A 1,153,433-nucleotide genomic window follows, 5' to 3' on the forward strand; every position below is an offset into this window, starting at 1 on the left:
TCTTCATCCATGATGTCATCTGTGGCAAATAAAGCCAACTTGTCACTCATTGTTCTCACCTGCTTTCCTCTTTGTCCATGCAACTCTCCCCTTCCCCCGACAGCAGAAGCTTGTCTGGAAAAAACAAACCAAACCACAGAAAAGCTAAGAGACCCTGGAGGAGAATATCCACGTGGCAGCCTGTCCTTGTCAGGTTTCTGGTGGGGCTGGTACAGTGAGGTCATGCTTGTCCACGCCACGCTTCCCCGGAAGGAAGACATTTCGTAAACAGGAAGAATGATAGGAAAGCAGGGCGGCCTAGCATCGCGATGAACCAGCTCCTGGTCGGGGGCGGTTTCAGCCTTGGCAGGCAGGTCCATTCTGTAGGAAGGCGAGGACAGCCTGTGCTTCTCCACCACCAATACATGGGACAAAACCCATGTCACCTTGTCCAAGCTTGCTCTGCGGGCGGGGTGAAGCCCATGCATCCAAACAGCTCCTGAGCTGACCACTGGCTGCGGTCACTGTCACGGCTGAAAGAGACCCTGCGGAGCATCTCAACTTACCCACTTTCCACGGTGGAGGGAAGCAGCCCAGGGCAACAGGTGCCTCCCCAAGCTGAACAAAGGCCAGGGCCACCAGATCCTCCCCTTCTCGTCTCCAGCCAGTGGTGTTTCTTGTGGCCGCACAGCGGAGCCTCATCAGAGGCGCTGGGGGTGGAGGAGAGCCCTGGGGGTGGGTGGCATCAGGCACACAGATGTGGGCCTGGCTCAGCCGCTTACTCTTTCGGTAACTTTGGGTAAGTGATTTTTGTCCGTATGAGACTCATTCACTTCTCCACAAACAGCGGGGACTTCTATCATCTCCTCAGGGTTTGTCAGGAATGAGCGGGACACGGCACTTCAAGTCCCCAGCCCGGTGGCAGCCCTGCCCCAGGCAGGACCTGGTGCTCAGTCTCTTCCTTGCATTTCCTCTGTCCCATTTTCCAGGCAGCCCTCCCCGTCCCCCACCCCTGGCTCTTGTCGCTGCCGGTACGTGCTCTTTCAGCCTGCAGACCTGGGCCTTTGCTAGTGCAGTCTCCTTGTCTGAGATGACCTCCTCTCTCTGTTTCTCCACCTTCTAATGCTTCTCACCTAAAGATCAGTTCTGCAGCATTGGATTTGTCCCTTCCTGGCCCTGAGACTTAGTTTTCTCATCTGTGAGGTGGGAACAACGATGCCTACCTTATTAAACAGTGAAGATTAAATGTGCGGAATGCCTGGCATGCAGCTGGCACCCAAGATACAACAGCCATCAGCAGTCGTTTCTTTAATTATTCAAGTTTGGCTCAGGACCCACCCATCTCCTTTGTGAAGCCTGATTGCTCCCTGGAAATTAGAACTAGCTGGACACCTCACAGGTCCCTCGTCATCTGCAAGGCTGGCCATGTGCCACCACTGGGGCTGTGTGGAGATGGTGTCTGCGGGGCAGAGATGGCCCAGCAGGCACTGAGAGGTCTGGGAGTGGCCCTCAGAGCCGGGGTCTCATGGCCAGTGGCAGCCAGGGCGCTCTAGGAGCTCAGCCACAGGCATCGCCTTCCTTTCAGGTGGCCTTCAAGTCTGGTGAGGAGCCATCAGCACCGTTCCTCATATTATTCAGGAAATGCCAAACAATCGCTCAGCTTCAAATTGACAGGAATCTTGGCTGAGGCTGTCCCTCAGGACGGACACAGTTGAGGCCCCGGCTTAGGGACATGGAGAATTGAACATAATGCATCATATGTCCCTGTGCCCCCTCCTCAAGTTCAACATACACATCCTGGCTGGCTGGGGGGAGAGGGAGCCTGCCCTGCGGGGCCCTCATCGCCCCTCGGGGTGTCCTCGGGCAACACTGCATCCGGGCACCAAGTCCTCCTGACTGGATAATGAGGACCTAACCCCCAACTCAGGGCTGCCAAGGAGCAAGGGGCCTGCGTGTGCGGAGCGCAGGGTCATGCTGGAAAGGGGAGCAGAGCATGCAGGAGCTCCTAGGGACAAGGCTGGCATGGCTGATGTCCCAGCCTGTGGCTACCCTCTTCCCGGGAAGTGCATGGGGCCCTGCTTCCACCCTGTTATCCAGGGCCTTCTGGCTGAGAGGCTGACGGTCAGGGCAGCCTGGAGCCACGGTGACAGCTGCATCCCACACTGTACCCAGGAGGAGGCAGAGGGGTACACAGCGGTCGGATGCACCTATGGCAATCCCCCGGGCCCAGGCAGAGCCCCGGGCTGGGCTCGCGCCCCGCACGCCCTCTAAACCCCCCATTCCGCTGTCCTTGAATGAAGTGCTGCTGCGGTTAGTCCCATTCCCAGCTGCTGCTGAGTAAGCTCAGTCTCCCTCTCAGTCCACACTGCTGAGTTTCATGAGCCAGGGTGGCAAAAGTTTACACTAAAGATGGCCTATTATGTGCCTTTTGTTTACAGTTTTAACCTGTGTAGGGCCTGGGCACAAGTAAAGTGTTGGATGGGTGGCACGTTCCAGCCAAACCTTCCTTCCAAGCACAGCTGTGCCACGGTCCTCTGGGACGGTTTGGATTCTCCTCCTCCTCCTCCCCCCTCCCACCCCTCCCCTCCCCCTCCATCTCCTCCTTCTTGTGTTTTCAAAACTTGAAAACACAACGTGGCATTTGTTCCTATCAAACTGGGTCCGTCTTGGCTGGTGTGGGCTGTCACTGCCTCCCCACGCTATTTGAGCTCTCTGTCCCTTCTCCTGAGTTGCGGTGCCAGCCTCCTTTTCAGCCCTGCTGGCTTGCCTGCCTCTCCCAGCTCCTGCCGGCCAGAGGTGGAGGGTCCAGCTAAAGGTAGTCGGGTTCCCTGTCTTTTCACCACCAAACGATTGTGCCTTGGTTCCCTTCCGGGGGCTTTGGCAGGGAAGGTTGCTTGGCAATGCGTTATGTTTGGGTGAGCCAGGGTCCCCTCAGCGGAGCACTCAGTGCCACTGGGCTTGCGTCCTTGGGGTTCCCAGAGAGCACCCAACCTGGGGTGACCTGGGAGATGGCCCCAGGCGAGTGAAGGCCCCTCCCCCCTCCCCCACAGTTGGAATGTGCATTCGGCCTGGCTTCCCTGGGACATAGGCTTGCCAAGGGGACAGCTTTGACATAGCCAGGTGTAGCTGACACCTTTGGACTGGATAGGGGACCAGACCCTCGTCGGGCCTCTCTGTAAAGGCTCTGAAGACGCTGGCAGACAGGAGGGGCAACCTAGCCATCTTGGGGTTGCCCAGGACAAGCCTCGCACATTTAAGCTGCTTCCTATGGCCCAGCTAGTGTGGTAGTGGGGTCTGATTTCTTCCACCACTCCCTGGCCCATGAGGAAGGGGGCGGGCTTCAGACAACAGCTGGAAAAGTTTCAGAAGTCTGAGACCAAAAAGCATGACCCATGTGTAGGATCCTGTGTCTGCTGGCGCATTGGCCCTTCATACTGGAGTTAGCAGGACCTCAACTTCCAACAAAGGAAGTGCCTTAGGGCTGGAATGAGGTCCAGGAGATGCCGAGGGAAGTGAGAAGTAGACCCCGGAATGCGAGGCCCTCTGCATTGGAAAGAAGAGGGGGCCAAGCCTTGTCACCAAGAGCCCAGGGCCGGGGAACGCCACGGAGAGCAAGCTCTGCATGGAATGGGAAAACGTGTGGAAACCAGAGAGCCCTGGAGCCTGCTCAGCCCGGGGCAAGGAGAATGGCAGGCTTCCGAATAAAAGTCCCTGCTGGCCTCTGGACTGCCTCTCATTCCATGTCCCCTGGCGTGGAGTCATGGGATCCCTCCAAGGTCCTCAAGTCTGTAGGAAGTGTTGGGGTCCCGAGGCAGCTATTTACATAAATAGGGGCAGCGTGCATCCTTACCTTTTGACAAGTACCGTGCTTCTAGGAACTCAACAGTTGGCCAACAGTCTCTGTGCCACACAAGTGTCTCTTCAGCCATGGCTGCCTCGCACACATCGAGGGGCAAGGGGACATCAGCACCTGGGCTCTCCTGCTGGATCATCTGAGATGCCTTCATGCCCGGCCAGGGATGTGGATGAAGGGAGAAATGACCCCGAGACCACGGGGATGGGTTTGGAAGGGCTGTGTTTCAGGAAGCAATTGAGCAAGAAGACTGAGAGCAGCTCAGGTAGTTTTTTATTCGTTTTCCTGGCTCAGTTGAAATCGACACAGAAGCGGGAGCCCTGTCGCCCGCCCACGGCTCCTCTCCCAAAGGCCTGATGTGCAGCTGCCCGGCATGCTCCATCCGTTGCCCAAGGCTTCCAGTTCCATGCAGCACATTTTCCAGTTGACCACGGTTGGCCTCTTGAGTTGGTGTGGTTGCTTCTTTCTCACTGTGGATTAGCCGCTCTGTTTTGGTTTGAGTTCCATGGGAACGGGTTCATTTCTCTGCTGGCCCTGGACGTAGTCCACACACAGGATTCACAAGAAGCATGGCAGAAGCAAATGTTCTTTTTTTGCCAAACTGAGCACTAGGGCTGGGGAGGCATGCATCCCAGAAGCCCTTGAATTCCCTCCCACGGACTCCAAAGTGGGGAGTGGAACCTGGGGGCAGGGGGGCTGTGGGGGCTGGGGGCACATGTCGGGGTGCTTTCTGAAGGCAAAGCCCCCAAGGCGAGGCTACAGTGTGCTCCATTAATTCTATCCAAAGACATCTCATTGGAGCTGGCAAGAAGGAAGTGTGCTAGTGAAAGAAGTATCGGCTGGGGGGTGAAAACCGTGCCTTGCATCCTTCCAGGCAGACACCTGGAGAATTTCCTTTAACACTTGCTGTGAAGCTGACTTGGTGGTGCTGAATTCTTGTACCTTTTGCTTGTCTGTAGATCTGTTGATTTCTCAATCAAATCTGAATGACAGCCTTGCTGGATAGTGTGTTCTTGGTTGTGGTTTTTCCCTTTCATCATGTTAAATGTATTGTGTCACTTCCTCCTGACCTGCAGAGTTTCTGCTGAAAAATCAGCTGTAATCTTATGGAAGTTCACTTGTATGTTATTTATTGCTGTTCTCCTGTTGTTTTTAATATTTTCTGCTTATTTTTATTTTTTGTCAATTAGATTACTATGTGCTTCAGTGTGCTCCTCTTTGGGTTAATCCTGTATGGGACTCTGTGTTTCCTGGACTTGGGTGACTGTGTCCTTTCTCAAGTTAGGGAAGGTTTCAGCTATTTTATCTTCAAATATTTTTCTCAGGCCCTTTCTCTCTCTCTTCTGCTCTGGAACCCCTATAATTTGAATGTTAGTGTGCTCAGTATTGTCCTAGGTGTCTCTTAAATTATCCTCATTTCTTTTCACTATTTTGTCTTTGTTTTTTTTTTTTTTTGATTCTGCAGGAGTGATTTCCATTACTCTATCTTCAAGCTCAGTGATCTGTTTTTCTGTCTCATTATTCCACTGTTGATTCATTTTTATTGCAGTTATTGTAGTCCTCAACTCTGTTTTGTTGTTCTTTTATTTTCTAACTCTTTGTTAAAAACTTCTAAGTCGCTCTGTGCATTCATTCTTCTCCCGAGTTCTCGGGTCATCTTTATGATCATTACTCTGAACTCTTTCTTGTGTAGATTGCCTATCTCCACATCACTCAGTTCTTCTGGAGTTGTGTCTTGTTCTTTCATCTGAAACATTCTCCTCTGCCATTTCATTTTGTCCAAATTTCTATTTGTATTTTTATCATGTGGTAGTTACTCATGTTTCTTGAACTTGGAGATGTGGCCCTCTGTGTGTCCCAGCAGTACACTTCCCTCTCATCACCCAAGGGCTGGGACTGGCCTGTGTTTGTAGATTCAGTTCCACAGGTTGTGGGGTCATAGTTTTCTTGCTTCTGGTGTCTGTTCCCTGGAGGCGTGGTGCTGGTCTAGAGTCTTATGTGGGCTTCCTGGTGAGAGGAGCTGATACCTGCTCTCTGGTGGGTGGAACTGGGTCCTGGCCCTTTGGTGGGCAGGGCCATGTCTAGGGGCCCGACCAGAGTCAGCTACAAGCTCAGGAAGCCTTTATATTGACTGCCTGCTTGTGGGTGGGGCTATGTTCCCACCCAGTTAGTTTTCTGGCCTGAAGCATCCCAGGACTTAAGTTTATAGGCTGTTGGGTGGGCCAGGGCTTGATGCTAATAAACCAAGCAAGATGTCAGCCTCCAGGAGAGTTTGGGCAGATGAATACTCCCCAGTATGTCTGCCATTAGCTTTTACATTCTTAAGTGGGCCATATCTGCTCCAGGAAGACCCTCCAAGACCAGCAGGCAGGTCTGGCCCAGGCCCCAGCCCCCTGGTCTTGGTGCACACGAGATTTTGTGTGCACTCTTTAAGCACGAAGTCTCTGCTTCTTCCAATCTTGTGGAGCTCCTTCAGTTAAGCCCCACTGGCCTTCAAAGCGGAATGCTCTGGGGGCTCCTTCTCCTGATGCTGAACCCCCAGGCTGGGACACCCAATGTGGAGCTCAGAACTCTGACTCTCCTGGGAAAACCTCCACAATAAAGTTATTCTCCATCTTGTCGATTGCCCACCTGGGGGGCTTATGGGACCTGGTTATATCACATGGGTACCCCTCCTACCATCCTGCTGTGGTCCCCTCTTCATGTTTCCAGTTGTAGAAGATCCCTTTTGGTAGGTTCTAGCCTTTTTTTAATCGATGGTTTTTCAGCAGTCAGTTGTGGTTTTGTTGTGTTTGTGAGAGTAGGTGAGCCCACGGTCCTTCTACTCCACCATTTTGACAAAGCTCTCAAACCGTGTTTGAAGTTAAGTCCAATATTTCTCTGGCCTAACTTGGCAAATGTATTTCAGATAAATCACAAAGATATGCACATTCTGAATACATAATAACTTTCATTATTAAGGAATATGAAATAAGCTGGACATTCCAGAACAGAATGTTGGTTCTTACTTCCTGACTAGTGATCATAAAATTTGTACTTGGAAATTTATAAATATACCCTTTTCCCCAACAAATTTAATTAAATTTACTGACTAAGTATAAGACAAACGGTATTCATGTTCTGTCACTTAGCCATGACAATGAGCAAATTATTCTTCAGGAAAAACCTCAAAATTCTTATGTGTGAAATAGTTCAATAAATTATGGAAAGATTTATTATTTTAATCTTACCTATTATTCATGATCTAATAGGTAAGAGCTTCTTACATATCAAAATCCAACAAATAAAGGCTACAGGTGTATTATTTATTAAAATGTCAGAGAACCATGAGAGAACAGGCTTTTCATGGAACTTGGGGTCCTTAGGCACCGCCTGACCCAGCTCGGTCCACATCAGCAGTTCACTACCAGATACCCAGGTATGAGAACAGACAGGAATCCCCTCACAAGCCAGTGGCTCCTGCTCTACTAAAGGAGGGTCCTGATCTTTCCTGCAGACTGTGGCTTTTCTTCCTCTCCTCTTTTCTCTGGGACCTAACATGTTTTATTTTATTGCCTTTCCTGTAGTTTTGTCCTGTCTCTCTTCTGACAGGGTAATAGAAGACTCTCGATGGGTTCAGGTATTTCCAATCCTAAAAAGTGGCCACAGTTTCCCGATCTTACTCTACCTATTATTCTCCTATTCATAAATAAAAAAAATATATTTTATAATTGCTTCCAGTTCTGAATAAACGTTACCTATACGGGAGAAATGAGTGGTTTGGAAAAAGCATGAGAGGGTTTGTTTATACTTCTTGGCATTTTCAAAATATCCAATTGTTTTCTAAGAAAGCAGGTTAAAATTGGAAAATGTAAAAAGAAAATTGACTCACTATTTTCCTTTGGGTCCAGTCAGTCCTGCAGAAGTGCTGCTTCTTTTCCTCCTGCTCCCTCAGTCCTACACGGGTCTCTCACCAGCACCTGTAACACCTGTAATGTTAGACTGATTGAACTCAACTGCCGGCAAACCTGTCTCCCCTACCAGACCAACTTCTGCTCTTACCCATCCCTCCATTTGTGTCCATTACATAACTGAGCTTGGTTAAGGGGTAAATCGTTTCTCCATCAAGGCCACGGACAAGATGAAAGAAATCAACCTCTCGTAGTCGCTCTTTACAATCACAGTTTTCCTGGCGTCTGGACCACATTATGTAACTATTGTAATAGAGATGATGTCTGCATCAGTCCTTGACATGCCACCCCTTCCCCACAATCCTCACAGAGATGCAGGATGGCAGGACTGGTGCTCAGAGACTTGAATCCCTTCTGGACACACTGAGAATACTCAGTTCAAGTGAAGACACCTTTCTCACCACCAGGAAGATAGGTATCTGTCCACAAGGAAGAGCAAGTCCCCAGTCCCTTGGGGATGCACTGCCTAGAGCTCAGCTGCTGGTCATCTCACTTTGTGTTCTCTCTCAGAGAGAATGTGTACCCTGAGCAGGCAGATCTAAGGAAACAGAAGGGAGACATGAGACTTGAATCGTATCTATGACTGCCAGCCTTGAATCCCTAAACTCTTACCTGGGAGTGAACTACCAAACCACCTGCATATGCAGAGTGGTCTAAGAGAAAAGTGGGGAAATTTTGTATCCTAGAATCAAAACTAAGACGTTGGCTACTGCTTCTCATAAGGGAACTATTAGTGTGTCAAGTTGACTTCTAAGGAAATAGAGATCAGAGTTTTTGAAGATAATTAACCAATAATATGAAGTGTTATTATTCAATTTCTTCCCTGACCTCAAATGCTAGGAGAACCTCCAGTGCATTGACCTCACTCCCTTAACATCTATGCCAATCTGTCTTCATTTTATGCCAAGTTTAATCCGATTAAGTCATTTCAACATGTACTTATGAATACCAATGATTTTCATATCTCTCTGACCTTTTATCACATCTGCTGATCAATATTCCAATCCTGGATGACTCCAGATCCCTTCTTTATGACTGAATTTAACTAGGATCTTACACCTGTCAGATTCACAGATCTCTCAACATCTTTCAGACACCTTTAGCCATTGTACTGTATCTAGATAATTAAATCTTATTCTATGCCTCACAAATATTTCAGACCTTCTTCAGATTTTTCAGTTTTTAACCATTCTCAGCATTTCCCTCACTTTCCACAAATGAATTACTTTCTGCTACATGAGATAATCTGAGGAAATTCTTCAGCTCACTGTCACACTATCTACACATATCCCCAAATTTATACTCATTATTTTGTCCTAAACCCCTGGTAAAGGTGAAGGATCATCTCTTCCCTGGCCGAGCCCAGACTCTCCAGTCGCATTCCTTACTCTACTGCATCCTTGGAAACTTCATGTAATTGATTATAATTTAAGTATTATGTATCTTGGTATTAAAAGATGAAAACATCTTTTGTATTTAATTTAATTTAATTTAATTTATTTTTAATAGACTTTATTTTTTTAAGAGCAGTTTCAGGTTTACAGCAGAATTGAGCAGAAAAAACAGAGTTCCCACATAGCCCCCCCCAACCCACACATAGACACTCCCCTTCCCTCAGCATCCCTCATCAGTGTGGCATATTTGGTACAATCGATGAACCTACACGGACACATTATTATACACCAAATTCCATAGTTTACATTAGGGCTCACTCTTGATGTTGTACATGGCATGGACTTTGACAATTGCGTAATGACATGTAGCCAGCACTATGGTATCATACAGAATAATAAAATATGAAAATTTTAGAATCCTCAAAATTTCTTCCTTGAATGTTTGATACCATCAAAATCACTACTCCTTATGTGGAGCTGCACTGAAACAGCCTGAAAGTATGTAGATTAAACCCATCTACACAGAGACTGGTTCTCTCGCTGCAGCTCCTCGGCAGTACATCCCAGAACTGGCCACATTCCACAAAGACAGCAAGATTTACTTTGGAGGCTTTTAGAATATTAGCAAGATTAAAAGAATCACATTTAAAGGCAAGATTAAAAGCAATCACCTTTAAAGCAAGATTAAAAAAAATACACCCTTACATGTAGCTGACGGTTAACGTCATGAGGAGGAAAATGTTCTGTGAAGGAAGGCATTCCTTGATTAGATTTATCTTGATTGACATCCAAGTTAAACACAGTCTATCCTTGGGATTATAAAACTGATGAAGTTATCAATTCTGTAAGAAAAAGAGAGTTCACAAGAAGTTCTATGCCCTTTCTAGAGAGAGAATAAACATCTGAGGTCAGGAATGTGGTGACTGCATACTCAGTAAAGACATAAACTCAGTTTCCCATTCATTTTCTTTCTGGTGAGTACTGGAGATGTTTTTTTCCAGAAGGATCCAAATTTTATTGTGTCAATGAATTTTTAATCTAAAGATGATTGTTTAATTTGATTATAGGCTTTTTGTGATAGGCCATCTGAGAGCAGTTTAGGCTATTTTGTACATGGAATTTCTGTGGATTTGTAATTCTTATCTAACAGTCAAGCGAAATTGCCTTATCAGTATGCAGTTGGCTTTTCTGGAATTAGTCCAGTGAGGAAAATAGGAAATAAATGTTAAAAAAAAAAACACAGATGATAGAGTTATAGTGGGAAATTAGGTGTGTTCCCTGTAGAATCTATTCAAGACAACAGGGAGTTGAAAATTAGTTAAGAAGTAATATAAAGAGGAAATCTCTGAGAAATTGACATTTAACCTGAAACTATAGCATTATGTGCATAGGTGGAAGTATGTACGTGATTAACAGACGTGAGTTTTGGGGCATTATTATCATAGAAGTAACAGTGGAAGATTGAATAATTGCATGAGTTTTCAAAGACAGCGTATAGTAAAAGGAGAGAAGTGGAGCTAAGATTGAGTTTTATTGCTTGTTTGATTTTGCTTTAGGAAAGGAAGGGAAATTTTATTTTTATTTTAATAGCAGAAGAGAATGTGATAGAACAAAGTATTCTCTAAAATACGTATCATTATCCCATTATTCCAAGAGAAAAGGAGCTAAAAATAGGTAGAATGGAGTTCTTTCTCTCCTCCTTTCTTTTTTCCCCATTGTGTGTCATGCTTTGGGAATAATGCATTATTCAGATTTCACTACTTTTCCTCCTTCAGATGAGAAGGTCCATACTACAGTGAGCCTCTCTAGCAGCTGAACAACTTCTTCTTTTTTTCTTTAAATATATTTTTATTGAAGTATAATCAGCTTACAGTATTGTGTCAGTTTCTGGTGTATAGCACAATGCTTTAGTCATATAGGAACATATATAGATGTTCGTTTTCATATTCTTTTTAAACAACTCATTCTTGATTGATCATCATAGCACATTTACACTTATTTATGGATCAGAAGATAGTAGCTTCTGAAGGTCTGCAAGGAAATTTTGCGCCAATACAGTATTGATGTTTTTTACATTTTTAAAATTGAGATATAATTGACATATAAGTTTAAGTTGTGCAACATGTAATCTGATGCACTTATATTTTGCAATATGATTACCACCCTAGTAGTATTAGTCAATGTCTCTATCATGTGACATGATCATGTTTTTTTTGAAGTATAGTTGATTTACAATGTTGTGTTAGTTGTGGGTTTACAGCAAAGTGATTCAATTATATACATACATTCTTTTTTCAGATTCTTTTTCATTATAGGTTTTTTTATAAGATATTTAATATAGTTCCCTGTGCTATACAGTAGGTCCCTGTTGTTTAACTAGTTTATGTATAATAATTGTATATGTTAATCCCAAACTCCCAGTTTATCCCTCCACCCATGCCTTTCCCCTTTGGTAACCATAGTTTTTTTTTTTTTTCAGTGTCTGTGAGTCTATTTCTGTTTTGTAAATAAGTTCATTTGTGTCAGTTTTTTTAGATTCCACATGTAAGAGATATCATATGATACTTGTCTTTCTCTGTCTGACTTACTTCACTTAATATGATCATCTCTATGTCTATCCGTATTGCTGCAAATGGAGCTATTTCATTATTTTTTATGACTGAGCAGCATTCCATTGTATGTATATCTATATCTGTATATACACCACATCTTCATCCATTCATCTGTCAATGGACATTTAGGTTGCTTCCATGTCTTGGCTATTGTAAACAGTGCTGCTATGAAAACTGGGGTGCATGCATCTTTCCCAGTTGTAGTTTTATCCAGCTATGTGTCCAGAAGTGAAATTGCTGGATCATATGGTAACTCCAGTTTTAGTTTTTTTAAGGAACCTCCGTATTGTTCTCCATATTGACTGTACCAATTTCCATCTACACCAACAGCACTGGAGAGTTCCTTTTTCTCCACACCCTCTCCAGCATTCATTACTTGTCAACTTTTTAATGATTACCATTCTCACTTGTGTTGAGTGATACCTCATTGTAATTTTGATTTGCATTTCTCCATTAGTTAGTCATGTTGAACATCTTTTAATGTGCCTGTTGGCTATCTGGATGTCTTCTTTGGAGAAATGTCTATTTAGGTTTCCTGCCCACTTAAAGTTGTTTTTTTTTTTAATATTGAGCTGTATTAACTGTTTGTGTATTTTGAAAATTAATCCCTTGCCAGTCTCATCATTTGCAAATATTTTCTCCCATTCCATAGGTTGCCTTTTTGCTTATGGCTTCCTTTGCTGTGCAAAAGCTTTTAAGTTTAATCAGGTCTGATTTCCTTATTTCTACTTTTATTTCCATTACTCTAGGAGATGGATCAAAAAGTATTGCTGAAATTTACGTCAAAAAGTGTTCTCCCTATGCTGCCTCTAGGAGTTTTAGAGTATCCAGTCTTATGTCTAGGTCTTTAAGCCATTTTGAGTTTATTTTTCATACGGTGTTAGAGAATGTTTTAATTTAATTTTTTTATGTATAGTTGTCCAGTTTTCCCAGAACCACTTATTAAGGAAACTATCTTTTCTCCATTGTATATACTTGCCTTCTATGTCATAGGTAAATCGACCATAAGTGTGTCAGTTCATTTCTGGGCTTTGTATCCTGCCCATCGATCTAAATGTGTTTCTGGGCTAGTGCTGTACTATTGTGGTTACTGTAGCTTTGTAGTGTATTCTGAAGTCAGGGAGCATGATTCCTCCTGCTCCATTTTTCCTTTCTCAAGACTCTTTTGACTATCCAAGGTCTTTGTCTTTCCATACAAATTTTGAAATATTCTGTTCCAGTTCTGTGACAGATGCCATTGGTAACTTGATAGGGATTGCATTGAATATGTATGTTGCCTTGGGTAGCATGGCCATTTTAACAATATTAATTTTTCTAATCCAAGAACATAGTATATCTTTTCATCTGTGTTGTCTTCAGGTTCTTTCATCAGTGTCTTATAGTTTTTGGAGTACAGTTATTTTGCTTCCTTAGGTAGTTTATTCCTAGGTATACTATTCCCCTTGGTGCAATGGTAAATGGAATTGTTTCCATAATTTCTCTTTCTGATAATTTGTTGTTAGTGTATAAAAATGCAATAGATTTCTGTATATTAATTTTGTATCCTCCAACTTTACCAAATTCATTGATGAACTCTTGTAGTTTTCTGAGAGTGTTTTTAAGATTTTCCATGCATAGTATCATGTCATCTGAAAACAGTGGCAGTTTAACTTTTCTTTTCCAATTTGGATTTCTTTTCTCTTCTTTCTTCTCTGCTTGCTGTAGCTAGGATTTCCAAAACTATGTTGAATAAAAGTGGCAAGACTGGTCATCCTTGTCTTGTTCCTAATCTTAGAGGAAATGCTTTCAGCTTTTCACCATTAAGTATTATGTTAGCTATGGATTTGTCATATATGGCCTTTATTATGTTGAGGTATGCTCCCTTTAAGCCCACTTTCTGGAAAGTTTTTATAAATGGATACTGGATTTTATCAAAACGTTTTTCTGCATCTGTTGAAGTGATCATGTGGTTTTTATTCTTCAGTTTGTTACTGTGGTGTGTCACCTTGATTGATTCGTGGATACTGAAAAACCCTCGCACCCCGGGATAATCCCTACTTGACCATGGTGTATGATCATTGCAATGCATTGTTGGGTTTGATTTGCTAGTGTTTTGTTGAAGATTCTCGCATCCATATTTGTAAGTTATATTGGCCTGTAACTTTCTTTTTTGTGGCATCTTTGTCTAGTTTTTGAATCAGGATAATGGTGGCCTCATAAAATGAGTGTGGGAGTTTTTCTTCCTCTGCAATTTCTGGGAATAGTTTGAAAAGGATAGATGTTAACTCTTCTCTAAATGTTTGGAGAATTCACTTGTGAAGCCGCCTTGTCCTGGACTTTTGTTTGTTAGGAGGTTTTTTGTTTGTTTTTGCTTTTTAAGTTACTGATTTAGTTTCATTATTGGTAATTTGTCTGTTCATACTTTCTATTTCTTCTTGGTTCAGTCTTGGGAAATTGTGTCTCTCTTTCTTCTAGGTTGTCCATTTTATTGGTGTATAGTTGTTCATAGTAGTTATGATCCTTTGTAATTTTGTGGGGTCAGTTGTAACTTCTCTTTTTTCATTTCTGTTTTTTTTGATTTGGGCCCACTCCCCTTCTTTTCTTGATGAGTCTGACTAAAGGTTTATCTATTTTGTTTATCTTTCAAGGAACCAGGTTTAGTTTCATTGATCTTTTCTATTTTTTTTAGTCTCTATTTAATTCATTTATTTCTGCTCTGATCTTTATGATATCTTTTCTTCTAATAATTTCAGCTTATATTTGTTCTTCTTTCTCTAGTTGCTTTAAGTTTACAGTTAGGTTGTTTGAGTTTTTTTATGTTTCCTGAGGTAAGCTTTTATCACTATAAACTCTCCTCTTAGGACTGCTTTTGCTGTGTCCCCCAGGTTTTGGATGGTTGTGTTTTTGTTTGGATTTGTCTACAGGTATTTTTTTTTCTTTGATTTTTTTCAGTGATTCATTGGTTGATTAATAGCATACTGTTTAGTCTCCATGTACTTGTGTTTTTGTCTTTTTTTTTCTTGTAGTTGATTTCTAATCTCAGCGCATTGTCTCTAGAAAAGATGCCTGATATGATTTCAATTGTCTTAAATTTACCAAGGCTTTATTTGTGGCTCAGTATGTGATCTATCATGGAGAATGTTCCATGTGCACTTAAAAACAATGTGTATTCTGTCGCTTTCAGATGGAATGCTCTATAAGTATCAGTTAAGTCCATTTGTTCTAATGTGTCTTTTATGGCCTGTGTTTCCTTATTGATTTTCTGTCCGGATGATCTGTCCATTGACATAATGGAGGTGTTAAAGTCCCCAGCCTCACGATGTTACTGTCAATTTCTCTCTTTGTGTCTGTTGACATTTGCCTTACATATTGAGATGTTCCTAGATTGGGTGCATATGTATTTACAATTGTTGTGTCTTCTTCTTAGATTGATCTTTTGATCATTCTTTGTCTCTTGCAACAGTCTTTATGTTAAAGTCTGATGTAAGTATTTACAGTTTTTCTGATGTAAGTATTGCTACTCCAGCTTTCTTTTGATTTCCATTTGTATGGAATACCTTTTTCCATCCGTTCACTTTCAGTCTGTATGAGTCTCTAGATCTGAGGTAAGTCTCTTGTAGGCAGCAAATATATTGGTCTTGTTTTTGTATCCATTCAGCCAGTCTACATCTTTTGGTTGGAGCATTTAGTATTTTTACATGTTAGGTAAATATTAATAGGTTTGTTCTTATTGTCATTTTGTTTATTGTTTTGGATTTTTAAAGTCTTTTTTTCCCTTTTCCTCTTATATTGTATATTGGTTACTGTCTTTTATGTTATGTTTAGATTTCTTTTTCTTTCTGTGTGAATATCAATGATAGATTTTTGGTTTGCAGGTATTATGTGGTTTTGGTACAGCATTCTATATATGTATGTGATTGCTTCAGGTGATTGATTACTTAATAATTGTCTTGTGTATTCCTTAAATGCTTATTGTAGATACAGATGACTTTTACTAATTTTGTCTTTTAATCTTCTAGTTGGTATGTGGATGGTTTCTTACCTTTATCAGAAACTTATGCAGGTGAGAAGCTACAAAACAGAAAATCAAGTGAAATCAGCAAAGTAAAACTGCGTGGGAATAGAACTAAGATGGGGAGTTTCTAAAAGGAGACCATCACTGAAGGAGCAGGGCAGAACTAATATGCAGAGAAGTGAAGTGATTCACGTGTGTCAGCAATCTTTTAACAATCTCTCCTTTCCTTCTTTATGGCAGAGATTTCACACTGGAGAAGCATTCTTGAAATGTAATGCACGTGAGGTTTAATTTAACTCCACATGTATTAATTCACACAGGAAAGAACTCCTATAAATGTTATAAATGTGGGAAATAATTCAACTAGAGTGCACACCTTTATATACACCAATAATTCACACAAGAGAAAACCCCTATGCTTGTCACCAATCTGGAAGCGCCTTTGGCCATTACTCATTTTTAATTAGCATAAACTTAACTATACAGCAGAGAAACCATATAGAGCTCATCAATGCGGCAAAGCTTTAGTCAACACTCTAAACTTAGCATCATGAACTCAGCCTGGAGAAAACCCTTACAAATGTCATGAAGGTGGAAAATAACTCAGCTGGAGCCTTTCATTTATATACACCGAAAGTCACACTGGAGAGAAACCTTAAAATGTAATGAATGTGAGAGACTTCAACAGCGGGCTAACTTTAATTCACATCCGTGAAGACATACAGGAGAGAACCCCTGTCTGGAATGACTATAGAAGGGATTTCAGTGAAACTTCATTCCTTCAAAGTCATGGACTCATTTACACGGGAAAGAAATCATATGAAAACCATCTGTGTGGAAAAACATTTAGACAAAGACAGGACCTTCGAGGCCACGCGAGAATTCACACTGGTGAGAAGCCCTGTAAGCGCAATGGAAGTGGGAACACCCCTAGATGCAGCTCTCATGGTTATATGCACCAGAAAACTCACGAAGAGATACCCTATGTCTGCAATCAGTGAGGAAGAGCCTTCAGCCAGGAATCTGCTTCCTTAGACCACCAGGACGATCATGGGGAGAGAACCCCTGGCCCTGCAATCATAGTGGAAGAGCCTTCACTTAGAGTTCCTGGTTCAGTAAACACAAAGAACTCAGAGTAAGCCTCATCCCAGACACAGTGAGGAAGGCAGCACAAGCTTTACTAGGAGCACCCTCTCGGGGCACACAAGGTAGTGGCTGCTGCAGACGAAATCCTGTGACGCACGTGCGGGAAGCCCAGCCCCCGTGGAGACAGCACTTGCAGGCCATGAGAAGGTCCGCACTGAAACAAGCAGCTCTCTGTGTGATGAAGGAAGGAGGTTTTTAGTGTTCCCTTATTTCCTGGTGAGCAAAAAAGTTTTCACACGGAGGAAAAGCCAATTCTAAAGTCAGAGTGGATGCCCTTGCCCTGCAGCTCACATCAGAAAACTCATACCAAACAGAGAGTCCTCAGAAGACTAAAAACACACTTACCACATGACCCAGCAATTCCACTCCTGAGCATAGATCCAGAGGGAACCCTAATTCAAAAAGACACCTGCACCCCACTGTTCACTATTCACAATAGCCAAGACATAGAAACAACCTAAATGTCCGTTGACAGATGACTGGATAAAGAAGTGTGGTATATTTCTACAATGGAACACTACTCAGCCATAAAAGTGATAAAATAATGCCATTTGCAGCAACATGGATGGCCCTGGAGAATGTCATTCTAAGTGAAGTAAGCCAGAAAGAGAAAGAAAAATACCATATGAGATCGCTCATATGTGGAATCCCCCCCCAAAAGACAAATGACATTATATATGAAACAGAAACAGACTCACAGACATAGAATACAGACTTGTGGTTGCAAGAGGGGAGGGGAGTGGGAAGGGACAGACTGGGAGGTTGAGATTTGCAGACACTGGTATATATAAAATAGATTAACAAGTTTAAACTGTATAGCACAGGGAAATATATTCAATATCTTGTAGTAGCTCACGGTGAAAAAGAACATGAAAATGAATGTATGTATGTTCATGTATGACTGAAGAATAGTGCTGCATATCAGAAATTGATGCAACATTGTAAACTGACTACACCTCAATAAAATAATAATAAAAAAGAAAACTCATACTGGGAAAATTCTTTATAAAGTATTTGTTAGCATGCAATTGAGACAAGAATTCAGACCTCTTGTAACTATCTTATCATTATAAACATATAGCATAAAGATGCAAAAGGTGAAGCATTTTGAGAAATGTGGAACACAAAACAGTAACCAGTAACAAGAGAAGAAGCAAGCCTGCTCTAACAGGTCAGCACTTGCAGATGCGTAAGCACTGCTGAGTGCTTCCAAAGCCTTGGAACATTTGCCGAGTAAGAACAGGCCAGTTTTCCTTTCAATACTCTCACCATTGATCAGTTAAGAGTTACATTAATTTTTCATGAGGTTGTAAACATAATTGTAAATACTAGGATCAATTAGGGGACAGTAAATGGGCTCAGTTCAAGTTGACAAAAGCAGAGTAGAAAGTCTGCCTGCCCTTGGCGGTAGCTGTCGCCATTGGTTTGGGGTCATGTTTGCAAAGGCACACTTTCACCTAGTGTGGGGCTGCAGCGCCTGCTCTACTGTCCAGCCACTCTTCAGACTTTGGGGGGAGCCACGTCTCCCCGATGCATGGATGGTGTAGGGGCAGGAGCCCAGAACCCTGCCCACGCTATTTAACCCTCACCTGGACTGCAAGTGGGGCCCTCAGGACTGTCCCTGCCTTCCTGACTTGGCTGGAGCGGGCTGTGCTGCTCTGGCGGGGAGGGGGTGCTTGAGAGGGACTCTGTTTATGGGCTGTAGCAGAGGAGGAGGAGGAGGGCACATCCCGTGGCCATAGGCTACCTGTAACTTTCCCCCTTTCCCAACATTTGCAGAAGCTGCCTCCGCGCAAGCCTAGTGCAGGTGCAAGGCTCTGAGACGGGCAGCTGGTGTTACAGCCCCTCTGGTGGGCGAGGTCCCCCAGGGTGAACCACAGAGGTCTTACTTACCCCTTTCCCTGACCTTCTGTTTGGCCACCCAAAACCAGAAAGACTCCTGGCTCCGATATTTCTGACAACATGTGCATTTATTTGTATTAGAAGTACAAACGTAAGAATACAAATACAAATACAGAGAACGGCCCGGCCTATCCTGGGCAGGGCCCAGCGGGGACCAGACCGGCGGAGCGGGGCACGGTGCCGCTCGTGTCGCCAAGGCACATTGGGCCAAGTGTGCCCGCTTTTCACTAGGACACCACGAGCAGCACGGCCAGCAAGGAGTCATGTCCTTGACAGGGAGGAGGAGGATGGTGGGACCTCAGACCCAGAGCCAGGGCCTCCAGGCCCTCATGGGGCGACAGCAGACCAGGGGCTATTGGAGGCCACGTGATGAGGATGGTGACCCTGACCTGGTCCTCAGTCCACTTGCCTGGAGACGGACCAGTGCACGACCTTGGGCAGGGCGGGTCTCCTCTCTGGGCCAGGCTCCTCTTCACTGTGTGCTCAGAGCAGATTCCAAGATGCTCTCAGATTCTGAATTCCCTCTACCTTTCTCCCACTTGGATGAGATGAACCACAGGCAGAAAGGCTTCTATCCAGGCGGAGAGCAGACCCGCATCTCTGCTCTCCCTTTCTGCCTCGGGCATCTCCTACGGCCCCTGACTGTTTTCCTTTCTGCACAAGCTTCAAAAAGAGATCACGCACACACTATGGCAAACTGCTACAGGTCGCACCAGCCCGGGTACCTTCTCACATTGCAAACAACTGTGACGATAGCTATTTGCCCCCACATCTTGAGAACTACTTTTGGTTTATCAATTAAAATAGACGGCGGTGCTCAAATGACCAAGGAGTCGCTCAGGTGCACCCTAGTAAAAACATGATGATCTGATGCTCTCAGCCGGAGGCAGGCTGGTTTGGACTCCAGAACAACTTCTGATCAAGTATTTATACTTGACTTTCTTTTTAAAGAAAGAATATAGTTCCACATTTTCAAGGAATGTAAGGATTGGCAGTCCTTCTACCTATCTGTCTCTCTCTCCCTCTTTTTTTCCTTAACAAGAAGCTTAGGAAGCTAATATGCTATCATTAGGAAACTCTGCTCCTTTCTACTTTTTTCAGCTACATTTGTGGTGGTAGGTAGAGTAATACACACGCTAATAGATTGTTCCAGTTTTACCACTGTACACAGGGACACAAATACACACATCACTCCGTGTAAACACAAGATGGCGCCTTGCCCCTCACAAGACAACCCAGGCCCAATTCCTGCAAACGTTTACTCTCTTAGAATCTGCCACAGAAAATGCGCTCATGAAGAATGAATCTTTCATTTCGTCCAGGAGCTGCTTATAAAGAAAAACATACCATGTAGTACTACACATATGCAGGTAAACATTGTTTACTAGAACAAAATTAGTCATTTTGAAGGTCAAGAATGATTGAAACTTTTTTTAATGTTTTAATAGAGTTATTCTAAACAGCTAGTATAATAGTAAACACTGAAAATTCATCAGTATGTTTCACCTGCATCTATTTCTATCCAGAAGTAAAGATCTCAAGATACATTGGAAGGAATCAAAGCCGAGACCCAAATTGTATAAGAAGTGTATTGATTGTCCTTTTGGGCTAACAAAATCTGAGGCGTGGTGTGCACAGAAGCATTCATTTTAGGGAAATGAGATACTTCTCAGGTAAAATTAAATGTTAACTCCATGAGAAGGAATAAAAATGCCAAGTGCTAGAAACAACAAACAAACAAACAAAAAACCCACAAGCAACCAGGAAGCAATCAGGTGAAGTACTCTTTAAGGAATAATTTCAAATTCTGATCGTGACAGGGTAGCGAGACCAAACTTCTGGGGCAAAGAGCGATTCTGGGAATGTTTTAGGCAAGCAAAATTTTGAACTATGATCTAAGTATTTAATATTTAAACTGAAATGAAACTTTTCCATTTTCTTTCTTAACTTCTAAGTTTGTTATGGTTTGGGAAAGACATTAAACCTCTGTGTTGCATCAATAGCTAAAGGCTAGTATGGGAGCAGGAAAAGGACACAGATAATGTGACAGTGATGACGGTGATGATGGGGGGGATGTAACATAATTCATTTCTTCTAAGACCCTATCTGTCCTGCTGCCAAGCTGAAAATTGCATCAGCAAGCCATGCGGATTTTCTGTCATTACTTATCTTTTAGTTACATTGAAAGTCACTCTAGAATGTGTTTTTTCTCTTTTTATCTCTCTGTGGCTTCCAGGGCCACACTGCTCTGAGCAGTGCATGGACTCGGTGAACAGGGCAGGTGAGCCGACTGGCGGATGGGCTGACTGGAACTGCCACAGCTAGAGAGGTGACAGGTGGTCTGGCCTCCGCACGAGTGACTGGAGTGCTGCTCTGTGTGTTGGGGGCGGGGATTGTCACCTGTCAGTTGACAAAACTGACATTCTAAATCCTTCCTGTTACAAACATGAATAGTACAAGGTAAAAACCTGTTGTAATAAGAACTGACCAAATCAAAGCGCTCATCACTGGGTCCTGAAAATCAGTCTGACAGTGAGTTAAGAATCTACTTTTTAAGTAGAAAATGGGAACTTTAATACTTTTGTGAAAAAGTGATCAGTGGGAAAAATAAAGAATCTCAAGTAACTAGAAAAGAGAAAAACAGAGCTGCCACCTTCTCAGTCTGGGGGATGTCATCACTGGCACCTAGCCTTCACTGTTCTCTCCGACCTGATCAGTGTAAACTGCTCAGCGGATACAGGAGGCCCTCCCCACAGGAACCATTATCACCCTCACATTGCAGAGCAGCCCGCTGGGCTGGGAAAACTTGGTGTGGCGTTTACAAACGCAAAAAGTGAAGTGGTGGAGGTAGGTGATTCTGAATAATTTAAGCCAAACAAATTTACATTTCCCTCCCGTTATCTACATGCTACATCCGAGTGGTGTTTGCTTTGTGTGTGAGAAGTGTGCCTGTGCATGTGGGCTTGCTCCTGTGTTTTGTATCTTAATTATTTTTGAGTCCATGTTCCTATATAATACAATTATTAAAACCCACTTGGTTAACTCAAAACGTTGAAAACTTGTTCGTGATTGTTCAATTAATTTCTTAGAATTGATATAAACTAGTCTAACATTTAGTTTTTCCATGAGCAGAGTAATAAGCATTATGGAAAAAAAATAGGAAACATCCTCCTTTTGACCTTAATAGATCTAGACTAGGCATATATCCAGGAGTCGCCGGCTTGCAATCACAAGAAAATTTAAAGGGAGAAGTGGAAATGCCCTAAAGTCTAGTCTTTCTTCAAGACTATCAGAGACTTTTTTCAGAAAGCCAAGATTTTATCTTTCCAGATACGAATGGCTGAGTTATTTTCCTATTATCTCAACATATACATGTTTTCTCCCCATGATGACAGAAACCTCTTCTTATAGTAAATGTAAGTCAACAAGAAATTTGAAAGAGTGCCTGTCATTTAGTCTGAACTGTTATTTTTTGGTTCTTTGGATGTGATACTGCTAAACTGTGTGAACTGAAGATTTCCTACAAGCAAATTTAAGAAAAAGAAACATGTACAGATTACACACTTTCTCAATTTGGGGCAATTCGAGGAGGGCTTCAGCAGTAAATTGTAAACGTCACATCATGGTGTGTTCACAGTCTGGTCCTTTCACTCTTACTTACAGACACCTTTCCGAGTATTTTTAAAGTGTTGGTGTTCTGAAGTCTATGTCTAGTAGTAAACATTTCAAGGTATATTTACATCGAATCGCTCATCCAAGTCGTTCACTTTTTTCTTTTTACAGAAATTGAAGATGAAATTCCATGTGTATATATGTATATAAACTTTCAGAAAAAGCACTCAGACAGTTGCAAGATCATGGAGAGAAATGCTTTGTATCTTGAGAGCACTGATCTGGGATGATAGGTGTAGTGGCTGGAGACGTGTTAGAGTTCTTCAAGTCAGCAAAGGAAACAGAATGTTTTCAGTTATTGGCAGCCAAGGTAAAAATAACCAAAGATGAGGTTTTGTTTCTCTTGTGTTCTAGCCCTTTAGACAAAGAGTGCCCTGTCGTGGCGAGTATGCATCAATGCAAAATGGAGTTTTGATTACCCGCCTTTGCTTCCAGAGTGTGGTATTTTGCAAAGCAGGAAAAAAAAAAAAAGCCTAAACACTTTTACCGCAGAGAGCTATGACCAGGCAAAAAGACTTGGTGTGAAGGTTCTGTATGAACACTAACATCCCATCACAAGCACTGATCACAGCACTGCGTCACTGACTTAGATTTGCCCCAGTTTTCTATATGTAACCTGAAAATGTTTTGCCATAAAGGACAAGCATTTCCTCAATTGAAGAATCTGCAAAAACTGAGCTCTTAACTGACTTCATAGTACAATTAAGGGTAAGACTGTTGGGCATGTAAAGAAATCTTTTCTCCATCTATTTATAAATGATACATAAAACCTGGCAGGAAATACAGGTGATCACAGGAAACGGGAAATCTACAAGACGTGTATGATTTGAGCTTTATGTGTTGTTTTAAGGCATATGTTGGGTAAATTAGGGGCAGTATTGGCTGGGTTCAGAGTAAATTACAGTAACATTGTTGTTCTCAGTTCTGTGTCTGAGAGTCTCTGTTCTGGTCTGTGTTGAGACTTTGCAGAAACTGAAACTTTGTAAGCTCTGAAGAGGCATTTTGCTCTAATTCAGTTAGTGTGAAATGTCTTTTTCTCTCCCTCTCAGGCCAGATGCAGCTTCAAAGAGAGACAGTCATGTTTGCAAGCACGATCCATGGTGGTCAGAAATTAGAAATTCTTGTCAAAATGTGGAACAGTCATCCCCTCAATTTAGTGTTTGTAAAAGCGAAGGACGCAGCAGCACTTTTGGAATGCAGGTGACTCAGACAACTTCCCCACAGCCGCCACGCAGCCACCAACGCTCATTCCCCGTTCTAACTGCAACGCGGCTGGGGCGGCGAGGGGCCACACCTGTACAGAACAGCCTGGCACTACGCTCTGCGTGCATGCCCGACTAGCCGAGCACATTGCTGAGTGGGATGCATTTCCCTCACACTCTCCCAGTGCCCACCCTCTTCCTCCAGGAAATAAACTCATACATACTTAACAAGTGTGCCCCTGGGCTCTGTACCTGCGAAAGGTGCACGACACTTTCCTTTACTGTAGATGGAAAAGGCTCATCTCTGAAGCTGAGATCGACAAGATGACTTGAATAGGCAAGGCTGCAGACAAAACAGGCATTGGCTGGTTCTCAGGGGACGTCTGAGTTCTTGTTAAGTGAGATCCCCACAGTGGACAGATTTCTCTATGTGCAGAACTCCGTTTTATGCTCTGTGAGTGAATAACTATTAGATTCTCTTGAGGTGAATATTTTCTTTCATGGGAAAGGACCATGAACTAGTGTGTTCAGACCAGCAGAATAACTGAGGCTGGGGAGAAGAGGACGGCTGGATTCAGGAAACAGAGATGATCCTATACGTATAACTTCATTGGAGTTGCCAGCGATGCTCAAATATTTAATGGCCTTGAATCAACAGACATCTATAAAAGTTTTAAAGGTAAATTGTACTAAATCTATGTCATAAAAATGATGTTAGGTTATTTTTCTCCCAAGAAGAATTCCACTAGAAAATTAAGTTTCCTCCAGAACTTTTTAAAAAAAGAAATAACAGACTGAAATTCTTCACATTGTTAGAAACGATAAAGTTGGGGATCGCGTTTGAAGAAGCAGCAGCTTGGGCGTCCCTTCCTGGGTGCTCAGCGCTCTGCTGGGAGTTGATCAGGGCACCTCCAGGCCTTCTCCCTGTGGTGTGATGCATGACAGGAGGAGGTGAAGCATGATGCGTGACAGGACAAGGTTGATGCGTGACAGGACAAGGTTGCTAGCAGGCGGAATTCTCCAACAGAGCAGAAATGTCATCTAGGCCACTAGGTTCGACCTGTTTCTCCACAAATATTCATTCTTATTTTGTGTTTTAAATTGGATTTTCTAAATAGAAGCCAATCGGCTTGTGGCCTCTGTAGCAACTATCAAATCAAAACGCAGGGAGAGAGCTGATAGGAAGAAACTCAATGTCTCATATTTTACAGACTTAATCCTCGAAAACTGGGTGATAAAGATCAATAAGCCTGCATTCACTTCATATGAAATGATGTTCATAAAAATAAACAGACTCATCTAATTTCAACTTTTCTGCTCTCTTCCGCTCCCATCCCTTCTGTGTTTAGTCTGCATTCAGTAAGTTGTATGAAATGAGCGCTTTCATATACTTTTTCTGCACAATGTTTCATCTTTTTTCTGAGTAATAATTATATGTACAATACATAGTTAAAATAAAATTTTATGGTTTCCAATAAAAGATTCAATATTCTGGGTGAGAAAGATGAGAAGTACAGAGATTCTGGTACCAAAATTTTAGTACCAAACTTTGAATGATGCCAAAGCATATGTCAACCTATTGGCAGGACTTTTTCTTTTCTTATCGATGGCGGAAAGCTTCTCAGGGAGTCTCGTGAAGCACATACTAGCATCCAGTTATAACAAAGAACTAACTTCAAGAAGCAGGTTGACTTTGTGTTATAAAAATATCAAAAGAGTAATAATTTTAAGGAATTTTTTTTCTTTGGAATTTTGCTACATATCCATATCGCAAAGTATAAAATAATTTTTGTTCATCAAAATATATCATTGACGATAGCCATTACTCATTTTTTTGCATCTAAAGTTGATCTGAATTGAAAGTTAATATTCACTAAGAAAAAAATTTAAAAATTCTATCTACATTTCTTTCATACTCTGGAAAACAGCAAAACAAAGACTTGTGAATGTTGTATACATTTCTTTGCAAGATGCAGATACTCCTGGAGCCCACAAGAGCATATGCTCTGGGGTTACACCTTGGTCTAGGAGAAGCACAACTCCTAAGGAGAAGTGCTGAACTCAAAGTGAACTCGTCCAAGAACCCAAAGCTTGAATACCAGCAACTTTCAATAATTTGGAATAAAGTTAACAACCTTCTGATGTTCAGAGGTAATAAACATCTTTGACTTCAGCAATATGAGAATTTTGAAAATCAGACTTTTTCCTCAATTGAACAATTGTAGGTGAAGCATACACACCATTCCCCAGCCCAGGCTGGGGCTATGAGATAAAGGAATGCCAACTAATGAAGGTGGTTTGGTGCCAGAGCGAAAGAGACCACAGAAAGGAAATGGGGTGGAAGCTCACTGCAGTCACACATGAGCTCGACTGCGAGGGCACTGAGCTCCAGCATGCGTGTGTCTTGGCCTGCAGTGGCTCCCCACACGTGGGCATCGGTGCTGTGGAGGGCTGCAAGGGAGAGACGCAGAAGGGTCGGGGCCCGAGAGAGCTTCTCAGACATCTGCTTGCATGTTTCACAGATTTCTTTGCAAGGAACATTGGCAGCTGCTTCCAATATCCAAAACCATTCATAACCATCACCAAGCTACAGACTCAGTAAGGGAGTAACAAGAACATCTCTTTAAAACTCAATTAGCTTGTGTGTATGTGTGTGTGAGTTTGAAATACGTAACAGGAATATTTGCCACGTGCTCCTGCGCTATCCAAAGGTAATGTACAACTTCAGATACACTGAGCAGTGTCTTTCCTTGCTACTCCAGTTGGTCACTACTGGTCTGGGGAGGGTGAAAGATAAAGAGGGGAACCTAACACTCTTCGTTCATCACTAGGAGGAGCATTCAGAGATACAAGTATCCCACCCAATAGACCAAGTTGAAGAGCAGGAACGAAGTGGGGAAGAAAACCCGGGAATATGAGTCCAGCTCCAAGACGTCTATGTGAATCCGCCCTTTTCTCCAGGATCCTGACTTGCATTCTTCGTAGCAGCAAAAGAAGCTCTGACAGTCTTTGCCGTCCAGACACTCGTAGACACAGGTATCTTCAAGTTCTTGCCAGTACATGGAACTGCTCAGAGTGACCATTGCAGGCGGCGGCGGCCGCATGTCAAGGAGAGAGTAGCTCTGCCGGCAACAAGAACACAAAAACCCTCATGAAACATGACACAAACAGCCTGAGGCGAATCAAGCAGTGCGCACAGGTTACGTCTGCTCCCTGGACCAAGAGGGCAATGCCATGCCCTCCGCCACACGCTCCTGCTCTGGAAGGTTCAATCTACCGGTTCAATCTTTGCAAATCGAATGCCAGAAAAGCTACACTGCAGTTTCCAAAACTTGTATTTCTTGGATTACTGGTAAGGGAGGCTTTAAATGTGTAACAGCCATTTCAAGTTCCCGTTCTGCCGACTCCTCTGCTGATTTGGCATATATACATACATGTTATGTATATAATTCCTTAAAAGTTAAACAATACATATACTAAAGGGTAGAGAGAGAAATTTCTCTTTTTTCCTAATTAGTAAACAGTAAAAAGAAAAACATGATGTAACAAGAATCTTCTTGTTGCCTTAATTCAGGGAAAACAATGTGTGGGTTTTGAGACATTGCTTGTTATCTCAAGACACAGAACCAAAAATTGTGTACAATTGGAATGTTTTGTTTTTCTACTTCACATGCTCTCCTCCTGATGTGAGAAAGTCAATGTGGGGCAGATAAATGGTGGGGGGGACAACTTATAGTCACTCATAAATGAAAAGAATCGTTTTTAACCTTGAGAAATGCCTTCAAATAGACATCAGTTCTTCAGGTGGCTGCAGGGCTCTCCCACAGAACTACGAACTATATACTAACCTGAAGTCTGTTAAGAGGAGAAATATCTAAATTGGACTGAGTAATTCATCAAAACTGAAAACCGTAGCTGTCTTTCCGCTCTAACTATATTTGTGCTGCAGGAACTGAGGGTGTGAGGGGTGCCAGTGGGAACAGTGGACACCAAAATCAGGGGCTACAGAGGCACACGCGCCCTCAGCTGGCTGGCTGGCTGGCTGGCTAGGTCCTTTGCCCATTGCAGGAAAAGATGCCTTTCAGAATTCACTAGAAACCACCACGAATACTTCTTATTTTTTTTAATGAAGAACAATTATCACAAGGAAAGGTGGTGCTCTTTCCTTCCACTTCTGGATGTTGCTTTGATTGAATATGTACACAGATACATGGGGTCGGGCCAGAGGGGAGCAGCGGAAATGCAGGGCAGTCAGCGTCACTGTTGGTGGCCTTTTGGGGCATCCTTTCAATCGAGCAGTGTCTGTGTGTGAGGACCGACCTAACTCAAGGTGTCCTGGGGCCCTCTGCACATGCCAGTGGCCAGTCGGGGCATCCTGGTGCAGCTGTCCACCTTCCTCTATGATTCTGGGCAATGGGCGATATGAACGCTTTGCTGTCCCTCAGGCTCTAATGTGGACACATGTCCTCCAGGCTACTGATTTTTCAACCTGAGTGGGTGTAAAAGTCACCTGGAGGCTTGCTGAAAAAAAGCAGATTCCCGACTCGACTCTATTGCATTTGAGGAATTTACACCTTCCTGACGATCTCCAATTGGAAACACCTGCTTTTATTGAATAAGGCTCGCACGCGTGTTTTGACAGTGTTCAGCCATCTAGTCCTCCTCTCATTTCTTCACTCCTGTGTACCTGTGTAGCGTCACACAGGGGAGAAACCCAGCCATCACACGCAGGGCAGGCCCAGAAGAAGGGACGGACTCAGAGTGGGCATCAGAAGCCTCTGCAAGGGCGGAAACAGCTCACTCTGGATTTAAAGGTTGACCAAGAAGGACGCAGGCTAAGAAGCACAAGGTTCCTGGGGCAAGAGACGGCTCCACTTGACTTCTTTATTTAGGGCATTAAACACCCATGACTGCTGAAACACGTATTAAGAGCCTCTATTTATCTCTTTCTAGCTCACTGTTTTGAAATGACACTAATTCCATTTTATAACATTGAAATAAAACTTAAGATGTTTGTTAAGCGCCCTAAACAACCATATATTAAATTGCTGGAGTATGTTATGCATGTTAAGTGCGTTCCTCTCATTCGTCAAGAAAACTTCAAACTGTGTCCAGAATGGGGGTTTTCATGAACGGGTCTCCAGGGGGGGCCATCTGCGGCCCGGCTGGGTCTCTGCCTCGCTCCTGCCTGCTCGCTTGTGTGACGCAGCCCTGGGACCTCCTTGGGCCTCTGCGCTCCATGGGCGGCAGGCCCCCCTGCACGCTTGGAGTGGATTAGCCTTACATTTCACGGGTTAGGAAATCGAGACACAGAGGTCACTGGGCAACCGGCCCCAGAGCAGAACAGGAGCACTGGCAGAGGTGGGCCCCTGCCCCTGCTGGCTTTTCCCCATTGGGGAGAGTGGCCCCTTGACGAACCGAACACTGTGCATCTCTCAGGACAGAGCTGAAGACACTAACAATTACCCAGCAGTGGAAAACCCCCCTGGCTCTGCGTCTCGTGTTGAGGACGTCTCAGCCTGTGTCTTTCCACCCGGCCTGGAGCCCTCCTCTCTGGGAACTGTTTTTCTATGTACTTTCCTCGGGGCCACTAAACTTTCCTGCTTAAAAACAAACAAACAAAATAACCTTTTCGAGTTTTATGGCTATTTCTTTTTTCTCTATGTTAAAAGATTCTCTATTTCTTTTGACAGCATCATTTCTGTACCAAAGGTGTCCCTATTTCTTCCTCCACTCCCGGCCCTCTGACTGTGTGTGACAATGTGCTCTCTGGGCCTCAGCTGTACTTTCTGACTTGACATTCACCGTCCCTACTCCCACCCCTTCCCATTACCCGTTGCTATGAGGCAGCATTTGTTGGCAAAATCTGTGTGTTCGTTGTGGCTTCCCACAGCTGTAAAAAATGGCTTCACCACTCACCTTCTGTCAGAACTACCATGATGCACACTTGTAGACTGCAGACAGCTACGCAGTCTCCTAATGAAAACAGCCTGAAGTCCACTAGACACAAGGTGCTGACTAGTGGTCAGAAAATCACCTGTCGTGTATAGGTGGGCACAAAACATCCAGTTTGTGCAAGTTGTGAATTGATGCATATAAAGGAATACAAATAACTACATGTAAAAATTGTCGTATAATAGAACCTTCTTAAGGGATAGTTCACATCATTAATTTAAAAATATGTTTCTCAGTTTTTCAATTGATACTTACATCAAGCCACATACTAAATATTCAGGTACTTTAATAATTAAATGTTATAATTTTTTTTAGATTGTGAAACCTTGGTCAATATTTATAGGGCTTAATTTTCCCACATCTCAGTGTCCTTGTCTGTAGAATGGGTTGTTGTGAGGATTAAATGAGTAGATACATGAAGACACTTAGAATATAGTGTCAAACAGAACAGATAGAAAGTTGGAGGAGGGTGTTATATCATTCTGAGGGTGGGGAGGAAATTTGCAAGCAGAACACAAGAGACAGATACTACAGAAGGAAAGGTTAATAGATTTAACATCAGGAGACTGAAAACACTGTATGGGGGAAAAGGCACAAGAAATAGCAGCGACAGCATTGCTAATGAAAACTGTAATAAATACTACATAGAGATCATCATTCTAAGTGAAATAAGCCAGAAGGAGAAAGAAAAACACCATATGATATCACTCATATGTGGAATTTAAAGAAAAAAGACAAAAAAGACACTATGAACTCATTTACAAAATAGAAACAGACTCACAGACTTAGTAAATAATCTTATGGTTACTGGGGAAAGGGGGTGGGAAGGGATAAATTTGGGAGCTAGAGATTTGCAAGTATTAGCTACTATATATGAAAATAGATTTTTTAAATGTTTCTTCTGTATAGCACAGGGAACTATATTCAATATCTTGTAATAACCTTTAGTGAAAAAGAATATGAAGATGAATATATGTATGTATATGCATGACTGGGACATTATGCTGCACACCAGAAATTAACACATTGTAACTGACTGTATGTACTTCAGTAAAAAAAAAAACTGCATAACAAATGCCAGATTAATATTCCTAATATATTCTATATGTGATTATACAAGCTTTGTATTATATAAAATATAATCACATAACTTATAACATAACTGGCAGATGTCACTTTAAAACAATTATCAAAGTTGTATAAAAAACTTTAATAAAGGCTAATAGACATAAAAAGCAATTCATGAAAAAGAATGAAAATCAAAAATAAACAAATGAAAAATATTAAACTATTGATAATCAGAGAAATGGCAATGGGAACAGTTTGCTGGAGCTGTTTTTCTGTAGCCAAATGCAGAGTGAGTTCTGAGAGGCACATGACCCACCCTGCTAACAAAGCTGGTGGAATGTGATTTGGCAAAGATCATGCAACTCTTTGGCCCAGCCATTCTGCTTCTAGGAATTCAAGTAAATAGTCACAAGTATGTACAAAACTGTAGTGACAAAAATATCTTTAAAAGTGAAAAGGTGTGAATTAGCCCGGTGCCCAGCCAAGACTGTGCATCAGTCATGAACATGTGAGGCAATCGATCATTAAAATGATCCTATAAATTAATACTCTGACTCAGAAACCTATTTCTAACCTATTCCTCAGTTACAGAAATATGTCTGCTATACACTAACCCCTGGGTAGAAGGAGTGATTATTTTTTCATTTTCCAAATTTTCTAATTTGAACATTAAAACAAAAAGTAAATACAGTTTTGAAGGGCGTACATGCATTATTCATTGGTCTTCAATATGCACATGCATAAACAATAATATCTTAGTTTTTTCAGAGTTTTCAGAACTATTTGCACTTGCAATGCTATACTTACGGAAGGGGCTTGTAGGCTTATTCTTTCATGAATCCATCTTGAGGAATCTGGATGTAATAGCTACAAGAAAAGCAAAAAGAGTAATTAGAAGACACTTATGGAAATCTGCATGACAGATCACCCTGCTAAAGAGTAATCTTTAAGATATGATTAATTACATCAATCAATGCCACCGGTAGGGGAAGCTGGAGAGTGTCTGAGGGTCCCATTCCTGACTTTAGAATACCTGTCTTGTTGGTTTTTGTTTTTTTCCAAGTCTTGTTAAATTAACTATTTACATTACTTTATATAAGATCCTTACAAATAAGAATTGTTTGTGTACCTCGAACTATCCTCCCCCTAACTTCCCAGAAAATCTTTGCTGCTGGACCTCACCGATGTTTTTTTCCTGGTGGTAGCTGGTTTTCTACAGCTTGAATAGTAGTTGAGGGTAGCATACTCCATCAGAGCAGCAAAGACGAACAAGAAGCACACGGTCACAAAGAGGTCCATGGCGGTCACGTAGGAGACGCGGGGCAAGGACTTCCTGGCTATGGTGCTGAGCGTGGTCATGGTCAGCACTGTGGTGATGCCTGCACAGGGGACAGGTACCGAGGTGTAAAAGGAGCCACACAGAATTCCTCCACTCCAACACAGTGTTGTTGTTGTTGTTTTTAATGTGAACCTTTGATATTGCGTCAATGTAATAATACTTATAATTGTAATTAATGTCTATATAATTTTATAAGCAACATTTCCATAAAAATTTACCATAGTCTTCACAATAACATTAAAATACCTGGATCTTCCTATTTATTCAGTAATTCTCTTATTGTTTGACACTTTGTCTTTTAAAATATTTTTAATGAAAATACAGTTTGCCATCTCCAATAATTTCCATCTGTTCCTCATCTCACACTATTCTTCTGCCTGGATAAACCAAGTCCACTCTTACTTCTCCTCTATGCAATTTGTAAACTCCCATCTTTCTTCCAGGCCTAGCTGAGATACCACTTTTTCTGAGGCAAGACTGCTTCTAGCAACCCAGGCAGAGCTGGTAACACACACATCTTCACGATCTCTGTACCTGCCGTGTTCCTCGTTTTTTTGCATTATCACAGTGAATTCCCTATGTCTTTACAGTTTCTCTCCCTGAACAGACTGTGTGACCTTTAAGAGCAAACTATATCATGTTCATCTTTGCTTGCCTGTTACCTAGCATTGTGCCTAGCATTTAGGGCATTTCAATAAATACTTTGTATGGAGTGCACTGATTCTTTGACTAATTAGTTAACTAATCATACCCAGTACTGATCTATTTTATACATGTGGGTCCCCACTGAAGACTTAATCAAAGACTGTGGAAAATATTTAGGCAAGAGATGCACGTGTGATGGATAGTTTAGAAGGAAAAACAAATGAAAAAAGGAATGGAGTCTACTAAAATGAAGGCAAGTATAATGATTCAATGACTATCACGTGAAACAAGTGAAGGCTGACTTTCCCCTAGATGAGCTCCTAGGAAGTTAGAACCTGCTGGAGCTGTCAGACAGGTGGGCTAGTAACACGCACCCCAGAATCACAGGCTGTGACACTCCCACCTCTGTGGTTCAATGGGGATGCTATAAAGTATCTGTCTAGCAGTACTACTCAGGGATCAGGCAGACATGACAGATGAATGACCATTGGTTCCCGCCTTTGCAGCAGCATCAGAGCTCTTGTTTAGTGTGCCTCCCTGGCCTGGAAATCAGCAAAGACCAGGTGTAGTGAGTCAAAGAGCACAGCATGAACAGCTTAGCTTGGCCAGGTGTAAAGGATATTGACCTGGAAGTCAAAGCCTTCAGCTTTGTTCTGGGCCTTCTCAGCATTTGGTCATATCAAGTCGCTTACTTTCTTTGCGTCAGTTTCTTTAATCAGCACAGTGAAAACAGACTGCCATCCTCTCCTTATTGTAAGTGGAAAAGTTGTGATGCTTTGCGTAAAAAAGCATTGTAAACTTGAAAAGTCTATACCGATGGCAGTGTATTTTTATTTAAAAAAAGATTTTGAAATAAATGTCCAATAAAACCAGTTTTTAATGTGGTGACCATGTTATGTCTATGGGATCTTAAATAGGTATTTTTCACTAAATTTGGGGATTTTAACCTAATTTCTTCACAACTTTTTACCTCATTTTTTCTCTTTTTGTTTTGGAACACCAGTTACAATTATTTTATACATCTTTATATTGTCCCACAGAACACTGAGGCTCTGTTCATTCTATTAAATCTTTTTTACCCTTCTCTTTTCAGATTAGGTAAATTTCATATGATGATCTCCAATTATACAAGATTTTTTTTCATGCTATCTACAATCTGTTGTTAAGATCATTTAGTGTTTTATTTTCAACTTGACTATTACACATTTTATTCTATAATTTCCTTTTTAAATATACTTTATCTGCTGAGATTATCATCTTTTCATTCATTAAGATCGTATTTTCTTTTAAATCCTTGAACATTTGTTATAATAGCTCCTTACGGCCCATGTCTGCTGATTCAACATCAGAGTTGCATTTTCATATTGACTCTTTTTTTATCTTGATAATGGGTCATTACCCATTACCTTCTTCTTAGAAAGTCTAATAATATTTTACTGTATAGTAAATATATAGTACTGCATTGTGGATGATGCATTACAAACAGTATGGACTACGTTACCTTTTCTGTTTTGTTATCTTTTTAAAAAATAATATTGAATGCTTTCTTACAATAAATAGTTAATTTTTTGGTGATTTCCCTTGATCTTGTCATTACATGGTTTAAGCTTTATTTAAAGGAATCTGGAGTACGTCTTTATTGTCAGGCACAGCCTTTCTGGTGAATCAACTAAATATCCTGGTGTTAATGACATTTCTCCTCCCTTCTGGTATGTAAATCTATTATCTGCTAGCCCTGTGTATTTCTAGTATCTTCTCCTCTTAAAGCTGCAATGGCTACTCTTTGATAGGATTTTCATAGTCTCAAATTTTGCAAGCATAACTACATCTTATCTTGTTTTGAAGCTGATCTTTAAAGTCATGCTCCCTATGACAGCTGACATTTGTAATAGTGAGGTCATAACTCCAAGAATATGAACTAAATCTGCGTTATGCCTTTGCCAGTTGATTTGTCAATTCTGTCATGTATCTTCTATAAGCATGCAAAATTAATATTGGCAGAGGATACTAAAGGCTAATTTATCATGTTCAAACAGTACTTTATTGTTAAACAAATAAAGAATTAAAAAACAAATGTAAAAAATATACAATGTAATATAGGAGACTTTGCAAAGATTTTAAAACTGAGGCAGTTCCCTTTTTCTGAAAGACATTTGTTGGGGAGAAACAACCTCTGTATTATACATTACCTGTATTCACAAATCAAAATATTGAAAGTTAGCCAAAAGTCTTATCATAATTAAAAACTTCTATAAAACATGTTGCACAATCATAAAATCACTGGAATTTAATGTTTTATTAAGAGGACTTTGAGGGCCAGAGATAAATTCATGAAACACTTTGAGCTTTAATATGTAAATTGTAGCTGAAAAGAATGATCATTTTCTTGTTTGCTGGGAAAGCTACTACAGACAAACAGAACTACTTTTATTAAGAGACCATTTTACTAATTTGTGTCATCAGTCCTCAAAGGCGTGTAGCAAGTTCTATTTCTTTACACTGGCATAACGAGACTTTTGAATGCGGCAGGTTCCAGGGCATGACTATGTTTTTATGATGACATCATCCTTAGAGCATACTATTGGATGATACAGTTGACTTATTCTGAATCCCTAACCTCAACTTAATTAAGTGGTACACTGGGAACTCTACTGTGAGGAAGAGCAACATATCTTGGCTACTTTAAAGAACCATGGTTCATGCAGCCCTCACATTAGGTCAGTTACATTTGAACTAAGTCTTTTTCATTTAAAGTATTTTTTTTTCTATATTAAAGTTACACAAAACAATAGAAGAGATTTTTGAAACTCACCTAATGCTGTTCTTGCTGGTGTAGCATCTTTTTTGATCCAAAACGACACCCAGGATAAAACTACAGTCAGTATACAGGGAATGTATGTTTGAATAGTGAAGTAGCCCATTCTTCTACTCAATTCAAAATATATAGTCATGACAACATAATCACCTGTAATAAAGTATTGTCAAAATTAACACAACCTTCATGTCTTAAAAATAATTTGAGGAAATAATGTATAACTTAATTTGTTAAATGAGTAACTTGGATAAAAATACACAAGTACAGCAACATCAAATTGGAAAAAGACTCCAACTGCTGGTGCTCTTAAACTTAATTTTTGTAGTATCCATGGCTGTGCAAGGCATTTTACTGTAAAAGATACATATTAATTAATAGAGGAAGTAGACATGCCAGACCATTACTCAATAAGCTATTATTGCTTGTGTTTATCTGTTTGCTGCCTGTCGAAAATCAAGGGTAACAAGTAACAAACTCAATCCCCAAGCAGAATCATTGCCATTTGGCTTTCTCAATAGTAACAGACGTATACATAACACTTTCACATCGAAACCTGTGTAACAGATTTGTATTTATATTTTTGTAGGATGAATTTAAGCTTATCAATCTTTTACTTTATGTTTTATTTAAGATTTTTATATTTACCTTACCCTTTCATGACTCTGGCACTTAGGCTGTGCCAACCCAGAAAACAAACAGAAGAAATCATTCTGCGGCACTCTGCTCCCTCCTAACTAAAGCAAAGCCACAATGTAAAAGAGTTGGGATGAAAATGGATGTTACTGGAAATTTCACAAGATTGCATGAGGGACTGGGAGAAGGCGCATGCCTAATACATTGTACATTTATTCCAAAATCGCCTCTATTCGTACCTTTCCTAGGTGATCTGCTGCTCAGATCATGTCTCTCCGCCTCCTCCCATTTGACTTTCATGCTTAAGCCCGCTGGATTCAAACTTCTGGCACCTCAAATTCAAAATTCAGGTGACCAGAACTGGATTATCATCTCCATCACACCAACACCTGCTCGTAACCTAGGTCCTTCTTTCATTTATTCACACACCATCTCTGACTCGTTTTCCCTTCTTCAACTCCTGTTCTGCTCTCAACTCCTCTTCCTGCCTAATCCAGCTACTGTCTATCATAGCCCCCACTTTCTCTAACAACCTTCTCTGCTCCAGACCATTCTATGCCCTGCCACCAGAAGGATCTTTCTAGAACATGAAAATTATTATTTCCCTCCCCTAAGAATCCTTCACCAGCATCTTGCGCCCCCTGTGCAATTCTCACAACTTTATCATGGCCTTGCTGGAGCCCAGGGTAGGCCACCCCTACGCGTACCTCAGTGGCATATTAATTATTTCGAATTAGAGTTATTTAGAAATGGCCACTACCAACAGGGACACTGTGACCCTCCTCTCTACCTCTGAAAGTAGGAAAAAACGTGACAGTTGTACTCTTTGCAACTAGAGGTAGAGGACATACTTATCTCCAAGAAGCCTGTATAAACATACCGTGTTACTTCAATTTAGTACCCCAAGTCCATGCCCCGTTTGGATTCCTTACTAATGAAGCATGCAAAGCCCAAGTTTTCTTCTGTAAATTCCTCACAATTATTGCTTCTTTGTCTAAAAAGTATAAAAGCTGTCTGGCCACTTCTTAGGTCCCATTTCTATGAGACCTCCATGTGTGTTAATTAAATTTTGTTTCTTTTTCTCTTGTTAATCTGTCTTGTGTCAATTTTATTATTAGTGCAGCCAGAAGAAATCAAGACGGGGGGAGGGGGGAGTTTCCCACACTGACAATCTACAGTGTTCTGCACGGAACACCCCATGCCTTGTACTCCGTGGGGTAACCCCAGGTGTTCAGATGCACACGGTCTCCCCCAGCAGCTGCCGCATCTCTGCCCTCCTGCCTAGGGTGCTCTTCTCCCTCCACCTGCATCCAGGTGGCTCCCACTCAACTGTGAAGCTCAGCTTGGAAATCATCTACTTCACCAGGAAGTCCTCCCTACCCACTCCTAACAATGGTTAATTTATTTCTATAATTATTAATATAATATCTGCCTTAAAATCAATCAGCTAGGCAGGTGATAGAATATATGTCTTGTTTATCAATGTTAACTTGATAAGCAATCAATTAGTATTTTTTCGATGAGAAGTCCCATTTTTAAAATTTACAGGGAAACTATATTAAGCCCATATGAAAATCATGCCTTTCAATAAATTAGAATGTTTTTTGCAGGATGTGGTGTTTGGTTGTAGCAATACTTAAGATGACTGATAGACACATCAGTTTTGAGGTCATTTCTCAAGAAACATTTAAAATTTTTAGCAAATTAGTCTTTCACTACAAAGGAATTAGAATAATTAATCTGAAGCAATCAAAAACACAAAAATATTTTTCTAGGTAATATGAATGTCAAGTTACATAATTTCCTATGGAAATATCATTGACTTATGTCTGATATTTAAATGTCTATTAATTTTTACATACTTTTGGAAAAAAACAGCAGAAAACAAACAGTACCCAGAAAAACAAAACATAATAAATCACCCTAGCAGTTATGAACATAACCCCCAGGAAATATCCAAAGAGTTGAATAATTTCTTCAACAGCCATTGTAGGTTCCTTAGTAAGATAAACAGAAGGACAACTTCAGAGCAGACACAATTCATTTCAGCAAATCTACGTGCTCTGCCCCAACCTGAGGTGAACGGGTTCCCCATTTCCTGTGTTCAGAATACCCCTTTGCCTAACTCAGAGGTCTGCCTGGATGCCCCACCATCAGGTATAAAAGTGAGGAGAAGCTATTGGGGCTACATTCTGGGGTCTGATTCTATAATTCACCTGGCTCTCGGTGAGATTCTGGGATACACCCCAAAAGGTGGTTCCAGAGAGCACTATGGATCTTGTTTTCCAGCTTCCACAGGGAATAAATACCTGGAGAAGCAGCGGCAAGGGGACTTGGGGTTCCAGCTCCCTGGTCCCCCACAGGAAGACCAGCACAAAGTCAATGTGCCACTCATCCCAAATTGGAAGGAAGAGGCCATGGAGTTCTCATTTTCTCATTTTCTGTGCATATGTAACTTGTTTGTCTAGCCCTGAACTAAAACATATCTTCTTAGGAGGTAAAATCTCTTCCCTGTTTCTGAACATATGAGGCTGGAAAAGTCCGTTCTTAAGTTACATTTGCCGTTAGTTCTAGGACTCTGACTGAGAAGGAAACATTGTACCTTCTGGGTTCCCACCCTCAGCACATGCACACACACTTGCACACCTGCTCCTTCTACATACACGGGCACGCGCTCGTGGCCCTGGCCAGCTCCAGCGTGGGTGTGGAGGCTCAGCTCCAGGTGCGCGCTTCTTGGAGGCCTTCCTTCCTTCTCCGAGGTGTTTTCACCATGATCAGTGTGCGGCGTTCCTAATGCAGCTCATAAACTAGACTGCAGTGGTGTTTGCTCTTTGTGGTTGGTTCTTTCCAAGCTAGAGACCTGGGTTTCCAATTGACTCTTATGACCGGCAACAGGGATCGGTGATTCGGGAATCACGGCGGTCATGGAGCCCACCCTGGATGTGCCCGACGCCTACTTCCCAGAGGAAGACGGAATGAAAACCGCTGGGGAGGGAGGGAGAAGCTTCTCTTTGATGTGTCAAGGGAGGAAAGTTATCTTGGGCTTGGTGGAATTGTGAGAACAAGTCACCTTTTGCCAACTGTTCATTTTTGTGACGCTTTGTTCCTTCTAGGCCAGTAAGAAGCACTGGAAACATTCTGGGAGAACAAGTGTGTTACTAGTTTTTAGGACAACAGCACAGAGTAGGCATTTAATACATATTTATAAAATACAAATTTATCAAGCTAATACTGTGTTCCATGAGCTACAAAGGTTAATAAGATACACATTTTCCCTCCAGGTTAAAGACCAGCTACATCTTCCATAACATCCATAGTTCCCAAAGAAGACTATTATAAATCATTATTCTCTCAATGTTGTGGATACCCGCATTTCTTTATTGTATCCCAGGCACCAAAGAATTCCTTCGGATCGCCTTTAAATGTAGTTGTCACTTCCCCAGATTTCTTCTCCTTCTGATGGCCATGTCTTCTCTCCCTGTCACAGAGGTACCCACTCTCTGGCCTCCTTTCAAAATATCCTAAGATTAATACTCCTCAAAAGCCAGTCATGGCCTGGTAACTGGCAAGTAGTGCTCAGCGCAGCAAAAGTCTAACCTTCTCCATTCAAGTCAAGATTGCCCTGGGAAGACTTGTCCTTTTTTATTTTCTTTATGACATCAGTTTATGAAAAAGTTCTTCATTTTACAGAAATTAAATGTATCAACCTTTTATTTTATTGTTGGTGCTGTTTGTGTCATCCTTGAGCATGTGTTCCCTAAACTAAGGTTATAAAGATATGTACTATTTTTTCTATTAGTTTTGCTTTTTTCCACTTATTTTTATGCAGTTGACTGTTCTTCAAGTTAAATTTTTAAAAATTCCATGATCAGTTGTCACAGCATCACTTACTGCTACCCACAGTCATCTGCAGCGCCACCTCACATGTCCATGTATGTGTGGATCTGTTTCTGCATGCCAATTCCTGCACAATTACCACACTATCTTAACCATTAAAACTGGGAGGCGCACCCTAAAATAGCCCCTGATCAGTCACATATTTGTACAATTTTCTCTTGAGAAGCTAGGCAGAAACTGGCCAACAGAACTTCCTTAATTTGGTCATTTCATTTGGAAAAACTGAATGGATTTTGTAGATTGGCTGATTTCAAATTTGATCCAAAGAAAGATTATTGTGGGTGGGCCTGGCTTAAACAGGCAAAACCCTTAAAAGAAGAACTGGGACTTTCATGTTGAGAAAGTATCCTTCTGGTCTTGAAGAAGTAAGCTACCGTTAGCTCTACAGCTATCAACAATAAATTGTGACAATCACCTGATGAGTTCAGGAGGTGTTTCCCCAGTCAAGCTTCCAAATGAAAATGAAGCTCAGCCAATACCTCAGCTGCAGCCTACGAGAGCCGAACCAAAGAACCCAGAGAAGCCATACTCCTCACTCACTTACTCACAGAAACTGCTGAATGATAAATGTATGTTTTGTCTTAAGCCATTAAATTTGTGGCAACCTGTTACAGAGAAATATAAAACTAAGGGAGAGTGACATCCAGCAGAACAACCGAACAGGCTGCCCCTCAGACACAGCCCTCCCTCAGCAACATTAACTTGGCATCCATTTAGGGACAAAAGTGCCTTTGTGGGAGCTGCGGGACTCAGATGGGAGGTTGTGTTGAAGAATGATGAGAGTCATTTTGAGAAAACAGATCCATACCCATGGGGCAGACTCACTGACTGTGGTCTCAGCCACAGACCTAAAAACAGCTCTGCTTGTCTTAGGACTCAGCTACAGCCCCGTTTGGCTTTGATTCTCTCACCAGCACCATATGTCAAGGGACCTATGAGGAGTCACACCCACTGTGTGTTGGCCAACAGACATACAGAACTTGGTCTCAGCTGTGCACCATAAATGGCCCATGAGCCAGCTCCTGCCCCTCCTGGTTGTGATCTGGGAGCCCCTAAAGGACACTGGTTTAAATAATCTCCCACAGATAAGAGACCTTTAGTAGAAATCCAGGAGTCAAGTGGAAAAACTAAAGCACACCACTAGAACAACAACAACAAAAACCCAAGATTGGACACACTGAAGAGGATCAGAGGAACATTTTTTCCCCTACTTGTTCCCACGAAGTTTTAATTTTTTATTGAGGTATAGACAGTTTACAATGTTGTGTCATTTCTGCTGTGCAGCACAATTTTTCAGGCATACATGAATATGCATATATTCATTTTCATATTCTTTTTCACCATAAGCTAATACAAGATACTGAATATATTTCCCTGTGCTATACAGTATAAACTTGTTTATCTATTTTATATATACCAGTCAGTATCTGCAGATCACGAACTCCCAGTTTATCCCTTCCCACCGGCCTTCCCCCTTGCAACCACAAGGCTGTATTCTATGTCTGTGAGTCTGTTTCTGTTTTATATATAAGGTCGTTTGTCTTTTTTTTTTTTTCACATTCCACACATGAGTGATATCATATGGCACTTTTCTTTCTCTTTCTGGCTTACTTCACTTAGAATGACATTCTCCAGGGACATCCATGTTGCTGCAAATGGTGTTATGTTGTTGGTTTTTATGGCTGAGTAATATTCCATTGTATAAATATTCCACCTCTTCTTTATCCAGTCATCTGTCGATGGACATTTAGGTTGTTCCCATGTCTTGGCTATTGTAAATAGTGCTGCTATGAACATTGGGGTGCAGGTGTCTTTTTAAATTAGGATTCCTTCTGGATATATGCCCAGGAGTGAGATTGCTGAGTCATATGGTTAAGTCTATTTTTAGTCTTTTGAGGAATCTCCATACTGTTTTCCACAGTGGCTGCACCAAACTGCATTCCCACCAGCAGTGTAGGAGGGTTCCCTTTTCTCTACAGCCTCTCCAGCATTTATCATTTGTGGACTTTTGAATGATGGTGATTCTAACTGATGTAAGGTGATATCCCGTTGTAGTTTTGACTTGCATTTCTCTGATAATTAGGGATACTGAGTATGTTTTCATGTGCCTATTGGCCATTTGTATGTCTTCCTTGGAGAATTGCTTGTTTAGGTCTTCTGTCCATTTTTGGATTGGGTTGTTTGCTTTTTTCTTATTAAGTCATATGAGCTATTTATATGAGGAATATATTGTTTTATGATATGTCTACTTAAAATTAGTTTCTCCAAACCTTTCTGGTAACTTGCAACTTTAGATTTTTGCTAAATTAAATTAAATAATGGAAATTTATTGAATGTCCTGCTCATTTCCAAACAAGATAAAATATTGAAAAATTAATTACTGAATATAGGCTTCCTTTTACAGAGAAACTAGATGTTTAGAAATATTTTAAAATGTCTAATGCTACAGTGAGAAATTTTCTATAAAAAAGCATGTTTTTAGAAATTATAAATTATATTTATGTTGTAAGACTACAAAATGCTAGCATAAAAGACAGTTCATAATTGCTTACTTTGTTTTTGCAAGAAATTGGTTTTCAAAGTTTAAGTAATCTGATTGATTTATGTTATTAAAACTACCAAAAGTTATAAGGAAAACATTTTGCATGCAAAAGCAAGAGGTATAAGAAATTGAAATGCAGTTTGTTAGGGGAAAAGAAATTCTGTCTAAAGAGAAAGTAAAAAGAGAGAAAGGAGGATAAAGGGAAAACACAAGACAAACTCTGAAGGTAAAAAGGAAGCTGTAGAAGGTTTATGGGGGGAAAAACCTGAAGAAAGAGTTTTAGGCATGGTTAGGACTGGTTAAAATTAGAGTATATTTAAGTAAGTAAATAATTTTAGTGTCAAAAGTAAGCCGATGCAAAACTAGAATTTGGTTTTCTCTCTCTCTTAAGAGAACAACATGTTTTTATTTAAGAGCGTTGATCTGCTTTTGATAACAGATTGTAAAGTTTCTTTACCTTTTAGGTAATCTGCTTTGACTTTCTGTATTTGCTTTTAAATCTTTTACTATTACTCTGCTTAAGTGAATACACATTGTTTCACAGTGACTTATGATCCTGTTTGACCAATGTTTTAAAACTCTCAATCTGCCTCAACTCAAACTCTAAATGAAGTTCTTTTCACCTCTAGCTAACTTCGGGATGCTTGAGAGGGCCCCTGAACATCTCAAAGAGAGATATTAAACTAATTAAGCTTTTTTTGCATGTTAAATTACGTGGGAAGCATTATCAAATGAGTGATGATAAAACTTCTTAGGTTATATTGCATGGGTAAATGTTATTATAAATATTCTAAAAATTATATGAAATCCCTAAAATCTGGAAATGGACTGGTATAATGTTATGATTCCATCTCTCATCTTGAAATGCTATATGTTGCAGAAATAACCAAATTTCTTTGTCAATTGCATTGTAATCTGATCTTAAAACATAACATTTTGTCTTTATTATTTATAGACAGTTTTTTTTATTCTGATGTTTTCATAACAATGAAGATCTTCAAGATTTATAGTACTGATTTTTTGACAAATAGGGGTTCCTGATAACTTTTACCTCAAACCACTCAGCTGGGTAAGAAATCACAGAACTCTAATGGAAATTCAGATGGCCTCATAAACTGTTAACAAAAATCCAGATCAACAAGAATTAGTTACATAGGACTGAATGAACTAATAGGTATGTGGTCATGAGTTAATTTTTCTCTGAAATACTACTAAATTTTAATCTTTGTTTTTCATATATGCAAAAATCTCTCCTCTTAGGCTAACTATGGATGCAACAATTTGAAAAAGCATAACATTGTAAACAAAGATAAAACGTTTATCTTTCCACTCTACCTCCAGAATTTGGAAACTCTTAGTGAATATTCTTATTTTTATGGCACTACAGTTGCTCACATAAGTTCGGTAACAATCTGTTCTCCCTACAAATAGGACACAATTGGAAACATTGGTTATATTATCAAGGCTTTGAATGTAAATTCATATATGAGCCATCCATAGACTCACATATGACCAAGCAAATGTAAAGAACTAAAGTGGACTTTATGGTGCCTTAAAGCCCCTTGGAGAAACAGCCTGATCCCTTGATTACAGGGTTCCCAACAGCCTTACCATGTGAGTAAGGAAAGTCATATCCTAGCAGATGCAAGAATTTCCAGAGGTTTTGAGGGCCTCGAGAAGAGAGGAATTCACCCAAATCCGAAGGTTTGCAGGCAAAATGTGATACAAGTCTTGACATGGCTACTCCTGGCCATGAGAGGCCTTTTAAAAGTTCTGAGATTCCTTAAGAAAAGTTTCAGCAAGAAACCAGACCAAGCCATTATACTCATGCTCAGGAACCAACTTCCCATGTATTGCTTGGAATCATTGCCTACCTAGTCCTTGCTTGTTACATTCCTATCTCAAACTGCCTTAACTAATGTTTATTTGAGTCCTACACCTCTTAAATTGTAAAACTTGCTTTGTGACCCATCAAACTTCTAACATTCACATCCTGTCTTCAATTCACATAATGCTGTCCTCACATCTTAAGACTCTTGACACTGAATTGACAGATGATTTCAGACAGGCAACAGCTGACTTCTGCCCTGAAACCCCAAGAAACTTGTAAACAGCCACATGACAAATGCCATCTGCATGACCCAAGTTGTTCAATTGGCTGTTTAAGTTCCTATGAACCACAGGTCCCTCTGTGGGACAAGATGGATCCAGAGCAAGCAATCATATCACTCCAGCAACTCAGAAAACAGGATATTACCAAATTTGATCATCAGTGTTGCCTCTTGCAGGTTTTGATCAAAAGAAGAAAGTTTGAGAATAAAATGAATAATAAATAAAAAATTTACAAAGTAAAATAAAGTTCCCCTGAAGTAAGGCCACAGATAATGGACCTGGTGTGGCTATTAGGAACCCAAAATAAAAAGGATCCAGGCAGTCATGACAGACCTGGGATTTAGTCATATATCCTATGTTTTTAGAAAAACCATGAACTGAAGCCACATGAACTTTTGACTCTGCCAAGCTCCATGCTTAGAAAGCCCCTTATGGAAGGCTACAGTGACCGCCAGCCATCAAGGACTTGTGGTCAAGCTGTAAATGTCACCCAGTCCCCTTACAATTTCCCCAGTTGTGGTTTCTGGGGTCCCTGGCTTTAAAATCCTCACCCCCTCATCCCTCCACAGGAGAACTAATTTTGGTTGCAGCCCAAGTCTATGTATCCGCAGTCTGCAAACCCTGTGAACAATAAAACTGTCTTCAAGACTATCTTGAAATTTGTCTGGGATTTATTGCTAATTTAGGTTGACACTAAAAACAAAGGAAATCTGAGAAACTTTCACATCCCAGAAAGCCTAAGGAGATACGATGACTAAATGTAAATGTGTTATCCAGGATGGGATTCTTAGATAGAAAACTGATATTATGAGGAAAAAAAAGCTAATTAAACTTGACTAATTGGAGTTTATTTAATATAAATATTGGTTTGATTGTTTTGACTACAGAAAATGAAAACAAAAAGTTAACAGAGGGACCTAGATGTAGAGCATACTGCAACTCTCTGTACTGTCTTTGTAGCATTTAAGTAAATCTAAAACTATCCCAAAATAATATAATTTTTAAAATAGCATGAACCAGAGATAAGCAATCAGCTGTGCATTAATTGGACTTAAATATTTTTATAATTTATCTAGGTTTGAATAAACCTTCTACTGTAGTAGAGGTACACTGTCTAACTCTCAGTTTTTCCTATGGGAACCTGCTCTCTCTCACTTCATTTAGTCCTGATGAAGCTGTCAATCATTATCTCTGGCCCTTTCCATTAATGATGATATAATCTACTTCTGGCCGATTGGGGTAATCCGTGTCTGTTTGTAGTGATTACAATCAAATAATTTGTATTTAACCTATCAAAGATGTAAGGGTCAGGGCAAACAACTAATCTAAAATCTGGAGAAACAGGTGGGGCTTCAAGATGGCCAAAAAGAAAGACATGGAGCTCACCTTTTCATACAAATACATAAAAAATACATCTACATGGAGCTGGTATTAAAAATGTTTAAATTTGTATGCAAACAGACACACACACACACACACACACACACACACACAAACAAATCACCAAAACAGTCTTGAAAAAGTAGAATGGATCTGGGGAATCACATTTCCTGACTTCAGACTATATTACAAAGCTACAGTCATCAAAACAGCACGGTATTGGTACAAAAGCAGACACAAAGATCAATGGAATAGAATAGAGAGCCCAGAAATAAACACACACACGTATGGTCAATTAATCTTCAACAAAGGAGGCAAGAATATACAATGGAGAAAGGACATCTCTTCCACAAGTGGTGTTGGAAAAGCTGAACATGTGTATGCAAATCAATGAATTTAGAACACTCCTTCACACCACACACAAACACAAACTCAAAATGGCTGAAAGATTTAAATATAAGGCAAGACATAAACTTCCCAGAAGAGAGCATAGGCAAACGTTCTCTGATGTAAAGTGGAGCAATATTCTCCTAGGCAGTCTCCCAGGCGATAGAAATAAAGGCAAAAAATAAACAAATGGGATCTAATTGAATGTATAAGCTTTTGCACAGCAAAGGGAACTATAAAGAAAACAAAAAGACACCCTATAGATTGGGAGAAAATACTTCCAAACAGTGTGACTGACAAGCTCTTAATATCCAGAGTATACAAATAGCTCGTAGAACACAATAACACAAAAACAATTAAGCCAATCCAAAAATGAGCACATCAACTAAACATTTTTCCAATGAAGACATACGAATGGCCAGTAGACAAGTGAAAAAATGCTCAATATCATTAATTATCAGAGAAATGCAAATCAAAACTACAGTGAGGTATCACCTCACACCAGTCAGAATGGCCATCATTCAAGAGTACACAAATGATAAATGTTGGAGAGGGTGTAGAGGAAAGGGAACCCTCCTACACTGTTGGTGGGAATGCAGTTTGGTGCAGCCGTTATGGAAAACAGTATGGAGATTCTTTAAAAGACTTAAAATAGACTTTCCATATGACCCAGCAATTCTCCTACTGGGCATATATCCAGAGGAAACTCTAATTCAAAGGGACACTTGCACTGCAGTGTTCACAGCAGCACTATTTACAAAGGCCAGGACATGAAAGGAACATAAATGTCCATTAAGAAATGAATGAATAAAAAAGCTGGGGCATATATATACAATGGAATACTACTCAGCCATTAAAGAGAATAAGCAATGTCACTTGCAGCAACATAGATGGACAGGAGATTGTCATTCTAAGTGAAGTAAGCCAGAAAGAGAAAGAAAAAGACCACGTGATTTCATTTATATGTGGAATCTTAAAAAACTGGCACAAAACTAATTCACCAAACATAAACAGACTCATAGACATAGAAAGCAAACTTATGGTTACCTGAGTGGAGAAGGGGCGGGCAGGGATAAACTGGGAGTTCAGAATTTGCAGATAATATTATATAAAATAGATTAAGAAAACAAGGTTATAGTGTATAGAATAGGGAACTATATTCAATATCTTGTGATAGCCTATAATGTAAAAGAAAATGAAGGGACATATCTATGTATATATATGATATGTGTATCTCATATATATATATAACTATATAGTCATATATATATGGTACACATACATAGATACACACACCCCTATATATAACTGTACATGTCTATACAAATATATAGTTATATATATATAGAGAGAGAGCTGGATCACTGTGCTGTACACCAGAAACTAACACAACATTCTAAATCAACTATACTTCAATTTAAGAAATAAAATTAAAAAAACCAATAAAATCTGGAGAAAGACACTGGCAGGTGCTTGCTCATTCAAGCACTTGTTTACTTGAGACATGCACCACCCAGCACTGCTCCGTCCAATAAGGCTGCTCAGCAAGAAGTGCTTACCAGGTTGCTAAGTCCTAAATGTGCGCTAGCATGAACGTGACGGTTCGGAGGGCCACAGAGATAAGAGCTTCTTGTCCTCTCGCAGGTTTTCACCCAGGAAATCCATCCAACTTTCAAAGGGAAGATCAGAAGGAACCCTGAGAAAGCCCCTCCAGACGTGTAGCCCGGGAGCGCACAGTAGTGGCCTCAGCAGAAACGTCATCTGGGCCCACGTCACTGTGTCTCTCGTGAAACAGGCACCTCAGTGCAACAGGGGGAGGCCAACAACAACTGCTGCGTTCAGACACGGGTGGGAACCTACTGCAGATGTAAGAGAGAGACTGAAACATTAAGAAAGCTCTGTCCCAGAAGGAGAGTCAGAAATACTTGTTAGGCCCAGAATTCCATCCGGGGGAGGTACAGGCACATCGAAGAACTAGGCTGACAAATACCGCCGAAGGATAGGTTTAGTCAACACATCAGGTAACACCCTACTCTCTCCTGTTTCATCCACCAACATGCCAATAGGTGTTGAGTGGAAACAATTAATGTGACCCAGGTGGAGCTGCTGCAAGAGTCAGAATATCTCTGAGCAAAGTAAAAGGAGGGGACCCGAAGTCAAGCAGGAAGCAAATTTCAAACTTGGCTCAGCTTCTGACTAGAGAAGCAAACACTGTCACACGAAATGCGCAGCAGAATGAGAGGCATGCTCGTGCCCAAGCACACCAAACGTGCACCTCAGTTTGCGCTCTTCTACACAGCATGTCCGTTCTCCAAATAGAACTACGAGGCATGTGATAAGCTAAGACTAACAATCTGGAGAGAGAAAGCAGTCATTAGAAAGACAACCAGACATTAAAGGATGTTTAAAACAATCATACAATGTGTTAAGTCTTTAACTGAGAGGACAGGCGACAGGCAAGACCAGCTAGGTGATGTCAGTGGATCACAGAAAGCTATAAAAAGGAATCTTATAAAAAGGCAAGAAGTCAAAGACACTGTAGGAAAAATGAAGCATGCTTTTGAGGAATATATCGCTAGATTTAACACAGCCAAGGAAAGAAGCAGTGATCTTGGCAATAGGTGAACAGAAATTATCCAGTCTGACACCCAAAGCAAACAATTAGTTAAAAATCAGAACAAAAAAACCGAGAGCTTTGGAACAGTAACACACTACCTAACACTTGCCGTAAGTCTAACTCCATATTCAAGGCAGCAAACGCATATCAAATCCTTCCACTGCTGAGCTTCAAATCTCTGAAATTCCTTTTTGGTCAGAAAAATCTTTCTATTTTTAAAGGGCTCATATAATTAAGCAAAGTTCATCTGGATAATTTTCATATTTTTTAGTTTTTAGTTTTTATTGAAATAGAGGCAATTTACAGTGTTGTGTTTGTTTCAGGTACCAGTAAACCGATTCAGTCATCAGACTGATTTCCATTATAGGTTGTAACATAATGTTGAATATAGTGCCCTTACTATAGAGTATGTCCTTGTTGTTTATCTATTTTATATATAGTAGTGTGTATCTGTTAATCCCAGTTTCCAAATTTATTCTTCCCTGCCCCTTTCCCTTTGGTAACCATAAATTTGTTTTCTATGTCTGTAAGTCTGTTTCTGTTCGGTAAAGAAGTTCATTTGTATCATTTTTTTTAAGATTCCATATACAAGTGATATTATATGGTAAATGCCTTTCTCTGTTTCACTAATTCACTTAGTGTAATAATCACTAGGTCCATCCATGTTGCTGCAAATGACATTATTGTTCTCTTTTTATGACTGAATAATATTATTCTTCTTCACACCTCCTTTAATCATTCGTCTGTTGATGGACATTTAAGCTGCTTCCATATGTTGGCTATTGTAAATAGTGCTGTTATGAACGTTGGGTGGATGAACTTGGCTTTTATTTTAGAGTACTCTTTCTGGCTAATTGTGTGACCAGTCCTGTGCTGCCTCACTTTTGTTACTGTGGTCCTATGGATCAAGGTTCTCTAAAGTCAATGTCTTAGAATGCTTCAGTGTGGGTATACAAGACTCAGGTAATAAAGCAAGGCCCATCCTCTAGAAGTTGGCACTTCCTCATTATCACACATATTCTCTACATGCAGTTGACTCCCTTATAGTGAATCAGAGACGTAACTAAAATTCAAACTCCTAGTTTCTATCCCCAGGTTTTCAAAGGTGCTTTCACACTACCCGTCCAAACAGACCTTGGGAACAGCTATATACGCATGAGGAATGCAGACGAGGAGAGTTGAGCTGGAATGTTTCATAAGCATATTTTACTTTGTACAAAATCTGTTCAAATCTTATGTCTTAAAGCTTTGGGATTTTTCACAGCTGAAGGAAATTTAGTGTAAGAGATGAACTGTCAGGTAGGAAGCCTGATTTAAATAGATCACAGAGGAATGTGCCTCTCTGGGATAGAACACATTTGATCTGTGGTGAAGAATTAGAATGGCTTTGAGGTGACTGATTCTGAAACTCTAAAAAGCAGCTTTAAGGACTAGCCTCACGATCAGTCCATAGCTCTCTGTGGGAAATCTTTTGGGAAGATTTGTGGGGCTTGCCTTGGAAGGGAGAATCTCTGACCACAGCACAACACTATGATTGACATCTGTTCCCTAGGGACAAACACGCTAATTTGCTTACACCACCGGTTTCAAATTTAGAAACAGACATTGGCTCCTGTTTTGATCAGATAGCCTCCCCAGGCTAAATCTAAGGTCATCTTTTACTTTTTTACTCTCTCTTATTATAAATTCATGCGTTAATATTTTAACCAAAATTATCTGTATAATAATGCCTGAAAATGATAAAAAAGAACAGATCCTTGGTGATATGATTAATGCAGACAGTCGGATCACATGTGGTACTGTAGGTTTTGCACTCCGCTACCTTAATATAACAAGTGAATGCATCCTAATCACAAATAAATGAGACTGTGCAGTAAGCTAGGCAGATTTTTAGGATTTCAAATTGAAAGTCTGGATTTTATAGAGAAGAGTGGGAATTTAAACAGCTCCTTTATTTAACACATACTATGTATGTCTGTGCTAGCCCTGGGCTGCTGTCCATAGATATGTCCCTCTCCGTCCTACTCTGTGCCTCGTGGAGGCTGACAGCGGTGGCTGTGTCCCCAGCTTCCAGGTGAATGCATAGATGGTTACCAGTGGAAAGGCAGCTGGCAGAGCAGAGTGGAGGATGTTAGGATATCTCTCCCTCTCCCTGTCCACCTTGGACTGCTCTGAACTGGGCTTTCATGAAGCTGCTTGCTACACTCCCTCCTTTGCCCCACTAACTGGGGGTGTAGGGTCTCCCATCCTTCCTAATCTCAAGGATGTCTCACTATCCCCCGTTTTTCTTCTTTGTCCTTCATTTGTCAGACCAGTGCCCCGAATGCCCCTCCCTCTGCTGTTTTCCTGGTTGCCCTCTGGCCAGGTCAAGTCTGCTGACAGGTACACTTCCCATACAGAGAGTCTGTAAGTTCATCTGTCCTCTATGAGTCTTCACTTTGTGTGTTCCAGGCACCAGGCCCTGTCTCAGTGGCAGGGGTGCACTGCGCTCCTTCCGACAGCCCAGCTGCTCAAGGCCAGCCCTCTCCACCATGCCAAATGCAGCCCTCTGCCTGCTGAGTGCCTCCTTGTCCTCTAGTTCCCACCTCCAAGGTCTCCTTCCTGACCACTGGGGCGAGACCAGGCTCCCCTGCTCACATCTGCTCACAGAGAACTGTGCTCATTTGTTCTCTGCTCATCACAGTGGTGATTTCACATTTCTCTGTGACAGTGTTGATTCATGTCCGTCTTCCCTACATGATTGTCAACTCCACGTTTGTGCTTCTGTCACTCACTGTTTCCTTCCCAATGCCTAGCAAGAGACATTATTCACAGCAGATGATCACTAGACATTCCAGCCAATAAATGAGTGAAAATCCAGTTCCTGCTTTAGACCTGAGCCAAACAGACGAGTAGGTTAAGCGACATATTACAGAGAAGGAGCTGCTGTGGACTCACTCTTTTGGCCATATTCTTGGCACCTGCCAACTTTCCCATGTGTTTTGTAGACTCAAATACAGTAGTTTTATTCTCTGCACTTATCAGAATTGCTGGCATATTTTCTCATCCATCATCAGAACCCTATTTTGTAAAGAAGCAGTATAGCATGGCAGCTAAGAGCACAGTCATAGAAACTGCACTGTCTAGATTTCAGCTTGGGTGGCTCATGTCTTTGTGTTCATCTTCCTCATCTGTGAAATGGGAATAATAGTGATATATATGTAAATATATGTAAATATTTACATATATGTAAATATGTTATTAGGAAGATTAAATAAGTTAATGAGTGTAAAGCCCTCAGAGCAGGGGCTAGCAGAAGGAGGCTGTCAGCACGCCAGCTGTGTTTTAAAGTATGCTAATACTGTAGACGCTATGTGTCCCTTTGGTGTTTTCTAGGAATGAGGACAGAAAGAAATTCATAATTTGTATCTACTTTCTTCAATAAGGATTACAACCTTAATTAATGCTAATCCACATGGCTTATCAAATCTTCTCAGAAGCCTACAGCTTCTTACATAGAAATAAACATTTCTATTAAAATAGTAGTTATGTATCAAAAGGGAGATGGTTTTTGAAAACAAATATAAGGTTAATTCTCAGATTATAGTTGAATATTTTTTCTATATGAGTGTACCACTCATCAATGATTGGGTTGTTTATAGTCAGGAATTTGTCTCTAGATTTAGAGCTGTTGTTTTAATAAAGGAGGATTTTAGTGGGAAAAAAATGGGCATTAGAAATCCAGTCTCCCCTGTGGACTATATCTTGTTTCCTGAGACTCCTGAGGAATTTTCTGAGATCAGCTAGTGCTCAGAATAAGACTAAACAACCACTTCATCAAATCTAGGATTTAAATATTCTAGAGTTAGTCTTTTATCTATTCTATCAAATTAAATCCTAAAAATTCTAAGAGCTATCATAATGTACAATTGTAAATATGAAAAATTATATCTCAAGCTTCATAAGGTTTGTTTTCTTGGATGGTGAAAGCATTGTGCTTAGTACCATTATTACCAGTCAGGTTTATCTGATAAGAAAGTCCTAATGGGCAAATATCTTTTTCCTAAACTACAACCAAAGGCTAGACTAAACCCAGCCAAATCTCAAAAAATTGGTGCTTGTCATGTTAGTCAGTAGGCAAGCCATGTGGATGTAGTGGAAATTCACAATGATTATAATGAAACTGTAAAGCTTCCATCTTTCAGATATGGCATATGCTCCCAAGGGAAAGCATTATATTGGCCTCAGATTTCTCCAAAACAGCAATCAATGCCAGAAGACAATAGCACAATGTCTACAAAGTTCTAAAGGAAAGAAACGGTGACTCAGCCAAGATACAATTGAAGAATAAAGGCATGAGCAGACATTCTTAAACAAGAAAGAAATCAGGCAATACAGCACTCATGGATCCTTCAGGGAGGAAAAACTTAAAAATAAAACCCACCCAATTAAGTACTGGCTCAAGTGAAGAAGTCAAGGAGTAAGGGAATGTTACATCAGGAATCTCGGAAACCATTGAATCCACTTCGATATAGAACTAACGCAAAACAACTTTGGAAAATATCATTCAAGAGGATATTTTGAAACTTATAGACTCTAACAATAAAAAAAAATCACAATGTAAGCAATAAGTGGCCATGTGGGATATTAATGACAGGAGATGTTAGAATGACAGTGTCTCTGAGAAAGAGAAAAGCCATCTCTGACATCTGGAAACTAGCTAGTACTAACGGCCAGGGATCTGTGTTGCCAGTGTTAGCCTGACACTCGCAGACACACGTGTGGTAGCATCCAAAATTAGAGCTAAGCCCTAGTCCCTTTAGTCTCTCCCCCAAAACCTGAATCCTATAATAATTAATTTATCTCCCTCTACTAAGATGCCCCATGGTGCCCACAGTGTATATTCTCCCTCACAGTCACAAGTAATAATCCCAGCTTGCTCAATTGTAAGTGTCATAGTGTCAAGGCTTTTGATTCTACGTAAAATTGGAGGACATAGCAAATAATCTGTCTAACTCTGAAACTTCAAAAAAAAGGCTTCTCTTAGCTTCAGAGGGACCTTTATAAAATAATATATTTGTTAATTAAAAACCATTTATTTGAAATTGTAATTTTTCTATTTTCTCTTTAATTTCCTTTATTCTATCAGAATCAAGGGGCATTAAACTCACAGAGAAAAAAATGTGACAATGAATATATATATGTTCATGTATAACTGAAAAATTGTGCTCTACACTGGAATTTGACACAACATTGCAAAATGACTATAACTCAATAAAAAATGTTAAAAAGGGGGGGGCATTAAATATACTCTTTAATTTTAAAAATAGCATCAACAGTATAAAATTATTATAAAACATTTCTATGTTTTCTCCACATCTCTATCAACATCTGTTATTTGTTGTCTTTTTGAGAACAGCCATACTGACAGGTGTGAAGTGGTATCTCATTGTGGCTTTGATTTGCATTTCCCTGATAATTAGTGATGTTGAGGCATCTTTTCACGTACCTATTGGGCATCTGTACGTTTTCCTTGAAAAAATGTTTATTTAGATCCTCTGCTCATTTTTAATAGAGTTATTTGGTTTTTTGATATTGAGTTATATAAATTACTTGTATATTTTGGACATTTATCGCTTATTAGATACATTATTTGCAAATATTTTCTCCCATTCAGTAGGTGGACTTTTTATTTTGTTTCCTTAACTGTGCAGAACCTTTTAAGTTTAATTAGGTCCCATTTGTGTATTTTTGCTTTTGTTTCCTTTGCCCAGGGAGACAGATCCAAAAAGATGTTACTAAGATCAATGTCAAAGAATTTACTGCCTATGTTTTCTTCTAAAAGGTTTATGGTTTCCAGTTTTACTTTAAGACTAATTCATTTTGAGTTTACTTTGGTGCATGGTGTGAGAGAGGAGTCTAGTCACATCCTTCTGCATAAAGCTGTCCAGTTTTCCCAGCACCATTTATTGAAGAGGCGATTTTTCCCCCACTATATAGACTTGCCTCCTTAATCATAGATTAATTGCTCATATAAGTGTTGGCTTATTTCTGGGCTCCCTGTTCTGTTCTATTGTTGTATGTGTCTGTTTTTGTACTGGTACCATACTGTTTTGATGACTGTAGCTTTGTAGTACAGTTTGAAACCAGGGAGGGTGATACCTAGAGCTTTGTTCTTATTCCTCAGGATTGTTTTGGCTATTTGGGGGTCTTTGTCTTTCCATACAAATGTTCAAAGTATTTGTTCTAGTCCTGTGAAAAAATGCTATGAATAATTTAATAGAGATTTCATTGAATCTGTAGATGACCTTGGGTAATACGGTCATTTTAACATTAAATCTTCCACTTCATGAACACAGTATGTCTCTCCATCTGTTTGTGTCATCTTGGATTTCTTTCATCAGTGTCTTAGAGATTTCCAAGTATAATTCTTTTAAACTGTCATGGTTTCTTTCCATTCTTTTCTGTTGTTATTTTTCCTGGTCAGCTTCAGTGATTTCCACGACTCTGTTTTCCTGCTCACTGACCTGTTCCTCTGAATCATCTAACTTACTGTTGATCTCTTCTAGTGTGTTTTTTAATTTCAGTTATTTTATTCTTCATCTCAATTTGGTTTTTTAAAAATATAGTTTCTACTTCTTTGTTAAAAATGTCTAACTTCTCAATCTGTCCATCCAATATTCTCCTGTTTTTTCTGAGCATCTTTATAATTATTACCTTGAACTCTTTTTTAAATTAACATTTGTTTCAAATTATTACCTAAAATATAAGATTAATAGCTTGTAACTATTAAGATTAATACATGTGGCAAACTGTATTTATGATAGTTACCTTGTAACAAATATCTTTGTATAAAATATATCTTTATGTATCACAATTAATGAGAAAAAGTGTAAGATTAACAATTTATGTTGGATTTTTTATTGAAGTATAGTCAGTCTAAAATGTAGTATCAATTTCTGGTGCACAGCACGATGTTCAGTCATACATATACATACATATATTCTTTTTCATATTCTTTCTAATTATAGGTTACTGCAAGACATTAAATATAGTTCCCTGTGCTGTACAGTAGAGACTGATAGACATGACCAACCACCATTTGGCTGATCTACTGCTCTTTTTTTGCCTATCCGAGGATATTTCAAGACAAGCAGAGCTGATTGCAAGTAACAACTTCTGCCTTCTGCAAAACCCACCAATCAGCACTTACCCTTCAGCAACCTCGTCTGCGTAACAACTTCCGCCTCCCTGGACCTGAGTGAGAACTGCTGGCGGGAAGCTTCATCCCTGCCCCCCTCTGTTTCAGACTCACCCCTTTCACTTTCAGTGCACCCACCAATCAAACCTTACCGGCCAGCACCCCTCGCTGCATAAGAACCCACCAACCAGCTCCTACCGGTAGCGGTAAACAGCCACGCCTGTAGGCAGAAAAGCAGGCTTCCGTCTAACTGGAGACTCCTCTGGAGGTTTCCAAAAATATTCCAGACTCTGCTGTTGAGCTGTGTCTCTCTCTCCATTCTTTCTCTCGACTTTCTAACATTTTGGTATGGAAACCTGGGACCAGTTTCTTCCTCTTTCTCTCTTTGACCTCCCTCCATACACCCTGGGAAGCAGTGCACAGTGTCAGCCCGTCCCAGGCTAACTCCGACTCTGAGGGTAGGTTTCTTTTCTGACTTTATCTCCTTTCAGAGGAGTTGCCTGGTGGATCTGGTTTCCTTACCTCCAATTGACAAAGTCACGGCCAGGACGAATCTCTGGTTGACTTCCAAAGGCAGTTTTGGAGACCAGGACGACCCGACTGCTCGTCCAGGTGACTCCTCTCTTTCCTCTCTCTCCTCCCTTTAATAGCTCCGGCAGAACCCTTTTCCACTGCAGCATCTAGCATCCAACACTGGTCCATGATTCATCACTGGTCCCAACTCTTCTGATGGATGAGTAATGCTTGAGACCACCTCTCTGGGTCCATGACCCTCCTTCTCTCCCTCTGCCTGAAGCCCCAGCTGGGTAGGAGTCCATTCCAGGTCACCACTGGGTGATCGATAGTCAGGGTTTTTGTGGGCCGCCACAGGGTTCTGACTATCCTGCTCCCAGGTGGGATGAATTTGGTGGGGATGGCCCCATTTTCGCTCCTGCCTCTGTCTGCCAGTAACCTGTGACAGTGGCAGGGATGCCACCACTCTCCTTGTTGCCTGGGATTCTCTTGCTGCTCACCTACAATGGCTCAGGCCCATTCTAAGCCCCCCGGGACACTCCTTGAGACTGCCTAATTTAGCACGTTTGAGACCTCAACTTCAAGAGGCTGTCAAACCCAAACTTCTCATTTTCCTTTGTAATACTACATGGCTACAAAATGAACTTGACAATGGCAGCCAATGGCCTGAAAATGGCACTTTTGATTTCCAAATTCTTAAAGACATTGACAGTTCCCTCCAGGGTAATGAAAAATGGTCAGAGGCCCCCCTCTCCAAGCTTTCAGGTACCTCAGATCTCGTCGCTCCCTCTGCTGGTCTTGCTCTCCCTGCCAGATTCACCGCCTAAATGAACCTCCTCCTTGACAACCCCAGCCTCCCCGAACAGAAGCTGACCCTGAAAATCCTCCCACCAATCCTTCCTCATTTGAATTCAACCCCACAGACAAACGCTCAGCTCCTCTCTACAACCCCGACCCTCCTTCCCACCCTGAGGCTCCCTCTCATCTCTCTCCCCCAACTCACAAGATCTCAAACCCAATCCTCAGCCCCTGATTCCACAACCTCAGGCATCCTCCCCCTCCGTGAGGTGGCCGGCACTGATGGCATCCTTGTCCATGGCATCTTTTCCCTCTCTGACCTCTCAACCATCCAAAAATGATGTGGGTCATACTCAGCAGACCTCATCACCTTCCAGAAGGAATTCCTATACCTTACCCGGTCCTAGGACCTGACCTGGCACAACATTTACGTTGTCTTTTCCTCATGTCTCTCCCAAGAGGACTGGGGGCATATCTGGGTGGCAGCTAAGGCTCATGCTGACACTCTCTACCAGCAACACCCCAGTACTCACCTCCTGGCAGCAGCAGCGGCCCCCAAGATAGACCCTAACTGGGACGATCAAGCAGCCTCCCCGGACCACCCAAGATGTGACCATGTCATGGCCTGCCTCCTAACAGGCATGGAAAAGGCAGCCCTAAAAGCCAGTAATTATGAAGAGATCAAGGAAGTCACCCAAGGTCCAGACGAAAACCTTGCCCTTTCTCTTTCTCGTCTCTCTGAGGCCACGCAAAAATACACCAAATTAGACCCCGATTCCAGTGAGGGCCGCATTTACCTTCATCTGCATTTCACGTCCCGATCCACCGCAGACGTTAGGAAAAAACTACAAGAACAAGAAGACGGCCCACAAACCCCTCAGCGAGACCTCATAAAACCGGCCTTCAACGTCTTCAACAAGAGAGGAAGAACAAAAAGCCCAGAAGACAAAATGTGATCAGGCCGAATGCCAGATGCTGGCAAAGGCTCTACAACAAGGGGCAATGTCTTCCCAAAGACAAAAGACCAGGGAGCCACCCGGCGCCTGCCTCAAGTGCGGCCAAACTGGCCATCGGGCAAAGGGCTGCCCCGGCCCTAGGCCCCCACCAGGGCCCTGCCCGCTTCGCAAGCAAAAGGGACACTGGAAATCCGACTGTCCTTGGCAGAACCCCTCCAGCCTGAGCACATCCCAATCCCCGTCCACTTCTGACTTGACTCAGCTCCTCGGCCCGGCCGCTGAAGACCGATAAACCCCTGGGTCCATGGCCCCTGCTACCATCGCTCATGACGACCCTAGGGTAACTCTGACAGTACCTGGTAAGCCTGCATCATTTCTGTTGGACACGGGGGCCACCTATCCGGTTTTGCCAGAATGCCAAGGACCACTGCACAGGCCCTCCCTCTCTGCTGTGGGCGCTGACGGCACTCCTTCAAGACCGAAGCAAACCAAGCCCCCCTCCGCGCCTTACGCCCAGCCCAGCTCACCCACGCCTTCCCAGTGACCCCGCTTGCCCGACCCCCATTCTGGGCCGGGAGGCCCTCCAGAAACTCAGGGCGGCAATCCATATTGACTCCTCCTCCGGCTTTGTTCTCTACCGTTCAGACACGCCCCCAACCTCAAACATACCCCCTTTCGCTCCTTCTTCCTGACACAAACCCGGTCGTCTGGGACACATCACAACCCGTGGTCGCCTCCCACCACACCCCAATCTCTATTTGCCTCCTAGATCCCTCAACCACAGTCTGTCAAAAACAGTGCCTCCTGAGCCTCCAAGGACTCGGAGGCCCTAAGCCAAATATATGGAAAGGCTCCCTGCAAAGTGGCCTGTCTATTGTGGCTGGATGGCCCCCATGCCCGAAAGCCCTCGGTGCCACTGCAGCCCTGGGAGATGAAGCCGGAAAGTTCTCTCTTCACCAGTCCCTCCTGGTATTCTCTTCGCACAAGACCTACACAGTCATCGCGCCCTTCTCAGCCTCCCTCCCCCTCACTCACAACAGATGCACGCCACACCCTCTCAGACCCGCTCCACACCCCTGCCGTGTTGTGCCCCTCTCAGCCCTGCCGCCTTGCTACCAACTCTCTCTGATCCCTGACAACCAGCCACTCACGTCTCGAGGTGTTAGATTCCCTCCCTTCCCTCACCTGTCTGACCTCTCCTTGCCTGATGCCCCGACCTGGTTTGTTGGCGGAAGCTCTTCTAAGGATCCTCATCCCCAAGCAGGATGTGCCATCATTACCCAGGACACTATCCTTGAAGCAAAACCCCAGCCCCTCGCACTACCTCGCGGCAAGCCGAACTCATCGCACTCACCAGAGCCCTCACCTTAGCAAAAGGTAGACACAATAATGGCTACACTGGCTCTAAATATGCAGTTCACATACACGCCCATGCCATAATACTGCAAACGAGGAGTCCTCAACACCCATGGAACCCCCATCTCTAACGGAAAACTGATTCATAGGCTCCTAAAGGCAGCCTTACTTCCAACGGCCGCAGCTCTCCTCTGTTGCAAGGGACAGCGAGCCCCAGGAAGTGACACAGCCTGAGGCAATGCCTTTACAGACGCCAGCGCGAAAAGGGGCCGCCAGGGAGTCCATCAGATCCGAACCACACCCAAATGCCTCCCCATTGCTCCATAAATCAAACCCACATGTACCCAAGACAAACGGCACACACCCCCAAGTCAGGGCGCCCTGCCGTTCAGGGATGGCTCGTGCTCAGCTCCAAAATCATACTCCCCAGCCACAAGGGAAACAGACCCTAGAACAAATTCACTCTCAGGTTCACTCTGGACACCTCACCGTCTATCAGACATTAACCCAGGATTTCCTATCCCCACTTAGAGACCCACCTTACAGCAAGTCGCTCTTGCCTGCACTACTTGTTCCAAAACATCTCCCCAAGGAGCCATGAGGCCACCACCTTTCCCCGCACACCAGCACGAGGACAGCTCTCTGGACAAGACTGGAAGCTAGATTTTACCCACAAATTTAATTATCCTCTGACCTTAGCTGACTCTTTCACTGGGTGGACTGATGCTTTCCCATTTGCATCAGCAAAGGCCCTAGCAGTTTCTTCAGTTTTGCTACAACACGTCATCCCCCTATTCAGACCCCCAGCCAGCCCACAGACAGACAGTGGTCCAGCCTTCACCTCCCAGGTCTCCCAACCACTCGCCAGAGCCCTGAACGTGTCCTGGAAGTTTCATATCCCTTATAGACCCCAGTCCTCTGGTAAGGTGGAGGCAGCCAGTGGCCTCCTAAAGCAGCATTTAGCTCAACTAACTCTAGCGTTAAAACTCTTCTGGATCCAACTTCTTCCATTTACTCTTCTTAGGCTCTGCACGCTTCCTTGCAAACCCACCAACTTGATCCCATTCAAACTGTTACACAGGCAAACTCTTGCCTTACACAAACTCCCCTCTGATTCTGAGCCCCCACTCCCTGGCATTTGGCCTCCTCTGCACCTCACTCCACACCTCATCTGACAATATGGTGACAAGACCTTCCTGTTGCCCCACATGCGAACTATGACTCACTCTTGACCCTCTCCCCCGGGGTGTATACCCGGGACAGAAGGCCCCCTCAACCTCACTAGTGCCCAAATAGCAGGGACCCTACCAGGTTGCAATAACCACTCCAACTACGGCCAAACCCATGTCCCTCCCACACTGGGTACACAACTCACAACTAAAAAGGGCCCCTCCTGATCCCAACCCTAAGAGCCCCAACAAACACTCGTGTGTCCATTGCATTCCCACAGGAGCAACCAGACTCCTTCGAGCCCGAATCCCGAAGGACAGCCCACCATCTGAAGGTGACAACCTGGAGCCCTCCACCGATGCTCACCTGTCTCGCTGACCCCACCGACAGCTCCTGTCTCCTGACCTGCGTCTTCCTCATTGCCCTCATAATACTAGTCCTTCTTGCCTGCTGCTGCCCCCACAAACCCCGACCAAACCTGTGCTCTTCCCCGAAGCCCTAGCCACATCGTGTCTCCTGGGTTCCTGCACACAAGTCACCCCGTCACAGTGCTCATTCTTTTCCTTCTGACCAGCTCTTCTGTGCTCTTTCCTTTCCCCTTGCCCACACCAACCCACATCCAAAAGGAAAACAACTTCTACCCCTTAACAAAGCGAACCCAAGCTTTCCTAGATTTAGCTCATCCCACACTAGCAAGAAATCGTTGGACGTGCTTCTCCTCCCAGCTCGAGGCAGCCTATCCTGCAACTCTCGACTCTTGGGCCTCCAGTAAAATGTCCCCATACTTCTCGTGGTGGTCATTCCATTTTCCTATGTAGGCACCCACGACAGACTTTCCCCACCTCCCCACCAACCTTTACTCAAGGGATGGCCTTTCCCACAAAGCTGAGTGGAGGGCGGAAGTATACTTCTTCCTAATGCAAACCAACCTAAAACATCTGCCCACCCTTGCAGCCCTCTCCAACCCCTTCTCCCGCCCAGTTCCCCTCCACGACCCGTACCTGTACCAAGCCTCTCTCTGTATCAGTCATTTATTCAGCAGCCCCAGTTACGGTGTATTCCTTGGAAACATCTCTGCTGATCTCTGTAACCAAACCGTACACCTACACCCCTGTCAAGACCAGTGGACTCATGCTTTCAGCCATAAGCACGGATCCAGTCAAGTCTTCTCCTCAACCCTCACTTTGGTCTATCCCAGCATCTCTTGCGCAGACACAGGCACAGGCACCATGAGCAGAGCCCACCCTGTTTACAGCACAAGCCAGCAGTAAAAGCCCAGGGCACTGAATGGCTCAGCGTTCAGCACGAGCCAAAGTCTCTTGCCTAAACCTTACCCACTTTCAAGTAGATACAACTAACTACTTCCTATATACACATAATTTGACCCACTGTGGGACCTCTCCCACCAGTGTAGCCTCCCAGGCGCTCCCAGGGCAGCCCTGTCAGGAGCTGGGCTTACAGGAGTGACCTCGGATGCGGCGATGGTGCATGGGGGACATGCCCACAGACACGGGACTGGCTTGGTACCATCTCCTTCACTTTCTGTCTTTCCACCCCGAGTCCGACCGTTCTCTGTGGGACCTCAGCCTTTCGCTGCCTCCCTGCCAACTGGACAGGAACGTGCACCCTCACATGCCTCCTCCCCAAGATCCACACAACACCCAACAGCCAGGCCATTCAGAGCCCACTCTCTCTCTCCCCCTCTCTGGGATAACAGACGCCATGCTCCTCAACAAAAAGCCACACAACTCTGCCCACTGTTCCTCGGGGTGGCTCTCACCACGGCGCTTGGCTCGGGCATCGCAGGCACCGCAGCCTCAGCCATTTTTGCAGAAAAGTTCTGTAAAATAATTGAACAAGTAAATGCAGGCTTCACTGCCTTACAAAGTCAGCTTGACTGTCTTGCCCAGGTCGTTTTGCAGAATAGGCGTGGCCTCGACCTGCTGACAGCAGGAAAGGGAGGCGTCTGCAGGTCTCTCCGGGAAGACTCTGCTTCCGTGTCAGCCAGTCCAGAGTCGCCCCAGACGCTGCGAAGACAGCCCCCTCTGCTCACAAGAACCGTGAGCTCTAGGGGGGCCATCTCTGTTGGCCACATGGGGCCTTCCGTCGTGGTGGGATGGCAACTGTAGATGGTCTAGTGGGCGTGGCTGACCCCTGGTCTGCTCTGTTGCCAGGTCCTTCCTCATGTAGTGGCTGTCAGCCCCTGGTGGGTGGGGCTGGGCCACGAGGCCACTGGCTGGGGAGCCCTCCAGAGTTGCAGCGTTAGTGCTGGCCCACTAATGGCCAGAGCCGGTTCCCTGTGGGTGGTGTGAGCCCAGGTCCCAAATCTATTATCCTCCTGGTTGGCAAGGATGGGTCCCGACACAGCTGACTGTGGGTCCAGGGCATACCAACACTTGTATCTGCCTGCTGGTGGGTGGGGCTGGCTCCTGGGGCAGCTGGCGGAGAGGTCCAAGGTGTCCCAGAGCTGGTGCCAGCCTGCTGGAGGGCAAGGCCTGGGCATGCAGAGCCTGAGCGAGGTGCTGCCCGCACGTGAGCAGAGCCAGATCCCAGGAACTCCGGCAGCAGAGCAGGTGCGGGGTGGGGTCCCCGAGCTGGTGCTGGGCTGCTGGCAGGTGGGCTGGGTCCTGATGTGGCTGGCTCTGGGGCCAAGCTGGTCCTTTGTGCTGTCCTCCACTTTTGAGGTTTTTTTTTTTTTTTAAATATGACAAGAAATCTATTGTATGAAAAAGTGTATTTTATACTTAAAAAACCCCCAAAACTCTAGAAATATATTCACCAAGATGGTAATGACTGATGGAGGAAGATTTGTTATTTTCTTTTATATCTTTTCCTGTTATTTTTAAGTTTTTTTTAAAAAACACCAATTCAAATATGTGGTATATGCACAAATAATTCAAAATGAAAAGGAAAATTATTCAGAGATGAAAGTAAGGCTACCATCATGATTTTGCCATGTTTGATTTCACTAAACAATCACACCCCAGCAAACGAAACAAGGGTTACACAGGATTTTATACAATTATTTTTCCCAAGCATTTTATTTTAAGCATTTTCCTTGTTAAAAATAACTAATCTTTCACAATCTTCCTATTCATTACAAATCACTCTTTTTCTTTAAACCAATGAACAATTTGTGAATTGAAGGCACAGAATCTCATTGATTACAGACACTTCAAATAGCAGATGTGATGCCAAAGGCCAGCCTTTATATGCAAAAGTGAATGCACAGATGTACGTCTGCCGGTGGTTCTTTCTCAATGCAAAGAACAATATAAATATCCTTAAACAATAGCTGTTCCACTTCAGCCAAAGGAGTTTCTTTATAAAACAAACAATGGCAGTCCATCGAATCCAGGTGTTACTTTGAAGATTCATTCCCCAGAAAACATCCTGGTCTTCAGAATGATGAAAATGGAATAAAGAAAAAGAAGTCCTGTGCTAGGAAGGGACTGGGTGCTCAGCTGAGTGCCACAGATCTGTCTGCTGTGGACTCACTTTCCCCCACTTAACAGTCCAGAATTGTCCATCAGGGCAGAAATTCAACTTGGGCCATAGGCTTAGCCAGCTGACGATATTCTAGGAGCCAGTAGCACTGACTTCACACCATCCTCAGAGCCTTTTGAATGAAGACTTAAACCAAGACCAAAGCATGATTTTTTAAAAAATTCTTTTATCTGTGACTTTTACAGAAGAAATAAAAAGCTCTTGGAATGCACCCTAGCCTTTTATTTAAAACATATTTGAGGAGCTATGGTGAATTTTCAGCCAAGTCTATGTATTTAAGCCCCCAAACTGTAGACTTACTAGTGTTGGGGCCCAGGGCAGTTCTCTCAAAAATGTGCCTCAGTGGCATAGTGACTGTTATGAATTAAAATCTCTTAAGAAATGGCCAACACAAGGGGTTGCTCTCCACTGCTCCTTTCGGCCTCTCTAACAGCAGGAAATAAAGCTCACATGAAAGGTGTGCTCCCTGCAACGGGAGGTAAGACACCCTTACTGACAAAGACAGGAATTCTGGCCAAGAAGCCTATATAAACAAAACTCTTTACTTCTTCAATTTACAACCCCAAATCCCAAACTCTATTTAGATTCCTTACTGGCTAAGCACTCAAAACCTGTTTGCCTTGTCAATTTCTCACAACTTTATTGTTTCTTTGTCTAAAAAAATGTAAAAGCTGCCTGCTCTGGCCACTTCTTAGGTCCCGTTTCTATGAGACCTCAATGAACATGAATTAGAGTTGTTTCTTTCGTCAATTTTATTATTAGACCAGCCCAAGAACTCAAGAGACATAGAGTAGAATTCCCCTCCCTGACACTAACTAACTTTTTAAAAAGGGACTTCGTTCTAATTTCAGCACAATCAGCCCCAACAGATGGGCAAGTCATGACACTGTGCATTTCTAGGTAAACTCCAAACCTCTAGAGCTATTTGTTGGTAAAACAAAGGCTGTTGTTACAAAGGATCAGTAAATTAGCCCAACATAGTTTGATCGCAAGGTCTGATGAACAAATAAGGAGGAACAAATCTGACTCATATTAGATCTGTTTACTTTAACCTTTGCATCCTGCTTTTGCTACAAGGTAATCACTGAAAGGATGCTGCCTATAGCTTAAAGTATGCATAATGGCCCATCTCAGTGTATCTTGCCTCCCATGCCTGAACCTCAAGATAAAATATCTTTGTTCAGCTCACAGGAAATATCCTGACCCAGCCCACCTGTGAATGGCTGTGGGAAAGAAGAAATCAACACATCCCTCTGGAGTCTGACCAAAAACAGGAAATATCTGCAACAATTTATGGCCTTTGAACTTTACCTCCTCACTTCCTCCCTCTTTGTTCTATAAACAAACTAGCATCCAGACCCCAGCAGAGATGGTTCTTTAGGACACTAGACCACCGTCTTCTCAGTCACCTGGCTTTCTGAATAAAGTCATTATTTTTTGCCTCGACACCTCATCTCCCAATTTATTGGCCTGTCAAGTGGCAAGCAGTAGGAGCTTGGACTCAATTACAGAATTACACAAGTCATATAAGATATTGCTTAAAAAATCATAAAGAAAGAAATAAGGGCAGCATTGGTATACAGGGGTGATGGAGAAGAAAATGTGACAGTGCGAAAACTGCCAACATGGCCATGCTTTTGAAATAAAAAGACAGGAAATAAAAGTGCAATTTGTAAATGTCCTTGTAATGTACTTCAGGGTAAGCTTTTCCTCAGACTGTGTGGCTTCTTGAATCACGCCCTTATTCAGGAAGAGCAGACAGGCTGAATAAGTAACAATGTGTATGCATGCTAAGATGCGTGGCCCCAGGGCAACAAGAAAGCGATGATACAGGCCCCAGTGAGGAGCTAGGGCTGGTGTATCACCCAGAGCAGCACAGGACTGGGAGCGCGTGGATTTTCCACCTCAACCACCTGGGCCGTGAAGCACAGCAGGGAGGGTGTGGGAAGGGCCCTGCCAAGAGCCCTCCTGCTGTGATGACTCTACACGGTTCTGGTTAAGTTGAATAAGTCTCCTCTCGTTTGAGCACAAATCAAAAGGAGACGGGGTTTTACTAAACTCAAAGAGGCCCGACTGATCTCAGGCCTCTTCCGTGGCCACCGAGACAGACGCAGGGATGAGGCGAGGGCACTGTGAGGAGACGGCAGGGAGGGGTGACGGGGGAGAGCCCGAAGGGGTGCTGCAGCAAGCATCCTCATTCTCCGCTCTCAGCGAGCTGTGGAGAGCAGAGAGGGAAGGAGAGCAACATTCAGTGAACAAGGTGACTGTCCAGGGAAGGCTGGTGTCTGTAAGGAGCTGCTTCTGGACGCTGAAGTGTCTACACCAGTAGAAGTGCTAGAGCAGGCAGGGAGCTAGGTGTGAGCAGAGGAAGGGGGGCAGGGGCACACGGCAGGAAATTGCACAGCTTGTGAACAACGGGGGGCCTTGGACAGACCAAGAAAAGCAGGATCCTCTGGACTGATAAAAAAAAGCCCCGCACCTTCTGGATTGAGGAGTGTCCTGGAGGCAGAAAGGCAGGACAGGACAGGAATCCCCGCCATCTGAATGTAAACTTTTGTTCATTATGACCTCATCCAACTTCCCGATCAAGACTCAATAAGGATGAAAAATCCCTCCTTTCCAGCTGGAAAGGTGGAGCTGGGAAGAAAATCAGGAAAGACCACCCCAAACCCCTCCTGCCAACGACTCTTCTGCCCATTCACCTTTACACCCATACAATGAGCTCGCCAAGGACACTCGGGGCAGCCACCCGCCTGGTCTTCCTGCTCTTCCCTTGAGAGCGTGCCGCCTGTCCCATAACAGATCCTTGCTTTGTTTTCTTACCCTCCATATCTTGTCTCTGAATTATTTCTGTGACAAGACAAGGACATCTCCACCCCCAACGGAAACAGAACCAGTAAGAAGGGTTTCACTGGACAAACAGGAAATGCTGTCTAAGTCATCTAATTGATGGCCTTCTGGGCTACTATCTCACCACACAGTGAAAGAAGATTGACTCTGGCAAGCAAAATTTGAGTTATGTTGGGAAATGGGCCTCAATTTCCCCAGATTCTATGATGATTAAGCCAAAAATAGGAAGACCAAAACCTTCAGGTGAGTTGGATGCTTTACCTTCTGAATGGACATTAACAACTTAAACTCCTGACCCCCTAGGTGACTCCTAATTAATTCCCCACCCAGGCAGCCAGCCTCCAAATAGGTCCCGGGCCAGAAGCAGTATGGACTTCTTAAATCTGAGTCCTAGACACCTGCACCCCAATGTTCATAGCAGCACTATATACAATAGCCAAGACATGAAAACAACCTTAATCTCCATCAACAGAGGACTGGATAAAGAAGATGTGGTATATTTATACAATGGAATACTACTCAGCCATAAAAATGATAACATAATGCCATTTGCAGCAACATGGATGGCCCTGGAGAATGTCATTCTAAGTGAAGGAAGCCAGAAAGAGGAAGAAAAATACCATATGATATCATTCATATGTGGAATCTAAAAAAAAAAAAAGACAAATGACCTTATATATAAAACGGAAATAGACTCACAGACATAGAATACAGACTTGTGGTTGCTGGGGGTGGGGGGCGGTGGTGGGAAAGGATAAACCAGGAGTTCAGGATTTTCAGATAATGACTGGCATATATAAAATAGAGAAACACGTTTATACTGTACAGCACAGGGAACTATATTCAATATCTTGTAGTAGCTCATGGTGAAAAAGAATATGAAAATGAATATATGTATATTCACGTATGACTGAAAAATTGTGCTGTCCACCAGGAATTGATACAACATTGTAAACTGAGTATATACCTCATTAACAAAAAAAATCTGAGTCCTGCCAGAAGTGGTCAGAAAATGAAGTTATGGTAAACCACATTCTTGTTTGGGTCTATAAACACGTATATCAAGCAAATTAACTGCTCTGTCCCTTTCACAAATTTCGGTTCATATATTTGTATCCACACACCAAAATAATCTGTATCTACAAAGTACAAAGTAGATGAAAGATTAGATTTATTAACCTTAAAATAGTTAATAATTAACTAATAAGTTAAGATTAATTACAAAATAAACCATGAAGGTATAAACAAGGGGTGAAGCTTGCTACTAAAATTTCAAAGCATTCTTTTCTTACTACTATGTCCCCTTAGTGTTCCTGTATGAGTGTTTGCAAAGTGAAATATTTATCTTTTTGACTTGTTTGCCAATCAGCTTCATGGTTGTTTTCTCTTCCAAACATCGGTATAACTACCAAATACTTTCTTTGAGCTGATTAATTTTCTAGATCCTTGGGATACAAACAGGTTGATCTATTGGGAAACACATACAAAGTAACGCTAGACACTGATGACTGGCTGCTTCCGAGACCATTTACTCCTCACAAGATCCTTATCTACGAGGCAGGTACGAGTGTTGTCCTCTCCATTTTACAGATGAAATTACTGAGTCTCAGAAAAGTAAGAAAACTGTCCAAGATGATACAACATGTACGTGTAGGTTTGGAATTTAAACCCAGGCAGGATGCCCCCAGAGTTCTGTTCTCAAGACAACTGTGTGTCTTATTTCCTCTCTGATTACAACCAGCATAAAATGCAATGTGGTACGTGCTACCCTGGGGCACAGTCAGGGCATGGCGGAAGTAAATGGCTGCCCTCCTTAACCTCCTCTTTGAGAGACTTTTTTAGAAAATTGTTCCAGGCTGAAAGACAGCAGTGCTTAAGAACTTCAGGTCAACCAGGCTGGTGTGGGAGGGGGCGGGGAGGGGTGGTGTGAGGTGCTTGCAAGGGTGCAGGCAGGAGCTCGGCAGCTTTGGCACGCGGCTGGGGGAGCTGTTTGCCCGTTGTCCCCAGCGGGACTCCCCTAGCACCTTCTATGGGGACGCTCAGTAAGAGCGCTCAGGAGCTATTCTGAGGTTATCCCAGGACGGCTTGCCACTGTTTTTCATGAACAAGGGTATTTTTAAGACTCGGGTTTTCTTTCTGTATAATGGGGATGATAGCATAACCACCATAAACGGTAGTTAGCGCAGTAGCATCAGAGAAGCATATAAAATAGAAGTTAGCTGGCATGTTAAATCTAGGAGCATACTACACCATGCCTTGCCAGAGTCCTAAATTTTAACAATAATGTAATTATTTTTACAAATTTTAAATGTTCGTACTCTCTTATGTCAGTGTATAGATTTAAGACTTCTTTTGATCAAATGATTGAAAGCAGTAGTGTAAATCCATAATGGAAAAAATGATAACATACTATCATCCATGCAAGGGGATATACCAAACAATGAAGCTCAACCTAACACTGGACTAGAGAAAATAAAATATTCTGCAAATTAAATTAGCCACAGAAAGTGAAGTTAACTCTCTACAGCAGGGTGTCATGAGAGAGCCGCTGGCTTTGCAGTGGGAGGGTCTAATAGCAGCTGTAGCACAGGTTGGGTGCATTGCTGTGGGTCTTCCTGTTTGTGTCCATCGTTTGTTAATAAAGATATTGGCACATCTCCTACCTTCCTCAAAGTGCAAGATGAGGCGCAAATGAAAAACCATACCATGGCATATGTATAAATATCGCTGTCACCGTATACTAAGTACTGTAATTTGTCCAGGTCCCACGGAAAGTTCATTTTGCTTTGAATGACTTATTAGTAAAATCTGATTTTAAAAGAACAGACGTAGTCAGATGTAATTTGTATCATATAATTTCAGCTTTCTTAGCAGATGCGCAGGTCATTCAGTCAGGCAGAGGTTTTTCCATGCTTCCTGTCTGAATTAGAGAAGGATCACTCATAGTAGGTTTGAAAGGTTTTTCGCTCAGTCTTGTGTGTCAGTTTTGAAAATTCTGACTCTAAAACCCAGACTAATTTATGACCCATGTTGTGCTCAGACAAACATGACAAAATCACTTTTAGAGTCTTTTCTAGTCAAGATAAATCTCACTGTGCTCTGTTAAAACATGTCTCATTGAATAAAATGCTAATAGCTGATTTAATGGATCATTTATTAAATAAAAGCCAATATGTAAATTTCACAAATCTCCCTCACAGGAAGTATCTTAAGGCAAAAATAGTATGTGTCTAATAGTATCAACATAGATTTGGAAAGCAATCATGCTCCTTACATGTTGGTTCACTTAAGTTCACATCAGTCATATGAAGAAGAAGGCACTGTCCTTATTTATGAGGGGTGTGCGTGACTGCTTTTGGAGAAAATATATTTTTAAAATTCAGCTGGAACATGAGCTGCTGTTGAACACAGACCACATTTAAAACTTCATATACAGAATACTTTTTTTTGGAGTTTAGAGTTACTTCCAGAAGCTGTTAAAACTTGAATAAAGTTCAAAAATATTAGATATTCACATCAAGCTGTCTGGCTTTGCCACAGTCGTGGGAAATCAGCTCTTCTTCTCGCGTACTTTGACCCTAACAATGTCATTCTCAGAGGGGGCCTGTTTGGGGCTTTGTAATAAAATGGGCACCGGCTGGAGGTACGGTTGGTCCCAGGTGGGATGTGCCCTATCACCGAAACACACCTGCTTTCAAACACTGAGTTTGATGAAAGGTGTAAAATAACTCATTAATATTTTTACATTCATTAAGTGTTGAATTAGTATCTTTGATATATTGAGTGAATTTAATAGGTCATTAAAATTGATTTCACCTCTTAAAAAATAAAAATAAAACACACACACAGGGGAAAAGCTGCTGGTGCAGTTAATTACGGGACCCAGGATTCTGATGATGGCCTCCTGATCCATGGCATACTTGGGACAAGCTGAGGACCTGCTCAGAGCGCGCTCAGAAGTGGCTCTGCCACAGCAGGGTGTGTTTCACATTTCTGGCCCCATCTCACAAAGCTGGCTATAGATGTCTTGACACTGAGGATAAAAAATGCTGTGTGTCCTGCCCAAGTAATTTTAGACAATTGGACTCAGGTTCAAACGGACGACATTAGACAGCAGAGAACTAGATTATCATGCAGATACCTTAGCGCTTTTACAAAGGGAGAGAAGACACTTGCTAGAGAGATCGCAAACCAGTCTCTTTCCCTCTCTCTCCCTCCATTTCTCCTTAGCCTGCAAAGATCATTATTTCACCTTCATTTTCACTGGCTATTTCGCTGGATATATAGTCCTCTGTTCAGTGTTCTCCTTTGTGTTACTCACCCTTTGGAGTCCACAAGTGTTCTTCAGTGTGTCATTTCATGTGTTCATCTATCCAGGATAATTCTAAGTCATTATTTCCTCAGATGTTTCATCTAAGCCCTTCTCCATGGCCTGCATTTTTGGGATTCTAATTTCACTTAGTTTTATTTTTTTTCTTTATCAATTACATTTATATCAGAACTTTATATCATATTCTACATGTTTATTACACTCAATTTTTTCATTATTTTTCTTCAGTTTTTATATTTTCTACCTGTGCTTTCTATATTTTCTATTTTATAGTTAGACCAGTCATACCCTTTCCTTTGTCTAACAATTTGTTGTTAAATGTATCTTTTGTGTTTGTAATAAAAGTTCTTGAATTTTCTTTTAAAAATTTCCATTTGAGTGTTTTTCTTTTTATCAACTCTTACTCTCTGGTGAAAGTGCCCATAATTTCATTTATTATTTTATCTTTTCCTCTGTTCTCTAAAAGCGCACTAGCTATTTCCGTACTGCAGCCTTCGCTGGCTGACTCCAGCGTCTTAATCAGCCCTGGGACTGCGTCTGTTCTCTATAATTTTTCCGTTGGGTTTTGTTCATTTGGTAACAGCATACACTTTATATGAATATTGGTATGAATTTTTAAATTTTCCTTCAAAGAGGGTTCATTGTTTTCCTTTATGGTCAACAAATTAGGAGCTAATCACACCAATCCGGTCAGGGGCTGGGGTGCCTCGAGGCTGACCTGTAGTTTGACGGGCTTTTCTTGATTGTCTTGGGCTAACTTGCTCTGGGCATAACCCTTCAGGGATTCTGACTGAGAACCGTGGTGCCTCCTCCAGGTGCCTCCTCAATTGTAATTCTTACCCTCCCAACGCTGATGGACTCTTGGACTCTATTCTGTTGGTCAGAGACGTTTTGCTTGGTTCCTTAACCTCTTTTTCTTCGCAGTTTGAAGATACAAACGGTGACTGACGTGTAAAGTTCGTTTCCCTTGCCTTCCTCTGACCCGAGCGTCCTGTAATTACTGAACCTCACTGATGCTCCAGGCCCAGGAGATAGCTTTTCAGAGCACCTCTCCTTCTAGACTCTTTTCCTAGATTTTTTTTTTATTCAAAATGTGTTGAAAGATAAAACCACAACAAAATGTGGGTTCACCTCTCTGTGTGGTGTCCACTTCTCCAGGATTTTGTTCCCGCAGGTCATGGTTGCTTCGACACCTACCTGATGTTTTCAAACAGGTTTTTATCTATCCATCTTTTATAGTTTGTCTCAGTGACAGAGCTGGTGCACCGCAAGCCTCTGAGTAACAGCTGGAAGCAGAACTTCCTCGTTATGATTCACCATTGCTTTTTTTTTTAATAAACTTTTTATTTTAGAACAGTTTTAGATTTACAGGAAAATTGCAGTGATGATGGCGTATGAGTTCCTATAATCTCTATATCTAGTCCCTTATTATTAGCATATTGCAGTGGTGCGGTCCATTTGTTCGAATTAGTGAGCCAATACTGATACATTTTGATTAACTGAAGTCCACATTTTACTCAGATTTCCTCAGTTCCAGGATTCCAATCAAGATACTGCCTTGGCTTTAAGTAGTTGTCACAGTTTCTAAGGCTCCCCTTCCCTGTGACGACTTTGACAGTTTTGAGAAGTAAGGTATGCGGACTATTCCTTGACAGTAATTTACCTGATGTTTTCGTCATTATTAGCGTGGGGTTATTGGATTTGGGGAGGAAAGCAGCAGAGTTGAAGTGCCATTTTTCATCACATCATATCAAGGCTATGTGCTACCAACATTATGTGACCATTGATGTTAGTCTTGACCTCCTGGTTGAGGTGATGTTTGTCAGATGTCTTCTCTGTGAAATTACCCTTTCCCCTCCTTTGCATTCTGTGCTCTTTGCAAAGAAGACATTATAAGTATAAGTAGCCCACACTTGAGGAGTACAAGTTATTAGCATTTCCTTGAGGGTATTAATAGCTACATAAGCTACTTTGCATTGTTACGCACAGAAGGTTTGTCTTTTCTCCTATTTATTTATTCAGTCATTTATTTATATCAGCGGATACTGATAGATATGTATTTTTATTTGGGTTATAATAATACACTACTTCATTTTGTTGCTTAAAATTTTCAGCTTTGACAATTGAAACATCTTTTAGTTGGCTCATATGTCCCTTTGACATACCCCCATTATTGGGTGTATGTGTGTGTGTTTTAACCATTTCTTTCTTTTTTGCACTAAGGTACTACAGGCTCATCTTCTATATTTCCTGCCCCAGTCCTACGAACAGCAATTTCTCCAATGATTCTGGCTTTCTTTTACTGGAGAATGGTATTAGAAACCAAGATTTGGGCTCATTGATACTGGGGTGTCATTGCTTCCAGGAATTCTCAGCTAGCAGAGCAAGGTAATAGATGTATATATATACTAACTTGTGCATACACACATATTTATAAATATTTGACTTCTTTTAAATTAATAAAATTTATCAAAAACCCAAACCATATGTCTTGCCAATGACATATTTTGCATAATTCCAAAATATATTTTTCTTGAATTCCCTGCAGTTTTTTCTCAGTGGAAGTATTCATATACACATTTTAAATGATCAGAGTAACAATCTAGTAGAGTTATTTATTGTTCCAGTTTGTGGATTGGATACATAGGTAGGTAGGTAGGTAGATAGACAGATAGATTAGATGGATAGATAGAATGTTTCCAGTTTTCAATATGCAAAGTTTCTTCTGGCTAATAAAAAGGGAAATTGCTGCAGCCATCTTTGAGGGGAAAGTTGAGGAAGTCATGAAGACTGCATAAGGACTATTTAAGAGCATCGGTAACCTAAAAAATACAGAACACTTTGAGTCAGTCAGAAGTCATAATGGAAGATTATTCTCCACTGGCGGTAATCCCACAGGAATGGTCCACCCAGTGCATGCCAAAGTTCAGTATCATCAGCATCACCGGGAGGGGATGTGAAATGCAGAATCCTGGGCTCCTCCCTGAGAGATTCTGACCCAAAGGTTTGAGATGAGGCCCAGGAATCTCAATTTCTTACTAGCTCCCTGACACCACGGCTGCCGGTCAGCAGGCCATGCACATGCTCATAAGCACTGAGCCCTCTTTTTTTTTTTCACGGTAAATGCAAGCAGTCCACTTGGGAGGGGACAGTGATCCTGAAGACAATTAGGGAATCCAGGAATGAAGAATGTGTTCAGGACAAAGAGAAAGCCCCACTTCCAAATGCAGTGGAAACACTCACTGTCACAGTTGCGATATTTTCGAGGTTACTGTTATGGGTTGAAGTGTATCCAGGGACTTGTGGTTGCTGCTTGCCAGACTGTCTTGGGGGATCGCTAGACCAGGCCACCCGGGGCTGGCACCTTCTCGGAGCTTTTTTTCTTCCAGGCCCTGTACTTTGAGACTGGAGTTGGCAGTGATAGCCAAGTTCATAATCATCTTGGTAATGCATCTTTTTGGTAATAAGATTGGCCAAATATCAAGATTTCATCCCCACCTTCCAGGTCCCACTGATTAACATCAAGCAGGGCCTGCAGCGCACACTCTACGCGTGCGGGGTGTGCTTTATGCAGGTGTGGAGGAAGGTCACCTCCACCCACCAGCCCTGATGTGACTGCCTTGGGGCTGTTCAGGTACTCGGGGTAAAGCCAGGGGGCTGCCTCGTGAGGTGCTGGAGCTCTTGGAGGAGTGTCCCGTCCCATTGCACCACATTGAGCAGGCGTGGGAAACCGCCTGGGAGGGCCACGCGCCAGGCAGCCTCCCAGGGAATCCAACCTCCGCTTGAAAACTGTAAGGCTGTAGTCATTTTCTGTTTTTGTTTTTAACTTTTATTTTATTTTTGAAGATATTGAAGTCCTGACACTCAGTACCCCTAAATATGACCTTATTTGGAAATACAGTCATTGCAGATGTAAGTAGTTAAGAAGAATTCAAACTGGAGTAGGGGAAGCTGTACTCCAGTATGATGGGTGTTCTTGTACAAAAGGGGAAATTTGGACACACAGACAGGCAGAAACAGAGGCAATGCCACCGGTAAGCAAAGGAGAGAGGCCTGGGGCAGATCTTTCCCTGAGGGCCCTCAGAAAGAACCAACTGTGGTGGCATCTTGAGTTTGAACCATCCAGCCCTTAAAGCTGTGAGAATAACTTTCTGCTGTTTTGCCAGCCAGTTCGTGGCGCTGTGATGGCAGCCCCCGGAACCTGACACAGCCCACCCATGCTCTTCACTGGTCTTTATGAATTTGAAATAGACATTTTCATTATATTATATAAAAGTCTCAGTTATATAAACAGTGTTTTTTTTCACATCCTTGTTATCCCAGCAGAAAAGTAGGACCAGTCAAATGAAAATGGCAGCCCAGGGTCCCACCCAGAGGGGTCAGGTTTACAGTGGCAGCAGTGCTGACACAGGTCCATGATGGTCATGTGAGGAAATAACGAACACAGTCCACCTTAAAGTGCCTGGTGCCGGCAGCATAGCTGGAGACTGGACACCTGTCCTCATGATTCTGAGGTTTTTCAAAGCTTCCCCATTTCACACACAAGTTCCATCACAGAATTATTTATATATGTTTAGAAGACATGGAATAATAATATCTATCTTCTTCAAACATCACAATGATTTGTGAGAACCAGTTAGAAAGATAACACTCCCATTGCTTCAATTTCCTTGGAAGAAAGGGACTGTGTAAATACGTATCATTGCCATCATCATTTTGAGTTAGATGACTGAAAACAAGGAATAACATCTGTCTATAAGAAGAAATTTATCTAACAGGGATCCTCCAAAATGCCATCGGAACACCGTGGGTGACCCTTTATGTTGTGAAATGCCAGCCTGGCTTAGCGCACAGCGTGCTTTATGAATATTCAATAAATAGTCTTCACTGTTGACCCCTGAAGTCGTGCTGGATGTGGCAAGGAACACCACACTGCTGGTGTGCGGGCATGCCACGATTTTCATCTTTGTAGGCTCCAGCTCCACTCTCCCATCTCAGTCTTGAGTCCACAGCATTTCTGCACAATTATACGTGAGGAATAATCTCATCCATCCCCGCTGTACCTTCCTGCAAGCCTTAACTGTCATCCAAGTTTGAGTTTTCTCTCCGCAAATTGGGCTTTGGATAAATGACTAGGTGAATGACTATTACAAAAATGTTTTACTTACTTAAAAATAATTACGAAGAAGTTCATCAACAAGGCAAAGCTGGACATTTGTCATGATGTTGCTTTAGGATTTTAAGGGGCTCAGGGTACCTCTTTTTCACATCCATAAGGTCTGGACGTGAGTCCCATTAACCTCAAGTTTCTACACAAAGGGGAATATGCTGCTTGGGAACTTCCTAAGAATGAAGTGGGGTATCAGGTCAGATCTCCCAAGACCACAAAGGTATTTGTAAGACTACTCTGAAGATTTTGCAAAGATCAGGTGACGCTAAGAATGGTGTGAGGAAACACACTGAAGAACACGAAACCCACTAGACGTGTGCTGATTATAAGAATATAAAAGCCAAATACTTTTAATAAGTGGATGAACTCCGGTAAGAACAAGGATTTTGTTTTTGTTTTCATACTGGGAGACATTACAACATAAGAATGTGATTGCCAAATAAAGAAATACCTAAGGAAGCTGACTTTTTACATTATTTATTTTGTAGAAACACATTCTGATAATGAATCTATTCCCTGGCTAATATAATCTGGAATCTGCCAATAATCAACAACTATCAGCTTCCGAGAATTTTGTCAATATTGTGATTAATGGTTATTAATGACTAACAGTGAATGCAAAGACTGTTAATTTGTGAATATATGAATTGGGACTTTTTTTAATCAACCAAAAAGATGGTTTCCCTACAAATGTAATTATACAGGAGATTGGCTGCGGTTGTTAAACTTTTAACAATTGCACTGAGATCCATTTTAATTTTCTTATGTGCTTTTATATTGGTTAAAAATAAATCAACTCACTTGAAAAGAAATTATTTTCCATAATTAAAATGTATTATGAGAAGTAAATCTGAAAACTTCTCTGTGGTGGAATGCAATTCTTCCTTTCCTCTATCAGAGTATGTATGAGAATCATACATAAATATTCTATTTTTGTCCAAATACAGGCTTAATTATTGACTAGTATGCTGATTTTGTGGGGCTATTTTTGTTTGCATTTTGTCCTCAGCTATGATATTTAAATACAAAACATGTCTTCTAAATCCAGAAAACAATACTATTTTACAAAAACCGAATGCCTAGAGTTGACGTTTTACAGACCAGTAATGCCATTTCTGGGTACTCCATGAGGTAATTATTTCCTGGTGCAGTGAATTTGAGAAGTGCTGTATTAAACACAGATTTATTTATTTAACAGCGTTCTTTGTTGTGTTTAGGCAGATTGGACACCTTCAGGCGTATGCAGCACACAGTGTTTCCTGATAGACTGCCGTGATTAGGAGACAGCTCTGCTAATGCTGATGCTGGTACTTTGTAGGACACTGGCGATCTGCAAGGAGCTGTGGAGAGATGCTGAGGGCCCCTAACCATGTGAGTTTTTTCCCCCGAAGAAGAACTGAGCCAGCACTGAGCCTTTCACTCCCTTCTGTGCTTTTGCAGAAGTGGTTGGGACACATTTATCCTGACACATCTCTCGCTAAATTCTCACCCCTTGACTTCTGTGTTCTAGCCTGGAGGCTCTCTAAGATTAAGAACTACCCAACACAGTGTAGCTTTTCCAGGAACTTTTTTGCAACTAAGTGGATTAATAGATAATTGAATCTATTTTGAGGGCATAGGGAAGTTTGTATAGAAAACATTCAAGAAAAGATCAACTCATTGTGAGTATTTCCACCACTTTCTAAACATTTTAGAGTAACTCCATCATGATGTTTTAATAAAACTTACCTTGTCCATATTAACACCCCTTAGCAGCATAATCATTCTGTGTCCGTAGCCTCGTTTGAGGTCTATGACATAGTGTGAGGTGAGTGGGCTTTGAGGCATTCCTGTGGCACCAATAACTGGATGTGGACACATTACTTAACCTTGATGAGTTTTGGGTGTCCTAACAGTGATAGAGGGCACTGTGAAGTTTAGATGAATTAGCTTACATAAAACATTTTAAAAACGACCGACACGTTAGCCAACATTAGCTGGCATTATTACAGTGAAGGGCATCCAGCTCATGGTGCTGCATTTGAAATGGCTTAATCACCAAAGAGCTTTGCAGATCTGGGGTAAAGCGTTTTACTAACAGCTCTACGCCGAGCTGCCAGGACAGATCTTGCACAGCATAGGATCCCAGAAATCTCTCTGTGCGGGCGCAGTCCAATAGCCATACCCCCTGGGGCAAAGGACTTCACAGGCCTGGCACAGTGAGAAGAGGGACCCAATTTCAGGCAGGCATTGTTCCAACACCTGCTTTATCTGGTATCTACTAGGTCTGTCTGTGGGCCTCCCTCTCTGGGTGCACCTGGCTTTAGGTACCCTGGCAGCATGATGCCACCGCAGAAGCATGGGTGTCAACTTCGTTCAGCCCCCGTGTCGGAGACGGCAGGTAAGCCTCCCAGACTTGGAGTCCTAGCTGCCACCGTGCTGCCTACGTGAGAAGCTTCCTCCACAATATCTAGACCCAGTCTCAGGACTCCCTCCACCGTGTGCCAATCCTGTTTCACCCGCGTGCTCACGCAGTGCTCCAAAATGCCTCACTCCCTTCCCCCTTTGCTTCTGGAATCTGTCTTACCCCGTGCACCGCGTCACTCACTAGACTTGCCCGTTGGACCAACGGAAAGTCTCTTACATGCATTACTTCTTTCCCCTTCCCATTGCCTCTTTCTGGCTCAACTCTTGTGATTTCTTGCCTATGCTTACACACTTCTCCTAACTGAGCTCCTTGACTCAAATATTTTATTCTCCAGTTCATTTAGGAGAGCATCACTAGGAGCCAAGCACAGTCATATAATCAGTTAGTGACACAGACAATTAACCCTTCATGGAAGATGACCAAAAACAAGCACAATGAATACATAAAATTAAATGTAGGTTAGATCATCTTGCGAGCGCTGAGACGCAAGGTTGTCAGAATAGGGTTCGATGAGAACATAATTTCTGAGACTAGATTCTAAAAACATAATAGAGTTTGTCAGGCAAAAACTGTGCAATGAGAACATGACTGGTAAGTTTAGAGCAGAATCAGAGAAAAGGCGGTGAGTGCCATGTGGGGAGCCCTCAGGGCGAGACTGTGTAGAACTTTACAGGCCGTTGTAAAGACTCTGGCACTTGCTCTAAGCAAAAAGGAGAAGTAATGGAAGGTTCTGAGCAGAAGAAGGTTGACTTAAATAAGGAAGAACCACTTTTTGATGGTGATCAAAATTAGGATCAAAGGGACAAATCAGGAGGCTAATGCTGTCATTGAGGGAAGAGCTGATAGTGATTCAGATGAGGATGCCAGCAGCGAAACTGGCAGGAAACCATGTTGAGAAAATACAGTCAACAGCGTTTGCAATACATTGGCTGTGAGACATAAGGAAAAAGAAGAGTTAATGATGACCCCGGGAGTTATGGCTGATGCAAATGAAAGGACAGCAGGGGAAGACTGGAGATGGAATCCCGGTGGGCTTCAGTGTGGGACGTGTTAAATGGGAGAGGCCTCTAAGACTTCCCGGAGGAAACGCCAAGCAAGCATGTGGGTCCACGAGGCTGGGATTTCTGAGATGTTTGGTCTGGGGATGGATATGTCCATTTGGGAGTTAATAACATAGAGGCCTGGATGGGACTCAAGGGGAAGTGAGTATAGGAAGAAAACAGAGCCCTGAGGCACTCCCAGATGAGCAGAATGCGGATAAGATGAAGTTCCAACACAAAAATGGGGTCCATGAGACTAGACAATTCTGTAGGACTTGCTGCAAAGGACACACAGAACTGTAGCTGGTGGAGGCAGCAGGATGAGAACACTGCACTGGGCACCTTCTGCTATCCCTTCAGATCTGCCTTCTACTTTTTCTAAGTGCCAGGGCGGTTCCCTTTTCTCCACAACCTCTCCAGCATTTGTCATTCCTGGACATTTTAATGATGGCCATTGACTGATGTAAGGTGATACCTCATTGTGGTCTGGTAACCAGTGACAACGAGCATTTATTCTTGTGCTTATTGGCCATTTCTGTCTTCACAGGAGAATTGCTTGTTTGGGTCTTCTGCCCCATTATTGGATTAGGTTGTTTGGGTTTTTGTTATTAGTTGTTATGAGCTATTTATATATTCTGGAAGTTAAGCCCTTGTCAGTCACATCATTTGCAAATATTTCCTCCCATTCCATAGGTGGTTTTTCTGTTTTGTTTATGGTTTCCTTTGCTGTGCAAAAGCTTGTAAGTTTAATTAGGCCCCATTTGTTTATTTTTGCTTTTATTTCTATTGCATCAGTAGACTGCCCTAGGAGAACACTTCTAACATTTATGTCAGAGAATGTTTTGCCTATGTTTTCTTCTAGGAGTTTTATCATATCTTGTCTTATATTTAACTCTTTATGCCATTTTGAGTTTATTTTTGTGTAACATGTGAGGGAGTTTTCTAACTTTATTGATTTACATGCTGCTGCCAGTTTGCCCAACACCACTTGCTGAAGACACTGTATTTACACCATTGTATATTCTTGCCTCCTTTGTCAAATCTTAATTCGCCATAGGTCTGTGGGTTTATTTCTGTGATCCCTGTTCTGTTCCATTGATCCATATGTTTATCTTTGTGCCAATACTGTTTTATTATCTAATCTGCCACTCTATGTCTTTTGATTAGAATATTTAGTCTATTGACATTTACAGTAATTATTAATAGATGTGTGTTTACTGCCATTTCGAACTTTGTTTTCCAGTTGATTTAGTATTTCTTCTTTTGCCTCTTGTTTTCCTTTTTGTATTTTCTTAATTTTCCTTTATATTAGCTTGGTTTCTTTTTGGTTATTGTGACTCTATTACATGCTTTTGACCTGTGGTTACACTGTATTTCAAGTATGTTATCCCATAACTGTATCTGTTTGCTTTAGATTGGTAGTCATATAGGCTCAAACACATCCTAAAAAGAACAAAATGATAAAAAAGAAAAAAATTTTTTCTTGCTCTCCTCTCCCACCTTTTATGATTTTGATGTCCTTTTTTTACATCTTGATATTTATTCTCTTGCAACTCATTGTTGTTATTGCATTTCCAATAATGTTTTTCTCCTTTCAATAGCTTCCTACTTTTTTTCTATTTAGAGTAGACTTTTCAATATTTCTTTTAGCATAGGTTTAGTATTACTGAATTGCTTGTCTATGAAATTCTTTCTCTCTTCTTCTACTCTAAAGGATAGTTTTGCTGGATAGAGTACCGTAGGTTGCAGCTTTTCCTCATTCAGGACTTTGAATATATCTTGCCAGTCCCTCTGGCCAGCAGTGTTTGTATAGAGAAGCCAGCTGAAAGCCTTATGGGGGTTCCCTTGTAACTATCCTTTTGTTTTTCTCTTGCTGCCTTTAGAAACATTTCTTTATCTTTAACTTTGGGCCATCTTAATTATGTCTTGATGTAGGTCTATTTGGATTTTTCTTGTCTGGGACCCTCTGTGATTCCTATACTTGGATATCTGATTCCTTCTTTAGGTTTGGAAAGTTTTCAGGTGTGATTTCTTCAAGTACCTTTTCAATTCCCTTTGCTCTTTCTTCTTCTTGGGACCCCTATTATGCACAGGTTGGCATGCTTTATATTATCCCATAGGTCCGTTATATTACATTCATTGGTTTTTACTTGCTGTTCAGTCTGCTGTTCTGATTGGGTGACTTCTGTTTTCCTGTCTCCTAAGTCACTGATTCGTTCCTCTGCATTATTTAGTCTGCTTTTGATTGCCTTTAGCTCTACTCTTATCTCAGTCATTGAGTTTTCTGATTTTAATTGGCCCCTCTTATAGTTTCTATTTCCTTTCTATAGCATTCTGCATTTCTATTTATAGTCTCTCTTATCTCCTTGAGTGATTTTGTCACCTCTTTTTCAAAGTCATGTTCTAGTAGACTGTCAAGGTCTATCTCATTGTTTGCTCTTTCAGGTAAATTCTCTTGTTCTTTTAGTTGGGAATGGCTCCTCTGCTTCTTCATTTTACTTATATTTTTCTGGCTTTGTTGATTTAGGAGTATCAGGTATCTACTGTGGTTTTAAAAGGCTGTTTGATTTTTTTTAAGTGTGAGTGTTTCTATGTAGACGGTGCACATCCATTAGTTCCATTTTTAATATGGATGGTTGCCACATCTTTCTTCCATGTGTGTTGGCTGTCGTCCCTTTGGTTGGGGGTGTGACTGGGGGTGTGGTGAGCAGAGCCTGCCCTGACTGTTGTTGTTGTTGGGCAGCGCCTCCTCTGTTGTTCTGCGGTTATCACAGCCCTGAAAGGGGCTGAGTCTGCCCCCCTGTTGTTGGCATAGAGACTTCCAGACCTATTTCTGAGCTGTGGTTTGCGGTACATGGGGTTGGGGCATTTCAGTTGGGAAGAACAGCCACTGAGTACACCTCCACAGGAGATGTCCACCAGGAAGTGCCCTCTGTGGTGTTGTCCATGTGGGCTTACAAAGTACTGTTTTTTGATGTCCCTGCCTTAACCACAGGCATATCAGCAACACACTCTGGTATCCCCCAGGTTCTGCATCCACAGAGCCACCAGTGCAGTTCCGCTGACAACAGGCACTAGGATCCACTATAGCAAGTGTGCATTTATACACTTGGATCTGTGATGAGCCCCTATGTACAGTACACTATGCAGATTCATTATAAAAACCATACCCACCCCTACTGTGCATCAGAACTTCACTCAGAGTCTTAGGCACATGGGTCCACCAAGGCCCCAGCTTAGCAAATCTGTCCCTTCCGCCTGGGGCTGTAAACAAATCTCAGTCCTGCCTGAGTTGCAAGGCCCCTGAGTGTGGATTCAGGCTTCAGCCCTGCCCTACCCGGGAGCCATGCTCCAGAGATTGTGATGGCTATGACTGAGCCATGCCTTCCCTTTTCATGCGAACGCACCAAGAATGGTGCTGAGCAGAGACGGCAGATATGGCCCAGCTGTTTTGCACCCGTCCCTGCCACACACACCAGCAGTGGTGCTTTTTTACGGGGGTCCCAAGCTGTTCTGTTCTGCACACATTCCCAGTCACAACCCGCACTACCGTCCAGCCCCCTGTGGCTGCCTCTGCACAGTGGGCCCCAGCCCTCTCCCCAGGCTTGTCACCAATCTCCAGCAGCCAGACTTGGCTCATCCCCACTGGCTTGTGTCTAGGGCTACGGATCACAGGGACCCTCTCTGCCAGTCCCTCTTAATTCTGTCTGCCAAGCAGCTGCTGTTTTCTCCTCCAAGCCTTGGAAGCTCCATTTCTGTCCCCACTGACCTCCCAGCTGGAGAGGGGACATCCTAGTGTGAGGGAGCTCTTCCTCCTTTGCTGTTCCCTCCCTGAGGGACAGGTCCCACATCAATTTCCTTTTCCTTTTCCCCTCCTCCTACCAGTTTTTGTGAGGAATCTTCTTGTATTTCAAAGTAAGAGATTCCACCAAGTTCAGTAGGTGTTCTGTGTGAATTAATGAGTCTGTAGGTGTAATTCTTGATGTATTCATGGAACGGGTGAGCTGTGCATCCTTCCACTCGGCCATCTTGGCACCCTCCCCACCACGTTTTTCTAGTGAGACTAAAATCTCCCTGCTGACTGTGAATGCTTTTCATACTTCTTTTTTTAACCTACAACAGCACAAAATCTACTCAGACTATTACCACAACTCCGCAGCTCCCTCCACTTGCCACTTCCCTGAGCTAGTATTCTTTTACAGTCAATTGAAACACCAGTTGTGTTCAACTGGCCTTCACATTTCCTTTTGTTTAATATCAATCTGCTTAGAACACCAGGAAAGGAAACGCAGCATCAATATTTGGCATTTAAATGCCAGAACAACACCCCCATTTGGTTACCCTCCTTTGGGATGCCTTACACCCCAGAGGCCTGCTAGCTCATTTCAAACTCTAAGAACATATGTTATTATTATAATTATGTTATTAATGTAGGTGACTCATATTTGGGTAAAACCTCCCCCAAAACATTTCCTTTTATGCTGCCTCCACAGTTTATTTAAATAAATTGTCATATTCCATTCTTTTAACCTTGTCAATATTTAATATTTAAACACTGATGTCATTTCTCACCTTTACCACCATGACACCTATAGCTAAGTTCTGCTTTTCTCTATTGATCAGATAACTTTTAAGACCTTTATTAATGTGTAAATACAGTAGGTTTTCCATCCCCACAAGTTCCATATGCACAGATTCAACCAACTGTGAATCGATAATATTTGAAAAAAATTTTCCAGATAGTTCCAAAAATCAAACTTGAATTTGCCACACATGGGCCAGGACGGTTGACACTTGAACAACAGGGGTTAAGGGAACCAGCCCTCCACACAGTTGAAAATCCACATAGAACCTATAGCTGCCCTCAGTGTGTGTGGTTCTTGGGTTCCTTCATATCCAAGGCTCTGCACGTGAGGAGCCAACCAACCAGGACTGCACAGTATTATAGTATTTACTATGGGAAAAAAATCCAGTGTGAGTGAATGTGTGCAGTTTACACCTTTGTTCAAGGGTCAACTCTATTTCTATAGCATTTGCATTATATTCACAACTATTTACACAGCGTGCACATTGTATTAACAACAATTTATATAACATTTACATTGTATTAGGTATTTTAAATAATATAGAGATGATTTAAAGTGTAGGAGAGATTGTGAATAGGTTAAATGCAAATACCACGCCATTTTATACAAGAGGTTTGAGCTTCTGAGAATTGAGTATCTTCAGGAGTCCCAGACCCAGTCCCCCAAGGACGCCGATGGAATGACCGTAGCTCTCCATTTACAACTCTACCAAGAACTCAGACTGTTCTTTAAAGACATTTACCACTAATTATTAAAATTTACGTTCTAATCTAACCACAGCAAACAAATCATTATGGAGTTCTAAAAGCCAACAAATTATTCACATTAACAAATAATAAGCTCAGTAGAAAAGCTGACTTAAGACCCATCAACACCCCACACACTTTCAGAAAAAAACTAATTGCAAACAGTGGACCATAGACTCCTATTTTGGTAAATACCAACAACAAACAAAAATGCATTTAAATACATTAATAGGGGAAACATCTGTTTCAATCTAATTACATGGGTTTTAATATGCATATAATGTTCACTTAATAAAATCAAATTGGTGGATAATTATTGTGCTCAATATATTGAAAAAAGAAACAAAAAACTTTAAAGGGAAGGAAGAAGCTAGAAATTAAAACTCAAAGGACATTTCACACTAGCTGCTTTTCTTTGTGGATCATCAATAATATCTGATGTTCAATACGTGTGTGGGATGTTGCAGGATTCTCACCATTAGTGAAATTGGTTTGTATAAATCCAGTCAGTGATGAGTAATCCTCGTTACGTTTATAGACACAATGCAAACATAGTCTCAACTTAAAAGTATAAGATAATTATAATCACCCTTTCCCCATCCCAATTAAAACATTTTGAAGAACTGACTTTTGAATCAGCTGTTTTGCCTCAAATATCACTTAGGAATATAATCAGTTAAAACATACACAGGAAGGAATTCTACATGACAGGTATGCCTTAGGCATCTGGGGGAAAGTCTTTTTTTTTTTTTTTTTTTTTTGAGAACTATAGTTCTTTAACTCCTACCTGCAGATGTTTTCACAATTTCTGTGGTGTTTCTGAGGCCCATGAAGTCAAACTGATAAAGCCGCCAGGACTTCTGATCAGCTGCCTCCACAGAATTTTTTCTCCATCTATAAATCATTTCTTCTTTGGGGTAGCCATCTAAAAATGCAGAACAAATATTAACACTTGAAGATATAGGTTTATAAAACATGAAAATCAAAATTATAATTCTGGTCGCTTAATAGGAGTTGACATTTATGCTATATTTATTCTTTAAACTTTCCTCATGCATACAAACTCCAAAAATGAATGCACAAAGGCCACCTAACCCAGAAGGTTTCTGCTGCAGGTTTTCACAAGGACAGTCAGCAGGATGGTCCCAGCCATGAGCCTTGTTATCGTGGTGTGGACACGGCACACACCCTTCACGCTGGAGGGCAGTGCTGACCTGCAAGTACTGGTCCGGGCCCCCCTAGCTCCTAAACCCGAGCTCTAACTGCCTGGCCCACATTCACCGGACCTCTCACCCTTCCCCAGAATTTACAGATCTCAAGAAAGACAAATTTACTTTTTTATTATAAAATTTTACTATAAATTGTCTTTACTATTTCTAACATATTTGTTTTATTACTATTACTATTAAAGTATAGTTAATGTACAACATTACATAAGATACAGGTGTACAATACAGTGACTGCAAATTTTAAAGGTTATACCCCATTGATAGTTATTATAAAATATTGGCTCTATTTCCTGTGCTGCACAATGTACCCTCGTAGTCTCTTTTATGCATAACAGTTTAGACTTCTTAATCCCTTGCCTTATATTGCCCCCCACTTCCCACCGGTAGCCATGATTTTGTTCTCTATATCTGTGAGTCAGCACTTTTTTGTTACATTCGATAGTTTGTTGTATTTTTTTAGATTCTGCATATAAGTGATATCATCCATTATTTGTCTTTCTCTGTCTGATTTATTCACTTAGCGTAATGCATTCAGGAAAGACAAAGTTAACAAGGCAACTATTCTAGAATTTGAGAGGTCAACTGACTCTTAGTCATGTTCCGATTTTAGCATCTAGTTCTGATCAGTGAACTTGGACCTTTTCCTCAGACCATTTCCCAACCTGTTAGTTACTCCAGAAAGCAAGGTGCTTTGACGTTTCTGCCGCCCCAGGCTCAGTGTTGGCGACGCGCCCAGAGCTGTATGTCTTGGACAGGGGCCTTCCCCATCTCCTGCTGGCACCATTACCAAAGGTCTGTGGGCTTCCTGAGCCCAAGTCAGAGACTGGCCCAGTGCCTGTTTTTCATTTCTAGATCCTTTCTTCTGAACAGCACTTGGGACCACACCTTAACGCTGGGCTGGAGCTCTCTGATCTGCTCAGAGGGCTGATCTGGCACATTCGCTTTCTGTGGTACTGCCCTGTCTCCAGGCTCTGCATTGAGATCTGCCCACTGGGTATGTGCTACCCAAGAGCAGATCTGTCTCCTGTTGTCACCCCACACGTGTCAGCATTGGCATTATTAGCCCTTCACTAAGTCATACAGATGCTGATGGCATGATTCTGGAAGGAGACACAGGCATGATCTTGATGAGTTAGCCTGAATACAAAAGCACTGCATTGAGATAAATATGTTAGTAAAGCGGTCGAAAATTACTAATTAAACATTTAGATCACTTTGCAAAAAATTCTGCCTTCTCCGTAATTTTCCTTTCTGCCCATAATTGTCAGCTTGGCTCCTTTCATTCAAAGACTAAGATAGAACAAACAGGCCTCCTGCTTTCTAATTACGGATGGCTCTGTGAAATTACCATCAACATTGCCGGGACACTTGCTCTCCCCTGACTTGCCAATTTTGATATCAAAGCACTTAAATTTAGCCGGAAGTAACCAAACATTTTACTTAGCCATTACTACTATCTCAATGGCTTTATCTTCCTATTAGACAATCAAATTAGAAAATATACTTTGTGCTATAATTTTTTTCTTTAAACATTTGTTTTGTAAAACAGCTTTATTGAGATGCAAAACTCACGCATCTACATCTAAGTTCAGTGGTTTTCAGTATATTCTCAGAGTGGTGCAGCTGCCATCATAATCTAATTTTAGGCTATTTTTATCACCCAAGTGTAACCCCAGATCTATTAGCACTCATTCACCATTCCTCCTCCTCCTCCCATGTAGCATGCATCTCCCCCCACCTGAAGCCAGCACTGATACATTGTCTGTCTTCAGGTTTGCCTATGCTGGGCATTTCCTATAAATGGAGACATACAACACAGTCTCTTTTATAACTGTCTTTCTTAACTTACCATAATGTGTTCGAGGTTCACTCATATTGTATCACATGTCAGTACTTAACTCCTACTTATTGCTCAGTAATATTTTTTTGTATGCATATGCCATATTTTATTTATCTGTTTGTTATTTTATAGACATTTTGTCTGAGTCCACTTTAACACTACCATGAATAATGCTGTTATGAATGTTTGCGTACAAGATTTTGTGTCAACGTGCTTTCAGTTTTCTCTGGTATATAGCTAGGAGTGAAACTGTTGGTCATGGGTAATGATCTGTATTTAATACATTGAGAAACTGCCAGACTGTTTTCTAAAGAGACTACACCTGAAAGTCTACACCAGCCAAGAAGAAGGGTTCCAACCTCTCCACATCTTTCCCAGTACCTGCTTGTGTCTGACTTTAAGTATAGCAATCATCGTGGGTGTCAGATGGTGTCTTCTTGTTGTTTTAATTTGCATTTCTTTCAAATGGCTGACATTACTGAGAATCTTTCCATGGATTTATTGGTCATATGTGTGTATTGTTTGCTAAGGTCTGTTCAGATCGCTTCCTCATTTTTAGTTAGGTTGTTTGTTTTCCTATTTTTGAGTTTCAAGAATCATTTGTATGTTTAGATACAAATCCTTTCACAAATATTTTATGCCATTCTGCGGCTTGTCTTTTGATTCTTCCAACCTTCATTTTTCAAGGAGAGTTTTTCTAGTTATAGAACGACTGGGGCAGTCTTTTACGTTGAGGACTTTGAAGATGTTACCTAATTGTCTTTTGGACGATGTGGTTTCTAACGAGAAGTCTGCTCTTAATTATACTTAAAATGATACATTGTTTCTCTCTTGCCTTTTTCAAGCATTCCTCTGCTTGTGTCAGTCTGACTATGATGTGACAGATGTGGTTCTCTTTGGGTTCACTGGAGTTTGTGGAGATTATCTGATGCATAGATTAGTGTGCTGTGCGAGTTTTGTGGTCAACATTTTTGCCATTATTTCTTTAAGTAGTTTTGGGCGTTTTTCTCTACTTTTCTCCTCTAGGACTCCCACTAATTGTTTGTCGGTGATCATCATAAGGAGCCATAGTTTTACCAGTTTTGATACACTTTTCTCCATTTTCATTTTGTTTTTCTTATTGGGTGATAGCTATTGCCCTAAGTTTGCTGATCCTTTGTTCTGTCTACTCAAATCTATTTTTGTAGTTGGCTAGCAATTTTTAAAAATTTTAGTGTTTGTCCTTTCAACTCCAATTTTTTTTTTTTTTAGTAAATTTGGTCTTTTCACTGCTGTTTTCTATTTGGTGAGACCTAGTTTTCAGTTTCCTTTAATTCTTTGGAAATGATTTACTTTATTTCTCTGAATGTATTTAAAATTGGTGGGTTAACGTCTTTGTCCAGGACATCCAACATCTGGGATTCTTCAAGGATGATTTCTCTCAACAGATTTTATTCCTGTGTATGTTAGAATATACGGTGACAACTCTGTTATCAGAACTCTCTTTGCACGCCAGGGTTTATTTATGGTTTTGTTGGGATCTGATGACTTCAACTTTGCAACAGTTTATGACAAAGTCCTCTCTTTAATTTCCTGCTTGTTGGAAATTTATTCTGGGAGAGAGGTGAGTGACTGGGGCCCTCTCCTTCCCCAAGTCTTTCCTGGGCATGCACACAGTTCTGCACATGTGTACACTGTTCTTCTAGGTCCTCAGGGTTCACTGATGTTTTTCAAAGTTCTTGTGACCATCCAGTTCTCCAGGTCTTCCTTTCAAGTCTGAAGGGGGTGCAGAGCTGGACTCTTGTTTGCACCAGCCCGAGGCAGACCTGATACGTCCAGAAGATTTCTGTTTTTCATGTGATTCCTGAGGCTACTGTGTTGCTGCTGTTGTTTTTCTGAGCCAAGCTCTGAGTCAAACCAAACAGCCACAAAACCTTGGGAATGGAGATGTTCCAAGTTTGGCAGAATTTTTAGTATACTCTGCCTATAAAGTTCTTAACAGATCCCTGAAAGAGGCCCTTGCTCCATGTTCATTGTGATCCTGCGGGTCTGTCACAGATACCATGGCGCCAAGCTGGGGAGGCAGGGTGACGGAGGTAACCAAGTTGATATGCACAGGCTTCATTGTCTTTCTGATGTTCAGAAGTTTCCCTTCAATAGATAATATTCAGCTGTTTTTTTTTTTACCTTGCTTAATTTATAGTGTTCTGAAATAATTTATTTTAGTTGTTTTGACAGCATTTTCACTGATTTTGTGGGAGAATGTTCACTGAGGTCCTTACACCACCATTCCAAAGTTGATCTCCCTATGCTATAATTCTGATAAAAATAATCACATTAATAAATGATAATTCCTATTTTTGAGCACTAATAAGTTTAATTGGACTTTTACATACATTTTCCATTTTTTAATTGATGTACAGTCAGTTACAACATGTCAATCTCTGGGGTACAGCACAATGTCCCAGTCATACATATACATTTGTTTTCATATTTTTTCCTTCAAAGGTGACTACAAGATATTAAACATAGTTCCTTGTGCCATACAAAATAAACTTTAAAAAATCTACTTTTATATATAGTGGCCAACATTTGTATATACCAAACTCCCAAATTTATCCCTTCCAGCCATCTTTCCCCAGTAACCATATGATTGTTTACTAAGTCTGTGAGTCTGTTTCTGTTTTGTAGATGAGTTCATGGTTTCCTTTTTTTTTTAGATTCTACATATGAGTGATATCATATGGTATTTTTCTTTCTCTTTCTGGCTTGGTTCACTTACAATGGTGATCTTTGGGTTCATCCATGTTGCTGCAAATGGCATTATTTTATTCTTTTTTATGGCTGAGTAGTATTCCATTGTATAAATATACCCACAACTTCCTCATCCAGTCATACGTCAATGGACATTTAGGTTGGTTCCATGTCTTGCCTATTGTATATATTGCTGTTACAAACATTGGGGTGCTTGTATCTTTTCACATTAGAGTTCCTTCCAAATATATACCCAAAAGTGAGCTTGCTGGATTATATGGTAAGTCTATTTTTAGTTTTTTGAGTTTTTTCCATAATGGTGGCACCAAACTACATTCCCATCAGCAGTGTATGAGGGTCCTGTGTTCTCCACACCCTCTCCAGTGTTTATCATTCATGGACTTTTGAATGATGGGCATTTCTAACTGCTGTAATGTGATACCTCATTGTAGTTTTGTTTTGCATTTCTCTGATAGTTAGTGACACTGAACATTTTTGATATGTCTATTGACCATTCATATGTATTTATTAGAGAAATACTTGTTTAGGTCTTCTTCCCATTTTTGGACTGGGTTGTTTGTTTTTTTGTTATTAAGTTACATGAACTGTTTATATATACTGGAAATTAAGCCTTTGTTAGTCACATCATCTGCAAATATTTCCTCTCGTTCTGTAGGTTGTCTTTTCGTTTTGCTTATGGTTTCCTTTGCTGTGCAAAAGCTCATGAGTTTAATTAGGTCCCACTTGTTTAGTTTTGCTCTTATTTCCATTTACTGTGTAGACTGTCCTAGGAGAATGTGGCTAAGATGTATGTCAGATAATGTTTTGCCCTGTTTTCTTCTAGATTTATTGTGTCTTGTCTTATATTTAAGTCTTTAGGCCATTTTGAGATTATTTTTCTGTATGGAGTGAGGGAGTATTCTAACTTGCTGAAGAGACTGTCTTTTCTCTGTTGTATATTCTTGTCTTCTTTGCTGAAGATTAATTGACCATCAGTCTGTGGATTTATTTACGGGCTCTCTATTCTTTTCCACTGATCCATATGTTTGTTTTTATGCCAATATCATGCTGTTTTGATTACTGTAGCTCTGTAATATTGTCTTAAGTCTAGGAGGGTTATTCTTCAAGCTTTGTTTTTTTTCTTCAATACTGCTTTGGTAATTCTGGGTCATTTGTGATTCCATATAAATCTTAAGATTGTTTGTTCCAGTTTGGTAAAAAATGTCCTGGGTAATTTGATAAGGATACATTAAATCTATAGATTGCCTTGGGCATTATTACCATTTTGACTGTATTGATTCTTCCAGTCCAAAAGCATGGGATATCTTTCCATTTCTTTAAGTCTTCTTTAATTTCCTTAATCAATGTTTTGTAGTTCGCTGTGTATAAGTCTTTCACCTCCTTAGATTTCTTCTTAAGTATTTTATTGTTTTGGATGCAATTTTAAAAGGGATTGTTTCTTTACTTTCTTTTCCAGTTGATTGATTGTTAGTTTAAAGAAATACCGCTAATTTTTGTTTGTTAATCTAGTATCCTTCTACCTACTGAATTCTTATATCAGTTCTAGCAGTTTTTGTGTGGAGCTTTTAGGGTTTTCTATATATAGTATCATGTCGACTGCATATAGTGACAATTTTACCTCTTCATTTCCAACTTGGATCCTTTTTGTTTCTTTTCCTTGCCTGATTGCTGCGGCTAGGACTTCATAGACTATGTTAAATAAAAATGGTGAGAGTGGGCATCCTTGTCTTCTTCCAGATTTTAGTGGGAAGGCTTTCAAATTTTCACCGTTGAGTATTATGCTGGCTGTGGATTTCTCATAAATACCTTTTATTATGTTGAGATATGTTCCCTCTATACCAACTTTGGTTAAGTTTTTTTTAATCAGTGTTTAATTTTATCAAATGTTTTTTTCTGGATCTATTGAGATGATCATGTAATTGTTGTCCTTTCTCTGGTGGATGTAGTGTATCATGTTGATTGATTTGCATAAGTTGAACCATCCTTGTTTCCCTGGGATGAATCCAAATTGATCATGGTATGTGATCTTTTTTATGTGTTGTTGGATTCTGTTTGCAAATATTTTGTTGAGGATTTTTCTTCTATGTTCATCAGTGATATTGCTCTGTAAGTTTCATTTTTGGTAGTCTCTTTGTCTGGTTTTGGTATCAGGGTGATGGTGGCTTCATAGAATGAGTTTTGGAGTAGTCCCTCATTTTCAGTCTTCTGGAAGAGGTTGAGAAGGACCCATGTGAGTTCTTTGTATGTTTGGTGGAATTCCGCAGTGAAGCCATCTGGTCTAGGATTTTTTTTTTTTTGGAAGTACATTTTTTATTGCTTATTCTATTTAATTTCTAGTCATCAGTCTGTTCAAGTGGTCTGTTTCTTTTGATTCAGTCTTGGTGGACCATATGTTTCCAGAAACTTGTCCATTTCTTCGAGGTTATTCAGTTTGTTCCTATATAATTGTTCATAGTATTCTCATATGATATTTTGTATTTCTGTGGTATTATTTGTAATTTCTCCGTTTTCCTTTCTTATTTTATTTTTGTTCTGTCCCTTTTCTTCTTGGCGAGCCTGGCCAGAGGTTTGTCAATTTTGTTTACTCTTTCAAAAATCAGCTTTTTGTTTGATTGATTTTTTTCTATTTTTTTAATCTCTATCTTATTTATTTCTTCCCTGATCTTTATTATTTCCTTCATCCTGCTGACTTTTGGGTTTGTTTGCTCTTCTTTTTCTAATTATTTTAGATGGTAGGTTGAGTTGTTTATTTGAGATTATTTTTTTTTTTTGAGGCAGGCTTGTATCACTATGAACTTCTCTCTTAGGAGTGCTTTTGCTGCATCACATAGATTTTTTGTGGTTGTATTTTCATTGTCATTTGTCTCAAAGTATTTTTTAATTTCTTCTTTGATTTCATCATTGAGCCATTGGCTTTTGTTTAATTTTTTCTCCTTTGTCTTTCTGTAGTTGATTTCTAGCTTCATGGCACTGTAGTCAGAAAAGATGCTTGAAATAATTTCAATCCTTTTAAATTTGTTGAGTTTTCTTTTGTGCCTGAGTACATGACCTATCCTACAGAGTGTTCCATGTGCACTTGAAAAGAGTATATATCCAATTTTGCGAGGATGTAATGTTCTGAAAATATCAACCAAGTCCAATTGTTCTATTGTGTCATTTATTTTCTCGACTGCATTATTAATTTTCTGTCTGGAAGATCTGTCCAATGATGTTAATGGGGTATTAAAGTCTCCTACCATAATTGTGTTCCTCTCAATTTCTCCCTTTATATCTGCTAGTATTTGCTCTATATATTTAGGTGCTCCTATATGGGCTGCATATATGTTAATGAATGTAATATTCTCATCTTGTATTGCTCCTTTAACATTATATAGTGTCCTTCTTTATCTTTCTTTATGGCCTTTGTCTTAAACTCTATTTTGTCTGAAATTAGCATTGCTACTCCTGCTTTCTTGTCATTTCCATTTGCATGAAATGTCTTTTTCCATTCTCTCACTTTCAATCTATGTGTCCTTCTCCCTAAAGTGAGTCTCTTGTACGCAGCATATTGTAGATTCTTGTTTTATCATCCAGTCTACTACTCTATGTCTTTTGATTGGAGCTTTTAGTCCATTGACATTTATGGTAATTATTGATAGATGTGTGTTTATTTCCATTTTGAACTTAGTTTTCCAGTTAAGTTGGTATTTCTTCTTTGTTAGTTTCTTTTTCTTTTTCTGGGCTGATAATTTTCAGTTGTATTGTCTTAGTTTCTTTTTGGTTTTTATGACTCTACTGTATGCTTTTGACTTGTGGTTACCCTGTTTTTTAAGTATATTATCCCATTAATATATCTGTTTGCTTTAAACTGATAGTCATATAAGCTGAAACACATCCTAAAAATAACTAATCTAATAATGATTAGAGTTCAGTGGTAGCTTCCTTGTCCATTGCATTTGACCTACTTCGAGAAATGTTTAGAGGAAAAAGAGGATGGCATTGATTTAAAAGATGCAGTATGATGCAGTTTGATCTCTATGCAAGAGAAAATAAATTGTCTCTGTGTGAGAAAAAATAAATTGTGCTTTGGTAATTGTGATCAATTTTTTGTCTGCTGTTGTTCCTGTGCCCAAGCATAACAATTTTCCAGACGCTATGAGATATGTTACTCTCCCAAGGCAAATGTCACACAAATGCCCTAGAGCTTTGTGCAGCTTCAGATATCAAGGACAAATTTATCACTGTCACAGTAAGAGGATGCGTACTTTAAGAGATACTGTAGAGTTTACTGGATATTGTAAGGGTTACCGGACATTGCAGGAACTAGTGGCTACTGTAAGGTCTACTGTATAGTGTAGGCTCGACTGCCAGGTCACAGAACTCTTTGTCCACTGTATAGAAATCGTGCCAGCTTCATCGTTAAAATTCTTTATTCACAGATTTCTCAACTCCATGCAGTCCAGCATTCAATGTTCTTATTATTAATTAAAGACCCTTGAATTGGAGCCTGTAAGTTGTTTTTAGTGTCAATACATTGTTTACCTGGTTCTAATTAGCACACAAGCCACTCAGTCTTGGGACCTTATCTTTTTAAATATGACAGGGTGGGTCTAGAACAGTGTTTTTGAAGCACTGGGTCTTTGGAGTCAATTTAATGGATCATATCCAGGATTTCAAAATAAAATACAGTAAAATAAAAAAGAACATATCAGAAGTCATCATACTGAGTCCCAGTAAATATTATTTTGTGCTGTTTTGAGTACGTGCACATATGTGTAGGTGTCCTGATTCTGGAAAATGTCTTTTCCCAAGGATACTTGATGTGAAAAGCTTGAAAGCTACCATCTAGAAGGTATTTTGCAAATTCAGTGCCTTCAGGAGCAGAGAGGGTCATGAGAGATACCATGGGTTAAACTGGAATGAGTGGGGTCAAGGGTGACAGCACACAGTCCTGGCCAATCCTTGGGCCCACACCCCAGAAGAATTTTCCCAGTCACCAAATGTTTTAGCCTCTCCCAAAGAGGAAGAAATATCAAAGTTTTAAATAAAATCTCTATAGCTTTTAAATTTTGATAACTCAATTTTTTAACAAGCAAAATATGACCATGGGATGGATGATGCACTGTAGGGCATAAGCTGGCATGAGGTAAAAGGTTTCAGATTGTGTTTCCGTTGGGGTATTGCAGCCAGATTGCTTGAAAGGTAATGGTCAATCAGACACATTTGGCTTATGTTTATTTTTGTGTTGCTTTTCAGGGTTTCATAGCATTAAACAGAAGATGAAAACACAGGCCTACATGTGATTACATCTTATTCTTTTTAGTAATTCTAAGAGTGTTATTGACTCTTGATCCCACCAAATGGCTTAGTTGAGGCTGGAAGGGGTTAATGTGGCTAAGTGAACTTGACACCTCACCCACCAAGTGAAGGAAAAAATGTTCTCTGATCATCCTTGCTTGGAGCAGTCTGGTAGGACACTCACCTACTCTGCACTTATCACACCCACTAGGATGGATAAACTTTAAAAAAAGGAAAAATAATGAGTTTGAGAGGCTATGGAGAAATCCCTCATGCACTGTTGATGGCAGTGTAAAATGGTGAAGCCATTTTTGGAATGCAGTTTGGCAGTTCCCCAAAATGTTAAACATACATGCCACTCCTAAGTGACCAGGAGAAAAGAAAGCAGATTTTTGCACCCAAACTTGCATACTAATATTCATAGCGCCCATAGTCATAATAGCCAAAAAGTGGAAACAACTCAATATGCACCAATCAATGAAAGGGCAAGCAAAACCATTTATTGTAAGATTTCATTTATACAGAATGTCACAAACAGGCAAACCCGGAGAATCAGGATATAGAATAGTGGTTGCCTAAGACTGGTGTGGGGGTAGTGGTAATAGACATTGACTGCTTAATGGGTACCAGGTTTCATTTTGGGGTGTTGAAAATGTTACAAAATTAGGAAGCAATGATGGTTGTGCAATTCTGAGTATACTAAACGCTGCTGAAATGTGTGCTTTAAATGGGTGAATTTTATGGGATGGAAATATATCTTAATAAAGTCATTATTTTTTTTAAACTCTGGAGTCCCATGAAAATACAGCGTTGGTAACACCCACAGCTGTTTGGGGGACAAGCGGCCCCACTTCTCACATACAGAGAGCCAGCTGCACTGTGTGATGTGGATAAAGATGCGATAAATCTCAAGTCCTCCTTACGGGGAGAGAAAAAGTCCGTGGATTTGGCGATCCTGTCAAAAGTGAGTGCACTCCCTGAGAGGAGGGGCAAGAGAGGGAAGTTTTTCATGAGCAGCAGCGGGACTGTAAGCTATTACTCTGACCTTTCACCCCATTCCCCTGCAGAGAGCAACTAAGGCGCAAAGCTGCCCCTGCAACCCCAGAGAGAAGCCAGGAGTGGTACATGGATTCAGCAACATGTCTCAAGGCTGCACACATGTGAGAGCACAGGTATGCAGTGCAGACACCTCTGAGCCCTGTCAGCTTACCTGACTGCAACCTAAATGTTGCCACCACCATGCTCATTGCTCCCTCCAAAGTGCTCAGGAGGCAAAGTGGAAAGGGGCAGGCATGGCCACATATCCTCCTTTAAACATCTCACGTTGGCACATTTTCTCAGACCCTCTCCCACGGGCTTTGAAGGAGCCTTTGCTGTGAAGTTTAGCGTCTTCCCAGTGATCTGCCTCTGGCTCATTGTTAAAATTAAGATCTATTTGCCAGTTATAGCAGCAATTAACACAAATAATTGCACAGGAAATATTTCTGACTGAAATATTTTCATCACCAATTTAACTATAGAAGGACTGACATCTTTGCAGTATCAAACCCTTCCTTACAGGAACATTTGTCTCTCTTTAAAGATTTGTTTTAAGCTCTTCAATAGAATTTTAACGATTTTATCATGTATGTATTGTCTTTGATCATAAAAATGTTCCTAGCATGTATAAATTTGCTTTTCCTTTAACTATTTTTGTCTAACATAAAGAGGTGCTGTTCATTTATATTTTTACCTATTAATGCAAATAAAAGCTGTTAAACTTATATATTTATTTTGTGGTAAGCCTATTCAAAACTCATTAATTTTAATAATTTCAGTTGCATGCATTATTTTGAGATGTATGATCATGTCATCTGAAAATGATCGTTTGACTTTTTTAACATTCATGATTTTTATTTCCTTTACAGAATTCACTGAAGCAATGATAACAGCCCTGATACTTGCCTTGTGTCTACAATCTAGTATCTCCCTTTAATACATTCTTAGTGTTTTTATTGAAATATGCTACTGAATCATATTTTTAAAATTTAATATGTTCATTTAAAGGATTATGTTCAAAGACGTTTTAATGTTGCACCATCCTCACATTTCTGGAATAAACTCTAATCAGTTGTATTGTTCTATCACATGATAGCAGAAGTAACATTGAAATAAAACACTCTATTCCAATGTTATAATTTTAATGAAAAAATTAACATCAGTTTCTCAGAAGTCTGACAGACTGCTTCTCTGATACTATATATTAAAGACTAGTGTCACAAAATAATATAACTTTTTACTGAAGTAAACTATATATCAAGAAAAGAACACGTGTCGAAACATTCAGCTTGATGGATTTACAAAATTTAGTATACCCATATTCCTAGCAGTCTAATCAGGAAACAGACTACAGCACGTCCCAAAAGCCTCTGGGTCCTCCGCCCCCAGCGACTACCGCATCCCAAAGGAAACCAGAATCTTTACTCCCACCACATCAACTACCTAGTCACAGCTCTATTCCGACAGGAACCAACACCCTGTTCTAATACCCCTGACTACACTCCTGCGGCACAGAACACAGCAGGCCTCATCTATCCTCTGTTTTGTTTTGTTTTGTTTGTCTTATTTGTGTTTTTTTTTCTTTTTTTAAAATTGAAGTCAAGTTACAATGTTGTGTTAGTTTCTCATGTACAGCATAGTGATTCAGGTATACATATTTATATTATTTTCATATTATTTTTCATTTTAGGTTATTACAAACTACTGAATGTATTTTCCTGTGCTACACAGTAGGACCTTGCTGTTCATTTATTTTGTATATAGTAGTTTGTATCTGCGAATTCCAAATTCCTAATTTATCCCTCCCCCTTTTTCCCCTTTCATAACCAAAAGTTTGCTTTCTATGTCTGTGAGTCTATCTGTTTTGTGAATAAGTTCATTTGGGTCATATTTTAGATTCCACATATAAGTGACATCATATTTGTATTTCTCTGTCTGACTTGCTTCACTTAGTATGAGAATCTCTAGGTCCAACCATGTTGCTGCAAATTATTTCATTCTTTATCATGGCTGAGTAGTATTCCATTGTATATATATACATAACATCTTCTTTATCCAATCATCTGTCAATGGACATTTGGGTTTGTTCCATGTCTTGGCTATTGTAAATAGTATCGTTATAAAAATTGGGGTGCATGTATATTTTCAAATTAGAGTTTTCTCTGGATATATGCCCAGGAGTGGGATTGCTGGATCATATAGTAATTCTAGTAGCCCCTGTTTTAATTGCTCCCATGTTTAAACTGTAACTAACATTCTGACTTCTGACATCAGCAATTAATTTCCCTTGTTTTTTGTAATTTAGGTAAAAAAATTAATGTATTCACTTTTGTTTCTGGATTCTAACACTTAAAAAATGCAGTTGCTCTTAATAAAGCATTTGATTTCTTTTTCTCCAGTTATTTATTTCTTTAGTGTTTTCTGATTCTTGGATTAATTTTGGGCATTTATTCTTTTCTAGAAAATCATACATATTTCCTCCATTTTAAAATACATTGCTCTAAATTTCTCAGGTACTTCTTTTATGATTTTTAAATAAGGATATTTCTATTTTCTTTCATAATTCTAGATATTTGGGGGGGGTTATATAATATCTGTTGGGGTTTGTCTCTTTTACGTAGTTTTCTTCAAAACTCAAGAGTTTTGGTTTATTTGTTGATTCTACTCAAAGTACTATGGAAACAATAGGGAATGTGGCAGGTCTTTGCTTTCCTGGGCTTATATTCAATGGAGGATGAGACGTAAGTTTAGAGAGAGGCAAGGAGGGTGAGGGGATTGGGAGTGACAGGTGGGCTTGGAATCTGACTAGAAAACCAAAGGAGTGAGGAAGGCACTGGGGAAAACCTTGAAGGACAACAAATATCAAGAATGTGAGCAGGGCAGGCTCAGTGAGCTTCAAAAAGAGCAAGAAAGACAGAAAGGAAAGGGCAGAACAGGAAGGGGGAGAATTACTAGGAATGGCTGGGGTGGCAGCACCTGGTCAGTAAACATGGCAGAAAATGATCAGATTAACCCAAGAGTCAGGGAAATAAAAACACAACCAATTGAGATTCACTGTTCTCATGAGATAGGAGATTATGTATGTGTGTGTATATATATACATTTTAAGGAAATTCATTACAACAGACATCATAACATCCAATGCTGACAAAAACGGGGAAAAAGGAGTCACTTGTACACTATTAATATTAAATCACGGAATGAAATGTAGCACTATTTGTTGAAGTAGTAACTGTAAATTTTGACTTGTGAATTTATATGACAGAAATACAGTGCCAGGAAGAATAATAGTAATAAAAATAATAGTCATAAAATAAAAACAAATAGATACACAGAAATGTTTATTGCCATGCTATTTTTAAACCACTTGAATGGTGGAAGAAATTATGCTCCATCCACATTCTTGATTACTGCACAGCCATTTAAAATGGAACGAGCAGCCCAATATGCAGTGCCTTGGAAGGACGCCCACAGTGCTTTGTGCAAGACCCAGGATGTAGGCTGAGGATGTGTTGATCTTAGTTAAAACACACAAAGTGTACATGTGCATATGTGTGTATGTATGTCTGCCTGAACAAACATACACGTGTGGGACAAGGACAATGTGTGCTCCCCACGGCTCAGCACCAAGAAAGAATGTGGGAGCCATGAGGAGGGGGTGCAATGTTTTTCCTTTACTCTAGACATTTAAAAAATTATTGCAGCATGCGACTTAGCACCAAAAGTCACCTTGAAGTGCTGTTTTTGGTCTGTGTCTACCTAAGAGCATAATAATGAAAAACCAGAAACTAAAATAAATAAGATGAAACATTCTATGTAAGGAAATTGCAGGCAAAATATTAGCAATGGTAACATATTGAAGGCTTTCCTAATTATAATAATGTAATAATACCTGAATGTATCCAATACTATTATAACACCTAAATTTGTCCTAAAGTCAGTGTTTAGGTGGGAAGCTCAAATCTTCTTGGATGTAGCGGCAACTCCAGACATATGGTCTCTGACTAATTACAGTAACAGTGCATGGCCCAGTTCCATGGAATGGACCCTCATTCAGAGATTTTTGGACTCCCTGTGATCCAGTTAGCCATCGTTACATCTCTCTCAGTCCCTCCAAATCAGAAAAAAATAGAAATAAATGCAGAAACATGCAAGTGTCGTGCTTTGATAACAATAAAAAATTATACTTACTAGCAGGAAGTGAGAGAGAAGAACTCTGAAAATAATGCATATGAGTCTGAGAAATTTCATTACAGTTTCAAGGGCACTTGCATCCATGACATTGCGAAGGACTTTCCAGAGAGCCGTGTTCAAGTGACCACCCTGACTGTTCAGCTTTTATTATGCTGATTATAATTTGTTCTCTATTTTCTTTTTGTGGAAGATGACATCCTTGGTTTGACAACACCTTTGGAAGGGGCTTTCCCTTCCTTTTGGAAAACTCTCACGTTGTCTGTGTCACATGAGGTGCACAGGCTGTCCTTGGCTCAGAGGTCACGTGTGTTCCCTGATGTTCCAGGGGCTCAGCAGATGTGAGGATGTGAGACTGGGGCAAAAGGAAAACAGTCACTACTGTGTGGGGACTGGCTCTGAAGGCATCTTTGTCTCACTGGGAGAACAGCATTTTCTGAATGAGAACAGTCCTCTTTCATGTTTTCATACTGACATATTTTCAGTGGCCATCCCATAGTACATCTAAAATTGTTGAGACAGAGACTAGGGAACAATAGCGTTGAGCTTCATGAATGTGTGCTGGGTAGAGGACATATGTTTAGGAAACGGTACAGAAGGAAGAAAAGAAAAGGAGAGGACATGAGTAGACTCGAGCGAGAACACGCAGAGGATGGTGTGAGCACTGGACTCGAGGAGGGGGCGGAAATATGCAGAGATGGGGGAGTCCTGGAGAGCCACTCTCCCGTGTTCCAGCGCCACGTGAACCAAGAACGCCTCTAAAAGAATGTGGGCAGCATAGCCGCTCATCAGTGCATCCTCCACTGTGGATTACATGCAGCAATTTTCATCTATTTAGTTCACACAGAAATAAGCTCTGAGAAAGACAACACCTCTTATATGTGGAACATAAACAAAGTAAAGCAAAACCAAGCTCATAGATAGAGAACAGACTGGTAGTTGCCAGAGGTTGGGGGTAAAGGGTGAGAGAAATGGATGAAGGGGGTCAAAAGGTAAAAAGGAAAAAAAAAAAAGAAATAACTTCTAGAAAATAAACTTAGATTATTTTCCTTTAATTTTTTTGTCAGAGGCATGAGAAGAGAGAGTGCTGCTCAGTTCGCAGAGATTCCCCGGAAGCACGTTTTATTGCCACCCAGTCTCTGATGTTGATTGTTTCCCAGACAGATAATGAGATGGAACTTGCATTTCTTCAAATCCTGAGACAGCTGTGGAATACCTCTCAAGACTTGATAAGCATGTGGCTGGGGATACAATTTCAGGGAAAGAGGATTGCAATTCCAGTAACAGGGCTGGAGTAAATTAAACCATTTCAACTATTTCAATCAGGGTGAGAACTGGCTAGACAAATACACGTCACTGTCAAAAAATATTATTAAATGGCCCCTGTGGTGCTTTCCTCCAAATTATAATGACGATGAACAGCATGAATGTCAATATGATTCACGAGGATGAAGCACTATCATATTATGAATCATTTAGTTGCATTTGAAGAATAGGAGAGACATTTCTCCTAAAAGCTGCCTTCCAGTGGACTGGTCATTGTCTGCATTTGTCCTGAGGGTGCTGCCTGGGTCACTGCAGATACTTTTGGTGCCCCAGGCCAGTGTCCAGCATGTGCTGGCAAAAGAAGTGTGAAAAAGCACCCATGCTCTTTGAATTCATTGGTCTCCCCATGTTCCACTGGCTTAGTAAATGGTGGAATGACATTTTGAAGACCCAGGTGCAGTGCCAGCTAGGTGGCAATACCTTTCAGGGCCAAGATAAGGCTCTCTAGGAAACTGCATATGCTTTGATTCATCATCCAATAAACTGTGCTATTTCTGTGATAGTCAAGATGTACAGCTTCAAGAATCAAAGGATGGAGATGGGAGCAGTACAAAACATCATTGCCTTTACTGACCCACTAGCAGAATTTGTGCTTCTTGTTCTCATGACTTTATGCTCTACAGACCTAGGAGATCTTAGCTTCTACTAGGAGATACATATGACTCCACTGAACTGGAGGTTTAGATGGCCACCCAGCCACTTTGGGTTCCTCTAAACCAACAGGCAAGGAAGGGTGTTACTGTGCTGGCTGGAGTAATTGATTCTGACTGTTGAGGAGAAATCGGATGACACTACTCCACAGCGGAGTTAAGGAAGATATGACTGGAATACAAGAGCATGTCAGATCCTTTAGGCCATGTCAGCATTGCCGTGCTCTGTGGTTGAGGTCAATGGAAAACTATAACCATCCAACTCTGGCAAGACTAGTAATAGTCCAGACACTTCAGGAAAGAAGTTTTGGGTCACTCCACCAGCCAAAGAACCATACTCAGCTTACGTGCTTGCTGAAGGCAAAGGAAACATGGAATATGTAGAAGAGGGTAGTTATAAAAACCGGCTATGAACACAGCTACAGAAACAGGAACTGTGACTGTCATGAGTATTCCTCCTTATTCCTCCTTATTTTGTTATGAGCGTATTTGTGTGTGGAGCAAATATGTTTTCTCCTCTTTCTCCCTTATGTAACGTAAGACACATTGACTGTATCATAGTATTTAAGTATTGTTAACCTTGCAACATAATATTTAAGTTACAAGACATCGAGGAGAAGAGTAAACATCACTCCGGGACATCTGTCTCCTCTTCTGCAGAAGGAGTTAGTGTGATTTCAGTTGGACGGAGGACAGCTTTATCATGTTCGCATTATGGCCTTATTATTGTCTTCATTTGGAGATTAAGTATGGTTAAAAGTGGTATGCATAGGTGTCAAGTTGTCAAGGGGAAGATTCATGATGGTTAATTTTATGTGTCAACCTGCCTGGGCTAAAGGATACCCAAATAGCTGTTAAAACATTATTTCTGGGTGTGTCTGTGAGGATGTTCTTAGATGAGATTAGTGTTTGAATCAGTGGACAAAGTAAAGAAGATTACCTTTCCTGAGGATGGTGGGCAACATTGCACCTTGAAGGCCTGAGCAGAACAAAAAAGCAGAAGAAGGAAGAATTCACACCTTTTTTCCTGCCTTACTGCATGAGCTGAGACGTGGCATTTAATCTTCTCCTGCACTTGAACTGGGATTTGCATCATCAGCTCACCTGGCCCTCAGGCCTTCAGACTCAGACTGAAGTACACAAGTTCTCCTGGATCTTCCACTTACAGATGGCAGATCACAGGGCTTTCCAGCCTCCATAATCACTATGAGCCAATTGCCATAATAAAAATCATTTTTAATCAGTTGACTCTGTTTCCCTGGAGAATCTTAACTAATACAGAGACTGATAGGCAGTGGGTGTCAAGAGGCAAGAACCCCGAAGTGCGGATTCAGGTATAGTTTCTACACTTTTCTGGAAGTTCATGATAGAGAAAAAAGCACCTTGTCACCAGCCCTGCCTTTGCTTCCTCTGCCAGGCTGTACCCAATAAGGTCCCCTGAGAGAGCCCCAGAGTCCCAGAGCCTGGAAGCTTTGTTAATGGTCTGAAATCAGAATACATAGCGCCCTCAGATTGTCAGAGCAGGCAGATAGCTAGAGATAAGCAGAGAAAGGGGGACACAGGCCAAATGGCAAGAACTGGGCAGGAAGGAGGGTCACAGGCCAAATACAGGAAGCCATACATCACATTAGCAACAGACATCCCTGGGCGGAGACAGAAAAGCAGGAACCTCTGGGCTGATAAGTGGTTAGATACACTGGGGTGACAGGTGGCCTGGGGGCTGACAAAGAAAGGTGGGAAAAGGCAGGAATCTCCAGTGTCCAAATGTAACCTTTTGCTCATTATGCCCTCATTTCAATAAAATTAGCCTTGCAGATTAGAAGTACCCATCATGCATCAGTGCTGTGACACTTCTAATCCAGACTAAATGAGGACAAAAACCCCTCCTCCCTTTGGGAAGGTGGAGTTGGGGTGAAAATCAGGGAATATGACCTCAAACCCTTCCCTCCTCAGTGAATGTTTGGCCCATTTATTTTTACACCTTATGTAATCAACTTGCCAAAGAAACTCAGGGCGGCCGCTCACCTGAGCCTGCCCGCTCTCCCCTTGAGAGCGTACTATCCATCCCTTAGTAAGTCCCCACTTAACTTTCTTAATGTCCAGGTCCTGTCTCTGAATTATTTCTGTGTTGGGAAAAGAACCTAGTCACCACTGGCACCACAGATACACCACACATCCACGACCCACCCCCACACACCACACAGATACATATTCCCATGCATACACTGTGCCTACACATACTAGAAAGTTCTATAGCCACTTACACTGGTTTACTTCCCTTAGACTGTTTATCAACTCCATGTTCTGCCTGCCCAGATAATGGTGATAACCAGGAATATCAGCAATTTGTTACCTTATGGGACCTTAAAAATGTAAGAGTCTAGCCAGGGGGAAAGGCTCCAATGAAAAGCAAATTCTCTTTAAACAGTGTCAGGTCTCAGGCAGAGCATTATTAAACTGATAATGGAAAATGGCTACTGAGCTACCTTGAGCTGCCGCAGTTAGTGGGAACGATGCCTGCACTGACTGACGTTAAAGGAGGCAGTCAGAGCTAGCAGCCTGAAGGCAGAAAGAAAAGATGAATAACGGCCATGTAACATTGCAGGTGTCATGGTTTATGTGAGATTCAGTATAGACTTGGGTGAACTCATTAATGCGTCCTGCAGGGGTTACTTTGTGCAATTTTCCACTTCGTCAACATATGTATATGTTGATGTGGAAGCTGCTTTGCAAGAGGCAAAAATGCACTTTTCCAAATGTGAACAAAGCTGGTTTGCTACCGACTGCCTCACAGGAATGGAGGGATGCGATACAGACTGCAGTACAATGGGGCCTTGGCCGCCGTGGTCTGTGTGCTCTGGGTAGGGGAGCAGCAGTCTGAGGTGTGGGTCTCCCCTTTCTGTGTCCTCCCAGCAGCAGAGAAATGCAGTGACATCAGCAGCCCTTGGTGTTTGCATGGTGGCAGCCTGACCGAGCCCCCAGAATCCCTGTACCCTTGGATCATGTCATTCCCTCTGCTTGAGAAATGTTAACACCATGTCACGGATGTGATCAATTACCTTTCCACAAAATTCTTCAATTTAGAAGCAAAGTTATTAGAAACCCAGTACTCAGTTTTCCTGTATCAAAATACCAGGTATAAAGACCCCCAAGAGAGCGCTGCAAACGTCTAGGTAAGGCGTGTGCTTGTGACACAGCTCCCCCATCTCTGTGCAGGCGCCGGGACAGACCACAGAACCTGTTTATGTCCATGTCATCCCTCATGTGCTTACTCTTTCTAAAGTGCTCAAGGAAAGGGTGTGTCATTCTTGTGAAAACAAATAAAGGCGTACAAAAAACCCACTCATCTTAAAGATGGACACTCTGGCACTGCATAAACAAAAGTACATCCCCAAATTGACCCCTTCAGCATTTTTTCCTTCTCACTTCTTGAGCATGAGCTTGTTCAGCACGGCAGCGACCTCTGTGGAACTGTCACTTCCAGTATAGACTCTGAAATACACTGAAGAACTCTGGAGACTCAAGACAGAGCCACGTAGGAAAGCACACAGACATGGCCAAGAAATAGATGGCATAGTGGAGAAGGAAGAACAGGTGCAAAGGGGAAGGGCCGGGGAAGGCTAAGGTGGAGACTGATGTTTCTCAAAAGAAGTCCACATGGCCAACAGGTATGTGAAAAGGTGCTCAACAGCACTCATCACCAAGGCAGCGCAAATCAAAACCACAACGAGTCATCACCTCACACCTGTCAGAACAGCTGCTGACAAGAAAGTAAGTGAGAATAAGTGCTGGTGAGGATGTGGAGGAAAGGGAACCCTTGAGCACTTTCAATGGCAATGCAACTTGGTGCAACTACTGTAGAAAACAACATGGATCTTCCTCAGAAACCACAAATAGAACTACCTTATCCAATAATCCCACTACTGGGTATGTGTTTAAGGGAAGTGAAATTAGGACCCCGAGATATCTGCACACCCATGTTCATTGCAACGTTATTCACAATAGACAAGATGTGGTAACAACCTAAGTGTCCGCTGACGGATGAATAGATTTTTTTTAAAGATGTGATATATATATATCAATCACATATATACTTTACATATAATATAATAACACTCCATTATATGTAAGCCACAAGAAAGAAGGAAATTCTGCCATTTATGACAACATAAACGAATGTGGAGGGCATTATGCTAAGTGAACTAAGCCAGATAGGGATACACAAATACTGTATGATATGACTTATACATGGAATTAAAAAAAAATCAAACTCATAGAAGCAGAGAGTAGAATGATGGCTACTAGGAGCTGGCTGGGTGGGGGAAATGAGGAGGTATTGGCTAAAGTGAACAAAGTTGCAGGGAAAAAAGATTAAGATTGTTGCCATTATGCATATAAAATGAAAGATTTGGCGAAATTGCAAAGGTACTGATCGGATTAAATGTCTACTTATACTCTGGAGTATACGAACAACTTACACATTTTCATATTTTGAGGAAGCATTTGCAGTGGATTAAAAATTAAAAGAATGACAGAAAGAAAGGCAGTTGTAAAATGCATGTTTTTTGTCAAGCCTGTGAAAATCCACCCTCAAATGTGCATGCCTGAAAATAGCTATGTTTTTCCTCATAGAGAACGCAGAACTTTACCAGAATCTCCATTTACGAACCAGATATCCATTTGGGTTATCTCTATTGCAAAATGCCTGATAGCAGGGTGATTTTGCAAAATGGTATTTCAAATGTTTTGAGTATGTGAATGAAAAATACTGCAAACCATATCATATCAGTAAACAAAGAATGCTGAAGCCATCAAGTCATCAGCGGCTGCCAGTCACCCCTCTGTGAAGACAAGCCTACAGATCGGCCTCTACAGGCACTCACAGTTGCACCCTCTGAGGGGACTCAGAATAAGAAAGGACAGGACACTGGCCCTAGATAGCTAGGTGCTTGTCAAATGTTTGCTTCCTCCCATACATAGAAAAGCGCTAAATTCTTGAACTTGAGATGCCTGGTTTTTCTTAGTTAACAAGTAATCTTTTATTGTTCCCACTACCTGTTCTTTGTTGTAAAGCTTCTATATATCCTAGCTCCTCCCCTACTTCTTCGGAGCAGTCCCTCAGAGCCATCTGAAGGGCTGTGATCCTGGCTCAAGTCCTCCCGCCAAATAAAACATAAGTCTCAACTTTTAGGCTGCGTTGTTTATTACAGTCAACAAGTATTTTAAAAATTATATGTCCAGATATCAAAAAAGTACAAAATCAGTCACCAGCACCTTCGAACATCTCGAGGGAGGTTCTCACTTTCCACTGAAGGATTGTGGCAAATCTTTGATGACATTCAATTCTTTCAAATAGAACTTCACACAAACTTCACCTCGAGTTGATAATTACAGCGTGACTCTGCTATTCAGGTGTTAAACATTCTCAGGGTCAACCCCCATTGTTGTGCAACACTGCCCTAAGGGTCCTTTTTCTGTACAACTCATGCAAACAAACTCATCATTCTAAAGTAGGGCCCACATAACCTATATATATATATATGTATATATATATATATATGTGTATATATATATATATGTATATATGTATATATATGTATATATGTATATATATTGTTTTTCACTATTTTAAACCAGATTATCTGATTCATCTTGGGCAAAATGTAGGAATATCAAAATAACAAAATTGTTTTCTTCCTATCTAAAAGCAAGACATGTAAACATTTCTACATTTTCCTATTTTTATGTGATTTATTGTCTTAACTTTGAAAAATTAAATGTTTTTATTAGGTTAGATTTCACCATTAAAGCTTTGTAGGATGGTTTGGTCCAGGTGGGAAAAGTGATAAAGCTGGGCTTTTACTGACTGAACTCCGTGCACTGCTCTAGCCCTCCCCTGAAGCGCCGGCAGTAAGGCGTGCTGCCCTGAGCAGGAGGAGGGTATAGCCCTGAGCTTGAGCATGTCTGCAAGCTGCAGTGTTCTGACACAATATGCAGAGGCAGAGCTTTGTTTGAAAGACTACAGCTCCCAAAGTGTTACTTTTTGTCACTTCCTGGTGCAGAAGGCACCTTTTGCAGTAGACTATCAGAATGAGGATGAGAGGTTAGCAAGAAGAGGAAGGAAGATGGCTATGTGTCTGTCACAGATACATTTTGGACGTGGTACCCCTTCTCCTCCCCTCTTAGAGATGATAAATGCATAAAGGTGCTAAAAGATTAGCATTAAACAGATGAACTGGGTTTTATTATTCAGGGGTGTTCTGAGTCTATTTGAAAGACCTATGAAAGATACATAATTTGAGAAACTGCTGGCCTAAACAACGCATGAGAAGAGCTGCTGTAAAAGAATTTTTATTTGTTTTCTAATGGGTGCGCATGAGTGCATGTGTGTAGGGGTGTGCGTGTGTGTGCAGGCACAGGATGCATGTAAGCAGTCTTACTGTTAGAGCAGGCAGAGAGCTAGATAGGGCCACCTCAAGGGAATGTTTAGAAATATGTGGTTGTCACAATGACGGAGGCAGCAGTGCTAATTTATAGGAGGGGAAAACAGATGCTGGACATACTTCAGTGCAGGGAACAGTTGTCTTGCCTCCTGCACAACTTTTATATGCTCAGAGGCCGTGTATGCAGGTCAAAAATAAAAAACATGCAAAACTATTTGTCTAACTAATCTATACACTCAAAACTTATTTGTGTACAGTGATAATACACAATGACTTTTTCAGAAATACAGCTGATGTATAAACAGTGAAGATTTTGTTTCAATTGCAAGTGAAATTAACCAAGAATTAGTCATCTTTTTGACAAGTCACATCACTGAGTACAAGTTACTTGTAGTGTCTGAGCCACAAGGTCAGGACGCCTGAGTCATTGCTACTGTTTACAAAGAGATCCAGCTATACAGACATGTCTCTTTCTTGTGCCTTCTTACAAAGCCATACCAGTTACACACAAAGTGAAATACCTAATATTTTATTTAAATTACTTTCTTGTTTTCCCTTCATGTAAGAGAGCCATAGGCTAGGTTTTAAAGTTTCTGTGTGTAAGTCAATTATATTACTTACAGATTTTATTTCAGGAAAGTGAGAGATATTGAAAAGGGGGGTGTAATAGAGAAGAACAAATCTGACCCCACATTGGATCTGTTCCTTTAATTCTGACCACTGTGCTCTGCCTTCCAGGCTCAGTCTTGCCAACTCTGCTCCTTTTGTGAAACAATGTTGCCTTTAGCCTGAAATAGACAGGAGAGCCTGTTCTCTGAGGCTCTGACCTTTAAGGATTTCAGCACTTCTGCACTATGTAGAGATGGCAATTTGCAAAATAGAGAGTAACTTTTGTTTTGTTGGAAGCTTACAGGGACACCATGACCTGGCCCACATGGATGGCTGCAAGAACAAAGCATTCCTGCAGCAAGAAGGCTGCAACAACCGGTCACACTGCCCAAGGCAATCTACAGATTTAATGCAACCCCTATCCAATTACCCAGGACATAGTTCACAGATCTAGAACAAACCATAATAAAATTTATATGGAACCATCAAAGACCTAGAATTGCTAAAGCATTACTGAAGAGAAAGAAAGAGGCTGGAGGAATAACTCTCCCAGACTTCAGACAATACTATAGAGCTACAGTCATCAAGACAGCATGGTATTGGTACCAAAACAGACATATAGACCAATGGAACAGAATAGAGAGCCCAGAAATGAACCCACAAACTTTTGGTCAACTCATCTTTGACAAAGGAGGCAAGAATATACAATGGAATAAAGACAGTCTCTTCAGCAAATGGTGTTGGGAAAACTGGACAGCAGCATGTAAAACAATGAAGCTAGAACACACCCTTACACCATATACAAAAATCAACTCAAAATGGATTAAAGACTTAAACATAAGACAAGATACAATAAACTTCCTAGAGGAAAACATAGGCAAAACATTATCTGACATACATTTCAAAAATTTTCTCCTAGAAGAAATAAAAGCAAGAATAAACAAATGGGACCTAATGAAACTTACAAGCTTCTGCAGAGCAAAGGAAACCAGAAATAAAACAAGAAGAAAACCTACAGAATGGGAGAAAAATTTTGCAAGTGAAACCGACAAAGGCTTGATCTCCAAAATATATAAGCAGCTCATACGACTCAATAAGAAAAAAATAAACAACCCAATCCAAAAATGGGAAGAAGACCTAAACAAGCAACTCTCCAAGGAAGACATACAAATGACCAAAAAGCACATGAAAAAATGTTCAATATCACTAATTATCAGAGAAATGCAAATCAAAACTACAATGAAGTATCACCTCACACCAGTCAGAATGGCCGTCATTCAAAAATCCAAAAATGACAAATGCTGGAGAGGCTGTGGAGAAAGGGGAACCCTCCTACACTGCTGGTGGGAATGCCGTTTGGTGCAGCTACTATGGAAAACAGTGTGGAGATACCTCAAAAGACTAGGAATAGACTTACCATATGACCTAGGAATCCCACTCCTGGGCTTGTACCCAGAAGGAAATCTACTTCAGGATGACACCTGCACCCCAATGTTCATAGCAGCACTATTTACAATAGCCAAAACATGGAAACAACCTAAATGTTCATCAACAGGTGACTGGATAAAGAAGAAGTGGTATATTTATACAATGGAATACTACTCAGCCATAAAAACCGACAACATAATGCCATTTGCAGCAACATGGATGCTCCTAGAGAATGTCATTCTAAGTGAAGTAAGCCAGAAAGAGAAAGAAAAATACCATATGAGATCGCTCATATGTGGAATCTAAAAAACAAAAACAAACAAACAAACAAAAACAAAGCATAAATACAGGACAGAAATAGACTCATGGACAGAGAATACATACTTGTGGTTACTGGGGCGGGTAGAGGGTGGGAAGGGATAGACTGGGATTTCAAAATTGTAGAATAGATAAACAAGATTACACTGTATAGCACAGGGAAATATACACAAAATGTTATGATAAATCAGAGAGAAAAAAATGTGACAATGAGTGTGTATATGTCCATGAATGACTGAAAAATTGTGCTGAACACTGGAATTTGACACAACACTGTAAAATGATTATGAATCAATAAAAAATGTAAAAAAAAAAAAAAGAAGTCTGCAACAACCAACCACACCTCCTCCCTTTTTTTTTTTTTTTTTTTTTTTTAATAAAAGGAGCCTGTATTCTGACTGGAGCAGGATGGTTCTTGAAGACATTAATCTGCCGTCCTCTCAGCCTGCAAGCTTTCTGAGAAAAGTCGCTATTCCTTGCCCTAACACCTCGTCTCCCAATTTGCTGGCCTGTTGTGTGGTGAGCAGAACAAGTTTGGACTCGGCAACAGAGGCGTGGGTATAGTGGGTGTTATGGATTGAATCGTTGCCTCCAAAATGTCACATGTTGAAGCCCTAACCCCCAGTGTATGTGAATGTGACCTCACTTGAAGATAGGGTCTTTATAGAGGTAATCAAGTTAAAATGAAGTCATTAGAGTGGGCTCTACTCCAATGTGACTGGTGCCCAAGGGGAAATTTGAACACAGACTGATACGAGGAGACACAGCGAGAGACTGACCAGCTTTCAGCCAAAAAGAAAGGCTTGGAACAGGTCCTCCCCTCATGGCCCTGAGATGAAACCAGCCCTGCTGACACCTTGATATGGGTTTTGTAGCCTGCAGAACTATAAGACGATAAATGCCTGCTGCTTGAGCCACCCAGTTTAGAGTACACTGTAACGGTAGTCTGTCCTAGTCTGTTTGGGTCACTGTTGCCAACACCACAGGCTGGGTAACTTATAAATAACAGAAATGTATTGCTCACAGTTCTGGAGGCAGGAAAGTCCAACATCAAGGTTCCAGGTCGGCCACCTTCTGGTGAGGAGCCCCTTCCTGGTTCATAGCCAGTGCCTTCTCACTTTGTCCTCACGTGGTGGGCCGAAGATCTTTCTGGAGCCTCTTTTATAAAAGCATTAACTCCACTGATGAGGGTTCCAACTTTGTGGTTTAAGCAACTCCCAACATCCCCACCTGCTAATACCACTATTTTTAGAGATTAGGATTCCAACATATGAATTTGGAGGGACATAGTCAGACCGTATCACAGCCTTAGCAGGTATAATGTGAATTTTATAAAAATACAATGAGGTTGCAAATCCTGGACTCATACTAACCACTATGAAAGGCATTCTAGCAGTTTCTCAAAAGGTTCAACAAAGACGTACTACATGACCCAACAATTTCAATATTAGCTATATATATATACCAAAGTGAAATAAAAACATATGTCTACACAAAATTATGTACATAAATACTTATAGCAGCATTAGTCATAATAGAATAAAAACTGTGCTGGGAAATGTATACTAGCTGATAAATGGGTAATCAAAATGTGGTATATATGTACAGTGGGAAATTGTTTAGCAATGGAATGGAGTGCAGTAACAAAATGCACACAGATGAGCCTTGAAAAATGCCAAGTAAAAGAAGCCAGTCACGAAGCCAGTGACGAAGTACCATATATTGTATGATTCCATCCATGTGAAATGTCCAGAATAGGGAAATTTATAGACATAAATAGATTAGTACTTACGAAGGTCTACAGCAGTCTCAAGAGAGAGAAAATTGGGGGCATTGGGGAGTAAGTGCTAATAAATTGGTGTTTGGGGATGATAAAATTTTTCTAAAACTGATTTAGTGGTCATTGCACAGTTCTGTGACTATAATAAACATTACTGAATTGCTCACATTAAATGGGTGAATGACATGGCATATAAATTGTCTCAGTAAAACCACTATATGAAAAGATGTTACATGTGGGAAAACATTACTGAAAAATGTTATTCAATTTGTAGAAAAAATATTGAACACATGGAAAAAAATGTTATTGAAACCAAAATCTATAACAGACTGTAGAAAGAGATCACAGAACCTAAATAATGAAAGTATCAGACACAGATGCTTTGGGCTTATCTTTAATACAGTTACTATATTTAAGAAGACAGGTATAAATCTTAGCCATGCTCTTCCAGGACAGTATAACAAGGCAACAGAAATCAAAGTAAAAATAAAAGCAATGTTAATTATAGTTATGTTGCATATTATAGCCCTAGTATTTACATATCTTATAACTGTACATTTTGACCACTCTGGTTCAATACCACTCACCTCTGGTAACCACAAATCTGATCTTTTTTTCTATGAGTTTGATTTTTATTTTTCAGATTCCATATATATATGTGTGAGATCATACAGTATTTTTCTTTCTCCATCTTATTTCACTTAGCATAATGCTCTCCAGGTCCATCCATGTCATTACAAATGACAGAATTTCCTCTTTGTTTTATGGCTGAATAACATTCCATTGTGTGTATATACCACATCTTCTTTATCCATTCACCCACTGAGGGACACTTAAGTTGCTATCATGTCTTGGTTATTGTAAATAATACTAAAGAATACTGTTATGAACATGGGGGTGTAGTTTTTTTTCATTTCCTTTGGAAATATTCCCAGAAATAGAGTTCCTGGGTCATATGGCCCATTTTAATTTGTTTGAGAATCCTCCATACTGTTTTCCTCAGAGGCTGTACGAGGACACAGTTCCACCAACAGTGCACCAGGGCTCTCTTCCCCCCACATCCTTGCCAGCATTTGTTATCTCTTGGCCTTTTCATAATGGCCATTCTAACATTCTAACAGTTTGGTGCAGCCACTGTGGAAAACAGGATGGAGAGTCCTCAAAAATCTAAAAATAGACTTAACCATATAATATGATCCAGCAATCTCACTCCTGGGCATATATCCAGAGGGAACTTTAATTCAAAAAGACACCTGCACCCCAACTTTCACTGAGAAAGAAAACCACATCGATTTGAATCGCTGTAATTTAAAAGATGAACAATACCAAATAGTGTGGTTGAAACTTTCATACGTTCCTGGTAGGAATGCAAAATGTTACACTTTGCAAAAGCGTTTGGCACTTTCTTACAAAGTAAAGGATACCTTTAATATATGACCAAATAGTTTCACTCCTAAGTATTCACCAAAAATAACTGTGAAATTATGCACATGAAAAGACTTGCACACATATGCTCATTGGCTTTATTCCTCATAGTGCAAATCTGGAAACAACCCAGCTCTCCATCAACCAGTGAATGAATCTACAAATTGTTGTGTATGTATACTAGAGAATACTGTACACTAATGAGAAGGTAATGGATTAACTTTACTTCCAGTAACATGATAAATTTTAAAAACACATTAAGCTGAGTGAAAAAAGCCAAGTTCAAAATAGTCTATAGCCATGATTCTGTTTAAGTAAAATTCTAGAACCTGCAGAATTAACTTGTAGAGACATAAATAAAGTTGATAATAAACAAATTAAAATTTTATTTTATAAAGAAACAAAATACTATTTTTTCATTTACTGAGTCAATAGAGAACTTTAAAGGTGTAATTGATTTACAATATAATTAAAATTGTACTACTAAATTAATGGGAGATTTTCCAAAGAATACACAGAAACTTATGAAGGGAAAAAAGAGAATTTAATTCTGCATTCCATATTCCACACCCTTAGAGGGGAAAGTCACTTTTGTGAACAGATCAGCTGTAGTTATCTGCTGGGGCCCCTCCCTTATCCCCTCAGCCTTACCACCTCAGAGCATGCTGGTCTAACCTCCAGGCACCTGCTCATCTTTTCAGCCACCAGAGTCCCCTTTGCCTATTTGTGTGGTGGTTGGAAGGTTCTGGGATTCTTGTCCCCTGGGGGCCGCTCTCAACCAATACCTGTGGAGCTTTGTATGGATGCTCCAGGGGGGTAATCCTGAGGCACGTGAACCATGCTGGTGCCCAGAGCTTCCCTGCAGGATTGGTGACTTGCAAAACCACACACTCTTTCTCAGCTGCAGCTGTCCCTTGTTCACAGTGGTCCTATACCAGTAGTTTTTTCACCTTTAAAACTATTTTGCACTTGTCTTAGGGTTTGCTGCTGGGTAAACCTAAACTAAGACACCAATTCACACGAAACTTATCTATAAAGTTAATGTCATTTCCAAAAAAATATCCTGTTGTGTGTGAATCAGAGAAAGTGCCCTGTTCTCCTCAGCAGCCAGCAGACCCCGAGACAAGTACGGAAAAAAAGAGGGTTATCAGGAAGCATTGCTAAAGAACCAGCAGCTGGAGTGGGGTGAGGAGCGGGTGAGAGAGACTCAGTGTGGCCCACTCTCAGAGTTGCCCCAACAGGCAGGGAGCAGAAGCCAGAGCATCTATAATTCTGCATCAGTCAGTGCACGGATGGGGCAGCCCTTGGGGGACACCCATTTCCCATAAGTATGGACCTCCACATTTGTGGGCCGTGTGGGCTCTGCTAGCCCCCATTAAAGATGCTTGGAGTGAGGGCATGCTTCAGAATGCCGATGGACGGGACCTGAGGGCAGCCGCAGGAGCACGTGTGGTGTGCACTGCGTTCAGACAGGCATTCACAGGCGGCGCAAGCATTCTCCCTGGGATATGTTGCTGCCTGAAGCCTCGGTGGCAATGCCATAAACCCTCCCTTTGGCAGAGCTGTTGTCAAGACATCACCGCAAAGTGCACAGCCATCAGGGGGGACTTCCAACGGGAGACATGTTTCCAGCGCCATCTATTAGAACTGCTGCCATGAACAGCTGCCGAGAGCCTCCTCTCCTGAGAGCTCGCCTGGCTCACACATCAGCTGGCTCACGGAGCTGTGGACACTGATTTGTCAGAGGCCTTTGGGTTACTGTGAGTGTCTCTTGGCATTTAAGTGAGGTTGTGTCTTGGTCTGGCTTTGCACTATGGCCGCACCACTCACCAAAACAACCCATAATTTGTTTTCAGGGTAAGAAGTAATATTTTCATCAGAAGCTGTTCAGAAAGGTAAAATGAGATAATATCTAGGTGCTTAGTAGAGTCTTCCAACCTTGCAGGTTCTTGGTAAATACATTGAAGATTACTTGTGGAATAAGTAGATTTCTCACTGAGGCAAAAGAAAGTAAATTCCCCTTTGGGGATGTTGGTGCTTTAATGGCAGAATTTTGATTCACTAATTAATGACTTTGATTTCAGTGGGCAAAGCCCAAGAAAACAGGGGTAAGGCACCTGCATCTCACCACAGGCCAAAATGCCCCCTGTATTAGGTGACTGGGAAAAAGCAACTGGGCACTTACCCACTCTCCCTGACAAAACACTGCAAGTGAAAAACGGGGGGAAACTGACCTTAACGTTTCACACAAATTCCAGCCAGCTTAGCTGAAAGGGTTTCCTGACATCATGACTAAGGCTGTGTTTTTCTAGGGTTATATTTTTCTTTGTTCCTATTTCAGAGCCTTTGGGGGCAGCAAATCAATACAAATACATCAATGCAGAATGTTTTCACTCTAAATTTTTAGGCGGTTGTTAATTGCAAGTGAGATGAAAGCACGAACGATTCCACCTAACATTTAAAAGGTCACCAAAGGCAGCAAAGATTAAAAACAAAAAACTGAGGGAAGCCAGGATGTCACGTGACAGTCACTCAGCTGGCCGCTCTGCAGAAAGGACTTTGCATGAGTTTTCTTGGGTCGCCATTGTGCTGTAACAGAGTATCACCAAATGAATGGCTCTAACAGCAGAAACGTACATGGGTCTCACAGTCCTGGAGTCCAGAATCCTGCGATGACAGAGGCAGCAAGTTGCTTCCTCTGACGCCCTCCCCTCAGCTTGCAGGCGGTCTTCCCTCTGTGGGTGTCTGTGTCCTAGTCTCCTCTTCATGGATGGATGCCAGTCAGCGAGTTAGGGCCCACCCCAGTGAGTTAATTTAACTTTAATCAATGCAGTCCCATTCTGATGTACTGGGGATTAGAATTCCAATATATGACTTTTGAGACCCGGGTCAGTCCCAGACAGACTTCATCCAGGGAGGCAGTCTACCTGGCAATGGGTGGAGCAGCCTTACCGGAAAGACTCTTCGTGTCTTTAATGTTTGACAGCTCTTATTGGCTTTGACCTCACATAGGCTAGCCCTCTGACCTTATGCAGCCTGCCACTTGGAAGAAAAAGATTGCATTTATGGAATAGCCCCTCTGTTTCTCTACCTGAGGTACAAAAATCTGATCAGGATTTATAGCCCCACCAGTCCAACTGTCCTGTATAAAGGGGCCACCTTGTGGAGAAATAGGTAGAAAAAATGATTCCAAAAGCTCTAGTAGCAGGGTGAAAACTAAAAGCCAGTGCTGAGTACGCACAAGAGCTAACGCAGCTGGCTTCCGAGGGCATGCTGCGGAAGGGCGCCACCTGTGTGGTTTAGATTCCAGGGTGTCCTCGGAGAGTGTGCCCAAAGTTGACCTGGACTCCGGGGTCTCCCCAGAGAGTCAGCAAGTCAGGAGGCAGGAAGACTCCCCGCCGCCCGTCAGACGTCGAAGAGAAACCTTCCAAACCACAGCCCCTGAAGAGGGGTGGCTGCCCCTCCTGGCCCCCCTGGAGCTTGTCACACGGCTCTGGCTGGCGTTTGCTGCCCTCAGTGACAAGTGGCCCTGGCTTCTACGGCATGTGAGGCAACTTCTGTTATTTCCACAGACATGCACCTTAGATGTTTAATTAAGCCATCGTACTATCTATCGTCTGTTTTAATTTTAAGAGGTACTCAACGTGAATAAGACTATTTCTCCATTCTGGATTCACCAGTTATACATATAAAATCAGTTTGTAATTATTTCTCATTAATTATTTCACAGACAAGTGGGTTTTTTTTCAAATCCATCGTTGTGCATTACATATTATAAAGATGAAAAAGAATGATAAGATGAGACACTACCTACATGGTGATATTTATTCTATCCGTGTATCTATCCACCTGCCCACCTATCATCTGCCATCTATGCATCTGTCTTTATACTGTACTACCCATCACTCTGTATAATTTAAATGCTTCTTTTTACTCTGTGCTTGAACTCTACTGTTACTCACAGGAAAAGTTACTTCTTGTAATTTTTTGACAAAATGATTATTCATAAGTGCTCATTGTTCCCATCTTTTTTTATACTCACAAACATCAATTTAATCCATTCTAAATGAATCTGCTATTAACATCTGCATAAATATTCCATGAATTATTCTGGGCTGCTTATAATGTGAATGTTACTGTCACACTAGCAGTCTTCCTGTTTATCCAAAAGCTTTAGCCAAGCCAAAAATCGACTGCCTGCAATTTGCTATGCAAATATATTTCCTGGGTCAGATTGAAGGCTTCACATAATTGCACTGATGAATAACTGATGAAGAAGAATTACATAAATAAACAGGCTCCTGTAAAGTTCTCTAACAATTGCATTGCCTAAAAATTTGGGGGGAAGTAAAGAGATGATAGAAAATGACTAATCTTAGTTTTTTCGTGTTTGTACAGAAAGCACAAGTTCAGCTTGAAATTAACCTTTTTCAGGACATTTGAAAATTCAGTAATTGATTTATGATCACTGCTTCTCAGAAAATTCCGGATCAGCATCTACCAAAGCAGTGGGCTCTTGAGGATTTCCAAGTACCCTGCATTGTTTAGCAGCCACTTTTGATGGTGATAAGAGCACATTTTTGCCATATGATCTATTCCCAAATACAGACAGCACTACCCAAAGCCAAAGAAAGCCTCAAAGCATCTGTTGAACTGCGGCTGCTAAAATAATTAATGAGATCATTTTGATAAACTAATTGATTAATTAGATTTAAAAATAGCTGCCACAGTGGAAACACTTCCAGAACAACAGAATAAGAATCTCTGTAAAGCTATTCCTTCATAAAAAGGAGAACATTGGCAAAAACCATCAAACTTACCCTTTTTAGAACTCTGGAAATTAACCACAGCCTTGCAACAACCCAGGAAGGGGTGATCCAGACAAATTCTGGGAGCTCAGTAAGAACCAAACTTTGTGGTGTTGTATCTCATTTCCATCTCCCTCTCCCCACAGCTGCGGTGGCTTTGAAAACCAAAAGCTTCTTAAGCAAAGTAACCAGAAAAACCAGAAGCCACAGAAAGGTCAGAATAGGTAGGGAGTTCCTCAGTGAGTCTTAGATGCACAGAATTTTCACTGTTAATCCTGCTTGGCAGTGTTGTTGAATAAATGATGGCCCCTCAAGATGCCCGTATCCTAATTTGCCAGAAGAGGGCAAGGTGGCTGTACAGATATGATGAAGAGTCTTGACAGGATAGTTTAGAATGCCACCAGCCTAGCAGTGGGATGCTGGGCTCCCCTCCCCTCATAAACACATCAAAACTGCAACTACATACGGAGTGACTCTTGCTGACATCAACCCGGGGAATAGCAGAACAGCTCCTCTACAACCAAGGCGGTGAAGAACGCTCCACACAGAGCCTGGGAGGGAGGGAGGCATGATCATCAGGTCAGGAACAGCACCTCTAGTGGGAGACGCAGAAGAGGAGGCGGCTGTCACAGGCTCAGGGATCCTCCCTGGGGAACAATGGATTTGGACCACATTTTAAGCACCTCAGCCCTGGAATCGGACACCAGGAGGGTGAGTCCCCTTAACTGATTTGAAACCAGTGGCACTCAGTAGCAGGCTGTAGGAAACTGAGACTGCTCTTGAAAAGCGCCAGCACAGACTTGCTCACTCCCAGTAACAGCACAGAAGATCACACTGAAAACTGCCTGGGGCTCTTGCCAGTTTGGCAGACCTCCCCAGTGCGCCCCCAGCCTGCACCAGGCTCCTGCTACAGCCCCTCTGGCTCTGATGCTTCTCCCCACTAAGGCAGAGGCTACCGTTGCCAATGAGAAGGTGCACTCTTAGAGGGAACAGAGCCATCTCTGACCTTGGCCCTGTCTTTCACCAAGGGGTGGAGGCGGCCACAGTGCCAGCTTGCATGTCCCTGCAAACATTCCAGAGGGAGCAAGGTTAATATCAGGATGGAGACTGCCACTGCCTGAGCACACACATCCCTGGACACACTTGTGGGGGTGAGGCCAACTCAGTGTTGTGTCAGCAACCCACATGTCCCAACCCAGTACCTAGCCAAGGAGTGCACACTGGGGAAAAAGTGAAACCATCACAGAAATGCAGCCCCAAACTTTTAGGCTCCAGCCATGTCCCAAACCAAGGCAGAGACTGCCATCATACCTAGGAGAAACCAGCTCCCTCAGGGCTCCTGCACCAGCCCCTTGGGCCCTGCCCCAACCACTGAGCATAGGAGAAACTCAGCTCACACTTGGCTATGGCTCTAGCCCCTCCAAATCCAGCCCCACCTCCTACCAGGATGGTGGTTGCCAGCACACCCTGGGGGAGGATGTGACCCGTGCTCACTTCAGATCCAGCTCTCCCACCAAAGCAACTGGGCAAACACAGACTGCGCAGGGACACTCCCACACAAGGACACATCTTAAAGACTAGGTTAGGTAACTGTTTCACTTAATTTCATACAGAGAGACAAAGCTAAATAAAATGAGAAGACAGGCAAATACATTTCAAATGAAAGAAGAAAAAACAGACAAAATCCTAATGAAACAGAAATAATGTATGTGACAAAAAATTCACAGCAATAGTAATAATAATCCTAATTTAATAGGAAAAAAGGATAAAGAAACATGGTAAAAATTTTTTTTACAAGTAACTAGAAAATATGAAAAAAGAACCAGTCAGAGCTAAACAATACAGTGACTGAAATGAAAAACACACTAGAGGAAACTAACAGAAAAGCAGGTGATACAGGAGAATGCATACGATCTGGAAAACAGAGTAATGGAACTCACCCAATCAGAACAACAAATGGAAACACACAATTTTTAAAATGAGGATCGTTTAAGAGACCTATGAGACAACATCAGGCTTCGTACATTTACATTATGAAGAAGAAGACAGAGAGAAATGGGGTAGAAAGTGAATTTGATGAAATTATGGCTGAAAACTCCCCAAACCTGAAGAAGGAAACAGATACCCAGATATAAGAAGCCTAGAGAGTCCCAAACAAGATGAACCAAAAGAGACTCACACCGAGATATATCATAGTTAAAATGACACAAACTAAAGACAGAATTCTAAAGGTAGCAAGAGAAAAACAAAGAGTTACATACAAGGAAATCCCTGCTAAGACTACCAGCTGATTTTTCTGCAGAGACTCTGCAGGCCAGAAGGGAGTGGCAGGATATATATTCAAAATGCTGAAGGCAAAGTCCTACAACCTAGGGTACTCTACTGAGCAAGGTTGTCATTCAGAATTGAAAAGGAGATAAAGAGCTGCTCAGACAGGCAAAAACTAAGAGTTCGTTAATACTAAACCAACCTTACCGTAAGTGTTAGAGGGTTTTCTTTAGTTGAAAAAGAAAAGGCCACAACAAGAAATAAGGAGTTATGGGAAGGTAAAATCCAACTGGTAAAGGCAAATATATAGGAAAGGCTGTGGATCAATCATTTAAATAAGTGAGTTAAAGCTTAATAAATAAAGTAAATTTTAAAAATTAAAGCGATTATAGCTACACTAAACAGTTAAGGGATAGACATGAAGATGTAAAATATGACATCAAAAATACAAAATGTGGTGGGGACGATAGAATGTCAAGTGCTTGGAATGTGTTTGAACTTAAACAACTAGCAGTTTAAAACAAGAAGATATAATTGCAATTCAACAAATATCAACCCCATGGGAACCACAAATCAAAAACCTACAATAGATACACACAAACTGGAAAGAAACATACAGTAAAGAAAATCATCAAACAACAAGGGAAGAGTCTAAAAGAAGAAGAAAAAAGCAGAACTGCTACAAAACAACCAGAAAACAAATGACAGCATGGCAGCAATACCCATATACGCCTACAGCAATCACTTAATATGTCAACAAACTGACTGCTCCAGCCTAAAGGCACAGAGCGGCTGGTTGGATTTAAAAAAACAAGAACAAGACATGCTGCCTACAAGAGATTCACTTCAGAGCTAAAGACACACACGGACTAAGTTAAGGTATGGAAAAAGATATTCTTTGAAAATGAAAATGAAAATAAAGCTGTGGTAGCAATATCATATCAAAATAGACTTTAAAACAAAGTCTATAATAAAAGACAAAGAAGGGCCTTATTTAAAGATAAAATGATCAAAACAAAAAGAGGATATAACATTTGTAAACACATATGTACCTCATATAGGACAACCTAAATATATAAAATAAACATTAATATACATAAAGTAAGAAATTGGTAATAATATAATAATAGTAGGGGATGTTAGCACCCTAATTACATCAACGGACAAATCATCTACTCAGAAAATAAGGAAACAGTGACTTTAAATGCCATGGTAGACCAGTTGGACTTTATAGATATCTATAGGACATTCCATCCAAAATCAGCAGAATACACATTTTCAAGTGCACACGGAACATTCTCCAGGATAGACCACATACTAGACCACAAAAAAGTCTCAACGTTTTTAAAAGGATAGAAATTAAAGCAAGCATCTTTTTTTCCCACAATGATATGACATTAGAAATCAACTACAGGAAGAAAAAGATGGAAAAACACAAACACGTGGAGACTAAACAGCATGCTACTTTTTAAAAAAAATGAGTCAAAGAGAAATCAAAGAGGAAATCAGAAAATACCTTCATACAAATGGTAATAAAAATATAACTTCCCCAAAAAGAAATAAAAACAAAAATAAACAAATGAGACCTAATTAAACTTAAAATCTTTTGCACACTAAAGAAAACTATCAACAAAACAAAAAGAGAACATATTGAATGGGAGAACATATATGCAAACAGTATGACCAATAAGAGGTTAACATCCAAAATATATAAACAATTCATACAATTTAATCTCAAAAATTTTTTTAAAATGGGCAGAAGGCCTGTATAGACAATTTTCCAAAGAAGACAGACAGATGGCCAACAGGCACATGAAAAGGTGCTCAACTTTGCTAATTATTAGAAAATTGCAAATCAAAACCACAATGAGGTGTCACCTGACACCCATTAGAATGGCTATCATCAAAAAGACCACAAATAACAAATATTGGGGAGGATGAGGAGAAAAGGGAACATTTTGTACACTGTTGGTGAGAATGTAACTTGGCGTAGCCACTATGGAAAACAGTGTGGATGATCATCAAAACACTAAAAACAGAACAACCTGATGATCTAGCAATTTCATTATTCAGTAGATATCCAAAGAAAATGAAAACACTAATTCTAAAAGATACCTGCATCCCAAGGTTTATAGAGGTGTTATGTATAATAAACAAGGTATGGAAGCAGCCTAAGTGTCCATTAACAGATGAGTGAATAAGGTAATTACAACACACACACGCGCACGCGCGCACACACACGCGATGGAATACTACTCAATCATGAAAAAGAATGAAATTCCGCCATTTGTAACAATGTGAATAGATCTAGAGAGTATTATGCTAAGTGAAGTAAGTCAGACAGAGAAAGATATATACTGAATGGTATCACTTACATGTGGAAGCTAAAAAAGCAAGCAAATAATTGTGTAAAACAGAAACAGACACAGACTCACAGATACAGAGAACAAACTAGTGGTTACCAGTGGGGAGAAGGAAGTGGGGTGGGGCAAGACAGGTGTATGGGATTAAGAGATACAAACCACTATGTGTAAAATAACTAAGCAACAAGGATATATTGTTCAGTACAGGGAACATGGTCATACTTTGTAATAACTTTAAATGGAGTACAGTCCATTAAAATCTTGAATCACTACATTGTACACCTGAAATTAATATAATATTGTAAATCAACTATACTTCAATCAATCGATGAAAATAATACAAACATTAGTATGCACTTCTGTTGGCAGGCCTTTGTGAAGCTTTTTACATTCTGTTTTTGTTTCAACTACATCACAGCCCCATGAAGAAGGTTAATATAACTACCTTCATCGTAGAAATGAAGAAGCAGGCTCAGAAGAGTGAAATAATCTGACGACATGGGGAAGGCAGCACCTAACACGTATTGATGGCAAACTCTTGATCATCACACTGCCTTTTGCTAATCTCGTTAAACTTTAGGTCTGTTATTTGCAAAATGGATTGGAAAATACATGCTTCAAATTAGTTATGTAAATATCCAGCAAGGCTGTATATAGAGAGAGTTCTTAAAGTTGGATAAATTAAGATGAGGCACTTAAAATAGCAGCACGCTACTGAAGGATGGTAATGCCACCACTATGAACACAATTTTAAAACTGTACTGTGGTACAACAGCATCAAAAAGCCTATGTGGAAGCTTTCATTTAGTGTCACATGTTTGGATCACTTCTCAGAAGAGCGAGTATTGAAATAACAGAATTGTGTTTCCTCTGCTGGTGGAGCCCAGACGTCAGCCTTCTGGTTGTCAGAGTTTCCCAGAGAACGTGGTGCCTCTAACTGCCAGTGTGACAGGCCCACTGCAGACAGCCCTGGGAAACTTCCACAGCAAAACCACACGGCCAGGACAAGACACGCCCAGAGAAGCAGCAGCAGGAGTCCCCAGGGTGGCTTTCTTCTGCTGTCTTTTCAAGATGAACATACAGGCCATACCTGCATTTGGCATCTCGAGATCCTTGCTTGGGTCCTGAAGCACTGCTTCTCTACTGTGGTGAAACGTGTCTTTTCCCTCCTGACGCCCATTTGTATGAGCCAACCAAGCTCATCACAATGATTAGGTGTGCAAGGTCGAAGGGGATGGTTTTTCTCTCTTATTTTTTCCAACCCTTATCTTCAATGGTCAGCTATTGCCTTTTTGGGGGAAGGATGTATTTGGTGATAGTTTCTTCATCTTCAACCATAGCTCAGATGTCCCTAGTTCTTTGCAGAAATTCTAAAATCTTTACTCTGGGAGACAAGCCTTCAGGTTTATCTGAGTATTTGAATTCAGTATTCAAATTGCTACAAACGCAGCTTGTGTTAAAGGGCGGTTAGTTTATAACCTGCTCCGCCACCGTGGTCACCAGACCGGGAGTCTGCTTAGCACAGATCTGTTGCATCTTCATTGTTCGGCCAAGTTCATTTGAAGAAGCGAGCTACTTTCTTGTAAGCTGAGCAAATCAAAATTTCAAATGCTGATTAAAGGAAGAAACTTGAAAAGAGAGTATATCTAATCTGTTACAAGCAGTCCCTTCCAGGCCTGAATTTTCACACCAGCCATATAACCACACTGCATCCCTCAAGGGGAGAGGGATAAAAAGACAAGGTCCTTTTAAAAATCTCACAACGCACTGACTCAGGAATGAATTTAAAATTGCTCAGACAATAATGAATAGATTTTAGGCTTTATGAAACTACAAAATATGATGGTCACCATGACCCCACTCACTCTAACACCAGCTGAAGGTTTGGGAGTCCCCAAGACCACCTCGAGCTCAGCTCCTGAAGACGGATGTGCACCTTGCCCATCACTGGGGCCTGAGTTTCAGCTGCCACGCAGCAGGGTGTGTCCAGCCCTAAGTAACAGCCCAAACCCCCTCTTCACACGGGCTTCCCTGAGAAGAGGTTCTACCTACGCCCTGGATGCGGGCTTCTGTGTGGCCCAGGAGGGAGAAGGACCAGGAAGACCCTGCACGTGACAACTCTGGACTCCACAGATGCTACCTGCTTCCCTGTTGCTCTTACTCTGTTCCCTTTTGCTGTAACCTTAGCCATGAGGATAAATAAACCTACTTTTTAATCTTGGGTGTGTTTGGAGTGAAGCACAAACCAAAACAGGATTAAACATATGGTCTTCTCTTTAGAAGCCACTGCTTTCTTCACATTGTTGATTCAAAAGAGAGATGATAGAACCAAAAAAGTCCACTGAGCAAAGGCAATGCAGGAAGGTAAGCATTTCGGTGTCCTTAGAACACTCAATATTGGGGATCTCTGGCAGCTTGCATGGATGCCTGGCTCTCCTGGAGAAAACTGCTTGGGGTAAAACTTTTGACAAATGTTCTCTTCCAGCATGTTTTTGCGTGATGGAAACAGATGGGAGGAGACTGTCAAGTGATTAGAAACAGTCACTGCTCCATTTTTCCTCCTTGGGAGTTGCTCCTCGATCCTCAAAGCTAATTTAATGTGCTGGGTTTCTTTCTTACAAAAGCAGAGACTCAAGACATTCTGTTTGGTGCTGGCAGGCAACGCCATCAAAATGGGCAGCACCCCTCCACCTGTCCCCTGGGGGGCCAGCCCCGGACAGGCAGCCACCGCAGGCAGCATGCGCCTTTCCTGAGGGGCTCACAAGGCTGCTGGGATGCAGACGTTTCTTTGCCACGTTATATTTATAATAAAATATTTTTGAACTTGAAGTAGGAGAAAAAGAGGTATCTCAGCTTGTCTGAATGAACAAAGAGCACACATAAGGAGGGGACATGCAACAAGGCCCCCCACACACCCATTTACTGCACACGACTTTCCTCTTGTAAGTATTTTTGGGCACTACTTTTAATAGCACATTTTCTTCCTTTTTTTTTTCTGTCTTTTTAAAATAGATTTATCTTACTTTTAACTTTAAAAAAAAATCCTGTCTTTTCACTTTACATGAGTAATCTCACTGCAAAGCTATTCAGAAGAAGACTGTGGAGAGATTTGAGAGGAATTGTCCAGCAGAGAAGAGACTTACAGGGACGCGTCCGCCGTCCGCAGCAGCGAGCTGCAGAAGTGTATTGTCATTTCTTTTTTGAAAATGAAAGTCTTCGATGTCAGAAGATCACACTTGATATTCTTGGCGGTCTTGGCTGTTATATCCAGAATGGTAACACCTCGATGTGTAAGTTAACTGGAAAATAAATTATCTTCAAGAATTACTTTTAAGTCAAACACTTAAAAGTGCATGACCCTTGCGGTGTTTTCAAAACATCAAGGGAACTTTGTTCTTCCCAGGAAGTCTCTCCTACAAAGTTCTGTCAGTAAGTTTCCAATCTTTTTGTCAGAAAAGCAACTTGACATGTTGCAATTCTAAACACCGGTGATGAAAGCCCCTCTTTTGTCAGGCAGGTGTGATATGGGAATTGAATCTGATGACTATCTCTTCTTACCTTGAAGCTGTACTTTCCCGTTAGTGCAAATAAGACTGGAAACAGCCTTGTGCAAATGGACTAGACAAAGTTGCCCACGTACAATTTATCATTTGGCTACACAGGAACTTACTGAAAGTCTAAATAACTCTCCTTGTTCTGCTACCTTGCTTACAAGGACGCACCTGGGAGTCCCATCCCTTGGTGATGGTGGTCAGTTACGCCCCGTTACAGGTGCAGGTAAAACTCAGGGCCAGTTGCAGAGACTAAGCTGAATCATTTATTCCTTAGTGCTCACCAGTCGAAGAGATGAAGAATGTAACAGGGAACTGAGAAAGCCTGGAGGAAATCAGGTACAGACAGAGAAACCAAAGGTAGAAGCAGCCAAGGTCGACAGACATGAAGAGAAATGGGTGCAAAAGCTCAGGGGGAGCTGTGGTGAGAGGCTGCAGGACGTAAGGGCGGGTCAAGCACCAGGACCACAGGGGCCAAGGAGAAGGCACGCAGGGCGCTGTCAGCCCACAGGTGGGAGGTGCGGATGCTGCCAACGCAGCTCGCCTTTGGGCAAGAGGCAAGTCGGTCTGAGGTTAATTGAGCCATTCTTCATTTCCACCAAGGAAGGCTCGCCACACCGACATGCTGGTAAAAAGAAATCAGCGACAACATAATGAGAGGTGTGTTCCTCATGAGAGGTGAAGTATACGAGTGTTCAGAATCTGAACTGTGTGTGTAACATTCGTGTCCACAGGGACACGTGTGTCTCATGCAACAGCCCACTGGGCCCGGGCTGGAGCCTGGCTTCTGGACACAGGTCCTGAGTCGTCATGGCGGCCCCTTCCCTGGGCACTGGTGTCCGTCTGTGCCTGCTTCCTGCTGGCTCCAACTGGAATGGTCAGATGATTTTTAAAACATAAACTTTAGTTCAAAGATTGCTGTATTTTGTGCCATGATTGTTTTGGAGTTTTTTTCTTCTAGAAAAATGTATTTTAGGTCAAAATTGTGTTTTTGATTAATTATTTTATTAGTAATTAAAAAATTATCATTTGTGTGTTTATTCAATTATTCATTAAGGTATTCCTCCTCAGAAAGCTTACCAGGGGGTCCAGGACTGTTTGGGGCCCACTCTGGTGTGAGGCTGAAGACCTTCCAGCAGGACCATCAGACTACCTGGTGGCACAGAGGTGGCGCTGCCACATGGGCTGGGAGGCGTGGCTGGAGGGCTGGAGTAGAAGCTGGCTGCATCCACAGCCTCCCGAGTCAGGGCATTCCTCTCGCAGGGAGGCCCTCACTGCAGCCTTCCTGCTCCCAGGTCACTCCCTCTTTCTCACTGTGGATGCGCAAGCCCTGTGGCAGGTGTCAAAGGCCTGTTTCATGAGGTCACATGTCTTCTTCTTGGAAGACAGCTGCCTTTTGCACTCTGCCTCTTGGTGTGAAGTTGGTTCTCAAGAGCTCCCCACTTTCCCCTCACTAAATCAGAGCATGCCTGTGAGCAACAGCTCCAACTTCCAGCTCCGCCATGGGGCGTGGAAGTGCCTCACGCTGAAGCAGGGATGGGCTCAGAGGGCCCCTGACCTCCAGGTCTTCCCCCTACACATCCATCCAGGAGGCACTGCCTCCCTCCCTCCACTTGTGCTGTGAGTGTGCAGCTCCTTGTAGCAAAGAAAGTTACTTTTGCTCACAATCGCCATCTTCAGTTGGAACCAAACCACATCATTTTAGGCTAGACGTACCACGGTGTTGTTTCCTGTGCTGAGCCTCCTCCCCTGCTGTCAAGGGCCTTGACCGTCTTGCCGAGGCGTTGTCTCTGTGCCTTCTGACTCCAGGCACAGCTGGGGATGCTGAAGGCTAGGGGCCAGCCCTGGGCTTCACTCTGCTATTGCTTCCTTGAGGCATGGTCTTTACTACTCCATTCTGCACATGAGAGTCAGAGAATTGAGGGCAGAGGCAGGGTTTGAACTCACATCAGCCAAGTGTCAAAGCCCTTGTCACTGTGGCCTCCGCAGCACTGGGACCTACACGTGCAAGTCGTAGTGTGCCAGCGCCTCTGGCAGAGGGGTGGGACGGGCACGAGGGAGGAAGGGGAGCATCGTGCCTGGAAGAAGGGAGGTGTGGCAGCATGAGAAGGGTGAAAGGCTTCCCCAGGAACTGTGAACAGTGGGCATCAGCACAAGTTTTTCTCCCCAACCACTTAAAGCCTTTCTCTGCAGAAGAATCACCTCTAGCTAATAACGCTACCGTCACAGCCAAGCACCCTGACAGCGCTCCCAGAGGACAGGGTGGGGGCAGTGGCTTGCAGTCCCTGAACAGAAAGGGGGCAAAGAACATTCCCCATGGAGAGAAAAATGACCGCAAAGCCAAGGAAGCAACCTGCAGCCGCCCGGACCGGCCAGACTGCGAGGAGCAGTGAGGACGGAGGCGGCCCACTGGGGAGAAGGGAGGGTGCTCCACTTGTGTCCTGAGAGCGAAGACCTTTCACACTCACCAGAGAATCGAACCCTCTCAAAAGCCCCACAGGAACTTAAGTAACCCAAGTCCGCAGGCAGGAACTGGCACGCCAGGACCTAAGGAGCCCGCCCAGGAGCAGGCGCCCAGGACGTGGGGACGCAGGTGAGGACAGCGGTTTTAACTGTGCCCGTTGTTTGTCAAGCTTGTGCCGGGCCCGCCAGCCACACGGCTTCAGTGACAGGCTACAGGGAGCCTGACGGAGAGGGAACCTCTGCTGAAGACAAAGAAGTAGGAGAAAAAACACTTAAGATAGGACTCTTGTTAATGAGAGGACAGACGTAGAGGCCCCACTGGAGAGAGTGGCACTGACCCTGGTGAGCAAGGGCCCAAGGGAAGCACAGGCTGCGGTGGGGGACAGAAATGGACAAGGAAGGAAGAGATGGCCCAGGAATAAGATTGTCGATATTTACGATAAAAGAAATGTGAATGTATAAAAGCAGGAGAGAAGGGAGAAACCCTATGAAGGCCAGTGAGCCTGTGGAACTGAAGGGCTGCGTGATGGGAGGTGATGCGGGAGGAGAGGAGGAAGTGACTTTTAGGGACGGAAGAGCCTGCTCCCTCACAGAACCCTCCACGCAGCCCACGCACTGGAGAGAGAGAAGCCTCGGGGAGAGAAGGAGTGGACTTGGGAGCCACCGGCCAACTGCAGATCACTGGGAATGTGTGGTAGCGGTGCTGACTGCCTGCAGAGGGCTGAATGCCTCCTGAAGGAGGAGAAAGGCAGCTAAGGATAGGTCCAGATTTCTCAATTTTAGCACTTTAGCAGCATCCCTGGCCTCCACCCACCAGATGTGAGTAGCACGCCGTCCCAGTAGTGACAATCAAAAGCACCTACAAGCATTTCTAAATGTCCTCTGGGGGAGTGGGGCTGCCTCCAGGTGAGAACCAGTGCTGCAGAGAATTTCATTAAACGGCCGAGCTAGAATTCTATTAAACAATCACTTAGCTTGAATTTTCTCAAATAAGCACAATGAAGTCATTTCCAATATTCATCCGCATGCCTCCTGGCATTTAGATAAATTCCCAGAAGAGGAATTGCTGTTAGTTTTAAGACGGACACCTATTTCCAAAGAGCAAGGAGGGAAGAGTTCCATGCGGAGGATGCCAAGCAGCGGGAGAACACAAGGCAGAGACATCACTTGAAAGCAAAGGAATCTGAGCTCAGGAATGTTGGCGCCCCTGCGGACAGCAGGTGCTCAAAGTCCTCGGGGTGGGACGTCACTGCTCAGCACAGCAGGTCTCTGTGCTGCCGACAGCCCCAGACAAGCAGTGCGATGGGCGGCAAGTCGAGGGATGCAAGGTGCTAACTGGGTGAAATGAAAACTTCACCGCCTCAGCAGCGCATCCTCTCCAGTCCTCAGATTCCTCTGAACTTCCCGTGTCTAAATGTTTGGTTTGTTTAAGACACGTGACCTAGTCCTGTCCCTCAAAGCACTCCTGTAGCGGGGCCTGGGCCTCTTCCAGAATTGAAAGGAGCCTTTCTTCAGATGACACTCCTTCCAGGCTGTTCAAAAACCCACTTCTCACTAGAATGAAGGGTGGGCTGTCCACAGGTATGTGCGAGGGCACTAAACTATGGCAGAAACGATTAGGCAGGTATCAAGGAACAGCCAGGGATAAAGACGTGACGAGCGCCTAGGGAAACTCATGGACAAGAAGGAGGACGTGAACTTACCCCAAGGGTAGAGAAGACATAGAAACAAATACTTATCTCATTTACTGTAAACAATTAGCACACATACTTATTCTATAAACTTTAAGCTGCTTGAAGATAAAAAAGTTGGTTCAGCATAGGCTACACAGTATTTGAATCACCGATTTCCACTAAGAGCCAAAACAGTCCTTCACAGTTAAAGATAAGAAAGATGATGAGGGTCATTATTTCTGAGGGAATTCACCTTGCACATTTTATCCGTGTTAATTTAATCTCCTGTAATCAGACACCAGAAAAGATGCCTGGTAGAGGTTTTATTCAGATTAGTCCTCCGAAACGTGAACATTAACAAAGTGAAAAATATTTGGGAGAAAAATAGAAATATGTAAAAACAGCTGTGGGAGAGGTGGAGAGGGGTGCATCTTCAGTTCGGCAGAAGTGCAAAGTGAAGAAATCACTGTATCTGCCGGCCGGCTTCAGCCGCTGGGACTCACACTCTCTGCTCACTCCGTAAGGCTCTATCTTAAAATCAACCACGACTCAGGCACACTGATATGAATGTGTTTTTTAAGATTAGAACTCAATTAAATATGAAAGCAAACATTAAAATTATCTAGTCAAATGTGATTTAAGCTTTAACTGCAACTTGAAGGATTTTTTTGTGCTACATTAGCACAAGTGACAGCTCACTTCTAATGTTAGCCCACACGTGCTAACTACTTTTTCTTTAAAAAAAATTATTTTCCCCTAAAATATGCACCCTCATATTAATTATAAATATCACCATAATATCTCTAAACTGCAGAAAAGTTTGCTGTCCCCTAACTGACATAACTTCTGTCAAGCTCTTCCGCTATAATTTTTTCCCTTCATTAATAAAACCTTCGAGGTATATGGGATCGACACAAGGTGATACAGCAGGCTTGTTGCAATCAATGACTGTGTTTTAAACATGAATTATTATAAACACAAGCTTTCTGAAAGGGCTCATTATTATTCATAAAACTTTTCTTTCTAAACATTGTTAACATGGGTAAATTATGATTTATAATCTATTTATTGCCTCATTTTCTGTTTGTTCTCAAGGGATTTATGCATCTTCACTTTGCTGATTGCTTTGACTTGAAAGGATTAATGTAGAACAAATTTAGATAAAACATTAAAAACAACTGCAATTAATTATATTCACTTCACTGCAACTTGCAATAAGCAGAAAACAAAGAATAATTATCTCACTGTGAGACTTTTTTTAAAAAAAGCAAATAGATCATTTACAACTGGACATGCAAGATTGAATATAGAGCAATAAATACTGAAGAAAGGAATAGTTTAATTTTTACCTCCTTAAGAGAAGTCAAAATATTTACCTTCTTCAGAAAAATTACTCATGACACACACTCTTAGTCCTTAACTGAGCTGGAGCTTGAGGAAAGGTGAGGGCTGGTGCAAACACACAGCACTGTGGAACCTCTGCATTAAGAGCGCTCAACAAACAGCCCATGAAGCCCACTCTCTTCTCTCCCATGTTCAAAGTACACTTGGTTCCCCCCTTATTTTTCCCACGAACCTAAATTCATGAGCTCATTAGTTCACTGATTTCTGTTATATGAATGGATATACATATATAAATGTGTTTTAGTGATTATGGATGCAGCGATACAACACTCTGGATGAATTTCAAAGAATTATGCTGGTTGAAAAAAAAAGTCAATTTAAAAAGGTTACATACTGTGTGATACCATGTACATAACCTTGAAATGCCAAAATTACAGAAATAGAGAACAAGTTTGTGGTTGCCAAGTGTTAAGGATAGGAGGGCAGTGAATGCTGCTATTAAAGAGTAATATGAAGGGTCCTATGAGGATGGAAATGCTCTGTTATCTTGACTGCATCAAAGTCAGTATCTTGGTTTTGGGAATGTACTATATTATTGTGAGATTTTACTATTGGGGGAAATGAGTAAAGGGTACATGAAGACTCTGTATTCTTTCATACAATTACATGTGAATATATAATTATCTCCAAATAAAAAAGTCTAGTTACAAAATTGTATGACAGAAAAAAATGATGGAGGGTATGATTTGCAGACAAAAAAATTAGGGAATACAATACTAGCAGACCAGCTGTTATAAATACATTCAAAAAGCTGAAGGAAATCATGCTTAAAAGATTAAAGGAAAGTGTGATAAAGATAATTCACTAAATAGAAGTTATCAATAAAGATATATAAGTATTTAAAAAAAAAAAAAGACAGAGAGAGAAAGAAAGAGAGAGCCAAACAGAAATTCTGGATCTGAAAAGTACAAATTGCTATTTAAAATAAAATCACCACAGGAGCATTAGAGAAGATTTGAGCTTTCAAAAGAAAGAAACAGTGAATTTGATGACAGATCTATTGGGATTATCCAATATGAAGAAGAGAAAGAAAAAAGAAGTAAGAAAAATGAATAGAGCTTCAGAGACGTGTGGGATACCATTAAGCATACAATATATGCATAATCAGAGTTCCAAAAGTAGAAGAGATTTTTAAAAAGTGGCAGCAAGATTATGTGAAGAAATAATGGCCAAAAACTTCCATAGCTTGATGAAAAGTCTTAACTGATACATCCAAGTTCAATGAACTTCAAGTTCAATGAACTTCAAGTAAGATAACTAAAGGTCCAAGTATGACAAATTCAAAGAGGTTCACTGCTAGACACATTACTGTCAAGATGGGTGAATGCTGAAGACCAAGAGAGAATCTTGGAAACAGCAAGAAAAGAGCAGCCTATCGTGTACAAAATAGCCTAAATAAAATTGTAGCAGACTTCTCATGAGAAACCACGGAGGCCAGAAGGACGTGGGATGACTTATGGACGGGCAGTACTGAAGGAAAAAGACTGCCAACCAAGAATTCTGTATCCAGCAAAAACATAACTTGAAAAAAAAAGAGAAGTCAAGAAATTTCCAGAGAAACTAAAACTGGGAGAGTATGTCACTAGCAAACGTACCTTACAAGAAATAATAAAGGTTGAAATTAAAAGATCCTGTAGTAACTCAGATCCACAAAAAGAGATAAATTGTTAGAAGTCGACCAATATAAAATAGTTAACCTGAGTAGTCTGTAACTATAACAGAACTTGAATCCATTAACTCTAAAAGATTCTGGAAAAGAAAGGTACGTCCCTTGTGGCTTTGATGGAGATTTTACCAAACATTAATACAAATTTTACACAATATCTTTCAAAGAAGATATGAGGATGGAACAGTTCCCAGATGATTTTATGAGGTCAATGTCATCTAAATACCAAACCAAGAAAAACAGCACAAAAATAAAAATACAACCAACATTCTTATGAAGTAGGATGCAAAATTAATTTTTAAAATAATAGCAAGTTTAATTAGGTCCTATCTATTTATTTTTGCTTTTGTTCCCTTTGCTTCAGGAGACAGATCCAAGAAATATTGCTGCTATTTATATCAAAGTGTGTTCCACCTAGGAATTTTATAGTATCCAGTCTTACATTTAGGTCTTTAATCCATTTTGAGGGTTTTTTTTTTTTAAATACGGTGTTAGAGAATGTTCTAATTTCATTCTTTTACATGTAGCTGTTCAGTTTTCCCAGCACCACTGAAACAAATGGGACTTAATTAAACTTAAAAGCTTTTGCAAAGGAAACCATCAACAAAACAAAAAGACAACCTAAAGAAAAGCAGAAGATATTTGCAAGTGATGTGATATATAAGGGGTTAACGTGCAACATATATAAACAGCTTGTACAACTCAACATCAAAAATAAAACCCAAGTGAAAAATGGGCAGAACTGAATAGACGTTTTTCCAAAGAGGAAATGCAGACAGCCAACAGGGACATGAAAAGATGCTCAATATTGCTAATCATCAGGGAAATGGAAATTAAAACCACAATGAGATATTACTTTACACTAGTCAGAATGGCTATCATCATAAAAAATCAAATAACAAATGTTGGCAAGGATGTAGAGAAACAGGAACCCTAGTACACTGTGGTAGGAATGTATATTGGTGCAACCACTATGGAAAACATTTGGTGGTTTCTCACAAAAATGAAAGTAGAACTACTGTATAACCTAGAGGCAATTCCACTCCTGGGTATATATCAGAAAATAACAAAAAACTACTACTTCAAAAAGATACAGGCACCTCAATGTCCACTGCAACATTATTTACAATAGCTAAGATATGGAATCAACCTAAGTGCCCACTGACCCACTGACAGATGAATGGATAAAGACGTGAGACATACACACACACACATATATATACACATATGTGTGTGTGTGTGTGTGTGTGTGTGTGTGTGTGTGTGTGTGTGTGTATTAGAATACTACTCAACCATAAAAAGGTTAAAATTTTGCCATTTGTAGCAACATGGATGGATTTGGAAGGCATTAGGCTAAGTGAAATAAATCAGAGATTGAAAAATGGTGCTTGATATCACTTATATGTGGAATCTAAAACATACAACAAACTGGTGAATAAAACAAAAAAAGAAGTAGACACATACATACAGAACAAAGCAGTGGTTAGCAGTGGGGAGAGGAAAGTGGAGGACAACATAGTGGTGGGGAAAAGAAGTTATTACAGGATTATATGAAATCACGTGTGTAAAACTTTTGAAAACTGTAGAGCACTATAAAATTTAAAGAATCTTTCATTCAATAAAAAAGACAATAATGGCAAGAATATGGAGAAGTTGAAACTCTTGTGCACTGTTGGTGGGAATGTAAAATGATGCAGCTGCTATAGAAAACAGTATGGAGATAACTCAAAAACTTAAAAAATGAATTACCATTTGATCCAGCAATTTCACTTCTGGGTACATACCCAAAAGAAATGAAAGTGGGGTCCTGAAGAGAGAGTTGTACACCTATGTTCATAGTAGCATTATTCACAATAGCCAAGGGGTTGAAGCAACCCATGTGGCCACTGACGGATGGATAAACAAAATGTGGTATATACATGCAATGGAAAATCATTCTGTCTTAAAAAGAAAGGGAATTCAGACACATAATACATGATGTGTGAATCTTGATGACATTATGCTCAGTGACAGAAGCCAGTAACAACAATAAAAAAAAATAGTCTGATTCTACTTATATAAGGTATCCAAAATAGTCAGATTTATACAGCTGGAACAGACAATGGTTGCCATGGATTGGGGATGGCAGAGAATGGGGAGTTGTTATTTTATGTGTATAGATTTTGAGTTCCCTCAAGATGAAAAGAGTTGTGGAGATTGATTGTTCAACAATGTGAATGTACTTAACACCACTGAACTTTACATGTAAAAATGTTTAAAATTTTATCTTGTGTATTTTACCACAATTTTTTAAAATAGCAAATTGAACTGAGTAATTTATTTTAAAAACGACTATGAAGCATTTTGAAATGGGGTTCATTCTAGTAACAGTACAACATCTCAAAATCAGCCACTGCAGTCTACCATATAAGCAGGCTAAAAAGGAAAAGTACATCATGTCCATCACTGCAGAAAACCTTTAAACAGAAGTTAACACTCATTTGTGATAGAGACTCTTTGAAAACTAGAAAGAGAGGAATGTATCCTCAACTTAATGAAGAATACAGAAACATTGTATCTGATGACATAATTTATGGAGAAAGACTAAGTGTTCTTTCTTTAATATCAAGAACAAGGCAAGGGTGTCCTCTCTCACCACTGTTACTCAACACAGTGCTGGAAGTTCTAACCAGGCAGGCAAAACAAGGAAATCGAAGTGATGCAGATTGGAAAGAAACAAATAAAAGTGTAATTGTCTACATACAAAATCCCAAAGAAACTACAGGAAGTGAGTTGAGCCAGGACACAGGGTATAGGATACAAGACCAACACATAAAAATCCATCTTATTTGGACCTACTAGCAGTGTACTTGTGGAAAAGAAAATTTAAAACAATGATGTTTATAATCACTGAAAAAAGATACATCTAACAAAACACATAGAATCTGAATGCTGAAACTTACAAAGCACTAACTAAAGATCTGAGAGAGGATCTTAATAAATGGAGAGGTATGTATCCCTGGATTGAAAAACTCATGTTAAAGATGTCAGTTTTTCTTAGTTTCTGTCAAAATCCCAGAAAGATTCCTTTGTAGATATAGACAAGCTTATACTAAAATTAATATGAAAAGGGAAAGGAACTGAAATAACTAAAACAATTTTGGAAAAAGAAGAATAAAGTGACAGGAAGCACTCTACTCAATGCTGAGATTTACTTTATAGCTACAGTAATCAAGACAGTGGTCTATTGACAGAGGGGAGACACATAAATCAAGAGAGACTCTAGAAATAATCTTAAATATGTCTGAATAATTTTTGACAAAGGGGCAAAAGCAAGTCAATGGAGGAATGATAACCTTTTCAATACAAGGTACAGGAGACATCCTTAGGCAAAAAAAAAAAAAAAAAAAAAAAACCAAAACAACAACAACAACAAAACTGTGACCTGAAATTTATGCAAGGCATAAAAGTTAACTTTAAATGGATTTAAATGTAAATTTTTTAATTTTTAGAAGAAAAGATAGAGGGAAATCATTGTGACCTAAGACAAATATAAAGCGTAATATAAAAAATAAGCTCCACAGATGATAAAAAATGATAATTGAATTTCATCAAAATAAAAACTTTGCTCTATGAAAATCCTATAAATCAGATGGACAAAAGGTACAAGCCAGGAGAAACTTTTTGCAATATATACATATCTGACAAAATCTTATATCTAGAATATGTAAAAATCACTCAAAATTCAATAGTGAAAAAACAAACAAAAAAGCAACTGTTGCTTTAGAAAACAATTTGAGAGTTCTTCAAATGATTAAACATAATGTTAATATATGCCCCAAGCATTTCACTCCTAGGTGTATACCTAAAAGAAATGAAAACAGATGTCCACACAAAAATGTCTACACAATGGTTTATGACAGTATTATTCACAATAGCTGAAAATAAACTCAACTGAAATATCCACCAACAAATGAATAGATAAAATGTAATATATCCATACAATGGAATATTACTCAATTATAAAAAGGAACAAATTACACATGCATGTAACAAACTGGATGTAACTTAAAAACGTTATGCTAAGTGAAAAATGATAGGCATAAAATTTCAAATATTGTATGATTTCATTCACATGAAAGCCAAGAATAAGCAAATCTAGAGAAACATAAAGCAGTTTAGAGGTTTCTGAGAGGTGGAGGGGAGATGGGGACAAGCAGTGGTAGCAGAAGGTACAGAGTTACTTAGTGAGGTAATGAAAACTGCCTCTGACTGTGGAGATCACTGCCCATATCTGTCAATATACTAAAACCATTGAGCTGTACATTTTAAATGGGTATGGTATGTGAATGATATCTAAAAAAGGCTGTTTGAAAAAATAAACATATTTTCCACATTACCATATTTACCATATTATCCAGCAATTTACCATTTTACCCAGAAGTCACATTCTTGACAATTTGTAGCAGAGAAATAAAAACTATGTTTACATAAAAATCTGTGCATAAATGTTCATAATAGTTACTCAAAACAGCTCTATTTATAATGGCAAAATAACCCAGAGACAACACAGGTGACCTTTAAAGAGTGAGTGGCTAACTGAAAGCTGCTACATCCCAACAATGGAATACTACTTGGTAATGAAAAGGAACGAACTATTGATTCATACTCTGTGCTTTATGCTTTGTGAAAAAAGTCAGTCTGGTGAAAGAAATCAAAGCAAATCTAAATAAATTAAAAGACATGATGTGTTAATAAATTGGAAGACTCAATATAGTAAAGATAATTACTCTATAGGCTGCATACTATTTATGATAATATTTATATAACCTTCTCCAAGTGACAAGACTGTAGAGGCAGAGGCAGATTAGTGGTTGCTGAGGGCAGGGCTGGAGGTGGGGATGTTGATGCATGGTGTGAATATAAAGAAGTAACAGGAGGGAGTTCCTTTCAAGGAACAGAAAAGTTTTGATCTTGACTTTGGTGGAGGTTACACGTATCTGTGTGTGTGATCAAACTTCATAGAAATATACAAACATACACATGAATGAGTAGATTTTTTAAAAGGTGAGCAATGAATAAGGTTTGTATTCTACTTACCAATACTGTTCCAGTATCAATTTTCTGGTTTTGTTATTTTATTTCATTTATGTAAGGTTTTACCACTGGGGCAAGTGTGAGGAAGATGATATAAGACTATGTAGGATTTTTGAAATCTATAATCATTTCAAAATACAAAGTTTAAAACATGTGGTGGAGAACAATCCCACCTTTCAGTTGTTGCTGTCAACTTAATGCCACCCTGCCTGTGACATGCCCTACATGGAGAACCACAAAACACTGACTAAGGAAATTAAGGATGACTTAAACAAAGGGAAAGACATCCCATGTTCTTGGATTGGAAGAATTAATATTGTTTAAATGGACACAGTGCCCCAGGCAATCAGATTAATGCAATCCCTATCAAATTACCCACGACATTTTTCACAGAACTAAAACAAATAATTCTAAAATTTATATGTAATCACAAAAGACCCAGAGTTGCCAAAGCATTACTGAAGAAAAAAAACCAAGCTGGAGGAATAACCCTCCCAGAGTTTAGGCTACTACAGAGCTACAGTAAACAAAAGAGCCTGGTATTAGGACAAAAGCAGACATATGGATCAACAGAACAGAATAGAAAGCCCAGAAATAAACCCACAAAACTTTGGTCAATTAATCTTTGATCAAGGAGGTAAGAACATACAATGAAGTAAAGACAGTCTCTTCAGAAAACGGTGTTGGGATAACTGGACAGCTGCATGTAAGTCAATAAAGTTAGACTACTCCCTCATAACATACACAAAAATAAACTCACAATGGCTTAAACACTCAAACATAAGACAAGACACTACAAACCTCGGAGAAGAAAATATAGGCAAAACATTATCTCACACACATCTCAGCAATGTTCTCCTCGGGCAGTCTCCCAGGCAATAGAAATAAAAACAAAAATAAACAAATGGGACCTAGTTAAACTTAGACGCTTTTGTACAGCAAAGGAAACCATAAGCAAAACAAAAAGACAACCTATAGAATGGGAGAAAATAATTGCAAAAGATGAGACTGACAAGGGCTTAATTTCCAGAATACATAAACAGCTCATACAACTTTATAATAAAAAATAAACAACCCAATCCAAAAATGGGCAGAAGATCTAAACAAGCAATTCTCCAATGAAGAGATACAAATGACTGATAGGCACATGAAAAAAAGCTGGTACTTTTTCTACATTTTACCTTGGTACTTTTATTCTGATCTCTCTTCTAGTTTACCAATTCTCTCTTCAGAGTTCCTAAATTTCCATTTCGATGTTTCTGTTTTTAGTTTACTTTCAATCTACTGTTTCTAGTTAACTGTTGAAATTATTATATTTTATATTTCAATTATTTGAACTAAAGGTTTAAAGATAAAAATAGGAGGCAGTCTTTGGCAGTTTCTGTGAGAACTGAATCATCCAAACCCCTGCTCAGCCTGTTCTCTGCTTTCCTCTAGTTTGTTGTTCATCGTATATATTTCTCTTTCTATGCGTGTTCATTTTTTATTAACTCCAGATACTGAATATCAAAAAATATATATAAACATAATTTGAGACCTGAGACAACAGTCACTTGGAGAGGGTTTACATTTGATTCTGGAAAATAGCTAGAAACACAGCAATCCTGGGTCCACATCATCTGACTTCAAGATTGACATGATTTTGGAGGTGGGATTCAGAGTCTGGAGGGTCAGACTATCTTTAGTTTATCCTTTCTCCTAGGATACACCTCTTTGGGATAGGACTCAGAATACAGCGTGTTTGCCTGGCTGAGCCCTTGGTGGGCTTAGACTAGTTTTGTCTTTGGATTCATGAGACTGTCAAAGGGCTTTTCCCCTAATCCTCTCAGATGCTTCTTCAAAACCTGATGATACCCATAGCAGAAGACAAGCCCCAATGACCATCCTTCTGGATTTTTCCCTTTCCCAGAACTTGACCCTTCATGTCATCAATGTCTTGTTATCTCCACAAAATATGCAAGCAATTTTATTTTAATTTGTAATGAGAGAGATATATCTGCATTATATAGCCCATCATTATCACATTCAGAAATCCTGTTATATCTCCAATTTTTCTTTGATTAGATAGTGTTCTAAATATATTGGGAAGGAAATTACTTTTAATATTATTATTTCAACAGTGAGGACTTAAGTTAATGCCTGAAATTCCATCACTGCATTTTTTTTTTCTGCTTTCTGAAGCACTGCCCTTTATCTGAGCTACCATTTTAAAATAAAATTGCCAGTGTGATACTGGGATTACTAGCTATTTTTTAAAACCCCTGACAATGTCAAAATTCTTTTTTTCTCAGTGTTTGGGCTTGTGGTCAATTGTTTGATTTAAGGCAGATACAGATACGTCGGGGGTTTATTCAAGAAAATAAATATAATCTGTGGAAAAAATTCTCCTTTTTAGTTAAAAAAGTTGATTGTCTTTTTTTATTTATTGGTAATTTATGGGAAAATAATAGTGGACAAATATTTGTAATTTCATGTTGTCTTCCTCACATTTAATTTTATAAATCTTGGCATTGTACAACTCATTCTAGAACATGGTTAATCTATGGTTCAGCTGAACAGCACTGAAAAGACCATGAGAATCAAGAAAAAGAACAAGAAAAAGAATCAAGAAAAAGAACACAAGTGGATGTGACATTACTTACAAAGAGATATGAAATGGAAGGATTAGAATGTCGTGGGGTGAAGCATGGGAGATCTGCAAGAGGGGAGAAACCATGTAGTTATCTGTAAACTGAAAGAAAGAGGTTGAATGTAAACCAGAGAGCAGAGCACAAGAGTTCACATTCCCAAATATTGTTGTGGGTAGAATTAGAAAATACACAAGAATCCATGGAATGCTTTAGTGACAACATGCTTAATCTTGTTTGCACCTTGTTTTTTTTTAAAAGGAATAGAATAATATAATTATTAAGAAAACACAAATGGCCAACAGGCACATGAAAAAATGCTCAGTATCACTAGTTATCAGCAAAATGCAAGTCAAAACTAACAATGAGGTATTACCTCCCACCAAAATGGCCATCGTTCAAAAGTCCACAGATGATAAATGCTGGAGAGGCTGTGGAGAAAAGGGAACCCTCCTACACTGCTGGTGGGAATGTCGTTTGGTGCAGTCATTATGGAAAATAGTATGGAGATTCCTCAAAAAACTAAACTTAGATTTACCATATGATCCCAGCAATCCCACCCCTGGGCATATATCCAAAGGGAACTCTAATTCAAAAAGATACATGCACCCCAATGTTCATAGCAGCACTATTTACAACAGCCAAGACATGGAAGCAGCCTAAATGTCCATTGATAGATGACTGGATAAATAAGCTGTGGTATATTTATAAAATGGAGTACTACTCAGCCATAAAAAATAAAAGAATGGCATTTGCAGCAACAAAGATTGACTTGGAGATCGTTGTCCTAATTGAAGTAAGGCAGAAAGAGAAAGAAAAGTACCATACAAAATCACTCATATGTGACATCTAAGGAAAAAAAAGGAAAAGGAAAAAGAGGACACTAATGAACTAATCTACATAACAGAAACAGACTCACATACATAGTAAACAATCTTATGGTTACCAGGAGAAAGGGGTTGGGAAGGGATAAATTTAGGTGTTTGAGATTTGCAAATGTTAACCACTATGTATAAAAACAGATAAAAAGCAAATTTCTTCTGTACAGCACAAGGGACTATAATCAATAACTTATAATAACCTTTAATGAAAAAGAATACGAAGACAAATATATGTACATGCATGACTGGGACATTATGCTGTACATTAGAAATCAACACATTGTAACTGACTATACTTCAATTAAAAAATCATATTGATGTGACTGATGATATTAGTAATAAACTCCAATATAGTAATATATGTGCATCTCTAGTAATGCATTAAATTACAAGATCTAGCAGTGAGCCCAATATCTACAGCAATTTCGACGTAGTAAGGAGTGAAGATGCCACTCTGAGATTCCTGCAGTCAGTGTAATGTGATGTGAGACTATCTATGATTTTTATTAATGAACTACTGTAGCTTAGGCTTTCATTCCAAATGGAAAGGCATTGAATTCTAATTAAAAGTTAGTGAAAACAAAGATGAAGTTCCTTTTCTGTTTGAGTTCAAAGATTCTCCCAAGTTCTGTCTGTGGATTATACGTTGGAGAGAAAATCCATGAATGCCAAGAAAAGCATCTCTGCTTTAGAGGAACACATTCAGAAGGTTCCAGGATTGGTGGAAAAGCCTTACTCAGGACCACAATGGCCAAAGCAGGACTAGCGCTGCTAGACCAGAGCGGGTTAAGCAGAGTAAGTGCCCCTTGGGACTCACTGAGGGCAGCAGAAGCCCGCAGCAATCAGGGATCTGGATGAAGTTAAAGAAACTGATCATGCCTGAGAAAACAGCTTTGGAAGTTCATAGGATGTTCTTACTCTAGCATCTAAAAGGCAGCATCTAAAAAAGATTTCATTTTATGAATTAGATTAGATCCATAAGCTTTATTATAACATAGTCAATCTGATACAGAAAAAAATGGGGCATAAGAGGATGGCCATGTCGTGGGTCCCAGGCAAATCCCTGGGACGCATCCCACCAAGTGAGGGTCCCTGGCTTCACACAGAAAAGGATTCAAGAGCGAGTGATAGTAGAGTAAAAGTTTCCTTAGAGAGATACATGCTCCACAGACTGAGTGTGGGCCGCCTCAGGAGGCCCGAGAGGCCACGAGGGGTGGGGGTGGTTTAGTTTAAAGCAAGAGCAGATCCGTACTCCAGAGACAGAGTGCGGCCCGTCTCAAAAGGCAAGAGAGAGGCCACAAGGCATGGAGCTGTTAGTTTTTCTGGGCTTGGTGACTTCATGTGCTGACAAGTGGATGGATTACTCCCACTTCGGGGAAGGGGCTGGGATGCCCAGGACCTGGGCCACTGCCCATTTTATGACCTTTTATGGTCAGCCTTAGGACTGTCATGGCACGTGTGGGAGTAGCGTTTAGCGTGCGATTGTATTTCAGTGCATGTATAATGAAGCTCAAGGTCTCCTGGGAGTTGAATCTTGGTGCTAATTGCTGTGTCATTCTTTAAATGGTTATGTCCTGACCCTCCTCCCTCCTGTCTCAAATCCAAGAATTTTGTTCACATTGTTGTTCATCTGAAAACAAGTTGATACCTACTCGAAAGCCACAGATTTCAAGGTTGATTAACTCTACTTTCATGGCAACTAGGAGTAAAACTTTAATGTGTCCTTTAAAATTTTTAAGCTGCTCTGCAAAGGCTTGGTGTTTATAACTCACTTTTGAAAGATACACTCTCAGCAGCATTTGTCTGATCCTATTAGGAGCTGAGAAGATAAAGTAGGTTAATCAAAATATGACAACACTAAGATGGTTGTCTCATCCATTCTAGAAGGACAGATGAAAAACCTGCGGCAACAAAGGAGGTAGAGAGAAGAGAGGAGTCATGAGGTCGGGTCTGCAGAAGATAAACAGATGTGTCTCTGTAAGAAGAAATGTTTCGTGCACGCAGAAAGACAACAGAGAGTGGTTGATGATGACAAGGACTTTCCGTCCTCACAGCCCCAACTCAGAGTTTCTGATAGGTGAAGGCTGTCTCCAGTGGCTCTCGCACAGCTGCTTCCCAGGATGCAGATGGTACCCGTAAGCCTCCTGCCCTCCGGAGCAGGGAGAGGACAGTGATTCATTTCAAATTGGCAGGTGGACTAAATTTTAGGTGTTATCCCATAGAGGACCAGTCTCCACACCAGCCTTTTTTTTTTTTTTAACTTCGAAATCTCAACAGAGAAAGTCTTTCATTTCCTTTTGGACACCGTGCTTTTCCCAGGGCTGTATCTCTGATGAGAAAGATGAAAGTTGAAGGACCATCTTGTCTCCAATGATCAATTCTGTAAACGAGTTAGCCGGCTCTGAGATCAAATCCATCTTCTCTGCTTACTGCTTACAAGACACACTTCTCTACAATAAGTGCACGTTGAACCAAACATGGACTGAAGCAAATGACATCAACACTAACAAAATTTAGGGGAAAATAGTTTTTTTGAAGAACCAGCTGCTTTCTTCTCAGTCTTATAAGCTCATCTGAAACTTGCAACATTCCATATATAAATGTTTTACAAAATCTGCATATTCTTTTCTAATGATGAGGAATAATGGACTTATAAAGTTATTTCAAATTCTGGATTTGTTTGACCACATGGTTTAGTTTCAGGAAAATCAATTTAATTACCATTTAAAACAAGTAAACAAACATGTGAATGGAAGGGAAATAGAGTGAAAGGGACTAATTGATTATTCTTAAGCAAAAACATCAGAAAAATTATCTCAGCAAAGTGTAAGGAAGGCAACATTTTAATTACTTTAAGACAGTATTCTAAGGTAGAGAAATTAATTTGAAAAGTTCCTAAATAATTGCAAAATATTTTGCAAAATAATGGCAAAATTAATACAAATGGGAAATATCTAGTTAAATAAATTAGAAAAATCCAAACTTGTGTATTTCCATACCATGATTTAAGGAAGAAGGACCTAAAAGAATGCTTTTAAAATATGATGATGCCTATTCATTTTAGTGTTCTAACAACTACCAAATGTTAAGAGAAGGAGAAATGTGTTAAAACCCTCAGTATCTGGCTTTACTGGGGAAGGAAAAACATCATCTGAAAAATAAATATTTGCTTTAAAAGTTACTTGATAACAAAATAGTAAATGATCTGAATTTTATTCGTAACCTTGGAAGTACAGAATAAAAATAAAAATAAGCATGAAATAGACATAGGTTCTAGTTCTCCATATAGATTATTATAAACGTGTAAACTGCTTCTATTTCACCTGGAAGCAAGTCCAAACGTTTCTGTTCTTTGCCTGCATACCCAAAAGCGTGTTAGCAAAGTGAGGATACTTAACTTCTGACTCAGCTCTGACCTCTTCTGTCTTTGTGTGAAGATCTGTGTCTACCGCCATTACTCAGAGGAAGTAACTTTAATAGTCTCGAGGTAGAAAATTGAAGTCATTGTAACAAAATGGACCAGACTCTCAGAATCAGCTATTCAAGTAGCAAGAACATGTAATGCTTTGAGTTGAATCTCAAATAAAATACTCTCTTCCTCCACTAAGGGTCCTGAGGTCAAGTCACAGGAGTATCTTTAGAAAAAATACTTCCAACTCAAAAGTTTCTAAAATGTCACAGCTTAAGCTAGTGCCTTTTGATATACTAACTGAAAATGCACCAGGGTTAGAACAAAGGTTACCAGGTATGTCTAGGGAAAGCAAAGGGATTATAAAGAAAGCGTTGCTATGTGATTACACAAAGTGCTTGAGTATTAAGTGCAGGGCTGGAAACCATCACTAAGCGTCCTCAGCACAGGTCTGAGGCCAGCAGAAAGAGCGTTTGCTCATTGTGCAGCACACAGGGGGCCCTTTCTCTCCAGCTTCAGTGTACAGTGTGGGCATCCATTCATAGGTCCATTTTTGGCTTGATCACTTAGTCTTTTTTGTAGGGTCACCTCAAACAGTTTCTGAATGAACTTGGAGGAAGTCTTCGGTAGAAAATCACTGAACGAACTTTCTGAAATTTTAGGTAATAACAAATTTTAGCTAAACAGAGACTATGTCATTCTTAAGCTTTTTAACCAATTCCTCTGTTTTCATATAAATTGTAAATAGGAAGAAAGGCCCATCATTCTTCATGTTCAAAGTTAACACTAAAACCCGTAAACTACTGCTCTGATGATGATAAATTCTGCTCACAGTGCAGAAAATAAATTCCTGCCTGCTGCTTTGTGTCCAAACGTGCTCCCCACTGGCTTTTTAACCCCACCTCTTTACTTATACAATCACCCTTCGGTACCCACGGGGTTGGTTCCAGGATCCCTCATCTCCAAGTCTGTGAATGCTCGCATCGTTTACATAAACTGACCTAGAACAGTTGGCTCACAGTATCAGCAGATGTGGAATCCACAGATAGCAACAGACGACGGTGCTATTTCCCCTGCTTGAACAGCCCTTCCTGCATACACATGAAATGTGGATTTTATCTCTACTTCAAGGACGACTACTACCTTCTGAAAAATTCAGCAAATATGTGGGATCCATGCTGGCCTCTCAGCAAGCCCTTTTCTGAACTCAGTGCTATTTAATTATACAGTGCCTCCCACTGTGCCATGTCAGGGTGTATGTGTTGTGGGCATGTTTTTATCTGTGAATATTTTTCCATTTCCTGGAAGCAGGAATGCTGATAATAATTTAGTAGGTGTATGTTTACCTTTATGTAAACTTTAGACTTTTCTTAAGGAGCTGTACCATTTTGCTTTCCAGAGGAGATATATAAGAACTCTGGTTGCTCCACTTCCTCACTGGCTTTTGTAAATTGGTATTCCATTTTACAAAATGACAGTTTACCTAACAGGTATGTAGCCATATCTCTATGGAGTTTAAACTTACAATTCTCTAATGATAAATGATTCTGAACATCTTTCACACACATATTTGAAGCATGTACCTTTTTTAGTGAAGTGATTGTTTTAAATATTTTATCTATGTGTATTGTTTGTTTTCTTATTGTTGACTTCAGTGTTCTTCATATTCTGGATACCAGCCCTGTGTTCAAGTATAATTTTCAAATATTTTTTCTCCATTCATAGCTTGTCTTTTCATTCTCTGAGCAGTTTTTAAGTGCAGAGCAAAATGTTTTAAATTTAATAAGTCCAATTTACCAAATTTTTTACATTTTATAGGTCATGTTTTTGATGTAGTATCTCAGAAAATCTTCTGGCTAACCCCGAATGAGGAAAAAATTCTATCATGTTTTCTTCTAGAAATATTAAAGTTTATATTTTATATTTATGTCAGTGACCCATTTTAGTTATTTTTTCATGTAAGGTTTTAGGTATGTGTCTAGGTTCATCTATTTGATTATGGATGTCCAGTTTTTCTAGTACTATCTGTTGAAAAGATTATTTTTTTCTCTTGTACGTTTATCAAAATTCAATTGGTTATGTTAATAGGCCAGAGTCTCAGTTCGGTACATCTAAGTGCCTATATTTTTGACAATAACACAGTGTTGACTGCTGTAGCTTTACAGTAATACATAATATGAGGTAATGTAAGTCTTCAAACTTTGTTCTTTTTTTCCAAAATTGTTTAGATTTTATTGTTCCTTTATTTTTCCGTCTAAATTTTGGAATTAGCTTGTCAATAATTACAAGTCCTTAAGTTTCCCCAAATATGGATTAACAATAAAGAGGTGGAAATTACATACAAGAACCAAACAAACATTCTGGGATTTAAAAAGTACAATGAGTAAAATTGAAAATTTACAAAGAAGTTCAATAGCAGATTTGAGTTGTCAAAAGAAAGAGCTGGGAAACTTTAGGTCAACTGAAATTACTCAGTCGAGGACCTGAAAAAAATAAGAATGAAGAAAAATGAACAGAGCCTCAGAGATTATGAGATACCACCAACATATCAATATTTGTGTAACAGAAACTCCAGAAGGAAAAGGGAGAGAGAAAAGAACGAAGAGCTAATTTGAAGAAATGCTTTCCTCAGAACTCCCCAAATATAATGTAAAACATTCATCTCTATGTCCAAGAAGCTCAATAAATTCCAAGTAGCATAAACTCTAAGATTTTCCACACCTAAACACAGCATAGTCAAAACTGACAAAAGACAATAGCCAAAGAATACTCTTGAAAGCGACAAGAGAAAAATATTTCATAACGTACAAGGGATCAGCAATGAGTACGGCTGACTTCTCAAGAGAATTAATGGAAGTCAGAAGGCACTGGGATGACATATTTGACGTTGCCATAGGAAATGTATTGTCAACCAAGAATTCTAGAGTCAGCAAAATTATCCTTCAAAAATTAAGAAGACACTAAGACATTCCAAGATCTTAAAGTCTGAGAGGATCAGTCATTAGCACACCTACATTATAGGAAATTCCAAAGGGCCTTCAGGCTGAAACGGAAAGACTAAGCAAACAAGCCACACAAGCAAGTAAAGAGCTATCGCACATGTAACCATAGAGTTAAATGTACAAGACAGAATCAATGTATTTTCGTAAAAGCTTTCCACTCCCATGTGATTTGAAAAAGAGCTGCATAAATCAAGAGTTATTAAACTGTGTTTGTGGGCTTATAATGTATAAAGATGTAATTTTATAACAATTGTAATATTGAGGGGAGAAGAAAAGAGCTGTATATTATAGAAACTTTAAAGCAAAACTTCTGTGAACTATATAAATTAAGTTAGTAATCATTTAAATTGGACTGTTTTAAGTTAAGATGCTAATGAAGTTTCCAGGGAAAACTCTTAACATTTAACAGGGCATTTTAAAGGGCAGAAAAGGAGGGAATCAAAGTGATGCACTAGAATATGCATATTTAACATAAATATCTTTTGATGGCAGTAGTGGAGAAATAGAGAACAAAAAAGACAAAAGACGTATAGAAAACAAATAGAAAATGCCAGCTGTAAATCCTACTTTATCTATCTTATTTAATTACATTATTTAAACCATACCTTATGCAATTACATCAAATGTAAAACCAATTAAAATTCCAATTAAAAGGTAGACACTGACCAAATGGATTAAAGAGTGGGAAAAAAATGATCCAACGATTTACTGTCTATAATAGACTCACTTTAGATTGAATGATAGATTAAAACAGGATGAAATACTAAGCAATCGTGAAAATTTATTATTCACAGTTCTGTAAGTCAAAAGTCACACTGGGTTCATCGGGCTAAAATCAAGATACCAGTGTGGTTAGCTCTATCTAGTCCATCTTCCCAGAGACAGAAAACTCCAACCCCCAGATGTACACCCAACAGAAATAATGCATGTATGAACAAAAAGATATATTCAAGAGGGTGTTGTAGCTTTGTTGGTAATATCCATAAGCTGGAAGTAATTCAGTTGTAAATTACAGTAAATTAAAATATTATGGTACATTTATACATTGGAATCTTATAGAGCAATAAAAAATGAACCATTTGTACACACAGGGATGAATCTCATACACAAAATGATGAATGAGAAAGGATATCAAAAAAGGTTACATACAAAATGATATGATTTACAGGAACTTTAAAAAGAAATAAAAGCAATCAATAAAGATAGAATTCATAATGCCAGTTGGTTTTGCTGAGGGATTTGTATGTAAAGGGACGGCGTTGACTGAAAAGAGCCCAAGGGAGCCCTGTGGGGTGCTGGAAAGGATTTATCAGTTGATCTGAGCGGTGGGCACATGGATGAATATATATATATATGAGAATTCATCAACTTGTCACTTTACTGTATATATGCTATGCCTCAATATATTTTTGACATTAAAAAACACACGCAGACACTCATCTTTTCTCCCACTTTTAGTGAATCCAATGTGGTTTTGCTTTTTGCTTTGTTAATAACTGGCTGTTCACCTACATCTCTTGATCAGTGTTGCATTTTTATTTCAAAAAAAAAAAACCTACCAAAAGAAGGCCGTTGAATGGAGTATCCTTCCACTCGGGTTAAAATTATCCTTTTCTTAGTAGGGGACATTAGGCAAGGAAGAGCCCTAGAAATCCAGACTAAGCCTGTATGCTACAGACGTGGTCCTTACATAACAAAAAAAGTCCCCATACTGTTTTGGAAAACGTACTCTTTTAGCTTCCATGAAAATGGCTGATATAATATCTGGAAAACCATTTAGCAACAGACTAAAGTGCAATCCTTTGTTGATATGGATTGCTGTCCTTAGGAAACATTGCTGAAGGTTTTAAGAAGCAATTATTAGAACAAATGTCTCTGTGTGGGAGCTTTGCTCTGCAGTTAGATGAAAACACAGCTTTCAGCTCATGATATTTGCATGCTGACTATTTTTTGAAACTCAAAATAAAACAGGCACCTGAGAAGAAATGCTTTCAGAAAATTACTTCCTTAGTATAAAGAAAATTGGATACAATTCCTCCACGGAATTACATGGGAAACTCATTTGTATAACAGGTTTAAAAGCTGTTGAAAGAAAGTAGTTGAACCCAGATTATACAAAATCTTAGAGGAAGTCAACCCTTTGGGTAGCTCTTTGAAATTTGAACAATAAGAAATGTATAATATTTGCGCTGAAATGGAAGGAAAACCTTAATTACTTGATGTGCTGCACATTTTAATTGAAACAAAAGACTTTCCTGGGATCACAACTGTATGCAGCCTAGGGGGTAGTTCCAGTGAATAGTGACTGTTATGCATTACTTTCTGATGTTCTATAACTCCATCTAGTTAGAATAATCAGCATACATTTTTTTGTGTCTGCTTCTTAAGATCTGATAGGCCCATCATGTCATGCATATGTCATTAGTCTTTGTTTTATTTCTGAGGAGCATTTAGTTGTATGAGTGTGACAGTTTGCTCATTCTATGTTGATTGGCATCTGGGGCTTTGATGAGCCAAGCTGCAGTACATGTTCTAGAGCATTCTTGGTGAGTATTTGCTCTCATTTCTCTTGAATAAATGCCAGGAGTGGGATTGCTGGATCATAGGGGAGGTGCATATTTAAGTTTACGAGAGCGTCAGTCCCCTAACGTGGTTGAGACATCCAGTTGTGGGTGTATTTGTATTTCCGATATCCGTCAGAAAATCTCACTTCCTACATATTGCTCACTTCCTCATTTTCTCAGTTGAGAAATCCAAAGCATTACATAATTCAGTATCAATACTGTCAAATTCATTTCTCCCTGCTTTCCTGCTTCATTGGGATAAAATTAGACCCAAGGAGAGGAAATCTAAAACTCAAATTGTTCAAATGATTTTTGGGCCAAACATAAGAAACTTAAATTCTTCAATAAAACTCCTCAGTGGGTAAGCTCTAGAAATTGCGTAAATGAACATGAGAGTCACTGCAATTTCAGTCCAGCCCAGTGATGTATCCTCAAGCCTAAACAAGGGTTTCTCCCTCTTTTTAAATTTTATATCTCAACAAATCTAGCTTTCTCTGTCTTTAATTTTGGAGAATGATAATCATGCATACAGAAAATAATGCCTTCACATACTAATTTATGTTAATTCTTCTAATTAGATAGTTTATCAGTTCTGGTTTTTTTCTTTAATTTTTGTTGCCGCTGCTTTTTATTACACAATAATGCAAAATCCCTCCAGAGCTAAACAGGCATGTCAGAATAGGACTCCTTGTAAAGCTAATGTCACGGGTCCAGTGGTTTGGGGCATTTTGTGTATGGAGCCCCCATCACATATTTTTATTGACAAAAACACAGACAGTTACAAATCTAAAATATTTCTTTAAACATTAGGCTCTCCCTTAGGTGATTAGCTTTTTGGTACCCACCCCAACTCCAGTAATACCTTCCCCCAACTCTAGAGATCCCAGAAATTCAGGCAGAAAAATTATATGGGAGTGGAGTCCTCAGCTTGGTGGCAACATCCTGCCAGAGGAAAGAAAGAAGACCCCGGACACCCTGCTTTATTTGACAGTGCGGTACATTCTCCATAGATATAAAGGTGTCTATGGACTTACAAAACAGCTTTCTTCCTTAAAAATAGAAAGAAATAAAACAAACACATCTGGTCACAGTTCTAAAAACACACGTAACAGAAGAAATCTGCGCTTTTATCAGATTCGAAACATTCCTCAGTGTGGCGCCAACTGGTGTCCTTCAAAGTCCAACCACCCCTGCTCCTGGGCTCTCGTGTCTGCCTGCGATCCCTCAGCACATCAAGTACATCCTTTTCTGGGCGTGTTTTCCCTCTAGGTGATGCCTGATCTCACACTAGCTCAAGCTGCTTTCAGCCCATGTCTCCACCTCATCAGAGTCATAGACCCTGCCACCCCTTCAAGGACCCTAAACTTCTTACCTCACCTACAGCCAATCAAAAACTTGAGCGCTCCCTGAGGTAACCCTCCCCAGTAAAACACCCTGGTAGGCAGCCCTCGGGGCTCACACGGGCACCTCTCACCTGTGCGGCTCACTGTTGCTTCTGACAGCACAACCTAATAAACTCCTTTTCTGTTTTCACTCTTTGTCTTTGATAAATTCTTTCACCACCTGCACATCAGCCAGCCACGTCCCCCAGCCCTCAGGACACATATTATCATGCTAGAGTCTATTTTTCTGACTGAATATCGTTAAATTGTTTTTAATCTCTTTCAGTAAGTGTAGAAATATGAAAAATAAAAATCAAGGATATCTTTCTGCAGGAAAGTCCCAACATGACTGAGTCTTTTCCTTTGCTATTGCTCTGAGCAACAATTTTTTTTCTGTATAAAATGATTAGGGGTATTTGAGGTCTGTGCGATGGGGTGTCCACAATATAGAGAAAAGATTCAGTTGTTTGGAGAAGAGCACATGGACATCTCCATCCCACTCTCTGCCTTGCCTCCCATTTCCCCAGCTGGCAGGCCAGCCCCTTAAATGTCCTTTCCGAAGGGCTGCACCCACCCTTGCCCACCACAGAGACCTTCTGATAGTGGCTGCTGTCCACGATCTTACCCAGGGTCACAACTGCTACTCTGTACACTCCCCTCCCCCCTTCTATTCCTGTGGAGACCTGAGGTGTCTTTTGGGAATATGCATGTATCCTGGCCAAATGTATGAATATACTAATATGAAATTTCATTCTAGGCTTTGTTTTAAACGTGATGGCTCTGGGTTTAATCAAATCAGGAAGAATGTGCCAAGTCACTGTTTAAAACATGTCTTTCCTAAACACCAACTCCCTGCTTATTACCAGACACCTAAAATGGTACAATTTCTAAAGGTCTAATATATATATAATAGGAATATACTAGGAAGAGATGAGAGAACAGCCCAGAAGTTATACTTATGGTAATGGCTCAGAACTTCCTAATTAATGCCAGATACAAAGTCCTTAAGACCCCACATTGAGTCATATCATATTCAAAATGCAGATAGTCAAAGTAAGAGAGAAAATCTTGAAAGAAGCTGGGGCTGTGGGGACATTTTAGCTATTGAGGGACAAGGGGAAGATTTACAGAGATAAGTCACACACACAGTAAGACGGTGGAGTAGAATATTTAAGGTATTAAAAGAAAAACAGCCCCCTGCCTAGAATTCTGCATACAGACTTATCCCTCAAAAGTGAAGAATAAATATTTTCTCAGAAAAACAAAAACTAAGAGATTTTATCACCACAAGATCTGTTTTGCAATAAATATTTTTTTTTAAAGTTCTTTAGGGAGAAGGAAACTTGGTAGAGGTCAGAAACATGGATCTACAAGCATAAATGAAAATAAAATAATTTTTTTATGTTCCTAATTCTTAACAATCTAAAAGAAAAGTCTATTTACAGCAATAGTAGTAACTATTCACTAGGTGGTTATGTCGTAGAGACAAGGGAGTTGTGTGACGAAACTCAAAGAGGTGAAACCATGGAACTCACCTGAAATGGTACATTGTTATCTGAAGGTGCATTTAGCTTAGTTGAAAAAGTACCTTGCAAACTCTAAGGCTGCCATTGGAATTTTTAAAGAAGTCTAATGGCATACAAATAGAGCGGGTAATATGGACAGTATAAAATGCTGAGTTAAAGCCAGGGGAGGTGGAAAATGAGGAGGGGAGGAACAAAAACAAACGCACTGAAAAGGGAAGAGCTACACTGTGTTACACGTTCACCCAGCTGTGTCAGTCGTCACTTTGGTTGCAAGTGGTCTAAGTGCACCAAATGTAGAGATTGTCACAGTAGAACAAGAAACTCACTTTGAATGTAAGGTCTCAGATAGGTTAAAAGCAAAGGAATGGAGAAATGTATAACATGTTAAGAGTAACCCAAAAAGTTGAGATGCCTTTATTAATTTTAGAAACATCAGACTTCAGAAGAAGGGAATTATCACCAAAACAGAGGGGCATTATATAATGATAAAGAGATAAATTCCCCAAGAAGACATGGGCATCTTAAACACGCATGCACCTTCAAAGAGAGCAAAAGGCACATGAGGCAGAAACCGCTAGGACTGAAGGGAGAAATAGGGAAGTTTTCTACTACTGTATGTAATCAGCACCTAAAGGTTTCTAGCGGCTTAATCAGAATTGCCCCAAACTGAAAGCAACCAAGATCTCTTCCAATAGTTTAACAGATAAATAATGGTACAGCCATGCAGTGGAATATTCTTCAGTGATAAGAAAGAATGAACTATGAAGCCTCAAAAATGTATAGAAGAATCTTAAATGCATATTGCTAGATCAAAGAAGCTCATCTAAAAACAAGTTACATACTGGGTAATTCCATCTTATGCCACTCCAGAAAAAGTACAAACTATAAAGATGTAAAGAGATCAGTGGTTGCCAGGTGTTCAGGGGGGGTGAGGGTTGAATAAGTGAAGTGAAGGTGATTTTTCAGTGCGGTGAAACTATCCTGTAGGGTAGATGTGTATCCTGTAGGGTAGATGTGTATCCTGTAGGGTAGGTATGTGTTTGTGAAAACCCACAGAACTTCATAATTACAAGTCCATCTTAATGCCTGCAAATTTTTTAAATTTAGGAAGCTAGGGGATCCCAGAAAGGAACCCAGAAAATGACGTAAGAATCTGTCTTACCAATGTGTAAAACAACCTCTCTGAAGGGGATGGGGGATAAATGTGTTGACTTAGGAAACACTGGAAATGAATGGAGTCTGTAAGTCTAGAGGAAAAAAGAACTGTTCTTAAGTACTAAAATCTAGTGAATACAGTTGTTTCCATCTGAGTATGCGTTAACTCTGATATCACTCTATGTGCGGCACTGGAACTGAACAATTAAGCAACGGTGGATGAATTAAGCAAATGGAAGCCAGGATTCTAACTGCTGAAATGAGAGTCTGGAGATCAGTGAGGGGGAGATGCTAGAATGAATCATGTTGTAACTGATTAGAACTGGAGACCTCAATATGGACTCTTGTTTAGCCATGTGTATAGTTACACAGAGAAATACACATGTGTGTATGTACATTTTCCAGCGGGTCATGTAAATGGAATCACAGTATGTAGAGAGGTTCAGAGACTTAGTTATATGCATTTGAGAGTCATCTATTCATCCTACTATCGCACATACATTTTGTTTGTTTTGTCAGATGAGAGGACTTAGAAACATCACCACCTCAGTAGAAGCGAGCATACCTCACACCCAGACCTTGACTTCTAACACTGTTCTCCAACAAAAGGAGGGAAATGGCTGGCTCCAGGACTGGGGAAATAAACACACAAGATGAGCCTGGACCGTCTTGTAGTGCCAGAGAGTAAGAAAGTGGTTTTTTGTTTTTTTTTTTTTAAATAATACTGTTGCATGTGTCAAAGGGACAAAAGAGCTAATTGAAAGACTTCCCAATGGCCAATGCTGGAACTATTTAAGCAGCAAACAAAGTAGAGCTGTGTTATAAACCAAAGTATGAAATAAATATCCATAAATTAACACTGATATAAGTAAATGCTAAGGTTATCAAAAACAAAGTCTGATCAAACTATCATAGCCAAGAGGAGCCCAAGGAAACCTGGCAAGTAAGTGTAATATCGTGCTCTAGACGGACTCCTAGAGCACAGAGAGGCTGGCAGGGAGGCAAAAACTAAGGAAATGTTGAATAAAGTGTGGACATTAGTTAATAATAATATGTCAATATTGGTTTGTTAATTTTGAAAAATGTGTAATGTTAATAATACAGATACTGGAGATGGGGTGTGTGGGGACTCTATTTTTGCAATTTTTCTATAAAAGTAAATCTTATTTCAAAGAAATCAAAAGACAGTGACTACAGGATATGCAGTGGGACTGGGAATTAACCGTTACACCGGCTTTCAGCACGTTATCCTCATCCAGGCGTCTGCTGTTAACAGAGCAAATACCCCAACGATGTTCCTCCCCGGGGTCACTCTGGTCTAGCTACCTGGTTCACAAACAACACTGCCCAGTGAGGGGGCTGAGATTGTATCAGCCCATTTTAGACAAAGATTTGAAAACAATTCCTGAGGGCATGGAAAAAGGGGGCCGTTTTTCTCATTTACAACGGCTTCTGAGAAGTTGGGCAAATACGTGGCCTCCACTCTGTGTCAGGTGTGGTTTGCTGTCTGAGGGAGAATAACACAGACTCTCTAAACGTGGTGAGAAACCACCTCACCCCCAGGCGGACACCAAAGTCCCAACAAAGGACTTCGTTCACTCTTTCTCTTGGCTTAGCCAGAAGGCAAAGACGGAGCGGACCTCTGGGTCTGGTCCGCATCGCTGAGGGACACCGGCAGGGGTGAGCAGGACAGGAGCACAGACACGGTGCCCGACGTCCCCAGGGCTCACGAGGCCAGCACACGGACCAGGAGGAGAAGGCTCCCCACCTTCAGCTGCTCCATGAACTTTGTGTCTGGGGCCCTGTCAAGTTGTTGGACACCCTGGTGCGTAGCATACTGCTAAATACTAATCTAGTAAATTCATGTTTATTACATGAAAACAAGTAAAATCATGTCAACAGTTTGAAGTCTAGTCTTTAAAGGAGAAAAACTACCAAACTGTGTTTTTTGGTTTGTTCATTCTTAACTCGTATGTTACAAATTACAAGATGTTCACAGTTCATAATCTATTTCTACAGATTAAGTAATGTTAAAAATACACAATAGTGGTTGGTTTTCCCAATTTCAGTGGGATAATATATCAATGAAGCAAAATCAGTTTGAGGTATTGTTATCTGTGAAGAATTATTCATTAAAGGATATATAACTCACCATTTTTCCTATCTGATTTTACCACAAAATGTATTTGATTTTTAAAAAGTTAGAGCAATAAGAAAAGCAAACATCTCACTTGGAACGTCATCTGAAATTTATATATACGTTGACATTAACATTTACTTTTCATACATTCTTTAATAGATTCCTGGCACACAAATAGCATAAGAGGTGTAACAGATTACATTCTTTGTTTCTGAATAATTATTTACCTATTTCCTTAACTTCATGACTATTTTTATATACTCCTGGCAGGAGAATACACCACAATGTGTCCTGTCAATTTTTTAAATGTTTGCTAAAGGAAAAGAGGAAAACTAAATATTTGATTTTTTGTTAAGTATTTTGCCAAAGTAAATTTGAGTTTTTAGCTTGAGGGATTATTTAAATAACTTACTCTGAGTAGGTATTGTAGAAATGAGATAGCAGGTTCAAATAAAACTTGCACTGAATGTCAAGTTACTTTCAAGATAAGTGTATCAATTTATGTCATTATAAAATTGCCTCTTTCCACACATTCACTAGTGGACACTTTCAAGCAGTTTAATTTTTGCTAATCTCATAATTTAAAATGGCAACTCACTGTTTTCATTTATATTGTCTGTTTAATACTGTGAAGCTTATTTTGTGTTAAGTTTCTATCTGCAATTTTCCCCATGTGAATTTCCTTTTTGTATTATATGCAAATCTCCCTATTGCACTGTGGGCTTTGTTTATGTTCTTGGTGTTGATTTGTGGCATTGCTCTGTTTAAGAAGGACACTATAACATTTGCAGCAACATGGATGGACCTAGAGATGATCATACTAAGTGAAGGAAGTCAGACAGAGAAAGGCAAGTATCAAATGATATCACTTACATATGGATCTAAAATCTGATACAAATGAACTTATTTACAAAACAGAAACAGACTCACAGACACAAACTTATGGGTACCAGATGGGAAGGGGAGAGGGTTAAATTAGGAGTTTGGGTTAACAAGTACAAACTACTACACATAAAATAGATATGTATATCACAGGGAACTACATTCAATATCTTTTAATAACTAGAATGGAAAATAATATGTATATATGAATCACTCTGATGTACACCAGAAACTAACACACTGAAAATCAACTGTATTCCTATTAAAAGAGGGATACTATATAAGTCAGGATTCTTTCAGTTGCAAATCATAAAATCAAATACAGATTAACTTAAACAAAAAAAAATAATTTACTGGATTGTGTAACTGACAAAATCAGAGCCAGATATGACTTAAGAAAAGGATGATCCAGATGCTCAAAAATGCATGAGCATCGGCAGCCAATCAGTCTCATGACACATTTCTCACACCTTCACTGGCGTGGTGTGGTTGAGAAGGAGTCCAATTCCTAGCTTCCTCCCTTAGACCAGAAAGAGAAGAGTGAAGATTATTTCAAATGCTTTGGCTGACTGAGGGCTGCCCGAGTAACTGGTATTCTCCTCACCTGACATTCAGCCCGATAGAAATGGCAGCGTAATTTTTATCTCAGGCTGAAAGTCCAGGAAGGCAGTGGCAGACATAGTGGAGCATGAACACTGGAGGGGACTGTAGACTTGTAGATGTCTGCAGGCAAGAGCTTATAAGCAGAAGAATGCCTCAACTCCCTAGAAGAAACTGGGATGAAATTGGGGAGGGGGGTAATTAAGGTACTTAAAAGCAGCAAGAGAAAATTGGGAGAGGGTGGAAATACACACACACACACTCACACAGAGAGTCCCAGAAGGGACACACCCTTAAAACATTTGAAATGACTTTAAGCATTTACCCTGGACTGATGTCAAAGCTCAAAGGTCTACAAATTAGTAAAGATCTTCCACAACAGTCTTCAAAGATGCAGAATGTGGCTCTATGTTTCAAATGCCCAAATTTCAACAAAAGATCACAAGACATACAAAGAAACAGAAACACAGCACATCTCAAAAAACAAAATAAATCTCCAGAAATAGCCTCTGGAGGAAACACATATTGGACTTACTAAACAAAGACCTGAAAATCTGTTTCAAGTACGCTCAAAGAACTAAAAAAATATACGAACAAAGAGCTAAAGTAAATAACAGAAATGATACATGACCAAAATGAGAATATAAATAAAGATAAAGATTGTAAAATAGAACAAAATAGAAATTCTGGAGCTTAAAACCATAGTAACTAGTTGAAAAATTCACTAGAAGGGTTCACAGCAGACTCTAACAGGCAGAAGAATCTATAAATACGAAAACATGTCATTTGAATTTATTGAGTCTGATGAGCAGGGAAAAAAAAATGAAGAAAAGTGGACAGAGTCTAAGGGACTTATGAAATACTATGAAGCCAACCAATATATTCATTAAAGGAGTCTCAGAAGAAGAGGAGGGAAAAAGAAAAGGTCAGAGAGGCTATTTGAGGAAGTAACAGCTGAAAATGTCCCAAATTTGAGGAGAGACATGGGCATACAAATACAAGACAAACAATGAACTACAATTAGGATAAATCAGTGAGACCTACACAAAGACAGATAAACTGCTGAAATCCAAATACAAAGAGAATCTTGAAAGCAGTAAAAGAAAAGCAACTCATTACCCACAAGGACTCCTCAAAGAGACTACCAATGGGTTTCTCAGCAGAAATCTTGCAGGCCAGAAGGTCGTGGACTTTTTATTGTTTAGATGATGAAGGTTTATGTCAATATGGCCAAACTTTATTCACTATTTCCCTGTGAAGCATGTAAAATTTATTTCATTCTTGGTTTTCATAAATGTCATGATCATGCATTATCTGTGGGATGGGGATGGGAGAAGGGCATAAGCAGACAGCCCTAAAGGCGCTCTGCAGACATTTACAAAGGTCATCTGCTGAAGGACAATTTCTTCTATTTGTTTTTTCTTTCCTTTTTTTTTTTTTTAGTTATTCTTTCCCAACGAAGCTCTACTGTCTTTTCCTCCCCGCCTTCTCTACTCTCCTCTTCTGTCTCTATCTCTCTCTGTGTAATTTCAGTTTTTATTTTCTGAAGCTGACTCTGTTACTGGATTGCTTTTTCTCTCCATATTCTGCAATAATTCTTCAGTTTCATTTACCAGATCACAGTGTTGTCTAATTACTATTCTGTCCATTTTACTGAATCTTCATTCTTGAAGGTTTAGGATTCAAATAGTTGATTCTCTAGAAATATGCTTCCTCCTTATTTTACACAGCATCTGCTGTTGTTTTAGGGATGCATCAGCTGCTCGAGTCTCCCTCAGATTATCATTTTAAGGTTTTCTATATTGTGCCTTAACTCTGTGTTCTTGGAGTCTCTGAAAGCCTGTTGGTGCACTTTCCACTGACCCTGTCGGGACTCCACACTTACTCAGCACGCTGTGCTGCATATACGTTACTTACAAACCTGTTTTCATAGTTTATATGTGGAATAAGACACCACAGTCAACAATCTCAGATTGCAGTATTATTGCAGAAACCCAAAGCCCATGAAGTCATTTCCCCTAAACATTGCCAAGGACTAGTCCTGCTCTGTAGTGCTGTGAAGAGGGCTGAGGCTTTAGTGAGACCTGCTGGAAATAAGTCCTTTCAGCCTTGCCTGTGCTGCAGACTTGCCAACAATGTTTGAATCACAGTTAACATAACCCCATGTTTACTTTTTGTCCCTTCCTTCCTTCCTTCTTTCCTCCCTCCCTCCCTTCCTCCCTTCTTTCCTTCATTCCTCTCTACCTCCCTTTTCCTTCTTTCCTTTCTTTCTCCCTTTATTTTTTAAAGGACATTGAATGTACATAATTGGATGAATCCTTGTTCATGATATACACTTATCATTGGCCCATTTAAAGTATCCCGTTATTCATTTATTCAACTAGATATTTTAACACTGTAACAAGGTCCTGAAAAACCAACACCTGAAGAAAAGTTAGGAGTTTGGTAATAGTCTGTATCTAACTAAGCCATCTCCCCAAACCCACCCACTTGCATAATCACAGTGGAATAATGATATTGGTGTCCACCATTTCCTAGAATTCCTTCTATATAGTTTTACTGCCTGTCTCTATATTTTTAAAAATCTATTTTAAAAATCACATTTATGTTTTATATATTTTATATACACTTATATACGATAATATATGTCTGTTTTTCACTTTTTGTAGAGGTCATCTTTCTGTAAACAATGATGTCAATAATCTTCTAAGACTTTTTTCATTAAAGATAATATTGCTCCATAATTATCCTTATTACTGGATGTCATCATAGTTCCTTTATCTTTACTATTGAATACTACTCCACTGACTTTTATTCTCCACATATTCTTCAATATTCTGTTCTAATCATGAAACCCTTCCTGGACTTTTTTGTGATACTATGAAATCATTTAACATGTTTTTGTAATGTTGGTGGGATAATGGGTTAGAAGAGAAGTAATTGCTACGCCCAGTCAGCCATTGTATACTAAAAGTATGGTTGTTTCATTAAAACTACTGTCACGTTCCCTAACCTAGGTCTAAATCTCCAAAAACACAAGGAAGAAATGCTTACTATCCCATATTCCTTGACCATTCTCACCTGTTAAAAACATATATTCCCTATGACCCAGTACTTCCATTTATTTAAGACAAATGAAATAGATGCTTGAAAAATTGAACAAGAATGTTTATAGCAACCTTTTCGTAACAGTAAAAATAAAACTAGAAACAACCCAAAGCACATTTACAAGAAGGAAAAATAAATTTTGGGTTTTCATTGTTTTATTATTCACGCAACAGAATAATACTCATCAAAAAAAGATTCAGACAAGAGAGAATAAGCATGTTCCACCTTATTCCTCTTTCTAATCATAACTCCAAACCCTGGGAAATATGTATAAAACAACTCTCAGAAGACTCTGAAAGCTGGAGAAAGAAGTTAGAATGGCTGGGGAATTTAAGACTCAAGAGAAGACATAGTGGTGAGTTTCCTGGAATTTTGAATGTATATCTCTTATATATGTTGGCCTGGGAAACTGAGTAGCCTGCAACTTGAAAATGCCAATGACACAGATACACACTTGCACACATGTATCCATGGGTATGCACACGTGTACACACAGACACACACACACACACACCCCACTGTCCCTAACTGATGTAAGGTAAGGAAGATGGTGATCCTGCAAGATGGGCTACACCTACCCTACTCCAGGTGAACACCACAAAAATAGCTGTGATCTTCATTTTTCCCACCAGGTGTTATCGAGATTGTGGGGCAAAGCACTGAAAAGTCCACCAGCCCCTCGCTGTCATAGGAGGAAGCAGTACTCTTCCCACTCTTCCCTTGGGTTTGTGGAGACTGGGAGAGAAAGCCCTGCCAGCAATCCCCAGCATGCACTAAGCAAGCAACAAACAGCACTGGCTTTCCACCTCTTCCACCTAAAGAGGAGAAATCTGGGGAAAATATTTTGTATCTGTGAAGCAAGTCCTGGGCACACAACCAAAATGGTGGCATACACTAAACTGTTCAAAATGAACAAGAAAGTTTTAAGAAATAAACTAGAATATGGAAAATGTGATTACAAATGGCCTACGGGTAGCACAAAGTAGGGCAGGATAGAATAGTGCTAAATAGACTTTGAAAACAAAATTAACATTCAAATTACATCCCACAAATGTGAGCCAGAATGTGCATCTGGAAAACAACTGATTTTTTTTGCTAAAATCATAGATTTAAATAAGTACTGAAGTCTCAAAATTTCATATTCAGAGTATCCAGAATACAATCCAAAATTGCTCATCATATCAAAAACAGTGACATCACAATTCAAATGAGAAAAGACAATCAGAAGCCATCAACACCAGGAAAACACATGTGGTGGATTCCTCTGATGAGGATTTTAAAGCCGTGCTCAAAAAGCTGTTTCAACAAATAATTTTAAATGCGTTAAAAATATGGGAAAATAAACTGTCTCAGCAAATAGACAACACACAAAGGAACTAGACAAAAAATTTAGAACTAAGAAATGCAGTAACTGAAAAAAACACACAATGGATGGGCTCAAGAGTGGACTGGAGATGATAGAAGAAGAAAATCAGGGGATCTGAAGGTGGGAGAGAAGAAACTTTCAAATCTGAACAACAAAAAAAGAGCCAATTGTGAAAATAGGAACAGAGCCTCAGAGACCTCTGAGCTATAACAGGAGAACTAATGTTTGTGTGATGGAAGTCTCAAAAGTGGCAAAAAGTTTTGAAAAAAATAATGGGTGAAAACTTCCCAAAATTGGTGAAAAAGGTAAACCTACAGATTCAAGAAGCTAAGAAACCTTCCCCAAAACAATACAGTCTCAAAAACCCATACCCAGACACACAGATGCAGCAGAATCGAATTTTTGAATGTTTTAAAAAGAAAAAATATATTGAAAGGAGCCAAAGGGACATGGAGAATTAACTGCAAGGGAACAACTATGCAGATGACAGAAGATTTTTTCATCAGAAATCATGGAGTTCAAAAGGAGGTGGCACAAAGCTTGTCACATGCTGAAAGAAAACTGTCAACCCATAATTCTATACCTAAGAAAAATGTCCTGCAGAAATCAAGGCAAGAAAGACATTCTTAGATGAAGGAAAACTAAGAGAACTTGTTGCTACCAGACCCACTCTAAAACAATTGTTAAAGAAAGTTACTCAGAAGGGACAGCAGGAGGAAATATGGAGCATCAGGCACTAAGAAAAGGTAAATACCTTAGTTACTATAACATACTATTCTTCTATTAAAATTATGTTTGATGATTAAATAAAATAAACAATAAATAAAATTAAATAAAAATAAAAATAACAACACTGTAATTCTCAATGTTAGAGTAGATGTATAAAAAATGTAAAACAATTATACAAAGGAGAGGTGTAGGTAAAGGAATTAAGTGTTTATAAGGTTTCTACACTCCACATGGTAAAATGTTGACAGTGGCAGACCACAGTTAAGTTAAATATGTATGCTATAATTCCTGGAGCAGCCACTAACACTATACGAGTCCTATCAAAATCCCAAGAGGATTTTTTTGGAGCTAAAGAGAGATATTTCAAAATCCTATGCATATAGGAGAATGAACTAGACTAGATATTTTTTAATCTTATAGGTACAGGAAAATGAACCAGACTAGATAAAACAATTTTGAAAAAGAAGAAGACAGAGGAATCACACTATCTAATTTAAAGACTTACTATATGCATACAATGATAAATACAGTGTGGAATTAGCATAGGGATAAACTCATGGAGCAATTAAACAAAATAGAGAGGCCAGAAACAGATTTACACAATCATAGCCAACTAATTTTTTTGGTAAAGATGCAAAAGTAATTCAATAGAGTGTTGACTGGCTTTTTAGCACACGGTGTTAAAACAATCTAAACAATGAACCTTAATCTAAACCTTACACCTTATATACTGCAAATATAAACTCACACTGGATTATAGATGGAAATGTAAACAAAACTACAATATTTTTAGAAAATAACAGAGGAAAAACCTTCATGATCTAGGACTCACTGAAGAGTTCTTAGATTTGCCACAAAATCAATATCCATGAAAGATAAAATTGGTAAATAAAAACACATAAACTGTACTAAATCCATACGATAGAGCACTATGCATCAATAAAAGAAACCATTGATATGTGCAACAGTTTGGATGACATTAGTCTGAATGAAAACAGATGGTCTAAATAAGTTAAATGTCCTATGGTTCTATTTGCATAACATTCTTGAAATAAAATTAATTATGGAGAACAGATTAGAGGCTGTGACAGATTTGTGTAGAAGATATGATTATAAATGGATAAGATACATCTTTAAGCAATAAAATAAATCTACATCTTGATTATAGTAGAGGTTACACAAATCTATACACATGATAAGTTGTCATAGAGACACACACAGAGCATTTTAAAAGTGGTGAAATCCAAATAGGTTTTGTAGTTTAGTCAATATATTGTAGCAAAGTCAATGTCCTTGGTCTGGTGATAGTACATTGGGACTATATTATATATCCTGTGTATAGGGTACACAGATTTTATCTATACTATATCTGAAGTTTCTATGTGAAGGCAAAATTTTTTATAAATTTAAAATTAAAAAAAATAGAAAGCCTGCTTACACAAACAGTAAGATGGAAGATTTTCTCATCAAAAGTCATCAGATACAAACACATGCACATAGCTCACATATACACGCACACACCAGTCCACACTGTATAATCCCATTTTTATGATAATCCAGGAAATAACACAAGTAATCTTTAGTAGCAGAGGGGCTTGATTAATTCCTTTCCCCAAAAGCAATGATAAAATTGACAGCTTTCAAGAATTATAATTTTAAGTCTCTATTGGCTGAAGGACACACAATAAATTGAGAAGACTTTATACAAGAAAAGCTATTGGGCTGGACATAAATGGTGCCAATCTATGTCATTTTAGCCACGTACTGTTTCCGTCCGTCCCCAGTTCCATAACATGCAAGTTATGCCCAGGGGGTAGGGCCTTCCATGAGTGCTGTCAGCTCCACTGCACAACCATACAAGGTTAATTTTATTTGGTGCATAGCATAGGAAAATGCCATTAAAAATACCAAAATCCTATGGAAAAATCTGAGAGCATTTATTAAAACAACAGAGAAATTAGTGGCAAACAATCACAAGGCTAACACTGCTGTAGTGTTAATTGAGGAAAGTAACAAAAAGCAGACCCTCCAGAAATAAAGCACATATATCCAACCAAAGAGGGCCCTGCTAAGATTTCCCTTTCCCTGCACCCACTCAGAAGAGGGTGGAGAGGATCTCTGGAACCACAAGCACCTGGCTGAATAGGGCAGGTTTGTTAGGCCCCTCAGTTTAAAAAATTCAACAGCAAAAAGTGAAAATGTAACTTACTCAAGGGATTTAAACACAACCTCTGACTAATCAATGGTCACCACTAAGTTGCTGATCTGTAGGCAATGGTTATGGAGCCAAATATTAAATTATTTTTAAAAAATGAAAAAGAATAGAAAGAATGAAACATCAGAGGCCTTTTCTGTGAGGCTAACAGATGCTACTGAATTAGTTGAGGCAAGTCCATAAACAAACAAAAAACTGCAACAATGACTACCAGGGATATGAGGATACAGAGTTGCTATATCACCTAAATGTCCAGTTTTCAACAAAAATTATGAGACATTAAAAGAAACAGAAAAGTGTGATTCACGCAAGGGAAAAAAATCAATAGAAACTCTCTTTGAAGGGGTCAAGGTGTTGGACAAGCAGTCAAAGGCTACAAAGAAGATCTTACAAATCTATTCGAAGAACTAAAGGAAACTTTTTCTTACAAAATTAAAGCAAAGTATTATAAGGATGTCTTACCAAATAGAGACTACCAATATATATATAATGAAATTATAAAATTGAACCTAATGGAAATTTTGGATTTGAAAGGATAATTAAAAAAAAAAAAAAAAAAAACACTTCACCAGAGGGAGTCAACAGCAGATTTCAACTGGTAGTAGAAAGAATCAGTGAACTTAAAGATAGTTCAATAAGCACTGTTTACTCTAAAAACACTAAAAAAATAATGAAGAAAAATAAGAAGAGCCTCAGAGACCTGTGGGACATCACTTAGCACTCCAACACACATGTGATGGCAGTGCCAGGAGAGGAGAGAGATAAAGGAATAAGAAATCTATTTGAAGAAAGAATGGTTAAAAACTTTCAAAATTTGATACAAACCTTAACCTGCATGTTCTAAAAGCTCAACAAACTCCAAGTAGAATAAACACAAAGAGACCCACATCCTGAAAAATGGTAGTCAAACTGTTAAAGGTCAAAGATAATAGTAATTTTTAGTGACAGAAATCATAATGCTATTGCTTTAGGGCTGTGAGGAATTTTAGGGTAAAGTGTTTTAAAATGCAAGTTTTTTATTCACATATACTGATGCTAAAAGGGGGGGGCAATTATCATTGAAAAGATAGCTCCCAAGAAAACAGGATATGCCATGCTACAGGGGACCACACAAAGAAGCTCCAGGGTAGATCAGAAAGCAAAGGAAGTGGGAGGAATCTGTGGACAAGAGTCTTTATTGTGTTTTTCACCAAAAGGAATGGATAAAGCAGAGTAAGTAGCTTAACACTGGCTAGTTTCAGTAATTGCAGCAGGCTCTGGGGCACAGAGGCTGTCCCTAGTTGTCTGGCACGGAGCGGTTAGGGCAGGCAGATAGTGGCCCCGAGTGTAAAAGCCAGTGGTGGAGGTGGCTGGGGATACGAACTCTGGATTGGTGGCTTTGCTCCCAGGCAAGTTGTTTGCTATCCCTTGGAATTAGCTGACCCTTAGAGGGGCAGTCCCTTTCAGTGTCAGCAAAGTGCCAGGAGGTCAAAGCATCAGAAAAAGAAAGATATGCTCAACACATAAGCATATATGTTATTTTTGTGATACCAGAAATAAATATTCAATATATTTTTTGGATTATGGTTACACAGATATAGGCAAGTGTCAAAATACATTAAACTGAATATCTAAGATATGTGCATTTTATTGTATGCCAGTTACACTAATCAAGATATATAACAAATTAAAAATTAAGAGACTCAATCTGATCTAGTAATATAAATACAAACAATATAAAGTCTATATTGGAAAGTTAACATTAGGGTAAAACATCATGTATAGAAAATGCCTAGTGCAGAGTTTGATACATATGAGGGGTTTAAAAAGTTAAAAGCTTTTGTATTACTTTTATTATCAACAAGACTATTTTTGACCACCTTTACACATTTAACATTAACGTGAAATTCAGAATTGTATTGATGAACTAAATAACTAATCAAGAACAATCTCAAATAAACAACCTAATTACCAACTAAAAGAATTAGAAAAAAAGAACAAAACCTAAAGTTAACAGAGGGAAAGAAACAATAAAGATCAAGGAATAAATAAATAAAATAGAGATTAAAAAATAGAAAAAAATCAATCAAACCAAGAGCTGGTTTTTTGAAAGAGCAAGCCAAATCAACAAACCTCTGGCTGGGCTCACCAAGAAGTAAAGAGAGAGGACACAAATGAATAAAATAAGAAATGAAAGTTGAAAAATTACAGCCAACACCACAGAAATACAAAAAACTGTAAGAGAATGCTATGAATAACTATATGGCAACAAATTGGACAACTTAGAAGAAATGACAAGTTTCTATAACGTACAATTCACCAAAACTGAATCAAGAGTAAATAGATAATTTGAACAGACCAGTCACTAGAAATTAAATAAAATCCTCCCTCCAAACAAAATCCAAGACCAAAAGGCTTCACTGAGGAATTCTACTAGACATACAAAGAAGGACTTATACCAATCATCCTCAAACTCTTCTAAAAGACTGTAGAGGAGGGAACACTCCCAAATTCATTCTAGGAAGTCACCATCATCCTGATACCAATACCAGACAAAGACACTACCAAAAAGAAAATTACATGTCAATATCTTTGATGAATATAGATGCAAAAATTCTCAGCAAAATATTAGCAAACTGATCCAACAACAAATTTAAAACATCATACACCATGATCAAGTTGGATTCATCCCAGGGACACAATGATGGTTCAACATAGGCAAATTAATCAATGTGATACACCACATCAACAACAGAAAGGACAAAAATCACATGATCTCCTCAATAGATGCAGAAAAAATCATTTGATAAAATTCAGCACCCATTTATGATAAAATCCTTGCTAAAGTGGATATAGAGAGAATATATCTCAACATAATAAAAGCTATTTATGACAAACCTATAGTCAACATAGTACTCAATGGTGAAATGCAAAAGCTTCCCACTAAAATTTGGAACAAGATAAGGCGCCCACTCTCACCAATTCTATTCAACATAGTATTGGAAGTCCTACCCATAGCATTCAGACAAGGAAAAGAAATAAAAGGGATCCAAATTGGAAGAGAAGAGGTGAAACTGTCACTACATATGGATGGCATGATACTACATAGAGAAAACCCTAAAGGCTCCACACAAAAACTACTAGAGGTGATAAACAAATTCGGCAAGGTAGCAGGACTCAAGATTAACATACAGAAATCTGTTGCACTTCTTTACACTAACAATGAAATGTCAGAAAAGGAAAGTAAAGAAACAATCCCTTTTAAATTCTCATCAAAAAAACAAATTCTAAGGAATAAATCTGACCAAGGAAGTAAAAGACTTACACACACAGAGAACTATAAAACATTAAGGAACTAAGGACAACTTAAAGAAATGGAAAAATATCCCATGCTTTTGGATTGAAAGAATTAATATTGATAAAATGGCCATAGTACCCAAAGCAAATTTACATATTTAATGGGATCCGTATCAAATTACCCAGAACATTTTTCACCAAACTAGACTAAATAATCCTAAAATTTCTACAGTATCACTAAATAGCCAGAATTCCCAGAAGATTACCAAAGAAAAAGAACAACGCTGTAAGCATAACCCTCCCAGACTTCAAACAATACTACAGTAATCAAAACAGCCTGGTATTGGGACAAATGCAGACATACGGATCAATGAACAGAAGAGAGAGCCCAGAAATAAACCCATAGACTTACAATTAATCTTTGACAAAGAAGGCAAGAACATACAAAGGAGAAAAGAAGTCTCTTCAGCAAGTGGTGTTGGGAAAACTGTACCGCAGCATGTAAATCAATAAGGTTAGAATACTCCCTCACACCTTACACAAAAATAAGCTTAAAATGTCTTAAAGACTTAAACATAAGACAAGACACTAGACTGTATAGAAGAAAACATAGGCAAACATTCTCTGACATAAATCTTAGCAATGTTTTCCTAGGGCAGTCTACACAGGCAATAGAAATAAAAGCAAAACAAAATAAATGGGACCTAATTAAATTTATACGCTTTTTCAAAGCAAAGGAAAAACAACACGTAAAACAAAAAGACAACCTATGGATTGGGAGAAAATATTTGCAAATGATGCAACTGACAAAATCAACAAACAGCTCATACAACTCAATAACAAAAACAAACAAACGAAACCCAAACAACCCAATCCAAGAATGGGCAGAAGACCTAAATATTTCTCAAATGAAGACATACAAATGGCCAAGCGGCACATGAGAAAATACTCAACATCACTAATTATCAGAGAAATGTGTATCAAAACTACAATGAGGTATCACCTCACACCAGTCAGAATGGCCACCATTCAAAAGCCCACAAACGATAAATGCTGGAGAGGCTGTGGAGAAAAGGGAGCCCTCCTACACTGCTGGTGGGAATGCAGTTTGGTGCAGCCATTATGGAAAAGAGTATGAAGAGTCCTCAAAAGACTGAAAATAGACTTACCATGTGATCCAGCAACCCCACTCCTGGGCATATATCCAGAGGAAACTCTAATTTAAAAAGATGTATGCACTCAGTGTTCATAGCAGCACTATTTACAATAGCCAAGACATGGGAGCAACCTAAATGTCCACCGGCAGATGACTGGCTAAAGATGTGGTATATATACACAATGAAATACTACTCAGCCTTAAAAAAGAATAAAATAATGTCATTTGTAGCAACATGGACAGGCCTGGAGATCATCATACTAAGGGTGAAGTAAGCCAGAAAGAAAAAGAATACCACATGATATCTCTTACATGTGGAATCTGAAAAAATGACACAAATGAACATATGTACAAAACAGAAACAAACTCACAGACATAGAAAACAAACTTATGGTTACTGGGGCGGGGGGAGGAGGTGAGAAGGGATAAATTGGGAGTTCAAACTTTGCAGATACTAACTACTGTATATAAAATAGATAAACAAGTATCTACTGTATAGCACAAAGAATTGTATTTGATATGTTATAGTAACCTATAATGAAAAAGAATATGAAAAGGAATGTATGTACGCACACGTATAACTGAAACATTATGCTGTATGCCAGAAACTGACACAAAGTCGTAAACCACCTATACTTCAATTTAACAAAAAAAGAAAAGAATAATGAGAACCACCCCCCAGGGCATTTTTATTATTCTATATTCTCTAAATACTCATAATTCATCTAAAACGTGAAATAATTTATTCTTTCACTAAAATTGATCCAGACATTCCTTTCCCAAGGACCCATGTGTGTGTATGTGTGTCTTTCACTTTTCATTTGCGTTTGTTCTTGAAGATTTCAAAAAATCTTTTTATTAAAATATCTTCTTTCACTTTTCAACCAGGAGGTGGCTTCTGTGATATTATAGCTGGAATCATTTAATTCAGTCCTCAATTCCCATTTTCTGGGCTTAAGCTAGATTTTAATATTCTTCTGAGAACTATTCTCAGTGACATTTGATTTGCATTTAATCAAGGGAAACTACAGATTTTGGAAGCCTGAGCCATCTTCTGTGTTGCTTGTAATGATTCACTGTGTCCTGGGTGTTTTCTGTTGCTGAAATGATTTGACTTTGGGTCTTGAACTTTAGAAATATAGCTACTATTAAGTGCATATATATATAGCATTTAAGCTATATGTTTGCATTTCTGCTGAGCAAAAGTAAACTCAGTTCCTTTGTTGAACAAATTACAATTAAAGATAAAAAGTAGCAGAAGAAATCTATTGCAGAAAGTCTGTTATGTGGTCCGTAAATATTGCCAGCTTCTAAAGCAAATCAGCAGAATAATCAATGCAAACTCAGTCATTTGGACTCAGCCCACATTCCACTGCTGAATTCACCACTCTGCTTACGATAGCATGCAAATAAAGCATGGGACTCTGTAATGGTCAGACATTTTTGCAAAAGATTTTTTTTACTTTCAAGCTTCTAACAATCATCTAAGAAGAGATAACATTATTATTTCAATTAATCAACAAGTTTTTAAGAAAAATAGTGAATAAAATGGTATGACATTTGTATAATGCTCCACATTAGGTGATGCTTTATAAGGCAAAAGTCACTTCTCCTTCAGGCATTATAGCTTCCTTATATGTGCCAGAGAACCCCGTGTCCTGCTTTGCTTGGCACAGTTGGCAGGGCTGCTGGCAATATTTCATCTAATGTATTTTATTGAAAAAATGGAGTGTGTTGGGGAGGGTGTAGCTCAACTGGTAGAGCACATGCTTAGCATGCATGCGGTCCTGGGTTCAATCCCCAGTATCTCCATTAAGTAAATAAATAAATAAACAAACCTAAGTACCTCCCCCCTCAAAAAAATGGAAAAAAATGGGAAAAATACTAAACTGGGAAATTAGCTGAGAAACAAGCATTAAGTCGCAATTGCTCTGAGCAGTTAGACGAATGGTCACTTTCAGGTGGGGAAACTGAGGGGTAAGTGAGTTGTGTAAAGTCATAGCCTAGACTTGCAGTCCCTCCACTTCTACGGGAGATGTCACAGGGGCACAAGACAGGGTTCTGTCATGATGCATAAGATGCATACAGCCTAGTTGTCAGATTAAGTTAAACAAGCAGAAAGGTGGTCCTGGGTGATGGGATAGAGAGACGAAATAGACTTGATTTTCATGATAGACAAGTAACAGTGAGAATTCAAAACTGAGACAACTGTACTCAGCTGAAGATGACTGTGCCTCAGTCAAGATCAAGCTTAGAGGCACGTCAACCATTAGTGAACCTGGTCAAGGTTGTTGCCAGGCTGGGGCTCCTCGTGCATCAGTGCGCCTCAGTGGCCATCATCAACCCACTTCTGTCTCCTTGGCACCCTTCTCTTCACCTCTCCAATCCCTCAATGCAGGAGTGTTCTATGGGTCCGTCTTCAAGTGATTTACCTTCTCCCTTCATTTGCAGCCTCTGTGATTTCATCCAGTTACAAGTCCTCACATTCCAACTCTTTGCTGATAGTTTCCAAAGTTACATTTAGACTCTTCACTGATTGGAGAGCTGGTAACTCCAACCACACTCAACATTTCCAAATGTCTATCAAACATATAAAACTTAGTATTTCCCCAAACAGAGCTCTAGATTTCCCTCAATCTTTCCATCACAACCCACTCTTCTCACAGGGGTCCTCACCTCTACACCTAACAATTGGATTAATCCATGAGCACTCTGCTCTCTCCTCCTGCAAGTTCCATCCCTCACCAAACAGTGTTCACTGTGCACAACACATGCTCAGAACACAGTCACAGCTCCTCATCCCTTCTGATACACGCTTGTCTAAACTACATCATCTCACGCCTTTTCTTGGTATCCTTGTATGTGCCCGTGTTCTCTTCATATTTATTTTCCACAAACCTTTCAAAATATGAATCAAATCATGTCTCCTTTCTGCTCAAAAGTCTCCAATGGCTCCCATCTTCCTTGGGCGAAAGCCATATGGTGGCCTCCAGCTTCTCCTTGAATAGTCTAAGAATGCTCTGCCTCAGGGACTTTACACTTATTCTTCCCTTTGTCCTGAATGCTCTTGTCACTTAATCAACACAGCTGCCAGTGCCCCCTTGAAAGAGCCGCCCTCCCCTCACTGCCATCTCTATACACTTTCCCTAACGTACTTCTATCTGTATATCTTGCCTCCATCTGTCACACTGTATATTTCACATTTGTTTATTTATTTTTTTTTGGTATAGAATATGGCATGAACATGTCAAGAAGATAGGCATTTTTGTCTGTTTTGTTTCCTGCTGTATTTCCAGTGCCTAGAAGAGAACTTAGCGTGTATTAGGTATGCGATAAGTGGAGTGCGGAGATATAGAGAGCTTTCATCTCACTGTAGCTTAATCTTCAGCGAAGTTTTATGACTGCAACACTAGTTTCAGTAGTCAGAGAATATGGAAGCAATTATAATAACTATATCTAATCTCTAATAAGTTATATCCTAAAATAACAAATTCCTCTGAGAACCCTTGGCTTTGGGGCAGGCTGACATGGGGAGGGGGAAGCTCATAAACAAATCGTATTTCCAGCTATTCAGCACAACCCCTGAACCCTGAAAGTCATCTCAGTCTCCTTGGATTCCCCACATCCAATCAGATATACTGTTGGGGGAAAAACAACTGAAATCACCAGCCTGGGTCCTACGCATAAGAGAGGGTCAGGAGAAACAAAGGAATAAGACTTCCCTCCTCCTTTACTTTCTGGTCCTGCATGTAAGGAGCTTGGAAGTCATCACTTCCAACATCACGACAAGAAAAAAACCTGAACAAACTGAAAATAAACAACTCCTCTTAGATCCATCAAAGGATTGTGGTCACGAGGCAAATTAATGCTTCCAAAACTTGGTGACAGACAGGTGAATACAAGACTCACAACTTATTGGAGCAGAAACCTCCGCTGGAACCAGCACTAAAATAGAAAAAAAACAGAACTGTAACTGGCAAATTGCTAGAGGCTCAACGTGGGCAAATTTGGAAGTTGAAAATTCCAGGGGGTCCAGTATGAGGAGGGCCCCCACATTTTCATGAGTATTACCTCCAGGAGCCTTTCCGTGTTCTCACAGTGAAGGCCAGAGAAATACCCACCTTGAAACCGTGCTTCCAGCAGTGGGGGAGGGGGGGAATAGTCATTATGCAATACACCTAGAACATTCTGTTTTTCTTAACAAGGCCTATCTTCAAGGGAACTGTTTTACCAGCAAAAACAGGGTAGAACAGAGGTTTTACTGGCCCCTGACTAACCTTAGGGAAGGAAGTACCTACACCAGGCCCCAGCCTGGGCTTCCTGTCTCACCTGACGGTGGGAAGGACAAAAGCATTTGTGAAGAAGCAGCATTTGTAAAGGTCACAGCCTGGGAAGCCAGGCTCGCTAAAAGACTGAGACTTAATAATGGGACTACAGACCCCTTTTCTCTCCTGACACCTTACACCACATCAGTGGGGTTCCTGTATTGTAGCAGGAGCAGACAACAGGAAGAGCCACATGTCTCATATCTTACTTAAGAAGATGTCTTTAGGGAAACCCAAAGACAACAGAGGAGCCCAAAGCAAGGACACTGCAGGAAACTGTAGCCTCTGACGCCCATAACTACAGTTAACAGTAAACGTAATTCTAAGCTAGCTAAGTGAAAAACCTCACACTAAAGATCTGTTTACCTCAGTTCCTTTTACAAATGCATCGTGTCTGACATTCAGCAAAAATGATAAGGCATTCTAACGGATAAAAACACAGTTTGAAGAGGGATACAAGCTTCAGAACCAGACTCAAATGTGGCAGAGATTTTGGAATAATTGACCAGAAACTTAAAACGATTATAACTAATACGTAAACTGTAACACAGATGAGAAATGTCTTTCATGGGCTCATCAGTAAACTGGACACAACCAAGAAAATAATCAGTGAGCTTGAAGACATGTCAAAATAAGCTTCCAAAACAAAAACGCAAATAAAAAAGAAAACAATGAAAAGGCCAGAATATCCAAGAACCAGGGGACAATCACAAAAGTACATCCTGCATGCAATGGAAAAATCAGAAGGAGAAGAAAGGGAAATGAACAGAAGAAATATTTGAAAAAAATAATAACTGGGAATTTTCCAAAATTAATGGTAGACATCAAGCCACAGATCCAAGAATCTCAGAGAATCCTGAGAAAAATATACACCTATGTATATCATATTCAAACTGCAGAAAGTCAAAGGCAAAAAGAGTATCTTGAAAGAAGCCAGGTTTGGGGCGAGACCCCTTGTCCATAGAAGAGAACGGGTAAGAATTACATTGGAATTACATTCATAAGCCATGGATGCAAGACAAGAGAGGAGTAAACCATTTAAGTGTTGAAAGAAAAAAACTACCAGCCTAGAATTCTGTACCCAGAAGGATTATTCTACAAAGTTGGAGAACAATGAAGACTTTCTCACACAAACAACTGAAGACATTTCTCACCATTAGACCTGCCTTGTAAGAACTGTAAATCAAGTTCTTTGGAAAGAGGGAAAATTATGTAGGTCAGAAATGCAGGTCTAAATAAAACAAGGAAGAGCATTAGACAAGGAATAAATGGAGGTAAAATAAAATGTTTTATTTTTCTCATTCTTAATTGATCCAATAGTTAACAATTTGTTCAACATAACAATAGTGGTGAAGAATTTGATGGTTATACTTTCTGGATAAGGGAGTTGAATGGCACCAGTATCGTAAGAGATGACGGAAGTGAGAGAGGAATTAGACACACTCTAAGGTGCCTGCACTATCTGTGAAATGGTACAGTGTTATCTGAACGTGGACTTGAATTAGTGGTAACTGTGTATTGCGAACTCAAGAGCAACCACTAAAAAGGCAAAAAAAAAAGTATAGTTAATATAATGAAAGGAGAAAACATGGAGTGATATCAGATGTAAAATTCTCAGTTAAAACCATTGGAGCCAAAAAAAAAAATGGGAAGGAAGGAGGAGGGACGACATTTCTCTTGGGGACACTGAGAAAGGCTTGGTTCCCACGCGCAGGGGCACAGAGCAAAGCGACACTTCTCCCAACACACACAACATGGTTGGCCCTCTCCGTGGAGGGCATCCAGAGAAGGCCTTCTTCATTCAACTTCTTTTTTTTTCATCCCATAATCTGCTCTCCAATCTGTTCACAATTAACTTGGTTTCCTTCACAGACCAACTTCGGAAAATGAGGAATTTGCATGATCTGATCTCATTTTCTTCAGTGAGACCAAACTTCTTTTCTAAAATAAGTGAAATTGCTGCCGTGGCGTGCATGTTAGCTCCCTGACCGCTTATCATGGCTTAAACAAATCAATAATCAAGTCACTAGACAAACCAGAGTCAGAACATGGACCAGAAATAACCACACTGGAGCCTTAAACGTGCACGACATACTAGGTCACTCACCCAAGTGCAAAACTGTGAGATTTCAGAATCCATACCTGGCTCATACAGTTACAATAAAAATGTCTTCGTCCACCCCAAGTAAGGGTTACTTCGCTGGTAAGACGCACTCTCACGGGGTAGCTTTGACCGCTGGTCACTCCTGGTAGATATTAAAGTCCCCATCATCTAACAGACGGTCTGGAAAGCTGGCCAGACCGAGCCACACTAAATCTGGGCCCCCTGTAGCCCACGAGAGGAGCTGAGGAGGCATGGAATGCTTTGGGGAAGGTTGGCAAGTAATACACATCAGTTGTGTGAAACGAAGTGAGAGAACACCGGACAATCTCCCCACCTTATAACTTCTCCCTAGAGCCTATGCCAAAGTCACAGACGGAACAGCTCATTTTTTTAGGAAGAGACATCATGTGCGGGGTAAGAGCTTACCACTCATCAACTGGGTATCTGGGGACAAGTCACTCAATCGTCTGTAATGTCAAAGGGCGCATTAAGTGGTTTACAAGGCCCCTTCCCTAACTCCTTACACCTGTCAAGGCCATTTGATCATTTAACTGCTGTTTCAATTCTCCGTATCTTGTTCCAGCACAAACATCTCAAAAAGGATTTCAGAAGAGGATGAAGGCCAACTCAAATCTGACTGAATGAGACACGCAAAACTAATACTAGACATTGTTTCAAAGACTCCACAGGTCAGTTTTATGAACAGCCATGTGCACCCGAGACACTCCCAGTGACACGCCCACATGAACGGTGCTGGTCCCTTTGGGACCCACAGCTCCAGGTCGTTTGTCCCACAGCAGCTCCTGCAACCCTCTGTCTGCAGCCTTCCTCCCCTTGCAAGTGGCAGGACCTCAGCCAGTGACGAATGGAGTTAGAGGAGAAGCCCTCGCTCCCTTAGCCCCAGTCAGGGCACCTCTGCAGTGTATCACACCGAGGCACCCACAGCAGCACCTGCTCCGCACACACCTTCCACTGGCTGCCTCACCTCTGGATGCTCGGAGGTCTCCTCCCAAACACACTGCTCGTACCAAGTGTTTCTTATAGACTTTGTTGCTGGGCAAACCCACCCCGAGACAATGGAAAACACACAGACATTACACCGGGCTTGTAGGGGTAAAGTATTTGTGGGTAATAGGAACAGACTTGAAAACAGACAAAATATAAGGTGGATTTCTTAATTTCAAATGCAAATAGATTAATAGAAAGTTCTAGGATACATTAGGTGGAACTCCTTTTAACCAAAATAATTCAAATGATATTTATGAAGTCTAAAGAATTCAAGAAGCCTTGGGCATCCCCTTTGAAATTAGACAATAAATAACAAAATGAAGAAACATGAAGTAGATATCGGGTAGTAACATGAAATTCACGCTGGGGCTATGGCGGCACGTCTTACTGCTCCAGAGAAAAGCAAAAGAGATCAGCTGACCTGACCAGGAGAGGGAACTAATGAAGAGTCCCTTTTACTGGTCTGTTCATTGTCATTTGTGTTTATAAATCAAATTATCTGTGTTTTCAGCACATAGTCATAAGAAAGAAAACTTATTTTCCTGTAATACTGAGGGTTAACAATCACCAAAGTAATGGTCAGCAGCTTGTATGAAACATGAAAAAGCTCCTATTTCCACAGCAATTTTTTAGCTCCTGTGAATTACCACTTATTAAATCAAGTATTATTAATACTGATTCATAGAATTTTAGGGCTGTAAGAGTCTTTGTAATGCACACTGCCAGGACTACTTATTAAATCCCTCAGGCGCCGTGCAGCTCCCTGTGCTGGCTTGTAGATTTCTGTCTGGTGGAAAAGACAACCCTTAAAGGTTACGGGTTATTTCTCTGCAGGAAGTTGCTAGTTTTGTATCTAACACAGAAATCTTTTTTCCTAACATTTCTTCATCAAATTTCCTATGAATACCTAGTTCCTCTAATACTGGCATCTAGCAATAGCCTCATTCATTAAGGAGTCGATTAAAATGTCCAACGTGTTCATTTTATATTTGTAAGAGTCATCATTTTAACTGTTTGAAAATTATACTTTAGCAGCACATGGTTCAAATTCTTTTCATAGGTAGAGATACTTGGAAAGAGTAAGCAGATCTTCCTGACTAAGAGCTGGAACCCAAGAATCCTAACTTCTGGACCAGGCCCTGTCTAGCATAACTCATCCTTCTCCTGTGACGCTGCATGTCCCTTCATTTCCGCAGCGCTGTAGGTTAGGCAAGGGGGACAGCTAGCACTTGGTAGACGGAGGGAATTAACCCGGCTGAGATAACATCTTGTTTGAGGTCACAAACCTAGTCATCGTCGGATCACCACGACACAGCTGCTGCCACGTGAGTTCTCGGTTACAGTAAGGACCAGTCAAGTAGAGGGGCCTGCCTGGGACCTGGGAGAAGGCCCAGGCACAGTGAGTGCTTGGCCCTGGGAGGGAGGCGGCCAGGTATGGGGAGGTATTGAAGGAGTCAAAGAGGAGGCAGCTTTTGAGCGGGACCATTTAAACAAGCTTAGTGATGGTAACACTTTACATTTAGTGCTGGACTTAAATTTGTAAAATAGATAAACAAGTTAATACTGTAGAGCACAAGGAACCATATTCAATATCTTGTAGTAGCTCACGGTGAAAAAGAATATGAGTAATGAATATATGTATGTTCATGTAGGGCTGAAGCGTGGCGCTGTCCACCAGAAACTGACACAGCATTGTAAACTGGCTACGCCTCAATTAAAAATAAAAATAAATAAAAATAAATAAACAAAGGCTGTAAGAAACTCATTCTTATGAATAAAGTGTGGTTGTTGATCAAACTAGGTTTATTAAATAAAACTGAGAGGAAAAAAACACATGAAAATGTCATCAGAAAATCAGCCCCTAGCTAAGATTCTGATTTTATTTTAGTTATTGTTTCTTCTCAAAGAATCAGGCTAATAACAAAGACATCTTTTATAAAACATGCACAGATAAAGGCTTGAAGCTGAGTTAATAGTTGAATATAATTTTGTGCACTATTTTAGGTTTTTATTAACTTAAACTATAACTAACTGCATCCTCAGTCAATTAAAACAATAGACACTGAACAGTGTTTGCTTGAAAGTTATTAAGATGTACATTGCAGTGTTGTTTTCTGGCTATTTATTTTAAAAAAATGATTGGAATATTCTTTTGCTCTTAACCAATCAAAGTGAATTAACCTTATTAAACTGCATCTTCTGCAGTTTGGTGCAGCCACTGTGGAAAACAGTATGGAGATTCCTCAAAAGACTAGGAATAGACTTATCATATGACCCAGGAATCCCACTCCTGGGCATATATCCAGAAGGAACCCTACTTCAAAAAGATACCTTCACCACAATGTTCATAGCATCACTATTTACAATAGCCAAGACATGGAAACAGCCTAAATGTGCATCAACAGATGACTGGATAAAGAAGAGGTGGTATATTTATACAACGGAATACTATTCAGCCATAAAAATGACAACATAACACCATTTGCAGCAACATGGATAACTCTGGAGACTGTCATTCTAAGTGAAGTAAGCCAGAAACAGAAAGAAAAATACCATATGAGATCGCTCATATGTGGAACCTAACAAACAAAGCATAAATACAAAACAGAAACAGATTCATAGACACAGAATACACACTTGTGGTTGCCAAGAGGGAAGGAGGTGGGAAGGACAGACTGGGATTTCAAAGTGTAGAATAGATAAACAAGATTGCACTGTATAGCACAGGGAAATATATACAAGATCTTATGGTAGCTCACAGAGAAAAAAATGTGACAATGAATTATATATATATTCATGTATAACTGAAAAATTGTGCTCTACACTGAAATTTGACACATTGTATAATGATTATAAATCAATAAAAAATGTTTAAAAAAAACCCTGCATCTTCCCCTTCACATTTATTCTGTTGTTTTAAGAGAGCAGTATGATACTTTGATATACTTAGCACGATTTCCTTTTTGTAAAATATGTGGACTTTTCATGGGATGACAAATTCATTATAATTAGCTTTATGGAACCAAGATTTAGGGAAATAGATCATCTTCTTCTAATTGTTTTTCTTTTTCCTCATGTATACTCAGGCTTATTGGATATAAACAAAATAGTCAAAATTCATAGAAACAAATTGCATTTACAGCTTGTCTCTAGCACCTAATCATTGAAAATCATTTAACATTTTTAACATATATATATATATATGTACTTACTTTTTTTATTGAGTTATAGTCAGTTTACAATGTTGTGTCAGTTTCTGGTGTACAGCACACTTTTTCAGTCATACGTGAACATACATATATCCATTTTCATAGTAGCTCACGGTGAAAAAGAATATGAAAATGAAAATCACTTCACATTAATCGCAAATGGTATTCTTGAATTAGGATTTGGATTACTGAGTAGCCGTCACCAACATCATCCCACAAACTATAAGGAAAAAGATAAGTACTAATACTAGGGTCAGATTTTCCTTCTAACAGAGCAGATTCCTCTTTCTAAATTATCTTCCTTTTGTAGAAAACTATTTCCTCAATGAACTTACCTGCATCCTTCTACCTAGGCTAAGAGAGATTAGTGTTTAATCCACAGCTGGTCATTGCAGACATATTTGTAAAAGATTCCAAAAATATTCATTGTTTGAGGGAAAAGAGAGGCAGAAAAATACTGACATATTCTATCAATGGTTAATGGTTAATCTAGCCCTTGGGCAAATATATCCAAAGCATATGGTCTGAAGAGTATGTGTTTTATCACAAAATATTCTGTTTCTAATTCTATTGGTGGTTTTAAATAATGGAACTCGGCGCACTGGCCATAAAAGCTAGTTAGCATGGGACAGTCATGTGATCAGGATGACCATGTAAACACACTTGGGTCACTTCAAAGCTCAACAGCAGAAGCTTGTAAGTTTAATTTAGGTCCCATTTGTTTATTCTTGCTTTTATTTCTATTGCTTGGGTAGACTGCCCGAGGAGAACATTGCTGAGATGTATGTGAGATGTTTTGCCCATGCTTTCTTCTAGGAGGTTTATTGTGTTTTAGTCTTTGATCCATTTTGAGTTTATTTTTGTGTGTGGTGTAAGGGAGTGTTCTAGCTTCAGTGTTTTACATGCTGCTGTCCAGTTTTCCCAACACCATTTGCTGAAGAGACTGTCATTATTCCATTGTATCTTCTTGCCTCCTTTGTCGAAGATGAGTTGACCAAAAGTTTGTGGTTCATTTTTGGGCTCTCTATTCTGTTCCATTGGTCCATATGTCTGTTTTTGTACCAATACTATGCTGTCTTGATGACTGTAGCTCTATAGTATTGCCTGAAGTCTGGGAGAGTTATTCCTCCAGCTTCATTCTTTTTCTTCAGTAATGCTTTGGCAATTTTGGGTCTTTTGTGATTCCATATAAATTTTAATATGATTTGTTCTAGTTCTGTTAAAAAAAAAACCTCAACAGCAGACACAACTGCACTGGTATGTGTGGTTTCTCCCCCATTATCTTGACTCCTGATTGAGAAAGAACACAAGAGAGCAGAGTGTCACAGCTGTGCGGTGCAGAGCCATTGACAAGCTGTCAGTGTTGATAACATACATGGATCTGCACCCATTTGTGTCCACTGCTGGAATAACAACTAATATCTTTCCAGTAGCCCCTGGTAACATTTCCATGCACGAGAAACCCGGTATTTGCTGTATTAAATACAGCAGGAGAGTAGTGTGCCAGAGTGGCCGCTTCATTTTGTCATTCCCAGTTATTTTCCACAAGACTAAAATTCACTGTGGGTCTATGTCGTTGACATGTAACCAATGAAGAAAAGACCATGCAACAGCTTTAAACAAGCAGCTAACGAAGTGGAGGTGCCTGCTCCTCTTCTCAGGTGGTCTCCTGAGACTTCAAGGGCAAAAACAGGTCTGTGGCATAATGCCCGAAGTCTGCTGGACCAAGCACAATGGGTGGCCCCAGACTCCACTGCCAAGATCTCAAGTGACAGTGACAGGAACACTTTGCCAGGCAACCTGGAGATTATCCAGACAGGTAGCATATGGGCCATTTTAGATTGTCTGATGTTGACAGCAGAGACAAAGCAAGGAAAAGCTGCATACTGTTTGCTCCAAGCTATTGTTTGAGCAGCACAGGTGGTTAGCTGGCCACCTGGTTAGCAATTCTTTCCTGGAGACCTGTATATTGCATGATTCCCCTTAGTTTCCCTCTATATTCTGCTAAATGCCTAATGCAATCAACGTGGTTGTCAAAGCTGAAAGATGCTGCAAGACCGTTGGGCAAATACTTCATTTAACAGATATGGCATCTGAGGACCTCAGATGATCAAAGTGACTGCTTAGTTCCAATTAAGCATGTTGTTTTCAGTACATTGGCTACTGACTTTCATTAAAGGCTGTTTTTTTTTTTTTAAGGATGGCTTTGTTTTTCAAGAACTGAAGTTTTAGTTGGTTAGAATGTGCCGAAGGATGTGCAGTCAGCATCCAATGGATACAATTATGCTTCCAAGATGGGCCTCACGTGCATGTCTGAAGAGCAAGGGGGCAGAGAGAACATTCCACCCTTGGCCTCCACATGGCTGAAGAATAGGACTGGGGAGGTGTTGTCAATACCCACGTCTGAAAGCTTTTTCTATACACCATAGCTTCACAGCTGGAGGGTCTATGTTCAAGCATCAGAGCTATTCCTAGACTCTCGTGCAGTTTCTAGGCAGAATGGCTGGATTATTTTGTGTCGAGGCAGCTGTATACTAGCATTGTCCACGTGTTGTCCCACCATCACTCTCATCGAGCTTTTGGGGTCAGGCCATTTTCTTAGCTATGCTTCTAACTCCCATTAATTGAAAGGTCTTATAAATGACACCTAGCGTGGTTACCTCCTTGTTTTTGTACTCTTTCACCGTTAAGTTATCTGAACACACTTGGGTTACCTCGAACTTGCTGTTAATTGGTGCTCTGCACATCTACTGCAAAGCTGCCTGATGTGAGATAAAAGGACGTCTGAGCCTTGATAAAATTTAGAAAGACTCTGAATCCTCAACACAAGATTAAGTTGTTCATTTTATTTTTAGTATTATGTAAAAGCAAGGTAAAACACAGTTAAAAATCAAAAATGCTAGGGAGGATAGCAAACATATAAAACTTTTCAAGAGGATAATGAAAGAAAGGCGAATTAAAGTTAAGTAAACAATTTATTATCTGACCCTGACATATCTATTCAAGATCATCTCAAGATGTTGGGCTCCTTCAACTTTGAACTTCATCAGAAGAGAATTTAGTTCACCAAATATCAAGCCTTTCCATCATGCAGGTCTTTGTCAATGTCCCTCCTTCCCCTACTGCCTTTCCTCTCTCAACTGAAAAAAGTGCACAGCCTAAAAGTTGAGAATTATGTTGGATTCAGTAGACAAACTGAGGACTTAAGCCCGGGAGGCAGCCTCTCAGGTAGCCCTGAGAGACTGTCCTGAAGAGGTGGGAGAGGAGCCAGGATATACAGGACTTTTGCAAACAAAACGAATCAGGTAGTCAGAACATGGTAAGATTACTGTTAAGTAAAGCAAAACCAGACTTTCCAAGTTAATGAGTTTCGTACTTTTCCACGTATGGGAAGATGCAAGAGTGTGGGCTCAGTGAAATCGCTCCCTTGACATGCCCCTTAGCTGACCGGGACCGCTGTCCTTTTTCTCTACCCTGAGTCCCCTCAGGCTGCACAGTTGAGGGCCGGCTGCAGCAGCTGCTGGCTCGACAGCCACAACCTCCTTCACTTACTGATACGGCAGGCAGCTTTCTCCATCCACACCTCCCACTCCCTTCAAGTCTCCATTTGCTCAGCGTCTCTACTGCTGAGCCTCCCCGACTCCTAAGCAGATACATTTGTTCCTTCTCCAGTGTTTCTGCTCCTCGTTTTCAGTAACTGAGGGGCGACGCGTCAGTGTGAGTGTGCCTGAGATTGACCCCATGTGACCTTGGTGGTAACTCAACGTCCCTGTGCTTTGGCATCCTGTAAAATTAGAGATAATGATTTTTAAAAAATCAACATCATATGTGCTGTGAGGGCTAAATGAGACACGTGGTACATACAGCACCAGGGCGACAATCGGGCGGTGACAGTGACACTGCACGTGCCAGGTGGGGTTGCCGATACTGTGATTGAAGTGCAGCTGTTTTCCAGGAGAGGCAGTGGGTGTTCTGAGAACAGTCCTATGTCCCTTTCTGTATTCTTCACATCTAGACCTACCCTATGCCAACATTTTTCACCGACCACCCTAGCACACTGCGTGTGCGGCGTGTCTGTGTGTTGTCCACGCACTTTGGCCCTCACGCTTCCATCGCGTCTCCCGGTTGTGAGCCTTAGGAACGAGTCTACAACCTAGACCAAAGTGTTGGCTCCGGTCTCCGTTCCTTGAAGGTCATAGTATAGTCTTAGTCACTGAGTTCTGACCTTAGCTCCACTGTGAAAATGATTAAATGAAGGAAATAAATACCACCCTTCGCTCCACGACCTAAAGCTGAGTGGCCCATCCCATCAGCCCTTTCCTCATCCCACTTCTGGCCAAGCCAGGGCCTCACAGGGTGGTAGGGCCCTCAACCTAGAAGCACCCAGTGAGAGGAAGGGAAGGGAGAAGGGGCCGCATGCTCAGGGAAGAGAGGGACATGGGGTGGGGACCTAAGAGGAGGACCCACACTTGCCCTGATCTCTTTCCACTTCTCCTATGAAAACTTTCCTTATTACATGGGTCTGATTCCCTCATCCCACATTTAGACTTCTTTGCGTGGGTGAACCAAAAAAAAACTGGGGCAACCCACGAATGGTCATCAGTGAGGACAGCCTGGTATGGAGCATGCACTACAGTTACTGCATGATTAGTTGACCAAAATTTAAACAATAAACAAGCCACATACAGTTTAGAGAACTTGACACATGTGTTGTATATAAAAGGATTCAATGTTGCCATAATATTTACAGATACTCCCACTATATTTGAAGCATTGCAAAGGCTTTTTGAAAGTACAGCTTCTTCCCCATCCTCTGTCTCTCTGCCTGTCTGTCTGTCTCTCCCTCCCTCCCTCTCTTCCCATCCTCTCCTGCCCTGCTTCACTCTTTGTCTCTCTCTCTCTCTCTGTCTCTGTCTCTCTATCCCCATGCATGAGCATCCGCTGCTGGTGTGGACTTGCAGAGACGTGGGATGCACACAAACAGTGAGGGTCAAGTTACTGAGGATGTGGGTGCCGGGTTCTAGTCTAGCAGAGAGCAGATTATAGGTTTAGCAGCCATACCGGTTGGAAGTAGATGCAAGAGGAACCTGTGAGAAGGGGAGGGAAAAGGTCATTGCTGCAGAGATGAGCAAAGACCCTGGGCACCAGGACCTGTGTGTGAGGATCACTATGTGCACAGACACCCCTTAGCCAGGAGGACAGGGCTGGGAGGAGAACCTGGGAAGGCCGAGGCTTTACCCTGGGCCAGTGGGCTAAGGCAGAACAAGATGGCAATAGAGCCAAGGTGTCATGACCTTAACTGGCAGTCCAAGGCCTGTCCCCAGCACCCAGGAATAAATGGCATTGATGCCCTGTGAAGAAGTTTAGATCAGCCCTACGAAACACAGCTGAGGGATTCCTTTCGATCCTGCTCCAAAGATCTTTCTCCCCATATGATGAAGGAACATGGCGTGGAGCTGGAAGTGTGTTATCACAGGCTCCAGGCGCGGCTATTGCCCAACAGGCTGCTTGAGCGAGAGCCCATCACGTAGCCCTGGGCCGTCCCCTCGGCCATTGCCTCTTATGCAGCCCAGGAGTCCCAGGGCTCTTCCTCTTCTGTCATCCCGCAGGGTAAAGACTGTGTGCCCACTAGTTAAGCTGTGAAAATAATTTATGTCTCTTGCTAGTGTTTCCATGGTTGCCTTTGGGGTCTGACACCTAAACCTGAAAAGGAGCGTTACCGCCTTCTTCCCAGGGACGGGCAACGGAAAGGAGGTAATTACAGGATCCCAGTTCCCCGTTCTCTCCCTGTTTGCTGACAGTCTACTAAAACTGCCTTCAGCGGGAGCCTTCCACCATCTAGGCTTACAAACCTCAAGGCCTGTTATTTTAGAAAGTATTGTGAGTACCAGTACATCTTACAAATCAATACAAAAATACAACTGTTTTCTCCATTAAACGCTTTCTTTCATCGTAGAGTGAAAAAGAGCGTAAACTTGAGCTTGAGACTAGTTCTGCACCCTCAACAGAATATGGGACTTGGACATGTTTCACAGCTTTTCAGCCTCTGAGGTTTTTTTTTTATTTTTAATGAAAGTAAGAATTTCATCCTTGTTAGAGCAGGCAGGTAGCTAGATATGAGCAGAGAAAGGAGGACACAGGCCAAATGGCAGGAAATGGGCAAAACAGGAGAGGCACAGGCCAAATGCAGGAAACTATACATCATGTAAATAGCAGGGGTCCCTGGTCCTTTGTCCCAGACAAAGAAAAGTAGGAGCTGATAAGCAGTCACACATTTGGGGGTGAAAGCAGCCTGGAGGCCAACAAAGAAAGGTGGGAAAAGGCAGGAATCTCTAGTGGCTGAATGTAACCTTTTGCTCATTATGCCCTCATTGCAATAAAATTAGCCTTGCAGATCAGAAGTACCCATCATGCACCGACACCGTGACACTTCCGATCCAGCGTAAATAAGGACAAAAGTCCCTCTTCCCTTCAGGAAATTGGAGCTGGGGTGGAAATCAGGGGATACAACCCAAACCCTTCCCTCCCCAGTGAATATTCTGCCCATTCATTTTTACAGTCTATGTAACCAGCTTGTCAAAGAAATTCAGGGCAGATGCTCACCTGAGTCTGCCTGCTCTCCCCTTTAGAGTGTACTATCCATCCTTTACTAAATCCTCACTTTACTTTCTTAACCTCCATGAGTCATCTCTGAATACTTTCTGCGAATAGACAAGAATGTAATCACTGGCAACATCTTCATAGAAATGTTTTGCAGACATTCTTCATAGGAATAATCTCACACAGAGAGAAAAATAACTGTAGAGCCAGGGAATCTGGTGACCTGCCTTAACAAGTAAGTTAACCTTACCAGCAGGGACAGGGGCCACCGTGTGTCCCCACATGAAGCACTGCCAACCCCTCCTTTGTGGGGCTCCTGCCCAAACACATAACTCAACTCTAACCACGAAGAAACAGCCACAAAGACCCCAGGGGATGGTTGTTCTATAAAATGAACAACCAGCACAGAGATGCCACTGTCTTCAAAAGGCTGCAGAACTAGTCCAGACCAAAGGAGACTAAAATGGCAGATCAGGAAAATACAGCTTGTTATCATAGATGGGGACTTAGACTGGAAGGAGGAAGGGTTACTGTGTGTGTGTGTGTCGGGGGTGTGGGGGGGTGTGTGTGTGTGCGTGTTCTTTAGCTATAAAAGTTATGATTACGACAATTGATGAAATTTAAATAAGATTTGTAGATTATAGTACTGCATCAGTGCAATGCCCTGATTATTATAAATGTACCCCGATTATATAAAAGTATGTGTTGGCTTTTAGGAAATACATGTTAGCTTATTTAGGGGTAAAAAGCAACATGTCTGTAACCTGCGCCCCAGTGGATCATCAGAAAAACGAAACAAAAACTTGCCTGTGTGTGTAGAGAGAACAAAGAATTAAGTGATTGTGGTAAAGTTTCAACATTTGGGGAATGGTGAGTGAAGGGTGTACAAAAATTACTTTTCCTATTCTTGCAACTTCCCTGTAAGCCTGAAATTATTTCAAAATAAAAAGGCAAAAAAAATCGATAATGCATGTTAAGTGTGCACCGATACTCCACAGGCTAGCAGCCACACTCCCTCCGCGCTCAGGCTGGCTGTTTCATGCTACTTTTATTGCTACGTGATGGTTTCCTTTGAATAGATTTGTAAACAGGGTGGGAATGTGCCACATGATCACTGTGCAGGCGAGTTATAAAGAAGGTTTTTTTTTTACTATCTGTTCTAAAACTATTATACTCCAGACAAAAAACAGTTCTGGGAAGGCCAGGCCCTCCCTCCTCCTCTGCTGTCGGGATTCCTGAGGAAACCGCCCTCCACGTGGGTGCAGACCTGCCCGCTCATCTCCTGGCAGCAGGGCGTGCTGCGCAGCTGCCCCGGCCCCATGGAGCCGGGCCTCCCCAAAGGGCGTCTGCATGGCATCTCACCGCGGTCAAGCTGCCGCTCGCGCCAAGCCCTCCAGGAACGAACCCTTGCCCTCCCGTGACCGGAGCACCTTGTAGGGAAGCACAACCTGCCGCCCCACACGTGTCTCTGGCATTTGGATTGTTTTAAACTGAAAGCAGCCAAGGCCTAAAACTTGCAGGAAGAAACTCTGACCTTGCCCCGAGCTGCCTGAGGAACTCAGACGGAGGGCTTCGCACAGGAGCAGAGCGATCACCAGGGACCCCCGCCGAGAACAAGGGCCACGTGTGGTGCGGAGACTCTCAGAGACCCGTTGTCTCTGCCTGGCCCAGCAAACATTCACTTACCAAATGTTTACTTTTCTGTCTCCATGTGAACTGCCTTCTTCTCTGAAGCCCCGAACCTCTACTCGCAACGTCCTCGTTGGCCTTCAGCCAAATCAGGGTGAGGTTTCAGCCATCTGAGGAGTCACTCGGTTTCCCTAGGTCTCTGCCATGTGTATCTGTTATAAACTTTGAGTTTTTCTCACCAATCTGTCTTACGTTATTGTAATTCTTAGACCAGCCAGAGGAGTCTAGAAGGGCAGAGGAACATTTCTTCCTCCTGGACAATCTGTTGTTCAGGCAACACCGCGGTTCCCCGTTATGACTCCGACGCGAACTGTGGCAGCCTCAGCACCACCAGCCCCATGAGACCACATTAATGCCCAAAGGGGCACGTCCCCGCGGTGGCTGTGTATAATTTAGCCACGTGACTGCCACACAAATTAAATACTAGCGAAGACAGCACATCCCTTCAATTGGAAGCAATTAGTCTATTTAGTTTTTCTCTTGAAATGTATAAAACCACTAAGAGCCTTTCATTAATACAAATGTAATGTAATGACAGAAATCCAGTTTTTAAATGTTCCCCGAGGTCACTCCGAACACGGCTTCCATGCACAGTTATGTGTCCCACACGAAGACACCTGGCTTAGGTAGTGGCCGTTCTTGGTCACTATGCTTCTCTTTTTTGGTACAAACATGGGTTCCTTGCTCTTCTAAAGGAAGATTCCTTTGGGTGATTTAGACCCAATACAGGTACCCATCAGATCCCACACCCTGTGCCCAAACGGGAAGGCTCCAGAAGACAGGCCGAGCGTCGGGACAGCCCACGTGGTCAGTCTTCGGGCGAGAAGCCCCGTCCCCACAGCTGCCTTGCCGGCCCACTTCCGTTTTCTCTCGTCTGAGAACTCCTTCCATGTAAGTCTAGGTCAGGGTTTTAAAAGCTGATACATCCCTTAGAAGAACAAACGGTAACTCGCACATGGCAATTTGTTTGCTTGCTGGCTTGGTGCACAGAGGACAGTAAATGCCTCTTCAAGGTGGGAAATCAGCAGAGAAAGGGAAAGGCAGCGCTTCACTGATCGACCACGGGGTTAAGTCAGACAGAGAGCGAGGCTGCCACTGACAACGTGCTCGTCCTCAAAAGACGCAGTCCCTGCTGTGTGGCCAGGCTCACACTGATGTGTCCAAGAATGAGAGGCAGTTCCGCTGCAGGGGGAGAGACAGGCGCATGCCTTCCTCACCTTGGCACAGAGGCGACAGCTGTGGTCTAAGGAATGAAGGACGCTGGCCAGAACCAGCTCGAGTCTTCAGATCTGTTCAGAATCAGGACCAAGTTTTGGAGGGTGAGAACGTGCTGCACAAATTACCTTACTTCTGATGTGCACGTTGCCCCCAGAGCCCACCCCTGTCTGGGCTTTTGTGAAACATCCTTGGCTGCCCTACCACCTCCCTCCCCCTTGTCTCAATCCCCAGTCCGTCCTGTCCCCCAGCATTGCTGCAGGGGCCCTCCTGGGCTAGAAAGACACCCAGGAGCACTGCCCAGGTCTTCAATCCTTCTTCATCACACTCTCAGCCCGGAACATGACGCGTCCTGCTGCACCGCTGCTTTAGTGATGACCGACGTCGGGTTTGCAGTCCCAGTCTGCTTTTCTGTCCCTTTGCCTCTAGAGTCAGTCTCGGAACCTGCTTCTCTCCGAGTCTGAGTTTGGGTATCTCTGCTTTTATCCTACAGCTTCTTCAAAGAACCACCCTCACCTGCATCCTAAGCGTTTGTAATCAGTCTCGAAGTCAGTCATTAGAGGCTTCCTGGAGCACCCGGAAGGGGATGCCCTGGGGGGAGCCAGCCCCCCGGACAACAGTGCTGGTTGCCTTTGTCCATCTCTGCCTGCCTGGCTGCCCCCCCCCCCCCCCCGAGAAGACGCTCTGCTTCCTCACAGCCATAAGGAAGCCACGTGGCTCTTCCCAGGCCGTCCCAGTCACTGCCTTTCAGGTCGGCTGATGCTGACAAGCGGTCACCGGCCCTCAGGGCAGGGGGTGCGCAAGACCTGTGAGCGGCCATCCCTCCTTCTCACAGCCCTGCTTAAAACGAAGGAAACCATGTGGTGGTGCCCAGCCTAAGTCTAGGTCCTTCCGTTTGTCCCAGTTTAACTTGGTTGCTGGGTCATCTCCTCAGACAGAACTAGTTCTCTTCGGGCCACCCGAGCCCTGGGCCTAAGGGCCTCCACCCGGTGACCCGCCAGCCTGCCCCACTTCGTGCAGCGCTGTGTCTGGAACGCTTCACAGAGGCACCCCGTTCCCGCTCTCAGATCAGCCCCCTTGCCACCACCTCAGAGAAGTCTCCCCTGACCGCCGGCCTCACACACACCCACACCAGACGGTACCTAATGTTCTTCACGGTACTTATCTTCTCCTGGAAGTTTAATTTTTCTAAACCGGTTTTTCCCATGGGTTTGCCTGGTCGCTGGCAGTCCGCCTGTCCTTGCTGGCACGCTGTGATGGCGAGCTCAGGGTCTGCGGCGGTCACGCTGGCCTCGGTGGGGAACCTTGCTGACAGCCTTGATGGAGGCGTGGCCGGCACCCAGCCCAGGTGCTGAGTGAGAGAGCCCACCGTGCCTTTCACACTTTCCCACTGTTGGCCCCTGCGGTGGACACTCCGCTGCTCCAGATGGCGCAGAGCCCACAGGAGGGATGCTGCTGAGAATGGCAGCTCACAGCTGCATCTTTCACTGAGGATCACCCACAGCCTCGGGGCGCTGCTGCACCCAGGGTTATGCCCCTCCTCGGGGTCCCCGTGGCCAGTGACCAACTGATGTGGAGACACAAAGACTTGACCCCACTGTCTCCGCTCCAGAGCACCCAGCGGGGAACACCTTCTGACTCAGGCTTAAGCTCTTCCTCTTCCTGCCTTTCTCCGTCCTTTAAGGGGTAAATCCAGAGAGCACCCCTTCTACATGGAGCTCTCCAGCTCTGCCTGCTTTCAAGGACGGAATGTGACTCATGTCTGTCCCTTCAGGTGTCCATTTTCTGCTTCTGTTTTTGATCCTGCTAAGTCCCCTCTATGTGTTCTGTACTCCAGTTTTAACATTTGGGTGATGTCTTGTGACCGGCGGGGCCTGAAACCCCATTGGGTAGGACTTCCTGGGGGAAGGGAGGAGACTTCCTCCACATTTTCACCCCTCAACCCATAAAAATCTTAGCCCAGGGGCAATTCAGGGTACTCCTGCCCACTTCATCTTGCAAGAAGGAGGGAAGATGTCTTCGTGCTGGATGGAAATATGAAGGAAGCCTGAAATATGGAAATATGGGGTCTTCTTCCCTCAAGTGGAGACAGCCTTCGGTGGGGACCAGAAAGATTAGAAAAAATCTAAGAAGAACACACATTTTAATGAATTATGTAACAGTTTACAAGCCCTTGAAGCTGGAGTTGCTGCAAATGTTTCTACAATTTGGATCATACACCATGTCATATTCCTTCCATAAGCTGAAGTTTATTCAAAAAACAATGACTCGTTTAATTCTCATGTACTTTCCAGGACCTGGGGATCCTGCAGAACAAAGAGTTATGTTTGCCAGTTTGACAGCTTCTGACACACGATTGTTTGGAGAGACGCTCATTTGAAATACCAATATCTGGCCCTCAAATCTGAGACAGGAGGGTGAGCCCAAGCTCGCTGGGAACAGCCACAGTGGCCTGGAGAAGAGCATGATGCTGGCATTAAGTAAAAGGCATCGAACTGAATGTCAAGGCAGGCTGAGCAATGTCCTTTTGGTAAAATGTCCTTTTCCTGTTATATGGTGAACTCACAAAAAGGGAAACATTTTCGCCATGTGTCTGCTTTTCATGCTTCAAAATATTGGATGCAAATGCTACATCACAGGGCTCTTAATGTGACTGAAAAATCAAACCACAAGAAATGTTAACAGCTGAACTAGGCAGTAATCACTTTTCACTACTTTCTTAGCCCAAGACCCGTCCTTTGCAAACCGCTGCTTTGACAGAATTCCAAGGTCACAACATTATTAACCTTCATTCTTGACCAACCCTTCCAAAGAACACCTTCCCACGCTGACTCAAACTGCAACAGCATCTTTACCTTCACGGCGGCACCTCCCGGATGAGCCCTGCTGCGGCGCTGGTGCCATGCAAACATTCCCTCATGCTGGAACTCACTACCTGTACTTACATTTTAACCTAATTCTGTCACTGAAGTGAAACCAGCTCCTGGATCTTCCTGATAAACAGCAAAACAGAAAGGGGACAGCAAAAGGTGAAATTTTGCCGCTTCTGCCCCTGTGATTTCTAATCTTCCGTATATATAGTTAATTGAGCCAATCGGAACTCTTGAAAGACAGTCAGTATCTTGGAAGAGCGTTCAATCTAACGCTAAATGCACGCACACAAACAGCCGATCATTTTGGATGGTTAACGTTTGCGGTCATCACCATTAAACACAAGGAGTCCAAAGCCAACAAAATGACCTAAATGAGTGTGTGTGTGTGAGTGTGTAAAATACACACATGTATATTAATTGTTTTAACTTGGTGTTTTCTCAAAAGTAAATAAAATGGGGTTACTGAAATATCCTTAAAGGGGCTTCTGAACACAAGCTAAAGAAATCCTAGTATTGAAGACGCAGGATAACAATCGTTTCGGAAATGTTGGAATTACGGTTTGCAGCAAAATTTTGTAACTTGACTTAATTGACATCTCATTTTCAGTGAGCCTGTCTCCAGCTGATCGTTTCAGAAACATAACAGAAAGCAAGTAACCATTTAGTTAAGATCAGATGAGCTGCCCACTCTTCCCTCCTTGCAGTCTGTTGACCCCTCCCTCTCATTAAAGGCCAGGGTGCCAGTGCGCAGTCTTGGGCAAATCCACTTGGCTCTCCATTGGGAGTAGAGGTCCCCTGTCTTCTCCTGCTTGAGGATTCATGAGGATGAAAAGCAGACCATACAGCTGAGTCCTCTGGCGGCTGCTAAATTCAATTTCATGGATGTTTACCTGGAAAATTGACGCTATGCCCTCCATTCATCTTGGAAATGAGCTAATTCAGAAGTCTAATACATTGCATGGGCACCTCCCCGCCTCTAGGGAACCATTTAGGTAAACAGACTTCAGCACCCCAGACCCAGAAGTGGGATGCCCCGGGAGGAGGTGCAGATCGCTGGGGAAGGTCTCGTCAAGGGCCATGCTGGATCGCGCTGCAATTCCCCGTGTTCTGCTGAACCCCCTAGCTCAGTGCGTCACAAGGACGTACTTCCTTCAGAGCCCTGGAGCCCAAGTCAAGAGAAGACGACACTGCTCTCCTGCACCATCATCCAGCCTTGGAGAGGCTCCAGCCACCACAGGTCACAGGGACGGGCTTGCTCACGGCCTGGTGTGACGCTGCAGCATTTACATAGGTAACTGCTTCACCCTGGCCAAGTCCCATTGAGATGAGAAACAGTATCTTTTTTTTTCCCCCAGTTGAAGAACCTCAAGTCAGTCCCGGAGCCAGCTGTCCAAGCTCATGGCTAAGGAGAGGTGGAGTGTGGACTTGCATGCACCAGCCAGACTCCAGGGTCACCTGGCTCGCCAGACAGCACCATCTGGAAGCATCGAAGACAGCAGTTCACAGGGATGGAGGGAGCTATTCCACACATTCTTCTGGAGCCAGAGACACTGGGCTCCTCATCCCAGAAGCAGGTGGGAGTTTAGCAGCCACCGCTGTGGCTGACTCTGAACACCTCCGGCCTCACCTTTGCAGCAGGGGGGATCTTGTTTCGGTAGAAAGGGCTGTCACTTTTGCAGCTGCTGTGGGGGGGAGCCGTGGGTGGGCAGGAAGGGGGCATCCAGGCCGCTGACACCCCCATGGGCGGTGTGGGGAGGCCCTCCTCCAGCCGCCACACTTGGCCTGGACAGGGCTCGTCTCAGACGGCCACGGCCTGTCTGTCAGGAATTACTCTCCACTGGCATTTCATGTTAATAACGTCTCTTTCTGTACATTCTCATTGGAGCAAGCACACATTCTAAGGAGGGGGTGTCCATACAGAGTATTTTCCCATTGTCCTACAGGGCTCCAGTTCCAGGGCAGTTTAACATCCAGGCAAAGGAATGCTAGCTCTTTTTGCCCTGGGGCTCTGACCCAAGCCAAGACCATGTCCCAACAGACAAGGTTTCATCAAGTCCATCCTTCTGTTCCTTCCTGGAATCACACGCCCCAGGCCGCCGGAGGAAAAGCAACAGGGTTTGGATCTACGCCTGTTTGCACCCCCCACCCCCAAGTCACTAGGGAAACATGCCTGCGCCACCACGGCACCCTGGATGTCACCTCCTCCCACGGAGTTAGAAGTGTGCAGTGAGCCTCAGTGTTTACCCCCTTGTGTGTATCGCATTTGGCACAGGGCATCTGGAACTGCCCCAGGTCTCACTCCTCCAGGCAGAGTGGCAGGTGCCCTCTGTCCCCAGACCCTAGTACAGGGCCCGGTGTGTGGGTGGCACTCAAAAACTATGTTAAATTGAAGGACAAAGGAGATAAGCTACAGAAGCTTCTTCTGAAAAACAGAAGAAGAAAAACACGTATGAAAATATTTGTACTGGAACTGGATCAGGGAACCGGGGGGGTTTAGAAAGATGCTCAGATACTCCTGGCATGACTTCCCTGCTCGACATAAGCCTCTGCTTTGAATCTCTTACTGAAAGAAAGGGTCTGGATGGCAGTTTAAGATAAACATGTGCAGAAATTACAGAAATTATTTAATAAATGTCCCCAAACTATAACTGTAACATACCATTTGCCTATAGCAACTTCACAGAAAGGTTTACAAAAAATTTAAATGCAATACTTATGTGGAAGATGTCTAGCCATAAAGACACGTTCCTTCTTCTTGTACATTTTATTATGTTTTTAACCATGGGGACAGACCACAAATGTTTGTTTCCACGGCTCCAAATGAGAATTTATAACATCCTGGCTAATATAATTGTATTGTTTATCCTAGCTTTTGTTTTGTACGTAATTTGATTACTTGCAAAAATAAAGAACTAAATAAATGTGTTTTCTCATTAAATTAAGTTTTAATTACAGGCTACTGTGTAAAATATTACAAATCTAATTAAAATTGAACATAACTGTCAAAAAAGAAAAAATGGCTGAGAGGGAGATAGAACGATAAGAATGAGTATGTTTTATTTATAATTATGTAACATTTAAACAAAGCAGCTCTGACTGCGAGGGCTTGTCCTCTTTGGGCAAGTGGACCACTCGCATGCCAGTGCAACCTCAGGCGGGCCCAGCTCACACTGCGTTTGGGGCACCTCTGTGAGGTGGGGCCAGCTTGTGACCAGGAAGCCTCTGTGATGTCCCGGAGGGGAAGACAGCCTGGGGCCTCCCTCCTACCCAGTGTGCCTCTCTGCAGCTTCATCCCCACACTTCCCTGCCCACAAAAAGACCTTGCAGTGTATCTCATCCACCATCAGGTGTCACTGCAGCTCTTGGATCTAAGGTATCCACCCAACCAAGTAACAGCTCCAGTGCAGGAGTCCCCAGACACTTCTACCAGGACCCCTGAGAAGTGGCCCTCTGCACTGCATCACTCTGTAAACTGGGGCTCAGAGCTAGCCCTTCATGGAGCTTTGGGGCCCAAACCCACAAGCTTTCAGAGCATGCTGCACCCAGGGCCTCCGACATTTCTGCATGCTTCACGAGAAAAATTTTTTTAAAAAATCACTTTTAGATGGTGCCACATTTCACCCATAGAAGGCTCTTGATATATGTGTTTGAGTGCGGATTAAACCATATCTATGCAGTACTTCCTCCTTGCATTCTTTAAATGTTCATCCAGTGGCTCATTTATCACATATCCTGTGCTCTGACGTCTCTTTTCTTTTCTGGACCTCAGTAAACCCTGCAGGGGTAAAGGGCTTCAGGCAGACCGGCTGGCTCGGGGCTCAGCTTCCCTCTGGGTTGAGGGTGTGCCACTTCGTTTTTTTTTATTGCGGTCTAGTCAGCTTACAATGCTGTGTCGGTTTCTGGTGTGCAGCACAATGCTTCAGTCATGCATGAATAAACATATACTCATTTTCATATTCTTTTTCACCGTGAGCTACTACAAGATATTGAATATAGTTCCCTGTGCTATACAGTATAAACTTGTTTCTCTATTTTATATAGATCAGTCAGTATCTGCAAATCTCGAACTCCCAGTTTATCCCTTCCCATGCCCCCCTCCCCTCTGGTAACCGCAAGTTTGTTCTCTATGTCTGAGAGTCTGTCTCTGTTTTTTAAATAAGTTCATTTGTCTTTTCTTTTTAGATTCCACATATAAGTGACATCATATGGTATTTGTCTTTCTCTGGCTTACTTCACTTAGAATGACATTCTCCAGGGACATCCATGTTGCTGCAAATGGCATTATTTTATCATTTTTTATGGCTGAGTGGTGTTCCATTGTATAAATACAGCACAACTTCTTTATCCAGTCATCTGTCAATGGACACTTAGGTGGTTTCCATGTCTTGGCTATTGTAAACAGTGCTGCTATGAACACTGAGGTGCAGGTGTCTTTCTGAGTTAAGTTTCCCTCTGGATTCTAAGTTTCCCCAGGAGTGGGATTGCTGGATCATATGGTTAGTCCATTTTTGGTCTTTTGAGGAATCTCCATATTGTTTTCCATAACGGCTACACTAAGCGACATTCCCACCAGCAGTCTGGGAGGGTCCCCGCCTCTCCACACCCTCTCCAGCATTTATCATCTGTGGACTTCTGACTCTCACCCTCAGGACTTACTGTTTGCTTTGCTCCTGATGGCAAGCCCTCCTCCTCACACTTCCTTTTCCATCTCCACTCACCTTGATTTGCACCCAAATAACACTTCCTAGAGCTGAGAAGACCCCTGCCCAGTGAAGCAGTTCCCAGAAAGAATTCAGAATGTATCTACACTGTTCATCTCCAATCAGCCTTAAACCCAAGGTGCTAAAGGGCCAAACGTCTCTCATGAAGTAGCATTTTCACTTGGAAGAACAACTGGTAGACAAATTGTGGTTATTTTCAGACTTGGGTGTTTGGTAGACATTTTCTTGAAAATGACTGAAGGGAGTCTATCACTTCTAGTTAAACAATTGCCAATATTTGTTGCCAATGCTAAATTTTGAGACTTCAAGTTGACATTAGAATTTTGGAAAACTTGTATCCACCATCATGAGCTTGACAGCTTCCCAATACTCAAAATGCTGTTCTCCAGACTCACAGACATAGAATAAGACTTGTGGTTGCCGAGGCGTGGGGAGGGATAAATTGGGAGTTTGAGATTTGCAGATACTGACTGGTATATATAAAATAGATAAACAAGTTAATACTGTATAGCACAGGGAAATATATTCAGTATCTTGTAGTAGCTCACAATGAAAAAGAATATGAAACTGAATATATATATTCACGTACAATCGAAGAATTGTGCTGTGCACCAGAAACTGACACAACATTGCAAACTGACAATAACTCAATAAAAAAAAATTAAATAAAATACTGTTCTCCTGAGACTGAGAACGGAGGGAAGGGTTTTCGGCACAACCACTGAAGGAATGACACAGCCACTGGGGACATACTGGTTAGAACCAAGAGGGCGGAAGATTCACCTTCCAGTAGACCTTGGACCTCATGGCGCGCCCAAAGGCGCCATGACACTTCCTAGGCTGACAATAAAAGGGCAAAAAGCAGGTGGGGTGGAAGGGAGGACACTTCCTGGAAATCTTCGCCTCTTCCCCAGCATAACTGGCATAATTCTCCTACCCGTTAGCATATGAAATTACCCAGCGCATTGGAACTACCAACTCAGAACCCACGGTCGCTGTCTCTCTTGTCTTCGAGACAGCCCACGCTCTGTCTGTGGAGTGCAATCTACTTTTACTTTAAGCTAAACACCCCCACTGCTTTCCATCTCTCTCCCTCTTGCTCTTTGAGATAGTCCACATTCACTCTGTGGAATGTGTGTCCCCGAAGCCACCCCTCCTTCTGAGTGCAACAGACCACACTCTGTCCACGGAGTGTGTCTCTCTCTAAATGGACTTGCTTTCACTTTACTACGCCTCGCTCTGCAATTCTTTCCTGTCCTAGGCAAGAACTTACATCTACAAGATGGACGAGAGCAAAAGCAAAGGTGATCTTTGTGCTATTACGTCTACATCTGGATGATCTGCATAACTCTGTGAACCAGCATTTTACAAAGGACCAAGGCGGGATGTACCAAGTCACACATGGGTAAAAAGTATACTCCACGTACAGTACAGACCGATGGAGCGCAGGGTGACAGGGCGCGAAGAGCTCATTTACATAGTACTAGGCTCTGTATTATAACTAAATCCTAAGAAACCACTACTTGTTGAATTTTATGTGATATCGAAGAAGAATATCCATGATTATCTGAAAAGTCTAATACAATACTCATCCATTTTTGAACTACACATCTCTCAGGCTGGACTTTCTTCAGTCAAAATTACGTATCACAAAATACTGACTGTGGAAGCTGATATGAAAATCATCTGGCTTTTTTTAAGCCCGATAATATAGAGATTTGTGAAAATCTAAAGCAGTGTCACTAAACTCTCACGAAGTCTTTTAGTTTGGGATAACATAATTTTTTTATGTTGCTAATATGGGCTTTTTTGTTATTTTCAAATGAGTTAATGAATGCATTATTAAAACACCTCAGTTTTAATTTCTAAAAGAGTAAATTTTGATAGCCCACATCAATAAAAAGTTTTTAGGGGATCTTCAATAATCTTTAAGTTTTACATAACGCTGAGAGCACTGCTGCTCTATCAGCGCAGAGTTTTCCATCTTAGGCTCAGTCAGTTTACACATTCCCACTTCATGGCCCTAATGTAAATCCCACTGAGATTCAAGTGACTCACTAAGAATGGCTTCGTAGGCAGAACGAGAAGAAAGCACATGAAGGGCCAGTCTCTGCTCAGTGTTCGGGAAGGCAGCAAAGAAGCTAAACTAAACAGTGAAGCACAGTAAAAGACTGACTTCTGGACTCGCTCATTGGAAGAATGAGAGTCACAAATAGAGATGCTGAGAGGTCAGGATGGGATGCAGACTGAGACCTCCCTCCTCCTCCCCCTCCAAATCCTTCCCACCACCACCAAGGACATCTTTTTCAAGTCAATTGTTACAGAAAGCAAAAGTAAACTATAATTATTACATAACTGTGAAATCCATTATGGTTAATACACTTTCTAAATCACCTAATTATTTTTAGTAACAGCTTTATCAAGCTGTAAGTCACATACCATAAAGATCACCATTTAAGAGTGGATAATTCAGTGGTTTTTAGTATATTCAAAATTGATTACCAATGCATTGATTGTCAGTATTTAATTCCAGAACATTTAAATCAGTCCAACAAGAAATCCTATCTATGCCTCTTAGCTATCACATCTAATTCCTCCCTAACCCCAGCCCCAAGCATCCACTAATATACTTTTGTGTCTCTATGAATTTGTCTATTCTAGATAATCATCTAAGTGGAGCCATGCAAATATTTGTCCTTTTGTGTCTAGGCTCTTTCACTTAGTAAAATATTTTCAAGTTTCATCCACATTGTCGCATACCTCGGTACTTCATTTTTTATTGCTGAATAATATTCCATTGTGTGGATGTATCATATCCCTTTTATCCATTCATCAGTTAGTGGACATTTAGGTTTTTTCCACTTGTTGTATATTATGGATAATGCTGCTCTGAGCATTCATGTGTAAGTTTTTCTGTGAACATACATTTTCATTTCTCTTGGGTATATACCTAGGAATTGAAGTAATGAATCATATGGTGACTGTGTACTTAACTATTTGAGGAACTGCCAAACTGCTTTACAAAGTAGATGCACCATTTTACATCCTCACCAGCAATGTACAAGGCTTCCAATTTCTCCATATCATAACAACACTTGTTACAATGTCTTTTGTGATACAGCCACTCTGCTGGGTGCAAAGTGGCATCTCACTGTGACTCTGACTTGCATTTCCCTAACGATTAATGATACTCAGCGTACTTCCCCGTGCTGACTGGCTAATTGTACATCTTCTGTAGAGAAATGTCTATTCAGACCCTTTGCCCATCCGTAATGGACCGATTTGTCTTTTTACTGTTGAGTTGTACACATGCATGCTCTTTTTCTCCCTGTTCTCTTGGTCTGTTCCTTTATCCACAGGAAGCAGACCTCCCACCAGGTAATAGACTGAAGTTCACTAAGCAGCTCCCATTTGGTGGCAGATTTTGAGACACACAGACAGCAGGAGCCAAACATACTGCAACTCACAAAGGACACCAATGGAAACAGGCCTTTCTTTCCCTGTTGAATTTGGGACCACTGAACACCCTGGGCTTCCCTGGCACAGCACAATTTGTTCCTGCTGTTCCCTCAGAATTAACACAGCGCTCCTTCCCTCTCAGAGCTGTCCCCGTGAGAATGAGAAGTCCCATGACGTCCCAGGCTAGGGTATGAACTGAGAGCTTCCAGTCAGCAAAAGCCCTTTAAAATCAGCAGCGTGGGCTGCCCATGCCCTGGGCTGCGTGCAGGACGTGTGCTGCTGAAAACAGCAGGTGCAGCCACTGACCCCTGGGAGCTTTCATCCAGTTCATGAAAGTCTTCCAGAAGACTGGGGGAGGTACTGAGACTGTGGGGGTTGAAGCATGCTTCATTTTTTGTGTGATTCACTATTTTTGTAGATTATGCTCCATTTAAAGTTGTTACAACATAATGGCTGTGTTTCCCTGTATCCTAGTTGCTGATCTAGTTAGTACTTAGCAGTTTGTACCTCTTAATCCCCTTCCCCAGTGTTGCCCCACCTCCCCCACAATGGTAACCACAAATCCGTTCTCCACATCTGTGAGTCTGCTTTTATTTTGTTACAGTCATTCCTTTGTTTTATTTTTCAGACTCCACCTATAAGGGATAACATAGAGTATTTATCTTTCTCTGACTTACTTCACTAAGCATCATACCCTCTAAGTCCATCCAGGTTGTCGCAAATGGCAGAATTTCACTCTTATTTATAGCTGAGTAATAATGGAATCACGCTTTAAATGCACATGAGACGGTCACCCACGTGAGAGAACCCCGCAGTGAAACTGAACTAAATGTTGTTTCTACAGTAGATTCTCTTCGTTGGGGCGTCATGCCACCATAACCCACAAAATGCGAGAAAGTGAATCAGCATTCCTTAAAGGCTCCTCCTGGTGCTTCCCCAGACAAGGAACATTCCTGTCCTCCTCGGGCGCCTGATGAGCGCTGGGCTGTCACAGTCCCCATCCACCTACAACCAGCATCACTCATCGTCAGACAGTTCTTCTCAGGGGTGGGAGGTGTCATGTTGGTTCCACCGAAGTGTTAGATGTGACCCAAGACACAGTCATTATTCGCAGTCAGAATCCTGGAGACGAGGATGATGCTGTGAATTAGACAAGATTCAAGGCTACAGTGAGGGTGGCACTCTCCTGAAGTCCATGCTGCGCTTCTGGGAAGGAGATGAGCGGACTTGTAGTATTCCCTGGCGAATAAGCCACAAAGGATAATTGGAACCTGCTGTCAGTTTTCTTGTCTCCAAGAGCTAGGCTCACATTCTCCACAAGTTATCTAATTTACCCTCCACTTATCACCTTAAAACTAAAACGTAGAAAGATACAGCAATTGCCCGATGCCATCCAGCTGATCAGTGCAAGCTCGGATTTGAGCCAAGGCGAACTGACTGCGGAGCTGGCCAGCTACCTCAGCCACCCTTTTGTCCTTCGTTCAAAAGCACTTTGAAGAGGGTACAGGGTAGAACTCAGTGGTAGAGCACATGCTTTGCACGCAGAAGGTCCTGGGTTCGATCCCCAGTACGTCCATTAAATAAGTAAGTAAATAAGAGGCAGTGGACCCGAACAAAAACCTGCATGGCATCTCAGAAAAAATAAAGCAGAATTTGAGGGTGTGGCGTGGGTTCTGTTATACGCAGGGGAATCTGGAGAGGCTCCTTGAATGGGGTGAACTTTCACACCGGGGGTCTGAGGCAGGTGTGCCCAGCACGTGTGGGACCCAGCGTCCGGCGTGGCTGAGCCCCTGGAGACGCTGGCAGAACAGCTGGGTGGGAGGTGGCTGTGCTTGGGAAGCGGTATGAACTTGGCCTTTGCTCTGAGTGAGGTAGAGGGCAAGTGCGCGGGCCCAGCTGACCCTGTGGCTGCTCTGATGAGATGAAGTGTCAGTGCCCAGGTGGTGCCAAGAGGCATCTGCCAGCATCCGCACAGACAGACCACCATGGGGCCAGGCGGAAGCTGAGTGGACTGGACACTTGGAGGATGCAGGGGCTGGGTGCGAGGGAGAGACAGAAGTCAAGAACAACTCTAAGGTCTGCAAACACAGGGTTTGCATTTAGTGAGTAGGGAAAAGAACCAGAAGGAACATATTTGGGGTGGTTTGCAGATGTTACCTTGAGATACCCAACCAGCAGACCATCTATCCCCTTACGCTGGCTCTTTGTCAACAATAGCAAAATTAAGAGATAATACAGATATCCGTTCTTATCCAGTGAGCATGCGTGAGGCCCTTCCTTCCACGTGCAAGGGGGTTTCTTGTCGTCCACCTCCATAATCCTGTGCGTTAGGTGTCACTATCCCCATGACTCCTATTGGGCCAAAGAACGTGCATCATGTGACCCTCTGCCTCTTCCCTGTCAAGTGTGGGGCAGGCAGGGAAGACACACAGAACATTGCTTGACCTTGACCCTCAAGCTCAACTGTAGTGACTAAGGGTCAAAACCCAACCCTAATGTGTGGCCTGTGGGCTTCAGCAAGTCACCCTCGTCTCCTGCTTCCCTGCTGGCAGCATGGGACTGAGACAGGAGGGAAGGGGGGCAGGGCACAACCAGTAAAAGAAGGACACAGCAGTTAGCTCCAACGTGGTGCAAGATTCTACTCCCGGTAGACCCTGGGCTTCAACAGACTCTTATGGAAATGTAACACCTGCTAAATGGTCCTCCCTCAGGGGCCAGGACAGCTCCCAGGAATCCGCGCCCCTTTCCAAAGTGGTCTTCATAATCCTCACTTGTTAGCACATGAAGGTACTGAGCCCATAAAACTAACACCCCGCACCTGGTGGCCGCTCTCCCTTCTGAGTGAGACGGCCACACTCTGCCTATGGAGTGTGCCTACTTTTATTTTAAACTAAACATCCACCCCTACACCTCATGGCCTTTCTCTCGCCTTCGGAGATGGCCTTCACTCAGTCTATGGAGTGTGCATTCTCCCTGAGTAAATCTGCTTTCTCTCTACAATGGCCCTGCTCTTGAACTCTTCCCTGTGCGAAGCCCAGGAGCCTCACTTGCCGGGAGCGTCCCAAGGACTCCGCGGAGCCCTGGGTACGGCCGTCCTCTCGCCCACGTTGTCCTGTATCTGGAGGGCGCGAGCACCCTCCTCAGAGTCAGTGAGAGGTGGCATCTGCCGGTTCCGGGTCCAAAGTGCGCTCTCAGCCGCAGTCTCTCCCTCGGAGTCCTGTACAGCAGTATTTTCAGTCCTCATTTGAAGACCATCAGTCTGCTCGATCTGCTCTGGATTTACGTCCTGGGGATCCCCTAGGTCATTTGGTCTGGGGCTCAGGAAATGCAAGAGGAAGGGGCCAGCTGCTCCCCCTCGGTCCCCTCCCTCCCTCGCTCCGCCTGTCGTGACTCAGGAGGTGATGAGTGGCCGCCAGATGGGGTTAAACGGCTCAGAGCGGTTTGGCAGGGTCCCTATGTACCACAGAGTCTTAAACGGTTCTAAGACAACAAAAAGGAAAAGAAAAAAGAAAAAACGCTCACAAGGAGGGATCCCTGGCTTGTGGCGACCTGTGTGTTCCAGCTGCGAAGAAACGTTCAGCGGACACACGTGTCCCACGGAAGTCCGCGCCTCCCGAGCTGTGTCTTCCCTCCGGCCCGCGTGCCTGCCACCAGGCTCCCTCCCTTCACCCGCAGGGCTTCGGGAGCCTCCCTCATGGGGCCTCCTCCCTCTGCCGGCCGGCCACCCCAGGCTGTCCCCGAGCCTGTCCCCGGTTCTGGCCCCAGTGTCCTGACACGCTGGGCTGTCCCGGGACACGTGGAGCCGTGCGGTTTCCACTCCACCAGGCAGCGACGGCGACCTCCCTCTCCTCCCAATCGCATCTGCCCGCCCTGCAGCCACCCTGCAGACACCTCAAGGCAGCATCCGTTTTATGCATCTTCAGACCAACCTGTGTCTAACAGCTCCGTACTGACTGATTGACAGCTTATCAATCTTCAAAGAAAGACAAGTGCGGGTTGCTGGGCTGACTTTGGACTTTACCTCCCATGATCCCTCCCAACTTTGAGCCGTGAAAAGGCCCCCGGAGCAGCAGGCAGAAGGCACGGCTTCCCACCGCGTGGTACCCACCACGGGTCAGCTACGTGCCTCTGAGAAGCACAGGTGACCTCCCTGGGCCCTGGTCCTCATGAACGGAATGAAAGGTCTCAGATGAGATGATCTGTAAGATACCTCCAGGCTTGAACCTTTTGCATGGAAGGAAAGCCCGAAGGCCACCGTGATGGCTGGGAACGTGAGTAGGAGAGAAGAAACAACTTGCGACAAGAGCGGTGATTTCTCCAGAGTTTATGGTGCAAACCAAGGGGAAATTGCACCTCCGACACACTACCCTTCGGGTTGTTGTTTAAGTTGCCAAAAATAGGCACTGATGGGAAATGCTTTTTGTTATTATCACTAAAGGAAAAAAAACCAGAGCAGTAAAGGATGCAGTCAGGTATGAGCAAAAGAATAAATTCGGTCTGCAACTCCCCGGGGAGCCCAAAACCACATTTCTAGGAAAGAGAAGGCAGCTCGGCCCTTCCCTTAAAATACTTGTTACCCCAAAAGTCAAGCACAGGGTTCTAAAGGTTTCTTTGTTCTCTTCTTTAATAATCTGAAAAACTGAACTGTGGAAAATATCTCACAAGGCTCAGAAAGCAGGTAAGATTCTGTTATTCCAGTTAAGCAGTAAAAGAAATACCCTCAGAAGGTTTGCAGCATGAGACAGACAGACCCTGGGTTTGGTCAGCGTGTTGCAAAGCTGGAAGGTTTCCAAGGTTAACCTGGACAACTTCTGTGACGTCCTAGTGGGAGCGGAAGCTGGGGACGCCATCCTCTGTCATTTCTACCGTTCCCCTTGCATTAAGTAAATTCTTGTTAGATGTTAAACTCGGGAGAAGCGTGTCTCTTCTGAAGAAATGACATAACCCTCTTCTGTGAAAGTTACTGCAGACGTGACTCCCCTTTGTTCTCTGGCTATAGGGAAATTCACCCTGCATTTTATGTTCAAGCGCAACTAATTATACCAGCCCAGAAAGCCAGAGCGTGTGTGTGTGTGTGTGTGTGTGTGTGTGTGTGTGTGTGTGTGTGTGTGTGTGTGTGTGTGTGTGTGTGTGTGTGTGTGTGTGTGTGTGTGTGTGTGTGTGTGTGTGTGTGTGTATGTGTGTGTGTATATATATATATAATTAGAATATATTATAATTTGAGTATGTACGTAATATTAGCCTGTACATATATATAAATATAAATAAAATTCAGTATTTAGCAACCTGTGTCTTCATTGTCCAGTCACACAGACTTCAGCCACTGGAGTCAGTTCCGATTCCTTCCTCTCCGCTAGCTTCGCACTCGGCGCCTCCGGAACCCTCGTCGGTTCCGGCACCCGCCCCCGTCCCGCTCCCGCTGCAGCACCACACACAGCTCTCCAACGGGCCGCGGGTCTCCGCTCCTCTCTCTCCGGCTCTCCCTGCGTTCCGCTACACAACAATCTTTCTCAAACACACCGGTGAGCCCGTCATTTTTTTGATTCCAAAGCTCCCAATACTCGGAAAACTGTTGAGATCTCCAGCCGGACATTTCCACCCTCAGCACCTGTCCCTCTTTCTCACACACTGTGAGTCCCTGGGCCTCAGTTTCTTTGTTCCCCAAACTCCTCCTACTGTTAAATCTCAGTTTTAGTAACTTAAAATGACAACTCTTCCCTGATTTCCCACGGCAGGAATAATCTCCCCACGTCCCCCGCCGTGAAATGTCAGGGAAAATTCAACTTTCCTTATTACTATCTGCATTATTACGTGATAATATGAGTGTATTATCTGCACGTAATAGTTAGAGAGACGCAAAGAACAGTGTGGTTAAAAGCGTGAGGTCTGGCGCTTGTTTGAGAATCTTGAGTCATGTGACCTTGAGCAAGTCACTTAAGCACCCTGGGCCTCAATGTTCTTATCTGGAAAACGGAGAGGACAATGGTACATAGCACCCTGGGCTTTTTTAAGGGTTAAATTCATTCATTCTTTAATACATGAATATGGCAGTCAAAACAGTATCTCATACACAGTAAGTGCTCAGCACACACGAGCTGCTATCTGTACCTCTTGGTTAGATCCAGGACTCTCTCAACATCCTGTTGGTCCTTGGTCCAAGGACCAAGCACACTGAATGCTCTATTGGAGCAGCACTGAGACTCTCGCTGGTTCCAACTATAACTGGACCGTACAACACTTTTCTAACTCTGCAGTCTTTCATTTCAAATTCCAAGGACATCTATTTTTGAAAATTCTCGACTCCTAGCCATTAACTGTGACTGAAATAGCAAATGAAGGGATTTTTAGAGTCAGCTCCAGCGGGAAAAGAGCTTAGAAGTCCTCACACCTGTCTCACCATGAGAAAAGGCTGGACTAACTGAGAGTCACTGACTCTTCTTGGACCCATCAGAAAACTGAGGTCTCAGGGCAGTTGCCACCCAGAAATCTGGAGAGCCAAGGAAACATCGAGAGTCAAGGTGGAGGAGAAGTCACTGAAGCAAAAACTGGTAGGAACACTTAAATAATAAATTTAGTTACTGCTGCAGGCTGGGTGTGGGCTAATATGAGACTGAAACACTTTTGCAGGCAAAAATCTCAGGGAGCCCCCAGCATTTTCAGGGGCTTCACCTCTGGGAACCCTTTAAGGTTCTCAGGAGTGAGGATCCAAGAAAGATCGCCTTTTTTCTCTGGCAGCTGAAGATTAATCACGGTGAAATACACCCAGAGCCTTGGGCACGACAAAGAGCACCCCCCCGGAGGGGAAAAGATTTCACCAGAGCCTTATCCCAGACGGGAGCCTTATCCCAGATGCTCCGTCCCCCTCTAGGCTTCCTGTCTCACCTGAGAGGTTGGGACAGAGTCAACAGCGGCCAGGGCTTCCTGGATATGGACTGGGAATGTGGGGGCTGGGGAAGGGGGTAGGAGTTAGGAGGAAGGCCTGTTCCACTGGAGAAATACCCGAGAAGGCCCCACCCCAGAGACACAGACTCACGTAAACACTGAAGTCTGATCATAATTCCCACCCCAGCACCTCACCCCAAACCAAAAGGGGCCCCGTGTGAGAGCAGTGGGCCACCGCTGAAAGGGCCGCCGGAGCCCTCGCTGCGGAGGCGAACCCAGGAAGCCCGGATCCAAAAGAGGAACGAAAACAGGGCGCTGGAGGGACCTTTCTGCTCCAGAACCAGCAGCTGCAGCAAACAAGACGCACAGCCCAGCTCGGAGCCGGAGGACATGAAGCCTCATTCTCCAGGTGCATCTACCGGAGCCCGTTAACCAGTAGCACCGACACGGCTTTCAGCAGAAACGCACAGGGCATGCCGAACGGCGGCGGACAAGCAGACCCAGAAGCACCTGGAGGGACAAAGACCCCAAGAGAGCCGCACTCACAAGTGCCACAGATGCTGGAATTACCCGACAAGAAATTTCAAGTGACTGTGATCAGCATGTTCACGGTTCTAACGGAAAAAGTGCCGCTTTTTACCCCGGATTAACTTCCTGTTTTCAGGTAAGCTTTGTCGAAAATTAATAAAGCTGTTCCTTCCTTTGATTGATAGCTTTCTGCCTCCCTTTAATATTCACTTGTCTAAGTCTTTGTTTAAAGTGAGTTTCTCGTGGACAACACATGGGTCTTTTGTTAATCCATGCTGACATGTAGAGGCGTTAATTTCCCAAGAAAACAAATTAATCCTAGATGTGTATGTACCTAACAAGTCAACAGCAAAATATATAAGGGCAGACCGGAAGAACTGATCCGTGAATCTGCCATTACAGTTGGAGCCTTCAACACCCCTCTCTACGTAACAGAAAAATGTATCTAGCTATTAAATGGCAGAGTTAAGACCCAAATCTAAATAAAAAACAATGTTTTATCAATTGGTAGTTTCCCAGTTAGTCAATAAACTCATGTACAAAGAAAGCGCCAATCTGTGGCCTGAAATTCCTTCATAAATACTTACAGATTTTGACATAATGTTCAAAATAATTTTATCGTAAAAATTATATAGTCTTTCAAAGGTCAACAGCATTTAATTCAGCTAAATGCAGAGGGTGTTTCAGATACTCAGTTCTCTCCAATATTAACTTTTCACTATGGGGCTTCTTTAAATAAAGTGAAACTTCTTTAGAAAGTCTAGTGTTGGAATAAGAGTTGTAAGAGACACACTAAATAGCAAAACACATCTGTACTGATGTTCAAAGCATGCATCCGACCCATAAGAATGGAAACAAAGCATCACGTCACATTGCTAAGGTACTAAGATTATTAAGAAAACCCGTCACGTAAACCAGGCCTGCGAGCCCCCCCCCCCCCGGCTCCATCACCCCAAGCACACGCGCACAAAGGAGCGTGTTAAGTCAGAATAAGCCTGGCGGATGGAGAACGGAGCGACGCTCCCCACCCCCGTCCCCTCAGGACAGGTCACATTGTTCACAGATGATGACTCAAGGCCCCAGCGGGCTAAGTTCTTGGGAAATATGCCGCTTGATGTCAACTCGGTGTCAAACACAGAACCCTGAAGAGAGGTGCTGCCCTTTCTCCACAACTATTTTCCTCTTAATTCAAGTTCAAAGGACACGCGTTGTCCTCAAAGCCACAACCTCTGCCTGACTGGCACGGCTCCAATAAAGGAGATGAAAACGTAGTCACCTGATTCTCTCCAGCTCCTGGTCAGCCACAGAGGGGAAATGATCTGAAAGTATGGGATGTGCACGTCCACCCAGCACATTTAAGCCTTACCCAAGCCTGCTGCTCATGGACCCATAAAGAGCTGGGCTGTCTTGGCTCTATTCCCAGATAATAAAAAATCAATCACGGATTCACTGTATTGTATATAGTGCCACCATGAACACTCAGCTGCATGCATCTTTTTGAATTAGAGTTCCCTCTGGATATATGCCCAGGAGCGGGATTGCTGGATCATATGTTAAGTCTGTTTTTAGTTTTTTGAGGAATCTCCATACTTTTTTCCACAATGGCTGCACCAAACTGCATTCCCACCAGCAGTGTAGGAGGGTTCCCTTTTCTCTACAGCCTCTCCAGCATTTGGCATTTGTGGATTTTTGAATGATGGCCATTCTCACTGGTGTGAGGTGATACCTCATTGTAGTTTTGACTATATACACTAGCCAAGACATGAAAGCAACCTGAATGTCCATCAGCAGATGACTGGATAAAGAAATTGTGTATATTTGCACAATGGAATACTACTCAGCCATTAAAAATAATTAAAAATGCCATTTGCAGCAACATGGATGGACTTGGAGATTGTCATTCTAAGTGAAGTAAGCCAGAAAAAGAAAGAAAAATACCATATCTTATCACTCATTCGTGGAATCTAAAAAAAAAAAACCAGGAAAGAAAAATAGAGGACACTAATGAACTCATCTACAAAGCAGAAACAGACTTGCAGATACAGCTAACAATCTTATGTTTACCAGCACAAAGGGAGTGGGAAGGGATAAATTTGGGAGTTTGAGATTGGCAAAAGTTAACCACTATATATAAAAATACATTAAAAAAAAACAAATTTCTTCTGTATAGCACAAGGAACTATATTAAATATCTTGTAATAACCTTTAATGAAAAATAATATGAAAATGAATATATGCATGACTGGGACACTGTGTTGTACACCAGAAATTGACACACTGTAACTGTGTACTTCAATTAAAAAAAAAAAGAATGCATTGCTACTTTCTCTTCCTTCCTTCCTTCCTTGTTCCTTTCTTCTTTCCTTGTCCCTTTCTTCCTTCCATCCTTCCTTCCTTCCTCTCTTTCTTTCTCTCTCCCTTCCTTCCTCCCTTCCTCCCTTTCTTTTTCTCTTTCTTTCTTGCTTTCCTTCTTTCCTTCCTTCCTTCTTTCTTTCCTTCTTTCCAGATAAACAAGTTTGAGATTTGTGAATTATAATTATTCTTTGAAGACTTTTAAAAGTAAGAGTGATTCAAAATTCCTGCTTAGGGAGGTCAGTGGGGAGCAGATTTTAAATCTGGTGGTGGCGGAAGTTTAAAGAATGGCAATGACAGAGGGAGGGCAATTAAATTCAAGATACACACTTAAAATAATATGCATTTAACAGTTCTTTGCACTTAGGAATGTACTGCCTCTCAGCTTCAAATTCACTCTTTCTACCTGCTCTGTGATAGTAGAGCTGCACCCTGTCGACACTTCTTCACAGCTAGCACGATGGCACACATTGTCAGTTAGGGCACAGGAAGGAAACAAAGGATGGAACTTCTCTCCCTGGTCTGGGTGTGCTTCTCCTGGTGTTTCTTCCCCCTTCCATTGGGCTGCACCCTCTGTGCGTGCATGCAGTCCTTCAGTGAGGGTGCAGCCCCAGTTCTGGCCTGCTCACCACGTCGCCACATTCCCCCCAGGAGGGACACGATGCACCCTAGGTCTTGTGCTGCCCATTCAGTGAGGAGCTCCTGATGCCTTGAACCCTCCAAGCACCTGCCCATGTGCCTTGGTCCATCTGCATCCCACAGGTGTGCCGAGAAATTCCTGATGCAGACACCACATGCCTCAGGCCTCACACCGCCCTGTCAGCTAGCACCTCCGAAAGCCCTGACCCTCTGCGGACCTTCCCACTGGGCTCAGTCACTTGCACCAGGAGGTTAGTTTCCTGCTTGAAAATCCCAGACAAGCTTTTGACCCATCTGGACTCGGGTCAGATGTTTTCTGCCAACTGTAAACCCCCTCTGGCCCAGTTCGACCCAGAGAATTTCCTCCATCGTCTGATAAGCTGACACCTGCTCCAACAAGGTGCCAAGTGACGTCTGGGGAAGAGACTGCTTCCGCTTTGCTTCTTCCTTGGACCCTCTCCCTCAGCCCTAGGTCGGATTTTTTTTTTTTTTTACAGTCTTTATTTTTTAGAGCAATTTAAGGTTCACAGCAAAACCGAGCAGAAATTAGAGATTTCCCATGCTTCTTTTTCTTTGACAATGGAACTTGGTTGATGGAGAGTGTTCTTGAATAGGAACAATGTATGTGTTCTCATTAATGAGCTAACCACCTACTCAGTCAAAAGGCATTTCCCAAAATGAGGTGTTACACGGCTGCACCATCCTGAGCTGTGAACACCAATGGGCAGCCACCTACACAGAATAAACACCTATTAAGCACCTACTGTGAACTGGCATTTAAAAGCCCACAGAAGACATGCTCCCCAACCCACGAAAATCAACAAAACCAAACTTCTGTGAAAATATTGAGTAAGTAAAGAGAAAGAACAATTTATAACCAAAATGCACTGACAGACTTTCTTCTCAATTACATTATGGCTTCATTGGCCCAGCAGGAGAAATGATTTGCCTTACAGAGTTCTTACTTTCATTCTTTTCATGCTATTAAGGTGACTACAAAGGACACACCCCAGACACTTTGGGTTTCATCACTGAAGACCATGATCATCTTATAGGAGTTAAACAGGTTTACCAGTAGACAAGTAGCTGAAGCGGAGTCATCTTCTCCTAAACAATGGAAAAGCGAAGTGCCCGGACCACACTTCTCCCTCCTGTTTCCTATCTATCTGCATACGATCCAGTAAGCCCCTGGCACCAGGCAATACTGCTGCTGGGCAGCTGAGAGGGGCAGGGAGCTTAAAAGAGGGAAGAGACAAGTTTTATAGTAGACAAGCAATGTCTTCAAAATACTTTTGGTAGAAATTTGATGTCCATGGATAATTTACTGTATTTTGCTGCAGCTTGCTGAGGGCACCACCTTGGCATTGCTCAAGTCATCCTGGAATGGTCCCCATACTCTTGCTGAGATGTGCTCTGAACCCCTGGGCAGAGTGGCGAACAACATGAAATTTCCTGAGCGCCCAGACCACAGGCCAGAAGCAGGTGAGTCAGGAGAGCGGCTCTGAGTGCAGGACTCACCTGGCTCAGGCAGAACCCTCGAAATCAGGATCCAGGAGGCAGGCTTTCTCCTCTTGCTTGGTTCACTTAGTGGAACAAAGGCCGAACACAAAGAAGAGATGCTCTAAGAACTCCTAGTGTCATTTAATATGCTGGTTATAAATACGTCCATGATGTTTTAATGAAGGATGTGCCAGTTTCTCCCACTGAGAGGTACATGCTTTCCTTAGCAAATTTCCTGAGAATTTGCACTTCCACGTTCGTCTTCTGTCTGGAAGGCTTGGGAAGGGAAACAGTAGGTCCATTGTGTCCTACACGCAGGTCCGTGTTTTTCAACCATCAGTCAAGGAGGCAGTTGTCAGAGTACAGATGGAAGTGATTAAAAAAAAAAGTTTCTAGAATGCAATGATATTGGTTCTCTTTAGCTAATAAGTGTCCAGATAAAGGCTGGTGTGGTAGAGAAAATCCTGGACTTGGAGAAGCAAGAGCCACATTCATGTGGTTGCTGTACCGCCCACTAGTGTGTGATCCTGCACTGGTGTTTGCTTTCCTTCTCTAAGATTCAGTTTTCTCACCTGTGAGATGGGGGCGGCAGGTGGGAACAGGGGGCAGAATGTGCTACTCTGCACAGACAGGAAACGCACACATGGAGGAGAGGTCGTCGCTGGTCTCTGGCCACTGCTTGGTGCCAGGCACGGTGTCAGCCAGAGGGAGGACCAGAGGTGCCCTCGGGACTGTTCTAAACTATGCGGGGGCAGGATCCAGTCGCGCTGACACAGAGATTTGCTAACTAGCATTCAGTCCACTTTTAAAACTGAAAACCAGCCACCTTTCTCAGATATCTCCCGCATCTCTGCAACAGCAGTGACATCTCCCTGATCATGTCCCCAGCTCCCGGGCAGTCACAGCCGGCATGGGCGTCACAGATAGCGAGCACGAACGTTCCTGCTTCTGTTTTACTTCGCCCTGCACGGTTTACTGGGGAGAAAGCCAAATAGATCTCACCTCATACCTTGAGCCCTCACAGCATCTCTTTTTGCTCCCTGTGCCCTCTTCTCATAACAATAAAATAGTAGTTATAATAATAATCAGCAGTGCACACTCAATTACCATTGTGCTTGGTTCAAACCCAGTTGCCCTTTGCTCTCCAGGGTGATGTGGGCAGATGACCCCGCGACCCCGTGCTGGGTTTCCTGGCTGGGGAAGGCATCAGGAAAAACAGGGCATCCAGGGTCATTACAAAGATCAGATGGGCTCATGACTGTAATTGCTCAGAGCAGCGCCTGGCACATAGTAGACGGGCTTACGTGAGTGTTAGAGGGAAAGTCAGGGTTCCCAGGTTCCCACGTCAAGCTGGGTGCTTAACATTGCGCCCAAAGTCCCCAGCCCCCACGCCAGCCAGTGAGTAGGTCCCCGCAGGGAGGAGGCTGGCCCAGAGCCTCCCTGACACTCAGCATGGTTCACACTTTATCTTTAAAGTCACAAAGCCCTTTTTAAAATTTATTTTAGTGACTACATGCATTATATAAAACAACAATGAAAACACACAAAGAGGCTACAGATTCCACTATTTCTACTCCGCCAAATAATGTTTACCATCCAGACTTAGGATGGGGGAAATTTTTTTTAAAGGCAAACAGTATTAAAATAGCAGCAGTAATAAAGGGGGCAGGAGGGAAGTTTGGGAGGTGATGGATATGTTAATGGCCTTGATGTTGGTGACAGTTTCATGGGTGTCCACTTGTCGCCAATTCATTGAGCTACAGACATTAAATATGTACAGCTTTTTACATGTCAATCATACCTCAATAAAGTAAGAAAAAACCCCTTTAGCAGCATCCAAAGCAGGGGAATTTAAGTGAACGCAAGGATTCTGGGGGGACCTTGGAGCAGTCTGGGAGGGTGGGAACTTCCCCCCGTATCAGTCAGGGTTCTCCAGAGAAACGAAAACAGCAAAACAGATGTAGGTTCAGAGACAGACACAGATGGAAGTACAGCTCTAAGAGGGCGTTTGTTACAGGAATGACTCCATGCAATTTATGGAGGCCAAGAAGTTCCACGGTCTGTCATCTGCAAACCCAGGAAAGCTGGTGAGGTAATTCAGTGAGAGCCCAAAGGCCTGCGAATTGGGAGACTGACGTTTTTAAGTCCTGGTCCAAGTCTGAAGGCCTGAGGACCAGGAGGAGCAATGTCTGGGAGCAGGAGAAGATGCAGGTCCCAGCTCAAGCAAAGAGCAAACCCCACCCCAGTTCACCTCTTTCTTCTACAGACACGCCTCGGAGATGCTGCATGTCCAGGTCCAGACCATCACGGTAAAGCCAACATCACAGCAAAGCAAGCCACACAAAATTTTTTGTAAAGTTATGTTTACACTATGCTATAGTCTATTAAATGTACGATAGCATTACGCCTGAAAAAAACCATGTGAATACCTTAATTGAAAACTAATGCTGTTGGGAAAACGGTGTTGACAGACTTGCTCAATGCAGAGTGGCCATAAGTTTCAATATGAAAAAAAAAAAAAAACCAAAACGCAGTATCTGCGAAGCGCCATAGCAGGAGATCTGCCTGCACGTGGTCCCTCAAAGGACGGGGTGATCCCCCCCCCCCCCGGTGAGGGGACCTTCTTTACTGAGTCTACTGACTCAAATGTTGGTCTCTTCTGGGGACACCCTCACAGACACACCCAGAAATACTGCTTTCTCCGCGTGGGCCTCCCTCAGACCCGCCGAGTGGCGTGTGGGGTGAACAGCTGCGCTCCCCTCGGATGACAGGCCTCTGTTTGGAAGTTTTGTCCCTGAGCATTTGCTTCAAAGGACACAAGGCCACCGCTGTGGCACGTCACAGCATCTGCTCTCTGGTGATTAACTCAACCAAGAGAGAAAGGGCTTTCCAGGAGCAGCGTGGTTCCTTTCCTGCCAAAGCAAAAGGCACGGGAGGGAGGCCCCGCTTGCCCAGACGTTCCGCCTGGCAGAAGACTCGCCTCGTTAATGCACTCAGGCAGCAGGCAGGGAAGCAGGGAACAGGCACTTTTGTCTCGGTTTATTTTAAGACACACACCAGTTAGGAAGTGTTTGGATGAGGCATGAGTGCTTGCTTCCCTCTCCGGGTCACATCAACAAGGGTTTAGAATGAAACACATTTGGCTGCACGCTGCACACACAGGAAGAAGAGGTATTTGTGGCCCTAAAAATAAACCTTTCTGGTTTGTTCCTCTGCAAGTCCGATCTGATGCTGCAGGAGCCTGGTAATGATGAAGCTAAGGGCAGCCATCCTGTCCTACTCAGCCTGCTCTCTTGCCTCAGGAGGATGGAACCCAACTGACCAAGAGATGCAGATGGTCCCTCCCTCCAGGCATGTATCATTTTGAGTTATTAGTGTTATCCATTTTCGTTGGATACATACCCAAAAGGAGAATTGCTGGATCATATGGTAGTTCTATTTTTAATTTTTTGAGGAATCTCCATACTGTCTTCTACAGTGGCTGCACCAATTTACATTCCCACCAGCAGCACACAAGGGTTCCCTTTTCTCCACATCCTCACCAACACTGGCTATTTGTCTTTTTGATGATGGCCACTCCGACAGGTGTTAAATGATACCTCACTGTGCTTTTGACTTGCATTTCCCTGGTGATTAATGATGCTGAAGATCTTTCCATGCACCTACCGGCCATCTGTGTGTCTTCTTTGGAAAAATGTCTTTTTAAATTCCCTGTTCATTTTTTGATCAAAAAAATTTTTTTGGCCATTGAGCCGCATAAGTTCTTTACATATTTTGGATATTAGTCCCTTATCAGATATATGATTTGCAAATATTTTCTCCCATTCAGTAGGCTGTCTTTCCATTTTGTCGAACGTTTCCTTTGCTGTGCAGAAGCTTTTTAGTACGATACGTAGTTCCATTTATTTATTTTCACTGCTATTGTTTTTGCTTTTGGTGTCAGATTAAACAAATCATTGCCAAGATCTGTGCCAAGGAGCCTACTGCCTATGTTTTCTTCTAGGCTCGTTTATGGCTTCAGGTCTTACATTCAAGGTTTTAATCCATTTTGGCTTAATTTTTGTGCATGGTGCAAAAGAGTGGTTGAATTTCACTCTCTGTGTGTGGCTGGCCTGTTTCCCAATACCATTTATTGAAGAGACTGTCCTTTCTCTGTTGTATATATTCTTGTCTCCATTGCTGTAAATTGACCACATATCTGTGTGGGTTTATTCCTGGGCTCTCTGTTCTATTCCACTGATCTACGCGTCTGCTTTTCTGCCAGTGCCACACTGTTTTGATCACTACAGCTTTGTAGTACAGTTTGAAATCAGAGTTGGATGTTCCCAAGCTTTGTTCTTCTTTCTCAAGATGGCTTTGGCTGTCTCAGGTTTCTTTTTGTGGTTTCAGGATTACTTGTCTTATTTCCTTAAAAAAATGCCCATGGAATTTTGATAGGAATTGCACTGAGTCTGTGGATTGCTCTTGGTAGTGGAAATTCTTAAAACATTGACTCTTGCAACCCACGAGCACAGCACTTCCATTTACTTATGTTTTCTTTGACTTCTTTCATTAATGTCTTGTACTTTTCAATATACAGGACTTTCACCTCCTTGGTTAAATTTATCCCTATGTGAAATTTTGCTTTCTATCTCGTCTTTTTCTGAACTTAAAATGAACTCTAAAATGTGATTATCCATTATATCACTTTTATCTTTTCACTACAATGTTTAGCGAGAAACCTTAAAACCTTCTGCCTGAAATGTCGTCATGTTTGTGTGTCAATACCTCATATGCAAGACAGGTATATTTCCATATTGACCTTTTAGCATTTGATATTGTCCAAGAATTTATAAATAATTACTCATTAGCTCTAGTATCAATCATAAGTAAAATATTAGAAAATGAAAAGCTATGAAAAATAACATCCTACTATAGTGCAATGAGACAGATATAAATATATTTAAGTAAAATTTTTTCTTTTTCTTTTGGAGACAAACACCTGATTTGAAGATGATACTAAGCCTAAAATTACTGCAAAGGAGTTTTCTGTACTTCCAAGTAATATGCACCATTTACTAGCATAAAGGTCTAGGTAAGTCAACTGTTCATCAATTTCTGAGTTGCTCAGTATCACAGTGAATGGTTAAGTTGCTCAAGGATTTACCAAAACTACCTATTTTGTAACACGGATCCTAGGTAATAAGTTCTAAAGTGAATATACCCATGTGACCCAAAACCATTAGTTTTCTCTGGCTGTACAGGAATACGACAATCAATCACGCGACCATTTGCTGGAAACCCGCACAGGCTAGACGTTCCTTTACACAGCGTTCAAACCCAAGTCAGTACTCACAGCTGGAGAAGATCAGCGGGCAGGAGTGCTCATCCATGGGGAAGTTGTGCAGCTGCAGCTGGCACTCAGCGTTTATGGTGAGCCTGCAGGAGAGCCACAAGTCACTCTCGAGCTCGGCCAGCAACACCCTGGCAAAGACCCCAAGCAAGGCCGCAGTGGTCACACTGCCACAACGTGGTGGGCGGGAGGGTCGGTCACCACAGGGAACTAACTAACTCTCGGCAGAGGCCCCACCCATGCAGAATACCATTTGGTTGTTTTTGTGTTGTGTTCCTTTGCTTCACTTTTAACTATCAGAAATGGAGAGAATTTCCATTAGTAAAATCCTAACTGTGTCAAGAAATAAAAGCCAAGTAAGAGAGGAAACAAATTGAAACAATATGTCCTTGTTTTCCGATGTCCTTCTTTCGGTGTCCTTGTTTTCAATCTGTTTGAAGGAATGAAATCCTCCCTCCATTTTGAAACTGGTGTATTTGCCTAAATAAGTATAATGCCAAGTTAATCCACTTGTAGGAAAGATTTCATATTTGGCCAGCTCTCCCACTTGTCTATGCAGATGGTGGCTGCACTAAATGTGTGTGTTGCATCTTTTCAAAGTAGACAACCCTGGGGTCAGACTTTCTATGTTTACACACATGAGATTAGAAAAAACTTTTTCAAGAGCAGTAGCACGTTGAACATGAGAAGTGATAGAGCTTAGCAATGAAAACAGGGCCTCATTCCTATAATGATCTGGATTAAAGACTCCAGTATTGGACCACCAGTGATTAAAGGTTCCCCAGCATCTTACCTTAAGGTGTAAAGGATTTTCCCATCATTCCAAATTCTGAGGAGCTGATTGGGGGTGGTGATCCAGTGAGCCTCTGCAGTTTTAGAATTGCGGAAGATTGTATCTGGAATCCATATTAGCCCCACCATGTTGCTGTTCAGAGTAAGTATTTTCATCGTGCTGTTGAACCGAAGGCGACTGTCAGTCCAGGTCTGAGCGAAAAATATATCAATTTGGTATTCCTGAAACAGAGCAGAAGGAGGGGTAAGACATTTCTATTGGATTTTCTGCATGCTTTGTTTTCTTTTTCAGAAATTTGGTTTTCCCCAGGTTTACATCCTTATCTTCCCACTTCCTTTTCTGATAGTGCTTAACACAGTGCCTGCATCAACATGATAGACATTCAACAAAGACAACCAATCACACAGTCTGATAACCTGTGTGAAAATGCTCTGTAAATCTTAAATTGTAATCGTGGGATGTGGTGAGGGGCCAAGAGGCAGAAGAATATATTTCAGAGCACAGAGGCAGACCCTCCTATATTCATAAGTCCAAGCTTTGACAGGTAGCATGATCTATTAAAGCCTCCATTCTCTAATCTGTAAAATGGGAAGAATAGTAGTGTCTACCTCCTAAAGGGGGTGTATAGGAGGAAATAAATAGTTAAATAAAAATCTCTAGTGCCTGGCATGAAACAAATGATCCAGAAAGTGTTAGCTTATATTATAATGATTGTCATTTTCACTCAAGAGCCTTCTCAAATAATACAGCCCAAATCAAAAAGAAAAGGGAAAAATAAGCAACAACCAAAAACTAGAGAGCTGACAGCCATCCAAGCCAAGTGCTGATTCCAACGCAGGGCTGATGGGGCTCAAATGGCTTCTGTAATTGGAAGCCACCCCAGTGTTCATAGCACATCAGATACAGGATGGGGCTAACAACACCGTGCGACCCAGAGAAATGTCTCGAGTCTGGACCACCTCAGAGACTCTCTCATAATCACAGTTTAAAGGACTAGCTTTAGGTCCATGGCAAGGAGGATCAAAAGGCAGACTGTTAGACAGTTTAATCTTTCATAGCTTCTTTATATATTCAATATTATAAACGAATATATATATATTCAAAATTATAAACGAAGTACTTTGACAGAGTTGAGTAATTCTCAACAAATCCCATATTTCTCCTTTCCATTGAGTTTCCATTTAAAGAAACTTTCTTAGCCAGGGAATTCAACTGACCAGACCCAGCCTTTTACTGACAAACCCGCTCGCTCATCACCACTTTGTTGCACTATGTCAGGCCTGGCAAACCATTCAAGACCCAGCACTGCGCCAACAGGAGAGCTCCTGCCTTTGAGGGGCTTATGGTCCAGTCATGGAAGATGGGCCTTCAACCAACAATGAAGGTGAGAACCATGACACATCTGATCCAATGACTGCTGTTGACTGTGCCTGGGAAGTCAACACAGGAAAGAGATGATCTCAGAAGATGGTTGGCCAGCTTGGAAGCAGTTATGAAAGTGTGAACGAGGAATGTTGCCCGACATTCCCGTAATCAAAGAATGTTGCCCAAATTTCCAGTTCTATAAGGACCAGGCCATTAGCCACTGCAGCAGCCCCCATCCATACCCCCCAGTGTCTGTGCCTGAGGGGAATTCAGGACGGACCAAAACAGGAAGCATTCGGTGCTTTGGAATCCGGCCCTAGATGGTTAAGGTGCATATCTAAGGAATAATTTCAGTGAATCCAGATGCTTGCATCTTCCCATATATAGAAAAATCCTAAAATCAGTAAACTGAGATGTCTGTTCTTTGCAATTAGCAGCAATCTTCTGATGTCCCACTGTGTTATTTTTTCCAGCAAAAAGCTCTATACCCTGGCTTCTTCCTTAGCTCTTCAGGGAAGTTCCTCAGAGCTAACTGAGAGGCCATCTCCCAGGATATAGTCCTCAACAAGATCCCCAAACAGGACTTGCCACTTTTGGGCTGTGCGTTTTTCTTACACTGCCCGAAGAGAAAAGAAAGATAAAGCAAACACAAGTTCTTGAAGGGATGGAAGAAAGAAAAGCTTCTCATCCCCATCAGTAAATCACAGAATCAAGAAATGCTTTGAGTGTTAAAAGCCTGCTGAAACTCAGCTTTGCAGAAATAATCAGACCTGTTGCTAAAAATCTCTAAATGGGGTGAAGTTGCCACCATGCAAAGTCTTTACTTGTGCAAATACGTCCCCTGTGCAAGAGAGTAATGCATGACTCTTCCACTGAAGGCGGGACAGGGCCAAGGTGGCCGTGCTCAATTTAAGAGAAAGAGTAAGAGTGAGAGGAAAGTGAAGGGCTGGGTAGAGGCAATGGTGGGCAAAATTAAAGGCATGTTGTGGATCTTGGAGTTATGTTGACACAAGATCTGTGATCATGTCTATGCCCACGTGAGACTGGCCTCGGTGTTAAGAGGCTGGCTAGGTTTTCAGAGAGCTCTACTGCCAACAGGACCTCAAGTCAGGAGGAAAAGTCTGTGACTATTTGAGATTTAGATGTACTTTTGCATTCCTATCTGTAATGGGCAGATCATGACCTGGAAAAGCTGACTGGACCACAAAGACTTATTCTCCAGCGCCAACTTTCCCACAGTCCGGAGTTAATGGAAAAGGAAAACTCCTGGACAAGGGCATCGAGAGCCAGGGAGGAGAGGCCTCTGGGAGCAGAATTAACGCTTAATCAGACGCTCTTCTCTCAGGGAGCGCAGCCCACCCAGGCTCGGCCCCCGGGACCTCAGAATGGCTGCAAATCAGCGGGTTGGTGGTGACTTTCCTGGCCCTTCTCTGTGCTTGTAGCCACATGGGGGCAGGGATTAGGCAGCTGTCCTTTTTAGTTTATTAGAGGATGATGGATCAGGGAAAGCCAAGGTCAAACTTGGTGCGGAGAGCAGCACACATACAGGTCACCTTGACACTGCGGATGGGACAGGGTGGACCTTTTGGGTTGCCTCAGTTGAAGAAGGGAGGAGTGTGTCTTTCCTAATGAGGGAGACAGACAAAGTATTTGGCAGCTAGATCCAGATCACGGTGCTCATTGGTGCTGTTCACCAAACACTGCAGCATCCCTCCCTGTGCGCACGTGGTACATTCACACGCCCCCTTCCCAGGTCCCGAGAGGCTGCGTGAAGCAGAGGCCCATCTGAACACATAGTGTGGGTGCAAAAGGGGGAAAGGAGAGTGGACCAGAGGGTTGAGGGCTGCAGTCCTCACTGAGAAGGTGACTTAGAGCCAAGACCTCAGTGAAGTGCAGGAGTGAGCAACGCAGACAGAGGCGCCCCTTGCGGGAGCCCGGAGCAAAGGCAGCAGCGAGGTCAAGGGCATTCCTGATGAGACAGGAGCAATGCGCGGTGCAGAACCAACCGGCGGGGCAGGGGAGCAGGCCCCCTACCTCCTTGATGGTAGGATTTTAGCCACACGATTATGATTTCTGACTATGTAAAGGGCTGTATTTTTACAAAGAATATGAGAACATACTTAAAACCTTAAATAAAATTCAGGATGTGAGACTGGCCGGTACGGCACGTACAGGTGCCCATGGGGATTACGCCCTCGCTCCCTCTAACACTGGTTTATTGGGCAAAGGAGTGAGGAGAGAAGGATGAAGGTGCGCTCCCCAGCAGCGCCAAGCCCCCAGGGATGTGGGCGATGCTATTAATAAAGAATGTTCTCCGTAAAGGCCCCAGTTGTATTTTGGAAAGAACCTAAAAGCATCCAGATATTTTTCCATCCCAATATTCTAACAGGAATATTGAAACTCAGAAAACTTGAAGAATTTTTACCAAAGTTCCTCAATGTGTAGTTTGAATTCTGGGACCCCAAGTAAAAATTTCTAAGTGAGTCTCTTTACTGTGTAAAAATGGTGAAACAGAAAGTCTCCCGCTGAACAGAAGGTTTTCCTCTTTATGCCCTTTCTCTCCTGAGCTTCTCTGCTTTCCATCCCCATTAATGCGCGTACACAATACACTTCAAAATGCAGATTTTAAATGGGTAAACCTTATATAGTCAGAGAGGCAGCGTTACCTGAAGTCACTCCTACGAGGCCCAGATGCTCCTGCCCCTCCCAGGCGCTGATCACTGGGGCAGAGACAATAATGACTTTCTGCCCAGGAGGGTGGGAGACCAAGGCCAAAGAGATTAAGTAACTTTCATCAAGTCACACACCTGCTAAGGACCAATTGTTCCAAACTGTACAGTCAAAATTTGCTTCCCTGGATGTGACTGAGCGCAGCTGCAGCAGCTGTAATCCAGCGGTCAGATGTGGGGACCGCTGTGACACGTTGCAGAGAGAACCCCGGCACAGAAGCCCACTCCACTTCAGCCCCGTTTAAAAACTGTGTAAAGTGACTACCCTTCCTGGGCCTCGATTCCTCCTCTGTAAAATTGGGTTAGATTAAATGTAAGAATTTTTCAGACTCAAACATTTTATATTTCCACATCCTGGCCTGGAGTTGGATTTTTCACTGTTGAAAGTGATTTTTCTGTAGGGAATTTTCCTGTAAGGAAAGGCATCATACCAGGACGTCCTGCGGTGGGGACTACAGGATCTGGGGGATGTCCTTCTTATTTGAAAGTCCTGCCTCAAACTCCAGCTCGGGAGGGCGCAATGCACATGGCCTGCCTGGTGCCTGGTGCGAATGTTTTATTGTGTCTACATTTGACGAACTGTTGGAGAAACACTTCCCACCCACAAAGAAATACTTTTCTGTCTCTCATAAACATCTTTGTAACTGCATTAATCATCTTCCCTTTCTGCAGAGGAAAAAAATCATTCTCACAATGTCTATCTAAAATAACATTTTACATAATTCATAAATAGCTGGGAAATTAATGTGTCTGAGATACCGATAAATGTAACAGGTGAGAAATATGTAAAATCCCCAAATAGAAACCTTCATGTTTTTGAAGGACCTATGCTCATAATTTGTTTTAATAATTTGGAGCATTCCTAAAAAGGCCATGAGTCTCTGCAGCACGTGGAGCATTTTAACAAAAGACAAGAAAAATGATGATGCTTAATGTTATCTATGTGTAACTTCTAAAACACCAGAATGCTATTTTCTAATGCTTTTCTCCTTTCCTTTACCAGAGAAGAGGGCCAAACGGAAAAATGACAGATTAATGGAGGAGAGGCACGTGGAGACTGGAGGGGGCGGAAGTCACCCGCTCCCGGGCACAGGCTCCCTCCCTCAGTCCCAGTGCGTCAGGACACGCCTGGAGCGGGACAGACAAATACATCAGTCCTGGAAGTCACCGGCAGTTTTCTTTATAAAATGGTGACCACAGGCCCCTGCCAATTAAAGGTTGTTCAAATGTCTCGTCTCAAAATGTATAATATGCAGTGATGATTAGAATAAAACCATCTTTATTTCTTCCTTATCAGAGTTGGGTGCATAACAAAAATATACATTTTTGGTATTACTTCCTCCAGGTCGCCCTGGGAAACAAGGCTTTGCAGCTGGCCTCTGTTTCTCCCCAGGCATCTGCCTTCAGGTCCGTGGCCTCCAGGGGCCACGCGTGCCCTGCTCACACCCTTGGCTCCTGAACATTCTCCCCGTCTACCCAGGCTCTTCCAGAAGCTGTTCACCCACTCCACGATGTCAGTCCTACTCTGTGCTGGGCGTGGTGCTAGGTTTATATAAGGACAGGTGCAACGCCCTGCCTTCAGGAGTGCAGGCCTGCAGTGTGGAGAGCGTGTGATGCCCCACTCAGAGCCCAGGGGAGGGGAGGGCAGGCTCCAGGAAGCCAGAGAGACCAACTCAGGAGGAGCAGGCAGCTCTGCACAGACGCCCCCCCATCTGGTCCTCGGACCACCAGGCAGAAAGTGGACAGGTGAAGGGGTGTATCAGTCAGGGAGGACTGTATCCGAGCTGAAAGGAGCGAGACCACTTCAGGTATGGCAGGTTGTGAAAAGTATTCGTTACAGGGATCTCCTGTAGAAGCAACAGGGGACGTGACCCCAAGATGCAACAGGGGAGCACAGTGCTCTCCTGAGCAGGTTCAGGACTTGTCACCTGATATTAATTGACCTAGGGCCCTTTATAAGAAAAGGATATAAAAATCTAAAAGCAATATTAAATACATATACATATATATATATATATATATATATATATATACACACACACACACACACATTTACTTTGCATGAGAAAAAACATAAATACTTAACAATCGCAAATGCTACAAAAATCACAAAATCCAGGAAAAGTAGATTTTATTTTTATTTGCTAACTGGCCTGTCTTCATACTTATGTGTCTGACATCTTTTTTTTCCCCCTGAAAAATGTAAGTGGTCTCAAGAAGCTGGAAACGCAAGGAAATGGATTCTCTCCTTGGCTGCCAGAAGGAATGCAGCCCTGGGAGGGGCCTTGATTGTCACCCAGTAAGATAATAAACTTGTGTTGCCTCAAGTCACGACCTTTGCAGTAATTTGTCACATACAGAAGGGCTGCCAAGGAGCACTGGTGTCTCCTACGTCTTTTGACTGCTCATTCTTTGGTTGCACTTTTCTATGACAATGATTTTTATGACATTATTCTTTTTAGAGAGAGGATAAAAATGATTATTTCTTCTGGTATGACAAAATAAAATGTTTTATTATAAATAGCTTTTTTTTTTTAAGTTTACTTCAACTCACAATTCATCATTGGAACTATCATGTGCATGCTTGGGATTCTGCTAAATCGGGGAAAACCTCATTTCTTTCATATAAAGTCAGAGGATTCCACATGGGAACTTTGGGCTCTGGGGTTTTCCTCCAAGCTACCCACACTTTGGGAGTCCTGGACGTTGAGGGAAAAAATGACACTGAGCTGAAGCCTGGGTCCTGCTCATCCTGTGAACGTCATCATATACTCATGTATGAAGTCACCCATACCCCCAAACCTTAAACACAGCCTGAAAGCTTCCCCAGCTATTAGAGCAGGCAAACAGCTAGATACGAGCAGAGAAAGGGGGATGCAGACCAAATGGCAGGAACTGGGCATGAGAGGGGGAGCATGGGCCAAATGCAGGAAACCACGCATCACGTAAACCACAGGGGTCCCTGGGCAGAGAAAAGCAGGAACCTCTGGGCTGTAAGTGATCACATATTTTGGGGTGACAACCTGGAGGCCCACAAAGAAAGGGAGGAAAAGACAGGAGTCTCCAACATCTGAATGTAACCTTTTGCTCAGTATGCCCTTACTACTATAAAATCAGCCTTGCAGATTAGAAGTACCCATCCTGCACTGACGCCATGACACTTCCAATCCAGACTAAATAAGGACAAAAATCTCTCCTCCCTTTGGGAAGACAGAGCTGGGATGAAAATCAAGGAATATGACCCCAAACCCTTCCCTTTCCAATGAATATTCCATCCATTCATTTTTACACTCTGTGTAACCAACTTGCAAAGAAACTCGGGGCAGCTGCTCACCCGAGTCTGCCCGCTCTCCCCTTGACAACATTCTATCCCTTAATAAATCCCCACTTTTCTTTTTTTTTAAGCTAAGTTCTTTAATTTGACATGAAAGGTATGATCCATTAAAAAATTTATAAATTTTGCATCAAAAATTTTACTCTGCAAAGAAGGAACAAAAAATAATATGTAGATGTGATAACATTTTTGTAAAATAAAACCCCATACATATTTATAAAAAAGTTTTTAAAATTGTTATTCTTGGAGAAATGGTACCAATAGATTGATGCATCTTACTTTTGACTCTATACCTTCCTTTGGTGGTTGAATTTTTATGAGGATCTCTTGTTTTCATACAAATTCCCAAACCTCCCCACCATTAGCAGCTTTCAAATGAAGTTGGTCAGTAGTCTGATGAAAAAGGTGGAGGGAGGTAAGGGTTGACTACTTGGATTCCTTCCTATTTTAAAATCCTAAGGATTTTATGATTAGATCCAACATAATATAATTAAAAATCTCCTAAATGAGGAAATATGTGCCATACTGTATTCAGTTTCATAATCACTGAAATAAAATACTCAAAGCCCCAATGTCTTATCAGTGCCTTCTATTGGGCTCAAATCTTTTTTTTTTTTCCCACTTTACTTTCTTAACCTCTCTATCTAGTCTCTAAATTCTTTCTGCCACAAGACAAGAACCTAATCACCAACAACACAGCCTCCTTGACTTTCTCTGAGTTCCAAAGGGCAGATTCAAACACTTGCTAATCAGGGAAGGGAGAGAATGCAGAAATGAGGGGGAACTGTCAAGAAACAATCATGCAGCCCTGGGGCAGGGTCCTGGCTCCTCCTCAGGGAACACACATAACAATATCTTTAAGCTCTTCTGCAGAAACTAAGGCCCCCCCAAGCCCTGCCTCTTGGTTATGCCGGAGGAGAATCTTCAGAGATGGTTTTTTGGGGGAACACTGGGTCCACCAAAATGCCAGCATTCTGATTAAAAGCAACTTTTCCTTTTTGTTACAAGGCTGTTGCCCCCAGGATCATACCCCTGCCCCTCCCTCAACTAGAAACTAATGACTCTTATCTAAGTCTCAGGAGAAGAAACAAGAACCGGTTAGAACCTACAGGGTCCAAGGTGGAAGATTTGACCTCCAGTGGACCCGGAGCCTCATTATAGACGCACTGTGATGTATTAGTTGCTAAGTGACACACCCACCAGCGCCATGACAGCTGACAGTTGCCAAGACAACAACAAGAAAAGCCCATATGAAGATGGAGGACAAGGCGATTGCCTCCATCACACCCAGAAGGAGGACATGATGGCGAAGCCTCCCATAAAAGTCCACGGGGCCCGACCCGGGCCGGAGCTGTTTCCAGCGCCCACCCTGGCTGATGGCAACTCACTCAAGCACTTCCTCTCCCCACTCTAGCGTTTTTCCCCCCTTCTCTCTGCTGGAGCATTTTCCTTCCATGCCCCCTTCTGAACAATAAGGCGGCGGTTTACTTTGCCAATTTGCACAAACTCTTTCACAGCCGGAGCAAGGCCCCACACCTTGGTGGGCTTCCTGATTTCGCGGTCACTCCGTCTCCTAGCAAGCCCTTGTGTGTGATGCTCACTCATTCCCAGGGAAAAGCCATGCTCCTGGCCCTTTTTCATATAGCCAGGAGCCCAGCACAGAGGTGTGTGCAGAGGGGGCTACAGAAAACTCAGAGAGACTCTTACAGACTGAGCTGTGTACCCCTCAAACTTGCATGTTGAAGTCCTATCCCCCAGTGCCTCAGACTGTGACTGTACTGGGAGACAGCGCCTTTCAGGAGATGATTCAGTTAAAATGAGCTCATATGGGTGGACCTGAATCCAATCTGACTGATGTCTTTTTAAAAAGAAGGATACCCAGTGAGAAGTCCACAAGAGGACACAGGGAGAAGGCGGCCATCTGCAAGCCAAAGAGAGAGGCCTCAGGAGGAACCAACCCAGCTGACCCCTGGATCTTAGACTTCTGGCCCCCAGACAATGAGAACATACACTTCTGTTGTTCAAGCCCCTGGGTCTGTGGTATTTCCTTCTCACAGCCCTAGCAAACTAATGCAGACACCAAGTGAAGACACAGAAAATCACTACAATTTGAGGTAAAATGCCTTACGGGAGGTTAAAGTGTCAAAAGTAAAATACAAAGTTATCCAAAGGGGTTCATCACACTTGTTCTTAAACACAGTTTCTGCCACTTTCAGGTTTTTCACTTAAAAATATATCTATCCTTGCTATCCAAAGTTTCTCTGTCTGACATGGAAGTAACCTAAATGTCCACCGACAGGTGACTGGATAAAGACGTTGTGGTATATATACAATGGATCAACACTCAGCCATAAAAACAATAAAATAATGCCATTTGCAGCAACATAGGTGGGCCTGGATAATGTCATTCTAAGTGAAGTAAGCCAGGAAGAGAAAGAAAAATACCGTATGATATAACTTATATGTGGAATCTAAAAAAAAAAAAAAGGCATATGAACTTATTTACAAAACAAAAACAGACTCACAGACATAGAAAATAAACTTATGGTTACCAGGGGATTGGAAAGGGATAGGAAGGGACAAACTGAATTTTCAGATACTAATATATATAAAATAGATAAACAACAAGTTCATACTGTATAGCACAGGGAACTATATTCAATATTTTGTAGTAACTTACAGTAAAAAGAATATAAAAATGAACATATGTATGTTCATGTTTGACTTAAGCATTGTGCTGTACACCAGAAATTGACACAACATTCTAAACTAACTATACTTCAATTAAAAAAAATATATATATATACAAAAAAGCAAAAGTACTAGAAATTTACAGGAAAAAAGAAGGTGTGGTATATTATACAATGGAATACTACTCAGCCATAAAAAAGAATAAAATAGTGCCATTTGCAGCAACATGGATGGGCCTGGAGATCATCATTCTAAGTAAAGTAAGCCAGAAAGAGAAAGAAAAATACCTTATGATACCATTCATATGTGGAATCTTAAAAAAAAAGAAAAGAAAAGAGTAAAGAGGACACTAATAAACTCATTTACAAAACAGAAACAGACTTGCAGACATAATAAACAACCTTAGGGTTACCAGGGAAAGGGAGTGGGAAGGGATAAATTTGGGAGTTTGAGATTTGCAAATGTTAACTACCATATAACAATAGATAAGGACAAATTTCTCCTGTAGAGCACAGGGAACTATATTCAATATCTTGTGATAACTTTTAATGAAAAAGAATATGAAAACAAATATATGTATATATATGCATGACTGGGACATTGTGCCATACACCAGAAATTGACACATTGTAAGTGACTATAGTTTAATTAAATAAATAAATGAATAAAATAAAAAGTTTCACTGTCTGAGTACTCACTTTAATAGTTCACAAACATTTTTATCCAAATTTACTATCAAGTGGAAAACCTGCTATATTGAATTTCTGTGTGCCCATCAGCAAAACTTTTAAGTGGTAAGTAATTCTTGGAGAAAATGTGTCACGTACTATGGTAAGTTACTTGCAAAAACAGCCATAAGAACCCCAGTTTCTACATCCATGGCCTTGGCCAGCTCTCCCACACTGACTCTGGACTTGGCCATGTATCTTATAGCAAATGTGACAGCAGCAGAGGCTTGGAAGGAGCTTGAGACTGGCCTGTCTTGCTGCTTCTTGGGAACCCCCAACCACCACCAGATGGATGAGACCAGGCCGGCCTGCTGAGAATGAGACAGATGCCAGACATGCTCGCGGCCCCATCTCATATCAAGGTAACACCCACAGAGGTGAATGCTACCCTCCTCAGCTCACCAGCGCCAGCCTACCCGCCCATCCAGGAACCATGAGGAGCACAGGCAGACCCCCTTTTCACTGTACTTCACTTTGCTGTGCTTTTCTACATTGAAGGTCTGTGGCACCCCTGCATTGTCAGGTGATAACATTTTTTAGCAATAAGGTGCTTTTTAATCTAGGCATGTGCATTTTAAAAAATATAATGCTACCATAAACTCACTAGACTACAATATGTATAAATATGCACTGGAAAATCAGAAAATGCATGTGGCGGGCTTTATTGCCATATTCGCTTTATTACAGGGTCTGGAACTGAACCCACAGCATCTCCCAGGTATGTCTGTGTGAAGGAAACACTAGATTTGAGGTGGTTTTGATACAGGAAAATGGGGCACAAGGGGATGGCCACGACCCAGGTCTCAGGTGAGTCCTAGGATGCACCCCATCAAGTGAGGGATCTTGGTTTTGTGCAAGAAAGAATTCAAGAATGAGCCACAGCTGAGTAAAAGTAGATTCATTCAGAGAGATACATGCTCATAGACAAAGTGCAGGGCCATCTCAAAAGGCAAGAAAGAGAGAGGCAGCAGGCAAGAGGTGGCCCCAGAGCATGGGGTCATCTAGGAAAGACAGACAGGCCACGAGGTGTGGAGGCAGTTAAAGCAAAAGTAGGGGCACATTCCACAGGCAGAACGCAGGCCGTCTCAGAAGGCAAGAGAGAGGGAGCGACGAGGTGAGAGGCTGTTTGTTTTTATGGGCTTCACCTGCAAACAAGTGTAAGGACCGTTCCAACCACTTTGGGGGAGGGTCTGGGATTCCCAGGAACTGGGCCACCGCCTGCTTTTCGGCCTGTTACAGTCAGCCTGGGAGCTGTCGTGGCGCCAGTGGGAGGGCCACTGACCATGTTAACATATTACAACAAGCCTATAATGAAGCTCAAGGTCTCCTGGGAGTCAGATCTTCAATTGTCACCTCGTTCCTTAATGGTTGTGCCCTGCCGTCTTCCGCCCTGTCTCAGTTTGTCGCATGGCAAGCTGACCCACAGGTTCACGTGTCAGATGTTGTATCTGTGTGTCGTGGCTGTCACCTTCTCCTCCCTTCCCTGGGTGACTCAGCCCCTCACGGTTTGTGAATTTCTCTTCTTAAAACTGGGTCTAGTCTTAAATACTGTCTTTCACATGTTTTAAACATCAGGCCGTTATTCATTTACATGACAGCCTGTGTTCTTTTCAGTGTGGAAGGAAACCATACATTCATAGCCAGCCCAGCACTCAGACGTCCTTGTTGGACTGTTATGCAGGTATTCGAGCATTTGTTGGTATTTGGGGAAATTGTTTGGAATTTCTGCCTGGACTGGATATGCATCATTATTACTCCCATTTGAAAATGGAATATAGGCTTCCCTTATCCAAAAATTGCGATTCACTTTCTTTCAAGAAGAGATTATATTAAAATGATGATAATGGGATTGTAGTAGAAACCGTAGTTGAAGAAGCTAGTGATACGGTGAACACAGGGCTCTGAGAATCCCTGTCACAAGTGAAAATCATAAACATCTTTACTGAAATAAATCACAGACACCCCATGAAGGAGACATCAGAGGCATCTTGCACATCTTAAGTAAGAGGGAATGCTGCAGAAATAGCTTCCATGTACCATTTTTTGATGATTAGGTACCCATGAGGAGCTCTTATCTCTGAAACTTTAAAAATGCTTCACAAATGTTATTTTGTCCCATCATAGGTAATACAAGAAATGTGTGTTAATAACTATCATCGTGTTGTGACTCTAGTGTTCAGAAGGACTACTGAATGCCCTCCCGATGAGAGCTCTGGGAGGTTCTCCGAGATCCCACTGAGCCAGGAGACACAGCACAATTCGAAAGTGGAGGAGGTGCCTTTCAAAGCTGCTCCCCGACAATTTGAAGGTTTCTAAAAGTCTGGCCCAAGGAACGCCATGATTGGGAACACCAGGAGCCAGGGGAGATCGCGGCCCAGGTCTCGTCGTCCATATGAGACTTAATAGCCCCGTCTTGTGTTTGTGCCTGAGTAAGAGCTGCAAAGCCCACCGCACTGTCTCTCCCTCCGCTTCCATTCCCACGTGTCCTGATGGAAAGGCAGCCTAGAGCCGGGCTGCCCGGTTCCAATCCCACCTCACCACTCAGGGGGATGACAGCTTGGGCAACTTTTAACTCCTCTTCATACCAAAGAAAATTGGGGAAATAATTATTCATATATTATTTTAATTGCACTGTGAAACACTGTACTCAAGACATTCGGGCCATTTACTCTTGAGGAATTATTTAGTCATTTCACATAGTCCTAATTTAGAGAATGACTTGAAAGCTTATTCCATGAATGAGTATACATACATACATACATACATACATACATACATACATACATATATACATACGTGCATATGTCTGTATTACACAAATACAGATGTAAGGAGATACACCCTTCACACAGAGCCATGTGAGGGGTACCGGGTGGGTGCAGATGGCCGGGTTCTAAGGCCCCCACGTGGCTGCACACACCTACTCAGTGGTGTTCGCCCTTCACCATTAGTGCCAGTGGGACTGGAGGCAGGACCTTTCAGGGGTAACTTTACAGCCCCTTGGACCTGCTTCAAACTTCACAAGAGTCTGGGAAGGCCAGACTCTTTATTGTTTAAGTATTAAAGTTTGGAAAAAAATTCACACCTTCAATTTATTGGTTTCACCACATTCTCTAAAAAGGTTCTGTACATAACGTTCTTTTTAAACATAAGATGACTTTGTTAACAGTGTACATGAATTTCTTCCAGAAAAACTGTCCATCACTTTCTTAGTGTATCTTTTTTCTAGATCAAACCCTTTCTTGTGTTATTATTTGTAATGAAATACCAGTTTTAGGAAGTTCTGGGAAGTCAAATATCTGCAGTTAAATGGTATTCCCATCTTTGTCTCTCCAGTCAGTGTGTGGGACGCCACTTAGTCCCCGAGTAGTCAAGAACACTGCCCTGCAAGGGTTTCCTCCAAGTGCTGTCTCGTCTAGACAGGGGTAACTTCCCAACGCAGGAGGTTAAGTCAGCGTCCACTGAGGTCAGGACAGGCCTGACATATGCAAGGAACTTGGAGGGTGGCACCGTGCACACCAAGGCCAAGGCATGGACATGGGACCACACCTTCCAGAAATAATTAGGTCCCTATATTGAATTTTTAAATAGACGGTGAGGCCCCATGAGAGTAGTATAAAACCAGAAACAGGAGATGAGGAGAGAGGCCTGAGTTCTGGGTGGGGTTGTGAGCCCCTCGGCCCACGAGTGCCCAGTGTCCCTGCTGGTAAACAAGGTGACCTCCAAGGTCCCTGCCGCAGTGATGACAGACGTCATCACCAAGTTACCTGTGTCAGAAGAGAATGGGTTGCACCCTACTAACATACTGGCTCTGGTTATGAATTGCTAGGACCTGAATATGAAGATGAATTGATGTATGTATATGCATGACCGGTACATTGAGCTGAACACCAGAAATTGACACATTATAACTGACTACATTTCAATTTAAAAAAATTTAAAAAATTCACTTTGCTGAATGTTCACAACAGTATTAACATCCCCATTTTACAGACAGAAACTGAGGCGCCAGGGAGTCATCCACTTACTCAGTGACTGGGCTTCGCTGCAGCCCAGGCTGGTTGCAGGTGCTTTATTTCCCAACAGCGCTTGTTCAGCAAAAATGAGGAGCTCGCCTCAGACCCCCAGACCCTCAGCCAGGAGGCTGGAGGTGTGGCACCTGTGCCTTTGATGCTGGGCCCCCCCAATCCAGTGAGCAGTCTTCAGACACGCGAAGCTAAATACATTATGAAGAGGTTGCACTGCACAGATCAGAAATCCCTCCGGGTACAGTAACATGAAATGAACTGAGTCACAATTGAACCTGACAGTCTGCAGCATTCCCCAGGCATCATCACTGTAAAGGACCAACAGGAATCTCTGACCCAAATAAGAAGAAGCGTTTTGAGCTCCTGGGACCTCATCAGTGATTTAGAAAAGCCCACATGGATGCTCCAGGTAGTTGCCCAAGGAGGTGGGTCTCACAGCATCTCCCCCTCCTTTGCAGCAGAGTACATCTGTCACCTGGGGGACCTTCAGCATCAAAGATGAGCATCAATAAGTAAATGTCCCCTTTGGGAAACTGCTTTACAAGAGGCCCTCTAAAGTGAATGTGGAAGATGGGGGGACATAATGTGGCTTTCCTGTACATGAAGAAAACTATTCTAATCCTGTACTAGGTTACAGTTAAAACTAAACGTTTTTTAAAAAAACAGGTGTCCAGGAGATCCTTGCTTTGAGTTTTCTCTCAGAATAATAAACTACCTTCCTGCTAGGCATTGCTCAGAAGTACCTGCCACCATCCAAAAGGGAATCCCAAGAATGTTAGAACATAAAAAGGTTTATTAATACTTTGCAAAGGAAGCTGCACCAGGTAAGCAAGATTTTTATTCTGTGTTTTTTGATTTCTACCCTTGAAGAATTGGCTTGGGCTCTTTCATCAGCAACCTTAAAAATCAGGATTCCATATTTCATAGTGTTTTCTTTTTTTTTTTTTTTTAACATGGTGGATGTTGGATGTATTGCTAACAGTGCTTATTTACATTGTTGGAGCAAAGGGTATGAGGAAGCCTTTTTTCCCCTGAGATTTACTGAGTTATAACTGACATAAAACATTGCATAAGTTTAAAGTGTACAATGTGTTGATTGTTACGTATTGTAAGCCATCACCAGCATAGCATCAGCTAACACCTCCATTCCACCACATAATTACCATTTCATTCTGTGGTGAGAACATTTAATTCCTTTCTTGCCACAGTCTCTAAGACAAGAAAAAGATATTCTGTCTGTTATTTAATGAGATGTCCCAATCTCTCTCTCTCTCTCTTTTTTTTTTATGGCTCAAAAATATTTCATCTTTCCATGAGAAAAGGAGTTAGGCTTACACACCATGCTTTGCCCGACGGCCGATTCCAGCATGGAACTGGTCACAGTCCTGAGTTGGAAGCGGGGGAAATTCAGGCAAGCTGGCGCCATCCAGCAAGTCCTGACTGAGGAAGGACCTGGAAAACAGCCATAATTGTGGAGAGGGGCTCTGAAACGTGCCCCTCTCTGACCTAGAAAGATTAAAGTAAATATACCAACAGAGCACAGACTTCATCATCTCAGGGATTAGTGTTCACAGAAGAGAGAATGTTTTTCCAGGTGGACAGTACTTTGTGACCCCACAAGAAGAAATTTCTGAGATGTTATTTAACCTTCACTCTAGTTAAAAATACCAGATTCCTCACAAATATTTAAGTACGGCTTTTAATTTGAAAACCAGGATGAGAAAAAAATAGAATGTTGGAATTCAGCATTTTCTCATATGAACTAGTGGAGAAGGACACTGCTTCATAAAACAGCACTCCTAGGTTTGACAGCTGCAGCCTTGATGGAAATTGGATATCATGCTGGAAACTCCACCCCTGAAATGAACTGAACTTCCTGTCATTTGGGGAATTTCTCTCATGTGAGAAATATACATAAATTAAAAACATCACATAAGCTATTGGATTACAATTTCAGGCATTTTAAAGCATCAGTGAGCAGTTCAATTTCCTGTGCACTCAGAACGTGCCAAACATTACAATCATTTAACAAATGTTATTTCTTTAACCTGCCCCAAAACCTTAAGAGGCAGATTTCATGATTTCCTCGATTTTCTATCCAAAGATGGTGTCAATAAGATGTACTCTTATCAACTAGAAGACAGCTGAACCATTTTCACATTTGAGGGGCTGGAAACAGCAATGGATTCGAAAGCACAGTAAGTAAACATAATTTATCATTACAAGGAAAATATCATTCAAAGTTGTCAAGGTGCAGTAGACAAAGATTTTCAAAAAGACTCACATGGGTAATGTTTAAAATGTGCTACACTACAGCTACAAAAATCAGAATTTAGATGTTTTCAAAGAAATCAAGTGAAGTCATCTGAACTACAAAAGGAGTGTATATTGTGAAACTTCAGAATGTAAATGAAATACAACCAAAGAGCCAACAACACACAGATTTCACTGGAAATCACCAGAAAGATCTAAGACCATTTTAATTACTTGAAAAGCGTTAACATTTGTTTAATGAATGTGCTTTATAAAAATGGTCAATATTACCAAAATCATTTTAAAGCACAAAGTTTCAAGGGATCAAATGATTCCCATGCATAAAAGTAATATTGCTTCTGTCTGTCACCACGAGAGGAAGAGAAAGGATGCTTCTGATGAGGGTGACTGAGAACCTGGGCTTTATTAAAATTAAGACTGTCTTTTATTAAAAAGAGAATTAAGAAGGTGAAAAGCAAACTACAGAGTGGGCGAAGTCATATGCAAGACCTGTGACTGATAACAGAAATCAGCGTATCAGCGGAAAAAATTAATAAACCATTTCAACGTTTGGCCAAGCGCTTATTTTCCAGTGTCTAGGCAACCCACAGATTAAATATGCATTATCTTTAGCAAAAAGAGAAGCCAGAACACTTCTGAATGGGGTAAAATGTATCTATGAATACAGAATTACAGACCTAGAAGAGGCACCGAAGTTTCTGAACTATCTTATTCTTCATGCACAAGAAACTACTGCTGCAGGATGAGCTGGTTCTAAAATACATTGGTGTGTTTGAAAACATTTAGAAAAATCTGTTATACAGAGATATTCCTATTAGTGTTCTAGTCTTGGGTGATGAACAAATTGTAAACTAAGTAACTAAATATTCTCATCAAATCACATGTTTCATTTCTGTAACTAACAATAGGACACAGAACAGATCCATTGCCCCCCCCACAAACTTCCTTTTTCTATCCTCCTGTAGTCACCCTCTCCCCACTCTTTTTTTTTTTAAATTGAAGTACAGTCAGTTACCATGTGTCAGTGTCTGGTGTACAGCATAATGTTTCAGTCATATATATACATACACATATTCCTTTTTATATTTTTTCATTATAGATTACGAGAGATATCAAATATAGTTCCCTGTGCTATACAGAAGAATTGTTTTTTAATCTATTTTATATACAGTAGTTAATATTAGCAATTCTTGAACTCCCAATTTATCCCTTCCCCTCCACTTTTCCCCTGGTAACCACCTCTCCCCACTCAACTCCTGATCAGTTCTCCAACCCTGTAATTTTGCTCTTTTGAAAATGTCATATAAGTGGAGTCACACAGTATTAAATAAGCTTTTGAGTCTGGCTTTCTTCACTTAAGCATAATGTCTCTGACCAAGTTGTTAAGTGTATCAAAAGTTTCCTTTATCTAAACATTACTCCATTGTCGAAACATACCACGGTTCGTTTATTGTCGAAATGTACCACAGTTTATTCCCCAACTGAAGGACATTAGGGTGGTATCCAGTTTTTAGCAATTATGAATAAAACTTCTATACCTATTAATATACCGGGTTTTATGTGAAAATAAAATTTCACCACTCTAGCACGTATACCCAGAAGTGCACTGCTGGGTCATATGATATGAACGTATTTAAGTGTGTTAACAACTTGCCAAACTGCTTCCCAGAATGACTGTGCAATTTTGTATTTCCACCAGTAATTTACAAAAGTTCCAATTGCTCCACATTCTCCACAGTCCTTGTTGTTGTCAGCATTTTTTATTTTAAACGTTCTACAGTTAAAATAGTTTAAATAGATTTGTAGTGGTATCTCATCATGGTTCTAATTTAATTTCCCAGTATCTAAGAATGATGAATATCTTTTATTGCATATATTTGCCATCTTAATATCCTCTTTGGTGAAGTGTCAATTAACATCTTTGACCAATTTTTAAGTCAGATTTTTTTTTCTTCCTCTTGAGTTTGAAGAATTCTTTACATACAGTGAGTCCAAGTCCTTTGGCAGTGGGGTGAGCTGCAAATACTCTCCCCCAGTCTCTAGCTTGTTTTGTCACTTGTTGTTTTATGCATCACACTTTTGGTGCCATATTTAACAGCTCGTCCTCAGACCCTACTCCTTGCTGATTTTCTCTTGGATTTTCTTTAAAAGTTTTACAATTTTTCTTTCACATGAAGATCTATGACCCACTTTGAGTTACTTTATGTTTAAGGCATTCATGTCAAGATTCATTTTTTGCATATGAATGTGTAGTTGTTCCAACACCACTATCCTTTCTCCACCAAAGCCCTTTTGCACATGTGACAATAATCATTTGACCATATTTGTGTGGCCTCTTGATTCTTTCTTTGAATCCTTTCTCCAGCCCTTTGCCGCTACCACACTGCATTGATTACTCTAGCACTGTAGCATTAAAACTGGGTAACGTGACTAATAAAACTTTCTTTTTCAGAATTGTTTTGGATAGTCTGTTTCCTCTGCCTTTCCAAATAAATTGTAGAATCACTTGTCTGTATTTACAGAAATACTTCCGGGATTAGCATTTGATTTGCATTAAATCTAAAAATCAACTTGTGTATATATCAATGTTTACTATTTGAGTCTTCCATAAACACAGTGTGACTTTCTGTTTCTTTACATCCTCTTCGATTTCTTTTTATCAGGATTTTGAGTTTTCTATAAACTGACACTGTATGTCAGTGACACTTTTATCCAAGTACTTCAACTTCGGGAGTTATTTTTCAACGGCGTTTTTGAACTTCCCTGTTTTCCCCTGTGCGTTTATACTGTGCAGAACTGCACTTGGCTCATGTGTGTTGGTGTGTTGGTCTTGTATCCTCTGATTTCCTAACATCACTTCTTAGTCTACAGGACAATTTTGTAGATTCCTTGTAATTTTTATGTAGACAATCGTGCATTCTGCTAATGGACCATTTGATTTCTTCCACTCCAGCTTGTATGCTTCTAATTTTTTTCTTGCCTTTTGCACTGACTAAAACTACATGCTATGATGTTTAACTGGAGTGTTGAAAGCTTGTTCCCAAGCTTAGGGAGAAAGCATTCAGTCTTTCACAATTAAGCATAATCCCACCTCTAGATTTTTCCTAGATGGCATTTTTTGAGTTAAGGAAGTTCCCTTCTACTGTAGTTTGCTGAGTTTTTACCATAAATAGATGCTGTATTTTCTCAAATATTTTTCTGCATAAATTGCTATGATTATGTAGCTTTTTTTAGGTTGTTAATGTGGTCATTACATTGATTAATTGCAGAATGTTAAACCAGCCTTGCATGTGTAGCATAAATCCCACTTGTTTTATATTATTCTTTTTATATATTTCTGGAATCAATTTGTTAATATTTCAGTATTTTTTGCATACATATCCATGAAAGATAGTGTATGGTTCTCTTTTTTTGTCAGGTTTTGTTATTGTATTAATGCTGGCCTCATAAAGCAGGTTAGCATGTGTTTCCTTTACTTCAAGTTTTTGGAAAAGGTTGCAGAGAATGAGTATAACTGCTTCTTTAAATAAATGCCTGGTAGAATTCACTAGTTAAACTATTTGGTCCCGGAGATTTCTTTATTATGTTATTTTATTTTTGCATTTTTTAAAAACTGTGAAATCAATTGCTTTAATGGTTATCAGACCATTCTGGGAATCTGTTTCATCTTGGGTAAGTTTTGATAGTTTGTGTTTTTAGAATGGGTTCATTACATCAAAACTGTTTCTAATACTCACCTACTATCCAGAGCATCATTATGGTCCTCATTTCATTTCCTGACATCGCAATTTGCTCCTTCTCTCATTTTTATTGTGTTAATCTTGTTAAAGTTTCATGAATTTTATTAATATTTTTGAAAAATGAGCTTTGACTTTATTGATTTATCGTTCTCACTTTCATTGATTACTCTTACCTTTATTATTTCCTCCATTGATTTTATTTGGGTTTGTTTTGCTGTTTGCTTTCCTGTTCTTAAAGTGGAAGCTTAGGTTAGTGATCTGAGTGAGACGTTTCTTCTTTTCTAATATAAATAATTCAAAGCTAGAACTGAGTTTTTGCTGGCTTATAAAAAGAGCTGAGTTTGTGAGATGGGCCTCATGGACAAGAGCCATGGCAAACTCACACATTACTTTTCAAAGGTGGATTCTATTGGATTTTCAATGTATAACCATTTTGGTTTCTAATTGAATTCCACTGTGGTTGAACACTATACATGGCACAATTTCAATCCTTTTAAATGTACTGATTCTTGTTTGATGACTTCGAATGTGGTGTTTCCTGGAGAATGTCCCCCGTGCACATGAGAAGAGCGTGCGCTTTGCTGTGGTGGGCTGAGTGTTCCAGAGACGGCTGTTAGGTTCTGGTTTCCAGTGTCGCTCCAGTCTTCTGTTTCCCTGTTCGTTTCTGTCTAGTTGCTCTACCCTTTATTGAAAGTGGGCACTGAAGTCCCCAAACATTATTGTTGAACTGTGTACTTCTCCCTTCCGTTCCCTCAGTCGTTGCTTTATGTATTTTGTGGCTCTGTTGTTAAGTTTATGTATGTTTATACCTTCCTGATGGGTTGACTCTTTTACCATTATGTCGTATTCCTATGTATCTCTGGGAACATTTGTTTTTCTTAAAGCCAATTTTGACTGATATTAATATAGTCACTACAGCAACCTAATGTCAGCTGTTGGCAAAATATCTTTTTCCGACCTTTTTCTTTCAACCTATTTGTATCCCTGAATCTAATAAACAGTGCCTTGTATGGACAGCATATATTTTTCTTTTTATCCAGCCTGACAATGTCTGGCTTTAATTGAATTGCTTAAATCCATTCACACTATGTTATTCATATGGCTGGACTTACATATACCATTTGCTTTTTGGTTTTATGTCATTCATGCCTTTTTATTCTTTTGCTCCTTTTCAAAACTTTCATATTAAGTGCACATTTTCTAACGCAACATTTGAGTTTCTATAATAATTTTGAAGTGTTACTTTAAAAGTTACATCCTTTATTGTTCTTGGGCTTAAATAGTCATATTCACTTATTAAAATATATTTCAGATTTATGCTTATTCCAGAAAAATATAGAAACTATCCCTTCACTGCCCCATTTCTTCCCATTTTTTGTGCTATTATTGCTATATGTATGGCATTTCTATGTTCAAAAGTCAACACATTGTTCTAATTATTATTTTATAGAATGTTATACATTTTAAGAAAGCTGAAACAAGATATGAGAGCAAGTACATATGTATATTTTTGGTGTTTCTATATTAACCATCTTATTTATCATTTCTGATTCTTTTTATGTTTTCCCGATGGATTCAAGACAGCATCTGGTGTCAGTAACCCTCCTCCAGTATAGTTTTGTTTCTACTCACCTCCTATGTGCTCTTATTATTAAGTAATTACATTTCTATATGCTGTAAGCACGACAATGCAAGGCCTCCCAGGCCTCCCCCGAGTCTTTTTTTGATTGTCTTTAATGATTGAAAGAATGGGAACAAATGTAGGAGCTGGGCCAAAGAACTGCTAACAACTTAGACAGTAAATCAGCCACAAGGCAGTCTCCCTGAAGGGCAGAAATAACCGTGAACATTCTAGTGCACATTCCTGAGTTGTCTTACAGACGCCAAGTCTCCCACCAAACAGAAGAAGTTAACCATGTGATGACCATGAGCATGTGGCCCCCTGGCCGGCCGGAGCCTGGGGGTTGATAACGTTAACCCCCGTGACATCTCCCTGTGGCCTCGCCGTCAGCCAGTCAGGACACTGCGCACGGGCTGATCGCACACCCCGAGACTCCCCTCCCTCACCTGGCCGTTAAAAGGGCTTCCCCTGAAGCCCCCTGGGAGCTCAGGAGTTTTGAGCATTAGCTTCCTGGACTCCTCGTCTGGTGCCTGCAATAAAGGTGCCCGCACTTTCCTTCACCACAACCCTGCGTCAGGAGACGGGCCTTCCCCCATGCATGAGCGCGGACCCGCGCTCGCTTTAGTAATACCGCTGCTCTTACCCAGAGTCAGTGGACCTCCTGAAGGCATGGTTCTCCATTTGCTGCATGTACCCAGGATGAGCTGGAGAGACTATTTTTTTGGCTTCTTCTTTTTTATTGAAGTATAGTTGACTTATCATATTATGTTATTTTTCAGGTTAACAACAAAATGACTTGGAGATTATGTATATGTGTATGTGTATGTATATGTACACACACATGTATGTGTATATACTTTTTTATTCTTTTCCACTATAGGTTATTACAAGATACTGAATATAGTTCACTGTACTATAGAGTAAATCCTTCTTTATTATTTATTTTCTATGTAGTTGTGTGTGTCTGTTAATCCCATGCTCCTAGTTCACCCCTCCACTTCCCCTTTGGTCACCGTAAGTTTATTTTCTGTGTCTGTGAGTCTCTTTCTGTTTTGTAAATGGTTCATTTGTACTGTCTTTTAGATTCCACATGTAAGTGACATCATATGATATTTATCTTTCTCTGACGTACTTCATTTAGTATCCTGTTCTCCAGGTCCTCCAGGTTGCTGGGAATGGCATTATTTCATTCTTTTTATGACTGAGTAACAAACATCATTTGCAAATATTTTCCCCCATTACATGGGTTGTCTGTTTTATTTATGGTTTCCTTTGCTGTGCAAAAACTTCTAGGTTTAATTAGATCCCACTTGTTTATTTTTGCTTTTATTTCTATTGTCTGGGTAGACTTCCCTAGGAGAACACTGCTAAGATTTATGTCAGAAAATGATTTGCTTATGTTTTTTTCTAAGAGGTTTATAGTGTCTTGTCTTCTGTTTAAGTCTTCAAGCCATTTTGAGTTTATTTTTGCATATGGTGTGTATAAATGTGTGTGTGCATGTGTGTGTGTTTATAATTTTCTCCAGTTAAACATTTATTTTTTTGCCAGTAGAAGGTCCGCTGAGTTCCTCATTCCACAAGACTAATCTGCATCCCTAATTATCTGCAAATAGTGACAGCTGCATTTGCTCCTTCCCAACACTGACATTTTCCCCATTTTAGGAACTGAATTTGGGGTGAGTCTATTTCTGTTCCAATGTTGCTCTTTGCCTGTAGACACTGTGAGCTGCAACCCAAAATTTGCACCCTTCTCTTAGAGGATCCTGGACTCCAATTTTCGAGCCCAAATCCCAGCAGGTCTGACTAGAATTTCTGCTCAGGGTCTCAGTTTGTCAAGAGTCTCCTCCAAGATGCAGATGCCCCTAAAGAAGCACGGCGAGAGCCGCCCAGCTGGACGCTGCCAATCCCATCACTTGAATTTTTGTTCTAAAAGTTTTCCCAGCCATGGTGCTAGGTTTCTCATCCTTTCAAGCAGCATTTTTATATTTTGTTCAGCTTTCATGGCAAGTTTTAGTGGGTTTCGTGGTTCTGACCCTGCCCCCATATCCACCATCATCAGAAGCAGAGGTCCAGCCTTGTTTTGGAAGTGGTTACAGAAAACAGAGTTGAGGTCCAAGATGGTTGAAATCTAATGGCTACTAATAAGGTTTTAGACCAGTTACAGTGAGAGGAACAGAAAGACAGAAGGCAGCCTTATAAGCACTCACCTTATGCTGGAGCGTAATTCTAATGTTAAGTAATGAAAAGGAAGACAAAAATAATAAAATTTAATTTAAAACCTATGCAACCTCACATGTGGGTGAAAACTGACCTTTGACGGGTCTCTCCCTCCATCCCAGGTCACCGTACTGTCAGACCGCTTCTAGGAAATCCCCTGTCTTTCCCCACGAATGGGACTGTTCCACCCAGAAGTTGCTCAGGGCGGGTGAGCTCGTGTCCCAGAACCTGGCTGTCCCTACCCATGCTCCTTTTTTTGGGGACAGCACCCGGCTGAGCCTTCTCCTTTGGGCATCTACTCTGTCCTCACTGGCCACACTGACAGTGTGTCTTCTCCCTTCTGGAAAAACCACTATTGGATAATTTTCTTATTATAAAAATGTCAGGATATTGAGGGACTAGGATAGTGGCTGATAAACTGGGACTCATTTATGGAAGACTCTACACAGCCCAGAGTCAGAAGTGAAGGAAGGCGCCGAAGGAGAGCGTGCAGGGTGTTCAGAGAGGCGGCTGTCAGACCCACTCGGGAGGCTTGGCAGGCGCAGAGCCCCACGTCCACAGACACTGAGTCACCAAGGCCTCTGACTGGGCCTGAGAATTCGCTTTTCTAACAATCTCTCAGTTGATGCTGTTGGCTGAAATAAAATGCGCAACCTAAAAGCTAAGAGTTACATTTTACTCGGCGGACATTTCTGAGGTCTTCAGCTCAGGATAACAGCCTCTCAGATTATTCTGAGGGACCGTTTTGAAGTGGCCAAGATACATGAGTTACTGCAACAAAAGCCAGGTAGTCGGAACATCAAAACATTACTGTTAATTAAAGAAAACCAGACACCTCAAGTTAAGGAATTGAGCACTTTTCTGTATATTGGAAGGTGCAAAAGTCTGGGCTCACTGAAGTCATTCCTTTGAGACGCACCTGGCTGTCTAGGGCCAGGGCCCGGTTCTCCCACACCCTGAGTCCCCTCAGGGGGCACCTTTAGGAGCGGCTGCCGGGCTGCCTGCTTGTCTGCATCCTGAGCTCCCTCCGCTCACCTGTCAGGGGTGGAGGCAGCGGCTGATGGCTCGATGGCCGCAGCATCCTCTGTTCACTGACATGGCTGGCGGTGTTCTTCGCTCACAGTGCTGATGCTGCTGGTCCAGGGACAACCCCTCGAGAACCCCTTCATCAGAATGACTGAACAGAAAATTATGTTGTGCAAAATTGCTTAAGACTGAGGTATACAGAAGACAATGGGGTGCAGAGGACAGGGCACTGGGCTCTGGTCCTCATCTGCCGTTATCTGGGCACGCGATAATGTCAGGACGGTCCTCTTCTTTCTCACTGGGATGCTCTTCTTTGGGACATCCGCGTAGCTAGCTCCATCGAAGGAGGCCAACCCTGAGACTCAATCTTGAATTACCTTCGCACCCCAATTCTGCTCATTTGCCTTTATTTTCATAGCACTTCACACACACACACACACACACACTTATTTATTATTAACACTTACTGTCTATGTTTTCCATTGAGAAGATAGCTCCACAGAGACAGGGATTCTTGTCTGTTTAAATCACTGATGTCCTTACTCCAAGTAGTCAAAATAGAATCTGACGTGCAGTAGAGGCTTGACAAGTATGCGCATGAATGAATGCCTTTTAACACTTTATTTGCAAATTGAGCATGCATAACCCTAAGGTGCCTTCCAGCTCTCCAGTCTTACTGTCTGATTGCTCGTCTCTCTCCTTTCCCTCCAGCATTTGTTCCCGGTGAGCACTCTGCTTGCTGCATCAATTATGTTTTCCTCTTTTTCATAAGATCTTTGTTATGTAATGCTGCAATTCTTTTCAGATTCCCTTCACACATTCTAAATCTAATTTCATTTACATCACTTCTCTAATGTCTGCTTATTCTATATCTGGCACCTACCCTCCGACACAGTCTTTAGTACAAATAGATTAAGGGAATTTTCTCTGAATTTTGCAGTGAAAAAAAATGGCAACAATAGGAGCAGTCAGTAATCCCTTCATTTCAGTAAGTGTCAGTCGTCCAAATTCACAGCATCACCCCCTGGACCTTAGTGACATTTTCAGTGAATGCAATTTCCATGCCTTATGCTTTAAGCCATTAGTTCAAGATCAGAGTTTTCTATATTTCTACTTCCATAAAATTATTAATGACTAACATCAATATTATTAGGTAGAGAAAAGCATAATCTACCCACATCAGTAGATCTCTCTGTTGCTATGGAAATAGCCCAATTTCTTTCCCCTTTGTCCTTTGTCTGAAAGCACTTGTTTGCTGCTGTTTTAGAAATAGTCTGCATCCTGGTAGCTATAGCAACAGCTTGCTGAAAGCTGATTTGCACATGGCTGCTTCTCTCCCATCTCTGCACACCAGGACACAGCCCTAATCCAGCTAATTGACACGGATTATTATCTAGGAAACAATTAGGGTCAGATAACCTGTTCTAATATCAGTGTGCAAATACCTCACAGACATCTGAAGTGTCAGGTACACAAGGAGGCACCCCCATACCTATCTCTGTCTCACACACATAAAGGGGACAATGCAAAGGAAGAGTGCGGGTTCTCCTCTAACGGAGGGCTGTCCTGTAGTGCATGAATCCAAATGCGTGCAACAGAACTGAGGTCACAGTTTCAGCTCTGCCTCTCAAACATGTATTTGTTTGTTCTTCAATTCACCTTTAAAAGAGTTCAATTATTTTGACCAAATTTGGAATACTACAAAAGGACACACTGTTCATTTTTCTGTAGAATGTTCTCATGAACTAAAAGACTTCTGGAATGAACTGCGTAACTCAGTTTTTTTTTTTTATCTTGTAGTTAAATGAAAATTGGTGATTTAAAATAAGTCCCTGTGCTGCCATGTTGATTGATTTCACTAGGATTCAATTACACAGTAGAGATCAAAGAACGAAATGATTCTAATGACTGATACTGAACACAAAAGCCAAGATTAAGCTATTGGGTCATCCAGGCATTGCCGAAATATTAACATGCAAAGCATTAAGATTCATAAATACCTACAATAAAGTTAACGTAACTTCCTACAAATATAAGTGATGTCTAAAGTTACTTGCAAAATCATTCTTATCCTGGAATCCAAAGTCATTAACCAGGGATCTACTTTCATAAGTTTGGTTATGTCTAACTTTACAATAATCAGAATAAGTTATAGAAGGTCGCCAAAAATCCTGGGAATTTTAGCACAAGCATCTAGGCAACGAATGCAGTATGCACACGTGCACACACACATAAATGTGCATGTATCTCTCTTTTCTGGGGGTGGGGGAAGGTAATCAGGTTTATTTATTAATTTTTTTAAATGGAGGTACTGGGGGTTGAACCCAAGAGCTTGTGCGTGCTAGGCATGCACTCTATCACTGAGCTATGCCCTCCCCCTCCTTTTTAAAATATTTCTGAAATATGTATGAAATTCTCTGTGAATATCATTCTTTCTATAGTTACTGAGAAAAGTGCTATAAGAAAACGGAACCTCTGCTGTTATCGGGGCACCTAGAATTCATTACAAAGTTCAACAACAACCGATTTTGGTTTTTGTCTTTAGTCCTACAAACTCCAATCATTTAGGAAGTTAGGTCAGTAGGTTTTCCCCTGCCCCTCTGGTTTCGTATGTTTACAGTATAGTTAGATTTTTTTTTCGTATTTTTCATTCAATATGGAATCATACAAATGACAGAGGAAAGTAACAATACTCAAAAATAGGTTATCCAAATTGAACTACGAATAAGTAAATAAAAATGCACAAAGACTTAGGGACTTGTTGGCTTCCTACATCTGTGTAGTTTGAGTCCCATGAAAAAAAAATAGGAGAGAGGTATAATGGGCAGGAAAATACGTGAAGAAATTATCCTCAAACAGCCAAACCGGACAAAAGAAAGAAGTGTACACTGAAGACCCACAGGGAACTCCAAGCACAGCAGATGCAAGAAGGTCCTGTCTAGGTGCCTCAGAATCAAGCTGGTGAAAGCTACATATAAAGAAAAAACCCGGAGCACAGTAAGAAATAAAAGACGTGTTACATCAGGTGGATGATTTCACTGCAGGCTGATTTCACTTCAAAACTATGGCAGCAAGAGCGCAGTGGAACGTCTTTCAAGGGCTGAAGGATAACTATTAACTAAGAATTCTACGTAAGAAAAAAGTCCTTCAAAATTAATGTAAAGTAAAGATATTTCAGACAAAGAAACCTAAAAAAGTTCATTGCCAAAAGACTGGCACTACAAGAAGTGGTAATAGAGGTTCTTCAGGCTCAAGGGAAATGATATTATATGAAAACTTGGAAGAGGTTCAGAAATTTTATTTATCTGGGTAAACAAAAATATTGATGTTTTGCATTTTTCCTCTTAATTCCTTTATAAAATATATGACAGTTTTGGGCAAAAATTACACCTTCCCTTTGTATGTACATATATACATATATATAGTACACATGCATATAACAACTATGGTGTAGAGTGTGTGGGAGAGGGGTAAACAGACTCACAATTTTAAGATGTCTATATTTTGTGTGAAGTAATGTAACATTAATTATGAATAGACTGTGAAAGCTTAAGGATGTCTTTTTAATTTCTAGAACAAACACTCAAATATATTTCAAAACACCATAATGAAACAATTTTAAAAATAAATTTGTAGTCTAATAATATTAAAATAATCCTCAAAAATGTAAAAAAGAAAGGAGGAACAAAGGAAGAAAAATCAGAAGGCATAACAAGGAAACAATAAAACTGTGAGGCAAAATTCAATCCTTATCAATCATGTTCAAAGTCACTATTGCGGAAGAAGAAAATCATTCTACTTGCAAGAATGGCTACAATTAACAAGACTGACAAGAGCAAGTCTTGCTGAAAATGTACAGAACCTAGAAACTTCCTCCATTGCTGGTAAGAATACAAAATGCTACAGACACTGAAAAATAACTTACCAGGATCTTACAAATTTAGGCACGCACGTACCACCCAAACCCAGCAGGCTTATTCCATGGAATTAACCCAAAAGAAATGAAAACATATGCCTACATGAAGACTTGTATGTATATGTTCAGAGTGGCATTATTCAAAATATCCGAATAGTGGAAACAACCCAAATGTACACCAAGTGGTGACTGGATAAACAGACTGTAGTGTGTCTATGCTGCAGAACGTTAATCAGACCTAGAAAGAAATGAACCACTGACATACACAACGACATGGATGAATCTTAAAAACATGAGAAAGTAAAAGCTGTCAAGTATACACACGTACTTATGGTATCATCCCACGTCTATAAAATTCTGGGCCAGGCAAAAATATTGTGACAAAAAGCACATCAGTGACAGTTTGGGGCGAGGGATCAGTGGAGAAGATGGACTGCAGAGAAGCACTAGGAAACTTCTGAGGTTATAAAAATGTTCAGTATCCTGTTTGGTGACTGTGTACAATGCTAAATATGAATAAGCTGAATACTACACATTAACGAAGTTTACTGTGTGTAAATTATATCTGAATAAAGCGAGAGAAAAGGGGGCATGACAAAGATTAAAGCAGAGCCTGAATAAAACTGAAATAACTTCAAGAGGGCTGATTTTAAAAAAAAGAGCAAACACAAAAATTAGAAATGAAAGTGTATTCTATGGTTTAAAAATAACAAAAGAGTACAACAACCTAGTGTGAGTAAATTAAAATTTTAGATGAAATAGAAAATTCTCTGTAAAATTTTCAGTTATCAAAATTGACCTAAGAATAAACTGAAAACCTGAAGCCACCATTGGCAAATAGGGCACTGAGATTGTCGTAAGCGTCTGCCCACGTCTTCCCCCAGTCCTCACCCAAACAAAAACCATACATGGTCCAGGTAGTTTCAAAGACAGTCTTTACCAAATTTTGAAAGAGTAGGTGATTTCTATACCTTTCAAACTAATTCAGAGAATTAAAAAAAAAATACTCAGGAAGGCATTTACTTGGTTTTATGAAGCAAATACAACATTAGCAACAAAGCAAATGCAAGAAAAATGCCACTTACGATCGAAGATATTTTCCCAGTTTCTTATTGCGGGCATAGCAAGTTATGATGAACGCAGTGGTACAAACTACAGATCTTACAGTTCAAGTGGCTAGAAATCTAAAATGGGTTGGCAGGGCTGCACCCCTTTGTGAAGGCTCTAAGGGAGAATCTTCCCTGCTTTTTCCAGTACCTGGAAGCTTCAGCGTTCCTTGGCCCTTGTCTGGTTTGACCACAGCTTCTTTATCATGTCTCCTCCTCTGACTCTGCTGCTCTGCTCCCCTCTTGTGAGAACACTTGTGGTAAGACTGGCCGCAGGACACACCAGGGTACTCTTGCCATCTCAAGACCCTTAACTGAATTACAGCTATAATGCCCCCTTTGTTATGTAAACACACTCTGGGGATTCCAATGGGGACTTCTTTGGGGGGGCCTTATTCTGTCAACCCTAAATAAAGATACAAAAATTCTAAATAGAACACTTCTGTCAAGACTAACTGTGTAAGAGCAACAATTCAGCTTGAATAAATAGATGTCATGCCAGGAACACGAGGCTGGCTCAAAATCAAAAAATTACATTATAAAGGAGAAAAGTTTAGGATTGAGTAATAGTCAATAATTGAAGAAAAACCTTCCTTCATTCACAGTAAATATTAATATTCATTCATAAGAGAAAATCTCTTAAATAAGAGGTATAATTACAAATGTGTAAAAGTGTAAAAATTAGTTCTTTCAAAAATTATTAACTACCACCAAATTATTCTCCAGAGTAAGTTGCTGATTTTAACTTCCTTCAGGAAAGTACAGGAGTCCTATTTTTGTGCGTCGCCAATATTTGGTGTTGTCATACTCTTTAAGATTTGCACTCTGAGTGCAAATATTATTCCAACTGTTTACCTTCCAATATTCCCATTTACTAATGGGTTTCTTTTCTTCTTTTTGTTTCTTGTTTGCTTATTTTGTAAATTGGTAATTGCTGAGTCAAGTTACCTCTTCTCCAAATTTCCCATCCATACCTTGTATTTTTCTACTGTGTTGTCTGTTCATTTCCCTAGTTGATTTACAGGAGGTCTTTGTGTTTTCTGATTAATAATCCTTCAGTATACAAGTTGGATGTGAATTTTCTAGAAAATATCTCAGACACGAGAACAGAAAACATGGATGAGATTGGTCACTGCTGCATTATTTTAATCCCCAAAATGGAAAGTTCAAAACTACATAATGGAACTGTGATTCCAGCAAACAGAACATGGAACAGCAGCCAAATCAATGAAAAAGATCTCTACATGTCAACACAGCCAGCTTTCAAAAACATGATGTTGAGTTGTAAGTTAGGACACCTCATGGACTCACATGCAATCTGTGTAAATGTGAAGACACACCAAGCAGCACTATAGACTTTATAGATAACAGAGCTGATTCATGGAAGTAGAAATACAGTGATTGGAAGAATACACACAAAATTTACGAGAGTGATTCATTTTGGGCAGAACTGTGTGAACAGAAAGCAAAAGGACAACAAAGGTGATTTTAATCACAAGTATTGTATGTCTTTTTGTTTAAAGAAAATCTAAATTAAACAATAAACACTCTCTCACCTCTATTAACAACTTAAAGTTGCTTACAGCGGTTGACTTAAAATTTATTTTAAAGAGATCTTTCCAAGAAGAATATAAAATTTTTATAATTAACCAAATTAAAAACCTAAGTAAAGAGCCTTTGATCCAGAGGATCACTGAAAACAAACACACAGGATAGTGACTTTCATGGATATGGAAGAAATGCATTTCTTATCAGCAGCATTTCAGGTCCACGTGACAGAAAATGTTATAGAGATTACATACACACACACATACCTAGACATCATTCAAGACCAAGCTCACAAAAAGACATGGAAAAAGGGTGTTCTTTTAGTAGTCCGCTTCATTAATATTTTATTGTTCTGTTGTTTATTTCATAGCTTGACCTTCCTCCTGTTTTTGAAAAACTACTTGGAAAGAGGAAGAATTTATATGAAAAAAAAATTGTGCTTTTCAAGTCTGTAAAAAGATGAAGACATATAAAGAAGTGAGACTCATACCAAAGCCAACTCATCTTTCATTCTTTGCATTAAAAATATTGTTTCTCAAAATTTGTAGGTACATACTACTATATATTAGATAAACAAGAAGGTTATATACTGCATAGTGTAGGAACTATATTTAATATCTTGTATGTTGAAATATTGCTGTGATGAAAAAGAATATGAAAAGGAATATATGTGTGTATATGTATGACTGGGCCATGATGCTGTGCACCAGAAAAGGACACAACATTGCAAAATGACTATGTTTTTAAAAAAAAAGTCATTGTTTAACTTGAAGCCTTTTAAATATTCTTAATGTCGCTGAGGAAAGGTCAGCATTTAAAAAAAAATCCTGTTGTTAATCTACAAAATACAGTAAGTATGGGGTGATGGCCAAAGTCTGCTGATGAAGGTAACATTTGTTAAATGATGGAGAAGTTATTAACTTTGAACAGCTGCTCCTCATGATGCTAAAAATCTAATTAAATGAGGATCCGATTGGGGAATTTTCATTAAGGTCACTGATGTTGAATTTCAGAAGGAAGTAAATTAAAAAGTTGTGATGTCTGTTTACCAAACCAAAATATTTACGATGGCAGATTGTTTCAAAAGAGAGGAAACAATGATAAATGATTTCACAGGAGAGAGTAAATAATTTTAAATGTTACTCAAAGGCACGTGAAAGCCCATATTTGTTCACATTTAAATGGAACCTGATGTTCAGTAAAGAGTGAGATATCTAAACATTTCCATTTGTAGCTCACCTGCTAACGTATAAATTCTCTGGGCTGAAAACAACTAAGGTGCTTTTGTAGCATCCCAGGTGACTGAGACTTCTGTAATATGTATTGTGGGCTCAAATCTATTAAAAGGTAAGGTAAAGTCCTTACTCTAAGCCTGTCCCTTACTGTCTTAGTCACTGTTGCCTGCACCAGCTTCACAAACTTTCTCCCTTCTCTTGTCATTGCCATAACCCCAAAACCATGCTTAAAGGTTTGGATATTCAAACATACCTTTGACCCGGGCATGACTTTCTTGCTGACCAAAGCTTTCTGTCTCATTGTGGTGACTCAGTAATTCTATTTTTACTGGTAACATATTAAACACATTTTTGGCAAACAATTCCTGTGCACATTACAAAGACTTTCATTCCGTTCTTAATATAATAAATCTCCCGGGAGGGGTGACTTGTGTATTCCAGAGGTAGAATTAAAATATTGCCTGTTACTTGCAGAAAGAAGTTATTTGTATTCTCAAATTCAAGAGATCTACTCATTCAATAGTATGAACTTCTTTACATGAACTCCCTTTGTGTTAACTTACTGGCAGAACAACTCAAAAGCTCTTTATTGATAGACTGTGTGCAACCTAATCTATTATCCTTCAAATTTCAGCTTCAATAGTAAAAGTCAAACTCCTGACCACAAAGCCCTTAAAAGTGCTATTAAAAAATCATTTCTCTTGTTTAAAGTTTATCATTTATTTACCTCTTGTTGATGGTAATTTTTTTTTAAATTTTGCATGGGGGGGGGAACTTAACTCTTTTATCCTCCTAATAACTTTTTTCAATGTACTCTTTTAGAATTCAGTTTTTTCTATCAATTCATTTATCACAGTATTTCAGTCTACAGAGTGGTCAACTACATCACATTCTTAAAAATACTACTTTAAAGAGACAACAAAAATAAAATAAAAGGAAACAAAGTTTCTCCCTGTGTTTTTCTTAAGAGACACTTTGCAGGGCTAAGAAACCCTGGTCCGTTCACTGCTTCTCGGTCAGCTCTCCTCTGTGGGCGCCAGTCCCACCTCTATAAAGTCAAGGGTGTAAGGAGTCAATCTCAAAAGCTCTTTCCAGGCCTACCAATCTCTAACTGATTATTCCCAGGATAATCAGCTGTCTATGAGGTGACATTCACTCATTTTATTACTTTTAGTAGTAACAGTATATAACACAGAATATAGCTTATGATGAATTTATGGTGATTTTCCTGAAGGCAACACGAATTCATTAGCCTTTCATCCATTAAACACTGAATGAATTCTACTTCAAGTATGGCTACGAAAACAAAAAGTGCAATGAATAAATGACACAAAATATGCATTTTATTAAATTAAATCATCATATTTACAAGTCAAGCTTGAGTTCCTGTTTTATATTATATGTTTGTTTACTTATTGGTCAAGTTGATAAAATCAATTTACCCATGGTTTTACATCAAAGTTTTTAGATTTTTCTTTTTAATAAAACTACCAGAGATGCCATAGAGCCCTCAAGGAAGATGACTGTGTATAAAGCAAAGAGGAAAAAACCAACATGTGAATTACTTTATTGCTCACTTAGCCCATATTTCCTCAGGCCAGGATTTAAATTATTGTCACCAAGAAAAATGTCTCTTTCTCCCTTTTGTCCAGCTCCACTGAGATTTCCAGCTGTCTGCAGGATCCCCTCCCCTGTACTGGCTCTTTCTTGGGTGAAGAAACCTTGTGGGTAAAAGTACCAAGGGCTCTCAATCATCCTGTGACATCAGCTTTCTCTTCCTCCTCCCTCCTCGCCTTGGGTCAACACACTAACTGTGGCAACTGACACGCATGCAGCCCTGGGGCCTCTCTGAGTGCAGGACAGAGCCACATCTTCCTGAAGGGTGGAGAATCAGAGCTGCTCATCCCAGTGAATCAGAGAGATCTAGAGAGAATCATTCCTTAATAACGCATAAAACAGATTTCAGAGCAAAGGTAATTATCAGGAACAAAGAAGGATATTACATAATAATTAAAAAAGATCAACCCACCAAAAGACAGTGATCCTAAATATACATGCAATAAACAACAGAACTGCAAAAATACCCAAAACTAAAAGGACTGATAAATAATTAGAAAACGATCAACAATTATGGTTGGGGGCTTCACCACCCTATCCTCAAAAACTGATAGATCTAAAGACAGAAAGGTAATGATCTCACATAACTGAGCAATATCATCAGCCAAGAAGATGCAGTTGACATTTCTAGGACACTCGTCCCAACAAGAGCAGAATACAATGCAATGGAGTTCTGTATCATGGAACCATTGATCATTTAGCTGACAAACAGGCCGAGTTCCAGAATGACAGTGAGGAATGATCCATGGGGAGAAAGCAAAGCAGCTCTCAGGCCAGGAGCTATTTACCCAGGAAAAAGATAAGAGATGGAATTAAGACAGTGGCAGAGTGGCAGTGAAGATCAGCCTCAAAAGGAAGAACTCTCTCTCATATGAACACTTGATCCACTGACTAAAACACATCACAGCATGTTTGCTCTTGGAATTTCTTATAATATGTCAGTTACTTAATGTGGGGTTTTACACACAGGAGTGGTCATTTAGAAAGATCTTGTCTAAAAGCTCTTGAGCTCCCTGGGCTCTTTGAATTATTGATTTTTCTTGTCTATTTTTTCAAAAGCTGAAAATACAAAATGCACCATTTCTATCTAAGGTCATTTCTACCAGATTCTTCTAAGGACTGGGAAGAGCAGATTTCGAAAAGCACAGCTACCTTCTCTTCTCTCACTACTTTCCCCTCACAGTGAGCAGTCTTGCCTTTGTCTCCGTCCCTCAAGGCACAACCTCAAGGAGCATGTCCCTATATTAAACGTTTCCAAATGGGAAGCAGAACAGATAAAGCGGCCAGCACCCAAGAAAGAAAATGGGCCCAACGTCAGGGGCTTCAACCAGGCGGAACCATCACCAGCCACAGGCTTGGGAGGAGCGTCTGCTCCATTTGACTTTGTATGTTCTACAAGAACAACAATAGCAACCCACACACAAGAGGTACCTGCTCCACACGTATCAGGCTGATTCAGTGGGAGGTTTTAGGAAATGCCTCGTAAGTGAATAGAAGTTTAATGCAAAGTGTATTTTGTTTGCACTTTTACCTGAATCAGAACTTCTAGCTCTGAACAAGACGGAATAGATTTAGGGAATGGATCTCTCTCTTTCTCATATATATATGAACATATGTAATACACGGATATATTATATGTGAATATATAATAAATGAATATGGTATATATGAATACATATTCTATATTCATATATATTATATATGAATACATTGCATATGAATATATTTTATGTGGATACATATATATATAAATACATGAGTATATATTATATATGACTATATATGGGAATATATATTATATAGAAATATATATAATATATAAAACATGCATAAGAGAGGAAGTCACAAGAAAAATCAAATATACATTCAACTGAATGAAAATGCATGTATATCTCTGTGTGTGTGTGTGCAGGATGTGGCTAAAGCACTACAGAGAGGGAAATTTATAGCACAAAATATTTACATTAAAAAAGAAGGTCTCAAATGACCACTCTCAGGAAAGAAACAGTAAATATCATTATAGATCCTACAGATACTAAGATGATAGTAAGGAACTACTATAAACAACTCTACATACAAATTCAACAACTGAGGTCAAATGGGCCATTTCCTCAAAAAGCACAAAATACCAAAAATCAACTTAAATATATGACATAAGTAGGCTTATAAATATTAAAAGAAACTGAATTTACAGTTTAAAAATTCCTGAGGAAAAAAAATCTCCAAGTTTATATGGTTGTAGTGGGAAATCTTACCAAATAGTCAAAGCATTAAGGTCAATTTTACCCAATCTCTTCCATATAACAGATGTGTATAGAACATTTCTCAAATCATGTATTATCTAGTATCAGAATCAGACAAAAACACAAAAAAGGAAAAATAGCAGTATCTTTCATGATCATAAATGCAATAACCCTCAACAAAATACTAGCAAATCAAGTCCAGCAATACAGAAAAAGAATTATACACTGCAGTCAAGAAAATTTTATTTCAGAAATGCGGTGTAAATTGAAAACACATTGCAATTTATAATCACTAAACATGAAGTACATAGGTACAAGTCTCATCAAGCCTACACAGGACTCGTACACTGAAAACTGTAAAACAGTGATGAAATAACTCGAAGCTTTGAGTAAAGGGGAGTCACACTGCGTTCACGCACTGAAGTTTCAATATGTTCAGATGCTGGTTCTCTCCAAATTGATCATTCAACTTAATATAATATTTACCAAAATCCTATAGCTATAGAAAAGTTTATTCTAAATGTATATGGAAAGGCAAATGAACAAGAAGAGTTAAAGCATTTTTTAAACGTATTTATTTATTTATTTATTTATAACATGTTTATTTTGATATGATTCCTGTATAGTAAACTACACATATTTCAGGTCTACAATTTGATTAATCTTGATAGATGTATAAAGCATTTTTTAAAAATAAAGAATAATTGGAGAAATTACTTTACCAGATTTTAAGACTTTCTGCACAACTACAGTACTCAAGACCATGCCGTACTGGCGGAATAACAGAAACACAGATCCGGGGAACAGAACAGAGAGCCCACAAATCAACCCCAGAAAGTGCGACCCACGGATTTTGTACAAAAACGCAAAGGCAATTCACTTGTTAAAGAATAATCTCTTCAATTTTTGGTGCTGGAGCAATGGATATCCATAGGGGGAAAATAATGAGCTTAAAGCAAAATCTCACACTTTATAGAAAAATTAATTAGAAATTGATGATAGATTTAAGAGCAAAATGTAAAGCTGCAAAACATAAGAAGAAAACATAAGAAAGAATCATCCTGACCTGTAGGAAGATGGAGAGTTCTTATAGATGATACCAAAAGCACAACCCATAAAAAAGAAATCAATAAATTGTACTTTACCAAAACTTAAAACTCTTTTTTTCTATAAAACCCTATTAAGATATTGGAAAGACAATCTACAGACTTAGAGAAAGAGAAAATATTTGCAAACCACGTATCTGACAAAGGACTCCTGTCTAGAATATGTGAAGAACTCTCAAGAGTACAAAACAATTCAATTAGAAAATGGGGGAAAGATACTAACGGACATTTCACTGAAGAGGAGATATACATGGCAGATAAACGTAAGGTGAAAAGATGGTCAACATCATTAACCACCAAGGAAAAGCAAATTAAGGCCATGATGAGATATCAATGCACCTATTAAAATAGCTAAAATTAAAAAAAAAAAAAAAAAACAAACACCAAATGCTGCAGAAGACACAGAGAAACTAGATCTCTTATACACTGATGGTGGGGATGTAAAATGGTACAACTACTCTGGGAAGTAGTTTGGTGATTTCCTGTAACATTTTTTAAACTAAATATATCCTTACTATTTTATGCAGAAATAGAATTCTCAGGCTTTTATCTGAGAGGAATGAAAATTTAGGCTGACATTAAAACCAATACAAAAATGTTCATAGCAATTTTCTTTCTTATAGTAAAAACACTGGAAACAACCCAAATATCCTTCAATGAGTGAATGGTTTAACAAACTGTGATACATTCATACCATGAAATACTAGTCAGGAATAAAAAGAAACTACTGATGCTAACAAGTTGGATGAGTCTCAAGAATATTATGCCGCGTGAAAAGGAGGTAACCGGCGGAGGCTGCATTTTGTATGATTCAATGAATGTGTAAGACATTCTTGGAGAATAGATTAGTGGTTTCCAGAAGTTATAGATGGGGAGGGGATGGGTGTGGCTCTGGAGGAAGAGGAGATCTCCTGAGATCTCTGCCATGATGGAACAGTCATGTATCTTCCCTGTGGTGGTGATTACAGGCACCCACACAGGTAACAAAACTTCAGAGAACACATAAAAAGATACACAAGAGTGCATGTGTGGGCATGCAGAAGAGGTGCAATCTGAGCAAGTTCTGTGGATTGTATCAGTATCAATGTTTTCACAATGTTTCACTGTTGTCGTACAGTTATGTAAGATGCCAAACTTTGGGGAAATGGGGGAGAGGGAATCTAGGCCTTCCTGTGCAATTTTTGTGATTTCTTCTTTATAATAATCTCAAAATAAAAAGTTTAAAAAATTTAAATGATGGCTCAGTAATTCTAAATTCCTCTTTTTATTGTTTAATAGTAGTAAATTTAGATTGCAGTTACACAAAATTATAGTAGTTTGAGTTAAGATGGAAGCTTGCTTTATAATCTTTATTACTAGTGTTGTAAAGCAGAAATAAGGAGAAAAAGCAGAGAAAAAGGCTTAAATGCATTATAGAAGCCAATGTCAAGTCATCAATAGATCATTAGGTAATTATGAGTTTATATGTCCTAAAACAATGAAAGTCTAAGAATATTTTTTATACTTATACCATTAATTATGCTATCAGTCTCCTCCAGTTAGGCACCAGGACTGATTCTCAGAAGTCATCAATGAATTTATGGTGACCAATTATAATCTCTGTCTTAATAATTATATAATAGGAATTAGTTTGTACTCAAATGTCCATACTCTGCAATGTTACACAGTGATTAGGAAAAATGACAAAAATGTGGATAAGGGCTTCAAAACAACAGGTGGCCATTTTTACATAACGACTCATAGACATCCTCTTCTGTAAATATTTCATTTACTCTGCTTCCTCAAAAAACTGCCTTTCTGGACAAGAAAGAAAACAAAGAAAGAAAGAGACGGAGAGAGGGGGGAGGGAAGGAGGGAGGAAGAAAGAAAGAAAGAAATCACGTCATCTGTGATTTATGCTAGTCTGCACCTGGGCCTGCCATCCTCCCCTACAAGGGAAAGCTCCTCCTTTCCTGCTACAGCGGGTGACCTCAGCCTTGGCCTCAGAGACTAGCCTCACCCTGGCTTTCCTTTTGTGAACATCATACTAGCTGCCACAAACTGACTTCTCCCTTCCTTTTCATCTAAACAGACTACAAACATCTCCCAGATAGCCCATTTTCTGTTTATGCTTTAGCTGGGGGGAAAAAATGGTATGGAATAGAAACCTTGGTATAACCGCAGTTAGACACATGCCTTCCGATCTGAATTCAGTCTGCTTCATCTTTGCTTTGTCAAAAGATTTTTCTTACACTTTTACCCACTCTGTGGAACAGGCATTTCCAGTCCTGAGGTGCCACAACCAAGGTGGCAACATGGCCTCATGTCACCCTCACTCCCTCTAATTGGTTCCTCTGCAGAACAAAATTCCTAAAACAAAGCTTTCATCATTCCCATAATTCTCTCCCGATAATTGAGCCCAGCCTTGTTTACTTAGTATTTTAAAATTATTACGTGGTCCATTGAAACTTTACCATGCATGAGATGCTGTGCTGGGTACTTGGCAACATCTCATCTCATCCATCAAACCACCCAGTCTGAAAAACTGAATGTACAGACGGACAATGGCCAGACCACACGTTAACAGCAGAACTCTGCATCACAGCCTCTGAAGCCAAAAGCCCAGGGAGCTAAACCATTACCTTCGCAGCCATCAGCTGAGAGGGGTCAGGACTTGATGGATGACTGCCAGCTTTCTGTAATTTCCTCCCACTTCCAACTCAGGCCCAACCAGAAAAAGCCAAATACGCACAGAAGATGCCCGGCTCCAGCTCCCCTATGCAAACCACCTCCGACCAGGGTACACCTGGAGGCATTCCTTTCTTCCACTATAAAGCTTTCTTATTCCTCTGCCTGCTTTTGAGTCTCTGCCAAAGGCTAGGTGATGGTGGCTGACTCCCTTCGTATGCAGTAAGCTCCGAATAAACAGCCTCTGGGTGGGCTTACTTATTTCCACACGCCCTGCAATCCAGCACGATCATCTGCACTGTTTGCAGGTGCAGAGACCGTGACCTGGAGTGCACAGAAGTTTGCTGAAGCTCATTATCGCCCAGTTTAATGTCTCCACCACTCCAGTCTCACACCTCTTACTTTCTTTGTCATCTCTGTGCTTACAGTCGTCTGCCCTTACTATTAAAGGGACCGTGAGCCTCCTTCTCAGCCCTGCAATCACAGAAATTAGTGGCTAATGACTGCACTTCTGCTGATGACCCAAGGCAAATGTTCAGTTTCTCTACCTGTCATGAGAAAGTGATGCCAAAGCCTGGATATACACTGAGGACAACTGATGTTTTGCTTGGGGAAACTAGTAAGATACTTTTTTTTAATGTTTCATCAGGCAGGGTAAGATTGATGAGCATTGAGAATCATCAGAAATTCAACACTGTCACTGTGGGAACAGACTCGGCTGGCCTAGTTGGTGTCGTGTGAGGCAGGGATCCCAGCGAGGGGGTGGGTTCTCCACGCAGCTGGTAGAACACCATTTTCTCCATGCAGTTCACAAAGGTTCTCTGACTCAGCAGGGCTGGTTACAAAAGCTCCATCTCAACATAATGTTTAAGATACTAAAATTGTTGTTATTTTAGAATATTTAAAATATTTATTATATCCAAAACTGGTCCGTGTAGAGAAAATCGTGAGATTTTGAGCAGTAACACTCAAGTTAAGCCAAAAGCTCAAGGTTACTTGCAAACAATCTGGGGATTCTTAAAATGCAGCAACTACAAATCTGTCTAACCTTGTTCGCTGTAACATGCACGGTTAAGTTCTCCAATGCACTCACTGAGGGTGCAATTCTTACATTCTTCAGCTGCCTCATCCCAGAGGTCAGAGATAAGGAGATTCGCGGTGCTGATGCAGCACGCTGCGGCCCAAGTTCAGGGACACTGAGCTCATTGCAGCTCTTACTCTGTCCTCTTGCCCTTGTTAGACTTCATAACACTTGGCGTTTCTACAGTTTTAGACTTCACATCTACCATGAATATTTCAAGTAATTCAAGGACTGGTGGGAAAGTACAATATTTTGATAAAAGGATAGGGCCCTTAAGACTAATTTATTCTTTAAGGAAGATGATATTGTTACTGAGTCCAAACTCGTCCTGCTCGCCTCATGACAGGCCAGTCAATCGGGAGACGAGCTGTTGGGGCAAGGAATAGCGACTTTATTTGGAAAGCTAGCAGACCGACAAGGTGGCAGATTAATAGCCGGGAGAATCATCTTACTCAAGTCAGAATTCAGGCTCCTTTCATACTAAAAAGGGGAGTGGGTGTGGTTGGTTGTTGTAAACTTCTTGGTATAGGAATCCTTTGTTCTTGCAGCTGTCCTCGCGGGTCAGGTCATGGTGCCCCTGTAAAACCTCTAACACAACAAATGTTACTTTTTATTCTGCAACTTGTTTTCTGCAACTTGTTATCTTTCTAGAAGCACAAAAGTATTAATATCCTTAAAGGTCAGAGCCTTGAGAACAGGCTCTCCTGTATATTTCAGGCTAAAGGCAACATTCTTTTACAAAAGGTGCAGGATCAGCAAGACTAAGCCCAGAAAACAGGGCACAGGGTTAAAGCCAAAGGAACAGATCTAATATGGAGTCAGATTTGTTCTTTTCTGTTATAGTATTACTTACAATTAGCGGCAGCATTTGTTTTAGGTAGGAAGATATGGAAACAGAGCAGTGTGCATATATAAGAATCGTGTTAGGATGTTAAGAAGGAAGAAGGAAGATGAAGGCAGAAGGAAGGATAGTAAATAAGGTGAGGATGGAAATGGTCCACTGGAGCCTTTGAGGACTGGTGCCACGTTCTTTGGGTAGCTAACCAGAATGGCAAGTAGATGTACCACATAATGCACATAAATGGTCACTGCAGACTCCATCCTGGACTATACACTGGGGGGCTGTGTCCTCCCAGAGTGTTTACATCTCTTCCTCCAAGTACTTTTCCTCTGAATCTTTCACCATGAAATAACTTGTGACACATTAACAGACTTTCCATGAAGACGGTGTGCTAGTAACTTTAGGATTCAATGCGCACCATTAGCTTCAATCCTGCTGAGATCCACAAGGAACTATAGAACATCAAAGGCTCAGGTAAGTCCTGAGATTACAAAGCAAACAGAAAATTTTACTTTGTTTAATTCACTGTTTGACAAGTATTTCCACATGCAAACCTGATTCTCATCATCCACGTGTTTACCTCAATGCCTGGCACTAGCACTTCACATAAGGTGTTCTAGACTTGATGTCAATATACATGATGTGGAGAGCTTCTCAACATGGGACTAGAAGCAGTAGGCAGACACAAAAATGGCCCCCAATGAACCCTGTTTTTTATCATTCACAGCCTTGTGTAGTCCCTTCCTGCGTTCTACCAGAGCTGGTCTGTGTGATCGACAGAAGCGCTGTATTGGAAACATCAGTGGCTCCCAGCATGTACTTGCTCTTTCTTGGGGCTCCTGCTCTGGGGCAAGCTAGCTGCCATCTTTGGAGGAAGCTCAGGTGGCCCACGAAGGGGTCCACCATTGAGGAGCTGAAGCCTCCCACCAACAGCCACGTGAGTGAACTTGGAAGGTGATCCTCAGCTGAACCTTCAGAAGACTGCTTAGCTGCAACCTCTTGAGAGACCTTGAACCAGAATAACCCAGCTAAGCTCCCTATGGGTCCTGACCCTCAGAAATCGTGAGATACTAAATGTTTGGGGTTTTCTAAGTTGATAAATTTAGGGGCAATTTGTTATGCAGCAATAGGTAACTAATATATTAGATAACTCAGAAAGCCTGGGGAATGTGACCTTTAGAACTGTACCAGAGGGACGCCCTCACTCATATGAGTTATGCTGGTATTATGAGCCAGGCACTGAGATACAGCGGTGATTTAAGCAAACAGTCTCTTCCTCTATCTTATGTTAAAGTGCTCATTATTTGTCCTTTAGAATCTCTCATGTCTACAGTGACTTTACTTGTAGTTGGTTCCAGGCTGACCCCACTTCCCAGTATCCTGTGCAATGCAGTGTAGACTGATTTCTCACCAGGGGACCGGAAGTAGCTCCTGCAGCTCCTGTGTCTCGGGCCATCAGCTCCCCCTTCTATGCTTCCTTTTTCTTGCTACCAGCTGAGACCCAGACAGACAGTGTCCTAGCTTTAATCATGCAGAACATAACACCCTTGGATATGATGAATCAAAACATGGGCAGAACCTGGGTCCCTGAGCGCTTGCATGGAGCAGAGTCACCCCGCTGACCTGATGGCTCAAGACAAGCCATTACATGAAAGAGGAATAAAAATAAACTTCTGATTTTTAAAACTCTCGACTATTGGTTTTCTTTGTTCCAGTAGTATAGACTAGATCTTATTTATTCATGCAATTTACAATAATAAAGCATAGAATATTAAACACATAACTGAGCTCAATATAAATAGTTACTCCAAAAAAAAATCTTCTAAGTTTCAAACAGCATCCCAAGAGAATGCTATTTTGGGTTTAGGGGACACACGTCTCTTTCTGTGACTCTCCCTTGCTTGTTCTTTTTCTGTTTTTTTATCTTTGTAGACCAAGGGTCAAGGGTCAGCAAACAACGGCCTATGTGCTAAATCTAGCCCACCACCTGTTTCTGTAAGTATTACTGTAAGTATAAACTAAGTATTACCAGAGCCCTGCCACACCCATTTAGTTACATGCAGTCTGTGGCTACCACTGCATTACAATCACTGAAGTGAGTGGTTGCGACAGGCCGTCCGACCCACCGGCCCAAGGTATTTACTGCCTGGTGATTTACATAAAAAGTCTCCCAGCCCTTGTTGCACAGTACATGCTTCAGTTAAATACTTGGGCAAACATACTTTACTATTGTCTCATTATTAAAAAGCCACACTGTCTAAAATTTCACCTGCCCTGACTCTATTTTGGCTCTCCAAGCAGCCAGTTTCTTCTGTTATTTTTTTGAGGGAGAAAAAGAAAATGCACGGTCTCTTTTGGGTGCACCTATCTCCTGAGTGAGCCTGAATCGTGCCCCATTCCGGGCTCAGCTGCCCACCCGGAGGCGGCTGGACGCTGCACCAGGGGCCGCAGCTGCTCTGCTGGGTCTCCTCCTGCCTTGGATGAGTGACTCAGCCCTGATTCAGCCACCTGACTTTCAAACAAGAATCTTTTGAAGAGCTCAGAGTAGACACAATCAAGGATGTCTCTCTTTACAGAGGTCTTGGAAAACATGCACAGGGGATCCTTATGTAAATTGAAACTTACTTGCTAAGGTCAATAGAAATTTCAAACCTAGTTAATATGATGAAAAAGGCAGGCTTTATTGGCAAAGCTTTCACACACACTATTCCTCAAGACATCCCTGGAGCCCGCAAATATGTCCTCTGCCCTCTTTCTTTGCTCTCGATCCCCTAAGATGTGGCAGCTGGTGTCACACAGGTGGGTTTCCCAGCCATGCACACACGCGCACTCTGATAGGCGGTTTCTAGCAGGTGATTCCAGAGGGTGTCTTATTTTCTTATCATGTTTGTGACTGGTGCATAACCCAATAGCTACCTTCCTCCCCGCCTCCCAACCAACCATCGTATTGGTGGCCTCCCCGAGGGCAAGGCCTGGGCCTCCTTCACCTCCACCTCTGGTGCCTGGCACACAGCATAAGCCAGGCAAACAACGAGCACCTGTGAGCCTGAGTGATGGCCGTGAAAAGCGTGCACAGGGAGGTGTTTTTTGCTGTAAGAGCCAAGTACATCTCCAAAGCCCGGCCGGCACTAACTGCAGGGCACTAACTCCCTGCCCTCCCATCACCCTCCGGTGTCGGGAAGAGCCGCAGCGTGGAAGGAAGGGCAGAGGGCTAAACTCCTGCAGGTTCAGTGCCTCCCCTCTCTGTGCAGGCTCCATCTCAGGACTCACAGCCTGTAAAATTATAACAGAGGAGAACAAATCTGACCCCACATTACATCTGTTCCTTTGGCTTTGACCTCTGTGCCCTGTTTCTTAGGCTTAGTCTTGCTAGCTCTACACTTACATAAAGATAACAAGTTGCAGAATAGAGAATCACATTTGTTTTGTTAGAGGTTTTGCAGGGGCACCATGACCTGACCCACGTGGACACCTGCAAAAACAAAGAATTCCTACAGCAAGAAGTCTGCAACACCAACCACACACAGTACCCCCTCCCCCTTTTTTTTTTGGATGAAAGGAGCCTGTATTCTGACTTGAGCAGGATGGTTCTCCAAGACATTAGTCTGCCATCTTCTCCGTCTGCTGGCTTTCGGAATAAAGTCGCTATTCCTTGCCCCAACACCGCGTCTCCCAGTTTACTGGCCTGTCATGCAGCAAGCAGATCGAGTTTGGACTCGGTAACAAAATGCTAATAACATAGTAACAAATACCCATCCTCACCACCCAGGACCTTGAATTCACACCTTGAATTTTCTGTACTGATTCTTCCTAGGGTGACTCCTGGCCACCCAAATCTCCCCAAAAGATTAGCTGAGTTAAACCATTCCCCTCACACATGCTGGCACTGGATAGTGAGTTCACGATACATCATCTAATTCAATGACATTTTCCCTCTCAATCCACCTGGTTATGATTTCTATGTTGAGCAAACAGGGCTGTTGGCCCAGGTGCCAACAGACTGCGATACAAAACCAGCCAAACTCCACGCCTGCACACGTGTCTGTGCATTAAAGGCAGGAAACAAACTCAGTTACTAGGCACACGCATACCTCCTCTTCATGGCCCTTCCCTCTTGTAACAGAGACACTTCCAGACCTTAAGCCCAAGCACAGAACACACAAGACTGGCAGAGAGAAAACGGATTCATTTTTCTAAGAGTGGTCTTTTAGTTTTCATTTTTACACTGCTCTACACCACATCTGGCTTTTGGACTCTACTTGGAATATTCAATAGCTTTTCCTGGCTATAGCCTCCTTTAACGTGATGGACTTTTGATTTTCTATGAATCTTTGATAGTAAGAATCTCCCACTATAAAAGAGGTGATAGTTCACATATTCAAATTTAGATGCTTCAAAACAAGTTCCTGTTGCTTTTAGGGTTATAGTTAATATTATAGGTAATACATTTAGTAATGCATTTTCCAAGACACTTAAAATGGTCATATATTTGTATAACAGATATATGTTAATCAGAAGACAAACAATAAAAGATCACTCAGTTGCGCTGCCCCAGCCCCCCAGATCTTCAGTGATGCCTTATGATACAGTGTCCTCAGGTGAACTTCATGCTGAATCATCCTATTAGTGTCAGGACTAGGCAAGGCCTGGACACAAAAGGTGAGCTATGAATGGCAGAGCCCTGTCTTCAAGAGCTTCAGAGATTTGTAATAAGGAAGATATGAAAAAAAAATCATTTAAAATAGAATGCTTGCGGGAGTGAATCTGTAAAACTGCAGTGGAAGGGTAGGAGGGAGAAGGCCAAGGTGGCAGCGGTGAGGGGCTAGTTATTAGAAGATAGAACTTTTAAGCGGATACTTGAAATAAGAGTAGACATTTTCTGGAGAGACCTAGAACAGAAGGTACCCCAGGAAAGCAACAGCACACACAGGAGAACAGGGTTGTAAGAACTCCACGGGGTTTAGCATTGTTGGCTCTGTCTGTGGAGCGCAGGACGAGAGAGTCTGAGGGAGGAGCGGGATGATGCAGGCCAGCAGGAACATCAAAGAAGGCCTCCACTCTTGCCAAAAGATCAGTCCCCATCCCTGACAAGCCGAATAACCCAGAGACTGGGTCCTGGAGCTTGGAAGAAAAGAGGCAGCTTTATTACTGTGCCAGGCAGAGGGGAGTCACAGCAGGCTGGTGCCTTCACAACTGTGAACCACCTTGGGGACGGGGCTTGGTGATTACATAGTGAACAAACTGGAGAGTGAAAGGGGATAGCAATCTACAAGAGCCTCTGATGATGCTTCCTCCTGAATCTTGGCGAGCCTGTCCGGCATCGTGGGACCGTCCTGTGGTCTGGAGGGTCATCAGTCCATGACCTTCTTTATCTGATCACACTCATTAGGCCCCAGGAGGGACTTCAGAGGGTCTGGTCATTCTCCTGGGGTTGTCGCCCGGTGACTCCCTTCCCAGGGGAACGACGCAGAATACAAACAGGATTGTGAATTTCAATGGCCAGAGTGAGGTAAACCAACAGGAAAATTAACAATTCCAACTCTAATTGTGACAGTGAGCCTGGGGTTGGGGGTAGGGTCCGGTCAGTCAGGTTTGCTGACCGTTTTAAAAGCAAACTTCAAGTATAAGGCCAGGAATTAGCCCAAGCGTGGCCATTTGGTTATTTCTCTTTCAACTCCAAGGTAAAGATGTCTAGATTTTCCATTGTGGTCATTGAGGAGACTATGGAGGAATTCTGGGTGGATCAAAAAAAATTATTTTTAAACCGCTGAAAGTTTATTCAAACTTTTATGCAAAAGGATTTATAAGCATCACTCTCATGCACGGACGCCTCTCAGGACCGCAAGGCCGGAGGGGGAAACAAGCTGGCTTAGCACTGGTCTCTACAATGACAGCTCACAGGCGTTAGAGGTCTCCGGCGAAGGGCTGCTGACGGCTCCTAAATTTACCAGGGACGCCCTGAGGCCAGTGGGTTGGTCCCTCCCAGCACCCAAAGGAAAGGGAATGTGCCCAGGACTGGTCCTCCCAGGTCTCCCATGGCTTCCTGTCCGAGCCCAGGTCTGCCCCGTTGAGAAGCAGCGCCCAGAACAGCAGAGAAGGAAAGACTGGTTAATTTTGGGGGAGACGCAGAGTAAGCACTGTAGTAGCCCAGCTGAGAGACCACGAGTGGTGGAAGGTGACAGATGGGGAGATCCTTCTTCAGTTTCAGTGTTTGCAAGATACTGGGCACGAGTGAATGATTCCCCGAGAACAGGGCATCAGAAGGGGGGACTCTATGGTTGTCGTGGCTTATAACCTAAGAAGAGTTTCCAGGCCCTCAGGCAACAGGGGAAAACCTTGAACCTGAGTTGAGGAGATGAGGGTGAGCCTCAGGAGACCTGGCTGGCGAGCGTCTGCAGGACGGGGTACTAGGACAGAGAACTATGCGCGGGGAAATATTTGAAATGATTAAAAATGAAAGCATGATATAGCAAAACATACGGGATGGATCTAAAGCAGAAGAGCTTTTATTATTTGTCACACTAAATTTATTTTATTGCACTGAATTTACTGTACTAAAGGCAGTATCAGAAGAGAGACCTCAAGTTGACCATCTTAGATTCCACCTAAGTGGAAACTGGTAACAGTATAGCAACTTAACACCCTCACCTCCTCAAAAAATATAGGGAAAAAAAAAAAGAAATATAAAGTTCAGGGTGGAAATAAATGAAATAAAATACAGAGAAAATCAATTACATCAAAAGCTGGTTCTTGGAGAAGATTAATAGAATTGATGAACCTGTAGTCAGACTGATTAGGAAAGAGAGATGATACAAATTAGCTGTATGAAAAATGAAAGGGCTGGGGGCAGTGAGGCTGGGTGAGCACTCAGTTGGCGCCCCGGCTCAGCGGCCACCGGGCTTTGCTGGGGGGCGCTGTGCCGTGCCTGCCTCACCTTCCACCGATGATGCAACCTGAGGGCGTGTCCGTCCCCAGCCACCGCTGACCCCCATCCCCTACTCCATGGCTGCCTCAGAGCTGGGAGGAAGCCAGCCTGCCAATGAAGAGCTCAGAAAAGAAGTGAAGGAAGTCAAACACTCAGGGCCCTGCATACTCACATCTGACCAATTTTGTGCCACTCCCAACTCCCATGGGTAGATCACCTGGTTGCATCCAACTTTTTGAGGATGACTCTGGATCCCCAAAAGTGGGAGGGTGCAGCCCCTCCATTCCTTGGCAGTCCTGTCCCCTTTGGGGGCTTCCATGTTCAGGGGGGCATGGCAGGCCAGGTACCCCCAGACTATGGCACTAGGGGTGGAAGGGGACCCCAGCCTCTTCACGACAGCCCCCTCCTTTCCCTCCCAACCCTTTGCGCCCTGCTTTCAACATGCCCCCCCACCCCAGGGCCCTGGCTACCCACCCGCAGGCAGCATGAAGTTTCCCAGCCAACCTTTCAACCAGACTCTGGGTCAAAACTTTAGCCCACCTGATGGGCAAATGATGCCAGGCCGGGTTGGGGGATTTGGCCTCATGATCTCACCCACCACGTGACAACTTCCCAGAGGGGAGCTGGGCCCCCTTCTCTTCCCCAACACTTTGCCCAGCCAGGGGCACCTTTTGGTCTTTCTCTCCAGAGACCTGGTCAAGGGCTCCCCAGCCTGCCCCCCAACACAAGTCCCTTCCCTGGCCCGGACCCTGGCTTTCCTGGCCCTGGAGGTGAGGATGGAGGAGCCCTTAAATCCACCTGCTCCCGCTGCTTCCCCCCAGGAGCCCCACTCGGGCTGCCCGGCTGCTGCTGTGAATGGGAATCAGCCCAATTTCCCCCCAAACAGCAGTGGGCAGGGTGGGGGCACCCCAGATGCCAATAGCCTGGCTCCCCCTGGCAAGGCAGGTGGCGGCTCAGGGCCCCAGCCACCCTGGGCCTGGTGTATCTGTGTGGTGACTGTCAGAGTGGGATGAATGATGACCAAGATGCCACTCTGTGTGAGGTCTCCTGCCAGAAGCGGTCCCACCACAAGTGCACAGTGTGACTGGGGGCGCCTACGGGCTGCTGACCCCTGAGGCCTCCGCCGTCTAGGCCTGCACTGTCTGCCTCAAGCCAAGCAGATCCTACTTCTGGTTGCCAAGGGGGCGAAGGGTGGGAAGGGATAGATGGGATTTCAAAATTGTAGAATAGATAAACAAAATTATACTGTGTAGCACAGGGAAATATATACAAGATCTTATGGTAGCTCAGAGAAAACAATGTGACAATGAATATATATATGTTCATGTATAACTGAAAAATTGTGGCCTACACTGGAATTTGACACAACATTGTAAAATGATTATAAATCAATAAAAAATGTTAAAAAAAAACTAAAAAAAATTTTTTCAAAAAAAAAAAAAGACCAAGTAGATCCAGTCTGTCTACATTCGGAAGGGCACGGGGCAGCTCACGACGGGTGGTGCCGGCAAGGCGCCCAGGGAAGTGCATGTGTCCCTCCCTGCTCTTCCAGGGTGACTGTTTTCCTGTCTGGCTCTTGGTCCTTGTTTCCACTGGCTTCCCATCCCCATGGGCAGAAACACAATGGCTCCTGGCGGCAGAAAAGGAACCGAGGTGGGCAGGCAGAAGAGCCTAGATTGCTCACTTTTCTGGAAACTTAATGTGGTGAGATCTACAGAGGTCCGGAAAACCAAAGCCCTGCCCAGCATAGCATTTTTGCTGGCTCTCCTGGAGGCCTAGGGTGTGTGGCTGAAGAGAAGAGACTGAAGGAAGATCTGAAGGGCAGGGGTGTCCCCTCTGCAGACGATGGATGCCCAGCACCTGTGCCTAACACTCCCGTCTAGCCCCACAGCTCCAGCCTCAGGTTTTGGATCCAGTGTTAAAAGTTTCTGGCCAGAGGATTTGGGTTCTCTTCCCGTCCCTGCAGCAGCCCTTTCGTGGGTGCTGGGAGACAGCTTTAGGGAATAAATGGAGATTTTCCCCTTTTCTCCCTCCCCTTGCCCCCTCCGAGACCTACCCGACTCCCCCGCCTCAGAGAACCAAACAGCTTGAAGGAGCAGGAGAGTACGTGGCTACGGCACTTTCTGGGTGACTTGGGGCTTCAAGACAGTACATAAGAGATGCTGTCAGGACATGTCTCCCTCGTGCCAAAGTCACTGGTCCTTTCTCAGCCTCTCTTGTGCTTTTTTCCTAATGACCATATATTTTGCCAGAAATTGGGGTACATGGTCTGACCAGAATATCTGACATTTGGAGTGCCCTGGAAGCCTGGACTCCTCCCAGCCCCTCCCCATCCCCTCGCCCACCTGCTGCACATCATTCCCAGCACTGGTCTTCAACTTTGGGCACCCTCATTCCCCTGCCTCCCTGGCATGATCGGAGGAAAGCTTGAAACGGCGCAGAGCCCTCATACCTCACTTTCCCTCCTGATGAAGGACCCCTGTTACAGGCTGGGTGGGGGAGGGGCGGGCCCCACTGCCGGGCGCTGAGGTGCCGTCCAGAGCAGGCTGCTGCTCGCTTCTCTTTCCCTGCTATTGCCTCTGCCTCCTCGGGCCGGTGATCTGCAGCTCTCACTCCTCTCAGCCAGGGCCCTGTACGGGGCTTTGCTTTTTGTCTTTTTGCTTTTTGGGTTTTGTTTGTTTGTTTGTTTTATTTTATTGAGTTATAGTCAGTTTACAATGTTGTGTCAAATTCCAGCGTAGAGCACAATTTTTCAGTTATACACTAACATACATATATTCATTGTCACATTTTTTTTCCGCTGTGAGCCACCACAAGATCTTGTATACATTTCCCTGTGCTATACAGTATAACCTTGTTTATCTATTCTGCATATGCCTGTCAGCAGCTACAAATCTCGAACTCCCAGTCTGTCCCTTCCCACCCCCCACCCCCTTGGCAACCACAAGTTTGTATTCTATGTCTGTGAGTCTTTTTGTTTTGTATTTATGGTTACTTGTCTTTTTCTTTTTCTTTCTTTTTTTTTTTTTTTAGGTTCCACATATCAGTGATCTCATATAGTATTTTTCTTTCTCTGTTTTTCCTTACTTTTTTTTAAAAGTGCTGCCTGCCAGAGATGGGCCTGATCAGCAGCCCCTCACAGCTGCTCTCCTCCTCAGAGTTCACGCACACATTCCTCACTTGGGTATGGAAGGCAGGCTCGGGGTGGGCCCTGAGAGGAGCTGATGGACCCTTGCCCCCACTTTTCCCAGGACACTAGTGTGTGAAGAGAAGCCAAGTATACTGCAGAACTCTTCTGCCTGCCCCTCTGGGGCTGTGAGAAAGAAGGGAGCAGCCTCTGGGCTTCTCTCCTCCAGTGTCCCCCACAACACGGAACAGCGAAGATGGCAACCCCTCACTGCTTGCCTTTGTGTTGTGTTTGTGGTTCTGTTTGCCCCTCTTATCTGTTGCTGTTTTTGCCCTCAATCCTTCTCCATCTCACTCCACTGCTGTGTGGAAGAAAGTAGGGGTGGCAGAGGTGTGGTTGTGGGGAAAGTCTTTTGTACGGCTGGATTAATAAAATGACTTAGAAATTCGAAAACAGAAAGTGAGAGAGGTGACATCATCACAGATTACATTTATGTTAAAAGGAAAATAAGGGAAGATTACAACTTTCTATCAACATACCAACATCTGAGATGAAACAGCTAAATTCCTTAAGAGACAAAAAAATGACAAATTTCAATGAAGAAGAACTAGTTCATCTGAATATCCCTACAACTATTTTAAAATCAACTTTTCAGGTAAAATCTCTCCCATTAAAAAAAAAAAAACCCTCCAAGCCCAGATGTCTTCACTGCTGAATTTACTCAGTATATAAGTGGAAAATAAAACCAAATCTTTAGAATTGGCGTTACACCAATTATATGCACACCTTCCAGAAAACTGCAAAGGAAAGAGTACTTCCCAATTCATTATACGAGGCAAGGATTACCCTGATACCAGAACCAGACAAAGACAATATAAGAAAAGAAAATTATGCAGCAGTATTCCTTTTGGAAAGAGACACAAAATTTGAAGCATATTTGGCATATTGAATCCAATACAAAATGCAGCATGACCAAGTAGTGTTTAATCCAGAATGTAAAGCTGGTTTAACAACCAAAGTCAGTTAATGTAGTTCACCATGTTAACAAACTAAAAGAAAATCACATCAATAGATTCAGAAAATCTGAATTTGTCAGAATCCACTTATTCCTGATTTTAAAAAACTTCTCAGTAAACTAGAAACAAAGAGAAATTTCTTAATATGTTAAATGGTGTCTAAAGATTCCTGAACTAACGTCATACTTAATTATGAAAGACTGAATGCTTTCCCCCTAAGGTGATGAACGATCCAAGGCTCTCTGCTCTCAGCATCACTCTTACACTATTCACTGGCGATTCTTGTCAGTGCAATAACCCAAAGAAGTAAAGAAACGGAAGGCATGGATAGAGCAAGAAGTAAGAGCACAGTTATTTGCAGATGGCATCATTATCTATGCAAGATATGAAACAGACTGTCAAGGTTGCAGGAAACAAGATCAATGCACAAAAATAAATTGTGTTTTTGTATGCTGGCAACAATCACTGGAAATTCAAATTTAAAACAATACTATTTATAACACGGTCAAAAACTGAATGAGTGTAAATTTGACAAAGGATGTTAAATACATGTAAACTGAAATCTACAAAGCATTGTTGGGAGAAATGAAAGAAGACTTCATACATGAAAAAATATTCTGTGTTTACACCTCAGAAGACTCAGCACTAAGCTGTTAATTCTCTCAACTGATACTTTTGATGCAAACTGACTTGATGCATTCTAATAAAAATGCAGGAGGATTTTTTTTTAAAGAAATTGACAACTATTTCTAAAGTTCATATGGGGATGCAAAGCACCTACAGTCGCCAGCATTAACTTTGAAAGAGAAGAACAAAAGTACAAGACTAAAGATCTGATTTCAAGGTTCAGTTTAAAGATACAGTAATCCAGACAGTGTGATAAAGACAAACCGATCAAAGGAATAAGACAGAGTCCAGATATAGACCAACACACACACGGATAATTGATTTTTGACAAAGGCAGGAAGATAACACAGAGGGTAATCTTTTCAACAAATGATGTACAAAGATTAGATACCTCTATGGAAAAAAAATAATTCTAACCCATACCTCACACTACGTAAAATTATTACCTCAAAATGGGTTGCTGGCCTAAGTGTAAAACTTAAACCTCAAAACTTCTAGGAGAAAACCTTCATTACCTTAGATTTGGTGATGAGTTGGATATCAAAAGCATAATCCATGAAAGAAAAATAGAAAGAAAGAAATTGGACTTCATCAAAATTGAAGCTATCTGTCTTCGAAAGACAGCCGCAGAGCAGGAGCACACATCTGCAAGGCACACACTTGACAAAGGGCATGTACCTAGAATAAAAGTAGTCACTCCTGTTCTCTGACATCTTGTCTCCCAATCTGGGCCCAAATGGTCCCTTTCTTTTTTTCCTCCTTCCCAGGTATGTAGAGATTTTTCTTGCAGCTCCACTTGTAAAAGCTCTTCTGCCAGAGCTCAGTCGGTGTCCTGTGAGAACTCCCCCACGTGTAGATGTATTTTTGCTGTCTTTGTGCCTTGTCCTGCTGTTCTGCCATCTTGAAGTCCTTCCTCCAGCCTCCAGAATGGTCCCTTTAAAATGCATATTCATTCCCATAACACCCCTGCCCAAAGCCTCCAACACTTTTGCTCAAGTATGAAGCCCAGACTCCCGGGTGGTCCCTGAACCCTGGGCACCTTGATCATCCCTGACCTGTTTCTCCTGCTATTTCTCAGGCCTCAGATCTTTAGCTTGTTGGCCTTCCTTGGTTTCTCCAGAGGTACCTGTGCCTATGTTTCTGCACACCTTTATATCCTCCCTCTGCTGTTGCCTCCAGATAAAATACTTCCCCTGCCCCTGTGCCTCTCCCTTGTCCAACAGTGTCATGGTCACCTCCCTGCTGTCAGCGCAAACCTGATCCCCACAAGAGACCCTGCCTGACCATTCAGAAGATCAGGGCATGGGTTCTCCAGAATTCCATGCTGCTCTCTTTGAGCACGTGTTACCACTGTGACTTATGGAGCAGTGGTCTGTTCAGTGTTTATCTGTTCAACACGGGGTCCATGCCCGCTGTCTCAGCAAGTCGCCTGGCCCAAACTAGAGAAACATTTACAAATATCTGTTTGAGGAATCATGACGGAACACCACTGACTTGGCAGAAATGAATTCTGGGCATAGAATTTTGGGCTTATAAATTTAAAACAAAAATGATTCCCCCAGATAGAAGGAAAGAAAATGAATGCTTTAAATATTTTGGTTTCCATCTGCGCATCAGATGTTCCCATCTGCCCCCGAAACAGCTAATAACAGGCTCCATTTGCTTGTTTGAAAAACTGTCTGACAAGTTCAAACCTCTAAATGTAGGGACATAGCCACGTAGCAGTCAGAGCATCGTTTCTGTCCTTGACTGAACAGTCACAGGCATCAGGTTCTGCTGACTCAAGCAAAACAGCACCACACATTTGAGGTTAATTTTCTTGGGACCCAATACAGTTTACAGACGCTTGACCACTGGAGTTGAGGTCAACATATCACTAAACTCCAGAAGACAAAATTCTGGCTATGACACTGCACTTCAGTGTTGATTTTAAGTCACCTCTATTTCTCTGCTGTAAGTCCCAGCTGTACAATGATGCTCCTTCAGGGAAGTTTATGGTCTCTGTCAATCTGGGCAACACCACTGGTGCACCCCTGGCCTTCTGTGCCACGTCTGGTGGCCCCTGGCTTTGCCAAAAATCGGCTCTGATGATCCCACTTCTAAAGATGAACTCACTTGGTGGGTGTCTTTAGCTATGATGGACATGAGAGCCCAGTTGATTCAAAATTAGTGGTTCTCACTTGTGCCAAACCGATACAGTAATCAATGGAGGAAATCTGTTTCTTCTGTGTAGAAGGTACCACTAGGCATAGTGAAGGGAGAAAAGACAGAGTTTAGTGGACTCTATTTTCTCAAAAATGTTTGTTGATTTTTAAAAGAAAGTTTATTAAATTGATTTCTTGGTAAGGCATTTAATTGTCTTTTGGTTCTGCATATGCATCCTTAGAAAATTCTCAGATTGTTGAAGGCAGTGCTTAAATCAGGTAAGGGCATTCCCCTAACCTCAAATAATTAAAAATGTGAGTGAAATGTGTAAACTTCCTCACTACTCCAGTGGGAATTAAGTGTAGATGATGGGGCAGTGGGGTGAAGGGGTTAAGCTGTCACCTCCCTGACAAGGCAGAACTAGGTCTTATAAAGAAATCATTCATTTAATAAGAGACGTGGAGATCTGGGAAAGAAACTCTGAGACCCATTATGGATCAATACACCCCACTGCATCCTTTGCTTTGATAAGAGTGCTTTTACAAGCAAACATTATGGAGATGGCTCTGGTTAAAGGTACCAGCATCACTGGGTAAAAGATTCCACCAATTACCTCCAGCTTTGATCACAAAAGAGAAAACAGATGACAGCTAATGGGAGGGTCCCTTTAAACTCTGAGACGTTCAGCTCTCTCACAGGTACCCAGTCTATATTCCTTCTCTTGAAAGACACAAATTCTTTTGTCACAGCCTAGGGAAGAGGCACAATTAAAGCACTTTGATCACTGCCCTCTAATGCAGGAATGTGAAAAGAAAAGAATTTGAGGGAGAATGGCTAGCTGACTATGTGGTCTCAAAACTGAGCTCTGAAGTGTTACATACTTGGACTCGAAAGGCAAGTTGGACTCTTTGCTCAGGGATCTGTTGAAAAGGAAGGCAAAAGCAACAATCAAGAGCAAAGGATTTGAGGATAAGACACAGTAGAGGTGGGATCTAGTGATTTACAGGGAAAAGATAGGGAATAAAGGATATTATTGGTGTCAACTCTAGATACATAAAGTTAGAGAATGAAAAAAGTGGACCATAAAAGGTAGTAGTAGCTCATAGAATGGGGGCTTTTTTTAATGTAGATATAAATGCGGCAATTTAGTAACATTCCTTGTTGAAGTGAAATAAACATTTCACTAATTTCACAAATTAAGCTGCTCCCTACAGATAGAAATATACACAAAGGAAGGTTTATATAAAGAGGAAAGGAAAGGAACAGGTTGTTTCTCCTCTTCTCTGTCAACTAAAATGTCAATATGATAAACATCAAGTATATTTAATTACATGCATTTGAAAGACCTATTTAACTAATACATACATATGTACATATATATATATATGAACGTGTGTATGTGCATATATATATATATGAAAAAATAGAATAAAATCAGAAAAGTACGTGATGGGAAGCAACACTATCTGCCCATCTATGTCATCAACCCAAATCCCTCTACCCAGAGCAGAGGCAAGTGTCAGCGGGGGAGGTTAGTTCTTTCAACTCTTTCTCACTCTGACATTTAATTTCAGCTCTCTAGATAATGCTTTGCCACTGAAACAAGTATTGATTTTCCAATTTTAGACTCCAGTATACGAAAATCAACTCTCTAAATATGGCTCTAAGACTGGCTCCCATATTGGTTCCTTTTGCAACTTTAAATCATCTGCTTCCAACTGTTTCCTTCCTCCAGAGATCAGTCTTGACTCACAGCATCACACAGTAAGCTGCCCTCCCCACCCTTTCCTCCCATCGCTCAGCTCCTAATTTCACCTATAAACACAATGAATGTTTGCATGTTGATTTTAGATGTTGAAAATTAAAATCATCATTATTATGATTAATGCAATAGGTACATTTTTTAAGCCACAGAGATAGGTAGAGTATCACTGTGCCTTTCATATTTATGCATCTTGCGGTTTTGTCATGATTATTTTTTCTTTTAACCACGTGCTGTTGACCCACGCATGTCATTCAGTGCACACTTCCTTTGTCCCTGCGCCCTTGCTCCTGACCCTCCACCACCTCAGTCTGTTCAGACTCTGCAACCCACACAGTGCAGCCCTGGAACCCTCATCACCCACGTTGGGCTCCTTGTTTCCTGGATCTAGTATCTTTCTTGACATTTGGTTTATTTTACCATTTTTTTTTCTTGAAGGATGCAAACTGTCTAAGTTCTTTACATATATAAATGTCTTTGCTTTATATTCATCACACATGTTAGGGACTAATATGCCTTCAAAACTCATTTAACCCCCAAGGTTACTGCGTTGGGAGATAGGGCCTTTAAAGAGGTAAAATTAAAGTAAGTGAGGTCATAGGGTGGGGCCCTGATCCGGTAAGGCTGTGGCCTTATAAGAAGAGGGAGAGATGTCATGAGTGTGTGCTTGGAGAGAAGGCTGTACTGTGCAGTGAGAATGGAAAAAAATCTAACAGACAGAAGGGTTTCCCTCAGGCTAAAGTACAGTACAGCTTGATTTAAAACTGTGTATTTTTTTCATCCTTAGAGCAATCACCTTTGTCGAGCACCTTTTGTTCCAGACACCAAGATATTGGCGGGTCCAGCTCATAAACTCTTGGAGCAGAAGACTCCATCACTGAAATTACAAGAATGCCAGTCCAGTGATTTATGAGAACATCTGAAGTAAAGGAATGCAGCTTCCTGCACTTATCAGAAGCCTTGGTCTTCAGACTTTTCCTATAAAACTCCCTGACTGCCTCTCCCAGGGGAGCTCAGTGTCTAAGGTACTCACTTGCTGTAACGCTCCTTGCCTGACAAAGCAATAAAGCTGCTTTTTGATTTTGCTCCCAAGAACTCTGCCTCTGTGTTTGAATTCGTCTTCCAGGCTACAGAGGCCGATTTTCAGTTAACAAGAACGCGGCCATCTGCAAGTCAAGGAGCGGGGTCTCAGGAGGACTCAGCCCTGGCAGCACCCTGATCTCAGACTTCCTGGCTCTGGAACTGGGAGACAACGAATTTCTGCCTTGTGTCAGCCATGCACTCTGTGCTACTTTGTTCTGGCAGCCCCAGCACAGTGGTACAACACATCACATATAGGAGTGCTCCGTATGGAAAGTAAGACACGTAATTACTTTCCCCTAAAAGTTTGAACACATTCTCCCAGATCTCCCTTGTGTTAGGGCAGCCAGTGTCACTGATGAGACTCGGAACCCACCCTCATTTTTTTCTGTTCACAGCTGACCTTTATCCCTGGAGTTCTAAAATTTTACAGACAGGTGTTAAAGTGAAAAATCTCTATTCTTCTAGTCACTGTACTTGACTTTTGATCATCCTTTCCCATATAAAGACTCTAATTAACAACTCTGGGAAATTTTTAAGTTAGTTATTTTATAATTTCCTCACCTCTGTACACTCTATGAACTCTTCCCAAAATTTCTATTAGCCTGGAATCTGGGCTTTTTAAAAATAAATATTCTATTTCCTTACTTATATTTACTATCCCTTCATGTTCTATTTCTTAAAGAAATGTCCTCCACTCTCTTAGTTTTTTTTTACCAAGTTTTATATTTCTTTGATACAAAAACCTTGTCATATTCCCTAGTTTTCCCCCACATCATGAAGTACTGTAGTTTTTAACAGTTGCCATCCCTAAAATCTCTCTCCAGGGCTGCCTATGAGAGTGTTTTTGTAACTAAGCAGGACCCTGGGGGACCTTCCAGCATCAGAACCCTCCCCCTGTCCTCTGTTGCAGCTCCTCTCTGAAGGACCCACGTATATTTCTTGAGTTTGTCAGATGCTAAAAACCACCATCAAATGGAAGAAATTAACTACTTGATGATAAAGAGCACGTGGCCCCCAGACCTGGCACTTAGGGGTGATAGGGTTGACTCCTCTGTTACCCCAACATCAACCAGTCAGAGAATTTACATGAGCTGATCATGCACCCTGTGACCCCCCCAACCTCACTCGGCCTTTAAATATGCTTTGCTGAAACCTTTGGGGAGGGGGAGTTCAGGGTTTTATTGCGCATGAGCCACCTCATCCTCCTTGCTCAGCCCTGCAATAAACCTTTCTCTGCTCCAAATTGCCATTTTGGTTTGTTTGGCCTCATGATGTGTTCCGTGCAGGAACCTGCCTTGGGTAGCAATGCTTCCCTCGCTCACAATGAAGATCTTCACAGCGGTTATTGTGTGCCATTTGATGCCTCAGTGTCATGGAAATTGGCGGGAGGAATGAATGCGTGGCTCCCAACCTGTCCCAGGGGAAGAGACTTGCTTCTCTGAACTTCTCTCTTATCATAGGACTTGAGGGGCTGAGGACTTGAAGACAGTGGGCATATTCCCACGGCTCTGGAACACCAGGAGATGGGAAAGTTAATGACAGACTATAATAAATCAGAGAAACAAGGCTTTGCAGAAAGCTGTCTGCTGCAATCACAATATTCAAGGACATCTTGGGATGGAGAAGGAAGGAGCCTCGGGGGGGGGGGGGCAGGAAGATGCACCAAGGCTGCACCAGGCAGTTGGGAGGGAAGCGGAAGGTGTCAGAAAGCTAAAACCTTCTAAGGGATGAGATGTTCAGGAATGCTAAGGGAAAGAAAATAGGTATCCACCTGGCTGGGCGCCAGCCCCGGACAGCCCCAGCCTCCTTGGGCGCATGGGAGATGGCCAGCAGGGGGCATGTGGCCTCCAAAGACAGCTGAGCCTCCAGAAAATTGTCTTCAGTGCTGCCAGGGGTTCGCTCAGAGCCTGCAGCTATAAAGGCACTGGCTCTCAGGCTGTGGACACAGTGACGCAGGAGATGGAGAGAGAGGTGGATGGTGCAATCACAGTTTAAGGTGTCATACTTTGCTGGATGTTTAGATGGTGTCCATACCTTGGCTATTGTGAATGCTGTAATAAACATGAGAGTGCAGATACCTCTTCTGTGACCTGTTTACATTTCCTTTGGGTCAAGGGATAAATAGATGAAGAAAAAAGAAAAAAAAGTGTGTGTGTGTGTGTGTGTGTGTATATCTATATCTATCTATATCTATATCTATATCTATATATACCAGAAAAGAACAAATCTGACTCCATATTAGACCTGCTCCTTTGGCTTTAACCCTGTGCCCTGTTTTCTAGGCTCAGTCTTGCTGGTTCTGCACCTTTTGTAAAACAATGTTGCCTTTAGCCTAAAATAGACAGGGGAGCCTGTTCTCAAGGCTCTGACCTTTAAGGATATTAACACTTTTGCACTCCTATAAAGACAACAAGTTGCAGAATAGAAAGTAACATTTGTTTTGTTGGAGACTTTACAGGGACACCATGGTCTGACCCACATGGGCAGCTGCAAGAACAAAGGATTCCTACACCAAGATATTTGCAACAACCACCACACTCCCTCCCCTTTTTAGTATAAAAGGAGCCTGAATTCTGACTTAAGTAAAATGATTCTCCAAGACATTAGGCTACCAACTTCTCAGTCTGTGGGCTTTCTGAATAAAGTCACTATTCCTTGCCCTAACACCTCATCTCCCAATTTATTGGCCTGTCGTGCGGCAACCAGAAAGAGTTTGGACTCGGTAACATATACACATACATATGTACAGGCACACATATATACTTATGAATATATAAATAAATAAATATATATATATTATTCAGTCATGAGAAAGAAGGAAATCTTCTTATCTGTGACAACGTGGATGAACTTTGAGGGCCTTATGCTAAGTAAGTGAGACAGAGGAAGACAAAGACTGAAAGATCTCACTTATACATGGAATCTGAAAAAACATCTCTGCATAGAAAGAGTGGAATGGTGGTTCCCCCTGGCTACAGGGCAGGGGAATGGAGGAGACGGTGGTCAAAAGGCAAAAAGCTTGCAACTAGAAGATAAATGAGTTCTGAAGACCAAGTGCATAGCATAGTGATCACAGTCAACAATACTGTGTTAACAAAGTTCAAAGTTGGTAAGAAGCTGGATCTTAAATTGTTTTCACTATGAAAAAGAAATTAAAATTAGGTGAGTTTGTTACCAAGGGCAAGTTCATGTACCCACTGCACCGTGAAGCCAAACAAATCAAAAACCATCGGAGTTTGGAGCAGAAAAATGTTCATTGCAGAGCTAGCAAAGAGGATGGGGTGGCACATGCCTAGGAAAACCCTGAACTCCCCAAACGGTTTCAGCAAAGCATATTTAAAGGCCAGGTGAGGGAGAGGGGGTCGCAGGGAATGTGATCGCTCAGGCACAGTCTTCGGTTGGTGATGAGGGAACAGGGCGTCAACACTATCAACCCATAGGCATAAGAAGGCCTGGGGGCCACATGCTGTCAATCAAGTAGTTAATTTCTTCCCTTTGCTGGTGGTTTTTAGCATCCAAAAAACTCAGGAAATACACATGAGATACTATGATCTGCTATGTCAGAGAGGAACTACAGCACAAGATATGGGGGTGGGGTCTGACCCTGGAAGGCCCCCACAGGGTCCTGCTCAGTTATAAGGTGATGGAGGCTAACGCTACAGGGGCAATGGCATTGCAGTACAAAAAGGTACCAAATCAACACCTTAGACACCCTAAACTTATATGTCAATTATATCTCAATAAAAAATCATGTGTTCATTTTTAAGATTTGCATTGGGCATTACAATTACTATGACACTGAAATAAGGCATATCTTTTTACGTCTGATCCTGTTTACACCGACGCTCAACATGTGTCTCTTGCACACAGGAAGCCCTCAGAAACTGAAGGTTCTCCTTCACAGACAATCACCTCCTGAGGGACTGGCCACCCTCAGTCCACGCATCCACTGAGCCAAGGATACCAGGGCATTTGAAAACCTTCCCATGTGGGGCACCCAGTACAAGTCTGTTATTTAAATGGTTAACAATAACTTGTTTTAAAATATAATTAGCAGTTTTCCTTTTGAATTATGAAATCGTATGACTTTATTTAACTGAATTAAGAAAGCCCTTAGTATTTTCAGCCAAACTGCATATGGATATAAAGATAGATAGCTCAATGGATCCCCTGGCATTTCATGTGCTATTCTAAATATTCTTCTGCAGGAAACAAAAATCCTTGAAAACAACACAATCCGGCCAATTGAAAATATGATTTTGTAAAAAGAGCCAATCTAGAAAAAACACTGCCTCGTTGTACTCATTTCTCACTGCTGCTTTGACAAATTCACAAATTTGGCTTAAAATAACACAAATTTATTATCTGAAGGTCAGAAGTTTAAAATGGGTCTACAGGTCTGTTTTTCTTCTGGAGGCTCCAGGAGAGATTCTGATTCTGGCCTTTTCCGGCTTCTAGAGGCACCTGCCTTCCTTGGCCCTGCGCCACTCCCGCCTCTGCTTCCCCCCTCACATCTCCTCCTCTGACTCTCCTGCCTCCATCTCATAAGAACCCTTATGATTTCCTGGGGCCCACCAGGAAGATAATCCAGTATTATCTTCCCATCTCAAGGCCCTTGACTGATCAGATCTGCAAAGTCCTTTTGCCACATAGCATCATATATTCACAGGTTCCACAGATTAGGATATGGACATCTCTGTTTGAGGGGCTGGGTGGCCAATTACTCTGTCTTCCACACTCACTAACAACCATAAAAAGTAACCAAATATGCTTCAGTGTCTGGGGAACTTTGGCAACTTCAGAGCCAGTTTAGAAGAAAGGATATCTCAAAGGACTAAAAATAGATTTACCATGTGACCCAGCAATCCCACTTCTGGGCATATATCCAGAAGGAACCCTACTTCAAAAAGACACCTGCACCACAATGTTCATAGCAGCACTATTTACAATAGCCAAGACATGGAAACAGCCTAAATGTCCATCAACAGATGACTGGATAAAGAAGTTGTGGTATATTTATACAATGGAATACTATTCAGCCATAAAAATGACAACATAATGCCATTCACAGCAGCATGGATGGACCTGGAGAATGTCATTCTAAGTGAAGTAAGCCAGGAAGAGAAAGAAAAATACCATATGATATCACTCATATGTGGAATATTAAAAAAAAAAAGACAAATGAACTTAAATATAAAACAGAAACAGACTTGTAGACATAGAATACAGACAAGGTTGCCAAGGGGGAGGTAGGTAGGAAGGGACAGACTGGGAGTTCGAGATTTATAGATACTGACAGGTATGTATAGAATAGATAAACAAGTTTATACTGTATAGCACAGGGAAATATAATCAAGATCTTGTGGTGGCTCATGGTGAAAAAGACTATGAAAATGAATTTATGTATATTCATGGATGACTGAAGAATTATGCTGTCCACCAGAAACTGACACAACATTGTAAACGGACTATAACCCAATTTAAAAAAATATAGAAAAAAGGATGTTATGCAGCCCTGAACCTCTTCACTTCCAAGGCCCAAACCTGGATCCCAGCCCAGCTCTGCCCCTCAGCAGCTGTTGGCTCCATCATCATTCCCCTCTCCAGGTCCTGGAGGACTAATGCAAGAAACATTCAAGCTGCTTAAAAGAGCCTAATTCATGGTACTCAATACTACTACAGATTTCAAAAGGGTGGGGGGTAGTATAAAAGATCCTTAATGCACTTTCAAAAATAAAAAGATGAAAATGAAATATGAGTATCAGTCTGAAAGGACTTTATGTCCTTCCCATCACCTAAAGAACTGATCTGAAATGAAGTGGTAAATAACGTGTGTGAGCAGGAAGCATGCCAGCGACCAGTCAGTTCAGTTTTTTTTTTTTAACCAAAATATCTAATTAATTTTTTCACATAAAAAGTTCAAAAGTAAGTAGTAAGTTTCATACACAATCTTGTTAGCATACCAGAAAATTTCATGAGCACATATGAAACAATTATCTATAGCTACAGAATCACCATTTTCAGTTTTATACATAAGTAAACCAAGAGCCTGTTATAGTAAAAGATAAAATGGAGACCAAACTTGAAAAAAAAAAGTCCCTGAGGAGACAAAACCATTTAAACCACATAAGCAAAACTGAACTTAGTTTATTTCATGAACATACGTGAAATGTAGCAGGTTATTTCTTGTAAATGTCTCTGATAACTATAAAAGAAACTTCAGTCATTTTCCTAAAAATGGTATGAGACCGTCACTTTTAACCAATCTTCTGTTACCCAGAAACCCCTATGGTAATGTTAGGTAGTTAGGTAAGTGAGGGCACCCAGCAGATAAGGTGGAAAAGGGGGAGGGTGGTCTAGAAATGGCGTTATGCCAGCCTCCAGCATAAAGGGGCTTTGCTTCCTCTAAGTGAGTGCCGGCAAGAAACCAGTTAAAACCCAACAGCCCCAACTGTGGGTAGTGACAAGGACCTAACCCGACACGATCCAGTGCTCATTGTAATATAATTAGCTTTGTGGTTTAGGAAAAACCCTTCCATGGATTTTTCTGTGTGCACCATGGGTAAGGACATGCATGAAAGGGGACAAGCATGACTAAGCACTTCAGGGGACAAGAGCCATCAGTCAATCAAGAGACCACCTCTAAGCGAGGCTGTAAGAGGAAGGCAAAGACCACCACTGTCCTCCCTTGGGTCAGCCCGCCTCCCGTTCTTGGAGGTGTCCTTTCCCTTTGCTGAATAAAACCTTTAAAATCTTTTGCTACACAATGCTTCCGTCTCCCGTCTGAATTCTTATCTTCTGGGTAAGATAAGAACTGGGGTCATTTCCCTCCCCCTTTTTGGGTACCAGTAATAACCAGTTAGATTAAACAACTTCCTCATTTTTACTTAATAAGACATCCTGTAACATCACACTTCTGAGCTTCATACCAGTTTTGGATTTGAAACCTCCCAGTTCACTGACTATTTTTATGTGCACAATGAACTCCTGCTATTTTTATTGATGTGGTGGTTTTAATTTTGCTATTTCTGGATTTTTGACAAGCCAAACAAGGTTAGAGAAGCCTGAAATTGATCACTGCCCATGGTCTGGCTCCCCAAAGCATCACACTGCAACGGTTCCACACGCTACCATCAGTCTATTGGAGAAAGTAACTTGAGGGCACTGGGAGGGGAGACACAAAGAGGTCCCACACAGATGGCCGGCCCCATGTTGGTGTCTGGAGCTCCTGGCTCTGGATTTCACAGAACATTCCCAAGGAGAAAGCCCAGCTCCTGGGGGGAGAGGACCAGCCAGGGGGGCAGATGCAACCTGTTCGGACATCAGCAGCACCCACGAGGCCAGGCAGGACACAGGAGCTGTGGGTCACTGCAGGGAGCTGCAGGAGCTGCCTAGAGTTAGTCCCCATTAAGGCTGGTCCTGGACAAGATGCCAAAGGCCAGAGCAGGGGTACTGAAGGCCTAGAGTGGCCACGGATGGTGTCTGGCCAGGTGGGACCAAGGCCAGCTCTGTGCATGTCTCCAACTCAGTGTCAGAGGGCAGGCAAGGGGCTCACCCTCATCCCATCACTTTCCTCTCCATCTCTCTGTCTCCAAAATCACTACATTATTTCTCCCTGCCACCTGGGTTCTGCTCCTGCCTGCTGACCTCACGTAGTGAAGTGGTCACAGAGATCCTTAAATCCAAACCAGACAGTGCAATTTCCTTGATTAAAATGACACAGAAGCGCAGAAGAACACTCAAGGACCCTCCCACGTGATGTGCTCCGTTTACAGCGTGCCTCTGCTGCGCTGCTGCTGCTCTGCCTTTTCAGGGGTTCCACGTGCCCCGAGCTCCTTTCTGCTCTGGACCCCTGGCCCTTGATCTGCACTCAAGGTCTGTGTGCCAACCCCTCCCTTCATGTGTTCTCTGCTTGAATGTAGCTTTTTGGAGAGTCCTTTCCTGGCCCCACCCTGCCTCCCTCACTCTCAGACCCCTTGCCCTGGTCCCTCCCTCCCCATCCTTTATCCCCACCTGGCACCACTTCCCTGGGTAGCCGTGTTAGTGTGGAAGCTGGGGAGCTGCACGGTCACTTGTGCATTCTGGGGGCAGGGTCTCTGCAGTTATTAGAAGAGTTGAAGAATTGCAGAAAAACAAACTCTCCAGGGAAACCCAAAGATGCTTCAAAGCAAGGCGATTAGTTAGTAATTTGGAAAATTAATTTCAAGCATTCGATTAAGTCATTTCTCTCATTAGCGGAGGGGAAAAGTCAATCGGAGAATGAAACAGTCTTTCAGAACGACTCTATTTAAAGCAGACGATTTAAAATATCACCAGCCAGTTGTTTATCCAAATGACTCCAGAGAGAAGCTGGGCAGTCTGGAGGAGCTGGAAATAAAAGAGACAAAACTCAGCTCAAGGAAAAGCAGGAGTTACCGTCCCCATTCCACTGCATTGCAAAAGGCAGCCTGACAGCACAGCGGCAAAGTCCTGCACGCAAGGCTTGTGAGCAAGATCAGAAAGAGAGGTTCTGCCTTGCCTGCCAGAGGTAAGCTGCTGGGCTCGCCGAGCCTCACGGGGCCACCGTCCTGCTCTGTGTCCCTTGGGGCTCTGAGCACCGACCGATGCCAGGGGCCAGGGCCCTTCATGGTTTGCCCAGAAGAAGCCAACACCAGAGGGCAATTCCTGCCTTTAAAAATGTACTTTTCTAACAGTAAAGGGAAACCCTTGGTGAAAACACATGACCAGGTTAACACAAAGCAGGTGCTGGAGACAACACACAATTACAGATTCAAATTTTAAGCTTCTAGACAGTGTGCTGTGGTATTACAGCAAAATCCTCTGAATTTGGACATTTCAGATCCTGAGTTTCTTGATCCACATGATGATGGAGTTGGATTATCTCAGAAACCTATTCCAGATTTAATATTCTGACTGCCCTGCCTAGTGCTGTAACAGAGGAGAACAGATCTGACTGCACATTGGATCTGCTCCTTTAGTTTTGACCACTGTGCCCTGTTTTCCAGTCTGTCTTGCCAGCTCTGCACCTTTTGGGAAACAGTGTTGCCTTTAGCCTGAAATAGGAGAGCCTATGCTTGGGGCTCTGACTTTAAGGATGTCAGCACCCCTGCACTTAGGTAGAGATGGCAAATTGCAAAATAGAGAATAACCTTTGTTGGAGGTTTACAGGGACACCACGGCCTGACCCACATGGACGGCTTCAAGAACAAAGCATTCCTACAGCAAGAAGTTTGCAACAATGAACCACGCCCCATTCCCCCCCCCTTTTTTCTTTTGTATTAAAGGAGCCTGTATTCTGACTGGAGCAGGATGGTTCTCCAAGACATTAGTCGGCCATCCTCTCGGTCTGCTGGCTTTCCAAATAGTCAGTGTTCCTTGCCCCAATACCTCATCTCCCGATTTACTGGCCTGTCGTGCAGCGAGCAGAACGAGTTTGGACTCGGTAACAGTGTCAGGTGTGCAGGGATAGGGCAGGGGGAAGGGTCCCCTCTCAGGGAGTCAAGTTCTCCCATCTGAAAGAAACTGCCTCACTCTGTCCTGCCAACGTCTTTAATTTCCACCAGTGCACAGGGTCCTCAGGTTTAAAGAAGTCCTGCCAATTCCAAAAGGCTTGCCTCCGGAGCACATGACACCAGCCTCCCCTGGCAGAGGCAAGGATGCAGGCAGTTAAGTCCTGGCTGACTAGGGGCAGTCACATCCGTGTTGAGCCTTCAATACCTGGAAAATATGGGCTCATTGCCCAAGATCCATGCTCAGGAGAGGAGGGGCCTGTGTGGAGCTAGGAAAATAGGGTTGGACTGACACAGAGTAACCGTGCAGATCAAGGACCAGTTGGCCCTGGGGGACCCAGTTCTACAGAGCCACGTGGCCAGAACAACAGAAACCCAGGGGCGTGAAGGAGGGACAGGCAGAGGTGTGCGAAGAGAAGGTCTGTCCCAGCAGCCACGCCCTGACCTTTCACCAGGCATCTCTCACCCACTAAGCTGCATAGCTAGTGACGGGCAAATGCCCATGACAGGGGCACTAGGGATGGGGGGGAGGCGGCAAGTCTCACTTCAGCAGCTGTACATCTCCTCAGGATGCATCTTTTCAAGACGGCTCCCTGTACTGGGTGTGCAGGCATCATTTCAACCCCCAGAGCCCTGGTGGGGGTCACTGCCCCAGGCTCTCAGGGGCCCATGCTGAGCAGCCTTGTGTGGGAAGCCACATCTATCGGCCATAAGACCCAGGCCCCCAGCCAGCAGGATGTTAGTGGCAGAGGCAGCGGTGGTGCAACACAGCAAGAAAAGCCTGCAGCCAATCTGCCCCAGCAGCTTTGCTTTCAATCTAGACTCCCACCTGGAGAATTACCTCTATTTGTGAACTACAGAAAAGGGAATACACTGTTACTCTCTGAGAAGACATCAAACCCTCATACAAATGCTCAAGTTATGAAAAAAAAAACCTCATTCAAATGATCTTAAATAATATTTAACTTATAAATATTAAAATACTTCATATTTCATATATTTTATTAGGATTTATTTGGAAAACATTGTAATTTAGGGGTACACTTCAAATCAAAGTGTCACTACTCTTTTGGCCATTTGGATTTTTAGATTCTCTTTTTAATACTGTACAGTGAAAAATAAATATGACTTCTTATCCACCAGATAAGGTTGGTCCTCCCTCCCCTGGGGGACTTACATCCATGCTCCTGGTTCTATTCTAAAACCTTCCCGAAGCCCCCAAACCCACTCACACCCTCACCATCCCCATCCTCCACAGTGATGAGGCCCCAGAAATGAGGGGTACAGCATGGAGAGAGGGAAGCAGGGGAGCCCCACTGAACTGTCAAGTCTAGGTGGGTCAAGGAACACCCCCACCAACATATGGAGAAGAGGGGGTCAAAGAGAGGAGGTGGGACCAGAGTTAAAGGCCCTGCTGGAATTCTGGAACCGCAGGTGGCTAAACCCCACAGGAAGAGCTGGGTCACACCTGCCCTGCTGACCCCACGGAGGATGAAGCGACTCGTGCATTCACACTGAATAATTCAACCTGGTAGCTCAGACTGTCCACCAGAACATACAGCTTTGGGCATTAAAAAAAAAAAGTTACTACTTATATTTATTAAGAATAGCATTTTTCAAATAAAGAAACTGACGAAAGAAAACAAAAAAGGAAATCCATGCACAGAAAGAATTTTCTTTTCAAATATTCTACATTTCCAGTTTCTTTTATTCTCTTAGCTTTGAGGAAGGTGAGGCTGTCTCTGAAGGAGTGCCTTCCTTGATTTTCTGTGTCCAACAGGGGAACCCTCACTGTCACCTTGGCGATCAGAAATATAAAATTGCTCAGAGCGAAATTTACTGTATTGTAAAAAACGTTATCATTTTAGCCCTTGAGAACAGCTCACGGAGAGAGTTTGTCTTTTCAATAACTAGCCTACTGGTGACAGAGGAGGTCAGGGGACAGGCATGGCTTGTCAAACCACTACAGAAGTCTTCCCCTGCAAGAGTGAACCACATTTTGTGAAGCTGGGTCTGGGAGGTGGACTCTGGCTTGCAGAATGTGCTTGAGGATCTGTTTCTCTCTGGGCCTCCTGAAGGTGACACAGGGACTCCAGGAATGATGCTTGGGGAAGGCCAGGAGCCACCGATCACTGGTGGCTCTCCTTCACTCTCAGCAGCCTTGGATTTGTACTCTTTCTCCCTCTGAGTTTAGAGGATGAAAAAGATGTGCTGAAATGCGTGGCACTTCTCATGGACACTGTCTAGAGCAGATTCTGCAATGTTATAAGTGTTCCTATAGAAAGTGTGGAGTGGGGGAAGGTATAGCTCGGTGATAGAGTGCGTGCTCAGCACGCATGAAGTCCTGGGTCCAATCCCCAGTACTGCCATTTAAATAGATAGATAAATGCCTCCAACCCCCCCCAAATTAAAAGTGAATTTTAAAAATTAAAAAAAAAATTGTGGTACTTAAAACGTGGCTAGATGAGCTGGGAGCCAAGATGGCAGAGCAAAGAGACTCACAGCTCGCCCCCTCCCACAACACCAGGAGTTCCATCTACAGACGTGCTGAATCACACAGAATACCTACAGGGGGATCCTCACAAACTCCAGTAAGAAAGAAAAAGAAAAAAAAAAAAAAAACTCAACGCAGGACCAGCCCTGCAGGGACGGAGCAGCACAGGAAGAAAGGCCCTCATGCTGGGACACCCCCACCCCAGTCGGGAGGTCAACACGGCAGGAGCGGAGCTTCTGAGGCTCAGAACCTGGGGGACCCCAGAGCAGGTGGCCGATATTCCCACAGCTAAGGCTGGGACAAATGCAGTGTCAGCAAAGGGTACTCTGTAAGCAAACATGACAAGTGACAAGACGATACCACAGAGGGCACGCCTCAGTGCACATCTCCTGCCCGCTCTTCTTCCCAGCTGAAGTGCTCCAACCCTGCCGACCACACAGCACAGCTCACAAACGGGTCTAAAAGACTCTATTCCAGCAACAGGGAAGCAGGCCAGGCCCCCTGATGGCTGTGACAACCACAGAACAAACAAGGAGGCCCGGCTCAGCCACAACAGTCAGGGCAGGCTCTGCTCACCACACCAACCACACCTCCAGTCAAAGGGATGACAGCAAACACTCGTAGAAGAAGGACGTGACAACCATCCATACTGAGAACAGCCACTGCTACAAAACTACTAGATGCACACACACTATACAGGATTGCTCCCACTTATTGTTTAAATAGAAACAAACAAAAAATAAAACAGCCCTTCCAGACCACAGTAGATAACTGATACTCCTAAATCCACAGAGCCAGAGAGACGTAAGTAAAATGAAGAAGTAGAGGAACCATTCCCAATTAAAAGAAGAAGAAACCCCCTGAAAGAATGATCAATGAAACAGACCTCAACAGTCCACTAGATCATGACTTCAAAAAGGGGGTGAGCAATGTACTAAGGGACTAAAAGAGATTGTGAATAGAGACAGAGAAACTTTCAAAAGGAAATGAAAACTATAAAGAGGAGCCAATTAAAAACAGAAAACTCAATGGCTGAGACAAGAGCCGAGCTAAAGGCAGTCAAAAGCAGACTAGACGATGCAGAAGAGTGAATCAGTGACTTAGAACACAGGATAGCAGAAGTCACTCAATCAGAACAGCAGATAGAAAAGCAGATAAAAACCAATGGAAGCAGCATAAGGGGCCCACGGGACAATATAAAGTGTGCCAACCTGTGCGTAATAGGGGTCCCAGAAGGAGAGGGAAGAGAAAAGGGGACTGAAAAGGTATTTGAAGAAATCATGACTGAAAATTTTCCAAAGCTAAAAAAGGAATCAGATATCCAAGTACAGGAAGCACAGAGGGTCCCAAACAAAAAGAACCCAAACAGACCTACACAAGACACAGCAAACTTATTTACAAAACAGAAACAGACTTACAGACATAGAAAACAAACTTATGGTTATCAGGGGGTGGGAAGGGATAAATTAGGAGTTCGAGATTTGCAGATACTAACTACTATAGATGAAACAGATAAATGACAAGTTTATACTGTACAGCACAGGGAGCTATATTCAATATCTTGTAATAACTTATGGTGAAAAAGTATGAAAATGAATACATGCATGTTCCTATGTGACTGAAGTGTTGTGCTGGCCACCAGAAACTGACACAGCATTGTAAACTGACTATTAAAAAATGTGGCTAGTGCAGTGGAGGAAGAGAATTTTAACTTTATTTTGTTTTTCACTAATTTATATGTCAAAAGCCTCCTGTGACCAGTGGCAATGGGACAGGGCAGCAGGGGTCTGCAGGTGGTCAGAGCTTCCACTGTGAGGCAGGGGGCAGACCCGCTTCCAGGGGAAAAGCAGAGACGCTCCTCCATTGGGTGGAGATGGGGAGGGTGGCTGGGTGCACTGAGAGATGCCCTGCGGCCAGGGACACAGGCATCCCTGTTCTAAGCTCAGTGTGGCCAGCCAGGCCGGTGGAGGTGAGGCAGATGTGGCAGGGGTGGGGGGATGTTGGACAGGTGTGGAAGGAGGGGAGTGAGGAGGCAGAGAAGGACAGAAAGGCAAGGAAAGGAAGCATGCCCTGGTGACGCCCCATCCCCGAAGGCAGCCTGCCAAGCCGTCGCCCCTCCCTCCCCTGCAGCATCTTCACTGCCCTGAACTGAGGGCCGGATCTGAGGCTCCCAGACACACAACTTGCTCAGCTTCCACAAATTATGAAAATGTCATCATTTAACACATCAAATAGAATTATGCAGAAATTTCTTTCTGGATGGCTTACTAAATGAAGCTTTTTTTTTTTTTGCTACCCCAACCTTACAGAGTATGGTAAAAGGTTGCAGCTTGGGTTGAAAGAGCTGGGATGATTAATCATGAAATATTCTTCAAAGTCACATTATTTAATCAATGCCTGTACTCGCTCATCTAGTGCGCGTCTCAGCTCACACTGCCACGACCGGAGGTGCTCGGGGTACAGCAGTTCCTGCTTGATGCCCGGGGGCCCAGCCCGCACGGAAGGCTGTATCGTGCCTGTGGTGTAGGAGCGCCTGGGACTCAGCAACACCCAGCAGGACGCCTCGGGCGGCTGGCCAGGAAGGCCCCTCTGATGCTGGGACACTTCAGCAGCGTCCTCAGGACAGGAGGAGGGACCCTGAAAGACCTGGGGAGGGTGGTGCCAGGTAGGGTCAACAGCACGGACAGGGCCCTGGGGTGGATGTGAGGCACAGGGCCGAGGTGAGGTAGATCCGGCAGCCGTGTGACCCGCATGCTCCGTGGTAACACAGAATACTAACAAAGTGCGATTCGGGGGAGGTTGAGCACCTTTCAGCAGAGACGTCTGGCAACAAGCCCACTGGCCTGCAAGCATCCGGTGAGCACCCTACTCCCCTGACGCCCTGAGACATGGGGCTGAGCACTTCCCAGTTCAACCTTAGATGACAGAGCAAAGGTGCCACCTTCGCTTTACCTGCGTGTTTGGTACTGAAACTTGACTAACTTAAAGATTTCAAGAAAGTCCAGCCATGAGGGTCTTTACCATCACATCCACGTGCCAGCCCTCGGCATTTTCCACACCCTGTCTTCCTTGCTGTATCCTGTTCATTCCAAGGTGGTCCAGGGGCATGACATAGGCATGCCATCACCGACCTGAGTACCTGGATGTAGAACCTTATGGAACAGATGCCCCAGGAGGAGGCAGCTGCCCATCCAATTGGACACTGGTACTCTCTGAAGATCTAAGACGGTGATCTTCCACCTAAGAAAGAGAGATGGACTCATTTGAGATTCCCTGGTTCTGCAAATACCAAGCAGGTATTTGACTGTGGGGAATGAGAGAAAAGCTGGTTATTGTACTATCTGAAAAAACAAACACACCTTGGCTGGTATGAGCTGCCCTTATCTGACTGTTGCCCAACACGAATCAGATATCACGGCTTCGTCTGTACCTGCCAAGAACCCGCTTTCAGCATGTGGAGCCGGCTTCACCTCCAGTTCACACAAGCAGGCTCTCAAAGGGTGCACTCTGCTTCCTGGTAGGAAGCCCCAGGGTGAGTGGTCTCGAGGCGCTGATGCGGGTGCAGACAGCCAGACACCCTGCAAGGCGGCGGCCCAGCAGGGAGGGCGGGACCCACAGGCAGTTCTCAGAGGCTCGCTCGGCGCAGTCCCGAGCAGCTGGACATGGCCAGGTTTGACGTGGAAACTGGGGAGCTTGTGTCCTGATGAACGAGTAACACAAGAGTGACCGCAGCCCTGCTTCTGTAGGACAGCTGTCTTCTTTGGCCCCTGTAGCCCACAGGCCAGGACACTGGGGTTCAAGCGTCCCTCCTGATCTCCTCCCGGATGTGTCTACCTGAACGCTTTGGCGGTCACTGTCACCTTTATAATCCCCCTCACATCTGTCACGCATCCCAAATATTCTTCCGTATGTGTTGTCTCTCGTTAATCCAACTCTTTAATTACACTCCACTTAGTCGCTCCTTACAGGTGAACAGCACATGTCCTTTGCTCGGTATTCCACCCAGATCACGGGCTTGACGGTCCACCTTCAACGCTGCTATGGTTCACTGTTTCAATGAAGTGATCCTTGATGGTAAAGACAGGGGACCCCTGAGGTTCCAACGGCCCTTCCTTCCTGCCAGGTCTACAGAAGCCACTCTCCTGTGTATCTTCCTTCACACATAAAACTCTTCATTTTTTAAGTACCATTAGTGGAATCATCAGAAACAGTTTACTGATTGCTGCTCTCAATATGGACTTGAAACTGTTCTTAGTGTCAGCAATGTCTGTAGAACCACAGGCCAGGGGGAGGGTAGAGCTCAAGTGCTAGAGTGGGTGCTTAGCATGTACAAGGTCTTGGGTTCAATCCCCAGTACCTCCATTAAAAAAAAAACAAAAAACAAACTAGTAATTGAACCACAGGCCAGACATTTATGGGCAATGCAGCTCAGGTCCAGAATTGATACAGGATTTAACTTTGTACCAATACTGGATGTTGGGAAACACTTCTGTCCTCTTTCTTGGAATTGTGTGCTGTTTTCTGTAATTCAACTTCAGTTCTTTGCCTTCCCTTTTTATAGTAGGGTGAGTAATAACCTGTTCACTGCACAGCGTGCTCTTCGCTCTGACCCTGTGACAGACAGTACTGGATGGGAACGGTCAGCTGGCCCGCCTCCCTAGAGATCACACCAGATTCCCAGTGATCCGATAGAGTAGGACAGGGGGATCCACCACATGGGGCCAAGAGACCTGTTCCTGGGTGGCCTGGATGTTTTTAAAGCAGTGAGATTAAAAGAGAATCCGGGGCAGCAGCTTCGCCTGCTGAGGGCAATTTCAGGCGGTGGGACAGCTGCTGGGAGGACTTCAGGGACGATGACGCAGAGTTAGAAAACAAGGAGGCAGAAACCGCTTTTCCAAATTCATGAAGTTAACTGTGAAAAACCAAACAGAAATGCATACAAAGGCCAGCGGGGTCGCTGGTCTGTGTTCTGTCCGTGTTTCAGACTCTGTTAAGAAACCACCTGCTTACATGTGGCCACGTACGCTTGGGCTGGGGGTGGATTCTCTTAGAACACACAACTTTTTCTTTCATGTCAGGGTTGGCATCATATTTCAAGAAGACCTTTCAGAGTAAGAATCAAAGTTAGGGTTTTCAACATCAGTAGGGATCGGAAATGCTAGGGAGGGTAATAAGGCCGAGTCCATGACAGGTCAAGATCGTGTTGCTGGAGGTTCTGAGTGAGAAAACGCAGTCCGTGGTGGCAGCCCGAGGTGCGCTCGAGGCGGCAAAGCTGCGGAGGGGCGGGCAGCTGAAGGAAGTGGCACGAGCCGTAGGACCAAGAATTAGATGAAGCGAGCGTTCATGAGAAGATTGGTACATGTGATAATTTAAAAGACAGGAGTCTTTTATTCACATTTATTTGCACATAAGTACACTCACCTAATGCAATCACCAAGCAAAAGAAACGTGTAAATGACAATGCTGTGTAACACCGTCCTACATTCAAGTCACACTGTTTTTGATACAGAGCTGCTTTTCAATATTTATAAAACTAGAAGAAACGCTCTTTCACAGCAGGTCTTCGCAAATTGTGCTTAATAATTAGATCATGATAACCACAAAACTTATCTAATTAAGTCTGTCATTATTTCAATTCAAGGCAACTAATGATGCGAGATTTGGCATCCTAGTGCTCTGAGCCAGACTTATGCCTTAATTAGAGTATCTGCCCAATATAACATTACTTAGAGCCAATTTAGAAATAAAAAAGCTAAGAAATCCTTGCTAGGTAGTTTCCTCAAAAGAAAAGTTTTATAGATAATATTTTGTAATGTTAATGGCTTATATACGTGTAACCCAAGTGATACCCAACCTTTAGAGAATGATAGCTACCCTATCTTAGATGTGCCTGTTCATTTTTGCCCATCCATCTCCATCTGTAAATGGAAGAAGTACACGTAAACTAACCACATGGTTCAGCTATAGGCATCTTTTGTAACTCATTTTCTCCGCAAAAAGATTATGCCACATCATCTTGGAATTAACATTTCCTAAACATATTGACATGGATATGTCTATTTTAAAGAAATACTACATTTATTTTAAAGAGAAACTACATCCATGTTGCAGCAGGTTCTTGGGTACCCAAGGTCTATTTGCCAGCCTTATTTTGAAGATTACTTTTAGAAAAAATCTCATATTTAGCTAAATGAGTCTTAATCATTTCAAGAACTCATTAATACATTAGCTCACGTATCAGCAATATCATTCCTTAAGAGTTAATTAAGTGGTAGACAATTGGGTTACAATATTACCAGTGTTATTTTATTTAATCCACAGTGTCCCATGAGGTCTCTCACAAGTGAGGGGACAAACCCCTTGAAAAATATGCCATTTCCAAATGGTTGGGCGGTTTCAAGCGGTTTAAGAGATGATGTCTTTTGCTTCCCCTGAATTTCTCCACAACGATGAGAAACCAGCCTTCACGCATTCCATACTCAATCAACACTTTAAGTGCTTTTCTTGACAATTTCCTTAGCCCCTATCTGTCAATGTCAGATACAACAAAGCCAAAATAAATAAACTAGAGACAACAAGAAAACACCAAATGCTGCAACCTTGTTTTCCTGGAAAATCCCACTGCTTGCTTGGCTTATCTTTATTTATGGGGTTCTTGGGCCCCAAACATGAATGCACTTAAAATAGTAAGCTCCAGTGGGTGTGTTTACTAAAATCCACCTGCCAACTTCTGGAATACTTCCCTAAGGACACACACAAAGGTTTCTGAAAACTGTCATTAACTGGTAAAACCAATATTTGGGGTCTTTTTTTCCTTAAAATGTTCTGTCATGATATTTAAGAGGATGGCAATTAAGCCTTAAAAGTATTAATTGGCATTAATAGACTGAATATGCGAATGGACAACGGCCAGGGCACACATGAAAACCGAGCTCTGACCACAGCCTTGGCAGCAACCAGCCCTGGAAGACAAACTGCAACGCTGCCGCAGGCAGCCCAAGATGTTCTCAACTTGGTCAGTAACTACCGGTTTCCCTAATTTTTGCCACTGTCTCCAACTTAAGAACAATCAGAAAAAACGAACCTCTAACCAATGGCAAAGGATGTCCCACTCTTGGTGAGTCCACCTCCAGCCTCCCCAGGCCAACAGCCTCCAATTGGGCCACCCCTGAAGCCTTCCCTTTTCCACTATAATGGTCTCTCATTCCCCTGCCTGCCTTTGAGCATCTGCCAAATGCAGGTGATGGTGGATGACTCCTGTACTATGACTAGCTCGGAATAAATCATAGCCTTTGCTTGTCCTCGTTTGGGTGGTCTTGTTTATTTCTATACTATACTGCAGTGTCTTCCTTATACTTAAATGGAAAACGTATACTCTGCTTCCCATCAAGTGTTTATTCAACTAGTGATTATAAGAGGAGAATTGTATTATTAATATTCCTTTTCATTCTTGCCAAAACTTGGCCTCCATACCCCAATTACCCAACTGAGATTTGAGGATAGAGTTTTGGATGAATAGAAAGGCAGCTTTATTACTTTGCCAGGCAATGAGGTCCCAGTGGGGTAATACCTCTAAGACTGTGAGCCTACTGGGGAGAGAAGACAGAGGGGGTTTATAGTAAAAGTTCAAGAGTTCAAGGAGCAGAGCTAGTTTCCATAGAGATCACATACAAGTAACAAATTGTTGTGAAGCTGTTATTGTTTCTGCAGATGCAGGGTCCCCTTCCTTCTGCTAAGAATGATGTTCACCTCTGGCTTTGAGAGTCTCCTAGTATCTTGTGCCTAGAACAAAGGGTGCTTAGGTAGGGGGTCTGAACAAAAGTGCTCTAGAGGAAAACCTGTGCAGTTTAAAGTCAGGTCGGTATATGCTTCTAGCATCTTAGGTAGGCTGAGACCTGGGAACTCTTGCTACAGTGTTCATACAGGGTGGGACCTGCACCTCAAAGAACAGAACACAAAGAAACCACAAGGAACTAAAATTAACTGCAGACATGTGCAGTTGGGGCTAGTTAGGAACAACAAGATACAGAAAACAGAAGCCCAACTGCCATTTCTGAGGTGTTGGGAGCAAAAGCCGAGCACCGCACATGATCCCTGCATGCAGCCCCATGAGGGGGCTGGGCAGACCTGCAATGCCCCACCTCCTCTCCAGCCTAACCCTGCTGTGAAAAGCATAAGAAAAGCTATCTAAAGCCTTGAACGATTAAGCAGTTACAAATACCAGATAGTCACAGATGACATTATGAGTATCTGGCAGGGATCCAGAAAGCATCTGAGAGAATGACATGACTGGTCACTGACGTCCGTAACCCCAGCAGTGTTCAAAATGCTACGACCACAATAACACGGTGAGTCTCACCATCTCGCCTTCTCTTTGGATTCATGCAGCTGCAATGTCTGCCATTTTAGAATAAATGTTGAGAATAGACAGGAAAATAGTTGTAAATAAATTAAAAATCAAACTTAAGTGCCTCACTTCATTTATTTTCTCACTAATGTGAATAATCTCGTATTTATATGTCAAGCAGCCTGAGAGACATGAAATAAGATTGCACATTTTTAATTACTGAGAATAATTTAATAGTCATCAAATAGCAAATCACTCCAAATTAAACCATCACTGTCCATGCATCTTTCTGTGTTGTCTCCTGTAGTTTTCAGCAATGTTGCCCCAAACTACAGTTACTGTTAGTCTTGTCCTGTGCTAACTAACATTAGCACTTGCCATCTGCCTCTCCAAGGACTGGATCACGTTGCACTTGCCATCTAACTCTGCTTGGATTAAATCATGAGCCACTGCAGCCGCTGACCTCCAACAACATCCTGAAAGGAGTTCAGGATGGAGGTCAGGAATGAGGTGCTCTGTGCTCTGGGAAAACTGGTAGAACAGGCCTTCAGATAATTAGATATTTTCAGGAAAAGATCTTATGACCCCAATTCTTGCATCTTCTCATACCTAGAAAAGCACTTAAGCCATTAATGGTGACCTCTGCTCCTCGTGACAAGCAGCAGCCTCTGCCTCCGTGTGTGCTTGGCTGCATGCGCCCCCTGCACTGAAATCATGTATTACACTGAGTTCTCCCCTTGCCTCTTTGAAACAGTTCCTCAGCGCTTTCTGGGATGCTGTCTCCCAGGCTCTAGTCCTCATTTGTCCCAAATAAAACTTAACCCATAACTCTCAGGTTGTATGATTTTATTTTAGTTGACACCTATCAAATCAAGACCTAATATACAGCAACTCTCAGTTTCAACTCAACAGAAAGAACTTGAGTATTGGTTTGATAAATACATTGAATTCTTGAAGTGTCTTTGTCTTAACTGGAAATTATTAGCAACAAAACTTTTCCAGAAAATGAGGCATAAAGCTTATTTTTTTATATCAAAGTCATGTGAGTAAATTTTTTATATAAAAGTCATGTGAGTGAATTTTCTGTGGAGCCGGCTGGCACTCTCTGGAGTCATAAAACCCCCGCTCCTGGGCTCTCTGTGTGCAGGGAGCCACTGACACTTTAACCCCCACTCCCCACTGCAGGACCCTCTGCATACCTGTATTTCTGCAGGATAAAAACATCTCTTGTGTGTTTACCCTGCAGGGTTAATCGCCCTGGGAGAAAGCCTATTTCACAATACCCTAGGGGACAGGTCTCACATCTTGCCTGTATCAGAGTCATAAATCCTGTCGTTCAGAGAAGCCCCTGACAGATCTTACCACCAGTTACTTGTACGTGAATTGATCACGCAGCCCCTATTCCGTGTGCGCCAGCCCCCTTCCTCCAGTAGAAGACCCTGCACGCTCACCCTCGGGCTCACACAGGCACCTGTCACCTGTGTGGCCCGCTGTTGGCCACAGCACCACAACCTAATAAACTCCTTTCCAAAAGTGTTCTTGCCTCCGGTAAATTCTTTTACCATCCTGTGTCACTGGCCTGCCATGCTGTGCCACAACAATTTCTTTATAAATTAGGGAACATTCAGGTACGATCTAACAGAATTGGCCCTAGTTAATTAAGAATTTGGGGAGGGTCAACCTGTTTTAATCACAAATATTCAAAAGATTTTTAAACTGACTATTCTAAGCCGTAAGCAAACAGACTAACGTCATAGTACCCTAGAGATACAGAGTTGCCTCCCATGATCACTGGGTCCCCTCCTTTCCCTACAAGAGAACCCTAGGAAACACATCCAGCTTCAAGCTTCAAGAGCATTTCCCAGCTCCCACACATGTGGCAGAGTCACAAACCTAAGTTTTAGCTAAAAAGATTCCGTGTCATGTAGGACTTCTATGAGTCACTCTCACACCGTTTCTCATTCCTGCTGCCTAAAATGCTGAGCAGCAGGTGGTCCAGGTGAGCCAGCCATCCTTTGCCTGGAGGGTGGGAGCTGCCTGGAATGGAGCGGTGCCCAGAGGGAGGAGCCTACACCCTTAAGGGCTTTACGATTTATGAGTTTATGATTTTATGAAACCACCACATCAGTTTTGGACCACCTCCAGACACCCTCTGGGAGAATAATCCTTTGAAAGGTTAAGATACTGACATTGGCTCTCCATTACCATCAGTCAAATCAATTTCTAACTGATAGGATTGCTGGTGTAATACTGAATCTAGTTTTATAGCTCTTGTCAAAAGCAGGCCTTTTATGAAGAAAAACTAAACACACACACACACTTTCAAAATGTTTTATGCCATTCACTTTAAAGGAAGGAGCATATCAAGAGAAGATATCTGGCTTGCCTTGATTAATCACTTTGGAAAAGACAGGTTCAGTTTAATTTAGAATGCTTATGGACTGCTAACTATGCACCAAGATAGCAGTCCATGTGTTTCTAGAATCATATAGTGTGTGAATGAGATCATTTAAATGGAGATTTTTTTAAGTGAGATTTTTTAGATGCAGCATCCAAACATTCTCACTTACAACACAGTCCTATTCATCACCAAACCCCCAGTCTGCATGAAGGATGTGCTGGGGACCAGAAAGTCCCACCTGCTGCCCTAGGAGGGGTGACGGTCACAGTCACAGAAATAGTACAGTTTATAAAGGCATCCCATTCTTGTACCCAAAATTAGGATGGAAATAAGGTCTTTATTGCTGTAAAGCATTTACTACTTTCTATACCATTTCTGGCAAGGGTCGCCAAATGTCTAAACTTGGCAAATTAAGGTGGTTAGCATATAGGAGGAAAAAAGGAGGTAAGGCTGCCACTAACTTTCATTCTACATAATCTTAAGGTTTCCCATTCAAAAGCCTTGTAAGGAATGACCAGATACAATCCCAGCTAACCTTTAATATGCATGAAACCTTTGATTTTGAAAACACATTAAGCAGCACAATTCATATTTGCCTCTTCAGGAAAATCAAATCCAATTATCTCAGTGTATGTGTGAAAACATTCTCTGTGATGCAGGATACCTAGAGTTACCTCAGGGGCCACGTGGGGTGGTGGGAAGGGAGGCAGAGGTTAATGGGGATGAAAGGGTTTAATCTTGCCCCAAATTCAGAAAGAGCACCTCAGATTTTATAAGTATTCCACATAAAATTTTATTTGAGTTTCAAAGTGTAAAATAAATGTAGAAAGAAAAGGCAGTATATGAGATGGAATATTATTCAGCCATAAAAAAGAAGGAAATCCTGCCATTTGTCACAGCATGGGTGGACATTGTGGGCATTATGCTAAATAAAATAGGTCAGGGAAAGACAAATTCTAGAATCAAAAAAATAATTAACTCATAATTACAGAGAACCTTTCCTAGCTGCCAGAGGTGGATTTGTGGGGGATTGGTGAAATGGGTAAAGGTGGTCAAAAGATACAAAGTTCCAGATATAAGATACATAAGTCTTGGGATGTAATGTACAGCATGGTGACTAAAGTTAATAATACTGTATTGTATACTTGAAAGTTGCAACAGACTAGACCGTAAAATTTCCCATCAAAGGAGAAAATAACTTGTAACTATGTGAAGTGATGGATGTTGACTAAACTTACTGTGGTCAATTTGCAATGCATACAAATATTAAATCATTATGTTGTACATTTCAAAGTAACACAATATTACATGTCAATTACATCTTAATTTAAAAAGAGGGTATTCGAAGCTTAAAATGAGTAAAATTGACATTTCTCATTTTTATATTTCTGCCATTGCTCTTACATTTGGATGACTCTAGCTGCCCAGAGAAGAAGCAAGCACCACCACTGAGACAAACATGTTATCCACCTACTACAATACTGTCCCCCCTCTGACGCCTTCCCTAAACAAAATTTGTCATTCAAAGCAATTTTAATTACGAATAAAATAAATGAATAAGAAGCAAAACCCCCACTATCCTGGGTATTTGCAATGATATAAAAAAGTCATCTAATATGTTCAGTTGTAGCATTTAAATCAATGTTTACCATCTTATATGTTATTTTTATCATAATGGAAAATACAAATATGCTGAAGTCTTCATAAGAGTCATGTATCACACCCAAAAGAAAAACTGAAAATATCAGGGCTCCATTTGAAAATGTCTGTTACCCAAGCCTGGACTCATCCTAATGCCTTGAGACAGGCATCTGCTTGTACTTCCATCAATACAATGTAGTCATACTTTCCATTTACTGTAATTTTAAAATATTAAGAATATTATCAGGAATATTAGAAATTATCTGTTTAGAGAATCCAGAGGGAAGCAAAAATATTTAACTATCTTGTGCATATCTTGTGAAGTGGTGTAAGATTTTTAATGTATGAGCTAATTATGAAGTAACTTTCTCCAATTATGTAAACCATCATGGATGCACATCCTCCAGCAGAACTCAGTGCCCTCCCTATTCAGAAAGCAAGTCTCCTGCCTTCCATCACGAGTCTTCCCAGCTTCCGGATGGAGGTTCTATCAACATCTGCAAGTAAAGTAGCCCTGCTCTTGCTCTAAGGGCCCTGCCGGCTGCTTTCACCACCCTGCTAACAAGATAATTGCCACATCTAACTCATTTTTTAACAAAATGTAGAGGCCCAGACAGAAAGCAAAGATGAGAACATAAAAGAGCAAATGGGAGATCCCAGTGTGTTTGTTAAGCGCTGCTACTCTGACATTTAAATTTCAGAAAAACCACTGAGTAATTGATAGCACTATTCATTAGTTTTCATTAAGTTTCAAAGCATCTAATAAATGACTGAATTTGACATCAACTGCATAACTAACTGTAATTAGTATTATAATAAGGATATGATAATTTATCACAATACAGTCAGTTGAAAGTCCAAGCATATCAATTAGTACTGCCTTACAGTGTTAAGAGAGCTTACATAACCACTGTGAATGCTTGGGACAATGAAAATTCTTACACAAGAGCAATTCACAAATGACTAAAGACTACCATTAATTTTGAAGATATCTGGGGACAGTGTTTTAGACAACCTGTAAGAACCAATCAAAAATTTTAAGCAGTTGAGGAAATTGCTCAACCTAGGCAAAATTTTTATTAACAAGATATATGATTATTGAAAAATCTTATGAAATTTTAATTTATTATTCATACATATGCTGTAAATCCAGTGTTAGTAAAATAAATATGTAAAATTAATAGCCTTTAATACTCAAGCACTTATTTTTATTAATAAACATAAACGTTTAGATATACAAGGCTAGAAAATGAGGTGATCTCAAACTTTATAAAGTAATTTTATTTCTAAGAACTTTTGTTGCTTTTGAAAGAATCGATATTTAACAAATCTTCTACATTCACAACTTTAAGTTTTGTTTGTTAGTTTGACTATTGGAGTAGGAACGATCATGACGGAGGTAAAAGCATTTGCGCAATTCTAGCCCGTCTAGGTTAGTGCAGTACAACAGGCGTGCTGCCTGTTCTTTGAAAATGTAGATGAATTAAACCAATATTTGTCGAACACCTCTTAACTCTAGGGAAACTATTTTGGCCTTGTGCTGGGAAGCTTATTCTTTAAGTGGTTAAGAATTCAAAAATCCCCAACTCTTTTGCAAACAAGAAAGAGATGGGGGACATATAACATAAAAAAAATAATGATTCAACATCAATTATGTGTTGACTGGGGCTTTATACTATTCTCCTCACTTTACAGATTGGAGAAGGAAGGAAATGGCAAAGTAATTTAATAAAATTTTCATTCAGATCGTGGGAACTTCACAATGTTGTTCCATGTCTTCCCATGCTGTTCCCCTATTGTGAAATGATGACACACGAGCCCCTGGGCTCCCTCGGGAGTGTTGCTTGGGAAGGCGGGGGCCGGGGGCGGGCACACAGGCAGAGGCTTCCCTCTTCCTGACAGCGTGTGTTCTGAAGCCGCATGTTAGACAGCACTGTCTTGCCTAGATCTTGTTAATTCAAACACATTAAACAAATATGTTTGGTTACTCCATCTTCTTTAAATTTTTTTTTATTATAACCATAATTGTAGGTGTGAAGTGGTATATTTTTGTGGACATGATTCCAGACAAATTTCTGTACTGCTGAGAACTTGAATTTTCTGAGCTACGTCAGACTTGAAACCCCACCAGCCATTTCAAAGCACTGTCCTTATGGTTTCAAGGTCTCATCTTGTAATTATTAAATTTTTAGACAATGAAATTGCTGCAGAGCAGCTATTAACAGAAGAGACTTATGCGTAGGGGCCAGAGTGGCCACCTAGTTTTACCCTGGATGTCTGAGTCACAGCTCCTCCATTCTAACTTTCAAATACATTTCTCTCCATTGTACACCAAGGAAGGTGTACAATGCGTGCCTGAAAGGCCACAGAACAGGACGCTTTGGTCTATAAAGTTGAAGTTAAATCATCTATAAGCCAGAGTAACTTTCCCATATCTCAGTATGTGCAGATTTTCCCATCATTTCCCCCTTTTGGTTGCAAATCCTTCAACAGACAAAAACATGTCCATCAAAGTCACGGTGGCCATTACCTGTCTGCTGTGGGTCTAGGTCATGTCCCTCAGGGCTAAGCCTCTTTCATGTTTGCCTAGTTGGGGGAAAACTGAGCAGATACCATGAACAGGCTCAGAGGAATGTTGATGGGGAAACATTTTAGAGGATACACATTTTATTACTTATACCAAACCGTTACACAAGCATTGTACGTGTGCTTTTAGCAGCAGACTTAAAGCGAGCAGTGATATGTCATGAGTAGTTACACTCTGTGTTAACTCACTAAATTTTTTTCCTCTTGATTACTAGGGTAAAACTGTGACTAATAAAATAACTTTTATAAATTCAGACTTCAGTTACCAGAACTGAAATTTAATATCTTTTGAAATATAATATTTTTTCTCTCAAATTACCCTAATCACCAAACACAGCCAAATCGAGATGAATGTTTCCAAAAGTAGTCTGATCAATTGACCACACAGACTCTGAAAACTTTTCATTTTGTCTTTCATGTTTAAGTATTTTGACATAAGGTCTTTTTTATTTGACATAAGGTAGGGATTTAATTCTACTTTTTCAGCCTTGACCAATTTGGGCATTTGGGGCACTGACCTCCATGTAGCCACAATCCATACATAACTTCATGGTCAGCCTTCCCCCAAATTCATGGTTCTGCATCCATGGATTAAGCCAACCTCAGATTGTGTAGTACGCAGTACATAGTCATTTGAAAAATTCTGCATATAAGTGGACCTGTGCAGGGAAAATCCATGTTGTTCAGTGTATTTGTGTACAATGTGCATATATAGGTATGTATGTATATATACATAAATATGTACATATAAATTTCACTGGATAATTGGTATAGATATAAATATAATCCAGTTATCCAGTAAACTTTACATATATGTGGATGGATGAAGTTGTAATATACATACCAATTTATTAAAAGTCCGTCCACTCTCCATAATCTGAAATTCCACCTTTGATGTGTTTCTAGGACCACATATACAAAGGTCTAATCATTCGACTGAAATAAATGCACAGCCTAAAACTTGAGATTTATGTTCTATTCAGTGGACCTTTCTGAGGATTCAGTCTGGGATGACAGCCTCTCAGATCTCTCTGAGGGACTGCTCTGAAGAGGTAGGGGAGGAGCCAGGATATATAGGAGTTTTGCAACAAAGACCAGATAGTCAGAACATTAAAGATTACTGTTAAAGAAAGCCAGGCATCTCAAGTTAAAGAATTTAGTGCTTTTCTAGGTATGGGAAGGAGCAAATATCTAGGCGCATTGAAATCACTGCTTTGACAAGCACTTAGCTATCTAGGGCCAGTATCCTGTTCTTCCACATCCTGAGTTCCCTCAGGCTGCAGAGGCCAGGCTGCCTGCTTGTCTTCACTGTGGGGGGTGACAGCAGTGGCTGATGACTTGATGGCTTCAGCATTCTTTGTTTATTGATACAGCTTGCATTATTTTTCACTGGCAGTGGCAGCGTTCCAAGCAGAGCAGATATCAAGGTTTTGCCCATGTCAGGCTTCCTTAGCATCAAGTGAGCAAAGCTGAAATCCAGCAGGACCCTATGAGGCCCCCTGGACATGAAAGCCCCTCCCAAGTCCCCTATTTCTTATTTGTAGGGAAAAGGTTTCAGCCTTCTAGACCTCCCTGAGGTCCAGGGGGCAGATTTAAACAGTTACTAATTCAGGGAATGAGGGAATGCAGAAATAAAGGAAAGGGAGTCAAGAAACAATAGTGTAGAGATGGGGCAGGGTCCTGGTTCCTCCTCAGGGGATGTGCATAATAATCTGATACACGTCCCTGAGTTCTTCTACAGGAACTAAGGCAGCCATCCAAGTGGCGAATGGTAACTTGAGGCTGAGCACAAGCATGTGGACTCTATAGACAGGTTGGAACCAGAAGGCTGATGTTGGAGATTCCTGGAACATCACCTTGTTACCTCCCCACCAACGAGTCAGAGGAAGGTCACACACCCTGCAGACCTCTCTCAAACTTTGCCCATAAAAACTGCTCCCCAAAACCCAATGGAGAGTTTGGGGATTTTTGGCATTAGCTGCCCTGGACTCTTTGTCTGGCACCTTACAATAAATGGTTTACTTTCCTTTATGACAGCCCGGTGTCAGAAGATTGGCTTTACTATGCTTGGGTGAGTGAACCCAAGTTTGGTTTGGTAACAAAGTGACAGCACGGCTGAGTCCAGCATCAGTGCAGAAGGGGCTGCACAACCATGGACTCTGAAGAACCACTGATGTAACAACCACAGCAAGTTCACATGAGCACCCTGCACACAGCGTGGATATTTTAAACTGTTTTCCATCAGAAACTAACACCAGAGTTCTGCCAGCCCCTGTGGGAATGGTATCAGAGGCATCTCCGCTGGTGAACAGAAGCTCTGGATTCATGACAGGTCAGCAGAGACTCGCGGAGTGAGCTGGGTCAAGGGGCTTTCTGTGGCAGGGCCTTCCTTTCACCATAGTTTGACTTAGAAGCTGCAGCTCCAGCCTCGCAGAGGAGTGAAACTTTAAAACGATGTCACCAGTGCCATGCCAACATCAACTGTGGTTCACAAAAAAACAAAACTAAGAAAAATATAATTACAAATACTTCCAAGATTTGTATTCACAGACTAATCACTGAGAAAAATGCCCCACTAGCTGCACCTGAAGGTTACATATGACTGTGTCTTGGTTTTGTCACCTCACTACCTGGGCGACAGACATTTCACCACGTTGGAGAGTGGAGGATGAAACCCCGGGGCCACACACTGTCAAGTGAGCTGCAACTTCTCAAAAATCATATGAGCATCTCAATAGATGCAGAAAAAGCATTTGACAAATTCAACACCCACTCATGATAAAAACTATTACCAAAGTGGGTATAGAGAGAATATATCTCAACATAGTAAAAGCTATTTATGACAAACCCACAGCCTGCACAATACTCAACAGTGACAAGTTGAAAGCCTTTCCACTAAAATCTGGAACAAGACAAGGATGCCCACTCTCACCATTTCTATTCAACATAGTATTGGAGTTCTAGCCATAGCAATCAGGCAAAACCATGGAAAATCAGGAATCCAAACTGAAAGATAGGAGGTAGAATTATCACTATGTACAGATGATACGATACTATATATAGAAAACCCTCCTCATAAAAACTACTAGCGCCGACAAATTCAGCCTGGCAGCAGGACACAAGACTAACATACAGGAATCGGCTGCATTTCTTTGCACTGACGATGAAATATCAGAAAAGGAAAGTGAAAAACGAATCCCTTTGAAAATCAAATCAAAAATGAATAATAATGAAGTAAAATATTTAAGAATAAGCTTGACCAAGGAGGTGATAGACTTTTAACGCTAAGAGTTATAAAACATTGATTGAGGAAATTAAAGATGATTTAAAGAAATGGAAAGATATCCCCATGCTCCTGAACTGGAAGAATTAATATTGTTAAAATACTACCTAAAGCAATCTACAGATTTAATGAGATCCTTATCAAATTACCCAGGGCATTTTTTTTTACAGAACTGAAATCCTAAAATTTATTTGGAATCACAAAAGACACAGAATTGCCAAAGTAATACTGAACTTAAAAAAAAAAAATAGCTAGAGGCATAGCCCTCCCAGACTTCAGACAATACTACAGAGCTACAGGAATCAAAACAGTGTGGTATTGGCACAAAAATAGATATATGGACCAATGGAACAGAATAGAGAGCCCAGAAGTAAACCCACACACCTATGGTCAATTAATCTTTGACAAAGGAGGCAAGAACACACAACGGAGGGAAGGCAGTCTCTCCAGCAAGTGGTGCTGGGAATGCTGAACAGCCATACGTCAATCAGTGAAGCAAGAGCACTCCCTCATCCCATACACAAAACTAAACTCAAAATGGCATAAAGGCTTAAGCATAAAATAAGACACTATACACCTCCTAGAAGAAAATACAGGCAAAACATTCTATGATGTAAATCGTAGCAATGTCCTCTCCTAGGGAAGTCCACCCAGGCAATAGAAATAAAAGCAAAAATAAACAAATGGAACCAAATTAAATGTATAAGCTTTTGCACAGCAAATGAAACTATTAAAAAAGAAAAGAAAAGACAACCTACAGAATGGGAGAAAATATTTGCACACAATGTGACTGATAAGGGCTTAATTTCTAGAGTATACAAACAGCTCATACAACTCAATAAAAAAAAAAAACCAAAAGCCAATCAAAAAATAGGCAGCAGACTTAAACAAAATTTCCTCCAATGAAGACATATATGATGGCCAAGAGACACAAGAAAAACTGCCCAATATCACTAATTATCAGAGAAATGCAAATCAAAACTAAGATGAGGTGTCACCTCACACCAGTCAGAATGGCCATCATTCAAAAGTCCACCAAAGATAAATCCTGGAGAGGCTGTGGAGAAAAGGGAACCCTCCTAAACTGCTGGAGGGAACGCAGTTTGGTGCAGTCGTTACGGAAAACAGTATGGAGAGTCCTCAAAAAACTAAAAATAAACCAACCAATCCCACTCCTGGGCATATATCCAGAGGGAAGCTTAATTCAAAAAGATACGTGTGCCCTAATGTTCATAGCAGCACTATTCACAATAGCCAAGACATGGAAGCAATCTTAATGTCCATGGACAGATGACTGGATAAAGAAGCTGTGATGTATACACACACACATACACACACACACACACACACACACACACACACACACACACACACACTGGAATACTACTTGGCCATAAAAAGAATGAAGTAATGCCATTTGCAACAACATGGATGAATCCAGAGATTATCAATACTAACTGAAGTAAGCCAGAAAGAGGAAGAAAAGTACCATATATCACTTATATGTGGAACCTTAAAAAAATGATACAGATGACCTTATTTGCAAAACAGAAACATACTCACAGACATAGAAACCAAATTTCTGGTTACCGGGGGAAAAAGGGTAGGGAGGGATAAACTGGGAGTTTGGGATTTGCAGATACACACTACTATATATAAAAGGATAAAAAGCAATGTCCTACTGTACAGCACAGGGAACTATATTCAATATCTTGTAATAGCCTATAATGAAAAAGAATATACACACACACCCCTGAGTCACTACACTGTACACCTGAAACTAACAGAACATTATAAATTGACCATACTTCAATTTAAAAGAAAAAAACTAAGGCACTAACATATCTAAGCCTCCTAGCAACTCTAAGGAAAAGTATTTTCATTTTACAGATGTTAAGACTGAGCCCCAGAGAAGCTAACATGTGTCCAAAGGTCATACAGTAAGGATACGGCAGGTGTTAGATGGTCCCCAGGCCACATTCTTGCTGTGCTATGGCACAAGGTTGGATGCTTCCTCAGGGAGAATCGCACTCATTCCTTGGGATCCAGAAAGCTTGTTTTTGCTATTTATATAGTTACATACTTTCTCAGTACCTTATTCCATCAACCAAATATTGCAGGACTAGACACAATAAAACAGAATGGAATTAGACAGAATAGAGTTAGCCAGTTTGAAATAATCTTTTCTTTCCTTTTTGATATAATTATAAAATTTTGTTCCTTATTCTTCATCTCAGACTATTTGGGAAGAAAAATGAAATATGGATATGGGGATATTCATCTTTAAAGCTGTGTGGGCTGGAAGGTGTTCTCCAAATTACACATGCTTGGTTCATAATATGTAAAAAGAGGGAAAAAGCAATATTGAAAATTGAGACAACTTTGTTCATTTAATTACAAAATAACAATGTACACAGAATGTGTATTTTCACATTTGTCTAATAGCTTCAAAATTTATATTAAACATAAGAACTTTGAATGAGGGCAAAATTTAACCCTATTTTCTATCATATCCTGAGTCAAGCTCCCTCGTGATTGTACCAGTGTCTGGTGAGTTTCGTACTAAAATATTAATGAAGTGGGTTCACTAATGCATGGATACTGCTATGGGCTGAAAAACTGTGTTCTCCCAAAAGTCATCTGTTGAAACTCTAACCCCCTGTATTATGGTATTTGGAGTTAAGGCCTTTGAGATGTAATTAGGGTTACATGAGGTCGTGCGGGCGCTGCCCCAAGATGGGATTAGTGCCCTACATGAAGGGGAAGAGAGATCTCTCCCTCCGCTACGTGAGGACAGAGTGAGACGGTGGCTGCCTGTGAACCAAAGAGTCCTCACCAGAGCAATGACCATGCCGGCCCCTTGATCTTGCACGTCCAGCCTCCAGACCGTGGGACACAACGTTAGCTGTGAAAGCCTGCGGTACCCACACAGGCAGCGCGAGCTGGCTGAGACACACCCCTATCCCACTGTCTATGCTTGCGCTCAAGGCTCAGCTAAATAAAACAGCCAGGAATGCTCTAAAAAGGAAAGCCTAGCACATGCATGTTGTGGGTGCAAAGCAAAAAACACACAGTCCCGTACCCAGCAGCTCCATCTGCAGCCCCATCTCACCGGTACAGTCAGCGATGTCAGGTCCCCGCACTTCCAGGCAGGCCAGCACAGCTGACTGCCCCCCTCAGCCCAGGCCCCCATCCCTCCCTCTGCAGGGGTCGAGGCACTGAAGTGGACTGATACCCACAGAGCAGGGGCTGCTTCTGGTGGTGATTTCTCTGCAGCTCTGCCCAGGAGAGCAGGGTCCCTCTTGATGGGCAGCACCTTGCCCACGGCCAGTGCATCAGAAGGGACAAAGCAGGTTTCTCGTCAACTCACTTGCTTCCAGGATGTAGGGGGAGAGAGTGAGCTCAGCCTCCACGGACCTAACAACTCCAGCTTATTTATGAAGGAATATTTAATACATTGTGTCATTTTCCTGAAGAAAATGTCTCTTAGTAGACAATGACTTGGACTTCTAATGTATTCTGTGTTAAATATGTCATCAAACAAGAGAGAGTAATGGCCTTTCCCTTTTCATCTCTGTCTGCTGCCTCCGGCCCCCAAGTCAAGTCAGGATCACAGAACTTTCAGGAGCCTTCCCTTTAGTCTCAGCTCTTAGAACGTGGTCTAGCAGAAGAGAAGCCACAATTTATGCCCAAGGCATGGAGTCACCAGTGCTGTACTCAGGTTTTTGGGTCTGACCCACCACACTGCCAAGCTGTCCTTTTAGTCCCCAGACCCAGCCCAGCGATGTCCACAGTCCCATCCGGTAAGTGGCCCTGTGCAAATGTACGGGAAGACCTTGGCTTCTGAGTGAGGCAAGAAGGAGGCTCCAGGTGGATCCAGATGAAATGCCAGCTGCTTGGACCACACTCATCTCCACTGCATTTCCGGCCACAGACATGAAGAAAACGGATTATTTAAGTACCAACTGAATTTAACATAAATTGGATTCATTCTCTATTATCTTCATGAATTATTTTAAGTTTGAAGAATCTGCACTCGATTAATATTCCAGGTGGTTAAACACCATTTTCGAACTCAAAGTTAAACTGAATTATGACATAGAGTCTCCTGCGATGAAACTGGATTTTACTTCATTTAACCCAGCCACAATTATTATCATAAAGAATCTGATGTTTCCATTTTCCCTGAGAAAATTAATCTAAAATTCTTTTACTTCCTACAGCTCATTTTCACATATTAAAACTTATTTTCACCTAACTGGTAAGAGGTCCAATATAATTTATCGTGTAGTCATCTTTATCATTTATTAGCATAAAAATTGAATTTTTGTATGGAAATGCTTGAAACCTCGGGTAAACAAGAGGAGTGGTAAAGTTTTCCCATCTATTATTTACATCAGTTGATGAAATAGAAAGAATCTCTGTTAAGTTTAAAAAATGTAATATGTTTTACAAAGTTCAGATAATTGGCTTATTCTTTTCTTTATATAACTGTGGAAGAATCAACACAATTTAGATATTCTCTGCCTACCAAGCAGAACATAAAAGTCTAATCATATCAAGCAAATAAATGATTGAAAAAGAAGATGGCAATAAGCTTGAAACCCTATTTTGACTTCCACCTGCTGGATATTACGGAACGTTTTAGGAGGGCAACCTTGACCAGCCCCTGCCTTTCTTTGCCGAAAGATACTTTTTAAAAAGTCACCAAATTTGGGTTTTCAACCCCACATTCATGAAGTATAGCTATGGCATTTACAAACTGGCAGCTGATTTCACTGAAGTCCAACATCTCCTTTCAAGAGGGCCAAGCCCTCCTCTTCTCCTGCCTCTAAAGTCCTCTTCCTCCTTCCCATTTCACAACACCTTCAGCAGGTGAACCTCAAGGAATGTTCTGAAATCAAAGGAAAATACAGCCAGCCGTCTGTGTCCACGAGCACCACACCCACAGATTTAACCATCCAACAGGTGGGAGATATTGTGGGAAAAAATTCAGAAAGTTCCCCAAAGCAAAACTTGAATTTGTCCCATGCTGGCCCCTATTTATATAATATTGACACTGCATTTACGATTTACCTAGCATTTATATTGTATTAGGCATTATAAGTAACCAACAGATGATTTAAAGTTTAAAGTATATGGGAGAGCGGGACCCGGTGGGGCCAGCAACATGGAGCCCCTGTACCAGTCAGGGCACAAGCAGGTCCACGAGACCCAGTCTCACGCGGGATGCCTGGGGACAGCAGAGAACAGTCTTTGCGCTTAGCAGAAAATCAAATCCAAGCAAGCATAGGCCAGATACTCAGCATCTAGAGCGTCTGGAGATTCTGTCCAGCAAGAAGCCCCCTAACAAAAGACAGCATGCCAGACTTCATGTTGACCAGTTAAAGTGTGACTTCCAGCACCTGCAGACTGCCCTCATACACATCCAGCCCGGCGATGCACAAGGGGACGGCAGGAGAGACAGTGAGAAGAGCTCTGTCTCACACCTTCACCGCTAACCCTGCTGGGAGGCTGTGCATACAGTGGGCCCTTAATAAAAACTGCCCAGCCGAACGAGCTTCTTCCTGGTCATTCTATAATGTGGAGCACTGATACATTTTTTCTGAGAGATAACGGCCCATCAGTGGTACCCTTTCAGATGGGAGTAAGAAAGATTTGTATACTAAAGGTGTTCAATAAATGTCAAATAAATGAAAAAAAATGGGAGGATGTAAATAGGTTATGTGAAAATATGCCATTTTATACAAAGGATTTGTGCTTCCCCAGATGTCGGTATCTGCCAGAAGAGGGGGTCCTGGGACAACCCGCAGGGATCCTGAGGGACGACTGTCTACGGCTCAGGTGGCCTCCAAAGGCACCAAGCGGCCTGGCCTTGCGGCTTTGTATGATTTTGTCTTCTTTTTAGTCTAGTTATTGTTACTTTAACTATAATTATGTTGTTCTCTTGAGCATATAATTATTGAACATACAGAATTTTTTCTTCATGCAGGATTTTTTAAAAAATTAGACATTCGGAAAAACATTTAAAATAAAAGGGTAACTTTAAGAGTTCTAAGTACATTCATACAAATGTACACTAGTGTGTAACATGGAAACATGGCTGTGAGCCTTGGACATTTGATATTTCATGTAGAGCGCTCAGGTGTATTAAAGGTTTCTCTAACTCCGAATTCCCTTTAATATTGAGAGGAAAGTACACACACACCCACACAGATGTTTTAATGTTTTAAATTTGGTCCAATCACTCAAAATACAGTTTTAAAACTACATTCACTGTGCAAAGGACGAAAACAATGACCTGCCTAGACGTGAGCTGCTCTCTCGCCTCCTACACAGCACTTTACAGCTGTTAATGACAGGCTGCAGCAGCATGGTAGGTTCGGGTCTGTAATTTGTACAATGTACTTTTAGGACACACAAAAACACAGTGCTAAGTTATTTAATGGCTTAGCAAAAGTAAAAATAAATAAGATCACAATAGAAATATTTCTCATTTTCAAATGGCAGCTTCCAAGGGGGCTAGGAGAATTATTTTCTTTACTATTAAAGGGTGAAATGAGGCAGAGGAAACCTATTCACCAAAAAACAAAAGCAAAAACAAAACCCAGCAAATAGTTTAGAAGAAATCATAGGCAAACTATACAAACGTAAAACAAGTTATAAAAGCCTATGCTTCATTTTGCATGTGGAACAAGTACTTCTAGGGGAAAAAAACTCTACAATTAAAAAAAAAGTCAGTGAGAGGAGTAGCAGCTAAAACAAAGGACGGAGAATGGCTGTGGGTGACCACTGAATCCAGACTCTGGGCGCATACACTCCTCGCGGGGACAGCATGACACTCTGACCAGCAGAAGACAGTCAGTGCATGTGGAAACAAACTAAACAAATGGTAGAAACACTAGTTAGTCTGATTTGTAGTTCTTTCCCAGCAATTAATCATAACGCATCTCAGATTCATTCTATAGATTTGATGTTTAGCAAGTTCAGAATTCTGTACTGCAATGGATTTTTTCTTTATTGTGTTATATAGTCAGTTTACAATGTTGTGTCAATTTCCTGTTGAGCATGACTTTTCAGTCATACATGAACATACATATATTCATTGTCACATTCTTTTTCACTATGAGCTACCACAAGCTCTTGTATAATCTTGTTTGTCTATTCTTTATATACCTGTCAGTATCTACAAATCTCGAACTCCCAGTCTGTCCCTTCCCACCTCCCCTCGGGCAACCACAAGTTAGTATTCTATGTCTATAAGTCTGTTTCTGTTTTATATTTAAGTTCATACAATGGATTTTTAATTGGTACTAGAATGTTCTATTTAATTGTGAAAACAGCAAAAGTTAGTTAATCCATTTGAGCATTTAAAATTACAAAAATTTGTAACAAGAGCATTACTTATTCCTAATTATTTTTTTATAAATAAGAGTTACATACGGCATCTCAAGATCAGGAGGGAAAACGTGCTTGGTAGGCTGCGATTATTCAGCAGTTCTCTCAGTACTTATCTTACTTTTCAAGAGAAGATATGGGACAAGTTTTTTTTTAACAAATACTTGATAAAATTCCTTATTTCATTATTGAAACGAGTAGTTGGTTTTTTCTGTAAAAGGAATCGCCATGGTTGAATTTCTTTCACCTCTTCAGTAATTATGAGATTACTATATTTTCTAATTTCTGTTAATAAATGTGATACTTTATTGTTAAGTCAACAAGTTTTTATTCACGTTAACACCTAGGGGCCCTTAGAATCTTTGCCTCATGGGTCTTTGGATGTTTTTGCAACTTACGTGGAACAGTTCTGTTTTATTTTGTTTTCTGTCTTTTCCTTCTTTCCTTCCTTCCTGGTTTTTTTTTTATTATTATTTTGGAATTGATGTCTTATTAAAGAAGGATAAAAAGTTCCTTGGGGAGGCAGAGGCCTGGGTTTTCCTTTCTCTTCTGACATGAGAGACTGTGCACCCCGGGCCACATCCCTTGGGCCCTATTTTCCCGAGAGAAAACAAGAGTATAAGGGAGATGCTGGTGCAGGAATCGGGTGAGCAGTCTTCTGTCCTCCTCTCTCCAAGGGTCGAGGGCACACGACTGCCAGTCAGGTGAGGTGCAACAGCCTTGTAGCACCATGAACTTGAAAGCTTTCCCTGGGAGAATACATCAGCTAAAAATGGAAGCACACAGTCCTCTGCGCCGCACCCCGAGGCATGGGAATTCACCAGCTGGAGCGCTGAGGGTCCAGATGGCACCCATTAGCACGGCGCTGCGGCGTGGCACGCGCTGGGGCCAGAGCTGCGCCTTTCCCCTCATCAGCCCGCCTGTCCTCCATCAGCATGGGTGGCAACACCAGCCTGGCTGGCGGTGTCCTTGGTGCGCTCCCACCTCCTGCCTGGAGTGGCAGGGCCTTGCTGTGGCTGTGACCAAGCTCACCAGGAGTGCAAGGCTCAGGTCGGCCTCCCCAGGTGTGCTCAGTCCCTGGGAGCACATCTTACCTGGGCCCAAGGCAACCCTGGACCCCATCCTTGAAATCCCTAGGGGTCGGAGTGAGCAGCTCACACATGCGCCCTGACACGCATCTCTTGCAACATCCCCAAGGCTCATGCCTCCAAACCTTGGCGCACCGTGTTCCCTTCCCTGAGGCTCTGCCCTCGCCCTCCACCAGCTCAGGCTGCTGCAGCTGCTACTTTGAGGTCCTCTCTGCTGGGGCCTTCAACCCTGCTGCCCGATTTTCCAGGATCCACTCCCAACAGCACATTCCTCATGCTGACTGCTCTACGGCGCCCTCTCTGTGCCTGTGTCTGCCCGCTGGCCACTTCTCTTATTTAAATTTTATTTTATTGAGTTATAGTCAGTTTACAATGTTGCATCAATTTCTAGTTGAGAACACAATTTTTCAGTTATACATGAACACACATATATTCATTGTCACATATTTTTTCACCATGAGCTACCACAAGATCTTGTATATATTTCACTGCGCTATACAGTATAATCTTATTTATCTATTCTATATTTTGAAATCCCAGTCTATCCCTTCCCACACCCCTCCCCACTGACAACCACAAGCTAGCATTCTGTCTGTGAGTCTGTTTCTGTTTTGTTTATTATGTTAATTTGTCTTTTTCTTTTCTTTTTTTTTTTAGATTCCACATATGTGCGATCTCATATGGCATTTTTCTTTCTCTTTCTGGCTTACTTCACTTAGAATGACATTCTGTAGGAGCATCCATGTTGCTGCAAATGGCGTTATGTTGGTTTTTGTGGCTGAATAGTATTCTATTGTATAACTATACCACCTCTTCTTTATCCGGTCATCTGTCGATGGACATTTAAGCTGTTTCCATTTCTTGGCTGCTGTAAATACTGCTGCTATGAACATTGGGGTGCAGGTGTCTTTCTGAAGTAGGGTTCCTTCTGGATATATGTCCAGGAGTGGGACTACTGGGTCATATGGTAAGTCTATTCCTAGTCTTTTGAGGAATCTACATACCAAACTGTATGGCCACTTCTAAAGAAAATAAATCCTCAAAAATGATGGTAATCACCAAATGGGGCACCAAGTCAGCCAAGAGCCTTAGGCACAAGCTCTGGGCCTCCACCCATTTCCTCCAGGCTCCTCTGTGACCCCTTGAAGTTCCAGCCACTTGGTTTCTCTTGCTTCCAGACCTCCCCCTCTCCACTCACAGCACCCCACAGGTAACCCATGAGTCCCAGATCCCTCTCAGAGCCGCATTCTGGTGGAGAACTTCTCTGAGACCCAGAGTAGGTAAAACACAGTGGGCAGAGTGCAACATACAATCCCAGACCCGTTTTACCAGGTAGGCTGTAAAATCCGTCCGGCTGTTCCTGGGGCACTGGGGTTGGACACGGCAGTCCTCCCCGGGGCACTGCTAGGTGGAAGACTGAAGGTTATGGGAGCCAGCAAGACCCTGTGGGGCCTTCCCGGAACAGACTCTTCCCCCGTATCCTCTTCTGGAGCTCCTCTCTGAGGTACCCAGATAATAGGAAGCAAATGGCTTCCCTCATGCTAAAGCACATCCTAGCCTGATTCTCAAGGGCACATGTTTCTCTCTCTCTCCCTTATAGCACTCACCCTCCTCCTTAGGCACCCTTTGCTCCAGGCACGGAAATATCTGGCGCCGTGAGTCGTCAGCTCCTGGTGCAGAAGACAAACAGCAGACCAAGGCCTGCTGGAGAAGGAGGAGGACACGGTCTGATAGCCGCACAAACTGGAGACCCTGTCCCCAGTCACCAGGTCTTCTTGACGCCACGGCAGCTGTGTCAGGGAGGGAAGAATGCAGCCCCTGCACGTCCACGGATGTTGATCAGAAGCTCTGTCCCCTGGACTCTCACTGTGAAACTGCCTGCTACCCATCCCCAAATAGGGCTCACAGTCAAGGCATCGGCCTGCTGTGACTTTGTCTGGCAAGGAAGTAAAGCTATTCTTCTCTGTCTTACCCAAAATTCTACCTCCAGGTTTCAATTTGGGGAACAGAGGCTGGGACTTTGCAACAGTTACCATCCTTTAATCTTCATTCCTCCGGAGGGGACACAGTTGCAAAGGTAGAGAAAATCCTGACAACTCACAAGCCCAGTGTTTTGATGGAGACTATTTTTCCTCCGACAGGAATGAAAAACTCACTTTACAATAAATCTTCATCTATAAGTAAACACATTCAGACTTTAGAAGCAAAGGGATAGAATGAAGAATTGGGCGGTGGTAAGGCTGTTCTCCCACAAACCCAGAGAAATGCTTGGAGTCCCCTTTCCACACTCCCCTAGTTGGGGGGCTGTCATTCTGCAACCTGCAGGGCAGTGTCCCAGCAGCCAAAGCCCCCCGGTGCTGTAACAGGCACTGTCGTAGGAAAGAAAACAGTGGGGAGGGTGCAGCTCAGTGGTAGAGCTGCATTCTTAGCACGTATGAGGTCCTGGGTTCAATCCTCAGTACCACCTCCAAAAATAAATAAATAAACCTAATTACCCACCCCCCAAAAATGTTAAAAAAAAGAAAAAAGAAAGACAACAGGAGGGGACTTTCAGATATATCTTTTATTTCTAACTCAAAAGATAAAAGCCTGTAAGCTAAGTTGTGATTATTTTAAGACAGTGGAAATAAGAAAAATCAAACATTTGATTCTGAGTGACTAGATAAATGTGAGGGTGAGCATACCCTGGAGAATGAAAGAAAAATCCTTATCAGTCTTTGTGAAAGAACGGAATGGCGGGGGGGGGGGGGGGGTCCCAGGGAGAGGGAGAAGGGCTGCCCTGGTGCCTACACCAAGTGTTCACGCTGTGGCCGGGTGGCCACCCCCAGTCACTGAAGGAGAATGTTTCTTTCCTCTGTGAAAAGGAAATTTATGGTCACATTGAATATTGCTTCCTGCAGAGATGGCTATGAAATGCTTTGCTTCGTGAATGGAAGAGGAGCTCCATTAAGCTCACGAATAGCACTGCTAAAATGACAGATGGAATCCACTAAAATCACTCCTAAGCCCACAGCGTGAGCAAATGTTACACTCGTCGGGACCCAGAAGTAATCTCCTCGGTACTTCTTGACCTTTCCCTTCCATCTTAAACACCTTGGAGACAGAATACATTCTCACCACAACAGGGAGGAAAGTGGTTGTTGGGGGAGATGGACCGAGAATCAAAGGGCGCAAACTTCGACTTACAAAATGAGCAAGTTCTCGGGATCTAACGTACAGCGTGGTGACTACAGTTAACAACAGCGTATTCCATACTTGAATGCTGCTAAAAAGTCAATCTTTTTTGACGGTAACTACGTGATGAGATGGAGGTGTTAGGTAACGCTTTGGTGATGATCGTTTTGTAATATATAAGCACATCAAACTAACACACTGTACACCTTAAACTTACACAATGTTCTGTGTCAATTTCATCTCTATGTAGCTGTCAAAAAATGCATTCTCACCGTCAATCCCTTTGTGGTGATCCTCTGCGAGGGCAGGGAAGGGTGTTGTAACACTGTTGACGTCAAACCCACTCACATGCAGGTGAGTAAGCCGAGGCACAGAGGGAGGCTGTGTGTCACCCTAGGATTTGACACAAACACCTGGATGCTGCTTCATCAGCCTGTGTTGCCAGCCTGGTCAGAGAAAGGTCAGGCTGAGGTGAGCGCTCACTTCCCTGGGAGCCTTAGGAGAGTAAAACTGTGCACTATCGAGGCTCCTGACAAACTGCGTCCTCAGAGCTGGATGGGGGCAACGTGACTGAGTATGTCAGGGCTTCTAAGAGAACGATTCCGCGCAGAGACACTAAAATCCAGCTTTGAATTTAACAATTTGGCTGAAACATGAATAATACAACATTCAAGTATGTAATGCAACATTGTTAACTATAGTCACCATGCTGGACATTAGATCCCCAGAACTTACTTGTGTTTCTGCTTTATTTCTCTCGGTGCTGGCAAAATAGGGTCACAAACATGGGACACTACTGACCCCCCTCCCTCAGCGAGGTGCCACCTTAACCCTAAGCGTTCACTCTGGGGGATGCGGGACCAGCAGTGGGAGAGGAGGGGGCACTCTGAGCTTTGACTCTCAGTGTACCCCACCCTAGGTGCCCAGCCCCGGCTCCAGAGGAGGGTAAAGTCAGCAAGGTGAAGCAGCTTTTAAAAATATCCCATCTTAAACCCTGATATGTTCTGGAACTTCATCTAAAGGAGATACTTCTAAACACAGAAGACATTGTATACAGGACTGTTCACACATGAACAGGAGAGCAGTCAGGGTGTCCTGTGGCAGGGAACTGGGCCAGGCAGACTTGGGGGCAGCCCCTCACTGGGGTCACCTGGTACCAACCTGAAGGGCAAGGCTGTGGGGCCTCCTGAGTGTGCAGGGGGCGGACTGTGAACAAGTACGTGACACACAAAAACTGTGTGTGAATGTCTTTTTACAGGTATCTAGCTATCTACCGATGTGGTAATGTGTGTGTGTCATATATATATATTCATATATACACATATATTTAACAGTGCAACATCTGTCTCTTCTAATCTATCTATGTATCTATGTATCTATCTTCTATTCATCTATCTTATCCATCCATCTAGTATTTTAAGCTTACCAAAATGCTTAAAGTGACTGTTTTAGGGTAGTAGGATTATGAATATTTAAAAAATTTTTTTTCTTCCTATTCCAATGTTTTGGAATGCATTTTTATTACTCTAGTGAAAAAAAGATCATTTAATTATGAACTGCCTTCACATTTCAGCACAACAACAACAAAAAATGTTTTAGTTGTTTATCAAAGAATTTCTTCACTGCCCCTCACATCAATGTTGGATTGAAAAGAAATGTTATAAAGATGCAAATGGATGTCTTAATTACTGCAAGTCCACCCATAAGAAAGTAATAAAAAATCAACCAGAAGAGGTAAACAAATGGAGAAAAGTGTGGTGATCGCTTCAGCTTGGCAGGGAATGTTTTTAATTCTACCCCAGGCTCTGGGTGCCCAAGAGCAGCAGGGGACCTAAAGGGAGGTGAGGGAGAATGGGGGTGGAGCCCCTCCACGTGCTCTGGGCTGGCATATTCCAGGGCAGCTCAGCCACCGTCTAGGACTTCAGCGTCCCCAGGACCACCGCTGCGGCCACAGCCGGAACCAGGCTCTGATTTGTAAGATCATCTAGCTGAACACCAGAAGTCACTCCAAATACCTCTCAAGGGCCTTAAGATCTTGAACACACTCAGGGTGGGGGAGCGCCTACCTTTTGGGGTAGTGAGTTCTGCCACTTGACACCTTTAATTCTTAGATCACTGTTTACACTGAGAAACTCCATGTGCCGGCAAGATGCACTCATATGGTACTCAAGTACCTCTAGGTCCCCAAATCCATGTCCTCCACTAGTTCACTTTGGCAAATTAGGACTCTGCTTTTTGGATCTTTGGCTGGAAGTCCCAGAATGAAATTCAAGGAAAGAGGTGGGTCTGACAGGAGCCACATCAGCAATAATCATGGCTGACATGTCTTTGACATGAATTCCCTCTCCCAGGTGCTCTTCTAAGCACTTCACACACGATTCTTAACCTCCCTGAGGCAGGTTCTTCTATTGCCCCCTCTCTACATGGGCGGGGTGCTGCCTGAGATGACATCACCAGGAAACCACGGAGCCAGGATTCAAGCCCACCATCCCTGGTGGGACCTCTCGTGCTGCTGACTCTCAGCACTGAAGGGGTTTGAGTCTGCTGACCGAAACAAAACGCACAACCTAAAGGTGAGGGTCATGTTTTACTCGGTGGACCTTTCTGACTTCAGACTTAAGCCCAGGATGACAGCCTCCCAGATGGCTCTGAGGGACTGCTCCGAAGAGGCAGGGGAGGAGCCAGGATACGTAGAAGTTTTTTACAACAAAGACCAGTTAGTCAGAACATCATAAGATTACTGTGAGTTAAAGAAAAGCAGACACCTCAAGTTAAGGAATTTAGCACTTTTCTATGTGTGGGAAGGTGCAAAGGTCTGGGCTCATTGAAATCATCCCACTGAGATGCACCTAGCTGCCTAAAGTGAGTACCCTGTTCTTCCACATCCTGAGTCCCCTCAGGGGGCACCACTGGGGGTGGCAGCAGAGGCCGGGCGGCCTGCTTGTCTGCACCCTGAGTTCCCTCCGCTCTCTCTCAGGGGTGGCGGTAGCGGCCGATGACTTGATGGCCACAGCACCCTTTGTTTACTGCCATGGCTGGCAGTATTTTTCGTTCGCAATTCCAACTCGGGGGCAGCACTTAAAAAGCATGGGAGTCTTGTGTTGATGAATGTGCTGGAGTCTTAGGCTTAGCTAAGTTTCCCTGGGAAGAGGATGGGAAGGGAAAAGAGAGACGGGTTAAGCCCAAACTACAGGGGAATCTATGCTGGGAACACAGAAAGAATGTACATTTAACTGGGTTTAAAAAAAGAATACAGAGCCAGCTCCGGAAAATGAATGCACCTGCTGTCCTCAAACTAAGTGGATTTCAATCACGTAACCCTTTTGGGGGCAATCATAAAAACACCCAGGGCATGGCTTTACTCAAAATAAAAAAAAAGATATGGAACAGCATCTTCATCATTTTTATTTGCCATCTGGACAGGGAAGGTCAGTTTGCTGACCTCAAATTTCGAGTAGCTGAAAAACAGAAGGAAGCAACATTTTATGAAGCTAAAACAAGCCACATTTACCCAGACGCACACAGGAGAAATTATGAAGGGCCATTCAGACAGTCTAGAAAACAGCCACTTGGCTGTAATAAGACCAAAAAAAAACATTACAGAGGCATCTGGAAGTGTAATTACGTCCAAGGTGTGACAGATGAGCTGTGGGACCCTGCAGCCTGTGCGCACACGGGACAGACCCTCTAGGCCCCTGGGCCTTCTGAGAGGGCGCCCTGGAAAGAGTTTCACTTGCCAAAGGCTTCTTGTCTGGGTGCTTCAAAAATTAGCATCTACTCAGTCCCTCTGCCTTAATATTTTTTGTTTCATGTTTTTGTTTGATTTCATTATGTAACTCCTCAATTCTTTTTCAAGCCATGTAATCATTGACTTTTTTTTTAAATTTTGTTAGAGCAGGCAGACAGCTAGATATGAGCAGAGAAAGGAGGACACAGGCCAAATGGCAGGAAGTGGACAGAAAGGAGGGGCACAGGCCCAATGCAGGAGACCCTAATCGTGTGAGCACCAGGGGTCCCTGGGCAGAGAAAGAAAAGCAGGGACCTCTGGGCTGATGAGCAGTCACACATTTCAGGGTGACAAGCGGCCTGGAGGCTGACAAAGAAAGGTGGGAAAAGGCAGGAATCTCCAGTGTCTGAACGTAACCTTTCGCTCATTATGCCCTCATTTCAATAAAATTAGCCTTGGAAATTAGAAGTACCCATCATGCACCAACACTGTGACATTTCCGATCCAGACTAAATAAGGACAGAAATCCCTCCTCCCTTTGGGAAGGTGGAGTTGGGATGATATCAGGGAATAAGACCCCAAACTCTTCCCTCCCCAATGAATATTCCGCCCATTCATTTTTACACCCTATGTAACGAACTTGCCAGAGAAACTCAGGGCAGCCGCTCACCTGAGCCTGCCCGCTCTCCTCTTGAGAGTACTATCCATCCCTCAATAAGTCCCCACTTTACTTTCTTAACCTCCGCACCTTGCCTCTGAACTCTTTTTGCAATGAGACAAGAACCTGGACACCAGTTACATCCACCAGCAACATCTTCAGGAAGCAATGTGCAGCAACATAAACTTACATTGTACCAGGAGTTACACCAGTGGTCTTCAGACTCTTCTCCAAGCAAATGGGAAGAGGAGGAGGCTGCCCTGTACAGTGTACACTGGGGGCACAGCTGGTATCCAAAAATAAAGGTCAATGAAGAAAGGAGAAGAATCACGTTTCTGCAACCCTCAGGGGATAAGTCTCCCTCAAACGTCTTACATGACTTTACCCAGTTAGTTAATAAAAGTCCTCATCTACTTACAGCATGTTCTGAGTCCCCTTAATCAGTCCCGAAAGCCCAAGCAATTCTCCTCACTGAGATGTAACCCAAAACACACGCCTGGGTTTTTGTTGATGGTTGAGAGGAAAACGAGAAGAAAAAATAAACAATTCTAGATTCAACGGACTGAAAGGTTAAATGGCGCTTTGCACAGACTGTCCATTTTAAAGACTGAAATGAATTCCTGATCCACGATTTTGGATAATGGATTAGTGATAAGAAGAAACATCCCGTGCTAAGCAGTGAAATGACCACTTTCCACGACTGCTCGTGAGGGTGTGACCGGGAAGGCTCTTGGGGAAAGCGGCTGCACAAGTCATGGCAAAACCAGACTGACCCAATGAGTCTATTTCTGAAAATCTGTCTTAAGTAGATCATATTAATTGAGGGGCACGTTTTATCTCAAAGAGAGGAGGAGGCAGGAATTAGGTTTCCCTGACGCTGTGTCCCTCAGCTGCCCAGTCCCCGGAGCCGAGGTCGGCAGCAGGTCAGCAGGAGCCGAGGGGGTAATGTCTGCAGGCGGGGTGCTGTCGGCCTGCCGGGCGCAGAGCTGCTGGACGGGGGCCGGGACGGCGGAGCGTGGCGGGGTGGCATCCCACACCCAGGCCTCCGCAGCCCACAGAGGAGTGCGTGCCCGTCATCCTGCCCCCCCCCCCCCCGCCCTGTGCTGTCCCGGACGGTGGGGCTGGGGGAGGCGCTCTCGGCTTCACTGTTCAGGGCAGAGCGTCTCTCACCCTGACCTTATGTGACTACTGCTGGGGGAGGAGCTTCACCCCAATGGGATGCTTTCCATCCTTCGGGGCCACACTATATGGCCTGGGAGGAGAACAGCCATTGTCCCAAACTGAAACCCAGGCCAGCCCCGAGGCTGGCAGTGCTGTGTCGACTAAAACATGCACAACGTGAAACCTGAGAGTTATGTTTTGCCTGGCAGACTGTCTGAGGACTTGAACCAGAAGGCCAGCCCCACGCCGGGCCGCACAGACACCACTAACCCAGCCTCATCTTCCATTAGTTTCCTCGCACGTTTACCTTCTCAAAATGTCCTGCCCCCAGACTCTCAGAACCCTTTTCCTTTGTCTTGCTATGTCTCCATAAACCTATGGCCCTTTGTTAGAACGGTGTCTAAAACTCCAGGTCTGACTGCCTCTCTGGGGTTTTCATTCATTTCTGTGAGGTTGGCCACGTGCATATGAAAGAAACACTTCTCTCCTGTTCACCTGTCTTCTCGCAGTTCAGTTCGCAGGGCTCCAGTCACTGAACTTCAGAAGGAAGAGGGAAGCTTTGGTTTCCCTTCTTGCCATGAAGAGGAAGTACCCTGATGCCAGGAAGATGGAGAACCACCCCCTGGAAGCCCACGGGGATGGCGAGGCTTCCTCAGGGCACCGGGAAGCCCTGACCGCGGTTCCTGCCCTCCTTTCCACCCTGTCTGGGGGCTGGGTATGCCGCTCACCCTCTCCGCTCAGCACCCGTCTCGGGGAGTCCGGGAGCTCTGCCCCCTGGGAGGCAGTGCCCGGGGGTGACCTGGTGGTATCTGGCCTACAAGGGGAACACCAAAGACCCCCATGGAAGGAGCGAATGGCCTGCGCCCTCTTTCTGGTGTTACGTGTGTCTATCTTGAGAGCAGGATGCTTGGCTTTCCTGTGTGGCCCTCGGAGCACAACACATCGAATGTCCAATGGGAGCGAGAGGTGATCACTGCGGCCCTTGTAGTTTATAAAACACTTGCATGTGCACAAGAGCCAGGTGCCGAAGCAGGAGTGAGATGCAATGTTTTAGCAGCCAGTGTTTAACAGCCACCTCCCCTCCCCACCCAGGGTCCTACAAGTGTAACTGAGCAGGACCCTGGGGGCCTTCCAGGGTCAGACCCCTTCCCCACATCCTCTGCTGCAGCTCCTCTCTTGGGGACCCAGATCATAGCATCTCTTGTATATTTCCTGAGTTTTTCAGACATTCAAAACCACCACCAAAGGGAAGAAATTTACCTGATGATCGAGGGCACGTGGCCCCCAGACCTTCTGGTTCCTGGGGGTTGATGTGTTGATGCCCTGTTCCCTCCACATCAACCAGAGGACTGTGCATGGGCTGATCACGTACCCTGTGACTCCCCCTCCCTCACCTGGCCTTTAAAAATGCTTTGCTGAAATTCTTCAGGGAGTTCAGGGTTTCCTTAGGCATGAACCACCCCAACCTCCTTGCTCGGCCCTGCAATGAACATTTCTCTGCTCCAAACTTTGATGTTTCATTTTGTTTGGCCTCGTGGTGCGGCAGGCACATGAACTTGCCTTCAGTAACACAAGTTCCTGCTAATATGGGTGGAGTCTCTCACTTCTGGAGCCCAGGATAGAGCTGGGAAGGATCCTGGGTTAGGGCTGGGAGGCCGGGGCAGGGGGCATCTGGGGACCTCAGGGCAGTGGCATCACTCAGCCGCACCGCCATCTCTCAGGACCGTGGTGCCCTGGGGGATAAGGAGTGAGAAACATGGAGCTCTTGGCCACAGACACAGAGCTGCAGTGGCCGGGCCTTCGCTTCCAGGCCAGTGACACCACCGCGAACAGCCACAGCAAGTGCTCAAACCTCCCTTTATTGAAATCAACTGGGCAAACGTAACGGCGAGTTTAAAGCTTGGAAGATCACGCCTGCAGACACAGCACGTGGAACAGCCACAGCGTGGGCCCTGCCCAGGTTCTGCGGGCGCTCGCACTTCACAGCGGCGCCCAGGAGCGGGCTTGGAAACCGTGCAGTGGGCTCCCCTCGGAAACACACTGCCGGAGGCACGCACCCGACCAGTGACCTTTGGGAATGAGCAGCTTCCCGCCCCGGGTGCGGTGGTTGCCGCGTGGCTCTGGCTTGTTCTGGGGGGCCACCCTGTGCTCCCAGGTGGCAGGGCCGAGCCGGCAGCCTCCTCTAGTTCTCAAGTCCCTGAAGCTTTCTGATCTTGCGGACCCTCGCTTTTCTCTTTTCAGATCTAGGTAAACTTAATCATGTAGGTGGAATTAGCTCTGACTTCGCAGCTCATCTGCCGTTCCGGCCCGAGCGTGCGGGATCTGCACCCATGTCTGGTCTTCAGTGCCCTCGAGGCCCGCCTCAACTCCCCTAGTTTTTGCCATCCACAGGACAGCCAGCCTCTGCGGGTCTTACTCGTAACACACCTCAAGTGGGTTAACGCCACATCAGAACAGCAGTAAAGCAGAGATCTGTGGACAGTCTCCCTGATCCAGTGCACGCTTATCCTCACCAGTTCCCTCCTATCATTAAGCTGCGTGTAAATACCACCAAGGGCACGCTTCCGTCCCTTCTGGGACAGGCAAGGTCAGCTCGGGAAGACACACACACATGTAAGTTTAACTAGCACCAGTAAGCTTAGGCAACCAAATGCTGATATTAACCGATGCCTAAAAGAGGAATGAGGGGAAGGATACGGCCCTGCAGAAACCATCCCCAGGACTAGAAAAAAACCCATGTCACATGTCCTCAAAGAGGGCCACTGCCTGTGTTCATCCATCACGGACCAGCCATTACACAGCCACACTCTTGATCCAAGTGACTCAGAACCCCTGATCTCCGCCTGCGGTTCATGCCTGAGAAATGGACACCACCTTTCCCAGAAAGGTTTTTGCAAACGTGTTGGATAACACAGGATTAGGTAAAGAGAGGCAAACTGAGCCTCCGCCAGCGAATAACAAAGCATTCTAAAGTCCTTGTCATGCATGGGAGGTCGTTAGAAGAATCTACCAAGTCTAGATTTCGAATGACAATCTCCAGGTCCATCCCTGTTGCTGCAAATGGCATTATTTTATTCTTTTTAATAGCAAACATTTGTGGAATAGTAAATAAAATAACAAAAAATCAAAATTAACTTTATAACGAGAGGAATGTTTTGGGCTATATAGGGGACCTCTGACAACCACGAAAGAAACCAGAGTTTCCTGAAAAGGGTTGTAGCCAGCCCATAATTTTCCACTAAAAGTTTTGACCAGGACAACCTGAGTATTTTGATCTCAGTGTCTTAGATTTTCATGGATTTCAGAGAGTGCAAAAATAATCAAATCATTCTATAATAAATCCAGAAAAAAAGTATTTAAAAAAAACAAACATCCACCCCAAACAAACAAAGACGACTAGATTTCAGACTTCAATGGGGGGAAAAGTTTGCAAAATGCTGAACTGCAGGGAAGCGCAGGACAGGTTACATGGTAAGAGTGAGACGCATCTGGGAGACCCATCTCCCTTCTCATCGTGGCCCCTAGAAAGTAAGGGCACACCTGCTGGGGGCCAAGCAGGGGTGGGAGAAAGCAGAAGGCAGACAGAGGTCTATCTTTCCGCCCTGGCTGTGTGCAGCCCCCCACCGCCACCCATGGTGCCACGCCTCACATTCTCAACACGCCAAGTTGTGCCAGGCCCTGTCCAGGGTGCTTAGGGAGCTGCCACACCTTTTTGAGGACAGCAAAGTCAGAGAGAGGGCCCAGTAATGAGCTAGAGAAAGAGAAGCTGGGGAGCTCAGGGGCCGCTGGGAGTCTGCGGGGTCCCGAGTCACCCAACAGGCAGCCCAGCTGACCCCTCGTCCTCTGAACTGTCCCTGCAGGAGGCATCTAAAAGCGCTGGCTACTTCTTTTTAAAAGAACATTGGCAGGGAGTAAATCCGACACACAGCATAAGCGTTAGCAAGGAGGAGACTGGCAGACTGGGGCAGAAAAATGAAGCAAATGGGAGGAAATGCAGAACACACGTCTGAGACCTGCCCCCCGCCGAAGTGAATGGGTTTCCACAGATCAGTGGTGTCATGAATGTGGTTAAATACAGCTCTAATATCTGGCACAACACTTGGACTTTTGTCTTGCTTTTGTTTTTAGAAAAGGCAGCAGGCAGAGAGGGCACCCCATCCCTGCCGAAGCTCTCCACCTGACCGCCGCCCTTCCTCGGAAGGAAGGTGGGAGCCTGCCCAAGCCCTTCCCGCACCCACGATGGGGTCTCAGTACCAGTGAGGCTATTTGATGAAACAAGGCAGGTGCCTCTCACCAAAAAACATGAGTGTGAATGTTTTCAATGTTAAGCCTATTTGGGAAATTTTGGAATAAGTGAAGCTCCCTTAAAGGCTGAAGAGCTTGCATTTAATCTTCTAATTATTTACCTGGAAAGCATATCATGTTCTTTTTTTTTTTTTAAGTTTTTAGTTTTTAGAGCAGTTTAATGTTCACAGTAAAACTGAGAGGAAGGCACAGAGATTTCCTATACATTCCTTATCCCCCATGCACGCACCGCCTCCTCCACCATCAACACCTCCCACCACAGCGGTACACTTGTTACAATGGGCGAACCTACAAGGCATCAGATTTATCCAAAATCTATAGTTTACATGAGGATTCACTCTGGGTTGTAGAGTTGATGGTCTTGGACATGATGGCATGTAATCACCATTATGGTTTTAATACTCTGTACTCTAAAATTCCTGCCTATTCCTGCCTCCCTCCAGAACCCTGGCACCCACTCATCTTCCTATTGTCTCCATAGTTTTGCCTTTCCCAGAATGTCATATAGTTGGAATCACATGGTATGTAGCCTTTTCAGATTGGCTTGTTTCACTTAGTAAGATGCACTTAAGGCCCCTCTCTGTCTTTTCATGGCTTAAGAGCTCATTTCTTTTTAGTGCTAAATAGTATTTTGTTGTCCAGATGTTCCACAGTTTGTTTATCCATTCACCTACTGAAGGTCATCTTAGTTGCTTCCAAGTTTTGGCCATTATGAACAGAGCTGCTATAAACATCTGGTTTTTGTGTGGACATAAGTTTTCAAGTCCTTTGTAAATACCAAGGAGCACAACTGCTGGACCATATGGTAAGAGAATGTTTAGTTTTGTTAAGAAACTGCCCAATTGTCTTTCAAAGTGGCTGTATCGTTTTGCATTCCCACCAGCACTGAATGCGAGTTCCCGTTGCTTCACATCATCACCAGCATCTGGCATCATCAGTGCTCTGGATCTGGGCCATTCTATAAGTGTATAGTGGTACCTCACTGTTGTTCTAATTTGCATCTCCCTGAGCACATATGACGTGGAGCATCTTCTACACGTTTATTCACCACCTTCTTTGGTGAAGTGTCCATTAAGGTCTTTGGTCCATTTTTCAATCAAGTTGTTGTCTTATTGACAAATTTTTAAGAGTTCTTTCTGTATTTTAGAAACCAGTCCATTATCAGAGTCGTCTTTTGCAAATATTTTCTTCAAGTCTGTTGTTTATCTTCTCATTCTCCAGACATTATCTTTCACCGAAGACAAGTTTCCAATTTTAATGAGGTCCAGCTTATCAATTATTTCTTCGATGGATCATGCCGTTGGTGTGGTATCTGAAAAGTGATCACCATACCCAACGTCACTGAGGTTTTCTCCTGTATCTTTTAGGAGTTTTGTGTTCTTCATTGTACATGTCTGTTTGATCCATTAAGTTTTGTGAATCATGTAATGTGTGCATCTGGATTCACTTTTTTTTTTTTGCATGTGATGCTGAGAAGACTATCTTTGCTCCATTATATTGCTTTTGCTCCTTTGTCAAATGTTAGTAGAATATATATGCCTTTTTCTGGGATCTCTATTCTGTTCTGTTGATCTGTTTGCTTATGTTTTCACCAGTACCTCACTGTCTTGATTACTGGACTATAAAGTAAGTCTTGAAGAGCTGGGTAGCATCAGTCCTCCAGCTTTGTTCTTCTCCTTCAGTATCGTGTTGGCTATTTTGGGTATTTTGCCTCTCCATATACACTTTAACACCAGTTTTTGTCAATAGCCACAAAATAATTTGCTGGGATTTTTATTGGGATTGCATCCAAAGTCCAGGTCAATTTGGGAAGAACTGACACCTTGATGATGTTGAGTCTTTTTATCCATGAAAATGAAGTATCTCTCCATTTATTTATTCCACTCATCAGAGTTTTGTAGTTTTCTTCATATAGATCTTTTTCACATTTTGTTAGATTTATACCTAAGTATTTTATTTGAGGGGGGTGCTAATGTAAATGGTATTGTATATTTTTCCCCAATTTGTCTTGGTTGATGGATTGATTTATAGTGAAGTACACTCAGTTATAATGTGTCAATTTCTGCACATTGCGACTGACTATACTTCAATTTAAAAACTGTCAGTTTCTGGTGTACAGCACAATGTCCCAGTCATGCATATACATACATTGCTGTTGTATATTTAATTTCAAATTCCACACGTTCATTGCTGGTAGATAGGAAAGGAATTGACTTGGTAGGTTAACCTTGTATCCTGAAGTCTCGCTATAATCATTTATTAGTTCTAGGAGTTTTTTTTATCAGTTTATTCAGATTTTCCAGGTGCCCTCTGTAAATGATGGGATTCAGCTTTTTTTTTTCCCCCTAACATATAGTTTTTCTGGAACTAAAAAAGTTAAGTGCAGTAGTGCCCAAACGTCAACATTCTTGAATCTCAAAAATTTAGAGGCTAAACCTTAAGTTCAGCAAAGAAGGCCACAGCTCACCCTGTCCGCAGTGTGCTCCACGGCACGTGGCGGCTGTCTGGGGGCACCTCCATCCACATTGCTGTGGCCGCCTAGTTAACTAAGCAGCCCTGAACGTGCACCTCTTGTTTAATCAGAATGTTCTCAGGTCAATTAACAGCTCACCTCCCATGGCTAATATTACTGCCTACTATGTATGGTGTGTCTCTACATACCTAGCACTTTCCATTGTTTTACAAGAAATAACCATGTATCTATCTTCACAGAAACCTCACAGGGCAAGTCCCTGTATTTAGCTCACAAGAGATAGCTGGCTCTGAGATCAGGTGGCTTCTCCAGATTGCCTCGCCTAGCAAGTGGCAGACTGATTCACACACACAGCACAGAGAGGCCGAAGCCCATATATTTAACAGATTAAACATACTCGGGGGAGGGTATAACTCAGTGGTAGAGTGCCTGCTTAGCATGCACGAGGTCCTGGGTTCAATCCCCAGTACCTCCTCTAAAAATAAACAAATAAACCGAATTACAGCCCCCCCCAATACTCTAAAAATGCTCTGTATCACTGAGTAAATGGCCAATAACGGATTGTCCCCTTGTTGTGCCATCAGTCAGCACTCAATAAACTGTGAAGTAAACCGTGGAAACATTGAGGTCTTCCATTCTTACCTTAACAGCAAGCAAACAAGCAAACACCCCACCCCTCTCTAGTGCCCACACAGTTTGCACCGCAAGTGCAGAACTGTCCACTTCCAGTGACTGAGTTTGAAGGTAGGCACTGTTGTGAAACATTATATGATCAAGATAAAGTGCTAAAAGGTACTCAGGGTTTGAAATGGAACCATATGGAATTGACTTTCTTTCAGCAGCTACGTTCATAACCAAGAAGCTATACATTAATGAAAAGTTAAAATTAGGTGAAGCCTCTTACTAATGTGGCTGATCATCATTGTTCTGATTGCTCTGTTTCTCCCTCCCTCTGTCAAGTAAGTTTGGAAGCCTCCTCCAGTGATGGCTTCTTGGTCAAATCTTCAAGATAAACATAGGACTTCATCAGACATTTGGCCTAAAATATTTTTCCTATGTAATACTGGATTACACTGATGTAAAGAGAGTGATACAATTATAGAGAATTAAAGTGGGCATGAAACACTGAAGGAGGAATGGATAAACAAAGTGCAGTCTATGCGTACCACAGAATATTACTCTGCCTTAAAAAAGAAAGGAAATCCTGACACATGCTACACTGTGGATGAACCTTGAGGGCCCTGTGCTAAAAAAAATTAACCAGCCATAAAAGTACAATCCTGTATGATTCCAGTTATATGAGGTACCTAGAGCAGTCAAATTATAGGGACAGAAAGTAGAATGATGGTTGCCAGGGGCTGGGGGAGAGGGGAGAGGGGAGTTAAGAGTTTAATGGATACAGAGCTTCAGTTTGGGAAGACGACAATGCTCTAGAGATGGATGGTGGTGATGGTTGTACAACAATGTGAATGTGCTTAAACTTTTTGAACTGTATGCTTAAAAAAATGCTTAAATTATAAGTTCTATGTGTATTTTTACCACAATTTTTTAAATAGGTATGAAGATTTTATTTAAAATTTCATGGTAGCAGGGGAAAACATCCTAAAAGAAATACAGGTATAAAAATATTGCCTATAAGATAAAACTCATCTCATAGCTAGGGTTCCTGGTAGTTCTTTCCTCTAGATACTTAGTGGATATTCTGTGAACAAAGCCAATAATTTAACACATCACTTATGTCCACTTAAAAGGAGGTGAGGAGCTGAAGCACGTGGCCCAGAATTTCAGGCACCTGCTAAAGTAAATACCTGATGATTGAGCCGAAGTCCTCCATTCCAACTGTTCTCTATAGTTTATGTCACATTTATGTCCCACTGGTCCCCTTAAGACAGTGCTGCTTCTGTAATTACTTTTATTTCTCTCCAGGGCCTTGGAAGGCAGGGTGTACCGAGTGACAGGGGTTTGTTTTCTCTAAACTTAACATTATCTTCCAGACCAATTTTCCTTTCATCCCTTGGGTCTAGCTCCGAGAGTCTTCTGTCCTAGTTGGCAGAGGAAACCAAGAACCCAGAATGACAGGATCTTTGAGTCCCAGAGAGTCCCGCCTTCACCACTGATGGTTAAGCCTGCAGGACGTTACAAAGGCCTCGAAACAGTCTGTAACAGCAAATATGAACTCGCTTCCTTCAGGCGTCTGCCACAGTAAGTCGTGTAGAAGAGAGTCAGGTCCCTGTGACCCTCCAAGAGAAGACACTCCATGGGACGGTCTGGGTGGACAGTCCCTGGATGCTTGCTCAGCGAGCCGTGGAAGGCACGGAGCTTGCAGGGCGCCAGGCTGGGCTGGGTCTCTTGCTCTGCACTGACCACTTCTGTGACCAAGTTCATTAGACTCTCTAAGCCTCAATTTTCTTACCTTTAGAATGGGAAGATAGAAATGCCAACATTACAGGGTGGTTATGTGTGTTTAAGGAGGTCATTCACGCAAATGCATGAATATACAGTAAGTCCTTCAGACAAGCACAAAGGCAGATTGTAACCGGGAGGGAGCAGCGGCAGAGGGTGGATTTGAGTGTAACTACCTTCTGTGACTCAGCCCAGAGGCTTGCGGATATTTCACTGGCCTGTCTCACTAGTCTCAAAAAAAAACCTGCTGTCATTCTAAACTGAACTCTCACCTCAAGGGTAAGAGGCAAAGCATTTTAGCATAAGCTGTTAGTCATTTTTCAACGGGCCTGTGTACAGTTACAGAACAATAACATTCAGACTTAATTCGACATGACTACACTATAAAAAGATCACTTTTAAAATGCGGATAGTCTTCAGAGCATCTAAGCTCTTTGAAGCACGTTTGTTTTTAGGACAGGAGGTCCCGACGCTTCATGTATTATTTGTTTCCTAAGCAGTATTTCCCTCTTACATCAAAAGTCTTGTTTGTCACACGGTAAATAACTTTCCAGCTATGGTTGAAGCACCTCATTTTTACATTAATTTTTCATAGGTTGTTAAGTACTGGATCATGTCGCGGCTTCTCTGATCTAGTCCTTGAGTGGCTAAGAGCAGGGGTGTAGGCGCAGATTCACTCCTGGGAAGGCCTGGCTCTCACTGTAGTCCTGTTCAAGAACCGTGTGCTAACAGTGCCTCCCTCCATGGACCTGAGGGGGTCCTACATGGGGAACGCGTGGGTCTCAACTAACACAGCTCTTACATTCAGCAAGGACAAGAGGTCCACCCGTGTAAACGTCCGAGGAGCCAGGTCTAAGCTGGACTCCGTGAACTTAAACTGCTCACGTTCTGATTTGCTTTCAGATTTGTTTTCTAAGTTTCAAGCTGCTGGAAGCTTAGAAACACCAACAAGAAACAGGGAGTTGTAACAGACATACTGCTGACAGCACCCAGCTGTTATGAGTGTGAAGAGCAGAGAAAAGACAAAATGAAATGAAAGCAAGTGGATGCAGAATGTCAGACAGCTCTGCCTCCGGAGCCCCGGGCACGTGGCCAGCGCCGCAGCCACTCTGCGGGGCCCTCTGCGCACGGAGGGTCACCGCTGAGCCCCTGAGGGCCCTCTGTTCAAGGACCACAGAGCAATTTATATTCGATGAGCGGTCTTTGAGGAGGCAGAATTGCAAAATACATTTTAGAAAGACTGCTCCCTAAAGGTGCAGTTACTTCCATCAACGTAGCTGGGGGATGATGTGTATTTACATGTCCTGCTGGTTCCCCGTGATTCCGGACACATGGAGCACTTGCTGGGTTCCTGGGGCAGGCTCCGTGTGGCACAGATCTGGTGAAGAGGGGACAGGAAGGAGACAAGGCGCTGCCCTGGTCCAGGAGCACTGCCCACAGGCGGCGGCTCCATCAGCAGCGACGGCCCTGGGGCGCCAAGCGGGGCTCACGTGCAGGCCCGCGGGACCAGAGGTCCTGGCCTGGGTCCCCTCACTGGCCCCACTTCCTTCATTGCCTTTGCCCACCTCTAGCTCCCAAAATAACAAAAACACATTCCCTGACAGGCTCAGTGATGGCCTGTGGTATTTCTCCAACCCTTCTTTTATTTCTACTGATTGATAAGAAAATGGTCCTTAAGGAGACACCTTCATCGTGGATCTCCTAGGGAACTTGGAGAGACCGATGTAAGAGGAAAGGCGAGCGTGTTCCTAGGAACCTCGGTTCCGGGCTGCTCTGAGGAATGCATGGCCCTCCTTAGGCAAAGCACTCCTGCCTGCCTGCCCCCCACCCCACGGATCCTCCCGGTGCCCCCCCAGGGCCGCTGCAGGGTCTGTGGGAGTGTTCCTTTCCTGGCTCTGGGGCAGGAACGCTGCTCCTCTTATTCTGCTGGCACTTGGTTTCTAAATGGTCTGTGTTTAAAAGTTCAATCACACAGAGAAATATATTCAAGGTCTTGTAGTAGCTCATGATAAAAAAGTATGAAAATGAATGTATGTATGTTCATGTGTGACTGAAGCACTGTGCTGCCCACAGAAATTGACACATTGTCAACTGACTATAAGTCAATTAAAAAAAAGCAATCAAGCCACGGTCTCCTGCCCTCATATTTTCCAGTGTTCTCAAGCACGAAGTGGTGGTAATATTCTCCAATCCACTGAGCTGCTATCAAGGGGAACATAAGCAGAGTGTCCGCTCACGTTTGACAACTCTCTGCGCCAGGTTAGATGGGGCATGTGAGGGTGCGTGTGCCCTCCCGCCGTGTGTGTGTGCGCGCATGTATGTGATGCAGGAAGGATGCCCGCAGACCGCAGGAGGACCACGGCAGGAAGGGGTCCCTGGTTGGGAGAGGCAGAGAGAGGGATGTGCCACCGAGCGTGATGAAACCCCAAAGGATGAACGTTTCCTTTGAGGGGGGAAATGTGCATGTGAACACTCTTCTTACTAAACATCTTTTTTTTTTAGCCTTCATGTGTCTGTGTGGTCCCCAACTGGGAGAGGCAAATTCAAGAGGAATTACAGCTCTTTCTGGACACTGAGGAGAGAGGAAGGGGTTCTTATCTCAACTCTGCCCCCTCCCCGGGGCTCATAAGCCTGGATCCAGGGGCCTTCAGAGAGGAGCTTTCTGTGCAGAGCTGGCCCGTCCCTGGCCCCTCAGGTGTGATGCCTGAGCCCAGAGAGGAACATGGCCCCTGACACAGCCTGGAGACGTCTGCTGGGCCTTTTCCCCATCCTAGGACTTAGTTGTGACTCAGGACTCTAGCCTCAAAGCTTCTAAGTTATTCTTATGGACCAAAACTGTGGAGAAGAAGCTGTTCCCAGTACTTAAAAGCACAGTGGCCCACTTGGGTGAAAACACCCCAGGGCAGGTGGCCATCTGCTTGTGGCTCAGAACGACTGTTCTTTTTGGCTTGACCTAAATTCCTTTCTCTCTCTGCCTCCCTCCCTCCCTCCTTCTCCCTGCTGTCTTCCTCTCTCTCCTTCCTTCTGGATTCTTCTCCCCACCCCTCTTACACACACACACACACACACACCCCAGCTGGCTACATGCTTATTCCCTGCCCTCCAGTGACATCCAACGTCAATCCATCCTCGCTCCATCCACTCCAGTCCGCTGGGGATGTGTGTGTCCAACCTCGTCCTGCCCTGTCCACACCTAGGGGACAGCAGTCACACCCTGCAGCTGCATAGCCAAGGACACAACCCACTGCTGGGGACTCAACAGGTTCTCAACAGAAGACAATGTCTTTCTAATCTCTTCTTTACAATTCAAACCAGCTGCACTTAGCCAAGCCGTAGACAAATATTCTCTTCTTCTCCTGTCTACTTTCCACCTGTTCGGATCAGTGGGGAGAATTCCAAGGGAAATGTGTGGACATGGCTGGGTATTTATACAGAATGTGAGATGCTTTTCTCTGTGTTTCATAAAGCACAAAAGAGCTAAAAGCTAGAGTTAGATTAAAAAGAATAGAGAGTGTAGGCAAGATCGACAAAAAAATTTTAATTTTTAAATTTGGGATTTCTATAAATCTCTAAGCCCTATAAGTAAGGAATTTTGCGGGGAGTGAGGGACCTAGCCTCGGGGCACACACCAGGTCTCCTTGGGGCAAGCGCACCCTGAGGGCGGCTTCTGTAGATAGTTTCACTGGGACACAGCCATGCCCACCAGGTACACACGGCCCATGGCCGCTGCGGTCCCTACGAGGGCACAGGTGAGCATGGTGACCGAAGGCGCAGGGCCACAAAGCCTAAAGCACTTACTGTCTGGCCTTTACAGGAAAACTTGTCGGACCTCCTCCTCTGACAGGTAAAGAGGGCCAGTCCTTTATTTTCTCATGTTAGAATGCCAGCTCCTTGAAGGAGGGTGTGTATGTGCTGTGTTCAGTGGCGTGTCTGCAGCCGGGAAGCGACGTCACCTGAGAAGCCCCTGACACACAGCGGGGAACATCCTGCAGACTTGTTAACGTGCCACTCTCCGCAAACACACATGTGACTTTCTCCAATTATTTCATGTAAAATTCCCAAAGGGAGCAAGTTATGTATTTTAGGAGTGAAGAATGATGCGGCAGGATTTCAGGTGTGGCTCGTAGAATTCAACCTCAGAGTACAGTCAGATGATTCACAGAGGGAAAGACAGACCTGCCTCATATAAACTAAATTTAAACATAACATGTCAATGGCTGCACACAGGACATGTCAGCCAGCGAACCTGACTGCATTATATCTGCTGTCCCCTCTTTGTCGTAGGGTCACAGACCAGCTGGCAATTCACTCTACTTTTCCTTTTGTGCTGTTTGTTATTTGGAAGAGGTGGAGGCATCACCCTAGAGAATGAAAGAAAGGAAGGAAGGGAAGCAAAAGGAAGAAAGAAGGAAGGAACAGGAAGGGAAGAGAGAAAAAACAAAGGAGAAAAGCAAAGGACAAACCAGCCACAAAAGTTTAGATAGTGGGTACTTCACTAGGGGTGCAGCGCCCCCATCCTAGTGGGGGACACGTTCTCTTCCACCCAGATGCCATCAGCTGGGAATCAAGTTAATCCTTGCGTTAAGATATGTTTGGGAAAAAATTTTGCTTTGTTACAGTAAGAAATTCACTTTAAAACAAAAGTGCATCACCCTTGGGACCAGGCTGAAGTAACGGCTGTCATTCTAAGCACACAAATGAAAACCAAAGCAGTCTGTCAACGTGTGGTCCTTCTGTTCTAATAATCTTTGGCACCACCTGTCCTTAAATCCCTCCTTTAAGACAGCTCCCAAAAAATGCATATTTGATGTTTACTCGTACAGAACCCACTGGACACCAGCCCCAAGCGCAAGTGTGAACTCCCTGAACTTGGCTGCTGTTTCTTGACGGTATCACCTGTGAGGGTTGCTCCCTCCAGGGCACAAGCACTTGCCCCCTGAACCACATCATCTTGAAGATCAAGTAAATGTTCAGTTAAAGAAAATAACATTTAAAGAAAATAAGCGTGTTAGAGCAGACAGCTAGATATGAGCAGTGAAAGGGGGACATGGACCAAATGGCAGGAATTGGGCAGGAAGGAGGGGCACAGACCAAATGCAGGAAACCACACATCATGTCAGCACCAGGGGTCCCTGGACAGAGAAAGCAAAGCAGGAACCTTTGGGCTGATTAGTGGTCACACCTTTTGGGGTGATGAGTGGCCTGGAGATTGACAAAGAAAGGTGAGGAAAGGCAGGAACTTCCAGTATCCGAGTGTAACTTTTGCTTATTATGCCCTCATTTCAATAAAATTAGCCTTGCAGATTAGAAGTACCCATCATGCACCGTGACACTTCTGATTCAGACAAAATAAAGACAAAAATCCCTCCTCCCTTTCGGAAGGTGGAGCTGGGATGATAACCAGGGAATACGACCCAAAACCCTTCCCTCCCCAATGAATATCCTACCCATCCACTTTTACACCCTATGTAATTAATTAACTTGCCAAAGAAAACACAGGGCAGCCACTCACCTGAGCCTGCCCGCTCTCCCCCTGAGAGTATGCTATCCTTCCTTCAGTAACTTCTCACTTTACTTTTTTCAATCACTACGTCTTGTCTCTGAATACTTTCTGAGATGGGACAAGAACCTGGAATACCAGTTGCATCCACTGGCAACACCTTGATGCTTACTTTGCTGCTAAGAGTGTTATCTGGTATTCTCCTCATTATAAAGACCAACTTCTGGTTCACACAATAGAGCAAAGGGGCAGATTTCATTGTGAAGGCTGATCAGGGCAGAAGGACATCAAATTTTAAGTGGAATGGATTTCTCATTCTTTCTAAAGTTTTGTGTAAGTAGATAACCTAGTAACAAAGCAGAAGGGTCATCCCACACCCTGCCCATGCCCCCAGGGTTGGAGGGACACCTGCTTCACTGCTGAGTAACTGGGTGATCTCAGCACCGCATGTCACCTCACTGGGCCTCACCTTACAGAATGGCCATGACGCTGAATCCAGCAACAACAACGGCTGCAACACTGTATGAATGCTTACTGTGCTCAACACCTTGCGCAGGGAGCTCCTTCTGCATCGCCTCCTTCCACTTCACAACAACGCTGAGAGCACTGCTCATATTCACGCATGAAGAGCTGTGACCCAGAAGGTCAAGGACCCTGGCTCGTAGGGCTGAGCTAGGATTTGCACCCAGGGATGACTCCTCCAGGCTCTGGGATCTTTACCAACCTGTGTGTGGGTTGCCTCATTGGAATATTACAAGGACTAAATGAGATGATGCATTTTAGGACATAGCACAGGGTCTGGAAGAGGGTAGCCGGGCAGGTATTCTTATTAGATTTAATAATAAGGTCATCTTATGAACATACTGACCTGTGAGATTTTTTACTTTAAGAAGACAGAAGGTAGAGAGGCAGTTTGGAGCCCATTTTGGAAGCAAGAGCCCTTAATTTCCTGCGAAGAGATTATACATAGTTTAGTAGGTAAGAGGAAAACACTACAGCATTTTGAGCAAAGAGTGGCAAGATGGGTTCTCTGCTTCCAGCAAGGGGCTGGCCATGCTGGGGACTCCTGGTGGGGCAGAGTTTGGGCAGGACAGACAGGGTCTCGGGGAGGGACAGCAGCAACAAGAGGGCTCTGGCCCAAGAAGCAGAAGAAAGGTGTTGGCAATAGCTAATGTTAAGGATCTTTACAACTGGTAGAGAACAGGGCACCATGTATAGGAAGAGGAAAATCAGATAGGGGAGTTGACTGGGAAGGTGGCCACAGGGCTAGGGGAGAGCTGAAACCCCATCCCACTCATCTGCAATGGCATCTGGGTCAGCACCCTGCTTTGGCCAGGGCAGTGCTGGTGGGGCCAAAGGGAAGCTGCACATACACCTCACCTGGCCTTCACTACATACACCTCCACCAAGGGATGCCTGCGAAAAGAACTTAAATAGGATCCAGTCTCATAATGTCCAACATTTCCAGGCTACCATAGAAAACTACTCATCAGCAAGAAGCAGAAAATCACAAGCTGTACGAGAAAAGGCGATCAGCAGGCGCTGACACAGAGGTGAGGCAGATGCCGGCATTGTCTAACTAGGACTATAAAGAAGCCATCCAACAAGCTATTATAAAACCTCTTGAAAGAAATTTTTTTTTAAATGGAAAAGTGCAGGAAATAACCAAATGGGAACTATAGCAAATACAGTAAATACAATTTTTAAAATTCACTGAATGGGCTCAATCATAGAAAGGAGAGGCCAGAAGATGGGCTCTGTATAATTGGGGACAGATGAAAAAAATTTACTCAATCTAAATAACAGAGAGAAAGTAGACTGTAAACAAACAGACAAAACACACACACAAAACAGCGTCTCACAGAACTAAATGTCAACTATAAAGGAGTTACTATTTGTATCATAAGGTCTCAAGAAAAGATGGTGGACTGAAAAATATTACAAGAAATAGTGGTTGAAAACATCCAAAATTTGAAGAAAGACATGAGATTCAAGAGGCTGAGCAAACCTCAAATAAGATGCGCTCAGATAATCCAAGCCTAGACACAGCATGATAAAAATTAATGAAAATGAAGATAAAGAGGAAAGCTGGAAGGCAGCCGGGGAGAAATAACACATCACACAGAGGCGGAGGCCAGCGCAAACGCCAACACACCTCATCTGAAACCGCTGACACCAGACGAACGCGACACAGCACACTTCAAGTGCTAAGTGAGAAGAACGCAACCATGACCAGCACATCCAGGGGAAACAGCTCCCTTTCCATAAGGAGAGGACACATCAAAGCATTCTCATACAAAGGACAACTCAGCAGATCTGTCTCTCTCATAAAGAATGCCTAAAGGGAGGTTCTCTAAACAGAAAGTAAAAGATAATAAAAGAAAGTTTAGAACTTCAGAAAAGGAAAAAGAGCTTGGGGTTTAGTAAGAGTAGGGATAAAATCATAATACACAATGTTTTTCATTAATTACTTAAATATATTTGATGTTTAAATCATAATACTCTCTGATGCGGGGCTCAATGTATGCATAGGACATCCCTGCAATAATTGTATCACAAGTGAGAGTTCAGGAAACTAAACAGAAGCAGGTTTTCTACGCTTCATTCAACATCATGAAACAATGAGACCACTATGAATGTACACTGTGATTCTGAGAGTAACCACGAACAAAACCATATAAAGCAATATATACAAAATCAATATAACTAAATCAGGATGGAATCCTAAAAAAATGTTCAAGTAACCCAAGTAAAGATAACTGAAGAGAAACAGAGAACTGAGGAAAAAAATGAAAGGAAAGGAAAACAAATATGACAGTGGCAGACACTAATGTTTATATCTTATATCACTAATTATTGTACATGTGAATAATTTGGATGCAACCATTAAAATACAGAAATTGACAAAGTTGATTAAAAAAATAATCCAACTATGTGCTCTCTATAAGAAACTCACTTCAAATCAAACAACGTAGGTAGAATGAAAGTGAAAAATATGGGAGAAGATACACCATGAAAAAATTAATTTTAAAGGAAAAAAGAGTAGCTATATTAATATTTCATGAAGCAGACTTCAGAGAAAAGAAAATTACTAGGGACACAAAGAGGCATTACAAAATGATTAACAGGTCATCTCAGCAGGAAAACATAACAATATGTTCTGTGCAATATGTGATGAACATCAAATATATATGAACCAAACAGCAATATGTTATGAGCATCCAAATACATGAAGCAAAATATGATAGATCTGAAGGAGAAATACACAAATTCACAATTGTCACTGGGGACTTAGAACCCCACCCAAGCCACTGACAGAAACATTAGACATAAAATCATCAAGGACATAGAAGGACTGGACAAATTGATCTACAAACAGAATCTAACTCACATATATAGAAAACTCCACACTAAAACAGCAGAATACACATTTTAAATCCAACACCCGTGAAGCATTTACCAAGACAGACCCTATCCTAGGTCATAAAATAAACATCAAGAAATTTAAAGTAATTGGAAACAACCAGAGTTTGTTCTCTGACAGCAATGAAATCACTAAAACAAATTAAAAAAGAGAAAGACAACAGGAAAATCTCCATACAGAAATTAAACAACATACTTCTACATAATTTATGGGTGGAGCTTATATGTCAACGAAAAAAATTTTAAATGCATAGAACTGAATGAAAGTGAAAATACAACATATCAAAATATGTGGAATGCAGCTAAAGCAGTAGTGAAACGGAAATTCTTAGCACTGAATGCTTACATTAGAACAAAGGAAAGGTCACAGATCAGTAACCTAAATTACTAGCTCAAAAGATTTGGAAAAGAAAACCAAAATAAACCCAAAGCAAGCTAAAGGAGTGAAATAATAAAGATAAGAGCAAACTAACAGAACTGAAAATAAGAAAACAATAGAGAAAAGGCAAAGAAATAAAAAGCTCAGTTTTCAAGTCTATAAAAGTGATAAACTCCTAACAAAAATGACAAATAGATTTATTTGTTTTCTGAGGAAGTACTAGGAATTGAACCCAGGACCTTGTGCATGCTAAGCATGCACTTTACCACTTGAGCTACAAAAATGACAGAGAAAAGGCACAAACCCCTGATATGGAGAGTGAAACACAGATATCCCTGCAGACCCTGAAGCCCTTGAGGAGACATGGTGGAGACTGTGAACAATGGGACACTCAAAGTTAGCAATTAACAAGAAATGGACCAATTCCTCAAAATTTACAACCTGCCAGAATTCAACTTAGATCAAACAGATAATGTGAATAGTCCTATTATTGTTAACTAAATTATATTCATAATTTAAAAGCTCCCTCCCAAATAAAATTTCAGAACCAGCCAGTTTCACTGGAGAATTTTACCCACCTTCCCAATTAATTAACACTAATTTTATACAATTCCTTCCATTACTTGTGTTTGGTGTTTCCTTTTTAAAAAAAAAAATTCTGTCTCCTACACTGGGGTGTAAGCTCCCTGAGAGCAATGGCCGTATCTGTATTTTCAGTCACCAGCAAAGTTCCTGGCATAGAGTAAGTGCTTAATAAACAGGGAGGGGAATGAATCACCACACAGAGGAAAACCCTTCAGAGAACACTGTAGGGCAAATGGTGTACACAGACATATAAAATATATTTATGAAACATACATTAAAGTCATCTGATTGATACACCTTCAAATTACTACCTGAGCTTGCCCCTAGGAACAGGGCAGGATTATGTGAATAGCAGGTGGAAAAATCCTTTTTGCAGAATATATTTCTCTGCTCCATACCCTTATTCTTCAATTGGTAGCATATGTTCATGCATTGCTTTTGGAAAGCAAACATTTTTTTTTTTTAGGTAAACCAAAGAAGAAGATAATGCATGCTTTAATAGTCAAAACATATTTCAACAGTTTTTTAAGGAGAAAAGGGGACACTTTTGCACTGCTGGTAGGAATGTAAGTTGGTACAGCAACTATGGAAAAGATTACAGAGATTCCTCAAAAAAATTAAAAATAGAACTACCATACAATCTATCAATTCCATTCCTGGGTATATATTTGAAAGAATCAAAATCACTGTCTCAAAGAGATATCTGCACCCCCACATCCACTGCAGCATTATTCACAATAGCCAAGTCACAGAAACAACCTAAGTGTCCATCAGTGAATGAACGGATAAGGAAAATGCAGTGTATACAGACAATGGAATATTATTCAGTCATGAAAAAGAAAGACATCCTCCCATTTGCAACATCTATGAACCCTAAGGGCATTATGCTAAGTGAGGCAAGTCAGACAGAGAAATGCGCTGTATGGTCTCACTTATATGTGGAATCCAAAAGAACCAAACTCATAAGATACAGAGAACAGACTGGGGTTGCTCGAGGTGGGGGCTGGGAGAGTGGGGAAATCTCCAGTCAGAAAATTAATAAGATCTGAAGGTTTCATACATAGCATAATGACTATAGTTAACAATCTGGATTGTTTGTTTGAAAGTTTGTAGGGGAATAGATCTTAAAAGTTCTCGTCATAAGAAAAAATATTGTTAACTATTCAAGGTGATAGATGTTAACTAAACATTGCAATATATTAGTATGTTATTTATTTTTCTGCAATATATACATATATCAAATCATTTTGTTGTACACCTAAAACTAATACAATTTATATGTCAATTATACCTCGATAAAACTGGAAAAAAAAATTTTTTTTGACTTTCACAGTTTTTCAAGGCCCAGAGCCATTTCAATCACCTTTTCACCTCCTTCAAAATAGCACTTCTGTTCATTACATGTGCCACGTGTTGGATAAATCAGGGAGTTGGGATCCAAACTGCTGGCTTTCTACCAGGCTCTCCCCACTCCTTGGCAGGGCAGCTCCACACCTGCTTCCTCACTGTGTTCTCACTGTCATCATCCCACCGTCAGGAGCTGAAAGATGCAACATCAAGCCTAATGTTTTGTTCTTTTCAGTCTTTCTATGGCTCCAGGAGGAGAATAAGATAATTTTTTTATAGCTTATCACTCAGAAATACAGCAACATGATCAGATACATATTTGAAAGAAAATAAAGCATGTTTGTTATCCATTTAAAACTCCAGCTGATCATTTCACTGCTTGTTAGTAGAAAAAGATTTTTTTAAAAAGAAAACAAACCTTATTATCTGTAACATAGTATTTCACAAAGTAGAAATAAAAGATTTAAAGAAATGCACCCCGAAGGCTCTCCTAAGATGAAATGATCATTCCTTGTTGAAGGCTAAAAATAAATCATAAAAGTGCAAGTTTTATGTTCGTGTTGTTTTTGCTTGATTCAGCTTGACCTCACCCTAAGACTGCATACTCGGTTATCAGAGGATGCTTTTTTGTAGGTTTCTTGTAAGCATCAGCTGCCCATTAGCTGCCTGAATCAGCACGTGGCCCATTTCGGTCAAGTGGACATCCTGATAATGAGGCTGTTGAGTGTGCACACTGCCCGGCCTCCCAGCAGGACCGCTCTGGTTCCCAGCAGCTGCAAATCCACCGTGCACAGCTGGATGTTCAGTGGGGCCACTTGACTGCCGCACAAACCTCTTTCACTGGCAGCTGTGTGAGGAGCTCTTTCCTCCATCTCAGTCTCTCAGCTAAGTGCCCTCCTCAAGTCATCTCGTTCCACTCCCAGGGTCACACTGGGAAGTGGGAATTGTTACCACCATCATGAAGTGGAAACCCAGGGTGTGCAGAGACCAGGCCATGCAGCTCTTCTGTGGAGACTCCGGATTCAGAGCACAGCCTCTCTGATTCCTGTACACATCCTCCTCCGTATTATTTACGAAAAATGGTATCATTGCCCAGTAAAACCTGTGTGTTTCGTGAATCTGACCACCCAAAGTTTTGAGTATTTGGGAATAACTTCTCCAGTCCTCAGCATTTTCTAACCTGTAATTCTGAATAAATACACATTTGAGTAATAAGCCTAACAAGGCTGGTTTGTGGCAGTGAATTACTTAAGTTCCAGTCACCCTTGCTTTACAGGCTCTAGTCTGCACTCCAGCACCCACGGAGCTGGCAGTCCAAAAATCAGCGAGGGAATCTGCAGCAAGTCGAGGTGGCAAGGGACTAACCCCAGAGCTGACGTGCAAGAATGTCTCAGGGTCTGCATTTTCACTGGCTTCTCTGGGTTATTCTAGTATTTGTGTCTACATTCGATTTTGTTGCTTTCTGCTTCCTACTAACTCTCAGTGGGAGTCCCATATATTTTTCACTTACATCCAACTTCATGCTACAGTGGCATTTGGTAGTTTGGGGAATTCACTATGCTTTCTTGCATGCAGACTTGGATGGATAAGGTTGCTAAGTATCTGGAATAGTCTGGGAGGAAAAAAAAGAAATATCTTAACTAGGACCTTATGATCTGAGTATGACCAGAACTTGGCGCTTCTGAGTGCCGGGGTTTTGGTTAGTGCTACTTACCCCGCATTTCCAGGAGTGCTTACATGTACCCGACCATGTTCATAGCAAATAAGTGAATAGTCATTTTGTAATAGAGAACAAATCTGACTGCATGTTGGGTCTGTTCCTTTAGTTTTAACCCTGTGCCCTGTTTTCTAGGCTTAGTCTTGCCAGCTCTGCACCTTGTGTGAAACAATGTTGCCTTTAGCCTAAAATACAGAGGAGAGCCTATTTTCGGGGCTCTGACTTTTGAGGATGTTAGATCTTCTGCACTTCTGTGGAGACGGCAAGTTGCAAAACAGAGAATAACCTTTGTTTTGTTGGAGGTTTACAGGGACACCATGGCCTGACCCACGTGGACGGGGACAGCTGCAAGAACAAAGCATTCCTGTGGCAAGAAGTTTACAACAACGAACCACAACTCCTCCCCTGTTTTTCGTATAAAAAGGGCCTGCGTTCTGTCTGGAGCAAGACGGTTCTCCAAGACATTAGTCTGCCATCCTCTCAGTCTGTCAGCTTTCCAAATACAGTCACTCTTCCTTGCCCCAACACCTCGTCTCCCAATTTACTGGCCTGTTGTGCGGCGAGTAGAACGAGTTTGGACTTGGTAACAGTGAGGAAAAACGGAGGCACTGTCTGCAGGCACAGAAGCCTGAAGAGGTGATTCTCCCCTTCCTCACTTCGGATCACAGTTTCCTTTTCCAAACACCCCCCTGCTTCTTCTGGCCTCCATTTGCTGTAGGGTTTGAAATTCATACATGAAAAAATAAACAGATGACAAGAAATAGAGAATCCAACTAAACTTCTGAAGGCATAAGATAATGGGTCCCTGACAGGGCAACATAACCCTAGGGTGTTCTATTTCTTGGTATCCTAGAAGTGGATGAATTACAACTTTGAAACTGGAAACTGCTCACTTGGGTAGTTCCTGCTTCAAGTTTTCATACTATTGCAGAGGGGGAAATGATAAATTTCAGAATCAGCCTAAGCATAGAGCCATCAGGATTTCATCCCCAAATCAAAGGCATTTGTTATACAAAGAAGTTATAGACTGAAAATAAGTAATTCCTAAACTGCAGGCACTGCTACCAACACAGATGGAAAATGCACAGTGCACCTTGTTCTGAATGTGGCTAATGCACTATTATCTTGGACACATAAAATGAATGTATAGTGACATTGTACCCGGATGGCATGGGACATGGACAATGCATGAGGCAGTGCTGTAACACGCTCTCAGAGGGAAGACAGACAAAACCGCATCATTAGATTGTTAAACTGGCCATATTTCAAAACGGTAAATCATGGCATTTCACTGACATTATTATTTGCATTTAAAAGTAAGATTTCTGATTTTAGCACTGATCTGAATTTCTGAAAAGGAATTTCACAGTTTCTGACTTTCACGCTTGTATGAGTTGTGGTATTTTAACCAAGAGCAAGCATTAAACAAGTCAATGATGCTGACCCCACTTGGAGCATGTGTGAGAAGCTGGTTTAAGGTAGAACTCTGGGCAGCCCTGCAAAGTTTCTCAGAGACTGAAATGCATGTTGGAGCAGTTAAGGAGCATTCCCCTGCTACTAAACCACAGAAATGGGACACACCTAGGTAGGTGTGACTGCACTCGCCAAACCACCAGCTCCTTCCATCACTGTGCTCCACTCATCGGAGTCATCCCTCGGCACTGCCACCAATGCTGCTTGCTACTTTATTTATAATCAGTCACTGGATTCAGCATCTCACCCCCAGCGTTTTCCAGCTCTCCTTCCAATAGAAAAGTTACACACTGGTAACTTGACACAACCAAATTAGAAATTTCCTTCAGCTCTCCAACATGCAGGTTCCCAGATTTGAACCCACTTCTAGGAAGCCTTTCTGACTTTTCAGGGCAGCACCAACCACCAGTGTTAAGATAATTAAATGAGGGGGCTATTAGATCAAAGTGGCTCTAATTCTTGGTGGCTCTAATGTCTTAAGTCTACATAAGCAAACTGAAACCTAAACCAGAGGCAATTCCTGTAAATGTACTGGTACCCAAGAAAACAAAACGTAAGACCAACCAGTCACACGTAGCCACCCAGGCTTTCCCAAAGAGAACTGCTTCACCTGCAGCCAATCAAATCATTTCCTTGCTTTGCTTCCATTACCGAAGGCAAGTTCATGTGCCCGCCGCACCACGAGGCCAAACAAACTGAAACATCACAACTTGGAGCAGAGAAAGCTTTATTGCAGGGCCGAGCAAGGAGGATGCGGTGGCTTATGCTCAAGAAAATCCCAAACTCCTCAAAGGGTTTCAGCAAAGCATAGTCAAGGGCCAGGTGAGAGACGGGGCTCACAGGTACGTGGTCAGTTGTGCACAACCCTGATGGGTTGATGCAGAGGTAACAGGGCATCATCACTATCACCCCCTGGGCGCCAGAAGGTCTAGAGGCCATGCGCTCTCCATCATCAAGTAGTGAACTTCTTCCCCCTTGGCAGTGGTTTTTAGCATCTGAAACACTCAGGAAATACACAAGAGATACTATGACCTGGGCGCTTCAGAGACAAGCTGCAGCAGAGGATACCGGGGAGGGATCTGTCCTGGGAAGACCCCCCAGGGTCCTGCTCGGTTACACTTCCACATCTGCTCTATAAAAAGCCTTCCTCCCAGCTCCTGGTAGAGCGCTCCTAACCACATCGGGTTGGGCGCTGCCTGACTGCAACTGGTGTTGCTCAAATAAACTCTTGAAATTTTTAACATGCTTCAGTGGTTTTTAACACTAGAAATAAAGTGACAACTGAGCTATCCTCAGTGCAGAGGTCACTGGCTCCTTTACTTACAGCTCCTCATACTCCCTAACGGCTGTACTTGCTGCATCTTGTACAATGACTTATTAACACTCTTCTCTCCTTGAGAGCAGGAAGGTAAGTGTAGGTCCTTGGGCATAATCAGCATGACCTAGAATAACAAGCTATATCTGAAAACACTGGTTCGTAAGTGAGTGGTTAAAGAATAAATGTTAATTACCTTTCTTAAGCTGACTTTTTTTTTTTTTAGTGCCCATAAGCGCTATAACCCCTGTAGCTCCCACTCTGTAGCTGTGTTCCTAGGAAGCACAGATTTAGACCAAGGTGGAATGGGACTGTTAGACTATAGGTACTGTGAACAAAACATATTGCCAGCCGTATCAGTGAACAAAGGATGCTGTGGCCATCAAGTCACCAGCCACTACCACAAACCCCAACAGTGAGGGGAGGGAACTCAGGATGCAGACAAGCAGGCAGCCTGGCCTCTGCTGTCACCCCCAGTGGTGCCCCCTGAGGGGCTCAGGATGTGAAAGAACAGGACACTGGCCCTAGATACTGGGTGCATCTCATAGAAATGACTGCAAGGAGCCCAGACTTTGCCCCTTCTCATACATAGAAAAGTGCTAAATTCTTTAACTTGAGACGACTGGTTTTCTCTAATCAACAGTGATCGTTTAACGTTCTGACTACCTGTCTTCATTGTAAAACACAGCAGTCTGAGAGGCTGCCATCCCGGGCTTGAGTCCTGTGAAATGTTCACCTAATAAAACACAACTCTCACCTTTTAGGGTGTGTATTTTATTTCAGTGGACAGTATAAGAGGGCTGGGCAGTCAAGTAAGCTTGGGAAATGCTGACTTAGCTCTTTCTTTATGAAATTCATCATTAGATGTATGCAAATTAGCATGCTGAAGGCTGTGTTGATCTCTTAATGTTAAAAAAGGGAACAGTTTCAATTTTACTTAGCGGTCAAAACGGAGCTACAGCATGTATTTTTTGCTTGTTTGTTATTTTTCAGCATGCCTTTTGTACGTAGGCCAGAAAAGGTTTCCCTAATACCAGCTTTGTGCTCCATGCCTTTCTAATACAAGGTTGCTAAGAGCTGACTCTCTTAAGCCATTTTTGATGCATGTCTTGCCCCAGGCCACTCTGCTGAGGAGGCTCTGCAGGTGTGGGCAGAGAAGGGACAATGGCTCCTTTCTGTCTTTGTCACCAGCAGTTAGAGGTGAGCCAGAAATGTTTAAAGCAACGACTGAATTATTCCTAGCACAAAGGTCAGGACGCATTGTAAGGAAAACAGAATAAAGGCTTCCCTCTTTAGGACAATCCTGAAGGATGTCTGACCCACCAGGGGCCCGTCTGTCATGCTTTCTGGCATGCAGCTTCTCCCCTGGGAACACACCTATAATGTCTCCGTGAGTGGCACCTGTATAGCTCATGTCTAGTCATAAGTTGATTTTAATTTAAAACATTACCGGGCAGTGGAATGAGGATGGCTGCATAGTTTCTGAATTTCTCCACATCCCCATGGAAGCCAAACAGACCGTCAGGGACAGAGATAACCTATGAAAAGCCCATGGCGGGTATCTTTAAAACAAAGGAATCACCAAACAGGCACCAGGGAACAGCCCCCACCCAGCCCCGAAGTACTGGAGTGTGGCCACGGTGGTAGGTGGGGTTAGCATCAGGGCATCAGGGTAGTGGATGAAGCAAAGGGGTACCTGAAGCCAACAGGCTGCCCACAAACACCCAGCCCCCCAAAAGAGGATCTGGCCCCAGGCAGAAACCAGGGCAATGGGCTGGAAAATTATGGCAAAATGGGGAGAAGTCCTTGCAGGCCCTAAGCCACAGATGTGTGAAGAAAGCTCAGCTGGCAGAGGGACTGAGGGTCACAGAGCACTGGGGAGCTCTGCATTGGTCACAAATACTAGGGAAGCTTCAGGAACAGAATGTGCCTTAAACAGGGCAGCAGCCATCAGCAGGACGGACAGAGTGCCCCCCTGAGGTGAGGGGGATGCGGAGAAGCAGGTCCCAGAGAGATGGAGGGACAACAAAACCTACCATCTCCGGGGGAAGGCCCAATGGAAGGCCAGAGAACATGTGGCTGGCCCTCAGTCTTGACTGCTTTCTTTAAACACTATGCACTGCCTAGCTCTGAAAGATGAACAGTTCTAGAAACATGTGGCAATCTAATAACAATGCCCACCGCTAAATGCCGGGTGGCTTTTTTCTAAATGCCATTCCCCGCTGAGAGAGGACAGAGCCCCGCAGAGGAATGACTAATTCCAGGGCGTAAGAAATACACAAAGAGATCCCAGGACATCGTGTGGCAGCTGATGAGGGTCACATCAAAAATCACAGAAGCCAGCTTCCATTCACCCAAGATAAGAAAATGTGAAACTCAGAAAGAGTAACTACTATATAAGAGATACATGCAATCCAAATGTTCATAGCAGCACAACAGCCAAGACATGGAAGGAACCTAAATGTCCATCAACAGGTGACTGGATAAAGATGTGGTATGTTTATACAACGGAATACTACTCTGCCATAAAACAGACTGAAATTACGCCATCTGCGGCAAAACGGATGGACCTAGAGATCATATTAAGTGAAGTAAATCAGACAAAGACAAATATCACATGAAATGACTCATACGTGGAATCTAAAAAGAAATGATACAAATGAACTTATTTACAAAACAAATAGGCTCATAGATACAGAAAACAAACTTATGGCCACCAAAGAGGAAGCAGTGGGTGGAAGGATAACTTGAGAATATGGGATTATATATAAAATATGTAAACATATATAAAATATATAAACAACAAGGGCCTACTGTATAGCACAGGGAACTATGCTCAAGATTCAATATCTTGTAATAAACCATAATGGAAAAGAATCTGAAAAAGAACATATATATATAACTGAATCACTGTGCTGTATACCTGAAACATTGTAAATCAATGGTATTTCAATAAAAATAATGCATTGCATCTATAATGGTGTATGAGTGTAACAGAGAAGAACACATCTGACTCCATATTAGGTCTGCTCCTTTGGCTTTAACCCTGTGCCCTGTTTTCTAGGCTCAGTCTTGCTCTGCACCTTTTGGAAAACAATGTTGCTTTTAGCCTGAAATAGACAGGAAAGCCTATTCTCAGGGCTCTGACCTTTAAGGATATTAACACTTTTGCACCGATATAAAGACAACAAGTTGCAGAATGGAAAATCACCTTTGTTTTGTGGGAGGTTTTACAGAGGCACCATGACCTGACCCACGAGGACAACTGCAAGAACGAAGAATTCCTACACCAAGAAGTTTGCAACACTTTGCAACCAACCACACCCTCCCCTTTTTAGTATAAACAGAGCCTGAATTCTGACTTGGGGAAGATGGTTCTTCAAGACATTAGTCTGCCATCTTCTCACTCTGCCGGCTTTCTGAATAAAGTCACTATTCCTTGTCCCAACACCTCATCTCCCAATTTACTGGCCTGTCATGCAGTGAGCAGAACGAGTCTGGACTCGGTACCATGAGCTTATGACATTCAATAAAGTGTGTGTGAGCAGGGTAGGGGATGGACGGAGGGAGGGGAGTGGAGAAGAGGGCAGGGAGCAGTCACTGGTCAGCACTGGGGATGACGAGAGCACTGCCCACTCCGCCAATTGGCAATTAAAGGGAAAGACTTTGGCATTTATCCTCTCTTTCCTGTGAAGTAGTGTCCCTGGGTAACCAGACAGCTTTAATTGATGAGGGAAAGTCATTTTGTGCTGACGAACTCTATTATAAAGTGGAAGAAACAGTGCCTGAGGCGGATGTAACATATGAAATGCAGGAAATATGGGTAAGAGGTTAAATAGCTCCGGAAGAAAGAAAGCAGCCAAATTTCATCAACACATCGTTGCACGGAAAGCAAGCAGATGGACGTTCTGCTGGTGACTGAAGGACACGTACTAGGGAAGAGCAAGTCTGACTCCACGTTAGATCTGTCCTTCGGCTCTAACCCTGAGCCCTGTTTCCTGGGCTCAGTCCTGCTGGTTCTGCACCTCTTTAAAAAAAAAAATGCTGCCTAGAGCTTGAAACAGACAGGAGAGCCCATTCTCAAGGCTCTGACCTTTAAGGGTGTAACACTTTTCCATTCATATGGAGACAAAAAGTTGCAGAACACACAATAACTTGGAGGTCTGCAGGAACACCAGGACATGACCCACCTGGACACTTGCAAGAATAAAGGATTCCTACGCCAGGATGTTTGCAGCAACCAACCACACCCTGTCCTCTTTTTAGTATAAAAGGAACCTGAATTCTGGCCTGGGGAAGATGGTTCTCCAGGACACGAGTCTGCCATCTTCTTGATCTGCTGGCTTTCCAAATCAAGTTACTATTCCTTGCCCCAACACTTTGTCTCCTGATTTATTGGCCTGTCATGTGACGAGCAGGAGAAGTTTGGACTCTGTAACAAACACTCATCAGACATGTGGACACAGTTCAGTGTGGGCACTGGATGGCCTGATGCTCTCAGTAAGGCAGCCACGCAAACACGAGCGGACAGGGACTGGGCATTACAGGACGCCAGCGGAGCACTGGGGATTTTGTTGGTAGGCTGATAGTTTTGTTGTTAGGTTTTAAAAGTCCACATCTTTTAGCAATGAATTCTCAAGTGTGTAGGGGCAAAATCATGAGAGGCCTGGATTTGAATTAAAATATTTCAGTATCAAAAGTAACAAAAAGTGTGGCAAAATCTTGATGGTGATTCAATCAGACGATAGTTTTGCATGTGTTTAAACATGTCATTAAAAATTATTCCTACAGAATGAATAGATGGAGCACAAGGGATTTTTAGGGTAATGAAGTCATTCGGTATGATACTACAGTGGTGGCTTCATGTCATCATGCATTTGTCAAAACCCACACAATGTACAACAGCAAGAGTGAACCCTAATGTAACCTATGGTCTTCGGTTGATAATAATGTGTCCATGTTGGTTCACTAATTGTACCAAACCTGCCACACGGATGAGGGACGCTGAGGGCAGGGGAGTACGTACGTGTGGGTGGGGAGGGCTATGTGAGAACTCTATGTATTTTCTGCTCAACTCTGCTGTGAACCTGAAACTGCTTTAAAAAATGAAGTCTATTAATAAAAAAAATTATTCCTACAAATATTATTGTGAGGAAAATGTCACCCAAATATACGTATTTATAATTAACTACCAGTAAAAGGTAAAAGTCTTAAGTCTTCGGAGCAAGAACTACTATCCAGGTTTTCCCCACTAGGTCCCCCCTCTCCCTTCCCCCGACTAGTACCCCTTTCCCCAGCCCCACTCTTCCCCTCTGTCTCATAAAGCCATGCCAACCTGCATGCAGAGGGTCTGGAATTCTGAACCGAAGGAGCAGATGCAATGGGCATTCGTGTCTGGGTTATCATCTCAGCACGGCTGCAGCCAACTCCCTGCTGCACTGCTAATGGGACCCTAACTGCAAACAACATCTCCCTGCAGCAGTGAAGAGGATCACATCCAGAACATTTCAAAATGAAGCAGGCAGTTAAAATGCAACAAGAAGAAAGCCCTGACATGTCGACTCTTTAGAGCTGGCAAACTGTGACAGACTTTCAGGGCGGGGCGTTGCACTCCTCTGTCGCACCGACGAGGCAGACCATCTGATGGGGTGTTGCTCTCCTCGTCCCGGAGCGCCGTTTGCCAGCAGTAGGAGGATTTCCCTAGGTGCCCTCACAGATGGATTTCAGGCCCCTCTGATGATGTCAGGGTACCAACTGCTGCTGGCGGCCTGACAGAACCCTCACCTGCGTGCCGGACGCCATGCCCCGCGTCCTCAGACTCACCAGTTCATCCTGAGACCACAGTTTGTTGACAGGCATAAACTCGTGTGTTCTAGTTGAGGCAGGAGGGAAGGGGTCAGGGCGCAGTCATTAAAAGAAGGACACAGCAATTAGCACCAAGATGGTACGAAATTCAACTCCCAGTAGACCCTGAGCTTCAATATACACTCATTGAAATACAATGGCTGCTACATGGCCCTCCCTCAGGTGCCAGGACAGTTTCAAGGCTGCCCATAAAAGGTCAAGTGTGGGCGGTGGCCCAGTTCCTGGGAATCCCAGCTCCCTCCCCAAAGTGGTTGGCATAATCCTCACTTATTAGCACATAAAGGTACTGAGCCCATAAAACTAACACCCCCCATGCCCTGTGGCCACTCTCCCTTCTGAGTAAAATGGCCTTCCCTCTGTCTATGCAGTGAGTATCTCTCTGAAAAAATCTACTTTTGCTCAACTGTGGCTCACTCTTAAATTCTTTCCTGCAGGAAGCCAAGGACCCTCACTTGGCGGGCACGTCCCAGGGACTCACTTGAGACCTAGAACACAGCCCTCCTCTCACCCACATTTTCCCCTGTATCACAGGTACAGAGACCTGGACGGTGAGGCTGTCTTGGGCACTAGAGGCCCTGCTCTGAGATCTGAGTGCCCTGGGAATCCTGGATCCCTGGAGGGGGATGAAGGCGCCAGCGCAGTGATGACTGGGATTAAACCGGGTGATGGGGCTTGCAGTCAGACTTAACTTGGCTAAAAAGGATTCAAGAACATTTCTGGCTCATGGAGGCCTGGGGCTGCAGGCACATGTCTGATTCATTTATGAACTAGCTGAGGTGATACCGGAAGGAGTCAATGTCCGGATCTGCCTGTCCTGCTGAGCCTCAGAGCTAGCGAAGGACAGAGGGGATCCCGGGGACGTGGCAAGGAGAGTGTCAGAGACACTGGTCTCAACGTGCTAAACTGGAGGCTAATAACTGGGGGCTAAAAGAAAACCCAAGCCTTAATGCATGGCTCTGAGCTACAGGTTTCAAAGGAGAGAAGAAGAATGAGGGTGAGGGTCAGGGTAGAACCCAGCCCTGATGACACCCAGAGAGACCACAGCACGCTGAGAACTAAGGGATCTTCCACGACGTCGCATGGACAACTCCAAGGACTCCAGGGACGCCTCACTTCTCAGAGCCAGCACTTCCTCCCACACAGTCATCCACGCTGTCCTATCCCTGTCACCCACTTTTTATTTTTGCCCTGCTTCTACACGTTTCCCCTTTGGGCACCTTGGAAGCTAAGTTCGCCCTTACTTGCATCTCTTCACCACACCTAGGATACCAGGGCCTGATTCAAGCTGGCCCAAGGCACGTGGTTCTGGTTGGCTTAGAACCTGTGTAACACATCCAAGGCTGTGCACAAAACTAGACAGAAACAGGCAAAATTGTTGTGGCAGGTGGCAAGATAGGGAAGATTTTTTTTTTTCCTTTTCATGATTTTCTTAGGTGTTGGAATAATACCGCTCCCTCTGTGTCTCTGTAAACTAAACACACGCATGTGCACACACACACAATGTGGAGCGAACGGTGGCCTGGCAGGTACCTTTGGGCACTTCCACCAGAAGTGATGGCTTGAGGGGAACACCTCTGCACACCAGCGTTCCCTTATCTCTGGCTTTTACATCGGTAGCCCAAGGGAAAGCCAAGTAAGTTTTGTTTAACATTAAAAGACATAGTAAGTAAAGTGAAGGGGTTTCATGATTTAGGACTTCATGCAGACTAGCAAAGCTATAAGATATTCCTTAATTTGAGGGCATGGATTCTAAAATACCGGTGTTTCATCAGTCCTACAGAAACAGGGACTAGATTTTTAGGAGAAAAGGCTGATGATCCGGCTCTGAGGTCAGCCCCACCCTGCCGGGAGCCGCGCAGCGATGATCGCGGCTCCCAGATGCAGGCCGTCTTCCCCTGCCCGCCCCCTCCTCACCCGGCCCTGACCAGGCCCAGCTCCTGCTTCTCTGTCTCGCTGCCTGATGAACAGTCTGAGTCATCTACGGAGCGAGGGCTAAAAGCCCAATCTGGAAGGGACACGCTTGAAAGTAGTAATTATACATTTTCAGTTTGAAATTGCTGGAGTTGAGAGATTCAGAATCTATTTGGGGAATGAATAATACACTGATAATTGGCACATTTTCCCATCAGCCTTCCCCTTTTAAACACTCATTTGGGACAACTAGCAAGAAAATGCTAACGAAATAAAAATGAGATCCTATTTCTTGCAGACATCTTAGTTGTCACATTCTTTACAGGATTCCATCCTCATGATTTCAAAATAATCAAAAACACTAACACTGTGATTGATATACTGGGTTATTAATTAGAGTAGTAATTAATTGGAGTATTAACTGGCACATTTACATGTGACATGATTATCAGTATGTTTCTGTTTCTCTTTAATCTTGCTATTTGCTTTCTATTTGTTGCATCCATCTGCCCTTTGTTGTCATATTTCCCTTTTCTGTCTTCTTGTGGATCAGCTAAAATGTTTCTTAATATCCTGTTCTACATCCTCTATTTGTCCTGAGCTATACCTCTTTGTGTAACTCTGAATGGTGGCTCTGTAGTTTATAATATGCATCTTTCAATTTATCAACACCTAATACAATTTAATAGCATATTATTTACCTATCATATGACATACGGAACTTATAAGAGTATCTACTCAAGTTCTCTCCCTTGTCCTTTGCATAATTATTGTCAAATTTTATCTCCATGTAGCTTATAAACTTGACTATACACTGTTATTTTTGCTTTCAATGGCCAGCTGTCTTTTGAAGAGATTAAGAAATGAGAAAAAGTCTTTTACATTTGCTTAAGTATTTCCATTTATCAGAGCTCTTCAGTACTTCAACAGACCCCAGTTTCCACTTGGTAAAATTCTCCTTCAGCCTGAAGAAACGTTTGTAATGTTTCTTGTAGTGCACTTCTGCCAGTGAAGAATTCTTTCACTCATTAAATCATTTATTTTTTCACCTACATTTTGAAGGACATTTTCCTTGGGTATTTATTTTCTTTTTTACTGGTGTTCTCTCTCAGTACTTTAAAGATGGTGTTCCACTGTTATTTTTAGTTTTGTGTTATGTTCAGATGGGAAGTCAGCATATATTGATCAACAGTCTCCTCTAGATCATATGTCATTTTTCCTTTGGGTTGCTTAAAATTTTTTTTTCTTTATCTTTTGTTTCAGTAATTTAATTATGATTTTCCTATGTCTAAATTTTCTGCTTAGGGTTGGTTAAGTTTCTTCGCTCTGAGGATTTATATGTTTCATTAAATTTGGAAAACATTCGGTCATTATTTCTTCAAATAGCTTCTTCCCCCAGTTCCTCTCCTGGGGCTGCTGTTGCACAGACTTGAGACCACCTGTCAGCATCTCAGGTCACTCCGGCTGCGCTCAATCATTCAGCCCTTTTCCTTCAATGGTCCAGTGTAGTTTCTACTGAAGATAAACTTCTTCTGCAATATATGCAATACGAAACCTCCTCTTAAGGCTGTATATATTTAATTTTAGATAGTCTTGTTTAGGTCTAGAATTTTCACTTGATTCTTTACATAGTTTTATTCTCTACTGAGATTTCCCCTCTCATTATCTTCATGCTTCCCTTTAAGCCTTTACAATATTTATAAGAGCTCTTTTAATGCCCTTGTCTGTTAGGCCCACTATTACTGTTATTTCTAAGTCTCCTCTGTGAAGACTGAATTTTCTCCTGATTTTTGCCACACTTTCCTGCTTCTTTGCATATCTAATAATTTTTAACTGTATCATGAACACTGGATGGCAATGCTATTTAGTGTCTAGGTTTTGTCTTCTTTCAGGTATGCTAAATTTTGCTCTGGCAGTTGATTTACTTGTGGATTAGCTTGATTCTTTTGAAGGATGTTTTTTAATCTTTCAGGGGGTAGGCTTAGAACTTCGACTTACTACTTTTGGGTCAGATTCGTCCTATTTCTAAAGCATCTGCTTCCTTAAGTTCCAACTAAATGCCCAGAATGTCTCCACTTTGGTCTGAATTCTCATGTCCCTAAGCCCTGTACAATTTCCCAAACGGCCATTCAACTCAGAACTTCCCAGTAATTGTTCCGTCAGGTCTGGTGAGCACTTCCTCCTACCGACACAGTTTATTATTTGGTCAAAGGGACCCTACACAGACCTCTGAACCTCCTTTGCTGCACAGCTCCCTCTTCTCTGAAATTCCACCCTGCATCTTCCAGCCACCTCAGCATCTTAGAACTCTGATCTCCATCTCCTCGGCCCAGTGAGGCCACAGCACGCTCTGCCTGGGCCCTGCCTCCCCGCACCAGGGACTGGAGAGCACCCCCCGGCAGGAAGCCGGGGGACAGCGAGGCCACCCGCATGTGCTGCCCTTCTCTCCTGGAACACGGTCCTGTGCCTCCTGCTGCCCAACATCTAAAATTGACTGTTTATGTATTTGTCCAGTTACACAGTTACTTAATGGTGGGAGAGCCAGCCTGACATCTGACTTTAGTCAAATGAGGACGTCAGTAAAGAGTTCTAAAGATAAAAGCCACAGTGGGGAGGGTATAGCTTAAGTGGCAGAGTGCATGCTTAGTGTGCACAAGATCCTGGGTTCAATCCTCAGTACCTCCTCTAAAAATAGATAAATAAATAAACCTAATTACCTCCCCACTCCAAAAAAAACAGAAAAGAAGAAAAGAAGAGGAAAAGAAAAACCATAAATGTAAGAATAAACGTGGTTTCAGCAGTCCGACCAAGGCATGGAACCAGAACCATGGCTTCCTTTCCTGAGCAGTGAAAGCAGCAAATATCCCTGATTCTGTGAGAAACCCTGAGGCTGAACTGAGTTGTGCGGATGGGGGTTTGGGCTTGGAGAAGGAGACAAGCCAAGAGAACACTAGAAGGGTTAAGTGAAGAGTGAACTGTAGGAGCCCAGTCTCTCGCGTGTCTCGTCTCTCACGGAGATATCCGTGTTGACCACACCTGAGGCAACCTGGACCTTGGCCCAGGTGTCCTTAGTCATCAGAACTGAGAAAAACAGATGGGGACTAACCAACAAGGCATTTTCCCCACCCCAAACCAAAACAGAACCAGATGGGCAAATGAATTACAATCCTATGGCCTCTGCCAAAGGAGGAAAAGAAGAGGTCTGAAGTGCTCTGCTCGGGGAGAAGCAGTTGGCAGTTTCCTGGGGCCCGGGGTCTCTGTCCTAAGGTTCACCTTACAAACCCCAGTCCAGCCCCCGCGCACACTCTGGAGTTACCACGTAACGGGGTTTGGCCTTTCACGCAACCATAACCTTGACAAAGCCATGCATGCGCATGAGGAGTACTACCTAGTGGGCCAAAATGACAACACACTGGGTGACAGGTTCTATGGGAGGCAGACATATAAGAATAAATGAACTTAAAATTTTATGTTGGCTTGATAAACACACTAAAAACTAAGCACATATATTAGCAATATTTGATGTGAAAAACATTGAAATAAGTAAGACATTAAATGGGATGAGTAATTGAATGGATATAGTGAGGAAAAACTTAACAAGACTCAAAGACCAGACTGAGCGAATGCCGGTGGGTAAGAAAAGGAAAAGTCACATGAACCATAACAGGAAAGGTAAGGGATGTGCAAGACGCGGGCTGAAGCGCCGCCAGCCAGACAAGAGAAACCCTGGAAAAGAGACGGCAATCACCGCGGGCTGTGAGAAATACGCAAAGAGAGAAGATAAGTAATTTTCACAATTTATGAAAAACCTTAAGGTTTTTGTGAATTGAAAGACTGAAATGGCCTATGGAGGGCCGAAGAGGATATTTCAGGTGTCTGCCCCCGGTTCCTGAAATAGGGCTCCAGAAACCCTTGTAAATGGAAGTGCTAAAAGGATCTTTTGCACTGACGTTTAGTCTTTGGCCCCTGTTCTCAGCACAGAGCTCCTGAAACCCTTGAAAATTCCCAAGTGAAAAAAGCACTAAAAATATCTTTAGTTCTAATATTTGGTCTTTGGCCCTCGCTCCTGACTCAGAGTTCCTAACTCCCTTATAACTTTACAGGTGATGAGAGTGTCTTTGCTCTAATGAGTTGACTTGGGTGGGCACCTAGATGGCTCCTGGATGGGGGGTGGTTACCAGAAAAACCAAGCCATTATTAAAGCTTGGAACTTTGAGCCCCACCTCCCATTCTCTAGAGAAGGGAGAGGGGCTGGTAATGGAGAGCTTACTCATGCCTACGTGATGAAAATTCCAACAGTACAGGACTCAGGAAGCCTCCAGGCTGGGGAACACGTTCACGTACCGGAGTGTGACACTCCAGTCCCACCGGCCCAGAGGCTCCTGCCCTCAGCGCCTGCCCAAGCCTCCCTGGGTGTACCTCCCCACCTGGCTGTTCATTTGTATCTTTTAATATCCTTTAATAAGCTAGTAAACGTACATGTTTCCCTGAGTTCTGTGAGCTATTCTAGCAAAAATAATTGAATCTAAGGGGGAGGAAGTCATGGAAGCCTCTGATTTGTAGCCAAATCAGACAGAAGCTGTAGGTAACCCAAGGAAGGGCCTACTACTTGTAACTGACACCTGAAGTTGGGGTTGGGGGGGCGCAGTCTGGTGGGACAGAGTCCTTAATCCGAGGGATCTGACAGTTTCTCCAGATAACACTGCCAGAACTGAGTTAAAATGTAGGACACCCAGCTGGCGAGGGGGAGTTGTTTGGTGTGGGGACTAACCTCCCCAACATCTGGTGTAAAAAGCACTGTGACTGTGGTAGTATTGTGAGAATAAAGGAGAAACACAAAAGGAACACCGAATTTTTTGCAACACAGAGAAAAATGCCAGAGCACATACAAAGGAAATGAATCAAAACAGCATCATACTGGACATGAAAAGATATTTGGGTAGTGTTTTCAATAAATTTTTAAAGTAATTTAAGAGTTTAGAATTTCATACCCAGCTGAACTCTCTCTCAGTCAAGTAAGAGGGCATAAAAAGTGATTCTTAGTTACACAGCAGTGTCAGATGTGACACAGAAAGACCCTCACTGGTAACAGTGTTTCGGTGAAACGGCTAGATACTCACACTTAGGAAAGGTGGGAAGAGAACCTGGGAGTTGCCATGTAACACGAGCACATAGATAGCAATCCGAAACCTCAGTAGTTTGTTGTCTTAAAAATAGCTGAGGCCAAAGAAAAAGAGCAATACAACCACAGTACACCATAATTAAAATACAGGTAATATTTACACGAGAGGAGTGGAAGGGAGACCAAAAGATGTAAAAACTTTCAAAAATCGTCCGTTTCTTCAGTCTTGAAGTCCATTTCATTAATGAAATTAACACAGATGCTCCAGCTTTTCTTTAGTTAGTATTTGCCCATTATGTTTTTTCATCTTTTTATTTCCAATTTCCTGCTTTCCCTGATTCTTTTATGTGTGTCAATCTTAAACAGCACATATTTGTATTTGGTTTTTCCAATTTAAGCTGTTTTCTCCTACATGGAGAGTTTTATCTATTTACATTTTAAACTTCTTTATGTTTGGAATTATTTGTCCCTTCTTATCTGATTCGTTTGTCCATCATCTGTACTGCTTCTTAGTCCTGTCTTATCTTCCTTTTTGTAATGGATGCATCTGTCAGTTCTGTAGAAAACACGGATTTAGAATACTGCCACAGTTGTCAGGGAACCCTATTCTATGAATGAGGCCCTGCTCTAGGTATCGGAGATAGAACAGTAAAAGAAACACAGTGTCCTCAAGATCCTTAGGGTCAGGTGGAGGGGAAAGAATCAGTTTCCACAGTTCTGGGATAAAGGATGCCTTTAGCTAACTGACCAATATATGTCTCTTTATAACAAATAATGTTTAAAAGGAAAAGAAAAATAGTAACAATAATACACTGATGGAAAAAAAGAAAAGAATGCCAGATGGTATAAAAAATAACAATGGTTATTGAACTTACTCTTTTAAGTGATGTTTCACAAAAGTATATGGAGCAACACAGCAGAGATACAAGTTTTAAAAATGAAGACTGAAAATGTCTATGTTTATTCACGTGAGTTGCTCCTGAATTCTTACTGCCACCACGTCTGTAGCTGGGTTTGAAGACTGCCTGCCCAAGGAGCAAGGGAACCACTGAAGAACTTCTGGTCCATTCCTCTCCCAAAGACAATGACTCACAGCTTACTCACAAGCAGGAAAAAGTAATTTAGCGTATTGGTACTTTCCTGCTAAGTCTCAAAAGAGGCTTGGGAATCTGGGCTCCGGTACTGACTTTAGACCTCTGGTTCCCAATCAAGTGACTTCACCTGCCTCCCGTTCAGTCTGCTACCTGCTAAGGGTTCAGGACCACGTAAATAACAGTGTGGAACTACTTGGAAAATGGTAAGTTTGTGTCTTTTTGCAGGAAGGCATCCTGTCCTAGGAAGGAAGCCATTCTGAGCAGGGAAACAAGGTAAGCCCTCCACTCTCTGCCAGGCAGTATGTCTATTCCTGTCACCAGCAGGCCAGCACTGCTCTGAAGGGACGGTGTGTTCGAAACAAGAGGTGGTTGAACATTGTCACTATTTCAAACAGCAAAACAGGCACTTCTAAGACCCAGGGCCCCATTTTAAACAATCCAATTAGAAAACTGGTAAGAGAAAAAAGAATGAGGTGGTTTTCATCACAGAAGATACCTGGATGGCAAAGAAGCATGTAAAACGATGCTGAACGTCACAGGTCACTCAGGACACAAAAATGAAGGCTGAAATGAGCAGTCACTACACACCAGTTCAAATGGCTAAGACAAAAATAGTGGCGAATTCGGGTGAGGGTGTTCAGAAACGGGATCTATCACAGATTGCTGGTGGGAGTGCACAAAGGCACAACCAATCTGGAAAACAGTTCTGGCAGTTTCTTAAAAAAAACTAAATATGCACTTGCATACAACTCAGCAATTACACTCCTAGAAATGAAAATTTATGACCACAAAAAATCTGTGCACTAATTGTTAGGGACTGAACTGTGTTTCTCCCAGATTCAAATGTTGAACTCCTAACCCTCAATGTGACTATATTTAGAGATGGGTCCTTTAAGGGGGCAATTAAGGTTACATGAGGTCATTAGGGTGGGGCCCTAATCCGACAGGACTGGTGTCCCTAAAAGAGGAAGAGACACAGGAATACGGTTGCCTTCTCTCCCCACCCACCCAGCCAAGAGGAAACGCACAGAGCAAATGCATGCGAGGTCACACTGAGACGGCCAAGAGGAGACACCCGCAGCCCGGAAGCAAGGTCTCACCGGAACCCATCCCCGACGGCGCCTCGAGCTAGGCCTGCCAGCCTCCTAAACTGGAGAAAGCAAACTTCCGCTGTTGAAGCCACCCAACCTGTGGTCTTTTGTTACGGAAGCCCTGGCAGGCTAACACACCAATGGCACAGTTGCTGAATTTGTAACAGCCAAAAACTGGAGACAGTTAAAATTTCTCTCAGCAACGACTGGTTAAGCAAGCTGTGGTACATCCATGCCGTGGAGTATCACTCAGCACACAACAAAAGCGACAAGCTACTGATTCACACCACAACTTGGGTGGCTCTTAAGGACACTGCGTTGGTGAAAAAGAGCTGGTCTCATAAGATCACATACTATGCGATTCCAATCACGTGGCATTTTCAAAAAGAAGGAAAGTGTAGAGATGGAAAAGATGGGGATGCTGGTGTGACTACAAGAGGGCAGCAGGAGAGAGGGCTCTGTGGTGACAGACTAGTTCTGCATCTTAACTGGGGAGGTGGTGACAGAAATCTGTGTTGTGATACGATGGCCTGGACCTGCCTCCACACACGGTCCAGAGGTCTGTTTCCCGGTTTAGCACATAAGGGTACACCGGACTTCCCCATGCTACTTTTATAATTTACTATAATTATTTCAAAATAAATCAATTTGTTCAAATAATTACTGATTTGAGTATTGTTTTATAATTATTTCAAAATAAAGTTTTTAAAAATTCATGGGAAACAAAAACCCCAGAAAAGTGTTGCTGCCCTGATGACTCTCAGGTTACCCGTCAGATTTAAAATTCACGGAAATGGGCAGTCTGTTCCACAGCAACACATCCCACTCATTTCAGTATAAATGATGCCTTGCAGAGCTGATATTAGAGGAGCCAGGAAGCCCCGGGCCGACCTCGGGCCTCTGCTCTCTCAGACATGCTTCAGCGTCCCCTGGTCGGAGAGGTTCAGACTCAGCCATCGTTGGGTTGAAGCTGGGCTCTGCGTCCTCTCAGTCTTGTGCTTCCCAAGTGATGCTCTCTCTAAGCCTATTTCCTCACCTGAAAAACAGGGGTTTCTCACATGCCGTCCTGTATTTGAAGGGTCACCGTCACACTTGCAGGGGACAGTCTCTGACATTACTAGGGCTCACGAGTGTTGGCTCTGGACTCGTGCAGTAGGCACACCACAGGGATGTACCTGTACAGTGATTTAAAATCATACACAACCTCACACGATGATACCTGTTTAACCAAAAACACTGTTTACAGGGTGAAGTATCTTTTTCTACGCTTCCAAAAATGAACACTACTAACCAAAAGAAAAAAATCCAAGTCAAGTATCTCAGAGAAGTAAAAAGAAACAAAGGATTGTGAATTCACATGGGTTTTTTTTAAGAAGCTTATGAAATCTTCCTTAATGTACAAAACATTTTAAATCATATTCAAATGTATATATTAAGAATTAAAAGCAAGAGGGGAGGTAAAAAAAAAATGCAGGGATAGAAGAGCTACAGATGTCCTCTGAGATGAAAAGAGTTTCCAAGGGAAAAAGAAGAATGAGGGTAAAAAAAAATCCTGTGGAAAAGGAGAGGGAATGGAAGAGGTGAGATTGGGTGTGAAGATTCAGTAAAACAACAAGGATAAAGAGGTATCATTTAGACCTCCAGAAAATTTTGAATACTTGAAAAAAATTGTCTTTGTCGCAGTGCTGCCTCCTCAGGACAATAGTCTTAGAAGTTTGTTTGTTCATGAATTTCTCTGAAATTCCCAGTAAGCTCTCTAACCATTTCTCATGGCCCTTTCCCTGTGTTTCAAAACGTGGCAGCTGATCCCCCAGTAGGACAGTCATCACAAGGGAAAACATGTGGTCTCGTGTCTAACAGGAAACCTAAGGAATACACCCCCCAACACACAGAATGAAATGACACGAAATCCAGAATGTTACTATTCCTGATTTAATTCCAGCCTTGGACATAGTTGGAAAGAACTACCTGGTGTCTCTAATCAGTCACTAGATTTCCGCTTACCTAAGTCTAATGTTAGTTCAAATGTTATCTATACCTTTTCTATCAGAAAGAATGACTTTGGAATTGAGAAGGGTGAACAATGAGAAAAATGATGATGGTGGCAAATAAATCATTTACTGAGTGTCTAGCGCATGCCAGCTCTGCTAGGGGCATTATGTATGCTGTCCCATGTAATTACTATATCTAGCAATGCACTGACAGTCATGAGCATTTATGGAGAGCCGAGTGAACTCCAGCATGATGCCTTACTGTCCTCATTGCTTCATTTGGTCTTTATCCTTCACACGAGAGAAAATGAAGTTGAAAGAGGTCAATTTCATTTAAGCAGAACATGATAGTGCTGTGTGCGATTCATCTTTCTTAGACCACTGTTGGGGTTCTATTTTTTTAGTAATTATTTTTTTAATCTGTCTATCAGGGATTGTGCTAATTGGATGTGTAACTAACCCTATAACTCACCATAAATAACTTTCCAGGGTTCACAGAGTGAGGAGGTGGCTGAGCTGAGCCTCATACCCAAGTCTGTCTGACTGCAAAGCCTTATTTTTTATCATCATGATGCTGTCTTCAAATGTACCTTGAGACGTTACATTTAGGAAAATTCTGATAAAGGGCAGACTTTGTTTACTTGGAGGAACTGAATAAATAAAATTAGTATGTCCTAACGCCGACCTATCACTACCACAGAACATGACCAGTTAATACAAACAGCTGTCTCTCAGTGAGGTAACCGAAGCTCACTGAAGTTACAGTACCTAAAATAAAACACAAACAAAAAAACCTGACACATCAATCTCCTAAACCAGGCCCCCAAACACACGCATTTATGCAGTAAGTGTTCGCCGTACTCTGGGCACCATTACCAGGGCTCTCAGCCCATCTTTACAATCCTACTAGTATTTGATAATAAATAGTTGCATTCCGTTGATGAGGAAAATGCATTTCAGGGAGGGGTCTGGGCTTAGAGTCTGAACCCAAGCTCCTCGCTGCCTCCCTCGCTCAGGCTGTCCCTGCAGGGCTTGGCTTTCTGGGTGAAGGCAACAGACAGAGTTGACCAGTACAACTGGTGGCAGCAGAATAAGGATGAATCAAGTCATAAACTTCAGCCGAACTGACACCTAAGAAATGTGCAGTGGCTGATAGAATGTAGATTTCCACACAGACTTAACACACTTTGGCCAAGAAGGGGCCAAAAAGTAAGGCTTGATTTCATAGGAAATGGAGAGTTTGGGGAACATTTCTGAAAAGGAAAATACCAGGATAAAATCTGTGCTTCAAGAAACCAGATCTGCTGCAGAATATGGGACCAGAGGCAAGGAGGCAGGGCAGGAGTCTCTGGGAACACCCCAGGCAGGAGGATATGAGAACCTGAATTACATGATGTGGCTTAGAAGAAGGGTCCAGCTGCCAGGTAGGTAGGTCTTAGAACTTTCTAGGATATAAAAAATAGAAGTTAAAGTCGCACTAATTGTTAATGCTAAGTGGAGCCAAGAAAAGCAAAGGAGGAGGGCACCAGAGAAAGGAGAACTTTGGAACAGGAGATGGTGCTCCAGTGGAAGGGGAATGTTGCCTGCCATCCAGTTCTACCAGGATCAAGCCCACAGCCACCACAGCTGCCCCCAGCGCCCATGGTGCGCCTTGAGGGGACTATGGAGAACAACAGGAGACCGGCCCGAGAATTAAGGTGCATATCTAAGGAATAATTTCATGACATCTTAGCACTTACCAACATCTGTAAGTATGTTTTCTGGGAACATGAGCTTGATGGCTCCTCCCCTACTCTTTTCCCCACATTCCACAAGAACAGCGACTTTGTGCCTGTTCACCACTGCACTCCAGCCCTCAGCACAGAACCTGGCACACATCTACTCGGCACTCAACACGTCTGTTCTCATGGACACATTAATAAAGAGCAGTAAGGACGTGAACCTGCCACACACCCAAGGGCACGCCTGCGTGGTCCTCCCCGCTAGCCTGGGCTGGATTCCTCTGCACACACCTTGACTAGAGGGAACCTGTGGGAAAACAGAAGGAGGTGCTTGCTAACCACACGGCTGCATGTCTGGCCTCTCACAGAGAGCTGCTTCCTCGCCGTGTGCTTTCAGACGTACGTGGGGTCACCACCTGCTGGGGAGCTGTGACGGTTCATTTTCTGTGTCCACGTGGCTGAGCTAAGGGATGCCCAGAGAGCTGATAAAGCATGGCTTCTGGCTGTGTCTGTGAGGGCATTCCCAGGCGAGATTAGTATTTGAGTCAGTAGACTGAGTAAAGAAGCTTGCCCTCCCCAGGGCAGGTGGACATCCTCCCACCCTTGGAGGGAAGAGGAAGGAGGAGAAGGGTCTAGGCCGTTGTCAAGGTGGGAGGCAGTGTCCTCGCGGGTGGGCTTCCTGCAGTCATTCCTTGAACTATCTGCCCCAAACCAGCAGGCCTGACGCACGAGGCCGCACCTCGCACTGTGCAGGAACCGGGCTCACAGAGATGAGAAGACAGCCCCTGCCCTGCACGGGCTCGGCTTCCAGCAGCCCAGGCTGGGCGTTCAGAAACTCAGCAAAGTAGCTGAAGTCGCACTGGGCTAGATCCAGGGAGAATGAGGCTCTATATTCCTTGGATTTGGGGTAAAATGAGAGTCTGGCTGCAGCCTGAAGTCCCCTGACGTGGCTGTGCTGGGAGCATCAGGGGCCGAGAGGCATCAGCTCCACCAGGGCTCCCTGCACGCGGGCCAGGCCGGGAGGGTAGGCCCCGCCTCCCCGGGGACCCCGGCCTGCCCTGGACGGCTCTCCTCATGGTCCTCAGGCCCAGGAGGGGGACACAGAAGCGCCTTACTCTTCCACTCAGAATCTTAAATCGCTCTAAAACTCAAAGACGAAGGACATGTAAGGCCACTTTTTAAGAAGCTTTTAAAGAGTGAAAGCAAAGCTAAAATGGAATTAATGGTGATACTCTATTTGTAACCAGCGGGGGTCCTCTAAGAAAAACTAAGGTGTAAAGGGAAAAGAATTTTTTTTTGTATCTTTTTCCTTTTTGGTATTTCTAGATCTTAGTTGAGAAGCTCCTTTAGGTCATATAGAGACCTTTCCTGTCAGAAAAAGATGTGTCTGCTCCTGCTACTACTAAAGTGAAACTCATTCTGGACACTTGCTGTTGCCCAGAGACCCCCTTGTCCGAATCAATGAGAAAGGGTCCAAAGGCCCACGGTGCCGTCCCTGCCCTCCCTGCTGGGCAGCTCTGCACATCTTCCTGCATTCTCCCCAATTTGGAACTCAGGCCAGGCCCACCTCTCCCCAGAAAACTGCCCCTCATCCACAGCTGAGCTTATCTTTCTCTGCGCCAGGGCTGGTGATCACGCCCACGTTTGTGAGGGGGTGACAAGGGACCCCCACTGAGGTGCCGTCTCGCTGCAGTGAGCACCAGCTACTTGTCTGACCCTCTTCCCGCACTGCTCCCTGGGGAGGGGCCCTACCCTGGCAGCCCCATGCCCGGTACCTACACGGTGGACCCAAATCACTGAGATGGAGGGAGGGAAAGAGGACTGGAATACACGTTTTAAAAGAAAGCAGGCAGTGAACTGAGGGTGTCAGCTACAACTTTCCCGTGGGAAGCTCCATCAGCTGGAGGCCCAGATCCCGGAGGCCAGAAATCAGTAACACGTGAGGGACTCACAGAAGGGAGACGGCAACTCTCACACCTGCATGTCTGTCTAAGTGGACGTCTCTCCAGACCATTCATCTATCCTGCGCTCTGATTTAGGAAACTGGGAAGATAAAGGATTCTACAGAGCAAGGGTTCAAAGGCTCAAGACAAAGAATAGAGGAAGAGTGAGCAGCCACAGAACATATATTTCTAAGTTTTCAAGTGTAACTGAATGACTATTGCTACTATAAAATATATTTGCACGGGTAATATACGGGTGTATAGTAACATGTATATGAACATGGAAATGCATTTGTATACGTGTAAGCGGGACTCTGACCTACACACCCCCATGTGTGTCCCTCCCTTCTGTCCCCACTGGGGTCCTCTTCAATTTCCTCTGCAAAGCTTCTCTCCAGGTGAAGTCATGAAAATCCACCCCACCCTGAAGATAAAGTTATTTCTTATATTTAAAGATAAGCCTGGAACTGTGTTCATTTTCTTGTAATAACATATAATGGAAAAGAATCTGAAAGGAAAAAAAATATATATATATATGTATGTGTATGTATAACTTAGTTACTTTGCTGTATACCTGAAACTAATGTAAATCAACTACACTTCAATAAAATTTTTAAAAAGAAAGAAAGCAAGAAAGGAAGGAAGGAAGGAAGGAAGGAAGGAAGGAAGGAAGGAAGGGAGGAAGGAAGGAATCAGGCAGAAAGCATGCACCAAGAGGAAACACCCAGGGAACAGAGGACAAGCTTGGATGTTTAAATGAGAGAAAAAAAGTCTTCCCGGAACACACAATGTGTTATGTCAAAAGTTGGATTCCGTTTTTTCCCCAAGTGTGGCTGGTAAAAATACTTAGAAGCACATTTGTCGTCCTGGATCTCTTGGAGAAGACTTACAAGAACAGTTGGGAGAAAACTCTGATCCAAGACTGATTACTCATCTGCTTTTTGGAACTGAACTTCTAAACACTTCAAAACAACACCAGTTTGATGTGAGAGATGTCACTTTCCACCAGGAGGCTGACTGACATGTGCTAACTTTGTCGGGAGCTAATACACGCAGGCAGATCGCGACAAAGACTCTCTTTCACAACAACTGTAAATGTAACACGTAATATTTAATATTTAAATTTAAATTATTTCACAAATGAGGTTGTATTTTCCAAAATAAAAAAGTTCAGTGTAAATTGAGTCATGATGGAGCAGCTATGTCAGAATGTGAGACCTTCTACCATTTTACCAGGTAACTGGCCTGGAAACTTTAGGGGGGAGAAATTCTACAACAAATGATAAAGAAGGGTGCCAGTCTGGATCACCTGAGACTGAAGAGGTGTAATTAGTAATTCTCAACAGTGAACTTTGATTCTTGGATCAAAATAACACAGCTATGAAAGACACTGGAGATGCAGTTGGGAAGTTTTGGACTGTAGATTAGATACTACATGCTAACTTTGATTTAGTGGTATTCCGGGTGTGTAGGAGAATGCTTTTATTCTCAGGTGGTGCGTGTGAAATATTTAGGGGTGATGTGTTGTGATGTTTGCAATATATTTTCAAATGATTTGCTAAGAAGTGTGTGTGTGTTTACATAGAGAAAAATAAATGTGCATAAAATCAGTTAATCTAAGTAAAGGGTTAATAGGCATCTATTGTGCTATTCTTTTAGCTTTTCTTTACATCTGAAATTTTTTAAAATTAAAGTGGGAAAATATTTTAGAATAAACATCCTAATTTCTTCTCTATGTCGTGATGGTAACATTTGCTCAGGGACATGGATATGGTTCCCTCTGCTAGTTCCTTCTTCCAGTGCCGCCCCCCCCCCCGACCCCCAGCTGAAATGAACAAGAGTCCACTCCCAAGAAGGCGCTGCTGAGTGACAGTCACGTGCACCATCGACGGTGGGCTTGGCCCGGCCCCGCTGCACAGGGCCCTCCCACAGCCCCTGCAGGGGAGACACCCAGGAGGCTGGACAAGTCCAGCCACCCAGAACGTCCCTCATGGTGGGGCTCAGACAAGCAAGTCTATACACACAGGGTAGAAAGCGACGCTTGCACTGGCATAGACGGTGCTGGAGTTTACAATAGCTTTGGGAAATATCAAGTTTGGAAAGTTGGTTTGACAATTAAAAAAAAAAAAGAAAAGTGAGAGATAAGAAGTGCATGTGGCTGCCAGGCTGAGGAGTTTATACATAATTGGGGGGGGGGGAGTCTCCGAGGGCTCTGAAATTTGGTAAGCGCTGTGTTTCAGCAGAATCCATCCGTGAGTGATCTTAGCAGGCACGCGGGTCAGGAATGCTGGAAGGACTGAGGATGAGAATCCACGTGGGGACAATGAGACTGGAGAGGATGAGGCCACAGAGAGAAGCCGATGTCTATGCATCCAGTCTCTAGTGGACCTGGGTGGGCTATAAAGATCGTTGGCAAATTTCACAACCTCCGTGTGACCTCCCACTATCTCACCTTGGAAAAACAGCTGCAATCTCCTGAGTTGTGCAGATGATCAAGGAGCTACGAGAATTTAAATGTTTTAAGTTCTAACAACAATACTGCATTACATTTATGGGTTAAACGCAGCCTTCCGCTGCTCCTTCTGCTCCTTCATCCCAGCTGCTAAGTCTGGGGCCGCTGCGCTTCCTGCGCCCACCCTCTCCTGCTCATAATCTGTATCTGGGAGCATCTAAGGGATGTTCTGCACAATTACCATGGGATGCCCACTTCCTTTCATCTGACTGATTCCAGGAGATGCTGCATGCTGTTTTTCACACTGGCATGCTTTGAACACTACTTCCGTTACCGCTGGGACTGCCACCTGACCTGGCACCTGCTGCGTCTACAAGCTGCCACTACCGTTTGCACTTAGCCCACTGGCCCCGTAGCTCTCAGAAGACCAGAGCTGCACATGCTCAGTAGCACAGTGAGGAAGAATCAACTTCTCCCTTGTGGGCAGACCTTGTCTAAGAAGTCCTACGGCAGGGCTGCGACCTGGTGCCAGGGAAACAGCGGCAACCCCCCTGCCCACCACCCCCAGGGACCTGGAGAAAAGGGAGTGCCAGGCGGCAACACTCACTGCCAACACTCGCCCTCACTGCTGTTGACCGAAATTCAGGCGATGAGTCACAGGTGCCTTTCCTGCGTGCTCCTTGTCTTGGATTGAGTTTTCTCCCAGGAAATTCCTTAATATGTGATGAAAACAATTCTTTCGGGCTCCCTAAGTTGATTTGGCATGCCCAAATATTTTGGAGCAAATGTGACAACTACAATATTAATAATCTTCTACCCAGTGAGCTGTAGGAGGTCTCAAGAAATATGTTGTCAGTTTGATCGCATAGCTTTTTCTCCATTTTTATAAATAAAATAATAGTATATGTGTAAAGCTTACTTCTATCTATACATTTATAAGACAGGGAAGATATCTTTTATTTCCTTGTCTCCCTTGACTAGCCTGATCCTCATTTGGTAAACACACAATGATGGCAGCTGTATCTGGTTTCATATGCTTTCATTTACAAAAACATTGCTACGTTAAGCACAGCAACGCCCTTCCAGTCTTTAGGATTCTATGTGCTCTTTCAGATGGTCTTTCCAGCATGTGGTCCTGTAGCCACCAGGTATCATTATGGGGGAAGAATACACCTTGACTTCTATCTCATACTATAGACAAAAATTAACCTGAGGTAGATTATAGACCCAAATGTGAATGCTAACACATTCAAATTTTAAGAAGAAAGAAAAAAAAAGTTCACGACCTCGCTAGGCAAGTATCTCTTAAATAGGACATAAAAAGCTCTAAGCATAAAAGAAAAAACAAATTGGAAAACTGAACTTCTTTAAGATTACGAACTTTTCTTCATCAGAAACATTAAAAAGGTACACAGATATCAGAAAGGACTGAGGTTCCCTTGGCGAGGACACGGACACCCGGCTACTTCGCATCTGCCCCACGGAACTTGGGGGCAAGGAGAACAGACAGGATCGCGGCGCTCCAGCTGCCTGCTGTGCCCGGAGGAGTAAGTCCTTTGTCTCTGACCCAGGAGGCAGCCACTTTTCTGCCAACATCCATAAAACTGCAGGAACTTGTTAGCTTGTAAGTAAAGTAATATCTCACACTGTCACAGTCCTTGACAGGAGGAACCCTGAAGCGTCTTAGGAGCTGGAACTTGTCCAAAACAGAGGAGTTAGAAACCTAGCTCCCCGAGGCACAGAGCTGGCGACTGCCTCCCCCCACCCCAGGAGCAGACGGGGCTCTCCGTATGTGGAGGTTGAGTCAAAGAGACCCAAGATTTGGTGACAGAAATACCTGGGGAGGACACCTACCATTTCCCTGACTGGCTGGCTCCCAGCATTTTGTCCACAGATTTGCAACTTTCCGGGAAACAGATTTAAAAATGAATGAATGAATAACATAAAATGTAAAACCCTTCCATCTTATAAAATTAACAAACGGAAGTAAAAAGGCCGAGAAATACTAATTAGCAGCACCTCCCCCAAAGCGAGGCCCACAGAGCGCTTCCGAGCCGCAACGAGTGCCTTGTTTCCAAATAGTAATGAGAGGACACTGAGGGAATGCTTTACCACGACAAACACACTCCCAGATAGAGAGAGGAAGGCTGTCAGAGGTCACAGAAGCAACAGGCGACCAGAAGAAGGTGTCAGGAAGCCACGGTCAGTGTTCCTGAGAGACAAGAGAAGCTATCGAGCCACTGAAAAAACAGCAGATTGCCAAAAAATACGAATATTCCAAGAACAAGAAGGATCCTTTGGAAATTAAAAAATACGTATGTAGATGGTGGGAAGGTAACTTTGGAGGCATTTCCCAAAAACTAATACAAAAAAAGATAAATAATAAAAAAACAACAAAATAATATGTAATACAGATAATAAAAAAATTATGACATTGAAGAAATAATCTACCAAAGAAAACATATTTTCAAAATCAAAAGAGTTGACATTCCAGATAGTTAAAACTTGCCTAGTGGTACAGTAAAAGAAAATACACAATACCTATATTTAACAAATCATCAGAAAATTCCAGAACATGAGGGGGAAAGGCAACTTCTTGTTTGGGGCAATAGGTAGTCACAACCAAAAGGGTGTGTGCTCACAGTCACTGCTGAGTGCAAGGATGAGGGAGAAGTCACGTGTCCACAGCAGTTCAGCCATCACGGCAGCTGGCTCATCTCGGAGGGGAACTCATTTCCAGCCCAGGAGAGTGACGGTAAAGACACTGTCTTACATTCAAGGTTTCCAACAGGCAACATTCCTGAGGAAGTTTCTGGAAAGCGTACTCCACCCACATAAGGAAAGAGAATGACCACGGTGAGGAAGACCCCACCAGGAGACGAGGAAGGGGCTTCTCAGGATGCTTGTGCAAGGGGGTCCAGGTCCACAGAGGAAGGGACAATAGTAGAGGGTGGTGGCCAACAAGGGCCGTTGGAAGTGTTCAAACCTATGGAGAGGATCTTATGGTTCTATCAGAGTTTCCAATAAAACTCTGCAGTGGTAGGATCCAGACGTTACATTTTTAAAAAGGAGGCAACTAGCTCCTGGACAATACAATTTGCAGCCCCCCTTCACTCCCTGCAAAAGTAAGCAAATCTCACTAGGACCTTCTGCAGAGTTCAGTGCTGTGATTATAACACTGTAAATAGGGAATAAGCAGTTAATCAAATTTTGTTCCGTAATTGGGGAGGACACACAGAGGAGGGCAGAGAGTGGAAGAGAACTGACTTCTAGTCTTCTCCGGCAGGGACACTGATAATCCAGAAGGGTTCACACCAGCGCATTAGGTGGGAGGCGAAGGCAAGTAACAGGGCTCCTCACAGAACGGGTACCGGACTCGAGTCGCACTGCGTGGAGCATGAGGCAGGTCTATGTTTTTCTTCTTAAGTCTCTTAGTGTTATTTTATTCTTTTAGGTATGAAAATTAAATTCCATTAATGAACATCAACTTTAAAGCACTGAAGAAGAAAAAGAAGGGGAAGAAAGAGGAAAAGAGAGAGGGAGGAGGGAAGGGGAAAGAGGGAGGGGGTGAGGAGGGGGAGAGAAGGGAATGAGGGAAATAAAAAAGAAAGTCCTTGGCAGCTGCATAAACAAACTGAGTTTGGAGAAGAAACTTGACATGACTGCATCACTAAAATGACCTGAAGTGGGCATTTTGATGGGAACGGGATGGCGGTGTGTGTGGAGGAGGGACACGCAGGTTATAAAGCCGTTGTCTTTCAAACCAGAGAGGCATGAAAGCATATGTGTATATTAAAGTAAGTTCATCTTTAGGTCACATGTCTACACATGAGAAATTTTAGCAGGAAAATGTTTTCATCTCATAAAGGAGGCATTCCCCAGGGAAATAATGGAGGTTTTCTTTTCTTTTTTTTTTTAATATCTGACAAGAATGCCATTCACTTGTTATTCACTGTTTAAGGGGAGGGTACAGCTCAGTAGTAGGGTGCATGCCTAGCATGCACAAGGCCCTGGCTTCAAATCCTGGTACCTCTATAAAAATAAACAAACAAACAAGTCTAATTACCCCCAATACAATTTTTTTTTAAATACATTAAACAAGTTTCTACTGTACAGCACAGGGAACTATATTCAGTATCTTGTAGTCACCTATAATGAAAAAAAGTATGAAAAGGAATTTATGTATGTGTATGTATGACTGGAACATTATGCTGAGCACCAGAAATGGACACAACATTGTGAACTGACTAGACTTCAATTTAAAAAAAGACAAGAAAAAAATCTTGATAGATAATAGTAGTTTATCCTACCCTCTGGAACATTATTTAAAAGGGAATTCAGTGGAGGTCCACAGCAATGATAAAATAACACATCATACTCAGAATCCATATAGGAATAAGCATGAGGAGTATAATTTCTTTTCATTACTGCTGTAAGTAGGCAAAATGATTAATACAAAGCAAATACAATCAGTATTTGTAGGTGTAAGTTCAAAGTAAGTGAAAAAATCACATTGCGGGGAGCACAGAATAAGGAGAAGTACGAAGCCTTTACTAGAATTATTTCTTCCTGGACTCCTAGGTGCAGGATCTGTTGGGTTGTGATTAATACGAGCTCAGCACGAAATCGCAGGAATACAAAGTGCACTGCTCCCACGGGAGCTGTGTCTCTGTTGCCGCACTGCCCCCTTCAATGTCTAATTCCTGATTTTAAGCACATTTTCTCCTCCTCCTCTCTCTCTTCTCCTGAAATGTACCCCAACACTAACCATGCCAATTTCCATGTGAACTTTTAACCTAGGTCTTATTCCCCACAGCTATTTCCTAGTCCCTCCAGGATCTCATGGTGATACGTGAAGAAAAAGCCCCTCCTGTCTCCAGCAGTGGTGAGAGGAAAGGCGCCATTGTGAAGCAGACCAGTGTGTTCTCCGCAACTAAGGCCGACTCTCCAGGAGAAAGCACTTGACGAGAGCCTTACCCCAGCTGCGGGCAAGGCCAGCACCCACCTCCCGCCCTGCACATTCTTCCTGTCTCACCTCCGAAGGGAGATGGGGGAGGAAAGAAACAATGACGAATGTCACAGCCAAGGGACACAGGGCCACTGAAGGACAGATTCAATCATAAGATAATAGAACGCTTTCCCTTCCCCTTAGACCTTACTGACACCTCAAACGTGGCCTCAGTGTAACACCACCAGATCACAGCTGAAAGGGCTGCAAGGCCTGAACGCTCCCTGAGGAGGGTTCGTAGGGAAGGCCAGAGACAGCAAGGAAGACCGAAACAGAATTTGGAGTCCCTGTTACCTACAGCTACAGCTAATCTTATATTAACACAGTCCAACTACCAGCCAGATTAACATAAAACCTCACTCAGAAAGCCTGTTTACCCTCAGTGCCTATCATCCAATGAATCATGTCTGTTTTTCAACTAAAAACTACAAGTCATACCAGCAAGTACAAAAAAAACACCCACAATCTGAAGAGGGGAAGCAAGTGTCAGAAGTAGTGCAGATATGGCACAGGTATTGGAATTATCAAAGAGAGAGTTTATAATAATAATCAAAACAATTATGATTAATATAAAGGACTGTAAAGGAAAAAGTAGACAACAAATGAGAATAGATGGGTGATGTAAGTAAACTTCATAAAAAAAAAAGAAAATATTGACAAGAGTCAAAAAGAGCAGAAAAACTTAACTATTTGGGTGTAAGTCCAATACAACATGGACAAGATTTTTATGTTGAAAATATACAACATACATTTCATCATGTCTATGAAAGAAATCAAAGATCTAAATAAATAGAAAAACATTTCATGTTTATGAACTAAAAGACTCAACAAAGATGTCTTCCCAAATTTATATACACGTTTAACCCAATTCCCATAAAAAAATCTCTACAAGATAATTTTGCATACATAAATGCACTTATTCAAGGTCACAATATTATAGCTACTATATTGCTGCTATAACCAAGAAGTATTGCCAAAGAGGTAGACCAGATCAATGCAACAGAGTAGAGACCTTAGAAGGAGCCCACATAAATACAGCTGATTTTTATCTCCATGTTTTTTAAAAAATCCAATTAGAAAATGGGTGAAAGACACGAAGAGACATTTAATACTGATGAAAGAAATCAAAGAAGATCTAAAAACATGGAAAGACTTGCCAGTAACAAGTTGTGTGATGCACCTGTTGCGAGTGAGTGATTCACGATGTGCTGTTCTGATGAGCACATGGGCATTACGTGGGGAAACGGCAGTGGTCAGGAAGGAAACCACTGTGCACACTGGCTAGGAGCAACGTAGTCATAGGTGGGGTTCTTCCCCTCCCTTCTTCTGTTCTTTCTTTGACTGAATATGTAAATTGTGAATGCTCTAGAGAAGAATAAATATGTTTCAGCAGCATTTCCAAAACTATTTAACAAAATAATACTTGCCCAGCCCATCTCTACATTTTTTTCCCCACAGAATCATCTTGTTAACTATTGTCTATAGTACACAATTTGGGAAGTGCTGAAGTTGATGAAATGACGGGGTGTTAATATTGTTTAGCTATGTATATGTATCTTTACTTTCAACTTTAAAGTACTATTTAGTGATTGTAAAGTAGTCAAACAATACACAAGTGGAATAAAGTTCATAGCAGAAACACTCATTTCCCACTCTCACCCTACAGAGGAAAATGGCTTCAACTGTTTGATGTAAACATGTCCCCATTTTTTTCCTGTATTTAAAAATGCATCACTTTTATAATTAGAAAAAAAATGTTCTTAAAAAAGGAAAGAAAGGAACACAATATTTACCACAAGAGAAATCTCAATAATGGTTGTATCACATTTAGACCGCAGAGAAGGAAAAAGGGGCAGGTACTGGTTTTCCGAACATTACGTCACATCCCTCCTTGTGAGGAGGATGTGATAATGCTCCTTTTACACATAACGAATCTGAAAGTCAAGGAGATTAACTGACCTGCCCAACAACATGCAACAGTAATAAGTGACCATTCTGAGCCGAACGCCTTATAAACTTCTCCTTTCCAGTTACTTACAACCACCCTGTGAGGCTGGGTGCTGTCATCATCCTTGTATCAAGGGAAACTGAAGCCCAGAATGAAGGCAAACTTTTATTTTACTCATTGAATTGTCTTGCAACCCTTGTCAAAAATCAACTGACAAAAAAAAATCAATTGACCACAAATGCAAGAGTTTATCTGTGGATGCTCAATTATATTCCATTTACATGTATGTCTATTCTTGCGCCTGTACCATTCTGTCTTGTTTACCGTAGTTTTGCCGTAGATTCAGACGTCAGGAAGTGTCAGTCCTCTTTTGTTCTGTTTTTGTTTTTACTCTTCTCGGTTGCTTGCAATCTCCATATAAATGTTTTCAGCAACTTATCAATTTATGCAAAAAGGGTGCTGGGATTTTGACAGAGACCGTTTTGAATCTGTCGATCAGTCTGGGCATACTGCCATCTCAAGAATGCTGTCGTCCAATCTATGGACATGTGTTGTCTTTCCATTTATTTAGATACTTAATTTCTTTCAACAATGCTTTGTAATTCACAGTATATTAATCTTAAACTTACCTTGTTAAATTTATTGGCAAATATTTTACTTTTGATATTATTATAAACGGGTTTTCTTAATTTAATTTTATTTATTAATTTATTATTTATTGCAAATACCAAAAATGCAATTGTTTTCGTATATTAATCTTGTATCCTGTGACTGCTGGACTTACTAGTTCTATAGTTTTTGTAGATTCCTTTGATTTTCTATGTACAAGAGTGTGTCATCTTCAAAGACAGTTTTACTTCTTTCTTTCCAATGAGAAGTCTTTCATTATTTTTATTATTAACTTGCCTAATTTCTCTAGATATAACATCCAGCACAGTGTTGAATAGAAACGGTTGAGAGTGGATATCCTTGTCTTGCTCCTGTTCTCAGGGTGGAAGCTGTCAATCTTTCATCATTACGTATTATGTTAACTGTGGGTTTTTCATAGATTATCAAGTTGATGAAGATGCTTTCCATTCCTAGTTTGTTGGATATTTTTATCATAAAAGCATGCTTGATTTTGTCAAATGGTTGTTCTGCATCTGTTGAGATGATCATTCGATTTGTTGGTCTATGGATTTTCTACAAATATTCATATGGATATAAATATCCTATGAACATGGAATATTACATTGAATGACTTTCATACTTTGAACTATCCTTCCATTCCTAGGATAAATCCTACTTGCTCACTGGTGTCTAATCAAATTCTTGTTACTGCATTCAGTTTACCACTACTTTGTTGGGGACCTTTGAAGAGATGTTCATAAGGGATGTTGCTCTCCAGTTTTCATCCTCTTGTGCTGTCTTTGTCTGGTTTTGGTGTCCAGATAACATTCCCCTCATAGAATGAGTTTGGAAGTATTCCTTCTCTTCAAATTTTTGAAGAGCCTGTGAAAGAATGGTGTTGATCTGTCCTTAAAGTTTTGATAGAACTCACCTGTGAAGCCATCCAGGTCTGTCCTTTCCTTGATGGGAAGACCTTTGATTACTAATTAAATCCCTACACATGATAGGTCTACTCAGATTTTACTTCTTTAAAACAATACTTCGACATAAATTTAATATAAAAATATTTCACAATTTTAATGTACACTTTTTGATGCATTAGGACATATGCATATATCTGTGATACCATCACCACACACACACACAAAAATGGTAATAAACACATCCATCACCTCCGAAATGTTTCTTGTGTCTCTTTGATTTTCATTGGTGGTGAGAACACTCAACATGTGATCTACCCTCAAGTTTCTAAGTGCACAACACAGTATTGTTAACTATCATCTCTATGTTGTACAGCAGATCTCTGAAACTTACTCTTCTTGTATGACTAACTTTATACCCACTGAACAACAACTCCCCATTTCCTTCTCCCCCCACCCCCGGCAATGACCATCTATTCTCGGCCTCTATGAGTCTGACTATTTTAGATTCCTCATATAAGTGGGATCATGGAGTATTTGTCCTTCTGTGAATGACTTATTTCACTGAGCATAAGTTCTCTGAAGTCAATCCTCACAAATGACAGGACTGCCTTCCTTTTTAAGGTTGAATAATATTCCAGTGTGTATATACCACATTCTCTTTATCCATTCATCCATCTATGGACATTAGGACTATTTCCAGATCTTGGCTATTGTGAATATGCTGCAATAAACATGGGAGTACAGAGACCTCTTTGTGATCGTACACCCAGGAGTGAGGTTGCTGTATCATGTGATAGCTCTATTTTTAATATTTTAAGGAACTTCCATACTGTTTCCCATAGCAGCAGCACCATTTTATATTCCCACCACAGTGTACAAGGATTCCTATTTCTCCACATCCTTGACAATTCTTATTATCTCTTGTAGGTGTTTTGTTTTGTTTTGTGTGTTTTATATTAGTCATCCTAACTGGTATGAATCTTGAGTCAGTTTTGGAAATTTTTCTAGGAATTTGTTTATTGCATCCAGGTTATTTCATTTGTTGACATACAATTTTTTTTAGTATTTCTTTATAAGCATTTTTTTTTCCTTTTAGTTGTGCTGTCTCCTCTTTCATTCCTTAATTTAGTAATTTGCATCTTCTCCCTTTTTTCCTTGGTGTAGCTAAGGGTTTGTCAATTCTGCTGATCTTTTCAAGGAACCAACTTTGGGTTTTGTTGATTTTCTCTGTTGTTTTTGATTCATTTTTTAATTTATTTCTAATGTAATCTTTATTATTTCCTTCCTTCTCCTTTTTTGGCCATTTTTCTCTTGTTTTTCTACTTTTTTGAGATGGGAAATTCAAGTTACCTATCTGAGGTACTCTTTTTCAGAACAGGCATTTGCACTTATCCACTCTCCTCCAAGCACAGCTGGTGCAGCATCTCATAAGTTCTGGAACACTGTGTTTCTGTTTTTTCAACTCAAAAGAGTATTTTCTAATTCCCATTTCTTATTTGACCCACTTGTTATTTAGGAGTGTACTGTTTAATTTAATTTCCACATATTTGTGAATTCCCCCCAATTTTTTTCCGTTACTGATTTCCAATTTCATTCCATTATGAATGGAGAAGATATTTTGTATGATTTCATATCTTCTAAATTTACTGAAATTTATTTAATGGCCTAATATAGACATTTTTCCCTGAAGAATGGAGGAGAATGACCCGTGTGTACTTGAGAAGAATGTGTACCAGCATACCTCAGAGACACTGCGGGTTCAGTTCCAGATCACCACAATAAAGCAAATATTACAGTAAAATGACTTACAGGAAACTGCTGGTTTCCTAGTGCATATAAAAGTTAAGCACTCTAGTATTATACTGTAGTCTCTTAAGTGTGCAGTAACATATCTTTAAAAATGTACATACGTTGATGAAAAAATACTTTATTGCTAAAAAATGCTAACCATCACCTGACAACGCAGAGTTGTCACAAATCTTCATTTTGTAAAAACCCCAATATCTGCAAAGTACATTAAAGCAAAGTGCAAAAAATCGAGGCCTGCCCGTGTTCTGCTATTGTTGAGTTCTGCGGATGTCAGTTAGGCCTAGATAGTTCACAGCACTCAAATCTATTGTCTTGTTGCTCTGTCTAGCTGTTCTAGTCATTGTTGAAGGTAAGGTATCGAAGGCGCCAACCATTCTTGTTGAATTACCTATTTCTCTTTTCAACGCTGTCTGTTTTTTCACTTCATACATTTTAGGGCTCTCTTATTAGGTCTAAGTATACTCACAACTGATATGTTTGCTTGGTAGATTAACTCTTTTATAATTATAAAATATCCTTTTTTGACTCTAATAATATTTCTCAAAAAGTCTGTTTTGTCTGATACAGCCACCCTAGCCTGCTTTCTGTTACTGGTTGCATGTTATGTATTATTTCTATCCCTTCACTTACAGAAAACTTGTGTCTCTGAATCTAAACTCTGTCTCTTACAGACAGTATATATTTGGATCAAATTTTTAAATCTATTCTGTCAATCTCTGTCTTTTGATTGGAGTGTTTAAATGATTTTTTCAATAATTCAGCATGTGTATTTTTAAAAAACTTTTATTGAAGTATAGTTGGTTGGTATAGTTGTGTTAATTTCTGGTGCACAGCATAATGATTCAGATATATATATATTTACGTATGTTCCCTTTCATATTTGTCTTCATTATAGGCTATTAAAAGGCACTGGATATATTTCCCTGTGCTGTACAGCAGGATCTTGCTGTTTCTCTTATTTTATGTATAGCAGTTATAATTAGTAAGGTAGGATTTGAGTGTGCCATTTGTGTTTTTGTATATATCTTATGTCTTCTTTGTTCCTTTCTTCTTCCATTGCTGCCTTTTTTTGCATTAAGTTGATATTTTCTAGTGCACCATTTTAATTCCCTTGTTCTTTCTTTTACTCTATTTTTGAATTATTTTCTTAATTATAATCATCCAGCTCCCATCAAGTCTAACTTAATTTCAATAATATGCCAAAGCTATGCACATACACAGCTCCATTCCCTGCCCCTTTGTGCTATGTCAAGTATGACAATTTGCACTTTTTTGCATTATTGTATCAACACAGATGACTAATTCTTGCTTTATGCCACTGCCTTTTAATTTAGATAGCAGGAAAATATTCAAAACTGAAATACATTTGTATAGTTTTTACATTTACCTATTTAGTTATTTATACTGGGGCTCTTTACTTCTTCACGTAGGTCCAGTTACTCTCCAGTGTTTTTTCATTTAGTCCTGAAGGACTCTTCTCAGTATTTCTTATGGGCAAGTCCACAAATAATGAATTTTCTCTGTTTCTGTGTACCTAGGAGTGTCTGAATCTCTCCTTTATTTTTGAAGGCTAGTTTTACTGCATATAGACTTCTTATATAGTACAGCACTGTAGTATACGTTTGTATGTATACGTTTTTAGCACTCTATGTATTTTCTCACTACGTTCTGACCTCCACGCTTCCTGAGAAACTGACTGGCAAGCTTACTGAGGATCCCTTGTAGCAGGAAAGCTTCTCTTCAATGTCAAGTTCCTTTCTCTTTGGCTTCAGTAAGGCTGACTAATTTGTGTCTGCTATGGATCTGTTGAGGTTTTCCTACCTAGTGTCCTTTGAGCTCCTTAGATGTGTGAATTAATTGTTTTCATCAAATTTGGGAAGTTTGGGGCCATTAATTTTTTAAATATTCTTTATGTCTCCACTTCTCCCCTGCTGGGACTCCCCTTATGTATATACATTTATGCAGATCACCTAAATGACTCACAAGTCTCTGAGGCTCTATTGATTATCTACACTTTTCAAAATTTCTGTCCTTTGGACTGAAAAATCCCAACTGACCCATATCCATGTGCACTGACACTTTCTTCTATTACTTGAATCTGCTGTTCAGTGCCTCTAGTGATGTTTTCATCTCAATTATAGTATTTTTCAATTCTAGAATCTTGTTTTGATTCATTTCTTTTTAATTGAGTTATAGTCAGTTTACAATGTTGTGTCAATTTCCAGTGTAGAGCACAATTTTTCAGTGATACATGGACATACATATATTCATTGTCACATTCTTTTTCACCTTGAGCTACCACAAGATCTTGTATACATATCCCTTTGCTATACAGTATAATCTTGTTTATCTATTCTATATATGCCTGTCAGTATCTACAAATTTTGAACTTCCAGTCTGCCCCTTCCTACCCCCTCCCCCCTGGCAACCACAAGTTTGTAGTCTATGTCTATGAGTCTGTTTCTGTTTTGTATTTATGTTCATTTGTCTTTCTTTTTCTTTCTTTCTTCTTCTTCTTTTTTCTTTTTAGATTCCACATATGAGCGATCTCATATGGTATTTTTCTTTCTCTTTCTGGCTTACTTCACTTAGAATGACATTCTCCAGGAGCATCGATGTTGCTGCAAATGGCATTACGTTGTCGGTTTTTATGGCTGAGTAGTATTCCATTGTATAAATAAACCACATCTTCTTTACCCAGTCATCTGTCTATGGACATTTAGGCTGTTTCCATGTCTTTGCTATTGTAAATAGTGCCATACCACACTGAACACGCCTGATCTCCTCTGATTCATTTCTTATATAAAGTCTTATCTCCTTTTCTACATTCTCCATTTGGTGAGATATGTCTTTCATTAATTTTTTAGACATGGTTTCTGTTAGTTCTTTGAACATATTTTATATACATGATTTAAAGTCCTTTTCTATCAAGTCCAAAGACATCAAGGCCAGTTTCTACTGACTGCTTTTTCCCGAGTATCGTCTAATCTTTCATGTTCCTTTCCATGCCTCATAATTTATTTGTTGTGAAAACATGACATTTAAAATAACATAATGTGATAAAAGTCTGGAAATCAAATTTCTTTTCCTCCCAGGGTTTGTTTTGTTCCTTTTCTTGTTACTGTATTTGTTGCTGTATTTCGTGTTGTGTAGGCACCCACGCCTCTGCTCAGTTAGCTGGTGGAACAGCTTACTGGCTGGACAGTGATTTTCTCAAGTGCTTGGAAGTAATTAATCTCCCAGCCTTTGGCAAAGGGCTTTGTGTGCATGTTCGGGTCCACCTTCAATGCTCCGGTAAACATATTATAGCTCTGCTTTAGCCTTCACTTCCTATTTGTGCAAAGCCCCAGAGTTACTCAGAGCTTAGGGCGTTCTCAGGTCTTTCCTAGTCATGCATGTAGCACTGGGCATGCTCAAAGCCCTGTACCTGACAAATGTGTGCCCTTCTAGAGTCTCAAGAATATGCTGGTTCTTTTCAGAGTCGGCTATAAACACCTCATTCCTCAGCTTTTCCTTTCAATATTTTGGTCACCTTTGCCCCCAACTTTTATTTTCATCTCAGGCAGGTGTCACAGTAAACAGCTCTTTTCCACAAATACTCCAGGTAAAGAGAGAGAGGCATGTTTTTTTATGTCTTAAAGGATTTACAAATAATATAAGGATAGGAAAAACAAATTGAATGAACACAAAATGAAATTTAGACAAGTAAATATGTTTTCAAGAATGCTGTTGAACTATCTCGCTTTATGGGTGCACCAGGTGCTAGTCAAATCCAGATAAAGGACTTTGTCACAGAGCCCAGAGCTGTAGACCAACAAGGAGAAAGCAAGAAAAAAAAAACTACATCGATCTCGATATTGGTATCTCTGTCTATCTGTCTCTAGGCAGATAGATAGATATCTTGAGGACAAAAGCACCCCTCCCCAGACACCAACATCACCAATAAAGAGAAACAGAAGAAGAAAAATTAACATGAGCATGGGTTCATTTGTCACAGAATACCTATGGTTTTGTAAAAGGGAAAGCAAATATGCCCCAGATTAGGCATAAAGTCCTTCAAATAGAGATACTAAACTCCTGTAAACCTGCTTGGAACAAAGAGAAAAACAAAGAGTCTGTGTTACAAAAAGATGAGCCACAGGCTTCTGAGCCGTGCTCGCCCCAGTGTATTACACATTAGGTCTGGCCGTCCAGAAAGGAGGTGCACAGAGCACTTAGAAATCCAAATATTTGATGGATTATAGATGTAGTTATTACAGTGAAAGAAAAAAAATCACATGCCTTTGCTCTTACACGAGTGAAGGGTTCAACGGTCATGACAGCATGATCTGCTTCTCCAGCCACTGCTCCTTCTTCAGGCCTGGAGAACTCGCAGCAGAAGCAATCAAGCAACAGCGTTACTGGACTACTGTTTTCCCCTTTAACCTTGGGGCTTGTGTTCACTGCCTCACACCCATCCAGAATCTGACTTGGAGTTCCTTGAGGGAAATTCTGCTTTAATATTCCAAAAGACATGCTCCCACACATATTTCAGCCAAGGAAGGGACATCCTTTTAGGACAAGGCCCTAGGCTTCCTCTCACCTCCGCTGCAGTGACATGCCTCCCCGTGGTCCCAAGCCACGCCACTACATGTACTTCTCCTTACTGAATTCATTTGAACATTGTGATCTCGGCCTTTGTTTGGAGACTTTGGATCAGTTGCTTTGCTTCATCACAATTCTTTTGCGACTTTCCTCCAGCTCTCTGGGTCATTCACTTATCCACACATCTGCTACTCGTGCACAGTACTAGGCAACACGCCCTTGACTGGAGACAGCGGTTGGAACAAATCTGCAGGGTTGAGTTCTAGCTCAGGAGGTGGCAAAGACAGCTACCATAGGACAGATTAATGACTACTATGAAAGATCTGTAAAAGACTAACCTTGGGGACGTGGGGCCAGATCACACAAGAGGCTTCCTGGGGTGTCAATTACTGAATCTGGGAGGCCACCCGGATAGAAGACTAAGGTGTTAAGACAGAGGAGGCCCTCAACAGACAGTCTTGAGTTTGCTGCTGCTATGAGTGGTGGAGCTGAGGCTGGGATCGGGTGTTGGGGTCTGGCATCTCCCAGGAGGGCATTGGGCCTTTTCCACAGAGAAGAGGCAAGTGGGATCATTATAGCATTTTAATCAGCGGAGTGACCCAGAGGAAGGGCAGTGTGGAGGCTGCCCCACCCATAAGTAGTCATCCAGAAGAGAAATGGCAAGAGGAAGGGGAAATGGGAGTGGGGTGGTCTGCACTTGGGAGAATTCAGGTGGTGTAATTGTGACCAGCTGACTCAGTTACACGATGCAGGGAGCCTAAGATTAATTCACATTTTCTAGACTGGGGAATAAATTTAGAATATTATACCCAAGAGCATACAAATAAAAATGCCATTTAAAATTTTTTTAAAGAATTTATATCCATTTCCACATAATAAGAACATAAGGCAGCTAAACGAAGTTCACATTACAAGAGATCATATGACTGAGAAATTATTATGCATGACTGTCGCATCCATTTAACATTATCACCCCCTGGTGCAACACAAGGAAAGACGTGGCTTCGCACAGTCACACTCTAACCCCTAAAGTTAAGGCCTACACTCTACTGAAGCTGTTCTCAGTTATATTCAGATATAACTCAGGAGCGTTAGGACATGCAGTGAAAAAGATTCTCCTGAAAGCCACTCTCTCCAGGTTTGTGTATGTCACTTTGGTATTCCATATCAGCCATTATAAAATTCAGTCCACATTTCCGCTCTTTGAAGGCCAATCTAGATGGTTCTCTAATGCAGAAGCCAATTTGTTAAATAGCACTTTGAAGAGCCTTAAGAAGAATAAAATGCTTAAATCACTGCAGTCGTATTTAATGCTCACAGCATCTTTCAGACATTTCTTTGGCTTCAGGACATCGTGCGGCAGTGGACTCCACACTCTCCACCCCCAGGGCGTGGCCAGCCCGTCCTAACTCCCAGTTAGAGGGAAGCAGGGGACAGGCTCACCGAGCATCAGCTCAGGGCACAGCACTGAAGTTTTCCTCCTCCTCTCATACAGCTTTGCAGGAGACCGAATGTCAGTGCTCGACTCACACGGCTCGCCCTGGCTCACGCAGTTAGCATGCTTGAGATACGGTTTCCCTGACCCATCAAAAGATCCCCCTTGAGTATCTAAACCAAGTGCTGGAGCGCTGGAGCTACTGGGAAGTAGCTGCTGAAGAAATGCAGACGGTGCACAGAATTTCCTGCACTGCTTACGGGAACCAGCTGTCTTCCCGCACCTAAGAGCAGCCCCTTAGGAAAACAGCCATTATCCATTCACTGAAAGAAGCAACTCTACTGGCCACACTTCCTGTTACTCTCAACGTTATTTAATGTCTCCCTTAATTAAGACTGGCTGATAGTTTACTGTGTATTTGCTTAGGAACAGACACACACACACACACCCCTCAATCACACTTATCTAAACTAGTGGAATTTACCCCAATAAAAAAGAAGCATCTCTACCTACACAGCAACTGATTACCTCTCATCACCATAGCTGAAAACACACATTCATTTTTCAGTGTAATAAGGTTTTAGAATACAAATTCTTAGAGGAAATTACTGACCCTGCTTTGTGTGATGTCTCAAAGTCTCATTTTATCACTCACGGTGATAATTATTCTCATCACACTTTGGAAAATAAACTCTAATTTGGGGGACACCATTAAAGAATCCCTGGAAATTTCTATCTTTTTTTTTAATCAATTGAGGACCAGCCCTACGAGGTTCTGAAGCAAAACACTGAGGCTTCAGAAATGATGTCTATCTTCAAGGAAGTTTTGATTCTCTGACAGAGGAAGTTGTTTTTGCATTGTCATCTACTTTGGAAAAAATGTTAAATTACACAACGGCAGCTATGAGTGCAGTTGGGTCTCCGTGGAGGGTGAGACCAACATGAGCAGAAGTCCAGGAAGGCTTCCTGGAAGAGGGGGTTTGAGAGAGGGCTCTGGAGCCAGGACAACTTGTACCTGTGGTCATTCTGAGGAAGACAATGCACAGCTGGAAGTGGGGGGAAGGGAGGGCAGAGGTAAGAGGACAAGTCATGCAGGGGTGGGAATAAGCCAGAGGCCAGTGTGGGGACCACAGGGACTTCAGCAGGTAGAGCAGAGAGTGGGCATCTGGGCAGACGGTGGGGTGTCACACTGCAGAGTCCCCAGAAGCCAAGCAGAGGAGGTTACCCCTGAAGTGAGCAGATGATCCCCATGCTGGTGGTCTTGCACAGAAGGGTGGTGCCAACTAAGATGGCTTTAGGGGCTTGCCCCACAGAGAGCTTCCAGCGGGGGGGGGGTGCGGGAGGGACGCCCTTTGAATACAGTATGGAGAGGGAGTGCCAGCAAACAGACACACTTCAAGGACAAAGGCTGTGCATTTCTCAGATAAATCTGTGTCTAGTACGTGACACCTACTCTTATTTACATGTACATGTTGATGATACACATTTTCCACCTTGTTCTAGGCCAATCGTTATGGTCATAGCCAAGGCCATCTCCTACATTAGCAGTTTCCTAAGAAATGAGATAATGAGCTGCAGGACAGTTTTCTCTGCTATCTGTGGACAAGCTAGGAGATGTGGAATTGGCTTTTCCTTAGGTGACAGGAGGTAAACAGTAAAACACTTAATTTTAGGGGGGGGCCTTAAGAATCAGGAGCAAATGGTGTAATAATTTCACTGGTTCACAAGTAAAGAAGTGCTGATTTTCTGCAATTTAATGCTTAAACTGCAAGCAGTTCAAAGAAGTTCAAATGTCTGGTATTCTGTGAGAACTATATGAACTACTGAGATGTATGTGAAAGTAGCTCTCTGCTGGAAGCCCCTTTTGTATCGTCACTTTAGCAAATCTGTACTGTCACTAACAAACCAGGTGCCCCCGTGCCCTACTCATCTCTGGCCTTAGCACACCTTTCCAATCTTCTGATCACACAGTACCTGGCCTGACCTGTTGGTCCTTTCCTAGAGCAAGGAAGTAGAAACGAAGACTAAGTAACTGACAGATGACCAGATCTCTTGCCTAACTTCCCCTTCAGTCCTCTCCTGAACAAACTGTGTGAACAAGACGGCATCTAAGGAAGCATCACGAGAAGTTGACAAGCCTGCATGCAGTTCAGGGATGACAACTCTGACCCCCATCTCAGTGATCACCTGAGATCACTTCCCCTTTCCCCTTTAAAATTCCATGGGTGAGCAGAATCTTCGGAGACGGTTTTTGGAGGGCACCAAGTCCACTATCTCCCCAGATTGCTGGCATTCTGATGAAAAACAATTTTCCATTTTACCAACGATTGCCTCTCAGGGACTGATTTTCCAACAGCAAATAGGCAGACCTGAGTTTGGTAACAGATGGATCTTGTTGAAATGGGAGGCATTGTAAATGTGTGAAATAGATAAACCTAAATATTTACCTTAAGAAAAATCATTTATCATGCTCAAGTTAACAGCCCAAATGCATTTGCAGTTTATAACAATCTGCCGTTCAACTTTGCGGGTGATAAATCCAAATAATTCACCACAAATTGCCCAACTGAGAAAAGCTCCATTGTCATAAGAATTAATAAAAAGCTCTCCCAGAGGGGTTTGCATTGGGATTTCAGAAAGCAAATTATATATTTTTCTGTTCTCTACTGTTTTTGAGGGAGAGAAACCACAACAATTGCAATGAAATGAGAAATTGAAAACAGAGGGGAAACTGGAAAATTCACATACATGTAGAAATTAAACAACATTCTCTTAAACAACCACAGGTCAAGAGAGAAATCACAAGGTAAATTTGAAAATATCTTGAGACTAAAGAAAATGAAAATGCCACATACAAAACCTTACAGTATGCAGCAAAATCTGGGCTAAGAGGGAATTTAGAGTTGTAAACAATGACATTAAAAGCGAAGAAAGATTTCAAATCTACAGACCAGCTTTACACTTGAAGAAACTAGAAAAACAGAAACAAACTAAACCCTAAGCTAGCAGAAGAAAGGAAATAAAAATCGGAACAGAGGTAAACGGAACAGAGAACAGGAAAACAATAAACAAGATCAACAAAACCAGGAGTTAGTTCTTCGAAAAGTCAACAAAATTGACAAACCTTTAGGTTACATTGACTAAGAAATAATAAAGAAAACTCAAATAACCGAAATAAAAAAGTGAAAGAGGGACATTATAACATATGTTACCAAAATAAAAAGGATTACTAGAAAAAACTATGAAAAAATGTACACCAACAAGTCAGATAACTAAAATGAAATTGGAACTTCCTAGAAATGTAACCAATTAAGAATAAATAATGAAGAAATAGAAAACTTGAGCAGATCCCTAACTACTGAGGAGACTAAATCAGTAACCTAAAACTTCCCCAAAAAGAAAAGCCCAGGACCACATGACTTCATTGGTGAATTCTACTGAATACTTAATGAAGAATCATCATTCCTCCTCAGCCTCCTCCAGAAGACTCAAAGAAGAGGGAACACTTCCAAAGTCATTCTATGATGCCAGCATTATCCTGAGAGCAAAACCAGACAAAGACACTGGAAGAAAACTAGACAATAGCCTTATAAATACTGACACAAAAATCCTCGATGAAATATTATCAAACATAATTCAATAGTACGTCAAAGGGATTATACAACAAGACCAAGTGAGATTTATTCCTGAACAGCAAGGATGTTTCAACATACAACAATTAACGCAATGCACTGTATTAACAGAAATGAAAAAAAAATCATATGATCTTTGCAATTGATGTAGAAAAAGCATTTGATAAAACTCAACACCCTTTCATGACAAAAATACTAAGAGACTAGGAATTTGAAAGAAACAACCCAAACATAATAAAGGTCATATACTGAAAAGCCCACAGTTAACATCATACTCAATAATGAATGACTGAAAGTATTTCCTCTAAGATCAGGAACCACATGAGGATTACCCACTTTACCACTTCTATTCAATGTAGTACTGGCAGTCCTAGCCAGAGCAACTAGGGAAGAAAAAGAACTTAAAAGGCAGCCAAATTTGAACAAAAAAGTAAAATTATCTCTGTTCACAGATAACATGATCTTATGTGTAGAAAATGTAAAGATTACACACACACACACACACACACACACACTCACACACATACACACAACCTACTGGAGCTACAAATTCAGCAAAGCTATGGGATACAAAATCAATACCACCAAATCAGTTGTGTTTCTATACACTAGCATTGAACAATCCAAAAATGAAATTAAGAAAATGACTCCATTTACAATAATATCAAAAAGAATTAAGTTAACTAAACTTAACCAAAGAGGCCAAAAACCTTAAGCTACTGTAAACTCAAAATGTTGCTGTAAGAAATTAAAGAAAACACTAATAAAAGTGGAAAGAATACCATGTTCATGGATTGAAAGACAATACTGTTAAGATACCAACATTACCTAAAGTGACCCACAGAGTCAATGCAACAGCTGTCAAATTCCCAACAATTTTTTTTTGCAGCAATAGGAAAAACAAATCCTCAAATTTATACAGAACTTCAAAAGACCCCAAATACCCTAAACAATCTTGAGAAGAGCAAAGTTGGGGGTCTCACTCCTTCTAATTTGAAAGCTTACTGCAAAGTCCAGTCTTCAAAATAGTGCAGTACTGGAATAACAACAGATACAGATCAGAGGAACAGAAAAGACAGCCCAGGAATAAAGCCACACATACATCGTCAGATGATTTTCAACAAGACTATTAAATGGGGAAAAGGAAAGTCTTTCCAGTGAATGCTGAGAAAATGGATCTCTATTTGAGGAAAATGAAGTAGACCCTTATCATGCACCATATACAAAAAATAAACTCAAAAGTTATTAAAGACCTAAATGTAAGAGCTAAAACTCTGAGAAGAAAACAGAGGGGGAAAGCTTCATGTATTGGATTTGACAATCATTTCTTGGATATGACACCACAGCACAGTCATTAAAAGAAAAAAATAGATGAAATGGACTACATCAAAATTAAAAACATTTATGCAACAAAGGTTACTATCAACAGAGTGAAAAGTCAATCTACCAAATGGGGCAAAATGTCTGCAAATCATACACTTGATAAAGAACTATAACCCAACATGAAAGAAGAAAGACAGAGAGAAAGAGAGGGAGAAAGGGAGAAAGGGAGGGAGGAAGGAAGGAAGGAAGGAAGGAAGGAAGGAAGGAAGGAAGGAAGAAAGAAAGAGGAAGGGAGAGAGAGAAAGAGAGGAAGAATCCAACCTGATTTAAAAGTGGGCAAAGAGCATGAGTAGCTATTTCTGAAAGAAGATATATAAATGGCAAATAAGCATATGTAAAGATGCTCATTATCGCTAACCACTAAAGAACTGCAGAGAAACCACTGCATACGCTGCAGGATGGCTTTAAGCTAAAAAAAAATCGTAACAGAAAATAACAAGTGTTAATGAGGATGTGGAGAAGTTGGAACATTTGTGCACTGCTGAGGAATGAAAAATGGTGGAGTTACTATGGAAGACAATATGATGGTTCCTCAAAAAATTAAGAATAGAATGTCATATGATCCAACAAATAAACTACTGAGTATATACCCCAAAGAACTGAAAGCAGGGACTCACACAGGTACTTGTGCACACATGTTCATAACAGCGTTGTTCATAACAGCCAAAGATGGAACCAACTCAACTATCCATGGAGAGATAAATGGATAAATAACTGTGGTATCCACACAACAGAACAGTATTCATCCTTAAAAAAAGAAAGTAATTTCTGACACATGGTACATCTGAATCTTGAAGACATTATGCTGAGTGCAATTAAGCTGGTCATGGAAGGACAAAGACTGGACAGTTCCATGGACACCAGCCATCTACAGCAGTCAGATTCATGGAGACAGATTGCGGCTGCCAGGGTTAAGGGAAGGAGGAACTGGACAAGTTACTGTTTAATGGGTACAGAATTTTAGTTTGGGGAAATGATAAAAATTCTCTGGATGGATGGTGGTAATGGTATTACAATTTGAATGTACTCAATGAACTGTACACTTAAAATACTGACAATGATAAAAATTTTGTCTTATGTATATTTTGACACAGGTAAAAGAAAAAGCCCCCCCAATAAATGTCTTTCAAATTCCAATATTGACTTAAATTATTTTAATTTTGTTTAAATATATGGGAACTTAAAAGTAGATACAAATTCCCTATCTTCTAATTTTCACTCAATTATAAACAAAATACAAAACTCAAAATCAATTAAAAATATCAAACCAACCTCATTAAAATAATGAGCTACAAGATACTGTTCTGCTGACAGTTAATTACAACTACTGTAGTCTCCTCCATCAGCCATGGATAACACATAATAAACCATAACAAATCTGATTTAAAAGGATGGAAGGAAAGTTTCCCCTCTACGCGCCATCAGATGTGTAATGCCATTGTCTTTCATATCCAAGTCTCATCTGTTGTTTCTCCGTTCACAATTTCTTATCCATGTATATTTCTCCTTAACTGGCCTCTCCTGGAGCAGCTCACAGGATGCGACAGTCCCTCCGTGCTTACCTGCCCACCAGCTGAGATGCCTAGTCTCAGTGAGACTTCTGTACTGTCCAAATATGCCAAGGTCAAATTTTTATTGTTATCACATGTACTGTATTTATTTATTTATTACCTTTTTTTATTGAAGTTGATTTACAATATTGTGTTAGTTTCTGGTATATAGCAAAGTGATTTAATTATACACATATATATTCTCCATATTCTTCTTCATTATAGATTATTATAAGATATCGAATCTAGTTCCCTGTGCTACACAGTAGGACCTTGCTGTTTATCTTGTTTATATATAGTAGTTTGTACTTGCTAATCTCAAACTCCTCATTTATCTCTCCCCTTCCCTTTCTCCATTGGTAACCATAAATTTGTTTTCTATGCCTATGAGTCTATTTCTATTTTGTAAATAAGTTCACTTATATCATATTTTAGATTTCACATATAAGTGATATCATATGATATTTGTACTTTCTCTGTCTGACTTACTTCAATTAGTGTGATAATCTCTAGGTCCATCCATGTTGCTGCAAATGGCATTACTGCATTTTTTATTGCTGAGTAGTATTCCATAGTGCGTATATGTATATTATACCCACCACATCTTCTTTATCCATTTATCTGTTGGTGGATATTTAGGCTGCTTCTATGACTTGGCTATTGTAAATAGTGCTTCTGTGAACTCTGGGGTGCATGTATCTTTTTGAATTAGCATTTTCTCCAGATACATGACCAGGAGAGGGGTTGACAAATCATATGGTAAGTCTATCTTTAGCTTTTAAAGGAATCTCCATACTGTCCTCCATAGTGGCAGCACCAGTTTACATTCCCACCAACAGTGTAGGAGGGTTGCCTTTTCTCCACACCCTCTCCAATATTTATTGTTTGTGGACTTTTTAATAATGGCCATTCTGAACAGTGTACCTCATTGTAGTTTTGATTTGTATTTCTCTAATAATTAGTGAAGTTGAACATCTTTTCATGTGCCATCTGTATGTCTTCTTTGAGAAATATCTGTTCAGGTCTTCTGCCCATATTTTGATTGGGCTGTTTGTTTTCTGGAATTGAGTTGTATGAGCTATTTGTGTATTTTTGGAAATTAAGCCCTTGTTGGTCCATAATTTGCAAGTATTTCCTCCCAGTCTCTAGGTTGTCTTTTCACTTTGTTGATGGTTTTCTTTGCTGTACAAAAGCTTATATATTTCTTTGGGTCCCGTTTGTTTATTTTTGCTTTTATTTCTATTGCCTTGGGAGGCTGACCTAAGAAAACACTGCTATGACTTATTGTACTGTTATTTAAAATACACATGAAATATAAGTTTAAAAAAAAAAGAATGAATGATTGTTTCCTTGAAAACTAAGTTAATGAATTAGGGACAAGCCCAGTGATGGTTCACCAAACAAGCACTGTCTAAACCCGTGTTGGCCAGACGAGTGTAGAGGCCTAGTTTCTGGCACTCTGTGTACCAGTGTCTTTAAATTCTCACTTCATTTTAAAATGTAGAGATTAAAATGTATAGAAGAAGCTGTAATTTCTGAAAAAAAAGAAGACACAACCTCCACCAAGACTCTGCATCCAGGGACCAGCCTTGGTAAGAACCACCCTCCAAGGGCTGGCCGTGGTCAGCACCTCAGTGACATAGTACAACCCAGGGGTCTCCTGGTGTTCCCAGAACCACAGGGGCTGCCCACAGGGGCCCAGGCTCTGGGGCTGTAACAGAAAAGAACAAACCTGATGCCACATTAGATCTGTTCCTTTGGCTTTAACCCTGTGCCCTGTTTTCTAGGCTTCATCTTGCCAGCTCTGCACTTTCTGTAGAAGGATGCTGCCTTTAGCCTGAAATATACAGGAGAGCCTGTTCTCAAGGCTGTGGCCTTTAAGGATATTAACACTTTTGCACGTATATAAAGATAACAAGTTGCAGAATCGAAAATAACATTTTTTTGGTTAGAGGTTTTGCAGAGGCACCAGGACCTGACCCAGGTCAGCTGCAAAAACAAAGGATTCCTACACCAAGAAGTTTGCACCAACCACACTCCATCCCCTTTTAGTAAAAAGGATGCTGTATTCTGACTTGGGGAGGATGGTTCTCCAGGACATTAGTCTGCCATCTTCTCAGTCTGCCAGCTTTCTGAATAAAGTCATTCTTCCTTGCCCCAGCACCTCATCTCCCAATTTACTGGCCTGTCGTGCGGTGAGAATGAGTTTGGACTCAGTAACAGGACCACACTAGCTTGAGGGTTGCCTCCTAGGTCAGAGGAAAAGTGACTCTGAGGGGTCCCCAGCTGACCATTAAATGTGAAAGTGGTATCATTCCTGGTCTGAACTAGTTCCCTGTCCCTACCCAACCTACGGCTCTAGGAAATGTGACCCCAACATGTACCGAGAAAGCAGGGGCAACAATGCTTCATGAAAGACACTCAAGTCACAAGGTATTTGGCCTCCTCTCCTTCCCACAGGAAAACACTCGCCCCCCCCATCCCAGGGGGTCAACCCACAGGCCTTTTTTTTCATGGCATCCAGGTCAAAGCTCCAGCATTTATGTGTAATGTGCGAGTCTCTCTCTCAAATCTCTGCTGCAGTTCCTCTTGATCTGGAGACTCAGAGCTCAAAGAACAAGTTACCTGCCTTGTCTCCAACCCACTGGGTAGCTGCAAAAAACATGGGCAGTAGAGGTCCCTGCTGTAACTGAGAGGACCCTGTGGGGCCTTCCTGGGACAGACCTCTCCCCGTATCCTCTGCTGTAGTTCCTCTCTGATAATAGTATCTCATGAAAATTTCCTGTGTTTTTCAGATGCTAGAAACCACCAAAGGAAGAAATTAACTACTTGATGATTGAGAGCACATGGCCCCCAGACCTCCTGGCGCCCAGGGGCTGACAGTGTGGATGCCCTGTTAACTTAACATCAACTAATCAGAAGATTGTGCACGAGCTGATCATCTGCCCTGGGACCCCACCCCCGCTTACGTGGCCTTTAAATATGCTTTAGATATGCTTCACCCTTCAGGGAGTTCGGGGTTTCCTTGGACATGAGCCACCCCGTCCTTGCTTGGTCCTGCAATAAACTTTCTCTGCTCCAAACTCTGACGTTTTAGTTAGTTTGTCCTCAGGGTGTGTCAGGCACACGAACTTGCCTTCGGTAACAATACCGGTGCTGTGGGGGCCGTCAGCTCTAGGAAGGGTCCATGCTGGTCTCAGGGAGTGTCTCCCCAGTCCACTGTGCCACGTGGCTTTTGGAATGAGCTTTCTCCTCTGTCGCCTTCCTTGGGCCCTTCTGAAGTAGGCACTGGAGAGTATTCCTCCTTAGGGGCTGAGCATTCTTAGTCCAGCTTGTAGACATTTCACGGGTTGTTTTAAGTTGCAGACTGACTGACACACACAATGACTTCTGGTTTATGTGTTGGTGTCTATTTTGGCGGTGTGACTCTCCTGAAACCCGGGAGGCTTCTTTCAGGGGCACGATGTCCCCAGCTCTCTTTCTAGACACACTGGTTACACACATCCTGTTTCTCTGCCCCTGTCCCTAGGCCTTCAGTCTCCACTTTCTCTCCAACAATTCCTCTCTGCTCTGGGCACTCTCAGCGTAGGTGCTCTGGCCCCGTCGTGCTCCACTGGGAGGACCCCATGTATGGTTCTGGTCCTTTCTCTGAGGCTCCATGCCCCGCTGGAAGGCACACTGAGTGCCAGTTTGAGCAGTGAGTTCAATGGCCACACTCCCCACTCTGCGGTGGCTGCCAGCTTATTATAATCTTACTTTGCTGATTGAGATGAGTCTTGGTTTTATCCTTTCAAGACTGGAATTGATAAGTGCCTTTTCCCCACCCATTAAGCCCCTGAATTTGTGAACTCCCTTTAGAGTCGGATATTCTGGCTCGCAAACAACTGCGTTTGGGAGGACCATCTCTTTCTTTTAATGTCTTATCAAATGCAATCAACACCACCAAGAAACATGGACCATGGACAATGTTTTCTGATCTGTCCCCTGCCCATGAGGTCTGTGGCACTTTATTCGCCTTCCAAGTTGATGCCCATCAAAATCAAATGTTGTATCACCATCAGCCCCGGAGAATGGCTCCCTTGCTACCCACTGTCAGCCCCCGAATCAATGCTGCACATTTTAGGCTTTGAGTTATGATGTCACTCAGTCCTAGTACCAAATTCTGACTCAAACATATTGGGCTATATTAAACTGTCACAAAAGACAGTGTCACAGTTTTGGTGGCCTGGAGCAACAAACGTTACTTCTCTTCCTCTGCAGTGTCCACAGCAGGTGGGTGGGGCACAGCGCTGTGCCCTCCTCGTGGTGGACTTGCTTCGTTACAGGGCTGACTCACTGCAAGCAGCGGGGAGGGAGCTCAGAAGGCTTTGCACCAGCCATCAGATGCCCAAATCTGGAACTGACCCCCTTTGCTTCTGTGGAGAATCCATGACCTAACCGCAGTCAGGAGGTGCACTCCTGTGGGCGAACAGAGGGCAGACACCCAGAAGTACAGCGAGAACGGCACGGTAATTACCACCCTCGGCGCGGCATCAAAGACCAGATGACTGAAGGTACCTCAGTGCATTTTTAAGTTAAACGTTAAGGTGGATTCACCACATCAGCCAGCACCTGCTCCGGAGTTCCACCTCTGTCTCTGTGCTGCTTACTTAAGCCGCTCAGACCCCCAGTTTTCTCGTTTGTAAATTGGGACACTAACATTTCTCTCTAGGGCTCTGTGAGGATGCAGTGGGGTAATGCATGCAAAGGTTCAGTAAAGGGAGCGTAAAACGGAAAGCCCTGTCCTCTCTCAACCCGCTGCTCACCGGCCCTCCGCTGTGCTGATGGCTGCTGCGGGACGCAACGCGGGGGGGCGGTGACACGCGCCGTGGAAGAATTTACCCGAGGCAGAGGGTGAGGACAGGAAAGGAGTTTACTAGGTCACACTGACGCAGACAGGAGCGGGCCACACTGACGACAGGTGCCTGTGTGAGCCCTGAGGGCGGCCGTGCAGGGTCTTTTACGTGGGGGGCTGTGCACACAAGGGACTGTGAAATCAGTTCGTCCACGGACCCCTGACTGGTTGTAAGACCTGTCAGGGACGTCTCTGAACTGTAGGATTTACAGCTTTGATAAGGGCAGGATGTGAGCCTGCCCACCTAGGGTACTGTGAGCCAGGCTTCCTCCTCGGGCGATGAGCCCTGCCAGGAGGAATACACAACAAGAAATGTTTTTATCCTGCAGAAATGCAGGTCTGTGGAGGGTCCTGCAGCGGGGAGCTGGGATTAAGGTGTCAATGGCTCCCTGCACACAGAGAGCCCGGGAGTCGGGGTTTAGGACTCCAGAGGGTGCCAGCCAGCTCCACAGCAATGTGGGGTTCTGCTTCTCCCAGTGGACCTGGCCTAAGAAAAGGCACTTTTCATTCCACTGTGATCAGGGACAACTGTCTCTAACCACTCAGCTGCATCACTTCTGCGGGTTCTTTCTGTTCACTGGAACATGCCATTTTCAAGCTCCTAATTCACCTTGTTATCATCTGCCTTTGATTCTGCTAAGGGGCATTCAACACAACGTCAGCTCTGGTGTTGCTTTTGGTGTTTCTGACAGTCCCAAGCAGGCTCGGGGATGCCAGCACACCATCCACACGGCCCGCCCACGTGGCACATGCAGCGACGGCTGCCTGCCACCACGTTTCATTTTGAGAGGCAATCTCCCTCTCAGGAGCACAGCCCTGCAGCTAACAAGGCGATTTCTTTACCTATCTTTGAATTATCTTTTATTGCACAACAGTGGCTGCTGAATCTGTCCATCAGTGACAGATTTCAGCTTTTTTCCTAAAAAAACAAACAAACAAAAAACAGTCCTTTGGTGTATCATCACACTTAATCTCTTTGGGATGAAAAAAGGTAATATAATTAAATGACGATGTTGTGGAAATGCAACCAGCTGTTGCCATTAAAAGCCAAAGTCTGATGAACATTTGGGGAAAAACAAGCACACACTGAGTACCAAGCAAGCATTAAGAATCATACTGGAAGGAACTGAATTTTTTAGAAGGTAGTTCCTATAATTAGAGCAAGCGTGTAATTATGAGGCATCAAACAGGTAGTCTCTGCAACATCTGTGAAAGAGAAAAAGAAAACGTAGGGCAAGCTTTCAAAGTGTGTTTCTCCCCACAGGAACCAGAACAGCTCCTCCAGGATCCTGCAAATGTGGAGAGAAGCTGCAGCTGGCAGCGCCTGGGGCAAGGAGCTGGCGCCGCGGGTTGAATTCACTCAACGGACCCACAGCCGCTCCCAGCAGAGCTGCTCTCCCCTCTCCTCCCCTCCCCTCCGAGAGATGTTACCCCAAATGGGGTGTTTATTCACACACAGAAGGACTGATACTGCCACGTTTCTAGAAATGTTTTCCCTTTAATGAGACGAAACCAAAAAGCCCATGAAAATCAGTCATGGGGGGTGGAACTTGAGCTATGACCCATGGTCAAGGCTACAGCACGGGCGTTTCTTCTTCTGCTCCCTGGTTCACACCAGACAGCAATGGCATCTTGTCTTTATGGCAAAATGATCAGAGACAGGAGGGCTCAGCCATCTTCAGCCCAGACTCGGAGCCAGAAACTGGGGCCACTGGGCTTTTGGTGTGGTTCAGTGCAGGGCACCCCCAAGCTCTGTTTCCTCACAGGGCTGGCTACCCTGGGCTCCCAGGAGACAGAGGGCCAGGGAACTAGACACAAATGAGATAAGCATGGCTTCTCACCACAGCTGTTTCAGTGATCCCGTTCAACAAGCTGTGTTTAACAGGTCAAACCACAGTTTTATATCCAAAACTGTCCATCACTATCTCAGCAGAAATCGTCGACTTGGCAATTTATTCCCAAGCCCCCAAAAGATATAAACACAGGCCATTCCACTGTGAAGTTATGAGAGTCAAACTGCTCTGAAGGTTGGCCTCCAAATACCTCAGCCTGGATTTTAATTCATCCACTAAAATGCAGGCTTCCCAGGCAGCTCTATGTTAGTCAACAGAAAAGAATCCAGCCAAATGGGTGTTAAGCAAATGTCTGGACACATGGGTAGATGGATAGATGGATGGATGGATGGATCAATAGTTAAGGTGGCTGGGTGGATGGATGGATCGTAACCCCTTCAGTGATCTCATCACCCCACAGAGACCTCACCTTCCTCTCTTGTCTACAATCACTCTTTTGGGTCCTGTTCAATCTCTAAGTTATCATTTTCGTGGCTGTATTTCTCCCCAACCAGACACTAAGCTATTTGAGAGCAGAGGCTGGATTCTCTTTATTTCCCCCACTGTACAAATCATTCAAAACTACGTGAGCCATGCTTAATAAATATGTCACCTCAGTGCAGGCCATGGAAAAGAAATGCGCCAAGACATTCAACCAGGCAAAAGATATTTGACAGCTAAAAGGACAAAACCCCACCTGTTGTTCATGAACACATTAGCATACCTATTTTATTCATTAGCATATTCCAACACTCAAAGCTTTACTCACAAAGAAAGGAAAAGAAAGATTTCAGAGGTGCCCGATTAGACAAGATCAGCACGTGAGGTTAAGATTATTCTTAGAAGAAGTTCAGAAGGTAGAGAAAAAAGAAATTTCTCTGAGCTCCAAGTCATCGCTGTGAGCTCGGCTCACCTGTGCCCAGCATCTTACTGGCGGTAGGCTAGACAGCTGGGACCCTCTGACATTACTGAAACAATTACCCAGCTTTCTTTCAGTAACAATCCTTTCTAATAATCATACGGAGTACTATACGAAGCACTTAGAAACACTTCTGTGCCAGACATGTACTATCTATATTCATCAGCCAGAGCAAATCTCATACACCGTGCATCTAGGATTCTTCATAATATTGTAGTGAAATCAGACTGCCTGAGTTCACACCCTGCCTCAACTGTTTTCTAGCTTTATGACCTTGGGCAAATTACATAACTTTTCTAAGTAAAGTGCTTAGAACAGCAGGCAGCACAGAATTTCCCCCAGTGCCCAGTGTTACTGGGATGTGGATGGCTGAGCACCCCCATCCCAGAGCGGCTACAAAAGCTGCACAGCCCTGGGGTCCCCTCAGTTGTTACAGATACAGCCACTGATCGAGTAACTCAGGTACCAGTTGCTCAAAGGAAAATTAGAAACGATGGAACCAGGATGCGTTATTCCCCAAAGGAAGCTGAATTAGTCTTTAAGATTCTGACTCCCTGAAGCCATGAGCCGCAAATCTGAGTCCTCTCCACAGGCAACGGCATCCGGAGTCTGTGAATACCTGCTTTAGAACAATCGTGAGGCTCTCATTTCAGCTTCAAACACTGAACCAAGATGCAAGCTCCATTCTACTGGTGAGAAAGTTCACCAGCTTCCAAAATCAGTAGACATTTGATTTTTTATGTGTTGTTCCACAGAATATTCTGTAGGAATGCCATCCTCCTGTTGTCTGTAAGAATTGTACTCTGAGACACAATCAATAGGGTGAAAAATGTCACTCCAAGCTGAGGAGCCGTCCTTCCCTGAGGCAGCACGTTCTCTGAGTTCTAGGCTGTGTGGATGACCTCAGATTATTTACTTTGTTTCTTTTAAGACAACTAAGTGACCAGTTTGGCATGAACTTGAGCAAAAATCAATTTTAAAATGAGCAGAGCCTCCCAAGGGTGTTGAGATATCGACAACTGGCCATGTTAACTGACATTTTTATGACAGTGAAGCTATGATCTAAGCCACCACTGAGCACGGTGAACAGCTGTATTATGTGAGACACAGTCAGAGAAGTTAGAGATTCTAAGAAGTTTCCTACAAGTCTACATTCTGACGACAGCCAAGGTGTGGCTTCAGGATCTGGCATCAGCAAAGGAATTTAGTTCGCAGTGACACCCAGCCGTCTGGATCCTGGAAGCCTGATCAGAGAACAGCAACTGACAAGCCCAAGGCCCATCAGTGATGAGACACGTCAGTGGCCAGAGGCAGGATATCATGATGCTCTACAGTCTTTGGCACAAAATGATGGCCAGAACTCCACAAGTGGCGAGAGCAGTCAAAAAGAGCGTACACCTCTAAAGAAGAGAGAGCAACAGCACATATTTAGACCAGGAGTTACAAAAACTTATATGCCAACAGGGACTGGCCAGGTAATACAAACAACAGAAGTGCCTAGGTGTAAGAAAAAACACTACGCGTGCACGATGATAAACGGTAACACACAAAGGGGAAGAGGGGGCTGGGAAAAACGGAGGAGCAACCGACCTGCTCAAAGGGGGAAGCGATTCCTCAGTCCCTGCCAAAACTGCCGTGTAAAAACCCACCTGGTACCAGGCTTCTTAAAATCTGGAAACACCTGGTTTTTAATAAATAATGTCCTAACATTTAAATGGTAACAATGAGTTTAACCCTTTAAACATGAGTGTCACAGACAGACCTAAGGGTGGTCCTCCATGATCCCTGCCTCCTGGTGTTCACATTCTTGTTTAATCTCCTTTCCTGACTGTGAGCAGAACCTGTGACCTGCTTATAACCAGTAAAACATGGAGAGGTGATGGGGCATCACCCCTGTGATTCTGCGACATTGCGTAGGAGTCTAGAGGCTCTCCTTGTGGGTGGATGAAGTGAGCAGCCAAGGAGAGAAGAGCCCATATGCCAAGGAGCTGAGGGTGGCCACTAGGAAATGTGGTTCCCCCACAGCGGGCTCCAGGAGCTGTAGGCAGCTGACAGACGACACTCACAAGGAATCCAAGGCCCTCAGTAACTACAACCACATGGAAGCGAACTCTGTAAACCTGAGTGATCCAGTTCCCCAGCTGAGCCTCTAGATAAGAACACAGTCAGGTGATAGCTGGATTTCAGACTCATCAGGCCATAAGCAGAGGACCCAGCTAAGCCATATCCAGACTCCTGACCCACAGAGACTATGAAATTACAGTGCTGTTTAAGCCACTAGCTTGTGCTCATTTGTTACACAGCAGTATGTAACTAATACACTATGCAAAAGGAACAAATCACATCTAAAGGACATATTTTGCCATAGACAACGAAGAATATCTGCCGTATTCTATTAAACCTGGCATCAATATTTGCCAAAATTACAAGACTATCTAGGCTGAAAGTTCAGAGCATCTGGAGGAAACAGATGAGCCCCAAGTGTCATCATAATACATGCAAGGTACATTTTTTTCTTTACTTCATTTCCTCAATAGTGAAACAGGAAGATGACTGAGACACAATCTTGGATTTTGCCATCACAAAGACTTATATGATCATTTTTACTGAACCAGTGTGGCCTAGATAATCACATAACTGGCCTCAGAGGTGGATTCTTTAGGGACTGGGTGACTCACCAAATGACATTTAGAACAAAACTAGATGCAGAATAATTACATGCTAAATGAATAAACGAACGGCATTTAAATACCAGGTGCTCCCCTGGCGGGCCGCAGGTGCCTGCCTTTGCGCTGTTCCCCTACAATGGGAGAACTAGTAACTAAGAACAAAACAGAGGGTCTGGAGGCCAAATTCATGAATGACATTGTTCTCTGAAGGGAAAGCAAGTGAGCTGAAAGATACAACAAAAGAGATTCAAAAGGTCAGAATGACACACCAGGTCTACTGATATACAAATTAAAAACTCCTAATTTAAGCTGAAAAGCTTAAACTACACACCGATCAAATGGGGTATTACAAGGTACCAGACATGGAAAAGGCCCATTTCTTGGGCTACGTGCCCATTCTTTGTGAACTGAAAGAAACACCGCATTAGTCAACGCCATTATTGTTACTGTATTTATTGTGTTAGAAACACACACATGAGCCAGGCTGCTCTCATCTCACTTCATCTCAATTCCAGGCCTTGGAGAACCATGTTCTATTTTGACAAGTATCACCAGCTGGAGCCTACTTAGAGGAGTCCGAACAGCGTGGTGCCTGGTACATGGTTGACACTCAAATGTTTACTGAATTAGTACATTATGGATTGAGTGACAATAATCTTTAAAGCCTTGAGAAAGAGTTTGAAAAAAAGGAAGTGTTCAAACCAGGAGAGATGATGTGCTGGGAGTTACAGTTTGTGACGATGGCACCCTGGTGATGGGGTTCAGGACATATGCCCCTAAAATGCGGCACCTTGGCATCCTGAATGTTTCAAGCAGAAGGAATTTGAGAAATGGTATGTGCAGGAAAGACTTTGTGATCTTTCCTTGAAACAAGTCTAAACCCCCCTATGAGCTCTGGAGCCAAAAAGTACATTAATTGAATTAAAACATTTAATAGATGGGTTCAAAGACAAATTTAAGCAAGAAGAAGAAAGAATCAGGTAAGCTGAAGACAGAACAACATAAATGATCATTTGAGGAACAGAAAGAAAAATTATGGAAAATAGTGAACAGAGCCTAAGTGAGCTCTGGAATACTGTCAAGCAGAGCAATGTATACCAGAAGAAGAAGAGAGAGAGAGGGAGGCAGAGGGAATACATGAAGAAATAATGGCTGAAACCTCCAAAATTTGATGAAAGACATGAATCTAAACATCCAAGAAACTCAATGAATTCCAAATAAGATGAACTCAAAGAGACCCACACTGAGACACATTATAATCAAACTTTCAGAAGACAAAGACAGAGAGAGAACACTGAAAGCAGCAAGAGAGAGAATCGTATCATCACATACAAGGGATTCTCAATGAGATTATCAGATCTCTCACCAGAAACTTTGGAGGCCAGAGGTAGTGTGCCAATATATTCAAAGTGCTTAAAGGAAAAAATGCAAATCAAAACTACAATGAGGTATCACCTCACGCCAGTCAGAATGGCCATCACAAACAATAAATGCTGGAGACGCTGTGGAGAAAAGGGAATCTTCCTACACTTGTTTGGAATGTAATTTGGTGCAGCCATTATGGAAAACACTATGGGGATCCCTCAAAAAACTAGACTTACCATATGAACCAGCAATCCCACTCCTGGGTGTATATCTGGGGGGAACTCTAATTTGAAAAGACACCTGCAGCCCAATGTTCATAGCAGCACTATTTACAATAGCCAAGACATGGAAACAACCTAGATGTCCATCCACAGATGACTGGATAAGGAAGTTGTGTTACATTTATACAATGGAATACTACTCAGCCATAAAAAAGAATAAAATAATGCCAATAGAGATCATCATTCTAAGTGAAGTAAGGCAGAAAGAGAAAGAAAAATACCTTATGATATCACTCATATGTGGAATCTAAAAAAAGGAAAGAGAGGACTCATCTACAAAACAGAAACAGACTTGCAGACTTAGTAAAGAAACTTATGGTAACCACGGGAAAGGGGGTAGGAAGGGATAAGTTTGGAAGTTTGAGATTTGCAAATGTTAGCCACTATATATAAAAATAGATTAAGAAAACAAATTTCTTCTGTATAGCATAGGGAACTATATTCAATATCTTGTGATAACCTTTAATGAAAAGAATATGTAAGTGAATATATGCATGTATACATATGACTGGGACATTATGCTGTACACCAGAAATTGACACATTGTAACTGACTGTACTTCAAGTAAAAAAAGAAAAAAAAAACTGTCAACAAAGAATTCTATATCCAGCAAAACTGTCTTTCAAAAGTGATAGAGAATACATCTAAAATGAATACAATGTTGTACAACTATTATATCCCAATAAAACTGGGAAAGAAAAGAGAGGGATATGCTAAAACATTCCCAAATAAATAAAAGTTGAAGGAGTCTGTTGCCTCTAGACCTGCCTGCAAGAAATGTTCAAGGGAGTCCCATAAGAGGAAAAGAAAATACACTACACACTAACCTGAACCTGGGTGAGGGGAGGTCTCAATAAAGGTAAATATATGGCCAATTATAGAAGCTAGTATTCTTGTAACAAACATTAGTGACTGCACTTTTGTTTTTTATATGATTTAATGGGTTAATACATTTCCTACAGAATTTGAGACTAATGTTTTTTTTTTAATTAATAGTTTATATTTTGGGGCTCACAATGTATAAAAAGGTAATTATGTAACATACAGAACTAAAAGAGCAGAAACAGAGCTATAAAGGAGCAAAGATTTTGTATGTTACTGAAGGTAAGCCGTTGTAAATTCAAATTAGAGTGTTATAATGGTAGGATGCTAAATGTAATCACCAGGGTAATTATACAGAAAACTGCTATAGAATATACACAAAATGAGAAAGTAATTTAAACATTTCACTACAAAAAATCAACTGAAAACACAAAAGAAGACAGTAGTGCAGGAGGTGAGGGACAAAAGAGCTATAAAGCACACAGAAAATAAACAGCAAGGTGGCAGAAGTAAGTTTGTCCTTATCAGTAATTACTTTAAATGCAAATAATTAAACTCAATCAAAAGGCAGATTGACAGAATGGATAAACACAGGATTCAACTATATGCCTTCTAAGAGATGCACCTGAGATCCAAAGATACAAATATAAAGTGAAAAGATGGAAAAAGATAATCCATGCAAGCAGTAAATAAACGATAGGAGAAGTGGCTATACTAATACCAGACAAGACTTTAAATCAAAAAAGGTAATAAGCAACAAAGAAAAAAATGAATAAAAATTTTAATACAGCAGAATGATGTAACAGTTATAACCATTTAAATATACACCTAATGACAGATGATGGAAATATAGAAACAAGAACTGGTAGAACTAAGGAGAGAAATAGTTTAATAGTTACCATTGGAGATGTCAGCCCCACTCACAATAACGTATGGAACACAGTTTGATAACTATGTAAGTTTAAAAAGCTAAACTCTAAACGTTCTTAGAAACAATCAACAGTACACATATATAAATTTAAAAAATACATGGGCAGTAAAAAAAAAAAAAAAGATCTATCAAGCCGTGAAAGACATGGAAGAAATTTAAAAGACTTATCACTAAATGAAAGAAGCCAGTCTGAAGAGGCGACAAACTGTACGACTCCAACCAAATGACATTCTGGAAAAGGCACAGTTACAGAAACAATAAAAAGGTCGTGGTTTCCAGGGGTTTGGGGAGAGGGAGGGAGGGAGGGGTGAATAGATGGAGCACAAGGGATTTTTAGGGCAATGAAGTTACTCTGTGTGATACTATAGTGGTGGCTACATGTTGTTATGCGTTTGTCAAAGCCCATAGAATGTACATCAAGAGTGAGCCCTAATGTAAACTATGGACTTTGGTTGATAATAATGTGCCCATGTTGGTTCATCAATTGTACCAAACATGCCACACGGATGAGGGATGCTGAGGGTAGGGGAGTATATATGTGTGGGTGGGGAGGGCTCTGTGCAAACTCTGTATTTTCTGCACAAATCTGTTGTGAACCTGAAACTGCTCTAAAAGAATAAAGTCTATTAAAAAAAAACAGAAGATAAATAAGAAAACAGAATAGAGGATTTTTAAAATTAAATTATTAAATTAATATTTTAATAGTTTAAAATTAACTAAAGCTTACTGTCATTTCCTCTAATATACATACACATACTCCCTCACTCTGTCTCTCCCTACTGTACATCATTAAAAAAATTGTAATCACTAGATGAGCAATTTTTTAATTAGGTTATAGTCAGTTTACAATGTTGTGTCTATTTCTGGTGGACAGCACAGTGCTTCTGTCATACATGAACATACATATATTCATTTTCATATTCTTTTTCACCATGAGCTGCTACAAGATATTGAATATATTTCCCTGCGCTATACCATATAAATGTGTTTATCTATTTTATATACACCAGTCAGTATCTGCAAATCTTGAAAGTTTTAAGTTAAAATGAATAATACCCAGTGCATATGAGGGGAAAAGGAGCCTTCTACACTACTGATGGTAGCAATCTGAGACAACATATTAAAACTTTTTTTCCAGTGCAATTTGGCGATAACCGTAAAAATTTAATTGCATAGACCTTGAGAACAGCAATTGCACTTCCAGGTTTGTATCCTACAAAAATATCCCACATGTATGTAAGAGCGAATGTCCAAATAAACTTATTTCCCACATGATTTGTTTAGAGAAAAACGAGGGACGCCATCAAGCATATTGGTGAAAAAACAGACCACATATCCACACGACAGAGGATTTTGCACCAATTGAGCAGAATGGGGCACAACTGTTAACTTTATGTAAAAGGTGGTCTATTGTTTCTAGAACCAAATGAGACTTAAAAATTTGATGCAAAAAAAATTTTACAGGAATCAAAACCACAGCCTAGAGATGTGGTATTCCATGGGGCTGGACTCCACTCATCTCCAGCTCTTCCTTCAGGCCTCTCAGAATCCTGCGATGCTGACCATGCAAATCAGCCTCAAAATACACTCTTTATGTGCCTCTCAGGCAGCATGTCCTGCTCTCATTCAAAAACGCACCTACGGAGTATGCAGTCACCCTGAAGCAGTTCTCAACATAGAGCACTTCCATGAACAGCTGAGATTAGAGACCCTCTTTTCTGTGAAAGAGTCTCAAGTGCTGAGCAGTCAAAAGACAGTTCGGAGACACCAACATCAAAACAAGACTCGCGTTTTGCGGCCATGTTATTTGCTAGGAAGCAAAGGAAGGAGCTCTCCTTGGAGATGCTCAGGCTTCATGACTTGACCCATGATGGGCTGAGCTGCTAACTTCGTCCAGTTGTAACTAGCTTCCTGTCTGTTCCATAAAACTGAGGATTTTTTTGCCCATGTGTACCCAAATTTGTTACTTAATTCTTTGGTTTCCATAATCTAAAACAGACGCAATTGATTGACTGATAAGCATTTATCAGGTGTACCTTAAACTTTCCAGAAGGTTCCCTGACTCTGCCCCCCCCAGCCCCAGGCTACCCTAAAGGGCCTGTGTGCACCTTCACTGTTGTACTAGGACGCTGTCTTCTAAGTGTCTCCTGGTGCTTCTCATTACAAAAGCCCCCTGGATTAAAGACGGAAGTAATCTCTATTATACGCCAATGTCCTGGGCCAGGGCCAGGGCAGAACAGCCGTTTCCCATTTCGGAGGGACTGCAGAAGGCATCCTACTGGGTGCAGGGGAGACACAGACATTCAGGGCTTTTCCCTGAATTTCCTCCTATCCAGAGAATGAGAAACATGCATGGGAAACAAAGAGTTAAAAAAAAAAAAAAAGAAGAGGTTGCAACAAAAGATCTCAGACAGACACAAAGGACTGCAGGAATTCAGACACCTGAGATAATGCAGACAAGCTCCAGGACAAGCCAGCATTTGGATTCGGACAAAAGAATGAGCATTTTGAGAGAGGTTGGTTTATCTGGACAGGTTCTGGAGGGGAGCATCAACAGAGTGCACGAGGCAAGACAGGGCTGGGTTAGACAGATAGGACGTGGTGCCACCGGGATCCAGGGTCCTCAGGGTGTGGTGGGGGCACAAGCTGAATCTCTCCCCTGCACTTGCAGCCCAGAAACCAAGCCAGGCTCCCCCACACCCTCTTCGCTTGTGGACAGTGTAATGCACAAGTCATTAGCAAGCGGATATGTGATGGTGTAGACAGAGAAAGCTTAGCAGTTTACTTTCACACCGTCAAAAAAAAAAAAAAAAGAATGAGGCTTGTTGAATAAATATAATGAAAAAGAAGTCAGGAATGCAAACATGTTCTTAAACTCCATTCATGGAGCTTTAAAGCAGCCATGTATGGTAAGATGAGACTGCAGACAGGGCCCGGGGCTCTGTGAGAAACTACATGGACACTTTGACACGTGGTGGGGACAGCCTCGCCCTTGCTGAGGCTGAAAGCTGAGACTGGCTTTTGCATTTATCTGAAAGCATTTGGAAGACATGAAATTTTCTTTAAAAATAGCTCTTTTTGTCAGTAATTTCAAATTTTGCCATCAGTTCAGATGACTAAAATTTTTATGTAGTTACGTGGCTTCCTTTGTGACTAAAAGTCAGGGGACAAATGGTCTTAGCCCTTGTTCATGGGGGTCAGTCTGCTTGCCTGCAAGTGCTGTTCTAGTAATGAAAACTGTTATTTTCCTCTGCCCCATTTATGTTATGCTCACAAGCCCAGCTTGTAAGTTATCATGAAAAACGTATTTTATATAATTTAAACTCGTTTGATCACTTCCTCCTATCGTAGAGTATAATGATAAAACCTAAATTGCACAACACATACACACAAAGTTTTCTCACATCAAAAACAGTTAGTGGAGAAAAACCTGCAGTACTGAGGGAGGACCCTGCGGGGGCACAGAGATTCGGGGAGTTCGCTGGGGGGGCGGAGGAGAGGGGCGTTGGGGCGGATGAGGAGGCGGGAAGTGATGGGAGCAGGTGCTGCGCGGGCGGGGGTCTACCCAGCTTGCCACAGCTTCTTCTGATCTTCATTCGCCAGGCCAAGGCCCCCCAGCTTTCACTGCAGGGCGCTTTAAAGGGCATTCCGTGGTTTCTGAGGGTTTCCTCTCATCCTTCTGTCCGTAAGCTAAGCAAGCTGTCTGGCTTTATGCTCTCCACAGAAATCACATTTTCTGCCAACTATCTAATGATGTTCGGGCTTTCCCTTGATCTTAAATTCTCTGAGACATCCTTCCTCGGTTGCAGGAATGAGAAGCAGACCTCGCCCTTGCATTAGAGATTGAGTCAGGTCCCACTGAACGCAGGGCACCCGTCCATCGTGATCCCTCCTAAAATATTTCTGAGCTGAAACCTTGCCGACAGAAGTTTTTTATTCTCTTATTTTGAAAATTCGATTAAGAATCCTGATGAATGTCAGAGACGTTCATTTATTCCCCCAAAGAAATCAAAAGTTACAGATTCCAATGTTTGGACGCTTCCCCTTCTGGCTATTGGTATCCCTGCACCTTCATCCCCTTTGACTAAAATCAGAATCGTAGCTTCCACCTCCTTTGAGAATTAAGCAGGTTGCCGGATCAGAAGCCAGATGCCCTGCAACCTCTTCAGAAGTGTTTTCGGTGCCTGAGACCATCCACCACTGTAAGGGAGTACACGGCCTCCTTCTGTCATCCTCTTGGGGGGTAGGGGGGCGGGGAGCACAGAGCAGCAGACACAGGCGTCGTACCCAGACAGTCTCGGCCAGAACTGGCCACGGGGAATCTTCACAATCGGGGAAAACAGAGCTTCTCATAATGACAGGTAGGTATTTCATTTGTAATTCGGTGTGACTGTCTGCCTTGCCTCAAAACTAAAAATTCACCAGGATGTGTTCAGATAAAGGCTATAGCTTAAGCACATTCTGGGTTCCCCAGAGAACCCTCACTGTGGATTAATACTCAGTTCACGGAAATGTGCCCAGGTAACAGCCACCGGAGGGACCCGCAACACCAGCAAGTATAGCTCCAAAGGCCTTTAATATTAAAAATCTATTTAAAACTCACACAGTCAAGCCATGCGCATTCAAAGCATGTGTCCCCCAGTGAGCAGGGTCGACCATAAGCAGATGGCTTCAATTACAGGCGATTAGACACTGACTTCGGGAGGCATGAGCTACTCATACTGTAACAGGATGGGAGGGACCTCAGTTCTGCAGTCATTAGCACGTACAGCCCTTTCCTCCCTGTTCACAGAGCCAAGGAGCACTTCCCGCATATATCTCAACATCCATGTGGGGACCAGCCCCCCCTTAGCCCATACGTGCTTTGAAGGTCCATGTAAGACATGACTGTGGGGTGAAGAATGGTAGGAAATTTATCTCATTTTTTTTAAATTTAAGTATAATCAGTTACACTGTATCAGTTTCTGCTGTACAGCACAATGTCCCAGTCATGCATATATACACATTTATTTGCATATTTTTTCATTAAAGATTATAAGATATTGAATATAGTGCCCTGTGCTATACAGAAGAAATTTTTTAAATCTATTTTCATATATAGTGATTAATGTTTACAAATCTCAAACTCCCTAATTTATCCCTTACCACCCCCTTTCCCCTGGTAACTGTAAGATTATTTACTATGTCTGCGAGTCTGTTACTTTTGTAGATGAGTTCATTAGCATCCTGTTTTTTTCTTTTTTCTTTTAGATTCTACATATGAGTGATATCACATGGTACTTTTTCTTTCTCTTTCTGGCTTACTTTACTTAGAATGATGATCTTCAGGTCCATCCATGTTGCTGCAAATGGCATTATTTTAGTCTTCTTTATCGCTGAGTAATATTCCATTGTATAAATATAAAACAACTTTCTTCTCCAGTCATCTGTTGATGGACATTTAGGCTGTTTCCATGTCTTGGCTATTGTAAATAGTGCTGCTATGAACACTGGGGTGCATGTGTCTTTTTGAATTAGAGTTCCCTCTGGATAGAGCCCAGGAGTGGGATTGCTGGATCATATGGTAAGTTATTTTTAGTTTTTTTGAGGAATCTCTGGAAATGTATTTCTGGATTACTGATTATCCTTTTGTTTTTATTTTAGAATCAGCAAATGAGTGAACAGTTAATGAATTTTAAATAATTTTTTTTATAAAAGTGTGATAGTTAAAGAAACCAATTCTACCGGAATGTTTGTTACAATTCATCTCAAACCCCAAACTTCCCAACCCAAAGCAGCCTGATTAAGCAGGCAAGGCCCTCAGCCTACCACCAGAATAAAAAGACCCTGGTTCTAACCCTAGGCATCCAGCATCCCTCGGGGCCTCCGTCCTCCAGTTTGTCGATGTTAGCAACTGTGTCTGCTGGCTTTCACTACAGCCAGCACTTGGTGGCTTAAAATACCCACCATTTATTATTGCTCATGAGTCCGTAGGTCAGCGGGCTGGCCCTGCTGATGTGGCCAGGCTTAGCTATTTTCAGCTGAGCTCTCTAGGGTGGGTGCCATCAGCCCCCACAAGGAGGTGTCTCAGCTGGAGTGGTCCAGCTCTGTTCCGCCTGGCCTCTCAGCCCTTAGCTGACACATCTGTTCTTAGCCAGCATACCTGGTTTCCATGGTGACTGGGAAGGGTCTCAAGGAAGTTAAGTGGAAACAACAAGGCGTCTTGCCTCCCAGGCTTGGGGCCGAAGGGTAATAACATTGACCTCCTTCTAAAGTTCAAAGTAAGTCCAGGCCTGATGCAAAGGATGGAGAAAGAGCTTCCATCTTTGAATGGCAGGGGTTATAATGTCGCACTGTGGAGGCAGAGGGGATGTGGCACAGAAAGGGGCATTACTAGAACTACTGCCTGTGAGCAATCATTCAAGGTGTCCTCTGGCTTTACAGCTCTCTCATTCCTCACTCATCCCCAGTGGGCTTCCTACACATTGTTCTCAGCTAAAACCCAGCCCCCCAAAACTCAACCTCTGCCTGCAGAGAGCGAACTGGGAGTTATCTGGGGAGGACAGCATTCTGCTAGGAACATAATCAAGAGATGAGTAAGCCTGAGAAGGTAAGGGCCAATTTTTACCTCATTCTCCACCAATCCATCCTCTGCCATTAAAGGTCTTGAGGATGCCACGTCTGCGGCTGGCAGGAACCCGAACTCAGAGCTGTCTGGGGATTGTGCTGGAGGCTGTATGTTCAATTTGCCGTACTTTCAAGCAAGGTGATGGGAGTGTCTGTTATTTTTCAATCATGTTTATTTCTAGCAGGCCCTGGGCCTGGTCCCACAGGCTAACAGGCTTGCTGCCAACCTCCCACAAGGCCTCTTCATGAAACCGCTGAGCTGCCATCTTGTCCCCTTTTATTCCCGCACCTTGACAGATTGCAAGCCCTTGCCAAGATTTAAATCCATCTTCCAGGGAAATCCCACCCACTCACAATGTACGCACCCCATGAAGCATTTTCTGAACTTACTCTATTTACAGCTTTTATACTTAAATCATAACAAAGACATGTTTCTCCAAATACCTTCCCTGCTCCCGTTTAATTTTAAATTGCATTCATTTTCTTGTAAGTATCATTCTAACTTCCAGAAGTTCTTTCATTTTGTAGAAGAACAGGGTTTTTTATGCCTTTTCTTAGTACTTTCCAGTTGCTGCCTTTGCATTTTCTTTCAGCATTGCCAGTCCTCCGGTTGGGGATGTTAGTGGCTGTCCTCACTGCTCACCCCACCAACCTCAAAAGCGCCTTGGCAGTGCTCCCCCCTCATCCTGCCTACAGTCCAAAATCAAGGTGCTGGCTGGGCCGTTCTCTTCCTGAAGGCCCAAGAGAAGAATCATTCCATGACTTCCACAGCTCCTCGTGTTGCCAGCAATCCTTGGTGTTCCCTGGCTTATAGACACATCACTCCAGTCTCTGCCTCCATCACCGTATGGCTCTCTCTCTGTACGTCTCTGTCTCTGGTCTCTCCTCTTCTTATGAAAACACAGTCACGCTGGATTCAGGGCCCACTCTACTGCTTCAGCGTGACCACATCTTAACTAGTTACACCTGCAACAATCCTATTTCCAAATAAGGTCACATTCTGAGGCTCTAGGAAGGATATGAATTACCAGGAGACGCTATCCAACCCAGCATAGGCCTCTTTATTTAATCCACTGATTTTTATTGAATCCTTAACAAGGTCATCATACAGAAGATATTTTCATCTGGACAACAACGGTGTCAGGGACAGACTATGATTATTCCTGGAATATTTCTGTAGCAAGAAGGGCCCCTGAAGCTTTGGGGGCCTTGGGACGACTCAAAGACAATGCATCTTTCCTCAAGAGATTACTTTCTTCCAAATAGACTTGACTCCTTCGAAATGTGGACGTACCGCCTCCCGTGTTGCCTGGTCATAGAGTTATCCTTAGCTCCAGGGGAGGAGACCCTGGGCAAGACCCAGCGACATCTGGTGTCAGGTCCTCCAGAAGAGGTATTTTCCTTGTCACTTCCGTATGCTAAGCGTGGTACGTGTTCCAGTCTCTCTAATATGGTTTTACTTTACTTTTACAGATTTCTTCATGTGTTATAGTCAGAGTATAATTCTCCTTTTATTAATATGTTTTTCCCCCCATAGCAAAGAGAAAAGCTAAGAACCTGGTTTCCCAAAGTTAGAAATATTGTAAGAAGAATTGAATAAATGATCAAAATACCAAATGATGAAACAAAGTGTATCAGTCAGCGTTTTCCAGGGAAACAGAACCCATAGGATGTTTACATGGAGATTTGTCCAAAGGGATTTGGCTCATGGGATCATGGAGGCTGGCAAGTCATAAGATCTGGAGGGTGGGTGGGTCAGGTGTGGACCCAGGAGAGCCGGTGGTACAGCTGTAGTCTCTGTCTGAAGGCCTAGCCTCAGGAGATACAACTGTGTCACTCTCATTTGAAGGCTGCAGGCTCAAGGCATCAAGACTCCAGGTTTAATCCTATGGTTACAGGAGAAAGGTGATGGGAGGGGATCAATTTGGGGGTTTGAGATTTACAAATGTTAGCCACTATATATAAAAATAGATTTAAAAAAAAGGCCCTGGTGTACAGAGCAGGGACTATGTTAAATATCTTGTAATGGTTATTACAACAAAATATGAAAACGCTTTAATGAAAAAAATACAAAAACAAACATATGTACATATATACATGACTGGGACATTGTACTGTACACCAGAAACTGACACATTGTAACTGATGGTACTTGAATTTAAAAATAGAAAGAAAGAAAAAGACTCCATGTTTAAGTTCAAATAAAAAATCAGGGAAAAGTTGATGTTCCAGTTTGAAGGTCACCAGGCAGAAAGACATCTCTCATATTCAAGGAGGGTCAGCTTTTTGCTGGATTCAGGCCTTTAAGTGATTGGAGAAAACCCGCTCACATTGGGGAGGGCCACCTGCTTTTCTCTGTCCACACGTTTAAATGTTACCCTCATCCAAAATTACCCTCACAGACACACCTAGAATAAAGTTTGACTGAGTATCTGTATACCCTGTGCCCACTCAAGTTGACACCTAAAATTCACCAGCACACAAGGAAAACCCACATTCTGCATGCTCAGCACCTCCCAGAGCCTAGGGACACAGTAACACGGCACGTGTTTGAGCCCTTGACATCACCTGACCTGAAGCCCCAGCTTGTGGGCCAGGGCTGCCCGGCTGCTGCACGAGGGTGTGCTGGGCGGTGGCACCACTCAGCGCCCCCTGCAGAGAGATCAGCCCTAGAGTTCATCTCCTCTCTGACCCGCAGGACTCAGCTTGAAACACTGCTTAGGACAAGGGAGAAAATGCCTTCCTCTGGTTTCCAGAGGTGTCTTCAGCTGAGTAAGAGAAGACATCGGCTGATCATGACCCAGCTGGGTAAATGACTGGCCACCTCAGCAAGCGGTTCCTCTCCTTCTTCCCCAATTTCCTCAGAGTGTCCAGGAAGCTGACAGGCAGCAGGAAGGAAGGCTCATGGAGAACACGGGGAGGATGCGCGGGTTTCCGCCGGCTGCCACCTGCCCACAGAGGTCAGCGCAGGAAACAATCCATTAAGCCGTAAGGGGCATTTGCAGATTACTCCCTATTTGTCTTGGCATTTCTAAAATTAGTGCACTCCAGAATAGAACAGGAGATGAAAAAAGATAATAATGAGAGAATGAGAGAACAGCTGCTCTGGAAAAGGCAGCAGGGCCTGAACGAACCTAACAAGCCCGCGTGGGGCTGCGCCAGCCCTTGGGTGCACGTGGGACTTTCAGTCCTGATGCTCATTGGAAGAAAACCCTCGTGAGGAGGCCCATGGGGGGGCGGCCATCTGAACCTTCTGAAATCAGGGTTTTTTTTTTAATTGAGGTGTAGTCAGTTTACAATGCTGTGTCAATTCCTGGTGAACAGCACAGTGCTTCAGTCATCCATGAATTACATATATTCGTTTTCATATTCTGTTTCATAAGCTACTACAGGATATTGAATATATTTCCCTGTGCTATATATACAGTATAAACTTGCTCATCTATTTTATATACACCAGGCAATATCTGTAAATCTCAAACTCCCAGTTTATCCCCTCCCCACTGGCAACCACAAGTCTCTATTCTATGTCTGAGTCGGTTCCTGTTTTATACATAAGTTCATTTGTCTTTTTTTTTTTTTAGATTCTACATATGAATCAAATGGTACTTCTCTTTCTCCTTCTGGCATACTTCATTTAGAATGACATTCTCCAGGGACATGCATGTTGCTGCAAATGGCATTATTTTATTACTTTTGTGGCTGAGTAGTATTCCATTGTATAAATATACCACAGCCTCTTTACCCAGTCATCTATCAATGGACATTTAGGCTATTTCCATGTCTTAGCTATTGTAAATAGTGCTGCTATGAACACTGGGGTGCAGGTGTCTTTCTGAACTAAGGTTCCCTCTGGACACATGCCCATGACTTCTGGGTCACTGAAATCAGTTTTCTCATTTGCCAGTTAGGAAGCTTCCTGTGACTGCTGACTGCCACACAGGATGGCTTAAAGCAACAGGGTCTTTCTGAAGAAAGGTCAGAAGTCTGAAATCCAGGTGTTGGCGGGGACTCACTTGCCGCAGAGGCTCAAGGGGAGAGCCCCCTCTTGCCTCTTCCAGTGCAGGGTAGCTGCCAGGTTCCACGGCTCGTGGCCACATCACTCCAGTCTCTGCCTCCTCTTCGCACCATACCCTCCCTGTCTCAAATCCCCCTCTGCCTCCCTTTCATAAGCACACTTCTCAGTCGATTTAGGAGCTCCCCCCCAGTAACCCAGGATGATCTCGCCTCAAGACTGTCAATCTAACCCCATCATCACGGGCCCTTTGTACAAATAAGGCAACTCTGTTCACAGGACCCAGGGGCTGGATGTGGTATCTTTTGTGGAGCTGGTTTTCACTCTCCCACAGAAGGGCCAGGGGGAACCTCTACAAGGCCCGTCCGGTTCTAACATGCGGAATCAACAAGAACAAAGCGGTGTGGTTCCAGCAATTGTTCCTGTGAAACCAAGACAGATCTGGCAATGCAGACAGGGTCTACAAGAAAGGCATCCCAGGGCTTCAGACTAGCCAGCTCCAGACCAGGAAAAGCCCTCAAGGATAAAAACGCCCAAGACATTCAGTGCAGAAGGTCTCCAAGCTGAATAAACACTGAAAGACTCTAGGAGTCTCATTCCATTCTTGAAGGGAGTGGCACAAGGTAGACCAGATACACACACATCTGAGTGACAACCCCCTGCATCAGGACCTTCGCACCGTGGCTCCCCTAGCCTGGAATCCTTCGCGTCATTCACTGGCTGACAGACAAGGGACTTTTCCTTCCAGCACAAATATCACCTCCACCAAGAAGCCAGCCTGGCTCTTCCATAAAAAACTAGGCTCAACAAAATGACATGTACATCCTTTGAACGGCAAAGATGACATTTCCCTATCATGTGACTTTAAAAAAATATTCTAAGCTCTGTAACTTTCAACATTGCTTCCAGCTCACCTTCTGTGTTTTGAATTGTTTGACTCTTTAATCTGCAATGAATTACTCAGAGGAGAGAAGGGATTTCTTGTACAAACAGCATAGTAAGAGCTCCCCGCTGGCTGCCCAGAGCCGTCATCTCCTGGGAACTGCCTTCATTTTTGCACAGGGTTGAGAATGATTATAAAACTCATTTTTTTCTGAAAATCAGCATCGAGCTCCTGCTCTGTGGTGAGCCCTGTCCTTGGTGCTGGGCTAGCAAAGTACAAAGGATTCCGTTTCCTTCCTCCGGAACCCATGATGCTGCTCAATCAAGATATAGCCTTGCACACTTAACTATTTGCAAGTAAAATATATTTGTTTTAAAACTTTAATATGCCTTAAAATTAACATAAACCTACCCTACTAAACACTTAAAGATGTTTTGCTCAAAACAAAAGAAGTCAGTCTTTCTGCTAAATAGTTTTTCCATAACCTCAAGTACTATTAGTAGCCAGTGATGTTACTCTAAACAAATGAGAAGAAACTAACCAGAACAGCCAACTGAGGTTTTAAAAGTGGTTTAACTTCACTTGAAGTTGATTATCTAGGAGTCACACATTGCTATCAGTAAACATCTTTTTCTAATATCGACTTTGCGCATGAGCTGCTAGGTAGGACTATGATTATACTGAAGACTGCCTGAAGCGGGTACATATTCTCAGCCTTTCAACCACAACAGCTCCTCCTGAAACTTCAGGATGAAGCCTCAGTGTGATAACCAAGTCCTTTACAAACCAACCCAAACCTATCTTTTCAGCTCCACTTTCTTCTACCTGTCTCTTCCTTTTATCACACACACACACACACACACACACACACACACACACCTAAGACTGTTACACTAAACACTAGACTTGAACCCTTGCTACACCACTTATACTATTAGGTTACTAATCGATCTGAACTTCCATGTCCTTACGTGTGAGACAAGGATTTAACAGTTGCCTTGAGTTTTGCTGTGCAAAGTGAGTGCTACATTCACAAACAGCAGTTCTCCATAAAGGCTTGAGGATGACCTGAAATTACACCCACCTCCCAGTTCCCAAGTCCTTGTGTAATCCCTCAGCCTGGAGTGTAAGCAGAATCTGCGACTTGCTTCTAACAAAGAACATGCGGTACAGTGAAGTCACTGCTGTATGGCTGTCATGTCCATCTCACTGGGACACTCTCCTCGGCTGGCTCTGATGAAGCCAACAGCCACACTGGACGGGTTCACGCAGCGGGGGCTGACAGCAGCCTATGACTCGCAAGAAACTGTGTGTGAATTTTAACCATGTGAGCTTGGGAGTGGGGTCTTCCTCAGTCGAGCTGCAAGGTGAGAACCCAGCTCTGCTGACACCTTGATCTCGCCTGGGCTCCTGTCCCTCAGTATGCAGAAGTTCCAAGTCACTGAGTGTGTGGTAACAAAACTACACAGCTCACTAACTGACAAGCTATGGTAAGACAGAGCTGAGCTAAGGCAAATACTGACTTGGGCAAAACCAGAAATAAATGGCAGAGGAGAAAGAGAATCCACAAATGTGGAAGCCTGTAGGGAGGTGAAACTGTGAGCTTCTGAACTCAATGATAGGAAGAAAAATTATTAAAGATGTGGAACAAGAAAATTCCATTAAGAATTCCTCTGCCCCAGGGGCTGTAATGCACAGCGTGGTGACTACAGTGAACAATACTGTACTGTATATTTGAAAATTGCTCACAGACCTTAAAGGCTCTCATCACAAGAAAAAAGCTGTAACTATGTGGGGTGACAGATGCTGGCTGGACTTATTGTGCTGATCATTATACAACGTGTACAAATATCAAATCAAGATGATGTACACCTGAAACTGATAAAAATGTTGTATGTCGACTTACATCTCAATTAAAAACACTATCAAAAAATAATAATAGGTAGGAAGGCCCTGAGCTCATCTCTCACAGGGACATCAAAATGACAGCTGTTTGCAGAGCAGCTATGGATGAGAAAGACCAGAGGACGAGCAGGAAAGATCTACAGCTAAAGATTATTATACAGAAAGACACAGGTGGGGGGCGGGGGTGGAGACTCCACACAGTCAAGCCCCACACCCCCGGGTGGGCGACCCACAGACAGGAGGATGCTCACAGCTGCGGAGGTTTTCTCCAAGGAGCAAGGGGTCCGAGCCCCACGTTGGGCTTCCCCAGCCTGGGGGTCCTGCACCAGGAAGACGAGATCCCAGAACATTTGGCTTTGAAGGCCAGTGGGGCTCACTTTGCAGGGGTGGGGGGTGACAGCTGTGGGAAACAGAGACCCCTCTCTTTAAGGGTGCACAAAAATCTCCCACGCTCCAGGACCCAGGGCAGACGCACTGATTTTGAAGGAGTCCGGGTCAGGCTCACCTGCTGATCTTGGTGAGTCTCCCGGAGAGGCTGGAGGGGACAGACACTGGTGGCAGCCTTTCTGGGGAGCCTGCTCTACCACGTGGACACTGGTGCCTGGATTCCTCCCTCGAGCTCACTGATGCCGATAGCCAGGACCACCCACCAGCTCGTCAGCACCAGCACAGGGACACCTGAGGACAAGCAACTAGCGGGGCAGAGACACAGCCCCGCCCACCAGCAGGCCTGCTGCCCTAAGACCCCCTGAGGCCACAAGCCTCCTGCGGTCCTGGCCCTGCCCCCCCCCACCAGTAGGCCAGCATCAGCTCTGAGACACCGGGGCTCCCAGCCAGCTGCACTGGGATCCAGTCGCACCCAGCAGCACGCCGACACAGGCTTTGGGACAGCCAGAGCCCTACAGTGAGAGACTCCAGGACCCAGCTCTGCCTGCCAGGGCCCTGGCACTAGCCCCAGACCTCAGCTTCACCCACGGGGGGGCGGGGCACCAGCACCAGGATCCGCTGCGACCCGACCCTGCCCCGGGACCACTGCAGCCACGCAGACGGCCTTGTCAGGACTCAGCCCACATACCCGCAGGCCAGCACCAGCCTCGGACACTTTGGGCCCACGAGCCAGCAGCCCTGGAAACAGTCCCACCCACCAGTGGGCTTATATCAGGTTTGGGACCCCTAGGGCCTTGTAGCCAGAGGCCCCAGGAAATGTCTGCCCACCATGAGCCAGCACCAGCCCTGGGACCCCCTACGCACTGGCCCCACCCACCAGCAGGCCAACACTTGCTCTAAGGTACCCTGGAGTCCTCAGCCAGCCACCCCAGAATGCAGCCCCACTCACCAAGGCCAGCACCAGCCTTGGGACACCCTGGAACCCAAAGCCAGCCATTTCAGAAACCAGCCCCACCCACCATCAGGCAGACACCAGGTCTGGGAACCCAGGCCCCACAGTCACCCAACCCAGTGCCTGACTGCCCACCAGCGAGCCAGCACCAACCCTGGGCCAGGTGGTGTTTCACAGCCAGCTGCCTAGGGACCCAGCCGTGCTAACTGACAGATGGCAGCCTCTGAACAAGGCAGGGCCTGACAACCAGCCAGCCAGTCTGGGGCCAGCCACGCCTCCCGGCCCACCACAGCAGAAGGAACACGCAGCCCACTGGGGAGGCAGCCCTAGGGCACTCTGCTCTGGTGACGAGAGGGGACAGTGCTGCTCAAACACACAGGATGTCTTCCACAAAAAGGCCATTCCGCTAAGCTTGGAAAACGTAATCAACCTACCAGACACTCAGACATAAAAACACCAAATTAGGCAAAATGAGGTAACACACTCTAAACAAAGGAACAAGAAAAGACCCCAGGAGAAGAACTAAGTGAAGTGGAGACAGACAACCTACCAAGTAAAGAGCTCAAGGTAATGGTCATAAAGATGCTCAGAGAATGTGGGGGCAAATGGATGCACTGGGTGAGAAGTCAGGAGTTTTCACCAAAGAGTTAGAAACATGAAGAAGAACCAGAGATGAGGAATACAACAACTAACATGAAGAAGACACTAGAAGGAATCAACAGTAGATTAAATGATCCAGAGGAACAGATCAGTGAGCTGGGAGACAGAGTAGGAGAAATCACCCCAGCAGAACAGAGAGAGGTAAAAAGAATAAAAATAAATGCGGACAGTTTACGAGACCTCCAGGACAACATCAAGGGTGCTAACATTCTCATTATAGCGGTCCCAGAAGGAGAGAGAGAGAAAAGGGCAGAGAACATACTTGCAGACATAATAGCTGAAAACTTCCCTAGCCTGGAAAGGAAACAGACATTCAGGACCAGGAAGTGCAGAGACCCACAGGATCAGCCCCACCAGGACCACACCAAGATACATTGTAAATAAAATGGCAAAAATGAAAACTGAAGAGAGAACATTCAAAGCAGCAAGTGGTGCACAAGCGCGCTGCGGTGAGACTTCCAGCTGACTTTCCAGCAGAAACTCTTCAGGCCAGAGGGGACTGCCTCAACGCATTTAAGTGGGGAAAGGGAAACAGCTACAACCAAGAACACACTACCTGGCAAGGCTCTCCTTCAGATCTGAAAGAGATTCAGCACCACCACACCAGCTTTACGAGAAATGTTAAAGGGACGTCTGTAAGCAAAGAAGAAAAGGCTCCAGCTAGAAACATGCAAATGACCAAAGTGAAAATCTCACTGGTAAAGACACATGCCCAGTAAAGGCAGTCACCAGCCATGCACAAAGCTGGAAGGAAAGCAGAAACAGAAAAGTAGTAAAGTCACCTATGTGCACAATCAGCAGTTAAAGGATACACAAAAAACAAAAAGATGTAAATTACGTAAGAACAGTAAACAGGATGGGTGGAGCGAAAACGCAGTGTTGTTAAAAAGCACGTGAACTTTGAGATCAGCAACTTAAAACCATCGCACAGAATGTTATGTACGGTGTCTGTTACGTATGGTGACATGTTGTGAGTAGACAACAGTGATGATCATTTTTAAATGTACAGAAATATCAAGTCACTATGTTGTATCACAGGAACTAACATGGTGCTGTAGGTCAATTACACGTCAAAGAAACAAACTCCCAGAAGAAAAGATCAGATCTGTGGTTACCAGATGCAGGGGGTGGTGAGAGGGGTCACTGGATGAAGGTGGTCGAAAGGCACAAACGTCCAGTGACAAGGTAAGGAAGTACAAGTGATACAACATGCAACGTGATGAATGAAAACTAGCACAGCCGTATGTTACATGTGAAAGGTTTTAAGAGGGTTCTCATCACAAGGAAAACCTTTTTTCCTCTTTCTTTAATTTTGTATCTCTATGAGATGGTGAATGTTCACTAACCTTGCTGTGGTAATCATTTCATCACATATGTAAGTCAAATCATGCTGTACACCTTAAACTCATACAGTGCTTTATGCCAATTCTGTCTCAATAAAACCAGAACAAAACCATTTCAATAAAGAAAACCTTTTCACTTCAAAAAATAATCTAGTAATAATTCTCAAACACAGGGATTCAAGACTTCATAGATGATCAGGCAACACTGTTGTCTTTAAACTAATTTTAACAACCAAGTTTGTTTCACATGGCTTCAAAGAACCTACCACGAATCAGAAACAAAGCGCTCAGGCCGCGCCACCCCAAGGAAGGCACCCTGCTGATCTCCAACCGGCTTGAGACCTTGGGGGACCACAGACAAGGCGGCACGTCCAGAAGGCAGAGCCAGTGCCACGGGTTCTCTCCTTCACCAGGGCAGAGATGCAGCATCTGCCAGGTGGGGCCTCCTGAGGCCGGATTCATGGTGGTTGTGCTGGTTGTGTGCACCCTTCTTCACTTCTCAACAGGTGTTTTTTTATGAGATGGTTCTGGCTCTGCTTCTCCCCGACATATAGGTGGGTGTGTCCAACGACCCAGACCTTGCAGGACTCATCAATCTCTGGACCCAGAGACACACCAGACTAGACAAACAGTCCAAACACTCCGCATACTGAGCTGGACACAGTCATTGGCAGGAATGTGGCTATCTGCTTCGGACAGCGGTGAATGTGTTTGTTCTCCATTTCAAAAATTATTCAGTGACCAGAAGGGTAGATTGTTGCAGAGATGGCTAACCACCTGTTTTTGGACACAGACACAGCCCACCTCCCCCAGTTGGAAAGCCCACCAAATGTGTGGGTCCTTGCCCTCCATTTGAGAAAGAATTCTCAGCAGAAGCAGAGGGACAAAGCAAAAGTCTGCCTTACTACTCCAAAGAGGAAAAGGAAAGAAAGTGCTCGATCAGGGAGCCGTCAGCTTAGGTGGCCAGTTGAGGGAGCTCCATAACCTGACGGGGCCACACGGCTTTACTGGAAGGTTTGGCCATCATATCTTCATTCTGGTGGTGCCAATCACCTTTTGTTACAGACTCCTTCCTCCTGTAAAACTCATCCCTAAAACAGAAACTTCAGCAGGAAAGAGAACAAAGAAAGAGATCCTGGGGGATGTCCTCGGAATTGATGCAGCAGTGGTGCAACACAGAACATCCTGTTGTACGGCTGTGTCCTTGGAACCAAGGAGCCAGCTGTGGGGTAAGAGAAACAACCTGTTGTTCAATAGCCTGGCACTTTCTTTCCCTTGTTGTTAATCAGCCAGCGTCAGTAACCTGCCTGGCCACCTCTCTCACACCCACCAGAAGCCCGCATCTTCCACTCCACAGGGTACAACTGTCCTTGGAAATTGATGAGCATGTCCCCTGAGAGAGGTGATATTTGAGTGCTTACTTTGAGTGTCTTATAGAATCCTAAAATAAGATGAATACTTGGCTGGCTGTGAATGAGTTTTCCAGAATAAGAAGGGTGCTTCAAGAGAAGGTGATAAGATATGAAGGCAAACTTAATCTACTTCACAGTATTAGAAAATGGATTGGGAGGAGGAATTCAATTTACAAAATGAAAAACAAATAATGTCTTTAGGTAAGAGTCTTCAGGAAGGCTTATGAGGAAAGGATCTAGGCTTCTGGGACACAGACAAGGAGAGGCAGGGAGCTGTCATCACAGACAGCATGGCTGGAGACGGACTGTTGCAATAGGTTCGCATTTCTATGGGCAGGATGAGAAAAGCCAGGCTGTATGAACTGAGGTCCAGCTTTGCATCTGGCTTAAACACTGTCCTGATTTATTACATGTGATCCAGCTTTCTTGCCTACTCCCTGAGGCTGGCCCACCGGCAGAGAAAACTTGGTGGGGTTTTTATTTGTATGAATTGGTACAGCCGGAGAGGAGGTGTCGAGACTATTTCTCCTTGCTCCCACAACTGTGAAAGAGAAATGCAATTGCTATTCACCAGGAAACTTATTCTAGAGCTCCCAAATAAGCTGCTCAAGCTCTGAGATATACTTTAAGAAGGTGATGCCTTAACAACCAAAATTCAGAGTAAATATACGGAACTGACTACAAACATGATGGTTCTGGCATCTCCAGAAAACAGGTCTCCAGCATATTTAGAGTGGGAACTACTTTGCAGAGGACGACTCTCTGTCACCACATTGTACTAGAAAAGAACAAAGCTGACTCCATATTGGATCTGTTCTTTTGATTTTAACCCTGTGCCCTGTCTTCTAGGCTTAGTCTTGCTGGTTCTGCACCGTTTGTAAAGGGATGTTGCCTTTAGCCTGAAATAGACAGCCTACTCTCAAGGCTTTGACCTTTAAGAATATTAACACTTTTCCATCATATAAAGACAACAAGTTGCAGAATAGAAAAATAACATTTGTTTTGTTGGAGGTTTACAGGGACACCGTGATCTGACCCACGTGGACAGCTGTAAGAACAAAGGATTCCAAGAACAAAGAATTTCTACACCAAGTTTGCAACAACCAAGCACACCCGCTCCTACTTTTTGGCATAAAAGGAGCCTGAATTCTGACTTGGGGAAGATGGTTCTCCAGGACATTAGTCAGCCATCTTCTTACCCTGCTGGCTTCCCGAATAAAGTCGTTATTCTTTGTCCCAACACCTCGTCTACCGATTTATTGGCCTGTCATGCAGCATGCAGAATGAATTTGGACTTGGTAACAACACTAGACCTGGAAGACGTGGAATGTTTGCCCTGGCTTTCCCGCAGTGCAGCCTGCCCAGCAAATGAAAAGCAATCATGTTTCTGGACACAGTACTGCAAGTCAGAGATTTATCAACTTCTGGCACCAAATTGGGTTGGGTAAATAGGCTTCCCTAATTAAGAACACTCAAGTTTGCAGCAGCAAAGACAAAAAGCAGCAATTGGGCAGTGAATTAGAAACTGTATATTTAGCACAGGCCCACCTCCCCACAATTCTGTCCAAGCAGACTAGCCTAAGAGAAAAAAGGGCAGGGAGGGCTCAGGGGGTAAAGGGATGGAAATATTCCCACCGTGGCCTCAGCCCAATGCAGTGCCACCAAATGCCACTGGCTACTGAAAGCTTCGACGCCACATGTCAAAATGACAATGCCACAATAGTTACTACTAGTTGGGACTAGGGGTTGGGACGGAAACACAGGCAGTCTCCCACTTCAGGTTACCTCTGCTCTAAACGGTTGCCTAGAAGACAAAGGAGCTCAGATTTTGAATGCAAGATCAGACATCTTTCAAAAGTTAAGTCAGACGGAAGAAAAGTTAGACTACAGCAGCCAGGACGGTGCCACGGCGGGTCAGAGGTTGGAGGTAGAAGGTGGCAAAGGGCCTCGCAGGTTCATCTGCATTTGCAAAGTGAAGCTGGGTGCAGCCAGCCACGGGGAGACTGAGCAGAAAGATCTGAATACAAAGAAAAATTAATTGGGAAGCTCTCTTACTCTAAACTCAGAATAAAATACGGTCATTTATCACTGAGACATTTACTTCAGTGCCTTATTTCAAAGACTCCTATTTATTAAATAAACACATCCTACCTGGTCACTCCATTCCTAGCTTCCCAGGAGACTCCAGGTCACAGCTTGCTCCAGGCCAACCAGAAACAGATTTTAGCTTCTACCTTTATACCAATTATCCTGAACCTTAAAGTTTCAGCAAATTCACAACCTTCATCTCTAAGACAAGAAAGGACAAGGATATGAATTGACCATGAACTCTTCAGACTGTTGCTAAGTGCAATTCCATTCCCAAAGATGCAGGGAAGACGTTTTGCTGTTATCCACAAAGACTTCTTTTAAAACCGGTTCCATTCATCATCAAGGATGTAGTATGATGGAACAGAGGAGGGAAGGATGACATGGTCACAGGTGATACGTGGCCTCAGCCACTCTCAATAATGAAAAATAGGTATTTACCATCTGACAGAGGGTTGTAACTACGCGCTATTGACCTACATCAACCCCTGCGCCGCACCAAATGCAGCGATGCATTTGTTACCAATGGGAAGCAACACCCACAAGAGATTTTCTGCCTCTTTTTCTACTGGCACTAAAGGCACAAAGCAAGGTTTAAACTGCAGTCGGGACGCTGCAGAAATGTTCTGTTTCGCAGAGAAGATGGTGTAAGTGTAACCTGGACACTGCCCCCCACACCTCAAATGGACAAATGATTCCCCTCCAGGGGGTCTGCATATCCACTCTCTGCCTCTGATCTTTCCGGTTTCCCCGACACATTTAGAAAACTCTTCCTGCTTCTGAGAAGGGCAGCTTGAATCGCCTGCCAATAATAGAATTACCAGAGTGATCAGAAACAGTTGAGGATGTCTGAAAACAGGCTTCGGTCCAGCAGACGGAAGAGCACTGCAAGAACGCACGGACCCACAGAACGCACGCCGTGTGCGCGCCCTCCTTCAGTGAGTGTGGGCTAGGGAGGGGAGGTGTAGCTCAGCGGTGAGAGCGCATGCCTAGCATGCGTGAGGCCCTGGGTTCAATCCCCAGGACATCCATTACAAAAGATAAACTTAAAAGGAAAAAAAAAATTAACTACCTCCCCTCTTCAAAAAAAATAAAGACTCAACTATGAACAGTGAGTGTGGGCTGCAGAGACGGTCCATTTCTGCCCACGTGTAACCCTGGGATATGTCCTCTATAGAATGATGAGGTGAATAATACTTCCAATAAGGTTTATTTTGCCCACTTGTAAGTGTAATGCACTCAAACTGTGCAACATTTCTAAGACTTGGTAAAGTATGCAGAAGGAAATTTAAACCATCCATAATCCAACCCCCTGGAATAATGACAGTGAACATTTTTGTCTATCCCCTGCCGGTCTTGCCCTCACATATTTACACAGAAACACAATCAGACATACACATAGGCAGAGAGGAGGGAGAGGGAAGAGATGGTTGTATGTCCACAGTTCGTATTGCTGCATGACGCTCTCTAACAGAGTCCAAATCTTTGATACACAGCGGAACTGCAGAAATACATGGTATTTAAGAGCTTTTTAATGTAACTGACTCATTCGATGGCTGCAGCAGCAGAGACAGGTGCCCCAAGAGGATTTTCACAGCGACCCGGCTCCATCAGGAGGGAACCAGTCTGCCTCTGAGTGCCATGATCTCTCCCCACTGTGCCCCTGGAAGTCCAGGACCAGCGTTCCTCACAACTTGCCACCAGACCTTGGAAAAACCACAAAAGCAAAAATATGCACAAGTATGACACATTGCTAAAAAGCACGGAGCTGCTTAGAGGTTCTAGGAGCAGCTCCAGTGCTCAAGAGAACACTGTATCCATTCAGCTGCTCCTGTGACATCCGGGGTACAGGACTGCAAGCCTGCAAGAAGAGGAGCAGAAACAAAAGAATCTGATCCACAGAGTCTGCAAGTCTCCTCTTAGATGCTGCTTGACCTTGGCATTGGGAATCCCACTCACCAGGGGGGAAACAATGTCTTGTTTAAAGTGAGGAGTTTCTGCAATGATGCCTAAGCTGTGTGTTTGCTGGAAAACACTGGAAGGTGGCAGCCAAACCCCTGAGCACCGTTTATCTCAGGAGACTCACAAGCCCAGCGGAGTGAGGGGTTAGGGAGTGCTGAGGAAATTAAAGCTTTTCTTGCCTTTACTATAGTTCTGATGTAAAGACTTCTCACTTTTTTGAAAGGGTTACAGTTCACCCCCTTCAATGTCTTACCCTTTCACAATTCTACTGCATATCTATAACAGAAAAGAACAAATCTGACCCCATATTAGATCTGTTCCTTTGGCTTTAACCCTGTGCCCCATCTTCTAGGCTCAGTCTTGCCAGCTCCGCACCTTTGGTATAGCAATGTTGCCTTTAGCCTGAAATACACGGGAGAGCCTGTTCTCAAGGCTCTGACCTTTAAGGATATTAACACTTTTGCCCTCCTATAAAGATAACAAGTTGCAGAATAGAAAATCATATTTGTTGTGTTAGAGGTTTTACAGGAGCACCATGGCCTGACCCACGTGGACAGCTGCAAGAACAAAGAATTCCTACAGGAAGAAGTTTCCAACAACCAACCACACACCCTCCCCTTTTTAGTATAAAAGGAGCCTGAATTCTGACTTGAGTAAGATGGTTCTCCAAGACATTAGTCTGCCATCCTCTCAGTAGGCCGGCTTTCTGAATAAAGTTGCTATTCCTCGCCCCAACACCTCATCTTAGTAAATATTAACTGAACATATCTGCTCCCAATGGAGTCTACAAACCAGTATGAAATACTTAACTAAATTATTTATCCAAATCTAGTTAAAAAAAATCTATTCATACTCTCAAGCTAAAGGCTGAAATAGTCACAGTGTTTCTGAAGTGGCCAGGCTCACCTAGCCCAGGGGAGGCAGCTAGGTGGTCCGGGGGAGCCCCAGCCATGCTGAGGGGCAGAGGCAGCTGAGCACGTGCACACGAAAGCGGAGACTGCTTTCAACATTGAAAAGCATCCGTGGGTGATGGGTCAGACTTCTATGAGACTCCAGAGGGCAAATGCAGGGTTAGTGGACAAAAGTAAAAGGGGCAGATTGTAGCTGCATGAGAGGAATTTTTCAAGAATTAGGACTGTTCAAAAATGGAAGTATCTCCGAGTAAACATGCAAACATGGAGGGTAAGCAATTCTTCTGAATGTTTTCTGCTCAGGGAGAACTGATTCCCGTATTCCACCAGGCCCCGGGTACTCTTTAAAAACCGGCTTGCTGCCGGAAAGCAATTTACTTGAGGTTATCAACGAAGCTGGGGTCAGGGCTGGAGTTCTTAGTTTGCAGAAGAAATAGTCGTTTTCTCCTTTAAAAAAAAAAATTGGTGGGAGGGGAAAGCAGGAAGATAGAAGATCGGGAGGCTGGCCCCATAAATCAATCCTAGCGTTTTCTTTGAAATGGTACTGATTATAAATCTTTAGCTGCATCTGACTGGCATGCAAGACCGTAACTAATAAGTACATGGATTAAACTGGGGAGAGTTGCGATTGTATCTAGAGTTGTGATGCAGCTGAAAGTTTTTATGCAGCAGAACAGTTTGTTTTCTAGTTAAATGGTAAAATCTGATACGTGTCAACAACAAAAAGAGAAGTTTCCTAAATGGAATGTTGTCTTGTTATCACAGACTTACTAAAAGCCCCATTCAGTTAGATGGCCAGAGTTCAGAATCCAGCCAGCCCAGAATAAGGTAAGACCAAACTGTGTGGCTTAACCACATTCGGGGTTCCTTAAGGGACCCATGAAACCGGAGAGTTTATTGCACCAGCAATGGAGAACATCTGTCTGTTGAAAGCTCCCACCACCATTAAAAGCACACAATGGCACCTCTACTGGGTGGCCTTTCATTTCCTGCCAGCACAGATGCCTTTGTCTGGAAGTTATTTACCTTCAGTAGGAAAAAAATGCATATTAAACACAGGAGAGCAATCTCCAGTTGCCTGATTCCTATTATATCCCTGCTTCGTATCATGACCTTCTCCTCAATTAAACTCAACGTGCTTTATTTATGGCTTCATTCATTTGAATTCTATTGAGGCACTGACTCCTGAAGTAAACTCCAGAATATTTAGTGGCATTTAGCAGCTTCCTTAGATACTCAAAGTCCTACCAGGACCACACAGAAGAAACGATGGGACTAGAGTGGGAAATTCTAGAAGGCAGAGTTGCTGAAGAGAAATACAAAAAGCCAGACCTAAGGCATCAGCCCTTCTATGGAAAGGAGGGAGCTTTGGGGCTATCAGTTCACTGTATTTTCAGGTGCACAAAGGGCTCGGTGAGACTGGCAGAGTAGGGCTGGCAGAGGAAGAAAGTGACTCCGTCCTCACTGCCCACAGCCTGTACATGCGCTTCTACCCAGCACGGCTCTGCTCCCTTGTCATCTTGTTAGCTAGTTAGGTAAGAGGGGACACCGGGCAGATAGGTGGTGGGGAGGGAGGATGGTCCAGGAGATGGTGCTATGCCCGTCTCCAGCACAAAGGGGCTTTACTTCTTCTAAATGAGTGCCGGCAAGAAACTGGTTAGAACCCGACAGCCCCAACGGCATGGCAGCAACAAGGACCCAACTGGACATGACCCAGCGCTCACTGTAATGTAATTAGCACTGCAGTTTAGGACCCACCTCCGTGGATTTTTCTGTGTGCATCATGGGAAAGGACACGTGCAAAAGGGGACAAGCATGACTAAGCACTCCAGGGACAAGAGCCGTCAATCAAGAGACCACCGTTAAGCGAGGGTATAAGAGAAGGGGGCAAACAAAGACCACTGCCCTCTCCCTTGGAGATCTTCCTTGGATCCGCCCGCCTCCCGTTCTCGGGGGTGTACTTTCTCTTTGCTAATAAAACCTTTAAAATATTTTGCTACATAATGCTTCCATCTCCCGTCTGAATTCTTATCTTCTGGGTAAGACAAGAACTGGGGTCTTTCCCCTTCCCGTCTTGGGGTAACAATCTGATGCTCCTGTGGGCCAGGCACTCATCAGGAATGGCCTCTGCAGCACCCTCACCCCACCCCACACTTAGCACCGGGGAATGCCAGGGTTCGGGGGGCCGCACTGCTCGTTCCCACACTTCCCTCCTGCCAGTCTAGAAATCTCAGGGGCCTCCTGAAGCTGAGCTGAGTCCTGTGGGCAGGGACTCTTTGCCAGCATGTGGCCAGGGCACAGTCTGTGAGTTCTAAAAGCTGGGGGGGGGGTGCTGCCAGCTGTTTGCTGAAGAGCTGTTTCTCAGGGCAGTAAGTCATGACTTTGTAGAACCAACAACATGGAGCTTCAGTCCTGCCCAGGGGCGCAGCCAGCCAGCGGGGAAGCACCACGACAGGCCGTGGGACGTGCCCGGGTCAGTAACCACCCTGCCCCTCCTGGAACAAACAAGGTTCACGTCTGGAGGAGGTTCTCCTCTTGTGAAAGTTCATGACCACAAGTGGTTCAACACTGGAAATTTTTAAAACTGACTGGATCTTAAACTGCCCTTAATGTCATGTAAATTAGATCACACATTTAAAAATTAGACAGTTTCCACTATTCTTCATCTGTCGGTTTTTAACCATAGTGCACTGTCCATATTCTAAGCATTTAATTTCTAACATTGATAAACGGTTGTCATTAACATGTAATAGCTGTTCGTACATATTTTAGGGAATGAACTAGAAGGGGAAACGTTAATAAGCTTTGGCCTCACGGAGGTTCTAGGAATGACCAAGTTCTGCTGCTATGAAATACAGATGCTCAAGCAAAGAACAAACCTTTGCACCCTGGTCACTGGTACGGATATTTATGTTCTCTGTGGTGCCACCTAGTGGTTCTATCGTGGAAACTGCATCTTTATACAGAGACCATCTGAGGGCATCAACATCAGGTGGGTGAAAGCTAGACACATGGTGGCAAATCCTTTAACTCTGCATAGCTTACCTTCATAGCATCTCAAGACCATCGTCTTGGAACACATCTCCTCTCTGGGATATCTAAGTTCAAAATGAAAAGGAGTATTTTGCCGAACTTCAGGTTTCTTGACAGGGCAAGAGAAGAATGTAGTCAGTGTCCAAATAACTGACTGACAGTCAATAGAAATGGTAAGCGCTCAGTCCTCCCAGGCGAGTCCACCCTGTCACTGTCACTCCACAGTGGGGACAACGCCACCATGAGTGCGGACAGTGACAGAAACGCTACTGGGCATCTGCATTTAGAAACTGTTGCAACACAGTAATAAAAACTCAGTCTGGAAATACATCCTTGACTCTGGATTTATGGAGCCATATTTTCAAACTGGAATAAAGGTTAAAGTTATCCCAGTTCTCAATAGAAACTTATCTATGCCCACCAAAATCCATTCTCCCAATTTTCCGGAACAGCAGGGTTACAGGTGGGAAGTGGGTGCCAGACAAGGACCCATTTCACAGACTGCCTTGCAGCTACCTGTAGCCCTAGAACTCAGTTCCCCCCGAGGGAAATGTGAACAGAGTAGGCAGCACCCTCCAGGCTGTGCGGTCACATGCTGAAAATGACAGAGCATCCATTGTCAGCCTGCTTCCCTGGATACCTGAGGGGCCAGAATGTTCGCCTCGGAATTCCTAATAAGAAATTTCCATACTCTTCAAGTCACTGGTGGTCTCTCATTACAGCAGCTTAGTGTTCCCTAGCCAATAAACAGAGGTCTAAAATTATTTTAACAGTGGCCATGAGATCCAAAATTCATTTGTGTGTAGACTTCACAAATGGTTTTATTGGGGACAATGGTTGCACTTAGCCTAAGAGATTTTCAAAAACATTTTAAATGGTAACTATGTGATGGGATGAAGAGTTGTGGTAATCATTTTGCAATTTATAAATGTATCAACTCAACCCACTGTAAATCATAAACTTACATGATGCTATGTGTCAATTATATCTCAATAAAGATGGAAAAAAAAAAGAAAATATACACTTGAGCAATACAAAAGCAGTTAAAAAGCAATTTTATTTTAGACAAAGTGGCATAGTTTCAGACTTAGTGCTGATCACTTATCAATTTTGATCAAGTCAAGGAACATACTTCAATCTAATAGGCTCAATTAGTCTTCTGAACAACAAGGATACATTCAGACAGCACATCTCTATGGTTACTCTGATTATTTATGAGATGGGAGCTCTTCGTTTCCATTACGGCAATTCGATTTTTTTAAGTACTTTGACAAACAGCAACAGATCAAAACAACGACCAGAAACTGCATGTATAGCCATAAAGTTTGGGATACATAATTTTCCAAAGACACTGCGACCTGTAGGTGAGCATAATATAGCTCATTTCCTGTTCAGCAGGTTTCTCAGAACTTAATCAAATTGTAACAGCAAAGAACGAATCTGACTCTATGTTAGATCTGTATCTTTGGCTTTAACCCTGCACCCTGTTTTCTAGGCTTAGTCTTGCATCTTTGATAAAGGAATGTTGCCTTTAGCCTGAAATATACAGGAGAGCCTGTTCTCAAGGCTCTAACCTTTAAGGATATTAACACTTTTGTACTTATACAAACATAACAAGTTGCAGAATAGAAAATAAACATTTGTTGTGTTAGAGGTTTTACAGGGGCACCATGACCTGACCCACATAGGCAGCTGCAAGAACAAAGGGTTCCTACACCAAGAAGTTTGCAACAACCAACCACACCCCCTCCCCTTTATAATACAAAAGGAGCCTGAATTCTGACTTGAGTAGGACGGTTCTCCAAGACATTAGTCTGCCATCCTCTGGGTCTGCCAGCTTTCCAAATAAAGTCGCTATTCCTTGCCCCAACACCTCGTCTCCCAATTTATTGGCCTGTTGTGCAGTGAGCAGAACAAGTTTGGACTTGGTAACAAAATGACTTAGACTTCTGCTGAGTTTTTCACACTAAAGGGCGCATCTAAAACATAAAATGAAGAAATGAAGCACAAAAATCTTTGCCTTTATCCATAAGTACTCAGACTCTACGACCTACCACACCAAGCTAAGGACAGCTCTGCCGAGAGATCTGGGTACACTCTTGTCACCACCTGCTCCGTTCTCAGATGCGTGGTAAACCTGAAACCCTGGACTTCCTGCAGAAATCAAAATTTCCCTCATTTAACTCTGGCATAGGTAAGATCTATGTGGTCTGATATCTTACCATTGAGTCATCAGGGGAATTCAATCAGATAGGACTTTAAATTCAAAGGCTGTCTTCACAGATAGTCCATGACCTTGTCATGCCAACAGTAAAATTCTGCATGGAACTGTCCCTAAGATTCACTGTGACATGAGTAAACAGACAGCTGCCATTGGAGCCCACACCCTCTCACGTCCCGCAACAAGCCCGGCCGCACGGGTCAGGGCAAAGGCCCTCCTGGTCCTGCAGTGGAAGCTGTGACTCTCTCTGGACACATGTGGACACTTCTTTTTTATTTCTTTGCCCCTGGGACTTCTTTAAGGCAAGTGAATTTGGCCTGTTTTTAGATTAGATGGCAAATGTCTTAAACTACGTTGTCTTACACCTACCAACCAGGATGCTGTTTCCAAAGAATAAGCACACAGGAGAATCCAATGAATACATACGGAACTCATAAAGGGCATGCCGAGGGAGCACTGAGGATAACCTGGTGACCAAGACTCACTTTCTCCATCACCAGCACCCTCTGCCGCCCAGTCTTTCTAGGCAGCAAACCTGCATCCTCGTGGGTGGTGCAGCCCTGGAGCTGTGTAAGGCACAGACAACGGCGGAAACCTCAAATGACTCCAAGACACATCCTCTGGAACCTTTGGTTTTAATAAGTCTCAGACACTCCAGTTATTTGTCATTCGCCATTTTCTCCTAAAAACCAAAAGCATAAATGACTATAGATGTTGAAGCCTTCTTGTTAACTCATTCAAAAATCATTCTCTACTGGAACCACCAGGCCAAAAATGATTTAATCCCATACAAACTGTGTGTCTGATGACTTGTCCTGACCCAGCTAAGCAAAGAACCCAATCAGAAAATGTCTTTATTGGGAACCTCAATTCAAAGAGACACCTGCACCCCAATGTTCATAGCAGCACTATTTACAATAGTCAAGACATGGAAACAACCTAAATGTCCATCCACAGATGACTGGATAAAGAAGATGTGGTATATTTATACAGTGGAATACTACTCAGCCATAAAAATGATAAAAACAATGCCATTTGCAGCAACATGGATGGACCTGAAGAACGTCATTCTAAGTGAAGTAAGCCACAAAAAGAAAAATACCGTATGAGATCACTCATATGTGGAATCTAAAAGAAAAAAAAAGACAAATGAACTTATATCTAAAACAGAAACAGACTCACAGTCATAGAAAACAAACTTATGGTTACCAGGGGAGAGTGGGTTGAGAAGCAGTAAACTGGGAGTTTGAGATTTGCAGATACCGACTGGTATATATAAAAAAGATAAACAGGTTTATACTGTAAAGCACAGGGAACCATATTCAGTAGCTCACGGTGAAAAGGAATATGAAAGTGAACGTATGTAGACTCATGTATGACTGAAGCATTGTGCTGGCAACCAGAAATTGACACAACATTGTAAACTGAGGATTGCCAGCATCAATGTCCACGTGGTAGCAGAAGCTCCCGTAAATGGCTGTTGTCAGTGTCCATGTTCCCAAGGTGAGCTCCAGTTGCCTCCTGACTCCCAGATGAAGAGGTAGGTCTGACCCAGGCTTCTTCAAGTGCCTGCTCTATCCTGGGTCCTGGAGCACGTGAGACTTTGTGTGAGCCTGTGAGTGTGGAGTACTTCCCACCGCCCGCTAGCTCTCCAGAAAGGAAGCTTCTCAGGCTTTCAAAGCCAGACGTCTGGGGTCTCATCTTCCTGGTGCAGGACCTTCGTGCAGTGGAGCTTGATGGGGGCCTTGAGCCTCCTGCTCCTGAAGGAGGCTCTGCAGTTGTGATTGTCTCCCCATTGGTGGTTCTCCTCCCACCCTCCACCTGGAGCTGGGGTCTTGACTACACCCCGTCTCTGCTCCTCCTGCCTGTCTCATCGTGGTTCCCTCTTTATATCTTTAGTTCTGGAAAATCTTTTCTGCTTGTCTTTATTCATTCTCATAGACAGAAGCCCTGTGAATAGTTGCAGTTTCGGGGGGCCCCTGGGAGGAGGTGAGCAGGGTCTTCTGCTCCTCGGTCTCAGCCACTCCAGTCTGTTAGGTCTGTTTAGCCAGGCAGGTGTGTGTACACCTTGCCCCAAGTCCGAACGGGAGATCAGCAACGTGCCTAATATAGAAGAGAATGAAAAGAAATGTGTTCGTCTGTAGTTCTGTCCAGATGTGATTCAGTCACTCAAACTGCTGGAATGATTTAGGTTTTTTGGAAAAGATACTGCAGTTTAAAAGCACGCTAGTTAGGTAATGTTTTCTGTCGAGCGGTGATGCTGTAAGTGGGGATTATTTCCCCACCCAAGTGTCTGATGTTTTGACAACATTGTTTTCATAGAGATGACCACACATGTCATTTCAGATTGACTCCAGTGGAAGTGGCTTACGTTGCTGTGTCTGGGGTTTCCCGAGTGCACAGACACTGCCGGGCCCTGTGTGAGCATCCCAGGGCATCACCCCCAGACATGGGGCTCTGCATGGGGTCCCGTTACTCCCCAAACCCAGGCACTCTTCGGAGAGGAAGGAGCCCCACGAACATGGGCCATGTCCCCACCTTCTCAGCCATCCTGTGGTACCACGCCCCTGCTGTCTTTCTTGAGCTTTTGATATCGCCGGCATCACCTGGTCCCTGGCGTCAGAGAGCTGCAGTGGCCGGGATCACAGAAGCTGCAGGAAACCTGCCTGGAACTTTCCCAGATGCAGCTGGCCGCTCAGGAGTGTGTGGGGCCACGCCCTCCAAAGTGCCGAGCACAGGTGCAAGGGGGGATGGACAGTGTCAGAGCCACCCCAGGAAGGACCCCAGGAAGGCCAAGGGCTCACACGGGAGGGAGGGAAGGAAACAGTGATCTTTCCCGAGAAAGAATGAACAACGCGTGTATCTTCTGCCCCTCACTGGTGATCACTGAGGATTTGAGCGAGGGAGGCGGGCCTTCGTGGAGACACTCACTTCCCTCTGCTTCCCGGACTGTGGGTGGCGGTGGCGGTGGCGGGCGCCTTGTGCTCGTGGGGACATTGGCAATCCACGCTCCCAGGTGCATCCCAGACTGGCAGCCCCTGTCCACCCAGCGTCTCGTCTCCCAGCCCTGCCCTGCTGGGGAGGGGTGTCCTCGCTGGCCCCCAGCTGCCCCTCTGCTCCTCTCTCCTGCATTGATAGCTGTCTTCTGCCCCTTGGAACTTTGCTCCAGGAGCGCTTTCCTTTGTATCTTTAATTTCTTCCTGCTCTTTCTTCAGGCTTGCGCTGTCTTTTGCCTGGGCTGTGTCATAATTTCCTAATTGGCTTTCCCATGTGAAATACTCTCTCTTCCATGCCGTCTTCACTGTAGGTACCGCTGTCTTCCTGGAGGTAGGTCTGAGTTCAGTGCTCTTCTGCTCAGAAACCTTGTGGGGTCCCAGGTGCCTGTAGAAGGTCCTCCTGCGGTTTGCCTCCAGCCTCCCTCAGCCTCATTGCGCACTGTGCTGTCAGAAGCACGATGCCTTGGGCGTGCAGGACCAGCAGCCTGCCCCCAGCTTCCCTTATGTTCCACGCCTCCGCTCATCCTGGTCCTCTCCTGGGATGACTGTCTAGTTTATCCTTCTATAAACATGATATTGACTCTCCAAGGCTCATGTTGATGCCCTCCCTGACTCCACAAGACACCACCATCGTTCAGTTGGTGCCTTTTTTCAGCTACTGTCGGAGTTAAAACAGACAAGACGAACAAGCCCTTCAGTGGTGGCACTCAGATCATATTCTCCGTGTATCCTGTAGGCTGAATGTACGTCTGACCCCAGACATTTTCAGCTGCTCCTGGAGGTCGCTGCCTGGGAGCTGTGCTTTGTGTCACCCGCTGCGATTTCCAGGGGTTCCGTGCACGTGGAAGACGTTTGTGAAATTCACTTGTAAGACAGTAACCTTCAAACTGGAAAGACTAATAAATGTTGAGAATTAATTCAACACTGAAATTGTTTATTTTTAAATACAGGATTCCTACACCAGACCAATCGTGATTCTAGGTACAGGAGGGCAGGGGCCCCTCACTGTGGAGACGCACCTGATCCCCAGCCTCACCTTGCTGGCCGGCACCCCTGCTCCCGGCTGCTCAGTAGTCATGTGTAAGGAACCACTGCACCGGGTGGGGGCCCGAGCCAGCCCCTGGGATGGCCGTGGTGTGAGGATGTGAAAAGGAGCCCTTCCCAGCACTGAGTTTGAATGGGTGGAATATTCATTGGGGAGGGAGGGGTTTGGGGTCACATCCCCTGATTTCCACGCCAGCTCCACCTTCCAGAGGGGAGGAGGGATTTTTGTCCTTATTTAGTCTGGCTCGGAAGTGTCATGGCATCGGTGCATGATGGGTACGTCTAATCTGCAAGGCTCATTTTATTGAAATGAGGGCATAATGAGCAAAAGGTTACATTTGGACACTGGAGATTCCTGCCTTTTTTCACCTTTTTTTGTCAGCCTCCAGCCACTTGTCACCCCAAAATGTGTGACCGCTTATCAGCCCAGAGGTCCTGGTTTTCTTTCTGTGTCCAGGGACCCCTGTTGTTTGCATGATGTATGGTTTCCTGCATTTGGCCTGTTCCCCTCCTTTTTGTCCACTTCCTGCCATTTGGCCTGCATCCCCCTTTCTCTGCTCGTACCTGGCTATCTGCCTGCTCTAACAACATCACTGGCACTACTGAGGAATAAAAAGCCGAGGAGTGCACATTATCCCAAGTTGGGTAGAAGACCTGTACCTGGCTCCTGGCTCATACAGTCGTGTGTAGACTCACTGGAGAAGTGTGAGCACCTCCATCACTGTGAGTCTTAGGCACGACTGTCACACCTGTGGCCTGGCTTAGAAGGAGCCATAAGCACTTACCATAATTAGCCATACAGATCAGAAGTTGTTACCAAACCAAACTTGGGTCCACTCACCCACACGTCGTAAAGCCAGTCTTCTGTCACCAGGTCATGGTGAAGCAGAGTACAGCGTTTATTGCAGGTGCCAAGCAAAGAGAATGGGCAGCTCATGCTCAAAGGACCCCAACTTCCCGATAGCTTTCAGGGAAAGGTTCTTAAAGGCAGTGTGAGGGAGGGAGCTGCAGGGTGCGTGATCAGCTCTTGGTTCTCATGATCAGTGCTCAGTTCTCGGATGGCTGGCATCATGGTGGCGTGTCGAGCATCCCCAGTCTTCTGGTTTCTGCCTGTCTGGGGTCTGCGTGCTTGCAGATAGTAGTTTTCACCTGGTGGGGGATCTGCTTTCTGTAAGAGCAAGTTAGGAGTGTGCGTCAGGCCTTTATCTGTATCTTACAGGAAACTGGGAGTTCAGTGACTCTGCTGTGTGAAGGTCTGTAGTTCAGATTGTTACCAGTTTCCGGGTCCAGCAGGTATTCCTTGTTTCTAAATCCTCACATTTCCTGATGGTTCGCTCTTGAGTCAGCCTTTTGAGACTCAGGGGAGGCCTGCGAGACTAAAGGAAAAGCCTTGTACTTCCGAGGAGAGGGACACAGGGGCTCACGTATGGCCTCGTTTTGCGTTTGTGATTCTCAGATCTCATATTTCTTGCACGTGAAAAGTTCAGGGCAGTTCCCTTTGCATCATACTCCATTTATTGAGACATCTCTGGCAATGCCAGATTTTAAAGTGGTGCATATTCATACTTTGCAAGCATCCTTGTTTTTAGCTTCTGAGAATCATGGCCAGGCTCTGTTTTAAAAAAAAAAAAAAAAAGGAAATAATACTGTATTTGCTGTCAGGCTGCTACCGAGTTTAGTGATCTGGGAGAGGCAGTTGTGAATCTATTTTTGGGTTAAAAGTGGAGGCAAGATGGATTACCTCGGCCTGGGAGACAACTTAATTGTACACTTTATCTTTATTTGGAGCTATTAGGTTTTAATCAAGGTCATTTTGCTAAATGTTTTGAACCCAAATAAGATTTTAATTTGTGAAATAACTGAATTACAGAAAAAAAGAGAATCAGATGAACAGGGGTTCAAACAAATGAATTGAGAATAGCTCATTTCTGTTTAGTGAATGGAGGGAAAGGCAGGGTGACACCCGAAGGGCTCTTGCACCTCGGCGGGGGCGGGGGTGGGGACTGGATGGAGCAGCTGCATCTCGGGGCGAGGGGGGTCCTGCCGCAGCCTGGGAGGAGGCTCTGGCCAAGGGTCCTGCAGCGGGCGGGGCAGAAGGGCCTCATACGCCCTTCCCCTGACAGCCACGGCCCCACTGCTCCTGGAAGGCTGGCCGGGCCTCTCCTGTGCTGGTTGCTCTGCTGAGGGCCCAGTCTCTCTTTCTTCCTGAGAAGGGCTGTTGACACTGTTTCTGGGCCAGCCCAGCCTCTGATCCAGAGCTTTTGAACTTGTATTCGGGAAACATCAGAATCTCCAGGGGAGCCCTTGTCAATTCCAGGTGCCAGGCCCACGGCTGATATCAGAAGCAGACTCCTAGACAGGGAGGTGTTTAGAAAGACCACAAGGAGTTGATCCGGTGCTCAGCATCAGGACCCTGGGAGTGTGGGCAGGAGCGCTGCGGTGCGCGGCCCCTCCTCGGGGGCAGCGGGGGGTACAGCCTGGGGTACAGCCTGGGTCCTGCTCCTCCCCACTCCTGCACCAACCCCCCAGTGGCACTAAACACCAGACTTTTAGCTGCTTGAGAACAACATGCAGGTTTCAAACTCCCGAGACTGCCATTTATGCTAACAGCGTAAAACCAGAAAATCGTAGCACCCCTCGGCTCCGTGAGAGCTGGCATCACAGTTTTCCTGCAGGAAAGGAAGATGCCTTCCTCTTCAACAGCCATCTGGAAGTTGCCTTTGAAATCTTTCCCCAGAGGTGTGAGGGCTTGAATACTGTCAGTGCGAATGATTTGTGTGCCCAGCTCGGTTGTGGTTCCTCTGGGCTCAGAACCCTCCAGCCAGGTGGGAGCTCGAGGCCTGGGTCGGCCCGGGTGCTGCTTGTGAGCCCCAGCGCCTGCCTTCACCGACCGCACCACGTCCTCACCCCTGCCCTGCACAGACAGGCATGGCCCGCCTGTGCTCCTGTCCCTCTGCAGGGGTTGGGCCTCCCATATGTGTACCAGGTTTGTGCCCTCGCTTCCTGAAGGTCTTTGCTGAAATGGTTCCTTCTGTGAGACTTCCCCTGACCCCAGCACCCTCCCTCTCGATTCTACTTTAAGACACTAGACATTCTTCTGGTGCAGCCAGTCCCCACTCTCTTCCAGGAGCCTCTGGGCCACCTGCACCTGCTGGTCACCTCAGCCCAGGCTCCACATGTGTGCCTCCTACCAGCACACGACCTGCTGAGATGGGTCTGCACCCAGACACCGAGCAAGGAGGCAGCCTGGGTCCCGGTGAATCCGATCCTTCAAGCAGTGCCTTGTTTTCACGTGCCATGTTGACCCAGGCAGCAGTCCCACAAATCAGAGCATTACTTAAGCAAACTACTGTACAATCCAGGACAGTCTCACTGTGGCTTTGGTCTGTATTTCCCTCATGATTAGTGATTTTTGTTTTGTTTTGTTTTTGGGGGGGGAGGTAACTAGGTTTATTTATTTCTTTATTTCTATTTTTAGAGGAGGTGCTGGGGATTGAACCTGAGACACTATGTGTGCTAAGCATGCACTCTGCCCCTTGACCTATGCCCTCCCCGCCATGAGTACCGATGTCGAGCTGCTTCTCGTGTGTCTGTGGGCCAGCTGTGTGTTTTCTTTGGAAAAATGTCTCTTCAGATCCTCGGCCAATTTTTTGATCAGGTAGTTTATTTATTTATTTTTTTGACATTGAGTTGTACGAGTTCTTTGTGTATTTTGGATATTAACCCCTTATCAGAGATCACTTGTAAGTATCTTCCCTCATTCAGTAGGTGGCCTGTTCGTTTTGTTGACAGTTTCTTTCACTGTGCAAAAGCTTTTTAATTTTTTAGTTTGCTGTAGTCCCATTTGTTTTTGCTTCTGTTTTCCCTTGCCTGAGGAAACAACCAAAAAGAAGGGCTAAGACCAGTGTGAGAGAACATACTGCCTGTGTTTTCTTCTAGGAGTTTTATAGTTTCTGGTCTTCAGTCCACTGTCGGTTCATCTTCTATATGGTGTGTGGGAGTTGGATTCTTTCCCCACAGCACTTATTGAAGAGGCTGTCTTCTCCCCGTTGTGTCATTCTGCCTCCTTTGCTGTAGACTAACGGCCTGTGAGAGTGTAGGGTGGGGGCGCAGTGGGGGCGATGGAGAGGCGAGGGCCCCAGAGGGAGCACGCCCAGCCCTGTGACACCAGATGCCCATGTGTGTGCGCCCCCTCCCCCGAGCTCATCTGTTTCCCTCTGCCATAGACAGCGGGGTGGGGGCTGATGAGATAATCACGCCAGGTGCCCGGGATGCTCTCTGACACATGTTAAATGAGATCTGTGGTAAGTGAGCTCCCGTCCCCTGTTCTGAGATGGATGGGCAGCCATCTGTCTCAGAAGCAGAGGCAAGGCAAGTCGTCAGCAGAGGAAGGCGTAAAGGTAATCCCTGTGCGTATGCAGATTCTTAAGTGAGATTCAGTCTCTGAACAAAGTGAGCCTAGACTCTAATGTGATCCACTTGCGCTTGGATGACGTGAGATTAGCTTCAGAAAAGAAAAAAACAAAAAAACTGCTGTGTGTTCTGTCCTGTATGGAAGAATGTGTTTGCACTGGGCTGTTTCCTGCTCCTTCTGCTGGTCTTGCGCCTGAACCCGTTTCTCAGCCCCTTGGATGAGTGTGTTGGCCTTCCGGGGTGCTGCCCGCTGTCCGTCTGAGGCAGGCTCCAGCTCAGCCGTAAATGCGGGGGTCTCTGCCCCAGTAGTGTCCTCCCACCTCTGAATGCCCCGCCTCCACCTGCTCCGAAGCGGGCACGAACCACTTCATCCTCCTGCTGCTGCTCTTCCGATAAAACACCACCTCAGGGTGGATCTTAGGAGGGTCTGAGAATTTTGCTGGCAGGAAAGTCATTGCTAGCCAAACAGACCAAGATTTCCTCTGAAAAAGCAAACACAGGAATGTAGATGGTGCTGAGTCGGAACTTTAACATCCAGACTTCTGGGGTCGGTTATGTTCACACTTGTGTATTTCATTTCCAAATCGAATATAATGTATCATCTTTGTATGTTTTCTTCCTGTTTAATATACTATTTTGTTAACTAATTATTCAGTCAACAAATTATAAGTTAATCGTTTATGGATACAATGAAACTATAGTCCACTAGTAATAAAATACCACAACTAGTTATTGTATTACGTATTACAACATCCGTACTAGTTACGCATGATTAGCTGGCTGACAATATGATGTTCAATATATTTAAAAAAATAAAGTAGAATGTTTAAAAATACAATGTGTGTATAAAAATTTTACAATATAATGTCTCATTCTTCTGAATTTGATCATTTCTTAATTCATATGACAAAGAAATTCGTCTCCTCTGCAGGGTGAAAGGTAAATGATTCAAATGCTGTTACGTTTCTGTTTTTTTTAAGTTTTATTTTATTGAGTTACAGTCAGTTTACAATGCTGTGTCAACCTCCAGTGTAGAGCACAGTCCCTCGGTTATGCGTGAACATATGTACCATCACTGCCACGTTCGTTTTCACCGTGAGCTACAAAACCTCGTGTATATTTCCCCGTGTACGTTTCTGTTTCAGTTGTTCATGAGCTCTAGCGTGTCAGTGCTGCATGGCGTGCAGGTGTGACCAGGTGGGTCTGGGCGCAGGACACAATCCACAAATTCGATACATGTCAGTAGTGCCTTTTTTTTTTAACCTGTCTTTTGAATTCTTTGGGCTTGCATTCCATGCTGAGAAATCTAGAGACAAGCTACAGTGGTTGATTCTTCTGACTTCAGTCATTTTAGGTCACGATTAGGCTGTGGTCTCCTTTCTAAGCAGAGTGCGGTCTGCCATCTGCAGGCTGGAGGCCCCGGGAGAGCCAGTGCTGTAGTTCTAGTCCAGACTGAGAGCCAGGAGCGCCGAGGAATGAGGGCAGGAGGGACGGACGTCCCAGCGCAGGCAGAGAGCACGTTTGCCTCCTCCCGCTTTTCATCCACTTCACTCACTCAGTGAACTGGATGGTGTCCACCTGCACTGGGGAGGGCTGTCTTCTCTGCTCAGTCTAAGGATCCAAGTGCTGATCTCTTCTGGTCACACCCTCAGAAACACACTCAGAACAGATGTTTTACCAGCTACCTGGTGTCCCCTGACCCTGTAAAATTGGCACGTAAAACTAACTGTCACAGTGTCCTACTACTGATTTTATTTTTTATTGGGGTCACGTCCTCCAAAAATACAGATGCCAGCATCTATCCAAAGTACAAACCATGGTGAGTTGGCCATTATCTTTTTATAACGAATTAAGAAGAATGCTGTTCTCTTGAATACTTTCTGTCATTTTGCCTTACTTCCTTTGCTGACCAGAGTGGAGGACACGAAAAAGGTCATGCCTGGTAGGAGTGGTTTATTCCCTTGTCCTGCCCTCATCAAACTCCTGACATGGACCAGTCTTGCTGTCTGTCTTCCGGGTCAGGGAATTATCTTGATCACAACACTTCAGAGCATTCTGAGGGAAGGTTTCCCACTTCCTTGCTTCCTGTGGAGACCCGATCACGAGGAAGGGCTCAGCCCTGAGGAGCCTAGGGTGTGGAACCTGGAGGGAAGAAAAAATGGCTTTCTGTGGTCCAGTTGCGGGCTGTAAAGCCTGGTTAATCCCAGAAGATCCAAGCATGCGACATGTTCCTCTGGTAACTCCCCAGTAAATCGCCCCAGTGCCCATGAAGTGTCCATGACGGCAGACCACTTCCCTTTCAATTCTTCAGGAAGACAAGAAATCCAGTATTGACTAACAAAATGAACGGGCAAAAAGGTTTAACAGGTTAGTCAATACTCTAAAAATACCTAATGTACAGCCTTCAAAACAATCTAGGTAAGACGGACAACACGCAGAAAAGATAAAAGTGTAAAATGTGGACCAGAAAAGGAAACAAATAGCAGTGGAAAAGACTGTACAAGTTGTCGAAGAACTTCCTCCAAGCAAGATGTCAGGGCAAATCTCTTCTTTGTCAGACTTTTCTCAGAACCAGTATTCCACAGACTATAAAACCTCTAACTGACCGGGCAGCATAAGGAAGCAGAAACGCACCCTCATGCTGAAGCGTTGTCTTGTGGTGCCTCTGGGCCCTAAGCCAGTGGCCAGTATGGGCGAGAGTGTGCAGATCAGGTAAGTCTAATGAGCTGGATAAACTTCAAGGCCTTTTTTAAAAACATTTTTTTAGGGGAAGAGGTAACTAGGTTTATTTATTGACTTACTTTTTTAAGTGGAGTTACTGGGAATTGAACCCAGGACTTTGTGCATGCTGGGCAGGAGCTCTGCCTCTGAGTTCTCTCCTCCCCCTAGATGAGCCTCAATGCAAACGGCAGTGCTTGTAAAGAAAACTCCAATTTACTCTGAAAGGATTTTCTGTGGATCCCAAGGAGTTGTTTTTTTTTTTATCATAGTATAATTGATGAAAACAGTATTACTTTCCAGTGTACAACACAGTGATGCAGTATTTTTATAGAATATACTCTATTTAAAGTCATTATTAAATATTGGCCTTTCCCCCTGTGTCGTACCATATAGTCTTGTGTCTAACTTTATCACACCTAGTAGTTTGTACCTCTTAATCCCCTACGCCTGTCTTGCCACTCCCCCTTCCCTCTACCCACTGGTGATAACTAGTTTGTTCTGTCTGTGCGTCTGCTTCTGTTTTGTTATATGTATTTGTTTATTTTTAGATTTTAAAGTGGAAATATACTGTATCTGTCTTTCTCTGTCTGACTTACTTCACAAAGCATAATTCCTCTAAGGCCATCTATGTTGTTACAAATGGCAATATTTCATTCTTTTTTATGGCTGAGTGTGTGTGTGTGTGTTACATATTCTTTATCCATTCATCTGCTGATGGACACTCAGATTGCTTCCATGTCTTGGGTATTATAAATAATGCTGCTATGAACATTGGAGTGCGTGTATCTTTTGAAATTAAATGTTTCTGGTTGCTTCAGATATATACCCATGAGTAGAACTGATGTATCTATCATATGGGAGTTCTATTTTGAGTTTTTTGAGAAACCTCCATGCTGTTTTCCATAGTGGCTGCACCAAGATACATTCCCACTAACGTGCAAGAGGGTTTCCTTTCCTGCACATCCTCGCCACATTTGTTTTTTATGATCTTTTTGATGATAGCCATTTTGACAGGTGTGAGGTGGTATCTCATTGTGGTCTTAATTAGCATTTCTCTGATGATTGAACATCTTTTCATGTGCCTGTTGGCCATCTGTGTATCTTTGGGAAAACGTCTATTCAGGTCGTCTGCCCATTTTTGAATAAGATTGAATTTTTTTTAATATTGAGTTGTATGAGCTACTTATATTGGATATTAACCCCTTCTATGTTATATCATTTGCAAATTTTCTCGCATTAAGTGGGTTGCCTTTTCATTTTGTCAGCGGTTTTCTTTGCTGTGCAAAAGCTTTTAAGTTTAACCAGGTCTAATTTATTTTTGCTTTTATTTCTTTTGCCTTAGGAGACAGACACAAAAAAATATTGGTAAGATTTGTATCAAAGAATGTTCTGCCTATGTTTTCTTCTAGAGGTTTTATGGTTTCTGTTTGAACCTGTAGGTCTTTAATACATTTTGAGTTTATTTCTGTAAATGTGAGATGTTCTGATTTTATTCTTTTACATGTAGCTGTCCAGTTTTCCCAACACCACTTACTAAAGAGACTGTCTTTTCTCTACTATATATTATAGTCTCCTTTGTCATAAGAGTAATTGACCATCATAAGTGCCTGGGTTTATTTCTAGGGAGAACCTGTTGATCTGTGTGTCTGTTTTTGTGCCAGTAACATGCTGTTTTGATCTCTGTAGTTTTGTAGTATGATCTGAAGTCTGGGGGTGTGATGCTTCTGGCTTTCTTCTTGGTTCTCAAGATTGCTTTGACTAGTCAGGATCTTTTCATTGTTGTTGTTGCTCCATGTAAATTTTAGAATTGTTCTACTTCTGTGAAAAAATGTCATAAGTGTTTTGATAGGGATTGCTGTAAATCTATAGACTGCTTTGGATAGTATGGCCATTTTAACAATATTAACTCTTCTAATCCATGAACATGGAATACCTTTCCATTTCTTTGTGTCCTCTTCAGTTTCCTTCATAAGTGTCTTACAGTTTTCAGAGTACATACAGATCTTTCACCTCCTTGGTTAAGTTTATTCCCAGGGACTTTATTCTTTTGGATGTGATTTTAAATGGGATTGCTCACTTGCTGTCTCCTTCTGATAGTACATTGTTACTGTATAGAAAAGCAGTAGATGTATGTATACTAATCTTATATTCTGCAGTGTTACTGAATGCGTTTATTAGTCTAAGAGTTTGTGTGTGTGTGTGTGTGGAGCTTTTAGGGTTCGTTCTCTGTTTGTTATGTTATCCGCCAATACTGACAGTTTTACTTCTTCCTTTCTAATATGGATGACTTTTATTTATTTTTCTTGTCAGACTGCTGTGGCTAAGACTTCCAACATTGTGTTAAATAGATGTGTTGAGTGTGGGCAACCCTATCTTTTTCATGATTTTAGAGAAAAGCTTTCAGCTTTTCAGCCCTGAGTATGATAGCTGTGGGTTTTCAAAAACGGCCTTTATCGTGTAGAGATTTGCTCCCTCTGTACCATCTTTGATGAGCTTTTTTTCATCATGAGTAGTCGTTCAATTTTGTCAAATACTTTTTCTACATCTATTGAGGTGATCGTGTGATTTATGCTTCCTTTTGTTAATGTCATACATCACATTGATTGATGTGTGGATACTGACCCATACTTGCATCCCTTGTATAAATCCCACTTAATCATGGTGTATGATCTTTTTTATATATTGTTGGATTCAGTTTGCTAATTTTTGCTGATTTTAAAAATCCATACATATCATAGTTATTTGCCTGTAATTTTCCTTCTTTTTGTAGTATCTTTGTCTGGTTATGGTATCAGGGTAATGGTGGTTTAATAAAATGAATTTGGGAATGTTCCCTCCTCTTCAATTTTTTTGAACTAGTTTGAGAAGGATAGGTATGAGCTCTTGTTTGATAGAATTCCTCTGGAAGTTGTCTGTTAGTGGACTTTTATTTATTGGCATTCTTTTGGTTACTAATTCAACTTCAGTACTAGTGATCAGTCTATTCAGATAGTCTTTTTCTTCCTAATCCAGTCTTGGAAGATTGTATGTTTCTAGAAATTTATCCATTTCTTCTAGGTTATCCAATTTGTTGGCATGTAACTATTCATAGTATTCTGTTATGATTTCTTTGTATTTCTGTGTTATCAGTTGTTATTTCTCACCTTTCATTTCTTATTTTGTTTATTTGGGCCTCTCTCTTTTCTTGGTGAGCCTGGTTACAGGCTTATCAGTTTTCTTTATCTTTTCAAAAAACCAGCTCCTGGCTTCACTGATCTTCTCTCTCCTTCCTTCCTTCCTTCCTTCCTTCCTTCCTTCCTTCCTTTCTTTCTCTCTTTCTTTCTGTTTCTTTCTCCCTCCCTCCCTCCCTCTCTTCCTTCCTTCCATCCTTCCTTCCTTTAGTTTTTGGTCTCTGTTTTATATATTTTCTCTCTGATCTTTATTATTTTTTCCTCCTGCTGACTTTGAGCTTTCACTGATCTTTTTAAAAATTTAAGTGGTAGGTTAGGTAGTTCATTTGAGATTTTTCTTGTTTCTTAAGGTAACTGTATATCAATATAAACTTCCCTCTTAGAACTGCTCTTTCTACATCCCATAAGATTTTCAAAGTTGTGTTTATATAGATTTTTCCTGAGGTATGTTCCGATTTCCTCTTTGATTTCCTCACTGACTCACTTTTTTTTTTTTTAAGTAGCAAGTTGTTATAGTTTCCATGGGTTTATGGTGTTTCCATTTTCCTTTTCACACTAGATTTCTAGTTTCATGCATACCATTGTGTTCAGAAAAAAAATGCTTGATATAAATTTTATCCTCTTAAATTTGTTGAGACTTGTTTTGTGGCCTAGTATGTGATTTACTTAGAGAGAGTTCCATGTGCACTTGGAAAGAATGTTACTATGCTGTTTTTGGATAAACTGCCCTGTAGTTATGTATTAAGTCCAACTGATCTGAAGTGTCATTTAGGACCACTGTGTTCTTACTGATTTTTCTCTCTGGAGGATCTGTCCATTGATTTAGGTGAGGTGTGAAGTGCCCTGCTATTACTGTCAATTTCTCCCTTTATGTCTGTTAATTGCTCTGTATATTTAGATGCTCCTATATTAGGTGCATGTATCTTCCTGAATGTTATATTCTTCTTGTATGGATCCCTTTATCAGTATACAGTGCTCTTCTTTGTTTTAAAATCTGATATGAATATTGCTCCCCAAGCTGTCTTTTCATTTACATTTGCATGAAATATTTTTTCCATCCCTTCATTTTCAGTCTGTGTGTTTAGTTCAGAAGTGAATCTCTCATAAGCAGCATATAGACTGATTCCATTTTTTTTCAGTCAGTCACCCTGTCTTTTAATTGTAGCATTTAGTTTGTTGACACTGAAAGTGGTTATTGATGGGTATGTATTTATTGCCATTTTGTCCCTTGTTTTTTGGTTGTTTTTGTAGTTTTCTTTTTTTCTCTTAGTTTCTTCCCTTGTGGATTGATGAGTTTCTCTAGTTTTTATGATTGAGTTCCCTTCTCTCTAGTTTTTGTGTATCTACTGTAGCTGTGTTTTATTTGTGGTTACCATAGGGTTCATATATGTTGACCTACAACTGTATCTACTTGTTTTAAACTGATAGTCATTTAAGTTCAAGCACATTCTAAAAGATCTACATTTTTTACTCCCCTCCCCCCATTTTGTTTTGAGGTCATATTTTACATCTTCATGTCTGTCCCTTCACAGTTTGCTGTAGTTATAGTTCATTTTGCAATATTTGTGTCTTTGTTTTTGTACTAGCTTATTTAAATGACTGACCTTCAGCTTTTACTGTATATTTGCCTTTACCAGTGGGATTTTTTTTTCTTTTAGATTCTTATTTCTTGTAGTTTTTACTTTTCCAATTAGAGAGGACCCTTTGTCATTTCCTTCAGTGTCCATCTAGTATTGGTGAACTCTTAGTTTTTGCTTGTGTAAGAAGTTCTTCATCTTTCTTTTGATTCCAAATGACGGTCTTGCTGTGTAGTGTTCTTAGTTGTAGGTTTTTCTCTTTTACCACTTTACATAAATCATACCACTCTCTTCTAGCCTGTGAAGTTTCTGCAGAAAAAGCAGCTGATACAGTCATGCGGGTATTCCTTGTATGTGACTCTGTCTTTCTCTCTTTGCTTTGAGAGTTCTCTCTTTATCTTTAACCTTTGCTGTTTTAGTTATGATTTGTCTTGGGATAGGTCTTACTTTGTTTGTCTTGTTCGGGACCCTCTGAGCTTCCTGTCCCGGATATCTGTTTCCTTCTTCAGCTTTGGAACGTTTCCAGCCGCAATTTTATCAAATATATTTTCAACTGTTTTCTCTCTGTCTTCTCCTTCGGGGGCCCCCATAATGTAAATGTTGGTACACTTATTGTCCATGAGGTTCCTTAAGCTGTTCTCAATTTCTAAAATTTATTTTTCTTTTGTATGTTCTGATTGGGTGATTTCCATTATTCTGTCTTCCAGACCACTTATGAGTTCTTCTGTACCACCTAGTCTTCTGTGAATTCCTTTTAGTGACTTGCTCATTTCAGCTATTATATTCTTCACATCTGACTGATTCTTCTTCTGTTTTTTAGTTCCTTGTTAAAATTCTCACTGTGTTCATCTATTCTTTTCCCAAGTTCAGTTAGCATTCTTATTACTAATGCTTTGAACTCTTTATCTGGTAATTATCTCTGTTTCATTTGTTGTTTTTTTGAGGGTTTTTTTCTGTTTGTACTTTTCATTTGTAACAAATTCCTCTGGCTTCTCATTTTGTTTAACTTTCTCTATGAAATCAGTGAAATGGTCAGTTGTCCTGGTCTTGAAGGAGTGTCCTTGTGTGGGAGTGTCCCTGTGCCGTTTGTGTGTGTGTGTCCTGTGGCCTTGGTGGGGGAGCTGGATCTGATGTGCGCAAGGGTCACGTCTTCCCCCAGGGTGTGCTGGCACCTTGGTAGGAGGTCGGGCTGCAGATGCAGGGTCCAGAGCCAGACCCAGGTGTGAGCTGAGTTTCTCCTTTGCTCAGTGGCTGTCAACTGTCTTGGGGCAGCGGAGCAGGTCTCAAGTTGCCAGAGCGGAAGCCCTGAGTGTTGGCTCTGAGCTGGTTCTGTTCCCCGTAGGTGTGTGTTCTGCTTCTTTGCAATTGCAGAGTGGAGCAGCACCGGAGCAGGAGGGCCTGGAGCGCGCACCAGGCATGGGCCGGCGTGCACACCAGGGGGCCCAGCACCGGTCAGAGCTGGGCCTCTGGGAATGCTGGTGATGACCACCTGGCCCCCTTCACATGCCATGCTGGGTCGCAGCCGCTTGCTCCCCTCCAGCTGCGCTCCTGCCTCAGCAGTTTTCAGGCGTGATTCTAGCACATTCCTCTTTATACCTTCACTGACTTCTCGTAAGACCCAAGACTGGTCTAACAGCCGTGCTTGAACCTTCAACGCAGAAACACATCATAAAAATATTGTCCATCTCTCCCTTTTTTTCTGACCCTGTACTGCTCTTCCTTGTTTACTTCAAAGAGTTCAGGATCCACAAAGTCTTGACAGTGCTCTTCCGTACCCATTGTCCAGGTGGAAAAACAAAAGCCTCCAGCACGTGGCCAGAAACCCATAACCCTGGCCCTGTTTGAAACATTCAGTACTTGATTCCATTTTCTTTTCTTTTTTTGGCCTCTTCCTTACCTGGAAGAGTGAGCTGATCTATGAGAAACCTCTGTAACGACCTAGGAGAAAGCTCTGTGAGAGCTTTCCATGCCCCAGAGTGACTGAGAACTTCAATAAAGACTTTCTTAAAATTAAGGAAGATTACAAAAATACATTTTGTAATCTTCCCTCCAGCTTATTAGCACTGGGGGCTCAGCCACCCCTCAGCAGGCCAGCACCAATCCCAGGACCCCTAAGTCAAGCAGTCAGCTGTGCAAGGACCCAGTCCTACCCACTGGGGGGCTGGCACCAGCCCCAGGCCCCTCCCAAGGTCCTCCACTCAGCTGCTTCAGGACCTGAATCCATCTATCTACCAGTGGGGCTCCTGGACCCAGCCCTGCCCACCAGCAAAGCGACAGCAGCCCTGGGGCCCCAGGCCCCCCCGTCATCCCCTCCAGGACCCAGCCCCACCTACGAGCAGCCAGCAGCCTCCACACGAGCCAGGGCCCGGCAGCCACCAGGCCGGGGGCCAGCACCGACTACAAGTACGCCCACAGCAGTCAGCCCGGACGCAAAGAAGGGCTAAGTCAGCCCACATGGGGGGGCGCCCCAATCATTCAGCTCTGGTGGGCAGAGGACAGCGGTGCTGGGCCCCACGGGACATCTCCCACATAAGGCCGCTGGTACCAGGCTGGGAAATGTAACTGCAATACCTCACACACACAAGTACACACAGGGAGCTGGGCAAAATGAGTGCTCATATCAGACCGATTTAGAACAAAGCCTGTATGCATACGAGATGACAGACGGGCACCAAGCTTACTGTGGTCATCATTTCAAGATGCATGTAAACCAAGTCATGATGCTGCACACCCTACAGTTACACAGAGCCGCGTGCCAACTGTGCACCAATAAAACCAGAAGGAAAAAGGCACCGAACACAGGCACGTGCGCAGCACCACGCGGCTGGCGGGTATCATGAGAGGCACAAAGGTTGGGGAGCGCCCTGGGGCTCTGGGCCTCTCAAACCTGAATCAGAGGATAAAGGTGAGCACGGCCGGTCCACACGGGTGTGTGGTGTCCTGTGCCTGGCAGTGCGAACAAGATGTAAGGCCCTGCCCCGAGAATTCCCATCCCCACATGCTCCCCACCGGACTCTGCTAAGCAGCTTCTTAGATTGCTTGATTCCTTCCCCATTCATCCTTGCCGCCCAGGTCTTGACTGGAAGCCTGCTCTGAGTCACGCATCTGTGCCAGGCTGGGGGACGAGAGATCATACATCTGGGCCCTGGGGGACTTCAGAGTCTCCCAGGGGAGACGGTGGTAAACAAGTGGTTATCACTCATGAGGGGGTGTCCCAGCCACCACGGCTGTGGGGGTGTCATTAACATGCGGGGCTCATCCTGACCCTGGGACACACAAGCCCTGGTCATACCCGAGGTGCAGCGGCCAGAAGGACCTGACATGATGTATGCCCCAGGGGGACGGAGCGCCACTCTCCCTCCTACATCTGGGTCCTCCCACTGCACTGGGTCCGGTCCAGTGTCCCCCTGAAACCCCCATGCCCACGCAGCGAGCCTCGCTGCCCAGGAGCTGAGAGCAGCAGCGCCCAGTCACAGGATCCAGCCTGGCTCTTCCAGAACAAGGGAACAGCGCGGCTTCTCAGAGCAGGGCACTCAGGAAGGAGCGCTCACACCCCAGGACCAGCCCTGGATTCCAGGCCCACTTCCACTTACTCTCCACGGGCAGGTCTCGTGGTCCCGCTTTCAAGTGGAACAGGAACCCCTCCCTCACCGGGCAGTTCTGGGACCTGCGAGACAGTGACGGACGGAACCTAAGCAGGAGAGCAGCTGTCCAAGGACGGAGGGGTCCCCAGAGAGGGAGGTGAGGGTGGGGGGAGCTGCGTCCTCCCTGGTCAAGTCAGGGTCACGTGAAAAGTGAGCATCTCTTAGAAACGGCTGGAGCTTGCAAAACGGGGCACGAGCCCGAGGTCGGTTTGCTAGGGTTCCCGTAACGGAGTGCCCCAAACCAGGCGGCTCAGGCAACAGCCATGTCTCATCTCACCGTCTGGAGGCTGGAAGCCCAACACCAAGGTGTCAGCAGGGGTGGTTCCATCTGAGCACCCAGAGGGAGGATCTGGTCCTGGCCTCTCTCCCACCCAGCTGCTGGTGGGTTTGCTGGCATCTTTGGCATTTCCTGGCCTGTAGATCTCTGCCTTCGTCTTCACATGGAGTCCCCCTTGTGTGCGTGTCTGCCTCCAAGCTTCCCCTCTTTACAGAGACACCAGTCATACTGGAGTAGGGCTCACCCTTCTCCAGTAAGACCCCACCTTAATTAGATACACTGCAGTGACTCTGTTTCCAAATAAGGTCACACCCTAACACACTGGGGAAGGACTTCAATGGTGGACTGGAGTCGACAGGGCGGGGCGGCCCTCCCTTTCAGAAAACGCTTTTTATATGCACCATAAAAACAGTGTTCTTTTCCGAGGTCCAAACTGTAGCCCATGCTGTGAAGAGTGAGGGAAATCAACTGTGAGATATCCAACAGAAATGGAAAAGCTCAAGATGAAAAGAAAAGTAAGCTATTCACACACCTGAAGGAGCTGGTGCGCAAGAGTCTTATGTATTCGTCCGCTGGGGCCTCTCGACTTAATCCCAAGGGACCAGAAAGAGGGGAGGGTTTTGGCCTCATGGGCTCACAGTCAAATGGGCGCCTGCTCCAGACTGAGGTTAACTGGAGCTCTGGTTTTAAAAGCCTTTATTAGCTTTCAAAGCTTTTCAATATCATCTTCTCTTTTTGAAGATTTTTCTTAATTCCAGAAATCATTTCCATTCATCCTGCGTGGCTCTCTCAATATAGTCTACTGATTTAGTTAATAACATGTATATTGTAGACACCATCATTATTATTTCTATTTGGAAAGGGCTTTCTGTCTAGTGATAAATCAAATCTCAAGCACACAAGCTTTACATATAAAAATGTTATTTTCCATTTCTTAAAAGGACGTTAAAGCTGCATACAAAACCATCTTCTTAAACAACTGCTAACACACAGACCACAGCTCTGTTCCCTCGCGCTGATACAGCTAGAAGAAATACATCACTAACTCCCTTTAGTTTCCCTCAAAGAGACATTATTTGTAGGGGAAACCTGCACACGCTGGAGTTTAGAAAACCTCTCTCTTCCTCACTAACCTGAAGCCATCTGGGAAGGTTACTGAAGCGAGAAGGAGATCCCACAGCAAAGCGTCACAGGACTTAACTCTTGGCTCCAAACTACTTCCTTGCCGACTATTAGAAATTCAACCTTATTCTAACTAAACCTAAAATGTCGGTTGAAAATGCATGGCTGTGACGGGACAGCTTCTCCTAGGCCAGAACTCTCAGTAAGAACAATAGAAAAGCCGGACGTTATTTGATGAGGCCAGACACCAAGGAGGCAGGCTCATGCGGGCAGTGCACTCTCCGCAGAGCTCACTTCCCGCCAGCCTCTGATGCTGGGTGGGGAGTGGCTGCTGAGGGTGAGGACCCAGCAGAGCGCGAGGAGGAACAGGAGGAGGGCCACGGCTTTAGAGAGAAGAGATGATGGGGGAAATGAGCCAAACAACATGGGCTTTCCCTCAGTACATTCATACACTAAGTTGCACAGGGTCAAGAGGTTAAAAAGCAATTGGAGAAAAATGGCTCAAAAAGAAGAACAGAATTTGCAGCCATTTCACATCACCAGAGGCATAAACACTAGCGTTCGGGACCATTTGGCCGGGGCCCTGGGAAGCATCCTGAGCCCTCTGTCGGGCCCCCTGGGGAGCTGTCCCCAGGGCCGGAGGGGACCAGAGCTCACCTGAGCCTCAGCAAGATGGTAGAACAGCCCCTATGCCAGCTCGGACCTCCAGACATGAGAGGGATGGTGCCGGAAGTCTCTGCCACTTTTGTACACAATCAAAATTACCAGGCAGACAAAAAACGCCGCCAAGCAACAAAGAGATGACAGAAACGGTACCATGGATAACCAGATACTACAGCTGTTAGCCATGAATTTAACGATTAATGCGTTCAGGAAAACAGAGTGCAAGATGTGGAATTTCACCAGAAAATCGATGTCTATTAGTAACAAGCAAAATTAAAATTTTAGAAATGAAAGTAACTCGGAATGATACATGCACCCCAATGTCCACAGCAGCACTGTTTACATTTACAACAGCCAAGACATGGCAACAGCCTCAATGTCCACTGACAGATGACTGGATGAAGAAGCCGTGGTGTATTTATACAATGGAACACTACTCAGCCGTTAACACAGAATGAAATGCTGCTGTTTGCAGCAACATGGATGGACTTGAAGATTGTCATTCTAAATGAAGTCAGAAAGACAAAGAAAAATACCGTATGGTATCACTTATGTGTGGAATTTTCAAAAAAGACAAATGAACTTATTTACAACACAGAAACAGACTCAAATACATAGAACACAAATGTATGGTTACCAGGGAGAATGGGGGTGGGAAGGGGCAAACTGGGAGCTGGAGATTTGCAGGTACTAACTACTATATATAAAATAGATGAACAACAAGTTTCTACTGTACAGCACAGGGAACTATATTCAGTATCTCATAGTAACTTACAATGAAGAAGAATATGAAAATGAATATATGTATGTATGTGTATGACAGAAACATTATGCTGTACACCAGAAATTGACACAACATTGTAAACTGACTAGACTTCAACTAAAAAGAAAAAAGATGCAAAAAAAATCACAGTAACTGAAATTAAGAACTCAACAGACAGCTCTCACAGGTAACAGACACATGAGGAGTGTCTTGAGATGCTGAGATGCAGGCTGGAAGGTCTGCACTGAGTGAGCCTGGGGGGCAAAGGGATGGGAAGAAATCCTAAGGGACAAACAGGACTTGGGAGCAATGCATAACATTCACAGGACTGGAGTCCTAGAACATGAAAAGACAGAACAGTGCAGAAGCAATATTTTCAGAAATAATGGCCAAAATTTTCCCAACCTGATGAAGGATATCAAACTACAGACTCAAAAACTGAGATGGATCTTAAGCAGCACAAATGCAAAGACCAGAACAAGGGTGGCACTGTGGTGCGGCAGCCTCCCCTTCTTATGGACTTTTCTGAGCTGAGGATCCTTCAGAAAAGTTTCACAAAGCAATGGACATCCTCCAGGGACAACAGACCCTTCTGGAATGGAATTTACTTTCTTCTCTCCTGGCCTTCTGTGATTCCACATAGTCACTGAGCTCACCTCTCAAAACTGCAGCCCAAAGTGCCAGGAGCAGAGATGAGGTTCACAGATGTCACAGCAAGCTGCATACGCTCCCCCACCCCGCCCCTGGCTGCACGCCCTCCTGCAAGTTCTATCCTTTTAGGCCATGGGTCATATAACGGAGCATATTCCAGTGATTTTTAACCTGTCTCTCTGATCTCCACAGCCTCCTCCTAAATTGCCGGGTAACACACAGTCACAACCAGCTGTTACAGTCACATCATATCCACTCAACCACTAGGTCCTGGATACCCTCAGATGGTAGCTTATACCAGCTCGTTGAAAAACAGAGGGAAATCAGCCAGTCTTAGAAGGCTGCATGCTCTATGATTCCACCTATACGACTTTCTGGAAAAAGCAAAACTATGGCGACAGTAAAAAGATCAGTGGCTGCCAGGGGTTAATGAGGAACTAGGCATGAACAGGTGGAGCACAGAGGATTTTTAGGGCAGTGAAAACACCTTGGATGGTACAACAATGGTGAACACATTATATGTGTCATCACACACTTGTGAAACCCCGCAGAACATGCAGCACCAAAAATGAATCCCAACGCAGACTGTGGATTCCAGTTAATAACAATGTGTCAATATCCACTCATCAATGGTAACAAATGTACCACACTGACGCAAGATGTTAACAGCAGGAGGAGTGTGTGTGTGTGTGTGTGTACACGCAAGCGTGCATGCGCACACAGAAATATATGGGAACTTTATGTGATTTCTACCCAATCTCTCTGCAAATTTAAAATTATGCTACATGAAATAAGTCAGACATAGTAAGATAAGAATTGTATGATCTTACTTATATGTGGAATTTAAAAAACCTGAAATCATTGAAACAGAGAGTAGATTGGTGGTTTCCAGGGATGGGATAGGAGGTGGTTTACTTACAGGTAAATGTTGGTCGAAGGGAACAACTTTCCAGGTGCTGAGATGAGTAAGTTGCAGGGATGTACGTACGGCATGATGACCACCGTTAACAGCACGGTATTATACACTTGATACTTGCTAAGAGTAGATCTTAAAAGATCTCATCACAAAAACAGAACTAAGTCGGGTGACGGAAGCGTTAACAAACCTTGCTGCAGTCATCATTTCGCAATGTGTATGCACAGCCAAGCACCAGGTACTGCGTCTTCAACTATATAATGTTACATGTCAATTATATCTCAACAAAGCTGGGGAAAAAGTTTGAACTGCTTAAAAAAAAATCAGCTCTATTAATTTATTTTTTTTAATAAAAGGAAAGTGGTCCTAGCAGGAGACTCACCCTTGAGCCTGTTTCATCTCAAGTCCCAAGCTAGAGCTTTAGCTCTGCAGGGGCTGGGCTGTGGTTCACACCAACCGCAGAGACACAGTGGGGTCAGAACCGGGGCTCTGGGTTCTCTGTCCCCGTGGGCTCCAGCTCATTCACCAACACACAAGTGGGAAAGACCTATCTTCTCTCCCTCAGTCTCATGAAGATCCAACAACACAGGCTGATGGCCAAGAATAGGTATCAAGCACTGGTTTTCTTTGTTCCTTTCCTGAAAGGTTTCTTACAGTGAAAATTCTCAAAAATAAACTCTCAAGCCTCTTCATATGCAGCCCCTATGGGCCTGAAACAAACCATGCACCATCTCTGTGAGGAACTGTGCACATTTCGATATGTCATTACAACAAAGACAGAGGATGGATTGAAGCTTTGTAAAGAAAGATTCTCCTCACCCCAGCTGAACCACTTCTAATCTCTGTAACCAAAAAAAGCAAAAACTCCAGGAGAGACAAGATAATGAAAATCAATCTGTTAAACAAGAGACTGAAATGCAACTTCATTTTTCTTTAGTGGAGAGGATGTCTGAAACTGAATCTTCAGTACTAATAACACCAATAAAAGAAGCAGACAAGTAGGAAAGAGGAGAAGGGGAGGAACAAACAGCTGTTTCCTCTCTTTACTTGATGGTTAAATGAATATTTGGGGGGGCATAATTTTACAAGACTTTATTTAGCTTATGGTCAAAACCTCAATAAAAATTTATATCCTTCAATCCTGTACACATCTCTAAATTGCGCCTTTTTCTCAGAATGTATTTTAAATTTGCTTTAGTCTCTCTCACCTTTTTTAAAATTATTATTGATGACTCAGTCCCCAAAACCCACTTAAACAGTCAGTTCTCTACTTTTAAATTGCTCTTATTTTTCACGAGGTCCACTTTAAAGCATTTCACATTCTTTTGAAACTGTGTCATTAGGTTTCATAGACAGAGTGGGTACATGTGACGTACTCAGCAATGTGAGAAGCCTTGTATCATTCCAACTTCTAAACAAAGTGCCAAGAAGACAAAAGCTAGAAATACTCACCCTTGAGGAAGCAGATGTGCAGAGAGAATTTTCAGGGCAGTGACACTACTCTGTGTAACGGTGAAAACGTGTCATTACGTGCTTGTCCGGACCCACAGATGTTAACACCAAAGGTGAATTCTAGTGTCAACTACAGGCTTTGGGTGATGATGACATGTCAGCGTGTGTCCACTACTCGTACAAATGTACCATCTGGTGGGGGATGTTGATAGTGGAGGAGGCTATGCATGTGGGGGGAGGGGCAGGGAGGATATGGGACCTTCTCTGGACCTTCCTCTCAATTTGGCTGTGAACCTAAAACAGCTCCAGAAAAATAAATTCTTTTCAAAAATAAAAGTTTAAACTTAAAAACAAAAAAAAGCAACGCAGAAGCCCCTACCTTCTGAGGCCTCTGAAACCTCCCTCGGGGGTCCTGCATGTTCCCTCCTCTGGTCGCTCAGCCCTGCACCTGTCTTTGCTCTGGTTCCCTGGGTTCCCTGATGGTTTGTTTATAAATCTGGATTTGAACTAATCTCTCGTGAAGCTGGATGTGCACACACCTCACATGGAAGTGTCCGCACACTTCCCCGGGGCGGGGTCTGTCTGGGGCCTGAGGGTGACGTGACTACGGTCAGAGCCTCAGCCCCCGCACAACCCAGCTCTGCCCACCACCACGTGGCATTCAAGCAGCACGTCAGCCCCTCAGACCCCAACCGTGTGCCACACCTGCCGTCCACCCTTTCACGGGGACCTTCCCACGCTGTCCCACCTGGCAGGCTCCTGCCTAGCAGCCAGGCGTCAGGCTGAGAAGACCTCATTGGAGCAATCTACTCCAACTGCAGGCTTTCCGGGGGCAGGGTACCTGTCATTAACAAAGTCCTTATCGCCCTGTGGGAGACTGTCACTTACTCTCAGCCTCTCCTGCGGTGTAGGGTTTTCGTACAGAGATGGCTGTCCATTCCAACAGCAAAGCCTAACCCTGGGCACAAAGTGGATCTCAACGTTACAGGAGTTCATGAAAAACCCCCAGACCCCCAGGTGCAAGCCGCTGTCCCTAAAATGACATTGTGACTATGTGTCCATGGGGGCACTTCTGTTGTAGTGTCAGCGTCTGAATGAAGTGTTGTGTAACTAACATAACAGAACGCCAGAATAAGAAGCAAACTAAGAAGTGATGACTCTATGTGGTCAACCGAAGACTTATTTACCAGGGGAGGGGACTGTCACACTTGCAGTTTACGTTCACAATCTGCAGCCCACAGGTTGTATGTGGTAAACCCTCTTTTATTCACGTCACCTCCTTGCTGGTGCCCCATCTCCAGTTTACGGGTGACATGAGGGATTTTTAAGTAAGTCACCCCCACTGAGTATCACTTCACCCCCACATGGAACCTTTATATATTCATCAGAGAGAAGATGAACATTTGCATTATCTGGCAATGGAAAGAAATGATTTTGTGATTCATTTTGGAAGGGTTACGTCCAACTACAGAATCATACAATGAAAGGATGGCATTTTCAGTTGGCACCGTGCAACGAACGCCCCGTCAGCCTCACGCATCCCCCGAATCGAGGAGCCACTGTGCAGCGGGGAAGCACAAAGGAGGCCCCCTGCGTCCAGGAGCTCCTGCCACCGCCGGGTGGGTGAGGCAAGTGCCTGCTCCTGGAATCCCGCACGATCTGCCTGCAGTGACAGATGCCAGCACAGCCCCTTCCTAAGAGCCAACCCCTGGTACAGGGAAGGCAATCTCTAGCCTGCGAACAGTTACTTCTAGGGCTCACTTTGCTTTTGTCTGTGAAAACACCTGACTCGGGGAAACCACATACTTGGTCCCATACTTTCTCCTGGTAAAAAAAAAAAAGAAAGGCAGCATGTTTACCCTCAGAGTTCAAACTGCAGACAGAGGTGTGAGCCGGGTAATCTCAGATCCTTTCCTGAGAAACACTAATGAAAGGCAGGTCCTCTGGATCATGAAGAATGAACAAAAGTACAAACATCGTTTCTATTCATCCTCAGTATCAGTGAGGTCAGACTCAGCCAGCGACAGCACAAGCGCAAATCACATCACCTGGAGATCCACGTGCGGACAAGGCGGGGGGTGAGACACTATCCATCCTCAGAGCAGTGACCCACTGCTAGCGTCACGAACGCCACTCCTCGAGTTTTACCATTTCCAACACCGAAGCTACCAACAATTGCCACAGGTTTAAGAAGCCAATTGTGAGTTTAAAACCACACGATCAATCTCGGACGGAAACCCACGAGTTTAAAACCACACGATCAATCTCGGACGGAAACTCACGGTGAGGACGCGAGCAAGAACAGACAGAAAGACCGTCAGGTCAGAAAAGAAACCAGCGTCTTACCATGTTTATTGAGGACACGGGACCGATGCTGTTAACATAGATGTCCACATCGATGACGGTGGGCTTCACTGTGGAGAAAAACACATGTGTGTTAGTACTCTGTGCCAAGGACCAAGGCAAGCGCTGCCCAGCCTCCTTTCATCCCACATGCACAGCCAGGGGCAGGTTGGAAAGAGATGGGACTTGCCTTGTAGTCACAATTCTAAAGGATGGAAGATTCTTACCCATATTTAATAAATTCTAGAAAAACAGGACATCTATACACTTCAAGCTGCCAGTGAGACGTGACTATAAAGATACTCTGTAACATTTGTTTACCTGATCATACAACAAAGAAAAAATAAAAAGATGAACTAGAAGATATTGCAAAACAGATTTGATGTCAAATTCATGCTCTGAAGCCAAACCCAAGTGAAGAGTGATACCAGGTATAGTTCAGGTTACTCATCCATCACCTGGTTGCAACTCAAAGCAAAGACCCAGAGAGCACATACACCGAAGGAAGACAAGAAATACTGATTATTGTTAAGAGTGTAACCTAAAGACACATACCCCCATATCACAGACTTCAGATCCGGACACACAAAAAAAGAATAACACTTTAGCAGGTTGAGGAATTACTGTTTCAACTTTGAGGGCATAAAATTCATATAATAAGAAACCATAACATCTAACATTGTGCCTTTAGGGGTAAAATTGGCTCATTTAACCTTAAAGAAAATCGGTTTCCTGTTCCTTGGCAGAAACGGAACTGGGGAGACCGGTAACGAGCCTGCGGAGACAGCCAACCTCTGGGCCGGGGGTCCGGGCCACCCAACAAGGAGGAGCTCCCTTCCAAATGGGAACAAGACTCCCGAACCTCTGCATGTGAACGCAGCATGTTTCCATGGAAACGGGAGTGTTTATATCCGCAATTACTTCAAGGAGCTTCTTCAGCTTCACTGAATAGCTGATCATTCATAAGTGGACTTCTGCGCTCCGCTTTCGGAAGGATGAGTAGCACTTCTATGCTCACAGTCTGTTGTTAAATTATGTATCCAGCAGTCTGCAGCCTGAGCCATGTTCTCCAGACTTCCACGAAAATGGAAATAATGATTATAAATGGGAGCCAACTACTCCAACATCTGCTGGTACAACCAAGTCACGTTAGCTTCAAAAGGCTGTTAGCATTTTGGAAAACACCCCAATACAAGTCTACAAACCACGTATATAGTGTTTAAATTTCGTAAGAGGGCTATTCATTTCAGACTGAGCTTTGCCAACTCAGGTGAACAGTAAAGTAGCATCTTTCTTCAGCTTAACTGGATTCAGCAAGTGCTCTGTCTCCGAAGGCTACATCACCTTTCGTGATGCTGGACGAAGGCTGTGTGAAGTTGGTCAGCTGAGGACCTGCGTTTTGCAAGAGCCTTTTCTGGTTTTTTCACGGTACTTATTAGATTGTAGGCTTCCACAGCTTTTAATCTCATTAAATAAAAAAGACCTACAGATGTAAAGCCTTAACAACTTGACGTGGGAAGGGCCAAGTGAGTATTGAGTGCAATTGGATAATAAAGGTTTTACGAGATAAGAGTTTGGAAAACACACACACACACACACACACACACACACACACAATCTGGGGAAAATAAACTGTTTTAAGCAAATGCTCATTTAAGCAGCTAAGGTAAAAGGAGCATTTAGGAGAGTGTATCTGACAGTGGTACCCAGGAAAGAGACCGGCCACAGGAGACTCAAGGTTTATAATCCAAAGCCTCGCGATTAAGCCCTGACAAACGATCTTCAGCAAAGATGCCAAGACCATTCAGTGGGGCAAAGTCTTTTCAACAAATGGTGTTGGGTAAACTGGATATCTGTGAGCAAAATAAGTGAAGCTGACCCCTTACCTTACACAATATACAACATTTAACTCAAAATGGATCCGAGACATAAAGGTGAGATTTGAAACTACAAAACTCTTAGAAGAATACGCTAGGAGAAAAAATTCATGACATTGGATTTGGCAATGATTTCTTGCATATGACACCAAAACCACAGGCAACCAAAGAAAAACAAATAAATACATTGGACTACATCAAAATTAAAAACTTCTGTGCATCAAAAGACACAACCAACGCAGTGGAAAGGCACCCCTCAGAATGGGAGAAGGCATCTGCAAATCACGTATGTGGGAAGTGGTATCTGGATATACCCAGCAAATAAAAGGGGCTCCCACAACTCAGCAACAATGAAGGAGAGCAACCTGACTTTAAAATGGGTGAAGGACTTAGACATTTCACCAAAGAGACATCCAACTGGCCGATAAGCACATGAGAAGATAATTAGCATTATTAGTCACTAGGCAAATGCAAATCAGAACATAATAAAATGCCACTTCGTATCCATAATGATGGCTGCCGTCAGAAAAAAAAAATTCCCAGAAAATAACAAGTGTCGGCAAAGATACAGGAAACTGAAACCCTGGTGCACTGCTGGTGGGAGGGTCAAATGATGCGGGCACTGTGGAAAGCAGCATGGAAGTTCCTCAAAAACTTAAGCACGGAATGACCACACGACCGCGCGATTCCATTTCTGGGCATGTACCCAAAAGAATTAAAAGCAGGGACTCAAACATGTATTTGTCCATCCACATTCACAGCAGCACTATTCACAACAGCCAGAAAGTGGAAGCAGCCCACAGAGGGATAAATGGTAAACCCGTGCAGTTCATACACAGGGACTCTTACTCTGTCTTTAGAAGCAAGGGGATTCTGACTGTTTCACGTTTGTTTATGTGATGGTCAGGTGCAGCTGCAAGAGGAGAGGCTCAGGAAAACAAAGTCTTTTTACTCCCAGGTCCTAGAGACAGGAGGTACGGCATGCTTTGCAGGACTGCACGGGAAGGACACTAGGGTGGCCAGGAGGCAGAAGACAGGGCCAGAGAGGAGGCGCCCAGGCCGCGATCTGAATCGGGGTTTCTGAGGGAGGGGCAGGGCAGGCAGGGTAAACAGGCAGGGCTGGCTGTTTTGGCTCGTCTGAATCATTCCCGTGGGCTTTGGGACACAGGGGTGGTCTCCACTGGCCGGGCACCTGGCCCTGGGGTGATTAAGACAGAGGGGTACTGGCTCCTGGGGTGCATGGGCCATACAGAGGAGGAGTGGCCCTGGACTGGTTACTTCCCCCCAGGTTGGGCCCCCGGCCACCTCTACGCATTGTTTACCCCTGGGGGGAGCAGTCTCTCCCCAGCCAGGAAAGGTTTTTAAATGTCAAAACATCATAATATACAGAAAATTTTAAATATAAATATAAATATATATACAGTAAGATGGTCATACGATAAACTGACACATGGATGAACCCTGAGGACATTAGGCTGAGTGAAATCAGCCCATCACAGAAAGACACACACTGTATGACTCCACGTGTGTGAGGGACCTACAGGAGTCAAGTTCACAGAGACAGAAAGCAGGATGGTGGCTGTCACTGGGTGGGAGGCAGGAATGGGGACTTAGTGTTTAAAGGATACAGGGTTTCTGTTTTGCAAGATGAAGAGCGCTCCGGAGATTGATGGGGGTAACGGCCGCACCACAGTGTGAACGCCCTTAATGCCACTGAAATGCACGCTTCAAAGTGCCAAGACGGCGAGTTTTATGTTATGTGTATTTAACCAGAATTTTTTTTTAATTAAACTCTGGACAGTCGGGAGAAGGATGAAGAATTACTAAGAGGTTAAAAAAAAAAAAGAAAAAACTCAGGAACAGGGAGAGAGGGATGGCAGTTTTCTGAGTAAGAGGGGAAATTCTGTTGAAAAAGAGCATAGAATAGGGCGGGTGGAACTGAGTCCCCACATCTAGTTCAAAAATGGATTCACTCCCAATCCTTCATTTCAGTTCTACCTTACCTATGTGCATGGCACTCTTTTCGAAAAATCCAGAATTAGTATGTCTGAGAAGAATCACAAACTCACAAGTTGTGCAGTGTGCATGAACCATGCTGATGCAACGGGGACTCCTGGCTACATGTCAGCCACCGTTGCCCCTTCAAAGCCGGAGCAGCCAAAGGCTGCACTCCCCACCCGCCCCCGGAGCAGAAGCAATGGCTTTTCTCCACCCACCCTGGGCTCCCTCTTCCTAGAACAATCAGTCATGAGCTGAGGGCACAACCCAGACACACAGACAGGAAACGGCACGGGTCACGGTGGCCCTGTTGGGGGAGATGCAGGACTGGGCCAGGCTGGCTGTTGACTTTTCTTCTCCAAAATGCTACTTGGAGCCTGGAGGCGAACAGACTCTGTCTTGTTTATTGGGGACACAAAAGAAATTGTGTCATGGCAAAAAGTAAATAGATTATATTTTAACAGAAAAATAAAATCTTGATGTCAATCTCTTTGGGGCCAGACACCCAAAACCACATGTAATACAGTCCCACATACCTATTAAACACACTTCAGCCCCTCTTGCGGGAAAAAAATCGACTTTTATTTCCAAACTGCCTGACAGTTACCTGTTAAGGGGCCCCATTTGAGGGTCACAAATGGTACTTCCCAGCACATGTCTAAAATGCCAACTCTGAATAAATACAACAGGTAATAAACAACACATTTCTGTGTCACCACCACCAGTTCACTGCTGCCCAGTCGTACTGCAGTCCTAAGAAACACCTTTCATTTTCCTGCCTGACCAAGCTGGGTGGTTACTCTTCTGGCCCTGGGCTCCGAGAGGTAGGCACACATGTCATTCAACAAGTCAAGGATGTCATAGCCCTCAGAACTCAATCAGCTCCAAGCTTCTCCCGGAGCAGGGCCAGTGGCAGACAGGATGACCTGATTCCACATCTAATTTTTCCACAATGAAATGGAGCGTTGTATGGAGCTGGTTTCTCACAACCCCCAGAAGTTTCTTTGTAAAGCCACTGAATTTACTATGATATATTTTACTTTACAAAACTGGGGGAGATAAGAAAAAGAGAAAACAGGAAGCCGCCAGCTTAGTTCGGCCCCATGCGATGTGATTCACGGGGTCCTGGTCGGCCCATGTCCATTCTCTGGGGAAGGTGGAGAGGCAGGAATCCATCCCCCGAGGAACGAGGCTACAGCAGTGCACAAAACACCCAGCGCGCTGCAGGCACAGACCTCAAAGACCGCGAGGACCAGCACTAACAGTCATGTGGGTCTTCTCCAGTCATCTGGGTAACACCTCTTACTAAAGACAGTCTCATACAGGTTTGGAATAAGTGTCTGGGGTCTTTTAGGAAAATGTACATGAAGAAACTAAGAATAAAATACTACATTTGCAGTAACATGGAAGGACCTGGAGATGGTCATTTTAAGTGAAGTAAGCCAGAAAGAGAAAGAAAAATACCATATGAGATCACTCACATGTGGAATCTAAAAAAAAAAACAAAGAGGACACTAATGAACTCACCTACAAACCAGAAACAGACTCACAGACGCGGTAAACAATCATGGTTATAGGGGGGAAAGGGGGTGAGAAGGGATAAATTTGGGAAGTTTGAAGATACTAACTACTATATATAAAATAGATACACAGAGTTCTTCCGTATAGCACAGGGAACTATATTTAATATCTTGTAATAACTTTAAATAAAAAAATATGAAAATATATGTATATACATGCATATGCATGACTGGGACATTATACTGTAGACCAGAAATTGACACGTTGTAACTATACTTCAATAAAAAATTAATTAAAAGTTTTTTTTAAAAGCTAAGAACATACATATATATAGTCCTTCTCTTCATCTCCGTATTGTTAGGTCAAGAGCACCCCTGAACACTCCAGTGAGCAGGGCTGGCCCCTGGAGGGGAGGGCTCACATGCAGGTCACCTTCGCCCCTCCCCCGCGCACCCGCCACAGCTCCTGGACACAGTAAACACCTGCGAACTAGTGTGTGACCCTGGTTCCGGAAAATTATGGGTTTTAGGTTATTATATTTACTTGGGCTTTACATGTTAAATGTTCGCATGAGATTAAACACTGCAGCAGGAAGAGTGACTTTTTAAGGTCCCCTGGAACCTGACAGTGACCATGGGCTGACTCAAGCCGTCAAACGGGCAGAGAGCTGATAACAGACTGTCCAAGACAAGGATACTCCCGAAAATAGGCACCTGTTACAACAGAGATTAGATTAGCTCCCTGACAGCGGCACTGAGAGAACAGGTGGGGCCACTTTTACTCACTCATAAACAAGCAGGAAACAGAGGATGAGCGCAGCGCAGGCTGGAGGAGACGGAACCTGGGCTGAGAGTGCTGACAGGGACAGGACTGCGGAGTGGGGTGACTGCAGCTGCCGCAGAGGCCACCCTCACGAGCTGCCCCCAGACCAGCAGCAGCAGGGGATGAGGAACGGAGGCCCCAGAGAGCACTGAGCAGATGTGCTCCATGGGTGACAGCCGAGGGGGGCACGCCGCCTGGTCACCTGGCCGCAAAGAGTGGCCCTGCCCTCCCCAGCTCCGCAATCTTGAAACGTCTCTTAACCTCTCTGTGCCTTGGTGCCCCTGTGTCTACCATGAGCTGACAACAGAACCTAATTCATGATGGGGTGCTGAGGGGGTGCTGTGAAGTAAACAGTAGGCACTCAGTACATTGTTTTGCTATGATCACTGGGACCCCTGGAACCAGACACAGAAAAGAATGCCAAAATCTCACATCTGCTGTTTTCCAAATAATATTTATGCCTAACCATAACCCTGGTCACTTAAAGTTGTATTTTTTCATAAGAAGTTTCAAGGTACTGATAGAAAGATTTAAATATCAACAAGTGAGTGGGGAAAAGAGAAATAAACAATACCAACTCTCTTGCCCATGGTGGTTAAATAGATTATAGTTAAATACTGGCTCTTCCGATAGCTGGGGACCTCCCTTGCAACCTTCCCGGCCTTTGAGGAAAGGGAGTGGGGGCTCCTGTGCTGTTGGCCCCTCCAGCTTAATGCCCCCTTCCTTTCCCTGAACCAAGAGTCCCCCTGGGCAAGATGGCACACGAGGCAGACCAGCCCCCCAACCCCATCACCACCCCCACTTCAAGTACTTCCTTCCACTGTCAGCAGCCGGCAGACGGCTCTCTGGTAAGCGCCCTGCACTGACTCAGTATGCAGCACCACTTTCATGCCCACCTACAGACTGGAAGTCAGAACATGACTGAGGAGGTGACTTACCCAGGAGTCTGCAGCCTCACAGAAGCAAAGCCCCAGAGGCCCACCCTCACCCTCCCAGAGGCTTCACTGTGGTAAAAAGCACAGCAGGGTTCTGGGGAACAGTGGCCTCAAAGGGAGCTTACCATCATCATCATCATCATCATCATCATCATCATCATCGCAAATAAGCTTTCCAGGTGCTTCTTAACACGCAAACACTCTGTCTCTGAGGCTTTTAGTAAGTTCATCTATGCGATCTGGAAGGAGGTGTGTTTCCAAATGCTCTTCTCCAGCTTGGACAATATTAGGTTACCAGGCGGGTGGATGAAGGCACTGGGGTAAGAGGTACTACATCGAATGGGCAAACTTGGCTAATATTACAGTTCTGCCAAGGCCTTAGGTCCATGCAGAAACGTCTCGGTGCTGCAACACTGAGACGAGGCAGCCACTGCTCTGGGTCCTGTTTCAGGTCTGCTGGGTTCCCACGTGGACAGCTCTGACTCCTGGGTTCATAGCTAACCCCAACCCCAGGAAGCCAGAACTGTGGATTCAACCCTGAGGTTCTCTCCTCTCAACTTCAAGGCTCGCCGTGTGATTTCAATTGGGCCAAAAAGAGTTCACCAAGATCAAGATAAAACTGCCTGTATGTTCACATGTGACTGAAGCACTGTGCCTGTACACCAGAAATTGACACAACATTGTAAACTGACTATATTTCAGTAAAAAATAAAAATTAAAAAAAGTTCTGGAAATAGCATGATGGTTGCACGACATTAAGAATGTACTTAATGCCACTGAACTGCATACTTAAGATGGTTGAAATGGTAAATTTTATGTATATTTTACCCCAATTAAAAAAATTTTAATTGAAAAAAAAAAGGTAAAACTGCCGTTACCTCAGACCTGGATCAGATTTGATAAGCAATGTGGTAAAGATGGTAAAACAGCGAGATCCCACATCTGCATGCACTCACGTAAAACGTATTACTGAAGTAGAAAGTCTGAGAATTCACATTCTCAGAAGAACCTCAAATCCTTCAGAGCTCCAAGAAGGAGGTGCTCCAAAAAGCTCACCTCTACATTTCCACCTCATATCAGAGTCTGGTGGTAAGAACACAAACAAAATGAGAAAACCATCTGCAAGAAGTCTTATAATCTTACAAATTTGACTCTGAAGTGGCCATGTGACCTTGTAAAAGCAATTTAAATTTTCTGGGACTCATTTTCTCCAGTGCAAGCTGAGAATCTGAAGTAAGTTTTCCTTCCAACCATAAACGTTATTAGCTATAACAGGAAAGATAACTTTTAACAATTCCCTTTATAATAGCAACGTCTCCTTTCTACCGTCTGGCTGGGAATACCAAACAGCACTCACCAACAGTTTTCACTCGGGAGCACGTGTAGAAAGCCAACCGCGACCCACCGGTAAGCAGTGAAAAGACTGCAGACAGTGTGGGCGGTCCAGATGCTGACGGAGCTCACTGGACTTCAAACGCCTAACAGAGTGACATCAGCAAGACCGTGGAAGAGGGAGCCCCAGATCCTCCTCCCCATAGAAGACCCACCTTGGCAACAATACCCGACCAACCGCCTTTGCGAGAAACTCAGAAGGCAGCAAAGAGGGTCCTTCCCCTCGGGTGAGCTAGATGCCAGTCACAAGGGAGCCCAGGGGAAAATCCACAGCACATGCTCCCCAGGGCCCTGACACTGAGGGAAGACGCCCAGCTCCCCACTCCCCCCAGGGGAAGGGAAGAGAAACGTGGAACATACATCCAATGACCTGATTTTGGGAGGGCTGCCCAAGGGACTGGTTTCTGTCTTGCCTGATTTTAAGCCCTTCCAGGAAGGAGAAACGAGGCTGGGGGATACTGAGAACAATAGCAATCAGTTTGGCCGATCAGCAGTCTGTAGTACCTCAGAGAGACACTAGGGAGCACTCCGGCACCAGAAAGGGCTCAGGACTGGAGACCAGAGAGAGCTCCCAGAGAGAAATCTGCAGACCCCTTCTGGTAGATTACACGCCAAAGCCTGGGAGGATGCACTCCCCCAGACAAGGTTTGCAAGACCGCCAGCCTCTCTAGTCAGAAGACTGGTGAAAAGTCTTTCCTGTACAAAACCAGACTGCGAAGACTGGGGAAAGTGGCTGATTTTTCTCAAATGCCTAAATCCCACAGGAGATGACAAGGCATACAAAGAAAGAGAAACACAGTTCAGTCAAAGGAGAACATTAAATCTCTGGGAAATGAAACAGAAATATGCATTACCAAAGAATTCAAAATGACCATTATAAGGACGCTCCATAAATGAAAATGGAACACAGATGGACAACTAAATGGAATCAGGAAAACATGAAGGGTATTAGAAAAAGAGAAAAATCATAAAGAAGAGCCAAACAGAAACTTTAGAGCTGAAGAATGTAATAACTAAACTGAAATACTCACCACAGGGGATCAGCAGCAGTTCGGCGTAGAAGACAGAACCAGTGACCTCAAAGACAGGATGTTCAAAATTACCAAGACAGAAGAGCAAGAAGAAGAAATTACAAAGAAAAGTGAGGAGGGCCTGAGGGGCTTCTGGAACACCACCAAGCAGAGCAACACATGCATGGGGGCGCTCTAAGAGGAGAAGAAAGAGAGAAAGAGCAGAGAGCCTGTTAGAAGAAATAATGGCCCCAAACATCCCAACTTGGAGAAGAGAAATGGAGATACAAACTCAGGAAGCTCAAAAAACTCCGAGTAGGATAAACCTAAAGAGACCTACCCAGAGATGCAGTATCATAAAGCTGTAGAAAATCACAGGCAAGCTGAGAGAAGTGACACAGCACGTGTAAGGAAGCTCCTGTTAGATCATCATTAAGCTCTCAGCAGACATTTTGAAGGCTAAACGATAAAAAAGTGATACATTCACAGTGCAGAAAGGAAAGAAAAACTGCCAACAAGAATACTTCAGGCAGCAAAACTGCCCTTGGAAGTCAAGGAGAAATTACAATTTTCTCAGCTAAACAAAAGCTGAGGGAGTTCATGACCACTAGACCTGTCCTACAAGAAATGCTACAGTGATGCCTTCAAACTGAAGCGAGCACCAATAAACAGCAACACAAAACCATACAGAAACATAAAACTCCCTGGTGAAAAAGTACATGGACAAATTAGACCACCGCAGTATAGTAATGTATGCACATAAATCACTTTTAATTATGATACAAGATAAGTCACCATTAACTGTGTCACAAGGGGCAAAGGTCATTACATAATGCTAAAAAGGCCAACTCACCTGGAAGACGTAGCAATTATAAATATATATGCTCCTGACAACAGAGTTCCCAGCACACCTAGCAAACACCGACAGAACTGAAGGAAAACCAGACAGCAACACACCGACTGCAGAAGGTTTCCACCCCCTGCTTTCAGTTACAGATCCAACAATGGGACAGAAGACCAGTCAGGAAGCAGAGGGCCTGAAATCCCTACAGACCACCTGCACTGAGAGTCATACACAAGACCCTCCAACACAACAACCGCGGAATTCACTCGTTCTTATCAAATGCCATAGAGCTTTCTTCAAGATAAGCTGCATGTTTTACCACTTAAAAAAAAAGTCCTGGGGGGAGGGTATAGCTCAAGGGGTAGAGCACAAGCTTAGCACGCATGAGGTCCTCGGTGAAATCTCCAGTAACACCCCTAAGAATAAATAAATACTAAGTAAACCTAGTTAACTCCCCACCAATAAAAAAATAAATAAACTTTAAATAAATAAATAAATCTAATTACCTCCCCCCAAAACAAGCAAAACTTTTAAAAAGTCATAACAAATCTACAAAGACTGGAATCACACCTACAAAGCATCCATCTGACCAGTGGAATGACACTAGAAGTCAGTACAAGAAGGGAAACAGGAAAATCCACAAACATGTGGAAATTAACTCATTCCTAAACCAACGGATCAAGTCAGAAATCACAAGGGAATTTTAAACACATGTGAACCCTGAGGAGCAAAAATGCCTTCTAAAAAAAGTAATAAAGTCAGCAGTCTCACACTTCTCCATTTTGAAACAACTACAAAGCAACAGTAACCAAGACAGTGTGGCACCAGCATAAAGACAGATACATTAAGCAACGGAACAGAACAAAGAACCCAGGAGTAAGCCCTTGGGTGCACGGCCAAGTAACTTTGCACAACAGTGCCAAGACTACGTTATCATTCCATTGGGAAAGGATAGTCTTCAACAAACAATGTTGGGAAACGTGGAGAGCTACAAGCCAAAGAGCAGAGCCAGCCCCTGACCTAACTCCACGAGAGACACCAGCTCAAAGTGGATCAAAGCTCTTAACTGGAAGACAACACTTCAAGACACCCAGTCTTAAAACCACGTGGGAAAAGTTTCGTGACATTGGATTTGGCAGTGATTTCTTGCATGTGACATCAGAAGCTCAGGCAACAAAGGCAAAGATAGACAAATGGGATCATATTAAATGTAAAAACTTCTGCACATCACAACAGCCGGGAGGAGGGAGTTACCTCCATGTCCATCGGCCTGTGCAAAGCAGATGTACCTTACACCTTCTCTATCCATCAGGAGTGAATTAAAGAAAGTGTGGTGTATACACACAATGGAACATTACTCAGCCTTAGGAAAGGAAATCCGGTCATATGCTACAACATGGATGAATCTTAATGACATTATGTCAAATGAAATAAGCCAGTCACCAAAGGACACATACTGTATGGTTTCACTACTATGAAGTATTTAAAGCTGTCAAAAGCCAGCTGTGAAATTCTCTCACCCTATTACAACTGATTAAACCTAAATAGTACGAACAAAAGATTTTTCACTGAATTATTCTGAATTATTTCACTTTTCTTTGTAAATCTACTTTCACAATTCAGTTTTCCAGTGTTACAGTGAACAGGTTTTGTTAATACTGACCTGTTACCTATCCTTGCCTTCCTACTTACCATTCTTTATTCATTCAACAAATCATCAGCCAGTGATTACCAAGCTGGACAGAGTTCCAGGAACTGGGGACAGACCACAGGCAAGACACAAAGCTCTTACATTCATGGAGCATAAATCACAGTGGGTTAAACAGATAACAAAGCAAATAACCTGATCCATAAACCTGGTGTTTGAGGGTGGTGAGTACTCTGAAGGGAACAAACCTGGGTACCAAGACAGAGTGACCATGGGGTGGGGCTGGGTGCCTACCTTAGACACAGTGCCTCACTCCCCTGTCGCCATCAACACCCTCTACAGTTCATATAGCTTGGCCTGTAACTGGTTTTGAATAAGCAATTACATTCCAATTACATCTAATGAGTTATAAGTATAAAAATTTGGAGTCCCAGAAAGACAGTGGAAAGAAAAAAAAATTCAAAGAGATTATATTCAAGAAATTTCCAAAACTGATGAAAGACATCAAATCACAGATATAAGTAATTCATCAAACCCCAGGAATCATAAATATAAAGAAAACTATTCCTAAGTTTGCCATTAGCAAACTGCTGAGTAGTCCTTAAAGAAATCTTAAAAGCAGCCAAATACAGGTAAATTATACCAAGAGGGAAAATGATGGCTAACACAGCATAAAAAAATAATAGTAGTAATACAAGACAGAAAGCAGTGGTCCAAGGTTTTTGAAGTACTGAAAGGAAACAAAATGTTAACTTATAATTCTGCACCCCCCCAAAAAAAAAGTATTCCTTTGGAAAGAAAGGGGAAATAAACATGTCTTCAAAGTCTGAGAGAATTTGTCTGCAGGAGACCTGCACTATACAAATAATAAAGAAAGTCCTCATACGATTTAAAGAAATTACAGCATCTGGAAGCCTGGATCTGCAAGGAGGAATGTAGAGCATAGGAAAAGACTGGCTATGTGGTTACTAGACAGTATCTGACTTAATTCAGTCCAAACCTTTCATGGCCCCACTATGACAAAATGTCATACCAAGCAGAACACGGGGACAAATTACATGAAGGGCCTGTGAGACCCCTGTGGTGAAATAAGGGAAATGAGAAACACGTGTCTGAGAAGAGAACGACGTTGAAAGTAACACGTCCTGTGCAAATCACACATGGGGCGTTTACTGTGGTTTGCAAAGAAAGCTCAGTGGACAAGTGGCCTTTTTGAAGAAAGGCTACACTGAGAGACAGGTACCCCGGGCAGTGGGGACAGCAGGAGCAGGTGGAAGGTGGAAGTCACTAAAAACACACTGGCATCATTAGATAACTGCTTGTAACTCGTATTCAGCGTGCATGGAAGAAAGAAGGAAAAATATGTCGGAAGGAAGGTTTACTACAAAAAACATTATAAAAGTTTGTTGCCAGAATAAAGGTTAACTTTCACGTTGAAGAGTTTTAACAAGGAAAGCCTCTGTATCACAGCGGACTTTATCCAGATGGTTCTGGCAACAGTGGAAGGCCCTAAGGGTGAGGCGCATAACTGTCAGGCCAGCTGGGGCTCATTTTAAAAGCTTCTGTGTATGTGAAGATAAAGACTCTGACAGAGCCACACACCTCAAATACCCAGAAGTAAGCTGCAAACGTAGATCTAGGCCGTAAAGTCGTCCAGGCCAAAGTCACAGATTTTGGAAAATATGTATTAATACATGGGGATGGTGGTTGAAGCCACAAATACTGAAAGGTGATTTTAAAAGAGAGAAAGAAGAGAATGAAACATAACTTAGTGATGGTCCAGGAAGGAATCTGGGTGGTGGGAGGCAGCCAGAGGGGACAGTGACAAAGGAGAAGGCATTTCACTGAAGCAAAGGGGAGCAGGTGTCAAGGTTGCACAGGATGCAGTGAAGAGAGAGGACACTTCTGAAAGGGCTAAGAGAGCTGGAGAAGTAAAGAGCAGATGCTGTGGTCAGAATTCAAAATAAGAGTAAGGGGGGAGGGTATAGCCCAGTGGTAGAGTGTGTGCCTAGCATGCATGAGGTCCTGGGTTCCATCCCCAGTACCACTCATTAAAATAAAAATACACAAATAAACCTAATTACCCCCCAAATAAATAAAAATAAAAATATGATACGAGTAGGAATTTCAGTGTGTAGGCAGATCTGAGTTATGTCCAAATCTGGGGACAGTGGTATGGGAAACAGAATGGAGATGAAGCTCTTTGAAACTGGGTAAGCCCTGGATCTACGACAACAAAGAGTTTGCGACATGCGTGGGTTGTTAAAAAGAGGGGAACGGAGATGAGAAAAGAGAGGAGGATGAAACAGGTCAAAGGGAATACGGAGGGAGGGAAGGTCACTGAGAGAGAAGGCTGAACATGGGGTGGAAACAATTCGAGAACACAGAGTTCACCAAACCTAATTTAATCTCACTCTGCTGTTCCCCAAATCTAAGCTGGTGCTACCCTAGGCCTCCTTTTCATTTAGGAACGTCTGGGGAGGTAATTTTGACCATAGTGAAGCTGTCTCTGTTTTTCTACGTAAAAGGATCAAGCAGCATTAGTATATTTCTAGAATATTTCATAATCTGCTTTTTCTGATTGCTAAAGGTAGAACCCTCTCTCTCCTTATGGCCCGGGCATTCCATAATGAAGACTCTTTCGGAACAAAGTGTTAACAGAGAGAGGACAAGGTTCCTGGTAAGTGTGGGGGGAGTGGGGGGTGGATCTAAGGATGAGATGCATCAGTCTAGGCAGATAACAGCTCAAGCACCGTTAGCTTTTCAGGGTTAGGAGCCACTGGCTGGAGAACACAGGGCTCCCACCCTAGGAAGGCTTCCCGTCTTTGGAGAAGGGGTCAGTTCTGCGCTGAAGCACGCACGCGACCACTGGAGTATGCCCAGCCCTTCCTGGCTGCCCATTCTTTACATTGTTGGCACTATGTTTGCAACACAGGACCTCAAAAGGGTCTGCCTTGAGGATGAGAACTACCGTTGCCACAAGAACAACACTAGCTAGCATTTACCGAGCGTTTGTAACAGCCCTGTGGTCTTGGCAGTGAGCTCGCTGAGTAACGCCCGAGTCAACTGAACACACATCGGAAGCATTAGAACACACGGCAAGATTCCCGTCTTCCTCAGATTTCTTCCTTATCTGGCTAGAGCTTTATTTTTTGTTTTGTTTTCTTATTTTCCTATCTACCTATGTTGATGCGTGTGTATGTGTGTACGTATGTATTTATTACTGGACCCTAATAACGCCTCAATCCACACATATCGCCAGATAAAACACAAACGTGTTGGGAGGATCAGCACTTTCCAGTTTGCATAGCCATCCTGGCGAGAGGAAATCAGGACAGAAGTGAGAAGAAATGCAAGCACACCCCGAGGGCCAGCCGCCCCACTCCAGCGCGGACGGAGGCTCCACACAGACCGCTGTCCACACAGGGCTGCCGGGACGGGACCGCCCTGCCACCCCGAGGCGGCCCCAGCAGCCCTGGGACCCCGAAGCAGCTGGCGGACAAGTCCCTGGTAGACGGGACCAGGCTCCCAGCAGAGCCTTGCTCGAGGCTGTTTCCCCGTCCCTCCTTCCCCTCCCCCAGCTCCCAGTCCTCACCCTGCCCTAACTCTCTCCTCTGAGGGCGTTCCCCACACCCGCAGGGTCGCAGCTATTGTAAAAAGGGGAACAGGTTCTGAACTCTCCTCTGACCCAGCCTGTCACCAGGACGGCTGAGAAAGCTCAGGGGAAGCCCCCTCCCACCCCAAACCTCACCCCAAGCAGGGATGCAGAGGTCTCAGTGGAAGAAGATCCCTGGAAGCCAGCGAGAGGCTGGTCTGCTGGGCCTCCATCCCATTAACGTCGTCCCCTTTCCTTTCCTTCCGGCTTAGAAAAATTCTGTCCCCTCTTCGCAAGGGGTTGGTACCAAGTGGTGAAGGGAGACTGCTTTTTTTTAAAAAGAAAGCTGCCAACATCCAGTGCTTAAGCAAGCAATCTGAGAACTGAACACAACAGCTGGATTAAGTAGGTAGTTTTATTTACAGAAGCCACACATGCCTGTCAGCTTCTATCAGAGCAGAATCCAGGCCACTGAACCCCGGTTCTGTTTTTGACTGAATCTTTGAGTGACAGAAGTTTCCTCTCCCATCAGGAGTTTGGGACTAACAGAAACACATTACTATATACAGAATACATAAACAACAAGGACGTACTGCATAGTACAGGGAACTATATTTAATTTCTTGTAATGAGCCATAATGGGAAAGAAAGTGAAAAAAAAATATATATATATACACATATATATGTGTACAACTGAATTGCTTTGCTGTACACCTGAAACTAACATTGTAAATCAACTATATTTCAATAAAAAATAAGAAAAATATCAGTTTCCTAGCCCATCTATATTCGGAAGAACAATTGTTTATCACAATTTTGGAATTAAAATTAAGGGCATGTGCACATTCACCTGAGGCATAAATCAAACGTTCATAATGTGAGACTATTGAAGAGTTTGTCATTGGTTTTATCCATTGAGGTTCGCTGTTAACCTTCTATGGCATCAGCATACACTAATGCTAACATTCAGTGACTATGTTCTAATATATTTGAGTACCTTAATACATATATATTTTCAACACTGTTTCTAGATGTGAATGTTTTCTGTTACATTTTAAAACAATGTATCTAAAATAATTATTTGGCTGAATTATGTTTAAATGACTCACATCCTGGGAAAATAGTGGCTAATTTTAATTCACCACCAGTGTCATATGTAACAGTATCTATGATACGTTCAGTGACAGTTTGTATTATTCTCTAGAAAGGGAAGATGGACAGTGGATAAGATTTATTGAGGAAACATCTTCGAAAATTTTGCATCTGGAAAATGTACGCCTACATAAAGCCCAGAGCGCTGGTCCCAGGAAGAGTCAGTAACTATTAAGAAGACCGAATAAAACTATTCCCTTTCACCGTATCTTGTACTAATGATGCTCAAGGCTCTGATCTAGAAGTAGAAGACTGGTAAGTTTCTGGAGACGGGCGCTCACCTCCAGGCCCTGCTGGCGCAAGTGCTCAGCAAGGACACGTGTCTGCAAAGTCTGCATCCTCCAGACAAGTAGTTCTGATTCTACAAATTCAAGTTAGGGAAAAGTTGGCATTGTAGACTGAAAACAGCCAAGAACTCTACCAGCAAGGGTACAGTCTACTTAATCTAGGTTTGCCATGTGACCTGAACTAACACGTCATCATAGAAGTGATGCTGTGTGACGTCTACACATAACCTGATTCTGGTTCGATCCGAATTCCAACAGCTCCTCCGTAAGCAAGCCCAGACTAGCCGCCTTGAGGAAGAGATGATGTGGAGAGACAGACCACACAGACAGAGGGGCCCAGGTGTCACGGCCAGTTCCATCATCCCTTCTGAAGCCCAGGCAGGTCAATGAGGCCACCAGGCACCAGCCAGCCCTGAGCCGTCCCCCCAGCCAAGCCCACCCCACCTGATTACTGCTCATACTGCCAAATCACACAGTAACATGTTCTAAGACATTAAAGCCTGGAGTGGTTTATTTCATAGTAATGTCAAATGTGGATAAGAAGTCATGCACTGGTGGTGTTTATAGTAAAGAAAAATTTTCAACCAAGTAAACATCCAACAAAAGAAAAATACAAAACAAATTACAGTTTTACAATATTTCATGATACTCAGTTTTACAATATTTCATGATACTCAGTTACCAACTACATAACGTTACGTGGAAAGGTGAAGACTACTAAACTTTCTAACTTCACTATACTTAAATTTTTAATACTATTCAGCCACAAAAAAAAAAGACAACATAACACTATTTGCAGCAACATGGATGTCCCTAAAAAAAGTCACTTTAAGTGAAGTAAGTCAGAAAGAGAAAGAAAAATACCATATGAGATCGCTCATATGTGGAATCTAAAAAAATAAAATAATAAAATAATAAAAATTCTAAAATTTAAAAAAAGAAAGAAAAGACAAAGACAAATGAACATAAATACAAAACAGAAACAGACTCATAGACATAGAATACAAACTTGTGGTTGCCAAGTGGGGAGACGGGTCGGAAGGGACAGACTGGGAGTTGGAAATTTGTAGATACTGACAGGTATATATAGAATAGATAAACAAGATTATACTGTATGGCACAGAGAAATATATACAAGATCTTGTGGTAGCTCACGGTGAAAAAGAATGCAACAATGAATATGTGTATGTTTGTGTATAACTGAAAAATTGTGCTCTACATTGGAAATTGACACAACATTGTAAACTGACTATAACTCAATAAAATTTTAAAAATAAATAAATAAATAAAATTTTAATAGAAGCTTGAAAGAAGAATGCCAAAATATTCCCGTGATAACTTCTGAGTAGGGAGGTGAGATTTTTATTTTTTATACTATTTCACACATCCCAGTTTTACAAAACAATCTCTTTTTAACCTAAAAATGCAAATAATCAGCAAAGGGAAAATGCAACATTGCACCCAAAGCAGATTATTTCATTAAGGTTCTTAGCAATTTAAATGTAGAGGGAAAATGTTAAATCGTTTAAACAAATACTGCCATGATCCTGTTGTGAAATTTTCTAAAGAAGTTTACGAAATCAGAACGATCCACTGAGAAAGGAACTGTTATCCACGAAGACTGGCCTGCTGCCAGGGAGACACAGATGGGTTCAGACACCACACAGACTCGGTCCTGGGATGACACTGAAAGCTTCCCCGGGGCCAATGAGCTCTGACAGCACTGCCATCAGGAAGCGAGTTCAGGCGACAGGCTTCAACAAACCACCTTACAGCTATGGCTTGAGTGATGCAACGGCAGAGGGGTTCTCAATACTTGAATAAAGTAGTGATCATTTTTTTAAACTTGTCTGTTGTTGGAAGTTTAAGTTTACTGACAGGAACATTTCAAAAGTTTAAGCTTTTTCATTGTTGTACTTGACCCAGGTAAAAATGAGTGTTTTCCTATGTAATCGCTGTAAAAACATATATGCGATCCCTGCACACACCAGCTACCCTACAACATCTGCCGTTCGCTAACAACACCCCAATACTCCCTAAAGAGTCCGCTCTGCCCTGACTAGAGTCTAAAACGCTGGGTGGTGGGCTTCTCCCTCCAAGAAAAAGCCCCTTCATCCGCCCGCTCCTGAGCTAGGCAGTAGTCAGCTGACGCACCCAGATTCGGGGGCTGACTCAGAGGAACCAGAGCCCGTCCCCCACTCTCCCCACAACCCACCATGGGCCAGTCTGGGAACAGAGTGCTGGGTATAAAGCCAGTGTGAGCGCAGTGACTCACCACGGCACACGTCTGCCTTGGGACAAACACAACTGAATAAGGAGCACGTATCCCAGGAAGGAAGTGGCTGAAAAGAAGCACCGCGCCGTCCCGCTGTGCCAGCTTATGTAGCAGCTCCTCAGATAAAGCGGCCCTGAGAAGGAAGTCAAGGGCCACAAATGCTGGCCTACGGAGAGGTCACAGGGCTTGCGATACCAAACCCAGCCAGGAAGAGAAGACCGTCCTGTTTCCACTCAGGATGGAGTCACAGGAACTGGTTTTACTCTTTTACTGAAAACAGTATAAACATCAGGCAAAATACAGCAAACACCCATTTTCAAGGCCCTGGGCATCAGGCAATGAGGGACCATGGTCACTGAGACTGGAAACAAGCAAGGTTAGCCTTACAACTGCCCCCACGTGCTGCCTCGGATGAGCTGCCAGGCTGTGGCTCAGGACAAAGTATCCAGGCAGAGCTCCATGGATTCCCGAGTGGAGGAGATGAATGGGGGTCCCAGGAGACCACCAGAGCAATCGGGGCGCCCAGAACACAACCGAGAAGAAGAAAGGGCCGTGCAGACAGAATCACAGAGGACTGCAGAGGGACCCCACTGGCACCCAGCACAGGTGTGCAAGGAGCACTAGGGGGAGTCAGCGTAAGAACCGGACGTGAAGAATCATGGGACAGTTTCCTGTGTCCCCATATGACTGGGAACAGTGCCCAGTCTGAAAAGCCAGAGGTGAAAATTCAGAATTCACTGGGTTTTTCGTATTCAGGGAAGTCTTGACTCAGCGGTGGAGGGTAACAAGTCCTAAACCTGCCAGAGCCCTTCCGTCTCACAAATCCAAAGGACCAAACTGTTTCCAAGTAACATAACTGAACCTCAGAGTGGTGCCCAAGAATATTCATGGGAGCACAAGACTATCTGGTCGTCAGCAAGGTAGATAGAAGTCATGGTGTCTGAAATGCCGACTGAGAGGAAGAGGAGAGCCGACCGCTGGAAAACACACTCCACCATGAGGAGAATGATCCGTCCACAGGGACTGACCCAGACCGACACAATGTTACAGTTAGAAGCCAGGATGTCACAGCAGTTATTAACTGTATCCCAAATACTCAAACAACAGGGATGTTCAAAAAGTTAAGTGGAGACATGGAAGCTATAATGAGACACAAATTAAACTTCTAGAGGTAAACACGAGGACATATGAGATGATAAATACACAGGAAAAGGTAAACGGCAGATTCCACGTCTCAGGAGAAAAGAACAATGAAGGTGAAGATACAGCAACAGAAACTTATCGAAAAGGAAACTTACACGAAGAAGACTCTGTGATGGAAAGAACATCAGGGAGCTATGGAACAAACTCAAGCCGCCTAAAATACTCGTAACTAGAGTGAAGTGGAGAGAGATGAGGGGAACTAGAAAAAATACATTCCTGCAGAAATAATATCTGAAATTGTCAAAATGTAATAAAAAGTACCATCAACCCACAAGTCCAAGAAGCTCAAGGAGACTCAAGCATGAGAAAAGTGCCAGAAGGCAGATCATACTCCAACTGCTCAGCTCCAGTGGCAAAGAGGAAAGTCTCAAAAGGATCCATAGGGAGATGTGCAATGTCAACCACTACCTACAAAAGTTGACAACAACCAAGTTTCTCCTGCATAGCACAGGGAACTACAGTCAATATTGTGCAATAACCTTAATGAAAAAGTATATGAAAATAAACACATGTATGTAAATGCATGACTGGGATACTGTGCCGTACACCAGAAATTGACACACTGTCACTGATCGTACTTCAATTTAAAAAAAAAGAACTAACAGGGGAAAACATATGAAATATAGACAAATAAAGCTAATTATGACAGCATATTCATCAGGAAAAGGAAGTGGGAGACAGTGGAGGACTGAAAGGGAATAAACAAACAAACAAACGTCTATCAATCCAGAATCCTATATTAAAAATGAAGGCAGGAGACAGGACTTCCAGAAAGGAAGAATGAGGGCCTCAGTGGCCCCACGTCCAAAGAAAGTAGCCATTTAACTGGTTAAAAGTATGAGGACCCAATGTATAACACGGTGACTACAGCTAGTAAAACAGTACTGAATAACTGAAACTACCTAGGGCAGTAGAATTTAAATGTTGTCCCAAATAAATAAATACACATATATGTGAACTTGTGACATTATGGATGTGTTAATTAGCTAGATGTATACGTACGTCACAATGCGTACGTACACCCAATCATCATGATGTACACATTAAATACCTTACAATTTTATTTACCAACTATATCTCAAAAAACCTGGGAGGGGGAAGAATTTAAAGGCTCTGGAAATTGTCCTAAGGCAATACAGGAAATAGAGAAATAGTCATTTAAGAAAATCTACTAAATAAGAAAGAACAGTGAGAGTCTATGCATTTTTGGCCACAAAATTCTCCCTCTGCCCCACACCCAGACCCATCGAACAGAAACTCTATTCTGTCACCCTGTGCTGAGCGGGTTTCGCCAAGACAGCTACTCCTCCAGGCTCAAGGTCTAGGGTTATGGTTTCAACTCAGGAGGGGCAGGTCCCCTCGCTCCCGCAGCCTCATGTTTAAGGAGTTCTATTTCAAGTAGGCATGGTCTGGGGGGACCATGTTCCCTTTCTCCACGGTGTCCTTCCTCGGGGGGTGAAACTTAGTCTAGATGCCCATGCCTTGTTCACTTGTAGGATGGAGGTTCCATGCTGATAAGAGGAAGCCAACTAGACCATGGTTACCAACCTTCCTCCCCCCAGTGCTGGTACAGCAGAGATGTCACTCTGGGAGTGGCGGGCTACTGTCCCAGTCTCCAGCACACGTCAGTGGCACAGAGGTTCTTTCCAGGAGAAGAGGAAAGCCGTTAAGTATGAAGCATTCTGCAGATGTACAGAAGGAGGATGACGTCTGATACAAAGTGACACAAAGTGCCTAAGGGTGTTGTTGAGAACAATATAGATCTTGGTAGAGAGCTATTAAGAGGGTGCTTTTAGCTTTATGATACTGGTTTGGAAAAGAAAAAAAAAGAAAAGAAAATCAACAGAGCAATCAGAAGTTGAACAAAGGGAACCAGAGAAAGAGACATCTATAAAGACCCTTCCTGGAATCGCGGTCAACCTTGCGTGTCAGAAATTCCGTACATCTGCCCTAAACTGTATCTGCTCAGGACCAGTCAGAGCAAGGTACGAAGCACACTGAAAACATTCCCAAGACATACAGGCACACACCCCACCATGGGCCGCAAGCCTCACTGACACGGAGACTTAAGCACAACCACTGGCCAAACACTGCTACACAACACGCTGTTCTGCCCTAGGTGCAATTCTAACGAAATAGGTTCTAAATAAAACCTTCTGCACGCCTGGGAGTCGGGCTGTCTGTGCGTGACAACGGCTGCAGCATCTCAGGAGCTGTGGGGGAGGAACACCCAGGCTACCAGTCCTTAGCTGAACGTGGGGTAACACATGAAATCCCTGAACTGTGACAGCAGCTTCCAAGGCACACAAACAGCCATTGATAAAAAAAATCTAACTGGGGACTTAAAGACAATCTGGCTAATAAGTAGAAATGCCAACCCAGGCAAGAGGAAACCACTAAGCAGTTAGGCAAATAGATAGAAACAAGGCAGGAAAAGATCTGAGCAAGGATATCGCAGGTTGTCCACTCTGGGAGAAACAGACTTCCTGGAGTTAGTACATGTAAACAACAAATAAAAGGACCAAACAAACAAAAACACCACCAATGTCTAAATGATGGAGGATCAGTACCCAGAGCTGCTACAATATAGTATTTAAAGTGCCAACTTTTCAGAAAAAAGAAAAAAAAACAACAGTATAATACATGCAAATGAACAGGAAAGAATGACCCACACACAGAGGGGAAAATAGACAACAGACACTACTCTTGAGAGGTTCCAGATGTTGGACTTAATAAAGACTTCAAAAGAGATACATTAAATACATTCAAAGAACTGAAGAAAACTGTATCTAAAGAATCAGAGGAAAGTATGATAACAAAATCTCACGGAATAGAGAATATCAACAAAGAAACGGAAATGGTAACAAAAAAATGAATAAAACTTCCAAAATATGAAAGTATAATAACCAAGATAAAAGAATTCACTGGAGAGATTCAACTGTAGATTTAAGCTGGTAGAAGAAAGAATTGTCAAACTTGAGGATAACTTGGAATTTGAAGAACAGAAAGGAAAAAAGATTGAAAAAAATCAACAGACTCAGAGAAATGCAGGGCCTCCCTGAATACATAAATATAATGGGACTCTGAGGAGAAAGGGGAAGGAGCAGAGAGTATAGTCAGAGGAATACAATTTAAAATCTTCCCGTATTAGATGGAAAACAGTAATCAACACCTCTAGGAAACTTAACTCCGAGAAAGATAAACACAAAGAAATCCACATTTACACGTATCACAGTCAAAATGCTGAAACTCAGTGGAGAAAAGGGAGCCCTCCTGCACTGCTGGTGGGAATGCAGTTTGGTGCAGCCATTAGGGAAAACAGCATGGAGATTCCTCAAGAAACTAAAAACAGACTTACCATATGATCCAGCAATCCCACTCCTGGGCATATATCCAGAGGGAACTCTTAATTCGAAAAGATATGTGCACCCAGTGTTCACAGTAGCACTGTTTACCATAACCAAGACATGGAAACACCCTAAATGTTCATCAACAGATGACTGGATAAAGAAGCTGTGGTATATTTATACAATGGAACACTACTCAGCCATAAAAAATGATAAAATAATGCCATTTGCAGCAACACAGATGGTCCTAGAGATTGTCATTCTAAGTGAAGTAAGCCAGAAAGACAAAGAAAAATACCACATGATATCACTCATATGTGCAATCTAAAAAGAAGAAGAAGAAAGAGGACATTAATGAAACTCATCTACAAAACAGAAACAGACTCACAGAGTAAACAATCTTATGGTAACCAGGGGAAAGGAGGTGGGAAGGGATAAATTTGGGAGTTTGAGATTTGCAAATGTTAGCCACCATATGTAAAAATAGATTTTAAAAAACAAGTTTATTCTGTATAGCACAGGGAACTGTATTCAATACCCTGGAATACCTTAAATGAAAAAGAATATGAAAACGAACACATGTCTGTCTATGCATGACTGGGGCATTGTGCTGTACACCAGAATTGACACTTTGTAACTGACTGTACATCAATTTAAAAAAAAAGCTGAAACCCAAAAATAAAGAGAACGTCCTGAAACCAGAAAGAGAAAAGTAACTCATCACATTCAAGGAAGCTCAATTAGATTAAAAGCTGACTTATCATCAGAAACAATGGAAGGCAGAAGGCAGTGGGATGACATATTCTGAAAGCAGAAAGAGAAAAGTAACTCATCACATTCAAGGAAGCTCAATTAGATTAAAAGCTGACCCATCATCAGAAACAATGGAAGGCAGAAGGAAGTGGCTAAATATAAAAAACTATCTTTCAAAACACATTTGACCCTTGAACAACACAGGGCTTGGAGGCACCCACCCTCCCTGCAGTCAAAAGTCAGCATATAACTACACAGTTCCTCCATCCCGTGATTCCAACATCAGTGGATTCAACCAACCACAGACAGTGTTGCACTGTAGTATTTACTACAGAAAAAAAAATCTACACAGAAGTGGGTTTGTACAGTTCAAACTCATGGTGTTCAAGAGTCAGCTGTAAGGCAATATAAAGGCATCGCCAGTTAATCTAAATCAGAGAGTGTATTGCTAGCAGATCTGCCTTACAAGGAAAGACTAAGGATGTTCTTCAGGGGGAAGCAAATGATCTAGGACAGTGAGTCAAATCTAAACAAACAAACAAACAAGCAAAAAACCTGGATAAATGTAATTATGCAGCTTATTAGAAAAAGCAGTATCATTGCATGTATCTTCTTTAATAAAAGATTTAAAAGGCAATTGCAAAAAACACTATGTATATAATTGCATTGTTAAGCCTATGACAAGTAATACATTTTTAAATAAAAATACATGTAACAAATATATTTGTTGACAAATACATTTAATAAGATACATTTAACAATAGCAAAAGACAAGTAATATGTTTAACAGCAAGAGCACAAAAAAGGGTGGAGACACAGCTGTACTGAAACAGGTAATGATCCCCAGATGACGACTCCAGCCCACAGGAGGAAATGACAAGGCTCAGAAATGATAAATAATAGCATCTAAATAATAAACATACTTAAAAAAATAAGCCTATGTAAATAATAAACATAAAAATAAGTCATCGGGTTTATAATATACAGGGATATAATATGTATAACAAAAATGGGTGAGTGAATGGAGCTATTAGAGTAAATTTCTACATATAATTCAAATTAAGTTAGTATAATCTAAGGTAGATACTGTTAAGAGTAGAAAAGACCTTGATGAGATATATATTGTAATAGGCTTACAAACACTAAGAGAGTAATTCAAAAATATAATTTAAAAACCATCAAGCTACACAAAAACCTGCACAGAAATATTTATAGCAGCTTTATTAATATTTGCCAAAACCTGGAAGCAACCAAGATGTCCTTCAGTAGGTTAATGAATGAACTGTGCTATCTCCAGATAATTAAAGATTATTCAGCATGAAAAAGAAATGAACTATCAAGCCATGGAAAGACATGGAGGGGTCCTAAGTGCCTATTAGTAAGTGAAAGAAGCCAATCTGAAAAGCCTGCATTTCAACCGTATGACATTCTGGGAAAGGCCAAGTATGGACACACTAGAAAGATCGGTGGTCACCGGGGTGGGGGAGGTGAACACAGGTCACTGAGCACAGAGGCGTTCTAGGCAGTGAAAATACTCCGCATGACACTATAATGATGGATACGTGTCATACACATTTGTCCAAACCCATCAGATGTACACCACCAAGAGTGGCCCCTAAGTCAGCTACAGACCTTGTGTGATGTGACGCATCAGTGCAGGCCTCTCCTTGGAAAAATACACAATTCTTGTGGCAATGGGATAACAGGCAGGTTATGCATGTGCGGGGATGGGGAGCCGAACAGAAATCTCTGTACCTTCCTCTCAATTTTGTTGTAAATCTAAAACTGCTCTGAAATATAAAGTTTTTCAATAAATCACTAAAGAAACTAAAATGTTATAACAGGAAAGACAGAAAATAAAAGGAAGCAGTAAAGAAGCAACAGAGAAACAAAAGAAGGCTCGAGACACAGAAAACAAAAGTGAAAGGTCTGATGGAAGCCTAACAATATCAGTAGTATCATTAGATGTAAACCAATGGAAAACGATCTAAATAGACATGAAAACAACATGAAACACTCAGCTGTTTTCAGGAGACACATTCTAGATTCACAGATACAGTCTGAAACCAGAAAGATGGAAAAGATGGGAAAAGACACAGTTTGAAACCAGAAAGATGCCAACAGCAACCAAAGAGATTGAATAACTATAGTAATATTAAACAAATACACTTCAAGTTTAAAAAATGCTACTCAAGATAAAAAGGAATATTTCATGACAGTCAATATATCGGCAAATAACAGTAACTGTAAGTATTAACACAGCTCAAAATTATATAAAGAAGAAAGCAGACAAAACTCAAAGAAGGAACAGATAATACAACATACCACACTTGAAGATGTCCAGTCTCTACTGCTAACCACAGAACTGGACAGAAGACCAACAGGGGCGTAGCGGACTTGAACAACACTACAGAAAGACCAGATTCAGACAGACTTCTGCAGAACACTACACACAACAAGAGCAGAGAACACATTTTTCTTAAGTTCACAAAGAAAATTCTAGATGACAGAGCAGGTGTCAGGCCATGAATCAAGCCGCACAAATGTTAAAGGACTGAAGTCATTCCAAGTATGTATTCTAACCATACTAGAAATGTATTAGAAATCAGTAAGAGAAAGAAATTTGATAAATTTACAAATATGCAGAAAGTCTACAATGTATTTCTAAATAAACACTGGTCACAAAAAGACACCACCCAGCAGTTTCACCCCTGTATGTGTATCTGAGAAATCAAATTATATGTCCACACAAAATACGCACATATTCAGAGCAGCATCATTCAGACAAGCCAAAAGTGAAAACAATCAAAACGTCTTATGGAATTTTGTTATTACATGGTACAGCCATACAACAGAACATCATCCAGCAGACAGAAAGAATGAAATACTGATACAGTCTATCAAATACATCTATCTTAAAAACATTATGCTTGGTAAGAGAAGTCAGTCACAAAAGTCCACATATTCTATGACTCCATTTACATGCAAAGCGCAGGGTGAACAAGTCTACTGAGACAAAAATTAGCCCTGGTTGCCAGGGCTCAGAGAGGGGAGGGAGAAGCAACAGGGAGTGACTGCTAAAAGGTGTATCTGTCTCTTCTAGGGGTGATCACAATGTTCTAAACTTAACTCATGGCTACACAACTTTGTGAACATCTAAAAAAACCCACTGAATTGTATACTTTAATTGAATGAATTTTGTGGTACATGGATTATATCTCAGTAAGATGTTAAGAAAGGAAGGTAAACTAAAAATACTTTCAGGCATACAAATACTGAAAGAACTCATCACCAACAGACTCATACAGAAAAGTTAAAGGAAATCCTTTGAGTAAAAGAAAAACAATAAAAAACAGAAGCATTGATTTACAAAGGAAGGAAAAGCACCAGAAATGGATGACATGAATGTGTGGTTCATGTATAATTTAATATCTTTAAGAGATGAATGTCTATTTAAATAAAAATAGTAACAACACACTGGAGGGCTCATAACATATGTTTAAGTGAAAGAATGACCACAACAGCATGAAGTCTGGGAGGAAAGAGACAGAAATATACTATTGCCATGTTTTCACACTATGTGTGAAGTAGTTTAATATCACTTGAAGATAGACTATGGTTATGTTAAAGATGTATACTACCAGTCTTTAACACAACTACTAAATAGCAAAATGAAGAGTTATAGCTAATAACAAAGCAAATAAAGTGGAATCATAAAAAGGGAGAAAGGAACAGAGACAGGATCTACAGAAAACCAAGAAAAAGATGACAGACAACTCTTCCCACATCAATAATCACATTAAATATAAATGGTCTAAAGACTCCAATTAAAACACAGAGACTATTAGGTTGGACTCAAAAAAGCAAGACCCACCTATGTGGTGCCTACAAGAAGCACACTTTTAACCTAATGACAAATAGAGATTAAAAGTAATGGGATGGAAAGATGCTACCACACTAACACCAGTCAAAAGAAACCTGGAATGTCTACTTTACTATCAAACCAAGTATATAACATTGTTAACTGACTATACTTCAATTATATCTATCTATCTATCTATCTATCTATCTATCTATCTACCTATATATATATATATGTATACACACACACATATATATACACATATATATATACACACACACACACACACACAAAGATCAGACAAAGTAGATTTCATAGCAAAGAATATTACTGGGTATGAAGGTATTAGTTTTCTAATGATAAAGTGGTCAATTAATCAAGGGGAACAAAAATCCCAAATGATTTTAGCCCTAGTAACAGTGCTTCAAAATTAATGATGCAAACACTTTATAGAACTATAAAGAGGAATCAACGGAGCCACAGTTATTGCCAGAGATTTCAATCCCCTACTCTGTATAATTGATAAAAAATTGGTTTTAAAAAATCAGCAAGTAGATTTTTACAGAAGTATGAATCAACTTCATTTAACTGATCTAATGTATAGAACACTTCACCTAACAATAGCAGAATACACATGCTTTCCAAGTGTACAGCAATATAGATCACATTCTGTGCCACAAAACAAGTCACAAATTTAAAAGAATTCAAGTTATACAAAGTATGCTCAGAGTGGACATAAATTACAAATCAAGAGCCACAAGTTACATGGAATAATTTCAAATATTTGGAAAATGAACAACACATAGCTAAATGAACATCACACATAGGTAGGGGAAAAAAAGGAAATTAGTAGGTATTTTTTCACTGAATGTAAATGAAATCAAAATATTGAAATCTGCAGGATGCCGCTATAGTAATACTCAGGAGGACATTTATAGCACTAAACACCAAAATTAAAAAAAGGTCTCAAATCAATGACTTTACCTTCCATTTTAAGAAACTAAAAATAGGGCAAAATAGGAGTGGCCTCAGCATCACAGTGTAGTGAGACGTCCTCTTGGTCCTTCAACCTACAATCAGTGAAACATCTACAACTCAACAAAGGTGGCTCTGCCCAACACGCCAGGACACCAGAGGCTTCCACATGCCTGCACCTCTAAAGGCGGGCGGACTGGAGCACAGAGGAGGCAGAACCAGGGGAAGAGTGGAGGTGGGGCCTGCTCTCCTTGTCCCCCAGCCCCAGAGCAGCAGGGGAGGCAGCTCGTATGACTCCAGCCTCCCCGCCACCGTGGCACCAGTGGACACAGCTAAATGGGCAGCAGCGGCAGTGAGACCTGGGACCCTGTCCCCCCAGCCACTGACAACACAGACACGGTGGAGGTGTTGCAGCTCCAACCCCTCCCACCTCCTCACCTCCACCAAGCCTGAGACCCAGGAGATCCCAATACACAGGAAGAGTCCACCATCCCAGTGCCCTGTGCAACGAGGCCAGTGACACCAGCCACAGCAAGGCACCGGTGACCGCAGAGGCACAGGCAACACCGCTGAAAGAGGCGGTGGAAAGTGGAAAGTGCCAACTCTCAAATGTAACCAGAGGCGTTCAGAAAACCAAAAATGTGTGCTGTAGCGCCACCTACTGGAAAACAAAAGAAAGGCCTCTAATTGCTAACCTGTTGAATCATCAGAATCAAGCTTAAAAAAAAAGCAAGTATTCGCTATTTCAAATGCACTGGCAGAGCGACAACTCAGGAAGGACGACGAAGAAGCACAGTAACACTAGTACTACAAGTACTACAAGAAGGGAACAACAATTCTCCAGAAACCAAACTTAAAGTCACGGAATACCGTGACCTGATAATTCAAAGCAGCTGTCATGAAGAAACTCGATGAGTTACAAGACAACTCAGAAAGGCAGTTCAGTGAGCTCAGGGATAAAAATTAATGGGCAGAAGGAATACTTTTTGGTACCAGAGAGACTGAAACTCTTAAGAAGCAAACAGAAATTCTGGAGTTGAAGAGCTCAATAAACACGATGGAGAGTGCATTAGCCCTGGAAATAGAACAGCTGAATGGGTGAGAGAGCTCTAAGATAAGAAATCTAGAATGAGACAAGTAGAAGAGGAAGAGAAATAAGATCTGGGAAAAATGAGGACATTCTGAGAGCTAGCCAATTCTTAAGGAAGGGCAACATTTGGATAGTGGGTCTCTTACAAGAAGAGAGGGAGAAGGGAGCAGAGAGCTATTTAAAGAAATAACAGCTGAAAATTTCCCAAACCTGGGGAAGAAACAAGGTATACACATTCATGAATCTAACAGAACACAAAAAAGAATTTCTCCAAGATACACTATATATAAAACTGTCAAAAGCCAGTAAGCTTTTCACAGTGAAGGAAACCATCAGCAAAACAAAATGACTACCTACAGAATGGGGGAAATTATTTGCAAATGATGCGACTGACAAAGGCTTAATTTCTAGAATATATAAATAACTCATGGAACTTAATAAAACAAACAACCCAATCCAAAAATGGGCAATTCTTCAAGGAAGACATACAAATGATCAACAGACACATGAAAAAATGCTCAGGATCGCTAATAATCAGAGAAATGCACATCAAAACTACAATGAGGTATCACCTCACACCAGTCAGAATGGCCATCATTCAAGAGTCCACAAAGGGAAGGTGCCAAGATGGCAGAGTAGAGAGACTCACAGCTCGCCCTCTCCCACAAATACACTAAGAATTACATCTACAAACCCACTGAATCACACAGAACACCTACTGAACTCTGGCAGAATGTCTCTCACTTCAAAGTACAGGAGTCTCTCACAAAAATCTGATAAACAAGTTCATACTGTATATCACAGGGAAGTATATTCAATATCTTGTAGTAACTTACGGTAAAAAAATATGAAAACACATACATGTATGTTTATGTATGACTGAAGCATTATGCTGTACACTAGAAATTGACACAACATTGTAAACTGATAAGACTTCAATAATATATATATATATATATACAAAAAAAAGAAGTCCACAAATGATAAATGCTGGAGAGGGTGTAGAGAAAAGGCAACCCTCCTACACTGCTGGTGGGAATGTGGTTTGCTGCAGCCATTATGGGAAACAGTACGGAGATTCCTCAAAAAACTAAAAGTAGACTTACCATGTGATCTAGCAATCCCACTCCTGGGCACATACCCCAAGAAAATTCTAATTCAAAAAGACACCTGCACCCCAATGTTCATAGAAGCACTATTTACAATAGCCAGGACATGGAAACAAACCAAATGTCCATCAACAGATGACTGGATAAAGAAGATGTGGTACATATATACAATGCAACACTACTCAGCCATGCAAAAATATAATACCATTTGCAGCAATACAGATGGACCTGAAGAATGAATGTCATTCTAAGTGAAGTGGGCCGGAAAGAGAAAGAGAAACGCCATATGATATCATTTACATGTGGAGTCTTAAAAAAAAAGACACAAATGAACTACTTATTATTTATAACTTACATGACTGATTTCTTGAATACGTGTAAGCACATTTGACTGTCCTTTATGAGTGGATTCTGTTGATTCTTACTTTGCAGTTGGCTTTATTCCTCTGATAACTATGTAAGTTTAAAAAGCTAAAGCTCCAAACTGTTCTTAGAAACAATAATCAGCATATATACATTAACCAAATAAAAATAACGTGCAGTATATTGTATGTACGTACTTACATGCAATATATTGTATGTGTGCAGTCAAATTGTAACAATTCTACCTTTTAGAAATGAAAAATGAAAAAAAAAGAAGATTTAAGATTTAATACCTATCATTCTCAAGCTCTTCCCCAAAACTAGAGAGGTGGGAACACTTGCTAAGTCATTTTACAAAGCCAGTATTACCCTGATACCAAAGCCAGACAAAGACAACAAAAAAAGGAAAATCACAAGCCAATGTCTCTGATGAATATAGATGCAAAAACCCTCAATAAAATATGAGCAGACAGCATGCGAGAGTGCATTAAAATGACCATACACCATGACCAAGTGGGATTTGCTCCAGAAGTGCAAGGGTGAGTCCACACCCACAAGCCTCTCCCTGTGACGCGCCACATTAACAGAAGGAGGGTGAAAGCCAGATGGTCATCTCAGTAGATGCAGAAAAAGCATTTGACAAAATTCAACATCCACTTATGGTTAAAACTCTCAATAGAATGGGTATGAAAGGAATGTACCTCAACACATCAAGAGCCATGCATAACAAACCCACAGCTAGCAGCATACTGGATGGTGAAAACCTGAAAGCATTTCCTCTAAAATCAGGAACAAAACAAGGACGTCTACTCTTGCTGCTCTTATTCAGCACAGCATTGGAAGTCAAACAAATTAGGCAAGAAAACAAAAATAACGCATCCAATTGGGAAGGAAGCAGTAAAACTGTCACTATTTATGGATGACATGATTTTATATATAAGAAACCTTAAAAACTCCACCAAAAAAACCCAAAACAGTACAGTTGCAGGGTACAAAATTAACATACAAAAATCAGTTGTATTTCTGTATGCTAACAATGAGCATACAGAGAATTTAAGAAAAAATACCATTTACAATCATAATAAAAAGAATAAAGTACCTAAGAAGAAATTTAACAAAGGAGGTGAAAGATCTGTATACTGGAAACTATAAGACACTGTTAAATGAAATTGAAGATGACTCAAATAAATGAAAAGATAGTCTGTACTCTTGGACTGGAAAATTTAATGTTGTTTAAAATGTCCATATTACCTACAGCAATCTACAGACAATGCAATTCCTATCAAAATACCAATGGTGTTTTTCACAGAACTAGAGTAAATAATTCTAAAATCATATGGAAACACAAAAGACCATGAATAGCCAAACCAATATTGAGAAGAAAAGAACAAAGTCAGAGGTATCACACTATCTAGATTTCAAACTATATTACAAAGTTATCATAATCAAAACAGCATAGTATTGGCAGAAAAACATATAACAGAGATCAATGGAACAGAACTGAGAGCCAAGAAATAACCCACACATATATGGACAATTAATTTGCAACAAAGTAGCAAAGAACATACAATAGAGAAAAGATCATCTCTTCAATAAATGATGATGGGGAAACTGGATAGCTACCTGCAAGAAAATGAAACTAGACCACTATCTCACACCACACACAGAAATCAACTCTAAATGAAGTTTAAAGACTTGAATGGAAGACCTAAAACCATAAAACTCCTAGAAGAAAACACAGGCAGTATGCTCTCTGATGTAAGTCAGAGCAGTATCTTTCTAGATACGTCTCCTCAGGCAAGGGAAACAAAAGCAAAAAATAAACAAATGTGACTCCATCAAACTAAAATGCTCCTGCTGAGCACAGGAAACTATCAACGAAACAAAAGGACAACTGAATGGGAAAAGATATTTCCAAACCATATATCTAATAAGGGGTTAATATCTAAACTATGTAAAGAACTCATACAACTCAAGAATCAAAAAAAATAAGCAACTACATTTAAAAATGGGCAGAGGGACTAAATAGACATTTTTCCGAAAAACATACAGATGGCCAACAAGCACATGAAAAGATGCTCAACATCACTAATTAATGCAGAAATGCAAATCAAGGAGATATCACCTCGTGCCTGTTATAATGGCTACTATCAGCAAGGCGAGAAATAACAAATATTGGTGAGAATGTAGAGAAAAAGGAACCCTAGTACACAGTTGGTGAGAATGTAAACTGCTGCAGCCACAATAGAAAACAGTATGGACAGTCCTCAAAAAAAACTAAGAACAGAGCTACCATAGGATCCAGCTATCCCACTCCTGGGTATATATCCAAAGAATACAAAAACACTAACTCGAAAAATTACATACACTATATTCACTGCGGCACTCTTTACAACAGCCAAGATATGGAAACAAGCTAAGTGCTTATCAACAGATGACTGGATAAAGAAGATATGATATACAGACAATGGAATACTACTCGGCCATAAAAAGGGTGAAATCTTGCCACATGTGACACCATGGATGGACATTGAGGGTATTCTGCTTAGTGAAATAAGTCAGACAAAAAGACAAATACTGCATGATCTCACTCAGACATGCAATATATAAAGCAAACACACAAAATAAATCAACAAACCTAACCAGACAAAATCACACACGTAGATACAGAGAACAGAGTAATGGTTACCAGAGGGAAAGGGGTGGGACAAGGGGAGGGTGAAATGAGTAAAGGGGACCAACCTGAAGGCGATTGTTATTACATCTGCATTTGTCCCTCAGGTGTGCATTAGCAGGATAGCAAGCCAATCAGCATGGGCACAGCACCACTGTATAAAAGGATCTGTAAGACTTTGGATCAAGATGCTAATGACAGGCTGACGGAATGCCGACAGCTCAACAGAAATCTCAATTTAAGGCAGAGCTTTCTTGACAGTGGAGCTGTCTGAAGGCTCTAACCCACACTCATAAATTGATCTGAAACGACAGGCTGTGGGTCTGGGAACACAAGGGACAGAAGCCACCTGCTACTTTCGGTCCTCTCTCCAGGCCAGGTGTTATAACCCGGTATTCTTACAACAGGACTTGGATGCGGTTTTAATTATCGCATTTACAGATGGAAACCTCTGTCACTGAGGTCGGCGGATCTGCTGTTAACTGAGAAAAGAACTTATTATTTGAGTCCAGATCTTTTCTCACATTTTCGAACACTCTCTAATCCACACGAAGCCATTTTGCTCCATTCCTGCAGGAGCAATGAATAAACACTAAGAAACAGGTCATTTGTTATTCTATAAACTGAACTGCATATTCAAGTCGAGGGCAGTCATCAGAGTATTCCTAACGTGACCTGAGTTATTTACCAAATTACATATAAGAAAATATCAAATTCTTGTACATTGAAACCTCAATATGTTCCCTACGAGAAAAAAAAAACAGCCTAGGGGGAAAAAAGTATTTTTAATGAATTGAACTGCACGCAGAAGCTACAATACAGCGGTGCCTTACACAGAGTTCTGCGGCAGGCAAGCGTGCCACGTGGAATCCTAAGGGCTGAGGTACGTGTGTGAAGGTGGGGAGACGTGGGGAACGGTCACCTGCCAACGTGTGTCAGGTGAGGCAATGGGTCTTAACTCCACATCCTCCAGATGCCTAATTAGTCGCTCACAGAGATGACAGGTATAATTTCTCCACAGAATTTGTTCTCCACCTCCCTTGTGCATCTGAATTAACTTTGTGAGGGAATCAGCTAACTAAGTATACAGTCATAGCTTCTACTTCAAGCACAGCAATTAAGAATGCCTGTTTCCTCTCCTCCTACATCTGTTCTGAGAGTGAATACATTTGAATTATTTTCTGGATATACAGTAATTGCCCGGAAACGCCAGCTCACCCGTTTGTATAGTCGGCTGCGGTTTGTAGGTGAGGACCAGCCCGGCTAACCCAAGCATAGCTGAGACAGTCATCCGACGTGCATTAAGAAAGGAAACAATGGTCTGACTTGAGTTTTCAGAGTAATGGTCCAAAAATCAGCACCCAGCTGAGCCAGTTAGATCGTGACCTGTTAGTCCGCCATGCTCCAGGGACCCCAAAATACCCCACAGCCTACCTCCAGCTCCCTCCTCCTCTGATACACACACGCACCACAAGTTCAACGTGTGTACTGTGTTCCTTCGACTTAAAACCCTGTGTCTCTTATTTTTTCTTAAAATCGGAAACCCATCAGGATGATGGATACTCCTATATGACCAATATAAATCACAGTGTCTTAATATCTGATTCTCCATACAGCCCTTCACACATTTCAAGATTTGAATTCCCCAAACCCTGGCCCAGCTGGGCAGAGCTGTCGCAGGTACACAGATCAGGACCAAGGCAGGAACACGCAGGGGCTTTTCTCAGACTTTCTCAGAGAGATCACACCTGTGGCCAAGGGTCTGTAAGCACGCATTTTATAGTTCTATGCTAACTCAATCAAGCTCATAATTTTTTCACTGAAAGATATTAAAGAGCAGCATGGTAAGACTTGCTTTAAAAAATTATACTTCAAGGCCCATTTTTGATTTATTTTGTTTTAACATATATTATCTGCAACAGAAGTAACTCCATGTTCCCACTAGGCATTTTCCATTGTCCCACCTCATCGGGAACAAGACCCTGTAACAGGCAGGGCTCCTCTCGCAGTGCCCGGCGGGGACGGCCTGGGTCACTTCAGGACTCCTGCATCAGTGCTGGGCTGCCACCTTCACCTCCGTCAAGTCCGAAGCAAAGAAGGGCCAGGAGCATCTCCTCCCGAGCTTGGACTCCTACGGGGCGTGTGGGACACCCCTGCTTGGGGGAGTGGGGATCCCTGGCCATGCGGCCAGCTTCCTCTCACACTGGAGGTCCATCATTCCACATTTGGGAATCTTAACTAAACTGGGGAATGAGCTTTGGGAAAGCCTGGAAGAGAAACCCAGCTATGCACACCTGGGCAAGGGGAACAGCATGTGAACCTCTCGGCCCGGACACAGCCGAGAGGAGGCTTCTTGGATGTTCGCCTGAATCAAATGAGCCCCTGGGTCATTTCTATGCACTAAGCATGCCTTCACAGTGTTCACTCACCTTTTAAAGCCAATTTTATTCTTCCCAATACTGATTGCATTTGGCCTAGACTCTTCAGACTACGGCCAGGGAGGGCATTTGCATTCTGTAATAATCTATTTTCTGGAGAGGGCTTCAGATTTCTCGAAACCCTGAAGGGAGAAAACTTCACTCAGGTCATTCCCCTTCCTTTTCACAATTACCTTATTGAAAGGTTTATCCTCCTCCGGCCTTCTTGAGCTCACATGACAAGCTCTGTTGCCGAGATGAATGACACCCTGTGTTACCCTGAACGGGCAAAGGACACAGCTGAAGTATTACTTAGAGTGATGGATAGTTAAAGACGGGGAACTAAATCAAACGCATCCAGAATTCAGAAGCTAGTTGAGGAAAGATAATAGCTGGGAAAACAGAGAGTATTTTTAAAACAAAATTATCAGTTTGCATCACGAAAGCTAACTGTAACATGTGGATGTGTGACTTCCACTCAATGTAAACGAGTCTGTCTGATTCTCTCTCTCGTTGCCAATAACAGTGATGAGCCATTTCATTTATTTCCTGACGGTGGATCTCTGTGGATGCAGTTGGACTTTGTACACTGGGAGATGCCAACGTAAGCAGATGTGCCTAAAGTTAGGAGTTAGGAATTGTGTCCTAGGGGGCAATTCTCAGCTGCTGACTTGCAGAAAGTACACAAAAATGTTGCTGCCATGGTTTCATGGTTCCACTGCATCACATCATCCTCAAGACGGTCTTTCAAAGGTATTATCTGAAAGATGAAAAGCTGATGCTAGAAGGAGCTCGGAGTGGAGACAACTGATCCAGCCCAGCAGGAAGGTGAGGGGGTGCAGGCTGTGAAGGAAGGACTTCACGGGGAGAAAATACTGAGGCTGGAAGAGGCAGGAATGAGCTCGGTGTGGGAGTGCGAGAGAGGTGAAGAGGACCACAGGCTGCAACGAGATAACCACCAGAGCAAGGATGCAGATGAAGAAAACCAGAGGGTGGGTGTCAGCAGAGGGGGTGACACATAAAGAGGCAGGCAGGGGCCAGAGAACAGCTTCCCTTTGTCTGAGCTGAAGGGGCTTGGACTTCATCCTAGAAGCACGTGGAGTTTTTAAGGAGGTTAAGCCAGCAAGAGCCTTAACAGGCCAGTTTTCCTCCAAAGCAGGAAAACCATCATCAGATCCTCGCAGATCTCTTCCCCTTTCCCTTCTGCTCAGACCACGAGTGTAGACGGTGTCGGTGCTCCCCCAACCCGTCCACACCCCTGGGCTCAGTTCAGAGGGAATGCTCAGTAAATATGGGCTGACTGGCCGAAGGAGGGAACGAGGAGGACGGTGAGCATGTAAACTGCTAATGAGGACAAACTACTGACAGATCCATGCACAGCCCTGCATCATGTAAATACAAGCTGATTGTGCGTCCATGGGGCGTCAGCATGGTTACAACAAATAAAATACTGCTCCATGTGGGAAAAAAAGTAGTGAGAAAAGAAAAGAAATTGGTGTATTTATAGTAAATTAACCCTTAGAGCAGAGCCCTGTTGAACCATGGAAGAAAATGGTGTCTAATTCAGCATCTTCTACCAGGAGAGCTGCCCTCGGGCAGTTACCCTGAACATCAGTGAGGTGCTGGGTTCTGCCGCTCAGGCGTCACTGAGCACTGAAATGAGACAGAAAGAGGAATCCCGGGGCCCTTCACCAGCCCCCTCCGCGGCTCCGAGGCCCCGACCGCGCGCACGGCGGAACTGTCAAGTCATGACACCAAAGCGAAGCGCCCTGCTTTGTGGTTTTATAGTTAGTTGCTCTTTAAATCTCTTTCACTCAAAAACCACAGAGCTCTTCTGACAGATGAAAATGGCTTCTGAGGACCAAATGACATGAGGCTTTGGAAGAGCTGCCTTTTCAGAAAGAAGCGTTCTTTCTTCAAATTGGGCTGCTTCATTGGGAAAATTCAATATTCTTTATGTAATGAAGGAAAAATAAAATCTCTATGTAATTGTGAATTCGGCTTGCCTGCTGCACATGAGAAAGCCTCAGTACATCCCCTGCAGGTGTCGTGCTGAGTGTGCAAGAGGGGGGCCCTGACTTGGAGTAGGCCTGCCTTGCATTTTCTATAAATAGTTCAGTGGCTAAGTGATCGAGCTATAATCAGAGAGAACCGGGTTGGAAGCCAGGCTCACCCCACTTTCTACCCATGCCCAGTTTTCCACCTCAGAGGGTGAAGGTGGCGCTGAGTGACATGGAAGGTGCTCTGCTGTGTTCCAGTACAAGCAAAGGACCAACTGGACTAAACTTACTCAGAAGGGCAACGAGCGAGTCTCATTCATCTTTGCTCTAAGGTTAAGCACAGTGTCTGACAGTTAATGAGGAAATTAACAACATTTTCTCAGTCTTCTCTTTCCACATAAATGCAGGATTGCTGCACCCTTTTCGCACTGGAGAGACTTTCTATGTAACTGTGATGGAATAACCGTGTCGACAGTTGAATTTATGAACTTTGTGCAATGGCAATTTAGATGTATCGCTCACTGAATAAATACCTTAAAGCTAGGAGGAAGTTTAAGAGTAACTGGTTCCCATCCTTCATCGTAAGGAAGAGGCAACTGAGACACAAAAAGACAGTAAGCCTGCTCCAACACTGCACAGGACATGCATCTCCCTCTGCGCGCCACACCACGATTCTGAAGTTCTATGCCTATTGGAACAGTAACTCTACATCCTGCTACAAAAAAATCGGAGACATGAGCCTCAAACTTGGAAAAACAGAGGGATGGGGTGTGAGGGTCGGCCAGCTGCAGGGCTCTGAATGAAACCGAGCCCCAGGGAGAAGAGGACACAAGCCCAAACCTAAGTGCATCCAAGACAAATGCGTCTGAGACAACAGCCGTGTTCTCTGGGCTTTACCACGAATAGGTGTGCCTTTCTCTCCTGGCCCGGAACTCCACTCTTGTCTTGGTCTTAGATCAGGATCTACCTCTACAGCTATCAACTGTCAATCCATCAAAACGACTGACAGAAAAACTAAACAGGAAATCAGCAAAGATAGAGAAGAACTCAACAAAATCATCAGACAACAGGATCCAATCCATCCAACAACAGCAGAATACACATTCTTTTCAGGCACCCCTGGAACATTCACCAAAACAAACCACATCCTGAGCCCTAAATTGCATATTAACAAATTTAAAAGAATTCCTAAACTCGTACAGAAATGTTCTCCCATCACAACGGAATCAAACTAGAAATCAGTAAAAATCAGTAACAGGCAAGAGGGAAATCTGCAAACACTGGGAAACTAAAAACACACTTCCAAATAATCCATGAGGTAAGGGGGGGGATCCCATGGGAAATAAAAAAATACACTGAACTGAATGAAAACAAAAATACAGAATACCAAACTCTGTGAGATACAGCTAAGGCAGTGCTGAGAGGGCCATTAAAGCACTAAATGCACACACTGGAAGAAACAGTCTCAAGTCAAGACTTTCCATGCTACCTCCAAGAAGCAAAGCAAAATAAACTCAAAGCAAACAGAAGAAAGCAAATGATAAAGATAAAAAGGACAATGTAATAAAATTGAAACTAGAAAAACAACAGAAAAATAGTGAAACAAAATTTGGTTCTTCCAAAAGGCCAAAGAAACCAACTTCTAGCAAGATGACAAAGAGAAAAGAAAGCTGACACATATCACCAATGTCAGAAGTGAAGCAAGAAATACTATTACAGGCCCCACCAATATTAAAAGGATTATAAGGGATGAGCAAACAGAATTTAGCAATATATGAAAAGAGTTTTTGAAAAAAAGAGCATCATTAAACATGATAACTAGGTGGGATTTATGCTAAGGATGCAAGCCTGGTTCAATATTTGAAAATCAACCAATGTAATCCACCATATTAAGTGACTAAAAAAAAAATAACAAAAAAAATTGATGAAGAAAATGTATTTGGCAAAATTCAACACTCATTCGTGATTTAAAAAAAATATACTCCCAGAAAACTAAGAATAGACAGAACTTTCTCAAGTTGGTAAAGAATATACATAAAATATCTCTAGCTAACATTACACTTGATGGTGAAAGACTGAACGCTTTCCTCTAAGATCTGGAACAAGGCAAGATGTCACTCACACTACTGCTATTCAGCATAGCACTGGAAGTCCTAGCCAGTGCAATAAGACAAGAAAAGTAACAGTTAAAGGCATATAGAAATAACATCTTATTTACAGATGACATGGGATGTATGTAGAAAACCTCAAGTAACCTATCAAAAAACAAACAAAACCTTCCTAAAGCCAGTGAGTTTAGCAGTCAGAGGACACAATATTAACTTACAAAAAGTTAATGTATTTCTGTATACCATCAATGAACAAAGGTAAAAAGAAATTTTAAAGTATTGTACCATTTACAAGCACTCCAAAACCAAGAAATACCTAGATGCAAAGCTAACAAAATATATTCAAAACTTGTATACTAAAAGCTGTAAAACACTGGACGTGAGAAATTAAAGAACTAAATAAATGGAAACACATGTAATTTTTGTGGACTGAAACAAGTAAAGATGTCAATTCTTCCCAAATTGATACAAAGATTTAACAAAGAGTTTTTGTAGATATAGAAAGATATTTTAAAATTCATATGGCAAATACAGGTTATGAATTAAAATAATTTTGAAGAATAAAAATAAAGAGGGTGAATTACCAACCCACTCCAAGCTTCCTTACATAGCCATGATAGTCAGGACTACAGGCACTGACACAGTGATAGTCACACAGACAAATGGAAGAAAACAGAGATCCCAGAAGCAGCCCACAGAAGTCAGGCCAACTAACTTCACAAACGTGCACATGTAATTCAACAGAGGAAGGACAGTCATTTCAACAAATGTTAATCAAGCCACTGGACGTTCATAAGCAAAGGGAAAAAAAAGACTTAGCTCTAAACGTCACACTTTTGATTTTACATAAAAACTGACTCAAAACTGATAATGAATTAAATGTAAAACATAAAATTATAAAACGTGTAGAGGAAAACAAAGGAGAAAATCTTCAGAAACTAGGGCTTCATGAAGAGTTCTTGGACATTACTCCAAAGTATGTTCCATAAAAAGGGTAAAAGTCAATCAACTGGACTTCATCAGTATTAAAAACTTTTCCTCTGTGAAAGATCTCGTTGAAAGGATGAAAAGATAGGTCACATACTGAGAGAAAACATTTGCAAACTACATCAGGCAAAGGAATCATATCTAGAATCTATGGAGAACTTTTAACAAAGTAGCAGAAATAAATAAAACAGAATAATCCAGTGGGAATGCAGTTTGGTGCAGCCACTGTGGAAAACAGTGTGGAGATTCTTCAAAAGACTAGGAATAGACCTACCATATAACCCAGGAATCCTGCTCCTGGGGTTGTATCCAGAAGGAACCCTACTTCAAAAAGACACCTGCACCCCAATGTTCATAGCAGCACTATTTACAATAGCCAAGACACGGAAAAAACAGTCTAAATGTCCATCAACAGACGACTGGATAAAGAAGATGTGGTATATTTATACAATGGAATACTACTCAGCCATAAAAACCAACAACATAACACCATTTGCAGCAACATGGATGTCCCTGGAGAATGTCATTCTAAGTGAAGTAAGCCAGAAAGAGGAAGAAAAATACCATATGAGATCGCTCATATGTGGAATCTAAAAAGATAAATAAGTAAATAAATAAATAAATACAGGACAGAAACAGACTCACAGATATAGAATACAAACTTGTGGTTGTCAAGGGGGTGGGGGGTAGGAAGGGACAGACTGGGATTTCAAAATTTGTAGATACTGACAGGCATATGTAGAAAAGATAAACAACATTATACTGTATAGCATAGGGAAATGTATACAAGATCTGTGGCAGCTCACAGTGAAAATAAAAACATAACAATGAATTATATGTATGTTCAGGTACAACTGAAAAATTGTGCTCTACACTGGAATTAGTCAAAACACTGTAAAATGATTATAACTCAATAAAAAAGTGTTCAAAAAAGAATAATCCAGTTTTTAAAGCAGCAACTAATACGAGGAGATATTTCAATTGGCAAATAAGCAGATAAAAAGAAGTTAATACCACTAACAATTAGGAAAATGTAAGTTAAAGACCACAGTGAGATGTCAACCTATTGAACACACATCCATTAGAGCAGCTAAAATAAAAAACAGCGACAATACCAACTGCTGGTGAAGACCCAGAGAAACTGGATCCCTCACACACTGCTGGTGGGAAAAGAAAATGGAACAGAAACCTTGGGAAGTGTTTCACAGTTTCCAAAAAAAAAAACTTGTTCAGTTTATCATTTATCCTAGGACCTACCAATCATACTTCTGGACACCTATTCCGGAGAATATAACCTTACGTCTACACAAATGCCTGCATGCAAACGCAACGCACCCCGCCACTTTGTCTGTAATAGACAAAAACTGGGAACCGTCAAGACGCTCCTCAGTAAGAGAATTAACGAACGGTGGTCCACCTATGCCATGGATGATTACTCAGCAGTAACAAAGAGTAAAGTGGGTCCAGACAACAACTTCAGTGGACCCCAAAATCATTTTGCCGAGCGAGGGAAAGCCAATCTCAAAAGGCCACTGCACGTATTTAATGTTCTCAATTATGAGAAAAATACAGACATGGAGAACAAATTAGTGGCTGGCAGGTTAGAGATTCTGGAGGAGGGAAATGGGGTGACTCTAAGGGGTAGCAAAGGGAGAAATCTTCACAGCAATGAAATAGCTCTGCTTCTGAAGTACAGTGGTCACTACCCAGATCCACATGTGAAAGGATGGCGTGCAGCCAGCAACACGCACTGCACCATTATCAACTCCTGGTCTGGTATCATCCTACTGTCATGATCTGTGAATCTGTAATTATTTAAAATAAAAACTTAAAAAGATATATCTTCACAGTGTGTTTTCTATTGCAACACTCACGTCCAATATCCGGCCTCAGCTTCTTATCATATTCTCTGAGCAGCTTGTTGAGAATAAGAGTCACATCTCTGTCCTGGGATTTGGGAGCCAAGACCCACTTTTGGTTTGATGATGAATCTTCGTATTCGTCCTCTTCCACCTTCCTGGACCTGGAATTATGGCACAAAGTGTGATATATAAGTTGTAGAAATGGCTCCAGTAAGTGTCTTCAGCACGGTCCACCCACGCATCCAATGGACTAGGTAGAAAGTCCCCAGTACCCTCAGCCCAACCAACAGGTTACCTCTAAAAGTTAAAAAAAAAAAAACTAATAAAACAAAACACAAACTAGAAAAGAATCCAATAAGAAGAATGCCACTGCTATTAAAATAGCATGGTGCTTTCATTAAATGTCACAAAATGATCCCATGTCTGTGTTAAACTACAAACATCATACTAAGTAATTCAGTGCAAGATAGCCAGCCAACCAGCAGATCATCAGCCCTCCTTGGATCCAACCCGAGAACCTCCGACGGTCAACACAGACGACTGTCAGACGGTGACTTTATCTTGCCGTCTCCAGTCCCCACCACCAAGATTTCATCTGAGCTGAAGGTAAGAACAGCTTTTGCAGAATGCACTCACTCTGAGTCTGACTCTGTGCTTCTCATGGGACTAGGGCCTTTGGTGGAGGCAGACACAGGGACATCACGAGGTGGCATGCTTGGCCAGCACTCATGGGCAGTGACAAGTAACAGTAGCTGGTTGGTGGACACGGCTGGTGACTTTACATCCTACTGCACAAAGGGATTCATCTCTTACAGAGCAGGCTAATACAGACATTAAAAATTAAAACCTTTCTAACATGTCTTCCTCACTTCCTCGCTCGGCCCCATCATAAATGGGTCCAAGTCAACGCAGAGCATCTCTGAGTCTGTCCCGTGCAGGGCTGAGCCTGACAGCCGCCTCTCTGGGCTGACACATACTGATGGCGCACTTGAAATGGAGAGGTCTTGAAATGACAAGCTGGTTCTCTGAGTGAGTGAGGCCGTCCCAACAACACAGCCGATCAGGCTTTGAAAAGAGGAGTGTCCCCTTCTATGCAAAGCAGCACTTCCAGGCGGACTGCATTTCCCAGGGCAAAAGGCTCCTCGGACACACACCCTCCTCCCAGCCTGTCAGCGTGCGAGCCTTAATGACGTTTTCCTTCACCAAGGAGAACGAAACGTAGAAACAGAAAATTGCACTGAGGTTTATTTGTCCTGAGGATAAGCTCATTTCTGTTTAGTTTCCCAAACAGGAGCCAGAATGTTAACAACATCTCAGGGCAGCTGTGCTCTGGGCCATGTTTCCTTAAGTGAATTTTTAGAATCATGAAATGAACATGAAATAAAAGAAAAAAGTAAACTTTTTAAAGTTCATTATCTTACTGTTTAAATCCTTAAATCATATATATATAATAATACAATATATAGCTACAATATGTAATGTCTAATCATATGTGTCTATCATATACTAAGTACATGAATTCTCCTATGAGTGTTAGCCAGCAGCTTGAACACAGACCACAGCAGTGTCAGCCTAGTCCTGTATGAATATACACATACGTGTGAGATTTTGATCATGAGTGCATGACGTGTGTCTTGAAGACTGGCTTCATTCAAGTTTCTTCTAGGTTGATGTTAAACTGTAATTCTATTTCTTGACTGGAAGGTTAAAATAAATCATCCATAGGAACTCTAAGTTGCCGTGGATTTTTTTTATTCACCCTGAATAATACTTACAATCAAAAGGAACTTGTGAGATCTGGGACATATTCAAGAAGTGATACGCTTCATTTCATTATTTGTCAACCTGAACTTTTACAAATAACACTATAGAATTTAAAATGTCATGGTAGAGAATTTTATTTTATCAGGAATATTGTCAGGAATACTAATTTTATCATCTTAAAAATAGGACATGGATTGCTGGGAGCCAGCCACTGCCCACAGGACCTGGCGGTTCGTCCAGAGCAACAGCACCTGGGGGCCCGCGGACAGAGAGGACAGGTCACCTGGGCAGAATCACATATAGCTGTACTCAGGACTTGTTCCAACTCGCCCACAGTGCTCTCCTCTCTCTCTCTACTGTCTCTTAATCTCTTCCCTTCCCCTTCTCCTTTTCCCTTCTTCCTGGCTTCCTTCCCCCACCCCCAGAGACAGCTCACCAGCACAAGGCTAGACCATGCTCTCCACACTGTACCTTCTATCGCCCCCCAGAGTCACATACACACAGAAGGAGCACACTAACTCCCCATCAGTCCTCTGTATACACAGCCTTAGTTTCTTTCTTTTATATATATATATATATTTTTTTTTAGTGAAGTCTTATCAGTTTACAGTGTAAACTGATAATTTACTGGTAGACAGCACAATGCGTCAGTCATACATGAACATACATACATTCATTTTCATATTCTTTTTCACCATGAGTTACTGCAAGATATTGAATATAGTTCCCTGTGCTGTGCAGCATGAACCTGTTTGAGCTACTTCAGTAACAGGTATGGTAATGAGCCTAACCCTCCCTCTAGTGGTAAAGTGGTGATGAGAGGGTTTTCCTGAAATTGCGCAAGCGTCTTCCTGAGAGGCCAGGGCAGGTGACGGGGTGGGGAGACAAAGGGACAGCGGCAGCGTCCTCTCCAGCCCGGGCCCTCTCGGGGAGGTAAAACGGCACCCGCAGCTCTGGGGCTGGGTCAGGGTGCACAGCGGGCAGAGGTGCTCCTGGCCCCTCCGTGGCCGCCACTGGGCTCCTCCCAATCCTGACCCCATGTCAGTTTGCTGCAGGACTTCAGGGATCGAAACAGAAGCTTCCCGGTGGGAGCGCAGGACCACCAGCCCTACAGAAAAGCCTCCCTTTGGGGAAAACCAAATCTCGTCTCAGGGGCTCACCGGAATGTGAACAAAACAAAACTACCTGTTCTCCTAAAATTAAAGCAGGTTATATACTATCTTTATGAGCGTTCTGTTACTAGGGTTGTTGAATCCTAAACACCATCACTGCAATTAGCTGCTTCTTGAAAACCAACTGGCATTGTACCATCATCGTTAAGCAAGGGCTCAAACCTCAGATGGTATTTTCATGTCTGACACCTTCTCTTCAACCACCAGGACAGAGACAAAATCGGAAGTATCCGTAAACATAAAAAGCAGCTCCTAAACCTCAGAAAGCAGTTAAGCATCCGCTTAAGTTGCCACCAAAGTCCAGGTGTGACTTAGTGTGTTTTACTACATAATAAGTGTCAGAATGGGGTGCATTTCTCGCCATGGAGCTGTCGAGCCATCACCACGGAGCACAGCTGTCAGAACCTTCTCCAGGGCTCTTCAACGCCAGGAAGGCATTGCAGAGTGCAAACGAGAACCCCCTCATAATTAATAAGTTTTGAAAGATGGTGCTGGACACCGGATTACTTTATGTGTCCATAAAACCTATTCAAAGAGCACACTTTCAAAGGAGAGGCATACAACAATCAAATTAGTTTTAAATTTGGATTTTCTTTCAACTGATAAGCAACGTTTATTATCAAGGCATGGAACCAACCCAGACATAGAACATATTAAAGTTGTTCTATCTGCCTCAGTAAGAGCGAAGGATGAAGAACCCCAGAGACAGCTTGTGTATCTGGGAATCCCAAGAAACCTCAGTGCTCTAAGTTGGATACCAAGACATCGTCCCACTAAGCACATAAAGTGATGAGGACAGTAAGCAGTTCCCTTCCATGAACTGCAGTCACTCCATCCAGGAGGTGGCAACAGGACATGTCAATGAGTCACAACCTGATCTAGATACGAGTTGGGACCTCAGTGTTGCCTGCTTGTCAACAGAGACACACCCAGGCAGACTCAACCTCAGAGAGCACACTTCCATTTCCCTTCCCAGCTCTCTCCTGAGACAGGAAGAAACTTCAGCTGAAGGGCCCAAGGAGTGCACTGCGTGTCTGAGAGCTACTGTGAGACTGTGGTCTGGTCTGCCTTTCTCACTCGCAACTCTTAGCCAAAACCAGTGGAGTGGTGTGGTGGGGAGGGCCAGGACCTTCTTCCTCAGGGCCTGTCAGAGGTAGGGAGTGAGAATTGGGGGGCCATTCACATGCTGTAGGATTTGTTAATGAGTCTTCCTCGTTCCTTGGTCTTTCACAAATACAAAGGAACACACAAGACGTCCTGGCATTACCTGCTGACACCCTGCAGGGCATATGGACCAAAGGAATGCTAACTCCCAGATCCAGGAAATGAAGACGTGTCAGATCAAAAGTGTCTGGCGGGGGGTAAGGGTTCCCTAAGATTCTTGGGGTGGTGATGGGGTTGGGGGAGAGGAAGGGAGCTGTTCTAATTTTCAAAGCGCAGGGCAGTCTTCAGGCTCTGGGCCAGAGATGTAGCCCCAGACAGAAGTAAAGAAACCAAACCCAGAATCTCCAGTTACATTTAGAGCAACGGGGTTTAACCCTTCTGGTCCCACTGTCCTCCCAACCTCATGAGCCATCTTCATCTCTTCCTGGACAATTTCTAAGCTCCCATTAGCTGGCTGGTGCTCTGGAAGGAAGGTGAAGAGTATTTATGCTGAGGTAATTTCTTAGAGTGACTAGGTAGAAGCCTTACTGTCCATCTCAACACTGTTGTGCAGGGCTAGGTTTGTGCAAGCCCGAGTGTGTGAAAGCGACTCATGTAGAAGGGGTGTGTGTGGGTACCGTGCATGTGTTTGCAGGACCTGGGGAGGGACATCTTCTCTGAGAAGCAGGGCTCTCAGCTGCATATCGTGCCTCACTCTGTCTGCCTCCAGCCGGGCTGCTCCTCGCCAGACTGGTTTCAACTGGGCAACTAGGAAACCGTGACTCCTGGGTCCTGGGAAATTTCAGTGATGTAAATGATACAGAATGTGGGGGGGAGGGGGGGTATGTGTGTGTGTGCGTGGGCGTGTGTGTGTCTCGGCGCGCGCCCCTGGAACACTAGGGGGAGGGGTGAAAGGTAGATAAGGCGGTAGACACCGGCTTTCCCCTGCGATAACTGGTTTTCAAAACCCCATAAAAGCACCAGACCCTAAAACCGCCAGAAGAGCCCGTTAATCTCAGACTCCCCATATTTCAGGCTGCAGAGAAGGCGGCAGCCTCCCAGCCAGGAGAGGCAAAGGGGGCCGTGTCCGGGGCCGATGGGACAGGTGTGGCGCCGGCCGCCTTCGCGGCTCGTCCCCGCCCGGCCCGGGCCCCGGCGGGCTCTGCCGCAGCCCAGCTGACGGCCGGCGGGTGCGCCGGGGACTCCGGGCCGGCCGACAGCGCCCCCCGCCGCCCTCCCGCCCGGCCCCGAGCCCCCGGGGACGTGGAGCCGGGGCGCCACTTACCGCGCGTGCAAGCCCGAGAACAGGAAGAGGAGCAGCAGCAGCTTCAGGGCCATGGTGCGGCGGGGCGCGGGGTCCCAGGCCTCGGGCCGGGCGCCGCGCCCTCCGGAGCGCGGGGCCTCGCCTCCGCCCCCTCGCTGCTCCGGGAGCCGCTGCCGCCGCCGCGGGACAGGAACTGGGTCGGGCGGCCGGCCGCGCCCTCGACGGCCGGCGGGTCTGCGCGCGGATCCCTCCGCGGGGCTCACGCGGGACGCCGGGACGCCCAGCCCCCGCGGCGCGCCGCCCCCGCACTGGCGCCGGGTCCACGCAGCCGGGTGGCGGGAGCCGGTGGGCGCGGGAGGTCCCTGGCCCGGCAGTCCGGCGACCCCGCAGCAGCCCACCCAACTGCCAGCCGCCAGCCGTCAGCCGCCGGCCGCGCACCGCGCGCCCCGGGGCCCGGGCGGGGGGCTCTGCGCGCGCTGTGTGGCCGCCGCGCGCTCCGGGGTGGGGGCGGGGAGGCGGCCGCTCCTCGGGCAGCGCCTCCGAGGCGGGTCCCGGCGGAGAGGAGTTTCCCCAGTTACACGCCTGACAATGCACGAGGCGAGAGAAGCGAGGTTTGAATGGACTCGGAGTCGGAGGCCGGGAGGGTGGGGGGGCGGGGCTCGGCGGGGGCGGGGAAGCGCGGGGATCTCGCTGGGAGCTTGAAGCGGGGTCCCAAGATTGGCACCCCATGGTCCCGAGAGGGCCCCGAGCCCCACGGGCTGCGCTCCTCCCGGCATTTCTGCACAGCGTGGCTCTTCCCCGCGCTCTCTGACCCCCCAGAGCATCTTCACCTGGGCTCCTGGGCGAAGGAGCGAGACCTTCGGCTGATAGCAGCCTCTCCATCGCACACGTCGTGCTAAATCGACTGAACCCCTTCTGGCAATGCTGAGATTCTGCGTGGAAAAGTGGCTTCTTGGGAGTATCTGGAAAAAAGCATCCCCGAGGTATACCTTTCACACAGGAAAAAGAGACCAAGGCACACCAACACACAGCAGTGGGGAAAAGAATGTTGAAGACAGGAGAGACAAAAGACCCTAGGTAAAAAAAAAAAAAAATTCTGGTTGAACTATAAAGCGCACTTCATCCAATATATCTTCAATCTCCAAAGACTGAAAGTTGCATTTATGTTTTCGTTAGTAATAATCATTGAGAAAGTTACTTTATCTTTCACTATATACGTATTACAACATCAGCATACTTTAAAATAAATCCACTAAGAAGTTGGCTTTTATATTGGGGAAAAAATAATTCTTAGCAAATATTTTCTATTTTGAACTACTGTTCACAGAATTATAAAAGGGTGGGAGAAATCTTTAACATTGTCAAACAGCTATGTTCATAAAATATATACAAGTTACCCTTGAATTGAAAATTCAGTCGAAAACTTGTAGTTTCCCCCTTATTTCTGGGTTCACCAGCATGAATGTGATCGTGAAGTAAAGCGATGTTGGTGATAAAATAAATTTATATCGTAAATGTATTTTCTTCTTTTTTCCACAGCAGGGCTGTGGCCTCCTTTGCATTGCCATCTTCCTGTCTCTACCTGTCTCTACTCGGCCTTGAGCTTGCTCCAGCTAACCCCTTCCCCACCCCACGCCCGCTCCTTCTGGCATCCTCCCCCGCATCCCGCATCTCTCCTACTCAGGTCCTGACTTTAAGAAGACTCCCCAAATTCCTGTATTGTGCCCCTTCCAACATCTTAACACATCTTCCAGCTGCAGGCGAATGTGAACCTTTATCCTATTCTGCCCTAATCTTTTTCTCTATCATGCAATGCAATTGAGCACTTTAAAAATCAGTTAGATGATGATTTATAGAAATATGTCACGCCTCAGCATAGTTCTTAAGTGTGCTGTCAGAAAACTGCATATAGAAAAACAATTCCATGCCTCAATTTTAAACACAGTAATAGCAACTTCGGTAAAATAACCATCAGACATTGATAACATATTAGGGGCCCAGGCCTAGTGCAAAGGCTTTGTATAAATGAACTCATTTTAACTCTCACATTATTATTCCCATTTCAAAGATGACGAGAACACACAGAGAAGTTAAGTCATTTCCCTAAGATCACACAGCCAGGAGGTTGAGGACTGGTAGTCAAAACCCAGGCAGCAGGCTCCAACATCTCAGCCTTAATCACTGTGCTGTACTGCTTCTCAGATGAGTCAGAGCTCAGTAAACATTTGTTGTTTGGTTCTTCGAGCAAAGTTTAAGACTCCTTGCTGTATTTTTTATTCTTTGAGCATGAGTACAAATACTTACAAGTTTATAATAGAAACAGACTGATAGTTGAATATACTGAGTATACTCAGTACACTGATAAGTATCCAGTAACTTTTGTACAATACAAACAATGGAAAAGAGAATGTGAGGCTCTTTTTACTTCCCCGTGGTGTTTATTCTTTCCCTCTCTTGCATATTTTCAATCTGCTGTTATCCTGAATGAATGTAACATAACCTTTTCTGGCCCATGGCTCCATCTATGAGGTTTAGTGGGTCAGCTAGGTAGACTTGAGCATTTTACCATAGAAAGCCCCTCTTCCCATGGTGCTGCCTGGAACAAGACTTTTTTTCTTTTTTTTTAAGCTAAATGAGTTGAGGAAGGGCAAATTCAAAGCAGGCTTTCTGGACGTAAGTGTGAAAGCAAAATGTAAGGTCAAGAATCTAGAATCTTCAAAGGAAAAGCTTTCTGGCTTTGATTTTCCTGCCTTGCCTAGCTTCACAGGCTGGGCAGGGGTGGGGGTGTAGCAGGTAGTGAGAGGGAGGGAGGGAAGGAGGGAGGGAGAGAAAAAAAAAGCTTTACAGACCATGCGCAGTGCTCACTTTTTCTTTTTTCTTTTTTTCTCCCTTTTTTTTTTTTTTTTGCCTCAGTCCGCTCCATCTTCAGCAATAGAAAAGCTGACAATTCAGTTCCACTTGGGCGCGCAGGATTTGCATCCACTCCCCAAATTTGCAGGTAAGAGGAAGTAAAAAGTAACATAGGAGGTAAGGGTTGGAGCACACGCACTTCTGTGAATATCGAGCATCCTCCAGCAATGCGTGCTGTTTGTATCAGATCAGTGTTGGCATCAAATCCAGACTCAAGGTTTCCGGGGAAGACCTGGGCAGGCTGCGCAGCGTGTGGGATGAACTACATCTGGCAGGAGGCGGGAAGGAGCCCGAGAGGGCGGAGAGACTGGCTGCCTTGGCCTGGGATCCTCTTGCGGCTCCTCCAAGAAATACCTCTCAGGATTCCTTGCCTGGCCTCACTTCACCTCCCATAGGCGCGAGAGAGCAGAGCGAGCCGTGGTGCTGAACATAACCGGACCGCTGCATCTGTTGATCTTATTCTTTCTTGCTTCTGGGTTTTCTGTTTGAGTAAAATCTCTCCCACTCTCAAAATTATTCTGAATTGTATTATGATGTTTCATGGTTTAAAAAAGGAAGGAAAAAAACCTTCCCTTCTCAACTTTAAATAATTTTATTACCAAGGGGATAATACACGTACAACAAAATGCGTTCATCTTAAAAGTGTGACAGTGAATTTTTACATATGTATATACCGTATGTATAAGAATAGCATGTGTATTTCACCCAGATTAAGGTACAGCACGTTTTCCCCAGTGCTCCCTTCTGGGCGCTGGGCTACCTTCACTGTCATCACTGTCCCTAGGTAGCCGCCTCTTCCATGTGCCATCACAACAGACTGGTTTTGCCTGCTCTTGAATCTCAGAAAGAACCATGTGGTATGTTCTGTTTAACGTCTGGTTCTCTCCCCCATCATCATAGCTTCTAGATATACCCACGTTGCCCCAGGTAGCGAACATTCATTACTTCTTATTTTACACATGGCATTTCACTGTAGGATTCGGTATAATACACAAGTTTTAGCTGAACTGAACATGGTCATACATGTCTTTTGGTGGGCGTGTGCGTGTGCGCTGATTTCGCTTGGTTGTCTCATGAAAAAGGGAGTTTGTAGGTCACAGGAAAAGCATATGTTTGGTGATAATAAACATTACTAAAGGGACTTCCAAAGTCGCTGTACCACCCATTGGCTGTGTATGAGTTGCATCCATTGCCATGAAATGTGGGCTTGTCATTCTTTTTAATTATAGCCTTTCTGAGATTTCATTCTGGTTTTAATTTTGAGCTCCTTTCAAATTCTTATCAGCCATTAAAATATCTTCTTTTATGAGGTATCGAAAGTCTTTTCCCCATTTTTAAACTAGGATGTTTGTCTTGTTTTGTTTGTAGAAGCTCTTTGTTTCCTTGACAAGACTCCTTTAACGTGTGTGTGATGAATATCTTCTCTCGGTCCATGGTTTGCCTTTACAAATACTGTCTTCTATTAAGATTATTGCTTTGTGTCCCATTTAACAAATCATTGCCTACCCAGAGGTCATAAAGATAGATAATATGTTTTCTTCTAAAAGCTTTAGAAGAAAGTTCCTTTTAGGTCTAGGTGTCATTTTCTAATTAATTTTACTAGACAATTTTATTTATGAGTCAACATTTACTTACTTCCATACCGATAGCCAATTGATCTAGCAGATTTACTTAAAACACTATCTTTTTACCACTCAATTTGTATAAATCAGGTGACCATATATAAATGCATTTTTTTCTGAGCTCTGTTCTCTTGATCTTTTTTCTATTCTTGCACTATTACCACTTGTTTAAATTACTGTAGCTTTAAAATTGTTCCTAATATCTACTTTACAGTACTCTGAATTTATTCTTTTGGCTGTTCTAGGACTTTTGCATTTCCGTATAAGTCAGCTTGTAAATTTTCCCCAAATCTTAAAAAGCTGTTTACTCTGAAATAGTCACAAGTTTAAAAAGAAATTTGTAAGAGTAATACAAAAATGTCCATGTAATATAATCTGCAGTCCACAGTCTAATTTTGTTAATTGTTCCAATTATATCTTCAGTAACGTTTTCCCCCACATAGCCCAAGATCCTGTTCAGGACGGCACAATTCATCTGTTATTGTGCCCCTTTAGTCTGCTTCTCATCTAGGGCAGTTTCTTGGCCTTTCATGGTCTTTCACAACATCATTGTGATGTCTTTCACGACACCATCATGACAGTTTCCGTAGAGACAGGTGATTTTGTAGAATGCATCTCAGTTTGAGTCTGTCAGCTGTTTCCTCGCGATCAGGTTCAGGTTTTGTATTTTTGGTGGAGATACGGCATAAGTCATGCTGCTTTTCTCAGAATATCACATCAGGGGCACGTAAGGTTGGTTTGTCTTACTGTGGGTTACCTTGACCTCTTGCTTAAGCTGGTGTCTGCCCACCTTCTCCACTGGGAAGTTACTCTTTTCTTTTTATATTGTTAAATATCCTTTGGGGGGAGGTTTCAAAGAATATTTAGCTATTTTAGTTTTAGCTTTCATTGGGGAGTCTTGCCTCCTGGTTGTAAAATGGTGATTTTCTAACTAATTGTTTCTTCTACATTTATGAGTTGGTCTTATATTGTAAGGAAACACATCCCCTCTTCTATTACTGTGTTTAGTATGAACTCATGACTTCTTGTCTTACTCAATGCATTTTAATCCATTACTGTTTTTATTTATTGTTATTCTCTAATTCTCCAAGATTGAGGCAGGAGAGCTGAGTCCTGACTCCTTTTTTGAGTATGTCCTTATTTTGTTGTACAAGGAGATTTTCCAGGCTCACTCATAATTTCCTTTTCTCAGCCCTTGAATTCACAATTTCTCCCTGGTTTCTTTTCATTGGAAATAACATTCGGAAAATGAGATCAAATCGATTTTAAATACCATTCATTGCTTTGAACTAAGAGGTGAGAAATATCTCAACATGGTTCTAATTGGCATTTTCCTTACAATGAGTAATATTGAACATTTTAAATGTTTACAGCCATTTTATATTTTAGCAAATTATCTTTTCATGTCCTTTGCACATTTTTCCTTAAGATGTCTTCATATTTTGTCCTCAAATTTTACAAGTTTATGTTTTTCTGTGGTATATGTTACAAATAATTTTTCCCACTTGTCACGTTTCATTTGATTTTGCTATGTTTCTCATGCAACTTAAAAATTTTTTCTGTAGTCAAATTTATCAGTATCTTATTGCACCTTAATGAAAATACATAGTTGAAAACCTTCCCCCTACACTCAAGTTATCAAAGAATTCTTTCATGATTTTTTCTGATCATTCTTTGTATCCATATCTCTGATCCATTTGGAATATATTCTTGTATATTATGTAAGGTATGGATGGTATTTTGACATTTTCCAAAGAGTTTGTACTATGTTTAATATCTGTCTGGGCTACTGTTAGCTCTTCATCTCTGGTTCAGTATTTCCATGTATACTCACATATTTATTTTTCCAAATTAATTTTATTCTCAACTTGTAAGCCCCAGTGGAGGGAGGGGAGCCTTTTTTTGTGTGTTTGGTTGGAGTTCTAGTGCATGGATAAGTTAACTTAAGGAGAATCGGCATCTTTGTGATGTTGAGTTGTCCTTTACAAAAACAGAAAGTATTTTTTTCTATTTGTTCATGAGCACGTCATACAGGGTTGTTGTACTTCATGTTAAGTTTATTTGCAAGGATTGTATCTTTTTAATTTCTACTGTAAACGATATTGTCTCTTACACAGTGTCTTCTGATTGGTTATTGTTCATGCATATAAACATTTCTGTTATTTTTATATTATTTTAATATCCTGCTCGCTTTCTGAATTCTCTTGGTGTTTGAGTTAATTTATCATTGATTCTCTAGTGTTCTCTAGTTTTATTATCACATCTTCTGCAAATAGAGATGGATTTACTTCAACATTCCCTGTTTTCATGCCTCCAGTAGTTTTTGTTTGTCAAATTGCAGTAGCTAATACTTTAAGTGGGATGATAAGGGATAAAGGAAATAGTGGAGGAAATGTCTTATTCCAAACCATAGTGGAAAGATCTGTAGGGTCTCTTAATAGGAGATAGATGGACAAATAGATAGTAGGAAGAGAAAGAGGAAGTACCCATAAAAATTATTTTTGAAGGTTTTTTTTTAATCAGTAATGAGAGTTGAAATTTGCCTGATTCATAGCATCAATGGAGTTAATCAAATTATTTTTCTCCATAGATGATTAATAACTGAATTATATTATTGAGTTTCCTAATATGGAACAATTCTTACACAGTTGAAAATAAGCTTGGAAGTTTTCCTTCATTTTCTGTGTTTTGAAGCAATTTATTTGCATTGAGATTGTATGGTCTCTGAAAGGTTAGCAGAATTCCCCTGTGAAGACGTCGGGGCCCTTTGTATGTACTTGTGTGTGTGCATGTGTGTGTGTGTGTGTAGAAGTGACTTGATAAAGTTCTTTTTTTCTTTCATGGAAAATTGACCTCCTTAACTTTCTCTCTCTAATGGATTCAATTTCAGTAAAGTCTGTTTCCCCCAAGAAATTGTCCATTTCATCTGTTGCCACATTATTGAATAAAAGGGTGTGGAGTAGTCTTTGATGACCTTTTTGTTTTTCTCTGTAAAAGTAGTATTGTTTCTTATTAGGGATATGTGCCCCCTTTATTCTTTTTTTTTCCCCCTTTATTCTTAAGTGGCTTTTATGTTTCATTTTATAATCCCCAAGTTTTGATTCACTAGTTAGATCCACTGTTTTTATCTGCTCCATACAATTAAATTCTTCTTGTATCTTTATTTTTCTTGCCTTGTATTTTCTTTTGGCGTATTTCATTTTTCTCCTTCTAGATTTTTTGAGCGGGGATTTAATTCCTTTTTTGACATTTTTTCATTTCTATCGATAACAAGTGTTTAAGAATATGAATTTTCTTCTAATGTGCCTTCAATGGATCCCATAGCTTTTATGTGTAAATTACATTTGATTTTTAGAAATTTTGACAGTTTCAGTATCTCTTTTCATCCTTGTGTTGTTTGATATTAGAATACTTTAAATTTACAGTTGGAAGAGACTTTTTAAATTTTCTTTTTAATTCTAGTTTTACGATTAGAATGTTTTTTATGAAACTTCTTTATAAACATGTTGATATTTCTCAATATCAGTAAATAACCTAACATGATTCATTTTGTGACTGGTCCCTGTGTATTTGAGAAGAAAGTCTATTTGCAATTAAGAGCATGTAATGACAAAATGTATCATAGACCTATGTCACGATGTGTAGTTTTTTTATCTTTAATTTTTGTTCTCTTGCCTTATTTTGTCCTAATATTAAAGGTTTTAATATTGATGTATTTACATCTGTCTCCTTTCATCTCCTGTAGTTTCTCCTTTGTGTGAGTGATGGCCGTACTTCTGGGCGTTCTGTGATACCTCTGATTTTAATTGTGGTTTGTCATGTTTAATCTTCATTTATGCCTGACTGTTCCCTTGCCTGGTGTTAGGATTTCAAATCCTGCTTTCTCCTAGTTTTCGTCTGCCTGGTACCTCTTTGCAGATACCTTTATATTTACCCTTCTTGTATCACTAGGTTTTGTGTGTGTGTTCTCTGTAAAAAGTTCTGTAAGGAGGTAAGTTCTGCTTTATGAACTTATTTGAAAATAGTTTCCTTTTGGTAGAAGAGGTAAGTCCTTCACCTTTAGGATAAGGCTCACTTCGGTGCCAGCTCTTAGCTTTACATAGTGTGTCTTCTTGGCTCTTTTTGGATTCCATCTGTGGAATATGGGGACTTGTATATTTTTGTTCTGATGCTTGTCATTTTCCGTCTTCTTATCTAACTTTTTACTCAGCAGTTTGGCTGTTTTGAATGCTCTACTCTGACTTTTTTAAATTAATTTTTGTTTTGGGGGAAGGGGGAGGTAATTAGGTTTATTATTTTTTACTGGAGGGATTGGGGATTGAACCCCGGACCTCAGCGGGCATGCTAACCACGGAGCCATACCTTTGCCCGACCCAGCTCTGACTTTTACCTACTATCTCTACAACAGCCAACGGGCTAGTTTCTTTTTCCTCTCTCTCTCTCCCTTTCCTCCTCTCGTGTTTGAGTGTCATCCTTTCTGCTCTGTCACGGTATTTGACGTTTGAGCATTATACTTCTTGTTCCCACCCTTTTCATTTTAGATCCACAATTAAATATATTGAATGCTCACCGTCAGTTCTTATAATGAAGGTTCCCTGGGGCTTGCCACAATTGAGTTATAAAATCTTTACTCTGTCAAAAATACTGCAAGTATTATGTAACATATAATATTATTTTATATACATATAACAGATAAGAATATGTTAACTCTAGTCAGGCAGCTACTTTCTGATATACCACATGCTATAATACAATTGTCCATGACTTTACAATTATCTTTTATTTTCTTCCCACACATTAGGCCATTTTTAAATTGTTTTCTGTGCTCAGTGTGAATTTAGATTTATCAGCATGTTTGCCACTTTTTTGCTCACGTTTCTTTCTTTCGTATGAAGACTTTCTTCTAGGATCTGTTTCTGCTTCCTGCAGTTTCATTTAGTGAGCATCATTTGGCATCAAAAATCTCAGATTTTTATTAAACTAAAAATGTCTCCAGTGCATTTTTTTCTTACAATGCAGTTGTCCTGGGTATAGAATTCAATTTGAAAGTTATTTTTCTCTTAACTGTCATTACCTTCTGCTATGGAGAAAGGTATCAATTTAACTTTCATTTGGTCTTTATTTCCTCTGCATTTTTTTATTTTACAAATCACTGTAATTTTAAAATTAAACTTAAAAAATGTACATAATTGTAGATTCACATGAACTTGTAAAAAATGACACAGAGAAATCCCATGTACCCTTGACTAAGTTTCCTCCAAAGGTAACAGCTTAAAAAAACTGTGGCACTGATAGCCAAGACATTGACCTTGATGTAACCGAGACAAAGAGCAGGTGCATCGCCACCAAGATCCCGCATGTTGCCCTTTTATAGCCACACCCACTCACCCCACCTCCACCCCCTTCTGAGTCCCTAGTTTATCAACTCTTCAGTCTTGTGTCATAATTTATTCTAATCTCAATCACCTCTCCTTCCAGAAGTGGGAGGAGACCCAAATGCCCATGGGCCGGCTCTCGCTATGATACGTTTTTCTTCCTCTCAGCCATATCCGTGGCCTCCTGGGCAGTTCCCTGCAACCTGTTGAATGAAGCGGGAAAAAAAAAAACAACTCCAGCGTGGTTTACAGGTGGCTCTGTACACTACGGAGGCACCACCTGAGAGCAGACAGCAGAAGAAGTACAACCTCACCCTGGGACACCCCTGAAGGGCAGGAATAAAGGAAAACCCTCCGAGTAGGCAGAACTTCGATCTGTCTGGATGGCATCCTGCCTAGAAGGAGAGATGGCCCAGAAGTATGAGTCTATTCTGTGCCGCAGGCTGTGGCCAGTGGTGTGGAGGGTTCGTGGTTGGAATAATGGCGACAAGGTGGCCTGAGGAAAAGCTGTGTGGATAGACCTTCCAGTGTGTGAACAGGAGGAAGATCTGTCCTCTGTGGATGCGCACCAACAGGTGGTCTCAGCAGAGATGAATCTGAGAAGTTAAGTGGGCAGTTTGACCCATGCTTGGGACACTAGTCAGCCTCTTTCCCCAGCCTGCCCAATGGGCTCGCAAAGTGGTCGTGGTGCTCCACATGGGGGATTCCACTCAACAAGACTGACCTGGCCTCTGCCCCCAGTTACTCAGTCGAATATGAATCAAGGTGCTGCTGTGGGGAATCTGTAGATGTAATTAATGTCCCCTATTAGTTGACTTCATGTTAGGGAGATTTTCTCAGTGGGCCTGACCTAATCAGGTGGAAAGCATTAAAAGCAGAGAGTTTCTGGAGAGAGACAAAGAGAAAAATAGGAAGAGAAAATATTGCCACCTGTGGGCAACAGCTTGGGCCCATGTGCCTAGAGTTGCAGCCTGCTCCTGATGGTCCCCTCAAATGGCCTGCCTTCTAGACTCTGATCTATCCTTAAAGGTCAGAGCCCTGAGAATAGCCCCTGTCTATTTTAGGCTAAAGGCAACATTCTTTTACAAAAGGTGCAGAGCCGGCAAGTCTGAGCCTAGAAAACTGGGCACAGGGTTAAAGCCAAATAAACAGCTCTAATATGGAGTCTGGTTTGTTCTTTTCTATTACAAACAGGCCTAGCCAGCTCCCACCCTGAGTATGCAACCCATGTGTCCGTCACTCACACACACACCTATGTGTTTACATATCTACTGCTGTAGGAACGTCTCCTACTGACTTGCTCCCCCTGTTTACTGCTGAAGAATGCAGAATGGTTAACTATTCAACACGTGGAGATGTAGAAGTAGACCGTTACTTTCAGCAGCAAGATAGAGGGGTCACAGAAATACTCAAACGGCTTGCTCTCACAGACAGTGCTCAGGAACTCAGAAGAAGAGTGGTTGTGAATAACCAGACATATGCATTGCCTGTGCCCCTTTCAGGCCCAGATATTTAAGTTAGAATACTTTCTGCAAAGAAAATCCCCTCCATTCAGTCAGGTTCCATCGACCCACCCCTGTAAGCAAAATCAGTAGGTAAGAAAAGTGGAAAATATTTCTTTTTCCCTCCCTTGTTGACCATGTGAAGATTTCAGGATATTTGAAATTTGGCATGTTATACATTTCTAGTAAAGCGTGAAGTTTCCAGGAAGATATTATGAGTAGAAATTAATCATTTAAAAGTGTCAAGTATTCCCAAGGGATGGCAGCTGTATCTAGCAAAAGGGTAGCAGGGGAGAGTATAGCTCAGTGGTAGAGTGCATGTCTAGCATGCACAAGGTCATGTGTTTGATTCCCAGTACCTCCATTAAATTAATAATAATAATAATAATAAATAAGCCTAATTACTCCCCCACCCTCAAAAAAGGGTAAAGCCAAACTTTTCTTTAAAAATTCCCATAGTCCATCTTTTGTCACAGAGTCTGACTGAACCTATCTTTTAACAATGGGGATGGGGCATGGTGGGATTTAAAATTAACTCGTTTGAAAATAAAATGTGTGTTTTCTGAAATAACCCAATTCAAACTGGCCTAGAAGAGGTGCTGCAGACCCAGGTCCACAGGGTGAGGTAGGTTTCACTCTGGGGATGCGTGAAGCAGCGGGAACTATGGAAACCGCACGGTGAATTCCCTGCAGGGGCGGAGTGAACTGAGGCCTTAATTTGTTCCTCAGTTTTTAATTACGCCTGTTGTCCTGGGGTCATTGTCAGTCTCGAAACCTCTCAAAAGCGTCCTGGTTTGAGCAATAAATTCCAAATTTAATTCCATTGTGTTTTGAGAACATATTTTATATGATTTTAATTTCCTGAAATGTATTAAGATTTGTTTTATGGCAAAGAAGATGCTCTGACCAGGAGAAACGCACAGGTGCACTGGTAAGGCAGGTGAACATATTCTGCTGTTACTGGATACCGTGTTCTGTTAAATGTCACGTAAGTCAAGTTGGTTGATAGCACTGTTCTTGTCTTCTGGATCCTTGCTGATTTTCTGCCCAATTGTTTTAACACTTATTGAGAGGGGAGTATTGATATTTTCAACTATTATTGTTGAAAAGTCTGTTTCTCCTTTTGGTTCTGTCAGTTTTTGCTTCATATATTTTGGGGCCCTGCTGTTAGGTGCATATCTGCTTTGAATTGTTATATATTCTTGATGAACTGACTGATTGCTATAAAATGTTCGTCTCTAGTAATGCTTTTTGTATTAAAGTTATATTTTCTGCTCTTGGCATAACCATTCCAACAGTCTTTTGGTTACTGTATGCACGCATGGTATATTTTTTTCCATTCTTTTACTTTCAACCTGTGTCTTTAAATCTGAAATCTGTCTAACAGCATGTAGTTGGATCATTTTTTTTAGAAATTTACTACGATGATCTCTGCCTTTTGATTAGAATACTAAATACAGTCTTAACATAATTATTGATACGATTGCGTTTACTGCTCCTGTTTTGCTTTTGGTTTTCTTATATCCTCTTTGTTACTATTACTCCTTTTCTGCCTTCTTTTGTGTCAGATAATGTAAAGTGCACCATTTTAATTCTTTTATTGGATGGTTTAGTCTTTTTTTTTCTTTTACTTATTTTCTTAGTGGCTGCTCCGGGGACTAAATATGCATCTTACCTTAAAACAAAATGGTTCAGACTATTACTAATTTAGTTTCAATAGTAAACACAAATTTTGTTCCCATATAGTTCCCTATCCTCCCTCATCGTGGGGTTCTTATCCTACATATAAACTCATCAATACAGTTTTATAATTATTATTTCATGTTACATACCATTTAAAATCAGTTAAGAGAAGAGAGAGTAAAACATGGATTTCTACTTTCTATTATATTTACCTACGTAATTTCCTTTACTGGTCTTCTTCCTCTCTTTGTATGGATTCAAGTTACTGTCTAATGTCATTTATTTTCAATCTGAAATGCTTACTTTGATATTTCTTGTAAGGCAGTTCTGTTACAGATTAATTTACTCCATTTTTAGTTACCCAGGAATGTGTTTCAGTTGCCTTTTTGAAGGATAACTTAGCTTGATACAGAAGTTTTGACCATTATGTTTTCAAATATTTTTCTTCTTTATCTCCCTCTGTCCTTCTAGGATCACACCTATTGGTCTGTTTGATGATGTTCCATGCGTGTCTTAAGGTCTGTTCATTTTCTTCTCTGTGTTTTCTTTCTGTTCTTTAGACTGAATAATCTCTGTTTACCTATATTCAGGCTGGCTGGTTTTTCTCCTGCCTGCTCAAATCCAGTATTGAGACCCACTAGTGAATTTTTCATTTCAGTTACTGTTTTTTTTTTTTTAATTAAAGTACAGTCAGTTACAACGTGTCAATTTCTGGTGTACAGCACAATGTCCCAGTCATACATATACGTACATATACTTGTTTTCATATTTTTTTCATTAAAGGTTATTACAAGATATTGAATATAGTTCCCTATGCTATACAGTATAAACTTGTTGTTTATCTATTTTATATATAGTAGTTAGTATCTGCAGATCTTGAACTCCCAATTTATCCCTTCTCATCCCCTTTTCCCCAGTAACTGTAAGTTTGTGTACTAGGTCTGTGAGTCTGTTTTTGTTTGTAGATGAGTTCATAGTGTCTTTTGTTTTCTTTTTTAGATTCCGCATATGTGATATTGTATTTTTCTTTGTCTTTCTGGCTTACTTCACTTAGAATGATGATCTCCAGGTCCATCCATGTTGCTGCGAATGGCATTATTTTACTGTACTTTTTCACTGCAGAATTCCTATTTGGTTCTTTTTAAATATGATTTCTATCTCTTTATTGCTATTATCTATTTGATGAGACGTGTTGCCCTATTTTTCTTTAATTCTTTAAACACGGTTTTCCTTAGTTCTCTGAACATAGTTATAAAAATTAATTAATTTAAAGTCTACCTGATCAGTTGAACTTCTGGGTATCCTTAGGGTCAGGTTCTTTCAATTGCTTCATTTTCTTTTGATTGCTTTGTTTGCATATCTCATGACATTTGTTGAAAACTGGCCGTGCTCGTCATATATTTTAGTACCTTTGAAATCTAATCATCCGTCCCTTCCTCTCTACTGTTTGTTTTTGTTGTACTGTTTTTGTCATTGAGGGTTAGATTTGGTTTTTGTTTAGTAACTTTCTTTGACCAGTTCTGTAGTGTTTGTATTTCCTGTAGTGTGAAATCTGTTTTTCATTTTGTTTCGTTCTTGGTCTTGGCTTCCTGGGTGTCATTCCTGGATCAGCACCATTCTCTGTGCTCTTTCTTGACTGTTGACTCAGTCCTGAACATGCATGCATCCTTCCAGATCCCTAGCAATATGTCAGCGGTTTTCACAGCCCACTACGGACATGTGGGCCCTTACATTTCTTTTCAAATTTTTGTCTGGGTTCTTTTTAGCCCCAGTTTACATCACAGCCATAGGAAGGGGCACTACCTACCTTCCCTGACTGCTACGGATTTCTGTTGTTAACAGCTCCGCCCTGGGAAGAAAGCTTCTCCTTGGAGCTCTAAGTCAGGTCAAATGGTGGCAAAGCCTTGGGGACAGCTTTCTGTGGCATTCCAAATCAAGTTACCCCCTTCGGTGGCAGCAAGCCTGCTGGTCTTCGTGTTACCATGTCAAGGAGCTGGGAGGGCGATGGGAGTACCCTTAAGTTAACATGTCTTGGACCTCACTGTTCAACAGTTTTTCTTCAACAAATACTTTTAATCTGTTGTGTGCCTTAGTTACATTTACAGAGTTCTGAAATGGCTGCTTTTGATAACTTTGCCCGAGTTGTCATTGGTTTTTGAGGGGAGAGAATTTACTGAGATGCTCACCCCACCATCTGGAAGCCTCACCTCTGAGTAGCAAGTTGCATGGCCACTCTGCCTAAAGGTCAGCCTGTTACTCAGGCCAAGCCAGTTGTCACCATGTGTGAGTTGTGTTCCCAGTGTGATGTCGAATATGGATAGGTTTGTAAAAAGCCCTGAAATTTGTACTTTATGCTCTTCCAAACACATTTTCTCTGGGTGGTATACAACCACCCCTGCCCAGGGAGGTGGCAGCGCTTCCAGTCCACCCACTTTCCAGTCTTCGTTCCCTCCACCAATTCACGCTCATTGAGCACCTGTCACTGGCCTGGAATAGTGTTGGCTGCTAGGGAGAGAGTGGTAGCAACACGAAGAATGTGGAATAAATTAGACTTAAATTAGTACACTGAGTCAATTAAAGCACATTTCAGATTTTCCTTTCTAAGGTTGTACATTGCAAAATATAGTATCTGATCTCTGGTTTTATTTGTCTTTCAATCTGAACTCAGAAAAATGAAGGAAACCCATTTCTTTGGACTTCTGTATTAGGAAATTCTGAACCGTAAATATTTTTGAATCACAAGTTTCTATAAAGTACCCATACTCGTTTAAAATTAAGCTATGGAGCCACTGAAATTGGTTGCAGACAGTCTATTCAAAATGACGTTGACAAACAGATAATCATGTAAATTTTGGATGAAATGAACCTTTTTGCGTACTTCAAAAGCATTACCTTACATCACTGCAAACCTGGCGAGTAATTGCAAGGATCAGAGTAATTCATATTCAAATACTCACCATGTTTGCTCCCGGCATTGATTCTCCCAGATGTGCTGATATTATAAAAAAGACATTAAGGCTAATTTTTAAATATTTAAAATACTGTTTTCACTGAGAGAACTATGGCATTTCCAATTTAAAAAAAAAGTTCTTTCTGATTTGAAGCTACTTCTTACAATGGAGGCTAACACTGACTGAAGACTCTGTGTCATCCTAGTTATGCTTCCCCTCGGGGTAGACACCCCCCACCCCACCCCCCGCTCCAGGCAGTCACCATAATCATTTACATCAGTGCCTGCAAGGAGCAATCACAGCCAGACAGGGGCTGCAGTCAATCAGGGCTTCTCTCTCCCTCTCCCCTCCTGCATTCTTGATCCCTCCTTTCTCCCTCTCCCCCTCCCCACCTTCTCTCATCTTTCGGAGACTGCTTCCCTGACAGGTCCATTCTATCAAGAGGAGCTTCTAAGATCACAGAAGCACAGAATTCTTATATAAGAAGGAACAGACTTAAAGGTCACAGTTTCAGTGTAAAAAAATATCTCGAGGGCATCCTTGATAGATAATCATTCAACCAGCGCTTAAAGCAGGACTTTCCATTTTGGGTTACACTTTTGTTCTAAATCAGCTTCCATCTGGAAGCAATTGCGTGGTGGTGTGAACACAGAATCAGAAACCATGAGAGCTGAAATCTAGGCTTGTATCTTCTTCTCATGTGTGAGAAGATTTGAGCCCATGCATTAACCTCTTTGGGTTTCAATATCCTTATTTATAAAATAGAGATTTCTCATTTACTGAACCTTTTCCCCCTAACTTATCCCCTAATTTTGATAGTTACTCTAGAAATATTTGAACTCAATCACTGTATACAAGCATTTAGGTCAACTTCAGCCATAACCTGCCCTAGATAGACCCATGGCTTCCCAAGAAATAGAGAAGTAATACTGATTGCTGACTTATTAGAATGTTCTGTTTTTCTATTTATGATGATGTCAAAAGAGAAACATCTACACACTCTGACTCTAAAAGCAGGGCACTATAATTTATAATTACCTTCAAAAATTTTATTTCTTGTCTTGTTATCCCTGTCCCCAAGGTGATTCTTTATTATGTCCTCATTAAAAATAACTCTGAAATATCTACAGCACAAAAGCAGACAGCAGAAGACTAATGTGATGTTTTTCCCTGAATTGTCATCAGATTTAAGGCTGAGCAGACTGTCAATGCAGTAGGTGTACCTTCAAACTGGAATTCACCCTGCAGGACTCCTGGGGTTTTCTGTAACAAAGCCTAGAACTTGTCAAGAAAGTCATTGCCACCTGATACGGAAGACATCATTTTCCGTTCGGATTCTGATGTTTAAAGTGAGCATGTGTATTGTAGCATTTAGACCCAACCTGAAGCAGATTTTCCTGCAAACCACAAAGCAGATCTAACCGGCAAAGACTATATACGAGAAAAGTTAGTAAACAGCAAATGAAAACAGAATTTCCATAGTCAGCCTCGGGTTTTCCTTTGGCCTTGGCTGATTTAATGCCATGGTAAACTGGAAAGCACACACATCACTCTTCAAATATAGCACCATTTAAAACAGGGAAGTGCTTCTGGGGTGAGGTTTTAAGAGCACACTTTTTGTTGCCCTTCACCTTTCTATTGTGAGAGGCTGAAACCAGGGAAAGAAGGGGCCATGGAACCCCTGCATCGTTAATGAATCAGGGAGGCCAAAAATGGGCACCTGTCTTTTTGAAGAATGCACTAGTCTGCGCATCTCTGACACAGTATAATAGCTGACCTTGAATCCTGTGAAAAGGCTTTTCAGCATAAGTACTTGGGGTTTTCAGTGAATGAATGGTTATTCAAGAGGAAAGCCTGCTGTGTATCTGCCTGTATGTGTGTCCATGGCCATGACCATGACCCCGTCTGTGTTCATCAAACAGTGAGGTGGAGGAAGTTTAAAGAAAGAGGCACCATTAAGTAGTCAGTGTAGGCAGGCCGCATTTTCATATCATTTGCCAGCAGTCATAATTCCGCTTTTATAATTCCCAGTAAGTCACAGAGGAAGCAGAAAGTGTTCCTTTCATGTACTTTGTTCTGGATACTTCCTCCAAGGGCAAGTAGAGGGTCCACATGCAGGACCTGGTATCGCTCTTCAGAAACAGCAAAAGGAAAGGCATGGAGGACTGAGCAGTCACCTCTTCCGTAGCAAGCACCCACCTTGGGAACACCTTCAGGAAGGGCTCTATCAAGCAGAGACCCACGGGGCCTCAGGCCAGGGAGACATACATCATTGGAAAGAACTTCTGGTTTTACCTATTTACCCCGCCGTAGTTGAAGCTGGCCTTCTCTCCACATGCTGCCCAAAGGGACTACAGTGGAACAGACGTGAGCTGCCAAGTAAGAGGGCTTTTCCCAGGAAACTTTGATGGGTGTCCTTGGTGTCATTTTTAGAAAATAAGTCCACCCAAATATGAAATATGTTTCCCCAAAATGACATTTATCAACATTTTTATTTTTATTTTTTAATGAACATTTAAGGTTCATATACAAAAGCTAACAGAGCAGTAAGTCAATCATGAAATACATACAAGGAAATAAAACGGAAAATAACTCAGTTACAACCTCTCACCACTGAAGCGCTACACGCTGGCCCCAGCGAGGTGTGGTCGGTGTTTCAGACAGTGGATGCTCGGGCTAAATGCCAGGACTGTCACCACACTCCTTTTTGTTTCTTTTTCTTCCTTGGTCATTGTTCAGTTAGTTGGAGAAATCGGGAGGAGAGAAGTTAAGTTTCTTCCCTCCCTACCAAAAAAAGTTTTTTAAGAAGTTAAAGTTTTCCTTGGGGAAATATTTTATCTGTTCATCTAATATACCACGTGTTTCTGTTATTAAATCTGTCTGCATAATACTTGTTTATTCTACTTCTTAACGTAACATCATGCAGCACTTTTCATTTCGGAACAGTAAGAATTATCAAAGGCAATTCGTTTTGTACATAAATGCCCACAGTGTCCTTTTCAATGAAAAAATGTGCTCTCTGTGATTTCTGTGTCTTTGAGAGCTGGTCAAGTAATAATCATGGAGCATTTCCTAAAATATTTGTTTGCTGGGAAAATTTGTATGAAGTGACATTTGAAGTATAAAAAACATTGTTAGGTAACACTTGGAACAGTTAAAAATATACTTGTTTGTAAACTATCAATGTAAGATACTGAGCATCTGAGTGTCAGAGCCATTGTCACCAAAGTGGTTTGATTTATTTATCAATGTGACATCTTTGAAACATCAGACGTTATATGTAGAAACATCAAGGCAATATTATTTGTACATATTATTAAACATGCAAAAACTTCCTGAAAGATAGTGCCCAGACATGGCAAGTCCCCGAGCTCAACCTCCCCTTGGTGCTGGTCCACGGGACGTATGGCTCTCGGAGTGTGGGGGCACGGCAGGTCATTTCGGAGAGGTAGCCCCTTTAATCACCGGCTCCCTATTCAAATACGTTGCCCAGTAAACTAGGTTGAAAGTGCCAAACAGAACTGGGAATATGATTCGGGACATCTTGTCGATCTTACTGATGCTGTTGTAAGTCTTTTTGTTTTCAGAAGTCTTGTCTTCCGAAGGTCTGACCGATGCGTTCGTGGTCCCCGCCGGGGTCTGCTCCTTTGGCATGTTTGGGGGGTGGGTCATCTTGCCAGTAGTATAAGCGTTTGTTGATTTATTTAGTGTAAGTTCACGCTCCTTCTTCTGCAAAATATAAGAAGAATGTAAAGGTATGCCGCTCGTAGGCAACTGTCGGCTCACCTCTAAAGGGTCTAAAGGTTTATCTCGAGAGAGAGGGATCAGCTTAGCTCTGGCAGAGGGCAGCCTTCCACAGACTTCTAAGCCTAGAACCCCACATGGGCAGCCCTGGACGTGAAATCCCACAACAGGCAAAATACTTTACGGCAGAAGAACTCGGAGTAGTGGTTACCTTTGTCGAGGTGGGGACAGGGACCGACAGGGAGAGGCATGGTGAGTTTTCTGCAGCTCTGGCAACGTTCTCTGCTCGATAAGGGTTTGGGTTATACAGGTGAACATGTTTCTCAAAACTCAGCAAATGTGCCCTTAGTATGTGTGCATTGTTACTATGCCCAATGTTAAAGTTTTACTACATAAATTTTGCTTCAAAAGAGTGAAACAGTAAACAAATATGAGCTCAGTGATACACTTGCTGAATAATTAGTGGGGAATGCGCTGTTGTCTGACATTTACTTTGAAATACAGCAAAAAGTAACACTATTGACAGACGGATTGAGGATGGGTGGATGGATGGATAGATAGATTTTAGGTAACACAGATAAGAAAGATGGATAAATGATAGGTGGTAATGATACAAGCATAGTGAAAGGTTAATGGTCAGGTGTAATTTTCATTGTGTAATTCTTTAAACATGTGTGTTTGAAAATTTGCATGATAGAGTGTTGGGAAAAATTCTGTTCCTTTACTGAAGTAAAATGGTCTCATTAAATAAAATTTGGAAAACACAGGACTAAATTAAAGAAAATATATCACTATCTGAAAAAGATATGTGCACCCCTTGTTCATAGGAACATTACTCACAACAGCCAGATATGGTAACAACCAACATGTCCGTCAACAGATGACTGGGTAAAGAAGATATGGTATATACATACAATGGAATACTACTCAGCCATGAAAAAGAAAATCCAGCCATTTACAACAGGGATGGACCTTGAGGGCATTATGCTAAGTGAAATAAGTCAGACAGAGAAAGACAAATACTGTATGATTTCACGCATATGTGGAATCTAAACAAACAAAAAAACAGAACTCATGGATACAGAGAACAGATGGGTGGTTCCCAGGGTAGAGGGCAAAATGGCTGAAGGTAGTAAAAAGGTACAAACTTCCAGGTATAAAATAAATAAGTTCTGGAAATGTCATGTATAGCATGGTGGCTAGAGTGTAAAAAAAGAAAATATATTAATCATTAGCAATATTAACAATATGTGGACTCACTGACTTAATGCTTCCAACGGCCTTCATCCCTGCCTGTCACCCTTGATCAAGGGTGGGTCTTGGCAGTGAGTAGCCAGCAGCCAGCTCCCTTCAGAGCCCACTTCCTCTCCTTCCTATATGGAATCCCGCTTCCTCCTCTGACCTTTCACACACATTCACCCTGAAAAACTACCTTGCACTCCCAACTCTGACCTGCTGTTTGCTTCTAGAAGTTCCAACAGGTAACAGTGGTGAACACTCTGGTTTTCAAGTTTTCTCTACTTGTAAGTAAAAGCCAGTTCCCACAAAAAGGCAAACACTGCGCTCACTTACCCATGCTCACTAGTGTGTGTAACAGTCTGACCTGCCTGCCCCCAACGCCTGCAGATGCCCCCAAGCTTCCACTGCCCTGAGGGATGGGATCCCCCGCACCGCAGCCTCCAGGAGACAACACTTGGTCTTCTGAAGCTCAGTGCTGACCTGGGATTAGACGAGCCACATGACCTTCGTCCCCTCCTGTCCCTCCAGGCCTGCATGCAGATCGGTGACAAGCAGTGAGGCTGAGTGTGAGGGAGCACGGTGGCCCACCGTGACAGCAGCCCACTCCACAACTTTTGGAGACTCTCCATCACCCCTGGGTCTCACCTCCCTCCCAGACTCACAGACACAAGCCTGACGGCCTCCGTTCCTGCAACACCTCCCAGCCGGGCCACCTCCGAGGTGTTACCTCCAGCCCACAGGCACCCAGGCCCTTAGCAAACATTTCCTTTCCGGCAGCACAGTGCTGGGGATGGGGAGCCCCTCTCCCCAGACTCTACTCATGTTTGTCCCCCAACAGGCATCCTCCATGGTCCCCTCTGTTGAGAGGCAAGCCCAGAGTCTTCAGTCCGGAGTCCCCACAGTCGGAGGCTCTGCCTCTAGCAAGCATTTTCCCAGCTCCACTGACCATCAGCCCGCCCGTCCCCACCCCCCGCCCCAGACACACACGCCTGTGGGATTCCTGCTGCTCAGGGCCCTCCTAGATGTCTCCTCCCTGCCCTTCTCTGCCTAGAGGGTGGGAGTGGGTCTCTCCAGGCCCCCCTCCAACTGGGTGAGCTGGGCCATGCGGTGGGGCTTTCCTCCACACTGGAAGCCCAGCACTGGGGGGACTCACGGCGCTGGAGGTGGAAGGACCAGGTGGGCCCGGTCAAGCCAGAACCTCCAGCTTTTCGCAGGAGAGGAACCCAGTGTTGAAGGCAGAAAGCGAGCTTGGGGCCGTGGGTGGGCACAGCAGGGCGCCCTCAGCAGAGTCGGACTGTCCCGGGGCTGTTACGGGTTTGGGGCCCAGGCTCCAGGAACACCTTCCGGACGCCCCTCATGCTGATTTTCAAAGGGCAGATGAAGCTTCACTTTCAAGTCTGTCCTGGGAACTCCACGCGCTCTGCTGTCAGAGCCACGGACCTGGTTATTTGCAGTCTGCCTGGTATAATTAGCACTTCACCGTGTGTTGTTTGTTTTCTGTTCCATGCATGTTCTCATGTCCCCTGGGACGTGTTTCAGTTTGGGATGTGCCTTTTTTCTTCAGCTGTTTTTTAGATTCAGGCCCCAGTCTCCCTCTAAATACCCAGCACTTCATTGCTTTGAGCAGAGTAATGCTTCACGCTGTCAGTCACCCACGTTCATCGCTCAAATGAGCCCAGATCATCTTGTCCGTGGGACTGGGTGTGCTTCGCTGTTGTGGTGCTTCCCATGGGCGGGATGCCCTCTCCGTGACTGGAGAGCCGCCTTGCAGAAAACACACCACATGGCGAAGTGGCGAAGGACCGACCGGGACAATGACAGTACAGTTCAAAATCGGACAAGTGGCCCCTGGACAGACAGAGGGACTTTAGCAAAAGTGAGAACAAGTGCAAACCATTCACCCGACGTCTGACCTCTCGCCTGAATGAAGCTGGTGATTCAAAACTCAAGTCAAAACAGGACCTGTGACAAGACTTTGCAAGACCCTGAGTAACAGGGTGAGAATCATCACTGGAGGGGAGGGAAGTAGGGAAGAGAAACACCTGGTCGTGTACTTGGACCTCAAACCAACACGCTTTCTGGGGAGCGAGAAGGAAAGTGAAGTCCGTACCTTGATCTTGGCTGCCTCCAAGGCTTTTTTGCCGTCCCAGGCCCAGCCTCTCTTTGTGAAATAGTTGACGGTGGCGAACTCGATCAGCGCGGAGAACACGAAGGCGTAGCACACCGCGATGAACCAGTCCATGGCCGTCGCGTACGCCACTTTGGGCAGAGAGTTGCGGGCGCTGATGCTGAGGGTTGTCATGGTCAGCACGGTGGTCACCCCTGTGGTTGTCAACGACAGGGGCGCGGGGACAATGGGGACAAGGATCAGCACCAGCACCGGACCCCAGTGTGACACCCCGGAAGCTGACAGACGGGAAAGGAACTGACACGCCGAGCCCCAGCCCAGACTCCCTCCCTCTTTCTCCAATTTTCGTAGCACAACACATTCATAGCATTTAAAATGCTGCTCGTTTTAATTACCTTGTCAACTTTCTCCTTCCCCTAGAATATAAATTGAGAGGAGCCGGGATCTGGGTTGGGCTCGCACACATACCCTCGCTGTGTCCCCCACTGTCCCGATCTGAGCCCCGCAGAGAGCTGGGGCTTAACAACAGCGGGTCAGAGGAACGGGGCTTCTTCCTGGCCCCGAGGCCAGGTCCAGCCGAGAGAGGCCGGGACCTTCCCACCACACCCGGGAAGGGCTTCACAAAGCCTCACTGTGCACCTTACACGTCGTGGGCTCGGGGCGAACTGAAGGGACAAGCTTGCCTGCAGACTCCTAGGACCCGCGTACATGAGAAACACTGCTCGGGACACTTCACTCCCCACCGAGGAGGACCCGTGTCCCCTGGAGGCTGCTGTGCAGGATGCCTGCGGCCATCTGCCTTGGCTTCTGGGGAAGTCTGTGCTGACCCTACAGCGGGCCTGGATCCTTGGAGGGGGATGTCCATTTAGGACTCGCAGGTGACGAGCCTCTGTCAGGCGTCTACTATAGTGTCAGACTCTGACCTAAGTTACACTCTGGATGGGTATCATTATCCCAGTCCTGCAGGTAGGTGCTTAAAGATTCAAAAAGAGTTAGGAATGCACCCAAATTCACCAGCTGGCAAATGAGAACCCATATGGGGACCCAGGTCCGCTGGACCCTTAGGCCCACGGAGTTTCCACGTGATCTGCGCTTTCCTTCTCACCGGAGCTTTGTCTGCACGAGGGTGCACGTATGTGCATGGAGTGTGGCTACCACACACCTGTTAGGAGTTGAATTGTGTGTCCCCCCACCTTGAACTCGTATGTTGAGGTCCTAACCTCCAGAATCTCAGACTCTGACCTTACTTGGAAATACGGTCTTTACAGAAGTCGTCGAGGTGAAGTGAGGTCATCAGGGCAAGCTTTCATCCAGCACGACTGGAGCACCACACACACACACACACACACACACACACACACACACGAAGAGCACCAAGTGAAGACTGGAGCTATGCTTCCCCAAGTGAAGGAACTACCAGAAACTAGGACAGAGGCCAGAATCTGATCCTGCTCTCACAGTCAGTCCCCAGAAGAAACTGACTCTGTGAGTTTGGACTTGCAGCCTCCAGAACCATGACGTGGTTCACTTCTCTGGTGGGAGTCCCCCAGCATGTGGGCCTGTTCCTGCAGCCCTGGGAAGCCAGCATAGCACCAAAGGAACGCCACGCTGCTGGTGGTCCTAGCAGCTGAGTCCCCACTCAGTGTCCTCCCTCAGAGGTATTCACACATCCTCATGGAACACAGCGCCCTGCATGCCCGAGGCTTGACGAGACATCAGTAGGCATCTCTGATTTTTCTAAGAAATCTTGTTAATCATCGTGCTGAGGAGGAAGGCTCTGTGCCTGACCTTGAACAGGCTTCCTGTGTCTCTTTTAACATCCTCACATGCACTGACGATCTCCAAGAAGAAACACTGTAATTTAGGGCATTCTCCAAACTAAGTCTTTTTTCTCTTTGCCCTTCTGCCAACGTTCCCCTAAAGAGCTGGGGGAGCACTGCCTGGCCACAAGCCAGCCGCCACACCTCCCTCAAACACTCCAGAAGCTAGATCAGGTGAGGCAGGTGAAGCTGGGGTAGTGATGGCGGGGCAGGAGCACTCCTCCCCCAGGGAGTCCAGCAGCATCGGCCGGAAGTGCAGGCCACAGGTGCCTCCTTTGGAAGGGAAGGTACAGCAGGAAGAGCTGAGGTGCGAGCTGTGCTTGACACTTAGACAGACGTGAGCATCCCTTACAACTGACCCACGAAAGGGCTTTTAATATTGCTACTCGAATTTGATGAAAAGAGCTTCCAAGAAAGAGTCAAACACTGAACCTGTAACTGGGCAGGACCCTGAGGGGCCGTCCAGGGTCAGACCCCTCTCCTCGTAACCTCTGCTGCAGCTCCTCCCTGAAGTACCTAGATCATAGCATCTCAGGTACATTTCCTGGGTTCTTCAGATGCTTAAAACCACCACCAAAGGGAAGAAATTAACTACCTGATGATGGAGAGCACGTGGTCCCCAGACCTAGTGCCTGGGGGTTGATGGTGTTGATGTTCTGTTCCCTCCACATCAGCCAATCAGAGGACTGTGCACGAGCTGATCAGGTACCCTGTGACCCTCCTCCCTCACCTGGACTTTAAATAGGCTTTGCTGAAACCTTCAGGGAGTTTGAGGATTTCTTGTGCACGAGCCACCTGTCCTTCTTGCTCGGCCCTGCAGTAAACCTTTCTCTGCTTCAGACTCCAGCGTTTCGGTTTCTTTGCCCTCACGGTGTGTCGGGCACATGAACTTGCCCTCAGTGACATGTATACATATACATGGTAATACACATGATCTTTTATATACATATCATTTATTACTGTCAAATCCCATGTAATGTATTGGTCGCCACTCAGGGGTTAACTTTGAAGTGGCATGCACATTTCAAAGAACAATGGCTGATAATATAGAAAATGGTACTTTATGAGACCTGGGAAAATACAGGAGCAAGATCCCACATAAGACAGATGACTGGCAATTTCAAACCTCAAAAAAAAAGAGGCTACAAGTGGAAGGCTTTTCAAAAGGGCGACAATGATTGAGCTGCTCTGCACCTTGGTTCAGAGAGAAATCCTAAAAATCTAGTCCTGAACACTGAATTCATAGCTAATTGGTCCGTTTGTTTTCCAGGTCACAGAACAGGCTGGGAGCACGGGGGGTGGCGAGGCTGTGCTTACCCGGGGTGGTCAGAAGCAGTCACAGGACACAATGTGAAGACCTGGCTTGGGGGACACTCACCAAACACTGTCCTGGCGGGGACCGATTCTCGGTTCAGCCAGAAGGACACTTGTGACAAGATCACGGTCATTATGCAGGGGAGGTAGGTCTGGATGACAAAGTACCCAATCTTCCTCTTCAGATGGAAATGAGCCGTCATGATTGTGTATTCGCCTGCAAATAAACTTACTAGTGCAGTCAGCCGCCTAAATCAAACCCAGCAGTCCGGCCCTGTGATCCCTGCCCCTTCAAGAGTCCGGGACCCTCCCGGCTCTGCACCTTCCCTTTAGACAAGCATTGATTTGTATTGTTTGGGTGAAAGAGAGGATGGAAGATGCATGGATTACTTAAGGGTCATTTTATAAGTAAGTCTTTTGACCCCCCAGCTTCTGAACAGCCTTTGCTGTGGATGCTTTTCCTGGAGAAAATCAGATTTGTGTGTCTTCCTAATCCCCGGCCACAATCTGTGCCACCCTCACCTGCCCCCCTCACTGCTACAGCCATCAGGATTTCAGGATTTAGCCTCTCCAGACAGACCTCAGGACAGCACAGAGCCCTGCTGTGGGCGGAGGGTTTGCTCCTGGGACACTTTGCAGCCAGGGCGGGCTGGAAGGAGCAGGAGGTACCACCCCCCACAGGCTCTGCACTCCCTCGCCTGGGGTGGGGCTGAGGACAAGCAGCTTCAGGAGGCGCCGGGGCCTGGCAGGTCCCAGCTTCCGCTGCCCAACGGGGAGAGCAAAGGCCTTTCCTTGGCGATGCCCCAGGGCCTTCTCTGGATCTGCCTGGCCGTGTGGGAGGCGAGTGCGGACCTCCCCTTCATCCCTGAGAATGATGCTGCCCTGATGGTGAACTGGTAAGGAGCCCGGCAGTGGGGAGGCGCCTGCGGTGGGTGGGTGTGTTAGATGGCGACTCTCCTTTGCTCCTTGAATTCACATCTCCCTGGGGAGATGGGAAGGATGCTCCGAGAAGTGGAGGCAGAGCTGAGCTGCTCTGAGGACAAGGGTTTCTCGGCTGAACTGCAAGAAGTAGATGGTGTGGCCAGGGAGCCTGGTAGGGCTGTGGGTGTGGGGAGGGCTCGGGGCCTCCGCGAAGGCAGACCCGGGACGGGGCCAGCTATTCGGGGGGTGGCCGGCTGGCTGTGGGGGCAGAGTGTCGGGACCTCTGGGACTGACCACACAGCACGGACGTTTGCGGTGGGAATCGCAGCCCTGCGCTCGGCGGGGCCAGCTGTGGCTGTGTCCCTTCGGGCCTTTGCCCGCAGCACGCTGTAGGTGAAGATCACATGTGGCAAAACTCTGCCCTCTTACAGAAGAGGAGACCAGATTTCAGGTGTGAGCAGGCGAGAGGAGGCCAGTGGGCTCCGACCCAGCGGAAGGCGACAGGGACCAAGAGAAGGGAGGCAAGAGACGTCTAGGAGCAAGGATTGGATCTTTATCAGATCCGACTGTGCCTCCCAGGGCTGGATGAGGGGAGAAGGCCTTTCTGTTTCTTTGCAGTAGGACTTGGAGTGACTCCCCTGCATATAATTCTTTTTGTTGTCGTGGTTCTTTTCATCCCGTTTTATTTTTGAGTTGAGAGTAGCAATATCAGATAATGTTAAAAAAAAAAAAGACCATCAGAAGCCCCATTTATACCTCTTTAAAGAATGGCAGGAAACAGCTCCAAACAATAGCTTCCTCCATCAGCGCTGCAAAGCCTAACCCCAAACGCCCACCTGTGTGCCACCTCGCCTCTTGTTCCTGGAAAATCAGGTGCTTCCTCTTCCTTTTCCTCTAACTTGGTAAGCACACGGGGCGGCAGCCTCCTCCCAGCCCTGCCGGGATCTCTCCCCGGCCCTGGGATGCCAGCTGGCGCCAGGGGGCAGGTGCTGAGTGCCTGTGAGAGGCGGCGTGTGTGTGCTTCCAGCCAGCTCTGGGGTTGGTGATACTGACAGAGACGCGGACCAAGGTGACATGTGGGGCTTAGAGCTTACGCTCCACCCCTGTCACATGGCGGAGACACTCTGGAGCCCCGGAGTACCCTCCCCTGGGCCTCCTGTGGCCAGGAGGGGTCTGAGGACAACCTTGCAGGTGTGGGAAGGGAACGCATTCGGTGCCTGTGGACATCCCGCCTGCTTTGTGTCGCGTTAAGCCAGGCTGCCCTGTGCCCTTGGGCGTGAGAGCACCTGCTCCCTTCCTGCCAAGGCTTCGGCTGTCTCTGTGCTGTTTGGTGGTGCTTTCCCGAATTCTGCCCCCGGGAAATCTCTGAAATGTTCAAAGCAGGAGGGAGCAGGGCAGGTAAGTGGGAGTACCTGCAGGAAGCTCTCTATCTTTGCTGCAGAGATGCCGCCAGAAGGTCCCAGTGCCTGGCGGGGCGGGGGATGGGTTATATAAGCAGTCGGGGGTGGGGGGGCCTCCGGGCAGGGCTGGCAGTCAGTGGGCTGGCTCGCAGGGAGGCAAGTGCACCTCAGATTAATGCCTCGCATGACCCTTAATGCCGTGGCTGTCACAGCTGGCGCCACTGTGCGCGGCTGTGGGGAGGGGGCCCGGCGCGGAGGGCTCCTTGTGCCCGGGTCACTTAGCGGGGCACGCGTCCTGTGCGGTGGCGGGGGGTCTACCTGTGCTGGTGCTGATGTTCTCGGTGCCCACCGTCTGCCCCATCAGGTGGTACTGGTTCAGCCTGGAGCCGTCTTCTGCCACCACCACTGACTTGGTGGTGCCGTTGGTCCAGACATAGACCACTTCGGAATTAGGGTACGCATCTGTATGGGGGGGACAGAAAGTACTGTCAGCATGGAACCGTTTGCAGCCTGGCACAACCAAAGATGTTTATAAAAGTAGCAAGATGGGAAGGTTAAAGTCAAATGATCTGAGGAAAGCACAGGTGGTCAGACCAGGGCAGACACCCCCAGGGTGCAGGCCCCTCTCACTTCTAGAGGGTGGCGTGCTCAGAAGCCGGGGCTGCCACTTCCCTCTGTGTGTCTTCTCTGCAGGGTGCCCCGTCGCAGGGGCTGAGACCACGGGTCCCGGGGCTCCCCCAGCTCCGTGGCCTTGGGTGAGCCACTCGTGCGCTGTGCCTCAGTCCTTCTAACCAAGAAGCACCTGCTTCTTAGGGCCCCTGCTGTCATGAGACGAGCTCCGTAAGGACATACTGTGCAGAGCATTTAGTCAACGGTACATAAACAGTGAAACCAATGACTCACCCAAGCAGTAATTAACACGTTTACTGTGCACATTCCAGAAGGACAGTTTGCAAACTGGGAGCATGCAAACCTAAACACGGAAACAGGCTCTGAGGCACACAGTTGCAGGGCAGCTTGTAGAGCAAGAGAGCAGTGACTGCATTTTTCACACTGGTCGGTCTTAAATAACTGGCTGGTTATTTAAGAAAATATTCGAATCTTCTTAAATCACAGGGAATTGGTCAGTGACTCCCCCCTATCAACCTTGGGAAACAGTTTATGATTTTCAGAGGCATAAGCAAGAAACGACCCAGGCCACGTCAGCCTTGCAAAAGCGGCTCCGTTTACCTCTGTGGTCATGGCTACACCAGTTTTGTCTGCTCAGGAAATGTCCAAGTCTGGTCTCTGTTTGTTTCTGAGTCTAAGGACCTGGAGCAGCACCTGACCACAGAAGCTACTATCAAGGTTTCGCTCTGCAACAGGCACCTGTTGCTGCTGTCCAGGCCGTCCTGGCGGGAGGGTGGTGCAGCGGGCAGGATGTTCATCCCCTGGAGTCTCACCTGTGACTCTTACATGGCAAAAGGTGCTGTGCAAATGGAGTTAAAGCTCTGGGCCTTAAAGTCAGGAGGTTATCTTAAATCATCCCAGTGGACCCAGTATAATCACTTGGGCCCTTAAAAACAGAACGTGTTCCGGCTGCAGTCAGTCAGAGAGACCCAGTTCAGAGAGATGTGAAGCATGAAAAAAGTTCTCAGATGCCTTTACTGGCTTTGAAGGTGGAGGACGGGGCCATGAGCCAAGGCTCGTGGGCAGCCTCTAAGGTGAGAATGACCCTCCAGGTGACAGCCAGCAGGAAACAGGGACCTAGGCCAACAGCCACATGAAGCTGAGTCCTGCCAACAGCCTGAGAGAGGCTGGAAGTGGACTTGCCCCCAGAAGGGAACACGGCCCTGCCGACACCGTGATTCTGGCCTTGTGAGACCCAGGGCTGAGACAGCAGGCAAATTCCCTGGGTTCTGGCCTACGGAACTGTGAGACAGTAAGAGCGTTGTTTTATTTTCTTTTTCCAATTTTGTCTCACTTACTGGAGCTATAATGGACATGCAACACTGTGTGAGTTTGAAGTATACAACATGGTCATGGTTGTATCTATGCATGTGGTGCAAAATGACTCCCACAATAAGGTTAGTTAATAAACAAGTTATTAGTTAAACTGCTGAGTTTGTGATACCTTGTCACAGCAGCAGTAGGAAACTAGAACAGGTAGATGGAGAACACACAGACAGAAGACTGTCTCCCAGAGAGGGAGGAAAATATTCCTGAAACATGTCATATGTGAGGTGGCAGCAAGTCCCATGGGAAATACAAGCAATGAAGGAGGGCAGGGGTGCAGTTCTAAATGAGGTAATCTGGAAAGGCCTAATTTAGGAGACCCGAGGGCTGTGCAGGAAGAGCATCCCAGAAGGGGCCATTGCATGTGCAAATGTCCTGGGGCAGGGATGTGCCTGCAACACCCGAGGAGCAGCCAGGCGGGCAGTGTGACTGGACAGGGCAGAGGGCCGAGGAAAAGACCAGATAAAACAGTGCTCAAGGCCATTTAAGGCCTTTGACTTTTACTCTGAGCTAGGAAGACATGACGGGGAGGGGGAGAAAAGAAATGACATAATCTCGTTTATGCTGGCAAAGGACCCATCTGCTTGAGATGGGAGAACAGAACGTGGGTGGGCAAAGGAAAGAAACAGGAGATGGCTTAGGGCAATATTAAAATAATTCAGGTGAAAAGCAACAGGGGGTTGGAAGTGGCAAAAAGAGGAAAAAACAAGATACATTTTAAAGGAAAGAGTTATCGAATCAGCTAACATATCGGATGTGAGCTGGAGAGGAAGAAGGTGGCTGAGCCAGGCATCTGGACGAGCTGTCTGCACTTCCTGGGTTGGCGAAGATTCTGCAAGGACCCGGCTTCTGGGGAAAGAGCAGCAGTTGGGATGCTGCTGACATGTCAGAGCTGAGAGGCCCACGAGGGCTCTTTGTGGGGAAGCTGAGCAGACAGCTGGCCGCACAAGTCAAGAGCTCACAGGAATGGTCCACAGTGAGGACGTAAGTGCTCAAGTCACCAGCACGCAGATGTCACCCGGAGCTTGGGCTAGTGACACGGTGGCCTGGAGAGCGTGTGTTGGTGGAGAAGCAGTGGAGCATGACTTCCTCGGGCGCCGCAGGGTCTGGAGTTTGAGGAGGTGAGGAGGGCCACCCAGAGGAGCAGCCACAGCCGCGAGGGGACATGGGGAGAGTGCTTCTGGGAGGGGTGATGGCCAAGGGGTGACCACAGGGCCTCGTGGGACCTGTTCACCTCGGCAGGAGCAGCTCCATGGGAGCAGCTGGCTTTCAGGAACGGACAGGCTCAAATGTTCCCTGTGTCCCTTGTAAACCAGCACACCTGCGCCACCATCTGCCTGCAGATGCTCACACAGGCCACACCCAGTGCCCAATGCCTTCCGAACAAGGCCGTGTGCTGAGCACCTGGCTACTTACACAGAGCCCGGTGCTCATTCCCAAGTGGACAGAACAGGTGAGGAATCCGCAGACGGTGCAGGGGACGCGATGCGCTGGCAGGGCGGCATCCCTACGTGGGACAGTGCGCTCCGGGACCCCGCCAGGCTGCTTGCCGGGGCGGACAAGCACGACTGCGCGCCTGATCAGAGGCCCCCACGGGAGGGGCCAGAGGGAGGGTCTTGGGAGTGATGCACGTGGGTGTTTCTTTGCTAGTGCACATCACCACGCTTATTCCTGCTTTATGAGCCGAAGAGGACTCCTGACCGTTGAAAGATCATAAAACAAGCACAGATGTAGCAGACACGGGGCTTCACACAGAGGGAAACGCCAGAGCCTTGGAGGCCCTGCCTGCACGTGCATGACTCCCCGAAGAGCTCACTTTGCCCCCACAGGTGGCTTTCTCAATTTTATGATAATCGTTGCATTGTTTGCTTTGTAGTTTTAGGTTCTGGACAGATGTCTCCGAACAAAGCATTTGGGCGGCTTTGCCGGTGTCTTCTTTGTGAAATCTGTTCATGCTTTTTATCCATTCGGTTCATGGTTTCTTTATATGTTCTGATATATAAACTTTTTGTTCTATGAGTTGCAAATATCTTCTTCAAGTTTGTGGCTATTCCACTTGGTTGGTGTTTTTAAAAAAATTTTTTTTGATAAATATTTACTTTAGTTAGTCCAATTTATCAACCTCTTCATCTTCCTGCATCCTATTTTGGAGGCCCTCCCAACTCCCGGGTCAGGAGACAGTACACGAGCAATGTCAAAGCTGGAATGTCACCTTTATCAGGGCCTCGATCGCAGGGAGCTGACTTCTGCATGTATTTTCACACATAAGCGTCCAGCTGCATCTTCTCCATGCGGTTTTCTGTGTTGCCACTGAAATCAGTAAGCCATCCCTCCCACCCACACAGTCGCAGGGCCTGCTCTGACAAGCAGGGTGTTCATCAGGCCCCAGTGTTCTCTTCTCAGGATTCTTTTTCTATCCCAGTTTCAGTCCACCCCATCTTAACTGCACAGACTTCAGAATTCCAGACACCAGCAGCCAGAGGGGCGAGGTGCCTGCCCCTTTCTGTGCTCCATGGGGCCCTGGCTGTTCTCAGACCTCTGCTTGCCCGTGTACATGTCAGATCCGCTCATCAGGCCTCCCTGAAAAATACCCTCCTGGATTTGTACTGCACCTGAGCTGGATCCTCAGATTACAGGCCGGGGACACATGACGTCTCACGGCATTGAGTCTTTTTATCACGGACACGACGCGTCTGCCAGTGCGTACAGGTCTTTGTAGAGACAGTGCCTGACCATAAGCTTTTTTGGTTGACGGTAAGCTTTTAATTGCTGGGGCATCTACTTAAAAGACATCCACCTCATCCCGGCATGTTGCCAGCTACCCTCCTAGGCGAAGAGCCAGCCCACCACGCAGCCCCCTTCTAGAAAACCCAAGGTGACCCAGATACCGACCGCTCTGTGTCTGATGACCCCTCTGCTCCCTAAGTAGTGCACCTGATTCCTGTTCTTCTGTTTTAAATTTGCCCATAAATATTGAACTCTCGACACCCTAAGCACCCACTTTGCACCCCAATAAAGGTGGAGCCCCAGATCTGTGCTCTTTCCCCCTCCCCTGCCCACGACGGTGCTGTGGCCTCTGTGAGTAATAAACCTTGCTTTTTCAAAGTTCCCTGATGGTTGTTGCCGAGTGTCTTGCATTCATAGTAAGAACCACAAGGGCCAGCCCAGCCTCAGCACTGGCCCGCGGCAGGGGATGTCCGCGGGGGCTGTTGCCGGTGGTGCGGCCCCGGCCATTCCTTGTCACAGCACCATTATATACCAGTAATGACGAGCCGAGACCGGCACCAAGCAGTCTTGCATGTTGACATATCTTTCCGTAAACTTGTACCACTTTCCACCTTTAGCTAGACGTTCTCCCCCGAGATGCGAGTTGCTCAACACGGTTCCAACAACCAGTGCACCCCGACTCTGAGCAAGGCCACGGGGGAGGCCAGCGTATCAGAACGCTGCTCAACGAGGGTGGGGTCAGAACCCTGAGAATTAGCGATGCGATCGTAACGCTCATCCGCGTGTTAGTAAGAACTTAAGTAGACTGGAGTAGCCCCAGTACTGTGGTTGATGGTGAACCACGGTGCCATACTTAACGCCAACGCTGCAGGTGGATACTGGGTGGTCTTGTGTTTTGCTGGGTTTTTTTTTAATTAATATGACCTTCCGTTTCCAACTTTGGGGTATTATAGAAGCGTGTTTTTGCACGGGCAGCCCTGGCGCCCTCCTCACACAAGTGCGTTCTGCTGCAATTCCCCTCCTCTCCTGGGGAGACACGGGCCTGGTGAGATGCCCCACCCGGGCAAGCTGCTTCCTATGTGTCTGGTCACAGACACCCCTGGGTGCATGCTGGGACCCGGATGGCTCCGTGAGTTCCACCTAAAGGACAGGGAGATTTCTATCTTCCTATTATTTAGATGCTACAGGACCCTGAATATTTTTTTAAAAATTTGTAATTGAAGTACCGTCGATCTACAATGCTGTGTCAATTTCTGGTGTACAGCCTAACGTTTCGGTCATACATATGCATATTCCTTTTCAGATTCTTTTTCATCTTAGGCTCTTACAAGTTACTGAATATAGTTCTCTGTGCTGCACAGTAGGACCTTGCTATTTATCTAGTTTCATGTGTAGTAATTAGTATTGAAGGGCCGTGGTGCTCAGACATGGACCTGAGCACAGCGGCCACAGGGGAGTCCGGCTGGGGCTGTGTGTGTGGAGTGGACGGCTGACTGTGATGAGGCAGCATCTCCTGGCTTCCTACTGTCCTTACTGGCTGGGGCAGCGGGTGTCCTGTCGCCCTGTGTGCCTGCCCTGCACCCTCTCCCCAGCTCGGCTGCCACACACCCTGTGGAGCTGATGCACCGTGAGACTGGCCTGCCCCCGGCTACACTCACAGTGAGGAGAGCTGCTGAGAGTCCCCCCACTCCAGTTCCAATCCACACGGGAGCTGGGAGTCTGACCTCTGGCCAAAAGGAGTAAGGGGACCCCCACAACCCCTGGAAGTGTGAGTAGGTTGGGAAATGAGAATCCTGAAGCTTAAAAAGGAGCTCAAACCTCGAGGCAAGACGTCTTAGTGGCCAGGGCAGCTCTGAGAGTCAGGGATGACTGAGAACACAGACACGTGTCTACGGAGAGTGCAGAGCACAGAAAATGGTGCTCCCCTGTGGCGCTACCTCTTCAGTGTCCTCAAGGGGGTCGGGGAAGAGGGCAAAGGAGCAGGGGGCGCACGGTGCAGGGGAGGACATTCAGGATGAAGGAAGCACTCTGGACAGCAGTGCAGGAGCCTCCTCCGGCACCCGCAGGGAAGGCAAGTGAGGACGGGGGAGGCAGACGGCAGTTGTGGGCAGTGCAGGCACAGAGGGGAGCGTGCGGACAGGGACGGGACTGCCGGGGATGCTGGCCGACTGCAGGGCAGGGCATCACTCTCCGCAGTGGGACTGGGGGTGGCTGCCTTGGGCTCTGATGTGAGGAGCGTATCAAACAGGAAAGCGTGTCTGTGCTGCAGGGAGCGTGGCTGGGAGGAGGTTACCGGCAGGCTCGCTGGGCATGAGTCCCAAGTCCTGTAAGCCTCCTTCTCCATCACTGGGGGGGGGGGGCAGGGGGGATAATAATACTTGTAATAAGGATCTGATAAAATAATAATTGCAACTAGATAAAAGTTACTTGAAATCACAAAGTGCTGCATGAACAGCGTGGACTCATATCTCACACCGTCTCGTCCCTCACACTGTCAGGCAGCAGCAAGCGGCCTGTTGACAGCAACGCAGTTACCAGCAGTGGTAACAGCAGCACAGGGGGCGGCGGGGCTGCGGCGTCGGTCCCGCTCTCCTCGCCAAATGAAGGACGGCACTTGTGCGCCTTCCGGCCTGGGCATTTAGCGACACTAAATTCTCTTTGTGTCGGGGTGTGGCATTCGATCTCTGTGCTGGTGCGACAGTAAACGAGGCGAGCAAGTCTGCCAGGCCCTCAGCCATCATGATTTAGAGCCCAAAACAGTGCTGGCCTCCCTCCAACCAGACATCAGCCGGGCAGGAAGGTCTGAAACATTTTCATCCAAAACCAGCCTGGAATCCATCACTGCCTTCGAGCAGCTCTGTCCCTGGGCTGACACTCTCTGTCTGTCCTCCGTAGCCCTACAAATCCTGAATAAGAGGTAGCAATGGCACATGGACCCCTTATCTACAAAGCCTTTTCAAAGTGATGAGTTTTTGCCATGAGAGATACGTCAGCATGACGCTGACCTTCTCCATGGAATGAACTTCAACAACCTCTTTACTCTCTAGGCCCTACTGCCTCACCTGCAGATTGAGGGGACTACCCAGGGGTCCTTCAGGATAAAGTGTATTCGGGAATGCCAAGCAGTCAGCATATGCCTGACACACAGTAGGTGCTTAATAAGTAGTAGCTAATAAGGAACATAACCGTAAGTTGGGAAGTTTTGCTTGATGTCAAATCCAATCTTATGAGAAGCTCTTTCTTTGTGAATTTACTTTTTGGGGGAGGTAGGTAATTAGGTTTATTTATTTAGTTACTTTCATGGAGGCACTGGGAATTGAACCCAGGACCTCCTGCATGCTAGGCATGCATGCTACCTCTGAGCCACACCCTCCCCTCTGTGAATTCACTTTCTAACTGTCTGTCAAAAGCAGACGCAGTGTGTGAGGACCTTTGGGTAGCCTGACAGACCGCATAGACACCCAGGAACTGCCAATAACCAGGGAGGAAATCTCTTTTACTCTGTGCATCCACAGCCTAAGGTTTCAAAGAAATGCAGATTGGGGTGTAACCGGAATTTGGGTGATTTGCAAAATGTAGAGGATTTGAGTTCTCTAGCACCCAGGCCCTCTGCCTTCCTCCCTCTTCTTAAACTGGAGGTGGGAACCAGCAGAGTGACCGCCCCAGGAGACCTCACCACCCACTGTCCATGTAACCCACAGGTCCTCAACTTCCCTGAGCTGAAAACCACGTCAACACCTGGCGTGTCAATTACATGACCTAGACGAGAAACTTTGTGAAAGACAAATGTCTGTGGATGCATGATCTCTGATGGTCCGTTGGGCACCCAGTATCCCCGCTTTCAGTTTAGCAGGTAAAACTTAGACCAGTGGCTCTAACTGAAATCACAAAATGCCTCCTTCCCTGCCCAGAATCAACTGAGAGGGAAGTGCACCTGTCTGCACGGAGATGAACAGGTAGCACTTAACTGCCCTGTTGCCCAGGAAGCTACACTAGAAGACTGAGATCTGCTAGTCACATGGCCCGTCCCCACCCCACAATCAAGTCCTTGTAGAGCTACGTGGGTCCCTGTCCCAGCAGGTCTGAGGGAGAGTCAGAGACTCTAAGTGAAGTAAACCAGGAAGACAAAGAAAAATACCACATGGTATCACTCATAAGTGGAATCTCAAAAAAGAAAAAGGAGACTAATGAACTTATCTACAAAACAGAAACAGACTAACAGACACAGAAAACAAACTTATGGCCATGGTGGGGGAGGTAAACGGGTAGGAAAGGATAAATCTGGGAGTTTGAGATTTACAGATACTAACTACTGTATATAAAATAGATAAACTACAAGTTTCTTCTGTTTAGCACACGGGAACTATATTCAGTATCTTGTAGTCACCTATAATGAAAAAGAACATGAAAATGAATATACGGCTGTGTATGCACGACTGGGACACTGTGCTGTACACCTGGAGCTGACACAGCATCTAACTGTACTGACTGTACTGCAATTAAAAAAACTCACTTGCAAACTGACTATGCTTCAATAATAATAATTAAAAAAAAGAGAGACAGTGCTCTCTGAGTTTATAGACTTAAATGGGAACAAATCAGGAAAGAAGGACAAAGGACTGTCACTCTCCCACAGAAAAGCTGTGAAGAAGAGAGGCGAGCAGATCAGAACGCCAGAGTGTTAGGAGGAAATCCCTCGGGTACTTTCCCGCCCCCTCCTAAACCCATTAGCTCTTTTCTCTCTTTTTTTACATTCAAATCCAGCAACTCCTCCCAATTACTTCCAGTTTCTTGTAGAAAATACTATTTTCTAAGTCACCTGGTCTTAAAATCACGAAGCTGTGTTATAATCCACTTGTCACATCGTCCACCACCCTGCTCTCAGCCCTACTGCTTCAGGGCAATTCCAAGCTCTCGATTTTGCTTCCAAAATAGTGATTTCGGCACTCCCTCCCTTTACTCCAAAACATCACTGCTCTGCCTGCTCCTTTAATGCTCTGGGGCTTAAGGCCTTTCCTATTTGGGCTGTAACGCTGTTCCCCAAAGAACAAGGTTCAATGCCTCCACTAACTAATCACCTGGCATTTGTGTTTTTTCCTTATTTCCATTAAGCCTTCTTCCACTCAAATCCTTCCAGGCTCCGTTCAAAATACGACCCCCACGATGCGCTTCCCCTTCTGTGAATTTCAGATGGCCTTCAGTTTCACAAAGGTGTTTAGCCTGCTTAGCTAACGTGCCCCAGAGCACCATTAGTGCCCATTTCCCACAGCACCTCACAGAGTGCTGAGTGTGGAATGCACCCATCGTATCTGCCAAACAGGCATCACGGTTAACTAACACGGGACACACACAAAAGTTCAACGTGTTTCTAAGACCTCACAGACTGTAACACAGGCGCACCGGGAAACCTGCGTTTTGGATCACCCACAGGACGTGGCTGACGCAGTGGCACAGCCGCGATTCCACAGCCGTGACAGCTCACTCCCCCATTTACCCCTGACTTCTTGAAATTCTCCCTACTGGGTGTCCACCAAACAGGTGATCGTGTCTAATTTAGAATATACTTCCAGGAATTCAAGGGTTTTCTTATGACTTGATCTAATATTTAAGGCATCATTTAACAAATAAAATGAACAAAACTTTTTTTTGCTTTTCTTTTCTAAGTAGTCTTGGTTTGTTTAAGCGCTCACTCCAAACGTAAGCCACACCATTGTCTTCAAGGAACTTCCTTACGAACTAGGACACATCTCTCTATAAACCGGGGTTAATTTCAACCATTGTTTGGATTCTTGAGAGGGGAGGCAGCAATAAGGAGACGTCTGTTCATTCCGCTCCATGCTAGAGAAGCCGGAGCATGTGGCTCGTTAGAATAATGACACCTATTTGCATGGCTTTGTCTGCTAATAGCAGAGATGCCTGGATTGGGTAATTTGAAACTCATTATCCGATCACATTTAGCCTCTGTGGGCTCTGATGCTGGTGGTGTGCGTGAGCTACTTGGCCGAGCCGCTATTTTTAGTAAACCTGGAAGACCAAAGACAAGTAAGAAAAACATTGAATCGAATAGCCTGTCTTCTCTCAAAATGACCAAGTCCTGAGCGGAAACCCTGTACGCTGAGGAGAGGTGAAGTCTGTGCAGTTTTCTGGCTCTTGGTCCACTGCGTACAAGTGTGGTACAGGAGGGGAGCTGTTTTGACTGCTTCGTGTGCAACAGAAATGGCAGTTACAGCAAATATAAATAAAGGATCAGCGTCTACCTCAGCCCATCTTCAAAAACCAGGCAGATGTGGTATAGTTATACAATGGAATACTACTCAGCCATAAAAACCGACAACATAATGCCATTTGCAGCAACATGGATGCTCCTAGAGAATGTCATTCTAAGTGGAGTAAGCCAGAAAGAGAAAGAAAAATACCATATGAGATCGCTCATATGTGGAATCTAAAAAACAAAAACAAAAACAAACAAACAAAAACAAAGCATAAATACAGGACAGAAATAGACTCACAGACAGAGAATACAGACTTGTGGTTACCAGGTGGTGGAGGGTGGGAAGGGATAGACTGGGATTTCAAAATTGTAGAATAGATAAACAAGATTACACTGTATAGCACAGGGAAATATACACAAGATGTTATGATAGCTCACAGAGAAAAAAATGTGACAATGAGTGTGTATATGTCCATGAATGACTGAAAAATTGTGCTGAACACTGGAATTTGACACATTGTAAAATGGTTATAAATCAATAAAAAATGTTAAAAAAAACAAAAACAAAAATCAGGCAGACGAAAAGAAGCCTGGCGTGAGAGCTCCAAATCTCCACCGAGTTCGAGAAATGTTGGTACTGGTTTTGGCTTTCTACTAAGTTCAAGAAATGAATTAATGTATGTATTATGTAACTTGATCTTGCTTTGTTTGGCTGAATGTAGAAATGAAGAGGTCCTGTGAGATGCGCATTTGAGCTCCGAGCGTGATGAGCGATTTAAGTGCGGTTGGTGGGTTGTTGCGTGTTGGATAACACGAAGAAGGGTTAAAAGCTCACACGTTTCCTTCACCAAAAACTGTTTTCGTGCTGCCTGCCCTGCACACCATGGCCATTAAATCCGAGCATCACACTGACTTAAATTTATTTAAATAATGATGAAAAAAATCACAACCTTTGCCTTTTAGTATTTTTACCCTTCATCAAATGAAGAGCATAATTTTCATGTCCAAAGTGCGGCACGGTTTTGAGGTCTACGACTCATTTTCCTCTTAGGGACACGAGCGATTCACTTTCCTTCAGGGACATGAACAAGTGATTCCCAAATACGGTATCGGGGGGGGGGTCTTTTGAAGGTTTTGTCCCAACTACCGATGTGCACAGCCACCTCATGGCAGCAAGTGATTTAAACAAATCTTAGTGAGAGTTCCTTCCCATTATACCACTTTGCCCAAATACATTTTTTTATAATTTTTATTTTATTTAAAAATTTTTTCTTCCACTTTTATTGAGATACGGTGACATACAGTACTGTATACATTTTGAGGGGGGTGATTAGGGTTGTATTTATTTATGTATCTATTTTAATGGAGGTACTGGGTGTTGAACCCTGGACCTCATGCTTGCTAAACACACGCTTTACCACTGAGCTATGCCCTCCCGCCGTAAATGTATATTTTATCTCTCTATGGCATTTGAAAATCTTCGTTTGAAAAAAAATGAATTATTCCCATCCAACCTAACTTTTGGCTCATCACACACAGTTACTTCTCCTAAACTCCAAAATCCCTTTGGACTGATGGAAGTGAAATAAAAGGAAATCTCTGGAATCAAAAGAAGTTCCCTGGCAGGAACACAGAGTGGCTGTGAGTAGGTAACAACTTTGGGCACCTCATAGAACCACGTAAAGAAAATAACCACATAAAAAATGATTCCTTGGAGGCTCTGGAGAGGATCTGGGACTTGGACAAAGGGAATGGATTTTCTCTTGAAAAGCTGTGAGTCAGAGCCGTGAGGCGGCCACGGATCAGAGGGCTCCCTTCGTCTTACTGGCTTGAACAGTCCAGAGGAAGAGTCTGGAGCTATCAAAGCAGTGCGGCTGGAATGTGGGGTACAAAATCCTAGAAAGGGAAGAACCACAGACAGGGAGCCCCAAACTGATGGAGACAGATGTGTGCAAACTCCGCCCAGACATCTCACTCACCACAGAATCACACACACATAACGGAACGTATCCTACCAGCCCAGCTAAATAAAGACCCACGGGACATGTCAGCGCTTGCCCACCACGGAAAGGACAGAGTTTGGAATTTGAACTCAGTCAGGGTAACTAGCAACACCCCCTTGCCCCGGCCCCCTAAACATTCTAAATCTAATAGTCTCTGCAATATAACCCTGACTGAAATATCCCAGAAACAACTCAACATTATTAAATGCAAAAGAATCAGGAAAACATGAGCCACAGCCAAGAGAAACCGCAATCCATCAGAAGGACCCCCAGGAAGATTCAGACGTTGGATTTGGCCCAGAAGGATTTTAGAGCAGACATTACGGCTACACTTAAAGACGCAAAGGGGGAAAAATGTAATGTTTTGCAGTGAAAAATGGTTGTGATGAAAAAAACTAAGAGCAAATCTTAGCGGAGGTTTTGAAACTATTTAAAAGAACCAAATACAAATTCTAAACCTGACAAATATGCTGAATGAAAACGTTTACTGTATAAGCTTAACAGCAGGTTGGAAATGACAGGAGAGCCAGTGACCTTGAATACAGAGCAACGGAATTAGCCGTATAGAGAACAAACAGGGAAAACCAGTTTTTCACAAAGCAGAAGTCCTGAAGACCTGATGTGTTACATGCAAAGTTACAACACCTCCAATTAGAGCTCCAGAGGGAAGAGGGAAGATGAGCCAGAAAATTGTTAGAAAGAGTCATGGTCAAAATGCCTCGAATTTGGTGGAAGACATAAATCGAGAGACCCAGGAGGCTCAGCAAAGCCCGGAAAGTACACACAACACAATAGAGACCCGTCTGGGGGACGTCTGCTTCTAGGAAAACGGAGATGTGCCTTCTCCTGTTCTTCCTGCGAAGCACAACGAGAAACCCTGGATATTGTATGTAAAGCGAACAGAGCGAAGGCAGAAAGAACAAGGCAGACAAGGCCTGGGGACCCAAGGGTGACACGGTGGTGAGGTCTTTGGTTTTCTTCTTGCCTTTTACATTCCAGACTTGGAACCAAGAGAGGCTGGCACCTGGAAATGCCGAGGGGCGTAGACGTAAAAGGGCAAGGACAACAAACGAAGCCTGTTCTCTGTGCTCAAAGGAGCAGGAAAGGGTCAGGCTGTCAAGGCAGAAAATGATCACACAACTCCAGGCAAATACCACCGGAAAAAGTGCGGCCCCGCCCCAGCCTGGGCCAGCAAAGCACGTGCAGCACTAGGTCTCACCCTGTCCAGGGCCCCCGCCTGCTGCCGGGCGGCATCAGGGAAGCTCAGGCACAGGAGGAAGCAGGACCCCATCCCTGCAAGACGGCGGCCGTGACGCCCGCTCTCCCAGGCGTCCTAGATGCCCCGTGGGGAGGCTGGAGGTCCAGCTGAGTCCAGCAGCACAGCTCCCTCCTGCTCCTTGCTGGCGTTGCATCAGAGGAGGATGAATGGAGACTCCGCTCTAATGTCGAAGGTGCAATGTCTCACCTAAATGTCACCCACATCAGATACGGGTGCCGCTCAGTTCATCCTGAGGCAAAATTCCTCTCTAGCTGTAAGCCTGTGGGACAAGCTATTTGCTCCCAAAATACAAGGGTGGGCTGGGCGTAGGACAGACACTCCTGTTCCAAAAGGGGGAAAAGGGTGACAAACCCCAGGCAAGACAAAAACCCAGCAAAGCAAACCCGTGAGATCTTTCTTTTGAGGGGAGAAGAAATTAAGTTAATCAGTCAATTAATTAATTAATTTGTTTATTTAATGAAGGTACTGGGGGTTGAACCCAAGACCTCATGCGTGCTAAGCATGCACTCTACCACTGAGCTATGCCCTCCTCCTCAAACCCCGTTAGATCTTAAAGCTCAAGAAGAATCCTCTTTGGTTCAATGCACTGCCCTTCAGCCCCAGGGGGCAGCAGCATCCCGCTCACTGCCCTGCAGGCTGCGGCACTCATGGCTCTGCCAGGTGGCAGTGGAGGGAGGCTGGCTCCCTGAGCCCGTGGACTCTGCACCTGCTGGGCGACTGGCAGCCCCATCATCTCTGCATTGCCTTTGGAATCATTCTTCCTGGCTTCTGTTGAGATAGCCGATAACACCACGGGTAACCTTTTCAACTTGATGTTCTTTCCTGAACAAACTCTCCCCCCCCTTTTATTTTTTTGCAATATGAGAATTTTCCAAATCTTTCCCATCTGTTTTTTTGTTTTTTCTTAACAATTTCTTCTTTAATTCATCTCATGTCGCTCACGTTTTACTATAAGCAGTCAAGAGGAACCAAGCCCCTCCTCCACCACTTTGCTTAGAAATCGCCTCAACTAAACATCCAGTTTCATTGCTCACAAGGTCTGCCTCCCACCAAACACTGGAACACACCTTAGCCAAGTTCTTTGGCTAAATCACAACAAAGAGCATCTTTCCCCAATTTCCAACAGCCTGTCGGTCATTTCTGTCTGAGACCCCATCAGAAGACCTTTAACATCCATATTTCAGCCAGCATTCGGCTCATGATTATTTGTGTATTTTCTAAGGAGATGAACGTTTGCCCTCTGGCCCCCTTTCTTCTTTCTAAGCCCTTATCAGTATCACCTTTAACATCCATGTTTCAGACAATAGTTGCTTCATGGCAATCTTGGCTTTTTCTAACATGAACCACAAAAGCCTCTAACCATTATCCAGTTCTAAAGCCACATCCACACTTTTAGGTATTTATTACAGCAGCATCCACTTCTCAACCAAAATCTGTATTATTCAGGGTTCTCCAGTGAAATAGAAACAGGGTGTATATATATATATATATATATATATATATATATATATACACACACACACACACACACACACACACATACAAACACACACACACATTCATATATCTCATGTATATATGTGAGATTAATTATACGGCATTGCCTCACACAAGGGTAATGGAAGCTAAGAGATCCCAAGAGCTGCAGTCAGCAAGCTGAAGACTCAGGAGACGGGTCCAGTCTGAGAATTGTTAGGCCTGAGACCCAAGAAGAGCTGCATCCTGGGGGGAAGGTGTAGCTCAGTGGTAGAGTGTGTGCTCAGTATGCACGAGGTCCTGGGTTCAATCCCCAGTTCAATCCCCTCTATTAAATAAATAAATAAATAAATAAATAAATAAATAAATAAATACTCTCTCATTACCTCCCACCCCCTCCAAAAAAAAAAAAAAAGGAGGAGGAGAAGAAGAAAAGACCGACATTCCTGCTCAAGGCAGTGGGGCAGGATGAGTTTCCTCTGACGGTGGCAAGGTCAGTCCTTTTGTTCTATTCAGGACTTCAGCTGATTGGATGAGGCCCACACATTAGGGAGGGCCATCTGCTTTATGCAGTCGCCCAATGTAAATGTTCATCATATCCAAGACACCTTCACAGACACCCCCAGCATCATGTTTGACCAAATATCTGGGCATCCCGTGACTCAGTCAAGATGACACGTAAAGTTAACCACACAGAAATGAAAAATATAATATAATAAACAGCTCAATGGATGAGTTCATCAGCAAGATGGAGGGGACAAAAAAATCAGCAAAATTAAAGACAGAACCATGAAAATTAAGTTATCAGAAAAACAGAGATAATAGAAGAAATTGAAAAGAGCCTGAGCACTTGAGGGAATATAACGAAAGATAAAACCATGTCACTAGAGTCGGGCAAGGAGAAGGGAAAGAGGAAGGGGGAGAAAAAGTATTCAAAGAAATAACTGGTCAGACTTCCTAAACTGGACAAAAACCTCCAGATTCAAGAAGTGGAGGAAATCCCAAATCAGACAAACCCAAAGAAATCCACAGCAATACCCATCACAGTCACATGTCTGAAAACTAAAGACAAAGAAAAAAACTTGAAAGCAACAGGAAAGAAATGACATCTCACCTCTAAGGAAAACAGGATTTGAATGACAGCAGATTTTTCATCAGAAACCAGGGAGGCAAGAGTAAAGCAGCACATGTTTCAAGTGCCCCAAGAGGTGTCAGAACAGAATTCTATATCCATTAAAAATATTCTTCAGGTATGAAGGGAAAAAAATCAAGATATTTTCAGATGAAGACAAACTGAGAATATGTATTGCCAGCAGTCTACCCTAAAAGGATAGCTAAAGGAAATTTGCTGAACAGTTATAAAATGGACATTTATTACAAAATATTTTATTTTACTATATTGTTTATTTTTTCCATTATAAAGAATTTTTAGTTATAAAAGAAGAAATCTTGGGACACTGAGAATAAAATAAAAGAACATTAGAGGTAAAAATATAGGTAAATATAATAGAATTTCTTTTTTTCTCTTGAGTTTTCAAAATTAAGTTTGATGGTCCAAAAAAATCCAACACTCTCTGACATGATTCTAGACGTATACAGAGGAAATATTTAAGACAACTATATTATCCTTATGGGAGGATAAAGAGATAGTCTTCATCTGAACTGGTAAAATAAAGACAACAGTAAACTGTATTAAGTTATGTGTATATAAAGTAATGCTTACAGCAACAAGTACAAAAGAGATACAAAAAAGTACACAAAAAATACTATAAATACATCAAAATGGAATCATAATAGATGTTCAGCTATCCTACAGGGAGTCAGGAAAAAGAAAACAGAGAAATGGAAAACACAGAGAACAGAAAACAACAACAAAAATAATAAAATGTCAGACTAAAGCCCTAATATAGCAACAGTCCATAGAATGTAGATGATGAAAACACATCAATTGAAAGATAAAGACTAGCAAAGTGAATTAAAAAATAGGACCCAACTACACTCCATCTGCAAGAAACTCATTTTAGTGGAATGATATATAGATACTTAGAGTAAATATATGGAAATACATGTATCATTCAAACATTAATCAGAAAAAAAAAAAAACTAGAGAGGCTATAAGGATATCAGCTAACGTGGGCTTCAAAGTAGAGAAAGTTACCAGAGACAGAGGGGGATGTTATGCAGCGATAGAGGGTTATTCCACCCAGAAGTGATCATCCTGAACGTCTGTGCACCAAAACACAGCTGAGAAATACGGGAAACAAAAACTGGTGGGTGTCCATCGACAGATGACTGGATAAAGAAGTTGTGATATATTTATACGGTGGAATACTACTCAGCCATAAAAAAGAATACAATAATGCCATCTGCAGCAACATGGATGGATCTGGAGATGGTCATTCTAAGTGAAGTAAGCCAGAAAGAGAAAGAAAAATACCATATGAGATCACTCATATGTGAAATCTAAAAAGAAAAAAAAAGAAGAAGACAAATGAACTTAAATATAAAACAGAAACAGACTCATAGACATAGAATACAAATTTGTGATTGCTAGGGGGAGAGGGGTGGGAAGGGACGTTCAAAATTTGTAGATACTGACAGGTATATATAGAATAGATAAACAAGATTATACTGTATAGCACAGGGAAATATATACAAGATCTTGTGGTAGCTCAAGGTGAAAAAGAATGTGACAATGAGTATATGTACATTCATATATGAAACATTGTGCTCTACGCTGGAAATTGACACAGCATTGTAAACTAACTATAACTCAATAAAATTTAAAAAAAGGATGGAATTGAAAGTAGAAATAGACAAATCCACAATTACAGCTGGAGACGTCAACACCTCTTTCTCAACAATTGTTGTAGACAGAAAATCAGCAAGCAATATCACAACAGCATAATTAATGGGCTTGAATTAACCCTTGCAGATTATTCCACCAAGCAACCACAAAACACACATAATCTTCAAGTGTTCGGATTTCAGAACAGATAATCAGCATGAATCATATTCTGGGTCATGAAATAAATCTCAAAAAAAGTAAGAAAAATTGAAATCATACAGAGGGTGTCCTCTGACTACAGTGGAATTAAACTGGAAATCAGTAACAGAAAATCACAGGAATACCTCCAAACTGTTTAAAAATTAAATAACACTCCTATAAATAAACTAGTCTGTACGGAACACCTGAGAAGTGATTCAACACAGCAATGACCACCAGGCAGTAAAAAGTTACCGGCTGGGTAATGGAAATTGGGTCATTAAGGGCCCTCGAAGAAGTGACCCGCAATCTGGGAAGAGGAAGCAAGAGAGAAGTGGCCGGGGGAAGGTCTGGGGGCGGGGGAACGCGTCCCCAGGAACACACTGTAGGTGGCAGGGCCTCCACTGGCATCCCAGTTACACACAAGGACGCCAGTCTGTGAGGACGAACGCGTGTGTGCCCATGGCAGGCCCCAGCCGTCCAGGGCATCGTCCAGCTCACATCCTGCTCATTCATATCTGAGAACCTAAATGCCCCTGAATGTATGCAGAAGCAACCCCCAAAGTAGATCCACGGTTCTTACTTGCGAAAATAACTTACAGCTGCCAAATTTCAGAGGGCAGGCGTGGGCGTCCATCGGGAAGTCTTCGAGCTGCATCGGGCACTCTGCAGAGATGGTCAAGCTGCAAAACAAGAGAGGGACACCTTTCAAGGACTCACGGATCTGGCTACTTACTGGACACGCCCTCTATTCTCGAAAGCCATATTAAATACGCCACTCAGTGTTTGAATTTACTACCTTTTATGAGATCGTTTAAAACTGTCCCACCAAATCACACAGGATTGCATTGTAGACGAACATCATTTAGAAATAAGGCTTAAATCAAGTCTGCTCGGGTTCTGTGGCTGCTGTGTGTCTGTACATACATTACTGCTTGTAAAGCAATTTGAGATGGCTTTAAAGATAATTTATTCTTTCTCTCCCATCCCTTGCTCAGAGTAATCTAAAAAACTTCCCTCAACAAGGCTGAAAATATATGTATTTTCTAAAATAGTTTATAAGCTCAAAAAAAAAGTAAATGCGGAGTAAACGCACAGTCCGCATTTTAAACAGAAGCTGGCTGTAATCACTGTGCACCGGGCTGACGTCACAGAGCGGGAGGTGAAATTGTGTTACGGAAGCAGTCCTCCTGTTTTTAATCCGAGCCTGGTCTTCCGAATAATAAAACACCACCATCCACTACCACTGTCACCAGTGACCAAAACAGCGCAGGTCCCGAGAGCTGCGTGTCTATGCCGGGCGCTGTGTCACGTGCTTCACCTGCATTGACACACCGGATCAGAGTAGCTCCATGAGATGTGCCGCCATCACCCCCCCTCCCCAAGCAGACAAGGGGAGAAAGTGATGCGTGGATGCTGAGAGGCTGGACGAGAATTCAGAGCCACTAGCGGCACGTCCCCCACGGGCTCTGTGACCCTGGGCGCCGTCTACACTCCCAGAGTCGCCACGCTGTGGGCCTTTTCCTTGCCTACAGACTTCACTAATTAGGCAGTAAATCTAACTTTCTTTCACGAGCTAGCTTTCTGTCTCTTCGTTTGTAATTCTGTTATTTAAAATGAAATGTAATTACAAAAAGTGAAATCAAAGCACACAATGGTCAACTTGAAGCAGACGTTACAACTCCAGCCTTAGACAACAGCAATTCAGCGTTGCGCCAGCACTGTCGTGCCCGCCTTGCTGGGTTACGGCTGGGTCTTGCCTGTGCCTGGAGTGAGAGTCAGAATGTGAGGACGATCATTTTGCCTTTACCATTTCCCTCTTTTAGGATAGATTAACCTTTCGTTATTCAATTGGGCACGCAATTCACCCTTGATGACTGTGGACGGAGTAGTCAGCGCATGCATTCTCTGAACCGAACTAAAACGTGTCCTCGGGAGGAAGATGTGCCCGTCAGGGAGAGGGAATCCTCCGCCATCTCTGCTGGGGGGAGGGGGCTCTCCCCAAAATGGAGCAATTTCCAGAGGCTGTGAGTGCACATGGACAAGAATATACCACAAAAGTCTCATATTCAGGCAGGGAGATGATACTTAAAATTACATGCCACACATGTTCATAGAAGAATATGGAAAATACAGAAAAGCTGTAAAGAAGACAATTATAAATACATATCACTTCATTTATCATTTCACCCAGCATCTTTTATCCAGATCTTTTTCACAGGTATATATGCTTTCTTTTTGTGCTTGGTATTTAAAATTCAGTCTCTTGTTTACCTAATATTACAGCAGGAGTATTTCCCACGTCACTAAAATCTGTACATCAAGCATGACTTTGAAAGGTGAAATATTTAATTCTAGCACGCAGGTGTGTGTAATATATAAAATCTGTATATGTGTGGACATCTTCAAGCATAGAACTGTGGAAAAGGACTATGATTAGAGACTATGAAATGGGTATGGCGAAGGAAGATTTTTTTTTAGATTTACTTATTAGAATTAAGAAAATCGGGGCTTTAAAAACCATAGCCTGCGAGAAGGACATTCAGCCAACATAAAGGAAAATAGTGGTACTTTATCTGATTGTTAGTAAACTCAAGTGATTGGTTAAATAAAGCAATAGTGGGGCAGAAAAATTAAATGAATTGAATATGTTCCAGAGAATAAAATCAAGATGAGCTCAGTAAACCCAGAATTTCCTTAAGAAGCACATTTTTAGCACAGAAAGAGCGTGTACATAAAGCTGTACTGCTGAGTACAAAGCTATAAATGTGAAAACCAGCATATGAAGAAGTGGTTCCGTAGGCGCACGGAGGAGAAGGCTTCTGACTGGCAGTGTCCCTCCGGTGCTGGTCCATGCCTCTGTTCCAACAGTGTGTGGCCCTTGTGCGGGGAAGACGGGGCTCAGTCTGTGGGAGCAGAGTCAGGGGTGGGGGGTGCTTCAGGTGATCCTGTTGCCAAAACACCAGCCTCTGTGTCCCCCAGAAACGAATTCAGACCCAGAGACAGAGTTTGGGGGGCACCAGGAAAAGAGCATCTTTACTGCTTTGCCAGGCAGAGCGAGTCGCAGTGGGCTCACGCCTTAGAGACTGAATCCATCGTGACACTGGTGTCCTGAGGTTTTACAGAACAGCGGGGCAGGACAGAAAGGCAGCCACAAACAGGTGTTTATTCTGGGTGCTGTGTTCTTCTTGGCCTTGAAGAATCCACCCAGCATCACGGAGAAGCTGTATTCTTCTGAGGCCATCAGCCCGTGACCACCTCTGAATACAGCTTCTGGGTTAAAGGATGGCTATTCTGGGGAAAGAATATAGAGTGAGTGGAGAGGGTAATGGAAAGGTTGGGGGCTTGCCAGAGAAAGGAGAAAAACAAGATGCAAGAATTTTAGGTCAGAATGAATCAGCAGTCAGCTTTCGCATCAGGGACGACCTTTTTTTTTTTTAATTGAAGTACAGTCAGTTACAATGTGTCAATTTCTGGTGTCCAGCACAATGCTTCAGTCACACATATAAACACATATATTTCTTTTCATATTATTTTTCATTAAAATTTATTACAAGATATTGAACATAGTTCCCTGTGCTATACAGCAGAAACATTTTTTAAAATCTATATTTGTATATAGTGGCTAACATCTGAAATCTCAAACAGGGGAGCCATGCTGTGAGTTAACTTCTTACTGATTCACTCCTGACTGTCCCAGCCCAGTCATAGGCACAGCAGACTTCAACCCGCAGACCCAGCGCTGCAGTCTTCAAGTTGCCTCCAACAACGTCAGCAGCTTTACGGGCCACACTTCCATCATCAGGGTGACTTGGAGATGTCCCTCTGTCACGGGATCTTCTTTCTAGACGCTGCCAAGTCTACCAGCTCGCAGAACTGGGCTTCTGCCCCCTGCCAGGAAACAAGCAATAGCCCGCTGGCTCTGGAGCCTGTCCTGAAGCCAGATCTGTTGTCTGAGTTCTTAACAAGGTGGTGAATCATGGTCAACGCCTCTTCTTCCCACTGCTCCGTGCTGGCTCTCTGCTTCAGTCCCCATGACCACTGGAGGCACTGCCACCTGTGTTACTGTTGCTTACCCTGACTTGTCAGAGAAGGCGTCCTCAGCGAGACTTGACCTCCCACCTTGGGCATTCTGCCCACTCCGGGCTTTTTGTCTTTTTCCTCATATGCTCTTCTTTCTTGCCCAACACCATGTATTTTTAAGAGAGGTGAGAAGCCAGCCTTCCTGCCATGGTAAAAATAGAATCTCATATCTTGCTTTATTCTGGCTGTTTGGCACTGACCGCTGGGCCAAAACCATTGCAGTGACAGCATTTAAAGATGGCAAGGAATGTACACCAAGGAGTCTGCTGTTAGCATGCAGCAGGAGGGAGAGGGTACAGATGGGTGGTCGGAGATTCGCTGGATCTAAAAAGAAGACTCTTGAAAGAAAAAAATAATTCCAGTAGAAACAGAAAAATATAATAATTCTATAATTACCATCTTGATAAACGCTAACATTAGAGCCTCACAGATTGTTCCATTTTAATAAATCTCCTTAGAACTAGAATTCCAAACATCGCAAAAATACACTTCATCTCTGATAGCGTCTCTCCCCTGAGGAATGAATGTATTATCCAGATAAATTCCCTGATAGCAAATGTTTCAGCCTTAGTAAGAGAACATTTATGTTTTCAATCCCTTTCAACATTTCAAAAAAAACCTATTCTTTTATAATTTTCAAAAAAATTCTCTTGATAAGAGCGTGCCTTCCATTCATGGGATCCTTCAGAACGCAGTGTGCCCTGATGTATAACCAACTCCTTCACATGGAACTGAGATCAAAGCCCGCTGTGGAACGTGGGCTGTCACAGCTCAAAGGAGCCGGCCAGGCCACCTATTAGACACCTTACTTTTCAGATAAAGACTGAAGCACAAAAGATGAAGAGATGTGCCTATGAAAAAACTTCACTGAATTACTGGTAGATCCAAGAATCCAGCTTTTTTTCCCCCAAAGATCAACTTTCTGTTTTACTTCCACTTTCTAAGACATTCAAGCACTAATTTATTGGAATATAATGTCCCATTTTTGGACATCTGAATTTTAAGGTCTGGAAAAGGGCACTTGGTGAGTTAGGCTGTTTGCTTCCACTTGGATTTATATCAGCCTCATCAAGGTCCTAGGATCACAAACTCCTGGGAAAGCTCTCTGCGTGCCCAAAGGCAGGTCCCAGCGCAGTGTGCTTTGAGACGGGAAAACAGCCAAATTCCGGAGTAACGTTGACATTAATGAGCTGTGTGGCCTTTGTAAAACTGCCTAACCTCTCTGGTCCAGCCTTCCCATTTGAAAAAGAGAAATAAGAGAAATAATGACAGGTGCTTTATTCTCTGAAAAAAAAATTAATAGATGAGAAAAGAGGGTTAGCCTCCAGATTTCTCCCCAATCTGGTCTTCAGATTAGAGCCTTCTTTATTTACATGACAATCCCGCATCACTGTGACAGTGTGGTAGTGGTAGACAGAATAATGTCCTGCAAAGACGTCTACATCCCAACCCCCAACAGCTCCAAACTTGTGAATATGTTACCTTAAATAACCAAAGGGCTTTGCAGAGGCGATCACGTTAAGGCTCTTGGATAGAGGAGATTATCCTGGATTATCCAGATGGGCCCAGTATAATCACAACCGGGTCCTGATGAGGAGGGGGAGGCAGGCGTGTCAGAGTCAGAGGCGAAGGGATGAGAAAAGCAGAGGTCATAGGACTGTGGTCATGGACCCAGGAATGCAGGTGGCCTCCTGGGGCCCAAAGAGGCAAGGGACAGATTCTCCCTTAGAGATCTAGAAAGATTTCTTTACAGCTGAATTTTTTGGCTTTCTAAGACCTTTTTGGACTTCTTCCCTCCAGAACTGTAAGACAACAAATTAACTGTGTTTCAGGCAATAATTTTACAATAATTTGCTACATCAATAGGACAATGACACAAAATGTGGTCCCCGGAAGTGGGATGCTATGGTAACAAGTACCTAACAATGTGGAAATAACTTGGAGTTGGGCAGTGGGAAGAGGCTGGAAGAATTCTGAGATTCACTATAGAGAAAGCGTACAACTGCCTTGAACAGACTGTTAACTGAAATGTGAATGTTAATGATTCTGTAATGAGAACTTGCAGTGAGAAGCATGGGAGAGAAAATCTACGTTATATGGTCATAAAGACACTGTTGGTAGAAGTATGAACATCAAAGGCCTTACTGGCTCAGAAGGAAATAAGGAACATGTTCCTGGAAACTGGAGGAAAAGAGAGCCTCTCCACATAGTGACAGAAGCTTGGCTGAACTGTGTCTACGATTAAGTGGAAAGCAGAACTTGTGAAAGACAGTGGTGGGCCAGACAACGCCCCTAAAGACATCAAGTCTGAGTCTTTGGAAGTTGTCAACGTTACCTTATAGGGAGAGAGGGTCTTTGCAGATGTGATCAGGTTAAGGGTCTTGAGACGGGGAGACCGTCCAGGTGGGCACTAAATGCACCCACAAAGAGCCTTATAAGGGAAAGACAAAGGGAAGTCACACTCAGATAAAAGGATGAAGGTGACCAGATGAAAGCAGAGAGATATCTGAAGATACAATGCTGCTGGCTTTGAAGATGTGGGAAGCAGCCCTGAGCCAAGGAATGCAAGGCACGCAGCTGCAAAAGCTGGAAAAGATACGTCAGTGGATTCTTCCCAGAGCCCCCAAAGGGAGATCAGCCCTGCCCACACCTTGATTCTGCCCCAGGGACACTGACTTCAGACTGACAGTCTCCAGAAATGTAAGAGGATACATTTTTATGTTGGTTTAAGTCACCAAGTTTGTGGTGATCTGTCATAGTAACCACAGGAAGCTAGTACAGTGATGACATTGAACACTTAGATGAAATTTCCCGGCTAAGTGTCAAAGCTGTGACCTGTTTTTTTTTTTTTTCCTGCTGCTGATTGTAAAATGTGAGAAGAGATAGATTAATGTTAAGGACTGCCAACAAAAAAGGGGACCAGTACTTGATTTGGGAAATTCTCAGTTTATCCAGGTTGCAAAAGATGCTGTAATTGGGAGATCCATTGTCAGGAAAGTGCTCTCTCAGAGAGAGCCAAGGGTGTGGCTGGACAGCCTTTGGCCACAACCTCAGACTCTTTGAGGACATTAGGTGTGTGACTCATGGGTCCTCTCCATCATGTAAGAAAAAGCCAGGAATAGAGGATCAATTATCCATGAAAGACCAATGGAGGAGCCTCATGTCTGGTAGTGTACATTCTTGAGACATACACAGGAGATGTACAAGATTCTTGGAAGTTTTATACCAGTGGGAACATTGTTGGTTTGGACTGAATGGGACTGAGAGAGGTCAAAACAAAAGAAGGCTGTCAGAACCCCAGCATTCTAAAGGCGGGAAATAGGTTGAAAAAACTACTCAACTGTAAACATGTGCTACCTTCATGAGACAGGGAAGATGACTCCAAGGGCAAGAGCCTTAGGTCCAGGGAAAGGAGCCTCACATCACACAGGATCAGTCCCAGGCCTTGAAACCGCATGCTGTTCGCCTCGCTGCATTTAGAAATTTGGGAAGAACAGTGCTTCCTTTTTTCCCCTACTATTTCCTCTCCTTTCAAATGGGAATCTCTGTAACTTTTATCTTATGCTTGTCCCACTGTTGTATATTGTGGGTAATTAACTTGCTTCTTGAGTTCTACACATGCACAGACGGAGAAGTGTACCTCAGGGTGGATCATCCCCAGGCCTTCCCACCTAGTTTAGATGATTCAGATGATGAGATTTGGAACTTTGGAGCTGATGAGGTTTAGCTGCGGTTACGGACTTTAATTTGATGTTGTAATGAGTGGAGGCTTTGGGGGATAGTGGAATGACATTAATATATTTTGCATGACAGAAACAGACTCACAGACGTAGAAAACAAACTTGTGGTTACCACTGGGGACAGGCGGGAGTGGAGGGAGAAATTGGGAGTTCAGGATTTGCAGATTCTAACTACTATATATAAAATAGATAAACACGGATGTCCTACTGTACAGCACAGGGAAATATATTCAGTACCTTGAAAAAGAATATGAAAGGGAATATATATGTGTATATGACTGAATCACTAGACTGTGCACCAGAAATTAACACAACATTGTAAACTGACTATACTTCAATTTTTTTAAATTAAAAAAAAAGAAAAAATATTTTGCACGTGGGACAGACATGAATTTGGAGGTGGGGCAGAACAGATGGTGGCAGGCAAAAATAATTTCTCCAAAGGTGTTCATGCCCTAACCCTTCCTAATTGTGAATATAAAACCAATCATGGCTCAAGAGACTTTTAAGATGAGATTAAGTGAAGGATCTTGGGATGGAGAGATTTTCCTGATTTCCTGGGTGGGCCCAAGGGAAGCACACGGCTACTTACAAGAAGGAGGCAGGAGTGCCTGAGTCTAAGAGGGGGAGCTGGGATGCTGGAAGCAGCAGTGCAGAGCCAGGAACCAGGGAAGGCAGGCAGACCCCTGGAGCTGGAAAAGGCAAGGAAACACATCTCCCCAGAAGAATCCAGAAGAGACACAGTCCTGCCAGTGCAGGACCTGTTTCAGACTTCTGGTCCCCAGAGAGTTGAGATAATAAATTTGTATAATTTTAAGCCACTAAATTTGTGCTAATTGGTTACAATCGTTTCCCTAAAATGAAATAATAAGATTAATAATATTATGAATCCAATGCCCAGTTGTTGGTGCGCTGAATAGCAGCTCCATGTATATTTTGAAATAACTTTCAGAGTTAAAAAAGAAATTTGGTTTAGCCACTTTATAAACAGCTCACAAACTGCGCACTGCCCTGCAGGTCACAGCCTGGCTCGGTCAGCGGCCGATCCGCCCGCCCCGCCTCCGCCGGCTCCGTCAGTGGAAACATAACCTTCCTATAAAGAGGCTGCACTGACTTCCAGGCAATATATGGAATTTACGGGGACTGGCAATTCAGTGTTAACACAGCGCCTAATGATTGGTGTTAGCGGAAAGAAGTGAGGCTCAATTTGGTCGTGATACTTTTCCGAGTGAGTCTTTGTAAAGAACAGAGGGCGGCTTCACGTGAGGGATGCTCTCGATCTGCCGCAGTTGCGCCCATCCAAAGACATGCGGGGTTTGGAGACAGCGGAACACTGGTGCTGCTCACCGAGCCTTACTGTGGGCAGCGTCTTTGTGGTTCTGTGCCTCTGCTTTATTCCCGCCTGGACGGGGCTGAGCAAGGCTCCTTCAACACTCCGGAGAATTCTCCTTGCTCTCGGCCTGAGCCACACCCTCTGAGATGATGGACTGTAGGTCATACCTGCAGGAGGAGCCCCTTTCGTGCTGGGCGAGGAGGGCTGGGGAGGGAGGCGAGTCTCTGAAAGGAAGTCCGGCTCTGAGGACTGCAGGCCTGTTTTCCCTATAGTTGCCTGACCTCTAGGCTGGCAAGTAAGAGAGGCTTATTCAGATATTACAGAGAATTGGCCTTTTTATTAATAGAATACACATGTGTATTTACACGTCTACACATACGTATTTAATAAGTCTGAGCCCTGCCTGATGTCAAAGCCCTGTCGACTGGCAGCTTTCCGCCCTTTACTCCTGTGCTCACAAAGAACCGCAAACGTATTCATTAAATAAAAGCGTGCATGAACGCGTCTCTCCTCCTGTGAGCAGTCACTAGCCCGTGCAGCGTGATAAGCAGTGATGCGCCACGTACGTTGTCAGGTAGGTTTCCTGGGAACTAACTACAATGCATAATCAAGGTTTGAGGATAGTGCATTCTAAAGCTCAGCTACGTAAAAACTGAACTTTTTGCATTTAGACATCGACAAGTTGGGAACAAAGGATGTTGGAACCCAAAGGTCACTGCCATGCTCCGCCACCCCCACCCTGTTTTTTCACTAGCTGACCTATGCGTGCTGGTCCCTCCTGTGACAGTTGGCGCAGTTGTAGGTCAACTGCAGTTGTGTTGGGTCCAAACCAGAACTGCCAGCCTGGCTTCTCTGAGGGCCTGGCCGCTCCTGCCCTGGTTAGTCGACCTTCCAAGGGAGCTCTGCCTGAGTACCAGCTCTGGTCCTAGCCAGATCTGAAGCAGAGGGTCGGCCCGTGATGAAGATGAGATACCAATTCAGCAAGTTCAGCTGAGGGGGAGGAGAGGGAGCAGCCAATGGACAGCAGGAGAATAAAATGCGCAATGACTTGTTTAAAAGGTAATAGAATTTACAGACATAGAAAACAAACTTATGGGGGTGGGAAGGGATGATAAATTGGGAGTTTGAGATGTGCAGATACTAACTACTGTGTATAAAATAGATAAACAACAAGTTTGCACTGTATAGCACGGGGAACTATATTCAGTCTCTTGAAGCAACTTATGGTTAAAAAGAATATGACAAGGAATATATGTACGTTCCTGTATGACTGAAGCACTTTGCTGTACACCAGAAATTGACACAGCATTGTAAACTGACTATACCTCAATAAAAATATTTTTTAAAAAGGTAATAGAATTTAAATTCAATGAAGGGCAACCTTATAAAAAGCACGGCTTAGGGCATCATCGGAAATTCAAATGAGACCACCCTAAAATGATGCATGGTTTGGTTTACATAATACTGAATTTCCACACTTTACAAAAAAACTTGTGTAGATGCAACTGTAACTTCCAGCTTGAGTTACACATTTCACAAGTCATTCTAAAGCTAATTCATTCATTTTGCACTCTTCAGTATAATAAGGCTGCACATGAGACCAACGAGCAGATTTCTGCTGGATTAAAAATCCTCTCTCAACTTTGTGCTGTTCATTCCTGTTGGAATGACACTGAAAGAAAGATGCCAGCAATTCTTACATATTTTGGGAAAACTAGTAGATGTGTGATCAATTTACAAACTTAGCATATTTCTCATCAAAAAGGGATATAAACTTTATTAATCTATTTTGATGAGCATGGCTGTTTCTTTTTTTTTTTTAAGAAAGAAAAGTGAGGATTTATTAAGGGACGGATAGCACACTCTCAAGGGGAGAGTCTGCAGGTTCAGATCTGTTTCTTTTTTAGTATGTGTGTTTCTTAGTAAAAGGTGGGAAGATTTATACAATACAATGAAAAGAAACATGAGCATGGATAATGTCTGTGTTTCTCAGGAAGGCATTGTAATGACTGACTTGAGTGGAAACATTCTGGTTAATTTTTTATGTGTACCCACACATCCAGCAATAAACCTTCTTAAATAAGTCAAATGCAAGAAAATCAACAGAAGCCTGGGCAATAAAAAAAACTAATGCTGCAAAAAGAGAACAGCACAGATATGTAAAGAAATTCCTTTCTCAAAATGCAATCCAAGTATCTCTCTAATCATAAAGCATAATGCAGTTAACAAGGTCGTGCTGGGGAAGCAGTCGGAGCAGACGGGGAAATCAAACAGCAGCTCCAATGCTCAGCTCAGTCTCCAGTTCGTGCTGTGTCACTCAGCACTCCTGAGCCCAAGCTGCCCCATCAAGGGGACTCTATGGAGCTTGTCTTACCGCGTGAAGTCCCGACGCATCCGCACAGATGCACAGACTGATGCCTGGTACATAGTAAATGCTCTAAACAACACTAGAGTAGTGACATGAAGTGGACTAGGAAATATGCACAAAAGCAGTGAATAAACTGCCAAAACAGTCAGCATCAGCTGTTTCTGGAACTCTGGAAATTAATAAAAAACTTACAACTACCAGAGAACAATTAATGAAGAAAAAAAAATAACTGAAAACCAGTAGCAAGCTCTGCAGCATCTGAACTCAGCCTGTTGCCAGCCTCCAGTCCCCGGCTGGGTGGTGGCCTTGCGGACGGGAAACCACATTCCTGGTGCTGGTTGCTGGTAACAGGAATGCTACGGGCCTTTTTCTCAAAGAGGTTTGGTTGCTTATTTTGATCTGTCTGGTGGGTCCCTGAAGGATGGGCTCAAGGATCTGCCTCTGTTTCCACTGACTCAGAGGTGTCTTCCTAGGGTGTGTTTGTTGAAAATATTTCAAGGCAAATGAATTCACCACAGTCACAAGGGCAATGGATACAGCTGGGGCAAGCAACAGACAGATTGAGAGGCTAAAGAGGAGAGGCTGGGGAAGGAGATACTTGAGGAAAGAAGGGCTGAAAGTCTCCTACATATTCCAGACAATCTAGAAGGCCCTGTGCATGGCCAGGACTGGATGCAAGCTGAGAAAAGACTGAAGAAGACCCTACGTTCTCATCTCCAGCTCATCTTCAGGCTCTGCACAAGCAGGGAGTGAAACCTACGACAAAGCTGTATGACAACGTTGGCTGAGCTTAAAAGAGCACTCCCACGTACGCACAGAGCCTACCTGCAAAGACGAAGAGAGTTTTCATGTTGTTTATTTGCTCCAGGTGATCAATGAGTTTGTTTCAGATCGCTAGCTGGCCACTCAGCTAATGAGAGTGGCCACACATGACAAAGAATACAGACTTAAAAAAATGGTTGAGAAAACTCACTAAACAAGCAACAATACCACAAAAAGAAAAAAAAAAAAGCAAACCCTATGGATGCAGAAGGATCTAATTTCCTGAGTTACCACATTAGAATAATGAAAATATCCAGCTTTCAACAAAAAAATTAAGAGGCATAATAAGAAACAAAAATAGATATGCCATTCACGGGTGAAAAAAGGTAATTAACAGAAACTGTCTCTGGAAAAGCAAAGACACTGGATTTACTAGCAAGCACTTTAAATCAACTGCCTTAAAATCAAGGAGCTAAAGGAAAACATATGTAAGGAAACTAAGGAAATTTAGAAAACGATGTTTCAAGAAATAGAGAATATCAATAAAGAGATAGAAGTTGCAAAAGAACCAGATGGAAATTCTGCAGGTGAAAAAAAAAAACAACAAATGAAATGGAAAATTCACTAGAGGGTTTCAACGGCAGATCTGAGAAGGCAGAGAGTCAGCAGACTTGAAGGTAAAAGTCCAATGAAATTAGCCAGTTTGAGGACAGAGAGAAAAAAGAATGAATAAAAATGAACAAAGCCCAAGAGACCTCTGGGACACCATCACAAGTACCAAAACACATATAACGGGAGTCCCAAAAGAAGTGAAAAAGGAGAAAGGAGCAGAAAGAATATATGAAGACATAATAGTCAAAACTTTCTCCATTTTAACAAGAAATATTAATCTAACATCAAAGTTCAACAAACTCCAAGTAGGATAAACTTAAAGAGATCCACACTGTGACACATTAAAATCAACTGTTGAAAGCCATAGATGGTGGGTGTTTGTAAAGCTCAGTGGTAGAGTGCATGCTTAGCAGGCACAAGGTCCTGGGTTCAATCCCCAGTACTCTTCTTAAAAAAATACAAGAAAAGCCAAAGATGAAGGGAGAATTTTGAAAACAGCTAGACAGAAGCAACTCATCATGTACAAGAGATCCTAAATAAGATTAACAGCTGATTTCCATCACAGGCCATGGAAGCCAGAGGCAGTGAAGTGACATATTCAAAGTGCTGGAAGAAAAAAAATCTAAAACAAGAATCCTATTTCCAGCAAAAAGTATCCTTCAAAAATGAAGGATAAATTAAGAAATTCCAGATAAACAAAAACTGAGGGCATTATTATTAATAGATCTGCCCTATTATACACATTAAAGGGAGTCCTTTAAGGGGAAACGAAAGAGCACTAGACAGTAACTGAAAGACACATGAAGAAATGAAGGGCACCAGTAACGGTCAAGACATGAGTGACTATAACAGCCAGTATTATTTTTATTTCTGGTTCATAAACCTCTCTTTTATCTTTATATGGTTTAAAAGACAAATGCATAAAATGCTGATTTTGTTACTGGACAAATGATGTATAAAGATGTGATCTGTGACAACGGCAACATGAGAGGGACAAGAACTACACCATTGAAACTACACTGGTCTTCATCCAAACTAGCTTGTCACCAGTTTAGATGTTAATTTAAATCCCCAGAGTAACCATGAAGAAAATAACTAAAAATACATATACAGTAAGAGAAATGAGATGAGAGTTGAAATGGTGCATGAGAAAAAAATAATCAATTAAATGCAAAAGAAGGCAATAAGGGAAGAATTGAGGAACCAGAAAAGCAATAGACATAGAAAGCACATAGACTTAGTCACCTCTTTAGAGACCCTGTCCCCAAATACAGCCACATTTTGAGCTACTGGGTGTTAGGATTTCAACATATGAATTTGGAGGGACACAGTTCAGCCCATAACACCACCCCTTAACAGATTATTTTAAACATTACCAAAAAAGAAGAAATGAAAGAAAGCAAATAGAAAAAAGGCAAAGTACTCCTTGTCAGTAATTATATTAAATCTGAATGGAACAAACACTCCAATTAAAAGGTAGAGACTGGCAGAATCAATAAAGAAATATAAACTATATACTGTCCACAAGGGGTTCATTTTAGTTCCAAAAATACAAATAAGTTGAAAGTGAATGGATGGAAAAAGGCATTCCACTCAAACATAACCAACAGAGAGCTAAAAACAAAATTTGTTATAAACAAAGAAGGACACTCTATAATGAGAGACTCAGTCTATTAAGAATATATAGAAATTAGTCCATCAACAGATGACTAGATAAAGAAGCTGTGGTATATTTATACAATGGAATACTATTCAGCCATAAAAAGGAATAAAATAATGCCATTTGCAGCAACATGGATGACCTGGAGGTCATCATTCTAAGTGAAGTAAGCCAGAAAGAGAAAGAAAAATATCTTATGATATCACTTATATGTGGGATCTAAAAAAAGAAAAAAGACACTAATGAACTCATCTACAAAACAGAAACAGACTCACAGACCTAGTAAACAACCTTTTGGTTACTAGGGGGAAGAGGGTAGGAAGGGATAAATTTGAGAGTTTGAGATTTGCAAATATTAACTACTACATATGAAAACAGATAAAAAATTTTCTTCTGTATAGCACAGGGAATTATATTCAGTAGCTTGTAGTAACCTTTAATGAAAAAGAATATGAAAACGAATATACGTATGTTTATGTATGACTGAAACATTATGCTGTACACCAGAAATGGATACATTGTAACTGACAATACTTCAATAAAAAAAGGATATATAGAAATTATAAACATATATGAACCTCATACAGAACCTTAAAAAATATATGAGGCAAAAACTGACAAAATTCAGGAAAAAATAAGACAGTTCTACAATAGTATTTGGAGACTTCAATATCACACTTTTGATCATGGTTAGAAAAGCTGGACAGAATAATGACAGGAAAACAGAAGATTTCAACTACACCTGTAACCCAACTAGACCTACCAGACATGCGCAGAGAACTCCACACAACAACAGCAGAATATACACTTTTTTCAAGGGCACATGAAACACTGCCCCAGATAGACCATCTGTTCAGCCAAGTCTCAATACATTTAAAAACACTGAAATATACAAAGCATCTCCTCTGACCACAAAGGAATGAAATTAAAAATCAATAACGGAGGGTGAGGGGGTATAGTTCAATGGCAGAGCACGTGCTTAGCATGCACAAGTTCCCGAGTTCAATCCCCAGTACCTCCACTTAAAAAATAAATAAATATATAAAGCTAATTACTCCCCCAACAAAAACAAAATTAAAAAAATTTTTTAATAACAGAAGAAAATGGAAAATTCCACAAATACGTGGAAGCTGAACAACACACTGCTGAATAGCAAACAGGTCAAAGAATAAATCACAAGCGAAATGAGAAAGGACCTTTGAGATGAAGGAAAACAGAAACAGCACATGAAAACCTCTGAGATGCAGCAAAAGCGGCGCTCGGGGGGAAGCTCAGGCTGCAAACGCCTGCCTTAGGAGGGAAGCAAGCGTTCAAATCAATAACCTAATTTTACATATTAAGGAACTAGAAAAAGAAGAATAAACTGAACCCACAGCTAACTGGAGGAAGGAAATACTGAAGACTGGACGAGTGAAACAGCGAACAGGAAAACACCAGCCCCCCTCACAGACAGGTCACAGGGCACGCTGGCCCGGGACTTCAGCGCCCCCAGGGCGCAGCCTCGGGCCAGGCTTCCACGCCACAGACGGCACAGGCTTCCGTCCCTGCATCGCTTCTTCCAGAATTCTGAATGCTGCAGATAACGGACGATTTGAGCAGGATTTATCTTACTTATCTTAGCGTTATTTTGTTTCAACAACCCAGAATCTTTTGAATGGTGACGCCACACCCCTCTTTGGGGGGGGCTGTTAGAATGGGTGGTGTTGAAGCACGTGGGTGAGGAGACAGACCCTTGGTGTGCCAGGTGAGGCCGAAAGGGCTGAGCCCCACCTGAGTAGGGCCCCGTGCTCTGTAACACAAGGGCTTGGATTACATCTTCTGTTGGCCTCCACTCACTGGGCAGTGGGGATTTCTTTGTTCAGACTCAGAGACTCAGTGATTTTCTACCCAGATCTGCCAATCAGTATCATTCCTTCTCAGTTTCCCTGACTGTGGTCTGACCATCAATCTCCTCCTTCCACTTCACATTTCAGAATTCTCTCCTTTCTACTAGAGCAACTCATTTTGTGAGTCTGTCATTCTCGCTAAATGGCCAGACACAGATTTGGGGCTGTATGGAGTTTCACTAATCAGGAAGGGTTTCAGGTTTTCTCACTATCTGTCCAGTTACTGAGCTCAAGGCTGCCAGTCCCCAAGTGCCATCAACTTAGGAAAGGTGCATTATTTTTAGAAAACTGTGATAAAACATGCACTGAAAAGTCCCCTCCTGGGTTGCCTTTATCTCCAGTACACAGTGAGCGCCCAGCAAGTGGCGCTGGCTGGTCTGCACCAGGTCTGCAGAGCACAGACGCAGGTACCTGCAGGGAGAAGCTGAACACGAGACAGAGGAAGTGACAAGGAGAATTAGGTTCCACTCGCCTAATCACCAGTAGACAGGTGGGAGACACGAACGCTGAGACTTTAGATTTTATCAGTGAATAAGTTGTACTTCTCCAAGTTTGTAAAGAAATGGGCACCTTGAACGTGCAGGTGGGGCAGCGCTGCGTCGCGGGTTGGGACGGTTTGTACGGTGCTGTAGCGTCTCACTGATGCCCATGCCAGTTTGCTGGGACTACCAAAGCAGTGTCACAGACTCAGCGGCTAAGACATCAGAAGTGAATTTTCTCACAGATCTGGAGGTCAGAAGTCAGATTAAAGTGGCGCTGGCTCCTCCAGAGGCCTCTCTCCTTGCCTTACAGACGGCTGCCTTCTCCCTGGGTCTGCCCTCACACGGTCTTCCCTCTGTGTCCTGTCTGTGTCCTGAACTCTTCTTATAAGGACGCCAGACATGGTGGATTAGGGCCCACTTCTAAGACTTCTTTTTAACTTCATTGCATCTTTAAAGGACCTGTCTCCAAACATGGTCACATTCGGAGGAACTGGGGGTTAGGGCTTTAATGTGTAAATTTTGGGGGATGCACCATTTAGCCCATAACAGTATCTAACTCATTCGCCTCTGACCTGCAGCAGCCCCCCACCGCTCTTCTGACTTGACAAATGACGTCATACAGACCGAAACAGACAATGAGGAAACCTACCTGAATTAGTTAAATTTGGATTGTTGAAAAGTGACTTTAAAAGGGGGGGGGTGAAGACTTTTGAACTTGTGAGACGTTATGGTCCATTTCGCATGCCTTTTCATGAGATCTTTTGAAAAGCTCTTTTGTGGCTGCCTTGCAGGGACACCGAGACATTTTTGGCTCCTTTGGGGGCAACATTAACACCCACTCAGAGACATCTCAGAGCCTTTAAAAAGAAAGAAAATGTATTCCAAGTAATCTTTACATCCTTGTATGATACAAAGTGAAAGAGCAGTCAGAGGTGCTGGGATTCCAAGACAGTTCAAGGCAGGAAGGATGTAAACTGATAACCTGGGAGCAAAATGTGTCATTAAAGGGAGGTGGGCCGGGACCCCTACATCATTTTGTAGGACAGCACGTGGTGGAGGGTCCACCCAGCTCTCACTGAGACCCTGGCCCAGCCTGGCTGACAAGGACTGAACGGGCTTCCTCTGGGCCAGGTGCTGTGAAAAAGCTCTTTTCACTTACATTCCCAACAGCCCTGGAAGTCGGGCACTACTTTTACACCCATCTCACAAACGAAGAGAAGTTACAAGGCGTCTCCCACGTGGCACACTTAGCGGCGCAGTTAGGACCCCCGCCCGAGGGGAAGGGTTCCTGAGCCCGCGCACAAGTTGGCGTTGAGTCAAGAACTTGCAAGTTAATTAACAAGCTCTGTGGCCCTCACAAGGGACACTCAGAGTGTTTTAAATTGTCTTGGCTTCTGTGTTCAGAATGAATAATTCAGAATGACTCCCCGAGAGCCAAGAGTCAGCCAAGTGCCATGGCAACATTCCCGGCGGAGGTGAGGGGCCGGAGGGAGGCTGGCCAGCAGGGCAGGACGTGAGTGATGGCTAGGCCCCCCGGTAGCCGGGGCTGGAAAAGACAGGCTAGCACCACCTGACAGAGAAACAATGAAAAGGAACCAGCTGGTCCACTAAACGCCAGGGAAGCAGATGCTATCTGAGAAGAGCTCTGGGCTGCGTGTCAGATCTTGGCAAATGTGCAAGAGGGCATGTCCTCCTGGCCAGTGGGAGCCGGGGACCACACAGGATGAAATCAGGGCTTGTGTTTTCCAGCATGTAAGTAAATAGATAGTTTGGGCCATGGAAACAGAAGAATTTTCAGAGAAGAAACCCGGCAGTGAGACAAGAAGGCAAGCTATCCCAGGGCCCGAGGCTCTGTTGATGTGACTGTGTCTCTAGGTCTGTGTGGCTTTTTGACAGAGTCTCATGTCTCTGTTCAACCCCCTACAGGACAGAGCCAAACACACACCCAGCCTCCCGACCGGAGGGCACACCACGCACCTCGAGTGGCTGAGACAAAGGAGGGGTCTGGCAAGTGGGGGACACAGGGAAACACAGGTCTCTGCACTGAGAGGGGTGAACGCTTGTCAGGAGAGTTCATGCCCCAGTGTTCAGAAGGCCAGGGGGTTTAAGATGAAGGACAGTGAGGGAAACTGGATCTGACCGGCTTGGTCCTTGACAGCCACAGACCAGCTTTTATAAACAGATGATGGTGAAGCCCTGAGCACCACGGGCTCTCAGCATGTCACAGAGGAACAGTGGAACCTGTGACTCCAGCACATTCAGGGAGGAAAGGAGAGATGTGGCCAGTGTGGGGGTCAGGACAGGTTTGATCCTTGTGCAAGAATTTCCTGGTGCCCCAAAGCAAAAGTGCCCAGCCCTGGATGCAAGGAGTCGGTCCTTGCCCACCTTGTAGGTCTGTTCTTCTAAGAGATCATCACACACTTTTTATATTTCTTCTGTCTGACTCCAATTTTCACATTTTTTGCACATTTTTGTCCCTGTGTCTAGAACTAACACCCTTGCAACTCTACTCCTCACCCCAACAGCCGTGCCTCCTTAAGACTTGGATCAGACAGCCCCTCACCTCTGTTAACCCGCCCTGTCCCCGCCCACCAGCCCAGGAAGGCAGGTCATACACCCGCCTGCCTGCATCTCCTTGACATCAGGTTCCATGGATGGGGTGGGATGCACCCTCTAAAGTTCTTTCAAATAACTGTAAATTGAGGAAGGGATGGAGCAGGTGGGGAGAAAAAGATGGTTAAGTGCAGGGCTGAGGAGGGGAGGACAGGAGGCAGTCAGCCTGGCTGACAGGACAGCTCCTGTGATCCTTGCTTAGTTATTTAAATTAACACACAGGGAAACAGCCCAAGCAGATCTTCCGTCTTGCCTCCCTCTCCCCCGTGTAATGGTTTAATAATATGCTTTCGGTCGAAAGATTAAGGCTCATTCACTCACCACCACCCCTGGCCCATCCACGCATGCGCCGCACACAGTGCTCGCATCTAGCGCTGACATCTCCAGGGACATCCTTCCAGAAGCACAATCGTGCACCAGGAAAACAGGGCGGGGAGGGAGGAGGAGCATGTCCTCCAGAAGGAGGTACCGTTTTCCGTTATCCGAGGAGGGGAGCAGAGCAGAGCTGCGGGGTGAGGGGGCTGACGGAGCGCCCCGGTGCAGGTGAGCCCGAGGCGGTGAAGCCAGCAGCGCCCGCCGCTCAGGGCTTGGCCGCTGCCGCTTGGCACCCAGGGAAAGGGTTGAGCCAAACACGAAACGTCTACTTTGACTGAGTTTTGTGTGTGCTCGGTATCTTCATTCAGCAGTCTCAGAGCTGCAGGAGTCGTTAAAATGGAATTCAACCTTCCTCTGACCCTTCTGAGAAACCCTGGTGCCCTTCAGGTGTCCCCATGCGGTCTTCCTCCAGCCACTACCTTGGGAGCATCACTGCTTCTGCAAGACAGATCCAGGAGTCCTTTCTGCCACCTCTCACGCATCTCTCCGTTTCAGTTCTCCCTCCACCTTGACTCTGTCCATTTCTCCTCATTGCCATCTCTCTGCCTCCAGTGGGGCTGCCCTCGTGTACTGCCTAGATGTGGCAGTCACCCCCGAACAGCACCGTGATTCCACCCGGAAGCCTCATTCCCCCACGCGATTTTTCCCACAAAGCAGCAGACACCTAAGCTTAAACCATGACAGAGCCCCGTGCACTAGGGTGGACCTCACTCCCTGCATCAGCCTTTCCTTCAGTCCTCAATTGCTGGCTCAGGACACCCAGCCAGGGCCGTATTGTCCTTCTGGCCACAATCACCAAGTGCCTTAGAGGAGACTTTCTTGGGCCCATGCCCAACTCAGAGGGCCCCCCCTACTCTTGTCTCCCACGGTCTTCCTCTTCTCTGGGTTTTAAAGCTAATAGAAAATAATATTTCCCATGTTTATATTTAATGGTGTGTGTTTATTGACCTTACTAATATCGCCTGGAGCATTGTGAGAAAAAAATTAGATTCAATTGGAAATAAAAGATAAGTTCAATAATAAAAATTAGATTAACAATGTTTATTATTTTCTTATTGGATGTCTTTAAAACTATTTACAGTCTATTTGATTATTAATCCATTTAAAATTGCTTTTAAAAAAAATCGCCCATTAAAAGACTGTAGGGCATGGTAGCATTCTGGAGACCGTGGTCTGAATTCCTCCACGAAGAGCAACAATTAAACTGCCGCCTGTGAAGAGGCCAGCTCTGGGGGCCACCTTCCACCTCCCGAAGAGGAAGAGCCGGTGAGCCAGCAGGGTCCCCAGCCTTTCTGAGGGGACCCGCACTATGTGAAAGTTCTGTTTCACTTACATCCCACCCAGACTGGCAAAGCTGGATTACAGACACGGCTGGGGACATGGAGGAAAAGCAGGGGCACTAGTGGTAGCCACACAGCGGGAGTGACAGTGCCTCAAAGGGACCTGCTCTGCAGGCATAATCAGCACATGTTGCCACAGAGGAAAGCAAAGGCCAGCACAGCCACCGCCGAGCCCCTGCAGATTCCCCAGCTTCCACCCTGTGGGTATTTCATTGCCACCAGCTGCTGGAGTCTTTCCCTGGTCCCTCCCCTGGGCCCCTGCCAGAGCCTGGGCACCACACCAGCAGCCAGCCCAGGCCTCTGCGGCTGCATGACTTCCAGCCCAGACACCTACAGCTGATGCCCCTACCATGCATGCACCGGAGGCCACCTGCACTGGCGGGGCACCTGCACGTTGCCGTCTTCCACCACAGTGCACACACCCACGGGAGGCTGCAGCCTCAGGGTAGCACGCCGAGAGCCAAGGCCCCCACCACTGCTAGTGGGCCCGGATCAGGCCCTGTCTTCTGTCATTGATCTGCTCACTGCACTCACCTGCAGCCAGCCCCAGCATGCCCCCAGCCTGACCCAACATCTGTCTCCACCGCTGCCTGCCCATGGCATGATCCAGCAACCGCACATGCACACAGCCAGCCAGGGCTGCCAGTGATCCCGCAGCTGACCCAGCCCCTGCTGCCTGTCTTGGCCCACACCACTACATGTGTGTCTGCCACTGGCCCCTGCAGCACACTGCTACCACTGGCTCTGGCCACCACTGCAATCGAAAGTCCTTGCCTAACAATAATTATTTAGTATAAAAGTACACGGATTGAATTCTCTAATCAAAAGATACAGAGTGGGTTAAAGGATTAAAAAACAAGACCCAATTATACGCAGCCCACAAGAGACTCATGTTAACTTTCCTTAAAGTTAAGTGGCTCAAAGTAAAGGTATGGAAAATCCAAGTGGAAACCAAAGGAAAGCAAAGATAACTGTACTTACATCAGACAAAACAGACTTTAAGCCAAAACTGTAAGAAGAGACAAACAAGGTCATTATATGATGAATACAGGTCAATTCATCAAGATGATATAACACTCTTAAATATATATGCCCCCAACATCAAAACACCTAACTATATTAAGCAAATACTGACAGATTTGAAGGAAGAAATAGATGACAGTACAGTAACAGCAGGGAAGTTCAAACCCCACTTTCAACAATACACACAGCATCCAGACAGGAAATAAGGACAGCTAGACTAGCAGCAAGCGTACTTTAGGCCTATGGCCCTAATACGCATGCACAGAGCATCCCACCCCAGAGCAGCAGAGCACACATTCCTCTCAGGTGCACGTGGAACGTGCTCCAGGATACGACAGGACACAAAAAGTCTCAGCAAGTGTAAGACGACTGAAGTCATAACAAATGTCTTTTCTAACCACAATGGTAGGAAACTAGAAATCAACAATAGGAAGAAAACTGAAAAATTCACAAATATATAGAAATTAAATAACACGCTCTTGAACAACCAATGAGCCGAAGAAGAAATGAAAAGGGAGAACAAACAATATCCTGAAGCAAATGGAAATGGAAATACCACACACAGAGGCCTGCGGAATGCTGTGAAAGCAATGCGGGGAGGGATTTCACAGACGAATGTCTAGAGTGGGGGGGAAATCTCAAAATAAGCACTCAACTTCACACCTCAAGGAATGAGAAGAGGAACAAACTAAACCCGAAGTGAGCAGAAGAATGAAGTAACAGATCAGAGCAGAACTTTTAAAAAGAGAGACCAGAAAAAAACAAAGATTAACCAAACTAAGAGCTGGGTTTTTTTAGTGATAAACAAAACTGACAAACCTTTAGCTCGACTAAGAAAAAAAGAAGACACAAATAAGTAAAATCAGAAATAAAAGAGGAAGTGTTGCAACTAATACCAAAAATACAAAGGATCCTAAAAGACTACCATGGACAACTATATGCCAACAAGCTGAATGACCTGGAGGAGACGGAGAAATCCCCAGAAACACACAAGCTACCAAGGCTGGATCAGGAACAGAAAATATGAACGATGAAAAATGAGCAAGGAGATTGAATCAGTAATCAAAACCCTCCCAACAAAGAAAAGCCTAGGATCAGAGGCTTTCACTCATGATTTCTGCCAAGCGTTGAGAGAATTAACGTCAGTCCTTCTCAAAACACTGAATTCTTTGAAAACACTGAAGGAGGGAGAACACTCCCAAATTCATTTTACAAGGCCAGCATCACCCTGGTACCAAAGCCAGAGAAGGACACTGCAAGGAAACTACAGACCAGTATCCTGGATTAATTTAGATGCAAAAATTCATAACAAAATGTTAGTAAACCAAATTCAACAGCATATTAAAGAGATCATACACCACAATCAAGTGGATTTATTCCAGAGATGCAAGGGTGAGTCACATACACAAATCAATAAATAAGATACACCACATAAACAGAATAAAAGATAAAAATCATATGATCGTCTCAGAAGATACAGAAACAGTATTCATCCTTTCATGACAAAAATATTCAACGATTTGGGTATAAAAGGAATATACCTCAATGTAAGAAAGGCAATATATGACAAGACCACAGCTAATGTCACACTCAGTGGTGAAAGTCTGAACGCTTTTCCTCTATCAGGAACAAAAGTGCTCACTCTTACCACTCATGTGACATAGTTACTGAGTGTCCTAGTCAGAGCAACCCGACAAGAAAAAGAAATAAAAGGCACTCACATCAGAAAGAACTAAAACTGTCTTTGTTTTCAAATGATACAATCTTATATATAGAAAATCCTAAAAACTCCATCAAAAACCTTTTAGAACTAATCAAAGAATCCAGTAAAGTTCCAGGATACAAAATCAACAGACAGAAATCAGTTCTATTTCTATACACGGATTCAAAAAAATCTGAAAAAGAAATAAAGCAAACAATGCCATTTACAATAGCACCGAAAACAATAAAATACTTAGGAATAAATGTAACCAAGGCGGTGAAAGATCTGTTCACCAAAAACTACATGGTTTTGATGAAAGAAATTGAAAAAGACACAAATGGAAAAAAAAATCTCATGTTCATGGATTGGAAGAATCAATATTGGTAAAATGTCCATATTAACCAAAGTCATTTACAGACTCAATGCAATCTGTACCAAAATCCCAAAAGGCATTTTTCACAGAGACAGAAAAGCAATCCTACAATTTGCATGGAACTGCAAAAGCGAAAGCAATCCTGAGGAAGATGAACAGAGCTGGAGGCACCACACGTCCAGATTTCAACTATACTACAAAGCTATAGTGACGAAAGCAGTATTGCTTAATACTGACTTAGAAATAGAAACACAGACCAAATGGAAAGGAATCAAGAGTCCAGAAGTGAGCCCTTGGACATCCAGTTAATTAATATTTGACAAAGGAACCTAGGACACTCGTAGGGAAAAGAATTGTCTCTTCAATACTTAGTGTTGGGAAAACTGCATAACCACATGCATAAGAATGAAATCAGACCCCACGCACAAGAATGAACCTGAAATAGGTCAAAGACTTAAACATTAAAACCTGATACCATGAAACTGCTGGAAGAAAACATGAGGGAAAAGTTCCCTGACACTGGTCATGGCAACAATTTTTTCGGATATAGCAACAAAAGCAAAAATTAATAAGTGGGACAACACAAACTGAAAAGCTCTCGCAGATCAAAAGAAACACTCATCAAAGTGAAAAAGCCAAGTTACGGAATGGGAGAAACTATTTGCAAATCATATACTTGATAAAGGGTTGTTTTCCAAACATATAAAGAGCTCATACTACTTAATAAGGAAAAAAACTGAACAATTCAATCTTAAAAATGGGCGGAGGAAATGAAAAGACATTCTCCCAAAGAAGACATGCAGGTGGCCAACAGGTACATGAAGATTCTCAACATCGCTAGTCAACAGGGAAAGGCAAATGCAAACCCAAAATGAGATGATCACCTGTCAGAATGGCTACCCTCAAAAAGACAACAGCAAACAAGTGTTGGCAAGGATGTGGAGAAAAGGGGACACTTGTACACTGCTAGTGAGAATCTAAGTTTGGTGCAGCCATTACAGAAAAGAGTATGGAGGTTCCTCAAAAAATTAGAAGTAGAACTACTGTATGATCCAGCCATTTCACTTGTGACTAGATACCCAAAGGAAATGAAAATGCTAACTTGAAAAGCTATCTGAACTCTCATGTTCATTGCTGTGTTTTTCTCACAATAGACAAGATATAAAAACAACCTAAGTGTCTTTCTCTGCATGACTGGATAAAGAGGATGTGATATACACACACACACACGTACTTGCCATGGAATATTATTTGGTCATGAGAAATAAGACAATTCTGCCACTTGCCACAAAATGGACGAACCTTGAAGGCATTGTGCTAAATGAAATGTCAGACTGAGAAAGACAAATACCGTATAAGACTGCTTACATGTGGAATCTAAAACAGCCACACTTACAGAAACAGAGAATAGATGGGTTGTACCAGGGGCTGGGGAGATGTCAGTATAAAGTTACAAACATCTAGCTAAAAAATAAGTAAGTTCTAGGCACGTCATGTTGAAGAATGGTGATTATAGTTACAAAACTGCATTACATACTTAGAAGTTGCTAAGAAGATAGATCTAAATTGTTCTCACCACAAAAACAGACTTGGTAATTATGGGATGTGATGGAGGTACACCTTCATCTTATACAGCATTATATGTCAACTATCTCAGTAAAACTAGAAAATAAATACATTAAAAACAAATGTATCATAAATGCTTTAACTTTCTTCAAGACTATTTTAAAAATCTGTTTGAAGCCCGAGGATTCCTGGAGTCCTCTGACCCTTCGTCCCTTCCTCTGATGCGTTACAGGAAAAGCTGGCTGCTGCTGGTCCGCGTGCTGTGTGTGCAACTATGATCAGGGCCAGTGGGAAAAATACGACCCCTAAGAGACGTTTCTGCCCTCTCTTAGCTTCTGCTGGATGTCCAACTGAACTTTCTGTGATGATATGAATGTCCTGTATCTGTGCTGTCCGATACTGAAGCCACTGTTCACACTAGCTACTGACCACTTAAAATGTGGCTAGTACCGAGAACCTGAATTTTGAATTTTATTTAACATTAAGCTTAACATTAAGACACAACAGCTACTGTATCAGGCAGCACAGATTATAGGAAAAACAAAACTCAAAACTCATGATCCAGTTGGGAAATAACCTTAAGCATCTGAGGACTCAGCCCCTTCGTTCTTATTCACAAGCATCAGAAACATGCACGGTTATTTCCAGGGTAGATACAGAAATCCTCGTGGCATTAGCCCCATGACGGAGACAGTGACCCCTCTGAACTGCGTGAGACCTAAGGTGCTTGGCTGACCTTTCTGGTTCATCTCAGACTCAAGGCGTGGACAGAGTATGCATGAGATGAGGCCACCATTAGCTCACAAGAGGGACCCCTCGTGTTCCCCACCCCCCCAACCCTGGCGGAGAGACAGGAGGACCTTTGCAGAAGCTCTGACACTGAGTCAGCATCCTGATGTCCCAATGGCTTGGGGGTCGGTGCCGGCCAGCTGCGCGCTGGTGAGGGTGTGGGGCTGAGGACAGCATTTCTGGCTCTGAGAAACTTCAGGTCGGTTGCAGACATGCCAACTGCATCCAACCGGAACACTCCCCAGAAACACAGCACTTTGCTTTCCCTCAACGTGTTTCCCGGTGAAACCAGCGCTTTCTCATGGCTGGTGTAAGCGTCCCTGAGCGCGGGCCCCGCGCCCTCAAAGTAAGCGGACGGGTGCCACCTGCTGGAGGTGATTCTCACCGGTGTTGGCAGAACAGAGCGCGCAGCTTACCGTGCATCTTTCTTAGATATTTCATTAAAGTAGGGACAGGGAGTTGAGTTGGGCATTTGGACTTCACTGATAGCCTAATTCCTGTGTATTCATCTTCACCTGCTTCATCTGCCTCATCTATGAATAGGGATAATGATGGTACCGAATTCTTAGGGTGTTATGAAGATGACTTTATCTGTCTCAAGTATCTGGCACATAGTGAAGGCTATCTATAGACCTTTCTGAAAAGCAATTAGCAGCCCGGGTCTTGAGGTCCTTTCCATACGACATTACCCAGCGCCTGGGTCTTACCTTTGTGCGGTGGGGGAATGGGGCCTGGGACCAAGATCCTAGCCAGCACCTGCCTAAGACTTTCCACCCAATGCCTCCACCTACCGCCTCCAAGGAGAGGTCCCAAGAGCCTCCTCGGCACCTTGGGGAAAATGTGGCCCTGAGATTGCAGGGGGCTTCTTTCCAAGAAAGTCCCTGCCTGGAGAGGGAAGCCCAAGACGCCAGCGCAGGGGAGCACAGTGCAGCAGCCCAGCTTCTGTCTCACTAGGACTGAGTGACCAACAGCCTCGGTGCGGTCAGGCCCTATGGAGACAGAAATGTGCTGGAGTTGACCCACTTGCAAAGGCTGAAGTGGTCCAGTCTAACCGCCCAAAAGTCTCCACTAACTGGAGTGAACGGACCCAAGATAATTCCAGTCATGTTTTGAAACTGAAGAAGCAAGAAACCTGTATTACAAAGTCCTCATTTGTTTGTATCCCCCAAGTACAACGTGTTAGCCAGGCAGAAGCCTGAATCTGCATGACACTGGCAGAAACCTAAACACTGAGTGCATCTGTGGAAGAGAATTTTTCTAGATCCCCCTTTCAAATCTATCAAGCTAAGGTCTGAGTGGTGAGACGGCCTAGGTTAAGGAAGGTGTTTGGTTCCTTCGCCAACGTGCAGTAAACTCCTCCTGAGGGCCAGCCCAGGAGCCAGGCACCAAGAGCCCACTGACTGCATGAAATCACACAGGATCATGTATGATGGAGACACGGTCCCATCCTCAGATGTCAAATGCAGGTGGCAAATGCTCCAGACCAGGTGACTCAGGAGCTCAGCCCAGGGGCTGGCAGGTGACAGAGAGAAGGAGACTTCAGGGAGCCGTCTGGGTGTCCGGTGCCCAAGAAAACTGAGGGAGGGATTGGGCGCACACCCAATGGGGAGACGAGGTGAGGGCGGCAGTGCAAAGCCAGGTCTCCCAGCCCCACATTTAGGAACAAAGGTCATTCTCAGTCAAGCGAGCACACAAATCGTTCTGGGAGATTCGTTTCCCAAAGGGAGAGAAACTGATGTGACTGGAAATCTTGGGATGAGTGAGTGTTACACATGGGTTTTTCTACTGCTGGTCACGTCTTATGTAGCAAAACGGACTGAGACTTCTTTTCAGTTTCACAGGAGAAGTGTCAGTGAGGCAGTGCCAGAGGCCGTCCCTGCTCCCGCTGTTGGAGGGAGAGGGACTGGATGGTTTTTCTAGAGAGTGATCTGGAAATATGTATTGAAAGGCTTATCCCCTGGCCAATCCCTGGACTTTAGCCAATGGATAGAATTATGTGCTTGCATGACAATATCATTTATCACAGAGGAAAACATGGAAAGGATATGTTTGTTAGAGACTATGTCATGACAGGATCCTGAACTGATGGAATGCGACAAATCACAAAACTTGAGAACAGTTTTTGATGACAAGGGTAAAGGTTTTCAATATATTTTAAATTATAAAGGTAATTACAAAGCAGTTTTCAGAGACTGAGACCACTTAAAAACTACAGGAGAGTCATATGTGGACACACACAGATATGCACACGTGTATGCGTGTGTTCCTACACCCGGACACATGTGCATGGTACACACCAAACTTCAAAGTGACTGTCCTTGGTCTGGGTGTCATGACTGTATTCCACACTTGGTGATTTTCCATGTTTGTGAATTTTTAAATTATATATTGAGTCTTGTCATTAAAATGTCATCTTAAAAACGTCAGGATTTGGCCAATGTATCTGTTGGTGTCATGAAAGACCTTTTTAAGGAGATACTAGTGTTGTATGGATGGATGTGGATGCTTGTATGTGTATACACACATTCACATACCAGGGCTTAGTTAAAAACTTCTAGTTATATATGTATAATATCCTTCAAGTATATTACCCACAAATCAAAACTATGTAGCATGAATATATTTCCTTCAAGTAAATTATTTACCCTGCACAATTGGGGCCAGCCAATCACCATGCAAAAATGTGACTGTGCTGTCTCCCGGTGGCCATTCAAGGAATAGCTCTATATATGCTCACATTTTCGCACTGACCATCTCAGGCTCTGCCGTGTATACTGCATTGAAAGAAACAGCCCCAAACAAACGACATTCTGGAAAAGGCACGGCTACAGAAACATAAAAAGATGGTGGTTTCCAGGGGTCTGGGGGGAGGGAGGGAGGGGTGAATAGATGGAGCACAAGGGATTTTTAGGGCAATGAAGTTATTCTGTATGATACTATAGTCGTGGCTTCATGTCATCATGCATTTGTCAAAGCCCACAGAATGCACAACAGCAAGAATGAACCCTAATGTAAACTGTGGACTTCGGTTGATAATAACGTGCCCATGTTGGTTCATCAATTGTACCAAACATGCCACACGGATGAGGGATGCTGAGGGTAGGGGAGTATGTATGTGTGGGAGAGGGCTATGTGCGAACTGTATTTTCTGCTCAGTTCTGTTGTGAACATGAAACTGCTCTAAAAGAATAAAATTTATTTAAAAAAACTAAAAGAAACAGCCAACAGTAGTCTTAAGAGACCAAAGTAAAATGACCAAGGACTCATGAGCACTAAATGATAGTGCCCAGACTTGAACTTAAGTCAGCCTAACTCTAAATCCAAGCTTTTTTCTCTTCATATTGCCCTAATTCAAAGCAGCATGTGCCACTGATGCTGAAAATTCATAAAGACATGCCTTCTTAAAATAAAAACAGCACAGGGGAACACACAAGTGTGCGTGCTCTGCCCAGTGCTCTTTTACCAAGTGCAGCATGTCCCTCTCCCCACAGAGGCACAGTGGCCGGCACTCCACAGCCCTAAGGCGGTCCTCACGGGAGTCTGCACTTTCAGAGGGTGCGGAGGACACGGAGGTGAGAGGTGATTACGTCTCCCAGCTCACTTGTTATAAAGAAAATGTGTCGACTGCTCAGGCTCCTTGGGGAGTGAAATCAGGACTCGCTGTCATTCAGTGATGATGGAAAGTTCCACCCAGAAAAAGAAAAAAATTAGCATGGCTGGCCAGAAGGACAGTCATTCAGTTGCTGCGTGGACTGAAGGCAAGCTCTAGGCTCTGTGCCTCCTCCCTCTTCATCTAGGGCACGGACAGCCCAGGGACTGTACTGCTGAGGGTCCCCTGGGGGATGCTGGCCACCAGTCTGACATCGGAAGCACAACTCTGGGGACAGTTCTGTAAAATGTGTCATTTTGTTTGCTACAAGATCATCCCGGAAGAAACTGCTCAGTACTTTGTAAGTGTCCACTCCTTTGAGGGTCCAACAGGACGTGCCTGTTGCTCGCCTTGGGCTTTCCTTGAGCAGCTGGTGACTTTAACCTGTAGATCTGTAAACAGATCACGCACTGGGGGTAGACAGTTCTTCAGAACTGAAATTGCAGATTACCTCCAGGCAAGCGCTAAGGCTTTTTAGAAGACGTTTCGGGAGCTCGTGGCATCAACAGCTTATGCTTCCTTAGCTTCTCTGCAATCACCTATTTAAAGAATTCCATCTTTCTGAATTGTGTGCAGCTCTGCATACTACTTTACATGATTTCTGGAGCATGGTGGGGATTTTACATAAATGAAGCCTTCCCGTGTATAATAATCACTACAGTTACATTTTTAGAAGCTGGTAACAGTACTGTTTCAAACATTTCTAGACATTTGTCTCAGGTTAAAGGTGCATCACGTGAACCCTAGTTTGTCCTTCACTTTCATGTTTTATCTTTTTAATTACGTCCATGTTTGCACAAAAATTTTAAAATATAGTTTTAGTTGAAAAATGTGCAGAAGTTTTATATTTCTTCCAATGTTTGGTAGCGTAAACAGTGCGATAATAGAAACCCTTGTGCACAGAGCTTAGTCCGTATTTCCTAAAGATGGACACGACATGGGAATCACTGGGTCAGAAGATAACACTGGTTTAATATAACTCGTCAGGAGGGACCCAAGCGCTAAGCAGAAAGGCTCAGTGACAGGGAGGGGCTCAGATGGGGCTGTGCGATCAGTCCTGTCACCAGCAAATTCCTGTTGCCATTTCACTGTATCTGCTAAATCTGTGGATTAAAATGCTATCAAATTATAGCCAGAGCTCCAGCATATTAAAATTCCTAACACTTCCAAGTGGAACTATTCCCACCTTCCTAGTGTTGCATACGACTGAAAAAGAAAACCGGTTATCAGTTTTGCGGCTCATTCACAGCGGGCTCCCTCTGCACAAACAAGGATAAGTCACTGCTGACTAGTTGCTCTGGTTCTCACCATCTTCCTTCTGGGCGTGACACTTTAACAAGAGTAAGAAAAAGGCCATTATATGCCTAATAATGCTGTCTCTCTCCAATTTTCAAATGTGATGGATTAAACAAGGAAATAGCTCACACCTGAACTCAAATTCCTGCTGCCCCCTCGCCCCCCAGCTGTGTGACCTTGGGCTGATCACCAAACATCTCTGAGCCTCAATCTCTTTGTTGGTTAATAGAAATGGTGTTCCCTAGCCGGCTGGGCTGTCTGAGGACTAAAGAGCTGTCTGAGGACTGAAAGGCTCTCTGTGTTTGTGAAGTTGCTTGGTACACAGACACTCCACTGTCGCTCCCTCTTCTAGACCAGGGGCTTATCTCACCACCGTGTCCAAGCCATCCCATTGTCTTAGGCAATGGACCTAACTGATCTCTCACTGTTAGAAACTAGATGTGAACCAAGAACAATAATCTATGGGGACTGGCGTTATTTCTATTCTATGAACAGAACGCAGGTGTGCACAGTAGGCTCACATGGTACCCACCCTGCATGGACCACCCCCAGCATCCACTAAGACCTGGAACCCATCTCCACACCTGCTCTCTGCTCACAGGGCTAACGAAAGTGCTCTTAGTTTCACTGCCCAGCCTTCCTTTTCCCTAGAATGATGACCAAGGACTAATTTTCAACCCTTGAGATAGTTCTCAGCTTCTCACATATTCTCTGAATAGAGAAGGCACTGTCCCGGGCACTGATGTGATGTTCACAACTCCTGTCTCCATCTGTGGGTGGAACATGTTCAAGATCAACGTAGGGAACAGGGAGAAGTGACGCCTGGAACAGAATGCCAAGGTGTGTGCACAGCATCACTGATCAGAATCCTTACTGGGTTGTTTTAAGAAAAACCAAGTCCTGTTATCAAACAGGTTTGGGACATGATGTGTCAAAGCATTCCTCAGAATAAATGCTAGGACACGCAGCTTCTAAAGACGACTGTATCAAACTTTTTTTCCACTATGCTTACTTCTTTTAAATATAAGTTTATTGTGAAGAACTGTAGCTAAGAGAAATTCCAATAACAGATACATAAATGCACATGCCTTTTTTTTTCTTAACTTGGCTTTAGTGCTTTTTTTCTTTTTTTTTTTTTAACTTAAAAAAACATTTTCTGAAGTCTGCTAAGGCCCACCATGAAAACTGAAAAACTATAATGGAATCTTTCTCACTGGCCAATTTATTGATTTACTCAGATGCAATAAATAATTCAGAATTTTAAGAAAAATGACTAACGGATCATTCAAAATGAGAAACTAAAACTTAACCTCAGCATTTTAAGTGTTATCAAACCATAGAAGAAAATGGGCTTTTAAAACTTCCAAAGGGTTGTACAATTGCAACAAAAACGGAGATCTCCTTAGATTTTTTAAAAATAAAATTTCTATAAAGTAAATTTTCCCTAATTTATGTTATCTGGGTCACTATTCCAAAGATGCTCTTGATCTTGAACCAAATAAACAAATATAGATCAGTACTATGGACATAAAGCAGACCAAGGAAGTAATCTACATGGACATCAGTACGGGCAGGTCAAAAGGTACAGAATACCCAAAACACACACACATACACACGACAGAATCCTCAAACCCGCTGTGGGGCTGCAGGGCCCTTGGGGTGGGAGGGTCCGTCCTGCCCCGCCCACCCCTGCTCCGCCTCGCCCATTCCCTTGGAATCCTGCCCATCCCTGCAGAACTGCAGGGCCCGCCCTGCCCCGCCCACCCAGAGCCCCGCCCACCGCCTCTCCGCCGGGAGCCCTCTCTGCCCAGGCCAGGCCAGGCCAGGCCAGCCCAGCTCCGCCGTAGCCCCGCACCGGGCCGGCTCACCGCTCACCGCATGGTGTAGAGCAGCGTGCCGTCGTCCTCCAGCCGCAGCAGCTTGTTGGGCGTGGTCATGTTGTGGGCGATGGACTTCTTCCCGTTGTGGAAGAACGTGTCCGGGGTCCAGATTTTACTGGCAAGAAGGTTGTTGAGAGGGAGGCGCTGCATGGGCCCTTTAAACCGAAGCCTTTCATCTTTCCAGCTTTGTCGGAAAAACACATCTATGGTATATTCCTAGTGCAAAGGAAGGCAACAGGGTGCGACTTAGCAGAGGCGGCCCCGGGCGAGTCCTTCGGGGGTTAGAATGTCTGGGTGGGGCCGCGCCCTGGGACCTACCATTTCCGTGTCGGACACTGGGCCGAAGCTCGTCACGTAGATGTCCGTTCTCACCTGGGTGATTCGTTCTGAAACACAGACACAGGTTCCTCGCCAGGGCCCCCAGCTTACCATGGACCGCTCGGCCCAGCGTATTTACGTGCTTTGTCTAGTGACCAATTTCACTCTTGGCAACCAGAGGGCTTCTGTGATGTGTCTGATACACTTGGAGGGCTTGACAAACACCAAATGAAACCCAGCTGCTCCAAAACTATCACAGGACACAAACGGCCCGTCATACAGACAAAGGAGCCGGGGTCCCAGGCACTTCCGCTCCGGGGGGTGCAGTGTGAGCAGAGGGGTGACTCCTGCCGGGGACTTAGTGCTTTCCACACATGTGAGCTTCAGTGTCCTCCTGGGTGAACCCAGAACACCCCCAACCTCACAATGCACAACCCTCTCCCACAAACAGCAGCTTTTACAAAGTTAGACAATCAGGAGGAGGGGGACAGACTCCTCCCAGGAGTTCCCATCCCAGCTGCAGCCTGGGATTGATCTCCGGAGACAGGAGGGTCCACAGTGCAGCCTTGAATAAGAATGGCTTGAGGAGGAGGACCCACTCCCCCTTATACGGCATTCTGAATTGTCAGAAATTTTTATCATGGGAGATGTTCAATTAAAATTACTGAAAATATCTAAAGCAATGAAAGTAGCTAATAATGTTGAGGGGACATGTGTGTTCCCAGGGTCCCACCAGGCCCTGTAACCCGCTATGGTTATGAGCACACTACAGTACCCCACTCTCCAACAAATAGCCCCAAACTGCTAGATGGTGTCCTCACTGAGTCACAGCTCCCATGACTTTCTCCCCCAGCACCTGGTTGTGGGGGAATCATATATGTGCATGGTGTGTATTTGCATGTGTACAGGTGTTTGTTTGATGCTGTGTTTTCAGTGCCTGTCTCCCCACTGAGATGCTGGCCCCAGAAGGCGCCTGCTTGACTCTGTGGTGTCCTTAGGGTCCCGCCCAGGGGGACTCGAATGTGAGTGGCAGAATGACAGCAGGAACTGACAGCAGCTCACTGGATCTCTAGATGCTTTGACCCTGTAGGTATGTCCACAGGGCTGGGAGCTGCCAGACATAGAAGCCTTGACTCCACAGGTGGAGTTAAATGGTGTCAAGGAGCCTACGAGGACTTCCCTTGCCCAAAAGGCAGAGAACGTCAAACTGTGCTTTAAATAACTGCCCCTGTTAAAAGTGCAAACAATGGAGAAAAACTACACGTTTTCCTCTGAGACTGCATTTGTTAGAGGGTCTCCACCTTACCTAACAGAGCAGGTTTCAAACGCATCACATCTAAACCGGCTAGAGCCATCACAAGGGCATCACACAGGCCTGGAAACAGCACATACTTCTCAGCACAAAATTAAGCCAATGGTACCCCGAGAGCATATCTTACTATCTATCCATTTAATCAACTTCCACAGGGTCAAAGCAAATACTGTAATTACGGACCTCGTGAAAAAGTAAACACATAACAAGCATATAATGATGTAAAGAACTATTGCACTGAGTAGTGGATTCTGAGAAGGACTTGCATACATATGAGGGTATGGAGTGGACTATAAATTATTTCTCAGCTTCAGCAACACCTCAGAAGCAGTTCCTCCCTAAGTGAACCAGAAATGGATATCATAATGCGTTATCTCGGGAGAAAAGGGAATCTGCAGACAGACCACTTCCCCTGGCTTCTTGCACCTGGAAAATGGTAACACTTAGGAGCCTTGGCAACACCATCAATTCTAACTCCTGGCGGGGGAGCTGTTTGAGGAATTGTTTGAATCAACAGCAAATGTGAGCTTGAGACTAGGTTTAAGTGAAACTTTTGGGCCTCGAGGGCCGTCGTCAAGGAGCACACACGGACCTCCGAGCCCAGGCCGCAGTCTGTTGTCATAGCCGTCCAAGAGCCCGTCCAGGATCCTGGTAAATATCGTGATGTTGTCATTGGTCTCATCTTTTATGGAACTGGTTGGCATTTGTGAAAAGCTTGGGAACAGAGAAACAAAAGAAAGAGTTCAAACTTGTGTATATTACTTACAAATTCTTCTCAAGGTATGGAAGCCAAGCAGTAACAACCCAGGGTATTATTTTGCATGCGTAAGCCTTATTCTCAAAAATCTGGAAAAGCCTTAATTCTTGAATAGCCAGCTAGAGAGTGCTGGTCACCCATCCATCAACCTTACGTGATGCTCAAAATCCATCCCTCCCTGATTCTGAGGAGCTGTTTATGTCAACAGTGTGGCCACTGCACATGGACTAGCAGAGCCCAACCCACTCACGAGGGATTTCAGATGTCTGGTTTAAACCCAGAAACCCTGAGTCTTCATTTTGTGAGGGAGTCAACTGCAATGGGTTATGGGGTGTCGAGGGGATATTTAAATACTTTATACAAGTTGAAAGGTGAGATTGGTGTGCCCAAATTTCACTGCATTCTTAATCGGAAGCATTTGTGCTGCGAGCATTATGGCAGGCCTAGAGCAGGTGGCAAAGGAACGACTGAGTCCATGAAGTCCCTCTGGGCTTCGGCCCCATCAGCTCAGCTAGTTGCCTGCACGCTCGGCTCCAGCAAAGCCCACGACATGGGGAGCAGGGATTGCAAAGCCCAGTTTGAAACCCCTGAGTTGACGTGATGTCGCCTCTGGGAGCACAGGGCTCTGTGTGATCCAACGTGTCACCGTGCAATTAAAACCCTGAGAAGACTGGGCTGAACCTTCCAGGAAGACACAAGAAGAACAGTCTTGTTCGTACAATTCTGTGACGTTATCCGGGCCTCAAAAGTTTATGTCGACGAAGCAGCTAAGAAATGAGAAATGGCTCTGAACGGATTTGGGCAAACTGAGGAAGTAATCTGAAGGGAAGGAAAGTCACAAGTCTAGAAGACGGTCACACACCTGAACATCATGGATTCTGCCTCCGTGGAAAAAGCGGGGGACCATCGCTGCTTTTTTCAGATGTGCAAGTAACAAGATGTGTGTTACTGTCAAGAACCTGACCTACCCATGTGGCTTGGCTTCCAGCGAAACTCACTCAGCTGAAAGCCAGCTGTGGTCCCAAGAAGTCAGCACCTTTGGTACTTAGCAGAACAGAGGACTCTGGGGACAGCCCTGAAGGGCCTGGCTCTGCTTCTGCGCCTTCTCTTCCATGAAGCAGCTGGAAGGAGAGCCAAGCCCCGCCACGGGCAGATGGACCCGAGGGAGGAGTCAGTGTGCACCTGCCCCACCCAGTTCTTGAAAATCGGTCATTTCCATTTGCGAGCATCTGAACAGATCAATTCTCTACTGGCCTAAAGGGATTCCCTTTTGAATGAGAGAGTATCAGGTTCTTCGGATCTAATCTCCCCATCACCATTAGAGCGCAGAGTCGAAGCTCTAACAACCTAAAATTCAGTCCTGTTAGTAGGAAGCACACAGAGCAGATTTTTTTTTTTTTAGTTTGTGGCTTAGTATTTAAAAATATTAAATTCCCTTTTCTCTGACCGCCATCGCAGTTTCACACGCTAGAAAGACAAAGCGTTCAGCCTTGTCTCTCGGCACTGATCCCAGGGTGAAGGGTCTTAACACCGACCTCCAAGTCTGCAAATGGAAGTCTGTGCGCTTGCCCCCTTGAAATTTCATTGCTCAAACTGAATCTGGCCTCACTGTCCACTTCTCATGGTGTTCGTAACTCCTATCAGTTTGGTTATTCAACTGTAGGCTCCGTCCAAGCGTCCAGTTTTTGGAAGGTCCCTGTTGGCTTTTTAACTTAGAAGTGACAGCAAACCCACTGGTAGAAAAAGGTTATCATTTATATGTGGAATCTAGAAAAGCTGAATGTGTAGAAACAGAGACTAGAGTGGTGGTTACCGGGGGCTAGGGGGTAGAATTAGGGTAATAAACTTGCAACTAGAAGGTAAATAAAGTTCTGTAGCTCTTAGCACATTAGTACAGCGGTGTGATTACATCACCAATACCGTGCTAGAAACTTCAAAGCTGCTAAGAGGCTAGAGCTTACTGCCCCCACCACAAAAAGGGGAAGATGACCACATAACACGGTAGAGGTGTTAGCCAGTGCCACGGTGGTGATCATTCTGAACTATGCCAACGGATCAAGTCAACGTGTTACACACGTTCAACTCACACCATGTTACATCAATTACGTCTCACTAAAAATTTTAAAACTTAAAAAATTACAATCAGAAAAAAAAGGGAAAAAAAGGCCTATCTTAATGCTTCAAGTGTATGTTCAAAACTATTCCATTATCTGCTGTGAAAATGTTCTTGAATTATGTTTGATCTGAACAGCCCTGGCTCCGAGGAGATGAAGGCCGCGGAGGTATCCCACAGCCCGCACGGTGCAGGTGCGTGGTCTCCCCAGGCCCTGTGCTGCCCCGCTCCGCCCCAGACTCGGGGCATCACCCTCCCTCGCGGCTCTGAATCCCACTGCACAAATACCCGAGTCACTGCCAGAAGCGACGGGATAGCACGCAAGGCCTAAGAATTCCACAGCTCCCCTTTTGGGCCAAAATTTTTTTTAATAAAAGAGTTCAAATGTACCTACGCCATTTAAATCAAATATGTCTACCCCATAATTACACTTTCCTTGGAGGAATTTCAGTATCTGCCCTCTTTTGCTATAACTGCTTCTTATGTTTATCTGTGGACTTTCTTTCTTTTTTTCTTTTTTTTTCTGGATTGATGCCATGGCTGGGGATCTGCAGTGGTTTCTTCTCTGAATTTATTGAAGATAGGACCTAGGAGGTAGGAAATTGTTTCTTAAAAATCCCGAAATGTCTGTCAGGGCAGGAGTAGAGGTTCCTCTCAAGGACATCCGGGAATTCCGCCTCAGTTCACCAGTTATCCTCAAAAACAGTGCGTGTGTACAGCTGGTGGTTGCAAAATACCGTGGAGAGGGAGGCCTTTGCCTCATCACAGAGGGCAACCGACGTGCCCGCGTGCAGGAGTCTCTCAGAGGGTTCCGGTGAGCCCGCTCATGCACAGCAAGGTGAGGCATCTTTGAGGCTGCTTCTACCATCAAGAGCAACTCGGCGTGCTCTGCTCCGTTCGGGCAACAGGCTAAACCACCTGAAAAACACAGACCCTGGGCAGTGCCATCAGTGAGCAATTCCGGGCAGAGTCACATCTGCCAGGCCTGCAGGTGGACACACGGGGCGCCCGCGGCTGTCGGGAAGCTCGCTCCGCTCGGGTGCAGACTTTCCAACTCGGCTTTTCTTAACAGTGCTGAGCACACCCAGAGCGTTCCGCTGGCTGTGAGGCCCACTGCGAGCACCCGGCTGCCTCGGGGAGCGCTGAAGGCGCTGTTCTTGGGGGCAGTAGATTTTGTGAGCTGAGACACTAGCTCCACTATCACTGACAAGAGCTTTGGATAAAGTAGAAATACTTGAAAATGCTCGTGACTTCCCCTTCAGTATGAAGATTAATTAACTAGGTTCTCTTAAAATATGAACCATTTCCTTACATGCAGTGCGTGCTTTCTACAAACACATGTCACATTTAGTCCATGAAACAGCTCCAACATTTTCAGGTTACTGATGTTCCAGAAAAAAGATCATAAAGGAAATAAGAGAACCAACACCCACGTTAAAGCATGCTTAGTTTTGTGTATCTCCCTGCCCGGGTATTGGTCTACACAAAAGGCACAAGGACCTGACCCCTAAACTTGGGCTCTGAGACCCATATTCCAGCCTGAGGATGGAGGGTGGTGGCTGTGACCCGGGCAGGGATTTGGGTGGACACAGTGTTCAGGGGTTGGAAGGGCTTCCTCAAAAGCTGTGAGTGGCCCCTGCCAGCTTTGAAGTTCTGGCTCTTTCAGAGACTTCTGATGAGGTGGAGTGGGGGACGGGCAGCCATGAAATGTGGGCCACGAATGGGTCTATTTCACCAGCAGGGTGTTTCAGAACAAGAAATGTGAGTAACTCTAGAAAAAGTAAACTCTGGCAACTGTGCAAATTTCCCACCTGTCTCTGTTGTCCTACATCAGTCTCTTCAAGGCATCTGACTCTGTGACTCTCACATGAGCCTCTTCTAGGTTTCTAGGCATAGAAGTCTACAGACTCAGCGCTAATTGATTCAGGAGGAATGGGCGTGGCTATTTTTTCAAGTCCCCAAGAGACCTTCATGCGCAGTCGTTGGGGAAAGGGCTGCTCTAAGCCTATCTAGGTTGGAGATGGAAAGGTGGCTTTGAGCCAACTGCCAGAGTGGCTCTAAATGACCCCAGAGAGCGTGTCTCCTCCGTCACACCTTCAGAGAGGCTGTCAGCTGGGCTCAGTGCTCATTCCAGCAGCTCAGCTCAACAAAGGTACTTGGGGTGTCTACTGCATACTTAGTATTGGGGTGAGTGCCAGGGATGTGAAGATGACAATAGGGACATCCCAGCCTCAAGAACATGACTGTATCTAAAAAAGGGCCACGTTCCCCGAGGATTTCAATAGAACATGGAACAGTATAGAACAGTATAGGAATCTATCCAATACGCAAGGCAGTCTACGAACCCAGAAGGGAGGAATCCAGCTGGAACGCTGAGGAGAGGAAAACGGACCTGGGCCCTCAAACATGAGGATCGGGGGGCAGGTCTCAAGCCAGAGGAAGGGGTTGTGCACAGTGGCACTGAGAGAAGAAATAGTGACGTATACACAGAGGGCGTGTAGGAACTCTGGTGAGAAGTGCCACGTGTGCCATGAACCACACACATTCACTGCCACGCGCCACTTCCAGGATCTGGCCCGAAGATGGTGGGAGACTCAGCATCTGAACAGGAGCACTGTCTTTCCTCGTGGCCCCAGGTGCCTCAGGGACGATAGACTTAGCAGCGGCAAGACTGGAGGCAGAGGCCAGTGACTCAGGCCCCAGCAGTGGGGGTAGGGGCGGGATGGACGAAGCCATCAGCGGGGCTTCTGGCTGGGAGTCCGGAAGGTGGAGGGGAGTCTGAATACAGCAGGACAGGGATCCCAAGAGAGCTGTCTCTGAAACCAGCCAGTAATCAGCACAAGGTGAACCAACCTACAGCAGAAACCACGCACCACCCTGAAAGGGGAGTGAGCAAAGAGCTGTCATTATTCGTCAAATCTGACAGCCTTTACTTTTTGAGGAACTGTAAAGAACTTCACTCCAACAAAGCTGTTCTATCAGTATTATAATCTCTCGTAAAAACAGTAACAATGTGCTGTAGACGCCATCTTTAAAGGTGCTCATTTGGTATCTGAAAGGGTATGAGTTCAACAGCTGTGTCACCATTTCCGGGGAAGAGACATCATTTGACTCTTGCACCAGAAATGATGCTGTTGAGGGCAACGGGTGATGCACGTCTTGTGATGTGATCTCTGCTTATGCTGATGGCCATTTTTGATTCACATAAAATGGGACACGGCAGCATCTGCGGACCGGCTTTATCGTGAACTTCCTTTGGGACTTGAACTGGATCACTCTTAAGCAGCAGCTTATCTGTCTTCTTGAATTGCATTCCTTTCTACATTCTTCCTCAAGGATTTAAATGTCTTCTTCAGTGTATTTGCTTATTACTTTAAGCTCATCAGATAAATACCTCTAAATGGCACCATTTTGTGATGTTTTTCTCAAATTTTCATTGCATGCCACTTTAGTTAATCATGTTTAAAAATAGTAAAAAAATTTTAAAAGCATGGTGGGTAGAGCCAGACATCAAAGTCAACCCTGAGTCTCCAAATAAGAGCTGTTCCCTCTTATGGTGGAAACCATGGACTTGACACATGTGCTTTACCTGGATAAAGTCATGGCTATGAAACATTATGCCAGAACTCTTAGATCGCTCCCACTCCCTCAGACTGCGTGTCAAAGGTGCCCCCAGTCTTGCCCGTCAGCTCCCTAAACAGTGCTCCAGTCCACCCTACCAATGCCCGCTCCCACTCACGCAGACTCGTCTCTACCACTGCAGCCTGGTTCAGAATCCTACCATCTACAAGGCAGAACCCAGGTCCCCATCTTGCAGGCCACACCCCCTCTTCTGACCGTCCCATGTCCCTAGTTCAGCCCCTCCCCCTCTGCCCGGCCACACTGGGTACCCCACATGTGTGATCACAAAGCCCATGAATCATCCGGATGCTTACCATGCAGGGTTTTCCCTCCGTGCCTAACCATCCCCATTGGCAATCACATCTGCCATAGTACATCAGGTCTCAAAAGTCTCTCATTCACCCGATACTCCCTTCCAGGTGTCGTTGCATCCTTCACCTCTCTTCTCGTCAAAGCTCACCGAAGAGCTGTCTGCTCTAGAGGGCTCTGCTGCCTCTCCTCCCTTACCTCCCCCAACTCCAGTCTGGCTTCGCCCACCTGCCTCCCAGCGAAACCTCCCTTCTGGCCGCTCCTGTACACCGCCAAGCCCAAGGGGCCAGTATCAGTCCTCAGCCGCCCACGCTCCTTCTTACAGCACTTCCCCCGTGGCCTCAGGGCACCACCCTCTTCCTTCAGTCCCCATCAGCCTCTTCTCCTCCTCAGTCTTGCTTGCCCTGCCCCTCGCCTTCCAGGCCTTAAGCACTGGTGTGTCCCAGGCCAGTCCAGGGAGCCCTTTTCAGTCTGCCCTCAATCTCTGATTGATCTCATTCCATACAAATGGCTCTAAATCTCTCTCATACATGGAAGTCCCTCAGGTTCATGGCTCAATCGCTCTCTCTGACTCTGGACTTCTATCTCAATGGCCCACCTGGCCACTTGGATATCTAACAAGCGTCCCGCAGGGCTTAATGTCCCAAACCGCACCCAGGAGTTTCTCTAGGACCTTTTCTCCTACTGTCTCCTCCAGCCAGTAACAGGCAGCTGGACCCACCACGTGCCCAGGTCAAGTTCTGGGGAGGCCACCCCGACTCTTCTCCCTCCGTGTTCCTGCCAGCCCGCCCACAGCTGCTAGTGGCCGGACCGCCCTCCCCCGGGCCAGCGCACTGTCCCCAACTGCTCTCCCTGGTCCCTCCTGGACTAAGTAAGCCTCCCCGCCCTAGACTTGACTTTACTCTCCACTCGGCAGCCAGAGACAGCTTTAAAGTTTGTCACGGGACTGTCACATCTCAATGGGGTCCTATGTCACTCTTACTTCAATGGCCCACTGCTCTGCCTGCTACCACCTAGCGTGGCCCCAGTCCCTCGTGACCTGACCGCCCCGCCCCACCGCCTCCCTGATCTTGCCTCCCACTCATCTCGCCCTTCCTCACGCTGCCCTCCTGGTGCCCTGCACCTGTCTGGTCTTCCCCAGGAATAGCCCTGCTCACGTCCCCACTGTCCTCAGACGTCGGCTTGAGCACCTCTCTGCAGCACTCACTGACCCCTCCTCTGAATCACTCCTCAGCAGTCCTTGGGACCCAACTGTTAAGTGTTTGTCTATCCTAACCCCAGAATGCGTCCTCCTGGAGGGCAGGCTCCTCTCTGCCCCCTACAGGGTCTCGGGGTCTAGAATGGTACCTGGCACATCAGAAGGACTCAACAAACACGGACGCAGCATCAGGGCAGCATCCTCCCGGAGGGTCACATCCCAGCCCCAGGACCTGTGAGTGCAAATGACTCCCTCACACGGCAAGGGAGGCTGCAGACGTCACTGAGGTTATGCGCTCCACCGTGGCTACCGCGCGGGTGCAGCAAACCTCAGGTGTCTCCCGGCCACAACACCCAGGAGGACAGCTAGCCCGGACCCAGCACCCCCTCCTGCCCGGCCGCGTTTCCGCATTTAGCACACATCCAGCAGCTTTCCTTCACATCAGCCCTGTGACGTGGGATCCGTTACTGACTCCACTTGGAGATCAGGAAGCCGAGGCGCAGGCAGGTTCAGTAACTGCGATGCCACACAGTAAGCGTGCAGCGACAGAGACCAGAGCGGCTGAACTGTCCTCTGTCAGAACGACAGCTGCATCCCTGAAATGGGCACCAGGTTGGTTACAGAGTGACGGCCTCACTTGCTGTTGTTGTTGTTAACACTGCAAACGAAATGGTCCTGGGCTGCATTTATTTTTAAGTTTGCCATTTGATCTTGAAACAGTGTTAAATAAATACATATAGAATCGAATTTTCAATGAACAGCTAAAGCACAGTGTATCTTAATTTTCCTACCATATGATCGCTTCTCTGTAACATCATACGTCCTAGTACATACTTTGTAGTTGATTTTATCCGGGCTACATTATACTCACTATCTTCAGAGCAGTGTTATTTGAGTTCTAGGTTAGGACATTCTTTTGTTTTCAATGCACCAATTTCTCCCCATTCTATCCCTTTTCATTGCACTTTAAATATCTGGACAATCTGGAGAAGGTACTGGCCCCAGCCCTGAGCCTGGAGACGGGTCCCGACTTTGCCAGTTTCTGATGAAACTCAAACTCGTTTCTCTGGGCTCTACCACCTGAACTCTCTTCACCTACGAAGTGAGGGTTTTGTGAAAATTGAACAGTACATTTTTGGAAAACGCATCCTGGAAAGGAAGGCGACATACCCGCACAAACACCGATCACTGTTGCTGTGGTCGCCTGAGTGCCAGAACGAGATTTCTCTCCTTGTGACTCTACTACTTCCCTTTGCAACCCCACGGCAGTTACAATAGGCACGCTATGCAGCTGTGCCTTTGTGCCAATCCTGAAGCCCACGGCCTCCTTCTCCCCTTGAACCAAGCCAGTGACTCATCCTGGAGCTGATCGCCAGGCGGGGCTGGCTGGGTCGGCTCTGGCTGAGTGTCCTTCCACGCCTGGCCTTAGCTCACTGCCTGATAAACGGTGGGCATGATAAACCTGTGACGAGTATCTTCTATAAAGTGTGTCATTTGGAAGCGTTTTCTTTTGGTGCCTTAAAAAAAAAAAAACCATCGGGCATTAGTCTGTAGCACGGTCTTAGTCACCTGCGATGTTTACCAGATGCAAGGTCTCTGGCCGTCCCTGCCGCCTCCACTTAGAAGCCCACCGCAGGTGCTTCATGGCACCGCTCCGTGTTTGTGTCTTTGTTAAGGATGATTGGCTGTCCTGGGGCTGGTGAACTTGCGGCTACCTTGCTGTCCGGGGATTCACAAGAGAGAACTTGCCATTTAAAAAGACAGCGTGAGTACTTGGATGACTCAGAGAGCGTGTACTTTCTGCTCTATTTAAGAGAAGAGAACTGTCCTTGAGAATGCGAATGAACATGCCCTCGTCATGAAACCAAAGGTCCCAGTTAGCACGCTTGTGTACACAAAGAAGGACCTGACCCATCCCTGTTCTTAAGTTACTTCTACAAGAATCTTGCCTATTATTGCCAATTATAAAACACTTGCTTTCCAAAGTCTATTTGAATTGTAGCTCCTCTGCCATAAAATTCTAACATATTTTTTTCAATAGATAAACCTCTAAACTATGTTTAATACAATTAAATAAATGGAATCAGCTTTTAACTTATCATTGAGCCGCTCCCTCTCACATTTATCTCACAATTCTCACTGGTCAATGGAGTCTGATAAAGTATGATTTTTCAAATGATGATAAATTGGTTCCAGATCAAATTTAATGTTATGCATTTTGACATTATCTTAATTCAAACGTTTCTGTGCTAGTTTTTCTATACCATGTGCATTTGATTACCGGTCTTGTTAAAATCATTATAATGCCTCAAATAGTACCATGTCTCTAAACGTGATATCGCATAAGGCTGACAGTCAAATAAGGCTTCTGTCCTGTTATACACTTGACTCATGCTGTTATGTAACTGAAAACAGAAGGATTACCCGGCTACCGAAAACGAGCTACTGGTGGCTCTGATCAAACTCAAAAAATAAAAGGGAGAAGGAGAAGAAATGATTCTCACACATTCTGAAGGCAACTTCCCATTAATGATCTTATATAGTCGCCAACTGTATTCCACTTACCACATCTGTACATTTCCCATGGCCAAATCCACCTTTCACAGACACGGCGTGTCCCTGTGTTCGTGCACAACAGCCTAGGCGTTCTTGCCCCTTTCCCTCTGCTCCCCGACCGCTCTCCCGGCACCCTCCACCCCTCCTCCAAGTTGTCTGCTTTCCTTTATGTATTTACAGGCACCGGCATTGCTCTTGTCCCTCAGCGTTCAAATCAGGGCCTTCCATGCTTCCCCACTCACTTTGCTTTGGAACCGAATCACATCAACTCTTTCTTTGGGGGGAAACAACCCAAACTCTTTTTTTTCTCCCCATAATCTCAGAATAGCAAACTCTCTCTGCCCCAAAGCAGAGAAGACCTTTCAGTATTATGTCCCTTTTCTCTAAAGATCAGTCTGACCTGGTCCTTCCCTGCAAACCACCTCAAGTCAGTAGGGGATGCAAGGACCACCATACAGATTCACTCCGCGGAGGGCTGAGTACAGAACCCCAGCATGACGACTGGCCTGGGGAACGCCCCCACTTAGCCATGCACCGTGCTCGCCTTCCCAACTCTAAAACAGGGCTAATGATGCCTGGCTCATAAGGCTTCTCCTAGGATTCATCTAAAACAGGCAGCCTAGAAATCGGCACTCCATACTGCGATAGCTATTATTTCATCCAGATTTTAAGTTAAGTGTTCTGAAACTTTCTTTGCAATTTGACAAAATTATCCTTAAGTACGTCTGGGGTAATAAGTGAGAGAGAAATAAGTAGGGACTTGTGACCCAAATGTCAAGATGTTTTCTGTTGAAAACCACACCCTGCTGGGCATCAGAAGCAAGTGAACACGTAGGGCCAAGAGCTAAAAGCTCTCAGAGGCGCGGATGTAAAATCCCACTTACAGGAAGACCTTCTGATAGAAATTATCTCAAATAGAATGACCGAAAGCTGAGCAAGTTCACTGTAGGCAAATGTGCAACAGCACAACCCGAGACACTGTAAACATCCCACATGAGCTGGCGAGGAAGCCTTTACGTACCATAATAACACTCATCCACTTTAAGTCATGCATTTTAAAGGGTTTGTAGAACAAAGCGTTGGAATGCAGAAAGCACAAAAACACAAAATCGAAGACACAGTATGATCCCAACTGTGTAAAAGTAGGCATGGACACAGAGGGGAAAAAACCCCACTAAAATCTGAAGGATGACTGCTTCTGTGTGGGGGGATTAAGGAAGTTTTCCTTTTCTCACACACTGTCCTGTGTCTCACACCTTTCCTGCAGTTAGCAGGTGTTATGTCAGGGTGGACCATCGACCTTCTGTCTAACAGTCAAAACTTCTCCAGCAGCTAATTCTCTACAGAGACTGAGGGCTGTTTTACCACTTGTTCAGTATTAGCATCTAGAAACTAGATGCTATCTCTCTATTTTGAAGATGACTTCAGAAGGACATCAAATTAAATGAGAAATAAAATATAGCTACTTCTCATGGCCAAACCCTATATTCACATTCCTTCCTATTTCAGACTTTCATCCACAAGGAAGTATAACTTCATGACCGTAGAAGGCGAATTCACAAAAACATACATAACCAAACTCTTACAAAGAAAATGCATGTTCCCAATCCTAGTATGTTTCTTACCTCTGAAATCTTGCTAAAGGTATTAACTAGGGTATTAACTGGGAAATTTAAATACTGTGTATGACTTCACTGCTATAGACATTCTCATTCAGAGGAACACTGGGGGCATCCTGGTTAAATCTTAGAGGATTTAGCAGCTGGGAGAGCCCACAGAAAGGAAAATGTCCATTGAATAGACAAGGAAACTGAAGGCACAGATGGCCGGGTACCCACTCAAGGCAGGAGTAACAGCTACTGCTCGGCCCCAAGGGAATACTCTGAATGGCTAAGAGGCACGTCCCACAGGCATGGTTAGCGTTTTCTGCTGCCCTCACGGTGCTGAGGGCTGGACAAGTCTCTTGTGGACCTGGAACACCGTCTCAGTGCCATCGTGAACCAGCCACACACCTGGGGAATGGTGTCACAAGCCTCTCTGTCTCTCAGCTTCGTCCTCTGCACAGACCAGGGGATGTCAGAAGCACAGAAAATGTCCAGAGGACAAAGAGGGAATGCCTTGGACTCAGGAGGGTCCTCCCTCAAGCCCTGTCCGTGTCTTACACAAGCGCAAACCGCCCTGTACCACCTCTGAAGCTGATTTTCACAGAACGGGTGCTTGGCAACTTTGGCCCTAAAATTTAACTTCTTAATTATATTCCACCAATTTCGAGTTACAGTCCTTTGGATTAGCCAGAACAATTTTGGGAAGGAGAGGAGAAAGGAGGAACGTCGGCGTATCTCTTAAGAACATTTATGAAGGAAGTTGGTTGTCACTAGCTGGATGAAAAAAGATTAGAATTGGTACACTGATACTCAAGGCCCAGATGAAAGAGCTTAAAGGAGCTGAAACCGGCCAGATGCCCCGGGGAGTCTCCTGTATTTGCACCTGCATTCGGAGGGCCTCAATTCAAGTCCTCTGGCTCAAGCTAGGACCACTGGGAGTCCCTGTCAATGCCAAATAGCACGCGCCTGGCTTTAAAGGCAAATTCCTTTGCATAATGGAACCAAGGAGAGCAATCAAAATGTTGAACACTGCCTTGTCCAACAGGCAATACATGTCCTTTATGCATGTCAACTTCTGAATCTTGCTTTAACTTGAGTAGGAGGAAACACAGCTGACTCTGAAACCATCTTCTGCTTCCATTTCTGCAAACATTATCTGCCTCTTTCCTCTGACTCATTTCAGGGACCCCACACTTGCAGCAGCCTTCCTCAGGCACAAAGCGTGGGGTAGGGCAAGGACTCTTTTATTTATTTATGACAAATCGAAGGGCATAGGACTGCAAACGTGGCCAGCGAGGCCTGGCTAATGTACCGATCAGCAAAGTTTCTGAAAGGCACTTGTGCCCCGAAAATTGTAAAATCAAAGCATAGGTGGTAACTTACCCAAAGTGACTGGCTAAGTTCATGGAAATACAAAAGAGAAGGAGGTTTTTGATCATGATAAAGCTAGAGAACATTCCATTGTCCATTCCCAATGAGAATAATAGCTGAGGTGGACGAATTTGGAAGAATAGCTGTTCCTTTCTCCAACTTGATCTTGAGGCTGAAAGGTACAGGGGGGTAAAGCAGATAAACATGAATGTTTTCGTGCCACAGTTCCCGGAATCAAATCATGCTGCTCACACACACAGTTCAGAAAGAAAGGAGCCTGGCTGTCCTTTCCCAGCCCAGTTCCACATCAGGTGTTATCTGTGGTCACTGGCCACTAAGTTGGGGCATAAAAAGACGTTACAACACAGCTTAATTTTCACTCAGAGTGCAGAATCATTCTCCTAATTTATTTTTCCCGTGTCTCAAACACTTTACTTTTTAAACCATGTTATCAAATGACCCATTAGTACTATTATTAGAACAAATGCCTGAAGTTATCTAACTGTATTTTGCATCTGTCAAATCCACAAGTGGAATAATATTACCTTTCTGAAATATTTGCCACGCGTTCAAAGCCAGCAAGCTACTCCTTGTTCTGCAAGGTGCTGAGAGGAGGTATGTGGAAAGAGGGGGAAAAAAAGGCACGTTTAAGAAACAGGTCTTCTATACAAGATCACGACAATATAAGAACTGCTTATAAGAGAAGGTTGCCGCTTTCTCAGCATTCTGTCCCTGAGACTAAATCACTTAATAATCACTGCATTTGGGGGAAGTCTCTCGGCTCTGTGCTGGGCCCTAATTAATGCATTTGAAATCCAGGCAGGCATAGTCCCTGAGCCCTGCAGCTAACCTTAGCGGAGGCATATATTTCTCAGTATGCGCATAATGCAACTAGGTGCACATCACATAGGAACACCGCGTGTTCAAAAGAAACATTTTCTCAAGGCGACCCCAGGCAAACTCCGGAAGACGGAAACACACAACAGGTACTTGCACCTCACAAGCAAAGGCCCTCGAGTGTTGAAAGGCATAGCGAGGGTCGCCTGGGCACGTCCTGGGGCTTGTCGCCAGACCCGGGCGGGAGTCCCCGCGGCGAGCACCCGGCGCTGCATGCGGGAAACCCGGGCGGCGCCCACGGCTGCCCTCAGCCCGGAGCCGGGACCCCAGAAAAGAGGCTGCTCTGCCCCGGTCCCGGGACCGCGGCCGGGCGCTGGTGGGCGCGGAGGCGGCACTGCGGAGCCGCAGCCTCCGCCGGCCGGGCGCCCGCGGCCCGGCAGGGGCGGCCTCCCGCCCGGTCCGCAGAGGCGCGCGGGGCGCCTCCAGCTCGCCGACCCTCCCCGGCTCGCCTCTAGCCCCGGCAGACCTCCCCCATCTCCGGCCCCGGGTCCGAGCCGAGCGTCCTGCCGAGCAGGGCTTTCTCCCTTGGCGAGGAGCGCGCGGTGCAGCGGCGGCTCGGTGTCCCCTGGCCTCGAGCAGCGCGCGCGACCTGCCCGCGCCCCCCGGCGCGGAGCCTGCGCCCACCCTGCAGGCAGCGCTGGGACGCCGCGCGCCTCGAAGCCCCGGGGCCCGCCTGGCCCTCCAGGTGGGCGATCTCGCTCCTCGGCTCCAGTGACGGCAGCGGGCGCCCCACGCCCCAATTCTTACCCGCGGGCCCGTGGGCACTGCGCCCTGATGCCCCGTCCGGCAAGGGCTGCGCCCCTCTGGACGCCCCTGCCCTCCAGCGCTGGCTGTGCCTCCACAGTCGCCGGGGGAAAGTTTGCGCTCCCGGCCGCCGCCGGCGCCGCGCCTGTCTCCACCTCCCTCCCCAAGCCAGGCAGCCCGCGGCGGGGGCGCCCCGAGGAGAGGGATGCGGCCCGAGCCGGGGCCGCCCGCCCCCTCGCCCTCGCCCGCATCCTCTTACTCCACTGCCCCGGCCCGGCGCACCCGGGCTTACCCTGCGCGCCGGCCCGGGAAGACGAGCCGTCGGCGAGGGTGCATTCTCCGCCGCCGCCTGTTCTCGGCCGGCCGGCGGGCGCGGAAGGCCGGTGCGGCGTCACCGCCCCATGCTGCCAGCGCGAACTTCCCCAGTCCCTCCGGGCGGAGAGGACCGGCGCCCCCCGCGCTCCGCCGCCGCCGCCGCCCTGCGGCTCCGCTCCGCGCCGCGCCCGAGGCCGCGCGCTGCCCGCCGCAGACCCCCCCGCGCCCCCAGCGCACTGGCGCGCTCGCTCTCACCTCTCCCGAGCGCCACATGTCGTCTCCGGCTTTGAGGAACGTTCCTCTGCAGAGGCGCTCCGGTAGAGGCCGCCAGACTCTCACCAAATGCGCCCTCGGGCCGGCTCCGCGGAGGGGGAGGGCGCAGGGCCCGCGGCTTGGCCGCGTTTGGGACAGGCCACATTTCTGAAGTTTCTCGAGGGCCTTCAGCAGCATATCGGTGCCTCCTTGTAATAAGCACCTGCCGCTGTTTCCAGAGCAGAGGTGGAGAGGGAGGGGGCAGCAGGCAGCGGCCGAAGGCCGTTGCTCTGAGAGCCTTCCTCTTCTGGGCCGACCCTGAGCACCTTACAGATCTGGCCTCAGCCCCGCCTCAGTCCCCAGCACAGGCCTCTGTCTGCATCTCCTATTCAATTTAGAAAAGAAACTAGCTTGTGAGCCACCCCCCTCCCCTTTTAAATCTCTAATTCAGTGCTACGGGAGGGAAAGTCAGAGTAAGACTGGAAATTAATTAGAATTAAACGCTCACCTAATTGCAATATACATTTGGGGGTTTTATGAAGTTGCAATTCATGACAAGAAGCCGCCATTTCAGGAGCAAGGGGCCCTGGGGTCTGTGGCGCAGGCACTGGCGCGGGGCACCGCCTCCCGCAACGCGCGCGTGGGGTGTCATTGTTGGGATAATGTCTTCTCGGCCTCAGTGGGCGGACCCTGAGAGGTGAGGCTGGCAGGAACAGGGCCGCAAAAGACAAGCAAGGTTCCTTGGATTTCAGATGGCAGCGTCTGGTTTCCTGGGGGGGGGGGGGGCTTTTGGCTAGAACACCCAGGGGGAGATGCTAAGATTTAAAGTAAAACCACCAAGAACGTGATGGGAAGAATACTATTACTTCTACTCCTTTTTGTGACACTGCATTGTTTAGAATTACTTTTAACAGAATAACTGTGAGAAAGGCACATTTCTAACTCTCCTCCGGAAAGGCTCTTTAATCTTTCGCTGTGTGAAGTCACTCTATTCTTAAGTTACGTCTAATGCCATGTATTCCAAATCACAGCTGACTGCTGGCACTTTTGCACATTCCAAAAATTCTGAGATTTTCTGAAAATAACAACTTGTGAATATATTTCAGGAACAGGACATAAAAATACATAAATGTTGCAAATAAAAGAAAGTGCTATTCTGAATATACACTTAGTCACAGTATTAAATAACTCTGATTTCAGTGGTTCTGCGTGAAATATGTTAGGTAAGATGTTCATTTGAGAAGATTTTCTGATTCTAAAATGAATGAATTGAATACATGAATTGCTTTATTTTCTAATTTCTCATAAGTCATATCACGAAGATAAATTTTATTGACAGTCAAGATCATTAAATTAAAAACAATCAGAACAATATAATTTTCATATACTAGGTGTCAGACTTCGAGGTTGAGGGGTACCAGGGACAGCTCCTCTTTTCTCAGGTTTAAACAACATAAGGTAAAACAAAGAGTTCAGGTAACTAGTGAATTTAAGCTTTACAGATTACCAGACAAAAACATTCAGTACTTTTTGCAAAAAAAAAAAAAAAAAAAGATAAACCAGGATCATTATGGATTAACGAGAGTTAAACACTAATTCTTACAGCTTAATGAATGAAATCAACTGTAAGAGAATTTATGTTCTTTTGATGAATTATTTTTAAAATTTCCATGTTTTTGGTAACTTTTCTATCAGTTTAATTTCAATGCATATTATGGAACATATGGAAGCTATCTTTAGAAAGAGCTAATCTTTAAAATTGTATTTGAGCATATGGCTTACATACTTACTTCTCCCTGTGATGACATGGTAGCCCAGCCTCTTCTTGTAATATTTAAGAACATGTAACAGAGCCTTAGATCAAATGGACCTGAAGGGATAGTGAAACAATAAAACATATCATGACCTTATGGAAATTGACATTTTAGAAGAATATTTATTACCATTTCATAACATTTGTTTTAATGTGGAATTCAGTGTTTGCCCTGAGTAATGGTCTATCAGCCGTATTCCCATTTGTTCCATTAGCGTTTTCCCTTTTACTGAATGACACAAAGCGAAGCAGTTATAGTTCTGGAAAGCAGTAGAGGGCACCCCAGTTCCGCATAACCTTCGTGCTGGACGGGTCTCCCTAAGAATTTCATTTCCAGTGTGAGAGCCTAAAATAGCTGAACTTGGGGAAGCTGGGCAGTGGGTGGGGCCCTAGCCACCCTCTACCCCACCCAGAGCAGAGGCAGTGAAGGGAGGCTGTGTTGGGGGGAGGGGGAGGGGATGCTGGTGGAGTACAGATGGCTGAAGGAGAAAACTGTCACCACGAGGAAGCAGAGCTTGGCAAGAAGTTGAACGGAGGATGCTCTAAGCTGAGAGTCCGTCGTGTAGAGTAAGGCATGTTCTTGGAACAGTGCATAATCTTGTATTTAGGAAAATTCAAGTCCAAGGTGAAGATAGAAAGAGGTAACATGAGACAGGTACAGGAAGACAAGAAACATGGAGCCAAGGAGTTAATTTCCTCATGCAAGCAAGGAGCTACTGAATAATTTTGTTGGTCAGGGGAAAGACAGGTTCCAGAACAGATTCATGGAGGCAGCTGTACACGGAAAAAATGCTGGAGAGAGGCTAGTCTAGGCTAAAAGCATGAATGAATATCACAGGGCCAGCTCATGGTGGGAATTCAGTAAGCGTCTGAGTTTTTTCATTAATGGAATGATAACCTCACTGATGCACGTGTACTCGACACAGACTTTTTAGTGTTTTGCCCAAACAGGAACAAGAGGATCTTGGTTGGTAAGGAAACAGAAAGGTCAGTCCTGGCTGGAAGAAGAGGAAAAGTTCCTAAGACAAGATAGCGGTTGATTTGGACTCTGAAAAGGAATTTGGATAGAAAATGTCAGAAACAGTAAAAGAAAGAGCAGGATCAAAGGTAGGAAGGTGCAGGGCACGCTAAGTGATAAATGCGCTGTTCACAGGAATCACATTCTGTATTTTTCCTCCATCATTGATTTCTTTTATTGTTCACTTTATTAAATTATTATTTATTTGAGGCTACATATAGGCTACAGGTGTGTTTTAATTAGTAGGCACTATTTTAAAATAACAGAGGCAACATTTAAAAACCAGAAGAGTTGACGTAAATAAATGGGTAAGTAAGTAAGTGGAGGAATAAATAAATAGATTTCTGGCTTTTCGTAAAAGAGAAAAAATAAAAAGCACATTTGGCAATAATGGACATATTTAACCACCCTCTCACCCCAGCCTTCACCCACTTACCCTGCGCACAGTCTCCTCAGAACAGCACGGTTTCTTCTGTTATGACACTTCACTTAGCTCCTTCACTTATGTTACCAGACAAATAGAAGTAAATGAAGTTTTTAAAAACATTTCATTTTTTTTATTCCATTTTATCTTCTTTATTGACTTGTTAGCTATATTGATTTTATTCTGTTTTTTTACTAGTTTCTCTGAGGTTGAAAATAGAAATCTTTCAATTATTATACTCTGCTTTTATTATAGTTTAATCTTTAAATTATCTGTCTATGAAATAGACCATAGTCTAGTTCACGTGTAGTATAAGAATCTTAGAACAATATATTTGTATTTTGGGGGGTCCTGTTTGCTATTGTTGTCACCGTGTTAATTCTACTTATAAGGGTTAATTAGCCAAACATCTTTTACTTTAACAGTCAATTCTCTTCTTAAACTGTGATAAAATATATATAACATAAAATTTACATTTAACCCTGCTTAAGTGGGCAGTTCAGTGACATTAAATTCACTCACATTGCTCTGCTACCATCACCACGATCCATCTCCTGAACTCTTCCATCATCAGCAACTGAAACTCTGTAACCGTAAATGACAACTCACCACTCCCACCCCCTCCCTAGCTCCTGGTAACTACTACGCTACTTTTGATAACTGAGGATTGGGTTTTTCTAGGTAGCTCATATCAGTGGGATCATATAATAATTTTCCCTTTGTGTCTGGCTTATTTCACTTAGCATATGCTTTCAAGGTTCATACCTGTTGTGGTATGTATGAAATTCATTCCTTTTAAAGGCAGAGTAACAGTCCATCGTCTGTTTATGCCACAATTTGTTTATCCATTCATGTGGCATGGAACATGAAAAAACAAAAGTTGTTTCCAGTTTACAAAAATTTTTTTTATTAATAGACTATTTTTTAGAGCAGTTTCAGGTTCACAGCAGAATTAAGCAGAAAATACAGAGAGTGCACACATACATACTCCCCTACCCTCAACATCCCACATCCGTGTGGCATATTTGGTACAATCGATGAACCAACATGGACACATTATTATCAACCGAAGTCCATAGTTTACATTAGGGTTCACTCTTGATGTTGTGCATTCTGTAGGTTTTGACAAATGCATAATGGAGTGTAACCACCAGTGTAGTATCATACAGAATAATTTCATTGCCCTAAAAATCCCTTGAAAAGTGGTGTCCACTTTTTGACTGTTGTGAATAATACTGCTATGAACATTGGGATACAGATATCTATGCAAGCCCCCTGCTTTCAATTCTTTTCTGTATATACCCAGAAGTAGAATTACTGGATCATATGGTAATTATATGTTTAATTTTTTTTGAACTCTTATACTATTTTCCACAGTGGCTGCTCCGTTCTGTATTCCTGAGAACAAGATTTCCAGTTTCTCCACATAGTCAACAATATTTGCTTCTGTTTTTGTAAAATAGCCACCCTAATAGGTTTGCAGTGTTACCTTATGTTCTGATTTGCGTTTCCCTAATGGTTAGTGATGCTGAGCATCCATTTGTGCTTACTGGCTATTTGTCTCTTCTTTCAAGAGCTGTTCTGTTCAAGAGCTTTGCCCATTTTTGAAATGGGTTGTTTGGTTTTTTGGTGTTGGATTATATACTGGATATTAACCTCTCCCTAGGTACATGATTTGAAAATATTTTCTCCCAGTCTGTGGGTTATCTTCTGCTCTGTGGATACTGTCCTTTGATGCACAAGATTTTAATTGCTATGAAGTCCAATTTGCCTATTTTTCTTTTGTTGCCTGTGCTTTTCATGTCATATTTAGATAATCATTGCCAATTCAAAGTCATGAACTTTTATTCTATGTTTTCTTCTGAGAGTATTATAGTTTTAGCTCTTACATTTAGATCTTTGACCCATGTTGAGTTCATTTTTGCACATGACGTTAGGTGAAGATTCAACTTCATTCTTTTGCATGTGAATGTCCCATTTTCCCAGCATCATTTGTTGAAAAGATGATTCTTTCCCTTGCTGAATGGCCTTGGCACCCTTTGGTAAGTCATGTGACCAGATATGAAATTTTTTTCTGGGTTCTTTAGTCTGACTTTATTCCAGTACCATGCTGTTTTGATTACAGTAGCTTTGTAATAAGTTTACAAATCAGTAAGGGTGAGTCCTCCAATTTTGTTTTTCTTTTTCAAGATTGTCTTAGCTATTCAGGGTTCCTTGAGATTCATGTGAAATTGAGAGATTGTTTTTATAATTTTGCAAAAAACAAAGTCATTGAGATTTTGATAGAGATTGCATTAAATCTGTAGCTCCCTTTGGGTAGAATTGACATCCAAACAATATTATGTATTCCAATCATTGAACATGGAATGAATGTTTTTCATTTATTTAAGTCTTCTTTAATATCTTTCAGAAATATTTTTGTAGTTTTCACTGGAAGACTTAATACTGCTAGAGACAAATGAAAATGAAAATACAATATTCTTTTTCCCCCCTTGAAATATATTTATTAATTTATATCAAAGTATAGTCAGTTATAATGTATCAATTTCTGGTGTACAGCATAATAGTTCAGGCATATATATACATACATGTATTCATTTTCGTATTCTTTTTCATTATAAGTTACTACAGGATATTGAATATTGTTTCCTGTGCTATACAGTATAAATTTATTATTTATCTATTTTATATATAGTATTTAATATTTGCAAATCTTGAATTCCCAATTTTTCCATTCTCACCCGCTTTCCCTCTGATGACCATAAGTTTGTTTTCTATGTCTGTGAGTCTGTTTCTCTTTGTAGATAAGTTCATTAGTGTCTTCTTTTTCCTCTTTTTTAGATGCCACATATGAGTCATATCATATGGTATTTTTCTTTCTCTTCTGGCTTACTTCACTTAGAATGACATTCTCCAGATTCATCCATGTTGCTACAAACATAATTTAGGAGTTATTTTATTATTTCTTATGACTGAATAGTATTCCATTGTATAAATATACCACAACTTCTTTATCCAGTCATCTGTGATGGACATTTAGGTTGTTTCCATGTCTTGGCTATTGTAAATAGTGCTGCTATGAACACTGGGGTGCAGGTGTCTTTCTGAATTAAGGTTCCCTCTGGTTACATGCCCAGGACTGGGATTGCTGGATCATATAGTGAGTCTGCTTATAGCCTTTTGAGGAATCTTCATACTGTTTTCCACAGTGGCTGCACCAAACTACAGTCCCACCAACAGTGTAGAAGGGTTCCCTTTTCTCCACACCCTCTCCAACATTTATCATTTGTGTACTCTTGAATGATGGCCATTCTGACTGATGTGAGGTGATACCTCATTGTAGTTTTGATTTTCATTTCTCTGATAATTAGTGATATTGAGCATTTTTTCAGGTGCCTATTGGCCATTTGTATGTCTTCATTGAAGAATTGCTTGCTTAGGTCTTCTGCCTATCTTTGGATTGGGCTGTTGCTTTTTTCTTATTAAGTTATATAAGCTGTTTACATATTCTGATAATTAAGCCCTTGTCAGTCACATCATTTGCAAATATTTTCTCACATTCTACAGGTTTTCATTCTGTTTTACTTCTGGTTTCCTTTGCTGTACAAAAGTTCATAAGTTTAATTAGGTCCCATTTGTTTATTTTTGCTTTTATTTCTATTGCCTCAGTAGACTCCCCTAGGAGAACATTGGTAACATTTATGTCAGGTAATGTTTTGCTTACATTTTCTTCTAAGAGGTTTATTATATCTTGTCTTATGTTTAAATCTTTAAGCCATTTTGAGTTTATTTTTGTGTATGGCATGAGAGAGTAGTCTAACTTCATTGATTTACATGCAGCTGTCTAGTTTTCCCTACACCATTTGCTGAAGAGATTGTCTTTACTCCATTGTATGTTCTTGCCTCCTTTATCAAAGATTAACTAACCAAACTTTTGTGGGTTTACTTCTGGGGTCTCTATTCTGTTCCATTGATCCATATGTCTGTTTTTGTGCCAATACCATACTGTTTTGATGACTGTAGCTCTGTAGTATTGTCTGAAGTCCAGGAGGGCTATTCCTCCAGCTTCATTCTTTTTCTTCAGTAGTGCTTTGGCAATTCTGGGTATTTTGTGATTCCATATAAATCTTAGGGTTATTTGTTCAAGTTTTGTGAAAAAATGCTGTAGGTAATTTGATAGGGATTGCTTTAAATCTGTAGATGTCTTTGGGTAGTATGGTCATTTTAACAATATTAATTCTTCCAATCCAAGAACATAAGATATCTTTACATTTCTTTAAGTCATCTTTCATTTCCTTAGTCAATGTTCTGTAGTTCTCCACGTATAAACATGTTTTGCCTCTCAAAAGGCAAGCAGAGGATGGTTTTCTTGCAGGATATAGTGCGTCACACTCTGTTTGCTGCTCCCAGACACCTCCTGATAGCCATCTAGTCCTATGTGAAGAAATAGAAATGCAGATCTAACTAGAGATAACCAGGTATTTTGGCGATAAGGAAAGGAGACACCTTTGTCTGCTTAAACACACACACACACACACACACACACACACACCCACCCACCCATCAGATATTGTTTATTGTAGATGAGTAAATAGGTAAATGAGTAAAGACTAGGAAAGACAGAGATAACACTTCCATTGTAAAAATTCAACATGCCTTAAGCCCATACCACATGCAGGGCTCAGAACAAGTAACCAAGAAAGGTGTGGAAATAAAAAAAAAAATGTGGTCCTGTCTTTGCAGCATTAGCTGCAAGAATGACGACTATTCTCAGCAACAACATTTCTCTGAAGGAAAACCCAGATTTTATGAAGGACCCCAGAGGAATCCTGCAGGGAAACTTTAATCACATCAATGTGAAACTCAGCTTCCTTGGGAAGAAAGAAGCAACCTCTGGTTTGACAAATGGTAGGGAGAAAAGATAGAAATTGGCTACTGTTTGCATTATCTATTGTGATGGGGTCTCCATTATGAGATGAGGTCTGTCTGCATTCACTTGCCCAACAAGATTGTTATTCAGGAGAGTGGCTGTCTCGCTGACATCTGCAATTTCTTGGGTGAAGTTTTGAATGAGTTCCGATGTTGCTTGCTTGATATTTCAAGCCCAGAAAAGTGAGTTACTTTCCAAAAGAAATGACACTGAACTTACATCAAATTCAGCTGCATTGATTTATCAAGCCATGAAAGTTAGAAAAAAAGAAGAGCATCAGAAAAATTGGAATGGTGTCTATTTCTGTAAGAAAGCAGGCTGATGGATAAGGTACAGGAGCTGTTCAGCTATAGAAACAAGATGCTGGATATTATCTAAGACTTGTTTGAGATAGATTTTTTTAAACACAAAAAAATTATTTGCTTGATCAAAGAAAGACCTGATACATATTTTTTAAAATGTTACATCTTTACTGATATGTAATTGATATATATATATATCGTTGTGTGAGTTTAAGGTGCATAACTTGGTTATTTGATACACTTATATCCAGTAAAATGATGACCACTTTAGCATTAGCTAACACCTGTATCATGTCACATAATTATCATTTCCTTTTTGTGGTGGGGACATTGAATATCTACTCACTTAGCAATTTCTTTTAAGTATATAGAAACACAACATTATTAACTACAATCACCATGTTGTACATTAGATCCCCATAAATTATTTATTTTATAACTGAAAATTTGTATTCTTTGACCAACTTCTCCCCATTTGCCCTACCCCCAGGCTCTTGTAATCCTCATTCTACTCTCTGTTTCTATGAGTCTGGCTTTTTTAGATTCCACGTATAAGTGAGATCATGTAGTAGCGATCATACAATATTTGTCTTTCTCTCTCTGATGTCTGTCTAACATCTTACTTAGCATAATGCCCTCAAGATCCATCCATGTTGTTGCAAATGGCAGGATATCCTCCTTTCTAATGGCTGAATGATATTCGTAGAATATTCGTCATTCATTCCTTGAAGGACACTTCAGCTGTTTCCATGTTTTGGCTATTGTGAATAATGCTGCAATGGATGGGGGTGGGGGGTGCAGATTTCTCTTCAAGATCCTGTTTTCATTTCTTTGTGTGTATATCCAGAAGTGAGATTGTTGGATCATATGTTAGCTCTGTTTTAAGTTTTTGAGTAACTTCTGTGCTGTTTTCCATAGTGGCTGCACCAATTTGCTTTCCCATCAACAGGGCAAAAATTTTCCCTTTTCTCCACATCCTCACTAACACTTATTATCTCTTGCACCTTTCTCAAAGGAAATATACTACCTACTGCAATGTTACCTGTTGGCTTCTGGTTTTGTTTTGATTGGATGCTTTCCACTCTTTAAAATTTGGAATTGCTCTTATCTTTTGAAATAATGCCATACTAATTCAAATCCCAGCATAAATTAAAATACTTCTCAAGTGCTTAGAAGAAATTAACATCAAAGAGCTACATAGTTCAAAAGCATCATAATGGTTTCCCTAAAATAAGCAAAGAAACCTTCTAATATGCCCTCAGTCTGTTACCAAGTCCAAACTTGTTTTGCTTGCCGCACGACAGGCCAATAAATCGGAGATGAGATCAAGAGGATGGCAGACTAATGTCTTGGAGAACCATCCTCCCCAGATCAGAATTCAGCTTCTTTTACACAAAAACTGAGGAGAGGGTGTGGTTGTTTGTTGCAAACTTCTTGGTGTAGGAATTCTTTGTTCTTGCAGTTGTCCACGTGGGTCAGGCCATGGTGTCCCTGTAAAATCTCCAACAAAACAAATGTTATTTTCTATTCTGCAACTTGTTGTTTTTATAGGAGTGCAAAAGTGTTAATATCCTTAAAGGTCAGAGCCTTGAGAACAGGCTCTCCTGTCTATTTCAGGCTAAAGGCAACATTGTTTTACAAAAGGTGCAGAGCTGGCAAGACTGAGCCTAGAAAACGGGGCACAGGGTTAAAGCCAAAGGAATAGATCTAATATGGAGTCAGATGTGTTCTTTTCTGTTACAGAGGCTTGAGGCAATGGGGGCATAGAACTTTAGGGTCAGTTGCATGACCTTGTGGTTACAGCGAGACCTGTGGTTATTTGTTCTGAGTGACAAGTGAAGCCACCGAAGGCTTTGTGTGGAATAGTGGCATGATGTAACTTCCTTTCTGTGAGGTCTCGTGCTTGGAAGAGAGTGCGCGGGGTGAGAGAAGCATGGAGTCCTGTTACAATAATGCAGCCATGAGATGACAGGGTTGGCCCAATGTTAGCAGTGGAGGTGCCGAAAATGGCCAAAGGTAGAGCTGCAGGCTGCTGCAGTTTAGACGTGGCGTGTGAGAGTAGCAGCGAAGTTCTGAGCAACTGAAAGGATTGCCAATCACCTAAAATACGTGTCTGTGGGAGGGCAAATTGGAGAGGGAGAAAGAACATGGGGAGTTTGGCTTTAGGCATTTTAAAATTTGATATGCCTGTTAGATATGAATGGTGAGTTCTTGAGAAATATCTGAGGTAGAGATGTACACTTGGAGGTCTTCAGAGACTAAGAGGGTGTCATCAAGAAAGTTACCTTTCTGGGCAGCTGGAGCACAGACCCTCTGGGGAACTCTGGACGCTAAGGCAAAGATGCTCCCCAGAATGATTCTACCACAGAGTGTTTGAGCTAAGCATTTATCAGCTTTCATCACTGGGGAGGGGCTTCATTCTGTGGCACTTCCACCAGCTCCGAGGTCGAGCAGCGAGTTATGCTGTGTTACAGGTGCTTTAGGAGAGAAAAGAAGGACAAAGGAGAAAGCACAGAGGAGAAGGGGGCCAGGACCCTAGTAGTGCCAGAGCCATAGTCATGGGGCCGGGCACCCTGTGCCACCCGGGTCTAAACAAAGGTAGTGGCCCTGAGGGAGGAATCCTAGGGCCTGAGGCCTCAGATGGTAAGGGCAGGAGTTGGGGTGGAGGCTCCGTTATCCTTGCTCATTAAGGGAGATGCTGTCAGTCAGGACCATGGAGAAGGGAGGCAATGGGAGGAGATGGGGTAGGTCCCTGCCGGTGACCCTGATGCTTCCTCCCAAAGGCACCTATCTGTGTATCCACTTCTCTGTCCCCGAGGACTGAGGCTGATTGGAGAAGCTTCCAATCTTGGTCTCTGTGAGGGGTCAGAGTTCTGCATCACCGCAGCTTCCTTTTACGGGGCTCTCTGGGGTCTGCCTGTGATATCCCCACATATTTCCAATCTCTGAACCTTCTTTTCCCTGTGATCTCACAACGCTCCATTTAAGTCCTGTTATCGTTAGTTTTCATTAGTTTTTCTTTAGGATAAATCTTTGTTCTTTGGAAAGGAGGTGCTTTGTTTGGTCTTTCTGGGACTCTGAGTGACTTGGGCTGTGTCAGTACTGCTTCCTGTTTAATGTTTTCCCATAAATCATACTTAATTGTAACTAGGAGCCTGTGAGAACTTTCCTGAGTAATGGGTTTTTTTTTCTCAGATTCGGCCATCAGGTTATTTCTTAGTTTGCACTTTTATTACGGTGGGGGTGGTGGTGGAAGTATTTAGTGATTTTGCGGACCATGACTTTTGGGGTCCTTCCCTACTTCAATTTTCTTTTTGTTTCTTTCTTTTTTTTTTTTAATTGAAGTATAGTCAGTTTACAATGTTGTGTTAATTTCTGGCTGTACTTCAATTTTCTTTGCCATTACCCATCAGCCACTGGTCCCACATGGGGCTCTTTTGTGCCTGGGCATGACTTCCCCCAATCTGAGATTCGTAGTGTAGTGTAGTTCTGTTGAAAATATTGTGTATTTTCACTCTCTCACCCCTTACCTATGCTATGCTACCTGCTTTGTTTGGTTTTCATAATTGTTTTGGGAGATGCCAAGAGCACAAGCAAACAAAAGGCAAATGATGTAATTATATTCTTGCTGCCAGAAGCTCTCTATTTCTTTCAGGATCTGTTTTTGTGAGATTAATTTTTTCAAGAAAGCATTAATTTCATCTACATTTTAGAGAATTAAGAAAAAGATTTTCATAATATTATCACTTTAAAAATTTTCTGCAGTATGTGTAGTGATGCCTCACGTTTTATTTCTAATATTGATTATGTGTGTTGTCTTTTTATTCTTACTGGAGTCTCCCCTGGGATGTCATCATTTTTGATTTGTCTTTTCTAAGAATCAACTTTTGGTCTTGTTAATTATCTTTATTGTATGTTTGTTTTCTATTTCTTTAATCTCTGCTACAATACTTATTCATTGTTCTTGTCTTCTACTTTTTAAAAATTTGCTTTTCTTTGTCTACCTTCATGGTACACAAATTTAGTTCATCAATTTTCTGTCATTTTTCCCCCATTTCAAATGTAAGCATTTATGACTATAAATTTTCTCCAAATAATTTTTAGCTGTATCCCCAAAATTCAATATGTAGATATTGTATAGTTCATTTCAAATTTTTAAAAAATCTCATGTTTTCTTCTCTGATTCATGAGTTAATTTCCAAGAAAATTGTAGCTTTGTATTTATCTTTTGCCACTGATTAGTTACATTTTATTTTGGAAGCCTGCTTTGTATTATTTTATTCCTTTGAAATTTACTGAGATAGGCTTTAAGACAGTATTACATTTGTAAATATTCCACATGACTGTGCAAAGAACATGTATTCTGCATTTATTAGGTGAAGTTCTATTGTATATAAGGTTAATTGTAATACTGGTGCTCAGATTTTCTGCGGTCTCACCAGTATTCTGTTTTTTTATTTGTTTCCATTTTTGATAAATAAGAGAAGTGTTTTACAATTCTCCCACTGTTGTTGTAGGTTAATTTGCTTTCCCTCATGTACTGTAAATGTTTGCTTTATATGTTTTTAGAAACATTATTATGTGAATACATATTTCAGGAGATTTTTTTAAAAAGAGAATTCGGCAACTTTTCATTTTAAAATATCCATTTGATTCCAGGTAATGATATTGCTTTAAAGTCTGTTAAAGTCTATTTTGTTAGATTAAAATATAGCTACGTCTGTTTCCTTTTGGGCTATCATTACAGATTTATTATTTTTTTCATTCTTTAGTTTCAGTCTTTCTACTGAGATGAATCATATTTGACATTGCCTTTTTGTGAGTAAAATGTTCAGTATTATAAAAAAAGAATAACTGACAATCATTGTCTTTTAAGTGGGTTATTTATCTTAATCATATTTAATTTTAAAATTTAATATTAAAAATTCAACCATATGAAATTACCACTTTTAAGTAGCCCCTTTAGAGATATTCCCACTCTCTTTTAATATTATTTTGGTTGCTTTTGTCAAATAAATAAGGCAAGAAAGGAAAGAAAGAATATGTGTCATTATTTTCAAATACTATAATTACGTATATAAAAAAACAAGAGTAAACTGAAACAAATATTAGAAATTAACATTAACAGTTTATAAAGATGTCTAGCTACCTACTTAATAAATGTTCTAATGGAAGCCTTTTAAATCAAGAAGCATTCAAAAATATGAAGAAGATAGTCTCCTTCACATTAGACATACAATTAGTAAAACACCTTAGAGTAAGTGTAAGTACTCTGCAGGATCTTAATAAAGTTAATCATGAAATGACATTGAATGATGTAAAATAGAATACTTGAATAAAAGGAGAGAGGCTACATATATCTGAATGGACAAACACATTCAAAGTATATCAGTTTTCATGGGTCTTACTTACTATGTTTAACTAGATGAGCAAGCATTAAATTACAGTGTTATAGTAACTTGTAACAATTTTTGCTTTCATCTACAAGGTATGTGTCATACTGTTCAATAAGTTATAACATATATCAGACAGTACATTAATTTAAAAGGGGGAACATTCTGCTTTTAATTTTGTGCCCTGCAAACCCCTATTGAAGCATTAATATTGAAGTTTTCATATATGTGTATGTTTGTACTCTTTGCTATAGTTTTTGACACTTGTTATAATAAAACCTAAAAAGGAAGATGAAGTAGAAAGTGCTCACAGATGTACAGAAAAATTGCCTTTTTAAAGAAGAAATTAAAGTTGCGAAATTTCACCTTCTGTTTATTCTAATTAATTTTCATTCAGAGGATATGAATATACTATTTAATCCAAGGTTTAGCCCTCCAAAATTACTGCTCCCAACTAGTTTCTCTCTTATCTCTCTTATACATCACTCCATAACCCAACTCTTCTCCAGGGAGAATCCAGGGTGACCTTTTAAAAAGAAAGCAAAACAAAAAGAAATCACATTGTTAGTCTGAAACAAATAAACTGCCAGATACTTCTCCAGCAAAGATGAGTTTATTTGGTATCGGCAGACCATTGCAATTTGGGGTCTGCAACTATGGAGCGCCATATGCAAATCCCCACAGCAAGGAAAGGAAAACACCTTTACAGAAAGGAAAAGGAAGTTGGGAGGGCTGCAGGAAACAGAGTCCGTCACTTTTCATTGGCTGAATCCTTGTCTGGAAAGAAGTCTTACTTCTTCCTGTTGGCTTCTGCTATCATCTGACCTGTGGACGCCCCCTTCTGGTCTCCCAACTCTATTTATTCCAGGTTTCTGTTTTCACATTTTTACATTTCCTCCTTTTGATCGAGATCTATCTCTGAAAAGATCACTGGCCGAGACATGCTTCCTAGTCTCAATGGCTTCTTGCTCCTCAGTGCCAAGAAGGAACTCCCCTGGGTGTGGTGTCTCACGTCAGGGGGAAAGTACACAGCATGGAAACCTGTTGAGGTCACATTGAGTAAGTATGAGGGGTAGGAGGGAGAATGCTCAGGCAATTTTTAGCTACAGTCCACATGTTACTATGATCATACACACTGGAGACCTTCTAAAGCATTATGTCATCAACAAAGATTTGGCCACAAATTTCCAGCCCACCTGGTCTGGACATCTTGGGAAAGCTGTCTCATCAGATATCATCTGTTTCAATTTCAGGAAATCTTTACTTTTCGGTCACCAGGTGATATGTTGCTCCACTCAGGGTTTGGCACTTTCCTTAGGTGTGTCACCTGAATCTAAAAATCTATTCCTTGGAGTTTGGTGGCACAAGGGTTGGTTACCAGTACTTGATAGGAGCCTTTCCAGTGAGACTGAGGAGAGTTCTTCTGAAAGTATCTTTTCCAAAAGATGAAATCTGTAGGTAGAAAACTCTGATGCTGGGAGGCCTTTGTCTCCTGAGGACACACTGTGAATAGATTGTTCTAACAAAAACATGGTTATTTTTAATAGAAGCAATAGGCCTCTGCAACATCAGAGTATCTCCTTATATCAGCTGGGGTTCAAATGAGGCAGGAGCCAAGTGCAATGGGTATCCTGTGACTATCTCAAAGCATGAGAGTTTATGACTGCCAAAAGGGGGTGGATGTGAGATTTAGAAGGACCAATGGCAATGCTTTTGGAGGCCCTATACAAATTTTGCCACCTGGAGCCTTAACAGTGCAGTTACTGCATTCGACTAAACCAGAAGACTGAGGGTGATAAGCACAGTGAACTTACTGTAAAATCAGCCAACAGCACTGACTTGTCGAAGTGCTTGGCCAGTAAAATGTTTCTCAATCACTATGAAGGTCAAGAGGGGTTCCCCAAGAAGGGATAACTTTTTCCAGAAGAACTTTAGCCACAGAAGAGGCAGGAGCCTGTGTGCAAGTGAAGGCTTCAGTCCAGCATGAAAACATACAGAGCATGACATAAACATATTTATATCCATTAGAAGAGGACGTTCTGTGAAATACATTTGCCAGACCTCTAATGGTCCATTAGGCAGTTTGAAATGTCTTCAGGCAGTACGAACAGCCTTCCCTGGGTTGTACTTTGGACAAATGGGACAAGTGAGGTAGAGACTTTTTGAAGTTAATAGTTCCCCGCCAATATTAATCCATGAAGGTTATCATTTTGTCAGTAGACCGACGGTTTAATGCATGTATGGTGGTGAGGAGTGGAAATTGTAGTCTCTCGTGGGACTGGATTGCTATTTGGTCCAAACCAGAGCCCTCTCTCTCTCTTTCTCTTTTTTCTTTTTCTTTTTTTTTTAACCAAATCAACAATTGTTGAATTTCCAATCTTGTTTTTCCTTTTCTGAGGTCAATTATTGGGCCTCTCTAGTCAGTTTTTCTCAATGATCATTTTAAGAAATATCTCTTTGGAACATGACAGACTTGGCTACTGTTACTTCTTTTAAGGGCAGCACTACTTGCAGAAATACTACAGGGCTGTTAATGTGTAGAACTGAAACATATCTCTGTGTAATAGTTTTGCATCCATTCGTGGGTTTTGTGTTCTACGTGCGTGAAGAAAGCTAGAACATGTGTAAGACAGAGGGTAGGCAGAGGAGCCACAAGGCATCCTGTGTGCACGTCTGTGTTATGAAAGACTTGTAACATTGCATAGAGATGATTGTGCTATCCAAATTTTTCTGCATCCTTTTATTAATAAAATAAAAATGACCATGCATGCTAGTATACAGTCTAATATATATTTAGTGATATTTACAAATCATCTGCATTTATTATCACCCTAACGTAGCAATATATTAGGACCTTAAGCCAATTGGTGGGGAAAAGTGGCTGGGCTTCTTTTGTAGTTAGAAGAAATAAAATGTACATAACAAAATGAACCAAATACTTCTAGAATAATCATAGAAGCATGCAGAATATCTCGGCTGGAGTAGAGTCTATATCAAATAAGCAAAATACTTGGTAAGACAGAAAAGGAACATAGCAAATGGGTAGAGAAATTTGAGCATCAGATAGGCTATAAAAATGTGTTAAAGAGTGTGGGTTTTCTAATGGAAAATTTATGTCTGTTCTTAGGTAAACCATGTAGATATGGAAATTAAAATGTAGGAAATAAAGAATATTTCAATTTCATTAAAAAAAAGAAATATCAGCAAGGTGATTTCCCTAGTATCCAGAGAGCCATTTAGAGTGCCCCAGAATCTTGATAGCAGCTAAAGTGCTAGGTAAGATACTGCACTTAATTTCTGAACATAGGGGACATTTAAAATGTTATTTCCATTGGAAGTAAGGAAGCCACATTGCTTCCAAAATCATGAACTACTCCAAAAGCATATCTACTATCAGCATAAATTTTGGCAATTTTGTCCTTGGCTAAGGTGTAACCCCATGTAAGAGCTTATAATTCAGCCTGTTGAACAGATGTAGCCACAGGAAAAAGATGCTTCCTCAACAATATTAAAAAGAGTTGCAATAGCTTACCCAGCACAGCGTTTACCGCTGTCTCCTTTTAAGTAAAAAACATCAGAAGCCAGCGCCACCCAGTGGAATTTCCTGTAGATCAGCAAAAGGACTCAGGAGGTGGCCCCTGAGTGGTAAGCAGTTGTGAGATGCTTCACTGGTGATGGAGGGGAGAAGAGGTGCTGGGTGAATGTTAATGTGATTACAGTGTGAAAGAGTTACCTTAGGAGTAGTTAACAAAAGAGCTTCATAGGAGGTGAGGGGGCTGGCTGAAAAACATTGTGTGAGAAGAATTCAGCGTTTTCCTGGTGGCCTTAACCAAAAGGGCAGTGGTCACAATGGCTCTAAAGCACAGGGTGCAACAGGGTCCAGTTGCTCGCTATAATAACCTATGGGTTGATGGTGGTCCCCATGCTTTTGGGTAAATACTGTAAGGGCATTCATTTCCTTTTTATATACAAAAAGCAAAAAGGGAATCTGATCATTGGAATCCCCAAGGGCAGTTGGGTTCATCAAACTCTCCTTTAAAACCTTGGGTTGGGCTTGCTATTGTTGAGTAAAACATGTAGAGGTTTGGCCATAAGAGAGACATTTGGAATCCAATGTTGTCAATGAACAACTAGCCTGAGAAAACCTCACAGTTGGCACTTAGTTCGGCATTTGGAGAAACTTAGGACACTATGACGTCTATCTGGATCTAGGAGTAGCCTTTGTTCTAGTATCTGATGCCCTAAATATCAAACCTGGGTTTGGGCAAATTGTAATTTTTCTTTGGTGACCTTATGTCTTTTTAAGGCTAAAAGCTATAGCAAGTGGATACTGTCTTTCTGTGTGGCAGCTTAAGAAGGAGAGTAAAGAAGTAAATCATCCACATACTGGAACACAGTAGAACCTCTAGGAAACTATGTCATCCAGATCAGCCTTCAATTTGTGAAAAAGAAGAAAGACTTGCAAGGAGGGAGGGTGCAGCTTAGTGGTAGAGCCTAGCATGCATAAAGTCTTGGGTTCAACCCCCACCACCTCCATTAAAAATAATAAATAAATAAATAAATAAATAAATAAATAAATAAATAAATATCAAATTATCTCCTCCCACAAAATTTTCTTTAAAAATATTAAATGTGAAATTGAAAAGAAGAACTTTCACTATAACCCTGAGGCATTTCTGTCCAGGTGAACTGTTTTTCTTCCCAAGTGAAAGCAAACAGGTCTTGGCTAGCTTCATTAACTGTAATACTGAAGAATATACTGGGTAAATCCATTGCAGTAAAGAATTTACTTGCAATGGGAATGGATGTGAGTGATGTATAAAGGTTAGAAACAACAGAGTGGTGAGAGATAACAGTGTTACTTACTGCTTGGAGGTCCTTGACAAATCTCCACCCGAGGCGTTTAGGTTTTCTCACTGGTAAAATGGGAATGTTACAGGGGCTGATACAAGAGATAATGAGGCCCTGAACCTTATAATCTTCCATAATGGGCTTCACACATTGAAGGGCTTCTTTACTTATAAGATATTGATTAATTGTGGGAAAAGATTTTGAAGGGTCTATTTGAATTTTGATGGAGATATGCTATGATCTTGCCAACATCAATTGGTGATTTTGCCCATGAGGAAAGTGGTAGCTGACTCAACAGGGACAAATGATCAGTGTTTCCAGAATGAGCTCTAGGACCATCAGAGACAAAACAAACAAAAGATGTCAGAAGGTCATTTAATTCACCTGGTTGTTTACTTTGATAACTACTGTCAAATTCTAGAATAATTTCCCTCTTTGGAGAAAGAAATTCCAGCATGGTACTTTTCTAAGAATAGTTAGATTCTTCTCCTAATAAAGGAGAGGAAAAGGGTGCATATCTCTCAAAGGACCTAAACAGAACAGAAGAGGTTCAGAGACAAGAACCTCTTGAGGTTTATTAGAGATGCACTATTTGAGCTGTTTTCACATGCTGAGGCAGGAACTACTTTATAGTAGTGGGTTGAGCACCAAGAGTGAGACTCCAGTGTCAATTAGGACTGGAACAGTTTCAGCCCCAGTCTAGAGAAGTGTTTCTCCACTCAGAAAACCATAAGACCTTGATGAAAAAAACTGAAGATGACAAAAACAAAAGGAAGATATGCCAGGCTGATGCACTGGAAAAATTAATAGTTAAAATGATCATATTACTGAAGGCATCCTATAGATTCAATGCAATCCCTATCAAAACATCAGTGGCATTTTTCACAGAACTGGAACAAATAATTCTAAAATTTGTATGGAAAAACAAACGACCACAAATACAATCTCGAGGAATAAGCACAAAGCTGGAGGAATCATGCTCCCTGATTTCAAACTATACTATAAAGCTACAGTAATCAAAACAGTAAGGCACAAAAACAGACACATAGATCAGAAGCAGTATAAAGAGCCCAGAAATGAATTTATGCTTATTGGGCAATGAATCTACAATAAAGGAAACAATAATATACAACAGAGAAAAGACTGTCTCTTCAATTAATGGTGTTGGGAAAACTGGGCAGCTACATACAAAAGAATCAAACTGAACTGCTTTCTCACATCACATACAAAAGTATACTCAAAGTGAAATAATGACTTAAATGTAAGACCTGAGACCATAAAACTACTAGAAGAAAACATAATCAATGTGCTCTTTTACATTGGTCTTAGCAATATATTTTTGGCTATGTCTTCTCAGACAAGTTCCCTTACAAAAAAAAGCAAAAACAAACAAAGAGGACAATATCAAACTGAGAAGCTTATGCACAGTGAAGGAAACTATCAGCAAAGTCAAAACACAGCCTATGAACGGGAGAAGATATTTATTTGCAAACAATATCTCTGACAAGAGTTTAATATCTAAAATATACAAAGAACTCATGCAACTCAACATCAAAGAAACAAATAATGCAATGAAAAGATGGGTAGAGGACTTGACATTTTTCCAAAGAAGACACAGAGATGGCCAACAAACACAAAAAAAGATGCTCAACGTCACCGATCATCAGAGAATTTCAAATCAACACCACAATGAGATACCACCTCATGCCTATCATAAAAAAGACAACAAATAAAAAATGTTGCTGAAGATGTATAGAAAAGGAAATCTTCATGCACTGTTGATGTGATTTTAAATTGGTGTAGCCACTATGTAAAACTCTATAGAGCTTCCTTAGAAATTAAAAATAGAATGGCCATAAAATCTAGTGGTTTAATTTTGGGGTATTTACCTGAAGAAAATAAAAACACTAATTTGAAAAATGTGGGCACACCAATGTTCACTGCAATCTTACTTACAGCAGCAAAGATATGGAAACAATTTAAGTGTCCATGGATAGACAAATGAATAAAGACACACACAATGGAATATTATTCGGCCTTAAAAAAGGTGGAATTTTGCTAATTGCAACAACGTGGATGGATCTACAGGGTATTATGCTAATTGAAATATGTCAGATAGAGAAACAAATTCTGCATGATCTCCTTTGTATGTGGAATCTAAGTACCAAAACCAACCAACCAAACAAACAAAACAAAATAAAAAAAGACTCATAGACAACATAAGGATGTTTGCTAGAAGGGAGTAGGATGAATGATGGGTGGAATTAATTAGACTTCATCAAAATGAAAAACTTTTGTGCATCAAAGTATGCCACCAAGAAAGGGAAATGACAACCCACTGAATGGGAGAAAGATCTGCAAATCAGATACCTGGTAAGAGTCTAGCATACAGAATATACACAGAACTTTTAAAACTCAGCAATAAAACTATGTCATCCAGATCAGCCTGTGATGAATAACACAGGTTTTTAAATGGGCTAAGGATTTGAATACACATTTCTTCAAAGAATTTATACAAATACCAAGAAGTACATGAAAGGATGCTCAACAGTATTGGTCTTTAGGGAAATGAAATCAAAACTACAATAATGTACCATTTCACTGCCACGTAGATGTCTATAATAACTTAAAAAAGACAAATAAGAAGTGCTGGTTAGAAGACAGAGAAATTGGAACCCTTACAACATTGCTGGTAAAAATGTAAAGTATTATATAGCCACCATGGAAAACAGGTTGGCAGTTCCTCAAAAAGTTAAAACAGAGCGACCATATGACCCAGCAACTCCTAAGAATACGTCCAAAAGAACTGACAACTTATTTCCATACAAAAACATGTATATGAAAATTCGTAGAGTAGAAATGGCCCAAACAGCAAGCAATTGATGACTAGATAAACCAAATGTGTTGTATCCAGAAGATGGAATATTATTTAGCCACAGACACACACATACACACACACACACACAAATGAAGTAGTGATACTTGTTACGAAAAGGATGAATCTTCAAAGTATGTTACATGAAAGAAGCTAAATACAAAAAGAACATATTATATCATTCCATTTATTTAAAACATCCAGGATGGTTGCCCAGGGGTGTGAAAGGGGTATATTGGGAAGCAGAGTTTTATTTTGGGGATTTGGACATATTCTGAATGATAGTAGTCATGGCTATACAAAGGTGTGAAAGCACTAAAAACCACTGAGTTAAAACGTGGGATTTCACGTTACGTGAACTTTATATGACTAAGATGAATAAGCAAATGCAAAACTCTTAGAAAGCTAAAAATTGAAGGGCATCTCCTTCACCTAGTCAAGGATATCTACTAAAGACCTACAGCTAACTTTAATCTTTTTTTTTTTAATTGAAGTACAGTCAGTAACAATGTGTCAATAGCTAACCTCAGTCTTAATGGTGAAAGAATGAACGCTTCCACCCTTGGAGCTGAAAGGCGGCAAGAAGGTTCTTTCAAAATACTCCTAATCAACATTGCTTTGGAACACCTAACAGCACAGTGAGTCAAGAAGAGGCCTATGTGTTATAAATGAAAAATAAATCATGTGATATGATTGTCTAGAAAACTTGGAAGAATCTACAAAAAAAAACCCCAAAACTCCTAGAGTAAGTAAGTTGATCATCGTCTCAAGAATTAAGATCAATATACAAAAGTCAATATTATTTTTATATAATAGCGATTTAACAATTAGATATTTAAATTAAAAATATTATTTACAGTACATCAAAATATTTCTTATGTACGTATGTAACAAAATATATGTAGAGTACACATATAATTACAAAACACTGATGGAAGAATGTAACAAAATATATGTAGAGTACACATATAATTACAAAACACTGATGGAAGGAATAAATAAATGGAGACATACCATGCTCATAGACTGAAAGACTCAATAATATTAAAACGTCAATTCTCCTCAATTTGACCTAATGTAATTTCAGTTAAAATCTCAGCCATGTTTTTGGTAGACAGTGACAAGCTTAATTTAAAATATATGGGAAGTGAAAGGAATAGTATTGCAAAGACAATTTTTAAAAAGAACAAATTTGAAGTGTCTACACTACCTGATTTTAAGATTTACGATAAAGCTATAGTAATTAAGGCTGTAGAAATGATGATAATTTAAACACATAAATCAATGAAACAGAATAAAGAGTCTAGAAATATACTAACACAAGTCAGGTCAATTTACTTTTGACAAAAGTGCAAAAATAATTCAAATGAAAAAGAACAGTATTTCCTACCAATAGCGCTTGACAATAGGACATCTATATGCAAAAAAACCCCATAAACCTTGACACATATTTACATGTTTCATACCTTATACAGAATTAATTCTAAATGAACTGTGAATCTGAGTGTAAAATATAAAATGATAGCACTTCTAGAAGAAAAAAGGGAAAAATCTGTGTGTTTGGTTTCAGAAAAATTAATTTTAGACATGACATTAAAGACATTATTCATAGAAAGAAAAATTGATAAACTAACCTTCAGCAAAAGGCATTTTGGCAGAGTCTTATAAAATTGAACATAAATTTATATGTTTAAAATATATGTATATTTTATATATCCTTGGAACCCCACTTCTAGATATTTATGCAAGTGGAAGGAAAATATTCATACAAAACCCTGTACATGAATGTTTAGAGCTGCTTTTTTTAACTTCAAAAAAATTTGAAGTGTATTTAGTTTACAATGTTGTGTCAATTTCTGGCATACAGTATAATAGTTCAGTCATACATATACATATGTATTCATTTCATGCTTGCCAAAGATGGAAGCAACCCAGGTGTCCTTCAGCAGATGAAAGGATAAACAACCTGTGGTAGGTCTACAAAACGTAACACTACTCTGTCATAAAAAGTAATGATGAAAGAAAAAAAAAGACACTAGTGAACTCATCTGCAAAACAGAAACAGACTTGCAGACATAGTAAAAATCTTATGTTTAAGGAAAAGTATGTGGAAGGGATAAATTTGGGAATCTGAGATTTACAAATGTTGGCCACTATATACAAAAATAGATTAAAACAAGTTTCTTCTGTATACAGGGAAGTATATTCAATATCTTGTAATAACCTTTAATGAAAAATAATATGAAAATGAATATATGTATATACATGCTTGACTGGGGTATTGTGCTGCACAGCAGCAATTGACACATTATAACTGACTACATTTCAATTAAAAAAAAATCAATGATGCTTTGATTCATACAACATGGGTGAATTTTACTAAGTGAAAGAAACCAAAACCCAAGGACAATATATTGTTTCTTTCAACTTATATGACATTTTGGAAGAGGCAATGCTGTAGCATCAGAGGACAGATGTGTGGTTGCCTGGGTTGGTGGTGGGGGAGGGGTTGACAACAACAATTTATGGGGGGCAATTTTTCTTTTCTATATAATACTTCATTGGTGGATATTAGGCAGAACTATACACCATAAAGAGTGAATTTTTATTTTATTCCATAATTCCAAAATCAGCCAGAATGTTGATGAAAGGCAAGACTGAATGTAGACTATGACAAATGCATCTGACTCTGTTACAGATAGATGACATAATTACACTGAAAGAGGCAGGAAGAAAGGAGCATGTTCCCTCACCTGGCTGCACTGATTGACTCAGATGTGAGGACTCTGAATGGATAAGACTTTCTCAGTCGGCTTCTGGATGGGAAGATGTATGGATGTGAAGTCTGGGCAGCTTTGTCCCATTTGCTCCCAGGACAGTTAGCCTGAGAACAGAAGCATCAGAATGAGGCTGAAAGACAGTCCCAGAGTCCTGATCAAATGTGTACCCCTCTACCCAATTTATACACCCCTTAGGTAAACAATGATTAAATCCTCCTTTTTCCCTCAAACATATTGTGCTACTAGTAATCCAGACTATCCTATCAGAAACAACTTCCATATGCCATTTTAAAAACCTCTTTATTGCTATATGATTCCTGTATAGTAAATACACATATAATTCAGAGTACAATCTGATTGATTTTGGTAGATGTATACACCCATGAAACCACCACCACTATCAAGATGGCTAACGTTTCCATCACTTCCGCAAAGGGGTAAATGTTGAATTCCCAATTTATCCTTCCATTTGCCATGTTGAAGAATTTACTTGAGCAAGTACTTCTGTAAAATTGGTGAGTAAACCAAGGAAAAAAAGAAATCTGAGATTCAGGAAAGTGTATCTAACCCACAGATTCATGACAAAACGTCCGCTGATCAGAGCTTGCTAGCAGGCGAGGGAAGCAGCCAGTCCAGGCTGGAGCAAGAGGGAGACATCCGGGCAAAGTGGGGTGCTATGGATCAGACATCATGCCTCAGGGTTTCTGAGTGGTATGAAAAACGCAGAATAAGGATGGATTATATTTATTAGGAGACAAACATTTTACAGAAGACGCCTAAAAACCTTCGCAGAAGTCTCACGGGCAAAGACTGGGCCATTCACCTTCACCTAAACCAGCCCCAGGCAAGGGGATACAATTCCTAAAGAGAAGGCTCGGGTTTATGGGAGTTTGAAGACCCTGGAACACCTAGCTTCTGCCGTCAAGCGGGGGAAGCACTGTTCTGTCATCGATCAACACTGTGCTGCAGCCCATAAGAAAGGACTGTTACCTTGGGGTCTCCTCCTCCCCCAGGGGTCACCCTTGCCCCAGGAGCCAGGAGAGACAGGAAGGAGCCCACTCAGAACCAAAGGCGTTTCACATCCTGAATCAAAGTGTTACCGAGTCCAAACTTGTTCTGCTCACTGCATGACAGGCCAATAAACGGGGAGATGCGGTGTTGGGACAAAGAATAGCGACTTTATTTGGAAAGCCAGCAGATCAAGAGGATGGCAGACTAACATCTTGGAGAACCATCCTACTTAAGTCAGAACTCAGGATCCTTTTATACTGAAAGGGGAGGGGGGTGGTTGGTTGTTGCGAACTTCTTGGTGTCAGAATCCTTTGTTCCTGCAGCTGTCCAGGTAGGTCAGATCATGGTGCCCCTGTAAACCTCCAACAAAACGAATGTTATTTTCTATTCTGCAACTTTTTATCTTCATATAAATGGAAAAAGTGCTAATATCCTTAAAGGTCAGAGCCTTGAGAATAGGCTCTCCTGTCTATTTCAGGCTAAAGACAACATTGTTTTATAAAAGGTGCAGAACCAGCAAGACTGAGCCTAGGAAACAGGGCACAGGGTTAAAGCCAAAGGAACAGATCTAATATGGAGTCAGATTTGTTCTTTTACAGAAGTTGTAGAAGTGACTGATGGGATTCCCTGGATACTATGAATTGTCTGCATTTGGCAGACTGGTGCTTGGGATGAGAAATTCATTTGAATTAAATAAATAAAACTGCATGTTTGCACACCAGAATTTTCTGTGACTGTAAAATTCATATGGACTACATCTGTAATAGATGCAAATTAATTTTGTAATGAGAAAAGCAGTTAAAAAAAACATTTAAAAGTGGGTGGTGTTGGGGGTGCAGAAGAGGCTGAGCTGGAAATGAGGGATGACTGCCTTTCACAGAGCGAACGCGTGCTTCTGCTAAATGTGTTCTTTGGTCAGTCACAGAGATGCCCTTGATGGTAAGCGCCAGCTTGATTTTACAACAAATACTTCCAGACCCAAACTGATTTTGTAGCTTTCTCTTTGCCATGAGGATTACCCGCCGCGCTAGACTTTTTCAAAAGGCAGCTTCCCTCACGTTGGAATTGATGGCGTTAAAAGGGCTTCATTTTGCTGAGAAATCCATTTTGCTAGCCATTTCCTCCAAAGCTAGTTTTCTTAGCAAAATAAATAAATAAATAAGTTTCTCATCCCTGGGAAGATTAGGGGAGTTTCAGGGCCTCAGGAGGAAATGTGAGATGGGGCAGGACAGAGGATCGGAAAGGGCACTGTTGCAGAGCAGTTCTGTACGGTCTCCCAGGCCTTTCCTTTCCCTGGTAACTGTTGGTCGACATTGCAAAGGACTCCACGGACACTGAGAAGATTAAACAGCAGCACGACTTCTAACACACCTGTGTGCCGCACACCGTTTTGTGTGCCGTCTGTATATCCTGTTTGCTGAAGTGGCTGTCTTTTGCTCAGTTTTAATTGAGTTGTTTGCTGTCTTACAGAAGAATTTTGAGAGTCCTTTATGCACTCTGAAGTCCTTTGTTGTACATGAGGCTGACAAATGTTTTCTGCAAATACGTAACTTGTCATTTCACTTTTTTAAACATTTTATTTCTTAACCTAATGCTTTAAATGTTTATTAAGCACAGTTTGTCATTTTATAATGAACTGTGCTTTTAGCACCATGTCTAAAAAGTCTTTGCCTACTCTCAGGTCATGAAGATTATTTCTTACATGTTTTCCCCTAAATTTCTAAAGTGGACAATTTTAGGTACATGAAAATATAGATATATGATTAATTTTGAGATAGTTTTTGTATAAGCTGTGAGGGTTAGGTTGAAGTTCAGGTTTACATATGAATGTTCTGTCTGCTGGAAAGCTGGTCTTTGGTTGACAATCGTTTGACCAGATTCTTTAATATTTATTTTCTTGACTTTCCATTCTATTCAATTGATCTATGTGTCTATTCCTTCACCAATAAAATACTGTCTAGATTAGATTACTGTGGTTTTACAATAGTTCTAAAAATGTAGCGGAAATTCGTTTATTTAATCTAAAGTGTTTCTTATTTAATTCTTGGAAATTCGTTCTCATTTTATCGAATAATTTTTCCTCCATTTCTGATACCTCCCACTACCCAGAGGTTGGCACCTGCACTTCCGTAGTCCGTGTATCTTTGCTATTCCTTTGCATTATTAGCGCCTTATCTTTTAATCCTGCCGTTGAGAGTCCTTCAACATGATCATCCAGCTCACTAATTTTTTCTTCAGCTGTTGAAATTTTATTTATCCTTTTAAACATGTTCTTTCTTAAAACAGTGATATGTTTCATACCTTAATAATTTACCAAACTCTTTTTTATATCTTATTCCTTTGCTGCTAATGTTCTCTTCCCTCTTTGAGATACTTATTTTGCTTATTTTATTTCCTTGCTCCATCTTTTTTTTTTTTTTTGCTATTTTCCCACGTTTTCCCATAATTTCACTTCATGTGGAAAATGTTGCCTCGTTTTTTTCTTCTTAGTTCTGGATGTGTTTCTCAAACATCGGAGAGCTTTATTTGTGAGCTCATATCCTGCTGAGACAGCCCTTGACCAGGATGCTGAGAGGCGTTGGAAAGGCTAGAGGCCACGCCCCTCACTAGTCCTTCCTCCACGTCTCTGACACGTGGGTTTTCGCTGTCAATAGTGGTTCCATGACCTTCAGTTATGGGTTTCATCTCCACTGCTTTACTTCGATTACTTTTGTTTTCAGTGACTCTTTCAGTATGTGAAAAATAACGCCTTGTACACAGTCATCAATATATAACTGTTATTCCATAATCCTTCTGTTTTCCCACAAATCTTATGCTTAAGTTTTCCCCTGATTCAGATTTCAACTGGAAATTGAAAATTTCATTTCCTCAAGAAGGTTTCTTGGGGGAGAGGGGGTGGGAAGGGACAGACTGGAGCTTGAAATTTGTAGATACTGACAGGTATATATAGAATAGATAAACAAGATTATACTGTATGGCACAGGGAAATATATACAAGAGCTTGTGGTAGCTCACTGTGAAAAAGAATGTGACAATGAATACATGTATGTTCATGTATAACTGAAAAATTGTGCTCCACATTGGAAATTGACACAACATTGTAAACTGACTATAACTCAATAAAATAAAATTCCAAAATAAAAGCTTTTCTTGCTGTCCTATTTACTATGGCTTCTTTCAAATCATTTTCTATTATACTACTTTGTTTTATTTATATCACTGCACATACCACTATTTAAAATTATCTTTTTTTATTGTTTGTTTTCTGTCTTCTCCACCAAAATGTAAGCCGTGGTTTGGTAAACATTTAAGCTTATCTAATGTAATGCATATTGCTTTTTAAAATGTGTGCACATTTCTTAAATATCATTTCTTGAAATTCATCAAAAAGCTAGTAGAGGCATTTCACCACCAAATAGACACAATTTGAGAATATGCTTATTGACGGAATTTCAGATCTTAGCAATAAATTTGAAACTTACATTTTATCCTTCTTTCATTTTTTTTCCAGGAATGCAGTCAAAGAACACAGAAAACTTTACACCATTTATGAAACCAGGTGAGTCCATGATATCTTCAATTTATGTATTAAAGACTTCCACTTTTCACCAATGACACAAGTATTAATAATCATCACAATATGAGCTATGGTCATCTTGCTGTGTGTAGTTTCTGTTTGAAACTCTAGCAAAATTATTATAAAGCATACACAGAAACTAAATAATAGTAATAATAATAATAATGATAATAATAATAATAAATAGTATCACCTTAATTTGCCTTATGTAATTTTGTTATAATTTTAAATAAAATTTTCATTGAATTCTAATGAAGCATCTAGACCCTTAGGGATTTTAGCATTAAGTGCCTCCAAGTTTAAAAACAGTGTTTTAGCACCAAATGGAACTTCAAATGTTATCATTTTACATGTTTGGAAACCCAGACAGGTTAGTCTTGCCTAAGATCACACACCTATTCAGAAGGAGAATTAGGAAAATAAATATATTACTTACTGTCATCATGATGCTTTTAGATTGCTCCACACTGCCTGCGGAAAATAATCCCTAATAATTTTGTGTGAATAAAAGTGTGTTCTCTGGCTGATGGTGTCTTGGAAAGAAATGGGCTTCGACAACAAAATTTTGCAGGAAATCTTGTGAAGGCACGTATTTAATGGAAACGAATCATCTGATAATTTTTTATTTATCTTCAAAAATTCAGCTACAATGTAACTTCACACTTAAAACTTATCTCAGGGAGAGAGGGGTGGGAAGGGATAAACTGGGAGTCTGAGATTTGCAGATACTGAATGGTATATATAAAACAGATAAACAAGTTTATACTGTACAGCACAAGGAAATATATTTAATATCTTATAGTAGCTTACAGTGAAAAAGAATGTGAAAATGAATATATGTATATTCGTGTATGACTGAAGCATTGTGCTGGGCACCAGAAATTGACACAACATTGTAAAGTGACTCTACCTCAATTAAAAAAAAAACATGAAAATGTTGTAGATATTATACAGTTACTGTTGAATTTATAAACTGACTACATGTCCATAAAAAAAATTATCTGTTTACCAATCACCCTCAACCTTCAAACTCAATCAACTCAATCAGTCAAAATTCATCCTCCTCTGGGCCCACTATTTGTTAATGTTTAAAGATTTTCTATGTAAGGGACTAGTAGTTCCTTCCTGCCTGCCTTTCTTCCTTTCTTTCTTTTCTTCTTTCCATATGTCCAGATTCTAAGTACTGTAATTTGAACTGCAGAAGTTGTTCAATATTTTTGGTAGAAATAATCATTTATTATGAAACATCATTCCAGCTTATTATTTATCGTGTACATATCATTTTATTTACTCATCCAAACGTTTCCTTTGGACAAATTCTTAAAAACACAACTGTATGCTGAAAGAGTAGGCACATTTACAATTTTTAATTTATGTGTAAGTTTGAACAGAAGTTTGATAAATAGTAAATACAGAGCATAAGTACTCACAAATAAACACACCTACATAACCAGCGATCGGATTGGAAAACAGAGCATTAGAGTCATTATGTTGCACACTTGGAACTAACTCCTGTCTGCACTCTTCCTCTTCATAATGATATGAGGCAATTGCCCTGCCAACGTGACAACTTCATCTGAGGGTCACTGATTTACTGGAAGGAGGGGACCAAAGTAACTAGGTAGCAACCATCGCTCTTTGTTTAATGATGTTCTTACTGTATCCACGTGTCCAAGTGTCTCTTCTCTGGGAACCAGGGCATGTATGTAAACCCACCAAGTTGATCCAGTTTTATTTTTAACTCTTAACACATCCATAGTTTACACTGTGGTTTACTGTTGATGCTATAAATTCTACGGGTTCTGACAGACCTGTAATGGCAAGTATCCATCATTACAGGATCATACAGAGGAGTTTCATTTCACTTCCCTAAAAATCCCCCATTTTTCCTCCTATTCACCCCTTCCTCCCTCCCGCTGAATATTAAGCAACCACTGATCATGTGGATCATATGGTAAGAGGATGCTGAGGTTTGTAAGAAACCACCAAACTGTCTTCCAAAGTAGCTGCGCTGTTTTGCATTTCAATCTGCGAGGAATGAGAATTCCTGTTGCTTCACATCATTTTCAGCATTTGGTGTTGTCAGTGTTTTGGATTTTAGCCATTCTAATAGTTACACAGCGGGACCTCATTGTTGTTTTAGTTACTTTCATCAATTCCCTGATGACATACGCTGTTGTGTACTTTTCCGCATGCTTATTTGGCATCTGCGTATCTTCTGTAGTTAAGTGTCTGTTCAGATCTTCTGCTTATTTTTTTAATCAGGTTGCTTGTTTTCTTACTGTTGAGTTGTAAGTGTTCCTTGAATAATTGGATATCAGTACTTTATCAGATATGTGTTTTGCCAGTCTGTGGCTTGTCTTCTCATTTTCTTAACAGTGTTTTTTGTAGGAGGGAAGTTTTTAATTTTAATCAAGTCCAGCTTATTGATTTTCTTCTTTCATGAATTACGCTTTTTGCATTGTTATCTAAGAAGTCGACCCTAAACTCCAGGTTACCCAGATTTCCTCCTATGCTACTTGTAGAAGTTTTTTTTTTTTTAAACTGAAGTACAGTCAGTTACAATGTGTCAGTTTCTAGTGTACAACATATGTTTCAGTCATACATATACATACATATATTTGTTTTCATATACTTTTTCATTATAGGTTACTACAAGATATTGAATATAGTCCCCTATGCTATACAGAAGAAATCTGTCATTTATTTATTTTATATGTAGCAGTTAATATTTACAAATCTCAAATTCCCAATTTGTCCCTTCCCACCCATTTTCACCCTGGTAGCCATAAGTTTGTTTACTATGTCTGTGAGTCTCTTTCTGTTTTGTAGATGAGTTCATTAGTGTCCTCTTTTTTCTTTCTTTCTTCCTTTTTTCTTTTAGATTCCTCATATGAGTGATATCATATGGTATTTTTCTTTCTCTTTCTGGCTTTAATAGTTTTACAGTTTACATTTAACTCTATGATCCATTTCAAGTTAATTTTTGTGAAAGGAGTAAAATCTGTGTCTGGAAGGTTTGTTTTGGCATGTAGACGCCCAATTGCCTCAGCATTGTTTGTTAAAAAGACCGTCCAGTCTTCATTGAATAGCCTCTGCTCTTTTCCCCAGGGCAATTGATTACCTTTCTGTGAGTCTGCTTCTGCATTCACTGTTCTCTTCTGTACATCTGTATGTCCATTCTCCACCAGTTCCTCTCTGTCTTGATTACTGTATCTTTATAGTAAGTCTTGCCATCAGGTGATGTCTGTCCTCTGACTTTGTTCTTCTCCTTCAATACTGTGTTGGCTATTCTGGGACTTCTGCCTTCATAGATCAACTTTAAAATCAGTTTTTCAATATATACAAAATAATTTTCTGGGATTTGGATTGAGAATGCATTGAATCTATAGGTTAAGGTGGGAAGAACTGACATCTTGACAATATTGAGTTTTCCTATTCTATGCACAGGGTCTATCTCTCTATTTATTTAGATCTTCTTTTGATTTCTTTCATCAGAGTGGTAGTTTTATAGTTTTCCTCATACAGATCTTGAACGTATCTTGTTAGATTTATCCTTAAGTATCTCAATTTTTAATGCTAATTCCCTAACAGTTTTTTAGCTATGCTATTCTTTTTGTTTACCATGGAAATTACAATAAGCAGTCTTTAAGTAGTGACTAACACGAATTATTTTCTACATCCTAGAAAATTATTGTTATCAATGTAAACCCTACATACATTTTAACCCAATAAGTTATTATTATCATATTACCATCTGTATAAGCAGCATGTTTTATACATTCACTATTAACTCAGACTTACCTATTTACCGCTAATGTAGCTCTCTGTTCCTTCCTACACTGCCATGTTTCTTTAGCAATTATATTCTGTCTACTGGAAGGATTCCTTTTAGTATGTATCTTTCAGTGCAAGTGTACTGGCACAAATTCCTCTAAGACTTTTTTGTCTTATGTATCTTTATTTTTCCTTCAGTAGTGAAGAATGTTTACAATGAATATAGAGTTGTCGGAAATTGTTTTCTTATTTTAAAAAAATTATTTATTTTGGGGGGGTAATTAGGTCTATTTATTTATTTTTGGAGGAGGTGCCAGGGCTTGAACCCAGGACCTCATGCATGCTAAGCATGTGCTCTACCTCTTAAGCTATACCCTCTCCTCAGCAACTAATTTCTTTCACCACTTAAAAGATGTCATTTCATTGTCTTTTATCCCCCCTCCGCATCCCCCAGTTTCTATTAGAAGTCTACTGTCAGTCTTACTGTTCTTTGAAGCTGATTTTTATATTTTTGGACATGCATCTAATGCATTTTTCTTTGATTCTGATTTTTAAAAGTTGTATTATAATGTATTTAAGTGCAGTTTTCTTTCTGTTTATCTCACTTTGGTTTCATAGTTTTTGTGAATCTGTGGCTTAATCTCTTCTTAACAATTTTAGAAATGTCTCAGGCATTATCTCTACAAATGTTTTTATGCCATTGTATCTACTGTTCCTTTCTGTAGCTTTAATTACTATTATACTACACCTTTTTACTGTCCTCTGATGTCTTTTATTCTCTTTTCTGCCTTTCCCTTACTTGTTTCTCCCTCCATGTCTTGGACTGGTTATTTCGTAAAGGCCTGTCTTCCGGGTGATGATTTCTCTCTTCAGTTGTATCTCCTCTGCTATTTGACCCGTTCTCAATATGTCATTATATTTTTCAGTTCTAGAATTTCCATTTAATTCTCTTATACAGATTTCAATTCTCTTAAGAATTTCTCCATCCTGTCATCTATTCCTTAAGCATCTGATAACTCCAATATCTGGATCACTATGGTTATAATTTTATTGTTGGGTTTTTTTTTTTTTTTGGTTCTAGATCTTGATATGCCTTTTAAATTTGATTAAATGCCAGACAAGTGTTTTAAACTATAAAAGCTCTGGCTCAGCACTGTTCCACAGAACTTTCCATGCTGATGGAAAGGTTTCATCTGTGTGCTGTCCAGTATGAGCACTACTAGCCACGTGCAGTTTTCGAGCACTTGAAATAGGACTAGTGTGACTGGTGACATATCATCTTATTTTATTTACTTTTAATACATTTAAATGCAAATAGCCACACGTGGCTTGTGACTAGCATACTGAGCAGCACAGTTCTAGATACAGAGTCTTGCCTGGCACTGCAAGTTCAAAAGCTGCCAGTTCTCTGCTTGATATTTCTTCTACCAGAAAGGATATTCTTTAGCTCCTTGTGAGGAGCTGGAGTAGAAGCAGGTTTAATGCAATCAGGCGTAAGGCTGAGTTTCGCTAGGTCATTGCTGAATTCCTGGTTTACTCTTTCTTTTACTTTGCAGTTTGCAAGAGTCACACAGGACAGTCTAGTGTGTTTCCCTGGCCTGTCCCTCTTGGTTGGCTCTGGGCTCCAACTTTGGTCTCCTCAGAGCAGGGAGAGTGCTGGCAGCTCTCCTCAGCCCTTCAGCCGGCTGATCCCTACTTTCAGCTCAGCCCCTGCGTCTTGCCTCCCCTGTGCTGCTTAGGAATTAGTGCCTCAGGACAACAACACGTCACGCCGACATCGACCCAGGTTCTTGGACTCCTTAAATAACAGAAATTGATAAGAGGCCAGGTGAGAAAGTGAGGCAAGGCTTTGCTGGGGCTTGTGCTGAAACATGAGGGAACGGAAACAAGCAACAGATTCCGTTGCTCACTCCTCGAGTACGGGGGCGAGCTAGTCCCTTAGATGCGGTGAAGGCAGGGGCTGGCCCAGGCATCAGGCCGCAGCGGTGGCTTAGGTGGCCTGCCTGCCCCCTTGGTGGGCTGTGTGCAGGGATCACGCACAGCACCCTGCTTTTGGCCTGGACACCCCAGAAGTGGCAGTTGGGTTTTTGGTCTCTTTATATCTTGCTGTTCGTAATCCGCCCCGACTGCACATGCATGCGCTTATTTTTGGTCCCTTATAGCTCCTTCGTATCCTGTTGCTGGAGGAGGAGACGTTCGTCCAGGTGCAAGCACAGGTCCCAGTCAGTGCAAATGCTGCAGCGAAGGGGCCCAGATCCCAGCCTGTCTCAGAACTCTTGGAATCACTTTTCTGTGTTTCCCTTTTTTATCCGGAGACCTCTCATGTTCTGCTCTGAGCCTCAGTTTTTATCTCATTAGCCCTGTGAGATGTCCAAAATCTCTTTTCAGCTTCTCTGCCTCATAGCAGCTGCTTTCTCTTCAGCTTCACAGCCTCTGCCCCCACACAGCTTCTGAATCATTAATTTGGCTGCCTTAGAAGCAGACCCTGAGATAAGTATTGGAGTAAAAGTGATTTATTCAGGGAGTGCAGCGGACACAGACAGTGGCACAGGGAAGTGATGCAGAGAAAGGAAAGCAGCAAATAAAAGTCAGGTTACTAAGCCGGTTATCATACTAAACAACTGGGGCCGAATCCTCCAGCGAAAGTCTAGAAAATGATGTAAAACACACATCTCAGATATACGGTACCCAACTGTTGCGAGGTCTGGAGTGTTTTTGTACCAACTCCCAGGGGCCGCTTTGGGAAGGATGCAGGGTCAGTTACACTTCCTCCCTGCAGTATATAGACCGATACCACTTAGAACAGTGTTCTAAGGTTTCAGAAAAAAAACAGATCATCTGGAAACGCACATTCTGGCAGCTGGAAGTCTGCTGGAGCACACTGAACGGTGGATGAACAGAGCAGAACAAACAAGGCGTAGAAGGTCACGTTCACCTCTGTGAATTTGTTTTCTTTCCAGAATTCTGGCCCCTCAAATTCTGGCTACCTTAATAGCTCTTTCATACCCTCTCCTGTATTTTTTTCTGTTTTTATCAATTTTTTCCTGCTTGTTCTAAGCAGGGGGATTGGTCTCCCGAAAGCTACCCAGTCGTAGCGGACAGCAGAAATCCGGGTTATTAAGTTTGGGTTCTAAACAGTATGCTGCTGAATGATGTGGCGGTCTGGTCACTAAAATATCATTTTATTGATTTGGAAGGTGGGTAACTGTTATTCAATTTGTACCAGTTGAACTGAGGTATTTTTAAAGACCGCAAGCAATTTTCAACAAACATGGGTCCAGTGGCAACTCAGTTCCACATCTGAGCACCGTAGTGAAGGTGTATCTTTCCAGTGAGAATGGTCTTGTTCTGCATCTGCTTGTTATTTTTTCATAAGTGATTATATGTGAAAGATTAAAGAAACAGAGTCAGCTTATTCTTCCGTATCCCCCTCCCGCACAATTCATTGATAGAATTACTTTGAAAACAAAGCGGAAAATGCTCAGTTAAGAAGAAGGTTTCTCCTGAATCTCTAATGTCTGTGCTTGCAGAATTCTAATGTTCCCAGGCGTGATTCCAGACCGCGGTTGTGCCCTGTTGTTGAAGCATCCTGGCTTCTAACTTGCTGAGAGTTCACTTTCTCTTTCCGGCCGCTGGTGTTGGTTCTCATGCTCCATGAAGCGTCTCCCCGTCATGGCTGAGCTTTGCCAGTGAGTGACAAGTGTCAAGGTACATCTTCACTTGTCCCTGACATTTGCCACTCAGCTACTTCCCTGTTCCCCAGAAAGGCTGTCCACCACCTGCACAACGCTGTCTGCACAGAGCACGCCCAGCAATGGGATGCAAGCAAGCACTCAGAACCAAGAGTTTCTGGGGCCTGTCACGGGCTGGCATGCAACCAGGTGGGCAATGTGGATCAAGGATAGAGTTGTCAGCATGCATTTCTGGTCACACATACTGACAGTAAAAATAATTCAATACAGCCCATACGTACATTAAGTTCTTTATAAAATGCCCTCACGCAGATGAGATATTTTTAATGTCAAAAAAAGCCTCTAACTCCCTTCCTGCAGTGGAGCATCTTGCTAATTTCCTGTGGAACCATGAATACAGACAAGAAGAAAGCCAGGTACCAAGAAACCTGGAGGCACCGCAGCTAAGAGTCTGTTTCAGAGGCAGCCCAGAGTCAGTCCTTGGGTAACAGTGATGACAGGTGGAGGGACCAGTGTGTGCCAAGTTCCAAGGATGCGATCCCTGAACCAGCTTCCCCCAGGACAGGAGCCAGTTTCAGAGGAGCTTAACTAAGCCCTGTAGGCAGAATAGTTAATGAGCAGCTTCGAACTGAAGGGGAATATTTAGAGAATCCGTATAGTTTCCAGTGAGCAAATCCAAATAAATCCTGAGCTTTGTTCTGAGAATTTCTCCGCCTTCAAAACCTTGCATGCGATGCCGTCTGTCTCTGATTCCGCAAATGTGCTTGTATCTGTAGTACAACACCCCACAGCATAAGGGAGAATTTTCTATCTGTTGTGTGATGCAGTTCAACCAGTTTCCCTGACAGTAGAAATGAAGTATGACTTCAGATCACATTGTTCGAACTGGATGAGTCAAAATCTGATGTAGACATTTGCAGTTAATGTCACACTGGGAGAAAAATAAAGCCATGGACGGTAGTTATTACCAAGTGAAGTCTGTTTACAAGCTTCTCCTGCTCAGTTCCCCTCACATGACTCACGTTGGCATCAACAGTAACATGATTAATACTGTTAAGGAGCCACCATGTTTGTGCGCCTTTTGACCATAGATGGAATCCAGCTCTGGCTCTCCTATGCTTATAGACATCCATGAAGATGAGAACCACGGGTGCACTCTCTTCTTCTTAAGTGAAATGGAGAGCCCCAGGTAGCTTCTGACTTCTTTATCTTTATTGTTGGTGCTTATCTGTTAATACCGTACTTCTGACAACTCGAAATCACCAAGATCCTAGACTGAGAACACATCGTCATCCTCCAGTGAGGATGCTGGGCATTGAGAAAGTAACCTCAGCTCCATTCATGGCTTGTTTGTGTCTAAAAGACCATGACAACGTCCAGGTGAATGTCTGGCCTCGCCCTTAGTGGTATGAGCTTTATCCCAGGAGTGTTTACTTACTCTTAACTTGGAAGTTTGAACATGAATGTTGTTGAGATTAAGCAAAAAGATGTGTAATTATCCTATTTTTCCCATCTGGCTTTTTTCCCATTACCTGTCCAATTCCAACTTTTGCACCAAAATGTTTGAAAATCAGACTTCTGTTTGGGTCATATTGATCCAATAAAAATGGAGCTTGAGAGGATGGCCGTGTCCCAGGTCCCTGTCAAGCAAGGGTCCTTCGCTTCATGCAGGAAAGTAATCAAGAGTGAGCTGCAGTTGAGTAAAGATAGATTTATTCAGAGAGGTACACACTCCATAGACCGAGTGTGGGCTGTCTCAGAAGGCAAGGGAAAGGCGTAGGAGACACACATTCCCTGGACAGAATGCAGGCCATCTTTCTGAGAAGGGAAGGCGGTGGCCTTAGGGCATGTGGTCAGCTAGAATGGCCACAAGGTGGGGGGTGGGTAGTTTTTATGAGCTCCGTTATTTCAAATGCTACCAAGTGGGAGGATTATTCCAACTACTTTAGGGAAGGGACTGGGATTCCCAGGAATTGGGCCACCGCCCACTTTTGGACCTTTTATGGCCAGCCTGGGAGCTGTCATGGCACCAGTGGATGTGTCACTTACCATGCTAACATATTTATTACAGTGAGTCTATAGTGAAGCTCACGGTCCACTGGGAGTCAAATCTCCTGCCGTCATGGGCCTCAAGGTCTACTGAGAGCTGAATTCTCTGCTGTCTCGGTGCTAATTGCTGTGTTGTTCCTTTAATGGCTGTGCCCTGCCCCCTTCCCTCCTGTCTCAGTGTATTCAGGAGCATCCAGGAACTAGTCACAAAGAGGTGAGGCGTTTTGTGGTCTCACAGCCGGTCTCCCTGCATCACCTGGTCTGCATCATCTCCAGAATGTTCAGGAGCAATGGAGGGAGGGTTTCCCACACTGGGGCAGCCAGGGCTGTGCTGAGTAGCAGTTTGTCTGTTGACCCCACCCCTGGGCTCTAGTGGACGCAGAGATGGGACGGCCAAGAAGAAAAACACACAGGGCAACACCTGTCGTTACCCAGTTTCCGCCTGCAGGTAATTTCCAGACTTGGTGCAACAAAAGGTCATTCAAAGAGAGTCTGGCAGGCTTGCTGGGTTGCGGACCAGCAATCAGAGATTCAAGACGCTAAGGTTACTGTAATTTGGAGACAACAGTCCCAGAGCAGAAGCAGGTGCACGGAAAAAGAGCTTCAGAGATGTGGATGGCAGCACATTTGAGTCTTTGGTTAAACATCATTCTGCATATCCACAGGGTAAAACTCCTTATGTCCAGGCAAAGGAAAACTTGCAGAAATGGCTAATTACTCAGACAGTCCTCAGAGATCACACAGTCAAGAATCATTTGAATCCCCAATATTTATCGTGGAGAAAACTCCTTGAATACACAAGATACTCAGTAGACTCCAGAAAGAGAATATTTTAGTAATTGAGTTAAATTAAACCTATAAGAAAATCTTCACTAGATACATCATTTAAAAGCATCAGATGCATCCACGGAAGCAAACTGAGCAAAGCACAGTGACCGCTATTGCAATGTAACAAAGCTGGAACCGAAAAAAATGAAAGATTCACAGTGAGGGGCTTTGCTGTGTGTGAATTTTACCTTAGTAAAAACTGACTTCAAAAAAGAAGTCAACTCTATATTTTTCTCAAAAGATGAAAAAATTGGAAAAATCAGTAAAATTAATATACACCCACCAATAAGGCGAGGACAGGCAGATTCAACACTGTCTCCCAGTGGAGGCTCTGGAACATGAGCTGAGAACACAGGCCATTGTGTTCTCAGATCGGCAGCAAAGCCAGGACCGCCCTCAGCAGCCTCAGGATCAGCCCAAAGCCAAGCTGCATGGAGGACAGCAGCCCCTCCATGGCCCCGCTCCCCCCAGGGCTCTGCCCAGTTACCGTGGAGCCACCAGCCACAACCAGCCCCGGGGGACACCCCAACTTTCCCCCTGGAGCCCAACCAGTAACTGACATCCTGGATTGGCCAGTTATCTGCTCAGTGTCAGTGGGGAGGAGGGGGGCTTGTCAGAGCAGAAAGTTGTAACTAAAATGTCACTCTCTCCATTATTGTCTAATGGCAATTTTTTCTTACCTCTTTCTTGTTGTGTTTATATCTGTATACAATAAAAATATAGTGAAATGTGTCAATGTAAAGTTTATGATTTCACAAATCTTTCAAATTCCTAACCCTTGACAGTATCAGAAAAGTCAGTGCATGAACCATATGTTTGAATCATATCCATTAACACAGAATATATACCCTCTGTCAAAATACATACACTCGCTCGACATGCATCCATCAGTTTGATGGTGGCTGTACTTGATAAAAATGAAAAAAATCACAATGTGTACTTTGATGTCTGTCTCTTTTGCTCTAAGTCATGTTTTTAGAGCTACATGTTTTTATTTGAATATGCCATTTGTTCTGTTTGTAGGGCTGAATAATGTGACCTTGTAAGATTATATTACAAAATATTAATCCATTCTCTTAATAATGGACATTTGGGTTAGTTCAAGTGTTGTTATTATGGATAAATATTTTTGTATATATACACACGCCTCATTGTTCTAAATATCTGTTTTCATTTACCCTGTGAGACAAACACCTGGGAGCAGCTCTACTGGGTAGATGTGTGCTAAATACGCCTTCATTTTGAAAGAGATTTCTTGAGGTATAATTTACATGCCATAAATTCACCCATTTAAATACAAAATTCTTTGGTTTTTGAGTGTGTGAATGTGCAGAGTTGTGTCTCCCTCATAATTCTATTTTAGAACAATTCAATCACAGGAAAAAAAAGATTCCTCAATCCACAATTTGCTTTATCGGCTTCATTTGACACAGTCGGTCTCTCTTTCTCTTTGAAATGCTTCCATGATATAGATTCCAGTTCAATACATTCTATCATTTTTATAATTGTTTTTGTTGTTGGTTTCTGTTTTTTTTATGAACTGACTGGCCTTTCCTTCTTTCCTCCACTGATGGTTTCCACTTTTCTTCTAAAACCTTTAGCATTAGTTTGACTCAGGAATTAGTTCTTTTTTTTTTTTTTCATAGTTTACATTAGGGTTCAGTCTTGATGTTGTACTTTCTATGGGTTCTGACAAATGCATAATGACATGTAGCCACCACTGTAGTATCATACAGAATAACTTCATTGCCCTAAAAATCCTTGTGCTCTATCTATTCAATCCTCCATCCTTCCCTCCCCCTCCCCAGATCCCTGGAAACCACGATCTTTTTATTGTTTCTGTAGCTGTGCCTTTTCCAGAATGTTATTTGGTTGGAATCGTACAGTTTGTGGCCTTTTCAGGCTGGCTTCTTTCATTTAGTGATATGTCTATTAAGTTTTTTCTATGTCTTTCATGGCTTGATAGATCATTTTTTTTTAACTGCAGATATACCTTTTAATTTACATATATGTACTGTTGATTGTTTCCAAGGATGTTTAGAGATTTAGCTTTTTAAACTTACATAGTTATCAAAGGAATAAAGCCAACCACAAGATAAGAATTAACTCGAAAAGATACGTACGCCCTGCTATTAACAGCAACATTATTTATAATTGCCAAGATACGGAAGCATCCTAAGTGCACATCAACAGTTGAAGAGATAATGGAGATGCAGCATATATATGTACATATGTAATGGAATACAACTCACCCATAAAAAAGAAGGATATTTTGCCATTTGTGGCCTTTCATTTTTTTTTTTTCACTTCAAAAACCAAAAGTTTATAACTGGCAGAGACAAGAAATGTACAATCTTAAGTAAGATATAAATAATCATTTTTAGCATACATTAAAAAACTTAAATAAATAAATAAACCTAACTACTTCCCCCACCCCCCACAAAAACTCCTATCTTTTAAAATGGGCCGTGTATGGTGAGGCCACAAACTCAAGAAAATAACCTAATAGCTAAAAAGTATATAAAAATAATTAAAATTTGGTAATAAAGTACATGCAAATTGAGCAGTAATGTGTTATGAGTTCATAGACATTGTAACTGTAGAAATTAATGACGCTTATATGCCAAGAGGGATAATGATGTGGGGAAATGAGAAACCTTCTACAGAGCTGGTGAGGCGACAAGTAAGTACAGCCACTTGGGAAAGCGATTTGCCAATACTAGTAAATTTGGAGGTGCACATACTCTGTGATTCCATTTCTAAAGAAATTTTTGCACAAGGATGCCTATTTCAGCAGTATTCAATAGTGAAAATAGTGAATATATTTCCTTAAAAATCTTAACCTTTCTTCTGTAAGGAAATGGATAAACTACGTGGGAAAATTAACATCTTTATATTACTGAATCTTCTTAGACAGGAATATTATGTTATTTTATTTCATTTTTTTTAGCTTTTCCCTTATATAAGTTTTTAAATTGTAGTTAATTTCATTCCAAGGAATTTTATAGGCTTCATACTTAGTGACTTTTTTTTATTACAATGATATATAGAATTATTTTTTAAGTTGACTTTTTAATGTAACTACTTCCTTTCTTTTTCCTTCCTTCCTTCCGTCCTTCCTCCCATCTACCTCATTTAGCCTAATTTTATTGTTCTTTAAAAAAATATTGATTTGAATATTTAGTTCCCAAATTTCATTCTTCCTTATTTTCCTATAAACTGATTTGAGGCAACAACTTCTATATAAGTGGGAAAGTTTTGGGGGGCATAATTCTGTGATGTTCTCTTGTTTATGAATATATGGGGTTTTTTTTAAAAGTTTTAATTTCATCTAGTGATTTAACACTTAGGTAAATAGATATTTTGACTCTCCCTTAGTTTGTAATTTGGAATTTTACTACATTGTTTATTGCAAATTGATTTCCACTTTTAAAAGTTTTCTTTAAGTTCTCCTCGTATGTAACACATAGTCAGTTTCTGTGGCCTGTGCGTGTTTACAAAGATTACGCTGGCTAGGCATACATGTATGATTGTATTACGTGTTTTCTCCAATATCCTTAAATGTGTAATTCAAATCTCCTGTGTCTATTCAATCTGAGAAAACTGCATCAATGTCTCCCACTGATTTGTGAATTTGTCAATTTACCCTTGCATCTCTGTTTTTATTTTTACGTTTCATTTGAGTGTCTTCTCCTTTTAATTCATCTTCATACATGCATTCATTCAACAGATGGTTATTAATGCCCAGTACGTGCCAGTTACTGTGATAAGTATAGGGACTCTGGAGCGTCCGTGAAGTCACGGTTCCATTAGTAAATAGTCCAGATTTTTTAAAGTTGAAGTACAGTTGATTACAATGTGTCTATTTATCTTTATTATTTATTTTATGCACACACTGTATAAAAATCATTAGGGAAATTTAAAAAATAGAACAAATTTTACAAGAGCATGTGTGTGTGTATATATATATATAGAGAGAGAGAGAGACAGAGAGAGAGAGAGAGGGAGAGCATTTAATTTTTGGACAAACAATGATCTTGTAAACAAGGCGTACAATTGTCTGAATTCAAAAATATGTAAAGTTATAGACTAAGAAGCAGAACTATCACAACTCAAAGTGTGAACTGCATGTGTTAATATATATGTATATACACATATGTGTATATATTATATGTATATATATACATTGGGTTAGTAAAATTTCATAGTGTATTTTTACCTTTCATAAATGTTAAAAATTTACTTTCCTCCAGACAAATAGCACAATGGGAACCTGGATTTAAGTAGTGAAGACAATGACTGTCAGAGAAGAAGACGTAATCCACTGGTTAGGAGAGCCAGTGGTGGGGCTGAGTGGCTGCACTGGAAGCATTCACCTCTTTCAGCCTTGGTTGCTTCACAGCGCTGCAGGGTCATAAATGCAGCCCCTTTATTCGTGATTAGATGGTTTATGTGAGGAGAGAGACTGTGTGAAGCCCCATTATCTCAGTGCTGAGAACAGGAAGCACTTAATAAGTGTTAATCATCAATCCCATAAACTATGTAAAACATTTGTGACAAAGATTTAATTGTCTTAAAAGGTTCTTACAAATCCATAAAAAAATACAAACACTTCAAAGAAAAATGAGCAAATGAATGGCAGTTTATAAACGAAGGACATGTGGAATATAAGCATGTGGAGAAATGTGTATGTAGTAAATATATGGTAACGAATATGTGCATAAGAAAACAATGTTACAATAAAAAATTAAAACTCCCATTAAAATCCAGAGGATTCAAATCTCCATGGCATTTTAATTCAGGCAAAGTGAATTTTTGTTCTTATTTTATCCTCTCAAACACAGAAAAGTTGGCAGAATCTCATATTTGGGGGTGGGTAATGAGACTAACTTAATCATAGACTAAAATAGAAGGAAAAGTAGTTTATATACTTTTCACTTCAATGGCAACTCTAATAAATTCTATACTCCACACATTTATTAAGCCCAACTTTCTCTCCTAAGATACCCCCTAATACATTCTTTGAAAGGCAGCTTGGGGCTTCTAGGATTCTACGCTCATGTAGAGATGGATTAACATATAGTTTTGGTCCCTCTTAAATACTGTACTAAAAACAGTTCAAGAAGGTGTTTGAGCAGACCTGGAAATGACAAGGCCATACAGAAGTTAAGCGGTCTTCTTCATCTGCATGCCTCCTCCCTGCCTCTCTGCATTCTCACCACCTCTGCAGACAGAGACTTTCCTAGCTAAGAAATAGGCCACAGGCCTCTTGTTGGATTCAAAGATGGGATGGCCAGAATTCATCTGAATGGCAAAGATAGGTGACTGAGGTTAAAATGCTTTAAGAGACATCAGTATATTTAAATGCTTTATATTCTTATTTTGTATTGGGAATAAGGACAATTTGGATTCTTTTTTATTTTCCTCCAGTGATATTTATCATTTGTGTAATTTTAAAAAGACTGAATAAGGAAAAGATTATATAAAAATAAGGGATCTATATACATTGTTAATTATTGGTTTGGGTATACAAAATCATTGTTAATCCTTGGTTTTGATATTTACATTTCACTTCTTGTCTTTCAATTATGAGCAAATTATACATGTTTTAACATTTTATCATACTTAGGTCACTGGCATAAAATGCATAACCACTACAGCAACACCAAATAGTCATATTGTTGTAAAATATTTGGGTAGCTCATTCCTGATTACCACTCCCAGAGCCACGCTCTGATATGACACAGATGTTGGATTTATCAGAGAGGTCATTTAAAATAACTATAATTCATCTGTGAAGGGCTCCATGGAAAAAGTAGAAATATGCAAGACGAGATGGATGCTGTAAGCAGAGAGATGGAAATTCTAAAAAAAAAAAAGAGTCAGAAGGAAATGCTAGGAATCTAAAAAATAAGAACAAAATTAAAGAATTCTGTTGATGGGTTTATTAGCCCCGTGGACATGGACAAGGAAAGGACCAGTGAGCTTGAAGAGCAGATAGCAGAAGCTTGTCAAACTGAAATGCAGAGAGATGGAAAATAAACAGGAAGACCTTTCCAAAAAGTGCGGCATACACATAGCTGAATTACCAGCAAGAGAAGGAAGAGGACACAGAGCAGAAGTATTTTAAGTGAGAGTGCCTGAGAAGTTTCCAAAATTAATGAAAGACACAGCAAAATAATAAGATCCAGGAAGCTCAGAGAACACCAAGAAGGACAAACACCGAAAAACCAAGGGCAGACTGTACATGGGCCTGTCATACTCAAACTGCAGCAATGCAAAACAAAAACGAAACAAAGCAAAGTGAAACAAAGCAAGCAACAGAGAGAAAATCTTGAAAGAAGGCCGAGGAGGGAAAGAACCCTTACACACAGAGGAGCGAGGATACTTCTAGTCAGAAATCATGCAAGCAAGAAGAGAGTGGGATGAGACGCTTAATGTTCCGAGCGATGAAAACTCCTCAGCCTGGAATTCTACACCCAGTGAAATTTTCCTTCACGTGTGAAGGAGAAACAAAGTGCTTCTGAGGTGAACAGAAACTCGGGAAATTGATCACCAACAGACCTTCCATGCCAGAAATGCTCAAAGAGGTTCTTCAGGGAAAAGGAAAACTAGGTAGGTCAGAAATTTGGAGTAACTAGAGGAAAGAGCACCAGAGAAGTTATAAATGAAGATAAAATATTTTATTTGTCTCATCTTTAATTGATCTAAAAGATAACTACTTATTTAAAACGGTAGTGGTAGCAATGCACTGAATGATTATAGCATGTGGATAACTCAAGCAACGTCATAAGGAAATTAGGAATGTTCAGTTTAAAATGAAGGCTGTGAACATTTAGGGTTCTATTCTAGGAATGCGAGAATGACATCCTACTGGGAAATTTATTAACAAGGCTGAGGATTGAACATGGCAGATTAAATCTGCCCATTTATCTTTCCTCTTTATTATCTTCTTTTACTAGCTGAAATGACAAAAAATTTTTTAATGTTGTACAAAAAAGAATAAGAGGAAAAAGTAAATGTACCATTTAAGATGGAGCAAATGTGGAGCTATTTCCTATTCCTTCTGTTAAGTACAGCTAAAAATATTAGATATCATACATTTGAAAAATACAAACATAAGAAGACATTGAAAGGTGGGAAGAAAAAGGCAGATGGCCTAAGGAGCTGGGAGTGACGGAGCAGTGAATTATCTGGGCTTTCTTTTTGTGTCTTCTATATCTCAGACTGAGTACTGTAGAAGCCAGCAATCTGGAAATGCCAACCAGTACTGACAAGAAAAGGAACCCCAAGAAAAGTCTGCCTTTTCTCGCCAAAGACTGGGAAAGGGCAGTGCAGGAAGACGGACAACTTCAAGATGATAATATCCCATTAAACATCACTGAAAATATTGTGGCCCTGATCACTCCTGCCTTCAGGGCTGAGTGTCTAGCTGAACAGCTCGGCCAGGCTGTAAGAGGAACCCAGCTTCCCCCAGGGATGGTGTCAAAGCAGGCCGAGTGCAAAGGCAGGACTTTCATCCCTACTAGATGGTAACAGGAGCTCCCAGACCTACTCCATGGAGACCATGTGGGGAGCGTGAACTTCCTTGTTCCCAGCAGTAATGAGGCACCCTCCCCTCCCCATGGAGGTGGCGCCAGGGCCAGCCAGGTTGGTGGAAAGGTCTTTTACCAAGACCCAGAGTCAAGAAAGCTACCCACTGTGGTATCAGTGGAGGACCTATGAGGAGCAGTAATGAGACACCCGTCCCTCTCTCTCTCCAAGTATAATCAATGGAACCTACCAGGGATGCTAACTAACTGTCCCCACCCCACCTTAACCAGCAGGGGTCTCTCCCTCCCTGGGAGTCAATGAAAACAGAATGAACAAACCCAAATTCCACCCTTACCTGGCAGTCATGAGCAGTCCCCTTTCCCAACCAGAGTGGAATTAAGAGGATGCTGCATAAAACATAAGACTTAAAGGAGATCCAGATGTTTGTAACATAATACACAAAATGTCCAGTTTTGATAGAAAATAATTCATCATACCAAGACAAGGAACACTTGAATAGAATGGAAAAAAAAAAAACACAACAGACGCCAGCACTAAGATGGCAGAGATTTTAGAATTATCTGACAAAGATTTTTAAGGTACCCATTATAAAAATTCAACAAGAATTATGGACACACTTGAACTGTTTAAAATAGAGTCTCACCAAAGAAATGGAAGATATAGAGAGGAACTAAATGGAAATTTTAGAGTTGAAAAATGCAATAATCAGAATAAAGGACTCAATGGATGGGCTCAACAGCAGAATGGAGGGGACAAAGGGAAGAAGCAGTGACCTGGAGATAGAAACTACTCAGTTTGAACAGCAGAGAGAAAATAAACTGAAAGAAAATGTAATGAACACAGCCTCAGGGACCTGTGGAACTAAAACAAAAGACCTAGCATTCATGCTGCCAGAGTCCCAGAGAAAGAGTTGGGGCTAAAAAGTATTCCAAAAATATTGGCTGAAATATCCCCCAATTTTGCAAAACTCATGAACTGATATTCACGAATCTGAGATTAGAAATAGGATAAACCCAAAGAAATCCATAAAAAGGTACATCGTAATGAAACTTCTGAAAACTAAAGACAAAGAAAGAAATTTTAAAGCGCCCAGAAGAAAATGACACATCACCAATAGAAGAAAAAAAATTCAAATGACAGAAAATTTCTCATTAGAAATGATGGAGACGGTAAGAAAATGGTGTGGTACTTTTCAAGTGCTAAAGGAACTATCAACTGTGAATTCCATATCTGGTAAAAATATCCTTCAGGGATGAAGAAGAAATCAAGAATAGTCTCAGATGAAGGAAAATAGGGAATTTGTCACCAGCAGACTGACTTGAAAAGAAGGTGTAAAGGAAATTCTCTTTAAAAGAAGGAAACTTGAGGAGAAATAGATCAAGATGGTGGAGTAAGACAATGTGGTCCTCACCGCACCCCCACTGCCATAAACACATCAACAAGACATCTACATGTGGAACAATTTTCCTTGAAAAGTAACTGGAAGCTGGCAGAAGAACCACTGTACAACCAAGGCTGTAAGAAAGATACACACATAATAACTGGGTAGGAAAGGAAGAGAAGTGATCAGGTCAGCACCTATGCCTCTGGGAGGGGACTCAGAAGAAAAGGGGGATTACATGGGTTGACCCTCACCCTGAGAAGTGAGCAGGTTGATTCACAGACTGAGCATGTCAGCCCTGTGGTCCTATACGTAGGAGACAAGCATACTGAATGTCTTGGAGAACCACTGGGAAAGACAGAAGGGCTGGAGAACCTAGACTTCACACATGAGACGTGCAAGGGTGCTGGCTTGTCCTCAGGCAGGGCAGAGAGAGGTCTGCCCGGGTGGCTGCCAGGTTTCCAACAAACGCCTTGCCACCCTCCCCAGTCTGAGCCCAGAGAACACCCTGACCCTACTCACTCCATGCCACAGTGTGGCACCGGATCTAGGCTGGCCAGGACCTAGGAAAAGATGTGACTTTTGGACACAGAGTTGACTCAGTGCTGGCACAGAGCCCAGGTGGGATGGCAGCGGCCACTGTTGATGCTTACTCAAGTAGTGTCCCAGAGACATCCCAGACTTCTGACAGCAGCAGAAGTTTCCCAAGATTGCTGGGTTTCCAGAGATTGCCTCTCTGTGTACCCAGTCGGAGCAAGAGCTCCAGCACAGCTCACTCTGCACCACAGCACCACCTAGATCTGTGGTGACCATGACCGGGAAAGAGATGCAACCATAAGTTGTGTCTGAGCGGAGCTGCAGAAGCCAACACAGGCAGAACACTAGACCTCTGTGAGTATACACGTCCCACTTGCTTCAGTGCACCCCTCCTTCGGGGCTTTCCCCAGGGTGGAAAAAAGGAAAAACACACACTTAAGGGAAATGGCCAGCTCAAGCCTGACCCTCAGGGCTTCCACTCCAGGAACTTGGAATCAGACCACACACCAGTAGGGCAGGGATGGCCACTGAGCAGACAGGAAGTCCTGACTCAGATCTGGCACCAGCTCTGGCTCCTCCATCTCCAGTCCCACCCCTACCAGTGTGCTAGCTGCCAGCACACCAGGAGGAAAGATGTGATGGGCATCCACACCAAATCCAGCTCTCCCACCAAAAACATTGGGCCCACGCAGTCTGCGTAGAGATGCTCGCACATAAGAATACCTTTCAAGACTGAAATAGGTAACTTTCACCTATTTCACTGCAGAGAAAGTTCAGCAAAATGAAAAGGCAGAGAAATGGTTCTGAATTGAAAGAGCAAGAGAATACTGAAAAAATAAATAATGAATCAGAAATAAACAACTTACCAGATAAAAAATCCAAAGCATTGGTTATAAAAAGTTATCTGGATTAGGGAAAGAAATGACATAACAGTGAATATTTTGAACAAGAATCTAGAAAATATAAAAACACTACTTTTCAAAATCTATGGGATGCAGCAAAAGCAATTCTAACAGGGAAGTTCATAGCAATACAGGACTTCCTCAAGAGAGAAGAAAAAACTAAATGAACAATCTAACCATCAAAAAAAAATTAGAAAAATAGAACAAAGCCCGAAGTCAGCAGAAGGAAAGAAACAATAAAGATAAGAGCAGAAATGAATAAAATGGAGATTTAAAAATAGAAACGATCGATGAAGGCAAGAGCTGGGCTTTTTTTTTAAAAAAGATGAACAAAATTGATAAACTTTTGGCCAGGCTCACCAAAAGGAAAAGAGAGAGAACCCAAATACACAAATCAGAAATGTTAGAGAACAAGTAACAACAGATGCCATAGAGATACAAAAACAAACAAACAAAAACCTGTTAGGAGATTACTACAGTAACATGACAACAAACTGGATGACCTAGAAGAAAGGGAAAAATTTCCAGAAACAAGCAATCCACAAAGACAACTCAGGAAGAAACACACAATTTGAACAGACTGTCACTAGGAGTGAAATTAAATTTTTAATTAAAAAAGAGCAACTCAAAATTGCCTGCAAACAAAAGTCCAGGACCAGATGGCTTCACAGAGGAATTCTACCAAACATATGAAGAGGAATTAATACCTATCATTCTCACACTGTTGCAAATAATTGAAGAGGAATGACTACTCCCAAATTCATTCTATGAGGCTACCATTACCCTGATACCAAAACCAAAGAAAACAAACAAACAAAAAAAGAAAAATTACATGCCAATATCTTTAACAAATATAGATGTGAAAATCCTCAATAAAATACTAGCAAATGAATCCAACAACATATAAAAAGGATCATACATCATGATCAAGTTGAATTTATTCCAGGGTCATAAGGATTGTCCAACATTCACAAACCAATCAATATATTACATTAACAAAAGGAAAATAAAAATCACATGATCATATCAATAGAGGCAGAAAAAGTATTTGGCAAAATTCAACATCCTTTCATGATAAAAAAAATTCTCATTAAAGTGGGAGTAGAGAGAACAGATCTCTATAATAAAGGCCATTTATGACAAACCCACAGCAAACATACTCAGCAGTGAAAAGCTGAAAGTCTTCCTGATAAATTCAGGGGAAAAACAAGAATTCCCACTCCTGTCACTTTTATTTAGCAAAGCATCAGAAGTCCTAGCCACAGCAATCACACAAGGAAAAGAGATAAAAGGCATCCAGATTAGAAGGGAAGAGGTAAAACTGTCACTGTTTGCAGATGACATGATACTTTAAATAGCACACTCTGCATTCTCCATCCCAAAGTTATTAGAGCTAATAACAAAATCAGCATGGTAGCAGGATATAAGATTAATATACAGAAATCTATTGCTTTTTTCATCACTAATAATGATCTAGCAGAAAGGGAATTCAAGAAAATGATCCCACTTACAATTGTATCGAAAAGAATAAAATATCAGGAGTAAATATAAGCAAGGAGGTGAAAAGCCTATACTCTGAAAACTATAAAACAATGATAAAGAAAATTAAAGATGATACAGGAAATGGAAAGATATCCTGTGCTCTTGGATTGGAAGAATCAATATTGTTAAAATGGCCACACTACCCAAAGTAATCTACAGATTTAATGCAATCCCTATCAAAATACCCACGACCTTTTCACAGAACTAGAACAAACAATCCAAGAATTCATACGGAACCACAAAGGATTCCAAAGCAATCTTGAGAAAAAAGGACGCAGCTGGAAGCATCATGTGCCCCGATTTCAGACTATGCTACAAAGCAACAGTAATCAAAACAGCATGGCACTGGCACAAAGACAGACACTTAGATCAATTACACAGAATGGAGAGCCCAGAAATAAACTCCCACACCTATGCTCAATTAATCTATGACAACAGAGGCAACAATATACTATAGAGAAAAGACAGTCTCTTCAACAACATTTCCTCAATCTATTTAAAAAAAAAACTCAAAATGGATTAAAGACTTGAATGTAAGATCTGAAACCATGAAACACCTAGAAGAAAACATAGGCAGAACAGTCTTTGACATAAATTGTAGCAATATTTTCTTAGATCTATCTCCTAAGGGAAAAGAAACAAAAGCAAAAATAAGCAAGTGGAATCTAATTAAACTTAAAATATTTTGCACAGTAAAGGAAACCATGGAAAAAATGAAAAGATAACCTATGGAATGGGAGAAAATTTTTGCAAAAGAGTTGACTGATAAGGGTTTATGATCCAAAATAGATAAACTGCTCAAACAATTCAGTATCAAAAAACCCCAAACATTCCAATCAAAAATGGGCAAAGATATGAATAGACATTTCCCTCCAAATAAGACATCCAGATGGCCAAAAGGCACATGAAAAGATACTTAACATTGCTAATTATTAGAGAGATGCAAATCAAACCCACAATGAGATATCACCTCACACATATCAGAATGGATATCATCAAAAATTCTATAAATAGCAGTTGTTGAAGGGATTGTGGAGAAAAGGGAACCCTTGTACACTGTTGGTGGGGATGTAAAGTGGTGCAGCCACTGTGGAAAATAGTATTTCTCAAGAAACTAGAAATAGAACTATCATATGATCCTGAAATTCCATTCCTGGGTATATATCTGGAAAAAATGAAAACACTAATTCAAAAAAAATACATGCACCCAATGTTCATAGTAGCATTATTTACAATAGCCAGATATGGAGATGAATGAATAAAGAAATGCAATATATACTACTTACTGACAAATTTTGTAGCACCAAATGCTTACACACTAAAATAGAAAAAAACCTCAAAACAATAATCTAAGCTCCCACCTCCAAAAATTTGACAAAGAACAAAATAAAGCCAAAACAAGCAGAAGGAATAAAATAATAAAGAATGGATGTCAATGAAATTTAAAGCAGAAAACAACAGAGGAAAAAAAAAACCTGATAAAACAAAAAAAATTCTCTGAAGAGATACATAAAATTGGCAAACCTCTAGCAGTACTGACAAAAATAGAGAAGACACAAATTAATGATATCCAGAGTGAAACATGGGATATCCCTAAAGATTTTGCATGCAGTAAAAAGGTAAAAATGGAATGCTATGAAAAACCCTACACACAATTTGAGATCTTATATGAAATGGACCAATTCTTAAAAAAACGCAAACTACCATCACTCACTCTATATGAAACAGAACATTTGAATAGCCTTATAACTATTATGGAAGCTGAATTAATAATTTTTAAATTCCCTAAAAAGAAATATTGAGACCCAGATGGCTTCACCAGAGAATTCCATCAAACATTTAAATAAAGAACTAATCCCAATTCTGCACATTTTCCTCCAAAAATACAGAAGAGGAAGGAATAGTTCCCCCTCTTCATTGTATGAGATCAGTGTCAGGTTGATAGATAAACCAGATAAAAGTACAAACAAACAAAAAATGACTATTAATATCCCTCATAAATATAGATGCAAAAGCCATTAACAAAATTTTAGCAAGTAGAGCTCAGTAATACATACAAAGAATCATACACCATAACCAAGGGGGGGGGTCTATTCCAGGGATGGAAGCTTGGCTCAATATTTAAAAATCAATCAACATCACTCACTATATTTGAGATTAAGGAGAAAAATTTCTAATCATGTGAATTGATGCAGAAAATCATTTGAAAAAAATTCAACACCTCTTCCTGATAAAATCTCTTTGAGACCTAGGACTATGGGGGAACTCATTCAAACTGATAAGAACACTTACAGAAAATCTGAAGCAAATGTTATACATAATGGCATAATGCTGAACATTTTCCGTTAAGATCAAGAACAGAAAGTCCATCAATGCTCATGATTTCTATTCAATATTGTGTTAGAGGTTCTAATCAGGGCAACAGGCGAGAAAAGGAAATAAAAGGCATACATATCAAAAGGGAAGAAATAAAATGTCTCTGTTTGCAGGTGCTACAATTGTAAAGAAATCCAATGAATCAACAACAAAAAATACCTGAAATTAATCAGCCTCAAAATACAAGCTCATCATACAAAACTTGATTTCATTTCTATATAGTAGCAATGAACACACTGAAACTAAAATTTAAAATACACTATAATTTACAATTGCTCCTCAAAATATAATATTTAGGTATAGATCTAACAAAGCATCTTCGGGACTTATATGATGAAAATCAAAAACACTGATGAATGAAAAATTTTAAAATATAAATAATGGAAAGATATTCTGTTTATGGACTGGGAAACTAAACATAGTAAAAATATTAATGACCCCAAACTGATGTAGAGATTTATGCAATTCCTATCAAAATCCATGAATGATTTTTTGTTGATACAGACGAGATTATTCAAAAGTGAATATATGTATGTATATGTGTGACTGAAACGTTATGCTGTACACCAGAAATTGACACATTGTAAACTATTCTTCAATAAAAAAATTATATGGAAAGGCAAATGAATGAGAACTGCCAAAATAATTCAGAAAAAATTTAAGTGAGAAAATTTATTTTTTTTCGTTTCAAGACTTATTTTAAAGGTACAATAATCAAGATAAAGATCAGTGGGAACAGAGAATTCAGGAACAGACATGCACAAATACACTCAACTTGCATTTGACAAAAATACATAAGCAATTCAAGAGAGGGGGAAACATCACTGCAGCAACTGGATATTCGTGGTCAAAATACAAGCCTTGACCTAAAACTCAGATCTTATACAAAAATTAGCTCAAAGTGAATCATACGTTTAAATGTGAAATTTAAAAACAGAAAAGTTTTAGCACGTAACATAGGAGAAAATCTTCGGAAAGCAGGGATTGCTGAGTTTGTAGACATGATAAGAAAGGCATGATCCATTAAAAAATATTGATGAATTTAACTTCACAGAAATTTAAAAAATTTCTTCTGTGAAAGCATTTCTGTGGATGAAAGACTAGTTACATACTAGAAGAATGTATTTGCAAATCGTATGTCTGACAAAGGATCATTATAATATATTATGAACTCTGAAAATTCAAATTAATGATACAGGTAAACAGGAAAATGCAAATTGTTAGCACACTAGTATTTCATTTTATAGCAGATGGCAAAAATATGTCTTGTATTGCAGAGAATTGGTAATATATGGATCAAAGAGAACTTTTGATCCCAACTATTGTGCTTGTAACTTGATGAAGTCATTTTGGAAAGGAATTTGTCAATATTTAGTCAATGTGAAGATGTGTATGTTTATTGATATGATACACTACATGTGTGTGCTTGTGCAAATGCATCAGAACTACATTTATTAGTAGTGAAAAGTCTAAAAACCATTATCTTAAGGGATAAAAGAAAGCCACACAGAATATGAGGTTAAATAAGATGTGTAACTACTTGTTTATCTGGGACCCATCCCTGTACACATTACTATGTCAAGTGTGAAAGTACTTTGTACAAGGAGAGTTTTTTTAATTACAGTTCAACTGCACATACACATCATATTGCATGTAAATACATATATACAGTATACTGGCACTCTTTTTAGTTAACATATATGTATTAATTATTGTTTTTAAGAACAAATTAGATCTTTAGCTCTTTAAACTTATGTAGTTATCAAAGGAATAAAGCCAACTACAAAATAAGAATCAACAGAATGTGGTAATCCAATCATAAAGGACAGTCAGATGTACTTACACATATTCAAGAAACCAAAATAATAATTAGTTCATTAGTGTCCTTATTATTTTTAGACCCCTCATATAAATAATGTCATATGGCATTTTTCTTTCTCTTTCCAGCCCACTTCACTTAGAATGACAATCTGCAGGTCCATCCGTGTTGCTGCAAATGGCATTATTTCATTCTTTTTTATGGCCGAGTAGTATTCCATTGTGTAAATATATCACAACTTCTTTACCCAGTTATCTGTTGATGGACATTTGGGTTAGTTTCCATGTCTTGCCTATTGTAAACAGGGCTGCTATGAACATTGGGGTGCATGTGCCTTTCTGAATTTTATTTTTCTCCATACAAATGCAAATGCACCAGAACTACATTTATTAGTAGTGAAAAATCTAAAAACCATAATCTTAAGAGATAAAAGAAAGCTACATAGAATATGAGGTTTAATAAGATGTAGAACCACTTGTTTTTCTGGGGCCCATCCCTGTACACATCACTATGTCGAGTGTGGAACTCCTTTGTACAAGGAGAACATGTTCTCTTTCTCACTTACCTCCCTGCCCTTGATGTTACTAGTCATTATTTAGCACTTGAATCTTCAGGTAACAAACCGAGTCTTCTAGTTAACAAGGGTATTGTTTTGTGGTTCTAGAAGTCCTCCAGCTGATGATCAGGAACACAAGTGAAGAAACATAGGGTGCCTGTAATGTTCTTTGCTGGTTAATTTCAGCTCACCTGGCTGAAAAAAGTTTATATCTCCTCCTCCTTCACTGCCCTCTTCCTCTTCCTGGAATATGGGTGTCTATCTTCACTACTGGATTCTCAACTCTAATTATGTGGTCCATCTGGTAAGTCTTTCCTGTATGTTCCTTGGTCGGGTCCTAGTGCAAACACTTCCCTAAATGGGCTCCCAGTTCTTTCTCAGTTCAGCCCTACATGGCTTCCATCTCCTCATCTTGTTCAATCTCAAGGAAGGAAATACTCTCTTCAAGTCCTTATACCATCTGTTACCTCTACATATTACAAATTACTAGAAAGCAAGAACTGTGTTTCATTCACATTTTTCTCTGATATATTTGGTAGCAGAATGTCTAGGATAAGGTACTCTCAAAAATTAACTCCTTAACTTAAATGGATGATGCTTAAACAGTAAAAGGAGAGAGGAATCTGATACAAAACATCCTCAGGCTTGCACCTTGTTAAAATCTTTAGAAGACATACCAATAGATTTTTGTTTATTTATTACTTTTGAAAGAGTCTTTAAAGTTGTAGCTGATTTACAGTATTACATTAGTTTCAGGTGTACAGCACATTGATTCAGTATTTTTATGGATAAAAGCTACTATAAGACAATGGCTATAATTCCCTGTGCTTGCTAGTGTATCCTTGTTGGTTATCTATTTGATACATAGTGGTTTGTATCTCTTAATCCTATACCCCTAGCTTGCTCCTCATACTTTCCCTCTCCTCACTGGTAACCACTAGTTTGTTCTTTGTGTCTGTGAGCCCATTTTCATTTGCCTCGAGATATTTTCTAATTTCTTTATTGACCTATTGGTTTTTTAGTAGCATGTTGTTTAGTATCCATGTGTTTGTTCTTTCTCCTTTTTTCTTTCTTTAGTTGTTTTCTAGTTTCATACTGTTGTGATTAGGGGGAAAAACTTGATTTAATTTTTATCCTCTTAAATTTGTTGAGGCTTTTTATTTTTGGCCAAGTATGTGATCTGTCCTTGTGCACGTGAAATATATGTGTATTCTGCTGTTTTTGGAGGTGACGTCCTGTAGAAATCTATTAAGCCCAGCCAGTCTATTATGCCATTTAAGACCACTGTTGCCTTATTGATGTTCTGTCTCTATGATCTGTCCATTGATGTCAGCAGAGTGTTAAAATCCCCTACTATTATTGTGCTATCATCAATTTCTCCCTTTATGTCTGTTAGTATTTACTTTACATATTTAAGTGCTCCTGAATTGGGTGCATATATGTTAATGAGTGTAGCATCCTCTTCTTTGCCATTATATAATGCCTATCTTTGTCTTTTATTACAGCCTTTGTTTTAAAGTCTGTTTTGTCTGATGTGAGGATTGTAACCTCTGCTTTCTTGCTGTTTCCATTTACATGAAATATCTCTCTTTCAATCTGTGTGTGTCTTTAGCCCTGAAATGAATCTCTTCTAGGCAGCGTATTGAAGGGTCTTGTTATTTATCCCATCAGCTAGCTATGTCTTTTGCTTGGAGCATTTAGTCCATTGACGTTTAAAGTGATTATTGATAGATATGTACTTACTGTCCTTTTATTACATGTTTTCCAGTTGTTTTTGTAGTTTTCTCTCTTCATTTCTTCTTTTTGTTTATACCATTGTGGTTTGACGATTTTCTTTAGTATTATGCTGAAGTTCCTTTCTTTTTGGTTTTTGTGCATCCATTGTAGGTTTTTGATAGTGGTTACCATGAAGTTCACGTATGTTGACCAATAGCTATATCTACTTGCTGTAAACTGGTAGCCATTTAAGTTCAAACACATCCTAAAAGATCTACATATTTTACTCCCCTCCCCCACATTTTGTATTTTTGGTATCGTATTTTACATCTTCATGTTTATCCCCTAGCTCTTTATTGCAGTTACAGTTGCTTTTACAATTTTTTTGGTCTTTTAATCTGCATACAGGCTTATCTCAGTAATCTTCAATCCTTACTGTATCTCTGCCTTTCCTAGTGGAAATTTCCCCTTTCCTGTAGATTATTACTTTTTTTCCACTTAGAGAAGACCCTTCAACATTTCTTTTAGGGTAGGTTTGGTATTGATGAACTCTTAGTTTGTGCTTGTCTGAGAAGGTCTTTATAGTTTCTTTTATTCTAGATGATAATCTTGCTGGGTAGAGCATCCTGGGTTGCAGGATCTTCTGCTTTGACACTTTGAATATATCATGCCACTCCCTTCCAGGCTGCAAAGTTTCTGCAGAGAAATCAGCTGATGGTCTTATGGGGATTCACTTATGGACGAATCTTTGTTTTTGTCTTGCAGCATTTCGAATTCTACCTTTAACTTTTGCTGTTTTAATTATGATGTGTCATGGTGTGGGTCTGTCTGCATTCACCTTGTTTGAAACCTGTGCATCCTGTGCCTGGTATCTTTTTCTTTCTTCACATTTGGGAAGTTTTCAGCCATAAATTCCTCAAAAACATTTTCAATTCCCTTCTCTCTTCTCCTCTCCTTCTGAGACCCCTATAATGCAAATATTGGTATGCTTAATGTTGTCCTAGAGATTTCTTAAGCTGTTTTTACTATTCTTTCTTAATTTTCTCTTCTTGCTATTCTGATTGGGTGATTTCCATCATTCTATCTTCTAGATCACTTATGCCTTCTTCTGTATCATTTAGTCTGTTCTTCATTCCCTCCAGTGTGTGTGTGTGTGTGTGTGTGTGAGTGTATGTGTGTATGTGTGTGTGTTGAATTCTTAATTTATGGTTGGCTTTTTAAATATTTTCTAGATTCTTGTTAAAATATTCACTGCTTATGTCACTTCTTTTCCCTAATCCTGTTAACATTTTTATAACTAATACTTTGAATTCTTTATCTGGTAAGTTGTTTATTTCCATTTCATCATTTTTTTTTTCAGGAGTATTCTCTTGCCTCTTCAATTGAGAGCAGTTTCTTTACCTTTTCATTTTACTTAATGTTCTCTGCCTCTATGAATTTAGGTGAAACAGTTACCTATTTCAGTCTTGAAGGGTATTCTTATGTGGGAGCATCTCTATGCAGACTGCATGGGCCCAGTGTTTTTGGTGGGAGAGCTGGATTTGGTGTGGATGCCCATCACGTCTTTCCTCCTGGTGTCCTGGTAGCTAGCACACTGGTTGGGGGTGGGACTGGTGATGGAGGAGCTAGAGCTGGTGCCAGATGTGAGTCAGGACTTCCTCTCTGCTCAATGGCCATCACTGCCCTATTAGGGTCAGGATCTGATCCCAAGTTCCTGGAGTAGAAGCCCTGAGAGTTAGGCTTGAGCTGGATCTGTTTTTTTTTTTTTTCAATTTGTGTTTTCCCCTCTCCCTACACCAGGAATCTTCCCCCAGAGAAGGGAATGGGGCTCCAGTGTGCTCTCTGCTGTGTCGGCCACAGTGTCTTGCTTTAGAACTACCCTGCAAGGCAAGGATCCTGTGTGGAATCTCAGTGTGTATGGGGAGGTAGCTGATGGTGACTCAGTCCCCAACAGAGGTCTGGGCAGCTTCTGATACACTTCTTGAGTGTCAACAATGGCCACTCCTGCCACACCCAGGCTCTGTCTGGGAACTGAGTCACCTCTGTGTCCCCCAGTTGAGTCCTTCTGGCCCTGTCTGCCTCAGATCTTATGCTGTGCTGTGACATCTAATGAATGGGGCTGGTGTGTTCACTTGGCTGTGGCTGGGGTGAATTCTGAAGTGGTCATGGGAAACCCAGCAGCTGCTAGAGCAGACCTTTCTCCATCCTTCCCTGGGGACAAGCCAGCCTGCATGCACTCCCCACAAGCAGAATCTCAGCTCCCCACAGTCTTTCTATTAGTCTCAGTGGTCCTTCACCCAGCCAAGGGGACTTGCCTCCCCCAAGTAGGACTGCAGGACTGGGTCAGGCAGTGTGTGTCTCTCACTGCCCACTCCCCAGCATGGATATCCACCTGCATAATCTCCTGTTTCCTCTGAGTCCCTTCCCCGGGGCACAGGTCCTGACCTGATTGCTTTTCCTCCCTTCCTGTCGGATTACGTGTGGATCTTTCTTACAGTCTTGGTTGTACAGGAGTCTTTCTGCCAGATTCCCACTGGTTTTCAGTGGGAATTGTTCCCCATGTTGGTATATTTTTGAAGTGTTCATTGGGGGAGGTGAGCTCTGTGTCCTCCTCCACCATCTTGGTTGATCTCCTTCAAATTTTTTTTGTTTAGGTTATAAATATTCTGTGCATTTCAACAGTCCATACTATTACCTAATACAAGATAAATAAATTATGAAACTTAAAAGACCATAGTTTATATTCTTAAATATTTCAACTATTATATTGTATATATGTATATTAAAAATATAATGATCTAAGTTCCTTTAAGTTTCACACTTTATTAATCTTTCATTATATAAAAGTATAGGATATGGAAATCCACAGCATTTAAAATTTGTATATATTAACATATATTACCATTTATATTTATTATATGTTATATAACATATTGCAATACATATTGTGGACACACGTATGTTAATAAATGCTAGAGGATATTCATTTCAAACTAAAGGAATAACACAAAAGTTTAGATGTATTGAAATCATGTGGGCTTTTTTCCTGTACTTTTTACCTGTGGTTTTAATTTATAATTTTAATTGAGATTCAACCCTACTTTGGGGTTGAACTGTTAAAACTGTATCGATTTCCTATTTTTATGGTCTTAAAACATGAAAAAAATTCTCAATTTTACCTCTCTCTCTCATTACACTCAGTTTACACTAGTGGGTGTTTTGCCATTTCTTTCTTATGTCCAGTCAGCACAGTTACACAATCAAGGTTGGAAGGTGGGTCACATGAAGAAATTAATGGTGGTTTTGTAAAACACAACTGATTGATAGACTTCTAGGGCCTTTGTTATTGAGTATGTTATTCCGTGAACTGATACCTCAGAATGCACAAACATCATTCCTAGTTTGGCATGTATGGTGTAAGTAGAATGCCTCTGGTAACGTTAGGTTGTAAAAAGTTTCAGGTGCATAAAGACAACAGTAAATGTATTATTTGTTGGCTAGTAAAAGCAATAATCCAACTTTTCATCTTAAGAAGCTATAAAAGGAAGAGCCAAATAAAGCCAAAGTATAGAAAGAAAATAATTAGGGTAGGAGCAGAAACCAATAAAATACAAAACAGACAAATGATAAAGAAAAATCAATGAAACCAAAAGCAGATTCTTTGAATATTAATGGAGGCAATCAACCGAGACTTATCAAGAAAAGACAATGAAGGCACAAGCTGCTAATATCAGAAAAGAAACAAGGAGCATAACTACATGTACTGAATTCTTCAAAATTACAATTAAGGGCCTATTACAAGCATTTTTTTGTTAATAAATTTGACCACTTGGGAGAAATGAACAGAGTTCTTAAAATCCATAAATTGGCAAACCTGTCACCAGAAGAATCAGAAAACTAAATAGCCGTATGCTTGTTAAATAAATTATATTTACCATTATAAACTAAGGGAAATTTCAATTCATTGATGGATTCTAGAAAATAATTTTAAGGAAGGAATGATAATTATCCTACCAAAAGTCTTTCAAAACTTAGAAGAAAAGGGAGCATGTAGTAGCCTTATTTTGCATTAAAACATAAACCAGGCAAGAAAAGAAATTTATACACCAAACTTGAACATAGACACAGAAATCCTTAACAAGAATATTAGGAAGTCAAGTCCATTTATATATTACAAATGTAAGCAACATGAGCAAGTAATATTTATCCTGGAAATGCGAAGATTGTTGAACTTTTGAAAATCAATGTCATCTACCACATTAAAACCGTACAGGAGAAAATCCATGTAATTATCTCCACAGATAATTATAACAACAGCAAAAGCATCTGACGAATGTCCACTTCATTGTTTTTCTTTTTCTTTTATTGTGGTTTAGTTGATTTATAATCCCACTTCATTCTTAACAAACAATTTTATACAGATTGCTAATGGAAGGCATTTTTCTTAATCTGTGGAAGGATACCTACAGAAAACTTTAAAAAAAATTTAAAACCGTTATAAACTTACAGAAAAGTTTGAAGTACTTCACAGTGAACTTTTCCATGAATCATTTGTGCATGAGAAGCCAGGCTGATGACTGTCGTCCTCAAACAGCTGAGTGTTTTTCACGCGTGCTAGGAGGCTTCCCTATGCTGTTACAACACAGTCATCAGAATCAAGAAATAGATACTAAATTACTACGATGCAATCTTCAGAGCCCATTCAAGATCAACCAGTGGCCCCGTTAATACCTTTTATAGCAAAATGATCCAGTTCGGAATCACATGCATTAAGAATCCCTATCACTTCAGCTTCCTTCAGTTTGGGATACTTTCTCAGTCTTTTCTGACTTTGATGACCTTGGCACTTTTAAATATTTCAGGGCTGTTATGTTGTATTTGAAGTCTCTCAATTGGAATTTGTCTGATGTTTCCTCATGATTACATTCAGGTCATGCATCTTTGTTAGAAATGTCATCAAACGGTTACAATGTTCTTCTCAATGTACTGTATCATAGGACATGCTATTTTGATTAATTTCATTATTTAATTTGTTCATATTGATCACTTGATTAAGGTGGTATCTGCCAGCTGTGCCGTGTACAGTTACCTCTTCGTAATTAGTATTTTGTTGGGAATGTACCTAAAATCTATGCAAAGATACCATTTGTGATTAACCGTTTCATTAATTAATTAATCAATTAATATGCATTAACTCATATTTTCTTTTTTTTTCCATGGGTTGTAGTTCATTATTGTCATTATTCATTTTTAGGCTCAAAGTTTTTCCAGAATTGGGCAGTGCAAACACATTCCAGCTGGATTCTGTGTCTCTCTGACACATCTCCATCATTCTTTAAACACTTCCATTTCTCTGACACAAGGTAGTTCAGTTGCACCCTACACTCCCTTGACCATTTCAAGAATCAACTCTTTTTCAAAGGATGGTTCCTTTCAGTTTGAAAATTATACGTAGAATCTAAGAGCTGGGTGTAGGAGATGCTGATTGCTATCAGGCTGTCGCTGTTCCTAGGACAGAACTCAGGAATAAATGTGCATGTGTATATACGTGTAGGTATACAGAAAATAAGTATACATTACAGTCTATGATGTACACAGTAAATGAAAGTAAATACAGTATATGCACGTATGTATGTGTATGTACATATTTGTACTTATCTAGACAGTTTGAAAGTCATTAGTTTACACTTACATGTTCAATTGCAATCTCACACCACAGGGATTATTTCTCCCTGTCTTAATATTTGTAAGTCCCATCTTGAACAGAGGGAAGCCTGGCTTCCATTATCTTTAATATATTTACTCATTTGATCCTTGCCACACTATATAACCTTGTTGCCGCTACTCCCCCCACTCCCTGCACACGCTCTCTTCTCCCTGTCCAGGTTCCGAATCCCCATTCTGGGCCATCCTAGAGTGTGGATAGTTTCCTGAAGCTCTGAGCTCCCATGACAGGTCGCCCCAGCAGATGGATGCCCACGTCATCTTCTGCCCTTGCACAGCGCTATGGTGGCTTCCTAACCTTGCTTGGGCTCTGATTCCAGGCTGGCCCCCTTGTGTGGGTGCCCTCCTTGTTCTACCTGGGCTCAAACCCTCACACAGGGTAGTCCCCATGCGTGGACACTCTCTTACCCTCTGAGACCCTTACTGCCACATTAGGCCAACCTCCACTGGGACGTGGCGTCACCTTACCTTGGCTCTAATGTCAAACACAAGCTGCTTTGTCCACATCATTGCCTTCCTAGTCTCGCATGGGCTCTGACACCCATGCCAGCCTGTCCCTTCCCAGGGATACGCTCCTTCCTTTCGCTTTGGCTGTGACATCCAAACTCAGCCTTCTGCTCAGAAAGATGCCTTTTTTTCTGTGCACTTGAGCAACGAAACCTCGGGCCCTCCTCACACTGTCCGGGCTCTGACCCCCGAGGCCAGAGTCCTGGAGGCTCCTCATTCCATCCCGGATGCAACCTTGTGCTACCCTACTCTTAAGACTGAATTTTTCACAGAGGTGCAAAAAAAGGAAAAGGGAAGAAGGTAGCAAGAACAAAAGAAAAGTAAGAGGAAGATGTCAACACCATGGTTAATGGTAAAAAACCAACAGACAAATCTGAACATTTTCCCCTAATATTGGAGTAAAGCAATGGTGTCCACTCTCATCACTTCTACTCCACATTGTACGGGAGGTCTCTGTCAGTGCTGCAAAGCAAGAAAAAGAAATAAAGAGTATCCAGACAGGAGAGGAAGAGGCAAAACTCTCTATATTCAGAGATTATATGCTGATTTTCTTGGTATAATCCCAAGGAATCTACAAAAAATCTTATTAAAATAATTGTACATTGAGTAAGTTTGTAGGATGTAATGTCAATATATTAAAATTAGTTATACTTTATTTTATTTTATTGGGTTATAGTCAATTTACATTGTTGTGTCAATTTCCAGTGTGGAGAACAATCTTTCAGTTATACATGAACATACATATACTCATTGTCGCATTCTTTTTCACCGTGAACTACCACAGGATCTTGTATATATTTCCCTGTGCCACACAGTATAATCTTGTTTATCTATTCTATGTATACCTGTCAGTATCTACAAATCTTGAACTCCCAGTCTGTCCCTTCCCACCGCCCCCCGCTGGCAACCACAAGTTTGTGTTCTATGTCTATGAGTCTGTTTCTCTTTTGTAAAATCAGTTATATTTCTGTATACTACCAACAAACAATTGGACAATGAAGTATTAAAAATAGCATTTATAACAGCATAAAATATGAAATACTTAGGGATATATTTAATGAATCAAATGTAAGGCCTTGCACAGAAATCTACAAAGTATTTCTGAGAAAAATTGATCTAAATAAATGGAGACATACAGAGTTTTCACAGATTGGAGGAATCAATATTGCTAAGAGGTCAATTTCCTCTAAATTTATGTATAGGTTTTATGTAAGACAAATTAAAATCCCATGAAGCTTCTTTATAGAAATTGAGAAGATCATTCTAAAATGTCTATAAAAATGCAAAACCCTAAAATAGTAAAAAACATTTTTAAAGAAGAAGAGCAGAGTTGGATAAACTATTATATCTGTTTTCAATGTTTACAGCTACATTTATCAGAACAATATGGAATTGGTGACAGAATACATGCATAGGTCAATGAAAAAGAGTAAATAAAACAGCCCCCAAACATACCCATACATATGAGGGCAACGGATTTTCAACAAAAATCTGAGTTACTCAATGGGGGAAAGAATATTTTTCAACAAATTGTGTTGAAACAACTGGACATCCACATAGAAGAAAAGAACCTTGACCCTTACTCAAACTGTCCATAAAAATTAGCTATAAGCATATCAAAGATTTAAATGTGAATGCTAACTTTTTAAGGAAAACATAGAGAAAATCTTAACTCTCGATCAGGTGAAGTTGTCTTAGGTAGAATACCAAAAGTCTGACCCATAAAAGAGAAAGACTCATAAGATGAACTTCATCTAAACTCAATTCTTCTTTCCTTTGAAAGACACTATCAAAGAAAGCAAACAGAAAGGCCACAGGTGGGAGAAAATATTCACATTACATACATTTGACAAAGGATTTGTATCTAGACTATGTAAAGAATTCACATCTCAATTTAAAAAAGACTAAGAATACAATTTAAAAATGGGAAAAATCTTTTATTTTCAAAAAGAAGGTATGAGAGGCCAATATGCCAATGAAATACAGTTACCTGTCATCAGGAAAATGCAAAGTAAAACCACATGAGATACCACTGTCTGCCCACTGGGACTGAGGAGGGTGGTGGTGTGGAGCAGCCACAATTCATATGCGTTGCTGATGAAATTTAAAATCCTTCAATTACTTTGGAAGAAATTTTAGCAGTTTCTTATAAAGCTGAACATGCCCTTTGCCACACAATTCAGCCATTCATTCTTGGGTATTGACCTAAGAGAAATGAAGCCATATGTCCATACTTTTTATTCAAAATAGCCCAAACTAGAAAGGTCTGCTGATAGATGAATGGGTAAACAAATTCTGGAACAGCCACACAATGGAATACTACTCAGCGAGTAAAAAGAAACAAACTATGGATGGATGTCAGAAAAATTATACTGAAGGAAAGAAGCCAGCCATACAATAACACATACTGGATATTTCCACTTGCATGAAATGCTGAACAGGCCAAAAATATCTGTAATGACAGAAGTGAGGTCTGCACTTGTCTGGACCTGGAATGGCACATAGGCTAAAGGATCAGGGGGGTGTTTTGGGAATGATGAAAATGTACACTGCGCTATACATTTTTCAAGAAACATCTAAGTACACATTTAACTTTTTATTTCATGTGCTATACTTCAAATTGAGATATTTTTAAAGAGTTTTAAAATCTATTGTCAGAAACTTGGATATTGTTTAAAAAGATAACTTGATTCTCTGTAAGTAAGAAGCAACTATGAGTAAAACAGAGTTTGGTGACAGGCATTTGGGTCAGCCCGAATGCAGAGACACGGACTAGGCAAAGTGATCACGTGATGCTCTTCATCTGTCTCCTTCCTTTCTTCTTCCCACCTTGAGGACCCCCAACGGTTATTCTAGCCTATTTAAAATCACTTTGTTAGGAACAAGATGGCACTTGTCTCCTTTTCCTTTTGATGTGAAAATTTCCCCATTGTGGGACTCCTAAAGCCTTTTTTCTCTTTCTGTAACATAAATGAAAGTAAGAACTACATCAATAATTTCCTGCTGATTTGGCTAACACATTAGCGCCATGTATGGAAATATTCTTGGTTTCAGGAATCCTGGCAAAGGAGTGGAAGGATGGGGGTACCTGGGGTTCAATGCTCATCCAACCTTCCAAGGCGGCTGTGGGAAGAGCTGAGACAGGAGGGCGGCCAAGGGTTGCATGCCCAACTTTTTTTGCCCATGTAGGTGCAAACTGGCCAGCAACCTTGATGAGCCACATGGCCTTATGTATCTTGATTATACCAGTGTACACTTACCACAATGTTTCTCTTTGACTTCACCTTCATATTATAAAAAAGACTGCCTTTTAGGTGACAGTAACAATTTGCCAATGGGTGGATGACTTAGACTTGGCAGAATTTACATGCCATTGCTTTACTAGGGTGTGTAATGCTGATGAAAACAGGAGTGAAGGGAAAGGGGATCCAGGTGTGGAAGGAGAGGAAAAAAGAGAGGCGTTATTACAGCAGCTCAGGACATTTCTTAGGGGGAACTGGAGGAAGAATCATTTATTTCCTGGCTCCCTTCTTCCATTCATCAAAGGCTCACCCCTTGGATAGCTAACTCGACCACAATTTCAGATTGTTCATTTGCGAATACTCAGGTCCTGTTGCATTTGGACCTCATTGCCAACCGAGAAGCCTGAAGGTGGGAGCTGAGAGACAAGCCATGTGGACAGGAGGTGGGGGGTGTGGGTTTGTTCCCGTGTAAAGCTGATCAGAGCTCCTGCAGAACTGCATGCTGAAGCAGCAACTGAAATTAAAAAATAAGGCCAAGAGACTCAGGTTGGTTGCAGCCAAGATATGAGGTGGCACGTGATTGGATACTAACATTTGCAATGTGGTTTTCAAGTTTTAGAATATACAGGATAGTAGCAAGGGGGATCATTCTTGCTATGTTGTTGGCTTTACTCAAACACCTTACTCTCCTTGTGTATTTTCCATAGCTGTGATCCTCAACAGGGCATTTCTCTAAAAGAGGTACATGCAAACAGGAGAAATAGACTGAAACATGAATGTGGAGGGGAAGGTATGATAATACAGATCTAGTTTTCCTGATAATTCCATTGTACATTAACAGGACACAGAATACAAAGTAGTTGCGAACAGACTTTTCCAGGAAATAATTAGGGAGCTATATTTATCTCTTAATCTATCTTAATATCAACCTTTCAGGTTCTGTGGTCATATTTTCTTTTCCAAAAATAAAATTGCTGACTTTTTAAAAAAGGCAGTGATATTTAAAATTAATGCCAGAAACATGCCAACTTGAGAACCAGGGTCTAGATTTAGATATTTACCTATATAAAGCCTTGACAATAGAAAAGAAAACCTTGAGCTTTGTACAAAAAATTAGTCAATACAGAGAAGCAGTTATCTATTATTAACCATTCATTAGGCCCTGGAATGGCCCAATGAAGTCTATTAAGCAGAAAGTGAACTTGATTTATAAGTTTTCTTGGCTGACCACAAGTAAGAATGTGTAACCATTTTGCTCAATACTAGAAGTCTGTAGCACAGAAAAACTATGAGGATCATTCACTAAAGAAAAATAGACAACCTAAGGCCATGGGTGAGCAAGTATTCCTCAGGTACACAGTGGTGACACACAGGGCAGGGTGGACTGTGATGTCATCAGTCTGTTTCCTGACCAAGGTGCCAGAGGTCTTCTAAAATGAGGACCAAATGATGGGGGCCGGTCACAGTTAACGAGATTTCTTGTGTTTTAGTAAGAACCACGGACAGCTCCAGATTGCATCAGAAAAGGCACGTTACTCTACCATCCCCGGGATGGTAGCCCAGGGTCTCCAAGTCTGATTTGGACTCCAGTTTACTGATGATAAAGTGTGCATATTCAGGCCTCTCTTTAACATTCATCATAAATGGATTTATGTGAGGAGGGAGGGCCCAGTGCTCACGTGAAATGTTCAGGGGGTGAGGGTGAGAGACATAGTTTAAAGAATCAATTTTAAAAATGGTTTTAAATTGCATCAATAATTAATGGGGCCGCCATGCAAGGGGCTGGATGATGGGTCAGGCGGGAAAGCCCGTGGGTGGGGGCAGGGGCGGGGATCCCCGCATCGCTGTTGGAATGCTCGGCGACGGTAGGGGAGAGCGGATCCCACCCGGGTTAGGTCGGAGGAGCAGCGCCATGTGCTCCGGGCTCCGGGCTCTCCTGCTGCTCATCTGGCTCTCCTGGACCCAGGGGACGCGAGGCTCAGAGTCCCGCAGGTGAGGTAGGGGCTTCCCCCGGGCCCGGCAGCCTCCCTCCCGGCTGCTGCGCGCAGTCCCCCGGGAAGAGGCGCTCAGCAGCATCTCCCGGCTCGGCCGCCGCCGCAGCTGGGCGGGGGTCGTAGTGAAGGAGTCGGCCGGGGAGGGGGCGGGGGGAAGCGGCTAGCGTTTCCTCCGCGGTCGCTGCCCGCGTCGCCGTCGCCGACGATCGCCTCCTTCCCGGAGCGCCAGGAGCCCAGAGCCGGCTGCGCGGCCGCCCCCCGGCCCTGCCGCGCGTCGCGCAGCCGCGGCTCCTGCCTGCCGTGCCCCGCCGGGCTCCGGGTCCCGCTCCGCCGCCTCCGAGGTCGGGAGGGGGCGCGGAGGGCGGGGGCCACGCGCCGCGGCGAGCGCGGGGGAGGGAGGGCCGGGGTGCGCGGCGCGGCGGGCTCGGCCTCCGGCTCGCCCTGCCTCCTCCCCCTCCCCGCGCGCCCGCGCCCGCCGCTCCTCCTCTCCCCGCGCCCGCTCCTCCTCCTCCTCCCCTCCCCCTCCCCCTGCGCCCTCCTCCGCTCGGGGCCAGCGCGGCGGCGGCGGCGGCGGCAGCAGCAGGAGCAGCCCCGGCTGCGGGTCGCGACGGCGGCGGGGCGCCCCCTCCCCCGTGCCGGGGCGCGGCGGAGGGATGTGGGGCTTTGCGGGAGGAAGGCTTTTCGGCATCTTCTCGGCCCCGGTGCTGGTGGCGGTGGTGTGCTGCGCCCAGAGGTAGGGTCGCGGGTGGCTTGACGGGAAGCGGGCCGGGCGGCGGGCAGCGCGCGCGGCTGTGCACGCTGGGCGCTGGCGGGTGAGCTGCCGCTTGACCCGGCTCTCTTGTGCCCCCCGCCCCTCCCGCAGCGTGAACGATCCCGGGAACATGTCCTTTGTGAAGGAGACGGTGGACAAGCTGCTGAAAGGCTACGACATTCGCCTAAGACCCGACTTTGGGGGTAAGTGGGGTGTGCGCGGCCGCTGCGGGAAGCGCGACCCGCCGCGCCGGCGGCCTGGGTGGAGGAGGGAGGCGGGGGCCGCTTCCGCTGAGCTGCGGCGCGGTGGGGAGGGGGCCCTTCGCCTGCGCCCCCCTCCTCGCGTAGCCCCCGTCCTCAAGAGCCGCCCGCAGCCCGTGCCCGAGCCCGGCTGACCCCCGTGTCGTGCGCTTCCCGCAGGTCCCCCGGTCTGCGTGGGGATGAACATCGACATCGCCAGCATAGACATGGTTTCCGAAGTCAACATGGTGAGTGCCTGCCCTCCCCCGGGCTGCCCCCAAGCCCCTGCCCGGCCGTCTGGGTCCACCGGCGTCCACAGAACCGGGCCAGAGGCCTTCTCTGCCGGGCCGAGCTTGCCGGGCCCGCAGCGGGAGCGGCGCTCCTGGGCGCCGGCCTCCTGCTCGCGCGGCTCCCTCCGCCCGCCTCGGGTGCGCGGGGGGCGTCGTTGGCGTCGGAGCGGCGCGGAGGGCGCACCCTTCCTGCCGTAGGAAGGGGTCCTGGGCTCCTGGGAGGCAGGGCTTTCGCCGCCGCCCCGGCGCTCGCAGCTCCTCCCGCGGTCTGCCCCCTGATCCCGGATGCCTGGGTGCCGTCTCGCCTGCTTAGCAACAGGCGCTGGGGAGCGGGGGAGGCGAGGAGAGTTGTGGGGGCGGCTTATGTTCTAGGAAAGAGGTGCTTTAGGGTTCCTTTGTCGTCTTTTGGAAAGAGATGCTGGCCGCTGGAGAGAACGATGGGCGGTGGTCTGCGTGTTCCGGGGGGTCTCGGGTCAGTTTCCTTGGTGTCAGCGGCTTTTCCGAGGGCAAGCGCGTGGCAGTTGGGGATGCTCACGGCCGGGGGGCTCTGGGCGCTGGAGGGCCTGTGCGGCTAGCGGGCTCGCCCTGCCTGGAGAGTCGAAGGCTGGGGAACCGAGTGTCACTTGGGGCTCTGGTGATGCTCACGGGATTCAGTACTCTGACCTGTGGAAAGCGGAGGTCCGCGTCCCGAGGTGCGAAGTGGGTGTCGCGGGCTTTTTCGCTCAGGATCCTGTAGGACAGCAGGGACCCCTTTCATTTGTTAATTGAGCTGAAATACCGTGGGATTTGGAAACAGGTTTAATTTTCCGTTGAGTGACACTTTCTAAATTGTTAAGAATGAGCATTTGGAAACAGTATTTTTGGGAAGGAATCATTTTGCAACTTTTCCTTCCGAGATATAGCACCGAGGATATAATGAGGCATGAGACAGAGCCGACAGATGTCTCAAGTCTGGTGAACGTCAGAGTCACAGGAGCAAACTTGTCTTAGATGTGTGTTCCCAGGCTCTGATTCCCAGCCAGCGGTGTGGAGTGGAATCTTGGGGTCTCTGCATCGAAAACTAGCATTTCAGAGGATTTTGAAATAGGTATTTTGTAGACAGCATTTTGAGAGACATTGCAGGAACTTAGAAATGTGGATGTTTGCAAATAAACTAAGACTGCAATTTTCAATACAGTGTTTCACAAGACGTACTTAAAAGTATATACTACTGTGGATTTTGTAGGAAGAAATCTGACTACGTGAAACTATTTTTTTATCAATTTTTCACTCTTAACCTAAAGATTTTAAAATTATAATGTGTGATTTAAAAAATACCTTTCTTTCATTGTGTATCACTCAGGGCATTTATGTACAAGGCTTTAAAATAATAAAATTGTTAGCAAGAAACACAGAAGGAATATGTCTATGTACATTACATTAAAAACATCATGTGTACTTACTTTGTAGTTTTATAAAAATACTGTCAAAAGCATGTTTTTTATAATCATAAGGAAACAAGTTAATATATTCAAGATCTACTCTAATCTGTGATTTTCTTAATTGGGAACTTCACATACTATAGAGAAGACAGTTTTTGTATGGAAGTTAATTGGCTATTCAGTGGGTTTTTATGTCAAAAATTATTATATTGGATATGAAACGGAGAAAATATACTGATGTGGCGCTTTAAGAACTCTCTACAACATTAAAACAACCAGGGGAATGAGGGGAATGTCTTGTTGCATACCATGGCACATTTTCTTTGAATTACTTTTTAAATGTGTTTAGTTGTGTAGGCATCACGCTGATACTTAGCACCTTTAAAAACTTCATCAATAGTTGCCCAGTTCATGCACTGTGAACTGAGGGGCCCCGATTTTCTCTGGACCCAATAACAGACAAATTGAAGATACAATAAAGATTATTGAATAATCTTTAAAGTGCACATCCCAAAGCCAATAATTATGCTAAGGTAGACATAGTATACTTGTATGCGTTGTTTTTTTGCATTCTTAAGACAGTAATTTTTGTGGCTCCCTAAACATAGGTTTATTATAAACAAAAGTTAGGGGTTGATGGGGTTGGAGGTTGGATGCTGTTGGACAGATGGGCTGACTGGCATTTGAAAAATTTTCCACAAGTGGATTGGGAAACTCAATCGCTAGAAAAATCTGATTTCCTGTAACTCATGATCAGGATCATAGCTCATGATCATAGCTGTGATATCTGATCTATTTTATATTAAAGGAACTGTGACTATAACAATGGTTTAGTATTAGAGGTAACATTTTATAGGGAAAGGACAGAGTATGTGAGCATAAGGTTAAACCCGTTACTCATTCATGTTGCTTAAAAACAATAAATTATACTTATGAGCCCCCTTAATCACTTGTCACTAGTTGCACAAAACTAAGTGTTGTTAGGTTATGAGACTAAATAAGAAATGATCTTGCTTTAAGGATGTTGTAGCTAGTAGCGGAGATATCTCAAGTAGTTGTGACAAAAGTAGGTAAGTTGATAAACAACAGGTTTATACTGTAGAGCACAGGGAACTGTATTCCGTATCTTGTAGTAACTTATGGTTAAAAAGAATATGAAAATGAATACATGCATGTTCCTATATGACTGAAGTGTTGTGCTGTACACCAGAAACTGACACAGCATTGTAAACTGACTATACTTCAGTAAAAATACGTTAAAAAAAACTAAATCAAAGTTAAAAAAAAAAAAGACAAAAGTGGGTAAGTCCCAATAGAGGAACAAAAGAAAGGAGCAAGGCCAAAGAGAGAACGGGAAGGAGGAGGAGAGGGAGGCAATGGGGGCAGAGAGAGAGGGGTACTGTATTGAGATTACTTCTGACAGGGAACGCATGTCCTCATGAAGGACATTAAGAAATGATCTTTAAGTTGGGTGAGTAGGGGAAATTAGAATTGTGACACAGATGGAGGAGGGTGGTCAGGGTTAGGGAAGAAATTGGCAAAGCTCTGGATGGGTAATAAACAGGGTAAAAGATTGTGAAAGAGACTCACGGGACGAGAGTGGAGAAGCAGGTCGAGCCGCTGTTCGCCTGCCTTTCTCCGCCTGGCCAAGGGCTTCAGACGCTCACTTTCACACATTAAGGAGCCCATAAATATTTTTAAGCAGGTGACTGACATGATTGAAGATGTGGTTTAGGATGAATGTTTTGGCTAAGATGTCAATTTAGGCAGAGGAGTGAGGAGGATGGGGTAGAAGATCCAAGTTTACAAGAGAATTAAAGATAAATACTCATGCAATGCTGTTCTTTGACATTTTCTTCTTAAATTTTCATAGATATATTTTTGAAAACATAGATTTAGTAAAGTAAGTAAAAATCCGCTAATATTTGAAAGAAAAGTATGTAAAGTGTGTATCTCAAGGTGGGACAGATATGTGCTTGTTGGTGAGCATTTTGGGGTGAATGGAAAGAATACTGTTACTTTTCTCTTGAAACAATAATAAAGCAGAATCTTTATCTACTAGTGGTGCATATAGTGCACCAAAGACGCCTCCAAAGAAAGCTTCTGACCTCAAAGAATTAAATGAATGGATACATTGTGCGCATCTACGTATATGTCATCACGCATTTAGTGCGTTGTATTGACAGTCTAAGAACTGATTTTAGTATTTTACTATTTAACAGTATTTTGCTATGTTTCACTGATAATGGAGATAGTCTACATTTCCATTTTTCCTAATCTTCTGATTTTTCTTTTCATGCACTAATTTTTTTTTAAATTAGCTGACTTGACAGCAATCAAATAAAAACCATTTTCTTTTACATAACTTCCCTTGTTCTCATAGGTCTTGTTTTAAAATTTCAGACAGTCTTTTAAAACTATGCATGGTTAAGTAATTATTGAGATTTAGTCTCCATATTTCTTCAAGTGAGATTGTAAAAGAACATGAAAGGACACAGTGTCTAACTGAAAACTTTTAGACGCATGTGTGATGATTCCGGTGCTTAGCACTGGTACAAGGGTGTAATAAACACGTGTTGAATAGACAGATGGTGGGATGACTGAGTGGACAAAAATTATTGAAAATATAGGAAGCATAAGGAAATACTAAAAGTATAAAGCAATGAGAAAATTTTAATTAAAAAATAATATTTTTACCGAGAGATAATGAAGTAGTCTTGTAACTCTTTAAAGGCAAATTAATTAAAAAATAAAAACAATATTTTAAAGTACTCATGAGTTCTTTCTTATTTGAATTCTTCTAATAAGCCATTGTTTGATTCTTTAATTCAGAGGGAAAGTACACATAATTTTTACTAATTAACTATAAAGTATTGAGGATATAAGACTAGACTCAAACTCTAGTGATACAAATACTGATTTTCTATGATTTAACTTGTACATTGTTATTACTTTATACTTAATTAATGTATTAAAATTAGCTCCTAATGAAAATGTAACTGCAAGATTATCTTTGCCTGATTTCATGCATAAATTCTTGTCTTTTTTTTTGGTTGTGAGTTCTTTTTAGATAACATAAAATGTGTGTCTTTGGTTACTATGAGAGGTCCCTTATGCTTGTTGTATTGTATTCCTTTGTCATTTGTTGCATTTCTTCTTGTAAAATCCACTGTTTTTTTTTTACGGTCTCCAAGTAGGATAAGCGTGGTACATCAGAATATAGTTTGAGCACATCTCAACAAGCAGCTTTGGCGTTGCATCCCTGTAAATCGGATGCAGTCTTACCCACGCACACACACGTAAACATTTGCACTCATTTTGTCTTTCCCCATTTCAGAACAGTAGGAAAGAGGAGAGGGCTGTCTTGTCTAGAACGAGCTGGAATTAGCTGGAGAATTCAGCTTGGAGGCATTTTTGATCAAACTTACGGTCATCGGCTCCCCTCCGGGTTGCTCAGCCATTAGTGAACGCTGAAGCAGTCCCCGGTCCAGCACCTGGCCAGGTGCTTGGGCAAAGGAGCTGAATCCCAGGAGTGCAGGGCGTGTGCAGAGAAGAGCCTAATGGGATGGGGAGTTTGGGGTGCCGTTTCCAGGTTGACAGCAACATCTAGCCTTAGGCACGTCACTTAACACTTGGTAATTCAGTCCCAGGCTTCCCAGATGCCCTCGGCATCTCCACAGAATTGCCAGAGCGTAGCACCTAGGGCTCATTAGCTTGACAGAAAACTGAGGTAAAGACACCCACACAGCCCCGGCCACACAAGCCCGTGTTAGAAAGCCGTCCTTAGCTGGTTTCTTCTCCAGGGGCTCTGGCAGCTCCGAGAGTCTGCATGCGAATTGTTACGAGCATTTGAAAGGTTGGAAATGTGCTAATGCTCTTATTACCAAGTAAGCTGCGGGATGACTCAGCAGAAGGAAAAAGTGCTTCTCTGACCCAGTTGGGTTTGGAAAACTGCTTACACGGAAGGCACTCCAGGGGTAAGGTCCAGCGAGCGCGCTGGCGCCAGGTCCCAGGTTGCCGCGTTTGGGAGGTGAGGCTGGTTACTGAGGACACCGCTTTCCCCTGGCAGTGTGTTTCGTGCCTAAGTTTTGATCAGGCCTCCGTGCTGGGGCGCTGGTAAGCAAGCGTGTGATGCTTCAGTCGGACGAGAACAGTCCCTTACGTAACACGCTCTTTATGAAGGGTGGTTTGTCTTTAATATTCGAAAGAATGGTATGGAGAACGCAGAGGGAATGCTTTTTGTCTTTCCCCTCAGGGAGGTTATAAAGCTTCTGTTGCTACATCTCTTAAAAGATCTTTCTTATACACGTTGTCCTTTTGAGACTAACCTCTTCCTTGAGCCTGGGCCAGGCTTAGCGATCATGTGTTGTATTGCACATAGAAGTATTTGGTTTGAATTGATGGCACAAAGCTGTTTCTTTACATAGTAAAGACATTATGATTTTTACCAGTAAAGCAGTAGGAATTCAACATTTGACTTTGTACAGTCTGATGTCTGTAATAGTGTTTCTTTTCTTCCCTTGGTAACAGAACCTTCCTTTCTCCCATGGGTTCTGTGCTAGATCGTTCATACCGTCATTGTGTTTTGAAGCCCACTAAACATTTGGTCTGAATAAGTAAAGCTGATTAACCATTCAGAATGTCTGAAATGTTTTGGGAACACATGTTGATGTGTAACTTAGGGAGATGACAGCTAACCAGAGTCTTCTGTCATTTTGCAAACCTGACAGTCAACTTGCTGAAGTAGATACTGGAGGTAGGTGGTCGTCTCATCCCTACTTTTTGGGTGAGAAAAGAGTTTCAGGGACTTGGTCCTACTCCTTCCTTTTGTCTGCTCCATATGCTGCGGGGCAGTGCAAACCACGCTCTGTGAGGGCCCCTGCGACTCTCACTGCTGTCCCACTTGAATATTCCTATTTTACTTTTTGAAGTAATGTTGCCGAAAGAGCGGTCCCCATCCCCAATGAGCCGAATAACCCAGAGACAAAGTCTTGGAGCTTAGAAGAAAAGCAGCAGCCTTACTGCTTTGCTGGGCAAAGGGGCCTCACAGCAGGCTGGGGCCTTCAGAACTGTGAGCCCCTCTTGGGGACGGGGACGGGTTGCTTGCACAGCCATCGCTCAAACAGCAAAGCATGGGTAACGACCAACAGAATTACTTTCTTCTCATAAGACTCAGAGTGGGGCGTGGTGTCTCCAGGCGACCAGATCTGTAGAGGCGAGTGGTTGTCACTCTTTCCATCTCTTTATCTTATAAGCACCCAAGGCTTGGTCTTCTTGGTCATTCAGGCTATTTTGTAAGGTGACAGTCCCGTGACCTTCTCCTTGGAGAACGACTCAGAGACCTGGCATAATTCTTACTTTCGATTATTGGAATAAAGTAGAAACAGATCAATAGCTTTAGTGTTAACAGTGGGCCTCGAGCTGTGAGTAGCAACCTGTCGGTCAGGTTTGTTGACCGTCCTAAGGGCGAGCGTAAGAATAAGCCATCTGTTAGCCTAAGTGTGGCCATTTTATTAATTCTCCTTCAGCAACACTATCAAAGTATGAAATATGAGCCTGGTGTGCTTGTTTGCTTAGAATCTTTCTTCTGCATTTTTCTCCCCCTTAGACTGTAAGCTCCGTGAGCCAGGCCTGTGTCCGGGAGCAGCCCTTCGTGGTGCCTGGTGGGTTCATTCTTCGTATATTTTCTTTCAACCAGTGTCTAATTATTCACTGGTTCAATGATTTTGGCTGAAAGAAAATGTATGAACAAAGAATGAATGAATATATAAGTGCATGAATAAATAGGTAGCTTTCCAATGAAATATATTTATAGCCCAGAATTTCGGCTCATGACGAAGAAGAACCTTTTACAAGCTAAACGTGTTGTATATGTTTTTTACTTTAGGGGGCTTAATTTGATTTTCCTTTAGGAAATTTGTATAATTGTACACAGTGTCATACCATCAGCTGTCAAGTATTCCGTAGCTGAGAGCTTCGACGCGAATTTCGAAGCAGAAAGGAGGGAGGTATTGCCTTGGTCCTGTGACATGTGGCCTGTGTAAGGGTTAGTGTGGGTAATTTTTTATTTTGAGACTTTCAAATTATTTTTTATTAGGTAATCATATTTCATAACAGCTGTTTAGGCATACAAACACGTATATACAACTTTCTAGCGTGTAAATAAAAGGTAGCAGTTTAGTATATCTGCTTGAATTCATATTATTCAAAACATTGCCAAAAATGTTTATTAAAAAAATCAGGAAAATTGTTTAACATGTTCTAAAAATTTTGCGGTGTGTGTATGTAAACATTTTCAAGCTTGCTTTACCAAAAAAGAGTGCAGTTTCTATCCAGGTGTTCATAGTGACTTTCAAAAGGAGTTTAAAAGGGGGAGGAAAGAAGGTGGCCTTGCCTGGCATTAACTAAGCATCGACCGAGGCGCGGCTGCCGGTGCCTCGGAGCGCGCGGAGCTTAGCGTCTTTCTGGGAGTGTGTGTGGGTTGGGCTGTTCCACGCGACAGGGACGCCTCGATGGTCCTTATCCCGGATCCTTGGGGCTCTGCTGTCCCCTTGTAGCGGCCGCTCGGCGGTGCGGCTTGTTTGCCAGCTTCCCAGCCCCGGTCGCGTCGGGCCGCTTCTGCCAGCCGTGAGGGAGATTCTCGCGCCGCAGAACGCGGAAGACAAAGGCTACAGTCGGCCTCATCGCGTGGCAGCTTGCGCAGTCCCGTCAGCTCCAGGCGGAGCCAGCGCCCCGCCTGCGTGGCGGGGGATGTGAGCGCCCCGCGCTCCCGGGGGGCCGCGGCCTGCCTCGGGGAATCAGCGGGTCCCTCGTGGGGGCGTCTGTGGGGCCCGGAGAATTAACCACGCTTTGCACACGAGGATTCCTGTGAACTCGTCGCAGAAAAAACATCTGAATTAGGGGAAGCGGTGTCACTTGCGTGGCCTAGACCAGGGGGCCCAACGGAGAGACCAGGGAGCCTCGTGTGGGGCTGGGGTCATCGCAGGGCTCACGCAGCAAGCGTGCTCCGAGCACAGTTTCCCATCGTTGGTGTGGTCGGCGCTCTGCCTTTCCAAGGCGGCGTGCACACTGGGAAACGCACGGGGCAACTCAGTTCAGAGGATCAGGAGTGAATGCGCTGCATCCCTTTCTAAGAGTGTTTTTTTTCTCCCCTCTGTTTTTCGAGGGGAAGGTAGTTAGGTTTATTTATTTATTTATATTTGGAAGCGGGACTGGGGATTGAACCCATGACTCGGGCGTGCGCTTGCCCTCCCCCTGCGCTGTGTTCCTTTGATGCCGTTCAACATTCTGCGGATAATTCGTTGGTGTGAGGGTGTATTTGACCGTGCCATTGAATGAGTGTTCATTTCTTAGTTTTTCCTTTGTTTCGGCCAGAATTCCCCGTGAGAGTGGGACTTCCTGTGGTACGGGCTGTGTTGAAGGGAGTGCTGTTCTGGAGCAGGCCCGTCCGTCTGTGGCCCATAATCAAAGTGTTTCCGCTCCAGCCGTATCAGAGATTACGTTAAAGATGTAAAAATAGGTTTCTTTGCTGCAGGAATTATCAAACCCTTTAATATGCTAATGAGTTCTGTAAATCTTCGTGAGAGGGGTGAAGACGTTAACATTTAAAATTTATGTCTGGGGATTTTTCTCTTTGGGAGGGGAAGGTGGACCTTGTTAACAGAAGTTTATTCACTGTTCATAAGGTCCATCATCCTTACTACTCACGAAGTTTCCTGTGGAACATTGTTTAGGAGATGGGGGCCTAACCCACTGAATTAGAATGATCTTTAATATGGAGTTCAAGTCCCCAGGAATGATGATGGCTGAGAAGATTATTGCCTTAATAAAGCCTCTTTTGGGGACCATGTCCACAGCACAGAAGGCACAATTTTGACTAAAAAAAAAAACTACCAGTGCAAATGGGAATGGGTAATATTTTCTGGAAATGCAGATTAAGCCTCAATTATAGTTAGGTAAAAAACACAGAGATTTTCTCCTACAGTAATACTCTGTGTCACGTTGAAGGAAGGCCTGTGAGTTTCAAGCCTCCTTGTGTTCTTGTTAAGTACGACAAGACTAAATGATACAGAGACAGAGATGGCTGTGTTGAGCAAGGGAAAACGCAAGAAAGGCTGTTGGGCCAGCAGCAGTGGGTTAATTCTGAGAACAAAATACGGCTCCTTGGGGCAACTGGGCTTGACCAGCAGCTTCCAGATGGTGGCCCTGGAAGGCTGGAGTTCCTTCTTGGGGCTGTGGCAGTGAGAACGATGCTGCGTCCCACTAGGGAGGGTGGACGCCTGTCTTTGAATGTATTACATTGTGTAACCAGGTATTTATTATAATCTGCAATGTGTGTTATGTATACTGTATATTATGTAATTTAGTTGTCCCTACTTATCTGTGAAACAAAATTCTCTTTAAAAATAAGATTTCCTCAATTAAAAAAAGTGATTAAAAAAAGATTTTCTTTAGTTGAAAGGTTTTCTCATCCCTGGGAGTAAGTCATCTCTAAAATTCCCCATATGAATGACCCTCTACAGTCCTACGGAGAGTTTATACATGTCCATGGGTGGTCAGTGACAGCAGCCTGCAGGGCAGATGCATTTTCTGGACTGTTCCAGAGCCGCAGGAATATTACGCAGGGCAGCGCTGCTCAGCCCTGCAGAGGCCCCACGGGGGCGCTGGGCTTGGCTGGTGGTCATGGGTGAGTAAACAGAGTCCATCCAGAAATGTAAAGAGACTCAGAAATGTTAATTGATTGTAAGGGTAATAGGTTTCTTTTTTTGTTTGTTTGGTTTGTTGTTTCTGGCATTTGGAAGCACAGAAAGCTGGTTTTTAAAAAGGAGAGTTTTCACTTTGGCACTACTGTGTGTCTGTAGACCCTTTTCTCCTATGCTGTGCTTTGTTTATCATGACGCTGTCTTGTCTCGAAGTCTATCTAAAGATAGATGGAAGAGCTACTCTCTGAACTGGAGATGTTACTTTATTATAGTGAACTGTTAGGAATTTTTAATTATCTAGGTGATCTCCTCAGTGCTCCAGGCTGCTTCACCTTTAGAGACCAGAGCGTCAGAAACTTGCAGAGCAGTGAAAAGAGCTGATTGTCAGAACACTTAGATCCCAAAAGGGTTTACATTAACTTTGGCAAGTCATTCAGACTCAACGGTCCTCAGTGTGATCATCTTTTTAACAAGTATGTTAAGAATGGATTCTCTAAGCTGCCTTCTGGCTGAATTCTCTGGTTTCTTAGAGTCTGTGAGCAGTTAGAAACATAAGGGACGTTCTGTTTGCCTTCCACTGACCACTGCTTCCTGTTGTTTGATGCTGCTTGGGGTTTAATTGGTGATCCAAGTGATGGTCAGCTGGCAGCTTGCAGCTTCATATTCAAAGCGTGGCCAGTGGGAAACTCAGGGCGCATCTTCCCAAGCTACCCGTGCTGTGTGCTGCGAGACGGGGCGCGTTGTACAGGAACAGGGTGGCTGAAAGCCTGTACCCGTGCTCATTAATTTTTGGATTTCACACACGGCGATGTTCACTTTTTTGGGGGTCTTAATTTAGCCTTACTAATTGGTGAGTGAAAACTGTAATGGGCTGTTAAAATGCTCCTGTCATATCCAAAGCGTGATCTTTCCATTATCACCTAAGACACATAACTCAATCTAGAAATGTCAGTTAATGCTGCTGGATACCAAATTGTCCATATTCAGATTAAAAAAAATGCTATGTGAATTTAATGCTTGCAACAGTTTTGAGGCTTCTGGGGGTATTTCGGTGAGAGAATTTTAATATCGTTTGAGTTCATAATCCAGTTGGCAAGGAGGAGGATGTGGGCTGAGTCGCAGTCATGCGCACTGTGCTCTCAGTCTGATGGGGATGATAAGTCGACATTTAGTGGAGACAATTTTAAGCGTAGACCTCCAAGGTGGTTGTATATTGTGGCATCTCTACAAAAAATGAAGCTTTACCACCGTCTACCTCTTTTTTGATCCTTCATCTCACTCAGAACGAAATGATTCTACGTAAAATGCGAGCAAGTAAACCTGGGTGGATATAGGAATAAACCTTGGGGTCACCTGAGCTAGAAATTGCAAAATGAGATACGTAAACTTGTTTAATTTTGTTCTGAACGAGGCAAAACGTGGACGTGCAAGTCATTATGTAATTAGGAAATGACCTGTTTAGGATGATATAGATCCAAGAGGAAAGAGTGACTCAAACTTGGATGTAATCCATGACCAAAAAGTTACTAATGATTTCACAGTGTTTGCTTCCTCTTTGTCTGCTGGAGGTGAAATACGGCTAATTATGGATTGTTGCATCTGGTTGGGAGAAATTGTAGCGCAGTCTGAAGACAGTAAATAAGTTATGCCTAGGGTAGCACTTTGAAACCGTGTATCTGCAGTGGTAGCCCCACACATAGATGCTTTTGAGATTAAAAAAAAAATGCTATGTGAATTTTTCCCCCCTTTTTCTCTCCCAGAGCAATGGGGTATGGCAGGTGGTCTGAACCAGCAAAGTTCAGACATAAAAGTGGGAGACACTCTGTGCCAAGTGTCACTGATTTAGCACCTTGGGGAGCACCAGCTCCGAGGATCAGTGGGAGGGGGCGGGTCCTGGGCATCAGCTGGTTTACTGAGATGAAGGAGGAAAGGTCAAATGGGAGCAGGGGTTGACGTCCTTCACCGTCTCTCTGCTGCCCACCTGAATGAAATTTTCTCCCCTTAGGAGGTGAGAAATGGGGGTTTTACCTGCCAGTTTCCCTCTCCATTTATCCTTCAGGAATTTTGATGTTACAATTTAGATGCCCCCAAGCACCAATTTGGTTCAGTGACTTTCCCCCTTTTATTATAGCTTTCCATTTTTAAAACTACTAAGAAAAAACCTTGTCTTCCCCAACATACTTCAGAGGAAAGTGGAATGAAATTTAAGGCTGACAGGAAAGCAGGCATCTATTAATTGACATCCAATTTCCTGATATGTCAGCCTTTGCCGAAGACTGTACTGGATTATGCAATAACGTGCAAACAGAAAATCGGAATTTGCTCATGCTACAGTATTAATAGAAACTGTCATTTAATGAGAGGAAGCTCACACATCACACATCAGCGTCAATATTACTGAACTATTTTCTGTGTGGTGTTTCTGTGTAAGTGTGAGTGTTTCTAGAACACACTTCGGTGAAGGTGTTTTTGTGTGACTACCTACATTATGATAGAAATTACAATCATCACAGAACCCTGAAATATAAAAGAAAACATGGTAGAATTTCATCACACTGACAGTCGAAGCTGCTGCAGTGGTAGAAAACGGGAGGGTAAGGGGCTGATTTTGTGAATGTGTGGGCAAAACACTCTTTCTAGTGCTTTGGAGTGAGGTGAATATCTAACTCACACTTACTCTAATGGGTTAGTCCAAAGTAAGCTGTGTATGTAGATTTTGAAACTTCCAGGCTTATTGAAGAAACTTGCATTTGTCAGTCAACTCTGCAGCTAGTTGGAGAGAGGCCAAGCAATGAACTTTTCCTTTTCTTTATTTCTCAAAATAACTGATATCACTTAATGATTCCTCTTGGCTTTCATAACTTGATCTTTTTGGTCGACCTGTTCATGTGCCGTCTCCTTCATTCTAAGCACTTGAGATTTAAGAGGTGACGTAACTGGTATGGAACTGCTCTCATAACCAAAACAACAACAACAACAACAAAAACCACTCAGCATCGTATGACCAAATGCCAACAATTGGGGCTTTATCACATTTCTCCGATTTGGCACACCTGGTCACACTTTGCCTCTGTCCCTCCAGCCTTGAAGCTCTGGCAAGCACTCAGTGCCACACGAAGGGGTTACGGAAACTCCCGAAGAGGGTGCCTGACTGAAGCCCAGGAGTGAGTGGGTCAAGGAATATGTGGAGTGTGAATAGTCACCAGCCTGTTCTGATATGGGGGGCCCGTGGCAGCGAAGGTGGGGTCGAGGACAGGGTGGGCGCTGGGAGTGTTCTAAACAGGAGGAGGGTGAAAAGCCCTAGATGGAGTGGAGAAGACTTCAGGGAGTTCTGGGTGGGATTAAAATAGCAAAAAAGGGTAAAATTGTACAAGAAACTGGATTTTTGATTCCTTACATACTTGGGATACTGGGGCATTTGGCCACGTTTGACTGGAAAGTAGGTATATGACACTCTGTAGTGGGCGAAAGGAGATAAAATTGTTTACTTCTGCTCTTCTTCCGTTTTCCTTTGAGAAACGTGGAACCACTGAGGGCGGTTGAGTCCCTGAAGTGGCGCCCCCGACCCTCCTGGTGGCAGCCACCTCAGGTGCAGACACCAAGGAGGTTTATCACCTGCCAGGAGCCTGTGCTGAGACCCCCAGGTGTTTTCAGCGCTGCGGGTCTTCCCAGATGCCTGGATGCTCTTATCAGATGTGATGGGAGGCAGGCCAGCAGGGAGGAGAGCCCTTCAGTGAGGAGCAGCGCAGAAAGTCCCCCTCACGCGGCCGGGAGCTCGTAGAGGACCACAGCACCCACGGAGCTTTCTGCGTAACACGTGGGACTCCGCGTTGGCTCTCTGTGTTCTTTATCACTGTGTCAGGGCAGGCGTGTTCTCTGAAAAGAAGACCCTTGTAGCTACAGAAGACAGGATGAGTTTCTGTTGGGAACCTGGGTACTCACTGCATCTTAACTGCTTCCACAAAATAATAAAAAAAAAGCCCAATATTTGCCCACTAAGAAAATTTAGAATATATAGAAAAATACATTTCGTTGTATTTCTTTTTTTTCCCATGCACATGTAACTTGTATGGGCTATTTTTGACATGCTGTACGTAAGTTACTATCATGCTTTTCTGTGTAGCTTTATGTTACAGGCACTTTCATGCTGTTCAACATATTCTACAGATCTTTTAAGCATTGTATGGTATTTCCTTGCATGGCTGAATAATATATTTTACTTAATGTTTTCCTTTTGGCTATTTAGGCTACTTGCTCTGATTTGTTAGACTAAGTAGCATTTTAATGAATATCCTTGTAAATAGCATTTTGATGAATATCCTTTTGTGTAAATTATTATGTATTCTTTCCTTGAGAAACATTTCATTAAGTAGGATTACTGAATCGAATAGTATGAATATTTTTAAGGTGTTTGATACACATAACCAAGTAGCTTTCATGAAAGGATCTCTTGATTTGGGCTCCCAATGATTTGTCTAAAAAATGTTTTGTATCTAATATTCTAGAATAAGTATTTTTTTGGTGAATGGAAACAGAACAATAGCTTACAGACTATTAGAATTTAAAGCTAAAACTGAGTTAAACTCCAAAACCGTTCTTAACTTTATCATTACTCCAGCACAATCTCATCCAACAAGAAAAACATACAGAGAATTTGGCTTTCTAATATCAACTTCGTCTTAATTTCATATTTGGTATTCTGATATATGTGGAAGGCACAGCACAAGTTCACGTCACCGTTTTGGACAAATTAGAATCAATTCTAATTCCCCAAATAACTTTTACACTAGAATACTAGAATTTTCTCAGAAATCAGTCGTAGGAAGGTGGAAAAAAATTCATTGTTACCGGGCTTTGAAGTCACAGTTGACAGTTTGTATCTGGAGGCCCACAGTATCAGATTCTACCAAGATGTTTAAAGTTCAGTTTAGCCCCGTGTTGAGTCTCAGTCCCTGAGCAGGCGGAGCCCCGAGCTTGGGGTGGGCGGGGCCGCTCGGCCTGGGTGGGGCCTCACCCGGTTCCACCCTGATCTCCCCGGAGCGCGGCGAGCTGGCTGTGAAGGGCGTCCCATCACTCCGAGGTGGTGTTTAATGGAGCCTTCGCTTACTTGGCCTGTTGTATGAGTAACATTTCAGGGGACTATTTTCCGTAGAGTTCATGAGGAAAAAAATCAGATATTAAAAATGACCTGCAGTTTGGTCTATTGATGCAGAGAAAAAAAAAATTAAGTGATCATTAACATTTAATTGAAAGGGGAGTTTAAATGAATTTGGACTTCCCCACATCGATTATGAGATGAATGGATAACCATTTTTCCTCACCACCCTGGTGTTTAATCTTGCCATCATGTCCAGAAATAGCGTCTTGGTGAAAGCCGTTCAGAAACAACCTTCTATTTCCTCAAAATTTTCCCCTATGCCTGAGCTTTATTTTATCTTATTTTATTTTTCCTCTATTTTATTTTATTCTATTTTGCAGTACTTTATTTTATTTTTTTACATCAAGGTCACACATTTGACCAAAGAAGCCATTCTGCCTTTGAGAAGACTCTTTTCACTGGTTCACCTGCCTTTCTTTCCCTTCCTTCTGTTCTGGCAGAAATTTCAGGTTCCTTCCTCCATAAGCACTGGTTCTGCCGCTCATCCTAGACGCCAGAGAAACCTGTTTCCCGTCTCTGCAGCCCTGTAACCTCAGCCTGCCCTTCACAGCCACATTGGTCAGAGTGCCACGAGCCTACCCACGTCTCCCAGTGAATATCTTATTATTGACTCTTCTTGTCTTCACCACCCAGAGCATTCTCTCTCCCGATGGCCTCCATTCTCACGTCCTATCTTTCCTCGGAGTTGCTGAAACCACAGTTCGTCTCCCTCAGAGGATTAGGGCAGGATGCAGGGGCCCCTGCCCTTGTGTCTTTTTCAGAGGAAGATGTTTCTCCTCCCGTCACAGTTGACTCTTGCCATCTGAGCTCTGCACTTTGGCCCACAGTCCCTTTCTCCTTTGCAACGTGCCTTCCTCCCTTAGGCTCTTTCCTGTAGCCTTCCTCTGGGAGAGAGACAGTATCTGCTTGTGAAAGAGACACTCCACGCCCTTCCCTTGACTGGGCTCCCCTACCTGTTGAATTCTCTTTTCCAGATTTTCCTTGACCATGTATTTCTGGATTCTATTTCTGGGATGAGTATCCTCACTGGCAGGTGCTGGGGACCGTGTGTGTGTAAAATGTGATCAGGGACCACTCTTGTATATCGTTTCATGCTTGGCTAGGCCTCCTGAATTGTGGTTTTCCACCGTATCACTCAATCCTGAAAGATCATTTTCATCTCTTTCCTCATTCTCTAGTATTGTCTTGCCCAGTAACTTTGGTAATATATTGAAGATTCCTTCCCCCCACCCCATGACCCTAGTGTGGAGCCCTCAAATGCAGAGATCTGTGATCTGCCTTAAGTCTTCGAATCTCCTGTGTTCTGGTTCTGCTTGCACAACATGATCACTCTGTTCTCCCTGTCCTTTCCAGGATGGGAGCCCTTACTGGTTCCAGAATGTCTGCTGGGTATAGTAAAAGAGTTAATGCCCATCATGGCAGGAATGCTAAGCTTCAGGACCCGCTCCGGGATCTGGGGGAAAAGTGCCTATGGGCTGTGTCAGTGGACACCTGCTCAGCCCCGAGGGAAGAGAGTGAGGAGGAGATTTGGAGCTTCTCAGCACAAGTCAGAGCTTTTGCCATGGGGTTAGTACCAGGGGCAAGATTTAGGGTTCTTATGAGAAAGTTCAAGAACAAAAGAAGTGATGATCTGAGAGTATGCACTCTGAGCTGGGAGGGAGGGCAGGACACTGGCGCCCTCGCAGAGTCTAAGAGCTGGGTTCGTGGCAAAGCTCTTACCTTGATGAGGCTGATTGGCCCCAAGTTTATCCACCTTCAGTTTATTCTGATGATCAGCACAATGTTAGCATATTTATTTTTCTTTGCTCTTCTGTTGGTCTCAAATTGCTTCACCTGTAGGTTTCCTCCCATTGCCATGTTGTAGCTTCCTTTGCCTCCATGTATTCCATACTGCCAGCCATAAGTAGATGTGTTAACAATGAGTGTTGATAGTGATTCTGTTCTGATGGTGGAGATGGCCAGAGGCTGCAAAGGACCTCTTCTCTCCAAGGAAACCATCACCGTAAAGAAGGCTGTGGGCAAACGTGGAACCATTAAAAACCCTCATTAAAGGGAGCACACAGCGAGTGGTGAGGGCGTCCTTGTGAAACTGTTAGAGTCCACAGCACACACGTCCGTGGACTTCTCTCACCTCAAGTCATCACTTTTACCCTAGGTAACTGCATGGCTAACGAGGAGACTCAGAAGGAAGAGATGGAAAGATAGAGTGGGTGTTTGCTAGAGGCTCTTGGTCTGCTAGTTAAGTAACAGTGTTGTTGATTTTTAAAAAATCTTTAACAGCATGCTTTTCTATATAGAAAATTGTATTTCTTGGGAGGAGCAAGGATGCTTATCTAAGCTAAATGTTCGTTTTTAACATGTACTCTTTCTCCTTGCCAAGTACCAGTTAGAAGTCAGGTTAGGTCGCCTATCAGTACATTAGGGATAGAGAGAAAGTTTTCTGAGTGTGGTGCATCAGCATAGCTTTTATTCCCCCCAAAATAAAAATCTATAGTTAGCTAGAAATGGAATAGATTTGACAGTTTGAAACCTAGAGAAGTTGGGGGTGAGAGTCATGCTTTGACCAAATTTCATTTACTGGATCAACAGCAGCACAGACACTCAAGAAAAGTAGTCATGAGTTAGATACATCAGTGCATTTTTTTCAAGGAGCTTTGAGATTATTGGGATATGATGAAAATTAGGAGCCAAACATAAAGTTCCAAATTTGGAGGAGGAGGTGGAGAGGTGATTAGTTTAAGATCCTTTCTCTCATGACCGTCCACGCTTCTAGAGCTGTTTTACACCGAAGGGAGCCTGATCACTGCTCTGTTATTACTGTTGGGCCTGGTTCCAGGAGTTGGAAGCCACAGACTTTGGAACAGTGCACCTTTCCAGCTGCAGTTGTTCTGGATACATTCCGGTGCATTTCTGGTTTGAATTTCCACATTGTTGCCAGTGTTGTCAGTTGATATTTAAAAGGTTATTATGATATTTTAAATATTTGATCAACATGAATTGTAAACTGTGGTTTGTTAAGGAAAGAAAGGAAGGAATCCCATGAATTCTAGATAGTTTTATCACTTTTTCAGATTTGCTAAAACGAAAAATACAAATGCTCAGATTTTGGAGAACTCTTACAGAAATGCATTATGTAAGTTTGAACCTTGGTAGTTCATGAATCTTCCATAATCTAGAAGGATTTCGAAAAACTAGAGAGTTCATATTCCCAGCTGCTAGTTACATTTTATAATACATAATTTTAAAGGGAAAAAAGAGCCATATGCTTCATCATTCTGTGTTGAATTTAAGAAAAAAAATTGATCTATTGTAGTGAAATCTGAAAATAAATAAGTTTCAGAAAAGTTTTATAATTCATCATATTCCTGAGCTTCAGTATGTTCTTAGCAAAAAGCCTTCTTTCCTTTTTCAGCCACTCTGAGCAACATTATTTTTGGCCTCTTCATGTTTCTAGCCCACCTGACAGGTGTCCATCGGTCACATCTCTGGCAGTTCCCTGCCATTCATGAGGTAAGCATTTCATGAAATTCTATTTCCTTAACTCAAGAGAGCCATTCAACTCTAAGACAGCTCCTTATGTTAACTTTTTCCCTCATAATCCACAATAGCTTATTTAAATCTGCTGTAAATTCCACATTTTAGTTAATCTTGAATTCACTTGTCTCTGTGTGTTCAGCCTGCCTCTGATTATGTAATTGGGCATGCTGCAAAGATAGGTACCACTCCAGCTGGTCCCTCCACTGGGTACAAAGCAAAGCAATTTTTAACAGCATCATGTATATTTTTCATAAGGAAATAAGTTGACATTCCCATTTTATCATGTAGTTTCCCAGTCTAGGTTGGAAGTTGCTGTTCTCTGAGCAGTTTCATCTAGAAAACATTTGAAGAGCGGTGTCGAGGCCATCGGGGGGCCTCAGGCGTAGGTTCTCCTGCTCCTAATTGAGGGCTTGGGTTGGGTGGAAAATCAACAGCCACAGGTTATTGAAAACCTCCTTTTAGCAAGTAGTTTCAACTTCTTCTTTCACTGGACCTCTTCCAGTTTTGCTGACAAGTAGCAAAATGGACTGATTTTGAATTCTAGCTCCTTTTATTTCCTTGCCTTCTTTCTGGTGGAGGTGCTCATAAGCAAGAATGCAACTAAAAGACATGAAAACAGAAGGGAAGAATTGAGTGAAACTTGTTTAAAAACCTCTAAACAGATTTCTAATTCCAGCCAAGATGGAGCAGCCTTGTTCCTCCTAGTCTTCCTTCTCAGCAACTGAAAACCCTGGTCATGACACAAAAGGCAAACAGAAAAGTTCTGAAGGTTGAAAGAAGGTCTTGCACATGGACCTCAGGACATGGGCAGTGGCTTGTTGTTGAGTCCCCTAGGTTTTTTTTTTTTTTGCCTTTCATGTATTCCAGAGAGTGGATTAGAAAGTCTGCTGCCAACAAATCAGAGAAAATAAATTCCAAAAATGCTTCTTAGCCAAACGATCAGGAAAAGGATGGCCTAAGAGAAACAGAAACTTTTTGATAATACCTACCCTGGTTCAGACAAATACCAGTAAAAAACCACAAACCCTCCCTCTCCGTGGTGCCAGCAGGGTCAAACTGGGGGTAGCCATCCACCCACCACCTAGTAAAACAGGTGGCTGTGCTCCTTGGAGGCAGAAGAACTGAACATCGCCGCAATCAACGGGGTGTGATTGACATTTCAGGAACACTTTTTGCAACAACAGAATACACATTCTTTTCAAGTGCCCACAGAGCATTCCCCAGTGTAAATCATGTTCTGAGTCATGAGACAAACCTCAGCATATTTAAAGGCATTCACATCATGCAGTGTATGTTTTCTAACCATAATGGAATCAAACTAAAAATCAGTGCAGGAAAACAACAGGAAAATCTCCAAATACTTGGAAATTGAACAATAAACTTTTAAATAATCCAGGAGTCCAAGAGGATGTTTCAAAGGAGATAAAATACATAATACTGGGTGAAAAAAATGCAGCATATCAAAATGTTTGGAACACAGTTAAAGCAGTGCTGAAACAGAAAATTATAGCATAAAGTGCTTACATTAAAGAAAGAAGGGCTCTCAAATCTAAGCCTTAAAAGCAAGAAAAGGCAGATCAAAATAAGCCCAAACCAAGGAGATGTGAGGCTATTGTAAAGACAAGAGCAGGAATAAATGAAATTGAAAACAAGAGAACAGCAGAGAAAAATTAATCAAATAAAAGGTTGGATTAAAAAAAATCAATTAAATTGATAAATCTTGGACAAGAATAACAAGAAAACACAAATTACCTGTGTCAGGAATTAAGTAGGAGTTATCATTATACATCCTGCACTCATTTAATGGAAAATAAGGGACTAGTACAAACAGCTTTCTTTGCATGTATAAATTTAACGACCTAGGGAAAAAAGACCAGTTTCTTAAAGATCATAGATTATTAAAACACACCCCAAATGAATTAGATAATCTGCACATTCCATTAATGACTAAAGAAATTGAATTTGTAATTAGAGGTTCCCAAACAAGAAACCTCTGGGCCCAAATAATTTCACTGTAGAATTCTATAGTACATTTAAAGAAGAATTAAATACCAGTAGTACACAATCTCCTCTAGAAAACAGAAGAGGAGAGAACAGGTCCTGACTGATTTTTGTAAAGCCATGATTGCCCTGATACCAAGCCAGGGAAATACAGCACACAAAGGGAAAGTAAAGAACAGAATCTCTCAAGAACATCGGCACAGAAATCTTGAACGAAATACTTGCACATCAAATCCAGCAGTGTATGACAGGAATTCTACACCACGGCCAAGTGTCATTTATTCTAGGCATATAAGGCTGGCTCAGTAATCAAAAATCAATACCATGTCAATAAGCTAAATGAAAAAAAAACCATATAAAATTGACATGTTATATCAATAGAGACACAAAAGACACCAGAGAAATACAATACTCATTCATGCTAAAAATGTTCAGCAGACTAAAAATAGATAATTTCTTTAACCTATAAAGAGAATCTACAAAAAATCTGTAGCTGTCATCATGTTTAATACTGAATGACTGAATCTTCCCCCCCAAATCAGGAATGAGACAGAGATGTCCGTCCACTCTCACCTTTCTTATTCTAGCCACTTCAGTAAAGCAAGAAAGAAAAGAAAAGGCATATAGGAAGAAACATATTCCCGTTATTAGATGACACCATTATCTATGTAGAAAAATCTCAAAGAATCTACATAAAAAATCCTGAAACTAGTAAGTGAATTCAGCAAGGTTGTAGGATATGAGGCCATGAAAGTCAGTCGTATATCCATATAGTAATAGCAAACGTGGAAACTGGGATTAAAATAAAAACACAGTAACAGTCAAAATCACTCCAAGAAAATGAAACATTTAAGCATAAACTTAATAAAACAGGCAAAGATCCTATGTGCTAAAAATTACCAGATACAGAAGAAAGAACTGAAAGATGTAAATAAGTGGGGAAATATATTATTTGACAAATTGGAAGACTCATCATAGGAAGACGCTGGTTCAAACTGATGTGTAGGTTTTAGATGTTTCCTGTCGGAATCCCAGAAGGATTTTTGTAGACATAGACGAACTTACTCTGAACCATATACAAAAGGCACAGGTGTAAGTAGAGCTAAATAAAATTATCTTTGAGTGGGAGAGGGTGTAGCTCAAGTGGTAGAACACGTGGTTATTGTGCACAAGGTCCTGGGTTCAATCCCCAGTACCTCCTCCAAAAATAAATAAGTAAACCTAATTATGACCCCCCCAAAAATTAAAAAAAAATCATCTTCATAAAGAAGAAAACAGTGGGAGGGAAGACTATACAATGATTACGTTTATTCTGTAAGCACAAGTCAGTGGGTTTTGGTGGCAGGAGAGGCATAAAGATCAGTGGAATAGAACAGTGAGTCCAGAAATAGGCCCACATGCACACCCATACATTTTTTAACAGGGACTCAAAAGCAAGTTAGTGGAAGAAAGATGATCTTTTCAACAGTGGTGATGGAGCAAATGAACTTTGACCTAAACCTCAGACATACATAAAAATTCACATAAAATGGTCTTTAGAAGAACACATAGAACATCCTTAGGCTCTGGGGTGAGGGGAGTTCTTAGACTTCACGCCAAAAGCATGATTCATAAAAGGAAAAATATTGATAAATCGGACCTCACCAAAATTAAACCATTTGCTCTGCAAAAAGATTCTGTGAAGAAGATGGAAGGACAAGCTACATATGCAGCAAATATCTGCAAGCCATGTATTTGGCAGAAGACTTGGCTCTAGAGGATGTAAATTAGAAGTTAGAAAAGAAATAAGCCGTAAGATAAGCACGTGAAAAGATGTTCAATGTTTAAACACCTATCAGGATGGCTATAATTTTAAAAGTAAGTGACAGGATCCAATACTGGCTAGCACATATGGCCAACCGAGTCACTCATACTGTTCCTGAGTCCAAGCTCATACTGCTCACCGCACAACAGGCCAATAAACTGAGAGACAAGTTGTTGGGGCAAGAAAATAGTGATTTTATTTGGAAAGCTAGCAGACTGAGATGATGATGATGGACTAGTGTCCAAAGAACCATCTTCCCCAAGTCAGAATTCAGGCTCCTTTTATACTGAAAAGGGGAGGGAATGTGACTGGTTGTTGCAAACTTCCTGGTGTCGGAATCCTTTGTTCATCCTGCTGTCCACGTGGGTCAGGTCACGGTGTCCCTGCAAACCTCCAACAGGACAAATGTTCTCCTCTGTTCTGCTACATTTTATCTCTATATGAATGGAAATGCGTTACACCCTTAAAGGTCAGAGCCTTGAGAATGGGCTCTCCTGTCTTTTTCAGGCTCTAGGCAGCATTAGTGTACAAAAGTTGCAAAACCAGCTTGACTAAGCACAGGAAACAGAGCACAGGGCTAGAGCTAAAGAAACAGATCTAATAATGAAGTCAGGTTTGTTCTTTCCTTTTAGAATTCCCCACTGCCAGTGTCTACTCCACGATCTTGTGGGGAAAGGGGCGACAACTGTATTGGCTACTTCCTTCTGAACAGGGCCGTTGAGGGGGTGACCATGGCATGGAATTGATCAGCTTTGGGCAGGGAACTTTCCTTAGAATCTTTAGTCATTGGTACAATCCTCTTTCTTTATCTACAACTTCTTAAACCTGATGAAAATCCATTCGTACTTTGTTGAACTTGGGATTTTGGTTCCAGTTCCCAATACGTATCTGTTAATTTTACCTTTCCAGCTGGGCTGTAATTACACTAGATTCCTGTGCTGTTTATTTGGATAAGATTAACAAATAGGTTAGCCCTTCTCCAGCTACAATGAAATTATAATCTCAGTGCTTGTCTTTTTGAAAGAGCAGCCCTAATTGTAAGGGTTCACAATCCCGTTGCTCCCCCGGGCCTCTCAGGAGTTGGGTCATTTGCTGATGACGGTGGTGCTGCTTTAGAACAAGTGTGATGGATCCATAGCTTTACCCCAGCCAACCTGACAGATGAGGGGATGGTAGGTAATACCACGTGTGGTCCTGTCCACTTTGCAGTCAGCTGATGCTCAGGTCTTAAGCAGGACTTGGTCTCTGAGTCAGAAAGGATGTCAGGCTACTTCAGTTGGACAGGCACACCTGTTGGAGGCAAACTCATGAACAGAGGTTAGTAGGGTGCCCAAATTTTAACATAATTGGCAACTGCTAGGTCTTTTTTAGCATTTACAGATTTTCCCGCCTGGGGAAGACACCTGAAATGGCCTACCATTCAGTATTTCAAAGGGGCTTAATTTTAGCCTGCTTCTGGGAGCCACTCTGATACGTCACAGGGCAACTGGCAAGGTCTCATCCCAAGTTAAGTTAGTCTCTGGCCATATTTGAGCAATACTCCTCTTTAAGGTATGATTCGTTTTCTTGGTTTTCCCTGTTGATTGTGGTCTCTGGGATGAATGTAGTTTCCAGTTAACTTGCACTACTTCAGACCCTTGCTAGGCTCTGCTGGAGACAAAGGCGGGCCTTTTGTCGCTCTGGAGGGTGTCAGGCACCCCGCAGATTGGGGGTGATTTCCCTAAGGAGGGCCTGAACCGTCTGGGAGGCTCTTGCCGTCTGGGTGGGATATGCCTCCACCTGTCCTGAAAAAGTGTCCACACCTGAAATTTCCTGCAGCTCAAGGCGTTTGAGTAAACTCTATTTGCCCCTCCTCTGCAAGGCAGGCTCCTCTGTGTGGAGTCCCCATCTGGGGAGGCCTGACGGCAGTCTTTGGGTTATTTTTAGCACAAATCATGCGACTCTGAGCGACTGGCTGGATGGTCTTATGTGGGTTAGGCCCTACTGTATACTTCTGGATCCGTTGTACGGTGGCAGCTCTCCTGTAACGGGTCCTGGTATGAACTTGCCGCAGCATGGTGCCCAGGAGAGCCTCGGGGAGCAAGGCAGGTCCTAGTGCACTGCGTTTCCAGCCAGGTGAGCTGTGATCAAGAGTGAAGCCCCACTCTTTGCCTTCTCTCTGTCCTTTTCTGAATACACCAGCTGGTGTCATGACAAGTCAGTCTGTGGGAAAAGTGATCCTCTCATGACTTGGTGTTTGCCCTGGCAAATCATCCGCCTACTGGAGTAAAAGTCCTTCAGCCAATGTTAAGTTCCCAAGGTCTCTAGCCTTGGAATTCCCCAAACAAGGTAGGGGAATTCTTCAATTCTTGAGACAGGGCCGTCCAAGCCGGCCGGCCTGTGTCTCCGGATCCTGCTATTCAGAAGCAAACAGTTGCTGTGATTCTTCTGCAATAGGAATGCAGGGAAAAAAGTATCTTTTCAAGCCCCAAACTGAGAAACAGCCATATTCTCCTGGCATCGTTGTGAGCATAGGGTGTCGTTTAGGCACTGAAGAGTGTAAGTCGTGGACAACTTCATTAATAGCCCTCAAGTCTTGGACAGAGCAGTCTTCTGCTGAGTTCGGCTTTTTGATCAGAACAGGGGTCGTAGACGGGGACTGACAAGGTGTAGTCAGTCCTGGTTTCAAAAAATTTTCGAGAATTGGTGGAATTCCCTTTTGGGCCTCTTGCCTCAGAGGATACTATTTTAGATTAAGTGTCCTAACATCCTTTTTTATTGGGTTTTGGCCATGTGTTTTTGGCCTTCCCTGGCGTGCCATCCGCCCGCACTTCTGGCCTCACTTTTCCTAGACCTCCCGGGGGGAGGAGCGCCGTCTCCTGTTCTGCGGTTTCCATGGGCGCCGACTGTAGACTTAAGCGTGTTCTGGTGGGACCCTGATGTCAGGCTGCTCTGATGAAGAAGTTATCTGAGCATTCAGCTGGTGAAGGACAGTCCCCAAAGAGCAGCTGGGCACCGAGGCAGATGTGCGAAGCTGTGCTTCAGGTTGAGGCCCCCAGTCGGCACTGCGGAGGTGGTAAGAAGGAATGCTTTCGTATTTCTCCGGAGAGTCTTGTGATCAGGGTGGTCTGGCATGTTTTCCATGCCACTTCGGTGTTTACCACAGAGTATGTTTTCCCCGCATCCATCAGAAGGTCAGTCAGCTCCTTCCCACTGTCCATTTTACCCAGAGTGTCTGTGGGGAAATTGGAATTGGGGGCTCAAGTCCAAGGGAGCCCCCAGGCCTCTTTATTCATAATCAGTGATTATTCATAATCAGTGTTCCTCTCTTTCTACCATGTGAGAGGCTCCAGTCTTTCTTTTATTATTTTCCTAGATCAGACTCATCATTAGGTAAAGTGTACACGCTGAGGGGTACCCACAATAGTCCTGTGTGCCCGGAAAAATAAATGGCACCTCGTAGGCAAAGGATTGATGCAAAAAGCCACCTAAAGGAGGCCCTAACGTTAGTCCCAGGCCAGGAAAAAGTCTCAAGACATTCCAATACTTGAGCCACATTATTTGGAAAAGCTTTGCAAGGATGGAAGGTACAATTACTGCTGCTTCCATTACTCTCGCTAGAAAACACATAGCAGTAAACACTGGTCCTGCCGAAACTGGGTCCAGTACACCAAAGAGAACTGTAACTCCTCCTGAGACACACATAGATTTTGCTACAAACATAAATTTTGCTCCAATACGTACAAGGTATTTTCCAAATACCAAAGATTCCAGAAGTTAAAAAACAAACAAACAAAACCCCATAATGTCCAAAGATTATACCAGTAACTGTATTGCTGGCTTCTTTCTTCTCAGCCTCCTTGGAAAAAAGGGTCCAAGGATGGAATAGCGCATCAGGGAACCTAAGTCAATGGGAGCTGCTGGCATCAGTGCAAACCTCTGTTTTCTTGAAAGCTGCCTGGGTGTCTCCCTTGCGTTTCCTGGAGGGTCATCACCTCTTGATTTGCAAGACTGGGGCAGATCCTAAAAGCATTTAGCATCCTGCTGTGACCAAGTCTCCAAAAACCAGAAGCCACTTCCTTACATGTGGCATCTTGTCACAGAGCAGGCCCAGTGGGGGTGAGGAGCCAGTGCAGGACAGGGCCAAGCCCGGGAAGGCCAGTCCCGCATATCCAGCTGGTAAATTAAACTCTGAAACAGAAGGGCGGCGTAGGACCAAGGAAGCCGAAGCATGAGCTGAGTGGGGTGATGATGAAGGACACGAGGACCACCTTGGACAGAGCAATGAGTTTCCAGAATGAGCGTTTCCTTGTTGTTTAACATTTTAAAAGCAGTATCTGCCAGATGAGACAGGTTCATTCCAAATGCACCGTCTAATTTTACCGTTCTAGCGTTTTCAGGAGCCTTGGGATCTGCCAAAGACCTGATAAATCCTTTCCAAAACTCGGAATTTGGGTTTTGCCGAATTTAATTTTGTTAAATTCAGCCTGCTGGCTGTTTGCACGTAGGTCCTCTATGGGCTAATGGTGTAGGGGAAATTGTTTTGTGCCTAAAGTGTTTCCTGGTCCAAACTGGGTGCCCTGTCAGGTCTCAGATGGTAACACCAAGGTCCCTGGCCCCAGAAACTAACACAGGATTTTCTAATTGATCCCTGTGAGGAGGGGGAGCCAGGCCAACCACTTCCCGAGCCCCGGTGTTGGGCACTGGGACAGCTGGCTCAGCTGGACAAGTGAGGATTTGCAGTAACATATCCTAACTCCGGTTTTTCTTATTTTCCCTGATGTAATGGCACAAATGCTTGCACGTAGGGGATTTCACCTTTCTTACCTGCTTTGTCACAAAATATCTATAATTGCAGGATTGTTTAGAGCCCTTCCAAGGTCACCATTCCTCAGCATTTTATTGTAAAACTATAAATAGCAATGGATCCTCTCTAACCATTTTGCCTTGGCATCAACCAACCGGGCTGAACCCTGGGCTGGGGCTTTTGATGATTTTAGGAACTAAGTGCAGCCTTTCTGTCACGTTCTCAGAAAAGAACAGGGGTGTGTGTGTGTGTGTGTGTGTGTGTGTTCCTTTCCTTCATCTGACATTAGTAAAAGTTTTAAATATCACGAAACTGTCTTCACTGCAAATGGAGAAATGATACCAAAACAAATGAAATGAAAAACCTGGAGGCAAAGAGAAAACCCTAAATAAACCCTCAAGCATGGTCTTGGGGGTTCACATACACCAATACCATGATTAACACAGCAAGAGTGGCGGTATGTGGAGATGACCTGCAGCCCCCTGCGGAGGCCTGGGCAGGTCCCGTGGCCACACATTGTCCATCTTCCTCTTAGGCGTGGCTGCATAGCTGTAATCAGACCACTTGTCCAAAATGCGCCTCAGAGGACTTTCTTTAGGGATAGTTGAAACACTCCCTATTCTTTAAAGACAGAAACGCAAGGCAAACAAAACACAAATGGTGCACATACACGCTAGCATCCAAAGAAACAAAGGAACCGCTTCACAAATCTGGCATGTCCAGCAATTATTTCCTCTCTCCTATAGAGTACCTCACTCAAATACAGAACAAACTGACTTACTCTGGAGGGGAAAAAAGCCCCAAAGGGAGAGGAATACAATTTCTGGCTGTGCACAGCAGAGCGACTGACTCTGTGTACGGAGCCCGGAGGCTCCCAGATGCTGACTCCTTGCTCCAGCTGCAAGCGCTGGGGCAGCCGGGGCCGCTCTGCGGAGTTCTGAAGGGCGGATACTCAGGACAGGTGGCCCCAACAGCTGCTGGAGCCTTACCCCAAGTTCCCCAAGGGGCCGGCTGGCCACGAGCAGCACGACAGCGCTCCGGGCCAGCTCACCAAAATTTGTTACAAAGTCCAAGCTTGTGTTGCTGGCTGCACAAAAGGGCAGTAAATCGAGAGACGAGTTGTTTGGGTGAGGACCAGTGACTTTATTTGGAAAGCTAGCAGATGGAGAAGATGATGGACTAGTGTCCAAAGAACCATCTTACCTATCAAAATTCAGGCTTCTTTTATACTGAAAAGGGGAGGGGGTGAGACTGGTTGTTGCAAACTTCTTGGTGCCAGAATCCTTTGTTCTTGCTGCTGTCCAGGTAGGTCAGGTCGTGATGTCCCTGTAAACCTCCAACAGGATAAAAGTTCTTCTCTGTTCTGCAACTTTTTATCTCTACATGAATGGAAACATGTTATACCCTTAAAGGTCAGAGCCTTGAGAATGGGCTGTCCTGTCGATTTCAGGTTATACACAGCATTCCTTTACGGAAGGTGCAGAACCAGCCTAAGTACAGGAAACAGAGCACAGGGTTAGAGCTAAAGGAACAGATCTGATGTGAACTTCTTCCCTGTTACAGCACACAGCTGGTGGGACTATAAAGTGGTACAGCCACTTAGGAAAATAAGTTGACAGTTTATTATCAAATTAAATATGCAGTTATGATACAACCCTGAAGTTGCATTCTTTGGCAATTATCCAGAGGAATGAAAACCTGTAAACACAGAAAAACCTGTAAATGAATATCCATAGCAGCTTCATATGTAATAGCCCCAAACTAGAGACGTGCCAGGTACACAGGAAGGGGTGGAATGGTTAAACAAACTGTGTTCCACACTGTGGAGCACTCTTCAGCGGTAAAAAGGAGTGAACTGTTGATGCACACAGCTTAGATGGACCTCATGAAGTTTGTGGTTTTGAAAAAGCCAAGTCTCGGAGGATTACACACTGATTTTATTTACGTAACAGTTTTGAAACAAGTTGCAGAGAAAGGGACCAGATTCGTGGTTGCCAGTGGTTAGAGATGGAGAGAGAAGGGTGATGATGGGTGTGGCTATAAAGGGGAAGCTGGAGAGAGGTGTTTGACCATGGAACACATCTGTATCTTAACTGAGGTTACACAAGTCTCCACATATGATACAATTGCACAGAACTGTAACCACCCCCCCGCCCCCCAACATGCACACGTGCATGCGCATGCACGCATACACACACAATGAGTGCTTATAAACCTGGTGAAATCTGAATGAGGCCTGTGGGTTGTACTCATGTTCCTGGTTTTGCTATTACACGATAGTTATGCCAGTTGGTGGTACCTTTGGGGGAAACTGAGTGATGGGTACATGGCACCTCCTAGTACATTTTTTTTCCGATTTCCTATTAATCTGTAATTATTTCAAAATAAAACATTTAGAAATTCTGAAAACTTATATGTGCACATCTGTATGCCTAAAAATACACACATGTAAATACATGCAATAAATGAAATGTTACTTGAAAATATAATTTGAGAATTGAAAATACAAGTTTCAAAGTCATGAGCTTGATACTGGTAATTCACATTTTAATGAAAGTTTCTGTTATTGTTGAGTTACGTTGAAAGTAATTTCCACTGTCGCTGATAACTATGTTTATTTCAGTAAGGAAGTATAGTTTAGACTAAGAAGCAACACGCAGTGGAAAGAAATGGGAGTCACAACAGCAGTTAAATGCCCATACAGCCTGTCAGGTTTTCTAAGCGGACTCTCAGAGAATTGTCATGCTTGATCTCAGTATTAAGTGCAGTTACTAAATGCTGGAGAGGCTGTGGAGAAAAGGGAACCCTTCTACCCTGTGGGTGGGAATGTAGTTTGGTGCAGCCACTATGGAAAACAGTATGGAGATTCCTCAAAAACTAAAAATAGACTTACCATATGACCCAGAAATCCCACTCCTGGGTGTGTATCTGGAGGGAACTCTAATAAGAAAAGGTAACATGCACCCCAGTGTTCACAGTAGCACTATTTACAACAGCCAAGACATGGAAACAGCCTAACTGTCCATCAACAGATGACTGGATAAAGAAGTTGTGGTATATTTATACAACAGAATACTCCTCAGCCATAAAAAAGAATAAAATAATGCCATTTGCAGCAACATGAATGGACCTAGAGATCATCATTCTAAGTGAAGAAAGCCAGAAGAGAAAGAAAAATACCATATGATATCACTCATGTGGAATCTAAAAAAGGAAAAAGAAAATAGAAGACATGAATAAACTTATTTACAAAACAGAAACAGACTCGCAGACATAGTAAACTTATGGTTACCAGGGGGAAGGGGGTGGGAAGGGGTAAATCTGGGAGTCTGAAATTTGCAAACGTTAACTGCTATATATAAAAATAGATAAACAACAAATTTCTTCTGTACAGCACAGGGAACTATATTCAATACCTTGTACTAACCTTTAGTGAAAAAATATGAAAACAAATATATGTCTGTATATGCATCACTGGGACATTGTTCTGTACATTAGAAACTGACACATTATAACTGACTTCAATAAAAAATTAAAAAAAAATTAAGGAAATAAAACACTTTCAATACTGAAAAAAAAGGCAGTTACTAAATGGCTGAGCCCTAATTGGTAATGAGAAGAGTGGAGAAGAGAATGTGGGTTGTGCTACTGTTGTTTGCCCCCTCAGAAAACCTCTGCTGTGTAGCCAAGTTTCTGCTCAGGTTGTGCTGAGCGTTGCTGGTAATTTTATACTGGAAGACAGTCTCAGACACACTGGAGGGGGAATTAAGTCCACAGGGCTTTACTTCTGGAGACCAGTACCATTTCCCACCAGATTCCTAATTAGTAAGTATAACCTCCTTCCTACTTAGGGGCAAGAGTGGAGAAAGGACTTTGTTTCAAAGACACTTGAGCTGTACCTAGATGCAGTATGGAGTGCGTGCGTGCACGCTGCTGTCCGCAGGAGGATGCGCAGTCGGTCATCGCTGGTAGTGACCCAGCCACTGGTTCAGAGTGGAGGTGGGCATGGTACAAGGTCAGTGTTCATCAGGAGGAGTGAATTGGCAGAGAATCATCGTAAGGCCAGAAAATGCCCTTTTCCTATTAAGGCTGTCACGTTGCACTTTGCTTAGCAGCGAAACAGAAAAGCTAAGAATGTGATGTTCACTTTTCCCACAGTTTTGAACTTTTCCGTTCTGACATGCAGTATTCATTGCGCTAATGAAGTTTTCTGGGAACACTGAGTTACATGCTGGCATCTCTCTGAATCAGAAAACACTGTAATAATACTGGTCATTGAGCAACTGCAGCTATAAAGGTACGAGATTATACAGGTAAACCCCAACAGCCATCTTCCATTGACGGAAACAGAGTTTGATTTCTTCAACCACATAGCTTTCGTGGAGCCAGGATTCAGCCCCAAGCTGAAATCTTTCTACTGTGGAACTGAATGCCTTTTGGGGTACAGACCCTCGGATTAAGGGTCGTGGGAGGAATGGGGATGAGAGCAAAAGGAAAGGGCCATCCATCCCATGGTCCTCATGGGACCATTTGTTTTTGAGGAAAATAGAGACCAATGACAATGTAATGATGGGATGGAAAGGCTTAACATTATATAGATCTTACTCATTCTCAAGTCAATATGTAATGAAAATAAAATCTCAGTTATAATCTGGCAATATAATTTGGTAAGAACATGATAAATTGATAAAGTTCAAGTAGCAGAATAAATGAGTGAGAGTAACAATAACCGACTGGGAGAAAAAGATTAATTATCAGAACTTTCCTTACGAGGTTTTTAAAAAGCAAAATAAAATGAGGTGAATTACAGCAAGGACGATGTAGTAAATCCATGGAAGAGAAGCGGGAGTCCAGTTGAAGACACATTCATTTTTGGGAAATGATGTTTCAAACCAGAGGTGAAAGGCTAATCTATTTAAGGTTTGGGGTAAAAATGTTTGATACTTGGTTTTCTACCTCATGCCATTTCTAAAATATCCTCCTGAAAAAGGTGTGCACATTTTTAAAAACAAACAAACAAAAAATGTATGAGACTATTTGGACTACATTTTAAGTTACAATCCTAGGTTAGTAAAGTTTTTTTTTTTTAACAGTACATCAAGACTAGACACTATAAAGAAAACACTTGAAACTAAAAATTTGGTGAAATGTGGATAATACTCATGGCAAAAGGTAAATGTCCATTGTATTAAAAGGACACACAGACTTGGAAGACATCAGAGAGCCAATTTTGGTAAATGATCCAACAGACAAACTAGAATCATGGGTGCCCATAGTGTAATGGAGAGGCAGGCAATACGGCTGACACTCTTGGGGAGATGCAAGTAATTTAATTAAATAATATTAGTAAGGCTGTAGGGAAGGGTTCTTCTGAGCACTTGTTAGGAATGCATGATGGTACATTGGATAAGGGCCAATTTGGCATGATACAGTGTATTTTAAAACTTGCATACTTTTAACGGAGAAATTGCGTCAGGGAATTTCCCTGTGGAAACATTTGTTTACATGATACAAAGATAATTGCAGTATTGTTTAGAATAGTGAGAAACTGGTAAGTAACTAAATGCTCCTAGTAGGGGAGGCTGGTTAAAAAAGGGTGGTTACTTTCAGATGGTTGAATACTGTGAAACCCATCAAAGAATGAGGTGGTCCATCCACATGGTGTGAGCCACAAACAGCTGCAAAATGGTATGCATTGTATGAATCTAAATTTGGCAAAAAATAGGTATGTACAATGGACATAGCCAGGAAGGATTTTCATCAATTATGCTATGTGTTTCATTTAACTTTTTTGGAGAGTGTCAGGGAGAAGGATTATAGGATGCTTTCATTAAAATTTTTTTTCTAGTTTTATGGCTAAAAGGACATTTTTCCTTAGTGGAGATTGAAAGGGCTGGGCAGCAGACTCTGGTGGGTCTCTCCCTCAGTCTTTGGTAACACTCGTGCCCAGCAGAATGGCTGCAATATTTATTCTCCTTCCTTCTCTGTCAAGAGTCCTCAGAAATCACTGTAAGCAAGTATTCCTTGTGTTACAGGGAATTCAGGTCAGTTCATCCAAGGCTTGGGCACTTTTCCTTCTGACCCTAAGCTTGGCACTGCAAGAAATAAAAGATAAATAAAAGAAGTAGCAAGAAGTGAAGACCATATATGTGGTGCTTGCTCTGTGCCAGGTACTTGCATAAAGTCCTGGTGTGCACACCCCCACCCCGCCCTCAGCCCCACGAAGTACTGCTTTCATCCTGCCCTTTTACAGGTGAAGACACGTGGGCATCCATGGGTTTCATATTGTCCAGAGCTGTAGGCAGCTGGGATTCAGACTCGGAGTCTGTGCTCCTGACCTCTCCAACTACCCCCACCCTCCACGTCCCTCCAGGAACGCACATCTGCTTGTCCAGGAACCTGGGAAGATTCCTTATAGATTATCATCCGCTGGGAGGCTTTGAGAGGGGACGAGGGCACTGTTAGTAACCGTTCCGGGGCAGGCGGGCGGGAGCCAGGGCTGCCCTGTGGAAAGTGGGACTGCTGACCACCGTCATCAGTGGGGTGTGTCTCGTGCTGTGCCGTGTAGATCAGAAAGTGCGCTGCTCAGGAGGTGTTCGGGAGACGGAGAGCAGAGCCGGTCATAGGAAAAGGGGGGGTGGTTTGTGGGACACCCTGAGGCAGCAGCGAGGTTGTCCGCTCAGAGGGCACACGGTGCGGTAGGGGTGGAGCAGCTGGGGTGCCGCAGAGGAGAGATGGGAGACAGACCATGGGAGGGGACATCTGACGCATGTGGCTCCTTTGACCTGACCTTACACTGTTTCTCCTGCCAGGAACATGGGCCGGTCCTCAGGTTCCCACTGCAGCGCCCCCGTTATCTGCTAGGAGCCTTCTTGGGCCTTGACAGACCAGTGCGCTTTCCCATTTGTGGTGACTCACACCGAGGCCACCCCACCCGGCGCCCTAGCCTGGTCGGTCTGCACGGTCCACGCTCACGGCTCGCTGACTGTCTCTGCCACTGGGGAGCAGAGATTTCGGTGTTGTGCCCCTGGCCTGCAGCTCGAGCCCGGAACCTGGACACTGAGGGTGGTGGATGTCATTTGGTCAGTCCCAGGAAGCTACTGAACGTGTGAGTGAGGGAGTGAAGACAGCAAAACTGACCTGTAGGAAGGTGTTTCGTTGGCGAGGTGATTGAAAACAGGGGAGTCCTGCACTAGTGAACTCAGCCACAAAGCCGAACCAGACTTGCACACATGGTAGACGATTTGATGGTTGCCGGGGGAAAGGGGGTGGGAAGGGATAAATTTTGGGAGTTTGAGATTTGCAAATGTTAGCCACTATATACTAAAACAGATTTAAAAAATTTCTTCTGTACAGCACAGGGAACTGTATTCAATATTTCGTAATAACCTTTAAAGAAAAAGAATATGAAAAACAAATACATGTGTATGTATGCATACTGAGACATTATGCTGCACAACAGAAGTTGGCACATTGTAACTGACTGTACTTCTGTAACTGACTGTACAATTTAAAAAAAAAAAAGGGGGAGTCCTGGGGACAGGGGCAGATGTTGAAGCTGGAGGCTGCGAGGTCTGTGTTCAGATGAACGTGGGCTGGAGGACAGCTCCTGTGTGCATCCCCTTCTATTTTTCTGAAGATCTTTTTTAACCTCTTTTTCCCCTTTTTAATAAATTCCTCTTCATCTCTTTCTAATAAATCCCCATGCTCCACTTTTCCAAGTTTATGGTCTACACACACCAAGTATTTATTACTGAGAAGTACCTGGTTGGTGCGAAAAGGCGGCTCCGTTCTGCTGCTCTGGTCTCGCCTGCACCCTGACTGTCCAGTTGGCACAGAACAGTGAATAAACTAATGCATTAATTCACTCAACAAATATTGATTGAGCACCTGCTAAACCTCATAATAGATTTCTGATTTCCCAGCAAAAGAGTGGAACCACCAAATACTGTAAATGAGTAATTTCTGTCCATAGGATAAAGCTGTCTTGATTTTCTTTTGAAGTTAACTCTTCCTTCCGCTTGTCCCTCCTGACACAGATGCACACGAGAGGTTGTTGTACCCAGAGCTGTATTTGTCTGGTCAGGTGCCCTTGTCTGAGGACCCACGTGTGGGGCTTTCTGTGGGCCGTGCTCTTGTTGAGTGTGACCCAATTGGTCACACTGGGTGCCCCCTGCCTCCCAGCGTCACTGGCAACCAGCAAAGGGCACTGAGCAGCTGGCCCTCCTAGGTCACTGTATCGCGTCCCTAAGCCCAGATCTGAGTTCCTGTCTTTGACAAGGACCTCTTATGGAGGTAGTTAAAATTAAATTAATTACCATTAGCAAAGAATCTTGTATGTGCTCAGTACATCCTAGGTCCTTCCTCCCCCTTCGTTCCTCTTCCTGGCACCGTCAGATGTGAAAACGCACCCTCTTACTCTATCGCCGAAGCCTTTGAATTTTATTAAGATACGTGGCTCATCTTTCATGGGTAAAGCCATCCCACCATCGGAATGTGATAGCTCAGGGAGTCGGGAAGCTTCGGGGGAGGAGGGGAGAGAGCCCTGGGCTCCTTGGAGAGTGAGACAGCCTCTCTCTGTCCCTTCTGCACAGCTGCACTTGCCTGGGAGGGACTCCGAGGTGGGGTGGGAGCAGAGGGAGGAGGTGCCAGGAGGGTGATGTGAGGAGTGGGTACCAGGCAGCAGAGGCTCTCGGTGCCCTGGGGGGCCCAGAGCGCTCACCGCGGGCTTCCGGTTCTCTCCCCCCTTGAGGTGTGTATTGGTTAGTGGGTCTGTTTAAGAAATTAGTCTAAAAAGGAATGATAGTTCTCACTGGGGACCGGGCAGGGACAAGGGCACAGCTGGTGGGGTGACCACCTTGTACAATTTGTGAGTATAAGACCCTGTGAAAAGTCGGTATCTTTGTCTAGTTATTTCTCTTCCAGCAGTTTACGACAAAGAAATATTTGGAAGTGTAGACAGAACTCCTGCCACATTCTAGTTTTAATAGCAGAAAAGCAGAAACAAGCTAAATGTCCAGTGAGCAGAGTGTAAATAAATGGTCATACACATTGAAATAGTATAATATGATATAGCAATAAAAATAAGTGTTTTCAAAACTATTTCCTGATGGAATAATATTCATGTAACGTTAAGTAAAATGTGGGATATGAAACTGAATAAACTGTATGAACAGAATAATCCCAATTTTAAGAGATCGATGGATCTGTGTATCTTCATCCTGCAGTCAATCAAAATACTGGTGTTAGCAGGTGATGAGAACTGACCAGAAGAATCTCATCCCACTAGCCTGCAAGATTCATCTTTATCTTCAGGTTTTATCTCGATGAAAACATTTACATTGACTTAGCCAGCGAAACAGAATCTGTGTCTGTTTCCAAACACTGAAATGCTTGATCTAGCCGTCCTCTCAGTTTCCGTATCCAGCCTTATTTTGCGCAGCGGTTCTTTTTCCCCTGGGCTGTCAAGTCGTCCCTGCACTGGACGTCCCAGCTTCTGAAGCGACAGCGGAAATCACGCGGACAACCTGTTATTTTTTATCGTCAGACCTTCCACCAGGAAGCGCGCGCCGGTGGCCTCAGCTGTGCGTTTAGTGGGAACGACCGCGGAGGGCTTCTCTCCTCGTCCGGGGGCGAGCGCGTCACGTGACACCGCCCGTTCGAGGGCAGTGACGGCCCCGGGAGGCCTGGTGGTGACACAGGAGGCTAAGCGAGGAGATCAAGAAGATCACACCCAGAGGGAAAAGGGGGCACTTTGCCAGCTGGAGAGCGCGCCCTCTCCAGCCCGAGCCCCGAGAGCCCCGGGAGCGAGTGTGCCTGTGTGTCTGGGGTGCCCCGCACAGCTGCCTCCTGCGGCCCACCCTCCTCTCCAGCTCGGGGCCTCTTGTCACTGAGTTCTCCAGTCCTCCAGTCAGCGTCCCCTGGGCACCTGCCACCTGCCTGTCTGTGATGTCGCGGTGGAACCACATACTGACGAGCTGATCACTCTGCCTTAGGTCCCAAAGCTGTCATGTGCACTTGACCCCCGACTCGCAGCTGTTGGCCTTAACAAGGAGGAATCGGCCTTCCTCCCAGGGGCCAGGGCTTTCCTGGGCGGACTGGCGTGGGCACATGCTTCAGTTACCCTCTGGGCAGGAGACGGCAGGTGGGAACACTTGGCTAACAGTGTTCAGAGGGAGCAGTTCTCAAGACAGCAGTTCCTGGCATGCTCTGTTACTTCCTTCCCTAGAAACTAACCGTTGATCAAGGAACTTCCATTACACCTCATTTTAAAACAAAATATGTTATGCCTTATAATTTATCATGCGGCTGAATAGTATATTTCTTCATCCATTTTGGATGTCTTTGTGTTAATAAATACTTAGATCTATTCATCTGTTGATCAGTCTACCTGAAGTTGATTTTTTCCTTAAAATCAACTAAAATTCTGTGTTGACCTCATTCTCGATACACATCAGTTCCCCATTTTAGCCACTTTGTGGCAAAGACAGAGGTTCCATCAGCTCTAAGAACACGGCTCAGTGGTGTGTGGGCTCGGAGCTCTCCTGCCAGTCTCTTCCGTGTTTCCTTGGTTTTGCTGAATTCTGACATAAGGCCTTAGCCGTTAGGATTACTGGGTGCAACATTTCCTGCAGACATAGAAATACACAGTGTCCAGAATATACATATGAGAAGAAAAAGGGCGTTAGGTTATGAGCTTCTTTCTGCTGCTTTGGTGCTTTTGCAGGCGGGCGTGTAAACAGTCGTCACGCTGGCCTGCGTGTATGTTGAAGGCAACTGTGGGCTTGTGTCTACCCTGCTCCCCAGACGTGTCCCCAGAGGGATCCACTGAGGTTAAAATCAACCCCTGTCTAAACTCCACAGTGATGTCTGGGGAGCCAGCAAAGCTCAGAAGGGTTTTATTCAACTTGAGCATTCAGCCAGGATGTTACTCTGATCAGAGCTGTGTACAGTGAAAAAGAGTCACCCTCTCCCTGGAGGGAAGAAGTCCTTTGAAAACTTGAGTTGAAGTGAGAGGTTTGCTGTAGTGAGCACTGCTTGTTGGTCTGAGTCCAGCGGTTTGTTTTCTCTTTGCTGTTTCTTTTTGTTTTGTTACTGTTGTCCAATGATTTCCTTCATTTTTTTATTTAGTAGGTCACAGGTTTCCTACAAATAATGGCATTTTTAAAACAAAGTGGAAAAAGAAAGCAAGTAGAAGCGCGAAACCAACGTTGATCGCAAACGTTAACTTTGGGATGAAAACAGTGTTATTGGTTTGTCCAGAAGTTTTAAAAAAGATAAACTGCATCGTTCACATTAGTGGTGCTCAAAATAAAAGGGACTGAGCAAGAAGAGCCAAAAGGATCACACCAAGAAGGCTAAGTGTTGAGCCCAAATTTTATGCACGAGTGCTGGACGAGAGCGATGTGCCACTTTCTTTTGTAAGTGCTGTGCATGTGTGAGTTCATTAATTGCTTACAGACGTCCTAGGAGGAAAGTGTGTTGTTATCAGCCCTTTTTTAAATCAGTGAGGAGAGGGGCCACTGGGTAGAGTAATTTGTGCCACATTGCACAGGCAGCAGGAAGCAGATGGAGGATTTAAGTTCAGGCATTCTGAGCTCTGCATATTTCTTCTTAACCTCCTGTATGAAGTCTTCTCATGAAGTCACTTACTAATACACGTATAAAACTGAGGCAAAAGTTTCAAAAAAATAAAACGGGCTTCAGGTATAAAGGAAGGGCCGTGATCATGGATGTGCTGTTGACTGTGAGTGACAGCAAAGTGGCCTCGGCCCCCGGCCACCTGCCGTTGGCACTCTGGTGGCCTCAGCTCAGGGTCCTCTGCTCTACAGCGGGCTTGCAGGGTGCTGGCAGCGCCCTGCGTGTGCGCTGGGGACCTGGGGTTTTCATCCTGTAAACCTAGTAAGGTTCACTGAATCAGTGGGTGTTTGGGTTTCAGGCAATAGGACGTCACCAACCGAAGACAAATGTACTTATTTTCCCAGCTTGGGCTGTCAAAGCAAATTCCTCATAGACATCTCAGGAATTCAGTGGACCTGAAAGCTCGGGTTTTTCTGATTTGTTTTGGGGAATCTTGGTGTCCCTTCCCTAAGTACGGAGAAAACGCTCTTTTCGCTGGGTAGGGTTGGCCATTTCTGTGTTCATTTGACACATTTATTTTACGATGTTTGGTGAATGCCTTTTAGGTGCCAGGCCTTGGTCTAGGTTTCCATCTAGGGTTATGTCGGGAGATAAAGTCAAGTTCCCGCCACGTTGTCGCTGACAGCTCGCGGAGACACGGACCACAGGCAGACGTGTGAGAGGGGGCCTGAGTGTCCTCTGGGAACTCCCACAGGCGGCCGTCAGGGGAGGCCCCGCTTTGTGGGTGCAGTTTGTGCATCTGGAAGGAGTGAGGGAGCAAGTCGTGCCTGGAGGAAGGACACTTTGGGCAGAGGGGACGGAAGGTGTAAAACGTTTCCTGGACAGAAGAAAGCAGAAACATCCATTTTGGGCCCCGGGGGTTGTGGGGGAGAAATGAGGTTTTTAGGGAAGTGGAGAGTATCCCGCTCACACACAGGGTCCTTTGGGGCCCAGTCCCCGAGCACCAGTCACCCTGATGGCTTCTTCTGCAGGAGCCGTGTGCAGAGGCTGCAGGCTTCCAGGAACCCTGACCACTAGCCTGGGGCCTGTGTCCGACAGGGCACAGGAAGGATGGGTCAGGTGGCTGTCGGTGATGGTGCATCAGTGAGCCGCAGTCGTGCTCCTGGTCTCCCCAGGTCTCTGTGCCCCGGGGAGGGGAGTGTCGGGGAGGGGGCCTCAGGGCAGGACTGTGAGACTGAGGGCCCCAGGCTTGTTGCCTGCACGTCACTTCCGAAGCTGCAGGCGGCTGCGCTCCGCGGTCTGCAGGCTGGGAGCAGGGCAGTCCGAGTGCCCTGTGCAGCCGGGACCACCGAGAAGGTGGGGACCCTGTGCTGTCCTTCCCCGCCTCCCCCTGCTGCTGGGCCAGCAGAACCTCTAGGAGAAGACCTAGAGTGGCAGGGGGGATCTCAAAGACTAGATTTTTTAAAAAGAGAATGTAAGTATGTCTCTTATAGCTAACTCACGGAAGGAGAGTTGCCTCACTCATGTACACTCAGTGTTAGAGGTGTTTCTGTGACACCCAAAGTGTGGACCTTCTTGAGGAAGTTCACACAGGAAGCTACATTTTCATTGCACATTTTCGTGTTGTGTGAGCAAATGTGTATAACCAGATGTATTTAATTGCTTAGCACAAAGCCTGGCCTATATAAAGGGCTAAAATAAAAGTCACCTGCTGGTGTGATATGGGCTGCTGTGTCTAGAAAGGGTCAGAGGCATTTTGAAACGTGGCACACGAATGGAAATGTGAGAGTCCTCTGAACTTGAAAGATTCGAAACAGTCCTAAAGCACCTGTGTGGTGAGATCTGAAATAACTTAATGGTGACTCTTCTAGACTACTATCAGAGCCTTTCTGAAAATTTTTGGTAATATAAACTGATCTTTTTCTTATGAATACCTTGCATTGCCAGTGTGTGCGATTGGCCAAGGTGGGCACCTACTCACAGGTTCCTGGTCTCTTCTCTCCACACCTGCAGTCGACTACACTTCCCAGCCTCTCAGGGAGTTAGGTGTGACCTTGTACTTGAGTCCCAGTGGAAGCGAGCCCCTTCTGGCTGTGGTCCATCTGGACCCTGGGTACATGCTGGAGTGGAGACAGTGCCCAGGCTAACCTTGGAAGCCATGTATTTGACAGACTGTCCATATACTTGGGGACCCAGATGAGGGGAGGAGACCGCTTGCCCAGTGCTGTCACATGGGAAGAATTGTATTTTGATGGTGTTTAGGTTTGGGGTCTTGTTGATACAGCTTACCTAAGTAGTTCACCTAACCTAATGTAAGCGGGATATGGTACCCCGTTTGACACAGCCCCCCTCAGCTGTTCCCTCATAAGAATATCTCTCTTTTCTATTTAAATTTTATCTTTAAATACGTGGTTGAGGAGGGTAAGACTCAATCTAGCTAACTTTGGAAAACTGTTTTGACTGAAGACTCTTAAGGCAGTAACAACTCTACTCAAGCACTGTATTTTAGTTACTACAAATATCATACTTTACTTTTTCACAGATATATGGGCTATACTTTCTGAAACTGCATATTAAATTTTTTTTTAACTTGAAGTACGGTCAGTTACAATGTGTCAGTTTCTGGTGTACAGCACAGTGTCCCAGTCATACATATACATACATACATTCCTTTTCATATTCTATGTGTGTTATAATTTTGAAGAAATAAGTAAATATATTGTGGATACTGAAGGCCAGGTTTCTTGTTATCATAGAAAAGAATGATAGATGAGGACAGGGAAGACTAGAATGAGCCCTGTGATCTATGAACACTTGGGTTTTAATATACATGCAGAGAGAGAGGTGCAGGAATGGATGCAAATGTAGGGGACGTGGTTGTGTGTGTGTGCGCAGGAGTGTCCCAGCTCTGTCCACTGAGAGCCCAAGAGGAACACCTTAGTAGCAGTGAGCACACCCAGCTGCCAGTTCTTGGTTTCTAAATATTCTCAGATAAAATAAACCAGTATTCCTTGGACTGATTGCAAGGCTGGGGCAGGGAAAGTGCAAGATGAATGTAGAATGATTTCTATCCTGGTGAGTAAGAAAGTGCTGAAAAGTGGAGGGGACCTATTGAAAAAACATGGGAGCCAAGTTGAAGGGTCTTCCAGTGGCCAAATCTGGGGCAAATTGAGAACCAAAGAACAGGCATGGGTATAACCTGCAGGATAGGAGTCGCCCACAGAATAAGGTACCCATGAGTTCACATTGGTGCAAATAAATAATCTAATAAATAAAAGTATAAGTAAGTAAATAAATAAAGGAGGAAGGGTAGTTCTTCCATACTGTACAGCGATGGATTTAGAAAATTACCCCTTGGTAAGCATCATAGCAGCAACTGGTTTAGGCAGGAGTGACCTATGCGTGCTCAAGTTAGTGGGAGAAATTTTAATGAGGAACAATATTTGTATCATCTCAAAGTGTCTCCTTACAAGATACTTTGTAATTACAAAAGGAAATAAATTTTTTTTTTGAGACAAGGAATAGCAACTTTATTTGGAAAGCCAGCAGACTGAGGAGATGGTGGACCGGTGTCCCAGAGAACCATCTTGCCTGAGTTGGAATTCAGTCTTCTTTTATACTAAAAGGAGAAGGAGTAAAGTCAAACATTTCTTGTTTCCAGTGAACCTCTGCAGGGGATGCTTAACTTAGTGATGAAAGTTAACCTCTCCGGCAGTGGCACAAATACACATCCCCTGTCTCCTGGTATGATGCACTGAAAAGAGTGTGGCATTGCTTCTATGATCTTTTTTTTTTTTTTAATTGATGTGTAGTCAGTTACAATGTGTCAATTTCTGGTGTGCAGCACAGTGTCCCAGTCACGCATGTGTAGACGTACATTCGTTTTCATGTTCTGTCATTAGAGGTTGTTACAAGATAGTGAATATAGTTCCCTGTGCTCTCTTCTGTGATACTCTTGCCTGAAGCACGTGACCTGAACTGAATCATGAGGAGACATCAGACAAACCCAAATTACAGAGACTCTACAAGCTACCTTGCCCACTCCTCAAAGTGTCAAAATTGTGAAAGGCAAAGAAAGAGGGAGGAAGGGTTCAAGAATCAAGAGACGAAGGAACCAGAGGATAACAAGATGCAGCGTGTGATCCTGGTTTGGATCCTGGCCCAGAGAGGGACATTGGTGGATTTGTAGCTAGAATGTGAGTAAGGTCTGGAGGTGGAAGTACCATTGTTGACTTCCTGGTTTCGGTCATTTTTCTCTGGTTTTGTATGATGTTAACAGGGAGCTGGGCAACTGTTATATGGGAAATTTTTTGTACTACTTTTGCAGTGTTGTAAGTCTGAAAGTATTTGAAATAACTTGACATGAAGAATTAAAAACCTTAGGAAATGAGAAACAATTCCTATGGAAGCGTCATTACCAGTTGCTTGCTATGGGGTAAAGCTCTTTTCTGTTTTGGAGGCATGAGCTTGTCTGAACAGCTCATGTGGTACCAGCAAAGATGGCTGAAGTTACGGCCACTTACAGCTTTCCCAGGAAAATATACTCTCAGTTGAAACTCTTCACGAGCCTGCAAGAATCCAGACTGACTTGTGTGTGTGCACAACCTAAAAGCTGAGAGCTGTGTTGTATTCGGTGGACTTTCTGAGGACTCAGCCTAGGAGGTGGCCTCTCGGGTCGCTCGCAGACACTGTTCCAAAGCGGCAAGATAGAAGCCAGGATGCATGAGTTTTTGCAAAAACCAGGTAGTCAGAACATCAAAAGATAACTGTTAATTAAAGAAAACCAGATATTTCAAGTTCAGGAATTTAGTGCTTTTCTATGTGTGGGAGCGTCTGGGCTCATGAAGATCATTCCTTTGAGATGCACCTAGTATCTAGGGCCAGTGTCCTGTTCTTTCCCATCCTGAGTCCCTCAGGGGGCACCCGTTGGGGGTGGCAGCAGAGGCTGGGCTGCCTGCTTGTCTGCATCCTGAGTTCCCTCCACTCACTGTTGGAGGTGGAGGTAGTGGCTGATGACTTGAGGGCCACAGCGCCCTTTATTTACTGATTAGCTGGGAATATTTTTCATTCACATAACCAATTCATTCTACAGGTATCTGTTTGTCCTGGACAGAGTGAGAGGCACTGGAAGGGACAGGGGTAAATAGAGACGGGCATCTGTCCTCAAGGAGGTTACACTTTACCAGTTGCATTCGGCAGCTCACAGCCAACTTCAACACTGTGTTGTGCGCTAACTGTGCCCAGGTAGCCTGGTGGGGGAGGGGGTGGGGGGAGCCCTTGCTGCTGTCAGATTCGTTCTGCAAGCAGAAGAGAAAAGGTTGCAGAACAAATGTCATTTCAGGGGGATGGGCAGAATGTGCCCTGGGAGAGGCGTGTTCTCCGTAAGGAGCTCTGCATAAATAAACACAAATACAAAAGCTTGGCTTGTTGGAGAGTAGCCAGGAAAGCAGAGTGATGAACACATTGACTGGGGCAGCAGACGAAACGTGAGAAAACCAAAAACACAAGAGGGTGTTTCCAGCTTGTGAGATGTGCTGCTGGGGCATCTGCTCATACCTTATGGCTAACAAGTTTGTTTCTGACAGTCTTTCTTATTGAAAAGAAATGCAGAGGGGAACACCGGTGCTGTTCTTGGATATTGGTGTCTTTTCTGTTTTCGAATTATCAGTTGGAGCTTGTGAATGAAAAATACTGCCAGCCATATCAATAAACAAAGAATGCTGTGGCCATCAAGTCATCAGCCACTACCACCACCCCTGACAGTGAGTGGAGGGAACTCAGGATGCAAACAAGCAGGCAGCCTGGCCTCTGCCGCCACCCCCAGTGGTGCCTCCTGAGGGATGGGAAAGAACAGAACACTGGCCCTGTTACTGAGTCCAAACTTGTTCTGCTCGCTACACGACAGGCCAATAAATCAGGAGATGAGGTGCTAGGGCAAGGAATAGTGACTTTATTTGAAAAACTAGTAGACCGAGAAGATGGCAGATGAATGTCTTAGATAACCATCTTCCCCAAGTCATAATACAGGCTCCTTTTATACTAAAAAGGGGAGGGGGTGTGGTTGGTTGTTGCAGACTTCTTGGTGTAGGAATTGTTTGTTACTGCATCTGTCCGCGCGGTTCAGGTCCTGGTGCCCCTGCAAAACGTCTAACCAAAAAAATGTTATTTTCTATTCTGCAACTTGTTATCTTTATATATGTGCAAAAGTGTTAATATCCTTGAAGGCCAGAGCCTTGAGAATAGGCTCTCCTGCATATTTCAGGCTAAAGGCAACAGTCCTTTACCAAAGGTGCAGAGCCAGCAAGACTGAGCCTAGAAAACAGGGCACAGAGTTAAAGCCAAAGGAACAGATCTAATATGGGGTCAGATTTGTTCTTTTCTGTTGCAGCCCTAGACAGCTAGGTGTGTCTCAAAGGACATTTCAATGAGCCCAGACCTTTGCACCTTCCCATACCCAGAAAGTCCTAAATTCTTTAAGTTGAGATGTCTGGTTTTCTTTAGTTAACAGTGATCTTTTAATGTTCTGACTCCCTGGTCTTTGTTGTAAAAACTTCTGTACATCCTGGCTCCTCCCCTGCCCCTTCAGAGCAGTCCCTCAGAGCGGACCTGAGAGGCTGTCCTCCCCGGGCTGAGTCCTCAGAAGAGTCCACCAAATAAAACATAACTTTCAGCTTTTAGGCTGTGCATTTATTTCAGTCAACAGCTTTAGGAACCGTGGGCACTGGTTTGCCACATGGGCAGGAAGAGAGAGCAGTGATAACCGCAGTCCCCAGGGTCGCGGGAACAGTGGCTGTCGTTGGAGGCGGGGGTTGTGCCTGCGCTGGCCACCTCCACGCCCGTGTGTGTTCAGCTTTGTGCCTGCACGTGGGTAGGGATAATTATTTGCTTAAGTTAAACCTGAGAAGCTCATTCTTTGCCAAATTACAGCCGAGGAATGCCAAGACGTGGGATTTCTTAGTGTGAGAACAGCTACCCTCGGCAGGGATTGTATTCCAAGATACTTGGTACTTACCAGGATGCGGAGTTACAGAGCATGTCTATAGCAAAGCAGGATACAGCGTTCCAAAGAGTCACATAATTTTATTATAGGAAAAGGTAAACAGTGTGTATAAGGCTGTTCAAAGCACACATAATTTTATATCGCGACCTTGCGAAGATGCTAATGATAATACTAGTTTGACAGATTTCTTCTGCACGTCAGTTTGCTGTGAGTTTCCCTTGCTCGGACTCCTTCCTCCCCTTAGTACTGTGCTTGTCTTGGGCAGAACTTGGAATGTTCTCAATGGAAGTACAAGGGCCCTTTTTTGAGTGACATTTTGGAAGTCACTTGCTAAGTCTTAGGGTGGAGAGCTTTTGTATTATTATTAAAATAAAGTCACCTTCCAGGGAATTGAATGCTAAAAATCTAAAATGCTGTGAAGCTGGTAGTCCCCTGAGGCAAAGCAGTGGGAGCAGAAAGGCAGTAAGATCAGGCTGAGTGGGGAGCCCGGGGGTGCAGGCGCGGCCGGTTCTGACACACCGGGGAAAAGTACCAAAAGCAGGCCCTTTGGCTCCACGAACCACATTTGAATGAACAGAGGCAGAAACCCCGAGTCCTCCGACTGTCTTCCTAGTTAGCCATTGTGCTTCTGAACCAGTAACTTTGCCTTGGGCTTTCGTTTCCATGCCTGTAAAATCAAAAGTGTTGCCAAGATGATGTGTAAAGACGTGGCCAACCTTGAAGTTCTGTCAGATGTGAGGGCTGAATGTCAGAGTTCAGTGAATGAATTGCCTTAGAATTTTCTCCCGCAACCCAAGTCACAACTAAGAAAGGAAGGTGCGAGGCCACTTTAAATTGTCACAGCTCATCTTGTAGTTTATATTCTACCATGAGTGCCTTTTTCACCAAGACTCTGACCTGGAAGGAGGACCAACCAGACGGCCACGGAGTCCTTGGAATCTTTTAGTCCTGGGTTCTCAAATTCTGGTTATAAACAAGGAGTCTGGTCAGTCACCCTGATGCCGCCACGGTGTTGCCTGGATCTGCGGCCCCCCAGCTTTCTTAGAGCTGATCCCGGTCGCCCCATCCCCCGCCCCGCCACAACCCATTTCAGTGAGGTCCGGGGTGGTTGAAAGCCTGCCGGCTACTCGTGTTGAGAGGACTCCTTTCCTCAATGGGGCAAACTGAGCCAAGGGAAAAAGAGGTTAGATGGAGGAGTGTGGAAGGTTTGATGTCTGGGGCCTGCATACGCTGGGGCCTCATTAGAAAATAACTGCATTCCGATTTGAAGAATGCAGACCTCTTTTCTGAGTGATACTGCGTAGAGGCAGCCTGGGGTAGAGCTGTGGTTTTGTCAGAGCAGGCAGGTAGCTAGACATGAGCCGAGAAAGGGGGACGCAGGCCAAATGGCAGGGATTGGGCAGGAAGGAGGGGCACAGGCCAAATGCAGGAAACCCTACATCATGTAAGCACCAGGGGTCCCTGGGCAGAGAAGGAAAAGCAGGAACCTCTGGGCTGTTAAGTGGTCACAGGGTTTGGGGTGACAGGTGGCCTGAGGCCAAAAAAAAAAGTGGGAAAAGGCAGGAATCTCCAGTGTCTGAATGTAAACTTTGCTCATTAGGTCCTCATTTTAATAAAATTAGCCTTGCAGATCAGAAGTACCCATCATACACCGACACTGTGACACTTCTGATCCAGGCTAAATAAGGACAAAAATCCCTCCTCCCTTCAGGAAATTGGAGCTGGGGTGGAAATCAGGGGAATACACCCCAAACGCTTCCCTCCCCAATGGGTATTCCACCCATTCATTTTTATACTCTATGGAACAAACTTGCCAAAGAATCTCAGGGCAACTGCTCACCTGAACCTGCCCACTTAAGAGTGTACTATCTAGATGTCCCTTAATAAATCCTCACTTTACTTTCTTAACTTCCGCATCTTGTCTCTGAATTCTTTCTGGGATGGGACAAGAACCTGGACACCGGTTACATCTACCCGAAGCAGTTGGAAAGCTCCCCTGTGAGTCTGCAGGAAGTGCTAATTGAACTCCGGCTGTGGGCGCCAGGCTTCTGCAGCGTTCATTCTGAGACATTCCCTTAAAACCCTCCAGGATGTGGAGGGCCCAGCCGACATCTGCCAGTTTGGCTTTCCTTGATGTCTCAGCAAAATCAGTGAGGAGCCTTGAGTAATTAGATGGAGGAGCCCAAGAAGGGTTGTTGTGAACACATGGGGTGTGGACCCTCGAACCCAGCCTTCAAGAGGGTTAGGATTTCTCGCCCCACCTGTTGGGTCCAGCTGCTCAAGCACACGCACGTCCACTTGGCCTCAGGAGTGCTGGTGGAGACTTCCTGATGGATGCAAGGAGAATCAAGCCCTTGAAAACAAACTGTTCCCTCTCCATTCAACATTTCAACTTTTGGCTTTTTTTTTTTTTTAATTTTTCCCGTCAGGATCTGGTTTGAATCCCACTTCTGAGTGCTTTGTTTGACTCAGTGATGAAACTGACATTCTTTGAACGCTTTATGATAAAAGAAAGCAAATAGATTCTTTGGAACGCCAGCATGACTTGACTCTGAATTTATAGGTTTCATGTTTCAGTCTTTATTCCCCAGCTTCTGTTTCAGTTTCTGATTTTTGAAGAATCTTTCTTCCTTTTGAAATAACTGGGAGATTCTCTGGGACTGTGTACTTAGCTGTCTGTATGTATGTAAAAAGGGTTAGGAAGAAATACTATAAAAATTCATGAATCAGAGAACTCTCATTCTTAAGAAAAAGTATTTGTGGTTTGAGGGAACCCTGATACCTTTAGGGTCGGGGGAGGGGAAAAGAGATTGAAAAGTTGCTAATTAAAAGAATATTTCTCTCTGGGTGCCTCAATACTGTGAAATAAATGCCAGCTCACCATCATCCGGTCTCTGAGTCACAGCGCCCTGTGTTCCCATTACACGATGAGGACCCCAGATTCTGCCATGTGTGTGATTGCAGTGGTGATCTGATAGCCAGGAGGTAATGACCAGGGCAGCTGACACTGGGGACAGACAGTGCAGAGTCTGATGAGCCGCTGGGCTGGGGAGTCGCTGACTTTGGTTAGGGTATTAAATGTTGAGTTGGATTTTGCTTTTAACTGCTTCTCTTCTCATTCTGACCATCCTCATTTCCTGAATTGGTTTGTGAAGTTAGTAATCAGGACCCGCCTTCCTGAGACTATCTGTGTCCAGACGGATAACCTGACGTACTTCACGACGGAGACAGCTGTCAGTATGGGGTAATAAGATGCAGTATGGGAATCATACGTTCACTCCTTCAGGCAATTTAAAACAGTGTTTGGAAGCAAGTAAATATTCGTTATCTAATGTTGTCAGTCATTCAAGGTTGGAGTAGTTTAAATTTAGCTTTTACATCCCGATGTTGCAAAATGAAGCATATTGAAATGTGACAAAAATTTGATATGAACAGTTTTCATAATACTCGACCACTGCTCAAATTCGCACGCCATGGGTTTTCACATAACGGTCTCATACCTGATTAGAAGTGTGAAATTGGAAGCAAGTACATGGAGTTTGTGGAGGGAGCCAACCTGAGTTCCTAGAAGGGTCCCCATCCCTGTTGGTGGGGGTGTAGTGTCCTCGAATAGCCTGCACCCAGCAGGGTTGGTCCTCGGCTCCCTCTGGGGTCCGTTCTGCATTTGTGCTGCCCCCACCCCCCGACCCCAGCTCTATGCTGCATGCCGCGCCCGCAAAGACCATGAGCCACTAGAGAGGAGGCGAGAGTCTGTGCCACCAGGAGCCCGAATGGCATGTTTGGGGACTCAGGTGGGCTGGTCCACGAGTGGTAGAAGAATTTACCAAAGGCAAAGGATGAGAATGGGAAGAGTTCACTAGGTTACATTGCTGTAGACAGCAGCAGACCCCACAGATGAGAGGTGCCCGTGTGAGCCCCGAGGGTCGGTGTTGGGGTCTTTTATGGGTAAGGGGTTGGTGAACACAGTGGGTTGGGGGCTGTGTGCGTGCACACGTCTGATTGGTTGTAGGTGAGGTAAGAGACTTAGGGTCCGAGAAAGGACAGTGGGGTTTGGGTTTATGACTCTGATCAAGAGAGCTGAAGCAAGCGAGCCTGAGCTGTTGGGAGACGAGTCATTACCTAGGGCCATTGTTAGTTCGTTAGGGCTAACATGCCCAGTAAGGACTACACTTTATCTGTTGAGGGATCACAGGCAGACATCTGAGAGCCCAGGAATGGGGGTGGTTGGACTTCGAAGGACACCAGTTGGCCCCACATGGTACATGGGGGCGGCGCACGGGAGGGACCATGTGCCACACCCGGGAGGTGGGTTCACGGGAAGTGGAAGGAGGGGCCTGGGAGTGCCATGGTGCCGACGGCTGGGAAGGGGCTCTAGGAGCGTGTGGCTGCGTCTGTAAATAGGATCACGGATCATGAGCATCCTTTTACCTGCTTTTTCTTCCTCGGGGCAGTATCCACCTCCAGTCCAACTGGCATTAACACCCCCATTCAGGGGAAGAGGGTCAGCTTGTGGCATTTAGTTGCTGAAAGCTATTCTGCAGTTCCAATCCCCTGCGGGCCTGGGAGGAAAATCAGTCACAGCTTCTGTTTCTATGATGACTCTTCTGTTTCCTTCTGAGAGTAAGGGTGTCGATTGGCTTTCTTGTAGCACGGGTTGGCTGGATTTGCGGTAGGAGGTGTGGGGAATTCCTGCAAAGCTCAGTTTCCCATTGTACTCGAAAACCAGCCCCTACTTTCACCGTGGTTTGGTTTGTATTCTTACCATGGCTTGCTCCCTGTGGATTTTGCTTTTTGTGTCTGGAGGGTGTAGCAAGTTTGGGCATTTAGAGCAATCTCTGGACCGTCAAGGTCACGTTCTATAGATTATAAATGATTGGCAGTAAAGCACGCTGGTATGCCAGGCCACGGACATTTTTTCGTAGTTTACTGACAAAGACATCCACTTTGCATACAAGGCAACAGATGAGATTCAGGCTTTGGAGACATTCAGAGTAATCCACTCACTGTCTGTATGTTACACATGATTCCAGGACCAACATACCAACCCATGTACATTAGCAACATCCTCTAGAGTCTCACTGTCAACAGCATACATGGTCTGCATGCTCAGGATTGGCAGGAGAACTGAGTTTACAAATGGTGACTGTTTCACCATTTGTTCAGTGTAATTACCAGTGGTAAGTCATAGCCTCCTGGCTCCACACTTGGCACATTCATGACTTATTGTCATAACGTGGCATCTCTGTGAGAGTCTTATTGCACTGTGTGGGTTTTCTTGCTTCTGTCTTCTGTGAGGCAGCGCATCCCACACACAAATGCAGGAGGATCCTCTCTGACTGTCCTTATCTGTCGCCCTGTTCTCTGCTTGGTTCTTTGAGAGGCTTCTAAGGACCTTCCACACTCAAATTTGACTTTGCAGTGTAGAGGATGGAAAATTTTCCCTTCTAAGTTTTGTGGCTGGTCTAATAATTAAATTGATGTAACACAGCCTAACAGGAGAAAAACATTTAATTTCCTATGTACAGAATTCCCACAAAGATAAGAGACTTGAAAGCAGTCGGCCAGTGGAGGCTTCTCTGCCTCCTGAGCCAAGGAAACGGATGGGCTCTGGGCTTCACGGGAAGACGAGATGGACAGATATTTGGTGGACAGAGTTTGCCCTGCCGTGCAGTTAAGTCTCTCAGAGGAAAAAGCTGTCTCTAGAGGTAGCCCTCTTCCTGGTACAGACCCCTTTTCAGCTCTTTCAGGCAGTTTAAAGGGGAGGTTAAAAGCGTTTCCTGACTTCAGCTCAAAATAATCCACTTGCCGAAGTGGCATATTGTGGGGTTGGTTTTTCTGCGTCCCCTCAGCAGCCCAGCAGTGGTGGCTTCAGACAGTTTTTATCTGTCCTTCTTCAGACCTTTCTGACCTCCTGTCTGTTTATTAACCAGCTCAGGTCTCCTGCATTCTGTCCTGCCTACGTCCCTCAGTGCTGGTCCGAGAGAGTGATGGCCTCTCCCCAGGCCACATCCCCCTCATCTTTCAGGTCACTCACACCTAGTCTCCTACAGACTCCCCTGTCAGCCCTCCACCAGCTTTTTGCTGTCCTGTCTGCACGCTGTCAGCGCATCTAAATTTAACCAGGACTCTGTTTTTCATACCTGACGGCTGTGTGGCTTCGTAACTTTTCACATGCTGCTTTTTTGGGATGTGTTTTATCTCCCCTTGAGGCAAGTGATGGTTCCCTTTCTCTGTTCCTGGTGTGTTCGCCACGGGTTCAGATTTGTCCTGGACAAATGTTTGTTGAACTTCTGTGCACCAGCGACCGTCTCGAGTGACTTTACCGCTTACCACGTTGTCTGTACTAACAAAAGTGCTGACAGCAGCCATCGAGAGCTGTTGGGGGATTATTGTATTTCACACACTGGATTCAGCAGTTTGCAAGTATCATCTCATTTAATCACAATGAGAGTCTTCAGGATGATAGGCAGGTCTGTTCTGAAGCCTGTTCTGTGTGTGAAGAAACTGAGACTGAGGAGTTCCACAAGCTGCCCAGGATCATGCATCAGGATGTTGCCAGCAGCTCCCTGGACGGCGTTCCCACGTGTTGCAGGGAAGGGCACAGCTGCCACGGTTTGCATTGCTGGCCTGTGTCAGGATTTCCTTCTGTCTGCGGTGCTCCCCCAGCCTCCCCAGCGAGCCAGCCTTGCAGGGCACTTCAGGCCTGTCATCAGCAGACGCCTGGACCTTTCTGCTGTGCTTCTGTCCTGTTTTTGGCCAATTCACTTGATTTTTTTTTTCCTGAGGCACAGCATGCCTGCAGGGAAGAGGGTAAGGTGGACACATCCCGTGAGAGATTGATGAAGGCGCACTTGCACAGGAGCGCCTGTCACCAGGGTCCCATCAGAGCGCCCTCAGCCCCGCCCACCACCTGATGGAAACTGCAGGGGGGGGGGCGTGACTTTTCCTGGAGCTCCTGCACCCCTGCCCCTGCCCAAGGTTAGTTCTTCCCTGAAGCGGCCACCACGTGAAGCCCTCTCTTGGAGACCCGTTTTGATGCTCCCCTCAGGTATCCACCCACACACCCTACAGACCCTCAGTCAGAGCCTGTTCGTGGCACTGCGGGCCAGATGACCATGTCTCACTGCTGATCCACAGCCACTTGCTCCCTTCTTCCATCCTCCCCTCTGCCACACAGAACCTTATTCTGGGGATGACCTTGCGTCTCACATCAGGAAGAGTAATGAAAAGGTTTTTGGGAGGGAGTCCCCATGGGTGTCCTCAAGGCTTCACTGCCCTTCCTCTGCAAACACGCCTTCACCCAAGCAAGCCCTGCTCCTGCTCTCAGCGCTGCAACCTTCCCTCGGCTGCTCTCTGGGACTGAGCACCTCCCGTCTCCCAGCCAGAGTCGTCTGGGACCGTTCCCCACTCATGCCCCCAAGGCCGGTTCACCTCCAGCCACGGAGCCCTTTCTCTGTGCCCCACCCCATGACTCTCTGTGGTCTCCTCTTGTGGTCCTGTTCAAGTCCAAACTCGATCTGCTTGCTGCACAACAGGCCAATAAATTGGGAGATGAGGTGCTGGAGCAAGGAATAGCGACTATTCAGAAAGCTGGCAGACCAAGAGGATGGCAGACTAGTGTATTGGAGAACCGTCCTACTCAAGACAGTATTCAGGCTTTTATACTGAAAAGGGGAGGGGGTGTGGTTGTTTGTTGCAAACTTCTTGGTGTAAGAATTCTGTTCTTGCAGCTGCCCATGTGGGTCAGATCATGGTGCTCCTGTAAAACCTGTAACACAACAAACATGATTTTCTATTCTGCAACTTGTTATCTTTATAGGAGGGCAGAAGTGTTAATACCCTTAAAGGTCAGAGCCTTGAGAACAGGCTCTCCTGTCTATTTCAGGCTAAAGGCAACATTCCTTTACCAAAGGTGCAGAACCAGCAAGACTGAGCCTAGGAAACAGGGCACAGGGTTAAAGCCAAAGGAACAGATCTAATATGGGGTCAGATTTGTTCTTTTCTGTTATAGGAGTTTAGCGCCCTGGCCCTGGTGTGACTTCCTTTGTTTCCCAGACAGTATGGCCTGCAGTATAGCCTGCAGGGCATGGCTTCCTCTGCCCCCTGCCCACCTCCTCCGGTCGTGCTGGGAGCTCTTTGTGCTGGTCTTCATGTGTGGAACCTCCTCCCTAGCCTTCCCGAGCTCAGTGCCCACCATCTGCCATCCTTCCCGGGCTTTCCAAGGTCACAGGCACGCTAATAACACCACTAAGGGATAGTGCATGCCCCTCCTCCCGAGGGCCAGACTCCCATTCTAAACAACTCCTGGGGGGTTCAGTATTTCAAGTCTGAAATGTCTGGGACAGAGCTCTTGAATCAGTGGCGTCTGGCTTCCTCCCTCTGCAGAGAAACCTGCAGAGTGCCGCCCACCACATCTGTGCAGATGCGTCTTCTGCCGACCTGTCTTCCCCCACGGCATCCGGGCTGGCCTCTTTCTTCCCCTGTTGTTCCCTCTCCTCGCGTGGTAGCCGGAGTGACTTCGAAATTAAGCACTATATTCCCCATTTAAATTCCTCTGATCCTTTATGTCCCCCTGGCCCCACTCTCTGTCCCCTTCCCTGTCCTGTCCTTCTGTCTGCCTCCTCCACAGACCCAGTACTCTGACCTCCTGGACATCTTGACATTCTACTGGTGCATTAAGCTCTGTGTCCCTCGGCCCTTGACACTTGTCTCCTTGCTCCCCGTCTGTCCCCTGTCTGCTCGGGGCAAGAGCTTTCTCAGTATTCAAGTCTATATTCAGATGCCTCCTCATCAGAAAGCCTCCCCTGTATTGAAAACAGCTGCTCCCCTCCATTCTGGTCCCTCAGAGAGTGTCCAGGTTACCTTATTTAATCATTTGTCTATTTCTTTATATTCTCTCCCCCATTAGAATCTAAGCTTCACCGGGACAGGTGCTTTCTGTTGCTCCCTGCGGCCATGAGAAAGGAAAGGTCTTTCTCCGCACTTGCCCTGGTCGGAGCAGCCCCGCCCGCTGCCCGCTGCCTCGCCCTGTGCCTGGCGCCGGGGGTCGCGCTTGCCCTGGCACTGCCCCACCTGCACTGTGTCTAGCAGCGGTTAGCGGACCAGGTGTAATAGAAAAGAACAAACCCGACTCTATTTTTGATCTGTTTCTTTAGCTTTACCCACTCTGCCCTGTTTTCTAGGCTTAGTCTTGCTAGCTCTTTACTCATGTAAAGATAACAAGTTGCAGAATAGAGAATAATACTTGTTTTGTTGGAGGTTTTGCAGGAGCACCATGAGCTGGCCCATGTGGACAGCTGCAGGAACAAAGGATTCCTACACCAAGAAGTTTGCAACAACCAACCACAACCACTCTCCTGTTTTTTTTTTTTTTTTTAATGTATAAAAGGAGCCTGTATTCTGACTGGAACAGGATGATTCTCCAAGACGTCAGTCTGCCATCCTCTTGGTCTGCTGGCTTTCCGAATAAAGTCGCTATTCCTTGCCCCAGCACCTTGTCTCCCAGTTTATTGGCCTGTAGTGCGGCGAGCAGAATGAGTTTGGGCTTGGTAGCATGGTGAGCTTCCTGCCATCCCTGGCTTTGCTCTCTGCTTCTGTGGCCTGATTTCTTTGGGAGCCAGTAGGGACAGGACTTCCTTCCTGGAAATAACTCTCATGTAGAACAATCCATTTTCGTCTTTGTTTAGATTACAACTCTAGAAGAAGAATATAGTTCTTTTTTTTATTTTCTTCCATGGAACGTCTCTGGGAAAAGTATTTAAAGCATTTTCTTGGGGATCTCTGACCTGGCTGTGCATGGCATCGTTGTCCAGGGTCATGCTTTTCCTCTCCTCTGCAGCCTTTCCATTCAGTATAACTCATGACCCCATCATTATGCTGAAACTCTTCATACTAAAGCTGCACAAAACCACATACTTGTCTAAACTCTTCATGCTAAAATTGCCTAAAATCAGGAGATCTAAAGTACCCACACTGCATCAGACAGGGACCCCTTGCAGCATCTGACACCTCATTCTGTGGCAGTGAACCCCCAATTCCATCTCCGAAATGGATGAAATAATGGAGGAAACTGTAGGCCTGCCGTTCCCATCACCCAAGACAAACAGGTTCATCCCTGACCTCAGGTCCCCCTCAGCCTGGACCTCTGGTTAGACATTCACTCTGATGGACTCGGCATCCTTGGTACTTAAGTCTCTCTCCTGTTTCTCATCCTGAATGCCACTGTTTTAATTCAACATCTTGGCAGTTTTCACTTGGACTTTTGTGGCCTTGCCCTTACTGGTTTCCCTGCTTCTGATCTTACCATCGATCCCTTAGGCTGACAATGTGACATTCCTTTAATACAAATCTTCTTTCCTAACTTCCTTACAAGAATATTTGCTAGAAGCACACCTGTCTTGCTTCTCTATTAAGAACCTCATCCACAGTATTCAGTGCAAATATTTTCTCCATGAAGACCCTCTGGCTTCCATAGATACTTTCTTCCCATGATCCCATAGCATCTGGTACATTTTTGTTAAAAATATGTACCATATGTTTGCAATCATGCATTTCTGTGCTCCTTTCTCCTTGACTGTGTGAGTCCTTCTAGGATGGAAAGCACATCCCCATTTTTCTTGGCATTTGCACGTTGCCTGGTGCAGAGCTGCAGCCTCAGTGCTGCTTCTTAAACACGAGTCCTCTTTTCCGTTGGAACTTGCACCCCACCCCCCCAGACTCATGGAAAGTACAAGAGGGCGGGTGGGAGGCTGAGATCCCCCTTTTTTTCAGGGAGAGGTCTGGCTTCAAGAATCTCGATGAATAAATGTTTTCCTCCTGGAAAACCCTTGTTGATGGCTCCACCTGACTCATTGCTGTTACTTTCAGGTCTCTGTGAGCGTCATACTTATGTTTCCTCTACTTGTGCCTTTGTTCTTATTTTCTACTTGTTTTAATTTGGGTTTTCTTAAAATTGATTTTAAATGAACACTGATGTCACCAGAAAAGGAGCAAACCTTTTTTCTTCCTAACTGCAGTTTGTCCGTTTCTTTGTACACAGTAGATGCTAAATGAATGCTTGGTAGGAGGGATAAACATGTTACCCGATCATACTGTGCCATAAGATAAAAAGGAACAGGAAAAAAGAGCCATAAGTGAAAATTATCTGGCTTCATGAAAAATAACTGCCAAGTATGAATTCCCAAGGCAAGTCTTCTAGACTTTTTTGACACTACCGTATGGAGCACTCTTGTGGGAAGAGCTGATGAATAAGTAGATCTGTGCTGTCTGAGTGGCTGCTTCCCACACAGTGGATGCTTTCCATGGCTGGTGCCCGGCTCACTTTTTGAGCTGAGACTCCCTGAGGTGTGAAGGTGGGTAGAGCCTGGGTGACATCTGATGCATTTTTTTGATTGAATTGCATTAACACTGAGTGTAGTAGGGCATTTTTGTTTTGTTTTGTTTTGTTTAACATCTTTTGTTCTTGTGGGGAAACCAAGTACTTTATCTGTCCATCCCTTACTTTTTTGGGGTATGTTTTTAATAACTCCATTGAGAATGTAACTGACCTACCTAAACTGCATACACTTAAATTATACTATGTAATGAGCTCTTACACGTACACTCGTGGAACCATCACCACAATTAAGGAAATGAACAGTCCATCCCCCGCAAAAGGTTCCTTGGGCTTCTTGGTAACCCCTTCCTCCCAGGCTCCCACCCTTATGCCCCATCTACACTGATGGGTATTTTCTAGAATGTTACATACATAACTCATATAGTGTGTACTTTCATTTGTCTGGACTTTATTACTTAACGTAATTTTTTGAGATTTATTCATAGTAAAGTGTGTATCAATAGTTTTTTTGGTTTTATTGCTGTAAGTACTGTATGAAAGTGTTTTTATCCATTCACCTATTGATGGCTATTTTGGCTCTTTCCAGGTTTGATTATTAAAGAAAAAGGGCTGTTAATGAACATTCTTTCACATCTTTTGCTGTATCCATCTCTATTTCTTATTTTTGGACGCTGTCATTAATGGAGGTTTTTTTAAACTGCAGTCTCCAATTGACTGTTGCTAGTATGTAGAAATGAAGCTGGTTTTTGTGTATTGCCCTTGCATCCTGCAATCCTGTTAAACTCATTTGTTACTTCTAGTAGCTTTTTTGTAGATCCCACTGGATTTTCTAGCTAGGCAATCATATCACCTGCAAATAAAGAGAGTGTTACCTTATCCTTCCAATCTGGATGCTTTTTATTTCTTTTTCTCGCCTTATTACACTGGCTAGACTCTCTTGTTCAGTGTTGGTAAGGTGTAAGAATACTAATCTTGTCTTTTTCCTGATTTTTAGAAGGAAAGTGGTTGGTCTTTTTACCAATGATAATGTTTATAGTAAGTGTTCATAGATACTGTTTATTAGGTTGAAGAAGTTCTCCTGCAGTCCTAGTTTGCTGAGTTTTTTCAATGAGGAATTGATAATGAAATTTAGAATTAAGAATTGTTTCCTCTGTATCTCTTGGGATGATAATATGATTTTTCTTCTGTTAATATGTTGGATTACATAGATTAATTTAAAATATTAAGCTTCCCTTATTTTACTGAGATAAACTCAACTTGATCAAAGTATATTATCATTTTCACATGCAGTTGGATTTGATTTTTTTAAAATTTCACATGAAGTTTCAACATGGATATTGATCTGTAGTTTTTTTGTGATTTCTCTGTCAGATTTGGGTATCAGTGTAATTTTGACCTCAAAAAAAAAAAAAAAGCTGGGAAGCACTATCTACTTGTCAGTTTTTTGGAATCATTTGCATAGTATTCATATTAACCCTTTTGTGTTTGGTAAGGTTTACAACTGAAAATAGAACCTTTGTGGGGAAATTTTACCTAAAAACTTAATTTCCTTAATAGGTGTAGGGTTTTTCACGTTATCTGTTGTTTCTTGAGTGAGCTTTGGTAGGTTACGTCTCCAAAGAATTTGACTGTTTCATCTGAATTGTAGAATATCAGCATGAATTTGTTCATAACATTCCCTTGTCTTTTTTTAAACACATGTAGACCCTGAAGTGATGTCACCTCTCTCATTTCTGATACCGATAATCTTTGCTTTCTCTGTTTGTTGGTTGGTTTTTCTTTGTCTGATAAAGACTTACTGACCTTAAAGAACCAGGTTTTGGTTTTATTGATTTTTCTATATTTTTTTTCTATTTCATTGATTTGTAGTCTAATCTTTATTATTTCTTTATTCAGCCTCCTTTGAACTCATTTGATTTTTTTTCAGTTTTAGAAGGTAGAAGTAAAGGTCATTAGTTTGAAAACTTACTTTCTAAAAATAGACATGCAGTGTTACAACTTTCTGAAGTGCTTTAGTAGTACCCGCAGTTCTGATACGTTATGTTTTCATTTTCACTCAGTTCAAAAAGCTTCATTACACTCTCTTTATTTTTTCTTTTCCTTTTCCCTCTGTAGTTTCTACTTCTATGTCCTCAAATTCATGGATCCTTTCTCCTGCAGTGTCTAGTCTGCAGTTACTTCCATCTATAGCTATATATTTTATCACATACATTGTAGTTTTCATTTCTGAAAGTTCAGTCTTTTTTATATCCTTCACATCTCTTTTTGAGTATATACAATAGAATTATAACAACTTTTTAAATGTCCTTGTATCTTTTTTGTAAGGTCTGAGTCTGTCGCTGTTTGAGTCATTGATATTTCCTCATTATGGGTTATATTTTCATGCTTTTTAATGTATTTTATGTATTTTCATGCCTGCTAATTGCTGTTTGGATGTAAGATATTGTGCATTTTCACTTGCTGAGTGCTTGGTAGTTTTTGTCTTTCTATAAAAATTCTTGGACTTTGTTTTGGGACACAGTTAAGTTTTTGAAAACAGCTGTGTCTTTCAGAGTCTTGCTTTTTACTCTTGATCAGCCAGGACTGGAGCATAGCTCAGTCTAGGTTTAAATATTCCCCATTACGGAGGCAAGACCCTTACGAGTACCTCATGTCGTACCCCAGGGAATCTTGTCCTGGTGGGAGCAGGCACGACTCATTCCTAGCTCTGGAAGTTTGTTTTTAAGCCCTGACCGATGTTCATCTGAGTATTTGTATTCCTGCTTCTCAATTGGCTTTTTAATCTGTTGATTTCCTTTTTCAACTGTTTTGATAGATTAGCTTAATGTAAACTCAGAAACTCATCACCCTGTATGAAGAATGACATTCTTGTTTTCCAGTGCTTTATTAAAATTTTGGCTATTTAATCTAAATTTGGTAGTTATGTTACTATTCCAGAGATTCAGTACAGCTCACTCAAAGATAAATGATATGTATTTTTTTTTGTTATGATGGTGGTGGTGGTTGAATCAGATTTACTATGTCAGCTTTCTTTTCCACAGTCCTCAAAACTCACATTTTAAGAGACGAAGTTTCTTACAGCTGACTCTCAGGAGAATAAATGTGCGTCTGTTGAACACAGGCGAATGGGAGTTTGGGGGACATCTCGGGGGACGGCAATAATGAGCTTGAAAGAGGGAGGATTAGCCCCATAAATACCTTTTCTCCCTCCCGTCAGGCCCTCTCTTCACTTTTCTCTTCCTTTCCCTTTCATTCTTCTTCTGTTATACCTCTTTTCTTGATGATATCTATTTTTCTTCAGTTAAAAAATTTTTCTCTATTCTATTTTTATCTTTTTGCATAAGACTCTCGTATGCTTTTTTCTTGTTGTGGATTGCTTCTCACTCTGCTTTTATATTCAGAGAACAGTCCCCTATAAATGTGTTATAATTGTAATTCCCTGAATGTGGTCACATAGCGACCAATTGAATTCTAATAGATTTCACTCTGATATTCACAACTAGGTTGCAAGGGGATTGGAAGGCTATGTCATAGAGAATAGATACTTCTTTTTACCAAGAAACAAGCCGAAGTAGTCCCAGCCCTTACCTTTGTGCAGCATATGGGTATATACTCTCATGTTTTCTCTGGGTTTCTGATTCCCAGAGGCAAATAGGCTAATGACATCAGTCACGTCAGCCCATCTGTCCCCCTCTCCTTCTGGGGTATAATCAGTTGACACTTCTTTGGCAGTCAGAGAGGCTAACCTGGCAGCCTGCTTTGCATCTGTCTTCTCTTCAGATTGCACGGGGGCTGTTTCAGCCCCTTTGCTGGGCGTGATTCATGGAGGCTGGCTTAGCTGATGAGCTGGGGCTCTTGATCAGCGCTAAGGTGGTGAGGGAGGTGGGGTGAATGAAGTGCCAGATGATTTCCAAGTCCTTTCTCAGATCTGTCATGCAAAGAAAAAAACAAGCATTTGATGGCACCTACCTTGATCATGGCCCTGAATCTGACAGGAGTTAACAGTGGAGATGGGGATTCAGTTGTAAGGAGAGCATTGTTACTCAGCCTTCAAGGAGCTTATATTTAGGGCCAATTTTCTTTAGCTAGCTTCTGCATGATTTACCAACTCATTGACTTGAAAACTGCTTGTACTGGGAGTGGGGTGAGATATTTCAGTCTCTGTTTGCAACCCAAGGGAACAGATTGAACTTTCTGCATCCCCTCTCTGAAATTCTGGGTGGTGGGGAGTGGAGGGTCCTGGAGTGGAAGTGAGAGCTGACACGTTTGCTTCCTGTTTCCTGTTTTATCTGAGGTCCTTCTTCTCTGTAGGATTTGAGACGTGCGGGAGAAAGCGTGCTGGACAGCTGGGTCTTCACGGAAATGCAGAGGGAGACAGGCCACTTCTGAGTGCTCAGGCGTTGGGAAGTTAGTTGACTAATGAGCAGATCCCGCTGTATTGACTTTGCATCTTTCCCAAGATTTTCATTCTCAGGCAGAAGGCCAATAGTATGATTTTTTAAAAAAGCATATGTAAGTAACGTTTATTTCCAAGGAATTCAGAGAAGAATCACATTAATAGAGATAAATGCTTACACTTTTAGAACAGACCATTATTTATCCTATTTCAGTAGGATAACACATTTCTTCAGAAGTATTTTTCCCAACCCTGTGCTTACAGGTAATTGAATTTTCAGAATTACGCTTCCCATGCAGTGAGCATTCTGAAGGCTCTGTGGGGACCTGGAAACTGCAGGACCACCTGTTTCCAGAACATTGTGTATCACAGAGATGCTTAAAATTGCATGTGGGTTTGGGTAGGAATATATTTTAAGTGCATGTTTTGTTGTCTCATCTCTTTTTCAATCCCCCCAAATTCATTACTTGGTGCCAGTTCTGGGGTGCGATGTTACTGCACTGTCAGATTTAGTCTGATAGACCTGAAGATCTCCACGGTCAGATTCTCCATGTGCGTGGTTTTCTAGAGAGTGTTTTGACAGCTAAGTCTCCCATCATCAGTGGTGTTCAGGCCCTGTTGATCGTACTGTGAACTTTGGTGGGACCCTCTGCAAGGTTCGGAGTGTGACGAATGGGCTGTCCTGCCACAAAGCAGTGTGAGTCTGCAAGATTTGCTGGAGAGATGAAGGTCTGATTGCCTAGAGCCTTGCAGAGACAAGGCCCCGTGTAGATTCAGGCAGGTGTTGATCCAGGGTGAGATGAGAGTCCGTTCTGACTCAGTACCTGGGGTCATGCCACGCATGATAGACATGCATGAACCCAAAGAACGTATCACTTACCTTATCAACTGGTATTAGCCTGTGGAGAGGAGTCTGGGGAGTGAGGGAAGGAGGGGTGTCCACAACTCAGGCTTTGAAAAGTTTGCTATGGGGAGAAACCTCAGATAATATAAAATTTCCACTTCAGGGAGAAATAACACAAGCTCAAACACCGTTGCATTTTGTTTTTGTTTGCTTGCTTTTGTCTATTGTCTGGGCTTCCCTAGAGACTCCTCCTTAGATAGAGTCCGAGCCTTTCAGTTCTTTGAGCTGCGATCCCTCATTATTATGCAGGAGCCCTGCTCCCGTGGTGGTAAGAAGCATTCCGTAGCCTGTGAGTGCATCTCAGTCTTTTCATGGCCTGTGGCCCCTAGGCTGTGGCCTCAAGTGCTTCTCAGACTTTTTCTCCCCCTTAAGTGAAACAGGAAGGCTGGAGGGGCTGGGGGGGTGTGTTTTACCCTTCCCTCACATTGGCTGGGCTCTGGTAGAATGGTTTTCCTCGAGGAGAGGCCTTTGTTAAGGGGAAAAGGGCACTCTGCATATTTCAGAATGGTTTCTGTTCCCTTCCCCTTGCCTGAAGCTCAAGGGAATTTTTCTGTGGTTGTCACCCTGCAGGCCTGATGGGGCTCCTGGTGGTAAAAACTCACCAGAGTATGGGAGCTCTCCTGAGTGGGTCCCCAAGAGTTTTTAATTCTCAAGGTAGTCCCTGTCCAGTCTCTGGCAGGTAGGCAGTGAGCTCGTTGATGGCCACAGCAGTGGTTTCTACTCCCACGAGCTGTGATGCTCTGTGTCTTATCTTTCTGTCTCTCCCATTTCCAAGCAGTATTTTGCCCTGTGACCTCAATTCTCAGAAGAATCTGAAAAGAGTGGTTGAATTTCAGTGTGGTCAGCGTTTTTCTCCTTGTGAGAACAGGAGTGACAACTTCCAGGCTCTGTAATGCTGGACTGGAAACCAAAAGCTCCCAGTAGGTTATAGGATCTCCCAGACCTGTTGTAGGAGTGTGACTCCAGTGGGCTCCCCTTTCCAGGCCATCAAAGGCACCGGAAGCACCTGTGTATTTAGCATGATTCATATAGTAGAAATGACCTTCCCTTTCTTTGTGTGTGTTTTCTATTCCTATTTCAGTTTTCTTGAGAACGTTTGGAATACCAGGCTAGCTTGGGGTTCTAGCCTGTATCTACCACTAGTCAGCTGAGTGAATTGAGGCAACTCAGTAATCAAACTGCTTTTGGTTCCCTCACCTATGAAAGCAGTTTCTGATACATGTTTTCTCCTGATTGTTGTGAGGATCAAAAAACAAAAACAAACAGAAAACCAATGTGCTGGTGCTTTTTAAAACTGAGAAATCTTAGGCTGTGAATTTCTCTGTGCTGCCTTATTTTGGCCAAGTGGAACTATCATGGCCTTAGCTCTTCAATATTTGAAATGTATGTGCATTTGGGGACAAGCAAGACTTTCCTGTGCAGCCCTGGTCTTCTTGGTCTCCCTTTGTAGTACATAGTTTTATGTGATCTAATAGTTCTTCTTAAGTTTAGAGTCTAAATCCTTTGCTCTGTAAGAAAAAATTTAAGTAAAATAAAATAAAATAAAATAAAATAAAATAAAATAAAATAAAATAACTTTATTCAAATTGGAACCATTAAAAATGAGTTGAATAACATGAGATTCCTTACTTTGATTCTGCACAGTTGTGATTCACAAAGCACCACGTACACTTTTATACTTCTCCATTACCAAAGTATTACTGAGTTCAAACTCCTGCTCCCATATGACAGGCCAGTAAATCAGGAAACAAGGTGTTGGGGCAAGGAATAGCTACTTTATTCAGAAAGCTGGCAGACCGAGAAGATGGCAGACGAATGTCTTGGAGAACTGTCCTACTCAAGTCAGAATTCAGGCTCCTTTTATGCTAAAAGGGGAGGGGGTGTGGTTGGTTGTTGCAAACTTCTTGGTGTAGGAATTCTTTGTTCCTGCAGCTGTCCTCGCGGGTCAGGTCACGGTACTCTTGTAAAACCTCTAACCGAACAAATACTACTTTCTATTCTGCAACTTGTTATCTTTAATAAGTGCAAAAGTGTTAGTATCCTCAAAGGTCAGAGCCCTGAAACTAGGCTCTCCTGTGTATTTCAGGCTAAAGGCAACATTCTTTTACAAAAGGTGCAGAACCAGCAAGACTGAGCATAGAAGACAGGGCACAGGGTTAAAGCCAAAGGCACAGATCTAATGTGGAGTCAGATTTGTTCTTTTCTATTACAAAAGCAGTGTATATAATGTGGAAAAGATCTTCAAGTTTTTTTTTTTCTGTATCTTCATTGAAAAAGCTGTTGCCAGCATTACATGTGAACCTGGTGACTAAAGTAAACATGCATATACCCTTCCCCGTGACCCTACATAACCGTCAGCCACATGCGATGCAGAACGTTAGTCTTTAACTGCTTCCACTGCAAAGGTCGGGAATTATTATTGTAACTGAATGCCATTCGGCTCTAACCTAGAGTCCAGTGCTTTCCTGAGTCTTGGAGGGATAGAAAACGTTTGGATTGTAAGGATTTTTGTTCCACCAAATACTTTCCCCTGAATATTTCACAGGAATATAAAGGAGAGCTTCGTGATGTTCAAGCATGGGAACTATTATACCTGAAGAGATTCTTGCTTTTCTCACTATCACTGGACCCTTTGCTCCATCACATCGCCTGGACCAGTGTGTGGTGTACAGCGGCCACTGTCTCAGATGAAGCTGTGAGCTTCCAGGAGGCACAGGAAATAGCCCAAGGGGCAGCATGAGCTGTGATGGGCAGTCATGGACCCAGGGCAGCGTCCTTCCATCACACCTCCGGTTAAGAAAATGGCAGTGTTTTGCCATAAATTAAAAGTGGAACTAAAAAATGGATATAACTCAGGCGGTGTATAGTTAATAAGATATGCTTCATTATATGATGTTTGTTATTTTTTTCATGACAAAATACTTGCTCAGATACTAATGTGCTCAAGTGTCAGTTCCTTGTAGTAAACTTGTGTTAGGAACAGGGAATCTGCAGATTTTCATAGCCTCTGAGAACAGAAATCAGTGGTAACACTAGCGGACTATGAAGGGTGTTTAATTGCTCCTTATAACCTTCCTCCTGCACTCCATCCACTTGACCTCTGTTTTTATTGACGTATCATCAGTTTACAATATTGTGTCAGTTTTTGGTGTACGGCATAATGTTTCAATCGTACATGAACATACATATATTCCCATTCATATTCTTTTTCATTATAGGTTACTGTAAGATATTGAATATAGTTTTTCATGCTATACAGAAGAAATTTGTTTATTTTATATATAATAGTTAATATTTGCAAATCTTGAACTCCCACTTTATCCCTTCTTACCCTCTCGACTCCTTGGTAACCATAAGATTGTTTACTATGACTGTAAGTCTGTTTTTGTTTTTTAAATAAGTTTATTCATGTCTTCTTTTTTCTTTTCTTTTTTTTTTAGATTCCACATATGAGTGATATCATGGTATTTTTCTTTGTTTCTGACTTACTTCACTTAGAATGACGATCTTTAGGTCCATCCATGTTGCTGCAAATGGCATTGTTTTATTCTTTTTCATGGCCGAGTAGTATTCCATTGTACAAATATACCACAGCTTCTTCACTTGATCTCTTATTTCTCTTTAGTGTGAAAATATATTTCAGTTGGACACTCTCACCTGCACTATGATAAACCAGAACGGGATTGTCTCTAAGAGGAAGGCAAAGAGGATACCCAAGACTTGAGGCCAGTCAGTGTGGAGTTGGCCAGTGAGGAAAGTATTCAAGCAGAGATTGGAGATTGGACCAGAATGATCTCTTGAGTAATTTCCAACTCTAATTTTTTATAGTTGTATTCTCTTTATCCCAATTCACTGTGGACTGATTTGTAACAAACTACTGGGAAGAATCAGTAAATTCTGATTGTAACCACTTGGGCAGATAAGTAACAGAATTCCATGTAATTTCTCTTTCATAGAGTTTAGGTCATTGAGCAGTCTGGGCCTGGATTCTGTCTCCATCCCTTCTCCCGAAACCCTGTGGGTCACTCACTTCTGTTGTCCTCCTCTTCCTGGGAGGCCCCCAGCCTGCTGAGCTAGCTGCTTGTGTACAGATGATGTAGTGCGTGGATGTGACACCTAGTGGGGCACAGGCACCCCCGGGGACACAGCCACGTGAGTTCCTCTAGTCCCTTTCACTTTCTGTTGCTCTGGCTTCTGTCTTCCTTCCCCCCTCTTTGCCTATTTCAGATGCTCTTTCCTTCTCTGTTAGGAACATGTGTAACTAAATCATCCCTTGCCTTGTGTTGTCATGAAACTCACATATAAGACAAGAAAGAAAACGGGGAAACCCATGACAGAGGGACACAAAGGCTGTGTGAGTAAATAGAAAAGCAGGGCGAAGCCCAAAGGGCAGGGCAAGCTCTTCAGGCCTCAGTACCAGCCGAGAAGGTGCCTGTTATCTAACCAGGGCTGAGGCATTTCTGGAGGAAGAAGGAAGGGAGGAAAGGAGGAGAAGTAGAGAGCGGAGGGAGGAAGTAAAGACCCTCAGGGAGCGGAGAGGGGTTGGGTGATCTGGAGTGAAGAGAGTCTTCAGAACACATGCAGCTGGTCGGCTCTCTCATGTCCTGTCCAGTGTGATATCCCGTGTGTGATGGTGAGACTTTCTGTGTGATGCCCCACACCAGAGAGCAGAATGCTCATCCCCTCTGCTCATCTCTCAGTGAAGTTGGCCACCTGGTCAGCACTGAGTCCCCCCTGTGTTTGTGCTGACACCAGCAGGCCAATGCCAGGATCAGAGGATGATTTCTCCTTGGCTCAAGGCATGACCTGACTATTCCTCAAGAAACCATTTTTTTTCTTCATTGCCTAGAATGAAAATGATTGAATTTTCTTCAACTGATTGTCCCGAAGTCTTGGTAGCTGGTTTCGTACAAGGGTTTCAGTGAATTCTCATTTTCTACTGAAATACGAGGAGAACAAACAGGAGTTGAAATCTTGGTCAACTTTTTTAAAGAAAGAAGAGTCTAGGAGTGTGACTCCTGCTTTAGAGTGTGGTAAGAAAATGAGGCTTAAGTAGACCTGAAAATAAAGCAGGAGCTAACGTTTTATTACATGCTTGTGCTTCCAGGGCTGTCAACAGCTTAGCTCCATCCTAGGTAATGGGGCTTTATGCCGTCTAGACAGTTTAAGTTGTCTGATCATGTAAACGTTTTTAGGATTCTTTGAGTATTAAAACATTCAGCATCAGGGGCCAACCATCAGTGGTTACTTTTATGTATCATCAAACATTTTCATGCTCCTTGAAAGTGACTGATGTTATTCCTGACCCATTGAACACATACAATGAACATGGTTCACGACAGATTTTAACCAAAATACTGAAATCTGGACTGGGCTAAGCATTCACTTGAAAGCTCCATCACAGAAACTCCTCAAATGACACGAGTGGCATATCTATGGCACTTGGTCTGTTAATTCCCTCAGCAGGGTCTTCTACTTCTCTGATTGTCTCATGCCCATTTCCCAAAGAAACACGAAACAGAAACAGACAATGATGGCAAAACCAGCCTGGTCCTGGGGGTGGGAAGCTCAGTCCGCTACCTAGCATCGCACATCAGACAAACACGCCTACTGAGATGTGCACTGGGCGCGGCCGGATTGGTTCATGGAGCTCCCGCCTCCTTCGGCTTGTCTGATTGACCATGTGGCTGATGTCTGTCCCTGGCCCAGCACTAGAGTTTGACCACCAAGATACGCAAGGGAAAAAATGTATTGGGTGCATCTATCCTTGTCTTTGAACTATGCCATGTGTCAGTTTTAATTTATGATAATTAGCGACGGATTTTGAGTTTTTCACTTAAATAACCAGTCTTGTGGTCATTATGTAATAGAGAAAATGTCATTGTGTTACCGAGTCCAAACTCGTTCTGCTCGCCGCACGACAGGCCAATAAATCGGCAGATGAGGTGTTGGGGCAAGGAATTGCAATTTTATTTGGAAAGCCAGCAGACCGAGAAGATGGCAGACTAATGTCCTAGAGAACCATCCTCCCCCAGTCAGAATTCAGGCTCCTTTTATACTAAAAAGGGGAGGGAGTGTGGTTGGTTGCTGCAAACTTCTTGGTGTAGGAATTCTTTGTTCTTGCAGCTGTCCACGTGGGTCAGGTCATGGTGCCCCTGCAAAACCTCCAGCAAAACAAATGTTATTCCCTATTCTGCAACTTGTCATCTTTATATAAGTGCAAGAGTGTTAATATTCTTAAAGGTCAGAGCCTTGAGAACAGACTCCTGTATATTTCAGGCTAAAGACAACATTGTTTTACAAAAGGTGCAGAGCTGGCAAGACTAAGCCTGGAAAACAGGGCACAGGGTTAAAGCCAAAGGAACAGATCTAATGTGGAGTCAGATTTGTTCTTTTCTGTTACAATTGCCAGGTGTAATTTCTTTGATTTTTTGACTAAAGATGATATGTCATTAAGTCAGCCAGGCTTCCTCAGTAGTGGCTTGCCCACTGGACACCAAACGAATGTTCTGTGAGGATGAAAGTGATGTGAAGATTTGGTGACTTGTAACCTAGTAAATACTGAAATAATGTGTTTATTCTAGGTAATTATTTGGTTTGAAGCAGGATTTCTTCATTAAATACACATTATCTAGTGATGTGAAAAGAATATCCATCAGGGAAACATTTATTAAAATTCTATCAGCGGGTGTAATTAGACAGGACCAGACATCCTACAGGATGGCAGTAGCAAATCTGTATGGGAAATGGAAGACGTGCCACACTTGATCTTGTTTGTCAGACTTTTAACAATTAAATGTATCACAAAAAAATAGGATGCAATGGTTGTAAATATTTTATGTCGTATAGTTTCCCAGCGTTCTGAGAAAAAATTGGGAAGGAAGAGAAGAAAGGAGAGGAAGGAGGGAATGAGGAAGGTATGGAAAGGGGGAGGGTGAAGGAGAGAAAACACAAGGACTGAAGGAGAATGATGCCAAGGTGTGCCAGTTCCCTCCCGTTTGGGACACGGCGTTGGAACTTTTTTCCTTCTCTGATAGCACTCGTGATTTTTTCCCCCTTTTGTCAAGAGGGAGTCGCTTCTGTTAGCGGTTAGTTGTTTGTATGAACGAGTTCATTTAATAAAGCACTTTGGAACTTGAAAGTCTTCACTGAATTCTCAGTCCTACATATATATATATATATAAAAAGTTAATTTCTTTCAAAAGGTAGCATCGGTAAATTTCTTGTGAAGTAGCTTCAAAATAAATGATGAAAGTTAGGCTGCAGGAGGGAGGTGAGTGCCGTGACGTGGCTCAGACAGCCACCCAGCAGCCAGGAGCCTGCATCCCCTGCACCCAGCTCCACAGGGGCGGCCCTGCGGTGCCCCGGGGCCGGGAGAGCTACCTGGCCACCGGGTCTCTGGCTCTTTTGCTGAGGTGATCGATCCCACCTCAGCACTTTCCTGGGTGCACTGCTGTGGGTGAAGGAACTGCCACTTAGTGTGGAAGAGTAACACTCCAGGCAGAGCTTTAGGAGCCGTATTCTTTCCAGAGTAGCCTGCGTGTGGTACGCCGCGCAGCGGCCCCTAGGCGGTCCCCGGGCCGAGCACCGGGTGTCCAGCAGCAGGAGCGTGCCAGCGCCCTGACGGTGCAGGAGCTCACGTCTCCCGGGGTGATGCCAGGGCAGGTCAGGCGGCGTTGCTGGCGTCTTATCCTGACTTTAACAAAATCCTTTGATCTGTGGTATATTTTCACGAGCTATTCAGCTATTATCAAATTAAACGTTAAAGCCAAAGTGTGGCCATCTAAACGTCTTGGAGCAGTTACCATCTATGCTTTTTTAAAAGAAAATCTACTGTTTTTTTAAAAATTGAGGTATAGTTGATTTACAGTGTTGTGTTTCTGGTGTACAGCATAGTGATTCAGTTATATATATACACATAAATATTTTTTCATATTTTTTATGTGCCTTATTACAAGATACTACATGCAGTTCCCTGTGCTATGCCTGTGTAAGACCTTATTTATCTATTTTATATGTATATATATCCTAATTTATCCCTCCCTCATGCCCTTCCCTTTTGGTAGTCATAAATTTTTTTTCTATATCCTTTGAATCTGTTTCTGTTTTGTCCTATTTTAGATTCCACACATAAGTGATATCATATGGTATTTGTTTTTCTCTGTCTGATTTATTTCATTTAGTATGATCATCTCTAGATCCATCCCTACTGCTGCAAACGGCATTATTTTATTCTTTTTTATGGCTGAGTAGTATTCCATTGTTTATATATACATATATACACATATATATTATTTTTCATATTCTTTTCTATGTGGTTTATTACAGGGGACACACACACACACACACAGAACTGAATACTACTCATCCATAAAATACACTCAACTTCTTTTTCCAGTCATCTGTTGATGGGCATTAAGGTTACCTCTATGTCTTGTCTATCGTAAATGAACAATAAGGTGTATGTATCTTTTCGAGTTAGAGTTTTCTCCAGATATGTGCCCAGGAGTGGGTTTGCAGGATCCTACATGGTAACTCTGTTTTTAGTTTTTTTAAGGAATCTCCATACTGTTTTCTACAATGGCTGCCCCAATTACATCCCCACCAACAGTGTAGGAGGGGTCGCTTTTCTCCTCACCCTCTCCAGCGTTTGTCAGCATCTACTCTTAACTTGTAATCGAAGTTGTATGTTTTTTAGGGTTTTAGGCGTAGTGATATACTTCATACTTTGTTATTTATCAATATAAACACTCTTGCTGAGGTTCCTGGAATATTCCCCATGACAGTGTGAATGTGAGACTCTCCTGAAAACTACAGTGGCTTCTCATCCTTGCTTGTTGTTGAAAATCTGCTATTTTTCCATCTTGTCTTTTTTCAAAATAGTGATGGTCTTCCTTTTCTATGGCATTCACTCACAGTTTAGGAACACGAGAACCACCGTACTTCCTGAGAAATGGTGGTCCAACCTAGTATCCCAGCCAACAGCCAACACTGTGGGTCTTTCATAGCAACGACCTTGGCAAGTTAGAAGTCTCTTCCTGTTATCTCAAGCTCCCTTTAATAACTTATTATTATTTCAGAATAGTAATTTTTTATTATTTATTATTATTTCAGAAATTCACTGTAACTGTTCTTGAACCTCATTACTTGTTTCATTCTGAGTGATCTCTTGAGATAACTTCCCCTGTTCGTTACCTAATACTGCTTATCATTTTCCCTAAATTATGTCTTTTAGACTCATATTCAGTGGTAACACGTGGCCAGGTATTTTCAGAATGTAGAAAACAAACCGAAGTTCACTTTCCCCTTGAAATTGTCCTCTTAGTGACTTGGATCAGAACTTTCTATCTTTCACCATTTAATTCAATAACCATTCACGCACCCCTTCCTCATCTGCCATTGTCCCATCCTTCACTGGACTAGTTAACTTCTGGGTCTCCAGTTTCCATAATACTGGCTTTCTTGCTTTGGCTCCCCTAGAAGCAGACTCTGACCTGAAGATCTAGGTGCAAGTGCTTTCCTTGGGAAGCTGGCAAAGGAGGGGCGGTGATGTAGGGAGGAGAAGGCGGCCCACAAGCCTTATTAATCATCCACTCACCACCGAGGGTGACTGGAGTGTAATCCTCCGGGAGAGGGTGGGAAAAGGTGCTAGCACACATACTTTACACTGCCTCACCCAAGTGAAGCGGGAGACGCATAGTGCACGGTGGGGCACTGACAGGTGGCTACGGGAAGCTTGTTATAAGGAATAAATCCACCATCGTATGGGAAATACTTTGAATAAATAGGGCCTGGTACATGGTAAAGCTGTTGACATCTGCTGGCGATTCTGATTATCTATCATGAAGTTCTGTGATAGCTATTTCTAAGTGCAGCCCACATTGACTGAATGCCAGCTGTACACTGACACGCTGTTACATCCAAGAGAAGCCCATGGATAGTCCCGTGGTCTCACTAAGCTCACAGTATAGTGGGGAGATGGGCATGTGAGGAGACCAGAGTGGTCAGTGCCAGGACATGGGCGGGACCAGGGGCTCAGCATTCTGTGTGAGTGATGGATGAGGGCCTCACCTAGACCAGGGCTACAGAGGAAGGACTGCTCAGGGCTCCCCAGGGGAGGCAGACCACTGGCCAGGCTGAGGAAGGGCATACAGGGCTTCCGCAGGACACATGTGCAGGTGTGGGAAAGGTGGCTTTTGTCATCGAGCAGTGAATTTAGAATACTGAAGAAAAGGGCCAGCTTCAAGGGCATGCAGTCTGTTATCACTTGAACCCCATGCTTGGAAGGGCTCCACACTTGGTTTTAAGGCTCTGCTCTCACCATCCTGAAATTCTTCATAGTTTTTGAACAATATTTCAGTTTTCTGTGAGTCCTGCAGAAGAGTGTTAAGTCTGGGACAGATCATTAAAGGTCTTAGGATTCTGCTGTGGTGGTGAACTTTATGTGTCAACAGGGCTGGGTGAGGAGGTGCCCAGATATTTGGTCAGACATGGTTCTGGGTGTGTCTGTGAGGGTGTTTCTCGTTGACATTAACATTTGAATCTGAAGCTCAGTAAAACAGATTGCCCTCCCCAGTGTGGGTGGGCCTCATTCCATCAGTTGAAGGTCAGAATTGAACAGAAGGGCATACCCTGCTTTGAGTCAGGGGGAATTTCTCCTGCCAGACTGTTGGCTCTGCTTAAGACTCCAGCCTGCTGGCCTTCAGGCTGGAACTACGTCAGCAGCTCTCCTGGGCTCAGCTCTGTAATCACATGGGCCAGGTCTTTATAGTCCCTTGTCTCTCTCTGTCCCTGTCTCTGTCTTTCTGTCTTGGTTTCTGTATCTATCTGTCTCCTGTTATTTCTCCAGAGAGTCCTGAGTAATATGTCTGCAAAAATGTTTCTAGTTTTCTGTAGTGAATGTCAAGCTATTTAAGTTTTTTTTTTTATATATAGGAAAGTGACAGGTACCCTAGAGAAAAATCCAGAACCCAGGGAGGATGGATTTCACCGGGAGGAGGCTGGTGCATTTGTCCAGAAGAGAGGTGACCAGGATCTGCATGTAACAGTGGTGGGAAAGGAAAGGCGTGCAGCTGGGAAGTCACTTGATGTGCAAGTTTAAGACAGCAGGCCTGAGTAAGAAGGAGAGGAGTTAAAACCCCCTCCACCAAGAAAATGTGGGCTCCAGAGTCCTGGTGCTTCTGCCTTCCCACACTTGAGCATTTCCTTTCCTACCCCAGTCGTTTTCCTTCTCCTCACTTGAACTGCGTCCAGGACATTTTCTTATTCCTGCCATGTGGCCACCTAGCATCCAGGTATGGGTGTCAGTGTCGGGGTGGGGGGAGCAGATGGTCTGTTGAGTCCCGTTTTCCATCCTGCTAGGTGGGTGGAGTCTTGCATGCTCATTTCTGAGTGCAGAAAGCATCAAGGTCTCAGCATTTCTAGCTTCCTTTCCCAGGTTGCAAAATGAGAACTTGGAGCCATTCCTTTAGTAAATAATTACATTAACTTAGACTTGCAAGCACCGAAGTGCTGCCTACTGCATCTTTGTTTTCTTAAATCCCACTCCTGAAGGTTCTGCTGTGGTTACGCCCACTAACTGGACCTTGTACTCGCCATGGCAGCTTGGGAGCATCTGCAAACTCGGAGATGGACTTGTGCCCTCCTCCTCAGCTCGGGACGCGTCAGCAACCATCTCCCTGCCTTCCCACAGACTTCTTCCCACTTACGTGTCTCTATTCAGAGACACGCAGCTTTACTTCAAGCCTTCCTTTCCATCAGCCGGTTCGCTACTCACAAGTGCCTCGTTTTATACGGTCTTACAGTAGGTTCATCTGCTTCAGTCGGGATGGAGAAAGCTGTAAAGTCTAAATACATTAGAAGTATTGGATTTCCTCCTTTTTTTGGACTCCAAGAGACAAGGGTGGCACCACGTCTTCTCACACAGACTGAGTTGTCCGGTCTTCTTTCCCGTGAGACTCATCTTCCCGTACAGACGTCAGCGGGAGGTTGTTCATCTCGTTGATTCATTTATTCCACAGACACTGTAGCGTGTTGACCCCGTGTCAGGAGCTGGCCCGGGGCTGGCGAAAGGGCAGGGAGCAGACCGCCGTGGCCACTGTCATTCTGCAACTCCGCCGGCGAGACCTGGTGACGCGGGAGTGCTGGAGCTCCGGGCGGGCTGACTCAGGCCTGAGCTGACCTTGACCCTCGGTCGTCTAGAGGAAGGTCTAGTTCAGATAGGCTGTTTGCGTTCTTATTATTTTGTAATAGAGGGAATCTCAACAGAAAAGCCCTTAGAAACCACTTCCCACAAAGCTCCAGCATTGGTAGGTCATGGCCATGTGGACCCAGCAGTACTTCTTTAAAAAAATTTATTTTAATTGAGTTATAATCAGCTTACAATGTGTCAAATTTCTGGTGGACAGCACAGTTCTTCAGGCATATATGAACATATATTCATTTTCATATTCTTTTTCACCATAAGCAACTACAAGATACTGAATACATTCCCCTGTGCTATACAGTATAAACTTGTTTATCTGTTTTGTATATACCAGTCATATCTGCAAATCCTGAACTCCCAGTTTATCCCTTCCCACCCCTCCCCCCTATTCTATGTCCCAGCAGTATTTCTTGGGGTGGCTTGCACCCCACTGGCCTGGGAGCCCCTTTGGAAGCTGAGGGGGGAGCCTGCACCCCTTCCCTGACTCTTCCCTGAATGTGTGTCCACGACCCAGGGAACCTGCTGGGTCAGTGCCCCCTGGGGTTCAGGCGGCAGTGTTGCGGGAAGCTGACGTCGTCAGATGAGCTGCTCCCAGGGCTGTGGGCCAGCCTGCTGGGTCCCTGCTCACGGAGGGCCGTGGGAGGCTGGCAGGCGTGTGCACCGGGCAGTCATGGGCCTGGTCTGAAGGGTGTCACCCACTTTGAGCAGGGGAATGTCCTCCCACCTCGTATCTGACAATGCCAGCTCCTCCAGGTGTCGGAGCGTAATCCTGATAGTACCGGTCTGTCACTCTCACATCCACGGAGGTGCAGGGTGGGGCCTTCCTCAGGCTTCCCTGCTAGTTAGGAGCAAAGCTGGGATCCAGCCTCACAGCCCCCTTGCAGCTTTGGGCTCCTGTGGGCAGAAGAGCAAGTTTCTAGAACATGGAATTGATTGATGCTGCTGCACTCAGGTAGGAGCTGGGAGTCGTCTGGGAGGCAGTCGGCTGCAGGAGGTTACGTGGTAGGTTGGGTCCCTCCTCCTTTTGTCCCAGGCCCTGCCCCTGTTTCATCTGCTCCATTGTAAGACTTTATCTGCTTTCTGCCTGCAAATGATAATGGGCATGTTCTCCAAAACAACAGGAGAAGGGGCATGTTTCCCTGGGAGTGGGAAGGGGAGGCGGGGATGGAAACGCCTCTTCCAGGACTGAACAGGAACCTTACTGCGCACATTGTCGGTGTGAAGGTGGAGGCAGGCTTTCGTGTACAGGGGTGAGTCATCACCAGCTGAGCGGTAGGAGAGAAGTGTAAGAAGCCAAAGTTTAGGTGTTCGCGTCACACATTAGGCAGACGGAACTGCGGGTGACATATTTGAGCCAGTGATTTAGTGACTGTCCTCAGGAAAAGCACAAGGTCTCAGAAGGTGCTCAGGGAAAACCGAAGCGAAGTAGCAAGGAATTCTGATGTTCAAAGAGATTTTTCTCCAGGTGCTGTGGCGGTTTTATAACAAACGTGCTTTGACGTCACTGGGAATAACGTTTCCCCAGTTGCACAGCCGGGGGATGCCTGGCGCTGATCAGAACCAACATCAACTTCTGGTTTCTGTTTTGTTCACATGGGACGTTACCTGTATCCTGACATTTGCAAACGCAAACATGGATATTAATCTGTGCTCTGGAATAGCTGAGACAAAAGGGCTTTCTCAGGGGTCCTGACTTCTCGGATGCTCAGCATGGCCACAGGGTCCGTGGAGACATGTTGCTGGTCAGATGGAGCAACTTGGAGCTGACAGATGCATGCTTCCCGTATGGGGAGTCGATATTGGTTGGGTGTTATTTATGTTTGTAATGATCTGATTCTGAGGGAGAGATGAGCGTTTAGAAACTTACATTGATTTCCTCCCCGAAGAATTAATGGGAGGCAGATACAGCCTCCCATCACCTGAATCCACCCAGGGTGTGCAGACCTTGCAAGTCTAGTTTCTGGACCAAGTGGAGGATGAGGGATCCACAGGATGGAGAACGGCTAATCTTAGAAATACTGATGGTTTGCTGGTTGGTTGATTTCGATTGGCTCCAAGATTTAAGGCTGTTCCCGGAGGCCTTGAAGGGACCATGCCTCACTCTCCACACCTCACCGCCCCGGTCCTAAAGCCAGGCACCCCATCCTCATGGCGTCGGTGGGGGTGATAATCCCGGCCACTTCTCAAACGTTCCTCTGTCCAGTTGAAGGGAAAGTCTGAGTCAGTGGCTAACGAAGTCAGCTGCTAGTATGTGGTTTGTTCTTGACTCAGGCTGACTGGCTTTGCTTTTAACCTGTAATGCTGTGAATGAGGGAAAGAACAAGTGCGGGGGATTTTAGTCTGGAAAGGAAGCATCCTCTCTGCCAGAAGGCACGTTGCATGGGGAGGTTGAGTCGACCTACGTGTGACCCTCTGTCCACAGCAGAGCCGGATCATTACCTCCGGCAGGGTTGGTCCCATGGCAAGGCAGTGTGGCTCTGGGTTGTGCATAGTGCGGCCCCTGACTGGTGACTCTTTCCCAGGGAGGGCTCAGTTCCACTATGGTGCTCCGAAGGTGGTAGGAAGGATGAAGTGCCTGAAAGCCATGTCTCAGGGCTTTCTCCAGAGACACAGAACTAATAGGAGGGGTACATACATACAGAGAGGTTTAGTTTAAGCAGCTGGCCTATGTGATTGTGGAGGCTGGTGAGTCTGAAATCTGTTGATGGGCAGCAGGCAGAAGACCCAAAGAAGCTGATGCTGCAGCTTGAGTCCAGAGGCCATATGGATGCAGAATAGCTTCCTCTTAGGAGGACCGCTGTCATTTCTCTTACGACTTTCACCTAATTACACCTGGCCCACCACACTTCAGAGGGTCACCCGCTTTACTCAGAGTCATCTGATTTAAATGTTAATCCCATCAGAAAAATGCTTTCTCTGCAACATCAAGACTGATGTCTGACCAAGTGTCTGGGCAACTTAGCCAAGTTGACCCAGAATCAACCATCACACCATGTTATAAAAGGAATGGAGGACGAGGCTAAGAAAGCTAACTGTTATCATACATGGAATCTAAAAAAAAAAAAGACACAAATGAACTTATTTACAAAACAGAGAAAGGCTCGCAGACATAGAAAACAAACTTATGGTTACCGGGGGGAAAGTGGTGGGGAGGGATAAATTGGAAGTTCGAGATTTGCAGATACATACTACTATACATAAAATAGACAAACAACAAGGAACTACTGTACAGCACCGAGAACTATATTCAATATCTTGTAATGCCCTATAATGAAAAAGAATTTGAAAAGGAATGTATATATGTATATGTGTAACTGAATCACTATGCTGTACACCAGAAATAAACACAACATTGTAAACTGACTATACTTCACTTAAAAAAGCGAGAGAGAGGGAAAAAAGAATGAAGATGACTGGCCCCTGGGTCAGAGCCTGTTTTCTCCACCCTTGAAGGGCATCTTGGAGACTGAGGGGCTCTGTTTGTGCTGGGGGTGCTCTGGAATGAAGAACCAGACAGGACAGGTGCTGGCCCCAGAGCGGATGTTGGTCTGAGGCTGGGAAGGGTTCTCTGCCCTGGGCCCTGGGCAGGGCACTCTTCCTCGTCTCGGGAAGCTTTCTGGAAGCAGTTAGAGTGGCTCTGGGCTTTTGTGGAGGGAACTGTGTGAGGCTCTGGGTGGTCCTCAAGCCACTTCTACTGTCTGAAGAATACTTTAAGATTTTGTGGTCATCAGAAGGTCGATTAGGTCTTTCCCAAACAGACTCGAGTCGGTGTACCATGCAGCCATGCAAAGGAGGTAAGTAGGTCAGACCTGGATCTGAAAATGGTACGGTGAGGCGAGGTGGGGGCAAGCAGGGTGAGTGTACCACAGTCACGACGTCATATGGCGTGTGCTTGGCCAGGTCAGAGTGAAATCCTAACACATACGTTTGAATTCTCAGGAGCCAGGGAGTGCAGTTCTCACTGTGTTAGTCTGATAGCTCAGAGAGGGTGTTTTAGAAATGTGCTGTCAGCCGGCAGCTATCCTAATGAGCTCAGAAAACATGATTTCAGTGGACGGTGTGGCCACTGTGGTTAGTAAGTAAGGGGCTTGGAAGCCGTTACCAGAAGGCAGGGGACTTTCCCATGGGCAAGAGTTTCTGTGGTCACTTCTGTTATTCAGACTGTGGGAGATAAGTCGCTACACCCCACATCCTGTGCGGTAGCACTGGTTTCATCGCCAAGGATGCAGGAGGTGCCTGGCAAGGATGGATGCTGGCCTCTGGGTGGGTCCTTTGTGAAGGGTCCTGCTGCGGTGGAGAAACCAGCTCGGTGGAGCCGCCATCCTCTGCTTTCAAGTCGAGGCTCAGTCGCTGTGCATGTGAACTCACACCAGCATTTCATGGGTTTTCACTTAGGGAAACTTGACAGTGAGCCCTGGGCTCATCTAGTTCTTGACCTTGACCTTGGCCTCAGCGAGCCACAGTTCCACTTGGGAAAGAGAGCAGCACAAGTGCCCAGATGCCCTGGAACTGGCCCTGGGCTGCCAGGAACCAGGGCTCCTGCAGAGCCGGTCCCCTGGAGTGCCCTCCTGGCTCCGCCGTGAGCATGGTCTGAGGCCATGGCCACCCCAGGGAGAATATAGCACCTCGGTGCATCCCTTCTACGCTCCCTCTCTCTCCCCTCCCCACCTCTGTCTGCCTGCCTGCCTGCCTGTCTGTCTGTCTCTGTTTCTCTTGTCTTTTCCTTCTCAAATAAAATGAGGGAAGGCACAGACCTAGGCAGGGTGTGGCCAGGATCCCAACACTCCGCAGTCAATTCATTGTCCACGCCCCGAGATCCTAACGCCGGATGCAATAACATCCCCAAGAGCCCAAGGAGGTACCAGACTGTGAACCGATTCATTTAAAAGAAGAAGTTGTCAGCAGGCTGAGCACTGACAGCCACATGGCTAGCTCCTTCTGTCCCTGCGATCAACCTTCCAAGGAGTCAGATCGTAATGGGACCATTGCTTTGGAAGATGAAGCAACCAAAAGAATTGAGTGGGTCTCATGCTCACGTCTTTCGAGAGTCTGAGTTTACTGGACGTCCATTCTAGAGGTGGCTTTGCCAAGCCTTGCATTAACTCTTAACTCTGCTCACACTTTTGTTCTGGGCTGCCCTTTGTTTTTGTCTTTAGATATGTTAACAGCATCTCTCTGGGATGCCCTGGGAGAGCCAACCCTAGTGCTTGATTGGAAAGTAAATTCTGACCTGCCCATTTATGGATGGTCGTTAAGGCTGGTAGATACTTTTTCCAACTTTTTCCTAGTAGATACTTTTTCCTAGTTGTCCTCCTGGTGTGCTGACATCTAGGTGAAGTTTGGAGGACATGGTTCCTCTAATTTTCAGATACTTCTGAGAACCTAATCATAGCCCTCAAATACTCACAAATAAAAAGAAAACAAACCATTAATTATTAAAGCAGTTCCATGAATCAACTTCAAAGTAAGTAAGGAAGATCTAGCGCAGAGAGAGAGCCCAGAAAAAGGTGATGCTCTGTATTAATGTGTCGTTGCCATTTTGGGTCACTTTACTACAAATTGCCTTTTTACTCTCTTAGAATAAAGAAAGGAAACTGTTTCTACCTTTCCTTCCTTCTTCTGGGTCCCAGGAAATTGGGTGGGTGTTGTAACTTCCAGTTTGAGCCTTGGAATTCAGGAGAATGTATAAGTGGTCTCTGAAGTTTCTGGGAAGAAAGACCTTTTCCCAGGCTGGGGAATGGTCAGGAGGCGGCCGAGCACGTGGCTTCGTGTTCTGGGGGATTTTCTCTATCCCAGAAAACACACTTTTAGGAAAGGCTCTGATAAACACACTGTCACCAAGATGTCAGCGCATGAGAAGACTTAAAAAGTCATTGATTGTAAGTAAACGAGCAGTATTTGTATTGTGCCTTTTGTGGATAATGCATCTAAGTAATCTGTGATTGAAATAAGCTAAAGGAATGGGGGTTCTGCCTGGGAGGTCGGGCGTCCTCCAGTGAGGTCGGGGGGTATTTTGAGGACAGAATGGCCTTTCTAGCCCTGAAGTCACAGCTGTTCCCTACCAAGCCCCTTGAAGGAAAGGTCTTCCCTTGTAGGTGTGTTAGATGAGGCTGAAGAAAAAGTAGTCTAGAGACCAAAGAGCCAGCTGGGCTAAAAGGAGTGGCTGTGACTCCCTGCAGAGCTGACTCGGTTAGGGCAGAGGCCCTCCCAGCACAGGGCCCGGACCTGGACCACCACGTGTGCTGAGGGGGCCAGCCTGGCTGGAGTGGCCATGAGCCAGCTACTCAGTTCCTGTTATTTAGATCCGAAACTGCGTCTTTAATCCAAGTCACTATGTAAATATAAATATTTCTTAAGAGCAAAAACCCATCCATTAGAAGAAAAAATATTTAAGTATAGTATTTGGCATGATGTGGACATCTTAATCATCTATTTCGTCTTTTAATTATTATTATTCAGTTGGGTCTAGTTGTACCTACATCTGTGAGTAGAGCGTGAATGTGAGGTGTACATGATGGTATTAACACATTTTGTGACAGTTGTTGGAGATGTTCGATTATGGAGAATTTGGGAGAGTGTGCCTAAGATACCGAGAGAGAATAGCTCACCAAATCTAAGTGTTTTATTTTAATTTTAATAGGTTGAGCTTAAGACCCCTTTCTGGTAATGCACTGAGCACTTCTAAAGGGATGGCAGGTAGGGGTGTGTGTGTACACATAGACACAGTGCCTTGAGTCTCTCTGGTCTATCCAGATAGTTTGGAAAACCTACCAGGTTCTATATGGTTGCAGGGTTGCCTCTGCCAACCTGGGCAGGTGAGCTCTCGGGACCCCGTCCACTCCAATCTCATCAGATGGACAGGTAGTGGCTGTGAGTCAGGCTTGCCTGGAGCAGAGCCAGAAATGAGAGAACAGTGAGACCTAAGGGTATCTTCAGAAACTGAATTTTCTGTAATTCAATCAAGTACTGGTCCAAAGCGAACTCAGGTTATGCTTAAACAGAATGGGTGGGAACAGGTTCTGAAGAATTCATTATTTACCCAACCAGAAGCTTTGAGAGGTGCCCTCCGTAAGTGGTGTAATTAATTGTCTTGATTCTTTGTTTTAAATAAAAATTAACTATATTTTCTCAAAGATGCTTTCCATACTGTATTTATGCTTAAAGATTCTTTTCTTAAAGATGCTTTTCATACTATGTCTACTTATGCTGATCTCTTGTAAAGCACACACACTCACCACATACGCCCGTGCACACGCACGCGCACACACACCACATACGCCCGTGCACACACGCACACACACAGATCACATACGCCCGTACACACGTGCGTGCACACACACCCCACATATGCCCGTGCACACGCACGCACACACGCACACACCCCAGGCACGCAGGCAGGCAGGCAGGCACAGGAGAAGCCGGAGGGGCTTCAGGGTCTCCTGATCCCTCAGCTGCCTCCTGACTGAGTGGCATCTTCGCGGAGGCCCAGGTAGGTGAAGGCTTCTGCTCTTGAATAGGGCATGGCGCTGAGTCAAACCAAAGCTTTGGTTTTACACGCTGTAAAGGATCCGTAACATCTTTGTTGCTGTTGTTCAGAAAACTGGGGAAGGAGAAATAGTGGTGCTGTAAGAACTCAAGTCCTTAATCTCAACTGGACCCAGGGCTCTCGAGTGTAATTGAATATTCAGTGCCTCATTTAGAGACGCCGGGGCTCCTGGGATTTCTGAAAGCACAAGTAATTATTTCCCAGGAAGGCTTGCAGAAGCTCAACCCTACCTATTCCGTGAAAACAAAGCCGGGGCGTGGCTACCTCTGTGGCAGCTTGGTTCCATTTAGTACGTTACGCCCTTGACCTCTGGAAGGATCAGTGCACCGTCTCAGAGCCGCTCCTTCCTTGTGCAGGAGTGCAGCGTTGGGCCCCTCCGGCTCGCCCTCCTGGAAGCTGGGACTCCTCCGGCGGAAGCCCTGCCCGTAATTGTGCAGCTGCGCCCTGGTTCTCATTTCACTATTTTAGGTCCTCACTTGAGCACGTTTTGTCAGTTCTCTGCTCAGCATCGTTCCCCCAGAGGAGCCTCGTCACGTCACTCTGTCCCCTCCCAAGGCTCTGGTTTTCTTGACAACGGTCTCCGTCACTGCACGGTGCATGTGTGTATTTTTAGTTCATTCGTTCAGAATTTCAGCGCCAGCAGAGCAGAATCTGAGTATGTTCCTTCCTGCCATGCCCACAGGATCGACAATGGTGTCTCGGGATGCGCTGACAAACCAAAATGCTGAACTGAATGCACGACTGAGTGAGTGGACACATTCACATACTCATCCCTGAACCTGATTCGGCCTTTGCTGCCCACTAACATGTTTTACATATTAACAGTGTTATGAATATGTGTCTTTGAGAGAGGACCTAGATTAACTATTGTTAAGACAAAAGATAAAAATAGAGAAAGAAATATGCTTTCACGTGGAGTTTTCCCTGTAATAGGTCATTAATTACCTTGTCACCTACTGTCCTGTATCCACGGAAGTAAAGCTTTGGACGGAGTGTGTAACACGTTGGTGCATTTCTAGATTTATTGCTATGTGCTGGGTGGGGCAGAGCATCCCCTCCCGTCCAGGACCCACATTCTGGCGTGTGCACAGAGCTGTCTGATTTGCCCTGGGTGAGGATGCTTCCTGTGACTTCCATGGCCGCCACTTCCATGGGCATCCTGGGTGGGGTCTTTGCTTCCGCCTACTCTAGGAATTGAGGCGTCGTGAGACTGATGGTGGCCCTGAGCACCGGTCGGCTCTGATCGTCCTAGTACTCCGGGTGCCTTAGGGGGACGAAGCAGCGTTTCGGGTAAACAGGTAAGAATGTTAAGCAACAGAGATAAGTAAGGTACCTGCAAGAACTCACTTCCCTAAGAGACAGCGTGAGGAGACAGCCTGAAATCCGCTGCTCCCTTTCTAATGGTTTACAAGAACCTTGTCACCAGTTTGCCTGCATGCACCCAACAAAAAAGAAAAGAAACCATTTACAGTTTGAACTTTTTTCTAATATTATAGATGTTGAGTTTGAGAAGTTAGTTGAGTATCAGTGCCCCGATCCAGTGCCCAGCTTGGTTTTTGTTTTTTTGGTTTTTTTTCAGAATGAGAATTAATCCCAGGGAGAGTGGCCCCGGGCAAGCACCATAGGAGGTCCGTTTTCAGCTCAGTTATGAATTAGTCTGATTTTAGCTTGAAGTGCAAAGTCTACCATTTTGTGTATTTTTAGACATGTAACTATGACAAGTGCTTAGACTTTGTATGTGTGTGGACTAGGGTTCAGGACGCCGTGAGCCAATTGTTTGCTGAATTCTAAGAGAACCTCTTTTTCTCTTCCTCCTTCTTTTCCCTTGAGTGTGTCTCTCTCAGCTCATTTTATCGTTCTTTCTCCCACCACTTAATTTCCATCTATTTTCATAAGCATCAGTGGTCATGCTGTGGGGTCAGGGGTTCTTCCCACTGTGACAACGTCACATGTGGAAAATGGAGAGTGAGGCCAAGAAGAAATTAAGTGGTCCTGTTTACAGTGTAAAGCATCCAGAGAACAGGAGGGAGGGGAAAGAAAACTGCACAAAAGGGGAGAATACGTTAGTGACACGCAGGATGCAGGCTAAACATTCTTCATTTTTCTTGGTATCATCCATCCTTCTCACAGGGGCAGCATTTGTTGATAGGGATCAGAGTGAATTAAGCAATTTGCGGCTATGAGAATGAAAACTGATATCCTTCCTGTAGATGAAATAAAACCAAACTCTTCTAGGAAGCGACTGTGAAACCCGAGTTCCTGACACAGGATTTGCTCGGAGCCACCCCCACCTGTCCCGGGGGCCTTTGGGAGGGGGAGGCGGACCTGGGCATCTCCTTCCAAACATCTCAGTTCAGTTTTTTAATAGCAAAAAGGTAAGTGGAAAACATGCCAACCATAAAATTGACTAAACACAGTAAAGGCATTCTGAGATTCCAGCCGTAAAGCCAACCCAAATTGATCAAATAAGAAACGTTTAAGTCTTCAATATGAACCCCCGTAAAGCACCCAGCGTTTGTAAAGCCCACGTCCCTGTCACAAAGCCTGTGGCACTCTCGATGCAAGGTTAGAGCGCTCTGAAAACGGCAGAGAAACGGTGCCGCCCTCCCCGAGAGAGCCTCTTCCAGCAGGGCTGGTTCAGCCTCTGAACTCGGGGGCGTGTGTCCCTGACTCAGCGCTCACTCCGCGTCCGCTGGCTTCCCCGGTACAGCACGTCCGGGGCCGCGGAAGCCCCTGGACAGGGCGCTTTATTTCACTGTGAGTCTGTGAGGTGCTCACGTAGCATGATGAGCTCTGTTTATTTCAAACTTAGTGATGGAATTTTTCTCGAATTTATTTTCTTATGGAAACATTTTAAGAGATACCGAGAATCTGAAGGGGAGAGTGATTGATCATTTGCATCTTGTTCTGGGGACATTTTTAGAAATACAGGCCCTTCTTTTTCTTGATGAGCATGATTTCGGGGAAATACTGTATTGTCTTTATACATCTCAGCATCGCTTCCTTCATTATGTGACGTTGGCCTCACCCCTCAACAGGCAAATATCTCGTAGAGGAGTAGAGAATGGTCTTTGGGGGCAAAAGCAAGGGCTGCAAAGGGAGGAAGTCCACTGAGAGACAGGAGAGCCCTGCTGCAAACAGCCGCCGTCTCCAGAAACTCACCCAAGTTCAAAGTCAGGCTGTGTCCCGATTCTGCACACACTGATTCCATCAAATATCTCAAAACTGTTACTCTTCATAAATTTCTCAGTATCAATATTATTATCCTTTTAAGTCTCAGCATTTTACTTTCCTTATGTCCGTATTTATTGGAGCTGGGGGTGTGGAAAACACAGTCACAGAGTCTGTCTTGACTTTGGCACAGTTTGGGGCGTCAGTGTGTTTTCACTTGAGCCCCGAGGTGTCACCACATGGCAGGGCTTGTCTTCAGCCCTCTGTCTCCTGCTCTTCTCAGTTCTGCTGTCTTCCCGTGACATCCTCCAAACCCGCTGTGCCTGAGCCCCTCGGAGGGGACTGGTGACATGGGGCAGGTGCCCCAGACCCAGTCTTTTCTCTTTCCCTGACCTGCCCCTTCTGCTGCGGCTCCATCACTCCACCACCTCCCCGCCCGCCTCCTCTTCCCGCTGGAGATTCGGCCCTTCACCTCCTGGGCATCCCTGCCTGCCCTGCTCCTGCTGTCCCCACCCTCCTCTGCTTCCCAGCTGCAGCAATGACTGAAGTTAGTCTTTTCATGCTTAAAATAAAAATGAAAGAAAAGATGATCGTTCTTGACTGAGAGTTTCTCAGATATTTCCTTTTTATTTTGTTTTTATAGAAATATAGTTGATTCACAATGTTGTGTCAGTTTCTGCTGTACAGCATAGTGATTCAGTTATACATACACGCATTTTCCTTTTCATGGTCGTCTCCATTATAGGTGACTACAGGGTATTGAATGTAGTTCCCTGTGCTGTACAGTAGGGCTGTGCTGTTTATCTGGTTTACCTACGAGGGTTAGTATCTGCAAATCCCAAACTCCCAGTTCATCCTTCCACTTCCTCTTTCTCCCCAGTAACCATAAGTTTGTCTGTTTCTGTTTTGGAAATAAGTTCATTTGTGTCTTTTCAGATTCTTTTTCATTATAGGCCATTACAAGATACTGAATATAGTTCCGCATGCTATACAGTAGGACCTTGCTGTTTCTCTCTCAAATACTGATTTGTGCAAGTGTTGCCCATATTTTCTGAGCCCTGGCTGCATGTGACGCACGTGCTAAATGATACCAAAAGAGGCTGAAGAGACAGAAAGCAGTTCATCCTCAGGGTGCCTGGAATCCGCTAGATCGTCCGCAGTTAGAACCAAAACGTGCAGGGGAGTTCTGCTCGAGGCTTTCTTGCTATCTCCCGTCATCAGTATAGGCTTCCGGCTGTCTATGTTCAGGGGTTCGATGTTGGCAAATGATGATTGTTGAGGGGTCATTTGTTGTCGTCTGTGTCATAACTGACTTCGCTCTTACTCCACGCTTTCTGGTAAGTTTGCACGGTCAGCCTGGAAGTTTGGGGTCGATTCACGAAATTGTGTGTGAAAATCAACACGTATTGAATCTTTCTGCCCCAGATAAAATCTTTTCAGAAAGATGAGGCGTTTGAGAGTCATGTCATATTAGGCTGGAAGTTTTAAAAAACCTTTTCCATTAAAGGTTATTACAAGATACTGAATATAGTTCCCTGTGCTCTACAGAAGATATTTGTTTTTAATCTATTTTTATATATAATAGTTAACATTTGCAAAAGTCTCAAACTCCTAAATTTACCTCTTTCCCCCCAGTAACCATAAGATTGCTTACTTTGTCTGTGAGTCTGTTTCTGTTTTGTAGATGAGTTCATTAGTGTCTTCTTTTCTTTTTTTTAGATTCCACATGTGAGTGATAATCATATGGTATTTTTCTTCCTTTTTCTGGCTTACTTCACTTACATGACGATCTCCAGGTCCATCAATGTTGCTGCAAATGGCATTATTTTATTCTTTGTTATGGCTGAGTAGGATTCCATTGTATAAATAGACCACATCTTCTTTATCTAAAAATGAGTTTTGTGATAAGCTTGCAGAAGTCTACTTACATAGACTCAGTTTAGATAGCATTTTGAAGTTTTTTGGACTAATGCCCATCTCCCTGAGGAACTCTAAGGAGGGGAGCATTGGGTTGTAGAGAAGCCTAGACTTAACTGTGCTTCCAAGTGTAATGTAAAAACTCTTAAGAACATGTTGACTTGATGCTAACTGTGAACTTGCTCCAGTCCTTCGTGGATTCCTCGTCCTGGGCTGGGCCTGGTTGGTCTCTCCCAGCTGTTGGCCGTGTGGTCCAGGGCATCTGTCCCTGCTGAGCCCCAGTTCCTCTGGCACAGGGTGAACAGGTGAGGTAGGGGCTGAGCCCCTCTCTGGAAGCGCTGTGTTGTGTTTGGACATTCATGCTGATGGCATCTTGTGTGGCACCAGGACCCTCTGGGGAGAATGGCAGCTGGACCTAGGGAGGGGCATCGCAGGAAAGGTACTTGACCTGAAGGAGAGGGGTCAGGGTGAAGGGTGGAAGATCCTGGGACAAGTCAGACCTCTTATAGGGATGTGCTGCTGGGTGGTTGTGGGAAAGATGGCAAATACGGTGTGAAAACAGAAAAGAAATCTTGGGCTAAGATTTAAGAAGATAAGAGACAACATGAGGGGAGAGGGTATAGCTCAAGTGGTAGAGCACATGCTTAGCATGTATGAGGTCTTGGGTTCAATCCCCAGTGCCGCCATTAAAAATAAATAAACCTAATTACCTGCCCCCCCGGCCAAAAAAGTAATAAAATAATACAAAACAAACAAACAAACAAAAAAGCACAAACAGATTTAAAAAAAAAAAGGGACAGTGTCAAAGTGAGGGACATTGTCACGTCAGAATAGGAGTCCTGAAGGAGGGCAAGTTTGAAATAAACAGGAAGAGCGCTTTCTAGAAAGTCTTGGGAAGAGGCTATGTGGGTCCTGAGAACACTGTGGAACCCCAGCTTCTCCAGGGAAGGCGGGTTGGTTCCCCAATAATGAAGGAAGTAATGTGATAAGTCAGCATTTACGGACACCCACCCCATCAGACGTCGCGCTGGGTGCTCTGGATGGGTTATGTGACTGAACGCTGACGGTACATCAGCGGGGAAGGGACGGTTTTGATCCCCAATAGACAAATGAGGAAATTGAAGTTTGGGGATGCCACCTGCCTAGGGATGTGCAGACAGGATTTGAATCCACATTGAGAATCACTGTCTTGGACCCTAGCACAAAGAATTAAAATAAGACTGTTTAGCAGGGAGGGCGTAGCTCAGGGGCAGAGCACGTGCTTAGCAGGCATGGGGTCCTGGTTCAATCCCCAGTGCCGCCACTAAAAATAAAGAAACCTGATTACCCTCCCCCAAATAAGTAAATAAAATAAGACTGTTGAACCAAATGATTAGTGGAGGTCACATTTTTAATAATGAAGAGAATATAATGTAGATTTAAGAATTCGAAATAAACCAGATAAAATCGTACATTTTTTAAAAGAGGAATGATGAAGTTTACACTAGGCGTGCTGACCGCCTGTCTTGGGGGGTCTACACATTCCAGGGGTAGCTGTGTCGTGTTGCGGTCATTTGCCATCCCTGTCAGGTCCCTCAGGGGGACTCTGCCCTCCGTCCGGTCATCGCATTCGAGCAGTTTTGGCACAAGGAAGCAGGTGAAAGTCCTGGGGCGTGATACACCCCAGAGCCTCCTAGAGACGGGAGGACCCTGGTGCAGACACCCTGGTCTCCAGGAATCCTAGGAGGCGGCCCCGCTTCACCGCTCTCTCCTCCGGCTCCGGTGCTGGGGACTTTGGCTCCAGTCCTGCCTCTGTTCTGACCTAGAGTGAAACCTGCAACTCTCCCCCTCCAGTTTCTTTCATTATAGAATGCAAATGCGTGCTGTCTTCGGAGGCTGCTGTAAAGGACTGTTCATGAAACACAGAGCGGTGTGCTTTCAGTAAGACCTCATCCCATGATTTTCACACCAAAAGCATCTAAAAATCCACAAATGGTGCTCTGGGGAGGGGACAGAGGCATGTGTTCTTATCCTGCGAAGGTCATTTTCAGAGGACGGGGATGTCCTTGGCCTCCCTGGGAGGGGCTGAGAGGCGTGTTCTGAACTGGAGGTGGTGTCTGGAAGCAGTGAGCCCTGGTCCTCTTGCCCGCTGCTCCTGGGCCCTGAAGGGACTGGCCCTGTGTCTCCTCCTCCTAACTTGGCTTCCGTTTGAGGGCGGCCTGGCCGCTAAGTCTTTCCTGGGACCATGGAATACTGTCTCTGCCAAACCTGCTCTCCTTCCGGGAAGTGGGGCACCCTCGGCACAGGGTCCCCTAGGTGCCTCTCCCCTGTAGGTGACCCCAGTCCCAGAGAGATTTCAAGTCTCGTAGGGGAGCTTAGGAGTCCCCAAGACCTGCCCCCCCTAGTTGCCCGCTCCCTGGTGCCATCTTTGCCATGTAATACTGATTAATGAGAGAACTCACATCTGTCAGGCTCTCTGCAGCTTGCAGACCACTTCACACCCCTCTCCATTTGCCTTTTGCTTCTAAACTCCCTCGTGGAAAACGGCAGGTGGCCCACGACCTGCCTGTAACGGGGGTGCCTCCCTCAGCCCCTCCCCACTTCCTGCGCAAGCCTGAGCGCCTTCGGCCCTGCACACGGGAGAAGCCCGGCGGGGCGGCTGGTGAGGGGAGACTCCATCAGCTCTAACAAATTACTTTTCAAAAAGAGTCGTGATAAAAATATTCACTTCTTACTTCCCATCTGCCAGGTAATAGAAATAAACCACTCAGTCGCTGCCTTAAAAATTGTGTGCCTGTAAGTAATACAGTGCTGGGGTAGAGCAGGGGATTCACGCTCTCATCTGAGCAATGCATTTTCCCCTGAAACTTTATAAAAATTGCATCACACTTGGATAGATTTTGAAGAGTTTCACAGAAGCCGTTTTTCAGTACTATTGTCCTAGGTAAGCACGCTTTCTGTTAGGCACAGGCTTCAGGGTGAAAAGCAACACCGTGTGTGTGTGTGTGTGTGTGTGTGTGTGTGTGTGTGTATGTGACTGTGTGTGTCTGTGTGTGTCTGTGTGTGCACACCCACGCACATGGGCGCCTGATAGAATAACAGTCCTGAGGTTCTGAGTTTCAACTCTGAATTCACTGAAATAGGTAAAGGTTTTATGCTTGTAAACATTTGGCACAGTGGTTTCCTGTACCTGTGACACTGCCATTTTTTTCTTCTTTTCTTCCAACTTTATTGAGGAATATTTGGCAAATAAAATATATATATATATATATACATATATATATATTTTTTTTTTTACAAGTTTGTTTGGTTTTTGTACTGAGTTAATAGTCGGTTTACAATGTTGTGTCAATTCTGGTGCACAGCACAGTGCTTCAGTCACACATGAACATACATAAGTTCATTTTCATATTCTTTCTCACCGTGAGGATACTCCACCGTTTTAACACGCACATGTACCTTTTATCACCCTCATCTATTGAAAATAGCCACATTTTTGTTTTTAGTATACACAGCCTTGTAACTCCCCCTAATGCTGTCCACATAAACTAGTTCCTTGGCACTTGCAGAAAGAAAAAAAAAGAAAACCTGCGTGGCAGTCAGATGAGGTTTTGGAGATGAGGAAGCCACGTCCCAGAAGGAATAAGGGACGGACCTGTTGGAAGTCCCCTGCCCCTCAGGTGCGTGTTGGCGCGAGTGTGCAGGGCTCTTTGTGACCTGCACCACCCCCTTCCAGCACCTTGTTTCCTAGGCTCCCTTTTGCCGTGTGGGACACAGAAGGCCACGGTAGCTGGAATACGGGGTCAGTGTTAAAGTGCGGGTGTTCATCCTAAGACTGCTGCTACTTAGAAGCCGCTTCGTCCTCGAATCCTAGGCCTTTAATTTTATGTGTACAGCCTGCCTCTCAGGAGCAGCTGGCCTAACCTGTACTACTGTTAAAGGTTTCTGTTACGTTTCTGTTTTCTGTTTATAAAATGAGAAGACTTAATTCTGTGGTCTTTAAGATTTCTTCCCACACTGGTAGGTAACCACCCAGATTGACCGAATTTGTAAATGGAGACTAGATTTCCAGTTCTGGCCGAGATTGGGCAGCCCCAGCCCTCCAAGCTCCTGACTCTCACAGCTAAATCGCTAAACGTCATACACTGAGGCGGGAAAGACAGGGAAAGAAGAAAGAGAAAGAAGGCAGACTGCCTTGGACCTCAGGACTGGCTATTTCACAGTGGTGAGTTCCCAGGGTTTTTCTGTCTCCGGTGTATCCTGGATGCAGCACTGGAGAAGGCTGTAACCTGGGAGCATCCATGGACAAGGAGATAGAGCTGAAGTCTGTCCCCAGGCAGAGGACCAGGAAAAGGTGGCCTAACAGAACAGGAAGTGTTTTGACAGCCCCTGCCCTCATCCAGCCGATCAGCAGCGGGAAAACTGCCTTTCTTTCCCCCTCAAACTCGCAGGGACACTGGAGCTAGCTCGGGAGATACCTGTCCCTGCGCCTGGGATAGCAGAGCAGGCAGGCAGCATCACTCGGGTTCCTCGTGGGGACTGATCAGCAGTCCACCTCCCGCTGGGCAGAGCAGACTGAGTGCTCCGAGTTCCTGCCAGGACGCGGTTGGCAGGGCTCAGCAGAGATCTGAGCCCAGGCTCCCCAGTGGGGTAGGGCCAGCAAGATCTGACAGGGAGCTAAACCTGCACCCCGACCCAGTAGCAACGAAATTCACAAGGCAGTTTGACAGGTCGATAAGCAGGCAGCTGCTTCCTGCTGCGGCGGGGCTCAGCGAGACCCAAGCATCTGTTCCCATGTAGCAGCAGCAGGGCCGAATGAGGGGCTGTGAGGTGGGAACGATGGGTTCTCTGCTTCCCACCCTCCATCATCACCTGCACCTTTGTCTCCACCAGCAACAGCATGAGCAAGGCAAGACTAGGCAGCCTGTCCCTCGCTCCACCCGAGCCTGCAGGAGGGCAAGCCTCTAACATCCTAACTCCAGGTGCAATGTGGTGGTTCAGGAAGGAGCTAGTCTTCCCCACCCCACCCTAGGCCCCTGGGTCAGTGGGGCTGCCGGGAAATGAGTTTCCAAGCTACCTGCCAGCAGGGAAGTGACTCAGTCACCCATTTCCCCCTTCCCCTGGACTCAGTGCCCAGCAAGGAGTAGGTGTTTTCACTGGGAAGGTATTGGCAGGTCTAGGAAGAAGCTGAATTTATACCCACACGTCTGCAGGGAGGTGTCCTGAGTCAGAGAAGGAGGCCAGGCAGAAACTCCTGCTGCGTAGGGCAGGTGGGGCTCCCTGAGGAGTTGAGCATCCAGTCCACCAGGGCATGCCACACCTAAACAGGTGACTGCTTGTTAAAAACCAAGAGAGAGTGGAGCCCAGAGTTTCACAACATAATATCCAAAATGCCCACCATGCCATTGAAAGTCACCAGGAGAATGACAGCTCGAGTGAGAAGAGACAGCTGATGCCAATACGAAGAAGAATCAGATGTTGGAATTTTCTGACAATGCTTGTAAAGCATCAGTGGTAAAAATGCTTCCGGGAGCAACTGTAATCAATCTTGAAACAAGTGCAAACGTAGGAAATCTCAGCAATTAAATAGAAGATATAAAAACAGTCAAAGGAAAATTGTAGAACTGAAAAATACAATAAATGAAATTAAAAAAAGCCTCACTAGATGAGAGACTGGATATGGCAGAGAGAGGACTCAATGGACTCAAAGACAAATCAGTAGACATTACCCAGTCTGATAACAGAGGAAAAACAGACTGAAAACAAAACAAGACAAAGCAGAACCGTGTGGGGGGTAACCACAAAAGACCTACAAAGTGCATCACCAGAGTCCTGGAAGAAATGAGAAAATGTGGGGCTGAAAAGTTTAAAAATATAATGGCTGGAAATTTCCCCAAATTTGGCAAAAGGCATACACCAGCAGATTCAGGAAGCTTTGTGGATTATGACAGGATAAACCCAAAGAAATCCTGCCAAAAAAAATCATAATCAAACTTCCGAAAGGAAAAGAAAAATCTGAACGAAGCCAGAGAGAGACGACACGATACCTACAGGAAAACGGCATTTTTTTTTAATTAAGAAATTTTAAAAATGATATAGCTTAGTGGTAGAGTACATGCTTAGCGTGCACGAGGTCCTGAGTTCAATCCTTAGCACCTCTGTTAACAAAAACAAAAACAAAAACAAAAACAACCCTCAAACAACCTAATTGCCTTCTCCCATCAAAAAAAAAATTGTTAAAAAGTTGAATAGTTTATTATTAAACTGCTCTTATTTTCCTGCAAGGCTGTTGCATCACTGTATAAAATAGCTCCAGCAAACACAGTACATTGCAAAATTAAGATAGTGTCGTTCCTCATCCGACACTGTCCAGCCAACAAAAACTTCTCTGCAGCCCGTTATTTCCTCCTGGAGGACAAGTATCTTGTGTGAAACCGTGGAAGACAGGACATGGCATAGCAGTGTTCAAGTGCTGAAAGAAATGTCAGCTGTAAATTCTCTATCCAGCAAACATATCCTGGAGGAATGCAGAGAAAATAAAGATATTCTAAAGTAAAAAATAAGAGACTTTATCCCCAGGCGACCTACTCACAAAGAATACCTAAAAGAAATTCTCTAAAACAAAGAAATGATAACAGGAGGCTGGTGCATCAGGAAGATAGAACAGTGGACTGAGTTAATTAATGGGAAAGATAACATGCTGTCCTTCTCTTCATGAGGTTTTAAAGCTGTGTTTGAATATAGAAACAAAAATTATAGCGTCATCTGATGTGGTGCTCAATGAAATGTAGAGGAAATTCTTAAGATATTTCTATTTTAAAAGATTGAAGGGTAAAAGGACCTAATAAATGTAAGATGTTCATACTTTGCTCCAAAGAGTAAAATACTGATGCTCGTTGACCCCGATGTTAGATACATATATGAAAAAGACCTAAAGTAAACACTAAATTGCTATACTGAGAAAAACAATCAAAAGTGTGGTAGATAAAATCAGAGCAGACTTCTAAAACGAAAGACTTAAGATGGCAAGAAAAGGGAAATAAGATTAAAAAATGGAACAAACGTACAGAAAACAAGAAGCGAATTGTCAGACTTCAGCTCTAGTTGATCAATATATACCTGAAATATAACAGGTCTAAACATGCCAATTGAAAGACAACGATTGTCAGAGTGGATGAAATACATAATCCAAATATGGTACATACTTTCTACAAGAGTTCATGTCAAACGTAGCATAGGTAGGTCGAAAGTTAAGTGTCAGGAAAAATGTATCATGTAAGCAATAATTTTATTTTTATTAACATTTTTAATGGTACACATTGATTTTTATAGGCTGTGTTTACCATTGACTTAGTCTAAAGCCTGTGTTTCTTCCAGTTTTTTCAATATAACTGACATACGGCACTGTATAAGTTTAAGGTGTACGGCATAATGATTTGACTTACATACATTGTGACGTAATTAGTTTAGTGAAAATCTGCATCATCTCATGTAGATACAAAATTAAAGAAAAAGACAAAAATGTTTTTTCCTTCTCATGAGAACTCTTAACAATTTCCTCTCTTAACAGCTTTCATGTGTAACATGCAGCACATGTTATCATGCTGCACATCACATCACTAGTATTTATTTATCTTATAACTGAAAGTTTGTACCTTTTGACCACTTTCCCCTCTCCCCACCCCCACCTCTGGTGACCACAAATCTGATCTCTTTTTCTGTAAGTTTGTTTTTCTGTAGTATAACCTACAACTACACAGTACTTCCTTGTGGACAAAATAGTGATTCAGTATTTTTGTATATTAAAGAATGGTCTCCAGGATAAGTTAGTTACCGTCTGTCACCATACAGCCACATGCGTTACTTCCATATCCTGGTTATTGTGTAGTATGCTGCAGTGAACATAGGGGTGTATGTATCTTTTGGAATTAGTGTTTCTGTTTTCTTTGGAAAAATGCCCAGGAGTGGAATTTTTGGATCATAGGCTAGTTCTGTTTTTAATTTTTGAGGAACCTCGCTACTGTTTTCCATAGTGGCTGCACCAGTTTATATTCTCACCAACAGTGCATGAGGTCCCCTTTCTCCACATCCTCACCAACACTTGTTATCTGATGATAGCCATTCTGACAGGCGTGATGTGGTCTCAGTGTGGTTTTGATTTGCATTTCCCTAATGCCCTAATGATTAGTGATGTTGATCCTCTTTTCATTTGTCTCTTGGTCATCTGTATGTCCTCTTTGAAAAAATGTGTATTCAGATCCTCTGTCCATTTTTTAATTGGGTTGCTTGTGGGGTTATTGTTATTATTTTTTTGGTACTGAGTTGTGTGAGTCCTCTGCTTGTTTTGGATATTAACCCCTCATTAGATATGTCATTTACAGTTATCTCCTCACGGTCAGGAGGCAGCCCTTTTGTATTGTTCATAGTTTCCTTTCATGTGCAAAAACCTGTCAGTTTGATGTAGTCCTTTTTTTTTTTTCACTTTTGTTTCCCTCGTATAAGGAGATAAAACAAAACAAAACTAAATACTAAAACTGAAGTTAAACAGCATTCTATAAATTTTCTTATAAGAATTTTGTGGTTTCAGGTGTTACATTTTGGTCTTTAAAATCCATTTTGACTTTATTTTTGCACACAGTGTGAAAAAAAGTTCTTTCTTATTTAAATTTTTTATTGAAGTAGAATTGATTTACAATGTTGTGTTAGTTTCTGGTATATAGCCTAGTGATTCAGTTATACATATATGTTCTTTTTAGTATTCTTTTGCATTATAGGTTATTGCAAGATAGTGAATATAGTTCCCTGTGCTATACAGTAGGTCCTTGTTGTTTATCTATTTTATATATAGTAGTTTGTATCTACTAATCCCAAACTCCTAATTTATTTCTCCTCCTCCTTTTCCCCTTTGGTAACCATAAGTTTGTTTTCTGTGTCTGTTTTGTAATGTTTCTATGTCTTTTGTAATGTTTCTGTGTCTTTTTGTTTTGTAAATAGGTTCATTTGTGTCATTTTTGTTTTTTTTTAGATTCCACATATAAGTGACATCATATGATATTTGTATTTGACTTACCTCACTTAGTGTGAGAATCTCTTAAGTCCATCCATGTGGCTGCAAATGGCATTATTTCATTCTTTTTAATGGCTGAGTAGTATTCCAATGTATAATTGTACCACATCTTTTTTATCTAGTCATCTGTTGATGGACATTTAGGTTGCTCTGTGTCTTGGCTATTGTAAATAGTGTTGCTGTGAACATTGGGGTACATAGATCTTTTCAAATTAGAGTTCCCTCCAGATATATGCCCAAGAGTGAGACTGCTGGTTCATATAGTAAGTCTATTTTTAGTTTTATGAGGAATCTCCATTCTGTTTTCCATAATGGCTGCACCAAACTACACTCCTACCAGCAAGGTAGGAGGGTTCTCTTTTCTCCATACCCTCTCTAGCATTTATCATCTGTGGACTTTTAAATGATGGCCATTCTGACTGATGTGAGATTATACCTCATTGTAGTTTTGATTATAATAATTAGCGATACTGAACATTTCCTTCATGTGCCTATTGGCCATTTGTATGTCTTCATCGAAGAATTGCTTGTTTAGGTCTTTTGCCCATTTTTGGATTGGGTTGTTTGTTTTTCTGTTATTAAGGTCTGTGAGCTGTTTGTATATTCTGGAAATTAAGCCTTTGTTAGTCACATCATCTGCAAATATTTCCTCTCGTTCTGTAGGTTGTCTTTTCGTTTTGCTTATGGTTTCCTTTGTTGTGCAAAAGCTCATGAGTTTAATTAGGTCCCATTTGTTTATTTTTGCTTTTATTTCTATTGCCTGGCTAGACTGACCTAAGGGAGCATTAACCAAAAAGAAACCAACCTAATACAAAAGAAAATTATCAAACCACAAAAAGAAAAACAAAAAGAAAGGAGCAGAGTAGAAATATCAAATCAACTGGAAAACAAAGGTTAAAACACAATAAACATGTATCTGTCAACAATTACCATAAATGTCAATAGACTAAACGCTCCAAACAAAATATGTAGAGTAGTAGACTGGTTTATGAGACAGGAGCTTACAATATGCTGCCTACAAGACACCCACTTTAAGATGAAGGACACATAAACTGAAAGTTAGTGGATGGAAAAAGATATTTCATGCAAATGTAAATTACAAGAAAGCAGGAGTAGCAATACTAATTTCAGACAAAACAGGCTTTAAAAAAAGACCATAAACAAAGATAATGCAGGATACTATATAATGATCAAAGGAGCAATATAAGAAGAAGAAGAAATTTCACTCATTAACATATATACACCCAATAAAGGAGCATCTAAATATATAAAACAAATACTAACAGACATAAAGGGAGAAATTGATGGGAACACAATAATAGTAGGAAACTTTAACACCCCACTAACATCACTGGACAGGTCTTCCCAACAGAAAACCAGTAAGGCATGGAGATTCTAAATGACACAATAAAACAGTTGGACTTGGTTGATACTTTTAGGACATTACATCCCCAAAAAAGAGAATATACATTCTTTTCAAGTGCTCGTGGAGCATTCTCTAGGGCAGACTACATACTCAGACACAAAAAGAAGCCTCAACAAATTTAAGGGAGTAGAAATTGTTTCAAGCATCTTTTCTGACCACAGTGGCATGAAAGTAGAAATCAACCATGGAAAAAACAAATGAGAAAAAAACGATGACATGGAGACTAAATAATATGCTACTAAGGAACCAGTGGGTCAATGATGGAATCAAAGAAGAATTTAAAAAATACCTTGAGACAAACAACAATGAAAATACAAAGACACAAAATCTAGTGGGATGCAGGAGAAAGCAGTCCTAAGAGGGAAATTCATGGCAATATAGGCCTGCCATTTTTTGACTGACTTGTTCGGTTTTTTTTTGTTGTTGTTGTTGAGTTGTATGAGCTGTTTGTATATTCTGGAAATTAAGCCCTTATCAGTCACCTAGTTTGCAAATATTTTCTTTTGGCTCGCAGGTTGTCTTTTTGTTTTGTTTATGGTTTCCTTTGTTGTGCAAAAAGCTTATATTAGATACCATTTGGGTGTTTTTGCTTTTAGTTCTATTGGCTTGGTAGACTGACTTAGGAAAACATTGCTACAATTTATGCCAGACAATGTTTTGCCTATGTTTCTTCTAGATTTATGGTGTCCTGTCTTACGTTTAAGTCTTTAAGTCATTTTGAGTTTATTTTTGTGTGTGGTATGAGGGAGTTTTCTAACTTCATTGAGTTACATGTGACTGTCCAGCTCCCCCAACACCACTTGCCGAAGATACTATCCATTGGCTATTCTTGCCTCCTTTGTCAAAGATTCATTGACCATGGGTGTGTAGGTTTATTTCTCAGCTCTCTACTCTGTTGCATATGTCTGTTTATGTGCCAGTACCATGCTGTTTTAATTTCTCTAGCTCTGTAGTATTGTCCGAGGTCTGGGAAGGCTATTTCTCCAGCTGCGTTCTGTTTTCAGTATTGCTTTGGCAATTCTGGGTGTTTTGTGAATCCATATAAAAGTTAGGATTATCTGTTCAAGTTCAGTAAAAAATATCCTGAGTAATTTGATAAATCTGTAGATTGCTTTTGATAGTATGGCCATTTTAACAATATTTATTTTTCTAATTCAAGAACATGGAATATCTTCCCATTCTTTTAAGTCATCTTTAATTTCCTTTTTCAGTGTTTTATAGTTCTCAGCATATAAGTCTTGCACGTCCTTGGCCAGGTTTATTCCTAAGTAATTTTGGGGGGGCATATGATTTTATAAGGGATTCTTTTTTTTTACTTCCCTTCTTGATATTTCATTGTTAGTGTAAAGAAATGCAGCAGGTTTTTGTATGTTAACCTTGTTTGGAGGCTGCTGGCCTCTGTTGGGTCATGCCGGGACCCAGGGCTGCTTGCTGGGGGGTCCGGGGGATGGCTGGAGCTGGTGCCAGCTCCCTGGTGAGGGCAGCTGGGCTCCGATGGGACTGGCTGCTTGGCCTGGGGGTGGGGGGTGTTCCTGAGACTGGTGCCAACCATCTGGTGGGTGGTGTTGATCCCGTTCCTGAGAGTCTGGAGGAAGAATTCCAAGATGGCGGTTGCCCGCACCAGTGTCCTCGTGGCAGAACAAGCTCCTAAAATTGGCTGTAGCCGGCACGTGTGTCCCCAGGGGCAGCCCAGGTGCCTCCTGCCTCTTTGGGAGGCTGTCCAAGGTCAGGAAGTGGGTTTGAACCAGGGTTTTTTTTTTTTTCAAATTACTGCCTCTGTGCTAGGTATCCGAGGGTGTGAGATTTTTGCATGTGCCCTTTAAGAGTGGAGCCTCTGTTTCCCAGAGCCCTCCTGCTCTCCCGTCTGCGAGCACCACTGGCTTTCAAGCTAGATGCTCTCTGGGCTTGTCTTCCCGTTGCAGGCTCCTCGGGCGGGGGAGCCTGCTGGGGGCTGGCCCCTGTGCCCACTGGGGAGGTCCACTGCCTTGGTGGGTACCCCCCGGTTGTGGGTTGCCTTCTGAAGGGAGCGGGTCTTGACTGCTCCGCGTCTCTGTCCCTCCTTCCTGTTGTGTTGTGGTTCCTTCTTTATATCTTTAGTTGTGGGATATCTTTTCTTTTAGTCTTTAGGTTGTTTTCATCAATAGTTCCTCTGTAAATAGCTGAAATTTTGGTGTGCCCGTGGGAGGAGGTAAGCGCAGGGGCTTCCTTTTCCTCCGTCTGGGCCACTTCCCTGTGCAAACAATAATTATACAAACACAGACTTGCCTGTGTTAATAATGTTGATGCTTTCTGGGGTAATAGAGACATGTATTTTCTTTTTGGTGAAATGTGGATGAAGATTAAAGGGCGTCAGTAAATCACCCGGGGAGATATATTTTTAATGAAGACACATCCTTTAATGTACTTCTCAAGTTCTGAAGCCTCTGCTCGTGCAAAGGGGTCATGTTTTGATAATTATTAAAGATGTCTTCTGATTAAAGTTAAGAAACAGTGGAGATGAGTTGACTACATAAGTTGTTGATTTAAAATATCGATGTTGTCATAAAGGAAACACGATTTAGGGGCGTCTATTAGTCAGTTTGACGAACTTGTCTGAATTTACTTGAAACCTCAACGTCTATTATATAATCAATGCTTTTCGTGTAGTTTGTGGCAGTCGGCGAATACACGTTAGGTGTGACAACTAAATTAAGAGCTTAGCACCGAATGAGCTAACTCCGAGCCCAGCACGAGCACCTGGCGGATGCATTTCAGGCTGCTCCGTGCAGGTCTAGGCTCGCACTCTGCACATTCTCCACCCTGATGGATGAGCAGCTTTTCCTGTGGTGCCTGCTGCCTCTTCATGGAGTAGCCCTTTCCCATCCCCACCCTCATCTTTTCTGCATCCCTCATGCTCTCCATCACCACACCCTGGACTAGTGTCGCACGTGCGTGCTGAAGGCACACACGGGCTGTCTCTGTTTGCACTGCCCATGTGCCTTGCAGTGCGCCTGGCCCGGACAGAATGCTGAATAAACATTGCTGCCTGACCGGTGTTTAGGATGGTTGAAAGGGGTGATCTGTGCAGACATCTAGAAGGCTCCTGCAATACAGGTGCTCAAGATTAAAAAGAAACTCTAATTTGGTTTGGAGCTGAGCCTTCACTTTACTGTGTCTTACTTAAAAATATATCAAGGCGATGCACAGAATTATGTGTGTGTGACACTTTTCTCCACTGCTTGAGGATTCAGCTGATCACCAGGTTCCTTCACTGTGATAATCTCAGACTACTCAGCCTACCTGTTTTTTACCTGCACTGATTGTCAGTGAGGCAATATTCCTCTAAAGGCTTTTCTGCTTGCCTATCATTCACATCGTGTGGTCACGCCGGCATTTCATCTGGACATCATAGCAGACGTGCGTGGTGGGTGTCGCCGGCTTTATCTCGCTTTGTAAGTTGTGAAACTGATGCTCTCAGGAGTGGGGACTTTTATGGCTAAAAAAGGTGGAATTAGACCTGGAACTCTCAGGTGGTCTCAGTCCTGGGTGCGTTCCTCAAAATATCCCATGGAATTTGACTGCTGCTTGGAATTTTGCCAGATGTTGGAAATAGTTCTTACTGTCAGAGCCTTTTGGGCGGTTGCCAGCTGCTTTGCATTCTAAATTTGGCAACTAGTAACTCTGATATATTTATCCTCTTTATGGAAGTTCAGAGGCGCCAGATGAGGAAATTGACTTGGGATTTCAGAATTCCCTCACCATCTGAGGCCAGGTGGCTTTAACCACAATGTAACAAAACTGCTTACTACACTTACTCAGTTGCTGTGGACATGATCACATGTTTTGTCATCAGCGAGGTGTTGGGAGGGTCCTAGGCCACTCATGTACTGAGATGTACGTTTTCTCTCCTGAGGGTCAGGTCTCCTGTCAGTTGCTGCTCCCTGAAGGGTGCGTTTTAAAGCGATTCCATCATCTTTCCCCACAAGGCTGGCAAAACACTTCCCTAGACCCTCCCCACGTGCTGCCCTCCCTGTCGTCTCCTGCATGCACAGCGACGCTGGGGGCCATGGCTCTCTCCTCCGGGGACTGCCCGGCTGTCTGTAGAAGCCCGTGCTGCTTCTGTTGCTGGTGAACCGCTGTCTTGACAAAGAGGATTTATTTACCCCTTCCTCATGTCCGTCTTCCTCTCCTCAAACTACCAGGTGAATGTGCTGGAAGATGTGACACTTGAGTCAGCGTTGTTAACAATGAAGTTTAAAAATGATCAGCTTTTCATTTCAACATCATCATGATACATAAATTGTTTTTAATTCGCTGTAATTTTTCAAACAGCAAATGAACCTTAAACAAAGAAGGGTGTCTTTTGAAACCTGTAATAGGGGACCCTTCACATCACTTCATCTGGCAGTGCTCCCCCTAGATGCACCTTTCTCTAAATCTCAGGCTGTTGAAGGCGTGATGAACCCTGTACCCCAAGTTGTAAAGGCAAAATCCAGTGGGTGTTAATTTCACTAAGTGGGAAAGTAAAAAATACATTCCAGGGGCAGGAATGGAGTTGCTTGAGGGAACAGTTTGATCAATTTATTGGGGTGTCGTTATTCTCGCCTACGACCTGGTGTCCAAATCGGTGTTCTATGACTTTCTTTGTTGCTGAATTCTAATTTTCAGTTGGAAACAGAGCAGTCCTGGAGATGTTTAAGATCAAAACAGCCAATCTCCACTCAAATTGCCAGTCAGTAGGGGAGAGGAAGACTCAGCGTTAGTTCACAGATGCGTGAGGACTTGCACAGGCAGCAGCATGCGAAACAAAGAATACATAGAGTGTCTGAGCATTTACGGTTGTTGTGTCGTAAGTAACTTAATAAAACTGCATGAAACTCGGATGTCTAAGAACTAGAGATATACCTTCTGTTCCTCGTGTGTTTGCTGTGGACATTTTAATGAGATCACCTGTAGACAGCAACCAAGTGTCTGGGACATATCGTGTTCTCGTTAATACTCCCTTTGCTGGCCGTTAGCTCACTGTCTCCATCTGGGATTTTACTCACAGTTGGATATATGGGTGGCTAGCTTGTCACCTAACACCCATCCCCATTTCTTCCCAGACAGGTCTCAGGTCTAGGGCAAGTTCTTCAAAGGTTAGTGTTTCATTGTCAAAATCACTCTGGATAATATTCTGCAATTGGGATTCACGTTGGAGAATTATAAACCACTGACTACCAGTTTTCTCTGAAACCATCTAAAAATCAGTGAGGAAAGAGAAGCCTTAACAGCTCAAAGGGGAGGAACGTATAGTTATTGAGTAAGGCACAAAATAAGATGTGCCTATCCACAGAAGACAAAAGGTCAACCACAGAGGACGTCCAAGCTGCTGGTCATAAACCCACTCCTGCCCATGGCAAACGCAGCACCAGGGGTATGTGTTAAGGTGAAGAGAGAAGTAATTCCTTCCCAAAGAGCATGGTGAAAAAGCTTTGAATGTACCAGAGGCTATGAATCCCCCATGAGAAGGGACTGTGTTCCCCTTCTATCTGAATGCAAAAGGGAGGGTGTTGCTCTCTGCTCTGAGACCAGAGCTCCTAATGACAGCCTCATTATCAGTGTGTGTTGTGTCCCGTCATGTGCTGGGACCCAGATCACAAGGATCTCAAAACCCAGACAACAATTCTTTCTGAAAATTCCATGCTCAAGGATATCCAGAGTGAAATTAACGAAGGTTTACTGTGCTTAAGGACCTTAAAGAAAAATCTTCCGTTGGCAGCAAACATAAATCAAGCCTCTGAGCTTTTTTCTGAGTCATTTAATTCTAATGGACAATATTCGTTACATAAGTTTATTAGGAAGAATGAACTGAGTTTTACTTCTCGTACTAAAGCCATGACACAGTTTATGCTTTCGGAGCTGGGAGCGATAGGAGAGATGGACAGATGGCCGCCTCATTTTACAGATGTGGGAAGGTGCATCCCAGGTGGGCGAGTCACTTAGTAATGGCAGAGTGGAAGCCTGGTCCAGTGGAAGCCCATGCCATGCTGTCTCAGGAGAGGCAGGCTTCCACAGGCCTCTGTGTGTGCTGTCTGCTCAAATACGCAAGTCAAAGGATGCAAGGAAGACACCACAGATGGAAGACTGACTTGCCAAAATACGTCAGTTGGAGGTTAAATAACTGTCAGAGAGAAAGAGTGCCATGGTAAGAATCACCCCAAATCTGAAGAGAAATCCAGGTAAAGGGCACATTTTGTCTACTCAACAGGTGACACAACTTATGTATAATTAATAATCCAGAAATTGCAAATGAAAACAACATTGGGCTTTATTTGGGGTCTAAGAAGCCAACGCAAACTGCAGGTGCCTGAGTGGTGAGGCCAGGCTTTGCAGAACGGCCCCGACAGCTTCATGGGTACCCATGCTGGGCGGGTTTCTCCATGTAAGCGTAACTGGAAAATGTACATTCACTTCCACTGTGTATCCCACAGAGCAGTCGGTAGTGTGGACGCCTGTCTTTGTGTCTGTGAGGGTACTCATCACCATGCTATTTATAAGTTAAGTCAACTCTGATACAGCCGTATAAAGTTACCAACTTCACATTCAGCTGTTCACCTTCAAAGGCCAGTCCATGAGAGGCAAGGGTCAGGAGAAAGGAAAGTTGCTTTAATCGGATAGCCAGCAGTCTGGGGGGAAGGCGGACTCATGTCCCCAAAAACCAACTCTGAAGGCTCTGTCAGTCGTGCCAGGTTTTAAAGGGAAAAAATGGGGGGGGGGAGAATCTCAGTTAATCATTGAGGCAGAAGGCTAGGCTCTGTGTCATTTTCCATGGTGTGCAGGCTGGTGGCAGGCTCTTTCTTCAGATGTTGTCGCGTCCTTCCGTGGGCTGCCTGCAGGACTGTGAGGGGGGTCCGGGGGCAGAGCACTAGTCACTGTAACTGCTGAATTCTTCATTCCTGCTTCTTTTCCTCCAGGGGAAGAGTCAACAGGTTAGAGAGGCGTGGCATGCATTCAGTAAATGTCGCCTGGTGCTCTCATTCTAATAATTAGGTTCTTTCAAGCTTAGAGGGAAGCAGAAATGGGCAGACAGGAAAGGGGAAAAGAGCTGCTTTTAATAATAGTTTGCGAATGTAAAAAAGTGATCTTCAAAGGATTCTGAATGCAGAAAGATGTTCGAAGTACAGTTTGACATGAAATGAAGCACACCGCACCAAATTCAGTGCAAGCGTGCTCTCAGTTGTATTACATGGATCCATGTGTGCAGCATAGAAATGTAAGGCGGTTCACCCCGAAATTAACAGTAGGTATCTTAAGAGAGCAGTGATTTTGTCTTCTTTATTTTTTTCAAATGTTCTACAACAAATAGGAAGTATCTTTTATAACCAGAAAGAAGAATATACTTACTTAAAAACAAGTTACACAGGTAAATTAAATTCAGACCCATTTTTAGAATGTATTGATTTGCCACAAATTTAAAAACGTTGGAGTCGCCAAACCCCACGTGCTCACGACGTGCCTTCTTACCTCCCATGCCTCACGCTGCTGTTATTACGAGGTGTTCTCCCTGTCTGGGATTTATTGTTTGAACATTCCACCAGTTTGTTAGTTTTAATAACTGTTATAGTCGTGATCTGATTAAATGTTTTTTCAAGCTGCTTCCTACATTTTTCTTAAGCCTTGAAAAGAGGAATTTATCTAAATTCAAGTACCACAATTTATTCCTTCTCAGCTTCTATATACTTTTTATCAAAAAAAAAAAGGCTGACGAGTAACATTTATTCAGTGTACCAAGAGCCTGACATACATGGTTTTCTCTAGTCCTCATGTGATTGTCTTTTAAAATTGAGGAAAGGTAGGCATGAGAGGTTTTGTCTTCAGACTTTCTCTCCCGCCCTTTCATGCTTACTGCCATCCATTTCTAGAACAAATAAATGTAAAAAATTATTTTAATTGTCACTATATAATGATTAGATTTACCCTCTATTTAGGATCCAACTCAGTGGTCTGGGAACTTGTGAAGCTGTGTGCCTTAGGTCCTCAACCCATGGATTGGAGGTGACTTAAGAATTTTCATCTAAGATACATGTACCCCAGTGTTCACAGCAGCACTAATATATTGACAATAGCAAGACATGGAAGCAACCTAAATGTCCATCCATAGATGACTGGATAAAGAAAATGCGGTATATTTATACAATGGAATACTTACTCAGTGACAAAAAAAAATTAATGTAACGCCATTTGCAGCACCATAGATGGACCTGGAGATGTCATTCTAAGTAAAGTAGGCCAGAAACAGGAAGAAAAATACCATACGAGATTGCTCATATGCGCAATCTTAAAAAAAAAAGAAGAAAAGACAAAAGAGGACACTAATGAGTTCATTGTGAACTCATCTACCAAAGAGAAACAGACTTGGAGACATAGTAACCAATTTTATGGTTACTGGGGGAAAGAGGGTGGGATGGGGTCAATATGGGAGTGAGATTTGCAAAGGTTAACCACTATATATAAAAGCAGATTAAAAAAACAGATTTCTTCTGGACAGCACAGGGAACGATATTCAATATCTTGTAATAACCTTTAATTAAAAGGATTATGAAAATGAAAAAAAAAGTTTTCATCTAGGCTAATGTTCACCTTTCTATTGACTGTTGCGCTTCACAAAAAGCTTGCAACTTCTATTTATATATTTTTATAAATACATTTATGTTTTAGCATGTTTATATTAGACATAAATGTACATATTTATGGAGTTATGGGGATATCTATTTCTATGGAATCACCCAGTGGAAATTCTGGCGACTTTCTGTTGGTCGCATGGGTCATTTTCTTGGTCTCTGGGAAGGTGGCAGCCTTGGGAGCAGTAACACCACGCGTAAGAATTATTTCCTTTTATAGTCTACTTGCTGTTTTTGTTGTCTCCCTCCTTAGGTAAGAATGAGCTCTAATTGCCAACATTTATTCAGTTGGAAACCAATAAAGGGAATTTTTAAATAAGGTTTTTGTGTAGTTCTGAAGATACTTAAATATTTTCATGAGTCGATACACCCTCTGATTTTTATCAACAGTAGCTGAATGCAGAGGGCTTATACCCATCCTGATGTAAAAGGAACTGTTTCCATTTACTTGTGAACAGAGGGCTCCTGACAGTTCGCTTATTCCCTTGCATCATCGTACAAAAGCAGTGCACGAATGTCTGTAAAATTAGATGAAGCACAAAGTGCTATTTGCTCTATGTATTTCTAACTAAATGCACTGATTACAGGAAAATATGTTCACATTGTTGCCAGAACTGCTCCAGGTCTTTGCTCAAAACCTGCCAACACCTTTAGCAGGAGTTAACAGAAATCTTTTAAGTTAACGGGTCCAGAGATAAGAAAGGAAACAACAGACCAAAAAAAAAAAAAAAAAAAAACAGAAAGGAAAAGAAAAAAAAAAGAAAGGAAGGAAGGAGATGGAACCAACAGCTGGGACCAAGACGAGGACAAATCTGACCTGAGGCAGACCCTGAGTCTCATTATGCACTGATTTTACTATATTAGCATATTAAAGGACACACCCACCTGTAGCCAAGACCAGACTTGGGCTGGTACCCTTCGCCCTCGGTGGGTGGGTGGGGAGCCCCGAGCCCCACCCCTTCTCCCATAGACTAATGCATACACCTCCCCATCATTAGCCTCACTCCTCCCTTTGTGTTTACTCTGTAAAATTAAATCCCTCTCCCCAGGTGGGTGAGAAGTTGATCTGTGAACTTAGTTCTCCCTTCTCCATTCTTCGGCCAGTGAATAAAGCTTGCACTGCGTGGATCTCAGCTTTGCTTCCGGGGTCCTTATTTGGTTGCTCAGTCGGAGATGGAAAAGCAGTCCTACCCCGCCCAGGGAGCCTCCCCAGGCCTAGGGCCCGGCAGCGTCCATCTGACTTTATTCGGTAATAACAACTCCTGTGGGTTGGGGAAGGTGGGCAGCAGTTACCCACAGCACAGCTGCCGGTGTCCCAGTTGGAATCCATGTCTTCATTTATTTATTTATTTATTTTTGTGGCTGCAGCTTCCTCATTAAATGTCCTAAAAATTGGCAGCACCTACTCCCAGGACTGATGCATGTGGAGAGAGAGTGGATGACGGTGGTGCTAAGAAATCTACAGGACCCTTTCTCTCTGCAGATTAATTTTGTGACCTCGCCCTGCTTTGAAATTCACTCCTCTGTGATGAGACATAATACAGTCATTGAAGATTCAAATTACCATAGCTGGGTGACCGAAGCTTGGGCCCAGGTGGATTTGGGAGATTTCCTGAGGCTCAGGAAAGACAGGCAGAGCCTGTGAACTGTGCTGCCGGGGGGTGACTGCTGCCAGCTGGGGAAGGGGTGGCCAGGCCAAGGCCAGTGCCCTGCAGGTGGGCTTGCCTGAGGCCAGCCCCCCCCCCATATGCAGTATTGGGGGCGGGGCACCTAGTGAGCCCCTGGCTGAAATCAGCTAGTGAGCGGAAGGCTCTGGGATGAAACGGTGAGGCGAAGAGACAGAAAACAAAGATGGCTCTAGAGAAAAGCCTGGATAAGGAGCAAGTGACAGTTCTCACACTGGATCTGATTTATCAGATATATATTTGGCCTGCCTCAAGCCCTCTGGCTCTCCACTGGGAATTTGAATCTCCTTTGCTGGATATCAAGTTGTAAGCAGATCTGCTAGGCTTTGCTGACAGATCCTGCGTGCTCACAGCGAGTGCCTGCGACAGGCTTCCTCTGGCGTGCTGGCCTTCTCCCTGGGCAGCATGGCTTTGTGGAAGGACCAGGGCTGGAGCCGGAATGGGGGTGCCACTCAGAAAGTGTCACTGGGGCCTCAGTTTCCCCAGCCTAAGAAGTGAGTGCCTTGAACAAGATACTGTGAATGAAGAAAGTCACCTGCCATGTCAGTAAAGCCATCAGCCGCTGCTGCCACCCCCGACGGTGAGGGATTCAGGATGGGAAAGAACAGGACACCGGCCCTCGATAGCTTGGTGCGTCTCGAAGGAATGACTTCCATGAGCTCAGACCTTTGCACCTTCCCACACATAGAAAAGCTCTAAGTTCTTTAACTTGAGGTGTCTTGTTTTCTTTAATTAACAGTAATCTTTTGATGTTCCGACTGCCTGGTCTTTATTGCAGAAACTCTTATACAGCCTGATTCCTCCCCTACCGCTTCGGAGCAGTCCCTCAGAGTGGTGTGAGAGGCTGTCTCTGGGGCTTGAAGTCCTCAGAAAGTCCACCAAATAAAACAATTCTCGACTTTAAGGTTGTGCATTTTTTTTCCAGTCGACAATACCAAGACTATGGTCCTAATGCTGTTACTGAGGAATAATTGAATCATTACAAATATTCTGATTTCTGCGGTATGAAGGGTTGTTTGGAAAATACCACTGTTCACTCTGCAGAACAAAGGAAAATGGTTCTCTTGCTCTGTTTTTGTTTTTTTCAATTCTTTTTCCTCTTACCTTCTGCAGAGTCCTTTTAGGATTTGGATGTTGTAGGAGCCAGAACCACTGAAACATCAGTCAGCATGTTTTAGAGCAGTTTTGCTAAGTTATGCTTGCCTGGAGGCTGTTAGTTTTTAAGCGGAATAATCATTATTGGCTTTTAACCTGCATGTTCTAATTGGGCATTCTGAATATGGTTCCTCTTTGAGAACTCTGATTCTCAAAGGATTTCGAATGACTCAGCAATTTCCTTATAAATTGCTGAAGCAAAGGCTCTTTTTGTTCTGAAGGTCTTCACCTTTGTTAAATATAAAATGCTTAACTATTACACAGTTGCTCTGCTGAATAGAACTTTTGAGAAGGTATAGTATTACCTCTCATTGTTGAGGTTAATCAAATTAGTATTGTTTGGGGATAATCAAGAAAGGGCTAAAACGATTCCTTGCTCTGTTTGGTATTCTTTGTTATAAGAACACATTATAAACTATCGTTACTATGACAGTATGTCTGTATTTTCTTGATAGGTGAATTTCAAAAGTATTTGTTCCCTTCTGTCCATCATTGTTTCCTCTCTCCATCTGAGGGTCTGGGGCTCTGCATATTAGCCTGGCAAAAGACAAATTAGCAAGAAAAAAACAAACAGAGGTATATTAAGGCATGCACGGAATCTCATGATGGGTAACTCAAAAAGGCAGTTGGAATGTGGGCTTACATAGGATTTTAGCAAAAGAACAGTAAATGTGCAGAGATTTTTTTTTTTTGCATTTGATTAGGTTTTATTTTCAGAAAGGTGGTACTCATTCCAGTTTCTCTGACAGATTATATAATCAAGGAGTTAAAAAAAAAGTGAATCAAGAAATTCTACCTTCATCTGCAGAAGTCAGGCTGTGCTGTACGTACAGCCAACACTATAAGCATACAAGTGTTGTTAAGTCTGTCGGAGAAGGTCAGGGAACAGGCTTCCGGGGCTGGCCAGTTGTGGGCAGATACTGGGGAAAGCAGTGGGAGCTAAGGGCTGGCTAGCAAGGCTCCATCTCATCTCCCGTAATAAGGGTGATTCTCTTTCTGGTACTGAATGTGGTGGGAGGCGAAACACCTTCATTGGGGGAACTTTGTGTTCTGTTTTCAGGTAAATACAGGACAGGCAGAAAGCTATTCCTGTGTCTGCTTTTTCTTAATTGCCTTCAGCTCAAACTAATCCTTATACCAGAGGGGCACATGTTGGAGTGGCTTGCTCTGAACTCTTTCTCTAGCTGAGAGTGGATCCATATAAAGGGGGGACTACCACCCATTTCCAGGAAGGCTGGGAGAGGGAGGGACAGGTGAGGGACAGGTGCACGGGCAGGTGCCCTGGGGAGAAGATTGGAGTTTGAGCCCAGCCATTGGCCCCCTTACTGCTTTGGCTTCCTCCAGAAAGTAGCCAGACCCTGAACACTGAGGGAAGCCCCACATATGGAGCCTGCCTTCCCCGCGTCCAGAGCTGGGGGGGAAACTCCGTAGACAAAACGTGCAAGCCCCAGGATGCTGACAGCTCTCCTGGGACTGAAGGCACAACTACCGCGGGGTTTTATGTCTCTGGGAATTCCCTTATTTCCGCTTTTTCTTCAGTTTTTTCCAAGCTACCGTCCTTCCTGGTGTAAAAAGTCTCACCCTTAGCCTCACCCTCAAATCCAGATCCATGAACATCTCCTCTTAGTTCCCACCGTCCCCCAGCACCTCCGGCCCTGTACTCTGGGCTGACAGTCTCCCTGGGAGTGAAATCCTGCATCCTGCTGCGGCTCTCAGAGCCTGCGCGGTGGGCGTGACCTGTGAGTCCGCCACCCTCTTGCTCTGTCTCCAGCCTCACTGACTCTTGTCTTTTTTTTTAGTGTTTCTTTTTTTTTAATTAAAATTTTGTTTAATTGAAGTATAGTCAACTTACAATGTTGTGTGTTTCTGGTGTACAGCACAGTGATTCAAATATACACACACACACATATACACATGGTTTCATATTCCTTTTCACTATAGGCTATTACAAGGCACTGAATACAGTTCCCTGTGCTGTGTAATAGGACCTTGCTGTTTGTCTTGATTGGTCCAGTGCGTCTAACTGTGCGCTTACCCGGCCCCTCGCCTGTACTTGTCTTCCCGCCTGGAACACTCCCCCCTCTGGGCCCTTGATCACATCACCCTGTTTGGTGCTCCACCGCCCCCTTCCCAGAGTTTTGCTGTCCGCTCCGTCAGAGACGGTGCTTCCCTGCACATTCCTCTAGTCCTTCAGTCCACTTCACTTCTTCTCTGAAGCACCGGCCCACCTTGCAGTTCTCACTCGTGTCCCGTTGTCCCTGTGCCCCGGAGAGGGTCCTGTTGTGTCGGGTCTGTTTGTGCCCCCCTTACAGCAGTGCCTGGTGCACAGGAAGCCTCAACAAGGGAGTTAAATGACCACCCGGCTTCACTGCGGTGTGTGTCATCACTTCTCTGTGAAAGCTGCGTGTATACCTTCTTGTGAACTCCTTTCTGTCTGGTTCTCCTAGGTGTCAGTAACCCCTTCCTGCTTTGTCATTTGGTTGCCCCCCTCCCACACCTCCATGCTCAGGCACCACAGGAGGTTGACCAGGTGGCTTGCACACATGTGTGGTCCAGTGCCATCTACTGCTCTGTAGTTGACACTGTCCAGCTGGACCAACTCCCCATCTTTGTTTCTTTTACTGCCGAGCGCCAGAGCACCGTTCTGCGATTCCTCCATGGATGCAGAGCCAATCCCCAGTTGTCCAATTCTCTCCACTCCTCAGGAGTCTGCAAATGCCGCATCACCAAGGTTCCCACTCTGCTGCGGAACCATGCAGACGTATCTGCGTGTGAACTCCGTGGAAGCACCTGTTTCTTTATTCATTCATCAGGAAACAGAGGTCATGCCTGGGTGGAAAGCTGGGATCAGAGGGGCTTTTGATTGACAGCCATTGTCCTCCGGGACCTCCCACTCCACCCAGGGAGGACGCAGAAGGAAGGGATCATTTGGGACTGAGCTCCATGGAAGATGCTCTCAGAAGTGATGGAGGGACCCTGGCTGCCTTTGGGATCCCAGGGGCACGGTGGAGCCCAGCTAGTCCCAAGGGGGTGGGCACAGGGTGTGTGCTCAGGGCTCTCTGTGGGTCTTGTCCAGCTGTGGCTTTAGAGACCCCACTCTGCACACAGGCCCTGGCCTGGCAGGTTTAGGTCCGGGCACAACCATTGCATTTTTATCCTGGAAGAAGGACACCCTGGGCATTACATGGGCGTGTAGCCTGCTAGTGACAGCACCTGGCCCCAGAACATCCCACCTGGAGGAGGTCCGTCAGGTGGGCCCCTCACCTGCAGTCTGTTGAATCTGTTGAATTAGATTCATCAGATTTTTGTTCAAACCAAAGGTGATTTCATAATATAGAACCAGAGAGTGTACTATGCTTTTTGCAAACAGAAGTAGGGAATTTGGTATGTGATCTATGCTTTCTATATCCAGAGATGGGCTCGGCGCCTTCCAAGGAGTGGCGGTACTGTTGTGGGTATAAAATACCTAACGTGGAGGAGCCACACTGTGCCGACAGGAACCACCGAGGAGCCAGGCAGCCCGGGGTGCAGTCCCGGGGCATCGGGGCTGAGGCCGCTCCAGTCTGCCCACTCCCTGCGGGCGGGCCTCTGTGCTACCTGTGGTCCTGGCCAGGGAGTCGGGTCCCTCTGGGATGCCCTGGTGCTTAACTGCAGCACTTCTGTCGTTTCTTAAATGCAGCTCCTTCCCCCAAGTCTTATAATAATGTGAGAGGTTATGAAACACGGTTCAGAAAATCCCATGAAGTTATAATATGTGAACTTTTGGAAAAAGTGTTCATAAGATAGGGTTTTATTAGTTGCTAATGTTATGAATGAAAGAATCAAGGTTTTCTCTCCTTTCCATCATACTTGGTCACATATATATAACACCTATTTTATCTTTCCATATTGTCTTTATTTTATTTTTTTATTGAAGTATAGTTGATTTACAATGTTATGTTGATTTCTGGTGTAAGTATAGTGATTCATTTATACGTATATATTCCTTTCCCTATTCATTATAGGCCATTACAAGGCATTGAATATGTTCCCTGTGCTGTACATAGGACCCTGTTGTTTGTCTGTTTTACATACAGTAGTTTGTATCTGCAAATCCCGAAGTCTGTCTTGCCCATGACGTACATTTGCATGCTATTTCACACACACGCTGTCATATGTCTGGTGGGGAAAAAGCAGTGTCTTTTCTCTTTACAGCTGCTTGTATTACAATTGTCTTTGGCATTTCTGACCCAAACATAAATGTGTGTTCCTTCCACATATACTGTGTAAAATGCAAATTCATTAAAGTGCCACCCCCCCTCCCCCAATATGTTGCACTCTTCTGAGTGTCCGTCACCAAGTGGCGCTGGAGTGGCAAGGGGACGAGGCAGGACCTGCACGACCTCCCCTCCTGGCTCACTGGTCCAGCAAGGCACCGCAGCCCTACGTCAGCCACACCCACCATCTCAGGGCCGAAAGGAGGCGAGCCAGGAGCTGGTGGCTGCACACGGGGTGCCTCACGAGGGGAGAGTGCCGGGCTGTGTCTTTGGATGGAGAGATGCAGGTGTATCTGTAGGTGGAGGGAAGGAGGTCGGCAGGAAAGAGATGTAGAAGCTGCCACAAGAGGCATCAGGAGCAGAGGGCAGTGGTCTTCCTGGCTCCACGCCTTCCCTTAGGAGTGCCTGCTCCTCCTTGCACCTCATTTCCATGTAAACGTGCAAGTGGACAGCTCCTGGTTGACCTAATGTCTTCTGTGTGATCGGTTCCCATGCTCCATTTACTCCATCCTATCCGCTCTCTTCCAAAAGACTCAGCTGTCCTTCGGGCTCAGCTGAAGCCACTCCAAAGGCTCCCGTCGTGTCTCCCCAGGCGCCTGCCCTTCTGAGCCCCATCATGGCTCAGCGCACCTCCCCTTCCTGCCCAGCCGTGTAGTTCCCTGTGTCCCCTGCACAAGGGCGCCTTGGGATGGAGCCCCTGGATTGGTGTTTACTTCAAAATCCAACTTGATTTCTGCCTCCTCTCTGGAGCATTTGGACCACCCATGCCCACATTGTTTTGGTTTTTTTTGCTGACCTTTCAAAACTCATTAAAATGTTTTTTTCATCTCACCATAACTGGAAGTTTTCACATTTTGACACCCTTCACTTGTTCCCCCCACCCCAGCCCTCGGTCTCTGGCAACCACCAGTCTGCTCTCTGTATCTGTGAGCTCTTGTTTTGTTTTGTTTTGTTTTGTTTTAGATGCCACGTGTATGTGAGATGATGGAGGATTTGTCTTTCTGCGTCCGACTCATTTCACTTAATGTGATGCCTTCAGGTCTCATCCATGTTGTCACAAATGGCGAAGGTTCGTTCTTTCTTATGGCTGAAAAAGATGCCACTGGACCTGTGTACACCATACCTTCTCTGTTCACCAGCAGCGGGCACTAGGTTGTTTCTGTGTCTTGGCTGTTGTAACTAACGCTGCAATGCACATGGGGGTGCAGAGATCTGTTTTTAGCTTAGCATTTTCCTTTCCTTTCCTTCGGACGGACAGTGATAAGCTGTTCGAGGCTGATTTCCGTCTCCTCTCTGGAGCATCCCCACACTGATTTTACCTTTTCCTGACCTTTCCAAACTCATTTGAAAAAAAAAAAAGAATTTTTCCCCACCTCAGCACTGATCCTCGTCTATCTTAAATATTTCAGATATTTACAGCTGTCACCCCATGAACCTGTGAGCTCAGGGATGGATGCTCAGTAAGTGGCAGCCCTCGGCACATGCTTGTGCAAAGAATGTCTTCCAGAATGATTTTATTCATGGGTGTATGTCTCATTGTTCCAGAAACCTCTAGAACTGGCTATTTCAGTTCTTCAGTATCCTTTCAAGAGTCCACTAGGATGCTAGATTAGATGGTTAAAAAGTAATCGACGTGGGTGGAGATCCAGGAGAATGATCGTGTCTCTGTGTGTGTGTGTGTGTGTGTGTGTGTGTGTGTCCCTAGTGACAGTTATGTTGAAAAGGTGGTGGTGTGTAGAGTGGTTTCAGGTGAAGTCGCCCTCTTGTCCCTAAGAGAGGCGGGGACACATACCTGAGGAAGTAAACGTCTATGTTTCTGCTCAAATGGGCAGCTATGAGATTTCATGAGGAAGCTAAGAAAACAAAACCAGAGCCATCCATCCCTTGGGGCTTATCCACCCTGCGGGATCCTGCAGGCGCTCCTGAGCATCCTGCAGTTGTTCAAACAGAACAACAAGGAGTCTGTTTGGAACTTTAATTTATTAAGGGAGCGTGTTTGGAACAACCAGTGCCTGGTGAAACAGACGCGACTCTTTCTCCTGATCGTATTTTGAAATGTTTAGCTGGGTTGTATGTATGTTAGAGGTGCTGGCTTTGTTCCTTCAGCCCTGTGTTTTAAGTGACAGAGCGCTTGACTTTAAATTCATTCTTTTTAATACATCAGCAGGCCCTTGAATCTTCTCTGAGCTCCCTTTTAGTAACACCTGAACATCTGTTTTAGACGAAAGCAATGACCTTGAGCCTCTGAAACGTTGTAGAAGAGCCTTATGTATCTTCTCAGGGAGGATTTTAAAATATCCACAAAAATATTTCAATTTATAATTAAAAAATGAGCAATATTATAGGAAAGTCTCTTAAAATACTATGTGCATTTGTGACTCAGCTTTCTTATTTCTGGATGTGGAAGGAGGGGAACCCATCTTTCATATTTAAAAAAAGTGAAATGATCTGCTTTCATTTGTATAGAATCAGAAAAACGATTTATTATGTAATAAATTCTCTTCTCCTCCCCAAAACACTCACCTCTGGGGTTTTGCGTGGCAGTGCAGATACTTGGGGTTCTGACTGAGACGCAGGCTACATGCATCCCAGAAAGCTTGGTGTGGGGATCTGACGTTGAGCTACACGCTCAATGCAACTGCGGCCGAAGGTTACATTTTCCCCTGAAAAGATGCTGCTACAGTTACACGAACAACCAGTTTTACACTTGGCAGATGCCACAGAAGGGAGTCACAGACAAAGAGCTTGGTGCCTTTGTGATAGAAACAGGAGAGGCAGACATGCGCACTGGGGACCCCTCGCTCCGCGGGAGCATCCACGTTCTCCTGAGCAGGTGCGGGGAGAGGGGAGGGCCAGACGCATACTCTGACCCTGCCGACCTGCTTACCCCGGCTCTGGTGGGCACAGCCCAGGCTTCCCATCCTCGTGAGGGAGCCTATGTCTAACCCTTAAAATAATTTCCTCCCCAATTCCCTGCTGATTGTGTGGTGTTGCACACCCAAACCAGAGCAAGGGGTGAGCGGTTATGTGTGTGCCCTGGAGGAGGACTGAGTGCATAAGATGTGAGCCTCCTGACAGCCCATCTGTGATGCTTGGCTGAGGGATGCAGGGCAGGGGCAGGGATGCAGGGGGGCCAGGAGCCTGGGGAAGCCCCTGGGTGGTGATGACCTGAGCTGGGACCGCCCTGCCCCCAGGTGACATCAGCTGCCACGCGGGATGGGTACCAGCATCTGGAGCAGGTCGAGGTCGGAGGGAGTGGCCTGCGCCCCTGAAGCTCCCGAGGTGTCCCAGGACCCGGAGCAGTGAGGCCAAGTGTAGGTGTATGTTTCCAAGTCCTGACTCACCAGCTCCAGACACACGTGACACTTATTCACAAGGATGATAGCTACCGGGCACGTGTGCTTTGCCGACTGAATTCCTAGCTCGGCCCAGCGAGGACAGGAGCCCCGGGGCCACCAGTCCTTCTGTGGCACTGTGGACTCACGCCTTGCTGATTCTCGGTGCACCCCTGTTTGGCTTTCTCAGTGTTTGCTGTGTGATACAAACTGTGTCAGTTGTAGGAAGACTGAGGACAAGATTCCGAACGGATCGGATATGTGCCCCCAGCCAGAGCTCCACACAGTGAGACCACAGGGCCGTGTCTCCACCCATAGGCCCCTCTGAGGTGCCCAGCGCCCCAGGGCTCTGCCTCCTGGGGCCTCCCTCTCTCCAAAGGAGCCAGAGGACAAGAGCGCCCAGTTGTATGTCGGTGATTCCAAACTGTGAAGACTGGAAGCAGGAGAGCCTCAACTCACCCTCGGGACAGGAGGCCTCTAGCTAAAAATCCCTTCCTAAGTTTGTAAAGCAAAGTTAAAGAACTAAAATGATGCTCCTTAACTCCTGTGTGTTGAGAGTGATTCCAGATTCCTTCTGTCTACACTTCACTTCTTCAGAAAGACTGTCTGAAAGAGACAATTGCAATGTGAGTATTTTTGCGGTATTAATTAATTTTTACGGCAGAATAGTGAAAGATTGAAAACAATTATTCCAAAAAGAAAAAAAAAAACAAGCTGAGAATTGTATTTACTCAACATCCAAATAAAGCTGAGTGATTTTCAGATAGGCGGCCTGGAATGAATGTCATACGTTCTAAATCAAGGGATAGTATAAATATTTGGCTTAATATAAATTAGCAGGTAAGAGATGGCTTGAACACGTAGGTGAGGTGATTTCAGATCATTAGTATTAAGCAGAACGTTAAATAGTATGTTTGACTGAAGTAAAACAGATGACGATAAAGATACTAACACCAGCTTGTCCGTGTGTGTGGAGTGTGTGTGAGAAGGGGGCAGACCCGGCAGACGTCTCTCCTGCGATGCTTAGTGTCCTCTAAAGAGGACAGTTTCCACACCTAGAAGTATGGAACTTTACTGTAGGACGTGCCTTTTTGCTGTTCATCTGTAGTATACACTTGAAAGATAAAACTAACGCAACGAGGGCTCACATGTGCCTCGTAGAATAAGTTAATGAGTAAGTCACTTGGTAGGAAACTGGGAAATTCTAAGAGCCAGTCAGAGGACTGAGGAAAAGTATAAAACCTGGTTACTGACATTTTATATTCAGTCATCAAGCAGTACAGAGACAGCCTTGGTGATGTCGGTGGCTGGGCGGGAACGTGAAGGCTCCCCCGACAGGGCTGTGAGACTCGGGGGCAGGACGTGGACCTCTGTCTGATCAGCGTCACAGGTGATCGTGGGAGTCAGCTCAGCTGGAAAACAGAGAAGTGTTTAGAGAAAACACAGAATCGTAAAATTCGGAAGAACATAGTTACGTTGTAATGATTATGGTTGTAGACAAGATGGGGTAGCAAGGATAGGATTTATCATTCCATCTGAAAAAACGCATATTTTTGTGTATGTGTTTTTTCCAGCACAAAAAACAGACTCACAGAGAAAAGAAAATTGCGGCTACCAAAGCGGAAAGGTGTAGGGGAAGGATAAATTAGGAGTTTGGGGTTAGATGATGTAAACTACTGTATATAAAATAGATGAATGACAGGGTCCTACAGTACAGCACAGGGAACTATATTCAATCTCCTGTAATAAACCATAATGGAAAAGAGCATGAAAAAATATATGAATATATATAACTGAATCACTTTGCTGTCCACCAGAAACTAACACAAACATTGCAAATCAAATATACTTCAGTAAAAAATTAAATAAGAGAAACCCTCAAAATAAAATATGAGAGACAATGGTTTTCAAGACAGTGGACTTCAGACAATAGAAGATTGTGACCCCAAAAGATGAGAAGAAAAGGAGTGAGCCTGATGGCCGCCCCAGCTCACTGCCGTGAGAGCCTGCAGGATGTGACGCGGAGAAGGCAGCCCAAGCAGAGACTGGCAGGGTCCCCGAGTAGAGGACAAAGAGCTGAGAGACCAAGGTGGCCAGAGTTTACAAGACACGGTACCAGTGGGGAGAGAGCTGCACAGAGTGAACCCCAGAAACCTACAGAGGATCCCCCTCAGACTTTCAACAGAGTGTTTGGACTCATGCATGCATGTTTGGGGAGTACCTGAGGCTGGAGAAGGAACAGCCCAAAAGGAGCCTCCCAGCTCACTCAGGGCTGGGAGCCGCCTGTTCCTACCAGCCAGACTTGAAACAGCATCACTTACGGGGCGTCAGAAGCAGTACCGTGGAGTAGGCAAGGGTTTTACTTCAACAATGTTGAATGATTCCCCCCAAAGTGAGCCCAACTCTGGTCCCACCTGTTGCGTCTTAAAAGGAAGATCCAAAAGGATCAAACTGTTTCAAAATAACTAAACAGCATCCCCAAAGAAAGCTCAAGAATATTTATAGGGAAGTAAGAATGCCCAGCACTCAGTAAGGTAAAATCGCAATGTCGGGAATCCAATCAATTTACTAGACAAATGCCTGAAAGGAGAGCCATTAGAAGGAGAGCAACTGACCCATCAGAATGGAGATGGATGCCGGAATTAGGAGCCAAGTTCATTACAACAGTTGTTACAGCTCTAAAGGTCTGACCCAGATGGAGCTGTCCTGTTCCTCTCGGGTACTCCCCATCACAGCTAAAAGCCCCCGGATGTGCTACAGCAGGGGAAGGCTCTGAAAGGTGGAAGGACGAGGCTGGGCTGCCTGGAGACCCACAGTGAGATGCAACCAGATAGTGGGAGTGAAGGCTAGTGGCCCCCTCCTGCTCTCTCTTCCGCACACTGTGCCATTGGGGCCCCTAGTGAGGTGAGCGTCCGCAGCCACTCCACAGCAGTAAAGCAGAGTGAGTCACCTGCTGCTCCCCTCCACCTGGTGTCACTGGGTCCTAGCAGGACTCTGATTGTACGCCCCAGCTCGGAACTGATGAGGTGGTGTGAGTCCATCCCCCCCCCCCCAGGAAGGGAGCTGAGCATCTACCCTGACTCACCCTTCCTAGGCAGTGTGACTCAGTATCCCGCTTTGTTGGGGTGCTGTAGGTGGGACCAGTGGGAAGCTGAACATTCACACCCACTTGTACCTGTCCATGGGGACTACCTGCTAAAACAGATTAGATGGGATCCATAGTCTGCTAGCATAATGCCCTAAACACCTGGGGAATGGTACAAAAATCACTCATTCCAAGAACCAGGTTGATCACAAGTTACATGAGAAAAGGCAATCAACGGTTGCCAATACTGAGACGAATTGGAGAGTGTGAAGATCTGGAAAGGATTTTAGAGCAGCTCTCATTTAAGTGCGTCAGTGAGTGGTGACAGACAGTCTGAAACAAATGAGTAAACAGACCATCTCACCAAAGAAACAAATGTTGAAATGTAGACATTATAGAACTGACAAATATAACAACTGAAATTTAAAGACTTGCTGGATGGGCGCAATAATAGAGTGAGAATGAGAAAGAAGGAATCAGTGAGCCTGGGGATGAGTCAACAGAATTTACCTAGTTTGAGCAACAAAGAGAAACCATCCTAGAAAAAAAATGCGCAGCATCTCAGGGCCCTGGGGGACAATGACAAAGGAGCTCTCATTCGTATCGAGGTCGCAGGAGAGGAGAAGAGAGAAAGTGGGCCTGAAATGTATTTGACAACATAATGGCTGAAACGCCCCCTATTTGGCAAAAGGTATAAATGTGCAGGTTGAAGAAGCTAAGCCAACTGCAAACAGAATAATCCCAAAGAAATCCATGCTGAGATATTAAACTTCTGGAAACTAGAAACAATAGTTTGAAGCAGCTGGAGAGAAATGTTGTACTGCTTATAGGGGAACTCCAATTTGAATGACAGCAAATTTCTCATAGGAAACCATGCAGGCCAGTAGGACGTGGTACCACAGTTTTCAGATACTGAAAGGAAAACTATCAACAGTGAATTGTGTACCCAATGAAAATATTTTTTAGTAGTGAGGGAGAAATAATACTTTCTCAGACGAGAAACAAGGAGAATTTGCTGCTAGTAATAAACCTACCCTTTGAGAATGATTAAAGGAATTTCTCTAAATAAAAAGGACATGATGACAGAAGTAATGGAAATTCAGAAGGAAAAGAATGCAGAGTCCCCTATTTGTCATTACTGTCTTAAATCATGTTAGAGGCTGAAGCAAAAAATTGTAAATCATTTGATATGATGATCAACATGTGTGGAGGAAATACTGAAGAAAATTATGTACATACACATATTTTTAAAAACTTAATATGTTTTATTTAATTTGACATATCCAGAATACTATCATTCTAACATTTAAACAATATAAAAGTATTGAGATATCTTACATTTCTTTGTTTTGTTCTTTAAAAAAATAATTACTATTTTTTGTTGAAGTATAGTTGGTTTACAGCATTTCAGGTGTACAGCAAAGTGATTCAGTCATATGTATATATGAATCCTTTTGAAAATTATATTTTATAAGCAGGAGAATAAAGGCAACTAAATGAAAGTAAAGTTTCTCCCCTCTACCTGAGGTGGTAAAGTGTTGACACTGGTAGACTGTGATGAGTTATATTTCTATTTTAGTATCTAGAAAACTATTAACAAAACATAAAAAAGTGATATTCTCAAGAGTGTTATAAGTAAATCAACATGGAATCCTAAAGAAAATCAAATAACTCACTGGTGGGTTAAAAAAAGAGAGAGGGAGAGAGGGAAAGAAGAAACAAAAAGAAAACAAGTAATAAAATGGCAGATTTAAGCTCTCATATATCAATAATTACTTTAAAAGTAAATTGTCTGAAAAAACCAATTAAAAGACAGAAATTGGCAAGATGGATTTAAAAACATATATATGGTTCAATGTACATGTTCTATATAGGAAACTCACTTTAAATACAGTTACATTGCTGGGATGGAAGTAAAAGGAAGGAGAAGATAGACCATGTAGACATTAACAAAGAAAGAAACCAGGCTTTGTTATAGGACCTAATAAAAAGTATACTTTAGAGGAAAGAAACCATCTGAGACAAGGAAGGCTCTTGCATAATTAACCCACCAGAAAGATGCAACACTCCGAAATGAGCACGCCTCAAAATACGGAAAGCAGGAGCCTGAAAGGAGAGATAGACGAATCCACAGTTAGAGCTGGGGACTTCCACACCCCAGTCTAAGTAGTTGGTAGAACTACTAGCAGAAAATTGGCAAGGATAGAGAAGAACTAAACAGCACAGTCATGGCTGTTGACACATACACAGAATTCCACCCAACAAAAGTAGATGCACGCTTTTTTCCGTTGCCCATGGAACATTCACCAAGATAGACCATATTCTTGGCCACAAAGCAAACCTTACTGAAGTTGAAAGTTGACCGCCTTGGAATCAAACTAGAAACAATAGCAGAATGACAGTGGGAACATCTTCAAATAATTATAAACTTATCCGCCGACTTCTAAATAACCCATGGGTTAAATTGGAAGTTTCAGAGGAAATAAGAAGCATAGAACAGAATAAAAATGGAAAACAGTATATTAACATATAGGATGCAGCTAAAGCAGTGTTAAGGGTGAAATTTATAGCACTGAATGCTTACATCACAAAAGCATGTAAGCTCCTACTTCAGGACACTTACAAAAAAAAAAAAGTAAAATAAACCCAAAGCAAGCAGAAGGAAGGAATAATAAAGGTAAGAGCAAAAAAGTCAGTGAACTGGAGAACAAGAAATAAACAGAGAAATCAATGAAATGGAAATCTCCTTCTTTGAAGAAGAAATCAATAAAATTGATAAACAGCAAGACTGACCAAGATAAAAGGGGAAGGCACACCCTGTCAATATTATGAATGAAAAAGACACAGCACCCTGGGTCCTGCTACCATTGAAAGGATGATAAGGGACCAATACAAGCAGCTTTTCACTCCTTGAAAACCAGAAACCACCAAAAGTCAGCTGAAGTGACATGTGCAACGCAACAATCCTGTAACTACTAACGAAGTTAATGTGCAATGCAGAGCGCCCCCCTCAGGTTGTCAGGCCAGGTGCTGTTGCTGGAGGAGTCTACCAGACCTTAAAGAAAACTAACACCAGCTGTGTACAACTTCCAGAAACAGAATAGAAGGGGAGGCAACATGTCTAACTCATTCCCAGATCATTTTTTGAGATTAGTCTTGCCTTGATACCAAAACTAGAAAAAGTCAGTGAAAGACAGACAAAGAGAGAGAGGGAGAGGGAGACAGAGGGAGAGAGATGGAAAATTAGAGACCAGTACCTCTCATGAACGTCCACGTAAAACCCTCAAGAAAATACCAGCCAATGGAATCCAGCAACATATAAAAAAAAGATTATATACAGTGATGAAGTAGGGTCTATTCCTGCTATAAGAGGCTGGTTTAATATTCGAAAATAAATCTATGTAAGCTGCCGTATCAACAGTGTATAGAACAGAAGTCATAGCATCATATTATTTGATATAAAATAATCATTTGACAAAATCCAACACTCATCATCTAATCTCTCAGCAAAATAGGCATCAAAGGGAAATTTCTTAACTTGGTAAAAGAGCATCTACAAAGTGCCTACAGGTGGCATCGCGTTTAGTGGCAAAGAGCTGCACGCTTTCCTGTTAAGGTTGGGAGCACGTAAGCTGTCTGGTCCTAATCCTCTTTCACAACCTGCTGCTGAAAGTTCTAGCTGCTGCAGTAAAGTAACAAAAAGAAAGAAAAGTTATACAGATTGGAAAAGAAGAGATAAAACTGCCTGCATTTGAAAATGACATGATTATTTTACATAGAAAATCCAAAGAAACCTACAAAAATTATGCTACAGCTCATAAGTGAATTTGACAAGTCACAGGATGCAGCATCCAAAAATCAGTCCGTGTTGGCAAACATGTGGAGGCCAAAAATAAAATCAGAATACCAGTTGGATTTCATGACTCCAGAAAAGTGGAATATTTATGGATAGCTTAACGAAACACATACAGGATCTGTATGCTGAAAGTTCTAAAATGCTGATGAAAGAAATCAGAGAAGATTGAGATACATGGAAAGACATACTGTCTTCATGAATTAGACATACAGAGAAGACATAAACTCCATTCAGACTATTCCATAGGTTTATGTGATTTCTATTAAAAATGCAGCAGGGTGTTTTGTGGACACAGATAAACTTATCGTAAAGTTTATATGGACAGGCAGAAACCTTTCTTGAAAAAGAAAATAATGTAGCAGAATTACTTTACCCAATATTAAGGCCTACCGTTCACTACACTAATCATGACTGTGTGGGACTGGCAGAGGAAGTGACACATTGATCGGTGGCAGAGGAGGGAACCCAGAAATAGACCCTCACGAATGTGCCCAACTTTCTTCGCAAAGGTACAGAAGCCATTCAGTGGAAGATGGACAGTCTTTTGGAGCCAGTGGTGCTGGAGCAATTGAATATCCATGAACTAAAAACCCTCTACTTAAATATAACACCATATACAAATACTATCTCACATTTCACATTCACAGACTTCAACGTGGAAGCAAAAACCTTGTTAGAAAAATCTTCAGGTACAGGGCTAGACAACAGGTTCTTCAAAGAAAAATACGATAAATTGGACCTCAGCAAAATTCAAAATGTTTGCTCTGTGAAGGACCTTCTGAAGAGAATGAATTAAAGATTACAAACCTAGGGAATAATACTGCTATCTGGGTATCTAGCAAAAGGATTAGTGTGTGTGTGTGTGTGTGTGTGTGTGTGTGTGTGTGATAAAAAACAAACAATCTCATTACACAATGGGGTCAAAAGACATGAAGAGACATTTCACTGAGGAGATATATAGGTTGCAAATAAACACATGAAAGGATGTTCAACACTGTTAGCCTTTAGGAAAAGGCAAATTAAAACCAAAATGAGATATGACTACACACCTAGCAGGATGGCAAAAATGAAAAATACTGACATCACCAAATGCTTGCGAAGATGTGGAGAGACCAGATCCCTCACACACTGCTGGGCAGAATGTGAATGATGCAGCCACTCTGTAAAGTAATTTGAAGTTTTTTTATGAGAAAAACTAAACATGCGTTTTCCATATGACCCAGAAATTGCAGTTTTGGGCTTCTATCCCAGAAAAATGAAAACTTAGGTTCACAAAGAAACCTGTTCATGGCAGCTTTATTCATCACAACTTAAAAAAAAAACAAAACGGAGACAACCTATATGTGCTCCAGTGAGTGGTGAAATAAATTCTGCTAATAGCCATACTTTGGAATGCTACGTAGCAATAAAAAGGAGGGAAGTATGACGTAGACACAACTTGAATGGGTCTCAGGGGAATCAGGGAAAACCACCTACATCAAAAGATTACAGACTACAGGATTCTATTCATATAATATTCTCTATGTGACAAAATCATAGATTCGGAGACCAGATTAGTGAATGACGGGGGGTGGAGATGGAGGTGGGGAAAGCTTTTGATCAAAGGGTATGAGTCATCCTTATGTGATGGAAGTGAAGTGTGCTGGAAGTAAAGTAAAGGCACTGAAGTATGGTGACTGTGTAAGTGTCAGCATCCTGCTTGTGAAGTTGTATCACAGTTTTGCCAAATGTAACCATCCTGGAAACCGGGTACAGGGTGCAGTGTTAACTTTTTTTTATATATGCAAATTTAGAAATATCTCAAAATAAAAAGAAAATTAACAGTAGCAATTATAACTATTGCATGTGTTTGAAAAATTCAGTAGGGACATGGAGGGAAAAAAAGGCCCAGTGTGTGAGATGAAAAACACTTTGGAGGGGATGAATGACACCTTAGATGGTGTAGAAGTAAAGGTTAGGAAATTTGAAGCCACAGCAGTGGAACCTATCCAAAACGAAATACAGAAAAGAGAAAGGCCCAGAAGTGTTGTATAGAGTATTAGAGAGGTCAAAAGGAGAGGAGAAAAGGCAAATAATAATAATAATAATACAACATAATCACACAGATTTTCCAAATTTAAGGAAAACTATAAACCCAAATATTCAAGAACCTCAACAAATCTCTAAGAGAAGCATGAATAACCACATCATAATCAAACTGATCACATCAGTAATAAAGAAGAAAACCTTGAAAGAAGCCAGAGGACAAAGATGCTCTGTACAGAGACACAGACATGGTATCAGCAGATGCCTTGTTAGGACCAGTGCACATGAGAAGACAGTGGAGCCACATTATTAAAGGACTGAAAGAAAGAAAAGAAACCAGCAAGTCTGAATTTATATCCTCTGAAATGACCTTTCTAAGTCAAAGGCAAAATAAACAATTTTTTACACATCCAAGATTCGAAATAATGCATTTCCAGCAGGACTGCAATACAAGAAATGTTCCAAGCAGTCCTCACACGGAAGAAAAATGACATCCGATGGAAATAGCGACTACGAAAAAGGAATAAAGAACTCAGAAATGGTCACTGCATGGGTAAATGTATGAGATCTTGCTCTTACTATTTAAATAATTTTAGTAGAATTGAAACTGAAAATGATGTATGTTGGGGTTGGGGTTTGTAAAAATATGCATAAGGAAAATGCATGAACATGGCATAAAGGCTGGGATTGAGAAATCAAAGTGTACAGTTGAAAGGTCCTAAAATTATCTGTGAAGTGGTGTAATATCACTTGATGTTTGGCTGTGATAAGTTAAGTAAATATACCCCATTAATCCTAAAATAACCACTAAAGTAACACAATTAGGATAAGTAAGTCAACAAAGGAGATCCAGTGGAATCATGATCCAGATGAAGGCAGAAAAAGAAGAAAAAAGATGAGCCAAGAGCTAATGGGAAATACACAAAAGAGATATAGTAGTAACATGATAGATGAAGCCAAAACCTATCAATAATCAACGTAAAGTGTAACTGCCTCAAACATCCCGATCAAAAGATAGAACATAACAGATTACATAAAAAAGCAAAACTCAACCTGCAAGAAATGCACTTTCAACATAAAGATAAAAATCATTTACAAGCAAGTTATTTCCAAAGTATGACAGCACAAGAAAAAAATAAAAAGATAAACTGGACTTTGTCGAAATGAAAAATTTTGCTCTTCAAAAGTCATGGTTAATAAAATTTAAAGATAAGCCCTGGGCTGGGAGAAAGTATTTGCAAAGCAGATATTTGCTAAAGGACAGGTGTCCAGAATATCTGAAGAACCCTCAAAACATAAAATAGCAAAACAAATAAAATAGTGGAAAGAGAATGGAGTAGAGACTTGGACAGATCCTTCAGCCAAAAATATATGTGGATGATCAAGGAAGTACATGAAAAAGTGCTTTGCATCACTCCTTATTAGGGGAATTCAAAGGGAACGTGTACACTTACCAGAATGGCTAAAATTGTTATGAGAATGTGGAGCAACTGGAATTCTCATGCAGCTCTGGTGAGAGTGCAGAATGGTACCACCATTTGGGGAAACAGTTTGGAAGTTTTTTTTAAAAGTTAAGTATATACTTAACAAATGATCCAGCCATTTCATTGTTTGGTATTTGCCCAAAAGAACAGGAAATTTACATTCCTATAAAGACATACACACCTGCTTAGAACAACTTTATTCATAATAGCCAAGAGCTGAAAATAACCCACATATTTTTCAGTGGGTGGGATAAAGAAAATGCTTGGTTTCTCCGTACAGTGGATTACCCCTGAGCAATGAAAGGAAGGAATTCTTACTACACATAATATGGATACGTCTCAAAATAATGATGTTGAGTGAAAGAAGAAAGACAGGAAAAAAGTAAATATTGTATGATTCCAGTTATACAACATTCTAGAAAATGCAGACTTCTCTAGTGACTGAAAGGCAGCTCGATGGTTGTGGGGGGAGGGGTGGGGAGGAAGTGGACAGGGGAGGAGTGGGAGGCCGGGTCACGGAGGGGAGTGAGGAAGCGCTGAGAAGCTTTAGATAAGGTCATTGTCTTGAACTTGGTGATAATATGCCCAAACTCATCAAACCGTGCATTTTAATTGTATGTCAGTTACGCCTCCATAAAACTCATCTAAGAGTTACCATGTCGTAGACCTCAGTGTGGACTGTCAGCCTGGAGAAGGATCAGGAGACAAGTGAGGGAGACGAGTTTCTGTTATGGCAGTGGCTTCTTGGGGCTGTGAGGCTTTGCGGGATTTTGTCAGTGAACCCGTTGGTTACCTCTTTCTTGGTTTTGCCGTGTTTCACCATCATTCCTACCTGTGCCCTTGGTCCCCTGGAGGTCACTTCTACTAGCTGGCAGTGGTCTTTTTTTTATCCCAAGAATATTCATTAAACTTCAATCTTCACATTTCCTTTTCTCTCCCCAAGTCTTCCCCTCCTCCTGAGCAGTGTGGCACGGCATTTGAGCTGCTTTCTGTAGCTGATGATTTTAAGTTCCTGTGACCTGTTGGGCCTCTTGTCCGGCTATACTTAGGGATGGACTCATAGCCACATCTTCACACTTAACTTTGAGATGAACTGAGACCCTGTCCCTCCTTGGCTCAGAGGAAGTTACGGCCACAGTCCCTTCTGGTCTGCATGTGGATGCTGCAGCCATTTAGACTCCATGGATGGGCAGCTGCTGGACCAAGAGAACAGGACATTTGGAGAGCCGGGCTCAGTTCTGGCTCTGGCGGTGAGTGGCTGGCCCGCCCTGAGCCAGTCATGTGACTCTCTTCATTGGTTTTCTCTTCCACAAATGGGGTTGATGGTAAGGCTGGCCTTGCAGAGGGCTGTAAGGACAAAAGGTAATATATGGAAATGGGTGTGGCTCGTGATCTGGAAATGAGACCACCGTTAGTTCTGTGGCTGTGTTCCAAGTGGGAAAGGGAGCTTCACTGAGGGAAGGAGTCTACACCGTTCCCACCTCCAGCTCAGCTCCCTTCTCCCCGCGTACAAGTTCTGGGACATCCTCTAACACCGCCCCCACCCCATCCTTGGAGCTAGAAGGCCTACTCAGCATTAATCCTGGCTTCTCAGTCTCGGGGGTTGCTGACCTGATTGAAGCAGCCCTTCCCCAGCCTTCACACCTCGGGGCTGTGTCTTAATAGAGCACCAGGGGGTGCCCCCCCATGCACTCTTTACCTGGTGTGATCCCTCCTGAAGGGCCTTCATCCTGGAGAGTACGAAGTCCTGCCACCCTGCCCTCTCTGCTGGGCAGGATGACTTACTTAGCAGAGGTGGAAACTGTGTGTCCGACAGATTGTGTGCCAGACAGCAGGATGACATCTGTGACCTGAAGGCCTACCCTGGAGCTTTACTGGGGGGAATCTGAGAATGTCCACGCAGCTATTTCCTGGAGGAACTCACAGTTCCAGGATTCCTCAAAGGGATGTGCTAAAGGGATGTGCTAAATGCAATCCAGGTTTCTAGAAAAGGGAGTAAGGAAAGAGGCTCTTGAGCCCAGCCTGGGATTTTGGGAAAACTATCGTGGGAACGAGGGTGTCGGGCTGCTTCAGGACGACCGGGAGGTAATCAGGCCAAGGAGCAAGCTGGGTGTCCCGGGAGAGAGGACAGTGGGGGCTGAAGCGTGTGCGTCTGTCACGGTGCCCTGTATAATTACCAAATGGACACGGGGTCCCAAAGGCACGGGCTGCTAGGAGGGAACAACAGGGTCGGAAGTGATGCTGGAGATTTAGGGATGGTCTCAACAAGGATCCGGGGCACACAGGAGACATGGGAGTTAGCTATGCAAAGAGTTAAGCCAGGAGCCGTTCCTGCCGAAGGCAGAGTACGAGTGAAGGAAGGAACTGTGAAAGGGTTCTGAGAAGGAAAACCCAGCTCCGCTGTGTTTGAGAAAGCTCAGGGTGCCAGGGCGTGGAGCGTGGGTGCTTGTTGCAGGCGCTGAGCCGGAACACCCTTGGAGTCGTCCAGGTGAAAGCGGCAGGGGCTGGCACTGAGGAGGGATGGAAAGGAAGGCATTGATTGGTGTAAATGAGGGGGATGAACACTTACGGGAAATCAGTTGTTTGACACTGTGGCTGAAGCAAGCCATAGCCCACAAATTCAAATCATTAACTCATTAAAATGGTTAACGCAGGAGGGCAAGCCGTGGCTTGGTTCCTGGTTAGGTTGTGTTTTAAGAGTGTCTGCGTAGTAAACCATCCTTTGGTTACTGGGAAAAGGGGATGGGAAGGGATAAATTTGGGAGTCTGAGATTTGCAAATGTTCTATATAAAAATAGATTAAAAGAAAAAAGTTTCTTCCATATAGCACAAGGAACTATATTCAATATCTTGCAATAACCTTTAATGAAAAAGAATATGAAAAGGAATATATGTATGTATATGCATGACTGGGACATTCTGTACACCAGAAATGGATACATTGTAACAGACTCTACAATTTAAAAAAAAATGAGTGTCTGGCGAATCCAAATACCCAAACTTTGAGAGTTTGTTGGAAAGAGGAAGCCCAGTTGGAGGAGATCAATGAGGATGTGTAACGTCTGTCAATACTGGATAGAGTGGGGTTGTGAATGGGTGGACCCCGCACAGCATTGGGGCTGCAGTGTACTTGGCTAGCATCCATCTTTAAGGGCACCCAGAGGGCTGAGGTCCCTGAGAAGAGGCAGAGGTGTGGTGGGAGGGGTTGTAGAGACTGAAAAAGAGCAGACACTAGAGCATGTGGTCGTTAGTTAAATGCATCAGAGAGGATGGCTTTCTTGGATGTCAGACACAGCTGCCCTGTGTCCGGTGGTTATCCTCAGATATCCCAGAGGTGTCATTGGCAATATACTTGTTCTCACACTGTTGGAGTAACTTTCCGGGTCACAGACTCACAGAAGCATCCTTAGCAATCCCTCCCCTGGAAAGGGGCAGTGGCAGCAGGGACTTCTTTCCCTGGAGTCTTGTGCAGTCTCCAGTTTTTCCCCGTTGTTCACAAGCTTGTGACAAAGCCCCTTGCTATGGATCGGGAGTTCAGAATCAGGTCTGGCCAGGCCCACCAGCACACACCAATGTCGCCAGTGCTGGAGAACCCTCACACCGCCGCACTAAGAGTGGCTTCATTCTGCTCCAGCTGGACAAGGTCCAGTGTGCTCCCCTGAGAACAGGATTCCTCACTCAGAGCTGAGAAGGGAAACACACGCTGTGGACTTGGGGCTGTGAAGCTCACCGTCGCTGTGGAGGAGGCCAGACTCCACCTGTGCAGGTGGAAGAAGTGAGGTCAGGAAGGTGCAAGGGCGACGTGCAAGGCACAGACCTGCACCGCCTTCCTCGCAGCGGTCCTTCGGAAAGCATCCTTTCCCTCCTGCCTCACTCAGCAGAACACCAGCGGGATGGCGAGGCCACAGCGGGATGCACCCCTGAAGATAACACCAGATGTGGCCTGTTCTGGGTCACAGCTGGGGCCACTGCTCCTTTGCGCCTGTTTATCATTCTTCTTGTGGCTGAGGCCTGCTGACATCTCCTAGCCTCAGGCGCGGGCCACCTGGCTGGTTGATTTCCACCCCGCCACCCAAAGGACTTGCGGGGAGGTGGTGAAGGTTCACAGCCCCACCTCCTGCCCTATGGCCTTGCGGTCGGAGTTCTCTCCACCCAGGGTGGCTGTCTTTCCTCTTGCTTGCACTCTGGTCTCGGTTTCCTCTGCGCACCCGGCACAGTCCTGGGGAGCCTCCTCCAGGCGCCCAGCTTGCTCTGTGAGGGGTTGCCTGGGGGTCTCCCCCAGAAGCCCGGAATCAGCCGGGAGATGTCCTGATGGCGAGGAGGCCAGGCGGGCTTTGACTCATGAGCTGGCGCCAACGTGCGGGCCCCTGGGTATCTTGCACATGGGTGGCCGTGTGCCCTGTGGTTTGTCCGCTCACGTGCTCAGGGTGATGTGATTTGTCTCCCTTGCAGACGAGGACATGTGATCTAGGAGAAGCCCCCAGCCCAGCCGTTGAATTAATACCGTTCTGAGACTAGCTGCTCAGAAAGAATTGTTTTTACTCCCAGGGCCTCACTGCTTCACCCGTGCGACGGCTTAATTAGCAGCTGGCCTTATTCATTCTATGTCTTAACTTCATGTTTGGATCTTTGAGACCTATCCATAAAGGGCAGCGTTAAGCCTCCAGTCACCTCTTTAATTATTTCAGCTGTGAAGTTAAGAAAACCTTCCAAAGCAACCTGTAAGTGGCTTTTCAAAAACTGATAGATGCATAAATATATATTTGTATGTTTACATGTGTACATGTATTTATATGTATAAATATATACTTGCAATGTGTAGTGTATTATAGGTGACGTTTATATGTAAGTGAATACGTATGTAAATACATTGAACATTTAAAATATATATTATGTATAAATACATACTGTATAAAATATATAGCATATATAGTATAAAATATATAGTGTATAAAACAATCTACTTTATATATTACATTTTATGTAAGCATATATATTTGTGTATTATACATTAACATATATACACATAATTTATATGTTTAGGCAAATATTCAGTTACAAAAGCACATTGCAGGTTTCTTTGGAAGATACTTAACATTTATAGAATATGTACATATTACATATAAATATGTATGTTCTGCATTTGTGTACCTACACAGACATACACACACACAGATATGTGTTTCAAAAGGAACATGCCTTTCGATGCGTGGATTCCCTGTGTCTTGTGACCGTGTATGAAATTGGAAAGCACACAGTTTGGGACGGCAGGGCAGCAGGCTGGCAGGGCAGCCAGTGCCACTGAAGGATGACACAAGCCCTCTCGCCCACTACAGCTCCCCTTTTTCTGTGCCTAGTCTCACTTGCCCTTCCTACTCCATGTTTCATTATTAGAAGAACAGATGGACTAAAACTGGCTTGTAGTTTGAGCTTACTTTGTGCAAGCCAGTTTTTCTAAGCACTTTGCTTGTGCTCTGCTCACAACGTCGGTATGAAGGTGTCACGTAGATGTCTGTGCCTGCCCACTGGCATCTCCCTCCCCTTCTCATTTGCTCGTAGAATCCCAGTTGTGCTCATTACTCCCCTCGGGTGAGGAAACTCTTTCTTTCCTTTGCCTCGGGTGTAAATTCTGAAGTCATCGCACCCCATCGGCCTTGCTGCTGATTTGGTTAGCTGGTGACCACATAACCCACTTTTGACCCAGAGGGGTGAGCTGTCGGATGGGCTGCCTGGGAAGTCCGTCTGTCTTCTGGACATGTCAGGAGGAAGACACGCTCCTGTGCGGGAAGCTCTGGTGTGTCGTATGAGGTGGCCAGCTTGCAACTGGGGGATGCTAGCCTGAGGCAGCTTATGGGATAAAAAGAAGAAGAAAATGATCTGAGGTTTTTTGTGACATTATTGAGCCACTCAGTGAAACAATTTTGAAGCAGTCCTACCTCAGTGCATCACTTAGCTTTTACCACCGTTATGCAACATAGCAATCTGCCTACAATGCCGTGGTGCAGAACCACAGTTGTTTTTTCAACCTCACACGTCTACCGGTTGGCTGGGGGTTGACTGCTCGAGGCTGTGCCTTGGTGGGTTTGGCTCCAAGCAGCAAATTGGGTCCAGACTTCCACCATGTACCTTTCACCTTCTGGGCACGTGTACTTGCTGGGAGTACAGGAGCGCAAGCCCAGCCGAGCAAGCGCATTTCTCATCTTTGTTTATGCCAGGTCCCCACTGTCACACTGGCCAAAGCAAGTCCTGGCCAATGGGCAGGGGAAGCCTGGTGAAACATCTCTGCAGAGACATCTGATGAACGATATGGATGCTGGGAGGGGTGAACAATTGGGAACAACAGCCCAGCCCTAAGTATTGAAGCCAGTGCAGAGCGGCTCTGAGGTGGCTTGTGGCCAGAGGCGTCCAAATGGAGGCGGGTGTTTAGGTTTCCCGAGAAGCCCCGGGGTGGGGTCTAACCCCACAGCCGGTGCTCTTGGAGCTCTGTGGAGTAAATACAGGATTGTCATTTCTAGGACAGTGGCCAGGAGTTCTTTAGGATTATGTATTGAATCCATTTGCATTTGTATAGGTTTTCTCCCCAAAATGGCTTCTTAAGCATCACTTTGAGCAGTAAGGAAAAAGGCATATTTTAAATGAGGGAGGAAGTGGAAAAGAGACAGTAACAGGATTAAAGACACACGCGCACACGCACACACACCGGTTAATGATGGAACGAGATGTATGACCTGTGCTGCGTTGGTGGCTCAGATATTACTGAGGGATTAAGAGGTCAGTAAAGCATCCCCTTTCCCCCTCTTGAAACCAGCTGAGAAAGAAAGAAAGTCAACAGGCTGACAACCAGAATATCAGGTTTCTTACTGGTGAGACCAGGTGTGGAGAATCCGTCTTGGATTGGCAGGCACGCATCGCGGTTTCCACTCACTCCTCCCAGCCGTAGCCGCGCCGGGAAGCTGCAGGGCTCAGGGGCTGGCGTCCGAGGAGAGAGGGCAAGGGGCCAGGCCCAGGGCACCCACACCTGCTCTGCTCCAGTGATGCTGAGTTAGCGTCGTTCCCATGGTGAGTCCCCATGGTGATTGAGTCAGTCGCTGCCCCCGTGGAGAGCTTCTGTCCAGTGTGATTCCCGAGGGAGAAAAGGCTTGTGTAGAAATAAATGAAAAACTGAAGACTCATCTTAAACCTGAGTCTGTCTTAAGGTATAAATGACTTGTCTTCGATAAACACCAGGAGCGATTTTAGGAAGTCCAGTAATAATGATAGTATTTAAGCAAATGAAGCTGAGTAGGAAGGTGGATAGAAGATGAAATATAGGTAAAAGCTTCATACACTGCATTTTGAATCACAAGGACAACTAGATAAGCCAGGAACACAGGGCCTGCTCTGAAGTCTTTTTTTGTTTAATGGAAGTGTAGTCAGTTACGATGTGTCAAACTCTGGTGCACAGCATAGTGATTCAGTCATACACATACACACATATATTCCTTTTCATATTCTTTGTCACTGTAGGTTACGACAAGATATTGAATGTAGTTCCCTGTGCTGTACAGAAGAAATTTGCTTTCCATCTATTTTATGTATAGTAGTTAATATTTGCAAATCTCAAACTCCCAATTTATCCCTTCCTGCCCCCTTCACCCCCTGGTAACCACAAGATTGTTTACTATGTTTGTGAGTCTTTTTTCATTTTGTAGGTGAGTTCGTTAGTGTCTTTTTTTTTTTTTTTTTAGATTCCACATACGAGTGATGTCATGTGGTATTGAAAGGGGACCCTCCTACACTGTCGGTGGGAATGCAGTTTGGTGCAGTCACTATGGAAAACAGTTTAGAGATTCCTCAAAAAACTAAAAATAGGCTTACCATGTGATCCAGCAATCCCACTCCTGGGCATATATCCGGAGGGAACTCTAATTTGAAAAGACACATGCACCCCAGTGCTCTGTGGCCTTGAACTGGGGATTCCAGCCTCTGGCTGGGTTCCCCATTCTCCCTTCCTCAGTCCTCCTGTATCCTCAGCCCAGATGTCTTCCTCCTCCCAAGCTCGGCCCCTCTCTCGACATCACTCCTCTCGCCCCTCCTTCCTTGTCTGTCTGGTAGGATGTAAGGACACAGGGTCGGGGTTGGACCTACTTGGCTCTGCCTTTCAGTTGCTTAAGATTAGGCAAATTCATTAATCCAGGCCTGAGTTTTCTTGCCGGAGAGCTGACGTGACAGCAGCGTGAGCCTTGGAGCAGGGCTATGATGACGAGTGTCTCAGAAATGTGCGGTCTTGGTGGTGTTGTTAGCCCAAGTTCATCCCCGCTGGACTGCTGAGAGGAGCTGAAAAGAGCCGCCGAATCCTGCTGACTGGCTCTTCTGCCAGTGTACAGTTTCCATCTCTGCTGGATCCTCCGAACGGCTCAGCACTTTGTTTTGGTTTTGTGCCCAATTATCTCTAAACATAGAATTGGACGGTTTTAGCACGCTGATAAAATAGCCCCTTATAGAAAATTTGGCAGCTGTACAACATGACTGAAAACCCCTGACCCCATCTCCCAGAGATGCTCCAGTACTTCCATGTTTTAGTACAATTTTAGTGCATTACCTATCTCTGTATCAATCTATCTATCTATCCATCCATCCATCTGTGTATTTATCTACCTATCTCTCTCTTTCTGTGTGTATGTACGTGTCTGTCTGTCTGTATTTTCCACATGTAACCACAGCTGTGTACCTACCTTTCCTCTCTGACTCAGCAAGTTTCCCCGTAGTGGCTGTTGGGGGACTCTCCCTCTTGAAGCCACCTCCTTTCCTGTTTCTCGTCTCATCAAACGGCCCCTGAAAAGATAGAGAGAGAAGTGGACCGTTCTGCCGTCTCCCTGGCACCCAGAGCCCCGTGTCTCTTGGGCTCTGCTCTGTCTCCCTGCTCGCTGCCTCCAGGATGCGGCTCCTCTTGCAGCCCTCTCTGCAGTGAAACTGGGCCCTGTCTGCTCTGGCGCCCCCATCAGTTGTCTTCAGTTGGGAAGGCTCCCCCTTCTTTCCACCCGCCAGCCACTTGTCCTCCGCTTTCCCCGCACTGGGGAGGAGCCATGAACTCTCCCTCCTCACCTTGCCAGGGTGCCCTTGGACTTCTGGCTAAGGGTTCTGCGGAAGCAGTTAGCACGGGGTGGCCCACGTTCTCCGGGCTTCCCACACCATGGCTTCTTCCCAGAGCGCCCTGCCCCGCGTCCTCTGCTGCTGCGTAGACTCTTGACTCCCTGCAGGTTCCTCCTCCTGGTTTTCCTGCTGCTTTCTCACAAAACCTTCTTCATCCTTTTTAATGACCGATTCCCCTCTGCCCTTTCTTAGGGACCATAGGGTTCTCACTCCACACCCTCCCTTTGGTTGCTCTATCTGCTTCAAAATCAACTGCTTTCATGTTTAAGTGCTAAGACTCCTTTTTCCACATCATATTAACTGCTCCTCACTGCCGGGCCCCCGAGGCGTTTTCCAGATTTCTGTGAGCAAAACAGAATGTCCTTATCCTGGAGTATTCAGCCTGAAAGAGGAAGAAAGTTCTGACACTTGTGTACCATGGATGGGCCTGGAAGACATTGTGCTATGTGAAATAAGCCAGATACCAGAGAACAAATGATGTTTGATTCTACTTCCGTGAGGTATCCAGAGCAGTCAGACTCACAGAGGTGGAGAGCAGAAGGGTGTTCACAAGAAGGTGGGGGAGATGAGACTGGGGAGTCCGTGTTTCATGTGTACAGAGTTTCTGTTTTGCAAGAGGAAAAATGTTCTGGAGATGGATGGCGGTCATGGTTGCACAACAATGTGAAGCTACTTAATGCCGCTGAACTTAAAAATGGATCCACTGGTAAAAGTTTTCCAACCTGATTGAAATATTTTGACACATAACATGGGGTCAGTTTAAGGTGTACATCATAGTGATTTGATACATGTATATACTGTGAAAGTAAGCTGGTAAATTTCATGTGATATGTATTGTCCCATGATTAAAAAAAAAAATCCAGAGCGTCCTTCCTTCCCCTTCTGATTCACCCACCTCCCTTTTTCTCCATGGTGAATCGGCAGCCGCTCAGTCCCCCTGACCAGCACTATGGGAGGCACTGAGCCCCTGGGTGCCTTCATGTCACCCCTGCTGCTGACCCAGCCGGCTCTCCTGACAGCCTCATTGCTCCTGCCTTGGTCAGGGTTTCCTCTCTTCAGAACAGCTGCCTCTTCAGCTTACTCTGTATGTTGCATCCCTCCAAATTTAAGTTGTACCACTTCTGTGGACGCCAAGCCTTTGCACCTGCATTTCTCTTTACCAGGAGCGAAGTGCCCTTCCTCCTGTCTTTGACAAGCAAATTCATACAAACATAGTCTGCCTACAAAGTGCACTCAGATGGGTTCTAGACCTAAATGGAGGAGCTAAAACTATACAACACTTACAGAAAAAAAATAGAGCTAAATCTTCCTGATCTTGGGTTCAGTTAAGATTTCTTAAATATAACATCAGAAGTCCAAGTGTTAAAAGAAAACATTGCTAATTTGTACTTGGTCAAAATTTAAGACTTTAGCTCTTTGAAAATACTGTTAAGAAGATGAAAACCAGTCCATAGCGAGGGAAAAATATTTGCAATGAGTATAACTAACATAAGACGTATAGCTAGACTACATAAAGAAATTTTACAACTTAATGATGAGAAAAACAAATTTAAAAAGTTGGCCAAGTTTTTGAACAGACCTTTCTCTCAAAGAAGATAATGAATGGCCAGTAAGCAAAAAGAACAGTCAGCATCATTAGGTTTTTGTTTGTTTGTTTGTTTTGGGGGGTAATTAGGTTTATTTATTTATTTATATGTAGGGACTGGGGATTGAACCTAGGACCTCATGCATGCTAAGCATGCACTCTGCCTCTGAGCTAGACCCACCCCCTCACCCCAGCATCATTAGTCTTTAGGGAAATGCAAAATAAAACCACAATGACATGCTATTTCATAACTACTAAATGACAATTTAAAAAAAATAGCAAATGTTTGCAAGGATATGATGAAATTGAAACCCTCATACTTTGCTGGGGCGCTGGGGTGACTGCAAACTGACGTGGCTACTTTGGGAAAGCAGTTGGACAGTTTCCTAGTCAGTTACCGTTTGACCCAGCAATTCCACTCCTAGGTATATACCCAAGAGAAAGGAAAATATTTGTCCACGAATCCTAGTACACGAATGTTCATAGCAGCACTAGTCATAATACCCCGAAAGTGGGGACCAGCCAAGCAATCACTGATACATGCGTGAACGAGTGGCTGATCCACACTTGGAATGAATATTTGCACCAAAGAGAAGTGAAGGTGCTACGAAAAGATGCTCCACAAAGACATCGTGAGGAGGGAAAGAATCCAGTCATGAAATACGCCACATCGCGTGGGTCTGTTTACATGAAACGTGCAGGGAAAAAGGCCATCCATGGAGATGGTGGTTAGTGCCTGCTTAGGGCGACAGGGTGTAAGCCACAGGATCACTGCACACGGGCACGTGGTGCATTTGGAGGATGACAGATATGCCCTGGAATTAGACTGCGGTGCCCTTTGTGAATATCCTTAAAAGTATTTAACTGCCCCCTAAAACAAGTGAGATGTTTGGCACGTAAATTATTTCTCACTTAGAGCTATTCCAGCAGATCTCATTATTTGGTAAGGGATGACTGAAATGTGGAAATAAATTTTAAGTAAATTCTTAATTAAAATATCAGTCATGTAAAGGTGGTTTAATTTCTGTTCTGTTAACAAGTAATTATCATTGGGTACACCTGTGTGCAGGTGCATGCACCTGCACACACACAAACCCTGGAACAGAACAACAGGAAGTCTGTCCCTCAGAGGCCCCCACAACCCTGTGACGGCATGTCGGAAATTATACATCGACTCTCTCCTGTAACCCAGGATGGATGCATGGGGTGTTCATGAAACAAGTAGAATGACATTCTCCAGGGCCATTCATGTTGCTGCAAATGGCATTATTTTTTCCTATGGCTGAGTAGTGTTCCATTGTATAAATATACCATGGCTTTATCCAGTCATCTGTCAGTGGATATTTAGGTTGTCATTCAAAGTGAAGTAAGCCAGAAAGAGGAAGAAAAATACCATATGATATCATTCATATGTGGAATCTATAAAAAGAGAAAAAAAGACACAAATGAACTTATTTGCAAAACGGAAACAGACTCACATAGAAAACAAACTTACTGGGGGGAAGAGGGTGGGAAGGAATAAATTGGGAGTTTGAGATTTGCAGATACTGATGACTACATATAAAATAGATAAACAACAAGTTTCTTCTGTACAGCACAGGGAACTATATCTAATATCTTGTAGTCACCTATAATGAAAACGAATATGAAAAGGAATATATGTATGTCCGTGTATGACTGAAGCACTGTGCTATACACCAGAAATTGACACATTGTAAACTGACTACACTGCAATTAAAAAAATAAGTAACAGAAGAAGAAACAAGTAGAGAGCAGTTACTTGGTAAACTGTCACGTATGGCTTCTGATGTTTCAGAGAATCATAGTCTTAGGAATCATGCTGGTCGCCCTCCTATTCTAGGCGAGACCTAAGCGAGCCCATAAAGCAGGAGAGAGTCCAAGAAGGCTCCGTGGGGATGTGCCCCTGGAGGGTGCTTGGCAGGAAGACGGTGTGGTGTGGGAAAGGCTTGTAAGACGGGGAAACACGAGGAGAACCAAGTGTGGAGAGGAGCAGGGCAACACAGAGGGGGTCAGACAGACTGGCCGCGCTGGCGCAGGAGGGAAATCCACCACCAAGTGAAGGCAGACCAGCCGGAGGTCACAGTTCACGTGATGGGCAGGGAGAACCCTCCTTGCCTGGGAAGAGCAGGATCTTCAGCTCAGGCCGTGATGAGCCCAGTTTCAGGTTATTTACAGATGCAGGACAGGCAGGACCCTCCTGGCAGAGCCTGGAAGCCCAGAGTGAGGGGCACAGGGGAGAGAGGGTCCGGCCAGGACCCGGGCTCAGAGGGGACTCCTCGGGAGAGGAGAGCCCCCCGCGAGGCTGGAGAGACGCTCCTCTGTCCAGCCTTGGATGCAAACCCACAGTGAGGCGGGGCGGACCAGCCAGGACCAGAGACCATCATGATGAGCGGCATGAGAGCTGGCCTGAAGCAGAGGGAGGCAGTTTGCTGCACGACCTGGAGATGCGGTGATGAGGGCACTGGCCAGGCAGCCAGAAAGGAGGAAAAGGAAAAGACGGACCTTTGAACGATCTTCATGAGAGAAAAGACGGGCTTGAACAGCGACTTTAAATAAAAATGTTGCATGTCTTGGAAACTGAATCCACAGCAAATATTTATTCTGTGAGCTTGGCGGGGCAAATGTGATACATAAATGAATAGAAAACGATGAATGAATGAATGCAGTGACTGAATCAAAGTCCATGGATAAATGAATTGATTTAAAAAATGCCTGTCCATTGGCTAACTGATCATCCTTCTTGCAAACAACCCACAATATTTAAAAATTACGGAGGGTATAGCTCAGTGGTAGAGTGCATGCTTAGCATGTGTGAGGCCCTGGGTTCAACCTATAGTACCTCGGTCAAAATAAATCAATAAATAAACTTAATTGCCCCTCCCCCACCAAAAAAAGACAAAACAAAAATAAAAATTACATAACGGTACAGCTATCTGTCACTGCCTTGGGTATTGTATATGTGGATAGATAGGTAAAGAATAGGAGTTAGAGTGTTTTCAGTGTGAGACAATCCAAGCTTCCTTTATGTTTCTCATTCTTTCTCTGTGTGCATCCTGCCATCAGCTGTCCCTGTCAGCCAGGGAAGCCGAGTTCACCTGGCACCGGCCGTGCTGTGAACAGGCAGACTGGCATGCGGGGGACATCGTCACCCGTTCCCTGACACTTCAGTGTGGTTCCCAGGCTGTGCTGATGAAACTGACCAGAAGCGGATGTGAGCTCGCTCCCTCCTGGCTCCAGTGGCTTTAGTCGTGGACGGTTGAGGGGCAAAAATGTAATTCTGGAAACCCTAATTCTGACCACCAGTTGGTATTCCGTGGGACGTGCTGACCCTGGATGCCAGTGCCCTTGTCCTTGGGCATAATCTTTGAACCTCAGCTATGCCAGTCAGTCCCCTTTCCTCCTTCCTTACTGTCTTACCCTCATCTGGCCAGACCCAGAGGGGAGGCACCCCAGCAGAGAAGTGAGGCCACTGGGCAGCTCTGTCAAGCCTGGTCCACGGAACCTCCCGACATTTGCTGCCGCTCTGGGAAGTCCTCACGTGCGGAGCCTAAGTTCAAATGTGAGTTCTCTGGCTCCTGTCCTCACTGGAAGGCAATCAGACCATCACAGTCGTCACCCATCAAGGTAAAATTTGATGATGGGTGAGAAGTGAGTCTTAGGATCTCTTGCAGATGCCTGTCGCTCACGGGACTGTTCTGTTTAACGTCATGCAAAAAGTCTCTTTAGGTCATGGGGTTAAATTCTGAGTCAGAGCGTAGCCGGAGGAGGCCAAAAAGGAATGCAGCTCTTGTGACATCACAGCCCTATACATTTTAAGTGACAGCAGTTTCACAGCTTTGAAGGTCAATGTATAGCAAGTGAATCACAGATGATTAAATTACCAGCTGTTAATTATATTGCCAGTTATAAATTATACACTCCAATTCTGATGAACACAGCAGCTGACTCGCTGACATCTTTGGTTCTGTTATAACTGAATTTGGCACGCACAATTCCAAAATTGTGGAAAGGAAAAAAAAGTGTCCCTCTAAGCTGCGTCATGTCATAGCTGAATCCTGGCTGTGTGGTTCCTGAGAAGGCCCACAAAGGAACTGAGGAACATAAAAGGACACTTAGAATTATTGTTTCATGCCAAAAATAGTGTAGCTGCTAGCCGACGTGAGGCAAGTCGCATATGGAAAACCTGTATTTTAATACCCAACGTTACTCACGAAATCAGGAAAATGTACAATTAACTTGATAGTTGATGCTCTAACCAGAGCTTTGGTGAATGGCGACCGTTCGCTGCTTTAAATCACCACTTGGATGCTACATAAAAATGTGCTTTCAGTGGCAAGTCAGCTTGGCTGGCCCACAGTTGTGTGTCCTGACTTCTTTGGACTCATTTGAATACGAATAGGATCAGACATTAACGTTTAACAGGACATTGCCAGCGGAGGGAGAGTGCCTGCTTTCTTAAAACAATGCTTTTCCTTTGAAATATTTCAATAGTTCTTGTTTATTTACCAACTTCCAGAGCAAAATATGGGTGTTTTAACCATCAAAACCATCCTTTCATGATTCCTGTTGCCACGGTAGACACCTTCTCTTCATGAAATCTAAATCTTCCATGTGCACGCACAAAGGGGGTAATTAGAAACATCTGTTTACATTTCCCAGGAGCAGATATTAAAGGAATTAAAATAAGCATAATCATCACACAGCAGCTTTAAAAACTTGGTATGCGAGTGTCTGAACACCACAAGGGTGCTGGATTTCTCTATAAATACACTGTGCGAGTGCACCACTGTGTGAATACATTATATGACATGAAAAGATCTTTCAATAAGTGATATAAATAGCACAGCAAAGTTAAGATGCATGAAATACGTACTCTGAAATACTCACTCCTTGTGTGAGTTTACTAAACAGCTCGCCAGCGTGGCAGCACGTGTCAGGTGGATGGTTCTTTAGGGCATCAGGGTCTGGAACGAGGCGGGACATCCGTGCTCTGAGGCCGCCCTCAGACCCCTGCGGTTGGAGACCCGGGGAGCCAGAGCCCTGACCCGAGTCTCCCCGTGGTCAGGTCCATGGTTGCCATGGAGATGATGGGTTGTGTTCCAAGCTTATTGAAGTGGTTTGAGTGAGAGGGCGCTGGCATCCACTGGTATTCGAGAGGCCGGAGGGAGGCCTTTGTTCCTGCACCTCGCAGGGTGCAGACCGGCCTCCCCGCGGCGGCGTGGGGCAGGTGCTGTCCACGCACTGCGCTTTGCTCGGCACACGTGCATGCTTTTCTAAATAGAGAAATAAAAGCTTCCTGATTTTAATGAAAGTAAAAGGTCCAGTATAATTTGAAACTGACAGTGTGATCAGAGTATGAACTCAGGGTGTAAAAGATGAACGACGGGGCAAGAATGAGAATGGCAAATGGAGCTTTTAAAACACACCAGCGCCGGGGCCCTGTCTCCTGCAGTGCTGATCCGGGGCAGCTGAGGTGGGCCCTGGAATTGGACTGGGGAAAAGGAAAAAGGATAAAGATATGACAAGGTACCCCCTGGGATAGAGCAGTCAGGAGAGTAGGTGGTGAAGGACTCAGTCAGCGCTCAGAGGGATAATTGGCAAAGAGTTAAACATCTTAGGAACCATGGAGGAGAAGAACAGGTCCAGCCAGAGGCGGGCACATTGAGACTTTGACGGGAGGGTCCCGCAGAGGACCTCTGAGCCCACAGCCAGTAGATAGAAAGGCCAGGAGAGTGTCTCAGGGGCCCAGCAGTGCCCGAGCCCCTGCTTCCAGCCCTGCTGCAAGCTTCCTAGCCAGATGAGGGCAAGAGAGTGCCCTCTGCAGGTCATTGGGCCACATTGCTGGGACCAGGCTGGAGACGAAGCAAGTCCCAGGTGGACTGATGAAAGGATGGGGACTTCTGTGTCTAGCAATGTGGTTGATTAGAAATTCTAAAGAACTCTCAGCATAAAACCATCAGAAATTGTGAATGAATCACATTAAACATCATTTAAATGTATCACTTAATTCACAGGAAAATAAAAGGAAGTCCCAGGAGCCTCAAGGGCCAGAGAGTCTATTCGGAGAGAGAGCTAAGGATGAAAGTGTTGTAAGCTATACCTGAAGACTGGAAGCCCTGGGGTCATCTGCCCTGTGTAACCAGGTGGCTGGGTGTTAGTGGTCGGGCAGAAACAGGAGACCAAACTAAGGAACTCCACAAAACAGGGAGTAAAAACTGAGTCTTCATAGAGCAGCACACACAATTGTAGTGAAATAAGGAGGCGCTGTATGGTTTTGAACACGGGAGCAAATGAGCTGATTTAAACTGTTTTTAAAAAAAATCACCTTGGATGCTGTGTTGCTAACAGGACCATCGAAGAAAACAGGTGCAGGGAAGCGGTCCTGAGGCTGCTGTAGCGCAGAGGGGGAGAGGGAGGGTGTCTGCCCAGGCTGGCAGCCGTAGCAGTGATGAGAAGTGGCTGGACCATAGTCCGCTTTTAATGCAGAGTCAGCAGACTTTCCTGTGATTGATGTAGCATGTGAGAGAGGAGAGGAGTGGAAACGATTGGAGGTTTGGGCCGGAGTTACTGGAAGAATGGTGGTAGACCGAGTGAATGGGGAAGATTCTAAGTGCATCTGTTTTGAGGATAACATTAGCAGTTCAGTCTGGGTGTGTTGAGTTGATTCTGGAGTTTGACTTAAAAACTGAGTTGGAGAGTAAATTTGAGAATCCTAAAGATAGAAATAGGACGTGAAGCCCCGAAGCTAGAGGAGATCACAAACGAAGTGAGTGCAGGTAGCAGAGAAGGCGCCAGGGTGTGACTAAGTGCGTGCGGAGATGGTGGCCCAGTGTGAGGCGTCCTGGGCACTGTGGCCTTAGGAAGAAGAGGAAGGATTGGAAGGAGCAGCAGAGAAGATGGGCCAGTTGGGCAGGTAGAAAAGCAAGAAGAGTGAGGGATCTGGGATTTCACCCACAGTTCCCATGGAGGCTGGCAGGAGACACAGATCTCATGAGTTGAAGACAAAAGACAGTTGACTGCTCATGACTAGGCAGGTCCACGATTAGTGGGGCCCAGGGCAAGAAGCAGGAGCATGAATGGATAAAGGACATGTGGTATACACAGATATGGAATGGAACACTACTCAGCCATAAAAAAGAACAAAAATTCACCATTTGCAACAACGTAGATGGACTTGGAGGGTATTCTGCTTAGTGACATAAGTCAAACAGAGAATGACAAACACTGGGTGATATACCACTAATATGTGGACTCTAAAACAAACTAGGGAATATGACAGAAAGGAAGCAGACTCACAGCTGTAGAGAACAAACCAGTCAGGGCGAGAAGAGGGAAGCGGGAGCAAGGCAGGGCGAGGGGTGTAAGAGACACAAACTACTGTGCATAAAGTAAATAAACAACAAGGCTATGTTGTGCCGCACAGAGAATGCAGCCAATATTTTATAATAACTGTAAGTTTTAAAATGGTGAATCACTATGTTACATACCTGAAACTTATATAATATCATAAATCAACTGTACCTCAATAAATTTTTTTAAGCAGGAACCAAGTGCCATCCCCTCCTATCTAAAGGTGAGCCCTCGTGTGTCTCCCACCTTGTGCACCGTGCCGGGTTGGCTGTATGAAGCCCTGCCCCCTGGTTTCCTCCTGACCGTGTGGGCTTTCGTTACAACAGCCCGCAGGCTGGGACTGCCCCACGCAACTCCATGCAGAGATGCCCATCCACGTGTTTCTGCTGCACTTAATAACAATTCAAAAACATTACCAAGCCAGTCTTTCTCAGCTATATGAAGTGTAATATTGTTAGTATTGTCATTTGTCTAATAGCCAGAACCTAACAAGTTCTGGGTGAAAAACCCAGAAATAGGTTTGCTCTCAGAAATGAATGGACTTGCCTAAAAATAGCACATCTTCTTAGAAACTGGAAGGACTTTAAAATGCGTGGCATCGCCAGTCTACAGGGTTTGTCTTTGTGGAGGGGAAATCCATTGTTAAATATGGCTATTGAGGTCCGTATATAAAATCAAAGGACATTTGAATTCCCACAGTACCAGTTTATTGGAGAGGTTCTTGGTTTAAACTGGAAATCTTAATCCTTTATTTTAAGCTAAATAAATGCCCTTTTCTCTGTTGAAGCTTTTTTTTTTTTTTTTGCCTTTCTGCTCTCTTGAAGGGATTCAGGGTGACCCACAGTTCAGCAAATCTAATAATGAGAACTTATAAACCATGAAACCCAAGAGATGAGCATCACTATTTAAGGATGTAGAATTTTTAGCTTCACGGTCATCTGCGGGCTCCATGCTCCGGCCAGGGAAGAGCACAGAGGCTTAAGAAATGCCCTGCAGTCAGAATGTGGACACATCACTCACATCTTCAGGTGTAATATTCCCCTAGCTTGAGTAGCTTTCAAATATGGAGGTGTTGAGGGCACCTTGCACTAGTTTATGGCTGTTTCTCACAGCCAGTTCTTGGAGCATCTTTGGATAGATGACACGTTCAAGAGTCATTGCACCCCCTTTAGAGGCCCATAAATCAGAGGTAGTTCCTGGAAAATAAAGCTGTGTATCTGATTACACACACACCACACACACACACACACACACACACACACACACACTATTTCTGGAACAGTTTTGTGTCTTTAATGAGTATTATTCAGATAAACACTCCTTTAAAATAAAGAGGAATATGAAATGACTCCTCCCCAGTTTCTAAGCACATTCCAAAATCTCATTCATACAATGTTTGTGCCGACTTAGAACATCTGTTCCCATATGGAGTGGGAGACATCTGATCCTCTTGTGTGTTCTTCTGTTTAACCCACAATCTCTCTGAGGTCTGGTATGGGACTCAGCCTCCTCTAGACACCACACACGGGGACACCTTCTTCTGGGGAGGGGTTTGGGAGTCGAGGGCTCATCTCTAACCCCTTGTCGCAGGGACATCAGTGGAAACACTCTCCACCGTCCTCCGGCTGCTGCTAACTCATGACCCCGTTCTAGCTATGAAAAGCCTTTAAGAAACAGGATCAACAGAACCCAGTGACTGAATGAATGTTGGATGTTGCATATGAAAGAAAGAAGAGGTTGGTATAGAACCTTGGTTTTTGGTTTGGTTGAGAGAGTATGTATGTAGATGCTGTGAGAGAATGGAGAATAGATTTGGGGTAGAAAGAGGAGTTAATTCGAGACATGCTGAACTTGGTTTGTGCGTGGGGCATCTGGATGGAAAGATCCAAAAGGCAGCATCTCAGGGAAATAAGTGGCCCAGAGACACTGATGGAGGAACAAGGATCTGGAGGCTGCAGTTAAGAATAGGAGATGTTTCCTGCTCCAGGTGCCTAGATACTCAAGTTTGGGAGAATTAAAAGGAGCTGTGATAAATTAGGAGTTGGGATTAGCAGATACTAAATACAGAATAAAGAAACAATAAGGCCCTACTGTATATAGCACAGGGAACTATATTCAATAGCTTGTAATAACCTGCAATGAAAAAGAATATATATACACATGTATAAACCGAATCACTATTCTGTGCACCAGAAGCTCACACAACACTGTAAATCAACTTCAATTAAAAAAAGAAAGTTGGGGGGGTGTCTGTGGAGGGGACACAGTGAAAAATGTTCTTTGTATACAGAGGGGTCAACTGACTGTACGATGGGGAGGGCTGGGGGGAGGTGAGCCCTGGGGCCCCTGGGGGTCAGGTCAGCCATAGCAGGTCAGGCCCGGCAGCATGGCTGGTTTGATATTTTTATTAGTGCTGTAGCTACTTTAAAATTTGTGTTTAATTTTAATGTGAAATTTCAAAATATTTTCACAGCAGAAAAAAAATGTTTTATGGACAAGCTAGTGACCTGATACATTTCAGGAAACAAGCTTGTGTCTTTTGCGTTTTGAATATTGACTAGAAGGTGGACCTTGGGATTTTAGAAGAAAAGTGTGAGGCCTGCTTTGTTCAGATGGCGCAGAGAATTCTACACTAAGGCGTCAAGCTGAGTCTTTCTTACTGGCATCTTGGGATAATAGCTCATAGCGGGGTTTTTGGAGTTGAGTCTGTACTCCGTGGTGGGAAGCAAAGGGCTGGGGGCCCACCTGCTAAAGAGGATCCCCTTCCTTCGGGTGCTGGGGGTGCTTTTGAGAGGATGACTGGCCCTGCTCTGGGATCAAAGAACAGAATGTGTAATTTTCCACATGCTTTTGATGAGCCAAGCACTGGGTTAAGCATTGTTAGCTCAATTAATTGCTAGAGCACTTTTATAAAACGAGCATTTGTACTTTCATTTTTCCACCAGAAGTTGCTGAGGCTGAGTGATTAGGTAACTTTCCCGGGTAAGGCACAGGCTGAGAAGCTGACCCGGTGGTCTGAGGCATCCTGCCCACCACCCCCTGCAAACTCGCTCTGCTGGAGATTGATTTAACCGAGGACATCACTCTTTTCCTGGTTCTCGTTGGTTTAGGTTGAATTCTGAATTTCTTCTGATATGATGTATTTTTGTCCTTTGAATGTAGGTCAGTATAATCATTTTACATTTCAGATGTACTGGACTCCAGAAAAACATCTCTGGTATCTGTTCATATATGAAAAAAAAGCATATTTTCAACGTGATTTCTGTCTGTGCCCGTTTTTCAGATGGCTTTAGAGGACTGGGGAAACTTGTAACTATTTTCATCAGCTTTTCCAGATTTCATACAGACGCGACTGGTTTCATTTCCTGAATATATTTAGTGCTTAGGTGGATGAATAAAAAATATAGACTGTGAGCCTTTTGGCAAGTATAATGGCTGTATGAAGACCAAAAGCTCTCAGTGACCTTCCTGCACATTCCCACATCAGCTTCCTCGCCTGCCAGCTTCAGACAAAGTAGATAGTCCTTAAATGTACACTACCTTTGGACTGGTATACATGGCGTGGCCCCTGGGGTGTGCCCTCCGTGGCGCTAAGCACTTCGGAGTGTGTGACAGGCGACTTCCCCGGGTGGGGAGGTGGGCTTAGAACAGGGAAAGGCGCCCCCGTTTGCCCAGTCAGTAGGAGGCAGACTTGAGACTCGGGCACGTCTGAGTCCAGAGGGCCTTCTCCTAATCACTTTCATTTTACTTGGTTCCACTTTATGTCTGCTGTGGATCAAGAATGCCACCTGCCGTATCAGTAAACAAAAGATGTTGCAGCCATCAAGCTGTCACCTACTTGAGCCCAAGGGAACTCAGGATGGAAGCAGGATGCCCACCACTCCCAAAGGTGCGCCCTGAGGAGACTCAGGATGTGGAAGAACAGGAGGCTGGCCCTTGATAGTGAGGTGCACCTCAAAGGAATGATTTCCATGAGCTCAGACCTTTGCACCTTCCCGTACATAGAAAGGTGCTCAGTTCCTTAACTTGGGTTGTCTGGTTTTCTTTAATTAACAGTAATCTTTGGATGTTCTGACTACATGGTCTTTGTGGCAAAAACTCCTCTCTATCTTGGGACCTCCCTTGCCTGGGCGAAACAATCTCTTAGAGCAATCTGAAGGCTGCTTCCCGGGCTCAAGTCCTCAGAAAGTCCACCAAATAAAACATAACTCTCAGGTTTCAGGTTGTGCATTTTTTAATCAACAGTAGATACTCCGTGAAGACTTGGAGCAGAGGGAGGGAGGAGGAGAGAGGCTCAGAAGGAGGTGGTCCGGCTTCCTTCCCACAGACCACCACTTGGACTCAACAAGTGGAAACCTAGGTACTAGCAACGTCTTTAGTGAGAAGGGAGGTGGATGTAGTGTTAGATACTGTCGACTGAAAAAAATGCACAAACTAAGAGTTGAGATTTATATTTTATTTGGTGGAATTTCTGAGGATTTCAAGCCAGGGAGACAGCCTCTCAGATAGCTCTAAGGGACTGCTTTGAAGTGGCATGGGAGGAGCCAGGATATATAGGAGTTCTTGCAACAAAGACCAGGTAGTCAGAACATCAAAAGATTACTGTTAATTAAAGAAAACCAGATATTTCAAGTTAAGGAATTCAGCACTTTTCTATGTATGGAAAGGTGAAAAAGTCTGGGCTTATGGAAATCATTCCTTTGAGATGCACCTAGCATCTAGGGCCAGTGTCCTGTGATTTCTCACCCTGAGTCCCCTCTGGGGGCACCTTGGGGGTGGCTGCAGGAGCCTGGCTGCCTACTTGTCTGCATCCTGAGTTCCCTCTGGACTGACCTTCCAGGGCAGGTGTAGAGGCTTAACAGCTGCAACATCCTTTGTTTACTGATACTGAAGGCAACATTCTTCATTCACAATACTCATTCTTAGGCCACTAAAAGGAACGGATTAGAATTTTCTAAATGAACTTTGTTAATTGAAATCCCAAGATTCCCCCAGCCTGAAGTTAGTCTCAGAGATGCCTGCAAAGGAAGCTTCCACCACCTCGGGCTTATGTAAGCTTCTCAAACCCCTTTTCCATCTTCCCTGACTTGAGAACAGCTCACCTGTGAGCTTTTGTCTCATAAACTTGCTGAACCAGATGCAAATGCAGGTGTCCTGTGGCTTTCACAGCTGCAGTTGAATATTTAAATTTGGCTTGGAGATTGCATTTCTTTCTCGGGTAAGGAAATTGTTTTTTCATTTCCTGTGCTGAGGAAATCTAGTCAGTTACCTAATTGCAGAATAATGAGCAATATTTCCACTTTCAAATATGTATTCTTGTCATTTTAATGCGATAAATACCAAGAAATTTCCACAAGCGGAAAGAAACTTTGTTGTTTATCTCCTATTGCAGTTTATTGGAGCTGCTTGAATTATATCCTGAAAGAAGGGCTGAGGTTTTATTTTGTTCTGATTTGTTGTTACGGATGCTGTTGGCATATACTGTCAGGAGATTGTCAAAGGACCTGTGCATAAATGCTTGGCTCCTGATTGCCTCATGTTCAAGAATGCCTGTTCCCACCCCCAGCGCTTGGGGCTGACCCTGGAGCTTCTAGTGCCAGCATCCTGTCCCAGCCCCCTTGAACTGTCCACCTGTCCCCTGTCACTGCCTCTCCCTGCCACACCTGCAGCTTCCTCAACCCACTAGCTCCCAACCATGGGACGCTGCACTGGGCTGGTGTCTTCCCCAGAAACTCTGGCTTCTGACTCTTGCATGAAATGGAGTTTTATAATCCAGCATAAAATCTAACAACCCTTGTGTCATATTTTTGCAATGAGAAAACGTTATAAGCAAATGACTTACAAACTTATGGAACTCCACCTACTGATAGAGCAGGCAAGTAGCTAGATATGAGCAAAGAAAAGAGGATACGGGCCAAATGGCAGGAAACCATACATCTTGTAAACAACGGGGGTCCTTGGACAGGCAAAGAAAAACATGAACCTCTGGGCTGATAAGTCGTCATACGTTCTGGGTTGACAAGTGTCCTAGGGGCAAAGAAAGGTGGGATAAGACAGGACTCTCCACCATCTGAATGGAACCTTTGTTCATTATGACTTCACCTGACTTCCCGATCAAGACTAATTAAGGGTAAAAAACCCCTCCTTCCCCATCTAAGAAGGTAGAGCTGGGATGAAAATCAGGAAAGACGGCTCCAAAACCCTCCCTGCCAACGAATATTCTGCCCATTCACTTTTATACCCATAAAACCAGCCTGCTAGAGGAAGTCAGGGCAGCTACGCACCTGGGTCTGCCCGCTCTTTCCTTGAGAGCCTACCACCCATCCCTTAATAAATCCTTGCTTTGCTTTCTTGACCTCCATGTCTTGTTTCTGAATTCCTTCTGGTTCAAGACAAGAGCACACTCACCAACAACACTGCTAGTATCTGCTCTCCCCTTGCGAAGGCAGCGCACAGCCCGTAGGAAGCAGCCTAGCAGTGGACTGGAGTGTTCCATGCTGTTTGGTTGAATACACACACGTCAACAGAGAGAGCGAGGAAAGGACCCATGGCTTCATTGAGTTATCAAAGGACTTTCCCACCCCTTAAAGCAGCCCGGGGGAATAAATGGCCCTTCAATGGAATGCTTTTGTTTGTAAGATTTTTTTAAAGCCTATTGGCGTTGAGTACAGTTCCTCTGTATTTCTTCATGCTGATCCCAAGTTCACTATAAACCTTTTATAGTATGGAGAGAAAAAGACATTTTATCTTACCTAATTATCTTGATGAACTAAAATAGTTCAAGCCAACTATAACTGAGTAGCTTACCTTGACGTGTGTACGTTTATTCCCCGGAGAGTCCCAGTTCTGTGAGTGGCCCGGGCACTTCTGGATGAAGGTGCACTTGGATTTTCCTCCACACTGCCTGACTGCTCTCCACTGAATCGCATGTCTTAGGAAAGCGAAGCCTGTTCTCAGGGCCTCCCCAGCGTCCGGTGGCAGCCCCTGCATCTGTACCTCAACGGGAGACCGGGGGTTCTCAGGGCTCCCAGGGGTGTTGATACACCTGCTAACACAATGGATGTGAGTCAGCGTTCGTGAGCACACAAGCAGTGTGTCAACTGATTAATTCTAGGAGGGTATTTATAAATACACATGCGAAGTACTACAAGTCTCAACTCTCACCCAAAGCACTGCCTTCTAAAGTCAAGTGATATCAAATTATGACCAAAAGGAGCTTTGTGAGCTAGATGCCCCACCAGGTCTGAAGAACGTGGGGGCAATGTGGGGAGCAGAGTCCGTGGGTGTCCCCGCTGCAGAAGAAGGGATTCTGCCGCTCTGGGTCACGGAGCCCTGTGACCGCAGCCCCTTGGCAGCTGCTGTTTCTGTAAGCCCTGCTCTCCAGGCTGGTACCCCCTCTTTCTTCTGTCAGCACGCTCTGCCTAGATGTGCTGATGTGGCTGGTTGTGCCACAGCCAAGAACCAGTGCCTGGAGACCATCTGCCTCTTCTCTGTGTGAGTCAGTCTAAGTCAGCCCCTGGCCCTAGAGAGGGGACTGCTGCTCCCCAGTGCCCACCATCCCCTCATGCCCGCTGCTCCCAGATCCCACTTCTCCCACATCCCTCCCCTCCCCACACTCAGCTCCTCCCTCCTCCCCACTCCTCCCCAATCTCTGACTCCGAGAGCTTTAGTCTCCCTGCAAAAGGTGGAGGTAGGGAAGGAGGGGACAAGCAGGATCTCCTCTCACCCTGGCATCTGAGAGATTTCCATGCCTGGGACCTAAAGACTCCTCCTGGCACCCGGGTGGATCACGTCACAGAGCAGGAAAGGTGAAACGGACACAGTGATCTTGACCAAGGTCCAGGAGTGGAGACCCAACTGCTCACCATCAATATCAAACCACTCACCGGTGCTGCCTGGTTCTAATCCCCGTGACCCTCTGCACACCAAAAGCCCTTTTTTGAGAAATGCCACTTCAGAGTCTCAGCCATGTGCAACCCCTTTCCTTCTGTCCTGGGTCTCTCTCAGCGGCACCACATTTGGGGGGGACACCCAAGGAACAAGGCAAGGAAGGCTTAACCCCCTGTAGGGCTGTTGCTGGTGCTTAGGTTTTTGTCCTGCTGTAGAAAGAATTGAGACGAGACAGGGAGGTTGAGACAGTGAAGTGGGGACTTATTAAGGGATGGATAGTGCGCTCTCAAGGGGAGAGCGGGCAGGCTCAGGTGAGCGGCTGCCCTGAGTTCTTTGGCAAGTTGGTTACATAGGGTGTAAAAATGAATGGGTGGAATATTCACTGGGGAGGGAAGGTTTTGGGGTCATATTCCCTGATTTCCATCCCAACTCCACCTTCCTGAGGGGAGGAGGGGTTTTTGTCCTTATTTAGTCTGAATCAGAAGTGTTATGGTGTTGGTGCATGATGGGTACTTCTGATCTGCCAGCCTAATTTTATTGAAATGAGGGCATAATGAGCCAAAGGTTACTTTTGGATGCTGGTGATCCCTGCCTTTTCCCACCTTTCTTTGTCAGCCTCTAGGTCACTTGTCACCCCAAAATGTGTGACCGCTTATCAGCCCAGTGGTCCCTGCTTTTCTTTCTCTGCCCAGGGACCCCTGGTGTTTACATGACGTAGGGTTTCTTGCATTTGGCTCTGTCCCCTCCTTTCTGCCCAATTCCTGCCATTTGGCCTGAGTCCCCCCTTCTCTGCTTATATCTAGCTACCTGCCTGCTCTGACAGGGCCACCCCTTTCTCCACCTTTTCCTCTGCTTGTGCCATCCTGGGGCTCATCAAATCAGTGGGGGACTGAGTCTGTGAGCAGCACTGCTGTGTGTCTCATTTCAGGGTCTCCTGCCCCAGTGGCACAGGGCTCCACCCCCTGCAGCCCTGCCTCATCTCCCTGCTCCTTCTCACAGCGTGTTTCCTCCAGGAGTCGCCTGAGTCTACCTCCACCTTACATTTCCTGAGGAGCCCAGGGTCTCCCGCCTTCCACCCCTAGCCCACTGCCATCTAGATCTCTGTGAATTCCTGGAGCTTTTACAGCCTCAGAATTCCAATCCTGGAAGACTCTCCACCCCACACAAAGTGCATCTCCTCATGGCTGTGCTGTGTGGTCCAGGCCACATCATTCCCGATGTGAAAACCAGCAACTTGTCTGGGACCTGTTGGAGGAAACAGACCTTCCCAAGGCGTCTGCCTTCGTAGCAGCTCAGCTCAGTGTCTGCAGGGATGAGGGCTTTAGTGGTGCTTAGTCCTTACGGCTCCCCTTCAAAAACACGTTCCTGCACATGGCCACATTCTCCACTCTCCAGGGCGTCCTTGCAGGTCTCCGCCACCAGATGCTTTGTGTGTGTGTGTGTATGTGTGTGTGTTTGTGTGCTTCAGAGAATCTCGCCCCAGAGCTGTGAGGCTGAGAGCCACTCCAGCTTCACATCCCACTTCCTATGGTTCCTTGTGTTCAGTGGAGTAGGGGGCGGGGAGGCCAATTATTTGAGCTCTCTAAACGTTACTTCCTTGAGACATTCCTGAGACTAGCCATAACCCCTGCCTTGTGTTGCAGTGAGCTGAGAGAACACATCGCCTGGCACCTGCTGTGGGTTAGAGCACGCTGACTGTTCATGGGCACAGTGCTCCCCACTGCACCCCCCAGAGTCAGCCCCATGGTCCCCTGATGGTGCAGCCTCCCTTTAGCTGCCCCCCAGCAGCACATGAGAGCAGAGGGGGCTTGTACCTGTCCCATCACCATTCCTTCCTCTGCCTCTTCCTTCTCTGCGGGAGAATGAAACGGGATACTGACCAGTGTCCCCACGGGTGTAACGGTGCCCTGGCTGTAGAAGGCACAGCACACGCAGCAGATGTGGGTTTAAGCACTCCTGCTTTTTCTCCCTCTGCTCCCTAAGCCCTCCACCCCCCATCCACCCAAGCCACCTCAGCAAACACCCAAGACCCATATCAAGAGGTGGCCACTGATGGTGTGGAGAGCAGCAGAGCCCCAAATTAGACCCTGATCCCGAGCCTGCAGACTGTGAATGACAGCTGGATTCCCAGGGCCAGCTGACACGTGGCGGTGCCTCCCGCCTCACAGCAGCCCACGTGAACACCAGCTGGAAGGGAGATGGGAGAGGAGTGCTAGACTTCACGACTCAGGCGTAGGATGAGGGCTTTGAAACCCAGAAGGAAGCAGATGAAACTCTTCTATTTCCATAAGAATGTCATTTGGAGGGTTATATTTAAATTGAACATCCTTTAGCTGCTCCTGCTAATGTGTTTCCATCTTGTTCTGCCACCAAAACTTTGCATGTTTCAGTTAAAGTGCATCACCAACCTGAAGTTCATGGTGACGCGGGGGCGTGACTGTTAACTTGACAGGCCCATCCACCTCCGAGGGTCTCTATCCAGCCTACTCTCTGTGAACTTCCCAGGACTTCCAAACCAGCACCCCTGTCCTCCGTCCTCCCTCATCACCACCAGTGAGCTCTCCCCCTACGCAGGCTCATGTTCCCTCCGACGCACTGAACTCACCGTCTGCAAAACTGACCTTCCTCATCCACAGCTTTGCGTTTAAAATCTAGATTGTATCATTCCTCAGGTGTGGCCAGGCCAACAGTGCAGGAGGCTACTGCCACTGAAAAGTTTGTTACCCACAGACCCCAAGAGAAGGGGGCATGCCATGTGATGGGGAGGGGGACACCGGGAAGCACCAGGCACTTACAGGGCAGAGGTCTGCTCCTGGTCTCAACTGTGTGAAACCCCACCCCCCACCAATTAAAGATGCTCACACAGTAGGTGGTATTGGAGACAGGCCTTGGTTAGTTAGATACGAGGCAGGGGCATGAAAAAAAATCACATAAGGATGTTGCTTTTACTGAATTGATGAGAAACCCTAAGGGGGGCACCATTGTGCTGGAACTTAGGGTGCAAGAGGAGGGAAGTCCCAGGGAGAGAGCCTTTACCGTACTTTCAAACATGGACAGAACCGGCATGGGCGAGGCTGGCTGAGCAGGCTTAAGACTGGCTAGTTTGAAGCACTAAAGTGGGTCTTGGGGCCTCATCTATCCCTGGCTGCCTGGTGCCTGGATATGCCAGCTGTGGAATGAGGTACTAGCCTGGAGTGTGAGAACCTGATAAAGAAGCCAGTTCAGGGTGTGAGCTCTGAGTTGGATGGTTTACATCTGAAAAGTACAATCCGGGGCTTGGCCGAGTTGTCTGCTGTCTCTAGGAACTGGAGAGTGTCCCTCCAGGGTCACCCAGAGCCCAGACGGTAAAGCATGAGAAATCAGGAAACGAAAGACATGGCCAGTACATGTGTTTATGTCCCTCGCTACTTGGAAATCTTCAGTGGAGTTCATCGGCTTTGGAGCTGGTGGTCCAGTTCTTCCACTTTCTGGTCATTGCCGTGGGGTCCAGCCCTGCCCACCTCTCTTTACTTTTCTCCTCTTGCACCCTAAGTTCCAGCAAAATTCTCTTCAGTTCAGTAAAAGCAACGCCCTTGTGTGATTTTTCATGCCCCTGCCTCGTATCTAACTGACCAAGGCCTGTCTTCACTACCACCCACCGTGTGAGAATCTTAAATTGGTGGGGGGTGGGGCTTCATACAGGTAAGCCCGGGAGCAGACCGCCCCCCTGCAAGTGCCTGGGAAAAAGATCTGTGTTTCTCCTCGTGCGCTCAGATGCTACCTCCGCCCCAAGCTGTAGATAAAACCCCCACAAAGGCTCGCCAGCCTGTTTGCGCAGTTTGCTTCCTTGGCTCCTCGGATTTTGTTTGCGGGCCGTATATCTTAGAGCTTCTTTTGTTCGTAGCTGTTTAGCAGGTATTGGCTGTGTCACCTCCTTGCCCTTGGGCACCTGGAGCACAGCACTGGGTGTGCTTTTTGTCATTTCAGGGGCCTCTATGCCCCCACACTCTTGTAATCAGTGATGCGGGGGTGGGGGAGCACTGCTGCATTAGCAGGCTCTGGGAACCGCCCGTGAGGCAGCAGGAATACTGGACGGGGATGTCAGAAGACCTGTGTCTGGGATGGATTCTTCGGCGGACTTGCATCCCGCCTGTCACCGCCCACAGAGCGAGGCTGCTGTAGACGTGCCCTGGAAGTGTGCGCGCCCAGGAGCTCCTGCGCGTGTAACAGCGGTGATTTCTCCTTCCCTGGTGGGAGGGTTTCGGATCTTCAGCTTGGATCCTTGCACCATGGAGTTCAGGATGTCCCGTGAATAGGACCGGATTTTTACACCTGTTCCATTCCGGACTTGAGCAGCGATTGCCAAGAAGAACAGACATTTCAAACTAGAATTTCCATGCCCAGCCTCTGATTTGTCTCACCCACCCCACTTCCTTGTTGCACTAACTACTCTGCAAAACAACAACGTTGGGTCATCTGCTGTTTGCCACTTACTTGGTTGGGAGGCTTGTGGGGGCTGCGCCGTGACCCGGCTCCCTCCGCCCACATCCGGTTTAGCGCCAGGCTCCATTTTCAGTAAATGTCATCATCTCAAGACGATGATACAGCTCAGTTAGTGTAGAAATGGCCCTGGCCATCCAGAAGGAAAGGAGAATGTGATGTGTGGGGCACGGAGACCTCCCACAGGTCATCGTGTCTCCAACTGGTGCTTCTGTTCCAAAGAGTTTCTATTTACAGCCGGCTCAGCGGGCAGAAGGGGAGAAAGATGCTGCACCGTGGAGAGTGCGTAGCTCGGGCTGGCCTGTCGTGGGTAGCTCGAGCCCGGGTCTGCTTGGTGGGATAAGCTGGTCGTAGGCCAGCGCACAAGCTCAGCTCCCTGCCAGCACCCTGATCCTAGGATGACTCTTTTTCTGGCCTTTATTTCTAGGTTCTAAAATGCCAGTTTGTCTAGTGTGCTTCTTACCAGGAAAAAAACCAAAACAAAATGAAACAAAAAACCAGGAATTATAGACAAGATGTACACCTATTAAACCTGGTATTTGCATTTACAAAAAAGCGACCGCTGCTTCCTACCCGGTCTGAAAATGGTACCCATTTCTCCTGGATTCCAACCGGAAATGGGGTCAACCATGCAAGAAACATGCCGTGGCCGGACGCAAACTAACTTTCTTTTCTTTTCTTTCTCCCCCCTCCCCGCAGGATTACACCTTAACCATGTATTTTCAACAATACTGGAGAGATAAAAGGCTCGCCTATTCCGGGATCCCTCTCAACCTCACGCTGGACAATCGGGTGGCTGACCAGCTCTGGGTGCCGGACACGTACTTCCTAAATGACAAGAAGTCGTTTGTGCACGGCGTGACCGTGAAGAACCGCATGATCCGCCTCCACCCCGACGGGACGGTGCTGTACGGACTCAGGTGTGTCTGCCCTGCAGGGCCGGTGTCGTGGCTGCGCGGGGGCGCCGTGACCTTGATTTTTTCCCCGGAGGTGGTGGTAGTACGTGAGGCCATGCCCTCAGATTCATGACGCCCGTGAAACACTTGGCGCTCTGCAGGAAAAAAAAAATCGCATAAATGTAAGATTGGGGGCATTACTGTTACTATAAATAGACATCAAGCCAGTGAAAAACAGCCTTCTCAGGCTGAGTTTATATAACTGGGCTGCCGTATCTGAGGACACACATTCCCTGAGGGTGGATTTCCCATATCATAGCCACAGAGGCCGGTAATTAATATCACCCCGGTACTTTAGAGGCTTTTGGGGAAGTTTCCCAAAGCCATTTGCAGAGTTGAACAAAAAATATCTAGTTGTGCCCACCTATGGTGTCGTCCCCACGGAATCTAGTGAGGTGGTGCCACCAATATTTATGCGAACGAGTGGATGCGAGGCTTCTGGGTGAGAATCGTCTCTCACCAAGTTGCCTAATAAAATCACTTGAATCAGGAAAGCAGGCTGCTGTCTGGAACGCCGAGGAGGCCCTGGGCTTGCCTGGTTACCCTGGAAACCACCAGGCATTCCCGGGACGCCCCCACCTGGCCTTCCGGTGACGCCCCACCTCTGCTGGTGGTTAGTGATTGTGACTTTCACAGACGGATGCACTTAGCAGATCTCTGTCTCTCGTGTTGATTTAGCACTGGGTTTTGTTTCCTTTTATTTGAGAGTAGCGTATCTGTGTCTTTCTTGATCTCCTGGCCTGAAAGTGCCTGGAAACCCTCCTTCCAGGGGTGGCCGCCGTCTGGAGTGGGGCACAGGCGGCTATCTTGGAGAAGGGGTTTCTCTCAAAGTGTTGTGAATCTCTAACCACGGCTCCAGCAAATCTAAGTCTGCTCATAACACCATGCATGTAAATGCACGCTGCCAGGACTTCTAGTGCTTCAGGGTGCTTAAAGGAAATTATTTAATATTCCTTCAGTGGAAAATGTTGAGTGACTTCCTCAAATGTTGAGTGACCAGGATATAGAATGAGTTGGAATTTTAGCAAAAATTAGATTTTTTAACTGTAAGAGAAAGAAAGTGGCGCTTGTCACCTAAGCCATGGTGTCACTCTGGAAAGAGTGTAGATTGATGTTTCTGTGGGATGTTTTCAGCATTTTATATTTTCACCCAGAAACGAGAGATATGGTTATAAAGTTCTGGAGGCTTTGACAAGTACAAACAGATCGGTTGTACAAAAGATTATCCAGAAACGCTGTGAGCAAAAATGAGGAGATATGTCCTTCCTAAAAGAAGTGAACAGAAGTGTGTGTGTGTGCGCGTGTGTGTGTGATAGCACACACACAGTGCAGGGGGAGCAAAAGGAAACAAATAGCAATAAAAACCAGGCTAAAATAAAAAAAATAAAATAAAAACCTTCTTGGCTTTTTAAACAAAACTTGCCCTTTGGGTTCTCTCCCTTTTTATTTTTGAATTCTTTTTTTTATTTTAAATCTCACAAGAGTCAGAGCACATTAGTGTGTCCAAGAGCAAAGAGCTGTAACTCTGTTAGGCTAGTGTCTGAGTCTGTCCGGTTGCTATAACAAAACCCACCACAGCAGACACTGATTTCTGACACTCTGGACTCCAAGGTCAAGGTGCCTGCTGACTACATGTCTAGGGAGGGCCTGTCCTCAGTCATAGCAGATACCCTCTCCCTGTGTCCTCACGTGGTGGAAGCTGGGGGGCAGGGGAGCTCTGTGGGGTCTCTTTTATAAGAACACTAACTAATCCCATTAATGGGGCTCCGCTCTCATGAGCTAAGCCCTCACCTCCCAATACCGCCTTCTTTGGGGGTTAAGGTTTCAGCATATGAATTTGGGGGGAACGTGAACATTTGGACCATAGCAGACAAAAACGTTATAATAGGAATGAAAGAACTGTAATAAATTTCCAAACTCCATTTGAAAGTGTTGGATTTCACACCATTGAACAGGCAAGAATAACAAAAAAACCAAGAGATTAAAACTGTATCTTTAGCTGATATGCTGCCTTAAATTTTAATATAAAAATTAAATACTAATGTAATAATAAGCTAGGAGAAACTTTTAATATTAAACTGTACAATAACCTAAAAAAAAAACTGCTGAAATTTACATCCATTGTACATCTCAAGTAACCTTCTTAAATCTAAATGGATTTCTAAGTATGTAGCTATTTTTACTCATCTATAGTCTCAATATACCCCATTAGATCTTTATTTAGAACCTCATATTTTTGCAACAGTTCTTCCATGTGGACCTGGACAAGCTGTCAGGAAGAAAATCTAAGTAACAGACCACATTCCGTGTGTGCTCAAGCAGTCACACTGCGCCATCTGAATTCTTTTTGAAATTGGCTAATCTAGAAATTTCTGCCTTTAGATTAAAAAAAAATACACATATCTATAGAGATTAATTTGAATTTGAAGTCACTTGAATTTTTGGACAAAAAGCACATCAGTATTTCAAAATACTGATAATTTTATTAAATTCGTGTGTATACATATTCTGTGTTATTCTGTGTAAATTGAAGTCCCACTTGTATATTTTATAGGATACACACACATACATATGCATACTATACATATTGTGTTTTTTTGATAAAAAACAAAATGTGAGTGTTCACACTGATGGACCACCCTCCATCGTTCCCTTGGCCCCAGACCCTACCCTCGCTCCCCTCTCTTTTTATTCTTGCCCTCGCTGGATCATGTTGGTAACATGGCCAGACAGGAATGGGTGGTGTTGTAACTGCAATGATACATTGCATCCTTTTGGTGTGGGTGCCAGGCGTGGACCTGGAGGAGGTCTGATGCAGCTGAGAACATTAGTGGGTTAAACTCCCCGTGGAGGTCCATGGAGCACTGGGGTTGTTGTTAAATCTCCTGCTTGTAACGTATTGCTGATGAAGATGACCTGGCTCTGTCCTTGGGACCCTAAGGTTGAATTCTCACCACTGGAGACTGGAATTGGCTTTCCTGGACCCCAGTAGCTCACAGTAGCCCACTTTGGGAGGTCAGTCACCACTTTACTCCTCCGGGTTCCTTTTCCCAGTCATGCCTGGCCGCTGCAGGACAGGATCAATGAGGGCTTTTGCTTTATCAAGAGCAGAGGAAGATCTCTGGCTGTGATGAGCTCTCCATGAAGTAGGTTTGTACGTCATCTCAGACTTATTCTGGGAAATCGTTAATCCATTACTCCGATGACTCTGCAGAAGTAGCTGATGATCTCTCGCCAAGGCACTGGAGAGGGATCATATTTTCGTGGTGATGAAAGGTTGTTCTACACCATGAATTATGTTTTCAATGACTCTTAGAGCTGCTGAGTATAAAACCTAGGCTAATACTTGCCTGGGCTTGGCTGAGTGAGACCGTGAATCCAGCCACTTGTGCACATCCACGTCACCTGTGGTGGAACAGGATGCTCTGGATAGGGGACACATACCCTCCTAAAATAAAACTTGGGCTCTTGGAAAATTTCCTTTGGGCAGCGAAGCCTCTTCAGGAACAAGGAAAATCTTGGCTGCCCAGGAGGCTCACAAGTCTTGGTCCTGTTCCCATTGACAGCTCTCCTGTTTTCTTTGGTGCTGAGCTGAAATTTTCTGCTGTCTGTGAGAAGGCAGTCATTGTCCCTTTCCTGTCTCCCCATCTTTCTTTTCCAAGACCGCTTGATCACCTGAAGTCACTGCATATCCCACCTGCCCCACTGAAGACACTTTGCAATGTGGTCTTTCCTTCGGGCCATGCATTTTGTGCCTTCGGACCTTCTCTCTGATGCTAGCAGTTGGTAATGGACTCACGAAGTAGTATTTAATTTGCTCCAAAAGGCACCTGGGAGCTTGAGGTTGAGTCATCTTCATGGAAACAGTGTAGTCATGTTGTGCCTGAGAAGCTTTTGCAAAATGTGTTGGAAAATACCCTGTGGAGTTCCCTCTTGCTGTTGAAAATTGCTTGAAATTGTGAAAGTTGCCATTCCTGTTCTTAAAAGGTTGAATGCAATGTTAAAATGAACCTAGGACTTATTTCAGAAGATTCACATTTGGTCATCCAATGGGTTTGACTGCCATCTTTTTCCAAAACTGTGCTTTATAGAGTGGTTCTGGCCAGACACCTCTTCCCCCAGGAAAGATGTAAGCTCACAGAATTAATAAGGCTCAGCGTGATCTGAGTGCAGGTGGGCTTAATTCTCCAACTTGTTTGGTCGCTGCCTCCCAATTCCTTTTATGTAGGTAAAAAAAAAAAAAAGAAAAAAAAAAGAAAAACCCGATACATTGCTTTCCAAAAAGGGTTATGCCAACTTTTACTCCCACCAGCAGTAAGTGACGTATTAGCTTCAGGGTCGTGACGCCTGCTTTGGGCTGCATCGTTATTTCGACTCCTGAAAATAACCTATTTACTTTATCTTTCAAGGCTGGAGAAAGTCCCCTGTCTCCCTTTAAATGCAGGCTCATAAAATTCTCTGTTCACCCCAATCTCATTCATTCTTCCCCTACTTTTAAGGACTTGTTCACACCTTCACTTCAAACATCCCTCCTCGCTCTCATTTGATGATGTTACCTTATACTTTGACTGAAAACACAGAACTTTCTGCACCTTCCCATTTACAAAAACACCGTCCCGCATACCTGCTGCTCACCTTCGCCTCTTCTCTCAAATGGAAAGTGAGTCCCTAAACATTTCAAGAATCAGCTTCCCCTTGGCATCCTCTCTCTGCTCCAGAGTTTGGTTCCTGCAATTCTAACCCCTCTCTTTTCACCACTGGTCTCCTCTCTGATCACGCTTCTAATATGCAGACCTTCCTTAAGCTCTTCAGAAATAACCAAGTATGTCCCTGTTTTAGGGCCTTTGCACATGCTCTTTGCTGAATGTAATACGTTGCTTCTAGATACTCATATTTTTAGCATCAGAGTGGAATTATATAATTGAAGACAGTTCACCGGGTCCTGCTCTGAGCACCTATCCCCTTTTTGTTACACCGTCTTGCTTTATTTTTGTCATAGCACTTATCCACATCTGACATGATCTTGTCATTTTATTGCATTTCTTATTTATTGACTCTCTGTTCCCATCCATGGCAGCAGGGAGGCCGTTGTGAGAATATAAACTCTCTGAAGGAAGAACCTGTTTCCTGTTTATTGTTACATCCCCCAAACCTGGGGCAGTGCTGGGGGGGAGACAAGGAGAAGTGCTAAATGCGGATTACGTTTAAATCCCAGTTCTTTCTATACTACTTCATTTTTCAAATTTTCCATTTTGATTCTTTTTTTTACTTTTTAAAATTGAAGTATAGTCAGTTTACAATGTTGTGTCAATGTCTGGTGGACAGCACAATGCTTCAGTCATACAAGAATATACATATATGCATTTTCATATTCTTTTTCACAGTGAGCTTCTACAAGATCTTGAATAAGTTCCCTGTGCTATACAGTATAAGCTTACTTATCTATTCTATATATACCTGTCAGTATCTATAAATCTCAAACTCCCAGTTTATCCTTTCTCACCCCCTTCCCCCTGGAAACCACAAGTTTGTATTCTACATCTGTGAGTCTGTTTCTGTTTTATATTAAAGGTCATTTGTCTTTTTTTTTTAAGATTCCACATATGAGCGATATCATACAGTATTTTTCTTTCTTTTTCTGGCTTCATTTAGAATGAAATTCTCTAGGGACATCCATGTTGCTGCAAATGGCATTATGTTGTCATTTTTATGGCTGAATAGTATTCCATTGTATAAATACAACATAACTTCTTTGTCCAGTCATCTGTTGATGGACATTTAGGTTGTTTCCACATCTTGGCTATTGTAATAGTGCTGCCATGAACATTGGGGTGCAAACATTATCTCACGTACATCTCAGCAATGTTCTCCTAGGACAGTCTACCCAAGCAATAGAAATAAAAGCAAAAATAAACAAATGGGACGTAATTAAACTTACAAGCTTTTGCACAGCAAAGGAAACCATAAACAAAACAAAATGACAACCTATGGAATGGGAGAAAATATTTGCAGAAGATGAAACTGATAAGGGCTTGATCTCCAGAATATATAAACAGCTCAAATGACGTAATAAGAAAAAAACAAACAACCCAATCCAAAAATGGGGAGAAGACGTAAACAAGCAATTCTCCAAAGAAGACATATGAATGACCAATAGGCCTATGAAAAAATGCTCAATATCACTAATTATCAGAGAAATGCATCAGAACTACAAAGAGGTGTCACCTCACACCAGTCAAAATGGCCGTCATTCAGAAGTACATATTCTATAGACTGTTAATCCACCAGAATTTATCTTGGTGTATGAGAGGTAGCAGTCTCGTATTTTTTTCAAATGGTTTAGCTATTTGTTCCAATACTTACCAGTTTATTCTTCTGTATGAGCTTTAGAATCATTTGTTTTATCAAATTTCTAAAAAAATAATTTGAGATGTTGGTTGGCATTATGCTCATGAATAGGCCTTTGAGCAGAACAAATGCTGGACCATATTTAGTCTTTCCTACATAACCGTGGTCCATCTGTGTTCATTCATGTCTTCAGTCATGGCTTTTAGTAAAGTTCTGTCATTTTCTTCGTAGATAACCACTCATTTCTTGATAAGGTTATTCCTGATTTTTTAAAAGTGTGGTACTGTTAGGAATGGGGTCATTTTTACATTATCTCTCTAACTTTCATTGATATGTGGGAAAACTATTGATCTGTTTGTATGTAGCTGTCTGTTGACGGATTTGTCCAATATCACATCCAGCCACCTTAATCGCATATTAGATCTAATAATTTAGTTAGTATTCTTGATGAATTTAGTCTTAGAATTATATTGCTTATGATGATTTTTTTAAACAGAGGTCCTGGGGATTGAACCTGGGACTTGTGCATGCTAAGCATGTGCTCTACCACTGAGCTATTCCCACCCCTAGTGATTTTTTAATCTTCATAATTATTTCTGCGTTCTGTTGTATTGCATTGAATTCAACGTCCAGAAAATGAAAAACAGTAGGGGCATTGGTGTCCAGCACCCCCTAGTTCTTTGTTGTGACAGGAGTGCTTCCCATGCGCCACCACGAAGGATGATTTGACTTGCAGTTTAACGGTTATGACTCATTCTTTTACTTCCGTTAAACAAATAAATACATACACACTCTCAGTTTCTGGAATCTATATCATGAGTTGAATTACAGATGTCACCAGTTTATGGAGTTTATAGGCAGCAACTAATTATAAATCAGATAGCTGACCCTAGATTGCTTTTTTACCTATCAGGAGTAGAAATAGAGTTGATTAATTCTCTCTTTGTATGATCTTTTTTTCTTTTTTAACCTGTAACTGTAACTTACTAATTTCCTATCATGATCTATCCTTGAATTCCTGAAACAAATCCTATTTTATCATGATGGGCAGTGATCTTAAGAAATTATTCAATTTGCTTTGTCCATAGTTAGTTTACAGTTGTTCTTTCGAAAATCTGGAGATGACCAGTGGGTTGGTAATAAACATACCTTGTGATCTAGTTGTAATGCAGTTTTCTTTGTCCTCTGCCATCCCCTTAAACACTGTTCAGTGAGTTATGAAATTTCTTTGCCTTGGGTAAACATATGGGCAGATTACATGGTTTTCTATCAATGTTCTAGTAAGTCTTTTTCCATCTTTATGTTACATAGGATTTCTTAGTTCAGTGTCTAACACTAAATTCAGATTTAGCATTAATGTCTTCCACTTCCACAGCCCAGCCCGATTTTGGGCTTGAAGGCTGTCATGGCAAAGGAAGTGCAGTTGACTTCTCAGCCTCTCTGTGTCTGCTTCTCCTTCATCCCTTCACAGCCTGGCTTGATGGTCTGCATATGTCCTCCTCTAGTTTTGAAGATTTATTTTGAGGGGTGGAGAGAAATAAGTAAGAAAAGCTTTCCTTGAACTGTACCATTTTCTAGTAGCTTCATGCTCTTTGGACCTAGAAGATAATTGAAAATTGGCTCTTCTCTGAGCGCCACTGTGAGGCAGCCCTCTCCAGCTGGTCCCTTGACCAGCGCTGGGGATTGGCAGAGTGAGAGAGGAGGATATGCTTCAATTCTATGGGTCCCTTGGAGCTCTTTCCTTAGCTCTAGCACTCCATCCTTCACGGACAACTTCCATTTCTCCATCCATCCATGCAGCCCTAGTTTAGAGGATCCAAGATAGCTCCTGGTCCTCCATTTTCCCTCGTAGCCCATGTGTAATCCACAGGAAATCTGCCTGCATTCCCAGTCTAACATCCAAGATCCATTCTAGTCTCTACTATCCTGCCACCTTCCCTCCAGATGTGAAGCATCCACTGTTCCTCTTAGAGTCCCAACTGGAAGAAAGTAATCTCCCTTAGGGAAGGCTGGGAACTCACCAAGAAATTATCCTCGAGTTCGTTCCCTCTCCTCATTACTCTGACTTCTACTAACATTCATTACTTGACTGAAGATTCCAAGAACCATTGACCAGTTTAACAAAATTCACTAGTAAATTATCCAATGGCAAGGTGGTAATGTGGGGCCATCTCAGACATTTGTGATATATCATATAGATTCTATTAAATATATTAATAGATTATATCTATCTTTAAGTTTCTTTGTGTTTTGACATAATAGGGATCAAGAAGATTTCTGTTTTTGTGTGTTCTGTAATAGATTATATCATATGGTAAATATTTATTCCTTGAAGAGTTGGTGTTGCTGTAAGTATTTAAAGAATTGACCTGTAGACATATATAGCTGACCCTTGAACAGCCTAGGGGCACTGACCCTGTGCACAGTTGGAAATCCATGTATAACTCTACAGTTGGCCCTGTGTACCTTTAGTTGCTGAACTAAGGATTCAACTGACTGTCGACTGAGTAGTACTGTAGTACATACTCATTGAAAGAAATCCACATATAAGTGGACTTGTGTGTTTCAAACCCAAGGGTCAACACATGAAATGTTTTTATAAAAATAGATGTATGGTACTTTGAATAGGTCCTTGAATGATACTTTCCAGCTTAGCACACATGGCTTTAATTTCTACCATACTTATAGGTCTCTTTAGATTTTCTTCTTGTATCAATCTTGAAAATTCATGTTTTTCTGTAAAAGATACTTTTTATCTAGACTTTCTGATTCATTAGCATTCACATATATGTTGCCCTCTAGAATATATCATTATGTTCTTTTCTTCATTCATAATTCTGTTCAGTAGCATCAAGAAATATTTATCTATTTTATATATATTTTTAAAGAGCTAGCCTTTGATTTTATATCATAAATCTGTTCATTAGTTTCTGCTGTATCTTTATAAACACCCTCCTCCTCTTGCTTTTAAAGATCTCTTTACTGGGGAGTGATGTCAGCAAAATGGCAGACTTAGAAGCTCTAAGCCCTTGTTTCTCCACAGAAACATCACAAAACAAGCAGAAGCCGTCTAAACCAATTTTGTAGGAGTTCTGGAAAATATTCCCAGGTTTATAGCAACCAACCAAATGTCAAGTAAAGAAATAACCATATTCAAAACAGTAGGAAAGTTTTGTGGCATTCTCACCTGCCATTCCCCATCCCCTCCCGGGTACTGGGGCAGTTTTGATCTGGAGTAAGCTGCAGCCCAGGTACCAGCCCTCCCTCTGGCACCAGAGGGGGCAGAGCAGACCTTGCTTGTGAATTATTGTATACATATGTTCTAAACTGTTTGGAGAACACCTGAAGGACTGAAGCAAGAGTCTCATCTCTATTTTGCATAACTCAGAAAGCAGACAGGAAAAGAGGCAGGTCCTACTCATAAAGGCTTCAGCAGACCTACAGATACCTAGGGCAAGAGATTCTGGGTGGAAATGTAAAATAGACCATCTGAGGCCCAAAGGGGTAGGTAGGGTGAAACTCTTGGCAAATTAGTTCTTTCAAAAAGCAGCCATGTAGACAGAATAATTTAGGAAGTCATGCATATGCCCAAGCAAGACAGCTGCTCAGAAACGTCCTGAGCAGATCTTAAGTTTCTGCCTTGGCTGATTCCTAGGCTTGTTGGTTTGTGGGTTTTTTGTTTAAGCTCCTAGCATTCAAAGAAATCACTGTTAAAACATTAGCTGAACATGTACTAATAGAACAGAGATTTTGCTGATTAAACTTGACAAGGAATAGTCTTTTTTAAAAAAAAGTTTAGGTATACCTCTAAACAAATGGGCTTCTAAAATGATCCCCCCAAAAAGAGCAAACTCAAGGGAAAGGGAGAAAATCTGATTTCCAGAGTTAAACAACATTATAATAATAAAATGCACAATTTTTGAGAAAAAGATCACAAGACATAAAGAAAATAGGAAAACAAGACCCATTCAAAGGAACAAAATAAACTGACAGAAACTGTTCTAGAATGAGCCCAGACATTGGACTTACTAGACAAAGACTTTAAATTGTCTGCCTTAACTATGCTCACAGAGCTAAGGAAAAACGTGGCCAAGAAACTAAAAGAAATTGGAGAAATGATATATGAATAAAACGAACAAAATGAAGCAAAGAGATAGGCATTATAACAGGGAACAAAAAAAAACCTCTGAAGGTGAATAATAGAGTAATCGAAGTGAAGAATTTCAGTAGAGGGGGTTCTGAACAGGCAGAAGAAAGAATCAGCAAATTTGAAGATAAAACAATTAAAATTATTGAGTCTGAGGAACAGGAAGAAAAGAGATTGAAGAATAGTAAACGCAGCCTCAGGGGCTTGTGAGGAGCATCGAGGGCACCAAAATATGTATTATGAGAACCCCAAGAGATGAAAAGAAGTAGAGGAATTATCTGAGGAAACACTGGCCCCAAACTTCCCAAAGTTAATGAAAAACATGAATCCACAAATCCAAGCAGCTTGATGAACTCCAAGTGGGATGAAACCGAAGAGGCCCACACTAAGACACAGAGAATCAAACTGGGAAAAGCCACAGACACAGAGAGAATCTTAGTAATCAAGAAGGAAATACCTTGTCACATATGAGGGGAGCCTCACAAGATGTTATCAGCCAATTCTTCATATGAAACCTTGGAGGCCAGAAGGCAGTGGGACAATTAAATAAAGTGTTGAAAAGACAAAACCTATGAAGAGAGAATTCTATATCTGGCAAAACTGTCCTTCAAAAATAAGGAACAGATATAGAGGGCAAACTAGTGATGACTCTTGGGGAGAGGGGAGGCGGGAGGGGCAATACAGGGGTAGAGAAGTAAGAGGTACAGACAGTTAAGTATAAGATAAGCTACAAGGATATATTGTACAAGGACTGTAGTCAATATTTTATAATAACTGTGAATTGAGTATAACCTTTAAAAATTGGGAATGACTATTTTGTACATCTGTGACTTATATAATATTGTACAACAACAATATTTCAACAAAAATATAAGAGCAATTCATAAATTCCCAGGTAAGCGAAGGCTGGGGTGCCCCTGAAACTATCACAACATTATAAATCAACTATATTCAATAAAAAAGAAAAACATTTAAAGGGACCAAGTAAGGAATTAAAAAAAAATAAAAAAGCTGAGGGATCTTATTACCACTAGATCGTCCCTAGAAGAAAAGCTAATGGGAGTCTTTCAGGTTGAAATGAGAGGCTGCTGGACAGTAATTTGAAGTTGCATCAAGATATAAAGATCTTAAGTAAAAGTAAATATTGTAATTTGTGTTTGTAATTCCACCTTTTATTTTCCACATTATAAGTGACAAGTACATAAAAAGAATTATAAATCTATGTTATTAAGTACATAATGTATAAAGATACAACTTGTAATGTTTATAACATGGGGGGTGTAATGCAAATTAAGTATATGTGGTTAAAATAAAGCTAGTATCAATTGAAATTAGATTATTATAATTTTAGGATGTTATATGTAATCGCCATGGCAATCATAAAGAAAATATCTATAGAATCTACACAGAGGAAATGAGAAGAGAATCAAAACCAAAAACAAAACTAAGCGGAAAAGGAAACAAAGATGGAGGAACAAAAGGCTGTAGGACACACAGAAAACAAACAGCAAAATGGCAGGAGTCAGTCTTTCCTTATCAGTAATTACCTTAAATTAAATGGATTAAATTCCTCATAGAAGAGCTAGATATGGGCATAATAGAAAAAAATAAAACAGGATCCATCTCTCTGCTGCCTATAAGATACTCATTTTAGATCTAAAAATTTAAAGATCAAATAAATTTTAAGTGAAAGAGTGGAAAAATGTATTCCAAGCAAATAGTAATCAAAAGGGAGCTGAAATGGCTATACTAATGTGGAATAAATAGGCTTTAAGTCAAAGACTAACAGAGACAAAGAAGAACACCAAATACTGATAAGAGTCAGTTCACCAAGAAGATATGACAAAGATTAAAAGATGGAAAATTATAAAAGCAACTGTAAATAAATACAATAAATAGCTAAGGGATAAACATGAAGATGTAAAATATAACACCAAAAACCCAAAATGTAGAGAAGGGGAGTGAAAAATGTAAATCTTTTAGAATGTGCTTCAACTTAAATGACTACCTGTTTAAAACAAGTAAATATAGCCTTAGGTCATCATATCTGGTGAACAGCACAATGCTTCAGTCATACATGAACATACATATATTCATTTTCATATTCTTTTTCGTCATGAGTTACTACAAGATATTGAATATAGTTCCCTGTGCTATACAGTATGCACTTGTTGTTTATCTATTTTATACATATTAGTATCTGCAAATCTTGAACTCCCAGTTTATCCCTTCCCATCCCCTTGGCCTTGTGGTAACCATGCATTTGTTCTCTATGTGTGTGAGTCTGTTTCTGTTTTATAGATAAGTTCATTTGTGGTTTTTTCTTTTTTTAGATTCCACATATAAGGGATATCATATGGTATTCTTTCTCTTTCTGGCTTACTTCACTTATAAAGACTATCTTCTGGTCCATCCATGTTGCTGAAAATGGCATTATTTTATTCTTTTATATGGCTGAATAGTATTTCATTGTATAAATGTACCACAACTTCTTTATCCAGTCATCTGTCGATGGACATTTAGGTTGTTTCCATGTCTTGGCTATTGTAAATAGTGCTCAGAGCAGCATTTCTCACAAAAATATAGAAACAACCCAAATGTCCATGAACACATGAATGGATAACCAAGTATGGTATATACACACACTGGAATATTATTCAACCCTAAAGAAGTTATGAAAATCTAGTACATGCTGCACGTACTAGATGAACTTCAAACATGGTAAGTCAACTAAGCTAGATCCGAAAGAACAAATACTGTATGATTGCCATTATATGAAATACCTAGCTAGTTAGCATCAGTAAAAATAGAAGTTGCTGGGTTACCGGGTCCTGGGGGGAGGGGCCGATGGGGAGTGGTTGTTTAATGTGCATGGCGTTTTTGTTTGGATGATGAAACAGCTCTGAATATGGATGGTGGTGATGGTGACTTAGCACTGTGGGTACAAGTAATACCACTGACCTGTACACTTACACACAGTGACAAAGGTCAGTTTTACATTATGCATATTTTCCTCTGACTAAAAAAAGATAATTATTCTTCATTGTTTCATATTTTGTTCTATTTTGTTGACTTGAATGCTGTTTGGTTTTGCTCTCCTCATCTGATAATAAAGCTCAGTTTCCTGCCGATGTTCTGTCCTGGACCTATTATTTTCTCTGTGTTTTCGAAGCTCTGTCTTCTTCCTCGGCCCTTAGAAAGGTTTTACAGGTTGTGCCCTCTCCTTTCCATTCTGAGTATGGTCCCCTGAACCAGCAGCAGCAACATCGCTGGGGGAATTCAGAACCGCACACCTACCCCACACCTTCTGCTCAGATTCTGTGTGTTAACAAGATCCCTCGGTGGTTTGTGTCCCCTCCAGAGTTTAAGAAATCACCCACATCCTTCAGTGATTTTCAGCCATGTCAATTCCACTGTCTCTGTGTTCATTACAAATTTCAGTTCAGCAGGTGCTCTGGGATTCCTTGCCTTCTTTCCTCAGTTTTACATCGTCTGTCTATCGATGCCTCTGTCTGTTCTTGTTTTAAAGAGAATTCATGCCCTTTGACAACCAGACATACATCGTCTGAATTTTTCAACTTTCATTTTGCGGGCTTGCAGGTTTTTCACACAACATCTCTTTGTTTTATTCACAGTGTTTACCGTTAGACGGACAGTTCCATTGGAGACAAAGTGATTTTCTGGTGAGACTTTGTATAGGGTGGCTCTGGCCCCCTTCAGTCTCGCTCTCACATTGGAAGCCTTTAGCCCCTCGGATGTGAATCTGAAGACCAGGTTAATGCCCTCCACTGTTACACGTAATCGCCGTTCTGTTAGGGTAGGTCCTTTCCTCCGACTGCTGGCGAACCCACTAAGCCAGGAAGTCAGATGCAACGGACGGTACTTGGAATAGTCTTCAGTGACATCTTGCACTCTGGCATTTTGTGTCCTGCCCTGTGGATGTCTGCCTCTAGCTCTGGGGGCTTTTCTTTGAGGTGATGAGTTGTGCGCATTTGACTGGGTCCCCCAAGCACGTTCAACTAGGGAGTGTGTCCTCTAAAGCTGTGGTGGTGGGGAGGGGGAGCGAGGTGAAAGGGAGGGGGAGAGAGAGAAAGGGAGACAGAGACAGGAGCTGGGAGGAGCCGGGCGGTTGTGTTAGCAGGCAGGACCACTCTGTCATTCCGCCTGGCTCAGCGCTGCTTTCCAGCCCTTTTCAGTGGAACTTATCGTTGAGATGAAGGTGTTCCCTGATCTCTGCTGTCCAGTATGGTAGCCACTGAGCCGCACGTGGCTGCCGAGCACTTGGAATGTGGCTAGGGCATCAGAGGAAATGAATTTTAATTTTACTTAATTTTAATTAATTTAAAATTTACATATAAATAGAAACATGTGGCTGGTGGCTCCCTTTCTAGATGTAACCCCCTCCCCACCGCCCGTGTGCCATCACAGATCCAGACGAGTGAGGAGACACCAAGTACTTTTTTGAGTCTTTCAAGATGTTTCCTCCCTTCCTCTTGAGACAGTTGAACTTGTGTTGTTTTCCCTGAGACCCTCAGTCATCTGCCCGGACGGTTCTGTTCCTGGCAGGTGCGTGAGGATCTGGTACAAGCTTTTCTTGTGGTTTTGGTTTTCAGCCTGATTGCCACTTTGGGCCTTTGAGTTGCTTTAGCACCATATTGTTCTGAAAATCAGAAAGCGGCCTGTCTCATTTGCCTGATGTGACTGCTCGTTTCACCAAGACTGATGTGACTCAAATGATGGTGGATTTATGCAGAAATTCAGAAGTAAATGCTCCTGTTTTGGGAGCAGGCTATCTACTGAGGGCTTTGTTGTCTGACAGCACTCCCGAGAAGTATCAGGCTGTGAGTCCCACTTATTCATTTTACAAACAAGTGGGAATCACACCGCTTTTCTGTGTGTGTAGTTACTCGTGTTGATTGTTGTATCTGTCACCTACTGCCACAATGTTGCTGTGTAACAAACAGCTACAAAGCCTTCATGTCAAATGGTAGTAAGTGTTCATTGCTTGTGAGTCTGGGTGATGAGTGAGCATCTCTGTGATTCTGCCTGGTTCACCCACAGGCCCAGGGCTGGGTGGTCTCTGCCCTGTGTCCATTCTCTTCCTAGGACCAGCAGACTTACCTGAGCATGGCATTTTCACAGCAAAGGCATAAGCACGAGGAGACCAGAAACACAGAGTGTTGCCTCTTGGGGGCCAAGCTGGGGACTGACACACTGTCGGTCCACACATTCTGTCAGACAAAGCAAGTCACAAAGTTGGCCCACATTCAGGAGGGGCAGACAGCTCCTCTTAATGAGAAGAGTTGCCAACGACGTGGTGAAGAGAGTGGGTACTAGGAAGGGTGATGGAACGAGGCTGCGAACACAATCAGCTCACTACAACCATCATCCTGGTGCAGCCTTACTTACTACAGCCATTGTCCCAGTGCAGGCTCACTTACTATAGCGATCGTCCCGGCGTAGCCTCACGTACGCTGCAGAGCAGAGGCCTCTGGACATTTCTGTCAACGGGTCTTCTTACATGTTTTTGTAAAATAAAACAAAAATTGGGGCAACTTAAATGTTGGCTTATGTCCTGTGCCTTCTCGACCCACTTGCTTCAGAAGGATGCTCAGTTGGTCTGAATTATTTGATTAGATCCTTAATCATAGCGTCTGGATTTCTACTCTTGGAAAAGTGTTAGGTGCCTCTGCTGCCTGGTGCACCGGGATGAAGCCAGGAATGAGCATGAGCGTAAGTTACCAGGGAGCAGCTGTGGAGGGCTAAGTGATTACCTGTAAGGCGGTGCCCCAGGTGTGCTGCTGGCCGCAGGGAACAACCATTGCCCAGAGTTCTCGGACATTTGGGCATCCCCGGTGCAAGCCAGAGGTCACACAGGAGGTGCTGCTAACTTGCTCCTGGTCCTGCTGGTTTGCTGAGATAGTGATCAAAGGGCCATGCTCCCTCTGACGGCTGCGTTTTGCTGTGGTCCTCCTGCCCTGGAAGCTGTAAAGCCCACAGGCAGCCACATCGACCTGCTAAGGGTTCATTCTGCAGCAGAAGGATGCACAGAGACCACTGGGCTGTCAGCACATGGAGTGTCATCCAAGCACCTTGACCAGTGAGCTCAGGGAGGCCCTCAGAAGGTCAGTAAGCGTGCAAGGCCAGAGCTGCTGCTGGGAGTGCTTGCAAGAGGGCAGGAGTTGCCTCTGGCTCTTAGATTTGGGGGATTAATGCCAAGAAAGGCCAAGCTACCTCTTTTCCTCTCCACACTTTGCTTGAGCTCCACGCTGTCTGTTACGCCTGGTCTCCGTATCTTCCAAGTCATTCTTGTTCAGTGAGTATTTACGGGCACCTGCTGTGTGTACGTGGCCGCCGTCCTAGGCACTGATGGCCGTGGATGGGAGAGGAGGGTGCCTGCCAGTCAGCAAACGGAAGGAGGCTCCCACTGTAGATGGTTCTTAGTGATAACAACATGAAAATGGGGGTAAAGGGAGGAGAGAGGGCTGGGGCTGAGCCTTTAGTTCTAGAAGTTCTCTGAGAAAGCTCATCTGTTCTCCCTGGCATTTACCATGAATCTAAAATATTTGTACAAGTGTGGAAAGAGATTGTGTGTGTTGCTCTAGCATTTGTTATAAGCGTGGGTCGCAGGCCCTAGGTAGAGTTCACCTTTCCCAGCAAAGACCCGGAGCACTTCGGTACCTCAGCTGACAAGTGGACATTCCAGGCAAATATTTGTGGTGGTAAATGGCTTCCTGACCCCCCACCCCCCAGAGTGATGTTTCCACTATAGCCAGTGCAGGCGGTCTGCGGAGAAACCTGTGTGTGTGCAGTGTCACGAAGAGTTTGCATCTGCCTTTCTGTTCCTTTTTCATTGGTGGAAATTTAAAAATGGAAGTACCGACACCCAAGTCCATCTCCTAAGCTTAACAGCAATAATCGAGACACAGTGAGACCCCTTGGACGTGCCGAACGCCGTTCTTCCCAGGAGTAGTTCTAGATGGTGTCCGAGGACGGCAGGCGTCTTACAAGAGGATTTTAAACTTGCTGTGGATAATGATCCCTTTATAAACTTCACGGTTATTCTGACAATTTCCTTAAATTTCCATCCTCTTGACTGTTAAACATTATCTTTAGGGACGTAGCACTTAACAATCGTAGGATGACCTACTAAACTCTACTCTGTTCCACAGTGTGTGAAACGTCACTCCTGGTACTGTAGGTGTAGCGTTAGAATATTTGTTTTCTCCTTTTATATATTATTTTTCCAACTTGTATGTATGAGACTTCTATACTTGTGTATGTGTGAGATTATATATATTACATATACACACGTATGTATCATGAATATAACATACTTCTCTACCCCGTTTGTTCTTCTTGGAAAACAAGAACCACGTTCCCTGAGTCAGCTTCAACAGTTGAATGCATTCTGTAGTCGAAGGCAGAAGAGGTGTCAAGGAGGTCGGAGAGTGAGTGCTGGATTTGAGCTGCCTGGATCTGAATGTGCCTTCCAGGAGCATCATAAACGTGCCCAACCTGCTCTGTCTGAGCCTCGGTTTGCCCATCTGCAAAATGGGAGGAATGTTAATTCCTACGTGATGCTTTTGTTGTGAGATGGAACGCGTGAGTATTCAAGTGCTGAGCACGGAGCTGGGCACAAACCACACGCTCAGCCGGCCTGCGTAAAGTGCAGATATGATCGCAAGCTGTGGCCAAAGAAAGAAAACACATCTAATGGAGAGAAAGCCTCAGCCAGTATCTCTCATTGACGTCACCATTATTTCTTAGAACTAGGAGTGGAATGCGTAGATTTCTGATGGTTGTGGAAGTGGAGCTACATGTTGGTTAAAGTCTCTTCTCAGGACAAATAAAATTCATTCAGAAAAATATGGAAAGGGGCGTGTGTGTGTTGGGAATTATGCAAATTGAGCTCAGATTTCACTGGGGCTTCCCTGCCTTTGGTCCATCTCTATTAACTAGGCTTGACTTCTCAGTTCAGGAGACTATGAAATGCCCTCCTCTGGTTTCTGCAAAGTCCTAGGGGTGCAAAATCTGGCCTGCTGTACCCTTTGATCTCTCTGCCCACCCCTTTCTTTCTTTCTTTTCTTTCTTTCTTTCTTTCTTTCTTTCTTTCTTTCTTTCTTTCTTTCTTTCTTTCTTTCCTTCTTTCTTTTTTCTTTCTTTCTTTCTTTTCTTTCTTTCTTTCCTTTCTTCCTTCCTTCCTTCCTTTCTTTCTTTCTTTCTTTCTTTCTTTCTTTCTTTCTTTCTTTCTTTCTTTCTTTCTTTTTTTGCCTTCCTCTCCTGGTGGCACAAGGACCTCTCTTTCTTCCACTGTGTCGTGAGTAGGTCCTCATGACTTACTGTCCACCATAAGAGAGTTTCTATGTATTTCTTTCACAGGGGAGAAGAGTAATGAACAGATATTTATACCTTATTCCATTTGGTAGCCAGTGTGATACCAGAATGAAGAAACAGGGCAACAGCTCTACTGAAGACACCAATTCCTCTAGCCGCATGCTCCCCTTCCAGTGATTCCCGTGAAACATTACCTAATGTCACAACACACGCGAGTCCCCCAACAATTTGGATGTGCGTGTGCATGTGTGTGTGCGTGTGCACTTATGCGCATGTGTTTTAAGGACAATAATTGGAAGTCAATAAGGAAAAACAAACAAGAAACAGTCATCCCAATTCTGGCCTCTCTCTTCAAGTGAATAGGTACCAAAATGTGGAGGAAAACCTTAAAAATTTGAACACTTCCAGTAGAAATCTTTTTCTCTTCGTCTGGAAAATTTATCGTTTTCGCAGAACTTTATTCTAATTTTGCCTTACAGGCATCCTGTCTGGATGTAGGGTTGACAGCCTGCCATACATAAAACATGCCAGAATTTCAAAAAGTGTGAGGCTGGCTCTGCAGTTGGCTAGGAAGTCAGATGCTGGAGAAAATATACCCAAGAGCTCTGTGTTGACTTTGGATAGAATGTAACCCACTCTTTGGAACGATAACTGGAAGTGTTGTGACATTTGGGAAGGACACACTTTCACCATGGGTAGGAATCTTACAGCGTATGTCTGCGTGGCACTTGCACGCTATTTGTAGAGAAAAATTTAGCACTGACCCGTGGTGGCCAAAGGAGTTGACACTTTCCCTCACTCTTCTTCTCAGCCGTTGAAAAGTAGACCCTCTCTCAACCTGCTGTTTGGCCAGATGTTGATAGAAGGACATGCCTGACTCCTGTTCCCTTGGCACCTGCGTTTTGATTAAATGAGACAAGCCCAGCATCCTTGGCACATGCCTGGCGTTTTACAGGTGTCTTGGTGACGGTCTGCTGATAGGAGCATGACTTGCTCACGTTGCCTGAAGTATTGGTGCAACTATCCCCAGAGATACCGGAATACGGGGCTTCAAGAGAGGGGGAGCTAGAACGCGGTTGGGAGTTCAAGGTCACTCTAGGGAACCTCAGGAGAAGACGTTCTTCCTTCTTCATTCCTACGACCCACCACTGAGTGAACCGAGCCAGGGCTGCCAGTTGCAAAGCTTCCCCGTCTGCCGCGGGGACGCTTGCTGCCCCCCGAGCTGCTTGGGACGCTTCCTGCAAGGCGGTGTGTGGCGGTCCAGCCCCGGCGCCGCCGCCCTCTCGGCGTTGTCTCCCCCCGCTGCGCTTCCTCCGCCTCGCTCTCCAGTGTGGAACCGGCACCGCAGTCTCTGCTTCATGAACTTGCAAGTGCAGCTCCATCCTTGTCTTTAATTCGTTTCCATGGGAGAGAATCCCTAGAGCTGCATTCTGCCTTTTAACTCAGGCCACAGCACTGAGTCTTCTTTTTTTTTTTTTTAATGAATAAACTGTTTTTTAGAGCAGTTTCAGATTTCAGATAATTGCTCAGAAAGTATAGCGTTCCTATATAAACCCATCACCCAGCCAACCATTTCCCCTGCCGTTAACATTTTTTTTTTAATATATTGAAGTATAGTCAGTTTACAATGTTGTGTCAGTTTCTGGTGTGCAGCAAGCATAAAGCAATACTGAAGAAAAAGCGCATCATAGGTCCTTGATCAGCTAATCGTTGGCCGACCTTGAATCAGGGACCCACCCAGTCCGGTTCACTGTGACTGTGGTGGAGGAGGGGCGGGATACTGGGCAAAGAGTGTTGGCAACCTAACTGGTGCATTTTCAGCAGAGCCTTTGGGTGGGCTGGTCTCCCCACAGTGAGGCTTTCGGTGGAGTAGGAAATGAACCTGACATTTCCTGAAGTGTTTTCTATGTTCAGGGGGTTCAACCATTGCATGGTGGAGGCTTGACTGTCCTGGAGCTGTGATATAAATTCTTTTCATGGCTGCAGCCGACCACAAGGGAAGCTGACCCACTCAATTCTGATTCGTAATCAATAACGGAGAAGCCAAACATTCTCTTTGAAAAGATGGATGATCTTGTGGTGAGAAGCCTAGGAGCATTAGAAGCCAGCCCAACAGAAAACTACGATAAAATAGGACCAAATGAGCAGCAGCTCGGCTCAGAGTTCCACAGCGGGGCCTGCGAACTGCTAGCTCCTTGAACACTGCACATTGAAAGTCAGGGAACTCGGGGTCGGGGATGGGGGAGGGTGTAGCTCAGCGGTAAGAGTGTACGCTTAGCATGCACAAGGTCCTAAGTTCAATCCCCAGTCCCTCCATTAAATAAATAAATCTAATTCCACCCATCCCTGCAGGAAAAAAAAAAAAACTAAGTTTAAAAAAAAAAAAGGAATTCACGGGAAGGATTAGCTCAGTGGTAGAGTTTTTGCTTAGCATGCAGGAGGTCCTAGGTTCAATCCCCAGTACCTCCATTAAATAAATAAACATAATTACACGCATATTAAAAAATAAGTTAAAAAAAAGGAATTCAGGGTGCGGGTAGAGCCCAGTGGTAAAGGGCATGCTTAGCAGACATGAGGTCCTGGGTTCAATCCGCAGTACCTCCTTTAAAGATAAATAGATGACTAAATAAACCTAATCACCCAAGTTTTCTAAAATAGAATAAATTAAAAAAAATTTCAATCTCAATCAGTGCTGCACCACTCAGAAGTTTTTCTCTGTGCTGTAGAGCTTAGAGAGCCACTAGACGAGGTAAGAGCTTCCTGAGGAACCCCTTTCTCTACCCTTGATTATCCAAAGGCAACAAGATTCCGTGAATAATGTGATAGGACTTCACGTTCTTGTGTTGTTTCTTTTGATAAAGCTGGCCTACAGTTTAATGAACACTTACTCATTTAGTATACACCATGAAATATGTTTATTCAGGTGTGCTTCGGGGAAGGGGGGTCCCACCTGAGAGTTGCTCAGGGTTTCCTGAGAAGCAGTTTTGCTGCCATATTCCTACCCCCGTCTCTAACATCCGCCCTCCCTCTGTGTTTCAGAATCACCACGACTGCGGCGTGCATGATGGATCTGAGGAGATACCCCTTGGATGAGCAGAACTGTACTCTGGAGATTGAAAGCTGTGTGTATCTGCATTTCTTTTTCATCCACTTTGTGTTTTAGGCCTTCTTATCACTGTTTGACGAGGCATATATAATTTTCTTGACATAGGTTTTAACTATCTTAAAGATGAGAGGTTTCAACCTCCGCTCTGCAAATTGCACTTCTGTGACAGGGAGAGGACCAGAGAGAAAGACAGAGACAGGGACTCAGCATAAAAGAGGTCTCTGTTCCGACCTGATTAAGAGAGCCTGTTTGCTGTGCTGACATTTAAGAGGACCAGTGCTCCCCATCCCCGTCCATTCAGTGAGAAGGGGGTGAACCCTGAGATGCGGTTTCTCCCAGCGTGCTCCATCACGCATGCGTGGCTGGACTCCCGAGACCACCGCCCCCACCCCCTACCCCCCCCCCCCGGGCCATTGACGTAACGCTCATCTCTCTTCAGGAACCCGGCTTTCTAAGCGAGCTCCTTCTACATCTTGACAATTTTCTTCAGTTTGAAGAGTGTTCAGATGCCCTTTTGGGAAGCGGGCGCTGAGCAGTGCTCCCTGTGAGGGAGGGGGGCGGCCGGCGCATCGGCTGGCAACTGATGTCCCGCCTGCTTCCCAGACTGCGGCCGGGGGCGGCGCTTGCGGGGGGCGGGGCGGCCGGGGGTGGCGCGTGCGGGGGCGGCGCGGCCGCTGTTTCTTACCCTAGCCTCCGCGGATAGCTTCAGCGTTGGTCTCAGTTGGATTTAGGCTTGTCAGCGTTTATACTGAATTTGGGGAGACGGCAAAGGACTGACTTTGTAGCACAGTTGATGCATTTATGATGAGAAGTGCTGGTGGCCTTGTGAAGAAGCGTGCTGGGGGGCTGCCTGGGTGGCGAGCCGGGTGTAGACCCCAGACGGGGCCCCCTCGCTGTGCCCCTCTCTTCCACGCTCCATCCCTGCCCCGATTTCTGACAGCTGTGCTTTCCGAAGGCCGGGCACGTGAGATCATGTCCAGCGATGCATCCTGGAGTCACCTGGGGATTATTTAGCACAGAGGACAGAGGCTCGGGGGGGGGGGGGGGGGAGACGGTGGTTCCCGATGGTTGGAGGGCTGCCTTAGGAAGTTAAGTGGATTCCATGTGGCCGGAGGACCCAGCTCCGAGGAGGTGAGAGTTTCACAGAGCAATTTTGGGATCCAGGTGAGGAAGCAGCTCCCGTTCCAACTGTGGACGTGGAGAATGTAGGCTGTGATGCTGCGATGTTTGGACCGAGGCGAAGGATGGGCAGGAAGGTTGTCAAAGCAGTTTCCTCAGAGCGTGAGGTCCCTCCCACCCTGGCTCCCTTCCCGAGGAATCCATGGTTAAAGCATTTGAATGGAAGAGGATTCTTCCAGTTTTCTGGTGACCTGACTATACACACATGCAAAAAGTTTTATTAATAAACTCAAGATGCTGACATACATTAAGAGTGAGCCACCTGAAGTTTTGGAAATACGTCCCCTCAGAGGGCACCGAAGCCCTGGGCACAGCATCCTGGTCTGAGTGGCCGCGCAGAGGGCAGAGGGGCTGAGCTGGGCAGACGAGGAAAGGTGCTTAGATGTACTTACAACACACACAAGGGCTGGTCTGTGGGTTCTCGAGGTCCTTGTAAGGAGCCTGGATTTGCTTTGCTAATTGCATGGGGAAACATTTCAAAGATTTCAAGCGGAGGAATGGGTTGATTAGAGTGTGTTTTTCTAATGGTCGCCATGGTTGCGGGGAGTGCAAGGAAGTTGGAGGCAAGGGTGGGGACAGGTGTGACCGCCGTGATCCTGGGAGGAAGGGGGACAGCACATGGGACCAGGGAGACAGCAGGAGCCGTGGGGGTCAGTCATCCCTACAGCTTTGGTCTGTTTGTTTGTCTAATGCCGAAAGTTTGTTGTCTGCCTTTTATTGAATGATATGTTCAAATCAAAGCAAGTCTGTTGTAGTCATAGGTTTTTCTACAGGGGTGAGTTTTAATTGATCTTATTGCTAAAGTTGACCTAACTCTTTGGAAGACTCCTGGGTGCTGCAAATAGTATCAGATGTGATTGTCCTGTTTCACCATTCTCAGGAAGCAGTGAATGGTGATGGAGTGAGCGTGAGCGTTGTACCAAGAGCTGGCCTTGTTGCTATAAGCCAGCCAATGCCCCCCCCCCGCACTTTTTGCCGAGACCACTGCGCAGATCTCTAAGGGCCAAGAGCGTCCCAGCAAAAGGCATCTCTAAGGATGGCAAAGCTCATGGCCAGGAACACTGTGAAACCATCCAGAAATGCCCAGCAAAACACTCCTTTTGCTCTGAGTGTTTGTGCTGTTATCCAGCGCCCAGTGGGTACATTTACTGCTCAGTGTTTTAACTTTTTAACAGCTTTGGAGAGAGCTGCCTTTCCAGAACTCTTCATCCTCAAGTTCTTTTTTTTTTGTTTGTTTTTCTTTCAACCACCTTATTCAGTCCTATAAACATGGTTTATTAAATTCATTTCCGTGCAAAATCCAGACCAGCCCTACAGTTAGGCTTTGTAAACAGAACTCTGGCCAGAGCTCTGGGCCTCCCCAGTTTCTCTGCTCTTCAGCACCATCCTTGTCCAAATCAAACAGCAGAGGAAACACGAGAACATCTGAAAGTTAGTTCTTGCCTGATGGCCTTTCTCACGGACAAGCGCATTCAGCACATCTCCTTCAAATACGGGCCAGCTGGTACTTCCGTCTTGTTAGTAATAGTTTCTCTAGACCTGCCTGTAGACCAAGTGATGCTCCATTTCCACCATGTCCCTGCTTCTCTCTCCTGGCAGATGGCTACACCACGGATGACATTGAATTTTACTGGCGTGGCGGCGATAAGGCCGTCACTGGAGTGGAGAGGATTGAGCTCCCACAGTTCTCCATCGTGGAGCACCGTCTGGTCTCCAGGAATGTTGTCTTTGCCACAGGTGGGTCCTGCGTCCGCTCACACTCCCTGGAGGGGCTGCTGGCTGCCCGGGCTGTAATTGTATCATTGTCGAATGCCCTGCCGCTGACCCTATGGTACAGGGCCATCCAAAGAAGGACCATCATCAGTAATTCATCATCTTACACACCCCTTTTCTCTGTATCTAGAGGGGATCAATGTGCTTTGATGGATAGGAGGGACCAGGAGATGCTCTCTGCACTGATTATTGAGAAGTTAAAAGACCAGGGGGAGGGCATAGCTCAGTGGTAAAGCACGTGCTTAGCATGCACAAGGTCCTGGTTTCAATCCCCAGTACCTCCTCTAAAAATAAATAAATAAACCTAATTACTCCCTGAAACTGGGGGTGAATTTAACCAACCCATAGGCCACTGATGGGGAGAGAGGAAGACCTGAGGGGGTAAATGCTCTTCTCTCAAAAGTAAGAGAGCTTCTCCCCACTGGACTGGCAGTCGGCCTGGGCCACCTGCACTTAGTGATGCCTCTAGACACGGCCGTCTGCTCCTAACAGTATCTGTGGGTTGCCCCGGCCTGGCTTTCACTGTCATCTTAGCGCCAACTGTCCAAAACCGAGAAGGTATCTTCAGCTCTGCTGTCTGTCCAGGCTGAGGTTTTATTAAGTTAGAATCATGTATCTCACGTGCTTTCTCGGTATTCTTACTGAACACTGTGTGATAGCTGAGGTTGTGAACAAAAGCGCTGTGTAAACTGTGAGGTAGTGTGAAGACCACAAGTTCCAGGTTGAGATTCTCAGTGAAGGCAGAGCGGGGACCTCCCTGCTGGGCCTTCTCTTCTCAGTGCAGCCAAAGCAGCACCGAGTAGGTGGGACTCCGCCCTGGTCGGGTACCAGCGTCCGTGAAGCCCACACGCCTGCCCGCCTGCCTGCTGCCTCTGACTTCAGTGCCTGTGACCCACAGCCGCCCTCTTCTCTTGCCCTGGCCACTTTCTGCTCATTCTTTAGCTTACTCTGCGTGTGGTTTCCTCTGTGAAGGCGTTTGCCCCTGCTCTGCCCACACGCTGCCTGCCAGGCTGGGTTGCGGGCAGCTCTGCATTCCCGCAGTCCTGTGTGGACTGCCGTCCAGCTCTGCGGTGCCTGTGTCCTCAGGAGACCCCTCCCTTAGGAGGGACCTGTCCCGGTCGTGACTTACCCTGCTCCGCGTCCACTCCTTGTGTGATGCTCGACACGTCACAGTCACACAGCCATCACTGACCAGTGAGCAGTGAGCCAGGTGCCAATGTCCTTCCACTGCAGCCTCTAAGAACCAAGGGACGTGCACGTAGAGACAGCAGTGTGAATGTTTAAGGTCCGTTTTCATGCGATGCTACTTCTCTTCAGTTGCACAATGTCCTGCGGTCTTCGGAGGGGATGTGCGGGGCTGCTGCCCTAGTGTGGGTGGTGAGACACACGAGGATCACGGAGTTATCATTACGGAATGGTTCCCACAGCCAAGAAGATTGCCCTGTGATGTGTTGAAGAAAATGGTTTATTGCTTTTAGAACTAGGATTCCAGCTGTTCCATGCATCAAGTGATAAAAGAGGTCCGCTCAGAACATAAGGGTTGTCTTCTCTCAGTGCATAATCCTGCCCACGCCTGCCTTGTGAGAAGGCTGCAGATACGGCCATTTGGGTACCGCCTGCAGCATCTTTTATTGCATCTTCCTGCAGCCTCCTCAGAAAGCCTGCTGAGAGATCTGTGGCAGGTGTGATGCTTCCAGGGGAGGCCTTCCTGAATCCTCTTGCTCAAAAGCACTCGGGGCACTTTTTTCTACATGCTGTCTCTGTCTTTCTTTGAAGTACGGATACAGTAGAACATATCCTAAACACGTCCGGAGAAAAGATAACTGCAGAAATGCGGGAGAAGATTTAAGCTCTGCCAAGAGCAATCAGGCCGCACGCAACGTCACGTCTTCTCCCAAGTTTCTGCATTTGCAGGGTGTCGCCAGCGGCTCCCTGTCAGTCAGTTATAAACCCCCCATCCTGCAAAGAGCCTGCACTTTAAAATTATTCTAGTTAATTTATTTATGTAGAAACATCATAAGCCACACTTTTAAAAAACTACTTTAAAACTAAATATTATACTAATTTATTTTCCTTTCCACCAGTGTCCTGAACTAATGAGATTTCGATCAGTAAACTAGATTGAAGGAGTCTCTGGGCTGAAAGAGAATTCTCAGAAATAAGATTAGGGAAGAACCAGTGCTCTGGAGGTTTCCGGAGATACTCCTCAGGGTCATACAAGTGACATTTTGTGCCTCACCTACTTCTCCCTCGTCCTGCCTCCTTGAGGACTTCGTTGGAGTGGCTCCTTGCTGTGGTTGTCCCGGGGGTACAGTCCTAAATCCATCTCCTGGGAACCCTGAGGTTGCAGGCTACGGTCCTAAATATTCACTCAGCGGCTGGCGTGAACGGGGAGTGGGCCTGGCCCTGGGCTCAGGGAGGGAGCAGGGGGTGCCTGGCCCAGCGGGGTCACTCACTGGCCTGTGAAGTTTCAGTGATGCGCCCTGGACAGCATCATGCAGACTCTTAGTTGGAGGGGTGTGGAAGCAGGAAGCAAGCCACAGGAAGAGGGCTCCGTGGACGGGGTGTGGAATCTCAGAGCCTGGAGCCAGCGCTCCCAGAGCTCAAGGTCACACTCTGGAACTTGCTGGCAGTGTGACCCTTGGTGATCTCCTGGGTCCTTGTTTGATAGGACTGTTGAGAGAAGTACATGAGTTCATGTAAATAAAGAGCCCAGAGTGTCTGGCCCAAGCTGACAGCAGTTAGCTGCCATTAATCAAAACGCGTGGGTCCAGGAATGAGGCGTACTTGAGTCTGAGGACAGACGGTCTGGTGACTGATCAGAACTTTAAGATTGGAAAATGTGTGACATCATTCTGCTGGATTAGAGAGCACGATGTAACTGACTCCTAGTTGCTTATCTGAGGGTTTTTAAGAATTGGGATTGTTTGGGGTTTGCATTTCTATCCCTAATGCATACCCCAGCATCTCACCCGCTCAATAGGTTGAAAACTGAATGGTTATTGAACTGAGAGAGGAGATTTGACTGTCATTACTAAGTATGTATTCAATCCTAGTCAAATGAATCATTTCTGCAAAATAGATACTGTATAAAGTGGTAACATTATATATTCAAATATTTAATGCATGAAAATACTGTGTCTTAACAGGAAACTCCACATAAAACCTCTTTATAAAATTAAGTACACCCAGAAGGAGGGAGTTTTATTCCATGACTGTATTTTTATAAAAGACAACAAAAAAAAAGTCTGAGTTTATCTCAACAAGTATTTATTCAGTTTCTACCATGATTCAGCAAACAGGTTTTGGAAAAAGTATTTCAACCCCTTTCCAGCTCAAGTAGAAATGAAGTAAGACTCTTTTACTCACTCTAACTTCTAACCCTACCAGTGGTGTGCTGCATTATAACTCATAGCACCTTGTGGTTGAGATGTTTCACTGGGGTCCCTGGGAGAATGGAACCTGACAAATAAATTCGCCCAAGTTGAAGTACAGGAAAACCGACCCTCAAGGATGGTAGTGATTTGACCAAATTTACATAGTAAAGCTAGAAAGGACAGACATGCATCCGCAAGGCTCCTGACAGATGGGAAGCCCTGATGGATTTTTTTGACAAAGATTTTAAAAATTAGGGTTTTTTTTTAAGCTTTGTGTAAATGATCAGGTCCCCCACTTGTGCATACTCATGTTACGAGGGTTCTTACAAAACCGACAAAGAGTTGCTGACAGTGTCCACAGCATCTCCTTTACGATCTCATATTAATGTCCGTTCTTGACGAGCAGTGCTTTTATGCACGTTTCTAAAAACCGTTGTTAGGATTGGAGGCTTCCAAAGTCTTTTTTATTTTTCGGCAGGGGAGGTAATTAGGTTTTTTATCTAACAAAGGTGCATGGGTTTTGAACCTAGGACTGCGTGCCGGCTAAGCCTGCACTCTACCACTCAGCTATCCCCGCCCCTGGATGCCTTCAAATCCCCAACCCAGGGACCTGGAGTGGATGAAGCCAATGTCCAGGAAGCCTGAGTGGTGAGAAACGGGCCTCTGCCTTCCAGTCCACCCTGTGCTTTGTTGCCAGCTAAGCAGCCACACAACGCCGTTTTCATTAAGCCGCTTCTCAGCTGCAGACCCTTGGGTGCTGGTCTTTGTCCACAGCATAGGATCGAGTCTCCTTCACCTTGGATCCAAGTCTGGGTCCGGCCTCCCCTCTCCAGTTTCGCGCACAAGCATCCCCAACACAAAGCCTTTGTTTCAGTTGCTGCCTTCCAGCTGTTCCTTCCACTCCCGTGTGCTCCCTGCAAGACTTTCGCTGCTGCTCCAGCCCTCGTTTGATGTATTTCCTTCCCCTTTTTCTTCTGTCCATACCCAGTATATTCATCCACGGATAGCTGAGCCACCAGCACTTCTGACTGGCCCTCCTTGAGCGTCTCTCCCAGTTACCTTGTTCCTTTGCAAAAGCTTTGACTCACACGCTGTGTTGTTCCTGTCAATTGCCGTATGTTATTACTCTCACTCTCGTATGTATCTGGCATTCATTTAAAATCTTTTGAATTAATTTATGTGTTCATCACCATGTGCTCGGGATTCCCACAAAATGCCCCAACCTGAAATGCAGAATTCTCCTCGAAAGTCAAACAGAGAAAAGAAAAAAGAAAATTCTCACTTAGTCCCATTGTATATCACTCCCTATTTAAATACACTGGGTTTCTTGGAAAGTCCTGGATCTGTTACCAATATTCCTTCTTGATTCAGAAGTACATTTTTCAATGACGGACTTTATAAAGTGAATGTTCAGATTATCCTTTGGCACCTACAATCTATAGGATTAAGCCAAACCGGAAAACACGCCTGGGCGGCCTTTCCAAGAAAGGGGAGGGAGGTCAGATTAAAGAGAAGCGACCACAAAAGGGAGCAGCTTGCTGACACCTAGATGTGAGCTCACGTGACCTTTCATTTCTGCTTTAACCATGGAAATAAATTTTTTTTACTGCAGTTCATTAATTTCTACTTAATGTGTGGTCTTGTTCTCTACAACTCATTAGTGATTTATGGTTAAATTTCGGGAAATAGTGAAAATATATTACAATAAGTGCACATTTAGATTAGTCTTTGAAATTCTTTTGATTGAAACTTGAAAAGACATTGCCCTTCTTCATAAGTTTTGGGAATCATGTAAGAAATTTTTATTAAGCTTAATTTTTAAACCTGTTCTAGATAGGCAAGCCATAAAAAGTTGGGGTCTGAAATTTTCTTTCAAAAATATTTAATAAAGCAAATATTATATCTATTTTATTTTTTTGGTGGTGGGGAGGCAATTAGGTTTCCTTATTTGTTTATTTATAGAGGAGGTGCTGGGGGTTGAACCCAGGACCTCGTGCATGCTAAGCACACACTCTACCACTGAGCTATACCCTCCCCAGCATCATTACTTTCTGATTTCTGAAATTAAGCCAGTGTCTCAAGCAGGATCTCAATAAAGGAAGGATTTTCATTCTTTTATCTGATTTCTGTTTAGTTAAACATGATAAACATACAGGTATTGCTGAAGTATTTGGATGTGCCAGAAACACCGAGCTGAATGACCTTAAAACAAACAGACCTCAATTCATTAAAAAATATTTGAGAATATTAAGTAAATTGTCAAACCTTGGTTAGTGGATCTTCTAATAGAATGTAATTAATTAAACAACACCCTCCTAGGAAGATTGGGAATTTTTCTCATGCTTTATTTTTAATGCAAAAACTTATGGATCTTTTTTACTTTAATCATAATTTTTATAAATTTTTTTAATGTGCACATACAGAAAAATATAATAGAGTTAAGTGACATATCAGAAAGCAAACAGTTGTGTAACTGCCATCAGGCCAAAAAGTAAAGTGTTGTAGGCACTCCGAGATCCCCACTTTGACCCTCCCTAATTTCTTTTCATCCCTCGTTCCCAAAGGAAAGCACTGTCTTGTTACTGTATAGTTAACTTTGTGGTTTTGAACCTTATTGAATGGGATAATAGAGTTTAAATTATTCTGTGACTGCCTTCTTTAACTGAACATGATGTTTGTGAAATCCATCCATACCACTATGGTTCATTTGTTGTCCTTGCCAAACGACTATGCAGATACACCACAATTTGCTTTCCACTCGTCTATTGCAGCTGGAGATTTACGAGTAATGCCACTGTGAACATTCTTGGACTTGTTTTTTGTGAATTTATGCTCACATAAATACTGAGAATATACTTAAGTGTAATTGTGAATGGTAAAGATTAATGATTACGCCAACCTATTTTCCAAAGTGCTTTTTACCCATTTCCATTTGTAACAGTGATGTCTGAGTGTTCCTTGCACCCCATGTCCTTGCTGATGTTTCACATGGAAGTCACCTGTTGGGTGTTGGCTGATGTCTTGTGGTTCTAACTTCCATTTCTCCCAGTGCTAGTGAGGCTGAGGCACCTTTCCCTAGTGGCTGTTTGGAGATCCTCTTCAGTGAATTGACTATGCAGGTCTCTTTCATAAATTTTCTGTCCGTAATTCGTTGGAGTTATTTATAAATTCTAAATGCAAGTTTATTACAGGTTATATGTTACAGAAATGTACTTTTTACACTGAGAGCTACAGTCTACCTAGAACTGATTTTTTTGTGAGTGGTGTGACAGTTCCATTATTTTCCACAGCACCATTATTTTGCAGCAATACCTTTGTCATAAATTGTGTGTGTGTGGATCTGTTGTTGGAGTTTTTGTTTTGTGCCATGGGTTTCTTTATCTGTGTTTGTACACTTATCTCACTGTGTTAATTAACTGTAGCTTTAAGTAGAGCAGAACCTTCCTTCTGTTTCTTTTTATTTACTATTGACTTGATTATTCTTGGCCCTTTACATTTCTGTATAACTTTTATAATCAGATCATTAATTTTCATTTTAGAAAATGGTTTGACTTTTTACTGGGAATTCATTAGTTAATTGAGAGAGGATGACATTGCTACAGTTCTTTCAGTCTGCATGTTTTATTTCTCCATTTCTTTCAGTCTTCTTTAAACTGTCTAAGCATTTTAGGGTTTTCTGTATAGATATCTTGCACGTCTTCGTGAAACTTTCCTATATGTTTGATGTTTTTTGATGTTGTTATATATGGTAACATTTCCTCAGCATAATTCTGTTTGTTGCTGATATGTAAGAACACAATGATCTTGTATTGAACAGCCTCACTACAGTGTTTGTTATTTCTGCTAATTTATCTGATATGATATTTTCACATCTTCCCAAGCACTGCAGGGGCCTTTGCACACTTGGGTTCCATATTTCCTCATCCTGACTTACATATGCTACTGTCGTTATGTATTATAGTTTTATATATATTTTAAACCCTATACCATCTTATTGTTTTTAAATGCAGGAGAATTTCACTTAGGTGTAATTATAAATACCTTCTTTCCTTTGTTACTCATTCTTTCCTTTACCTCCAAGTCTATCTCAATGTTTCCTTCTGCTTGAAGAATTTTTTTAAAATATTTTCTTTGGTATGAGTTTCCTGATCGAATTTCTTCTACAGTTTTTTTTAATCTGTACATGACTTTATATCATATTTATTATAGGATGAATTTACTGATTACAGAAAGCTAGGTTGGCATTTTTTTCCTTTTCCATTTGAAGATATTTCTTCATTATCTCTAGTGTCTTTTGTTTCCATTGAGAAGACAGTTGTTGGTCTAATAGGTGCAACTTTTCAAATTAATCTATTTTCTCTCCCCTTCAAGATGATTTTTATAATTTTTCTCTTTTTTTATTGAGGTATAATCAGTTTACCATGTTGTGTCAGTTTCTCGTGTGCAGCACAATGCTTCAGTCACACATGAACACACATATATTCGTTTCCATATTCTTTTTCACTGTAAGCTACTACAAGGTATTAAACATATTTCCCTGTGCTGTACAGGGTAAACTTGTTCATCTATTTTATATATACCAGTCAATATCTGCAAATCTCAAACTCCCAGTTTATCCCTTCCCACCTGCCTCCCCCGGCAACCATAAGTCTGTATTCTATGTCTATGAGTCTGTTTCTGTTTTATATATAAGTTCATTTGCCTCTTTTTTTCTTTTTTAGATTCCATGTATGAGTGACATCATATGGTATTTTTCTTTCTCTTTCTGGCTTACTTCACTTAGAATGACATTCTCTAGGGCCACCCATGTTGCTGCAAATGGCATTATTTTATCATTTTTTATGGCTGAGTAGTATTCCATTGTATAAATCTACCACAACTTCTTTATCCAGTCATCTGTTGATGGACACTTAGGTTGTTTCCATGTCTTGGCTATTGTAAATAATGCTACTATGAACACTGGGGTACAGGTGTCCTTTTGAATTAGGGTTCCCTCTGGATATATGCCCAGGGGTGGGATTGCTGGGTCTTATGATAAGTCTATTTTTAGGTTTTTTCCTCTGTTTTTGATTTCATTGGCATTCATGATGTACCAAGATAATAGTTTTCTCTCTAGTTATTCTTCCTGGAGTTTGCAGATCTTCTTGAATCTTTGGCCTGAGGTCTTCAGCAGTCTTAGAGCACCGTTGTCACTGCTGATTGTGCTCTGTGTTCTCTCTTCTCTTCTGCTTCAAGGTTCCAGTTTAAGTTCTGACAATTCCAACATTGCCTCTTGTCACTATATCTTTTGTATATCTCACTTTGCTTTCTGAATTTTTTTGCTTTTTTTTTTTTTCTCTTCTTGCTTCACTCTGGAAATTTTCCTCTGGTTTATCTTTCAGTTCAACCATTCTTTCTTCATCTGTGTCTGATCTGCTACTATTATATGTGGAAAAATTATGGATACAGTTCAACATCTGTGATGATGTTTTCTTTCTTCAGAGAAGATTTATGCTTGTCGCTCAGCTAGAGGCATTACCAATCCGGGACAAGCTGCATTTGCTTTCTGGGATTTGAGTGAATCTGAGTTCAGATTCATTTCTTCTGCGTGTTTGAATCCTGATTAGTCTTTATGTCTTGGACAGAGCTCTTTGGAATCCTCACTTGATGGTGTCTCTCTCCAGTTTTTGCTCCTTTTTTTTTTTCTCCATGAGCCTGTCAGGTGTTCTATTGAGCTTTCTGTTCTAGAAACTAGAGCTACCTGAAAGATGGGGCTCACCTCTCTGCAGTTCATCTCCCAAGCCTTGGCCCAGATTTTTATGGGCTTGTTATCTGTCCAATGCCTTGAAGGGGGTATATTTATATTTTGTCCATTTTTGCTAGTTGTTTCTAGTAGAATGGTTACCTATTCCACAGTATTCACATACCATGGCTTATTTTTCACTCCTCTTTATTTTGTTATTAAAATTTACAGTTGTTTCAACATTTAATTATTACTTAGCTTGGACCATTAGTTACATGAGAGTAAAAAAGAAAGAAGGAAATTTGGGATACGTTTTTATAATCACATTTCAGAAAATATAAATCATTTAATTCTGTGTTTTTCTGGTAACATTATAGAGAGGAAACACTTACCCAGAATACTGTGCTATTGAGGAAAGTGCTGTAAAGCTCAAAGTCAGGACATCTGAGTCCTTGGTTGCAACAATAAGAAGCTGTGAAAATGCGAGCAGAGTACTTGAATAACAGATAGTAAGAGGATTAGATTAAAAGAAATACTGTGTGAATTTTACCTGAGCAAGTATACCCAGCTAACCATCAAAGAGCCCTTCACATATCACTGTGGACCCAGCATCCCTGCATTGGGACTTCAGCTTTTGCACTGGTCTTGATTGTATATTCTGCCAACCCACAAAATTAGACATATACAGACTTGTGCAAAATCTGAAATTTATTTCTAACTTTTTAGTTTTCTTTGAGCTGAAAGACTGCAATTTTTGACAAATTCATGGAGAACCGATTACTTAATATACTTCTTTAATTATGTGGTGTTTTTATTTCTCTTCTTCTTTTTCTGGATATATTTGAACTGAATATATTATGACTTCATTTCAAAGTAATTCTGCCAAGATTAGAAGAAAGAAAAACAGAAGGATCCAAAAGTGAATGATGGTGAAACATTTCTATTAGTATACATGAATTTTCCATTCTTCAAAATCAACTTTAAAAATACTATTTTGCTCTTCAGTTATGATTATGAAACAAATTACAAATTTTTTTAAACATCTGCATGTCACACTGTTAATACATACATTTAATTTTCTCTAGATTCCATTTGTGAACTCCATGCTTTAGATTTTTTTCTAAACTGAAGCCCTCTGATCAAATTGTTACTCATTGGGCTCTATAAATAACATTTACTATAGGTCTAGAGACAATGTTAAGTGAAATGTTAAAGAAGGAATTATCATCTGTAGCTCATTGTCTTTTAAATTTTAGGGACAAATCCCTATTCTTTTTTTTCCTCCATTGACTTCTGTTGGAAAGATCCTTAGAGACAATCCACCTGTGATTTCCAGTCAAATACTTCCGCTAGTCCCTTAGTCTGAAATGGCAGAATGACAGCAAACTTACTGTCGGCTTAACTATCTCATCTTGTTGCTATAAAATAATTCTCCTTTAAGGGCTCTTGATCTATGAAATACGTCTCACTATAGATGCCACATTTCTTCAGAAACTCATTGCTTCAAACCCCATTTGCAAAAATAATTCTTGTCTACCTTCATCTTTTGGAATTGCTCTTAAGACTTCCAGTTGTGTTATTTATAAAATATGCTCAATGTAAAAAGGCTTAGATTACAGAAGTCAGCACAGAAGGCATCACAGAATGAGAAAAGGGAAAGGAAGACAGAACTTACCTTTACTGAGTGTGTATTTTGGGCCAGATAGTATGTTTGCTACTTGATATGAATAAATAAAGCCATTTAATTTCCAGTAAAATACATGTAGTAGGTATTCTTCTTGTAATAGAGTTATTGAAATACAGTTAATGTACCATAAAATTAAACCATTTCAAGTATATAATTCAGTGGCTTTTTAATGTCTTTACAGAGTTGTGTAATCATGACCACAGTTAATTTCAGAAATTTCATCACCTCAGAAAGAAACCCTGTACCCACTAGCAGTCATTCCCCATTTCCCTCAACCTGCCTCCCTGGGCGACCACTAATACGCTTTCTGACTCTATGGATTTGCTTATTCTGTACATTTCAGATGAATGGAATCACACAATACGTGGTCCTTTGTGACTGGCTTCTTTTCCTTGGCATGATGTTCTCGAGGTTCACCCGTATTGTGGCATGAATCAATACTTCATTCCTTTTTTATTGCTGGATAATATTCCATTGTATGTATATATCATGTGTTGCTTAACCATTCATCAGTTGGGCTGTTTCCACCTGTTGGCTGTCAGGAATAAGGCTACTGTGAGCATTCATGCACACAGTTTTCTGTGGATGTATGTTTTCATTTCTATGAGGTGTGTGCCTAGGATCACAATAGCTGGGTCACATAACTATGTTTAACCTTTGGAGGAACTGCCAAACTGTTTTCCAAAGTGGCTGCACCATTTAATGTTCCCACAAGCAGTACACGAGAATTCCGATTTATCCACATCCTTACCACCATGTGTTACTGCTTGTCTTTTGGGTTGTAATCATCCTGATGAGTAGGAAGTGGTGTCTCATTGTGGTTTTGACTTGCCTTCTCCTTGTGAGTAAGATGTTGAGCATCTTCTATGTGCTTACTGGACATGAGTCTTATCTTCTTTAGAAAACTATTCAGATCCTTTGCCCACTTTTAAAGTGGGTTGTTTGTATTTTTTGTAAACCTTCTCTGTATGTTCTAGCTACAAATTCCTTATCAGATACATGATTTGCAAATATTTTCTCCCATTCTATGCATTATGGTTTCATTTTCTTGTGGTTCCCTTTGGAGAATAATAGTTTGTAATGGATGGAGTACCATTTATCTATATTTTTTCTCCTTTCACCTATGATAGTTTTGCTCCAATTTTACATAAAAGGAAACTGAGGATCTGTAAGTAGTCAGCTTTCTGAAGGAATATCCCAAGTAAACCCTGAGACTGAACTTGGCTCGCTCAGATGCCCTTGTCCTTTGCTCCGGGGTCATAGGACAGGGTCACAGGATGCAACATTCTGGCTTTACTGTGGAAGATGAGAGAGTCATTGACTGCTTGATACAATCTTAAACTCCAGTTTTGTTTTTCCTTGTTCTCTCTTTCCTATTTCATGTATCTCCTCTTTCCTTTATGGGATTTGTGAACATATCTTAATTAAGGTGACTAGTAATGGGGATGGGAAAATTAGGAACAACATTCTGAACATTAGGTCGTATTATAAAGTTATTAAGGTGGATGATAAGTGAATGAAACAGTATAATAAAGACCCTAAGAGCAGCACTGAGCTCAAAACCATCATGGAAGAACCCCACAGTGGCCGCCTTGAAGGAGGACAGATGTCTGCACAGGCCAGCTCTCCTGCAGTTGCTGAAGTATCAGCTTGTCACTTTATAGATACATTTGAGTAGGTCTTATCTCTCCACAAAGGTGACATGGTACTCCGTGTCCACATTTTTATGAGTCCTTCAACAATACGAATGCCTCAGAGACTGCTATTAATTTAGGCTGGGTGAGAGAGCCAGGGCCCCGCTTCTGGCCACAACTTTCAGTGGATCTGGAGAGAAGGAGTTGAGAGCAGCCCCTTCAGTAGAGAGCTTTGCCAAGGAAGCCCTGAACCGGAACGGTGCGCTTGTGTTCAGGGACTGCGCCTTCGGCCGTCGGCCCGGCGGGTCCTGGGGAGCCTGCCCGCAGCTGCGCTGGCGCACGGCCCTCGGGGCTCCTGGGCCTTGCTCTTGTCATTCTGAAGCTTCTGTTGCTCTTTTGAAGGTTATGTCTTGGTGCAGCTGACTCACCACTTCTCAACTTTAAGTTCTCAGCCACTAGTGATGACCATTTAGGGAGTTTCCCCCTTAGATACAGCTTGCAGCATGACCTCTACGGCAGCCGTGTGAAGGCTCTGTCTAACAGAGCTTCCAGAAGACTGTACGTGCTCTCTAAGGTGCACATTGGATGGAAAAAGCCCTCGCCAGGAAGAACCAGTCTCGCCACCTCTGACGACTCTCGTGTTTGTGAACATTCCGAGGCCTCTACCTCATGGCATCTCGGAAGCCTTTTCTTCATTTGGCCTTGTCGGATCCTTTGCCTCGAAGCTGCTTCTGCTTCCCTTCTTGTAAAGACTCTTGTTTAACCAGGAGTAGCTCAATTCAGGTACCAGGAAGCCTCTCCCGTGTCACTAAATCCTGTGCCCTAGAATATTCGGTGTAGCCCTTACCGCTGGTCTACCAAGGCCAGTTCTGTATAAGTCTGTCCCTGACACGTTAGGAGCTAGTTGAGAGCATAGACTCTCCTCTGACTCATCTTTGTTGTCTCCCCACCACCACCAGTCCTACCTGTGGGATTGTGAGATTGGGATGGGGGTGGGGGAGCACACAGTGAATGCCTAAAAATTTTGTTGATCTGAAGTGGTATTTCACGTTTAAGAACCAGAATGTATTTACTAAACAAATACACAAGAAAATGGTATGTTTTCTTAATTCTAAGTTCCATTTTAATGAGTATCTTGGTGAATTCCCAGAAGTTAAGGTAGGTTTGCAGTCTAAGTAGTATTCCCTTCCTCAAGGTCACTGATGACCTTCCAAATGCTTGACTCTGCAGTCATATCATTGGCCCCATGTTGCCCGGGGGAAGGACTCCCACAAGAGCATCCACTGGACTTCATTGCATGGGTATCAGTATTTGCCTCTGTCGGGAACAGGTTCCCTGAGGAAGATGCACTTTGGAAAATGTTAAGAAAGTTGACTCAGAAAATGAAAAGTGGGGGAACACGGGAGATTGCATTATTCCTCAAAAATTACTTGCTGCCCTTCCCTGGGAGAGGACTGGGCTCTGCTATCCAGTGACGTGAAGACTGACAATGAGACTTGCTCTGGACAGTGAAGTGTGGGAGGGAAGTATGTGTGGTACTTCTCCCACGATGTCCAGCGCTATTCCAGATGCAGGAAGCTAAGTGGCTGTGTAGCACGAGAAAGAAAAATGATCTTCCTTGTAGAGAAACTGAGATTTGAGGGGAGTGGATATTGTGACAAGTACCTGGAGCATAGGGTCACAAATGCTAAGTGATGGGTAAGGCTTGAGATTACCATGAAATTGCAAACTAAGATCCAATATTGAATTTACTTTAGTGAGGATATTGAAGTTGCCAGGGGATTTCAGACTAAAAGTTAATACAGTTACTGACTGTTTTGAGTATTACACTTGCTGAAGAGCCCCATAAATAAACCCAATATTCCAGTTTTCATTCTTTCAGCACACCGGGTGGTTATTAATAACCAAAGGTGGTGTAGACGTTTAGCTCGGTATTACAGTGTATGGAAAATACAGTGCTTCACAGACTCTGCCTAGGGGTTTGTACAATGTACTAAGGAAGCTCCGAGCTTGGTAAACATGAATAATTATGATTCTAAAGAGAAAGAAAATAACTCGAGGGTAATTATTTACATTTGGAGGGAAGAAGAAAGGATTTATGGAAGATGTGGCATTTGACCAAGGCCTTGAAGAATGGATAAGGGAAGACATTTTTAAGGGGAGAAGAGTAGGTGTGAGTCAGCAGGGGCAGATAATATGGACAATTATTTTGAGGTGATAAGGACACTTCTTGGCTAGAAAATGTAATGTTTAATGCAGAGACATGGTGGTAAATAAAATGCTAAAGTTAACTTGGGAAAATCTTTTGGAGAAAGTAAAATTCCTGGGCGAATATTTTGACCTTTCTGGGAAGATAGAAAATATTGAACACCTGATGACTGTGCTTCTGACGTGTGTGGATGGCGTGTGGGGCCAGGGACCTGCTGGTGTCCAGGCCATGATGGGGCTTGGACCTGGCTTGTGAGCACACCATGTCTGTGACCCACATGGACATGGAATGTGATATAAAACAACAGAGTGTATCAAATCTTCGTCAAGGGAAGCTTCATTTCATAGATGAAGGGAAATTGGTTGGAAAAATAGATGAGCTGGAAAAATTGGTTAGCTGTTTGTGGAACAAGAACCAACATGCACATTGACTTCATATCAAACACAGAAACAATTGCCAGCCTTCAAAATAGGTTTGTGGTTAGCTCTCTATTGTGAACTTATCTGAGCTTAAAAATTTTAAACTTTAAATATCATGGGGGAAAAAGAAATGAAATGGACAGATTCAGCTAAGTACAAAAACTTAAGTGTTTCCATGCTCCCCACCCTAACCTGGTATGTAAGTTTCTAGACAAATAACTAGGAAAATACTTGCAAAGAACACAAGCAAGGGTCAGTATCAAAGGAACTTACATGAACAGTAAAAGCAGTAAGAGGATCAGAAATTGAGAAAAATGAATGAATAGTATAATTAGATTCTAAGATTAAGTACAGGGGGAAAACGAACATTTAGGATGTAATCAGTGAAAGAAAGTGATCGGAAGGACACATTTTTTCCCAAGGAAATTGACAAGTTTTTTTTAAGAAATATTACATCATATGGTTAGGTTTACCAAATGAGATAGGCACTTCCGTAAAGGGCGCCTAGTAGCGTGTACACCGGTGTGGGGGTGGGTGGGCGTGGGTGTGGGTCTTTTGCAAAGTAACTTGGGAATGTGTAGCAAAAGCCTTTACCATTGGCTAGGCAATTCCTCTTTTCGCCCACTCATCCTAAGGAAAGAAGTCTAACCATAACAAAGGGTCTCTGCTCAGAGATACTCCTAAGAGTATTACTTTAAGTTTTGTAAAAATGTAAATTACCTAAATGTATAGCATTCAGAGAGATGTGTTTATAAACTACAGAATCCATATGGATGTACTTGACGGAAAATTAGGACAAGTTTAAAATTGTACTCATAAGTAATTTGTAATAAGCATGAAAATGTTTATGCTCTAGTGACACTATGTTATATGCATTGGATCAGAGCTGTGTAAAAAAAAAAAAACAAACTGCACACACACATAGGCACACAAAAAATTGGAGGAAACTGCCAGGTTGTCAGCTTTTAAATCGTGGGTCTACTAGGTGATTGCTTTTCCCTTTTATATAATTTTGGCTAAAAATCTGGTTGATGCTAAAGTAGGAGCCCAGAGATTAAAGTCTTTAATCTTCTACATAGAAGAAGCAGTCAGACGAGAGAATCGGACTGACAAGGGGACAGAATATAAGGACAGAGGGGGATGTGAAGTCAGGGAAATGCATACGTTTAGGGGCAAGAGGGGCTAGGAACCCGTCAGGCCTGGAGCAGGAGGAGAGCAAGACAAGTGGGGTTGAGGAGGGGAGGGAAGGTGGGTAGAGTGCATGCTTAGCAGGCATGAGGGTCCCGGGTTCAATCCCCAGTACCTCCATTAAAATAAATTAAAAATAAAACCTAATTACCTCTCCCCAGACACCCCCCTCCCCCCTCCAAAAAAGAAAAGAAAAAAGCGAGGTCTCCTGAAACTTTCCGGGAGCAATCTCAGGAAGAGGGTACCATCTGTCAGTGAAGGGAGGAGGGGAGTCAAGGAAGCTGATGATCAGAGAAGGCTGACCTTCCAGCCGCTTCATTTGTGTCCAGAAAATTCAGAGCTGTGGCATTTGAAACTGATAAGGTGGACTGTGGAAACGGACAGGAAGAACAGGAGGAAACAGAGGCCCCACTGGCCTCGCTCCAAGAAGAAAAACAAAATAAAACAGCAGAGGCAAATGTGTAAGTGCACGTGGTGTGAGTCAGCGGGCTGTTTTCTGCTCCGCAGTGGTGGCGGTGGCGGTGGCGGTGGGTTCAGAGGTGCGCACATGAGGGGATCAGCACTGGGATTCGACCACAAGGAGGCGGACCAGGTGCTTCGCCGCCGCCCGCAGTGCCTCTGTGCCTTTTCTGTGGTGCGAGCAGAGCAGGTCGGAGTTCGCGGCCGCCTGCGAGCCCCTCCCGCTCTCGGGGTGACCCCGAGCCGCCCGGGTTGGTCCCGGGTCGGCGCCTCGGACAGCTGTGCGCGGTGTCGCTCTAGGTGGACCGACAGGGCATCCCCTGGTGAGAACCGTTTTCAGCGCCATCTCCCCGATCTGCAGTGGAGAGGAAGGGGACCGTTAATTGAAAAGTAAACAGGATAGCTGGCACTGTTCCCTAGGCGAAGCGAAAAGCTTTCCCGAAGTTTTCCCGGGGTAGTTCTCAGCTGAGCATCTCACCTTGGAAGAGAAGCCTCGTCGGGAGCTCACGCGCCGACTGCAAATCATTCCTCTGCCGGTTTCTCTGTGAAGACCGTCCGGCAGACGGAGGGAGGCAGGTTGCATGGCTGTGGACCCCTCCCCGTCCCGGGCTTGCCCGGCGCCTGCCGTTGAGCAGGGCAGCCGGGCCAGCTCTCGCCCGCCGCGTCCGCCCCGCAGTGTAACCCTGTCTGTTCCCCGCAGGTGCCTACCCTCGGCTCTCCCTGAGCTTCCGGCTGAAGAGAAACATTGGCTACTTCATTCTCCAGACCTACATGCCCTCCATCCTCATTACGATTCTCTCCTGGGTGTCCTTCTGGATCAACTACGATGCATCTGCGGCCAGAGTTGCCCTTGGTACGTGCTCTTTGAAAATGATACCTGAAATGGGAAGTTTATTTCAACACGGCTTTTCTGACCTCATGACACCAGGCTTGCCCACAGAGCCGCTTTTTATCTTGAAACACTAATTTCATGCATGACTCCCTTGATGCGTTAATTTAATTAGAAGGCTCAAATGGGAACTTTCATGCCCACGAAAGGGAAAATACGCTTGCTGAATATTTGCATAATAAAACTATTTTTGATACTAATTTAAAGCAAGGATTAACATCTCCTGTTCAAAATTATTATGTGGCCCAGAAAGAAGACTTCATTAATTGTGCATTCTTTTTTAAGTCAGAAAAAGTCAAATGTTATACCATATAACTGGAATTACACAAGTTAATGAGCATTCAAATACGTTATTAGATGCTGAGAGAATCCCAAGAGTTCTAGTGACCTTTTCTGGCCACTGGTCGTTTGACAGCTGGACTGCTAGCTGATGTACAGTGTGTATTGTGTGTTACAGTATTATTTCTAATATTTTTTGATAATTAAGGGAAGGCTTAGATTTTTAGAAAACAGTCTTCTCTACTGAATTAATTGTTATGAACCTTCATGGACAAAATAATCATTTAAGTACATTTTGGTAAGTACAGAGTGAAGAGCAGTTGTCCAGCCCATCCCTTCTTTGGGTAGGGTTGAATTTATTTCCTGGAAGGGAAGTCAATAATACCTTTCAGAATTGATGGGAAAGAATTACAACACATTTGCTGGGCACCCCACAGAGAAGCTTAAGAATCGGGGATCCATTTGCTCCTGTTTCTTCCTTTTTCTATTTACTGTGGTTTCCCAGGAAGTGACGTTGATTAGCATTTTGCTTCCAGGGGAATGTGTATACACGTGTGGACTGGATGCCTGGTTTAGACCCACAGATACGTGACTTCCACAGATTCAAGATCAGATTTTTTTTCCTCGTGAAGTAACATACCATGGTGACCTGGATAGCTATTTTTAAGGTGTTTGGTGAATATCAAAACACTAAGAATAGAGTATTAAAAAATCCAAAGTGCTGTATTAATCATTAATCTGCATCTAATGGGTATGATAAGCTTTCTCCTAAAAAAACCTTCAGGGTTTTTTACAGCCTGCACAAGTTACCTTGTAACATTGGTGTTTGCTGTAGGTTTTGCTTTTTTTTCTTGCTGATGTTGTTAATATTACTAGATTACTCTTTGTCCAGCTGTTTTCTCTTCTCACCCAGAAAATTCAGAGCTAAAATGAATTTGCAGGGGCAGACCCAAATTTTGTGGAACTGTTAGCTAATACAACATCAAAGGGGTCTCTTTAAGAAAAAGACTGTATAAAATCCACAAGTGCAGAATTTCTGAGACCCCCCTCCCCGAACCTGTAAGAGGCCTGAATTAAAGATCAGAAGCCCAGAAGGGAGGGTGTAGCTCAGTGGTAGAGCATGTGCCTGGCAAGCACAAGGTCCTGGGTTCAATCCCCAGTACCTCCACTAAAAAAATAAATAAATAAACCTAATTACCAGCCCATCACCCCTCTTTAAAAAAAAAAATAACAAAGATCAGAAGTTGATGTTCTGTGAGCTTCCAGTGAATCTGCCTCAGAGAATCCATCATTTTGAGGTAATCACAGAATTACAAGTACCAAAGAACCATAATTATCTGGCATCACTGGAAGTGTGATGTACTGAAAATGTGAATTTCTTGATTTTCTAGATAATACAGACTCTATAGCTCCTTAATTGTAAAACACTGTCTCCCACAATATTAAAAAAAAGATCCAGCTGGAGTGGGTTATAGTGGACACAACCTCATTATAGTGTATAAAAGTAGATTCCACTTTTTCTTAACAACATGGCATGATTACTGTAAACCTAAATCATCTTTCTGTAGTTTTGCTGGGACAAAGAGATGGTCTGCCTATTGTAGAAAAGCGTGTTACAGCTCAGTGTTACAGCTCAGTTGTGACAGCAACCTGGATCCGAGCGAGAGACCAAGCAGCACTTGGAGGTTGGAGAGCTCAGGTTTATTAAGCCAGCGGGCCCAGAGGAGTTAACACTCCAAGCTCTGGACTCCGGCTGTAGGTTTACAGAGGCTTTTATAGGCTACCAGTCTACACTTTGCAACATTTTGTAACATCATATACAAATAAGATATAACAAAGGTGACTAATCAGGAACAAACTTTGTAGAAATGGACCAATCAGGAATGAGCTCCAGGTAAACGAAGCACCACAAATGGACCAATCAGGAGTTACTTTAGAGAACCAATAGAATCTTAGGGGTAAGTTCTGCTTTCCTAGAAGTAATTTGTTTCAGAGTTTGAAAAGTGATACAATGCTGCTGGGCCAGGGAACCAAATGGTGCTCGCAGGATGGTAGTGGCCCTGCCTGGCGGTCCTGCCGTCATCGTCATGGAGCTTCCCACATCATGCTCAGGGTTGCTGAGGCATTACCGCTGGAGTTGTGCCGGGTTCTGACTGATGTCAGAAGTCTGGGAGGAAGACGTGAAGGCAGTAGTGAATGGGTGACTACCAGTACTGAGGTGGACCTGAGGCCAGGAGGTCTGGGCAGCTGTGATCTTTGGGCTGCAGTGTCTGGCCACAAAGAAGTCCCACAGGCCCAGCTGGGAATGTGGGACGCCAGCACTCTCACTCCCTCTGTCCCAGATTCTTCCCCCACAAGGCACGGTCCCTGAGCCTGGGTCTGTGCACAACTTGGGGAGTACCTGCTGGACGACTCCAGTTGGTGAAGGGAAAGTGTATCATGAACCCAGAGTAACAACAGCAACCGTCATTAAGGCTGAAACTTACCAAATACCGAGGGGCCAGGTTCTCTGCAGGGTGGTGAGGGTGGTTACCTTATCCATTATGCAGGGGATCCAAAGGCAGCGTTACTGTTCCCATTTTACAGAGTGGGAAAGTGAGGTCAGAAAGTGAGTCAGAACTGATACAAAGCCTTGTAAGATTAAGTGTCAGAAGAAAGATTTTAATCCAGTTTGACTCTGGGGCCCCCTCCCTTAACCACGACAGGTGATTCCTACAGTGTCAATAGACATGTGTTACACAGAAGCGTTATTTGGTTGTAAAAATGATGGTTTTTTTTTAAAAAGCATAGCAAAGAGTTATTATTGGTTATTCTGATTGAGGGGTCTCTCTGAATCTTTAAGATGCCAGTGTGCTCGGTGCTTTTTGGAGGGGATATAGCCCTGGTTTGGAGGGCTTTGACTGGAGAACTCCCCCTCCGCCAGCCCCACTCCCGTGTCTTGCTGTGAATCACACGCTTTGAAAGGCTAAGTGTGCTGTCTGCCTTCATCCTGATTGGCTGCACAGTGGCGAGAGCTCCCGGCTTCTAAACGAGGTCTGCGCGATGTGGGTCTGCACGGAGGGGGGCTCAGTGAAGACCCCGGGGCACGGTCCCTCCGGCACGGGCCCTGTCAGACCTGGAGTTGTCCACGATTGTCTCTCTGTTGAGAAGGGAGGCGCTGGCTCTTCACCCAGCTGTGCTGCGCAGATGTCCTGTGTGCTTCAGCATTTCATGCTTCTGCTGCCCAGGGTCTGCCCCCTTCCTCTGTTAACCATTCGTGTTGGAAGCTACCAGACTGCAAAGTTGGGAGTTGTAATTACACGGTCTTCACGGTTTCCTCAAAACCCCCGAAGTGGAAATTTATACTAAAATCACTTAGGCCACATTATCTTGATCATAAAGAAGAAAAACTATCTTTTGATTAAATGGTATAAATTATATTTTTATTATAAACACAGCTTTTCAAATATAATATTTCATTAACATAATGTTAATGAGAAATAAACTGAGGCTAATAATTATCAAGATTAACTGGTTGGTAAATGTTCAAAGAACGCAGAAGGGCACCACTTAGCCGTCTCCCGCTCTGCAGTCCGACGGGGTCCCCTTGGAGATCGAAAGTTCAAGGCAGGGCTGCCAGGACTGGGTCTCCTGCCAAGAAACTGGAGACTATCAGAGAGTGTATTTTTCTGTAATGCTGACGATGATCACATTTGTCGTGAGTGTTAACGATGCCAGTTACCATGATCCAGTCACTGCTGTGTTTAAACTTCACAGCAGCTTTGTGGACCCATCAAGGCTCGCTCAGGTCGTGCTGCTGGGACGTGGCACAGCTGGGCTTTCTGGCTGGGCCGTGTGGTCCTACTGTCCAGGCTGTGAACCCTTGCCGTCCACCACAGTCCAGTTATCCAGATGGGAAGTAGGGTACCAGGCATCAGTGAATATGTGGTCTTCTAAGCTGAGAGGTCTCATGAGCCTACCCTGGAAAGAGTCACCGCCAAGCCTTACTCCTCAGGGACTCCTGGAGCCGGGGGTGATGGGCCTGAGGCCAGTGTCCCTGCCCATTGTCCCCACGGCCACATGCACCAGGATGAGCGCCCGTTCCGTGTGCTGGCTGTCCCTACCCTGTGTTCCTTTAGCCCATTTCCTGGGGACATCTCCTGAGGCTCGTGTTAACACATATTCACTCAGAATAGTCAACTGGAGAGCCAAAAGCAGTGACTAAGGCAGGGCACTCTCCAAAGTCCATTTGGAAGGAAAAACAAAAATAACATTACAAAATTTTTGAAGGCTGAGAGAGCACCAATGTTGTAGCATCTGCATGGTGTTTTGCTTGTCTTTGTAAACTGTGATGATCGCATTGCCATTTTCAAATTTTAAAAATCCCCAGGTGCACAGGAATTTTATATTAAAGGGGACTCTTAAAATACCGATTTCCTTAGATTCCATCAGCGGACATTGTTTGCAGTCAGAGGTAAAGACAGTTCCATTCTGCACTTCCCTCCTCTTTTACAGCAGGTCAGAGCCGGGTAGAGGGAGCACGTGTTTGAGGACAGAAGCGGCCTTCTTGCCTCTTTGCTACCGAAGGCAGGTTCGTGCACCTGCCGCACCATGAGGCCAAACAAACTGAAACGTCAGAGTTTGGAGCAGAGAAAGGTTTATTGCAGGGCCGAGCAAGGAGGACGGGGTGGCTTATGTGCAAGAAAACCCCAAACTCCCCGAAGGGTTTCAGCAAAGCATATTTAAAGGCAGGTGAGGGAGGGGGTGTCGCAGGGCACCTGATGAGCTGGCGCACAGTCCTCTGATTGGTTGATGTTGGGGTCACAGGGCATTAACACTGTCAACCCCCGGGTGCCAGAAGGTCTGGGGGCCACGTGCTCTCAATCAAGCAGTTAATTTCTTCCTTTTGGTGGTGGCTTTCAGCATGTGAAAAACTCAGGAAATCTATATGAGATACTAGTATCTGGGTCCTTCAGAGAGGAGCTGCAGCAGAGGATGTGGCGGAGGGGTCTGTCCCGGGAAGACCCCACGGGGTCCTGCTCGGTTACATCTTCTCCAGAGGGCGTGAGTGCAGGGAGCTCTGCGGCCTGGCACTCCTCCAAGGGTGGTATGGGAATCCAGAGGGCATCAAAGTAAGATGTTTAACAAACCCACCCCCTCTCCCGGAGAGTTGGGTGGGGGTCTGGGGAGTTGGAGAAATGGTCTGGTGAGACTGTGCGGAGGGGGATTCAACCTCTTGGGCCTGCATGATCTTCTGGCCTTGGTGACATCGTTGGTTTTTTGAGTTACTGTGACCAAAGGACCATGGCTGAGGCTCTCACCTTTTTGAGGGAAGGCCTGACTAGCAGTGACCCTCTCCTTTGGGTCCTGGAAGGCACGTGAGTAATCGCATTCCATGGCATGAGCTGCCTGGGTAGAAAAGAGCTGACTCTTTGAAGCTGCCTTGCTTTGGGGAGGCATCTTAATATTTCAAAAGTACTGTGTCAGAAAGAGCAGGCCAGCTTCAGTAATGCCCGTGCCACAAAGAAGTGAGTGGTACAGCCCGTTCCCCCACGTGTGTGTGGCTTCACTCAGCTCAGCAAGCTCTGGTCACGTCACCAGCCAGCGTGTCCTCTGCTCTCTGTGACTTCAGGTCATCGATGTGGAATCTTTGTTCACCAAGAACATGCCCAGTGCTACGGGAGAATTACAAAGTTTGTTCCTTGCTTGTTGTTAGAGATAAAACTTAGCTCCATTAGGGAAAAATGAGATTATTCACACGATACTATCTAGAGAATTGAAAATAATGACATGAAAGGGAAAAAAACCCTAGGATCTGATCAGTTGCCTGAGAGCATGGTAAGATGCCGTGCTTTGAGTCAAATCATTAACCCGTGACCTGTCCTGAGCATATTATGTACCCTCTGTCTTAGTTGAGAAGGGAAGTCACTCTGTGAGGTCATCTGTTCCCAGAGGCTTCACTCAGACATTCCCCGTCTTTGCACTCAGGGCTGGATCATGTCCTGAATGGTTTTAAGTCATTGCCTCATTCCCCTTGCTTCATATGGCCTCGTGGCAGTGTCACTCCAAAGGGGGAAAGGAAAAAGGCCTCGGTTCTTGTCTTACCTGAAAAAGAAGAATTCAGACAGGAGACTTAAGTGCTGTGTTGTGAAAGATTTTAAAGATTATATTAGTAGAGCCAAAGTACACCTGCAAGAACTGGCGGCGGGCTGATCCGAGGGCAGATGGCAGTGGTCTTTGTACCTTCTCTTAGACCCTCACTTAGAGGTGGTCTCTTGAGTGATTGATGGCTCTTGTCCTTGGAGTGCTTAGTCATGTCTGTCCCCTTTTGCACATGTCCTTACCCATGATGCACACAGGAAAAACCAGGGGTGGGTGGGTCCTAAACCACAATGCTAACGATATCACAATAAGCACTGGGTTACGTCCAGTTAGGTCCTTGTCGCTCCCATGCAGTTGTGGCTGTCAGGTCCTAACCGGTTTCTTGCTGGCACTCACTTAGAGGAGGTAAAGCCGCTCTGTGCTGGAGGCGGGCACACCTCCACCTGTCTGCCTGGGGCTCTCACTCATTTAACTAGCTAACAGGAAGAGCCGTTTTCTTCTGATGGTCAGGATCATGGATCCCCACTCATGGCCTTGCCTCTCCCATCATGCTTTCTTAGATTCTTCATAGATTCATTCTTCCCGGAACTTCTCATCCAGGCATGTAGTGTTTTATGATGAACCATGGGTTTATTTTTATTTCCTCCAGCTTTCAGGCAGAACAGCCTCTGCTTTGCTCCAACCCTTCCTCATCCACAGGCCAGGTGTGCTGGGAGGTGTTGCCTTGGGCTTAAAAGAAGTCAGCTCCCTGCCTGCAGTGTGACCTGCAGACCACACAATACATTTTGTATTCTATTGCATTTTTTTACTGAAGCATAGTCAGTTTACGTGTGTCAGTTTCTTGTGTGCAGCATGGTGTTTGTACTATGGTCAGTTTTCAGTATAGTCAGTTACAAGGTGTCAATTTCTGGGGTTCAGCATAATGTTTCAGTCATACATATATATATATATATATATATATATATATATATATATATATATATATACACATATATTCCTTTTCATATTCTTTTTCATTATAGGTTACTGCAAGGTATTGAATATAGTTGATCGCCCAATAATATTCAGTCCATTATTTCCAACGACTTCAAGCTGTTTGAGAAAATAAAGAAGGAGAGTGAGAGGTGAGGACCTGGGGGAGGAGGTGCAGCCTCTCACCCTTCTGTTTCTCTTACAGGAATCACCACCGTGCTGACCATGACGACCATCAACACGCACCTTCGGGAGACGCTGCCCAAAATCCCCTACGTCAAAGCCATTGACATGTACCTCATGGGCTGCTTTGTCTTTGTGTTTCTGGCCCTTCTGGAGTATGCCTTCGTCAACTACATTTTCTTTGGAAGAGGCCCTCAAAGGCAGAAGAAGCTTGCAGAAAAGACCGCCAAGGCTAAGAATGACCGTTCAAAAAGTGAAAGCAACCGGGTAGGCCTCCCCATCTGGGCCCCTCCACCCTGCCTTTCCTGGACCCCCTGCCCCTGCAGCTCATCAGATGCTGTAGCTGCATGACCTTTGGGTCTCAGGCATGTGGGCTTGTGGGTCACAGCCTGCAGTGTTGCCTCTGCAAGTCACCGAGTTGGATATAAAACCAAAATCAGTGCAGAAGTTGGAGAAGCCAAGAGCTTCCCAGTTTCCTGTGAAAAGAAAAAGACATGTGGAGATTAGAATGAATGAAACTCTGGGGCATGGGACCTAAACTTGACAAACAAAGGCATTTTTCACCAGGGGGAGACTATATCTCAGTGGTAGTGTCCATGCCTAGCATGCACAAGGTCCTGGGTTCAATCCCCAGTACCTCCATTTTAAAAATATTTTTCACAGCATTGTAGTATTCCTTTAGTGGTCCAGTTACAGATGTGATTACCCAGCATGCCGCAGCCCCTCTGCTGTCCATCCTCTGGTCGGCCGCCGTGGTCCCCAGTGCAGGGCAGGAGCAGTGGCTGTCCCAGGGCTCCTGTGGATGTGTTCAGCAGGATGCCAGGGCCAGCAGACCCTGCTCTAGGTCCCATGGGCTCCGTACCCAGAGGAGGGCTTCAGTTAGGTCCCCCTCCAGCCCACCTCAGCTTACTCTCTACACCCTTCCAACTACTAACTTTGCAATTCGATGTCGTTTCAGTGTAGTTTTTTAAATAAAAGCAATATGTTATCATGATTATAAACAGTACCTCAGTGACAGCACACTATTGTTTCTATAAAACTTTTGTCTTTATCTTTCTATCTCTTGCTTCCTTTCAAGTCCTCGGAAATACACTTCCACCCATCTCCCTGCTGGGCTGGTCCTTCCACTTCTTTGTTTTTAAATTCTTCTTGCTAAACTTACTGATTTCTCAATTCTTCATGGGGCTCTTGGTGTGTGGCGGGCCTGGGGCTCTGCAGCAGCAAAGCACCACCCAGGAGCAGCGTTGTGTCCGTGGCCCCAGAAGAGGTCCCCAGACGTTCATGAATGAATGAATGGCTCTGAGTAGTTCCCATCCTTTCAGCAAAATGTACATAGAGCTGGTCAGAGAAACCAGGATCTGTGAATAAAATCAGGCTTCCACAGGCAACGTGATACGAATTTCTTCCTGGAAAGTAGACTTTGTACTATACTGGTATGTTTCTAAATAGGCCCACCTCTTACTATGAATACACAATATGCTTCGGTCATGCTGTTTCCAAGGCAACTGGAATTCATCGTATCATTATTGTTTCCATCACACAGACACATGCACATACGGTGCTGCTCTTCCAAATTCCCTCATTATTTAAATGGATTACAAATTTCTTTCTTTTCTTCTAAATGAAGCTCTTTTAGAAAGGTTGAATTGTTGTGCTACAGAAATACCTTTTTGTATGTGAAGCTTATATTTTAAAACAAAAAGAGACAACACCCAAACCTCTATATATCCACAGAGAAAATTAAGCAGCTTGTAGAATTATACATTATAATATGTTATAAATCAGATGCAGAGGGAAATTTGTGAGTCCATTTTTGATTGTTTTTCTGAAAACTTCTTTGTTTTCCCAGCAGTTTTGTTAAAGCCTTTAACATACTCACATTTTAAAAAACCTGTAATTGTAGATATCAGCCCTGACGGTTTGACGTTAACATCCACCTGCACGTCTGCTAGTTGTAAATGTATATTTGATGCTCTCAAAGATAAACAAGAAGATTTGTGGCTGACTACTCCTAAGAATTCAGTGATAATTTTAAAGTAGAGATGAACCCCCCAAAAGTTCATACCACATGGTACAGATGTGTGGTTTTTTTGTTTGTTTGGGGGAGCTAAGTAGGTATTTGTTTATTTGGATGGAGGTGCTGGGCATTGAACCCAGGACCCTGTGCGTGCTAGGTACATGCTCTACCACTCAGCTATATCCTCCCTGTTTTAAAATTTTCTTTTGTTTGTTTGGTGTTTTGGGTTTTTTTTTTTTCTGTCAGATGGTACAGATGAATGAAAAGAAAGTGAGAAAAGAATCACAAATTTAATGCAGAACGGCACAGGCCAGCAGCTTCTGGAGTCCTTTGTAATTACAATTATTCACTCATTCTCTTGGGGCTGTGTCTCGGGGCTGTGTGTCAGTGCAGCCAGCAATGGCCTCAGAGAGCCCCTCTGCCCTACACGGGAGCCCCGAGGCTTGGGGGCTGCAGATGGACCCTGGGTGACAGGAAGGGCTTGGGCTGTCATTGTCTCTCCTGAGACCACTGCCCTTGTGTCCTGAACATGATGTCAGGGCAGTGTCCTCAGGGGCCCTGTCAGCCACCAAGATGACCTATGCCACCAGCAGCTGCCTTTGGGACCACGGGACTGCTGACCCCACTGTCAAACCAGGAGTAGGTCTTCCTTACACTCAGTGGCTGAACTCTGTTTTAACTTAGTACTTAATTCATCATCACACGGTCACTTAATTTCCCTTCAGACTGGCAGTGTGATGAAAATCTTGACCTTAATTTACGCATGCTTAACCTCTGTTTGTTCCTCAGTTGCTTCTGTACCCAAGACTTAGTCCTTGGTTGCAATGCAGGTATTATGGTTACAAGCCTTGTGATATTTCACAAATTGACCAAATGGTATTTGAATTTCATGAAGTGGCAGAAAGTCATCATTCTTGCCAAGGATTCAGCGCTGCAGGCTTGACATCATTCCTCATACGATACATCGTATTTTCCTAAAACTAGAGTATTTTACTTGTTTTGAAGCTTGAAGGTAAGGAGGAAATGAGACATCACCAATGTGCCAGTCTGGTGACAGATTCTTGAAAAATACGAGTCCCTCTGGGATGCATTCCACACGAGATGTTTGTCATCTTTGAATGTTTGCATGTGTCCAGGTTACAGGGCAGGAAGAAAAACCACGTGGAAATCAATGAGGCTAATTATCCTGGATATGAGACAAAGTCCCCAGAATAAGGAGGATCCATGAAATGCTTCAGAAATCACGCGTCCTCAGCTGCCATTCTACACGGGGCATTTCAGTTGTGTGTTTCACCCACAGTCACCTCCATCTGTTTTAAGAGTTAAATTCTAGATAGGGAAAGAGTATCATCTTTTCTGGAAATATTTGTTTACAATGTTCAGTTTCTACGGTTTAACAGATTTTGATAGTCTTTCGTTCTTTCAGGGAAAGAAAACCCACCTTCTAGTAATTTTGGTGGAAATTTTCTACACGTGGGTTTCACGTTTAAATGAAAACAATGCAGATGTAAAACTGTGTCATAAGCAGCCGAACTAGATTGCTCGAATGGCTTCCTTTCAGCGTGACTGAGTCATCGGAGCTGCTCACTCGCTCTGAAATGGAGTGGCGGGACCGTGGCAAACAGCCGCACGGCAGCCACGGTGTCAGAGCGCCGGGAGCACCCCGCTTTTGTAAACACTGATGATGCTGAGTTTGGTTTCCCTCAAGTGGATTTCCTTCATGACAATCCAAGGGCGCAGACTGAGACCCCATCCTCCTCAAGTCCTTTCCCAAATGCCCCAAACTGGCCACAAGGGACGAGGGAAGACAGGATACTGATTAATACAGATTTGTCAGCAAATCTTGAAAAATCAACTCAACGCTCAGTTGACCTTCCTTCTGGTGTCCTCACTCTCCCTGCGGCTTCCTGGAATCACCGCACGCCTCATGGTCTCCTGGCCTTTGAGTCTCTCTTCCCAGAACCCTCTCTTCTCCTCCACGTCTTCCCCTCCTTCAAGACCTGAGCCGGGCGCCTACTCCACGATGTTGTCCTCATTTTCCTACTGCTTGTTCCCGTCCCGCCTCTGTCACTCCCCGCTCCAGGACGCGGGTCTTGCCCCTGTTCTCCCAGCCTCCAGGGCGCACGCCCTGTGCTGGTCGCATTTCATGGGGCCACCATGCCCTCTCCTAGGCACCCTCTGTTCTCTGCATCCGCCAAAATGTGTGCACCCTGGCTGGGACGTGGGAAGTGCTCAGAGAATGCGCGTCCACGAATGAGTGGTGTTTGTCATCAGTTAGGTCCCACTGCACCCACGTGTTTTCTCACTGTCCTAGAGGGAAGAGGGGACAGTTCATAAACACACCTTTTTATAAATTCGCGTGAGACACTGAGTCATTAGAACCATCAAAGTCCAACCTAGTAAACGTGATACAAAGTACTCCTTTAAGAAAAGACATGTCTTTATTTAATGTTTCTGTTCTATACAGTCATTATCAGCCTCTAGATTTTGCTTTCTTGCTTTCTTTTCTTTTCTTTTTTCTTTCTTTCTTTCCTTCTTTCCTTCTTTCCTTCTTTCCTTCCTCCTTTCCTTCTTTCTTTCTTTCCTTCTTTCTCTCTCTCTTTCTCTCTCTCTCTCTTTCTCCCTTTCTTTCCTTCTTTCTTTCTTTCTTTCTTTCTTTCTTTCTTTCTTTCTTTCTTTCTTTCTTTCTTTCTTTCTTTCTTTCTTTCTTTTCTTTTCTTTTCTTTTCTTTTCTTTTCTTTTCTTTTCTTTTCTTTTCTTTTCTTCTCTTTTCTTTTCTTTCTTTCCTTTCTTTCTTTCCTTTCTTCTTTCTTCTTATAGAGGTACTGGGGATTGAGCCCAGGACCTCATGCTTGCCAAACATGTGCTCTTCCACTGAACTGTCCCCTCCCCGTTCCCCCAGATCTGGATAAAAGGAGCTTTGCATATGGGATTTTTGATAACTAGAAAGAGAGATGGTATTGTCGACATGTATTTTAAAACGTGCATAAAGGGCAATGTGTGATACTTTAGAAGCTGTATTTGCTGACAGTTTGAAGCTCTCATCTGCTAGACCCCTGTTACTTAGCAACGACCATCTCTTATGGCAGGAGCACAGGGCAGGGCCCGGGGCAGGTGTGCGGTGGGGCTTTGCACGCACACCCAGGAGGAAGGACCCAGAGCCTTTGTGTGCTTTCCAGTGAGACGCACCCCTTCCCGAGTGGAGGACTGGGCCCTCCCCCCACGGCAGTGTTGTACTTCGTGTACTGCTACGTAGAATGTAGAGATTTTCAGAGCTAAATAGTGCTTCCTCTTTTTTCTGCCTTCAGGAAAACAATTTCAGTCTTCTGAGGGTTGAATTAATATGTTACCATTAAGAATCGGTTACCATTAAGAAGAATAAATTCTACATTATGACTTAAAAAAAACAAGCATCTTCCCCCTTTGGTTATTTTGTGACTCAACTTAAGATAAATTTTATTTTTAAACATATTAGCTCACCATTTAAGTAACTCTGTTTAAATGTTGGACATTTAAATTAAATCTAATTGGGTGGCGGGGCTGGGTAGAGCTCAGTGGTAGAGCGTGTGCTTAGCATACACGAGGTCCTGGGTTCAATCCCCAGTGCCTCCATCAAATAAGTAACCTTAATTATCTCCCCCCCAAAAAGCAAAAACAAAACAAACAAAAGTTAAATTAAATCTAACTGAGCTAGTTTGATAAATGATCTCGATTTATTAAATCTCTTTAAGTGATAACCTAGTATGTTTTCTGCCATGATGGAAAAATCAGGATTGTGGTGGGGTGTCCCACATGTGCACCACGGTCCTAAAATAACTGAGTCAACAGGCTTGCCCTGGTTGGCTCCCTCTGCAGGAGGACCCTGAGCTCCTGTGGCATAAGGCACCAGGAAGGTGCGGGAGGTGGGGGGCAGGGGACAGAGGGATAAAGAGAAGAGGAGAGGGGGAGGGTAAAGCTCAGTTGTAGAGCGCGTGCTTGGCATACACAAGGTACCGGGTTCAACCCCTAGTACCTCCATTAAAAAACAAATAAATAAACCTAATTACCTCTACCCCCTCCAATGCAATAAAGTAAAAAAAAAAAAAAAGTTAAACAAACAGAGCCTTCTTTCTGCTCCAATCTTGCTTTCAACTCTCCTCAGTGTAAAAGCCAGCTCTTCTGACCCCATCACGCTCGCCTCCTTTTTGCCTTAGGAGCGAGCTGACCGCAGCTTCCGAAGCAGGTTCTTAGGGACAGTGGCTGCTTCCCGGGACCCCAGCATGCGCACAGCCCCGGGGGTCTCTGCGGGGGGCCTGCTGTGCCTGCTGCGTGGCTGGCCTTGCCTTTGCTGTCCTGTTTCAGCCACACCTTCATTTACCTGTCAGGCTGCTCCTCCCACGTGACTCAATCTCCAAACCACCGGATGCTTCATCGATCCTCAAAACAAGAAAAAAGAGTTTTCTGTTATGAGAGTCTTGCAGCTAAACATTCGAGGACAAGGTAACAAAAAGAACAGAAATAGGCTAGTTGCAAACTCTTAGAAAGGTCTACCGTTCTTAGTATTTTCAAGATCCAAGCCCCATTTGAATTTTTCCCTCCAGTGAATTTAAAATAAAGAACAAAGCTCTAGTGTTGTTCTGTCAGTGCTCTGCTCCTTGCCCAAGCGCGAGTCTCCCTGAGAAGCCCTCTCCCCAGTGAGTACGCTGTTCTCTTGGTCCATCTGCACGGCCCAGCATCCCCGGCGGGCTGGCTACGGGAGACCGCAGACCGCGGTCCATCCCCACTGGGCACTCCTCACTCGTCACGCGGGGACACTGGGCACAACCCAGGCTAATGCTGCAGCGCCCTGTGTGGACCTTGCAAGTGTGTCTAAAGGAAGCTCGGGAAGGGCCAGGAGACCAGGTGGGAGCAGGGTGGTGAGGAACTGCACTCCTTTCCCACCCTCTTAACTGCAGGGACACAGACTGGACCAGGTGGTGTCAGAGCATCTTCGCTGCTGTGGACATGCCAGGGGTCTGGCGTGGCCTAGAGGAGATGCTGGGATGGGTTTCAGTGGCTGGTGGGGGGCAGGTAGCGCCTCCTGGCGTTTCTCTCCCAGGCTGCCCTAAAGGGAACGGAGACCAGTGCCGGGGACTCCAACTACCTTCCCCCTCTTCCCTCTCTCCTCTCAAATCCATCTTTTATTCCTCATCCTGCCGCTTAAGCGGGGCTTCAGAAATATGTCACTTTGTAACCTAGAAATCACTTCTATTTCTCATTACCTAAAGGGTAAAGGTGAAACTCCTTTAATGGCTTGACTCTGATCTGCTTCCCATCCATCTCCAGGTAGACCTTCCGGTAACCAAAGGTGACAGGCAGATGATGGTGGCAGCGTTAAGAATGACAGTTCTCTCCTCCATTTCCAGCTTAGCTCGTGCCAGGAATTGAGTGTGTGTCTCCATTCTCTTCAGGACTTGAGTCCCACTCACCTAGCCGGCCCTTCTCAAAACACCTGAGTCATGCTTCAAGCCTTTGTCTGAGAACTTCCTCCTCATTCTTTGAGGCCCAATTCAAATGCAAGCCCCCCCGAAATGCTCCCTGCTCCCTCCTAGAGGAGTTAGGATTGCTGCCGTAACAAATGACCACAAACACCGCCACCTAAGACAACACGCAAAGATTGCCTCACAATGGGAGGGACAGTGGGACGTCTGGGTGCAGTGGGGCTCGGTTGGGTTCCTTGCTGAGGGTCTGAGGAGGCTGCAGCAAGGGTCCAGTTGGGCTGTGTTCCCTTTTGGAGACACTGGGCATAAATCTGTCCCCAGATTGATTGAGGTTGCTGCCCATGGTTCCTTGTGGTTGTTGGACTGAGGCCCCGTTGTCTAGCTGGCTGCCATCTTTGCTCCCAGAGGCTGCAGTCCCCTCAGTCAAGGGCGAACCCAGGTCTTCCTGCACTTCAAATCTGTCTGGTTTTCAACTTCTGCCGCATCTTTCTTTCTTTCTTTTTTTTTTTTTCCTAATTTCAACAGTGTTTTATTCTTACAGAAGCATATATATATCTGTGTACTTCCCCCATTTCCCCCACTCCCATCTTTCTCATTTTCTTTTCTGCTTCCAGCTGCAGAAAGTTCTCTATTTTCAAGGTCTCCTAGGTTAGATTGGGCCCATCTGAATAATTCAGGCTAATCTCTCTATTTTAAGGGCCATAATCTTAATTACATTTTCGGAGTCCCTTTTGCATGTCAGGTATTGCACTCTGGGGAGGAAGGGGCAACCTCCTGATGGCCACACCTCTCCTTCCCCGAGCAGAACTGAACGGTATTCCCACACTTTGGGGCAGGCAACCTCTGAGTCTTTTTTGGTGCCGGAGCCCGAGTGGCCCCAGGGTATTTGCAGCCGCTCCTGTGCGTGGGCCACTTTGGGGTCTGGAGCCACCCCTTCTGCGGTCCTGACACTGCTCCGGGATGAGCACAAGCCCCCAGTCTTCTCTCCTCACCTCATCCCTTGCACATCTGGTGCCAGCCACAGACCTGCTCCATGAACGTTTCACGGCAGACCAACGAATCACATGGACCCCTGGCGTGATCATGGAAAGTCTGAAGCTGTATTTAGCACAGGATAAAATGTTATTTTAAAGTTTGGCTCCAGTGTGAGAAGGGACTTAAGCTTATCCTAAACGCAGATCCTAAGAAGGAGGCCTCCTGCCAGGGCCCAGACTGGGCGAGACTGTATCCGGGCGTGGTCTTCAGCTACTCCACCAGAATCTTCAGGAGTGTCCATTCGTCACAGCACTCACTTGTTTCTTTATGGTGATTTGGATATTTTTGTACCATCAGAAAAGGGGACATCATATGTGGAATCTAAAACAAAAGAAAAAAAGGGATACTATAAACTCATCTACAAAACAGAAACAGACTCTCAGACACAGTAGACAATCTTACAGTTACTGGGGAAGAGGGGTGGGAAGGGATAAATTTGAGAGTTTGAGATTTGCAAATGTTAGCCACTAGATATAAAACGGATTTTAAAGCATAGATTTTTTTTAAGTTTCTCCTGTATAGCCCAGGGAAATACAGTCAGTATCTTGTAATAACCTTTAATGAAGAAGAATATGAAAACGGATATACATATGTATATGCGTGACTGGGACATTGTGCTGCGCACCAGAGGTTGACTCACTGTAACTGACTGCACTTCAGTAAAAAAAGAAAAAAGAAAAGAGGACAAGCTGACTCCGAAAAGGAATGGGAGAGTACAGTTTCTCTCCAGTGTGTCGTTGTGGAAAATGGTTCTAATACCTAAGTTAACCTCTTGAAAGGCATTTGCACTTTGATTTTGTCGTCAATAAGGACTTGTATTCATAACCTGAAGTTTCAATTTGAAAAGGACTTCCTGAGTTTTTGTAATTTTCTATGTGAGAATTTTTTTTTGGATACAATTATGGTCTTATTCGGGTTGTTTTGTTTGTTTGTTTATGTATATTTTTTACTGCAGTGCAGTCAGTGTACGGTGTTGCGTCAGTCTCTGGTGGACAGCACAGTGCTTCAGTCGTGCAGGAACATGTACATGTTCGTTTTCACATTCCCTTTCACCGTAAGTCACTCTACGTGAGAATTTTTAAATCAAGGAAATAACATCTCTAACCTGCAGTTAAGCCCACAAGATGACACTTCTCACTAACACAAAGCACTGGGTTTGACAAACGTGCGGTTTCTCCTAATGTACAGGCCGTGACAGTGTGACGTCAGCCTGCCCCGGGTTTGCATGTGCAAATGAGGTGTCCCGGCTTGCTCGCGGCTAACAGGGTATGTTTTCCCATCAGGTGGATGCTCATGGAAATATCCTGTTAACATCGCTGGAGGTTCACAACGAAATGAACGAGGTTGCAGGCGGCGTTGGCGACACCAGGAATTCAGCAATATCCTTTGACAACTCAGGAATCCAGTACAGGAAACAGAGCATGCCCAGGGAAGGGCACGGGCGGCACATGGGGGACCGAGGCATCCCGCACAAGAAGACCCACCTACGGAGGAGGTCTTCACAGCTCAAAATCAAGATCCCCGATCTGACGGATGTGAACGCCATAGACAGATGGTCCAGGATCGTGTTTCCATTCACTTTTTCTCTTTTCAACTTAGTTTACTGGCTGTACTATGTTAACTGAGTGACTGTACTTGATTTTTCAAAGACTTCATTTAACACTGAGTGAAATATTACTCTGCCTGTCAAGTTTTTATACCTGTACACACACACAGACTCACACACGCAGACACACACATATATACATACGCAATTGTATATATATGTGAACTTTCTCAGCATATATATAAAATACACGTGTATATGAGGATGTATGTGTATATGTTTATACACACAGGCGTAAGGACCCATGTGTATGTAAAACAAATACACATACATATCTACATTTTGCAGCTATGGACAATTTAACACAGGATGCATATTAAAGAAAGTCATAGTTTTTTCTTTTTTAATTGAAAGGGACAAGCATCGTCGAAATAGTAATGCCTTGAGAATGAGGGCGCGAAACACAGTATCATCCCCAAGTGTGTCTTTGACGATCATAAGTTAGATGTTTTAGTTTAAAAATCAGAAAGAAACTCTTAGTTGTTCTTCAAAAACTCATGCAGTGGTATTGCTAGTTTAGAACGAGTCGCATACTTCACATCCTCTCTTTCGGTTTATTAAGCGAAGGCTTTTGGCTTGAAAGGTGATGGGGTTTGCTTTCGCCAGGCAAACTTCTTCTGTACTGGGTCAGTGGATGATGTGAGCCCCTGGCGTGGGCTCACCTGTTTTCTTACATGTAGATACAGCCCAGATTGGTGTCTGAATGTCCATCTTTTGCATTGGGAACAGATGGCATCTCATTGTAAGTACTCCGATGTACAGTGTCTTTTCTGTTCACCTGGAGTGGATCCAGCTTACGTCACGTGCGAACACAGTGGCACATTTTGGCGATCTTTAGTTGACATTTCAATCACTGGAAATGTGCTCCACATCTCTCACAGATTTCCAAGCCCGATACCTAACAGAAAGCTTGGACGTCTCAGGTTATTTGAATAACTCTAAGGTCAGGCCGTCTAGGATGATTTTCCCCCTTGTCTTTGAGTTATCGACCACTTATAACATTGTGTGTTCATATAAAATATATTTGCATAATATGCATATCCATGTATATTTACCGAGATTTGGTTTCTTCTGCTTGCTCTCACGGCAGCATGCGAGATCAGATTTTTCTTTATGTGCTGTACCTGCTTTCTGTTTTCTAGAATTAAGATTGAAGCTCAAACACTTCTGTTCAGTTTCAGCAACCGAGAAGCATCCTCACGCCTTTATTTCTGTATCTGACATCTCTCACAAGCACATCCAACTCCTCCTAGTGGAGCTGGGACCCTGCAGGAACACGACCAGTACACACCATGTATCACCCCGTGACCCATGACCGTTCTCTTGAGGCCAAGGAGAGCAACCTGACCACAAACACAGTCACTCTGGGTTCTTTCTGATCCACAGCCTCATCAGTATTTGGACTTTTTAAAGCTCGTAGAAACAAGACAAGGTGCACCGGTTTCATAGATGCAACCTTAACTTACTATTTAGATGAGATCTTTCTAAAGAAAAAAAAAAGAGATGATATATTTTTTGTAAACAATATTTCTATCACAGGCATCCATAAACTGAAATGACTACAGATTGTGCAAACAGATGTCACAGTGAAGTTAAGCATTTGGAGAAAAAAAAAAAGCAAAATATTCAGGAAAGAACTGCAAAATTAAGACTTTATCCCAAAACGCCACACATGCCTCACCCTCTCTGTTCTGTCCAAAACCAGTGACCAGAGTCTCGTCCAGCGCTCTCATCTCTGGCCCCAGCTCTCTCCCTGTAGATAGAGGCACCCCCACCTCCCTGCGGGTGTGGGTGCCGAGGGCTGTCCCCAAGAGCGACCACTACTTGCTTTTCCTTGGAGGCTAATGACAACCTTGAACTTGCGGGCATTGGTAACAGTCCAAACCCACTGTCAGGTAGACCCGTCCACAAAATCTCATGCTAGAAGCAATGGCCAATTTTTATTCCCTTTCCCCTCTTCCATTCTTACCTTTTTTCTGCATCTTCTCCCAACCGCTGCTCTCTGGTTTTAGTTTTGTCCGGAGACTAGCCAAGTGATTTCTTGTTCTCTGGCTTTTCTCTGACAGTTTTTTCCCATGGGTAACAATGGGGGATCCTAACAATTAAACAGATTGGGGAGAACCTTGTAAAGTGGCCTTATCACTGTTAACATGTTAAAGAAAAAAAAAAAAGACATTGTGAAGACCTTATCCCTTTCAGCACTTCAGGTACCTTTTCCTTATATCAGCGATTTCAGGCGTGCGCTCCACATGCAGAAAAGGGACCCAGACTGCACATGAGCGCTGACAAAAGTGTCAGCGGCTGCTTCAAGTGTAGGATTTACACGTTCAAAACTGTGACATTAATTCTTTCTGGGAGAAAAGTGATTCGAGGTGTTTTCGATGCACCGTTGAGGTACCCAACTCTCAACGGCAGAGACCTCCCCGGGGCTCAGAGGAGCTGCAGTCTCCCTCCCAAGGTTTTCCGGATATAAATTTGCATGGAATAGTCATGATAGCTTTTGAGCTTTTTATATGCATTTGGCACCAAGACTGGGATCCACAACTTTGTAGACACTGCGATGACGTTAAACATAATAGCTATACTATAAATAGTGTTTGTAACTACACACACACACACACACACACACACACACACACAAATACATATATTCTGTAAAAAAAAAACTTTTTAAAATCCTTGGATATGTGTTTGCTTTACTCCATTTTAGAAGAAAATTACTTTTCTTCTAATAAAGTTCTTTTATAGCTTCTCCATTTTTAAAAGTTGTCCGAAATACTGAGAAGCAGAACTCCGTGCTGGCAGAACAAAGCTGAGTTTGGTTCTCCGCTCAGTTACGACGTCCTCTCATTTTTACTCCAGAGTAGTTATGGGAGCCAGTGAGTAAGGCATGTCGATGAATTCTGAACCCGGATCCCTGACATTAATCTGAGGTGGCTGTTACCCACATCCAGACTTCTCGAGTCAGGAGAGAACAGTTGAATTTGGAATATAATGATCTCTCTTTCTCAACACCTGAACGTAATAAAAAAGTTGATTTTCTATGTAGTCCTGTCTTTCCAAAATGCTTCACGGGGACTCAAAGCGTGCAGAAAGATCTTGTGATAAGTTTGGGATTACCCCTATTCAGATACACTGGAGACAATTCCAGAGCCCACTACATACATCCCTACAGAGAAAGACGGAAAAGACCGAGGCATCTTGAAACAAGTTCTCGTTCACCAACCCCAGGACTGTAGAGGCTTTCGCTGTCTATACCATGAGATGTTCATTTCCCTCGGAATCTTAAGTGCACTAGGAATATGTCACAGTAATACCCTGCTCCACGTGCATCCTCACTATCATGTGTTTGTAATGCCAGCACCCGGAACTTTTGCCATGTTCAGCCACTCACATCAGAGGCACTTCTCCCCCGGCCAGCTATGGAACTAACATTCTCACCAAGGAGATCTTCAGTTCAGAGGTGCTGCCAAGCCCGTTGGGACTGGTTTTAAGGGGACAGGCACATGGCAACTGCAGGTGTTCATTTTCAGCCTCTAGTAGATAATCCCACTGGTGTTTGTCCCACAATGGCGTGTTGTAAAACGGAGGACGTGTCCGACTTTGAATCTCCTGGCTTGAAGTGATAAACCATCCCATAATTCTTACTTTAACTCGACACCTGAAAACCAGTTCATATTTCTGGCCATTTTTCAGTAAGTGAAATGGGACAATTAGCAAAATGTTTTGTTACTCGTGGAATTGACTCTGGTTCTCATCTTTTGTGAGCCGTCGTCGGTCAGGGCAACACTGAATCGTGGGGCAAAGAGCTGCCCGGGTGGGTTAAATTTTCCCAGGACACAACTAGTGTGCCTTGGATCGATTATTACCTCTTCTACTGCATTGAAAGGTGCCATGTTTTCCTGAAATACTCAATTCCCAACCCCTGGGTAAACAGTGACCTCCCAGAGCGTGACCCCTGCACCATGCCTCTCCTTAGGACGAGCCCCAGGAACCGCCTTGTCATTCTTGTGTCACATTTCTACTTCACAAGTCAGTGAGTGTGTTCAAGGTAAGTACAGGATTATTCTAATAGGAGTAGGCGACTGCTGTCATGATCAATTCCCATGTTGATTTCATTTCATTGTAAAGATAAATTAAAACCCAATTTTGCTTAAGCACATTGATGTAATTTTTTGGTATTATTTGACATGAAAAAAAAAACAGCCAAATTGAGTGATAGATACAATATGAAACTTGTTGATGAATGAACTCAAATTTATTAAAAAAGGACTAACTGACTTAAATGTGAAGGCGGATACAGTTCTTCTTCCTTGTCTACCTGTTGTTGAAATGGGGTGGTTACTTTCATTCCGGGTATTTTTGTTGCACGTGCCCGTTTAGGTTATGCTGAAAGTAGAAAGAAGTAAGCTCAGAACTGACTGCCTGTGAGACCTGTTGGACCCTGACTTTTTTTTTTTATCATGATTGATTCTGAACTTCAAAGGCCAACTAGACACACAGAGATCCAACTTGTCCTTGTCTTCAAATAAGTGTTTTAAGAGAGAAATATTTTTATATTAAAGGTCAGACACAGGTGGTATGGTTCCTACTCTTTAGTTCTTGGGAACCAAAAAGCAATTTTCCTCATTCTGTCTCCAGTGAGAAAGTAATGAGCAGTGTCTGTTAGTGAGTGAGGGAATGAATGAATGAATGAATGAATGAACTAGCTCAGATCCTCAGACACCTCAAACCAGACAGAAATCTTGTTGGGAAATACATCTCTAGACCCCTTGAAAGGCTGCCGGCTCACATGTGCACACTGTGAAGGGAAAGCTCCCCACGGTGGTTGTCAGTCTTAAAAATGCCCTCAGCCAGTTAAGATTTAATGGAGGTTGGATTCAATGGAACGTAATCGCCTTCCAATGTGCCTGCTCTGAACAAAGTAATATAAACTCGTCAGTAATTCCTTACAGTTCGTGTTTTCTTTTTCTTTCTTTTTTTTTTTTAACCTATGGACCAGTGTTTTACATCCCTAGTCCACTTGGTCCCGATCTGGACCTATTTCACAAGAACCCTTTGTCTAGGACTGGAACGCCACTATGGGGACAGTTCTTACTTAATTGGGCTACAGTACTATTCACTCGGATGTCAAGTTGAAATTACCAATAACTACAGAAAAATAAAGGATTTTCAAATTGTCATCAAATTTCTTAAAGCTTCTTTTAAAAGCATCCCACCTTTGGTTGACCAAGAAAGCCCCACTGAATGCAGGGTCCATTATACGTGAGAGCCTCTACCCAGAATTTACTCACCCCTGGTCCCCATGGCTGCCACGGGCCACAAACACATTAGGCATTGTTTCCCACAATTCTCTCCCACCTCCTTTTCACCAGCTTTTAGAGGACAGGGATGGTCAGATCTCCTCTGAATGGGAAAATTATTCTTCAGAGAAAATTGACTCTTTGGACCCTGTGATAACATTATTAAGTTAGGACGTTTAGCCCCTGTGGGGCTAAAGCAACAATGGTTAGCGACTGAAGCACTCCTGGCATTAGAGGGACTTACTCTGTGGCCCTTGCCTTTTCCATAAATAGGTTCCACTCAAAATCCACAGGCAAGCAATGCAGACAGAATTTGTAAGCAAAATGTTGTCCCCAGAAGCGGCCGACTTCACATGATGTCTGGTGTGGGTGTGGGTGTGGGTGTGTGCATCCTGAAACCAAAAAGGAAGCTAGTTAGCAGCCCTGGTAGTCAGTGATTACAAGAAAGTATCTTTCAACTTAAATCTGCATTTCTGATTCCCCCCCGGGTCCAGCGGCAGTCACCTGACCCTGTTATTTTAGGGAAAGGTGTTCACACCCCAGTTCTTCATGGGTTTCTCTTTCCCTTTCCTCACCTTCCATCTTCTGTTAATTGTAACTATACTTTAAAAAAATTTGGGGGGGAGTAATTACATTTACTTATTTTCTCACTTTTGAAGGGAATTGAACCCAGGATGTTACGCATGCTAAGCATGCACTCTACCACTCGAGCTATAACTTGAGCTATGCCTTCCCCATATACTTTTACATTATCAAGGTTGAAAACATTTACATTTTGCCTACCATCATAAACTTGCATTTTATTCTTCGATATGTTTATAGAGTGATTCCAAATGTTGAAAAGTAGTGAACAGCTCACATCATTGAGCTATATACTATGTAAGTGCTCAGGGTTTAGGATCTGAGTTGAGCGCACAAAAATATGTATTAGAAAGAAAAAAACAGAAATACTATAGTTAAAATTTTTTCTGCCTGGAAAGCAGGATGAATTGACAATGTGTGAGAAGAGATGCTCAACTCTTACTGCATCGTGGAGGTTGAGAATTTTGTCATTCAGCACGTGACTGTACTTCAGCCTTCAGGATTTTACTTATAAATTATTCTAATGTTACAGCAAAGTGTGTTACAGCTCAGTGTTACAGCAACCTGGATCCTGGCAAGAGACCAAGCGACACTCGGAGGGTTGGAAAACTCAGGTTTATTATACCGGCAGGTCCAGAGGAGTTAACACTTGAAGCGCTGGACCCCCAGGCTCTTATAGGCTACCAGTCAAGACTTTGCAACATTTTGCAACACCATATGCAAATAAGGTGTTAGAAATGGACCAATCAGGAGCGAGCCTTGGGAAACAATAGGATCTTAGGGGTCAGTTTCGCTTTCCTAGAAGCAAGTCCTTCTACAAAAACACAAAAGGGAGATAATGCCTCTGGGCCAGGGAACAGGATGGCGCTGGCGGGAAAGTAGTGGCCCTGCCTGGGGGTCCTGCCAGTCTTTTCATGGGGCTTCCCACCTCACTGAAAGTTAAAAAACAATGAAAAACTTTGAAGTTGTTAAGTATACAAATATCATTCAGAGCAGAGCTAAACAGTTTACTCAGATGGATTCAGGATGATGTCTTTCTCGGGCTATTTGAAGAATACTCCTAAGGTCTGGATCAAATGAATTACTTTTTCCTACACTACTTCTATTGATCCAAACCATATAGCCCATCTCTTTGCATCAAGACTCTCCTAGGTTTTAGTTCCTCCCAATCACCCACAAACACCCATTCTTGAGTTTCTAATTTGGATTACTTTTTCTTAATTAAGGAAGAATGGGTTCTTTCTTACCCATGTACGTAACATTATCACCTTAGGCATTAAATGTATTGTTTGTTACTTTTTCTGTTTTTCCTCATGAAAATATTCTTCTTGACATTGATTGTCTTCCCATAGAAATTAAAACTGCTTGCTTTTTGGACCTACTGCAAAACTCTCATCCTCTGATTTCTGAATTAGTTTCAACATTTTTAATAGCCCATGGCTTCCCCTTTCCTGGTTTTATTCTTTTTGCTAAAGTTCATCCTCAGTTAATGTCCAAGGAGCAGGTGTGAGACAGATGGTTTCTGAAGGCTTTGAGTGCAGAAATTCTTTCCTTAGTTCTTTATATTAAATTGGTGGTTAGCTAGGTATTGACATAGATTGGAGGTAATTTTCCTAGAACTTTGAAGTCATTGTACCATTGTATTTTTATCATCTAGTGATGCTTATAGCAAGTTTGATGCTGGCTAGTTTTTATTTACTTATATGGACTCACTCCCAGCTTCTCAAGCTCTTACTCAATTGCCCCTAAATTAAGGGAAATTTTAGGACATCTTTCTATCAAATATTTCATAAAGGTGCATGTAGCATGAGTCTTTTTTGTATAGTGTGTTAGATCCTGGGTAAAACTCCAAATAAATCTAAAGATATGTATCTCTGAGCTCTCAACACTTATCTTATTTTTTTAAGAAAATATTCTCCACCTTTTTTTATATGCTTCTATTAGTCAGATTTTGTACTTAATGGTTTAATCCTTATTATATAATCTTCCTCTCCTATTCTGGCTTTTGTCTGTTAGCTCTGTATTCTAGGTGATTGACTTTATCTTTTAACAATCTGTTTCATTGTTTAAATATCTTTTTAGAAGTATATATGACATATAAAAACTATACATATTCAAAATGTGTCACTTGATAACATTTGACATATGCAAAACCATCATCACAATCAAAAGAGTGAACATACTCATTTCCTCTAAAGTTTACTTGAACCTCTTTGTAGTATCTTTACCCTCCTCTGAGACACCCAGTCTTGTCCTGAAGCAACAAATGACACACTATAGAGATTGGTTTGTATTTTCTAAAATTTTATATTAATTAAATTGAACAGTATCCCCTTTTTTATGGCTAACATCTTTCACTCAGCATAATTATTTTGAGATTCACCCATATGTGGTGTGTTTCAATACTTCACTGCTTTTTATTGCTGAGTAGTATTCCATTGTACAGATGTTACCGAGTCCAAACTCCTTCTGCTTGCTGCACAACAGGCCAATAAATCAGAAGATGAGGTGCTGGGGCAAGGAATAGTGACTTTATTCAGAAAGCCAGCAGACCAAAAGGATGGGAGACTAATGTCTTGGAGGACCATCCTACTCAAGGCAGAATACAGGTTCTTTTTATACAAAAAACAGAGGAGGAGGTGTGGTTGGTTGTTGCAAACTTCTTACTACAAGAATTCTTTGTTTTTGCATCCGTCCACGTGATCCAGGTCATGGTGTCCCTCTAAACCTCCAGCAAAACAAAGGTTATTCACTATTTTGCAACTTGCTGTCTCCACATAAGTGCAGAAGTGCTGACATCTTTAAAGGTCAGAGCCCCTAGAATAGGCTTTCCTGCATATTATGGGCTAAAGGCAACATTGTTTTACAAAAGGTGCAGAGCTGGCAAGACTGAGCCTGGAAGACAGGGCACAGTGGGTAAAACTAAAGGAGCAGAGCCAATGTGGAGTCAGATTTGTTCTCCTCTATTACACACATATCCACAGTCCCTCTACCTGTTGACAGACATTTGGCTTGTTTCCACTTTTAGACCGTTCATATACAGCTTTGCCTAGACTTGCTTTCACTTTTCTTGGGTAAATGTCTAAGAGTGAGATAGCTGGATTTCATGGTGGTGTAGGTTTCACTTTTTATGAAACTGTCAGACTGTGTTCTAAAGTGGTTTTACAATTTTACATTTCACCAGCTGTGTTTGAGTGTTCCAGGTTCTCCACATCGTCTCCAACACTTGGCATGGTCAGGTTTTCTAGTTTTATCCATTCAGTAGTTACATGAGTGTATCTCCTTTTGGTTTTAATTTGCACTTCCGTATTGACTAGTGATGTTGAGCATCTTTCCATGTGTTATTTGCTATCTCTCTGTTTTCACTGATAAAGGGTCTGTCATATCTTCGGTTCATTTTTTTAAATTGAAGTATAGTTGATTTACCGTACGATCCAGCAATCCCACTCCTGGGCATATATCCGGAAAAGGTGACATTTTAAGATTTGTTTTCCTATTGTGCTTTGAGAGTTCTAAATATAATTACATATTTCAGATTCAAATCCTTTACCAGATGTGCTTTGTAACTATTTTTCTCCCTGTCCATGCTTGTCTTCTCATTTTCTTAATAGCTTTTCAGAAAGCATATGTTTTTAATTTTGATAAAGTTCAATTTGTTTTTCTTTTACAGATCATATGTATGGAATTGTTTCTAAAAAGGTTTGCATAATTTTAGGTCACAAAGATTTTTCTTATGCTTTCTTCTAGAAGTTTTATAGATTTAGGTATTACATTCAGACTTACAATACATTTTGAGTTAATTTTGCATATTTTGTGAAATATAAATGAAAGTTCATTTTTTCCCATATGCATCTTTCCAATTGTTCTAGCACCATCTGTTAGAAAGGCTACTCTCCCCCACTGAATCGCCTCTTTATCTTTGTTGAAATCTGGTTACCATGTATATGTGGGTCTATGTCTGCACTTTCTAGTCTGTTCCATTGATCTATTTGACTATGTTGAGTTGACAACACACTGTCTTGACCACTATAGTTTTATAACGAGGCTCAAAGGCAAATACTATTAGTTCACAAATACGTTATTCTTTCTCAAAGCTTTCTGGCCTACTTGAGGACATTTTCATATAAATTTTAGAATCAGTTTGTTACTATACACACATTCTGATAACTTGATTGAGGTTACAATGGATTTATGCACCAATTTGTGGAGAACTGTCATCCCCACTGTGGGTTCTCATCCTTGGTGCACTGACACTGTGGACCACATACCTCTTTGTTGCAGAGGACTGTTCTGTGCACTGTAGGATGCTGAGCTTCCTCCCTGAGGCCTCTGCTCACTAGATTGCAGTGCCAAAATCTGCCTCCCCAGTCCTGTCAATCAAACATGTCTCCAGTCACTGCCAGATGTTCCCCAGGATGGACAATTGGTTGAGGACCACTGCTTTAAGTCTACCTTAATTTCTCTTAACAATAGCTTTTGGTTTTAAATGTAGAGACTTTGCACATCTTTTGTTGGGTTTTTCCTTCTCATTTAATATTTTTTTGTATGATATTGTAGATGGTATTTCGGCTTAATTTCACCTTCTGATTTTTTATTACTAGTCAGTAGAAATGCAACTGAGTTTCGTTCACTGATCTTTGTCTTGGCTCAGGCTGCTTGATTTTCTTAAATCTCTCTCAGAATAGTAGCAGCTTTCTTGGATTCTGAAAGAAATTAAATTTTAATGCTAATTTTTCTTTTGTTTATTGTGGTTATTTTTTTTAAATGCCTGTAGTTTTCTTTCTAAGAAAGATGGCCTCTTGTGAGATATTTTGTGATTTCGCTTTCTCTGGTGGTCTTTGTATCATACCTCTCATGTGGTTCTCCCGTACAACCAGGTTTTTCCTATAAATATTAAGCCTGAATAAGAGGTCTGAGTATGTTTCTGGGATTCTAGTGGGAATATTTTATTTTAGAGTGAGCAAACAGAGAGCTGACCTAGATGCTAGGCACCCCAGTGCCAAATTACAAAGGCCCTTTCTTTTCTGGGCTCCTTCTGCCTTCTCTTGGAGGCCAGTTCTCCACAGATCATTATTTTTAATGCCTTTATTAAAGATGTCTGTGCTTTGTTATTGCTGTTGATGATTTGTTCTATCCCGGTGATAAACTACACAGTGCCTGGGCTAGGGGGGAAGCAAGGGGAGTGATGGAGAGTGTGGCACCCTGACAGGGGTGGTTGGTCCAAATACAGCTTTCCAGTAACCCCTCAGCTTTTTGGACACCTCTCTCTCATTCTCCTAGCATCCTTTATGTCCACTGCATGGCCTGTAATATCTCAATCATTTACTTTCTGGTCTTTACAGGAAAAAATTTGCAGACCCCTGCTTTAGACGAATCAGAAGCAAATGATTTGGATCCCAGCTTTCTAGATACAATCACATTCTAGTCTTAGGTCCCCAGAGGCTTTTCTCCTCAAATAATTATTCTTACATTATTATTATGGATGGGATGTGTAGAAGTTTCCAGGACACTGCATTGAGTTAGCAATAGATTTCTTTTTCCATCAAACCGGTATCTGGTTGTAGCTTTCACCAGCTACTTCGCTGATGGTTCTTTGCTTACTTTCTGAGCAAAGTTTCCTTCAGAAGATTAAGCTTAATAGTAAGACTTGGAAGAAAAATGCGAATTTTGTTATTTTGAAATAAATAAGTAAAAATTATTTAGAATTACTGCTTCAGAACTGACATGATCTTACTGATCTAAATGAGCATTAAAAAATGGCTGGACGCATCAGATTGACAATTCTTCACTCTCAAAAGAATCTCTCTCTTAATAGAAGGAGAAGAAAATTCCTTCGGTAGGATCTATTATGTTGAATTATTTACAAGCTTTAGGTACAATATCTTCACAGAAAAAACAGTAATATTTCTCAAACAGTAAATAAATGTGAGCTAGTGGGAAACAAATGAATTTTAGAGCTGTGAGTCCTTGAAATATAATGTCCTCTTCCCATGCCCTATTCATTAAGGACAAAAATGACTATTTGTGGAGATGTACCCCAAGACGTCAACTTTTACTCAGAATATGTCTCTGGAGATTACAAATAATTTAAATAAAGCTGATTATCTTTAATAATAAGAATTGATTTTTAACACAGAAAAATCAATGAAACCAACGCTTCTTTAAAAGATCAACAAAATTGACAAAACTTCAGGCAAATTTACCAAGAAAAAAGAGAAGCTAATTAAACTGTTAGAATTAGAAATTAAATGGAGGGCATTACTACTGACCTTATAGAAATAAAAAAAGATTATAAAGGAGAACTATGAACAGTACACACAAAAAATTTAGATAACTTACATGAAATGGACACATTCTTTAAAAGCCATAAGCTACTAAAACAGACTCAAGAAGAAATAGACCTATATAGACTTATAACAAATGAAGAAAGTGAATGAGTAATTTTTAAAATTACCCACAAAGAAAATTCCAGACCCAGATGGCTTCACTGCTGAATTCTACCAAACATTAAAAGAAATCATTGTAAATCTTCACAAACTCTTCCAAAAAATAGAAGAGAACACTTTCCAAGTCATTTTATGACTTCAATATTACCCTTACACCGAAACCAGGCAAAGGTAACACAAGAAAATAAAATTACAGAACAGTATCTCTTGTGAATATGAAAGTAAAAATCTTCAGCAAAATTCTAGCAAGCTAAACTCAGCAATATGTAAAAAGAATTCTATACTATGACCAAGTGGAACTTATCCCAGAAATTCAAGTTTGGTTTAGCACACAAAACATAAAATTAATATAATTCATCATATCAAGAGAATAAAAAACAATATCACACCATCATCTCAACAGATGCCAAAAAAGTATTTGACAAAATGCAAAACACACTCATGGTAAAAAAATTTATATTCAGCAAACTGGAAATAGAAGGAACTGCCTCAACCTGATTAAGGACACCTACAAAATCCCACAGTTAATGTAATACTTAATGGTACAAAATCAGATATTTTCCCCCCTAAGATCAGAAGCAAAATTAGGATGTCTTTTCTTGCCACCTTTATTTAATATTGTGATGGATATTTTAGCCTGAACTAAACTGAATTGATACAGCAAATCAACTCATAGATATTTGCTCAAGAAAAATGAAAACGTATGTCTACACAAGTGTGTATGTTAATACTTATAGTAATATTATCCTTAATAACCCAAAGGTGGAAATAATGTAAATGTGCAATAATGGATGAATGAATAAACAAAATGTAGTGTATCCACACAATGGAGTAGTATTTGTCCATAAAAGGGAATGGAGTACTGATACATGCTACAACATGCATAAACCTTGAAAACACTTATGTAGGTCAAAGAAGCCATTCACAGGAGATCGCATACTAATGATTCCATTCATATAAGAGTCTAGAATAGGAAATTCTAGATTGTTGGTCCTTCAGAGCTGGTGTGAGGTGCTGTGGGTATACTGCAGGGTAATAACTAAAGCATATGGAATTTCTTTTTGAAGTAATAAGAATGTTCTAAGTTTGACTATAGTGACAGCTGCATATATCTGGGAATACACTAAGAACCATTGAATTGTATGCTTAATTTTTTTTTATTAAAATAGAGTCAGTTCACAATGTGGTGTCAATTTCTGTTGTACAGCATAACGTTTCAGTCATACATCTACATACATTCCTTTTCATATTTAAATGGGAGAATTATATGATATGTTAATTATATCTCGATAAAGCTGCTAAAAATTGTTTGGTAGCCAAGAAATTAAAATGAAATAACAGTAATTTGAGTAAGATATGGGTTTAATTTTTATCGTATTCAGATTTGGAAGCCCAGAGCAAATTTGACAGTCCGAAGTTTCAAGGACCCAGGGTCCTTCCGTCTTACTGTTCCTTTGGTTATCTTAGCCTCCCCTGGCTGCCGATGCCAGCTGCACTCTCTGATGTTTAAATAACAGGAAGGAGGAAAGGGGATGAGGAAGGTCAGAGCTCTCCCCCTTTAATGACACTTCTCAAAATTGTACACACCACAGCTGGCTGCGATCGAGTCATGTGGCCATACCTATGTGAAAGTGAGGATGGGGAACGTGGTTTCTACTCCAGCAGACCATTTAGCTGTTATTAAAGGGAAGAACAATTGTAAGCAGGCATCAGTGATCTCTGTCCCGTTAGCTGAGTAAATCTGTGGCTCAGGGTGGCCATAAAAAATGTACTACTCTACGAAAATCTGAAATGACTTCATTACTGAGGCGTGAGGGGAGAGAGAACAATTAAAAATAAAAATTTAATTAAAAATACAAAAATAGCAATTCCATATCAGAGATTGTGAGTGGCATTCAGTCAATATAATCAATAATCAAAAATGAAGGTTTTTTAATAAACTCCAGAGAACCAGGCCTGAGATTCAAGAAAGCAGCTGATTTCAAGTTGGCCCTGAAGTTATAGGAAGATAGATGAAGTTTGGTCTCTTTACAAAAGCAATTAGATTAAAAAAAAATTGAGTAAAAGGAAGCACATTCAGATCAATTAAAAGTTCAGGAATGAGATGTTCCTTTTTATGTCCCGTCTCTGTCATCATGAAACAGAAATACATACTAGGAAAAGCATTTCGTGCATGATGATATTTGGAAATAAAATCTTCTAATTTTATTATGAAATCTTGAGAACCAGAACAAAGCAAGTGTTGGTGCTGTTAAGAAAGCATTTAATCTACAGTCCTCATTTTTGCCTGATTTTGAATATTGACAGAGTCAATGGAGTGTGGGGAAAATTCAGTAGCTACACATGTTTATCTGGAATTCACAGTTCACACCGTGGGGTCGATATTGGCCTCACTTCTGCCAGCTAGTGTAGACAGCCCATGAGGAGTCATTTAATCACCAGAAGAGGTGTTGATATTTAATATGCTGGCATTTGTAGTTGCATACTAAGCCAAGTGAAACAATAGGTTTGTGTCCTCACACTTAGACATTTAAAAATAACTATCCTGATGAAAATAATCATAAACATTGCCAATGAGGGCTTACAATAATACGATTTTGGAAACAGAAGGAACTCAACCACAGAACTCACTTGACAGTGTATAGAAAGAGAAGATAAATAGTACGTAAGTAGAAAAGGAAGGAACCAGATTGCCCTAACTCTTCTCTTGCTCTAGAAAGATGTTGCTAGAATTATATGTAAGAACCTTTGATGAACCCAGAGAGACCTAGACTCAAAATCACTTTCTGGTGATGTTGCCTTGGAGAAGTTCATTAGCCTTTCTGAGCTTTAGTGTCTCTGGTACAAACTGTAATCGTCTTCGTCTCATAATGAGAGGGGATTATTGGTCTTCGTCTTCTAATCAGTATTAACTACCCCACCCCCCAGTCTCCGTCTTTGCTCCTTTGTGCAAATGTGTCAAGATCACCAGTAGAATAGAAGACGCAAAACCCAGTCACGTAGGTGTGAATGAAAAGCACTGCCAGCCATGTCAGTGAACAGAGGATGCTGCGGCCATTGAGTCATCAGCCGCTGCCTCCACCCTGACAGTGAGCGGAGGGAACTCAGGATGCAGACAAGCAGGCAGCCCGGCTGCCACTCCTAAAGGTGCCCCCTGAGGGGACTCAGGGTGTGAAAAGACGGGACCCTGGCTCTGGAATCAAAGGAATGATTCCAATGAGCCCAGACATTTGCTCCTCCCATAAATAGAAAAGTGCTAAATTTTTAACTTGAGATGTCGGATTTTCTTTGGTTAATACCTACTACCTGGTCTTTGTTGTAAAACTCCTATATATCCTGGCTCCTCTCCTGCCACTTTGGAGTTGTCCCTTAGAGCCATCTGAGAGGCTGTTATCCTGGCTCAAGGGGTTCGAGTCCTGAGAAACGGCTGCCAAATAAAACATAACTCTCAACTTGTAAATTGTGCATTTATTTCAGTCAACAAAGGCCACATTCAGGTTTCCCTTAATTGGTGCCCAGATTGGTCTTTGCTGTACAATCTGGTTGAGGGTAATAGTTGATGGAAGATGCCCCGATTGAAGGGGGCTTTCAGCTCACGCTGGTCCTGGAGTCAGCCCCACGTAACACAGGCTATTCCTCATGTCTCAGCTTTGTGTCCCAGGACTGGGTGCATCCGTGCCTCCTGTGGGCCTCCTGGTAGCCTTGGAGCGAGCAGACAGGTTAGAAGCAGAGGAGCCGGATTCCCGTCCTCTCCTGCCCGCTGGCTGGCTGGGCTTCTAGGGGCCCTGCCGGACTTTCCTCTCTCTGTGCGGTGCTAACGACGGCCACAGGACTAATAAGCACGTCCAGGGGAACGACTTAATAATTTCTCTCCCATCAGCTCTCATTTATCACAGCCAGATCATCTGACTTTCAGATTATCTCCAAGAAAGCCTCCCTTTTGAATATTTATTGACATTTCAACAACACTTCTTAATTAAGTACTTTACTGGAATGAGCAAGATCTTTGTTTACTTTAGTCGGGCAGATGCCTGGAGAGTCAAAATGACACCACCCCCACCCTGCAGGAGACGTCAAGAACTTCGCCGAAAAGTCTTTGTTCTGCTTCAGATGGGCTCTTTGTTCACCCGCTGGCGGGGAGCAGCACGTAGGACCTGGACGATCCCGGGCTCTGGGCACGCGAAGATGAAAAAGACACTTGCTGACCTGAGGAAGCTGGAATCTCCTGGAGGAGGCAGACGTGCAAACAGTAACATGCAAAGGGATGTAACTCTCGGAAGGCGCAGTGGCGACCAGGTAGAGCATCTAAACCAGCCTTGTAGATCCAAAGATAGGACAGGGGAGTAGGTGCACTGGTGGGACATTGAGGCAACGGTTCAGGTTTGGGCGGCAGCAAACTGGGAGAATGAAGAGCAGTCCTTTGTTTCTTTTTTTTTAAATTGAAGTACAGTCAATTACAATGTGTCGATCTCTGGTATACAGCATAATGTCCAAGTCATGTAAATACATACGTATATTCATTTTCATATTTTTTCCATTAACGCTTATTACAAGTTATTGAACATAGTTCCCTGTGTTATATGGAAGAAATTTTTTAAAAAATCCATTTTTATATATAGTCGCTAACATTTGTAAATCTCAAACTCCCAAATTTATCCCTTCCCATCCCCTTTCTCTGGTAACCATAAGATTATGGAATCTAAAAAAAAAAGACACTAAAGAACTCATCTGCAAAACAGAAACAGACTCGCAGACATGGTAAACAATTTTATGGTCCTTTGTTTCTAATGGAAGTTTTCTGAGCTGCGATGCAATCCTTTTCCAGCAGAGGCTGGATACAGAAGCCCTATGCTCATGGTGGTTTCAACTCTTTTAAGGTAACATGTGAATCTTCAGAATATCATAATTTGATGTTAATTAAATCAAAATAATTTGTCTTTGTATATTTATATTTACATGTATTATTTCAGGTATTTCAAGTTGCTAATGATGGGTTGACGGCATTCACTGCTGTACCTTCTTGGCCTTCATTTGAGTTGTTATGCTGTGCAATTCTTATTTCAGTCATAAAGCACATACATACTCTGGTTGCCATCTGAGCAACCATGAAAACAGATTAATAATGGGTTCCATGTATTAAATTTTTACATGTATTATCCCATTAAATAATATACAGTAGTGAATATCTTCAGTTATGGTTATTTTAAAATTTCTTTAAGTCCTTTTGCCAGCAAAAGAAAAATATTAAAAATTTAGCTATTTTTCTTTAGGCAGACTTTAGTTTTTTGTACATGAAAGGATTTTCTTTTAACTGAACCAATAATTCTATTTCGGTTTTGTATGGTTTATAAATGCACCAGTAATAACAACTGTTTCCTTAGCATTCATCATACTGTGTACCTTATGTATTTCCTGTTTTCAATGATTAAAGAAATTTTTAATCTAGAAACTGTTTTATGAAAATGATTGAAGAATAAATGTATATAAAGGCTAAACTCATTCACAAGGCATAGAGATATTGTCTAGATAGAATCCTGGGAGTCAGAGCAGCTTCACGTGATAATAGAATTTAAAGGTCATCTTTCTCTGCACCTACCCAGGGCGAGTCACTTTTTAAAAAGCCAATTTGAGCAAAAGAGTAGGGAAAAAGCACCTCTCTGGGAGTGGAAGAGATGGCCAGGTGGACGGTGTCGTATGGAGTCTGCGAACCAGATGCCACCTTAAGTTGCATGAGGATGTTTTCCCTTGACTTTCTCTGCTCTCCATCCATTGGTTTCTTTCAGGATGGCGGTGGAAGTGGGAAAAGGACAGTCGTGCACCTCACCACAGCCTGGGTACCAAAATGGTTCTGCATCTTCCTGATCTTCTGACCCACTGATGTCAGACCATTCTCCCTGCTGTTGGCAACTGGATAATGCATAAATTACTTCACACTCTCCCTCAGGATGAATATTAACACTAGATCTTCAGTGACAAAAATGAAATCTTTTAAAGCAGAAAACGGAGATCAAAACAATACTATCTGATTTGCTAACAACGAACAACTTCAGGCAGAATTTTCCCCTGGCTTTAAACTTTTAAAATGTTATTGTCTTGTAGTTATAATGTGATACCTAAATTCTCTTTTCGTTTATCTTGCGTGTAATTATATGGTGTGGATGCTTTTCTTAAACAAATTAATGTAAAGCTCTGCTTTAACAGGAAAATATATTAGCTTCTGTTCGCCAGTGAATATTGAGGATTAAGAATACAACTGTTCAAACAATGGTGCAGCTCTGTTGAAAATCATGTTCTTTATTTTCCAGTTGCCTGAATTTCAGAATTAGTTGACATGAATTGAAAGAAGCAGCAGATACTGTTGGTGGGAATGTAAATTGGTGTGGCCAGTGTGGAAAACAGGATGGAATTTCTCAAAAACCTAGAAATAGAACAAACATATGACCCAGCATTTCCACTCCTGGGTATGTGATTGAAAAAAACAAAAACAAAAACACTATTTCCAAAAGATACATTCACCCCACTGTTCATAGTAGTGCTATTTACATTTGCCAAGATACGGGAGCAACCTAAGTGTCCATCATCAGATGAATGGATAAAGAAGATGTGGTGCATATATACGTGCAAAGGAATACTACTCAGCCATAAAAAGAATGAAATTTTGTCATTTGCAACAACATGGATGGACTTGGAGGGTATTATGCTAAGTGAAATGTCATACAGAAAAAGATAAATACTGCATGGTATCCCAAATTGTGAAATCTGAAAAAATTACAACAAACTAGTGAATATAACAAAAAAGAAACAGACTCACAGAAATAGAGAACAAACTAACGGCTCTCAGTGGGGAGAGGGAGGAGGGAGGGGCAATATAGGAGTAAGGGATTCAGAGATACAAACTGTTATGTATAAAATAAGCTACAAGGATACATTGTACAACACGGGGAACACAGACAATGTTTTATAATAACCATAAATGGAGTATAACTTTTAAAAGTTGTGAATCACTATATTTATTACATACCTGTAACTTATATAATATTATATATCAATTATACTTCAATAAAACAAAACTTTTAAATGACTTAAAGAAGGGCCACAGAACAAAATGGAACAAAAATCTCATAATGGATTGGGATTCTATTCCTTTAAAGACATTCTTGATCTTGTCTCGGGCTGGTTGTCTCTATAAGCAGAGCCAGAGACAGGGATTCAGGTGTGGCTGACTTACTGTGGGTGTTCTCAGTTGGAGGGATGTCCCAGTGCAGACTGGTTTCTCTCCCATCCTAGCTGGTATGCAGGACCCCCTGGGGAAGGGGCTGGCCTTCACACTCATGTCAGTCACTGGCCCAGTTCTAGGGGGACATAGTCCTTTTTTGGAAGAGGCTGGCTCCCCAGAGGATGGACGACCAGGAGGGGCAGTGCAAACACAACCGCCTTCCAGTGGCTCAGCAGCCACCTGGAGGTAGGAGGCATGTGGATTCATGAGCAGTTGTGTTAGATGCCGTCCCAGAGGTGACCTCCAGCTGGTCCTGTGGCCTCTACAAATTGCGCTATTGATACCTTGGGAAGCAGAGACATCCCTGGCATGACTTTCCTGTAGAAGCTCTACCTGAAGGGCTGCTGTTTGGTGGATGAACCACGGACAGTGCCAGCAGCTTCCCCCATGGATGTCAACCCTTCCAGCTTTTGGAATGACACAGCTGAGAGTAAATTAACACCTCTGAGTAAAAGGAGAATGACCCAAAAAGGAGACTAGTTTAACAAGAACAAGGGGAGTCTCTGGGTCCCCTAGGTCACAGAAAACTTGCCTTACTGTTACTGAAACATGGTCTCTGTACCCCACTTACCAAACTGAGGCTCCAGGACAGAGTTTTAGATGAAGTAGAAAAGGTAGCTTTCTTTCTTTGCAGGCAAAGGAGGTCACAGTGGGCTAACACCTCCAAGACTGTGAGCCTGCTGGGGAGAGAAGGCAGGGGGTTTTACAGTAAAATTTCAAGAGTTCAAGGGGCAGAGCTAGTCTCCATAGAGATCACATACAGGGTAACAAATTGTTGCAAAGTTGTTCTTATTTTTGCAGCTGCAATTTCACCTCCAGCTTAGGGACTCCCTTAATATTCTTGTACCTAGAACAAAGGATACATAGGATGAGGGTCCCTGGAAAACAGGTCTAGAGAGAAACTTGTGCAGTTTAAAGTCAGGTAGATAAATGCCTTTAGCCTTTTAAGGAGGCTGAGGGCTGGAACCTCCTACTGCAAGCTGAGGACTGCAGCCCAAACAACAGGATGCAAGGAAACCACAAGGGGGAAAGAGAAGGGTACTGAGCATGATCCTTGCACACAGCAGCATGAGGGGGTTGAACAGACCACCCAAGCCTCCCTCCTCTCCAGCCCCACCCTGGTCAGCAAGAGAAAAACCCTTTAAACCACCATACAGTTAAGCAGTTACAAACACCATTGCAGATATCAGGTGGTCACCGATGATAACCGTAGGGTCCTGCTTGGTTACATTATTTGCTAAGCAAAAGCCTCCCACCCCCTGTGCTGTGGCACACCCCAGTGCTTAACCGTCTGGGTGGAGAGGAGGCAGAGGGCTCCTGCCCCAGACCCCAAGGTCTGGGAGGTCTGGGAGAGTCTCCCCCTCAACCCTCCTAGTCACCTTGGCCTGGCGGTCAGTCGTCACCAGGTGGAGCAGCTGCTGCACTGACACTCCACAGGCAGGATGGGCACTCATTCCACTCCTCCCTCTAGTATTTCCGGGATAGGGATGTTTCAGTAGGAACTTTACCAGAAATATGCTTAACACACTTTACAACATTTTGAACTAGTTAACTCACACACCACGGCCTCTACCCTTGGAGATGTGCCTGCAGTCAAGTAATGATTTCTGTGACGTCTTTACTAGGGATGACTAGATCCAGCACTGGCAGCTTTCATGGGGTGTAAACAAGCAAAACTGATTTGAATACTGGCAGCCTCCCCAGTGCAGCACATGAGTTTCCCAGGTGATGGGGAAGTAACGAAAAGGAAGACATGTCTTTGCACTGGGTGGACTGGAGCGATGAGAGGGAGGCCGGTTAGGAAGTTATCACAATGGAGACCCTGAGTTGCTGGTGGTGCCCAGTGGTGGCTGCGGGCTGGAGTGACCAGACGGTCCCTCTCACTGATGCTGACCTCAGTCAGTAAGGCTTTGGGTCCCTTCTCCTCCCATGAGGGGAGCTGACGAGAAGCTCCCTGGTCCTTCCACCAGTGCTCAGAGCAGAGCAAGGGATGTGCGCCATCCTCCGAGAGAAGCAGGCATTAAACGAAAGTTAGTGTTGTGGGTGTAACACAGTGCTGATGTCTCCATGGGATGAGTCGGCACTGAAAAGACACAGTGGGCAGCTCACAAGTGCCTCTCCCATTTCCCAGCAGTAGGAAGGGGAAAGGGATGTTTTTACAAAGGGGCTCATATTGGTGCTGACTCAGGCGGCCCCACGCCTTGCCTGGCAACCCTCACAGTGTGGGAAGAGCCAAAAAGCAAATACTCTCAAACACTGACTCTCCAAGAGCTTTCTGGGCCGCCTCCCACCTCCCATTGCTTTACCAGCCATCAGTGGATCAAGAGCAAGATGCCAGGTGGCGCCTGCTCTATTCTCACATTCCAATGTTGTAGAGGTGCTTCTGGGCTTCAGATGCAATGCCTGAGTCAGTTGCAAAGAGGTGGAAAAGCAATTAAAGAAATAATCATTGGAGATGCTTCTGTCAGCCGGATGCTGTGCCTGGCACTTTCATATTCATGTTTATTGTTTTCTTGAATCCTTAAAATAATTACAGGAGAGAAGCATTATTAGCTCCACTGACAGGTGGAAACCGTATAGAGGCTTCAGCAAAGTGACAGAAGTTGAAGAGAGCTAAGCTGGTCTAAACTGAATTAGATGGTGCTGGTGGGTTCAAGGTGATTGATTTACCAATGAACTCATTTGTTTATATGTAGTTAGAAAGTCAGAGATTATGGGAGCAGAGAAGAGGGGACTGAGGCCAGTCTAAAAGAGGAAGAAAGATGACCATGTTTGTAATTCTTGATGTGCTGCTCAGACCAGTAGAAAGGATTCTGTTACCTGATGCTAAAGTTCTGAACAGGTACCTTATGGTTAAAGGAGCAAAGGAGTCTCACCTCAAGGCAGCAAGGATTTGGGGGAAAATATATATAAATATGTAAAAATATATATACGCACACATGCACTTCCATGTCGGTCAGTTCCCCTAAGTCTGGAGGAGGGGCACTGGGCATGTGTATCTGTATCACAGCTGAGCACCCTGGAGCTTAGGAAACCTAAGATCTCATGAGACGCCCCAAGGAAAGCTACTGCATCTTGTTGCCCTGGCCAGGGGACAAATATGCCCTCTGTCTTCCAAGGATGCTGCACACCATGGCAACCTGCCTGCTGGCCAGATAGTGCCTGTTAGACGTGAAAACTCCAGGGCCCGGTTGGCCAGCCTCTGGATGGGAATGGGACTCTCTGGGGAAGGTTTAACAGGACATCAAATGATTCTCTGAGAAGTCTGATGTACCTCAGTGCCCCTTTGATTTCTTCATTTTTTACTGACGTATAGCTGATTCACAATGTTGTGTAGAGCATGGTGATTCAGTTATACATATATATAACCTTTTCACATCTTTATTATAGGCTATTTTACAAGATATTGAGTACAGTTCCCTGTGCTTACCAGTAGGACCTTGTTTATCTAAGTTACATGCAGAGGAGGTGCTGATGGACAGTGGCCCTGCACATTCACGGGCTGCTGGTCAAACTGGCAGGTATGGGGACTGTCTGCACCACACCATATGGAAGTTGAGCATCTGAAGGTTTGGGTATCCCCAGCAGTGAGGGCCTGTCCTGGAACCAGTCCTTGCAGACGCCAAGGGACACCTGTATCTGCAAATGGGAGGTTTCCTCTAGCTGACCCACATATGGATTGCCTTTTCTTAACTGCATAGCCCTTGAGATAATTTTATAACAGTGATCTCATGGATGTACAATCTCTCCTTTTCATTTAATTTCACCCAATTATAACATTCGAACTGCAGATGACAGTTCTGACATTCATGAAACATAGTTTTAATTAGCATGTTGATTACTTGATCTAGAAAGACAGATGCCTAAATATCGTGAAAGGTCGGTCGCATAGAACAAACCCTTAGTTTTCAATTCGATATTCTGATTTTATTGAATTAAAAGTGATTTTATTTAGCTCTCCACCCTGCCCTTTAGAATTTTTATTCTTTAGATAATTACAGAAATTCAAATCTCAAAAAAGGAAAAAGAAAGATTATGCAAGTCCTACCCATATCAGCTTTCTTCCCTCTTTCTTTCCTAGTAGCAAACATTTAAAATAAAAACTCAGTGAATAGAAAATTGGTAACATATTAATATACGGAATAACTACTTGCTTGATGCAAATGATTAAGAAGACAAATTTGAATAGAGTTTCATTTAGAAGGCGGTTTCAATAAAACTATCATTTTGTCTCTACCTTTTTCTCAGTGTTTCATAGATTCCATAGATTTTAGTAAAATTTTATATATTGCAAAATGAAATCTTCATTTTATTTTTCCTGGTTTTGGAACTTATATCTACACCCCATGTACAATGTGTTTTGAATGCAACTAACTCCTTATCAACGGTCATGTGTAAAACTGTAAACAATCATTATAGATTTTAAATACATCTCTAATAGGTTCTAGGCTGTCATTACTTCTAGTTTTCTTGTGCTTGTATTATCGGAAGTAAATATTTTTGAAACTCTGATGGTTCCTAGTTTAAAAAAGAATAGTCATCTTTATACTGTGGTTGCAAACATTTTTACTTTTGGATTAACAACACCAACCACAAAGATCAGTACAAAAACTCTTCATTTTTACATTATTTATTTCCTTCCAGTCACCTTTGCATATATATACACCTGCCTTCATAATTTTTCCACTTAAGAACTATATCAAGTAAATAACAGTGTACAAACATCATAAAAGACGAAAGACTACTGTCACCCATTCTTTAGCAAACTAGAAGTTCCAGATTTCTGTCAAAAAATACTGTGAAGTCTTTACAGTGAAATGACTAGCTGGCTGAAAATGCTGTATTTTCTTTTTGTCCTTATAAATGTATTGTTCACCTATCTGAGAAAATTCATCCCTAGATGAATTGTCATCTAAAGACACATAGTTTAAAATTTTGCTAATATGATCAGTTTCATCATTATTGGCGCAATCTAGAGTGTTGCTCTGTGTAGCTTTGAATTCATCTTCTAATTCATCCAATCAATGTGAAATGTTTTCCCTTTAACTAGATTTCAATACAGGTCTTTTTAAAAAAAGTGATTACAGTGATAATGTTTCCAGACTTGTTTTATACTTTCTTTAAAAATCATGTGACACTCTTGGAAATACAAAAAAAAAATAGATAATTTCCCCATTGCATCAATTCTTGCAGAGAATGGCATCTGTATTAGTTTTCTATTTCCACCACAACGAATTGCTACAGAGTTAGCATTTTAGAGAAACACTCAGTTACTATCTACCAACTCAGTTGGTCAGAAGTCTGGGTGCAGTGGGGCTCATCGAAGTCCTCTGCTTAGAGTCTCATGAGAATGAAATCAGGGTGCAGAAGGACTGCATTCCTTTCTGGAGGCTCCCAAGCTTATTCAAGTTGTTGACTCAGATTAATTCCTTGTGGTTGTAGGACTGAGGTTGGTGTTTCCTTGCTGGCTGCCAGCCAAGGGCTGGTCGTGCACCTAGAGGCTGCTGACCCCTTCTCGTGCTTTCCATGTGGCTCCCGCACCTCGGTGTTGAATCCCTCTCACACTTCAGATCTTTCAGTTTCTCCTTCTGCCGTTTCTCTTCAACTCTAGCCTAAGAAAGTGCTCTACTTTTAAGATCTCATGTGATTATGTGGGCCCGCTTGGATAATCTAGGAATTTCTCCATATCTTAAGGTTCCTGGCCACTTTTGTCACATGATGTAAGACATTGACAGGACCTAAGGTTTAGGGTGTGTATATCTTTGGGAGCTCATTCTGCCTGACACATCATCTTTCACTTTCTTTTTTGTTGTTGTTGTTTTTTGGGGTTTTTTTTGTGTGTGTGGGAGGAGGTAATTAGTTTTACTTATTTATTTTGAGAGGAGGTACTGGGGATTGAACCCAGGACCTTGTGTATGCCAAGCATGTGCTCTACCACTTGAGCTATACCCTCCCCCCTTTCACTTTCTTAATAGTCTATAATTTTTTTTAAAGAGTTGGAAGTAATTAATAGGCAATGATGAAATAATTCCTTGGGTGCTTAAAATATAAATAATGTTTTAAGATACAGGAAAAATCAAATCACTAAGATTCCATACTGTATCTTAGATTTATTAACGGACCCAAGGGACCCAAGTGTTAGTCATAAAGGATGATGCTGTTCTGTGCCAGTCCTAGCCTATTAGTAGCCAGCGTTGGGGCTGGATGGGCCTTTGTGGTCCTTACTATGACTGCAAGACACCCTCATCAATAACCATCAGGGAACTTTGGAAGAATAACAAGGTTTATTATCCACCCGTGCTGAGAGTACAAGGTGTTCTGGGGGTCGCACAGTGAGATCTTGGCAGGAGAGGGAGAGAGAAGGCAGGCCTGGGGCTCTGCTGTTACTGAAGTCCAGGCTGGGAGCCCAGGGTTTCTCAGGCTCACTCTCCTTGATGAGTTTAAAACATAAGAGCTGGAAGAAAACAGAAAAGAAAACAAGAACCACCACCACCACAAATAGACAGTCAGTTACTGAATCAACCAAAGACCTTTCAGCAAAAGAGCTTCAAGGAGGTGTAGTCTGGCCCTTTGTCTAGCCCTGTGGCTGGTGGTGTGTTTATTTGAGACAGTTGTCTTTGAAGGGGAGACCTCAGCCATCAGAGTCTCAGTTAGGCACTGGCATTACGGAAACAAACAAAAAACAAGAAGAAACCCAACTGGCAGGGCTTACACTACAAACACTGTTTACTTTCTTAAAAGTAAGTAAAACTGCTCTTTTTCTTTTGGATGGCTTCTAAGAAAAGGTGAAAGTCTTGTAAAATGTAAATCCTTAAAAATTCCTTGTTCACCGAGATTGGGTTGTGAAGGTTGTTAGTGAGGCTGCCTGGCATGATGAACAATATCCATAAAATTAGGAAATTAGCTCCTAGTCAATGTCTCTACTCCGAGCTGTATGATCTTGCTAATCACTAAAGCCATGCATATTTCACAAAGTTGTTATGGGTCATAATAAAATGGTGGGGCCATCCATGCTTTGTAATGTGGAATACAGTTTTTAAATAGTGAGAAGTCACTAAGGCGTGCTGTCCCTACTCATTCTTCTCTTTCTTGGATGTATGCATTCTTATTTTTTTTCTTCATGGGATTTCCAAGATTCCTGTCCACTGCAGCAACATATATATGAACTCACTTTGCTTTCCCACTTTCTCTACTTGTCAGATATCTTGGCACATAAAATCAGTAAAGTCAGTCAAGTGCAAGTGTCCTTCACATCATATCACAAGGACAAATCTACATCACCTTGATAGGACAGAGTTATGTCATCAAGTGAGAATTTCTGATATTACTATATAGGTTGATATTGTTTTTCTAGTTAATGATTCAAACTCATAGTTATGGATCTCTTTTCAGTAGGTTAAAAATAAACAAGAAAAACACTAGAAATATACATATTTCAATTGTTAATTCTATGTGTCCACTTGACTGTGTCATGGGTGAGAAGATATTGTGCTTGCAGAGTATTTCCTGATGAGGAACCTCCAGATGAGATGAGCATTTGCATGCGTGGGCTCAGTAAATCAGATGCCCTCCCCAGCGTGGGTGAGGCTCATGCAATCCACAGAGGGCCTGAACAGAGGAAGAGGTGGAGGAAGGAGGAATTCACCCTTTTTTCTGCATCCCTGTTGAGCTGGGACAGCTCACCTCCTCTTCTTCCTTCAGCCTAAACATCCCAGGTTCTCAGACTGTTGAAGGAAAATGTGAGGCCAGAGGATGGCTATGTCCCAGGTCTTGGGTGACCCCCTGGGAGGCGCCCTGCCAAGTGTGGGTCCTTAGCTTCACACAGGAAAGAATTCAAGAGCAAGCCACAATTGAGTAAAAGTAGATTTATTCAGAGAGAGAGAGACACTCCATAGACAGAGTGCAGGCCACCTCAGAAGGCAAGAGAAAGGCCACAAGGCATGGGGGTGAGTGTTTAGTTTAAAGTAAAAGTAGATACACACTCCATAGACAGATACGTGACTTGTCTCACTCGGAAGGGAGAGCGGCCACAAGGTATGGGGGCTGTTAGTTTTTATGGGCTCAGTGACTTCATATGCTGACAAGTGGGAGGGTTATTCCAACTACTCTGAGGAGGTGGTGGGGATTTCCAGGAGCTGGGCCACCCCCACTTTCTGACCTTTTATGGTCAGCCTGGGAGCTGTCATGGTGCCTGTGGGAGGGCCGCTTAGCAGCTAGTGTATTACAATGAGCGTATGATGAAACTCAAGGTCTGCTGGGAGTTGAACCTTCCACCACCATGGGCCTCAAGGTCTGCTGGGAGTTGAATTCTCCACCATCTTGGTGTTAATTGCTGTGTCCTTCCTTGAATGGCTGTGCCCTGCCCACTTCCCTCCTGATGAATATAATAGGAAATACATATATGATTGCACTGGATTTTATTTTTCTTCTTTATGTTTTTAACATATATTTGTATGGTGTTTGTGGCAATGTTGTGAAATAATTTATAACCCTGGCCTTGGGGATTATTTTACCTCTGCTTGATAGGAGTTTGTCGCACTAGAGTTGTGCCTCTTCGGGCAGGAAACTAAACCTTCTAACTTCAATTTCTTTTTCCAAACAATATTGTGAAGATGAAATAAAATGATGCAAGATCTGGCTTCATTCATGGAGTAAATTAATCTGTCTTAGAATGTTTAATATTGTGTGAACATGTGAGTTATAGTGAAATCCCAAAGTCTATGGTTATTTGTAAACTGAAAAAAAAAAAGGTTATATTTAGTTTTATATTGTGAAAAATTGTGCCATATTTTCAAGCCGTCCTATTTCAACATTGTATGGCATGAGAGGTAAATTTTCAAAATAATCATTCCTCTTTACTAATTTTAATCACTTGAGTGAGGAGGGTCATCTTAAATTAAACAATGTGGGTAAAAAAAAAGTCAGGAATTTAAGGATTCAGGTGACTGTGTGCAGCCGTGGGGGACTTGGCCTGAGGCATCTTCAAGTTGTCACTCGGCCCCTCATAACAGACTTCTCTGTAAGTTATGTAAGTGTCTACGGAGTTATAAATGCTAACAAGTGTAAAGTGTTACAGAAATAGAAAGGCTTACTTCCAATGATGAGCGTGCTGGAGTTTTGTGGAAATTCAAATTATCACACATTCCGAGAAACAGTCAAATCAAAATGCAAACTTCCAAGATTTTAATATTTAAAATATTAAAGTAAAGTAAACTTAAAGCCTAAAAAGGAAACATTTTTAACTTCATGAGGTGTTGAACACCACACCAGACGAGATGTGTGGCTGGCCATTTGAGGTGTTCAAAACCACTTGATATTTGTCATCCTTTCTTCCCAGGTTGGCCCTTGCAGGACCTGCAAAATGCAGAAAGAACTCTCTTCTCTTTCCGCATCATGACTCAAGTCCAAATCACTGTAACCTGTAGAAGATGAATACGTCCCTTCTCTCATCTTTCTCAGCATCCATGGACCAACTACAAGCCTCACAAAGTGAAAATTGTGTGTAGTGTTTGTAGGACGCTTTGTTAAGCGACTAAATGTTTTTGGAGACATCAAATTGTACAAAGTTCCTAGCTTAGCATGATAATAGTAATTTCAGAAGGTTCTTATATTCATCTTACCCAAGCATTTCTTTAGTTAACCCTTTGGTTAGCCACTCACTGATTTATTCCATTACTTCATCTATTTGGTAGCAAAGTTTCTGTTCTTCCCAGTCTAATCAATCAGAAAAGCTGTCTACCACATAAAATTATTTTGATAATGTATCAGTTACTCACTCTGTTTTAGACTGACAGTGCTAACTGATTTGTCCCAGGTTGAGTCTCCAGATTTTTTTGGATACAATAATATATCATAATTTTTCCACATCTTAATGGATTTATTTAAAAATGAGGGAAATTTGAAAATGCCTTTACTGTCTTAGTTTCATAGGTAAGAAAACTCATTTATTTAAGAAGTACCATGCATCTCTTTTTAAAACTTGTTTTTTTGAAATAATTTTAGACTTAACAGAAAATTGCTGTGTTCCTGCACGCCCTTAACTCAGCTTCCCTAGATGTTCTCTTCTATGGGCCTGATAAACTTATGAAGAGTAAGATGTTATATTGCAAACTTACTAAACTCCATACTTTATTCACATATTACCGGTTTTTGCACTAATGACCTTTGTCTGTTCCAGGGTCCAGTCCAGGGCCTCACTTCCAACCTGGCATTTAGTTGTCATGTCTCCTTAGAAAGTTTCTTCACTCTGGGATGCTTCCTCAGTCTTTCCTCATCTCCCATGACTTCACAGGGTACCAATCACAATTTGGGTTTCTCTGATGGTTTCTCGTGGTTCCATTGAGGTTGCCCTCACTGTTCAGGGCATCGCACAACCATGACACACGAGGTCTTATACATACTGATCACTTGGTTACGGTGGTGTCTTCCGTCCCTTCATGTCAAAGTTACTATTTCCCCCTTTGAAATTAACAAACATTCTGCGAGAGACACTTTGAGACTACGCACATAGCTGGTTTCTCCTTTCTCACTGATTTTAGCATCTATTGGTGTATCTTGCTGTGGCGATTTTAGTTTTATGCTTGCTTCATGGTCATTTTGTATTTCTCTCAAACCTTCTACACTCATTAATTGAAATGCTTCTGAAATGAAGAGCTATCTCTGCTTATTTAATAATTTATGTATATCAGTATTAACATAAGCATATTTATTTTATCTTATGACTTACTATTACTATTCAATTTCTTAATCAGATTGTTTCAGTTTTGGCTACTGGGCATTCCTTTGAGCTGGCTCCTATATCCTTTCAACAGGCTACCATTATTATTTTGACCTTTTTTTGAAAATTGAAGTATAGTCAGTTTACAATGTTGTGTCCATTTCTGCCACCACTGATTTTTGAGCTCTGCTTGCTGGCATCGCGAGGTCCTCCAGGCTCATCTTCTATTTCTGCTGCCCTAGACTTGGAATCAACCACTTCTCTAAGGAATTCTGGTTCCTTCTATTAGGAAACCATCGTAGAAACCAAGATACAGAGGCTAGAATTGAGTGCTAGAAACTTGATGAATTATAGTGAACAAAACCCTTGTCCATCTAGAGCTTGCATTCTAGTGTGTGTGGTGGGAGAGCAGTGGAGGGGGGTGATAAATGTCATCTTCTGAAAGAAGACACTAAATGCCGAGGGTAAAATTCAGTAGGAAGAAAGGAAACAGAAGTGCTGGAGACAGAGGGGATGTTGATGGCGGTCAGAACGCAGTATTATGGAGAAATTAGAATGTGCCTTGTTGAAAAGGTGACATTTGAGCAAAGACTTGAGGAGGTGAGGAAGCTGTTTCAGTCAGCATGGGCTCTGCTGTAACAACATACCATGGACTGGGAGGCTTAAACAGCAGACATTCGTTTCTCACAGTTCTGGAGGCTGGAAGTCCAAGATCCAAGTGCAGGCAGATTCAGTTCTTGGCAAGTGTTCCCTTCCTGGCTCACAGACAGTCACCATGTCACTGTTTGTTCATGTGGCCTTTCCTAGACATGCACCATTGGAGGAGATCCCCGTCTTCTTATAAGGGTGCTGATCCTATCATGAGGGCTCCACCCTCATGACCTGTCTAAGCCTAATTACCTCCTGAAGGTCCCATCTCCACTATCACATTGGGTGTTAGGGCTTCCATATATGGATTTTAGGAGGACACAGACATCTGGTCCATAACATAGACTGACTGCCAAATATCGCAATAAAGCACATTCAAGGAAGAGAAAGTCAGTGGAAAGCAGTTAAGCATGAACAAGACTGTGTGCTATAAAAACACCAAGAAGGCCAGAGTGACTGGAGGGAAAAGGGCAGGAGAAGGGGCCCAAGAGTTAAGGGAGGACTCAGGTAGAGCTTTGGGACCCCAAGGTCACTGTAATCCAGAGGCTTCAAGCAGAACTGAGAACGGACAGTGAAGTGGTAAGGGCGGGGGTAGGTAGGCCAGGGGATTGCAGGAACCCAGGTGAAAGATGACGGCAGCTCAGGGCAAGGTGGTTTAGGCAAAGGAGGTTATCAGAAGCAGCTGGATATGATATATCTTGATGTAGTGTCCACGGTGTTTCCTGTTGGGCTAGATGTGAGATTTATGAAAAAGAGAGCTGAGATTTGGGTTTGAGCAACTAGAAAGATGGAATCGTCATCCACTGAAATGAGGAAGACTTTGTGAAGAGCAGGTTTGGCAGAAGGGTTGGAGCCTCCATTTTCTTACTTCTTAAAAGTATGCCCCTCACAGTGTCATTCCCATGATTAAATGATGAAACGTCCCCAAGGTGCACAGCACAGGGCCTGGCACACAGTAAGAGCTGATTAGATGTTAGAATTATTTCATATTCATGGGTGAAATGTTCACGCCATCAGCAGCATCACGCCTGGACGCCCCTGAGTCTAGGGCTCTCCGGAGAAGAGGGGCTGACGAAAAGGGCTGGGGGTTTTTGGAAACAAGTCACTTGTTTAACCCCCTAACTTTATAAAAGAGAAAAATTTTGAACTGGAGTTGTGAAAAACTCTCCCATGATGCTCCAGTTTCTGTTTCCTTAGTGTAGATGTTGACAGGAAAAGAGATGCTTGTGTGTTAAAGCCCCTGAGATTGTGGGACAGTGTTAACAGCTGTGTGAGCTTAACCCATTCTGACTAACAGGCAGATGGTTTCCTGATGCCTGGCTCAGAACACCTCTGATGAGGCTATGATATGTGATTACGCAGTCCAAACTGTTCCTCACTAACTTACGATGAATAGATAAGACAGTGTATCTGAAGAAGGCAGAAGCTTGGGAGAAATGGTGACTGGGGCCACCAATTTTTCTGGCGGAGGAGGGTGGTAAAAAATTTGTCTGTGACAATCATAAATTCATTAGCCATGTGGTGGTTGTCCATCCGGGAGTCAGGGTCTGGGATACTGTGAGATGGAGGAGGAAAGACCTCAGGGCCCTTAGCTGGGCTCTAGATGAGCCACATCTGGGAAAAGAACTTCACCTTTGCTTTGGACAACTGTGCAATCCCAGAATGAGGTGAATTTAAGTAGGAGAATTATCTAAGAAATGTTGCAAGACATTAGAAATCTCTCTATTTTAGATTTTCTTTTGTCAATATGTGGAGAAAAGGGAACCCTCCTACACTGTTGGTGAGAATGTAGTTTGGTGCAGCTGTTAAGGAAAACAGTGTGGAGATTCCTCTAAAAACTAAAAATAGACTTACCCTATGATCCAGCAATCCCTCTCCTGGGCATATATTCCAAGGGAACTTTAATTTGAAAAGATATATGCACCCCAATATTCAAAGCAGCACTATTTACAATAGTCAAGACATGGAAACAACCTAAATGTCCATTGACAGATGAGTGGATAAGGAAGTTGTCGTATATTTATACAATGGAATACTATTCAGCCATAAAAAAGAATAAAATAATGCCATTTGCAGCAACATGGATGGACCTAGAGTTTATCATTCTAAGTGAAGTAAGCTGGAAAGAGAAAGAAAAATATCATATGATATCACTCATATGTGGAATCATAAAAAAAAAAGAAAAAAAGGATACTATGAATTCATCTACAAAACAGAAACAGACTCACAGACATAGAAAACAACCTTATGGTTACTGGGTTGGGGGGAAAGGGATGGGAAGGGATAAATCAGGAGCTCGAGATTTGCAGATACTAACAAATATATATAAAATAAACAACAAATTTACAGTGTGTAGCACAGGGAACTATATTCAATATCTTGTAGTAGTAACCTGTAATGAAAAAGAATATGAAGATGAAAAGAAAGATGGATTATTATTTCTTTGAAAATAGTCATATCAGGAAGTTATGTGTTCATGGTAATGTTTCCATTACTTAAACTACTATTAGATCATTAATTTGGAAATTTGGAAATTGTCTCCAGATACAATATATAAGTTATAAGGATAAAGTCCTATTCCTTTAAAAAATATATGCATTCATATAGTTTAAAAGAACCTTTTACAAGGCTTATCATTGCAAAAATACTGTCTAATACGCTCTCAACACCCTATTCCACAGAGTCCTTACATTTTTTAATGTTTCTTTTGGTTTCTATATTTATAACTCTGTATAAGATGGTTATATTGACATTTCTTGATTTTTTTTTAGTTTTTGACATTATCTATGAGAAGATAAAGTTTTGACTACTGTTGCTGCCAACACACATACACACACACACACACACACACACCATTTCCTCCAATGCTCTTAATATAATTATATTCTAGTTTAAATCAGTATTTATTGTTTCCATCATTACTGTTATATAAATGTTATTCATAGATAAGCCAATCGGCATACTATCATTACTTTCCCTTTTTTGCACTTATCGTTTCCCCAAAATTAATTGTCTTTTTTCATTCGCTTAGGGTCCTATGAACTTTTCACTATTCCAGACCCAAACCCTCCAAAATGATTAAATCTTATTAAAATACATTAATTCCATGATCTTAAAGGAGACTCTCCAAGAGATTTTAGGCCTGCTCCAGAATCCTGGAGGTGGGGGGTTGTCCCAGCCGAGCCTGCCCTCCCCCCTTACCGTTCCCTCAACCTCCGTGTTTGAGGATGCCCTGGGCCTGTAGTGAGCTCCCTGCATCCCGGAGGTCTGGACATCCCTGCCGAACCACTCACTTGTTTTCGTGTTGCTCTTTTTTGAGTTGCTTCTTGAGGAAAGGGAGGTACATTCGTTCATCCTGGTGTTAAACAGATCATTTTTCTGGGTGTAAGGTTGGAAGCAAATTTCCTTCAGAATTTTGAAAGTTTCACTGTGTTGTTTCCAACTTTCAGTTTTGCTGTTGAGAAGAACAAAGCCATTTTTTGTTCTTAATCCTTTGTATCTGACATTTTCTTTTCTTTCTCTAAAAAGCTTAGGATTCTTCCCAGAACTGTGATATTTTACAATGCTAGGCTTGATTTAAAGAAAAAAAAAACATCTATTGTGTTGGGTTATTTATCAGCCATTTCAGGTTTTAAAATTCCTGCCCTTTAACTTTGGGAAATTTCACTGAAGACTTAAAAAATCATTTTCTACTCTCTTTCAATGCTTCTTGCTCAGTCTGAAGCTTCTTTTATTTGAGTGTTGGAACTCCTGAACAAAATCTCTAATTTTCCTGTCTTTTCTCTCCTATTATCCATACATTTGACTTTCTGTTCTACATTCAGGGAAATGTCCGCGTCTTATTTTCTAACACATTTATTGAGTTTTCTAAATATTTAATTTTCATTTACTAGAGCTCTTTCTCACCTTTTAAAAAATAACGTATTTTTGATCAACATCTTGTTCGTGTTCCATGGATGCAGCTTCATCCCTTTTCTGTTCAGGGATGCTGTGATAATACAACATAACAGTACTTTTATTATTATTGAGGTTTTATTTCCCTGCGTGGTTTCTGTTTTCTTTAAGTAAGCTTTTCCTAATTGGTAAGTTTTAATTTTTACCTTTGAAATAAGATGCTTTTGTCTGATATCTACTCATTTCTCTCCTCAGAGGATAAACTGGTGGACTTCTGTTGGGCTCATCTGGTTGTGTGAAGTGTGTGTGTGTGTGTGCGCGCACGCATGCGTATGTGTGTGTTGTTATAGGGGAAGAAGGGATATCTGGTAAATTGACAGTTTCTTAAACAGGGGTTTTAACCAATTCTTTTTATTATCTGCTTTCATTTCCAAAGCCATTTTCAAGGCAATTTATTACTTGGGTGGTTCTGACAATACTTTAAGCCTGAGATTCTTTTATTATAACACAGGAATAATATTTCCAATTTTGTCTAAAGGAGTCTAGCAAAGTAAACACGTAGTAAATTCCCAACAGATGTTGGTTAACTTGGATGTTAGCTTCACACAAAGTGGTATTCACCGAAATTGCACCCCAGTAATCACAAAAACCTACATAAGATTTTTATTTTAATTTTGTTTTTATCTTGCTGGAACCTGGATGTAAGACAGTCTCCTTGAACTTGCAGAGTAAAGCAAAGAACCCACGCTAGGCACGTCTGCATGGTACTTTCCCACAGCGCCCACATTCGAGAAGCATTCCAACTTGGCCATGAGGGTCACCTGCTGGCCCACACACCGTCTCACCAGCACCTGCAGGGCAAACCATTGTAAACGTGTTGTTTGCTTTCCTTCAGGCCAAACTTACAGAGATCTTTGGGGTGGTTATAACATACCATTGCAATTAGTGCTTAAATTTGACCTAAACCAGTAATATTCACGCTACCAATGCCAGGAAATCACTGTGCAAAGTACACAGAGTTGAAGGTTTTCCCCTCCAAATCACTGGAATAAATATCATTGTATGACAAACATTAAGCTTTGGGAAAAGTTGGGGCAAAGGTGTTCTGGGGGTGCGAGAGTCAGAAATGTGGGCCTACTATGTCTCAAGTTAGCCTCACTGAAAAGTCTCTGTCCTTCATTCCACAGATTCACTTAAAAACATTACAATAAACCTACATTGTTGGCCTTTCATGGAGTTGTTGGCTGATTTAAAGCAGAGGTTTGGATAAGGATTGGCTTAAAGTGTATGCTAGGCTGTTTGACTTCCCACCATGGCTGGTCCATGACAATTTCTAGGGAAGGCCAGCAAATGCTCTAAGCCACACCTCACCCTTTACCCCACTTACAAGTTCCCGTAAGATTCCCCTTTCTAGAAACTGTATGAACCTGCGTTAAGAAGGACCACTTAGTCTCTTCTGAAGTATCACCTGAGTCAAGATGGTCCATCCATCATTTTGGAAACCTAGTAGGCAGGGTGAGACACTCACGTGCTAAAGCCCCACGGTGGGGCTCAGCCAGCTTCCCCATCCTGACTTCCCATCCTTTTTCTCTAGGACCTTTGTGCCCTTCAGGGTTATACTCCTGTTTGATTGCTTCAGTCAAACCTTCCTGATAAACACTGTGCACTCTGTTGCTGAATTTCTGCAAGATTTGGCAATTTGAGTTGCTAAAAATGTAGCATCTGCCCCTTGCTGGTTTGACTGGCTTGTGGCCCAGCGAGAGGACTGGCAGGGAATGTGACTTGTGAGACTTTGAAGGACAACCGAACAAGTGAGTGAGGGGACACATCAGGGAAGGGACTCTCTGTGTTATTTAGTGCATATTACCTGGCACAGAATGTTCTCCAAAGATTCTTGGCAATGATGATGATCATTGACGTTAGCTTGACCCAAGCCCTGGAGAGAGGATTTTACAAGGACTTAGAAAGGAAGGCTTCCTTTCCAAGAAACGTAATGAAGTAAAAGCTCTTTTCTTTGGGAAGAAATTGTTCTACTGTTTTAATGTCAAATTCTTATTGCTTTATTTTAGCATGTGACTTATCTAAACTGAAGATGAAAAAATGTGTGCTACTCAGAGAATTAAAAAACAGATACTGGGCTATGAAGACAGCTAATTATAGGTTTGTATGGACCACCTTTCCTTCTGCTAAGAACATGAGGCTCTAATACTCTCTGGGTCTGGTTTTCACCTTTATTACCTGGAGCCACAGCACTCACCTGCACCATGAACGTGTTATTTCCTTTTCCTTTAGCGATCCAAACAAGCACCATTATCACCAGCACAGCTCAGTGAAGAAGTGATTCTCCTACTGTTTTGGTTCTAAAAAATTTTTCTCCCATTACGGTAGTCCTTACTCTTAAATGAAGCTACAAACCAAACATACCAAGATGCACAGCCTTCTCTGCTATGTGCTGGCTTGGTTTTCTTCTCTTTTTAAAAAACATTTGTTTTGTTTTATTTTATTTATTTTTGGGGGGAGATCATAAGTTCTACTTACTTATTATTAGTTTGGTTTTTTGGGGGGTGGAGGTACTGGAGATTGAACCCAGGACTTAGTGCATGCTAAGCATGTGCTCTACCACTGAGCTCTACCCTCAGTGCCTTGGTTTTCTGAAATCTAACTCTGGATATTTAAGAAATCAATGACTGGGAAGTTTTCAGACACATTAAAAATGCAAATTGCATGTTATGTCAAAATTACTTTAACATAAATATAAACGTAAAAAGTTTATATTTATCATTTATGATTAATTCAGGGTTATATTTTTCTACTTTGGAGAGTCCCAACAGTTATGAAAGAAAATCAAAGAAACATTAGCCTTTGTAAACAGCTGAAAACAGTTAAAGACAGGCTGCTGGTTGAGTGGTTAAATCTATGTTGAACAGGGCAGTGATTAATCCTTATCAGCTTGGAACAGCACTGAGCATCCAGGGGCAGGAGAGTTATTCCCAATGGACCTTTCATCTTTTTCCCTAACCTTTCTCTAATTTGTCCAACCTGTTTTCTTGCAGGACCTCCCTGTTATCAGAACCTTATTCATTTTTACTCTGTTTTCTTTATGAACTGATTTCCTGGTGCTCATTCATAGAGGATAAACTCATCTCATGTGAGAAGTACAGAAATCTTGAACAGGGAAAACAAAAGATGTCCTTGAAATTCTCTCAAGAGCTGAGAAACCAGGCAGGTGTGTTTAGGGCAAGATCGCAGAGTGAAAAGTCTTGAGAACGCTCTATTGGAGGCAGGCAAATACTCTCCCCCTTTTGGTCAAACAGTATCCAGCTCCAGAGATTGTGGGTTAGGGTGTGGGCAGTGCTGGGCGTGTGGCTCTTGCCTTTACAAACATGGCAGATAGAGAGAAACTTCCAGAGACCTGGGGATTTTTCTAAACACCTACCTGAAATGCTGTTGTCAACATCTTTTTCCATAAGATCATGAAGGAAGACAAATGTACAAATTAGTTCAAATCAGATCAGCAGCAGGAGTGAGCTCTGTATTTCACCTGGGCTGAGCAGCTGGTTCCTCATTCAGCAGCTGTCAAGTCTAGTTACCACCAATTCCAAGAGGCGTCTCTAATTCACTGTCTATTTTCACAGAAGAACAAGAGGTTAGGTAACATAGCTAATTACAGTGGGATAAGAACATCTGTGAAATATCACACAGTGAATGTGGTTAGACATCGGTGCAGATCTGGTTCCTCTTGTTCACACAGTAAAGGTAGCACCTGGTAAATCTCTCTTACTCAAGCTTACGAGGGCTTGTAGTTTGGCAGGTCTTGGTGTTTGCAGTATTCTTTCAATTTAAAAACATCCTAGTGTGGTTTAGCACATTTTAGCAAAAATGCCTATTCTTGAAGGTCTTCCTTTCTTTCTTTCTGCCTCAAAAAAAAAAAAAAGGCTAAATTGAAAGAATTTGGACGTCGTCAGTGTCAGGAAATGGAACTCAGAAGTCTAAAGTGTTATCTCACTTTGGTCTCACAAGAAAATTTACTGAAAATCTCATCATGTCCTTAAATAAAATTTAAGTGCCCAGGCCCAGGAAAAAATCTCCAAATACTGAAGCCCATTTCAGAACATCCTTAGGGATGATTTTTCCATTGCTCCTCCCACAAGAGGGGAATCTCACAGCTGCTTCTATGGAAAGGGAAGGGCAGACAGTGTGTAAGCTGAGAGGCGGTGAGCAGCCCACAGTGTGGTAAGGGATTTCTATATACAGTATCATGTCATCTGCACAGAATAACAGTTTCACCTCTTCTCTTCCAATTTGGGTCCCTTTTATTTGTTTTTCTTGCCTGATTGCTATGGCCAGGACTTCCAATACTATGTTAAATAGAAGTGGTGCGAGTGGGCATCCTTGTCTTGTTCCACAGTTTAGCAGGAAGCTTTTGAACGTTTCACTGTCAAGTACTATGTTGGCTGTGGGCCACAGTGCAGTAAGACTGGCTTCCCTCATACACTCTGGGCAACACCGGCCCTCTTCACATGAGTGCATCCTTCTTGTCTGTGCAGAAGGGAAGAGAACAGGATAGACGTTTGTAGGAGCTGGGTTTTCCTGTGCCAGTCTCAGCCTATTGATAATGATACTATTGGCTAGAAATACCTGAGACATTCACTGGGCTCTGGTTTCCTTTCAGGACCAATGTTATGTCTGGACTGGTCTTTGTGGTTCTTATTATGATTGTAAGACATCCTTAGCAACAACCATGAGGAAACTTTGAAGGAAACATGATTTATTGCTTACATGTCCTGAAGTGTACACAGCATGCCTGGGGCCACTCAGGGAGGTCTTGGGGAGAGAGAGTGTGTAGGCATAATGTTTATTCTTACTGGGATCAGGAGTAGGGGCCTAGGGTCTCAGGGTTCACCTTTTATTGGTGAATCTAAAACATAAGAGTGGGAATTAAAGTTGTGGAAGAAAAGAAAAGGTAAAAGTGACCCAAAGGTCAGTTATCAAAATCAGCGAAAGATCTCTAAACAAAGGGGCCGAGTACTGAGGTGAGGGTGGAGGGGGAGGCCTGGCTCTTTATCCAGTCCTGTGGCTAGCAATCAAAGCTTAAGTCAAGCACTTGCGTTTCAAAAAAGAAAAACCTACTGTCAGGGCTCACACTACTAGGGTACAAAGAAAGGTGGGGCATTTCACAGGGACTGTTGACCAAAACTGACACGCTTGAAAAAATAAAGTGACAAATTTAATGTTTGTGCCCCCCTCCCCCCAATTCATACATTGAAATCCAACCCCCAGTGTGATGCTATTAGAAGGTGGGGGTCTTTGGAGGTGATTAGGTCATGAGGGTGGAGCCCTCAGGAAAGGGATCAGTGCCCTTGTAGGAGAGACAAGACCCCGTCTACCATGTGCAGATGTAATGAGAAGTCAGCCATCTGCAACCCAGAAGACAGACCCCACCAGAACCCAACCATCCTGATCCTGGTCTCCAGAATTATGAGAACTAAGTTCTTGTTTAAATCCAAACAGACTAAGATATAAGTCCACTGGGAAATTTACTTTCCAAGTAGAATGTATTGTGCTATTTTTCAAACTTTCTCATACAACCTGGACTTCCACTTTACAGACTGGGAGAACTTCTCTCTGGGCAGGAAGACGAAAATATGCTATCACATGAACAGAGTTTCCAGGAAAAAGTTGTCTCAGTGTGAATCATCTCTGAGAAGGGACAATTCATCTAGAAACATGGTCAGAAGTTAAACACAGGGATGAAGCCAAGTCCTCTCCTGCACCTGACCTTTCTTGACCATCTGACTAGCCTGAGGTGTCTCCAGGGCTGGGGCACTCTGCAGTTCCCCTTGGCTTTCAGGTTTTTTTCTATTTTTCTTTTTTTCCCTCAACACCTCCAGGTCAGTACTCAGATTAGCCAACAAAAACCAGGTTTTTAATAATTTAGGCCTCTCTTCCAATCTCTTCTTGCAGTCTTCAAAATCCAGCCTTGGAATTTAATGAAAGCAATTCTTCCTTGAGTATAGTGATGGAATGTTCTGCATTGTTGAGGAACGGATAGTCCTTCCAGCCTTCCCCCAGGAGCAGGTGGATCCTTGGCCTTTCTTCAACCTACAACTCTAATATGGCCTAAGGAAGTTCTCAGAATTCTGAAGTTGCCTAAAAGATTTCTGTGTACAAAAAAAAAAAAAAAGCAAAATTATGCCCTAAAACATATGACCAGAAATTTTCATAATTCACTTGTTACCATGTCTTTACAGGAAGGAGAAGCTTACCAGCTTGTGCACTGTGACGTTATGAATTGTGACAGTCACACTTTGAGTCTTCTCTGCCCAATGCATGAGAAAAACTTTGCCCCAATATCTCCCAACACCAGGCCAGGGGTGGTGAAAATGGGTAGCACCCAGGCCCCCTGCTGACCCACCTGTAAGGATCAGACTTCACTGCTGAGAACGGAGGTCACTCCACAGACTTCAGTCAGGAATTGAATGGTCAGATACATGGAAGTGGATTCTTACCCAGTAGGTGGAATGGCTGAACGGACGGCATTTAAACTGGGCCTCCAGGAGAGACTCCCAGAACAACACAGATCAGATCTCACTCACAAGGAGCTCACTTCCTCTGAGGACACTAAACGCTGCCTCTGTGTTGTCCCCACAATTGCAAACTGGGCATCACAAAGCTGTGTCACCACAGCTGCCTCTCCCTTCACCAGGAGTCAGAAGGAGTGCATGGGGAGGCCAGCTCCTGCCGGCAGCTCCCTCCTCCAGGCACCTCACTGGCCAACAAGACAGGGGTGGGCCTCTGCCACAGTGTCTCTTTCAGATCTTATGCAAATTCACCTAATTGGCTGGAACTAATTAACACGCTGAATCCTAGCTGCAAGGGAGTCTAGGAGACAAGAGTTTTAAAATCTCCAACTTCCCCAAACAGAAATCAGGTGGAATGTGAACTGGTCCATAGCATCTTCTATCTGCTTCTCTGCTTGAAGACTGAAGAAGCAGTGGCAGAAAAAAATGACACGTGTGAGGTGCTGACAGTAACCCACGCAGCTCAGGATGGGCAGGGAGCTGGTCAAAAGGCAGCAAGAACAGCAAAGCCCAGTGGCACCTTGACCCTGCATCACCAAGGGGTCCGGGAGGTGCAGAGCTAGGACCTGGCTGAGACTCTGCCAAGATTCAAACTGTCACCCACAGTGCCTCGCTGATGAGTCCCCAGGCCAGGTGGGGACCCACCCTGCTCAGCCCCCCTTGCAAAGGTGGGACAGGGAGATCACAGAAGACAGATTATACATGAAAAGTTCTGTCTGGGGCTTAGTCACTGCTGTAAGGACTCAAACCAGATTGACTAAGAAGTAACTTCACACCTGCTAGTAAACAAAGGCAGCCACAGAGCTACCCAAACCCTCAAATCACTGAAAGGTGATGGTTTGTTTTTCATACACATTGAAACTCACATTTTTGGTGTAATATTTGACACAAAATTGTTTTCCCATATCAATGATGTCACTTCTTATAGCTAAATATTTTCTTTCATGTGGCGTATTTTAATGGACGGGTGACATGAGAGAGGTTAGTTCTATAACAGGCGTTACCCTGAAACAGAGGCAACGGGTGAGTAACGAGAATGGCGTTTCAACGTCTTTGACTGCTAAGCTCCCGCCTCTCAGCCCTTCTCTCGATGAGTGAGGCTGTTTTCAAATGAGAAAGAGATGCTCAGAGAATTACTTTCCAAACAGCGTAATCAAGTAGGAGCCTTGAAATTTCTGTCCAGTTGAGTTATATCTAGAAAGTCGTTTGATCTCTGTTCCTTCAAAGATTCCAGAATATTGGCCAGACAGCCAACAAGTGCACAGGGCAAATGTGAGCCTGGGTACTGAGGACCCTCAGTTCCAACAGAGGTGCAGGACCAATGACCAATGGCCTTAGTGACAAGGTATAACAGAGTCCTTTCTGAAATGTCTGCTTCAGAGCTCAGAGTTCCTCCAGATTCAGACCCAGTGTTCCCCCAGAGCCTCGTTTCACGTTGGGAAAGGCACCATCTTTGCGACCAGTGATCCAGTATGTCCCTGTCTACCTGATAACCCCATGTTATGTGGACTTCTCTCCTTAGTAGTCATGGCTTTCCTTGCTCTGGAGGGAAAGTTAAGACCTGAGTAAACAGGGCTCCTCTCTCAAAATGACTTCTACTCTAACTTGGTCTCACCTGCAAACAAAGAGCATGGTGCCTGGTGTCTGCACCAGCACCCCAATGTGGCCAAGTCAGAAAAAAGCCAGCAAACAATTGGTTGAGCCTTCACATAGGATGTTTCTGGGGTGTGTGTGTATGTTTCTAAAATCTCTTCTCTTCTGCACACTCCTCAACCCTCTGATTTCCTTTGCATAATATCCACCCCCTCTCCCAATGCCCAGTTACCAGATTTCCTTTCTGGAAGCAGCCATTCACACTGGCTACCCGGCCTCTGCACCTCCTGCCTATGCTGGGGAATCCTCCTCTTCTGCACATTAGTGGGAGGCAGAACAAACCCCCACATCTGTTCTGTGGAAGCTAGATACACCTGGTGGTTCCTTTCAGCATTCTCTGCAGCAAGATGCAGGCTCTGGCTATCTCAGATGCCCAGACTCTGAATTAGAATCAGGGAATCAGGGCAGCAGCAACAGTGATGGCTGGCAAATGATGCAGAGAGTACAAGTTGCCGGGAGTATTGGTCTGCTGGGGCTAACAAGATGCCACAGCCTGGTGGCTTGAAGATACTCATTTCTTGGGCGGGTAGGGAAGTCAAGACCAGGGTCCTCTCGAGGCCTCTCCTGGGCTTGCAGACGGCTGCTTTCTCTCGGTGTCTCACATGGTCTTTCTCTGAGCGCACATCTCTGGTGTCACCCCCTCTGCTAAGAAGGCCACTGTCCTCCAGGATCAGGGCCCCACCCTACGACCTCATGTAACCTTGGTTACTTCCTTAAAGGCTATGTCTCCACACACAGTCACATTGAGGGGGTAGGGTATGAATCTTGGAAGGACAGGATTCAGTCCACAACACTGGGCAAGGCCGCCCCCCACATCCAGTGCCCAGGCCAACCGGTGGCAGACGGTGCAGAGACCACTGCCCGGCCGGGTGGGCCCGCCCTGCCACATGGTGTGGGGCATGGTCCTGGCCAATAGCTCCAGTTCTAGCTCTCTGGCCCTTCTGGAGTGAATTCTTTTCAGTGTCACCCAAGACACTGAACGAGGGAGTGATCTCGTACCCTCACCCTGCTCTAGACTTTATAACGGCAGCTGTCACTTTGAAGACCATCTTGATTTTCTCAGACCCTGGACTTCAACTTAGCCATAAGCCACGCCCCCTCCCCAATTAAAAAACACTAAACAGGTTGGAAATCACGATTAGGCTCTAATTACGGAAATTTATAGAAACTAAATTAGGAAGAGCATTTGTCAAAGTGGGTGCCTGGGCAAACAGCATGGCTGTCACTTGGGCACTGAGTTGAGTCGCAAGTTCTCAGTCCCACTCCAGACCCTGGAAACTCAAAAGGCAGAGCCCAGGGAGCTGTTTGAGCAAGCCTCTGGGCTACGCTGACGCCCAGTCTAGTCTGAGAACGACTGCTTAAGAGAAACCTGAAGTATAAACACTAGGGAGAGAAACCATAGCAGGAAAAAGCGTCACAGGCATCACCGTGAGCCTCCTTGTCCCGCATCCCCCCACCCCCTGTGCTGGCATCATGGTGCTGCTTATCTGTCTGAAACTTATCATGCATTCATGTGATTAGAAATGTGTCCTCTACATATTCAGGACTGTGATGTTGAGCGAAAGTGTGTCTATTTACCGCACCAACTGTAATTTAGCTACATGAAACTGTCACCCTGGGACCATCCTTCCACACAAAAACCTGAAGCACCTGCCGGGCAGTGAAGGACGTTTTCAGTGCTCATCAAAGGAAGCGGAACTTGTCACCGTGGCCACGGGCTCACGGGGCACGCTGCCTCTGTCCCTGGAACCCCGCACACCCTTCTGGTGCCCCCCCCTCAGTGAGAGACGTCTCCTGTGGGAACATGCGCCGGAAGACCATGAGTTTCTTCAGCAAAAACATATTTTCCCAGTTTGAAAATGGGTCCCACCCTGTGCTTGGTTTGGAGACCACAGGTTGGGAGAAGCAAGGGTTTCGCTCCTGCACCTTCAGGACCCCGTCCCTCCCAACCTCATCTACTGCCACGTGGTTACGCACAGCCGCGAACGCTTGTGAACTCAGACTCCGGGAGATGACTGCGCGGCGGCTGAGGAAGCGAAGGCATGGGAGGCAAACTGACCAGCTGGCTTCCCGGCCATGACGCTCTCCCCTCCCTCTACGCTCTCTGTGAGAAGAGCTCCACCCCAGAAACTATGCTCCAGGAAGGAGGTGATGAGCAGGAAATCTCAGAACAGACAGACCCTCGGGAGTTCCTCCCTGATGCAGGGAAAATTTCATCGAGGTTAAGAGGAATGTCACACCCTGTAAAATGCCCTGGCTGTTGGCACCTCTTCTGCTCCATCCAATTTTTCTATAAAACCTCAAGACCCCTAAACCCTAAGACGGATCCAGTCTCTAAGGCGTGAGCCCATAGTGACCGCCCGCCTTTGCCTGGCAAAGCAACAAAGCTGTTCTTTTCAGACTCTCCCAAAACTCTGCATCACAACCCATCTGTCGGGGTGCAGAGGCCGGTTCTGCGGCAGCAGAAGGCTCTGGGAGCAGAGGCCCGTCCTCTCCGGAGGCCTCCGTGCCCCTGTCTGTGAGGCGGAGCTCATCGTTGTTCCCGTTTCACTGCGCGGGGTTAGGAGTCAAGGGTGCAGCCGCTCTCAGCCCCGGCGCATCCTGAGTCGAAGCCGCTGATTCGCACGAAGCCGGCTGTTGGGGTCGAGGCCCGGCTGGGAGGCCCTGGGGCGCGTTCTCCGGAGCTGCCTTTGGAGGCGCGGGGCATTCTGTGCTGGTTTAAAGGGGGAGGGAGTAAACATCCACATCAGGGGGCAGGGAGGGGATGCCAAAGCTCTGCCCGCCCCCCACCCACGTGCTAAGTGAGGTCTGTATTCAAGAGAACCGTAAAAAGAAATAAGGACTAAATAAAATGGGCAGGGAAGATCTGTGTGGAGGCCGGACCGGGTGGTTGAGGACCTGGAGGAAGAAATGCTGCCTGAGGCGAGCACTGGCTCCCGTTTGGAACACCTGCTCTCCCCTCGCTGAGGCTCCATCGAGCCCCTTAGACCCTCCTGGGCCTCTTTTCGTTTCTACACAAAAGAGGAACACAAGGAGATTTCTTAGTTTATTGCCAGGGTAGGATTCTAATTTTTAAAAAAGTAGCTAAAATGATTTCTTCCTTTTTTTTTGGTTTATAGGAAATCTATGGGCTACTGAAAAATCCTTTTGCCTAAAAACAAAGGGCATGAAAAACCTTTTGGAGGTGACGGATGTGTTTATTACTGTGACTTTGGTGATGGTGTCACAGGTGTGTGCATCTATCCCAAGTCATCAAGATGCACACATCAAATATGGGCAGTTTTCATTTTTAATATATGTATAATAATATAATAAATATAATAAATAATAATATAATAAATGATACTAATATAACATAATAATTAATATAATGTAATAATACAAAATATAATAATATAGTAAAATAATATAATTAAAATTTTGCCTCTCCATTTAGACATTTCCACTGGCAAGACTTTTATGGCAGAGTCTTTGTTGTTGTGTGCATGGGAAAGGAACTTATAACTATAAAATTTTAAATAACATATTAATTTAGAATCTCTTATCCTTATCCTTTAATCCTCACTAATGTAGCTGTACAACGTTAGTTGTAGCCATGACACTTTTTCAATGGACAGTTCCAATCATTTTGTTCTATTTAGATGGATCGCTGCTCTACCAGTGTAGTTATTAATTCTTTCAGTTTGGTTTAATGAAAGCCATAGCTCTTCAAAAAGATGAGAAACTTAAATTCTCTTGTGAGTTGTTCAAGAAAGTAATCATTTCAAAGTTCTTGGCAAAAGCAGAAATGTTTCACTAAATGAGATATAAAGTACAGGCCATGTTCTACGTTTAAGTTAATAGAACTTTATTTTCATTAGAACAAGATGCTATGGAAACCAGACATCTCTTAGTATCAGATGTCTATTTTGGTAATGAGGCTTCTCAGTGATACATTTTCATGGTGCTTCATTTACGGGACCCTTTCATCAACAGAGGGATGTGCTGCATGCGTCGTTATGAAGACGATGCCATAGACTGATTGATGCGATCATCAGTGTTTAAAAAAAAAGCTGACATTCTCAGAATGAACAACTTCCGCTCAGGACACCATCAGCAAGGGTTTTCTAAAGCACTCATTAGAGCAATCTCCATCCTTACAGAGAAAGATGTAGATGTGATCAAACAAGGAAATTAGTGGTACAGATGGTAGGAAAAGGGCACTTGGTCTTCTGTGAGTGCTCTTTGGGGTTTCATGTGTTTGCTTTAGTATTTTTTTAATTGAAATAAAGCTGATTTACAATGTTGTGTTAATTTCTGGTGTACAGCGTAGTGATTCAGCCCTATACACATACACACATATTTGTTTTCATATTCTTTTTCATTATAAGCCATTACAAGGTATTGAATATCATTTCCTGTGCTGTACAGTTGGACTTTGCTGTTTATCTATTTTATATATAGTAGTTAGTATCTGCAAATCCTGAACTCCCAATTCATCCCTCCCAACTACCTTTCCCCCCAGTAACCGTAAGTTTGTTTTCTACGTCTGTGAGTCTGTCTCTGTTTTGTAAATAACTTGATTCATGCCTTTTTTTGTTTTGTTTTTTCAGATTCCACCTATAAGTGATCTTATATAGTATTCCTCTTTCTCGTTCTGGCTTACTTCACTTAGAATGAGAATCTCCAGGTCCATCCAAGTTGCTGCAAATGACATTATTTTATTCTTTTTTATGGCTGAGTAGCGTTCTATTGGAGATATGTATATATCTCCTCCACAACTTCTTTATGCAGTCACCTGTCAATGGACATTTAGGCTGCTTTCATGTCTTGGCTATTGTAAATTGTGTTGCTATGAACATTGGGGTGCATATGTCTTTTTGAATTAAAGTTCCCTCTGGATATATGCCCAAGAGTGAGATCGTTGGATCATGAGGTAAATCTATGTTTAGTTTTTTGAGGACTCTCCATACTGATTTCCATAGTGGCTGCACCAAACTGCATTCCCACCAGCAGTGTAGGAGGGCTCCCTTTTCTCCACAGCCTCTCCAGCATTTGTCATTTGTGGACTTTTGAATGATGGCCATTCTGACTGGTGTGAGGTGATATTTCATGGTAGTTTTGATCTGCATTTCTCTGATAATTAGCAATACTGAGCATTTTTTTTCATGTGCCTATTGGCCATTTGTACGTCTTCATTGGAGAAATGTTTGTTTTAGTCATTGAAAAAGCATTGGAAAGAATGACTTCCCAGCTTTGCTAAGGAAGTGAACCAGCAGGTGCATTCTAGTGCAGATAAGGACATGAGGGTGGGCTGCTGTCTTTGTTAGAATAACCTCGGGCAGAGGCAGTGGGAAGAACCCACCTTCCTCGCCAGCCTCCTTCGGAGGCTTCTGCCTCCACTCTTGTTACCCATTGGCCCATGTGCTCACGTGTTCATTTCTTCTACAAACAATTGTTGAGCACCTCCCAGCTCTAGGCCTTGGGCACTGGGGACAAGCAGTGCAAAAACCCAAATCAGGGGCTCCCACCCTAGTCACTGAAATTGTCAGAGAGTAAAAGTACTCTCTCCGGAACTGAAACGATGCGCTGCCCCTGACTGTGGCGTGGGTGGCTGCGACAGCTCCCTGCTGGCCCAGTGACATTGCCTGGCTGCATGCCAGCCCCCAACCCATGCACAGAGCTGGGCAACCTGGTGCTGAGACCGCCCACTCGTTTCTGAAGAGCCAAATACCAAGAGTCTGGGGCGGGCAGTCCAGGAGAGTCAGTATTGGCCCTTTGACTAAAACTGAAAAAAAAAAATTAGAGCTGGCAAGGGCCTTAGAGAGCTTCTCCAAACTCCTCATTTGCACAGAAGATTTTAGACACTCCTAGCGTTCAACAGTTTTGAAAGACTACTGGAGCTTCAGAAGCTTATAAACCCCAAAGGACTGCTGAGTTATTTCACACAGATGCATTTAGATCCGTGGAGCCTCCCGGGGCCTCCCCGACCCTGCGGCGCAGAGGCTGTCCCCGTTGGGAGGCTCCATGTGCACACTCCTGTTGGCCGCTGAGGAGTGGAGGACCCCAGCACCCCTGTCCTATCTCCTTGGGGACCACCCTCTGCTGGCACTCTGGCACCCTCTGCACAGGCAGGACCCCCTTGCTGTCTGCCCTCAGTGAGCATGCTTTTATCCAGCCTTCTCTAGCAACTCTGACAGCCCGCGTGAGTCCAAAAGACACTGAGCTCAATATCTCCTTGTAAAGACAGCTCTCATTTCTCTGTTTCCCATATTTAAAATGCACAAAAGCCACCCCATGGGAAGGAAGGGATTTGTGTCCCATCTTTGGGAATGACCTGTGCTCTCCTGAATAAAGCTGAGCGCGCACCAGCGCGTGTCTCCTCTGCAGAACTCCAGCGCTGACTGTCCCGTTTCTGCATTTGACACACACTGTGTGTCGCTACAAAGAGCAGGCATGAGGGCTCTGCTTATCTCATTTCACCCGCAGGCTTGCTTCAGGTACAGCTGGCAGTCAGATTCAAAAGCAGAAGAAAGGGTAACATCAGGAATTTTTAGGATCTTAGGTACAACAGATGAGAAGATGGGCTAATATATCAAAGTCTGGTAAGGTCAGGAGATGAAACCACATACATATATAAACGCTTAGCACATGCTTCCAACCCCTCAGTGAGTAATTGCTTTAGAATAGATGAATCCTTGCAACTGCATGGTTGGACCCTGAGGGCATTATGCTAATTGAAATAAATTCGATAGAGAAAGACAAATACTGTGTGAGCTCACTTAGATGTGAAATCCAAAGAAAGAAAGAAGTAAACTCATAGAAAAAGAGATTAGATTTGTGGTTACCAGAGGCAGGGCTGGGGGGATTGATCGGAGGAAGGTGGTCAAAAAATACGACCTTCTAGTTATAAGACAAATAATACTGGGGTGTAATGTATACCATGATGACTGTGGCTAGCGCTGCTGTGTGGTGTATTTGAAAGTTGATAAGAGAGCAGATCCTAAAAGTTCTCATTACAAGGAAACACGTTTTTCTTTTTTGCGTCTATATGAGATGATGGATGTTAACTAAACTTAGGTGGTAGCCACGTCACAATACGTTTCACAAGCCATTATGCTGGACCCCTTAAGCTTATACTGTGCTGTTTGTCAATTATATCTCAATAAAATGGAAAGAAAAAAAAAGATGACTAAGTACTTCTGAGGCTCTAATATATAGCATGAAGACCATAGCTAATCATATTGTATTGTATAATTGTGATGCAGGAAAACGGGTGTGGGGCATGAGGAGGGCCGTGTCCCAAAGAATGGATAAAAACCTGCTGCATCTCATCTTCCACAGTATCTACCATATAGATGAGAGCGTTGGACCAGCCTGGGCAGCCTTGTGTAAAGGATTTTTATTCAATCACGCACTTTGTGAATTTAGGTATCCCTGATGTAGGCAGATAGGGTAGGGGATCCCCGGAAGAAAAGATTCAGACTAGGCTCCTCTTTTCTCGACGTAAGAGAAACCACTTTGGCCTAAGTCATTTTGTGATCTAAGCCTGGCTGCCATACTTGCCTTTGAGCAGGTCTCAGTAATTAATGATCAAAGAAATGCTGGAACAGAAAAAAAAAGGGAGGGCTGTCAAACAATAGTGCAGGGATGAAGCAGAGTCCTAGCTCCTCCTCGAATGATACACATCAAAATATATCCTTGAGTTCTGCAGGCGCCAAGGCCCCCACCTAGGTGGAGGACAGAATGTGTTACCAAAAAATCAGCCTCTGCACACTGAAAAATGAATTCAAACTTGGAGGCAAAGTTTAGGAGCAAAGAAAAAAGCAGCTGCATTGCTTTGCTGGACAAAGGGTAGTCATAGCAGCTGGTGCCTTAGAAACTATGAATCCGTGTTTGATTGAGACGCGGTGATTACATAGGTAAACGGGACAGGGTGCAGCAGTGGTATCAGTCAACAAACTTCTTTTACAAGAGATCAGCAGGCATCAAGAGAACTTCAGGTGGTCCACCAAGGGGCCATCTGCCCTTGACCTCTCCTATCTTGATCTAATCCATCTGGCATCCTGGGGGCTTCTGGAAGATCTGATCATTTTCCTAAGTTTATCATTCTGTGACCTTCTTCCTGGAGCATAGCTTCTGGTTTTAGGTGCAAATTATTTAGGGTGAGGCATAAACCACAGGGTTGGGGTTGCCATGCACGTAATCAGTCAGACCAATCAAACAGCAGTAGTAGCAGAAGGGAAAACAGGTTAGTCAGAAAGAATTTTAAGAAAACAAGCTAATCAATGATAGTATATTCTTCGAGCTGCCTTAGCCTCAGGGAAGTCATTATGACTCCTTCGAATGATGACATTGACCCTCCTGACTCCAATCAACTAAAGCTTGGACTCTGTTGGCCTTTGCACCAATTCTATGCTGAATTCTCCTCTGCTGAAGCCCCTTCGTGAGTATGCATGTACCCTTAGCTTAAAACTTCCCCAAATTTGTTATTGGGAAGATGCTGCTCTGGGTAGGATTCCCGGTTTCCTCCTTATTTGCTGCAAGTAATAAATCCTCCCTTCTCCTGCTCTTTGTCTTGGTTGTGTCTCCTGATTCAACACCCACCAAAAGGTGAACCTTGTTTTTGGGTAACACTGCTTTGGTTTATTGTATGTTAGCTCAACAGTTTAACTCTCAAAAATAATTCTTACTTTAAATACTGAGTTGACATTTAAAAATCTCCCTTCTGTGTCTCCTATAGAAGGAAAAAGTAAAACTGACACTTGTTGAGGGTCTGCTGTATTTTGTACATGATCTCATCCGTGTTTACATTGACTTGGTGATTGTGGGCGTTATTATTCATCTTAACATGTGAGGACATTGACACTCAGGGTGATTAAATGAACTGCCCAAGGTCACATATTAAATGTCTGAATTTGAATTCAAAACTATGTGTTGGATCTCAAAGTCTAGACTAGTCTGAGTTCTGTGGCCCCAGGATCCAACGGGATGCTTTTCCAGCATAATAAAATGGCAGTATAAATATTCAAGAGTCGTTATCTAATATTTACGTGCTTTATGAGAAAGGGGACTATTTAGAGCAATATTTATTATAGCACCTAGGTATAAATATCTATTGAACAACAAATATATAAAATCAGTTGTGTTAAGTCCCATCAGGGATATGGGATTTACAATCTGATGTCCGTATGTTATCAGAGGATATAGGTTCTTGTCTTGCACAGGAAGGAATTCAAGAGTGAGCCATGGTAAAGAGAAAGTAGATTTATTCAGGGAGATACATACTCCATGGACAGAGTGAGGGCAGTCTCAAAAGGTGAGAGGTGGCCCTGAGGTGTGCATGTTGCTAGTTCTCATAGGCTGGGTAATTTTATATGCTAATGAGTGGGAGGATTATTCCAACAGTTTTGGGGAAGGGGAATTCCAGGTATTTGGCCCTATGTCCACTTTTTGGCTTTTTCTGGTTAGGCTGGGAACTGTCATGGCACCTGTGGGTCTGTCGTTTGTCATGCTGATGTATTACGATGACTGTGTAATGAGCCTCAAGGTCCACTGGAAGTCAAATCTTCAGCCATCCTGGGCCAAGCTGGTTCTAACCGGTTTATGTTGTATCCTCAATTGCTGTGTTATTCTTTTCCTGGTTGTGCCCTGCCCCCTTCCCTCCTATCTCACCAAGGTCAAACAACTGTTTGATGTAAGGATCCTAGAAGTGCCTTCAGGTATAATCTGCTTAAATAATGAGAATAAGGTATGAGAATTTGAGATAGCATCCGCTTGAAATGGTGATGACAGCCTTCAAGGGCACAGGGGATATGGCCTGGGTCTTGCAGGATTTAGGAGGCAGAAGAAGAGTGGTCACTTTCCGTGGTCTCAGGACAAACTCCATAAGCTTGGAATGTGGAACAAGACCACAGTACAGATAATGAGCAGCCCTTCTCCTTTAAAAGCCCACAGTTGTAGGTCCATAGCTTCTTGAATATCTGCCTATAGGGTTCAATGTGTTTAAGGAGGCTTCCAACAGTTCTGGCTCTGGCTGTCACAGAACTTCTGGTTGAAGTGCAAATGGCCGCAGCCCAGCCTGTGCAACATCATTTCCATAAGAAAACAAATGTTTGCAGTCTGCTTCCAACTCCTGATTCCAACTGATTTCTCCTCTCTGTACCTTCAAAATAATTTTAAAAATTAGTTTTAGATCTTTAAACTGAGATACAGTGGTTATTACACAATGAGAAATGTGTGTTATATATTGTGTTTGTAAAACTACTTTCAATTTTGCCTTCTTTGGTTCAGTGGGGACATCTCCGTGTGAACCCAAATTCACTCTGAAAACTCCTGTGGTAATTGGACAGAAATACTGCCTTTGACTCACACAGTCCTAGTAAACAAATACATTAAAAAAAAAGCATATTAATGGGATTCAGGACTCACTACTCCACAATATGGCGCTTGGCAATTTGAATATTTTAAGTCAACTGAGTTTGAGAATTTCCCCTACCTGTCATCCCTGCAGCAGGTCATAAAATTTCCCTGTACCTGGAGGAAAGAAGCATCCTTATCTCTAAGACAGGGACACCAAGAAGAATCCAAAGGAACAGGGCTTGCTAAGTTTCCCCCAAGACACTACCCTTAGTTCATATCCTTTTGTCTTATTAGATCTTTCCACAAATTTTCACTCTTCATCAAACCTAGCGCAAAAACACTCAGGCTTAACTGTTTCTTTAGGTCTCCATTTCCTAAGAAGACTCCCCTGAGCCACATGACTCATACTAAATAAGTTTGTGGACTTTTCGTAATTTGCCTTATTAAAAAACAAAATTCAACTGAGTACATTGTAAAGATCTTATGGGCTCTATTCAATGATTCATGAATGGAGCAGTATCCAATTTAGCAGACAAGAGCTCTGAGGGGAGGTACAAAACGAAGACTTTTATAGGCAGAAGGGGCCAGAAGCAAGGAAGTTACACTTGGCAAAACATCGGGTGGGCTATCGTATGATTACGCTCCTTTAGGGGTTGGCAGAGGTCCATCAAGCAGATAACCTCACTAGTACTGATTAGGTGATTCCTGATTGGCTGGCTTAAGGTTTCCTTTCTGGGAGAGCAGACAAGGTAATTCAGTTGTCTCCGTTTGGTGACACAGGAATTGGTATAAGCAGCTCTATTTTGGCTTTGTTGTCTTGTTTTTAACACTGGGTTGATAGAAGGTGGACTTACATTATTTTTCTCATTTTAAAGAAATTTAAGGGTGGGCAGTAAAGTAACCAGGAATCCTTGTTTCCCCCAGCGCTCATATCTGTCCATCCTTATCTGTGGTTCTCCATCTCACATTACAAGTTAGCTGGAGGACTTCAGCATCATGACAGAGAAAGAAACAGAGAAGGGAATCCAGCCTCTCTTCAGGGAGACTTCCTGGAAAAAGGTAAGATTTCCACTCACATAAACCTAGACACGTGGCCAGCTTCAAGTCTGCCTGGGAAAGGGAGGCTCTTTCCAGAGGAACAGTGTTCCAGCTAAGCCCCGCCTTTGTTTCTGACTTAGGATGGAAGAATGAGTACTGAGCAACAGGCAGTAGCGTCCACCTCCTTCTGGGCTGGGACAGAGACTTGTGCTTCCTTATGAGAAGGAGACCTCTGCTTGCAATGAAGACCTCTGCTCTTGACCCTCATGATAAACTGCTATGGATTGTGAGGATCAGAGATATTTCCAGGTAACTTCAGATGAGCACTTTTTTTTTTTTGTAAGGGGACACAGAAAATAAAGGAAGGCCTCTAAACAGCCACATCATTTATCATATTCATTACTGAGTAACCAATGAGTGTCTACTGCTATGCCAGACGTGACGCTAGAAACTGCATAAATTAGTTCGGTGTGATCTCTGCCATCTCAGAATATACAGGGTTGATGGAGGAATATGTATATAAATACGATGCAATGGCATGTGAGTGACAATGGAACAAGTCTGCAGGGACCCAAAGGGGACAATTATATCAGACGTGCATGTGAGTGACAATGGAACAAGTCTGCGGGGACCCAAGGGGAACAATTATATCAGATGTTACAGGGGAGATACATAATTTCTTCCAGATGCAACATATGAAGAAGTATTCAGGAAGAGAAGGTGATGGGTTCAGGACACGCTACCCCCAAATCCGTCACTTTGGCATGTTGAATGTCCCAAACTGAAGGAACTGGGGAAAATGGCAGATGTGAGAAGGTCACTCTGACCTCCCTGCATCTCACCTTTCCTCCCTGAAACAAGTCATAAAACCCTCTGTGGAGGACGCCCTCCTGCATCAGGAGGAGGGAAGGCATTCTTGCCACCAGAGATGGGGAGTTTGGGCCCAAGAAATCTGTACACACAAATCTTATATACTCACCCTCATCTTCCTCGTTACTTCTTCACTGTTTATTCCCCAGACTCGAGCCCCTTTGCCCTGTCAGTTCTTCACAAATGTGCTGTTTCTTTGTCTAAAATGTATAAAAGCTGCCTGCTCTGGTCACTTCTCTGGGATCTTCACTCTCTGGTGAAGGTTCTCATGTACATGTAAAAATTCAGTAAAATGTGTATGCTTTTCTCCTGTTAATCTGTCTTTGTCAGTTTAATTTTTGGACCCAGCCAGGGACCTTAAAGGAATTGAGGAAAACTTTTTGCTCCTCTGCAAAGCACCAGCTGTGCCAGTGAGGAGGGGCCGTGGTTGGAGTGTCTGTGGCCCCTGCAGACACACAGAGAGGAGCAGCTGAGTGGGTGCTAGTCTTCACCTGCCACAAGGCAGGGCCTCCCAGGCCTTGGCCCTCTCTCATAACCTCAGGCTCCTTGATTCCTTGCACTGAACTTCTCTCTGCTTCTGCTGAGCTCTGACACAGCTCTGGCCAGACTCTTCAGGATGCTAAACACAGCTCCAGAAGGGGCATTCTTCCAAAACCTTGACTTCCTCTCCTCCTGTACTCTCAAACCTCTGCCAGGCAAGTTTAGTCCTCACCAACCCACCAAAACTGGTCTTGTCAAGGCCAACAATGACATCCATTGTGCCACATCCAGAAGTCTGTATCCTCTTGGGCAGCACATGGCCCCACTGACCCCAGGTCCCCTCTGATACCCACACAGCTTCTTCCCTCAGTGCCTTCAGGTCTCCACTGGGATGTCCCTGGCCCCCTGCCCCTCTCCCCTCAGCACATAGCCCTCTTCCTCCATCGGCTGCCCATTGTGTCTGTTAGTGCAGAGGCACAGCACCTGCTTACCACAGAGGGGAAGAGAGACTTTCACCAACTTTTCTGGGTTTGATGGCTGGGTCTACAAAGCAAATTGCCAATAGGCAGATTAAAAGGAGAAAAGTATACACATATATTAATTTTTGATATTATATGCTTGGGGGCATCAGAGGAAACAAAAGCAAATATCCCAAAAGGTGTTGAGATTTGAGAGATTATATAGGGGAAGGGGAGAAGAGATACAGACCACTTAGGGGATAGTAAATGATTTGGGGAAAGACAAACAGGCCCTTAAAAGAACAGATGGGAGGTGTGATAGTTTGTGACAAAGACTTCTGGTCTTCTCTCCTGTGATGAATCAGTCTTTCTTGGTTGATGAAACTCCAGGAGCTGGGGGGTCTATGACAATCCAGTTCCATCAGAAGATCGATCTTTAGGCAGATAATGGGAGTTCAGAGAAAGTCTCTCCCTGTATTTGCTGTTTTTCAAGTGCCTACAGCTCAAAATAACCAATATACCAAAGCAACCTATTTTGGGGGTGGTATATCCTGAATCTGGACCCCTACCTCACATCATATAGAAAAATTAACAGACAAGCGGATCATCCACCTAAACATAAGAGCTAAACTTTAAAATTTTGAGAAACACACAGGAGCTTGTGTGATCTTGGTTTACATGATGATTTCTTAGCTACAACCCTCAAAACATAAATGGTAAAGAATTTGGGTAAGTTGGACGTCTACAAAATGAAAAGCAGTTGTGTTTTAAAGGACATCATCAGGAAAGAGAAAAGAAAACCCACAGACTGGGAGACAGCATGTGTCAGCCATACACCTGTGGTCAGGCTTTATCAGAACATATGACAAAGGCTTACAACTCAATAAAGGAAAGATAAAAACCCAAATGAAAAATGGGGAAAGGATTTGAATGGACATTCCTCCAAAAACATATATGAATGGGTAATAAGCACAGAAATATGCTCAATATCATTGCTACTTAGGGAAGTGCAGATCAAAGCCATAATGACATAGCACTCCAAACCCACTAGGATGGCTCAAATAAAAAAGACAGACAAAGCAAGTGCTAGGGAGGATTGAGAGAAATTGAAACATTTATATGCTAATGATGGGAATGTAAAATGGTCCAGCCATTTTTGGAAAACAGTTTTGTGGTTCTTCAAAAATCCTAAAAACATTACTATATGAACTGGAAATTCCTATCCTAAATATCTATCCAAGAGAAATGAAAGCAAACATCAACACAAAAACCTAAACTTTAAGATTTATGGCAACATTAATTACAATAGCCAAAAATGGAAATAAATCAAATGTCCATCAATTGATGAGTGGATAAGCTCTAACATTTAGGTGGATGGTCCACATTGTGTTAATTTTTCTATACTTTGTAAATAGAGGTCTAAATTCATTATTGGTATATTCATGGTGGAATATTATTTGGCAAGAAAAAGGAATGAAGTACTGATATCGGCTGCAAATTGGATAAACTCTCAAAATATAATGCTAAATGAGATGAGCTGATCAAACGATACCACATATTTTATGATCCCATTTATGTAAAATAGCTAGAACAAGCAATCCACAGAGACAGAGGAGGATTTGGGGTTGCCTGGAGCTAGTGGAGAGAGCTAAAGGCAGGGAAGATGGGAGGAACATTTAGGAAGTACAATGTTTCTTTCGGAGAGAATGAAAATGCTTAAAAATTAGACTATGGAGATGGTTTCAAAACACTATATATACTAAAAACTATGGTACAATTTCAATGGGTGAACTTTGTATGTGAATTACATCTCAATAAGAATTTTAAAATATATGCAGAAATAAAGTATTATTAGACAAACAAAAACCAAGAGAATTCCTTGTAACCAGACCTACTCTGCAAGAAAAAGGGAGTTCTTCAGGTAGAATGTACAAGGTATAGGTTAGAAATCTGGATCCACCCAAAGAAATAGAGCATCAGAAATGAAACCAATAAAGGTGAGATAAAATATTTTTCTAATTTTAATTTGTCCTAGTATATAACAGGCACTTAAAGCATTAACTTTACATGCTTTAAATTACACACATCTTGTGTTTAATACATGCATAAAATTGAAATGTATGACCACAAAACAAGTGATGAGAACACAGAACTGGAGAGGCACTATTATAAAAGGTCTTTACAAACAGTGCATTACAATGTTATGAGACGGTGTAATACATTGAATAGATTTAATTTAATAATAAATGGATAAATTTAATAATTTAACAGAGTCTTTAAAAATGGATATTTCAGACCCTTGGGCAATTACTAAAAGCTATTAAATAAGAAACATAAATAGCTTAATAGAGGAGTTAGAAAGGAATCATAAAAATTATCCAAATAAACTCAGAGAAGGCAGTAAAAGAGAAACAAAGAAACTAAAAGAAATGAAACAAATAAAAACCAGCTACCAAGAGATACATTTTCCTTACAAAAGAATTCCAAATAATATATGTAGATACTCCCTTCTCCAAAAGATGAAATTCATTCTGCTTCCATTGACTGTGTCCTACCAGTGTCTTGCTTCCAAAGAATAGACAAAAAAAAAAAAAAGGAAAAGAAAAAAGAAACACAGAAACTTACCAGGGAGGAACCTACCAGAAAACACCTTACCCTAGTGATCAAGTTTGACATCATCAGTGATGTGAGGTGGATAACAGGTACTCACCCATGTGGTGCATTGAGAAGGGCACCTTACTGGTGGCATTCTTCCAAAAGGCTCCTAACCTCACGTTAAATGTGAAAAAAAAAATCAGGCAAATCCAAATTCTTTTATGACCTTTTTCTAATTCATTTCACATATCCATATGCTATAATCACGTTGTAACTATGATTTATTTAGGGTTATCTTTTAGATCATTTAAGGAATAAGAAAATTAAACTATTTCATTTATTTCAGTTTCAGTGCTCTTGCTGTTGATACAGACCCAAATTTCTGACCTATATACCTTTTCTTCTGCTTGAAGAAATTTTTAACATTTTTTGCAGGGCATGTCTGCAGGTGATAAATTACCTCAGTTTTTGTTTGTCTGGAAAAGTCTTTATTTCTCCATCCTCATTCAGAGAAGAATAATTTATCTGAATACAGAATTCTAAGTGGGTTCCCCCCCCCAACATTTTAGTTATTTCACTCACTCTTTTCTTGTAACTCTTATTCTCACTTTTCTAGGGGTAGGCTGACTTTTCTCCTTCTGGCTTCCATGAAGATTTTTTTTTCTTTTCTCTTTCTTTTCATTTCTTTTCTTTCTTTCTTTCTTTCTTTTTTTTTTTTTTTTTTGCTTGTAGTTAGAATATGAAGCTATGTCTAGGTTTTGTTTTTGTGTTTGTTTTTTGTTTTTAGGTAATTGTCCCACTTGATGTGCTTCTGTGGTTTTGTGTCTGATTATCTTTAACAAATTCTCAGCCACTACAAATACTTCTATTGCACCCTCTTTCTGGGATTCCAATTGTACACATTTATACCTTTTGAAGCCATTCCCACAGTTCTAGGATGCTATATTCTCTCTCTGTCTCATTTATTTATTTATTTATTTATTTATTTATTTATTTATTTATTTATTTATTTATTCTTTAAAATTGTTTCTTCTTTGTATTTCATTTGGGAACATATCTATTGGCTATCTCAAGCTTACTGATTCTATCTGGTCTTGTTCATATCCAATCTACCAATGAGCCCATCAAAGGCATTTTTCATTTCTGTTATTATATTTTGGGGGAGGGTTATTGGGTTTTTATTTGTTTATTTATTTTAATAGAGGTACTGGGGATTGAACCCAGGACCTCATGCATGCTAAGCACATGCTCAACCACTGAGCTCTACCCACCCTCTTCTGTTAGTGTATTTTTTTTTACATTTTTTATTGATTCATAATCATTTTACAGTGTTGTGTCAATTGTTAGTGTATTTTTGATATTAGCATTTCTTCTTTATTCTTCTCTAGAGTTTCCATCTTTGCATATATTACTCACCTGTTCTTGTATGTTGTCTATTTTACTCTATTTGAGCTCTAAACATATTGATGTTATTGATATGATTATTTTAGATATTTTTATTTTTAAGCTATTCAAATTGCCACCTTATAACAACTTAAAATTCTCCATCTGATAATTCTAACATCTTTCTTTGTCATGCCTGAGTCTACATGACAGTTTGGCAGTTACTCAAAATGTTAAACATAGAGTCATTGTATGACCCAGAATTTCTACTCCAAGTGTGTATCAAAGAGAAATGGTTCCACCGGAAGCAGGAAGGGCAGCTCTGTGGCTGTGTTGGTCCCGGGCTCTGAAGCTGCTGCAGGGCTGGATGCATCACGTGCTGAGATGGGAGTGGCTCGGGTCTCTCGTGTGTTATTTCTCTGGGGAGCTTGAATGTGTGGCTGCTGTGGGGAAATGGACCCAAGTATTCTGCACTTCTGAGAAGGTGGAACTAAAAAGGAACTGTCAGTATTTGTAACAACCTATAATGGAACATAATCTGAAAAGAAAAAAAAAAATATATATATATATAACTGAAAAAAATAAAAAGGAATTGTCTGAGTGTAACTGAGCAGGACCTTGTGGGACCATCCAGGGTCAGACCCCACCCCCGTATCCTCTGCTGTAGCTCCTCTCTGAAGTACTCAGATCATAATATCTCAAGTATATGTCCTGAAGGTTTCAAATACTAAAAACCACCACCAAAAAGAAGAAATTACCTCTTGATGATCAAGAGCACATGGCTCCCAGACCTTCTGGTGCCCCCAGACCTTGATAGTGTTGATACCCTGTTACCTTGACATCAGCCAGTCAGAGGATCGTGCATGAGCTGATCAGGTACCCTGTGACCCCCTCCTCCCTTACCTGGCCTTTAAATATGCTTTGCTGAAACCCTTAGGTGAGTTCAGGGTTTTCATGGCATGAGTCACCCCATCTCCTTACTCAGCCCTGCAGTAAATCTTTCTTTGTTTTAAACTCCAAAATTTCAGTTTGTTTGGCCTCATGGTGCAGCAGGCACACGAACTTGCCTTCCATAATATGAGCTTCTTGTAATCCCTGGGTTGTGCTGTTGGCTTCCCATATCTGCAGATCTGAAGCCAAGGAAAGCAGACATGCTCCATGTCCAGAGTGCTGGCTGATGTGGTCACGGGGTCAGAACACTCCCTTGAGTGTGGCAGAGGTAGGTTTTGCCTGGAAGGAAATTGCTATTATTGTATCATTCATTCAGGGATTAGGACAGACCTGGGTAAGGAAATGGAATGGAGTCATTTTTCCTTGACCCACTGGGACTGAAAGTTGAGCTGTCCACGGCCAGCCAGGGAGGGGAAAGTGAGTCACAGAGCTGACTCAGCCCAGGACCCCAGGGGGGCTCGCCCTGTGCAACTGTTCTGTAGAACCATTCTGTAAAGGACAGTTGTCTTCTGTTATTCCCAACTCTTTATGAAAAAGGAAAGTGTGTTCCCTACTGTGTTTGGGGCACCATGGACAGGCTGGAGAATGAGACCCTCTTTGACATGCTAGCTTACCTCCGGCTGGAGGGGCCAGAGGTGCTGGGGGCACGTCTTCTCCTTTATGATGCTGCATAATTATGTTAAATAAGGCAGCTAAAGAGACTAGCATAGCGGCAGCCACTCTCAAATTACACATAGATTCTCACGTAAGTTTTAAGGGAGATTTGATTTAATTGAATCACAACACAAATCTCATTAGTATCATTTTTATATTGTTTTAAAATTTTATTTGCTTTTTGTTGGGGTATAGTTGATGTACAATATTATATAAGTCTCAGGTATCCAACATAGTGATTCACCACTTTTAAAGATTATATTCCATTTATAGTTATTATAAAATATTGGCTATAGTCTCTGTGTTGTATAATATTTTTAACACAGATGGGAAAACTGTTAAGTCAAAATTATGAAACAGATGTAGTATCTTTCTTTAGGGACTACTGAGTTTCCATGGTTCTATATAGTTGGGTCTGTCTCTATCCTAAAACAAAATCATTCACATGCTTATGATTTCATTTATTCATACATTTATGATTTCATCAAAACTTTCATTGAACGCCTATTATGTGCCAGGCAGTGTGTTTTGTGTTGGAAAATGTAAGCAGTCATTGTCTTTACCTCTTTGCCCCTGGGGTCTTTGCTTCAATTTTAAACCATAAATTAGCTTAGCTTATTTTCCCAAATTAAAAAAAGTATAAATCACAAGCTTGCATGTATCTTAGGTTGTAGAAAGACTTATGTATTTTTTTCCCAACCAAGAGATGTCTTCAGTTTTCCTTCTCTCAAAGTTATTAACTTATTTTATTTTATCATCTGTTGTAATTTATATTTGTTTTGTTTTAATCTTCCTGGAAAGTCAATGTTTTACCAAAGGCGTTCACCCACCCAATATGTCTAACTATTTGGAAGGAGGAGTGTTGGAAATCATAAATAAATAGAAAGCACATGAACTTGTGGTCAACCTGCATTGGATGTAAATATTTGCATTAAATTAAAGAAAAAAGATGTATGTTCATGCTGGCAAGTATTAGCATAAAATATCTTTGGAAAGATAAACAAGAAGTAGGAGGAGAGGGGAGAGAGATAGCAGGTGAATCCAAAGGCAGGAAGCAGATTTTTCAAAATCCCTTTAGACTTTCTCCTTTTAAACCACATGAATGGTCATTTGCATAAACTATAACTATTTTTCAAAAGAAAAATAGAAACTGAGTGGACTGTTGAGGTCTACCTACGAGCAGAATCAGAGTCATTATCATCATGTACTATAAGAGGTTGCTATACCCATCAAAATTTGGAGGCACATTGATGAGAGCCTGATTTGGTCCTTTGAGCCCTTGGACTTCAGCCTGAGGGCAGAGGGGCACCACACACAGGAGTTGCAGCGTAGGAAGACTGAGCCATAATCTGATGAGTTTGGAAATTGTTGATGGTAGGTTCTGGGAGTGTAACATGGATGGAAGCAAGGGTATGACCAGGCAACCATTTGAGTGGCCAAAATGGGAATGATGAAGGTCTGACGCAGAACATTGGCAGTTCCTGTCTCCATAGCAATTTGGAAATCCAAGGGAGGAGCCAGGCCACACTGGTAACCACTCAGCAGCTCCCCTCGTGGCTGTCACCCTACAGGCTGTGTGGCCCGTGGCTCAGTTCACCAGCTGAGTTTCTACCAATTCGGTCCCTGTGGCTCTGCTCCTTCTGCCACTGCTCACCCCTCTTCTCTTTTCCTCTCTGCAGTTTTGTTTCTGAGGCTTCTACTGCCTCATGGATTATCTAGAGCTTTCTGTGTTTAATGCTTATTTTAAGGGCTTCCATGTAGGTATGGGAATGGACTGGCCAATCCCATTTAGGACTGCACCCCACCTTTAGCTCCCACAGAGCTGTGCCTGGCTGGTAGCCCCTAGGTTGTCCCCATCCCCTACTTCATTCCGTGTGGAGTGTAAGGACCAAGTATGGAGAGATCCAAGTGTAAGGGGTTACTAAGTGGTCTGTAGGCACAGTAGACCTTGTTACTGAGTCCAAACTCATTCTGCTTACCCCATGACAGGTCAATAAATCAGGAGATGAGGTGTTGGGGCAAGGAATAATGATCTTATTCAGAAAGCCAGCAGATTGAGAAGATGGCAGAAGAATGTCCTGAAAAATCATTTTCCCCAAGTCAGAATTCAGTCTCCTTTTATACTTTATATTTAATTCTTTATACTAAGAAGGGGAAGGGGTGTATTGGTTGTTGCAAACTTCTTGGTGTTGGAATCCTTCGTTCTTGCAGCTGTCCACATGGGTCAGGTCATGGTGTTCCTGTAAACCTCCAAGACAACTGTTACTCTCTGTTCTGTAATTTTTTTATCTCGATATGAATGGGAAAGTGTTACACCCTTAAAGGTCAGAGCCTTGAGAATGGGCTTTCCTGTCTATTTCAGGCTCTAGGAAACATTCTTTTCCAAAAGGTGCAGAACCAGCCTGACTCATCATGGGAAACAGCACAGGGTTAGAGCCAAAGGACAGATCTAATATGGAGTCAGATTTGTTCTTCCCTATTACAGCTTCAGTACAGCATTTAATTAACTCCAAATACAAGATACATTTATGGAATGACACAAAAATGAAGAAGTTCCACACATCAGTATATATCCAATAGTGCCCAAGTCATTTTATTTGTACTTATAGAATCATATTGGACTAATGATAAATGAAGTCCCCTTCCACTGTGACCATCACAGGACAACATGTTTGATTCTTGGGAGACCCCAATGCACATGACCCCCCCATGTGCCTACCTTGTTTATTCATTCCTACATTAACTATCCCCCATGTGCCTACCTTGTTTATTCATTCCTACATTAACTATCCCCCATGCTTTAGACTGTCTCTCAGAGAGAAAATAATTGTATATCCTTAGCATTTAAATCATATAAACGAAGTGACATTTCCAAAAAGTGCAGTGTGGCTCAGTTTGTGTTATTTATTTAGTCTATAGGGGACTGCACATCACAACTGAAAAATACAAGTGGTTCCCACCCTGAGAGCTGACTAATTTCATATCCCTTTTTAGCATTGTCATAAGGTAGAGCTCTTTTGCTCAGGAATAAGTCACTGTTACTAGGATGGGCTCATTGGTCTGCTCTAATCTTACTATTTATTCTTTTCTAGTTGAAATTTTTCTTGTGGTAAGTGCAGAATCACATGCAACTGTAGAAATAATACTGAGAAACACTTTGTAGCCTTTGCCCAATTTTTCCCCCATGATAACATTTTGCAAAATCATATCACAACCAAGATATTAACACTGATGTAATCCACTACTCTTTTTCAGATTTCCCCAGTTTCACGTATATTCACATATAAGTGTGGTTATTAGGTTCTACACAATTTTATCATCTGTGTAGGTTAGTGCATCCACTGCAAGAGTAAAGATACTGAACAGTTAACACCATGAAGATCCCTGGTGTTTCCCTTTTATAACTCTACCTACTTCCTTCTCCCAAACCCCTGGCACCTACTAATCCGTCCTCCATTTCCATTTTTTTTCATTTTTAATTTAAAATACTGTTACCTGAATGGAAAAACACAATGCATAACCCTTTTGGGGTTAGATTTTTTTTTTCACTAAGCATAATTCCCTGGCGATTCATCCAAATTGTTTCATGTGTTGGTAGATTGTTCTTTATCGCCCTAGGACGTGTGTACAACAGTTTATCTATTCGCTTTGTTCAAGAACTTGTGGGCTGATTCCAATTTTGGGCAATTACAAATAAAGCTACTGACATTCATGTACATAAGTTTTTTTAAATGTATGAACATAAGTTTTCATTTTTCTGCAATAAATGCCCAGGAGTGCAATTAATTGCTAGTTCATATGGTAATTGCATGTTTAGTTTTATAAGAAACTGACAAACTGTTTTCCAGAATGGCTGTACCACACAAGCAGTGTGTGAGTAGTCCAGTTTCCCTATGTCCTTGCCAGCATTTGATGTCAGTATTATTTCTTTCAGCTATTCAGATATGTATACAGTGATATCTCATTGTGGCTTTAATTTGCATTTTGCAAATGGATAATGATGTTAAACATCTTTGCATCTTCCTATCTGCCATCTGCATATGCTCTTTGATGAAAAATTTCCTTATACCTTTTGCCCATTGTCTATTAGGTTGTTTAGTTTACTTTGTATTTTAAGAGATCTCTATATGTGTTCTAGACACTAGTTCTTTGTCAAATATGTATTTTGCAAATATTTTCTTTAAATCTGTATCTTGTCATTTCATTCTCTTTACATGGGCTTTCACAGCAAAATTTTCTGTGAAAATCCAATTAATTGAATTTTCTTTTTATGGATAATACTTTTAGGTTAAGTCTAAGAACTCTGCCTTGTACTATATCCCAGAGGTTTCTATTATTTTTTCCTTATAGTTTCACATTTTAAAGTTAAGTTTGTGGTCCATTTTGAGTTTTTTTTTTTGCATATGGTGTAAGGTTAAGTTCAAGATTAATTTTTTTTGACTATGACTGAATTGGTTGATTATGATCCAATTGGTTTGTGGCTATTCATTAAATTGCTTGTGCACCATTGTCAAAAATCAGTTGAGACTACATGTAGGTCTATTTCTAGGTTCTTACTTTGTCCCATTGCTTTATGTATCTCTCCTGCCACAATGTCCACACTGTCCACACTATCATGATCACTGTGACTATATAGTAATGTTTCGCATCAGAGTAATTCCTTTCAATTTATTCTCCTTTATTGATTGCATTAGCTACTCTAAGTTCTGTTCCTCTCCATATAAATTTTAGACTAGACTAGACTTGTCTACATTTACAAAAAACCTTGACAGGTTCTTGATAGATATTAATAGAAACCTCCAGATCGATTTGGTAAGAATCGACATCTTGACTATGTTGAATCTTTCAGTTCATGAACATGATATGCCTCTCTCCATATTCAGGTCTTTTTTGATTGCTTTTACCAGCATTTTGTCATTTTCATCATACAGGTCTTGTACATTACTTTGTTAAGTATACCATTAAACTTAGAGTGATTGTGAATGATATTGTGTTTTTAATTTTAGTTTCCACATGTTCATTGTTAAGTATATAGATATGTGGTTGATTTGGGGGTGTGGATCTTATGTCCTGTGATATGCTGAACATGTTTCTAAATTCTAGCAATTTGTTTGTTCTATAGATTGTTTGAAATTCTCTATTAAACTATTGTATCATCTGAAATAAGCAAAGTTTTATGTCTTCCTTTTCAATCTGTGTGCCTTCTATTTCTTTTTCTTGCCTTATAGCACTGGCTAGAACTATGCTGGATAAGAGGGATCAAAGTGGATTCCTTGCTTGTTCTCACTCTAAGAGGGAAAGTATTCAGTCTTTCACCAGTTATATGGTGATGGGTTTTTAGTAGATGTTCTTTGTCAAAATGAGGTAAATCCTTTAATCTTAATTTGCTGGTGACTGACATAAGTGATGTTTCTGTAGTTATGATAATTTCTTTTCTTGTGAGTGGTGTTACACAAGTACTACACAAAGTATTGCATTTTGTGCTAAATCACTGACTGGACATCTTTATTTTTGAACTTTTCTGTGCATGTCATATATATATACCTGATAACTTTCCTGGAATCAGATGTGAAAACAACCAAATAAAAAAGAAAACATGAAAAAATTCTTTATTACCAGAGAGAAAAACAAATATCCTACAAATAGCAAAATTCAGATTAACATTAGTCTCTCATTAACAAGAATAACCCTAAGAGGATAATGGAACAATATTTTAAAAGTGCTGAAAGAAAGAGCTTTTTAAAGTGGAATTCTACATTAAGGAGAACTTCACTCAAATGTAAGAGCAAAATAATGACTCTTAGATCATAAAGAACTCAGAATTTTTTTCTAAGACAGACTCTGCAAAAATGAGCAGAAATTATATTTCAGCAAGGAAAATTAAAGCATGATGAAGAAATAGGATACAAAAAAATGATCAAAGATACTAGTGGAAGATACTTTTGCATAAATGACTTGTTTTTCAGTTTTACACTGTAAATCTGGTAACAAAATGCCAGATAAAAATAGAAGAGGAGAAGTAGAGACATATTATGCTAAGACTTTTATCTTTTTTGGGAGGATGTAGACATTGATTATTTATTTTGTTCAAGTATATTTGTTAATAACTTAAAGGCCACCAAAAAAGAAAAAGAATGCATAGCTCTCAATTAGTAGCTCAAAACTGAACAAGGAACTATGAAAAATAAAATAGGCAATGATTTGAAGTTATTCCATTTAATTCTAAAATCTACTTCTTTGTGAATATTTCTATTTCTTTCAGCAGATCCAATTATATGAAAACAGCACCTGCCATTGAGAATACGTCACAAACAAGAGTTTTCATTATTTTGAGTGCAACAGCAAAATTCTTACCTGGGCGCAGATTTGTGCTTATTGAAGTAGCTCCCAAAAGGTTAAAAGTGAATTTCTGAAATACGGTTCCTCTCACAAGTGAAAACTGAAATTCACAGGAACTCTATTAAAACCACTGAACTTTGAATTTCAGAAATCAAAGAAGAAATTCTCGATTTTTCTCCTGTAGTGGTGCTGAAGTCAAGGGGAAAAGACTGTAGAGTAAGCTGAACAGGCACTATTCATATTGTCTAATGGAAGTGATAATTAATGACTTATACTGTTACCTTACACAGTTCATATGGACAGCAAGTCATATTAATAGCCATATAAACAACTTCCAGATGAACTTTTGAATATATTATCATTTGTATAGAGGAATGAAAGAGAAAATACGATGAGAACACAGGGACTCTTAAAGGAACTATAGTTTACCTTTAAATATTGAGAAAAATGAATCACACTTAAATGTACAACCAAAAAATGTGTGTTAAGTATATTTATGCAAGATGACCACTTAACAGGATAATTTTGGATACATACTTTTGAAGGGAGCATGTTTTTGCAATATAACAAATGATAATAGAATATAAAACAGCATATGTAGAAAGAGTTCTATTTTTTAAAAATTTGTACTTTAATAAAAATGTGTATATCTCTCTATATCCTTATTTATATACAGAGAAGGTACAGGGAACATGAAACATGAACATAAGTGCATGCTTTTGGTGCTGTGTTTTTCTGTTTGTTTCTTTTCTAGTTTTGCTTTTAATTTTCTAATCCAATTTAAATATATTGCCAGTGTAGGAAAAACAAAGGAAGGAGTGTGGCTGTGAAAAGAGTAGTAAAAGAGATCAGAGATCATGGAAATTACTTAATCAAAATATCACCACAATCTTCAAAAACACAACAAAATGAAAAAAAAAAGAAAAGAAAAGAAATCAACAATGACTATACAGATTAACAAGAAAAATACATAAAACCACACAAAATGCCACATCCTTAACAAAACTGGAAGGTTAGAGACAATATAAAAGAGTACTTCTAAACAAATGAAAAAAAAAAAAACCATTCGATTTAGTGGAGCTCAAGCTTCCCCTGGAAGAATTGGGGCAAGTAGAAGAAGCTGGATGAACTCTATGTAAGAGAGAAGAAACAAGAAAGCCTAAGATTTGGACAAACATCACCACCTGAAGGAGTCCTAGAATTTCAAAGAACTGACTTTAGGGAAGAGATTTAAAAGCACAGAGGGCTTGAGGGGACAGTCTCCAAAATGCACTGCTTCTGAGGTGAAAGTGGGTGACGATGCTGAAAATAGAGAAGATGAGGAGCCCTTTGGGTACTGGCTAGTGAGGAGAAGAAGCAATAAAAGAAATGTAGGTTCTGGGAGACGAAAGGAAAGGGGAAATCCAAAGGGCCCACAGCCCATCTTCTTCTGTGCAGACAAGGGTTAACTCAGCAGACCTGAGTGGCTAAAACCTTGCAATTCCCAGCAAAAGCCCTTGGCCAGCTTCTGGGAGATAAGCTCCAAGTCTTAGGAATATTCTGCCTAATATGAAAGCCTCTACAGGCAGACTAGCCTGATCAGAGTTGACGCTAACAAAAGCAGTTCATGTGAATGCTTGTTTTTGCTCAAAAGAAGCTGGAGTCTGGCTGCCAGGGGTAGATAATGCAGTTGCTGCAGGTCTATGTGACTGACTCCTAATAAAAGCTCTGGACATCAAGGCTTGGGTGAGCTTCCCTGGTTGGTACCGCTCTGTACCTCTTGTCACATACCTTTACTGCATTAGTATAATCCCACTGAGAAGAACACCTGGAAACTTGCACTTTGTTTCTCCTGGACTTTGCCACATGCATCTTTTTCTGTTGTTAACTTTAAACTATCATTTTGCTGTAATAAACTGTAATGAGGAATACAAAAGCTTTCCAAGTCCTATGAGTCTTTGGGGACTCCCAACACACTCATTAAAAAAGCCATTTATTAAATAAACCACAGTACTCTTCTTTGCTATACTGAAAAAAAGGATACTCTAGAACTGGAAATCTTATAGTTCACTGTGGAATATCAACTGTGCTCACAAAATGAACAAACTTAAATCTTGATCTGTTTCAAGCTACTGAATGAAGAAAAAAAGACAATGAAAATCAACATATGTCTATTGAAGAATATTCCTAACCCAATAAACAACCAAGAATCAGAAAAAAAAAAACCCTTTAACACAGCACTCTAAACTGAAATAGAGATCCTTTAAAAAATATTAAAGCAGATGCACAAAAACTAAGAATAGGAAAAGAGGAACAACAACAACAGAAAAAAAAAGGAAAGAGATTTTCAAATTCCAGGAAAAAAAATGGAATAAAAAATCAAATTAGATTTTCTGTGTATAATCCTTTCACCTCCCTGGTTAGATTTATTCCCAGATATTTTATTACTTTGAGTACTATTTTAAAGGGGATTGTTTCTTTACTTTCTTTTTCTGTTGATTTATCGTTAGTGTAAAGAAATGCAACTGATTTTTGAACGTTAATTTTGTAACCTGCTACCTTGCTGAATTCTGCAATCAGCTCTAGTAGCTTTTGTGTGGACCCACAGGTTTCCCAAGGAGAATAGATTTGATTAAAAATGTAATAAGTTATACTGGAAAAAAAAAGCAGGAAAACATCCAAGAGGAAGAAAATTTGATTTATGAAGAGAGGAGTCAAAAGGATCAGTTAAAATAGTTGACATAGAAAATGAGTACAAGAGATCCAGCACTCTGGGAACTACATTCCATACCTTGTAGGAGCTCACAGTGAGGAAGAATATGAAAGTGAATATGTGTGTGTGCATGTGTGGCTGAAGTGCTGTGCTGGGCACCAGAAATTGACACAACATGTAAACTCACTATAACTCAATTAAAAAAAAAGAGAGATCCAGCACTCTTATAATTATAATATGAAAACAAAACAATGGAACAGAACCAACATTTAAAACTATGATCCAAGACATATTTTAAAAATAAAAGAAGAAAGGAGCCTGAAATTAACATATGGAAAAGTTCTACAACATATGTGGAGAAATCTAACCCAGAAAGATTAACTCCAAGACAAAACTTTCAGACCTTAAAAGTAAAAAAAAAAAAAAAAGGCAGGGCCTTCAGGGCAAAAAAGACCAAAAAATATATAAAGGCAAGAGACACAGGTTGGGATCAGACACTCCAAAAGTGACATAAAACTCAAGCAACACAGGTGAACCATTTTCAAGACACTCAAGAAAATAAAGTGGGACAAAGGATTTATTATATCTAAACTGTCTTTTAAACAACAAGGTTAACAGAATATAGGTTTAGACAAGTAACAGTTCAGAAAATACTGGACTCATGAACTCTTCTAGAAGATAGGAGCATTATCCAACAGAGGGATGACTGGAGAAACTCTGTCTAAGGGACTGATAACTTTGAGATGCTCAAAGGGTACTTCACGTTCAAGTCTGTTTCTCCAGCTCTGAGGCCAGAGCCTGGTACAGGGCAGTAAGCTCCGTTTTTACCTTGCAACAGATGCTGTGAGAGGAAAGAAAAGAATTGCAAACCCTTACACATGTGCAATTTGACCAGGCTTAGCCCTGGGCCATATAAAACCTCACGACTGGAGGAAGATGTAAAAGGGGAGGATGGAAAACTGATCCAAGCAAACAAGCCCAATGATGGAGGTGGTTCCAAAAGGCCACCTACAAGTGGATGTTCTGTAACCAAAGTGCTTGGGCAAGTCAGGTGGGATCAGATGTAGGTTTCTAAGCTGGTAGCTGTTTTTCTCTTTTAACAATTTAAAGATTTTTACTTTACTGTTCTCTTGCTTGAATGGTGTCTGATGAGAATCTGCTATGATTCATATCCTTGTTCATCTGTAAATAAGGTGTTTTATTCCCTCTGTCTTCCTTCAAGATTTTCTCTATTTTTTATGTCTGCAATTTGAATATGATCTGACCCATTTTTTCTTTTGAAATTTTATACTCTGCTTGTTATTTTGTGAGTTTTTAAAATCTGTGGTTGGTATCTGTCATTAATTTTGGAAAGTTTTCAGTCATTATTTCTTCAAATATTTCTTCTGTTCCATTCTTCTGCCATTCCAATTATTTGTATGTTATAGCTTTTGATAGTGTCCACAATTCTGGGAAGTTTCTTCTGTTATTTACATCACTTTTGTGTTTCCCTTTGTGAAGTTTCCATTGACCAGCTTCCAGGTTCATCGATTTCTTCTTCGTTTGTGTGGAATCTGCTGATGACCCTGTCAAAATATTCTTCATTTCGATTAAAGTTCTTTTGATTCCTAGCATTTCCTTTTGATTGTTTTCAGTGTTTTGCTATCCCTTTGCTACTATTTCCATTTAGTGGTGTATGTTGTCTACTGTTTCCACTGGTGGCTTTACCATGTTAATCATAGTTATTTAAATTCTTTGTATGATAATTCCAACATCTATGTGATATCTGAGTCTGTTTCTGATGACTGCTTTGTGTCATCACAGTAAGTTTATTCTTTTTCTTTTCTATGAGAATGAACTTTATGGAAGACCAGGTAGGTCAGTGGCAATACATTTCATTTTTTTTAACTTTTTAAAAATTGAGTTATAGTCATTTTACAATGTTGTATCAAATTCCAGTGTAGAGCACAATTTTTCAGTTATACATGAACATACATGTATTCATTGTCATATTTTTTCTCACTGCGAGCTGCCATAAGATCTTGTATATATATCCCTGTGCTGTACAGTATAATCTTGTTTATCTATTCTACATTTTGAAATCCCAGTCTGTCCCTTCCCACCCCTTGCCCCCTTGGCAACCACAAGTTTGTACTCTATGTCTATGAGTCTGTTTCTGTTATTTATTTATTTATTTATTTATTTATTTATTTATTTATTTAGATTCCACATATGAGCGATCTCATATGGTATTTTTCTTTCTCTTTCTGGCTTACTTCACTTAGAATGACATTCTCCAGGAACATCCATGTTGCTGCAAATGGCGTTATGCTGTCTGTTTTTATGGCTGAATAGTATTCCATTGTATAAATATACCACACCTTCTTTATCCAGTCACACTATGTTTATTCTTGTTTAATGCTTGTAGAGATCCAGTCATGTTTTACAGGGTAATAAGCACTGAGGGAGGTAAATTCCTTTCATATGAGAATTTATGTTAATCTATCAGTTGGGCTACATTTAATGCTTGATGTTGCTATTGGCAGCAGAAGGTTCAAATTCCTCTAATGGACTTGTATTTTCCCTCCCCTCCTGTCCTCTGTGTTTCCCTTTATACTGCTCCTTAGACAGTATGTGTCTTGCAGTTTTTTTTAACTGCAATCTGCTGTTATTAATGGAAGATTATTTGTTTCATCTTAGAATATGTGGGAGGAGGACATCCTCTAATCTTCTGATTAAATATCATTCTTTTAGTGGGCTTGTGACTCATGACTATTGCCTTCAGCAGTGTTTTAGGACCATCCTTCTAGGTGTTAAATATCTCCCACAAGCCACCATTTGCTTTTCTGTCTGCTCCTTTATGCTCTGTCCTCTATTCACTGTGAATTTCCTTTTCTCTTAGAAATAGGAATGTTGGAGCAGCCCACAGTGGGGCAGAAGTCCTTTTTTCCAACAGTGTTAAGGTTTCAGAATTTTCCGTTATTTGGTAGAAGCCTTGGGAAGGGTTTCAAGGCAACTAATTACTCTTCCCCTTTTCCAGGCAGGGCCATGTTGGGAGCTTTCTTGGACTCCTTTTGTGAAAATCTGGTGGAGTTTCTAGAGGAGTCACCTGCAAAAATATGAGCATTATCATTGTGATTGCAATTCCCCAGGAGTGAATTAGCATCCAGCAGGTCATCAATGTTACTATTTAAGTATTCCTACTGGCTTAAGGCATCCTTCTGCTCCAGGTAAGCAAATCTTGAGAGCTGTATCTCTCTGGATATGTCAGGGCTCTCCTGATTTTGTAATGATGATTCACCCTGAAAATTCAGTTCTCTGCTGGGGTCAAGAAAAGTCACCAAGATTTTCTTTTTCTAACTTTTCCTTATTGTAAGAAAGACTTCCAAGTGCTATGCATGTCTGAGCTGAAACTGGAAGCTTGCTTTTTATGACACTCCATTCTGTTGGCTTTCTTCCAAAAACAACTCAAACAATTATTTTCCAAACAATCTGTTGTTTGGTTTTGTTGTTGTTGTTGCTTGTTTTTTGGGTTTTTTTGGTGGGTTTTTTGTCTTACCTTGTTTTGGTGCCATATAAATGCTGCTATTCCTCATGGTTTTGTCTATGAATCTTATTCTTATGAGATAAGATCTGTTTGACCCAACCTATTTGCCTCCTTGGCTTTATCTGTAAAATACTGCAGAAAACTTCCAGTTTCTTTTTTCAGCTTTGTCCACCTTCCTCAGCCTCAGACACTTTGTTTCAGATTCATCTCAGCATCTTGCAAACACTTCAAGCTCATCATGTTACCCTCCCCACTTCAGTCCCCTGAACACTTCTTCCTGGATTTATTCCCTTAGTCAACACCAAACATCTCCTCAATTATCAAAACAAAATACAAGCCAACCTTCATATTGAGCCCACATATCAAGTCAGTCACCGTGCCCTACTCCATTAATTTACTACTTCTCCAGTTTAAACCCTCACTGTGATTTCACTCTAACCCAAGCAATAGTCCTCCAAAGTGCTTCCTTCACTCATCTCCATCCCTCTGCAATCACCCCACAGTTCTCCAAGTTAGGTTGTGTTCTTCTCCCTAGTAAGATTCTCCAGTCCTTCCTGTTGGCTTCCAAGATAACTTCTCTCATAAAGCTCTCCATTATCTGACCCGACTGCTCTGTTCTCCCCACACACAGCCTCACATGCCCCTCATGTCCCAGCTCATCAAGCTCCTTGAGCAGGTTGTTTTCCCAAGCCTTCATCTGCTCTACCCTTCTCCATGGCAGCATCTCAGGGTAAAGACTACGCTACTGGTTCCTCAAGACTCAGCTGCTGAGTGGCCCTTTTATAAAAGGCTTCAGTGGCACTGGGTAAGGAGTCCCCCTTCTGTGCTTTGAGCTTATGGAGGACAGGGCCTGCCTGCTGGGCCCCATGGTATGTGCTCAATAAATATTTGTAGAATGAAAGAATGAATTAAAAAAAAAAAACAGTGTTCTTAAAAGCTCTCTTGCTTTCCATTTGCAAGTCCTGGGAAAGCATCCCTAGAGTGAGGCTGTGTTGACAACATGCCTGCAGCATGGCCTGCCACTTGCTCTCTTGGGCATCTGGTCTGCTGCATTGGCTGTGGTCACAGCTCTGCAGCTTAGTGTATAGTTTGGGGTGCACTGATGGATGACTGATCAGATTTAGCCTGCTTTTCCTAACTCTGTGGCCGTGATCATGTCACTTCACAGCTCTGTGTCACATCTGTGAACCCAGAAGAATGATGGTAATAACAGATTTCACAACCTTTCTTTTTTTTTTAAAAAAAACCCCCACATTTGTTGTCGTATAATTCAGTACACTAAACTACACATATTTTAGATGTACAATTTGATGAATTCTGATAGCTGTATACTCCTATGGAACCATCACCATAATCACAACCTTTCTTTTGATCTGGATAAAAATAAGATATTTCCACAGCACTAACTTTATCCCTTCGAGTGAAACATATGGGAAATTTCACCTGAAATTTGGCCAAAGGAAAAATACTTTGATATGTACTTGCTCAGTACTTCCTCGGGTCATGTTAACTAACATTAGGTAGAATGTCAAATTCTACTACCAGTAATTGTCTTTGTCTAAATACTGAAAGAGGAACATTTGTCAGGAAAAACACTTGATTTCCAGGTACTGGTTTTCTTTGCATAACAATATTATGCAGAAAGCTGTGTGATGAGGCAAGCAGAGGAAGGAGTGAGGATAAGATCAGGCTTCTGTGAGGGGTATGGTCAGGTGTTCAGAGAAAGTGGTACCAGCTATTCATAAGATAAAATACCATTTGTTTGAGTAACGCCCAAACATGACTAGTTTAAGACTCTACATGGGGAATTTTGCTGTATTTGGGGAAGCAGGGTAACATACAGGTATTTACAAAATAGTCACCATATATTTGCATGCTATATATGTAGAAAGCATAGGTTTCAGATTCCCACTTGGACTTCATTCCTAGCCCTACCATTATGAGCTATAATGACCTTGAGCAAGGTATTTAATGTCCCTGAGCATCAGGTATGTGTACAATGGAGATTATAATGATACCCACCTCATAGTTACTATGAAGATTAAATGGGATAACACCTGTACAGGTCTTAGAACAGTGCTTGTACATATCATCTACCTAATAAATCTTAATTATCCATTATCACCATCACCATCATCACCATCATCACCATTATCATCATCATCACCATCATCACCACCATCATCATCATCACCATTATCATCATCATCACCATATCATTACCATCATCATCACTGCATCACCATCATCATCCACATCACCATTATCATCACCATCTTAACCATCATCACCATCTTCATCACCATCATCAGATGATGATGACATCACCATCTTTATTATTTTTACAACACAAACCATCCTAATGAGTTGGTGGCATAAAACAATCCTGTTTTGACTGTTCTTTCTAGGTCTGCATTGAGAGCTGAATACTGTGAAACTTAAAGCAGCACATCTGCACATATACTGTCAAAGTTTCTCTTTAGAACCTGCTCTTATCACTAAGTTATATGTTATCCATTAATGCATAATGTCTAAAGAAAGAAAGTTACTTCTCTCATTTATTCTTGCCTAGGTTACCTACTGCCATTTATTTCCTATCATTTATGGTATTTCCATTTTTTTTCCTCTTACAGGATTAATTAGGAAAATCTGGTATTCCAATTCTTGATGGCCACATTTTCTATGAAGAGTGTATGTTTGGTCTGTATACTGAATACATTATTGGATATTGGTATTAGATATTAATAGCATTAATAGCAGTATCCAATGGATAGTAATTTTAGACATTCCCACTGAAGCGGAGTTGTCCCAGCCACCTCCAGGTTTCCACTGCACAGCATGGTCCAGGGCCAGCTGGGGGAGCCAGGAATGATATGTTGCTGTTTTACGCTTTGTGGAAAAGTGGTCCTATTCCTCTTTTGAACATACTAGCTAAGAAACAGTGTAAGTTGTGTCTCAAAACCTAATGAGAATGTAGGTATAATGGTAGTCTCTTAATTCAAGTCCAAGTAATTCTTTTCAAAAGGCTAACCATTCTTCTGAGTTGACTTGTTTACCTTACAAAATCTGCTTGACAGTTTCTGGGGAAGCCCTCCTTGGTATAGATGTTATCAAGGTGTTGGTTGGGCTATATTCTACTTTCTCTATATTGATGCATATCGGCAATTCTCTTCATTTTTTAGGTGAATAAGACCCATCAGTCTTTTCAGAGTGTCTTTTGACAAGGTTGCAATTCAAAGCACACAAGGCTGGTGATGTACGTGGAAGCTCCCATATGAAAGCTGTCAGTTCCCATATATGACAGTTTATATGCTGTAAAGATCGAGTTTTATTTGAGAGTCTCACCTAATTTTATAGTTACTACATTTACTGATATTTCTGTGGTTACACTTAAAGGTAGTTCCATGGATTTCTGAATTGAAAAAGCATGTTTTATACAAACATATAGACAATTAAAGCAAGAATAATTGCTGTAAGTTTCTGGAAACACACTCCCTGAACTCTTAACATTTTAAAAATAAAATCATATTAAAGAATTCTGATGGAGTAAGTAAAAAATCCTGATACAAGCAGAATATAGTTCCAAATAAAATCTGACTTATAGTTAATAATATAAACCGATAAATGTACCAGGAAAAGAGACATGCTGAGGAAGCAGCTCAGTCTTTCTTTCTTCTTTCCTCTCAAGGTATCTCACTGGATCGTGCTATTTTTAGAATCACACTCTGCTTACAGCAGAGGAACTGAGAGGCACCCAGAGAGGGAGGAGCATGACGTGGTTCCCCTCGTCTTCACTTCATCATCTCCCAGGTACTGACAACCTCATCTTCCCCACGGAAGAGAGTTACTTGTCAGAGAATGCCTGGCTCTCGACTTCCCTCCATATGTGGATGGAAGAGACTATGACCGCGGAATTTTCGTAAAAAATTTCAAGAACTTCGGGGTGTTGAAACTTAAATCAACCTCTTGATTCATTTCATAGAATAGAAGCCAAGGGTACTATCCCATGGGGGCATATTAGAATCACCCAGGGGATCTTTTAGGAAATATGCATGGTTCCCCCACCTCACCTGAGACTTTCTGATTCAGTTAGAGCCCAGACATCAGTGGTTAAAAAAATCTCCCCCAGGAGATTCTGCTGTAGTGTCAGGATTGAAAACTCTGCAGGCTGGGAAGAGAAATGTACAATAGAATTTTTTGATGGCATCTTTCTAATTCCTAGACTTTGGCTCTGTAGAGCTCTTGAATCTGAGCATTTATTAAAGGTTTTAAAATAATTAAGTCTAGATGCCTTAAAAGTACTATTGTACGAAACTGCAGTCTGTAAGACATGCTACATCTAAATAGGCTTAAGGAATTATCTTAAAAATAATAGCCTACAAAAATCAGGACATATCACCATGGTTACCAAACACTAAATATGAGAGAGAAAGTAATTTGTTTTATTAGTAACAGGTGACTTTTCTTTAAAACACTTTGTGGAGATCACTTTCATTGAAAAATGAGGGATGGCATTTTTACCACTTCTCTGGTTACAAATGTAACCACACAGTATTCTGAGATTCAGATAGACCCATACCTCCCAGGCTACTAAGAATTACTCTCTCAAACTGAGAGATCCATTTCAGAGAATTTGACAAGTTAAATGCATCATTGCCAATCACATCACAAAATACATTTTATGCCTACCAGTCATGTGTTTCATTTACCTGCTTTCTTCTGTCTTCAATTGTCTTTGCATGAGACTAACCACTGAGAAGCTAGCAGACTCAGTGACCACTTGGGAGGATGTGAACTCTGCTCAACATCTCACCACCCACAATTGTGGATAACCTGCCTCTCCCTAGAAAAAGGGAGCAGCAGCTGTGCTAGACCTCCAGTTCACAGGCAGCTCACACAGCACTAGAGAAATAACATCGCACGACTATTACAAAGAAAATAATGCATTTTCTTGTACGCCGACAGAATGGAAAATGGAGGAATTCCAGTCACCTTGTAGGCTCCTGGGTGAAGGACAAGAACTTTGTACAAAGCAATAGTCTTGTTGGCTTTCTGATTGCTTGACAACTGGGCCCCCCAGGGTGATGAGAATAACAGAAGCGAGAGCACAATGGAACTGGGATGGAATTGAGTACGATCTTTGGAAGAGCTAGAGAAAACTCAAAGCTCCTTTTGTCATCCAGCTTTGAGTTACCAAGGGAGGAAGATGTCTCCTCACCCTGCTTCCCCTCATTCTTGTGCCTGGCATTCATGAGTAGCTGCTCATATTCCTGTGCTAGAGTTTTGGGTACATGTGTGAGAGGGTTCAGTTCTTCCTGACACCCTCGTCTTCCTGCCATAATAAACAGAAGCTGGCTACTTTATAATACTGACTGACATCTTTTTAAATTGTGACACATCTACACCAATTATAACAGGAATCGTTAAGCTTGCTCCTACAATTTTATATAGAAGTATTATTCTTTCTCTTGACAAATATTCACTGAGGACTTAACTACATACCACACTGTTCTAAGTACCAAAAACACTTTTCCATATGGAAAACTAAAGGTTAGAAAACAAAGCCTTGTGATTATATAAGATTTACTTTGTCACTTAACAAAGTGTAAATGATGGCTTTGCTTGGTCTGTCTTTCCAGTGTTTCTAGCTCTCTCCATCCCATCTTATTCCAAGCTATTCAGCTGTTACAGCATTACATATCAAGCAGTTTAATTCATCTTTCATCTTTTACACAGTGATTTGGGCTCAACTCTATTCTTTATTTCTGAATTTCTGTCCTTTTGATATTCATTCTTGACCAACATCTCTGGACTGCCTTTTACAGTGGAGGGATAATACATTATCCGGGTTTATTTCCAGATTCTGACTTAAGAAACACAGAGTGACTCAGCATCATATGATCTGCCTTCCGGAAAATACTGGAGTCCTTCACTACCAAGACCAGATTCTCATAAATGGTCACACTGTACTCACGTGGTAAGAATACATGAAACTGACTCCAAGCCAGGTGGAAACCAGTAAGAGTTTGTGCTGGGAGGGTTAGAAGAACAGTAAAGCTCATTCAGTCCAATGGCTGTCTGGGGTCTGAGTTCCTCCACAGAATTCTGAGAGGGGGCCATCCATCTTTAGAGATGTGTTCAATTCTACACTCTGATATGAGGTCATTTTAAGCAATCCTAGTAAATAACTTCAGTGGAGGAGAGCAGGCTATGAGAGAGTGATTTTTGATATGGTCACTTGCATCCCCTGATGTTTTATGAAATTGTGATGGTTACGATCAGCATCCCAACAGGGAACAGGTGGCTTACTGAAGAAAGCGTTGATGAAACAACTACCCACTACAACATGGGCAAAGGCATGGAAGGTGCCAAAGCACAGTGAGGCACTCTAGGGCCAGCAATGGTAAGAACCCCAGCCCTCCTGTAGGCTTGCAGGGATTGCTGGAGAGAGGCCACTGGACTTTGGAAAGGAAACCATGGCTTTGAGAGAAGGCCACAGTCGAGAAGGTGGGTTCCCTGAAGAGGAAGGTCGACACTGGCCACCCAGGAGCCCGGTGTGGAGGGTTTCAGTGAATGATCGGTCACACCTTGTCCTTATATCTCTTGCAAACCCAATTGGAAGCTAGAAGATGGGGGTTTCTGGGGGAATACACCATAGAGGAACCCATCCTGGGCACCGATGGATGCAGAGAGTGGGGAGTGGGCCAGAAGAGCAAAAGCAGACAGCCCAACATAGTCCACCATTTTTTCCCTGTCAACATCCAGCTATTTTTGTGTTTGTGCAAGAAACAAGTGCTCCCACGGGGAGAAAACTACATTGCATCAGCGACAGCGTCATCAGGGGGAGATGCCCACTAGTAAAGCTCGCCCGAAACCTATACCACACTGAGCAGTAGGGTGAACTTCCTTAACCGTGTGTAGTTTCAGGGGCATGTGGGGCCCCAAGTGGACAGTCTCAGCTTAATGCCACCAGGACTGTGTTCTCTAGTGGAAACATTTCTCTCTTGATCACCAGAACCTCCAAACCTCTAGCCTAAGAAAGAAGAAACGGAAGGAGCATTTTCTGATGTGTGGTATTGGGGTAAAACTGACAGCTTCCCCAGCATCCCCTGTGGGTATGCATCCCACAGGCAGGTTAAAAAGAAAAAAAAAACACTTTGTACCCTGAGATAATTTAAAAAACAACCTGTAGAGTTCTAGCCTGCAGAATAAATAAAACCATGAGAATTTTCTATCAGTTGCTGATTCTCTAGCAAAAAGAAATTCAACCTTGAACTCTAAGAACTGAATATATCTGAGGATGTGTCAGGCCTTTGTGGAGATGACAATCATGCGAGAAAATTACTCTTCCTCCATCACAAACAGATTAAGTGTAAACTCATTAACCTTGACAGTTCTGTAGAAGTCTTTCCCATTTAAATGCTTGCTATGATTTGACTTGCCAAGTCTTCTGAAGTCTGACTCTCTTGCATTTCTTCAAGGAAATGTTGACTTTGCTAAATGCTTTTACATTTAACTCCTCTTTTCACTGTCCCTGGACACCTCAATGGTATGTCATGCTCTTGAACTTTTGTAGAACTTATCAGATATACGTGAATCTCACAAGAGCTGCTCACTATATTCCATTTTCAAGATTCATTCAGCATGATGACATCATTATAATTGACCAATGTGATGGCCTATAGATCATTACATAGTCAACTTCTTTCCAAACAATATATTAAAAAAGAACAAGAGAGCACATATAGCCTGGGGTTAAGAGAAGAAAGATCTATTTCTGTACTTGTCACGTAAGGCAAACTGCATAAAACGATTGCCTTTGTTGATAAGATTTAGAAAGAAGATATTAGATCAATAGCTGCATAGCAGGCTCCAGGTACAACACTCATACACTCCGGTCCCTGGTAACCAAGATTCTACTTTCTGTATCTATGAAAATGACTACTTTAGGTACCTCATACAAGTAGAATGAAACAGTATTTGTCTTTTTGTGACTGGCTTATTTCACTTCACATAATGTCTTCAAGGTTATCCATGTTGCAGCATATGATATGATTTCTTTCTCTTTTTAAGATTGCATAGTATTCTGTTGTATGAATATACCACAATTTCTTGACCTATTCATCCATTGATAGACATCTGGGTTGCTTCCACCTCTTGGCTACCATGAATAATGTTGTTATGAACATAATTGTGTAAGTATCTCTTCAAGGTTCTGCTTTTGAGTCAAATCCATATGTAACACAGATGTAGGAACTATCAGATAGGGAATTTACAATAAATACGATTCATGAAAAAAGTAGAGAACATGTAAGAGCCAAGAGTTTTTCAGGAAAATAAGGAAATATGAAAAGAATAAAAATAAGCTACAGATATTAAGAATGCCTTCAATAGGCTTATCATCATACTCAACATAGCTGAGCAAAGAATCAGAAACTTAGAGATAGTACAATGAAAATTACCTAAGCTAAAGGCAAAGAGAGAAAAAAGAAGCAAAATGAATAATGAGCAACCAAAAAACTCCCTAAGACCCAACAAAAAACAGAACAGAGAATACAAGAGCTGGGTGACATCACAAAAAATTGGAAATCCTAAGAAGATTTTGGAGAAGCAGAAATTATTGAAAAATATAATGGCTGAGAATTCTCTAAAGTTAGTGATAGATACCAAAACATTGGAGAAAAACACACACAAGTGCCTGCGTGCGTACAGACACACACACACACACACACACACACACACACACACACACACTGTGATAATCTAAAAGAAATCAAGGATAAGAATTATGATCATCTTCTTATCAGGAATCATACAACCAAAAAAAAAAATGGAGTGATATGTTGTTTCAAGTTTAAAGTGCTAGAAGAAAAATAATCTGTCAGCCCAGAATTATCAGTATATTCTAGTATTATCCTTTAAGAATGAAGGAATGTAAAATGACTTAGCAGGAGAGCTAAAAATTATACGAAATTAAAAGCTGGTGTAGATTTGAAAACAAGAATAGACAAATCTACAGTTATAGCTGGATATTTCAATACTCCTCTCTCAGTAACTAATAAGACAAGTAGACAGAAAACCAGTAGGGTTATATACAGATGACAGAAACACTACCAATCTACTCGACCTAACTGACATTATAAAATGATCTACTCAATAGTACCAGGAGACACATGAAACATTTACTAAAACACACACAAAAAAACTTAACAAATTTAAAAGACTATAAATCATACAGGCAGGGTGGCCAAGTTGAGCCCTGTGAGTGGGGTGGCAGTAGCATCGGGGGCCTTGGGACTCAGCCCCACATGGGAGTAGGCCTCCATAGCACACAGCCCTCCAAGCCCCACAGCTGAACTGGCCCCAGGGTGAAGAAAAAAGAATCATACAAAGTATTTTTTGAACCATAAGAAAATTAAACTGGAAATCAATTTAAAAAGATATCTGAAAAATCTCAATTCTTAGAAATTAAAAAAAATGCTTAAAAATAAAACATAGGTCAAAAGGAAGTCTCAAGAGAAATTTAACATCATATTTTGAAATAAAAGAGAATGAAAAGCAAAATCCTAAAAAAAATTTGTTAGTAAACTGGACTCAATAATGTTTAAAAGAATTATATGTAATGGCCATATGGGATTTTTTTCCCCCCAGATATGCAATATTTTCAACATTTCAACATTTGGAAAACAGTAAATGTCATCCATTGCATCAGCAGAGATAATATGATCATGTCAATAGACACACAAAAAAACATCTGATAAAATCCAACACCCATTCATGACAAAAACTCTCAGCAAACTAGGAAGAGAGGGGAATTTTCTCAAATGTAAAAAGTACATCTATAAATTCTACAGCTAATGTCATACTCAATGGTGAGAAACTAGATGATTTCTTACTAAGATCAGAAACAAGGCAAGGGTATCTCTTCTCACCTCTCCTATTCAACATCATATTGGAAAAGCTAGCTAATGCAATAAGACAAGAAAAAGAAATAGAACTGTTTGTTCACAGATGACATAATTGTCTATACATAAAACCCTGAAGTGTCAACATCAGAAAAATTCCTGGAACTAGAAAGAGATTACAGAAAGATTGTAGGATATGAGGTTAACATACAAAAGGCAATTGTTTTCTTACATTCCAGCAATGAACAATTAGTTGGAAATTTAAAACACAATACAATTCACTTTGGCAACCTTCCCCCCAAAAGAAATAGATATAAAGCTAGCAAAATATGTACAAGATTTATAAATAAATATACAAGATTTCTATGAAGAAAACTACAAAACTATACTGAAACACATTTAAAAAATTGAAATAAATAGAGATATTTCACGTGCATGAAAGGGAAAAGTCAATATTGTCAAATGTCAGTTCTTCCTAACATGATCTATAGATTCAATGCAATCGTCTCCTAAATCCCAGCAAGTTATTTTGTGGGCACCGACAAGCAGGTTCTACAGTTTACATGGAAAGGCAAAGACCCAGGATAGGCAACACATTATTGGAGGAGAACAACTTAAGAGCGCATTGACGTTACCCAACGTCAAGACTTACTGCAAAGCTACAGTAATCAAGATGGTGCGTCTTAGTGAAAGAGCAGGTGAGTAGATCAATGAAACAGAATGGAGAGCCGAGAAAAAGACTTGCATAAATATGGTCTTTGAAAAAGAGCACAGGCAATTTAATAGAGGAAGTATAATCTTTTCAACAAATAGACAAGCACGTGCAAAAAAATCTACACACAAACCTTACACAAAGATTAACTTAAAATAGATCATAGACCTAACTGTAAAACACAAAACTATTAAATTCTGAGAAGATAACAGAGGAGAAAATCTAGGTGACCTTGGGACTGGTGATGATTTTTAATTTTTTTATGTATTTACTTATTTATGGTGATGACTTTTTAGATACAACACCAAAAGCATAATCCACAAAAGAAAAAAACCCACGAGTTAGATTTCATTAAGATGAAAAACTGATCTGCAAAAAACATTGTTCAAAGAGTAAAATGACAAGCCTCAGATTTGGAGAAAATATTTGCAAAATGCCCATCCAATAAAGGACTGGTATCCAAAGTAGATGAAAAACTCTTAAATCTCAACAATAAGAAAACAACCCAATTTTTAAAATGAGGGGAAGATCTGAACAGACGTCTCACCAGAGAAGATGCACAGATGACAAAGAAACACATGCAAAGATGCCCAGCATAAGTCACCAGAGATTGCAAATTAAAATAACAAAGAGATAACACTGTATACCTATTAGAGTGCTGAAATTCAAAACATTGACAATACTAAATGCTGACAAGAATGTACGGTAACAAATGCTCCCATTCACCGCTGGTGGAAATGCAAAATGGTTTGGCAGTGTTTTTACAAAATCAAACATATGCTTACCATATGATCCAGCAATTGCTCTCCTAGGTATATTTAACTCCAAGTGAGTTAAAAACTTATGTCTGCACAAAAGCCTGCACATGGATGTTTTTAACAACTTTATTCATAATTGCTGAGAATTAGAAGCAACCAAGATGTCCTTCACTAGGTGAATGGATAAACTGTGGCATATCCATACAACAGAATATTATTTAGTGATTAAATATAACTGAGCTATCAGGCCACAAAAAACAAGGAAAGAGACAATTAAAGCTAAAGCAAGCAGACATAATGAAACAGTACAAATTAGAGCAAGTCAATACAATTGAAAACAGAACGGGAAAAAACAGAAACAAAAATAAAGAAAATCAGCAGAGCTTGTTCTCAAAGGGGGTCAGTACAACTGGTGCACCTCTAGCGGGGCTCATAAAGAAAAAACAAGTTAGCAATATCATGACTCAAGCAGGCAGCATCAACATCACTCCCACAGACATTAAAGAAATAACAACAGAATACCGCAATCAGCATTGTGGCCTTAAATTTGAAAACTGATGTGATGTAGACCAATTCCTTAGAAGACTCAAATTCCCCAAAATCACTGTGTCTCCTGGTAGGGAGGGTAGAGCTCAGTGGTAGAGTGTGTGCTTAGCGTGCACAAGGTCCTGGGTTCAATCCCCAGCACCTCCATTAAAGATAAATAAATAAACAAAAACTTAATTACCATGCCCCCACCCCCTAGTTTTTTTAATTAAAAAAAGAGAGAGTGTCTCTTGCAGCTCTCCAAGTTGTATTCCACTGTTATTTTTACTCCATACTTGTTAGCACGGTGATGGGGGTTGAGGGAAACACATATTCTCTGAAAAAAAATCACTGTTTTGATCCTCATATATTGGTTATGGTTCATTGATCATGGATTTCTGGAGAATAAAACAGCCTACTATATTAATTAAGAGAGTGGATCTTAAAAGTTCTCGTCACAAGAAAAACACTTTATAGCCAAGTTAGGTGCTGGATGTTAAGTAGGATTTTCGTGGTGCTCATTTGGCAATACACATTTATGCAAATCATTACTTTGTGCACTTGAAACTAATACAGTGTTGCATGCCAGTTCTATCTCAATAAAGCTGGAACAAAAAGGTCATTGCCAGCTCCTCCTCCTTCACCGACAAAGTAAATAAATGGAACTGCAACTCTACAACTCTATCTGCCCTGCAGCAAAAAAGTAAGGGAGTCCCTCCCCTATCTCATAGAGATGATTTTTCTACCTATGTTCTGAAGCGGTCACTAAAGGCCATTCAATTCTCCTCCTTTTGCAGACTTTCTAGGCCCACCTGGAACAGTCACATGACCTCCCATCATTGTAATTGCGCTGTTGCCATGGTAACTAAATTTCACAGCCACCTGGCTGCTCAGTGCCTTGCTGTTATACCTACTGGTATTTATAATTAAACGCAGCCTGGATTGTGTAAAATCCCTTTACATTTGGAGTTCTGTTTCTCTTTTCCATTATTGAAAATTAAATGTAGACTTATCATAAAATGGAGTAACTCAAGGAGATGACTCCTTTTGGAAATTACACTTTTTAAACAAAAAGAGTAGACGCCTGCAGTTTTACTGATGTGGAATTACACTCAGCCACGGTATGCTACAGCTTTTCCAGTGAGCAATGGGCAGGGTCTTTTAATTCTTAAAATAAATGCTACTTCTCACCTTCTGGAGTAAGCCCGGCTTGTTTCCTTTTTCCCAGTATCTCCAAGAAGCAGCGGTAAACTTCCATCCTGGTCACCTGGTTGGGCCCAACAGAAAAAAGCCATGGGCTGAGCGAAAATGATGGAAGGAAGTACAGTGTCACCACCAGAGCCTACCAGAGGGTGGAGGCATGGGAGTCAGAAATGGGTAGAGCACTTCCAGGCCAGAGGGGCCAAAGGATGCTGCACAGAGAAGTTGCGCATTTGAACTGGAGGACAGGAAGTATAAATAAAAATAAAGCCTGGTCACTGGAAATCAAATGAGACCAGGAATCAGGGAATCTGGGCCCCGGTGCTGCACTGCTAAGCTACCCCTTTCTGTATTCAGAGGGGAGGTAATTAGGTTTCTTCATTGATTTCCGCTTGGAGGAGGTACCGGGGATTGAACCCGGGACCTCTTGTGTGCTGAGCATGCACTCTACCAATTGAGCTATACCCTTCCCCCATAAACTGCCACTTTCTGGATGTGACAGGAAGTCTGTAACTAGATAGGTCTTCCCCAATTTCTCTTCCCAGCCAACATGTTATGTATATGTCTTAAATGACCCCAGTTGAATGTGCCCTGGGTGCCACCATTTTTAATTTCTCTTTTTGTCTAATAATTTCTCCACCGTGGCCAAATAAAGGGACAACATGCCTTTGCAGCAAAGACGATGCTCTCCTTGCTACTGTAATTAGTTTTCCATTATGGCCTCATTTTTTTTTAAATCTTGCTTTCTGTCTGTGGAGCTGAATCAATCACACCCATCTCCCTCTATGCCAAATCATCAACCTGACGGGGTGAAAACAAATTCAAACTGTGATTCATTTTAAACCCTTGGGGGGGGCGGGTATAGCTGAAGTGGTAGAGCACATGCTTAGCATGCACAATGTCCTGGAGTTTGAACCTAAAAATAAATAAATCTAATTACCTACCCCTCCCACCAAAACAAAACCAACAACGAAATAGTTAAGTGGGCTGTCAGGCATTCCAAGCCTAGAAGTAGGATGTGTTTGTAGAAATAATTTCTCTAGATGGTTGCTGTTTTATTTTGAAACAAGTGAGAATTTCTCATCCTGTTCCACCCACCCCATTTCAATCATGTACCCTGAGGCAGCAGGAGCACCTCCCCACGCAGCTGGGTGTTGCAGACCGCAAAGTCCACACTCTCACGAACATGGAAAACACTTTTCCAGCTTTGGAAGTTATTTCTGAAAGTCGAGGACACAGGCGAGTTGGTGTTTCCACTCCGTTATTTTGTTGTCTAGTTTGTAAGATTTTTGATATATATTGGAAGAATCAGTTTACCTAAAACAAAGTAAAATCTAAAACCCTTCACTAAGGAGAGCCCTAAGACGTAGGGATCTAGAGTGTCACCAAGTCCTCTCTTGGTGGACCATCTGTGTCCTTGAAAGGGGCCATCCATCAATGGCCTTATGGGATTCTCTGGGGACAAGGAGGGCTGCCAGGAGATGCTGCAGCTACGTCTGCTACAGCTGTGTTCACATGGGCTTTACCAAGGCTCACTCAAGCTTCACTCTACTGTTCACTGGCCCATATGTTGGTGATTCCTGGTTCTATGAAGCAGGACTTACTGTATCACCACATTACAGGTGGGAAAATGCTGGTCCCATGTTTGATGCCTTTCCCTGGTCACAGGCAGAGAGGGGAAGCTCTGAGGCCTAGAAACAGGCTGGAACCTGACTTCCCAACTTCCCAGGGCTCAAACTGAGCACTTGCACGGTCCATGCAGCAGGCGGTCCTGACGGCACCGTGCATTCACCCACAGTCCCCAGGGAGCCAAAACTCAATGCCAAGTCACTCAGCTTATTACCCCCAAAGTCAGGGACTGTGCCTTTCCATTAGCCTGCTCTCTTGCAAGTACCGGAGGTTCGATCTAAACCAGAAACGTGGGAGTCATTCTCTACTGCCACCTCACCCTCACTCCTTACAATCAAGGAATTAGCAAATTCTGTGGTTTTATGCCTTAGTTTTCACCACTGCATTATTTGCCTCCTTAATATTCCATGTAAAGGCAAGGTTGAGCCCAGAATGTGAACTGAGATTATCTTTTTATTTTGTTTTTAAATTGAGAGTAAACTTCATTCAAATTACTTTTCCAGAAAATATATTCAGAAATTATGGTAATGTAGGAACACATTTGGGCTCATACACCTTTAAAATTTGTAAGCAATCTTCAATGATGTTAATTAGGAAATTCTTTCATTTGGTGGAAACAAATTAGTTCTGTCTCCAGAACTGTATCACCTAGGAGTTTCTTGGCTTCCTTTCAAGGATGCCTTTTGAATAGCTGTGTGACCTTGGGTTAGGTGTTTAACTTCTCTGTGCTTCAATTTCCTCACCTTTAAAAAGGAGATAACTCATAGGGGTGTGTGATGATAAATATATGTAAAATTCTTAGACTAGTACATGCAAAGAGTACGCATTGTATCATTGTGTACATGTTTGCTACTGTGCCTGTGTGGTTGCGGCTGACTGCTGGAGGGTGTGCTCTTTCTAAGCCCAGAGTAGGATTCAAAAGCAAGACCCCTGTAGGTATTTTTCCAAAGACATTGGTATTCAAGCAATTCAAGAGCACGTGGGCATGTTGGTTACAAACTTGGGCACTGGCTGGGAGGAAGCACGAGGACTCAGTGACACAGACCCCAGAGCAGATACAGAAACTAGGTTTGGGGAGGACAGGAGTTAGAGGAAGTTGCCAAGAACAGACTGGAGCCCAGAGGGACCCAGCAAAGCAGAGGCAGGCAGCACTAAGAATAGAGGAGACTGGCTGGATGGAAATTCCAGGGAACCAGTGCCTTCTCGGAGGCAGGTAGCTGGTCCTAGTCCCTCTAAAAAAGGCTTTGACAACAGTTGTCCATCAAGACGCCAGGAGCTTGGGGAGGGTATAGCACAAGTGGTAGAGAACACGCTTAGCCTGCAGGAGGTCCTGGGTTCAATCCCCAGCACCTCCGTTAAAAACAAATAAACTTAATTACCCCCTACTAAAAAATACAATAATAAATAAATATTTAAAAAAAGGCATGAGAAGCCTCACTGAGTACTTCAGAACAAGGCCACCTCCTTAGAAGGACACTAGGTGTTGAAGAGAACAGAAGAGAAAGGACTGGCGAGCGATGTGTGACTCAGGGGATGTGCAGGGACCGAGACTGTGTCCACAGCTGCCGGGACTTCAGGACGATGGCAAGGGGATATTGCCACATCTGAGGTGCAACTCTGCCTGGGGAAGTTGAGCCCTGGAGTCAGGTTCTTCTCCCCTTCCTCCCCCTACCCCCGCATCTCTCCCACGGTGGGACCCATGGGCTCCAGGTGCCAACGCTACCATCCAGGACCAGCTGCTCTCCCTCTGCTCACTCCACTCTCTCCACCATGCTGAGCCTCATCAGCTCTATGGTCCCTTTTGGTGATGTAACCACAGAAAGGTCTGCTCCCATCCTGGGCTATGTGCTGTTGTCACCATGACCTTCCATAATCCCATTTGTCCCATTTGTCCCTGGCGTGTGAGTAAAGCCAGAGCCATCCCTTTATGCTGAGGGGTCAAAGCAAAGCTAAGCTGGAAGACGATGTTGCCAGTTGAGTACCAGTGGTTGGACTGGCTGCCAGTGTCCACAGGGCGAGGGTTAGTGCAAATCCAGCTTCGTTGAGTCCATGATCAGGGTGAAAACATTTCTTCGACGACTGGAGAACAGAAGAGAAGCAAGCTGGAAAGAGTAAGGACCCTTCATTTCCTCATTTTCTCTTTATAAATAAATAGGGAGGAGGGCAACTTGGCAGTGTCTCTTAAAATTTGAAATTTTTATGATATGCACAAAATGTAAGCAACCTGAGAGTGGGAACTTGGCTTTCTTCACTGCTATTCACTGCTCTCATCTCCAGAATCTAGAACATGAAGCTCAAAATATCCATCTCAAAATATTTGTGGAATCAACTTAAACTTATGACTCAACCCTTCTACTTCTCAGAATTCAGTTGTGCTTTTCAGCTTCTGCTGTGCATGGCTTTGAATGAATGTAGTATCTCAGCATGGGATAACCATAAACATCTCTTTCTCCGTCACCCCATGGCGGGGCTGCAGGTCAGCTCTGGTCCTCTCTCCGTGTGCTGCTATTCTAGAGCCACAGGTGGGGAAGCAGCCCTGATCTCAGATGTGCTGTTCCCAAGGCAACAGGTAGAGCTGGACCAAATTGCCACGAGCAGAGCATCCACTTGGATGTGGTGATCACCACGTGATGGGACAGGGGATGTGCTTTGCCTGCTGAGAGGCACGGCAGGGGCAGGATGAAACTGATGCCGTGTGAATCTACCATACGATCATAAGGAAACCCAACACAGACAAGCAGGCATGGCCAAAGGTGGTTTTCAGAGCATTGTTTGTGAACAGTAAGAAAAATTGGGAGGTACTACCAATAATGGAATGGACAATGCATATTAGAGAATATACTGTAGCAGTTGGACATAATAAGGTCGATTTTTATGGAATGAACAAATCCCAAAACATACTATTGAGTGAAAAAAACAGTGCGAAATGGTGTCTAAAAAAAGCAAACAACACAAAACACTACTTCTAGTGGGTACAATTATGTGTCTATATGCCTTTAAAAGTATGGTGATATAGTAGATCTATTTTTAACTTTTTGAAGCACCTACATACTGTTTTCCATAGTGGCTGAACTATTTACATTCCTACCAACAGGGCCCAAGGAGTTTGTTTTCTCCACATCCTCTCCAACACTTGACTTCTTGATAATGACCATTCTAACAGGTGTGAGGTGATAATCTCATCGTGGTTTTGATTTGCATTTTCCTTATGATTAGTGATGTTGAGCATCTTTTTATGTTCATGTGAGTCAAGTGGAATATTATTCAGCCATGAGAAAGAAGGACATCCTGTAACTTGTGATCATGCTATGCTACGTGAGATGAGTCAGAGGGAGAAAGACAGATACTGTATGGTGTCACTTATATGTGGTATTGAAAAAAGCCAGACTCATAAAAACAGAGTGACACGGTGGTTACCAGGGACTAGGGCATGGAGGGCCAGGAGGGGTGTTGTTTCCAGGCATAAACTGCAACAAGCCCTAAAGACTTAATACACAGTATAGTGAATATAGACAATGATATTATATTACAATCATCAAACTTGCTAGAAGAGTAGAACTTAATTATTCCAACCGCTAAAAAGAAATGAAAATTATATAACATAATAGAGGTGTTAATTATTGCTACATTGGCAGTCATATTACAATACATAAATGTATCAAATCAATGCATTGTAGGATGGACCTAGAGGTTATCATACTAAGTGAAGTAAGTCAGACAAAGACAAATATCATATATCACTCATATGCGAAATCTAAAATATGAAACAAATGAACTTATTTACAAAACAGAAACAGACTCCCAGACATAGAAAACAAACTTACGGTTACCAGGGGGGGAAGTGGGAGGAGGGATAAATTATAAACTATTATATATAAAACAAACAGCAAGGTCCTACTGTATAGCACAGGGAACTATATTCAATATCCTGTAATAAACTATAATGGAAAAGAATATGAAAAAGGGTATGTGTGTATATCTATATCTATATCTGAATCACTTTACTGTACACCAGAAACTAACACAACATTGTAAATCAACTATACTCCAAAAAAAGTTGTTTGAAATAAAGAAAAAACACATGTTGAACACTATGAATTTACACAATGTTATAGGTCAAATATATTTCAATTTTTAAAAATGGTAAGTCTGGTAAGATTTTACCGAATCGACAGTGGATGCTGACAGGTAAACAGCAGTGAGGCTGGGGGTGAGGCGTCAGTAAACACAAGGATAGAACCACTGTTCTTTTCATGTGAGGGGGTTTGCTTAAACTGTTCTGCCCAAGAAGGTAAGAAAAGCTAACTTTGATGGAGACCACCTCTCCATCTAGTTAGACAAAAAGGACAATTAAAAAAAAGGCCAGATGGCTTTGATTATTGAAGCCAACCCCAGGGCTAACAAGCTCCTTCAACAGTCTGAAACGGGGGGCTAAATTTGGTTTAGTGAAACGGTGGAATTTCAGGCGATGGTTTACTTTTTCATGGGAATAATTCTGATTGGCTGTGGGGAGGATGTGTGGGTACCGCTGGGTCACTCCGCCTGGCTCCCTGGACCCTGATGCGAGCTCTGAGCCTCTGAGCTCCCAGACACTAGGTGATCTGTGTTTATTCTGCTACCGCCAATTAAAAAAAAAAAAAGAGCATGTAACACTTTCTACGCTCAATGAACTCTGGTTGAACTTGACAGATGTTGGAGCGTCTCATTTTCTCCTCGAGCAGGGCTTAATGGAGATTTCGTTACCAGGGTAATCACCATCCCACTCTGCTCTATTAATCTAGCCTCTCTGCGTGTTGACTGTAGATATATAAGTGCAGCCTGAGCATCCATTTTTCCATAGTCTTACCAGCTTGGGTTTCCGTTTTGCAGTTTTATTTTCTAACATCCTCCCTCTAATTAGAAAAAGAAAAGAAAAATCTTCAACGGCCTTGGCTCTACATCACGTACTTGGGAAAAGGAATTGTTTTTGGGCTGCTTCAGCATGAGGTTATTGCTCTAACGAAACACTGCTCAGGATGTCTGGGCGTTGGAGCCACGGACCTCCATCCATTCATTTCCCGACAGCGAAAAACAGTCACTGGCCTTCTGTGAGCCTGTTTCTCCCCCGTGGTGCAGTCATATTACACACTACCCCGCACAACGTCGTTAGCGGGATTCAACAAGGTGACGTAGGTGTGAGAAGTGCTAGGCTGCTGCCTTGAATATGACACGGTCCCTGAACGTTAGTTTCCAAGATTCTGCCTCTGACTTTGTGCTGGAAGGTGGGTGATATCGACAAGGGTTAAATCACTTCCTCTCAGTTGCATCAAAGTGGGTGTGAGAGCACATCCAAAGGTAAGTGGAGGAACAGTCCCTCTACCGCAGGGGAGGGCAGGGTGCTGGGCGGGGGCGGGCCCTTCCCAGACCCACACTGCTCCACACACTGGCAGTCGGATTTCATCACACACGCACTTCGGAGCAGCTGACCTCTGAGCCCATGGAAACGCCAGTGCTGGCCATCCCTGGACATCAGGCTGAAAACTGGGTGGAATACAAGAGAAGAGGGATTCTGTGTTCTCATTTCCACCTCAAAACAAGTGAACTTAGCTAGATATTTTACTTTACAGGATCTCAGTTGTTCTCACTTGAAAAATTCGGGGGGTAAGTTAAATTCGTTCTGAGACTCCTTCCAGGTCACACAAAGACCAAGCAGGACCCCCGGGGTTCTAATCTACTGACAATATAAATGGTAGAACTAATTGGTAGGTTCAGTGTAGATAGTCCAGCGGTGGATTCATTTTTTTTAAAATCTAAACTTCTTGGAGTTTTAAATTTTATTATTATTAATTTTATTGAAGTATAATCAGTTTACAATGTTGTGTTAATTTCTGGTGTTCAGCATAATGCTTCAGTCATAGATATACATACAGATATTCCTTTTCATATTCTTTTTCATTCTAGGTGACTACAAGATATTAAATACAGTTCCTTGTGTCATACAATAGAAATTTGTTTATCCATTTTATATATATTAGTTGGTATCTGCAAATCTCAAACTTCCAATTTATCCTTTCCCATCCTTTTCCCCCTTGGTAACATAAGTTTGTTTCCTATGTCTGTGAGTCTGTTTCTGTTTTGCAAATAAGTTCATTTGTGTCTTTTTTTTGTTTTGTTTTTCAAGATTCCACATCTGAGTACTATCATATGGTATTTTTCTTTCTCTTTCTGGCTTACTTCACATAGAATGATGATCTCCAGGCCTACCCATTTTGCTGCAAATGGCATTATTTTGTTCTTTTTATGGCTGAGTAGTATTCCATTGTATAAATATACCACATCTTCTTTATCGAGTCCTCTGTCAATGGACATTTAGGTTGTTTCCAAGTCTTGGCTATTGTATATAGTGCTCCTATGAACATTGGGGTGCAGGTGTCTTTTCAAATTAAAGTTTCCTCCAGACCTATGCCCAGGAGTAGGGTTGCTGGATCACAGGGTAAGTCTATTTTTAGTTTTTTAAGGGTTCTCCATACTGTTTTCCATAATGGCTCCACCAAACTACATTCCCACCAACAATGTAGGAGGGTTCCCTTTTTTCCACACCCTCTCCAGCATTCATCATTTGTAGACTTCTGAATGATGGCCATTCTGAGTGGTGTGAGATGATACTTCATTGTAGTTTTGATTTGCATTTCTCTGATAATTAGTGATATTGAGCATTTTTTCATGTGCATATTGGCTATTTGTATGTCTTCATTGCAGAATTGCTTGTTTAGGTCTTCTGCCCATTTATGGATTGGGTTGTTTGTTTTTTTCTTATTAAGTCATATGAGCTGCTTTTATGTTCTGGAAATTAAGCTCTTGTCAGTCTCATCTTTTGCAAATATTTTCTCTCATTCCATGGGTTGTCTTTTTGTTTTGCTTATGGTTTCCTTTGCTGCACAAAAGCTTTTAAGTTTAATTAGGTCCCATTTGTTAATTTTTGCTTTTATTTCTATTGCCTGTGTAGACTTTCCTAGGAGAATATTGGTAAGATTTGTGTTGGAAAGTGTTTTGCTTATGTTTTCTTCTTGGCAGTGTATAGTGTCTTGTCTTATGTTTAAGTCTTTAAGTCATTTTGAGTTTATTTTTGTGTGAGGGAGTGTTCTAGCTTCATTGATTTACATGCTGCTGTCCAGTTTTCCCAACACCACTTGCTGAAGACTGTCTTTTCTCCATTGTAGATTCTTGCTTCCTTTGTTGAGGATTAGTTGACCATAGGTCTGTAGGTTTATTTCTGGGTTCTCCATTCTGTTCCATTGACTCACATGTCTGTTTTTATGCCAGTACCATACTGTCTTGATTACTGTAGCTCTGTAGTATTGTCTGAAGTCTGGGAGGGTTAATCCTCAGCGTCATTCTTTTCCTTCAGTAATGCTTTGGCAATTCTGGGTCTTTTGTGATTACATATAAATTTTAGGATTGTTTGTTCTAGTTCCGTGATAAATGTCCTGAGTAATTTGATAGGGATCATATTAAATCTATAGATTGCTTTGGGTAGTATGACCATTTTACCAATATTAATTATTCCAATCCAAGAGCATGGAATATCTTTCCATTTCTTTACATCATCTTAATTTCCTTAATCAATGTTTTGTTATTCTCTGCATATATGTCTTTCACCTCCTTGCTCAGATTTATTCCTAAGTATTTTATCTGGGGGGGATGTGGTTTTAAAAGGGTTGTTGTTTTTTTTTTTTTTTACTTTCCTTTTCTGATATTTCATTGTTAGTGTAAAGAAATGCAACTGATTTCTGTATGTTAATCTTGCACCGTGCTACCTTGCTGAATTCTTTTATCAGCTCCAGTAGTTTTTGTGTGGAGACTTCAGGGTTTTCCATGTGTAGTATCATGTCATCTGCATATAGTGACAGTTTTACCAGTTGTGAATTCTTGGCTTCCTGAAGCCATTTCTTTCTGAGATCTAACTCTCAGGAAATTAAAATTCCTTTACCAATTCCCAAGTTCTCTCTTGCAGACAATTGCTTTTTCATGTACCAAAAAAAAAAAAAGTGATGAATAAACCATTGATTAAGTTTACTTGATAGAACATCCTCTGGGAGACAAACTGAAAAGGAATGTTAGATTCACCATGCTTAACTGTTCAACGACTTTTTCTGTTTGTTTGTTTGGCCAACTCTAGATAGAACACTAGAGGTACATGACCTACTTTTCTACGAGCAGAAAGAAAAGAGCACGAATATGTGCTCAGCATCAACAGCCAGTCAGTGATGTATTGGAAGCTTCGTACCCATGATGATATTACTATATTAATCAAAACAGAACAAACAAGGATCCCTTCCATTCTGGAGTCCAGTTGGCTTGTGTTCAGATTCTGACTTGTCTCCTTATTAACCATGTGACCTTGGATAAGCTTATCAGTTATTTAGACTTGGATTTTGCATCAGTAAAGCAAGAATAAGCCCTTGCTTTACAAAGACTTGTATGGACCAGAAATAGTAGCTGTAAGCCACAGTGCACAGCGAGCATCTTTCATCTGCAGGCACCATCACTGAGGACCGCATGGGACGCTGTGGGATGCTGACATCTCATCTCGGCTCTCTGCTCTTATGTGATGGTCAGTGTGTCTGTCTCTCAAAGTCCATCTCCTCATGATTAAAGAAAGGTTAACCATAGTGTCTACTTCTCAGGGTTGATGTGACATACATTTGGCAGAGTGAGTCGTGGCAAATAATAAGTGCTCAACAAATAATTTGTTACTCTATACCATGTGTCCACTTTCCCTACACCTTCTACTAAGTTCAATAGTGCTATGTTTAGTAGGATCCTTTTTAGTTGACCTGTGTCATTCTCCAAATGATCTTTGTCCAATCAATGGTTGAAATAGTCTAAAACCTGGAAAGCAGCCTGTGATGCTGGAGGCTGTGCTACGAGTTACAATGCCCTCTCCCATCCTGCTGACACTTCATGCTCAACAGGAAAAACACTGTGCATGTTTTTCTCTGCAGAAAAACAGCAAACTTATGTTTGCCTCTAGTATCTCCCAGCTGTACACAGTGGTTTCATTTGCCACAAACAGGACCAGGTATCAGAGGAAAATGTGAAAAGCCAGGCTTCTAAATAGGAAGCTGCATTTCAAAGGGGCCTCTGAGATGGAAAACTCTTTGAAGAGCAGATATATATATACTTGTACTATGAGCTTTCCCCCTGAGATTACAAGGCAGTCAGCTTGCAAGAACAAGCTTTTCTTTCCATATTCTGTGATATTTTTATACTATTTCCCTCCTATTCAGTGCAGTTTTTTCCCTCAGTCTTGAGCTTTTTTTAACTGCACTTTATTACCCTCTGTCTCCAGAACTGGTTTCTCACATCTTCACTTCTGGTGCACGCTGTTTTCTCACCTTTTGACTGTCTGCCTCTGACTTGACTTTTCCCTTGCATCTACTTGGGACCATTGGATCATTTTTTTAAAAAACACTAGATTTTATTTTTTTAGAGCAGTTTTAGGAAATTTGAGCAGATACTGTGCAGATTTGGCCTACAAAAGATACCCCTGTTATTGTTAACAGCTTTATTGAGGCACAGAATGCAGCACATATTTAACATACAATTTGATCAGTTTGGACATATGGATACACCTGTGGAACCATCACGAAGGTCAAGATAGCCTCCAAAAAGTTCCTCTGCTCCTTTGTGTTTTTTTCTATGTGGTATTAATATGAGATCTACTCTCATAATGAGACAGGAGGGGAGGGGGCAGGGCACAGCCATTAAAAGGAAGACACAGCCATTATCACCGAGATGGTGGAAGATTTAACTCCCAATAGACCTTTATTGGGAGTTTATAGATGTAGCTGGTGTCAGAATTCAGAGACAAGACACAGAGGTTAAGAAAGTAAAGAGAGGATTTATTAAGGGATGGATAGTGCACTCTCAAAGGGAGAGCGGGCAGTCTTAAGCAAGCAGCTGCCCTGAGTTTCTTTGGCAAGTTTGTTGCATAAGATGTAAAAATGAGAGGGCAGAATATTCATTGGGGAGGGAAGGGTTTGGGGTCTTATTCCCTGAATATCATCCCAATTCCACGTTCCCAAAGGGAGGAGGGATTTTTGTCCTTATTTAGTTTGGATCAGAAGTGTCATGGTGTCGATGTATGATGGGCAGTTCTAATTTGCAAGGCTAATTTTATTGAAATGAGGGCATAATGAACAGAAGGTTACGTTTGGCTGGAGATTCCAGCCTTTTCCCACCTTTCTTTGTTGGCCTCCAGGCTGCTTGCCACCCCAAAATGTGTGATTGTGTATCAGCCCAGAGGTTCCTGCTTTTCTTTCTCTGCCCAGGGACCCCTGGTGCTGACATGATGCAGGATTTCCTGCATTTGGCCTGTGCCCCTCTTTTCTGCCCAATTTCTGCCATTTGGCCTGCATCCCCCTTTCACGGCTCATATCTAGCTAACTGCCTGCTCTAACACCTTGAGCTTCAAAATACACTCACTGTGATAATAGCTGCTAAATGGCACTCCCCCAGGGGCCATGACAGCTCCCAGGCTGACCATAAAAGGTCAAAAAGTGGCTGTGGCCCAGTTCCTGGGAATCCCAGCCACTTCCCCAGGGCAGTTGGAATGGTCCCACCTGTAGGCCTGTGAAACTACTGAGCCCGTAAAAACTGGCAACACCACGTCTAGCGCCCTTTATCACTCCCTCCTCTTTGGAGACGGCCCGCACTGTCCGTGGAATGTGTGCCTACTTTTACTTTAATCTGAGCACCCAACTCCCACACCTCTTTCCTTGCCTTTCCCTTGCCTTACACTCTATGCAGTGTGTATCTCTCTAAATAAATCTACCTTTACTCAACAGTGGCTTGCACTTGAGTTCTTTCCTGCACTGTCAAGGACCCACACCTGGCAGGGCACGTCTCAGAGGCTCAGCCGGGACCTGGGACACGGCCCTCCTCATGCCCACATCCGTTTTCCTGCATCAAGATGAGGCCATTTGGGGGAGTTACTCAGTTTTCCTGGGTCTCGCCCATGTATATGTGTCATTAAACTTTTGTTTCATTTCCTCCTGTTAGTCCGTCTCATGTCAGTCTAATTATTAGACCAGCCTTGAAACAGAGCAGGACCCTGTGGGGTCCTCCCCAGTACAAATTCTTTCTGTGTCTCCCATTTCTTGTTTGTAAGAAATAGGTTTCATTCAGCCTCCTTGACCTCCCCTGAGTTCCAGAGGGCAGAGTCAAACTGTTGCTAATCAGGGAAGGGAGGGGATTCAGAAACAAGGGAAGAGAGTCAGGAAATAACAGCACAGCCCTGAGGCAGGGTCCTGGCTCCTCATCAAGAAATAGACGTGACAATATCTGAGTTCTTCTGCAGGAAGTAAGGCCCCCACCCAGGCGGGGGATGGCGACTTCAGGCTGAGCACAAGGTTCCTGGAGCGCTGCCCTGCTACCTCACCACCAACCAATCAGAAGGAAGTCACACACACTGCTGCCCCCCCCCCCCAATTTTGTCTATAAAATCCCTTTCCCTGGAAAGGCTCAGGGAGTTTAGGTTTTTTGACCATGAGCTCTCCATCCTCCTTGCTTGGCCCTGCACTTAACCTTTCTCTGCTCCAAATTCCAGCTTTCAGTTTGTTTGGCCTTATTGGGCATGGGACACATGAACTTTTGTTTGGTAACAGCCAGAAGAACTTAAGGGTAAAGGAAAATATCTTCCTCCCCAATGATGGTGATGTTTGGCTGTTTTTGAAGGAGACTATAAATCACAGAGAGAAACTGTGTCTTCACACTGTTATAGGAAAATGGACCATGAGATGATGGTCAGCTGCAGTCTTCTTCAGAGATGGGGAAGGCTGACAGGCTCCATCTTCATGTGGACCCTCTGCCCTTCACAGGTCGCCAGCATCCCCCTGGAAGGAGCTTGTACACGTCTGCTGCAACACACCCCCTGATTTTGTGACTGCCACTAAGGGGGTGTGCCCCTTAGGCCCTTGGGTCTAGTGGCCAGCAGTGGCCCAAGATTATAGCAAACAAAGAAGCAGTCCTTTACCAGCTGTCTCCCCAGGGCTCAGCATAGAGGAAGCTGTCACCAGCGTTCATCTCCCAGTCTTTCCCCATGTGCGTTTCCTAGTAAAGAGGGCTTCAGAATCACCATCAGATGCCCTGTGATACTGGCGCCATAAGTCTAGAAAGTGGAGCAGGATGACAGGCTAATTGTGGGTACCTTTTCTAATTACTCATAGGCTTGGATGAAAGAACAGAACCACAAAACAAACTCTTTGAGGGCTGGGGTTTTCTGTTCTCTTTTGTTCATGATGGTATTCTCAGCCTGGCATACAGTAGTCACTCAACAAACATCTGCTGAGTGACAAAATGATCAAAATGAGTGAATAAGATGTTCACATGATGGGAAGCTAGTCCCTCTGTGGAAAGGGCTCGTCGTTTGCCGGGTGAGGGGAGAAGAAAGCCCAGGTGGTAAGAACACTAGAGGGACTGGAAAACGGGCACCCTCCGCAGGTGGACGGAGCATGCGCAGGGTCTAAACCGCCTTGGCAGAGGGCAGGCGTGGGGGCTGGCGGGGGGCTCCTCTTCACAGTCACACAAGCACTGCCCGCCAGCTCTTCACACACCCACAGCAGCGAACTCTTCCCAGGGGCACACAGGTCACTCACCGCGATGGACCGTAGTCTGGGATACCAGACAAGCCCAAATAAACCCACGACAAAGTTACAAGAACAGAAATCATGTGACGTATGTGTCTGATCATAATAGAATTACACTAGAAATCAATGAGTATTCAAAAACCTTCAAATTGGTAAACAACACACCTTTAAATGACTCAAGGATCAAAGAGGAAGTCCCAAGGGGATTTAAAAAAAATGACGTTAACGGAAATGAAAATATAACATGTCAGATTTAGTGGGCTGTCCCTAAGACAGTGGTTAGAAGGCAACTTACAGTGTTGAGCAAACATGACAGAAAATAAGGAAGTTCTAAAATCAATTATCTAAATATCCACCTTTAGAAACTAGTGGAGGAAGGAACCAAGTAGACCCACAGCTAGCAGAAGTCAGCAAGTTATAAACATTAGAGTAGAAATTATTGAAAGAAAAAATAAGAAAATACAGAGAAATCAAAGGTACAGAAAGTACATTAAAAAAGAAACTAAAAGCTGGTTCTTTAAAAAGATTTTTACAAGACTGATAAAATTCTAGCCAGACTGACAGAAAAAAAGAAAACCCCACAGACTTCCGATATCAGAAATAAGAAGGGGGACATTAATACTGACCTCATGGACATTAAAAAGATAAATAAGAAATACTATGAACAATTCTGTGACCATAAATTCAACAAATTAGACAAAATTGACTAATTCTTTAAAGATAAAATTCAATCAAAATTTACTTAAAAAAGGGAGAATATGCATAGTGCTCTATTTCTTATAAATAGAATTTTCAGTTAAATATATTCTCTCTTCCTACAGAAAAAGGAAGAAAACTCTGGGTCCATATGATTTCACTCACAAATTCTTCCAAATAGTTGAGAAAAATAATATAAATTATCTACAACCTCTTCCAGAAAATAGAAAACAGTTCCCAGCCTGTTTTATAAAGCTAACGCTACCCTAACACCCAAGCCAGACAAAGACATCACACGAAGGAAAACCAAAGATCAAAATGTCTCGTGACCATAGATGTAAAACTCTTCAACACAGTATTGTTAGCAAATTGGATACGGAATACATAAAAAGGTAACATGTCATTATCAAGTAGGGTTCCTGTCAGGATGCAAGATTGGCTCAGTGCCTGAAAATCAATTAATGTAATTCATTATATTAACAGACTAATTAGAAAACCCATATGATCATTATTAATTGATGAAGAAAAGGCACTCAATACAATTCAATATCAATTCATAAGAAAAACTCTAAGCAAATGGAATTAAACAAAATTATTTAACCTAATAAAGATTATCCACAAAAGAAAGATGCAACATCTCCTCCCCCCATCCATCAGAATCAGGAACAACCTTGTCCTGGAAGTTCTAGCCCAAGAGATAAGGAGGGGAAAAAAGGAAAGGAAAATAAATAAAAGTGTATTAATTAACAGGCAGCATGATTGTATATGGAAAATTCAAAAGAAACTACAAAAAAAAAGCTATTAGAGCTCATGTTAGTTTAGCAAGTTCACCTCTGTACATGAGCAATATACAAAAGTCATCTGTAGTAAGTAGGTGGGGACCAGCCTGAACAATTGGGATCTGAAATGATGAAACAGAATGACTTCCAAGAGACATACACACTCACACAAGTACCTAGGTGCACATCAAACAGGACACGTGTTGCATTTGTGTACTGAAAACTTCAAAACACCGATGAAAGAAAAAAAAATTATTTTAAATTAAAAAATTTTTTGAATTTCTAAATGAAAAAGTATAGCATGTTTGTGGATGAGAAGACTGTTTTTAAGATGTTAATTTTTCACTGCATGATCTATAGAAGCATGACAGCCAAATAAAATCTCAGTAAACTGTTTCATATATATATAATCTCAATAAACTGTTTTATAACTGATATATATATACACATACGTTTTCAGATTCTTTTCCACTACAGGTTATTACATGATATTTAATACAGTTCCCTGTTGTTCATTTTATATATGGTAATGTGTATATGTTAGTCCCAAATTCCTAATTTATTCCTCCCCCCAACCTCTTTCCCCTTTGGTAACCTTTGGTAAGTCTGTTTTCTGTATCTGTGAGTCTGTTTCTGTTTTGTAAATATATAGTCAGTTAATTTTTGACATAGGTGCTAAAGCAAATTCATGGACAAAGGACAGTTGTCATAAACAGTGCTGTTACAGTTGGATGTTCACATGCACAGAAATGAACTGATGTATACTTAACACTTTATACAAATGGGTCATAGACCGAAATAAATGGGAGGAAATCTGAATACAATAACAAAAGCCTCATCTATAAAAGAAAAAAGCTGAGAAACTGGACTTTATTAAAATTATAATCTTAGCTCTGGGGAATCCATTGTTAAACAAGTGAAAAGACAAGCCACAGACTGGGAGAAAGCATTGTAAAAGTCACTTACATGATGAAGGACTTGTGTCTAGAACGTACAAAGAAAACTTAAAACTCATCTGTAAGAAAATCAAGTACACAGCTTTGAAAACTGAGCAAAATATCCGAGCAAACACTTCGCCAAATAAAATATAAGGGTGGTGAAGATGTTTATTTGACAAGGTTGACTATTTGTCACTCGGGAAATGAAAATTAGGGGATACCAATATACATCTATTAGAATGGCAAAACAAACAAAAGAATAGCAAACATTGGCAGTGATGCAGGCCATCAGGAAATCTCATTTCTCCCTGGGGGAAATGCAAAATGATAGTACCACTCTGGACAACAGCTTGTAAATTTAACTGTACATCAAGCAGTCCCACTCCTAAGCATTCACCCGGGTGAACCGAAAGTGTCTGCTGACACAAAAACCTGCATGAAAATGTTTGTGGCAACTTTTTTTCATAGTAGCTCCAAACTGTAACCAGGCAAGATGCCTGTCACCCTGCCATGGATAAACATGCTGTGATGGTCCATAAGCTGGAATAAGACTCAGCAGTAAATGAGAATGGACCACTAATTCACTCAAGAATACAGGTGAATCTTTTTGCTGGGAGGAGGGTATATAGCTCAGGGGTAGAGCGTGTGCTTAGCATGCAAGAGGTCCTGGGTTCAATCCCCAGTACCTCTATTTACAAAAATAAATAAATAAACCAAATTACCACTTCCCCTTAAAGAAAAACAAACAAACATATTTTGCTACGTGAAAGAAGCCAGACCCCAAAGGCATCCCCTCACCTATTCTGAATCAACATCTCTGGGTGGGGCCTGGGAATCTGCATTTTCTAGCTCATTCCCAGACCTTGTTGACCAACAGTCTTGATTGACAGATCTTTAAGGAAAGGAACCAGATCGCTGAAGAGGTAAAAACACACGCATATGGGACTCAGGGCTGTAAATGCAAAAACTTAAACACATCAAACACTCCTTTTACAATATATTTTATCTTTTGACTTACTTATGTGTCTTTCTGAATAGACAGGGTGCACGGGGAAAAGGTTTTCTTCAGTTTTATACTCTCACGAGTTAGTACAAGTATGATCAGATGGTGGGGACAAATATATCAGTGAACGTGTGTCAACAGGGCTACAGAGCTAGAAGCCTCGTTCTTCACTAGTATTATAACCTTCGGAAACTTGTCCAACTTCTCTCTCAGTTCATCCAACTACAAAATGTGAATAATAATAGCAAACAACACTGTGATGGTATTATAAGGATTAAAAGGAGTTAATACATGTAAGTTGCAGAGAAGAGTGTCTGACACTTGGCAAGTGCTCAATAAATGTGATTTGTTGTTTCATTCTGCAGAATAAAACAAACTGTGGTTCTGTTCAGTCCGTGCCTAGTTGCCTTGGAAGGAAAAGTGTTTCCTGCTGCTTCGTTGCTAGGGAGATACAACTTTCACCAACAGACTGCGTGAAACATTTGCAGAGGTCTGCGGACCAGCATTCCTAAATTCCATGTTGCTGGAGGTAATTGTGATTGAATTTTTTTTCTCCTCTCAAAGTTTCTATTTTTGAAATACTACAAAGACATAAAATTTCCTCAAAGAGTTTCCTGCTTTTTACTTTGGCCATCAAAATCTTCACAAATAAACGTAAAAGATACAATAGCGTTTATTAGCCTCACGAATGAAAAAGCCAGTGTCATTATATCGCCATTGGAAGTGAGGTCAGTTTAAAATACAGCTTACAGGTATGGTCTTTTTACTTATCCAAGTATATGAGCAATGTGAAAAGCTTTGATTAAAGTGGCAAAATTTACCGAGTCCTATTATACTCCTTTTAAAACTAGAAATAACAGAATATCCCAGGTACACAGAGGGCTGGCAAGAGGATGATTCTTAAGTAATTACATTCCTTCTGTAGCCATTACCACAGATTTCACTACCATAAGCTAAACCATGCTACACTTGAACTCTACAATATGATATCTACCAGCTGCATCTGGTTATTTACATTAAAATTAATTAAAATTGAACAGAATTAAACATTTAGTTCCCCAGTCACACAAGTCACATTTTAAGTGCTCAATAATCACATGTGTCTAAAAGCTGCTGTATTGGCCGGATCAGATATAGAGCATTTGTCACCATGGAAAGTTCTATTGGAGAGGTCAGTGGCACTAGCCAGCTGTCAGTGGGACACGTTGGATTTAACCTCTGTGCTCTTTTGAGGACTGTTTTGGGGTGGCAAGTATTTTTTTTCTAAAACGTTTCTCATCTTTATAAATGCCACAGTTGATGAACTGACGTGTCCCCACAGGGTCCATGAGTCGCTCCAAATATGCAGGAAGCTGGTCTCAACAGACACCGTCAGTTCTGTGTAGACCCATGGGGTGGAGCTCAGTTAAAAATAACTTTGCACCTGCTGGTTTGCTGAGCACAACTGAGTGGGGAAAGAGGCTTCTGCACCATTCCCGGAGTCCACTCACCCAGGCAGTCACCCCCGCCCCTCCGCTCACCCACACATCTGGTCTGTTCTCCCTAAAAATGTCTGGGAGACAAAATTGTGCCATATTGTTGAAATGCCGAATCTATGAATTATACTGATGCTTCTTCAAGTCAGCCAGCTCTTTTTCAAGAAGTTAAAACACCAACTTAGCTCATTCTCAGAAGTAAGCTACTTTGATCAGACCCCAGGTACCAGGTACTGCAGGTATGTTGAGAGCCCAGGACTAGACGATGCTGTGGACACTTTGTGATGGGAGCACAACCCGGACTGGAAAAGGCAGAGATTCTGAACTGCCAGAATGCAACATGAGCACACGAGACAACAGAAGGACAGGGTAGTGGCAAAGTGATTTCTAAAGGGTCATGCAAGGCCGCCAAGACAAAGTTCCCACAAAGCCAGAACAGCTGCAGACATAAGGCTCATCCGCGAGTCTCTGCACTGGGCTTTCCTCTATGGGGAGGAATTCAAGAAAGTGGGTGTGGGTGGGCCCCAGGGTGATGCTCATAGGATGGGTGGGGACACCATCAGGTTATGATGGTCTAGCTGAGATTCAGGCAGACCATGCCGGACACTGCAGCTGCCTCCTTGCTCTGAGGTAGGATCCCGGGGTCATCCAGTTTGGCCCCTGGAACACCCTGAGACTCTGACATGCTGCACTTAATAAGGAACGTGTGATCAGCTAGGGGGAGTTTCTCTGTTCTGTGCTCCATAACTCAGTGTTTCTGGAGATATGGATCATAATGGGCATGTTCTTTTTTTTTTAAGTGTGCAAAGGAACAAAACAAATACACATTACTCAAAGAGGCGCCCACAGAGTGGCACTGGCCAGGCGAGAACCCCCACTCCCTCAGGCTGAGCATCCCAAGCCTAGGGTCTTACCTAGGGCCACAAGACTGTCCATTTCACAATGTCCAGTAAAGTCACAGCTGTCACGTGCACAAGACCCCCTCGGCACAGTCCCAGCGGAGTTGAGGTTAGAGGCTGCTTCCTAAGTGTGGATTCAGGATAGGGCCACTTTGTTACAGGGCTCAAATGCATACTGGGGCCCAGATCTGATAACCCACCAGGCTTTGTTCTTTGAGAGGGAGAATCTGACTTTGGACCTATCTCATAGGCTCCTTACATAATGTCCTCTTACCCAGAAGGGCCTTGTCTCTCCATCCCCTGAAGGAATATTCGTGTTCCACTTCATTACCTGACTTCCTGTTTACCATGGGAAAGACTCCTGGTCCAGTCTCTAGGAAAGTTTCTGACTTACTATCCATCTGGGGACACGTTGATGCCTGTCTCCTGATACTACTGAAGCAATGAATCTGTACATCTGGAGTTACTCAGCAGTACTTTAGACAAACACAGTATTTTTTAAAAGTTAAAAATGTTAATTAAAAATGAATTAAAAAGTTGAAAGCATTTTTCTCTAAGATCAGGAACAAGACAAGGATGCCAACTCTCACCACTTTTATTCAACATGGTAATGGAAGCCCTCACCATAGCAATCAGAGAAAAAAAAGAAATGAAAGGAACCCAAATTGGAAAAGAAGAAGTAAATCTGTCACTGTTTGCCGATGACCTGATACTATGCATGGAAAATCTGAAAGACACCCCAGAAGGCTACCAGAGCTCATCCATGAATTTGGTAAAGTTGCAAGATCAAAATTAATATACAGAAATCAGATTCATCTCTATACACAAACAATAAACTATTAGAAAGAGAAGTTAAGGAAATAGTCCCATTTACAATCACACCAAAAAAAAAGAAAACATCTAGGAATAAACCTATCTAGGGAGGTAAAAGACCTGCACTCAGAAAACTATAAGACATTGATGAAAGAAATGGAAGACAATACAAACAGATGGAAAGATACACCATTTTCTTGGATTGGAAGAACTAATATTGTTACAATTACTATCCAAGGCAATTGACAGATTCGGTGCAATCTCTATCAAAATACCAATGGCATTTTTCACAGAACTAGAATAAATAATTTAAAAATTTGTGTGGAAACACAAAAGAGCTCAAATAGCCAAAACAATATTGAGAAAGAAGACCAGAGTTGGAGGAATCATGCTCCCTGACTTCAGACTATACTACAAAGCCACAGTAATCAAAACAGTAAGGTGTCGGCACATCAAAAGACACCTGGATCAATGGGACAGAATAGAGAGCCCAGAAATAAAGCAATGCACTTATGGTCAATTAATCTGTGACAAAGGAGGCAAGACTATACAATGGAAAAAGACAATCTCTTCAATAAGTCGTGCTGGAACAAGTGGACAGTTACATGTAAAAGAATGAATTTATAACATTAACACCTGTACAAAAATAATCTCAAAATGGATTAAAGACTTAAATGTAAGACCAAATACTCAACTCTTAGAGGAAAACACAGGCAGAACACACTTTGACACAAATTGTAGCAAAATTTTTTTGGATTTGTCTCCTAAAGCAAAGGAAATAAAAACAAAAGTAAACAAATGGGACCTAATTAAACTTAAAAGCTTTTGCATAACAAAGGAAACCACTGACAAAGTGAAAAGACAATCTACAGAATGAGTGAAAGTATTTGCAAATGATATGACTGATAAGGGGTTAGTATTCAAAATATATAAACAGCTCATCTAAGTTAACATGAAAAAAAAAAAACTACCTGGTTAAAAAATGGGCAGAAGACCTGAATAAACTTTTGTTTTTTCCAAAGAGGACATCCAGGTGTCCCACAGGCACATGAAAAGATGCTCAACATTGCTAATTAGCAGGAAAATGCAAATCAAAACCACAATGAGAGATCACCTCACATCTGTCAGAATGGCTAGCATCAAAAAGTGCTGGAGAGGGTGTGTGTGGAGAAAAGGGAACCCTCCTCCACTGCTGGTGGGAGTGTAAGTTGATACAGCCACTGTGGAAAACAGCATGGAGGTTCCTCAAAAACTAAAAACAGAACTACCATCAGGCCCAGCAATTTCCATCCTAGGTATACATCTGAAAGAAACAAAAACACGAATTTCCCCTCTCTCAAAAAACTGAAAAGATACATGCACTGCAATGTTTATAGCAGCATTATTGACAACTGCCAAAATATGGAAGCAACCTAAGTGTCCATCAACAGATGACTGGATAAAGAAGATGTAGTATACATACAATGGAACACTACTCAGCCATAAAAAATAATGAAATTTTGCCATTTGCAACAACATGGGTATTATGCTAAGTGAAATAAGTCAGACAGAGAAAGATAAATGCTGTATGATATCACATATATGTGGAATCTACAAAATGCAACAAACTAGTGAATATAATGAAAAAGAAACAGACTCACAGATACAGAGAACAAACTAGTGGCTACCAGTGGGGAGAGGGAAGAAGGAGGGGTCAAAATAGAGGCAGAGGATTAAGAAGTACAAACAATTATGTAGCACGTAAGTAATCTACAGGGGTATACTGTATAACATAGCCAGGATTTTATAATAACTATAAATGAAGCATAACCTTTAAATATTGTGAATCACTATATTGTCCACCTGTAACTTATATAATATTGTACATCAATTATATTTTAGTCAAAAAATTGCTTAAGTAATAAGTAGAATGCCCATGATGCACTGAGGACATTTATCCCCTCACAAGAGCAGGCTTTATATTCCTGTCCCTGTTTTGTTTGTACGCCAACCAGAGCCGTGAGATAAAGGTGGAGGGGGCCTGTGCCTGCCCCCTCCTCGGCCTGGTCCTCCCAGCCCCGCTGGCCCCGGGGTGGTGGCACGTGTACAGTCTGAAAAGCCCAGCCTGTTTTAACTGTGGCCATCTGTAGCAAATGCTCCACTACAATGACAAAATAATGAGACAGGAGAAAAGGAAACAGAATGGCTGAGGGTGAAAAGAAGGCAGCAGCAAGGGCTTCTGGGACCTCCTGAGATGCTTACCTCACAGCAGACCCACCTTCTCCAAGCAGGTCCCACCCCCACCCCCAACTCATGAGAAAGCCCTGGATCTCTGCTCGGTTTACACAAAACCCCAGGGGTGGGTCTACAGCTTGTCATCAGTCCTGTACATGTCGGATTGCTTATCCATGACCTCCCCCTAAGTCACACAGGTCTTTTAGCGAAAGGAACCCCCTTTCCACAGCCCCTGTCTCCCAGGAAGGCCCCCCTGAAACCCCACTCAATAGCTGGGTCACATGGATCAGGTGAGCCAGGAGAGGCAGGGTCCTCACCGCCTGAGTGTTCTGTGTGAGGCTCTTTTGGTCAAGGTCTGGCTTACAGTTCCAGGAGCCACTTAGGGACATTGCAGCAGCTCCTCTTTTTCCAGATTTCTCTCTGCTTTTTTCCAGATGACTTGCGGTAGGTAAAAGAACAGTCCCCAAAGACGTCCAGGTACTCACGCCCGGAACCGGTGACTATACATGGGAAAGGGACTTTGCAGATGTGATTAAGCTAAGGATCTTGGGATGGGAGATTATCCTGGATGAACCAGGTGGACCCAGTCTAATGTATAAGGACTTCCAAGCACGGAAGTCCTTGTAAGTGACAGGGGAAAGTGGCGGAGTCTGGGCAAGAGAAGAAAATGCGGTGCTGGCAGCATGAGTCTGAGTGATATGGGGCCATAAGCCGAGGAATGTGGATGGCCCCTAGAAGTAGGGAAAGGCAAGGAATGGGTTCTCCCCTAGAGTCTCCAGAAGGAAGGTAGCCTTGCTGATACTTCATCTTAGGGCTCTAACCTCCAGAGTTGTAAGACAATAGATTTGTGAAATTTCAAGTGGCAATTTTTGTGATAGTTTGTCACAGCAGCGATCGGAAGCTATTATGAGATTAGGAAAGTTTGGTTTGGCTTTGTAGCAGTATTATGAATAGTAATGTATAAAACTGAAATGATTATACAAATTATTAAATATTTAGTATATAAACCTTGTAAAAGTGTAGTTTTGAAATTATAATGCTAAACTTTGCATGGATAAGACACGAGGCTCCATGGTACAACCAAACTCGACCTGACAGCAGATTGAGAGCCAGAGGATGTTGCGTTCTGGCCCTGGTGCTGTCACAGAGTGACTGGGGACACGGTTCTGAGTCTTTTAGCTTTAACAGCCCTTGCATAAAAGGGAACTTTTAATCAAGTCTGAGTAAAGAGTGAAGAAACTCAGTTTTTGATGCCTGTGGTTCATACCAGGAGGTAATCTAGTAGTAAATTAAAAAAATGTGTACCAGATTACAGTTATGGCCAGTGGAGAAAATGAAGGTGTAAGATGGGGCACTGATGGAAGCATCCTACTGATGCCACTGGATGTGCTACCGAAACCAGCAGACAAGGCTGGGGAGACCGAAAGGGAGTCTCAGCACCACCTCACTTTCAGACCGCTCACGCCCTCAGTGTGTTCTTAAAGTCACCACTGAAGGGAGTCAGAGGTATGTAAATGTTTTCCTATGTCAAGAAAAAAGAGATGAAGGAGGAAAGGAGGAAAGGAGGCAAGACAGGAAGAAAGAAAGAAAGAAAGAAAGAAAGAAAGAAAGAAAGAAAGAAAGAAAGAAAGAAAGAAAGAAAGAAAGAGAGAGAGAAAAGAAGGAAGGAAGGAAAAGAAGGAAGGAAGGAAAAGAAGGAAGGAAGGAAAAGAAGGAAGGAAAGAAAGGAAGAAAGGAAGGAAGGAAGGAAGGTTGATTTTTTAGGGTCCTCCCTTCCTCTCCACCTACCTTTACCCTTACTTCATCCCAGAGCAAAAGAATGGTGCTCTGATTCACCATGTTCTGGAAAATGGCTGCACACAGGGGTTCCGTCTGTGTGTGTGCAGTGCTGGCTCCCGGTGCTCACGTGTATACACCACGCACTGACTCTGGCAGCAGACCCTGATCCCTGGGCATGACTGTAAGCATCAAAATCACACTGAGCCATCGCTCTTCATCTTCCTGGCCACAGTACTTGACACAAAGACCCAAGTCAGCCATATTCAGAGTGTCCCTGAGGGTTTTCTACATGGATGCCAGGAGACACGTGCCTCCTTTTCTGTTTGGCAGTGACTTGGGAGGAAGCGAGTGCAGACGTGTGAGCACCATGCCGCAGTCTCAAGGAAGACGAAGGAGGAGAGGAGACCCCGCTTCCAGTTACCACCAGCCTAAGCCTTCTTCCCCCATCCACGGTCAGAAAGCCTGCCTTTGACATAGGCTGAATTGTGTCTTCACCACTTGCAGCTCGAGGAATTGAGGCTCTTACTGAACCACAGCCCCAGGGGGTGCCAGTGCTTCCAGGCACAACGTGCCACATGGTCCTCCTCCTCGCCTGGCCTTTGCCTGCAGTGGTAACAAGGCTCCACACCGCCACCACCTGTCAGTCAGCTCTGAGCTACCTGTGGTTTGGACTGACTTACGCTCATCAGAAGGCTCAGGTGTGGGTCCTCAGCCCAAAGCATTAGGGTGCAAAATGTCCTCATGCGACAGCCTAGTTTATGAATTGAAGACCCACCCAAAAACGTGTGTTGTTTTCCCTGCTCTGCTGAACATACTATCACACATTCACTTTGGTTGTAGACAAGGAAGGTACAAGTAACTGACCTGGAACAGGATTCAGGTATTGCCAACCTCCTTGGAAAAGTCATTGTAATAATCAGTTACTAGCAACTCATTTTGTTATGCCCTTTATAGACGATTGGTAATTTATCATGCACTTATTTTTTCTCCAAATCTCTCACCTTTCCAGGTCTTGGTTAATAAAACAGACAGGGTTAGGGGGAGGGTAATAGCTCTGTGGTAGAGCACATGCTTAGCATGCACGAGGTCCTGGCTTCAATCCCTAGTGCCTCCGCTAAATAAATTAATAAAGATTGAAATAAAACAGACAGGATTAGAACTGGAGATAATTCATTATATTTCACAGAAAGCCTGAATGCTGAATGTATGGTGGAAATCTCCAAAGTTGGAATTACTGTCTCAAGAAACAGATCTATGGCTGAGGGCACGTGGTCATGCCACCCTAAAGGTATTCTAGGTTGGAAAGGCTGTCACCTGTCTTTGGTTGTTTTAATGTCTTTCTATTTAAGGCACAGATAGAATCAGAGGCACTGCGGTGGTCTCTTGTGAGAAAACTTGTCACTGAAGAAAAGGCAAAGTTCACCAGCACACAAGCCCATGACTGTGGAGTCACCTACAATAAGCAAATCCACTTCAATGGCTGGGGAACTGGTGTTGATTTAAGGATTGTATAGACGTGCTTGCATAAGTCAGAGGTGGTTCAGGTCACTGCTTTGAACTTCACTGTCCCTCTGCCCTGGCTACGCACCCTGATGGGGCTCTTGTCAGAGCCGGCCCGTGACCTTCGTTCCCTGGGGGCCAGCAAGGCTGGACCATCAGACTGCACGTGTGCTCGGGGAAGCCTTCATCCTTCTGCTGGGATGGGTTCAGTGCTCCGTGGTTAGCCAACCGAAGGCAGAGGGAGCCTCCTTGCACGATGTAGCTGTGTGTACAAGACCACGCAACCAAAGAGGGAGGCGCATTTTGTCCTTTCCAGTGAACAGTGTCCCATGTCTAATTACAGCGGGGCCAGGAATAGACAGCAGGGGGAATCCCAGGGACAGAAAACCCAGGCAGTTTCAGCAATCTGGTCCTTAAAGAAATTACTTTTCCAATGACCTGATTTTTTTTAAACATTTTTTATTGATTTATAATCATTTTACAATGTTGTGTCAAATTCCAGTGTAGAGCACAATTTTTCAGTTATACATGAACATATATATATTCATTGTCACAATGATCTGATTTTTAATTTTTAGGGGCTGTTTTCAATTTGCAAGGAAAGGTTCCAAAGGAGCGCGAGCATGTGGCACACAGCCTGATACGCAAGCCTCAGCCGGTGAGGCCACTGGGGCAGCGCATCTCCTGAGCACGGTCTGAGACCTTCCACACAAAGTCCTTTGCAGTTCCTGACTGAAAAACCATACCTATCTTGAGAAAGCAGAAGCTGGAGCCCCAGCAGGCTCCGGGGAGGCTCAGGGCTTGCACTGAGCCCTTCCGACACAGGGCAGGTGGACTCTCTAGACTTCCTCTCACATCTTCCAGATTCCCACTGCACACACTTTATAAGCAGGCACATCCAACTTCAGGTGACGTGTTAGATCTTGGTAAATGACAATGATCAGTTTTTAAGGAAAGACTCTGGTGGGGTTTTTCATTCACCACCTCATTTTGCTGCTTTCTGGGTAAAAAGGTAACAGCCCATCGCCCATCACTGCATTCGCAATGACCCCTCAGTAACACCGCCCCACTTGGTAAAGGGGTTTTGAGAAACTGATGAAAAATAAAATGCTTTCCAATTATTTGTGTTTCCCAGAGCTGTAAGTAGCCCAGATTCAAAATGCAGTATGACATCTTTGGACCACAAGTATGACTACATGGTTGCACTGACTTTAATTTTCCATCCGATGAAGGAAACAATGGGATCCCTGGAACACGAACTCTGTGGAGCAAGAACCACCGAGAAGCAGCCTCCTGCCAGGGGCAGGCGTTTCAAGATACTTGGCTGCATCATTACTGGGAAACAAAACCCAATGTGGCAACACTGAAATGTTAAAACTTGGCCCCTGTTGTGTGTTCCTGAACCATCTGTGGTTCCTCAGTGTTCTCTCCAATAGGAGAGATGGTCCTTCTGTTAGCGTGAGGCTTCCAAATGCCGTGGGGTGCATCTGGGGTGCTCTGTTTACTCTTGGGCAAGATCAGGAGTTGGGGGCATTCTTGTTATCCAGCTTGAAGAAACTGATAACCAAGGCTGGGGTGGGAGTGGACACTGAGGACTGAGCTCATAAAACTGGCTTCAGGAACCAATCAATTCTGTTTTTTGTACATTTAGAAATAATATGGAAGGAAGGCCTTGAGCATGACTCATACCAAGTGAATATTTAAAGATTTGAAACCTGTGCTAACAAGTTGTTTATGGATTTAAGCTGCCCCTTCTGTTAACAACATGAGATAATTTCACAGTTTCTCTAGACCGTTTTACCAAATACAGGAAAAGTGGATGTAATAGTCCAGTGAACTGATAAATCACAGAAAAATAGGCAATTCTCCAACATGTTAAGATTTAATAGGCAAAGCTATTTATGGACCATGGTCTTTATGTAAGACATGGGAGTAACAACAGGAATCCTGAAAGTGTAAATGAGAAAGATATCCATATTAGAGGCCGTGAGGAAATTTTGGGAAAAGCATTGTGTGTTTCTTGATATCTCCTCTCTGTGTGACCCCTTCCAATCAAGGTGGTGTCTAACTTATTCTCGGAACTGAGGGAAGAACATTGTTATGGTATATTCTTAAAATAAATAGATGGGGGAGGGTATAGCTCAGTGGTAGAGCAGTGCTCAACATGCATGAGGTCCTGAGTTCAAGCCCCAGTACCTCCATTAAAAAAATAAGAAAACAAATGGGTAATTTAAAAAAAAATAATCAATCAAATTACAATCAGAGAATATACCCTGATCTTTGCTATTATTGTTAGCACCTGAATAGAGACACTGTTGAACCGAGGAAGGGATTATGGAAAACATTTTTTCTGTAAGTATACTTCCCTTTTGGACCCTTCAATTCAGTTTTATGTGCCCACATGTGTGCTGGGCTGATGGTGATGTGAAGAATTATGGGCAATATTTTTACAAGCAGAGCATCAGGAGTCTTGAGACTAGGTATGAAGTGGGAATTATTTCTGGAAAAATAGCCAGTTGAGAAGCGGGAAGTGAGAAGTTCACTCAACAGAGAGACAACTGTATTTATACAAACTATTCCTTCTTGTGCTGTAGTCTGGCTAAACTGAAGGCATTTACCAAACTCTTCTTATTTGATACTAGAATTAATTATTATTATTTTTCTTAACGGAGGCTCTGGGAATTGAACCTTGTGCATGCCAAGCATGCGCTGTACCACTGAGCTCTGCCCCCCACCCCCTAATTTTTGTTTTAAGAACAATGTTAGTTGGCTAACTAGTTCTCACTCGCTCTCTGTATATATATAATATTTATATATATTAAATATATTTTTATATATTTATATATAAATTTTTGTTTTAAGAACAATATTACTTGGCTAACTAGTCCTCTTTATCTATATATATTTACATATATATTCATATATATTTATATTTTTTCATTTATATATTTTATATATAATCTTATATATTTATATATATATGTATATACTGACAATGTTAAAAAAATGGACATAGGAGTGTGAAACAGAGATGGGGCAGCAAAAGGGAAGCAGTCTGCTTGGGTGGCTGTGACAGAACACTGCAGACTGGACATTGCAGGTGGGACACCCCCGACTGGATGATGTATTAACACCAGACATTCATTTCTCACTGTTCTGGAGGCTGTGACCCAAGATCAAGATGCTGGCGGATCCAACGTCTGGTGAGGACCTGTTTCCGGTTCGTAGGTGGCTGTCTCCCGGCTGGGTCTTCACAGGGAAGGTGGGGCCGCTAGCTCCCCGGGGTGCCCCTTGTAAGGGCACTAATGCCATTAAGGAGGGCTCTGCCTTCATGACCCAAAGCCCCACCGGACAGCCCACGTCTAAGCATAGCCACATTGGGGATTAGGATTTAACATGCATTTCGTCGGGCACAAACACTCGCTCTGGGGCCAGGTCCTCACCCCGCTGGACTCTTATCTGGATCCAGGTTCCCCCGGGGGGTCCCAGACGCCTGAAGGGGCCTTGAAGGGCCAACCTAGGGCCTGCCTGTGGTTCAGGGCTACCCCTACTCTGTTCCCAAGCAGAGCCCATAAAACTTCCGCTTGCTGAATGCAGCCAAGGATGACCGACTGTGACGCCGTCTAAACTAACACACCTGTCACATTCAGCCTGTCATGTTCCGCTTCCCTTCACTGGGGCAGCCCCAAGATCTGGTACCTTGAACCTTCTAAGTCACTTAAGTTCTTCCTTTTATGGAAATAAAAGCAGGCATCCAATATCAGCTATTTATACTTATTGTTTGATTCCTTCATTAGAATTTTGATTCGATTCAATTAGATTAGGTACAAATGTTCTGAAAAAGCATTTAGGCTTGGGGCTCTTTCTCACTGTGGAATAATGCATTTTGTCATCATTGATTGAAGGAGCTTCAAGTTTTTTTAAGGAGGAGAAATACCCTGGGGACCAGGAGACTGTTTACCTTCTTGCTCAAGTGGAACTAAAAATAAATCTTTAAAACATTAGGAAGAGAAAATTTTTTTTGTTTTAGTTACTTCTTCAAAAAAATCCTTCCACTCTCCTGCTGAGGGTGAGGGGAGACTGGTCCTGGGTCTGCAGTGCCAGGGGAGACACAGAGTGAAGTCTGGGAACTAGGAGTTTGGCCCCTCAAAGCATTTTTCAGTAGGTTTGTATATCCATTCCTACCCTCCTTTTATCTCAAGATTTCTAAATATGATGTTTTCTGATACATTTTGACACAGATGTCTGTATTGCACCTTGGAATTCATTCAGTGGATGCTCAGTGTGTGCTGTATGCTAGACAGTATCCTGGGTTTTTGAGAAACATCATTGAATAAAACAGACAAAAACCATTTTGGCCCTTAATGGAGCTTGTGAATAAAAGAGGCAAACAATAAAGCAAACATAACAACCAGATAACTAGCAAATGACCCCGTGTATTAGAAGGTGACAAGAGCTAAGGGGAAAATGCAGCAGAGTCATGTGCTCCTGGCTCTTGGGACACAGGCACACAGGTGGCAGCTTTAAACAGGCTGGTCTGGGATGGGCCTCCTTGGAAGGAGACTGAGGGAGTCGAGGGCTTTGGCCATGCGGACACACGCAGGATGGGCGCCCAAGGTGAGGGAGGAGCAGTGCAAAGGCTCTGGGCAAAGGAGTGCCCAGCACGTCTAAGGAGGAGCGAGGAGGCAAGTGTGGCTGGAGCCCGGGGAGCCCGGTGGAGACACAGGGGACGTCCGAAGATCTAGGAGGGGCTGGCACAGGTGGCACCTTGTCCACCACGGTAAGGACATCAGCTTCCCCTCGAGTGAAATCAAGAGGCATTGGGGGGTTTTGAGCAGGGAGTTAGTCACATGACCTGGCTTTATTTTTTTTTAACTATCACCCTGGATACTGGATCTAGAGCTCAGGAGAGAAGCCTGAACTGCAGGTGTAAGTCTGAGCATCACTAGCATCTACATAGCACTTAACATTAAATGTAGAAGGGGGCGGGGATGACGCAGAGAGTGAGGGAGAGAAGAGAAGGGGACCCGGGACCGGGTCTGGGGTACTTCCGTTTTAAAAGGTCAAGATGAAGAGGTGCCAACAGAAAATGCCTGGAAGGGTGCGTCCAGTGAAGTGGAGGCGGGGTGGGAAACCAGGCGGATGTGGTCTCCTGGAAGCCAAGTGGAAATCTTTCCTACGGGGAGGGAACAAGACTCAGCACACACTGCCGTTTCCACCTCGGCTGATTACCTGTTTTGCACGGACACCATGAATGACCGTGTTTCCTTCTGGTGCTTTGAAGTTTGCATAGCAGTTCCAATAAACTGTCTAATTTTATACCCAAATCATAAGTGGCAGGCAGTCAGGTATTAGGTTCACAATTTTGCGGAGGTAAAGTCCAAGCGGCAGAAAGATCACATGATCGGTTTTTGATGCCAGGAAACAGCAAGGGAATAAGAGAAAAAGCCAGAATTAGCACATAGTCTTCCAAGACTGGGCCAGGGTTCTTTCTTCTACCACTTGGTGCCAGGAAATAGGACTCCACTGGTTTTCAGTCCAGCTAGGGTTGGCCTGAGAGTTTGGTGTGGATGGAGGTGCGTAGAGGCTTTCCAACCCTCAGGGCATTTGGACTAAATTCAATTCACTCAGCTATAAATTCTAAGTTCCTGCTTGGCTGTTCCGCTGGCCTGAAGGGCTTCTAACCTCTGAATGCTTATAAAGTGTCTGTGGACATAAGAACATGTTTTAAATGTTAACTAAAATTTCCAGGCAGTAAGTGTCAAACGATCCACTGAAGAACAAGACTGAACTAGCCCCAGTCGTCCAGAGGGGTGACAGCCCTCCAGCCAGACTGCTCTTGTTAAAATTCAGGCTCCCCCAGCTCTGCGTAATCCGGATTTGTGGCAAGTTACTTAAATCTCTCGATAGCCCCACATTTTATCTTTAAAAATGGCATAATGATGGCAGTAATAAATGGCAATTCATAGAGGTTTGAAGTATAAACACTGAGAAGAAATATATAAGGTGTTTAGAATGGATAAATGAGTCCTCAGTGAATTTCTGAAAGCCTTCTTTGGTCCCTCCCCCTTCCCAAGTCCAATTAGAAGTCTTCCTCTTTGTTGGCAAAAATCAGAATGCATGGCTCCACCGCTGCATTTAGCATACATGTTGTATTATCTTTACACCAGCTGGGGACTCTTGGAAGGCGGGGTCAGCCATGCATTTTCCGGCTTAATGTTACTAATATGCTTTACCCATAATAGGAGCGCAGTAAATATTTTTAGAATCAATGAATCATTCAGTTTTACATAATGCCAAGACAAATGGCAAATGGAAGGACTGAATGGTAACTTCAGAAAGCTGACAAGCTTTCCTGGTGCAGGGGGCTCTTGAAGCAAAGTGCCATTTGACCTCAGACTGGCCCACGTTTGAGGAAGAACCAGAGAAAGACTTGGATAAAATAATCATGCCTCACATAGACATCTCTAAAACCTGCAGTAAATTCTAAAATTTCTAAAAGATTTCTAAAATTCTGGAGTATATACTTTTAAAATGAAGTCTTTTAGAAAAAGAAAACAACTGAAACAATACAATTTTGAGATCGTATTAGGTTCAGGAAATACAATCTGTGGCAGTGTTTATTGATCATGGCAGATTAGAGAAGCGATGAAAGCAGGCCTGCTTCAAAGGGCGAATAGATGGAAAGTCTTGGGGGCTCTGTGTAGGTCATTTACGGTAACGCGATGATCATTGATTTTTATTTTTATTGCCTCCATCATCAAAGGGAATTCCTGCACTTGCTGGGTGCGCAAAGTCAACACTTCCTCAGCAGTTTCACTGCAAGTTAGCATTAAATAATGTACAGGACAAAACGTATTAAAATTGTAGTTGTTTTTAATTATTTACTCTAACATTTTTGGCATGGTTATTATTCTGCCCCCAGCGAGTTACTATAGGAAAAGCAATTTATAACGCAATGAAAGAAAGTACCAGTAAGGGAAATTTCCGACAGTCTATTATTTCAGCTGCCAAACCAGGCAGAACAGACCTAAAATTTGGCATCTTTTGAAGCTGATCAGAAGTACCTGCAAGCAGTCTGAACACACTGTGCTTAAAACAGTCAATGCGTGTTCTATTAATAGCGATGCTCCTGGGGGTCCAATGGCCCTTTTTCGCCTGGTCGATGTTTCTGATGTTTCTCTCCTCCTGCAGGTTTGTTGTCCGTTGCTGGCTGTTTTCTGTCTCTGTGTTTATCATCTTAGGTTTTTATCACCTGGTCAGCTGTCTAGTTGGAAGGAATAAAGAGATGTTAGATTTATGCCAGCCTTTGCTGCAGGAGCCATTTGATTTGATAGTTCACTGAGAATAGCTTAGTCAGAATACAGATCTGCAAGTGCTAACTGGGGAAAAGTGGAATCTTGACCTCATGACTTCCTTCTGTATCACTGGCCTTTTAAAGTGAACTTTACAGGACAACAGAGATCAGGCACTCGTGAGTATATTTAACCGATAAAACAGTCCATCCTCATTGTAGCTTCTGAGATGAGTCTGTCACAGGTGCAAAGTCTCATCACCCACTCCATCCTCACCCTTTTAACCAGGTCCTTTTATCTGAATCTGTGTTACTGAGTGTGCTTTGAACCCTTGACTAATACAGAATAAAAGGAATTATCCTTATTTTAAGTGACACAAGAGAGTTGTTTAAAATGGAATTTTTTTAAAAAGCTAGAACTTGTTGAGGGAAAAGGTGTTTGTTTTTAGTTGACTGGTTTAAATGAGTACGTACATCTGGAATGGTGAAAAAAATGCATTTTTTCACCCAAAAAGCATATCAACTACCTACTAAAACTCAAGGGTGGTGCTAACAATTAAGGCTGTGGCAATGAGTAACACCGACATGATCCTCATTTTCATGGTTAAATTGAACACACAATCCCCTCATTGACAAATTCTATGAAAGGGAAAATAAAAATTGTATGGTAACCATAAGTTTGTTTTCTATGTCTGTGAGCCTCTTTCTATTTTCTAAATAAGTTCATTTGTATCTTTTTAAGACAATTAAAAAAATTTAACTGTGCAATAGTACTTAGGAAGGGCATCTCAGTGTTGGGGGCAGGCTGATCAGGGGAGCCTTCCTGGAAGAGTGAGGATACTTGATGTTAATGTGTTAATTTAGTTTCTGGAGGGAAAGTCAGAAGGCATATGGCAGCAGCGAGGTGTTCCAGATAGAGGTAACACCTGGATGAAGACTATGTACCATAGTATGGTTCATTTTAGGAAGGAATTCAGCTTTGATGAAGGGCAGGGTACAAGGGTGAAAAACCATAGCTACAGTTAAGAGGTGAGCATCTTTTAAGCAATGTCAAGGAGTTAAGGCTTTATCCAAGCAGAGATTGCCAAGGTGGCGGAGTCAAGGATGCACGGCTCACCCTCTCTCTCCCACGAAGACATCAAAAGCTACACCTACATATGGAACAATTCGCACAGAATACCTACTGAATTTTCCAATCTCTTACTTTGGAAATATAAGGAGAATTCTCAAACCCAGATAAACAAAAAGATCCTACTGTATAGCACAGGGAACTATATTTAATATCTTGCAGGAACCTATGATGAAAAAGAATATGAAAAGGAAAGTATGTATGTATGTGTATGACTGAAACACGATGCTGTGCACCAGAAATTAGCCCAACATTGTAAACTGACTATACTTCAACTAATAAAATTAATTAATTAAAAAAAAAACTAAACAAAAGACTTTATCCTAACAATGAGGAAAAGTGACACAAGGATTTTAAGAAAGAAAATAACGTGACACATTCATGCTTTATTAAGATATCTCTAGATATATGTGGAATATAAAGTGTAAAGGAACAGAACTGTTGTTACAATTTAGGGAAGAGAAATGAGGGCCTGGTCTAGGGTTCTGTAGGTGGAGACAAAAAAAAGTGAATGTAATCGAGAATATTTAGGAGGTAACATTGGTCAAGCTTGGTGATTGATGGCATATGAGAAGGGGTACTGGCGTCCAAGTTTTTGTCTTGAGCACGTGAGTTGGCAGTAATATCATCAACTTAGATTATGGATAGAACTCAGGCAGACGAGCAATCAAAGGAGATTTTTGAGTTTTAGATTGGAGTATCTGTGGAACTTACATGTGGTGAAACCCAGTAGGTTGTCTGAAGCCCATGAGAACAATTTGGGTTGAAAATAAAGATTTCTGGCAATGTACAGATGGTAATGTACACCCCTAGAGTGAGCAAAAACGTGTGCGGAGTCAGAAGGGAAAAGGGCTTAGAAGAGAACATGGTGGGGACCCCCAAATATAGGAAAAGCAGAAGAAGAGAAATGCACAAAGGAGGGTGGGCAGGTGTGGCCAGCAGGTAGGAGGACCATCTGGAGAGCGTGGTGTTCTGGAAGTCACAGGGATATTTTTAATTTTTGTTTATTTATTTTAACTTATTCAAGAGTGGCCAATGTCAACTAATATAAAAAGGGCAAGAAAGATGATGAATAGTATGTGAAGAATTGTAATATCGATACACATTTATAGTTGTTTAACTAGTTTTTCTGACTCCTTGACACAGTCATCATCGTCCTCTTTTTCCTTATGCCCCCACTGCCATCACGCCCTTCTCCTCCATAAAGACAGCCACGTCCCAGTCTCATCTTCAGCAATGTTCTCTAACCCAGATCGTTTCCACTGATGTCAAAGATGCTTGCCAGAAGCATTCTTCCTCATGTTTACAGTTTCACAAAACGAGTCTTCTAGCTATGGCTGAAGAACAAAATGACCTTGGGCTAGTGAAAACACATGGCACTTGCGTTTAAACAAGGTTCCCAGTTCATGTGATTTTTTTTCAATGATTATTTTTATTTTCACCTACCTTAACAATTTCTGAGGTAGTCAGTCAGAACATCCATGCCACCCAGGAGATAGCCCCAAACAGGAAAAAAAATTTCTATTGAAGTATAGTTTCTCTACAGTATTATATAAGTTACAGGTGTACAATGTAGTGATTTACAATTTTAAAGGCTGAAGGGGCAAAACCCACAAAGGGGCCAGCAAGACCTCCCATGTGGGGCCGTTGCCTTCCTGCTTTTGCGCTTCTGTAAAACGGCTTGCTTCTAGGAAAATGAAAATTACCCCTAAAATTCCATTGCTTCCCAAAAGCTCACTCCTGATTAGCCCATTTCTAACACCTCATTTGCATGTGGTGCAAACTTAATCAAAATCTAAAACCCCATAAAAGCCTGTGTAAACCTACAGCTGGGGTCCAGAGCTTGGAGTGTTAACTCCTCTGGGCCCCGCAGCATAATAAACCTGAGTTCTCCCACCCTCCGAGTGTCGCGTGGTCTCTTCCTGGAGTCAGGTTGCTGTAACAAGGTTCTATGCCATTTAGAGTCACAAAATACAGCTCTATTCCCCATGTTGTACAATGCATCCTTGTAGCTTATTTTACACCTAATAGTCAGGTATAAAAATAGTCCCAAACAAAGAAAAGTTTTTAAAGTTGGCTTATTTTATTGTTTTGATACAACCCTAATTTTAACACAAGTACAATTTAAAGTCTATTCTCGGCGGGGATAGCTCAGTTGTAGAGCACGTGCTTAGCACGCACAAGGTCCTGGGTTCAATCCCCAGGGCCTCCGTTGAGGGGAAAAACAAAAAATAATAATAAATAAAATAAAAATTAGAATAAATATATGCAAAAAAAGAAAAAAATATTAGTCTATTTTCAGATGTGCCACCCTTCTGAGATGCAGTACAAGCATGCATATGTGATTCATAATTCCCTTTTCATTGATTTTAACATATTAAAATCAGCACCAATACTTCTGTATTATATAAAATCTCACTGGTATATTGAAAAGGAAAATAAAGCTGACAACATGTCGGTGGTTTGACCTTGGTGCCAGGGAATAATGGTGAGTGGTCTGTGGCAGAGCCATGAGTGATGAAAAGAAGTCTTTGTATGTTAGCAAGAAATGCAGATTATAATAATACATTCCATTTAGTGATACAGAATTTCAAATATAAGGCAAGACTATAAATACGTAAACACATTACAGGCAAATTTAAAATTTTTGTAGAACCATGATTATTCATGAAACAAAATGTTCTCCTGTGTTTTTCTGATTGATGTCTCTAACTATATTTACACATCCAGCTCCATGCCAGACAGTTATTATTTGATGACAGGAGATACACTTAACACATACTGCACAAAAGTGCTGTCTTTGGCTGTAAAAATCACTTGCAAAATGTGGGATGAATTTTCAGAGTGAACATCAATTAGACACAACTACAAGATGTCTGTGATGCAGCTGAGAAAAGACACCAATGGGTCTACTGTCAACGTAAATAAAATCCTCTTTAAACCTCTGTAGGCACTGCCTTTTTTTTGGGTAAACTTTATTCAGTTTTCCCAGTTTTATCCAACTCTGAAAAGGTGGGCTGGAGATGCAGGCGAATATTGGGAAATCAAAGTTTGGCCCTTTTAGAAAAATGCGTGGTGTCATCTCAGGAGACTGGGGCAGTGTCTCTGCAAAGAATATTATTCAGGGCGATAAAAATTAGGTGAAGCCTGGGTTCTGATCATGCAGCATTCTCTCAGTTCTTTTAGGCACAAAAAGATGATACGTGAGAATATAGCCATTTCTGACACACTAGAATTTGGTGATTGATTTAATTGGCACAATAGGGTAGTTAAAAATGGTGGACACCACTCAGTCCCTTTTCTGTCTCATCCCTCTTGCCTTCTTTCTTACTCATGGATGCAAAGTGTTTGCCACAGCAGGGTGTTCATGTAAGAATCAGGGGTAGGCAAGAAATACATGTAAGTAGCAGAAATGTGTAGGAAACCTTAGTAAATGATTCAGTTATGTGTCTTCATGAGACAATTAAACCTTGATATTTATCCAACATGTTTAATGTTTTCCATTGACTTTTTCTATGCATTGAAGTTGTCATAAATTCACCAAGACTATCTTTACTGTATTTTTCTTTCAGAAAAAGTAATCTACAAAACAGAAGAAGAATCACAGACATAGTGAACCATTTTATGGTTACCAGGGAAAGGGAGTGGGGAGGGATCAATTTGGGAGTTTGAGATTTGCAAAGGTTAACCACTATACGCAAAAATAGATTTTAAAAATTTCTTCTGTATAGCAAACGGAACTATATTCAATATCGTGTAATAACCTTTCATGAAAAAAGAAAATGAAATGAATAAATGTATATATATGCATGACGGGACACTATACTGTACACCAGAAACTGACACATTGTAACTGGCTATACTTCAATTAAAAAAAAAGTCATTGGAAATATTTAAACCAAAGCAGGATGTCTGCTTGCCTTTTTTTCCCTCCCTTCCTCCCTTCCTCCTTCTTCCCCCCTGCCTTCCTTCCTTCCATTCTTCCTTTCTTTCTTCTTTTTTTTTGGTTGTGTTTTTGCATAATGGTGTGAATCAAATACAGATTAAAAAGCAGTATGGAAGTGGTGTCGGTTAGCATGAGTGTTTCAATTTGCTTCATATTCAATTATTCATCAGATGATCTCTTGGAAAAAAGGAGTGGGTGATGCTCCTTGTTTCCCATATGCTAAGTACCCTGCTGTAGGTGCTGTTGCCATGGATACTGCCTGCCGAGCTCATGCAGACCTTGACTCCCAGTGTTTACAGGGAATCAAGAGACTGAAACTAAATGTTACACAACAGCCCGTTGTGCTTGCTGAAAGCCTGGCAGGGCAGGCGCGACAGAACTCCTTGTCCCCTTCTGCTGTGCTCTGATAAGATTAGAAAAAGCCATCATCAGACCATTTACTTTTCACTGCCTTTTTGGATGGGAGGGGAGGGGCGAAAAGGTGGCTACTGCAGAGAACAGACAGGTGAAGGCGGTCCAAGAGCCTAAACAGGTCAAGCTGAGTAGGAAGACTTAATCAGAATAATCTCCGAAGGCAAATACTGTTCGTGAAATCTGAACTCTGTCAGTGTCAGCAAGCACAGTGCAAACAGACTGAAGCCTCCCTGCGTTCAAAGACCAGGTTTCATTCCCGTTAGAGTTCCCTTAATTACCTAGTAACACACCACACCCAGAATAATCTATAATCCTTTGTTGAATTAAATGTGTACTTTTTTTTGCCAGTTTCCTTCCATTTCCTAAACCAAAAATAAATAGCCCTCATACCAAGTGCCTATGGTGAAGAGAGGTTTTCACAAGAGCTAGCCAGCAGGGCTCCGGCCTCACCTGTCAGAGTGAACTTTGATGGTCAGCACAGGTCTGAGCTGGTCCTGGAAACCACCAGCTATATGGGGCACTAACCATGATCTGGGGCTGGCGGGGAGGACCCACCCGGATGCAGGGGATGGGAACCGGGAAGGAGGCGGACCAAGGAATGAGGGCACCAGCTCTTTGCCAGCTGCTATGGACATGTTGTCACAGGTGAGCCAAATAGGGACCCTGCCCACAGGGTCTTGGGCAGAACCTCCCCATGGTGTGTTGACATCACGAGTATTAGTGTTTCCAGTAAGAAGCTTTGGCCAGGTTCACAATTATAAATGACCTCCTTGAAAATGTCAAACACTTGGCAAGAGTCATTAGGTGAGCGAGGCGCTGGCTTTCTCTGCGAACTAGATTGTCACTGAATATAGACCTATCCCACGTCCCACGTGTGGTGAGAGAACAGAACTTCTGTAGAGGCAGAGGTCCACTGGGACCCCCAGCATCAGGTCAAGGCACCTACCACAGTGCACCACAGACAGTGTGTGCAAAACTATCTCAAGGGTTGACCCATCAGCCCCGAGTCCCCTTGGAAGAAGGGGGAGAAAGTGTCTCTAGAAAAGCCGTTGAGTATGATGTTTAAGTGAGGCAGTGTCTACAAACTTGGCAAAGTTTGGGTAGTTTTACAGGGTAGCTAAAGACCCTCTTTCTGCTTGTGGGTGCATGACTTTTCTGTCACACAAACAACCTGGTCGTTAGGGCTGCATACCACTTTCCTTCCCCCGACATTTTGTGAGCTTTTTTTCTATTGCTGCCTGTGTTGGATTTGGTGGTCTTCTTTACATTTTATGCCTTATTTATATTTGCTAAGTGTCTCTCCTGTGTTGAGGGCTGAACTGTGTCCCCTCAAAGCCCATAGGTTGAAGCCCTAACCCCTGGGACCTTCACATTGTGACTCCGTCTGGAGACAGGGTCTTAAAAGAGGTGATTCTGCTAAAATGAGGTCCCTGGAGTGGGCCTGATCCAATCTGACGGGTGTCCTTATAGGAAGAAGAGATGAGGACACAGTCACGCCCAGAGGGAGGACCATGTGGGACCCTAGGGAGAAGGCGGCTGTCTGCAAGCCAAGGAGAGAGGCCTCAGGAGAGACCAGCCCTGTCGGCACCTTGACCTGGGACCTCCAGCCCCCAGAACCACGAGAAAGCACAAGTGTGCTGTTTAAGGCCCCCACTCTCTGACAGTTCGCTACGGAAGCCCTAACAGACTGCTATCCTCTGTAAGTTATCGCGCGTGTTCCATAAAAGTGCATCACATGAAGTAAAAGAGTCAGAACATCGAGCCTCCCACTTTCTTTTGGTTTCTCTTTGCTTTTTCTCTTTGCAAAGGGAGGCACTGAGAACTGAAATGCCTCCTGCACGTGCGCGACCCCCTGAGCTGTGCCCCCAGCCCCCAGCCGCCCACCGTCCGAAAGCGCGGCTCTGTGTCGGTCTCCCTTCTGTGGTTGTGTCCTGGCTTCTCTGGGGCTGTGGCCTCTGTGTGTGCCCCTCCACGGTCTCAGCCTCCTGTCCATCTCTGATGCCCTCCTGGGGAGATCTGACCAACGCCCAGTGGCTGCCTCCCTCTCTCTTCTGCCCAGCTCGGCCCCAGCAACCTACCCACCGATCTCACTCGTCCGGGCCACCTTCCTCATGAACTCTGCCCCCTTCCCGGTTCTTCTCCATAAAAATGTTGCACCCAAACTTCTCAGCGTGTGCCTTCTTGGGGTGGCCTGGAACCAGGAAGGGAAGGTGGGGAGGAACCACTAGCATCCTTGTCTCTAGAAGCAAGAAGCTAAGTGGCTGGGGACTGGGGAAGTAACTCTACCTTCCAACTCCCCCTTGGATTTTCTTTGCTTGAAAGCTGTTATTCCTCGTGGTAAAACTAGAGTTTGCCTCCATAAAAATGTGTATAGATAAGCATTGATCTTATTTGTGTCCAAAAGTGTATGCATATAGCATTTATCACATGTCTTACACGAATGCACAGATATGTGTGGAGCATTTTTACAATCGTGAGTATTAGTATGATTCATGTTTCATTTGATGCTTGCTGCATCTTATCAGGGAGTTGGGAGAAAAATTAAGCTGGGAGGAACAGGCTGAGGATAGGGACATGGGTCCTAGTCTACTGCTAGAGTCACCTCATGGTGAGAGACTTCTTTAAAAATCACTGGTGCAGCCACTATGGGGGACAGTATGGAGATTCCTGAAAAAATTAAAAATACTCTTACCATATGATCTGGCAATCCCACTCCTGTGTATATATCCAGAGGGAACTCTAATTTGAAAAGACACATGCACCTCAGTGTTTATAGCAGCACTATATACAATAGCCAAGACATGGAAACAACCCAAATGTCCATCGACAGATGGATGGATAAAGAAGTTGTGGTACATATATACAATGGAATAGTACTCAGCCATGAAAAAGAATAAAATAATACCATTTGCAGCAACATGGGTGGACCAGGAGATCATCATTCTAAGTGAAGTAAGCCAGAAGGAGAAAGAAAAATGCCATATAATATTGCTTATATGTGGAATCTAAGAAAAAGGACACAAATGAACTTATCTACAAAACAGAAACAGACTCACAGACATAGAGAACAAACTTACGGTCACCTGGGGTTAAAGGGAGTAGGAAGGGATAAATTGGGATTTCAAAAACTGCACCTCTTGGGTTTGTGATGGAAATAAATGTTACCTATCTTGATTGTGGTAATGGTTTCATTTCATCTATTAAAACTCATCAAAGTGTACATTTGAAATATGTGTAGTTTACTGTGCAGGAACCATACCACAATAAAGGTGTTTTTAAAAAATGGACATTAAAAAAAATCACTGTTGCTGTTTTCGTTTTTTAAGTTAACTTATTTAATTTTTTTAATGGAGGTACCGGGGATTGAACCCAGGACCTCAAGCATGCTAAGCACGTGCTCTGCCACTGAGCTCTACCCTTCCCCCTCACTGTTGCTGTTGTTAAAGACACAGACATAATTTCGAATCCTGAATTGCCTTGGAAGGCTCACACTGTGAGCCCTGGGGAAATTCAGGAGAGGGCAATTTGCACGTTGCAAACTTGTGGAAAAGCAGGTGAGGATAATTTGCACGTTGCAAACTCGTGAATGTTGTGCCAGGCAGAGCAAGTGCTCACCACCTTTAATGAAGTGCTATTTATAGTGGCTGTACTCTGGGGAAAAACCAAGTTGGGATGGGAGGAAGTGGGGAGACAACCTGACGCTGGTCTTTCAAAAATCAAGTGCTAAATTGTTTTAAGTGGGATGGCACAAAGGGAAACCTGGACTGAAATGGCTATTAGCTCTGATTACGAATTCAGCTAAAACTCTCTATCATGCTGGAAGAAGCCTAAATCAAAATATTTTATGACATTGTATGGAGCTGCAAGTTGAACGGGAAATAATGAAAGCAGATGCCAAAAAGATTGCCATCCAGTTAGAATCTGCTTACTAAAAGTAGGAAATGGATCTACTTTTTACAGTGACTCTGCGAACTGCTTTTAAAGAGACCGAATTCATTCATTCATATTGCCAGTGTCGTTAAAAGACGAAAAGAGAAAACAGAAAGACATGAAGCATAGGAATGACAAAGTGGAAACAAAATAAATTAAAAATCACATTTGCTTTTCTGGTTGCTAGAGATAAAAATCCTGTTATAGTAAATCTTGTGACAAATATATGTGTGAAGCTCTGACTGTTGACAACTTGTTATATGGCATGTGATTTTAAAAATTAGAATAGATGCTGGTCCCATTTTTAAAAAATTAAAACAACAAAATCCATAATCATATCACTGTTACTCAAAAGACAAAAAAACCGAGGGAGCCAAAAATAAAGATATAAAACTGAAATGAAAAGTGCCTCATGTAAGAAATTCCATTTAGAGCTTTCCTTCCCTTGGAGATGATGTATTTAATCTTCATGGCAATGAGGATTAAAAAGTTGAGTGTTTCCCTTTATGATTTGGCTGCCTGGGAGCTCAGTGCCAAATTTATGATTCAGTTGTAACAACTGTCGTGTATTTCTTCCTGATTGTTAATTTGTATTTATATACTTTAACTACTTGCTCTGGTCCAGAATATAATTTTTTTACAGTGTTAACTTTTTTTTTTATATACTGCACAAGAAATACACATGGCTCTTGAAGAATATACTAGAAATAAACAAGTGAGAATAAATCTGTATGTCTAACCACCCAAGGCAGCTATCCAGATTGCACTGGGCTAGAACCCTGGGGCTGTGCGTGCATGTAGGTATGAGCATGTACATGAGGTCATGTTGTATACAGTGACGTAGGTTCTGTGTTTCACTTTATCATAAACATGAATCAGTGTCACTAATCGCATATCATATAATAATGATTCTCTTAGCATGCTGTTACATGGAGATACCTATGTGGTCATTTCCAATTTTTTGATATTATAAATAATGCTGAAATATATCCTTCTTGGTAAATCCTTGCAGACATCCTTATAAATAAGTTTACGACAAACTTCTAGGAATGAAATTGCTCGGTCAAGCTTAAGCAAAATTTTTCAGGATGGTGAATCCACCTATACCCTTAACCTAGACAAATATTTCAAAAATATATTTATCTTTATCTCATGAACACTGAGGTGTTCTTTTTCTAATTTGATAGCTTAAAAAAATCATATTCTTCAAGTTAAAATGTCTTAGATCACTATGAAATTTTTTTTAAATTGTGTTTTTCTGACATCACCACTCCTGTTTAGAAAGCGATGTGTGCATATATCTGAATCACTAGGCTGTACACCAGAAATTAACACAACATTGTAAACCGACTATACTTCAATAAAAAAAGAGATTAAAAAATCAGGATCTAAGGGAAAAAGATACAGCTCAGTGGTAGAGTGTGTGCTTAGCATGTACAAGGTCCTGGGTTCAATCCCTGGTACCTTCTCTAAAAATAAATAAGTAAATGAACCTAATTATCTCCCCTGCAAAAATGAATTAATAAATAAAAGTTAAGAAAAAAAACCAAAACATAGTGGGCAAAAAGAAACTTGGGATGTGTAAAAATATATTTTGAAAGCAAAATAAATTGGACGCGACATTAAAAACAATTGCAATGCCAACATGCTGTGCCCGCCCCTCCCTTTACGCTCCCATCCCCTGCCAGTGTCTCCTGACCAGGTTCTACCTACAGATTCTGCAGTATTTACTTCCACGATCTTGAACTTGACCATGCTTCACTGAGTTTTCAATTGGTGACAATTCTTTAGCAGCCCATTTCCAGTCTTTTCCCCTTTAGCACTTACCCGCCATCTTTAACATCCCCCCGCCCCTCCCCGTCTCCCTCCCCCAACGTATGCCTGAAGTCATCATCTTAACACTTCAGGTTGCCTTTAAGTATAATAACATGTTTATTACTCACAATGTGCTAGATCTTAAAGCTAAACACACTTCGGGGGATTAAGCACGACCTGAAAGCCTAAGCAGAGAAAAAAGGGCAACAAAACTTATGACTGTTTTTCCTTTTTCTTTTTGGCTTGTAGTGTTTTTTTTTTTTTTTTTTTTGGCTTGTAGATTTGAATGAGCCTTGGAAAGGCCTTCCCTGCTCTAAAGTTGCAATAGATTTTGCTATGTCTTCTAATTATCCATCTTCTAGTTTTATTTTCTTTAAGTTCTTAGGTTCTTGTGAAATTTATCCTGGTTTATGACATCCTCCATTTGGTTATCCAGCTGTGCCAACACTTTTATTCCCAATAGTTGTGTTTTTTATTGAGGCATAGCTTACATATAGTAAAATACACAGACTGTTCTATTCTGTGAAGATATACAATATTTCTATTATGCCAGAAAGCGTCCTTGTAAATTCAGTCAACTCCCCCCACCCACGTACCAGAGAGAACTACTTTCTGATTTTTGTCATCAAGGATTACTTTGGCTTCTAGATTTGGTTCTAGAATCTAATAAAATTGGAATCATAAAGGATGTGCTCTTTTGAGCTAGTACAGGTGATGTACGTACAGACACAGATACAGAGAAGCTCCCATGCAGGGTGGGGACAACTCAGTTCCCTACTGACTCAAGTGGGCTGGAGCTGAGTTTGAACCCTTAGAATTAGGAAAGAACAATGAATTATTTTTTTTGCACCTGAACTTTGTAGGGTAAACATATTTCCTCTTAAAGGTACTCTCACACACACCCCTATTAATTTTGCTTGTATTGGCATCAGTTGGTCTCAAACCTGTCCACATACTGGATTCATCTGGGAAACTTAAAAATATACTGATATCTGGGTCTCACCTCCCCTCAACACATCCCCACAGAGATTCTGATTAATCTCTCCAGGTTGTAACTTAGATATTTGGGGATTCAAAATCTCCCCTGGTGAAAATAATGTGCAGTCAAGGCTGAGAAAAAGGGATTTGCAGAAGAGCTTCAAGGGCACTAACCTCTCACGAGTCGCAAGAGCTTCATGTTAAAATCCAGACTTTGAGTCGGAAAGTCTAGGGGCTAAGGGTCTGCATTTCAGACATCTCTGAGGTGATGTCAGTGCTGGTTTGTGGAGAAGCAGGGGAGGTAAATGTTCTTTCTGACAGCTTCCTTAGAGTCAAGACCTTCTTTCAACTCCCTGGGGACCCTGAAACTCACCCTAACGCTCATCCTGATGGAGACAAGACTGGTTTTCCTGGCACACCTTCTGCGTATCCTCTCCTACATATTAAAGTTTCTTGGGCCCACATTCTGAACCTTTTCTTCTCTTGCTTAATAATTTTTGCTTAGACTACGAATGACACCTTTTCTGCCACAAACATTTTTTAAGTTCACAACTTCTTCCTGCAGGAGGGGGACAACTCAATTCCCTACCAACTCAAGTGGGCTGGAGCTGAGTCTGAGCCCTTAGAATTAGGAAAGAGCAAACCAGTGAAATGTTTTCACTGAACATCCAATGGCTCACTTGACATTTCCTCTTGAATGTCTCACAGAGTTCTCAGCGTAAGTGTGTTCAAAGCTGAAGTCATGACTGTTTTTTTCCAACCAAATATGACCTTCCCAAAATCTTTTTTAAAATCTAGATAGATAGATAGGTAGATAGATGAGTGAAAGATAGATAGATGGATAGATAGATAGACAGATAGGAAAGAGGGAGACAGATGGCACTACAGAGCAGTTAGGTAGCTAGATATGGCAGAGAAAGGGGGATGCAGGCCAAAAGGCAGGAACTGGGCAGAAAGGAGGGGCACCGGGCCAAATGCAGGAAACCCTGCATCACGTAGAGACCAGGGGTCCCTGGGCAGACAGAGAAAAACAGGAACCTCTGAGCTGATACGCAGTCACACATTTTGGGGTGACAAGCATCCTGGAGGTCGACAAAGAAAGGTGGGTGGGAAAAGGCTGGAATCTCCAGTGTCCGAATGTAACCTTTTGCTCATTATGCCCTCATTTATTCAATAAAATTAGCCTTGCAGATTAGAAGCACCCATCATGCACTGACGTCATGGCACTTCCAATCCAGACTGAATAAGGACAAAAACCCCTCCTCGCCTCACGAAGGTGGAATTGGGATGAAAATCAAGGACTATGACTCCAGACTCCTCCTTCCCCAATGAATATTCCACCCATTCAATTCTATACCCTATGTAACCAACTTGCCAAAGAAACTCAGGGCAGCCGCTCACCTGAGTCTGCCCTCTCCCTCCTTGAGAGTGTACTATCCATCCCTTAATAAATCCTCACTCTACTTTCTTAACCTCCCTATTCCATTTCTGAATTCTTTCTGTGGCAAAACAAGAACCTGGACACTGGCTACATCTACCGGCAACACTACCACCCAGATGATTGCTCATGCAACAATCTGGAAGTCATCTTCCTCCTTCATACTCTCCACCCTCCCATCCAGTTCATCTCCAAAACACATTTTGACCCTTTTTACTTCTTTCGGTGTCTGCTACCACCAGCCTAGCCCAAGCTCTTATCACGTCTTGTCTGTGCCGCTTGTTCACTTTTACCTCAGCTCTTCTAAAATATACTCCTTCCAAATCCAGTGTTATTCTCTTCAAATGTAACTCAGATTGTGTTCTTACCATGTTTCAAACTGTTGTGTGGTTCTCAGTGCATTTAGAATAAATTTCAAACTCTTACTGAATAATGTGTCCAGTTATCTTAAATGTTTCCCAGAATGATGGTGATGTCACATTATTTTAACTTTGACAAGTGCTTTTCTGATTGGTAAGGAAGTCACAGGGAGCAGAGGCTGTGAAGAGGGCTGTGCGAATGAAGGGGAGAGCATACCCGCTCTTAGGATGACGACCGGAGGTGGTTCTGCTTTTGAGATTAGATAAAGTCTCCGTTCTGCATTTGAACTGGTCAATGAGAAGCATGTGAGTTGTATAAGGATGCCAAAGTCTTTGGGGTAAAAAGGGCTGTATGTGACCCCCATCATTCCTCCAAAGATTCAGATACTGGAAACTCTCAAGGCAGCTTAGAGGTCCCTGTACCAGAGCTCAAGGGCAGAAAGAGAGATAGACTGTCTGAAATTCAGCTACCTTAGTGACGTTCAGGAGCACAGCCAGTGTAAGAACCTATGGGTTCTTTGAGGCTAAGGACTGACCTTTGCTCACTGTCAGAGGGTCTTGGGCTAAAACCCTGGCAGAATGCTTGGACTTCCAGGAGGATTGCTGGCGTTTTTAATTTCGGGGTCATAATCGTGGTACTTAATGGAGACCATTACTGCAGCTCCAGCTGGGACAAGGACAGGAAAGGGCAATTCAGAAGCCACCTGCCAAAGAGCCCTAACATAGGGCTCGACAATGGCAGACTCACACAGTGGGAGGCAAGAGCAGGCTGCGACGGGCCCTGTGTGATGTCGCTTCTCTCCGGTTTGTGGATGAAACTAAACATCTGGTTTTCAAAGAGACCTTGATCTTTTGGTAATGGGGATGGGGAAAAAATGGAGAGCTTCAGGAGGGGGACGTTGACCTGCCTGCTGTTACAGCTGGTGGATGGCAGAGGACTCAGTAGAGAAAGATGAGGAAGAGGAGGAGAGGGTGAGATGACAATAACTGTAGCCCAAGCTCATGGTTTATATCACACCAGATGCATTTTGTCACCCTCATCAAAGATCTTTACAAATCCTTTATCCAGAACCATCTGAATAAAACTGTATCACTAATGCCACTTAACTTACTAAGTCATTCATTTACTCGTCTGTTTAATGAATATGTTTTGAATTTCTACTGGGAACCAGGTACCCAGGACAATTCTAGGTGCTGAGGATACAGCAGTGAACAAAGAATTCTGAAACCCCTCCGTCATGGAGGTCACATTCTAGTGCTGGGGTTGGCAGAAGCCTGGCTATAAACACGATAAATAAGTCATTTGTCAAGTACCTCAGATGATTAAATGAGTGATGAAAGAAAATGCCAAAGAAAAAAGGAGACAGAGAGTGTATACTGGGATTAATTTTAAGGAGAAGGGTTGGGGAAAGCCTCTCTGAAAAGGTGATGTCTGAGGAAGGACCAGAAAATGGTAAGGCAGCTGGTCGTGTGCATGTTGCGGGAAGATGATTCTAGGTTGCAGGAGCAGCATGTGCAAATGACCCACGGGTGGTCCCCTCAGAGTTCAAGGAGCAGCTGGGAAGACAGCATGCCTGGGGCTGGTGAGAGCAGGAAGGGGAGGGAAAGGGACGCTAGATCTTGTAGATGCTTGAGAGCCATTGTGAATGAAAAATACTGCCAGTCGTATCAGCAAACAAAGGATGCTGTGTCCATCAAGTCATCAGCTGCCACCGCCACCCCTGACAGTGAGCAGAGGGAACTCAGGATGCAGACAAGCAGGCAGCCTGGCCTCTGCTTCCACCCCTACTGTGCTCTCTGAGGGACTCAGGATGTGGAAGAACAGGATACTCACCTTAGACAGCTAGGTGCTTCTCAATGGGATGATTTCAGTGAGCCCAGACCTTTGCACCTTCCCACACAGAGAAAAGCACAGAATTCCTTAACTTGACTTGTCAAATTTTCTTTCATTAACAGCACTATTTTGATGTTCTGACTAGTCTTTGTTGCAAAAACCTATGTGTCCTGGCTTCTACGCTGCCTCTTTGGAATAGATTTTTAGAGCGATCTGAGGTGCTGTGTCCCAGGCTTGAGTCCTCACTTAGTCTGCTGAATAAAAGATAACTCTCAGCTTCAAGGCTGTGCATTTTATTTCAGTCTACACCAGTGTAAGAACACTGGCTCTGAGTAATATAGGAAGATGGTGGGGAGTTTTGAGCAGTGAAATGGTATAATTTATCTTATTTGCTAACAGAATCCTGCTGGCTACTGTGTGGGGAATAAACTGTAGGGAGCAAGGGAGGAAGCAGGAAGGCCACCTAGGAGACAAGGACACAAACCAGGCTGAGGAATGGAGCTGGCTTGGTGGCGGCCAGTGGTGCTGTGTGTGTGTTTGTAAGGCAGAGGCCATGGGATGTATCCATGGATCAGAGGGGGACAGAAAGTAAAGAATTAAGAATGCTTCTCAGGTTTTCAGCCAAAGCAACATTCATTAACTGAGATGCAACATGGTTTGGTTAGAGCACATTTATAAAGGAAGAGCAAGTTGAGGCATGTATTAGACATCCGTGTGTGGATATTGAAGATGTAAGACTGAGATTCAGGGAAAAGACGCAAGCTGAGGATACACATTTGAGGGTGAAAGTGGTCCAAGGGTACAGAGGCTGTCTAAAGCCATGAGACTAGATGAACTCGTCAGGAGAGACACGGAAAGTCCTGAGCACCAAGCCTGGAGGCACTTCAATCCTGAGAGACTGTGGAGACGGGCAGGAACCATGGAAGGACAAAAATGAGTCCCATACGGTATCCCAGAAGTCAAGTCAAAGGACGTACACTTCTAGAAAGAAGTAGTCATCACAAGGCTTAAATACAGCGAATAGGTCAGCTAAGATGAAGACGGAAAACTGATGTTGGATTTAGCGATGTCGAGATCAAATTAGTGTCTGAAACGATAGCCAAGCCCAAGAAGTCTAGTACCGAGAACAGGTATAGACTTCTCCTGGATGGAAATAAACTGTGATGGGTTTGTGTTAGAAGGATTCTTTCTGATGCTCTAGAATTTTGCTCCTCGAATCGTGGTCCGTGGATCAGCAGCACAGGCATCACATGGGAGCTTGTTAGAAGGGCAGGATCTCAGTCTCCGGCCCAGATCTGCTGAGTCAGTGTCTGCACTAGAACAAGGTCTCTGGCCAGTTGGCATGCTTGGCAGAGTTTGAGACACACGTTTGCAAAACACCTGGACCAGGGTGGCTAACACCGTGATGGCGTGTGGACCCTCCTGAAGCCACACATCTCCTGCAAGTGTTAAGGATGAGGGCACGGGCAGCCAAGGCTGGATTAGAGCCCTGAGCAATGGAGATTCACGACATACTTGGGAGTGAATGCTCTTAGGTTTTTAGCAAAGAAGGCAAAACACCCCTTTTCTGGTTTCTGTTATATTCCTGTCTCTCCAGACCTTCGCATCCACTTGTCCGCCTCAGCTCAAGAGTTCACTATAGTTTCTCTGTTTTTTGTGGACACTGGCTTGCTGTTAACCCCTCTCCATCAGGAACAGAAGCTATAAGTGCTCGACTGACTCTGGGTGTCCACTACCTGCCAGCACCTGAGGTGCCCATGTCACCTGGTCCCTCCCTCCTGTAATCCTCTAATCCTGCCATAATCCTCTACCCTAGGACACCTGTGCCCTAACAGGATGCTGATCTAATTTGTTCCATGCATTGTGAGTCACACACAATGTCCTTGTAAGAGAAATACATTGGAGAAACACTGAGCATTTTTGCCCACTCTTAAAGAATCAGCACATACACTGAAAGGCTCTGAGAAGATCTAACTTAGAAAGAATTTATCAAGCACAGAATTCTCCCCCAACCCCATGCAATGCCTAGTGTCAATCAGGGCCTGTAAATACTGTGGGACTAAATGTTCTGTGGACACAGACTGGGAAATAATGAAGTAATAACTTGTTTATCGTTGGGACATTCCTGCCTTACCCTGATTTATTACTTACTGTTTCTATGACCCAGTAAAGCAAGGAAGAGCAACGAAATTACTCAAACTGAAAATTGAGTATCTGGGTTTCCAGTCAAGATGGCAGAACAGGAGGACCACGAGCTCATCCCTCCTGGTGACAACAAAACCAGAACCGACTGCTGAACAACCGTTGGAAAAAGGCTGGGACCTAGCCAAAAAAGCTCTTCTTCAACTGGACACATAAAGAGGGAACCACAACAGGACGGTAGGAGTGGTGTGTTCATGATATAATTGGGCCCCATGCCCTCTGGGTGGGTGACCCTCAACCTGAAGGATAATTGAGTCACAGAGGCCCTCCCACAGGAGTGAGAGCTCTAAGCCCCATGTCAGGCTCCCCAGCCCAGGGTGCTGGCATTAGGAGGAGGAGGAGACCACAAGTTATCTGGGTTTGAAGGCCATCAGTGCTTAGCTCCCAGAGCCCCATGGGACTGAGTGAAACAAACACTTCATTCTCTTGGGACACGTGTGCAGAATCTCGCATGTGCCAGGTCCAAGGGCAGAGGCAGTGATTTCCTAGAACCTGGGCCAGACCTGCCTGCTTGTTTTGAAAGGTCTCCTGGAGACATGGGGGACGGCTGCAGTTCACTCAGGGAACAGAAAAGTTGGTGATGGACATTCAGGAATGTTCATCTACATGAGCTTTCCTGGAGGCTGACACCTTGATTGGATCATTAGCACCAAGACCTAGCCCCACCCAACAGCCTGTAGGGAAGCCTCAGGCCAAACAACATGCTAGGCAGGAACACAGCCCCACCTACCAGGAGATTTCCTGAGCCACAAAGGCCTTTAGACAGGACCCTACCCACCAGAGGTACATGACCAAGCTTCACCCAGCAGTGGGCAGGAACCAGCAACTCCTGCCAGGAAACCTGCATAAGCCTCTAGTCCAGCTTCCTCCACCAGGGGCAGATACTAGAAGTAAGGAAACAACAATCCCAAAGCCTGTAGACGGAATCCACAAACACAGGCCAGACTCTACACTGGGACCAGCTGGACCCTGGCCCTTGGGTGACAAGAGGAGTGTACTGTTGGGACGCATAGGATGGCTCCCACAGAGGGCCACCTCTCCAAGGTTGACAGACATAACTTACCTACCTAAAAATACAAATGGAAAGATAGACAATATGAGGTGGCAAAAGAATATCTCCCAGGCCAAGGCCTAAGATAAAATCACAGAAGAAGAAATAAGTGATGAAGAGACAGGCAATTTTTCTGAGAAAGACATTAGACTAATGATGGTGAAGATGTTCAGAGAACTCAAGAGGAGTGTAGGTGCACAAAGTGAAGTTTTTAGCAAACAGTTAGAAACTAAAAAGAATACCCAAAACAGAGTTGAAGAATAAAAATCACTGAAATGAATAACACACTAGAAGGAACCAAGAATAGACTAAATGAGGCAGAAGAATGGATCAATTGGCTAGAAGACAGATTAGTGGAAATCACTACTGCAGAACAGAGAAAAGAATGAAAAGGAAGGAGGATAGATTAAGAGAACTCTGGGACAACAAGAAGCACGCTAATATTTGCATTATTGGGGTCCCAGAAAGAGAAGAGAGAGAGAAAGGACCTGACAGAATTTTTGGAGAGATAATCACTGAAAACTTCCCCAATTTGGGAAATGAAACAGTCACCCAAGTCCGGGAAGTGCAGAGAGTTCCACACAGGATCAGTCCAAAGAGGAACACACCGAGGCACATAGTAATCAAGTTACAAAAATTAAGGAGGAGAAAATATTCAAATTTGCAAAAGAAAAGCAACAAATAACATACAAAGGGACTCCCATAAGGCTATCAGCTGATTTTTCAGCAGAAACCTACAGGCCAGAAGGGAGTGGCATGATTTAAATTTAACATTTAAAGTGATGAGAGGGAAAAACCAAGAATGCTCTATCCAACAAGTCTCTTGTTCAGATTTGATGGAGAAACCAAAAGCTTCATAGATAAACAAAAGCTAAAAGAATTCAGCACCACCAAACCAGCTTTTACAACAAATGTTAAAGGAACTTCTCTAGTCATCAAACCATAAGAAAAGAGAACAAAAAGAAGAAAGATAGAGAAAAAAAAAAAAGACCTACAAAAGATTGCTTTGGCAGTTTGGGATCTTTTGTCGTTCCTTATAAATTTTGGAACTGCTTGTTCTAGTTTTGTGAGGAATGTCATGGATATTTTGACAGGGGTTGCATGGGACCCATGGATTGCTTTGGGTAGTGTGGCCATTTTGATGATGTTGATTCTTCCAATCCAAGAGCACAAGGTATCTTTCCATTTCTTTACATCATCTCCAATTTCCTTAATCAATATTTTACAGTTTTCAAAGTATAGGTAACCTCCTCAGTTAAGTTTATTTCTAGGTATATTTTTTTTTAATGCAATGGAAATGTTAATGCCAGTTATAAAATTCTGGTTTTGGAAGTGAAAAGAAAAAAAAAAGAAGTGAACGAAGGGCCACAATGGCAAAATACCCTTCTTTCTTATGGGTGAGTTTCATTCCATTACACATACATGCTGCATCTGCTTTATCTGTGCATCTATTGGTGTGCACTTAGGATGCTTCCATATCTTGGTGATTATAAATAATGTTACTGTTAATAGTAAGGTGTATGTATCTTTCTAAATTAATTTTTGTCTTGTGGTTGGCTTTATTCCTTTGATAACTATGTAAGTTTAAAAAGCTAAAGCTCTAAATATTCTTAAAAACAAAGAACAGTACATATATGTAAATTTAAAAATATGTTCAGTATATTGTGTATATGTATTACATGCAATATGGTGTATACGTGCAGCCAGACTGTAATAATTCTACCTAATAATACTGAAAAATGAAAAAAAAAGAAAACTGAGTATCTGTACTTTACAATTTATCACATTAACTGTTTCACAGTTTCAATGAAGACTCATTCTTTTATTAGAGCTCTTAACACCTAAAGAGTTTCTCTGAATCTGCTACTTTTGGGTGAGTATAATCTAAATGTGGTGCAAAATCAAGGAAGAGATGTTAAACTGGAACTGGCTTAAAGTATTTTTTAAAAAACTTAAGCAAAGATTTAGTTTGGGAAACAGTGCTATGTGTAGATAAGCTCTTTTTTGCTGTAGTAATAACTTAATTTTTAGTAAAGTTTCAAGAATATTGTGTGAAAATTAAAAATTCTTAATGTGAATATTTACATTAACTAGAATGACTATAGATGTCAACGGAGTGAGGAATAAAGAACATTTGTTTTGCAAAACTATGTTTATTACATTCAAGATAGAAGCCAAAAGCCTTCCATTCTTACATATTAATAAATACAGAATTTAAGGATTATAAGAAACATTAAAACCTGTGATAAGACCAGTTTTTCTTTTTTCTTTCTCTTTTTCCATCTTAGCTTTTGGTCAGAATTTCTCTTTCTTTCAATTTTATTTATTTTATTTTATTTTTTATTTTGGAAAGAACATGCAACATATCTATCCTGTTAATAAAATTTCAAGTGCACAATGCATCTGCGTTGACTACTGGTACAGAGTTGTACAGCGGATCTCTATGCCTTTTAATTAGTAACTCTCCTTTATCCCTCTTTTCAGCCTCTGGCAACCACCGTCCCACAATTTGATTTTATGAATTTGACTATTTCAGATCCTCACATCAGTAGAACCACGCGGTGTCTGTCTGTGATTGGCTATCTCACTTACTGTAATGCCCTCAAGATTCTTTCATGTTGCTGTGAGTTTTACCTTTTTTTTTTTTTAGGATTGAATCATATTCCATTGCATGTGTATGTCACATTTTCTTCATCCATTGATTCATTGATGGGCACTTGAGTGATTTCCATATCTTGGCTATTGTGAATAATGCTACAATTAACACACAAGGGCTAACATCTCTTTGAGATTCTGATTTCAATTCTTTAGGATAAATGACCAGAAATGGGGTTGCTGGATCATACAGTAGTTCTGTTTTTAATTTTTTGAGGAACTTCTCTATTATTTCTTATGGTGGCTGCACCAATCCATCCAATTCCCACAAAATGTGTGTGTGTGATTTTCTATTGAAGGCTGGTGTTTCACACAGGACAGTAGATACCAGGGTACACACATTTTAGGTGTGGGAATCAGCAAGTCTTTTCCTTCGCCAGGTCCCTAGTGTGGGCTGTTGTGCTTGTCTCTTTGGGAGCTGTTCTGGGCTTGAAGTTCGTGGCGGTGGTGTTTATTACAGTGCACCACTGCCACTTCTGTGAACCTAACCTTGGAAGTCTGGACTTCCAGGTGCGCCTGCCCCATCTCCAGACGTGATGCCATCTTCTCTTCACTCAGATTCATGCCTCTTCCCCAGGGACAATATTCAAATTTGTAAGAGAAAACAACAAATAACATACAAGGGGACTCCCATAAGGCTATCAGCTGAGCCTCTCTTTTACCTCTGCCCCCTCCCGCAGCACAGTTTCCAACGGTGTCCATCAGTGCCCTTTGTGGTTTGGGTGTCCTCACCCTGCAGATTTTAGAGCTTTTGTGACTTAAGGGAGCTGGATCTCAGTGAGTCTGCCCCTCTCTCAACTGCAGTGAGACGCCAAAGGAGATCTTAGGTGCCTACACTCTGCCCACTCCCAGCCACTGTCACCCTGCGCTTTCTCAGCCCCTCCCTCCCCGCATCTCCCCTGTGGCACTGGGTGGATTCCCAGAGCAAGAGCCTCCAAAAGATTAGAACTCCCCGGGCTGCAGCCCTCAGGGACCTCACACATTCTTACTGAGCCCATAGGCACAGCCTTCAGAAATTCGTTATAAAATCTTGCTTCCCTCCCCTGCCTGGACCCGCACTGGTGTTTGGTGATGTCTCTCTCGGGTAAGTAAATACTTAAGACCGTCTCTCCCTGCTGGTTCTGTCCCTCCTTAGCATTTGTGCTACTTGATTTATTCTGTGACCTTGTCTTTCTAATAGGGTCCAAAAAGTCATGAATTTGAGGTTTTCTGAGCTTTCTTTTGTTGCATGGCTGAAAGCAATGCTCCTTCCAGCTCTCTGTGTCTCTGAATTGAAACAGAACTTTAGGTCCTTTTAAACATCAGGTCTGCAATTTAAGTCATATGAAGGATAACACACTAACTCTAACATTTACCTATATTATCTGATCCTAGAAGACAAAATATTTATTTGGTTAAAGACATTCTCATCTCCCCCCTTCATTTTTATGCCAAATATTAAATTATAAAAAGATACGTACTTAATTACTGAAAAATAGAGTTTACTTAGTATAATCAGAAATGTTGCTGGTTGGTGATCAAAATAGCAGGCAGTTACATTTTCCAAATATATTTTATCACTACTTAGCGAACTCTGAATGCGCGATCCTCAAGTGAGTCAATAAACGCAAACATTTGAGTTCTTTTTTTTCCCTCTAAGTCCTGTGGAATGTGTTGAGTTAACAGAAAAACGTGTTGCTGTGACTGACTGTTCAAGAATTATGTTTTTAATTAGGACCAAGCAAACTGCTAAGGACTTGTAAGTCCAGCTTGGATGCTCATCAGATGTAATCAAAACTTCCCAATGACTCTGGGTCTCATTACAGCATTAGACCAAAATTCTCCCGAGAAAATACAATATTTTTTGCAAGGTTGCAAATATTATTTTTTTGTTTCATTTCCTCAGCAGGTCAGTCCAGAAATAGTAGATAATGCAATCATAATTTAGTTTGTAAAGTTTTAAAACTCCACTGCCCAGCCTCAGTCTCCTTGGTTCCCCCTGAATGGTTAGGGCCAGCCTCCGGTAGATGTAACACACACACACACACACACACACATACACACACACACACACACACACACACACACACACAGTTAGAGGCACGTGCCCAGCTTACGTCCAGTTAACTCCAGGGAGGGCTAGTGATCCCAAAGCCTTATGATCCATCCTTAGACCAATGAGATTCATTCTGATGTTAGTTCTAGTCTTCCTTTGAGACCTAAATCTTGGGTTATGCTTTCTTTGCCCCAAGTAGGGCAGAGCGCATTGGGGGCCCCTCTCGGCCCCTGTGGCCCTAAGGGCAGGTCTCTGGAGGATGTAGAGACCACCTGAGCTTGTGATTGTTTCTTTAGGTGGAAGGGGGGGTGGGCATAAAACCAGATAGCCTTCTGTGCTCGGAGCATGTCTCCCTGGGTCGCATCTATAAGTTGGGCTTGGTTTCTTCAGGTGCAAGAAGTGGTCACGGCTGCCCCTCAGCATGAAAGGACCTCCCCAGTGCAGGGAGTAAGCTCTGGATGTCTTGCTGGCCTGATTCTAGACTCCCTGCATGGTGACGCTCCCCCTCCCCAAGTTAATCAGGACCTTGAATTGCTGCCAAGCTTTTAAGCAAATTACTTCCTAGCAAATAGCCACTGAGCAAATTGCTCAACCTCTCTGTGGCTCGGTTCTCTCTGTAGAATGGGGCTATGAGGTCCTGCCTCACAGGGTTGTTATGGGAACCGGAGGCAGAGCACTGAGAGTGGGGGCCAGCATGCGGCGAGCTCACAAAGACAGTGCTGTGACAGCTGAGGTCGCCATCACCAAGGTTACCACCTGTGTTTCTCATCCCAAAGGCCCCCAACAAGTTCCTCCGGTCCCTGAAATTCAACACAAACTCCTGGTGGAGGCTGTGAGGGCTTATGCATCTGTCTCACCTCTTGTCCCATCACATGTCTCTCCTGTTCTCTACAGCAGCACACCTCCGGTCCAACCAGCCCGTCAGTAAGTGGCTGTCCACCAGCCCTGCTCCAGCCCCTGACAGTGCCCTCCTTGGTGACCTGGAACCTCAGGTCACCCATCCGCCAGCTGCTCCCGGAGGCTGATCACTGGGTGCTGGGTGGAGGGAACTTGGGCTGGGGTCTGTGGCTCCCCCTGCTTTCTGGTCCAATCAGTGATGCCTGGATAAGGCCCTTCCCACGTCTGCAGCAGTCGAGCCAGCCTCTAGCCGTTCCGATGCTTCCAGAACCAGCGTCAAGGTGCTTAGTCAAGGGCCCCTTCCCAGAGCATCCAGCAGCACCTCCCACAGGGGTCTGGCTTCACTCCAGACGGCCCTTCCCACCTGTCTCCCCTCTCAGGGCGGCATGCAGCCACCTCTCTGCAGGGTTTCAGCATCCTGCTTCTTCTCCATTCTCCAAGCTCCGCAGAACTTATTCCTTCGGTTACACGCTCTTTGGTTTGTGTTTTCCAGAAGAGGTCTTTGCGACCACCGCTCCCTTGGCCCTGGCTGGGTTTTCTCTTCCCTCCCACCTCTCCCACCTCTGCCCTGGACTGGCTACTGAGGTCTTGGCTTAGAGTCTTCCCAGGCCTCCCCATCCAAAAGGCTCTCATCCCTTCGTACCTAGTTTATCACCCACTAGTTTCACTCCTCGCATCTCCTGCACTTTCTAATCCCTCTTTGCATTCAGCTTAAGTTTTCTAAGGGCAGCGATAGTATTTCTTCTTCATCTTTGACATATCTTTAACTTCACCATCCACCCAGTGCCTGGAACACAGCAGATGGTGATGAGATGTGTCTCTATGGAGTGGATACCTTTCTACCACCTTGTGACTTGGAGCAATGAAACTCCATCCTAGGACCTGCTTTTCCCGGCCTGTGCCCATTGTTCCTCCTGGTAAACAAGAGACCAAAGTGGGCCAGTGCGTGGGCGGTAAAAGAATTTACCAAAGACCACGAGGAGTTAAGAACGAAGGGACAGTTTAATAGATGCCTTGCTGCAGGCAACAGCCGGCCACACAGCGGGGAGGTGCCTGTGTGAGCACTGGGGCTCAGCATGCAGGGTCTTCTACTGGGGGAAGGGGGCTGTGCACACAAGGGGTAGGGGCTGCTCCCCTGAATGGTCAGTCCACGCACAGGGCCCTGACTGGTTGTGAGGTCTGTCAGGGGCTTCTCTGAGTAATGGGATTTAAGACTCTGATGCAGGCAGGATGTGAGGCCTGTCTGCCTAGGGGATTATGAGCAGGCTATCTCCTGGGGTGGTGGGTTTTGTTAGGGCAAAAGCATATCAAGAGAAGATTTTTTTATCTTGCAAAAATGCAGGTATGCAAAGGGTCCTGTGGTGGGGAGTGGGGGTTAAGGTGTCCGTAGGCTCCAGGCACACAGAGAGCCCGGGATCGGGGTTCCAGGACTCCAAAGAGCCCTGGCTGGCTCCACAAGCTGTGTTAGGTGTGACTGTTCCCCACTCTGGGTAACTGAAGTACAAAGTTATTTGCTCACCAAGTCTTATGAATAAACCTTACAAAATGGTATGGCATCATTAAAATGATCATTTTAGGGAATCCAGAGAGTTAATTTTTTCCCCCCTTTTGGTCTTTTAAAATGGAGTTACTATCAGGAGAGCAGTTAGCCTCTCACATTATATCCATGGGCTTTGACAAGTGTCCATGGGAAAATGGATTATGCTGAATCGTGTTTCTGATCGTGGTCCTACTGTGACCCGAGTGTTTCTCAAAGCAGCAAGAAGTTAGGGAGGGACATTTTAATCCATCGCCTCAATATAGATGAGCACAGCAGAGCTCTCCAGCACTGCCTGCTTTTAAGTTTAGAGGACTTTCCCTTTGTAATAGTGACCTTCATTATGAAGTCCGGCCTCAAAGGCCACAAGCCTGGTTGTCTTCTCATAAGGTTCTTATTTCCTGTTGGGCTCTTATGAAAGCCACACTGTAGGCAATGCAGCCTGGTAAGTGTGGAAGCTGGTGGAGCCTGCCATGCGCGCAGGGCGGCCACACTGAGAGTGGTTCTTCCTGACCAAGGAGGTGCTGTGGACAACAGTCCGCCCCCAGAGGGCGCTGATGCTCGCTTTTGTCTACCGGACGGGAGGGACCCAGTCCGACAAGGGGTTACTCCATTACCCGTAAGAGGCCGGGCACCAATGCCTGATCTTACATAGAGTTTTCTTCTACCCAAATGCTTCCTTCTCTGCTTTCTTGAGCTTTACCCTTTCATTCTAAGATATCTTGACAAATCTCATTTGTGTGATGGATCAAATACCCTTCAAGTGCTAATTACTCTCAAACACACGTCTCCCATCCTATAATCTGTGTCTCTTTTCTGGCTGTTCTCCACCTGGAGTACCGCCAGCGCCCCCGCCCCAGTCTTCTCCTCCAAGGACTCACCTGAGATGCATCTCCTCCGTGGCACTTGTGTCGCCCCGCCGCCACATGGACCGCCAGTCTCACCGGTCACTCACTCCACAGGCTGCTCATTCCACTCTGCCTGAAACATGAGGGGCCACTGGTGCAGGTCCTCAAATATTCCCAGCTTTCTGCTTCCTGGGCCCAGGATGAGGATTGCTCTTTCCTGGGCTGTTGGAGATCAGGCAGCCAGTGCAAGGTCACCCTGGGATTCTGTGGACAGCATGGAGCCATACTTGACGTGGTGGCTTCTCGGTCACCTGGAGGGCTCGTGAACACCTGTGTTCCCACCAGCCAGTGATGGATGGGCAGCATTTGCAAGGTATAAACTTTTGCTATTTCAAGCAACTAGATGTGAAGGATGTTTATTACCTCAATGCATCAGGGCTTAGCCTCTGTTAGTCTAACAGATCTAACATGATCATCACCTGTTCCAAAGTACCTGCAACTTACGGACAGAGACGGCATCCTCTACATTCTAAACCACACACAAGGTCCTTTCACCCAGTAGTTGCTCAAAAACAAGGTTCTTTGAATTGAGATTTTTTTTTTCAACAAAATCCCACATAAAGGTAAAGAAAAAAGTGCATCTTTATAGGAAGGTGGAAATTTTTCCTTTCTAACTAGTGAAATGAAACATGCAGCATGGATACACTGGTGATTTTTGGCAATGTTCAAGATGTAACTAAGCAAATGCAGTACTGGGTATACTTTCAAAAATTAAAAATAAATTGTGCTGATTTTACAGGAAGAAAGCTCTTATTTTCCTGACGCAGTTGTTTCTCAGGACAATACAAAAATATTTGCTCTACCATACTAAGTGATTGTTTGGCTTTTAGAAGAGAGACAGTTATCATTTATTAAAACCTCTTATCACATATATGTGGAATCTAAACAAAATGATACAAATGAACTTATTTATAAAGCAGAAATAGACTCACAGACATAGAAAACAATCATAAGGTTACCAAAGTGGGGAAGGGGAGTGGGGGAAGAGAAAGCAGGAGTTTGAGATGCACAGATGCACACCACTGTATATAAAATACGTAAACAACAAGGCTCTACATAAAGCTTGGGAAACTATTCTTAATATCTTGTAATAACCTAGAATGGAAAATAATCTGAAAAAGAATGTATACATATATATAAAATGATTCAGAGATACGTACATGTATACTTGAATCACTCTGCTGTACACCAGAAACGAATAGAACATTGTAAGTCAGCTATAGTTCAATTAAAGCATAATGATAATAATAATAATAAAAAGAAAGCTCTTATAAACTCAGCACTGAATTAGTTTTCAAAAGAATAACACCTAGGAAGTGAGCAGCAATTTTCACCCAAGGGAATCAAAGCTTCTGTCCAGGATGAGTTTATGTTCCTGGTATGTTACCTCCCAAAGCTCACCCATACCCAATTAAACAGGAAAGATCCAGGTGGCGTAAGGCTTGGCCCAGCGCAGGCTGGATGGAGTCAGAGGGGACTTCTTGCACAGGAGTGCCCCCTTGGGAGAGAGATGGAATTTCTGTTAGAGTGAGCCGGCCAGGGCATTAGGCATCAGGTTGGCTGTCAATTCTTTGGGCTTTTCTGTGTATAAATCTATTCCATGGAAACTCATGTCAAAGCACAGGAAGCAGGCATCAGGAGTCATTATACAGCGCCGCAGAGCGAGAGTGAGGCATGAAACGTGAAGTCGGGAGTTTGCAACTGATTAGAAAGCAGGCTTCTCTGGTTTGTTCTTGCATCTCCTCTTGTCTCCTGATAGCCTGCCAAGGCATGCCCCAGGCAGCGTAAAAGGAAAAGATTACTTCTCACTGCTGCAAGAGTAGGAGAAGAAGGATCCTTATTGTTAATATCACTGTATACCGTCATGAAAGCAAAACAATGTGAAAGAAGTTAAATACAACTTGTGACATGGTAAGAAATAAGTATGTGGTCTCTGTCCCCAGTTCCTGACACAGAATGCCGAAATATCTTGGAATTTCCTGGGTGATGGGAGTGTCTGTTGTTCTAATGAGGAGATTCTTGGTGGGTTCCTGGACACCTTCAGGATGGGGGCTGGTCACCAGAAAGACCAAGCTATGGTTAGAAGCCTGGAACTTTTGTTGCCAGAGAGTAGGCTCTTGACTCGTAGTAGAAAGAATTCAAGAAATTAAAAGGAAGATTTATGAAGGGATAGACAGTACACTCTCAAGGGGAGAGCGGGCAGGCTCAGGTGAGCAGCTGCCCCGTGTTTCTTTGGCAAGCTGGCCACACAGAATGTAAAAATGAATGGGTGGAATATTCATTGGGGAGGGAGGGGTTTGGGGGTTGTATCCCCTGATTTCTACCCCAGCTCCACCTTCCCGAGGAGAGGAGGGATTTTTGTCCTTATTGAGTCTGGGTCGGAAGTGTCACGGCATCGGAGCATGATGGATACTTCTAATCTGCAAGGCTATTTTACTGAAATGAGGGCATAATGAGCAAAAGGTTACACTTGGACACTGGAGAGTCCAGCCTTTTCCCACCTTTCTTTGTTGGCCTCTAGGCCACTGGTCACCCCCAAATATGTGATTTATTATCAGTCCAGAGGCTCTGGCTTTTCGCTGCCTGCCCAGGGACCCCTGTGGTTTACATGATGTAGGGTTTCCTGCATTTGGCCCGTGCCCCACTTTCCCTGCTCATATCTAGCTCTCTGCCTGCTCTAACACTTTGTCCCATCCTCCCATCCTCTGAAGAGGGGAGCACGAGGGAGACTGAGTTGATAACTGATCATGTCTACCTGATGAAGGCTCCATAAAAATCCCTAAACTTCAGCATTCCGGGAGCTTCAGGTTGGTGAGCACATCCATCTGCTGGGACGGTGACCCACCCCAGCTCCACGTGGAGAGGAGATTCTGTGCTCGAAACCCTGTGGGACTTCACTCTCCATACTTACTCATCTGACTGTTCAGCCATATCCTTTACAATCAAGCAGTAAACATGAGTAAATGTTTCCCTGAGTTTTGTGAGCCGTTATAACAATCATCAACCCTGGGAAGGGTGCTACGGAAACCTCCAGTTTATAACCAGCTGGTCAGAAGCACAGGTGACATCTAGGATTTGCAGGAAACAAGTTTCTTCTACAAGAAATTAAACACAAAGAAGCATAAAAGTGGGGCTATTCTGACATCACACAACCTCAGATTCTCTACTGATTTGGGAAGCATAAGTGACCATTTTCCAGAAACGGCAGTTTTTGAAAGAAGCAGGAACAGCATCCCTGGAGTGAAGCAGGCATCCACCATGATTCAGCTCCGAGATCTTTCACAGTTGTTGTTATCACCTTTGGAAATCTACGCTGCGTTTCACTCGACTGTTCAGACTTCTCTCCAGATTTACTGATCACTCGGCTTACTCCAGATGGTTCCTGGGGGAAGGACCTCCACTCCTGATCAGATGATGTCTCAGCCAGCCCTTCTGACAAATCCTGGGACTACTGGAGACTTTAATTTGCTGATTTTTCTTCAGATACAGCAACTTTGTGTGTAAATTGAATGATTAAGTTTTTTTGTCTGCTTTGATTTTTTTTAAACTTCCCAGAAGGAAGAAAACATTACAAACTAAAATCTTCATAGAAAATATTATGACTTTTTACTGATACTAAACTGCAAAATAAGTTTATGATATTCATTTGCCTTGGTTCACAACCCCTCATTTTATTCCTAGAGCAGGAGAGGCAAGACATCACTTAAATTTTATAATTACGGTCACTGACAGGCTGAAAAAAAAATCTAGATCAAGAGGTATTTGCTAAGTTTAGCTATTGATACGGGTAGCAAAATGATAATACCTTGCTTAAAATATGTGCCGGTTTTGTGGATTTATGTGGGTTTATACATCATAGTTCATATACATTTTTTAAGACATAGTCTGAAAAATGGCTGTCAAGACACTTAGACCTGAAGCAATTTGGGGTGAAATGGAGGTCAAGACACATATGTGTTCTTTTCCGTCTTGACTAAAGGCAAGGTCTTGAACACTGCTGAAATGTTACTCACCCGATGTTCTATCGTCTATGTTCCGGGTGACTTACTTCACCCCCCCACCATCCATTTGCTCTACTTAATGGAACTGTCTCATCGCTTTTCAGTGCAAGAGCTGACGGGAAGGAGGAAGATGCTCCAGGTTGGTCACGCCCCGCAGACTCTGGCCACTGGGCCAGGTCACCCCTGCTCCTGCCCCCGGACTGCCCTGTCGCCATTGGCGTTTTCCACATCTCATCACCAGAGTTATTGTATTTTTTCGAACAAATGAGAAATGGCATGCATACTTACCGACTGTGTCCCTATCATGAGGGACCTGTGAGGACGGCACCACGGAGTGTCCCCTAGCTTCTGGCGGAGCATACGAGGCTGAGCAAACTCACATATGCTTGCCAAGTGACCGCACAGGTTTTCAAAAATTGAAAAAATAATATTGGGTCTTAGAGACTAAAAGAAGATACTAAGGGTTACAAACTTAAAAAAAACCCTTTTTTATTGAAGTGTGGTTGATTTACAGTGTTAGTTTCAGGCATCCAGCAAAGTGATTCAGTTATACATATACATACATACATACACTTCCTTTCTTTTCAGATTCTTTCACAAACTTTTAAAATATACACAGTAATACAATGTCCACAGAAATATGGGGTTAGCATTGGACTGCAAACTTTCTATTTTGCCAAGTAAAAGTGTTTGAACAAAAAAAAAGCAACGAAACCACCCTCTTACTAGTGGTGTATTTGCACTCACACACATATGGGAAATAGTTTTAGAACTTTAGCAGACCCTCTAAATTTTCCCTGTTGTTTCCTCAGCTTTCTACTGGTTCTTGAACACTACGGATCTGTGAAAACTTCTGTATATGTTTTCTATTGTTGCCATAAGAAATTACAGCAAACACAGTGGCTTAAAACAAGACAAACTTACTGTCTCACAGGTTATAGGTCAGAAGTTCAACGTGGTCTCACTGGGCTAAGATCAAGGTCTCAGTTAAAGCTCAGGCAAAGAAGTGGATTTCCCTCTTTGCTAGTTTCCTGAGGCCGCCCTCATGCCGGGGCTCACGCCCTTCACCTACAAAGCCAGCAACACAGCATCTTTCCAACTCTGTTTCGGTTGTCACGTCTCTGACCAGCTGGGAAAAGTCCTCTGCTCTTCGGAACTCATGTGATTAGATTGGGACCCCAGGACCACCTTCTCATCTCAAGATCCCTGACTTTACCACACCTGCAGAATCCCTTGACAGGTAACATAGTCACAGGCTCAGGGGACCAGGATACGGACAGCTTGGGAGGGAGAATTATTTGACCAGCCAACCATCCCTGACACGCGGCCCCTGCTGGGGAGTGCCTGGATTAGATTTACCAGGAAGAGACGGGTATGATTGAAGAGTGGGGGAAGGAAATGCTGGAAGACAGGAAATCCCGGTGGCATACGTCCTCTGCAAATACTGTCTGGTGACACCTGGGAAAGTCATCTGGCTTGTTTGTGGATCTGGCTCCTCGTGCAAGATGAGGATTTGCACTGAGCTCCTTTGAAATCTGGTTTTATAGCACTGGGTCCACAGATGGACATGATACCTGTGGCAAAAATAGAAATAAGGTGTAGAACACTGTCTTTCCTTGTTCACACGTCTGGGGAAAGGATCGTTGTGTCACCCAGGACAGAGATGCATGGAGGCAGGTGCGTTTGCCCGGCTTAGGGAGTTACCATCACAAGCAGACACAGCAGCGGCATTGAACTGCTTGCATGTAGCAGGAGCCCTCTGTGTCTACTCCCATTTTTGTATTAGTTCTTCTGTGATTTTAAACTCCTTTCTTCCTTTTTAGTACATTTTCTTTCCTTCAAGTGTGATTATTCAATGAACAGAGAGAATTTACTTAATTCTCTTAATTATAAAAGAATACATTCCAGATTTCCATAACTTTTAAAAAGCAGGGGCATACGTAGCTCGGTGGTAGAGCATGGGTTTAGCATGTACAAGGCCTTAGGTTCAATCCCCAGTCTCTCCACTAAAAAAATAAAATAAAATAAAATGTGACAATAAATATATGTATGTTCATGTGTAACTGAAAAATTGTGCTCTGCACTGGAATTTAACACAACATTGTAAAATGACTATAACTCAATAAAAAATGTTTAAAAAATAAATAAAACAAGAAAACACCAAAAGCTAGAAAACAGTACTTCAAAAATTTTTTAAACAGCAGATATGTTACGCAAAAAATGTGTCATTGATATGTACGTTGCCCTGAAATGTAATTCTGTACATTTTGAGATACACACTTCTATATAAACCTGTTACATATTACAGTGCAATAATAGCCTTATTTTTCTCTTGCATTATATTATTCCATTTATACAATAAAAAGGTACTGAGTGTGCTTTGTACGAAATTTGAGAGGTTTTTTTAATTGCCTCTTTGCAAAGATTTAGTTGCATATTCATAACCACTAGTGACACGGTGCCAAGCACTGAAACAATTATTCAGTGAATTCTTCACATGACACTTCAGGGGAGAGGATAAAAGTGCTGAAGCTGGGTTCTATTTTAAGATCTTTGGCTGATGATGGTTAGAGCTGCACAAAGGAACATTGTGCAGCTACAGAAAGCTTCAAGAAGAGGAGAAACAAAGCATAAATGATTGGTTAAAAGGAACAATCACTGCAGAGTATGGCAACTCCCGGAATTCCATAAATTGCATCTGGATAATTGAAATCGTTCTAGTTCCAGAATTAATGCTTCAAGTTATGGTTAAAAAGTCAGTGAGAGAAAGACAAATATTATGTGATATTGTGATATCTAATAAATGATAAAAACAAACTTACGGTTACCAAAGGGGAAAAGGGTTGGGGAGGGATAAATTAGGAGTTCAGGATTAACAGATAAAAACTATTATATATAAAATCTATAAACAACAAGGTCCTACTGTGCAGCACAGTGAACTATATTCAATACCTTGTAATAATTTATAATGGAAAAGAATCTGAAAAATAATATTTATGTATAACTGAATCACTATGCTGTACACCAGAAATTAACACAACATTGTAAGTCAACTGTATAAGTTAAAAAAAAAAGTTAGTGTTTGTACCTATTTCTTGATAGCTAATATACAACCCCTAAAGATCTCATTGCTATTAAGTAATACAGGAAAAACAAACCCCATCATTTTGAATTGTTGTGCCAGCTGATCACAAAAGGATAAGCAGACGAGAAGCATTTATCCCCTTTTACAAAAGAAGAAACTGAGACAAATGAGTCTGAATGTCTTACCTGACAGCTGGCAGTGCTAACCAGGAATCTAGTCTTCTCCTTTCCATTCCTGTGATTTTTCTAGAATGCTGTGCTTCAGAAACGTGTTCTTTTCTGTCCAATAATCCCTGTTGCAATATGAGTTAATTTATCACAAGGAAAAGCAGTGACAAGGAGAAAGCCATTACCCAACTGTTTAACCAGTCTCTTCTTTGCATGTGTGTTCAAACAATATCTAAGGAACAGGAGAAAAGACCTGATTCAGACAAGACCTTTTTTAAAAAATTTATTGAAGTATGTTCAGTTACAATGTGTCGATTTCTGATGTAGAGCATAATATTTTAGTTACAAATATACTTATATATATTCATTTTCATATTCTTTTTCATTATAGGTTACTACAAGGTATTGAATATAGTTCCCTGTGCTCTACAGAAGACATTTAAAACAATCTATTTTATATATAGCAGTTGATATTAACAATTCTTGCACTCTAAATATATCCCTTCCCACCTCCTTTCCTCTTAGTCATTGTAGGTTTGTTTACTACAGACAAGACCTTTTCAAAAGACAAGCGTATTCTTTGAGTTAGGGTCATAATCTTCTAATGAGCTGAGAAAGAAGAACTTGGAGGCTTGATGCTCAGCAGAAGCTCATTATCCTCAACTCCAGGAGAAGGAGAATATACAAAGGAAAAATTAGTTCATAGTATTTTTTTAATTAACAATTTGGTTGAGGTATAAATGGTATATGATAATGTGCGTATATTTAACAGATAAAATTTGAAAAAAATTTAACATATGTATGTGTTAGCAAGCCCAAACTCATTCTGCTTGCCCATGACAGGCCAATAAGTTGGAAGCCGAAGTGCTGAGGCAAAGAATAGCAACTTTATTCAGAAAGCTAGCAGACTGAGAAGATGGGGGACTAATGTCTCAGAGAACCATCTTCCCCAAGTCAGAATTCAGGCTCCTTTTATACTATAAAGGGGAGGGAATGTGGTTGGTTGTTGCAAGCTTCTTGGTGTAGGAATTCTTTGTTCTTGCAGCTGTCCACATGATTCAGGTCATGGCGTTCCTGTAAACCTCCAATAAGACAAATGTTACTTTCTGTTCTGCAACTTTTTATCTTTATATGAATGGGAAAGTGTTTTACCCTTAAAGGACAGAGCCTTGAGAATGGGCTCTCCTGTCTATTTCAGGCTCTAGGCAACATTCTTTTACAAAAGGTGCAGAACCAGCCTGACTCAGCATGGGAAACAGCACAGGGTTAGAGCCAAAGGACAGATCTAATATGGAGTCAGATTTGTTCTTCCTCATTACATATGCACTTGTAAAGCCGTAAGTTCAATCAAGATAATCAATACACTCACTGGGCCCGAAAGTTTTTTCATACCCCTTAGTAAATCCTCCTGTCACTATCCTCCACCTGACACCCCCTCCAAACTCCAGGCCCCTGGCAAACGCTGGTTTCTGTCACTATAGAGGTTTGCATTTCCTAGAATTTTATGTAAGCGAAATCATAATCTTTGCAACTTTTTTGGGGGGCGGGTCTGGTTTCTTTCATTCAGAATAGCTATTCTAAAATTCAACAATGTTGTAAGCATACACCAAGAGTTCAGTTCTTGTTGTTGTTGAGTACTGTTCCATTGTTTCAATATATCCGACTGTGCATCCACTCACTGTCAATAGATGTTTGGACTGCTTCCATTTGGGAGCTTGAAAATAGGGCTGCTATGAACATCTGTGTCCAAGTCTTGCATGGCCGTATTCTTCTATTCCTCCACTACATCTGGGGCAAAATGGCTGGGACCTATGGTAGGTGTATGTTCACCATTTTAAGGCACTAACAAACTGTTTTCCAAAGAAAATTAAATCCAGGAAATAAAAATGTTTCAAAGTAATCCAAGAGTCCAAGAGACTTACTCAGCACTTGAGCAATACATTTCTTGTTCATTTAGTGGGTTGGTACATAAGCATTCCAGCACCTCCACGTCATCACCAACACTTGGCAACGGTCAGTTTTTCAATTGGTGTGGAGTGGTATCTTACTGTGGCTTTAGTTTGCATTTCCCTAATGACTAGCAATATTATGCATCTTTTCATAGGCTTATTTGCCATCCATATAGTTTGAACAGCTTTATTATGATGTAATTCACATAGGATACAATTCACTCATTTTAACTTTACAGTTTTTACTACATTCAAATGTGTGCACCCATCACCACAGTCAACTTTAGAACATCTTCATTACCTCAAAAAGAAACCCCATATCCTTTACTCATTATCTCTCAACCCTCCCCACCCCTTACCTTAAGTTCTAAGCAAGTACTAATCTATTTTCTGTCTCTACAGATTTTCCTACCGATATGAATGGAATACACAAAATGTGGTCTTTTATGATTGGCTTCTTTCAGTCTGCATAATGTTTTCATAGGTCTGTCTATGTTGTAGCATCTATCAGTACTTTGTTTTTATACTGAATGATACTCCATAATATGAATAAACCACATTTTGTTTTCCCATTCATCAGCTGATAGACATTTGAATTGTTTCCACTTTTTGTTTTTTATGAATAAAGCTGCTCTGAACATTCATGTACAAGTTGCTCAAACAGATGTGTCTATTTCTCTTGGTTATGTAGGAGTGGAATTGGTGAGTGATATAATAATTATGTTTAATCATTTGAGGAACTTCTATACTGTTTCCTAAAGTGGCTGCACATTTCTGCATTTCCACCAGCACTGTTACGAGTGTTCCAATTTTTCCCAACAATTGTTATTATCTGATTTGTTAATTCTAGCCATCCTAGTGGATGTGAAGTGGTATCTCATTGTGGTTTTGATTTGCATTTTCCTGATGACTAGTGATATAAACATCTTTTCATGTGCTAATTGGTCATTTTATATCTTCCCTGGAGAAATACTTATTCAGATCCATTGCCCATTTTTAATTGGATTATTTTTCTTTTTATTGTTGAGGTTTAAGAATTCTTTATATGTTTTAAACACAAGTACCTTATCAGATAAATGGTTTGCAAATACTGTCTCCTATTCTGTGGGTTGTCTCTTTACTTTCTGTATGGTGTCCTCTTATGCAAAAATTTTTTATTTTGATTAAGTCCTGCTTACTTATTTTTTCTTTTTTTCCTTTTGCTTTTAATGTTATATCTAAGAATCCATTATTAGGCCCAAACCCATAAAGATTTACTTCTTTCTTTTTTTTTTTAAGAGATTTAGCTCTTATGTTTTGGTCATTGATCTATTTTAAGTTAATTTTGAATACAGTATGAGATAAGAAACCAAATTCATTCTTTTACATGTGATCACCCAGTTTTCCCAGCACCATTTTTTTTGGAAGTCTGTACTTTCTCCTTTAAATGACCTTGGCACCCTGGTCAAAATCAGCTGATCATAGACATATAAGTAGTTGATATTGTTTAAAAAAAATAACCCTAGCATTTGGAAAGCTAACAGGTTTGCATTACAGTTTATTTCAAATTTGAATTGAAGGTCCAGTTGAATTTACAACTGACCAGCAGTCAGTCAGGACATATTTGATCTGTGTTTACATTATTCTGATGGGAGGTACTTGATCAGTTCTGAAAAACTGCTTTATTTGTGTGAAACAACTGACTGTGAACGTTTGTGAAAATTCGTATTTACTAGCAGGTACTGAATCTGGCTGCAAACTTTTCTCTGGGGATGATATTAAGCCATGAATAATGTGGCAATTGAGGATAGATTGATACGGCCAAGTTTCCATCCCAACAAGCCAATGGAACAAATTCCGCAGTTGGAGATAGCTATATTTGGTATCTGATTGGATCAGATTCAACTGAAAATTTTTAAGAAGTTACTCCTAATTGACATTGGATTATACAGGACAGAAACCCATTTCTCTATCATATGAATGTAGCCAGGGCTAGCGGACCTCTATTAATATAAACATCAGAGTCTCAGACTCCTTCCAGCTCACTGCTCCGCCATCCTCTGGGCATGACTGTCATCTTCAGCACTCCAAAACTGTGAATCACACTCCAGCCATTGCATTTGTATTCCAGCCAGCAAGTTGTAAGATGAAACACAGAGGAAGGAAGTGGGCAAAGGGTGCTGGCCAGACACCGTGAAGGAGGTTTCTTGGAAGTTGCCAAACCACCTTTCCTCAGACATTTCAGTCACTAAAAGTCTGTCATAGAGCTACCTACTGGCTGTTCCATAAAACAGGGGAAGCTGGGAAATGGTCTTCATCTGGTGCCTTTACAGAAGTGAGTTTTATTACTAAGGATACTGGGATACACCAGATGCAGGCCAGTGCAACCCCAACTTCAGGCAGTAATTTTAATAAATAATAACATAATTGTATTTTATACAATAATGATAATATGATAATAAATAAATAATAATAAAATTGACCGAAAGCTTTTCTGTTTTTATTACGTTATGCTAGTAACTCTAAACAACACAGGAGTGAAATATTTCTCTCTGAAAACGTCTTTGGGAGATATGGTATCTAAACCAGGGCTTCTCATATGGACGTTTTGACTATCTTGCTGGGGAGGACGGCTGTCCTGAGCACTGTGGGTTGTCTAGTGGTAGCTACCCACTCGCTGTCAGTAGACCGACTCCCACTCAGCTGCAGCAACCAGAAATACATCAGACATTGCCAAAACTTCCTTGAGGGCCAAAGTCACACCCCACTGAGAACCACTGGTCTTAACATGTGCTGCAATTACTGTTGACTTGTAATAATACATGTAAAATATTCAAGTCAGCACATTTGAATAACGTGTCCTTTAATAAGCATTGCATTTTACGTAGAAGTAAATCTGCAGAAATCTCAGTAATGCTGTCAGCCCAAACACGTGGACTCAGCGACCCAGCATCTCTCTTGAAAGTAAGTTCTGATGGTCCGGAGTCACTTGCTTTGTCTCCAGTCGCTGTGGACTACACGCTCCTGCACTGAAACAGTAGATCCAAAAGAAATGACAAGAAGGTAGCGGGGAAGGTACAGCTCAGGGGTACGGCACGTGCTTGGCATGCTGCACGAGGTCTTGGGCTCAATCCCCGGTCCCTCCATCAATCAGTAAATAAGTAAACCTAATTACCTCCTCCGCAACAATAATAAAAATTGATACTGAAAAAAAGATTCTCCAAAATAAATGATAAGAGCACAGCGAATGTAAGATGGAAAAACAGAATCTGAGTTACTTCAATTAAGTCATTTCCCACGACCACCTTGAGTCTGTGTTTGAAAGGAACAAATTTTATTTAAGTGCAAACTTCAGGTCAGGTGTGAAATATTTTACTGACTTTGGATATTTGAAAATAAAATTTATTTTTCTTTTTAATTGTTATTCTTAACCTGTAATTAAACTCTAATACTATTATTTATTACTGTCACCATGGAATAATATATATTTTAAATATTTCATTTATTTATTATTGTTGTATTTTATTGGGGGGACACAATTAAGCTTTCTTATATTTGGAGGAAGTACTGGGGATTGAACCCAGGCCCTCATGCGTGCTAGGCACGGGCTCTGCCACTGAGCTATACCCTTCCCCCTCCACAGTCATACCTTGCTGATCAGTCAGATCAATGCTGAGCCCTCCCAACTGGCTGTTTCTCCAGTGAGAGGGAGATAACAGAAAAACTGGCACGTTGAGCCTAGAAGATGCAACACAAAACCTATGGCAAGCACATTGCTTCTTGGCAGCTGAAATTGAAAGCTGAGCCTCTGCACTCATTTATCTGTTGCCTCTGCTCCCGGCCCTATTTTTATCAGCTCTGCCCGGCTGCTGTGGAATGAACACTGGAGGGCCCTCACCTGTGCACAAGTGGCGCCACTGTGATGCTGGAAAAGGACAGGTTTTCCTTTCAAAAGCAGCAAAAATCCCAATGGTCCAGTTTGTCAGAACTGAGCTTCTAATTAAAGGGAGAGGAGGGGGAATTTGATCCAGTAACAAATACATCCAAGGGTTTCAAAGTCTGTTTCTCTTTCCCTGTGTCAGTCAGACGTAAACTGCACAACCAGCAAGAAGCAGGGGGTGTCAGCACCCCCTGAACTGATGTCCATCAGCAGTTTTCCTCCTGACGGTTTGCTGTGCTCCTTATCATTCACAAAGATGCTGACACTGGAGCCTCCAGGCAATTTTTCTTTTATTTTGGATACAAAGTCAACAAGCCTGTATTTCACTTAACCTCTGTAGTCCTGAATACGTGAGGCACTTTTCTTTCATGGGCCTCCTCACTCAGGTTTAAGCATGGTCTTTATTCTGCTTTGGCTCCCCAGTTCCCCACCCATGGTTAGAAGAGTGAGTCATGGGTAATGAGTGTGGAGTACTGCTCAGTGGAAGAGCTATTTGCCAAAATATTGCATGCAAGATGGATAACACAAAATATCTACTGATGGATTTCTCAAGGTGGTTGAGTGTGCAATCTACAAAGGAAGGAAAAGTTCAGAAGAAAATACACCACTTGTGTGCAGGTAATTTTGGAATCTCTCTCTCTCTCTCTCACACACACACACACACACACACACACAATACAGATAAAACTGTGTTTGAATTGGGTTTATTTTTGATGACTTGCCATAGCAACACAGGCATAAGTGGGCCTGACCACATTCTCTCAAAATGTCTTTCTGGGGCCTGGTCACAGCCATTCAGCTCCACAAAGCAACACAGAGAAAGATTCAGTATTAAGCATTCCCAGACTGCACAAGTTCTCAGCCCTTGCAAAGTCGGCTTGCTGACCACTGAGTGGACTAGAGCCCATGCTTTGCATCCTGCTGAGGTGCCAGGAGCAGAGGTCCTGCAGCATCTTTAAAACTCTCTGTCCTGCTCTGTCACCAGTGAGCTTGCTGCAGGAGTCAGGAGATGGATGCCACAAAATGAGGGCTTCACCAGGAGAAGGACGTGAAGACAGAGGGTGTCTCCTGAGCTCAGGGCACCCTCAGCTGGGAGGAGAGAAGAAGCCTGGCCCCCGGTACAGCTTGAGATGTGGGGCAGCTTACTCATCTGATCCTCCTTTTAGCCACATGTTTATTTCCCACCTTCAAATAAATGGTCTTAAGGAGATTTACCATGGGTTGCAATGGCTCTGGAATTTTCCTGATGTTTTGGGTCCCCAGATCTGTCCACTAACCCCAAGTTTCTCTTTGGAGGCTTGAGCCCTGAGTTCTCCACAGGTCTTCCTCTGGTGCTGAATATACCCATGTGTGGACATCCTGGGGGAACCGTGGAATCCTTGATTCAGAGCTCTGCCCACTGTCTGCCCCACACCTCCTGCCACGACCATCTGGCCCTCATTGTCTCCCTAGACGCCTGTGGTACAGTTAGAGGGACTTATCATAAGAAAGCACCAGGCCTTATTTGGGGTCCATCTGGATTTGCTATAATGTCCAACCTGCATTCTAGTAATGCCATCCCAGGGGACAGAATGAGTCAAGTTCATCTTGTACCCCTCAGGGCTTACTATAAACATTATATATATGCCAGCATCCCAGGGATTATAAACATCACACCCTGCCTCCTTTCAGACTGGCAGTCATCACTTGCTGCTCATATGGCTGGATTGCTTCCTGTGGCCTCATTACCACTCCCCAGAGTCCCTCTGCTATACTCCTGGCATGGTTGACCTGTACAGAGTTTAATGGTCAAGTCCCGTTCATCAAAGATGGCCTGTGTGTCTCCTCTCTGCCAGGCACTGCCATAAGGCTGGGGTACACAAAGGTAAATACAGCATGTTCTTACCCCTAAGAGGTCACATTCTTGATGGAAATGGGAGGAGGTGGAATAAGACATGGAAAACAAGTCAGAGAACCCATAATTAAAATGTTTTCAGAAAACTGAACCAGTTTGGAGTCAGACTGAGGTTTTGCAAGAGGAATGAAACATTAGCAAGTTGACAGGAACTGCGGGGGCTCACCAGGTAGAGGAGCAGTATGTGAAAAAGCATAAAAGTATGGCATGTTTAAAGAAGTGCTGTGACAATAGAATTAGTAAAACATAAAATATGAGAGAGATTATGGGCGTTGACTGGCAGGAGGCCATGTCCTCTCCAGACCTGCCACACTCCCAACACCTTGATGTGCTCACCAACCTAAAAGCTTTCTGAACTCAGTAGTGTTGAGTATTTATGGAGGCTTCATTACATAGCCATGATTGAGTAAATCATTGGCCATTGGTGATTGGTTCCAGCCACTCTCCTCTCCCCAGAGGTCAGGTGATTGTACTGGAAGTCCCAACTCACTATTCTGGGTTGGTTCCCCTGGCAACCAACTTCTATCCTGTGGTTTTCTAAGAGCTTTCCTCAAATTACCTCATTAACAAGCACAGAAGTGGTTAAAAGGGGTTTGTTATGAATATCAAAACAATAGCCAAGTGATGGAAGCAAACTAAATGTTGATAGACAAATGAATGGATAAAGAAGATGTGGTATATATATACAATGGACTACTACTCAGCCACAAAAAAGAATGAAATAATGCCATTTGCAGCAACATGGATGTACCTAGTGGTATTCATACTAAGTGAATTAAGTCAGACAGAGAAAGACAAATATTGTATGATATCACTTATGTGTGGAATCTAAAAAGAAAATAATAGAAATGGACTTATTTACAGACCAGAAATAGATTCACAGACATAGAAAACAAACTATGGTTACCAAAAGGGAAGGGGGGGAGGGATAAATTAGGAGTTTGAGGTTAATGTGTACATACGACTATATATAAAACCGATAAACAACAAGGACCTATTGTATACTTCAGTTAAAAAAATTTTATTGCTCTTATCACTTAGGAAATTCTAAGGGTTTTAGGAGCTCTGTGCCAGAAACAAAAATGAAGTCTAGCCCCTGGGTTAACATGGGCAAAGTCATAAACTCTTTGAACAAGGAAAGAAGTCAGTCCATAAGCCACACACATGTGTAAATAGGTAAAGGGTGAAAATGTAAGTGGCTACGGGGGCTAAAGCACAATTTTTGGCCAATGGGTTGTTTATGAAGACCAAAGGGTGACTCTTAGGAAGCCGCCATCTAAAAGAAAAACTAGGGGAAAACATCTAAGTAGGGATACCAGAGGCTGTGCGATGTAGAGAAAACAGATACATAGAATTAGTCCAGTCAACAAATAACCAAACCAACAAGCCATTGGAAGGGGGAATCAGTAGTCATAGTTGTTACCCTATATTCTTTAAAATGTCTAGTTTCCAACAACATGAAATGTGAGACATGCACAGAAACAGGAAAGGGTGGGGAAAGAGTGGCCATGCAGAGGGGAAAATGGCTGGTGGTAGAAATTGCCTTTGAGAAGACACACACGTTGGACCTAGCAGAGAGGTACTTAAAAGTACTTTCTACAAATATGTTGACAGAACTGAAGGAGATCATGTTTAAAGAATTAAAGACATTATAAGAGCAACTCATCAAATAAAGAATGTCAATAGATAGAAACTGAATACGGAAGACTAGTGTAAATGTTAGAGTGAAAAATATACAATAACTGCAATGACAAAATCGCTGGAGAGGCTCAACAGAAGATTCGAGTTGGCAGAGGGAAGAATCAGCAGATTTGATGACTGATTAATAGCGATTATGCAGACTGAAGAACTCAAAGGGGAAAAAGCAAATAGAGCCCCAGAGAAACACAGAATGCCATAAGCACATCAAGACAAACGTAATGGGGATAACAGAAGGAGGCGAGAGAGAAAAGGGGGCAGAAAACATATGTAGAGAAGTAATGGCTGAAAACTCCCAACAAATTTGATGAAAACTCTAGTCATCACATCCAAGCAGCTGAGTGAAATCCAGGCAGCCAATTTTATTTTTAAACACAGGAGAGACCCTTACCCAGACAAAGCCAAAGATGAAGAGAAACCCTTTTAAGCAACAACACTCAAGTACATGACTTTGTGCACCAGACTCCTGTGTAAAATTCAGGTTCAAAATTCAGCATGTGCAAGAGAACCACAAAAAATTAACAGCTGACTTCTCATCCGAAATCATGGATGATCTGGAAGAATGTCCAACGTGGCAGTGTAGAAGACCCTGAGCCCCCCTCCTCCCATGGGCACCCCAAAATCACAACTATCTACGGAGCAACTATCAGTGAGGACAACTTGGACATTTGTAGCAAAAAAAAAAAAAGATCTACAACTAAAGATATAAAGACGGAACCACAACAAGATGCACAGGAAGGGCAGAGATGAGGTACTGTCAAGACCCCCACCCCGAACAGGCAACCCACAAAAGGAAGGGTGATCACAACTACAGAGGTTCTTCCCAAGGAGTGAAGGGTCCAGCCCCACTTTGGGATCCCCAGTCTGGGGGATCTACAACAGGAAGATGAGAAGAAGGTATGACTTTGAAAGCCAGGAGGGCATGCTTTCAGGGGAGCCAAAGGGCTGATAAAGGGCACATAAAGCAAACAAACAAAACCTAAAAACAACTCAAGATCCAGGGCAAAAGCAGTAATTGGAAACGAGCCTCGGTCAGACCAAACTTGCTGATCTTGGAGAGCCTTCTGGAGCAGCAGGAAGCAACTGGAACTACACCTAGGGACAAAGATGCTGGTGGAAGCCTTTATTGGGAACTCATTCTACCACAAGGACACTGGTTCTGGCAAGCACCATTGTGGAATCTTCCTTGTAGCTTAATTAGCATTGGGACCTGGCCCTACGTGCCAGCCAGTGGCCATCAGTCCTGGGAACCCCTCAACCCCAGCCAAGCAGCTAGCTGTGTGTGAGCACAGCCCCACGCACCAACAGGCTTCAGCAGCCACAGGTGTCCCTCAGTCCCCAGTTAGCTTGGGACTTAGCCCTACTGACACACCCACAGTGCTCAGCCCCACCAGAGCAGAAGGGCTCACGCCGCCCACATGCGGGCATCCCTAGAGCACACAGCTCTGATAAACAGAGACGACTCTGATGCTGGGCCCCACAGGATCCGTCTTACATAAAGCCACTTCTCCAAGATTGGGAAATGTAAACAATCTACCTAGTGCATAGAAATAATAACAGAGAATCAGGCAAAATGAGACAAAAAGGAATATGTTCCAAGTGAAAAAAGAAGATAAAACCCTAGAAGAAAAGCTTAGTGAAGTAGAGATGAGCAATCTGCCAATAAAGAATTCAAGGCAATGACCAGAGAGATGCTCAATGAACTCAGGAGAAGAATGGATGAACACAATGAGAACTTAAAAAAAAAGTTAAAAAACAAAAAAGAACCAAACAGACCAGAAGACCCTGAATAGCCAAAACAATGACAAAGAGGAACAGAGCTGGAGGTATCTTGCTTTCTGACTTCAGACAGCAGTATAAATAAAGCTGCAATCATAAAAACAGCATGGTGCTGGCACAGAAACAGATAGCTCAACAGAACAGAATAGAGAGCCCAGAAATAAACTGACGCATTTAGAGTCATTTAATCTATGACAAAGGATGCAAGAACACACAATGAAGAAAGACCCTTCAGTAAGCAGTGCTAGGAAAACTGGACACCTACATGTAAAAGAATAAAATTAGAACATTTTCTCACAACATATTAAAAAAACCATTAAAATAGATTAAAGACCTAAATATGAGACCAGAAATCATGAAACTCCCAGAGGAAAACATAGTCAGAACATTGTTTGACAAAAATTGTAATAATATTTTTGGATATGTCTCCTAAGGCAAAGGAAACAAAATAAGTAAATGGGACCTAATTAAACTTTAAAAGTTTTGCACAGCAAAGTTAACCTTCAACAAAATGAAAAGACAGTCTACTGAATGGAAGAAAATATTTGTAAATGATATGATTGATCAGGGGTTAACATCCAAAATACACAAACAGCTCAACATCAAAAAGATGAACAAGCCAATTAAAAACATACGTGGAAGATCTGAGTAGACGTTTTCCCAAAGAAAACATACAGATGGCCAACAGGCACATGAAAAAATGCACAACATCAGTAATCATCAGAAATGCAAATCAAAACCACAATGAGATATCATCTTGCACCTGTCAGGATGGCCATCATCAAAAAGTCTACAAATAACAAATGTTGGTGAGGATGCGGAGAAAAGGAAATCCTGTTGGTGGGACTCTAAATTAGTACAGCTGCTGTAGAAAACAGTATGGATGTTTCTCAAAAACCAAAAAAAAAACCTACCCCATGGTCCAGCAAATCCACTGCTGGGTATATCCAAAGAAATGAAAACACTAACTCAAAAAGGTACATGCACCTGTGTTTGTAGCAGTATTGTTTACAATAGCCAAGGTATGGAAGCAACTTAAGTGTCCACCAGGTGAATGGAAAAAAATGTGTTACATATGGATACAGACATACATATATACATATACAGGAATACTACCCTATCACATAAAAGAATGAAATTCTGCCATTTGCAACAACAGGGATGGAATTGCAGGGTATTATGCTTAGTGAAATAAGTCAGACAGATAAACACAAATAGTGTAGGATATCACTTACATGTGCATCTAAAAAATAAACAAACTGGTGACTATAACAACAAAGAAACAGACTCACAGATACAGAGGGAACAACAAACTAGTGGTTACCAGTGGGGAGAGAGTGGAGGGGAGGGGCAAAACAGAGGCAGGGGATTAAGAGGTCCAGACCACAATTGTAAAATAAGTAAGCTACAAGGATATGCTGTACAACACAGGGAATACAGCCAATATGTTATAATAATTATAAAGATTATAGCCTTTAGAAATTGTGACTCACTGTATTTTATACCTGAAATCTATATTGTAAATCAACCACACTTCAATGAAAAATTTTAAATAAAAATGAACAAAGATTAACATAGTATTTTAACATTAAAAAAACCCCTCTGTATTTAACACAGATCACAGATTGAAAATGTCATTTAAATATAACACCTGTGAAAAGTGAAACCCCAAAACGGAGAAATTAGTTGTGCTGTGGGTATTACTATTGTTACATTGTTTATTGAAAGTATTTTTCTGAAGAGTTGGGGGGGAAATGAAATAGAACTAAAACAACTACAATTCAACATATTTTTTGAATGAAAGAAGTTGCAAAAAATAATTTTGAAAGGACTGGCTGTACTTGAGAAATTTGGCTAAGAAAAGTAAATTCAGAGCTAGTTCTGTCAAAGTGAAAATAATACAAATTTTTTTAAAAAGGAAAGAATAGTATAATAAAAATTTGATTGCCATATGACCGTTAAGTGGGTGACAAAGGATGTAATTTTGATGTGAGAATAATAGAAGCTTGAGTAATAAAAAAAGGTGATGGAGGCATTAAATGGACAACTCTCTCAAACAAAATGCCAACTATTCTTCATGCAAAAAGAATTATAAAGCCAAAGTAAATGAAAAAAAGAAAGAGAAAGGCAACATAGTAAAATACATATAATAAATATAACATAATACGTATAAGAAATAAAATAAAATACTATGTCTAAATCAACCAAATGTATCACTTAATCAATATATGTAAAGGGGCTTATCTTGTCTATTTAAGTAAAAAAATTATTTTCATATTGGTTCACAAAGCAAACATGTATATGCTGAATATAAAAGAGATGCCTAAAACAAAGAAAGTAAAAGGTCTAAAAATAAAAGAATGTGTAAAAATGTAATAGCAGACAGAAAGTAGGGGTTACAAGCTAGATACAAGGCAAGATAAAATTCAGGCCAAAAGTTATTAAACTAGACAGACTCCTTAAAATACAAGTGACAGATTTATCCACAGATATGTATCAGTTATAAATATCTACATACAAAATAACATAGCACCAAGTCGAAACTATAGGAAATTCGAGGTGAAGTATATAGAAACACATTACTTATTAAAGGGATTGGTTATTTTTTTTCACACAGCATTGTTACTACAAGCGAATAAAAATATATGTATTACATATACATATAATATTATAGATACATCTTAAATAAAAAACCAAAGTATATGATTAATATTGTAGGTATTATTAATTTTATGGACTTTGCACATTTCAAGTGGCCATGAGACATTCATAAAAATTAATCATTTATTGTTAGGTATAAAGAAAATCTCAATAAATTCCATAAAATAGAAATAGTAAGTAAAAAAAATTTACCATAATTCAATGGTGGTAGAAATAAATGTTGAAATATCCAGCTGGGTAGTTAAAAATTCTCAAACAACTCTTAAGTCAAAGTATTGATAATAAAATATACATGTCAGAATCTATAGGATACATTTAAAGCAGGGGTAAATTTTTTTAAAGTAGCCTCAAATATTGATTAAAAAAGAAAAATGAAATAAGTGAATTAAACCTACAACTCAAAAAGCTAGGAAAAGGAAGTAAATCAAAAGAAAGAAGCAGCAGAAAATAACAGGTAGATAGAAGTAGGTAACAGAAAAACAGAATTTGAAATCCGCTTTAAAAAGTGACTCTTTGACACATGCACCCCAATGTTCATGGCAGCACTGTATGCAATTGCCAAGACATGGAAACAACCTAAATGTCCATCAACAGATGACTGGATTAAGAAGATGTGTGTCTTTATATACAGTACAATGCTACTCGGCCACAAAAAAGAATGAAATAATGCCATTTTCAGCAACATGAATGGACCTAGAGATGATCACACTAAGTGAAGTAAGGCACACAGAGTAAGACAAAAATCATATGATACCACTTATACGTGGAATCTAAAAAAAAAGAAATACAAAATTCATTTACAAACCAAAAACAGACTCAGACATAGAAAGCAAACTATGGTTACCAAAGGAGAAAGGGGGTGTGGGAGGAATACATTAGGAGTTTGGGATTAACAGATACAAACTGCTATATATAACATAGATAAACAACAAGGTCTTACTGTATAGCACAGGGAACTATATTCAATTTTTTATAATAACATATAATGGAAAAAGTGACTGAAAAATCAATAATATAAACACCTTATATATCCCAATCAAGACAGAAAAGGAGAAAGCAAAATATTTAAAATAAGACACATCTAGGAACCCTAATTCAAAAAGACACCTGCATCCTAATGTTCATAGCAGCACTATTTACAACAGTTAAGACATGGAAACCACCTAAATGTCCATTGACAGATGATTGGATAAAGAAGTAGTGGTATATTTATACAAGGGAATACTACTCAGCCATAAAAATGACAACATAATGCTGTTTGCAGTAACATGGATGTCCTGGAGAATGTCATTGTAAGTGAAGTAAGCCAGAAAGAGAAAGAAAAATACCATATGATATTAACTCATATATGGAATCTAAAAAAAAAAAAAAAAGAAGAAGACGAACTTAAATATAAAACAGAAACAGACTCACGGACATAGAATACAAACTTGTGGTTGCCAAGGGGGAGGGGGATGGGAAGGGACAGACTAGGAGTTCGAGACTGTTAGATACTGACAGGTATATATAGAATAGATAAACAAGTTTATACTGTGTAGCACAGGGAAATATATTCAATATCTTGTAGTAGCTCACAGTGAAAAAGTATATGAAAATGAATATATGTATATTCATATATGACTGAAGAATTGTGCTCTACAGCAGAAATTGACACAACACTGTAAGCTGACTGTAACTCAATAAAAAAAATGAATAAAATGAAAGGATTGGGGATGAACATAAAGCTTATTTCACAATATTTTCACAACTTATGTGATCAGTTTGTTTAAATAACAGAAATATGTATTTTAAATAAAAAGGTGTATGTGTGCTCTAAAAAAGATACATCTAGAGAGAAATATACATTAAAAAAGAGGAAATTTTTAAAATAAGAGACCTTTTTACTCAATACTAGACAAATAAAATTGAAAAAGTAATTGAGATCAACAATTTCTTAGAAAATTCATTATTAATCAAAATTAATTCCAATAAAGATAGAAAGCTTAATAAATGAATCTTCATAGATGCAATAGAGAAATTTTCCAAAAAGCTATATGCCCTCTCCTCCAAAAAAGAAAAAAAAGGGCATCAAGTCCAGGTGATTTATCAAGGAAATTCTACCTATTTAACAGTAGGAAGATCCTAGTGTTCTTTACTTATTTGGAAGCAGAAAAAAGAAAAAGCATATTGACCTATAATGTATCCCAAACCTGTCAAATATTATACAAAAAGGAAAATACAGTCCAATCTCACTTATAAGTGCAAAAATTCTATATAAAATATGAGCAAATAAAAACCCATAGCACATTAGAAAAGTATGCATGGTGAAAAAGAAAGAATTCTAGGAATTTCAGGAATTTAATGATAGCTCAGTGTTAGAAGATACATTAATGTCTTTCACAATATTAATAAACCTAAGAAGAAAACTCATAATCAGTTACTTCCATAGGCTCTGAAATGTTATCTGACACTTACTCCTGACTTTAAAAATGCTTAATATTTTACCATGTTAATTGATCATATTCAGAAATTTCAATGGATAGTAAAATAGTGTTTCAAACAATTTGACACTTCTAATCTTTTTAAAGTTTAATAACTGATCATTCAAAATTGTGCCAAATCTATATGCAATTCTGAAAGGCAAAGTGGAACACAAGGAAAGCCATCACACATATTCTTAAGTAAATGACTCAGCATCATACACTTGCCAACTTCTTCAAGTTAACATAAAATTCTAATGTTATCCCAATGAAGATAACAATTTTTCTTCTTGCCCAGACAAACTAACTCTACATTTTATGTGCATAAATAATCAATCAAGAATAGCCAGGACAACCTATGAAAAAGAATAACTATGAATGGAGTTAGTTCAACCAGACATGCTATGAAGAACCATGATTAAATAGGATTACTAACACATTTAAAGGTTACAAACCAACACAACAGAATAGAAAGCACAGAATTAGTCCAAAATGCATTTGGAAATTTGGGATATATTAGCTATCTATTGCTGTGTAACAAATATTACTATCAACTTAGCAGCTAAAAACCCACACGTGGCATCACTTAATCCTAAGGGGCAATCATGAGAGTGACACCCATCACCCTTGTCACACTTTGTGGACAAGCATGTAAAGGTGTGAATACCAGATGTGAGGGTCTTTTTAGGCCACCAGAATGTGGCCTCTCAAATCATTGAAAGCAATAAATATTTGATAAAAGGTTTTAAAACTAGATAGCCACTTGGAAAATAATTAGTGCGTATATTTATCTAACATCATATGCCAAAATAATATCCAAATGGATTAGAAAGTCATGACTAAAAATGGAACCATTCGAGTTCTAGAAGAAAAGATGGATGCATGTCTTTACAGTTTGGGAGCGGAAAAGCCTTTTATGTACAACAAATTTGAGAAATTGGTCATTTCTCTACATTAAAAAAAAGCTTAGCAAAGAAAGTCATAAGCAAAGTCAAAAGACAAATATTCTTGGGGAAAATATTTGCAATTTGTATCATGGACAAAAGGACTTATTTTCTTAACATATAAAGAAGAGAATTCTTTTTGTTTTCTAAGAAAGGAATACAAACTTAGTCAGACAACCAATATGCAAAGCACGTGCCAGGCAAAGATACTCACTCACGTGGCGCATTAAAACTGTACGAAGGTACCCATTTCTCACCCACAAGGTTGGCACAAATCCCAAACTTACCAACCCAATCTGTTACTGGTAAGATTATGGAAAATGATGCACTAGATGGAAGGGAACTTGGCAAAACCCTACAAAATTGTAGATGCACTTACCTTTCTCTCATTTTTGGGAGCATCACTTCAAGATTCCCATCAACAAATTTAAAACAGCTCATTTCCGTGGTATTCACTATACATCAGGATAAAGTAACCCAAAAGACTAGTAATAGGATTGGACAAACTATTGTCACGAACTGGCTAAATAAACTATGAAATAAAATAATGTGAACTGTGATGTGAACGAATTAAAAAAGAACTCTTTGTATGTTAAGTATGAGAAGCAAGGTACAGATAGTGCATAGAGTGTATCTTTTTGTGTGTTCAGAAAAGGGCCTTTGCATATCATTTTTCCAAAACAGCCATTGTAGAGCACTTTCTGTTTACATTAGATTGAGGCTCCCTGAAGCAGTGGTTTTCCTATTTGTTTTTGTTTTGCCTCCAAGTGCCTGGGACACATGACGCAATCGGCATAAGGAGGCTATTTCCTCTCTCATCTTCTGTTTCCTCTTTCAGAGATTTCATATAGACGCTTTGGGGGTCATTCTCTAACTAACTTTAACAATAAAATTGTGCTCCACACCTCATGTTTTGTGCCCCAAGCATCTCAGCTGAGTTACTTCTGGGTCTGCAGCTCCCAATACTCGTTGAAGTCCCTCCCATCTTCCTTGGTTGCCTAGTAACATCATTCACTGATTACCTTTCCTGCCCCAGTGTGAATTACCTATCACTGCTCTAATTAATGCCTCAAACAAACGTTCCAGGAATTCTGGAGAAATATTTGATCCTTTCCACTAACCCCTGTGGAAGAATTCTTCCTCCCGGCCTTGAAGATGTATAGCCAGAATTCTTGTTACACCTTCTATATGCATTCAGTCCAGTGCTCAGGAAGAAAGATTTCTTCAACTTGCCTCCAGCCTTCAAGGTTTCATCTTCTCTGTTTTTGCAAAAGATTTAGATATAATTCAAAATTATTGCAGCAGAAACCTGCTATTTCACCTGGGCCAAGGCATCGCTCTGTTTTGGGGTCTGAACCTTGATGGAGGCTGTTGGGATGTGAAAATATATTCCACCCACTGATCTGTTTCGATCAAGCCAATTTTCTTTCTTTCTCACAACTTAATATACTGAAGGCATGTGTGTGTGTGTGTATCTGTGTGTGTGTGTGTTTATTTCTTTTTTATGTCTTTTCTCCTCAAGTATATATTTGCACTATCTATTTCTTTGAAACATTGTCCAGGTAACAAAATATTTTAAGTGTGCTCAAGGATGTGGTGATCATCTCATTGCAAGGAAGAAACCAACAATAGCCATAAAAGCACAGAGAGCTGTGAGAGAGTCAGTGAGGTATTAAGACAACATACTCGATTATTATTGCAAAAATGATTGCCATGATAAATCAGAAACAAGTGCAAACGATTACTCACAACAGGTAGGAATGGGGGGTAAAGGTGGAAAAGCAACTTCTCTTGGTCTATCTTTTCATGTGGGCATGAGCTCTGTGCTTATTTTCAAGTGGCTCAGGGAAAAATATCAAGGTGGACAGATGAGAAAAGATTGATGCATAGGTGACAGATACATAGAGTATAGAAAAGAAATAGAAGATGAGTTGATAATAAGAAAGTAGAAAATGAGTTGATAATAAGAAAATAGAAGGTATATCAATCTAATGTGGTGAAAATCATTAGAATGAGGTGATAGATACTGAAAGTGGAAAATGGCAAACTAGCAGAAAAAAAGAATCTCTTTAAGTTGTTAAGTCCTTGGATTTTTAAACCACGAACATTTACTGAGAAAGACCAACTTTGTATGGTGGGAATAAGGTAGTCTCAACATACTCTTAAACGAAAAAAAAGAACAACTGAAAATAACAGAAAAGATGACAACTACAATAAAATGACTTCCTATTCAAAGAGTTGGGACTAATCAAGGAAAGGAAGCCTAAGTTTCTAAAGGCTTGTAAAGGAAGCCTTCAAAGGCAAGGTCACACAAAGCCTGTGGTTTTAAGGATATAGAGGAAGTCCCCTGTGAACAAATGAGGGGGGAGCACGGCAGGCAGGCAGCACAGAACGCAGGATGCTGTGGAGCTGTGAAAGGGGGCTGTGCTGCGGCTCACATCAGACATGGAGGGCTATAAACCGCGGCCAGTTAAGAGTGTACATTCTGCCAATGACAAATAAACTGATGACTGTAAGTGGAAGGGCATCATCAAGTTTGTCTTCTGGAGAGCGCTCATTGGCTGCCGGAGAAAGCTGGGCTGGGAGATGAGTCAGGAGGCCATCCATGTGGCATTCACCAGTATGGCAACCAACACAAAAGTTCTGGAAGCACCTGACTCAGTGATGACCTGGCCTCAAAGTCCACACCCTCAGGGCAGCCAAGAGCCAGTCCTTTCAGCCACTGAATCCCCAGCACCCGGCTCTCTGCCCGGAGCAAGTTTCTGATTTCCGTTGCTAGAAAGGGAGAAATGCCCCTTTCTAAAATAGGAAATATGGAAAAAGGTACTCTGAGAGTAGGAAATACAGACAGGATTTATTTGAGGGCGAGGAAATAGAGTCAGGGTCTAGAGAAAAGGCTTATGATCCTTGGGAGAGTAACACTGGTGGGAACCTGGAACTGCTGCTGCTGCTGGTGGGGGAGGGGTGTGTTTAGTGGTTTAGATGAACGTGAAGTAAAGTGAATGCCTTTATTGTTAACATATCTCCACACAGATAGTTCATATGCCTCAATTTTTCCCACCTTATTAACTTTTAATTTTACACTGAACCTAATGACTGTGCATCAGAAGACCCAGTAGAAAAAGGAGAATCTCTAGACCAGTGGTTCCCAACTCTGGCTGCACACTTGAATCAGCGGAGGCACTTTATAAACTATAATGGTGCCCAGCACCCACCTCCAGACCCATGATAGCAGAATGTCTGGGGTGGGGTCCAGGAGTCCCGTTCTCCAAATGATTAAACTGTGCAGCCAAGAGTGAGGGCCTCAGACAATAGTAAAAACGGGCTAGTCAAACATAAAAAGGTTTCTTTATTCAATTTTTATTAACATGGTAATTCTATTACTTCTTCTAGTAGAATGTAGAGCCTTAATTCAGACACATTCTAGGTAATTTTGAACTTGCTTTATTTCTAAATTTATGGTGATGAAATCCGTTGTTTGGCTCTTAAGAGCCATGTTGGGTAATGATTGAACTGACACGAATCTTGGTTCAGTTCATGATTGAACTAAAGGGAGCCGCAGTGTCTCTGGTAGACAGTGAGGTTTAATTTACCTAAAAGCACAATATAGCACAATATCGTGTCACTTTTGGCTGGACATCATATTCATCATCTGAAAAAATAAGATGTCTGGACAGTAGGATTTCTTGGTGTCTTTTTAAGTCTAAAATATGTGATTTCTCCTATGTCTTCTTAACTTGGAAGGAAAATTGGAGTCATAATCATTCCATTCATTTTGAACTTCTCAGAGCAAAACTGCTATATAAATTCATAATAAAAACAGTAGTACTGAAACATTTATTTTAAAAGCTATCCATAATACCATGTTTTATATGTGTTTCTTAGAAAACAGATTTCTGGCTTAACCTGTGTACATATTTATACCAATATATTCATTATATTCACACAAGCACATGCATACATACAGGCATCAAAGGCATTTGTCTTTATCCTTGACAAAGTCTATGATTCATGTTATGATTTAGTTTACATGTCAAATTTGGGGAATTATGAAGGACTTGAGGTTTATTCTTGAGACTCAGTTGGGATAGAACCAAGGTCTGTGTATTCAGTTTTCTTAGATATTTCTGCAACCCAGCATCTGCACCCTCTGACTTACCTACTTTAGGCCCCTCCCCGCCTTTCTGGTGTTTTAACTTCCTTGTTGGTCTCTGTCTCTTTAGAGACCCGGGGAAACCTGGAGGCTGGGGGAAGGGCGGCAGTGAGTGTCCGCTCTGGCTGTACACTGCCATCACCCATTTACAACGGGGATTTGACATTTTTACAGTGTGATTTGGACCACGTTCTGACTATTCCAAAGATAAACAAGTTGACTTCAGTCTTTTCCTGCTCCCCAGAATAAACCACTGCCCAGAGGGAGGTGGGGGGGGGCCAGCGTGAGCATCTGCCTGCCGCATCCTCCAGACACGCCCCTCCATCCAGGTGTGTCTCTGGAGGTGGCTCCCCAGATGAAAATGCTCCATTAATCTCAGTAATTGCAGGACCCTGAGTTACAGCTTGGAGACGGCCACCCTTGAGGGAACACTTCCCACGCCTTGAAATCCAAGATCCGTGACTGAAAACACAAAAGAGCTGGAGGGGGGGACACCCCAAGAGGGGCACCCAGGGCTGGGCAGCGGCTTCTGTGCTGACACATGTCAATTTTCAATCAATTCTACACACACAGATTTTTAACAAGAGACACCTAAAGAAAGGCAGATGCCCACTGGAACCCCGTACGTGCATTTTATTCACATGAATTCTACCTTTGTGCCTATCCTTTTATCCTGAATTCGCATACATTTTATCCTTGTAAGTTCTCTGATCCCTCCAGACTGTCTTTAAGCCTAAAAACTACCAATGATATCATGCACTTAAAAGTTAAGGATATGGTAATGACTAGAAAGTGAACAATACAAAAATGTGATTGCAGGAGTATTTCCAGCCCAATTAAAGTTATTTTAATTTCTCATTTCATTTTATTATACTAGCTGTCTTCCCGATCAAAGGGTCCTTATCCCTTCCTGACAACTGGTGCTGAACTTAAACCCCACTGCAGTGGATTGAACGGCGCCCCCCGCCCCCAATTCACATCCTCCCAGAGCCTCAGAATATAGCTGTAGATGAAAAATATTGCAGCCGTATCAGTAAACAAAGAATGCTGAAGCCGTCCAGCCATCAGCCGCTGCCGCCACCCCCTAGCAGTGAGCTCAGGCTGCTTGTCTAAGCAGGCAGCCCAGCCTCCGCAGCCACCCTCAACGGCGCCCCCTGGGGAACTCAGGATGTGGAAGAACAGGATATTAGCCCTAGATGGCTAGGTGCTTGTCAAAGGAATTATTTCCACGAGCCCAGATCTTTGCACTTTCCCACACATAGAAAAGCCCTAAATTCCTTAACTTGAGATGTCTGGTTTTCTTTAATTAACAGTCATCATTTGATGTTCTGCCTACCTGGTTTCTCTTGTAAAAACTCTTATACATCCTGGCTCCTCCCCTACGTCTTCAGAGCAGCCCCTCAGAGCGATCTGTGGCTGTCACCCCTGGCTGAGTCCTCAGAAATGTCCGCCAAATAAAGCATAACTCTCAGCTTTTAGGTTGTGTACTTTTTTTCAGTCGACATCCTCTACCTTTGAGCATAAGCGTGCCCCTTTGAGATCCAAAAAGCGCCGAGGTTCCTACAGGTGGAAGTCAAGTCTAGGACCTCCACTGCCATGGCCACCTGCCGTACCCTGCCCCCTGTCGTCCCCGCCCCTTCCTCCCCCGTCAGGGCCACTCTGTTTGGATGTGTGCCATGATGAGCCCAGAGCAGCAGATACCAGTCCCCGTGTTCTCAGGTTTCCCAAACCTGTCTGGAAGTTGCCACCTTCCCCAAGGACAACCATATTTGCCCCAGTCTCTCCCTGCCGTGGGCTCTCTCCCACAGCTCTTCCTGCCAGACAGGGATTCGCCTCACATCCTGTGTCTGTCATAAGACTCACAGCGAAGCTCTCTTCTCAGATCTCTGGAATCGGCTCTGTGAAAGCCAGGATCTCAACGTTATAGACTCTGAAGAGTGTGGCTGAAACTGAATATTGAAGAATGGCTTTTCTGTTGGTGGTGCTCTCTGCTCTCTCTCAGAAGCAATAAATGCTGTCGATTTAATGGATGGGAAGATGTGGGAGGCAACCTGCCTTACTGCTGATTAAAATCCATGAGCTGGTCATTTTCCAAGATGTTACCTACATGCACAGACTTCTATCCTTTCAGTGATTCAGTTTTGGGTAGCTACTGCGTTCTGGACCTAGGAGATTACACAACATTCCTGTCCTCAGGAACCGCACAGCATACAAAGGTAATCATAACGAACATAGTCGTTACAACGCAGGGTAACAAGTTCCCAGTGGGTGTAAGTTACAATACCATGTAACAAGGCCCCTGTGAGTGCAGCTAGCTCGTATGAGAACCTGTGGCGTCTGAGGACCAGATGTCGTGGGTTAGTGCCTGCCACTCCAGGAGTGCCGCATGCCTGTCCCTGTCACCTCTGTGCAGCTGGCCCCTAACCAGTAGTGACATTACAGCTATCTAACTAGGCACATGGATCAAACACTGACCATGTGAACAAAACAACGGCCAGTCAGCACGGGTACAGCTCTGTTTAACAGATGCCAGTCCTGCAATTCACTTGCTACGTTTCCTGGTTTCCAGTATTTGGAGGACTTTGAAAACTGTTTTGTAGGGCTGGGGATTGCTCCATGAACCTCGCTTTCTCAGTTGGAGGTGAAACAGCGGGCCATGATCAGCCCAGTGCAAGGACTGTTCCCCTTTTGGCCTCTAGGGGGAGTCCAAGGCCCTTCGCTGTCCCCCTCTCCATCGCCCAGAGAACTGGAGCTGCCTCGTTCGTTGATGGTTTCTTTTGCTGTGCAGACGCTTTTTACTTTGATGTAGCCCCACTGTTTATTTTTTATTTTCTTGCTTGTGCTTTAGGTGTCATATCCACAAAATAATTACCAAGACCCCTGTCAAGGAGCTTTATTCCGATGTTTTCTTTTAGTTTTATGGTTTCAAGCCTTCCATTTAAATTTTTAATCCACTTTGAGTTAATTTTTGTAAACAGTGTAAGATATAAATCCAGTTTCATTCTTTTACATGCAAATACCCAGTGATCCCAGCACTACGTATTGAAGAGAGTATCTTTTCTCCATTGAGTATTCTTGGCTCCCTTGTCAAATACTAGTTGATTGTATTCACTTGGGTTTATTTCTGGGCTTTTGATTCTGTTCCATTGGTCTATTGGTCTGTTTTTATGCCAGTCCCATACTGTTTTGATGAATATAGTTTTATAGTATATCTTGAAATCAGGAAGCGTGATGCATCCTGCTTTGTTCTTCTTTATATGATCAACAAAGTGAAAAGATGACCTATAATGGGAAAAAATATGCAAGCCATATATCTGATAAGGGGTTAATCCAAAAGTTATAGAGAACCCATACAACTCAGTAGCAAAACAAAGAAAACAAAAACAAAAACAAAAACAAAAACAAAACAAATAACCCAATTAAAAAATGGACAAAAGACATGAATAGACATTTCTCCAAAGAAGAAACACAAAAGGCCAACAAGTACATGAAAAGATGCTCAGCACCACTAGTCATAAGGGAAATGCAAAATAAAGCCACAGTGAGATATCACCTCATATCTAATAGAATGATTATTACCAAAAAGACAGAAAATAAATACTGGCAAAAATGTGAGGAAACAGGAACCCTTGTGCACTGTTGGTGGGAATGTAAATTGGTGCAGCCACTGTGGAAACAGTATGGTGGATCTTCAAAAAACTAAAAATAGGACTACCATATGGTCCAGCAATTCCACTTCTGGGAATATATCCAAAGGAAACTAAAACACTCATTTGAGAAGGTATCTGCACTCCCATGGTCATTGCAGGCAGTTTACAACAGCCAAGACATGGAAACAAGTATCCATTGACAAATGAATAGATAAAAAAGATACTGGGCGCCTGCAGCACCCTAGAACCCCGCCCTGGGCTGGGAGCCAGAGCGTGGGAAGAAGCCCCACCTGTCACGGCCAAGTCAGGACTAGCACGTTCCTGGATCCTAACTTGATACGTGGTGAGGTTCTCTGAACTAGACTTGACTCCTGCCAGCACTGTCTGAGCTCACTTTCCAAGCAGAGGCATCCAATCTCACTGGGCAGAGAAGAAGTAAGCCCAGTGGTCCAAGGATTAACACGCAGTACAGACCCAGCGCATCTCCAACTTGTTAGAACCTTCTCTAGAAGGACTGAGAATTAAGGTGTGGTTTTTTTTATTTGATGCCTGAATATATAAGGATTAATTTAACAATTAAAAATGTAGTTATATTTCACATTCCTAAATCATGATTAAAAATGTGCTCTATTCAAACTGCTTTCAGCTCTGGCTGCGAGCGGTGACATTCTGCTCATGGCATTCAGAGTTCTATTTTGAATGCCATGGTAATCACTTGCTTCCCTTCGAGGCTGTCGTGTCTGGCATGAAATTTAAGGATTTAAAATATCACCTCAGCAGGCTCACGCCCAACAGAGATGGCACTTTTGAATGTGTGGTTAATGATGACATGTGGGGTATATTTCAATGAGAAAGCAAGACTAGTGGTAACTGACAGTAAAAGTGAAAAGTCATAATAAATAAGTCAATACTTCCAACAGAAATGGTAGTGGTATTCAAGGCGGCAGATAAGAAATTTGAGATTCATTCACTCGAGATGTAGTCAGGCTGGATAAATTCAGACCCTTTGGTTTACTCAGAGCAGATGTCCAAATCAGGTGAAGATTCTCCAGCCAGCCCTCTGCCCTGAGGATGCACAAGGACAAGCACCAGGGGCCAGTGCTGGGGAGAGGAGGGCGGCTCCCTCAACTCAGTGTTCTTCCCAACCCCGGGATGCGGGAGGAATAGAGTAGCTACTCAACTAGTGCTCGCTGAATTAATCTCTTGACTTAAAACCACAGGAGAACTATGAGACATCTCTGGGTCAGTCCTCCCCAGTGTTGAATATAAACTCTACTAAATGGGTGAAGTTGGCATCTTTCTTTTCTGCAACTTTCTCCTACCCATTGGCCTCATGCACGCTGCATAAAAGGCACCAGAATATGCCAGAAATCCATTCTGAAAAACTGCTGGTGCATTCAGCATTTTGTGCTATCATCAAGAGCTTAAGAACTGAAGTATGCTTGCAGTCTCATGGTTTTTCAACCCTCACCCCTAGCTAAATGTACAAGTAGAAAGTGATTCTCTAATTTAGAAAGAGCAAAATCTCCTATCAAGCAGGTCTATTTCTGATACAGCTCACATAGCGTCATTTGAGGTATAGCCAGTGATTAAATTCCATCTTGAAAGCAGTTTAGCCTAGCAAGGCTGCAAGGAAGTGGCAGATGGAGTCTAATGTGAGCAAGAGCAAAATACACATCCAGGATAAAGAAGATCAAGCTATTTCCGTAAGATTCTGAGCTCTGAACTTTCAGCGAGGACCCTTGTAAATGGACCTGAAATTCACTAAAGACCATTTACTGAAGACATTACTTAAATGTGCTGCAGCTCCTACCAGAAAGGTCAGCCAAGTGTGGTGATTCACCGGGAAGGACTGGAAACAACCCAGAACGCATTACCTTACCTGTGTGCGGAGTCACAGCACATCTCACACCTGATGTAAGCGATTCCCTGAAGTTCAGCTGCTGGACAGGAAGGTCCGGGCAGGACTGGAATCCGCTCGAATACAGGAAAATGAAATAATCACTAAGATGACGTTGGAAGGGAGATACTGAATTTCTTTTAGATTGGGTGATAAATAATAAGAGATAAGACTGAAACTTGTGAAACAAAAATGTGAGACTTTTGCAGTCGCATGTATGTGCTTGGGAAAAGTGAAGAGTTGTAACGGTTTGCAAAACAAGAGGACAATTACCTTATTAAAGAAGTAGAAATGTTGGAAAACTGAATACATTCTGAAAGACTTGTGACAAGTATAGATTTTGTAGTTTGAGTTTATTGAGAACAAATAGCATTTGGGAGAATATTCTTACTATTTTGAAAGAAACAGCATTCCTGCAAATTCTTTACCTCAGGAGCAGCAAGCATGCTCAGTGCCCAGACGCTGTTTTCTCTTTACCATTCTCCAATTAAGGGAACTGGGAGAGGTCGCCGATTTCAGGGTTTGGGTAGGGAATATAGAAGACTATCCTGAAACATCTCAGCAAATCAAATGATGGGTTTGCCAAAGGGACACTAGGTAAAGCTCAAAGAATTTGGGCAGCAAGATAAATGACATTGTCCTGGACTATAAGCCAGAGCATAAAATAAACATCCATGATTTCATACAGGTATAAATAAACAATTGCATGCATAAATAAGTAGGGGAGAATGGACAAATCTCCACACAAAAGAATTCCAAATAGTTTACATCACTATTCTGCCCTCAAAGAGGGAATGCACAGCCCTGATTCTCCCCGCACCCCAGCCCTTATGCCTAAACTTCCTTTCAAAGTGACTTCCTTCCAAAGAGCACAGCGTGAGATGGAGGGAAAAAATAAGTCTACAATGGGGGCACCTGACCGACTTCAGAGGTTAACTTCAGCAGGGAGTAGTCACGTGGACTGTGTGTGCCCCTGACGCAGTGTGATGGGGGTGGCAATGGTACCTTACCCCATGGTCTTCCTCCCAGGAGCCCGCAGTGTAATCATGAGAAACGTACAGACGAATCCAAGCTGGAGGACGTTCTACAAAATGCCTGACCAGTACTCCTCAAAACAATCAAGGTCCTCAGAAACAAGGAGGAGAATCTGTCATAGCCAAGAGGAGCCTGAAGAGACATGATGACAAAGTGGAACGTGGGGTCCTGGATGGGACCCTGGCCCACAAGAGGAAAAGATAAAAACTAATGAAATCTGAATGGAGTATACACTTCAGTTAATTTTTAAAATGCTTTCAAGTGTCATGAGAAGACGCAGACTTCTGGGATGGACATTCTTCAAATAATGTTTGAAATGAGAGGGAAATAAAAAAATAACTATATGAGTGGAGATGGCCTGAGTTGGGGAACCCAGAATGAGCTGGCACCCTGGAAAATTTGGGCTTCTGTGTCCCGAGACTCTTTCTGGAGACAAAATTAGACGGAGTAATTGTTTGCCATCAACACAGCAAGTAAATCAGCACCTTGGCTTCACGGCTGCCAGGAACCAGGAAGACTTTATTTTTCCACCTAGTAATCACATTTCGTAAGAAAATGAGGCATAGACACGAGCTGAGGGGAGAGGCTGTGATCACACACTGGCCTAATTTAAACTACACCTCTCATGGGTGACTCTGAATCCTGGGGCCTGTGTCCTTTCGTTACCGTCAGGGAGCCTGGTTTTGTGGAAGTTTCTGGAGACCACTGACATCGCGTGATGGGGCTGAAGAGTTGGATGCTGTTGAAAAGATAAAATACGAGCTTCTTGCTTTGTTTAAGGAGCAGTAACTAGTCCTGTGCACCCAACTCCTTTGATAATTTACTGCGGTCCCCCAACAACTTGCCGTGAGCATCTGGCTCTGCACCTGTCACTTGCCCATGGCTGGGGACATAAGATGCACAAAGGAGGGTCTTGCCTTCAGGCCATCAGGGAAGCAAGCAGCAAACTAATTTTTCCCAGGGGGAGGTTAAGTGTCCCCCGAAGTATCCCAGGTACTGGGGGGCACCAGGAAGCGGTCTCTGAGGACTGGTGACACCATCCTGGAAGAGATGACACCTAAAGACCTGGGAAAGGAGTTGTCAGACTGCCACGAAGGTGGGCTGTTGGCGTGAGGGTGCTGAGTGCTATGACGCAACGCGGGGCAGAGTGGAGGACAAGTGCCAGGCCACCGGCCAGCCATCCTCTGCTGTGCCAAGGGTCTGCAGTGTTCATCGTGGGAAGCTCACCAGAGGAATGACAGAATTAGTCTTGCACTTTAGAACTTTGGAAACCAGGTGAAAAATGGTCCACTGGACAGAGTGATTGAAGATACAAAGGCAGCCATGAGTGCGATGTGAAATAGGGAAGGGTCTGACCCGAGGAGGCGCTCCTGAAAAAAGAAGAAAGCAGTGGATTTGAGATGCTGGGACTTGAATGGCGCGGCAAGACATGGCGGCAGGTAGGAGAGTTGTCACCATGTGAACAGGAGTGTCACCTTCCGGAAATCAGACGGGCGATGAGCAACAAGAGGTGATGAGTGTCGCAACAGAGAAGAGCTGGGCCCTGCTGCCTTGGAGCCAGGAATTCCTGTGGGTCAGGGACGAAGCCAAGGTGACCCCCGGCCCAGGCGGCCAGGCTGAGATGAAGGGGGAGCAGGTGTTCAGAGGCGGTGCGGACAGGGGTGCGCAGGGCCGGGCTCCGGCGGACACGGCAGCCCAGCCCGGGAGACACGAGCCTGGGACTCCTCTGGGAGAGAGGGAAGCGCTGATGCAGATGGGCTGGCGGGGGCCGCGTACATCTGCTGAGAGTTTCTCCTCCTGAGGACCACGGAGAGCCACCCGAAGGATTCAGACAGGAGCGCAGTGGTTTGCAGGGTCAAACATTTCATCTTTCTACCATATGGAGAAATAATGAGGCGGGCAAGGCGGATGCAAAGGGCTAGTCGGGGAGGCGGGCGTGGGTGTGCGCCGATGCTGATTTGAACTAGGTCAGCTTCAGTGGAGAGGAGAGAAGTGGCCAGACTGAAAAGCTCCTGGGGAAGCGGGAATGGTAGTCGGGGTGGAAGTTAGGAGACAGGGCTTGGGGCGGACGCACTCCCCCGCCGCAGGGAAGCCCGGCCCGCGCAGCCTTGCCCACGGGGATCTGTGATCGGGGTTTGGAGGTTCGGCCCTCAGAGCATAATCGGACAAGAGGCTGCTGGTTTTGTAAGGCTGGAGGTGAAAGGAAAGTGAGGTCGGCATGGGAGTCATTCAGACGCAGAAGTACACGGACGAAAAGCGCCGGATAAACCAATCATGGGAGAACCTGGAAGTGGAAGACACCAGAAGCCGGAGACATCACCCACCCCGGTGCTTCAGACGTGGGCAGAGCAAGATGAGCCCCTAAGTGCAAGGGTTTAACAGCAGCTCCACTGGAAAGGAAGAGGAAAGGCCCTGCGTTGCAGTTTTTGCCAATTTCCAAGGGATAAATACCCCTGGCCCCACCGTCATAGTGCATTTCAAACACCAGCGTGACGTCAGCCGGCTAGCGAAATTATGGAAAATAAAACTGAATGCAGAGAGCCAGGACCAGCCTCTCCCAGCACACGGTGGCCTCAAGGGGACTGAGGGAGGGAGAGAAACAAGACAGGATGCTCTCAAGGGCGGAGAGGGGAGAAGACCTTAGAGGGAACGTTGAAAGATCAAATGTCACATAAAGATTGTAAAATGACTGGGACTCTGCAGCTGAGAATACCACTCACTTGTGAGAGCAACTTCTGTGGACGGTGGGAGCTGAAATTTGACTGCAAGCCGTTCAGTACTGATGGAGGAGAGAAACCGCCGAGTGACCCTTTCTAGGAGTTCAGGGAGTTACACACCCTCTCTTGCTTTTTTTTTTAATGTTCCAATAAAACTTTATTGACAAAAGCAGGGGTGGTATAGCTCAGTGGTAGAGCAGATGCTTAACATGCAGGAGGTTCTGGGTTCAACCCCCTACCTCCATTTTTCTTTTTTTCTGCGATGCTTTTAAAAGCCCTGATTTGAATAAAGGTGCAGAAGGGAATAGATTCATAATGGGAAAGAAACCCCTCCTCTCCTGCTTTTGGAATGTCTGGCGCTTTGTAAACTTGTCGCCTCCCTTCGTGTGACCCATGCCAAGGTAAATACAAACAAAACAGCAACAGCAGACCAAAGGTCCCGGGCTCAGAAGCCCCGCGCTGTGGCGTGTCAGCTCCTCGTGATGCGCCGCGACCCAGCCCGGCGCCGCACCTCCTCTGCCCACGTGAAAGCCCGGCTTTCGGCAGCCGGCCTGCGGGCTGAAGGCTGCGCCCCGGGCTGTGCGGGGTCAAGCCCCTCACCCGCCGCGGAGGGGGCGGGGCGGCGAGGGCCAGGCGGGGAGGGAGAGGATTTCCCCAGGGCAAAAGGCAGCAGTATGTTTGAGCCCAGGGGCCCTCCCACTTCACTGCTACCCAAATAGCCTAAATTAAATAAAATGCCATCAAAAAGGGAGAGCGGTTCAGGGAAATTTTTTTTAATTGACAAAGTGAAGTCACATTACCTTTTTTTTTTTTTTTCTGCAGTAGAAGCAGAGGCATTTTATTATATTCAACACTAGATTGAGACTGGTCTGTTCTTTTCTCCCCCCTTTTTCAGTTATGCAGAATTATTACAGTTTGACTGCACATACACATTATATTGCATGTAAAACATATATACAGTACACTGAGCATTTGTTTTAGTTTTCATATATGTATTAATTATTGTTTCTAAGAACAGATTAGATCTTTAGCTTTTTAAACTTACATAGCTATCAAAGGAATAAAGCCAAGTACAAAATAAGAATCAACAGAATGCGGTAATCCAGTCATAAAGGATAGTCATGTGCTTACACGTATTGGAGAAATCAAAATTATAATTAGTTCATTTGTGTTGTTGTTGTTGTTATTATTATTATTATTATTATTATTATTATTTTAGATTCTTCATATAAATGATGTCATATGTCATTTTTCTTTCTCTTTCCATACCACTTCACTTAGAATGACAATCTTCAGATCCATCCGTATTGCTGCAAGAAGTCACGTTACTTTTAAATGATATGTTTAATAATTGAAATAGCTGATATTTGTTTAAGTACCAGTCCTATCATATACCCATCATATGATGCAGACCCACTTCCTTGTGTTCCTTTTTCAGACTCTTGCAACAAACCTGTGAAGTGGGGATTAGTGCTCCTCCGGGGTTAAAGGTGGGAAAACTGGTGTTGGAAGAGGTAAAGTCCCCACTTGCTCACAGTGACAGTGCCGGGCAAGGGGGCGCTCCTGCTACACGTTCCTCTCAGGGTCAGTCAGTCCCGGCAACTGGTGGCTGTGTGTTTGTCCCCTGGCTCCCCCATCACACTTGTCCTTCAAGAGCCATTTCCTGTCCCAGCCCACTGAGCAGATGTAAGCTATCAAAGTACTGTAGAGTCTGGTGACCGTCCCATGTTCTCAGAAGCATCCCTGCAGAGAGACAGCTAGCTGAGTCTAGAAGGTGAGGGCCAGTGGAGTGAGAAAGAAGGGAGGGTGTGAGGGAAGGCGGGGCACGGAGCCCAGTGCCTGCAGCCAGCTGGAGCGGATGCACAGGACTTGGAGACGAGCACCCTCGGGTCTGCAGGTAGCAACGCACGCCCTGGGGACACCCCCTCCCCAGGCTGCCACCTGCAGCCCCAGACGCTGTGCCTCTCAGCAGAGGTGGGGGCTTGCATGCCTTGTCCCTGATCAGGGAAGGGAGGCGGGGTCAGGCTGGACTGAGCAAGTCCCTTTTGCACCGACGCCTGTGTCAACACACTAACGCTCTGCGGGAGGGAACGTACAGGCAAATGAAACCCAGCGGCTGAGCTGCGGCTTTAGCAGCAGGAAGGTGGTTTTCTTCTGTCACTATTCTTCTTCCACACAGATTTGTTTTCACATCCGGGACTTGATGTTAATTATTAAAATCATTTAATTTGACTGCAGCTGAGCTATTTTCAAATTATAGACATTCATAGGGCCTCACTTATTTCCAGTGGATAGGAGATCCTGTGGCAGGAAGCACCATGGGTGTCTGGCTCTGTGGTAGCTTTTCAACAGCAAACTCAGAAAAACCATAGCAACCTAGTTCTCAGGGCACGAGCAGAACACGGGACTACAGAGCACCTCCACCAGCCATACATAGGGTCCTGCCTGGGGCTCAGAGCTTTGCACGTGTGTGGGGCTGGGGGAGCTAGGAGGAAACCCTCAGAATGTATTAGTTATCTACTGCTGCGTAACAAATTACCACACATCTAGCAACTTACAACGACACCATTCATTGTCTCAGAGTTATCGAGGGCAGAAGTAGAAGAGGGCTCATCTGGGTTCTCTGCTCTGGGTCTCACAAATCTAAATGAAGGTGGTGTCTGGGCAGGGTCTTATCTGGAAACTGGGGAGAATCTGCTTCTCAACTCAACCAAGTTGGTGGCAGAATTTGGCTCCTTGTGGCTGCAGGACTGAGGTCCCCATTTCCTTTTGGGCTGTCAGCTCTCAGCTGCTGGGGGCTGCCCCTCTGATACGTGTACTGCCCTCCGAATTGTCAGATCCTTCTCAAGCTTGGAAGCTGACTTCCTCTCCTGCACCCAGCTCGAGAAAACTCTCTGCCTTTTAAAAAGCTTGCCTGCATGATTGGATCAAGCCCATCACGTAGCATCCTTATCAACTTTAAGGTCAACCATCTTCAGGTAATAATCACATCTAGAAAATCCCTTCCCAGCAGCCCCTAGATTAACATCTAGAATAACCAGGAAACAGAGTCTTGGGGATTGTCTTCAGAAATGTACCAGTCAGAGGAGATGAAACAGCCCAGGGACTCTGATGAACACAGGAGGGGGTAAACCACACGGGGTAGGTGAGAAAAGGTGCAGGTAAAGGAATGTGCGGGTGAGAGAAGAGAAGGCAGCACTGCAGGTGCAGAAATGATGGTGACAGGGCTGTAAGGGAGCAGATCCAACTTACGTTAATTCAAAGCAGATGTGCTGAGGCCAGTATTAATCAAGAAATAGGGACCTGCCATTTAAAAGACACACATGCCCCTACTCCTTACACTAAGCTTCTAATTAATGAAGTGAGGCAAGGAGGCCCCAGTTCTCCTTTTCATTTCTCAACGTTGTAGTGTGAAGATGCGTCTTCCTTGGATGAATTTCCTAGGGTTGTTGTATCAAAGGACCACAGAGGACCACTCTGGAGGCCGGAAGTCTGGAGGCCAGGGCTGGTTCCTTCCGAGGGTCCTCAGGGAGGATCTGGTCGTGGCCGACTGGCCTCCCAGCTGTGATGGTTTGTTTGCCATCCTGGGTTTCCCTTGGTTTGTAGAAGCATCACCTGCTCCTGGCCTTCCCCCTCATCCTCCCCGTATGCACATCGGTCTCTGTGTCCAGTAGGACGCCAGTAGTCATAGTAGGGCCCCCCACCACCCTACTCCAGTTTGACCTTAGCAAATAATTGATCTTAACTGATGACATCTGTGATGACCGTTTCCCAAATTAGGCCACATTCTGAGGTCCTGGGTGGGGAGGGGTTAAGGCTTCAACAGATGAATTCTTGGGGGACCCCACTCCACCCACAACAGTCCTTTGTCTAGGACTAGACAGCCCTCCTCCCTTGGAGGGAAGGATCATGTAACTTATATCTTATTTCCATAAATAAATGAGTCAAACTCTAGGTTGAGTTTAATCTCTTGCTTCTCAAAGCACGTCCCTCAGATTAGCCACCTGGCATCACCTGCGACCTTGCAGGAAAAGCCAAATTTCAGGCCCCAACCCTGACTCCCTGAGTCAGAACCTACAAGATTCCCAGAGGACTTTTTTCCCCCTGCATATTAGAATTTGAAAGGCAATATTTAATCCATCTTGTCACTGATGGCTAGAAAATTCTTTAGCACAGAACCATACTGTCAACCTCAAACTAACATTTTACAGAAATTAAAACTGGTTTTGAAAGTGGGGTAGCAAATAACCTTAATTTAGTTTATTCCTGATAAAATGATAGGGCTCAGAAATACATTTAAATGGGTGCTTATTTTCAAAAAGGATGCAAACTTTCACTGTTTGAAGAGACTTCTGCACATGCACTTAAATGCTGTAGATTGAGAACCAGACATTTACTCACTCAACAAATCCTCATGTGGAGCCCAACAATGTGCCAGGTGCTCCAATGAGCAGAACATTCATTGGAATCTCAGCTGTGCTACCTCCTGGTGTTATTAACCTCTGTCCACCTCCGCCTTCTCATCTGTAAAATGGCCCCAGTATAAGCTGACCTGAGAGGTTTCAGGAATCCAGCAATGGGTGGCGGGGGTTGGGAGAGTGGTTTGCATGGTACCTGGTGCAGGGTGAATGCAGAATAAATGCTACCTGACGCTGTTCCTGTGGGTCAGTGCTCCAGTCTCTGTCTAGATGAGGGTGAGGTAGAGGGGAAATAAGACATGCACCCTGATGTAGGTGCAAGGAGTGCAAAACAAAACAAAACAAAACATATAGCGTGAAAGCTCTTTGGCGTGAAAAGCAATGAAGCAAAGCTTTGCAATGAGGAGATAGCTTCCTAAGGGGCTGGCGCTGAGGCGGTGGCCACGCGTCCCTGAAATGTGAGAGGCAGTGATGGCAGACGAGGCAGCCACTGTCTCTATTTGTCCAGTGGAGGTCGCTCCTTTCCAAGTCTCCCGAGAAGCTGGGCAGACCTTGACTTCACTGTACATCCCAGGCAGTTCGTCAGCTAGGAACCCAGTGCAAGGCATTCTACCTGCAGCTGAAGCCTCAGCAGGCAGGACCCCCTACCCCCACACCCAGCTGTGAGCGGTCCTGCCAGGGGACATGGGATGCGAGGCAGCGCCGGCAGTTGGAGGAATTGGGCTTCTTTCCACACTTTCCCCTTCTTTTTGGTGACCAGTCTCTTCTGTTTAATTTCAGACTGATTGTGGTTTCGAATAAATGTATTTCTTGGCCCAGGAGACAGCTATGGGAAGGAGAAAGTCACTTCAGTCAGGTAGACCAGGAAGCGACCAGCTGGCCAGGCAGGTAGGCAGACCCACAAATGATGGAATCCAACACTTTTCTTCCAGGGTTTTTTTTCCTAAAAGATCCCCCTGCCCAAGGACCTCTTTAATTGCAATTTCTCCAGCAGTCATGGGGTTGCATTAGGGGATTGTGCTTCTCCATCCCTGCCCTTCCTCCCTCTCTGCCCTCCCCACTCCCAGCCGTCCCCGCAGCACCTCCTGCTCCCTCTCTCGTCCAGGAGACATATCTGCATCCTGCCCCCAACAGAGTGGACCATGGTGGGTGGACCACAGCTGCCCACCCTCCTGCCTCTGCCTCTAGGGCGCCTGGAGCATCAGACCCAGCTAGTGGTGTCTCCCAACCCCAGACTTCCAGAGAGATCTTACACGTCCTCTCCGTAGCTCTGCAGCAGAAAGTAGTTCTCTCCCCAGGTGTGTGGTACGGGGTGGGGTCCACCGCGTGGCAGCCCTGCTCATGTCAGGAGGGTCACCCCACTGGTCCCCTGCTCTCTCTCTCTCTGTCTCTCTCTGTCTCTCTCTGTCTTTCTCTCTCTCAAAGGGATGAGAGTGTGAAACCTGTAAGGAGATTTTTCTTTTGCAGGTTTTGCACAAGGTGGTCTGGCATGTCACTCTGCCATCACACTTCACCTGTATCTTGAAGCCTGGAGGAAATGTGCATTTGAGCACCCTGTTAGAAGCATGTTCATGTAACAGTTACGAAGACCCGTAAGCAGAGAGAAGGTGGGAGCTGGGTCAGGCAGGTGAAGTGGAGGCTGCAGGTTGGACTGCAGTGTAGACAGTGTCCAAAGGGGTGTAACAAACTAGGACCTGGCCTGAGCAGAACACACTTCACAGGGATGGACCCTCACACTCACAGGATAAATCCAGAAAGTTAGGGGAGCAGGATGTCAGGTGAGCATTGAAGGGAAGATGTAATTCTTAACAGAGGAGGAGGCAAAACCCCCATCATGGGGACGGGGCCGTGTTGTAGGCTTTGGCTGGAGGATGTACACGCCTTCCACAGACCTGCCCCGGTGCCTGGTTCCAGCCCCTCCTGAACGTCCTCCTACTCTCAAGTCCTCCGTCCAGACTGGGCTGTGAGGTCCCCTGGGCAGCTTTTAGAATGCTCCATACCCTGCCCCCACCCCTCCAGATTCTTTACTGATCTGGGTACCATTTTGTTTCTGTCTTTAAAGCTCCCGTGCTGATTATGTGAGCACGTTGGAGGTGAACGTGCCGATTAGGGGAGGGCTGAGGAAGGCAGGGGCTGACAGGAGGCTGGAAAGGTGGGCTTGGGTCAATTTATATAAAGCCTTCAGGGCTGGACTGTGATTTACATGCGGCACGGGGATTATGCCAACAAATCGGGGTTGGGAAATTATGTGATGGGTGCTGTGTTTTAAGGGGATGGATTTGGCTGTTTTGTGTGAGAAGGGTTGGCTAGAAATCAGAGACCAGCGAGGGAGCTATTGCAAAAGGAGGTGTGTGATGAAGACATCAAAAGCAAGACAAGGGCCAGGGGGAAATTCCAGATTCTAAAAATACCTCAGCCCTGAAGAGCAGGTGCTGCGCCTGAGCCACCGGGGTGCGGGGGCAGCTAGCTGGTAATTAGCCCGCACACATCCCATGTCCCATTGTCGCCTGAGATCACGGCTGCTGGCTAATTAGTGCTTCCTTGGGGACAAAGCAGCTGGTATTTTCCTTTCTAATTCCAGTAATGACGTCCCATTTTAGCATAATAAAAAGATTCACTGGTGAGGGGGTGGGGCAGAGGAGATGAGAGGCGGAGGTGGCCAGGGGCCCGTCCTATTGTTCAGAGGCTGTTTGGGACCAAAGTGAGCCTTACGGGTCTCACCAGGGAGCAGCCAGGGTTCTGCCCCTGTGTCTGAGTGTCAGGCTTGCTCTAAATTTACACAGTCAGGTGACCGGAGCTCATGGGAAGATCAAAACTGTCTCTATTATCCCTGGTCCTTGGAATCCTAAATCTTGCTGTGTATGTTTGAGGAGCACGGAGACACACACAGGCTCAGGGGCAGGGCTGACACCCCCTAGGAGCTTCCACCCCCTTACAGGAGACCAGGAGCCTGGAGGAGCCTCTCCCAGGTCAGATAAGGCTCTGGTTCAGATTCTTTCCCTGAAGAGTAAGCTCTTCTTGTGAAGAACACCCTACCTGGGGTATATACATCCCAAAGATTGTTTTTCCTGCCCTGCTGAAGCATTAAAAGGCCATCTCTTGAATCTTGCCATGGGAACCTGGTGGAATTCATGGAGGTAACACACAAACACCTGGTGACCTCCAAGCCTGGGACCTTGGAAGGTTTTCATGCCCAGGCTATTCCATATTCAGTATACTGGTTCATTTTATGTTTCTACTGGGCTTGATGGTGGTGACAGTCAGTTGTTTGGTCAAATATTCATCTAGATGTTGCTATGAAGGTATTTTTAAAAGATGATATTAACATTGAAATTGGCAGACTTTGAGTAAAACAAATTACCCTGGGTGGTGTGGGTGGGCCTCATCCAATCAGTTGAAGGCCTTAAGAAAAAAAGACTGATCTCCACTGAGCAAGAAGGATTTCTGCCTCCAATTGGCCTTTGGATTTGAGACCACGGCAGCAAATCTCCCTTTGAACTCCAGCCCTCAGCCCTGCCCTGCAAACTGGACTTGGACTTGCCAGCCTCCACAATGGGGTGTGTTGATTATTTAAACTCTCTCTCTGTACAGATATATATGTGTACACATGTGTGCATTTATACATCCTATTGGTTCTGTTTCTCTGAGAACCCTGACTAACACACGGAGTCTCCAGCAACTTGTCAAACCTACCCTTTGAGTGTTCCTACTGGTTTAGGGCTCCAGTGCCTTCTGCTCCCAGTAAACAGACCTCAGCTGCCCCTCTGTATTCTCCTGTCTTCCCAGATGATGGGTGATGGTTTGCCCTGTGAGTGTAGTTGTCTGATGGTTCCAGGAAAAGTCACTGGTTTTCAAATTGTTCAGCTTTTTACTTGCGGTAAGGATAAGAGTGACACTTTTCAAGTTTGTTAGATGTTAGACCTGAAATTGAAGTCTTCCAGAAATTTAAACTTTTTAAAAATTGAGGTATAGTCAGTTTATAATGGTGTGTCAATTTCTGGTGTACAGCACAACCCTTCAGTCATACGTGAACATACACATATTTATTTTCATATTCTTTTTCACCATGAGCTACTACAAGATATTGAATATATTTCCCTGTGCTGTACAATATAAACTTGTTTATCTATTCTATATATACCTGTCAGTATCTACAAATCTCGAACTCCTAGTTTATCCCTTCCCACCTGACTCTGCCCTGGCAACCACAAGTCTGTATTCTATGTCTGTGGGTCTGTTTCTGTTTTATATATAAGTTCATTTGTCTTTTTTTTTTTTTTAGATTCCACATATGAGCGATCTTATATGGTATTTTCCTTTCTCTTTCTGGCTTACTTCACTTAGCATGACATTCTCCAGGGACATCCAAGTTGCTGCAAATGGCATTATGTTGTCATTTTTATGGCCGAGTAGTATTCCATTGTAAAAATATACCACAGCTTCTTTATCCAGTCATCTGTCGATGCACATTTAGGTTGTTTCCATGTCTTAGCTGTTGTAAATAGTGCTGCTATGAACATTGGGGTTAAACTTTTTTAAAACATAATTTTTTACCAGTTAGGCTTGTTTCACTGGAAAGCAGTTCTATGGAGCCCCTTTCTCTGTGGTTCAGGAGATCCATTTTGAATGACATTTATATCTGATGTTTGTTGAGTGTTGAAGCTGGAAACTCTTCCAAGTTTCTTACACACATTATTTCATTTAATCCTCACAAATCCCCTGTCAGTAAGGTTTTATTATTATGCTCAATATTTAAATGAGGAAAGAGACACAGAGAAGCTATGGAACTTACGTAAATCATGCTGGGCGAGTAACTTCCAGAAGTCAAATAAAACTAGAATTCAGGATCCCATAGGAGAATGGCAGAGACCAGAGCAGAGAAAAAGGAAGGGCCTTACACGCTGGAGCAGTAGAGATGTAATTAATATCTGACACAACTATAATGGATAGAAATAGAATGCGGGCCACTATATAATTTAAAATGTTCTAATATCACATTAAAAAATAAAAAATAAACAGGTAAATTAATTTTAACAATGTATTTCCTTTAATACAGTATATTCAAAATACTATCATTTCAATATATGTAGTCAATCTAAAATTGTGAGTGAGATATTTTATTTGCTTTTTTTGTGAAGTCTTTGAAATCTGGTGTGCAGTTTACACTTAATGCACATTTCTGTTGGACTGGCCACCTTTGATGTATTCAGTCGCAGTCTGAGATTAAACTGTTAACATTGTTATACTTAAGGCTGCTGTGCACAGATGAAAGGTCTTACGCAGACTTTAAGAAGACCACCAAGGAGGCAGTGCTGTGGGTGGATGGGGGAGGAGCAAAACAGAAGTCTCAGAGATGAGGTGGGGGCACTGAAGTTCACCAGGACAGAAGTGACAATGACCCCCACCAAAGCAGAATAGAGAAAAGAGAACAGACAATAGACATAAAAATACTATATTACATCCATACATGTATGACAAAGGCAGCATGACTTGGTGACATGTTGCATGTTGGTATTAAAGACAGATGTCTGGGATAATTTCTAGCTTCTTTCAGTTGTTTGGGCACCTTTATCTAAGTTCCAGATGGATACTGGACAACAAAGGAAAGATTCGGAAGGAAGGTTAATGAAATTTGATATACCTGTGGGCCTCCTAAAAGAGATGTCTGCTGGCAAATGTGTATCACCTTGGGTGTGAAAGGCATTTTCTTTCTGTTTCTAATGGCATCAGGGAAAAATCAAAGGGTTCTTTCTTACTGTGTATTGTGCAGGAAGTAACTTTGCTTCAGCCACAAGCAAGTGATTTTTCTGTTGCACTGTTAGTAAGAGAAAACTGCCTGAGAGTTTATTCAGTGGTGCTAGACACCACCTATTGCCCTCTGGGATATAGCAGAAAACAAACATGGAGCTTTTATTTGTTGAGGGGTAGGGGTGGAAGATAAACAGTAAACAAGATGAATAGCAAGAGAACCCTGGAAATAACACAAGAGACAAGCAAAGCAGAGCTCTGAGAGGTGGTTAGAAAAAGATGGTCTGGTTTAGGACTGCAGGACTTAGGAACAGCACAGTATTAGGGCATCGCACTTTGCCCACTCAACAGAGGAAGGGCTCCCAGACCTCACTCCCTGACAAAGCCTAGCCAAGGAAAACAGCCCAGGCAGGCTCATCTCACACTGCCAGGCTGGTCTGGTCTGTCTCCCTGCCCTGGTGGGCCTAAGATCCACTCCCTCTGGGTGATTCCAGGCAGAAACTGCAAAGGAGATACAGCCTCAGGAAGCAGCCTGAACTGGAAAGCCTGTTTGACCTTCCTACCCGACTGAGAGACATTCAGAGGCTCAGCTGAAGGAAAACCCTTCAAGCCTCATAGGTAGTGCCAGCAGGAATCAGGGGGGCACCAAGGATACCATATACACCATGTATGTGTACCATGCAGCCTGCAAAGGCTTGGAACATGAACCTGCCATTGGAAGCACAGCCCACCAACAAGACCAGGAACTGAGTGTTAAACTGAAAGAGGACCACGATCTGCTAAAATGAAAGGTTATGTAGGGCTCAGGGTCTCCTGGATAAAAAGTCAGGATGCAGCAAAATATCACTTGTTGTACCAAGAACCAAAGAAATCATAATTTGAATAATAAAAGACAAATAGTTGACCTATGTATCAAGAAGAACCAGATGTTGGAATGATCTGACAAGGATTTAAGACCTGCATCCATCCATCCAAATCTATAGGTTCAAGAATCAGAATAACCTAAAACAGAATAAATCCAAAGAAATCCGTGCCAACTCACATAAAATAATGAAAACTAAAGGCAAAGAAAAATATCCTAAAAGCAGCTAGAGAGAAATGATACATTACCTTTAAGAAAATATCAGTTCAAATGACAGTGGATTTCTCATCTGAAACCATGGAAACCAGAAGGAAGTGACTCAACATTTTCTCATCTGAAACCATGGAAATCAGAAGGAAGTGACTCAACATATTTCAAGTGCTAAAATAAAAGAACCTTCAAAAAATGAATTCTATATTTAATGGAGCTATCTTTCAAGAATGACAAAGAAATAAAGGTATTCTCACAGGAAAATTAAAGTCATTAGAACACCTACCCTCAAAGAAAGAAGTTCTCCACTATAAAGGAAATGATAAAAGATGGAAACTTGGAGCATTGGCAAGGAAGAAGGGCCAACAGAAAGAGCAGAAATATGGATGCATGCAATAGACTACCCTTTTCTTCACGAATTTTAGAAGTCACATTTGACGATTGAAACAAAAGTTATAATACAATGCAAAACTCAAAACAATATTTAAAAGGGAGGAAAACAAATGGTACTAAGTGGAAGTCAGTTTTTCGCACTTCACTCGAAGTGATACAATGCTGATAGCAGTGAATGGTGATTAGTTACATACGTATATGGTAATACCCAGAGCCACTATGTAAACTATGCAGAAACCCCTAAAAATAAATCAAGTAAAAGCCTTAAAAAATCAATAATCCACAGAAAAGTAAGAAAAGAGAAACAGGAATGAGAAACAGAATAAATATACAGAAAACAAATGATGCAGTGGCAGACTTAAACCCTAACATATCAACAGTATCTTAAATCTAAACAGTCTAAATTCAGCAATCAAAAGACAGAAATTGGCATAGTCTATAAAGAAATATGACTCAACTATATGCCATTTAAAAGAAACTCACTTTTAATTTAATGACATTCGTAGGCTGAAAGTAAAAGGATTGAAGAAGATATATCACACACACATTAGTTAAAAAAAATCAGAAGTGACTACATTAATATCAGATAAAATAGATTTCAAAGCAAAGACAAGCACTAAAGAAAAGAGGGACATTACTTATGATGGTAAAATAATCACTCACCAAGAAGATGTAATAATCCTGAGTGTATATGTACCAAATGACAGAGTACGTTTGATGACAAAATACAAAGAACAGAAAACACAAAGTACATGTGAAGCAAAAAACTTAGAGCTGAAAGGGAGACAGACAAATCCACAGTTGTGATTGGGGGCTCCATCACTCCCTTATCACCAATTGACAGAACTGTTAGACTACAAATCAACAAGAATAAAGGAGACCTAAACAACAATCAGTCACTAGGGTCTAACTGAAATATATAGAACACTCCACCCAGCAACAGATACACTTTCTATTCAAGAGTATATGGAGCATACCCCAAGATAGACCACATCCTGGAACATAAAACAACCCTCAGCAAAGTGAAAAGAATTAAAATAATAATGATGTGTTCTCTGACCATAATGGAATCAAAGTAGAAATCAATATCAGACAACAGGAAAATCTTTATACATGTGGAAATTAAATGACACACTTGTAAATAATCCATAGATCAAAGGGGAAGTCTCAGGGGAAATATAAAATATGTGGAATGCAGCTAAAGCAGTGCTGAGAAGAACATTTATAGAGCTAGGAGCTTACATCAGAAACAGGAAATGGTCTCAAATTAATAATACATATTCCTCCATCAAGAAATTTTTTTTAAAGGGGAGGATATAAACTCAAAGAAGCAGAAGCAAGGAAAGAGTAAAGATACTTACAGAAATCAACAATATTGAGAACAGGATGATAGAAAACTGAATGAAACAAAAAACCTATTTCTTAAAAAAAAGTCAGTAAAATACCTATACCAACAATGACAAACATACAAGGAGAGAAAACACACATCTCCCATTTTTGTAAGTATTAGGGGCTAAGACTACAGATTTTGCAGACATTAAAAAGATAATAAGAGAACAGAATACTACAAAAAATTTACATTCATAAAGCTGACAATTTAGAAGAAATGGACTAATTCCTCAAACCCTACAAATTATCAAATCTCAGTCAAGATGAACAAGGTAATCTGAATATTCTTATTACCATTAAAGAAATGAGTTTGTAAGTTAAAGGCTCTTGAGAAAGAAATCAGAGGAGGCTCACATGATTCCATTTCCATATTATATTAAACATTTTATAAGAATTAGGGACATGGCACAGCCAAGATGGCAGAGTAGAAAGATGCTCCTAGCTCACCCTCTCCCACAAATATACCAAGAGAGACATCCACAGACACATCCATTCACTCACTCAGATCACCTGCTGAACTTTGACAGAAGATCACCTACTTCAAAAGGAAAAATTCATCACAAATCTGGTAGGAGAAAAAAAAGAAGAAGAAAAAAGAAATTAGTGCAGACTAGTCCTGCCGGGAGAGAAAGGCAAAGGAGAAATTGTGCTCATATGCTGGGTTTCCCCCTCTCCAACAGAGAGATCAGCAGGGATGGATGGGGAACCTCCAAGGCTCGGATCTGTACAGAACAGCTCTTGACCAACAGAACTAAGTGAAATGGGCACAAAGAGTCCCTGTGACTTCCCAGCCCTAGAAGTGAACTGGTGAAGATGTGATAGGACAGGCTGCCCAAGCCTGGGGCCGACTGTGCAGAGGCAACCTCAGGGGACTGGAGTGTGCTGTGTGCCAGGGCTGGGAGAGTATACAGAATAGATCAGCCTGGATCCCCCATAAAATTTTTTTTAAAAAAGCAAAGCAACACTGCTGGTGTGTGCTGGGAGGAGAGGCACTGTAGCCTTTGTCCCTGCAGACCAATGGCACCATTGCTGGCTCCTTCTCGGGAGAAGAGAGGTGGGGCTTGGCCACAGCCACCATATTCACTAGTGCTGGTTCCCTGGGGGAGGTGGGGTTGAAACCTGAATCCACACCCAGGGGCTCCGCAACCTCACAGGCAGGACTGAGGTTTGTGTACAGCCCCAGGCAGAGGGGACAGTTCAGCTCCACAGGTGCCTTTGTGGACTTGTACCTCTAAGACAAATGAGCAAGGACTGGAGTTGTGGCACATGGTGGTGGGGCGGGGGGAGAGCTGGTGTGGCCCTTTTCTACAAGTGTGCCTACTGTGAGTGGACACAGTGCTGGGAATGGCACTGACTGAGGGCATGACCCACAGGCTTCTGGAATGAGCAAGCAAAGTTTGTGCAGTGGGGCAAGGACAGGAGCAGCATTTGGTGCTGGGAAAAGTGCTAATCCAATAGTGCACCACAATCCAGGTGTGCGATCCAGAAATTGGCATAATGGGACTGGTAGCTCTGAGGGCAGAGATCCCAGGGGACACCAGAGCAGTGCACTAACATACCTGCAGCCAAAGCAGGGACAAGGGCAGAGTCAACAGAAAGTACTTAAAGCACTCCAACCCCACTTACTATGTACTGCAGCTCAGAATGGGTCTGGAAGACTCCATTCCAACAAAAGGAAAACAGATTCAGCCCCTGTCAGGGCTGTGACAACCACTGAATAAAGAGGCCCTGCTCAATAGCCATGGCCACCAGAACATTGGCCACTCCCCCAGTCAAAGGGATAACAGCCAAAAGACATGGAAGGAAGACCTGGCAACCATCCACACTAAAAACAGACAAAATTATTAGAAGCACACAGTCTACACAGGAACACATTCTCCTTTTTTCTTTCTTTTTTTCTTTTTCTTTTGTTTTTAATTTTTAGTCTTTCAATTTTTAAAATCTTTTTAAAATTTTCTTTTCTTCTATTTAAATTTTATTTTTATTTTTCTTCTTATATTATTAATTTTATTCTTTTTTTAAGTCTTTCTTTTTTAAATTTTATTTTAAATTAAAAAAATTTAAATTTGTTTTTATTTTAATTTTTGTTTTTATTATTTATTTTAATTTGTTTTTAATTTTTTTCTTTTTAAATTTTAAAAAATTTAAAAAGTTTTTTTTGTTGTTTTGTTTTATTTTTGTTTTCGTTAGTTTTATTTTGCATCCTCTTTTTTAAAAAATCCCTTCAAGACCACAGTAAGTAACTGATACTCCATAATCCATACAGCCAGAGAAATATAAGTAAAATGAAGAAGCAGAGGAACCACTCCCAATTAAAGAACAAGAGAAATCCCCTGAAAGAAGAATCAATGAAATAGACCTTGATAGTCTACTAGATCATGATTTCAAAAAGGGAGTGATCACAGTGCTGAAGGAACTAAAAGAGACTGTGAATGGAGACAGAGAATACTTCAAAAAGGAAATTAAAACTATAAAGAGGAACCAATTAAAGAAAGAAAACTCAATGGCAGGGATAAAAGCTGTGCTAAAGGCAGTCAAAAGCAGACTAGATAATGCAGAGGAACGAATAAGTGACTTAGAAGACAGGATAACAGAAGTCACCCAATCAGAACAGCAGGCAAAAAAGCAAATAAAAACCAATGAAAGCAATATAAGGGACCTATGGGATAATATAAAGCATGCCAACCTACACATAATAGGGATCTCAGAAGGAGAAGGAAGAGCAAAAGGAATTGAAAAGATAATTGAAGAAATCATGGCTGAAAACTTCCCAAACCTAAAGAAGGAATCAGATATCCAAGTACAGGAAGCACAGAGGGTCCCCAACAAGAAGAACCCAAATAGGCCTACAAGACACATTATAATCAAGAAGGCCAAAGTTAAAGATTAAAAAAAAAATGATTCTAAAAGCAGCAAGAGAAAAACACAGTTAGGTCACAGGAACCCCCATAAGGCTCTCAGCTGACTTCTCTACACAAACACTACAGGCCAGAAGGGAGTGGCAAGATATATTCAAAGTCCTGAATGAGAAAAAGCTGCAAAATAGGCTAATTTATCCAACAAGTCTATCCTTTAAAATAGAAGGAGAGATAAAGAATTTCACAGACAAGCAAAAACTGAAAGAATTCAGCAATACTAAACTCATGCTAAAAGAAATACTGAAAGGTCTATTCTAAATAGAAAAGAAGCAGGACGCTATAGAAAGGAGAAAACCATAATTGGAAAGGCAATAGCTACAATAAGTTACAACAGAATAAACATGAAGATGTAAAAGAGGACATCAAAATCATTAATGCTGTGAGGGGGAACTAGAAAATACAGATTTTTTTTTTCATTCTCTTTAGGATGGGTTTGAGCTTATATGACTACTAGTTTAAAGCAAAGAGATATTCTAACAGCTTAATATACTTAAAAAACAGTCACTATACTTAAAAAACAAGGTAACCACAAGTCAAAAGCAGAAGTAGAGTCACAAAAACCAAAAAGAAACCAAGATAATACAAAAGAAAATTATCAAACCACAAAAAGAAAAAGAAAGGAACAAAGAGGAAATACCAAATCAAATTGAAAAACAAGTTCAAAGTGGCAATAAACACACATCTATCAATAATTTAGTCAATGGACTAAATGCTCCAGTCAAAAGACATAGAATGGCAGACTGGAAAATAGAAGAAGAACCTACAATATGCTGCATACGAGAGACCACTTTAGAAGGACACACATAGATTGAAAGTGAGAAGATGGAAAAAGATATTTCATGCAAATGGAAATTACAAGAAAGCAGGAGTAGCAATACTGATATCAGACAAAACAGACTTTAAAACAAAGGCTATAAAGAAAGATAAAGACCACTATATAATGATTAAGGGAGCAATACAAGATGAGGATATTATACTCATTAACATATATGCACCCAATATAGGAGCACCTAAATACATAAAGCAAATACTAACAGATATAAAGGGAGAAATGGGTGGGAACACAATCATAGTAGGAGATTTTAATATCCCATTAACATCACTGGACAGATCTTCCAGAAAATCAATAAGACAACAGAGAAACTAAACGACACAATAGAATATTGGTTAATACTTTCAGGACATTGCATACCCTCAAAATAGATTATGTATTCTTTTCAAGTGCACATGGAATATTTTCTAGGATAGATCATGTACTCTGGCACAAAAGAAGCCTCAACAAATTTAAGAGGATAGAAATTATTTCAAGCATCTTTTCTGACCACAAAGCCATGAAACTAGAAATCAACCACAGGAAAACAAAAGAGAATAAAACAACAGCATAGAGATTAAACAACACGCTACTAAAATAACCAGTGGGTCAAAGATGAAATCAAGGAATAAGTTAAAAAATACTTTGAGGCAAATGACAATGAAAACACAACCATGCAAAATCTATAGGATGCAGCAAAAGCAGTCCTAAGAGGGAAGTTCGTAGTGGTACAGGCCTTCCTCAAAAAACAAAAACAAAAACAAAAACAAAACAAAAAAAACCTCAAATAAACAATCTAACCTACCATCTAAAAGAATTGGAAAAAGAAGAGCAAACAAAACCAAAAGTCAGCAGAAGGAATGAGATAATAAAGATCAGGGAGGAAATAAATAAAATAGAGATTAAAAAATAATAGAAAAAAATCAATCAAACCAAGAGCTGGATTTTGAAAGAGTAAGCAAAATTGACAAACCTCTGGCCAAGCTCACCAAGAAGAAAAGAGAGAGAACATGAATAAACAAAATAAGAAAGCAAAATGGAGAAATTACAACCAATACCACAGAAATACACAATATCATATGAGAATACTGTAAACAACTATATGGAAACAAACTGGATAACCTAGAAGAAATGGACAAGTTTCTGGAAACATACAGTCCACCAAGACTGAATCAAGAAGAAACAGACCACTTGAACAGAGTGATCAGTAGAAATGAAATAGAATTAGCCAAAAAAAAAAAAAAAAAACAAACCAAACAAACAAACCCCAAAACCTCTCTGCAAACAAAAGTCCAGGACCAGATAGCTTCACTGCGGAATTCTACCAAACATGCAAAGAACTCATATCAGTATTTCTCAAACTCTTCCAAAAGATTGAAAAGGAGGGTGAACTCTCAAACTCATTCTATGAAACCACCATCACCCTGATACCAAAACCAGACAAAGACACTACCAATAAAGAACTTACAGGCCGATATCACTGATGAACATAAATGCAAAAATCCTCAAAAAAATTAGCAAATAGAATCCAACAGAATAATAATGTTGAGCATTACAACAGGGTCAAATTTAAGTTGTTATCAACTTAAGACAGACTGTTATAAGTAAGCCTCATGGTAACCACAAGCAAAAACCTATATAGTAAGTACACAAAAGACAAAGAGAAAGGACTATAAGCATTTCACTAAACAAACCATCAAAGCACAAAGGAAGAGAGGAAGAGAAGAAAGCAACAAAGAGGAAATGCAAAAAGAGCTTGATATCAATTAACAAAATGGCTGAATGTACATACTTATCAGTAATTGCTTTAGATGGAAATGGACTAAACTGCCCAATCAAACGACTTAGAGTGGCTGGCTCTATACGCTTCCTGTAAGAGACTCACTTCAACAGTAAACACACACAGAGGCTGAAAATAAAGGAATAGAAAAAGAAGCAAATGGAAACCAAAAGAAACCTTGGTAGCCATACTTACATCAGACAAATAAACTTCAAAACAAAGAACATCTTTTCAGCTCAAGGAGACCGCAGCCTGGTATTCCCAGCCTGCGCTGAAGCCTGGGAACTTTCCTACGCAGTAGCTGGGTGGTCACGACCAGCTTGCTTGTTTCTTCTCTTTCAGGGATCACTACGCTATGATGTCTCATGTTCAGTATCTGAAAACCATCGTTTTATACATTTTGCCTGGTTTAGTTGTTTCTGACTGGAAGTTCAACACAGTTTCTTTACTCTATCTTGATCAGCACTGGAAGTCAATAATTCATGCAATGTAGAAAATAGTACATGTATTATTCATTTAACATGGATAATTAATTCTGAGATTTGGGATAAACCAAATGTCCAGAAATGATAACAAATTAATTTTATTCTGCCACAATCTTATTTCCAAGCATCTAATACACTTTCTGTGTGATTTTTGTACCTTAAATTATCCCATGATCTTCCTCTTCCTCTTGTTCTCTTAGAACCAAAACAAGTTGATTAGCAAGTTGATTGGTAAAATGAGATGTTAGCAATTTCTAAAGGTTGTTGCAAATATCAATAAGATAGTATTCATGAAATGTTTAGTGTCTGACATGTAGTAAACCCTTAGTAAAGGAGAACCAGTAGAGGAAATACTTTTATCTTTCAGATTGGATATAGATATGAATTAAAAAATGGCTTTCTTGGTCTGGACTTTGTGGAGTCAGGGTATCTAGATGAACCCTCTTGGTTGTTATAAGATTGTTCTGCCCATGAAGTGGAAGCCTGAAGCTTGGAAACAAAATCTTCCTAGATTTTCCTTTGAGCCTCCGATGCGGTTGAACTGGACCTGTATCCCAGAAAATGAGCTCCAATTTTTTAGTAAGACTGCATAGATTCCCCGTACTGTACCACTATTATTTCAAGTGATTATTGAATCTTTTCCATTGTAAGTTATTATACTGAATATAGTTCCCTGTGCTGTACAGTAGGACCTTGTTATTTATTTTATAGATAGTAGTTTGTATCTGATAATCTCAAACTCTTAATTTATCCCTCCCTCCCTTTCCCCTTTGATAACCAGAAATTTGTTCTCTATGTCTGTGAGTCTGTTTCTGTTTTGTAAATAAGTTCATCTTTATCATATTTTAGATTCTACACATAAGTGAAATCATATGGTGTTTGTCTTTCTGTCTGAATTACTTCACTTAGTGTGATAATCTCTAGCTCCATTCATGGTGCTGCAAATGGCATTATTTCATTCTTTTCTTTTTATGGCTGAGTAACATTCCATTGTATAAATACACCACATCTTCTATATCCAGTCCTCTGTCAATGAACACTTAGTTTGCTTCCATCCCTTGGCTATTGTATATAGTGCTGCTATGAACACTGGGGTGCATGTATCTTTTCAATTTAGAGTTTCCTCTAGATATATGTCAGGAGTGAGACTGCAGGATCTCATGGTAGGTCTATTTTTAGTTTTTTAAGGAGCCTCCATACTGTTCTCCATAGTGGCTGCACCAATTTACATTCCCACCAACAGTGTAGGAGGGTTCCTTTTTCTCCACACCCTCTCCAGCATTTATTATTTGTAGACTTTTTAGTGACAGCCATTCTGAGTGGTGTGAGGTGACACCTCACTGTCATTTTGACTTGCATTTCTCTTATAATTAGTGATGTTGAGCATCTTTTCACATGCCTGTTGGCCATCTGGATGTCTTTTATGGAAAAATGTGTACTCAAATCTTCCACCCATTTTTTAATCTTTTTTTTTTACATTGAGCTGTATGAGCTATTTGTATATTATGGAAATGAATTCCTTGTCAGTTGCATCATTTACAAATATTTTCTCCTATTTTGTAAGTTGTACTACTATTTTTTATTACCAATCTGTAGCCTTTATAAACATCTTTCAAATTTTTGTAGCATAGTTTAGCACCCCAGTGTTGTTAAACCTAAAATGCCTGTAAAGTGGTAACAAAGAAAATGCTTCCAGAAGAGGCTCAGGTAGACAGAGCTGGGAACCACACACGTCACTCAGCAAGTGGATTGTGTGTGTATATTCTGGCCAGTGTGACTCTGTGTTTAACAGCTTAACTTCTGGAGCCCGACATAGTAAAATCCCAACTCAGCCAACTGCTAGTTTAATATCTTTGGACGAGTGATTTAATTGCTCTGTTCTTCCATTTAGGGGAAATAATATTACCTAATTTATAGAGTTCTAAGCAAGTAAATGAATTTAATGCATATAAAATACTCAGCACTGTGCATAATACCTACTAAACTCATGTTACTAGTATTAGTTTATTAAGGAAAGTAGCATTTTCTCACAAGGGATGTTATGTACACACACACTTGCTTCTTCAGAATTAAGGCAGAACACCAAACACCTTACCTGCATGAGGGCAGGACCTCCATGGAGAAATGGCCAAGGTGTAAGGTGGCCGCTGGAGGTGGGGGGTGTGAGGTCTGGTCAATGGCACACAAGTTATAAGGCCAATCAACAAAAAGGGAGAGAAGTTACAGGTGTGATCAGCATCAAAATCTACTGTTGCTTGTTACAAACAGCCATCTTTTAAGAAATTATTAGACCACAGCTAACTTGGGAGTGGTCTGTATACAAAGATGGCATCATTCCTGGGCACGGTCCAGGCTGCTCTGGAAGCGGCTGACTGCTGGACAGCCAGGGGATGAAGGCTCTAACAGTTGCTCCCCCAGCGTCACTGGGTTCTCATTACCACCACACCCCAGGCAAGGCTAGCGCTCCTGATGGTTAGAAATGCGAGTTCTTTCCTGGCACTTCCCAGGCGCACGTTGAAAATACTCCCTTTCAGTCACTGATGCCCGCTGATACCAGCCCATGATTCATCCCCGCAGCTCCCTGGGCGTGAAATCCTCTTTGCCTAGGCAACCAGCCAGAGGGGCCAACTCTCCCAACAGCTCTCACTTTTAGACATGTATGTCCCTTGCTTTTGAAAGCAGAGGGGTCTGCCTCCTTCATCTTCTCCAAGGGCTTATTTTCAATGGCCAAGTTTCTGCAAAGGGCTGAATCTATCTTCCAATCTCATGTTTCTGGGCTTCCACCATCTTTCTCTGGGTTCCCACCTTCCAGATACGTCTCCCTCTGGCGCTGCCTTATTCTGATCAGTATTGCAGCCGGTATGGCTGCAGCCTCGTTGCCCTTTGATGACTTCACCGCAAACACAGTGTGAGCCCTCTACTCATGCTACGAGTACAAGGGATGCAAAAATCCGTTGGCTCCCAGTCTGCAGCCAGTCCTGCTGTTTCCTGGTGCTGCGTCTCCTTGCCTGTGTGTTTTCCCCCTTATTCTGAAGTAACTGCTCCTTACTCGACAGGAAAGAGAACTATTGGTATATTGATAATAAACTATAATACACCTTCTGGGCTGAAAAATCATAATTGTAGACTTCAGGAACAGCCATCATTTTCTCGGGGAGCTTTTAAATAGAAAGTGTACTTGGGAAGTAGAAAGATTCTTTGGGAAAACAGATGAAGAATTTTGAAAGGGAAGTGTTTGAATGGCTGTTAGCCATCATATATAATGACAGGGAGGAAAAATCACTTCACACTTACTTTTCCTTCTTAAACACAGATTCTACTGTATTTATTATATTTGTAGAATCTGCCAATTATAGAAGAAGAGTGATCTAAAAAATTGAATGTTGTGTATCTAAAGATCAAAATTTTCATAAAGAAAAATGCATCCACATTGTATGGTCTAGCCAAGGTTAGACCTAGTCAACTTGAACCCCAGAGAACTGCCATCTCAAGATATTTCAGACAAAAATCTGCTCAGTACTAGGAGTCCGGACACCTCTATGGATTCCCAGGGTTGCTTGAAAGATTCCACTTAAGAGAAAGCCATCATTGTAGGGATCGCTGCATTTCCTGAAGGATTAAAAAGCATGTTTTAAATAGAGACAGAAACTGAGACCACACTGCCAGCAACTCCAGGATGCCCAGGGCCAGAGGTTTGCAAGGGGAGAATTCTCACCCGTGGGTGGCTTGGGAGATTCACAGTTTGACTTTCCAGAAGGAATTACCCCTGAAAGAATAAAGTGGCTTGCTTTTTCCCGCTCATCTTCTTGTTTATGCTCTTCTTTATCTGCGGCTTTTCTGAGCCACGTCTGTGTCAGAGGACTCAGCATTTGTCCTTCTAACTGTAGAGAAGGGTCCAGGAAAGCCCCGTTGACACAGGACCTCCCAGTTAGACAGCTCCATCTCCGCTCTGCCCTCTGGGGGAGACAGGCTTGCGTCAGGTGCTCTGGAGTTTGCTGTCCTATGTCAACAACAGTGATCAGCTGTTCAGGAAGCGTAAAAAGTCTCCCAGAGAATGGTTCAGAAGAGGAGGTGAGGGATTTTGAAGAGGAAGGGTGCAGGGATGTGTCCAGGATGGCGAAGAGACGTGGAATGCAGACTTACTGTTGATCAGACAACAGGATGTTCTATATCTGATCAATTACCAATCTCAGACTAGACCTCTGTTTTGTCATTGGAAACCCAGGAAACCATTGCCATTCAAATCCCTTTCTAATTCCTCACATGTGTGAAGAAATTACATTTTCTAACTGAGTTTCCAACAGACAGGCTCCGGAATGTGGGAAGAATAAACAGTGAAGAAAACCGAGCATTGTTACTCACAAGAAGTTACCATCAGCTGGATAGAAACCAAAATTCAAACCAGATTGTGGGAAGCAGCCGGCAGTGCCCTGAGGACTAACTCTGATCCTGAACAACAGGGTGGATTCCACAAAGTCCCCGCATCTCTTGGTGGAGGGACCTCTGCAGACCCACAGACCCATCTGTCTCACGCAGGAGAGATGTGCTAAGCCCAGCACACCGTCTCGGCGTCGGTCGGCGCCCATCCCTCGCTGCCGGTAACGGACACTTGTGATGAAGACCTGGGGACCCTCCCTGCACCGCCAGCCTCTGCACATTTCTACTTGTTTGTCTTTCCAGTTGTGTTTGTTTAAATTCCTTGAAGGGAGGAGTTGACACTTAACACTCCTTTCTAACTCATATTTTGTACAGTGCCTCTCGCCTGCTCTGTTGCTGTTTCTCCCATCTAAAGAGGGAGAATTGAAACATAGCCTCTCTCATGTGGACGGTCACTGTGTGACCCGATGTGAAGCCATTAAAATGCAGAAGTCACAGCCCCTGACTTCGCACTGTGACCCTGCATATCTGCCTGAGGCCTTACCTGATTCTGAGAAGGATGTTTAAAAATCATCTTTTGACTTTTGGACCTGCTTTTGGGGAAACAAACAAACAAAAAGGCAAACTCTTTCCCTCTGGTCTAATGGATCGGACTGAAGGGTAGTTTTATGACCAAAGAAATATATTTGATGAGAATATCCTCTACTTAATTTATTCATTATTCATTGTTCCCCTTTTATCCATATTCAGAATCATTAACTCTGCTGCAGAGGGCAAGGCTACAGGCTGTTCGTCCAGACTGGATGCTGAAAGTCTTGGAAACCTTTCTGAACAAAGCAGCCCTGGGTGTTTGGTGATTTCTGCACTCCTAACTCAGCTACCCTTGTGAGTCATTGTCTAATGAGCCCGAAGTCCAAAGAAACCTATCTGCATCCTGGAAGTAAACAGGTCTCTCCCTGATACAGCACTTCTTCAAATCTGAGAGACACTACCAAGCTCCCTTGTCGTGTCCCCCTCTTTCTAGAAAAGCCTTCTCAATGTTAGACATTTCTTTTTTTTAATACTTTTTATTGATTTATAATCATTTTACAATGTTGTGTCAAATTCCAGTGCAAAGCACAATTTTTCAGTTAAACATGAACATATATATATTCATTGTCACATTTTTTTCTCTGTGAGCTACCATAAGATCTTGTGTAGACGTTTCTTTAGCTCCTAACAACATTAATCAATCTTCAGGACATACTAGTAATCAGTGGCAACTACCATCCACATTCTACCAAAAGAAGTACTCAATAGAACGAATAAATCTATTAAAAAAAAAAAAGTAGTTGTGCACTGTTTTCAGAAATGAGCACTGCCGAACAGCACTATTTTATTTTCAAACAGTTGGGCAGCAACACCTTTAAAATGCAGCAGGGAAAATTCTCTTTGTTCAGTTAAAGGAAACACGTGTATTCATTTAATATGTGTTGACTGTGTCCTCCTCTGCAAGGCGCTGTACCAGGTACTGTTGGAAAAGAAAACTGTTGGCTACAGAAACACTAGGAAAAAATTTACCTTTCCTGAAGAATTGTATGTAAATCTTAAAACCATAACTCTTCCACATGGTCTTAAATCGATTCCATTTTTCTTAGCCTTAGTTTCCCTTTACCAATAAACATGTTAATAAAGCTCACTGTCCTACTGCTTTCAGTCATGTCATTACTGCTAAATTTGTCTTTTATTCTATTTCCTGAAGCTTTTGTTATCATTATGTAAAAACTTCAAAAACTTCTTAAGAAGTTTAAATTAAGAATGTCTCTTGAACTTGAAACTTCTTGCCTCAGTGTTTATCTGAATTTCTTTGATGTAACATCAGACTGAATTTGTAAAGAGATGGGTGCTGCTTCTTTTTACAAACATTGCTTCTGGTAGGATCAGAAGCTCAGTGAAAAATAAGAGTTTTCTCAAGGGATTTAGAAAGGATTTCTTCCAGGCTAGGCTGGAAAACCACGTGAAATCAAAAGAGGAGACATGTTCTTTAAGAAACTTAGAAACTTTAAGGAGAATACATTTGGTTCAAAACCTAAGTCAAAGTTCTGGAAAGAAAAGTTCAGTTACTTTTTAAACGTGGCTATGTGTGCTAATCAGAAATATTTGCTTTATTGAAACTTTTAATTAAAAATAATTTTTATGCCATTTCAAAAGCTGGATGATGCTTATACAAAGTTAGAAAATAGAGATTACAAACTAAGAGAGTGACAGCCACCCAGAGCTGACACTCTAACCCCAGTGGACGCCTCCGTATCTTCTTCTTTCACCTCTTTTACCAAAAACTTCAATGTATGTTTTGTTGTCAGAAATTTTGTCCTATGCAATATCAAATTTCCTCAACTATCTGAAAAAATATCCTCCCCTGTTGTCTTGTCCAAATTATGATCCAAATCTATGAGTAGGCATTGAATTTGGTGGTGATGCCTCTCACATCACCTGAACTTCAGTACAGGACACCTGCCTCCCTTTTTTATTTGTGATGCCAGGTTATAGGAAAAAAATTTTTACAAGCCAATTTCCCTAAGACAAATATTCACCCTCCTGGATTTGTCTGGTTATTTCTCTGTAGTCTCTCTCAGTTTAATGCCAAAGCTCCTATAGTTTCTACAAACTGGCAGTTAGATCTGAAAGCTTGATAAATTCATGCAAAACTGATTAGCACTCATTCCTTGTGATGCTATGTACTTCTTACTGCATCACGTCAAGAGGCAAGACATCTGGTTGAGCAATGATGATGGAAGATCGATACCAGAATTAGGGTGATAATAATATGGCCCTTCAATGTGTTAGGTAGTTAATAAGTGGGGCACCCGGCAAATAACTGGAGGAGAGGCAGGATGGTCCAGGAGATGGCATTATGCCTGCCTCCAGCACAAAGAGGCCTTTCATCTTCAAAGTGAGCGCCAGCAAGAAACTGGTCAGAACCCGACAGTTCCAACTGCGCGGTAGCGAGAAGGAACCCTAGCTGGGCGTGACCCAGTGCTCATTGTAATGTAATCAGCATTGGGGTTCAGGAGCTGCCTCCACCCCCGCATGGATTTTTCTGTATGCACGATGGGTAAGGACATGTGCAAAGAGGACACACATGCCTAGGCGCTCCAGGGGCCAGAGCCACCAACTGATCAAGAGACCACCTTTAAGTGAGTGTCTGAGAGGAGGGACAGACAAGACCACCATTTTTCCTCCCTCGGGTCAGCCCGCCTCCCGTTCTTGGGGGTGTCCTTTCCCTTTGCTGAATAAATCCTTTAAAATCTTTCACTACACAACACTTCCATCTCCCGTCTGAATTCTTATCTTTCAGGTACGACAAGAACTGGGGTCTTTCCCCTTCTCCTTTTGAGGTAACACACATACAGTTAGGGACCCCCCATTCCTTGAAACTAATCTATGTAGGATTGTGTTAGCTCTATGAAGATAACCCAGTTCCGCATGTGATGCCATAATGATAATTTTTCTAATTCCATGATGTCTTTCACTCCTGTCAGTACTCGTTATTTTCTTATACAGCACAGCGCTTTTGTCATTGCATAGGATTGTTTGTTCACTTCACCTGTAGTTCCTGCTGGAAAAGCAAAATAAAAACACCAGTTTTCAAAGCAATGAGTTTTAGCTATTTTTTCCTGGCATTCTCTTTTCTGAGTTCCATGAACCCATGTGTCCCACAGATTAAATATATTCATCTCCTCCGACAGAGTGCCTGGGTCGTTTTGATGTGACCTTGTCAGTCTGAACACTATTTTGTTTTATGGCACAAGATCCCAAGTTCACTTTGAACCTTCCTGTGTTCCTTGTACCACCATTCCTCCAAGGAGCCTGTGATTTACTCATCAGTAGCTGAAGGTGGTTTTAGATTCTCTGGAGCTTTGGTTAGATGGCAATTTTAATGCTTAATCAATAGAAAGTTAAAAGCCATTTCTGTCAATTTCTATGGATGAAAGGGACCTCAAGTTTAAAAGGCTAAACTGCTATTAGAATAAAGAGTACATCATTCACAGTAATTTCTTCATATTTATATGTGGAAAATTCAGGGCAAAAATCATTCAAATAAATTTAAAAATTTTTTCAGAATTATAAAAATTCGCTTGAATAAATCTTAGACATGCAGCCAGATCTGATTTAAGCTCCGGTCCAGACTTTCTTTCACTGGGAAGCTGAATGTAGACTCCCACAACTGTTTGAGCCCATCTGTTACTGAGAACATTCCTATAATATTTCAGTTGATTTAATGGGAGTCAACTGGGTGATGGTAGAGCCAGCTGGACATGGGACACACAAGAAGAGGACGTGTATTCTGTGCAACAAGGAAGTGACCCTCAGGAGCGAGCTAGAAAAATTTCCTTCTGTGCCACAACCTCCCCAATCCTGACAGCAGATTCCATGCAAATCTGGGACACACTTATCCTAAAAGGTGTGTTGTTTATTGGAAATTCACATTTAACAAGTCCCCCTCTGTTTGATGCGGCAGCGGTGCCCTCGCAGCCAGTCCTTGTGTGGCTGGTGGGGAGTCAGGGCTGCCGCAGCTGCTCCTTGTTTTACCTGAACACGAGCTGCCTCCTGGCTGGAGCCTTTGCCTTCGGCTCCCACTGCTCACCTGCTGCGGCCCCTCCTGGATCTCAGGTTGAGTTGGGGTCCTATGATATTGATCTCCATACCCTACTTTTCCTTCCTACATTGAGCGGATCCCCCAGTTTCAGATCCTGTGTCCCTAAATGCCAAGCCTCACTCATTCCTGCGCTCAGTCTGTTTTCCATGACCCTCAGGTCAGCGCAGACATTTGGCTCTACTCCTCCATGGCCCGATGCAGCCTTCTCGTGCCCAGACTCACGATTCGGTAGCTTACATGACTTTCACACATGAAAAGAATCCTAACCTGGCACCAGGAGGGCTTTATTTTATGTTACGTTGATTCCAGGAACGGTAACAGATTGCATGGGCCTATTCTGCCTTTTACAAATGACTTTCATTGTTGACTGTGTTGTAAGAATTTTTAAAGTGGGTTAAAATGTCTTTGTTCAAAACTAAATGGACGACAGGGGTGTCGCTATTTGTCCTATTAACATTTTGGCTGAACTGTCTTGACTCTGGACACGTACTACAATTACTCATGGAGGATACATTTGGGTATGTTTTTCTTTTGTTTTTCTTTTTAATATCATTGCCTGTCCCCACTCCCCCCCCCCAAAATCTGATCCATAATTTGGTCTGGAGTTTGACCCAGACGACTATATATCTTAAAGGTTCCCTAGTCATTCTAATGTGCATCGCAATTAAGAACCAATAAATTAAAACAACACTCAGGCGGGATCAGAGCACCGCAGCTGATGCCTGCCCTGTGCTTGCTCGTGGCCTACTGGGAGCAGGTGAAACTAACTCTGAGGGATTGCAGAGTTCTCGGTAGGTTTTTGGATAATAGCACTCTAAGGAAAAACGGAAGGGAATTCCAGGTAGATGAAAGAGGAAGCAAAGGATCAGAGTCAGGAAGTGTAAAGAATGTTCTGGAAATGAGAGGTAGATCGTTATGGCAGAAGGTACTCTTAGAAAGACACACATGCCTTTGAGCATGAGATCCTTCCACTGGCTTACTTCTTTTTACTTCTTACTGCTTCAGACAGGTGATGGAATCAGCACTGAAGTGCTAAGTACCAAGGAATGTACCAAGAATGCACATGTTCCTTAGGCTAAAAAAGGCAATAAGATGACCAGATTCTCTATCAGTTAAAATCAAGAATGATAACGTAGAACACCTGGATTAGGATGCTGACAAGTGTTCAGGAACCAGTACCAAGGACTATGGACGAATCCTTGAAGGATGAGAAAGAACACTAGCCTGTGTGTAGGATTGGTCCCAACTGGATACTGTGCACAAATTGGATGGCACAGCCTGTCCCAGCTTCCTAGATGCTGCAGCTTTACAGTGGAAATGCTCTCATGCCATCGTGCTTCTGTGTTTACAGAGACACAATATTCCTTTTCCAGCTCATCTGTGCCTCCTAAATGTGTTGTCTCCACAGTTTGGACCAGCCTTCTCCACCTCCACCTGCAGAACAATTCAGAGCATTTCTCCCTGAATATATGAAAGAAACCAAAGAACACAATGATGGATGTCACTGAAATCGTTTTTTCCCTGTATAATAAAGAAAGGAAAATGAACCCGTCTGGGAATTGCTTCCCAAAGAGAAATGACTTACGGTGACTGTAGATCTCTCCTGTTTGTATCATCATGACCATCATTAACCGTAAAAGACTTTTAATAAGTAAGGAAAAAGCGGATCGTTGCTGCCTTCTGGAAGTGCGCCTTCATCCCATGCACACGTGGACTGAGATGCCCCATGAAGTCACTCCTCATTCCTTCCGTCACCTGACAGTGATTCTGGGAGACAAGTGGGTCCACAGTGCCCCCTAGGGACGGGCCTGAGGAGGTGGATGGGGACAGTGGTTGTGCCTGCATCTCTGAATGCACTGAGAACAAGGTGCGGGCTGAACAGCAGAGATGCAGCCACTGAGCGTCCTCGTCCTCTACGGGCTCACTTCTGGAGCTGGTCCCGCCACATCTCACAGCAGCTGCTGTCTTAGTCATCCTGGTACGGTGTAGATCCCATGTTCTTTAAGCTCCAAAACAAACATCTTGGTTTTGGCAACACCCTGAGAAGGGAATTTAATCGCCCCTTGCCCTGGGGAGGGAAGTCGAGGCGTTCCTCTTTGTAGATTTTCTCCCTGTTATATTCTGAGAATTAACAATCTCAAATCATCCATGAGGCCAGAATGGATCTGTCTCCTTTATGACTGTAGCCCCAAGGCCGATGCCACACCTGCCCTAAAGCAAGTGTTCAGTAAAAGTTTAGCAATAAATATATGAATTGAAAAGGAAAACTGACTCTACAAGAAAAGAAAATGAAATTAATGGCCTAACGGAAAAGTTCATCAAAATAATGGTTTAAATGTGAATTATCCTGATGGGAAATACACTGCCTAATAAACCATTTGTTTTGCACAGAAGCTTCGGAAAGACCCTCTGTTCCAAGGGACTTAGAATTCATCCATTTCATAGATGCAAAGATTGATAAAGCATGTAGTATGAAAAGAGAAAAATTAAGTCAACATCTTAGATGAATATATTTGTTTCTCAAAATAGAAAAACTGCTGCTAAATCCATCCAATGAAAGGTAGGCACTCTTCACACCATCTGTGATGATAAAAAGCTAAGCTAATGATTGCTGGGATTTTTTTAAAATTCCCATTTTGCTGAATAAACACGTGACTCACATTTTATGATAAAAATCAAAATCATTCATGAAATGTGGAGATAGACTTGGTGTAAGTTGAAATTAGACTCTCTTCTTCTGCATTCTACATGAGCAATTTGCCAAATTGCCAATTAACTGTCCAGAGACTCATTTTTTAATACATGGATGAGCTCATGTAGCTGTGCAGATGATGGTAAAAGGAGTTCACCTTGCGTTAGCCTTGACTCATCACAATAAATTTAAAATGTTACCAGAAATAGTTGTCCTCCTTTTGCGAGTGACCTACATGCCGTGATTTAAACATTTGCATGTCCAAATGCTTTGATGGAGGGCATTCTGCTTGCCCAGAAAGATCTGTCTCTTGGGGAAGCACTGCCCAATAAGGACCAAGAGGCAACGTTGGAGCCTGGTGACGTCATGAGGATGGAGCCCCTGGGAGGGATGATCATACACTTTTCCCTGAGCTGGGAGACCCACTAACAATGGAGTCAAACAATGAGGTCTTTGGTATCAGTAGGGATATTCTGTAAGTTCATTTTCAACCAAACAGTCTCTTTCTGAAATCTTTACAGGAGAGGGATTGCCTCCTGCCTTTTCCATGCTTTTCTATACATTGAAGTGTATTTTGTATCTACCGCAATCATTCATTCAACAATGTCAAATCACAAATGAATAAATGAGGGGAGGGTATAGCTCAGGGGTAGAGCACATACTTAGCATGCATGAGGTCTGGGTTCAAGCCCCAGTACCACCATTAAAAATAAATGAATAAATGAGTAAATAAACCTAACTACCTCCCTCCCACCAAAAAAAAAAAACAAAACAGAATTAAAAATAAATGAATGAACAGATAAATGATGAGCTTTAAAAGTGAGACATGCCTGAGTAAGAATCTTGGCTCTATCACTTTATTAAGGAGGAAATCTAGACAAGAGCCCCAGCTCCCTAGAGCCCAGCTTCTGTGTTTACGATGTGGGGATGTCAATTCCTACCTCACTAGGTCGTGGGAAGGAGAAGTGATGATATGTGTTAAGTGTCTGCTGCAGGACGGGCAGCCTGAGATGTATGAAGTACGTACTCTGCAGATGCAGACACACAGGAGAATAAGCGCTCTCTCGTCCCTCGGAAAACGCAGACGCTTGCAGGAAGTTGCATGTGACATTATTTATAGCATGACCCATATGGCCAACAACCTAGATATGTGACAACACTATGGATACAGTGGAGGAATTTCCCCTTTCAGCTCTATTAATGTCATTTTCGAATGCTTGTTTTGTTTCTATCTCTACTTGAAAGAGCCTCTGTAGGAAAGTGTTGGTGATTTCCTTGGCAATTCAATTCCCCTGATTCCTGTTTCCTTATGAAGATACTGCTTATGGGTTTGGGGATTGAAGTTTTTGTTAAGCAAACTGTAGAAAATCCCCTTGAGAGACTTACATGATAATTAACAGGATGGGGTGTATAATGAACAACTCAGCTAAAAATTAAAATTTTATGGAATCCATAGCAAATGAATGTCACAGACCACTAAATCCTACAGAAGTCAATGTCTTATTCTGGCATTTCGAATTTTAAGCTGTATTCCTAGGGATTTAGTACCTGCACTTACAATTTATTATGATACTACAATGTACGAGTGATGTGTTAGTCAAGATGGGTGGCCACACTGCAGTTGCAAACAACTCAAAATCCAAATGCCTTACAACAACAATTTTTTTTTGTCATTCACAGGAGGTCTCTGCTCATTTCACTGATGTCACTTGAGTACTCACGCTGACAGAGGTTCCATTGCTGCCTCAACCCAGACCTCAGCGTACGCTGGTCTGGAGAGAGAGTGCACAAAATAAGTCACCAGTTCTTAACTACATCTGCTTGGACGACATGCATCTTTTCAGGACACATTTCATTAATCAAAGCAAGCCACCAGGCTACCCCCAACATAGGGGGTGGAGGTGCCTGGGGAGAGGGGAGCATCAGGGGTGGACGGCAACCACTGATGTCGACCACAGTCCACCTTTCTATTCACTCTCTTTTCCATGCACAACTAGTTGACACTCGTCCCTTCTTCATGGAAGTACCCAAAGTTCCTTCAGTGTATCATCAGACTTTCAGTGTGCATAGGAATGTCTCCAGAGAGTACGAATACATTGCCTTTTGATCCAGAGACTAATGAACTAAAACAATCAGCTTTCTGTCCCTTCAAAACCCTGTAAAGTGGTAGAACCAGGATAGAATTTCTGCAGCCAACACTCCCTTTTGGAGGGAGGGGCAGTAAGACGACACCATCACTGTGTAATAGGGAAGAACAAATCTGACTCCGTATTAGATCTGTCTACTTTAAACTTTGTATTCTGCCGCTTTGGCTTGGAGTTAAGAATGTTTCCTAAAGCCTGAAATAGACAGGAGAGCCCATTTTCAAGGCTCTGACCTTTAAGGGTGTGACAGTTTTCCATTCATATGGAGATAAAAAGTTGCAGAACAGAGAATAACATTTGTCTTGTTGTAAATTTTTGGGAACATCATGACCGGACCTACACGGACAGCTGCAAGAACAAAGGATTCCTGCACCAAGAAGTTTGTAACAACCAGACATTTCTCCATCCTACTTTTACTATAAAAGGAGCCTGAATTCTACCTCAGGGGAGATGACTCTCTAAGACCTTAGTCCCCCATCTTCTCAGTCTGCTGGCTTTCTGAATAAAGTCATTATTCCTTGCCCCAACACCTTGCCTCCTGATTTATTGGCCTATCGTACAGTGGGTAGAATGAGTTCGTACTCTGTAATAGTTTTAGTGGGCATTTGAAGCAGGAAGACTTTCTTATCTTATCTTTTCTGTTCAGAGTCAAGAATATTATTGTCCACCTTAAAAGGCTCTGAGTTTCTGGATGCTTTATATTCCTTTTTACTTCTGCTCGCACGATAGTCAGTTCTTTCCTAAGTTCACTTTTATCTCACCAAACAAAGCTGACAGCCATCAACAGCACTGCTAATGTCACCTGCATTAACTTCTAGAGCTAAAATTCCTTTAGGTACAAGGTTCATTAGTCTCACTAGGTACAAGTTCCTCCTAAGTTATCACAGGTAGAGATTCAACAAATGCTTTGCCACTGCATAATAAGGAGAACCCTCTTTTGAAACTCACAAAACAGCATCTTCACTGCTTGTCACTTGATAATCATGTTAATGTCACATATTTGTGTTTTTGTTCCAACTCTACTCCTCTTCCATGTGACAGTGCCTATATTTGTCAGGATAGATTCAATAACTCTGCATAACAAACAAGACCCAAATCTCAGTAGGTTTAAGTAGGAATGGTTTATTTCACGCCTCATTGCCAACAGAGGTTGTGAAGGGGAGGGGCTTGGGGAAGCAAGAGCTCTACTCATCAGGGACCCGGGCTGATCCGGACTGCATCTACTCGCAGCGCCCGGTAATCTGATAATGAGGCTGCGTGGTTTGCCTTCAAGGGATAAAGAGTGTGGTGACCTGGAATGAAAGTGCTTCCACCTCGTTCCACATATTTCTTTGGCTAAAACCAGACCCAGAGACACATCTAACTTCAGGGGTGTCTATGGCTAGAAGGAAACAGATCTTAGAAACTTTGATATGTACCAAAGCAGTCAGGCACGGGGGGACATCTGATAAGTTATCTGAGGGATAAAGTAGAGAGGTTGATTTTCAATCACCCAACTCCACTTTGCTTTTGAAACATCAGTCAGTGTATAGACTTGCTTCAGAAGCACAGACCCGAGGCACCACACTAATAATGAACTCGACTCCACCTAATATCACCGGCTGCCAGCGTGAGTCCTGTCAGGATGGGGACGTGGTATAAGAAACAGTCAGCGTGAGACTGCGTATCTGAGGTGGAGGGATGGGAGCAGCCTAGAAGTCCTGAGAGGTGCACCCACCCTGGCATGTGGTTATCCTAACCACACCAGATCTGTACAACTCTGGATGTGTGTTTATTATGTTTGTGTGTTTATTTATCATGCATGCACAGTGGTGTGGATGTTGGAGCATGTTGGGAAAGGACACTGGTCTGCATTCACTGTTTGCCTTGGTAAGGAACACTTACCCCAGTTCCTATGTTTTTGTCCACTCCCCAAAGTGACCTAAACATCATTTTCTTGGGGGAGGACACTCCATGCACATCAAATGGACTCCTCTCTACCAGCACTTAACCTTCAACCTCATAATGTCCATCAAGAAATGTATTTTACTGCTGGAAACCTGAAACTAAGTTCTTTGTTGACTCTTGGGTAAGAGTTGTTTGTTCCTATAAATGGTACATTCCTAGTAGCTGTCTTCATTGAGATTCTTCATTAAGATTCCTGCTTTTTTTTTTCCCCAATAGCTCAGGATAACTTTCAACTTTTATCACAGGGTCCATTTCACATCACTAGGTTTGTACCTTTTCCTCAAAGTTGGGATATTATGGATAAATAAAGATTTATGTGTATGGACCTTATTAGCAAGTTCTAAAAGTCTGAATCTTTATAAAGCCAGACCATGTACCCACAAACTAGTCTCCACTGTACTTTAAGCATTTTTTTCTTACTAATGCTCTTCAGAGGATAAAGGAATTGCATCGTCGGATTTCCCACATTTCCCACAGGCACCGTGTGTCCCTGAGCAGAGATCGGAGTCAGCTGGGAAGACCTGAGAGCTCGCAGATTAGGGAAGTAAAGCTGGGTTTGAGGAGCAGTCAGGCTGGGCCACCACAGAGGTCAACTCTTGTAAATGTGCGCACAGGATCCAACGTCAGACCCAGCTTTGTGTCAGGTCTGCACAGGCAGCAGAAAAAGGGGATGCAGGTCGTGAGCTGTGGTACTTGTTCATTCATTCAGTTAGTCAGCCAGTCAACAAACATCTCATGAGGCCATCAGGTTCCGGGCACCATTTCAAGCCCTGGGGCTGCAACACTAAGAATGACACACAAGGCTTATTTTCACCAAGTTACATTTTAGTGGGAGGAAGTGTAAAGAACAAGGGCACAGAATGGAGGAAGACCGGAGATGGGTAGTTTAAAAGCTGGGTGGTTGTGCGGCAAAGCTGTGAACCCCCCTCCTACCCTCTTTGGCCAAGTGCACACCTGGCTCCCATCTTGGTGACCGTGAGGTGAAGCCATGTGTTCCAGATGCTGGATGTGAGGGAAACTGGACATCCCTTCTAGACTGACCTGAAAACCTTCCAATTCACCATCTGCCATATTCTTTCCCCTTCTAGGGGCCAAATGTATGCAATCCAGAGTCCTAGACAGAGGCAGACTTGGAGATGAAAGGAATCTGAGCCTCCAGTCAGGATGCAGAAGCCCGTCTGCCAGAGCCATGGTGGACACACTTTTATCGTTTGCACTTAGGACCAACCTCAGAGCTACTGAGGGGCCCAGCACAAAAGAAAAGCATGGGGCGCTTTTTTTCAAATATGGGTAAAATCTTTTCCTTTCTTCCACGGCCTCTCAGCCTGCCATGGGATTTTTGATCTGCTATTTAATGCTGCGTTTCTCTGGGTATGTGCACATTTATTGAGCAAGTCCGGATCCCCAGGGTGCCTGGCCTCTGACACACACACTTGCCCCAAGGCCCCCACCAGGAGCAAAGCGTTCTCAGTGGTCTCCAGAGAAACTGCCCCACTGTGGTCAAGGATTATCAGCCACAGAGGAAAACACCAGCCTGATGATGAAGCCAAACTCTTGAAACTGCCATTTTTGAAGATCAAAATGAGTTGACTATCAGCATTTTCAGAGAAGGTCAACTTAATCTGTAAATGGTGAAGAACACAGGCTGAGACTGTGTGTTGATTACTGGTAATGGACTGAATGGTGTCCCCCCAAAGTCATATTCTGAAGCCCTAACCCCCACGTGACTGTATGTGGAGCTGGGGTGCAGGAGTATGTAATTCAAGTTAAATCAGGCCATAAAGGTGGGGCCCTGATCTGATGGGTTTAGTGCCCTTACAGTAAGAGACACCGGGGAGCTCTCTCTCTCCACCAGGTGGGAACCCAGGGAGAGGGCAGCCACTGCGAGTCAGGAAGAGGTTCTCACCACGAACGCAGTCTGCTGGCCCCTTGATTTTACACCCACAACCTCCAGAACCATGAGAAAGGAAATGTTTGTTTTTTAAGTCACCTAGTCTGTGGTACTTTCTTATGGCCGCCAGAGCAGACTATAAACTTAAATGTCCATGTGTCCCATCCTTTCCTAAGCTCCTTTTCTGCCCACTGTGTGACTCTTGGGAAGCAAAAGTGATTTATCTGGAAGGAAGGGCAGGAAGTGAACTCTGGGCCTTTTTCTTTCCAGTTCAGCACTTTCTTACAGCCTGAACATCAACCCCGCTCACAGGCAGGGAGCAAAGTTATTACAGGACCTGAGGAGGCAGGACTAGAAAAGCGGGAGGTAGGTGCAGGGCCAGAAATAAGGAAAGCCTCTGATTTGAGGAAGCTGCTGCCTCACCCCCAGCTGCCCACGCCTGTTCATTTGCACTGTTCTCCTCTATGTACCTGGCAGGAGTAAAGTCCTGCAGGGCCTGCCTGCTGCCAGCATAAGTGGTAAATCATGGATGAACAGGTGAGGACAGAGGCTGCTTCCTGGCAAAGGATACACTTGATGTCAAGACAAGGCAGGCTAGTTTCCAGAGGTCAGGTGGTGGGGAGGGACGAATTGAGAGCTCGGGATTAGCAGATACAAACTACTATGTATAAAACAGATAAACAACAAGGCCCTACTGTACAGCACAGGGAACTAGATTCAATATCTTGTAATAGCCTGTAATGGAAAAGAATCTGAAAAGGAATATGTACAATGGAATCACTATGTTGTACACCAGAAATTAACACCATAGCAACTGTACTTCAATAAGACAAGGACAAGGCAGACTAGAGACTTCTGGGGTCCCTATATTTTAAGGAGGAGCTGTCACCAGATACCTGGTGACCTGCCTGTGTCTTCCACGGAGCCCACTAACCCGGCCAGGATGGCCCACATGTGTGCCACTTCTTCCAGGGAGCAGGGCAGCAAGAAGGGGCTCTGTTTACCCTTGAAGGACGGGGCAGAGCACTTAGGGGATCTTGGAGTTGGATGGCCTGCGAGTGGCCTCTGAATGCCCCCAGGGCTCAAGGCCACTTAAGCCTATCTTCTTGCAACACACATTGTTATTCAAGAAAGACGATGTAAGAGCTCCACAGATACATCAGCTAAAATGCCCTCCTGAGTGGAGTGCACTTACCTGAGAGATTAAAATTACTTGGGATTCAAATCCAATTCTGCTTAACCAGTTCAATTAAGATCAAATATCCAATTACCACGTTGTGAATTGAAATACAAATGGAATGGTGTTTTTTCCTCTAAGAGGCAGGTCATGGATTCTTATACAAGTGAGTTTATATTTTATTTTATTTTTATTGAAGCAAGGTCAGTTCCAATGTGTCAATTTCTGGTGTACAGCATCATGTCCCAGTCATACATATATTGACATATATTCCTTTTCATATTCTTTTTCATTAAAGGTTATTATAAGATATTGAATATAGTTTCCTGTGCTATATAGAAGAAATTTGGTTTTTTATCTATTTTTATATATAGTGGTTAGCCTTTGCAAATCTCAAACACCCAAATTTATCCCTTCTCACCCCCTTTCCCCCGGTAAACATAAGGTTGTTTACTCTGCCTGTGATTCTGTTTCTGTTTTATAGTTGAGCACATTAGTGTCCTCTTTCTCTCTTTTTTCTTTTAGATTCTACATATAGTGATATTACATAGCATTTTTTTTCTTTCTCTTTCTGGCTTACGTAGAATGATGAACTCCAGGTCCATCCATGTTGCTGCAAATGACATGCAAATGGAAATATTTTTATGATGTTTCAAAATATGTATATATTGCTAGGCCCTACTTGTAATATACCTGGTATTAGGGAAGAAACTCTTGGAATGCTTCTCATATATCATATCAATAAACATCAGAGGCTACTGACCATGTTAGCCATAACATCCATTCTTTCATTTCAATCAGTCACCAAAAATGTCAAAGTTGAGCACACATGGTAAAAATACAGATAAACATCTGACCAAAGCAAATAAAAAGAAAAGCCTTACGTTGAGTGAAACAGCTCAATAGATAAAAGAAAAATGAGGGCGTGTATAGCTCAGTGGTAGAGCATGTGCTTAGCATGCATGAGGTCCAGGGTTCAATCCTCAGTCCCTCCACTAAAAAATAAATAAATAAACAAATAAATAAATAAACCTAATTACCTCCTTCCACAAAAAATAAATAAAATAAAGTGATGCTACTTTAAAAGGAAGGAAAAAAATAGATAAGAGAAAGAAACAACAATGAAAGATATTGGTAAAGGCATGATGCCCACACTTCATAAAATAATAAGCACTCTAATTTGGGCTAGAGTTTTGTATCTTTACATTTTTAGAAAAAAACTTCCATTGATGCAGAAGTGGATTTTGATCCACCACTAAGGCCTTCTTAAAAGCCGACCAGCAGAAGCAGCATCACCTGGAAGCATGTTAGAAATGCAGAGTCTTGGGTCCTGTAACAGAGAAGAACAGATCTGACTCCATATTTGATCTGTTCCTTCCACTCTAGCCCTGTGCTGCTTCCTGTGCTTAATCAAGCTGGTTCTGCACCTCTTGTGAAGGAATGTTGCCTAGAGCCTGAAATATACAGGGGAGCCCATTCTCAAGGCTCTGACCTTTAAGGGTGTAACACTTTTCCACTCATAGAGAGATAAAAAGTTGCAGAACAGAGAATAATATTTGCCTTGTTGGAGGTTTACAGGACATAATGACCTGACCCACTGTGGACAGCTGCAAGAACAAAGGATTCTAACACCAAGAAGTTTGCAACAACCAACCTCACCTCCTCTCCTTTTAGCATAAAAGGAGCCTGAATTCTAACTTGGGTGAAATGATTCTTTGCGACAACAGTCCACCATCATCTTGGTCTGCTGGCTTTCTGAATAAAGTTGTTATTCCTTGCCCCAACATCTCATCTCCTGATTTATTGGCCTGTCTTGTGGAAAGCAGAATGAGTTTGGGCTCAGTAACACAAAGACTCTCTCTTTTTTCTGTCCTTATAAGTCAGTGCATACAGATTCCAGGAACTGGGGGATTAGCATCTGGATGTCTTTTAGGGGACAACTTTTTCCGCCTACACATTCTGAATTTTGTAATTTCTATTTAAAGACAATTCATAAAATATTTTATCAACATTTCAGAGGAAAAAAATTAAGAATCAAAAATTAAGTTTTAGCATTCATATGTAAAGTTGTATCATTTTTCTTCTCTTTTTCCCCCAAACAGTATGTGCTTGTTGGAACTACTTTGGGTATGGCAACATCCAATATGGATAGATTAATTATAGCTGCCTCTGATGAAACAGAGTATTGGCTTTAAAAAATGCCAACTGCAGTTAAATTTCATTGTTGTAAAAATGAAATTTATTATTTCTAAGGAGGAAAGATACTTAGTGTTCCAGTTTTATAATCTATATGTTTACATATAATAAAACAAATACCTATATGGTTTTGATATCAGGCTGTCCTTTTATCTTTTATATGTAATTGGTACACAGAAAGCATGTTGTATTATGGAAGTATGATATTTGAATAGTGACATAAATATCTCTCTAGTCATTATGAATTTTATCTGTCTCACTTTAAAAAAAGAATGCCATTTGCATGTATTCATGGATTATGAGTGCATGAGAGACACTTTTCTTCTTAATATAGTGCTTTTATGTTGGTGGAGAACAGAATCCTCTTGCTAGTCACAGATTTATTTCTCTGGCAAAACCCTATAGGAGGAAATCGAGGTTGCCGTGACTGGTACTGAACACTCACGTGTAGACCCAGAAAATCTCCAACTGCCTTCAATTTTAAATGATTTCTAATTTTTTCAAAACCTAAAATGGCATGCAGTTATTTGAAATGATGTGATGTGCTACTTTGTCTATAAAGGTGCTCATGAGGAGAGTTGTGAAAAGCAGAGAAAGTGGTGTCAAGTATATTTGGTTGAGATTATTTTTTATTAATTTTTTATTTTGATTGAGACGATTTCAATTCCCTTTCATTTTTGAAGTCTTAAGTTCCTACTGTTTTCTTCAACACCAGGCTTCTAAAAGTCTCACATTCTACTTTTCCTCCAATTCTAGGATACACATTTTTATTTTTATGTTTTAGTATTTCTGAAGTTGAGAAACATACCTGCTATGAAGTAAGGTTGTGACAGGCAGAAATAGCCACTGATGTAAGATTTTTTCTTTCCATTCAATTATCATCATGTTTGAGCCATCTTCTTTGGTAGCTGCATAAGGAGTTGATTTGAAGAGTTTTATAACTCTTGCTTTCAATTAAAATGCCATCCATGAGATGACATTATAATTTTTCACTGAAAGGAAGAGTTGGGCTGGCATCATGTTGCCAGCCATGCAGATCTGGGCAGTAGACACGGCTCTTGGAAGAGGTGGTAGAAGTTTCACAGTTAGTTGAGGCTGGTGTTTTCAAATATCAGCATTTTTACTTTTGAAAGCTCTACCAAAACAGTGGGATTCTATATGGTGTTGGAGGGCAATTCCCCAGGACTCAAGGTGTGAGGCACTTGGGCTCTGGAAGGCATTGGGCTCAGCTTCAACTCACTGGCCATGGGTGTTACGGACAATAGAACTTCCCCCCACACTTCCTCCTTGTAGGGCCAGCGTGGACAGGCTGTGCAATGGCAGATACATCGTGCTCCACCTGAACTAATGCTTCTGCTGAGCAGAGAGTTTAACAAAGAAACTGAAGGAGAAGACCACCTGGCTTTCTAAGGTATCCCTGATCATTTAAGGGATTTGTTCAACTCTTAACCCTAGGATCCTGTTGTGGGGGGGCTAAGATTAATACTGAAGGTTAGCTTCAGCCTGTTACTTGGAGTCTGGTTGGTAGTGACCTTAATTAGATGCTATCTGAGACAGACTGAACAGATCTGGTCATAACCCCCATCAGTCAGATTAATCACAGTGACTGACAGAGTGATGTGCTCAAGGGAAGCTTTGCAAAAATTCATGATGGTATAAAAAGGATGGGCGGATTTTGTTTAGTGACAATTCTCCATAGGTTTCTTTTGTTTCTTCATATCTTGTGGGCAAGGCATTGATTGCCCTTTATTTGAATAGTGGGCAGCCTGGGAAGGTATAGAGATAGTGTCTCTCTCTCTCTCTGTCTCTCACAAACACACACACACAGACACACAGACACACACACACACACACACACACACACAGTGCAGACATGCTTACTACCCATCATAAATAATTGGGTTTTTATTTTGTCCTTTTTTATGGCTAAGTAGTATTCCATTGTATAAATATACCACTGCTTTTTTATCCAGTCATCTGTTAGTGGACATTTAGGTTGCTCCTATGTCTTGGCTATTGTACATAGTGCTGCTATGAACATTGGGGTGCCATTTGCAGCAACGTGGATGGACCTGGAGATCATCAGTCTAAGTGAAGTAAGCCAGAAAGAGAAAGAAAAATACCATATGATATCACTCATATGTGGAATCTAAAACAAGAGAAAAAGAAAAAAAAGGGCACTATGAACTCATCTACAAAACGGAAACAGATTCACAGACAAAGTAAAAAATCTTATGGTTACCAGGGGAAAGGAGATGGGAAGGGATAAATTTGGGGGTTTGTGATTGGCAAATGTTAACCACGGTATATAAAAATAGATAAAAAACAGTTTTTTTCTGTATAGCATAGGGAACTATATTCAATATGTTATAGTAATCTACAATGAAAAAGAATATGAAAACAAATACATACATTATATATATATATATACATATATATATATGCATGACCGAGACATTGTGCTGTACAGCAGAAATTGACACACTGTAACTGACTATACTTCAATTTAAAATTAATTAATTAATTAATTAATTGGGGTTTTAAGAGAAGGGCTTCTTACCTATAAAGCCACGCACTGCATGTGCAGGTGACCTCTGGCTCTCTTGGCACTAGGCTACCCTATAGGATTTGGGCTCAAGGAACTATCACAGAAATTCTGCTCCTCTGGCTCCTGCTATTGCTCTAATGAACTGTTCTTCATCTCTAACCCAGGAGTCTTGTGCCTTCTGCCAGCATCCATGAACCAGGGAAATGCTGCCATGTTAGTATGCATGCATGGTGAAGCCTCAGATCTTCACAGTTCTCAAAATAGAAGCCATTTAAATTTTAGCAGTATATTATTCAGTTAAACAAAAACCAGAACCAGGTGTAGCTTGAGAGAAACGTGACAAATTTTCTCTGATATTCTTTGATATCCGTGTGAAAATTATACTATCAAGTCTCAAGGTAATAAAGAGGTCAAAATCTCAAGCACCACATATGGGAAAGAAGTGTGTATGCTTGTAACTGCTAATGACCAAAAGAGATTCAGAAAAACCTTGAGTCTACAAATATGAACAAGATTTAGAATCAAACTGAGGAAAGTGAGACGTAACTGAATGCAAAAGTGTGTTATTGTTAGATTTTTTAAAAGTATATTTAATGTAAAATATCTTTTTTTCTCTTCAAATGTATCATGCCCTTGGGAGCACATCTATTTTGGACTTGAAAGATTTTAATTCTTCGTCTGAAAGATAATTTATTGCAACCACAAAAGAATAATACTGTTATAACTTTAGACTCTTCAAAGTCTCAGAAAGACAGAAAGAAAAATGAAAGAGAGACGGGGAGGGGGAGAGGGGGAGGGAAAACCTATAGATGTGCTTAAAAAAATACCAAAAGAGGAAAAGAGGACTGGTTTAGATCAGAATAAAGTCTGGGAAGTGAGAAAATTCTTATTTCCGTTCTTATTTGTATATTTCCATCTTTCTATCCTATAACACCAAGACATTTTCATGATTTGTTTTTTAATTTTTCCAAGCAGAATCAGCCTTTATTTCTGTCTCTTTCCTTCCTTTGTGCATATTGGAAATGATAAAGGAGCAGCCCTGTTGTTCTTAAGCTATTCAGGCGAGTTTTCTAAAACCTAAGGAAGCACTACACCCGAGAGTGGCTGGGCTCTCCTTGATTTTCCCACAGTAAACAATACTTTTATTGGTGAGAAAGGATTGTAACAACTTTCTGTCTATCCGAGAAACCCTCCCCAGGCGACTTGCCCAGGTCATTCCCTGTAAACAGGCTTTCAGTTAAGATCTCCCCATGTCAAACTGTGGATACAGTTGAACTGTATCTCAGTAGTACTGATATTGATCAAAATTCCTGGCTCTCTTTATTACGGAGAAAACCACACACTCCTTACTCCTGCCTCTTTATCATTATAAGAAGTTATCAATCCTTCCCACGTTATATTTTTACTACTTTTTGTTCTTTCTGTTTCAAAAGCAAGTCTACATTTCAACTGTCTGTGTATTTTTTACCTCCTGTTGTGGTGCCCATAAATGTTTGTTTAGTCAATGATTGAAAACCAGTCAAAGAAAAATCCAGAATACAGTCAATTCTCATTACTCACAGCAGATACGTTCTTAAACTCACCACAAACCCTGAATTAGTGAGCATGGAACCTTGCTTCTAGGGAGAATGCAGAGTTCAGTTCCTGTGAGCCTCTGGTCACAAAAGTTTTAACTGATTAATAGATAGCCTTGCATTGAAACAATGTATATACATTTAAGACACCTTATTTAATACATATTGCTGACTCATTAACACTGAACTTACGGTCAACAGTCCTACAACTCATGCCTGGGTGGAACTTTTGTAGCACAGATTTTCTCTGTAAGACACATCGCAGTCTTGTCCTGAGGAACACCAGACATGACGTCAGCACTACCCTCAGGAAACTTTTTAAACAGCAAAAAATTACAAACAAAAGGTACAGAAATGCAAAAAAAAAAAAAAAGACCCTAAAATTGAAGTAGAACGTGAAAAGGACACTAGTTTGCAGTGTGAGGGCTGAAACAAGTGGCCGGAGGGTATGCTCATCTGATCTTGGCCAGGAACGGGCACTTGGGGAAACTCTGATTTTTGTCACCCTGCACATGTCCCCAGATGACCATGAAAGCACGAGGGGTATAGATTTTGGCGTGACAAGTATACTTTCGTGAGTAGGAAAGTTTGCAAATATGGAACCGGCAAATGATGAGGACCAAGTCTACATATATTAAGGGCCCTTCTGTTTACACTTTGTTTCCCAAATCAAGGTTTCAATTTAAATTACTTCTGAGACACAGATGTCAGCATTGAACACACTGAGTTTAGGACCCTGCTATCAAGCATACATTTAAGAAAATCCCAACATGTATTTTGCTGACCTGGCGTCCTCTGTTTGTCCAGCTTGGAGATCATGGCCGCGCATTTCTCTGTAGGCATCTTTGTTCGCTTTGTTCTCTTCTGCCTGTGGAATAAATGTTTGTCTGAAGCATATTAGTTTTTCTCCATCTGTATAAAGAGGAAAGAATGGACCATGAACAGGCCAAATAAGTACCCAAAAAATTAGGAATTACAGCAGACAGGAAGAGCTGACCAGCACTAGTGACCACCCCCTATGGTGAGAAGATGGTTAGCCAGGGGTCCCACCAGGACGGGTGTCTCTGCAGACACAATTCAGAAAACCTCTGACTTACTAAAAATTCATACTATGAAATGGACTTTTTGTGGGTCGAAACGAGGCAGTTTTATATGGTTCAAGCTAATAATTAGAATGAGCTATGATAAGGTACGCAAATAGTAAATGTAAGCAAGTGGTAAATTGAGGTGAGGCTTCCGATGGCTGGCACTCAACTGCCAAGTATCCACAGAGGCGGCTTCCAGGGCGGTGCTGAAAGCGGTGTGAATAAAAAATATTGCCGGCCGTGTCAGTAAACAAAGAATGTTGTAAACACCAAGTCATCAGCCGCTGCTCCAACAGCGCGTGGAGGAACTCAGGATGCAGACAAGCAGGCAGCCCGGCCTCTGCAGGGGCCCCCAACCTGTCGCCTGAGGGACGCAGGATGTGGGAGAACAGGACACCGGCCCTGGACAGCCAGGTGCTTGTCAAAGGAATGATTTCAATGAGCCCACAGCTTTGCACCTTCCCGTGCATAGAAAAGTGCCAGATTCTTTAACTTGAGATGTCTGGTTTTCTTTAGTTAACCAGTAATCTTTTGCTGTTCCGACTACCTGATCTTTATTATAAAAACTCCTGTATATCCTGGCTCCTTGCCTACCCCTTTGGAGAAGTCCCTCAGAGCGACCTGAGAGGCTGCCATCCTCAGCCTCTCAGAAATGGGCTGAGTCCTCAGAAATGTCCGCCAAATAAAACACAACTCTCAAGGTTTAGGTGGTGCGTTTTGTTTCAGTCGGCAGCAGAGAGGCTGGGAAGAAGGAGGGGGTTGTGTCTTTGTATAAAATATAAAGGCTCACTACTCACAGACTCGCTGCTATGTCACGCAATCTCCGCCAGACCGCAGCTGAAACTCCTGCCGCAGTGACTGAACTGTTAGCGGGGAAGACGCCGGAGGGATGTCTGAAAACAGCTCTTGGTAACTGTTGTGTGACGGTGGTGAACGTGCACCTTCTAATGGATGCCTTGGCCCCAGGGGAGTGAGTTTGTTTGTAAACTGGGAGATGGATACACATAGCCAAGTATGGTCACAGTTACTAAAACATCTTCATGTTACCTACACTTGTAACCCGAGGTGAGAGATCACCACCAACATTGAACAGGTGCCTGTTCGGGTCAAAGCATCATTTTAAGATCTGGGGAGGACACATGGGGTCAGATGACATGACTGCAGTCCTTCGGGATTTTAGATTCTGGTTGGAAACATGACATAGGTTACAAGAAAGGACAGAGTGATACACTTTTAAATAATTATTAGATAGGCTATAAAATAACTATTATTACTAAATACTATATTACATAAAGTAAAATTCAGTGTCTTGCTGTGGAAGGTGGTTTCGTGGCTCGGTTGCAATGATTGCCACACTGCAGGGGCTTCTCCAGTGCCTGCTCACACAAAGACGGTCTCCAACGCTGGTAGATTAGTGAGACGAATTGGGTTTGGATCCAGGATGTCCTTCTTACCCATTTGGACCCGAACCAGCTGAGAATTAAAGCAGAACACAAGAAAGGGAGAAGAAAGACACCATCTTTTTACAGAACAACACTGAAGTATCGAGGAATGTGGCTGAAATGAGGACTTTTCAAACTGTGCCCCAGGTTGGGATGCGCATGCCTCTAGGCATCTCCATGGGTGATGGAGAAAGACAGGGGGTGCTCCCCACTGGCAAGCCCATTTCTCAGAAGAAAGACTGGCCAAGCTGAGCGTTCCCCGTTCACCCTTCCACAGTTGAGTCAGATAAAGCCTCCTCTGCAGAGGGAGCAAGTGAGCGGAGTGGGAGGAGAGCCTTCACACAGAGGCCACCAGGCACAGACCACAGCGCACAGGGATCAGTGAGAGCGGAGGGGGGGCACCAGGGCGTCCGTGCCCCAAACCTTTAACAACTTTAGTTCCTGTGCACTGCAGGTGGTGTGCATGGTGCCATTTTGTGACAGAGGGACAAAAATATAATTCAAGATCAAAATTCAAGAGCAAAGGAATGCAATGCTGATTTGGACACGTTTGGCCAGACAGGCCTTGTGAGCGGCACTTTCAGGGATAAAATTCCACTCACTCACCTGCCCTTTAAGGAGATGCAATTTCTAATAACCTCGAGGGTCCTGAGTTCTCAGCGAAGTAGCAGGACGTCAGGTTAAAATGCTAATTTCCACATACAAGTAAATCATGGAGGCGGTGGCAGGAGAACCATGAGCTCTGTTACTGCTGCTTACAGGATAATTAAGAGATTAATATATGAAAGTTACTTCTAAAATTATATTAATTAGTTTTAATCGCCCAGTGATCCTTCCGGAATTGATGCCTGGGAAGAACGCAGCCCCCAGAGAGGCCCTCGGGGAAAAGCAGAGTCAACCTGCCGTCCGCAGGCCCAGAGCAGCGCCCTCTTGGGTCTGAACTCTGACTCAGGAGACGCGGGAAGGACCCAGGGTGTGAGTGTCAGTGTCATGGACTCCTGGACTCCTGTCTTAGGGATGAAGTTGGGTGAGGAACAGTTTCTCCCAAAGGTGGGCTGGTGGCAAGAAAATGCTTTCAAGGGCCAAAATTTAAGCCCTATCACTGCTTTATAAACTTTATCAGGCTTACGTTGTACAAGGGGTATTTTTTTAAACATGATCATGGTAATCTTTCCTAAATGTAAGATTTGATGATGTATCTACTGCCCAAATTCTGTAATAATAAACTGTCATTTTGGTCCATTTCTGTTATAACTTGGAGAACCAGTTTAATGCTGAAACTCGATGCTCTGTCACAGGTCGCAAGCCCATGGCTTGTCCTGCCGATTCAAAGCATTCTCATTGTGACACTGTCAGTGGGCTGTCTTCCTCCCACAAATTCATAAATGATGGGGTTTTTTTTGAGTTATTTTCTCCCAGATTAAAGAAGATCTTCAGTTTTCCATTTTTCAAATGAAAAGAGGTATCTGCCAGTAAGAATAATGAGGGTTTAGACATCACTGTGGAGGAAAAAGGATGTGTTAATACGAAGCAGGGATTTTGGCCTGGCATCCTGTAAACATAGCACTGGAGAGAAGCCTTTCTTGTGAATGTGTGGAGTGGGAGCCCCCAAACCTGCTGGGCCGCCCCCTGACTGCAGAGTTACTCAGCCTCCTTGGGGCTTGGTTAACTTTTTGGAAACCTGGAAAACTGGGCTAATAAAAAATATCCATCTTAACAGGTTATCATGAGGATAAAATATATGTAATGTGCTCAGAATAATTCCTAGCCCTATAGCAAGAACTCCACGTTATCATCTTTTAAAAATTAAACTTAAAAATTTATAACAGGTACTTTTACTTACCAGAAGATGGAGCATACATGCCTTTTCCTTTTCCTTCCACTAAGTACAGCTGAAACCCTGGACATGTATGTGGGACAATCATAGGAAGACTCTGAAAGGTGGAGAGAGAAGGGCATACTGGTTAGGGGCCAACAGACCCAAGGACAACATGGTGTTGAGTTCTCTGAGTTTTCTTTTTGTTGCATACGTCACAGACTTGTAGCTAAAGAAGCTGGTGAGCCAGAGATCCCGATAGGAATCGACGAAAAAAAAGCTGCTTTCTCTAGCCAAAGGAGCAGGAAAGGGGCAGCCTAGTAAGACAGACAACATTTAGACAATAACTGCTCTCCTGCAGCCAAACAGGGCAGACCCCATCTACCCAGGACAGTAAAAGGCCAACTGGGGAACCTAGACTTCCAACCCCGCCAGGCTGCAAAGAGGGGCCCAGCGCGACCCTGGGGTGGTGTCAGAGAAGGCTGATAGGGAGCTAGGATATTCATTTCTGATAGGTGACAGTGAGCCTCCTCCCCACATAGTAGCGGTGGGGACCATATAAGGAGCCAGGACTTCCCAGCCGTCATGTTGGTATGAAGCATCTCTCTGCTTCCAGGCTGGGTGGTGTCAGAGGAAGTCCGGTGTAGAGCTAGGACTCTCATCACTGCCCAGTGCCAGTGAGGCCACATTCCACAGTGCATCCCCATGTGGGTAGCAGTGAAGGCACTCTTGTGAATTCCAGGCATAATGGCACCCATAGAGGTCTGCTGGGAAGCTGAAACCCCCACCTGACCATGAGGAGGCTCTCCTTTCCTCAAGTGTCAAAGTTGAATGAGGGAGGGGAAAAAAAAAAACTCCAAAAAAATGAAAAAGAAAAAACTCCAAAAAATGGCTGAAAATATCAAATATCGAAAGTTTGTAAAAGTCATAAACATGGAGATACACGAGCCAGCACGAACCACAACTAGGGTAGACCCAAAATAATCCACATAGAGACCCATCATAGTCAAATGTCTGGAAACTAAAGACAAAGAAACAATTCTTGAAAGATGTTTGAGAAATAACACCTTATTTTTAGGAGAAAATCAATTTGAATGATAGCAGAGTCCTCGTGAAAAAGCTATGGAGGCCAGGAGAAAGTGGTAGGACATTGTTTTATGTGCTGAAAGAATTGTCAACCTGTAATTGCATATCCAGCAAAAGATAAGAGTCCCCCAGTCATCTTCATCCCAAAGAGAACAGGACATTTATTTTTTTCCCTCCTCACCAGAATCAGAATCCCCATTTCCTGCCCCAAGTTTAATCTCTTACTAGAATTAATGGCAATAGGAACTCACTCTTTCGAAGAAGCCAACTATTAGCCAAAGTGGTGCATTTACTTAAGCCCTGTGGCCCCAATGTGGAGGTCACAGAGCAGCTTGACATTTGTATACTTCTTAAAGTTGAAGATGACGTTCAACTCTGCTATTGTGTGAAATTGAGCTATATGTAATTCATATGACGTTAATTTTCTCTTGTGGAAAACTCTTTTCAAAACTCTTTTGTTTATACTGCTTTTTACTTCTCACCTTCCTACATATACACTTTCAAAATATAGTATGTTAGTAAGTTGAGAAAATCTTAAATACCTGGACTAGTCTATATCGTAGCGCTGTGCTGGCCAGTAATAGCCCTACACGGCCATTCATATTTAAATTAAGTAAAATTAAAATTCAGTTCCTCGGTTGCACTAGGTACACTTCAAGTGCTCGATGTGGCTAGTGGCTCTGGTGTTGGCGGTGCAGACACAGAACAGTTCCATCCTCGAAGAAGCCCTGCGGACAGCGCTAGCTCACGCAGGTGTGCAGTTACTTTTATCCACGGGACATTGTTGTTTTACAGGAACAGTGAGCTGTGGGATCATACATCTGAAATGTGTATTTTAGTTATCACAGAGAACACATCCAGTTTTGCTTTAACAGCCTCCATCTTCTCTTAATCTCTCAGTCTCTTTGTCAGAAAAGGTCATCTGCCCACTGGAAGTACTGATTAAGTGTCCAGAAGGTGGGGCTCATTCTTCTTTGAGGAAGAAATCAAAATAAAGCCTTAGGAAATTTACAATATAAATTACATAAATGTGGTTAAAACATCCCTCCCCCAACACACACACACACACAGACACACGCGCGCACACACACACACACACATACACAGACACACACACACACACACACACACAAATAACATCAATCAAAAGTCGAGGTCCCCAAAGTCATCTGTGGACTTTGTTTAATGATAAAAATATTTCATTGCAAGGCTTGCATGTTTCTCTTCTCACTGCTGAAATGCCTTCATGTTGCCCTCATGTGATTAAGAACTGGCTGCTATATTTAGCATACACATGTAATTGAATAATTGTATATGACTCTCCAAGCAAGTATACTTGGAATGAAATCGGCAAGATTAATTTCAGTTATTAGTTGCTGCTATTTGTGCTATGTGAAGAAATCTTCTGCCCAAGTGACAAAATAAAATGCTCATGTAAAGATGGTGACACTAGGTTACTGGCATGATGTATCAGCTCAGAGTTCATTAGGAACTAGCCCCAAATGCAGGAAACTTTTAGGCAGATAGCAGTGTGTGACTTGTTACAAAGGGGAACGTTTTTAAACTGGTGAAGCTATAGAGTCAAATCTAAGAAAGCACCACATCCTTAATAGTAAGCCAAGAGGCCATGTTGACTGGTCCCTCCCACTCAATGCTGTACCAGGGTACCAACCTCACCTCCAATATAATGGGTTTTCAATGACTCCGCTTTGGTTAGGTCAGGGATTCCCAAGTTCTCACGTATTTATGAATCAACAGAAGAGCTTGTTAAATTGCAAATTCCAATCAACCGGGTCAGGGTTGGACCTAAGCACCTGTATTTTGAAAAATATCCTATGTCATTGGATGCAGATATTCCATGAACCACTCTTTGAAAAGCATGAACCAAAGTCTCCTTTTCTTCACAGATTCTCTAATCCACATTTTAAATTATTTCTAACGACGTGTAAGAACAGGAGTCAGGGAGTCAGGCATCCTGAGTTAGAATTTTGCTTCTCTGTTTAGTCTTACTAAACTTGGACGGATTACTCACTTTTGATATTGAGTTTATCTATACTCAATATTGTTGTAATTGTTCTTGTCATTACCGCCTGTCTACAGCGGCCATCGTCCGTCTAGAAACATACACGTGGTTTCCATTACGAACCTTACATGTGACAGGAGGATTTCTTCCAGGCAGCTGTGCATTTATAGCCAGCCCAGTGGCCACTATAGTCACAGAATTATTGCTTCCTTTCTATAGATTTAGAATTGTTACTCTTTTCTTTTTTGTTCTTTTCCCCCACTTTCCCCCTCCTCCCTCCCTCCCCCCTTCCCCCTTCCTCCTTTCCTTCCTGATGGTTCTAATTCTGATGTTTGTTCTTAAGATGGTCATTTATCCCCTAACCCCTAAAATATCGTATATATTTTATAGATATGCAATTTATTAGATTCAAATCAGAAATTTTATTTCCAGGGCTTTTCAAGGGTCCACAGTCTAACTGTGGGTCATTGAACTACGGTAATGTTATTAACACACATTTTACGGATTTGTTAAAGTTGACATTCCTGTCTTTAGCTCTCAGCAATGACCTTCCTTGTCATCCCACAAAAAAAAAAGTTACCCTAATTGCCTGATCACAGCTCATAGAGGCTGTGTTTACCTCACCACCTTAGGAGAACCCCTTCCAGTGTATTTTTAAGCACTATATCTGTAATATTAGTTTTTATTCAAGTTGCACACTATGAAATTTTTTTTAATTTACTGAAAAATATTTTCACTTTATTTTTGCTTTGGTCCAACAGTTATTTTTTTGTCCATTTGTGTATGGGTTGATGTATCAGAATATTGAGAAATTCGGTTAAACCTCATCACAGGGAGTTGATTCACTACAGAAAATGGAAGAGAGATATGCTATAAATATCAGTGCATGCTTAATACTATTTTGGTTCTCTTTTAATCGGTATCAGCCCACAGCTGCAACGTTCTAACCCATCACAGCCGTATGGCGTGGTGCGTTCCTCCTGGGTGTGTGTCACATCAGTGTTCTACCAAATGCATGTTAGTTCCTCCGACTGGGTTCTACCTGAAAGGGTCGTTCTAAGCCAAGCACCCCATGAATAGTTATTCTGTTTTCTGTAAAACAAGGGAAAACCACTTTCTGAAGCTGAGGCATGAGGTTTTCAGGACCCAATTTTTTTTCATAAGCTAACTAACTGGCTTGATCAAAAGAAAAACCTAGAACCCTGTGTCCTGATCTAAAGGAACTAATGACTAACTTAAAATCCACAAACAAAATTCCTCATTTGTTCATGCATTGTATTGACGTGTTTATTCATTATTTCATTTCTTTATTCAACAAATTTGAAGATGTTTTAGGTGCCAAAGATAATTGAAACAAAAGTGCTGTAACCTGGAGGCTCACCGTCCAGTCCAAGAGCCAAGCTGCTGGACCCCAAATGCCCTGAAAGAGACAGCATGAAGCCCAGAGTGTGACGTGGATCCCAGACGTACAGACACTTGACTTCTCACATCAGGCCCCTTGGCACCACGGGGCCTTTGCCTAGCCTGAAATCAGCTCCTGCAGCCCCCTTCTGGGCGCCTGGAATAAATGGACTTAAACTTGTTCTTTGACAACTATTTAAAGTATGGCCCTTTTGGGTAGAAAGGGATAAATTGGGAGTTCAAGATTTGCAGATACACACTACTATATATAAAACAGATGAACAACAAGGACCTACTGTAGAGCAGAGGGAGCCATATTCACTCTCTTGTAATACCCTATAATGACAAAGAACATGAAAATGAATATATGTATGTATGAGTATGACTGAGACATGCTGTACATCAGAAACTGACACATTGTAAACTGACTATACTTCAATAAAAAAAATAATAAAAAATAAATAAAATATGGCCCTCTGTCTGGGGGCCTCCCTTCACCCTGTCCCTTGATCAGACTTTCCACACTACCCACAACTTTCCCCCGACAAAGTCAGTCGCTCCCTTCTCTGAGCTCCCTAAGCATTCGGAACGCACCCCTGAATAGCAGCCACCCCATTTTATGACGATCATGGCTTATGTTTGTTTCTCTGATTAGGAGATGACTCTGGAAAGAAGAGGCCGGCCACGCCATGGCCCTGCAGCATTTGGTCCACTGCAGGTGCTCAGCATACGTCCTGGGTTGTACTGACTCAAGGCGGAAAGCCGTCCATCGCGGCTGCCGGGCGCCCTCCGTGTCAGCCTCCGCCCCACCCGCCTTCTTGTCTTTCTGCAGGGAGACTTTGCGACCAGAGATGATGGCAGGTAGCCCTCTTGTGGATGAGCATGAGATGAACCAACTCCTGTTTTTGTGAGAAACAGGTAAGCCTTCTGGACTAGACGCACATATGGTGATTTTCCTGCCACCATCCTGGGGCTGTCCCACCTCCACGCTTCCACACTGACCCCTCCTCGCAGGCGCCCTGGGGCATCACCCTTGAGGCCGGCACCTCTTGGCTTGGTGGCTGCCTGAACTTTCAGGCAAATGGAGTGTGTTGGCTGCAAAGGTCAGTTTTCGGTGCTGTGGCCAGGAGGCTCTCCATGGCTGCGTCGCAGGCCAAGCAGGGGTGTGTGGTGACGATGAACTTCAGTCTGTGAATCGGTGCAACACAGGAAGCCCCGTGTGTTCTCAACCCAGCCTCAGCCAGAGCTTTGTGTTATAAATCCTCCAAGATTAAATCCGAAGTAAATACCAAATGTAAATAGAGTCTCAATCCTCTGGACCAAACTGTCCCTAAAATACAGCGTGAATGCATTCTGATGCCCTGCCTCAGGCATATGGCTTCCTTTTTGAGGTTATTTATAACACAGTTCAAGAAACTATGCGTTTTTCTTACCTTTACCGCCTCTCTTTCCCCCTTTGGAATACCTCATCTTTTTTTATGCCATGGGGAAAAAAATGGTTAAGAAAAAATTCAATTTTAACTTATGAATTCTGAGCCTATTTCAGTGTGAAAAGGAAATCACTTCACATTTTGGGCAGTAAAACGAATCTGAAGTCTGTCGCACGTGTGATCGTCTCCTAGGAGACCCAAGCGTAAATCATCACCATGGAGACACGTGGGCCCTCGCTGCTGGAAGTCATCAGCCTGGATAATCAGCTGGGGTTTGTTTCGGGGGAGGAAAGACCGTAAGTGCATGGACAAGCCTTACAAACTACTATGGAGTTCTGTGCCTGAGGGTGAGAGGGCGAGATGTGGGCTGTGGCCACTCCAAGTCTGTTCTGGAGGTGCGGGTGGGAAATCTCCTGGGCTGTGCTCTTGAAACACCTCTGGCTCCTGAGAGCGGATGGGCAAAGCTTCAGAGACGGCAGGACCCCAGAGAGAGAGCAGGGAGCCAGCCGTCCCAGCGGGGAGACAGGCTTTTCACTCAGAAAGCCGGGCTTTGGGAAAACACCCACGCAGAAGCAGCCCTTTCTTTATTTGCCTCCCCCGACCCCAACCTGCTCCCTCCTCCTACTGCTTCCCTGGGGAAGGGAGGGACCCACCTCCATGGAGCACCACTCTGGGTCTGGCTAAGTAGAAAACAACTTGTGATGTTTTGTTCTTCATCTAGATGTCCTGAAACTCATTTTTGACGTGGTAACAACAAAATCACCACAATTCGAGTGATCATATTCATTGCAACAATGGTTTCCTGAGCCCGTCCCTTATAAGAGCTGGGCTCTGTCCTCGGTGTTCAGATGTTCTCTTGCCAGACCTGGGGTCCTGGGAAGCGGTCCGGCTCCAGCCCACCCTCCTCCTTCGTCTTAGTGATCAGGGGGCTTGCAGCCAACTGGCTGTACCAACAGTGGTAACTTCAAGATGTTTTGAAGATGCCTCTAGTGGGAGTAGCAAGAACTGCAGTGGTCACGTTGCCTGGCAACCACTCCTGGGGACTAGTTTGGTAAAGCCTGGAAGATGACTGGGAAAGGGAAGAAACAGTTTAGAGATGTGTTGGGGTGTTGGTCAGTCTGTAGCAGACAGGCACATGACATCCGCTTCAGACTTGGAGCAGCTGAGGCTCCAGTTTTATAGATGATACCAGGAAATGTGACCATCTGTTTTTATCCGTCTGATTCTGAATGCCAGTGTATTTAAACATCATATTTCTAACCTCTTTATACCATATTTATTCCATGTAGACTTAATGTCTTTCCTCTTCTCTTGAACCCCAAAAAGCAGTTTTCTGGATGTGCAAGATGGTGTTCTTGGAGAACTCAGATGCAAAGTCAAACCGGAGAAAAAGTGGCACGTGTCTTTATTTGAAAATAATGCAAGGGTCCCAGTAACCAGTAAAGGCAAGCTGCAAAGGTCTGCCATCCAGGACCAGTTGCAAAGGAGTGTGCAGACTTGTAGCCCCTGATCGCGTCCAATGCTGGTAGTGCTGCATGATTCTTCAGCACATTTGTTTAAAAAAAAAAAGCCATTAAGGAGAAAACTCAGATGTCACCTCCTCTTCTCTAACACTTCCCAGACCCCACAACCACCCCTGCGCACTGCTTGCCCTGTGATCTGTGGGGTTCAGTGTACACCACTCCCACCTGCTCAGACCCGACTTCTGGCAGGTTAGTTGTGCACGTAACTGCTTCCGCAGCCAGCTCAGAAGCTCGTTGTGGGAAATGGAAATGTCTGCATGTGATTTATCTTCATGTACCCTTTTCATCCACTCATCCGCTCAAAAACAAGTGTGTCAAGCACCTGAACACCAGGCGTTGAGGACACAGTGCTGAAGGAGACTGCTGGGCTCCAGGGTGGGGGAGGGGGCAGCACAGTGGGTGAGTGAAGGGTCCAGAGTGCGGGCTGGGCTGCATGGAGGTGGCAGGCGCTGGGAGGGAGAGAGCCCAGGGCTGGATGCTGGTGCAGCCCACAGCTGGGGAGAGCCGCCCCAGACTATAGCAGAAATTTAGCCCTGCAAAGGGACAAGAAAAAAAGGCAGAACATCTAGTCTAAGGGAACAGTGAATGCAGAAGCCAAGGGCAACAAGTGGGTGGGGCTTGTTCTAAAGACTGGGGATGGGTCAACACGGTGGACATGTGGAGGGTCCAGATCTCGAGACTGGCGAGGAGCGGTGAAATGCAGGCCAGCAAATGGTGCTCCCAGGGTGGTCGACCGCCAGGGCATTCACGTTTAGAATAAGGTCATGCTAACATTTTTGAAGAAGTTGGAGGGAGGTGGGAATGGAACCCATTCTGAACAGGTGGCTGTGGTTTGACTGTGGTCACGCCAGCCATGAGAGTTCCTTGCCTCAGTGCGGCTGTAATCGGTTCCCCAGGGACGAGGAGGGGATGGTTAGAACTTGGGAGAAAATGACATTATTGCACTAACTGCCTTAAGTTTCTGGCTTCAGGGCTATACCTGAAATGGGGAAAGAACAGGACAGAGCGGAGCCGCCCTGCAGCTGCGCCCATGCACACCTGTGCTGCAGACAATGGCACGTCTGCCCTTGAAGACAGACCCCTCGGCCCCCGAGGAGGCTGGATGGAATCTAGGGATGCAGAGCCCCCAGCCTCTGTCCACAGCAGCGTCCTCTGCTGCCTCCATGTGCTGGACAAATAACAGCGCCTCCTGTGTGTCCCACGGTACGAGAGTCTCAAGAGGAACAACGGAGCTGTCCTTCCCAAAGCGGGTTCCTCAGAAATCTGCACCTGGGAGGTGACCTCGGGGGAGAAAGAGGCTTCCACGAACGAATAAGCTCAAGAGCACTTGGCAGAATGCTGCACACCGTGCCTGATGTCCACCTTCTGGGGACACACGATGGACAGGCACACCAGAGACACAGAGAGATCTGTATCTCAGAAGGGGTATTAAGACGATAGAAAACATTTTTTTCAGACAGAAAAATACATGCCCTTGGTTTCAGACAGCCACACTCCACCTGCCTTGTTGACTGTTGGATTTCTCCCCCCTACATTCACCCATGGTTCATTGTTCTCCCATATTATCCACTTATGTATCAATGTAACATTTTCCATCTCTTCTAACTTTTCATCACTGCTCAAGACTTTTAAAGGCAGAAGCCTCTCTATCAGTTGCTCTCACTCTGTACTTTGTCTTCCTGCTTTAGAACATTTGTCTCATACAATTCTTGTGCCCTGAAGTCTTTCTGGTTATTCACTTACTCCTGAAATTACCCTTATTCTAATTAGAAATTTGGTACTTTAAGTCCTTCAAAGCATCCTCCCATCTCACTTCTTCCCCTGCCATTCATGGGTAACCAAAATGATCCTACACACATGAGTCCCTTCTCTGGAAAGTACTTCTAACCCCTGACAAAGGGACACATACAACAATTGATGTTCAAACATGTTGAAACACATCCAGATGGGAAAATCCAGCCATAAGATGGGGAAAGCTATATGAAGGTAAGCAGATGTAAGAATGAAGTCCAACCTGGAAGAAACTGAACACAATTGAAAAAATCCACAGTACAGAGCTTCCAGGTGCTCCCTGAGGTGTTCAGGACTCAGTCTGAGTGTTCCGATGGGAAACAGCACGACTCGGCTGTGCAGAGAGAAACATCCCACCCTCTGTGACGGTACTTGGGCACCGTGTACATTGCACATCATGGCAGATGTAGAGGAAGTGATGGGGAGTAGTATGTGCATTGAAATAGGGTGTTTTGCCAATTCCCTGAATTGGTCCTTTCCAGCAGCGCAGGGTGGCAAACACCAGGGTAGGCAGCCAAGTTTCCCTAATGGAGAAGAAAAACCTGATCTTGCTACTCATTTAACTCTCTCTGCTTCACCACCCCTTATTGTGAATTGTTTTTGCTGAATTCACCATTAAACTGTTAATCACAACCACTACAGCTATCCGGCTAACATTTTCTACACCATAAAATCCACGTGAAAGTGTTTGACCCACAAGTATTTAGCATTTTGTCTGAGTGAACAGCCCCAAAGATAATCTCTCAGAAAGTCATCAGAGATGATGATGGGGAGGGTTACGATGAAAACGTTGCATCAAATGCAGGTTTCATAATCAGAAAACATTCAGATACCTCTTTATGCAATGAGTGCTAAATAAGAATGATCTGATTTAAATGTATTCATCAGCTAATCGAACAGAATACCCACATCATTTATGAAAGGAATTTCTAAAAAGAACTTCCTTAATTGCTTCATGTTGTATGTGCCGGTGTTCACCTGGTGTATAAGCCGCATCTCACTTATAGCTCTGGGTACTACTGTGTGCCTTCCACATCTTTTTCATTGTCATCGCCATGGTAACTAACGTACTTTAATGACAGCCAGCACAGGAAGACTAAAATAAAGCAATAAAAGTAAAAGGGATAAAGTATCATTAGGTTGAATGAATACCAAACTAAAAACATGCTTATAGATTTTATTAATATAGACTTAAAATGGTGTGTCAGACTCATGTTTTAGCTGCCTATCAATACTGCCAATATTGCATCGTCAAGATTTAGTTGTATTTTTTCTTTAGGATCCAACTTTTCAAATTAATAACTGTTTTTATTTATTTTCTTAAATGAAGCGATGATAAACTAGGAGTATGTCCTTTAGTTGGTCTCCATTTATGTTCCATACACAGACTTAAAATGAAGTCAAACAGCATCCTAACATGGTTATATAATAAGATTTATCTGTCTGGCCTTGCTAGAGTTTGGGTGCAAATTTTAAATAAGGGTGAAAAAGTGAAAGTAAACATAGTCTCAGCAGGGGAAATAAGCAGAAGAGGTGTAAAAGGAGTTGAAATTGGCTGTTTGGAAGGCAATAACATAAGTAACAATATAACAGGAGGAGCGGCAGATGGAAGAGGAGAACGTGATGGACAGAG

General features: G+C 42.9%; 3 protein-coding genes, 4 long non-coding RNA genes, 1 other non-coding gene and 1 pseudogene across 15 annotated transcripts; 6 read left to right on the plus strand and 3 right to left on the minus strand.

The window, feature by feature from the left end:
- Nucleotides 1–26,211: 26,211 nt before the first annotated feature.
- On the minus strand, nt 26,212–520,265 carry GABRG3 (gamma-aminobutyric acid type A receptor subunit gamma3). Of its 3 annotated transcripts, XM_072950633.1 has the most exons (10): nt 520,100–520,265; nt 514,748–514,896; nt 470,633–470,700; nt 222,531–222,751; nt 221,741–221,823; nt 86,491–86,628; nt 35,524–35,676; nt 31,910–32,106; nt 31,535–31,594; nt 26,212–26,826 (listed from the first exon to the last, which is right to left on the minus strand). In XM_072950633.1, exons 1-10 carry the CDS (start codon nt 520,150–520,152, stop codon nt 26,545–26,547), a joined length of 1,404 nt encoding a protein of 467 aa, XP_072806734.1. In that variant the 5' UTR covers nt 520,153–520,265; the 3' UTR covers nt 26,212–26,544. The 3 variants fall into 3 exon arrangements, with proteins under 3 accessions (XP_072806734.1, XP_072806735.1, XP_072806736.1); XM_072950634.1 differs by lacking the exons at nt 470,633–470,700; nt 514,748–514,896; nt 520,100–520,265 and adding an exon at nt 253,457–253,528; XM_072950635.1 differs by lacking the exons at nt 26,212–26,826; nt 31,535–31,594; nt 31,910–32,106; nt 35,524–35,676 and adding an exon at nt 74,356–74,576.
- On the plus strand, nt 223,884–274,125 carry LOC102537883 (pygopus homolog 2-like; annotated as a pseudogene).
- Nucleotides 520,266–520,651: 386 nt separating the features above from the next.
- LOC140689837 (uncharacterized) lies at nt 520,652–523,504 on the plus strand. The gene is made up of 4 exons (XR_012064973.1): nt 520,652–520,689; nt 520,898–521,155; nt 522,992–523,076; nt 523,176–523,504. It is a non-coding gene; the product is annotated as an uncharacterized lncRNA (long non-coding RNA).
- A 15,096-nt stretch (nt 523,505–538,600) lies between these two features.
- GABRA5 (gamma-aminobutyric acid type A receptor subunit alpha5) lies at nt 538,601–618,403 on the minus strand. 4 transcript variants are annotated; one of them, XM_072950640.1, is made up of 12 exons: nt 618,267–618,403; nt 616,601–616,660; nt 616,068–616,227; nt 603,119–603,240; nt 601,215–601,282; nt 600,892–601,112; nt 567,965–568,047; nt 549,006–549,149; nt 546,431–546,583; nt 543,215–543,426; nt 539,679–539,850; nt 538,601–538,905 (listed from the first exon to the last, which is right to left on the minus strand). In XM_072950640.1, exons 3-12 carry the CDS (start codon nt 616,151–616,153, stop codon nt 538,889–538,891), a joined length of 1,278 nt encoding a protein of 425 aa, XP_072806741.1. In that variant the 5' UTR covers nt 616,154–616,227; nt 616,601–616,660; nt 618,267–618,403; the 3' UTR covers nt 538,601–538,888. The 4 variants fall into 4 exon arrangements, with proteins under 4 accessions (XP_072806741.1, XP_031531893.1, XP_072806740.1 ...); XM_031676033.2 differs by having other exon boundaries at nt 538,601–539,850; XM_072950639.1 differs by lacking the exon at nt 618,267–618,403 and adding an exon at nt 617,989–618,029 and having other exon boundaries at nt 538,601–539,850.
- On the plus strand, nt 616,982–909,179 carry GABRB3 (gamma-aminobutyric acid type A receptor subunit beta3). Of its 3 annotated transcripts, XM_072950637.1 has the most exons (10): nt 616,982–617,041; nt 647,172–647,219; nt 688,296–688,387; nt 688,604–688,671; nt 847,328–847,548; nt 869,456–869,538; nt 872,301–872,438; nt 889,870–890,022; nt 897,596–897,840; nt 907,368–909,179. In XM_072950637.1, exons 3-10 carry the CDS (start codon nt 688,315–688,317, stop codon nt 907,707–907,709), a joined length of 1,323 nt encoding a protein of 440 aa, XP_072806738.1. In that variant the 5' UTR covers nt 616,982–617,041; nt 647,172–647,219; nt 688,296–688,314; the 3' UTR covers nt 907,710–909,179. The 3 variants fall into 3 exon arrangements, with proteins under 3 accessions (XP_072806738.1, XP_072806739.1, XP_072806737.1); XM_072950638.1 differs by lacking the exons at nt 616,982–617,041; nt 647,172–647,219 and adding an exon at nt 687,352–687,431; XM_072950636.1 differs by lacking the exons at nt 616,982–617,041; nt 647,172–647,219 and adding an exon at nt 687,989–688,166.
- On the plus strand, nt 891,433–891,505 carry TRNAA-GGC (transfer RNA alanine (anticodon GGC)). The gene has a single exon. It is a non-coding gene; the product is annotated as a tRNA-Ala (tRNA).
- A 144,256-nt stretch (nt 909,180–1,053,435) lies between the features above and the next one.
- On the plus strand, nt 1,053,436–1,062,121 carry LOC140689813 (uncharacterized). Its single transcript, XR_012064935.1, has 3 exons — nt 1,053,436–1,053,575; nt 1,056,048–1,056,306; nt 1,060,807–1,062,121. It is a non-coding gene; the product is annotated as an uncharacterized lncRNA (long non-coding RNA).
- An 84,807-nt stretch (nt 1,062,122–1,146,928) lies between these two features.
- LOC140689643 (uncharacterized) lies at nt 1,146,929–1,148,623 on the minus strand. Its single transcript, XR_012064672.1, has 3 exons — nt 1,148,490–1,148,623; nt 1,147,353–1,147,392; nt 1,146,929–1,147,075 (listed from the first exon to the last, which is right to left on the minus strand). It is a non-coding gene; the product is annotated as an uncharacterized lncRNA (long non-coding RNA).
- Nucleotides 1,148,624–1,148,718: 95 nt separating this feature from the next.
- LOC140689815 (uncharacterized) lies at nt 1,148,719–1,152,436 on the plus strand. Its single transcript, XR_012064936.1, has 3 exons — nt 1,148,719–1,148,782; nt 1,149,813–1,150,198; nt 1,150,981–1,152,436. It is a non-coding gene; the product is annotated as an uncharacterized lncRNA (long non-coding RNA).
- The last annotated feature ends 997 nt before the right edge of the window (nt 1,152,437–1,153,433 follow it).

The sequence above is a fragment of the Vicugna pacos genome, chromosome 27 (genome assembly GCF_048564905.1).
Source record: "Vicugna pacos chromosome 27, VicPac4, whole genome shotgun sequence".
NCBI lineage: Eukaryota > Metazoa > Chordata > Mammalia > Artiodactyla > Camelidae > Vicugna > Vicugna pacos.

Bases quoted from the DNA above. Each gene is read 5' to 3' on its own strand.
- GABRG3 (XM_072950633.1), bottom strand. From the start codon at position 520,152: ATGGCCCTGAAGCTGCTGCTGCTCCTCTTCCTGTTCTCGGGCTTGCAC. The intron at 222,752-470,632 runs GTAAGACGCTGG...GCTCTGTTTCAG, and splicing joins CCGTGTCCTCAATAAACATG to GAATACCAAATTGATATATT. The intron at 31,595-31,909 runs GTGAGGTCCAGC...CTTTTCTTGTAG, and splicing joins CCACCAGGAAAAAAACATCG to CTATTACATCCAGATTCCTC.
- GABRA5 (XM_031676033.2), bottom strand. From the start codon at position 616,153: ATGGACAATGGAATGTTCTCTAGCTTTATCATGATCAAAAACCTCCTT. The intron at 601,283-603,118 runs GTCCGTGTGTGC...TCTGTGTTTCAG, and splicing joins ACTGCGGCCTGGGCTCGGAG to AACGAATCACCCAGGTGAGA. The intron at 543,427-546,430 runs GTGAGTGTCCCC...TGACAACCACAG, and splicing joins CCCCGCCAGGACAGTGTTTG to GGGTGACCACCGTGCTGACC.
- GABRB3 (XM_072950638.1), top strand. From the start codon at position 687,352: ATGTGCTCCGGGCTCCGGGCTCTCCTGCTGCTCATCTGGCTCTCCTGG. The intron at 869,539-872,300 runs GTGTGTATCTGC...CTCTCCTGGCAG, and splicing joins TACTCTGGAGATTGAAAGCT to ATGGCTACACCACGGATGAC. The intron at 872,439-889,869 runs GTGGGTCCTGCG...TGTTCCCCGCAG, and splicing joins GAATGTTGTCTTTGCCACAG to GTGCCTACCCTCGGCTCTCC.